At 45.7% G+C, this 1,153,433-nt stretch overlaps 1 protein-coding gene across 1 annotated transcript; it reads right to left on the bottom strand.

Moving 5' to 3' along the window:
• Nucleotides 1–224,459: 224,459 nt before the first annotated feature.
• On the bottom strand, nt 224,460–1,077,298 carry SORL1 (sortilin related receptor 1). Its single transcript, XM_078682321.1, has 48 exons — nt 1,076,951–1,077,298; nt 976,340–976,456; nt 921,911–922,036; nt 907,224–907,385; nt 906,817–906,884; nt 888,102–888,282; nt 886,686–886,784; nt 884,768–884,937; nt 871,288–871,480; nt 870,901–871,018; nt 867,365–867,438; nt 845,365–845,453; nt 837,923–838,101; nt 798,000–798,186; nt 797,770–797,898; nt 776,872–776,957; nt 775,182–775,354; nt 752,813–752,944; nt 710,046–710,137; nt 698,370–698,616; nt 692,077–692,215; nt 665,684–665,857; nt 652,373–652,486; nt 639,635–639,757; nt 601,039–601,158; nt 561,686–561,811; nt 526,913–527,020; nt 491,399–491,530; nt 482,001–482,132; nt 476,869–477,003; nt 464,888–465,037; nt 464,352–464,498; nt 457,603–457,731; nt 456,975–457,101; nt 434,461–434,630; nt 423,880–423,992; nt 418,023–418,127; nt 390,546–390,618; nt 366,107–366,189; nt 364,511–364,607; nt 310,422–310,606; nt 291,578–291,697; nt 283,529–283,693; nt 274,298–274,472; nt 235,422–235,528; nt 234,566–234,758; nt 225,805–226,017; nt 224,460–224,961 (listed from the first exon to the last, which is right to left on the bottom strand). Exons 1-48 carry the CDS (start codon nt 1,077,269–1,077,271, stop codon nt 224,897–224,899), a joined length of 6,663 nt encoding a protein of 2,220 aa, XP_078538447.1. The 5' UTR covers nt 1,077,272–1,077,298; the 3' UTR covers nt 224,460–224,896.
• Between the last annotated feature and the right edge of the window lie 76,135 nt (nt 1,077,299–1,153,433).

The raw sequence follows: 1,153,433 nt of genomic DNA, 5'->3' as shown, positions 1-1,153,433 counted from the left end.
TTTGGACTAGGCAGGAGAAACTAAGGAGCATCTTAGAACGAGCTTGGTAATATAGGCTACTTACCTGGAAAAGTGAATGTGTTTCTTAGAGAGCCTTCACAGCTGACACATTTTTCTCTTGCCTGGGAGGTATTTTAAGTAGGGATGTCACTTTAGAATTAGTGTAGGGAGAGACTAATCTTTTCTTTCCCATTGGAACAGATGCAGTTGAGTTTTCCAGTGGGCACAGTGATTGCATGCCTGATGCTTCTTGAATTAACTTTGCTTTTTATTCTGAGTCGTCTGAGACTCTTGCGTAGGATTATGTTTGTATTAATGCCAGTTTATTTCTTGAACCTCTTGCTGAGGTGCCTGTATGTTCAGTTGTTTTTGGCTTTGTAATAAAAATGTTAACCTTTTCTTCGGAGTCAGTGGTCCTCCGGATTAAAATGTATTGATTTTGGGAATCTGACAGAAAGGTACAAAATTCAAGGAACTTCCTTCACACTTCCATGCAGACTAAAGAGACCCATCGACAGGGGATCCCTCAGAGTGGTATGGTGAAAATCTAGGTGAGAGTCCCAGCGTCATCACAAGCTATATTTTCGTGATCTTCCCCACTGGCTGAGGTGACATGGTTGCGTCCACTGTCTACTACACTCCATACACCAGCAGTGTATGTCGACATGGATATGTCTTTGGTATGCATACTGCAGTCTGGCCAGCACATCCACGCCACACTTTGCATTGTGTACATTGTCACTCATGGGTCACTTGCCCCCTTCGCACATGCCTGGTTCCCACCTCTCCCCACATTCTGCTATTGTGTGGCTGAGGTGCCATGCAGTTGATGGCTCATGTACATGGCTATCCCAGGTTACCACAGTAAGTTGTGCTGTCATGTCTGGTGGGTGGGCATGTTGTATGTGAGTTTGTAACTTGTGCATTACCAGAGTTGTGAGTTGCATGATTGTGGAGTTGGTGTGTGTGGTGTGTTCATTTGGTACCAACGAGCAGAGCATTTCTGTAGGTGCCATCCTGGAAGCGCAGATTGATGATGTACTGTTGGAAGATGTAGGAATCATGCACACTGCCTGGGTAGTTTGCGACAACATTGGTGAAGAGTCCCCAGTGGTCCACTATTGCCTGCGCATCGATGGAATGCATGCGCTTTCTGTTGCGGTAATTGTGTGCAGTATCGGCAGGGGGCACAAGTAGGACATGTGTGCAGTCAATTGCCCCCAACTTGTGCGGGAAGCCAGCTATGGCATAGAAGCCTTGCTTGGTCTCCAGCTGTTCCTGCGCAGTGTGGGGGAAGTGAAGGTGCTGGGGTACCAAGCTGATGATGGCATCCAAGATAGTTGTGAGGAACTTTGATAGAGCTGGCTGTGAGACTCCTCCGACTCTGTCAGTTGTTGGTTGGAAGGTACCAGAGGCCAACTGGTGCAGCACAGCCAGCAGCTTTGTCTGCGGAGGGATGTTGGTTGTCCGCTGTGTTGGTACCCTCAGCCTGTGGGCAATGATGTTCAGGATGCGGAGGATGGTTGTCCTTTTGAGCCTGTAGTGGGCAATGACATCCTCTGGTGTTAAGTCTTGTAGTGTAGTTCCTATATTCCCAATAGGTTCTGCGCATTGGAATAACATAAACTGTAGTTTAGACGTAGGACTGAGGTCATCTAGGTCTCTACTGAATACGTTAGACTTAATTAGGTTTTGCCAGCTAGTTCAGAGGTCACTAGAAACTTTCTCGAATGTTCAGGAAGGAGTTAACTTTCCTGATTAGACAAGAAGGGATTAGTTTCTGACAACCGCATAAGTATGACAACTTTGCTCCCCCCAGAATAAGGAGTATATCTCCAGAGTCATGTGAAAACAATAGACAGCTATTTTACTCAGTCAATCATGCATGCTTAGTTTCACCAGAGTGCAGAGAAATAGAGAGACGGGCGTTTTCAATAAAAGGTGTTATTTATTGAGCAGTCTTCTTTCTCATGCAAGAGAAGTGAGTTGCCACAATTGCAATACTTATCATGAAGTAAAGTGCGTACAGTAAAAGTAGTATTATGAAATAATACTGTAAAAGCATTGATATGGTTTCTGAGCCATATGATACTTTAAAACGGATAAAATATATACATACATAAAATCATTGACTAAACGTGCTCAACTGGTGTTTCTAAAATACGCCTACCCCGGTGTACCTGACCTAAGCCTAATACGTGGGAAGGAGTAAGTAAGTTAAGATAGTTTTGCCAAGAATCTGAATCAAGAATTCTCTTAAGGTTCTAATCAGCTCCGTACCTTGTTTATAGAATGAAGGAGGTCTTGTATCTCTCTATCAGGACTCGATCTCCCAGCAACTCGCAAGGGTGACTGGAAACACTGGGGTTGGATTTCTCGGCAGGAGAAAAGACAGCGTCTCTCTCAGTGCGTCAATGGGAGGGTCGGCTTCCTTCAGCACTCGCATCAGCTGGGCGTTGGGCAAGTAGATAGCCGCTCTGCTCCAAACCACCGTGTGTTTGCTTAAGGCAAGTGTTGGTATATTTATACCTGAAAGGTGCCGAGTTTGACGTAAGGTTGGACATAAGACGTCACTAAGAACTAACAGTTCTTTCTGGACTCCAGGAGTTCTTGTGCAAATCAAAACAAAAGCTGGGGGAATTCCCGGGCTGCTGGAGGCTTGGTTTGCTTAAAGAACGCGTTGTACTTTCTAGGAGTCTATGGGAGTAGCCTTGCCGTATTTGGACTGCATTGGCTATGACTAAATATGGACATGATTCTTATGCCTTTATAAGGATATGATTTGTTATAACCACATAAGGGCATGAATCGGGAATATTTAAATAGGGTCCTAGATACATTCACAACACCCACTCCACGTATAATGTCCATCATTACTAAATACTAAGCAATACTAAACATATAACGATGCATGTGTTTTCCAACCCACCCCAAATACATGAATTGCATTTGAAATGGTATATGGTATATACACGAAAATGAATATTTATACTGTACGTTTTTTTAAGCAGTTGTATCATTCAGATAATGCATATATGAATATCTGCTGAATGAATCGCGAAAATTACATTTATGAAATGGCTCTTAATACAGAAGAGAAGGTCGAGACCATTTCATCACATAGTTATACAATACTGTACATGCGCTAGAGGCTGAGGTAAAATATTGTCTCTAGTGTCCTTAAAAATAGAAGTTCTGTTCTCTAAGAATAGTTCTACTTTAAGCAGCGTACCATGTGCCAGAAAAAAGGTAAATATTTTGGAAATTGAAAAAATAATTTCGCTTTCAGGGGAAAAAATAGTTTTCAGTAGTGTTGTTTATCAAAAACTGAAGGCCGAATTCAGAGTTCAGGGAATGCTGTGTGCTCGTTGTTTTTAAAAGTTATTCTCGTTGTTAGGAGAGAACATTAAATCAGACAGGCTTGCGAAAAATTGGTCTACAACAGTCGGTGAAAGTTCGACTAAGTTTGAAAAAGCTGAAATAGTGCATATGTGAGAATCATTGCTATCATCGATGTCTGGATCAGCAATGCACACAGAAGGTTGTACCTGTGTGGTGCTGCTTTCATCTCGTACTTCACCGCCACCTAATCGTAATGGTGAAGTCTCAACGAATGCCGTCATCAGAATAGGTAGCCGCAGGGGACAACACGTTGCATGAGCCGTTACCGAACCAAGCAAAGTATCGATATCCATAGGTACTGCTGATGGTAGTGTAAGACAGACGTCCGACACGCATTCTTCTCCACATAGCAGACATCGAAGCACAGGTAAGATGCAATCTTGCCAGATTGGTCTGAATGAAAGAAACCAGGTTGTATTCAGATCTCTTAGCCGGGCCAATCCGAGGACTCTAGTGATTCGGTCTCGGTAGCGTATTGCTAGGATCATTTCTTCCATCGTAGCTGGAGTTTTGTCTGTGGCTTGGCTTGCCATATCGGAGCAGAAGGATCAAAAATAAAATTCCTGCTACGAGTCCCAAGAGAAGAGGCAGGCCGCCGAATAAAGAATGCACAAAATTCGGGAAGATGCCCAGAACTGTTTGAAAGGGTGCTAACAGTCCCGAAAAAATTGTCTTAAATACATGTGCGATGCCACTTGTATCTGACATGTTTAGAATTTGGCTTAACATTTCTACGAACTCTACGGGGCAATTTGTCGATAATAGGGTATGTATCTCTGCCGCTGTCCTTGCAACTTGCAGATCATACGTCTCTTTGGACGTGGTTAAAGGCACAGTTGTCCGTAAAAAAATAGACTTCATTCTGCTTAAAGTATCAATTCGAATAGAAGAGATATTCAGAGAAGGCCATATTGCTGCCTCCATGTCTGGATTGCTGTTTGGATACAATACTTGCATACAGCAAATGACCCTGGAAGTAACGGTTACGAGATAGGCTTTTCCTGGCACCATGCCACCACAGCTGTGGTCACTTATTAGAACGTAACTGCCGTTTGAAAGCTGTCTGAAAAAAGGCTCTATCTGTGTTGCAGGGGTGCCATGCAGGTGACATGAAAGGTTATTTGATGAACCTTCGCAGGCTCCATGCAAGTTAATACCTTGACACAGAAGTGTACCGCTTAGTGATTTTTTACAGTTGGTACCACTAAGAAATACTTCTTTTTTCCCTTCACTATAACATTTATGTGTGTAAGGTAAATTCCAGGTTGATTTGATGTATCCTTTACCCAACCTTTCATACAGGCCTGCTGGTATATACTTTTGGCAATACTTAAACTGGAAAGTTGTTATCGGAATTGTAATTGTTCCGTGTATTATCCATTCAATGACAGGTCTCTCTGACATTGTCAATGGTAATCTCTCAAGTTTTTCAATGCTCAGAATCATATAGTCTGCTCCTTTTTGTGCCAAACTGATTTGTTTATCAGTAAGGTTAAAGATAGAAAATAATGACGTTGTGTTGATTAGACGCCATGGCACGTAGCCTGAACGCAGGTTTTGCAACGTCCAGCCAAGTTGTACAATAGAATGCAATTGGGACTGACCGTGTTATAACATTAGCAAGTCCTGCTCTATTATATCAATAGCAGATGATACAATGCTGTCCAGTGAATATATTCTGGAGGACAGAGTCGTTAACCCATTGTCCACTACAGAAAGTGATTTTTCCAAATTTATACAATCAACTTCTCGTATTTTTTCAGAAGTTTCAATTTGCGTCACTTTCCAAGCTTCGTTGTAAGCAGCGTATATACCGGCGTATATGAAATGTTTTTGACGCTGTTTGCGAGGTCCCAGTATGAAATCTCGCAAGTCAGCACCGTCTTTAAGTAAAGTCAAGTGTTGCTTAATTTCAGGCAGTGTGGATTTCTGTAGCCACTCAAGGCATAGTTTTCCTACACTATATGTTGTAACTATCCCTGGATGTTGTCTCTGGGAATATCTTGGGACTGGCCTGTTCTGTTTGAACCCCTGTGTTTTGTTCAGGAATCTATCTTGACAGTTATTTGTGTCTGTGAGCCAGATCAACCATTTTTTCCAATCAGGATTTGTTCTGTTTTGGTGTAAAATATGGGATACGTCTATCTCCACATCTGTAGTGCTATTACTATCAGGTATGGGCTTTGGATTAGACGGTTTGTTTAAGTCTTTTATCTTGGCTAGGCCAAGACAGGTTGTCTGTTGAATTGTGTCATTCAGGAATATTATCTGTTCTGGGATAATGCTTCTAGAGCTTGTACCTGCCAGTTTTTTGTACCCCAGATGGTTTTTGTCTTAATGTTGTTTTTCCAAAATTCAAAACCAAATGTAGACATTTTTTCATAACATTTTTCAGAATAAATCAATTTAGTATTTGTCAACATTGTTTTCATTCCTGTCCTATTTAACATTTTAAAATAAAACGTTTCTGGATCACTGTTGTTAAACCCTGAGAAATATGGGAATTTCTCATAAAATGTTTTCGAACTGCCTTTTGGCGGTGTTGGACAATGTTCCCATTGATTATCATTAAAAACATTTCTAAGTTGAGCAGATTTATGCAAATAGTGATGACCATAGTGGTTAAAACAGTACATTTCTTCATAGTTCGATGAACCCTGTAAGTAATCGTGTTCTGTGAATTTTGCTGACATTACTAAATCTGACATCATATTATTAATATTTTCAAAGTCCCAATCATCAGAGAAAGTACTTGGTGTCAGAAAGTCACTTAATGAAACCTTGAACTGGTGTGGATATTTCAAGAGCTCAATCGGGCCATAGATTTCGTAATCCATTTTGTCCCATGCTACCTCACCGGGTATAGGATTGGCTGTGATGTTCACTGATGACAGTTCTGTTTTTTCGATGTGTGAAGATGTGTGAGGCTTTAGGACCAAGTTGATGTTCTGACTTGCTGTGTCCATTGTACTATATTTTCCTTCAATGAATTTTCCCAAACATAGAACCATGATGAGCCAAAGTAGGAGGGAAAGTACACCTAACACAATCCAAAATTCAATCCATGGTGAAATCAGATATGTTTCTTTTAGTTGATGAAAGAGTTCAGTAATTTTTTGTTTGAAAGTTTTTGTTGCTGGCATTTCTTCATGCTCGCTTGGATCATCAGAAAAGTCATCGAAATTGATGAAGTAGCCAGATGCAGTTCTGTCAATAGTTGGAATAGCTTCCGGATTCTCATTAGTCTTTGCATTTTTCTTTGTTTCATTAGCATAGTCTGAGGCTACATCGTTGTAGACAGGTGTTTCTTGACGAACTGTTGCAATTTCGGTTTCAAGAGGCACAAGTTCCATGGCTTTGTTGCATAGTCCTTTTTTATTCACTGCAGGTTTATCAAATGTGATTAGTCTCTCAGTTTGAACCTCTTGGATTGTAGCAAGATTTGGTCTTCTGCTATTTCTTGGGAGTCCACTGGGCCTACTACTTATTATTGGCCACATGATTGTGGTTTTACCAGGTTGATGGATACAACTCGGTTCTCCTTTTTACCAGGAAGGGGCGGTAGTACTACTGATCTTGTTCCGCTGACAGCTAAGACAGGTACTGCTTTTCTGTAAGAAGGCCCAAATTCCTTCTTCACCGCGGTTTTTTCTCTGACCAGATCCCCAATCTTTGGAATCCAGACAGGTCTTGCTGGGACAGGTGGTTTTTCTTCAGTGGCTGTTGGCTTTAACTTTATGTTACTTAGACTTCTTCTTGTTTCATTTAAGTCCTATAAAACAGCCAAACGATTCTTGATATCAAAGCATTTTGCTTTCACCACTGAAGTCTGACAATCTAAGTGCTGGATTATCATTCTAGTACCGAACAATAGTTCGAATGGAGTGATACCTCTCAGAGAATTTCTTGGCAGATTGTTAAGACTACGTTGGACACTTGTTAGATGTTTGACCCACCCATCTCCCAAACCTAATACCCTCGCCGTTATAGATTGCTTTATGTCACGTTTTTTTCTTTCTACTACCGCATTTTCCTCAGGATGGAAGGGAGAAGAGTACCGCAATGCAATGCCCATGCTGGTCATGGCCTCCTTGTAAGCTCGAGAGCTAAACGCAGGACCCTGGTCAGAATGTAGCATGCCAATTGCGTATGTGCCGATAAAGACTCGCAAATCTTTTATAACAGTTCTGGCGTCAGCCGAGCGCTGGGGCCACATCTTAAGTGAATCTAGTCTTAATAATTATGGGAACGCATTTCTCAGGCTGGGTTTCTGCGTATAGATAGCCTGATGCTTTCTAATAAAGGTGTCCTGGCAATAGTCTGATCCGGTTCACAACTGCGATCTCTGTTGCAGTTCTGAAAATCCATTGCAAAATTGTAAATTTGCAGGCTCATCCCCGGCCACCAGTATTCTGATTGTAATTCTATTAGAGATTTCTGGATCTCTTGGTGCCTCAGACCCTGTCCCATGTGCGCTTCTTGAATCAAGTAAGCCCTCCGGTTCGTGTTTGGAATTACTCTGTCCCCCACTCCAGGGATTTGAGCAAAAGGAACGGAGTTTGCATCAATTATGTATTTCTTCCGAGTGGATAGTTGAGAGGCAATGCTGTATAGTCGCCTTTTAATGAGGCTTTTACCGCCAGCATGGTTTCTCCATCTATGTGTTTTTCAGAACGCTTTTTTGTGACTTCGGAAGCCGGTTGAACCGCTGCCGCTGTGGCTCTGTTAGCCAATGAATTCCCTGCAACGTGAACGACATCACGTTGATGACTCAGTGTATGTATCACGTGAGTCTTTTGTAGTTCTTTCTGTAAAAGAACTACCTGTTCCCAAAGCTTTTTATGCTTTATTGTGGCACCTGTGTCATCTTTGTAACCTTTTTTGATCCATGTCTGCATGTCACTATTGTAAGACTGGACGCAGTAATGCGAATCGCACACTATTAGTGTCGGGAATTCGCGATCGGCATTTTCAAGCGCCATCTTTAGAGATCCTATTTCAGCTCGCTGAGCTGTACAGTTTCTGAGTGATTCCGTTTTTGTTATTATCGGTCTGAATTTACCTAAGCGCCAGCGACCTTTAACGATCGCGCACGCTGCGTTGTAAGATTTTTTTATCCACATCGTAGTGTTGTCCAAATCTGTCTGTGTAGATTACACAGTTGTATTGTTCTAGAGGCAGAATTTCGATTGGAAGAGGATATTCATGTTCATATTCTAGATCTTCTAGTTTTTTCAATTTCGGATCAAAAGTGTGTTTCAAGTCTTCTGCAGCAAGAGAATTTTCCCATTGTATCCATTTTGGATCTAATGCCACAGCATATGGAATGCGTGGTCTGGTTACAGCCTCAAGGGCTGATTCTGCTGTTAAAACAGATATGCTCCTGCCTTGGGCTAGGGCTCTTTCTTTTGCTACAGCAGTTTGAACCGCAGTTAGAATTTTTTCAGTAGAACTGAATTTCATTTCAGCTTGTGTGTACAAATGTGATTTGTAAGCTATTGGTACCATTTCTCCCTCATTAGAGGTCAGGTACGTGAATCCGCATCTTCCTGGGATGACTCGGATTACAAGGTTGCGTACGTTTTCGCGTGTTTGCAGTTTTGTTTTAGTTAACATGTCTGTTTGTAATGATCTTAAAATGTCTGTGTGTTTCTGAGTCCAATTGATTGGTTTGAAATCAGGTCTTATTAATTCATATAGAGGTTTAACCCTCTCCGCATAATTTAGAATGTATGTTCTTCCGAAATTCAGGAAACCTAGTATTGATTTTAAATTCTTCAGCGTTTTTGGAGCTTGGAGTAGCGCACATTTCTCTAAGAAGTTGTCTGCTAGGCTTTTCCCTTCACTTGATAATTCATATCCTAAAAACAGGACAGTTAAATGGGCAATTTGTGACTTTTTAAAGTTGAATTTGTACCCTTCAGCTGCGAACCCAAGTATTATGGTGTTCACTCTTTTTAAGTGAGTCTCCAGGTCATCATCTGTGAGATAGATGTCGTCGACATGAGGTGACCCCTCCAGGTCGCTCCACCTACCGCAAGGCCCCCGCGTGCCAGGTCACCACTGCTGCCTACTCCTGCCACTGCTTCCTGCCCGTGGTTAGCCGCTGCCTGCTAGGGACTCTGCCCTCAGGCCTCCCCCCTCCCCGCTACTGCCGTTTTTTTCCTGCCTCTCCTTTTCCGCCACGCCTCTTCCCCGCTGCTGCCCCCCTGTGTCCCCGCCCCCTTCCTTTTCCCCGACCCTCATTCGCCGCCCCGCTCCCGCCTCCCAGCTGCTCCTCCCTCCCTCTTCGCCATATATGGCGGGGACCGCGCGTACGCGCCGATTGTGCGCCGAAGGCACGCCAAAGGCAAGCCCGTCTGTGCCCGTCCGCGCCTGGACCGTGCCCAGCACCAGAACCCCTGGCCCCCGCCGATGCCAGCCCACCCGCCGGACCTACGATGCCTTCACCCTCCACGCACTCAACGCCGGCCGACCTGCCGCCTGCTACCAAGCCACCCCGAGGCGCACACACGGACCCTTCACCTGCCAAGCCTGCCGATTCACATGCCTCCGGACCTGCACCGCACCCGCCAAGCCGATCACCAGCAGCAACCACCTCAAGTGCATCCTGCTCAACACCCGATCCGTCCACAGACACGCCGTGGAACTCTGGAACCTGTTCGACACAACTTCACCAACCTCACGGAAACCTGGATGAACGCCTCCTCAGCGCCCGACATTGCCATCGCCATCCCGGACGGATACAAGATCACCCGGAGGGACCGCGTCAACCAGACTGGAGGAGGCATCGCCATCGTACACAAGAACACCATCCACATCACGACCAACTCCGACAACACCCTCACCACCGCCGAACACCTCCACTTCCAGATACACACCGACCCCAAGACCACACTCAGAGGCACCCTCATCTACAGACCCCCGGGACCACGCACACAATTCAGCGAAGACATCGCAGACTTCATCAGCCCACACGCCCTCCCCTCCGCTGACTACATCCTCCTAGGGGACCTCAACTTCCACCTGGAGAACAACAAGGACAGCAACACCACCACCCTGCTGGCCAACTTCGCCAACCTCGGACTCAAGCAACTGGTGAACACCCCCACCCACTACGCCGGCCACACGTTTGACCCAGTCTTCTCCTCCAGCAAATACATCTCCTTCAGCCACTCCACCGGACTTCATTGGACTGACCACAGCTGAGTCCACTTCAGCTTCAGAAAAACCACGACCCACCACCACCCGCAACAGGCTCCTCGCAGGAGCTGGAACAAGATTACCGCCAACCAGCTCACCACCTCCCTCCGCCAGAACCCTCCCGCCAGCACAACGGACCCCAACGAAGCAGCCAGCAACCTCACACAGTGGATCACCAACTGCGCAGACGACCTCGCACCACTGAAGACCCCTCCCAGCAGACCCGGCAGCAAGAAAGCCTCTTGGTTCACAGACGAACTAAAAAACTCCAAGAAGAACTGCCGCACCCTCGAGAAAGCCTGGCGCAACAACCAGACCACAGACAACATGACTGCCCTCAAGCACGCCACCCGCAAACACCACCAGCTGATCCGCACCACCAAGAAGACAGCATTCAAAGAACGACTGGACAACAACGCCCACAACAGCAACGAACTCTTCAGCATCGTCAAAGAGCTCTCCAACCCCAGTGCCGGAAACAACGACATCACTCCCTCGCAAGACCTCTGCGACTCACTCGCCTCGTTTTTTCACAGCAAGATCGCCGACATACACAACAGCTTCGATGCACAGACCACGCACCCAACCTCCGAACCAACGCCCCCCACCACCACCCTCTGCGCCTGGACCCCGGTCAGCACCGAAGACACCACCCGCACGAGGAACACCATCCACTCCGGATCACCAACCGACCCCTGCCCCCACCACGTCTTCAACAAGGCCGACTCCATCATCGCACCCCAACTCCGGGACATCATCAACACCTCCTTCAACACCGCCACCTTCCCGGAGAGCTGGAAGCACGCCGAGCTCAGCGCCCTCCTGAAGAAACCAACAGCGGACCCCACTGACCTCAAGAACTTCCGCCCCATCTCACTCCTCCCTTTTCCTGCCAAATTCATCGAGAAGACCGTCAACAGACAGCTTGCCGCCTTCCTCGAGACGAACGGATCCCTCGACCACTCGCAGTCCGGTTTCCTAGCCAACCACAGCACCGAGACGGCCCTCATCGCAGCCACTGACGACATCAGATCCCTGCTCGACAACGGGGAAACAGCGGCCCTCATCCTCCTGGACCTCTCCGCAGCGTTCGACACTGTCTGCCACCGCACCCTAGTGCAGCACCTCAGCAACATCGGAATCCAAGAGAAGGCACTGGAGTGGATCATCTCGTTCCTCACCGGAAGAACCCAGAGAGTCCGCCTCCACCCGTTCAGATCCGAGGCCACCGAAGTCATCTGCGGCGTACCACAAGGATCATCACTCAGCCCCACCCTCTTCAACGTCTACATGAGCCCCCTCGCAGCCATCGCACGCCAACACAACCTCAACATCATCTCCTACGCCGATGACACCCAGCTGATCCTCTCCCTCACCAACGACCCCGCCACCTCCAGAACCAGCCTACACGAAGGGATGAAAGATGTCGCCGAGTGGATGAAGAACAGCCACCTGAAACTGAACTCAGACAAGACGGAAGTCCTCATCCTGGAATCATCGCCCTCCGCCTGGGACGACTCCTGGTGGCCCCCTGCCCTGGGCACCACTCCCAAGCCAACGGCCCACGCACGTAACCTGGTCTTCATCCTGGACTCCTCCCTCTCGATGACCAGACAAGTCAACGACGTCTCATCATCATGCTTCAACACCCTGTGCATGCTCCGAAAGATCTTCCGGTGGATCCCCACCGAAACCAGGAAGACGGTCTCCCAGGCACTCGTCACCAGCCAACTGGACTACGGAAACACCCTCTACGCCGGAACCACAGTCAAACTTCAGAAAAGACTCCAACGCATCCAGAACGCCTCCGCACCACTCGTCCTGGACATCCCCCGACACAGCCACATCTCCGGCCACCTGAGAGACCTGCACTGGCTCCCCGTCAGCAAGAGGATCACGTTCAGACTCCTCACCCACGCACACAAGGCTCTCCACGACCTGGGCCCCAAGTACCTCAACAACCGCCTGACCTTCTACACTCCCACCCGCCAGCTACGATCGACCAGCCTCGCCCTCGCCGCCGCTACACGCATCCGCAGAGCCACAACCGGAGGAAGATCCTTCTCCTACCTGGCAGCCAAGACATGGAACTCCCTCCCCATCCACCTCCGGCGAACCCAGGACCATCTCTCCTTCAGGAAGCAACTCAAAACCTGGCTTTTTGAGCAGTAACGGACCCCTTTCCCCCAGCTCCTTGAGACCCCTCCGGGTGAGTAGCGCGCTATACAAATGTTATTGATTGATTGATTGATTGATTGACATAAGATAATGCCTCATCATCATATATTTGTAGTAACTCTGTTACCCTTGCTGAAAATAATCCTGGGCTGTTCTTGAATCCGTGTGGGAGTCGACAGAATTGTTTTTCTGCCCCATACAGGAGAAAGCGGTCAAATACCTACTTTCAGGTGCAATGTTTTGACAAAAGAAACCATTCGAAATGTCTAATGTCGTTTTATATTTTTTGCGCATGATGTTATTCATTAGTGCTGCACTGTGTGAGTTATGTACTGCAAATGTTTTGCAACACGAGTTTAGGTGTCTGTAGTCCAAAACTAGACGATATGAATCGTCTGGCTTGGAGACAGGAAACAAAAGATTGTTCATTTGTGAGGTGCATGTTTCAATCACCCCTTGATATTCAAGTTGTTCTAAGATCTCCCTGACTTGCTTTTTTGCTTCTTGCTTAACAGGATACTGCCTTTGTGCAGTGGGTTGGTTTTTTAATTGGATTTTATGGTGAGGAGAATCATCATCCCATCCTACATGATTTTTATATAATGCAGGTGCTTGGGCTACTGCCCATTTTCTAGCAAATGTGTATTTTTTATTAATTGGAATTTGATTGGAGAAGGCAGGCATAATCATTTCTTCGCCATGTGGGCACTCCCTGACAAACTCTGGTGGCCAGTCTTTCTCAGCTAACAGGATGTCATAGCCTTTCGAAAGGTTATCCCAAAAGAGACCCCTTACTTTCCTAGTCTTGTCCCCCTCTATACGCAATGTTACTTCGTATAATTTATGGGGTTTCCTAACTCTGGTGTCTGCAGTTTCCACCTGAATGTATTCATTCGTGTCCACTGTCTCCAGAAGATTCATCAGGATCTTGAGAGCTTTGGTTACTTCTGCTGCACTGTCTAGCATTGTCTGGACCCACTCTCCGTTTTTCAGTTGTGTTCTCAGTATCCTCGGCATGTTTTATTTAAATACTAGCTACCTTCTTCTTTGGAAATTGTAATTTTTTACTTTGATGAGGAGGTTCCTTGTCTTTGGACTGGACGTGCTCTTCTTTGTGTTCTGACCGTCCTCTTCTTTCCGATTTCTGTGAGGAAGTCTGAAAAGATCGAGAGGGACGTGTATCAATATCTTGATATCTGTCAGGTTTTCTCAAATTATCCCTATTTCTGAGGTTATATCTTTTTTCAGAGGGCTCCCTCTGGGGAGACTTGCCTCCTCGTTCTGGAGATCTATCTCTTCGTTGAGGAGACCTTCCTCTGGACTGGAATCGTTTTTCTCTGGGAGTGGGTTGTTTATTACCCTCCCAACTCTTTTTTGGAGTGTCGAGATTATTTTTAATAAAGGTTTTTTCAGGATTTTCAGTTAGTTGGGGTTTTAGTGGTTTCCCACCCAAACTATCTCTACCTAGTTCTTCATAGGATTTTTCTATGATTCTGGCAAGTTCAAAAGGTTGTTCTGCTATATCTGTTTCTTTCAATTTCTGCAGGTATGTTGTATCATCAATTGTCAATTGAACTAATTCTCTGTATGCCTTTGTTAATTCTTTTAGTTTAACTAAAAGTTCTTCGCTTGACATTTTTCCAATGTCGGGATGTGGTGTGTAGCTGGCTAGAACTGGCCACGTGGCTCCTGGTCTACCTAGTGGACCGAGCCTGGTGATGTGATTTTGATGTTTTAGGGCGCCATTAAACCAGAGCAGGTGCCCTTGGTATGTTAGTGGAATTTCAACGTCCTCGAAAGGAGAGTATTCCTCTGGAGATTCCTCTATTTTGTAATAGTGGAAATCCTGTGTCACAGCGTGTGCTGCTGGAAAATGTATCCATGAATAGAATACCTCTGTCTGCTGATATTCATGGGCCTCTACCACAAATATGACTGTACCACCTCTTGGTGATAGTCCATTTTCTATAAGTTTAAGAGTTATAGTTCTTCTTACATTTACCGGAATGATTATAGCATTCGGGTCTTCATCTCGGAGACTTGTGTCATCCGCTAGGAGTTGAGCTGCTATTCTAGCTCTCTCTCTTTCATCGTCACTTTCCGTCATTTTTACTGACTGAAAGTTTTGTTGCTTTGCAGAGCAAGTTTCAAGGAAACAAAGATTAGGTGCACAATATTTTGGAACACTGTATCCTTCGACGTTGACTAAACCAAAAACTAATACATAGGAATCTCTTCCTACTAAGTTCCGGCGGATATTAACCTTTTACCCACTCCAGACGTCTATTGGAGTTTTTACGGGAAAAGGGGTCTGTGTGAAAAGCACGACTGAGTTACTCTAGTATCTCGCGTTAGATTATCGCCTTACCAAACGTTGGGCGCCATGTAGTGTAGTTCCTATATTCCCAATAGGCTCTGCGCATTGGAATAACATGAACGGTAGTTTAGACGTAGGACTGAGGTCATCTAGGTCTCTACTGAATACGTTAGACTTAATTAGGTTTTGCCAGCTGGCTCAGAGGTCACTAGAAACTTTCTCGAATGTTCAGGAAGGAGTTAACTTTCCTGATTAGACAAGAAGGGATTAGTTTCTGACAACCGCATAAACATGACAACTTTGCTCCCCCCAGAATAAGGAGTATATATCCAGAGTCGTGTGAAAACGATAGACAGCTATTTCACTCAGTCAATCGTGCATGCTTAGTTTCACCAGAGTGCAGAAAAATAGAGAGACGGGCGTTTTCAATAAAAGGTGTTATTTATTGAGCAGTCTTCTTTCTCATGCAAGAGAAGTGAGTTTGCCACAATTGCAATACTTATCATGAAGTAAAGTGCGTACAGTAAAAGTAGTATTATGAAATAATACTGTAAAAGCATTGATATGGTTTCTGAGCCATATGATACTTTAAAATGGATATATTTCAACAACACGAGAGTGCCTAATGGAATACATAAGGTGTACAAGTGACCATATCCCAATACAACTATGCTCTAATAGAGTGTAATGATCTAAATACAGTGCAGAAAAGACTAAGAATAACCAAGAAATAACACGAGAAAAAATATATAATTTTTTCTAAAACGAACCCCCACTCACCCTAGAGGTGACATGCTTCATCATAGGGTTCTCGCAGGAGGGACCGACTATCCCCTCCTGCGTGCTACGACGCCTGCAATTGCAGCGGAGCTGGGAAAAGAATGTTTTTGAATTTTATTTACAAAACCAAAAAGTGTTCAAAGTGAGTGTGCATGATTAAAAGTTCACGACTATGCCCAAAATAAACTTTATTAATGGACAAGCCGATCGTATTAAAAACAGTGGGGACACACCTTGGGTTTATAATAGAACCACAGTGTCCAAAAAACTATAAGGTCGACATGTTTCTGCTGTGTATAGCTATTAGCTCAGCTTTCTTCAGGACCGATGTGAAAAATGTCCCCGGGGGTCCACACTCACTAAGGTGTGTCCACTCCGTGGAGACAAGTGTGAAAAAAGGACCAAAAACCACGTCTGATTAGTGCCTTTTGTAACTCACGGTTTTGCCGTAGTCAGTACTCCTGCTTATCGTCTGGAGACGTTACATGATTCATGAAACTGATTCTCCTCATGGATCGGCAGTGCGGCAACCTCTTCACGCTGCGCTCTCAATCAGGCTCAGCGACTCGCCGCTATAGACCTAACATTCAGGTCACTGCCGTCCGGATCTGAGACCCTTTCTCTCTAGTTGTTTACGTACTTTAAAATGGATAACATATATACATACATAAAATCATTGACTAAACTTGCTCAACTGGTGTTTCTTAAATACTCCTCCCCCGGTGTACCTGACCTAAGCCTAATACGTGGGAAGGAGTAAGTAAGTTAAGATAGTTTTGCCAATAATCTGAATCAAGAATTCTCTTAAGGATCTAATCAGCTCCGTACCTTGTTTACAGAATGAAGGAGGTCTTGTATGATCTCCCAGCAACCCGCAAGGGTGACTGGAAACACTGGGGCTGGATTTCTCGGCAGGAGTAAAGACAGCGTCTCTCTCAGTGCGTCAATGGGAGGGTCGGCTTCCTTCAGCACTCTCATCAGTTGGGCGTCGGGCAAGTAGATAGCCACTCTGCTCCAAACCACCGTGTGTTTGCTTAAGGCAAGTGTTGGTATATTTATACCTGAAAGGTGCCGAGTTTGACGTACGGTTGGACATAAGAACATAAGTCACTAAGAACTAACAGTTCTTTCTGGACTCCAGGAGTTCTTGTGCAAATCAAAACAAAAGCAAGGGGAATTCCCAGGCTGCTGGAGGCTTGGTTTTTTTAAAGAACGCGTTGTACTTTCTAGGAGTCTATGGGAGTAGCCTTGCCGTATTTGGACTGCATTGGCTATGACTAAATATGGACATGATTCTTATGCCTTTATAAGGATATAATTTGTTATAACCACATAAGGGCATGAATCAGGAATATTTAAATAGGGTCCTAGATACATTCACAACAGTATGTGAGGCTTGTGCGTTTTCTGAAGGTCCGCTGTCTTTGTCTGCGCTGCCTCTGTGTTAGTCCAGGGGGGGACCCGGTGGGTGTTGTGGCCCTCTTGGGGTTCCGAGCTGCATGATCAGTAGCTCCATGGCATCTGTTGTTCTTCAGGTGTGGCTCTGGGCTGGGCTCCCTTTTATGGTGCAGGTTATCATCCGACTTTACACCGGTAAGGAGCAGGTGTTAAATCCCTGCTGTTAACACGCCTTATTGCATGTTTTGGGATGTTATAGCCGATTTGGCTGGTCTTTGAGAATGTTGCGGAATGGTGTTTTCGCTGCTTTTTACACGCTTACTCTGCATATCATTAGCGTTAGTCTGTGGCGATGTTTTTTGCGGCAGCTATCGCAGGTAAACTGGTGATATGGGCTGTTAGCACCAGCTTGTGAATGGGGCGATGAATTTATCCCCACTTTGGCTGCAATAAAGTGCCAATAACTCGGCGATAAGTCCTTGAGAATATGCCCCTTTATACAGCCACGGCCGGCAGTGGGAGGAAATGCAGGGCTGTGACGTGGGGAGGGGCAGGGTGGGGGGTAGTAATGTATGGATTACGGAGTTTTACAGGTAAGTAAACATTTAAATAAATAAAACGAATTTCGTTGAGTACACTGCATCCCAAAATGCGATGCAGTGCGCGCAACGAAATTCGTTTTATTTATTTAAATGTTTACTTACCTGTAAAACTCCGTAATCCATACATAACTACCCCCCCACCCTGCCCCTTCCCCTCCCCCTCCCCACGTCACCACCCTGCATTTCCTCCCACTTCCGGCCGCGGCTGCCTTTATATTTTGGCTTTCTTGCTCTGGGAGAAACCAGTGGGTGACGTTCCTCCGCCTCAGTGGAGGAGCCGCCCCTAAATAAGTGCATTCAGATATTTTGGAGGTTTGGTTGCTCGAATTCCCATAAAAAATTGCACTTCCATTTGAGTTCACCCTCTTAGCCACAAGGGCCACCGCATATGATCGCGGCAGGAAGTACACACTAGCACCATTTCCAAAGCGTGGACTTTTCGAAATGATTAACCTTGGTCTATATTTATGCGGAATATAATTGTAACCTTTCCCTTAACAGGCCTTCCTGTAGGAGCACAGCCGTTCAGAATCACCGCTAATCAGTCCCTGGGAGACCATACCGACCTGCCCGGGCAATGCTTCGCCATGCCTTTCAGCAAATCAGTGCAATTTGAAAGACAAATGTGTTCTGCTCCAGAGGCTGGGCGGTTAGTAGCCCTATAGAGAAGAAACAGGACACTTTTAAAAACTCTAACATTTCACATTAATGCGGCAGACCTGAGAATGCCCCCCTCAGTGGAGGAGTGGACTTTGCCTGACGACGGACAACTGCAAGAAGGGACATTTTTCCCTACCCTCTGCTTTGCGATTCACTTTTACTTTCAGAAGTTGTGTGTGGAATGTTTTTATCCAGAGTTACAATGGCCAGGACCCTGTGTCCTGCCGTTCCCAGGGTGCCGGTGCCAGAGGCTATGAATGGCTGCTTTATGAGAGAGGATTGCAGGTGTTCAGTCGGAAGGGGCGGGGCGAGGGGGGGCAGGCGAAGGATTCCGGTGAAATGTGCTACTTCGTGGACTAAGCAAGTCTCTGCTGTGGTCTCTGGCTATTATCAGTCAAATATTACACAATTATTACATGAACAGCTTATTATGACAAGAAGCGTGAGACATTTGAGTGTTAGTGTGGCTGGACACATTTACTCCAACTTTCACGCAGGTTTCTGAAAAACTTTGCCGTGTCTTTAGTTCCAGGGAATTTGTAACAACTTGTGCCACATTCATCGTTTTTTGGCGTTGAAAAAAGTGGAGTTACATTAACTTAATCCAAAACAGTGGTTGTCTCATCAGCAATACCACTGTGCAAAGACAAACACAGACATGTAATCTTGAGGGGAAAAATTCTGCATATAGTTTCCGGCATCGAATTAAGATGCTAATTAGAAGGAGCAGTAATTACACTGCATGTATCATGGCTCTGCCTTTCCCGATTTCCAACACGATTCAAAATATTTCCCTTTGCGGGAATGAAGCTTTGCATAGGCGACTGCGCAGGAAAATCATGAAATGTTGCCAACTTCGCAGTACGCAAATATTATGAACGACAAAACACATTCTACCTTTGCTATATATGAATTTAGATAGCGCTGCTACTTCGAAGCACTGTTTATGACCTGGGGGCATAACAAAGTGGAGCAACTACATTTTGCTCCATTTATGGTGCTTGTGCTACAGAGAATGGAGGAAATATGGATTCTTCGCGAAATCACTTCAATCTGAGACTAGCCTTTGATTCCCACAGACCTGCAAAGTCTAGTATGTTTTAATTACTGTAGAAAGAAAAATTAGCATATGATGCATTTGATTACACACTATTTGTATATGCATCCAAGGTCATACCTAAGAAACCCAAACGTATTTTGATATTAAAGTAAAACTAGTGCAAAAAGAGACCAGCTCAGTTGCAACTATTAAAGGTGTATGGGATGCGTTTTAGCTCCTAATGGAAACCATTTTGTAGAGATCAGGAGAATAGTGGCAATGCTACTGCCAAGATTCAAAACTGTGGCCTACGACATATATTAATCTGTACAGCAGGTACATTTGCCAAATAAGCTCCCAGGGCACTGTTTTCTGTAAATGTTTCCTTTATGTCATGTTTTACCTCACATTTAATTAGCAACAACTATAGCAGTAATGACAGCGGTGGTGATGGCATTAGCGCCAGTTCCACTGTAATTATAGTATGTCTTATTAAGACAGGAAATAACAATAACCTTGGGTGAAAACGCTCGTGGCAGTCCTTCCCTGTATCACCTGCAGCTAAATGCAGCCCAAAACACAACTGAACACTACCAAAAGTGTACAGTATTATGTCACGCCTCCTTGGTCAATTTTGCCAGTGTTGAACTGTGGAAGTGAAGAAAACATGGCAAGTAACTGGATTACCATTTTTTTTATATCTCAGCAGGCATGTTGGCAAACTCCAATTATGGAAGATAGTGTCTTATTTCTACTTTTCAATAAAATAAATGTGTATTTCAGAAAAGTGGGACACATCACTGATCAAACATATGTTGGCCTTAAAGAAGCAGAGTCAATATTTTGTGTCAGGCACATCACGATATAGCTGATTTGCTTAACTCTATATCCAGGACTTTAAGTGGGCCAGGTCTCACTGGGTCTGAGCACCGGCAGTTTTTTATAGGGAGAGGGCTAGAAACGGGTCTCTATAGGGCTCTGTTTTATGCCCTGGCCCAGGCGGTCCGTGTCCGGACTGCAGAGACAGCAGGCACATCGATGTGCGTTGCTCACACTGCTCACTTCTCACTAGTGGAGAAGTTACGGCATGACCTCATGCCAACCCGTGAGTGTTGAAGGGGAATGGAAATCCTTTAAAGAGAGTAATTTTCTCTTTAGATTTCCCTTCCCTTTTTGAAACTCAGTATCAGCAACAAGTGGAAGCTTTTTCAATATTAAATATAAGCCATAGTTGCTGTCTATTTATCTTATGCAACTAACAACCATTGACAAAGCCAATAGTCCTGACTTGTAAGTATGATGTTACTTGGACCATATATCCGTATGCAATGACAGAAATATCAAGATACAAGTCAGGCGGCACACTATGCTAATCACAGATTTTTGGCTTACGTGTTTTCAAGCCACACGCTTAATTACTTTGGCCACGCCCCTTTGATAGACCCCCCCCGTTTTCTTACCCACTTAAAGCCCTGGCTATATACACCTAACAAATATAAATGCCTAGGGAAAAAGTAGAGAATAGACCCTGTCTGTATTAGCTTATTCACCCTGCCTAGACCTTTGCTCCATAAATTGACAATCAGAACATTGGTGCTTGAGTTACATTTCTTCTAGTAAATAGGTCTTTATATCATACACATTCAGCCCCCTTCGGCTTTTCTGTGGGACCTGTCAACATGCATCATGAATAGTAAATGAGGAAATCCCAAATTCATGCCTTGAATCCTCTGTCGAGGGTTGCCCATGAGCGACCTAAATGGTTCTAACTCAGAACGTTTTTTTTTAGTTACCCTTTTTGAGTAGTTACCCTTATATCTTGATGCCCCTGCGCTCACAGAGGCTCCCAACCCCATACCTCCCCCTACTAGCCCTCTCCACCTTCAAATCTGTCTAGAGTTGTATATTAAAATTATCAGTTAGTGTGTGCAAAAAGGTGGAGGATTGGTCTGTGCAAAGTCAATTTGTGTTTTTTGGGGGGGTCTGGGTGTAGTTTTGTGTGGGGTGCAATATTGTGGAGAAGTGTGGCTCAGGGGTTAGAGGCAGCAGACCCGGAAGCTGAGATTGGTCGTGGACCAGGGTTCAATTCCCCGCCTCGGCGGGTCTTGGGCTAAAAAGAATTCCACGGACTCGATAATTCTCGCCCCGGTGCCTCCTCGACTCTCGGGTTCACACTCTGCGACTCTGGGCAATAGCTTGCTTAATCTCCACAACGGCCCCTCGCGGTGGGATGCCTGGCTTTCACCTTGTGGATACCCTGATATCTCACAGGGGAATACCAGGACGGGTTCCCTAAGCAAGCGCCGGGAAACCCACTGCGGGTAGCTGTGCGCTATATAAGCTCAACTACATTTACATTTACATATTGCTTGCAATGCTGGCCTCTGTCATTCAGAAACTGACACCTCTTTAACAGCTACCCTTCCAGTCCCCAACTTACTGTATGGACCAGTTTTCTCTCTCTGCCACCTTCTTCTCTTGGGTTCTCCTCCCGAGTGCAGCCCCATGAATATATTACTTTTTATAACAATTAATAAAATCATTAAGCCATATCCTGGGTGGTTACTGTGCAGACAATTGCACTTCAAACCTTGCTCACAAGCCAACAAGACTAGACAATCTTACATCTGCTTCGGTACTGGATTGGGGAGCCACACTTCCGTCTTTCTGCATCTGCCTGGAGGACTAAGAACTGCCCTATAAGTGGCAGAGCGTCCTAAACAAAACAACTAAATAAAGGAATGCCATCCTCACTGTTTTATCAGTGATATGACAGGCATTATCATTATATTTTTATATTACACTTTTGGGACGGTAAAGTCCTCTGCTTGGTTATAGACATGTTGCCCTGCCTTGAATGCCCAACTGAACTGTTGTATGGATCCCTAATGCTGATTTTTGTTGTCACAGGCAAACACGGATCATGCTTGTGCACCATGAAAAAGGCAAACATGGATCATGCTTGTGCGCCATGACAAAGGTCTGTCCCACGGATTGTGGTCTTGTTGGACCGAGAAGGGCACCTAAAGTGCTAGCCTCGCAGTGTTCGAAGGCTACTGCCTTCACCAAGAGTTAAGCCGCACTAGCCTGGTGGTGGCAACATACCATGTAGTGATCGATCACTAGGAGTGAACAGGTCCTTTTTAGGTCGAGCCTAGCGCAGCACGCATGCACTGCTATAGGAGATGACCCTTTGGAATCGGTCTGCACTTTCCTAACACTTGTGTGTGTGGCGGCATCCACCTTGCGGGGGCGAGTAGTGGCGCGCAGGGGCCATCTTTTTCTAATTAGCGTGGCCGCGCCTGCTTGTTTACATTTCTATACTCTTTCTCCCCTGCCTGTCTCACCCTCATTTTGAATTCTGAATGACATAAAGAGAATAAACTCACAAGGTGTAGAGTTAAGTGCAGCCATTTCTTCTTTTAATTGTACTCTGTGTCCCTGTGACCCCAGTTATGTCCCATACATGCTGAAGTGTCACATACGGCGATGTATTTTAAGGGAGGATACACTCTTGCGTACACTGTGACCAGGGGGCTACAGTTTGTAACAAGTGCCGTCAGCCACTGAGTCACACGCTGCATGCGAGTTTTCGAGCAGCTGTGGTTTTTGCTGAGAGCTTCCAGTCAAACAGTGCCGCTTTGGAGCAATTCCCAAGCATCGGACTTGTGTGCTACACATAGCTGTTTGTTTTCCGTCTCCTCTCTCTCTTTTCCGGCCCATCCCCATTTGTGTTGTTTAAGCAGACTGCGGCACCGAGTGGAAGTCAGGCATATTTGAATCTATGGACGAAGTAGCACTGAAAGCAATTTAGAGGAAGAAGCTTATATTTTAAAAAACGTCAGCACTGTGAGGTCCAACCCTTTTTTTAAAAAAAACAAAAGCAGAACCTGGCGTTTTACCCTTGCTTCTCTTGGCAAATATATGAAAGAAAATATGTTTAGGACGTCAGAGGGAAGTTTGTGGTATTTACAGCGCTTCATATTGTCTTCTAAGCACTCAACAGTGTGGCTATATCGAGAACTTGGGCACAGCCTTCATTCCGATCGGACTACATACACTTTGTAACTCGAGCAGGACCTTAAACTTGTTTATTATCAGGCTTAGCGCTCAGAAGTGGCAGATAGCATCACAGCACTCTTCAAAACACCCAGCTTAAAAAGACCTAAATAAACCTGAAATTGGTTTATTACACCACTGAAGTTTTATCATACTGGAGGATGCTCGGAGCAAACCTGTTTTCAGTTTGATTGGATTGAAGAAGAGGAGAATGTGCTGCACACAGTTATGAGCATGTTGTGTCGTGATTCGTAGGACACACACATTTCTCTACCCCTTATAACTAGCGACACATCCAAACCCAAACCAAAGTATTTTTGAGCCCAGGGCTTTAAGTGGCCGGGTCCTGCCGATGCTCAGCACCGGCAGCAGTTCTAAAAAAGCAGGTGCTGAGACGGGTCTCTGGCAGGCTCTCCTTTTTTGCCCTCAGTGTGAAAAAAAGTCTTCACTCTGCAGCAGTACTACCCTTCACTGCCTGTGATGTAACTTTAAAGAGACTCGCTATAATTCTTATATTGTGCTGTATAACTAAACACTTATAAGGTCCCAAAGGCGAGACGTATTGGCTTTGCCAATGCTTGTTAACCCGTGTCACTAAAGTGAGGCCTACACACTCACTCACCTTTTTAAAGTTCTACTGCTGAATGCTTAATGCACCCTAGTCCTATCTAATCAGTTAGATGTAAAGTGCTGCACAGCACAGGAGTGGTGACTATGCGCTGGAGTTATGTATGCCTTGGAAGGATAGAAGACAGGGATAGAGCAGTGCTGTGCAGTGCATGCATGGTGAGTGCATGTACTGAGTGCATGTATCCCATGGAGAAATACATTACATGAGCGATGTTGGTCTCTGAGGTGGGTACACAGTGAACGCATGGGCTGGGTGTACGTGTGCTTATGAGAAGTACAATACATGGAGGGTGAAGTGTTGTGCAGTGCGCAGATGGTGAATGTGTGTGCTAGCAGGGTGTGTGTTTGCATGTAGTACGCTATGGCACAATATAGAAATTATATAGTATTGAGCAGTGGGCACAGAGAGAATGTGTGTGTTGAAGGTATGTGTGTCTGGGGAGGCACAATACATGGAGGCTACAGTACTGGTTAGTGCAAGTGTGCCAGTAATGGTACATTTCATTGAGGACACTAGGTTCCATTTTGGGAAGCCCAGACCTGCCAGATGAAGACTTTAGGAGTAGAGGAATCATTCCAGACAGATTTGTGTATGGCTGCATTCCTCAGGAAAGAGATGGGACTCAGAAGTCAATCATAAAGAGTAGGGCTGGGAGCCCAGGATTAACATTTTGATGCACATATCACTGTGGTTGACATCCAAGTGTGAATTCTAGTCACATTCATGGCCTGTGTTGTGGGGCTATCAGCTTCTGAGTCTCTCTTGCTGTGACAGATAGAATTTTAAGAGGAAGAGAGCAGGGAAAAGTGTACTCTTGAAAAAAAAGCAGAACCCCATGATAAACCTTCAAAGAGCCAGACCCTAAATCGCATTTGGTGTCTGGAGATGGTCTATAAGGAGAAATTGAGATCTCAAAAAATTGTCATCTGCAAAGCAGACGGATGGGCTGTATTCTAGAAGGGGCCGCTATGGTATAGACTGCTGTACTGTGAAGACCGGTGCCTTGTTGGAAGGTGCTGCGGCCATCCCATATGCAGGGAGGGGCTGCCTGTACAGAGTGAGCTGTGAAGTTCACTGCCACTGCCTGAGACCTGAACCCTGTGACCTATGGGTCAAAATAAGCATTGAGGATTGCTGTGATCTGCCTCGTGGACTGAGGAGAATACTGGGAGTGCATTGCCACATCGCTGGGACCAGATCGGGAGCGCCTCAAATAACCTCCCTCCCTGCTGAACTTACTGTGCAGGAGGAAGCACAATAACCTCCGATCACTGCTTTAACCTGCGTGTAAGCTCACGGACAGACTATGCTATAGCGCCTTAGCTTACAGATGAACTTGACTGAGCAGAACTGGAGCATTGCAAGTGCCCGCGGTCAGGGCACCCACTGAAATGCTGAATGCTTCCTTGCTGCTGGAGTTGGTATGACTGATATGGGTCTACCGGGTTCCAGGGAGTGGCAGCGAAAGGTGCTGCTGCACCAAAGACAATTTTTACTACTTTCTAAGAGTCAGTGTGGACTCTTGATTAAGGCCTCAAGAATTCCCTGGATACAGCCACCAGTGAATGGTGAACAACCCCGACCACATTATGAGGAGCGGGTGGGACAGGCATTTGCCAATGAAAAAACCAGATCTCCGACTTAAGGGGATTGTGTTATTGCTCATAAATGTTGCAATATTTCTTTGAATGAATAGCATTAGAAATAAAATGCTTCCCTTTAATATGGAAATAAATATTTCACTGGACATTGATTTATTGACATTGCTGTGCGCTCTTTGAGTTATGAAACATGTTCAGTAGCCTGTATCTACACTAACCTCCCCCCTGCTGCCCCAAGGGGAGCCTTTCACTGCTCGTCCACAGCTACCACTGAGAGTCAAGGGCAGAAGGGGTACTTGGCCTAGTTGCTCTGGATCCATAGAAGGCTGGGCCTGGGGACACCAGGAGTAAAAGGCCTCAACCACCATAGTAGGGGCTAGAAACCCCTGCAGTGCCCCATGGCCCTCTGATAGGTGTTCTGACAAATGCCATATGCTATTTTATGCTAGGAGAATTTATATAGACTACTGTTGTCATTTACATTGCCAGGTAGGGCTCTCAGCAGACTAGTGGTTCTGGTTTGTGGTTTCCTGTTGACTGAAGTAACTTATTTCATTTTTGAGATGGGTGGTTGCGTGAACCGATCCGTTCAGTAAGAGGCCTTTTGATGATTTCATATTTCAACAGAATAATTGCGGTGTGGTTTTAGTTGAGATTGGTGGTGTGTATTTGTGTCAGATTTAGTACACCATAGGACTTTGCTGTCTATCACACCTCATAAAGAGGTGATCAGTTTCCAGTGTCCAGTTACTTATGTTGGTTTATATAGTTAAGCGGCCACTCATTTCCCTAGAGATGCTTTAGTGTGTGTGTGTGGTGGGGGGGGGGCTGGGGGGAGGGGTTATGTGGGAGGTGTGAGAGCGTGGTCACAGTTCAGCGGTCTGTTGGCTCTAAAAAAGATGACCGTGTGAAAAGTGTGGTGAGTTGTTGGGGCGGCTCCGACTTGCCCCAGTGGCCGTGGTGTCAAGTTGTGTGCATTAGTGTGCCATTGGACTACCTTATGTTTTCTTTTGCGACTCTATTCGTTTCTATGCATAAAACATACTTGTATCCTTGCAGCGTCATTTTGACGGGTTTGCATAACTTTGGCATGTTACTGTGCATCTGAGTGTGGATGGGGAAACTTTTCTAACAGTGTTCTGCTGCTTTTATGATTGACATGTGCTTGCAGAGTTGAATGTGCTGTTTGCCAACTAGAAGGCTTTGCTCCCATTTATGTATAATAGTATGCATCAACGTTGTAATTATTACAGTTCTCTTTTTTGACTTTATTTAAATAATTACTAATCATTATTATCACTGTCGTTATTTGTTTTAATACACATTAGAATGTCCATCTTAGTATCATGCGAAATAGAAGATATCTATTTAATGGACGGGAGGCCTGTCCATTACGATAATAATTTATTCTAAAGCAAAAAAAGAAAAAATACGCTTGTAGTTCAACACAGAACAAACCACCTAAATTCCGCAAAAACTTTGAAAAATCGACACGGGAGACGTGTCAGTGGCCGCAGAGCAGTAATTGCAGGGAATGTATCTCAGCTTGGAATGAACAGCTGTGTGAGTGCATACACAAGGAGCAGCCTGTTTGTGTTCTCGGCATAAATCGATGTGTGGACTGGAGTTTGATGGATATCAGGGCTATTTATAGACCACGAAACCTCGCGATAGCTCATCTGGCGCGGCTCAATAAACGCTGCCCTTGTTCTTCTTTATCTGATGCTCAGACACAGACCTGCTGCCGCATATTTCTGCAAAATTAAAATGTCAGCGAGTGCGGAACTTCCAGACTAAGAGAGGCCCATTAAAAACTGTAGCTAATCTGCACTCAGGCATTTTAATGTATGATATTCACATTTCACGTGGCAGTAGAGTTATGCTTACAATTAGGCCACAACTCCAAGGACTGGGATAATTATTACTGGTCGCGGTATGAGGCTTTAGGGGCAAACTGATTATGCAATATTCTATTTCTTCGAAGACTGTATTCTTTGGCTGAAAAGTGTGTGATTTTCAAATTGTCGTGGCTCTGAAAAACTTCCTCTCTGTTGGAAAAGCATAAAATGTCTGAAGAGATCAATGGAAACGAATTCAATTCAATACACTTTATTTGGAGGCATAGAGTATCCATAAAAGCACCCTACAGTGCAAAACAAGCATAACAACAACAAACCATACCATGATAATAAAATATATGCATAGAAATACAATAAAAACAAAGTGACATTATAAAATGGCAGCAGGATTTAAGACAGCATAGACCTACATGCACGTACAACAGATTTTAAGAAGGACCCAATGTGCAAAACAGCTTCCTCGTTAGTTAATAAAAATAAAAATCTAAAAACGAGTCCACATTGGCCAATATTGGAACAATATCTTTTTAATGGGTTGAAAAAGCATCTGGTGTACCTAGCATAAAATTTGCAGAAAAATATAAAATGAAGCATTGATTGGCCAGATACACCATCGCAGGGACATGACGTGGCTTCAAGATTATGAACAAAACCCAATCGGAAGCAAAGCAGATATTTCACAGTATCAGATCTCAGACAAAACATAGAGAGCATTCCCATCGACAGCGAACACACCAGATATAATCGCTGGTGCACTCAGTTTCAGTTAGGTTGAGGTATCTAATCACATTGGGCTTCCCTGCTAAATTCCTTACCTGTTGAAATGCCTGTTGATTAAAAAACGCTTTCGCTGCAGTTTTCTCATTCACCCTAGCATGATAGTGGGTTTGATAGATGTGCCCATGTATCAGGGAGAGGAGAGAAGGTGAGATTGTTAAATACGTTGGTGAGAAGAGTTGCCCAAAATGAATGTTATTTTTTATTAGATTAATGGGAACCCCATGCGTACCTGGCGGCTTGCCCCTAACACTTTGGTTAATGGCAACCTTAACTTTCATTGAGGTCGTCTGGAAGCGTGCGACTAAGCAGGGGTCTACATCAAAGGGGTTGAAGGATGAAGGTGTTGCATACATTTTGCTAAAATGCTCCTCCCAGACATTACTACCAATATGGCATGAGATAGAACTAGAGGGCCTGACATTACGCTTTAACCCAGATACAGTGGTCCAAAACAAGTTGCTATTTTCCAACTGTGATATCTGAGCTAGCGTTTCTCATTGTCTTACAATTTCCTCTTGCCATCGTTTAGCTATGATGTTTTGTATTGCTTAAGCTAGTAATGCTGAGTTCCTACGCACAGCGCCCTATTAGCGGCCAAGCATTCAGAATTGAACCATCTTGGGGTGCATAATGAAGCTCGTTAGGATTTCAGGAGAGCCTCCTGACCATCTTGGTACTCCTCAGACAGGCATATGGTTACTCGCTCCATATTCTCCCTTATTGTATAGAAGAATTGTGTAAGATTCTGCAATTTCCACACCAGCTTCAAATTATCAGTGGTAGGTTGCAGGTTACATGCCCAGATATCTTGTCTAACCTTCCTCTTGGGGTAGAGTAATAACATGACCTGGATGGGATTGTGGCCACTAATACTGGATGGAATGACCGTTCCATGTAAGATAAGATCCTCCAGGTTATGAGTGACAAAAATGTGGCATAATATTGAGGGGTTACCTCTACCCCATATGTAGGAAACTTGCAGCTAGGCACACGTATGAATACCAAAGCATTAACCAAGCCGAGTGGAGCGAGAAATGATAATAGTTCTTTACTACTTGAATCGTATTGTTAGTGTTACTGGGGGTGGTACAAGCAGCTATATTGGAGTTCCCAAGATTAGGGGGAGCCGCACATTAAAGTGTCCAGCCAAACAAAGGTATAATATATGCCCAGAAGATTCCAGGTTATCTGATTATTTGGAGAAGAATTTAAATAGAGGTGGGAATTTGGTGTTAGGTATACAAATACATTTAATATTGTAAAAATGTACAATATGTTGACTCAGCATGGTTGTAACTACTATGCTCTGAAAACTGCTGTCATGGGTTTCTATGCTTTTAACATGCCCTCCTATGGTGTTACTCACCCAAATGACCAGCCCTCCTGAAGCTCGACAACTACTTGAAGTGATCTTAGACCTGAGACCAGTCACATTCCAACTTAGCATGTTTAAGTGAGGCATTTGCCCTGCATTTTTTTTATCCCCATCACATCGCCTCGGTTGACACTCAGTGAGTATCCAATCGGGCTCATAATTTGGGTGAGTTGTTTGTATGATTCTGGGACCCAGCTCGTGCGCTCTGGATCACAGGTAAAGGTTTAAGGCTTTGGTATGTCGTTATGGACGGTTACCTGCTCGGTCGTTAAAAGAAACCCACTGAGCCAGTCAATATATTCTAAATCATTCAGAAGAGAGAACATGTTTGCACCAGGAACATTGCAGAGAATGCTTCAGTACTGAGCAAAAGTATAATGTGGAAAAAACAGAAGTCTATAAAAATACCCAGGAGGTAGAGTGACAACCTTTGTTTCAGTATGACTGTTAACGTTCTTTGGTGTTCAGTATGTTCCATACACAATCATGTCTGAAAACATGTATCACCATGCAATCCCTGTGATATTTTTCTTAGAATGATCAAGCCTTCCCACCCTCCTCACTATTATGATCTCATTTGGCTCGACCTTAGAGACTATTGCCCTATCTGCCTCCCAGGGGGGACAGAAAGACTGTGGAATTTGGGGCGGTGGGGGTATTGGCATGCCCATTTTGGGAAGCCCCCAAACCCCCACACCTACAGGCGTAAAAACAAAAAAATGCCTGGTGCCTAGTGTGCTGGGGCAGATTGGGGGCTATTGCCACATCTGCCTCCCGGGGGGGGGGGGGCAGAAAGACTGGGGAATTGGGGGGGTGCGGCACAGGCATAAAACAAGAATAATCCCTGGTGTCTAGTGTGCTTTCTGCCCCCCCCCCCTGGGGACAGATTGGAGGCTATTGCCCCATCTGCCTCGGGGGGGGGGCAGAAGGACTGTGGAATTTGGGGCGGTGGGGGGATTGGCATGCCCTTTTTGGGCAGGCCCCATCCCTACAGGCATAACAAAATCGTTGAGGCCTAGTGTGCTTTCTGCTCCCCCAGGGGGCAGTATGGGGACTAATGCCCATTGGCATGCCCATTTTGGGCAGCCCCTACCCCTACAGGCATAGTGATAACCCTCCTGAGGTGGAAAGAGGAGATTCTACCCTTTCCAATGACACCTCTCCAGTCTGCCTCAGTGCTCAGGGGGCTGAGATAACCCCCTGAGCACTGAGGCACTGAAAAGTTTCTCCAAAATGACGTCAGCGCGACGTGTGAGCTGACGGTCATTTCGGAGAAATAATCAAAATGCCATGGGGAACTGGGGAAGCTCTTCCCCAGTTCTCGAGGATGTTTTGACAGAAAGGGAATCCCTCTGGTACTCACACCAGAGGGATTTCCTGTGCCATGTGCTGGACGGCCAGGAGCCATCCGACACACATGATCACCGGTGTGTCGGACAGCTCCCGGCCATCGAACGCACCAAACGGGTTAAATCCGCACACTCAACTGCAGAGCAGGCCTGAAGATGGTCTTTGCACTGTCACTTTGGTGTTGGCACAATAGGTGCTGCAGTCCGCTAATGATGTTTAACTTATAGACCCTAAGCACCCAGACTACCATATACAAGGGATTTACAGGTAAATGAAATGTGCCAAGCAGGGATTAGCGAATTCTACATTGGGGTCAGAGCACATCCACTGGGTGCTGGACGTCAGCTCGCTCCCCAGGGTTAAGAGTCAGTCAGTAAACCAGCACTAAATCTAGTAAAAATTGGGGTGATCTTGCAAAAAGGACATTCTTGAGGGCAAGCTTAAGCCACTGGCCGATAAGCTGGACTGACTCGAGGGACTTCTCATTAGTGCCTCCAATCATTCTATTGATCATATGAGGAATAAAGACAATGTCCATTTTATATCTAGCTGTCCCCTTACAAAGGATTCCACCAATGTAGACAGATGGGTGAGCTCAGGATCGCTCCTGAGCCAGCTGGGAGCATCCAGGGTCCCTCTTCGGTTATTTTGACTGGGGGCTCTGATAAGGTGACATGCATTACCATCATCTGTGCAAAACCCTCCCAACCATGTACCACTTCGTCAACCATTGCCCCAACACCTCAAGTTGCTAGCACTCCTGTTGAAGCCCCCTGCCAAAATATTCTGAGCCTCCCACAGACCCGTATGTTGTTTTAATTCTGGCCGGGGTCCCACCTCTAAGTTCTGGTCAACATGAGTCTTGGGACCAGCTCCAGAAGAAGGCTGTACATTGGTTGCACAAGTTCAAACATTTTAAAGCCTATGGCCCCGGGGGGGACAGAAAGCACACTAGGCACGAGGGATTTTTCTTGTTTTACACCTGTAGGGGAGGCAGCTGCCCAAAATGGGCATGCCAATGCCCCCAATCCCTGAAAATTCCCCAGTTGTTCTGCCCCCCGGGAGGCAGATGTGCCAATAGAACCCAATCTGCCCCAAGCACACTAGGCACCATGGATCTTTTTTGTTTTTATGCCTTTAGGGGTGGGGGCTGCCCAAAATGGGCATGCCAATGACTCCCCACCCCCAAATTCCACAGTTTTTCTGCCCCCCTGGAAGGCAGAGGGGGGCAGAAAGCACACTAGGCACCAGGGATAGTTTCTGTTTTTAATGCTTGTAGGGGTGGGGACTGCCCAAAATGCTGCCTGGAGGACTAAGAACTGCCCAATAAGTGGCAGAGCGTCCTAAACAAAACAATTAAATAAAGGAATGCCATCCTCACTGTTTTTATCAGTGATATGATAGGCATTATCATTATATGTGTATACTACGCCTTTGGGACAGTAAAATCCTCTGCTTGGTTATAGACATGTTCCCATGCCTTGAATGCCCAACTGAACTGCTGAATGGATCCCTAATACTGATTTTTGTTGTCACAGGCAAACACGGATCATGCTTGTGCGCCATGACAAAGGCAAACATGGACTTTATTTTTTCAGCTAAATTTGAGGTTTGCAGGGGATTCCGGGTAGGAAAAATTTGGGGGATCGATGCAAGCCATACCTCGCTGGACTCCCCGGGGTGTCTAGTTTTCAGAAATGTGAGGGATTTCTAGTTTACCAAGATGGCCGCCAGCCCGGTGACTCCCCCTGCAAAACCAGGTTGTTTTGTAATAGGTAATTTTGATGTCTCCTCAATACGTTTTGGGCCCTTGCCTGTTAGGTGTACTTGGCCCACCCACGCGAGTGAGGTACCATTTTTTTTGGAAGACCTGGGGAAATGCTGGGTGGTAAGAAATTTGTGTCAGCCCGATGATCCCACAACTTTTCACACTGAAATGTGAGGACATTTTTTGATTTTGTCAGCTAAATATGAGGTTTGCAGGGGATTCTGGCTGGGAAAACATTGGGGGGTCCAAGCAAGCCGTACCTCCCTGGAGTTCTCCGGGTGTCTAGTTTTCAGAAATGTGTGGGTTTGGTAAATTTCCCTAGATGGGCACCGAGCCCGGGGCCAAAAACCCAGGTGACCCCCCTTGCAAAACCAGGTTGTTTTGTGATAGGTTATTGTGATGTCTTCACAATACGTTTTGGGCATTTCCCTGCCATGGGCACTTGGCCCACCCACACGAGTTAGGCACCAATTTTATCAGGAGACTTTGGGGAATGCAGGATGGGTGGAGTTTTGTGGATCTACGCAGATTCCAGAATTTTCCATTACAGAAATGTGAGGAAAATGTGTTTTTTTGACAAAGGTTTGCAAGGGATTATGGGTAACAGAACCTGGTGATAGCCAAACAAGTCACCCCATTCTGTATTTCCCTGGGTGTCGGTGTCTAATTAATTTCTTTTTATATGTTTGCTAGGTTTTCCTAGGTGGTGGCAGAGCAAGGGTTTAAAATTCACAGCTAGGCACTTTTCAAACAAATGGTTAGTTTTCACTGTAAAAATTAGATGTATCCACGTTGCATATTGGGCTGTTTCCTGTCGCACGCACCAGACCTACCCACACAAGTGAGGTACAATTGTTTTTGGAAAACGTTGGGGAATGTGCGGTGGGTGGAATTTTGTGGATCACGCAGATTCCAGAAGTTTTCATCACAGAAATGTGAGGAAAATGATTTTCTTTTTTCAAAGTTTAAGGTTTGCAAAGGATTCTGGGTAACAGAACCTGGTGAGAGCCAGACAAGCCACCCCATCCTGGATTCCCCTGGGTGTCTACTTTTCTAAAATATATAGGTTTGCTAGGTTTCCCTAGGTGTCGAGAGAGCTAGGGTTCAAAATCCGCAGCTAGGCACTTTGAAAAAAAGGGTCAGTTTTCACTGTAAATGTATGGTGTGTCCATGTTGCATTTTGGGACATTTCCTATCGCGGGCACTAGACCTACCCACTCAAGTGAGTTGCCATTTTTATCGGAAGACTTTGGGGAAAATGGGGTGGGTGGAATTTTGTGGATCCATGTAGATTCCAGAACTTTCCATCATAGAAATGTGGGCAAAATGTTTTTTTTTACAGTTTGAGGTTTGCAAGGGATTCTGGGTAACAGAACCTGGTGAGAGCCAGACAAGTCACCCCATCCTGGATTCTGGGTGTCTAGTTTTCTAGAATGTATAGGTTTGCTAGGTTTCCTGGGTCCCGGCAGAGCTAGGGTTCAAAATCCACAGCTAGGCACTTTAAAAAAACGGGTCAGTTTTCAATATAAAAATGTGGTGTCTCCATGTCGCGTTTTGGCCGTTTCCTATTGCGGGCACTAGACCTACCCACACAAGTGAGGTACCATTTTTATCAGAAGACTTTGGGGAATGTGGGGTGGTTAGAATTTAGTTGATCCACGCAGATTCCAGAACTTTCCATCACAGAAATGTGAGGAAAATTGTTTTTTTGACAAAGATTGAGGTTTGCAAGGGATTCTGGGTAATATAACTTGGTGAGAGCCAGACAAGTCACCCGGTCCTGGATTCCCCTGGGTGTCTAATTTTCAAACATATATAGGTTTTTTAGGTTTCCCTAGGTACCAGCAGAGCTAGGGTTCAAAATCAGCAGCTGGGCAATTTGAAAGAAAAGGGTCAGTTTTCAATGTAAAAATGTGGTGTATCCACATTGCGTTTTGACCCGTTTCCTGTCGCGGGCACTTGGCCTACCCACACAAGTGAGGTACCATTTTTATTGGGAGACTTAGGGTAATACAGTATTGTAGAGAAACTATTATTACCTATTGACTTTCGATGTATTTCTGCCTTCCAAATGAAAGAAAAGGTGTAAAAAAGAAGTCACTTTGAAAAATGTCCTAATAGTCACATACTAGTATGGGTATTCACAATTTCAGAGATGTGCAAATAACTACTGTTTCTAAACTCTATATTTTAGAAATACATAGGTGTCTTTCATCCCGATTTTTCACTGTATATATTTTCCCAAAGGAATTGCTATATACCCGATACACAATAAAAAACCATTGCAAGACGCTGTTCAGTTATTGGCCCTGGGTTCATCGGGTTGTTTGTGAACCTATACATCCTATATATCCCCACAACCAGAAAGGTCCAGTGGATGTAAAGATATATTGCTTTAAAAACAATGTCATACTTAGAAGAAGTTACAGGTGCAAACGCTGGCAGAAATGGCTGTTTTTTTCAACTCATTTTCAATTTTTCCTATTTTTAACTGTTAGCTTCTATACAAAAACTTGAAGAATCCACACAAATGACCTGTTGCTGAGTTCAGAATGTTGTCTTCTTTTCTGAAATGTATAGCTTTCCAGGATCTATTATTGCTTTCATACCCATTTCTACCATTAACTGGAAGAAGGTTTAAAGCACAAAAAATAGCAAAAAATAGGCTATGTCCGAGTAAAATTCCAAACTGTGTAAAAAATGTTGGTTTTCTGACAAAAGTCTGTCAGTCCCTGAAATCTGGGAAGATGGTGATTTCATCACCACAAACCCTTTGTTGATACCATTTACAGGGGGAAAAACAGACACTTTCATTTGGAGCACTTTTTTCTCATTTAAAAAAATAATAATTTGCTGTCTTTTGGCTAATATCTGGGTCCCCTCCATGGGAATCCGCAAGCCCTCAGTACCTTTAGAATCCCCATGATGGTGAAAGAAAAGAACGCAAAAAAGGCTTAGCATCGGGGGTCTGGCAGTGAAGGGGTTAAAATTGCAATTTTGACCTGGCAAAATAAGGCCCAAAACTTGTTTTTTAATAGTGGTAAGTCACCCATAAGGTAGGCCCTAACTGCCTGTAGGGTGGAGAGCATTGTATTTAAAAGGTTGGACATGTGTTCTTAAAGTTTGCATGTCCTGACAGTGAAAAATCTTCAAAGTCATTTTTCACTGTGACGGGCTGAGCCTTCCATAGAAAAGCACTGGGATACATTATCACACCTTATAATGTATGACTTCAGGTTGGCAATAGCTATGCCTATGATTCAAGGACTCAGATTAAAAGTACTTTAAAATCTAGAAACAACAAAAAATGGACAGTGGGCCTAAAGAGCAACCAATTAGGCACCAATCCAATACAATGACCAATCAAAGTTATATAAATGCAAATTTAAATTCTTGTGTGCAGATCTCCAAACAAGCCCTCTGTCCAAGAGCACTCCCCTATTACCAGGGGCCACAAAAATAAAACACTAAATCAGAGATGCACCACTATGTAGTAATATTCAAAGAGTCCTTTGAATGATAATTCTCAATAAAGCCACCATTGGTCAAAGTTTTTTTCATTTTTTTCTTTTATTAGTTCTTTATATACAAGACAGACAGCCAACGCGTTTCGTCCTAGAGAACAGGACTTCTTCAGGGCAATTTGAAAAACTGCAGAGAATTGGATGTAGTAAGACCTGGCCAAATTGTATGTTGCAACAGGGGTGGTATGCGTTCCACTCATCCATTTGCGTCAATACGTAATCCAATCAGAGCGATGGATGAGGAATGGTAAAATCTCCTTACACGTTCCTATAGTTGCTTAATAATTTTCTCAGCGGGATTCGTAGACAAAGTGGTATGATAGCCACAACGAAATAGTATCACAAGAACAATTATTACTCCTTAGACCATATATGGGGTATGTCCAAAATCCCCACTGGCATGTATTCAGACGCGACATCGTAGTTCGCATTCTCCTGCCGTCAAAGCAATTGGCACTCTGATTGGATTACGTATTGACGCAAATGGATGAGTGGAACGCATGGGTATAAGTACCACCCCTGTTGCAACATACAATTTGGCCAAGTTTCTAAAAGTTACTTGACCTTAATATTAATAAAAAAATCCAAATGCACTATTGAATTGGATTTTTAATAACTATTAAAATAACTGTTTAATTATTTTTATGGCTATCCCCAGTCCTGAAAACCAGTATTAGTATTTGAATATGTGTTCTAGCTTTCTACAAAGGACAGCTAGGCCTGCCACAGTGAAAAATAGATTTTGGTGCTAGTCATGTTAACATTAAATTTCTACATGTCATACTTTTAAATTTCATGCACCTTTACTTGTGGACTTCAAGGCCTAGATAGGGATGAATTATTAATATTAAACAAGAATGTTTAAACTTCTTAAGAGGGTTTATTTTGACAGTTTGCGTTGCAGTTTTTACAATGCACAGTCAGGATACACAGGGCAGTCCTGAAGCCTTGACTGCACTGCCGCTATAGTAGATAGCACAATAGGTGCTGCTGTCCACTAGCACCATTTAACTTCTTGGACCTGGGTACATCTTGTATGATATAATAAGGATTTAGAAGTACATATATTTTTTATTACCTTTATTTTCGTTTTTAACAAAATTGCAGAGATTATACATTGGCAGAGATCAAAAGCAAGTGATCGTTTAAAGCAGAGTATACTTTTGCAGTCAGTACGAAGCAGTGAATGAAAGTGCATTTTTCTGTAAGGTGAACCACAAGTCTCGTATCTTCCGCGTTTCACTCCCATTCACCCTCATTCATGCCCTCACTAGTGTCCGACTCATGTGGGTGACTTATAAGTAATTTAAATATATCATTTAGGGGTATACCAATTCGACTATGTTTAAAGGAGGAGTACACACCCTTTACTACTAGTTAGGAGGGGTAAAGTTCACAGAGGTCTAAGCCCAGCATAAATAGAATGTCCAACAAATGGGGAAAAATCCAGGGTGAAGAAACAGAAAAGGCAGAATTCCCACACTCTTCATCTTTATTGAACCAGCTGCACACCATCGTTTCCAACCAATTCTGTTGGCACATTTTTCGTTACAAAGAGTTTTTCCAACTACTTGACAACTGAAGGACCTAAGACGCTAAAGTCAATCGCTCTCCACGAACCTCTAGCATTATCCATTTTCTGTGATGAATAAGTCACAGTTTGTTGTGAATTGTCATACCAAGCAGAAGGTAAGTAATGCTTAATCATTTCCCAATGTCTTTATCTAGTCTCCGCCACCAGAAATTAGCCCTTAACCTACTTTTCATTGATCTCATTTGTACACCACCTTCATGGCCCATCTACATCATTCTTCATCCTCAGACCCTTGGTAACTACCAAAGAATCCTTCCTTCTCATACATCATTTTGCCGAAATAACTCCAAACTTTACTCACTAATAAGACCCTAACTTCTTCTCCAAGTACATCTTTCCTTGGACATCATGTTTAACACATACAGAATTACATTTCTCATCATTTTGGACTTGCTTCACCCATTCCTTGTTAGATGCACACCATGGTGTTATTTTGTCCACTGTCACCACATATTCTTCTCCATTCTCATCCCTCTCACTAGCTTATGAAGGCAACTGAGATCAACAATCTCCTGTGATGTCTCTCACGTGCCAGTTACACTTGATGTCAAATGTAAGCTCTTACAATTGAAAAAGTCAGTTGGCTATGTGGAGTGTTGCCTTACATGACCCTTTCATGGTAAACCGATCAAATGGTGGCTTAGGGTCAATTCTAATTATAAACTTGGTGCCCCACAGGTACCAATCTAAAATGATTCACACCCCACTAGCATGCTAACACTGCTTTATCTAAACAGAATAACAGGCCTCACCAGGCTCAGCCCTCTAGAGGTATATGCCACTGCAGCTTCGCTACCATGCTTCACTTGCATTAATAAGGACCCCTAAGCCACAGTTACTCACATCATAAACTTTAATTATGTTGTATATTGCATCAAATAGCTGGAACACAGCTCATTAGTTACTCTTTTAAAATCATCCTCACACCTTTGACACCATATGTGCTTTCACATGCTTCTTAAACAATGAATGTTGCATGTTTTGTCTGCAAAATATGCTATAAATGTTGTATACTATTCCACTAGCCCCAGGAGCAAGCAAAGCTGCTCTTTGTTGGTGGGACTAATAGTCTCTATGATAGCCTTAACCAAACTATCCTTCTGCTTAATGTAATTTAATCAATGCTTATTAAGCGCACTGTGACCCAACGGGTATCCTGGCGCTGTGAGACGAAGGGCCTGTGACAAGGGAGAAATTGGCGTTATGCTCTAGGGTAGAGCCAGGTCTTAATTTTCTTTCTAAACGGCAGTAGATCTTTCATCTGTCACAACTCCATGGGTAAGCTGCTCCAAAGCCTTGCTGCGGCGACACTGAAGACTCGCCCCCCCCAGTCTAGCTCTTCTGACCAAGGGTACCTTCACCCAGTTAGCCGAGGATGACCGGAGACAGCGAGTGGGAGCATACCAGCTGAATTTATTCTGCAGCTGTAAGGGCCCTAGACCATGCAGTGCCTTAAACATGACACAGAGGCATTTAAAGTGAATCCTCTGCAAGATTGGAATCCAATGAAGCTCCGCAAGGGCCTTGGAAGCAGAGGACTGGTGGGATCTCATCAAGGCCAGCTTTGCCACCGCATTCTGGATTCTCTTTAGTCTCCCAATTAGATATATATATATTTTTTTGCAGAGTTTTATATAGCACGAACTAGACCCGAACCAAATCAGGTATCAGAGCGCTTTACATAGCACCAGTTACGTTACATGAGGACACACTTTCTTTTTTTTTTTTTTAGGCACGGGGAGATTAAGTGATTTGCCCAGAATCACAGGAGGTTTTTGGCGTCGTTACCGAGACTCGAACCCAGATCCCCAGGTCCGAGGTCGAGCGCCTTAGCCGTTAGGCCAGCCCCTCTCCCAATTGGGGACTCCAGCAGCAAAGCATTGCAGTAATCCAATCTACTCATAATGACGCTCCTTACTACCAATGCAAGTGTCTGTATAGGAAGCATGGGAAGAATTTTCCTAAGGGCCGTGATAAGGGAGAAACAACTCCCAACGGCCTTGTTGACTTGTGTTTCCAAGGTCAACTTCTCATTAAAACAGATTCCCAAATTGCGAACCATCTTAGATGGTGCCATAGGAGGATCAGCAGGAATGGGCCAGAAGTCCGCTGGGAGAGTATGGCACTCTCACACCAGCAATACATAAAATCTTTGTTTTATCCGTGTTAAATTGCAGAGAATTGTTTTTCAGCCTGTGTACCACGTCCAGCATACAGGCATGGAATTTATATAGAGTGGTTGACTGATCTCCCTCCAGGGAAAGGACAAGCTGGGTGTCATCAGCATAGTTCACCAAGCCTATATTGTGGGACTCAATGACATCTACCAGGGGACGCATGTAGGCATTAAATAATATAGGGCTAATCACAGATCCCTGCGGAACCCATAGCGTATCTTGGTGAACTTTGAACGGAAGCGGGAAAGGGCCACTGTATGACATCTGTCAGACAGATAGGAATGAAGCCACTTCTGCGCCTGACCCACTGCCCCCACATAATACCCACATAATATGCATGGTGGCTTATATAATCCAGTCCATTCATTATCAACTTGCATTTTGCTCCTTTAATGGTGAGAATATTCTTCCTCAAGATGTCAGTCTTGCTCCTCCCAATCCTTTTCACTGTGGAAATAGGTGACAGCATTGATATTCCCCAATAGAAAGCGATTTGTCCTTTGGAATAATGTTGATGTGGACACCATTCAATGACATGGGTCAAAACCTATATTCCCCCTCTGAAGAAATAAAGGATGCCTGTGCTCTATAACTCACCTTGACTGCAATTTGATGATAAACTGAGAAGAGGTCTAATGTTGAGAACACAGTTGCCCCTTTCAAGGCTTGCAACATTTCGTTGATGTTCAGCAGCTGGTGTTTATCCAGACAGATTTTCTGAACAAAATCTCCAAAATCAATAGAAAGTCTTTTTTTAAAAAAAACTTTTTATTAAACATGCTTATCACATTAATGCAAGAGTGGACAATACATAGCAGTTGCATAGATACACCACAGTGTAACACAATCAAAAGGCAGGCTCTCACTTAACATGTAGGGTCTGGCAAACCCTTTAAAATGGAATACACAATAAACAGTGGGTATTCTCTCCATTTACTCCTCAACACCCCCACAATGAGAACTATCAACATGCCTGAGGCTAGCGCGCATTTAGGTCTATCCCTCGATACATTTGCCTAGGGCCCCATATTTTTCCCCATTTTTTGGGACATCCCCTGTTTCCATACACCACTTCATCCACCCTCTGGCACCAATCCAGATCTTTTTTCCAATCTGCCACTGAAGGCGGGAGCCGCATCCACATCTCCTTGCAATATTCCGATTAGCCACCGCCGCTGCCAATGACAACCATATCCGGGCGTTTCTGGGCCAGTCTGTCTTCCCTTGTATCTTCAACACCAGGGGCCTCATTTATGAGGCTGTGCATCACTGCTACGCCGCCGGTGCGTCACTTTTTGTGACACACCAGTGGCGTAAAAAAAGGCGCCTTGTTGTGCCATATTTACAAAGTGACGCATCTACGTAGATACTTCACTTTGTAAACCCCTGCGCCGCATTATACCTGCACCAGGTATAATGTATGCAAGGGGGGGCGTTTTGACGCAAGAAAGGGTCATGGAAGTGATGCAGTGAAATCTATAAGATTTCACTGCGCCTCTTCTAGGACACAAATGCATCAATTTCTTACGCCTGCCTCACCGCAGACGTATGACTGACGCAGGCCCTATGACATGGGGCTTGCCCCATGTGAACGGGCACATTGCTGGATTTGCGTCACTTTTGTGACACACTCCAGCAATGCGTCACTTTTGCGCCATACGGATACGTCAGAAATACTGACGTATCTGTAACTCCTTGCGCAATGATGCATCATACTCTAAATATGACGCATCATTGGTGTCGCAAGGAGGGCGCAGTGAAAAGTGACGCATCGCTGTTTTCACGCAGCGATATGTCACTTTTCATAAATAAGGCCCCAGCTATTTCGCCTGAAGTGGGACTTCGACTGAGAGTACTTTTGACATAATAGTGTCTTTATATATCTCCATTATCGGTGTATCAATAGGCATTCCCATAGGATGTGGTAAAAGGAGCTTATCTGTACACATTCCCTTATACATAGGGGCTCTCCTACTGCTCCCATTTTGTGAACTAAAGTGCAGGGGTAATAAGTTATGTGAAGGATCTTGTGTTGCATTAGCCTAAATCGTACTCAAACTGCTATTTCCCGTGGGCCTTGAAGTGCCTTCACACTTCCTCGTCTGCTATTTCACCCAACTCATCTGTCTAGGCTGCCCTCCGGGGTCCAGAGGGTCTGGGGAGTTTTTCATTACCTTTTCATAAATCACAGAGACACTTCTGTGTGGGATCAGGTCTGCCAGCAGACAGTCTTCCAGGAGAGAGGAGTCAGGCAGGCCCTTACCCTCTTTGGTGTGTATCATATGGGCGTGTCCCAGCTGATGGTAATGGAGTGCCTGGGAGACTACTAAGTCACATTCTTGTCTAAAGGTCTCAAGGGAAATAAAGGCTCCATTTCTCCATATATCCCCAAGGTGCTCAATTCCTATTTTTGCCCACCTTGAGAATCCAGTTAGGCTGGAGACCTCTACCAGTCCATCACTGTGCCAGAGGGGGGTCATGGCCGTCAGTGCATCTCGTTCTCCCACATGTCTCTCGGCCTCGGTCCAGTCTCTTACCACTGCGGCAGTGTGCAAAAGGAGGCCATTCCTTCCCTTTTGAGTGTATTGAATGGTTTTGTAGTTGTTTTTTGGCATTGCATCTCTATCTACCCTTTAGGCAGGCTTGCCCCAGCCGGAGTATATCCAATGGTTAATCACAAAAAGTTACGAGGCCCAATAGTATATTTTGACATCTGGGATTGCTAAACCCACATCATAGATCCCACTCTAAAGTTTCTTAAGTGCGATACGGGGTTTGCCTCCCTGCCACAGCAACATACGGAGCTCTTGCTCTACCTGTTTGAAAAAGAATGGGGGATATAATAAGGCGAATGTTGCAAAACGTAGAGAAACTTCGGGAGAGACATCATCTTATATAGAGCTGCTCTCCCCAGTAAGGATAGAGGGAGAATACGCCAATGCAACACATCCGTTCAAAGTCTTTCTAGATGAGGGGATAGGTAACGCTCTGGCAATAGGGACTGATCTCTTGTCATGAAAATTCCAAGGTATATAATTCTGCGGATGTACACAACTTGTCTCTTATCACTTCATCTCGGAGATGCCAGGGGTTAGGTCTGCAAAGGCTATCTGACTTAAGTCTGGGCCCCTGAGAATGACTCCTACCGGCGAATGTTCTGATATTCCCCGTACATAGTGTATAGCATCTGTAAAACATCCCACCTGATCATGGCAGGCAAAGAGGTAGTCAAGACGTGAAAGGGAGCCATGGGTGGGCGGAAACAAATGTATACTGAGACTTCTGGAGGTTTTGGAGTCTCCAAAGATCCGTCATCCCCATTGCTGACACAAAGGTCTGAAGGGACTCCCATATGGGCGGCCTTGAGACACCCCCAATCTATCTTGGGCGGGGTACATGATGGCATTCATTTCACTCCCCAGCAGTAGTGTCCCAATCGGTAGCTCCAAGGGGAGAGCTCCCAGTCTAGGGAGGACCCCAGCATGAAGTCCTGGGGTATATACACGGAGCATAGTTTCAGGGTGCGACCTTCCCACACACCTGTGATGGCCGTGTAGCAGCCCTGGGCATCGTACCATATCTTAGATGCTATGAATGGTAACAAAGTTTTGGCTAGAATGCCCACCCCGTTAGTCTGTGGAGTAGCCCGCGTGGACCAGGAGTTTATATCCAAAATGGTCCAGTACTTATTTATTTGAAAATTTTTATTGAAGTTATTTGCAGTCTCTTAAATCAGGTACAAAAAGTATAAATCTCACAGAAGTACATTATCATTCTTTCCAATATAACATATTATGCAGAAAGTTACTCGAAATACAGTCCCCAAATCTGTTCGAACTTTTTTATCCCCCCAACTCGTTATGCATACATTTGTTCGCATTTCCTGACCCTTTTCATTTTATCAAACCACTCCTGAAACACCGGAACTTGTGATGAACGCCAGTTCTGCAATAACAGTGATCTAGCAACAGCCATTACAATATAAACCAATTTTGCCAAATAAACTGAAAGTTTACAATCAGGATTGAAGCCAAACAGTAGTATTTTTACGTTGCAAGGAATTGAAATCGCATAATAGGTTTTAAGAAAAACAAAAATTTCATCCCAAAAAGACTTAATTTTTGGACAGTAAGCCATAATGTGTGACCAATTTGCTGGGTCCCATTGAAAGCATCTAAAACAATTAGCAGACGTATTATCATAAATTTTGGCAATAATTGCAGGAGTGCGGTACAAAAGCCATTTGCTAAAAAATAACATTCTACGCCAATTGGCGCCACGTAATGAACCAAAGTTACAATTATTAATAGTTTTCCATATATCGATAGATAACACTAAATTTTCCTCTGTATGCCATTTTCGTACAGCTTTAGAGCTCAACTCTTCCTCCCGACTCTGTGCCAAGCAATGTTTCCATTCCCCAGGTTTCTTTATGGCGACATTTACAAAGAGATCTTCTGCCAACGGAGAAGAAATATATATATAATATATAAAAAAAATATATAAATATAAAAAAATACTAATATGACTGGGGTCTAGTTGCACCAGAGTGTTGTAGATCACAATGTAGGACCCGATTAGCAAAAAGTTGCCAGGAATCAAATGTGTCATTGCATCGACAGCTGACCATTCCCCATAAAATCGGCTAACGCTTTGAACCCTGCGCGGCCCCAGTTTACAATAACTATGGGTTAAATTTTGATCCTTAAAAAAGCGAAAGCACCAATTAGGGGAGTTGTTAAGTTGAAGAGGGGGAGGGAATATCTCTAAAGCATGGCATCTCATCGTTTGAAAAACCAATTCAGGGTCTTGTATCGAACAAATTTAGGTGATTTGAGCACAAGAAGGGGGGATAGGATCTGAACTTCTAAACTCAAAGAAAAAATTTATAAATAAACCCACACCTGGGATTGTATTTTTAAATCTATCTAAGTACTGCGCAAAGTATGGGTAATAATAATCTTTTAAATTTGGTAATGAGAGGCCTCCATATTCAGTTTCTTCGTATAAAGTCCGTATGTCAATTCTAGGCGTTTTTTTTGCCCAGACAAATGCGGAAAAAAATAGATTCTACTCTGGAGAAAAAAGAGCCAGGCAAAAAAACTGAGATGGTGGAAAATAAAAAGTTGAAAAGGGGAAGTATTGACATTTTAATCAGAGCAATTCGACCGAGAATAGATAACGGTAATGAATCCCAGCGAGCAAACATTAAGCGGACCTTCCGAAGCAAAAGGACAAAGTTAAGTGTATATAAATCCTGAATTGTAGGAGAAAATAAGATCCCCAAGTATCTTTTAGGTTTTGAATTAATACAACCATACAGATCTGGATGTAATACTGGGTCTGCTCCCCCACAAACCAGAATTTCTGTCTTTTTTTTATTAATTCGATAGCCCCCTAAAGCCTCGAATTCTTCAAAATTCTGAAGAGCCTGTGTCTGTGATAGAAGATCCGGTTTAATTAATAACATCATGTCATCCGCGTATAATTTTATCTTGGCCATAGAAATGACCGGGGGAACAATCTGTACACAAATCCGAATAGCTACAGCAAGTGGTTCAAGAAAAAAAGCGAAAATAATAGGAGGCAAAGGGCAACCTTGCCTAGTTCCCCGCTGAACTAAAACTGAACCTGCTAAAAGTTTATTAATGATTATATTAGCTGTGGCACCAGTGTACAGATTCTGTATTAAATTAATGATTTGTTGTGGAATCCCAAAATATTTCAAAATAATAAAAAGTGTGCCCCAAACCACCAAATCAAAAGCTTTTTCTGCATCTAATAGTAGAACCAAAGCCTGTAACCCCCGTGACTCAAAGTACTCTAGTGCCTCAATCAAAAAATGTGTGTTTGTAAATAATTGCCTTCCTATAATGAACCCGTTTTGATCGGGGTGAATCAAATCCGCTGTGATATTATTAAAACGAAGTGACAATAATTTGGTAGCTATTTTATAATCCGAGTTTAATAACGTGATCGGTCTGTATGAGTTAGGGTCCTTAGGTTCTTTCCCCTTTTTCAAAAAACTAACAACCGTACCTTCATGAAAAGATTCGGGAACTTGCCCACCATCGAGCATAGAATTTAATAATAACAGAAACAGATCACCAAAGGAACTAAAAAAAACCTTGAAAACTCAGCAGGAAAGCCATCAGGGCCGCAGGCCTTACCCAATGGAAGATCCTTTAATCCTTTACAACTAATTCCAATCCCTCCTTGGAAAATGGACTTTGCATAATTAGTTGATCATCTAAGGATAGACTGGGAAGTACATGTCTTCACAGAAAATCAGACAAATTTTGATGGTCAATGGAATACTGTGTACTATAGATTTTATGATGGTGGGAGAACATTATTGAACTTATTTCCGCCTGATCAGATGTCTCAATATGAGTAACTGGACTTTTTAACGAACGAATCATATTTGTAGCAGCTTGTTCTTTCACCTGCCAGGCTAAAAATTTCCCCGTAAAGTTACTTTCTTCATAGACTTTTTGAGATTGTCTACGAAAAACCTCTTCGCTCTGTGAAAAATAATGGGCACTAAGGTCCCGCTTGGCTTCACTAAGTTGTTTCTGAACATTACAAGTTGGATTGCAGTATCGTTGTGTTGTTAGGTCCTGAATTTTTTGTAACAGAGAATTCCTAATATTTTTCACGGCGAGCTACTCAACCGCATCTTTGCTTATGACTATACCCCGAATAAAAGCCTTCAGGGAGTCCCAAATAATATGTATGGGAGCGGTACCTGTGTTTCGGACAAAGAAATCCGTAATCTCTAATTTGAGTAGAGTAACCCAGTTTATCTCCTGTAAATATACTTTATTAAAGATCCATCGTTTTGGAATGTTGATATTGTCTCCCACAACAAAATTAATAGCCACCATCGCATTATCTTAAAAACCATTATGACAAATGTTCTGAGAAAAAAAATTAAGCTGTCTGGAGGCCAGAAAAAAATCAATACGGGAGGATGATTTAAACCTACCCGACCAACAGGTAAAATCAGTTTTCCATGTATTTTTCAAGCGCCATGGATCACATAAATCGAACTTTGACATGTAATTTAACATAGTCCTAAGGGATTTAGGTTTGGACTGTCTCTTGGAGGATGTGGTAGAATCTAAATTAGGGTTCATAAGTATATTAAAAGCGCCGCCTATAACAATATCCCCTCCCACCAATAACAAAGACTGAAACATAGCGTCATAAATCTGAGGATTATCCTCTATAGGAGCGTAAAAGCTAACAAAGGTAATAGGCCTTTGTCGATTTTTGAAACTACACGAAGCCCAACACCAACGACCTAGACCATCCTGATCTGTCTGAATAATTTCAACCTCCTAGTTTTTATTCAAAAAAAGAGTGACTCCTCGTTGTGAACTAATGGCGCATGAAAAACCCCGGAACAGAGCCCATGTTTTGAACATCGTAAAATCCTCCTTTTTAGAAGCGGAGAGATGAGTCTCCTGCAACATTATAACAGCGGGATTCTCAGTCCTAATCCATGACTCTATGGCTCGCATTTTTTTCCTATTATTGAGGCCATTGACATTAAACGAAATTAGTTTCAGCCCCCTATTAATAGACATATTACATAATACAATACATCAAACATTACGACATCCTTAATAGCACAGTACCAACTTTTCCATAGACAGCTGAAATCCTTACGAAATACTCTTTCACCAAAAACATTCCTACTGCAAAAAACTTCCATATTTTCACCTTTTTTGTCTGAACCTCCCATATCCCCACCCCAGACTTCACCCGTGGCCATCTTCCTGCTGCCCTTACCCACGCCGGCCACTGAGTCTTAACCCCTATCCTAGAGGTGTCTTGGTATAACACCCCATAGCCTCCCAAACATCCCCTCCCCCCCTCCACCCCTCCTCCATATCAATTAACGCCATCCTTTGATAAATTTAGAGGAAAGAAAGAAGAAAAAAGAAACAAAAAAGAAAACACAGAGGTGTATTAACTATCTAACCAGGCGACATTTTGCTAAGCAGATCTTGAGCCTCCTCTACATCTGTCAACAAGTAAAATGTGCCTTTAATCAGCACCTTGAGTTTTGACTGTTGCGCAATTGAGGCCTGTGCCCCCTTAGCTTTAAAAAGGTGTAACATTTTTACAAACTCTTTTCTACGGCGAGCGGCGGCAGCTGACATGTCGAAAATATCCGACATTTAGTAGTGGCATTTGCTGCGAATTGACCTTGTTGAATAGCCATGGACAAAATTGCTTCTTTAATACGAATATCTGCAAAGTTTAGTAGAATAGTACGGGGGAGAGTAGAGTTAGGAAATGGCTGAGCGGGCACCCGATGGGCTCGGGTGATCGTCAAATCTCCTTTAAACTCCGGAATGACTTCATGCAGCAGAAGAGAAGAAACCCATTGGATCATATTGGACCCCTCAATTTTTTCGGAACCCCTACTATTCTGAGGTTCGATCTGCGATTGAAATTTTCCAGTTCATCAAGCTTAACTTCCAAGGCCTTGGACGTTTTGGAGACATTTAGGTCCAGTACTTTATAATGATTGCCTTTTAGGTGCGTCTCTTGAAGCAGAACAACATCTGGTGAGTGAAGTTTAATATGCTGGAGCACCGTTCCGATCCGAGGCCACAGAAGTCATCTGCGGCGTACCGCAGGGATCATCACTCAGCCCCACCCTCTTCAACGTCTACATGAGACCTCTTGCAACCATCGCACGCCAGCACAACCTCAACATCATCTCCTACGCCGATGACACCCAGCTAATCCTCTCCCTCACCAGAGACCCCGCCACCGCCAGAACAGCCTGCACGAAGAGATGAAAGACGTCACCGAGTGGATGAAGACCAGCCGCCTGAAACTGAACTCAGACAAGACGGAAGTCCTCATCCTGGGACCATCGCCCTCCGCCTGGGACGACTCCTGGTGGCCCTCTGCCCTGGGCACCGCACCCAAGCCAACCGACCACGCAGGCAACCTGGGCTTCATCCTGGACTCTTCCCTCTCGATGACCAGACAAGTCAACGCCGTCTCCTCATCGTGCTTCAACACCCTGCGCATGCTCCGAAAGATCTTCCGATGGATCCCGACCGAAACCAGGAAGACGGTCAACCAGGCACTCGTCACCAGCCGACCGGACTACGGGAACACCCTCTACGCGGGAACCACAGCCAAACTACAGAAAAGACTCCAGCGCATACAGAACGCCTCCGCCCGACTCATCCTGGACATCCCCCGACGCAGCCACATCTCCGGCCACCTGAGGGACCTGCACTGGCTCCCCGTCAGCAAAAGGATCACGTTCAGGTTCCTTACCCACGCACCCAAGTCCCTCCACGACCTAGGCCCCAAGTACCTCAACGACCGCCTGACCTTCTACATGCCCACCCGCCAGCTACGTTATACAAGCCTCGCCCTCGCCGCTATACCACGCATCCGAAGAGCCACCGCCGGAGGAAGATCCTTCTCCTACCTGGCGGCCAAGACATGGAACTCCCTCCCCATCCACCTCCGGCTGACACAGGACCATCTCGCCTTCAGGAAGCAACTCAAGACCTGGCTGTTCGAGCAGCAGCGAACCCCTCCCCAAAGCGCCTTGAGACCCTTCCGGGTGAGTAGCGCGCTATACAAATGGATTGATTGATTGATTGATTGAGCACTAGGGTACATTTGAACTTATTGCCCAGCCCATTTATGTTTCATGTCCATATGTGTATTCGTTTGAACTTTTCCATCAATAGTGGCATAGCTCAGTTCTCAGAGCATCAGCTGGACCCAAAAGTGACAACGATATCTCCGCCCTGCTACCCTTGATCTGTATTTCAGATGACCATAACCATATAACTTTTGCATAACTGCGAACTTCCTCAACAATTCCCCACTCTGTGCCTCCCTACTCAGTGAGTGATAAACCTCCCACTTCCACTACCTGCTGATTGTCTGTCGCCCAAACCTGTGCATGGAACAGTGGGAGGGTGTTACCTCAATTGCCAACATATACGAATCAACACTTGTCAAGAATAGTCACCCCTATACAGTAGAACATCATAATAACACTTACTTCTGTGCAGCCCGCTGGTCATCCCCCCTTACTCCATGTGAGTTTCGACCACACGCATTATTTAATTAAGCCATGTTGTTCGAATGTCGCCCATATTTCTAATCTTTCTCTCTCCCCTTATCCATGTGAACCTCATCATGTTCCAGGTACTGTTCATAATCAGTTCAGGTCAGATATTCTTCTCTGTTCCAAAGGGCTGGACGGGGGTTCCAAGGTCTGCAAATCCACGGTCTTTCCTGGTTCAGAGTCTTTCTTTTAGTTTAGTCTGCATCTCACTCTGCTCCAGCCCTCTAGCCAGTCCCATGCTTCTTCCTGAGTCACTAATAGGTGTGATTTACGCTCAGTGATTATCCACCGTTTGGCACATCATCATATATTTTTCTCACAGAGGGACTTTTTTTTATAGAGGCGAAAGTTCACTGTTGGCGCTTGTAGGACTTTGCCTTTTTGGCTAAAGTTCCCTAAACTTTTTGCTTTCCCCTAGACCATTTTCTTGACACAGAGTTGCCGATTTAGATGCTTTGGGTACTTTGCCACTGCTGATCAGTGTCAAAGTACAAGTGTTCCCTATGTAAAGTGTAATGGCAATTGGTTGGCCATGATTGATATGTTTGCCTTACTGGTAATGTCCCTAGTGATGTGCACTGTGTGTGCCAGGGCTAGTAATGCAAAGGCGCGTGGAAAGGGAACTCAGGCCTGCAGTGTAGGGCCTGCATGCAGTTTGCTAAGTTAGCATGTTGTCCAAACATGTGCAACCACTTGTCAGGCCTTACTTTACCTTTTGCATACACATTGGGCACCCCTGTGATAGGTCCCGGGTATCCCCTGGGCAGGGTGCAGAGTAGGTAAAAGGCAGGACATATACTGAGGTGTGTCGTATGTCCTGACAGTGAAAAACACTCCATTTTGTTTTCACTGGTGAAAGGTCATTCTGCCCATAGGACAGAATGGGGGAGGCTGGGTATTGTGTTTTGTTAGCCTAATTTCCTATACGTTTATAATAGAGAGGTGAGGTTTTGTATGTATGAACTCACAGTGTCATAACACATCTTTCTATGTCACTGTGTGTTCAGAAACAACTCTTTGAGAACATGGCTTTTGTGCTTTAAGCATTTCTGTGTGTCTCTGCTGAATGAGGACTGACTGTCTGGATCTGAGAGGTGAGAGAAGTTGGGGGAGGTCATGACCCAAGGGAGGGGTTGAGATGGCACCAGGCTGACCTGCATCTGAAGAGTAGGCGAGGAGAAGCCCCGGGAGGTGAAGAGGCCTGGGCTGCTGCTATAAAACAATTGACCCATCACCTGCTGAGTGATTAAGGATCCAGACCCCCAGTATCAAAGGGAGAAAGGTGGCAGTGGGAGGGAGACACCCAGAACTGATTTAGGGAGGGGCCAGGGACCCCTGAGCACAACAAACTTCAAAGACATTAAGGGGTATAACTATGGGAGCTGAAACCCCCGGACGTTGGAATGAAACAGAAATGGATTGAGACTGAAAAGGCGTGGACCCATTTCATGGTCAAGAGGAACTTCTGCTAAGGAAGGAGCAACTGAAGAGACTGCTGGGGAAAGACCAATCCTTGCTTCGTGATCTGGGGATGGTCTGCAGTTTGCTGTTCTAACCAAGGAAGAGGCTGTTGGGAGTGTGGTTGGAGGCGCTGGGTCCCACTACGTGACGAAGACTGTGCTTTGTGCTGTGTCTTGTAACCCCAAGGGCAGGAGGTGAGCTGGCTTCTTGTATGGAAACACAGGAACATTAAAGGTTCCAGAGAAGTTTCAAGCGACGTGGCGGGGGGCGTGCAGTGGTAGCTTTAAACCCTCGGAAGGTGTGCCCTGTGATCTTGGACACACAGAGGAGAAGTGAGACTTGCTTGGTATGTGTTGTGGTGCACAGGAGGCATTAGTGAAGACTGCCTGGTCAACGTGTGCACCGAAAATGAAGTGAGTCTCGGACGCGCTTGGTGCATGTCATGGCACACCGCAGGTGTTAGTGAAGAGCACCTGGTCAGCGTGTGCACCGAAGCTGGAGTTACACTCGGACATGCAGGGTGCATGTCGTGTTGCACCGCAGGCGCTGGTGAGGAGCACCTGGTCAGTGTGTGCATGAGAGTTGGAGTGAGTCTTGAACGTGCAGGGTGCGTGTCGGGGTGCATCGAAGGCATTGGTGAAGAGCACCTGGTCATCAAGTGCACCGGAGGAGAAGTGAGGCTCAGACACGGTGAGCGTGTCGAGGTGCAGCCAAAGGCATTGGTAAAGAGCGCCTGAATATCGGGCACTGGATTTAGAGTAAGTCTCAGTGAAGCAGCGTGCGTGCTTTGCTGCAACCTGGGACTGTGGAGGTAATCGGCTGATCATCTTGTGCACCGGAAGAAAGTGAGTCTCTGCAGCGTGGTGTGCGTGTCTTGGTGCCAACTGAGACCGCAAGAAGAATTGCCTGGTGAGCATGCACTCAGAGTCGACGTGAAGTCCCATCAGTGTTGTGTGTGTGGCTTTGTGCCAGAAGAGACCCGGAGGGTGCGGTGGTGAACGTGCACCCGGAGTAAAAGTAATCTCAGGGGCGTGGGGTACGTGTGCCCTGCGGCCGCCTGAGACCTTCCTAACAGTCGCTGCTCGGACCGACAGCCCCGGAGAAACTGAGCTGCCAAGCTGAGCCACTGAGGCCATTGAGAGAGTTCTGCACGGAAGGCCCAGTTCGAGGAAGGAGGAGAGGAGAGTGGAGTCGCGCCTTCAGGTAACGTGGATTACTACCTGGGTGGGGTGCGGGCTCGGAGGGACACTCTCTCGGCCTCTCAGTCCTTCTGACGACGGGAGCCTTTGCTTCGGCTCAGAGTGGGGCCCGTACTGACGAAAGGAGTGGCAGTACAGGGGCCAGAGTAAGAAGCTGTACTCTGTGTCATTGTTAAACGGTGTGGGGGTAACTGTAATCGAAGAGGCTGATTGTCGCAATACACATTGCCAATATTGCTGCTAACGAACTGCCGGACTGTCTTATGACGCCTGACATTATTATTGCATAATGAAGTACACGATAGTAGAGCTACGCATTGCATTATTTCTCCCTTGCCAAGTACATGATTGTTGTGGCCCGCATTGCATTATTTCTTCATTGCAAAGTACATGATTGTAGTTACGCATTGCATTATTCCTTAATTGCAAAGTACATGAATGTAGCGGCCCACATTGCATTATTTCTTCCTTAGAAAGTACGTGATTGGGGTGTGACGCATTGCATTATTCCTTCATTGCACAGTACATGAATGTAGCGGTACGCCTTGCATTATTTCTCCCATTGCAGGTACCGGGGTGTATTGTTATGCATTGTATTATTTCTCCTTTGCCCAGCACATGATTGTATCGTTACTCAGTGCACTATTGTTTGTCCATTGCAAAGTTTGTGATTCTAGCATTGCGACCAGCGTAGCATTTTGAAAGCGGTGTTTGGGATTTGAACCTACCAGCAAGCCGGAACGAACATTACCATATATTCTATATTGGCTTATGTAACCTAGCTGCTTGCAGAATAGCGTTGCAATCCCTAAAGTTAAGGATACAAACTATGATAGTACGCGGGGGCCCAGGGTGCAGCAGTTGTCACAGCGCCCGATGTGATCTCTCCACTGAGAAAACATTTGACAGTGTTTTCGAGCGGAGTGTCTTAAGTATCAGGTCCTCAATAAATAGGTCAGCAGACTGCCCTTCCCCCCCTTCGGGGACCCCAGCCACACTTATATTGTTCTGTCGCGCTCTCCCTTCTTGATCCTCGAGCCTCGCCAATACCTCTCCCTGCTATGTTGTTAGTATAGTTACTTGTTCTTCTAGACGTTTCCTTTTGGATTGTAGGCTACCTATACTTGTTTCCGCCATGCCCACTTTCTCCGCCATTCCTCTGAGTAGGTTTACCTCTTCAGTCACCACATAGAGTTTAGTTTCCCGCGTATTTCCCAGGTTTTTTATTGCTGTCATAATGTCTCTGATTGTGGGATCCAGTGCCTGATTCATTCCTCCCGGCGCCCCAGGCTGTTTGGTGATGTCCTCAGTCTCTTCCACCGTCTCAAGGGCAACGATGTATTTGTCGATCTGGTTAGATTGACCCGGGTGTGGGCCTTTTGTATGCAATGTCAACAAAGAGAGGAGGGACCAGGAGCTAGTTAATGGTCCAGTGCCCATACTCCAAACTAACCATGATGTCTACAAAGGGGGCACTGTTCCTGAGTGAGTGATGCCTTCTGTATGCACCATGTTCAATCAAGCTTGATGTCTAGGCCTGTATCCCTCAGTTTATTGCCTCTGATGGTGAAGCAACTTGACTTTACCAGTGCTGTGAACTTCTCCTACCCTGAGGTTCAGATCACTTTCCCAGTCTCCCAGGCCAAACCAGTCCTGTGTATGTATCACTTTTGTCATGTAGCAAGTCTACACAGTTCTCCGTCCGTCTGTTTTACTGACAGGCCTCTATTATATCCACAATAGAAAGTCTGATCTTGCCCCAAGCTGTCCCTGCTAATACAATTAGAAACAATCATTCTGATGCATCTATCGGCTCAAACACAGTTTTCACACTCATTTTAATTTTACTCTTAAAGCAAATGATACTGATCTTACCTTATACACTCTTGGCACCACTCCTTCACACAATATAATTCTATTCTTGTAATTCACCAAAGAACACTTCAGGATATTGCTCCTTCTACACTTCATACACTTACAATACTGTTCTTTCCACGACACACAATACTTTAATAATGGGTGATTTTGGTCCCAGGTTATACCCAAGTCATGCTGTTGTGGCTATCCCAATAAATATATTCTATTCCTGACAGCTTAGGACAAATCCTCCTCCTTTTAAACTCAAGCTCTACCTCATAGTAACCCACCCTTCTATTCCTTTCCTTGCATAAGCCATCAACTTAATGTCTGGCTTTTTAAAATGTTCTCCTTTTTATACGTGTAACTTCCCCTATTACTGTATAATGAGATCCTGAGTTGGCTACACCCACACCACTTTACCATTAATCTTAATATCACAAAGGGGAACATCTTAGTTATCCCCTACACCTCATATCTGAAGTGTGAGCTCTTCCTCCTTCCTATGCGAGTTTCTTTCACTCTCATCATCAACCTCTTTTATGCCTGTACTTAAAGCATAATTGCTCATTCCTCTTCTAGTACACATTCTTAGTGTCCCCTTTGTCCGATTCTCCTACATACATCTCAACGCAGGATTGGGTTTGTTGGCAGCTAAATGTCTTCTGATTCCGCTCCTGAAACAGAAGCTGTTCCTCACATTCCTATCCCTATCTTTGTCCCCCGTACCATCAACTTCTCTATGCACATTACTGTCATAAGCCCATGGTTGTTTTGATTCCTTAGACTTGACCTCTACAACTCTACCTAATTCACTATCTCATGTTTCATGTACTTTTCTGTCGTGCACAGTATATTCTAACCATTTAGATATTTTGATTGCTTTCCCTAACATTAAACTTTTGCCAGTAATAGTTTTCTTCTGCCCTCTTACTTGAAAGATTTTGCGGAAGTGTTTCAGGCGGCATCTCATCGTAGAATGACCAACAGTTATACATTACTACTAATCCCAGCAATGCATCTATAAAGCCATCCACAGCTTCGTCTAGCCACTGTTCTTTGCCTACAATGGGTGCATTTCCACATGTTTTCTGTGTAGTATATTTATGGCAGAGTCAAATTCATCTAGCGAATTTCCATCTACTTCATCTAGGAAGATGTTTAAAAGATGTCTCAAAGTTTCCCTCTCTTCATCACCCAAGATGTTATCACGTCTAGCTTACACTTGCTATTGAAAATAACTCTGCCCTCTGGTTCAACATAACCTTCAAATCCCTCCTTCAGTTTTCTCCATTAAAAGGTTGGTTGCACACACTATTATAGGCACACAGGAGAGATTTCGCCTGTCTGATTCTTCATTCCAAGCAGAATATAACTATCAATTAACTTCAGCCAATTTTCCTATATTTTAGGATTACTTACTATGCATGTGGTCCACAGTATGCAGATCATACCGTTTGAATTGACTACAGCATTACGTTGAACTGTGACACACTATTGTTATGCATATGGTCTGTGCATGTCACTGTTTATCTACATACACTAGGGAAGCTCTGCTGTTCATTTTGTATCTCCTTACAGTCATTCCTTTAAAATGACATCACCATTGTGTGCAAGGTGGTTCCTGAACCATGGCGTCCTCTCTTAATGGTCCGGGCCCCCTATTAATGGTCCGGCCCATATATAATCCTGTAGATTGCAGTAACGCCATGTGGTTCACTGTATTGTGGATGTGCGCTTGCATTGTTTTCACTTTCTGTTGTACCCTGGACCTTCAATCTGCTCCTATTAGTAACAGTTGCTTTCTGCTACCCTATCCTAGTGTCAGCCAATCGTAAGTAGCCAAGTGGCATATAACAGTTCTTTTTTAATTCCTTACCTTCTACCCTGAGAACTCTACCAGCCCTGAATGCACTTGCAATACTCACCTATAGACAAGGTACAGTTTATCATATCCTCCAATAGCTTCCTTGCTCAATTATTATTATACATTCCTCAGCTCCAAGTCAAGCCTTGTCCTCCTGCAGTTCTGCTCCACTCCCCTATAGCAGTGTCACCATCCCGACAATTGTATAATAAAGTAGAGTTATTTCAGATTATAAGAAGGTGAACATCTCATAGGGGAACCAACCCCACAAGTGCCAATTCGGAATTCCAGCATGGAACCATGCCATCATAATTTGAAAAGGCAATAATTAGCTGCTGATAGGTGTCTTTGTAGGACAACATACTACAGGCCGCTTGACCTGCCCTTCAAAAGCTGCTATATGGCTAAAAATATACAAACTAAAGCTACTATGCATTTTTTCTGTATTGTTAAACAAATAAGGTTAGGCTTTCATTATGTTATGTCATGCTCATCAAATTCCACAATTACAGTCTTGACAGAAACATCTGTGCATCTTCAGACCATTGACTCTGTTCCTCTCTTGTAGAGTTCTCACTCCAGTAGATGTGCCTTTGTATTCAAGCTTCCAAACGTTGACTCTTTAACCTTGACTGGAGGAATCCCTGACAGGTTGCGCTTTGCTAGGCACTGAAACCTTTCTATTAAAGTTTACAACTGAATGTACCCATTCTTCTCTTCTTGGGCTCAACGTCTGGACACTGCTATGAAGGTGAAAGTGGCAAATGATAATAAAAGTAAAATGATAATAATAAAATGAATGGTTATATTTATATTGTAGTAATAGGCTGAACTAATGGGTAGTTGAAATAATGTTTTTTTTCACAATCAAGGGTAGGGAAGAAAAGAGCAAAGGTGTATGTCCTCCATTCTACATTCTCTCCACACAAATTAGTACTGCTTGCTAACAGTCAAGGAACTCTGCAAACTTTAGAAAAGTCAGAAAATATTTTGGTATTCAGGACAGAAGGCTCTCGCCCACTTACCAGGTTGCATGCTTCATCACTGGGTCCCTTCTGGCATCGGTATAAAAGATCCAGGTGCAAGCTACTGCCCTTGTATTGGGGAGCTCGAAGGTGCTCTAAAATAGTGTTATGGGATAGAAGGTTTCTGATGAGCCACTAGGATGTTAGGATTAAAGGGCCAAATTGTGGAGGGGAAGGGGTAGGAAATGGTTCTAAATACGTTTAAATATACCTATATGTGGACGATGAGACTTTTATTGGGTGCCCAATGGTAGACGTAAAAGATATGGAGGAAGCAATATAAATTTGTAAACAAGATTCTTGTCAAGCACATTCATTGTTATAATTGTATCTCTACTGACTAACCATTATCAAAAGAAATGAATTTTAATATCAGTATCCATTAACATTGTGTCCATGGCATGACCAGTCTAGTCTAATATAGCATGTATCATGATAGAGGCTTTGATGGTTGCACACAGGATTACTGCTGCTCATAAAAACATCTCAACTGGGTATTCCTGTGCCTCATCCCAGCTTGGATCCAAGGCGGTGTTTGCATCCCCCCTTGTGACATCACCACATCTAACCATGTGATATGGAGGGCTTGGTGGAAAATATGGTCTACTTGAGTAGTCAGGATGCAATGGGCAGTCCAAACTACAGAGTTCCCTCATTCCAAGTACAAATAGTGACTGCCGCTGTCAGCCTAACAGTAATATTTTAAAAGTGTGGTGTCTGTCACTTGAGGCCGGAAAACCTTGGAATTAATCAGAATACTGGTAATATTCCTGTTTTTCACCCCGACACAACACTGAATGGTGCACTGAGATTTAAAGCATTGTCTTTTATGTCAGGGGTGCTTCGCAGAGTTTGTGTGTGGATCATGTATCAAGAATTAATTATGCACTTATTCAAACCCCATGTATAAACAATGAAAGGTTGTTTCTCATCAGTATAGAATCCCTAAGGGTGTGTGCCGCCCCAGCGAGGCAATCAATTCACACATATCATCCCTTTTTAAGGGATAGAGACATCCATGGAATCTCATCATTAAGTACTGATTCAGCAGTGTGTAACATGTAAATCCAACGTTGTTCTTTTATGAAATTGAATTTGGTTTTATCCTTGGGGTGGCCACTGAAATTCAGCTTATCAAATACTGTCCAATTTAACTCACCTTGTGTGTGCCCCTGTTATATGAAGTGATTGATTACTTTTGTTGTTGGTTGCTTGCATCTTGTATTGCTTCTCTTCTTGGTGGTTCTTGTGCAAAACTTTTTTGTTGCCATCCAAAAGTAAGTGAGGTTCAGTGAACTGGCAAATTGTCTAAGTCCCACACAGTTAGTGACCTATTAGTTTGGGTAAACCTCAGAGTATGGGTTGAGTAGGAGCCCCATTTTTTCAATGTCATGTGTGTATAAAGATATTGCTCAAATTGTGACTACGTTTAAATGCAGACTGCAGTTTTCAAGGGGATAATTTAGCTGGATTCAGAATGTGCAAGTGCTTTGTAATCAGTTTTTTAAACTGTTTGAAACACGAGAGTATGTGGTAACATACAGCATCCTGCCAGTGGTTTCTTCTGGATATGATTTTAAGGGGGCTTGATGATTGTTATTTTTAGCTCTTTTGACAAGATGCGCTGAGTAGGGACACTATTGTAGCTGCTGGGTAAATATGCCTGCATGATTGGTAAAGGTGTTCAGATCTGAGCAGTTCCTCCGTATACGTAGAAATTGACCTACAGTAAGGTTCTCCTTCAATGCTCTTGGATGGTATCACTCATATTGAAGTAGGGAGTTCCTATCTGTGGGTTTCCTATATAATTCAGTAGCCAGCTTGACATATAAGGGCTATATTAATATAGCCACAAAAGGAAAGTACTTGATGCTATATTGGCCCATGAACCATAGATGTGGTTTCAAGTTTGAACCCTCTCCACAAATGGTGGTATAGTGTATTTATTTCCTCTCATATAATCAAGACATCTTAAATGTAATGCTTCCATTGATTTATTTCTGCGTGAGAAGGATTGGAAGCTGAAAAGATGTAGGTTGTTTCAAAATCCTGTATGTATACATTTGCCAGACTTGGGGCAAAAGTACTGACCATAAATGGTCCTTTCATCTGGCGGAATAGCTGATCTTCAAGGAAAACTAAGTTTTCTGTATGAGCCAAACTGGCAAATTGCATGATGAAGTTGGTAGGGGTCATGTATTTGTGGGTGACAAATGTAGTAGTCGGTCTATCATCTGTAGAGCATCCTCCTTTGGTATACATGTATATAAAGACTCAACAAGTCCAATTACCATATGAGTATAGGGGTCCAATCCAGGATGTCGTTAAGACATAATATATCTTTAGTGTCCTAGAGGTAAGATTGTATATTGACCACTAAGGGCCATATAAAATAGTCTGTAAACTGTGACAAAGGTTCTAAAACAGGGTTTATCCCTTAGACAATGGGTCTATTAGGTGGTGGCATTTTGTTTTTGTGAATACTTGGCGAAATATAAAAGTAGAGTGTTCTCAGATTATCTGTATTTAAAAAGTCAGATTCTTGTTTGGTGATGCATGTCTGTTCCAGAGCAAATTTCGTAATTTTTCTGATGGTATCCTGTAGTCTCTCAGCGGTGTCCTTTTGGATTGGGCGGTAATGTGTTGTTTTGTTAAGTTGTCTGTGACTTTTTTGTCTTTAGTCGTCTCTTTGTAGTAGAACAATGATGCCACGATTATCAGCTGGTTTGACATTGATGGTGGATCATTTCCAAAGGCATTAATTATTTGCAGTTCTTCTGTACAAAGATAAAAACTTGGTTATTGGTGATTCAGTTCAGCTTATTTCCCAGACCCTTCATAATTTTCTGTTCAAAGGTAATTACCTCAGGAGGAATACACTGAGATGGTATAAGGAATGTTGATTTTTTCTTTCATCAAGTATTCTGGTCATTGATAGTAGTAGAAGAAGCACTTAAGTGATATTTTTCTTAAGAAATTGGCTAGTTCCATTCTGCATACCAAAGCATTGTCTGACTTTTTCCACAGTTTGCTGAGTTTTGTGACTATTAGCAAGGAGCTGTTTTATGTAGACAGTAGAAATTATGATTCCTTTGAAGTAATTATGCAAGAAAGGCAATGATCAGTTAAAGTAGTGAAGAATGTGCAACTTACAAGCAATTGGAAAAAACATAGTCGAATACTAGCAAGGGTTCAGTGCACTATGCAATTACCGATGACTCACTTACATGTAGTAGAAATCTGATGTATGAATTGTATTATATTTATTAGAATATCACTTCTGGATCAGCGATTTGTTTGAAACCACATTATAATTAAGGCTCCCTGGTTACCATTTTTACAGATAAATACAGACAGAAAAACATTTATTTTATTCTCTGTATTTATGTTTAAATGTGGAAAAAAATGAAATTGGGTTGCTTTTTGAAGGACTCAAAATACTCTCTGCCCTGACTGCCAGGCCAATGGCTGTGTGTATTGATAGGTAAAGGGGTAAAAAAAAGAAAGGAAGTTCAGTAAAGAGGCTTCAACAGCAGTAGATATGCACAAAGAGGTTACTGAAATTTGCATATTTTTATATAAGTGCATTGATTTCTCATTTGCAGGTGATCATATTCCTGAAACCAGGTAGGCATTCAAGCATGAGTGCATATTTATCGCTAAATAAATGTGTAAATATTCAAGTTTCTGCTTAATTTATTCACAAACCCCAAAGAAATATGGATAAATACAAATAAAATTAGCAAAAAATACATATGGAGAAATAAAGACCGAAAAGGCAAAATAATAAATACCATACAACAAGGAGCCCTAATTATAACGTACTCCTATCTTATACCAATGCATGCAGGCCTTCTTGGTTTTGAGAGCTTAAACCTCATTTTCACTTTGGCATTCATAGGAAGGAAAGCTAGAATTGTGTTTAGCTGAGCAAAGAAGCTTTTTCCATGTATTACTTTTGTCAGGGTCCTTTCAACCGTTTCTCGTGAGTGGCACCTTCCTTTGCACCTAAATCTAACGTTTCTGTGTCAATCACATGACTCTTTCCTTTGCCTAAATACAGAATATATATATATTCACTGAAAAAACCATAGGTTTCAGGCCTTGTATAGTTAGGAATTAGCATTTAAAAAGCCTTTGAAATTCACTCAAAAAACTATAAGTTTTAGGGGTGTTATAGTTAGCTGGACATTTCACTCTTACAAAACCATTGAAATTGCTCCTATATAGTTAGTTGTACTAACTATATTTCGCGCACCCGCAATCCACTGCTAATGATGTCACATATTACATCATTCATGACATGGTCAGTGACATCACTGATGACATCTCAAATGACATCACTGATGACATCACTGATGACATCATCCAGTGAATGTGGTTTGCTTCCTTATTTAAATATGCATTATATATAGAGCAATTTGCATTGAGGAATGAGTGGATATATAAAAATAAATATTTGGATGGAGGATTTAGTAGCAGTGTAATTGACTGTTTACTTTAACAATGTATAGTGTCTCACTAAATATAGTGGATAGTGACTAAACTGTGTGAATATCTGTATCACTTTGTCAGTTGTTGTGTAAACTGGTTCTCCAGTTGCTTACTAGCTATGTGAAAGTGTATTTTAGTTATTAATTAGTTAACTGAGTATTTGTATGGGAGAGTGAATGTGTGTGTGGTTCGGTAGGGGGTGTGTGACTGCCCAAAGATGTGTGAATAGTTGATTCAGTAGATATATGAAGTTAAAACTACATATTCTAACAGTTACAAGAGGGGGGTGGGGTCGCACACTACTCACAAACCGGCGGTATCGCCCCTAAGGACTCTGGTTAGTGTAGTTGAGTGTTCCGCGATGCATCATCTTTCGATCTTCTGCTGTCTTCTCCATCCCTGGACACGTGTTTCGGGGTATCACCCCTCGTCAGCAGGGATAGGCCGTGTTCTGGGGTTGCCGATGGTTGCCAAATATCTGCCAGGTTTAGTACCACTCAGGCGCGTAGGTGCGGGATCCCAGGCTCGTCAGCCCGCGGCTCAAGGGAGCTTAAAGTTACATGAGGGGGGTGGGGTCGCACACTACTCACACACCGGCGGTGTCGCCCCTAATGACTCTGGTTAGTGTAGTTGAGTGTTCGGCGATGCATCATCTTTCGATCTTCTGCTGTCTTCGCCATCCCTCGACACGTGTTTCGGGGTATCACGCCTCGTCAGCAGGGATAGGCCGTGTTCTGGGGTTGCCGATGGCTGCCAAATATCTGCCAGGTTTAGTACCACTCAGGCGCGTAGGTGCGGGATCCCAGGCTCGTCAGCCCGCGGCTCAAGGGAGCTTAAAGTTACAAGAGGGGGGTGGGGTCGCACACTACTCACACACCGGCGGTATCGCCCCTAAGGACTCTGGTTAGTGTAGTTGAGTGTTCCGCGATGCATCATCTTTCGATCTTCTGCTGTCTTCGCTGTCTTCGTCATCCCTGGACACGTGTTTCGGGGTATCACCCCTCGTCAGCAGGGATAGGCCGTGTTCTGGGGTTGCCGATGGCTGCCAAATATCTGCCAGGTTTCGTACCACTCAGGCGCGTAGGTGCGGGATCCCAGGCTCATCAGCCCGTGGCTCAAGGGAGCTTAAAGTTACAAGAGGGGGGTGGGGTCGCACACTACTCACACACCGGCAGTATCGCCCCTAAGGACTCTGGTTAGTGTAGTTGAGTGTTCCGCGATGCATCATCTTTCGATCTTCTGCTGTCTTAGCTGTCTTCGCCATCCTTGGACACGTGTTTCGACCCCGCACCTACGCGCCTGAGTGGTACTAAACCTGGCAGGTATTTGGCAGCCACCGGCAACCCCAGAACACGGCCTATCCCTGCTGACGAGGGGTGATACCCCGAAACACGTGTCCAGGGATGGCGAAGACAGCGAAGATAGCAGAGAATCGAAAGAAGATGCATTGCGGAACACGTAATTACATTTACCATAGTCCTTAGGGGCGATACCGCTGGTGTGTGAGTAGTGTGCGACCCCACCCCCAATTGTAATGTTAAAGCTCCCTCGAGCAGTTGGCTGACGAGCCTGGGACCCCACACCTACGCGCCTGAGTGGTACTAAACCTGGCAGATATTTGGCAGCCACCGGCAACCCCAGAACACGGCCTATCCCTGCTGACGAGGGGTGATACCCCGAAACACGTGTCCAGGGATGGCGAAGACAGCGAAGATAGCAGAGAATTGAAAGAAGATGCATCGCGGAACACGTAACTACATTTACCATAGTCCTTAGGGGCGATACCACTGGTGTGTGAGTAGTGTGCGACCCCACCCTCAATTGTAATGGTAAAGCTCCCTCGAGCAGTTGGCTGACGAGCCTGGGACCCCGCACCTACGCGCCTGAGTGGTACTAAACCTGGCAGATATTTGGCAGCCACCGGCAACCCCAGAACACGGCCTATCCCTGCTGACGAGGGGTGATACCCTGAAACACGTGTCCAGGGATGGCAAAGACAGCGAAGATAGCAGAGAATCGAAAGAAGATGCATCGCGGAACACGTAACTACATTTACCATAGTCCTTAGGGGCGATACCGCTGGTGTGTGAGTAGTGTGCGACCCAACCCCCAATTGTAATGTTAAAGCTCCCTCGAGCAGTTGGCTGACGAGCCTGGGACTCCGCACCTACGCGCCTGAGTGGTACTAAACCTGGCAGATATTTGGCAGCCACCGACAACCCCAGAACACGGCCTATCCCTGCTGATGAGGGGTGATACCCCGAAACACGTGTCCAGGGATGGCGAAGACAGCGAAGATAGCAGAGAATCGAAAGAAGATGCATCGCGGAACATGTAACTACATTTACCATAGTCCTTAGGGGCGATACCGCTGGTGTGTGAGTAGTGTGCGACCCCACCCCCAATTGTAATGTTAAAGCTCCCTCGAGCAGTTGGCTGACGAGCCTGGGACCCCGCACCTACGCGCCTGAGTGGTACTAAACCTGGCAGATATTTGGCAGCCACCGGCAACCCCAGAACACGGCCTATCCCTGCTGACGAGGGGTGATACCCTGAAACACGTGTCCAGGGATGGCGAAGACAGCAAAGACAGCAGAGAATCGAAAGAAGATGCATCGCGGAACACGTAACTACATTTACTATAGTCCTTAGGGGCGATACCGCTGGTGTGTGAGTAGTGTGCGACCACACCCCCAATTGTAATGTTAAAGCTCCCTCGAGCAGTTGGCTGACGAGCCTGGGACTCCGCACCTACGCGCCTGAGTGGTACTAAACCTGGCAGATATTTGGCAGTCACCGACAACCCCAGAACACGGCCTATCCCTGCTGACGAGGGGTGATACCCCGAAACACGTGTCCAGGGATGGCAAAGACAGCGAAGATAGCAGAGAATCGAAAGAAGATGCATCGCGGAACACTTAACTACATTTACCATAGTCCTTAGGGGCGATACCGCTGGTGTGTGAGTAGTGTGCGACCCCACCCCCAATTGTAATGTTAAAGCTCCCTTGAGCAGTTGGCTGACGAGCCTGGGACCCCGCACCTACGCGCCTGAGTGGTACTAAACCTGGCAGATATTTGGCAGCCACCGGCAACCTCAGAACACGGACTATCCCTGCTGACGAGTGGTGATACCCCGAAACACGTGTCCAGGGATGGCGAAGACAGCGAAGATAGCAGAGAATCGAAAGAAGATGCATCGCGGAACACGTAACTACATTTACCATAGTCCTTAGGGGCGATACCGCTGGTGTGTGAGTAGTGTGCGACCCCACCCCCAATTGTAATATTCTAACAGTTGTTTGGGTGAGTGAATATCTTTATGGGTGTGGTGATGAGCAAATATATTTCTCAATGGTACATGTCCAACAAACTAGAAAAATAAAAGGCAGTGTATGTGACAGTATAAGTATACATAAGACTCAATGATTGTGTGAGTGACTGTATACTTGTAATAATTATTTTCTAATACACTAAGTATGACTTACTATGAAGTGGTGTTTGTATAAGTGTGTAGCTAAGTATGTCAGTAAGATCCATTGTTTGCATAAGTGAGTAGGATAACTTCATATGTGAATAGGTTGTGTGCTGGTGTGTAATGTCGATATAGGTGTATAAGTATTTTTGATAGTGTTCTATTGTTCATTGACAGCATGTATGAGTGAATCTATAGGTAAGTGATTAGATGTGTGTATACATCTAGGAATCACTGAGTGGGTTTTTAGATACTTGTATTGCTGTGTCAATGGATTCAAATATGATACTCTGTATTAACAATCGCAATGGACCGCACACCGCTAGCCCCTCCTCCGGATCGCCCCTAGGGACTCTGGTACATGGAGTTCTTGAGTGGTTCACCCCAGTGGGTGCAAGTAGGTACTTGTTGGACTGATGATCTCTAGACCCGATACATGTCCCGGGTTTTTGGATATCGCCTGAGACATGGCTCGGGTTTCGGGATAACTTCCCTCATCAGTAGAGAAAATAGTTTGGGGTGGAAGAGAAGGCCGCCAAGCAACCGTCAAAGGCCTCGATGCCTGAACCGGCACGCAGGTGCGTCATCCAGGAGCTCGTCAGCTCAAAGCTCAAGGGAGCCAATTTGTAGAAACAATCGCAATGGACCGCACACCGCTAGCCTCTCCTCCGGATCGCCCCTAGGGACTCTGGTACATGGAGTTCTTGAGTGGTTCACCCCAGTGGGTGCAAGTAGGTACTTGTTGGACTGATGATCTCTAGACCCGATACATGTCCCGGATTTTTGGATATCGCCCGAGACATGGCTCGGGTTTCGGGATAACTTCCCTCATCAGTAGAGAAAATAGTTTGGGGTGGAAGAGAAGGCCGCCAAGCAACCGTCAATGGCCTCGATGCCCAAACCGGCACGCAGGTGCGTCATCCAGGAGCTCGTCAGCTCAAAGCTCAAGGGAGCCAATTTGTAGAAACAATCGCAATGGACCGCACACCGCTAGCCCCTCCTCCGGATCGCCCCTAGGGACTCTGGTACATGGAGTTCTTGAGTGGTTCACCCCAGTGGGTGCAAGTAGGTACTTGTTGGACTGATGATCTCTAGACCCGATACATGTCCCGGGTTTTTGGATATCGCCCGTGACATGGCTCGGGTTTCGGGATAACTTCCCTCATCAGTAGAGAAAATAGTTTGGGGTGGAAGAGAAGGCCGCCAAGCAACCGTCAAAGGCCTTGATGCCCGAACCGGCACGTAGGTGCGTCATCCAGGAGCTCGTCAGCTCAAAGCTCAAGGGAGCCAATTTGTAGAAACACTCGCAATGGACTGCACACCGCTAGCCCCTCCTCCGGATCGCCCCTAGGGACTCTGGTACGTGGAGTTCTTGAGTGGTTCACCCCAGTGGGTGCAAGTAGGTACTTGTTGGACTGATGATCTCTAGACCCGATACATGTCCCGGGTTTTTGGATATCGCCCGAGACATGGCTCGGGTTTCGGGATAACTTCCCTCATCAGTAGAGAAAATAGTTTGGGGTGGAAGAGAAGGCCGCCAAGCAACCGTCAAAGGCCTCGATGCCCGAACCGGCACGCAGGTGCGTCATCCAGGAGCTCGTCAGCTCAAATCTCAAGGGAGCCAATTTGTAGAAACAATCGCAAAGGACCGCACACCGCTAGCCCCTCCTCCGGATAGCCCCTAGGGACTCTGGTACATGGAGTTCTTGAGTGGTTCACCCCAGTGGGTGCAAGTAGGTACTTGTTGGACTGATGATCTCTAGACCCGATACATGTCCCGGGTTTTTGGATATCGCCCGAGACATGGCTCGGGTTTCGGGATAACTTCCCTCATCAGTAGAGAAAATAGTTTGGGGTGGAAGAGAAGGCCGCCAAGCAACCGTCAAAGGCCTCGATGCCCGAACCGGCACGCAGGTGCGTCATCCAGGAGCTCGTCAGCTCAAAGCTCAAGGGAGCCAATTTGTAGAAACAATCGCAATGGACCGCACACCGCTAGCCCCTCCTCCGGATCGCCCCTAGGGACTCTGGTACATGGAGTTCTTGAGTGGTTCACCCCAGTGGGTGCAAGCAGGTACTTGTTGGACTGATGATCTCTAGACCCGATACATGTCCCGGGTTTTTGGATATCGCCCGAGACATGGCTCGGGTTTTGGGATAAATTCCCTCATCAGTAGAGAAAATAGTTTGGGGTGGAAGAGAAGGCCGCCAAGCAACCGTCAAAGGCCTCGATCATCAGTCCAACAAGTACCTACTTGCACCCACTGGGGTGAACCACTCAAGAACTCCATGTACCAGAGTCCCTAGGGGCGATCCGGAGGAGGGGCTAGCGGTGTGCGGTCCATTGCGATTGTTTCTACAAATTGGCTCCCTTGAGCTTTGAGCTGACGAGCTCCTGGATGACGCACCTGCGTGCCGGTTCGGGCATCGAGGCCTTTGACGGTTGCTTGGTGGCCTTCTCTTCCACCCCAAACTATTTTCTCTACTGATGAGGGAAGTTATCCCGAAACCCGAGCAATGTCTCGGGCGATATCCAAAAACCGGGACATGTATCGGGTCTAGAGATCATCAGTCCAACAAGTACCTACTTGCACCTACTGGGGTGAACCACTCAAGAACTCCATGTACCAGAGTCCCTAGGGGCGATCCGGAGGAGGGGCTAGTGGTGTGCGGTCCATTGCGATTGTTTCTACAAATTGGCTCCCTTGAGCTTTGAGCTGACGAGTTCCTGGATGACGCACCTGCGTGCCGGTTCGGGCATCGAGGCCTTTGACGGTTGCTTGGCGGCCTTCTCTTCCACCCCAAACTATTTTCTCTACTGATGAGGGAAGTTATCCCGAAACCCGAGCCATGTCTCGGGCGATATCCAAAAACCCAGGACATGTATCGGGTCTAGAGATCATCAGTCCAACAAGTACCTACTTGCACCCACTGGGGTGAACCACTCAAGAACTCCATGTACCAGAGTCCCTAGGGGCTATCCGGAGGAGGGGCTAGCGGTGTGCGGTCCTTTGCGATTGTTTCTACAAATTGGCTCCCTTGAGATTTGAGCTGACGAGCTCCTGGATGACGCACCTGCGTGCCGGTTCGGGCATCGAGGCCTTTGACGGTTGCTTGGCGGCCTTCTCTTCCACCCCAAACTATTTTCTCTACTGATGAGGGAAGTTATCCCGAAACCCGAGCCATGTCTCGGGCGATATCCAAAAACCCGGGACATGTATCGGGTCTAGAGATCATCAGTCCAACAAGTACCTACTTGCACCCACTGGGGTGAACCACTCAAGAACTCCATGTACCAGAGTCCCTAGGGGCGATCCGGAGGAGGGGCTAGCGGTGTGCGGTCCATTGCGATTGTTTCTACAAATTGTCTCCCTTGCACCCATGTAGTGTGCGCGTACGGGTACGCGTACGGTGCGCGCATATAGATATATATGTGTTTTCAAATTCAATTTTCTCCACAACTACTGGAGGGATTTACATCATTTAAACAAAAGGCACTACTGCGTACCAGTCCCTACCATATTGCCAAGTTTGGTGTAATTCCGTTCAGCGGTTCGGGCTGTAGCCGTGTCTAATCGTCCTATGGAAAATAACATGGGGAAAACACGTTTTGGGACCCCCTTTTTTCTCGGCCCCCGCATAACGAATCCCCCCGAAACTTCCAGGTAAGGAGCGGAGCGGAGCTGGCCTAAATTTTGGAAAATTGCACGCAAATTCCTCACCCGGCGCCAAAATTATTCCCAATAGAATGTTGCGGATTTCCTATGGAAACTAGGTCCTAACTATATATACCTACTGGCGACCGCCAGTAGGTAATGTAATGCAAAAACTATGCAGGGCAGCACTATATGTCAATACATTTGTCAAGACGATGCTATGTTGGTTTGTTTTGCCTCTACTAACTTGTTTGATTTTGCTTCTTTGCTTTTGTTAATAAACATGTTCCAGACTTCGAGTAGACTGAGACTATGATTTTTATTTGACAGTATAAAAAAGATGCGGTGAAACCCGGGAGAATGGGTGACAACACAGTTTAAAATAAGGTTTACTTAGTTGGACAGAATTATGTCAGAAAAGGCAGCCATTTGTCAGCTTCAGTGGCACTCTTCGAACGCAGATGGATAGAGAGTGTCAAATCCATTGACTCTAGATTGAACGGAGTGGATGAATGGGGCCAGCATGGAACATTTAGCATCCTGTGTGAACCAAAGTTCATGGACTTTCCCCTGTTTCCAGGGCTGTTATTTCTCCTGCAGTTTCTGCTTCATAATCTAAGACTTGCTGCAATGTTTCAGTAGCATAATTTGCTTATTTGTACCACGTTATTGGATGTATTTTATCCATATTATTTCACTATGAAGTTTTTCAACATCCCTCATTTCTTCCATTCTACTCGGTACATTTCGCAGCATGCCATTTTTGCTCAATTCATTCTTACAAATGTTTTATTTTCGACCCTTATACAGGGCACTACGGGCCGGATGTACGACCTGCAAAATAGCGCATCGCAAATTGCGAGTCATTTGCGACTGGCAATTTGCGAGGTGCTATTTTGCATTTACAACAGTGTGTTGAACAATGTTTGCGATTCCCAATGGGGTCGCAAATTGTGAGGCTCGTGAATATTAATGAGCCTCTGTCAATTTGCAAGCCCATTGGGAATGACAGGCCCTCCTAGGGATGGTGGCCTACTAGGGTCAGCAGACCACCATGTCTGGGACTGCTTTTTTAATTAAGCAGGTATTTTTTTTTAATACAGCCCGTTTTCCTTAAAGGAAAACGGGATGCATTTAAAAAAGAAAAAGGAAACTTTTTTGTTTAATTTTTTAAGGGCAGGCAGCGGTCTCTGGGACCACTGCCTGCTCTTAAAAAATATTTTCCAACAAACTCACAAAGGGGCAGGAGGCCTCTGGGGACCCCTTCACCTTTGCGAGTGGTTTACCACCTACTTAAGGTAGGTGGTAAACTGCAAGTGTTTTGCGGCCGCAAATGCAGTCGCAAAACACTAGTACATAGCATGTTGACTCGATATTAGGAAGGGACGCCCCTTCCTAATAGCGAGTGTTGCAAATGCTATTACCCTTTTTTGCGGCCGCAAACAGGAGGTTTTTCCGTTTGCAGCCGCAAAAAAAGGTCGTACATCTAGCCCTAAGTTCTCAATGCTTTGCAATAGGTATAAGTTACCACAACCAATTTTATGTGCCTCATAGAATTGGCCAGAAATATTTTATTAAGGTTTTGGTGCACACTGGAACATATTACAATATACCTATTTTGCATATGTTTGGTCTTTGTGTACCATTTACATTGTATTTAGTGTCGGACACATAGGCACCCAGTTTTGAATTTTTCTTTTCTGTCAATTGTGGTACACCCCAGACAGAACTCCCTTCCCATAAAGAATTGATTTTTAGGTAGTTTTTCTTTTCTGTCTAATTAATCCTTTTCTCCTAGTACTTAAGCTATTTGAGATGTCTGTTCTCCTTTTGCAATCGGATCCCTCATTTGGTATGTTTTAGGTCCAGACCGATGATTGCTGCCCACTCCTGCATGCCTCATTCTTCAGTTTTAAAAATGTCCGCAGGTACTCACGCCAGGAATTTTCTGTGTCAGAAGTTTGACAAGACGCGCGGCGGGTGAGTTTAGCTTCGCTGCATTTGGCTTTCTTTGACTAAATTACAAGGTGAGCTGCTTTCTGACTATATGATTTGGTTTTATCCTCAGAGTCACTAAAGGTCTGTGCAACAACCGCAATAAGGCATTACATTTGTTAACAGTGTTTTCCATAATAAGCTCGCATTTTTCATCCCCTGGTTGATTTTTGTCTTATAAGCAAGGGTGTCTCTCTCTTGTTTTCTTTGACCTACCCTAAGTGATAAATGAAATTACGAAGTACTCATCCTGTCTAGACTGATTTCAAAGTAAAATGGATTTTGAATACACAGGAGTTTTGATTAAACTACTATCATCACATTAGTTGTGACTCTTTTGGTATTTTTATTCCACAAATGAAATTTACTTTTGAACAATATTACAAAATGGTCAGATTGGGTGACACTGACCACAGGAGGTGAGCCTTCCTCATCAGGCTCTATTTGTCTATATTCAACATTACAGCCCATACATATTTCGATGGTCCTATGGGCATTACCATTGTTTTTTATAGGTTGCTATAGGTTATTTTGCCCGATGAAATTGTGTCCATTACATTCCGTATCTGTGCACCTATCACTTTATCACTTGCACTGCATCTATACCAGGAGTACCATTTATTGATTCATATAATTTTGGGTTATAATTTCATTTGTTTTCTCTTTAACTCAATCTTGGGGTTCGCTCTAGTTTGTGATCAGGCTCTCCATAATCTGTACTGGTCTCAAATGAAACCAGAGGAACCAACTATTCTCCTATATTACGTACCTATGTATGTGGGGTTGCCACAATTTATCGAGCTAGGAGAAGACTTTGGGACACACATCAGAAACAGTTGGGTTTCTGGTTTGGTGGTCTAGTTGTTATGTAGAGTCCTCGAGTCATTCTGTGTTAGAATGTTTAGCAACACACTCAGGCAAGAATCTGCACTTTGAAGCTGATGAGAAGCTCAATTTCCTGATGGGTGATGGATGGAGTATCCTTACTTCTACAATAAATTCTGATGTTTGCATACCACTGGATCCGGTCTTTCACATGGGAACTTCACTTCAACAATTCATCTCCTGACTGTAAAGAATGTAACCTTTCCCTGACTCTTGGGGACTGCTAAGAATAATTACTAAAGTCCTTCCATATAACCCTTACATATTCTGTTACTAGGTTTTGCACATCTTCACAAGTCAACACACAACTTCAAAAATAAAACGTAACTTACTTTTTTCACAAAAGGGCTTCAGAGGGATTAGAATTAAAAGGTGTTTCCAAAATGGAGAAATGTAAAGAAAATCCGTATGTTACATTTTAAGGAAAGGATATCAGAAAAACTGCTGAACCGAATCACACTAAATTCCACATAAACTACTTTCTATATATTTGTAAAAGTAATGTTCAGTAGCTCTGTTGAATTTCTAAATATAAGATATGTAACTATCTGGAGAAAACTGCAAATAGTAGCCAAAAGTCAATAGATGTCATTACATAGTGGACACTGGCTAGCTACAGAGAACGGAACACTTCTTAAACTGCCATGTTTGAAGTGTGCTCGCATTTGGATACATTCTGATAACTTGGGCCTAGAAAATGAAATTACATGAAGTGCGTCATAGACATTGTAAAGCAGACAGCATGACAATACGTCACTCACAGTTTGGCGAAAAAAAAAAACGTACTTTCATTCCTACCCCAGCCCATTCACAGTTTTTTACTTAATAGTAAAGAACTCTATATATATGTGTATATATGAGGATTTCAACTAAGTGCTGGAGGACTTCCTGTTTAACCATAATTGCACACTTACAGAGTAATTATATGTTACACTGCTTAGATGCTTGCATACACGTATCACTTCGAAACTCAATAAATTCAGTGCTAAAGCTTACATTCAGAAAATGTATGGTTAAACTATTAAAACCCTCGGCAACTGGGCCATTTGCTGACTACGGGAACCGTAGCAGTCTCGTGGCTGAGGTGTAATGGAAAGAAGCATGACATTGAGGCTGTCGCTAGTGAGGAGGTAGTGACGAGCAATGGCCAATTTGAGAGGATTTGTGTTCTCAGATCCAATATGTTTGTTCCGTAATGTACTTTTTAACAAGGAATATTGGGCCAGAATGAAGTCTGTAAAAGTAGTTGCAAACGGTGCCTACCTAACTAATAATAGGTCAGTTCGCAAAAACACAGTTTGGAGTGGGTCGCAATTCGACCTACTTTCTTAATATTAGGAGGTAGGTATCAAATTGTGACCCAATAGAAATCACTGCTATCACACAGATGTTGGCCTGCTGAGGCCAGTATACCACCATGTCAGTAAGTGCTTTTAAATAAAGCAACATATAAATATATATATATATATATATATATATATATATATATATATATATATATATATATATATATAATCACGCTCACACCTTTGACTTCTCCCCAAAGGAAACTGCACTCACAGGGATGCTATTTCAAGTCGCTTTATTACGGGCAAAACAAACGCGTTTCGGCAAGACACCGAAGAAGGCATCGCGTTTCGGCAAGACACCGAAGAAGGCATGTTGCCGAAACGCGTTTGATATATGGCGGTTTGGACCAGGACCGCAACCGCACCCGCTCAGGAGAGTGCCTCGTTTGTTTGTGGTCGAAAGGAAGCGCGAATATATATATATATATATATATATATATATATATATATATATATATATATATATATATATATATTCACTGAAAAAACCATAGGTTATAGATCATATATAGTTAGGAATTAGCATTTACAAAACCTTGAAAATTCACTGAAAAAACCATAGGTTATAGACCATATATAGTTAGGAATTAGCATTTAAAAAACCTTATTTTACTCACACAAAACCATTGAAATTCCATATATAGTTAGTTGCACTAACTATATATCGCGCACCCGCAATCCACTGCTGATGATGTCACATATTACATCATTCATGACATGGTCAGTGACATCACTGATGACATCACTGATGACATCTCAAATGACATCACTGATGACATCATCCAGTGACTGTGTGTTTCTGTAAAGTTTAAATATGTTTTACATATTGAAGAATGAGTAGATGTAGAAGTGTCTGGATGAAGGATTTAGTAGGTGCGTGACTGACTGTATGAGTCAGTGATTAAATGTGTCTCACTGAGTGCATGGGTTAGTGACTAAACTGTCTTAATTTGTGCATCATTATGTCTGTTGTTCTGTAAACTGCTGCATGTGTTGGTCAGTAGCTATATGAGTAACTATATGGGTTATTGATTGATTGCCCAAGTATTTGTATGGGAGACTGAGTGTGTGTGTGGCTGGCTGGGAGGTGTGTGACTCTGTGCAGATCAATGTGTACTTGTATCAATGATTGTATAAGAGAGTAAGTATGTGTTAGTATATGTTTCAAAATGTAAGGTGCTCTATGTTTAACTGTATAGATTAGAAAATGGAAGTGTGATTGATTATTTACAGGACTGACTAGGTGTGTGAGTAACTCCATGGATGAGTGACAGAGTGTGAGAGTCTGTATAGGTGTATGAGTGCATATGATAGTGTTGTAAAGATGAGTGATTGTATGTATGAATGATTGTATGGGTAAATGAGTGAATGTGTGTGTAAACATAGGAATCACTGAGTGCGTATGTAGTAACTAGTATTGGTGTGTCAATGGTTTCAAAAATTATACTCTGTATTTAACACTGGGTGTAACAGAGGTTATATTAAAGTGTGAGGAGATGCATTGTATTGTCACATGAATTATATCATCAGTGATGTGGTCATTGATGTCAAATGAGATGTCATCAGTGATGTCATCAGTGATGTCATTTGAGATGTCATCAGTGATGTCATTTGAGATGTCATCAGTGATGTCATTTGAGATGTTATCAGTGATGTCATTTCAGATGTCATCAGTGATGTCATCAGTGATGTCATTTGAGATGTCATCAGTGATGTCATCAGTGATGTCACTGACCATGTCATGAATGATGTAATATGTGACATCATCAGCAGTGGATTGCGGGTGCGCGATATATAGTTAGTGCAACTAACTATATATGGAATTTCAATGGTTTTGTGTGAGTAAAATAAGGTTTTTTAAATGCTAATTCCTAACTATATATGGTCTATAACCTATGGTTTTTTCAGTGAATTTTCAAGGTTTTGTAAATGCTAATTCCTAACTATATATGATCTATAACCTATGGTTTTTTCAGTGAATTTCAATGGTTTTTTAATAGCAAATATCATAAGCTGTCGAATGTCAAGTACGTGGTAAGTGAAAACATTTTCGTGTTTATGCACACTGATCTGCTTTGAATGGTGCCCCCCCCCCTCATTTCTATTAGGAGTACTCTCTCTTTGCACATAGTGCAGGGTAGTTAACGCAGGCCTTTGCCCCCGTTGTAATACGTCGTGCCTGCTTCTCTCTCCATTTGATTGATTGTTATCCAAGTATTTACTGTTTTAGAATTGGTTCTCTTTGGTTCATTCTCTATTTACAAACAAACACAGAGTCGCAATACTCTGTTTAGTCTTTGCAGATAACGAAAAATCGTGTAAAAAAAAAAAGAAAAGGAATCGAGCAAAATCAGTAGGCCACTAACGGGATCTCTTTTTGACCTCGCTAAAATAGAAACATTAGGAACAACCCCTCATGACGAATACAAAACTAGTGAAATGAACTGAACTCCACACAATGATGGCTGCAAAACAGCTCGGCTCCGCCACCCACCCCGCCCAAAATAACGATAAAGAGCGGCTGCCATGATTGGTTGCGGAATGGCCACGACGGAGCTACGAAATGGTAATGCTCTCATGCTAACCCCAGCTTCTGTCTGAAACATCCAGAAACACTGTAGACTACCAATTCGATCAGTTCCGGTAGCGCCCCAATGTAACCCGGTAGAGAAGAACTAGCCCTCCCCTCTTTGACTGATGGTTCTTGTTGCCTGTCCCTTCTGTTGTCATTTAACAGAACTATTTAGCCTGCTGAAAGGGGTTGTGTTCCGACCGCTGGTTGGTGGAGACATTTTGACTATATTCTGGACCTGCGTTGTCGCGTAATGCGTCATATGACGCGCCGCGTTAGCGCATCCGGAAGTCATCCGGGGCGCGCAGCGCGTAACGTAAGCATAACAAGTCATGTGACTTGTTAATAAAACTTTTCATTGGTTCATTTTACTTTTCTTATTCTAATGATGAAAGGCTTGGTCATATGACCTAAAAATTACGCTTTTTATTACTTCCGAACATTATTTTTTCTTAAATATATGTTATAATGTTCCAGGCTAATGTACTTTCCCGGAAAATTTACAACTGTTCTGCAAGTAAAATATATTCTTTTTTCGAAAAAAAGAGCGTTTCTTCGTCCCATGACGGAGCCGTTGAGCAAAAGAGGGTCGACCTGCTGTCTTAGTCGCCGATACGCCTGAATATGAGATTCTTATCGATCACTTTATGTTGCAGGAATAGAAAACACAACAGCCCTTGACCATTTATCTTTACTGCGTTCCTTCGTATTATACCTTTTACCCTTCATGTAATTGGTCTGCTTTATTTCACTTGCCTTTTAATGATTCTAAAACAGTGACTATTATTAAAAACTTTACCAATGTATATACTACTACCATGTTTTCTTTTAAAAACCTTTATTGTGAAAATTTCATTATACAAATACGAGCCTATAACCACGTGGGCCTGCCACGGAGCAAACTGTAATCGTATATGATGAGTAGACATTTACACTGTAGAGGAACGTAACGGGCGGGCCATTAGGTTGCAAGAACTAAGGTGTCTAACAGTTACGGAATCGGTGGACGTACATTTTATAATTAAAATACGACAGGGCCAGTTACAATAAAATTATCTAGATATACATTTGCGGGCAAGTACCATGGGTGACGTTAATTCGAACTTTCAATAGTACAGTAATCAATAACACATCAGAACTTAATATCAATAGGGATGTCGAAATATTCAATCAATTCTCGTCCCCGCCTGCCATGTGCTTCAAAACTGCATACGTATCTCGTGATTTCAAGGTTCTGCAACCAGTACACAACAAGGAGTTACGAGTCCCATTTATTCCGGCGCCATTTTGGGCGAGGACGGGCAGGTCCAGGATATAGTCAAAATGTCTCTACCAACCATCGACTATGATGATGTTCATATGCTGTATTTATTAGAGTAACACTCATCTGTCCACATGAAATTAATTTGCCACAATCTAAACATGTCATTTTAATCTTTCCAAAGTTCTTCTAAATATTTGGGACCGTTTCCCTTGCCTCTGATGCTGTCAGTGCCGCTTCTTTGATGAATGTACTAGCAGGTCAGGGGTTCTCCTCCAAATCTCTCTTTTATGCAGCACTATAATTAATTGGTGCCACCTCTCCATATGACGATGCATGGTATAGTTACCATAACTATATTTTTTTTCGGTTCCTCTGGAGAGTTCATCGTGGCAGATGAAGCGTGTAACGTACCGGGCATTTACCTTTTTTTGCATGTACAGGAAAGGAAAAAAAAATCGAGCGTCCGAGTTCTAAGGTGTCCCAGGGCCATTTTAGTGGACCAGGCCCAAATCCAAAGAACAGGCCGCCATTTTACGAGTCCTGTTGCAGCCGCCTGTCGCTGTAGCATCAAGAGCAGCCGAAACTCAGCTGAATGGCAACTGAAACGGTAAAGGGGCGCCCCACTACAGCAGACGAGCCTCCACCTAGGAAGGCCCGTTCACGCCGCCTCCCCCCCCCCCTTCGGGCACCCCACGCCGTTATTCAGAGCAGTATTGTAGGATGGCCACACCAGTGCGGCAACTTGCTAGACATCACCTCGGTGGTAACCGAATCTCAACGCCTTGTGGTGTCTTCTATTCAGAAAACATTGTTATGCTGCCTTCGACCTATTCGCCGCAAGTGCGCACACAACTCAACTGCATAGCTTGCTAGACACCACCTCGATGCCATCCGGATCTTGGAATCTCAGCGCCTTTTGGTGTCTTCTCTTCAGAAAATATTGTTGCGCTGCCTTTGGCCCCATTCGCACATCGGTCCGCTACTGACGCCATCTCACAGGCTAATGGGGCGCCCCACGCCGACTTTCAGCATTGTAGGATGACCACACCAGTACAGCAACTTGCTAGACATCACCTCGGTGCCATCCGGATCTCGGCGCCCCACTGCAGATGAAGTGCCTCTCAACTATGAAACCACCACGGTGACATCCGGATCTTGGCGCGTTGTGCTGCCTTCGGCCTATTCGCACATCGGTCCGCTACTGACGCCATCTCACAGGCTAATGGGGCGCCCCACGCCGAGTTTCAGCATTGTTGGATGACCACACCAGTACAGCAACTTGCTAGACATCACCTCGGTGCCATCCGGATCTCGGCGCCCCACTGCAGATGAAGTGCCTCTCAACTATGAAACCACCACGGTGACATCCGGATCTTGGCGCGTTGTGCTGCCTTCGGCCTATTCGCACATCGGTCCGCTACTGACGCCATCTCACAGACTAATGGGGCGCCCCACGCCGAGTTTCAGCATTGTAGGATGACCACACCAGTGCACCTTACTAGACACCACCTCGGTGCCATCCGGATCTTGGCATCTCAGCGCCTTGTGGTGTCTTCTATTCAGAAAATATTCTTGCGCTACCTTTGCCCCATTCATACATCGGTCCGCTACTGACGCCATCTCACAGGCTAATAGGGCGCCCCACGCCGAGTTTCAGCATTGTAGGATGACCACACCAGTACAGCAACTTGCTAGACATCACCTCGGTGCCATCCGGATCTTGGCATCTCAACGCCTAGTGGTATCTTCCATACAGAAAATATTGTTGCGCTGCCTTTGGCCCCATTCGCACATCGGTCCGCAACTTAGACATCACCTCGGTGCCATCCGGATCTTGGCATCTCAGCGCCTTGTGGTGTCAGTCAGAAAATATTGTTGCGCTGCCTTTGGCCCCATTCGCACATCAGTCCGCTACTGACACCATCTCACAGGCCAACAGGGCGCCCCACGCCAACTTTTACCATTGTAGGATGGCCACACCAGTGCCACAACTTGCTAGACACCACCTCGGTGCCATCCGGATCTTGGCATCTCAGCGCCTTGTGGTGTCTTCTATTCCGAAAATATTGTTGCGCTGCCTTTGGCCCCATTCGCACATCGGTCCGCTACTGCCGCCATCTCACAGGCCAACGGGGCGCCCCACGCCGACTTTCAACATTGTAGGATGGCCACACCAGTGCGGCAACTTACTAGACACCACCTCGGTGCCATCCGGATCTTGGCGCGTTGTGCTGCCTTCGGCCTATTCGCACATCGGTCCGCTACTGACGCAAACTCACAGGCCAACGGGGCGCCCCACGCCGACTTTCAGCATTGTAGGATGGCCACACCAGTGCTGCAACTTGCTGGACACCACCTCGGTGCCATCCGGATCTTGGCGCGTTGTATTGCCTTCGGCCTATTCGCACATCGGTCCGCTACTGACGCCGCCTCACGTGCCAACGTATTTTCTCCGCATTTTATACCCTATGCCGCATAACAGGTCATGTGACTTGTTTATAAAACTTTTCATTGGTTCATTTTACTTTTGGTTTCCTAATGATGGAAGGCTTGATCATATGACCTAAAAACAACACTTTTCATTGGATGAAAACTTTTTTTTTTTCCCAAACGATGAAAGCCCCACCTTGTTTCTGGATGTTTCAGACTGAAGCTGGCGTCAGCATGAGAGCACCACCATCTCGTAGCTCCGTCGTGGTCATTCCGCGAGCAATCATGGCAACCGCTCCCCACCAGAAGCCTACAGGAGTCGGGGGCCCCCAAAACTTTTGATGAATCCTCAAGGCGGAGGGGACGCTTTCGAGAATGGGGTCCAAGACCTAGCAGACAAGCGTCCGATTTCCAAGGTGTCCCAGGGCCATTTCAGTGGACCAGGCCCAAAAAGGAAAGAGCCTGCCGCCATTTTGAGAGTCCTGTGACAGCCGCCTATCGCTGCACCGCAAGAGTGGGCGCAACTCAGCTGAATTGCGGCTTTTGACACAGTGAACCAAAAACGGACGGAATGGCATCTGAAACGGTAAAGGGGCGCCCCACTACAACAGATGACACTCCACCTGGAGAGGCCCGTTCACGCCGCCTCCCCCGGGGCGCCCCACGCCGTTATTCGGAGCAGCATTGTAGGATACCAAAACCAGTGCGGCAACTTACTGGACATCACCTTGGTGCCATCGTTCTGCTGCCTTGGAACTATTCGCACAACAGTTTGCTACTGATGACCCACCCCCCGCGACGCCCCACGCCGGAAATCTGGACGTTGTGCTGCGTTGGGACTATTCGCACAGCCGACCTCTACTTCGTTGTTTTTCCCTAAAGATGTTTATATGTTATTACTATTTTTGTTTTCTTGTATATATTTATAAGTTATTAAAGTTTTATAATCTTACTACTTTGTCGGAGTGCTATATATTTTTAATGTGACACATAATTGTAAAAACTTTGATGTACAAAGAGTCATCCCTGGAATCTTCCGCTTCAGGCTCGGTCCCCTCCCCAATCACAATACAGGATGGTTTTCAGATAATAGGAACGCGTCTACTGTGACGGATCTCATCGAGTGTGGGCCTTGATCTACTATAACTCCTTTGAAGAGGGGTGATTCTTTACAGCTGGGGCCATAAACTACATCTGCAGGGCTAGCTGATACCCTAGGACCAGCCTGGACAATCGGACACAGAGGAAAAGGAGTGTCAGAGGGTGCGGTAGTGAATAGGGCGAAAGGGAGGTGTCGGGCGGGCACAGGGTGTGATTCTCAGGGAAGAGCAGCGCAGATGGGGGGAGGTTTATTACCCATGCATAAGACAGAGAGCGGGGGTGACCACTGCCTGGGGGAGATGCTTGCGAGGGTGGGGAGCCATGCTAAGGATCGACAGCGTGCACAGAGTGGGTCTGGTCAAGGCATCTAAAATGGCTGCCGTGCACGACAAAAGTGTGGCATTTGAAAAAAGACAAGATGGCGCAGACAATGTTTTTCAACACTTCCTGATTTCCTTCGAATCGAACGTTAACAGACGTTGGGGCATATTACCAAAGTTAAGCGATATTTATCCCTAACGATGCTTAGCAACGATTTTTTTACCGCTAAGCATCGTCAGAAATTATCGCAGATAAACCTTGCTATTATCAAGGTTTATCGCAAATACGATAATAAACGACCGCAATGCATTAATATCGCAGAAAACTCAGCGATATTCATGCATTACCGAGCTAATGCTCTTAGCCATGTTATCCACCTCCCATTGGATAACATGGCTAAGAACTGCTCAGGGCAGGTGCTAGCTTTTCGAGATATTCGCGCTTATCTCGAATATTTCAAAAAGTTGATAATAGGAGATAGCGATGTTAGCGACTGTTTCCAGTCGCTAACATCTTGGCATGCCCACTTTGCATGTCATTAGTGATAAATATCACTCACATGCAAAGTGGGGCCCAAGATGGTCGCTATCTCCTACTAGCCGTCGCTAACTGGTGTTAGCAACAGCTAGGTAATACAGATATAATTTTATCTCCGCGAAGCGGAGCGCTGTTACAGATATATATCTTGTTTTTGAACGTTAATTTCTCAAAATCCACTGAAGCACATATATTGAGACCTAGCAAAGGCACATCGAGCTACCAGTCCCTACAATTTTGCCAAGTTTCGTGCAAATCCATTCAGCCGTTCGATTATTATTATTATTTTTTTTTTGCCCCGCGGGGCCCTTTTAAAACCTCCACATCAAACCTAAGAGGTCAAGGAGGATCTACTATGCCCCCTTATGGTCATTTGCCCCTTCGCTTTGGCCTCCTCTTGTCTCTCGATCCTACCGAGAGACAAGATGGCGGCCGCTACGGACTGTTTGCAATGTTTACAGACGCCGGAGAACCAATCAGCTTCGCAAACCTCCGTTACGCGAAGCGGAGCGCTGTTACAGATATATATCTTTTTTTGAACGTTAATTTCTCAAAATCCACTGGAGCACATATATTGAGACCTAGCAAAGGCACATCGGGCTACCAGTCCCTAATATTTTACCAAGTTTCGTGCAAATCCATTCAGCCGTTCGATTATTATTATTATTTATTTTTTTTGCCCCGCGGGACCCTTTTAAAACCTCCACATCAAACCTAGGGGGTCAGCGAGGATCTACTATGCCCCCTTATGGTCATTTGCCCCTTCGCTTTGGCCTCCTCTTGTCTCTCGATCCTACCGAGAGACAAGATGGCAGCCGCTACGGACTGTTTGGAATGTTCACAGACGCCGGAGAGCCAATCAGCTTCGCTACGCGAAGTTCCGTTACGCGTAAAGTCCGCGAACCGGAGCGCTGCCCGGTCCGCTGTTACAGATATATATCTTTTTTTGAACGTTAATTTCTCAAAATCCACTGGAGCACATATATTGAGACCTAGCAAAGGCACATCGGGCTACCAGTCCCTACAATTTTGCCAAGTTTCGTGCAAATCCATTCAGCCGTTCGGGCTAAAAGTGAGGCCAACCGCCCTATGGAAAACTCAATGTTAAAAACACGTTTTGGGACCCCCCTTTTTTCTCGGCCCCCCCTTGACGAACCCCCCCCCAAATTTTCAAGAGCTGCTCAGAAACAAAATGTGCCATTTTCCTGAAAATTTCAGCCAATTCCGTCCACAAACGCCAAAGTTATTAGACATAGAATTTTCAAAAATCCCATAGAGAAAAAATCCTAACTATATATACCTACTGGCGACCGCCAGTAGGTAATACATATATACATATATATTCACTGAAAAAACCATAGGTGTCAGGCCTTATATAGTTAGGAATTAGCATTTAAAAAAACCTTTGAAATTCACTCAAAAAACCATTTGAGATGTCATCAGTGATGTCACTGACCATGTCATGAATGATGTAATATGTGACATCATCAGCAGTGGATTGCGGGTGCGCGAAATATAGTTAGTACAACTAACTATATAGGAGCAATTTCAATGGTTTTGTATGAGTGAAATGTCCAGCTAACTATAACACCCCTAAAACTTATAGTTTTTTGAGTGAATTTCAAAGGTTTTCTAAATGCTAATTCCTAACTATATAAGGCCTGAAACCTATGGTTTTTTCAGTGAATTTGCAAGGTTTTTTAAATGCTAATTCCTAACTATATAAGGCCTGAAACCTATGTTTTTTTCCGTGAATTTCAAAGGTTTTTTAAATGCTAATTCCTAACTATATAAGACCTCAAAGCCCACCAGGAATCTCCAGTATGCGCCAGGGGACTGCATTGCAGAGAGGTGTAATGAAGCCACGCCCCTTTTTACACCTCTCTGCAACGCAGCCCCCGTGCATGTTTGAAGAGGGGGAACTAATTCCCCTTGCATACTGGGGGCCCCTGGGGGCCAACTAGCCCACCTGGAACCTCCAGTATGCGCCAGGGGGCTGCATTGCAGAGGTGTAATGAGGCTATGCACCTTGTTACACCTCTCTACAATGCAGCCCCCTGGTGCGTTTGCAGAGGGGGAACTTATTCCCCTTGCATACTGGGGGTCCCTGGGGGCCAACTAGCCCACCAGGAACCTCCAGTATGCGCCAGGGGGCTGCATTGCAGAGAGGTGTAATGAGGCCACACCCTTTTTTACATCTCTCTGCAATGCAGCCCCCGTGCATGTTTGAAGAGAGGGAACTAATTCCCCTTGCATACTGGGGGTCCCTGGGGGCCAACTAGCCCACCTGGAACCTCCAGTATGCGCCAGGGGGCTGCATTGCACAGAGGTGTAATGAGGCTATGCCCCTTTTTACACCTCTCTGCAACGCAGGCCACTGGTGCGTTTGCAGAGGGGGGACTAATTCCCCTTGCATACTGGGGGTCCCTGGGTCATATCTGCCCAAACGCCGATATTCCAAACGATTGAAAATGACTTCTCTTGAGAAACATTTGGATTTGGATTATCATGTCCTATACTTTGGAATTTTTGAAAGACTGACTTTGAGGATGCTATAAATTACTCAAGTCTGCCCGAATTGTGTGGGTAAAATTGATACCTAGTCACTTTGAATAAGAATGTACTTACGTCTCGTCTAACATTTGGAAGAAATATCTAGTTATATGACAACAGGATACCGACATAACTTGAAGGAAATAAGAACGCCCTGAAGAAGTTCTGTTGTACAGAACGAAACGCGTCGGCTGGCTGTGGTACATAAACTTAAGAAAAATAAAAGCATTTGAATATACACCAAGATTCAGCGCTTCAATAAGGACTCTAAGTGATATGATTTGATTGGACTTATTGTGCAAGTGGTGCTGTGCCAAACTTTGGAATACTCTCTACTACTTACTCTCTACTACTCCACTACTCTCTAATACTCACTCTCTACTACTCATTCTCTACTAGTCTACTACTCTCTCTCTACTACTCACTCTCTACTACTCTCTACTACTCACTCTCTACTACTCTCTCTCTACTACTCACTCTTTACTACTCACTCTCTACTACTCACTCTCTACTACTCTCTACTACTCACTCTCTACTTCTCACTCTCTACTACTCTCTACTACTCACTCTCTACTACTCTCTCTCTACTACTCTCTACTACTCACTCTCTACTACTCTCTACTACTCACTCTCTACTTCTCACTCTCTACTACTCTCTACTACTCACTCTCTACTACTCTCTCTCTACTACTCTCTACTACTCACTCTCTACTACTCACTCTACTACTCACTCTCTACTACTCTCTACTACTCACTCTCTACTACTCTCTCTCTCTACTACTCTCTACTACTCACTCTACTACTCACTCTCTACTACTCTCTACTATTCTCTCTCTCTGCTACGCACTCTCTACTACTCTCTACTACTCACTCTCTACTACTCACTCTCTACTACTCTCTACTACTCACTCTTTACTACTCTCTACTACTCACTCTCTACTGCTCTCTACTACTCACTCTACTACTTACTCTCTACTACTCACTCTCTACTACTCACTCTCTACTACGCTCTACTACTCACTCTACTATTCACCTACTCTCTACTATTCACTCTACTATTCACTCTACTACTCTCTACTACTCACTCTCTGCTACTCTCTCTACTGCTCTCTACTACTCTCTACTACTCACTCTCTACTCTCTATTACTCACTCTATACTCTCTACCTCTCTACTTCTCTCTCTACTAGTCTCTACCTCTCTACCTCTACACCTCTACCTCTCTACCTCTCTCTACACGCACACATATACACATATATATATGCATATCTATATATGCATATGCATTTATATATATGTATGTGTATATATATATATATATATACACATACATATATAAACATATATAATCTGCATATCTATATAAATACAAATATAAATGCATGCATACATATACATATATGCATACATATGCATGTTATTTACATGAAAGTTTTAAAAACACTAATAAAAGCAAAGCTAAAAAGCCACCTCATTACAAACAGAATGGCTTTAACTTAAACGAGGGCGAGATCTATTGCATTTTCAATGCTTGTTTACTTTGGTTCCATCAAGAAGGCATTCAGATGTGTCACACATTTGCCATAAATTCTGAATGTTAGCACTCTAGTTGCTCATTAGATCACTGTAGTAAAGCTACTGCTCACCAGGGAAGCCTGCTGCTGGTATTCAAAGTGCATGTTTCAGTCTGCATGTCAGAATTCTTTTAACACCTTGGCTGCTTGACAGATCCTTCTGCTGTGCTGGTCCATAATGTTAATAGGTGTGGTCATGACAAGCTCAGCTCGTCATGAGCACCCTAGAGGTATACCTCATGACGAGCTGAGCTGTTAGCACTCTAGTTGTTCTTTAGAACACTCTGGGACATTCTGTCATTGGTCTATACTTGGGCTACATCTGGGTGATATTTGGGCTACATTTGGGCTCTTTTGTCTCTGGTGGCCATCTTGGGAGACTGCATGTCAGAATTTTTTAATGAAATAGAAGAGGAGCTGAGAAGTCACTCAAAATGTGCCCTAATTTTTCTTTCTGCAGCACTAATCATACTTTCTACGGCAAAATATACCCCCTCATTTTGTTCCTTTTTAAATTAAATGTTTTAAGAGTTACCACTTTATTCCAATCAAGATGGCTTCAGGTGTGACATACCTTTGTAATAAGTAGGACTGTTAGCGCTCTAGTTGTTCTTTAGAACACTCTAGGAGGCTGCAGTAGAACACAAAGGAATCAACTGACAGTCTCTGTCCTTGTTGCATGTACATGTTTTACTGAGAATGTCAGACTTCATTCTCACATGACTGAGAAAGATAATGTGAATTTACAGAAAATATGCTTTCAGTTTAGCTTATAGATCCCCTTCCAAACCACTGTGGAAAAAGCATGAGATAATAGTTTTCTTTCAAACATGATTCATGATATCCCAGCAGAAGGCTTTTTCACATGGTAAAATCACCTTAGAACACACCACAATTCCTAAAATGAGTATGGTACCATCAACAAATGATTTATAATGTAACTACTAACTACAATGCTTTTTAATGAGGTACTATCATGTATATTGGTCCCAAGATGGCTGCCAACACTTCTTGGATGAAGTGCTGACAAGCCAATCAGATCTCACGATGAGATGTGTGGTTAGGCTCCGCCCAGATATATATGTGTTTTTGAAGTTAATTTTCATAAAAACCACTGGAGCAATTTTCACCAAATACAGAAAAGGCACTTCTGCGTACCAGTCCCTACAATTTTGCAAAGTTTGGTGTAATTCCATTCAGCGGTTCGTGCTGTAGCCGTGTCTATTTGTCCTATGGAAATTAACATGGGGAAACACGTTTTGGGACCCCCCTTTTTTCTCGGCCCCCACATAACGAATCCCCCAGAAACTTCCAGGGAAAGAGCGGAGCAGAGCTGGCCTAAATTTTGGAAAATTACATGCAAATTCCTCAACCAGCGCCAAAGTTATTCCCAATAGAATGTTGCGGATTTCCTATGGTAGCTAGGTCCTAACTATATATACCTACTGGCTATCGCCAGTAGGTAATATATATATGTATATGTGTATATATAGGTATGTGTGTGTGTATATATATAAATAATATATATATATATATATTTTTATTTTTTTTAAACAGAAATCGTCAAAAAAAAAGAAGAAATGTTTGATCAACATTTTTAAGACTATGCCTAAAACCTTAACACGTACAATTCTGGTATTAGGAAGGAATTTCCTAAATGTGCCCCTTCCAAATACTGATTCGGTATGTAGTCGCAATTTTGGTTCCTTACATACCAAAAGGCCCTTTTGTGGTCACAAGCTGTCCAATTCTGCTAATCGAACCCTTTGCGACCACCAAAAGCCATTGTACATCTGATTCATTATATATATAGAGTAGCTATAAATATACACAAAATGCTTTACATGTAGGACAAGGCCATATGATTGTGGTTAACATTACTGAAACAAACATTTTCATTTATTACTGGATCATACATATGTCTGAATATCAATCAGTGCTCGAGAACAATAAAAGCGTGAATTATTGGGCCCAATTTTAACAACGGGGTGGATAGAAGTGGTCAAACATTGAGATCTGCCTTGATTTTGAACAGCGAAAGACCTGTCAAAGACGTGATAGAGACTTTCATTCAAAAAGAAAGCAGATAACGAGTCGGGGCTGCAAACTACATGTATATGAACAGACAGAAATACAATTTCAAGTTCAGAGAAGTGCTGCAACAGGATATCTTCATTATATTGATATATAATAATTACTACCTGCCACAAGAGCAGTTAACATACTGTGTTAACTCAGGGACAGCGTCTTTTTGTGTTTCGTTGTGTGGTTCATTTGAGGAAAATAAAATGTACCCTCTGGGTCATCAGTACCAGGAACAACTCCATACTTATAATAAACTGCTCTAATGCAGGTAAAACAGTGGAAAGGATTCTACGTCAGGACCGAAGGCTGAGGTTGTGCTTATCTGCTCTACTTTATATGATTTGATAGGCTGTGTGGAGACTTCCTTCCGTGGTCCAAATCCACGCAAGAGGGAAACAGAGGCTTAGAAAAACCGGGCACTGTAAATGATCCCAAACAAGACACGGAATTCCTTCCCATTCTGGGCAATGGGTCAGATGGGGATGATTCTCAGAATGGGTCCGATAATGGCTACAATTCAGGGATGACTTGATAGCTTGCTCCCATCCCTAAGTCTATAAATTCTTGTGGTCAGGACAAATGGTACAAGATTCCTACAGATATGGTGGATTTTGAAGACATGTTCCATCCTAGGTCGTCAGAGTGGTCACAAGCTGACAAGGTGGTGCAGTATGTTGCTGGCTGCCTCAGAAAACCACTTGACACAGAGGCCAGAAACCGCTAATGGGTGAAGTCTCCCAGGCCAACACTTAAAGGCAAAATTAAAGCAACACCAGAAATAGATGGAAGAATGGCCATCTTCTAAGGATAATTCATGAAGGATCTCAAGAAGAGGATCTATAGGTCCTGGCGGCCATGCCAGGACAAGCCACTCGACATTGTGGGCCCTCACAAAGATATTACACATAGCAGAGGAGGACCCATAATTAGGTCCTCTCATATAGCAGGAAGTGCTGCCAGGATGGGCTCAGAGAGCTATCATATTTTTGTGGGAATGTAAACTGCGCAATCTTTACTAAAAGATATAGATCCCTGCTAATCAAGGTGGTTCTCAAACTAGGAGATTTGGCCTCATTGAAGAGGCAGGTTGAATGGCCCAATGAGGTTTGTTTCCGGGTCTATTCCTCACAAAAACTGGGCAAATCAGTTCCATCTTTACATTGTTAAACAAGGGCCGTGTGTCGATCAAAAAGATTTTTGGGGAGAAGGTTTTCAGAAAGGCTGTGAGAATGATAGGAGGTTCGCCTAGCCATTTCCCAAATCAAGGTTCTCAGCGAGGACAGGGACCTTGGAGGGGCCAGAGGGATGACCACAACAGATTTGGTGGCTTCTTTCTTTCCTATGGAACCAACAGAAGCCGCATAAACAGAGAGTCTTTAAGAGATTCTAATAATGCCACAGAAGGATACTCTGGTAAGTCTGATTCCTCCTGCAGTGGTGCAAGCAAAGGGGAAGTTAACCCAGTTCATATACAAATGGTGGGCACTTATACAATGATGCCTGGATCCTCCAGACAGTCATAGAGTTTTACGATCACCCAGAAACTAAGGCCTATCATCTTCTTCGACAAGGATTCTGAGCTGATAAGGTACTGCTCACCAAAGGGGCAATACGCTCCTCACAGGTACAGCCAAGAAGGTTCCAACACAATAACTTCTTGGTGACAAAGAAGGACAAGGGCCATCATCCTGTAATAAACATCAGGTAACGGTTGATCTTCCCCCAAAATGGAGGCCAGCCAACTTCTTAGAGATGTTCTCCAACCACAGGACAGTAAGTTGCGCCTACCTGGCAATCGCCATTTCTCTTCACATCGCAGATTCCTCCAATTGCTTTGAAGGGATCAGGCCTACAAATTCAAGGTGCTCACATTCACACTGCCCTCTGCACCCTAGTGATTTATGAGATTGCTACGAACAGTAATGGAATTCCTTAGGGTGAGGGTGGTACCTTGACGACATCCTGGCCTTGGGCCTTTCAATCACAAGAATAAGGCAGCATCTTCAAATGACAATATTGTTGCTGCAAGATCTGGGCTTCTTGATCAACCACGAGAAATCCCAATTGAAACACATGAAGCAAACTCCACTTCTGGTCTTTGTTATCGACCCTTGCCCAACAAGAAAGGGGCCAACATCAGACTAGAGGTCAGAAAGGCCATGAAGAATCCCAAAATCGCATTGGAGCAACTGGCTTGCCTAGTAGGACACATCTCATCATCAATACAAACCATTTTCCCAGGACCACTATATTATCAGTCTCTCCAGTGTATGAAGATTTCACATTTGCTAAAGGGCCTTACCTGTTCACAGCAAGTAAATCTCTCACCGAATACCAATAAATAAGCCATGTGGTACTTAAAATACATGGAGGCATAGAACGGGATAGCAATCTTCAGGTTGACCATTAATCTGATCATAGATTTGGACACCTGCAGGACAAGCTGGGGTTCCAGGTTCCAAGATTTCACTAGAGAAGGAAGATGGTCAGAAGTAGACTTGTTATTGCATATCTGTTGTCTAGAGTTTCTACTAGTGGCCTTCGCATCAAGTGCTGGACAAGAGACAGAGTAAAATGTAGCATTCCTCTGAAGATGAATGATATCTCAACGGTGCACTACATCAATCATCTTGGCAGAACAAAACCTAAAGTCTGTGAGGATCTGACAAAGGATTTCTGGCACTTCTGCGTGGAGAATAAGATCGTAGTCACAGTGGAGTACCTTGCGGGTTACCAGAACATGACTGCAGAGTGGCAGTCCAGACATTTTCAGGATGCCAGCTGTTGTAAACTTCTGCTTATGGTCTTCCAATTCCTAATGACATGATGGGGTCAATGTCACACAGACCTATTCGCATCTCATGTGGATTATCAGCTCCCTCGTTACTTCAGTTGCAGGCTAGATCTGAGAGCAACAGCAAATTATGCTTTCCTTCGAGACTGGGGTATAGAGATCAACTACACCTTTCCTTCATTTATCATGATCACCAGGGTGGCAGCACAGGTGAGAAGACAGGATGCAGATCTAGTTTCCATTACTCCGATTTGAAGCTTGCAAGTGTGGTTTCCAGTATTGATGGAACTTTGTTGGGATTGAATGATCCATCTCCCCCTACTTTGGAACATTCTATTGGACCTGCAAGGTCGCCACCATCACCTAGGGGAGGACGGTTCAGTGAAACGAATTGCTTGCTGTTTACAGAAAACAATGGTTAATCCTAGCCCTTTCCAGACAAGCTGAGAATCTTATCTGGAGGGCTTTGGCAGATAGCACCATTAAACAGTACAGATTAGCCTTGCAAAGGTGTGCCTCTTGGTGTTTGGAATGGGGCCTGGCTCACAAGGGGTCTACAATTGTCCATATCCTGAATTTCTTATCTGAGGTAGCATCGGATGAACTAACTTACTGGTCAGTAAAAAAATGTAGACCTGCCACATCTGCTGGCCATGCGTTGGTGGATGGAGCCCCCTGGTATGGAGAATCCAGAGGGGAGTTAAAGTCTCAGTTTTAGTGGTACCAAAGTATTCAGAATTGTGGGACATTATTCTGGTATTTATTAATCTGGTATTGATTCCATTCCTTTTATGGCAACATTATCAGTTGCTTTCTAGGAAGGAGCTGCCAGGTCAGTTGGCCATGCTAATGTCTTTAATATCTTGCAAACGGGTCTCAGATATCCGAGCCTAGAATATGTCACAAAGGATGTGTAAACCCCATGGGGTTACTTTCACCACATCTAGACATACCATGGGCAACACTAGTATTTTCTCACATCTAGAATGTAAAGACTTACCTCAACTGTGTGTGGTACAATGCATCACGGCGTATGAATGTATGACTGAGGAGCTTAGACCTTTAATTGTACTCTAGAAACCGCTCCCAAACGTTCCAATCCAAACTATCTCGAGATCAGTAAGGTGGGTTATTCAGGAGGCATACACTGATGTCTCTTTCTTTGGAGCCCCCGTGCCAGAGGTGCCATGGTTTCTATAGTAGCCTTTGCCATGGCGGCTCATTAGAAGGACATCATGAAGGTGGCATACTAGTCACCTGAATCGACTTTTAAACACTTTTATGTTAAGCCAGTTGGGAATGTGGCATCACTCGCGGTGAGCAACTTTGAACTAGCATGATCTGAGCCTCTGGTTCTGTCATAGAATACAACCTTTCGTAGCTAGTGTGAAGGAAAGCTCAATTCTATTAAGGGCACGGGGATATGATTATCCCACAGGAAGATGGATTGGTTTTAATCTAAAAACACTTCTATCCTTGGAAATTGAAGAGAGTAAATTAATTTTAAATGTTTACCCTCTGTGTTTAACTTGACACGGAATGGATTTTTTACTCATTAGAAATTCTATAAAGTGGAATGGATGTTAAGTATTTGTAAACAATATGAATATGATAGGAAATAAAGCATTTAACAGTTTATTAAGAGTAATATCTTTTATTATCAAAAAACACATCAGAAACAAGAATAACAGGAGGATCCATGTATGAAACAACAGTAATCACAAGAAGAAATAGGGGTGAAGATCGCGAAACTGACAGCTTTGTGTACTAGATATACTGCAGTTTAATAATTTGCAGACCACTGTTAGCACGAGTTATCATGGAGAATGCAGATTGTTATTTTTTTTCTTCAATTAATTGATGCTGCTGTTTGAGAATAAACCAGAATCCGAAAAACATATTCGCCTGAGTTTTTAAGTTTTTTTAATTCTGTTTTTACTAGAAGATTAGAAACAATTACAAATAAAACAGAAATTAACCATGTGCAGAGCTATGGTACATCACAGGACATCCAATACGGTAGTCAGGCATACCCATACTGTAATTTTATAATCTCTCCCTTTCCATCACGGTGGAACTACGTCACGCCTATTTGCACTCCATAAATCACAAGAACCGTGCAGGTGGAATAATGGTCATATTCACCGACCCAGTCATAACCTATCCCTATATCAGCGCTGCAGAATTCGCCACCCAGTGGTCTGCAGTGCGATTCCAGTAAATTTTGCTATTTAATCAGAGTCGTCCGATTCTGCCTCCCCTTTCCGGTTCTGCAAGAACAGAAAGATGAGGGATCATCTCAGCCCACCACCCTATCTCATCGGATGCATTGTCATCCTTTCTGACCGCCATCAGACGGGTCTCTTCTGCCACCGCCCACTCAGCCATGTTCCCTGGCCAACTCGCACATGAGATCACCCTTATCGAGATCCAGCTTACAGCTATGCGTCATTTCCCTAGCACTAACCCCAGTGTGGCACATATTTAAGCCATTTTCCCTCTCTTAGGTTCCAGTATGGTCCCTAGGACGCACTGTTTCACTGTTGAGACCAACTTTACCAATGTCACCCGTCCAAGAGTTACTGCAATCTTCTCCCAGTAGCGTCTGATCTGTGTGCACTCCCAGAACCTGTGTATAAAGGTGGAGTTATCAGACCTGCATTTAGGACAGGTGGGCGGTCTTAGTGGAAATATTTAATGCAGCCTCGCTGGGGTTACCTATGTGAGGTGAATCACCTTAAAATGTGTCAGTTAAAACCTTGGGTTACTGGCAATCATGTTGACTAGGCAGCATGCAACTGTCCATTTGCCTTCCAACAGAGGGTCCCCCAGATCGCCACGGACATACAATTCGATTCCAGCGATTCAAAGGCATTTTCTATATCCTAGGCCATTAATGTTGTCTCAGGGCTATCTCCGTCATAACATACATGATATGGTGGAGTCTACGCAGCTGCCTGGTATAAAGCCACACTGGATTTGTGTGACCCAGCGAGGCCACCACCAGAAGAATTCTATTAGACAGGGTCTTGGCCAACAATTTTATTTCAGTATTGATTATCGAGAGAGGCTTGTAGACTCCCAGATCCTGCTGATCTCAATCTCGCTTCAGCATCAAGACTAGGGCCTTTCTCACGGAATCCGGGAGACTATGTCGGCTACATGCTTCTTCTAGACCTCTAGCGGTTTTCCAGCAGGCTATTGAGGAAGCCCTGTTAAAATTCGGACAGGAAACCATCTAAGTCGGAAGTTTTGACCATAGGTCCACCCTCTTGTGCCAACCGGAGATCCTCCATGGCGAGAAGCTGTTCCACCTCCTAGACTTGTTCCCCCAATAAGCGCTGGCAACCCGATAACCCTAAGATAATCCTCTATTGGTCTTGTCATGATATTCTTGGTATTCATCTATAGGATGTGTAAATATGTGCTGTTTTTCGAAGCAGGCTGTTGAGGAAACCCTAATATAATTTGCTCGGGCAGGAAACCATGTAGGGCAAGAGGCTTATGCAGCTCCTAGACTTCTTCCCACAGATAGCGCCGGCACACTGATAGCCCTAAGATAATCCTCTATTGGTCCTGCCGTGGAATTCTTGGCATTCATGAGTAGGGTTCGTAAATATCACCTCAAAGTGGCATTCATGGTCACCTGTGTATTCACCAGTCAACTGTCCGGGACAGTGAGGAATAGGATATTGGACGAAGGGGCTCTCCCTGTGTAGGGTCCATGCAAACTTTTTGCCCAGACTGTCACCCCCATAATGTGCAATAGTTGCCTATGGTTGTGTCGAACAAACCTATCAAGGACCTCCCATTTTGCCCCTACTGTCCGGCATGCGTTTGCTACATCACACTGCTCAGAGGAGGCCGCAGGCTGCATCATCTGGGGTGTAGACAGTGTTTCCTCAACCTTTGTCAGATCGTGCTGGAGTTGCTTCCACAACCCATAGATCTCCCTGTGCAGCACTACCTTGAAACCATCCCATTCAGTAGCCCTAGGCGTTGTTAAATTCCAGTTATGCTCCAGAAAGGTATCAATGGTGGGTTCTATACAGAGCGTGAACCCAGGGGCTGGTGGAACATGTGTCTAAATGTGCCATGTGGGGACCTTTGCGTGCCCAGGCATTATGGATTAATCTAATACCAGAGGGAGGTGGTATGACAAGAAACAGCAGATACTGCACTGATTCAACCTTAGAGGTTAAGCTAGAAGTGAACAGAAATCTGTTCAGTCTACTCGATGTGTCATGGATGGTGGAATGATGAGTAAACCCGAGCATCCGGATGCATTAGTTGTCATATATCTACATCATGCAGATTAGTCAGTCAGCTTTATTTCACAATTAAGTCATAAAAGCACAAATACAAATACATGACCCATAAATATTAATCATAAACGTTTTCCACCTAAAAGTAATAAAACATGTTAAAAGATTAAAAAAAACAGCTTCATTTCCATCATCAAACGATTATAAAGCCATATATTAATCCTCCATAGGTCGCGGCCATTATCAAGAGCATTCAAAGTTATCAGGCCCAGGCCTAGCTTTTGCATTATAATCTGTTAAGAAAATTGTTCTAGATTCAATTGCAGCATGATGACAACAGTGATCAAGATATACATTCATAAGACAGGTATATACTACTATGTTTCCTTAATTGCCTGTGATCTAACGGACCATGCCCATCCCAGAAATGTTGCCAATGTTATGACAATAGATGCCTTAGTATCTGAACGCAATACTCTTAATGCTGTGGAGTTTTGTCTAGTACCCAAAGAACGACAAATTGGGGACAGCCATATACGACGTGGGGCTCTATAAGCAGGACATACAAATAACATGTGGGCCAAAGATTCAGAGTGAACAAAACAAGTAGGGCACAGAGTATTATTTGACTTGTTCCATTTGGCAGAAAAAGTCCTTATTGGTAGGGAGCCAATTCTAAATTGAAAATAAAGTTTTCTGTCATGAGGCTTGGTTATTGTGTCCCGGTATGGTTCCAGCTTTTGTAATGGCTTTACATCCAGAAAATACCCCGTTAGTGTTAAAGGGACGCTACTCCTAACAATGTTGTCATTTACCCAGCCCCAATACCTTTCCTTCAATAAAGTGTTTGAAGGAAATGGAATGCTTTCTGGGTTCTCCCATAATGTTGCCATACCTATACTCAGCAGAATCAATTTAACTTCCTGGAGCCATTTGATTTTTTTTGTTGAGAATCTGACCTCATTAGATCTTTAAGGCCTGCAGCATAGGATGATAATTCTGGTGTAGAGCAGATTCTCCTCCAATAAAGCAAAGGTCGCAATCTGGATATATCGGCCAATGCCTTCCTGCCTAGATCGTGAAGTAGTGGGCGTGCAGGGGTGCTTTGCAGAAGATGGGTTATCTTCCGTAAGAACCGATTCTCCACTATGGTTAGGTTGGTGAGGGTATTGAAGCCCCAGAGCTCCGCCCCATACAACACAGAGTTAACAACTTTTGTGTTGTATATTTCCAAAAACGGGGTCAACAGGTTTGGTTAAGGAGGCAGCAAACTCTGTTTGTAGAGTACTTGACAGTTGTTGGAGCTTCAGTGTGGCCATGTCTAACTGCATGTTCCTTCTCATATCTCTCTGCATTATGACTCCCAGGTATGTGAAGACATTAACCTGCTCCAGGGGACATTTATTCAGGACCACGCTACCTCTAAATGTTTTATGCGGGTTGAAAGTCATGAGCTTAGTTTTAGATACGTTGATTTCCAGGCCCCGTAGATGACAAAACTCTTCGAAGAGTGACAGGGCCCGTTGCAAACCGCTCGGTGTTTTAGCGATTAACGACGTATCATCCGCAAACATTAGAATGGGAATTCTCTCCTTCCCTAGTACTGGGCATCAGTGGGAGTGGCTGCCATGAATTTCGCATTTCCATTGATAAACAGTGAGAACAAGGTGGGAGCCTTTACACAACCTTGTCTAACCCCTTTCTCTACTGGAAATTAATCTGTCACCTGGCGTTGTGTGCCCCACCTTATTCTTGCATAATTTCCCTCATGGAGTCTAATAAAAAGATATAATAACTCATTTGTCATCCCCAGATCTTTTAATACTGTCCATAACTTACTTCTTGGAGACAAGGTCAAAGGCTGACCTAAGATCCACCAAGGCAGCATATAAACTGCCTTTGTCCAAGAACCCTGTCTTCCAATATAATAATGTAAAACGAAATATCTGGTCGATGGTACTTGTACATGCCCTAAACCCAGCCTGGAGTGGTGACAATATACACTGCTCCTCTAGCCAAGCCCCATGATCTTCTTGAGTGAGTCTATAAGGCTTATTGGGCTGTAATTTCCAGGCTGGGATTGTCTCCTTTTTAAAAGACCGGGATTATCTCAGCCCCTTTCCATGAATTCGTGACTGGAGCACCCTTTGCAATTTCATTTGTTAAAATCCTAATATACTGACTCCATTTACGTTTATCAAAGAGGAAAATATCGTCTGGGACTCCATCCGGCCCTGGGGCTTTACCTCCCATGACAGCTTCCAGAGCAAGCCTGACATCAGTGTCATCAAAAGCCAAACCTTGATAATAAAAGTGAGAAGGGACAGCCCTATCAAGATCCTCTACAGCACAAGCGTATTGACATTAAAATGGCTAACCCACTGGTCCTGCAGATTAGGCATCATTGCCAGAAGTGCTTCAGTCATAATAAGGATTAAGGTCTATATGGACTGCGGTCCTGGTCTACATCTGTCACATGGTTAAAGTCCCCTTCCCTTAGCAATGGGAGGTCAGAAGGAGGAAACCATGGCCCGTATTACATAAGGTGCCCTGGGGACGAAGCGGGTGTTTGCACCAACTTTGCACGCCCCCGTGGCACTTTGATATTATAGAAGGGGGCGCAGATGCTTATGCGTCCCCTTCTATAATACCAATAGCGCTGGTGCACTTATTGTGCCAGCGCTACCTTCAGAGGGTGCTCCTTTATTTGCATAGGGGCGTGCCCTATGCAAATGAGGGAATTCCTTTGACTCTGCGCCCGCGCCAAATTACAGACGCAGAGTCAAAGAAGCACTCAGGAGGCACACTGACAGTGCGCCATTTAAAAGGTGGCGCACTGTCAGTGTGCCCCTGAGAGCAGCCCTCTGCAGGGTGTAAAGGGGGTCCCATGGACCCCCCCAGACATCCACTTGCAGGCGGGTGCAGTCACTGACTGCACCGGCCTGCAAGGGAATCTCAAATCCCCTTTGAAAGTGCAAGCCGGTGCCGCCTGCACTGTGAAAACATGGTGCGGCTGCTCCGTGTTTCCACCTGCCCCCAGGGAAGCACATTCACCATAAAGGGGCGCAAACAATGCCAATACGTAATAAGGCCCCTTATCTATAAGAATGGTGAAAAAAAAACATTTTCATTCACATTGGGTGCATAGTTATTTAGCAGGCAAATATCCACCCCATCAAGCAGTCCCAGGCCCATAACATATCATCCCTCTATGTCTTGCTCATGTGGACTGGAGTTTGAATGGTACACCAAGGCCATCCATATGAGAATACCCCAGGCATAGGACACATGTGGCTATGAAAACTTGACACCCCCCATTTCTTGTGTAGGTTCTGAACTTCGGCCTACATCAAATGCATCTCTTGAAGAAATGCTTTATCAATGGAGTACCATCCTAGGAATGTATGGACTCTACACCATTTTATGTAGCTATTGGAAATTAGTGGATGTGAAAGTACCTATTGAGGCCACATACGTTCAATATGAGGAACTTTTTCTTGGTACCTCCTATTGTGATACTGGATGCCTGGTATGGCCCTGCAGTCTCTGCCCCAGTGTGTGGGAGAAACCTAGAGGAGAGTGCCTCTCCTGTGTGTGTTTCTGTTTGTGTATAGATCTCATAGTGGTCGTGTCACACTGTGATATTGCACATAGAACATACCATAACTGTGTCAATAATAGTCCTATCCTCCTACCCCCAGGAACACACCAACACAACTTATCAACTCATATCTCTCTATTTGCCCTCAAAGTAGGCGCGGTATAGGCATACGATGGGCTTGTTACCTTTACAGGAAACAGTGACACTATCACAAATGAGTCTTTTTTTAGGCAGGCGAGGGGAGAAACAGGTGGGCATCCGCCCACCAACGTGAGCAGCACTGCACAATCTGCTGCCACCTCCCCAACGATGCAACCAAAAATTAGATAAAATGAAACTTGGGTGATCAAGAAGTTGTCCTGTCCCTTTTGAAGGAGTGCCCTCCTACTCCCCATGGGTCCAGACCCGTGGCCCCCGCCGAACAGTCAACTGTCATATGTTTCGATGCGTCAAAGTGTGGTTGTAACTCGAAGGTGCATCACAATTTTTAAAAGTCATTGTTCCGCTTATAATGCACTGCCCTGTAGGCTTAGGGACCCAGGCCCAGTTGGCAAGAATCAGTGTCGCCGGATACTCAGCTTGCCTTCCCATATCCAAGGGGTCACAAGTATCTCATTGGTTCTGTGTCTGCCACAGTTGAGAGTGTTGCTGCGTTATCTGCAAAAACACTGGCTACTTTCTAGCCAATGGCTGGGGGAAGCCCCTGGATGTCAATGTCGAGCGTATCATTTTCGGTGACCACCACTCTGTACATAGGGGCCAATTCGGGGGGATCCAAAAGTCATCCACCCCTCCTGTCAGGTTCCTTTCTTCCTCCATGATGTCTTGGAAAATGCACTAGGGTCAGTGCACGATCGAGGTCGGCTAACCACCACCAGACAGTCCCACACATCTACAGGATCAGAAAAAAAGTGAGCTCTTCCGTCATGAAGGACTTTAAATTTTACCGGATATAGAAACATATACTGGCCCTAAGTTTTTTTTGCCCTTTACATAGGATTTCCTTTTGTTTTCTACAGCCTGTGAGTATTCCGGGAAGATCCTGACTGTACAGTTGTCGTATGCCAGTTCTGGCAATCATTGCTCTATGGGGTGCCCCAGGTCGATGGGGTGCCTCGGGTGGGGGAAGAGGCACTTGCATCCTAGGTGCCTGCTATATTAGAAACATAGAAGGCAGATCTATGGGGCGGAGAGAGTTTTTAATCTGTTCCTAGAGGAACTCTTCTGGCATTTCCTCCATCAGAGCGTTCAGGGACCATGACAAATTGAAGGTTGTTTATGCTAGACCTTCCTTCTGGATCTTACAGTTGGGATTCTAGTCACTGAACTGTATATGTTAGTGAGCAGATCTCTGTCATATCTGATTTGAGCCTGGTCACCACAGTTTCCAACTCAGTTGCCCTCTGGCTGCTGCAGAGATCAGCCCTTAATAGATTTACCTCTATGGAGATCATGTCTATATTTGGGTCCAGGATCTGACGGGTTTGGGTTATTACGAGCAAAATCTAAGCTCGGGAGGGCTCCGGGGCAGGGGCAGCATCCATCACATAATCCCCTCCATCTCGTCTGCCCAAAGATCTGGGCATTCCCGCATATTGGTTAATTTTGGTTTGCTCGGATGCCCTTGATGCTTTTCCCCATGTCAGCATGCACAGATTTGGGTAATATTCTCACTACAGGCTAATCGCCGGTTGCCATCAGCTCACAACAGTCCCCCGATGGATGGCGCTGCCCCTTTGGGGGTCCTGGGTTTGGCAAGGTGGCAGCCCCCTGCGGTGTCTGGATCAGGATGGCCGTTCTCCAGGCTTACTCCTGCCAGGAGCAGAGTCCACTCTCATCTCATCCACCTCCAGGATCAGGGGTGCAGGGTGCTCTTGTGTGGTCGTTCCACCTCAGCATTAGTTTTTAGGCAATAGATGGTGGGGCAGATTTACAAACCCCTTGCATCATTTTTGCACCGCTATTGCGTCACTTTTTGTGACGCAGCAGCAGCGTAAAAATGCGGCCCATTTACAATGTGATGCATCTAGGGAGATGTGTCACGCTGTAAAGCCCTGCGTCACATTATACCTGCGTCAGGTATAATGTATGCAGGGTGGGGGTTCCAACGCAAAAAAAACTCATAGACGTGACACAGTGAAATCTACAAGATTTCACTGCGCAACTTCTAGGATGCCACTGCGTTAAATTCTTACGCCTGCTTGAAGCAGGTGTAAGGAGTGACACAGCACAATGAGGATAGGTCTCCCCCTGCATTGCTGGAGTTGCATCGTGCTTGCGACACAACTTCAGCAATGCGTGACTTTTGCGTCAGCAGATGCGTCAGAATTTCTGACGCATCTGCCAATTCTTGTGCCATGGTGCACCGTATTGTAAATATAGTGCATACATAGTGGCGTAAGGGTTTCTAATGGTGGCGCAGGGAAAGTGACGCATCTGTACAGATGCGTCACTTTTTTGTAAATCTGCCCGGTGTCTCCAAGGGTCTTGAGGGGGGGGGCAATGGCCTCACCTCCATGCAGCAAGCCCAGCAAGGCTCGAGGATTCCTTCTGTCAATGGCACCCAGACAACACCATGCTTCATGTGGTTTTGAACACACTCGCTCACATCGCGGCTTGGATCTCGGTGGTTCACTATGCCATAGCCTCAGTCTCGCAGAGGCGGCACCCGGAGGGGGATCACGAGCCGGCACCATAACCCAGCATCGCGCCCCCTGACGAAAGGGGCGGGGGACCGCAGTTTGGCACGCAATGCAAAGCAGGACAAAGGGCAGAGGAAGCCACCAGGTCCCCCCCTCCTGTGGTAGTCTCGACTGGTGCCAAAACCCCTCCGGCCAATGACGGCCAGGGCGGGATTCAAACCCCCCAATGGGTGGGGGTCTCCACAGAGAGGCGAGTCAGGGGGGCTTACAAGCGCTGCTCCCCCAGGCAAGCTCCTATCTTCAAGGAGCGGGGGAGCAGCACGGCGTGAGCAGAGGATCTTGTCCCACCCACCCTCACCTAAGGAACCGCAATGTCGCAGGGCTGAGGAAGAGACAAGGCTAGGCGAAGAACTACGCTGATATTGGTTGGTACGGACGCACACCGGAGGGCAGTGCGCCAGAATAGGTCCACTCACCTTCAGATGCCTCACGGCTGGGTGAGTTGGCCTAAGGACAGCGACCCTGGGATGCCTCACGGCTGGGTAGCCTGGTCTACCAAAGGAGGGGGTAGCAAACAGAGACAGCGCTCGCAGCCCAGCCCCCGCCGGATGGCAGGGTACAACAAAGTCAGACAAGGTAGCGAGGTGGCCTAACTCCGGGATAGAACCCACTCCCTTCCCACGCAAAAGGAGTGCAAAAATCCAACGTACAAAAAGAAACGGCTCAGAAGGGCCAAGAGACAATACCAAGGAAGTGTGTGATGACATAACATACAAAGCGCAAAGTATACACATGTTTCCTTGTATTCCTAAAAAACTGCGGCCAACAAATGACCACCACAAGACAAAATGTGTAGTTGGCTTTCTTGGCGGGAGAGGGAGTACTAGAAAGGGAAATATGATATTGCATACATATGGGAGTGGGGCAGAGTGTTGTGGTTATTCAGTCCCGCTTCAGTCGGTCGCAGTGTCTCCGGTTCAGAGTAGTGCCATGCATCTCCAAGTGGCTACAGCAGTCGAGGCACATTGAGAACCTTTCCTGCAAATTTACAGCTCAGTGTCACACTCCAGATGTGAGCGCTACTGCCGCTGTCACTTTTCATCATTTGATTACCCCTATTGAATCAGTATTCTTATGGATGGCTTGACTAGGTCCCGGAGCCGAAGTCTAACACATCTTATCGGTCATGTTGCCAGGCCACACACACCCCTTACCCCTTCACCTCAGTGTTATTAATAGAACTGAAACTTTCCTTCTCGTTAGCTTGGACATTTTTCATTATATTGCCTTACTACCTCTGCAGAAGGAAAAAGAGTGAAAACATGTATTTCAGTGAATGTCAACCCTAGTACGTGGTACCATCTATCCTTTAGTTTGTGAACTTTGCCTTGCCAGATATCATGGGCTCCACAAGCGCTTTTATTTGGCACTCAATCCCTTTTACATTGGTTTACACCCTTTAGCCCCATGCTGAATTCTGGCGTGGTTATATTTTTTTCAATTTTGAAATCATACGACCCTTTCTAATTTGAATTGTTTGTGATTGTTAAATATTTATTTGGAGAAAATGTGAAATTGAAATGTTTTCTTTGGTGTCTACAATTGGCTATTCTTCCTGCTACAGCACGTTACATTATGCATGCGGGGGCTACCTGCCACAGAAAGCAGGTAAGTCATTTTCTTCACTTTTGTTTTTTTTTAGCTGAAGATGTTTTAATCCTTTCAACAAGGGAAATAGTGGTTTTGTGGAAGGTGGCCAGGGAATTTTACTTTGAAATAAGAAACCATTGTGATAGAATGGCACGAGGCCATGGGTTAGAAAGGTGGTTCCCATGTTCAGCAGTAAAAATAATAGAGGAAGAAAAAACATTTTTAAAAAAAGGGTAGGAAGAGCTTTAGAAGGATTGTTCTAAAGACAAAAAATCTGAGAGGAACCGAAAAACCCTATATAGGGATAAGCTGAAGAAGAGAATTAACATTAAGGGCTACGGTGCGGGGTAGGTTTAGAGTTAGGCTACAGGAAAGGTTTAGCCGGTATAAGTAAAAGAACTGAGAGAAGGCAGAGGGAAATCACAGGAAAGTGGGCAAAGAGGAAATCTGAGGTTTTTCTTGGATAACGCCACCAAAAAGCGTACCCAATAATATTGCGGAAATACCTTTAGGTCTAGGACGCCGAGGTTGAGCACTCTCTTCTAAGATTAATCTCAAAGTGATCAAAAGGCATGAATTAAATAATATGGACCCACTCATAAGGTGTCCTCACATCATTTGAAAGCGTTGCAGGCAATGCACAGCGTGTGCATATGCAGTCGCGGTTTTATGTTATTTCAGAAACTTCAAATCATTTCAGCAATTTGTGATCTTTCTCGATTGAGGAAGCAAATGAAGACCTGGGTCGCCTTCATTTGCAAGAACTCCAGTTTTCTGCTGCTATTAAACTGCATCAATACTTAAAGGCCAAATACAAAGTATATAAGCCTTTTAGATAACATAAACACCAAGGCTCCATGAAGGCTGCCTTTCAACCATGTTGTGTGTGGTGGGAATCTAGGTGCAGAGAGATGAACGAGAATGGAAAATTGAAGGACCAGGCTAGCCTCCAACAGGCCCGGACACTTGGCAAGAATGTGAAAATGTGAGACAGTGGGCAAATGCTTAGTCGCAACCAGGATTGGGACAGGGAAATTGCACCCCCCCCTGTCTGGTGATTGACAAGCCACAATTTTGTCAGAAAATTACATTAGTCCATTAAATTGTTTCCCTTTGGGTACACAGTTTAGTGAGTACCAAATCCTGATGGGGCGAGGAACAGATGATGCACATTGTGCTTCACTAATGGAGTGGTCCTCTCTCACCAGGTGTTTGATGGACTAATACTGGTACTGACCGCGCACAGGGGGTGGTGGCAGGCCTGAACACTTCTGGGCTAAAACTTTAGTGATGTATCAGGTTGGTGTAGCCATGCGTTACTTATGATGATACAGTCACAAGTTAAGGCCAAGAGGAGAGTTGTGCACACATTTTGTTCTCTTTCACCCACGCACCACGTAACAAACTGAGTTACACGTTGCAAGTACTGTCTTGTTTTTGACACGAGTATGTTGTGCACTGGAAAGAGTGACAGTTCTGAATCTGCTGTTTGAGAGTGTTAGGTGGGAGGGTGTTGTTATACAATTTAGTGGGTTGGAATGATTGGGGAACTTCCTGCACGCAGGGGTGTAGCTAGGACAGTAAGATTGGGGCGGGAGGTGAGCTCCAGGTTTTCCAACAATCACGCGGGCACATAATGTTAAAATACATTATACGACAACCAGAGTGAATGAGAGGGGCTAAAGAGGCAGTGGAGAGGGAGACAAGTGTGAATTGATAGAGGTACCAAATGAGAGAAAACACAACATTTTGTGAAATAACCAACATTTATGATGATTTTCAAAAGGGAGAGGGAGAAAGTGCACGTGCATTTTTGCCTGTGGCGTGTAAAAATCCATGGTGAAAACTGACAAACACCTCACCATACCCGACTGAAAGCATCTGTATCCAACTATTTACTATAAAATGCATTTATTAGGGCATTGTAATGCCCCAAACACCCACCCCCCAACCCCCTGAAGCTACGTTCCTGCCTGCACGTCTCAGATTCTTTTGGTGGAGCTACATCCATGGCAAACAACACGCACTGAGGTGACAGAGGCTAATATGGCAGAGATAGCCTGTGTATCCTAGTGCACAACCTCATTGAACCTCAGTAGTTGAAGGGATATCATTAAATGGGAAATTGTTAATCAATTCCGCCAGAGCCACCAACCGACTGTAGTTCTGAAACAATAGACCGTCTTGTGGGTAGTGAATGACAATTTATCAGTAGGAATAGATATAGTTTATCAGCACCCACAGGTACACGAGTTGACTTGAACATTTGATATTTACATCTCTAGGTCATTGCCATTTTTAGTGTACAAATCCAGAGGGCTGCTATGCAATAGTTAAAGGTAAGGGTACACCTTGAGACCACAATGCTGTGTTTATACTCTCCACTAAGTGTCCAGAGTGGGGTTCTTCCAACACTAAGTGCACTACTAGTTGATGTCTCTGGAGACTTTTTACCTGATGAGTGGAATCTAAAATGGCATCATGGACCCTGCACAACATAGAATTAGGAGTTCAATCCTGTCAGTGAAGCTCACCATTCACTTTGCATTATTCTCCATTGGAGACCCCACCATGGGACCAATAAGCAGTATTCCTTCGAATCTGTGTTTCATGTCACCCTTTCTAAACTAGAATATATTTATTTGCGCCCTACGAGGACTTTGTTCTAATCAGATCAGTTTATTTTTACCTAGGAGGATCTCAGATCATTCATCACCACTATTAACAGTAGGAGGAAGCCACAAGACTCAGAATAAGATGCAGAGGTTAAATGCTTGATAACTCGGAGACCGCAAAGGAATTGGTGAGAAGTGGAGGTTAGATGCCTGGGAACCCATGGACCAGTCACTTGCTAGGCATCTGGAAGGACAACTGCCCATTCTTTTAAAGAAAAACTCGATTACTTTGAGACATTTGTCCCTTAGAAAACAGTTATGTGGGATCAGACCATGTCAAAGATATCCTATAAGAAAAAACAATGGATACAAATCATGAGAGATCGGGAGCATAAGATCCTTGACACTTAAATGGATATGTACTACCCACATTCTCTAGCTGAAGGTGGATTTTGGAATGCCTTAGGAACAAATAGATAGAAATGTTCATGAGGGCAGCCAATGTGTTAGAAGGAGGATCTATGGCGTGGTTTAGCAAAAGAGAGGTCTTTACTAGAGGAATGTGGGTGATCTCAGGTTAACCACTGTGGACACAAAGGTTGGCACATTTAGGAACTGCTACTAGATTCTGTATGTCATCAGCAAAACAACTATAGATTTAGAATTGAAGCACTTTCAGGGAAAACTCAAAGTGCCATGGGTATCAGATGCTGACAAAATACATCTGGAAAGTTGATGGCTTTTAGCTAACTACAGTAAGGGATGATCTCCAGCCCAAATGGCCTCCCCCATACAAATTTATAAGCGTGTATCCAGTAAACTCAGTCCTAGATTGCTGTCACTTTTTGCCAAGGCCAGAAAAGACTGATATATGTTGGCAGACATGTCATATGCGATTTTTGTGTTGATAAATAAAAATGTCATATCCAAAGAACACTGTCAATTTTATTGTCCCACATCACTTCTCAATGTGGAGAGAAATGTTACTGCTAGAGTTTGGCAAACAAGTTATTGCCCATGACATCATTCCTAATAAATCCAGATTAATTGGGCTATCAACCGCACAGGGCTTCCAGACTGAAGATACGTCACCTTCACAACTACTCGGACATTGAAGGAAAGCTATAGGGCCTACTAGCAATAGGGTCTCTTAAAGCTGGAAAAGTATTTGACTCAAAGAGTGCCACTTTATTTCTGAAGTCTTACCTGTGATGGGCATGGGCTCCACGTTTATGTTCTGAAATTTCCAGCTTTATGAGAACACAACTACAATAGGTTTGGGTGAACGGCACTGTCTACAATGAGTTCTCGTGGGAAGAATGAACTAGGCAAGGCAGCCCCCTTGCCCATATATTTGTTCTTTGGCAGTGCAGTCGAGACCCTGAATTGTTTGATTTGGCAGGACCTTAGACTTTGGGGATCGCTATCAAACAATGGTACAAAAATTGCATCTCTTTTTATGCGTATTACATTCTGCCTCTTATAGCTAAACTACATTCCTCCCAACCAATGAAATAGGATATATAATCGCAGAATATGGTAGAAACTCGGTTTTCCCTATAAACTGGAAAAATCCTCCCAGCTTCCTTCACAGCAAATGACAAGAGAATCACAGGCACGATACAGTATTAATGTGCAGAAAAATAAGGTTCCAATACTTGGCTATTGAAATTACCAGAGGCTGAATAGTTTCTACAACTGTCATCTTACTACGTTGTTTCAGGAAGGAATAGAGTGGGTACACTCTCATGGTAATTGCTGAGCATGACAGCATAATTTGAAATGATTGTGCTGCCCACATTTCTGTATGCCATGCAAAATAATCTATTCAATGTTTTTGTATGTATGAGAGCACACTAAGAACAGTGCCAGGGATTTTAAAATATCTTTGTACTGTCATCTTGAAATTAGTCAATTACAGTTTTGACAAGGGCATTGCTGTGTCACAGACATATGCAGGATGCATTGGTGGAGATTTAGACTCCAATAGAAACTAGAACACTGATGGAAGAACATGAGGACAAAGAAGTCTCCAAAATATATATTGATCCATCAGCAACTTGCCTGACACAATGATGGACATACAGCCATTATGGACTTCAGATCATAGTGGATTAAAGGCAAGAATGTGGATGAGGCATTGTCCCCATCTAATGAAGTCTCTGTTGCATCCTGGCAAAGGACTAGGTAGGGGTGGGGGTGCTTTGAAGAGAGACAGCAAGACACCAGATCTAGACACATGAATAACGCATTGACTGGCACAGGCCCTGTCGAAATCCATCGACAAGTGTATAAGCAAAACCAAACCCCTAAGAATTGGACACCCCAAAATGTTACCTCATCCAGTACTCCCACAGATTAATTAAATGTTAAGGCACCCACAAAGATCCATTAGTAGAGAAAGACAGTTCAAATAAGTAATGGGGCCGACTCAATAATTGAGTTCTAGATCAATAAAAATTTAGATGGTGTTAGTACAAAATTAAAAAATAAACAGTCCAGTGACTGCCATAAAGGCTCTCAGGTGCAAGTTTATATAGAGTATGCAAAATCAGAAACTATTCTAAGTCCCAAATGGGCGGCAAAATTAAAAGGAAGTCAGACAGCATCCCTAGTAAAACACAAAAGTCTTCTGGCTTATCCTCAAAATGAAGCGGGTCGTATACACTATTCTTGCATAACAAATTAGACAAACTGCGGAATCATCATGGTGTTTGCAAAAGTATCATTTCTTTAGCAGATCAGAACAAAATAAAAGTACACATCATTACCTTAACACATAAGCACCATCCCATTTCTAAAAAACAAATGCAGCACACTCAAAGCTTATACCATCCAGAGATGTTCTAACTAATGTAAAACATGTAGACAATTAAACTTTCAGTGAATTTATGAACTAGTATTCCCAACGGAAGACAGGGGCAGAGACCTTGATATGGTTTTAAGTCATAGGGAACAGGAAAAGTACATCAAAAGCTACGTAATCATAACAGTCTAAATAAACTACTACACAACAGATTGACGGTGCTCTGTGGAGCCTGTGGGGGAAGATACATGCTGGGCGAAAACAGGAGTGGGTGACAGAGGCGACATCCTTCTTGTCTCAGATGGTATCTAACAGGAATATATGGCATGGCCATTGAAGTGTGTATTACATGACTTTCTTTTTATGACCTTCCTATTTCGATAATAAAAACATCGAACAAAAGAATTCTGTGACCAGACCTTGACCCAGTGCCATTTCAATTCAGTACCTTAAAGGCTTTTATGGAACAAATCATCAGATATATTTACACAGCCTTGAGGCACTGGCCATTATCACATGCGATAGTTCTCTCTGCTTGTTGTGGATTTACCAGTTCACGCACCCCTTCTAAACACCTGATTGTATGTGTGTTGATATCCATGAATACGATGTCATTGCACACCATGATATAAGCAGGCCTGCCCACGGCAATACCAATAAATGCAATGCTGATTGGCGCCATAAAATGTGCTTGCATAACAATGTTGATACCAATAGAATCAATGTCAATGCATGCCATAATCTATGCATGCATAACAATGTTGATGTCACAAGTGTACCTGAAATCCTTGAATTTCCGTGGGAGCAGATGGCGTGAAGGAGAAGTTCCCAGCTGAATATTTCCCAACTCCCCCACTCCCCTAGACCCAGATTTCTTTAAGCCCAGAAGAGTAAGGGAAAGGGGAAGTGGAATGAAAAAGAGAGACTGCCACACAGGTGTCACCAAGACTCTTCTGTATTTCTGGTCTGGTCTCACCTATAAGATTGAGCACAACATTAATACAGTTCATAACAATACTGTGGCCCAGAACTAATTCCTCCTATCCAGAATCCTACCTGAAAACTGTGTGGATTTAGCTGCTCTCTGTAAGTAGTATCAAAAGAGAATGAGTGAGCTGCTTGACCCTGACTAGACAAGCCTTGGAAGTAGTAGTCAATGGAGTTTCTTGATGATATTAAAGATGGTATACATTGGTATCAATCATATGCATATCATTAAGTACCCCTATATACTTGTAGACTAGTAGCCAGGGTGGAACTCTGCTGACTGGACTCACTCTCTGGATGAATACCTTGTTCGGTGATTACACAATCCTTATGACTAGTAAGGTTCAATAAGTTCATGGAAAGTGTTTCAAACAATGTCTCTCAATGTTCCAACGAATGTCCAGAACTGAGGGAATGGGATCTGGCAGCTGGATACCAGACTTGGTTTAATGAAATAACTCTCATAGAAAACTGAATTCTCCTACCAGTGGTCTTCGGGTATACAGGAACTCAGACAGGGTAGGAAACCTTCCTACCGCTCACCACTAGACCTCTGAACTCAGGAAACGAGAATTTCTTCCTCCAACTCAGGAAACAGATCTGGAAACGATGAAGAAGCGGCAGCGGAGTACTTCTAGAGGCCGCTACCGAATTGTCAACTGGGGAATAGCGGAGGTTGGAAATTACGGACAATTACCTCAAGGAAGAGGAATTACCTCTTACAGAACCGAGGTGCTAAGGAAACAAATGGGGCTAACTAAACCCAGTCAGAAACGCGGACTTATAGGCACGCCAGAGAAGCGCGACCTGCCGCCGGAAAACAACAGTTGAAGTGCGCAGAGAAGAATTCTCGCGCACGCAAAATGGCGGTTTACCGATAACTGCTAGAGCGCTAACTGACTGCGCTAATGGAACATCCAGGAACCCACTTATTCTAATAGGACCATGATTTGGCCAGACGCTGCCGCCAGCTCCAGAGGGCAGAAACGGTGGGAGCAGCTAGTCTTCCCATCCCCTTACAAACCAAGGAGATAGATTTAGAACGAGGTCTGACAGTTGATACCAGTAGAAGCAATGTCAATGTCTGCCGCAATCTATGCAAGCATAACAATGTCAATATCAGTAAAGACAATATTGATGTACCCTATGACAACTGCAAGCACAATACTGAGGATGTCAGTAAAAAATGTATCAATGACCGCCATGTTAATTGTACACATTTCAACAAACACATATCATTGCTGTCAGATTCACCCAAGCTAACCTCCCCATCAACCCCGAGTTAGCGATACGTGGTCAGACAGGCCCTGTGACCCAAACCCGAGCCTACTGATTCACAGGTGACAGGTGGTGGTAAACTTAGCCCAAAGAAAAACGCGCACCAAGGAGAAACCCTGATTGATCCCACAGATAAGGTATAAAAAAATAGGGTTGAACCCAAATGAGTCGCTGGGACCTGGGTGAATGAATGATATAGACAGAATGGTCCCGGACAGGGAAAGGAAGGAAATAGAAGGAATGGTTAAGACATGCAAACAAAGCAAAAAAAGGGAATCCCTATGTTCCACAAGTTTGGGAGTATTTGTGTCAGTACCACTCTTTTAGAAGCACACATAACCTGCACATTTATCATAAACAATTTACTGAATAATGCAAATACACCGTTATTTAAAATTGAACCTGTTTGTACAGTTTATTCAAAATATCGTATTTTCATTAGCACTTAATGCTCACAATGTTTAGAAAATAAAACAACAAGAACACAAATAAAAATAGTTGCTCTACAATTACTAACAACAATTGTCGATATACATCAGTTAAAAAAACAGCAAAAATTATTGCACATAAGTCAGTTAAAAAACAACGGGAGTTGTTGCACATAGGTCACATAGGTCAGTTTAAAAAAGCAGCAATGGTTGTTGCACACAAGTCGACGCAGCGTTTCGGTTATTTATTTTTACACCTTCATCAGGACAGTTTTCTAATCAGATTTCTAATCAGAAAAAAGAAACATACAGTTAGGAATCACACTGATCACATCTTGTTTTTAATACATTGTTGTTAGGTTATGTTCATTATACCATAGGTACATTGGTACTTCCTGGTGCTCTTACAAAGGAAACGTGTGGTACTAAAAGAGGATACTCATTTTTATGGGGTTGGGATCACTAGAAGTACAAATTCAGTGCATGCAGTACATGCAGAGTGTTAGAGTATAGCTTGTACCTTGTGATAGTCAAGAAAGAGAATAGCCAGGAGTCCTCTCTACTCAATTCGAGGAAATCAATTTTCTCGGGCCATCCGATTTATACACTGGTATCCATACAGAGTGTAAAAAAATCTACGAAATAATAAATAATAGTTTTGTTCATTCTAGAGTACAGCATGGGATATTAGTACTCGGCTCGTCAGGATTGTTCAAGTTACCTTTATGTTTGTAATACACAATCCTCGCATCTGAGGGTCGAGGGAGCCACCGTTTTATATACTTCGGAGTCTTTTGGAAAGATGATTGTTCTAATTGTAATCAAACAAAGGAAGAGCGGACAGAAAATGACCGTGAGAACTAATACTTCACTCAAGAGATTCTCACCCTACCCCTTATCTCACAGATAGATTAAATTCTGTGGGACTTACCGTTTTAGAGTAGCAGAACATAAGAATGGATGTTCTTGACAACAGCTTTATCAATTGCAGTGTCCGTTACTGAACAGTCGTCCGTTTAAGAGTACTTTTACATCCGTGTTTCATCCGGATCTGTAATTTAATACAGTATTCATTTACTCGGTTTGTCATTTTATAAAACAAATTCTCACCTACGATCTCTAGCGTTTGCAGGGTTAATATAGATACTTGAAGGTTTGTATTTTATATAATTTCACACCCTTTTAAGCTAGCCTAGCGTGTGGTCTTAGCTCTTATTTAGTGGGCGGCTTTCTCCTGTAGGGTTTTTTAGAGATTGTAGTCCCGCGCATCATTTTGAGGCGAGTTATGTAGCCCTTTATTTAAACACAGCACGAGATAACATTACATCCCCCATTACCTATAACGGAGTTTTGTATAATGCGACTATCAATGGGGATGCGGTAAAATATATGTCTTTACATCTTTGATGTTCTCAATTTTAGATGTGATCAGTGTGATTCCTAACTGTATGTTTCTTTTTTCTGATTAGAAATCTGATTAGAAAACTGTCCTGATGAAGGTGTAAAAATAAATAACCGAAACGCTGCGTCGACTTGTGTGCAACAACCATTGCTGCTTTTTTAAACTGACCTATGTGACCTATGTGCAACAACTCCCGTTGTTTTTTAACTGACTTATGTGCAATAATTTTTGCTGTTTTTTTAACTGATGTATATCGACAATTGTTGTTAGTAATTGTAGAGCAACTATTTTTATTTGTGTTCTTGTTGTTTTATTTTCTAAACATTGTGAGCATTAAGTGCTAATGAAAATACGATATTTTGAATAAACTGTACAAACAGGTTCAATTTTAAATAACGGTGTATTTGCATTATTCAGTAAATTGTTTATGATAAATGTGCAGGTTATGTGTGCTTCTAAAAGAGTGGTACTGACACAAATACTCCCAAACTTGTGGAACATAGGGATTCCCTTTTTTTGCTTTGTTATCTCTCCTTGTCCCTAAACTGGAACTATAAGGAGACCTCCCTTTGATTTTTTGACTTGTTATTTACGGATAAGACATGCAAACATACATACCTAAAGACAAGGAATGTAGTACAAAGTTTTTATTCACAGTGTACTATGGACCATAAACAATGGCTAAACATTTAAATACATTTAGGAAGAGTTAATTGTGAATTCATGCCCAAACGGAAAGGAGGGGGAAGGGAAAGGGGAACACAGAAAATTAGGTCGAACTATACACACGATCGTATAATCTTCAATTAAAGAAAGGGAAAGAGGCAGTTTATGCACATTTTTCTATATTTCCCAACAATAGTAGAGTGATCTCCTGGTTCCAGGGTCACAAATGTAGTGTGAATCAATGTGGTAGACTTTAAAAACAACATGCTCCTAGAACAGCCGTAAACATCTTGCTAGTGGTGGAGACTGGTGGGGTGAAGAGGTAGTCTACGTTTCGACCCAAAGATAAAGTGCAGGCGAATTTTTGCAAGGTGCAATTCGCCTGTACTTTATCTTTGGGTCGAAACGTAGACTACCTCTTCACCCACCAGTCTCCACCGCTAGCAAGATGTCTACGGCTGTTCTAGGAGCAAGGTGTTTTTAAAGTCTACTACATTGATTCACACTACATTTGTGACCCTGGAACCAGGAGATCACTCTACTATTGTTGGGAAATATAGAAAAATGTGCATAAACTGCCTCTTTCCCTTTCTTTAATTGAAGATTATACGATTGTGTGTATAGTTCGACCTAATTTTCTGTGTTCCCCTTTCCCTCCCCCCCTCCTTTCCGTTTGGGCATGAATTCACAATTAACTCTTCCTAAATGTATTTAAATGTTTAGCCATTGTTTATGGTCCATAGTACACTGTGAATAAAAACTTTGTACTACATTCCTTGTCTTTATGTATGTATGTTTGAATGTCTTAACCATTCCTTCTATTTCCTTCCTTTCTCTGTCCGGGACCATTCTGATCCCACAGATAGGCAGTTACACCACAAACAGGTCCATGGAAATTGACCACAATACAAAACGTTTGGCCAAAGGCAAGCGTTCCCAAAATACCACAAAGATAGATGCCACATAAAGTTGGGAACACTCCGCCAATCAGGACACAGCATACACACCACACGTAGTGATTACGTGTTGACCACAGCGGTCATCTAGACACAAACCCACTGGCCCGCACCAGCTCTTCTGAGGTCGACAGTCACCGGTGTCCCCCTTATCAGATGGTTGTTCTTGCTGTTTATGACTAGGCCAAGAATGCCAGATCGGTTTATTGTGCCTCACAAATGGTATAAATGGTAAACCAAAACTTCTGTACAGTGAGAGATTTTCTTCAGACGCTACTCGGTCGATAGGCTCCCGGACGCTGCATTTAATTAAACCATCTTTCCCCTGTTTTACTAAACGCCTCATCTTTTCATTTTTCAAGGTAAATTCATATCCGATGAAACGTGTGCAAAGGGATCATTCACAGTATGTGTGGTTATTACTTTGTGTTTCTTTGAGGTTTGCGTTCCCCTCTGTCATTTATCGACCTCCCTGCCCAAGTATCTACCCTGTATCTCGCCTCTCTATCCCAGTGTCGAACCAACTCACATACAAACTCCTTTTGTGATGTAGCTCGGTACTTACCTGGGATGACCTCCTACTTAGTGCAGCAGTTACAGCGGTTTCAAGTGGGTTTGCAGAACATTCATTGCAGAAAAGCATAATTGTTCCACGAGCACCACAGTGAAAGTCTGCGGGCATTTCAATTGGTCAACAGCTTTTAAAAGAAGAAATAAACACAGTAGAATTGTGTATTTAGTCCTAAATTGGAACCAAGTTTAGAGTCAGTTCAAGCAGGCTGCCGACAAAATCCTAGAGATTAAGACACCGCAGTGTCTTTTTTTCGGTCCGAGTATCAGGGCACCTTTTTCCAGTGCAAGGATCCTTCTACTATTTTGTAAAATTAAAAAATAGCAAATGTCTACCCTTAACATTACATGAATGCATTAACTCTAAAAGTACCTATTACATTTATTTTTAGACCCTACAAGTGTAACTTCCCGTTGATTTAAATTGTCTTCTTCCTAAAACGTTCACCGTTCATATTAGTATTGTAACGTCTTGTTCATGCTCTCTGCCCGCTACAGAAACGTGCCGGACGTCATTAACCAGGCAATTAACGCATTCCCCTTAACCTTTGACTAGAAGCCCAAAGACTCGATAGGCTTCAGGTGAGTCCAGTACAAGCCAAATGTTACTAGCTAACTGGAAATACATGTCAGTTATCCGACATAACCTTTGTCCTTGAAAGGGGAACGAAAGAGAATGCTGAAAGGCACAAGAGTTTTCGGTAAGACACGAGTCCACCAGCAGGTCAGTCGCGGGACTGCAGCCTTGTCTACTGCAGGCCTCACTATAGATTTCTTTGTGGCGATCACGATTACATCATGCGGCGGCGGGATCTTTTTATTCGCTCTTTTGTGTTGGTCGCATTCACTTTCATTCCCTTTTTTCCTCGGCTTAACGGATTGTTAATGAGTGGAGATGTCGAAATCACGTTCTTGATACTTTGTATATGTTAGTCGGGGTTTGAATCATACAGTCGAGCAATTTTCACATGTTTCAGCATTTTTGACTGAAATTAGAGCTTTCAATTAAAATAAACCCTTTTTCCTCTCTAAAGAACGCCAGGTTGTCTGCCATTCGTCGTCCTGTTTTGGTGTGGTTTTTCATTCGACTCATTTTAAAACATCAGTTTGAAGCTTTCGGGGAAAAAAAATGTAATTGTCTAAGAGTCATGTTCGTCTCTCTTGTAAGTATGAACGGTTGTTTCGTGCCTGGAGCAAGCATGGGAAGATACCTCGGTGGGTTTACGCACCAACAGACATCTTGGTGCATTTGTGACCTTAACAGTTTGATTTCGCTAGATCAACTCGTATATTTGGCAAACAACGATGAAGGAGAGGAACTGAATAAGAGAACAGTCTCGCCACACATTCGTGAAAAAGTCGGTCGGTGATGATTTATGTCAGTCGGTGGTCGAAGCGCATTAAAACAAGCATTGGCAAAGAGACTGTCCCCCAGATGCATCAAGAACCCATTTTGCTATTTCTTAATAGCGAAAAATAACGATTCGCTATTAAGGAATAGCAAAATGCAATGCATGAAGAAATCACTAAAAAAATTGCGATTTCTTAAAATTCCTTAAGGAATACCTCCCCATTCATTCCTATGGGCCTAGAGGCCCATAGGAATGAATGGGAAGACATTCTCAATTTGCGAATCGCAATTAGCGAATCGCAAATTGAGAATGCGATTTCAAGGGTGCAGGGGTGTCCAAAGGACACCCTGTTGCACCCCTGAAATTGATCTGTGCACATATGTTGCGCCCACACATGCTCTTAGGGCATGTGTGTGCGCAACATGAAACTTTGAAAAATGCACTTTAGTGCATTTTTCAAAGTTTTCGCAAATTACCATGAAGTTCAACTTCATGGTAATTGGCAATCCCTATTAGCGAAATCGCTATTTTTTAAACTTTAATGCATTGCATTTAAGAAATCTCAATTTGAGATTCCTTAAATGCAAGTAATCGCAATTTTGCGCTTTCTTAATTTGCGATTTTTGCATTTGGGATGATGCATTCCAAATGCAAAAATACCGGTCGCAAAGAGGCAGATTCTGAGAATCTGCTCCTTTGCGAGCGAATTTTACCTTGATGCATCTATGCGCTAGTCTCGGCAATGCTCGAGCAATTGGAGTTGTCACTGTGAATGTCTTTTAGGTGGTTTCCTGTAGAAGTCTGTAAGGTTTGTGAGGCAAGCTTCGATGTGGGCTTGGAAGGCACTTCACAGAAGTGCCCAGAGCTATCACTGAACGTAACTGACTGGCAGGATTTTCCATTTATCTGAAAGAAGGTGTGACTGCCAACAAAGGATTCTAACCAGCACAAATACAAACATTTCTCAAATGCTGTGTGGTCTGTGGGTACTGTTTATTTTAAAGGGTTGATTTACACTTTTTATTTCAAATCTACATATTCAATTCTCATATAAAAAGTGTACTCAATTCAATAAATCTCTCTGTGTAATAAGGCTGTGACATTTATTTTCAGAGAAGTGGAGCATATTTTTAATGTTCATATGTCTCTAAAATTCTCTCCTCCCAAGATGATGACTACATGTGGCAGTGGACTGTTGCGCATGTGCTGCTGGGACCCATCATCTAACATGGCGGCTCCCACTGAATAGCGGGAGGTCGAAAGGATCGTTTGGACTGGCTTTCAAGGAATTTGGAGGTGTAGAGTTGGCAGAGTAAGGGTCTGCAGTTACTAAAGGTTACTCTAAGTTTGTCCACGATGCAACAGGAATGGGGTGGGTGGAAGGGGGCAAGAAGCAACAGGAACGGTTTACGGAGCGAGTGAAACTATAAGCACATGTATCGATTGTTTAAACACAACTACAAAAGTAACTCTGAAAAACAGGAGCAGTGGATGGACACAAGTACTTGGCCCAATCTCTGGAGGAGGGCAAAACTCAAGGAGGGGCATTACGCATGCATGCCATGACAAACTGGAACGAAGAGAGCGATGTGTAAGCAAAAAAATGGTGAGACTGAGAGTGGGATATAGCTCCCTAACAATAAACAACAAGTGTCGAAGAGAGAGCGTATGCGCTGTCTAGCCAAGACCGACGAAGTATGGGAACTGTGTTGCTGTGGACATGGGGGTGGGGACAGTGAGTGTTGAACCAGTATCAAAGGCATGGCTAAAAACACAAAATATTCTGTAACTTCTTTCAGTCTTTCGCCTTCAGGTAACTACATATACAATGAAGCAGAGCTTAAATAGAAAATAAATGCAAGTTTAATTAATCATTTGGAAATTCACCATTGTACATTATGAAACCTGTATTAGTTAATGTACTGCAGAGGTTTGTGTCTGTAACCAGAGGGCAACAGTATTGAATCTTGGTTGGTGCAGCGGAGAATAGTGGCTAGAGTTTGTTTAGTGGTAAGAGGTCCCAGCCTGTGACAAAAAGCACTGTGAATAAAAAGTCATCAGTTTAAACTTGCATTACACACAATATAAGATAGGCTGCTACAAAATGAGGTAAAATGTTTGAAGATACATATTTCTTCAAATAATATTGATTTTAGCGATACCCAGACTGTACATAGTGCAATTTTGTCATAACTGTCCTTTAAAGCACACTTCACAGCTCAGCTGTAAACTCTCTTGTAACACCACTCAAAAAGAACACATCTGTGTCACCAGGAAGATTCACATGCTTCCATCATTTAAAGCCAATACTGGTTTCGGGGCACCCCTTTTACATTTGCAGATTAAACAGTTAAGCACATTTACATTTCTTTCAGGCAGCAGGCACCCTGAAAGCTTGTTTAGCTGTCTGCCCCACCCTCGGTTTTACACCACAGGAGTCTCCCTGCCTTACAATTCAGGTGGAGTATTTAAACTATCACAATGAACTATCCGGGGAAGGTTGCCTTTTCACAAAAAGTAGGTAAAGAACCGGAATAACCCACTTACAGGGTCTCGGCGGCGGGGGAACCGCCCAAATCTTCCATACCCTTCATACGTAGTAAAAGGAGACACAGGAGCCTTCGTCTGCAGGAGGAACCCAGATTTATTCAATAGCCCGGGCTATGGAACAGAGTCCCAAGCTAGTAAGAGACAAAACCCAGGAGGCTGCGACTTTACTCTGTAGCTTACAAGCCTTTTATACATTTCTGATACCATTCTTTTGGCTGTCAGTCCATTGTCCAATCAGGGCAGTGTTTGTAGTTGATAGCTTGATCAAGGCAATGCTTGTAGTTGGTGACCTGGTCAAGGCTTGGTACACAGAGCATTGTCCACTCTATGCTTGTAGTTGGTGACCTGGTCAAGGGCTTGGTACACAGAGCATTGTCCACTCTGCTTTGATCAGGGCTCTTTCTTTTAGGTCATTGTTCAATTGCTTGATCAAAGCCTGGTCTTTCAAGTCATTTGTTTATTTACCCTGATTAGAGTCCAGCAGTCAGACCATTGTCTAGATAACCTGATCACTGTGTCAAGGATGTTTTATCAGGCTGGGAGCAGGAGAGGAAAAATGGATCATTCGCTCGGGGTGAGGGCCATGTGGCTTTCTGATGAACTGAAGAGAACAGGGGGTTGGGCGGGTGACAGTTCCTGGGCAGAAATGCAGGCCTGCAAAAATGGATTTTTGTCGTGCTGATAGAATTTTCCTCGTACATCAGGAAAAACTACCAGGTGGGTCGTGTGGAAAGTGTTTGCCACGAGATGGCAATGTAAAAATCAATGGAGTCCTGTAAAAATGATTGTCGTTCAAAAAATACATTTCCTCAGACCCTCCTTTTGCCATAGAGTGGCAAATACTTCATGCAATGTCAATGTTCATAAGCCCATCTGTGTCTTGCTGGACCATTACCATCATATTAGTGTTGTGAATGCTTGATGGCGGAGGCTTGATGGTCTGGGCACACATAGTACAGAGCACTGGCAGGCACTGAAAACACAGACAGCTGGAGACCAAGACAGCTACTCCTAAGGCAAGGAAGATGAGGACCCTCCAACCCCACTGGGAAAGAAGGCCCCAGATCCAGCCAGTGAGGGACCAGTTGCCTTCATCCAGATGCATGTCGGAAGAGAGTCGATGCAGACGTTGGATGGCATCGTACACTGTAGGTGCGTTGTCCGGGATATACAGGCAGCAGCTGGAGCCGATCAATTTACATACGCCACCACGATCAGCCAGGATGACGTCCAGGACCATGCGATTTTGGAGGGTTAAGACGGTCCGCCTGCAGATCTGCAGAGATGTTGGAGAGGGCACCAGCTGTTACTGTGATGGTGGCCTCAAGGACCCTGGTCAGTCCTCGTATAGCTAGACTGTTTGCCATGGAGCCCCAGAATGGAAGCATACCTTTTAAGAAGTCCCCAGCTTCCTGGCCCGCTGTATCTTCGGCTGATATGACACCCTACATGAGCGGCGCAGGGCACCCTTCATTGACAGATGATAACCCCCATGGGTGGAATATGTTGGTGGGAGGAGGATGGCTAGATAGCAGGTACCAGACCAGTTACGGGGGAGCCAGGTGTAGGTGGCAGTTCCACAGATAAAATAGGTGTTGGGGGATGCCACCAGCTTCGGAGGAGATGTGGAATTTAGTGTTTTAGTGATGTCACATATACTGGTGCCAACTTTCTTAGTCCCTAGGCCATGGATGCAGACACGGCCTTGCACATTTATGACATTCAGAGTGTCTTTTTCATTAGGCAGTATCTTTCTGGTGCGGAACCTGGAAAATGTTTGTCGAGTGGTGGAGTTGAACACTACCATTTCACCGAGTTCATCTGGTGGTAGTAGCAATGTGGAAGAGCTGGTCGGGCAAAAAGGAGCATTGGCATTGCCAGATCTGTTCCGCTAGAAGTCATCACAGAATGTACCAAGGACAGGATGGGCAGAACCATTGACAGTGAAGGCCTCCTGCATCAACATCCACCATGCAAGACAAGACCCAGAGATGGAAAATGGACAAGGAAAGAATGGGACAGGATGTAGCATGGAATGTGGCATCAGTCCGCACACCCAGCAGTTGGAAGTGTTCATGATCAGTTGGTGGTGATGCAACATTTGGATGAAGGTGTTATTGAAAAATTCTGCATGGCGGGGTAATTCGTGGGCTGGTAAGGAATAGTACTGATGTTCTGCGGGAGTCGGGATAGGAGTTGGTGATGTAGCAGGATGGTAGATCAGTAAGAGCCAACCAAGGATTGATAGGAGGAGGGAGACAAACAGCGTCACCACGGTGACCAGGAAGCATCTGCTATGTCGGAGACTGGCATCTCGTTTCTGGATACGGGTGTTTGGGAAGGCGGCCATTGTGCTAAGCCAGGGACCCCTAGTGTCTGTCTGTGATTGGTGGTTGTTTCACCAGATGCAGTGGCCGAGGGCCCTTATGGTTTACCTTAGTCTTACAAATGGCACTACTCTCAGCCTGGGAGGATCACAGCCCTACAGCCTTTGGCACCTGGCGATGCCAAGGTCAAGCCTTCCCTCTGGAACGTAGATTATACCTGTCGGAAGCAGGGACGGTATGATCAGAAACAGTTGTTCTTGATGCTGAGCAGTGTTAAGGGAGGGCTCCACCCTTCCTTTTAGGACGTTGTCACTCTCCGCTTCAGTGGATGTGGAATGCAGCCTGGCGTCGCTGAATGGGACAAAGGTTGGAACTGTCTCTGTCTCTCTGTCTCCCAGTCCTTCCCTCACCCACTGATTATAGGGGAGAGGCAGAGGGACACGCCGGCAGTGGGTAGAGTGGACCCAGTTTTTTCGACCATCCACTTTCACAGCGGTGTGGGTGGCCAATAGGACTTGGCGGGGTTGTGTCCAGTGGGGCTCGAGGCTCTTGGTCCGCTGGAAGTTCCTCACCAGGACCCAGTCGCCAGGTTGGATGACGTGTCCTGGGCCCTCGCTTTTGTCCGGTATGGCCTTGTGCACCTGGTGATAAAGAGTAAGAAAGTTGTTGGTTAGATTGTACAGGTAATCAGTCAATACAGGGTATTCAACATCTGACAGTTTCTTAGGTCGAGGGACACCCCAGACATTGGCAGGCCTCCCAAACACAATCGTATGTGGTGATAATCCTATCCTGGTGTGGGCCGTTGTTCTAGTGGACAGTAGGGCCAAGGGCAGAGCATCAACCCAAGTGACACCGGTCTCAGCTACTATTTTGGCCATTTTAGTTTTTAGGATGCCATTGTATACCTCCACTAGGCCTGCTGACTGGGGGTGGTTGGCGGCGTGACATTTTTGTTTTATCCCTAATGCTGTACAGACATGGGCCATGATTTGAGCTGTAAAGTGTGTCCGGTTGTCGCTCCAGACCAAGTGGGGCAAACCAAAGCGTGGGAAGTACTCCTTGAGTAGTACTTTGGCGGTAGTGATAGCAGTGCAGTCTTTGACAGGGTAGGCTTCCACCCATCGACTGAATGCACAGACCACCACCAGGACATATTTTAAGTTAACGCACCTGTCCATCTGGATGTAGTCCATTTGGAGGACTTCAAACAGGAAGGTAGGAGGAGAGAATCCTCCCTTAGGAGTAACAGTGCCTTTTCCAGGGTTGTACATTAGGCAAACCATACATGTTTTAACCAGCTTTTCAGCATATGCTGGTATTTTGGAGTTGTACCATGTAGGTTCCAACAGTTTGCAAATTCCTTTCGCGCTAATGTGGGCGGGACCATGGGCCATTGTAACTACGGCCAGCACGTGACTGTCAGGCAACATCCATTGTCTCTCCGTGGTTGTACGGACCCAGCAACCATCACTTCCCTCCTTTGCTAAGTGATATTCCCACACTCTTAGTTCTTCAGGAGTAGTATGGGACTGAATGTCAGGCACACTTTGTACTGTATTTTCAACCTTGCCCCCTTCTGTCACCCACCTAGCGTGACCTCCTACATACATTCCTTCCCTCTTCCTCAGCGCTGTTTGTCTGGCCGTCTGATCAGCCAGAGCATTGCCTTTCCCGACATCGTCTGTCACCTTCTTATGGGCTTGACATTTCATAATGGCCACCTTTTTGGGGAGTGACAGAGAGTCTAACAGTCGGTGTATTAGGGGGCCATGTTGGATCTTGGTCCCATGGGAAGTAAGGAAATTCCTTTCTTTCCATAACCTCCCGAAGTTGTGGGCCACCCCGAAGGCATACTGACTGTCGGTGTAAATATTTACCCTTATACCCTTGCTTAACTCACAGGCTCTAGTGAGGGCCACTAGTTCTGCTGCCTGGGCAGAGCACTGCGGAATCTGAGTTGTTTCGACTACCTTTTCTAATGTTGTGAGTGCATAGGCAGCTGAGGTGTTACCATCTGGCCTTCTGAGACATGATCCGTCCACATATAGTGTACCTTCTGGGTCCTCTATCGGGGTATTCTGTAAGTCAACCCGTCCCTTTGTCTCGTCCTCTGTCCTTAATATGCAGTCATGTGGGTCTAAGCGGGCATCTGGAGTGTCCTGTGGGAGTAATGTGGCAGGGTTTAGTGCAGTACATCTTTTGATGTTAATGTGGCTGGCAAAGAGTGTTAGTTCATACCCTGTAAGTCGTGCGCTAGTGAGGTACTGTGTCTTGGTGTTGTTAAGGAGGGTGTCTACAGAATGGGGGACCATCAGAGTCAGAGGGGAGTTCAGGACGATTCCCGCACTCTGACGGACCATGAGGGCGGCCTCAGCTGTCGCCCGTAGGCATCCTGGGAGAGCCCTTGCAACAGGATCCAAGGTGGCTGAAAAATAGGCACATGGCCGTTGGTGCCCTCCAAACATCTGGGTCAGGACTGCGCATGCACAGCCATCTGACATATGTACAAAAAGAAAAAATTGTTTGCTATAGTCAGGGGTACCAAAGACTGGAGCAGTACACAGGGCCCTCTTCAAATCTTCGAAGGCCTGCGCATGCTCTGTAGTCCATGGAAAGGAACTGTCTGATACATCCTTGGTGGTGAGGGCAAGAAGGGGTTTGACCATGGCCGAAAAATTTGAAATCCACTGTCTACAGTATGAGGTTAGGCCTATGAAAGCTCGTACCTGCTTTTGTGTTCGTGGGGCCATCATAGCATTGATAATGGCTACACGATCAGCGGTGAGTTGCCTTCCCTCCTTCGAGAGGAGATGACCTAAATAGGTCACCTTCTCTTGACAAAACTGAAGCTTTTTTAAAGAGACTTTGTGGTTGTGGAGGGCAAGGTGGCGTAACAGACAGAGAGTAGCTTCTTTACATGTTGGGCAGAATTTGCAGCAATGAGGAGGTCGTCTACATACTGCAATAGTGTTGAATTGTCAGGAAGTTCCAAGGAATCTAGTTGGCTTTTTAGAGCTTGGCTGTAGGTACTGGGGCTCTCAGTAAATCCTTGAGGGGCGCGGCAGAATCTGAAACTCTGCCCACCAAGAGAGAAACCAAAACATTGTCTGCTGTTAGGAAGTATTGGTATGCTGAAGAAGGCGTTCTTCTGGTCAATGACAGAGAAGTGTGTGGCGTCAGAGGGAACCATCGTTAAGAGGGCAGTGATGTCGGGGACAACAGGATATTGGGATATTGTTATTTTGTTAAGGGCTCTCAGGTCAATCACAAATCTGTATATTTTAGGGGAGAGAGCATCTTCATTAGTCTTTTTAAGAACAGGAATAATGGGACTGTTACAGATATTGCCACATGTCTCCTCCACTACGCCCTTGTCCATCAATTCAGATATTATTGTCAACAGGGCCATTTCTCCTTCCGCGGGCAGTCGATACTGCCAAAGGCGGGGGAGAAGTGCACCTGGCTGGATGCGTACCACATGAGGGGGTATGTTGAGACACCCTACATCAGTGTCTGATGATGCCCAGAGGGAGGAAGGTAAAGACTGCAACTCTAGTGGGAGGGGACCGGACAGAAACATGTAGGAAGCTGCAGTCGGAGAGATTGTTAGGGATACACCTTGGGGACTACATGATATGGTCGCATACAGGGCTTTTAGTAAATCCAAAACTAGCAAGTTCTCACTGCAACCAGTAGTAAGGACCAAGGGTGCGTCAACATGTGCAGGGCCAATATCGAGAAGGAGGGGTTCAGAGACAGGACTGGTCACGGGCATCCCTGCAAAACCCACGGAGACATTCATATTGCCAGAAAGGGATGCCTCCGGGACTGACAGACGTGAAATAGAAGACCTGGTGGCCCCCGTATCCAAAAGAAAATTCTTATCATTCCCCACAACTGACATTTTAACATACGGGCCCTTTTGATCCACTGGAATTTGCACTCTGGTAATACCCCTTTCCTGGCTGTCCTATGCTTGGTAGAATCCTGTCTCATCAACTTCGTCATAGTCATCATTATAATAAGTGCGTGTTGCTTCTTTCAAATCAAATCTGTTGGTCGGGCGCTGCCGGGTGGGGGCGTCATCCCTGGGCCTACGTTTTTTATCCTGTGGATGGGGCGGGCCATGATCCCGAGTCTGCCTCGCTTCCCTGGGAGTGCGAGGCCGAGACCTCCCTGTTCTTATGTTTTCTGCTAATACAGGACACTCATCTATCCAATGGCCGTACCCCTTGCAATAAGCACACTGATCGGTTTGGAGGGCTCCCGTACCTTGAGGACTGGAGAGGGGTGGACTGGCAAGCCCTTGGAGGGGGTTAGGATTGCGGTCTAAAATTTCCGTGGGCATCGGGACCTCGGGGAGGATAAGCCTGCTGAAGAAGTGCCTTAGTCTTAAGATCCCTAACCTTCTTACTTTCCTTATCTTTATTTTTGTTCTCCCTATTCTCATGATATTGAGCCATAGCCAAGATACCGGTCATAGTTTGGGCAGACCATGCACTCTCAACCTTCTTAAGCCTGGCAGAGATCTCGGGAAGTAAGTTGCTGACAAATTTGTCGACAAACACTGGGCCAGAACCTGGGGTCCAGGGATCCAGACCACTACGTCCCTTGTATTCAGTCTCAAAACGGGTAAAGAAGTCAGCCACATTTTCATCTTTTCGCTGTCTACAGGCGTTTATTTTATCCCAATTGATGACAGTTTCCGGTAAAAGTGTTTTCATAAACGTCATTATTTTACCGGGCAAAGACAGGATGGCAGCTTCTGGTTTAGCCCCTCCTACCCTTGCTTCTTCCATAGCCTCTAGGTCAGCCTATTTACCTCCCAATGCCACTTCATGATCAGTATGCCGAATCTTGGCCCATATTTCAGTGGGTACAATCGCATAAATCTATATCCTCAAGAACAAGAGTACCTGCAGATATAATCTGACCTAATTCTCTGTAAAAGGCAGCCGAATTCTTCCGGGGATCTGGTAACTGTCCTTTTAACTGCATTACTTCTGACCTTTTCCAAGGAACATGAACGCAAAGCCTGCGCCAGTGTGCTTCGACAGCCCCTCTGCCATTATTTTGGGCGTCGGTAAGTGCACTAACAAAGACAGGGGCCGCCTCTCTCATTGGCATAGCTGTTTCTAAATGGGCATTTGAAAAGGCAGTCATGTCACGGTAAGCTACTAAAACAGATATAGCCCCCTCTCCCTGAACATCACCCCTTTTTATTTGTGACCTAAGGTCATCAATCCGGTAGGTATCTGAACAGACACATTTTCAAATTTTTGCATGACTAAAGCACACATGTATTCAGCCCAGGTGGTTTGTTCCATAATTGTCCATTGTGAAAAGGTGGACCATATTTCTTTAAAGGAATAAATATCTTTGTTATTCATCCAACATTCACACTGTTGCCTCTGTAGGTCTTTCTCTTGAAGGGATGAAAATCTGACTGCTGAGCGTAAGGAGGCTATTCGGGGGGAATTAAATAATTTACATAAGTCTTGTTTGACTGTAGACCACAGGGAAGCAGGAGAAGGACGGGTAGGGGTAAAGCCACTAGGGTTGGACTGGTGGAGACTTGTTATCATTCCCTCGGCGAGGACAGAGTTAATGTGTGCGGTCGAAGTCATGGGAAAACTCGGGAGGGCTGGTGTGACAGGGGAAACGGTAGGAGGGGCAGTGGGGGCTGGAGCGGGTGGTGGTAGGGGGACATGCGGGGTGTGATGCGTCAGGGCAGGGTACAGTGGGGCACATGCAGGAGGGCTTTCTAGCATGGTATCAAGCAAGGAATCACTTTCTTCTCCCCCCTCTATATGGACCTTTACTTTTTCCTCACGGACTGGATAACATTTCTGTACCCGGGCCCCGCGCTCTCTATCGGCTATTTCTACCGATTTGGTCATTCTATTTTGCAAATTTTCTCTGGCGTGGTCGGCCATAGACATTCATTCTTGTTTTCTTTCTTGCGCCTTCTGTTTCCTAGCTCTCTGTTCTACCTCTTTCCTCCAAAATCGGACAGACTCAAACATGGAATTAATTGCTCCTCTAAATTTGCAAGAACTTGGGAATCAAAGGAGCCAAAAAATGGCCACTGTAACTCCGCGTTACTTTTCTTGGTGTATTTCACCCAAAACGAGGAAAACATTATGGCAGTGGGGCCACATTTAATATACATAGTGTGGCCAGGAGTTCCTTCTGGAGGAAGCGAGCAGGCCTCCTCCAGCTGGGAGTCCTGCGTACACATACAACAACATAACCTCTTGAATTTACTACTGACCGGCATGCTTTTAAACAGATAACAGACACCAGCGGGTTCCTAAAATTTCACCTCGCTTGCTTGTCGTTTGCAAAGGACAATGATAACGGAATCATACAGAACAGACACCAGCGGGTAAAAAATTCACCTCGCTTGCTTGACTTTGGAAAAGTCAATAATTCATACAGATTTCATACAGAACAGACACCAGCGGGTTTTAAAATTCACCTCGCTTGCTTGGCTTTGGCAAAAGTCAATAATAAATTGGCTTTTGCAAAAGTCAACAACAGAATCATACAGACTTGGTGGATGATCAGTCCACCCTTACCTTACAAGGGTAGTTCTCTTCTGCAGACGTAGGGCTGTGTCCTGCTCCAGAAATTATTTGCTAGGGGACTCCAGCGAGAAAGCGGTCAAGTGGCCCAGACCGGGTGGGAAGGACCAACGGGTGAGTCGTTCAGTCTACCGGAATAAAACAAAAATCCTTGGGTAGGGCGCCTCCGTCGGAGTCTCTCCATGCACCTCCTCACGTCCACCGGGCCTGACCTCCGTACTCGTGGACTCCCTATTCGGGCACCATTTGAAGAACCAGAATAACCCACTTACAGGGTCTCGGCGGCGGGGGAACCGCCCAAATCTTCCATACCCTTCATACGTAGTAAAAGGAGACACAGAAGCCTTCGTCTGCAGGAGGAACCCAGATTTATTCAATAGCCCGGGCTATGGAACAGAGTCCCAAGCTAGTCAGAGACAAAACCCAGGAGTCTGCTACTTTACTCTGTAGCTTACAAGCCATTTATACATTTCTGATACCATTCTTTTGGCTGTCAGTCCATTGTCCAATCAGGGCAGTGTTTGTAGTTGATAGCTTGATCAAGGCGATGCTTGTAGTTGGTGACCTGGTCAAGGCTTGGTACACAGAGCATTGTTCACTCTATGCTTGTAGTTGGTGACCTGGTCAAGGGCTTGGTACACAGAGCATTGTCCACTCTGCTTTGATCAGGGCTCTTTCTTTCAGGTCATTGTTCAATTGCCTGATCAAAGCCTGGTCTTTCAAGTCATTTGTTTATTTACCCTGATTAGAGTCCAGCAGTCAGACCATTGTCTAGATAACCTGATCACTGTGTCAAGGATGTTTTATCAGGCTGGGAGCAGGAGAGGAAAAATTAATCATTCACTCGGGGTGAGGGCCATGTGGCTTTCTGATGAACTGAAGAGAACAGGGGGTTGGGCGGGTGACAGTTTCTGGGCAGAAATGCAGACCTGCAAAAATGGATTTTTGTCGTGCTGTACATCAGGAAAAACTACCAGGTGGGTCGTGTGGAAAGTGTTTGCCACGAGATGGCAATGTAAAAATCAATGGAGTCCTGTCAAAATGATTGTCGTTTAAAAAATACATTTCCTCATAGGGAAGCTGTTATTCTTGTATTTAAAAAAGTATGTGCACATGGTGCCCCTCAGATCTTCGCCACTTTGACCACTGATATCAGTGAATAAAAAAACTTCAAAGGGGTGATATTTGTGCATAGTGTACGGTGTAATGTAAATGTGCAAGCGTACCAAAATGCCAGTGTTTAACAAAGCACCTGTCAACTTGTCAAGACAAAAAGGAGGGTGATATTTGTGCACTGTTGCTAACTCCCTGTGCAGGTCATGGAGGTGCTTGTGGATGTTTCAATGATTATTAGTTGTTCCAAAGGCAGACATCATTGGTACCATTTGAGTCACAACTAACCAATAATATTGGTGAGAATTAATTATAGACCACTTTACAAGGTAGACAGGAGTGCTCGTCCCAGGGATAATTTCTGCAACTAGTGAGAACATGTGCAATCTAAAGCAGAACAATGATGACTTTAGTCACTCAGATGAGTTTAGAAGAGGAGCTTGAAGACCTCCATCCAAGAACTCTCTTTTTCTGAGAAATGTGCCACGTTGAAGTACTTTGGACAATCTAGTCTGAATTGTCATGGGCTAAATACCACTGAGCAGGGGTTTAGTGGACTCTCTCTCCCTCTGCAGAAACGTATTGTAAATGCAGTGGTAAACAGTACCTTTTAAAGCACATCTGGTCAGTATCACTAGCTATAGCTTAACAAGCAACTTTATTTTAAAGCAGTGGTTTTTAAAACAGAATCAAATGATGAATTTTGAAACACATTTGCTGAATATATTGGTGTATGGAAATATAGGCTACTCATCATTTATATGCACCAGCAAGGGTGCATAAGAGGGCAGTTTATGTTAACAAGTCTGACCCAAACAACTTTGGTAGACTAAAAATCTAAGATTGTTACAAACTTTGACATTACAGTACAGAAGGCAGTGTCCTGTAGTCCAGAAGAATGGTGTGTTTTATTGTGCATCTGTCCGGTACTAGTGAAACCTACATAGGATTCGACTCATTTTCACCTATGGGAGGTTTGGGATTCTGTGACAATGTGCTATGTTTGCACTTAATAAGTAAATCCTAATTTATATTGCTCTTCTCAACCAAACTCAGATGTCTGATTTGGGTAAAGTAAGACCCATGAGCTGACAATCCTACAGTGTGGTGAACGCGTGACATGCTGGGACCCGCCAGGTATTATAAAATGTCTTTATGCGACATATGAATGCCTTGAGAAAGTTATACGTAGTCTTTTTGGTGAGCTTTGCTGTCTTTAGGAAGACTGGTAAGTCAATGGCAGACTCATTGATCATATGGATTAATAAAAAGCTATCAAATGCTTCTGTCGCTAAACAGTCATGCTATATTATCCAAAGGGACAGCCTGATAATAATCTGAAAATGAGGTAGTGAAAGTCCTCTGGCTCTGATTTTATGCAAGTTCTCAATCAGTTGTAGAATGATTTGCACTAGGCATTTATACACTTTACTCTGGAGCTAATTCATTTTTGTGTGTATTTGTTTAGCTATATTGCACAATGTATTAATGTATTCATTATATGTTAAACTTGTATGAAGAGTTTTAAGATTAGCCCTGTTAAATTATGATTTATTTTAAAATAGCAGAATCAAAGGTACTGACAATGCACTTTACCATGAGTGCATTTGATTTAGCCTTTATTTAAAATTCTGCCAATTTATGATCTCCCGCTATTCAACCGCAATTAATATTAGTTTGCATGTCTACTAGTTCATTTGCACTTTGGGTATTGAAATTTATAATGGTGGGTACCTGGGATTTGATATTACACATGCCTATAATAAGCATTAAAATGATATGCACTTGGCACGTATGCACTTCTGCGCAGGATTTAATCAATCCAGGTGTATTTCTCCAATTAATATTATGTTTTAGGTATTTGTTTATCCAGTGCTAGTTCATTTCGTATAGGGGGTGGGGGTATTTTTTTGCGAAGTGATGATTTTATATTGTTTTTGAGCGAGCATCACAGGTAATTTAATGTAAAAAACGTGCATTTGATTATGCTTTTTTGTAACCCTCAGAATTTAAGGGCTTATTTTCAAGCCCCTTACTCCTCCAGTGCATCATTTTTAATATGGGAAACAGTGACGTACCGGCAGCGCAAGGGGATTGTGAATAAGCCCCTTAGTCCTCTCTGTTTGTAACAGAGCGCCATTGCACTTAAATATCGTATAGTCTAACTAATATGAAGGAGCTATGACCAATTTGCTGCTAATCTCAATTGCATTTGCTAATACTGTTCGATTATCATGTCTTATGATGACTTTTTATTGGCTGATATCTGTTTGTTTTCTCAAATCCTGCCCAATAAAACAAATGAATATCTATTATGGACATTCAGATATATTGATATACTGTGAATGCATTATTTATAACATTGCACTGTGAAAGTTGAATTCACCTTAAATATTGGAATTTGTCCTCTTAAGACTTCTTTTAAAACCATCAACAAGTGTATCGGACACAGAGGACGGCATGACGTAATGAGGGACACATGAAAGAAACGCACACATATGTACCGGTGGGCCGCCTCCAGAAAACAAGCAGGGTTCTTCATATTTAGGGATCACTGTATCTGGCAAGCAGCATAAAGCCCCAATGCCATAATAAATCACAGGCAACTGCCAAAGATCAGCACAGTAGTGCCTGGCCCACATTATGCTAGCCAGTGCAATTGCTAAGAGACCCAAATCTTTCATTATGCAGGCACTGTCAATTTCAACTTCGCCCAAACAAAGCATGCATGCTTTGCCCAGTTTCGACAGTGTTATAGTGAACACATGATGATCATGTAATGCATGTGGCTCATTTTATTTTGAACCACATCCTAGAAATTCACATTGAGACTTTCCTCAATGCCCCTGTAAAATATGCACCTCTAGCTATAATAATACCCATTTATGGGATACAAGGGCATTACACAGGAGTAAAAACACCCTTCCGCATTCCACAATTGTGAGAAAGTGGCTCTATATACACTGGACAATAACGATGTACAGTGTGTATAGAGTCCACAAACCCCAAAGAAATAACAGAGGTAAAAGTCAGGACTGACCTTACTCTCAAAAGTGGTAGCTTGGTCGAGCAGTAAGGCAGTACCAGAAGGCAGTGCAAAGCATTTGTTGTACACACTCAGTCAGCAAAAGATTTCACACACTCGAAGACTGAACTCCAGGCCAATGGTTGTTATATCCAAAGATATAGTTGTTTTATTTTTAGAACCAACAGGCATAAAAATATACTTTGCTAGATATGAGAACTCTCATGTAATTACTTTGCAAGGAAGCAATGAAGTTGGTGAACACAATAGGTACAGGAGTTGCTGAAGGCAACTCAAGTCTAGACACACTTTCGCATTGAGCTCAATGAATTGTTACCATAAAAGTACAGTTGATTACAGTACAGATTACTTTAGTAGTTCCAGGAATAGATCCTAGATTCAGACCTGGGGTCTAAGCTGAAACCAAGTTAGCAAAAACGTTTTAGTTACTGTGGTGAATTTTCATGAATATAAAGCTGTTTTAAAAGTTCACATTTAGAAACTTTTCAATGACAATCTGGCAATGTTATTCAATGGGAGAAAATTCAGGTTGCAGGTAAAGTATGATTGCGTTACTTTTGTAATCCAGTACTGGGCTTCTAGGGCCAGAACTGGGGTCTGAACTTAAAACCGGTAGGTAATTGCATTTCAGTATTTCGTATGATTTTTAAAGAATATTTCAAGTTTTCAAAAGTAGGCACTTAGAAGAAATTTCATAGAAAAACAGACAATGGGTTCCTATGGAGAAAATACAGATTACTAGTAAACCTGGTAAGGATTACTTTTGAGGTTCAGTACTGGGCTGCAAGGTACAGTACTGGCTTTTCGCCTGCTTGCAGATGAGTACTTCGGAATTCGGACTTCGGCTGATTTTATATGAATATTTGCAGTTTTTTTAAGTTCATAAAGAAAATGTATTGATCAGATAAAAGGTGTCAGTACAATGGAGAAAAACAATACAGAAAAGAGATAATAACAATCAAGTAAAGCAGTGCAACTAAGTAATGAATGAAATAAACTCCAAAAGAACAAATAAGTCATAACAGTCCAACAAATAATAGCAATAATATAGTACAGTAATAAGTGAAGAAAAAGGAATGTAGAGGTCAATTAAGGAGGTTTAGCGACTTCTTGTTGAGTTGGGCATAATTGAAATGAACGCTTAGCACACACATCAAGGTGTAGAGTAATAGGGAGCCATAAGTCCAAACGTTTCGTTGCCAAATGAATAGGAAATACAAAAGCAGTATTAAGTCTGTGATTATGACATACATTATACCACCATGCTCTAAAAGAGATGTTTGAAAAATTCTTCCAATTGGCTGTGATCTGTTGGAAGCCAACAGCTATTAGTAAGTCAACAATCTTAACATTAAGATCCGCATTATCCCAAGATAAAGAAAGACTCCCCAAAAAGATATGGGTAAAAGAAAAGGGAATGTGAGTATGAAAAATTGCATTGATTTGGGACCAAATTTGTTTCCAAAAAGCATGAACAATCCCACATGAAAATAACATATGAAATAAAGTGGCTTGTGGGGAGGAACAGGACCAGCAAAGATCTGGAACCGTGGAAAACTGCTTGCTCAAGGTGTGTGGGGTGAAGAGCAATCTATTGTATATGAAGAAAAGAGTTTGAGTTATGTTAGCTGCTCTGGATGATTTACGAAGTTTGGTCCATAATTTATCCCACAAAGAGAGGGGCCAGGAAATGACAAAATCAGATTCCCATTGTTCTTCCACCTTAGATTTCGGTCTAACGGAGTCTGCAACATGGAGTTGTTTGTAAATGACAGATGCTTTGGAAGTGGTGCGTAAAAAAGAATGAAGTTGAGAGGTAGGAGTGAGAGGAGGAGGGTGAGCCGGAGATTGTGTGAAATGGGTATAATGTGCCATTACCACCTTATGAAGCAAAAGGTATTTGCGAGCAAAAGATGTAGGAAGGTTGAAAGAACGACTAAGAGTCGAAAATGGTAAGAAATTGGAATTCGAGAAGAGCTGAGAGATCTAAATAAGGCCTCTCTGCCGCCAAGACTTCCAATAAAAGGGTTTGTCATTTAGTAACAGATATTTATTGTGCCAAATAGTGGAATTGAGAAAATCAGTGAGTGTAGGAGGAGGATCAGGAGTAGAGGATAAAAGCAATCTAGCAGTGAATTTAAGTATACGGGTAGATAATGTAGGTGGTTTGCGTGAAAAAGACAGGTATTCAGCAAAGGAGAAAGGAAAAAGGGAAAGACGTTCAAGCGTCACCCATAAAGGAGATATGTCATCTGGGTCCCGTAACCAGAAAGAAGCCTGTCGCAGAAGGAAAGCTCTATGATATGTAGGGAAGTCTGGAAAATTAACACCCCCTTCTGACTTGGGACGTATTAATCTAAGAATAGACATTCTAGGTTTCTTACTACTCCAAAGAAAAGTAGAAAGAATTGAGTTGATTTTCCTAAAACATTTCGCAGGGATGAGGACTGGGATGTTAGAGATTGTATAAAGAACTATGGGAGACAACATCATCTTAATGGTGTCATGGCGACCCCACCAGGACAAATAAAGAGCATGCCATTTAGTGGTTAAATCTGTAAGTTTCGGGGGGCGTGGCCAGGTGCCAGTGAAGATGGCCGCCTAACTCCGGAGCTCCGGGAGGCCGAGCCTTCACTCACCTAAATCCGGGGAAAAATCCGAAAACCATTAAGCTTCTTCTACGGCCCCTGTCCAGCGCTGCACAGAGCTACCTAGCCCTCCAAACCCAGCGACGAAGCTCTACTCCCAGCCTGAGATTTGCCCCCCGGGTGCCGACCTGCTCTGAGGAGGAGTTGCTGTGGAGGCGGGGGCGGGCCGGCGGATCACGCGAGGGCCCGGCTGGCTGGCCTTCACCGCGAGGGCGGAAGTGAGGAGTGGCCGGCGCTTAAGCAGCGGCAGTGAGTGCCTGGTGGGGGTGCCTGCGGGGGAACGCTATTGCGGGCCCCCCCCCTCGCCCATTGGAAGTCCGGGGCGAGGACCGACGGCTGCGGTGTGGAGCCCGAGCCCAGATTGCTGTGGCGGTGCTGCGGTGGGCCTGGGAGTGCGAGGGCCCGACTGGTGGGCTTGACCCCGAACAATTGGAGCTGTGGGGCCGGGGGCCTCTCCGCGTGAGCGACAGTGAGGAGGAGCCGGCGTGTGAGCAGCGGCTGTGGGTCCCTGTCGGGGGTGCCTGCGGGGGACAGTTGTTGAGCGGGGCCCCCCCCGCTTGAGGCCGCAGGCGCGGTCCGGCTGCTGCTGTGTGGGGCCCGCGCTTGAATTGCCGTGGTGGTGCTGGGGTGGCCTGAGGAGTGTCAGGGGCCCGGCTGGTGGGCCTGGCCCTGGACGATTGGAGTTGCAAGGGACGGGGCCAGAGGCCTTTGCGGGCGCATTATCCCACAACCTCTATACCAGCTAAGGGGGGCCGGTCGCTGTGCGGCCCTAAAGACGGCGCTAGTCCCGTGGGCTGCCTGAGGAGGCCTCATCAGCTGGCTGGCCCGACGGAGAGAGGCAGCAATGGCGACTAGAGAGGAGACAGCACTTAAGGCCCGGCGTGGGTCAATACGGAGGGTTCTCGGGCCGGTGCGGGCTCCGGAATTGGCATCAGCTATCCTGACGGGTGAGGCACAAGGGGACACCCCATACTGGAGGAGATCGGCAGGCGAGCGTGGATGGGTGCGTGCCGCCCCAAGTGAGGGGTCGCAGGCGGCAGTGGTTGGTTGCTTCCTAACTGAACCCCGGGTCGGGCCAGTGGTGTGCTGCTTCTGGGGGCTACGGACTGTGGCGCTCAGCAGGACCGGGGCGCTTGGGCCTTCCATCAACGATCCTCTGGGCTGACTGCGGAGGGCCTGGACTATTATCCCTCTTCCTGCCGTCCCTTTTGAAAACAAAGGTCTCACGCACGCCTTGGACAGCCTTGTGACCGCCTCACCACGGTGGTGCGTCCCGTCGTAATGAGGCCCAAATCTACTGTCCCCACACAGTCCAACAAGCTGGACAAATATGCCGTCCACAAAGGGACCCCCCAGGCGAGTGGTGCGGCGGACGATGTCGCTGCCTTTCAGGAACCATCACTGGCCTCCATCATGGCAGCTATACAGACCCTGGGCACAAATCTGGAGACGAAGATAGACAGAGTCTCCATTGAGGTTAATCTCCTCCGAGCGGACCTCAGCAGGACCTCTGACAAGGCCCAGGCTAACGAGGACGGAATCAAGGAGCTTCGGACGTTGACAAAAACATTGGAGAACCGCGTCAATGAGCTAGTCCACCAAAACCGTCAGATGGCCCTCAAGTTCAAGGACCAGGAAGGGCGGGCTTGGAGGAGCAATATACGCATGGTAGGCGTTCCGGAGGAAACAGAGGGGCCTAGTGTGGAGCTGTTCCTTGAGGACCTGATACTCAACCATTTGAAACCTAAGCGCCTATCGCGTATCCTTACCATCGAACGTGCGCACCGGGCGCCCATCCCCAAGCCAAAACCAGGGGCGCCGCCTAGAACAATCATAGCAAAGGTCCTGAACTATCGAGATAGAGACGCCATCCTACAAGCGGCGAGACTAACAGGAGACCTCCAATATGAAAATGCCACTATCCGGTTCTTCCCGGACTTCACGCTACAGGTACAGAGGGAGCGCCGCACGTTTACAGGTGTCAAAGCAGCATTGCGTGACAAGGGAATAAAATATATGATGTTCTTCCCGGCTAAACTCAAAGCCATTGCCGGGGGCAGATCCCTCTTTTTTACAAACCCATCAGATGTACAGAGCTGGCTGGACGAGGAGGCGTCCAGGAATCCGGACAGCCAGGACAGCGGTAGCTGGAGAGACGCGCAGGTTGCTTCACCGGGATCAACGACTGGACAGTCGGAGGCGGGAGGACGGAGTCAATGTTCCTGGAGGTCGAGGTCGGCCACCCCTCGCGGGGACATTCTCCGTGAAACAGGGGAGCAGTAGCGGTGGCAGACCGGCAGGAGTGAACTTCTACGAACTGTAACGCATTGCAAAGTCTGCATATCAGGGTCATGCCCTCTCTTTGGGGGGGAGCAACCGGGTGGCAGGACATGGGCCATCTGGAAGTAGCAGATTGGGATGTGGTTAGAGATGCTGTATGTACTGCTCCCCTGAGGTAACTGAATGTAGGGTGCATATCTTACTGGGGCAGGCTGAGACGTTGTTGAACTGTGTTCGGGCCGGACTCTGCCTACTGCCCAAACATGACTTTTGCTAGGAAGCTGGAATTGTACACAATAATGTTTAAGGGTGGAAGTGAGTGGCGGCTGGAGCTGGAGCCGGCGCACGTTCCTCTTAGCATAAAGCTTTGTTAGAAGAGAGGAGCTTTTCTCCACTCTAGGTTGGGGTTCTGGGCGAAAGGCGCTCTGCTAATTGGGGATGTAGGTAGTTGTAAGCCTATGGAGCAGGGATGCATGGAGGGGGGCTTGTTTGGGGGGAAGGGGGGGGACCTGCTGGGATGTCTGGATTGGGCGTTTCGGAAGGGGGAGGGGAGTGGGGGGGGGGCTTGTTTGGTGTTGTCACACAAGATGAAAATGATTGTATTAGAGTGTGGTGCCAGGATTATCGAGGCCTTACACGCATTTCAACATATCTACCAACATTGGGTGGGATAAAAGCCTTAAAATTCTGAGTTGGAATGTCAATGGGCTGGGGGACAAGCTTAAGAGAACAATAGTCTTGCAATTCCTTAAACAACACGCGCCGGACGTGGTTCTCCTGCAGGAGACCCATCTCCTGGGCAATACTTGTCACGCGCTTAACAGATTTGGTTACTCCCTTGTTCTTCATGCGGGCTTCACCTCTGGCTCCCGAGGGGTTGGTATCATGGTATGCCGGAGCCTGCCCTTGTTCATTGACCATACCGAGACAGATCCGTTGGGTAGATATGCTGCTCTGTCAGGCCAATGGGAGGGTTGCAGAGTAAACCTATTGACTGGCTGTATCCCGCCGGGGCTGCAGACCCAGTCTTTCCAGGCTTTGGGGAAGCTGCTCATCTCCCTTCCGGAGGGACAGCTCTTTGTCGGGGGCGACTTCAATGCGGTGGTCTCAGGTCATTGTGATAGGCATCCCCGAGGGACCTTCCTCCTGGCCAGTAGTGGCTAGCTGATTTTATAGATACATTTGGCCTCACAGACCTCTGGCGCTTCAAACATCCTGCCGACAGGCAGTACACCTTCTTATCGGGTCCGCATCGCTCCTTCTCCCGTTTGGATTACGTTTTTGCACCTATACAGTGTGGCATGGTTGTCCGGGAGGCCACCCATCTGGTGCGTGGTATATCAGACCACTCTCCTCAACTGGTCCATCTCACGATCGGAGACAAGCGAGAGGGCAGAGTAGCTCCAATTAGTGCCTGGCATCTCCGAAATCCTGATATACGTAAGGCCCTAGCTACGGCGATGGACTGCTATTTTGAAGAAAACGAGGGCACGGTGGAGTCCTCGGCCATATTGTGGGAGGCGTTTAAGACGGTGTTGAGAGGGGAGGCCCTGTCAGCTATTGCTGGCTGTCAAAGGGAGCGGGAGGCACAGGTGCTCAGAGTGGAGGGTGACTTGCAGGCCCTTGAGGAGGCGGTGCTAGCTGGGAACGACCCGGAAGGGACACACCAGTTGCACCTTAAACGAGCCGAATACAAGGCGCTGGCCACGGATGCTGCGCGTAATACCCTTAGGGATATGGAGGGAAGGATTTACGATCAGGGAGACAAGGCCGGCAAACTTATTGCATGGCTGGACAAAAAACAGCAGTCGCAGAAGGTAGTAGCGGAAATCTTGACCGACTCTGGAACGGTTGTAACGGAACCCCAGGAGGTGGTTAGAGAGTTTGAGAAACACTACCGACGGGTTTACAGTAAAGGGTCTGACCGGCCTGAAGAGGACTCGGTGGACTTGCTGACTGACATCCGAATGCCTGCCCTTACGGATGTGGAGAGGTAGCTATTGGAGGCCCCACTCTCGGTGGAGGAGCTTAGCGGAGCCATATGTGATCTACGTTCTGGTAAGGCTATGGGACCCAACGGGCTCCCTATCGAGCTCTATAAGATCAAAGCTGATGGCCTCAGTCTTTACCTTAAGTGGATGTTCGAGGAAAGTAAAGAGCAAGGCCTATTACCCAGAGATCAACGTATAGATACCATAGTTGCCATCCCTAAGTAAGGCAAACCCAGAAACCTGTGTGCCTCCTATAGGCCTATCTCCATACTAAATTCGGAACCCAAGATCCTGGCTAAGGTCCTAGCCAACAGGCTCCGACCTGTCCTATCGACACTGGTCCACCCGGATCAGTCGGGTTTTATGCCACATCGCAACACCGCTCTTAACCTCCGCCGAGTGCAGGGGGTGTTAGGGCGCTGCCACACTCTCCGGGAGGATGCTGTGCTAGTGTCCCTAGACGCAGCCATGGCTTTTGATACTCTGGAAGGGCCATACATAGCGGTCCTCCGGAAATTGGGTTTTGGACCCGAATTTATTGGCTGGGTCCGCCTCCTTTACTCTGAGCTACTTGCCCAGGTTACTGTTAATAACAAATTATCTGAGGTGTTTGCTTTGGGGAGGGGAACATGGCAGGGGTGCCCACTCTCGCCGTTGCTCTTTGCTCTGTCCCTGGAGCCCTTAGCTGCCTGGATTCGACAAGACCTTTCTATAAAGGGACTCCGCTGGGCAGACGGCTGGGAGGACAGAATCTCGCTATACGCGGACGACATCCTTCTGTATTTGGCTAGCCCTCGTAAATCTCTCATTGTGGCCATGGACATTTTCACGAGCTTTGGGCGTAACTCAGGATACAGTATAAATTGGAGCAAATCGGTCCTCTATGTCCTTCATCGTGACCCACCGGCTGTACCCCGCGACTGCCCAATTACTATAGCTGAGGATGGGTTCAAGTACCTGGGGGTGTATGTCTCCAAGATTGCGAGCGCTCGTTATGAGAAGAACCTCCTGCCTCCTCAGCAGAGATTCCGGAGGGACTCGGCCACGTGGTGCAATCTCCCTCTGTCCCTGTTAGGCAGGGCGTCGCTGTTTAAAATGATGGCACTACCGAGATTCTTGTATGCGTTACAGAACCATCCCGATCTGGTGCCACAGTCATACTTTGCGACACTTGAAGCCTCGCTCCGTGAGCTTCGATAGGCCGGAGCGCCTCGCATCTCCCTTCAGAAATTGACGCTTGGTTGGTTCGATGGGGGTTTTGCGTTGCCTGATATCCGCAAATATTATTGGGCTGCACACCTCTCAGCCATCAACCAAGGCACATACTGTGATGGTAATGACCCCGGGTACGGGATGGACCGTTGGTTGCTGCCGGCAGGGAACTACGAGAGAGCGCTATACTCTAGGCCAGGTAGGTTCCCGCTCACCGGGCCCACCAAACACTCTGGGCAAATCTGGCAAGTGGTGCACAAGAAACTGAGCTGGGCAGATACCATCACTATGTCCACTCCGTTGTGGGCTTCGGAGCGCCTGGGCAGCCTGCACCGCACTAAGGGGTTCCATAACTGGGACTTGATTGGGATCTCCCACATCCGGGACCTATGGGGCTCCAAAAGGGTTGTATCGTTGGCGCATCTCCAGCAGACTTATGAGCTTGCCACTAGTAAATTTTACCGCTACCTGCAGGTTCGCCACTCCCTCCAATCCAACATTACTCCTGGGACCCTCCCCCCAGCATCCTCCCCCCTGGAAGGCAGACTGCTAGATGGTCACATTCCCGACCACGCCATCTCCCTCACATATAAAAAGATTGTTAATAACTCCCCTGAGCTGCTGCATACTCTCAAAAGAAAATGGGAGGCGGATGGGTTGGAGATTGATGAAGAGGAGTGGACTGGAGCGCTGGCATCCCCTAGGAAGGTGGCCATAACGGCTAGAGTCCGTCTGATTCAACTGAAAATACTTCACCGTGTGTACATCTCAGGCACAAGGTTGCGGCTCATGGGCCGTGGCTCTGACGGGCTCTGTTGGAGGGGTTGCGGGGAGGCAGGACGTTTTTTCACATTCTGTGGGAATGGCCACTTATACAGATCTACTGGCAACAAATACACCAGTGCATGCGCGAGGTATGGGGGGTGGAATTGCGGGTGGAGGCGAAACAGTGCCTGTTGAATATATGGGAGCCCACCGACCTATCTACACGGGGTAAAACATGGGCTACACTTGGATTTATGATTGCAAAGCGTAATGTAGCTAGACTCTGGGGGGCTGGTATGCTTCCAAATATTGGACCATGGAAAATGGACATGGACTGGTGCATGCTCCATGAAAAGACAGTCTACGTGACGAGGGGCTGCCCACAGAAGTGGGTTGGTATCTGGTCCAGCTGGAATGAGTACAGGGGCCATATCTGCGAACCCCCAGTGACGGCCAGAGTTGACGAACCACGCGAAAGGTTGCATATATGATGTAATTTTGCTCATTGTAAGGCTTGTATTTGTGATTTCATGTGCTATGCCTTGATCTTGTCTGGTACAAAGATGCGTAAAATGCTGAAACTGTGATGTACACCACTGTCCTTTTTCTATGCAGTTAATAAAAAGATTTTGAAAAAAAAAAAAATCTGTAAGTTTCTGAATGCATTTATTAAGGCAAAGTGAGACTGTATCTGCGATTAAGGGGGTAAAATGCAAACCTAGGTATTTAATATTAGAAGGACTCCAAGTAAAATTAGAAGCAACAAAATCAGGTTTAAAGGTGAATTTTGTTAAGGGTAGAATTTCGCACTTATCATTGTTTAATTTATAGCCGGAAATCAGCGAGTAATTATGGACCTCCTGGAGGAAAGCAGGTATGGAATCAATAGGGTTGGACATAAAAAGTAAAATGTCATCTGCATAACCAGCAAGTTTGATATGACATTGAGGTGTCTGGAAGCCAGATATGTTCGGATTTTGACGGAGTTTGGAAAAGAAGGGTTCTAAAGCTAAATTGATAAGGAACGGGGAAAGAGGGCAACCTTGACGGACTCCCCTGGCTAAATTAAAAAAGGAGGAAATTAAACTGTTAGCGCATACTGCCGCCCGTGGATTGGAATAGAGGAAGGAGATTAACAAGGTACATTTAGGGCTAAAACCAAACCATTTGAGGGTGTAAAAAAGATATGGCTATTCAACCCTATCAAATGCTTTTTCAGCATCTAATGCAATTGCTCCCAAGGAATGCTGAAAGCGTGATGATTTGAATAGGACATTAAATAAAAGTCTGGTGTTATCAGATATAGAACGTCCTTTGACAAAACCAGATTTTTCTGGGCCTAGTAAGTCTGGCAAGAAGGGGTCTAACCTCGCAGCAATTGCCTTAGCAAATAGCTTGTAGTTGATGTTAACCAACGATATGGGTCTATAATTTTTGCAGTGTCTTGTATCTTTCCCTTCCTTAGGTATGAGGCATATGTAAGCATCAGAAAAAGTACCAGATAAACAACCCATGGTAACAAATGAGTCTATGAGGGAATGTAACTTAGGCAAAAGTAATTTAGAGAACTGAAGGTAAAATTCAACTGTGAAACCATCTGGTTCGGGACCTTTGTCCCTTTTGAGATGTTGGAGGGCTGTAAGTAATTCGTGTTGAGAAATATCAGATTCCAAAGAGGTTAAGTCAAGAGGAAAATTGTGAGGTGTGCGAATGTCAGAGAAAAAAATGGACAAGGACTGGACAGTAGGATGAGTATCGGAAGAATAAAGATTGGCATAAAAACGGGAAAATTCGGTCAAGATGACATCATCCTTATGTTTGAGAACAGAATCATTATCAAAAACAGCTTCAATGTTTAACTTATTATGTTTAACTATCAGGTAATTAGCCAAAAGTTTCCCCGCTTTATTTTTGCCCCCATAGAATTTTGCACTGGATTTCAACAAATATAAAGAAGCATCTTCCGTGGATTGTTTATTAAATTTCATTTTAGCATCAACAAGGGCTGTCAAACTGTCTTGTGAGTGAGAGGTATAGTAGGAGTGCTCCAGTCTCTTAATGTTCTGAAGAAGATCTCGAGTGTATTTTCGAGCAAGTTTCCGCTTCTTAGCTACAAAGCTTATAATGAAATCCCTTGCCGCAGCTTTAAAGGCATCCCAAATGGTATGCTTAGGGATATTAGGGGTATCATTAATCACAAAAAATTTGGTAAAAAAATTGGAGAAGGAAGCATTACATTTTGGATCTAAGAGAAGGGTATTATTAAAGCCCCATCTTTTGGGCCCCACAATTTTTGGTAAAATATCAATATTAATCGAGACGGGGGCGTGGTCAGATAACAAAATGGGACCAATTTCTGCATTAGTAAGGGTTTGGGATAGGTGATGAGAAACAAAGATATAATCAATGCAGGATTGTGAATGATGAGAGGGTGAATAAAAAGTAAACTCTTTAGTAAACGGGTTACATAAACGTCAGGCATCTATGAGCTTGTGCTGTGAAATTGCCTGAGCAAAAAGCTTATGTGGCTTGTTAGGAACAAAAGGAGCCTTGGATTGCCTGTCCAAAAAGGGATCAAGAGATTGGTTACAATCTCCAGCCATGATGAAATTATCATCTAAGTATCTAGTAATAGAAGAGGCCATCCTATGCCAAAAAGTGGGATCACCTCCTGTGGGAGCGTATACATTAAAGAGAGAGAGTGGAACACCCCTTAAAGAGAGTTTGACATATACCCATCTACCATTGGGATCTGATTCTGTATCAACTAGGGAAAAAGAAAGAGACTTGCGACACAAAATTGCTACACCATTTCGTTTACCATCTCCAGGAGCATAAAAAACCTCACCCACCCAACCTCTTTTAAGTTTGTCAGATTCAACCTGAGACAAATGGGTTTCCTGTAAAAAAGCAAAATCCACATTCAATTTGACAAGATGGGTCAAAATTCTTTGTCTCTTAATAGGGGAATGAAGACCTTTAACATTCCAAGAAAGAATCCTGACAGACATCAGACATAATAGAGCACAAAACAATCACAGACAAGGAAACCAGATGGAAAAAACATGAAGAAGATGAAAACCGGAATCGATAAAAATAGAAGTAGGAGAAGTAGTACAAGGAGAGACAAAAAGTATACAAAAGAGCGCACCACAATTTGAGAAATAAAGTGAGAAATTTCAAGAAGGAAAGATATCGAAGTTTCATAATAAAATGAGAAAAAGTAGAAACCACAACAATAATGTAAAAAGTGAATGATTAAGTAAAGAGAACAGTGAAAAGCAAAAGGGAAGGAACAAAGAATGACACCTAATAAGAAGAAAAAAAGAGATGAAGAAAAGGAAGGAATGATAACAAACAATAGAAAAATGATGAAAATCAATGAAGGGAAGAACATACCTACAAACTGGGGTGGGCAAATGAAGAGGATCAGGAACAAAACTGGGAACAAAGGGAAGGAGGGGTGGAGCCACATCGAACAGGCATGACCTCCAAGGTCAACGAGACGCACAACCGGGGGAACCCACGAAACAAGGTGGTAGGTCAGCGAAAAACATGAAGAAATAAATGCGTTAGAATGCTAAACAGTAAACAGCGGAGAAATTAACAGAGTCTAAGCTGATAATAACATCAGGAAGTAACAATAAAATCCACAATAATACCATAATAAATACAACAATAGAAGAGATAAGCGCCAGGCAAGGAGAATGCAAGGGAGAAAATAGTAGCAAGAGAGAGAAGTAAAAAACAGAAGATTCAAGGAGGAAAAGAGGAAGAGGACTCAGAAAGATCCATAGCAGTCGTTCTGCAGGAATTCAGGAAGCTACGAAGGCGAAGTGGATCATCGTAAGTTGTCGTCTTGTTGTTGTATGTGACCTTAAAAAGACATGGATGGAAGAGACCATATCTGGCCCCAATGGAACGAAGATCAGGTCTCATGTCCAGAAAGGCCTTGCGTCGAGTTGCTGTGGCGTTGGCATAGTCATGCGCACAAAATAAGGAAGAACCTGACCAAGTGAGCCGAGGGGAGGCTCTAGCTGCTGAAAGAACCTTCAGGAGGTCAGTGTACTCTAAAAAATAAATGATGACTCCCCTCGGTCTTGAAGCAGGTGAAGAAGGTGATGGAGGTCTGCCAAGTCTGTGCGCACGCTGGATATTAAGCAAAGTACCTTCTGGAAAATGCAGTAGCTTTGGTAGGAAAGACCTGAAAAAGGTGATTGGGTCATTCCCCTCGCAACCTTCCACAAGGCCGTAGATACGCAGATTATTGCGCCGATTTCGATTTTCAAGTTCCTCCACCTGTCGCTGAAGGGACGAGACCTGCGAAGATAAGTGCGAAGTTTTGGTGGAAGATTCTTGAACTGAAGAAACACTCTGCTCCACTGAGGTTACCCTTGCCGCCATTTGCGACCAGTTGTCTGTAAGCAATTGTAATTTAGCGTTAGTATCCTCCATGAATGGACGAAGAGCCCTAATCTCCTCTAATTAAAGTTCCACAGAGACAGAGGATAATGGCTTAGGTGGAGAGGGAGGGTCTTTTTTTAATCGTTTATAGTTGCTTTTCCTGAGACCGGTACAGAGGATTCCATTGTAGGATGTACGTCCTGAACAGAAGACGGTTGGAATGCCTCAAGTTTAGCAAACTCTGAAAATAGCTTAGAGTTTTTTAGCCAAATGCGCTTTGAAGTGGTAGAGACCAAGTGCTTCTTATTGCTGCCCATGCGAAAATAAAGAACAGTGAAGCAGGAAAAACAGAGGACTAGAAAGCAAGGTGAGGCGATGCTGAAAAAGGCAGTTCATGAAGCATAAGTGCAAGCATTAAATTCACAATGCCATTGAAAAATATTGGCAGATTATAAAAAAAGTTGATGAAATAGAAGAAAATGCCATCTTCAGGAACCATAGAGCATAATCCAGAAGCAATTGTCGAAGTGAAAATAAAAAAGAAGAAAAAGCTGTGAAGAGACCTAAAATGGCCACCGGGCATCTGAGACAGGAATGCTGTAGTAACTAATATGCAGCCAAATCTGTTATGGTGAACGAAATGCCCATAAGAAATTGCCCAAAGGAGAAAGAGTCACGGTCAGGGTATAATAAGCACCTTATTTTGGAGTTAGGCATCAGAATGAGGGAAGCATCCATGTATCTCGGCACCTCGCAGGAAAAACAAAATGGCGGTTGCGGCCGTCGAAGATCCGCGACCGGACTTACTGCGCAGGAAAAGAGGGTAGAAAGAGCCTCAACGGTATCGGGGGAGAGCTAGAAGCATGCTTGCCACCTTCCGATAACCGAATCCGATGCTGAAGAAGGTGAGGCTCGCCGTAAGACGCGGGTTCCAGCGGCAGTAACAGAGCTCTCACCCAGAAGCCGCCATGCTCCTCGGGCGCCAAGCCACGCCCCAATATTTGCAGTTTTCAAAACTTCACAGAGAAATTTTTTGAGTCAAAATGGATCAATGTTATCCAATGGCAGGCAAGTGAGTTACCGGTTTCCAGGTGACTACTTGGCTGGTGAAGTAAAGGTTCCGGGTGTAGACTCAGGGATCCCCCAGGGTCAGGTAAGTATAGTCGGTTCCGCCCCAGCAGCGCAGGGCCGGCCGGGTGCAGAGGTAGGTAGGCCCAATGAAATCCAATGAGGGAAAGGGGGCCTTCGGTTGGTGGCTGCTGGCTAGCAGGCCACGCGGCTGTGGGAACTGAGCTTCTGGTCACTTGCTCAGGGCAAGGGGGGAAGTAGGATAGGACAAAGGTGGCACAGCCAGCAGCACTCGGGCGACTGGGTGCAGGGTGCTCTTGAGCTGTTGGGCGCTCAATGTTATCCAATGGGAAAGGTCAAAAAGGAACAAAGGCTGCAGGCTCGGGGACGGAGACTCTCCAGGGGCGACCAGCACTTCGAGAGGTAAGTTGGGATCTTGGAGCACAGGTAGGTACCCCAAAGGGAGGCACAGGGGGCTGTAGGGCGCCGGGTGCAGGGGTGTCTTTGGGTGTCGGAAAAGCTTACACTCGGCTGGTCGCGGTTGGGGTGGTCCCTGGTTCTGAGTCTGCAGGCGTCGCTGGTTCATCGAGGAGGGTCTTTGGGCACTGGACTTCGGGTCCCAGTCACCGGGGGAACGTCCTCGTGGTCTTGGTTCGGTTGGCCCTGGCCCGGGCTCGCCAGGTGCAGAATGGGCTGGTTCGGAGCTTCCTGGTTGGCACCAGGTGGGTTGTTGCAGCAGAGCCTCTGCTGATGGGAGTCCCAGTCTTTAAGAGGGTCAAGGCAGGCAGGTCCTCCAGGTGTCCCAAGGTTGCTGTCCGCAGGAGTCGCCGGGATTAGGCAGGAGCAGGTTCCAGGATCAACAGGCCGGTAGGGCTGGGGCCAAGTCAGTTGTTGTCGTCCTGTTGTTAGCAGCTGCACGGCGGGTCTTCTTCTTCTTGATCTTCTTTCTTCTTTTCGTATCGGGATCCGAGGAAGGAAGGTTCGGGGAGCCCCTACATACTGAATTTAGGGGCGTTACAGGTAGGGCAAGGACAGGGACCAATGGGTCCCTGTCCTAGGGCGAGTACACCCCATAGTCTGCTCCTCTCCTGTGGGAGGGGGGCAGGAGCCTAGCTGGGATTAAGCAGGGCTCCTCATCCACAAGATGGCCGGAGCCCGGGGTCGTGCTTCACCTCGTCTCCCCCACCTGAGAGGTGGGGTTGGCACAGGCTGGCACCCCCCCTTCCTGGTGTAGTTTTTCCTGCCAGTCTTCCCGCCAGAGTGGGGGTTAGAACTGGTGGGGACCAGTTGCTGGGTACAGCAAATGGTCTGGAGAAGCTCACAGTGGCAGCATGCCTTTGAAGCTTCCCCCTGCCCATGCTGGGGGAGGAGACCTATACCTCGCCCAGGATGTGCATTGTTGCAGGCCCAGGACAGCGGGGGGCTCTCCACTCAGGGGTCCAGCAACATGTCTGCTCTGTGGCAGCCTCTGTAGCCACTCATCCCAGACCTGGACTGTAGGTTAGGATTTCAGAGGGCATCTCTAAGATGCCCTCTGGTGCATTTTACATTAAATCCCACACTGGCATCAGTGCAGGTTTAATGTGCTGAGAAGTTTGGTACCAAACCTGTCAGTCTTCAGTGTAGCCATTATGGTGCTGTGAAGTTCGTAATGACAACCTCCCAGCACCATATACGCTCAATGGCATCACTGCACTTACAGTGAACAGGAATGGCCCTGGGTACTGTAGGGGCACAGGGCTCATGCACCTGTGCGCACACCTCTGGCATAGCCATTGAAAAAATGGGGTAACCCATAAGGTACGGACCTGGATATAATGCGATATAAATAGACAGTGGTCCTAAACCTATTGATTACATAAATTGACTCAGTCAATTGTTATTTCAAAATTTCTAACATTTTAGAGCACCACAAATATGCTCAAAATAAATTAAATAATCTTAGTATAAGACAAAAACAAGCCACTACAACCAAAAAGCGAAAGTACAATGTATTTAATTCATTGTCTCGTCATTTCAAATTTGTTTTTTATATATAAACAAATTGTTATTTCAATCAAAAAGAAAGAACAAGTTGCCCAATTGGAGCGTGCAAGGAAAGGTAGTGATCAGGGTGTGCAGTGAATAGGAAGGAAAAAAGAGTTCACAGTAATAAACATATCAAAGTCACATTATTTATCAAACAATAACGGGAATATAATTCTCGCCGTATTGGATACCTGGCCAAACATAAATACTTGATTAACCTTTATGGTCCAGATTGTTACACAGGGACATTCATGCCCAAATTATGCACTATGTGAGGTCAAAATTAAATGGTCCAAGGTAAGGTAAATGCGTCGACGTTTCGACTCGTCTTAAGGCCAACCGGTCATTTGAACCTGGGGCATGCAAGTCTTCATCAGGACAAGATAAAAGGGCAACCAGGGGACATCATTGACCCTGTAGAAAAATAGAGGGATGATTACCCCTTTGTAGTGGCAAAATAAATCATTCAACACGGGCCCTTAAGGGGCAGGGCATGTGCTTACCCACCAACGGAAAGAGCAGCGAGGTGAAGGTCCTCAGTCAATACTTTTTAGCTCCTGCAAGACAAATTTAAAGAGACTACATCCAGATCCAATCTATTCCAGACGTAAGCTCATATAGCTATAGTCATAAAGGAGTTATGTACCTTAATAAGTGATTTAATCATCAATTCTCTGGGGTGGGCACAATATTTCAAGTGTGTGTCGTATTCCCGTGAGTACCTAAAACGGAAAGGTGTGGCAGTATCAGTTCATTGTAACACCACACTAACAAACGCGACAAATGGTGGTTTAATTCCCAAATGTTACCTTAGTCAAAGTCCATTCTTTTTAAGGTACCTCCGAAAAAGCGCTCCTGCCAAAAGGTTCAGGCAGCTGTTTGAATGAAAAGAAAAAGAAAAGGGGAACTAATTTAAAATCCTAAAGTTAAAAGCGGCCGAGGCATGATAGGCTTAAAGTTACTCTGCTCGTTTCGACTAACAGAGCCAGATGTAACCTGCCAAGGAATACAATTAAAAAATTACCGTATAGCCGTGTGATCAGCAACATGTAGAGAGCCAAGCCTTAGTTGTACGAGGAGGACGCCGCTGAATGCACAGCACTTCCGCATCCAAATTATTCAAGACTCGCAGCGTCAGTGCGCATAGAAAGCGGACTAACTCCTGTAGTGCAACAGTAACGCGAGCAAAATCGGGTATTACACCCGGTTCCATCATTCCAAACCCTAAAAGATTATTTTTATATATCGAGGGTTGCAGTAATTAATTAGGAAGGTCAAAGTCGATTTTCATCATTTTAAGTTTTGAAGAGAATTATGTCACCATTTTGCTATGGAATGCGGCGACATTCTGTACTCAATCCTGCAATGGTCTCAGGAATTCTATGAGAGCTTATAACCCCGAAACAAACGGTCCCGCTGTTACGAGGTCATATTTTCCATATCGGTGAAAAAACCCTTCCTACTCCGAAATAATCATAAAAAAGGGACTAGCCTTATTAGTATGTCCCCCAGGGCCGAGGTATAACGCTTCAGGATAGTCAGATATATTCATACAAGGGCATTGTTGATTACTCCAATTGAAGACAATGTGTTTTGGAAAAATGATCAAACATTATTAAAAAGACATTATTAAAAAGACAGGCACCCAAACATACTTAGACTGAGTACAGTGTACATTATGTACAAGACATTTGGTTACAGTTGAGATGACAAAATTAAATAACCGCAGTGTTAGAATACTGCATTACAACCCAGATCACAAATAGTTAGAAGGACTGGATCCACAGATACAGTTATCATTTACAGAAAAACATGTACATTTAAGGGTACTAGAATTGGACAAGTGAGAGCCCCAGTAGTTGTTCACTAGCATGCCTTTTTTCTGACTCATCATATTCTCAACAGTGCCACTTGTTTATTTATCTCCTCCAGTTCATTCAGGCCCTTATTGACTGTGTCCAGAGAATATATCCATTTACATTCTCTTCTACTTAAGGTGTTATGCAGGTCACCGCCACGGGGATTTGCTGTTACTTTCTCGATGACCCACCACTTCAGACTATTCTCCGAATGTTCGAATCTAGTGAAGTGATCCACCAAAGGTGCTCCTTGGACTCTACAGCGTATACGACTCATATGCTGAAGAATCCGACACTTCACTTTCTGTGTGGTCTGACCCACATACAAAAAACCACAAGGACACATAATTGCATAGATCAACCATGATGTGTTACAGTTAGTATGGTCCGTGAGGTTATATGTCTGATTGTTGTGGCTGAACGAACTTCCCTCTACTGTGAGGGAGCAGGCTTTACAAGAACCACATTTTTTGTGCCCCTTCACAGCTGGCATTCCCCACAGTGTGGATTGACTTGAAGGTTGTTGCATAGGTAGTAGTGATTTTACTAAATGATCGCGGATGTTTCTTCCCTTTCGAAATGCATGTAATGGCGGAGGAATATCCCCAAGTTCTTTACTGACCAGATGCCAATGCCGATTAATACATTTCTTAATGGCATTGCTTTTCGTATTGAAAGTCGTTACACAAACTAATCTTTCTTCTTTCAGTTTTGGGTTCACATTCAATAAGTGCTCGCGATGATTATGCCAGGCCCGTTTGCGGGCTTTTTTGAGCAGTCGAATTGGATAGCCACGTTTACTTAATCTTGCCAATAAGAGTGCAGATTCATCGAGGTAGTCCTCCTTCTTAAAGCAATTCCGCCGCACCCTCAGGAACTGTCCGAAAGGTAGGTTGTCCCTGAGGTTGCGTGGATGGTGGCTAGTATACCTGAGAAGAGTGTTTCTTTCACTACTCTTTCTGTGCAGAGTCGTATATAGACTCCCTTCTTCTGTTTTGATTTTTACATCTAGGAAATTGATGCATCTAGTGTCCGATTCCAAAGTGAATTGTATGTCTTTTGAACAATTATTCAGCCAGCCATGGAAGTTCGCAAGTTCTGACTGATTTCCCTCCCAAATTAAAAGAACGTCGTCAATATACCTTACCCATAGCAAAATATTACTACGGTAAGGATTATATTGATTCAGAACATATTGGTTCTCATACTCGCTCATGTAAATAATGACTAAGTTTGGGGCAAAACTTGCCCCCATAGCCACTCCATTCGTTTGAATAAAGTATTCATCCTGAAATACAAAGAAATTCTTGGTCATAGCAATTGTCAATAACTGAATAATGAAGTCTGTTGGGACTCTATGTGGTGCAGTTCTCATATTCAGTACCCTTCAACTTATTGAATGTGAACCCAAAACTGAAAGAAGAAAGATTAGTTTGTGTAACGACTTTCAATACGAAAAGCAATGCCATTAAGAAATTTATTAATCGGCATTGGCATCTGGTCAGTAAAGAACTTGGGGATATTCCTTCGAAAGGGAAGAAACATCCGCGATCATTTAGTAAAATCACTACTACCTATGCAACAACCTTCAAGTCAATCCACACTGTGGGGAATGCCAGCTGTGATGGGGCACAAAAAATGTGGTTCTTGTAAAGCCTGCTCCCTCACAGTAGAGGGAAGTTCGTTCAGCCACAACAAGCAGACATATAACCTCACGGACCATACTAACTGTAACACATCATGGTTGATCTATGCAATTATGTGTCCTTGTGGTTTTTTGTATGTGGGTCAGACCACACAGAAAGTGAAGTGTCGGATTCTTCAGCATATGAGTCGTATACGCTGTAGAGTCCAAGGAGCACCTTTGGTGGATCACTTCGCTAGATTCGAACATTCGGAGAATAGTCTGAAGTGGTGGGTCATCGAGAAAGTAACAGCAAATCCCCGTGGCGGTGACCTGCATAACACCTTAAGTAGAAGAGAATGTAAATGGATATATTCTCTGGACACAGTCAATAAGGGCCTGAATGAACTGGAGGAGATAAATAAACAAGTGGCACTGTTGAGAATATGATGAGTCAGAAAAAAGGCATGCTAGTGAACAACTACTGGGGCTCTCACTTGTCCAATTCTGGTACCCTTAAATGTACATGTTTTTCTGTAAATGATAACTGTATCTGTGGATCCAGTCCTTCTAACTATTTGTGATCTGGGTTGTAATGCAGTATTCTAACACTGCGGTTATTTAATTTTGTCATCTCAACTGTAACCAAATGTCTTGTACATAATGTACACTGTACTCAGTCTAAGTATGTTTGGGTGCCTGTCTATTTAATAATGTCTTTTTAATAATGTTTGATCTTTTTCCAAAACACATTGTCTTCAATTGGAGTAATCAACAATGCCCTTGTATGAATATATCTGACTATCCTGAAGCGTTATACCTTGGCCCTGGGGGACATACTAATAAGGCTAGTCCCTTTTTTATGATTATTTCGGAGTAGGAAGGGTTTTTTCACCGATATGGAAAATATGACCTCATAACAGCGGGACCGTTTGTTTCGGGGTTATAAGCTCTCATAGAATTCCTGAGACCATTGCAGGATTGAGTACAGAATGTCGCCGCATTCCATAGCAAAATGGTGACATAATTCTCTTCAAAACTTAAAATGATGAAAATCGACTTTGACCTTCCTAATTAATTACTGCAACCCTCGATATATAAAAAGAATCTTTTAGGGTTTGGAATGATGGAACCGGGTGTAATACCCGATTTTGCTCGCGTTACTGTTGCACTACAGGAGTTAGTCCGCTTTCTATGCGCACTGACGCTGCGAGTCTTGAATAATTTGGATGCGGAAGTGCTGTGCATTCAGCGGCGTCCTCCTCGTACAACTAAGGCTTGGCTCTCTACATGTTGCTGATCACACGGCTATACGGTAATTTTTTAATTGTATTCCTTGGCAGGTTACATCTGGCTCTGTTAGTCGAAACGAGCAGAGTAACTTTAAGCCTATCATGCCTCGGCCGCTTTTAACTTTAGGATTTTAAATAAGTTCCCCTTTTCTTTTTCTTTTCATTCAAACAGCTGCCTGAACCTTTTGGCAGGAGCGCTTTTTCGGAGGTACCTTAAAAAGAATGGACTTTGACTAAGGTAACATTTGGGAATTAAACCACCATTTGTCGCGTTTGTTAGTGTGGTGTTACAATGAACTGATACTGCCACACCTTTCCGTTTTAGGTACTCACGGGAATACGACACACACTTGAAATATTGTGCCCACCCCAGAGAATTGATGATTAAATCACTTATTAAGGTACATAACTCCTTCATGACTATAGCTATATGAGCTTACGTCTGGAATAGATTGGATCTGGATGTAGTCTCTTTAAATTTGTCTTGCAGGAGCTAAAAAGTATTGACTGAGGATCTTCACCTCGCTGCTCTTTCCGTTGGTGGGTAAGCACATGCCCTGCCCCTTAAGGGCCCGTGTTGAATGATTTATTTTGCCACTACAAAGGGGTAATCATCCCTCTATTTTTCTACAGGGTCAATGATGTCCCCTGGTTGCCCTTTTATCTTGTCCTGATGAAGACTCGCATGCCCCAGGTTCAAATGACCGGTTGGCCTTAAGACGAGTCGAAACGTCGACGCATTTACCTTACCTTGGACCATTTAATTTTGACCTCACATAGTGCATAATTTGGGCATGAATGTCCCTGTGTAACAATCTTGACTGTAAAGGTTAATCAAGTATTTATGTTTGGCCAGGTATCCAATACGGCGAGAATTATATTCCCGTTATTGTTTGATAAATAATGTGACTTTGATATGTTTATTACTGTGATCTCTTTTTTCCTTCCTATTCACTGCACACCCTGATCACTACCTTTCCTTGCACACTCCAATTGGGCAACTTGTTCTTTCTTTTTGATTGAAATAACAATTTGTTTATATATAAAAAACAAATTTGAAATGACGAGACAATGAATTAAATACATTGTACTTTCGCTTTTTGGTTGTAGTGGCTTGTTTTTGTCTTATACTAAGATTATTTAATTTATTTTGAGCATATTTGTGGTGCTCTAAAATGTTAGAAATTTTGAAATAACAATTGACTGAGTCAATTTATGTAATCAATAGGTTTAGGACCACCTCTGGCATAGGGCACCCAGCTAGAGGGGTGACTGAAGTATGCTAGGGCAGTGGGTTCTGTGGGCATGGCACACAGTGATGTGTGCCATGTCGACTCTTGGTTTAGTTCTGTACTTAGGAACTCAGCCTGCAAAGGCAGTGTGTGGGTGCCAGGGTACAGGGCCCCTGAGGGTGGCACAATAAGTGCTGCAGCCCTCAGGGGTCTTCTCTGGTCAACATGCCCTGGGTACCTAGGGTACCATTTACTCGGGGCTGACAGGTGGCCAGAGATGCCAATTGGGTTTTTAGTTTCAGCACAGTTTTAGCGAAGGAACACAGGCCCTGGGTACCTGGTTGGCAGGAACCCAGGGCACACTCAGTCAAAGCACATCAGCAGTTCAGAAAAAAAGTGGGGGCATACCAAGGCAAGAAAGATGGCACTTTCTCACAACAATGCCCAGTATACCCACACTGAAAGTGTGCACAATGCCTCAGTAAACACATCCTCAGACTCCACAAAAATCACACTAACAGGACCACGCACATGCAAGCATACAAACCCGCTCGGAGCAGAGGGGCAAGCTTCCCTTACACTAATGGGTACAGTGCTGGCTGAAGCAATCCATGACCCTCACAATCTGAACTAAAGCAGGAATGCCATTTTTAATGTAACAATAATGTAGTATAGTCTTCACCATACTATCCCAAAACTCCCATCCTACATGTCTTATCATTTCGATAACTTTGCAAGTAGGGATACATTCTGTGAACCAGTGGAGCATGCCACACCGACTGTGATCAAATCTAAATGACTAAAACGCCTCACATAGTGAAGGACCTAGCAGATATAATAGATATGTCCATGAGCAAAAAAGTTCAAATAAATCTTTGGTTATTTAAAATAAAGTCGAATTTCCGCCAGTAAATATATCTGATCAAATTCAACTTACTGCTATTGCTTCTTTTTATCAGAGACAATAAGAGATACTCGAAGCAGCCAAGGTAGTCGAGATTTAAAGGCAATTTCTCTGCTCCCCACCCCCATCTTTTCAGTGGCACCAGCTCATACCACTGCAGGAATGTTTCTCGCAAATGCCAGAGGCACAAAAATGAAGCAGCAGTACTGGCCTCGTTCACACACACAGAAGACACTGGGAAGTGGAGTACAGGCCAACCATCTCTTACACAAGCAATTGATACCATGTAGCATAGGCAACTGCAGAGCAAGCTTCCCGCATGCATAGAAACCATAGCATACTTGGCAGTAGTGCTAACGTTCCTTACATCAAGAGACTCTGCAATGCAGGGGCAGTGCAGGCTTCCCTTCCCTTCCACACACATTCAAAAAACACAACCACAAAACAGAACACAGGCAGTAACAGTAGATCCTTTGCTTGGAGCAATACATCATTCCCCGGTAGTGCAAGCCTCCCTCACATGCCAAAAAGATGCATCCAAGCAGAAGGAGTATAAGTTACTGGTGATGCAATCATTCTTTATAAACACATGACGCATATACAGGGCCACTGGGATGATGTTATTATGCTGCAGCTGAGTTTTCTATAGAATTATGTATTTTTCGCATTTGCCACATAATCCATCATCTGCTGTGAAATCTGCATACTTCCACACAAAAATGTGTTTCTGCCTCAAGTGGATTAAAGATTTCTAAAAAGGCAGTTTGTGTTCGTGTCTTGTAGATCAGTGGAAGGACCTTCACAAACGCTGGCAGGTCACCTTTCTATTGCTTATTGCTTTATTTGGGGGCTAAACAAGTACCTAGGAGGTGAAACCTTTGCCCAGTTAGTATTAACATGAACAAAAATGTCAATATAATGAAGTATTACGATCTGAAAATGTGCCGCATTATACCGCATAATTTGACTTTTGCTGCTGCATCATTTAGCCAACACCGCCACATAATTTGGTTCTCTCCTGCCACATTATTCCGATGATCGTGGGCATGCAACTCGCCCTCCATTATTGCATCCTTCTGTCAGACAAACACACTTGTACTGGCAGGGCAGAAGATGGGCAAGCTTCTCTCACACACAGGAGTGGCGCAGCACGTTCAAAAGTAACACACGCTTACATAAATAGGACGTTAAAAAAGCACACACACCTCTGATGAATAGATACCACATGTGGCAAAGGCAGTATCAGGCTGCTTTAAAATACAAAAAAATTACAGCACTGATAAAAACGTATAAGGCACTAGAAAAAAGCCTTTTGTCTCTAATGCACTTCCCCAACATTCAAACATGCATAGAAACGTCACATGAAACGTGGTGAAGTGCAATACAGTGGTGTGGCTGCTCTTTAGTTTGCTCAGCAGGCCCAAGTACTATAGGGACACAGAGGGCCCAGCTCCAGCAGGGAGGGATGATGCTCTTCCCCTTCTTTGGGCAGTACCTGCTGCTGCACACTCTTGTGTGCCAAGCTGCCAAGCATATTTTAATGCAGAGAACAGGTCAAGGAAAGAGTCACATGCCCTGTACATACATAACCCGGGTGTTGGTGCCATCTAGCGGTGGACTGTCACTAATACCACTTGGTGGATTAGCACAATGGACCCAATGCTTTTCTAAATTAAATACATTTTTCAGACTGGGGCCCTTCAAGTGCAACTCCATCTGGATGCGAGTGAGACTGCACATCTGGGTGTGTTTAGCATTGAATGTAGGTGACAGCCGCAAATTCCAGGTGACTTTATAGGTTTAGGTGAAGAGGCCTCTTGCCCTCTTCACACCCAAATTGACTTGAGTCAAGATGACAGGTGGATGAAGGGACCATCGGGATCCCCTCCGCTCCCCCATGCATCACAGGGGAAGTGGCATTGTGTTGCGCCCCTGACCAAAGCCACGTTAAAATGGACCCGGTGTCTAACCAGATCCTAAAAATGACGGTTTCAGTATTTGTTCCAATAACAAAGGATTAACCTGTAAAACACAACTTGAGAATGTACGTGTAGGTGACTATGAATCCTGTCATATGCACAACCCACTAGGGATATGGGTATGCTTTATTATTAAAACTTCCTTATGCTTTAATATTAAAACCTCCTTTTACAGTGTTATATTACATAACTTACAACTCAATTGTTAGAAGTAGCTAAACTATTGTCCTATTGTCCTTTCCCCATGATATTAGAATATCCTTTAGCAAACCATAAAGAAAGAACAATGCCTTCCTCCTTTCCAGCCCTCGCGATATAAACTCAAGTTTTTTGTGTAGCAACTGCATTGTAAATGGCGCAGCTCCCCCTCGCATGGTGGCTGCTGCGCCTGCATAAGAAGAAGCACCAAAACACTGTATCACATTTGTCAAGTAAACTGAGAAGTGTACAGCTGCAGCTTTAAGGCGCTGAACTCGTACACCTTAAATGAACCAGCTACAGAGCAAAGGAAAAAAAAACCCTGGCCGATGGTGGAGCTGCCGTTATTCATGATGTCATGTTTCAGGTGTCAGTTTGCAAGAAAGACACTGGCGCAGAGCTTGTTGCTAGGACATGAAAAGCAAAGGCTCCTCTAATTGGCTCTCCAGGCACGCAGTGTTCTCCAATCTGGTGCGAGGAGCAGGAACTGGCCAACTGAGACAGTTAAAGTGTTCGCAGTGTCAAGGCTGTGTGAGCTGGAAAACACTTTTGTCTCAATCTCGCTACTAGCGGATCGAGGGGGATTCTCTGATGCAGAGCTACTACGAAATATGCAATAGTAGTAAAACCATTTATATAGTGCCTGCATTGTTGACGTACGGGGTAGTGTAAGCAGGTTTGGAACAAAGCATTGTAATCTACCAGCAAAATGTGGATTCAGACATCTCCACTTTCAATTTCTGGCAAAACCAATTACAAAGCTTAATTTTAGCATTTTGCGAGATGGATATGTGAAACCATCTCACAGCACCAGTTGCCTTTTAATTCCAATAGTGGTTTACATGCATTGCCCCACCTTAGGTGATTTGGCCAAGATGGAACATGATACCACGACCTGTAATCAGCGGCGGCTACTCCGCTAAGGCGGAGAAGCGTTGCCCCATTCGAAACTAAAATGATAGCGTTATAATCATTTATCATTTATTTTTATGGCACTGGCCCAGTTTTGACTAAAGGGCAGGACTGGGCTGTCATCCACCAGGGAGAGTAGTAGTATGTGCACTGAAGTGTGCATGACGATTTGGCCAGTCGTCATACGCACTTTGCATGTTCTTCACCCAGTCTGTGTTACAGCCTGGGTGGAGAACATGCACAGGAGGCCCATCCCCATCTGAGCAGCGAACCACTGCAATTTTCTTTCTTTTTAAGTTTTTTACACACCCCCCGACCAACCACCATCGTCCCATAGCAGCCGCTGCTGCCTGAAATAGAGTATAAGGCTGCTTTATTAGGACAGGCATGCAGTGGAACCTTTTTAACATTACGTCAAGAAAAAGTTCACCTCCCTAATACATTGAGCGACCTTTCCCCATATATAACAACATTTTCAAACTGGTAAGAGGGAGATTTTGGGGGTAAAAACATAATGGGAATGTATTTTCCTCGTAGGCTTATATTGTAATGGAAGCAATTTTAGGTGGGAAGCACCTAATATAAAGGCAAGTATGCTAACACCCCACCCAGCATGAACCCCTCACCCCCACAGAAACAAAAAACATTCAGCACTAACACCTTCCTTTCATTCATCATCCTTTCACACCTGACCACAGCATTATTACCATGTGCTCCATGTGCCAAGGCTCCCCCAGCAAGACCCCAACCCTTCGGACTCAGTGCCTGAGCCCGGTGTTGTCTGCACCTGTCCTAATTGCGACAAAAAGCGGCTCAACTTAATGACACTAACTTGTCAAGCCCGGTTCCTTGGAAACGATGCTCTCAAGATGCCCTGCCTTTGGCAGTACAGACTCTGAGTTTTATATTTCACCAGAGTATCGATGTGGCTAAACACAGGGATTAGGGTTGGCACTGCAGGGAAGGGGACCTGGAAAGGAAAAGGTCAATCAACAATTCTTAGTAGTACATTCACAAAGAATTGCTTTTGCGATTCTCACAAGAAAATGTTAGTTGTTTCCACTAAAAGAAGAAAGTCCAGAATTAGAATTCCTTTTGTTAAATAACACAAAGTTCTTGATATTCCTGAATCAAAAGCTGTAACTGGTCTGTTCAAGGTTGATTGCAAGTTTCCGAAACAAGTTTGTATATTCAAAAAGAAATCCCTCCTGAGGGGGAACAGGAGTTAGTTCCCAGTGCGTCGCTTACGTTGGTGAATTTCATTCACCAACCCCTAGTTCAAACCGAAATGTGCACCAAAACTTACCACCTTACTGAAGTGCTGTTTTTCACTATTGCCCAGAAGAATCCTGCAGGGTAGCCATTATTGATTTTAACCTTACAAAACTGTTGCAGAGCGGACAATAACAACAACATTTTGCACAGTGAACTTAGCTGTCGTACAGAATGTTCAAGGCGCTGATAATGTGCCTTCGAAGAAGTGTAAATACAAGCAACGTCATTTTGGACAATACTATACCATACAGGCACGCAAGCAAATGTGTGCCAAATGTCAACATTCAAGAAAGATGTCATGGGTCAAATCTTTTTATTGAATTTCAGTAAAGACAACCAATCAACAGCGAGCAAGGCAACGCTCCATAGGTCAAAACAATCAAATCAAATTCCAAAACAAGTTCCAACAAATCCGTAACCAATCAACCTTGCCCTCCCCTGGAGTAATCTCAGCCAATGTCATCTGATTAATAACACACTATTTACTGTCTGTGTGTTCAGTGGCGTAGCTAGACCAATGTCAGCCCGTGGCAGCCTCTGCATTTGCCCACCCTCAGCCAAGTGTAAGAGCAGGGGATTGGCGATTTCATCGGCAGCCACTCCGAGACAAACGCAGTTAAAAAAACGTGTGCCGCCCGGGGCGGACCCTCCCCCACCGGGTATGCCATTGTGGGTTGCCCCTGGTTGACCTCTCCTGTCCGTGCTTGGGTGTCAGCATCTGCCAGGTGCAGTAAGTGCAAATATCTAGGGCAAGTCAAATCTTGAAATTCCGTGGCCTAGAGAGAAATTTATGGTCGCCAGAGCTCTCTGCAAGAGTTGCTGTGGGTGGTGAATGCAAGGGTTTGTTTCTCCAACCCCAATATGTGCCATAAGCGATGTAACCATCCGAGGTGCATCAGGAGTTTGTCAGTGTCCCTATGTGTGAGGATGTTCTGTAGGGCTGATCCTAATGCCAGACCAATGTGCCGCCCACTGCGGGGTTTATGCAGAAAGGTGAGCGCATTAGGGAGCCCCTGGATAATGTTTGTGGGGAAACACAGTAGGTGTGTGTCAAAATGGGTGTCTGTGTCAGTTAGTATTGTGTCCCAGTACTGGCTAAGTTTGGGGAAGTCCCATAGCAGGTGGAGCATTGTCCCAGGAGACGCGTAGCTTCTCCAGCAGTCCACACTATGTGCAGGGTTACGCCTACGAAGGTGCACTGGAGTAAAATACCAATATGTAACTATTTTAGTAATGGTTTTGATGCTGGCTGTGTTAGGTGCTGTGTGGTGCACTCTATAGTAAACATCATCCAATTCTTTCTGCGTCAGCGTCCTTCCCAGTTAGCTCCCATTTCTTCTGCCCTGAAGACTTAGTTGTCAGGGCAGCTTGTTGCAGAACACCATGTAGTTCTGTGATAAGAAGGCTATCTGAGGTATTAGTCACTAACCACCTCTAAAAGGAAGTAAATCGGTGCTTTGCCCCGGTTTATACAGTCAGGTGTGTAATCCAATATTGGACCTGGAGGTAGGGCATTCTCTGTGATTCTGACAGCGCATAATATGTATGCAGCTACTAAAAGGGGAGAAGGCCCTCCTCATCGAAAAAGTGGCAGATGGATCGGCACCCTGCTAGTTGCCACGGCTGGAACTTGAAAGCTGGTGTTGCCAACCATCGGGGTTAGCAGGAAGCAAAACGAAGATAGGCCCTTACGTGTCGCCATCTGATCCCACACCTCAAGAGTGACTTTAGTGACCGGAGAGGAATAAAGGCTTTCTGTCTTTGTCTGTGTCGCCGGAGGAACTAAGAGGTTGAGAGCCTGCGACTTCTGGACATTAATACTAAATCTGGCAGCGCTGCTAAAAGCCTCGATCTCTACTAGGCCTCAACAGGGTTGTCTAGTGCCACTATTACATCATCAGCATAAAGGCTAACGGTGTGTTCCTCCCCCCTCAAAAGCATATCCTGGTGATATTCAAATTGGCCTGTATAAAGAGGTCAGCTTTAAAACGTGAGCATGTAAAATGGTGTTCATGCCCTAACCTAATGTGACCACATCATAGGATGTCTACTGATTTTTCAATGTCTGCCTTCAGTGCCGCTACAGGAATGTTGTCAGGTCCTACTGCCATCTAATTTCTCAGATGTTTGGTGGCTTGCTGTATTTATTACTTGGTTGGTCTGCTGCAGTCAATTGGCAAGTCCTTATCAGCTGGCTATATGTCTGCCTGAGACTACAGCATGGGTTAGTTCAGTAGTTCTTCAAAGTGATCCACCCATCTTCGTTGTTGGCCTTCATTACCCATGATTGCCTTCCCAACTTTGTCTTAACCAGGTCTTTCTGGCTTGCTGTATTTGCCAGAGAGTTTCCTAGGTATATCATGGAGTTCTTTCAAGTTTCCATGGCTTGCTTCTTCCTGGGTTTCTGTGGCAAGACCATTGATACATTGATTAATCTTCTTGTGTCTGCTCTTAAGTTTCTGTTTGCTTCCTTGTTGGTTTTGGTGTATTCACCTTGAGGCTTTGCTTTTTCTGCTCTTGTTCTGCTGGTGTTGGCTGCAGCTTTCTTCTTCTTTCTCTCTTGGATTTTGCAGAGAGTCTAGGTGGATATTGATTCTTTATGCTGGTGTTTCTTGGGGCACAGTACCTCCTGGCTTCCTAATGGGTCTCTGTTGTCCTCTAGTTCTTGCAGGACTTGAAACTTGTTACTGAGGGTGTCTGAGTATTCTTAAGCTTACCATGACAAGATGATAGTCTGATGCCACATACACCCCTCTCATCACTCCCACATCCCTCAGGGACCTCTGGAACATCTTACCAAATCAGAGATTATTGATCGGATTCTCTGTGGAATGGACAGGTAAAACCCACATTGCCTTGTGTATTCTTTTGTGTGGAAATACACTACCGCCTATCACAAGAATGTTCAGGATGCAGAGATCTGCAAGTTTTTCACCATTCTCATTCATGCCGCCAAGACCATGGCTGCCCATGAATTCTTCGTACCCAGTGTTGTCACATCCAATCTTGGCATTGAGGCCCCCTGAGAAAGTAATCATGTCTTGGGATCTGCTCAACTGGGTTTTGCAGAGAAAAACTTGAAGATGAAAACTCAGATGCAGCTGGAGGCATAAACAAAATGTATGGTCCTTGGATGCATGCAGCAGTCCTGGATTTTTCAGAAGTCCTTGCGGAACACATTTCTCTCAAAGCGATATGGTTCCAGTCAGTGCCTTTTGAAATATAAATGTACTAGTTCAGCTTGACAGAGCAGTGACAGTGAAGGGGGTGAATCTAAGACAAACGTTGTGCAGTCATTACTCTGCTAACGTGGAAATTCAAATAAGACCACCCACAGTTTTTTGATTTTCACTGGACAGCCCTTCACTGCTTTAAGCAGTTATTGTTCTTAAATAAATGTAAAAAGAACAGATGATGGATGGAATGCTGAACCAATCGAACATTCACCCTCAGTCACAGATCTGGTTTAAATTCATAGTTTTTTATGCATGCCACGCCATTCCAATTTAGATCCAAACATATGCAAATCTGTCTAAACCCTGCTCCCTATGGAAACAGTCCAGCCCGAACTGCCAGGCCAGGTCCTCCTTGGACAAGAAACAAGCATCCTGGGACCAGTTTCTGGGTGTAACCCCTCATCAGCCAGGCTAGCATGAATCTGGTGGTGCTCAAGACTGATTTGCATTTGGCTGGGTCTGAACTGGGGTGTCGAAGTGAGCTAAAGAACGATAGATTCAAACCAGAATTAATAGTGACTGGGGGCGAGTGTCTGACAATTTCAGCACTCTGACCATCATCTTGTTGTGTTTGCTTTGTTTGCCCTAAGTTGGCAGGATATGCCCAGACCTGGGTCCCTTGCTCACTTTGCCACTGGATTCAAGGTAGACTGGCTGATGAGGAGTGTTACCCTGAAACTGTTCCCATTATGATTGTTTCCGGTCCAGGAAAGACCTGACTTGGCAGTTCAGGCAGACTGTTCTCATGAGGAACATGGTCAAGACGGATTTGCATATGGCTGGGTTTGAACTGGGGTGGCAAAGTGAGCAAAAGAACGATGATGGATTCAACCCAATCTAATAGTGAATAGAGGTGATTGTCTGAAAAGTTTCTGCACTCCGTTCATCATCTTATTATGTTTACATTGTTCTTAAATAACCTGATTATTTGATGGAAAAACTTTAGGTGTCGGCAGGTGTGACAATGGTTCTGCTCCCTGAATTATATAAATTTGAAAATTCTAAAGTCCAAATCCACTATCTCTAATCAAGCTAATTTTATTTTCTGAAGTCTCAGCATTATTGAAGTTTCAGCCAACTTGATTGCAGACCCAGCTTCATTTTACCAGCAATAATTCCTCTCACCTATGTTCTTTACAACTACTATTTTACTGCTCTCAGAAACCGTCCTAACCATGTTGGAATAGTAAATTATACTATTCCAACATCCAGGGCCCCCCCAGAGCAAGTTGTTGTTCCGACTTACGGAGTAATGGCATGCATTGTTACAACACGGTCGGTGTAATGACCGTGTTGTAATTGCATGCGGGGGAAAAAAGCATGCGATGTAACATGGCATATTCAAGAAAAACAAATTGTAAAGCAATTTAACCCATGATCTCATATTTAATATGAAATCAGGGCATATCACACACTTACACATTGTGTTGTCCCTGTGTTTAGTATCACAAGATGGCCCACGCCGGTGCTTTTGACTTTGCTTTCTTCAGCTTCCCTGGTATCATACTGTCCTGGTGCTGCCATTTGGCAGAACTTTGACCCCATCTCGGAAGATGCCCTCCTCAATTGCATCCTCGAAACAAAGCCCTCCAACCATTCTCTTGACCCCATGCCTAGTGCCATTGCCACTGACTTCTATACCCATTCTCTTTCCTATTGGACAACTCTGATCAACCGCTCCCTCTGTCAAGGCTCCCTTCTTGTCTCCTTCAAAATTGGGCAGGTCACCCCTCTGCTTAAAAAACCCACTGCTGATGCGAATGTCCTCAACAACTTCCGCCCCATCACTAACCTACCCTTTCTTGCGAAGATCACAGAAAGATGTGTAGCGAAACAACTCTCTCGTCATATCAAGGACAATGATCTTCTTGACAATTTTCAGTCCGGCTTCATCCAAAACTGCAGCACTGAAACAGCTATGCTGCAATTGATTGATTATGCGCTGCGGATACTCAATTCGGGCGGGGGGTCTTGTCTTCTAATTCTCCTTGACCTTTCTGCAGCCTTTGACACTGTCAATCACAACACTCTCTTCAACAGAGAATGGGCATGGAGGGCACTGTGCTTAAATGGTTTGCTCCTTCCTCTCTGATGGATCCCAAATGATCAAAATAGCTAACAGTCTTTCATCTCCTTTGGCTGTAGGTCAAGGTGTTCCTCATGTCTCTATACTTGCACCCACATTGATCAATCTCTATTTAGAACCACTGGGAAATCTCCTAAGTAAATGTGGGATACACTATCATCTCTATGCAGACGACACTCAAATCTACCTCAAGGTTGCCTCCACTCACAATCTCTCCATCCTCAGCTCTACTCTCGACTCCATTCAAAACTGGATGTCAACTCATCAACTGATTCTGAATCCCTCCAAAACTGAATTCCTCCTCCTCTCCTCCACACTTTCTCCTCCCCTGGTTCAATCATGGATGGATCAGATGAATCTACTTAACAATAAACCCATCATTGTCGACAGCACAAAATCCCTTCGTGTCATACTCGACAAAAAGCTGCAATCTAATCTCCCACATCAGTTCCATTGCAAAGTCTGCTTGATACCAACTGTGCCTTCTTTGGGGAATTCGTCGCTTCTTCCCGGAGCAAGACCTTAAAACCCTGGTCCAATCGCTGGTCCTCTCCAGACTGGACTACTGCTATTCTATTCTTACTGGCCTCCCCAAATCCCACCTGTCCCCTCTTAAATCTGTTCTCCATTCAGCAGCTCGTTTCATTTATGGGGCCAAAAGAAGCAACCACATCACACCCATGAAATTCACCCTCCGCTGGCTTCCCATCAAGGCAAGATCTATCTACAAGACAGCCTGTATCACCCACAAAGCCTTGCACTCCTCCTCTCCTCGCTACCTGGCGAATAAACTGAAACTCCCTGGAGGCTCTAGACCATCACGTAATGCGGAAAATGTACTGCTTCAAACCTCCCACTTTCAAGAAGGGAAGATTGATGGCCCAATCCTTTTCAGGCTACGCAGTGAGAATCTGGAACTCACTTCCGCCTCAGCTCAGGACCACTACCTCCTCCCAGGCCTTTAAAACTGACCTCAAAGTTCTCCTCCTTCAAAGACACTTCCAAATTTAATTCACGCCCTCTCTATTATCTGAAGAAAGACCTATCATTATAGAAAATTCGATTCTCAATGACTATGGAAGTGCCTTCCCAGTGTGTTCTTGTGGTTTGAGTGTCTGCCATTTATTACAGTATTATCCTTCTACCTGTGTTTGGTACTCTTTTGTAACATGCACACGTCACTTTTCTCTTGTAACACACTGTTTGCTACCTCTTATACTTTTTGTTTGCTTTAGATACTTGCACAAGTGCCACCATTGCCTACGTAATGTTTGTTCCTGTGTTTGAGGGTCTGCCATTTATTGCAGTACTATACCTCTACTTGTACTTTGTACGCTTTTGTAACCTGCACACATGTCACTTTTTCCTCCTGTAATGTACCGTTTCCTACCTCTTGTATTTTGTTTGCTCACAATTGTCACTTTTGCCTCATGTAACTAAACGTTTGCATTTTGTAATTTGTTCACTTGTAATCTTATCCTCATGTATCAGTACTGTTCCTATTGTGAAGAGCTCTGATACCTTCGGGTAAAGTCAGCGCTATATAAAAAAAAAATATATATTAGCAAGTGATGAATCTCAAGCGGGATTTATTATCAGCAGAGGGGATTACGTTTGGGTAGCAGCATCCCATTGAAAATAAAGAGTTTTAAATTGATATTAGAGAAGAACGTGAAATCACCGTAAAATAAAGTTTATCGATCATAATGAACTTAATTGAAATGTCTCCTGCTGCTTGCAGTACACTCATACGTAAGCATCGGCAGTCTTATGACAAACAAGCGTTGGCACAGAAGCAGGTTTCTATCTTCCCTGTTTGGCAGAAAAAGAGGGAACTAGAATGGACACGCATACCTACACATGCATGCATGGTACTGTTAACTAACAGGTTTAGAATTAGCAGCAAAAATGCCCCTCGATGGCAGAATATTCAGGTATTTGTGGATACAGGTTCAGGGTTAAAGAGGAGCTATTGCATGAATTTTGCTGAATTCAAGTGTCAAGTAGACCTGAATCAGTGGTTTGTATCTTTGGGACCTTAAATACAGCTGCGGCTAGTGCAGGTAAGAGCGGTGAGACGAGGCAGTTAGACAAGACACAGAATAGGTCAAATTAAATAAATAAATAAAACCTACTCGTTGTCCATCGACCCCCCCCCCTCCCCATCCACAAAGCTTGCCTGCACCGCCCACTTCTGCTGCAATGCCCCAGTGGAAGAACGTAGCAGCTAATAGGAAATAGAAGGATGGTCGGTTTAAATAATTGTATCAGATTATGCAACACTGAATAAGGAACTGAAGATGTTGGAAATTATAATGTAGTATCCTATGAGGCCTAGGGATCACTGACATAATATCGAGGGACATAATATCGACTATCAAAAATATCGGCGACAAAATATCGACAGACAGAATATCGACTTTGTATCTACAAACAGTTAAGTACAAAAATATCGAGTAAAAAATATCGTTTACAAAAATATAGTTTATAAAAATATCGACTTTATTAAAAACAATGCTAAATTAAATTAATATTAAAAATAAATTACTAAAATATACTTAACAATACTTAAATTAACTTATAATAATTAAATAATTAATGAAAGTTTAAAAAATTTTTTTTTACAATCATATTTGTTAAAACATATATATATAGTAACATAATATAATTAAATCATATCCAATATTATTACCGTAGGATAGCGGAAGTGTAAAAATTACTATTCCCACTCCAGAGAGTGCAACAGTAGGGAAAGCGTTGGATAGCGTAGGGGTAAAAATTACTATTCCCACTCCACTAAGTGTAACAGTAGGAAAAGCGTTGGATAGCAAAGGGGTAAAAATTACTATTCCCACTCCAGTGGGTGCAACAGTAGGGAAAGCGTTGGATAGCGTAGGGGTAAAAATTACTATTCCAACTCCAAAGAGTGCAACAGTAGGGAGAGCGTTGGATAGCGTAGGGGTAAAAATTACTATTCCCACTCCATAGAGTGCAACAGTAGGGAAAGCGTTGGATAGCGTAGGGGTAAAAATTACCATTCCCACTCCAGTGGCTGCAACAGTAGGGAAAGCGTTGGATAGCGTAGGGGTTAAAATCACTATTCCCACTCCAAAGAGTGCAACAGTAGGGAAAGTGTTGGATAGCGTAGAGGTAAAAATTACTATTCCCACTCCAAAGAGTGCAACAGTAGGGAAAACGTTGGATAGAGTACGGGTAAAAAATACTATTCCCACTCCAGTGAGTGCAACAGTAGGAAAAGCGTTGGATAGCGTAGGGGTAAAAATTACTATTCCCACTCCAGTGGGTGCAACAGTAGGGAAAGCGTTGGATAGCGTAGGGGTGAAAATTACTATTCCCACTCCAAAGAGTGCAACAGTAGGGAAAGTGTTGGATAGCGTATAGGTAAAAATTACTATTCCCACTCCAGTGGGTGCAACAGTAGGGAAAGTGTTGGATAGTGTAGGGGTTAAAATTACTATTCCCACTCCAGTGAGTGCAACAGTAGGGAAAGCGTTGGATAGCGTAGGGGTAAAAATTACTATTCCCACTCCAGTGAGTGCAACAGTAGGGAAAGCGTTGGATAGGGTAGGGGTAAAAATTACTATTCCCACTCCAAAGAGTGCAACAGTAGGGAAAGTAAATACTTCTTATATTATGTAAAGAAATATAAATTAATATCTATCAAAAATTAATTAAAAGTAATTACCAATTTAATATAATATAATAATTAATCAATTAAAATTACAAATTACAATTGTTACTATTAGTTACCTATTCAAATTAATTACAAATTAACAATTAATTAATTAACAATTAAAAATTAATTAACAATTAATTCAAATTAAATACAATTAAATAACTTGAATTATTTAATTAATTATGAATAAATTACTTCCCACCCTATTCCCCTATAAACTCACAACCCGCTACAGAAAATAAATTAGTACAATTAACATAATTAGCAATTAATCAATTAAATAAAATTAATTGGCAATTAAAATTTAATTAATTACCCATAAAAAACTAATTACCAATTAATTCTAAAAAAATACCAATAAATATTTTTACGTATTTAATTAATTATAAATAAATTACTTCCCACCCAATTCCCCTATAAACCCACAACCCTCTACAGAAAATAAATTAGTAAAATTAACATAATTAGCAATTAATCAATTAATTAACATTAATTGCCAATTAAAATTGTATTAATTACCAAATAGAAATTAATTAACAATTAATTAAAAATGATTACCAATATATAAATTTACATATTTAATTAATTATAATTAAATTACTTCCCACCCTATTCCCCTATAAACCCACAACCCGCTACAGAATTAAATTACGCAAAAATAAAAAAAACAAAATTAATTAATTAAAATTAATTATAACATAAATACACACTTTTCACACATATAATAACATAACAAACACTATAAAAAATCGATAATATTAAAAATTCGATAATTTTAATAACCTATATTATATACTTCGATATTTTAACTTTCTATATTTTTAACATTCGATATTACATTACTTACCTTCAAAACGATATTTTTGATGTCTATATTCTGTCCATTCGATATTTTGTCCAGCCTATATTTTGGACTCGAAATTATGTCCATTCGATATTTTGTAGTCGATATTATGTCTGTTTACCGAGGCTTAGATAGGAAAGTATTTCTTTATTATGCCTGCTATGTCTGCTACGTCCTAGCCTAGATCTCTCTACCACTTGTTTTAGTCCCTACCAGGTAGAGTACTGCAAATGTCAAATGTAGTTATATACTATGAACGCTTTCTCTGGCAGGCCATGCTTAGGCCCTGTACCTTGCTTGGCCTACTGGAATTATTTGTGAGCTCTGGTGGAAGGTCTGACGAGACCAATCAGATGGTGCTAATAGCACGCTCAATTTATGTTCCAGCTTCAGGGAATTTAATGTCAGAAAATGGCTTATTAATTTGAGAAGAGGGTGCCCTACTAGTTTAATAAACATACACTGGCTAGGTCCAAGCATAGTTCTAGGAGGTTCTCTGTTCGACCACAAGTTGCAAAGGAAGGAGAAGTAGACAATTCTCCAGAGAAAGTACATTCATTTCAAGCAGTACCAAACATTGGTAAAGCCAATAAAAGAACCGAAAAAAGTGCAAGCCACTTGTAGACAAAATAGAAAAAATTTAATGAGCAAAGAAACACATCATTAAAATCGCATAAGGAGAAACGTAGTTATGTATATTTTAAATTTGAGAAAAAAAGTAACAAAAAAAAACAGTGTGTGCCAATCAGAAGTCAATTGATGGTTGACCATGACCTCGCCACAATTTTAGGCCAACCATGATGGAGCAGAACCAGGTAGTCTACATGGGTCACTCCTGTCAACATTTTTACCTTCCAATTTGGTCTACTTTTTGAAGCTCCCCATCCTCCAGCCAGGCAAAGTAAAAAACAAAAGAAAAGAAAGCTGAAGTCGGCAAGTGTCCATCGAAGTTTGGTAGGTTATTACAGAGCTTTCCCTAATGGCTTTGGTTTTGAGAAACAAAAGCGCAGAACACACAAACCAGGATTCCGTGGTCACAGGAGTCGCTTTGCTGCGCAGATAGATTTGCAACCTCAATCTGATCCAAAGTTTAACCTTTGGGGCTTAGACACATTTTTGGCTCTTGAAGTCTGCCCATACGGCAAGGATGGAAGCTATACCCAGAAAGCACTCCACAAGGGTGATAATTCCAATGACACCTTTATCTTCTTAATCAAAAGCTCACCATATGGCAAATTCTGATATCCTGCCCACCTAGGGTGTGCCTAGCTGGTGAAAACTTGGCGCGTGGTAGTAAAGAGGTGGAAAAAGTCACTTTCCGTTCTTGCTGCTGGAAAATACACTGTTGCAGCCCTCACGTCCTGAGGGCATATTTCTAGGCATCAAGTCTCTCTACAGCCAGGGCACCTGCAGGGTCCAGCACTCAGTAGTCAACTGGGCCTTCTTAGAGTCAAAGTCTTTCAACTTGTGTTCCCGTAGCAAGTAACAAAAGGCCAACCACTTGACTCTTAAAGAGCAGGTTTGGTCCCTTGGTGCCAGCAAGGAATCCAGAGTTTTGGGATTTTTTCACTATCAACTTTCATGCAGTCTTCGGTCTTTAACATCTTTCTTCCCAGGTCCAAGAACGTTCTAAATATGTAGTGATGAGGTCTTACTTTTGTTTTGGACACTAGTCAGTGATTAGAGAATTCCTAATACCCGATTCAGACTACTTTCTCATTGAATTTACAACACCTTTTCAGCAATTCCTTTCTCAGTTTACTGCAAACCTTCTGAGAAACCCTCAACCAAAAGGGCTCTTGCCTTCTTCCAGCTGCAGGAGTCTAGTACCTCCTTCTAGCCACTTCTTTATGGAAAAGAGTTTCCCTCCTGTTGGTCAGTGGTAGAACTGGTTTTCCCTCATTTTTGCGACGCAAAATCTAGGGTGGCTGTTGGAATCAATGGTTGAGGTGCTTGGCAACCCCATTTCGGAATTCTACTTCAAAGGAAGAGCTGTGAAAGCATCTCTTTATGTTGGTAGCTGGTCATGTCCCCCTCTCAGATGGATTAATGCCTGTAAAGGGGCTACTGTTGTAGCAACGCTCATTATTGCTTTTTTCCACCCGGAGTTTTACACAGTGCAAACTTGACCCGAAGGTAGCAGAGCGTTTTACATGAGCACCAGTTGCGTTACAGGCGGACATATTAATTTTTTGGTAGGCACGGGGAGTTTAAGTGATTTACCCAGAATCAGAGGATGTGGAGTATCGCTGCTGAGACTCAAACACGGTTACCCAGTTTGGAGGGCGACTGCTCTTGCCGTTAGGCCACATCCTATCATATCTTCCAGCTGTCAGAGACCAGGGCAAGAGAGGAGTTGTTAACAGTCAGGGATGTGCATTCAGTCTTATGAAAATTAAATATGAGATAAACCATGTCTAAGCCAGTTTCCTCTAAGGCAGCACTAAGTACACTATTATAAAGTTATTTTTTCTCTAAAATTATTAAAACTCTAGTCTGGCCATTGAAATAGATTTTATAACCAAGTGAAAAAGGACTTGTCTTGGCCAGTCTACCATTTTCTGAAGCCAAGAAAGGAATACTGTTACTCTTTCCAAATTAGGTCAGTTTATGGAAAATCCAGCTTTACCTGCACAGTGTAAACAACTTTTTGTAATGATTCATTCTGAGTGAATACTTTTCCCAATATCTATAATGCCTCCTTTTATACATGAAGCATCCAGACCTCTGAGCGTTCAGGGGACACTATGGGGGGTGACTTAACGAATTTATAAAAATAGGTTTTCCTGCATGTCAAATACATTTTTCCTTGCCACGTGTCACTTCAGTACTCTCTGGAGCCATACATCTTTTTAAATCATTGATGTGGGTTCTGTGCATACACATGGTAGACCGCATATGACATTTAACTTCCACCTCTGTGGTACTATTTCTGATCCCCCACCCTCAACCCCCCCCCCCCCAAATTCCTGATAGCAAATCGCAGGGTCACTGTGCACAGATTAGTACCAGTAATATCAGCAAAAGTGTACGGTCTATAAAAAGGTTAAAAAAAAAACCTACAAGGACCATGCATAGAATACATGTTCCCTACTGATAACATCTAGTTTGTGTCCTGCAGGTGTGATGTTGAGATGCCAAACTCTCCTTTTCATGCTTTAAAACTCTGGGCTTGTTGACATCCATGGCTGGCTGACATCATGTAGAGAAGCAGATCACCACAAAAAAAAGTAATGGAATCGTCAGGAATATTAATAATCATTTATACTCCTGGAATACTTTCCAACTTCTATATTCTGCAGTTAATGGTTTATTCAACTGTACCATAATGTATTGTGGCACACACACCCCACATGGTGTGTCGTATTGCCCCAGTAGGTAGCTACTTCAGCATCCATTACATAGCAGTAATATTATACAAATGCATTATATTTTATATTAATGATCTATTATAAAACACTGACAGAGCCACGGACCACTCTCGTTTGCATTAGACTCCTGGTGCTCTCTCAGACTGCATGGTTGATATAGTATAGGATGGGGGTTATTTATATGCTTGGTCTTCGTTGATTTGTGTGAAGTTCAAAGAGATACTGCAAACATGATTTGGTAAATGTCAATGCGCATAAGCATGAGGTGTTGAACAGGTGTTGCTGCACCTGCCACCTTGGGCGCGGTCTGTATCCTAAAATCGAGACTGTCAGACTGCAAAGCAACATAGTGCATGGGGAGGGGGGTGTGAATGGATGGTGATTAACTACAATATTTTGACTCAGTAGTGCCACTGGAAATTTGGGTAGAAGAGAACAAGGTCTAGTATACCACACCAGGGATCTCAGCATCTCAAACTAGCTTTGCTAATAGCTGCTTCAACACTTTAACAGATCTTATGAGGAACTGAAAGTATATATAACAAATAAGGTTATGAGTTTGGACGACTTTTCATGAGGACCCTATAGCATGGCGGATTGCTGAAGAGAGGGTGGGGTGATGGGGGGGGGGGACGATCTTCAAGATTCGTGGGATGTTTCTAGAATTTTGTTCAGTAGTTCTCTAGTATCACTCTCTTCTGCCTTTGGGTCTCTGAGTGTGCTCCTGTTTGGTTACCTTTGGGTTGGAGGACGGAAGCCATCTTGTCTATTATTATGTGTTCTAGAGAGGAAGCTGTGTGGGTCAAACCTTCTGAAGGTGTATCAAGGCACCAGCATAAGTCTCAAGCATCAACTCACTGAAAAAGAAAGCCTAAAAAAGAGGTTTTCAAAACTCTCTCTAAACCAAACTACAAAATGTACCCTCCTCCTCAAATATTCAGACCAAACTAGTGGTCGCCCCACAGCTTTTAAGCAGTGTGAAGTAGAAACATAAAATGATAAATACTTTGTTATTATCATGTTATGCTTCGTGGTGCTCTGCGGGCGATGCTACACTGCTCCCGGAGCAGGGCAGGGGAGGAGTGGTTTGCCCACTCCTAAGTTCACATGACTGTTTGGCCAACACTCTCAGGCCGCCCAAAACAGTCATGTACACTTTTCCTGTTCTCCATGCAGGCTGCCTAACAGCCTTCGTGGAGAACATACCCAGGCCCCCATTCCCAGGCTGAGCTGCTCAGACCAATCACAACGCTGTATTGCAGCATTGTGATTGGTTAGTGGGTCCTGGCTTTGCTTCCTGTTCCTCGGGTTCGATAAGGAGAGCAGGAGCAGAGGGGCAAGATCCAGCAGCAAGGTAAGTGCTTTTATTTATATTTATATTGTGCGCCCCCTCACCTCACCACCCGCTAGCCATACCAGCCGCTACTGGACCAAACAAAGCATACTACTGGTGCACACACTATGACACACTCCCCTCTTTGAGGAGATCTTGTGGGGAGGTGGCTCTTTGGTCTGGATATTAAGGATCCACTATGTCTTGGGTGTGGTTTCTAAGTCACCACACTGTGCCACCTGGGTGTAGTTGTCTAAGAACCTGACTGTGCCTGGTCTTTGGAGCTCATTGGAGCCTGGGTTGGGGAGATACAAGAGGGCGGCCAGCTCTGGCCACCATGCTTCGCTCTCTGACAGATGCCATCTTGGTGCCTTCTCCAGGTCCAGGTGTTCAGGCTCACTCGTGGCTATGCAACTTACAACTTGTATATTTGCAATTTTTTCTATTTATATCTCTTCCCTGTGTGACTTTACAAATTGTACATTTGCAATTGTTTTTCCTGTTTGTATCTTCTATGTAACTCATGTAATCCTAAATCCTTATGTATCACAACTGGTTCTTTTGTAAAGCGCTCTGACACCTTCGGGTAATGTTCCCGCTATATAAAATCGCATTAAATAAAATAAATAAATAAATATGCATCATGAAGGAGAATGGTTGAGAGGTCACAATGATCCACTCTCGGAGAAGCCTCACCTAGGCCAACCTAGGCTCGGATGAGCGCTTTTGTTTAACGTGGACTATTTGTGAGTGAAGTCTACATTATCTATCTCAGGGGCATGGGGCCTTCCGGGGGTTCTTGTGAATCGGTTCAAATGAGAAGTAGTTTAATATAACTGGACGCCCCTGCTTTATTGACAGCTATGGGAGGGGCACGTGAAGAAATACCTGCTACCTGACTTTAGGATGTAACTGAGACTTGTTATATTGTTTGTAAAACTGAGTAGGGGTGTACTTCACCAAACTCCACTACCCGATTAGAGCTGCACTTAGGTCTGTATGGGTCCTGTCAGTGCCAACTAAGACTTTCTCTGTCCAGGTTAGCTTTAAAAAATATTGCCTGAAACCTGCTTACCTGGATAAGAAGGATAATTACTACCATCTTTATCCTCAACCCATTTCATTTATAGCATAGGAGATAATAATAAAATGATTTGGTGTCTACCATTTTGTAATTTTAGCTGTATTGGTGTTTCACTCTTTCTCTCAATAAATGACGCTGCAAATGGGACAGTATTGTAAGTATTAACAAAAAGAAAGCCATCTGTTGCAAAACGAACTTATATAGTAGTTCACCTAACTGTAAAAAGGTGCCTTTTTGCACAGATGAGGAGCCGATGTAGCGATGACGCATGCCACCTCCTAGGTGAGTCTCTTGAGCAGATTAAACAAAATTGCTCACTGGTACACCCTATTTAGTGTTAATATCTAAACTCTATAGTTTGATTTTACCTACTCTGATCAATAACCGCGGAGGTTGTGCCACTACCCAAAAAACCCTCTCTTTTCTTCTTGATAGTGGATATGATGCGCTTCATTGGAAATAGCGGAGACCTGACTTTGCGGCACAGATCCGCCTGCCCTAAGCGTCCTGCTCCTTCCACAAGATGGAGCCCAGCGCGAGCTCAAGATCACCCCGGGGATACAGCATGCTGCTTCTGCCCACCACCACCTCGGCCTTCTACCTCTATGGCCATCTCCACCTCGGGGATCCCTACAGACCCAAAACCACCGCCCGTAAGTGCAACACCACCTGAACGCCTGGCTGAACGCATGCAAGAATTTCATGCCCCGTAAATACGTAATATATAATTATCCAACCCTAATAGCTTATTATAATGTAATCATGATTGAATCTGCAACTTGTCTATATGTAACTCTAACCACTAGTGTCTGTAGTAGATTTATGTACTTACTACCATTCTTATGTAAATTTAGAGTTTCTCTGTATGTATCTTTTCCTTGAGTGAAGTTGCAACTTGTATGTATGTAACTAAGACCACTAGTATCAGTAGTAGACTTTTGTACTTACTACCATTCTTAGGGGAACTTAGAGTTTTTCTGTTTGTAACTTTTATGTAACTCGTGTTCTCTGAAGTCCTTATGTAATGTAACTGGTTCTTTTGTAAGCGTTCCGACACCTTTGGGCAAAGATTGCGCTATATAAAATCACATTAAATAAAATAAAAAATAAAGCAGACTGTATTGTCAAAAATAAACATGGAGGAAAACCGCAGAACATGTATAATGACGAGGTGCAAACACATTGCACATACAAAGAAGAAATGTGAGTTTAGAGGTTAAGCAAAGTAACCTGGTAGCTGTTGATCGTGGCCAAGCAACGTCTGGTACAAAGGCAGAAAAATGAGGATCGCACATTGGGTCACGCAGAGGAGTTCATCCATATTGCTTTGTTTGGAGTGAACGCTCACTGTAAATATTGTCACTCATTTTACTTTTCTGAAAAGGATGTCGTTTGGTTCCACCCCGAGGTTTGGGTTAAATCAGTTGCATACTCTGCTCCATGTAATAATGCTCGCGGGGAGACTAGGTTTTCCGTGGCCGGTCACAGTGGTCTATTTAGTACACAATGGGCGTGTGGCCCTTCCTTTCAGATATAGCCCCTGTTACCACTGTTAATACTAAGGTCTAGATCTAACAGCTGCGCCCAGCTCACAGAGGTTTCTGCACAGGTCACCAGAGTGCTTTTCTCATTTCTGCTCGTTACATCAAATGAGTTAACTGGGTGCCTATACCAGAGTTGGGAATTACTGCCCTGTGTTTATGTTGGCCATGTTACCCTTTTACACTCAATGGCAAGCCCCATGCAAAGTGAGAGTTCGTTCATCACCCCACATTGCCACCACCTCTGGTTAATGGGTATTCACCAATAATAACAAACACCGGTTTATTAAAACAAGGCATAGTGGGGAAAATATAGAGCTTTCGATTTTTAGTAGCATCTTTTGGGTCTACAAAAACTGAACACATCTCATCTGCTCAGAACGTTGCTCTGTTGGCTACTTGTTCAGAAGAAAGTTGAACTCAAGATCCTCTTCCCGCCCAAGCTGATGTTCCTGCAACACTCGCCCACATGCCCACGGCTGGCTTCCCTGAACTGTCCCAAGCGAACCTCTTCCAGGTAAGAATAGCGTCACGTCAAGGAGGACTTCTGCACCACCAGACTGCTTACTTTCTCTTCTTGACCTCAAGCATACTTCAGGCAGCAGTTCAAAAGCTTGAAGAAGCACCTCTTATGCAAAGCAGGTGGACTTAACTCCTAGTTATCACGTTTTTATTGGTATCACTTCATTCCTTTTCTCGCTTCGACATGCACACTCTAAAGCATCAGACCTGCTGCACCAGAAGTTCCCAAAATGGTCAATAAAATATACAAAACTAAGAAGCTGTGGTAAACGTTACAACTGTGTCTTTCCCACAATTAAGATGGTCGAGTTGTATTATGCACAGGATGGACTCGCTTCATGTTGTACAGACCCCAGCATCCCTAACATACTCATGAGTTATCTCAATGAAACGCTCAGTACACTGGTCAGATCTGGGTTAAACCATGCACTCCTTCTCAAAATTTCTATGGATAAACAACACCCAATTTTCAGTTGACCGACCTTTCGCAGGTTCTGAGGGAACCACAAGAAAAAAACATACCCACATGCCTTCCTACCTCCCAACGGTTGTGGGATAACATTCTGATATGTAGCTCCCAACCTCCCCCTAGGCCCGGCAATTGGATGATCGTATCTGAGCTCCTAGCAGATCCATGGACTACGGCACTGCCTGACTAAGGCTCGACACAATGTCATTCCCTAACAGGAAAGACCAACTGTGTAGACCCATGCAAAAAGGCAACTAATGTACCTGACCCAAGTCACACTCACAGGCACACATTGTCCTTAAGACACTATGCATTGGATGCCACTGCAATGGAAGGCTCACCCGAGAAGCCTTGTTCCGACACGATCACGAAAAATCTAGTCTAGCTCAGTCACCAGAAGCTCTAAAGCTAAAACCCTACTTCTACTATAGATTACAATGTACATGCAGTACTTGTACATCCAGCTTTTCAAGAAACACCTTCAGGGAAATTGAACCGGCAACTAGGGGTGTTAACCAATCAATTCTGGGGTGTTCCTGCTTGCCCTGACAATTTTCCTTAAGAAATGTCTCTCTAAACTGAACTCACAGAGATGATCTCTAACCGTCACCTCAGAATAACTGAGTAATCATTGCACTCAGGCTCATCACTGGACACAGCTGTAGCACTCTTCTCATCCTGGGAACATGTAAATGATCCCACCACACAGGGAGCTTGGTATTACACATCTATATTCGTCATGTTAACCATTAGTTGCCCATGCTACGTCATGAATTTTCTATAACCACGCCCAATCATTTACATCACTATTCTATGGAGTCTGTCAGGGACCAGAGAGGTCCCGCTATCTCAAACACACACAACACTCATTCTCCCCCTTGTTAAATTAAAATAACACAAAAATACATATATACATCACAATTCTTCAAGGAGTCATCGAGGGGCTCGAATCAATCTTCCAGATCTCATTGCATGAGGTTGAGGAGACATAGAAGAGGCATCCGTGGCAGGCACAGGTGACACAGATACAGGTGCAGTCTTTGGGCTCTCCTGACTCCCAGATGGAAGGGTCTCACTACGAACGTCTGGAGTCAACGAACCTCAAGGCAGGGGTTTGAAATAAGAAAAATATCTTGTGATGGACTTACTAGGATGATAAACAGTCACCATGTGTCCTTTGCTAACCACAACCCTCAGTGAGTCAGCATCAAAAGGAACATCAGACTTGTGTTTCCATTTCAGCCTGACAATGGCTTGGTCTCTTTTGAACATAGTACTCTGAGTACAGCAGTGTCTATCCACATAGGTCTTCATTTTGCGTTTGTGGGAAGAATCAGTAGAGTGAAGTTTATCAATGTTAATAGTTCTTTCAGTGGTCCATTGTGGCAAGTTGGTTCCGATGTCTCTCCCAAACATTAAGGTGGCAGGGCTTTCACTTGTGGTAGAATAGGGAGTGGACCTATATGCACGAAGAGTAGAGTGAAGAACTGGTTGGAGTTCAAGTATTTCCAGTGCAGCATGCTGAACGGTTTTCTTGAAGGTGCTCATAAATCACTCAACATCATTTGCCTGGAGCCAGAGAGATGCCCTTTTCTGATGCTTGACATTTAGGTGAGTGAGAACATTTTTTAATTTTTGACTATTGAAAGGCTGACCATTGTCAGAATTCAAAATCGAAGATACACCCCATGTTGCAAAAGTACTTTCTAATCTCTTAATGACTCTGTCATAAGTTGTTGACAGCATATCTTCCACAAGGGGAAAACAGGAGAGTTCATCAACAATTACTAGTAAATGATATCCATTGTCAAGTGGTCCAAAAAAATCAATTGCAATTTTTGCCCATGCATGCTTTGGAAGATCAGACATGTTTAACAAATGCAGAGTTGTTTTGGATGACAAACAGTTGCACGAATGACATGCCCTTAATTCCTTTTCAACTCTTTCATCAAGGCAGAGGAGCCACACTTGGTCCGATAAGGCTCTTTTAGTAGCAACAACTCCACACTGTCACTCGTGTACCAGTTCAATAACTAGTTGTCTTTGGCTCTCAGGTATAACAATTCTCAACCCTCGTAATATAATGCCTTCTGGAGTAACTGCACACCTTTGAATTTCTGGTATTCAAGGTCAAGTATGTTTTCTCCAAGATTGATGTGTAATAATGTCTTTAAGTATTATCAAATCTCCGTCAGTGTTGGGGGGGGGCGTGGCTTGGCCGCTGATTCTGCAGCTCCGCCGGCCGAGCCGATTATCCGACACTAATCCGAACTTAACACGGTGCACCTCGACTCCAACAGAAGGGAGAGACTGAGTGGGCACCCGGCAGCCGCTACATGTGAAATCGGGACCGCCCGAGACGACCTGTAAGGTGTGGCGGAGAACGAGGCCCAGATCCAGAGGTGCGGCCTAGACAATCGACTGCAGTCGGGCCCTCGAGTAGCGACCCTGGCCGTGGGGGCGTGTACTGTTATTGCCTCTTGATGCCTGCATTGGCCTCCTGCGTGTGGCCCTCGTGATGTATCTTTCTATTCAAGTGATTGATAAACAAATTAAAAAAAATAATAAAGTGAGACCTGCATCAACTTGTGTAAGAGCTTTATCAATTTCCTTTTGTGTGGCCCCACAACCCAGTATGTCATCACTGTAATTGAAAGCATTTATGACGAGTTATTTTACATGACAAATTACGTCCTGAAAGAGTTCTGTAGCTGATGACAATTCAAAACGTAGTCTTTCATATCAAAATCAACCAACAAGAGTCAAAAAGGTAGTAATATAGCTGTAATTTTCTTCCAGTTTGAGTTTGTGATACCCATTGTTCAAATCAAGGCGGGAAAAAACTTTGGCTCCATTCAGTTGCGTAATCGTGTCAGCAATATTCAGTCCTGGATATCGTTCTCCGTCAATCGCCTTCTTAGCTGAGCGCATTACAATGCAGATTCGCACAGCTCTTCCACTATCCTTCATAGGCACCACAACTATGGGTGTCGGCCATGGCATCTGTTGGACCTGGCCCTTTTTGCAGTTTTATCCCAACTTTTTGCCTTTTGTCTCCTATTTTTCTGACCCTTATTTTGTTGGCTTTAGGACTACGGACACTTTACCACAGCTCTCTCTGTCAATTGCAATTATGATTGGTTCTCCATGATTGGCATATTTGATTTACTGCTAAGTCCCTAGTAAAGTTCACTGTGTGTGCCCAGGGCCTGTAAATCAAATGCTACTAATGGGACTGCGGCACTGGTTGTGCCACCCACATGAGTAGCCCTGTAAACGCAGTAAACATGGCAGTTTTAAACTGCCATGTCGTCAGGCAAGGGCAACCACATGCCAGGTCCAAACCTTCCCTTTTCCTACATGTAAGGCATCCCTAAGGTAGGTCCAAAGTACCCCCATGGACAGGGTGCAGTGTATGTGAAAGGTAGGACATATACTGGTGTGTTTTACATGTCCGAATAGTAAAATACTGCCAATTTAGTTTTTCACTATTGCAAGGACTAGCTCTCCCATAGGCTATCATTGGAGCTGTCTAGTAACATTTTACGAGTGTAGCTTTCAATTGGGAACAGCTTGAGGTTTGGGCTCTCTGAGCTCAGAATTTGAAAACACACCTTTGAGTGAAGGTGGTTTTTAACTTGTGTGGTTGAATATGCCACTTTTAGAGAGTGGGCAATTCTTGTTTAAGCATCCTGTGCCTGCCTTTGGACTCTACATCTGGTTTAGACTGTCAAGGGCTTGTTTGTTGATTCACTCTAGACAGTCACTCAAAGGGAGCTGAGATTTGCCCATCTTGATGGCCCATCACCAAGCTGATCTGCTTTCCTGACCTAGAGTGGTGGGAGAAGCGGTCACCTGCACCTGAACAGGGCTGTGTCTGGCCTTTCGCAATACTGTCTCCACTCCCCTGGAGTTTGTCTGGAGCCATGAACATGCAGGACAAGGACAAGAAAATCCTTTGAAGCATCCCTACTTTAAAGGCCAAAAGGGGTATCTGATTGGACCTAAAACCCCAGATTTTTAGAACACTCTAGTATCAAGAAGAAACCTCCACCAAGGAGAAGAACTGTAGAGCTGTTAGGAGGAGTACTGCTTCTTTGCTGTGTGTTGCTTTGCTGAGTTGGCCTGCATGTGCTGCTTCTGCTTTGGAGAGGAAACTGAATGGACCTTGCTTTGTATCCTGCTTGTGAAGTTTCTCCAAGGGTTTGTCTGTGCTTTCCTCCTGTTAGAAGTCTCAGGCGGTCAAAAGCTTCACCTGCAGCATTCCTGAACTCCACTGCTGAGAGTTCTGACCTGCCAAGTAGTGTCAACGCCTGTTTGGGGCCACTGGAGGGGTTTGCTGGGCTGCAAACCTCAACCGTCACCATTGACGCTGCCTGCACAGATGCCGTGGTCCACGCTCACAACGTGAGCACAGCACCAACCTCGACGACAGAGCAGCCCTGACAACGGCCCTGTATCGACTCGATATCATCACCGAGGCCGCTGCTGACACCAGACCAAGGGCACTGCTTGTGGAGTGCACAGAGCACCACCCAACGCCTATTGACACCAGCACCTTGCTCGCATCATCTCAGAGCCGATAACCAGCACGGGTGACTTCCGAACTCATCGCCACCACACCGTTGTATGTAACAGACGACTCATCGTAACACTGCCTACCTCCCCTGCACAGCCAGGACTCAACGCCTTCCTACCCTGTGGCAGTAATAAACTGACACCGCCTCGGGACATCAACACCTCACCTCTGTGACACTGTCTTTTTACTACTTCATTTTCCAGGATACTGTTTTGGGGGTCAGGTGTCTCCGTTGCCGGCCCGCGCACCTCACAGTCTGCACCGTAGTTTATATTTGTACTGGTCACGACTTTGAGATAGCCCCAGTTGGAGCTATAGTCTTCTAAGAGCTATATTTTTACTGCAAACATTTTTAAAGAATATCTTGAGTTATGTACGTTGGATGTTTGTAGTTTGGTCTTGTTTGGTTTAGATAAAGATACTTTATTTTTCTAAACTAGAGTGGTGTCCAATTGTAGTGTTTTCACTGTGTTACTGTGTCTGTTATGTACAAATACTTTACACATTGCCTCTTAGATAACCTTGACTGCTCGGCCGAGCTACCAGGGGGGTGAGCATGAGTTATCTGTGTGTGTAACTCCCTTATCCCGACTAGACAGAAGGGCCCCTACTTGGACAGGGTGCAAGCCACTGCCAACTAGAGACCCCCATTTCTAACAGCATCTGACCAGTGGATCGCTCAATGAGGGGCCAGCATCTTCATTAAGCACTAGCAGCGTGTTAACATTTGTTTTATCGTGCCTGCTCTTTGATTGTGAGGCGCCGGGTAGTCTTCATCGGACAGGCTTCACAAACCCTACACTGACAGAAAATAATTCAATCAATCAATCAGGGTATTGTAAGCACGCTACTTACCCGTGAGGGTATCACGGCGTGCGGAAGGGGCGTAGCAGATCTGATTAGCCGAAGAACCAGGTCTTGAGAGTCTTCTGAGGGTGTTCAGGGAGTGGGCGTGTCTGATGTCTGCCAGGAGCTCGTTTCAGGTTTTGGCCGCGATGTGGGAGAAGGATCTTCCACCTGCTCTGGCTCTGTGGATGCGCAGGGTTTGTGCCAGTGCGAGTTTTGAAGATCGGAGGTTCCTTTTGGGTACGTGGAAGTTTATTCTGTTGTTGAGGTATTCAGGTCCGGTGTTATGTAGGCATTTGCAGGCGTGGGTGAGGATTTTGAAGGTGACTCTTTTCTCCACGGGGAGCCATAGAAGAGCGTATTGCATATAACACATGCCCCCACAGAATTCAGCGAAAAAAACACTTCAAGAAAATGACGTTCTCCTATTTAATAAAGCTAAATGCCTTTACCATAGCTCAAACCACAGGCAATCTGTTTACATGCGACTGGTAAAATTGCTTTCCATTTAAATCAGGTTGCCAATTATTTAATACGTTTCCATTTTAACCACCAGTGTTGGAGATAAATGATCTACCAGAGGCTGACCTCCGTATTTTGTGACTTCTAAACAACTTCCTTTCTAGAATAGTCCCTGCTAATGCAAAGAAACAATTGTCTAGAAAAGCATTTATTTTTTTTCCCAGAAATAATCCAAATGGCAGTCATTTTCCTGCAAATTTAGTAAGGTTGCGTACAATAATTTGTTTATTATAGAGGTGACACTAAAATAGAAGTGTCATGTTTACATGATGAAAGGGTCTCAGATGAAGATGCCGGGGGTTAAATATAATATTGAGACTGCAGCAGTCACCTGGAACCAATCAGTATGTGCTGATCTCAAGAAAATAGTTTTACAGAAACCTTTCCACAGTTAATTCTTGGGAGGTACAACATAGCCTTTGCTGCCATCTATTGTACAAAGAGGCAATGACAAGGCATTTCCTCTGCTCGAGCATGAATTGTCTACGTTGTAATTTTTACAGGAAAGCTTCCCTTGCAAGTTGTATGCTAGGGAAGCCACGAGAGCAAAGGCTGCCATTTTCCAGAGTCAAATGTATTTCCGGCATCGCAAAGAAGGTGTGAGAGAAAAGGCTACACTGTAGAGACAGAACGTAAACTGTCACATTTAAAAAGGGTAAACAAATAATAAAATACTGGCAGTTGGTGGTCACTGGTTGTTATTCATTTCTTTTGTATTGTATTGCAGCAACTATACAGCGCTTTCTATCCATATCTGGGGCGTTAAAGCGCTTGCCTACTTGGGAAGTTCGCTAAATCGTGTAGGGTTTGTGGTTTGAAGGATGTTGTCTTTGTTTTGATCAAGTGTGGGAAGGGTTTCCATCGCTGCATTGAGTCACTCGCGGGAAAATCAGCTTATAGAATCTGAACCTTCCTGTCAACAACAAGAAATCACTCTCTAATATGAGAGGCAGGAACCTATGCGGGGCAGGACTAGTGAGCAGTCATCTAGCTCTTCAAGGGAGGTCATAAAAGTAATATTAAGTATTTTCTTTTCTGGTAGAGACTTCTAACTACATTCCTCACCATGTGAATTTTCAACAGGGGCCAGACTAGATACGGAAACCTTTCAGCATTTCTCTCACGTTCGCAGGCAGCCTTGTGTGTTTCCGCGTCAACTCCAGATATGATGTCACGGCCCCCCTTATGTGCCGCCTCCACACGCCGACTGCCGTTCTTTTCTTCCACCCCTTTCAACTCGGATCCTAATAGACTTTTTTTCCCCGCAGGAAATTCTTTCCTTTCTAAACACTCCATAGTGTGCAAAATATGGGGGCCTAAAACAACAGATTTTAATCTGTGCTGTGAATGCCCCTGACTAACTCTGGGCGGTGAACTCCGCTCTGCTCGCTGAGTTTTCTGCACTCCTCGCTCGCGTTCATCAACGCCAAGTTTGCGAGCGCGAGCAAGGAAAATCCACGTCGGCCGAGATTTTTCCTCATTTGCAATCGTGAACATCAAGTTGGCGAGTGCAGAAAACCAAGCTCCCGGCGAGATTTCTCAACGCGGGTGGTCAGATTTCTCATTGCGAGTGGTCGCGTATGCTCGCGACCGCTCGCAATGAGAAACTGCCTGCTCGCGTCAAGAAAGCTGCTACTCGAGTAAAAATCTACTCGAGCGGCAAAAAGGAAGCAGCGTCTGCTTGTGCTGTGCATGATGCCATTCGCAATGACTGCACAGTGCAGACAAGCACCTGGTACTGAAAATCACAGCGAACTGCATTTATCTAAAGAAACTTCACCACTCGCAGAGCTCCGTATAGTGTGGCAAAGGTTTTTTTTGCACCATGCAGAGTTCCGCAGAACTCCGCCCAGGCTTACCCCTGACTGATGTTGGAGACGGACACCCACAATTTTTGCCTCTGGTGTCAGTGCACCTCACACGACTCAGTTGTGCCCTTGATGTGCGAAGCAGTGGAGCTCTGATAAGTCAGAGATCTCATGGATCTCATTAGCCTCAAGAATTTTAGAATGCCCAAGAAAGCTGGAGGTTGCATGTTCCCGGATTGGCCCCTCATGCTGTCCCTAACCCTCAACTTACACTACTGACCCCCTCACACCCTGCGCTGTCCCTAAAACTACCCCAACCCCTTCAACTGCCCTGAAGCCTGAAACCATAACCCCTATTTTTGAAAACTACCCAACCCTCCTGAGCCCTAAAAACTACCCTGCCATCCCATAAGCCCTAAAAACTGCCCAGACTACGTATTCCCCCTGCCCTAAGGCCTAAAACCATGACCCTCAGCTAACACTACACCGACCCGCTCCCACCCCGCGCTGTCACTAAGACTACCCCAACTCCTTCCGCTGCCCTTATGCCTAACACCCTAACCCCTAATTAAAAAAACTTCCCTGACCCTCTCCCAGCCCTGTACACCACCCCAATACTCCCACAGGCCTGTAAACTACCCCAGAACCACTCCAGAGCTCTAAAATCAACCCAGTCATCCCCTAAGCCCTAAAAACTGCCCTGACCCATTCCCATCCCCCTGCCACAAGGCCTAAAACCCTGACCCTAAGCTAACACTACACTGACCCGCTTCCACCCCGCCCCCCAAGCCCTGACTACTACCCTGAAACCCCCAGCCCTGAAAACGACCCCCTCACCAGCCCTGAAAACAACCTCCTCCCCAGCCCTGAAAACAATCCTCTCCCCAGTACTGAAAACGAACCTGCCTCCCCAGCCCTATAACTACCCCCCAAAACCATACAAACTACCCCCAAAACCATTCAAACTACCCCCAAAACCCAGCACCCCTTACCTCACCACATCATCTGCCAAGGTCCAAGGTCTTCCTGCTTCCGAGTTCCGCCCAGCAGCTGCAGCAGTTAGTCTGCACACTGCCTTACCCACGCATATGCCTGGTTAAGGCATATGCGTGGTTAAAGCAAGCATTGTTATGCTTGCGTAGTCTGAACACGCATGGCTCTCCACAGACTCGATATTGAAAGCTACCATCTGTACCTCAACTATGGCATCCCTATGGCATAATTAGAAACTTTTAATTCCCAACTCTCGTGAGCTTACTCATTTGTGGGCTGCTGAAGATATTACAACGATTTCCAACTTCTACGATTACTCTGTTCCCCAACCTTTCTCGTCCTTACAACATAAATATAACCTGTCTAAACTAGACTTTTATGACTTTCTCTAAATTAAAGCAAAGATCACTAAAATGGGTCCTCTCTCCAATTCTCAACTTATTCGAAAATTACACACCACCTCAAATTTCTATATGCGACTCACATTACTTCAAATTGTACTCGGGATCCACCTCTAGAACAGAAATGGTCCTCTTATTTTTTCTCCAATATCTTTGTTCCGCCAGATGCGGAAGCGTGGCCCAGGGTAGACTCACAACTACTCTAACATACACTGATCCCATCGCTAACCCAGACCAGACTCTTTACAGGGCACTGCATGTATTAGACCCCGGCAAAACCGTTTCCGGTTAAAGTTGAAGGACGCCAATATATGATGGGCCGCCGATTCGTCCCCCGGCGATGAGGAACACATGTTCTTCTCCTGCACTCCTCTACAATCCTACTGGTGGGTGGTGTCTTCACAGCTTAATAAAACTTTTAAAATACCTATCCCACTATTCCTTCCGATCATCCTCCTAGTACCCCAGATGTCAGATCCACCAATTGATCTTTCTGCCAAGGTTCTATCACTCTGTGATCTTTTCCTCACCAACTCTATCAAAGTTATACTAATTGACTGGACATCCTCTAAAAATGTATCCTATCATGCCTGGGTAACCTATCTGTGCAGTACACATATCAATCTCATACAAGAGTTTGCCCTCCCCCCTCTCAGGGTATTTGGAATACACTTGACCTTTTTAGTCGTGACCCCTCCACCGAAAGGGAAATCTCGCAATCACATACTGCCCAGTAATTCTTACTCTTCTTAACATATCTTACTTTCGGAGCCCCCATGACCCCCCCTCTCCTTCCTGCCCTCCTACTCCCCCACTCCCCTCTCTTTCCTTCTTTCTCCCTTTTTCGTTTATTGCATTATTGGTACATTCGTGGAAGGCATACATCTGACAGTTCCACCCGGTTCATTTCACCCAGGCCTATTTGATTCACATAAACAGGTACCAACTGCTTCTGCACCTTCTTAGGTGCTGGATTCATGTCTATTGCTATTTCATGCCTTTATCATCTGTATCTGTAAGTGCCATATTATTGTATACCTTGGGCAAATGTGGATGTCGGAGATTGAATCTTTTTCTTCTCCCTCCTCACTTTCTCTGTACTGCTTTTCATTATAAAAATCAATAAAAAGACATCTCATATGTAGTCATAGCATGGGTTTCTGGTGTGCCGCCACTTGCACCATTCGGAGATGAGCAACAATCCTCTCCCTCTCTGGGGAGAGGATGTGGTCTAACGGCTAGGGCAGTCGACCTCAAATTTGGGGAACCGGGCTCGAGTCTCGGCAATGACGCTCAACATCCTGTGACTCTGGGAAAATCACTTAATCTCCCTGAGCCCAACAAAAAATAATAATAATGTGTCCTTGTGTAACACAACTGGTGCTAATGTAAAGCGCTCTGATACATTTGAGTCAAGTTTGCGCTATATAAAACTCCGGAAAACCCCCGAAAAAACAATCCAGGTACCTGCATGCCGCAGAGCGGTTCTGTGGAACAGACTCGAGCAATATTCATCTCTCACTTCTCCTTGAATTGACAGTGGACAAAGTTTTCTAGCTCAGAGATGGAGCAGACAAAATCTCTGGTACCACACAGGATTCTGATGGAGTGCCTTCTAACCAACGATCCTAGGTGGCTGCGTGTGGGGACGGTTTTGCCAGATCCGTCCCTGACTGCGCCACTCTTACTCTGCCCGAGGTCAGCCCCATCCTCGGGCACCACCCCACCAGCTTCAGAGTTGGCATAGTGTTTGATGCTGCTCTTGGAGCTGTGACCGATGCCACTGGCCCCAGCTTCTATGTCGGTACAGATGTCACCGACACTGGTAGAGTAATTCTATCGTATTCCGAGGGTCTGACCTTAACCTCCCGATCACTACAGTATGCCCATTCAAACTCAGCCATATTTCACCAGTATGATTATGGGGATGACGAATGAGGAGTGAAACAAATTTGAGGACCTTCAGGATGCTAGTGGTCTGGACACCTCACAAGACGTACCAGTTACTTACCTTTGGTAGTGGTGTATCTGGTAGAGACAATTCTAGCCGCAGATTCCTTAACGTAGAATTATCCCCAGGCATGAGACTGGATCCGAAAAACCTTTTTCTTGCCCCAGCAACTCTGCGCGCCGGGGGCGGCACTACGGGACTCCGCCCTGACGACATCCATGGGCATGACGTCAGCGAGGTCACATAAGCCACACCCCGGCGCGCTGGCATCAGTTTGCTTCGGAGAACTTTTCCGCGCCACCACGCGGAGCCAGTGCAAACAAAACTGTAAGAGTATGAGAACAGTGTGCAATAAAGTAGTAAAACGAAAAGCAAAGAAAACAATCCACGGTGACCAAACAGTACCACAAAGTCAGTGCCCAGACTGCAGAGAAGGACACCATGACAAAAAAGACTCCATCAGTAGTCCGAAAGGACAGCCCTACAAGGAGAGGGAGACACCCACCCAGGGGACAGATAAACCCAAAAGATCTGCAGGAAGGGCAAGCAGATGAAGGAAGACCGCAGCCATATCCAGAAATAAAGGGGAAGATAACCAAAGCAGAAGCGGGACCACAACAACCCTAGACAATCCCTTCAAGGCACACCCAGACCCCGCAAGGGCCAGGGACCGAGCCACAGCCCGGAAAACTCCAAACAAGAAGACTGCGAGGGAGGTGAATGCCCCAGAAGCAGGGGACACAGAAGGAAACAAGAATCCACCCCAAAAGACCAACCAGAGTGCACCTCCACCAGGAAGAAGCAAAAAGGGGACCCCAGAGGGCAAAGGCACCCTTCCCTGCAAAATACAAATAGGTAGAGGTAAAAGAAGGGCAGAGTCCCCCAAAGGAGAACGTCACCCCAACCTCCAGCGAAAGGACGGCGGTGTAGAGAGGCGCCACATGGTAGAAGACAAGACAAGAACAGCACAGAGCCAAGAGGCACGGACGTGCGAACGAGGCACAGGCGCGCGAGACCCCAGCAGAAAAGAAGAAGAGTCAACTGAGACACACCACGGCCTACTGAGAAGGGACACAATCCCCAGTGACGCACAACCGGTCCTAGCCGCAAGGGGGCACAGACCAATGGAGCGCAAGGCGAAAGCCTAAGTAAGAGAACTCGAGAAGAGGTTCTGGGAAGAGCCGACCCAGCGGCAGAACCCCGGAGGAACCAGAAGGAGGGCCAGCTGCACCAACGCAAGCCGAGAGCAACCCGACACATCACGAATCGAGGCGGAACCACAGGCACGACTCCAACAAGGAAGGCCGAAGGCCGCCCATGAGCATGAAATCGAGAGAGAAAAAGAAGAAAGGGGCCACTTCAGGCGGCATACAGAGTCACCAGGGAACACAAAGAACCCCAGAAGGCTGTTACAGCCGCCTGACTAAAAACAGGACTACACAATAGTCAACCAGTACCCCACCTAGGGTATGACACATCCCCAATAAAAGCAGGGAAGACACCACTTAGGGGAAAAACCCAGCAGCAGAGGAAGAACGAAAAAAAGGGGGAGGGGCCCGTAGACAGCACCACGGGCGGCTTACCAAGCAGCCAAAAGACGACGTACCAAGAAGGTGAAGGGCTGAACCAGCAGCCAAAGGCACAACGAGGGCAACAGCAAGACCTTGAGGGCACACTCCAACCTAAACCCATACACAACAGTGACCCTGCGGAGCCACAAGAACTTCAGGAGGCACAAATAAAACCACAAGGCTGAAGGGCCGTACCAGCAACCAAAGCGCAGAAGGGGCAATAAAAGGCCACCAAGGCAGACTTCAACCAAAGCCAGACGGCAACGAAAGACAGAGCTCCAACAGAGCAATGGCAAAAATGCCTCCCAAAAAACACACAAGAACCGGCCACCGAAACTCACGGGGGAGGCGGAGTGAGGTTCTGTAAATTATGAATGCGTTCGTGCTCAGCCTCCATTTTGTAAATTGCCGCCATCTTGTGTTGCTCTCACTCAAGCAGCGCGGCGAACGCGATGTTTTTGTCATTTCCTGCATTTCACGTGTCAGGTGGCTTCTTTGCTTATGTTTACTAACGAATGTCAGGGTCTGGCCCAGTACACTAATTCCTGTCTGAGCTGATTAAATCCCCGTCTGGACTATTTGTTGGCTCACACCATTCTTTTCTTCAGGTTACCTTATCTGCTGTCCTTCGCTACATGTCTCATGTATTCTCCTGTTTCACGACTGTTCTTCTAACACATACAGCTGTGTTTTCTCTGCTTGTAAATTGAATTGTGTGGATTCACTCGATAATTTACACAAGGGGTCGAGTAACAAACACAACCGGGAAACTTGAGTTACTTTGGGCTTAAGGCATTGTTTGTAACATTTGTTTATGTCTCCTGCTCTTGTGTGATCGTATTTTGCATTGTATTGTACCATATATAAACTTGTACGCCACGGAGTTAAGTGGCAGTCTCTTTTGAACCTCGTTATACTGACGACTTCTAAGACCACTGTACTAGCTGCAGCTAATAAATATCTTCTACGCCAGATGAAGAGTCCGTGTCTCTGTATTTGACAAGGCAGGTGAATCCCGGGGATTTTAGGCGTACCCTGCGCCACCAGGCCTTAAGGCTGCGGTTCCCCAACTGGCGCCTAACGTGGGGCGACTTCAGAGGTAGCGGTTAAGCCCGAGGGTCGTGAGGAGCCCCGCAAGAAAATTCCGGAGGACACGCACCACGTGATCGACCCCTGTATGTCGCAAGTGGACCGAAAGTCTTTGACAGCGCGGCTACTCCTTTCCGACGGCTACTGAAGACTACTGCCCTGACTGTCGCCCTGCCTTGGACCCTTCTGATGATGTTTGGTAAAGCGAGACGATAGACGGACCTTCGCTGGTGTAGGACGATCCTTAGTTAAGTATTTGGTGGGTCGCTCCCATAATCCTTTGTTTTGTTTTGTTTTTCTTTGGGTTTTGATTCAGTCATTGCAATAACTGAAGCTAAGGGGTAAGTACGTTTGTACTGTTTCATTGATTTATACCCCTTGTTGTTTGTGAATAGCCTAGAGAAGTAACGATGCCTGGGTTAAGTAAGTTCAGAAGAATTTGTTGTTTAGGTTGTACGAGGGATTCCCAGTTGGAAGATCGTGTCTGATTCCTCCAATTGGAACTCCCACTTATGAGCTCTATTCTAAACATGGTATTGGTCCCATTACTTTTAACGAGACGTGGGTCAGATACACGAAAAATAGTGGAGTTTTGAGATGGCCCCCAAATGGTAGTTTTGACTCCGCTATACTAGATAATTTGGAAACGATCCTGTTTAAACGAAAAGCTCGGCCGGCAATGTTTGACTCGTTTCGCCTTTGGCGTAAAGAAGCCAAACAGAAAGAAATTAACAAGCGAAAAAGGATAAGAAAGCACAGAATATGTCCATTATAGAGGCCGCTCAACAGTTTAAAAATAATGAAACAGATGGTGCGAATGAAATATCAGAAAGACAGCATCGCATGGCGATAGATAGATGTTATCCGGTGTTTCCTACTTTCCCTTCAGTTAAAAATAAGGAATTAGAAGAAGATTCCCTGATGTCTTGTTTATTGAATTCACCTCCAGCCTATGCCCAAAATCCTACTGCACCGTTGTTGCCCCCTCCTATTGCTCAACCAGTGGTTGCTCAATTGCCGATTATTCAGCAACAGGCTCAGCCCGTTAATGCTTCTCTGCTTGTTTCTACTCCGTCTTCACAGCCTACAATTCAGCCCCCACCCCTACCAATCCCCACTTTCATTCCTCAGCCAGCTACGTTTCAATCTCCGTCATCTTCTGCATCTGTATTGCCTCCCATTCTCTCGAGGGATTCCCCTATGTCGCATAGGAGATTAGCTGATGCTGTCACCAATTACTTTTCTCCTCTTCTTGGATCGTTGAATTTGTCTCCGGCTTTTTCTAGACGACAATCCCGTTGTCAACTTCCTCTTTTGAATGAGAAAGTAGTTTTGGGTTCCCTCGCTCGTAATTGGATTGAGAAAGGACTAGATTATAGTGCAGAAGATATTATAAGTTCTTTTCAAAAATGGGTGGAGCCCACACAGAGATATGTTTTTAATGTTATGTGTCAGACTTTCATTAAATGTTGGGAAGATATGGAGTTATATATAGTTCCTTCTGAGCTATTGCAGTTGCAAGCTGATTTCGATAAAGGTTTTATTGTAGGGCCACGAGTCAAAGACGCGGTGAATAAACTCATTGCGTTTCGAACCATGTATTTGTCCTTGTCCCTTTCCGAGACCGATCCTACCAAAAAGAAAGGCATTAAGAATTATCCGATGCGTGAAGTTCCTCCCGTATGGAGGGACGCAATAGTTGGTCCGCCTGCTATCCCTGCTCATTTCCAACGTATATGGGTCCATGAACCCTGGAAAAGATCTGAAGTGTTGGCGCTTAAACAAACTCTTCCGGATCCGCGTAAAAATCCGGCTGGATATTATAAGGAATTGTCCCAAACAGTCGACGCTTGTATTATGAATTTGGCCGATATTGATATGTTGTTTGGGAATGTTGTTCCACAAGCATTGTGGGCACGGATTCGTAAGGAAAATCATAATGCTGAATTAGGTGGTGATTGGGCTGCTATTAGAGCCGCTGATGCAGGTCAAGTGGGTGGTGCGAAACCCGATCTGATTACGGCCCTACCAGGCAAAAAAATTGAATTGATGAAAACTATGATGCCCGCGGTGCGAGTTAATTGGGATAAGCTAGCCGCGTGCAAGCAAAAGAAAGACGAAAGCGTTTCGGATTTCTTCACCCGTTTTGAAGAAACGTTTATTGACCATAGTGGTCAGGATTTGAGTACAGAGGGTGGCCAGCGATTTTTTGTGGATAAGTTTGTATACAACTTGCTTCCTGAATTGTCCAATAAACTAAAGAGTTCTGAGAGTTCATGGGCTGTCCCTTCCCCTGCTAAAATACTGGCTACTACACAGTATTATGGGAATAGAGATAAGGAAGATAAAGAGAAACAAGAGAAGAAAAATAAAGATCTGAAAACGAAGGTTCTTTTACAGCAAGCTTATCCCCCACGTTCTGCACAGCCTCAGTTTTCTCAACCCCCACAGTTTCAGAAACCTGAGTATTTCACGCCACGTCTCCCGTTGGGTCCTAATCAATGTGCGTATTGTAGAGAAGAGGGACATTTTAAGAATAGATGTCCGGTTTTATTACAGCGTAATAACGGAATGTCTGCTCCACGAGGACGCGGAAATTCTCAGTCAGGATCTAGAGGTAGAGGACGAGGTGTGTCCTCTCAGGAACAGCGTTCTGCTGTTCCCTCTACTACGAATTATTTTGATCAACAGAGAGTTCAGTCCACGCAGTATTATAAGAACAATTATTGTGAAGACAGGGCTGATGATTTTCAGAACGAATAGGACAGCCATGGACGAAGTGAGGGTGTTGTGTCGATTCCAGTAGATCAAAATGGGCCATATGTCACGATCAATACTATGGGTGTTTCAGAACCGTTTCTTTTGGATTCTGGTGTGATGAGAAGTTCTATTATGCATGCTAAACTCCCTGGGGCACCTTTGTCTGTCTTAATAAATACTTCTGTAGGATTCTCTGGCGCCCCAGTTCGTAACCCTGTTTCTTGTCCCTTACCTGTTTCAATTGGTCCCTATGATTTGAATGCTCCACTTATTCTGGCAACTGGTTGCGGTGAGATTTTGCTAGGTTTGGATTTGTTAAAAAGGCTACACGCAACATTGTTTTGTTCCCCTTCTGGTGTGCATTTAACGTTGGGTAAGAAATTGACGTCTTCCATGTATCTATCTCGAGATCAATTCCCACCCGAATTGCTCTCTCTTCCTGAAAGTCTTTCGGCCTCAGGCCCCAATGACGTAGGTTGTCTTGCGATCCCACCGTACGTTGTTACAGTGAAGGAAAATGTAAAACTGCCGCGCATTCCACAATATCGTATCTCCAATGATGGAGAAAGAGCACTCTTGGCTATTGTTGATGATTTCATTCAGAAAGGTGTGGTTGAACAAACGAGAGGAAATGTTTGTAATAGTCCTGTTCTTCCGATCCTTAAAAGAACTGATCCTTCACAGCCCCCTGTCTATCGATTTGTTATTGACCTTAGAGAGGTCAATAAAATTGTGGTGCCACAGTTTCCTGTTGTTCCGGACATTACAGCTTTGTTGACAATGATTCCTGCTTCGGCAGCCTGGTTTTTGGTTATTGATCTAAAAGAATGCTTTCTTTAGTATTCCTATTGCTGAAGAAAGTAGGGATATCTTTGGTTTCTCTCTCGGAAGCCGAAGTTTTAGATTTAAGAGAGCTCCCTAAGGCTATTGTGAAAGCCCCTCTATCTATAGCAAGGCTCTTAAATCACAACTTGATGCTCTTTCTTTGTCTCCTGGTGCTACACTTATTCAGTATGTGGATGATTTGCTGGTGGCTGCTGATACGGAAGATGTGTGTAAGGAAGTGACTGTTGCATTGCTGCATCATTTGTCTGCTCTACAACATAAGGTGTCTCCCTTTAAATTGCAATATGCCTGCCAAGAGGTTACCTATCTCGGTCATCTCTTGTCGAAGGAGGGAAGGCGATTGATCCCAGAATGCATTCATGCTATTTCACAGATGTCTGTACCCACCACGCAGAGAGAAGTGCGTGCCTTTTTGGGTATCACTTCCTATTGTAGACAATGGATTCCTAATTTTTCACTTTTGGCTAAACCATTGTTGGCATTAACGTTGAAGGATACGCCACATCCGCTCCCTTGGACGGATGAATGTCAGAAAAGCTTTGTTGACCTACGTACTGCTCTATGTTCTGCTCCTGTGTTGGGTAACCCAGATTATAGCAAGTCCTTTACATTGTATGTTCACGAGAGAGAGGGTTGCGCATTATCAGTTTTGACACAGTTACTTGGAGATAAGCAGAGACCATGTGCCTATTTCTCCGCTACATTAGATCCAGTAGCTAAAGATTTGCCTAGTTGTCTCAGAGCTACAGCAGCTGCAGCGATTTCTATCAGACAATCTGCCGGATTAGTGTTGGATAACACACTCATTGTTATGGTTCCACATGCAGTGGATACCTTGTTGAACAGAACCAGAACACAGCATCTTACTAGTGCTCGTTTGTCTGGATACGAGCTGACACTTCTAGCGAGTCATGTGTACATCAAAAGATGTAACACGTTAAATCCAGCGACACTGTTGCCACTGCCAGATGAGAAAGATGTTCAGGAAAAACATGATTGTTTTCTTCGAACGGAAGGAGAGACGAAGGGTAGGATTGATTTGAAGGACACTCCGCTCAAGGATCCGGATGGGACCCTATGGGTGGATGGTTCTTGTTTTAACCCCTTCGACGCTCATGACGAGCTGGGCTCGTCATGAGGTAGCCTCCTGGCACGCTCATGACGAGCCCAGCCCGTCATGCAAAGTGCGCTTTCGCAAAATCCAGCGTACGGGGGGGAATCATGCCGCACGCATGCGGTTAAGCTTCCAAATGGTGAGACTACTTCTGCTTATGCTGTTACTACCTTATGTACTATTGTTGAGACGGCACGCAATGGACATAATTCAGCCCAAGCAACTGAATTGATAGCCTTGACTAGAGCATGTGTGTTGGCAAAGGGAAAGAGAGTGAATGTGTACACGGACAGCCAGTATGCTTTTGGCATCGCTCATAGTTTTGGCAGGTTATGGAGGGAGAGAGGATTCTTTACCTCTCACGGGGCAAAGATCCAGCATGGTCAATTAGTGACCGAACTTCTTGAGTCACTTACTTTACCTGCACAGATAGCAATCATAAAGTGCAGCACACATAAGCAAGTTACAGATGATGTGGGTCGTGGAAATGCGTTTGCAGATGAAGTAGCAATAACTACAGCTAGAAATACAGCTAGTCGAATGTATGTGGCAGGTCCTGCAAATTGGGTTAGGGAAGTTGGAATGTGTGAAGACACGATTGAGAGTGTGAAAACGATTCAGGGAGAAGCAACTGAGAAAGAATTAAGAACGTGGAAAGAAAGTACAGGAATGTTGGACTTGTCGGGTTGTTGGACAGAATTGTCGGAACATCAGCGATGGTTATTACCGGACGCTTATGTATTGCCGGTTGTAACTATGGCTCATGGTCCAGCCCACATTAGTGCGAAAGGCATTTGTAAACTCTTGGCTCCTGTGTGGCAGAATGAAGGAATTCCAAAATGTGCAGAGAACGTGGTTAAGCATTGTATTGTTTGTCTCATGCATAACCCAGGAAAGGGTACCCCAACTCCAGCAGGTCATTTTGCTCCCCCGTCATATCCTTTTGAAGTGTTGCAGATCGATTACATTCATATGGATCGATGCAACAATCTTAAGTATGTTCTGGTGGTGGTATGTGCCTTTTCCCGCTGGATAGATAACACTGCTTTGTCAACTGCGAAAGTGTTGATTAAAGAGTTCTTCCCCAGATTTGGTTTGCCGCGAATTGTCTGGAGTGACAATGGAAGTGAATTCGTGGGTCAAATTATGCAGAAAGTATGCTCTGGTCTTGGAATCAGACAAAAATTCTACGCGGCAAACCATCCACAGTCAGCAGGTTTGGTTGAGTGTTATAATTGTACACTCAAGCTTAAACTAGCTAAGATTCAAGCCAGTACGGGTCTTGCTTGGCCAGATGCTTTGCCCATAGCTCTTTTGTCAACCAGAACTACTGTACCCTCTCGTATGGGGCTAAGCCCATATGAAGTGGTATTTGGACGCCCAGCCAATGTTTGGGGTGTCCCTCGCCCCAAGAAATATTCTGACATACCATACCCTCTGTTAATTGATTATTTGCATGATTTGACTACTAAATTAAGTGTTATTCGTCAACAGGTACAAAGTACTTTGCCAGAGGCCTCCACGGACCCAGGTCACACTATTCTGCCCGGTGACTGGGTCTGTATAAAGAACTTCCAACGGCCAAAGAATCTGGAGCCTCGTTGGTCTACACCTACGCAAGTTTTGCTCGTCACCCGCACGGCTGTGAAAGTGGTCGGCAAGCGAAATTGGGTACATGGAGTGCACTGTAAAAAAGTGCAGTTACCATTGCCCTTTGATCAGTGGATTCGCAGTGGTATGAGAGAATCGGATACTGCAGCCGTCCCTTGCTTTGTGCCCTTCAGTGATGCTCAAATCTATGGAACTCAGTCTGAGAAAGCAGATGACGACATTCTTCAAGCTGCTGTGCTGACGCACCTTCGAATAGACACTACAGATCCAAAAATGTTATTCAAGGACCAGACAGTGCCAAACAAAACTCACTACAACCTAAGGTCAAGAGCTGACAAGAAGAACTGAACATTTTTGAACACCTGTTTCTTTATTAACTCAAAGACATTTTTTTACTGATCTCTTTGTCCTTTTTTTTGGTGATACTTAGTATTAGATGTGCCATCTGTCTCCGTCGCAGGGTCACAGTAGGAGACTCAGACTGTAACCTGGTTTTCGTTCTTTTAGTAAGTGGCTAGTGCCTCAGGATATACAGACGTACATAGCTGAGTGATTGAAGAAGATTGCCGTGAGCGACATTTTTTTTTAGATAAAGATGGATGGTACACCAACCTTAGGTAGGGAAAATAGGAAACAAGAAATGAGACTGAAATATTGCAAATCATTGCGTAGTCGATTTTGTGTAACTTTGTGTATTTTTATGTTTTTGTGTATTTTATTAGCCTGCATAGGTTGGATTGTTCATATTCTACACCCGAGAAATGCTGTTAATTCTACTGCTTCTTTGCCCTCTCGTCTTTCTGTCTTTTCGCATAAAATGCATACTCTACCCCCTCATGAACAGATAAGGAGAGCTGAACAAATGAATAATACGCTTATCCAGTTATTGCACCAACACCAGTTGGCCATTAATATGACTGACTGTTGGGAGTGCGGTCTTATGCCGCATAATGCACATAAAGGAATGCCTTATCTGGTCCTCCCTTTTTCATATGAAGGTTCGGCTTGGGCTTACCTGACTATGTTTTCGGCTGCATACCACAACAGACTTAGAAATCCTGTAAAAACTTCTGGGACTGGATTGCATTTTAGCCACAGCTCTTTGATCAAAGGTATAGTGGTGATGGCTAAGATTGTAGAAAAGGGTAAAATTCCGCTGGATGAGAAGAGAGCCTATGAAGGATGGAATGTTACCCACTATGTTTCTGATCTTAGTTACAAAACTAAAAAGGGTGAGTCTTCTCCTGTATGGACTGTACCCCATCAAGGTAATCTTTGTCTCCAAGTCAACAGTAAGAAAACTGACAATAAGCAGAGTTGTTTACACGCCTACATTTTCTCGTCCCCTGATTTCCCTCCATTGGTTCCGTCTCAGGGAACATATTTTGTTTGTAAGGACAGAGCTTACACCTGGCTTCCTTCCAACTTTTCTGGAACTTGTTATGTAGCCTTCCTTCTTCCCCCTACGTATTCGGCTCCGTCAGACCACCATAAAATTAGATATAGCCGAGGGATATTTGATGCCAAGGACACTGCAGCCCAGGAAAGAGGGGATTTCCTCAAGGGATTTCTTCCCTTCTGGGGCCCGATGATAAACAGCAGACACATCAGGCAATTGGTTTGTGTGGTCGAGACCACCATTAATGTTACTGCAGGCGCAATAGGTAACATTACAGCAGAGCTTCAGGCTGATCGTCTTATGACGTTGCAAAATCGAATTGCGTTAGATGTGATCTTAGCAGACCGAGGAGGTGTCTGTAGATTGATCGGATCTAGTTGCTGCATTTATATTCCTGATGATGCTCCGGCAGTATACCAAGCCATTTCCAAATTGCATACCATCTCCGAGTCGATTCATCAGGACGAAGGAGATTGGTCTTTTATGGGATGGTTTTGGAGACTATTGTCAACATCGGGATGGAAGATTTTGACATTCCTGGGAGCAATTTTGGCCATCATATTTTCTTGTTGTCTGTGTGTTCAATGTGGTCCCGCAGTATGTGGCCTACTGGCTACTTTATGCGTCCCACGTCCTGTAACTCAGAGGACAGAGAACATTAGGATGATGGTGCAGCAACAGCTTGAGGACTTTATGAACATCGATGCTGATTCCGACTCAGATTAGCATGAGTTGGTTAATTTTTGCCTGAGTAATGGCAAAAGGAGGGGCTGAGGTTCTGTAAATTACGAATGCGTTCGTGCTCAGCCTCCATTTTGTAAATTGCCGCCATCTTGTGTTGCCCTCTCTCAGGCAGCGCGGCGAACGCGATGTTTTTGTCGTTTCCTGCATTTCACGTGTCAGGTGGCTTCTTTGCTTATGTTTACTAACGAGTGTCAGGGTCTGGCCGAGTACACTAATTCCTGTCTGAGCTGATTAAATCCCCGTCCTGACTATTTGTTGGCTCACACCATTCTTTCCTTCAGGTTACCTTATCTGCTGTCCTTCGCTACATGTCTCATGTATTCTCCTGTTTCACGACTGTTCTTCTAACACATACAGCTGTGTTTTCGCTGCTTGTAAATTGAATTGTGTGGATTCACTCAATAATGTACACAAGGGGTCGAGTAACAAACACAACCGGGAAACTTGAGTTACTTTGGGCTTAAGGCATTGTTTGAAACATTTGTTTAGTCTCCTGCTCTTGTTTAATCGTATTTTGCATTGTATTGTACCATATATAAACTTGTACGCCACGGAGTTAAGTGGCAGTCTCTTTTGAACCTCGTTATACTGACGACTTCTAAGACCACTGTACTAGCTGCAGCTAATAAATATCATCATCTACGCCAGACGAAGAGTCCGTGTCTCTGTATTTGACAAGGCAGGTGAATCCCGGGGATTTTAGGCGTACCCTGCGCCACCGGGCCTTAAGGCTGCGGTTCTCCAGGAGGACGGAGTCCCGCAAGGAACCACTGAATCGCAGAATCCGCATGTTAAGAGCAGGACTCTGTCAAAGGGCAAATCAACCAAGCGTTCCCAGATATTTTCTGGGAAGACACCATCCCGCAACCAGGCATGGCGGCGAAGGGCAACCGAACACGCCATAGCACAGGCGTCAGAGTCCGCAAAATCCAGAGCGGAGCGCAGAATAAACTATGCCAATTCGCGACCATCGAGCAGATGGCTCTGCAAGCCCGCCACAGCGCCATCCCCGGAGAGTCGGGGCAGAAGGGACTCCATGGAATCCCAGAGGGCACTGGTAGCCCTAGCCAAAACACAGAGCATGTTGAGCAAACGCAGAGCGGCACTCGAGGATGCAAAAACATTATGCCCCCAAGAATCTAACCAACGGGCCTCTCGTGACAGGGGGAGCAACACCGAGGGCAAAGACGGAAAGGCAGCCTGAAGAATAGGTCCCTCTCTGCCCTGGACGACTCAGAGCTGGGCTTGTAGGACACATTTTCACATCCCCATCCTACAATCCCATATGCATTGCTTGCGGTTCCAGGTAGGCCTGAGCACTTTCAGTTCTCTGTACTTCCCTTTGGTCTTACCAGTGCACCTCGGCTGTTCACATAAGCAATGATGGTAGTTGCAACTCATCTGGGGAGGTTGGAAATTCCAGTCTACCCATACCTCGATGACTGGCAACTGAAGGTGGGCTCACCTCAAGTAATCATAGGCCACCTCCAGACAACGGCAAACTTATTTACATCCTTGAGCTTTTCCATCAAGGTGCCGAAATCACACCGGACTCCTTCAAAACAGCTCCATTTCAACGGACTGGATACAGTAGGTTTTGAGACATTCATCAGCTTGAAAGTGTCCAGGACATTCGGCTATAAGCAAGATGTTTTCACCTCCTGATCTAGGTCTCAGTGAGAGCTACTCTGAGGCTTCTGGGCCTTATGCATTCTGCTTGTGGACAACACCACCTGGCACATGCAAGCTCTGCCATGGGATCTGAAGTCTCAGCACCAAGGCGACCTATCAAAGTCTACAAGGTGTCGGAGGAGAATGTGAAAGGTCTGCAGTGGTAGCTGTTCGACTGAGGGGACTGGCAGCAGACCCCCTCTCCCTACCCCATTCAGAGCCAATGGTCATCACTGATGTATCGTTGCTGGGTTGAGGAGGTCATCTGGAAGAGGGGGAGATCAGGGTCTCTACTCTGTAATGAAAATCCACCTCCATATCCAATTGTTTTTGAGGAAAGTGATTTTCTTGGCACTGAAGAAGATCCTACCAAACATAAAGGGAGAACGAATGCAGATTCTCACGAATAAAAGGACTACCATGTGGCATTGCAAAAAACAGGGTGGCAAGGAGTCATGAGTTCTGTGCCACCAGGGCCCCCATCTCCTCACGTGGCTGACTGCTCAAGGCATCGCCTTACCTGCACAACCCCTAGCAGGGTCTTTAAAAGCCAGTATGGATGAACTTAGCAGGCGTTGACTAGCTGATCACAAATGGCAGTTACTCTCCGAGGTAGCACTGGGGATCTTCCACCAAAGAGGAGAACCCTGGCTTGATCCATTTACCACAGTAGAGAACACAGTGTTCAAACGTTTGCGTGTTGGAGTTTCCAAGGCTGACCTCTCTTGGAGATGCCTTCCACCTACACTGGAGTTTGCGACTGTTGTACTTCTCTCCGCTCCTACCTCTCCTTCCCAGAGTACTAAAAAAGATCAAGAAAGACTGGGCTCAAGTCATCCTAGTGGCCCCAGCTCTGTGAGGAGAGTGTGGTATTTGGAACTTATAGGCATGTCCCATAATCTGGCTGCCCCTTTGGGAGGACACCCTGTTGCGGAAGTAGGGCTGAGTTTTGCATCAGAGTACGCGCAACCTAAACCTCCGTGCTTGAGCAGTGACAGCTGATGGCTTTCAATTTTCCTACCAAGGTGGTAGTACGCGCAACCTAAACCTCCGTGCTTGAGCAGTGACAGCTGATGGCTTTCAATTTTCCTACCAAGGTGGTTGATGTCATCTTGGCAGCCAAGCACCCATCCAATAAATCGGTCTTTCCAGGATGGTGGGAGAAGTTCCTCCTGGCATATCTAACCAATAAACATTCAGTTTCCTGATGTTCTCCAGTTTCATTGCTCCCGGGCTCAGCAAGGCCTTGTTGTGGCAACAGTTAAGGGTTAACCTTTCAGCCTTCCTATGTTTACAGGATCAGCCATTCCCTTTCAAATGACCTGTTGTGATGCGTTTTTTTAAAGGAGCTGACCCATATATTCCTGCCAACACTGTAAAGCTTTAGGAGACTGGTATTTGGTTCTTACTTGTTTGATATGCACTACATTCAAAGCCATGCACAGTTGACCTTTTTGCCTTATTAAATTATTAAGATGGCAGTTCTCATTGTCATAACATTGGCCAAGCAAGTAAGCAAACTCCATGCTCTGTCTGTGGTCCGTCCTTCCACATCTTCCAGGAAAAATTAGTCCTTCAGACAAAAGCTTTCCTATCCAAAGTAGTCACACCCTCCATATAGGGCGATCCATTACATTTCTGTGCACCGCCTAACCACTACACGGAGGAAGAACAGCTCCATCCTAACAGGGAGTGACCCTTGACCCCACCAGGTAGGTCGCTCCCCCTCCACACAGCACCGCCTGTGTCTCCCTGCCCCAGCTGCTACTGCTGAGGAAGTTCGAGGCCCTCCACCTCCGCAGGCTACCACCTGCGCCTCATCCCTGGTGGCCAGTGGTAGGCCGTAGGTAGGTTTGTTCATCCTCCGCTTTATTACTTTTATTGTATTGCCTGTATTTTCATTGTGTGTCTGTGACTGCTGATGTCTGTCTTCCCCCGCTGCCTGTACGTGGCCGTGCCCCTTTTTCTTCCTTCTGTTCCCCTCGCTGTCACCGTGCTCTCTCTGCCCGGTCTTTCCTTCTGTTCCCCTCGCTGTCCCCATGCTCTCTCTGCCCGGTCTTTCCTTCTGTACCCCTCGCTGTCCCCGTACTCTCTCTGCTCGGTCTTTCCTTCTGTACCCCTCGCTGCCCCAGTGTCCCTGCCCGGTTTTCCCTTCTGTTCCCTTCACTGCCCTAGTGCCTCTCTGCCCGTTCTGCCTTCTGTTCTTAGCTGCCCCTGTATTTCTCAATTTTGCCTCTGTGCCACTTGTTTTTCCAGTATTTCTGTGCCCTTTTTGCCTTCTGTGCCACTCGTTTTTCCCTCATTTTTGTGCCTCTTTTGCCTTCTGTTCCACTCGTTTTTTGTGCCCCTCTGCCCTGTTCCACTCGTTTTTTTGTCCCCTTCTGCCCTCTGTGCCACTCGTTTTTTGTGCCCTTCTGCATTCTGTTCCACTCGTTTCTTGTGTCCTAATGCCCTCTGTTCCACTCGTTTTTTTGTGTGCCCTTCTGCCCTCTGTGCCACTCGTTTTTCCCTTGTTTTTGTGCCCCAATTGCCTTCTGGTCACTCCTTTTTTGTGCCCTCTTCCCTCTGTTCCACTCGTTTTTTTGTGCCCTTCTGCCCTCTGGGCTCTCGTTTTTTGTGCCCTTCTGCTCCACTCATTTTTGTGCCCTTCTGCCTTCTGTTCCACTCGTTTTTGTGCCATTCTGCCCACTGTTCCACTCGTTTTTTGTGCCCTTCTGCCCTCTGTGCCACTCGTTTTTCCCTTGTTTCTGTGCCCCTTTTCCTTCTGTTACCTTAGTTGTCCCTCACCGCTGTATCCCCTGCATCCCCACCCCCCTGACTGCCCACTGTCCATTCGCTGCCCCTGCCTCCCTTCCACCACCCCATATATGCCAGCTGCTGCGCGCCGCTGGCGCGCCTAAGGCAAGCCCATCCGCGCTTGGACCGCGCCTAACGCCACAACCCCTGGCCCCCACACCCGAAACGACGACCGCCGCCACTACGATGCCAGCACTCTGCACGCTCTCAACTCCGGACGGAGCCACACCTGCTTCAAGGCCGCCCCGAAACGCACACACGGCCCCTTCACCTGCCGGAACTGCAGCTACACCAGCCTCAGAGCCGACGAACCACCCGCCAAGAAAGACCCCAACCACCTCCGATGCATACTAATGAACACCCGCTCCCCGCAAGCATGCAGTCGAGCTCTGGGACCTGCTCAACCACATCCTCGGACGTCGCCTTCCTGACAGAGACCTGGTTTAACTACTCCTCTGCACCCGACATCGCCATAGCCATCCCAGACGGCTACAAGATCACCCGCAGAGACCGCACCAACGGAGTCAGAGGAGGAATCGCCATCGTCCACAAGAACAGCATCAGTGTCTCGACTAGCACTGACGACACGCTCAGCACCGCTGAATACATGAATTTCCAGATCCGCACATACCCTAACTCCACCCTCTAAGGCACCCTCGTGTACGGACCCCCCGGGCCCCCCACCCAGTTCAGCGACTCCATCGCCGACTTGGTCAGCACACACGCCCTTGACCTCTACCGACTACATCCTCCTCGGAGACCTGAACTTTCACCTTGAGAACAACAACGACAACAACTCCACAACCCTGATCGATAACCTCGCCAACCTCGGACTGAAGCAACTCGTCACAACGCCCACTCACTCCGCCGGCCACACGCTCGACCCAGTCTTCTCCTCAAGCCTGCACGTCTCCGTCAGCCACACCACCGAACTAGACCAACCACGACTGCATCCACTTCGCCTTCCAGAAACCCACCACACATCACCGCACCCAACAGATCCCCCGCCGCTGCTGGAGCAAAATCACCGAAACCATCTACACGCAAACCTCGCTCTCAGCCCACCTACCGAACCCTCCAACTCCGACGACACTGCCCACAGCCTCAGACGCTGGATCGAAGACTGCGCCAACTCCCTTGCCCCGCTGAAGACCCCCCCCCCCCCCACAGAGACACCAGCAAGAGGGCCAGCTGGTTCACCCCAGAAGTCCTAGCCTCCAAGCAAGCCTGCTGGAAACTAGAGAAGAAATGGCACAGTGAACAAACTCCAGACAGCCACGCAGCACACAAGGACGCCATCCGCAACCACCACCACCACCTCATCAGGGCGGCCAAGAGGAGCTCCTTCAAAGACCGCCTCGATAACAATGCACACAATAGCAAGGAGCTCTTCAACATCGTGAAGGAACTCTCCAACCCCAGCTCCAACAACAACATCCCGCCGTTGCAAGCCCTGTGCGACTCCCTCGCCACCTTCTTCCACCGCAAGATAGCAGACATCCACGACAGCTTCAACACCCAGACAGCCCCAACAGACAGCAACACAACAGACCCTCCGCACACCATCGACCATGACCCCTTGCTAGCCTGGGCCAGCGTGAGCATTGATGACACCATCATGCGTACAATCCACTCTGGCTCTCCGTCAGACCCATTCCCGCACCACGTCTTCAGCAGAGCAAGCAGCTCCATCGCACCCCACCTGCGCAACGTCATCAATCTCTCCCTCGAGACCGCGACCTTCCCAGAGATCTGGAAACAGGCAGAGATCAACGCCCTACTAAAAAAACCTAAGGCAGACCCAAGGGACCTCAAGAACTTGCGGCCCATCTCTCTGCGCCCCTTCCAGGCCAAGGTCATCGAGAAAACCGTCAACAGACAGCTAAACCGATACCTCGAAGAAAACAGAATCCTGGACCCTTCCCAGTCAGGGTTCCGCAGCAACCACAGCGCCAAGACTGCCCTCATCGCCACCACCGATGACATCAGGACCCTGCTGGACAACGGCGAGACCGCAGCACTCATCCTCCTAGACCTCTCTGCCGCCGCACACTACGCGTACCCCACAGGGATCCGAGACAAGGTTCTGGATTGGACCACCTCCTTCCTCTACGGCAGAACCAAGAGCGTCCGCCTCCCCCTATTCCATTCTAGAGCCTCCGAGATCATCTGCGGCATACCCCAGGGATCCTCCCTCAGCCCAACACTGTTCACATTTACATGGCCCCGCTCGCACACGTAGCCCGACAGCACAACCTCAACATAATCTCCTACGCAGACGACACTCAGCTGATCCTCTTCCACACTAAGGACCCCATCACCACCAAAGCCAACCTCCACGAAGGAATGAAGGCCATCGCCGACTGGATGAAGACCAGCCGTCTGAAGCTGAACTCGGACAAGACGGAGGTCCTCATCCTCGGCTCCAACCCTTCAGCCTGGGACGACTCCTGGTGGCCAACGGCACTGGGGGCAGCCCCGACACCCACCGACCACGCAAGCAACCTGGGAATCATTCTCGACTAAACGCTCTCAATGACCAAGCAAGGTAACGCCGTCTCCTCCTCCTGCTTCAACACCCTCCGCATGCTCCACAAGATCTACAGATGGATCCCGACATATACAAGAAAGACAGTCACCCAGGCCCTCGTCAGCAGCAGACTCGACTAGGGAAACGCCTTCTACGCGGGAGCCCCGACCAAGCTCATCAAACGACTACAACGCATCCAAAATGCCTCGGCACGACTGATCCTCGACGTACCACGCCACGGCCACATCACCACCCACCTGAGAAACCTGCACTGGCTTCCTGTCCACAAGAGGATACCTTCAAGCTCCTCACCCACGCACACAAGGAACTCCACAAGTCCGGCCTAGCCTACCTCAACAGACGGCTCTCCTTCTACATCCCCAACCGCCAGCTACGCTCTGCCAACCTCTCACTCACCACTGTCCCGCGCATCCGAAGAACAACCACCCGTGGGAGATCCTTCTCCCACCTCGCCGCCAAGACATGGAACACCCTCCCACTGAGCCTACGACAGATCCAACACCTGCTGACCTTCAGGAGGATACTCAGGACCTGGCTGTTCTATCAGAAGCGCCCCCCCCCAGCGCCTTGAGACACTCGCGGGTATGTAGTGTGCTTTACAAATGATTGATTGATTGATTGTATGTAGACTGAACCAGAGACTTCCGACTGGAAGACCAACTTTTCCTCAGTTTCTCTGGGGCTAAGAAAGACAAAGCGGTGCAAAAGAAGCTCATATCTAGATGGATTGTGTCATGCATCAAGATCTGCTATGTGCTAGCCAAGAAGCAGCCCCAGAAGGCTAATTCTACCAGAGTTAAGGCTGCTACCACTACGCAGGCGAGTGGTGGTAGTTTTTAACATTTGAAAAGGCTGCAACATTGACGTCACTCCACAAGGTTGCAAAGCATTACTGCCTGGATAGCCAGGTCTGGTGGGACCTCACCCGATCTGCCCTACAGGCTTTCCTGGTCTGAGCCATTTCACATACTCCCCACCAGAGGAGGTTGACTGCTTTAGTAACTATTCCTAAGGCGAGTTAGAAGAACAAGCTACTTACATTCTGTAATGCCTGTTCTGGTAAATCTATCTAACCACATATTCCTCACCTACCCTCCCTCCTCCCCATTCTGTGGAATAAACTCATACTCTAAAAAAAAATCAAGATGCCAAATCTAAAGATCTTCATATTGGGTATTCTACCTTTACTACGCGGTCATTACTTCGTATTACCATTACTATGCATATTTTAGTTCGGAGATGCCACTACTTAGCATGCATTTACTAGGCATGTTCCATAACTTAGCATGCACTTACTACGCATAATGAAGTTACTGTGCAAATTAAAGTTTTGGGTTCCAGGGGTATTTTTAGGGGACAGAGTGGGTTAGGGTTTTGGGGTGTAGGAGGTATTTTTAGGGTTCAGGGTGCATTCAAGGTTTTAGGGTGCTGGGTTATTTTTGGGGTTCAGGGTGCATTTAGGTTTTGGGGTAATTTTAGGGTCAGGGTTGGTTAGGGTTTTGGGGTGTAGGGGGTAATTTTAGGGTTCAGGGCACATTTAGGTTTTGGGGTACTGGGGTATTTTTAGGGGTCAGGGTGGGTTAGGATTTTGGGATGCATGGGGTATTTTGAGGGTTCAGGGTGAGTTTAAGGTTTTAGGGTACGGGGGTATTTTTGGGGTTCAGGGTGCTTTTAGGTTTTGGGGTACATGGGTATTTTTAGGGGTGAGAGTGGGTTAGGGGTTTAGGGTGTAGAGGGTATTTTTAGGGTTCAGGGTGTGTTTAAGGTTTTGGGGTGCTGGTGTGTTTTGGGGGTTCAGGGTGTGTTTAGGTTTTGGGGGGCTGAGATCATTTTAGAGGTCAGGGTGGGTTAGGGTTTTGGGGAGTAGGGGGTAATTTTAGGGATCAGGGTGTGTTTAGGTTTGGGGTACTAGGATATTTTAGGGGTCAGGGTGAGGGTTTTGGGGTGTAGGGGGTATTTTTAGGGTTCAGGTGCATTTAAGGTTTTGGGGTGCTGGGGTATTTTTGGGGTTCAGGGCGAGTTTAGGTTTTGGGGTGCTGGGGTAATTTTAGGGGTCAGGGTTGGTTAGGGTTTGGGGTGTAGGGGGTAATTTCAGAGTTCAGGGTGCGTATAGCTTTAGGGGTATTTTTAGGGGTCAGGGTGGATTAGGGTTTTGGGGTGCATGGGGTAATTTCAGGGTTTAGGGTTCGTTTAGGGTTTGGGGTAATTTTAGGTGTCAGGGTGGGTTAGTGTTTTGGGGTGTAGGGGGTAATTTTAGGGTTCAGGGTGCGTTTAGGTTATGGGGTACTGGGATATTTTTAGGGGTCGGGTGAGAGGGTTTTGGGGTGTAGGGGGTATTTGTAGGGGGTATTTGTAGGGTTCAGGGTGCGTGCCAGGGGATAGGTTACTATTACGAGGATTTTTTTGTTTTAAAGTACTAAGAATGCGTTGTAACGGTATGCGTAAACTGCTAAGTAAAAGCATTTTTAATGTATTTGTATATATTTGCGAAGTAAAAGTATGCTCACTAAAATCATGTGTAGTAATGGTAGTTGTGAAGTAAAAACTTCGAAGTAAATACCTGCGGAGTAACGGTATGCTAAGTAACATCATATATTCGCATATTGCAGCATCTGATTCCCATAGCTCCCTGTCTGCCAGTGTGGAGAGATTTGAAACAAACTGACGTCAGCACATGGAGGAGGCACATATGTGCGAGTCCCGTCATGTTATCAGGAGTGGACTGATCATATACAGAGCCGCACAACGCCATCCGCCAACTAGCAAGGGGACTGCCCAGCACCTGGGAGTGTATTTAAAGGCACGCCAAACCACAGGGTACTTAGGAGCTTGAGGACATGCCCCCACCACCTTACGATGTAAAACATGCCCAATACTCCCGGAGAGCGGTACTCACCAGCATCTTGAAAACAACTAGAAGTGTATTTAGGGTTTGAGGACATGCCTCAAGATTCATAACGTGCCTCATATTTCAGCAGCGCAGGACTCACCGGCATCTTGGCAGCACCTGGCAGTGTATTTGGGGCACTTCAAGACGCAGGTGCCTAATGGGCAGAAGGGCATGCCCTCACCGCCTCATGCTTTAAAACGTGCATCACACTCCCACAGCGCCGGCCCGTCCATGCCCGTCGGAGGCTGGGCTGGGCCACCCCCCCTTGATTTTGCTCCTAAAGGTGCTGTTAACTTCAATTGTAAGCTATTTTTTAAGTGTCACCTGTGACTGTAATTGTCTGCTAAATCCCATTTTTGTGCGTACAACCGACCTCCCTGTTGTTTGCTTACAAGTATAGTAGGATGGTTAAGTAAAAGCAAGGTCCTAAAATTGAGAGGGTAGCTGCAGAAAAAAAATAATCAGTACGCTAGATGGGTATATTTAAAAGGCCGAGGGTCCCATCAATAAAGAAATCTTATTGTAGAAAGGTGGTTATCAATCATCACTTTGCCCAATGATAGTGGGGCTTCGCCTATTTCACAGCCCATACCCATGAGCGAGAAGGCTGATAACCCTGATTTGTGAGAGGAGAACCATGAGTTACTATATGCTCGGTCAGGAATTAACAGGTAAGCCCACCCATCCCATGACAAACCCGTCTCTACCCCTAGTGTGCGGGTCAATAAGTCAGTTATGTCGCCTAGCAGCAAACAGACACGGGGGGCAAACCTCCAACAAAAAGCCAATTTATGAAAGCCCAAATTCCCAAGGAATCATAAGTCTGATGCTCACAGTTCTAATAAAGAAACCATTGGGGATATGCTCGCTCAGTTTAACAAAACATGTTGCGGATCTTCCAGAATCCAGGCTATAGGGGTTGTGTGAACATTTGGGGTGCATTGAGGAGAAAGTAAGTGAACTGGACCTAAGGTTGGCCCAAGGGATAATAGGAAGTGAAGGCACTACAATAGGACAAAGGTGCGTCCAGGAGCCACATCCCCTGGGTGGGGGAGGAGAAGGTAGCTGCCTGTTTGTGCATTAGGTTGAGTCCCCATGGCTGGTTCAGCTACATTCAGCTTTCTGAGGGATTCTGAGGAGCCCACATTACTAGCTGGGTGCCCTACGAAAACACCCAAGTACCCTCTAAGAAGGTGGAATTGGCTGGCACGGCTTCATATGTGACCTTCTGATAGGAGCCTGTCCTTATGTAACAGTAATGGCAAAAGTCCTAAACCTACGCCCCAGAGTATCAGACTACAGTGGAGTTAATTAATAAAGCTACTCACTAGATTCATGGAAACATTAAGTGTTAGGGCAAAATATTTACTAAAGTCCTTATGGTGAGAAGAGTGGTTTGGTAATACGCACAAAGAATTTATAGGGGATTGTCTTACTGTCCCCTTTAGAAGCATCAGGATTGCAAGTGACCTTATCCAGGCCTCCTACCAAGGTCAGAGAAGCTTGATAACATAAAGATACTGGCCCTTGGATATTTCTATAGAGATTTGGTTTCCAATTTTCAAGTAAGGGAGGGGCCTTCATTGTTCAATGTCTGCTCAGTCACTCCCTTACAATATTCCCACTCAGAATCACTTTATTTTTTTAGGTCACAGAGTTTGCCAGATGACTTAGGGGACCCTTGTCCAGGATGTCAGTTGCAGAGTAGGCTACACTGCTGTCTGGCCCAACCCACCTCATGATTCAGCAATACAGCAGGTGCCTAACCACTGCTAAATCTAAAGAATGTACTTTAGTAAAAGGTGTTGCAAATGTAGCCAATCCAGTTTACGCTGTCCAAGAGGTTAACATATTCTTTTGCAAAACCGCAGGCCTTGCAAGTAAAGGGTTTAGAGAGAATTATGATGATTTTATACGCAATATATCATCTTTATCCAAGAGACTGGGCTACCGAAGTGATCAGCCTGAACAGCTACATCTCCAATATGATCCCAGTGGTCTCATCTCCGTCTGGCAGAGAAAGGGTGGGACTGGTGGCATGGTTGAAAGTAACCTTGGAGTGCAAAATAAGCTCAGTCCCTACAAATAGAGATTTAATTCAAGCATTTTTATCTATGTGGTCTAATGGCCTAAATATTGTACTAAACAATTTCTACAACAGGTATTTTGAATACAATTTTAATGCTAATTTGAATTCGTTACTTGATTTTATCTTAGGTCTTGAAATCAAACTTGCTTCCTTGCACAAAGGGTACCACATTATTTTAGGTGGGAAATTTAATGCTAAACTTGAGTTAAGACAGTTGGAAAGTGAATGCACTATGTTTGATAGCATCAGTATAGTGTGCGAAAGCCAGCCCAGGGACCAGAGGAGCCATGCTCTTTTTAAACTTACTAAACCATTTGATCTTACCAATGTTAGTGAACTCTTTGACCAGTTCTATTTAGGCCACCTTTGAATAGGGAGAGTGCTGCTTAGTCATTGATTACATTTTTGTCACCAGAGACTTATTGGCTAGGGTATCTAGGGGGGAATTATAGAAAGTATATACCGCAAAGCATAATCCTTTAAGTGTTAGATTACATATTTTAAGGAGAGGGAGCGCATTTACAATCTTTAATTGCTAAGATTCAAGGTCTCCGCCTAGCATGGAGAAACGCTGTCCCAAACGCCCTAACATCAAAACTATTTTTGAAGCATCTCCCCATAGTGTTGCCTTACTTCTACCAATGACAATTGGGCTGTGGGCGACTACTTTGCCCAGTTGAGCTTAACAGTGAGGTTAAATGTTTTGATCAACCCTGCAAGAAGGCATTGGTGAATCTACATGAGGTGCTGAAGGAAAAACCTAGGGATATTAGGAAAATCCAATGTTGACGAGTGGAGCATAAGGCAGCCCAACGGAATAGGGGTAAAGGAATACAAAATGAATCTTGTGGGAAGCTGGGTATGGCATGCAGAATGAAAGACTCCAGGGCTTTCTGGGCTGTGGCCTATAATATCAAATGTGTGAGTGTAAAAGCTAATTCTGTTATCACCACTATTAGCCTTGAGGACTGGGTCAGTCATTTTAAAGAAGTCTATATGTTAGTCAACTTCCAATCAGCATGATGAGGAGTAGGTGCCATTTCCCCTCGAATTGGAATCACCATTGATGAAATCATGGAGTCTGTCATTAAGGGCCAATCAAATAAGGCACAAGGGCCAGATGGGGTGCCCATGGACCTATATAAAACGCTCTCAGAACCGTGGGTACCTTTGTTGTGTAATTGTTTTAATGTCGTCTCTAAATTGGGACTCTCAGAGTCTTGGCACACTGCCATCACTGTACCAATCTTTAAAAAGGGAAACCTTCATTCTCCAGGTGTTATCGATAGATAGCCCAGTTGGATTCAGCAGTAAATCTGGCATGGGGAGTTGTTTTGGAGCACCTCTTAACTTAAGTCAGGGATACAGACACGCTGTCGGAAGTGCAGTATTGGTTTGGCGAGGGGCTTGGCACAGTGGAGCAATGCTAGAATTTGTATTTGCTGATTAGCAAATATACCATCGGTAAGGAGGGGTCCATCTGCCTGGCCTTCATGGACCTGTCCTGCGCCTTAACAGCATGGTAAGATGAAAATTGTGTGAGATCCTGATTAACCTAGGAGTGGATGGAGGCCAAGTAGAGTTCGTGCAGGCACTTCGCCAGGATTTATCAGCCTCTGTAAGGTATGGCCTATTAGTTGAGTGTTCAGCTTGTTTGAAGCTAGGGAGAGGGGTGAGACAGGGCTGTTTCTTCTGCATACCAATAACTTAGGCATAGCCTTGTCTGATAAAGTTTTGGATGCCTCCTTAATTGGAAATAAAAAGGTTCCAGTCTTATTATATGCGGAAGACGAGATATTACTTTCCAGAACCTCTAAATATGTTGTTCCAGGATTTTGTCATCTTACTGGGATCACTTGGCCTGGTCACCAACCAAACCAAAACTTTTATTATGGATTGTGTTGTTAAGAACCAAAAGAAGTGAGGAGTACATTTCAAGGTGACCCTGTCTCGTTTACTCACGAAATTTGTACTGCCAAACTGCTCCTGAGATTTGTGAGTTTGGCACGGTACATTTTTTATTTATCCTCCTGCACAGGGACAAAAACAGTGGCTCCTTTATTGGAGGTGTACCGAAGAAAGTGTCTCCCCATTCTCACCCATGGGTCTTGTATGTTGGGTGCCTCCAATATCAATTCCCTTCAAGGAGAACAAAACAGGATGCTCAGGTTGCTCCTGAGGTTCCACCTGTATGTTCAGCCTTTATCACGCACTAAGGGCTTGGGGTCGAATATGTGGATGACATTATTAAAATGGTCCCCCCTGGTCTTGTGGTGCTCGACCTGGAAGAACCCACATGCCATATTTAACAGGGAGATTATTATTGATTGTCTATCATGTGATCGAGGACTGTGAATTTCCGGGTTCAAATATATCAATACGGAATTGACAAACCTGGGGAAACCGACCCTCTTTTCTAATCCCACTGCTGTGACAAAATCTGATATAGTTTGGATGAAAACACTTTTAAGGCGATAATGTGTTGTCAAAGGGAGGAAATTGAAACCCCAAAATTCTGTAAGCAAGTATGCTGCGCTCCAAATCACTCAAGCCTTGGTGCCATATCTAGAGTGGGTAGATAGTACCTGGGATAACATGCTATTAACCCGATTCAGGTTAGGGTTTGTGAGATTGTACCTTGATTTTCCATTTGACCTCTCCCAAGAGTCTGCTTCATTTTACCTTCTGTCAATTGCATTATGTTTTTACTGAAAGGTTTTTAATTTCAATCATTAGGGGATGGGGAATCAAATGCTGTGGTGCAGGCCTGGTTTATTTGCAACTTAACTCCTCATCTGTGTAAATATTTGTTCCTTTTTAAAATGTTTAAAAAAAATGAGAGGGACCCCTTATGCCAGACAGAGGAACAGTGTGCGACTGACAGATAGAAGTAAATTTCCCTAGGTGGAAAGTTATGCTGATACACACACTCTTGTAATCACCCCTTCAGTGAAACATGTTTTTTTTCATGTGTATGTAATATAAGATTTTATGGTGTATGAATTTGATCTCATTGTGATTGTAAACAGTTTTATTGTGTTTTTTTAATTGCAACAATTGTCTATTTTTAATCAAAATATTTTTCAATATATAATTCACATTTTGCATGGTTGTATTTAAAATTGTGTATGATTTAACATAGGGGCTAAAACTTCTTTTGCTAGGAACCTTGAGACCCATTATCAGCATAACTTTCCACCAAGGGAAATTTACCTCTACCTTTTTAAAATGTGCCATCAACAGAAGAAAAACGATGTTTTTCTAATTAGTGGGGATTTTTCTGTTGGGTGGGTACCAGCATGTTAGCACTTTAGGGTCATTTTGTGGCTGTTTATTACCTATGAAATGATTTTGTGAAGGTTTTATGGATTTTATGTTTTATATAGGTCTATAAGTTTGCTTTGTCAGACAATGAAACATGCCTACATGTAGGTTCTGTTTTTTAAAGTATGCAGTAAGGTCACGTAGTACTGTACTGCTTTGATAAATTAAGTCGGACTATGTATATTTTGTGATTTAATTATCTGGAAAATAAACTATCGATCCTGTAGACTTTATGACATACTGTGAAGGCACATAGCACTTTATCTTAGTTTAACTGATGTTATTTGCAATACTAACTTTTTGACAACATTTAGCGTGTTTAAAATGTAATGAACCATTGACTGTGATTTGATTGTTACCTTTTATGGATGGAAAACCTTCTGAATAAAGTGAATTGAATTGCACATTGGGCCTTGTGAAAGTCATTGGCTCCATCGCCAAAGAAGGAAGTCTATTCTGTCCTAAGGGGGACAGTGAGCATTCAAACAGGGAAAAGCCTAGCTGCGCAGTCAAGACATTACAACGCCTACAGGATAACAAGTACTCTTGACCACAGGACAGTCCACATTAGTGGGCCAAAGCACTCCACCACGTATGGCACTCGTACTGGTCCAGATGGACAGCCACAACGATGGCACCTCTAACACCATAAAGGCTGTTCGTCATCAGATCACCACTGGAACACCGGGAAACAACATACAGCTGTCCATCATATCCTGGAACGTTGCTGGGCTAAAAATATTGCTTGGGTGCAATTCAGTAAGCAATTACCTTTGCGAAAATGACATCTTGTGCTTTCAAGAGACATGGGCTACCGAACCTTTAAGTCTCCCTGGCTTTTTCGAACTTCACTGTGCAGCCATAAAACGTAACATCTTTGGGAGAGGATCAGGCGGGCACTCAATTTCTATTAGCCAAGTGCGTAAAATAGAGGCAACTTTACTAACAACGAACATCGCTAATCTGCAAGCGGCACTGATTTGCTGGTTAAAATGTAATTATAACCCAATTTGTCTCTTGTTAATTAACTGCTACATCAACCCTGCCTCCCAGCAAAAAAAGCAAGTACTAAAAACATTGTTAACAAAAATGGACCACTTCATAAATAAATACGTCTCACATTTTCCAATTATTGTTGGGGACATGAACATCCGAGAGTTGGGGCACCCAAAAATGGACGCCCCACCCAGACCGAATTGGCCCCTATGCAGTGGCTCCTTTTCACTCACAATATGATTTCTGCCCACACAATCAAAAAAGTTGCGGATCCCCTCTGGTTCCCTCTCCCCACCTTCAGGGACGAGTCCACAATCGACTACATCTTCATTGCGGATAACCTGGCATCATTATTTAACAACTTCAAAGTGGGAAATAGGAACGAGAGCGATCACAGACCATTGAAGATATCTCTTCAGCTAAACGGGAAACTTGCAAAACAATTGGAAACACTCGGAGTTCCAACCGGAGAAGAGCACCATGAAGTTGTGGGCAGTATAAAAGGGTCTATAAATTTAGGTCCAAAACTCCTGGATTGGATCAAACAAAGAAGTGAGCTCCACAGGCACAAGTATTGAATCCCGCTTGGAGAGTAGGAAAACACTCTTAGATTAATTAAAATCCGTTCTCGGGGAATGTACTGGAACCCCTAAAGCACAAGCCTCCTATCCCCAATGCCTACCAGCACAAATAAAACCAAGGGCCTTAGTTCAGACCAAGCACAATCTCTCAAAGGCCTTGAAGGCAAGAAGAAAAGGAGTCCCAAATTCACAAACATCAGTAATAACAGCGCTTCGCAGGGAGCACAGAAAGGAAGTATGGGAAATACGACTACAAAAAAAAAAAATAGAGGCTGAGTGGCTGAAAATATTTAATCTTCTCAAAGAAAAGGGACACATCCAACTTTGGAGATACATTGAGCAACACAGCCATAGCGGTCATATCAAGGAAAATGGGGTGGCAGCTTCGGAGTGGGCCAAATACGCAAAGCAACTATACACAACACATCAGAACAGGTCTTATACCCAAACACAAAAAACTCCGTTAGAAACACAAAAAGGCGTCAAGACTCTTGTCATCACTAAGGTCGAGATAATCAACCTAATTAAAAAAATTAGAACAGATGGTGCTTCAGGCCCCAACGGAGTCCCTGCAGCAGTGTTCAAAGCCTCTCAAGGATTCTGGGCTGAACAATTAACATCACTTTTCAAGTATGCACTTGCCACTTCCATCGTTCCTTTGTCATGGAAAGGCTCAATACTTTTTCCCATTCATAAAAAAGGGGACCTAGACCTAGACATAGAAGCGAAGGCATATGCCAGAATTCTGTTGAAAGAGCTAGAAACCTGGGTAAAGGATAACAACATCCTCCCCTTTTTACAATCCGGTTTCAGGCCTCAAAGCTCTACTATAGATAACATCTTAGCACTGGGACACCTGTCACTCCGTGAGACCCAACCATCACAATTATCCCTATTTTGTTGATTACAGTGCAGCCTTCGACCGAGTTGACCGCGGGAAGCAGTGGGAAAAACTGGACTCCTGAGGCGTTTCTCAAAAACTGTTAAGGGCAATAATCGCCCTTCATGTGGGGACCTGGGTTTGTATCAAAACCAGTCAATCGTCTTTACAACTAAGGTTCCAACTAATGATGGTCTCAAACAAGGATGTGTTCTGACCCCTCTACTTTTTAATCTTTATACAGCCAACCTCGGCAAAGCCCTGGAGGGGGCATACCTACTAACACCGAGGTTGGGGAATGAGCGACTCCAAATCCTCCAATACGCAGACGACATTGTCATAATGGATCACACCAGGACACGCCTACAGAAAGCCTTAGAAGCTCTGCATAGGTTTAACCAAAAGAACAATCTCTTGGTAAACCAAGAGTAGACCAGGATAATTATCTTTGGGAAGTACCACCGAAAGAAGACAGCACAATGGCGCACAGGAGACCTGCAAATTAGAACATGCAGAAGTTATAACTACTTGGGTCTCAGGTTATCGGATGGGGCCAAACCCACAGCCCATCTGAAACATCTAAGGAGCAAGGGGGCCAGCATCATATATAGCCTGAGAAATCTCAATAGACGTCTACAGATTCCGACTGCCGAACCCATCTTGAAAGTTTTAAAAGCAAAATGAGTCCCCTCTTTTAACTACGGCCACCTAGCCTTCCCAGGAGCCTTCACCAAGTTTCTCATAAACCACCAAATTTCTGCCTATAAGAAGGTTCTAGTACTTCCACGACAGGACAGGAATGCAAGAGTAAGGTTGGAGCTGGGTCTCACCCGTCCAGATATCAGCTGCTTAGGGGATATTCTAAAATACTACATCAGCCCCCTGCGTGATCCAGTAACCTCCCTGAAAAGGCTAATTAAAACAATCTTTGAAGAAGGTCGATCTCCATGGCAGGTTCAGCTGGCAGAAGCCATAGAATCGCTAGAAATAGATGCTCAAAATTTGCGCAATTTAATTATTCCAGTAACCGCATGGAAAAGAAAAGTGAACACACAGGTTAAGAAAATATCCTACAAAAGAGATCTGGAAAGCTTACACCATCATCCCAATCTCTCGGCACTGGATATTTCCTACACAGTGGGCAAACCACAGCCATATTTTTAGCAAGCACTGACAGTCCCGGCCAGAAAAAAAATCACCTATATGAGACTTCTCGCACTGCTTATTGCGGATTTTAACTATGCCTGGGTCCTGAAGGATAATTCAGCTGCATGTCGTCTTTGTAGTTATCATTGTGAATCCTGGCTCCATCTGCTGTGCTGCTGCCCAAAGCTGGCCAGCAAACGGCACTGGCTGGTTCTTCCCATTTGCAGGTCCTACGGCCTTGTACGATACAGAGGAGCCTCAGACCTGTGTTTCTCTGCCAAAACAGCTGCACGGCTAGGGAAATTTACAGAATCAATCCAGGCAGCCCTGTCACAGAAAACGGATTCACAAAAAAGAAACCAGCTGGCCATCAAGCAAGAGAGACTCTGACAATACTTCCCACAAAGTTTTATGCACTTACACTTTACTGCCAGTTTGGATAAACAGTTTTTAATGTTTAAACTCTCCCATACTTCGTAGCAAGTTGTGTGGGATTTGAACTCTTTTCTCATTTAGGTTATTGTAATAATAGTATATTGTAACGATTTTAAGGAATTGAACAATAAAGCTTAACTCACTCACTCACATCCAAAGTCATTGGCTCTCGTTCCTTGCACTTGATTTCTTATTACACTATTTGGAAGAAGAAAGGATTTGATAAGGATTTGCCCTTGGTTTAAGCCAGATATGACGACTGATCCAAGAGTTTTTTTTATATCTTGTCTGTTACTGAGCCCATACTATGTATTTGCTTCCAGTATTTTTATATGTAATATTTTGTACAATGGTTTGTTAGTAGTATATCAATGATGTGATTTTGATGCATTTTATGGTTACTCGTGTACCTGAAGTAACGTTTTTTGTTTTGACTGACGTCAGTCAGTGAGGGAATTGCTGAAAAGTATTAGGATCCAGCCTGGCACCTGGGGAAATTCAGAAGTTGAGGAATCTCCGGTTAGATCAGTCACTACAGAAAAGGCATTCGCAAGGTAAATAATTTGCTCATCAGCCTGGGATGTTCATTCTAATACTTTCACATTTTATCCAGTATATCATTTCATCAAAGTTTGGAAAGTAGTTTTCTTTGAATAAGGGTAGGACTTAAATAGAAGAATAAAATTGCAGTTTGAACTGACATGAATGATTAAGCCAAATAAATAGCAGAGAAATAAAACGCATACTCAAATACCATCTTCTAAATAAACTAAACACAGATAAAAATTACGTTCATAAAACAAACTGAAACATTTTATCAATTCAATTACATTTTATTCAGTGAAAAACATTGACAGTGAAATACGGACACATTGTTAAGGATGCGCAACACTATAAAATTATCAACAAACTTGTGTAATTTAAAACACAGTAGCAATCAATGGTAAATCTTCGACAAATGTTTTGTAAGGCTCCCCAAACAGACCCATTTATAATGAGAAAGCTGAATCTAGTTACAATCGTCTTACACAAGTAAATAAATAGTTTGATTTATTTTAACTGAAAAAAATGTTTTACATGTTGCTTTTAGAAGTGATAAACAATGAGAAATTAACTTTACGATGACATTAAAGAGCCAATATGTGTGATATGGGTGTCCAATATTTTCCTCATAGGTGAAAAAACGAATGGGAAATCTGTTCAGCAGTAGTTTTGTTCTGGCCATAATAAAGGGACACAGTAATGTGACAAAGAAAATATATCAAGTTGCAGTTTACAATACCAACTACACTCTTAAATGCTCATTCCTCCTCGTGCCTTCCTCCAGTGCACTCACATTTTTATAAAATTATTATGCTTCGTCACTCTTTTTTTTGGCCATCACGGCAACTAATGTGATCTGTCTCAGAGTAACTTCTACAAGAGCATTCATGAATTCTTCTTTCTCCCTGTACCTAAATCTTCAAAGGCCAAATATTTACATATGCATTATTAATTGTTGTAATTTACCTGGTACTGCATCAACAAGAGTGTGATTGGAACTTATAGCTACAATCTTTAAAAGCCGCAGACAACTCCAGTTTTTAAGTGTCATATGCTAAGGGAATTATAAGAATAATGATACCATATAAAATTGTTCGGTCGTTACGGTTAAATAATTGTACATACATTGTTCCGAGTTTTATATAACGAACTCCTCAAACAATTAACCTATTTGTTGTTGCTCAATACACCCTATAAAATGAGAGAACTTCATAATAGCACAGTGTGGATAAAAATAGGAAACTAATTAAACAGGTTTTTTTTTATTTCTTCTACAGAAATCAAACATTAAATTCAGTTGCATTACACAATTACAGAAACAAAACCAAGATGTCCGAGGTCATGTAACAACATGTTGAACAAAAATGAAAAGTTAAAAGAACAATTATGCAAGAAGCATATCCTTTTTGAAGAAGCTGAAAAAGTATAACATTAATATTTGATTTAAAAAAATGTATGAATGCACAATGGAACTGAACTAAAAGCACCTTAATGAATTGGAATTACATACATGGGAAACATTTAATTGGATAGTCTGCTCTTTTGTGAACACCAGCTTTTGATTTTTCAAAATTACCCTATATTATCAGATGAGATTGAACTCTCACAATGCCAGTTCTAACAGAATAGGATGCTGTAAAAGGTGAATCCTAAGCTTCCTCAATATTTACAGTACTATTTAGCTGTTGTGACTGTTGTAAAAGCAGCTTTGACTGACCAGTGAACACAACATCAGTAGCAACCGATAATGCTGATTTACAAAATATATAGCTACTGATTCCCACGATTTATTGCAGTATGGTGGAATTTCCAAAAGTGGTAATGACTGAAGCAAAGTGATTTACAAAACCTGTGAATGTTGCATGATGTGTACTGCATATGAGCAAGCCTGGGATAACAGTCATTGGTAATTGTAAATTTACATTAACTTGCAATGTGCAAATTTTGCTTATTATATGGTGCGTGGCAAGTCTGCTGGATCCAGAATTAATAACTGCAATTATGACAATATTCATGAAACAAAAACCTCTAAGTAAGAATTTCCTTTGGCTCAAGATGAGAAACATATCAAGTGACCCCTTAAGGTCAAGTACTGGCAATAATTAATTGTACATTTAAGAGTAGCACAACTATAAACAAAACACATTCTGTACATACAACAAAATCCCACAGTTATTTATGTTAACATATTCTGTGCTTTAAAACTTCATAAAAATATATACTTTTGACTGACAAAGGCATCATACCGTTCATGTTATAGCAATATTTTCTCAATTCATATAAAAAGATCTGCCAATCTTTATAAACAGCAAGACGGCACTTCACTTCTTAAAGAAAACTATTAAGTGGCAAGGTGTCAGAGAGGAAAACTGGTGTAAACTGCAGAAGGCATGTAAGTGACAACATCATTTTACACTCATTACATAATGGCTCTAATAGAATGGCATACAAGTTTAACTTGAAATTAGGTATTCTATGCTATTACACATAACTAAAATCTATTTTACATTTTCACTTTTGCATTCATGACATGCATTCTAGCCTGAGTTTCAATATCTTTTTAATTAGAACATGGGAAGCCATCAGTTTACAAATTTACGCTGTTCTCTCACTGTTTGTCTTGTTTGGCACAAAAGAGGAGATCATATTTACTAGACAATGACCATATTCAATAAAATGGTTTTTGAAGAAAAAAACGCACTAAATCAGTCACACAACATTCTTCTGTAAACTCATTTTGAGAGAAACTGTAAACTTAGGGAATGGAGAAACCATAAAGTTATTAAAAACTTGAAAAGAATCTCAGATAAAGCAAGACCAGATTTTCTTCCCAACATTTTAAAAAAAGCAAATAAATGATTACTTTGCTAAATCATTCATACTTTGGCCAACACCAGATTTTCCTTTTCTTCTTTGTCCAGATGTCTGGCTATTTACATTTCCCTGTGCAAAAACACATTACACACAATGCAAAAACCTTTCCTGCCACTTAATTTTCAGAAGAATATCTAACTCATTCTGACTCCTATGCAAATAATGTGATTTGGATGCTTGACAAACAATACAGCATACATTATCTGCTCTCATCAACCCAAAAGTCTCAAGTCCCAGGTTAATCTAAAAGTATATATGCATTAAAATCATAGCAGTCTACCTCTTTTTTAACCTGGACAGATAGATTCACTGCAACTTAGTCGGATGAAAGTTTTTTTTAAAAATGGTTGTCATATACATATTATGCTGTAACCTCTTGTGAAATTTACAATTATGTTTTCCTTCCATAAAAAATGCAACAGTGTTGTAAAATCTATGGATGTCAAAGCATTGCATAGCAATACTGAATTTCCTGGAGAAGAAATGTAATAATCATTGCATATATGTGTATTTATTAATGAAAGATGACCATATGTTCTTTTTTAGAATATCCGGCGCAATCACAGAAACTGGTGTGAAACATTAGATTAGCTAATTGGCAGTAACAACGTGTGTTCCAACCACTGGCGTGAACATAACCAAATGCCTTAGGTTGTAAATATATGTGTGTGTGTGTGTATAATATATATATATATATATATATATATATATATATATATATATATATATATATATATATATATATATATATATATTATACACACACTATTTGAATTAAAAAGTGAATGTAGTGAAGTAAAACAAATCTGCGTAAATTGTTTTATTGGTTTGTATGTTTGATCTAGACATCCCAAAACTCTGCCCGTCAAAGAAAACAGAGAACCAAGGGTGAACTGAAATGCACATAATAGGCACAATGAGATTGTTTTAACAGTATATGGTAACTGTTCCTGGAAGCCTTTAAAAAGTGTATTTCTACAACGTAGAAATTGACTCTCCAAATGTTTCAGGACAACTTTTACAACCAGGACAACAGTTTATGGTCAAGTCACAATAAGTTACTGAACAGTCTCATACAATGAATAATATTTCTAGGCAACATATGTTATAGTGATAGCTTTGCGTATCACTAAAATAGAATAACAAATCAGTATGATGCAGCGGTTTTCTAATTTAAAAAAGTGCTGCATTTGTAATGAATCCAGCAGTTCCTGAAAAAGTATTTTTTTCAAAATAAAGGTACTGCTTGATAAAAATAATGTGGCACGTAGTAAATTAATTGCGCATGTATTTGATGGCAGTCTAGCCTGAAATTTAGCAAATAGAAAAAAATTATATTTAATAAAATGTACAAACTAAATGTGTTTATATTTTTTACAGTACAAATTCACAGTCCACAAACCCATTCTATAGATGGTACTTTGCATCAGTTTATGCTAGTATAAAGAAAAAGTGCCTTAGACAAATGAACATCATTGTGCCAATCAAACATGCATTTTATGGTACATTAAGGTGAATTACATACATTTCCTATCCATAAAATTTGCAGTTTTGTACAATACAGACACACATAGGTGTTGGACAATCATGACTACACTTACATGTCTCCATGAAGAACAGCAAAACATAGTCCATTTTTCATTTCCAAATTTCTTAAAGCGAGTCTGTACACACATAACCCTATATGAAAAGAGTCTGTGCCAGATACGTAAAACTGAAAATTAAGAGATAAGATGTACCACAAAGCTGAACAGGGTTGTATCAAAGACTTAAGCCATGGAATGATTAGAAGGTCAAGCAATTAAAATGATATGATGCAAACAAAACAGGCAAGGTCTCACTTTGTGAAAACAAGGCAAAGAAAACATTTATTTGCAAGTAACCTTTAAAAGTGCTTGACGTGCTTGACACATCAATTTCAAAATAAAAACACAGGTTTGGGAACTAAATTACATTATTCCTTTTTACAAATCCAAGTACACAGTCTTTGAAAACTACAAAGCATGTTTTTGTTGATGGTGATATCTTACAAGCTTAAAAGCATGCCCAGCAAGCAAAGCTTTGCAAGACTAAATTAAAATGTAAATTAAAAGGTATCGTAATCATGTAGCAATCATCCAAATGTTTTGTAATTCACAGTAGAGTACTACAAAGGGTATTTTTGGCCCATATAAAAATAATGTCTTGCAACTCAAAGTGCATTTTAAAAATAAAAACAATCCACTATTTTTATCAAATAAAATATTTACACCATTTGGTTAACAATGAGAATTGTTCTTCATGCTATGACCATTGGGACATCATCAGAGAACCCGGTTATCAAAGGATCGTCATCATCATCACCTAAAAACCCCAAAATAAAAACCATCATTACTTTTCAGTATTTTCTTTTCTTTCCACACCATGTAACATTAAGGCAAAATCTTAATTTATTCATCATTTTCTTGCATTCACTACACATACCCTGAAACTTTAATAGTATTTTTCATATTCTCACTATCAAATACCAAACAGCAGATAGTTGTATGTGACAATTCAGTTGGTCAAAAGTGATTTTAAATAATGACAATTTATTTGATGAATAAATATACTGTCAGTTAAAAATGGTCATAGCCCCAACGGTATGACACTATAAACATTATTTCAAACAAAAGAGCAAGTAGTAAAGTATGCTGAAAAGCCAATCATGCAATGCAAATGCTAGCTGGCCTCTTTGAATGTCTAAAATACATAACCATGGGTACACAAAAGCAGTAACAAGCTCAAATGATTCTCTGTGGGACAGAGCAAGGCACAAGAAAATACTTTGTGTTATTCACAACCAGTCCTACACTCCTCCTTATGTCCATTCCTTTGGTCACACAGAAACCACCAGTAGCTATATGCATTATGCCCTGATCTGCAGAAAATCCAGCATTAGTGCATGAGGAAAAAAATACATCCTCGATAATATGTTTGAAAATCAACCATCTCAGACAGAGCATGTCTACAATGAAGCGTTGTGAAGTTAACCAATACCAAGCAGTAGCATAAACATGGATCTTATTGTGGATAATGTTTCGATCCCTTTTTTGGATTTTTCCAGCGCAGAATACCTTGTTACAATCTGTAAGGATATGTGAATTAAACTGTAGTAATATACAATTTGTTTTATTAAATAAAGCTTATGAGGTTGAAAATAGTTACCTAAATCTTCTCCTGACGAAAAGATGGCAGATCCAAGTCGAGAGCTGTAATGACTGTTTGCGAAGGCAGTGAAACTGGTCTGCAATCTTCGGTGTCGCATATACAAGATTGCGAAGCCCAAACCAGTTGCCATAAGTAAAAAGAAAAGCACTGGTACTACTACTGATGCTATGTCGGTGGACTTCTCGGATGTGGACATTGAAGACTCAGCATCTGAAACAAAAACAAAAAAAGAAAGGCCTGAGAGTTACCAAAGTTAAATAAAGCAGCACACTCAGTATAATAAATTACAGTTATACTAGTGGTTCTTGCAGGTGATAAATACTGAATATAAAATGGGTTGTTCTTACAGAGAAGCGAAATGCTACATGGTCCATCAGATCATATCACAGAATTGCATTAAGCTTCTCACAATTCTGGATGCAGAGGGTCAAATACAGAGGACAAAAGGAAATGACATGCACTTGCTAAAGCGCGTGAGTTAAAATGAATTTGCAAGTCTGCAAGGAGTAATGCTGAATGTCAACAGGTTTTAAATTATGTACAAAAAGACGGGCTGGTCACACATGTTCCCCAAATATGGCTCTGAAAGTAATATTAGGATTTTGATAACACTGATGTAACAGAATGGCCTTGGAACTATTATCCAACGAGCCATATATGAACTGTACTGGAACACACTAAGAATATATAGTTCAAACCGTACCAAAGCCAAGAAAAGTAGGGGTCAGGGATGTCTGAAAAATCATAAACAACCAGCAATAAAGCTAGCAACTGTTATACCGTGGACATAGTAAGAATTTCATCACAATGCTTTACTCAATAGGTTTTTACAAGTTTAAAGTAAAAAAATCAACTTTCATAAAATAGTTATCGGTACAAAAAGATCACCCAGAAGGGGCAGCACTGCTTGGCTGTCAAGGTAATATTAAGATTGGTGAAAGAGGGTGTTAAATTCCAAGTACCAATGATTAAAGGACCATAACACATGTTGATGGGGATCACTTGGTTAATCAAATCTTGCCGTCCCAAACAGGTTGATAAGAAGACCCCTAAAGAACAGGTCAGAGGTGGAGCCCACCAACCTCAAAGTATTCTAGGGAGTTTGGCACACAGATAATACCTATAAGCAGTACCTCATTCATAATCTGAGCAGATGGAAAATAAAGTTATGCAAAGCGTTTGACTTTGCCAAAAATGTATTACAAACACGCTTTAAATATGGGACTGTGGCCTTTAAAATTTATCGGAAAGGTTGCATTCAGAGGCTCTTACAAACCACAATAGCACATTTTCCTTTTAGGACAAAATGTAATCACTTGTAGCGGATCTTTAACCACTGAGAAGAGATTGAGTCTATGAAGTACAAGATGAGCCGAAAGTCCCATAAAAAAAGTAATCAGTCAATTGGAATTGTTTTAGTGGAAATTGTGTAAATCAGTCTAGCGCTAAATTAGGCTGTAGGTGGGAGTCTGGTCTCTATTCACGCCGTCATAGTGATTTTCCTCACAAAAAAATTGCTAATTAATAAGAATTGTATTCACATTTAACAGGCAGATCCACTCCACACCTTCTGCTGGTTTCATTACTTTTTGCAGTCATGCAATTTTCAAAAATGAAACTATCAGCTTCCGCTTGACGGAAAACCTTGGGGGAGCAGCACAATCAATTTTATAGGGGAGAGGTGCATGTGTCCCTCCCTTGAGCCTGCTTGACGACCGTGATAAACAGTCCACCGTGCCAATAGTTCATTTATTGGGTGGCTGGGGGGCACAGCCTCTTTCCTCAATCCTGGGGCCCAATAGCAGTCCAGATGATTTAGTGCAGAAGTTCAACAATTATATGCTTTTTGTGATTTGATGCCAACTGCCCGCCATTGTCCATGCATGTGCCCCTGCCTTCCTGCCATTTGCTCTCCGTTGTGCTGCCCATGCCAACAGCCTTGTCTGGGTAGTTTGCTGCCCTTGCCCCTCCCCCAGCTCTCTGTTGTCCATGTGCATCACCCTGCCCCCTACCTCCTGCCCTATGCCGGATTTTTACTGCCAGCAGGGGGATGGGTGCAGGGCCTGATGTGGCCCGCGTCCAACCCCAGCTGCTGACTGCTTACTCTCGCCCGGCTTACCTCTTGCTTCAATACCTTTTTTTGAGTGCCATTTGCAAATGGGTGTTTTTTGCATGGCAGGCATCGTTTGTGGTGGTGTGCATAGTGTGTCACATCCTGTAACTGGGAATTTCAATGTGCTTTTGAGCCATAACAATACATTCGTTTTTAACTGTTTATTTTTTCCTCTTTGCCATTGTAGTTAGGTCAGAGATTTCATAGCTGGTGCCTTTTGTCGAACCTTCACAGAAACCTTTCCCAAAAAAGTTTATCCACTTCAGCTCCTTCCTGGAAGGTTTTGAGGGGGTCCGTGAAGCATGGATCAAGAAAACGGGGGTTCCCACAACATTGATTTCGTAGCACAGTGCGAACACGCGTAGCGTAGCGGTCATTTTATGCTTGCTCGCGGTCCTCAACATCAAGTTGGCGACGCGAGCAAGCAAAATCAAATCCTGGCAAGACTTTTTCCTCGTTTGCGATCAGCAACATCAAGATGCCGATCGCGAGCGTGGAAAATAAACCTCCCGGCGAGATTCTCAACGCGGGAGGTCCGGTTTCTCATTGCGAGTGGTCGCGTATGCTTGCGATCGCTCGCAATGAGAAACTACCAGTCCGCGTTGAGAAAGCTGCCGCTCGAGTAAAAATCTCCTCGAGCGGCAGACAACTACAGCTCGCACTGTGCAAGATGCCGTTTTCAATGATTGCACAGTGCCGGATGCTTGTCCGCACAGTGCAATCATTGAAAACGGAATCTTGCACAGTGCAAACAGGGTACTACGCAGTTCGCGTAGTGCTACGCGCAGTTCGCATAGTGCGAAGTGCACTTCGCGTAGCTACGCGTAGCGCTATTACGCGAACTACACCCAGGGTTACTTTACACCTGCCAACGAACAGTAGACTGCAGGCTCTCCCTTTTTAATCATGTTCAAATTAGCTAATTCCCAACTGGCGCGTTTTACCTTGTCTGTAAGTCCTTAGTATGTGGTGCAGAATGTGCACACTAGACCAGGAAGTTAAACACCACTTGTTTGCAACACCTACTGCGCTACCCCGTATAGTGGCAGTACAAACATTACGTCAAGCCTACCCTGTGTAACCTGAATGCTGCAGTGTGACCTATAAAAATTACTTTTTGGGGGGTGGCCAGGTGCCAAAGATGGCAGACGCATGGCTGCGAGACTTTCGATATGGGCCCGAGTGCCTTCCAGTACACCTACCAAACGGGGTCCTCTTGACATCTACTGGGAGAGGAGACACTGCTCAGACCCCTGGGACTCAACATCAGGAGGTCCTGCCAGCTTCCAGTGAGCACCAAAACCGTCGCCCGTAGAGATCCCCATGGAAGCAACCAAGGAATCTGGAAGCTCTGGAGTAGCAGAGGCCACACGATGAGAGGGCTGGATATTCAGACAACTTCAGTTGCTCAGGCAGTGCTATTAGAACACAAAAACACTGAAGGTGCCGTTCAGGTGCAAGCAAACAGAAGAAAGTATTGAGACAGGCCCCTCCTGGGGAAATCACGAGGAGCTAGGACTCCAAAACATGGCCTACCAACGATGATTCAACTAACAAGCAAGATTAGAGTTGACGGAGCGGACGCAATATCCCGTTCATTATGAGAGGCCTGAACGGAGCAGCCACCCTACCACAGACCTGGAACCTGACCAACCAGAATGCTCTAGCAGGCAACAAAGAAAAGCCAGGAGGCAGCCCTATACCGTAAGGAGAACTACCATGGCAGGGTAGCGAACAAAAAGGGAAAAGGCCATGCACAGGACACCTGATGCGATCACCTTTGTCCTGGTTGACAGTGGCTTGCATGGCTATAACAAGAAAAACCTCCACCACAATGTATTTTCCCAGCCATGCAAGGTTACAAACCCACTCATCGGAGGAACTCGGCCCAGCCATGACAGGTGGCATAAGGAATAAAAAACAAACTTTCTTTAAAGACTTGCTGGCCCAGGCAAAGCAATGACGGACAAGAGGTGACAAAAAGGACCCTAAGGATGACTTCCAGGCGTCAGCATAGGTCACCCTCATAGGACCCCACTCTCCCCAATGAGTACCACCACAGCCACGAATACTAACATATAATCTGTTACAAGAAAAACATTCTTAAATCAGATCAACACAGCTTATGCTTTAGGTACTTTCCTATACAGTTTCACACCTCAGCTTTAACTAAGTGAACAGGAGTAGCCATACTTATTCGAAAAAAGCAAAGTTTCAAATTGAGGGACATCAAAGCGGACAAGGAGGATTGTTGGTTAACTTTAGTGGGAGGTCCATCCACTCATGGTAGCCACTCTGAATGCTACAAATGTGGGATTGGTAAAGATTCTAGTTCCCACAAATCAGATCATGCCAACATCTACCAATTCCGTCATCAACAGAGGGAATTTTAACTGTGTGATGTCCCAATGCAAGACAAATCACAACAACGCACAGGAGGGATATCAACTCTATCAGCGGCGGGCAAAATCACACTCAGTGACTTGGGCTTAATTGACCGATGGTGCTATAGGCACCCACTCCTGATATATTATTCCCATTTCTCGGTGATCCTCTTGGTGCTAGACTTCCGGGACGGGGCCAAACACAGGGAGACACTTGGCACATGAATGATTCTCTTGAGCAGGATGATGTTACCCAGCATGAGCTCATTGAAGCAATTCAGAAATATCTCACAAACAACACAGGGGATTTTCACCAGTGGGTGGTGTGGGATGCACTAAAAGCAGTACTGAGGCATGTGCTCATTCAAGAAGCATCCTGCCTAAGACACATGAGGAAAGTGGAATTGGGATGCTTGCAAGAGGAGCTACAAACCCTTGAATGCAGCCACAAAGCAAATTCCTCCTAGAAGTTTGGGAAGCAGCCAAGCTCGGTCGGGGTAACCATCAAGAATGGGTGAGTGCAGGGAACGCAATAAACAAGATTCTCAAAATGGACCAAAGAAATAAAAAAAATTGGCCAGCCAACTAATTTAATTTATTTGAGCAGGATGATGTTACCCAGCACGAGCTCATTGAAGCAATTCAGAAATATCTCACAAACAACACAGGGGATTTTCACCAGTGGGTAGTATGGGATGCACTAAAAGCAGTACTGAGGCATGTGCTCATTCAAGAAGCATCCTGCCTAAAACACATGAGGAAAGTGGAATTGAGATGATTGCAAGAGGAGCTACAAACCCTTGAATGCAGCCACAAAGCAAATTCCTCCTAGAAGTTGGGGATGTAGCCAAGCTTGGTCAGGGTAACCATAAAGAATGGGTGAGTGCAGGGGACGCAATAAACAACATTCTCAAAGTGGACCAAAGAAATAAAATTTGTTTGGCCAGCCAACTAATTTAATTATGGCAAGGCTAAATAAAAAAAAAAATTCAACCAATTATCTTTATGTCTATTCATTGGTGTTATTTATTTTCACTTTTGTTTTTTGTATATTAATGCATTCATGTGCATCAAAATTAAGTACACAAAAAATACTTATTTACAAAATATACACATTGACAAACATCACAAATGTGTACATACAAAATTTCACAACAAAAACACAGCTTGTTGTCAATCTTGGCCTATCTTGAACACACGTTTTTGAAAAAAATATTTGGTGATGATAATAGTCCTACAAAAGAGTTTATAATCCACTGCGAGGTAGCCTGAGTAGTCAACAGGTAGCTTCTTTTTAGTGCCAAATTATGCACTTCCCCACCATATAAGATTAACAATATTCATCTTTAATTGGGTCCTCCATGAAGTAAAGGGTCAACACATTTCGGCCTTTGTTGCATTAAAGGCCTCATCTGGACCGGCAGCTGATAGTTGACAAAATAGTTTTTGGCGCTCTACTCCAAGGCTTACTGTTGCTTCATATCACTAATCAACAATTACAAGGCCAAAAAGGAGGCACTCGCTATCCCGTTTAATTACGTGCTTGCATTGTATTCCGTCTGTTTAGAAATATACGGCTTCGGGACTGTGGTGAATGAAGGCAGCAGGATATTGTTTAAAGACGACACAGGGCCCGTGTTCCTCTGTACAAGAGGGGTCTAATTCCCTCAACGCCAACCTGACTGCAAAACAGGTCTCGGAACCTTGGTCGGGCGCATAGTCGCACAGTAGAATGCAATAAAGCCAGCTACATCTTAGCACGGTTAGGTGTGCGCTTCTATGAGAGAAGTAATAAGGCAAGCGCCCTCCCAGCTATCAAACTCCGAGCAAAGAGGGCATAGCCTTACATCATTAAAGTCAGAAATTAGATACAGGAAATGCAAGAGTTAGATGAAAGGAAACTACAGGCCTTTCATACATTTTGTAAAAGCTCTATGCAGAGACTCCAACCAACACTGGCTCTGATACCAACTGAAGCGATAACACTATGGACCATAGGAGTGGCCTCACACACTCAACGGGTGACGCAACTATCTCGCTCTTAGTTAAACCCCGGAGGGACTCTGCTCAGCGCTCATCGTATTGTTCAATTTCCCTGTTGAACATAGATGCCAAAATGTTTGTGCATGTACTGGCAAATTGCATAGAGGCAGTACTGCCCAAGTTGATACACGCCGACCAGATGGGAGGTATCCCCTCAAGGTCAATTAGCAACAGCACAAAAAAGCACTACACCTACTAGACCTTGCCCGGAAGCAGCACAATAAGCGGTACTACTATTGATAGAAGAGGGAGAAAGCATTTGACAGGGAAGTCTCAAGTAGGATGGTGGTGGCACTGCGCAGGGCAGGAATGGTAAGACTTCTCAACTGGAGACGAAATAAAGAGGCAGGTGGCAGGACTGCCCACTCTCTCTGATGCTCTATACTTAGAACCTCTTTTAAAAAGAATAAGAGAGCACCCACGCATTACTGGAAGATACTTGCACCAAGATTTCTTCATGGTATCAGCTTTTGTGAATGACATTCTGCTATCCCTCACAGGGTCCCGGTTATCTCTGTAGGAGGTAGTGCTACTGCTCGAGTAGTACAGAGATTTTGCAGGTCTCCAATTTAACTTACATAAGTCAGAAGGGCTGATTCTGGCAGGAGGCCAGGCCTTTGTCCAAACATTACAAAGTGAGACTCCTTTTAGAAGGACACAGCAAGGCTTGATGTATATGGTCATCTACTTGACGCCAGGTCTACATGAGGGAGCTAGAAGCAATATGAAGCCCAAGACTAAAGGATTAAAAGCATTCTTAGGCTCCTGAAAGTACCCAAGCCCAGACTTGGCTGAGCATAATTACTGCGCTCAAAATGTCCTTTCTAATCAGAATTAGTTATATATTTCCGCTATTCCTATCCTTATCTCTAAATGGGGACTCACTTAACTACAGGAGCTATGCAACACATCTGTGTATGGGTAGGGAGAAGACCCTGTAATCACAAGCACATTACACCTCACCAGGGTGACCTGGGATTACCAGATTTATGCTGATACCATGAAGCAGCCCAAGAGGGTGACACCATAAAATGACTACGCAAGGAAATTGAAAACATTTTGAACTTTTTAGACCAGAAACTAAGAGCTTACCCACCACCGAGGAAGGTAATCTGGGTCCCTAAAAAACTGTCCTCCTGGAATTTATATGCCTTGTGGTGACTCGGGTAACACTGGGCACCTGGGAAAAGTCTCACCAGCTAGCCACAAAGTCTCACCAGCTAGCCACATACCCTTCTTTTCTAACCCTATCATCTAGAACATAGACTACACACTAGGGTTAAATAGAAACCTTTCAAGGTGCAGCAAAACCCAATGCTGCTTTAGGTTGCAAGACTTTTATCACAAAGGTGATCCCTGCAAATCTGAAAACATCACGTCAACACACGGCATTGCCAGGAGGGGAAATATTTCACTATTTTCGAATAAAGCATTGGGTTCTGCAGCCATATTTAAGGGAAGAAGCCATGAGATCACATACGATCTTCAAGAGATTCCTACAGAGCCCCACATTCACAAAACACCTAGTAACTCGTATTTATGCATTATTCATTTCAAAACTGCCCCAAAGGAATTTGCGTACTAAGAACAATGGGGAAAGAGCTTAAATCTCCTCTCACCTGTAAAACAAGGTCATTCTCCAAATTTGAGAAAGTATGGTGACAATGAAAAGAACTGTATGGATTCTACTATGGGCATATTGATACTCCTGTGCGCCAGGATTCAGACAATCAATAGATTTGGCCATGAGGCCCAGACCTACACAGGAGATGTAGGAGACCGTGGAAAAGTTGGACCCCATAGGGTGGGTTGTGAACTGTTGGCATAAGAGGGTGAAGCAGTCTGAAGGGCACACTTTTAAAACCATCTAACAAAAAGAAATACACTTTGTGTTTCTTAATCCCTATGGTGCTGTATGAAAATGTACATGTCTTGTAATCCGCTCATGATTTAAATGTTAAAAACTAAATAGAATTAGTTGGAAAAAACTCTTAAAATAAGTGTGAAATAAATAAATGAACAAGATGATTCAGTATTAAGTCTTTAAAAAATCCAGGACCATTTTAGGACTGGAACGTTTGTCAAAAGCCATAGGTATTATATGATATCACCTGTAGCTCTACAGTGTATTACGTACAAATATTCCAAAAGATAAACTTTTCAGGCATAAATAAGAATTATGTTTTCAATTCCTCTACCATGCTCAGAGGGTACATACCATTTCCTAGATCATCATACAGCAGCGCTGCCGCCTCACCGCAGATCTGTCCATTGACCAAACACCTAGCCTTCACAGTGAAGGTGTAGTTGTGACCCATCTTGAGATTGGAAATTTTGAAGACGTTTTCGGTTGTGTTTCCAAGAAACAGGGAAGTGTTGGTCACACTGTCATACATATATATCTCATAGCCCTGCAGCAGGTGAGAAACAATCAGCAACTCAAGATGCCCATACTTTGAAAGAGGGCTCATATGGGTTACACAGGAACTTGGCAGTCTACAAGTATACAACACTTTCATTCCTTAACATATCACACTTTCTCTTTTAACTTAGAGTACACTGCTCTCAAAAGGTGGAATGTGCTAACAGTAGATTATCCCTTACATTGATGTTTATCATTTTTTTTTCTCATTGATCGCCATTGCACCTAAACAGAGCTTTATATACCTTATTAAATTTACACAGGCCAGGCTGCAATTTAGGATTCTGAAATTCACACGTCTGCGCCTGCCATGCTTTGCGCAGATTACTCCAACCATAATTTGATGATAAAGCTTGCTGCCCTACTGACTTCATTCATCAACTCATTCATGTTTTTCTCGTCATCACTAGGCGGGCTTGGGGTATGTTTACGCAGAGTCCTCAATCTATTTTTCCCTCCAGGAAAGAATGATTCCCCACCACCAGCCTCTCTTAGGGTCCAGCTAAACACCCCCACCCTCTTAATTTCTTGAGAAAAGTTGATAGTTTTCTCAATCACAGCACTCAGTCATATTCAATTCCTCCCCTAGGTTTCACACCATTACTAGACAATTATAAGAAATAAAATTAGTTGAAGTTACAATATTACCTACCCGACTTTCATTAAAATTCCTTTCTTTCAGAGCTAAGCTCTTCCAAAACAGGAGGACGTGGTTGTGTTCACTTATGACTTTCAAGGCATCAGGTGCAGACAAAGGAACTACAAACACAATTAAAATCTGAGATTACATAATCGCAACAAATGCATTTTGATTACAATCATGCTTAAAATATACATACCTTTGTAGCATGGTCCAATTTTTCACACACACCCCCCCAAACACATTGTTCCCCTTATCAATCCATGTTTGTAGAAGAAGCAGGCACAGCAACCATCCTCTTATCATCGGTCATTACAGATAAAAAGAAGCTAAACAACCAACCAATTTATCTTTGCTTTTTAGATCTTAAATTGGCATTTGACTGTGTGCAGCACAATGTTCTCTGGCACAACTGGCCCACTGGGATATCCCCGCACGCCTCTTGAAAGCAATACAATTGCTATACTCTGGAACCTAGGCAAGAGTGAGAATAGGTGATGGTTCCTTCCTGTCCAGGAAGATTGACACCACCTAGGGCTTAACACAAAGATGTATGTTGGCAACCTGTACCTGGTTAATCTCTTCCTCGCCGACCTGACCGTAGTTCTGAATGAAGTAACCACACACCCCCCAAGACCAGGAGCCATGCACATCTCGAACCTTCTATATGCAGACGATATGATATTATTACGTTAAACAAAAATCATCCTGCATTGACTTATCGACAAGCTATCCCATTCCACATCTGCCAATGGGATGTCCGTAAATGAGAAAAAAACAGGATGATGGAAGTGAGCACAAGAAAGGGAAAACCTCACAACTGGTACCTGCAAGGACATCAATTGGAGTTGGTTAAAACCTACAGATGGCCTTATCAAGAGAGAGAGAGGACTAGAAAGCTAGTCCGAGTCCCCGTAGTTTATATGTGTTATCAAAAGAGACTAGCTTAAATATGACCAATATTGTTAGGACTCTGATTAGATTTGTCATGGGCACCTCGTTGGTGAGTTCATGAAGCCCTCACCCACCAACCTGGTTGGTGGCATGCTTCATCATCGGGCCCACCCGGTGACACCTAATGTGTCCCGGGTGTGCTGCGACGCCTGATTACAGCGGAGCTGGTATTTTACTGAGAGTGCAGTGTGAGGTGTAAAATGAAGTGTGAGTTAAAACGGCTTGGCGAGGGTAAATTAAATTTTAATAACTGGGGCCCCGTCAGTGGTTAAAATAAGGCTTGGGGATGTTTAAGGGAGGCGGGTTACTACCTCCTACATCCATCAGTTGGTCGACATGTTTCAGCCAGTGCCTTAAACTAAATCTGGCTTTCCTCAGGACCTTTTTAAAATAGAGTGTAGTGCAGGTTAAAAAGGAGTGTAATCCAGGCTATCTGTTACACTCACTAAGGTATTTCTCTAAGTGTGAGAGGGGGGGATTCCCTTCTCATATATGCCTGTACCAACAACATTGAAGACATAGACAAAACATGTAAGAAGAGGAGAGTCAAATAGGCGTCTTCGCCACATAGTCATATACATAGAGTGCCGAATCTACAGTGCTCAGTGGGTAGACTACAGTCGGCAAAAGTGTAATGGCACTGATTGTACCATTATTGTGATTATCGCAAATAATTGGGGGTGGTGTCGCTGAAACACGGGTATCACACATATGCATGAGATACAAAGTGTGATGGGGCGTAAGTAAACACTCTTACGCTTAGATTTTGCAGCCAATGCTTCCAGGAGTGAAGCGGTAAGGGGTTGACCCTGTAGGGAAATAATGTTGGCCACTAGGAGTTAGAGACCTGTAAGGAGGGAAAAGCGCTTACCCAGAGATTGTTGCTTGGAGGTTGTTATACTCACAGCTTTTCTGGTCAGAGCCTGCCTTGTACCTGTTGCACCGTCCTCGTACTCCAGTAGAAAGAGCTGGAGTTTCTTGTTCGTTTTTATATGCTTGCTAATTGGTTAACTATCTGCACCTGTAGCTGGGAGTAAGAGAAGAAAGACTACCCCGGGTGTGTTCCTAGCTGTCTGCTCATGGGCGGTGGAAAGACACTAGTCTCTTGCACATGAGCGGTGCTGCTTGTGTCTATTGCGCATGAGCGAGGGTGAGACACTAGTTGGTGGAAAGACACTAGTCTCTAGCACATGCAGGTGCTGCTTGTGTCTATTGCGCATGAGCGGGGGTGAGACACGAGTTATTAGTGCTGTCGCGCGGTAGAGTATGTGTTGTGTTGAAGTCTGCAATCTGCCACTATCAATAGTGCGGGCATGGGATTAAAGGAGGTGCATTTAGCATGTGACTGAGTTCCAAGGGATCGCATCGTTCAGGCCATTGATGTGTGAGGAAAGGCGATAGATCCAACGCTGTTCTTTGCTCATCAGTCTTCTTTCATTGTCTAATGCCTGCTCAGGGATTTGTTCGATGACTGTCCATGTGAGGTCATTGGGGGTATGGCCATGGGTGATGAAGTGGTTGGTTAATTTACTGATGTTTTTCTTACACCTAATGGTGCTTCTGTGCTCAGTGACCCTAGTGCGTATTTTGCGGGTGGTCATGCCGATATAGCGGAGACCACAGGAGCAGGTGAGAAGGTAAATCACATTACGCGAATTGCAGTTGGTGTGGCTGTGTTGTGTCCACACCTTGTTAGGTTCTAGGGTTAGAGTTTTGGTGTGGGTGGTTAGGTGACACACACTGCAATCATTGCAGGGGTAGTGTCCAGTTACTTTTGGTAGGCCCCATGCATTCAGAATGGTGTTCGGTTCTTGTGTGTTATGCGTTTTGGGACGGGTGTTAACTAGTTGGTCCTTCAAGTCATTGCTTCTCTTGTAAGCAAAACGCGGTATGTCCCACTGCCTCTGGCCAGAATTCAAGATCTTCCAGTTCTTCTTAATGAGTTTGGCTACCTCATTGGAGGCTCTGTTGTATGTAGTGACGTAGGTGATAGGTTGTTCCTGCTCCTCTTTAGCTGTGGTTTCAAGGAGGGCATCTCTATTCTGGTTCCTGGCCCTCTTCCTGGTTTTGGAGATGATGGCTGGTGGGTAGCCCAGGGCCTCCAGTTTCTTGGATAGTTCAGCGGACTGTTTTTTATAGTCTGCTATATCACTGTAATTCCTGCGTATATGTAAGAATTGCCCGAAGGCAAGGTTCTCCCGTAGCGGGCGTGGGTGGAAGCTTGTGAAGTGGAGTAAAGAGTTTCTGGCCATGGGTTTATAGTAGTTTTTCGTGGTGAGTCTGCCATCTTTGACTGTTATATTTAGGTCCAGGAAAGCAAGTTGATTTGCACTGATAGTGCTGGTGAACTTCAAGTATGGGTCCCTGCCGTTGAGCCAGATGAGGAATTGATCCTGGGTTGTTTGTGGACCCTCCCATATCACAAGGATGTCGTCAATATAACGGCGCCATGCAAGGATGTGGTTGGCATAGGGGTTTGTGCTGTCAGCAATGTGCGTGCGTTCGAATTGGTGGACGTAAAGACCTGCTACGCTTGGGGCGAAAACGCTGCCCATGGATGTTCCATTGGTCTGGAGGTAGAGGGTTCCCTCATATTCATACGCTACTGCGACTTTTTTCTCAATCCGCTAGTGCAACAAACGCCCAGCTATATCAAGGACACGAAACACTTACTACAAGTGATCAACAACATGGAGTTTAACACTGAGACCCAACTTCTTGTAGGGCTGGATATTGAGAACCTCTATACCAGCCTACCCCAAGAAGCCACAATAAAAGTACTCGGGGACATCTTCAGGGAGTCACCATGGCCCTACCACACCTCCAGAGAATTCATCCTCCAATGCGCCACACAGGCACTAAAGGAAAATTACTTTGAATATGAGGGAACCCTCTACCTCCAGACCAATGGAACATCCATGGGCAGCGTTTTCGCCCCAAGCGTAGCAGGTCTTTACGTCCACCAATTCGAACGCACGCACATTGCTGACAGCACAAACCCCTATGCCAACCACATCCTTGCATGGCGCCGCTATATTGACGACATCCTTGTGCTATGGGAGGGTCCACAAACAACCCTGGATCAATTCCTCATCTGGCTCAACGGCAGTGACCCATACTTGAAGTTCACCAGCACTATCAGTGCAAATCAACTTGCTTTCCTGGACCTAAATATAACAGTCAAAGATGGCAGACTCACCACGACAACCTACTATAAACCCACGGCCAGAAACTCTTTACTCCACTTCACAAGCTTCCACCAACGCCCGCTAAGGGAGAACCTTCCCTTCGGGCAATTCTTACGTATACGCAGGAATTGCAGTGATATAGCAGACTATAAAAAACAGTCCGCTGAACTAGCCAAGAAACTGGAGGCCCGGGGCTACCCACCAGCCATCATCTCCAAAACCAGGAAGAGGGCCAGGAACCAGAATAGAGAGGCCCTCCCTGAAACCACAGCTAAAGAGAAGCAGGAACAACCTATCACCTGCGTCACTACATACAACACAGCCTCCAAGGAGGTAGCCAAACTCATTAAGAAGAACTGGAAGATCTTGAATTCTGGCCAGAGGCAGTGGGACATACCGCGTTTTGCTTACAAGAGAAGCAATAACTTGAAGGACCAACTAGTTAACACCCGTCCCAAAACGCATAACACACAAGAACCGAACACCATTCTGAATGCATGGGGCCTACCAAAAGTAACTGGACACTACCCCTGCAATGATTGCAGTGTGTGTCACCTAACCACCCACACCAAAACTCTAACCCTAGAACCTAACAAGGTGTGGACACAATGCAGCCACACCAACTGCAATTCGCGTAATGTGATTTACCTTCTCACCTGCTCCTGTGGTCTCCGCTATATCGGCATGACCACCCGCAAAGTACGCACTAGGGTCACTGAACACAGAAGCACCATTAGGTGTAAGAAAAACATCAGTAAATTAACCAACCACTTCATCACCCATGGCCATACCCCCAATGACCTCACATGGACAGTCATCGGTCAAATCCCTGAGCAGGCATTAGACAATGAAAGAAGACTGATGAGCAACGAACAGCGTTGGATCTATCGCATTTCCTCACACATCAATGGCCTGAACGATGCGATCCCTTGGAACTCAGTCACATGCTAAATGCACCTCCTTTAATCCCATGCCCGCACTATTGATAGTGGCAGATTGCAGACTTCAACACAACACATACTCTACCGCGCAACAGCACTAATAACTAGTGTCTCACCCCCGCTCATGCGCAATAGACACAAGCAGCACCGCCCATGTGCTAGAGACTAGTGTCTTTCCACCAACTAGTGTCTCACCCCCGCTCATGCGCAATAGACACAAGCAGCACCGCTCATGTGCAAGAGACTAGTGTCTTTCCACCGCCCATGAGCAGACAGCTAGGAACACACCCAGGGTAGTCTTTCTTCTCTTACTCCCAGCTACATGTGCAGATAGTTAACCAATTAGCAAGCATATAAAAACGAACAAGAAACTCCAGCTCTTTCTACCGGAATACGAGGACGGTGCAACAGGTACAAGGCAGGCTCTGACCAGAAAAGCTGTGAGTATAACAACCTCCAAGCAACAATCTCTGGGTAAGCGCTTTTCCCTCCTTACAGGTCTCTAACTCCCAGTGGCCAACATTATTTCCCTACAGGGTCAACCCCTTACCGCTTCACTCCTGGAAGCATTGGCTGCAAAATCTAAGCGTAAGAGTGTTTACTTATGCCCCATCACACTTTGTATCTCATGCATATGTGTGATACCTGTGTTTTAGCGACACCACCCCCAATTATTTGCGATAATCACAATAATGGTACCACCAGTGCCATTACACTTTTGCCGACTGTAGTCTACCCACTGAGCACTGTAGATTCGGCACTCTATGTATATGACTATGTGGCGAAGACGCCTATTTGACTCTCCTCTTCTTACATGTTTTGTCTATGTCTTCAATGTTGTTGGTACAGGCATATATGAGAAGGGAATCCCCCCCCCTCTCACACTTAGAGAAACACCTTAGTGAGTGTAACACATAGCCTGGATTACACTCCTTTTTAACCTGCACTACACTCTATTTTAAAAAGGTCCTGAGGAAAGCCAGATTTAGTTTAAGGCACTGGCTGAAACATGTCGACCAACTGATGGATGTAGGATGTAGTAACCCGCCTCCCTTAAACATCCCCAAGCCTTATTTTAACCGCTGACGGGGCCCCAGTTATTAAAATTTAATTTACCCTCGCCAAGCCGTTTTAACTCACACTTCATTTTACACCTCACACTGCACTCTCAGTAAAATACCAGCTCCGCTGTAATCAGGCGTCGCAGCACACCCGGGACACATTAGGTGTCACTGGGTGGGCCCGATAATGAAGCATGCCACCAACCAGGTTGGTGGGTGAGGGCTTCATGAACTCACCAACGAGGTGCCCATGACAAATCTAATCAGAGTCCTAACAATATTGGTCATATTTAAGCTAGTCCCTTTTGATAACACATATAAACTACGGGGACTCGGACTAGCTTTCTAGTCCTCTCTCTCTCTCTTGATACGCGCATACTTAGGCAGCGCACAGCTGCGAGAGTCCTAACCAGGACCATGGCGGAGAACCATGGCCTCACCTTCAGCGAGGATGATGTGAGTGACATACTCGCAGACCCCTCCTTCCAAGCAGATTTCAATATTGCTAACTCCATAGCCCAGACCACTGATTGGGAGACCTTAACCGAGAAAAAGCGTAATAGAATACGAACCATCCTCCATGGAGTGATCCTAGCCCAATACTTAAGAACCAACACAGCGCCAAGGGGCCTCATCGTTACTAATGCACCCAGGATTTTCCTAGATGACCCCACCTTCCGAAAAGACTGGGCCCAGATCGCCTGGCACTGTACCAGGGACTGAATGGTACTGATCATCAAGACGGCCAAACGTCTCTCTGACGCCATCGTCATTGAGATTCAAGCAACAGAAAGCCATTTTAAAGCTACATTAACCGCCTACAAAAAGAAACTCGATGATCAGAACAGAGAAATGAACGAATACAAGGAGCATCTGACACAAGCAAAAATCAAGAAGTTTGACAAAGATCTTAAAAAATTTAGCTACGCTAAAACATACCCCTACTCTGAAGATGACTTCACCCCACCACCCAAGACCCCGAACGCTTCAGACTCATCAGCTGATGTCAGTTCCGCTTCCAGTGACTCAAGCACTGGCTCATACAAACGAGGCGGCAGAGGCCGACGTGGCCAACGGTGGCCTAACATGTGGCAAGGAGCCCAACAAGGACAATACTACGGAGCCCCTCATAATTTTGGCCCCATACAGAACCCGTATTTCAGATTCACACCCATGTATCCCCCGGGACCAATGTCACTCTTCCCGGGCAATCCCGGCCCCCACATTCTTTTTTTAGGACAGGGCCGAAGACCAAGAGGCAGGAGAAGACAAAACCAACAACAACCGCAGGTACACTGGGCCGAAGAGGAAAATCCAGTGAGCTCCAACACCCGCCAGAAGACCAAAGACAAACCGGGCACCAGCAAACAATAACAGACTCAAATCAAACATCATTGGTATTCAACTTATCCAGCACGTCCCTGACACCCTTAGAACTAGCAGTACTGGAAAAAGGCCTATCATTCGCCCCCACATTCAGACTTGACAAATTCAAGTTACACGTGGAACTGGCTGAGTTCTTCCGTAAGCTCAAACTCAAGGCCTTTTTTGAGAAATCGACAATGGACAACAAACCTACCAATGAGAACCCAAATGTCACAGGCCTAAGGACTAAATCCACCTTCAACCCGCCACCATCCACAGTGCCCCCTGAGATCAGCACTTTTGGTTCAAATCTGGTTTATTTGGAACACAGCGTTAAGCCTACAACCTCGTGCCGAGGCCGGCCGCGTATGTGATAGCTCTCGTGTTTCAGCGCCAGCTGGGACGGGAGAGGAGCTTTAATACAGCGCCTTGCCTACAACCCTCCAGGAAGAGCCGGCCGCGTGGCTTAGGGGTGAATTTCGCAAAGACTTGTCGCATGCGAGCGTATATCCGCTTTGCAAGTAGGGTATGTGGCGGGCAACTAGCCCAACTGTCACAAACTGCCCAACAGGGCGCAACTGTCTCGTAGAGAGACGAGGGCCAGAGTGGCAAGTAGGAGGAAAGGAAGTAGGTAAAACAAAGGAGCCTAAGAGTAGGCAGAAAGAGGGAGAGAGGGTGGTGGGTACGCGCGGCGTGCTGGGGAGTAAAGTACAGGGGGGCGCGTGTGGTAGCAGCAACATCAGTAATGTGTATGGTAGTCAAGGGCAGAGCCTGGCAGGGTCCGCAGGGACGATTGCATCCTCGAAGAGGTGCAGAGCGCGGAGTCTAGTGGGCATATGTCGCGCATATTCTATAGAGCAGAGGTGCCGCACTAAGGGCTCCCAAACCGCCTTGAAGCGTGTGTCCCGCGCCTGCAACCTCGCCGTGAGTAGCTCCATCGCCAGGACCTGCCAAAGGCGCACAAACCAGGAAGCTATGGGCGGCGCCTCCGTTCGCTTCCAGTATAAGGCGATGAGTTGTTTAGCTGTACCCAGCATTTGGAGCGTAAGGATCCAGTCGCTGTGGGTGAGTGCCTTGAGTGCGGTAGGGTGAATGCCGAGTAGGATTGTGCTCACTTCCTCAGGCAGGGGGAAACCCAGCACCCCTTTGATATGGCTAAGCACCTCCTTCCAGAAAACAGCCAGGGTAGGACACGTCCACCATATATGCACAAAGTCACCAGTCGCAAAGCCACATCTCCAGCACATCGGCGAGGCGTTGGGGAACATCTTGCTAAGGCGCAGCGGGGTGTAGTACCATTGCGTGAGCAGTTTATAGGCATTTTCCCTCTGCGGGACACTGCGGTATACCTTGGGTATATCTCGCCACAGTCTGTTCCATTGGGAGAGGTCAATGTCTGTTCCTGCCGCTAATTGCCATTGTCTCTGATAGGGGTGTGCAGGCGTCGATGTAGGGTGCTGCAGTATGTAGTATATTTGCGAGATTAGCCTCTTCAGCCCCCCAAGGGAACGTGCCAACTTCTCGAAAGGCGTGTACGCTCGGGTGGCCGCTTGGTACATGTCTTCACCCGCAGTCCAGTGGCGTAGCTGAGCGTGCTGTAAGCCAGCCGTCAGCGGTACCCTAAATTCCTCCCTGCAGTCCTTCCAAGTTTTGGGCGAGCCCCCAAGGAAAAGGTCCCCAACAACTCTGCAGTCTCCTTGAGTCCAGTTGTCAAACGCCCGAGTCCGGTGAGCCGGGGGGAACTGCGGGTTCCCCGCTATCGGGGTGTGCGGGGATGGGAACGTAGTGAGACCCCTAGACACAGCTACACTATCCCAGATATCAAGGACCGTTTTTGTGGGGACTGCCAGGTACGCACTTATGGAGCGTGCCGTCCACGGGAGCCAGGGTAGGTCCCATATGGTACGTCCTGTGACCGCTCGGTCCATATGGAACCAATGCTTGTCGCTTTCGCGTGAGCCCCACTCCACCACGAAGCGAAGGTGCGCTGGCCAGTAGTAGTGCACCAAGTTGGGACATGCCAGGCCGCCTCTATCCCTTGGTTCCATAAGAACCTTCTGCGAGAATCGGGGGCGCTTCCCGCCCCAGATGAAGGACGTGATCTCGCGCTGAAGGCTCCGAATGCAGTGGAGCGGAATAGGGGTGGGCAGACATTGGAATACGTATAGAATTCTAGGGAGGATCGACATTTTAACCGCGTTGAGGCGCCCCAGCCATGAGATCATCAGAGGCTTCCACTTCCGAAAGGTCCTCTAGCACCGCTTTGCGACACTCCGTCCAGTTTACCGAGGACCAGGCGTCTAGGTGGGGGGTCAGGGCAAGGCCCAAGTACCTGATGTGGTTCTCCGCCCGTTGGTAGGGCACAGCCTTCTTCAGGGATGGGATTTCCTACGCAGGTACAGTGAGGTTGAGCGCCCAAGATTTAGTATGATTTATTTTAAGGCCTGACGCCTGTTCATATAGACAGAGCACCTCATGGACCGCTGGTAGGGATTCACGAGGGTGCATAAGGGTGAGGATCAGGTCGCCCGCGAATAGTGCCACCTTGTTGTCTCTCCCCCCATGGGCTATTCATGTATTCTAGGATCGCGTCTTATCATTGCCGCAAGTGGTTCCACTGCAAGGGCGAACAAGAGCGGCAAAAGTGGGCACCCCTGCCTCGTGCCTCTGTGTATCGTCAGCGGTGGTGTTAGCTGGCCAATTACCCTGATTCTGGCTTGTGGCCCTAGGTATGGGGCCATGATACTCGCTATCATTTTTGGGCCTAGACCGAGTTTCTGGAGGACCTCTTTCAAGAAGGCCCAGTCCACCCGGTCAAAGGCCTTCTCCGCGTCGAGCGAAAGAAGACAAGCCGGGATGTCCCAATGCCGCACTTTGCCTACCAGGTGTGCCAGTCTGCGTACATTATCAGCCCCCTGCCGGTCTCGGATGAACCCCACCTGGTCCGGGTTCACCAACCCTGGCAAGTATGGGTCGAGTCGTTTAGCCAGTATCTTGGTATAGATCTTTAGGTCTGTGTTCAGGAAGGCGATAGGACGGTAGGAGGCACATAGCGCAGGATCCTTCCCTGGTTTCGGTATCAATGCAATCTCCGCCATTCCCATATCAGGGGACGGACCAGATGCGTCCGAAAAAGAGTAGAACAGCCTCAGTAAATAGGGACGAAGTTGAGTCTGAAAGATTCGGTAGAAGGTCAGCAGCAAGCCATCTGGCCCCGGAGTTTTCCCCGTGGGGAGATCTTTAGGAGCCGCAGAGACCTCATCTTCCAGTATGGGCTCTTCCAGCTCCATCGCGCATACCGGCGGTAACGGAGTCCCCTCGTAGTCAGCGAGGATGGCCACTCGCGCTTCCACTGATGTAGGTTCCCGCGTACAGGAAGGTATAGTAGGCTACAAAGGCGTCCTGCTTGGCTCTTTCAGTGACGGCACTAGAACCATCCTGGCGTTGTATATTAGCGATATGGGCTCTGGCTGCTCTCGCCCTCAGCCTTCCTGCCAGCAGGTGTCCCACTTTATCCCCCCTCATAGTATTTTTGCTTTAGTGCTCGTAGAGAGTGTTCCGCCTTGTTGGTGCGCAGGAGTCGAAGTTGTCCCCTGAGGTTAGCTAACTTCCTCCTGGACGCCAGGGAAGGCCGGTCTCTGTCCTGCGCCTCCGCCTGTTTGATCTCACCCGTTAGGTCAGCCTCCAGTTTATAGGCCGCCCGTCTCCTCGCTATCGCCAGGGAGGTAATGTGACCCCGTATGGTGGCCTTAAAGGCATCCCACACCACCGGAAATGACGTTTCCGAGATATCGTTGATAGCGAAGTACGAGTCTATGGCTTCTCGGATGCTGTTAACATCCTCCGGGTCCCGAAGGATGCTCGGTGGGAGGGTCCATCGACGTTCCCGGGGGGTGCGCGCTAGTGGATCCTGCAGCATTAGTTCCACATGTGCGTGGTCCGATAGCGAGATATCCGAGATGGCAACCATCAGCGTGTCCCGGGTCAGGTTTAAAGAGGTAAAGAAGTGGTCGATGCGCGAGTAGGTTCGGTGGGAGTGCGAGTAAAAAGTGTAGTCACGGATTCCTGGGTTATGGTAGCGCCACGCATCGACAAGCCCTAGCTCCGTAATCTGCTCCCTTAGCGTGGATGACATCGCGCCCGCGCCGCTAAACGCATTGTCCCCGCGGTCTATGTCTGGGTCCCATACTAGATTGAAATCCCCGCCCAGTATTGTACGCGGTTCGCCGGTCTTGAACTGTTCCCGTAGGAGCGACTGGAGATATTTATCTTGCGACTGGTTGGGTGCATATACGTTACCTAGAGTGAACTGTATCCCTCCCACCTGTACCGTGGCCCGAAGGAAGCGTCCATCTCCACTCTTGTAGGGTTTTGTGGATCCCCGCCTAAAGCCAGCTCTGCACAGAATTGCCACCCCCACCGTTTTAGTGTCAGCCGATGCCCAGAATTGTGTGGGGTATCTGGGATGCGCCATGCGGCTAGTGTCCCCCCGCAAAAGATGTGTCTCCTGAAGGAAGATAATGTCAGGGGAATGATGGAGAAGATAGCGCCATACCTGATTCCGCTTATTGGGGGAGTTAAGTCCTTTGACATTGAGCGTCAAGACCTTTAGGGGTGTAGGAACATTCACCGCCATGACACTAAGGGGGTTAGAGCCGCCTCATCGCCCAGTATACTCCACCCTGCGGACCGAAGGGGATTAGCCTCCCCCACCCACGCAGTCGCGCAGACACCTTCAATAGTCTCCGGACCACCACACTACACAAAGGGAGAAGGGGCCAAGTACAGGGAAAGCTCAGATGAGAAGTAGGAAGAGTAGAACGAGTAGGAAAAAAGAAAGTACATAGAAGGTAAGTAACCACAACAGGCCAACATGGCCGTAGTATAATGTCCCCGGTTCCGGGCATCCTCTACCCGAGGGTTTGGATGGTCTCAGGAATGTCACTTCCTATGGGACAAAGTGGGGGGTGTTCTGCAGAAGATATGGGTCCCGGTTGCCCCGAGGCCCGTCTGCCCCGCTGCCCAGGGCGGGTTCGGGGGTAATTAACGCAAGTTCATCACAAAGGTAGGCGTGCCATAGCAGTCGGCTCAGAAGCGTCGGGTCCCAACGGTGATGAGTCCACTCCTGAACTGTAAGGCCGCAGGGATCGACCCTCATGATCACCTTTAGGGGAGCAGCGGCACCCCATGTTGTTCCGCTTCAGCCCCTTTTCTCGCTGTGGACTCGTCGGGGTCGCCTCCAGTGCCCAGCTGTCCCCACGCATTGGTGCGGCGGGCTCAGCTCTAGGAGTGTACTCCGCCTACGTTGTCAGGGAATGTAGTCTCATAGGGGCCGCAGAGGTGCAGGGGTTGTCCTATCGCCTTTCGGGGGGCGCAAGGCCGCGAGGGTTGTCCATTACAATATCAGGGATTGTGGCGGTGTTCTCCTCGCTGGCCGTTGACCACCTAAGGTCGCGAGCCGGTCTTCTTCATGTCACGGAGTGCGAGGCTTCGAGAGATGCCCCTCGCGGTCATCTTCAAGGGTGCGAATGTGCTCTATGATATCCTGCTTGGCCTGAGACGTGGAGCAGTCATCCATTGGGGGGGTTCGGCGACGTCGAGTTACCGTGGTCCAGTCCGGTCGAGCCGGGAGTCTCTCTTGGCGCTTGGAGCGGGAGGGGCTGCGCTCCGGGAATTCCGAGAGTCTAAGCAATTGTGCCGCCTCGCGGTAGGAGCGGATGACTCTGCGCTTGTCTTCCCAGCGAAAGATGAGGGCAAAGGGATGTCCCCACTGGTAGGGAATATCGAGAGCCCGCAGCTTCTCCGTCACCGGGTGGAAGACTTTCCTTCTATGCAGCGTGTTGGGGGCCAAGTCTTGGTAGATTTGGATCTTGTGCCCTCCGTAGCGCAGATCCTGCTTGTCCCTCGCCGCTTTCAGTATGGCCTCCTTCTCCGTGAAGTAGTGCACTCGGGTTATAATGTCCGGGAGGAGGCCCGTCTTGCCTCCCGCACCGAAGATTCAATGGGCACGGTCCAAGAGCGGTGTGGGGGCTTCTTCGTTGCCCCACACCTCGTGTAGGAGTTGAGCCACATAGGCCATGGTGTCAGTCCCTTCCTCCCTGAGTGGCACACCCCGTACACAGAGGTTGTTGCGGCGCCCCCTATTTTCAAGGTCCTCCTGCTTGACCAGGAGCTCGATGTTTTGCTCCTCCAGGGTCGCCACCCTCTGCCACAGCTGCTCCATATCTTCTGTGGGCGTATCAACAATGTTCTCGAGTCCATCAACCCTGTCTCCCAGCTCAGTCACTTCCTTGCGCAGCTCTTTGACGTGTGCACCTCCGATCTCAGGGACCCTATCTCCGATTTCAGGTCTGCCATGAAAGAGGACATGAAGGCCTGGGTCACCGGAGGGGAGTCAGCAACAGGTGGCGGCACTTCTTCAGTTGGCGCTGACGCTCCTGCTTTGCCCCACATGGCAACCACCGATGTGCCCTTAGGCGCCGCCGCCGGGTCCGCCTTGCCCCCTCTGCCGCGGGTCATTGTCAATCCGGAGCGTAGCGCTCAGCCACCCGATGAGTCGCCCGTCGCCGTGGGCGCGATTCCTCTATGTCGCTGCAGGAGCGGGGGGGGGGTAATTCAGTACACCACCAGTAGTCCTCTCCCCTCTCAAGCACCTTCTCGTATGTAGACCCGCTTCGCCCGGCACGTGGATTTCAGGCCTGAGCCCTCAGGAGGCCGTAAGGTGTCACCAGTGTGTGAGAGATCCGCTATGGGGTCAGCCCTCTCTTCGAGCCAAGGACGCTGCACCGCTCTCCCCCGCAGTATGTGGCGGCTCCTCTCGAGGGCAGCCGAGGCGCACCCCCGCTCCCTCACCACTATCGTTCCTCTCAAAGGGCAAATGAGCTGCGCACAGGTCACCCCGGGGTCCCAGAGCAAATGAAGGGGTACTCACGTGTCTTCAGTAGCTTCTCCCCCTTGCTCCGGGTCGGCCAGCCAGGCTGCGGGGTGTAGACACCAGCCAGCCGACTGTGATGTTCTCTCCAAGCAGGGGGGGCCGGGCCACACACCTCCCGCAGCACTTGTCAAGCAGGCAGGCCCAGTCCGACCCACCGGTGGGGGGGAAAGCGCTCGAGCCGCCTCCGCAGCCTCCCGGGCAGTGTCGTTCGCTCCGAGGTCCGTTCTGAGGCGGGGGTGCAGAGGCTCAGGTCCAGCGTGGATTTGCAGGCAAGGACAGCGGGGCTGGACAGCGGCGCAGGGCCGAGGCCAGTGAGCACCCCTCAAGGCAGGGCCCCGTCACACTCACCGGGAGCCCCGATGTTCAGCAGGGTCGGGCACCCGGGGTGAAGGCGCCGGTAAGAGAAGTCAAGATGGCGGGTAAGGCCCAGTCCGGGGGGGGCAAGATGGCGGACAGTACCTGCAATGGGCCCAGTCGTGGCTCCGTAGCCCAGGGCGCTCCCGAGGCACCAGTCAGTAGGCAGGGGGGGGATGCAATGAGGACAGTTCACCAGGGCGACTCTGCGGCAGCCTGTGGTCCCGCAGCAGGGTCTCCCAACAGTAGGCCAGCCGGCGGCTTTCCCGCGTCTAGTGCGGCCTTGCGTCCCCACCAAAGCCGGGTCCTCTCGTAGGGTCTGCAGCCGAGCGCCCGCAACGCCCCTGCCTGGGGGTCGCCCCGATGCCGGCAGCTCCGTCCCCTCCGTCCGCTGGTCTCGCAACGCTCAGTCCGCAGCCGGGGGTCCGCCTTGGAGGATCCGCTTGTGCTTCCGGTCGCCCCCTCAGCGCTGGGTACTGTCCGCAGGGGAAGCGAGGCCAAGGCGCCGGCCGCCAGACGCGGTGACAAAATGGCGGCGATGCTCCGGCAACAAAGCGTCCAGGTCCCTAGTTGCCCCCAGCTGGGTCTCCCGCACCGGAGTGGTCCCTCTGAGGGTCACCTCGTGTCCAGGGCTCAGGTAGGAGACGGGGCCCCCCAGGAAGCCCCCTGAATTTCGCTTATGAAGGCTTATTTAGGCAGCGGGGCGACGGAGCTCACTCGAGATGCGCCAGTTCACATCGCCGTCTTAGCCACGCCCCCAGATCAGCACTTTTGAGTTGGCAGTATACAACGACGTTGAAAATCTTAGTCCAGCTAATCATTTCAACAACCTATCCAAAGATGAAAGAGACATCATCCAACGTCTCAAAACCAATCCTTCAATCATAATTAAACCAGCTGACAAAGGGGGAGGTATTGTCCTTCTAGACAAAAAAGATTACGACATGGAGTGCCGCAGACTGTTAAGCGACACCAGAAACTACAAAAGATTGGAACAAGATCCCACTGTCACTCTTCAGAACACTATCCAGACACTAATAAAGAATGCCTGCGATGCTGAACATATTTCTAAGCAAGAAGCAGAGTACCTCTGCCCCCCAGAAAGTCAAAATAATGGAGAGGTGTTTACATTATTGGAGGATGGAGAGTTTGATGTGCTGGGAATCACGGAGACATGGCTGGAGGATTCCTCGCTACCGGATCTTGTGGCTGCCATACCGGCAAATTTCTCGGTCCTACACTATAATAGAGCGGGAGAGAAAAGAGGTGGAGGGGTGGCACTTTTCTTTGCTGATCGTATGCGGGGAGAAACAATTTTAGCAGAAAATTTGGGCGGGGCGGAGGTTTTAGGTGTTAAACTTAGACTGGGGACAGATTGTTTGACTGTCCTGGTAGTGTATCGTCCTCCTTGGGCTATGCCGGAATTCCCTGACCTATTTTTGAAATTAGTGCAGGACCTGCGCTCGAGATATGATAATTTGGTCATCTCGGGAGACTTTAATTATCATTGGGAAACTACCCCGAGAGAAGGGCAGGCTAGCCACATTGATGAGGCATTATCATCGTTAGGTCTAACCCAACAAGTAAAGGGGCCGACACATGTGAAAGGTCACACGCTCGATTTGGTGTGGACGTCACTACCGGTACAGGGAGCGATGATCACGCGACCGTGTGTTTGGTCGGATCATTACTTATTGAAGGGAGATCTCCTGATGAACCCACAAAAAACTAAACCTGTAGAAGGACAGAGGTTGGTGAGGAAATGGAAGAACATCAATGGAGACAAAATGGTGGCACATCTCTTAGCTAATCCATCTCAGAACCGTCAAGATGAGAACCCTGATGTTCTTTGTAGCAATCTAGATGTTAGACTTCGAAGGGCGGCCGACTATGTGGCGCCAGCACGCAGGGTCAACTTAGTAAACAGAGGCCCAGGGTCTCCCTGGTACAATGACTCTTTAAGGGAGAAGAAGAGAGCTCTACGCAAGACGGAGAGAGCTTGGCGCAGAGCCTATGACACTAAGGCGAGAAGTCTTTACATGCTAGAATTAGCGAATTACAAACGGGCAATAATAGCTAGGAAGGCGGATTTCTACGAGGAAAGGATCACTACAGCCAAAGACCCTCAGAAAGAAATCTTTCAAGTCCTAAATGAACTCAGGAAAGTAAAAGAACAAAGGCCGGAGTTTACTTTAGAGGACTGTCAGAGGTTTCAGAACTTCTTAACTAGTAAAATAAAAGACCTTATTTCGGAAATTGCCTGTACCCCCATACATGCCTGCCCCCCACAGGCTACGTCGACTAAAAAGCTGGTGGACAAACCTCTGGACAGGCTTCCTCCAATCACGAAAGAAGAACTGTCCCTGCTTATGGGGCGAGTTAAGTCCGGCTCCCAGGCCGATCCCTGTCCCCCTGAAGTATTCAAACTGGCTATGCCAGGAATAGAAGAGGAGGTTTTGACTCTCTTGAACTCATCCTTAGCACTAGGCAAGGTTCCTTCAGCCTTCAAGGAGGCAAGGTTGATTCCCTTGCTAAAAAAACCGGGGGCTGATGTGAAATGCCTAAAAAACTTTAGGCCTATTTCCCAGATCCCTTTCCTCGCCAAAGTGCTGGAACAGCATGTTCTGTCCGAGCTTTCTGACCATCTAGAAAGGAACGATCTGTTGGAACCAAATCAATCGGGGTTCCGTGCGAATCACAGCACGGAACTGGTCATGCTGTCGATTGTGGATGAGCTCAGGAATAGGGCAGACAAGAAGATACCTGGTGCCCTGGTGTTGTTAGACCTCTCCGCGGCGTTTGACACCGTGTGTCATAAACAACTTCTGTCGCGGCTGAGGGACTTCGACATCCAGGGCACAGCCCATGCCTGGTTTGCTTCTTTCCTACAAGGGAGGACACAAAGAGTTCAGCTGGGAGAACTGCTCTCCACTGCAACACCAATTTCCTGCGGAGTGCCACAGGGGTCGGCTTTGTCGCCCCTGTTATTTAATATATACCTCCAACCTTTGATTTCACTTCTTAATCAAATGGATTGTCAGGTTTATAACTACGCTGACGACACTCAAATCATTATCCAAATGGATAATGTCCCTGGGGCGTCAGCAAATTCTGCAAACCATTCTTAAGCACACAGCTAATTGGATGTCGCTGAACTCCTTAAAAATTAACCCGGACAAGACGGAGGTTCTACCTATTACCATCGCTGGCAATCCATGGCACGACGGGTTCTGGCCTAGGGAACTTGGGCCGCCCCCGGAGCCAGCAGTAGCAGTAAAAAGCCTAGGCATCCATGTGGATGATAAACTTTCCATGCGGAAGCAAATCACCACGGTGGTAGGAACCTGTGTTGGCCTGCTCCGGCAACTTAGGAAAGTTGCTCCACTATTGTCCTATTCCACCTTGAGACGAGCGGTGTCCTCAATGATATTAGCAAGGTTGGACTACGGTAATTCGCTTTATTTAGGATTGCCCCAAAAACTCTTGGACAAACTTCAGGTGGTGATGAATGATGCCGCTAGGCTCATTCATAAGAAACCCAGGAGCACGCATGTGTCCCCACTTATGCGCGAGCTGCATTGGCTCCCTATAAGACAGAGGGTGCACTTCAAAGGTTTATGTATTGCACATAAATCGCTCTATGGTAAGGCACCAAGATACATTAAGACCCGCCTGATTCCATACAAACCGGGTAGGGCGCTAAGATCTGCGGAAGCAACCCTTCTTTTCCAACCACGCTTCAGACTGGCGACAGTGGGCGGTCGGGCCATCTCTAATACCCTCCCAGCAGTCTGGAATAATCTACCGGCGGAGCTGCGTAAGGAACCTAATTTGTTGTCCTTCCGGAAGAAGTTAAAAACCGTTCTTTTCCAGAAGGCCTGGGGTGGGCTATAACTCCAGGGACGGGCCCTTTCAGGATTTCTGCTGTGTTTACTGGACAAGCGCTTAGAGACCCCTGGGTTATAACGCGCTATATAAATCGAATAAAATAAATAAAATAAATAAATACCATACTTCTACACTGTACCCAAGGTACACAAGGGCAAAATCCCCCCACCATGCAGACCCATAGTGTCTGGTATCAATTCGCTCTTAGAGCCGCTGTCAAGCTACTGCGACTTTTTTCTCAATCCGCTAGTGCAACAAACGCCCAGCTATATCAAGGACACGAAACACTTACTACAAGTGATCTACAACATGGAGTTTAACACTGAGACCCAACTTCTTGTAGGGCTGGATATTGAGAGCCTCTATACCAGCCTACCCCAAGAAGCCACAATAAAAGTACTCAGGGACATCCTCAGGGAGTCACCATGGCCCTACCACACCCCCAGAGAATTCATCCTCCAATGCGCCACACGGGCACTAAAGGAAAATTACTTTTGAATATGAGGGAACCCTCTACCTCCAGACCAATGGAACATCCATGGGCAGCGTTTTCGCCCCAAGCGTAGCAGGTCTTTACGTCCACCAATTCGAACGCACGCACATTGCTGACAGCACAAACCCCTATGCCAACCACATCCTTGCATGGCGCCGTTGTATTGACGACATCCTTGTGATATAAGAGGGTCCACAAACAACCCTGGATCAATTCCTCATCTGGCTCAACGGCAGGGACCCATACTTTAAGTTCACCAGCACTATCAGTGCAAATCAACTTGCTTTCCTGGACCTAAATATAACAGTCAAAGATGGCAGACTCACCACGACAACCTACTATAAACCCACGGCCAGAAACTCTTTACTCCACTTCACAAGCTTCCACCCACGCCCGCTACGGGAGAACCTTCCCTTCGGGCAATTCTTACGTATACGCAGGAATTGCAGTGATATAGCAGACTATAAAAAACAGTCCGCTGAACTATCCAAGAAACTGGAGGCCCGGGGCTACCCACCAGCCATCATCTCTAAAACCAGGAAGAGGGCCAGGAACCAGAATAGAGAGGCCCTCCTTGAAACCACAGCTAAAGAGGAACAGGAACAACCTATCACCTGCGTCACTACATGCAACACAGCCTCCAATGAGGTAGCCAAACTCATTAAGAACAACTGGAAGATCTTGAATTCTGGCCAGAGGCAGTGGGACATACCGCGTTTTGCTTACAAGAGAAGCAATAACTTGAAGGACCAACTAGTTAACACCCGTCCCAAAACGCATAACACACAAGAACCGAACACCATTCTGAATGCATGGGGCCTACCAAAAGTAACTGGACACTACCCCTGCAATGATTGCAGTGTGTGTCACCTAACCACCCACACCAAAACTCTAACCCTAGAACCTAACAAGGTGTGGACACAACGCAGCCACACCAACTGCAATTCGCGTAGTGTGATTTACCTTCTCAGCTGCTCCTGTGGTCTCCGCTATATCGGCATGACCACCCGCAAAATACGCACTAGGGTCACTGAGCACAGAAGCACCATTAGGTGTAAGAAAAACATCAGTAAATTAACCAACCACTTCATCACCCATGGCCATACCCCCAATGACCTCACATTGACAGTCATCGAACAAATCCCTGAGCAGGCATTAGACAATGAAAGAAGACTGATGAGCAAAGAACAGCGTTGGATCTATCGCCTTTCCTCACACATCAATGGCCTGAACGATGCGATCCCTTGGAACTCAGTCACATGCTAAATGCACCTCCTTTAATCCCATGCCCGCACTATTGATAGTGGCAGATTGCAGACTTCAACACAACACATACTCTACCGCGCAACAGCACTAATAACTAGTGTCTCACCCCCGCTCATGCGCAATAGACACAAGCAGCACCGCGCATGTGCTAGAGACTACTGTCTTTCCACCAACTAGTGTCTCACCCCCGCTCATGCACAATAGACACAAGCAGCACCGCTCATGTGCAAGAGACTAGTGTCTTTCCACCGCCCATGAGCAGACAGCTAGGAACACACCCGGGGTAGTTTTTCTTCTCTTACTCCCAGCTACAGGTGCAGATAGTTAACCAATTAGCAAGCATATAAAAACGAACAAGAAACTCCAGCTCTTTCTACCGGAGTACGAGGACGGTGCAACAGGTACAAGGCAGGCTCTGACCAGAAAAGCTGTGACTATAACAACCTCCAAGCAACAATCTCTGGGTAAGCGCTTTTCCCTCCTTACAGGTCTCTAACTCCCAGTGGCCAAATCCCTGAGCAGGCATTAGACAATGAAAGAAGACTAATGAGCAAAGAACAGCGTTGGATCTATCGCCTTTCCTCACACATCAATGGCCTGAACGATGCGATCCCTTGGAACTCAGTCACATGCTAAATGCACCTCCTTTAATCCCATGCCCGCACTATTGAAAGTGGCAGATTGCAGACTTCAACACAACACATAGTCTACCGCGCAACAGCACTAATAACTAGTGTCTCACCCCCGCTCATGCGCAATAGACACAAGAAGCACCGCGCATGTGCTAGAGACTACTGTCTTTCCACCAACTAGTGTCTCACCCCCGCTCATGCGCAATAGACACAAGCAGCACCGCTCATGTGCAAGAGACTAGTGTCTTTCCACCGCCCATGAGCAGACAGCTAGGAACACACCCGGGGTAGTTTTTCTTCTCTTACTCCCAGCTACAGGTGCAGATAGTTAACCAATTAGCAAGCATATAAAAACGAACAAGAAACTCCAGCTCTTTCTACCGGAGTACGAGGACGGTGCAACAGGTAAAAGGCAGGCTCTGACCAGAAAAGCTGTGAGTATAACAACCTCCAAGCAACAATCTCTGGGTAAGCGCTTTTCCCTCCTTACAGGTCTCTAACTCCCAGTGGCCAACATTATTTCCCTACAGGGTCAACCCCTTACCGCTTCACTCCTGGAAGCATTGGCTGCAAAATCTAAGCGTAAGAGTGTTTACTTACGCCCCATCACACTTTGTATCTCATGCATATGTGTGATACCCGTGTTTTAGCGACACCACCCCCAATTATTTGTGATAATCACAATAATGGTACCACCAGTGCCATTACACTTTTGCCGACTGTAGTCTACCCACTGAGCACTGTAGATTCGGCACTCTATGTATATGACTATGTGGCGAAGACGCCTATTTGACTCTCCTCTTCTTACATGTTTTGTTTATGTCTTCAATGTTGTTGGTACAGGCATATATGAGAAGGGAATCCCCCCCTCTCACACTTAGAGAAACACCTTAGTGAGTGTAACACATAGCCTGGATTACACTCCTTTTTAACCTGCACTACACTCTATTTTAAAAAGGTCCTGAGGAAAGCCAAATTTAGTTTAAGGCACTGGCTGAAACATGTCGACCAACTGATGGATGTAGGAGGTAGTAACCCGCCTCCCTTAAACATCCCCAAGCCTTATTTTAACCGCTGACGGGGCCCCAGTTATTAAAATTTAATTTACCCTCGGGTACTGGGACCCTCGCCAAGCCGTTTTAACTCACACTTCATTTTACACCTCACACTGCACTCTCAGTAAAATACCAGCTCAGCTGTAATCAGGCGTCGCAGCACACCCGGGACACATTAGGTGTCACTGGGTGGGCCCGATGATGAAGCATGCCACCAACCAGGTTGGTGGGTGAGGGCTTCATGAACTCGCCAACGAGGTGCCCATGACAAATCTAATCAGAGTCCTAACAATATTGGTCATATTTAAGCTAGTCTCTTTTGATAAAACCTACAGATTCGTTCATTGTGGGAAAGCTCTTTGCCTCCAGAATCATTAAAAAAAGTAGTTAATGCTGTCCTGAAAAAATATCTATGCTAAAAGATAAAGAGGCCCTTGCAGCTAGATCCCACTCATGGATGATCCTACAAGTCCCTTAAACCTCAGCCTTACTTAGTAGATGGGCGGCCATTGCAAGTAAAGTAAAAGTTACTTACCTTCAGTAACGTAATATTTGGTAGATACACAGTCGAGCCGCTGATTCATTAACTTTTGAATTCTCCCCAGATGCCAGTCTGGATACAGAAATTATTCAGCAGTACCTCTGCGCGCTGGGGAATGGCATTGTAGGGCTCAGAGAGGACGTTGACTCCGGTCATGACGTCAGTGGAGCCATATAAAACCCCTCTGGCGCACTGACGTCAGTTTCTTCTGCAAAACATTCTGAGCCAGAATGCGGATCAACTACAGAAACAGGTTGTGGAAGCAGTGTGCCAAAAAGATCAAACATTTTGAAACATTAATAATGAAGAAACATTAAAAGGTATGTTAATACCCAACCTGTTTCTCAAAGAAAACACCAATAGAATCAACATAGGGTAACGTGAAACCCTGTGCCATGGTGAATAACCCTCATGTAAGGGAAGAAAACTTTACACTCTATAGTCCATTCATCAAAGGTACTGAATGGCATAACACAACCAAGGTGTAAAATCCAGTGTGACTGAGGACACTCCCCACACTGACCACACACACTTGGAAACAGATGGTATACCAACTTCGAAACAAAACCAATGTGGCCAGGCTAAGTGGTTTGTTGAGTCCCAACATAAGTTGAAATAGTGATCACCGGTATATAAAACCAGTACTGAAAAAGGGTATAACCCTTACCTCATAGGTCAGTCACAGAGTGGGGAAGATGGGCAGGCAGTTAATGAATGTGCGGCTAGACTGTGTCTCTACCAGATATTACATTACCAATGGTAAGTAACTTTTACATCTGATAGAGACATCTAGCTGCAGATTCCTTAACTTTTGAATTAAATAACATAGCTATACCCCTCTGGAGGAGGGTCTACGTACTAATCCTACAAAAGTTCTCAAAGGGAACCAGCCGTTCATAACTACCAACCAACCAAATGTACGTAGGAATAGCAGAACAAGAGTTTGGCGTTTGATAGAATCCATGATCACTGTCACAGAAGATATACATGAAAAGCAACTCTACAGGCTCCAGAGAACCAGCCCTTGAAGGAAACGTGGGAAAAAAAACTCTTAAAAAACTATTTGCCAGTTATCAGACATTATCCTCTATCCCAAAAAGGAAAGAGAACTCGATGGCCAAAAGGCCAGTGTGTCAAACAAAAGTCATGATATCTGCCATCTTTACAAAAATAAAGAAATATAATTTCCTGATAAAATTCAAAGAAAGACTCTCAGAACTCATTCCATTAAACCAAGATGAATCAAAATCAAAAGAAAGATAAACGATAATACTGCCATGGAATAAGGAATTTTGTTTGAACAACATGACCACTCAAAGGTTATATGATAAAGAGACTAAAATAACACTAATCGTTTTGAATTTAATATTGATATTCATCAATTAATGAATGAATGAATGAATGATTACACATTTCTATAGCGCATGGTTACCCTAAGGCATCCCAGCGCTTATGTGGTCAAGTCATCTCCATAAACTTTAGCAGAATAGGAAGGTTTTCAGCATTTTTCTAAACCTAAGGTGGTTCTCCTCCCATCGGATAGCATCTGGAAGATTGTTCCAGAGCTTTGCAACCTGTAGAGCGAAACGTCTGCCCCCGGTGCGCGATCTCCTGATCCTGGGGATTGCCAGTAGATTCTTATTGCTGGATCTCAGGGTTCTGCATGTTTGATAAGGCATAAACAAGGGTGCAAGAATGTCTGGTCCCGAGTTATGCAGGGCTTTGTGAGCAATAGTCATCGCTTTAAATTGAATTCGTTGTTGCACAGGCAACCAATGCAATTGCCTCAATGCTGGTTTGACAGAGGTTCTGCGTGGGATGTTTAGTAGCAATCGGGCAGCACAGTTTTGGATGGTCTGAAGGATCTTGATTGTCCCTTTAGGGGCCCCTAGATAGACTGCGTTGGCATAGTCTAATCGAGATAGTATAAGGGATTGGACTAGGATCCTTCTAGCCTCAAAGGGAAGTAGTCCTAAAATTTTTCTGAGTGCTCTCATGAGGGCGTAACCAGTCCCCGCTACCTTCCGGGCTTGGACCTGAAAATTAAGGGCTGGGTCGAGCCACACTCCCAAGCTCTTAATTTGCTCCTTAGGGGTTGGAGGCTGCCCCAAAGAGTCCGGCCACCACATATCCACAGAGGTAGGTGGTTTATGTCCTAACATCATGACCTCTGTTTTAGCTCCATTAAGCTTCAAAAAAGAGTCGTTCATCCAATCCTGCACTTTACTAAGACAGGAGGATAGGTTGTTATAAGTCGTCTCCTGCCCCGACAGGGAGATGATAAGCTGAGTATCATCAGCATAAGTTACCAACTGTACTCCCCAGGGTTGCACCACCTCAGCCAAAGGTCTCATGTAAATATTAAATAGAGTAGGGCTGAGGGATGACCCCTGGGGAACACCACATTGGAGCTGTATTGGGGCTGAAACTATGTCATCCTCAAATACTGAAAAGGTCCGATTGGACAGGAAGGAGCTAAGCCAGTTCAGTGCGGTCCCAGTGACACCTATATCACTCAATCTCTGAATGAGAATCGCGTGATTAACGGTATCAAAGGCCGCACTGAGGTCTAATAATAGTATAGCCGCACATTTCCCTTCGTCCAGAATCTTCCTGGTTTCCTCAATTACAGCCACCAGGGACGTTTCAGTACCCTGTTTACATCTAAACCCAGTCTGGGTGTAATGTAGCAGATTATTAGCCTCAATGAAGGTGGATAGAAGAGAGTTAACATGTTTTTCCGCAATCTTGCTAACAGTGGGCAACAGGGAAATAGGACGGTAGTTGGAACAATCGTCAGGATTGAGGTTGGGCTTTTTTATTAACGCTCTTACTCTTGCTTGTTTCCACATGGTTGGAACTACCCCTGAGGACAAGGATGTATTAATCACATTCTGCATCACAGGGGCTACTGTGTTTGAGACAAGCTTGAGGATGGTTGGTGGAGCTATGTCACTAGGTGATCCAGATTTCAAATTGCCCAGAAGCAATTGGGCCTTGTCGACATCCAGAGGGGAGAATTCATTGAGCGTAGGTAGATCTTGTGCCAAAGGGGGGTTAGCCCTATTGCAGTCACCTGTGGCAGTCGCTTGAAAAGATGCATAGATATTCGCTACCTTTGCGGCAAAAAAATTTGCCAAGTCCCTGCAGCGCGGGAGTGCCATATTCAAGTCCATAACAGGGGTAGGAGGGGTAACCAAGGCTTTAAAAATGTTAAAAATTTCCCTGGAGGAACTAGCAGCTAAAGAGATTTTTTCCTGATAATAGTTGGACTGAGTCACTTTTATAGCCTGCTTATAATTGCGTAATGCTAGTCTGTAAACTTTTTTATTATCTTCACCGTAGTCTTTCCTCCACCTTCTCTCCTTCTGTTTACATATCTGTTTGAGTGTTCTCAACTCCGGTGTGTACCACGTTTTTTTATTCGCCCCTTTCCGATGGGAAAGTTCAGTTTTAGGCAGGGTCACCTCAAGGGATTCCTCTAGCCAATGATTAAAACGCGCATTTGCCTCTATAGGGTCATTAGTATACTCTGGTTTTGATTTCCTAAGTTCCGATGTCCATTTGTCCACAGGGAGTTTGGACCAGATCCTACACATTTTTTTAGAGACGTTGGTCTGTATTGGTTGCTTATAGTGGGTCAAGGAGAAGGACAAGAGGTTGTGGTCCGACCAGGGAACCACTGTTGAGTTTTCGAACTTCAGCGCGTTCATATTGGTATAACAATGGTCAAGAGTGTGACCTGCTATATGTGTGGAACCTAGAACGATTTGTTTGAGTTCCATCACCTCTAAAGCTGTTAACAGTTTTTGACAGGCATGGGAGTCTCCTTCATCCAGATGAATATTAAAATCTCCCAGCATAGTAAAGTTAGGGGCATTGCAGGAGAGATTAATGGCGCAGCTCACAAGCTCGTCACAAAATTGGCCGAGGGGTCCAGGGGGCCTATACACAAGGAGCCCTGTACATGTACAGGTCGGGGACAGTGTAATGGAGAAGGACAGACTTTCTGAACCTTCTATAGCGACCTTCTCCTGTCTGCAAATCGCTGATGTTTTGTAAATTATCGCAATCCCTCCACCCCTTCCATCAGTACGGTCTTGTCTTATGATTGCATAATTAGGCGGTAAAGCTCTTACGATATCTGGGTCGGAGCTCTCGTTAGTCCATGTCTCCGTTAAGAAGAGTACCTCCAGGTCTCGTTCTTCCAGGAGTAATGAAATTTCCAGCGCATGCTTGCGCAGGGATCTGCAATTTATTAGTGCTAATGAGTAGGAGCCTACATCAGGGGTAACAATATCAGCCGTAAACTTAAAATTACATCCATTACATGGCATCTGGTCATTGACATATGGAGAGAGAAAATTACAGGTAGACTTGTGCTCACTTCTGATTGCCAGGAGTTGGTCCCTAGTATATGTTCTTAGTGGGATATCGGCAGTCCTAGATGTTAGGGGGGTAGCCCCTAGTCCCGTACAGGCCCGGACGGGCCCAGACGGGCTTACCTTTGGCGCACCTTCGGCGCGCCGCCGGCTCGCCCGCTGCGCCCGCCTGCTGCGCTGTCGGGAATCAGTCTCCATTTATTGAATGGAGGGGGCAGAAGGTGGGACAACAACTAGTCCACTCACCTCAATTCCTCCCCAAGATGTCTGCCGGCCCTGTCTCAGACCGCGTCAGAGCCTAGATCGCTCTGCGCGGGGAGCAGGGTTCGATTCCAGCAAGGGTCAGCAAATTGTTTTAAAAAGGATCCTAAATTAAATATTTAAACGTCGCAACACAATTCAATAATTTTTAAAAAAATGAGCAGCAGCCTAAACCCCCGGCTTCCGCCTCAGGGGAGATAACACACTTCAATATTTTTTAAAATGAGCATCAGCCTAAACCCCCGGCTTCCGCCTCAGGGGAAATAACACGACACACTTAGTATATCATTAAGCAAGTAGTAAACATTTTGGCCACAAAGGTGCATCACCTGGACATCTACATAATATATATATATATATATATATATAAAATTGTGTCACAATAGACTCCAAGAGGTCTGACAGCTCAAAGATTCGTGGCCTACATTTACTGCAGGACCTCGCTATCTACAAAGCCTGCGCTTGCATGGCCTTCAGCGTCATGGTCCACAAGTCGTAACATGATTCCGAGTCGTGAGCACACTCGGAAAACCAAGGCAAGTGAAAGAAGAAAAGGGAATGCACCTATTAGTGCAGTATCAAAACATTAAATAAGGAAAAAACAAAACATTAACAGGAAATAATATATAAAACGAATCCTTGTAAGCAACAAGCGCATGCAGCAACACTTGTGATACGAACCACAATTTGATCACAAGTCCGCCTCAAAAAGTAACAGCCATGATTTCCCAACGACTTGTAAAACACAGAGAAAATAGACACATACCCAAAAAAGTGGTAATATATAACCTCCAGACAGATGCAAAATGCATTGTGGAAGAATAACAAGAAGAGCTTCCTATAAAGCCTAAAAACTCCAACCATAAACTGTATGACCGAAAACAGGTAAGGAAACTGCAGCTAGAAGTCTCCATCAGTTTGTTTCCAGCACTACCTATCACTCAGCGTATGATACAGAGTTCAGCCCATCATGCTCTAGTAATAAACAAATGAATTACCTAACCCCTCCTACAGAGGAGAAGGCCACTAACTCCTGTCTGCCAAAGAAAACACCATAAACTCTGAGTTCATTCTCACAATTTGCAAGCTCATATAAAAATGTAGCTATGCTGTCCGCTGAGAAGGAGAAAAAAACCTGCACCCAAAAAAAAAAAACATAAGTCCAAGAGGACTTTAATGAAGGATGAAGAGTAGTGAGGACATACTACGCTGATTACTCTGAGAAGTAAAGACCAGAGTGTCCCTATATACTAGACTTACCACTGGCATTCCAACATGCACATTTTAGCATACTGAACTGCTTCAAAGAACCTTGCGTCAAAAATTCTTCTATACAAGAAGACACGTCTCTTGACAAAAACGTCTTGTGCACAAAGGTCATCCTCAGAGGCCAAGGCCTCCCGCGGTCATCTAAATCAATACCAACATAGAAAAGGGAAAAATTGTTTTGAGAAGAAAACATCTGCTCTTGCAGAACACCAAGTGATCAAACGAACAACGGACATGTAAAATGCCCTAAACAAAGCTTACTCGCTTATAACGAAATAGCCTGCATCTCAAGTATTAAGATAAGTTACACCAGTAGCAAAAAATGGAAAGCTAGGACTCAGAAGAACTCGGTCTTTCATGGAGGCCTCTTAATGCTGCAACAGCTTGACTCCCAAAAAGATGGGCACCATCATATGGCATGTCGACCAAAGTCGACTGGACAGCCTAAGAGAAACTCAAAATTGCCAAACAAGCACGACGCCTTAATCCCACTGCTGATGCCATAGTGCGACTCACTGAGTCTGTAGTATGCATACCTCACCTTATGGTAAGCCTAGCAGCCTGCTGACCATCCCTAATCAAATCACCAATCTCCGAGCGGAGGTTATCCGGAAGAGATATCAACATATTATGTAGTGAAACCCATAAAGCATGGGAATATCGCCCCAGCACACAAGCCGTATTTCTGGATCTCAAGGCTGAGCTTGCAGAAACAAAGATGGGCTTACCACATACATCACAACTCCTAGTCTCCTTACCACCAACTGGAGTCTTAGGTGTAGAATATACATGCTGTGAAGAAGTCAAAACCTGAGTCAACAAGCTATGTGTGGAAGGATGTCTATGAAGATAAACCAGGTCCCCAGGCATAGGCATGTGTCTACGTGCAATATCCCGGTCCACGAATGACCCGACTCAGGCTTGGCCCAAGTACCTAACAAAATATGAAAAAGGGCCTCACAAAATAGAACAGGTTTGTCTCCTGTCTGTCCCTGAAAAAGGACCTCAATCAAAGGGTCTGTGGAGCTTTGCACCGTAGGAAGTGACAAGTTTAAAACCGTAGCCACTTTCCTTAGCATGTTTATCAAGGATGAACTTGCCTCCATAGCAAGGCCAGGGGGAGAAATCAACCCTGAAACTGGTGAAGAATCCAGGCAGTAACCTCTCCCAGAGCAGACAACCAGCTCTTCACATTCTGAGGCACATTAATGTCGGAAATGGGTTGAAAGGCCCTGCCTCAATCGACACAGGCAGTCTTTCCACAACCTCTTTCTGAGATGGAATCAAAAACTGCATATTCCCTTCAATCTGAATAGTTGACTGCATCCGACGACGTACGATGCTACATGGAGGAGGAAAAGCAACTTCACTGCCGCCGCGGTCAGTGTCGGTATCGGATGAAGTCTGGCATCGTAGGTCGAGATTCTGAAGGACTGTGGACCTGCGCCAAAGCTGGACCAGCTGTCATCGACCGGTGCCGACTGGCTCCGACCCCTTGACTCCAACTATTCAACCGTCATCGAGGGCCTAAAGGTGCTCCAGAGGGAGATGGGCTAGCAAAGATGAGGTGTAAGGAATTATAATATTCCTTCATCTGAGCCATCAATGCCCCGGCTCCCGGAAAACATGGGAAGACCATAAAACAGGAGGAGCCATGAGAGAGGGAGTGTCCACGCGGAGAAGTCCGAGAAAGCTGCATCTTCACCTGCTTACCTTTTGACTTCCCGGAGAACGGCCTCCTCCAGAACAGCTTTGGCTCCTAGGTCGACCCTGCAAATGCTCTTCCCTAGACGATGAAGACCGAAGCTGGGAAACGTCCGAAGATCATGACACATACGCCATCAACTTCAAACGCGGCTCCTTTAACGACTTGGGTTTTCGTTTCTGGCAGGACCCACAATCCGCGCACCGGAGGGGACTTATACGGCTCCACTGATATCATGACCAGAGTTTACGCCATTCGGAGCCGTACGACACTGTCCCTAGCGTGCAGAGGTACTGTTGAAAAATTTCCAGATCCAGACCAGCAGCTGGAGAGAATTAAAAAGTTAAGGAAACTGCAGCTGGATGCCTCTATCAGTTAGAGCTTTTATCAGTCACCGCTTTGGTTCTCTCCCAGATCTTATCCACAATGTGCCTTTGCATGATACCATCAACAACATTAGATTCAGATTGTGTAAGACCGGGAGGAGGACATCATCCACCTAACGTGTCTGTGTCCTGGTCTGCTGCTTGAAAGAAGGAGATTACTATGAACTCTTTTCAACCAATGTGACCTACGTACATGTAGGCAAGCAGTAATTGCTTGTCTCAAGGTAATGGACTCCGCCTTAAATACAAATCTCACTAAATTTTTAAAACTAGTGTCAGTTAACATAGAATTGTGAGAATTGCAGCCTCTTTATATTGTTTTAATAAAAATGAGGCTTTAGAAACAGTAGCTATCAATGTTTGTTTCACATGTATGTTTGTAATTTACATCTTTTTGGGTTGCACAATGAGGTTCTAAACAGAAACTCTGTTTGCAATAAGTTTACTTTACCACCACTCTGGAATAACACATTTAGAGTTACACCTCAGGTTGCACCCATGAGGCACTCTTAAACTAAGTGTTACTTGCACTTTATCTGGTATGTTAGGAGCAGCTCAGATTGATTTCTATTGAAGTTTGTATTTAAGATCGAATGTGCAGAATTTAATCTGCAGCTCTTGTGTTTAAGCGTTTTACACCATGTGTTTTTATCGTGATCGAATTGTAATAACTTTTTAACAAAAAAAGATTAAACACTAGGTTGATATGCATTTTAATGGACTTAAACATCTACATTAAAAGTATTTACCTACTGTTGCCACCACCCCCCTCAATTCACCCATTAAGCAAATATTCTTGAGAAACATTTGAGTTTTGGTTTTTCTCTTTGTCTGAATTATGCACACCTACTACATGTTTTAAAGACAAGAGGAACAGAGTAATTTTTTTAAAATGCATGTTCAGTTTACTGAGCATTTCCCTTCCCAAACTGAGGGAAAGACGGCTATTGGACTTCTTATATTTCAAAGTGCACATTATTAAAACGAGATTGGATTGTAGTCTGTTTTTAATTGCCACGGTGTTTTGGATGTAGGAACAGGGCACTACTATTTGCACTAAATGCTATGTGATTTGTTAAATAACAATAGTGTTCCTGCATATACTTCTGCTCCTTCACTCATGATTGTCCTCAATGAGACTTTTCTTTTTTACTTATTGACATAAACTTACTTGGTGAAGCTTAAAGACCGCCTCTGAGCTAAGTCCTTATGCTTGTTACACTTTGTTTTAGCAAACTCAATTTCTAATTTTGATGGCTACCTATGCTTATTACAATTTTTCTGTTTATCAAACTCATTTTCTAATATTTAATTTTTTTGTCCACTTCTGCTAGGTCAGAATTCAGTTGTCATTGGGTGCTGCAGAAAAATACTACTGTTCGCACAATGGTGTACAACTCTTCAAATCAACACTCAGTGCCAATGTTAGTGAATTGCTTTCCCAGAATGCCTGTATTCAGCACTTTAAAACTGAAGTGTAATAACCAGTAATTGAGGCAGCATATTCACCCTAAATAAAAAACAAGTTAATTACCTTCGGTAATGCATTATCAGGTAGAGACAATATCTAGCTGCAGATTCCATTCCTTTTAATTTCCCAGGTGCCGAACTGGATCTGGAAACTTTTTGCGTGAGCAGTACCCCTGCGTGCCGTCGGGTGGCTTTGTACGGCTCCGTTGACGTCAGGTATGACACTGCGGTCACATACATAGGCAACACCCAGGCTTGCTGCGTCAGTTTTTTCTTAAAACTTTTTCCACGACAGAAGCGCAGAGCCATGCAGTGAACTGACTATTGGTTGTCATAACTAGGGCTCTGCAAAGGGAGCAATCCGGATGTATGACGTTACAACGCAGGCTATTACAACGCCTGCCTTTACAACGCGGTTTTTACATCGCATACCATTACAACGCATAGCGCTTTTGGGTGTTGGATAGTGAATAGTTTAATTTACTATTCCAACTCCAGTCCCCGTGAACACTAGGGAAGGTTATTGGATAGTAAATGAACCTATTCCCTATCCTAGAGCGCCCCCCAGCGCAATGCGTTGTAATAGTTTGCGTTGTAATGACCGCATTGTAATGGTAGTGCGTTGTAAAAGTTTCGTTGTAAGTGATGTTTACCGAGCAATCCTTGCCCTATAAATGAGTCCGCAGAGTGGGCAGGCATGGGTGGGTCTGTAAGTAATCTGCAGCTAGATATTGTCTCCATCAGATAATGCATTACTAAAGCTAAGTAACTTGTTAATCTGATAGAGACTTTAAGCTGCAGATTCCTTACCTTTGAAAAAATTCCTAAGTCATACAACCTGGTGGTGGGCTGCAGACAGATTTTCTAGACTAAAAAATCCTGCAGGACCGAACAGGTGAAATGCCCGTCCCTACAGAGCGGACTGTCCAGGCATTAGTGTTTCACAAATGTGTGCAATGAAGCCCATGTTGCCGCCTGGCAGATGTCCAGGACTAGTACTCCACGATCCAACGCTTTGGTCAAAGCCTTCCACCTGGTAGAATGGGCTTGCAAGCCCGGAGGCCGCTTCTTAGCCAGGGTGTAGCAGATTTAAATGCAGATAACGACCCAGCGTAAAATGGTTTGCTTCTGCACTGCCTGGCCTTTTTTAGCTCCCACATAAAACACAAAGAGTTTTTTGTACACCTAGGACTCTTTTGTGCGGTCAAGGAAGAACGCAATGCTCTTTTTGGGTCCAGGCGATGGAGATGCTCCTCTTCCTTAGAGGGATGTAGGGGAGCAAAAAAGATGGCCAGCATGACCAATTGACCCAGGTGGAATGGAGTCACCACTTTTGGAAGAAATGAGGCACGGGTGCGAAGCACCACCTTATCGAAGAATGTCATATGGAAATGAGGTTTGGATGACAAAGCCTGCATTTCATTCACCTTTCAGGCAGATGTTATCACCAATAGAAAGGCTGTCTTGATAGTAAACAGCAGGAGGGGACATTTGTGTAAAGGCTCAAAGAGAGCACATATGAGATATGTGAGACACAGATTGAGATCCCACTGTGGCATGATAAAGGGCGTAGGTGGAAACATATGTACAAGCCCTTTTAAGAACCTATTTACCATAGGGGATTTGAACAAAGAGAGTTGGTCCAGCAGCCGCGAGAAAGAATTCAGAGCAGAAAGATAACCCTTAAGAGTACCCAAAGCAGAGTACTGCTGGGCAAGGGTTAGAATAGAAAGAAACATATCAGACAAAGAAGCAGAAAAAGGATCAATAGACCTTTCTGTAAAATAATTGTCAAACGTTTGCTAACAGGAGGCGTGTACAGTCTTAGTGAAGGGCCGCCAGGCTGCCAAGATTACATGACATACTTCAGGAGGAAAGTCGAAAACTACCAACTGTCACCAATAAATCTTCACGCAAGGAGGCAGATAGTCGAAAGGTTCGGGTGGAGGACCCTCCCCTGCTGCTGCGACTGAATATTCTCCCGAAGAGGAAGCCAAATCTAAGTATTGAGGCTCATTCGAAGAAGCTCTTGATACCAGACTCTCTGTGTCCAGTCTGGAGCGACAAGAATGACTTGGGCCCTGTTGTTCTTGATCTTCTTTAAAGACATGAGCTGCACTTGTGACGAAAAGCATTGGTGAGCGATAGCCGCCTTGAAAACTCCTGTGCACAAAACTGCTCACATTGGCTGTTCTCTTCAGAGGCGAACAGATCTAAACAAGGCTCTTCTCACTGCTGAAAGAGACCATACGCCACCTCAGACTGGAGACGTCATTTGTGATTTGCTTGGCATCAACGTCTGAGTTTGCCCACCATGGCGTTTAGAGACCCTGCCAGGTGTTGAACCACCAGGGTCATGCCCTGCTATTTCAGCCACGTGCAGAGGTTTAAGGCCTTTTGACAAAGACTCCAGGACACCACCACGCCCTGCTTGTTGCAGTACTACATGGCGATCATGTTGTCCGTGAACACCTGCAGCAACTTCCCCTTCAAAGGGGGAAAAAATACTTTCAATGCTAGCCAGATCGCCCGAAGCTCCAAAAGTTAAGGTGGAGCCCCGACTCCGCCGGAGACCTGTGTCCCCTGATCTGCACCTCTCCCAGATAACCGCCCCATCCCAGGAATGATGCATTTGTCACTACTGTGAGATCTGGTTGCGGAACAAAGAGGGTCTGCCTCTAACATAATCGCAGTTCGTTAACCACCACTGCAGATCTTTTGCAGTTCCATCTGAGATCTGGACCACATCAGAGAGATTCCCCTGATGCCGCGCGCAGTGGAACTTCAGGTCTCACTGCAGAGCCCACATACGCCATCTGGAGTGATTAACCAACTGGATGCAGGAAGCCATGAATCCCAGCAGCCTCAGAGTCACTCTCACCAAAATCCAGGAAAGAGGCTGAAACATTAGTATCATAACCTGAATATCCTGGATTAGCTGCTTGGGAGGTTAAACACTAAACTACACTGTGTCCAGAACAGCTCCAATGAAAGGGAGCATCTGAGAAGGAGTCTGGTACAGCTTCAGCATGTTTATAAAGAACCCCAGCAAAAGCAGAGGTCCGCAGTTGTCTTGAGGTGGGAGAAGACAGCCTGGGCGAGGATGCCTTCAACAACCAATCATCAAGGTAGGAGGAAGACCGACACCCCGAACCTGCACAGATGAGCTTTGACCACCGTCATCACCTTGGTAAACACCCGAAGGGTGCTGGTAAGGCCAATAGGCAGCATAGTGAACTGAAAGTGCTCATTGTCCACCCTGAACCGCAGGTAACAGCTGTGGGCTGGCCGAATGGAAATGTGAAAATACGCATCCTGCAAGTCCAATGCTACCAACCAGTCTGCCTGGTCTAGGGCAGACAAGACCTTCACTAACATGAGCATCTTTAATTTCTCAGTTTTGAGCAAGAGATTGATGGTCCAGGGGTCCAGAATAGCCCGTAGACCTTTGCTCTTTTTCGGTATCAAAAAGTAGCAGGAGTAACAACCACTGCCTACTTCTGAAAACGTAACCTTTTCTATAGCTCCCTTGGCCAGGAGAGCTGCAACTTCTTCACTGAGTAATAACAGATATTCCTCCCCAGCCGTTCTTGAGTTGGCGGTAAAGGAGAAGGAAAAGAAAGAAAGGGAAAAGCCAGCCCGAATGATCAGCTAGACCCATTTGTCCAATGTAATGGACCTCTAGAACAGGAGTTGATGTTGAATTCTCCCTCCAACTGGAGTGACATGGTCTTGTAGAACCAAACTAGGAATGTTTGGAGGCTGCAGCTGCCGGGGGCTAAGTGGCAGACGTCTTCTGGCTACCATTCCCACAAAGTCAAAATGTACCGTGTACACATCCTCACACAACTTGGGGAGTCTGTACAGGATGCTATCTGGGATATGGCTGACGCGGGAGATCACCCCTTCCGTTGCCATAAAAGGGGCGAAAGGTAGACTGGCCACTAGGTCTAACAGAGATGCCCATGAATCTGGCCATAGCACGAGATTCCTTGAAGCACTCCAAACCCGAGTTTGCTTTCTCACCAAAGAGAAGAGTCCTGTCAAAGGGCACGTCCATGAGGCTAGCCTGGTCATCACCCGAGAAGCCATTGATGAAACAGCTCTATCCAGCGAGTCAGTCGTATCTAAGCCACACCTAATGGTGAACTTTGGTACATCTCTCTCACCTTCCACTGCATGTGAGAGCACGGTCGGGGCCTCCTCCAGGACTTGTGGCAGCAATTGCGCAACCATTTCCCATAAGGTGTGTGAGAAATGGCCCAATAAGCATGCAGTGTTGACCAACCGCAATACAAAGCTGGTGGAAGAAAACATATTTTTTTCAAGTGCCTCTAGTCTCTTGGATTCCCTATCCGGAGGAGCGGAAAGGAACGTATTATGGGATGTTGCAGCATGAACCACCAAGCTCTCAGGGGTAAGGTGCAGGTTGAGGAAACTTCGATCACCCAGCTCAGGGCGACGGCGGTATGCAATTGTCCTCTTCATAGGAGCCCCTGTGCTAGGGTAGGCCTGCATGCTTAGAAGGACATCTGTCAGTGCTTCATTAAAGTGCAAAAGGGGATCGGACAAGGAAGACCCGGGTTGAAGCACTTTGGTCAAGAGATTAGTCTTGACCTGCACTGTGGGCACTCCAGGTCCAGGATCTCTGCTGCCCTCCTCACCACCATAGCATAAGACACCCCTTCCTCTTAACCCACACTAGGTGGAGAGAGCATACCAGTATATGGAGATGTGTCCAGTCCACTGGCCTCTCCAAGCTCCTCATACTAGTCCAATTGCTCACAAGGAGCCCCCAACTTGTGTTCCAAAGGGTCCAGAGACCCCCCTCCTATTCTTCTCCCATGCCTGAAACCTCTTCAAAATGAACAGGCAACAACGTAGAACTTTGGGCTCCGTTGGTGCCGGACCCAACGTCCACTGACGTCAATTCGAGTTGTCAGGTATCAGAAACGAGTTGGAGCCGATGGCATCAACGATGGGGCTGGCGCCGGGGAAGGTTGCGTTCGCACAACCGGCGCCGACCCGAAATCTGATCGATGAGACCCCCACTCGTGCTGAGGCCAGAGCCGGCGCCATGGAGCCTGGTGGGACGTCTTCCAACCCCGGTGGTACCGAAGGCACACCAGAGGGGTGGGCCCACACAAATATGTGGCGAATGGCCTCGTAAATTCTTTCATCTGAGCGGGGTCGGTCCAGCTCCCGGAAATGGGAGGAGCCTCAGAGTCAAACCCAGCAAATATTCTGCGGAACTTTGCTTAGAGCATTGATGCTCCTTACCTATCTTGTCAACGGATAACAGCCCATTTGGACTTCTTCGTATGCCAATTCTGAGTGTCCAGCGGACCTCGAGTGCAAAGAATTGGACTTGTGGCAGCTGGAGTAGTTCCACGACCTTTTCTTCTTCAAACGGGACCAGGACCTCCGAGGAGTTGAGCTGGATGTTGACTGCCGGGCCACAAGGAGCTTCATGGATTGCTCACGCAAGGCATTCGGAGCCATGGCACGACAGTGGCGCACAACGCTGAGTTGTGGTCGAGCTTTAGACCCCACAAACAGACCATATAGGGGTTGGTTACGGACATGGCACATTAACAGGTGCACATGGCTTGAAACCTACCTGTCTACGTTCATCCCTCGACACACAAGAAAAAAATCTCTTACCAAAACTTCGAAAAAAGCCTGTCAAAAAAATACAGAGGGGTAACTGGTGCGGAAAGAAAAAACTGATGCTGCGTGTCTGGGTGGCGCCAATTTAGGTGACTGCAATGTCACAACCAATGCCAACAATGCCGGCAACATCACATGGAGCCGGACAGAGCCACCTAATGACGAACAGGGATACTGCTCACGCAAAATGTTTACGGATCCAGTCTGATGACTAGGAAAGTCAAAGGTAAGGAATCTGTAGCTAGAAGCCTCTATCAGATTCACAGAATCTGATAGAGGCTTTTTGCAGAAAGAAAAACACTAATTCACATTAACCACAATAATATTGAATCATGAAACACCACGTCACAAAGAAAAATGGCTATAACAATCTAATTGTGGAGAAAATCTGTATACACATCTACCTTGCAATTTGGAACTGGATGACAAAAGGCAATTATGTACACCTCTAGACAAAAACGAATTCTAAATCGCATTTCCAGCAGGACTCGAACTCACAGTTCAATAGTGCAAACTGATCTCTGCTGTTCAGGCATATACCATTCATCCACTATAAGCAAACGGATAGCTTCTGGCGTCTCCAAAGAATAGATTGGTGGAGTATCTTAGTAAGGGTGCCTGGGCTGCAATGGGTGAACTGTGTAGTATGCATGGACATCCCGTTATCAGGAGGGACAGCGTCAAAAATATGGTGCAGGCAAGCTAACATCTAGTGAATGGAAAGTGACCCATAGTGCCTACCAGTAGCTGAGACTGATTCAACATTTCCCCGTCATTTTTTGTGTTGTCCTGCAATAATTTATTATGATTGTGTTTTGTTTCTTCAAATTAATAGTTGGACTGTCGCCAGTTTCACTGTTCCTTTCTGTACTTTATCGTTTGATACCTATGCATTGTCACACTCTGTATTTTCTCTACCCCTGCTCACTTTTAGCTCCATATATTTAGTCCTTCTGATAAAGCCAAATGGAATCAAAGTGCTGTATTTATCTACTGTAAATAAAACAAAACAAAAAACAGACAAAATAAGTTCTCATCAAATGTGGAATTTGACTGTCCAATTTTACCCTTACCAGTGGTGATCTTTATAGAGGATTCCTTGCTCATGTTCTTTAGTTGGACAGTTACACTATATTTTCCGCCAGGCTCAAGCTTTCCAATGGCATATTCCACAGTACCATTGCGCGTGATCACCTTGAAATTTTTATCAGTCTTTCTTATCAAATCTTTTACTGTAAGAATGTAGATCTGAAATCATTTCAAATATTAATAGGTTAATATATGTTAATACGCATTATTTTCACTCGAAAAAAGTATCCATCATTACACATCTTGAGAAACGTCTGTAACTGTGTTAGAACAGCAACGTTTACATATTGACTTACAAATAAGGCGGCAAATCTGAAATTTGCAGGCTTAGAGAGTCAAAAACAATAACAGCTTGTGGAAAATAGTATAGTGACAACAAGCCTCACTGAGGTCCAGAAAAAGAAATAAACATGAAATAGCGAAGAAATCAATGTGTTCAGAAGCTACAGTGTATATACGACTTTCTGTAAATTAAGCTGCAGGAGTTTGCTCTTGGAAGAGCCTAAAACATGATAGAGTCAAGATCCAATTAGGCAGTACCAGCTTCCAAAATTATGTTGAAAGCATTAAGACTTGTCAGGAATAGTTTCTTGGCTGGCAGGAAGAAATGCAATTAGGAATAATCCACCATTTGAACTAATACAAAAGTGCTGCAAAGTCAAACGTCTATCTCAAGGACGTGGTCTTAAAGACAATCCGTTGTGTCTGGCCTTCCGCACCCCCCTCGATTAGTTTACTCTCGGGTTGCCCTTTTGGAGTTAAGATCAACCCAGGCACCCACGACGCAGAGGGCCTCCGCCCTACTCCAGTCTCAATTTCTGTCCTGCGGTTTGCTTAACGTCCGGTCGCTTTGCAAGCATCATACAGAGATTGCTTTCCTCATCGAATCCTCGGGGTTGGATGTTTTGTTTTTAACTGAAACCTGGACTCGGGAGGATTGTCTGGTTGAATTGGGCTTGGCTTGCCCCCCAGGCTTTAAAATCATCCACACCCCTCGGCTGAAAAACAGAGGTGGTGGAATTGGGGTCATTTACAGAGAAACACTGGGCCTTTTCCAGCTTAAAATTGGAGAGGTCTCGGGTTTCGAATTGATGGGATTCTCCTTTAAAGATCTGAAGAGGACACTGCTTACAGGCGTGTTGTGCTACCGCCCACCGGGCCCTGCACCTTCCCTATCAGACTTCCTTGACCTGATCTATGATTTATCTAACACCCATTCCAAGCTGCTGGTCCTTGGGGACTTTAATGTATGGCAGGGTGGTCCGCTGGATGGGGCATGTACGACACTCTGCCAAGCTCTTGGCGACATCCAGCTGCAGCAATTGGTTCGATCAGCGACCCACAGGGGAGGTCATGTCCTGGACCTGATTTTCGCTGACGCTCAATCAGTAGTGGTCAACGATATCTTAAGCCAATACTGGACCGATCACGCATTGGTGGCCTTCTCTCTCTGCATAGGGGTTTACTCCTCGGAATCAGCTGGTGTTGGACGGTCGAATCTGGGTAGACCTTGGTCTCGACTAATCAGTTCTGGCTCACTGCCTTCTCTACTACCAGATAACTTCCGTCTAAGTAAGTCGGTGGAGGAAAGTTATCTCACGCTATGCCGGTCTATTACTACCACGCTAGACAAGGTTGTGCCCCTTCGTAAGTCCCGTAGTAGACTGAACCGGGCTTGTTCCTGGTATACGGAGGAGCTACGGCAATTAAAGTTGAGCTGTAAACGCGCGGAGAGAGCTTGGAGGAAGCAGTATTTGGCCTCTGCAAGGGCCTTGTTTAGGCTGGCATTACAGAACTATAAGGCGCAGATTAAGGTGGCCAAGGCGACCTTTTTGGAAACTACCTTGAATCCGGCGCCTAATAAGTCTCAAGCCCTGTTCAAAATTGTCCGGGACTTGTCCCACCCTGTGTGTGTGGCTAACACGGTCCCTGCGTCACAGGCCCTGTGTGACTCCTTGGCGGGTGCTTTTGAGGAGAAGACTGCAAAGATCTTAGAGGGCTTAAAAAAACTCTCTGCCCCCTGCTCTCGGCTTGGGAGCTCCGGGTAACCCGTCCAGTCGACCCCAGCCGGGTGTTCCTGGTCCTGATTTGGGAGCTCCGGACGGTGCACCCAGTCGACCCCAGTCGAGTGTCCTAGCTCTTAATTTGGGAGCTCCGGGTTGCCCGTCCAGTCGACCCCAGCCGGGTGCTCTTGGTCCTGGTTTGGGAGCTCCGGACGGTGCACCCAGTCGACCCCAGTCGAGTGTCCTAGCTCTTAATTTGGGAGCTCCGGACATTCCTTCCAGTCGACCCCAATTAAGATCTTTTCCTCATCCCTCCTTTGAGGAATTTTGTAACCTGGCACATATAGTGTCCTCGGGTTCTCCGCTTGACCCTTTGCCTCCCAAGTTCTGGAAGGCTTTTCAGGCGGAACTTTTCCAGCCGTTGTATTCCATCTGCCTCCAATCTTTGGATTTGGCATTTGTCCCTGAGTGCTGGAAGCTAGCAGTTGTGTCACCCCTGCTCAAGAAGCCAACGCTAGACCCTGCCTGTCTTTCCAACCACAGGCCAATCTCCTTGCTCCCTTTTCCTATCAAGATCATGGAAAAATGGGTGACCCGCTCACTTTCAAGCTTCCTGGAGGAAATTGGCTGGTTCGACGAGACACAGTTTGGATTCCGCCCTGGGCACGGGACGGAGACCGCACTGGTAACCGTTCTGGACAATCTTCGTTTGCGTGTCGACAGTGGTTGGGCAGCCTTTTTAGTGCTGCTCGACATGTCGGCCGCGTTCGACACGGTTTGTCATCGGACCCTTATCAGGAGACTGGAGGAGGGTGGCGTCACAGAAGGAGCAATTGACTGGCTGATATCATATCTTGACAGCCGGCAGCAGATGGTCTCGCTCCCTCCATTTCGTTCTGAGCCACGGAAAGTAAGGCAGGGGGTTCCACAGGGCTCTGCCATCAGCCCGATACTGTTTAATCTGTACCTCCGCTCCTTGGTCCAGCTCATAAAATCTTTTGGTGTCTCGGCTTTTAATTATGCTGACGACACCCAGTTGGTCTTTTCCCTGGAAGGACACAAGGCGGTCTCATTAGAGACATTTCATTGCTGTATGGCAGCTACAGCGGATTGGCTTCGGGCCAACTCCTTACAAATCAACAGTACCAAGACGGAGGTGCTCTACTGCTCCATGGACCGGATCCCGCGGGTGCTTCCAGAGAACTTCTGGCCTGCTACTTTCTCTGAGCCAGTGTTGGCCGCGGAATCAGCTCGTAACTTGGGGGTGATCTTCGGCTCAAATTTACAACTTGACATGCACGTTAACAAAACTATCTCTACGTGCATGATGCTGCTCCGCATGCTGCGTAAAGTTCTGCCCCTTCTCCCCGCCCAGGCCAGGCCGGAAGTAGTTCGCGGGACCATACTAAGTCGTTTAGACTACTGTAATGCGCTACTTCTGGAGGCCCCAAAAAATCTGGTGGGGAAGTTACAACGGGTACAGAACTTGGCCGCCAAGTTGGCTCTTTCCCGACCTAACTTTAGCTCGTCCACTACAGCTCTAAGAGATTTACACTGGTTACCGGTGCATCTGCGTGTCCTGTACAAAGCGGCGTGCCTGGTGTTTAAGGCGGTACATCAACAGGGTCCAGTGCCTCTGCAGAATATGTTCGCCTGGTACTCTGCATCGCGGCCCCTCCGCTCTTCTTCGGCACACTTGCTCGTGGTCCCGAGGTTTCAGAGAGTTAGGATGGGCGGCCGCTCATTTAGTGTTGCGGCGGCTAAACTTTGGAATTCCCTGCCACTCTCCTTGAGAAGCCATAGGGACTATTTTCCGTTTAGGAAAGCGTTGAAAACACACCTCTTTCCTAGAAATGTCTGAGCAGTGAAAGTGCGACCGCCTGAAGTTCAAGCGTCAGGATGCCCTTTGGGCGACAGGACTGCGCTCTATAAGTACACAAAATAAATAAATAAAATAAATAGGTGCAATGCAGAGTTTGAAAGGCTGTAGAATGTAGCCCACAGGCCGTAGAAAAAGGCATAGCACAGCTCCATTTTGAACTTGTCCTAAATTTGGCACTGGCACGAAGGTATAGGTGAACAACAGTAAAGAGGGCTAGATGGACAGCAGCGTTTCGTGGACAACGGGGAACATTAGCACTGGATGGAAAATACAATCCTAACAGACAAACCTGCACTAATATGGAAATGCACTATTCAAATTATGATTGTGAAACAGAAAGCGTAACAGGAAGCATGACCTGCGCAAAGGCATAAGGAACAGGGCAGCACGTCTATAACCTTCAGTCGCAAGAAAAGTGCCTTATCCACTGTTGTAAACTTCATTACCTGAGGGGAGAATAGAGACAGCACGCCGGCAGTGAAACGAGATTTGATGGTGGAATCCGTATCGCGCATTGCGGGACAGCTATATATCAAGGAGTTGGTATTAAGTCGTAAGTAATTTAAAGCTGGTCCCTTTCAGCATAACGTTCGTATATTAGCACTGATCTATTGACGGTTGGCCAAGTGGGATTTTTTGGTTCGAGATATACCTTAATAGGAGATTATACTCTGACAGAAAGCTAAACCTTATAAGGGACCCTTTTATGTAGAGGCTCCAATGAATCTTATAATGGAGTAACCCTCAGCAGATTCCTGTTAAACTCCAACTATCAAGATTCCTGATCAATTGGATCCCCATTGAGGCAGCGGTTAACAAAGTGCCATGCTGTGGACAAATAGCGGTGTAGTAAGAATTGAAGATAACATTAATTAAGAGAAAATTATATTTTGATGTCGCATTGACGCAGTCCTCACACAATCCATATCAGAGGATGGATGCATAGATACCTAAATCAGGCTGGTTCGGGACTCAGCTACAATATTGTGTAAACGGATATGTACTTGTAAATGACAAAGTATATTGTCTGTTGTAGATTTTTCTCTCTTTTTTCTCTCTTCTTTTATGGTTGTGTTGCATTTTGTAGTGCTCTCACTAAAATTCTCTTTCAATTCATTATTGTGACACCTTGTATGTAACCAAAAAATCTTTTTAATTGAGTTTTTTTAATCGTCATTTTTATTGTGATATTTGGTGGTTTTGGATATGAATTTTAATAAGTATTTTTTGATAAAATTTAAATCTTTTTAGTTTTTCATGTATTTTGTTGATTTGTCTATTACATAGGCTGTATGTTAAGAAATGTCACTGTGGGTATTTATCAATAGGAGACTTTTTGTCTACATGTTTATACAGCGACCAGGGAAAATTCATTTTTAACTTGAAAGAATAGAGGAACCCCTGGACCTGATGTCACCACAGATTCAGAGCTCGGCAGATCTGTGTGTACTGTCTCTAGCATGACAAGGCAGTCGGAACCTTTACAAATTAATTTAACATGAGAGCAGCTAGGTGGATAGTAAAAGGACAGGGGAGTGAAAAAACACACTTGAGCACAATACAGACTAAAATTAAGCTTTCGTGTAATACTAACAAAAAAATCCTTTACCTGCAACCCACTTTTCACAATGCTGAGTTACATAAATGAAAGAATAAGGTAATCTCAGTTTAAGAGGTCGAAATGAATTAGGGCATTCTGTTCTCTTTCAAAGAAATATCGACAGGCGTCCCTCCCTACATAAATCACAGCTGTAACGTGTTTGGCACATGAGCGAGACCGCATCATACGTGGATCTTAATGTCTTGCATGAATCTTTCAGCAGTTTGTGTCCAAACAAATATTCTGGGAAATGCACGTTTACACGAGGTCTTGTTCAACTACAATCTGCAGGAACATCTCCTTCTGCAAGCAGGAAAAGGAGTCATAACCGAAAATGCCCGTTTTCAAATGTACTTGTTGAGAAACATCAAGTATATGAAAGTTCCCAGGCCGTTAAGCTTGATCTGGACGAGGCAGGCGCTTGAGAATTCCCCTGGTTTCTCTTGTGCAGTGGTTCCAGCTCTTACACTGTATTGTGACTAGATTCTGCAGAGATCAGAGATGGTCTTCGGGAGCACCCGAGGCACTGGTACGATGAAAAACGTATCCAGCATCAGTGAACTCAAGACATTTCATCCCAATTCAAGCCACAATACCCAATGTCCTGTGCTCAACGGAGTGATGGCAATAAGTTTCCATGGTCTAGTAAAATGGTTATAATAGGGGTATACAAATGTGATATTTGCTTTCGTGTAATTACGTGAAATTTTGGGGAAATCGTACAAAAAGGTTTAGTTATGAAAAATGCAAATCAGTCAATTTTTGACATTAGGACGCATTTCGGGGTAAAAATGTGCATTCTGGTTGTTTCCATTATTTGCCCACACTTGTAGCAAAATGTTGCCACAAGATGAGCAGAATCACGCAACGTGGTGCAATTTCGTTATTTTCACACATCAAACTTTAAGTGAAATTTCCAACATTACACAAATTAAGCAGGTGCAACTTACATTTTTCCCAGACCTAGTTCCAAGGCATTCCTTCCCTAAGAGGGCTTGGAATATGAACTTTTTCACTCGAAGGGAACTCGCATCACTGTTTGATTCCTTTCTGGATTTCATAAACATATACTTGGACTCAAAATACCTCTTCAATTATGGCTCCTCCTTCTGGTTGTTTGTGCAATCTGCTATCAAAGGTCAAATTTTCGGACATTTTGATCTGGGTGCGGATTAAAAAATATTTTTAAAAAAAGCACCTGAAGAAGCAAACCCTCACTAATAATTTTCAGAACATAGTGGACACGGAGACTGAATAGCATCTGCTAACAGTGTAGCTTGTCATGTTGCTATCCATTGCAAGCATGCTATGTTGTCAAGCATACTATGTTGTATATTAGGATTCACAGCAATGCAGGAGAAAGGGAGACAGGTCCCTGCCTACACAACACTACACTGCTGTAAAACAGCAAGCGGTAGGTGGGGTAAACAAGGCTGGGGAAAAGAAGTGGAACCTCCCATGTAAACAAACAAGTAGTGGTGGTGATACGTGGGAGCAACCGTACAACATATACTTGTCACGAAGTAAAAAGTCCTCAAACAAAAAAAAGGGTTTCAAAGGGCACTGGGACCGGCTTGGGTAAATCCAATATCAACTAATGGGTAATGTCATAACCATGAAGAAATAAACTAATAGCTTCTCCTGAAAGTGCTCGCTGGCTCCCAAATGAAAAAAATAATTCAATTCAATGTGCTAAAGTGCTGCGAACTGTATACAAATCCTTCGTAAATTGACTCAAACTTCAGTCTGACCAGAATTCCAAAATGAAGGAGAAAGAAGAACAGGAAGAAAACTGTGAAAGTTCAGTCACTTTTTTTTTTAGAATACCTTACCATTCTCCTATGATCCCTCAAAGAAGCACCTACGGCACAGCTGTTCAAAGAAGCCAGTGACCCCTAAGTAGACTGTCCAGATCCCCCTTTCAAGTGGTCTTGGTGAACCATTAGCATATTACACCTCAATTGTGAGGAGGCGTTTTTCCTAAATAATGAATTTAATATATTTAAAAGGGGACCCGGCAAACAGTAAAATTCTCAGGAAAAATACAATGCAGGAAAAAAGCTAAACAATAACACCCTGTCAAGGACCTGTATGAAGCACTTGCCAAAAGACCATAGCAGCCAGCGCCTAATAAATGTGAAAGATATACCGGAATAAAACAAAGCCCTGAAATCTACCAATTTTAGGATTCCTGAGAAGAATCAGACTATGACTCACAGACACTATGGGACGCATTTACTGTCCTAAAAAGACAGAGGCCCGAAGTCTCCCATCCCTTCCAAACCGAGGTCTGGAAACGATTAAGTAACTGCTGCTGCCCAATAGAAATGTAATTTGATCTAAGGTTAAATTTAGGAAAGCGAGCCTATGTAAGGTACATTTTAGGGAAAGAAGCCTCTTTAAACCCTTAAAAGTAGATTCAAAATAAAGGAACCCACTTCACTTCATGTGCGTGTTATGACACAAGCAGCACAATCCCTCCAACATTAATACAAATTATATCGCTTTGTTTATAGGATTCTGGTAGGTTTTTAGGTTGAGTCTAGAGCCAACGCTGATGCACTGCTTTGCAAGACTTGTTGTAGTGGAGAAGGGAATAGAAGCCCCGCCCACACTCTGCCCATATTTGCCATTGCCTTGTGCCATTGTCTGTCTTAAATGCTGGCTTGTTGGTTTCTTCTTAATACCGCCTCCTCTTCATATGTCACCTCCCATGGAGACTGGGCCTTTTACTTCAGTTGTTACACAGTACCTTTTATTTAGTCTTTAAGCACTATTTTCTCTATCCAGTTTTTCTTGCTGCAGGTACGTCGTGCTTTTGTGCCTTCTTTACAATGCCACCCTCCCTCCAGTTGTCCGTGCCTTCTCTACTCCCAGCCCTCTCTCCAGTCCGTGCCTGATCTCCCCCCCCCCGCCTACTCTCACCTCCGGTTGTCCGGGAGGCCTACCATTTGCAATACAATAGGCCTCGCATTTACGTGCGTTTGAGCTATTGGGATTGTAAATGACAATGCCTTTTATTTAGATTTCTGTTTTTAAAACATAAATAAAACTCATTGTCATTTACAATGCCAATAGCTTAAACTCGCGTAAATGTGAGACCCATTGCATTGCAAATGCTTGTTTTTTAGTAACACTGGTAACAACTGTAATATTGATACTGATAGATTTATGTTAAATTATTAAATATTAAGCATCTGCGCTGCTCAAGAGAGGGCCTGTGCACTTTGAGCTAAGACATTAATGGACAAGGGGCCTGATTTAGATCTTGGAGGACACGTTACTCCATCACAACAGTGGCATATATTCCATCTGCTGAAATATAAATCAGATTCTATCCTATGGGATTTATATTTCAGTGGATGGGATATCCGTCACTGTTTTGACTGAGTAACCCATTTGCCGAGATCTTTTCTCCTGGCTGGGAGCAGAAGCTTTGATTATTAAAATGAGTTAGCCTACGTCTGTTGTTGGAATAAGAATGCAAACTGAACTGAAAAATATTCAGAAAGAGTAAAAGGACATGGGAAAGCTCTAATTTTTTCGAACCTAGAATTAAAAACACATTGAGATTACCCAAATTATTCCACACTGCCACTCACAATTACGTTTTGTTATGGACAGATTTACAGCAATAAAATAAATTCAAAACCCAGTGCAAATTGTTGAGATGGTCAAAGCAGACATTCCTCTTTGTCGATAAAATGCATGGAACTTAAACACTGCTCACCAAGTCTTCATTTGGAAAGTCATAAGGAGATTCCCATTTGATGACCGCTGAAGTTTTGAAAACCTGCACTGAATGCAAGTGACGAGGTGGTAACCGATTATCAGGAATCATCTTCAATCCAACATATTCGGAAGGTGGGCCTTCATATGGAGCAACCACCCGGACCTTAAGGAACATTTAAACAAAACAAATTAAATCCTTGTAAAACACGGATAAATACAGATAATGTATTAGGAGACACATTAAATATTCCCAGGCGAATCCGGACGTCCAGGGTGAGGCCTGTCCTCATTCCCTTCTAGGTTTTTGCCAGAAGGAAGATTTTACCTGCACCCTTTTCTCCCTTTCTGGATGACTTTTGTATCCATGACATATGGATGGTACTCTTTAGGACACCCTTTTTGACCGTCTCTAACACTTCAGAGTAGATTAGGATTCTTATTCTTCCGGTCCTGATGAATTGCTGCTCATCCGTTAGGAGAATCAAGGCATGAAACATGTCGACTTATTGACCCACTTTCACTTCTCACCCCATATATAGGTCTGCTGCAGGTTTAATTTCCTTGCCAGCCACAACTCTCCGAGTCAGCTTTTCACCATAGTATTAGTGCCCAGTGAATAAAGGTTCTTAGGACACCCACAGCTGTTTTTAACACACTTTTGGCACCCACTCTACACTTGCCCCACTACCTCATTGTCAAGGGCCTACTGGCTAACAACATAGAAGACCTCCGGCAAAGAGCTCCCCTGCGGGGTCCGTCGGGCATTGCAGCGCATTAACGATGAGCTTCCCTCTGATGAAGCATGACACCTCTCGGGGTATGTGAGGGACCTTGCTCCTTATTGGAGCTCCCCCTTCCCCTTCTTCCTTCTCTTACCTGTAACCCCGTTCCCCTTTGACCATCTTAATCATCTCCATAGGAACTGTATACCTTTTGATTCATTTAAAAAAACGGATAAATACAGATAATGTATTAGGAGACAATTTAAATATTCATTTATTATGTAGCAAGATCTCTTACAACATGCCAATATAAGCAAACTAAAGGCCCGTGGTAGGGAATATTATACCTTGCTTTACAAGAGGCACGTTTATGGCTTATTCTATAATCCAGATGGTTTGCAACAGTGCAGATGTCGCCAGTAGGTAGTTATAGTTAGAACCTACTTTCCATTGGAAAAGTGTCTTTTTCTTTTGCTATTAACTTTGGCACCATTTGACGAATCTTCACAACATTTTAAAACCCATTATGCCTCTCAATTCAGCTGCAGTAGGGACATTTTTGGGGTGATTCGTCAAGTGGGGGCCGAGAAAAAGGAGGGATTCCCAGTTTGCGTTTTACCAATGCAATTTCCCATAGGAATTTTGCACACAACTACAGCCTGAACATATGAACCGAATTACACCAAATTTGGCAGAAAGCCAGAGCTTGGCCCAGAAAGAACACGTTTTCTAATTTGGAGCAAACCCATTCAGTAGTTTTGCAGTTATTAAAGCAAACAGATTTATGTATATCTAGGGACAAAATGAGATCTGATTGGCTGCTAGCACTTCAATATTTTGAACAGAGAGTGTTGGTAGCCATTTTGGGACTTTGACTCGGCCGAGTCCCAAGAATTTTTTTTTTTTTAAATAAGACTAGGGCTAGGGTAGGAATACCCTGACCCCTTATGCCTAGGGGCGGGGTTTCACAGGGATCCCAACTGGGCGTAACTTTTTAATTTTTTTAAATGTTTATAGCAAATGGAGCATACATAAATCCGTGGAAAAATAACATAACATTTTAAAAAGCGTGTGCCCCAGAGGTGAGAGGGAGAGGTGTGATGCAGCGGCTAGATAGGCTGACTTCTGAGTTCAGGGTTCACGGCTCAATCCTCGGCAGCAGCTCAGCATCATGTGACCCTGGGCAACAGCTCACTTAATCTCCCCAATGGCCCCAGCGCCTTGAAACCCTTAAGGGGGATAATATGTTTGCACTTTACAAATCGGAATTAATTGATAACGATGGGGTCCCCAAGGCCTAACATGGCCCAGGGAGGGGGACACCGTGCCTACTCCCCTAAAAAATATGACTAGGCCAGAAGGATGGGGTCCATGGGGCAGAAAAATTAATATATGTATACATTCACTGAAAAAAACTAAGGTTAAAAGGAAGGTTTAGTTAGGCAATAGAATTTTTTCTAAAAATCGAAATTCAGTGAAAAAAACAAAGGTTACAGAGATGTTCTAGTTAGGCTCATATTTCACATGTACAACAACATAGAAACTCAGTAGTTATAGTCACCTGAGCTAACTATAACCTATGCCCCTGCAATTCACTGTTTATGACCTCACATACTACATCACTCATGACATGGGTATGTGAGAGTCTGCGTGGGTCTGTGAGTAGGTGTGTGATTAGCTGTGTGGGTCTGTGGCTGGGTGTGTGAGTACCTATGTGGATCTTTGACTGACTTTGTGAGTGCCTGCATGGGTATGTGAGTGGATCCGTGAGTGCATCAATGGGTCTGTGCGTGGATGTGTCAATGCCTGCATAGGTCTGTGAGTAGGTGTGTCTGTGTGGGTCTGTGACTGGGTGTGTGAGTGTGTGGGTCTGTGAGTGGGTGTATGATGCCTGCATGGGTGTATGAGTGCCTGCATGGGTGTATGAGTGCCTGCATATGTGGTTAGTGCCTTTCTAGGCCTGTGAGTGGGTGTGAGAGTGCCTGCATGGCTATGTGATTGGGTGTGTGTCTGTCTGGGCGAGTCTGTAAATGGGTGTTGTGAGAACACCTCTGTGGGTGTCTGAAAGTGTTTTTTTCTTTCAAAGTGCATCAAGTACGCAGATTTACACGAAGGGCCGCGCTGAGCCTCGTTAGAGATCCGCAGATTCACAAAGTAGGAAAAACCCCATTATACCTCAATTTTGCACCCAACATAGGTCCCTCTAACACTCCTCTGACACACCCATGGGGTGACCCATGACCCCTTTAATCATTTTACAGAAAAGTTATAAGTCTCCAGGACCGTTCCCTAATACTTAAAATGGTGGCCACAACCTTCCGTACAAGTTGAGGTCATCTAATCATGGCGTTGTTGGTGGCGTGTGATGTTGCAGATCCACTGCCAGAGAACCGCAGAGGGTTGGTGTTCCTAGATATACAATTGTGTTTTTCCTTTAGTAACTCTGCAACTACTGAATGATTTACACCAAATCACAAAAAGGGCTCTTTCTGGACCAAGAGCTACTTCTCCGCCAAATTTGGTGTACTTCCTTCGAGTAGTTCGGGCTATAGTTGTGTTCAAAATCCCTATGGGAAATTGCACAGGAGAAGCACACTTTTGGACCCCCCTCCCCCTTTTTCCCTCGGCCCCAGCATGACAGATCCCTCCAAAACGTTCCATGTAGAACTAGACATACTGTGCCACTTGTTTGGAACATTTCATGAAGATTCGTCAAACGGCACCAAAGTTATAAGGAAGTCAAAAATAGATTTACTATGGAAATTAGGTCCAACTAGAACTAGCAATGATGACCCCTAGTAGGACGGTGGAAAGTGGTGTGTGTGTGCCTGTGTGTCGTTTATGCTAGTTCTCTATGGGAACAGGATAAGTTTGGAAGCATGTCTATGAGACAGAATGTTGAAGAGACCCCCCACCCACCTGCTCTCTGGAGCAAATAAAGCAATTTTACATTAGAGTAACTTTATCAGACTTTAACAACCTGCAACGACTTTGGCTACAGGGCTCACAGTTTTGTGACCACTGAGTAGGAGAGGGCAAACAGAGTACATTAATTTTTGCCCTACATTATAGAAAACATGCATATAGTTTCACGCTTCAATATGGAGAGATCCAAGGGCTGAATTATGTAGCCGGCGCATTGTCCCACTTTGCACCATGGTGCACCTTTACCTGGGTGTGCCAGCCATATACCGAGATAGTGATGTGTCTTATGGTATATGCGCTGTCCCCAGTGCAGCTGTAAACACGTACCTGCCCAGGCACCTGTGCATTAGTGAAAGGCCGATTTGCTGTTTGATGCCACTAGTCCAACTGTCCCTCTGCTTGCATTTGAAAGGTGAGCAGAGATCTACTGCAGCTGGGTGCTGCAAGTAACAACACCTGCCTGCTGAAGGATGCCTTGCGGGGCCCTGCCACACACTACCCCCTTTTTAAGGGGTGCTTTCAGAAGGCACACTGATGGAGCGAGGTGGCAAACGCAAAATTTTGTGTACCCCTCGCAAAGTTAATGTCCCATAACATTAATATGTACTGATTGCATGTTTTGTGAAATTAACCAACTATAGAAGTAAAATGCACACATCATTTCATTATTACACACGGGGAGAATTAACTTGTTTGAATGATGCAAATAAAAACAGCTAATATGTATTGTTATTGTATTGTGAATTAATGCACAGCTTGAAAAATAACCAAAACGCAATTTATATGTGCTTATTGTATTCATTTATGTGGTGGAGAGGTCGAAATGTAAGTATAAAATGCATTTATGAGGCTTATTTGCTAGGTAACAAATAACTGGGAAACATTGATTAGGTGGGAGGTAAACAGAACGGGTTTAAATTCAATAATTAACATAAATCTGTGTTTGTTTTTACGATAGTTCCAAAAGTGGCCTCTGAGCCCTAGGCAAAGATGGTCGCTCGGGTAAACTGCGAGCAAGAGCTGAAATGCGCAGGCGTGCCAAAAACCTGCAAGTCAGAGTGAACTGCCTGTGCTCGAGGAGGTTCAAGGCTGATGTTGCCCGGAACCTAGGATGAGTGCCAAACCTGGACAAGTGAATGTTGAGATCATGAGAACTTTGCTTGATGTTGCCACTCAAGGAAATGGCTAGGCCAAAGACTGTCCTAAAACAAAGCCCCTTTATTTTTTCGCTGACACGTTGTGAAAATGATGCTGTAATGGTGAGATGATGCTCACCCACCCCGAAATTGTCCATTGAAATTTTGAATAAAAGATGTTAGATACTTTTTAGATATATTAAGTTAGGAAATTAGGGTATAAAAACCCCTGGATTTGACTAGAAGTAGTCGCCTTTCCAATTTCTATTGGAGATGCTGCCCGATTGCTGACTGATTCCTGGATGTAAGAATCTTTATGATTTTACTTGTTTGCTTTGCAGGATATTAGGATAAGATGAGGGTGTTAGTCAGGGATGTTAGGAGAAAATGAATTTGGGACTATCTGTTCTTTTCTAAACTTTAACTGAATTCTAAAAATGCAACTTTTTCTGAGCTCTAAATAAAAATGATGATTTTGAAGTAAAGTTTAAGTTTTACTGAATAAAGATTTACTAATGCATAAATGTCAGACATGATAAGGTTTTGTTCTGATTACAAATTAGATAAATGAAGAAGTAAAAGCTGGTCTTGGATTCTTCCTATGCCTAATTTTCATTCTAGTAGATCCATTGCCACTATGGTGGTGTGTCTGAATAAATAAAGTCTGAATAAAACCATGGTAAATTGTTTTAAATCTGCAGGTGTAAATAAGAAATAGTTAAATAGGTTTAGACGCTCCACCAAATGTTACAGCATTTCTCCAATTGCGATTCACCAAAGCCTTGAAGCCAAGTGTAAGTGATCAGGGTAAATGCGCAGTGTTATGGGCCCCACTGATGCAGGATTTGTGTGTGTTTTAAGGTTTCAGGGAAATGGTGAATATTGATTAGAAATAATTTTTGGAGTCGCGCTGTAGCAGGCACACTAATTGACAATACTCTTTTATGCAAGACACCCAACGCGCCTCCTCACTGCTCCTTTCTGTGTGTGCCATTGTCTGTAGAATGAAAAACAACTAGTGTACCCTCTCAACCAATTCTTCAAGAAATGTTACTTATATGGGGAAATAAACGAAAGTGAATGCGTTTTTCCCAGCCATTGATTTCGGCTGATTAATTTTAATTATTTTTTGATACTATATTAATTCTCAAAAAAGAACACATAATCTACTAAACAGATGATCTCATTCTGTACAATCTCGAATTACAATACAACAAACATTTCAAAAAACAATTATTTACAAATTCACAAAAAAGCAAGTAAAATGACAATAATTCAGAAAAATAATTACAAATAAACAGTAGTGACATGTGAAAGGAAATCACATTTTCGCATTTAAACAACACATCATATTCCCAAAGTCAAATGATGAATTATTGTAAAAGACTTATTTTATGCAAGAACAATGTCAAATATAATTGCCAAACTATGTTTAATATAGTTGCCGACGCGTTTCGAGTCCCGGTTTTTTATATTGCCGGACTCTCATCAGGGCTGGATGAGTCTTTTGATACAAGCCAACTGTTTATAATGAAAAAAACAACAAAAGAATGAATTGTAATGCGCTTCCCAAAACGTCTAAAAACTGATATCGTGTTTATCTGAACAAAAGCCAACATACCTGGCCAAAACCAGCGCAATTTGAGGGCTTGTGGTGGAATTTCATGCAGTGCACGTCACTCTGCAACAAATCAGCAGAGACTAAATGGTCTTGTAAACAAACTAACATAAACTTATGTTACTGTATCTAAAGAGCAAGGGTTACCTTGAAAGTGCTCTTGTGGGGCGTACATTTTTAAGACTTCACATTATGTGTCCAAGGTCACGTCGTGGCGTGCTGCCCGAACTGAAATCGATCTTAGTGTGAGTACAATAAATTCGAACGTTTGTTCGTGTCGTTCAAAATAATGGGGATAAGTTCCTAATGGGCAATTTGTACCGTTTCCACCCATTTAGATTTTATGACCCGAAGCGCCGTGACCTTGGACACATAATGTGAAGTCTTAAAAATGTACGCCAAACAAGAGCACTTTCAAGGTAACCCTTGCTCTTTAGATACAGTAACATAAGTTTATGTTAGTTTGTTTACAAGACCATTTAGTCTCTGCTGATTTGTTGCAGAGTGACGTGCACTGCATGAAATTCCACCACAAGCCCTCAAATTGCGCTGGTTTTGGCCAGGTATGTTGGCTTTTGTTCAGATAAACACGATATCAGTTTTTAGACGTTATGGGAAGCGCATTACAATTCATTCTTTTGTTGTTTTTTTCATTATAAACAGTTGGCTTGTATCAAAAGACTCATCCAGCCCTGATGAGAGTCCGGCAATATAAAAAACCGGGACTCGAAACGCGTCGGCAACTATATTAAACATAGTTTGGCAATTATATTTGACATTGTTCTTGCATAAAATAAGTCTTTTACAATAATTCCTCATTTGACTTTGGGAATATGATGTGTTGTTTAAATGCGAAAATGTGATTTCCTTTCACATGTCACTACTGTTTATTTGTAATTATTTTTGTGAATTATTGTCATTTTACTTGCTTTTTTGTGAATTTGTAAATAATTGTTTTTTGAAATGTTTGTTGTATTGTAATTCGAGATTGTACAGAATGAGATCATCTGTTTAGTAGATTATGTGTTCTTTTTTGAGAATTAATATAGTATCAAAAAATAATTAAAATTAATCAGCCGAAATCAATGGCTGGGAAAAACGCATTCACTTTCGTTTATTTCCCCATATAAGTAACATTTCTTGAATAATTGGTTGAGAGGGTACACTAGTTGTTTTTCATTGTTAATGGGCCCTACCTTCTCTCCTTCATCCTGTTGGGCCAAACCCCTCCTTTGTACAAAATTGTCTGTAGAATAGCGCAGGAGCAGCAGAAAAGTGTTTCCTCATTTGCAATAGGCTGCGCTCCATGCAAATGCGGGATTGCCCCCTTGAGTTGCACTGGCACAAATGTATCACAGACACCATCTTTATAACAGAGGGACTACAAAAAAATGTGCATCCTGTTCTGTAATACCAAGATGCCCTAGGGGTGCAGCCAGCAGGTTCACATGGTGGTTGTGGGACGGGGGAACACAGCGTAATACAGCTCATGGACGTCTGCTATTCGGCTTATAATTGCTACAAGCTTAAACCCAATATCAACACCAACTTTTGAAAAGAACGCAGCACCAGTATTCTTGTGAAAAGGCTTGCCAAAAAATAATAATATCCCATCAAACACTGCATTATTATAGCAATCTCCTTACCAAAAATAAATACTGTTCATCCCTGTTCACGTTGATTGTAATATTATGAAGATTTGTGGTTACGTTGCTTGGGTTTCTGTGTAGATCCAGAAATGAGGTGGCATAGCAAACTGCATAAACCTATAAAAAAGCACATTCATTTTATTAAAGCCAGTTTTTCCAATATTAGAATCTATACGAAATACATATATATTAGCATATCATACACTAAAAACATCAGTTATAAGCAGTTAATAGGATGATTATAAATGTTTCTTTATTTACTAGGTTTAACGAGCCAAGAATAACATCCAGAACCCTAGACTATGAAATGTAGGCCTGGGAGGTGAACTCCGGTTCGTTCGTGGAGTTTTCCTGTACTACGCCCAGCACGTGGAGTTCTACAAAGCGGAGCAGAGAGTTTTTCCTCACTCGCCACCTCCCAGCGAGATTTCGCAACATGGGTTGTCACGGATGGTCGTGACCGCTCACATTGAGAAAATCCACTTAAGGTGCAAAAAGAAGAAGCGTCCTCTTGCGGTGCGACTGGTGTCGTTCATGCTGATTTTCCAGTGCGGGACAAACACCGAGTGCTAAAAAATCAGTGCAAACCTTGAGAGTTAACGCACTCCACCGCTTGCGGAACTCCGCATCGCACTGAGTTTTTCGGTCACTTCGCGGAGTTCCGCATACCTGAATTCTGCCCAGGCCAAATGAAATGTGTTAATAACAAAAACAAATTATTTTGACGCTCAGTTGAAATTTCAAGCCCGACCTACAGTACACTTTCTCAGCAACGGTAAAAAACACAAAAACTGATAAAGCCAAAAGAACTGGTGTTCATATGGTGCACAGATTGGGCATGCACACTCCTTACAAACATCAAGGTGATTGTATTAAAAGGTTAACAGAAGCTACAGACACAAAACTGATCTTTATTTTTCGTGGCATCCAATTATCTGATTTATTAGCACCTAGCCCCTAATGTGGGCTAATAGGTCAAACTCCTAGCAAGGTGAAAATATTTACCGGACCTTTTGCTTTTTAACCCTATCTACTGGCGACGCAAATAAAATATTTGTCAACGAGGATAGTTCTCCTCTCCTTTTAATTCCGCTTCTGACAAGATATTGCATCATATCTAAAAGAAGCATGGTCAGAAAAAAAAAAAAGTTCCCTTAAAGGTTGTAGCCAACATTAGTTTATCTTCCTTGGCCAATGTGAGGATGAGCTCTATGATGAAGCATGCCCTCTAAGGATGAGTTATGGCCTTCAGTCCTAATAAATTAAGGTTTAGGCATGAAAGTTATTCAACTTCTTCTGTTGAGATCTGTGGTAGGGCTGGTATTGAATAATACAAAACAAGGATCCTTCGTCCCAGAGCACTACTTATTGTTCATGTACTTAGAGCAGAGAGGGAGTATTTTTGGGTTCGGGTTACTCTCCATTCCCTTGCAAAAATGTATTTGCAGTAGACAAGACATTCGTTAGTGGAAGATAGGAGACAAAGGGTCGTTTTCGAAGTACAGGCAAAATCACCTGTCCTCTCCTATTTTAATATTGCCTAGCAGTTGACCGGTTGCCCTCCCTCCCAACAGGAGACTCCTTCCTCTACCTCACCTTCTTGCTGACACAAAGACTATAGCCGGAAGGATCGAGCAAAAGTCTAGAACTGCCTCAAACCAATCCCAGAGCTGGACCTCTGGAATAAACTAGGTCTGAAAACCTGGTGTAAGTATGGATCAGAAACCACCAGTCACTTTGCCAATATCTGAAAACTGAGAAACTTCTTCTGAACTCCAAGGTTGGGGGTCACTGGCTGCCAACTCTTCTTTGCAAGTTCTGCAACTTGCCAGGAGGAAAGCTGCCTCAAGCCTGCCTTGAAGGAAGGCGTTGACTGACTGCCGAGTAGTGGTGCAGAAGGTGCCATTGTACTAAGATTACAAGCAGCATTGGCAGGGAGAACTTTGAAGTTGCCCAATGCGTCCTAGGGAAGGATCTGCACTGCCAGGCCATGTGGTGAGAGCTTGCGACGCTGGTGCCCTGTGACATGCCAATACCACACCAAGACTTCATGGAAACCGCAAATCAATCTCAAGGGATTTCCGCTAAGGCAATGCAGTGCCTGTGATGACTTGTTACTTAGGTAATTATCACTGCATTCAGCTGTCTTATCTGAATAAGCAAAGCAACGGAAGAGGCTTGGTGCTAGGATTGCCACTTCTGGATCATAGTTTAGATTTGGGGTGGGCCTTCTACTTTATTTAGGTTGTGGATTTGTGATTGGGCCCAAGGAAGGTATCCCGGCAGAGGAACACTGGACCGTGACAAGAGCAAATGGAGTGCGGCCTCTCTTCACCGGTGCTGGCACTGCCACTTCTTCTATTGAGCAAGTTTGTGTGCACCAGTCGCAAAGAGGAGAGTCTTAGATTATGTCAGTGGGGCTGTGGCTAAGTCAGCTGATCCTGCTCAATGGTCCGCATGTACCACCAGGGGCAGGAAATTCCCTTGCATCCCGCCAGTGAACACAGGCCTGGATTTCATAGGAGTGAAAGACGAGAAAGGTACTGCATATGGGTGAGACACCACTGGAAGAACTGTTACAGGGACTACTCTTCCTGCGCCTAACCTTAACCTGAGATGGTAGGGAAGACTAGATATAGCAGAGTGACAACAAGAGCATTACTCAACAGTTTTGCCAGGAGGCGTGTGTCCTGGCGATTGCATTGTTCATTGTGTACTAATCATTTGCCCTCTGAGATTTATATATATCATTACGCTGGGTGTTAGAAGTAAAGGTAAAGTAATTTTGTTTTTGTGGCGAGCTCATTTACGCTACATGGAGGGTCAAGTGCTATAAGGCTATGATTGTTCAAATCTGAGCCCAGGAACCACTGCCTAACTCCTGAAAATTTCCTTCGTTTTGTGATAGTAAACCATTCTACATTGTTCTCCCCATGCAAATTGCTCTAGGTATTAAAATAGAGCAGTTACTCCACAACTGAAAGCAATCTGCATGAAACTGGTGATTTGTGATCGGGCTCACACACAGTTTGCACACAATGCACAAGTTACTACTTGTGTAACGATATATCTTTAAGAGACATTAGTTATTGATAGATTCCTTACCTTAGAATATCCCCAGGCATCAGACTGGATCCAGAAAGTTTTGCTAACAGCACCTCTGCGCGTCATGTGGCGTCCTGCTGCTCCGCGTCCGTCGCTGGCGTCGTATGTGCCTAGATGACGTCACGGAGACTACTTAGGCGCCACCCATGCGCGCGGACGTCAGTTCTGTACCCAACATTCCGTGCCAAGAACGCAGAGCCATGCAAGAAACTGACCATTGGTGCTTTGAAACTAGGGCCCTGAAAGGGATGACCTTAACCCCAGTAATCAGTTTGCAGAACGGGAAGGATGGGAGGGGCGGTGCATCTGAAAGAGACACGTTAGTGATGCATTCCTTACCTTAGAATAGATACCCCCGCAATACCAACCCCGGTGGTGGATCTGCAAACAAGATTACACCAGGAAGTCACAGAGAACAGAATGGCTAAAGAAGTCGTATCTCCGGACTTGACTGTCAAGGCAGTAATGCTTGGTAAACGTGTGCAGCGAGGCCCACGTAGCTGACTGACAAATGTCCTGCAAGGGAATGCCACGTCCAAAGGCAGTAGTGGCCGCAGTCGCCCCGGTAGAGTGGGCACGCAGCCCCACAGTAGGCTGCTTCATAGCCAATAAGTAACAAGCTTTGATTCACAGAACGACCCACCGAAATATGGCCCGTTTGTGCACGGCCCGACCTTTTTTGGCGGCCACGTAGCCAACAAAGAGCTGGTCATCGACCGGGAACTGTTGTGTGCGCTTCAGATAGAACAAGAGCGACGTTTTGGGTCCAGACGGTGGAGCCTTTCTTCTTCTTTTGAAGGATGCAGAGGCGGAAAGAAGGTGGGCAAAGTGATGGTCTGCTCGATGTGGAAGGGCGTGACAACCTTTGGCAAGAAAGGAAAGGTCCTTAAAACCACCTTGTCTGGATGAACAGAAAGGAAAGGAGATCTGGAAGAGTCTGGAGCTCACTCACTCTTCTGGCAGAGGTGATAGCTACCAGGAAAGCCGTCTTGAAAGTGAGAAGACTCAAAGGACAGTTATGAAGGGGCTTGAAGGCAGCGCACATCAGATATGTCAAGACAAGGTTTAAATCCCATTGAGGCATTATGAACGGCAGGGGAGGAAACGTGTGTGTAATGCCTTAAAATAAACGGTTACCAACCGGGAACTTAAAAAGAGAAGGCTGATCTGGAAGCCGTAGAAAGGTGGAGATGGCCGAAAGATAACCTTTGATAGTGCCCAGAGCAGAGCCCTGCTGGGCCAAGGATAGAAGGAACAGCAGGACCTTAGAAAGAGGGGCAGAAAGGGGATCCACAGCCTTTGCTGTGCACCATGCCACAAATTTATTCCACCTGCAGGCGTATACCGTCTTAGTGGAGGGACGCCTGGCTGCCAGAATGACATCACTGACTTCAGGAGGAAGATCGAAAGCTGTCAACTGTCGCCGCTCAATCTCCACGCATGGAGGTGGGGTGACAGGTTTGGTTGGAGAACAGTCCCCTGCTGCTGCGACAGAAGATCCTCCCAAAGAGGCAGTAGGATCGGGGGATCGATCGCCATGTTGAGTAGCTCGAGATACCAGTATCTTCGTGCCCAATCCGGAGCCACAAGGATGACTTGGGCCCGGTCGCGCCTGATCTCATTCAGCACTCTGGGCAGAAGTGGTATAGGCAGAAAGGCGTACAAAAGACCGCAGCTCCACTCGCGATGAAAGGCGTCCCATAGCGAGTGCCGCCTTGGAAATGCCAACGTGCAGAATTGATGACATTGCAAATTCTCTTTGGTGGCGAATAGATCTAACCAAGGCTCTCCCCTCTGCAGAATGAGGCACAGAGCCTCCTGACAAAGGGTCCAGGACCCCACCCCGCCCTGCTTGTTGCAATACCACATAGCGGTGGCGTTGTCCATGAACACCTGCACCACACTTCCCCGGACAGAGGGAAGGAATGCCTTCAGTGCAATCCGGATCGTAGGAAACCTCAAAAGGTTGATATGGAGCCGGGACTCCGCCGGAGACCAGAGACCTTTGATCTCCGCCTCTCCCAAGTGGCCTCCCCATCCCAGGAGGGACGCATTCGTCACCACTGTGTGCTCGAGTTGGGCAAGGTAGAGGGATTTGCCATTGACCCAATCGCGATTCGTGAGCCACCACTGCAAGTGTTGTGCAGTGCCCTCCGAGATCCGGTTGTTATAGGAATGGTTGCCCTGATGCGGCGCCCACTGGAACTTCAGGTCCCACTACAGAGCCCTCATATGCCATCTGGCATGTTGCCCTAGCAGGATGCAGGAGGCCATCAGGCCCAGAAGCCGGACGGTCATCCTGACTGAAACCCGGGATAGAGGCTGAGAGATCTGAATCATAGCCTGAATATCCCGGACTCGCTGTTCGGGAGGTTAAACCCCAAACCGCCGCTCGGGAGGATAAACCCGAAACCGCGTCAAATCCATAATTCTTTTGCTCACCATGCCACCCCAGTTTAGACCTGGCCATATGCAAAACGGTCTTGACCCTGTGGCTCAAGGGAACAGTGCAGCCCGAACTGCCAAGCCAGGTCCTCCCTGGGCATGGTGAGCAAACAAATGATGGATTTAACCCAGATCTCTTGACTGTTTTGATTTGTTCTGCAAACCCCGAAACCATATGGCCAGGTCTAAACTGGGGTGGCGGGGTGAGCAAAAGAATGATGGATTTAACCCAGATATCTTGACTGGGGATGAATGTTTTGATTTCTTCTGCATTCTGTCCATCAATTGTGTGTCTTTTCCCTTGGTCAAGAGGGCCATAAGTTCCTGCTGAAGAAGTGCAAATTGATCCCCCGACATGCGGTGGAACCGAGGTGGCATGACCGGGGGAGTAGACTCGAAGGGAAGGAATTATCACCTCCTGATGAGTTGCAGCACCCACTTGTTGGAAGTGACAGAATGCCAATGGAGAAGGTGATGACGAATCCTGCCACCCACCGGCGTGGGGTGCGACCTGAAGCTCAGACTAGGAAGGCTTCGAGGTTGATGTCGCGGGGGCGAAGGTGGACTGGCCCTCATGCCGGCCCCTGGAGCCACCCTGGCGGCCTCCACGCCCACGGGCTTGCTGAGTTTGGTTCTGCACAGGCTTTTGACGGAACGAACGGGCTGGGGTGCCTATGCCATGGCCACGAAAGGAATGAAAAGCAGACGTCGCCGGGTGCGTGGCAGAAAGGCCCAATGACTTGGCCATAGCTCAAGAGTCCTTAAAACGCTCCAGTGCAGTGTCGGCCTTATCACGAGTGCCGTCAAAAGGCATGTCCATGAGCGAGCTCTGGACGTCGAGGGAAAATCCGGTGGACCTCAACCAGGCGTGGAGACGAACTGCCACGGTCGTGGAAATTGCCCTACCGAGGGAGTCCGCAGTGTCCAAGCCACAACGAATGGCGAACCTAGCCGCGTCCTTACCCTCAGCCACAGCCTGAGACAGCACAGTCTGGACTTCCTCCAGGCAACACCTCAGCAACGGTATCCCACAGCGCGTGGGAAATAAGGCCCAAAAGGCACGCGGTGTTCACCGACCGCACCCCTTATCCGGTGGAGCCATGGGAAAAGCACTCTGGGACGTCGAAGCTTGAATGACCAGACTCTAAGGTGTGGGATGGGTGGTCAGAAACGCTGGGGTCACCCGGAGCCGGACGATGGCGCCTGGCGACGTTCTTATCGACAGGGGCCCCTGTGGCTGGCCATGACCAAGTGCCCAACAAGACTTCAGTAAAGGCATCATTAAAGAGCAGCAGTGGCTCCGATGAAGTGGACACCGACTGAAGCACCTAAGTGAGGAGATTAGTCTTAAAGGTCACCGCGGGGAGCTCAAGGTTAAGGACCTCAGCTGTCCAACGGAGCACCACAGTATACGAGGCAACATCCTCCATAGTGGATGGGGGAGAGGCATACCCCGGATCAGAGGATGCGTCAAGGCCGGAGGCCTCCTCCAAATCGTCCACCTAGTCCTGCTCATAATCACACTAACAAGCAAGATGGTCCTCTGACCCCTCCCAATCGTCCTCCACCGCCGGCGCAGTTGGCACAGGCCTTGGCGGCAGGGCAGGGATTGGGGAGGGAGAATGGCGCTGAGCCGGCGCAGTGTTCCAGTTCAGATCCCAGGCAGGGACAAAACTGTCTGGGAACCGGAGGAGAGGCGGAACCAGCGGTATCCACTGCAGCGCCGGCAGCATGGGACCTCTTAGCGCCGGAGCCACAGTCCGCGCTGGGGCTGGATCCGCCGGAGGAGCTGACGGATCAGCAGGATCCTGACACGGGACCGCTGGGCCCGAAGGCACGCCGGCGGAAGCCCGAGGTCTAAACAGGCAGTCCAAGGCAGCAAGAAATTCTTGCATCCGTGCGGGAGTCGCCGACGGACCCGGGAAAGGTGGGTAGGTCGTGGGACTCCCAGGCTCCGAAGGAGCCGCAGTGGCGGAGCCCCTGTCCCTCTTGTCCACATCCGAGTACCGACAGGGGGGCGTCAGAAAGCAAAAACGCTCCTTCAACTTCTTTTTGTGACGTCTCTTACCTAAATCCGAAGACTTGGATCCCGGGGAGCGGTGATGACAGCTCCGTGAGCGGTAACGGGAACGACCCCTGGACCTCGAACGGTGCGGGGACAAGTGCCAAACTTCAAGCAACTTCCGGCGGTGCTCCCTCAAGCCCTTCGGGGCCACAGTCCTACAGTCCAGACAGGACCGGTAGTCATGGTCGCGCATGGGTGGCACCTAAGTAGTCTCTGTGATGTCATCTCGGCGCATACGACGCCAGCGACGGACGCGGAGCCACAGGACGCCACCTACTGATGCGCAGGGGTACTTCTAGTAAAACTTTCGGATTCCAGTCTGACGCCTGGGGATATTCTAAGGTAAGGAATCTATCACTAACATGTCTCTTTCAGGTTCCAAAGTTAGATTGCCACTCAGAATCATAGAAGTGGCTGAATATGCTATGAGGAGGATTTCACTCACTTTGCATTGCTTTTGACCTCATTTATCCATTTACTATAGGCACTTCCATGCTTCTTCTCCTTATCATGAAGCCTGGCTTGCTATCACCCACAACCTTGGAGTAGTGTAACTCCCCACTCTATGTCAGCAATGAGAATATTTCTGAGCAGCAGTAAATGAACTTGGATTGGCAGATAAGAATATCAGACTCAACTGGGTTCACAAAAATAATAATTGGCGATTTTAATTACTTCATCATAGCACCTTTTTCAAGATTGCTTTGGTCTAAAAAAATGTGTAAATTTCAACACTGGCTGTACTGATTCTCATCTTTCTTTCTCGGTCGTTGAATCTAGAGGGTCTGCCTGCCTCATAATTTAGAAGGTCTCAAGACAAAGTTCCCTGGCTAGTTAAGTAAATAAGAGCAAACCTCTAGATGCTCTGAGATATGTGCACTTTCTCTCAATGACTATAGCTGTATTGACTGGTGGCGTCTTTTTTATTGTCTAACTCCTGTCTCCTAGTTTTTTTCACACAAATGTTTTGACATCTAAGTACAGTTACTCCCTCTGCGGCGAATGTGGATCCTAACGAACAAGTTACTTACCTTCGGTAACGCTTTTTCTGGTAGATACAGTATCTGCCTGTGGATTCTTCACCTTGTGAATATCCCCCTGCGTCAGCAGCTTCCGGAAATTCTTTTTGTAGCTTCGCGCCGACGTGGACCGACGTCACAGAGGCACGGCATCGCGCGCGACTCCGCTGACGTCACCGACCCCATATCAGGCCCACGCCGGCGTGATGACATCAGTTCCGCCCCTTTTTTCCGTGCCTTCGAGGCACACGGACGGACCAATGGCAGTAGAACAAAGTATACACAGTACACAATGTCCAGATTACACACATAGTGTGAAAACAATAAAGGAAAGCAAAATGTAATAAACATTTCCTTTGACAATAAATATATATAAATATATACAATAAACATGGTATACAAGAGTGGACAAACGGGGAGGCGGGCGGGTCAGTGAGGAATCCACAGGCAGATACTGTATCTACCAGAAAAAGCGTTACCGATGGTAAGTAACTTGTTCTTCTGATAGATACATCTGCCTTGTGGATTCCTCACCTTGTGAATAGAATCCCACAGCAGTCCCACTCCCGTAGGAGGGTGTCCACTCTCCTATACCAAGAAATCCTGGAGGACAGAGCGCGCAAAGTGGCCGTCCCTCCTCACCTCGGTATCCAAGCAGTAATGCTTCGCGAAAGTGTGGAGGGAAGCCCAAGTTGCCGCTCTGCAAATGTCCTCTACAGGCACACCTCTAGAAAGAGCAGATGTTGCAGACTTAGCTCTAGTTGAATGAGCCCTTATACCCTCTGGAGGTTCCTTACCCACCAGGGAGTAGCAGATCTTGATGCACAAAATTATCCATCTTGAAAGCGTGCGCTTGTGCACAGATCTTCCTTTCCTGCAGCCAGCAAATCCAACGAACAGCTGGTCATCCAACCTGAACTCTCTTGTCCTGTCTAGGTAGAAGCTCACCTCCCTCTTAGGGTCCAAGCGATGAAGCCGCTCCTCCTCCTTGGAAGGGTGAGGGGGAGGATAGAAGGTAGGAAGGGTAACGGATTGCCCCAGGTGGAAAGGAGTTACCACCTTCGGCAGAAAAGCAGCCCTGGTCCTAAGAACCATTCGATCAGCATGAATGGATAAAAATGGGGGGCCTTGAACTAAGAGCTTGAAGCTCACTTACCCTCCTTGCCGAGGTATTTGCTACAAGGAAGACCGTCTTGAAAGACAAAAGCCTCAAGGGACATGAGTGTAAAGGCTCAAAAGGTGAACCCATCAAAAATGTAAGAACAAGGTTCAAGTCCCATTGAGGTACAATAAAAGGAGTGGGAGGAAATTTATTGATAAGGCCCTTGATGAACCGTAAAACAATAGGTGACTTAAACAAAGAGGGCTGGTCAGGCAAACAAAGGAAAACCGATAAGGCCGATAAATAACCCTTAATGGTTGCCACCGCAAAACCCTGCTGGGCCAAGGAAAGAGCAAATTGAAGAATATTGGACAAACGAGCCCTTAAAGGGTCAATGGACTTTTCCCCACACCAAGCAACGAACTTTGACCATCTATAGGAATAAATGGACTTAGTGGAGTCACGCCTGGCTGACAAAATGACATCCACCACATCGTGTGGGAGAGAAAAGGAACTCAGGTTGCCCCGTTCAATCTCCAGGCATGAAGGTGTAAGGTCTGGAGGTGGGGGTGTAGAACCTGCCCCTCCATCTGGGAGAGGAGATCTGCCCTGTGAGGGAGACGGAGCGGCGGGTGAGAGGAGAGGTGGAGAAGGTCTGAGTACCACACCCTTCTTGGCCAATCCGGGGCGATCAATATAACTTGGGCCCGGTCTTGGCGAATTTTCCTCAGAACCTGAGGAATCGAGGGTATGGGAGGAAACGCGTAAAGGAGTTGCGAGCCCCAACTCAACTGAAACGCGTCCCCTAAGGATCCCTGCATCGGAAACTGGAGGCTGCAGAATGACGGGCAGTGAGCAGTCTCTTAAGTGGCGAACAGGTCCACCCGAGGAGTTCCCCACGTCCGAAAGATGTGACGAACTACCTCTGGATGAAGCCTCCACTCGTGGTCGGCAGAGAACTGCCGACAGACTGTCCGCACGAACGTTCTGAACTCCGGCCAGATGTTTTGCCATCAGACAAATCTGATGATCCTGAACCCAGGACCAGAGACGCAGAGCCTCTCTGCAGAGACACTGCGACCCCACTCCTCCCTGCTTGTTGACATACCACATCGCGGTCGTGTTGTCCGTCAGGACCTGAACTGACCGCCCGCGAAGGGAAGGGAGGAAGGCCTTGAGTGCCAGACGTATCGCCCGTAATTCCAGCAGGTTGATGTGAAGCAACCTTTCCTCTGGAGACCAAAGACCCTTGACCTCCAGGTCCCCCAGATGAGCACCCCACCCTAGAGTGGATGCATTCGTTATTACCGTGGCCACCGATGGAGGAAGTTGAAAAGGCTTTCCTTGCGACAGATTGCCTTCCACGCTCCACCAAGACAGATCCGCTGCAGTTTCTCTGGAGATCCTCACTGACTCCCTGAGATCTCCGTTGTGCTGATACCACTGCCTGCGGAGGCACCACTGGAGTGCCCTCATGTGCCAGCGTGCATAGTTGACCAACAGAATGCAAGAAGCCATCAGACCGAGCAGACGTAAGACCTTCAGGACTGGAACAACCGCTCCATTGAAGAATAAAGGAATCATTTCCTGTATGTCGCGAATCCTTTGAGGAGGAGGGAATGCACGACATACAGTAGTGTCAAGTACCGCACCTATGACCAGGTTGCGCTGGGAGGGCACCAGGTGAGACTTGGGTACATTTATCGAAAAACCCAACCTGTGCAGCAAATGAGTTGTCTCTTGCAGATGAAGGAGCACCTTCTCTGGCGACTCCGCTTTGATCAGCCAGTCATCCAGATACGGGAATACAGGAATCCCCGACCTCCTGAGATGTGCTGCCACCACTGCCATCACCTTGGTGAAGACTCGAGGCACAGTAGTAAGACCAAACGGAAGGACCGCAAACTGGTAGTGTTGCGACCCAACCGTAAAACGGAGATACTTTATGTGCGACTTCAAGATGGGAATATGAAAATACGCATCCTGCAAGTCGATCAACACCATCCAGTCCTCTTCCAGCAGCGCTTGAAGAACCTGTGCAAGAGTGAGCATCTTGAACTTTTCCTGTTTCAGGAAAAGGTTCAAGATCCTGAGATCCAGGATTGGCCGAAGCCTGCCATCCTTCTTGGGGATCAGAAAATACCGGGAGTAGCATCTCTGACCTCTCTCCTGCTCCGGAACCACCTCTATCGCACCCTTTCTGAACAGTGCCAGGACTTCTTCCTGCAGGAGAAGCAGGTGGTCCTTCGAACAAAAACCCTGGCAAGGAGGGTAATTTGGGGGAAACTCCCGAAAGCGAAGAGCATACCCATTCCCCACGAGATTGAGAACCCAAAGATCCGATGTTATCAATTCCCAATCTCGTAGGAAAGGGGTAAGCCGACCCCCCACCGGTGCCACATGATCCGGAATGGTGGATCTAGGGCTGCTTTGCTGCGTTGGCAGGGGGCTGGGACGGGGAAGAGGAGGAGATTTGACGGCCTCGAGAACGGGCTCTTTGCTTGCCCCTAAAGCCCTGTACAGCGTGTTTTGCTGCTGCGGCTGCGGCTGCGTAGACTTGTAGGATCGAAAGGAAGATCTGCTAAATCCTCTGGTACGCCTTCCAAAAGTGCCCCTGGTCTGAAGGCCCAAACACTTGGCTGTCTCCTGCTGTCTTTAAAGCGTTCTAAAGCAGCGTCTGCCTTCTTGCCAAATAAACCAGATCCGTCGAAAGGGAGATCTAACAACGTAGATTGGACATCTGAAGAGAATTCACTCGACTTCAGCCACGCAGCTCTCCTCGTAGCTACAGAAGAGCCCATGACCCTTGCCACAGAGTCCGCCGTGTCCAAACCACTCTGAATCACCTGCCTTGCTGCAGACTGAGTGTCAGAGATAACCTCCTGGAAGTCTTTTCTATCCTCCTCCGGCAACTTGGGCACCCACTGTTTTACAGTGTCCATAAGGGCGTGAATATAACGCCCCATCAGACAGGTCGCATTTGTGGACTTCAGCGCCACACTGGCGGAGGAGAAAACCTTTTTAGCAGCCTGATCCTGCTTTCTCGACTCTTTTTCAGCTGGAACCTGAGGAAAAGCTCCCGTTGATCGTTTGGAACAGGCAGCTTGCACCACCAAACTCTCAGTCAGAGGGTGAGTGGATAAAAATTCTGGGTCATCAGGAGCAGCCCTGTACCTTCTGGCAACAGCCCTAGACAAGCTGACAAGGGTTTCTTCCAAACCTCTAAAATTGGATCTTTAAGGGCATCATTAAAGGGCAGCAATAGTTCAGTCACCGATGATGGAGAGTGAAGGACCTCTGTGAGAAGATTTGACTTGAACTCCGCAGTAGGGAAAGCAATGTTCAACAAACTTGCAGCCTTCTTAATCACAACGTGGTAAGGAGCCACATCTTTAGAGGGTTCGTCTGGTACTGAAACCAAATCCCACTCAGGGGACAGTTCAAGGCCACTGGCCACTGAAAGGTCCTCAGGATCCTGCAGTTCACCCTCCTCCAAATACTCCTCACAATAGTTCTCTTCATCCACCAGCCTCTGGGCTTCACGCCTCGACCTGTGCTTCACATTTGAAGCCGCCGGATCCACTGTCGGCTCCGTCGGAGCTGGCGCCGAGCCCGACGAGGAAGAATCCCACGACGTCGCTCAGGGTTCGTCATCAGGGAAGATGGAATCGGCGTCGAAGGATTCGGCGGCGTCGACTTCGGCGTTGATGGCTTCGAAGTCGAAGGCATCGCAGGCGTTGGAAAATGCCAATGCGGCGCCGGAGCCGGCATAAAGGGCATAAATGGCGCAGGAGCATAGGTTTGGGGGACACCCAGATCAAACGCCATCGGACCCGTGGGGCCAACAGGAGCCCCAGAGGGGTACATAGCCCTGGAGTAAATACCATACATCGCATTTAGGAAATGCGTCGGATCCTGACCTGGAGCCGGAAAGGTTGGGTACAGGCTGTTCTTGAGGGCGTGGAGTCGATACGACGTCGACTTCTTCTTCAGGCTGGTGCACCGGAGTCGACAGACCTTCGGGCAACAGAGCCTCTCCCTCTCCAACCATCTCCCCCTCACCTTCATCCTCCCGATCCGAAGAATGGGATGGAACCGGAGATGGATTCGCTGTCTGCTTCGGCAAACCTGGCGAATTCGCATGAGACGCCTCACCCCCGGCGTCCTGATCTTCCGAAGCCAAAGACACCACTTCTTTTTCAACCAGCTTCACCTGCGACTTCGGCTTAGAACCCGAATCTTTCCTCGAACGATGTCGGGATTCATGAGACCTCTTCTTATGCTTCTTTTTTGAAGATCTCGAAGCATGGGCCGAGGACGAGTCCGAACGCGACCTCGAGTGAGATCTTGACCTCGAGCGTCGAGGCCGCGACCTCGATTTCTTCTTCTCCTCAACTCCAGTAAGCTTTGCAACAATAAGCTTAGCTTCTCTCTCGCGGAGGGCCTTAGGAGTCATCTTCTTACAAGATCGGCAGTCTTCGACATCGTGGTCGGAGCTAAGACACCATAAACAGCATTCATGCGGATCCGTAATGGACATGGTCTTGCCGCATTCTCCACAGGCTTTAAAACCGGCCTTCTTCGAAGACATGTCGAAAGAGAAGACAATGAAACACCAACAATACAAAGTAACAAAGTTACTGCAAAAGCTACGGACGATCCCTAGAAAACCGTTAGCGTCGACGACGCGGAAAAAAGGGACCTGATGTCATCAGGCCGGTGTGGGCCTGATATGGGGTCGGTGACGTCAGCGGAGTCGCGCGCGATGCCGTGCCTCTGTGACGTTGGTCCACGTCGGCACGAAGCTACAAAAAGAATTTCCGGAACCTGCTGACGCAGGGGGATATTCACAAGGTGAGGAATCCACAAGGCAGATGTATCTATCAGAATATCAATTGTTTGCTATTTGGCCTTTCAGCGTTCTGTTTTATCCTTCAAAGAGAGCATGTTTCAAGATCGTATCTCTCATTGTGGGATTTCTGAATTTGGGGCCGAATTACACCTTTGTGACTAGGGTTCAAATTAGTATCTACAGTAAGTTGTACTAACCAATAAAGTAATAAGAAAAAACAAGCTCCTTAATTATTTTCAGCTCCAGAACTGAAGGCATAAAACATTTGGAAGACATACTCCATAAATGTTAATGTTTCATAGATATTTAGCATAATGCACAAAACAATTCCAGAGGGTGGCCACCTTTTATCCCATTGGTTTGAGTCCTAAGCAACAAAGGTGCATTTACTATTCGGTGCTCCAGCAATGTAATACCATGGTTCTGACTTCACTGTTCCGTAGAACAAAAGCGCCTAGTACAAATGCTTGGTAAACTGCTGATGGGGCCTTAAAACCTTACAGAAATGATCTATTATTTTTTTTAACAACTTTAATATTTTCATACCATAAGGATTAACATTTCACAGTTCACAAATGTCCTCATTACAGTTATGTGATTGAGCATCATGTGAAAAGTGACATACACGTGAAACCCATTGTAAGTATTCTGGTCTACGCACTTGAAAGGTCCCTATGTTCCCATGGAAAATGAAGTCACACAGTCACGTAAGTAGCATCCTGGTTTTACTACGATTCTAGGCTTCAGCTCTACTTCATAATTAAAGAGAAGGATATATTGCTACATTGCAGAGGAGGGTGCAAGCGCAACGTTCAGTTTTATCTTTTGACAGTTGTAGGGGACCACGTTCATAATTGTTCGCATTGGCCCAGCCAATCTCATATAGTTACTGCAATTTTTTCCATTGCACAGATCTGCCAAATGTTAGTCCATGACAAACCCATTGTTGGGAGGTCAGGAATTCTCCATTCATAAACCATTGATAGAGTGCTTGCAAGACCAGTCTAATCCTCACCGAGGAGGATAGAATGTATAGACCAACCTCGTCAATATCCACCAGTATAACTAGGATTTGATTTTGAGGTCATTGAATATGTGTAACGTCTTTGATAAAAGCCAGGACTTCCTTACAATAACACGTGTAAGTATGACCTCCATCTCATCACATCCCCTCCAGTATTGGTTAGACTCACTGAACACTGCCTTTAGGCTTACCGGGTGTTATAGTCATATGATATCAATTCATATGCATTCTTTTTCTAGCTCATGCAGATTGAGGGCACTAAAGTTCTTTGCCAGATAATGTCCCACACACTATCTAGGAACTCGACCTGAATCTCACCTTGCCTTTCTTTAATGTATGTGTGAGTCTGGCATATATTCACTGTTAGTAATAGGGTTTCTGGTTGGCTACGGTATGCATACCACCCATGCAGAACCCACCACTCTATTTAGGGTAAGTCTGCTACACACCGAAGATAACCTGTGCTCGCCCTCTAGTAAATTGGCGCAGAGCAGGCAGACTTATCTACAGAGGCAATGTGTTAAAATGTAGTGCAATGCATACAGCAACACAATGAATTCACTGCAAAAGAGACTCCACACAGGATTACATGAAAGTAGATTACTATATTAGGCATAACAGCATAAGATGACCAAAGCGACATGAATCAGATAAATACTTTGCAAGTAATTCAGACTTTTAAAGACAATCAAAGGTTTTGCAGTAATATAACCATGGTATTCTTTGTTTGGCAGAACACATGATCATTACCATAAGAATCACATAGGTATTCCTATGTTACTCATCCACCATAGACTGAGTGTTCTAATTCACCCTTGGTTGAGTTCCCACAGTAGGTCACACTCAACTAAGAGGGTACGTCCCTCGTTCCAGTCTTGTGGCCAAAATCCGCAGGGGAAACATGTCTAGGTACATTTTAGGTTCACGCAGGTCGGCTGTGAGGCCACGCAGGTCAACGGACCTACATTTTCTGGACAGAAATGCCTTCCAATCCTGCTGTGTATCCGGAACCATCTGAGGCTCTCGAACTGCCAATACTTCCTGTAAGCAGAACAGCAAGCTAAAGAGTGGGGGGCAGCTTCAAGGATCCCTGGGACCCAATCACCCACTGTACCCATTGTGGGGACGGGTCCAACTTGGGGGAATAACAGGTTACAGGAAACCCTCTGAATGACGTGGGGGATGATACCTGCAGGAATGTCAGTGGGCCGTCGGGTAGAGGACCCGCATCTTCAAATTCCAGGCTTCCCTGGCTATTCACACACGACGCTGCTCTGATAGCGGAGCTTGTGTGCCTGACCCGCCCTGGTTGCTGGGTAATGCGTCGTGGAAGGGCAGTGCTGAGAGGTGTCCCGGCATCTCTCTATCACAGCTGACTTTGAAATCCACACATGCAGCGTGAGGCAAAAGGGGAAGCGCTGATTCAGGACACCACCTCAGCGCTCCATCGTTTCTCTCTGTTGGTGCAGCTTCTTGCCCAAACACAGCTCTTTAGACTGCAGCAAAGTGCATGTTCTCCTCGCACCAACTCTGTTCTGTTCCTTATCACCTTAGCTGCTGGACTCATGAATAACAAGAGGACCATGGCCACAAAGAGATGGCGGTCTTTGCTGATCCTGAGACCTCTTGAACAGGGGGCAAGCCAACAAGTCCTTGGAGAACTCTTGGGGGCAAAAAAGCAGGTAACAGGCCAGCTCTTCCAGATAAGCTGCAAAGCGGCAGTTCCTCCTGCAGCCCAGCAAACAGCAAAGCAGTTAACAAGAATGGCTGTTTCTCCAGGCAGCACAGCTGTACTCCTAACAATGTGCAGATGTAGAGCGAGCAACGTCTGGTTACAAGTCCCATGCAGTGCTAAAAACATGTGGTCAGAGACCAAATACTTATACTCACAAGTGTCTTTGATGAAGGGGAGACTTCAAAAGAACCCTCACAGAGATCCCTTCAGCACAGACCTGGCTCCAGACAACCAGTACGGAGTAAATTAGCCCTCTGTGTGAGGGCAGGACTCAACCTATTCAGATATAGTGTGGACCACCTCTCCCTCTCCCTGTCCAGGAAGACTATCAGTGTTTAGCCAATATTGTGGCTAGACAGAATGCACACAATGTAGCTCTCACCTAGCCCACATGTCTATTGGCGACAAGCTGCAAAGAACAAAGAGTTAAAAGCACTGAGAAATGTCCACTTACTAAAAGTTCACGTAATGATGCCTTCAAGGGAATGGATTATTTTTTGGAATCAATGTCAGGACAAAATTTAACAAAATAAATTAACTTTAAGCCCCATGTGGTGACTTAATACAAACAAATGTTAGAAGTGAATTAGTCCATTAATCTACGAGTCACTCATCAAGCTGTAATGTATTCAGTCAAGAAAACAATGAACAAGGGTGTATACTTCAAAAAGATAAACTTTATATAAAAAGTTATATTATAAAAGGGTACAGACTACAATTCACAAAATGACAACAGAACACCACAATAGCACCCAATAGGTTAAAATAACCCTTGGCATGCCTCATGTGCTACGGCTATTACAGATCATCTCCCAGTTTCTGTTATCAAGACAATGTGTCAAACAGCTGCCTTCCCTGACCAATTAGGTTAAATATAAAAAGTGGATTAGATGTTTTCGTTTCCTAAGGGTCAGAATGTGCAATCATCTGGATTTCACTTTAAAGGGAACTTGTGCAAACAAAGTCAACACTTGAGCTCTTTAAATTCTGTAGATCCAAAAGACCTTCATCAGGAAGTGTAAGTTTCACTCGCTAAACTTCCAAATTAATAGAATGAGTGGGTCTTCTGTCTCTCAGTAATTCAAAGATCTGACATACTACAGAGTTTTCTAACTAGCATGTCCAAGCTCATCAGCATTACAATCAGTTATAAACACTAGTCGTGTAATTCTGCTTCAAGAATGCGTCTAACGTCCTGTGACATCTTTTGGAAAGTTAGCTTGTGTAAACCATGTTTTCCATTAGCTCTCCAAATAGCTCCTTATATCTGTTCTTGTTTCGTTATCATGGCAATACATGATGTCCTCTGATGAGCAATGACACAATTGAGTGCACTTTATTTACCTTGTAGTTGGGCGCAATGCCTTTCCGTGGTTCCAGATACTGCAAGCAATTTGTTCTAGTTATACATTTCACAAACAGATTTATAAAATGATTATTGCAGTTTTAGCAGACATAGTACACAAAATACTGAGAAATGATGAAGAGGCGTACCACGTTGCTTGGTCCTGTCCAGATACACTCCACCACTGTCTGGTTAACCGCTTTAACTTTCAAGCTCGGAACTGCTGGTCTTGTACCCAAGGTCACAACATGTTCAAAAGATATAGGACTGTCACCAAAAGCAGTTTTGGCCCAGGCAGAAATTTCATACGCTGTTTGCGCTGTTAGATTACGCACTATAGAAGACAAAAAGAGCCAGTCATTTAAAAAAATGTACACCAGTTAATAGGAAACAGTGATCAAAGCAGGGTATTGAACAATATAACAGCTTTGCACTGATACATCGAGATTCTGTTGTGTTTTACATGTGTCTCTTTAACATTACAGGTTTTCCTTATTAGATTGCTCTGTATGATGCGTTATGTGGGAAATAGAACGCAATAGCTACTCATTTCGCAAGATGTACACCTTTGCATAAAGTTGTATGATGGCATCATTGCATTTTATGCCTTCTCCACTGCTGGTCAGGTGGTTGTCCACTTCCAGGGAGTGACTATTTCACGACTGCTACAGCCCTCAACAGTGGACTATAATGGTAAATCGAAGAGAAAAAAGGATGCGTTTTCGTTTACTCACTATGTTTTGGTATTAGGGCTGCTGTTGGATATTTCACTGAGGCACACAAAACAATCAATAGAGCCTTACAACAGTGAAAGAAGATCTGTAGATGACAAATTCCTCTGGCCAATATATTCTGGTCAAAACAATGGTAAAACATCGGACTAAGCACCCACCACACCGGAGTTTCATGGCAGAAAAGGAAATGCATGAAAAACTTTACTTACAATTAGTTTGTAGTTTGTAGTGCTGTCAGCATTTGCTGTGCATACATCTAATTTCGAGATCCGAACATTACAGTATCGGCAATCACTGAATGAACCCTGATCGTATCTTCGAAACTCACAGTTCAAATGACAGACGCCACATTAGATTTTGCTATCTTTCCCCATAACAAAGGTAGTCAGTGTGTTAGTATGCTATAATGAGAACTCAAGTCTACTAATCGTCCTCCAGAGTAGAACCATGAGGATGTGGGTCCTATTCTCATTTAAACCATGTATTAAATGTTGCTTTCCTAGTGCTTCACCCCAACCCCCCACCCCCTCCGAGCTAGAACGAGTTGGGGGGTGAAAAGGTCAGACACCAAGTAGGTTGAAGAGACCTTTATTTAGCTGTCAACATCAACATTCCCGGGCATGATATGACGCACCACGAGACTTCACCATCTCACGTTCCCCAACTCAACATTCTAGACACCAATGAGACCCAACGTACGAGTTACTTACCTTCGGTAACGATGTATCTGGTAGAGACGATTCTAGCCGCAGTTTCCTTCACGTAGAATTATCCCCAGCCGTGAAACTGGATCCGGAAAATGTTTGCCACAGCATCCCTGAGCATTGGGGGGAGGGGAATGGCACCACGTGACTCCGCCCCTGCGTCTGTGCAGGTGACGTCAGGGAGGTCACACAAGTCACGCTCCGGCGCGCCTACGTCAGTTTTCTTCTGGGGAACTTTTCCGCGCCACAATGAGGAGCCATCAGACAAAACTATGAGAGTATAGTAACAGTGTGCAAAAAGGAATGGTGGGGAACAACACTGCAGTACCCAAAGCAGGGAAAAAAGTAAGAACAGAGCATAGCCCTGAACAGCAACCCTGCCAGCACAAAGAAAGCCCCCCCCCCCCCCCCCCCCCGGAGTCAAGAACACATGAAAAGTGTCATGAAAACATATGGTAGGACCACAACCCCAACCAATTACAATGAAGGGGAACCAGTGTGGGATAAACGAGGCACGACAAGACTCCCAGACAGCCCCCAACACAGAATGTAACAACCCTTGTAAGGAACAAGGGAAGAGGCCCAACCAAAAGACGACCCCACCTTGAGGATACCAGAGGGGCCAGGACCCCTAGCAATGAAGAGGGGGGGGCAAGAGAAGGAGGAATAGGCCCCAACCTGGGGAAACTAGGACACAGAAGTACCTACAAACCGACCCTCTCAAGCGCCAAAAGGGGAGGAAGGAACAAATAAACAGGACGAACATCCTGCCAGCAAAGAGCGACAGAATTCACACACTGAAGATATAGCCACCCACAGGGAGGCGAATGCGGAAGACCAAACCAAAAGGTCCTCGCAGAACGGGGAGGAAGAGTGGGCCGTGAAGGAATCTGCGGCTAGAATCGTCTCTACCAGATACATCGTTACCGAAGGTAAGTAACTTGTACATCTGATAGAGACTACTAGCCGCAGATTTCTTCACGTAGAATAGATACCCTAGCCATACCCAAGGAGAAGAAGCGTCTGCAAGAGGACCCCAGCAGCCTGGTCACAACAGAGGGTCCCACAGGGGCCGAGTCCCAAAGACAGGACGAGGAGCCCGACCCCAGACAAGGGGAACACCCGCAAGCAAAAGACCACCAACCCCGAGGGGAATGCAGGAAAGGAGAAGAGAAGAGGTAGCCTGTCCTCGCTGAGCAGAGGAAACAAGGCAAGGCGAAAGGAGGCCAAAGCACCCAACGCCCACCCAAGGCAACAAAACCTCTGCGCAAGGAAGTGGAGCACCATAGGAAAAGAGCAACCTATAGACTCCAAGGAGAAGAGGCAGAGCGAAGGCAAGCCTCCTCCCACCGGTCACACACCCAGTGAAGAGGGCCGCCAAGCTTAACTCAGCCAGAAGGCAAAGACCAGACAGAACGGCGCCATTCGCAATAACCATGCGGAAGCCGAAAAGGGGCAGCCCAAGGTCACCCAGGAAGAACCGTTCCGCACCCCGCAGGGACAGACTGCACCGGAAAGGGAACAGGAACTCAGGGACCATCAAAACCCACAGGTAGGAGAGGTAGAACTGAGTGCAAGGCCCACAGGAAGGAGCGGACAAGGCAAGGATGACTGTCCCACCAAATTGCCAAAAAGGCACAATTGTGCAGAAAAACAGCAGGTCAGCACCAGCAAGTGCATCCAGACGCCAAAAGCACCGCAGAAGGATGCGCTCAGGGCAAGCCAAACGCCAGCCGAAGACCTAGAGCAAGAAGGCGAGAAGGGTCCGGACACGCTCCAGGGAGGTGTCCGCACCCACAGCCCAAAAACAAGTGGAACCAGGCAGGGCCAAAACACCCGACCGCAGACAGCAGGCCAGACCGGACAACAGCACAGTGACCCTGGAGAAGGACAACCGCAACTCAAGCCATCCCAGCCATCAGCAAGAGGATTGCAACTGCAACATACCTTAACGCCACGGAGAACAGAGGCCGCGCATAACAGAGCTATATAACAGCTACCATTGCTCCACATAGGGCAGGTTACGTCCCAAAGCACAAGTTACTACTTGTGTAACGATATATCTGTAAGAGACATTAGTTAGTGATAGATTCCTTACCTTAGAATATCCCCAGGCGTCAGACTGGATCCGGAAAATTTTGCATTGCAATACCCCTGCACGCCGGCAGGCATCGTCCGCGGCTCCGCGTCTGTCGTCGGCGTCATTAGCGCCGGAATGACGTCTTCGGAGTACTTAGACGCCGCCCTCGTGCGCTGACGTCAGTTCTGATACACAGCTTTTCCGCGCCAGATACGCAGAGCCATGTAGAACCAACACTGGTGCCATGAAACTAGGGCCCTGAAAGGGGATGACCTTAACCCTAGATATCGGTTCGCAGAACGGGGAGGATGGGTGAGTCGGTAAGGAATCTATCACTAACTAATGTCTCTTACAGATATATCGTTACACAAGTAGTTACTTGTGCATCTGAAAGAGACACGTTAGTGATAGATTTCTTACCTTAGAATAGATACCCCAGCAATACCAACCCCGGTGGTGGGTCTGCGAACCAATAATCACACCAGAAAGTCCTGGAGGACGGAACGGCCAAAGAAGCCATCCCTCCGGACTTGGCTGTCCAGGCAGTAGTGTCTTGCAAACGTGTGCAGCGAGGCCCACGTGGATGCCTGACAAATGTCCTGCAAGGGCACTCCTCGACCCAGGGCAGTTGTAGTCGCCGTGGCCCGAGTGGAAATAGCCCTCAGCCCAACAGGAGGTTCCTTCTTAGCCAATGAGTAACACGCCTGGATACCCAAGATAATCCACCGGGAGATGGTCTGCTTGTGCACCGCCTTACCCTTCTTAGCGCCCACGTAACCACGAAGAGTTGGTCATCCACCCGGAACTGGCGTGTGCGATCCAGGCAGTAAGAGAGCGCACGTTTTGGGTCCAGACGGTGGAGCCGCTCTTCCTCTTTCGAGGGATGCGGAGGCAGAAAGAAGGTGGGCAAGGTAATGGACTGCCTGATGTGGAAGGCCGTGACAACCTTGGGAAGGAAAGAGGGCCTTGTCCGCAAAACAACCTTGTCCGGATGGACAGAGAGGAAAGGAGGTGTCGAAGAAAGAGCCTGGAGCTCACTCACTCTCCTGGCAGAGGTGATGGCAACCAGGAAAGCAGTCTTCAAAGTAAGAAGACGGAGAGGACAGTTATGGAGCGGCTCAAAGGGAGCACACATTAGGTAAGTAAGAACAAGGTTCAAGTCCCACTGGGGCATCACGAAAGGAACAGGAGGGAACATGTGTGTGATGCCCTTCAAAAACCTATTTACACTTGGGGACTTGAACAAGGAAGGCTGATCAGGTAGCCTCAAGAAGGCGGAAAGGGCAGAAAGGTACCCCTTGATAGTGCCCAGAGCAGAGCCCTGCTGGGCAAGAGAAAGAAGGAAGAGGAGAACCTCAGAAAGGGGGTGCAGAGAGTGGATCCACAGCCTTTGCTGTGCACCATGCCACAAATCTGTTCCATCTGCAGGCGTATACCGACTTTGTGGAGGGACGCCTGGCTGCCAGAATGACATTACAGACTTCAGGAGGCAAGTCAAATGGCCTCAAGTGTCGCTGCTCAATCTCCAAGCTTGTAGGTGGAGACTGGACAGGTTCGGGTGGAGGACCGTCCCCTGCTGCTGTGACAGAAGGTCCTCCCGAAGAGGCAGACGAATCGGGGGATCGACTGACATGCTGAGTAGATCGGGATACCAGTATCTTCGTGCCCAGTCTGGAGCCACAAGGATAACCTGGGCCCAGTCGTGCCTGATCTCCCTCCTTCAGCACTCTGGGCAGAAGTGGTATAGGCGGAAAGGCGTACAATAGACCGCAACTCCACTCGCGACGAAAAGCGTCTCCGAGCGAGTGCCGCCTTGGAAATTCCAACGTGCAGAACTGATGACATTGCGCGTTCTCTTCTGTGGCGAATAGATCTAACCAAGGCTCTCCCCACTGCTGAAAGAGACCTTGCGCCACGTCCGAGTTCAGACGCCATTCGTGATCCATCATGTACCGACGGCTGAGTTTGTCCGCCCTGGCGTTCAGAGAACCTGCCAGGTGTTGAACCACCAGGGTCACGCCCTGATCTTCCAGCCACTGCCAGAGGCGCAGAGCCTCCTGGCAAAGGGTCCACGACCCCACCCCGCCCTGTTTGTTGCAGTACCACATGGCGGTGGTGTTGTCCGTGAACACCTGCACTACACTCCCCCGGACAGAGGGGAGGAATGCCTTCAGTGCCAGACGAATCGCCCGCAGCTCCAAAAGGTTGATGTGGAGCTGGGACTCCGCCGGAGACTAGAGGCCTCTGATCTCCGCCTCTCCCATGTGGCCCCCCCAGCCCAGGAGGGACGCGTCTGTCACAACCACGTGCTCCGGGTGGGGTAGGGAGAGGGATCTGCCACTGACCCAATCGCGGTCCGTGAGCCACCACTGCAACTGCCTTGCAGTGCCCTCCGAGATCAAGACATGGTCGGACAAGTTTCCCTGATGCTGGGCCCACTGAAACTTCAGGTCCTACTGCAGAGCCCGCATCCGCCACCGGGCGTGATGCACCAGAAGGATGCAGGAGGCCATCAGCCCCAGAAGCCGCAGCGTCAACCTGACCGAGACCCGGGATAAAGGCTGAAAGATCGGAATCAGAGCCTGAATATCCCGAACCCGCTGTTCGGGAGGATAAACCTGAAACTGCGCCGAGTCCAGAACATCTCCAATGAAGAGGAGCTTCTGAGAGGGACACAGGTGTGACTTCGGCACGTTGATGGAGAACCCCAGCAAGTGCAGGAGGTCGGCCGTAGTCTGGAGGTGGCGGACGACTGTCTGGGGCGAGCACGCCTTCAACAACCGTCGTCGAGGTAGGGGAAGACTGACACCCCTAACCTGCGCAGATGAGCTGCGACCACCGCCATCACTTTCGTGAACACCCGTGGGGCGCTGGTAAGGCCGAAGGGGAGCACGATAAACTGAAAGTGCTCGTGGCCTACCGTGAATCGCAGGTAACGCCGGTGGGCCGGCAGGACGGGGATGTGAAAATAAGCGTCCTGCAAGTCCAACGCTACCATCCAGTCTCCGGGGTCCAGGGCAGCTAAGACCTGAGCCAAGGTCAGCATCTTGAACTTCTCCTTCTGGAGGAAACCGTTGACGTTCCGTAGGTCCAAGATAGGGCGTAGGCTCCCTTTGCCCTTCTTGGGTACCAGAAAGTAGTGGGAGTAACAACCACATCCTACTTCCGGCCCAGGAACGCGCACAATGGCCCCCTTGGCCAAGTGGGCCGTGACTTCCTCTTGCAGAAGTTGCAAGTGATCCCCCGACACGCGGTGGAATTGCGGTGGCATGGCTGGAGGGTTCGCCTCGAAGGGGAGGGAGTAGACCCTTCGGACGATTTGCAGCACCCACCTGTCCGACGTGACAGTGGGCCAGTGGAAGAGGTGATGGCGAACCCTGCCCCCCACTGGCGTCACATGGGCCTGAAAGCACGGACTAGGAGGGTTTTGAGGCAGGTGCTGCGGGGGAAGGTGTGGACTGGCCTCGCCGCTGTCCCCGACCGCCGCTACGGCAGTTTCCACGGCCGCCACCGCGCTGTTGAACATTCTGCGGTGCGTGGCTGGCGGCACGTGTGGGGGCGCCCCTTCCTTGGCCGCGAAAGGCACCGGTTTGCTGGCGTGGGGCAGAGAGGCCCAAGGACTTGGCCGTAGCCCTGGAGTCCTTAAAACGCTCAAGAGCATTGTCTGCCTTGTCGTCAAAGAGGCGACGGCCATCAAACGGCATGTCCAGAAGAGTGGCCTGGACATCGGCCGAAAAGTTGGCAGATCTCAACCAGACGAGGCTTCGAACCGCCACCGTCGTTGCCATGGCTCTGCCCAGTGAGTCCGTGGTATCCAGCCCACACCGGATGGAATATCACGCTGCATCGCGACCCTCCGCAAGGGCTTGGGCGAGTTTAGCCCGGGCCTCCTCCGGGCATTGTGGCAGCACGTCTGCGACCGTGTCCCACAGAGTGTGGGTGTAGCGGCCCAAGAGGCATGCGGTATTAACTGACCGCAGTCCCAAACTCAGGGACGAGAACACCTTCTTCCCGAATTGTTCATACCTCTTGGATTCCCGATCGGGCGGAGCCGTCGGGAATGCGGATTGGGAAGTGGAGGCCTGGATGACCAGGCTCTTGGGGTGGGGTGGGTGGACAAAAAGCAAGGGTTGCCCGGGGCCAGGCGGTAGCGTCTGGCCACGTTCCTATCCACAGGCGGACCTGTGGCGGGCTTGGACCAAGTGCTCACAAGAACGTCACACAAGGCCTCATTAAACGGCAGCAGAGGCTCAGTGGAGCTTGCCTGCGGTTTAAGGACCTCAGTGAGGAGGTTAGTCCTCACGGCCGCGACGGGGAGCTCAAGGTGTAAGGCCTTGGCCGCCCGCGTCAATACTACACTGTAAGCAGCCCCCTCCTCCGTAGCCACAGTGGGAGGGGAGACAAATCCAGTGTCTGGCGAAGTGTCAAGTCCACTGGCCTCCCCAAGCTCATATGTCCAGTCCTGTTGAGACTGGCACTCCTGTGCCAGAGGGTCCACAGACCCCTCCCAATCACCCTCGTCACCCATCTCCTGCATCTCAGGATCAACAGATGGGGCCGGTTCGTGGAAATAGAAATCTCCAAACGACGTCGAAAGCGGAGCCCAGCGGCGCCGCTCTGGCGCCGGAACCGGACCGAGGGTAGGATCGGGGACGGCGTCCATAGCAGGCGCCAGGGGTGACACCCGCAGGGCCGGTGCCGGTGAGGTCGGATGGCGACGACCCGGATCCAGAAGCGGATCCAGTGAGGGCCTGCGGCGCCGGGACCGAAGCACCCGACGGCGTCGGAGCCGAAGCACCCGACCCGCTAGGCCCTCCATCCGGGGCCGTTGGGCCTGGAGGCGCCACGGAACCTGGCTGAGGAGAGAGGGACCTCATGGCCATGAGGTACCGCTCGATCTCCTCTGGCGTCGCGTCATGCCCAGGGACCCGAAGGTGTGGGGCAGGCGGTGACGTCCGCGACTCCGTTGGAGCTGCGTGGGTGGTGTCACCCGAACCCCCGGCCGCATCGCCCGAGCGCCGGGGTGGGTTGGAGGAACGATGACGTCTCTCAGACCTCTCATGCCTCTTACCTGAGGACTTGGATCCTGACGACCGATGTCCACTCCCGGAGCTGCGAGGACTTCGACCCCGCGACCGGTCCCTCGACCTCCTGTGGGACCGGGACCTGGAGCGGCGCGGGGCCGACTGCCGGAGCTCAAGTCACTTCGGGACCGCTCCCGCCTAGCTTGAGACGTCAGGGCCCGGTAGTCGGAGCAGGAGCGGTCGTCGTGGTCGAGGCCTAAACACTTGAGGCAATGGGGGTCGGTAACCGACATCGGTCGGTAACCGACATCAGTCGGTCGCACTTGGAACAGGGTTTAAACCCGGGCATCCCTACCGGCACCGTCGTAGTCGAAGACTCAAGTAGAGAAATGATCAAAAACATCAAAAAGTTAAGTCAAAAAAGACTATGGGGTAGAGCTTCTCCGGATCTGCGCTAGCTGGCGCGGAAAAAAGAAGAACTGACGTCAGCGCGCGAGGGGGCGTCTAAGTACTCCGACGACGTCATTCTGGCGCTAACGACACCGACGACAGACACGGAGCCGCCGGTGCGCAGGGGTATTGCTACACAAAATGGGATATTCTAAGGTAAGGAATCTATCACTAACGAGTCTCTTTCAGATACATGGGAACCTCTTGGGAACAAACGTCCGCAGCAGAGGACAACAGAAAATACTTGTAGAAAACCCCACAGAAGGCTTGTCAAGCAGCCAAAGAGAAACAACAGCAGGCCTAGTCTCAGGGCCAGCATGGTGTATAAAACCCAAAGCAAAAACAAACAGTGAAGAAGAAGGGCCGGCCAGCAGCCAACAGAACCACAGTCCCAACAAGGAGGACCCGACTGGCCATGAAGCACACAGAACACACAACTAGGGCGACCCGCCCCAACTGACGAACACCTCCAAGAACCAGATCAACCCACAGGTCACTAAGGGGGGGAAGAAGAAGGAGGAGGAGGAGTGTGAAGCCCAGCCAAGATGCTCTGAATGGCCGAGTCCGCAGGGGCGTGGAACAAAAGAGCACTATCGAAAGGAAGGTCCACCAGCCGTTCCCGAACGTTCTCCGGGAACACTGTCTCGAAGCCAGGCATGGAGACGAAGGGCAGCCGAAGAAGCCATGGCAAGACCTAGCACCTCCGAGATGTCCAGAGCGGAGCGAAGAATAAACGCCGCCAGCTCCCGGCCATCCAACACATGGTGCCTCAAATTAACACAAGCACACTCCTGAGAAGCGGCAGACATAAGGAACCCCGCCGAGTCCCACAAACAAGAAGTGGCCCTAGCCAAAACACACAGCGTGTTAAGGGCCCTCAGAGCTGCACTGGTTGAGGCGAACATATTGCGCTCCAGGAGTCCAGCCAGCGGGCTTCCCGTGACGGGGGGAGGGGGGACAACAGCGATGGCAGAGAGGGAAGGGCATTCTGCAAAACGGAGCCTCTGGTAGAGGGGTGGAGGGGAAAGACACGCCAGATCACGCGGCGCTGGATGTTGGCGGTGCAGAATGTGTTGGGGCACCGGGTCCCCCGTGGCGGGATGGCCCCAAGTCTCCAAGAGAGAAGAATGTAGCGAACCTTCGAAAGGGAAGCCGCAGCTCCCTACCACCAGAGCCCTGATGGAGAACGTCCAGAAGATGATCCGCGGGGAAATGGGTAGCTGGATCACCCATGCGCAAAATTTCCACAGCGTGGAAACAGCGCGAGCAAAGGCCGCACCCGCCTCCTTAGGGCCCCGCGGAGAGGAAAGCAGCTCCTCTGTAGGCGACGGCAGGAAGCTAAGGCGGCCATCCCCCAAGCGAACCGGAGGAAGGAAGGGCATGGTCCAAAAAGAAGGAAGAGGGACCGAGGAGTGGGGGACCTGCGGGTCCTTTGGCGAAGACCGCGGAGACGGTGTGGAGCCGCCTTTAGACTACGCCAGTGAAAAAGCCATGACGCGTCGGCCTGTCTCCGGGGAGGATAACGCCAACAAGCGTCGACCCTCTGGAGAAGAGGCGTCTGAGGACGACTCAACGACCCAACAGCGTACTGGCGCCGCAGGGTCCGCAATCTGAGGCAGGAGTTCGTTATCCGACGCCAGTGGAGATGCCGGAACGACCTCCGCCACAGAGACCGGTGCTGGGCCGGAGCGGCGAAGGAGTGGTGCAGGACAGGCGCCGGCCTGACCTCTGTCGAGGCAGCCACCTGCGTGGAGGAATGGGAGGGACGAGGAGTCCTCCGCCAGCCTCGACACGGGACGAGAGAGGCCCTCCGCCAGGGCCAAGAGCCGCCGGTGCCGAAGCGGCGTCACCTCGGCCTCAGACAAGATTGCCGCCTGTCAAGACGACTGAGAAGGGCTCGGGGTGCGACTCGAGCCCGGTGACCTCCCGCGACACCACAGGGACTCCTGCCGGAGTTTCTCGGCGTAGCAGAAGCGCCGTGGTCCGAAGGAGGGACCCCCGAAGGGCCGCATCCCGACGGCACCACATCCACCGAACCTGGATCCGAGCCAGTCGGCGCCGGAGCCGCCGGCGACACCACGGAGGGCCCCGCACACTGCAAGGGATCCGCTGACTTCCCAGGATGGGAAAGAGGAGGAGGAGAAGCCAGCGAGGCCCGCAAAGCCGCCGCATATTTCTCCATCTGGGCTCTAGTCGCCCCCACACTGGGAAATGGCGGATGGGGGGCGACATGCGGTGCTGCACCACCCGCAGAGAGCCCGTGCCCCCCCCAACAGGGCGGGAACCGACCCTTGGGGACAAACTGCGACACTTAACGACAGGTGAGCAACTCTCCTATGACTTCGGAGAGGGACGATGTCGACGAGGGAAGTAGCGGGTTCAAGAACCCTCCGCAGGGGCCAGGCAGGGTGATGACGCCAACCTGGACATGCGGGCCGAAAGAAATTTCATCTGGCACTCCCGCCGAGACTTCGGTTTCATCTGCTGTCACGCCTCACAATCGGTGGAGTCGTGGTGTTCCCCCAAACACCACATGCAGATGGGGTGAGGGTCCGTCGCCGACATCAGGCGTCCACAAGACGAGATCGTCTTAAAGCCCGAAGGCATTCGCACACTGTCCCCACACACACACACACATGCAATAGCGTAAAGGGAAAAAAGGCCTAAACAGGTCCAGAGCACGATCCGGATCCGCGTTGCATGCGGAAAAGGAAAAAACTGACGTAGGCGCGCTGGGGCGGGACTTGTGTGACCTCGCTGACGTCACATGCGCGGACGACGCAGAGGCGGAGTCGCGTGGTGCTGTCCCTCCCCCGGCGCGCAGGGATGGTGTGGCAAAAATTTTCCAGATCCAGTCTCACGCTTGGGGATAAGTCTACGTTAAGGAATCTGCGGCTAGTAGTCTCTATCAGATATGCCTCCCTTCCTTAAAAGAAAAAACAAAACACCACAATGTCACAATGGAAATAAAGTCCGTACCAACGGAAGAAAATAATATTACAGTCCAGTTTCACTGGACATACATCAATGGTGAAAAAAGAACAGATATCATCAAATTTAGCACTAGAACCTAACACCACAAATCTTGGAATATATTACATACTATGTAATATAATGCTTACATTTTAAACAGGAAGTGACTTCAATTGCACAGGTTTTTCACCCTCAGGCACAGGGACTTCCTCCACGTTCAAGCTCTTTTGCGCCCGACCAGACTTGGAGTCCGGAACTATCACCACCATGCTTTCATTCCAAGCTCTGTCATTCTCCAATACCATTACATGATCCTTGACTTCTTTTACCCTCATCAGTGCAGACAATCTTGGAGAAACTTTTATCACATGACAAGGCCTTTTATCCACACCAGGTCTCTAACCTCAACTGGAAATACTCCACATGATTTACCTACAGTGCTGTACTTTCCTTGCACCACCAAACGCACACCCATTACATGCTCAACTTTGGAACATCCAACACTTTCCTAACCATCCATTCTTTGTTCAACCTCCAGCCCAGAGGCTCGAAGTTCGTATTCCAGCCTAGTCGCCACTGAAAAAGCCAGGCATCAGGTAGGTTAGAGAGACCTTAATTCAGCTATTAACACCAACGTCCCTGGGAAGCAACACAACATTCCAGACAGCCATGAGACCAAACAGTTGGGATTGTGTTCATCTGGAATAACCCTTGCCAGGCACAGTTATTTGTGTACAGTCATCTTTCTGGAGCTTGGTCACAACCAAGGAATTTGGCAAAAAGTTTTTATTCGATACAGGGGACAGTACTTAGTAGTTACTAACCCTTGAATTGTATACCCGGGATGGGAGAATGCAGTGAAAGGAGGTCAGAAAGCACATTGGTGCTTTAGCTGCAGGACATATGATCATTGGAGGGGTGCTAGTTTTACTATTATGAGAGAAAGTCATACAATTGCTGACTAATGTTAAATGTTGCATGTTTACTGTTAGCACCCAAGGAAGTGGAATAGGCATTCTATAACCTTTGCCTAAGTCTGGCTAATAGAATGTTTGCCAAAGTCCAAACTCATGTGTATGCCAGAGATCAGGAGTCATTGCGAGCCACTGCAAAACTATCAGTATAAAAGCTGTAGAACTGCAAGAACTCGGAGTGGAAGTTAACACAAAGCTCGTTGGGACAGGCAATGGACGGTATGAAAGGTATCTGAGCTGTGTGGGAGCCATTTTATGTAATCAATTGCCTAGCTCTGAATGAATAAACAGCGGCAGGCTGGCCAAGTGCATCAATGTGTGCGATTTCTTTGAATCATCTTATAAAAGGAATATGGTGAGCATAGCCATGAGAAGAACAAGTAATGCTTTTCTGGTGGATATTATAACTGCAGATTGCTCCCCTTAGAAAACTCCTCACAAACCAGAGTGGATCCAGAAGCTTTTTTTCAGCAGTGGTGCCACGCGCCTCTAGCTTGTACCATGCGGCTCTCCATTGGCTTTATAAAGTCCTAGAAGTAACGGAGCAGAGTCGCATACACTCGGCATACCAGTGAGGCACTGGCGAGGCTGAAATGGAATACTGTGAACGGAAAATGCTCCTGGTCTACCTTGAACCGCAGATACAGTCCGTGGGACTGCCGGATATAAAACTAAGTGTCCTGCAGGCTCAAGCAAACCATACAGTCAGCAGAGTCCAGGGCAGACAGGATTTGTACCAGCATGAGCATTTTGAAGGCATGCAGAGGCTGAAGGTACAAACTAGACCCGAGTGCCTGTCCTACTTAGGAACCAGGAAATGGTAAAAATAGCAACCTCTCCTTTTTCTAAGACTGGCACCCTCTAAATGGTATCCTTGGAGTGCAACGCCTGCACCTCTTGGAGAATGGACAAGTGAAGTGGGGGACATTTTTGAAGGGGCAAAAAGAAAGTGCTGAGCATAGCCATGTTGTACAATTTGCAAAAATCGTCTATCGGACATGATGGATCGCAGCCCTGGGAGAAAATGATGGACTCTGCTCTCCCACCCCCAGTTTACGGGCATGTGTCACAAAGCGCAAACTAACGTATTTTGGTAGCTGTTGCAGCAGGGGGAAAGGAACAGGAGTACTGTTGTCCCTGCTGGACCATGCACTGTACTGGTTGGGGACAGTGTCTCTGCGTATACTCCAGCTCTCTGGAATAGCATGCAGCAGTGTCGTCGATGGGCGAAGAACCTCTGGCACACAGGGATCAGTTAAGGAATCAGCTCTGCGACAGAAGATCTCAAAGGTGAACTACTGACATGGTGACTCCTCCCACCTTCTCTTTAGGCTTAGAGTGGTGTTATGGGGGTCAAATTCTGCTTCGCTTTTATCTGTATGCCTAAAAGTAAATTTTGAATTATCATAAGACTTCCAGCACATAGTTGACTGCTCGCTGAAATGGCGCCAATCGCGAGAATAAGACAGTGCCGGTGACTGGAGCAGAAGTGGGACTTACTTGAAGGCCATGAGCACTTCTTGTGTGAGAGGACATACAGCTGCTCCTCCCGTTTCAGGATCAGCTTTTGGGTGCATGACAACACATTTACCAAATGACTTAGACTTAAAGCCCAAGCCCAGACACCAGAGACACATCTTGTGCAGGTCCATTTCAAACATCTGTTTTCTGCAGTTGTGGCATGGCTTTAAAGGACAAGCTATTTACCTTCAGCCAGGCGTCCCTCCACGAAGTCGGTTTCCGCCTGCCGATGGCAAACATTTTGTCAATACTGTACAGAACGATCATTTGATCCCTTGTCTGCCTCTCTATCAGATGTTCTTCTATTTATTCTCTCTTCGGCCCATCAGTGCTCTCGTCTGGGCACTCTGAAGTGCTTCTTTTTGGCCTGTCTGCTTTTCTTTGGCTACCAGATCAGCCACTTTCTAAAAATCTCCTCTTGTACAGAGATTTTTGTCTTGTACAGGGATTTTTGAAGGGGTTAACCCGTCTGTTTTCTCCTCCATTTGTTATGCCCCAGTGGGACCTTAATTTGGTCCTTACTTTTTTGATGTGTGTGCCCCGTTTGAGCCGCAGCAAAACTGTCCTCTTCGGCTGCTCACTATTAAAACAGCCTTTTAGTGGCAATAACTTCTGCCAGTAGGTAAACAAACTGTAGGCACGGTCATCTCAGCCTCCTTACCCGACCATCTTTCCGTATAAAGTAATGCTTCGCACTAGGGCATGGTTTCTGCCTAAGGTGGTAACACCTTTCAATCTGGGACAGTCCGTTACCATGCCCACCTTCTATGCACCACAGCACCCTTCCAAGGAAGAGGAGCATCTTCACAGTCTGGACCCAAAATAAGAACATTATCATTCCACCTTTATTGTACAAAAGAGTACCGGGTGGATGACCAACTCTTTGTATGGTACGTGGGAGCGATGAATGGGCGCGCTCACACTGGGTCATTCTCTGCATAAAACTATGATAAAGAAACAACCTTCTGAAGGCCTTAGGACATCTGACAAGAAGCCACAGGGGGCGTCTCTGCACACGTTCAACAGACACTACTGTCTGGACTCTCCGGTTCGCAGGGAGGGCCGCACTGCGGATTAGTGTTAGTGTCAAGGCTGTTTTCCTTCATGGCCCTAGTTGTTTTTGACAAACCATGGTCAGTCACTTCATGGCTCCGTGCTTCCAGCGTGGATTGTCGTGAAAGGTACGGACGTCACGCGCCGGTGTGACGCCTATATAGATGACACGAACGTCACGATGAAGCCTACAATGTCACGCACAGTCGACTAATGCCATCTATCGGCATGCAGGAGTACTGCAATCATAAATCTTCCGGATCCAGCCGGACGCCTGGAAGTTCAAAGGGAAGGAATCTGCGGCTAGATGCCTCTATCAGATGTGGTGCTTATTTGCAAGTCCACTTCATCACTTCTAGTAGGGTGTGGAGCCGCATGGAGCCGCATGGCACCACCTAGCAGAGCGTGGGAACACCGCTGAAAAAAAGCATCAGATCCAGACTGTTAGCTGGAGAGTAGTCTATGGTGAAGAATCTAGGGCTAGAAGTATTCATCAGAAGCAACATAAGCTTTGAGTCCCTCTATAGTGACAGCTATTTTGGGGACAGAGGTGCCTTCAGGGAATATGTTTGTGAAAATGTATTGACAAGATTGTGTTTTCTTTAGAAGGGGGAAAAGGAAGGAAAACAAATCTTGCTTTACAAAAAGTTGATTGGACAAGATATGGAAGCAATTTTGGTTAGTTATTTTAGCTACTTATTTTGGTCTATCACATTTGTTTGGTATATTAGTTTGTATGTTAAGTTTATTAGTATAGGTAAACCTCAATTGTTTTTGTCTGAAGGCAGAGAGCCCATACTGCCATGGACACAGGAAGAACATATAGGACAGCCATTTCTAACAGGCGGAGAGAGAAGTTCACTTCTTTGGAAACAAATTATGTTGTTACATAAACCTGGGAATGGAGAGGAGGAACATCTATGACAGAGTTCAGGAAAAAGTGTGATGGTAAGGCCAGAGGAGTGTATGAGATGTCGCTACGAATGTGGGCCCAACATTTTGGAACAAAAAATAAATCATTTTCTAGAGCAACAAGTTTTGCTCTGGAGGTCAAGAGCAGATGAAACATAATTGGAATTATGTGGCAAGTTTGAGAATTTATTAAGGTGAATTTAGGGAACTAGCGGACTCATTTACACAAACTCAAATTGTACACTGCACAAACAATCCAAAAGTGACTTGACTACATGTTTAGACCACAAAGCAGCTGTGGAAATGTGAATACACTGTATTTTGTTTTAAAGAGATCAGGAGGGAGAGAGTAAACATACCAAAGAGGTTTGTGTGTTTAAAGTCAAGAAAACTGAAAGGGATCAATGATTTAGTGTGGGAGACAAAAAGAAATGGAATGCGGAGCATAGATCGAAATGTTTTAAATGTGGATGTTCTAATCATTTAGCAAACAGTCAAAAATGTTATGCAAGGGAAGTTATAAGGCCAAAGTGTGCTGCGCATAGTAAATAAGCATGAGTGTGATAGGAGTTAAGATGCTCATGGGGGAAAAGAGATAGGAGGAGACTCTAGAGTCTAACAAAGCCGAGTTACAAGTAGGGTAGGTTGATAAGTTGGAAGATAACTTGATTATGCAAGAGTGCCAAATAGAGAGAATCAACCAATCAACCACGTGTTTGTTAAGCCCTACTACTCACCCATGAGGGTCTCAAGGCGTGGGGGAGGGGGGTTTCGCAGGTTCCAGTCCATCAAGGAGGGGGGTCTGTCGAAGAGCCAGGTTTTGAGGTTTCTTGTGAAGATGGGGAGAGATGTTGTCTGTCTGAGGTGGAGAGGGAGGGCATGCCAGGCTCTGTTCACGAGAAAGGAGAAGGAGCAGCTGCCTGATCTGGTCTTTCTGGTGCAGGGGACCATGGTGTAGAAGAGCTGGGCTGATCGGAGGGTCCTTTGGGGTGCGTGGAATTTGAGTTGGCTGTTCAGGTATGCTGGTCCGGTGTCGTCCAGGGCCTTGCTGGTTGAGCATCTTGAAGGTGACTCTAGCTTCGATGGCGAGCCAGTGGAGTGTGCGCAGATGCTGGGAGATGTGGCAGTGTCTTGGCAGGTTTAGGATCAGTCTTGCGGCGGCGTTCTGAAGCTTGCGTGTGAGGTTTTTGTTTATTCTGGCGTAGAGTGCGTTGCCGTAGTCAAGTCTGCTGATGACTAGGGCATGAGTAACGGTCTTTCTGTGTACGAGGGGGATCCATTTGAAAGTCTTCCGTAGGAGGCGGAGGGTGTGGAAGCAGGAGGACGAGACTGCATTGATCTGGCGGTCCATTTTGAGTTCGGAGTGTAGGATGATTCCCAGGTTGGGTGCGTAGTCCGTGGGGGTGGGCGGACTTCCGAGGTTGGGGGGCCACCAGGTGTCCTTCCAGGCGTCGGGGTGTGGGCCCATGATGAGTTCTTCTGTTTTGTTGGTGTTTGGTTGAAGGCAGCTGTTTTTCATCCATTTGGCGACGGCTTCCATGTCTTCTCGAAAATTGTGACTGGAGGTGTTGGGTTTGTTGGATAGGGTGAGGATGAGTTGGGTGTCGTCTGCGTATGAGACAATGTTGAGTCCGTAGATAGAAGAAGAAGAGGTAACAGTTTTGCAACATCATGGTCATTATACACCCTGTTAAGAGGATTCACTTCACAGGCAATTTCACAGATGGAACTTGATAAGTTGGAATTACGTGGAGTATGTGAAGTAGACTGACATAGTGATGCTGTGCATGTAGATTGACTTAGGGACAGGAACACTATAGCAAAGTGGTAAGGTGTGAAATGGGATGGGGGTATCAGCATTGTAACGTTTAATAACCACACAGAGCTACTGGTTATTAGGTGAGTGACAGTAAGAGGTATTTATTAAGGAACCTCATCCATCAGGATTCTAGGAGCAATTGCAGGAGCAACTGTCGCAAAGCTCCCTGGCTGTGCACATTCTATGATCTACATTCCAACCCCCATTACCCATACCATCTTAAGTACATTGAACAGAGAATCACACTTCTTCCCGCATTAACAAAAACCTATTAAAAGATTAAAATTAGGAAAATACAACTAATAAGTGTTGGGCTTGACCCTTTTGGCAGGTTCACCCGGAAACTTTTTGCGTTCTCCTAGCCTGTTTCTGTAACCTGGTGTTGGTGATTTTAGGCCTCTGCTCACTTTAGCACTGTGGTCCAGTGTAAAGTGCCTGCGCTCTATGTGTATGTGTGGTGAGACTGGCCTGCCCTTCCATAGGATTGCATGGGGGAGATGTGTGCCCCTGGTAGTTCCTGGTATGAGAGGTGTGCAGGGGCGAGTTTAGTATGTGCGAACTCGTGAGAATAAATGCTGCACAATGGTGTGCGCAGATTTATTGTGGCTAGTGGAGAAGTGCCACTTTTAGAAGTTATATTTACAACAAGGGGTGGTGATGGACAGAGTCTCTGAATTAAGCAGAATACTCTCACCCAGTCAAGAGATCAGGGCTAGATCCAACACCGTTTTTTAGCTCATTGCACCATCCCAGTTTCAGAACCTGGCTGTATGCAAATTAGTCTGTCCCTGGCCCAGTGCATCATGGGAACAGGGCAGACCAGACTACAAAAGCCAATTCTTACACTGGAAGGAAACAAGCTTCCGGGGACCGGTTTCTGGCATTTCAGCCGTCTTCGGCCCGGCTTGCTTGAATCCTGATGGTGCAATGAGCAAGGGACTCACATCTGAGTATACCCTTCCACGCTTAGGGTGGACAAAAATATTTACAACAAGGGGTGGTGATGGACAGAGTCTCTGAATTAAGCAGAATACTCTCACCCAGTCAAGAGATCAGGGCTAGATCCAACACCGTTTTTTAGCTCATTGCACCATCCCAGTTTCAGAACCTGGCTGTATGCAAAATAGTCTGTCCCTGGCCCAGTGCATCATGGGAACAGGGCAGACCAGACTACAAAAGCCAATTCTTACACTGGGAAGGAAACAAGCTTCCGGGGACCGGTTTCTGGCATTTCAGCCGTCTTCGGCCCAGCTTGCTTGAATCCTGATGGTGCAATGAGCAAGGGACTCACATCTGAGTATACCCCTCCACACTTAGGGTAGACAAAAATATTTACAACAAGGGGTGGTGATGGACAGAGTCTCTGAATTAAGCAGAATACTCTCACCCAGTCAAGAGATCAGGGCTAGATCCAACACCGTTTTTTAGCTCATTGTACCATCCCAGTTTCAGAACCTGGCTGTATGCAAATTAGTCTGTCCCTGGCCCAGTGCATCATGGGAACAGGGCAGACCAGACTACAAGAGCCAATTCTTACACTGGGAAGGAAACAAGCTTCCGGGGACCGGTTTCTGGCATTTCAGCCGTCTTCAGCCCGGCTTGCTTGAATCCTGATGGTGCAATGAGCAAGGGACTCACATCTGAGTATACCCTTCCACGCTTAGGGTGGACAAAAATATTTACAACAAGGGGTGGTGATGGACAGAGTCTCTGAATTAAGCAGAATACTCTCACCCAGTCAAGAGATCAGGGCTAGATCCAACACCGTTTTTTAGCTCATTGCACCATCCCAGTTTCAGAACCTGGCTGTATGCAAATTAGTCTGTCCCTGGTCCAGTGCATCATGGGAACAGGGCAGACCAGACTACAAAAGCCAATTCTTACACTGGGAAGGAAACAAGCTTCCGGGGACCGGTTTCTGGCATTTCAGCCGTCTTCGGCCCGGCTTGCTTGAATCCTGATGGTGCAATGAGCAAGGGACTCACATCTGAGTATACCCTTCCACGCTTAGGGTGGACAAAAATATTTACAACAAGGGGTGGTGATGGAGAGAGTCTCTGAATTAAGCAGAATACTCTCACCCAGTCAAGAGATCAGGGCTAGATCCAACACCGTTTTTTAGCTCATTGCACCATCCCAGTTTCAGAACCTGGCTGTATGCAAATTAGTCTGTCCCTGGCCCAGTGCATCATGGGAACAGGGCAGACCAGACTACAAAAGCCAATTCTTACACTGGGAAGGAAACAAGCTTCCGGGGACCGGTTTCTGGCATTTCAGCCGTCTTCGGCCCGGCTTGCTTGAATCCTGATGGTGCAATGAGCAAGGGACTCACATCTGAGTATACCCTTCCACGCTTAGGGTGGACAAAACTATTTACAACAAGGGGTGGTGATGGACAGAGTCTCTGAATTAAGCAGAATACTCTCACCCAGTCAAGAGATCAGGGCTAGATCCAACACCGTTTTTTAGCTCATTGCACCATCCCAGTTTCAGAACCTGGCTGTATGCAAATTAGTCTGTCCCTGGCCCAGTGCATCATGGGAACAGGGCAGACCAGACTACAAAAGCCAATTCTTACACTGGGAAGGAAACAAGCTTCCGGGGACCGGTTTCTGGCATTTCAGCCGTCTTCAGCCCGGCTTGCTTGAATCCTGATGGTGCAATGAGCAAGGGACTCACATCTGAGTATACCCTTCCACGCTTAGGGTGGACAAAAATATTTACAACAAGGGGTGGTCCCCGGAAGCTTGTCTCCTTTCTGGTGAAGAATTGGCTTGGTAGTTTGGTCTGCCCTGTTCCCATGATGCACTGGGCCAGGGACAGACTAATTTGCATATAGCCAGGTTCTGAGCTGGGATGGAGCAGTGAGCTAAATAACGGTGATGGATCAAGCCCTGATCTTTGGACTGGGTAAGAGTGGTCTGCTTAATTCAGACACTCTGTTCATCACCACCCCCTTTTCTGAATCATTTTGTCCACCATAAGCGTGGAAGGGTATACTCAGACATGAGTCCCTTGCTCACTGCTCCATCAGGATTCAAGCAAGCCGGGCCGACGACGCCTGGAATGGCAGAAACCGGTCCCCGGAAGCTTGTCTCCTTTCTGGTGAAGAATTGGCTTGGTAGTTTGGTCTGCCCTGTTCCCATGATACACTGGGCCAGGGACAGACTAATTTGCATATAGCCAGGTTCTAAGCTGGGATGGGGCAGTGAGCTAAATAACGGTGATGGATCAAGCCCTGATCTTTGGACTGGGTAAGAGTGGTCTGCTTAATTCAGACACTCTGTTCATCACCACCCCCTTTTCTGAATCATTTTGTCCACCATAAGCGTGGAAGGGTATACTCAGACATGAGTCCCTTGCTCACTGCTCCATCAGGATTCAAGCAAGCCGCGCCGACGACGCCTGGAATGGCAGAAACCGGTCCCCGGAAGCTTGTCTCCTTTCTGGTGAAGAATTGGCTTGGTAGTTTGGTCTGCCCTGTTCCCATGATGCACTGGGCCAGGGACAGACTAATTTGCATATAGCCAGGTTCTGAGCTGGGATGGGGCAGTGAGCTAAATAACGGTGATGGATCAAGCCCTGATCTTTGGACTGGGTAAGAGTGGTCTGCTTAATTCAGACACTCTGTTCATCACCACCCCCTTTTCTGAATCATTTTGTCCACCATAAGCGTGGAAGGGTATACTCAGACATGAGTCCCTTGCTCACTGCTCCATCAGGATTCAAGCAAGCCGGGCCGACGACGCCTGGAATGGCAGAAACCGGTCCCCGGAAGCTTGTCTCCTTTCTGGTGAAGAATTGGCTTGGTAGTTTGGTCTGCCCTGTTCCCATGATGCACTGGGCCAGGGACAGACTATTTTGCATACAGCCAGGTTCTGAAACTGGGATGGGGCAGTGAGCTAAATAACGGTGATGGATCAAGCCCTGATCTTTGGACTGGGTAAGAGTGGTCTGCTTAATTCAGACACTCTGTTCATCACCACCCCCTTTTCTGAATCACTTTTAGAAGTTGGCATTTCTGTGTGCAGTGCGTCTGCCTGCCTGATGTGAATTGCCTGTCTGGCTTGTGAGTGACAGGTGCTGGATGGTGTGGCTGGCTCCAGGAGCCAGGATGGGTCTGCCCGGTGGTGAACAGGGAGCTCTGCATGTATATGGGAGGGAGGAGTTGCCCCTGGAACCTGAATAGGGCTGTGCCTTCCCTCCACAATGCTGGCTCCACCCCCTGTGGTGCGTCTGATGTCCCTGGCCTGTCCTGTGAAAGGGAAAGAGGAGCTGAGCAAAACAAAGTGCTCAGGAGCTCCCCTGGACCAGCTGTATCTGGTTCTCCCATGCCCTACACTGTTAGCATAAAGGGAAAATAATGTATAAAAGAAGGGGCTGTGACCCCATGTAGATGTTCTGCTTTGGGATCCTGAATGCTGCAGGGCGTACTGTTGCTGGGACCCGGGAGGACTTGCCAGGTGTGCTGCCTCCCTGGGCCCAGCTATGCCCTGGACCCTTTTTGCTTTATTTCCTTATCTAAGGATTTTGGGGAAAATGGGTTTTATTCCCTTTGTCCCAGGACTTTGGCTTCATCCAGCGCTGCTGGAAGCGCTTTCTTTTAATGGCCCAGTTGAGGAGGAGCGTGGGCTGCGCCGTGCGATGCTGCACTTTGCCCTGGAAAGAGGCTCCCACCTTGGGGATTCCCCCGGGATGCCGTGATCGATTGGGTGCCCACCCTGCTGATTTGTTTGTAGTTTGAGAGCAGGAGCCCACCCTGCATTATGGCAGCTTGTGTTATTTAAAAGTGCGTGGGTGCCCACCCCGTGACTATGCCTGTGTTTTCATTTAAAAGAAGAGCGGGTCCCCACCCCGCGTCTCGCCGCTGGCCTGGGAACCTCGGGGACACCCCCGCGATGTCACAGGCGGCACAGCTCTGTGACTGGAGGAAGCCCGCGCATACCCACACGGAAGAGAAGCAGGCCGAGTGACGGCCTCCGGCTGCCCGGGGCTCCTGTGAGCGGTAGAGAGCCCCGGGCCGCCAGCAGGCAGTGAGAAGCGCTGTGGCTGGTCGGTGGGCCCCCTGAGGTGAAGGGAGAGGCCCGCAGGTGCCTTGCTGAAAAGGAGTAGAGTCCTGCTTCCGCCCCCAGCCGGTGAGTTCACGAGGGAGTCCGGGGGGGAGAGGCAGACTCAGAGCGGCCCCGTCTGGCAACGGGCCGCTCCAACGTTTCGCCCCATGATCTTGAGAGCCTAGAGGGCTCTGATGCGGCCATGTGTGCTTAGGGGGCCCACGTGGGGGTCCCAAGGCCTCGTGGGCCCGTGCCGCCCATGTTGGGCATTTTTCTCCAGCTGTCCCACTTCTGCAGGGCCACTTTTGCAACGTTTGGTGGCCATTTCCTGAGGGGGCACATGATTGTTTTTAGAGCCTAGATGGCTCCAACTCCCCGCATATCTAATTCTAGAGCCTGTGCGTGGCTCCAGCAGGGGCAATGTTGTTTTAAAGAGCGCCAGCCAGGCCCAGAGGGCACAGTTGTGCCAGGGCCCATTTGTTCTCTCCCCAGCTGCGCTGCACCAGCACAGGCAGCTGCAATGTGTGGCGCCAATCTTGAGAAAGTCCCTGAGAGGGACAGAAGGGACACAGAGGTGCCAGGACTTCCCCATTGTTCCCAGCTGTGCAGCATTTAGTGCCAGCTGCACCGTTTAGGCGCACAGTTCTTTTGGGGGTACATCTTGTGAAGTCAGGAATGAGATGCACTCCTTTGCCCCACAATTTCCCAGCTGCCCAGCAAGTAGTGGGCAGCTGCTACATTTTGGTTTGCGCAGTGGCGCACCCTTGACTTTTCGCTGCCTAGGCAGCAGCCCTGACATTCTGGATATAGGGCATTTGAGCCCCCTTTTTAGAGACGGCAAAGGGGACTGGTAGAGTTATAGGGCGCCAGGCCCTAATGTGATTTATGTGCTAATGTGTTGTGGTGCTAGGATAGGTAATGCATTTAGTATGTTTTACGCACCCTGTTCAACACCTCTAAAAATGGTTTATGATTTATGATTATGAGGTTGTTTTGCATAGCATGTGTTTATGCTAGTGAGATTATGTTTCAGTGTGTGATGTACACCCCTAACGTGAGGTATACTTAGGAGGTTAGGATCTAATGTGTTTAGACTTGAGAGATGATTGCATAATGTGTTTATGCTGGTGAGGTTGGTACAGAATGTAATTTGCACCTGATGGGACTGTGCATAATATAGTTTATGTCACAGACTGATGCTAAGTACAGTGATTACCAGTGTTTACTGGTTGTACGTTTATGATCTATTTTACTTTTACCAAGTTCGCTTTGTGATGGTTCTGACAGTGATCCATGTGGCCCTGTCAAGTGTACATAATCCCTTGTAAATATTGTCGAGTGCCAGTTGGCACAGTGTACATTATGTGTTTACGATTCTAATGTGTTTTGAGAATACAAAGGCTATTTTTGATATAACCTTGTGTGGAGTTCCTTTTGTAGGGTGCCTGGGATGTTGTTGTGTACGTGCGCAAATGCTTTACGAGAGGTGTGGCGCCGCGGCCAGGGCGACTGACGCTGGAATCTGGGGATCAGGGTTCGATCCCCGGCTCCGGCGGCAGGTTAGCCCAGCACCATGCGACTCTGGGCAATAGCTTGCTTAATCTTCCCGACGGCCCCCAGCGCCTAGAGACCCTTACGGGTGATTGTGCGCTTTACAAATGTGGATTATTATTATTATTATTATTATTGCCTCCGTGATAAGCCTGACTGCTTGTGCCAAGCTACCAAGGGGGTGAGCAGGGGTTATCTTTGGCGTGTAACTCCCAAGCCCTGACTAGAGTGGTGGTTTCTGCCTGGCTTTGGTGCAAGCCTTAGCCAACCAGAAATCCCATTTCTAACAATAACCATTACCTTACACAACAGATGACAAATTATGATTGCAACAATACCTATGATGAACATATTTAAAGCACAAAATAAAACCACATTGTAGATTATATTCTCAGATCAGCTATGCCCTAAAACAACATAAATAGTAGACTACCTGAAAACAAAGGCAGTAACGCATTACTGAACATACTCTCTCAGATAACTTGGCATTAACAAACACTTTTCCTTTTGTTCATTATCTTTCCCTCCTGAAAAGGTTTTACTGCCTTGCTCTATATTCTCTTTTTCTTTTAATTCATTGTCTACCGTCCTTTTCTCTTCCTCCAAGTTCACACTATTTCCAAATGCCACCACCCAACTTTTGTTCCACACCCTGCCATCTTCTGTTTTAATCGCATTATCAAAACATTTAATCACACAAACTGGTCTGGTACTTTTTTCCAAAGCATACAACCCACAGGCGCTCTTATTCTTACCCAGTCTCCTACTTGTACCATATTTTTTTACAGCTTTATTCTGCAATCTCAATTCTTATTCTCTCCAATCACCTACTTCATTACTTTTTATCCATTTGTTCCAATCCATCCCCCCTGGACGCAGATCAGTATTTGGATACCTACCTTTAAATAACTCAAAGTGCGACTTCCCTGTAGAGGTATGTATTGTCATTCTATGTGCTGTTATACACTTCTGCAACTCCTCCTTCCAATTAAGACTACTTAAAATGACAATTTAATATTTTCCTTGATAACTTTGCTGAACCTTTACAAAGCACTAGTTGCCTCAGGATAATAAGTATTTCTGATGTGCAATACCACATGTCTGCAAAAACTCCTCCATTGTTTTGTAAACGAACTGACGGCCTTTATCAGAGAGAAATGAAACAGGATAACTATCCCTTTTGAATATTTCTCTTAGAAATCCAATATCTACACTGGAGGTTACTTCTCGCATCCCCATGACCTCCACCCAGCAGGAGTACAAACTCATTAACACAATAAGGTAAGGTGTACCCTGTTCTCCCTTCAATGGACCTACAATAGCAATTGCCACTTCCTGCAATGAATTAGTGGGTAATTTGCGACACACCAATGGCATCTGTCATGATTCAAGCAGTTTGTCACTATACTTACAATCCAAACAATCTCTTACTGTTCGTTCAACACAGATCCAGACCTGGCCACTAAAAATTTGCCATTAATCTCTCTGGTTTTCACAATACCTAAATGACCATGGTGTGCTTATATTAATACTTTTTCTTAGGTTCAACAGAGGATCCAGTCTGCTTCTCCATAGAAGTAACCCTCTATCCACCGTCAACTAATCCTTTATGGATCAACAATGTTTTACTAAACCTCTACACTTCCCCGAGTGAACTGCCATTATTATTTCCGTGAGCTCACTATCTGTTCCTAGTTACTCTCTCCACGTCTCCTCAGTCATTACCCATAGTGTCATTTCACATATATTAACACTCTTTTTGATCATGTTGTTCCTGTGTGGACACCAGCCTAGATAAGCAATCAGCTGATAAATTATTAAACCCAGGTATGTGTTCTAGATTAAACTCAAAATCATGCAACACAATCATCCAACATCTTATACGAGATGATATGAAATCTAAACCTTTCTTCTGAAAAATGTCCTTAATGACTTATGATCTGTGCAAACTCAATCTCGTGCCCAAAACAAAATTCTGAAACTTGTTTAATGCCCAGAAAATGACCAATGTCTTCCTCTCTATTACAGAATTTTTAAATTCTGTGCAATGTAAACATTTCGATGCACATGCAATCAGCCATTCCTTCCCATCTTTCCTTTGTTTCAAAATTGCACCCAGAAGCTTGGAGCTCAGATTTGTGACTAGGTTTCCTCTCCTGGAGTAAATGCTTGTGAACTGGATTTGGTCTTCAATTCATCCTTCAAATTGTCAAATTCATTTTGGCATTCAGGTGTCCAAACAAATTGCTTATTCTTCACAACCAGACCTCTTAAATGAGACAATTTCTAAGCCACTTTCTGTGTGAATTTCCTACAGTACTCAACCATTCCAGGAAAAGATACAACCTCTTCTATTGAAATAGGACGGGCCAAATCAACAATTGTGTCCACCAACTTATTTGTAGGTGGTACTCTGTCCCCTGAGATCAGGTGTTCCAAATAATTTACGTCTTTCATCCAAAACCTACACTTTTCTGGTTGTAAAATTACAAAGCCTGAAGAAGTCTCTGTAACACCTGTCTCACCCTGGTATTGTGTTCAGAAACAGGGTTACTATACACCAACGGGTCATCCTGGTAACACTTCAGAACCTTTATTTCTATAAAGACTGGGTTGCCATCACACTCTGAAAAACAGAAGCTGCGGACACCAGTCTAAAAGGCATGCATTCAGCTTTAAATGCACCCATATGTGTGAGGAGCGAAGTAAGTACCTGTGATTTCACCGCGAATTCCACCTGATGATACGCTGAGGTAAGATACAGTGTTGTAAAGTATCTTGCCCCAGCTAATATAGACACAATCTCGTCAATATTTGGTAAAGAATATTTCTCAACTATGACCTCCTTGTTTAGTGCTCTCAAAGTCTGATGTCCCCGTTACTTTTATTTGCTATCACAATGGGTGCCAACCATTCTTTTGCCTCAATTGGTGTAATTATTCCCAGGTCAATCAAATGTTTAAGTCCCTGTTAACCTTTACTTATTATGTTACAGAAATGCGTCTCACCTTAGCTACAGTCAGCACATCCCCTTCTATCACCCTTAACCCGTTGGCTGCTTCTGCTTTTTTGCGGCAGTGCGGCCGTTTTAAAAAACAGGCTCGGTCGCGTCGACCATTGGCCAACGGCAGCACCAGCGAGGTAGTGCTGCTGTCAGCCATCGGCCGACGGCAGCAGCCAACGGGTTAATTGATGTTTGTATCCCTTTTAACATCCTAGATCTTCTCTAAACAGTCGCGCAAACTCTGAAACAAAATCCTCAGAATTTAATTCCACTTCCTGTATTTGTGGCTCTGAATTGGGATCGAGTGTCACCCAAGCAGTCGCTGATGACCACCCAATTAATGTATTCCCTTTCTTTGATACATATACTTTCCCCAAAACATACCTGTCCTTCAGTTCGATGCAAGCATTAAAATAGCCACACATACTAATAGGTTGTCCACCATATCCACCTGGTCTCATATCCATGGACTTTAACTCGCTTTTCCCTTCAACCCATTGTTTGCATATACTGTTAGAAATAATGGTTAAGTGTGAACAAGAATCTAACTTCATATTGACATTAACACCACCAATTTTCACAATTCCACACGGATGTTACTTCTCAGCATCAACTTTAATCTGGAATACCACCTCTGGTGTGGTAGTCTTTACTTCTTTTCCTAGGTCTTTCTTGAACTTTGACCTACAAGATTTATTGAAATTACCTCTTTTCCCACAGATATGGCATACCACATTTGTCACTGGACAACTCCTAGCATATGCTTTGTGGCCACTTCTGCCACAATGCTAATATTCCCCTGCCTTACGATCTTTTACCCCTAATTTGTTTTTCACCTCGCATACTATTTCATTAATCTTCTCTGGTTGCAATGATTCTATAACTTTGCCCTATTTTCTTCTCTGATTCTACTAATTCTGCAACTTTGCCATTTTCAACCTTTAGTTCTGCAACACATCTTATAATGTGCTTAATGCTCTTTGCCACCAATAAGACTTTTTATAGAGATGGTTCATCCTTGAACCAAAGTTCTTCTCTGATTTTGTCACTTCTGTAACCTTAAGACGAGCTGGTCCTTAATTCTTTCTTCTGTGGACCGCCCAAATTTACATGTTGAAGTCAACTTCCTGAGCGCAGTTAAAAAAATTTCTATGGGTTCATCTCTACCCTACTAACTCACGCCAAAACAGTACCTTTCAAGAATTGTGCTGCTGAACAGCAAGTAATGCCTATGGAGTTTCAAAATACAAATCCCATATTCTTTTGTTCTTCATCAATCAATTCCAGTAAGCTATCCACCACTTCCTGACCTACCCCACTAAGACAATGTAGCAACAAAGTAAATTTCTGTCCTGCACTTAAAGTGGTACCACACACCTTCACATAGAGTCCAAACATATTTCTACTTGCTCCATCTTACGTGGGTTCTCCTGGGCTACTTAGAAAGAACGGTGAAGGTACGACATTCTGCACTGTCCAAACTTTAACTACTCTTCAACTAAGCCTCCAAACTTGTCTAAATGTATTGCACCAGCACACTTTAATTACACAAATTGTTTTCCTCAAGATCCCTTTCTCCTAAAATGCACTATATGTCTAGATAGCAACTAACCTCTTGAACTAAGGGCTTAGAAAACCTTTGTACCCTAACCTGCTCAACACTTTTTTTTTTTTACAACTCGCTAACTTGCCTAATTACGAAGCCCCTTATAAATCTTTTAATGTAACCTTTCCTTCACCGGGTATTTCTACTGTCATTCAAATTAGTTCCTGGCTTTCAACTGTTGTGCTTGTCACCACAAAAGGTAAAGCAAATCTACATGTCACACACACATTTTCCTTTCCTCTTTTCTATTCATTAGACAGAAACAACATACACTGGTCATATAATGGTGTGTCTGTCACCGCAACAGGTTAGGCACGCTTTTGTCTGCATATGTTATTTTTGCCTGAAATGGATGACTTTGTTCCTTTCTGGAAGGAGTTTTCAAGTCGCACAAAAAATACACTTATCTAAGACCTTCCCACTAGCACAAGGAGTACCACAGGGCTCAACACTCTTCAACCTGTATGTGGCTCAATTGGCAGAACAAGTACAGCAATATAATGTGTTGATCGTGTCTTACGCGGACGATACGCAGCTGATTGTATTGCTGTCTCAGGATCAAAAGCTAGCCGCAGTCCACTTCTCAGAATGTCTAACGCATGTGGGAGAGTGGATGTCTAACCACTGCCTTAGACTAAACAGAAGCAAAACAGAAGTAATGATTGTGGGCAAGGCACCATCCATCTGGTCATCGGCATGGTGGCCCGAATCTCTACAAAAACAAACCAATTGATATGAGGGTCCAAGGGTGAGTTTAACGACCCAAACTAGATACATACCCCAATATACAATATTTCTAACACAAACAGTATCTAGGGGTCAAGTTACCATATTTCTCAACTGTGGATACAGGCCTCAACAAGACACAAATAAAGCAGTGGATACCCGAAAAAGTGCAAACAAATGTGACATAGAAATCAAATACTTCACCCCACCTGGCTGCAGCTCAGGTTTAGAGGAGCACCGCTCTCTCCGTCGGTGTCTCCACACAGTCGTCTGTGCTGTCTGGGGAGACTGTGTGGAGACACCGACGGAGAGAGCGGTGCTCCTCTAAACCTGAGCTGCAGCCAGGCGGGGTGAAGTGCTATCACCACTACAAATGGTATGTGGTGGAATATGAAACCTGAACATTGAAGGTGATATTGATTTTAATTCTCACTTGATAAGCAGTAGTTACCAACAGGTCCTGAAGAAAGCATATGAACTATTCTATTCTAATGCTGAAACATGTCGACCAATATTGCTTACAGATATTTTGTTAAATCTGTACTTTCACTGTGTTTTTAAAAATTTGGACAATTGAGAGATATCATTAAAATCAACAATCTACTCAGCTGATCCAATTTTATCTCCAATCACATTCACTCATTTATGCACTGCTTTTTCAGTAACCACAAATACATTTATATTCTTTAGAAGTACCACCCTTCTTGATAAACACATTTTTTGAAGTACCACACACAGCCTTGATAACATCAGTAGGTTGTGTTGTGTTGTCTTGTCTCCTGGGCAAGGAGAACCCAAATGATATTAAAAAGGGCGGTATAGAATGGTTACTGATGGGAATATTTGCTCATGTATTTGATTTCTATGTCACACTTGTTTGCACTTTTTCGGGTATCCACTGCTTTATTTGTGTCTTGTTGAGGCCTGTATCCACAGTTGAAACATATGGTAACTTGACCCCTAGATACTGTTTGTGTTAGAAGGCCTGAATCTCTAGGCATAACACCCACCCCCAAGGCAGAAGTGACAAATCTGGGAATCTGGTTAGATGAGAAAATGACGTATGATAACCAGATCAGGAAAGTAGCCGGTAAATGCTATGGAGCCATTAAAAACCCTGAAAAAGATCATTGACCTCCTCCCGCCCCCAAGCAAGAAAAACAATAGTACATGCCGTAGTCACCTCCGAACTGGACTACGGCAATGTGCTATACATAGGGGCCACAAAGAAAGGAATAGCAAAACTGGAGAGAATCCAAAACGCAGCTGTCCGTTTGGTGCTTAGACTATTTAAAAACAACAGTATGAACAAAGCACTGGTAAGACTTCACTGGCTACCTATTGAAAAAAGAGTGCTCTTCAAGGCAATGTGCTACTGCCACCGGATCTTGTCACTCAATGGCCCAAAATATCTGCAGCCTTTACTAGCCCATTATATCCCTGGACGAAATCTAAGATCCACGGATAAGCACATGGTTACCATACCAAGAATCTACAGAGACAGGATGGGGGGGTCGGTCTTTCAGATACCGTGCAGCCAAGATATGGAACACCCTTCCAATAAATATGAGAACAGAGACATGTGAAAGCAAATTCCGTAAACAACTTAAAACGTGGCTATTTGAAAAAAGGACGAATAGGATGACTGGCACTCATCCAATCGACAGATGAATCAGTTGACGGCATCTCTCTCCCTATCATCTTGTGCTGAGTTCTGAGTCTTAGCACGGGGACACACCGTTAGGTGTAACCAGGCGCTCTATAAATGGATAAATAAAATAAAATAAAATAAATAAATGTTCCAACCTCTGTTACTCCTGGAGGTGTGCCTTTCACCACAACAGGCTGGGCACTCAGTTGCTCAAGTGTGCTCCTCATACTAAAATGAGGCATGCTTGTAACTGTGTTGAGTAACACACCCACTTCTCCAATTTAATGCTGTGATATCTACCATGCTAGGTCAACACTAATAATAATAAAACCATTTTTAGAGCGCCTGGTTACACTCAAGACAGTGTGTCCCCGCGCTTAGAATTACTACTGCTCCCCGAAAAGACAGAGGTCCGGAGATGGCCTGGATCCCATGTTACAGGGAAGCTTTATTAGCGCGGAAAAAGATGGTTTTTTTAATTTCAATCTGAATCTTGTTTCAGAGGGCTCCATGCGTAGGTCAAGAGGAAGATTGTTCAAGTGTTTACTCGCTAAAAACCGGAAAGAGTGCCCTCCCATTCTAGTCTTGCGGATGCGGAGAGGTTGGAACAGCATTGCTCCGGTAGATCTTAGATTCCGGGTGGAGCGATGGATGGTGAGAAGATTTCGCAGGTAACCTGGGCCTTTTCCCTGGGCAATGCGATGTGCGAAACAAAGTGCTTTAAACTTAATGCGCTCCTCAATAGGGAGCCAATGAAGTTTAAATAATGCCGTCTTTCCTGATGCTCTGCGCGGAAGATTGAGCACCAGGCGAGCGGCAGTATTTTGGACGCACTGCAGTTGGTGTATGCCTTTTTTTGCTTAAGCCTAGGAGTAGAGCGTTGCCGTAGTCCAGATGTGGTGTGACTAGGGCGTGAATAAGTGTTTTCCTGGCGCTGATGGGGAGAAGGTCGAGGACTTTCCGGAGTGTTTTCAGTATTCCAAAACATCTTCCAGTGATTTTACTAATCTGTTGTTTAAAGGAAAGCTCTGCGTCAAGCATGATTCCTAGATTTCTGACGGACTCCGCCGGGAGGGGAATTGTGCCCAATTCAGTCGGCCACCAAGCCTGCGACCAGGCAGAGGGGGATTTACCAACAACCAGCAGTTCTGTTTTGTCACCGTTGAGGCGCAGGCAGTTGTTGTTCATCCACCCTGCCACAGAAAGCATGCAGTTTGAGAAGTTTGTGGCGTCCTCTGTCTGATTGTGGGTGAGTTTAATTATCAGTTGGGTATCGTCAGCATATGTGACGATATCCACTCCGAAAGTTTCCACAATATGGGCTAGGGGTTCCATAAAGAGATTGAACAGCGTAGGGCTCAGACTTGAGCCCTGTGGAACCCCATGTCTCAGCTTGCGAAGAGAGGATTTGTGAGGAGGGCAGTGCACCTGAAAACTCCTGTTTTCTAGAAAGGATCTTATCCATTCCAATGCCGATCCTTCCACTCCCATATCTGAGAGGCGAGACAGCAGCGTCGTGTGCAGCACGGTGTCAAAAGCTGCACTAAGATCTAATAAAACCAACGCTGCTGTCTGCCCCTCATCTACTAGTTGTCTCAGACATTCTGTGGAGAAAAGAACCGCCGACTCCGTCGAATGGCCTGCACTTAACCTAAGATTGTGGCACGCACTCCAGTTATGTTCATACAGTACCATTGATTTCACTTACTGACAATGTGAGAAAGCCCAAACACGGAAAATGGCAGCACATATTACAACTTATGTGCTTTCTATATGAAATCTCCTGTGTTTAGCCTCTGAAGACTACCATATCACCATGTTTCCTTTGCAGCTGTCACAGACCCACAAATCAAAATTGAGTCACTCAGTCAGCTTCCGCACTGCTATCACAATTACCCTTGTTTTCCTGCCTTCTAATTATTTAATCAGTTCCTAACTTCAAACTGCACGGACCTCGCAGATCCAACGCACTACTGTCAATTCACACAGACTAATCACCACAGTGCACCCGTCTCACTACAATGGCCTGCTCCTATTCACACCTCTGATGTGTGTTCCTCTCCATGCTACTGGGTTTTCTCTACCAGCGTCACCGATCTCCAGCAACACTTTCTCAATCGGAACTTCCACACATTGCAGGGCCTTCACTCCTTTTCTCACAGGTTCCGTCACTCCATTAAAGCCCTCGCTCGTCGCCAGTGTAACGAGATAATAACCTCACAGAGCTTCTGGTAATAAGGTTAGTGAAGATAACAGGTACTTATTAAGTCACCTCACCAGTCAGGATCTAGGAGCACCTGCCGGGGCAACTGTCGCCTAGCTCCTTGGCTGTGCACAACATTCCATGTTCTACATTCCAACCCCCATCCCACATACCACCTTAAGTACACTGAACAGGATATCTCAAGCGTGTTTTGAAAAATACCCAGGCCCGTAATGCAAGTAAATAGGTCACGCATGCTTTTTGATCCATAAATGATGGGAATGCTGTGGAAATTTCGTGAGCTGCTCAAAGACAAACTCACCCTTTAAAAGGGTTTTAAACATCATATCTTACACATTATCTTATAAAGAAGCTGGGGCGGTGACAAGGACATTCAAGTCTAGGTCTGTGGCAAATCTGGGGAAGTAAGCATTAAGAGCTAAAGTGCAGAATTTCGTTGACAGATGTGTCACAGAAAACACGTAATGCTTGCAATGGTTGGTGCCTGTGTTTTTGGTTGCTAAAGAAGTGGAAATGGGTTTAGAATGTTGTAGATCTTATATCCTTCAAAAAGAAGATCTGGTAGACCGGATTTTGTTGCCAAATATTTCAGACAACCTTAACCTGCTACAAGATGCCAACGTTGTTAGTGTGATAGACCCCTTACTGGTGTATCATTGGGTGCAGCTGCACAAAAGCTCTAACCATTTACCCTCATTTGTGATGCTGTTAGGGGCCTTTGCGCTTAAGACTATGCCCTCTCCTCTGGTTTGGCTACAGTTTTTCAGTTAGTTATTTGGAATGTTTTGAGGGGTGTGAGCAAAGGTTATAGAAGAGCATGATGGAATATTGGTGAGGGTTTTGGATAGATGAAAGAATGGGGTGGCAGTTAAAAGAGAGAATTTCAGTTTGGGAGTGAGCAATGCAAATGATCTCAGTCACATTATATTGGTTGATGGAACCAAGCCCAAGATTAAACTGGTGGAAGCAGAAGAGAAAAGCCACACTCAAGAACAAGGAGAAACTGAAACCTTTTTTAATATGTGGTGGTGCACTATGACAATTTTGCATGGACAGATTAACGTAACAGTGCATTTAAAAAGATCATGAAAATATAAGGAAAAAACACCTTCTTGGATCTTTTTAAATCTAAGAGGAAAACAATCCTCACCACGGATGAGAGCGAGAATCCATTTGGGGCAGTAGCTGGACAAGAGATTGCTTTTGGCTTTGCTTAACAGGCCTAGAGGGCAGCAGCAGGACAACTATTGAGCTATAAAGGGAGAGGAACACACTCATGACTGTGCCATTTTGCATTTTATATATTTGTTTTCATTGGGTTTGCCTTTTATTGTCAGAGGTGACCATAAACGAATCATACAGGTGTTCAAGAAACTGTTCTCTAAAGGCAACAACCAAGACTAGGAGGGATGACAGGATTGATGGAGTGTGATTTTCAGGCTCCTCCACTGCAGATGGATACTGAATCCAAAGTCAATGGAGTCGGAAGGGGTTCTAGTGAGTTGGGTGAAAGAGAAGTCAGATGAAGAATGGAAAGTAGCAAACGAGGAGGAGGATGTTTTGAGGAAGATCAAGTAGCTCATTGTAAATGGACAGCAGCAACAAAGGATAAGAAGTGAAGGGGTAAATGAGCACTGGCAAAAGCAAGATGAATGGCTTTTGTTGAAAAATAGAATCCTGAGGTGTGACAGAGTAAATCCTCCTAGTACTTCACACTGAGGCCACTGGTGTGCTGGGAAGTTTCTCTCAATCATTTTGCAGTTCTCTTTTCTTCATGTACTGTACCCATGTTTGTGTATTCCTTCATATGTTTTCTATTTGTTTATTCTTTTATGTTCATTAGGTCTTAAGTTTCCAAGTTTATTTTTTTTAACATTATGCGTTGAACATGTGCTCTGTTGAGCACGTAGTCTAGTTCTCTTCCTACAAACTGAACCTTGAGGCTATTGAGTTCTAGCCTCTTTATGGTCCATGAGTTAGAACGTTGGTCTCAGAGTTCCACCCCTAGTTAATGTGTTTCTGTTTATCCAGCATAAACTTTTCGTGATTTAACTCTTTGTTTAAACATCGTTTGTAACTAGATCACAATGTGTGCTCTAATTAGAAAAATGTATAGAAGTGCTTTACAAGTAGCACTAAAGCATTAGCTAAACAACACAACTACTTTCCTGTGGCAAGATAGTCTTAGATGACAATATGAAGCGTAGAGGTGCACCACAACAATAACCAAAACAGGAATGTAATTATTGTCTTTATTTTCTTTTCTGTAAAAAGCATCACATATATGCAGTGAAGACAGGCAACGTTTTTGGTCCATAACAATGGACTTATTCAGGGCAAATATAATTATAGGAGGTATTCAGCCAATTCGAGGTGTCAAGGTGTGGGTTCAAAGTGAGAAACCCCATGATAATATCCTTCATCAATCATTCCGTTTCGTGGCATGCAGGAAATGTGTGTCTTTGTCGTCCTGGTCTAAAATCAGATGCACCTTGCAACGTTGATTTCCAAGTGCGGTCAAAACGACAAGGGAAAAGGGGGGGGGAGGGGCCAATAAGCCTTGTTGTTTGGGTTGTTGTTGTGGTGACTTCTACCCTTCATATTGTCATTTGTAACCTATCTTGATTTATGCACCACAGGAGCAGGTGCTTGTAGCTTGTGCACACGTTGGTATACACTTGTTTTGACTTACATTTTTGGAATACAGTTCTGGTGCAGTCTACAGGGTCTGCTGATTTTGCTCTACTGTTAACAGTCTTACAAAAATCTGAATAAAAAGCTGAAAAATGATTGTTACAGCTAAGTTATGTCTTTTGTTTGCAGCATTTGTAGTTGAAGCTCACATGCTGTACCTAGACTGTAAAGCAGTACCCTCCTCTTTTAAAGCAGTGGCTTGCAGAAACTAGTTTACGTAATGAACAAGTTTCCTACTTTCGGTAATGCCTTTATTGGTAGAAACTAACTAGCTGCAGATTCCATACCTTAGAATAATCCCCAGCCGTCAGACTGGATCCGGAATTTTTTTGTACCATTGCTCACCGGTAGGTGGTGTCATTCAGCTCTGCGTGGAGTCGCTGGTGTCATCTGCACCAGAAGTAACGTTTGCGGTGCCTATGTAGGTGCCCCTTCGGTGCGCTGACGTCAGTTACTTTTCACAGTAGAAGCCTGGTGCCACAAAGTACACGGACCATTAGGGGGAAAAGTAGGGCTCTGAAAGGGAAAAGCCTTCTCCCTAGAAATCAGTTCCCAGAGCTGGGGAGGTTGGATAGGTCGGTAAGTAATCCGCAGCTAGACAGAATCTATCAGATAAGGCATTGCGGGAAGAAAGTAACTTGTTCATCTGAGAGAGACTTCTATCTGGAGATTCTTACCTTAGAATAGATACCCAAGAAATACGTCCCGGAGGCACTACTATGGATCAATTTCACACGAGGAAGTCCTGCAGGCCCAAACCGGTAAAGTGCCCTTCCTTACAGACCTAACTGTCTAGACAGTAGTATTTAATAAATGTGGGTAGGGAAGCCCATATTGCCGTCTGGCAGATGTCCAGAACAGGATCTCCGCTAGCTAAAGCAGTTGTGGCAGCTTTAGCTATGATGAAATGAACACACAAACCATCAGGAAGTTGCTTCTTAGCCAATTCCTATCAGATTTTGATACAGAGAACGATCCATTGTGAAATGGTCTTCTTATGTACAGCCAATACTTTCTTCGCTCCAACATACCCTACAAAGAGTTTGTTGCCCATCCTGAACTCTCGTGTGCGGTCAAGGTAGAACTACAACGTTCTTTTTGGGTCCAGACGAACAAGTTACTTACCTTCGGTAATGATTTATTTGTAAGAAACATTAGTCAGTGATAGATTCCTTACCTTAGAATTACCCCCAGGCATCAGACTGGATCCGGGAAGTTTTCGTCAGCAGTACCCCAGCGCATCGGAAGGTGGTGTCGTACAGCTCTGCGTCTGACGTTGGCGCAGTGGTCGCCCAGATGACATCACGGCAGTTACTTAGACGCCGCCCTCATGCGCTGACATCAGATCTGTACACGACCTTCCGCGCCAGGAACGCAGAGCCATGCAAGCTACTGACCACTGGTGCATTGAAACTAGGGCCCTGAAAGGGATGACCGTAACCCTAGAAATCAGTTCGCAGAACGGGGAGGATGGGTGGGGCAGTAAGGAATCTATCACCAACTAATATTTCTTACACATATTTCGTTACCGAAGGTAAGTAACTTGTTGATCTGAAAGAAACACGTAGTGATAGATTCCTTACCTTAGAATAGATATCTTAGCAATACCAACCCCGGTGGTGGGTCTGCGAACCGAGATCACACCAGGAAGTCTTGGAGAATAGATCGGCCAAAGAAGCTGTCTCTCCGGACCTGGCTGTCCAGGCAGTAATGCTTAGTAAGGGTGTGCAGCGAGGCCCACGTAGCTGCTTGACAGATGTCTTGCAGGGGGACACTACGCCCCAATGATGTAGTGGCTGCCGTCGCCCTGGTGGAATGGGCGCGCAGCCCCACCGGAGGCTTCTTTTTAGCCAGAGAATAACAGTATCCCACACAAAGTGGGAATAGAGGCCCAAGAGGCATGCAATGTTCACAGCCTGCAGCCCTGAACTGGCGGAAGAAAAAAATCTTCTTAACGAACTGCTCCAGTTTCTGGGATTCCCTATTCTGGGGTGCGGCAGGGAATACGCTCTGGGAGGTAGAGGCTTGGACAACCAAGCTCTCAGGGGTGGAAAATGGGGTCGCCAAGAGCCAGCCGATGGCGTCGGGCCACATTCCTATCCACAGGAGCCACTGTGTTGGGCCTGGACCAGGTGCCCAAAAGAATGCTTGAACGTGCATCATTAAAAGGCAGCAGTGGCTCCGCAGAGGTAGCTGCAGGCTGAAGCACTTCAGTCAGGAGGTTAGTTTTTTGACAGCCTGCCGCGATCAAACACGGATTCAGTCCGCGAACGATCCCTGCACGAGCGAGGTTTTGCCTGATCCTAACGGACCCGTCTCCAAGCCGCACGCATTTGCAAGACGGCTTTCGGATTCAACCTTTGCGGATATATCCTTATCCGGTGCCCAATTCGTCACGGACTATTCTCCCAGCCGGACGTTCTTTCATGACGGCAATCGGAGTCCACTTTCCTGGGTACGTGTAACCCGGACCCTCACCAACAACGCACTGACATCCATTGTTGCTCAAACGGGTGTGTGCCCCTCCAGTCCTGATGAAGACCCTCCAGCAAGACAACCATTGATGTCTGCACCTCTGAAAGGGTCGAAACGTCGACACACGTCTACTTTCCATCGCCAACTCCACTCCCCACTATTTTCATTAACTGAACTACTTGGAGTATGGCGTCCTTTGAATAACTCATGAACATTTTTGTCTCATTTCATTGTACAGAGTCTGTAACATTGCTAAATGATTGACAACTGTTGATTTTACTGTCACTTTTGAAGTTTCACTTCTTCCTTCACCATCTCCCCACAACCACCACCACCTCCCACCCTTCCTGCTCTTGGGGCACCATGTAAATTACCGACTTATTATTGTGTATATTAATTGCATATTTAAATGCGCATTCCCATTGTGAAGTAAAACAGTGTGGATTCAAGTCATGTTTCTTTGATTATTTTTCATTTTTGTGTTTACAAGTTCCATTGCTACTGGGACCCCTCTCTTTTCACTTCCTATTCTGGGGTGCGGCAGGGAATACGCTCTGGGAGGTAGAGGCTTGGACAACCAAGCTCTCAGGGGTGGAAAATGGGGTCGCCAAGAGCCAGCCGATGGCGTCGGGCCACATTCCTATCCACAGGAGCCACTGTGTTGGGCCTGGACCAGGTGCCCAAAAGAATGCTTGAACGTGCATCATTAAAAGGCAGCAGTGGCTCCGCAGAGGTAGCTGCAGGCTGAAGCACTTCAGTCAGGAGGTTAGTCCTGATGGCCACTCTAGGGAGTTGGAGGTGGAGAGCCTCTGTTGCCCCTCGCAACACCACAGCATAGCTTGTACCCTCCTCCGTAGCCACAGTAAGAGGAGATAGCATGCCAAGGTCAGGAGATGTGTCAAAACCACTGGCATCCCCCAATTTCTCTTCCCAGTCCAGGTCATACTCACGCTGCGCTGTGAGAGGGTCTTCAGACCCCTCCTAGTCCTCTCCTTCCTCTGAAGGCTGTTATACAGGCCAAAAATAAGGAGGCTGGACAAAGGGGTAGAACGGCCCCATCGGCGTCGAGCAACGCCGTTCAGGCGCTGTGTCCACATCAGGGATGAAACTGGGGGCGACGTCGTCCAGGAACACGGGTGACGTCGGAAGTGGTGCCGGTGGGGTCGACGTCGGTGGAGGTGTCACGAGGTCAACCTTCGTCTACTGGGATCCAGGCCTGGATCCTTGGGGGCCCTGCGACGCCTGGGCCAGAGCCGCCAACGATGCCGAAGCTGCCAACAATACAGAGCGAAGACCTCCAGTCGGGGCCATGGGGCCCAAAGGTGCGCTGGCGGGGCCTGACGGCCCAAAGAGGCAGGCCATGGCTGACCGAAAATCCTGCAGCAGGGCCGGAGTCGTCGACGGACTGGGGAAGGGCGGGTAGGCCAACGGCAAGTGCATAGGTTACACCTGAGCCACGGGGGTGGCACCACCGCACCCTCAGCCGCATCACGCGACGGGTGAGGGGAAGCCGGAGAGCGATGGTGCTTTTTCGACTTTTTGTGATGCATCGTCTTACCTGACCCCCAATGCGAAGACTTTGATCTCGACGAATGATGGTGATGGCACCGGGACCGGTCCCTCGACCTCCTACGGGACCGGGATCATGAACGGCACAGAGCTGACTGCCGTACTTCAAGCAACTTTCGGGACCGCTCCTGCAAAGTCTTCGGTGCCATGGCCAGGCAGTCGGGGCACGACTTGAGGTTGTGGTCGCGCCCCAGGCAGTAAAGGCATCGACATCATGCGATGACACTCCCCGCAGGACTTGAAACCGGGCATCCCTCGGGCATGTGGAGTCGATCAACTCGAGAAACACAGACAAAAAGGCCTCAAAAACTCAGTGAAAAAGTAACTGGGGGGTACCGCTCTCTCCGGATCTGCGCTTGTTGGCGCGAAAAAAGAAAGAAATGACGTCAGCACATGAGGGCGGCATCTAAGTAGCTGCTGCGACGTCATCTCGACGACCACGACGGACGCAGAGCCGCACAACGCCACATTCAGACGCGCAGGGGGACTGCTGACAAAGACTTTCCGGATCCAGTCTGACGTCAGGGGGTAATTCTAAAGTAAGGAATCCATCACTATGTGTTTCTTTCAGATAGTGAAGTAGCTATTCTTCAGTGGAGGGATGAGGCGGAGCGTACAAAGTAGGCAGAGTAATGGTTTGGCCTAAGTGAAACGGAGTGACCCCCTTCGGAAGAAATTAAGCTCTCGTACGAAGTATGAGTTTGTCTGGGTAATGTTAAGATAAGGAGGCTTTGATGACAAGGCCTAAAGCTCACTGACACTCCGGGCAGAGGTTATTGCCACCAGGAAGACTATCTTGATGGGAGAAGCTTGACAGGACAGTTATGTAAGAGCTCAACAGAGCACACATTAGTTAAGGTCTCACTGAAGAATAAAGAAAGGAGTGGGAAGAAACATATGTTGCAGACCCTTCAAAAATCTATGCACAATAGGGGATTGGAAAAGGGGAGGTTGGTTAGGCAACCGAAGAAAAGCAGAGATGGCAGAAAGTTATTCCTTAACAGTACCCAGAGCACAACCCTGCTGGCAAGGGAAAGGACAAACAGGAGAATGTGAGATGAGGCGGAGCGTACAAAGTAGGCAGAGTAATGGTTTGGCCTAAGTGAAACGGAGTGACCCCCTTCGGAAGAAATTAAGCTCTCGTACGAAGTATGAGTTTGTCTGGGTAATGTTAAGATAAGGAGGCTTTGATGACAAGGCCTAAAGCTCACTGACACTCCGGGCAGAGGTTATTGCCACCAGGAAGACTATCTTGATGGGAGAAGCTTGACAGGACAGTTATGTAAGAGCTCAACAGAGCACACATTAGTTAAGGTCTCACTGAAGAATAAAGAAAGGAGTGGGAAGAAACATATGTTGCAGACCCTTCAAAAATCTATGCACAATAGGGGATTGGAAAAGGGGAGGTTGGTTAGGCAACCGAAGAAAAGCAGAGATGGCAGAAAGTTATTCCTTAACAGTACCCAGAGCACAACCCTGCTGGCAAGGGAAAGGACAAACAGGAGAATGTGAGATAGAGGGGCAAAAGGGGAAACAAGTTGTCTTTCTTTACCCCATGCCACAAAGTTTGCCCAATGGCAGCTGCAAACAGTCTTGGTGGGGGGACGCCTGGGTGCCAAAATAACGTTACAGACTACTGGAGGAAGGTCGAAAGCTATCAACTGTCACCGCTTAATCTCCACACAAGAAGGCGGAGTGTTAATAGGATCAGGTGGATAACCCTCCCCTGCTGCTGCGACAGAAGATCCTCCCGAAGGGGCAGCCTGCTAAACAACTCTGGATAATAGGCCCTCAGTGTCCAATCTTAGGCCACCAGGATGACGTGGGCCCGGTCATTTCTGATCTTCTTGAGAACTCTGGGCAGCAGTGGTATTGGCAGAAAGGCGTACAGGAGGCCTGAGCTCCGCTTGGGACGAAAAGCATCACCGAGCAAGAGCCGCCTTGAAAACTCCAGCACGCAGAACTGCTGACGTTGCAAATTCTAGTCAATGGTGAACAGATCTAATCAAGGCTTTCCCCACTGCTGGAAGAGACCTTGCACCCCCTCCGGATGGAGATGCCATCCGCAAGGCATCGTCAACTGAGTTCATCCACTCTGGCATTCAGAGAACCAGCCAGATGTTGAAACACCAGGGATATGCCCTGCAGTTCCAGACAAGTCCAGAGACAAAGGGTCCAAGACCCCACACCACCCTGTTTGTTGCAGTACCACATGGGGGTGGTGGTGTCTGTAAACACCTGCATTAGCCTTCCCTGGGTGGAGAGTATAAGGCTTTCGATGTCAATTGAGGATAGGCCCAAAACTGCACTGTGTCCAGAACAGCTCAGATGAAAGGGAACATCTGAAAGGGAGCCAAGTGTGATTTTGGCACATTGAGAGTGAACCCCAGAATATGCAGGAGATCTGCCATTGTCTGGAGGTGGGAGATGACAGCCGTGGGGCGAGCCTGCCTTCAACAACCAACCGTCGAGATAGGGGAAAACTGGTACCCTGATGTCCGCAGATGAGCTGAAACCACCGCCATCACCTTGGTGAATATCCAAGGGACGCTAGGGAGGTCAAAGGGGAGCACAGCAAAATGAAAGTGCTTGTGGCAAACCCTGAACCGCAGGTAATGCCTGTAGGCAGGCAAGATGGACATCAGTAAGTGCTTCATTAAAGGGGAGAAACAGTTAGGAAGGGGACACACCTGGCTGAAGCTCTTCTGTCAAGACATTAGTCTTGACTGCCACCGAGGGCAAGCTAAGGCCCAGGGGCCTCAGCCACCCTCTGCATCACCATTGCAAATGATGCTTCCTCCTCCGTAGCCACGATAGAGGAAGTAATCATGGCAGTATCTGGAGAAGTACCCAACCTGCAGACTTCAGCAAGATCCTCACACCTATGTAAGGAGTCATAGGCTGGCAGTTCTCAGGGTCCACCGACATTTCCCATTCATCCCTGAGTCCTAACCCACAGGAATAGGACTCAGTCTCCGGCCTGGAAATCATGGCTCCAGTCAGCACTGGAGCGGACGTCGGATGACGCCCCTGTGGCTCCGTGTTGGGAGCTTCTACCTCGGGACCAGAAACGGGGAAGCTCAACATGGCAAGACCAGTGCCGATCAATCCATCAGTGGATCCTTGGTGCCAGAGCCATAAGTGGAGATCCAGTAGGGGCCAAACCTGCAGGGCCTGAAGGCACGCCAGAGGGAATGACCCGCTTAAATATGAAGCGCAATAATAAATTCTGGTATTTGAGCAAGGGTCGCTCCGGCTCCCGGAAATAAGGGGAGGTGTGGAGTCGGCCCAGGCGCTGGCTTAACTGCAGAGCCAGACCTCGAATGACACTCCCTCTTCAGCCAACAGACGAGGTGGAGTAAAAGTACACTTCGACTTTTTTTCTTCTTCTGAGACCGAGACTTAACAAAATGGCTCTACAACTGAGTGGGATGACAACCCCTGACTCCACGACCACTTCCTGGACACTCCTCTCCACCAGGACCTTGAGCGTCACAGTGTCGAGTAGCCAGGAGCTTGAGTGATTGCTCCCTCAAGGTCTTCGGTTAACCTGCGTGGCAGTCAGGGCAGGCCTTCTGGTCACGGTCTTGTTCGAGGCACCATAGGCAAACCAGGTGTGGGTCCGTCACTGATATTTGTCACTGACAGGCAAGAGTTTGTGGATTGGTAAACAAAACAAACGTAGTAAGACAATGGACTGAATGATATGAATAGGAGGCAACACATTCGAAAGTATGTGTTGTTCAATCCAGTATTTGTATATTTGAAAGCTGTTTAATAGACGACGATTGATGCTCTATAACTCTATGTAAAGATTTCAGAGCGGTTTCCGAGCCTTTAGGCTCTGAAACCATGGCTGCTAATAACAGCTATTAAACTCTGAATAACTTTGCAGCTCTTACAATAGATAAGGTGTCTCAGATGATCCAACTGACTAAATCTGGGGCCCCTTTCGATCCCTGTCCAGTGAACATTTTTCAAGACCTGGCCAGTACTTTAGCTTCTCCACTCACAGTCCCTAAATAATGTCATGGATGCAGGCAGTTTTCTCTCCGAGTGGAAAAGAGCTTTGATTCTTCCATTACTAAACTAAACTACAATTGATTCCCTAGAAGAGCACAATTACCGACCCATCTCAAGACTCCCACTAACTGACATTATGGAAGAGAATGAGAGCCTAGACGGATCACAATTCGGTTTAAGATAGTCACATAGTACGGATGATGGTTACAGAGGAGATTCATGAAATAATGGACTGTGGTGGACAGGCTGCTGTGGTCTTTTTGGACCAATCTGCAGCCTTTGATGTTGTAAGTCACAGAGGTTTGAAGCACACACTAATAGAGTGGAATTAAGAAAAATGCCTCTTGGTCTCGTTCTTTAGTAAATGCACCGACTAATGGAGATTGAAATTAAGAAAAATGCCTCTTTGCTTCCTTCTTTAGTAAAAGAACTCAGTCTGTCTCATTTGGAGACTTTACTTCTAGCTCCTTTTCTCTGCTGTGTGGGGTCCCGCAGGGGACCTTACTAAGCCCTACATTATTCAACATCTATGTGGCTCCATTGGCAACCTTGATTAGATTTTTTGGATTCAACACAATATCTTATGCGGATGACATGCAAATTGTTTTCTTCATTCACACAAACAGAGATGAGGTAGCTAATAGATTAAGGAACTGTATAACAGCTACAGTCAATTGGATGGAAAGCAAATGCCTAAAATGTAACTCTGATAAGATGGAGGTGCTTTTTTTTGGGTAAGACTTGTCTTTTTGGAATTCTTCCTGGTGGCCTTCAACATTTAGCCCTTTACCCACTCCAGTCACTAAAGTAAAAAAAATCTTGGAGTGAATTATGATTTCAAATTAACATTCAAAGATTAGACAAATTAGCTAATCTCTTCCTGTTTTATCTTCTAAAAAATACTTTAAAAAGTTCCCCTATTCATTTCCGCAGACCTAAAGACAACTGTGGGCGTCTCTCTTGTGCTTTCCCGGTTAGACTACAGCAACGCTATCGACCTGAGCATGTAACACGGTCTGCTAAAAAAGATTAAGAGGCTGCAGTATGCAGCTGTCCGTCTCTTGCAAAACGTTAAGAAACATGAATCGGCTGCTAAACGGCTTAATGATCTTCACTGGTTGCCGATTAAGAGCAGAGTTGCATTTAAAGCACTCCGTATGGCACACAAAGCCCAATCTACCTAAAGAAAAACATTTTATGGTATAGTCCTAGAAGTTGTTTGCGATCTGCTTCTGCTAAGACTATTCAAGTCCCTAAGATTTGCAAAGCCACATGGGGTGGCAGGAGTTTTGTACATGCCACAGCTCTCATGTGGAACCAAATGCCGTTGCAATTAAAGTCCCCATCAAACCGCATGAATTTTAGAAAACATTTAAAAACCTGGCTTTTCTCCTCTTTTGGCAAAATTTTGACCGGACTATGCTTTTTAGATTATTCTAGTAGTACAGACACCAGCGCTAAGGCGCCTTTTGGGCATTCGTTGTGCTTTATAAATATAAATCAAATAACATTGTCATTGGCATTTGAGATGTTGCAAAGAGCAAACAAATGTAATGCAGCGAATGGTGAGCCCGTACATCTTTTTAGTATCATACTTAGATCCCAAGAAAATGCAGAGATGATTCTGAGAAGAATAAATATCCTTAACTTTTCTATCCAGGCTTTTATAACTGGGATTTTAAAAGGAGACTCGCAACATCTGTTTTAAAGGCAAGTAGCCACTGCTGTTAGATTTATGCATGTGGTGGTGTAAAGCAAGCGTTGTATATTTTTTCAAACCATTTGAAGTATAATTGGCACTGGTGGTACCTGAAGGTAGAACTCTGAAATGTTTTTGTTGCTCTGTGTGGCAAATACGTTGTGTATATATTTTCCACTTTTGGAATTGCATTTAAAAAGATAAGTGTTTGCATCTCTCCCAGTGATTTCTGCTCCCGAGATCTTAGAAGTAGTCGTCCATCCCTAGCAGATGTCCTGAAACTTAACGGGCATGATGACAATGAGCCCAATTTTTAAGTCTTTTCATCATCACTGATAACAGTGAAAAATAAGAGTCCTCTTGCTTTTAAATTTAGTATATAGTAGACCTGTTGTTCGCAAAAAGTAACACTTTTGCTGTTGTACAATTTTAGAAGGAATGCATAGTGCTAGCTGAACTGGTTTGGGTTATAGCATGTCTTGTACAATGTGATTCGCTTTGCAAACACTTGCCATAACTAACAAGTCACTTACCTCCAGTAACACTATTTCTGGTACAGATTCTATCCAGTCACAGATTTCTCACCTTTTCAATATTTCCCCAGCGTTAGACTGGATCTGGAAACTTTTCAGCAGTACCTCTGCATGCCTGTAGGTGGCGCCATACAGCTCTGCACTGACAGTTCCACTGCAGAAATAACGTGCAGAGCCTATATAGGCACCACTCCCATATCTGATGTCAGTTGCTTTCGAGAGTATCAAAGCCCGAAAGTCGCAGAGCTCCAAAAGCAATTGGTGTGAATATTGTGCAGATTCCTAGACTTGGGATCTGCTCAATGGCTACATTCCAACCTCAGAATGTGGAAGGTCGGTGAGGAATCCTCGGATCGCTGAAGTCTCTATCAGAAACAGTGTCACGGAAGGTAAATTACTTGTTCTTCTGATACAGCCTTCTAACTGTAGATTCCTCACCTTTTGAAAATCTATCAAAGCAGGACCCATATGGAGGTAGTTCTGTGGATAGACTCAAAGCATACAGTCCTACAAGACACAGTGAACAAAAGGTCCCTGTTGGCGTACCGGACTGAGCAGACAATAGTGCTTAGTGAACGTATAGAGGGATGCCCATGTAGTCTGTTGACAAATGTCCAGGACAGAGACTCCTCATGCCAATGCAGTGTCAGAAGCTTTGGGCTTGATAGCATGAGCACACAGTGCTTTCAGGAGCTGCTTTTTAGCCAATGCATTGAAGATTTTAATGCAGAGCACGATCCAGCAGGGGAGGGTTCTTTTCTGAACAGCTTTGCCTTTTTTCTTGCTCCAGAGAACACGACAAAGAGCTGATTGTCCACCCAATGTGGTCTAGTATGATCTAAGTAAAAGCTCAGCGCTCTCTAGGGAACCAAGTAATGAAGTCTCTCCTCTTCCTTAGAGGAGTGAGAAAGAGCAAGGAACGGCATCACAAACTTAGGCTGGAAGGTTGCCAGTGTTCGCCAAAATAAGCTTGTATGGGAAGAAAGTCGAATACATCAGGTTGATAGCAAAAGCTTGAAGGTCACTCACATGCAGGGCCGATACCATGGCAAAGAAAAACACGATCATGAGGGTGAAAAGCAGTAAGGAGCAGCTGTCAAGTGGCTGTCTCGAACTAAGTGCACATCAGAAACATAAGGACTGAGTTAAGTAAATGTAAACCTTTCAAAAAGCACATAACTATGGACTTAAACAGTGAGGACTGATCTTTTAACCGCCCAAAAAGCTGAAATAGCCAAAAGGTACCCTTTAACTGTGCCAAGAACAAAAGCTTGCAAGACCAGAGGTAAAACAAATAATAAAATGTCAGACAACTTTGCCAGGACAGGGCCTATCTGCAGAGTACTGCACCTAGCCACAAATTTGTCCCCATGACAATAGTATAAAGTAATTGTCTAGGGACACCTGGCTGCCGAGATTACATCAACTACTTCCGGATTGATATTGAAGATGTTCAGTTGTCAATGTTCAGTTGTCAACGCTCAGTCTCCAAGCCTGAGGTGGAGATTGCGAAGGCCCAGGTGGAGAATCCTGTCCTGCTGCTGTGACAGCAGATCGTCCCTGAGAGGCAGCCTGATCGGTGGATGGATGCTCAAGCACAGGAGTTCTGGATACCGTACTCTAGGTGCCCAATCTGGGGCCACTAGGATGACTTCAGACCAGATAGTCCTGATCTTCCTGAGAACTCGCGCAGGAGTGGTATTGGCTGAAAGGCACATAGGAGTACCGAGTTCCACTCGATGTGGAACGCATCTCTGAGCAAGAGACGCTTGGAAACTCTAATGCACGGACATTGCCCTTTCTCGGTAGGGGTAAACAGATCGAGCAACGGTTCTCCCCATTCGCGAAAGAGACCTTGAGCCACATCCAGGTGCAATTGCCACTCGTGATCCCCTAGGCGCCAATTGCTGAGCTTGTCGGCCTGGCATTCAATGATTCAGGCAGGTGGTACAGCCCTAGTTACATTCACCGTACCAAAGGGCGGTGGTGTTGTCTGTGAGCCCCTGTACCAGCCTCCACTTTAAGGATAGATGGAAGGCTTTCAACACCAAGTGGATGGCACTCGGCTCCAAAAAGACAATGTGAATCTGGGACTCTGCCGGTGACCAGAGGCCTCTGATCCCTCCCTCATCCACACAACCACCCCATCCCAGAAGCAATGCATCGGTTACCACTGTCAGCTTTGGACAGGGAAGGGAGAGGGGACTAACAATTACCCCATTGCGGACCAGCAACCACCACTGCTGATCTTTAACAGTCTCCTTCAAAATCTGAACACGGTCAAAGAGGAATCCTTTATGTTGGGTCCACTGAGACTTCAGATCCCACAGCAGACCCCGAAATATACCACCTGGCTTGCTTATCCTGCAGAATGATGAAGGAAACCATCAATCCCAGCAGCCACAGAGTCGACCTCACTGAAATTCAGGCCAAAAGATTTTAACTACAGCTTGAATGTCCTGGACTCCCTTTACCAGGAGAAAGGCATAAAACCAAATTGTGTCTAGAATGGCTGCGATGACGGTGCGCATCTGAAAAGGAGTCAGACGTGACTTTGGTATATTGAAAGTGAATTCCAAAGATTACAGTAATTTTGCCATAGTTTTGAGATGGTTGATGACTGCCTGGGGCGAGCCTGTCTTTACCAGCCAGTCGCTGAGATAGGGGAAAACTGGTGACCCTGACCTCCGAAGGTGTGCTGCCACCACTACCATCACTTTTGTGAACACTCAGCACTAGTGAGACCAATGGGAAGCAAAGCAAACTAAAAATGCTCCTGCCCCACCATGAACCGCAGGTAGCGCGATGGTCCTGCAGGCCCAAGACCACCATCCAGTCTCCAGGGTCAACGGCAGACAAAACCTGGGCCAGTGTGAGCATTTTGATTTTCTCCTTCCGGAGGAAGGCATTGAGAGGGCGCAGGTCTAAAATGGGATGAAGGCCTTCAGTCTTCTTGTGCACCAGAAAATAGAAGAAAAAACAACCATGTCCTACTTCTGGCACAGGTACCCTCTCGATAGCCCCATTGGTCTAAAGGGCTTTCACTTCCTGCGACAAAATGGGCTGATGGTCCTTAGTCAGTCGCTGGGAGGGGGGAGGAGAAGGTAGAAGGTGCAATGGCGCGCGAATGTAAGGTAGGGCATATTCCAAATTACTGCAGAATAATTTGCACGACTCACTTGTTCCATGTTATGGTTTCGTGATCCAGTAAGAATAGTGGGAGCCTGCCTTCAACCAGGCGGCTGTGCTCCGTTAAGTGCACGCTAAAGGGGTTTGGCAGGTGGGGCTGCAGGGTTAGTAGTGGACTGGGCAGGCTGTTGGCCTTGACCATGACCGCAAAACTGGTGGGAGCCTTTGGAGGTTGGACTGGCTGGCGGTAGGCGGCCCCCCTGCTTAAGCCATGAAAGAAGCAGTAGTGCTGATCCAGCTGAGGAGGGGGGGCATACAAGCCAAGGGAACATGCAGTGACCCTGCTCTTCTTGAAAAAAATCAAGAGCGGAATTGGCCTTCTCCCCAAATTGGCAAGTCTTGTTGAATGACATGTCCAGGAGTGGTCTCCTAAAAAAAAAAAAAAAAAAAAAGTGGACCACAACCAAGTGAGTTGGGGTACGGCGACACTGGTGCCAATGGCCTACCCGGTGGAATCAGTGTTGTCCAAGCCACAAGGAATTATGAATTTGGTAGTGTAACACCATCCTGTATAGCCTGGGTAAGAACAGGTCTGAGATCTTCAGGAACACCGGGAAGGAATTGAGCCACCAAATCCAAAAAGCAGAGGGACAGCCCGCCAGCAGGCAGCTGGAGTTTACATATTGAAGTGCCAAGATGGTGGACAAGAAGACAAACTTTCCGAATTCTCCACCTATTTTCACTCCCTATCAGAGATAGTACTTGGGGATGAGCTGCAGTTAGTCTTACTTGCAGAAGAATGCACAACCAAGCTTTCACGCGAGGGGTTCAGAGATTAAAATGCAGGGTTGCTCAGGGCCGGGTGATGGCATTGTATAATCAGGCTCTTGACCGGGGGTACAGAGCAGGGCTTATCTAAGCCTCCAAAAAAGTATCCATAAGGACATCATTAAAATGTTTTCCGTGGCTAAAGGACTTTCGTAAGAACAGTGGTCTTTATCTCCAAGGTGGGGAGCTGAAGGTCAAGTACTTCAGCTTCCCTAGGCATTGCCATGGCATAGGAAGCACTCGACAGGGCCAGGGTGTTAGATGAGCCCTGACTCGGGGAAGATATCAATGTCTTTGTGGTATGGCTGGCCAGTCTCCTCACCGACATTGTAATCACTGTCTGAATCTGTGCCACAGGCTCGGGTGGTGGAAGTGACGCCTCAACAGCTGCCAGATGTAGCTTCGGTCAAGGTGAAGCCAGCTCAGAGTCAGAGAGTACAAGATGTACCTCATCGTTCTGGCATCAATGGAGTCAGCATCGGCATCAAAGTTCTGAGAACAGGTGTGGACTTTGGAACAAGACGTGGAGTCAGGACTGAAGCCAGAAGAGGCCCATTGGTGGGCTCAGTGGGGCCAACCGGCACTGAGATCAAACCTTCTGGTAGAATTCTAGATGGAGTACATCTCTGTTCAATGGGGTCTAAAGGCACACCAGAGGGAGTTGGCTAAGTTACGAAGAGTCGTAACACTGCCTCATGGGACTCTTTGATCAGTTTAGGAATGTTTAGGAAAGTCAGGTTGTGCAGGAAAAAGTTGCAGGATAAGCACTAATGTTGATTGACTTCTAGAGTGAGATCGAAAGGTATGGCGTAAACCCTGCCCCGTCTCAGAAGTGCAAGAGTGTCAGGAAAGGGCTGAGTCACACTTAGATTTGGGGGGGTTTTCTTTGACATGCCCGAGGACTTTGATCGAGATGAAGATCTACCCAAGGAATAATTCATATAGCGTGGAACTGAACCGGGATTACAATTTTGGCCTGGAGTATCTCTGTCCTGGAGTCTGCAGGTGCTTGGCGATGTGGAGTTTTGGCTCTAGGTCTCAAATGGTCTTTGGGTTTATCGATGCACAATCACTGCAGGCCTTTGAGTCATGCCTCGACCCAAGGTACCAAAGGTAAATATGATGAATGTCTGTCACAGAGATTTGGTTTGCAACAGTTTCTAAACGGTTAAAAACTTGTCATTTTGGAAGGTGACATTCCTTGCACACAGTTTTCACAATTTTTGTAGGTAAAAAGTGGGCTCAGAGGTAACTCCAGAACTGCATCTGGTGGCGCGGAAAAAAAGGAACGGAACAGATGTCAGTGCACAGAAGTGGCACATATACAGGCTCTGCACGTCATTTAGGGAGCAAAACTGCATCAGTGGGGAGCTGCGTCGTGCCACCTGCTGAAATGCAGAGGTACTGCTGAAAGGTTTCTGGATCCAGTCTAATGCCTGGGAAATATATTTTTTTTAAAAAGAGGAATATGCAGCTAGAAATCTCTGTCAGAACGCAAGGCGCAGTAATTCGAAATGATCTGCCTGGGAGTAGATTTATTGTGTTCCACCATTGAAGATTATTCTGTACTCATGGGCTCTGATAACACTATCCAAAAGTGCTAAATCTTGCATTACATCATTTACTTTCAATGCTAATGAGCCAGGCATTCATCTGCATTTGGAGACGTGGATTTGGAAACCACACAACATGTAAGCCCATCATTCTCAGGGACTTCATCACCTTCAGAGGAACAACTCATGAAACAACAACTCTTTTACCATTTTCTCATACACATTTCCTTCCACAGAATTTAGTGTGTCCCGGTGAATTGTTCTATTTTCTTTTGTTATGAGACTAATTCATATTGGTTGTGAATTCCAACTTGTGAAGCAAATTAATAGCTTTTTCTTTAAGTGTGTTCCTTTACGCTCTCTATGCAGCATCTGTCCTGTAGATCTTAGCAGGTGCCCTGAATTTTCACCTCATCTTAAGTATTATCTCTTTTTGGGAAGAGACTTTGCTGTGCTCCTATTTGTTGACAGCCATGATGCCAGGCGGGTCAGTGTTTTCAACTTTGTCGACATCAAATCCTTAAAAGCATCTGAGGTTACTCAATGGAGTCCTGCTGTTCAATTAAAATAGATTGCTCAACATTTATGAGATGCCGAATAGTTGTGTTGAACCATAAACTTCTACAAGATGAGCATTTGCATTCAGCATGGTGTGTCAGCAAGTGTAAGTTACAGGTGCAACATGGATCTCAGGAAGGTAAGTGTGCACTGCAATTGCCGCAGAATATTTTGGATTATTTTCCATGAGCTCCCTCAAAATTAGTCTTTTTCACATGACCGGTATCCTCTTGATTTTTACTATCAGTTTGATGCCGAGTTGCGTTTCCTGTATATGTTGAATGATTACTGCTGTGTCAGTATCGTTTGTTGGTGTCTGATGTCAAATGTTCTCATAGCCCACAGTATAAAGATAAAGCTTTTCAAAACACTGAGCACTAAGGAGAAACAAGAAACCCAAGGAGAACTATGTGTGTCAGTGCATTTTGAGTTTTGAGAGCCTGATTATGAGCAAGCTGATGCAAACTCAAAATCGAAAGAGAGCCTCCGAAGAAAACAAAGTGTAATATTCCAGACCAAATCGTAGATGGCATGAAAGTGCAGAGCATGTGATCAGCAATAACTCGGGAAGCAGATTGTTATTCATATAACACAAAAGTAGATGGGGAGCAATGGAGAAGTGTACACTAACACTATTGGGAGTGGAGGGAGACGATACACCAAGTAGAGCTTAGCATTGCTAAATAGTACAATGTATTTACATTTCACATATTATACGACAGCAATACAGACATTTACATTCTATTGTAGGCGGACTTCAGAACACCAATGGAACGTGGCAAAACAATCTTTAGGTACTGTAAAATATGTTACTTGTCTGAGAAGTCTGTCTAATTTAGAAGTATCAAAGAAAAATGTTACTGTATTTTTGGAGAAAGTTACGTTTGAGTAAGTCACCTTTAAAGGATGGAAACAGTTTCAGTCAAATGAGAAAACGTGAAATAATGGCAGACTTTCTTATTTTTTTTATTCCATTCCTGACCATGCAAACTCATTTGTTAGAAGATTGGGTCTGTTTGTTTCTCAATTCTAAAATGTTTTTTTAAAGACCGGGTAAGGCTCTCAATTCAGCAACAGCTGGGTGACAAAAATATAAGGAAAATAATAAAAGCATATTTACCGGTCTGTGATGGTTTTCCTCCAGCGAGAAGTAGTGTTCTCTTCTCTTGGACATGTGTGTCAAATTCCCAGACTATATTCACGACGTAACTGTCAACCTGTGAAGATAATCACAACAAAAAGACATCTGGATAGTGGGTATGTCTATCAGGATTCGTCATTCAGGCCCCTACTTACTTCAATGATTTCTCTTTAAAGAGTGAGCAGAGCCTGCTGAACACGTTACTAGTATGATCGTGGGAAAGGAAGATTGAAAGTGAGATTATGCGCCGAGCATAAAGTGTTCTTATAAGGTTTGTTAGTTATTTACAAAACAGGAATGTGCTGGAATATAATGGACACAGTGAACATACGTAAGGATCTGACAAAAAAATGGAGTAACATCCGTCAACATGGATAGACAGGTCAAATATGAAAATGCAGAGGTAGAGTGAGGCACCATTACAACTTGATGTTGGTGAGGCCATTCAAGACCAGTTTGGTAGTGAAAAAACTCTAAAAACTGCAATTTGCATCAAAAACCTTGCATGGCCCCTGTTATCACTAAACAACTATTTCCATTCTCCCTTTTCTCAATTTCCCCTTTCAGCGAGCAATTTCTAAAATGCGCCTTCCACCTTTTACTTGTTTCAGCGCCTGTTGATTTTTAATTTTATCAACATCCCATCACCCCGAGATGAATTAAAGGTGAAAATTATTTTCATTTTGCAATTTTTCACAGGAGGATTGCAATTTGTGTGGAATAAAAACGTGAAAGAAAATACCTTAGACACTATCATGTTTGATTGTTAAAAAGTCACATTTAAAAAATGTTAACTATAGCTTTTAGCAGCATGAATGATGTATTTTCAATATTTGCTGCTAAGTATTGCAAGTAAATGTTCACAAATCACAGGAGCACAATTCAGGCCAACCCATGTGCCTGCTCACGGGCTTGTAAAAAGTAAGTACTAGCTATCCTAGCAGCTCTAACTTTTATTTCCAATCGTGACCTGCAACCTATACGGCAGAAACTCAAGTTAGTCAAATAACAGAATAAGGCAAAAAAGGCAAATCTTGTCAGGGGTAGAACCCCTCCCCAGCCATACCCAAAGTTTAGAATTCCTGGTAGATAGTAAAAAGCAAAACTCGTCTTCGTAATTGCTGAAGGAACATTAGTGATCAAGTCAGCGTAAGGAAAAAGCCAGGCAGGCTATGGTAATCTTCCACGCCAGTTTCGACTACACAAACAAAAACCTGTTTCCTCCACACCAAGAAACAAGCTTTAAGGATGTGTTGACTACTTTTCCGTGAGAAAATGAAGGACATCTGAGTGGCATACAGCTTTCAGGTATGAGGAGGACATTTAAACACTGTTTTGTATTGTCTTCTGACTAGCCAGCCTTGTAGAATAATTTGCAGGAAGTACTGGATCACTGTCATTGGCCAGGTATGATTTGACTGGCAAACAATCACAATCCATGATTGAAACATTTCTACCTTGGCCAGATCTTTCAAATTGGTGCAGACGACCCAAATCTATTGGAAACAAAAAGCCACAACTATGAAAACATTTTAACATTTCAATGAAGAGAAAAAGGCACATCAAGAAAGTTACCATTATGTCTGAATCCATGGTCAGAGTAAGGTTTATGGAATCTTCAGAGCAGCCATCTATATGAATATTGGGGGCTGGTACCACTAAGAAAAAAATATATTATTGTAAAAATATCACCAAACACTGAATCGCCAATCGAGTAAAGCAATCTGCTGTGGCTACACAGTAATACAAATGCCAATTAACAATAACATTATGTGGATTGTTAATAACAGAAATAAATAACAAATATAATTGAAATGTTCAAATCAATGGAAGTTAGTTTTCAGGGAAATGTTGTGATGTCTCAGCCAACTCTAGAGGTGCAGAGCCTGTTGACAGAGGACCCAGGTCCCCTCTCTGCTCTGCTTGTTGCAGTAAAGTAAAGTAAAGTCCACATTTGTAAAGCGCACAATCACCCGTAAGGGTCTCTAGGCGCTGGGGGGCTGTCGGGAAGATTAAGCGAGCTATTGCCCAGTCACATGGTGCTGGGCTAACCTGCCGCCGGAGCCGGGGATCGAACCGTGGTCCCCAGATTCCAGCGTCAGTCGCCCTGGCCGCGGCGCCACACCTCTCCCTCCCTACAGTATTATACAGTGGTTTTGTTGTCTGTGAGACCATGAACCAGCCTCCCTTTGATGAACGGCAGAAAGGCCTTCAGATGCAGGCAAATGGCCTGCAACTCCAAGAGATTTATATGGAGCCAGGTTTCCGCTCGAGACTAGAGACCTCTAATCGCTATCTCCCCCAGATGACCTCCCGAACCCAGGAGTGACACATTCCTTACCACTGTCAGCTCCGGGAGGTGCAGGGAGAAGGGTCTGACCCTAGTGCGACAGCAGTTGAGCAGCCACCACTGCAGATCTCATGCAGTCTCCCTTGAAACCTGGATGGAATTAGACAGTACTGGGCCCACTTAGACATCAGATTCCAATGCAAAGCCACATATGCCACTTGCGTAGTTGACAATCGGGATTCAGGAGGGTAATAGGCCTGGAGGCCTTAGAACCACTCTCACCAAGACCCTGGTTCCGCGGCTGAAATATCTGGATCATAGCCCAAATGTCCTGGACTTGGGACAGAGGGAAGGCCCTGAACTGCACCGTACCCAAGGCTGCTCCTATGAAAGGAAGTGCTTGCGGCGGAGTAACGTGCAATCTGATCATGTTTATCAAGAACCCCAACAATGTTGGGAGGTTCTCAGTCATCCTAGATGTGGGCCCAAATGGAGTACGGAGAACCTGCCTTCAACAACCAGTCGTGAAGGTAGGGGAAAACTAGTACCAAAACATCCAAAGGTGGGCTTCATCACTTCTGTAAACACTCAAAGTGCACTAGTAAAGCCGAATAGGAGAACAGCAAATTAATATTGCTCCTGGGCTACTTTGAAACACAGGTAATGTTAGTGGGACTGCAGTAGAGGATTATGAAAATATGCCTCCTGTAGGTCCAAGGCCACCATCCAGTCTCCCAGATTCAGAACAACTATAATATTTCCTTCTGCAGGGAGGTTTTCAGAGGGCAAATATCTACAATAAGACAGAGGCACCCAACCTTCTTTGGCATGAGGATACAGCAGGAGTAACAGCTCATTCCTATCTCTGAGTCCGTAACTCTCTCGATGACCCGCTTGAAAAGTAGAGTTCAAATCCTCGCTGAGAGCCACTATGACATGGAAGGAATCTGCAGTGGGTCAGAAAGGAATGAAAAGGCATAACCCCACTGAACTATCTGGAGGACCCGTCAATCGGATGTGATGGATTGCCACCCTGTAAGGATCTTGCCTCCTAAAGGATGATTATGCGCTGCTAAGCAGAAACTAAGGTAACTTGGCATATGATACCACAGGGGAAAGGAACTGGGAGGACTGGTGCCTTTGGGCAGCTGCGTGGTGCTTACCAACCCCCTTGAGTAACCTTGGTAAAGCTGAAACTAGTGAAAAAACGATCTGGAACTGGTGAAAAGACCTAAAGAAAGTTGATTACCCAGCATATATTGCCTTATTAGGCAAACTGCGTTGACCAACCTTAAAGCGAGGCTGGACGAATAGTACATTTGTTTCCTGAATGCCTCAATTTTCTGTGACACCCTCTCTGGCAGGGTCACTGGGAAAGAATTGGGGTTCACCTGACTGGTGGAAGCCTGAACCACAGGACACTCTAGAGTAGGATGCTGCATCAGAAAAGTAGAGTCACCTGGCGCTGGTCTGTGGAGTTTGGCCACCTGCCTGTCCACCAGTGGGTAAGACAAGGTGCCCATCAGAGTATCGGTTAGGGCTTCTTTGAAGGGGAGTAAGGGCTCAGAGGTAGACAGCTGAGGCTACGGACTTCCTTAAGGACATTCATTTTAAACCTCAACAGAAGGCAGTTGTTGGTCCTAGACCTCAGCAGCATGTGGAATTATCACAGGAAAGGAAGCACTCTCTTCTGTTGGGGGTCCAATGCTGGACAACAACCATGTATCAGGGAAAGTATCAAGCCCAAATGCCTCCTGGAGTGGAGTTGGAGCACGGCTTCAGTTGGGGTCGAGATGGTTTCGATTTGGAGTCAAACATCAGATCCCCCTCTGGTGTTGGTGATATCTGTATCAGTGTCAATAAAAGGGGGACCAGTGTAGGTCTCGGAGCCAGAATGAAGTCGGCACCAGAATCGGTATGGAACCAGATATGGATTCCAGGGGCTCAGATGAATCCAACTGGAGGTACCTGCAGATCCTTGGAGTCATAAGGTGCACCTAAGGGAGCCAGAAGAGTGCCAAAAATATGCAGCATGGCCTACTAACAACCTTGACTTGCTGCTGTGTCACCAATGCCATGTGAAACACGGGCTCATCTGGAGAAAGACCGAATGACACCTTGACACCCTTGCGACTTCTTATTCACTAGAGTGGCGAATTGGGGTTTAGTTCAGCTTAGTTTCCTCTTTGACTTGAGCTTCGACTTACCTGAGGAGTTTTCAATGTGAAGGAGGCCTGTTCCCGGACAAACCTAGAGAGTGAAAGTGGACCAGCAACCTCAACTCAGAGTGCCACTTATGCAAAGTCTGACGACTTTTGATGTTTAATGAAGTACAGCTTTGCTTCCCTGTCCTGGATTGCTTCTGAGTGCCAGAGGGCACACTCAATGCCAAACCTGGAGCTGTGCTCAGGGCAAAGACACTAAAAAGCATATGTAGTGCTGTTCCCTTAATGATATATACATATGAGAATTACTGAATGATAAGTTACTTTTCAATAAACTTTTTAGCTCCTAATCGACCAACATCCTAGTTGCACTGTCTTTATGTCCAAAGGTGTCGACTGAATTTTGTCCCATGGAACAAACTTATATATGTATATACCAAACATATTTATGTATATGCTCTATAATTGACCTCCTCATTGTCTATCCTTTTTTAAGATCAGGTCACTGTTAGTGTACTTTTGCATCCACTTGCACTCTGATCACCAGTTCACAGAGCACCATCTAATGCAAATCTTTATGCATAATTTTCATATATATATATATATATATGAAACATGACTTCCTCCAAAGAAAAAGACAAAGACCGTGACCCAAGGGAGACAATCAGGAGCACTTTATTAAGCAGCTGGCTCAGGCGGATGCATTTCGGCGACATTGGCCTTCCTCAGCGCCCCTCTCCAACTGCTCCTAGCGCTGCGTGGTAAATACAGTCCTTCCACTCTGTTGTTTTGTCCTCTATGCTCCGCCCCCTCAATATAGTCCATATCCAAATGCAGCCCCGTGTGGTGGAACTGCATGTCCCATAATGCCCCAATGTTCAGCATAGCGGGACTGGATACAAATCAAATGGGGTGACATTACCAGCGAGAGTGTCCGTGGGAGGCACAGCTGAAAGAATCCGATGGGAGGTAAGCCAGATGCCACAACTCCATGCCCCCTCGAGTCTCCCTTCTTTACCGCTGCTACCCTTCTGCTTAGAATCCTTAGCGGGGGTGAACACAGGAACCTGGTTACCCGAATAGAGGATGCAATATCCCCTGCCGCTGTCTTCTCCAAGCTTCGTGGTGGGTTCTGGAGCTTATTGCCAACGCAATACAAACAGATGCTCAGTCGAGCTTGCCAGATAGTCCAGACCAACTTGATGCAGCGGGGGTACACGTGAATGCGCACTGGCGTACGCGCATGAATGTCTGAAACATGACTTCCTCCAAAGAAAAAGACCGTGACCCAAGGGAGACAATCAGGAGCACTTTATTAAGCAGCTGGCTCAGGCGGATGCATTTCGGCAACATTGGCCTTCCTCAGCGCCCCTCTCCAACTGCTCCTAGCGCTGCGTGGTAAATACAGTCCTTCCACTCTGTTGTTTTGTCCTCTATGCTCCGCCCCCTCAATATAGTCCATATCCAAATGCAGCCCCGTGTGGTGGAACTGCATGTCCCATAATGCCCCAATGTTCAGCATAGCGGGACTGGATACAAATCAAATGGGGTGACATTACCAGCGAGAGTGTCCGTGGGAGGCACAGCTGAAAGAATCCGATGGGAGGTAAGCCAGATGCCACAACTCCATGCCCCCTCGAGTCTCCCTTCTTTACCGCTGCTACCCTTCTGCTTAGAATCCTTAGCGGGGGTGAACACAGGAACCTGGTTACCCGAATAGAGGATGCAATATCCCCTGCCGCTGTCTTCTCCAAGCTTCGTGGTGGGTTCTGGAGCTTATTGCCAACGCAATTCAAACAGATGCTCAGTCGAGCTTGCCAGATATATATATATATATATAGGAATGAAATAACCTGAAGTCTCCTTACATTTATGTTTCTATTTACTCGTGAATTTATGATTGGTACTGTTGAACTATTAGCAATTGAAAAATGATTTGACATCAAATAAAACCTAGAAGAACGTTTGTCGCTAAGCACCCTGTCCTCTCTTCAGGCTTATGGGTCACTTCTGAGATTTTTTACAAGAAGTCAGTTTAGTTCTGTGACAGAGAATTTTTTTTGTATAGGTTAATTCAAATTAACTAATGGGTTCATATTTACAAACAGTGGAGGTAGACAGGAGTTCTGATTAAACTCTTACTTATAAAGAAGAGCATGTTAACAAAATACCTGCTGGGCCATACCTGTTGGGGTTGGCCAAAATCCAACCCAATCCATACCACTTACCACTACACAAATCTTGAAAAATTACAGAAACTGACGAAACATTCGAGAACTTTATTGCATGCATGCATATTAACGGATCTTCTCAAAGCTGGAGTAATTGCACTTGGTCTGCAAATCAATCCGGAACCCACCAGCAATTTTTCTAAATGACCTCATATATCGCACTGGTTTTAGAAATCTGGCTGCAAAGTGTTCAGGCCACAACATTGTGCTAGGCATTGACACCGCTTTAGAGCAAAACAAGAAAGAACTTGAAGAAATAGTGGAATTAGAAAAGCTTATCAGAGAAACAGATGCCCTAGGTGATGCAAAACGAGCAATGGATAAATTAAGAGAAAAATAAATCAGGAACTTCAATTAAACACCACAAAAATAACAAAATATAGAAAGGTATAAAAACTACAGCAGAGAAAATGTCTACCTATATTAATCTGACACATTTTACAAACAACCACCTCCCAGCACCCAGCAAAGACCATGGGGGAGAAGGAAGAACCAGAAATCAGTTGCCTTTTCAGTCTCCTATAACAGTTCTTCAGAGGATGCCCTAGAATGCCTTCATTGAGCCAACACAAGCAACCAACAGATTTTCTTTTATTAGAACAGCTGCTGCAGTGGTCAGGGGAGGGGAGGTAGACAAGGTCATCAATACTAAGAGTACCCAGGGGAACGAAGAACAAAATGGAAATATTACCAATAGGGACCTCCACAATAAATGCAGTAGGGGAATCAAATGGGATATAAGACTACAAGTAAACCATCCAAATTATTTATATTTCAAGATATACACTAACTGCTGAAGAAAGGAACCTCTTACGTAGTGGCTTGACCTTTTTTGGCACTGAGAAAAGTGACTTCTTATAATTACATGAAGACCTAGTAAGATTGTTTTGCCGTGCAATTAGACTTAAGGTCTTCGTCCAAGACAACCCAGCAGATACCTAGAGAGACAGCACAGCTTTACACCCTAAATCCACCTTTAGTCCTCCCAGTATCTCAATGCCTAAAAAAGTTTTGATATTTGAGAAAACGGTACCAACAGACATTATGAAACTCAATTGAGTATGTATCTTATAATATCACCTAGGAGGAACGTCTGACCCTGAACTCCCTCAAAAATAATGACAACATAATCATCAAGCCCGCTGATAAAGGCAGCGGCATTGTCATAATGGACTTTGACAAATACAGGAAAGAAATCCTATACCAATTGTCTAATACAGAACATTATTTATTACTGAGAGGTAACCTAATCAAACAAATCCAAAATACCATACTATCACTCAACAAAACTGGTGAAGAGAAACATTTCTAAGCCATAATGAGTTTCTTTTTCTAAACAATAATGCTCCCGGGATACCAGTATTTTATATCCCTCCCAAAATACATAAGACATCTACTAACCTTCCAGCGAGACCTATTGCCTCAGTTTGTGGCTCCTTTTTAGGCCTTTTAGGAAAATACCTGGATATTTTTTTATAAAAGACTTTGTCCCTCTCACGCAGACATATATCTGAGACAGTATGGAATTGATCAATCAGACCAAAGACCTGGAATCTGATCCTTAACAGGATCTTCTGGTTGTGTTAGATATCAAATCATTGTATACTAATATCCCTCAAAACTAAAGCCTGAACATTTTGACTATCCATTGGGAACAAAAACTGAGACCACACCGTGTCATCAGGGACTCTTATGGAAAACCTGTACAGATCTCTACAGAAAACCTACAGAAAGAAGTACTCTTCTCGCCTACGACAGTTTTCATCCCAGGGGCCTCCAACATAATCTTGCATACATCCAATTTATTTGCACCTGAAGAAACTGTAAATGGACCTATGAAAATTTCAGGGAAGCTGTCATACTATCTGAAAAAAATAGAAGAAAGAGGCTATCCTAGACGTATGGTATCAGGTGCCCTCAAACAGGCATGGCATTGGCCTAGAGAAACATTACTTACACCCGATACCAGACAATCTCCTAACCACACAGTCTTTGATAGCACCTATAGCCCAGTATCAAACAAAATGACCATTGTCATGAAAAAAACATTGGAATGTTCTGATGGAAACAGGTTTATTTGAGGAACCACCACTCTTGTATTTTAGCTGTTATAAAATTAGAAGAGTCAATCTGCTACAAGCAATGTCTTGGTAACCCACACAATACACCACTGCTCGCCTAATAGGCCTACCATGTGTTATGGGTCCTTTTAAATAGCGTATCTGTTCAGTTTGTACCCAAACCCTTGACACAAAAAGTGTTAAACATGAATTCTAAAGATGTAACCCTACAAATGTAGTTTATGCTATCATATTTCCTTGTAATAGGGTTTATATCAGACCAACTACACAAAGTTAAAGATGGCATCTTCCAAAATAAAAGCAGAATCAAATGTCAAGTTCACAATGTAATAGCATAGATGGGGCGTCTCTACACCCCAAATCCAGGCGCACAGCGGTGATCGTTGTAAATTACACATATTTGTTTACTTTTTCTTAATTCCTTTCGCTAATGAATCCAATTGCTCCGTATTTTGAGTTATATTAATTCTTTAATGTCCACACATGATTGGCCAATGTTATACGACTCTTCTCATACCACGGATGACCACCATGATCACAATGTACCCATGGTAACACATTTCATGACTATGTCCCATTCAGAAAACTCATTCACCCAGCAAGTTATTGACCAAGTAAAGCTCCCATCAAGTGTATGCGATATGCAGCCATCCTTTCACACGTGGGAATGAAAAATGGATCATGAAATGCACAGCAACTATTTCTGGCCTCAATACCTTGGAAGGATGGCATTTGTTAATTTGATTGTACATGTATCCTTAGCGTTTTGACACATTTTATGTTACTCTTGCCATCCTTAGTATCTAAAGGCACCTCTGTCTTACAGCATTTATACAAAGGTTTTAAATGAAAATTGTTAATTGTTGTTATATTTATGAAAGTTACTCGTACAAAATATTTTTGTTAGTCAATTACTGTTTTATTCAGATACAGCTATTTACACAATCTTTTATAGTCTACTTCATATTGATTGGAACAACCTATTCGGTGGACACTGGGACTTTTTGTTCCAAACAAATTAGGACATTACTTTTTAAATTTTCTATTGTGTGCACTTCTTCAAACCTTGTGGACTTTTTGGTCCTTTCAAGATGGCAGCGTTTTTTTCTTAATATGTTAGCTCTTCTTGGATTTGTTTGTGGGAGCGAATACTTGTGACACATTGAATAGCTAAAGAACAAGTGGCTTTTGGGTGATATCAACATGAGGGTGTCGCTTTCTCATGTTTCATACCTTTTCTCGCCACTACATTTAGTTATAATACAAGTAATTTTTTCCAAGATCGCGCCACATTTCTCATTTAGTTGGTCCTTCAACCACTTCCGAATTGAAGCACACACAGCTCCTGTGTTAATCTATTTGAAAAAGCAGATTTCTGCGTTCCATTGCTGCAAATGCGTGATGGCCATAAGTGGGACTTGGAATTCAAGGCAGCCTAAGGAACTGTACTTTTCCCCTCTAGTGTGTGACATACATGCTCAATTGAGCCCATATATTTTATTGCCTCTTTCTGGATATTTAGACCCTCCCATCTCCAGATGACCTGTTGCATTTTATTTTGCTAATTTTCTTAGTAGCCACCCAGTGAGAGACAATACTAATTAATGCTGATCACTGATGTGGGTCACTTTTTCATTTTCTTTGGGCATTTAAGACACTTCTGTCAACTATGTGTAAGTGGACTCTTTACGTGGAGGACTTGGAATTGTTTTTAGGAAGCGTTACTGACGCGAAGTTTTAAAAAATTAGCATTTGCAGCATGTGAAATTAAGAATTGTTTTTCTGTGTTTGAAAAATCAATAATTTGCATTCAGCATACCTGTTCGCCCACACGCAGTCACCCCAGCATACACACGCTCGTTCCTGCCGTTTTAGGGCAAGGTACCGAGCAGTAGGAAATTTCGTGGCGGCCATTTTGGGGTGGGATAGAGTGGTGAGAGCGCTCTAGGCTCGGCTTCATAAGGAAACGGTCTCTTCCGCGTTAGCGGACGCGTTTTGAGCGGACGCGCCTCGTCTTCGCCGGAGTCCAGCCAGAGTCAGCCCGTCTGTGCCCGTCCGGGCCAGGCCGGGACATAGGGCACGACCCTCTGCCCACCTCATAGTAAAGATATGCTAACAGGTAACCAACTTAGGGCGTTACGCCCCTCTAGCCATGACACCTGTATAACTTTGAATCCTCTACTAGCTGGTGCACAAACATGCCCAGAGTGTACCCTTACCCTGACTAACTATCAGCCCTATCCTGTTACCCCACAGGAGACTGTTGTTAAACCCTATCAACAGAAAGTTAGTTCAAAAGAACATTTATTCTTTTTGATAAACTGCCGTTCACTGCCCCAGCATAAATTAGATATTTTTCACCTACTGATTGACAGAAAGCCCACCGCTATATTTTTAACTGAGACGTGGCTCCACGATGGATCAGGCCCCGATGTGGCAACCGCCCTCCCCCCGAGCTATGCTATAGCCAGGAGAGATAGGGTAGGACAAATAGGAGGGGGTATTGCAATTATTTACAGCAGAGACTATGTGTGCACTTTTGAACCTGCAGCTATTCCTAACTGCGAGGCTGCTTCTTTCAAAATTTCCCTTAGTCCAAATTTCACCTTTTCCGGACTATTAATCTACCGACCACCAGGAAATAATCCATCTTGGTCAGGTGACCTGGCAAATTTTATCCTACCCCAACATCTAAAAGCCCAAAATTATACCGTATTAGGAGACTTGAATCTTCATCTAGACGATGCCCAAAGCAAGACCTGTAAAAATCTAATAGATGACCTCATGGTGTTGGACATGATACTACGAAACAGCGGTCCAACCCATAAAGCCGGACACTTGCTGGACCCTATAATATCAAGCATGAAAGAACTTTCATGGCTTAACACCACGCCTGTCCTATGGTCAGATCACTTTCTTCTAACTTTTGCCATTTTGTTGGAGCCCAAAAAAGGTCCATTTTCGACTCCTACAGAATCTTGTAGAAGAAATTGGAAATCCCTAAATCTGGAGGACTTGAACAATGCTTTGAAGGAACATCATCCAAATTTGGATGGAGATATGGACAGCATTGCAGAGCTAACACAAGAGTGGCTAACTGGTGCTGTTGATACTTGCCTGCCTCTAGCCCGTTGTAAAGGGAAAGTCCATCGCCCTCCTGCTCCCTGGTTCACAGAAGCCTTGAAGAAAGAAAAATCTAGCTGTAAGAACCTAGAGAGACAGTGGCGAAAAAATTACGACCTTTACCAAAAAGAAGTTTACCGAAAGGCCAGAAATTGTTACCATTCAGCTTGCATGAAAGCCAAAGCTTGCTATGTAACCAATACAATTAACATGGCCGTAAACAAATCCCAGACTCTCTTTAACACGGTAAAAGAGTTAGCTGGGGAGAACGCTAGAGCAGAACCTACCCCTCTTAATACCCAGCAATGCCAGGACTTGGCCTCTTTCTTTACGAATAAGATTGAGAACATCGTCTCTAATATTAAAAACGCTAGCAAGACAACAGACAAGCAAGGAAACACCACTCTAGTCCCTAGAGTAAATTGTCATCTTGAAGCCTGGCCTCCTATTAAATTAGATATACTGAAGGAACTACTTAAATCAATCAAATCGGGTTCCCCTCGTGACCCGATTCCTGTCAGTATCGTAAACAAATTAGAGGATACTGCCTTAATTTCCATAGCAGAAATATTGAATGCATCCATAGAGCAAGCTATAGTTCCTGCTCTATGGAAACATGCTATGGTCAGCCCCCTACTCAAAAAACCAGGCGCAGACCCGATGACATTGGCCAATTATCGCCCAATTTCGTTGCTACCCGCCTTTTCTAAGATCCTAGAGAGGCATATCCATAAGGCACTCTCAACTTACGTAGAAAACAATAATCTCCTACATTCGTCTCAATCGGGGTTTAGGAGTGGTTATTCTACTGAGACGGCCCTGCTCGGGGTCACAGAAAGGATCAGGGAGCTCATGGACAACGGCCAAACAGTAGCACTGGTCTTGTTAGATCTTAGTGCGGCTTTCGACACCATTTCTCACCCCATACTGCTGGACAGGCTGGGGGAGAATGGTGTCGAAGGCAAAGCTCTGGAATGGATTAGATCCTACCTCTCCCTCCGTACTTTCCAGATCTCCTCTTCGGAGGCTTGCTCTGAGGTATTCCATTCTCCTCATGGAGTGCCACAGGGATCAATTTTGAGCCCTCTGCTTTTTAATTTATACTTACGTCCACTGGCTAATCTTGTAGAAAATGCTGGCTTAAGTTTAATGACTTATGCAGATGATTCACAAGTCCTATTCTCACTCTCCAAATCTGACATGTCTACCCCATCTGCATTAAAAATAGGCCTCCATGAAATCTTTTGCTGGATGTCAGACAACCAACTTAAGCTGAATGGAGATAAAACAGAGGTACTCCTGTTAGGAAATTGCAAAGATCTCTGGAATGATTCCCATTGGCCACCATCATTGGGTAAACTTCCATTTCCAGCTTCGCAGGTTAGAAACCTTGGGGTCACCATTGATGACTGTTTATCTATGTCCCAGCAAGCAAACAAAGTGGCAGGTATATGCTTCACCATTATCAAATGGTTACGCAAAATCATCTGGATGCTGCCACCTACTACCCAGAAGACCGTGATCAATGCCTTAGTGACATCTCGGCTTGATTACGGTAACATCTTATACCTGGGTTCAAATAAGACAGTGATAAAGCGTCTGCAATTAGTGCAGAACGCTGCGGCTAGACTGCTTTGTAAAATCCCCAGATCTGCTAGGATCACCCAATATCTCAAGGATCTGCATTGGCTTAAGGTCGAGAACCGTATTCGTTTCAAAGCCTTGAGCTATTTATTTAGAATCAAAGCCGGCACTGCCCCCAAATATCTTCAGGCCCTTGCTAAGCCCTACCTCCCAAACCGTAACCTGCGTTCAGGTACAGCGGCAAACTTTGCAGTACCAAGGTTTAAAAGAGCCAGAATAGGCGGGAGATCGTTCTCCTACCTGGGGCCAGTGCTGTGGAACACATTGCCCTCTCACATTCGCAAGGAGGAAAGCTATGTGAATTTTAGAAAGAGTATAAAAACGTGGCTTTTTAATAAATAATTGCTTTGTCTGTCCTCCCCCCAGTGATATCGGAGTGCTTTGCGTTCTTGGCGCCGGGAAACCCTTTGTGGGTAGCTGCGCGCCTTACAAATGCTATAAAATAAAATAATTTCCCTCTCAGATTTTGGCCAGTTTTACCCGATATGTGATTTTTTTCATTTCTTTTGCTCTACAGGGACATCTTTCCTCAATTCATTTGGATAACTATATATATATATATATATTCACTGAAAAAACCATAGGTTATAGACCATATATAGTTAGGAATTAGCATTTAAAAAACCTTATTTTACTCACACAAAACCATTGAAATTCCATATATAGTTAGTTGCACTAACTATATATCGCGCACCCGCAATCCACTGCTGATCATGTCACATATTACATCATTCATGACATGGTCAGTGACATCACTGATGACATCACTGCTGACATCTCAAATGACATCACTGATGACATCACTGATGACAACATCCAGTGACTGTATGTTTCTGTAAAGTTAAAATGTGTCTTACATATTGAAGAATGAGTGGAAGTATAAGTGTCTGGACAAAGGATTTAGTAGGTGCATGACTGAATGTATGAGTGAGTGATTAAATGTGTCTCACTGAGTGCATGGGTTAGTGACTAAACTGTCTTAATTTGTGCATCATTATGTCTGTTGTTCTGTAAACTGCTGCATGTGTTGATCAGTAGCTATATGAGTAACTATATGGGTTATTGATTGGTTGCCCAAGTATTTCTATGGGAGACTGAGTGTGTGTGTGGGTGGCTGGGAGGTGTATGACTCTGTGCATAGATGTGTGAGCAGTTGATTCACTAGATGTATGGGTTCAAAAGTGCATGTGGAAACAGCTGTATGGGCGGTTGACTGTGTGCATGAGTGTATTGGTGAGTGAATGGATATCTCAGTGCTGCATGTCAAAGTAAGTACATATGTAAAACACAGTACATGTGAGAGTTGACATATATAAATAACTGTGCATAAGAGCAAGTGAATGTGTGAGTGGCTGTATGGATCACTGTGAACTTGTATCAGGGATTGTATAATAGAGTAAATATGTGTTAGTATATGTTTGAATAAGTAAGGTGTGTATAACTGTATAGTTGAGGAAATGGAGGTGTGATTGATTCTTTGCATGACTGACTAGGTGTGTGAGTAACTCCATGGATGAGTGACAGTCTGTGAGTGTCTGTTTACACTGAGTGTATCTAAGGTTATATTAGAGTCTGAAGAGGTTCATCGTATTATCACATGAATGATGTCATCAGTGATGTGATCAGTAATGTCATTTGAGATGTCATCAGTGATGTCATCAGTGATGTAATATGAGATGTCATCAGTGATGTCATCAGTGATGTCATTTGAGATGTCATCAGTGATGTCATCAGTGATGTCATTTGAGATGTCATCAGTGATGTCATCAGTGATGTCACTGACCATGTCATGAATGATGTAATATGTGACATGATCAGCAGTGGATTGCGGGTGCGCGATATATAGTTAGTGCAACTAACTATATATGGAATTTCAATGGTTTTGTGTGAGTAAAATAAGGTTTTTTAAATGCTAATTCCTAACTATATATGGTCTATAACCTATGGTTTTTTCAGTGAATTTTCAAGGTTTTGTAAATGCTAATTCCTAACTATATATGGTCTATAACCTATGGTTTTTTCAGTGAATTTCAATGGTTTTTTAATAGCAAATATCATAAGCTGTCGAATGTCAAGTACGTGGTAAGTGAAAACATTTTCGTGTTTATGCACACTGATCTGCTTTGAATGGTGCCCCCCCCCTCATTTCTATTAGGAGTACTCTCTCTTTGCAGATAGTGAAAGGTAGTTAACGCAGGCCTTTGCCCCCGTTGTAATCCGCCGTGCCTGCTTCTCTCTCCATTTGATTGATTGTTATCCAAGTATTTACTGTTTTAGAATTAGTTCTCTTTGGTTCATTCTCTATTTACAAACAAACACAGAGTCGCAATACTCTGTTTAGTCTTTGCAGATAACGAAAAATCGTGTAAAAAAAAAGAAAAGGAATCGAGTAAAATCAGTAGGCCACTAATGGGATCTCTTTTTGACCTCGCTAAAATAGAAACATTAGGAACAACCCCTCATGACAAATACAAAACTAGTGAGATGAACTGAACTCCACACAATGATGGCTGCAAAACAGCTCGGCTCCGCCACCCACCCCGCCCAAAATAACGATTAAGAGCGGCTGCCATGATTGGTTGCGGAATAGCCACAACGGAGCTACGAAATGGTGCTGCTCTCATGCTAACCCCAGCTTCAGTCTGAAACATCCAGAAACACTGTAGACTACCAATTCGATCAGTTCCGGTAGCGCCCCAATGTAACCCGGTAGAGAAGAACTAGCCCTCCCCTCTTTGACTGATGGTTCTTGTTGCCTGTCCCTTCTGTTGTCATTTAACAGAACTATTTAGCCTGCTGAAAGGGGTTGTGTTCCGACCGCTGGTTGGTGGAGACATTTTGACTATATTCTGGACCTGCGTTGTCGCGTAATGCGTCATATGACGCGCCGCGTTAGCGCATCCGGAAGTCATCCGGGGCGTGCAGCGCGTAACGTAAGCATAACAAGTCATGTGACTTGTTAATAAAACTTTTCATTGGTTCATTTTACTTTTCTTATTGTAATGATGAAAGGCTTGGTCATATCACCTAAAAATTATGCTTTTCATTACTTCCGAACATTATTTTTTCTTAAATATATGTTATAATGTTCCAGGCTAATGTACTTTCCCGGAAATTTTACAACTGTCCTGCAAGTAAAATATATTCTTTTTTCGAGAAAAAGAGCGTTTCTTCGTCCCATGACGGAGCCGTTGAGCAAAAGAGGGTCGACCTGCTGTCTTAGTCGCGGATACGCCTGAATATGAGATTCTTATCGATCACTTTATGTTGCAGGAATAGAAAACACAACAGCCCTTGACCATTTATCTTTACTGCGTTCCTTCGTATTATACCTTTTACCCTTCATGTAATTGGTCTGCTTTATTTCACTTGCCTTTTAATGATTCTAAAACAGTGACTATTATTAAAAACTTTACCAATGTATATACTACTACCATGTTTTCTTTTAAAAACCTTTATTGTGAAAATTTCATTATACAAATACGAGCCTATAACCACGTGGGCCTGCCACGGAGCAAACTGTAATCGTATATGATGATTAGACATTTACACTGTAGAGGAACGTAACGGGCGGGCCATTAGGTTGCAAGAACTAAGGTGTCTAACAGTTACGGAATCGGTGGACGTACATTTTATAATTAAAATACGACAGGGCCAGTTACAATAAAATTATCTAGATATACATTTGCGGGCAAGTACCATGGGTGACGTTAATTCGAACTTTCAACAGTACAGTAATCAATAACACATCAGAACTTAATATCAATAGGGATGTCGAAATATTCAATCAATTCTCGTCCCCGCCCGCCATGTGCTTCAAAACTGCATACGTATCTCGTGATTTCAAGGTTCTGCAACCAGTACACAACAAGGAGTTACGAGTCCCATTTATTCCGGCGCCATTTTGGGCGAGGACGGGCAGGTCCAGGATATAGTCAAAATGTCTCTACCAACCATCGACTATGATGATGTTCATATGCTGTATTTATTAGAGTAACACTCATCTGTCCACATGAAATTAATTTACCACAATCTAAACATGTCATTTTAATCTTTCCAAAGTTCTTCTAAATATTTGGGACCGTTTCCCTTGCCTCTGAAGCTCTCAGTGCCACTTCTTTGATGAATGTACTAGCAGGTCAGGGGTTCTCCTCCAAATCTCTCTTTTATGCAGCACTATAATTAATTGGTGCCACCTCTCCATATGACGATGCATGGTATAGTTACCACAACTATATTTTTTTTCGGTTCCTCTGGAGAGTTCATCGTGGCAGATGAAGCGTGTAACGTACCGGGCATTTACCTTTTTTTGCATGTACAGGAAAGGAAAAAAAAATCGAGCGTCCGAGTTCTAAGGTGTCCCAGGGCCATTTTAGTGGACCAGGCCCAAATCCAAAGAACAGGCCGCCATTTTGAGAGTCCTCTTGCAGCCGCCTGTCGCTGTAGCATCAACAGCAGCCGAAACTCAGCTGAATGGCAACTGAAACGGTAAAGGGGCGCCCCACTACAGCAGACGAGCCTCCACCTAGGAAGGCCCATTCACACCGGCTCCCCCCCCCCCCCTTCGGGCACCCCACGCCGTTATTCGGAGCAGTATTGTAGGATGGCCACACCAGTGCGGCAACTTGCTAGACATCACCCCGGTGGTAACCGAATCTCAACGCCTTGTGGTGTCTTCTATTCAGAAAACATTGTTATGCTGCCTTCGACCTATTCGCCGCAAGTGCGCACACAACTCAACTGCATACCTTGCTAGACACCACCTCGGTGCCATCCGGATCTTGGAATGTCAGCGCCTTTTGGTGTCTTCTCTTCAGAAAATATTGTTGCGCTGCCTTTGGCCCCATTCGCACATCGGTCCGCAACTTAGACATCACCTCGGTGCCATCCGGATCTTGGCATCTCAGCGCCTTGTGGTGTCAGTCAGAAAATATTGTTGCGCTGCCTTTGGCCCCATTCGCACATCAGTCCGCTACTGACACCATCTCACAGGCCAACAGGGCGCCCCACGCCGACTTTTACCATTGTAGGATGGCCACACCAGTGCCACAACTTGCTAGACACCACCTCGGTGCCATCTGGAACTTGGCATCTCAGCGCCTTGTGGTGTCTTCAATTCAGAATATATTGTTGCGCTGCCTTTGGCCCCATTCGCACATCGGTCCGCTACTGACGCCATCTCACAGGCCAACGGGGCGCCCCACGCCGACTATCAGCATTGTAGGATAGCCACACCAGTACAGCAACTTGCTAGACATCACCTCGGTGCCATCCGGATCTCGGCGCCCCACTGCAGATGAAGTGCCTCTCAACTATGAAACCACCACGGTGACATCCGGATCTTGGCGCGTTGTGCTGCCTTCGGCCTATTCGCACATCGGTCCGCTACTGACGCCATCTCACAGGCTAATGGGGCGACCCACGCCGAGTTTCAGCATTGTAGGATGACCACACCAGTACAGCAACTTGCTAGACATCACCTCGGTGCCATCCGAATCTTGGCATCTCAACGCCTACTGGTATCTTCCATACAGAAAATATTGTTACGCTGCCTTTGGCCCCATTCGCACATCGGTCCGCAACTTAGACATCACCTCGGTGCCATCCGGATCTTGGCATCTCAGCGCCTTGTGGTGTATTCTCTTCAGAAAATATTGTTGCGCTGCCTTTGGCCCCATTCACACTTCGGTCCGCAACTTAGACATCACCTCGGTGCCATCCGGATCTTGGCATCTCAGCGCCTTGTGGTGTCTTCTACTCCGAAAATATTGTAGAAAATATTGTTGCGCTGCCTTTGGCCCCATTCGCACATCAGTCCGCTACTGACACCATCTCACAGGCCAACAGGGCGCCCCACGTCGACTTTTACCATTGTAGGATGGCCACACCAGTGCCACAACTTGCTAGACACCACCTCGGTGCCATCCGGATCTTGGCATCTCAGCGCCTTGTGGTGTCTTCAAATCAGAAAATATTGTTGCGCTGCCTTTGGCCCCATTCGCACATCGGTCCGCTACTGACGCCATCTCACAAGCCAACGGGGCGCCCCACGCCGACTTTCAACATTGTAGGATGGCCACAGAAGTGCGACAACTTACTAGACACCACCTCGGTGCCATCCGGATCTTGGCGCGTTGTGCTGCCTTCGGCCTATTCGCACATCGGTCCGCTACTGACGCAAACTCACAGGCCAACGGGGCGCCCCACGCCGACTTTCAGCATTGTAGGATGGCCACACCAGTGCGGCAACTTGCTACACACCACCTCGGTGCCATCCGGATCTTGGCATCTCAGCGCCTTGTGGTGTCAGTCAGAAAATATTGTTGCGCTGCCTTTGGCCCCATTCGCACATCAGTCCGCTACTGACACCATCTCACAGGCCAACAGGGCGCCCCACGCCGACTTTTACCATTGTAGGATGGCCACACCAGTGCCACAACTTGCTAGACACCACCTCGGTGCCATCTGGAACTTGGCATCTCAGCGCCTTGTGGTGTCTTCAATTCAGAATATATTGTTGCGCTGCCTTTGGCCCCATTCGCACATCGGTCCGCTACTGACGCCATCTCACAGGCCAACGGGGCGCCCCACGCCGACTATCAGCATTGTAGGATAGCCACACCAGTACAGCAACTTGCTAGACATCACCTCGGTGCCATCCGGATCTCGGCGCCCCACTGCAGATGAAGTGCCTCTCAACTATGAAACCACCACGGTGACATCCGGATCTTGGCGCGTTGTGCTGCCTTCGGCCTATTCGCACATCGGTCCGCTACTGACGCCATCTCACAGGCTAATGGGGCGACCCACGCCGAGTTTCAGCATTGTAGGATGACCACACCAGTACAGCAACTTGCTAGACATCACCTCGGTGCCATCCGAATCTTGGCATCTCAACGCCTACTGGTATCTTCCATACAGAAAATATTGTTACGCTGCCTTTGGCCCCATTCGCACATCGGTCCGCAACTTAGACATCACCTCGGTGCCATCCGGATCTTGGCATCTCAGCGCCTTGTGGTGTATTCTCTTCAGAAAATATTGTTGCGCTGCCTTTGGCCCCATTCACACTTCGGTCCGCAACTTAGACATCACCTCGGTGCCATCCGGATCTTGGCATCTCAGCGCCTTGTGGTGTCTTCTACTCCGAAAATATTGTAGAAAATATTGTTGCGCTGCCTTTGGCCCCATTCGCACATCAGTCCGCTACTGACACCATCTCACAGGCCAACAGGGCGCCCCACGTCGACTTTTACCATTGTAGGATGGCCACACCAGTGCCACAACTTGCTAGACACCACCTCGGTGCCATCCGGATCTTGGCATCTCAGCGCCTTGTGGTGTCTTCAAATCAGAAAATATTGTTGCGCTGCCTTTGGCCCCATTCGCACATCGGTCCGCTACTGACGCCATCTCACAAGCCAACGGGGCGCCCCACGCCGACTTTCAACATTGTAGGATGGCCACAGAAGTGCGACAACTTACTAGACACCACCTCGGTGCCATCCGGATCTTGGCGCGTTGTGCTGCCTTCGGCCTATTCGCACATCGGTCCGCTACTGACGCAAACTCACAGGCCAACGGGGCGCCCCACGCCGACTTTCAGCATTGTAGGATGGCCACACCAGTGCGGCAACTTGCTACACACCACCTCGGTGCCATCCGGATCTTGGCATCTCAGCGCCTAGTGGTGTCTTCTATTCCGAAAATATTGTTGCGCTGCCTTCGGCCCCATTCACACATCGGTCCGCTACTGACGCCATCTCACAGGCCAACGGGGCGCCCCACGCCGACTTTCAGCATTGTAGGATGGCCACACCAGTGCGGCAACTTACTAAACACCACCTCGGTGCCATCCGGATCTTGGCGCGTTGTGCTGCCTTCGGCCCCATTCACACATCGGTCCGCTACTGACGCCATCTCACAGGCCAACGGGGCGCCCCACGCCGACTTTCAGCATTGTAGGATGGCCACACCAGTGCGGCAACTTACTAAACACCACCTCGGTGCCATCCGGATCTTGGCGCGTTGTGCTGCCTTCGGCCTATTCGCACATCGGTCCGCTACTGACGCAAACTCACAGGCCAACGGGGCGCCCCACGCCGACTTTCAGCATTGTTGGATGGCCACACCAGTGCGGCAACTTACTAGACACCACCTCGGTGCCATCCGGATCTTGGCGCGTTGTGCTGCCTTCGGCGTATTCGCACATCGGTCCGCTACTGACGCAAACTCACAGGCCAACGGGGCGCCCCACGCCGACTTTCAGCATTGTAGGATGGCCACACCAGTGCACCTTACTAGACACCACCTCGGTGCCATCCGGATCTTGGCGCGTAGTGAAGCTGCAGCAGCTGCAAATAAGCTTCAGACAGTGTTACAACCGCTGCGCAGAACTCTCAACTATGACACCACCTCGGTGCCATCCGGATCTTGGCGCGGTGTATTGCCTTCGGCCTATTCGCACATCGGTCCGCTACTGACGCCGCCTCACGTGCCAACGTATTTTCTCCGCATTTTATACCCTATGCCGCATAACAGGTCATGTGACTTGTTTATAAAACTTTTCATTGGTTCATTTTACTTTTGGTTTCCTAATGATGGAAGGCTTGATCATATGACCTAAAAACAACACTTTTCATTGGATGAAAACTTTTTTTTTTTCCCAAACGATGAAAGCCCCACCTTGTTTCTGGATGTTTCAGACTGAAGCTGGCGTCAGCATGAGAGCACCACCATCTCGTAGCTCAGTCGTGGTCATTCCGCGAGCAATCATGGCAGCCGCTCCCCACCAGAAGCCTGCAGGAGTCGGGGCCCCCAAAACTTTTGATGAATTCTCAAGGCGGAGGGGACGCTTTCGAGAATGGGGTCCAAGACCTAGCAGACAAGCGTCCGATTTCCAAGGTGTCCCAGGGCCATTTCAGTGGACCAGGCCCAAAAAGGAAACAGCCTGCCGCCATTTTGAGAGTCCTGTGACAGCCGCCTATCGCTGCACCGCAAGAGTGGGCGCAACTCAGCTGAATTGCGGCTTTTGACACAGTGGACCAAAAACGGACGGAATGGCAACTGAAACGGTAAAGGGGCGCCCCACTACAACAGATGACACTCCACCTGGAGAGGCCCGTTCATGCCGCCTCCCCCGGGGCGCCCCACGCCGTTATTCGGAGCAGCATTGTAGGATACCAAAACCAGTGCGGCAACTTACTGGACATCACCTTGGTGCCATCGTTCTGCTGCCTTGGAACTATTCGCACAACAGTTTGCTACTGATGACCCACCCCCCGCGACGCCCCACGCCGTTATTTGCTGGGTGGCAACTTACTAGACATCACTTTCGTGTCATCTAGATTTCAGCGCGTTCTGCTGCCTTGGAACTATTCGCACAACAGTTTGCTACTGATGACCCACCCCCCGCGACGCCCCACGCCGGAAATCTGGACGTTGTGCTGCGTTGGGACTATTCGCACAGCCGACCGCTACTTCGTTGTTTTTCCCTAAAAATGTTTATATGTTATTACTATTTTTGTTTTCTTGTATATATTTATAAATTATTAAAGTTTTATAATCTTACTACTTTGTCGGAGTGCTATATATTTTTAATGTGACACATAATTGTAAAAACTTTGATGTACAAAGAGTCATCCCTGGAATCTTCCGCTTCAGGCTCGGTCCCCTCCCCAATCACAATACAGGATGGTTTTCAGATAATAGCAACGCTTCTGCTGTGACGGATCTCATCGAGTGTGGGCCTTGATCTACTATAACTCCTTTGAAGAGGGGTGATTCTTTACAGCTGTGGCCATAAACTACATCTGCAGGGCTAGCTGATACCCTAGGACCAGCCTGGACAATCGGACACAGAGGAAAAGGAGTGTCAGAGGGTGCGGTAGTGAATAGGGCGAAAGGGAGGTGTCGGGCGGGCACAGGGTGTGATTCTCAGGGAAGAGCAGCGCAGATGGGGGGAGGTTTATTACCCATGCATAAGACAGAGAGCGGGGGTGACCACTGCCTGGGGGAGATGCTTGCGAGGGTGGGGAGCCATGCTAAGGATCGACAGCGTGCACAGAGTGGGTCTGGTCAAGGCATCTAAAATGGCTGCCGTGCACGACAAAAGTGTGGCATTTGAAAAAAGACAAGATGGCGCAGACAATGTTTTTCAACACTTCCTGATTTCCTTCGAATCGAACGTTAACAGACGTTGGGGCATATTACCAAAGTTAAGCGATATTTATCCCTAACGATGCTTAGCAACGATTTTTTTACCGTCAGAAATTATCGCAGATAAACCTTGCTATTATCAAGGTTTATCGCAAATACGATAAAAAACGACCGCAATGCATTAATATCGCTGAAAACTCAGCGATATTCATGCATTACCGAGCTAATGCTCTTAGCCATGTTATCCACCTCCCATTGGATAACATGGCTAAGAACTGCTCAGGGCAGGTGGTAGCTTTTGGAGATATTCGCGCTTATCTCGAATATTTCCAAAAGTTGATAATAGGAGATAGCGATGTTAGCGACTGTTTCCAGTCGCTAACATCTTGGCATGCCCACTTTGCTTGTCATTAGTGATAAATATCACTCACATGCAAAGTGGGGCCCAAGATGGTCGCTATCTTCTACTAGCCGTCGCTAACTGGTGTTAGCAACAGCTAGGTAATACACATATAATTTTATCTCCGCGAAGCGGAGCGCTGTTACAGATATATATCTTGTTTTTGAACGTTAATTTCTCAAAATGCACTGAAGCACATATATTGAGACCTAGCAAAGGCACATCGGGCTACCAGTCCCTACAATTTTGCCAAGTTTCGTGCAAATCCATTCAGCTGTTCGATCCTACCGAGAGACAAGATGGCGGCCGCTACGGACTGTTTGGAATGTTTACAGACACCGGAGAGCCAATCAGCTTCGCTTCGCAAAGCTCCGTAACGCGAAAAGTACGCGAAGCGGTGCGCTGTTACAGATATATATCTTTTTTTGAACGTTAATTTCTCAAAATCCACTGGAGCACATATATTGAGATCTAGCAAAGGCACATCGGGCTACCAGTCCCTACAATTTTGCCAAGTTTCGTGCAAATCCATTCAGCTGTTCGATTATTATTATTATTTTTTTTTTTTGCCCCGCGGGGCCCTTTTAAAACCTCCACATCAAACCTAAACGGTCAGGGAGGATCTACTATGCCCCCTTATGGTCATTTGCCCCTTCGGTTTGGCCTCCGCTTGTCTCTCGATCCTACCGAGAGACAAGATGGCGGCCGCTACGGACTGTTTGGAATGTTTACAGACGCCGGAGAACCAATCAGCTTCGCTTCACAAAGCTCCGTTGCGCGAAAAGTACGCGTCCTGGAGCGCTGCCCGGTCCGCTGTTACAGATATATATCTTTTTTTAAACGTTAATTTCTCAAAATCCACTGTAGCACATATATTGAGACCTACAAAAGGCACATCGGGCTACCAGTCCCTACAATTTTGCCAAGTTTCGTGCAAATCCATTCAGCCGTTCGGGCTAAAAGTGAGGCCAACCGCCCTATGGAAAACTCAATGTTAAAAACACGTTTTGGGACCCCCCTTTTTTCTCGGCCCCCCCTTGACGAACCCCCCCCAAATTTTCAAGGGCTACTCAGAAACAAAATGTGCCATTTTCCTGAAAATTTCAGCCAATTCCGTCCACAAACGCCAAAGTTATTAGACATAGAATTTTCAAAAATCCCATAGAGAAAAAATCCTAACTATATATACCTACTGGCGACCGCCAGTAGGTAATATATATGTATATATATATATTTTTCAGGAGACAACAGATCAAATGTTTTTAAAAGCACCCATTTTTTGGTTAGTAAACATCCAAATATATGTTTTATCTTGGGATCTACCTGTATGCTCTGAATTTGCAAATGATGTTCGTCCTGATGATGACCCTATAAGTTTGTTCTATGGGTCGAAACACAGTCAATACCTTTGGGCATAAAGACAGTGTAACTAGGATGCTGGTCGATTACACATCTTTGAGAACAGAATATTGGATGGCCCCAACACATGATCAGTTCCTAGTGGTTGGAAACACAGAAATGCTAAATGCAGGGGTACTAAAACACCCTTTGTGGATCCATTCCTAAAAAACAACCTTTGCAATATGCAGGTAGAAAATAAATAAACACCACCAATAGCTCATATCATAACTATTAGTGAGGAACAATTGCAATTTGAAATCTAAGCTATTTAACTAAAGGAATGATTGTTTAACTGAAATCTGCTTTGCCAAAACTAAGACATTGTCCAAAGAAGGCTAGTGGCACAGTTAAAAATACTTAAATATTGAACTGTAGAGAGCTACTTAAATATTGAACTGTAGAGAGCTACTATAACACAAGGTTTCTTTAGAAGTTAAGATTAACATACATGGGGAAAAAGGTATTCCTTGAAATTAGGAAATTTAAGCTATATCAATGCTGAAGAATTTTAAAAAACATACCTTTCTCTTTTGTGGTGGTAATGGACATTAAGTCACTCCATTCTCCTACTCCTCGACTAGTGACCGCAGCAACCTTCAAAAAAGAGAAATGCACGTTAGTATAACAAACACTTAAAAGGTTATCACAAAATTACACCATTTTATGCCAGGACATGAGGCTAGCATTAATCTTTTATTCACTCTTCTGAGCAGCAACCCTTAAAAGTTTCAGGAATCAGAGCACAGAACCACTTCACAAAGAAACGGAATCCTGCAATCCAATAAAATCTCCCTGTCTTCCATTAGCTTCCCTTTTTTTTGCTGTCTCTTAGCAGATTTGGTTTAGTATTGCATATATTATGGTTGTTTACATGCATTTAGTGTGTATGGATTATCACATTTTTGGGTGGAATCATGTTTTAACAAACAAATAGAATTTGATAAGTTTGAGTTATATCGCATAATAATAAAATATAAAATAAAGTCTGAAATTAAAAGGAGAGCACATTTCAGAATAATGGGTGATGTCAGTTTGGAGGTAGCGTAACGGTGCAAACCAATAGTTTCAACACATCTAATATTTTCCCCAAAAAACTTAAGATCGATACAGAGAGACGCCTCGCGGATGCCCGTTCATTCTTTAAATGAGGTATATATGGATTTGGCTTCATTTGGGAAATAGACATATAGTACGAGTTACTTACCTTCGGTAATGATGTATCTGGTAGAGATGATTCTAGCCGCAGATTCCTTAACATAGAATTATCCCCAGGCGTGAGACTGGATCCGGAAACTGGAACAGCCAGAACAGAGGGGCACATGAGTACCCCCAGATCCATCCTCCTAGGCGCCAATAGAGGTGGAAGGAACAAGAAACAGGACAAAACTGCCTGTCAAAAGAACAATGAATACACCCACCAGAGACATAGCAACCCTCCCGGGAGGCGAGCGCAGAAGACCAAACGAAAGGTCCTCGCAGAACGGGGAGGAAGGGCGGGCCGAGAAGGAATCTGCAGCTAGAATCATCTCTACCAGATACATCATTACCGAAGGTAAGTAACTCGTACATCTGATAGAGACTACTAGCCGCAGATTACTTAACGTAGAATAGATACACTAGCCATAGCCCCGGGGAAGGAGGGTCTGCGAAAGGACCTCACCAGCCTGGACAGAACAGAGGGTCCCACATGGGACTAGTCCAACAGACAGGTGAAGAGCCTCGCCCCGGCAAGGGGGAGCCCCCACAGGCAGAACACTACCGACCCCAAGGGGGGCGTGGGAAGAAAAACGAAACAGAAGAAAGGAAGCCCGTTCACCTCAATTGAGGAACCGAGGACAAGCCAGGGGAGGCCAAAGCACCCTAAGCCCCTACAAGGCCACAGAACCTCCAACCAATACCAGGGCAAGGAGGAGGAAAAGAATAACCTAGAGGGCCCAAGGAGATGAGGGAAAAGAAGGCGAGCCCACCACAGTTGGAAGGCAACAGACCAGACAGAACAGCGCCGACAGCAATAAAACAGTCGGAAGCAGGAAGAACAGCCCGGGGCCCCCCCGGAAGACTGCCCAGGCAACACCAGGAAGAAGAAGAAGAAGGAGGAGGAACACAACATCTCAGCCTCCTAGATAGAGAACATGAAATTGAAGAAAGGTCCGGACACACCGCAGCGAGGGGTCCGTGCACACGATCCAAGGAGCAAAACGAGAGCCACGATGCTAGGTTGCAGAACGGCAGGTCAGGCCTAGCACACAGTGCAGCGACCCCGAGGAAGACACCCCGGCTCACCATCAAGACAGTCTAATCCAGCAAGGGGAAATTGCACCTGCAACATACATTAACGCCATGGAGAGCAAAAGCCCGAAGGCGACCACAATCCCCCAGCACAGCATAAGCTATATAACAGCTACCACTACCCCACATAGGGTAAGTTAAGTCCCAAGACATGGAAACCCTTTTTGGAAGAACATCCGCAGCAGAGGACAACAGAAAAAAATCGCGGGGAAAAAGACCACCGCAGAAGGCTTAACAAGCAGCCCAAGAGAAAAAACAGAAGGCCTAATCTCAGGGCCAATCTGGGGCAGGTGAAGCAAAAACACACACAGCAAACAAGGGCCATCCAGCAGCCAACAGAGCCACAGCCTCAACAAGGAGGGCTTGAGTGGCCATAATACAGACAGAACTACAACAATGAGGGCGACTCGCCCAAAAAGAAGGAGAGCATCATCAAGAGCTAGCCCAACTCACCAGTCACTGAGGGGGGTGGGGGCGGGGGGAAGAAGGAGGAAGAGGAGGAGGAGGATGAGGAGGAGGAGGCGGAGGAGGAGGAGGAGGAGGAGGAGGCCGAAGCCCCGCCAAGAACCTCCGGATGGCTGAGTACGCCGGGGTGTGGAACAGAAGGGTGCCATCAAAGGGAAGATCCACCAGCCCTGCGAGATGTCCAGAGCGGAGCGCAGAATGAATGCCGCCAGCTCCCGGCCATCTAACGCATGGTGCCGCAAATCAACACCAGCACCCTCCTTAGAAGCTGGAGATCCAAGGGACTCCGCAGAGTACCACAAACAAGAGGTGGCCCTAGCCAACACACAAAGTGTTAAGGGCTCGCAGAGTTGCACTGGTCAAAGCAAACATATTGCGGCCCAAGAGTCTAGCCAGCCGGCCTCCCGGGAAGGTGGAGCCAACAGCGACAGTAGGGAAGGAAAGGCGGTCCGCAACAGGGGCGTACTGGCAGAAGGGTGGTGGAAAAGACACGCCGGGTCACGTGGCGCCGGCAGGTGTCGATGGAGAAGGTGTTGGGCACCGGATCCCCCGTGGCGGGGTGCCCCCAAGTCCCCGTCAGAGAAGAATGGAGCGAACCTTCAAAGGGGAGCAGCAGCTCCCTTTCACCAGAACCCTGGTGGAGAAACTCCAAAAGAAGATCAGCGGGGAAATGGGCTGCCAGATCTCCCATACGCAGAATTCTCACAGCCGTGGAAATAGCGCGTGCGAAGAATGCACCCGCTTCCGTAGGGCCCCGCGGTGGAAAAAGAAGCTCCTCCGTGGGCGACAGTTGCAAACTAAGGCAGCCGTCTCCGAAGCCAGCTGGAGTGGGCAAGGGCAAGCCCTGATAGGGATAAAGAGGCGCTGAAGAGTGGGGGACTTGTGGTTCCACTGGTGAAAACTGCGGCCGCGGCAAGGAGTCGTCCTTCGATGACGCCGGGGAGAAAGCCACGATCCGTCTCCGGTGAGGAGGACACCAGCAGGTGCGTAACCTCTGGAGAAGAGGGGACGTCCGAGGATGAATCTGCGATCTGACGCCTGTCCGGTGCTGTAGAATAGGCAACCTGGAGCAGTGAGTCGTCGTCCAACACCACAGGAGACGCCGGACAGGCCTCCACCTCTTCACACGGCGCCGGGGCTGGGATGGAGCCAAGGTGGCCAAGGGGCGGCGCCGGCTCGACCTCCAACGAGGCAGCCACCTGCGTGGAGGACCGGGAAGCGACAAGGGATCCCCCGCCAACCTCAACCCATGGGGGAACGAGAGAGGTCCACCGAGCCCCATGGCGGCGCCAAGGCTGACTCGACCTCCGGCGAGGCATCCACCTGCGTGGAGGAACGAGAGGGGCCCGGGGCCTACCAGGAGTCCCCCGCCAGCCTCGACCCACAAGGGGACGAGAGGGGCCCTCTGACCCCTGTGGCGCCGCCGGCCTCGACTCGACCTCTGACGAGGCAGCCGCCTGTGTGGAGGAACGAGAAGGGCCCGGTGTGGGGCGAGGGGTCTCCCGCCAACCTCAAACCATGACCGGATGAGGGGGATGCACCGACCCCTGTGGCGCCGCCAGGGCCAGCAGCTGCCGGCACCGTAGCGCCGTCACCTCGACCTTAGACAGGATCACCTTGTCAAAGGGCCGAGAGGGGCTCGGGGATGCGACCCGAGCCCCGGCGACCTTCCACGACACCACAAGGACTCCCGTAGGAGTTTGCGGCGAAGCCGGGGCACCGTGGTCCGAGGGAGGGACCCCCGAAGGGCTGCACCCCAATGGCACCACATCCTCCAAGCCTGGATCCGAACCAGTCGGCGCCGGGGCCGCCGGCGATGCTGCGGAAGGCCTCGCACCACGCAAGGAATCCGCCGATGTCCAAGGAGGGGAAGAGGAGGAACCAGCGAGGCCTGCAAAGTTGCCGCATATCCCTCCATATGGGCTCTCGACGCCCCTCACCGGGAAACAATGGATAGGGGGACGTTACGCAGGGCCGCATCACCTGTGGAAAGCCCACGCCCCAACAGGCCAGAAACCAGTCCTCGGGGACAAACTGCGACACTTACCCACAGGAGAGCGACGCTCTTGAGGCACAGGAGAGGGATGAGGATGACGACTATGACGACCGCTCCGAAAACCTTCCGCAGCGGCTGAGCGAGGCGACAAAGCCGGCCTGGACATGCGAGCCGAAAGAAGTTTCATTCGGCGTTCCTCCCGCGACTTGGCTTCAACCGCTGGCACGCCTTGCAATCAGTGGAGCCGTGATCCTCCCCCAAGCGCCACATGCAAATTAGGTGAGGGTCCGTCGCCGACATCAAGCGCCCACAAGACGAACAAGTCTTGAAGCCCGAAGGCATCCGCACACTGTTCCCACAACACAAGAATAGAAGGGAAAGGCATAAACAGGCCCGGAGCATGAATCGGATCCGCGTTGCACGCGGAAAAGGAAAAAATTGACGTAGGCGCGCCGGGGTGGGACTTATGTGACCTCGCAGACGTCACATATGCGGGCGACGCCTGGGCAGAGCCATGTGGTGCCGTCCTCCCGGCACGCAGAGATGCTGGGCAAAAAAGGTTTCCGGATCCAGACTCACGCCTGGGGATAATTCTAAGTTAAGGAATCTGCGGCTAGTAGTCTCTATCAGATACTGCTATATTATTGAGGGCATGCTTCGCATCTGACGTTTAAAGTCAGAACGTGTTGTTTTGAAGGAATTAGACCTTTCTTGCAAGCAAGCAGGTTAGTTTCTGAAGGAATTTGGCATATGAGGCAGGTATCCCTGCAACACGCATTTTGTCTGCGATCGTTGCAGGAACCTGAGACAAGGCAATTGGAGGAAATTTGAGGTGGACTAAAAAAACAAAACTATAATCAGTGGAAAGCTGAAGAAATGTAAATAACATTAAATACAAGGTTTGGGTACAATTTTTTTTTTACCAATGGCAGAGCAGGAGTCCGGTGAGACAGGCCAAAAACATTTCTATTTCAAGAACTGCATGAGGCAGGTTAAGAGTGAGTTAAAAAAGTACTCCGAAATTAAAGAAATTTGATAAACATGGATGAGAAAGAATATTTCACAATTTCAGGAGAAGATCGAGTTAATACAGGTCCAGGTGGCAAGTGAAGGCATATGGGAAATGCATCAGAAAAGAAAGGAGCAATGGAGAAAGATAACAAAAGTTCCAAGGGTACTGGCAACAGTAAAGGGTTCAAATAGAATTTGACACAGAGCCTCGTCAAACAAAAAAAACAAAGAGTGTTTTTTTTTATGTGGAGGCTATTGTAATGGAGGTGGATCAGACGCAAAAAATGCAATAGTGAAGGTGGATGAAGACCTGGTTGGATATTGAAGTACCCTGTATTTAGTGGGGGAAAAAAAGGACAAGTGTTGGAGACCAATGATAAATTTGAGGATCTTAAATCAGTTTGTGACCTACAGACATTTTAAGATGGGAGGGATTCATCTCTTCAGGGACATGCTACAAGAATTGGATTGGATGGTGTAAATGGATCTCAAAGAAGGTCATTTCACTATTCCAATAGCTTTAGCGAGTCAGTGCTACTTACAATTCAGATGGAAGGGTCATTAACACCAGTTTCCATTTCTCCTTTTCAGCTTGTTTGCAGCTCCCTGGTGTTTTACGTAGGTTTTAAGACCAGTAGTGGGATTTTTTAGAGAAAAGGGTATACGACGGATTGTTTATCTGGACAACATATCTGTTGGAATCACTGGGTTTTATAATCAATTTGGAAACATCAGTTCTGGTTTCGTCTCAGAGGTTGGAGTTTCTGGGATTTGTGGTGGACTCTGTAAAGAGTCAATTTCCGATACCGGAAAAAAAAGATAAGACAAGTAGTAAGGAATGTGTTGAGAAAGGAGGAAGTGAAATTGAGGGAGTTGGCGCAAGTGATCGGTCTGTTATTCTCTTCAATACAGGCTCTATTTCCAGGACCCTTCCACTACAGGGTCTTACAACATCTTGAGACATCGGGCTTTCAAAAGATTTGTCATACCGGGACAAGGGAAAGAGTTGAAAAGGAGGATGGAGACTTAGGAAGCATGGAACAGTCTGGCAATATTTGGATTAAAACCAGATGATGTGCCTTTAGACTTCTGTACCATGCAGTGCAATTGTTGTATAATTCTGTCTCAATAAAAAAATTACGACAAAAAAAAGAATGTTTTGCAAACAGATGCATGCAAATCAGGATGGGGTGCCATGTGTTCAGGGTAGGAGACAGGATGAGTTTAAGATGTCTTGGAAAGAGAGGAGCATATATATTGTCTAGAGATGAAAGCAGGATTGTTTGCCCTGAGAAGTTTCAATGTCAGCTTCAAGGAAATTCAGTTTTGTTGAACAAGAACAATGTAACAGCAGTGAAATATATAAATGAGTTGGGAGGAAGCAGGTCAAGGAATAGTGAAGGAAATGTGGGAATTTGCTTGAAGCACAAAATTGGTTTGAAGGCTGAATATTCACCTGGGTTTCACAATGTGGTAGCGGATTGGAATTTAAGGAATGTTACGGATTTCAGCAAATGGAAATTAAAGGAGGAATATTTCCAGAACATTCAGGAATGTATGGCACATCTTGGGGTGGATCTCATTGCATACCGGTTGACAATCCAGTTGACCGTTACATCCAGTGGAGATCAGATCCAGGTGATATAGCGGTAGATGCATTCATGCAGTATTGGAGAGTGATGAATAGCTATGGATTTCCACCTTGTTTTATGACTCAGAGGGTACTAATTCAGGTGAGGAGACAGAAGTGTCAAATAATGTTGATTATTTAGTTTTGGTGAACTCAAGGTTGGTTTCCAACAGTTATGGGGATGGTTGGGCAAATTCCTTATTTGATCAAGTCATGCAAGGGTCTATCAAGAGGAGTGGAAAAGGAAGAGCATCCTTTGAGCGAGTCGGTTTGCTCAACCTTCTAGTTTGGAGAAATTCAGGAACTCAGGAAGATTCTCAGAAATTTCGAGAACAGTTTCATAGTTGCTCAATGAAACATGGGCTTCAGGCACTAGGAAAAGATATAGATGGGAATGGGGAGTATGGTTACATTGGTGAATGGCAAGGGACTTGGATCCCATGGAGGCTGATTAATTAGAGGTGGCAACATTTTTAGCAGAAATATTTAGGAAAGGATTGTCCTAAAGAACAGTAAATTGCTCTAGACTGACTGCTGCAGCAGCAGGACATTCTTTAATACAGCGGTACAAAAGGGGGTGGTGATGGACGGAGCAACTGAACCAATCAAACACTCACACCCAGTCAACAGATTTGGGTTTAATCCATCACCGTTCTTTAGCCCACTCTGCCACCCCAGTTCCCATAAGGCACAGGGTCAGACTGATTTGCATATGGCCATGTCTGAACTGGGGTTGCAGAGTGGGCTAAAGAACGGTGATGGATTAAACCCAGATCTGTTGACTGGGTGCGAGTGTTTGATTGGTTCAGATGCTCCGTCCATCACCACCCCCTTTTGTACCACTTTGTTCGCCATAAGTTGGCAGGGTATGCTCAGACGTGAGTCCCTTGCTCACTTTGCCACTGGATTCAAGCAAGCCGGGCTGAAGACGGCTGAAATGCCAGAAACCGGTCCTCGGAAGCTTGTTTCCGGTCCAGGGAAGGCATGGCTTGGCAGTTCGGGCTGGACTGTTCCCTTGAGGCACAGGGTCAGACTGATTTGCATATGGCCATGTCTGAACTGGGGTGGCAGAGTGGGCTAAAGAACGGTGATGGATTAAACCCAGATCTGTTGACTGGGTGTGAGTGTTTGATTGGTTCAGATGCTCCGTCCATCACCACCCCCTTTTGTACCACTTTGTTCGCCATAAGTTGGCAGGGTATGCTCAGACGTGAGTCCCTTGCTCACTTTGCCACTGGATTCAAGCAAGCCGGGCTGAAGACGGCTGAAATGCCAGAAACCGGTCCTCGGAAGCTTGTTTCCAGTCCAGGGAAGGCATGGCTTGGCAGTTCGGGCTGGACTGTTCCCATGAGGCACAGGGTCAGACTGATTTGCATATGGCCATGTCTGAAGTGGGGTGGCAGAGTGGGCTAAAAAACGGTGATGGATTAAACCCAGATCTGTTGACTGGGTGTGAGTGTTTGATTGGTTCAGATGCTCCGTCCATCACCACCCCCTTTTGTACCACTTTGTTCGCCATAAGTTGGCAGGGTATGCTCAGACGTGAGTCCCTTGCTCACTTTGCCACTGGATTCAAGCAAGCCGGGCTGAAGACGGCTGAAATGCCAGAAACCGGTCCTCGGAAGCTTGTTTCAGGTCCAGGGAAGGCATGGTTTGGCAGTTCGGGCTGGACTGTTCCCATGAGGCACAGGATCAGACTGATTTGCATATGGCCATGTCTGAACTGGGGTGGCAGAGTGGGCTAAAGAACGGTGATGGATTAAACCCAGATCTGTTGACTGGGTGTGAGTGTTTGATTGGTTCAGATGCTCTGTCCATCACCACCCCCTTTTGTACCACTTTGTTCGCCATAAGTTGGCAGGGTATGCTCAGACGTGAGTCCCTTGCTCACTTTGCCATTGGATTCAAGCAAGCCGGGCTGAAGACGGCTGAAATGCCAGAAACGGGACCTCGGAAGCTTGTTTCCGGTCCAGGGAAGGCATGGCTTGGCAGTTCGGGCTGGACTGTTCCCATGAGGCACAGGGTCAGACTGATTTGCATATGGCCATGTCTGAACTGGGGTGGCAGAGTGGGCTAAAGAACGGTGATGGATTAAACCCAGATCTGTTGACTGGGTGTGATTGTTTGATTGGTTCAGATGCTCCGTCCATCACCACCCCCTTTTGTACCACATTCTTTAATACAGGGCATGGCAATTGGTAGGAGTACATTGATTTGTAGATTAATGAAGGGAATTTGTTTAAAGAGACCGCCAAGTATGAGTCGCTTTGGGAAGTGGTTTGAATTTGAAGTTGTTTGAAAGATGGTCAAGTAATCCATTTTTCGGAGTAAGAGAATTAACATGCAAGTCAGATGTAAGAGCACTGGAAGTGACCAATACATTTGTCCAACCTAATGGGGTTATATTTGAGATTTGGAGAATGACTAAGGCTATGTCTGGTTCTGTTATTTACCCTACGTTTGATAATTATCCAAAATTGTGCGTGCTGAGATGTATAAGGAAATATGAGGCTAGGATGATGGAGAAAAGGTGCGCTAAAGTGGATAAGCTGTTGATTTCTTATGTAAAGTCATTTAATGGAGTTTCTAATTCTACCATTTCAAAACGTGTGCAGTCTGAAATCAGGGAAGCAGGCGTATATGTATCTTTATTTAAGGCACATTCTGTCAGGGGTGCTATGGCAGGTAAAGTTTTTATGTCAGGAGGAGATATTGAAAGCACAGATTGGTCTAATGCAGATATATCTAGGTCTTATTTTAGACCTACAGAATATGTTTCAAGCTGTGTTTTAAAAGACTTTTACAATACTAGCCTCCTGTCTTGCCATAAAATGTTGATTCTTACCATTTTACTACGTAAAGAATCGCAATTTTATATAAAAAAGGAGGCTATATTATCCCACCCTCCCTTCCCGTATATAAAATGGAGCGGAGGAGAAGGGAAGATAATATATAAGTGTGGCTGGCATTTTAAATTGTTTCTTTGAAGTAAAGTTTTAGAGGAGAAGAGCTGCTTTTTATAAAATCACGATTCTTTATGCAGTAAACCTTTAAGAAGTGACATTCGCTTTCATAATTCCACCACCCTGAAAACTGCTGTGACTAATCATAGTCCCAGAGCAATTGTCCATTGATTGTGGCTATTTTTGTTGGTTAAATCTGGTCTTACTGAAAATTAATTTATAAAACACAGAATTAATTATTTACATGATAAACATACAATAGTAAACAATGCACCATTGTGACCACAAAGATCTTTATTTTCTGTGCACCTCCAGCCTCCCTCATAAAAACAATGACTTGGCAGGGCCAATAGGTTTGGCTTGAATATTCAGTCATACTCCAAACTTATAATCTTTGCCAATGCAAGTAGCATCCTGGTAAAAGATTAATGGAAGCTACCAGATTCGTTGAAAGACAGGAGTAGCCTGGAGACAAACCCACACAAACAGCCAGAAGCAATGACATTATCCACAACCCAGTGGTATATGACAAAGTCACCAAGCACACTGAAGCATAGCAGACTCAGCAGAAGGATGACAGGAGGTGGTAGTGCACTGAAATCCAGCAGCAGCAGGGCTTTAAGTGGGCAGTATGACGGGAGCTGCCAAGCATACAGAGGTTTAATTTCTGAGCAGCCATGATTAAAAAAATAATAGTAAAAAATAAAAACACAACACTGACAGCGCTTTAGAACCATAAAAGATGCTTTCATGTTTCTCTGATGCAAAACAAGGCAAAGGAGGGTGGTGGGACATGAGGACCTAACTGCCAGAAAATGCTACTATCCCAACATTTTTTTTTTTTTTTTTTTTTAAACATAGCTGCCTGAATACATAATAACTATAATCCTAGTTCTGCATCACAGGTCATAAAGGTAGACTATGCTCACCTGTGTGCAGGGATTGCACAGCACTTCATTTCCTAATTAAGCATAGGTAATTATGTGCGTCTGTAATTTACCAAATGCAGCAAAATCCTCTTAGCCTTAAAAGGCAAACTTTGTTCTTAACTCTTATTTCTTTCCAAATAAACATAAGGCAACATTGCAGAATGAAACTTCAAACACGCTGGCACGCAGAAAAGCTCTAAATTCACAAAAGAAAGCAAAGAAAAGAAATATTAGCCCAATAGGCTAAATATGGAGATGTGAAAACATACCATGAGCCATAAAGGCAACAGCAGCAGCTTTCACAACCCAGGAAGCCTCGTACTGACGGTTGCTTCACAAGTTTAGTTATTTTAGAGAAAGCCAGGAAGAACTTTAAATGAAATTATATGTTCTTGACATTCAAAAATTGAGACATTGGCAAGCCTGGGGTTGTTCAGGACTTAAGTGAAGATACCAGCGATGAAGAACAGACACTACAAGTAACATTTCATACTGCATCGTATGATCTTCTCTGAAAGTCATGAACATAGAACAGACTATCAACCTCACATGAACAAGCTTAACACCAGTTCCAAAGGGCAAAGAAATCAAGAAAACTTTACTTAATAAGGAGGACCTCAGTGAAAGAAATTACGTAGAGCTCCTGCCCACCTGCTCTAGAGTCTGCATCTAGATGGTAGTTAAGGTACAAGTACAAGCAGGCTTCCAAGTAGTTGCTCTATAAATACCTATCAATGGGAAATTTCTTAACCAAGCCTCAGTAGCCACTGTGGAGTGAAGCACAAGTTACTTACCTTTGGTAATGATATATCTGTCAGAAACATTAGTAGTGATATATTCCTTACCTTAGAATTACCCCCAGGCGTGAGACTGGATCTGGAAAGTTTTTTCGTCAGCAGTACCCCTGCGCGTCGGTAGGCGTCGTCGTGCAGCTCCACGTGAGCCGTTGGCGTCGGTATGATGTCATCAGAGCTACTTAGATGCACGCGCGCTGACGTCAGTTCTGTATATGACTCTCCGCGCCAGGAACGCAGAACCATGACCATGAAACTGACCACAGGTGCCATGAAACTAGGGCCCTGAAGGGATGACCTTAACCCTAGAAATCAGTTCGCAGAACGAGGAGGATGGGTGGGGCGGTAAGGAATCTATAACTACTAATGTTTCTTACAGATATATCATTACCAAAGGTTAGTAACTTGTGCACCTGAAAGCAACACGTAGTGATAGATACCCCAGCAATACCAACCCCGGTGGTGGGTCTGCGAACCAAGATCACACCAGAAAGTCCTGGAGAACAAAATGACCAAAAAAGCCGGACTTGGCAGTCCAGGCAGTAGTGCTTGGTAAACGTGTTCAGCGAGGCCCACGTAGCTGCCTGACAGATGTCATGCAAGGGAACGCCGCGTCCCAAGGCAGTAGTGGCTGCCGTCGCCCTGGTAGAATGGGCGCGTAGCCCCACCGGAGGCTCCTTTTTAGCCATGGAGTAACAAGCCTTTATGCACAGAACAACCCACCAAGAGATGGTCCACTTGTGCACAACCAGACCTTTCTTGGCGCCCACGTAGCCAACAAAGATTTGGTCATCCACCCGGAACTGTTGTGTGCGGTCCAGATAGAAAGAGAGCGCACGTTTTGGGTCCAGATGGTGGAACCTCTCTTCCTCTTTTGAGGGATGCGGAGGCAGAAAGAAGGTGGGCAAAGTGATGATTTGCCCGATGTGAAAGGAATTGACAACCTTTGGCAGAAAAGAAGGACGAGCCCTTAGAACAACTTTGTCCAGATGGACAGAGAGAAAAGGAGGCTTAGAAGAGAGAGTCTGGAGCTCACTCACCCTTCTGGCAGAGGTGATGGCTACCAGGAAAGCAGTCTTTAGAGTGAGGAGACGAAGAGGACAATTGTGAAGTGGCTCAAAGGGAGCACACATCAGGAAGGTAAGAACAAGGTTCAAGTCCCACTGAGCCATCACGAAAGGGACAGGAGGAAACATGTGCGTGATGCCTTTCAAGAACTTATTTACAATGGGGGACTTGAAAAGGGAAGACTGATCTGGAAGCCTTAGAAAGGCGGAAATGGCCAGGAGGGAGCCTTTGACAGTGCCCAGAGCAGAGCCCTGCTGGGCCAAAGAGAGAAGAAAAAGAAGAACCCCTGAAAGAGGGGCGGAAAGGGGATCCACAGCCTTTGCTGTGAACCATGCCACAAAGTTATTCCACCTGCAGGCGTATACCGTCTTAGTGGAGGGATGCCTGGCTGCCAAGATAACATTACAGACTTCAGGAGGCAGGTCGAAAGACGTCAACTGTCGCCGCCCAATCTCCACGCAAGGAGGTGTAGACTGGACAGGTTTGGGTGGAGAACCCTCGCCTGATGCTGCGACAGAAGATCCTCCCGAAGAGGCAGACGAATCGGTGGATCGAGTAGCTCGGGATACCATACTCTTCTAGCCCAGTCCGGAGCCACAAGGTTGACTTAGGCCCAGTCGCGCCTGATCTTCTGGGCAGAAGTGGTATAGGCGGAAAGGAGTACAACAGACCGCAACTCCACTCATGACGAAAAGAGTCGCAGAGCGAGTGCCGCCTTGGAAATTCCAATGCGCAGAAGTGAGGACATTGCGCGTTCTCTTCAGTGGCGAACAGGTCTAACCAAGGCTCTCCCCAATTGCTGAAAGAGACCTCGCGCCACGTCCAAATTCAGACGCCATTCCTGATCCGTCATGCACGGGCGACTGAGTTCGTCCGCCCTGGCGTTCAAGGAACCTGTCAGGTGTTGAACCACCAGGTACTTGCCCTGATGTTCCAGCCAAGCCTAGAGGCACAGAGCCTCTTGGTAAAGGGTCCACGACCCCACCCCGCCCTGTTTGTTGCAGTACCACATGGCGGTGGTGTTGTCGGTGAACACCTGCTTTACCCTCCCATGACTGAAGGAAGGAATGCCTTCAGTGCAAGCCGGATCGCCTGAAGCTCGAGCTGGTTGATGTGGAGCTGGGACTCCGCTGGAGACCAGAGGCCTCTGATCTCCGCCTCTCCCATGTGGCCGCCCCATCCCAGAAGGAACGCGTCCGTCACCACTGTGTATTCCAGTTGGGGTAGGAAGAGGGATCTGTCATTGACCCAATCGCGATTCGTGAGCCACCACTGCAACTGTCTTGCAGTGCCCTCTGAGATCTGGATGTGATCGGACAGGTTGCCTTGGTGCTGTGCCGACTGGAACTTCAGGTCCCACTGCAGAGCCCGCATATGCCATGTAGTAAGTTGACACGATATCTGGAGACAGAGTACTTGTTGAGATAAGCTTTATTGCAGCACAGAGTCAGCAGGACCATCCCCTCTCTGACCAGAGCTCCAACTGCCAACAGGGCGGATGGAGACTCCAGAACTAGGAACGCCATGATATTCTAGAGTGCTAGTTAGATAAGCAAGAGAAGCACTGTACAACATATCTACCCCCCTTAACAAATGAAAGGAAACAAAACAAACAATCACTGTGAGAACATAGTATTACATCAGCGTATATAATCACCAAGATAAGTAGGTGGGCGTCGAGAGCGAGAACTCCTTATCGTGCTCTCTCTAGGGAGTGACTGTGAAAAAGAAGCAGAAACTTAGTCACTTATGACACCACCATGTACTGACGTGGATGACGGAGCATCACCACTACCCATCTCCTCCCCTCCAATGGAGACCGAATGGGCCGCTAGCCCACCATCAGGAGCTAACAAGTAGCCATTACAGTTCCCAGAAACTCCACCCTCCGAAGCAACAGAAGAATCACTCCCCTTTCTCTGGAACAAAGCTACCCTCCTATAATTCCAAGTTTCCCCGTTATCCAAAACAACAAAATGTGGAAAAGCTCTTTTGACTTTAAAAGGACCCCTATACTTGCTAAGACCCTTTGAAAACCGTCCTGGTTTAACCTTGACCAGATCACCCACCGTAATGGGAAGGGAATTATCAGTAGGGGGTAAGGCCTCACCACCCTCACCTCTCAACCATGCAGGAGTCAATTTTGAAACTGGTGTGCGACCACGCATCAATTCAAACGGAGATTTCTCACCAGTTCTATGAGGCGTCGAACGATAGGCCCACACCAGCTCTTGCACCCGCTCATACGAAAAACACCCACTTTGCACAAACATTTGAATCACTCCCTTCACCAGACGATTCACTCTCTCGCAGAGACCATTTCCTTGTGGGTTGTACAAACTAGTCCTCTGATGTCTGATGCCACACTCACGCATAAACGAAACCATCTTCAGGGATGTCAACTGAGTACCGTTATCAGAGATAAGAACAGATGGATAACCTTCATTTAAAAACACGCCCTTCAGAAAGGCAATGGTTGTCTCAGTGTCAATCTCTTTCACAAATTGCACACAAAGCCATTTAGAGAAACAATCAATCACCACAATAGCATACCGTTGATTCATGGGTAATTCGCTCATAGGACCTATGAAATCCAGGCAGATGCTGTGCCAAGGTAAACTCTCAAACCCAATTTTTTGAGGTGAGCGTGATCCCACAACTTTTAACCGCTTCTCCCCCTCCTTGCAATAGTCACACTTCACTACACAATCAACAGCATCATTATCTACCGACGGCCACCAAAAATTCTCCTTGACACGACGCTGAGTGAGGGTTTGACCCAAATGTCCCTCATGAGCCAAACTGAGAATCCTACTCCGCAAAGAACTGGGAGGTATGAAACGATCCCCTCGCATCAATACATTCTCTCCTTCTAGGGAAAGTTCATCCACAATCCTCAAAAATGGCCTAACCTCAGGCATAACAGTGCTTTCCCTTCTGGATCCCTTAGGAACAAGGTCAATGACAGATTGTAAAACACGATCCTCCTCCATTCCTCTCACCCAATCATCACGAGTGAAAGAGCCACCTCCTAAAAATAGCACATCCTCCACCACTGCGGCTACAGCAGAATCATCTGAGACACTTCCACTACAGGCTCCAGAGCATGCAGGGAGTCTGGATAAACAATCCGCCTGGATGTTTTTCCAGCCATGAACAAATTCAATCTCGTACTGGTAATCCTGTAAGCGAGAAGCCAGCCTCGCTAACCTGGGAGACCCCTTCCCAGCACCCCCCGGGGCTAACACATTGACCAGTGGTTTATGGTCCGTGCGCAGAACAAATTTGTATCCCCATAAATACGTTCTAAAATAACTCGTGCCCCAAACAGCTGCAAGAGCCTCTCGCTCTATGACCGAATAATTGGCTTCAGAGGTGGACAAAGGCCTGGAAGCAAACGCTATGGTCTTCTCTTCTCCCCCATGCCTCTGTAAAAGCACCGCTCCAAGCCCCACCCCGCTCGCATCAACCATCAAAACCGAGGAACGACCTGTATCAAAAGGGGTTAGTACCTCAGCAGCTTTAAGTTCCCTTTTTATCAGATTAACACAGGATTCATGCTCAGTAGACCAATTGAATTTGGCACCCTTTTTTAATAAACATCTCAAAGGTGCTGTCTTAGACGAAAAATCCCTCACAAATTTTGAATAAAATTCAATTAAGCCCATGAAGGACCGAAGTTGATCTTTATCAACAGGTGAGGGGGCTAACTCGATAGCTTCTAACAGGTTCCTTTTAGGTCTTATCCCCTCTTCAGACAAAGAAAACCCTAAGTATTCAATCTCCTTCAAAAGAAAAGCACACTTCTCCTTCCTCAAAGTAAGCCCAGCATCATCTATTCTGCTTAATACTCTCTGCAAGATTTCATTATGTTCCTCAAGCGAATCACCATAGATTAAAATATCGTCTTGGAAATATAAGACTTTATCTAGACCCTTAAAAACTTCTGAGACTAGTCTCTGGAACACGCTGGCCGCTGAGACAAGGCCAAACGGTAAACGTGTAAATTGGAAGGTTCCTTCACTGGTAATGAAAGCAGTTAGGTGCTTGGAAACATCATCCAGACTTATCTGATGATAAGCATGTTTTAGGTCTAGTTTACTAAAGAACCTGGCCCCTTTAAGTGTTGACACTAGTTCACCAATATTGGGCAGTGGGAACACATCTGCCACCACACATTTGTTCAGTGAGCGCAGGTCAACACAAAACCTAATCTTATTGTCAGGTTTTTGGGAAATCACAACAGGCGAAATCCATGGGGAGGCTTCAACAGGCTCGATGATGCCTCCTTGAAGCATTTCCTCTAAGGTAGCCTTGACCTCCTCCCGCAAAGCAAAAGGGACTCGTCTGACTTTATGTTGAACAGGAGTGCTGCCTTCTTTGAGAATTATGTGATGAGAGTAACCTACAAGTTCCCCTAACTGGTCCTTAAAAACATTATTAAATCTCTCTAAAATGTCATGTAATGAAGAATTGTCAACAATCGAGACGGGATCATCAGCCCTGGGATTAACCACAATATGTAGATCGTATTGCTGGTAACGTCCCAGAATGGCCGGTCCATCCACAGATATGTACACTTTACCCAATGCTGACCTGTTCCTGAACTCAATTTTCCCATCAAAATAACCTAATAGGTCTATTTTTTCGCCTTGGTAGCCAGAGGGAAAGATATCACATTTTCTCAACGTTCTGTCACCCCACACTCTCTTCATTAAAGACATTGGTATTATTGTCCATTTAGAACCTGTATCAACCATTAAATCAACAGACTTCCCATCAATGGTAAAATTTGTTTTCAAAAGTCTCCCTCTCCGTTCTTCACAAGAACAAATGGAGTCACACAACACCAAAATCTTATTAACATCACGCCTCAGTTCGCCATACTCACTGACTACTGTTACTTTGGAACTATTTTTGTTCCTACACATCTTAGCGAAGTGTCCTATTTTTCCACATCGCAAACACTCCTTGTTACTAGCAAAACAATATTTAGCGTCGGAAGTATGTGAATAACTTCCACATTTCGAGCACATTTTTGAGCTGTTTTTGTTGTTGGACAGTACATTCTTCTTCTGAAGAACATATCCTTTTTTCCTGACGATAGCGATGGCTGCTGCCTCTTCCTCACTATTATCGCTATTAGCTGCCTTGCTGGAAATTTCTGCAATTCTTGGTTCCAAACCACTCTTCTGCAACTCCTTCATACATTTTTCGCTCTCCTCTACTACTTTAGCCAACTCTATGGCTACCTTTAACGTAGGATTCTTTGCTGCCCACAAACGTTCTTGAATTTTTCTATTGTTCGCTTGAACAATTAGCTGGTCTCTGATAAGTTCATCAGCCATCTGTCCAAAACTGCACTTTACTGATAGTTCACGTAATCGTGCAACGAAATCATCTATGCTTTCCCCCTCCAACTGTTTGTTTTTATAAAACTTATATCTTTGTAAGACCAAATTCTCTTCTTTGCCAAATCTGGTTTCCAGTCTCGCTATAGCTTCTTTGAATTCGTCAACTTGTGACGTGGATCCTGACGATAGAACTTGCGGTATAAATTTGAAAATACGTTGCCCCTCTTTTCCTAATGTAGTCATTAATAGAGCCTTCTTTCTCTTGGGTGAGAAATCTTCCCCATCTAAGGCCTCTATGTAATTATGGAACATCACGATCCAATCTTCCCACGCCATAGATGGGTTCCCTGGTTCAGGTAGGAATTGGGGAGGGAGGGCCACATTGATTGGTTGTGACATACTAGTATATTTACAACTATAAGGATTCAGGTAATGTTAGAAATTAACTAGTATAGTTGTATTGCTGTGTGATAGCTTGTAGTCATAGGTTGATAAATAACTGTGCAAGAATAAAAACCAACAAGTTCTCCAACGCTTACCGCTTATTGTTCAGCTTGTATGTGTAGCTTCACTCATCACTGTACCAGCAGTTAAGAAATGACTCATGCGTGTATAAACAGTCGGTATTGTATCGTTGAGTCGCGTCTCTTACGCAACTGTCTTTGTTTACGTTTTTTTTTTTTTTTTCCAAAATGCCCGTTCACGTCCTTTGTCAGCGCGTACAGACGTACGCTGACGTACTTGGACGTACATTCGTCAGAACAACAGTACACTCGTGAGGGCAGTAACTGCGCGTCTCGTAGCTGTGGCGTGTTTCAGTGGTTGCTAGGCTGCTGACGCCAGACTATGGTTGCTACGGTACCTCTGGAATGTTGAATCCGTCGCGGTTACTGTTTCATCTCCCCAAGGCCTTCGACTCTCTGACCAAAGTTACACTTCGACGACAACACTCGACGAAATCCTGGAAGACGACCACTCTTCCTGTGTAACAACGATGCGTCGAATGACTGCTCCGCTCCGCCTCGTCAAATGCACAGGGTTCAGGGCTGATGGAACTCTTACTGCTCTGTACCTTCTCCGCTGCAAATTATGGAGTTGAAGTTGTGGCCAGATGTGATTCACCGTCCAAGTCGCCAAATGTAGTAAGTTGACACGATATCTGGAGACAGAGTACTTGTTGAGATAAGCTTTATTGCAGCACAGAGTCAGCAGGACCATCCCCTCTCTGACCAGAGCTCCAACTGCCAACAGGGCGGATGGAGACTCCAGAACTAGGAACGCCATGATATTCTAGAGTGCTAGTTAGATAAGCAAGAGAAGCACTGTACAACAGCCATCTGGCATGATCCACCAGCAGGATGCAGGAGGCCATCAGACCCAGCAGTCAAAGCGTCATCCTGACCGAAACCCGGAACAGAGGCTGAAAGATCGGAATCATAGCCTGAATGTCCCGGACTCGCTGCTCGGGAGGATAAACCCGAATCTGCGCCGAGTCCAGAACTGCTCCGATGAAAAGGAGCTTCTGGGAGGGAATCAGGTGCGACTTCGGCACATTGATGGAGAACCCCAGAGAATGCAGGAGGTCGGCCGTAATCTGGAGGTGGGAGACAACTGCCTGGGGCAGGCCCGCCTTCAACAGCCAGTCGTCGAGATAGGGGAAGACTGAAACCCCTGATCTGCGCAGGTGATCTGCGACCACCGCCATCACTTTTGTGAACACCCAAGGGGCGCTGGTAAGGCCAAAGGGGAGCACGGTGAACTGAAAATGCTCGTGGCCTACCATGAATCGCAGGTAGCGTCTGTGGGCAGGCAGGGCGGGGATATGAAAATAGACGTCCTGCAAGTCCAACGCCACCATCCAGTCTTGCGGATCTAAGGCAGACAGGACCTGAGCAAGCGTGAGCATCTTGAACTTCTCCTTCTGGAGGAAGCGATTGACATTCCGAAGGTCTAAGATAGGACGCAGGTCCGTGTCCTTCTTTGGAACCAGAAAGTAGTGGGAGTAACAACCATGACCTACTTCTGGCATCGGAACGCACTCGATGGCCCCCTTGGCCAAGAGGGTCGCAACTTTCTGCTGGAGAAGCGCCAAGTGATCCCATGACATGCGGTGGTACTGAGGTGGCATGGCTGGAGGGGTTGCCTCGAAGGGGAGAGAATAGCCCCTTCGGAAAATTTGCAGCACCCACTTGTCCAAAGTGCTGTTGCGCCAGTGGTGGAAATGATGGCGTATTCGTCCCCCAGCTGGCGTCTGATGGGCCTGAAAGTATGGACTAGGAGGGCTTGGAAGTGAATGCTGCGGGGGTAGAGGTGTACTGGCCCGCCCGCTGGCCCCCTGAACCGCCTCGACGGTTCCCACGTCCGCGGCCATGCTGAGGTTGTTGCTGCTGTGACCTGTGGTTATGCAAACGCCGTGGGGCGCTACTTACGTGGCCACAAAAGGAGCAAATAGCAGAAGGCTGAGGAGGCCGACAGGCCCAAGGACTTGGCCGTAGCCCGGGAGTCCTTGAAGCGCTCCAACGCACTGTCTGCCTTATTGCCAAAAAGGCGAATGCCATCAAAGGGCATGTCCATCAAGGTGTTCTGGACATCCCCTGAGAAGCCAGTAGTCCTCAACCAGGTGTGGCAGCAAAGCACCACGGTCGAGGAAATCAACCTGCCCAGTGAGTCAGCGGTATGCAGCCCACAACGTATGGTAAACTTTGCTGTATCTCTCCCGGCCGCAATCGCCTGGGAAAGAACTGTTTGGGCCTCCTCCTGACAGGTGGGCAGCACCTGCGCAACCGTGTCCCACAGAGAGTGGGTATGACGGCCCAAGACGCATGCGGTGTTCACCGACCGTAGCCCTAAGCTGGCAGATGAAAACAGTTTCTTACCAAACTGATCCAGCTTCTTGGATACCCTATCCGGACGTCCGGTACGGAACGCGATCTGGGAAGCTGAGGCTTGGACAACCAAGCTCTCAGGGGTGGGGTGTTGGGTAAGGAAGAGGGGGTCACCCGGAGCCGGCCCATGGGGTCGGGCCACGTTCCTATCTACAGGAGCCCCTGTGTTGGGCCTGGACCAGGTGCCCAAAAGAACGTCTGTCTGTGATTCATTAAAAGGCAGCAAGGGCTCCGAAGAGGTAGCCGCCAGTTGGAGCACTTCTGTCAGGAGGTTAGTCCTGACGGCCACCGTAGGGAGTTTGAGGTGGAGAGCCTTGGCTGCCCTACGCAACACCACTGCGTAACTGGCTCCCTCCTCCGTATCCACGGTAGGAGGAGACAGCATGCCAGGGTCAGGTGAGGTGTCAAGACCACTGGCCTCCCCCAAATCCTCTGCCCAGTCTGCATCATAAGCACAATCTTGTGCGAGAGGGTCCACAGACCCCTCCCAGTCCTTCCCTTCCTCTGAAGTCTGTGGAACAGGCTCAAAATAAGGAGGACGGACATAGGGCACAAAAGGCCCTATGGGCGTCGGGCGACATCGATCCGGCACCGTGTCCGGGCTGAAGCTGGAGACGCCGTCGTCCCGAGGAGTGGGCGAAGTTGGAAGCAGTGCCTGGGAGATCGGCGCTGGTGGAGGTGTCACGAGGTCAACCAGCATTGATCGAAGTCCGATCAGGGATCCCCGGAGCTGCCGGAGATGGTAAAGCAAGACCTGCCCGTCGGGCCCACGGGGCCATCAGGCGCAGCGGCGGTGCCAGACGGCCCAAAGAGTCAGGCCATGGAAGCAAGACACTCTTGCACCTGAGCAGGCGTCGCCCTCGCACCCGGAAAGGGGGGGGGTAGACTGGAGGCGACATCGCAGGCTCTACCGGAGCCACGGGGGGGGGGGGGCACCGCCCGCACCCTCAGCTGCATAGCGCAAAGCGAAGTCGAAGAGCGACGATGCTTGTTCAACTTTTTCTTGGAATGTTTCCACTTACCTGACCCCGTGTGCGAAGACTTAGATGCAGAAGAATGGTGATGACGACTCATCCTCCCACGGGACTGGGACCTCAAGCGGCGCAGATCCGACTGCCAGACTTCAAGCAACTTTCTGGACCGCTCCTGCAAAAGTCTTCGGCACCATGTCCTGGCAGTCGATGCACGACTTGGGGTCGTGGTCACGCCCCAGGCAGTAGAGACACATGCGGTGGGGGTCTGTCACCAACATCATGCGATGACAGTCCCCACAGTTCTTGAAACCGGGCATCCCTACGACACCAGGAGTTGATCGACTCGAAAAGATGAGGTAAAAGGCCTAGGAAAACTCAGTCAAAAAGTGACTGGGGGCACTAGCTCTTCCGGGATCTGTGCTTGCTGGCACGGAAAAAGAAAGAACTGACGTCAGCACGCGTGGGCATGTCTAAGTAGCTCCGACAATGTCATCCCGGCGCCAACGACGCACAGCTGCACGACGACGCCTACTGATGCGCAGGGGTACTGCTGATGAAAAAACGTACCGGATCCAGTCTGAAGCCTGGGGGTAATTCTGAGGTAAGGAGGAACCTATCACTACGTGTTTCTTTCATATCTTTCATTTAGTCAGGAAGACGCTTGTTAGCTAAAGGATGGCACAAAAAAATACAATAACCTATTCATCAGGAAATGGATGACTTGGAAGTAGCCAAACCAGTTTCAAGTGCCCTGTAGACATTAATGAGGTGGTTGGAATTATTTAGATCTTTTGTTCTGTCTAAACAAAATCTCAAGACTCGCCAAAATGTAATGACTGAAGAGACCATTCTGTAGGAGTGGTGGAATTATTGAAGAAAACTTGCAAAGATATATTATAGTTTAAGTGGACATCTGTGTCTACTTACAGTAAGGAAGAAGGATGTGTTCTCATAAGAACCCAGTTTTAGTGAAAACAGTGTAAGGAATCAATGCAGGCAGACTTAAATTAGCTCTCTTAATGTGCTGCTATTTATGAGGTTAAGTGCTATATAATCCTCCAAAATCTCCTTTATGACAGGGATCATAAGGAACATTCCAGGAGCAGGACCTTTCCAGCAGGCTATAGTAGCCACCATGTATACGTGGCGGAGGGGTGGCAGAATCTTTTAAATGATAACATACTCTTAGCAAGACACAGAGTCATGGGTATTAGAATGACAGACTAATTGATGGTCTCTTGGTCTCCCTCAGAATGTTCATACATCCTCGAAGTAGAATTAGGTGTCCATATTTAAGGAGTTTAGGCGCTACATTGCCTTCTTTGTTGCTCCCAAGGCATTTGTGGCAAGAATACATCTTGTTCAGAAAGCATATTTATTATTTTAAGACTGTAATTTGATCAGAGAATTCCACTGTCATTTATTTCACACTCTCACCAGCTACTAACAACATAAACACGCATTTTCCAATCAAGAAGTATTGGAACAGTATTATATGTGAGCCTAATGATAAGTACAGCACACACACATTTAAACTTGCTAAATTTGGGTAACCAGTGGATCAGAATTCAGTTTGTAAAAAGTCCAGGAGTTTCTGCTTTCTCCGTGAACACAAAAAATAATCTATTAAGTAGCTATTTGTTTTTCCTATGTTTTTCTCAACTTCTTTAAAACTTGTTTTAAATGCAGAGAGGGAATTTGCCACTACCTTTTCTTGTTGGACCTGAAGAACAACTTGTCAAATTGAGGCCATAGTTTCAGCTTTAAAAACGTATTCTCAGGAAATGATGGGATTTCAGGTACAGTGTTAAGAGAACAAGTTTATTACACTGCACTGAAGTTGAAGTGAGAGCAATCTTTTAACATTTATTTAGAATCCAACAAGCAGACAAGAAGAGTCTATGAGACGTGCATGCTGCTGCAGTAATGATCTTAGCAGTGAAGTGTCAGTTAAAAATGTACTCAACAACTGACTGGAGATCAGACAGTGAAGGTTTGTTAGGATAAAAAAAATACTTTTGAGAAATAATATTGGGTACAAGGGAGAGTCTAGATTACCAGAGACTAAAGGGGGTGTACCTGGTGAGAAGTGCGGTAAAATGTATTTTTCCAAACAGAGGATACCTGCATCAGGTATCCTCAAGCAAACTAATTGTGGGAGAGGGTGACCTTGTTCAGCAAAAAGTGTTCCTTATAGGATTTGAGGTAAGGTAGGTCACTCTGCCAAGTTGCCCAGTAGACAAATTAAAGTGGGGTGAAAGACTCAGAAGTGAAAAAACAACTTAATGGATACAGGGAACGGAGCTGGATGACAGGGATGAAACTATACATTTTATAGACCCATTTGTGAATACTTGAGATTGAGGGTAAAATTATATATGTATTAGTTGATTCAAGGGCATGGATGAAGATGATTACTCAGAATTATTGAAAGGGACAAAGAATGTGAAAAAACTGACGCCTCCTGGCAGAACTCTGGTGAACTATGATGTCAGGAGTATGATTTGACTGAGTTTTTATGGCATGAAATGAGGTTTAAAAGAAGGCACACTGGAGAAGATATATATAGCACAAAAATGGATTACCAACATTGGTAGTAATAAGACTGTTTTTATATGCAGAGATTTTTCCTTTTGAAAAATGACAGTGTATCTCTCCAGTTTCGTCTTTTTGATGTGATAATTGTGCTAATATGGATTCTGTATAGCAATGGTTTTAAATAACTATGCTAAACAAATAAACTAAACTAAACTAAACTAAACTACTTGGGATGGTATAACCAAAGATTATTTAAGATGATTTTGGTACCAGGAGCTCATGAGGCGATGTCATAAGAGGAAGCACATCTTTGGAAGATGCTCTCAACATAAGTCTGAAAAAGATTAACTGAGCCGGTTAACATAAGGCATGCTGGGATATTAAAACTGTTGTGTCTTTGAAGGAACGGTGGATATTCTCACTTGTATGTGTAGTTAGCCTATCAAGTTACCTTTTCCTTCATGGTATCCTCCACTTATAATTTTGAGTTTATATTTTATTTTTAGCAGCATGTTTGAGGTTTGCTATGTAGATTTGTAGAGCACTTACCTGCAAGGGAATCCAGATGCTTCAGCAGGTGCGTAGGCGTGTTGTCCCCGCAGAGGAAGAGCCACATATTAAGCCACTTGCGGAACTCAAGCAGTGAGGAGGAGAAGGCTCGGATGTGCTGTGGGAGATCGTACAATGTTTTGGGTGTGATGTAGGAGAATGAGTGACAACCTGCTCTGCTTTTGTGAATACGGGGAGAGGGAGAGTGAGAGTGCGGCTGAGCGTAGGTGTCTTGCAGGCTGGTGAAAGTGTATGCAGCTGTTCAGGTATGCTGGTCTAGTGTTGTGTAAGGCTTTGTATGTGTGGGTGAGGATCCTGAACTGGCTGTGCTTAAGGATGGAGGAGTCAGGGGTGCTCCCTCAGGTGGGGTATGATGCCGGTGTTGTGTATGCAGTCAAGTACGAGTCTTGCAGTGGTGTTCTTGATGGTCTTAAGTCTCTATAGGTGTTGCTTGGTGATTCCAGCGTAGAGTATGTTGCCGCAGTTGGGCCTTCTTGTGATGAGTGCTTGGGTGACAGTCCATCAGGCGTTATGTAGCAGTCATGTGAAGATCTTTTGTAGCATGGACAGGATGTTGAAGCAGGAAGTGCTCACTGTACTGATGTGTCGTCATGTTGAAATTCTAGTCTAGGATGATCCCCAGATTTCTTACATGGTCGTGGGTGTTGGTCCAAGCTCCGACAGCCACCAGGTGCTGTCCAATGGGGAGGTTTTACTTCCAAAGATCAGTACTTCTGTCTTGCCAGAGTTGAGCTTCAAGCAGTTGGTTCTCATTCAATCTACTACCATGGGCATGCAGTTGGTGTAGTTGGTTCTAGTGGTGAATGCCTTGTATATCAGCGACAGGATGAGTTAGCAATCGTCGGAGTAGGATACTATGGTGATGCCTTGGGATTGGATGATGTTGACGAGACGTCTCATGTAGACATTGAGTGGGACCGAGGGATGATCCCGAGCGGGCTCAGCAGATCAGTTTCTTGGTCTCTGATGCAAAAAGAGGCAGTCTGACTCTCTGGTTTCTTCCTGTGAGGCAGGAGCCAAACCAGTTGAGTGAAGGTCCTTGAATGTCAATGTCTTGGAGTCTTCCGATGCGAGTGTTGTGGGAGGCTGTATCGAAGGTCATGGAGAGGTCGAGCAGGATTAAGGCCGCTGTTTCTCCTTGGTCCAGGATGGTTTGGATATTGTTGGTGGCTACGATTATTGCAATTTCGGTGCTGTGGTTCTTTCTGAATCTTGACTGAGTGCTGTCCAGCAGGTGGTGTAACTCAAGGTGGGATGTGAGTTGCTTGTTAATGACCTTCCTAATCACTTTTGCCTGGGTAAGGGAGCATGGCAATAGGGCGGACGTTGCTCAGTTGGTTCAGGTCATGGGTTCTTGAGGGGGCATTGATCTCTCCATGTTTGCAAAAGTCCGGAAATGAGGCTGATATCATGGAGGTGTTGAGGATGCAGGTGAGGTTGGTGCTGATAAGTGATGTTCCCCGGTTGTAGAAGGGGTGGGATCAAGGATCCGTTGGGGCTCCTGTATGGATGATGGTTTGCTTGATTGCCGCTATGCCTTCTTTGGTGAGGGTTTTTCATTTGACCAGGTGGCTGTCTTGGTTGGTGATCGGTAGGCAGATAAGGACGCTAGGGTCAGGTTGGTGTGCGAAATTTCTGTAGATGTTTGTGATTTTGCTGTGGAATAAGTTTGGTAGGTTGTCGCAGAGTTCTTGGGAGGGGGTGATGATGTTGGTTGGGGGTGTGGTGATGTCCTTGATGATTGAGAAGATCTCCCTGCAGCTGTTGGAGCTCCCTTCATGCATTCAGCTAGTGCTCTTTTCTTAGCGTCTCTCAGTTGCTGGTGGGGGAGCCTGAGGGCAGCTTGCAGATGGTTCTATCTGTGGTTTTGGCACTAGCTCTCCATTTTCTTTCTAGCTGTTTGCAATGCTGTTTGGTGTCTTGAAGGCCCTCTGTGTACCAGCTGGCCTACTTGTTCGATTTCATGGGTGCGAGGGAATCCTCACTGTTTGATCCGTTTGTTGAAGTTCATGATGTCCTCATTGAGGTTGTCTGTAGGATTAAGTTGATCCCTGCTGAGGACGCTAAGCCAGTCTGCTTCTGAGATTTTGCCTCAGCTGTATGCTGATGGGTGAGCTGACTAGTGGTGTGCTGATCTGGACGTGGAGGATGGAGGTTTCGTGGTGCAATTTTGCTTTATATTATTTGGAAAAAACATTTAAAAAATGCTTGTTATACGGCTATAAAGGTTTTACAGCTTTTAACTATATTTAAATACATTTAAATGCATATGCTATAATTGGAAAAGAAATGTTGAGGGATGCCCGCACGCAGGTGGAAATTTCCTGTTTGTGATTTCAAGAAAGCAGGACTACATTTGCACCACTCACAAAAAATAACCAGTAACAAATGTCTGCTTTAGTTCATGGGAGGTCAAAAACTGGACACATTGAAGAATTTTGCTGCAACACCTGCTTATATACATCAGTTTTGGTGAAGAATATCCAAATCAAATAATAATACTGGACTAAACAAGAGGGCATTTTTACTCACCCTAACAGTGTATAATGTATCTGCTTGAAGATTCTTTAGAACTATAGAGTTGTCAGCTGCTCGCAATGAGGACCACTCCTTATTGCCATTTGTACTGTATTCCACCTAGAATTAAAGGAATTCTCATTAAGAAAAGCAACACTGAGCATTCAACATTTAAAGGTAAAAGTCTACTTTGCCCACAGACGTGCACAACTTAACTGGACAGATGTTAATTGGATTGTGGGTAATATGTTCCAGCCACATGACATAAATGTAGTGTTGGCAAAAATAAAACACAATTTTCATTTGCACCATAAATATTCTTTTAAAGAGTAGTTAATGTCTCATAGGGGATATTTCCCAAAAAAGCAAAGAGCAAAATACTGGTGCCAAACTTGTGTTCCTGCATGCAAGCTGCCAATGGGCTCTGAAGAGAATTTCTGGGCATGTGGGCCTACTGCTGTACACTGCAGGAGTTGAACTAGGTTTATTTTATGGGGTATAAATGTAAAAAACCTGAAAGTTATACAGGGATAATGGGAAAAGTTTGAACATTGCAAGGCACACTGCACACAAGGCACACTGCAAGGCACTACTTTAGAAATAGACTAATTACCCTACCGCTGGGGACTAGACCTATCAAACCAGCTGGGACAACATTAGCACCCTAACCAAGGCAATACCGTACTCGCTCACAAAAAGGCACCACAACAATCACTTCAAATCCCCCTCACGGTCTTCCCAAGCACGGAGTTAGGCTTGATCCCCAGCACAATCTCTTTAGATCTCCAAAGCAGCGGAGCGTAAGATGGATTGGGAAACTCCCTGGACATAGTGTTGGCGCTTCATACCAATCACCATGCAGACACAGACCTTTCTCAGAGTCCCGTCCTTTGACTCCTGCGCTATTCAGTTTTTGGGGTACCAAGGCATCCATACTTGAAACTTGACAATTATGTTGCGATGGCAGTCAGTTATCCTTGATTAACGAGGGTCCATTGCCGTATTACAAATTGATTTGTACCTCAGTTTTCTTTTCAGGGTGAGATGTTTCTTTGGTGGAAGAATGGGGTGGGGGAGTTGTTGGGGGGGATTCGTGAGATGTTAATTGTGTTGATAGTTCTGATTTGTTTGTACGCTTGTTTGTTTTTACCTGCACTCAGACACACATCTACAATGTACTTCATGCAGCATGACCCAAAGCACGGCTCCCTATCATGCAGTACAGGTACACACTTTGGCCCCCTGGCGCGACGGAGTGAACTGCTCTCCCACGTCACGACTACATAGAAACTCATTTACCCCTGTTATGGCGTTTCTAAGAGTTCTGTCCTGGAACATGAAGCGCAAAGCAGTCCTCCGTTTTACACACGGACCCCTTCCTGGGGTCCTACTGCTCCAGGAGACCCACCTCGTGGGTAACCACAGCCCCTTTTTGGCATGCAAAGGCTATGACAGAGAATTTCATTCAGGTTACACTCGTGGGCCCTGATGGGTGGCAATCTTATTGCGTCACTTGTTTCCTATGACTGCCTCCCGCAGCGCTAGAGCCCCCCCAGGGCCGCTTTCCTGCAATCACTGGAATGCTTGAGGGCCAAACAATCAACCTAATAAGCGTTTATGCTCCCCCAGCGGCTCTCAGAACCTTTCTCCGTGAATTTTCCAAGATCTTCCTAGACTTCCTACAGGGATTAACCTTGATAGGCCGTGACTTTAATGCAGCTCCTGTCCCGAAGGCCAATACCACTGATCCCTCTCTGTATCTAGACGCACTGGGGCTCGTCATCTCTCTGATTGGGCCACCACACTTGGCCTCTGTGATGCATGGAGGTTTTAGAACTCACAGCACCGTTAATTCACACATACTTCAGCCGCGTATCACTCCCTCTCACGCATAGACCTTTTCTTTGTGCCTGACCTGGACTACTGCGCCATCTCTCATGCCCAGATTCTCCCCCGAGGCATATCTGACCGCACTCCTTTCCTCCTACATTTGGCAGCTCGCCTAGGGATGGCCCATGTTCATGTGGTGACTAAGGTACCTTCTGGACACATCCTATGTTCAGGCCCTTGGCACTGAACTGCAAGCATATTTCTTCAGTAACGAAGGCTCAGTTGCTGCTGTTGGAACCCTCTGGGGCGCCAGTAAGGCGACCATGAGGGGGTTTGCCTGGGGGCGAATTTGTGCACAGGAGCGCGCCCGCTTTCTCCACATAACTCGGCTAGAAGCCCGCACCCTCCGCCTAAAGGGGAAACCTTGCGGCAGACCCACATGGTGACCTCTCCCAACGGCTGGGCCTCTTGCATGAGGAAATCTGTCTCCAATCCCTTAAAAGGGAGAAACAAGGGGACCCTACTCACTATGGAACCAGGGTAAAGGATTAATATGAAAAACAATGGTTCCAGTGGAGTGATGAGACTATTTTCTGGATACAAGAAATGCTTAATAGCAAATATAATCCAAGGGTAATGAGCAATGACAGAAAAAGGGCAACGTGACACGAAGTAAATACTAAAGGTAAAATTGTATTCACAGAAATAAATTCAAAAACTTATTAGCATGTATTTGATTGTACACGTAATCACAGTGCAATGGTGTCCCAAGTGTAATTCAAAAATGAGAACCAGCATTGAGCATTATCATAGTGACAAAATGTGACAATATTTACAAGGTTTCTCAGGTCAATAGTATACTGAAAGCGACCAATTCAATCACTTGAACAGAAATATTCAGCACTGTATACAATCATAAGTGCCATGTGTGTGGTTCGCTTTCTATGATCGTCGACGGCGTTTCGACCCTATGCAGAATAGAGGGTCTCATCAGGACTGGGGATACAGGGACATCTATAGAATGAAAAGGAGTACGTGTAAGTGTTGGACCTTGGGGAGAGACTTAACAAGGTATGTAAGCCACTTAGTCAAGGATAATTACCTAGATCTGGCCGAACTAAGCTTGATGGACGTGAAGGTGACACTCAGTGAAAAAAGATGAAAAAGGAACTCACTGGGTTCACTGTGAGACCCTCTATTCTGCATAGGGTCAAAACACCGTCGACGATCATAGAAAGCGAACCACACACATGGCACTTATGATTGTATAGAGTGCTGAATATTTCTGTTCATGTGATTGATTTGGTCGCTTTCTGTATACTATTGACCTGAGAAACCTTGTAAATATTGTCACATTTTGTCAGTATGATAATGCTCAATGCTGGTTCTCTTTTTTTAATTACACTTGGGACACCATTGCACTGTGATTACGTGTACAATCAAATACATGCTAATAAGTTTTTGAATTTATTTCTGTGAATACAATTTTACCTTTGGTATTTACTTTGTGTCACGTTGCCCTTTTTCTGTCATTGCTCATTACCCTTGCATTATATTTGCTATTAAGCATTTCTTGTATCCAGAAAATAGTCTCATCACTCCACAGGAACCATTGATTTTCATATTAATCCAATCCATTGAAGGCTCCAAACATCTATGGCATGCCACAATGACCAGAGTGTATGGGTAGGGGGATCAAAATGGGAAGCTGATGTACTGGTTAGCCTCACATCAGCAGGTGAACCAAATTGTGCCTGAAATCACTGATGAGCATGGTAACACTTCCTGCATATACCTTTGCCCACTACCACCATTGCCTATATACAGCTTCCTTCCAAAAGGACCCTGACTCTCCCTCCTAGTTCCTTAATGACAAGCTCCTTCTTCGCTTACCCCAGGCCGAAGCCCTGATGTTAGACGATCCTTTCACAGCCAAGGAGATCAGTGCGGCCAGGTCCATGGTGGGCCCTGGGAAAACTCCCAGCTCGATAGACTCCCAGCAGAGTGCTATGCAACGTTTTGTGACATTCTGAGCCCCCAACTTCTGTATCTTTATAAGGAAGTAGCACCTTTCCCCTGGAGGTCGACACTGCTAGGATTGTGGTGATCCCGAAAATAATGCCGCCCTCAACGGCATGCGCCGATTACCATCCCATATCCCTCATCAATGGTAAGGTCAAGATCTTTGCAACACTGCTGGCGAATAATCTCACCAGGTCATCCATACCTTGATACATCCAGAACAATGCAGATTTATGCCGGCCTGTAGTGCGAGACATTGCCTCTGGTCCCTCCATGTGGCCCCGGCCCAGCGTCATCTCCTTCCACCCACCTTAGCCTTACTTCTTATCGACTTTGAAAAGGCACTTGATACAGTGGACTGGGGATACCTGACACTAGTACTGCTGTGTGCTGGGAATGGCCCAGTTTTTGTGGACTGGTCAAGGCCTTGTACTCCAACCTCACAGCACATGTCCAGATCACTGGTGTTCGCTCCAGTGCCCATTTTATGAGGTACTAGACAAGGATGCCCTCTGTCCCCACTTCTCTTCATGCTGTCGATCAAACTGCTGGCGCACCTCATTCGTAGTGATGCTCAACTGCGTGGATGGAGATGGATTGATTGTCACAGAGAACACATAGCAGTATTTGAGGATTATGTCCTTTATCTAGCAGACCCAGCAACGAGCGGTCCGCATTGCTGCCGCATCCTTCAGGAAAAATCCCTCCCCTTCTACACACTTGCAGTGGCGGGGAGATGACTGGTGTGCACAACAGGATAGACAGCTCTATGAAGCCCGGAGTTGCCCCTAAAGCATGGTCGAGAATGGGGATGGAAGGTTTGGTCAATTAACCTAGGGTCCTGCTTAGGAATGAGGGTGCTGTTGTTGCTTTGTGCGACTACATCAAAATTCCATAAAATCTGTTCATCAAAAAAAAAAGAAATAGACTAATTACATTATAAGTAGGGATCCCAGCTATCTCTTTTTTTGATCTTTACACAAATACAGATTAAAAATACGTTTTCCCTTCCTGCACATACTTAAAAAAAAATACAGACATTAGAACGTCTGAGAGCCTCTCTAAAAATAGAACTGTCTCAGGCATTACGCATGTGTAAATAATTCAGTTAATGGGAGTCAGTTTTTTTCTTGAATCTTTGGTGTTAACTTCTAAACATCCCTACAATGTACACAGTTTGATCTTGACTGTACTATACCTCCTGAAAAGAGCATCATTTGTATTTTAGTGCACTTCAGCGCCGAGTCGGACCTGCATTAACCAGCATAGATAAATGACACCATAGTCAAAAGACATTATACATTACTTATGAAAGGAGTGGGGAGTTGTAGACAAGGTTTAGCATTGGTGCAGCTACTCACTTATCTGAAGGAAGGTACTTGCTTTTACCTACCTTTTCTTTCCCTACTTTTTTCTTATCTTGATTTTTTCTCAACATGAAACATTACTGAGTTGCGAGCTTATGCATTTGCTTACTGCCATGTGTTTGCTTTGCTATTTTTCCTGTCGCACAGTCCACTACAGGGTATGATCGCAGTGGTCCCTTCCTCAAAAAGACACAACCGATCTATGACAAGAAGCTTCATTATATCGTCGTGAGCAGTGAAAAAGGAAATCACGGGTATACTGTAAATGCGAGTGGTCAACGTATATTTTTCACCTCACTATTTTTTAGCCATGGTAGGTACGCGCTTCTGGGGTATTAAGAAGGTGAAGGAGTTTTCATGTCAAGAAAGCAGAAGGATTTGTGGAACTCTGGGCTTTCTCATCTACTCTTGTAGTTGGTTAAACATGCTATATAATTATTTCTGTGTTGTTGAACTTTTAGGATGCTTTCATTTGTGCTAAGTAGTCTATTGTATGAGAAAATATACTTGATCGAATGGGAAAAGGTTTTTCTACTGAACCAATGTCAAAAGACTAATTACAAATGCTTAATATCTAGATCACTCTGCGAGAAAAAGATCACAGAAATTTGACAGTGGCTGATTATTAAGATACTTGTACATAAAATACTTGCAATGTACTCCCGTATTGAACCATGAGCTCTTGACGGAGCAACCCATCTAGCAGTAACAGACACATCCGCTTCTTTATTTAGGGACAGGAGGAGTTTCTGAGGGGCATCGGGCACTAAAGAAAAAAGAATATAATTAAGTTAGTGGATATGGCACATATATGTTGCAAAGCTAGGCATTAACATACAATCATTACTTTCTGGTCACAGATGTAAATTACAAAGGCATACATTTCAATAATGTCTGCTTGGGGGAGGAGCCAAGATGGCGATCGGAACGGTTGCATAAACGCTTGGCTCCATGGCCCCTTCCTCCCCACACATATATCCTTAAGATGATCCTGAGCAAGGTTTGCCGATCTAAGTTGCTGAAGGGAAGCAATCACTTACCGTCTGTTTCTGGGGCTCCACCGTGCAGTAGATCCGAAGAACCGTCCCCGTCCGCTTGCTGGCCTTCGTGGCGCTGAAGCCGGGGCCTCGAGTGCAGAGGGTGCCCTGCAGTGATCGTAGCGTTGGCGGCGCTGGTCGGGTTGAGAAGCCGGTCTGTGGGAGCCTGAGAGCCGCGAGCCGGGAGAGTTGGTATCAACCCACTCCCAATAGTGGGTTGCCCCGTGAACCCGAGATATTGCCGAGCCGGAGAGAGCCCATGTCGCCCGGTTCCCCTTGGGTGAGCCGCCCGGCCATGTTGATAGTCCCGTCCGGGATCCAGCGGGTGGCTCCCGGCGAGCTGCGGGGAGCATGTCCGGCCTTTCGGTGACTCTCCTTTCTGCAGCAAGCGCCGACTGTTGAGATCCAGCCGTGGGGCCTGCTGACTCCAGTGGTCGGACGAGACTCTGAAGTGGAGGGGAAGAGGAGGAGAACGAGACGGCTGAAAATGGCGGATGACGCCTCGGGTGCGCCCCTCCCGGGGACAGAGAAACTGCTGAACTTGAGACCCCGGAGTTTGGCACTGTGGGGAAACGCTTACGCGTGGGCACGTATTGGCTGCACTGACAACCCTGCGGACTGCCCTGCTCCGGGGAGCCCGGGATTTGGAAGGAAGGATCGCCGCCATTGCTGACCCGCCATTTTGTAGCGGACTGGGTTGCTTTCGAGTTGGTGCCGATGCGTCTCCCTCTGCTACAGTGTTCTATCCCCCGGATGAGTTTACAGACTTGGAGGCGCGAATAGATTTGGTTTCTGAGCTTACTGTTGCCGCACCTGTTCTGCAAGTGGTTGTCTCACCGGGTCCTTTTTCTGTCCAGCGAGTGGAGAAGCTACATCGATCCATGGTACATGAGGCCCGGACTGTGCTGCGGTGTTTCCCACATCCTGTGCTTTCCGTTCCGTGCTTGGCGGACCTGTCTTTGGACTTGAGACTGTTGGTGGTCTGGGTATTGTTGCATTCAGACATCCGCCATGCATCGTCAGTTGTCTCTCGGTGGCTACGACCATGTTGGGCGGCTGCGCTACCTGGTCTGATTGGAACGATTGGACCTTTAGTACCGAATTGTATCTCATCTGCAGGACTATTCATCATCGATATTATTGCCAGAAGCGGCCAGGGGTGACCTCGTTTGGGATTTGGAGGGACTTCTTCCGGGTTAATGGTGATTCAAGGGCACGTCTAGTGGGGCTGTAATTGATTGCGTTGTATGTGCTTGCTGATACTTATACTTTTATACTGCTTCTGTTTATACGATTCTAGTATGCGTGGGTGGGAGGGAATGGGTAACCGAATCGCCGGCTCTTCTCCTCAATTTTTTTTCTTTCTTCTTTTCTCTTTCTTTTCTATATTTCGGGTCTCTCATTTAGGGCGACAGGCACGCTGCTGGGGGGGTAGGCCGTAGCCTTTTGCAGGGGTGCAGGTTGGGGGATGGGTTTGTTTTCTGTTCCTTTTTTTGTTTCTATGGCCCTTTGCCCTTTTCCTTCTTCGATGTCGTCGTCTTCATGTCTCCCATAGTACGTTCCTTTTCAGGGGTGGGGCTCGCATACCGTGTTTGGTACGTGACTATTGCATTTATCCTGACTTTGGTACTCTTCTCCTTTCCGCTGAGCCTGGTTCAGGCGAGGTCACCCCCACTCCGCTGCTCCTGCCCGCTGCTGCTGCCTCGCTGCCGCCTCGTGGAACTTCCCCCCCTGCTGCCTCACTGCTGACCCCAGTGCCGCCTCTGTGTTCCCCCCGTGTCAGCCTTTGACACATGTGCCGCCTCTGTGTCTCTCCCTGTGTCCGCCTGTCGTGTGTCCAGCCTTAGCCTCCTGTCCCACCTGTGTTGCCTGGTCGTTGCCTCTACCTGCCTGCCGCCACTACCCCTTGCTCCCCCCCTCTGCTCACCCCCCCTACCTGGGTGCCCCTCCCTGCCGCCGAGCCGCCCCAGTCCCCCTTCCCGCCACAGACCTCCATCTACCCGCCCCCCTCCTGTCCATTGGCCGCCCCGCTCCCGCCACCCAGCTGACCCGCCCTCCCGGCTCCTTCTTATGACGCCCCCAGAGCGACCGCGCAGCGGACGCGCGCAGCGGCAGCACCGAATGAGCGCCAAAGGTGCGCCAAAGGTAAGCCCGTCTGCGCCCGTCCGCGCCTGGACCGCGCCCAGTGCCAGGACCCCTGGCCCCCACCGACGGAAGCCGACCCGACGGACCTACAACGCCACCGAACTCAACGCACTCAACACCGGCCGACCCCCGGGCTGCTACCGAGCCACACCGAGACGCACCCACGGACCCTTCAGCTGCCACTCCTGCAAGTTCACCTGCAACCGGACCCATGCCACACCAGCACCCACCAAGCCGAACTCCAGCAGCACCCACCTGAAGTGCATCCTGCTCAACACCCGCTCCGTCCACAGACACGCCATCGAGCTCTGGAACCTGCTCGACAACACAGCCCCAGACGTCGCCTTCCTCACGGAAACCTGGATGAACGCCTCCTCAGCGCCCGACATCGCCATCGCCATCCCGGACGGCTACAAGATCATCCGGAGGGACCGCGTCAACCAGACAGGAGGAGGCATTGCCATCATCCACAGGAACACCATCCGCATCACGACCGACACCGACGATACCCTCGCACCCGCCGAACACCTGCACTTCCAGATTCACGTCAACCCCAAGACCACCCTCAGAGGCACCCTCATCTACAGACCCCCGGGACCACGCACACAATTCAGCGAAGACATCGCCGACGTCATCAGCCCGCACGCCCTCCTCTCCGCCGACTACATCCTCCTCGGGGACCTCAACTTCCACCTGGAGAACAACAACGACCGCAACACCACCACCCTGCTGGACAACCTCGCCAACCTCGGACTCGAGCAACTGGTGACCACCCCCACCCACTAGGCCGGACACACACTCGACCCGGTCTGCTCTTCCAGCAAGGACATCGCCTTCAGCCACGCCACGGGACTCCACTGGACGGATCACAGCTGCGTCCACTTCAGCTTCAGAAGGACCACGTTCCACCATCACCAGCAACAGGTTCCCCGCAGAAGCTGGAACAAGATCACCGCAGACCAGCTCGCCACTTCCCTGAGCATGAACCCTCCCACCAGCACAACGAACCCCAGCCAAGCGGCCACCAACCTCACGAAATGGATCAGCAACTGCGCAGACGACCTAGCCCCTCTGAAGACCCCGCCGAGCCGACCCGGCAGCAAGAAAGCACCATGGTTTAACGACGAACTCAAGAGCTCCAAGAAGAACTGCAGAGCACTCGAGAAAACCTGGCGCAGAGACCCAACACCGGACAACATGACCGCCCTCAAGCTCGCCACCCGAAAACACCACCAACTGATCCACACCACCAAGAAAACCGCATTCAAGGAACGACTGGACAACAACGCACACAACAGCAAGGAACTCTTCAACATCGTGAAAGAGCTCTCCAACCCCAACGCCGGAAACAACGACATCACCCCTTCGCAAGACCTCTGCAACTCCCTCGCCTCCTACTTCCACAACAAGATCGCGGACATACACAACAGCTTCAGCACTCAACCGACGCACGCCACGACCGAACCACCGCCCCCCACAACCACCCTCCGCGCCTGGACCCCGATCAGCACAGAAGACACCGTCCACACGATGAACTCCATCCACTCCGGTTCTCCGACAGACCCCTGCCCTCATCACGTCTTCAACAAGGCCGACGCTGTCATCGCACCCCACCTGCGGGACATCATCAACACCTCCTTCGACACCGCCACCTTCCCGGAGAGCTGGAAGCATGCCGAACTCAGCGCCCTACTTAATAAGCCATCAGCCGACCCCACCGACCTCAAGAACTACCGCCCCATCTCGCTGCTCCCGTTTCCGGCTAAAGTCATCGAGACGACCGTCAACAAGCAACTGACCGCCTTCCTCGAGACGAACGGCTCCCTCGACCTCTCGCAGTCTGGCTTCCGGGCCAACCACAGCACCGAGACCGCCCTGATCGCAGCTACCGATGACATCCGAGCCCTGCTCGACAACGGAGAAACAGCGGCCCTCATCCTCCTGGACCTATCCGCGGCCTTCGACACTGTCTGCCACCGTACCCTAGTACAGCGCCTCAGCAACGTCGGAATCCAGGATAAGGCACTGGAGTGGATCATCTCCTTCCTCGCCGGAAGGACACAGAGAGTCCGCCTCCCCCCGTTCAGATCGGAGGCCACCAAAGTCATCTGCGGCGTCCCTCAAGGCTCCTCGCTCAGCCCAACACTCTTCAACGTCTACATGAGCCCCCTCGCAGCCATCGCACGCCAGCACAACCTCAACATCATCTCCTACGCCGACGACACCCAGCTGATCCTCTCCCTCACCAACGACCCCGACACCGCCAGAGCCAACCTACACGAAGGGATGACAGACGTCGCCAAGTGGATGATGAACAGTCGCCTGAAACTGAACTCTGACAAGACGGAAGTCCTCATCCTGGGATCTTCACCCTCCGCCTGGGACGACTCCTGGTGGCCCCCCGCCCTGGGCAGCGCACCCAAACCCACAGACCACGCACGCAACCTGGGCTTCATCCTGGACTCCTCCCTCTCCATGAACAGGCAAGTCAACGCCGTCTCCTCGTCGTGCTTCAACATCCTGCGCATGCTACGTAAGATCGTCCGATGGATCCCCACCGAGACCAGGAAGACGGTCACCCAGGCCCTCGTCACCAGCCGTCTGGACTCCGGCAACTCCCTCTACGCCGGAACCACCGCCAAACTCCAGAAGAGACTCCAGCGGATCCAGAACACCTCAGCACACCTCAGCACGACTCATCCTGGACATCCCCCGCCGCAGCCACATCTCCGGACACCTGAGAGACCTGCACTGGCTCCCGGTCAACAAGAGAATCACCTTCCGGCTCCTCACCCACGCACACAAAGCCCTACACAACCAAGGCCCAGGATACCTCAACAGCCGCCTCAACTTCTACGTTCCCAAACGCCAGCTTCGATCGACCAACCACGCCCTCGCCGCCGTCCCCCGCATCCGAAGAGCCACCACAGGAGGAAGGTCCTTCTCCCACCTGGCCGCCTAGACTTGGAACTCCCTTCCGACCCACCTCCGACTGACCCAGGACCACCTCGCCTTCAGGAAGCAGCTCAAGACCTGGTTGTTCGAGCAGTAGCAGACCCCCTCCCCCCAGTGCCTTGAGACCCTCCGGGTGAGTAGTGCGCTATATAAATGCTTTGATTGATTGATTGATTGATTTCCCATTCAATCTATGTTCACCATCGGAGTGATAATGTGTTTTAGCTGACTGTGTTGGGAGCGGGAATGACAATGCAATGTCGATTTTTGATTTAATTTTTGGTTATTTAAAAATGAACCGTTTCAAATCCTTGGTATCACGTATTATCTTGATTCACTGCTGTATCCTGGATGTGGCTTTGTTTTTAAGCGCCGGATTGATGTGATACTTCTTCCTTAATTTCTGCTTGATTTAATTAGCGGCCGGCCACACTGGTTGTAGGCCCGTGTTTGTAATTTCATGCTAATTGAAATAAAGGTTCTTTCAACAAAACAAAAAATAAATAAATAAATAAATAATGTCTGCTTACTGATACTCAAACTAAAATTCAGCCTATTGTTCACTTGAAAAAATGTCCTCCGTTTTACCAAGTCATCTCAATAGTACTGCTATCCACCAATTAATACTCCTGATTATAAATCACCAGCAAGTTTTTAATAATTTTAAAAACTATCACTGCTTATTTTAGAAGCGTGTTGGAGCAGTATATACATAAGAGAATACTTTTTAAACACTACCTTGTTAACATCATTTCTACTAGGGACTGTGTCTGGTTTTCTGGCAGGATTAAGTTTAGATAATTAACTCTGAAGATTATAGTAAACACTGAAAAGGCTGCACATATTGATTTACCTCTGCCACTGAATTAAAAAAATCTGATGCAAGGTGCTGGTGGTGTATTCATAAAGTATTTTTATGGGGCGGGGACACAGATAAAACCAACAGTGGCACCTATAATGGTCCACACACAATGCATGCCATTATTAGCCGCCCACCATGTTTTGCTTATGGTAGACAGCCTGTTTAGGTCTAGGCTAGACAGCATATATACAGTCTCGAAGAGACTTGTTGTGTTTAATCTGTGGGCTTCAGCCCGAACACAGGATTCCCATTTGTTCGCTTCATCGTCTGTCTCATATTCTTTGTCACCATTTGTCCATGGTATGCATGGTTATGTCTATTCTTGTGTTTAGCCCTTCCTCCAGATCATGGACCAAGTACTTGTGTGTCCACCGCTTTCGTTATTAGGACCTACTTCTTTCTTTATTTTTCAGCACTGTACACAGCTCTGCCTCCTCCCACCCGACCTCACGCCCCCAAATACTGTTCCAACTGAACGGCATGCTTTACTGCTCGCTTGACTTGCTAGTTTTATTTATGATTGAGCACGCCACTGGAATGTTGCTTCTGTGATATCCAGTTGCTCCCTTTACCGTTCTAACTATACAGCGTGCTTTACTACTTCATTGACTTGCTTGCGCACCTTGATAAGAGCTGCACATGTGAAAGGACCATGATGGCACTGCAACTCTGCCACACAAATCAGATTTCAATAAATGCTCTTTATGTGTGATTCATGGCCACAGCACAATCGCATCAACAATTTAAACTTCCACCAAAGATTACAACGCTACATGTTTTGCTGATGGGATTTTTTTTTTTTTATAAGTGTGTGCGGTGGAAAAGCTTGCCTCCTAGTTTGTTAAAAGCTTTCCTCTTTACTGTTACGCTATGCTTCTTTTTATAAGACCTGGGAGAGGATGTGGGGTACCTGCTTGATACGCCGACTTTGAAGCGGAGGAAGCGGATTCCAGTCAACACCCTGCGACTCTGGGCAAATCCTGGCTTATTTTATACTTGCAATGTTTGCTGCGTGTCACCGTCTGTATTTATTTTCACTCTACGTGTGAAATGGAAAAGCTTTTGCCTTCTAATTTGTTAAAAGCCTTCATCTTCACTGTTCCTTTTATAAACACCGGCATACCTACTTCTGTGGCTGGGGAACTATGTTTGAGTCTCGGCATCGTCTCAACATCCTGTGATTCTGGGCTAATCACTTTCTCTGTTCCTAAAAATGAATAAATGCAACTGGTGCTCATGTACAGCGCTCAGATACACTCGGTCGAGTTTGTGCAGTATAAAACTGCAAAAACACAAAAAAGGTGGTTTCTTGCTTAATACTCTGGAATGCATTTTACAATAGGCATGATATTTTACTTGTTGTAATGATTTTGCAATTGAAAAATTATTACGCAACCAGTTAATTCACACGCTAACACCCACAGGCATTCTGCACATCTACAAGCTCAGGCTTCATACTTTTTTACTTCGCTTAGGTCAGATCACCATGAAGTTGGTTGGTCTCTGGCTCGGAAGCCTCTTCAGGGATACTGTCGAAAACTGAATAAGAAACTGGCTGAACGCAACTGGAAGACTTCATCAGAGGCGTCCTTTGCAAGCAACCTTAAAAATAGAATTAGAACTGACCGTTATGATGTCAATTTAGCTGCTGAAGAATTCACAGCCTGGCTTAACTCAGCTTGGGACAATGTTGCCCCCTTTAAGGCAACTCAGTGCCATAAGGAATCACCCACAGCTCCGAGGTTCTCGGACTGGCTTAGGAATCTAAGACAAGCCTGTTGTAGGCAATAACAGGTCTAGCACTAAAAATATGAACCCCAGGAAAAAAAATCTAGCGCTCTAATCAGGGACTACAAAGTAGCAACTGCTGAGAAAAAACTAAATTCTACATGAGCTAAATTGGTAATGCTCCAAATTATTCTAGGGAATTGTTTAAGATTATAGATCTTACGTTTTCTCCTAAGAGCTCGAACAATTTGGAGGTGACTCAAGAGTTCTGTGATAACCTGGCACACAATTTTCAGTCCAAAATCCTGACCATTTATTCAGAATTTGATACAACCAATGAGGAAATACAACTCTACATGACAAGATCCCCAGGGGAATCCATACATGAGGGTGAGCGAAGAGGAGTCGGTATGCAATCTCATGCTGTTCTCTTTTTTTGCAAATTTCAAAGGAATAGACTGAGACTTATCTTCTTCGTGTAAAGCTAGGGAACGCTTTCGCACCCAGTTTGTCTAAAACTATTCACCTAGTGGCAAGCACAATTGCTGTGCCTTTGGCTTTGATTATGAACAAAGTCATCTCTATAGGATGTTTTCCAGATACCTTCTCAGTGGCCACAGCTAAGCTGTGAAAATCACATGAGCTTCAGAAAGTCTCTTAAAACCTGGCTTTCCGTTTCATATCGATCTAGGGATCCTTAGGTCCTTCATGGTGATGGCTCAGTCCCTAGCTTAGGTGGATCTAATGGCTCTTGCACCAGACGCCTTCTGGTATGTGTGCGCTTTATTAATTTTTTTTCTTCTTCAACTTTTATGGGTATAGACTTTGTTTCCTTGCAGTTTCCCTGAAATCATAGCGAAAGCAATCCATTTGTCTCACTTGCACCAGTAAGCCAAAACCTTTTGCTGCTCTTTCTAACAGTGCCTGGGAAAGCCCAATGTCATCAGGTGGGGAATTGGTAACTGGAGGTGTTGGAGGCCCCGACAGAGGTGCAATATATTCGTCTCATTCAGAAACAGGGGTAGTAGCAGGATCGTTCAGTATTTCTCCCTCCTCAGGCTCGTCACCACAATCATCATCATCTCCTTATTAATTATAATCATCATGATAGTAATGGGGTCCTGCGGCTGTGAGTGAGGCACAACAAGTATCTGCATAGCCGGGCTTCTCTCTTGCCCTAGAAGCCTAGGAAACTGTGTGGAAATACCAGCAGAAGATTTTGGTGCATACTGCTTGCTGTTACTGATTCGGATTTCAGAGTTCCAGAAATCCTTTGTAACAGTCATTAAGCATCTGGAAAACATCTGATACCAGAGCGACAGGAACCTACATCATTGGCTCTTGATATGACTGCTCTTTTAAGATATCATCATATGGATATTGTTCTTAAAATTCTTCAATAAAGCTTGTTCTGTCCTGAAATTAGCATTTATCATGCAATTGTGACAGGCTACTCACGACCCCAAATGGTGTATCTTCATTGTTATCTTCATCTCAACCTCCTAACTCGACAAGACAGACAGTCGGCAAAGAAGAAACTATGCTTGGTGACGTCTGGCATGGTTTTAGGGTTTCAGAAATGATTGTCTACGTGCCCATCGATGGTGCTTGCCTTGTATGAACTGGTGTCGACTGCTACTGTATAGCCTTCATCAAGGTCACTGGGACCACCATCGTGTGACCACTGATGAAATGTCAGATGTCACAGCTGTCAACAGTTTTATTAGAAAGTGGTCTTAGATGGAGTCGATGACATAGTAGTCGTTGACTGTCTCATAGACGAAGTGGCCGTTGACGAAGTTAACACAATGTTGTTTTCCTCATTTTGGAAGACCCAGGAGATGATAGATGGCTAGATGTGTGTTGTGGACTTCTACTGTTGTCTATTTTTCTTTCACTTTACCCACCTTTTTAGGTGGCTGCTCATAGGATTCTGCTTCATGCCTTTCTCTCTTTTTCTTGGTTGCGGTTGGTGTTTCTGGCTCCTCCTCTCTAGAGCCTTGAGTGCTTGCCAATTTCTTCTTCTGTAGCCACAGAAGACCCCTGGATTTTGCTGAAAATGTTCTGCAACACGTGCAGTCCTTAGCCATGTGAGTAGGGTGTAGGCAATACAGACATACTTTTTTTGGATCCTCTTATTAAAGCCTCAGTTTACCACGTCTTACATGGTCTGAATAATTCCTTTATAGACCCATCTGCAAGGTTGTAACATTGTCAGGGCAACCACAGCTCCAATGTAACTTGGTAGTTGGCAGTCAGGAAAAGTTTAAAGTAAAAGCTTCACAAAGAACTGAGCAGAGCTCAGGGAGACTCCCTTCACAGGATGTGCGGTTAGATGTGGTGACTCAACAACGGGGAAGATTCAAGCATGTGAATCTATCAAAAATTCTATACCGGTAATGCATCAGAAATGTAGTAGAAATAAATACCTATGGTCTCAACAATTTGTAAAATGAAAAAAGAATTGTGTACGTATTTGTATATATGTTTATATTTTTTTCACTTACATCCTTCTGGGGTTCTCAGAGTAATAACATCATTGGTATTGTAAACCTTTCTTAGGCACTGAACTTGCACTTTGACTTGATATGTTGTGTCGGGCTGAAGAAGTTTGACAGTAGAACTTGTTTTGTTGCTGTGCGTTTCTAAGACTTTCCAAGCACTTTCCCCAATTAACCTGCAAGAAAATTAAATAAACACAAATATTAGTGCAGCACTGTGTTTTTGTGAATGTAATATTTCAGTATATCTCTTACATTCTGATTGTGTTTGTATCTTAAGTGAGTAGCATAGGAGAATCCAGAAAGTGGTAGTACTCCAATTTAATGAAAACTGAATTGATGGGGGATGATAGAGAAGGATTTTACCACCTTGTCTTTGTGGAAATCAACAAAAGAAAAAGGTATGCTGTTCCTAAATGGGACAAATGAAAAAGGGGAGTAGGTCAGAGAAAAGGAGCCACTACAAAAAGAGTAGTTCCTTTTTGGAAATTGGGCCCTCACACACCCTTGCAGGTGTCATGCTTTATCATCGGGCTTGCCTTGCTGATCATCGGGCCGGTGCTGCAATGCCTGATGGGCAGCCTCAAGGGGCCACTTTATCTGAGATCTTTTTCCGAATCCGTGCTGTGAAGTGCAAGTTAAGGGCCCTCTGTGTAGAGTGAGGAAACGGAAGTGCTGATGTAGTGATTAGGGACTTAAAAAAGCCTAGGAAAGTCTCAAATAAAATGTTAATCCATGACTATGCCTGACTTGTTTAAAAGGTGATGTCTCCAGTGGGGATAATGATCCCTGGTGACTTATAAGGTCAACATGCTTCATGCCGTCACTTAGTCAAGGTGTGATCTAGGGCAATTCTTCAGGACCGCAACCTTTATAACTAATTTACACAGTGTCTCGGACCAAGGATGCAATAAGTAGTGTCCAAACAATAAGCACCCTATAAGTGTACCTGCAGAATGTAAAATCACTGTTCCAATGAGAAAGTGAGGCACACAAGAAGGGGTATGTCGTTGGTGAAGTTCTCTAATGGATGACCACGCTAGCATTTTTAGAGTTTATCTCAGTGTTTCTCCAGGGGAAGTGATAACATCAACCTTATAGTGATTTTACATTCTGCAGTTACACTTATAGCGTACTTAGTGTTTGGACAATACTTGTTGCATCCTTGGTACCAGAAACTGTGTAGATTATTTATAAATGTTACGGTCCTGAAAATTGTTGACCTTATAAGTTACTAGGGATCATTGTCCCCACTGGTGACATCACGTTTTTATTGTCAGGCATACTCATGGAGTAAAATTTGATTTCAGACTTGCCTATCCTTTTTTAAGTCACTAATCACTACATCGACATCTAAAAAGGGCCCTTAACTTGCACTTCACATCACACCTTTGGAGTAAGATCTCGGATAAAGAGTCCCCTTGAGGATGCCCATCAGGCACTGCAGCGCTGGCCCAATGAGAAGCAAACCTGATGATGAAGCAGGACACCTGCAGGGGTGTGTGAGGGCCCCATTTCCAAAAAGGAACTACTCCACTTGTAGTGGCTCCTTTTCCCTGACCCACTCTCCTTTGTCCCTTTAAGGAATAGCATACCTTTTTCTTTTGAGAATTAACAGTGGAGCATGTATAATGGACCTTTATGTGCCCGAGGTTCCCAGTTTTTTGTGATGGATTTGTGGAAATCAATACATTAGAAACAAAAATAAGCCAATAGGTCTTTCAGTTATAATCTACAAGTGTGAGCTATTAGCTTTACAAAAGCTTTTTTACATTGGCCTGAAAAAAAGGCCATTAGTGCATAACAACAGAGATGGATGATTAGACAACCACTGTGGAATGGGCTTTCATATGAAGTAAATACAATTAGAGATGGCCACCTATGGGTGTGCATGCATGAATGAAAACAAAGAAGCTCTTGGCCAGGGAGCAGTTTGCAGCTGCCAGACCACTGCAGAAAAAAAATATTTAAAAAGCGACTTGGGGAGCTACATATGTAAAGCCAAGTAGATCAGTAGCAGCATGCAGCTGCAAGAGCCTTGCAAAAAATGTAAAATACAATTATTTTAAATACCGTATGAAGGAGGAACAGAGTGAAGGACAGAAAGAGAGTGGCCAAGCAGCAGTATGTGTCACAAGGAATAAATAGAAATAAATTGAAGAACAAGCATTTACAATGCAATGGTCTCGGCATTATGAAAGGTAGAGCTATTGGCATTGCTCATGACTTTTTTTTTTTAAATCATAAATAAATGGCATTGTCATTTACATTGCCAATAGCTTAATCGTTAAATAAATGGCATTGTCATCTACAATGCCAATAGCTTAATCGCTCGCAAATGCATGACCTATTGCATTTACACCCACACAGAGCCACACATACAAAGCCACCCACACACACATAGAGCCACCCACACAGAGCCACCCACACAGAGTCATTCACATAGAGCCACCTAGACAGAGCCACCCTCACACAGACAGAGCCACCCACACCCAGCATTTGAAGAGGAACAGAAATGCAATTTACAAAGCTAATAGGTCTGGCTTGCAAATTCAATACCGACTCAAATAGTTTTTTAAGTCTGCTACTGTAAAAAAAGGAACAAAAAATGGTTATCCAGATATAGAATAAAATCTCTGATATGCACCTAAAACCAACTAGAACTAATGCATTTGCCAATGGTAAACTTTTTAAGACAAGTAACAACAATAATTGTGTTGTAAATAATCAATATTGAAAATGTTTACATTCTGAAATAGTGAGAGCGTGAATTAAACCTTTCTGAGGCCTTCGAAGCGGTAGTGGTATTCATAGTGTCTCAATCACTTCTGTTATACTCCATCTATGTTAGACATGCCCAACCTTTTTCGTTTTTACATCTCTTCTATCTGCATATCTTACACCTCATCATCTCTTTACTCTTCAGCACCCACTTTTCATTCTCTCCTGAATGCGCTTCCTTGCATCTAGTTCACTTGACCACCCTTAAATGCACAACGCACCCGCTCGCCTGAAAGAATTGCATTTTCTTTTACTTTTGCCTTGTCAATATTTTGGTAACTGTATCTCTCATGCACACACATTTGAATCTGTAATATGTGCCCTCTGCAGAGTGGCCAAGGAACGGATGATCATGTATTCTGAACACCTATTTGACCCACTGACAGGTACTGTGAGAAAGTCGCTCTGCCTTAACTCCGGGGCTCTAACCCATGGTCCCTAATAAACACTGGCAGGCGACTCAGTATAGAGTATGCACAATGCATAAGTAATAAATTATACGAAATAAAATACAGAAACACAACATCCTGGAACCAGCTAACACTCTGAGGGGATGTGAGATTAAGTAAAGCATTTGAATTATTTATAAACAGAAACATGGATTAAAGCGTACTAATAATGATGAGTAAACCAAGCCAGTAACAAAGTTCATATTCAATATATGGTCCATATGGATTAACACTGACGGACATGACCACTTTTGTTTTTTAATAAATCTTTTTTTTGTACCTCTCGTTATTTATTAATACGTTTTCTCTTTGAGTTATACACTAGGTGAACAATTATTGATATGTCATCAAGATCGAGTGGCATGCCTTCCTGGGAATCAGTGTAAAAGGTCATGTTCTGTCACTTCCCGAGATGTCAGTACGGTCAAAGAATGTGCGATGTCACTTATGCTACCACTGTCATTTTGGTGACACGTCTTCAATGCTTCCTGCGACATCATCTCCTGGCATAACATACATAATTGATGGCATATGTGGGGCATACTTCACAGTCTTACGTGGACATGTAAGGCACAATCTTGCATGCCCAATTGTAAGCACCTAACTAAAAGGACAGGCCAATACTTGAGAATTAAACACGTATTTATTAATTAAAAAAAATAATGAGCGAAATTTTAAGGATAAAACGTGTTTTTTTTCTTGAAAGCGACGTTGTTGTTTGGTGGAAATAATGTATCTAAAATGAAACGTTTTTGTTTCTTAATAATCTGTGTGTGCTTTTTAGAAACAGACAGGTTGATGAGAAAAATTATTGTATTTTCAAGATCGGTTAAATCTCTACTGTTTGCCGGCATGTTATGTAAAGAGGTTCAAGTGTTCTTTCTGAAATGAATATGGGGTTGGCTACGAAACTGTATGTACCTAGCAATATTGCGAGAGCAGACAAACTGGAGACTAACCTATGGGTAAGTCTTTAATTGCTGTACATATAGGTGTATCATGGCAGGCAATGTGCAAGAGGTTCATTTGAGGCATAACTTTGAATAATAACAGATTTTTAAAAAATCTGAAATTGATGAGAAACAAGTCGATGCAAAACAAAGCGTTTTTCTGTAAAACGTCAGATCCTTGTTGAATGGCCTTGAATACGGCGATGTATGTGTGGTCAATCATCCAAGGAAGGCAGCCCTACCCACAAGGTCGGAAATAGGAGGGACCCCTGGAGTGTCTGGCTATGCCCTCATGCTACTTTCATGGATAAAAGTATCTGAAAGACATCACCAGCTTATTAGTCCATTTCAATGAGGTGACAGCTACATTTGAGACACTGCACTACCGATCAAACAATGTACTTTCAGCTTGCCATGTGCACAAATATTGACCAAACTGCATCGTTGCTTTTGTGACGGCAACTAAGTACGCAGCTCATACCTAATCAACCACAATCCAATGGAAGGATGGTCCCTCTTGGGCCCTGTGATACATTAACTTTGTCCCAGGACACCCTACCTGTGCACCCCACGCGGTTTTAAATACCTGTTTGGATTCTTCGCTGTCCTGCTCGCTGGCTCCGGAAGGTTGATTTCCTGCCTCGCCGGTGTGCTGATCGTCACCCATAATTTGTCAGGTGTAGTTTGTTGTGACGTGCCACACAGATCAGGATACCGGAGGCTGCAGGGCCTCTTACAGCACTGACAGCAAAAATGTACAGAGCACTAACTAGAAACTTCCAGCTGAGCGGCACTGTCTCTGCAAGTCAAAGACATCGAAAGGAGATAGCGGAGCAATGCTTCGCGTTAGCCCGCGGCCATCTTGGAATAGTGTGTTAGCAACTATTAAAACATAGCCTGCAATAGTTAATAATGCAAGGCTACTAAATAAAAACATTGAGTTAAGCAAAAGAGTACGTTGTGTGACATATCGTGTAGGGCACTAAAATACATCTTCAAATATAACTATGATTGTCTTGACATTTTGGATAGTCGTTTTTTGTTAATTTTTCTTAAAACAACACGTTAGATGGCCATAAGGAGATGGTATATTTCGATTGCTTTCTTACTGCTTTAGTAGTGTATAGAAAAACAATTCAAGTTCAACATGGGTGCTTTTTGGCTTACAAACAGGGGAGCAGAGGCTTACCTCATGTCCTGGTAGACGCTGCTCGACCAGCAAAATGGTCGTGCCACAAGCTTCCGACCATTTTCGGATTCGGGGGCGTGTTTTGCTGTCCTGAGTGACGGACAATGTCACTGTCTAAAGAACAGCAAAACTTACGCCCCCAAATCCGAAAAAGACGGAGCCTATTCGGAGGGACAGCTCTCTCCTCCAATGGCTGGCCTCCGTTTAGGAAGCCCGCCAATGGGGGAGAGGCAAAAACAGAGGCGGGACAAATAGTCCATACTAAGAATCATTAAATCTCGGTACGTCCGGTTCTGCCTTGGGCAGACCGGATATTACCTCGACCTAAAAAACAAAGCAGGGAAGGGAGAACAACAGAAGAGGTGTGGGTGTAGCAACAGGTAAAGTAGAAAGAGGTCCAGGGCCAAAATGTGGAACAAAGTGTGCACAAAAAGTGAAAGAAAAAACATGCACTCATTTGGACCACTTCGAGAAAAAGAAAAAAAGTAGTTCTCTGGTTATAAGCATAGGAAGGGAAAAAACACATCTAGTCAAATGCTGCAATGCTCCAGGGGAGGGACAAAAATAAGAAAGAAAGCTACAAAAGAAGTAGGAAGTACATTAAATTGAAAATAAAGATAAGCAATGATAAGCAGAGGGCAGGCCCCAAAACACCATTTATATCTCAAATCAATGTGTCTTTGACAACTTCCAGCTAAAAGATGGCTTTCAGCCAGATCTAGCAGGGACCCAATTTGGGTGGCAGCTCACAGGAAGGGGAAAGGAGTGTGAGTAGGGTCACAGCTGTTTCCAAGTCCAGTCCCGCATTGGGGACGGATGGATAAGAGAGACAACAGCCTTATGGGGCATGAATCACATCACAGGCAGACCATCCTAGTGTACACCTGCTAGCCACACAGAGAGTGAAGCTAAAAACACCTGCCCTTATATGTTTTCATTATACCTCTGCCACAAATTAGAGGCAGCAATTGTGCACCCACAACATGCAGCAAGGGTGGGTGCTGTAATTAATAAGTGTGAAATTATTACATCATTGTAAGTTTAAATCTGATTTATGAGTTAATTGGCTGCATGATTGGGCATCACCTTTACTCAGAGGAAATCATGTGGGGTGACACTTGTTGAGGTTCAGGGTTAATCTCTAAGAAACTTCAACGAGGTTACAGATTGTTGAGCCCACTGTGGGACAACATAGGACCTGTCTTTATTTATTTTATTGCTGATGCCTTTCAACTCTACCCTCCGGTTGCTAGTCGCTGATGTCAACTAGCAACTATTGCAGTTCTCAAAGGACACCTCTGTCACTTTACTCTTTCCAGCAACGATAAAACATAAGCTGTATTGGAAGCTGGGGTGTTCAGATGATGTGAGAAAAAGGTATTGCATGTTTATGGTGAAAGTCAGGCGCATAATGAACGGATAATGTAGCCTAACCACCAGCATTAAACCTAGCCCCTGCTCAGCTACCAACTCAGCACCTAAAAAGGACATGATTTTTAGGTTTCGCTTGCGCTGTTCTTGTGAAAACTGTTAATATATATCTTAAAAGGGGCTTACATCCTGCCACCTTTGTTTTCATTGGGTCATGTGCTTGCTACTTTTTCTCTGTGTCCATTGGCTATAGCATACTGTTTCCTGTTCTTACTTGTGTCTTTGTCTTGTCAGTCTCTCATAGCCCAAGTACTGTTTTAATATGCTTTGTAGGACTTTGTTTTATTTAAGCTTTTGCCTGCACAGCACTTGCCCTGTGCTTGCTTTTTACTTTCTGTCAAGTGCATGGCTCTGTACAGTTCATCTCCATCCTTCATGTTGCTCCCTACCCCGCACCATTTCAGTCACAACCATCTCGACACAAGCAGAATGAGTGCAGCGTTGGATCCCCGTGCTACAACCATGAGTCTGCCTTTGTTGTGAGGCGCGAGCACTCCCATTTTCCGAGCACCCGTGGGAGGAGTCTCGCTCTTTGTGGTAGAGGGTCAGCATTTTCTGTGGCGAGCCCCGCTGGGAATTTTAAACAGGAGGACCAGATCACTCCTCGAAGCTCTTAGCAATTCTTCCCGAAACCATAGCTCCTCTCCATGCCCATGGTGATGTGGTATGGAGCAGAATTGAAACACCTCCACGGTGGGCACCTTGGCGGTCCCTGGTGCTCTCTTAGAGGGCTTTAGAAGTTGCATCCTAGGTTTACTGCTCCTGGCAGCAGGCAGACAAAGGACCTTTGTCCCTGCCAGCCTGTGTGCTCAGCAACCCGGGTTTGACCAGTGTCCTTGCTCTGCTCTCTCCTCTCTCAACCCCTCCCTTCTCCCTCACACAGATCGCTCGCTGTCATAGCTGTCTGCACGTGCTCTGTGCATGATTCTGATCTCTACTCTGCCTGTGTATTAACAAGTTGTGCATGTGCGCACCCTAGATGTGTGTGCACTCTGTGTGTGCGTGTATACTATGTGCGTACATTTGTGTGCTGTCTACGTATGGTCTATATACTAGTGCCAGTCTGTGCTTATGCCCCTACTGGGGCATCTATGTGTGTCAAACTATATCTCAGAATGTGAGGTTCTCCATTAATCTCATTCTTTGCAAGCTCCTCTGTGTTTTGTAACTCAGTCTCACTCTGTCACTCTCTCTCTGACACCCGTCGGGCAAGTTACTTACCTTTGGTAACCCTTATCAGGTAGAGACATAATTTAGATGCAGCTTCCTTACCTTAGAATTTCCCAGGCTGGATACGGAAGATTTTGACTCAAGCAATACCCTTGTGCACGCCGGTAAGTGGCATCGGTCAGCTCCACGTGACGTCATCAGAAGTGTTGTGCGGTTCACAAATATAGGCGCCATTTTGGCACGCTGACGTCATTTATTTTTCATGACTTTCCACACCCAGAGCACAGAGCCATGAAGTGCACTGACAGTGGTGTATTTAGAACAACTAAGGCCCTCAATGGGATCAGCCCTGGCACTAAAAACCAGTCTGTAGTGCGGTGAGGATGGGTAGGTCGGTAGGGAATCTGTGGCTAGATTATACCTCTACTAGAACAGGCGTTACCAAAGGTAAGTAACTTAAATAGATATCTAGCCTCAGATTCCGAACCTTAAAATAGATACCCTAGCAATACCATCCCCGGAGGAGGGACTGCAGGCAAGTTTAGACCATGAAGTCCTACAAGACAGAGCAGCCAAAAAGGTCCTCCCTGCTGACTCGACTGTCCAGGCAGCAGTGCTTAGTGAACGTGTGCAGTGATGCCCATGTTGACACCTGAAAAATGTCAAGGGCTGGAACACCACGTTGCAACGCTGTGGTCGCAGCCTTAGCTCTGGTGGAATGAGCTCTTAAGCCCTCAGGAGGCTGTTTCTTGGCCAGAGAGTAGTAGCAAATCTTGATGAAGAGGACGACCCATCGCGAAATAGTCCTCTTCTGAACCGCATAACCTTTCTTTGATCCAACGTACCCCATGAAGAGTTGGTCATCCATCCGGAACTCTAGTGTGGTCAAGGTAGAACGACAACGTTCTTTTTGGATCCAGATGGTGGAGTCACTCCTCCTCTTTAGAAGGGTGTAAAGCAGCATAGAAATCAGGGAAGCTGGTCAGGTAAGGAGGCTTGGATGACAGAGCCTACAATTTGTTAATACTCTTAGCAGAAGGTATTGCCACTAAAAAGGCTGTTTTGATGGAAAGCAGCTGGAGGGGGCAGTTGTGCAGAGGTTCGGATGACGTACACATCAGGAAGGTGAGAACCAAATTAAGGTCTCTCTGAGGAATGATGAATGAGACATGTGGCAACATATGTACAAGCCCCTTAAAAAATTGGTTTCCAATAGGGGATTTAAATAGTGGGTTAGTTTGGAAGCCTCATGAAGGCAGACAAGGCCTAAAGTTACTCTTTAAGAATGCTCAGAGCAGAGCCATGCTGGGGAAGGGCTAAAATAAAAAGGTGGTCTTTATAGAGGGTAGCAGAAAGAGGGTCAATAGACCTTTCTGTACAATATTTTATACATTTCTTGCACTGGCAGGCATATACGGTCTTGGTAGACGGAAGCCTGGCTGCTAAATTCACATCAGACTTCAGGAGGAAGGTCGAATGCTGTCAACTGCCACTGCTCAATCTGCACACAAGAAGGCATAGAGTTGACAGGTTCAAGTGGATGCCCTCCTCTGCTGCTGCAACAGAGATCCTCCTGAAGGGGCGGCATGATCGGAGGATCAATGCTTAGTTGGAGAAGCTTGGGATACCTAATTCTCGGTGTCCAGTCCGGAGCCACAAGAATCTAGGGCCCGGTTGCTCCTGATCGCCTTGAGCACCCTGGACAGGAGTGGTTTTGGAGAAAAGTCGTACAAAGGGCTGAGCCTCCACTCAAGACGAAAAGCGTTGCAGAGTGAGTACCGCCTTGGAAACTAAAGCACACAAAACTGCTGACAATGCATATTCTCATCAGAAGCGAATATATCTAGCCAAGGCTCTCCCCACTTCTAAAAGAGACCTTGCGCCACCTCCAGATGGAGATGCCATTAATGATCCGCTAGGCATCAATGGCTGTGTTCGTCTGCCCTGGTGTTCAGGGAACGTGCCAGATGTAGAGTCGCCAGGGATTTGCCCTGCTGTTCCAGCAATGTCCAGAGATGCAGGGCCTCTTGACAAAATGTCCAGGACCCCACCCCACTCAGTTTGTTGCAGTAAAACATGGCAGTGGTGTTGTCCGCGAACACTTGATCCAGCTTTCACTTGATGGAAGGAACAAAAGCTTTCAATGCCCAGTGAATACCTCAGAGCTCCAGTAACTTGAAGTGGGGTCCAGATTCCGCCAGAGACCAGAGTCTTCTGATCTCCACCTCTCCCAGATGGCCACCCCATCCCAGGAGTGACATCTGTCACTACTGTGTGATCTGGCACGGGAAGGAAGTGGGGTCTGCCTGTTACCCAATCGTGGTTGGTCAGCCACCAATACAAATCCTGTGCACATCCCTCCGAGATATGCACCATGTCTGGAGATTACCCTGATGTTGCGCCCACTGGAACTTCAGGCCCCACTGTAGAGCCCACATATGCCATCTGGCATGTGTCACTAGCAGGAAGCAGGAGACCGCGAGGCCCAGAAGCCTCACCAAACTCCAGGATATTCGGAACCATAACCTGAATATCCTGGACTTGCCGCTTGGGAGTATAGGTCCGAAACTGCACTGTGTTCAGAACAGCTCTGATGAAATGGAGCGTCTGAGAGGGAGTCTAGTGTAACTTCGGCACGATGATAGTGCACCCCACCGAAAGCAAGAGATTCGCCATAGTTTGGAGATGGGAGAGGACAGTCCGGGGCGCGCTCAAAACAGGGGAAGACTGGCACCCCGGATCTGTCCAGATGAGCTGCGACCACCGCCATCACCTTGGTGAATACCCATGGGCCACTGGTAAGGCCAAAGGGGAGCACTGTGAACTGAAAGTGGTTGTGACCTACCGTGAATCGTAGGTAGCGCAGATGGACAGGCAGGACAGGAATATGAAAATAGGTATCCTGCAAGTTCAACTCTACCATCCAGTATCCGGGGTCTGGGTCAGACAAGACCTGCGACTGAGTGAGCGATTTGAACTTTTCCTCTTTGAGGAAGTGGTTGAGGGCTTGTAGATCTAGAAGAGGAAGAAGTACCGTGACCTTTTTCGGGATCAGAAAGCAGCAGGAAGAGCATCCACAGCCTACTGCTGACATTGGAACCCCATCCTGGCCAAGAGAGTCCCGACTTCCTCCTGAAGCAATTTCAGGTGGTCCTCTGTCAGCCGGTCATAAGTCAGAAGCATGGAGACAGGGGTAATCTTGAGGGGCAAGGAGTAGCGCCTTCAGACTATCTGCAGAACCCACTTGTCCGATGTGATGTTTTGCCAGTGATGAAAGTGATGGCCGATCCTGCCACCAACCAGCCGCTTACAATCCTGAAGAGCTGGACTAGGAAGGTTTAGAGGCTGCAGGGGAGGAGTGAACTGAGTGGATGTCTGGCAACCTGACCCACGGGTTCGAAAGGAGCTGCGCCCACAGCCGCGCAGAGGTCCCTGAACTTGCACAGTACTGTGTCTCGGATATGGCTGGCGCGGCTGAAAGCCCTTCTGTGGAAACAAAAGGGCGAAAAGCAAATAGGGGTGGACGGTCACCAAAAGGCCTAAAGACTTGGCTGTAGCCCACGAGTCCTTAAAGTGCTCCAGGGCCACGGAAGCCTGGTGTCCGAAGAGACTGGTGCCATCAAAGGGCATGTCCGGGAGGGAAGCCTGGATATCCCCAGAAAAATCACAAGCTCTCAGCCAGGCGTGGCATTGAACAGCCACCGTCTATGACATTGCTCTGCCCAGCGAGTCGGTGGTGTCAAGCCCACAATGAATGGTTAACTTTGCTGCATCTCTGTCTGATACTACTTGAGAGAGAATGGCCTCAGCCTCCTATGGGACCTGCGGCAGCACTTGTGCAACTGTTTCCCACAACGAGTGTGCAGAACCGGCCCATAGACATGCAGTGTTAACTGACTGCAATGAAACGCTGGCTGAAGAAAAAATCTTCTTGCCCCAACCATCCACTCCCTTGGATTCCCTATCCGGGGGTGCGGAAGGGAACATGCCTTGTGAGGTAGAGGTCTGGACCACCAAGCTCTTGAGGTAGGGTGGCTTGTGATGAATTTTGGGCTGCCCAGTGCAGGGCGACAGCATTTAGCCACTGTCCTATTCACAGGAGCCCCTGGGCTTGGACCAGGTTCCCAAAAGGACATCAGTCTAGGACTAATTGAAAAGCAGGAGAGGTTCAAAGGAGGAGACACCTGACTGCAGGACATTGGTTAAGATATTCGCCTTGACTTCCACTGAAGGGAGATGAAGTTCCAGGACCTCGGCTGCCCTTCTCACCAGCATAGCATATGAAGCTCCCTCCTCCGGAGCCACTGTAGTGGGAGAAAGCAGGCCAGCATCTGCGGAGGTATCCAGTCCACTGGCCTCCCCCAATTCCTCGTACTGTGCATTTTGTGCTCAGGCTGGTCTTGTAAATGGTCCAGCGACCCCTCCTAATCTTCCTCCATTCCTAGCCTCTCAAAATAAGGCTGAAGAACCAACCAAGGACCCAAAAGTGCAGTTGGTGCCGGAATCTGCGTCAATTGGCACCCATCTGGGATATGAATGGGGCTATCGGCAGCAGGAGTCTCGGCTCAGAGCTAGCAAACGTTGCATAGGCACGACCAACCCCGGGACGGATCCACCATCAGATCCACTGGGGGCATCGGTGTGGGGGCCGGAGCTGCCAGAGCGTAAACCAATGTTGCTCCCTCTGAGCCTCCCGGGCCTGAAGGCGCACTGGGAGGTTCAGGTCTCCCAAACATGTGGCACATGATGTCATAGATTTCTTTAATCTGGGCTGAGGTCGCTCTGGTTCCTGGAAAGACAGGAAAGCGTGGAGCCGACCAAAGCTCAGCTTCCACCGGACAAGGCCTAGGGTGCTGAGACTCCTCTGTCATGGTGGCCTGATGGAGAGGGAGAAGTTGACTTCTTGTGTTTCTTATGCCCCTTACCTGACCAACCCGACAACTTTGAGTGGGAGAACAAGGACTTAAGACTCCTGAGCAGTAACCGGACCTTCCTCGCAACTGGGCACAAGACCTCTGGGGCGAACAGCTTGAGAGACCACACCCTCAAAGCCTTCAGAGCCATGGCTCTGCAGTAGGGGCACAACTTCAAGTCGTGGTCACGCTCTAGGCACAAGAGGTAAGCGCCACATGGCTTGAATCCAGAAGTCTTTTTTGACATTGAGGAAATCCCTACACACCAAAATCGTCAACATTTTTTTTTTTTTAAAACCTGTCAAAAAGTGAGAGTAGCTCTCTTTACGGATCTGCGCTAGCTGTCTCAGAAAGAAAAGAATTGATGCCAGCGCACCGAGCTGCCACCTATATAGGTGACGCAGACATCACTTCCGCTGCACAACAGTACTACTCGAGCAAATGTCTTCCAGCTCTAGCCTGATGCTTAGGAAATTCTAAGATAAGGAATTTGCAGCTAAATGTCTCTATCAGATCGGTTGTGTCTGGGTTAGCTTTAAGTCGGTCACTGTCCGTGTGTGTATCTGTACTACTTTTCTGCACCTGACAATCTGCATTTCAATACGTTTCTGTATGCTTGTCTATGAGTGTCTCTATCGCTTTGGATATGAATCTATGAGTGCATCTCTCTGGCTGTGAGAGTGCATGCGTATACACATGTGTACTCTGTCTGTCTCTGTGTCTGCAACTCAGTATATACATGTTCTTCTTTACACTGACTGATATTTTTGCCCCCTTCTCTTCAAAACAATGCACATTTCCATCCATTTTCTCGCTCCTCCATATCCAATCAAACTTTTCATCCTCTACTCTTGGTCCTTTATCTCTCCTTGAACCATATTCTTTCATCTTCTGTTCCTTCTTTGACCCAACTGCTGCAATCTTCTATCTGTCTCCTTTCTCTAGCCTATGCTATCATCATTCTTTATCTCATTTGTATTTTTATTTTCTGTTGATCCTCGCTCCTCACTCACTCGTTCTACTCTATTACCCCTGTCTTCTTTATGTTCTTTCTTTCCTTTTCTCTTTTTTATCTACCATTTCCTTCCCTCTCATGTTCTCTCTGTTTAGTCTCACTTTGTCCTGTTCATTCCCTTCTTTAATCCTCCCCATTCCCTTCCTCCCCTATCCATTAATCTTTCTCTCTTCATTTAGGCTGTAGTTACTCCTTCTCCTCCCTTTCTCATGTTTTATGTCCCTTCAACACTCCCTTCTTCTCTTCCTTTAAAACTCAGCACCCCTCTCTTCTGTCTTCTGTTTGGAGTGACCAGCAGCACCAGGGAGAGGGACCCTGGCTAAGTAAGCTATTAGGGACCCAGCATTATAGTCCTGCTACTAGTAATTCAGAACTTAGCTCTCCACCTGGCTCCTGGAGCTCTTCTCCTGTAGTTTGCTTAAATTCTAGCTCATCTCTTTCCATCTTAGAGGAGGACGAGCCACTGAAAGATCGAGCCAGGCTCGTGCCTGAAGCCTGACGCTGGCCCAGCTCGAGGTCCTGCGGTAACCTCGAGTCCATAATGAGCCGAGCTTTCATGTGGCTTCGGTCTACTTGCCATCCCAGTCCTCTGGATGTGGCGTTACGGCAAGGCCTGTCGACTTTTGATCTGGCGTCTGTTCAACGTCCTGTGATTCTTGGCAAATCACTTCACTTCCCCATCCCTATAAACACTGAACGTGACCTTGTCTAATGTAAAGCATGCTAATGTAAAGTGCGGCAATCCCTTCAGGTCGAGCTCTTGCTGTAAAGAAACAGCTGAAAGGTGCACAGAGTTTAAACATAATAAATATTACTCTATAATAATGTGGGCCAGTACAGGATTTACATGACAATTGCCTTGTCTCTTAGTTCACTAAAGGTTCATGTTTAAAAAGTATCACTAAGTACTTCTCAGTGAGCTGCTATAATGTGATGAATGAATCTCAAAGATGCTACATGCTAAAGAAAAAATGTATTTTGAAGAGACTTTATCGTATTTTACGGTATATTTGCTATGTAAATCATAGACCAAACATTTCCAGGCCTTGGATTCTGCACAGATTCAAGATCTGAGACAGATCCTTGGCTTGGCTTACCCTATCAATTATTTAATTTTATTTTCACAGTTTGCATGTCACCTACTCACACACGTGTGTTTTCAATGCATTTGTTGCTTGTATGCAAGTGTGTCTGCTGTTTATGGAACTTCCAGTATTGGGGTTTTCATGTATCCTATGTGCGTTGATGCTCCTGGAGGGCTTGTAACATCTGGAGCATCGGCAGCTTTTTTACTTTAATACTATATTATCTGAACTTTCTTTTAAATAATTTGGTTGCTTCTTTTAGCTTTGCGGTTAGGGTTTTTAATTAATCACCGTATATATGCTAGAACGAGATGAAAGCTCTGATGCACTATGATCAAGTTAATATGTGATAGAGAAGCTGTACCCTCAGCTCCTCACTCATTAACTGGAAAGGAAAGCCCCGCTCCTTCATGATAAGTACATTACCCAAGAGCACAAACCTTTGCTTGTGCACTGCTATGTTAACGTGTTATATCTGTGGTACGAGGGGAGCATGGCTAAAAGTTCCTACCTGCTCTGCGCAAGCTGACACTAATAAAGCCAGAGCTCTCTCAGCTATAAGATATGTAGAGGTTATTTAGAGATAGGGGAACTGCTTGGTTTCTTTTAGTGGAATCTTTGCTGGCTCTCCCAACAGTAATCTTTGACCCAGAACTCTGTCTGCCACTTGAGCACTGTGTCATAGAGGCAGGAAGTAGGGGGACTTGTCTGTGTTTACATGATTTCCTTAGCAACTCTGCCGGTCAAAAAGGAATATACTACACAAATGCTCACCAAGCTAAAACTTACAACAACAAAAAACGTATTACTCACATAGGCGAAACCTATTGCATTTACCAATGCTATTTAAAACAACACTGTCATCCCCCAACTTCTTTTTTATGGACTTCCAGTGAGGGCTCTCAACTCGTTCTCTATTTTTGAAAGAAAAAATTTCCTGCACCATGTTGCTAAAATTAAGTATTCTAATTTAAAGCACGATTAAATCACAGTGGCACTCAACAGTGGCTGTTTACAAAGACCACAATCCTTTCTGGCAGCATGTAGATGAACACATTTTAGTTTACGTTAAAACTTTCATTAAATCTTTACCTTACAATATGCATTACATGAAAACACGTTTGGAAAAAATCCTTCCATGTGTGGTATCATACCACACCATTGAGAAGGCAGCATTATCAACTGACGGTAACTGTACCAGCTGCAGTTTAGGATAAATCGTCTTGGGTGTGCTGGTAAAACCTGGAGTATACTGAAACACAACCTTGTTCCACGGCTCACCACAAGATGGTGCTGTAAGTCCACTCATACGTGAGTCAGGCCCTGTTTCGCTGTACACACAGTTGGGTTGCGCAGGGAACAGCTTTCATTCTTTTGGAAGCCGTCATGCAAGAAAAAAGTAAAGGCTACGGTGCGGGAAGCACAGTAGCGATAAATATTTAAAAAATAAATATGCGGCACATAATGCTGGGAAGAGAGGTGCCGTTAGGTGTTCAGGTGGCTTGTAGGATATATAATCAAAAGAGAATGTATGCCATGGGCAGGTGTCAGTGCTGATGGACACTCCAAAGAGCCAATGCTCAAAGCCAGTTGTGGTGACTAGGGGCCTAGGCCCTCTTGTAACTGGAAAAGCGACAGGAAGGCATTGTTATAGTACCTATAACGGGCCCGTTTGTCAGGCCCCATTTATTAGAAGAGTCACCTGACCGGTGACACCTGTGATGGATGGGTGTAGGGCCGCAGTCTTCAATCTAAGGGGCACGACCCCCAGGGAGACCTTAGAGTCCTAGGAAGGGGGTTGCACATTTCCAGGCCTAACTTCTGCCTTGAATACAAAATGTGATTTTCCTTAAGGTAAAAGACAAGGCGATAACATGCTTTAGCTGAATGTATATGAGTCCCCTGCTGTAAAACGAAGAGGCCTGGTAAAACAATCCTTCAAGTAAGTCTTCATACCAGGGTGCCTGCTTGCCTGAATGACATGCAAATGTGCGCTAGGAGTTAATCCGCAAATGTAAAGGGTGCTTGGGTGTGGCTCTGGTTTTAATTGCTGGATCACTCCCAGCATTGTGCAAAGAGTTAACAACTGGGCTGTGAAGTGCATGCTTTTAACCATAACTATATTTACACCATGCTTAGTACCCCTGGGGAGCTGTGGAAGGGACAGTTATGCAACAAAAAAACAATACTTATGGTCTTATATTACTCAAATCTACATTTTGGAAGCTCCATTTTATCCTAAAACTATTTGCACAGTTTGTAGCAGTCTATATTATAATGAGTGTAATGCAAGTATAAAATAACGACTTACACATTCACTGTGCTTTCTGTCACAGGCTGTGACCTCATAGCACTAAAAATACACAAGTCACTATTCTCCACTGCCCCCACCAAATTGAATTCTGTGTCTACTTAATTACACACAGCCCTCCGCAGTGCATTAAATAGTAGAGGTTTCATAATGTACTACAGTGCATTGCCCATTGAGTACATTTATTTTTCATTTACGCTACCATTATTTTATATGTAGCTACCTGATGGTGAAAGACCTAAAAAACGAACAAAATATTTTGGGGCTGATTTATGAGAGGCTTGCGCTGCCGGAGCGTCACTTTTTTTTAAGCTTTAGCAGCACAAGCGTCTCAATCATATCTATGAGGCGACGCAGTTACCCTGCATGGCTTTGCATGGCCTCATAGGTATGGAGTAAGACATAGCAGTGTAAGTCACTGCATTGCCTGACACTATGTCAAGTTGGCGTTCCATAGGCATTGCAGTGGGTGTTCCCAAACAACACCCATGGATTTTGACGATGCCCCAGATTTGTAAAACCGTGTAAACCTGTGGCAGTGCCAGAACCTTACGCCTCCCCACAGCAGGCATAACGAGGAGTATTGTTTTAATTTCTCCTCTTTTTTCCTCTTTCTATGTGTGCTGCTTTTGCAGCAGTGCTGCTTTTGCAGCACACATAGAAAGAGGAAACCCCCCATCAGGGTTCTTTTTTTGCAGGAAGGTAACCCTTCCTGCACAAAAACAATTCTACCTATGTTGGCGTTAGGCAGAAATTTGTGCGCCAACGCAGGTGGAACGGACAGTAATGCACCATATTTAGTAAATAAGGTGCATTCCTACCCTTTCACATTGGCGTCGGGCAGCGAAGCAAGAAGACTTGTAGTGCTACCCTACGTCAATGCCTCATAAATGAGGCCTTTTGTTTTAGGCACACCTTTGACCATGCCCCAACACTCACTGACCTTTGGTTTGCTAAACACTTTTTAATGTATTTCCCCAAAGTAAAAATGATTTGCTGTGGGAATTGGGGAAGTTTATGGTTGTCGATAGTTGGCAATGATGAGGAGGACCAAGTTCTAGAAATGTTTTTCAGGAGGGGGTCCTTACACTTAAAATATTTCAAAAGCGGGGGTCGCAGCATCAAAAAGTTTGAAGACCTCTGGTGTAGGGTAAATGTAGATGCCAGCCCTTGGGGAGTGGCTGGTGACACAGTGCATTTACTGGAACACTAGAATGTGTCCCACAGGACCAGGGCACGAGTTGGGGGTACACGCGGGTAGAGGGCGACAAACAACTATTTCACAGGGTGGACTCCAGGGTAGACGCCGTCCACTCTGCCAAGAGATTGGACCCCACAGAAATATGTTGAACTTGTCCCAGTGTGATTTATTGAGACAGTGACACTTTCAGCAGTGCCTGTACATTGTCTACTTTCTATTCCCAGCAGCAACATGCAGGCAGCGATGGGAGCTTTCATCACTTTCAGCTGGGCCAAAGATAAAGGCAGAATTTAAGGGGCCATCAGACGTCCTTTGGATCGCGTATCATGACCTAGGGTGTCCTAGAACATCACACTTTAATGCAAATGCAACGGAAACAAAAGCACACAGCTTGTCTCTTCACAGGTATCGGATTGGCAGGCTTTTGACTTTGTTCAGTCCCTGTATATACGTGCATGCACTGTCAGAATGTCTTATGTGTTGGTCTGTCCTAGTATTTACACAAATAATTTAAATAGCACTGTTTTGTTTTTCTTTTGTAACATGATGTGTTTTGTAGAAGACACCTTAACCTTCTATACTACTTTGCTTCTAATATGGGACTACACAAAACACATATCTCTTTAACACAGATCTCTTTAACACAGATCTCTTTAACCACACCGCCGCAGCGCTAAGGGGCGGGGGGGAGGGGCGCGCGTCGGGCCCATGCTGGTGACGGAACCGCTCCATCACCAGCCACGGTTTAGCTGTGCTCATGACGGAGCAGTTCCGTCATGGCCCTGCCCGCTTAATAGAACGCGCCGCGCAGGCGCGAAATCAGCGCCGCGCAGGCGCGTCGGGCGGGCCATGACGGAACCGCTCCGTCATCAGCACAGCGCAACCACGGCTGATGACGGAGCGGTTCCGTCATCAGCACGGAAAGAGTTAACAAATGCGTTATTCTCCGAAGTTATCTCACCATTATTATTATTATTTCCTGAGATTTACTTGACACCTCTGCAGCAGATACCTTAACCCCATAAAATATTTAAAATCCAAACTTTGCAACAAATTAGGCAGAACAGATATACTACCATGCTTCTCCTTGTTGCCAATTTCTTTGTGGCAGGGTTTAAAAAAAAACATAATGTAATAGCTGAGGCCCAGAGTTTGCGTTTGGATTGCACTACTTTTTTGGCACAACCCCAACACCAATTCTAATTTGTTACATTTCCTAATGCGCTTACTCATGATATACCGGATAAACATGTGTGAGCTCTTAATATCTGATGTCACTTCCATCGAGGTCACTTCCGTGATGCCATGTGTAATATCACGTGTCAGTGTAGAGGCCAGCCCTCCAGTAATGGCTGGTGACATAGTGCGTTTATCGGAAGACTAGAACAAGTCCCGCAGGACAGAACACAAGCCGAATCATAGGGAAGGTGGGGATAGAAGAGAGCGAGAATAAATGTATGACTTTAGGTCACATCACAACTAAAGTTTTCTGTGAAAAAGACGTAAAATGAACACAGAATGCCATCAAAGGGAAGGTTCACCAACCATTCCCGAAGATTCTCTGGGAACACACTATCGCGTAGCCATGCATGGCAACAAAGGACCACTGAAGAGGCCATGGCACGACCAAGCACCTCCGACACATCCAGAGCGGAGCGAAGATTGAAGGCTGCCAGCTCCCAGCCATCCAACACATGGTGCCGGAGATCAACCCGGGTACCCTCAGTAGAAGCGGTAGACAGAAAGGACTCAGCCGAATCCCACAAGCAAGAAGTGGCCCTTGCCAGGACACAAAGAGTGTTAAAGGCCCGCAAGGCCGCACTGTTGGAGGTAAAGACATTCCGCCCCCAGGAATCCAACCGGCGCGCCTCCTGCAATGGAGGGGACAACACCGATGACAGGGAGGGAAAAGCTGTCTGCAAAAGAGTGTCCCTGGTTGAAGGGTGAAGAGAAAGACAGACAGACAGGATCATGAGGGGCAGGACAGTGGTGGTGCAGGAGGTGCTGCGGCACCGGGTCCCCCGTGGCGGGTCGACCCCAAGCCCCCATGAGGGAATTGTGGAGCAAAGCCTCGAAGGGCAAAATCAGCTCCAGACCGCCAGAGCCCTGATGGAGGACCTCCAGACGATGAATTGGGGGGAAGTGGGCTGCTGGATCTCCTATACGCATAACCCCGCAGCTGTGGAGACAGCTCAAGCGAAGCCTGCACCTGCCTCCGTAGGGCCCCGCGGTGGGGAAAGCAGCTCCTCTGTGGGTGACGGCTGCAGACTAAGGCGGCCGTCCCCCAGGCCGACCAGTGGAAGGAAAGGTCAAGTCCGGAAAGGGGGAAGGGGGTCCGAAGAGTGAGGAACCTGAGGCATCTCCGGTGAAGACTGCGGCTGTGGAAACGGCGAAGAACCATCCTGAGACGACGCCTGGGAAAATGCAACAACTCAGCGACCCGTCCCCGGAGAGGAGGACTCCATCAACCGTCGAACCTCTGGCGACAAAGAGGCGTCTGAAGAGGAATCGACGACCTGGCTGCCACCTGTCCAGCAGGCCGAGAGGGACTCGGGAACACGCCGGAGCCCTGTCAACATTCCGCGACACCGCAGGGACCCCTGCGGAGGTTTGCGGCGGAGCAGAGGTGCCGTGGTCCGAAGGAGAGAACCCAGAAGGGTAAGCACCCAGATGACACCACATCCTCCGAACCTGGAGTTGAACCAGTCGGCACCGGAGCTGCCAGCAACGCTACGGATGGCCCCGCACCCGGCAAGGGATCTACAGACGTTCCAGGAGGAGGAGCCAACGAGGCCTGCAAGGCCGCCGCATAGGCCTCCATCTGGGCTCTAGTCGCCCCCGCGGCGGGGAACGGCGGTTAGGGTGATGACGCGGGGGCTGCACCACCCGCGGAGGGCCCACTCCCCCAGCAGGCCGGAACCCGGTCCGCAGGGACAAATTGAGACACTTACCAATAGGCAAGCGACGCTCCTGCGGTGTGGGAGAAGGACGATATCTGAGGCGGAAGCGGCGGTTCTTGAAGCCGTCCGCAGGGGACGGCGACAACGCCGACCTGGACATGCGAGCCGAGAGGAGCTTCATCCGGCTCTCCCAAAACACCACATGCAGATGGAATGGGGATCCGTTGCCGACATCTGTCGTGCGCAAGATGAGCACGCTTTAAAACCTGAAGGCATTCACACACTGTACCCAGAAAAAACGGTCAAGAGCGAAAAGGGAAAGGCCTAAATCAGGCAGTAACACTATCTGGGTCCGCGTTGCACGCGGAAAAGAAGAAAACTGATGTCAGCGCGCCGGTGTGGGGCTTATGTGGCCTAGCTGACCTCACGTCTGCGGAGGACGTCAGGTGGAGTCGCATGGCGCTGCCCCTCCTGGCGCGCAGGGATGCTGGGAAATAAGGTTTTCCGGGTCCAGTCTCGCGCCTGGGGGATTTTCTGCGTTAAGGAATCTGCGACTAGTAGCCTCGATCAGATATGGCGAAATAAAGATATTTCTCCTTGTTACGTCTCACCTGAGAAGACTTATCTATTTGGCGCATCCCAAGGTCTACCAGTTATGGTACATCTGGGATTGCATCAAAAACCATTAGCGTTATGTAGGAACACCCACGCAATGTCCATGGAATGCCTTCCCAGGACAGCGTAAGGCAACACAGCAATTTGGCTGTTTTGCCTTACTCCAGATTTATGAAGCCACTCAGGGCCATTGAAAAGTCTCCTTGCTTGGCTTCATAAATCGCGTGTAAGGTTTGCGTCACTCTTGCACCAAGTTGCGTGGTACAAGAGCGAAGCAAACCAGCTCATAAATAAGCCTCTAAAAGTGGGTCTGCTATTCTCACAGGGTTGATAAAACTAGAATTTCCATATCAAGCTTAAAACAAAAAAACCATTTGCCACAGACAATAATACCAAAGATTGAAAAGTAAAACATAAAATTTACATGTCCATTTAATGCGCAATTCAAACTTACTCTCTATATTATTGTGGGTGTGCATATAATTGACAAGTACATATGAAACAAATTACCTGTAATACAGTAGATACACACATGACGCCAAAGGGATTCTTTTAGGACGAGTCCATGACAATGTTATATTTCCTGAGAAATCTGCAGTCCACTGGAGATTCTGAACTTTGTAAAAAACAATATCATCTAGGCAGATAGAAATGCTTAGTTAGTTTGGTATTAAACTAGGAGACAAATATAGTACTGAAACGGTATGCAGTGTTACACCATAAAAGATTCAAAAGGGACACACTGCCCCTTGCGTAGCTACAAAATAAATAATAATATAAAGCACGGATGTTGCTTGTGGCATTGGGAGGAGGGGATGGGAATGGGAACTGCAGCAAGTGCCCGATGTACAAAAAAGCAAATTGTATTCTACATGAGTTTCCTACCTCACAAAGCTTGGAAAAAGTCATGTGAGCTGGGCTTAAGTTCATTGGGACTATCTAACTTGAGTTCAGCTTTACAAGTTTACCTGGACCTAGGCTTATGCTAAGTCCTTTTTAAGCATTTGAGCGCTGCAAAATGTGCCTACGCCCATTATGATGCTCTATTACGGTCCTAGACATAGCCCTTGTGATTCGCAGAGGACATGTAAGTCCCCTTTAATCCACTTGGAAGTAAAAGCGCAACTCTGATACTCACCTGTGCAATTCCGTTCATCGCTGCCATCAGAGCAATCCAGGAACCCATCACATCGGTCTGGCAACGAAATGCACATCTCTCCATCCTCGCACATGGATCCATTGGCACATGATAACGGGCTCTGAGTAGCTGTAAAATATACTGAATATTAGCGCCAGGCATCTAAAAAAGAACCATCTCTGAAAAGATAAGAGTGTATTTATTGACATTTAAATGAAAACAATATGCCAATGTTATTTTGAAATGAGAGAAATACATGAATCTTCCTGATGTATTTGTACATTTAGGATTAAATGTACACATATGCATGACATCTGAAAAAATAACTATTATGAGTACTTTTCCATTGCTGGAGTCCGGACCATATGTGTCCAGTCCAATCAATGGGAAAAAATGCAAAAATTTCGACACCAACAGGATCATTTTCTTCAGGGTAAAGATGCTGCTGTGAAGGGGACCTTGTTACATTTTTGCAAGCATTGAAACAAGTATTGAGAGCCTTGATGGCTGTAGCATACTGGTCTTTTACACTATCGCCTTCACCATCGACTATGATGACACATTCTTTTGGAATATGTTTTACAATGTTGTGACCTTCAGAACCTAAACTATGTCTAGGAATGGCATATTTCTTTTTGCATGTGAATGACTCTCCGTCAAGGGCTTCCAGATATGCTTCAAATCCCTCCTTCCGCCTTTCCCAATCTATTTCCGGAGAGGCTGGATTGGGTTTAAAAGGTGCAGGTGGGGTTGTTGCATGGCACAGTAAGAAAGGAGAAGAAGATACAGTACTCGTAAGTTGTGAAGTATGCAACCAAACACAAACTGGAAATCTCTGACACTATCACTCACCACAATCTCGACATGCTCTTTCTCACCGAGACCTGGTTTAATGACTCCTCCCACACTTCTTTTGATCTTTTGTTACGTACTGACTACTCTATCCTCAGAAACAACAGAACAGGCAAGAACGGAGGTGGTGTTGCGATTATCTACAGAAACGCCCTCCAAATCAAAACCTTTCCCGCAACCCTCTTTTGTGCCTTTGAATGCCTTTCCCTAGAACTCCAAGTTAGGCATGGGTCAGCCTTCAGGTTCCATATCATATACCACCCGCCTGGTAATTGCTCTTCCTTCATTGACGAATTCATCGACTTCATTAGTGACCAATATTCACAAAGCGACAAGCAGATCTTCCTAGGTGATTTCAATCTCTACTGGGGCTCCGTGGAAGAATCGGCTGCCAACAAGCTTGCAACCATTCTCTCAGCTAACGATCTTGCCCAACACTGCTCGGAAATTACACACACCAAGGGCTCAATTCTGGACCTTTTAATATCCAAATCAGACGAGATTACCACTGCTTCACCCATCCGTGTTGACTGGTCTGACCATTTCCTCATTCCCTTCTTTTTTCACCTTTCTCACATTTTAACTCTCGGCCAACCTAGAAGAGCCTCCACGTGGTTCTGCAACACAAAAAACATTGATCTTGAGATTCTATGTGATTCTGCTATGCGTTCACTTCCTAGTCTAGACCCCAATGCGGATGTCAACGATCTCACTCCCCTTTGCCTCTCAATCCTTGCAGTCAAAATCGACAAGGTTGCTCCACTCCAAAGCAAAAGGTAAAGACCCACCCCATCAGCTCCTTGGTTCAACAAAGCTCTCTATGACGAAAGGAAAAACCTCAGAATCTTGGAGAAGCCCTGGAGATATTCTCCATCCACCCCCAACCTCTCTCTTTTACGCTCAGCAAGATCCAAATACCACCAGCACATCTTCCAGGAAAAAACATCTCATTTCAGATCCCTCCTCGATTCAGCTAAAAACAGACACAAAAAACTTTTCGACCTCATCAAAAACCCAAATTGTTCTCCCCAAACCATCAAGCCTGAGAATGCTTCAAAGAAAGCAACTGAGTTCGCTATATTCATCGATCAACAGGTAAAATCTCTGGTGGAACAGGTCACCCACCCCACCCCCATAGAGGAGCGAAAAGCCTTAGTCACCCAGCAGAACTTTGCCGCCATCTCGGAGGTTGACCTCCTCAAATGCATCCGCGAAACCAAACCCTCCAACCATTCTTCTGACCCCATACCCAGTGGCATCGCCATTGATTTCTATACTAACACTCTTTCCTACTGGACCAGACTAGTCAATCTCTTCCTCAGTCAAGGATCCCTCCCAGTTGTCCTCAAAACAGGACAGGTTACCCCCCTTCTAAAAAAAAACACTGCAAATGCAAATGGCCTCAATAACTTCCGCCCTATCATCAATTTCCCTTTTCTTTCAAAGATCACAGAAAATGTGTTGCAAAACAACTGTCCCAACACATTATGGACAATAATCTCCTTGACATGTTCCAGCCGGGCTTTATTCAAAATTGCAGCACTGAAACAGCCCTGCTGCAAGTGATCGATGATGCGCTGCATATTCTCGATTCGAGGGAATCGTGCCTTCTGATTCTTCTTGACCTATCTGCAGCTTTTGACACTGTTAATCACAACACCCTCCTGAACATTCTTCATCAGAGAATGGGCGTGGAAGGCACAGTACTCAAATGGTTTGCCTCTTTCCTCTCGGACAGATCCCAAATGATTAAGATTGCGAACAGTCTCTTGTCTCCACTGGTGGTTGGTCAAGGCATCCCTCAAGGTTCTATCCTTGCTCCCACTCTGTTTAATCTTTATCTGGAACCATTAGGGAACCTTCTAAGCAAATCTGGAATCCTCTACCATCTGTATGCGGATGACACCCAAATATACCTCAAGGTGTCTTCCCCTCATGATCTCTCACCACTCCGCTCTACTCTCAACGCTATTCACAACTGGATGTTAGTGCACCAACTCATTCTCAATCCCTCCAAAACGGAATTCCTCCTCTTATCTAGCTCTCTCTCCTGTTCAATCCTGGTTGGATCAGTTGAATCTACCCAACAGTAAACCCATCATTGTGGACTGTGCTAAATCCTTAGGTGTCATACTTGACAAAAGACTCAACCTAATCTCACACATCAATTCCATGGCCAAGAGCGCACGTTATCAGCTGCGCCTTTTATGGGGGATTCGTCGGTTCTTCCCGGAGAATGACCTAGAAACCTTGGTCCAATCGCGAGTTCTCTCTAGATGGGACTATTGTAATTCTCTTCTGACTGTCCTTCCCAAATCTCACCACTCTCCCCTCAAATCCGTCCTCCATTCAGCAGCTCGCTTCATCTCAGGGTCCAAACGAAGTGAGCACATCACTCCTATCCTGTCTTCTCTCCGATGGATTCCCATCGAGGCTAGAGCTATCTATAAAACGGCGTGCATCACCCACAAAGCTTTGCACTCTTCCTCCCCTCGCTATCTGGCGAATAAACTGAAATTGTCTGGAGGCTCAAGACCGTCTAGGAATGTGGAAAAGTTCCTTCTTGAGCCCCCCTCCTTCAAAAGGACAAAATTGATGGCACAATTGTTCTCAGGTAATGCGGTGAGAATCTGGAACTCGCTTCCTCCTTCGCTCCATGCCATCACCTCCATCCAGATCTTCAAAGCGGACCTCAAATCTCTTTTATTCCCAAGACACTTTCAGAACTAATTCCCCCCTTCTCAGACCCCACCAGGAAGTTCTTTAGCATTGTAATTGTGTCACATATATGTATATTTTTGTTTGTACATCCTGTGCTTGCTGCGTTTGATTTTGTGTTCCGTTTGCCCGCGTTGTTTTGATTCTGTGGCCTGCTATTTTTCGCCAGGTAGTTCTTTAGTCATTGTAAAATTTGTCATTTATATTCTTATTTTTGCTTGTACAGTCTGTGCTTGAGATTGTGTGCCTTATGCCTGCGTCACTTTGATTCTATGGCATGCTATTTTTATTTGTTCCATTCCTGTAACAGTTCTCTCATGTAACGTAACTGGTTCTATTGTACAGTGCTCTGATACCTTGGGCTAAAGTCCGCACTTTATAAGAATGCATTAAATAAATAAATAAAAAAACACTGAGATCGCCACCACTTGAGGAAAATGCCTGGTTTCAAGATGGCCGCCACGCATGCGTGTTGACATAAAACGGTGCTGGTGTGCGCATCACCGTAAGCCGTACAGACGAGTAGACATTGGGACACTTACAGTAACTAAGCGTCGTCAAGGATGATGACATGAGCAGCAACGTTGGGAATGGCTCACTCGAGCAAGAGCCACAACATATCCCGAAAAATGAAGAAATTATCTACAGTGCCTTTTGGTGGTGCCCATGGCCGCACTATTACCCTGGAGGCAGCGGTCACAAGAGAATTCAGAATCTGCTGTGAAGACCGGAAAGCTGATTAGTCGCAGTGCAGCTGAATGCAGTAAACTTTGCACGCATTGAAGTCCTGATGACTGGCAACTCGTCACCAGTGTAAGGAGGCACAGATTCCAGTGAGTTTAAGCTTTATTAGTAGTTAGGAGGACGACACCAACACTGAAACAACTCTTCACAAATGCCCTCCAAACGTAAATGTCTCTGATCTCAAACCCTGCTATGCACAACATTCTCTCGACGCGTGGAACCTCCAGATGCCCAGAGAATGTACAGAAGACCCAGCAGAGGGCAAGAATCCTTAGTCTCAGAATCTGAACATTATTGACCAGGAACAACAGAATGAATGGGTGGGGTAGTGGGCAATCCAGTAAGATGGAGGATACACCTTGTGAATATATTGGAAGGAGGTTATGGACCCTCGATGGCACCTAACTGGGAAATGGGCTCTAGGCTATGGGATATTTGCAAAACATGCATAACTATTGGTGAAACTGACTATCCAGTAGATAAAAGCATAGTGGCCCTGTTTTCTTTAAAGTACACCAAAACCAAATCTAGTATGGCGCAATTGTGTTGTACAGTTATGGGGCAAGTCCATCAAGTTGAACTTATCATGAGCAGCAAAGTCAGTAGAACGCATATGTCTTCTGATAATGACATCTATTTCCATTTAACAGACATTCTAGCATCCTGCAGGACATCTGTTTGGTCTCATCCTTAACCAGGTGCAAGACCAAGGCCTTCTCATGATCCAGCAAGCAGCCAGTCGACAGATAATACACGTCCTACCAGGCATGAGAAAAGCAGGAAAGTAAACATGTTTATGTGCCTTTTGCAAAATCATGCTGCCTGGCTATGATCTGTTTGGTCAGGACAGGGCACTGCAGAATCTCCAAAGGTGACAGCTTCAGATTTGCACACAATGGCACCAGCATGGGAACTAACAAAGAGCCATCAGTTAAGGAGGAAAACAGATTTGCACTTCACTTAAGCAAATTAAATACTTATAGGTTTGGTTCCATAGGAGGCTGACTGACCCCAAATTAGGAGCCATAGTCAAAGCTTGCAGGTGTCGACTTGGTAGAATGTGATGCAATACAGGATGGAGGAGCAGTCTAGAATACCACAAGCATGGCTGGCTTAACAGAGCCAGGAACGGCTCCCCATCTTGTGTAATGTTCCAAAGAAGGAGATTTCTACCTGGAAGGAGGAGGAAGAGCCTACCGTTCTTTGTTTCTCTTGATCTTTTAAGGATGTGATTATACTCGCTTTTTTAGAATTATGAGCTGGAAGTGAGAAGGTTAAGCACAACAGGCCTTGGCCAGAAACAGTTTGGCCTCTCTGCCTCATTATCTCCGTGTAAAATTGGGAATATTATTAGCATTTGCTTTGTCCCGGAGCCTTATGCATCATTTACAATCGCTAGGGGATCCAGTAACAACATATGCTTTTTACATGATTAGCAACGCTTGGAGAGCAACAGTTTTTGACAATAGATCATGGAAATATCTGACACAGGTACAATGCAATATATTTAGCTTTAATAAATTGGAAAAGACGAAAACATTCCCATTGAGTGAGCTATGGATATATATCTGAAGGGTGTAGGGTGAAAAAAGACCAAATGTACGAACAGAGGATGACACCTTATATGGGCTCTCTGTCATTCTGGTCAATTGATGCAGCAGAGCATTGACTGGAGCTACTGATGCATCGTCTGGCAGTGATGGGGTGCAGCTGCGGGGAAAAGGTTTCTGGATCCCGTCTGGCAGCTGTAGGATATTAAAAAATTATGAATCTGTGGTAAGAAGGATCGAGTAGAAGTCCCATTTCATAGCTAATGCAGCTGAGCAAATTTAGAGTTCATGAGGTACAAGCACTGCCTTTTCCCCAATCATTCCCCCATCTTTATTTACTCATGGAATACCCTATCATCATCACTCTTTGTTGCACCCCTTTCATTGTTCTTTGTCCTTCCTCATATTCAAACCAGGTAAGCTCTGATCCTTTCACCCAGAATCCTGCCTATGTAAATTGCCACAGCCATTTAACAAGGTTGCTTTGATTTGCCTGCCATGATCATCAGGGCTAAGGTGGCTGGGGAGTTTGACAATCTGGCAAATATCATGCTCTACTGCTATCAATGTTGTTCAGTCATGGGCTCCAGGGGTAGCGTCTTAGCATTTCCTTCTCACTGCCAAACCACATCTTTAAGGAGGGAGCACAAGTCAGAAAGGCATCGGGCTGAACTGTTGTTGGAGACATGTAAAGAATGCATGAATAATATACCATGATATTGCACGAGACAATACCTATTGAGAATTTGAAATTATGGCAGATTTAAGTTTGAGGACCAAATGTAAATTACATACCTTAATCTGTGGTCTTAAAACAGCATGACTATTTTTCACAACAAATCATAGAAATCTCCAAAAGCCCCTTAAGAGGAATGAAGCACTCACAACAGTGGATTTCATCTGTTCCATCAAGACAGTCTCTGTGCCCATCACACTTCTTCCAGTTTGGAATACATTCTGTCTTTCGCTGACATTCAAATTCGTACACCTGGCATCGACCATGGACGTTTGTTGTAACAGTGGAGTTGTGCACTTGAAGAAAAACAGGATAGTAAGGGAACATGAAAGAAGTTTGCCACATGTTCTGCTACCAAACACTGCAAGAACTAGACAGCATAGTATATCCTCCCACTACAAAAAAAAACTGCAGTCTTCCATATGACACTCATGTGATATTGTACTGTGTTTTAACCACAAAGCACAAGTACTGGGATATGCACACAAAAACAAACAAACTTGCTTGCACTGTCTGCACAATGTACCATCAGCCACAAAAATTGGGTAATGAGGTTACTTTTTTTGCAACATACTCATTATTCAACACAAATCAACAAACAACTGAACCAGTGCGCATTGTCAAGGAAATGGTTGTAGTCTGTACACTAAAGCATACTTAATGCAAAATAATTAGAAAAACGTACTTGATGTAGGACATCCTTCCTCATCAGAGCCATAAATGCAATCCTTATAGCCATCGCAAACCCACATGTTCATGATACAAGCACCATTATTACAACGAAAGTGATTAGGGAAACATGGAGCAGCTGCTGTAGTAGGGTTTGGCTGGGACTCTAAAACAAAAACAAACAATGAGTTAGCCTCTTTGAGTATATTACAGTCACAACAGAACTCTGGCCACAGATCTGCAAGGCTTCCACCAGAAGTATGGACTTCTATGGTAGCACACAAGGAATGAGCTGGTTAAAGAGATCATGTACAGTGTCCTAGTAAGAAGTGCTAGATTTACATGCAAATAATAAATATTTATTGGGTTTTGTGATGGATAAGGGTAAGTGCACATCACAAACATTCTAGATGGAGTTTTTCTGCCAGTGTAAAATCAGCACTATTATAGAAAGTAAATATTTCAAAAGTAGGGTGGTGAGCAAATTAAGTTTAACCCAAGCATAGTAAAGATTAAGCGCATCTCAGTAGTCCCACAGCCCTCACTAACTACAGTCACACTCTGTTACACCATTATTGGAGGATGCTATAATCTCTTTGGTTACTGGCTTCACACAATTAGGGAAGACTGTCCCCGAGCCCCAATGCTAGAGCCCCAAATACCTCCGCATAGCATTTTCTGAGCTGTTCTTAAGAAAATGAACACACATACATACTCGGAGGCGCTACAGCAAGTGTGTAGGATGAGGTCCAGCTGGCAGAACGCGCACTACTCACCAATGTTAGCACTCAGCGCCCACAATAGAGGGATTTGCGGGAGAGTTTCAGTGTCAACAAAAGTAGCGTGAGGCAGAGGATATTCAATGCAGCTCTACACATGCATCACTCTCACTGATGTCAGCACTAAGGGCCACAAACACTTGCATTCAGTCTGATACACACTCAGGAATACTGTCTGGAAAATTACCACTCAGAAGGAAGAAATGGCATTGTCAGCCATTGGTTGTCCAACAAAGAATCAAGAACACAAACAACATCACTCACTCAGGGTACACACTCCGGAGTAATCACAGATAATTGAGGACTCAGATTACAAATAAGGGCCAGTGAGTGCCCAAAATAGATTCAAGACCACAAATACTGGCACTCGCTGAGATACCAAGAAATTCAAAAAAAGCTAGCAGGTTACCTCTTTTCCCAACTAGCAGGTGCAGTTACATTGTGGTTGAAGGTTACAATAAGAAAACAAGATCAATTGATTTTCAAGCAGGTAATGTTTACTTTGAAATGTTTGTTATCACAAGTGAAACATAAAAAGCGAATCCTTATTTTGAAGCAAAAACTCTTTAAAAAATGACTGAAATTCACTGGGGGGCGGGGGGGACTGAGTTTAAAATTGAGTTCTGGTTCAAGCTCAAATTTGTTAAACCTCTGTAAGTAGCCAGTTGTGGTTCACAGTGCAAACCTTAACTGTCATCTCCTACTTGAGTAACGAATGTCATCACACACATCATTAAACCATGTTAATTATATCAGTTATGACATCACTATTGAATGTTAGCTTGAACCATAACTTGTGTAACCCCCTTGACCTGCTTATGACACATGACATCATAAATGGCATCTGTTAGAAATGGGGGTCTCTAGTTGGCAAGGGCTAGCATCTTTGTCCAAGTAGGGACCCTTCTTCCTAGTCAGGATGAGGGAGTTACACTCCTAAAATAACCCCTGCTCACCCCCATGGTAGCTTGGCATGAGCAGTCAGGCTTATCTTAGAGGCAGTGTGTAAAGCATTTGCACATAATCGACAGTAATACAGTGTCAGCACTACAAAAGGACACCACACCAGTTTAGAAAAAAATAGCCAATATTTTTAAATACAAGACCAAAAACGATAAGAATCCACAGTACATAAAAATCTACCGATATCAAAATATGCTTTAAAAACAGTTCCTTGATATCGATAGCTCCGTCCGGCGCTATCACGGTGTCGTGAACAAACAAATCCAAACAGTTCAGGCTGTTCGCAGTGTCGCGGACGAGCTACGGTGTCGGAAAGACCCACAAACAGTACCTGTTAGAGATGCAGGGCGCCAAGGCCCTTGAAGTCACTCACGATTCAGGTCGAGCTCCTTTCTGTTGGGATCAGGAGCGCTGGCGTCGGGTGCTGCGGTGCAAAGAGAAGCGGTGCGGCGTGCGATTCCCTCAGGTTGCAGTGCGAGCGTCAGATGGCATCATCGGTGAGACCAGGGTTACGGTGCGAGGCAAAGGCGTTGCTCGTCACGGTGCTGGTAGGTCACGGTGCAAGCAGCGTAGTCGTCGTTGCTGAAGCGCTGTCGTCGGCCGACGAACGGGTGTCGATGGTGGCGGCATCGGTAGGTCAAGGTTGCGGTGCGTGATGAGGGCAGTGGGTCGTGTAACTTTACGAGCGGTGCACTCGAACCACGGTGCAAGCAGGGGCATAGATTTCGGAGTGGAGCAGCGTCGTCCGGGAGGCCAAGGCGTCGTCGAGAAGCGGGGCGGTGCGGTGCCCACAGGTCGCGGTGCGAGCAACAGCTTGGTGGCGGCGTCAGCAGGCGGCGTCGGTGAGACCAGGGTCACGGTGCGGCGGTGCTCTCTGCGGTGCCCAGGCTTCGGCGTGCAGCGAAGCGGTGCAGTGCACACAGGTCGCGGTGCAAGCAGCGGCTGGGTGGCGGCGTCAGCAGGCGGGGCGGTGAGACCAGGGTCGCGGTGCGGAGGTGCCCTCTGTGGTGCCGTCAGGGCACGGAGTCGGCAGCGATGTCGTAGATGTCGTTGAGTTACTTTTCCTCTGTTGCAGCACAAAACACGCAGTCACCAGTGCTGCAGGCAGAAGAGCTTGAAGTCTTTGCGGATCCTGAGACTTCGTGAACAGAGGGCAAGCTCTACCTCATGCCTTTGGAGAGACTCACAAATTAGGTTGCAGAAAGTCCAGTCCAGGCCTTTCACTGCCCAAGACAGAAGCAGACATTGCAGGTCAGACCAGCAAAGCACCCAGCAAAGCGGTCGTTCCTCCTTACAGCTTCACCTGCTCTTCTTCTTGGCAGTCTTCTTGATCCAGATGAGTTCTAAAGTTCAGGGGTCTGGGCACCAGTATTTGAATCCAAAAATCCTTTGATCCTCCAGGCAGAACCTTCTGCCTTCTCTGGTGTGATTTCCCGGCAGGGGGTGGGAACGGCATTGTCAGAGGCAGACCAAGCCCTTTGAGGTGCAAGGAAATCTCCTTCCTCTTCCCCCATCGCAGCCCAGGTCTATTCAGCCCTTTCCTGACATACCTAGAGTATCGAAAGCCATCCTTGCTTCCTAGCCATCTGTTGTCCAAAACCCAGACAGGCAATCCACATTCCAGCAGAGGCACACATGATGACTGAGCAAGAAAATACCTACTTCCTAAAAGTGGTATTTTCAAACACAGAGTGTAAAAACACCTTTACTAAAAGATGCCTTGTTAGATTCTGAGTTCAGGCATACTAAATTTTATTTTCGCACCTAGTTCCCAGGGCCAGTTATGTTTATAAGATGTTATAAACAAACATCCCATTCTGTTCAATGAGGAACAGGTAGCCTTGCAATAGTGAAAAACGAAATGGGCTGTAATTCACTATCAGGACATGCCACACACACACCAGGGCATGTCCTACCTTTCACATAGACTGCACCCAGCCCACAACTGTGCTTTGGGCTTACCTTAGGGGTGCCTGACATGTAAGAAAAGGGAAAGTTAGGGACTGGCCAGTGTGTGCACGGGCCAAGTCGATATGACAGTTACAAACTGCGCGCAGACTCTGCAATGGCAGGTCTGAGGTACATTTTCCGGGCTACTCACGTGGGTGGCACAATTCGTGCTGCAGGTCCACGCGTTGCATTTGATTCCCAGGCCCTGGCACACTCAGTGCACTTTACTAGGGGCTGACAAGAAAACCAAACGGCCAATCAGGGAAACACCAATCCAGAATATACTTTACCACAGGAGCACTTGCACTTTCCCACTAATCAGCAGTGCGGAAAGTGCGCAGAAACCCTATGCCAGCAAAAACGGAGTAAAAACCGGGACGGCAGAAAGCAAAAACTCAGGGGAAGCACGCCAAAAGATGCCAAGTCGAACAGCATCACTCATGACTTAACCAGTGATATCGCTGTGTCTAAACAAAAAAGCATATAAACATGTACATTAGAAAAAAACTGATCTAAAACAAATAAAATAGCATTTGCACAGTGACACTGTCTCAGAAACATTTGAGCTTAGACACTCCCTCAGAGACACACACGGGAACACAAATTAGCAGTGCAACACTTACTTAAATACAGATACGCTATGGTAGAATTACATTATTATATTCAGAGTCCTACCTACAAAATCCATTGCACAACACGACTGTCTCATACCATGAATATGACATGCACAAAGAACACGCACCCCAAACTCAAACGTATAGAAAGAAAGTTAGAGGAACACAGGGGTACATTACTGACACACTGCCTGAAAGCTATAGAGACAAACTCATAAAGATAAGTTACACTTTTCAGTAAGTTTAAAACTCTCGGCATTCACAAATTCCGAGTGTAAACTTCCTACAAAAGTGTAAGTTACATATCTACACCTCCAGATTAATGCAATCTATACTTACATGTGCATAGACTGGGCAGGTGCGAAGGAGAACTCCTCACAAGTATAGGCAAAATGAAACACTTTGTAGTACGTTTTGTAGAAGTACAAAATGTACTACGAAGTGCAATTTGTAAATCAGACCCAAATTGTGTAGCATACTGAGATACACATTTATACATCACTATGCAGACAGATACAAGCAATATATATATATACTACATGGGAAAAATAAGACTGAGACAAGCACTCTATTTAGAAAGAGTAATAAAGCAAAACAGAACTATGGAATAAATATGTCATACAATGTAAATTACACTGATTGCCAAACTAGGTCACAAAAATTACTGACCACTAACCTACACACACTCATATTTCCATATACACAAAGACTTACATGCACACCATGAAACACATTTAAAAACTATTTAAATATCAAAGCTATACAAATACATTACATATGACTGTGACCATGGCATATGAGCATAACAATTAAACTTGTATAAGATCACTAGCTAAGATGTACAGAGGGTGAGTGTAAAAAAAAAATGTGCTAAGCATCTTCCAAAATTCGAACACTTGAGTTAGAATTTGATGACTGGGATACGCTATTAGAAATGAGGCGGATATCTCGGCCACCATTTTTCAAGTGTGTTCTATCCTGTGGCACTTGTAAGACAATAGACGAACTATCAGACACATTTGTGACATAGTATCCTGCCAAACTCTAAATCAGGCTAAAAGTCCACAGAAAGTAAGATTCTTAGCCACTAAGGGATGGGTATGAAACGAATAGTAGTCTCTAGGTGGCTATTTACCTATAGCAGTGAACCATATAGTACATTGCTCTGTTACTAGATTAAAATTAAGATGCGCATGTCAGTGAACCCGTCGGATTTAAAAATTACAAATATACCTACAAGTATTTTATACCATATCTCTCTATCTGCAGCATAAAAACCATGAAAGAAAACTATGAAGAGCCAAAAAAGTGATACAAATAAAAAGAACTTGCATATTAAAAGAAGACTATGAGACCATAGAGTTAAACCTCAAAAAAGATGAAAAAGCTAACAATAGAAACACTATAAAATGGGAGCATATGAATTACAAGTAGAATTTAAAAATCAAAGGGAAAAAAAGCAACATCTGACATTAAGGAAAGGGAAATTCATGCTCCATTTCTCAATTGTATAGACATCTACAAGCTAACAAAATAATTATTTTATCTGTCCAGGTAGTATTTTAAACAAATACAATGGCAACTTGCATTGCCAACTAATACATCGGAAAAACATATTTGGCACAGTCCAAAACAAGTTCTATAAAAGCAGCCTATTAGATTTAATATACCACATTAAACAAAAATATAGCAATAAACAATGGAAGACATTCAGTGATGTTATCATTGATTGTGCCGGTGAAGTCATGTCATATGTGATGTCATCAATTATGTGATATTTCATATCATGGGCAGCTCCAAGGGCTGGTTCAAGCATTCATGTCAATGGTGACACTTTTGATGTTCTCAGTGCTGTTGTATGTAATGGAATGTGCAACACAAGGAGGCGATGTAAGTTATGGTTTGCATTTCGAACAATAGCTGGCAAATTTCAGTGGTTTAACACATCTGAACCGCAACCACAACTCAGTCTTTTAAGAGTGTTCATTCAGTGGCAGTCACAACCATGTAGGTATAGTTAGGTCAGAGTTTCCACAGAAAAAGGCAGTTTGTGCTTCGTTGATAACTTGATCACTTTGGTGCGGTTTAACAAATTTGCATGAAATAAAAAAAATGTTTTAAATCTTCTACTTTGGCTCCCACATGAATAGTTTTGCACCAATCCATCAAGTGGGGGTCCAAACAGGAGATTCAAGGAAAATACATACATAACCGCAACTGAATGAAATTACACCTAATTTTGAAAAAAAAAATCAAGAACTTTACTCAGAATATGCTTCAGGTTATTCGGGCTAAAGCCATTTTTGAGAAATTATTATTTAAAAAAAAAGTGCTCAGGTTCGGTTCGAAGGGGTTAATATTCAAGTCTGAGATATCTGGACTGTCGGACCCAGAGTCCAGGAAAAAAAACCTCATCGTATTTAAAAATATATATATTTTTGATCAAATGGGTCAGGGGTCATGGAATCAGTATTTGAAACTCTGGCACTGTGAGATAACGGTACCGAAAACAATTAAAATGACAGCAAAACACCATTATACAGGCTGTAGACAATTCATTGTGGAAGCTGCCCTCTGGCAGTGTATTAGGCGCAGCTCCAACCAACTGCTGCTCATGGCTGAAGACTGTACGCAACTGTTGGGGGTCAGCCGTTCAAAGGGGGCTGGCCACATGACGGGGTCTGGGCACCCATAGGGCACTGTCCACCAACTGAGTGTTGGGTGCCTGTGCAGAGTTTGGTGCAGAGCCTCAACCGAGGTATCCGTAGCTAGCCTCCAAGGCCAACCCTCCGCTGCACCTCGCTGTTAGGAACCCAGGGGGTTTTGGCACAGGAACCTGGTCTTTAGCCTCACCCTGTGTCCAAACCACAACCGCTGCACATGGACATGGGAGTTTGGGGGAGTTAAACGCCTGCTGAGGGATTGACGCAGACTCTGGCCAGAGCCCAGACCCAGCGGCCAACTCCGAAACCACAGTACCAGCCCCCAGTACTGCCGTACCCAGTGAAGCCCATAGCAAGGTACCGCAGAATAGGAAAAGCATTAAAAAAGAAGGAGAAGGGTCTGTTTGGAGATTAAATAGATCGTAGTGGGGGTCTGACTGCCTGGAGTGAGTTGAGCACAGGGGAAGCCAATGCTGCGGACAGCAGAGGGCTGAGTGACAGCGGTTAGGCTTGTTGCAGGGCCAGGGCCGAGGCCAGGGCAGTAGCCCTACCCCACCCAGCTGAAGGCTCTGCACGAAGGAGGGTTGGGTGCGTGCAGAGTGTTTGATACAGGGACTGGGTGGAGGCCAAATGTAATATGAGATGGCATCAGTGATGTCAACAATTATATTTAACATGGGAGTTGCAATATGTGAGGTCTTAAAGAGTGCATGAAGGAGGCTCAAGTAACATTTAGCTCACTGAACTATTACAAACGACAGTGTTTATCATTTATTAAACGTCAGTCGTTATAACGTCACTTTAACCTTTTTTTTAGGATATATATATATATATATATATATATATATATATATATATATATATATATATAATTGACATGTTAGATGAACTTCCGAGGGTACCTTGGTGTAGGCAAAGATATTTGACCAAGTGATTCAGAAGAGACTGCCCCTGGAAGTGGATTGGATTGGCAATACCTGCAAGCATAGTACAGCCATTTTTACAGTGGCAAAAAGGTTTGATTTGAGATGGTCCAATTTTCAGAAGCTGTGACACAGTTGATCCCGATGGAGCACCCACTCATGGCTGTTTGACAGAGCTGGTAACAGCTTCTGCTTGCTTGTTCTGGCCCCATGGTAGATGTCAACTAAAAGATGCAGGACTTGCACAGCGGTAATTCAGTGATTATAGTCAATAGTAAACTTTATAGCGTGCGAGCAGGGTTGGGCGCTGTCTGTACCTCCCAGCGAAACTGAAAACTAATACAAAGCTCCTCCCAATGGAAGGAGACACCCTGTTGCACCGCTCTGTGGTTCAGACTAAAAAGTCTAACTGTTTAATCATCAACGTTACTTCTCATCTTGGGGTTCCAAAAAATATTTAATTGTTCATCAAAGTTTCCATAACATGTAGGTTACTGATTGTACATCCAACATTAGCATCATCAGATATAATTCCTTCCCCAATGCATTTCGGGCTAATATGTAAGCCCTTCCTCAGGGGACAACTCTACAAAAAAAGGAACAAATCAACATGTCACTGTGTGTGCTCAAACCATTCAGGTGCACACATTATCACATATCACTGTGTTTGTGACCCCCAAGATGAGAAGTAACGTTGATGATTAAACAGTTAGACTTTTTAGTCTGAACCCATGGTAGATGTGCCAGGAAGATGGCCGCTTGTTTCACGAAGGCCCAATTCCATGGACGTGGTGACTTGTCTGACAGACAGTGCAACCCTGTATCTCCTTGTTTGGCAACAAAATACATTGAGGTAGCACTGCCTGTTCTGCTCAGGTCACTTTGGCACGCTAGGCACGGTGCCAATGCTCTGAAGCTCAGTCTGATGGCCCGCAGCTCAAAGATATATATGGAAAGTGATTTATTCTGCACTGATTGGAGACCTGAGCTGCTTGTGAGTTCCACACTCTTGTATGGAAACAGTTGCCAAGATGACTCTGTTCATTGCAGGCTGGAAGGGGAGGCCCAGAGAGCTCCAATATAGCAGAGTTTGCCTGGGGCGCCATGGTACTGCCACTGTGTTGTCCCTGACCTAGTCAACGGCATCAACTCCAGTTTTAGTTCCTGTTTAATCAGTCTCATTTGTTGTCGGTGGAAATAAGTTAATACTATGGTTGATGGTCAGGCCTAGAAGAGACTATGGTCTGAGTGAGGTTAGGAACCAAAGTGAGGAGGAGGAGGAGGGAGAAAAGACCATAAAATACTGCAGGTACCGCCTGTAATATGGGTGCATGGGGAGGCAGAAGTAGGCATTCTGTAGATCCAGGGTGGTGAGGAACTCACCTTCCTGAAACAGAAAGAACTCCACCAGGGTGACATCTGAAAGGATTGCTTCTTTAAAAACGTTTTAAGTCTTGAAAATCCAAGATCAGGCTCCAACTTTTGATCTTACTTTGCATTGGGAAACATCTTGAGCAAAAGCGGATGTCTTGTTGGGCCTCAGCACCTTCTCCATTTCTCCTGCTGGAGTTGCCTTAGAAGTCAGTGGCATTCCTTTCTGGTTGAAAGATGGGGAGGTTTCATTATGCATTAGATAACGTGCCCCGACTGCAGAATGTGGAGTACCCAATGGTTGGTAGTGCTTGCGAGCAAAGGCAGATAATCACTGGTACCAAAAACCTATAAGGGGGGTGGGGTGGGGAGGGTTAGTAAGGAAGACAGCACGAGGAAGTCCTGTACACTTGTTATCACAGGAGCAGAGCCAAGATGCACCCCATTTTTTGCTTGCAGGTCTGAGTTAATTTTGGAAGCCTTGGTTCTTGCTCCTGGAACAACTTTAGTCAAATCCTGATTGTATAGATAGTACTGACAGCTTTGTCAATAATATTGGTTGTAGGAACCTCGCTATGTCTGTGTTTGCCTTGAACCATGAAATGAGGTCAGAGGGGCTTATCTATACTTAGGGGTGTCTAGGGAGCATAGACATCAATCTTGATGCTCTGCAAAGCATCATCCACATGCTTTCCAAATACTGATTTGCCCATCGAAGGACATGTTAAAGATCTTGAAATATACCTCAGGCAGGAAGGGGATGAAATTAAGCCAGTCCTGTCTCCTAAGCACCGCAGCTCCTGCCATTCACTGAATGACTGCTATCCATGGCAGCGTCAAGGAAGATTGAAGATGTGCTGTGGCTTTTCTCACCTGGCCACACCAATCAAGTAAAGCAGTGGCAAGATAACATGTCCTATTTGAAGGCCACACACGCTTTTAATGTGGGCGATGCCATGGTGCTGACCCTACTGTCCAGATTAAGAATTTGTCTACTATCCCCATTAGAAGGAGCAGAACTACACCTTTGTCTCCTTAAGATTCATTGTCCTCAGCTTTGCCATCTTCCTCCTCTTCTGGATCAGTTTAACTTTCAATATCCTGATGGTCATCCTCTCCCATGTCCTCTAGAATAGGAGAGAAAGTGCACAGTGCCTGTGGTGATACAGGTGGCTGTTGAGGAGGTAGAAGTGGAGGTTGAGGCGCTTGTTTGGGCAGAAGCAGGGTAATTAAGAAAGTGAGAGAGAGTTGCATCATGGGTGGGTGGTATGACCTCCTAGCAGAAAGCCATCTGGGTGTAATCGTCCTAACCTTTTGGGTTGTGGAATTGATCTCCAATGTCTTTGTTGCATGGGGATCTTCCATATTCTGATCATCCTCTGAAATGTATTGGATGTCCAGTTGGGGAGGGCTCTAAGAAGTGTTAGAAACTTTTATTGATCAATGAAGTCCCCAATCACCTCCTAATCTAGGATATAGATGTGTGTGTGTGTTGACACCTTCAGCAACGAGTGTGCAGAAGACATTGGGGGCTTCCAATGCAGCAAAAAAAAGACATCCACTCTAGTAGATGGGATCATCAACAGTACCTTTGCTGGATCTGTGTACAGCTGTGGTGCCAATTATAGGGTCACTGCAGATGGGATGTTTGGGATCGGTGGTTTCACCATCAATGATGCTGTCACTGTCTGTGCAGTCGGCAATAACAACTTACACAATGGCTGGATGCGGCCATCCACAATGGTTTTGTTGGAAACTGGTTGGGCCCTCAATTTGGTTTCCCAAAGCACTCCTATTTAAATATTCGTAATTCATTTGATTCTTCCAGACATGCTGACCTGGTAGACCCTGTCCAAAGAACGATCCCCTGATGAAGGAGCATTGCGATATGAAGGTTAAATCCTCCTGTTCTCCAGAAATTATGAGTCCAGTCACCTTTTCCTGTTTCAATGTCCTGAAAGGAAATGTCTTACAAATGTTGCAGTGTAAAGCATTATGGTATGGATAAAGGCAATAAATCTGCTGATCACAAGTCATCTGAAAAGAAATATCTTCGGCCACAGCAGCAAAACAGATTTAAAAGAGAGACTGGTTCTCCTGGTCTTCAATGGTAGTAGTTAAAGTGCCTGCCCTTTGACCACAATAGACATAGAAAATTCCCAGACAAAAACTCAGTTCAGTCAAACTGAAGCTAGGGCTAGCTGTAGTTCAGGGAAGATGTAGATGTTCAGAAACTAGTCAAATAGTTTTTTAGAAGCAAAGGGCAAAGCTCCGTCCCACACTTACAACATGTAGCAGAAATCTGATTTATGGTCCCCTCAAGTGGGAGTAGAGAGCTTAAGCATGTAAATCTATTGAAGATCTAAGGTTATACTAGGCACAAAGGTAAAAGTATAATTTAAAAAGAAACAGGTTAAAGAAATGGGCACAGAAAAAGACAACCACTTCACAAAAAAAAATATATTGTTTGCATTTTAAATGGCATGAACTCAGCCTAAGGGAGTTGATGTACTTTACATGAGCATCAGGTTACACTATGTCAGATTCTTTTTTTTAAGGACTGGGAGATTAAATAATTTCCTGAGAATGACAGGATGTTCACCTGATGCTGGTACTCAAACCAGGTTCCCTAGTTCCAAAAGTCAGAACTCAGGCCATTGGGCCATATCTTGCCCTCCCCCTTGTTCTTTAAGAGAATAACTTACATTTACAAATAATTAACTGCATTTCTTACCCCCACAATCCTTTTCATCAGACCAATCACCACAATCATCTTCTCCATCACATTTCCATCTTGCAGGGATGCAACGTCCGTTCCCGCACAGGTACTGGTAGTGGCGACTGCAGCTTGGGGCTTCAGTTGGAGTATCTGACAATGTATAAATGGGCATATTCAAGAATTTGATCACATGCACCTTCTATATGGAGGCACTAAATGCCAATAAAAACATTGAATAATGCACCATTCAACAATCTAGGGCAAGAGCAATTAGTTAAACTGGTAAAGGTTAAAAAAATAAGCTATGTCAGTACAGCTACATAAAGTTGTCTGATTACACGTGTTTAACTGAAAAAGACAATGATTAGAGAAACTAATGTCCCTGAAATGCACATTACCTCCCTCAAGGCACTGTTCACCGTTAATGATCTTTGAGGAAGGATAATCTTAATAGAAAGCAGAGGTGGTTCTTCTCAGCTTTAAGGAGACGTTTTAAAGAAAGCACCTCACTTTATCATAAACTCAGCTGGTGACAGCAAATTCAGGCACCACAAACACTTAATGCGTCTTAGAAGCAAGTAGCTCGGTTAGACCACAGCAGAATCTGGTTCAACCACAGACTTTATCTTATTAGGTCTTGGTTCTGCAGATAACACCAGAAGCCACAACATCTGCCAAAAGTGTAATTGATGTCATATTATAAAAGTCCATGACTATAGATTTGTATTATGGCCTTACGAAAGGTTTCTGTAAGGATAGGAACAGAGTGGTGCAGAAAACATTCTGGCAGCTTGAATATAAGTACAGGGATAAGCTGCTCCGGTGCTGAATATTAAAGCTTCCATGTCAGCAGGGATGATGCATTACAGTGTGCTGCTTTGAGGAGAGAATACACCTGTGCTTAGGAGAAGAGGGCAACATCAATATTACATAGGGTCCAATAGCAAACATTTTGTTTCAGGAAATAAATCCTTAACTGAGGCACAAGGTGTATACTACTTGGTTCCTAGGTGCTTCCTACATTCGAGCTCCTCTCAAATATGGTTATGACAACATTTAGGTACGGTACTACCCTTTGCATGTTCAGTTAAATTACAATATATTTTAGAGTTGTTATTCATAACGTGCAAACCAAGTTAAGGAGCAACATAAGGTAGAATTTACTTCTACCAAGGAGAAGTTATGGGTTACTACAGTATGCTAACCTAATTATTATTTCTGCAGAACCATTTCCATTCCTTCGTACTATGGCTTTTTAGTTGTTTCTTTTATCCAAAACTCCTCACTAATTGGCTAAATAGAATGGTAGGTTCACTTAATGGGATGGATCAGTGTAGCTTTGTAGCTGGGAGACCGCTCCATACCAATACACATGTTTTATCAGAAGCACTGGATTTTTTTTACATAAAAAAGACTGAGGCTCTGGTCTGGATTTTAGAGGCTGAAAAAGCGTTTGACATAGTCTCATGGGACTGTGTTTTTGATTTTAGAAAAATTTGGCTTCCCAAAGGAGTTTATATATTTAATAAGACAGCTCTATACAAACTTGCAGGCACAAATTTTAATAAATTCTGTGAATATAGGCACATGCCAAATAAACAGAGGCACCAGACAATGGTGCCCTCTCTCTCTCTGATTTTATTTGTGCTATTTATAGAGCCCCTAGCAATAGCAATTAGACAGAAAAAAGCGTACATGGTCCCTGTTCAAGGAATGACAAATGTAAAACTTTATGCCAACGACATTGTCCTTTTTTTAAATTCAAAAACAGACACCTAGGAGGAAATCATGAGGATTTTCTCAATTTCCAAGCAATAGGGGGCTATAAAATGAACAAGTCAAAAACAGAGATCATATTGTGCAACTGTTCTATCGACTCTCTATTGACAGAATTCAGGTCTGTAAATAACACTCGCCCAAAGAGATACTTAGGGATCTTTGTGATGGACAAAGTAGAAGATCTATTCGATTTAAACTAAACCCTGTTGCTGAAAAAAGTGAAACGCCTGTTAGCACGATGGAACCATCTCCCACTATTATTATTTGGTAGAGTGGCACAAATTCGTATGTCTTTTCTTCCACTCTTTAATTTCCTTTTTAGCACCGCTCCGTGACCACTACAAGCAGCTTTTTTTTAAAGAGATAGACAGCATGTTTTCTTCTTTTTTATGGTCTAATAAGATACTACGACTGGCACTTAGCATTCATAGCTACCCTGTTGCAGAAGGGGGGCTGTCCCTTCCAAATATTAGGAACTACTATCATGCAACCTTTGCACACTATAGCTTCAGATTTTTCTTTTTGGACCCTCAGGAGGCAGACAACTCTTTATGGAAAAGATCTTAAAGGAATATAATATTGTTGACCCCACAAGAATAACTAAGTACCCTAAGAAAGTGTGTTATAAGACTCTCCAAAGGGTACTTAAGCAAAAGTCTCAATTTTTAACGTTTTATAGTATTCCAAGATTTAATAGCTCGACTAGGCTGTCCCATTTTTATACGGGGGAAAGATGTTTTTTAGAGACCCGTATTCTAAAAAAAAAATGGGAACAAAATGGGTATGTACAGATTCGGGATGTTTATTATAGGCAATTGTTGGAGGTCATGGCCAGAGATCGAAATCGGGCTCGCACACTCTAAAGCAACCATAAAATGGTCGTTTATTAGAATAAAACCCCTGTTGGAAAAGTTCGATATAAAAAATGTATCCGCTAGAGCAAGAATCAGTGAAGCCTTTGATTCCCTGACACAAAGGAGGATCAGTGCCTGGGTTAAAATTTTTGACAAAAACAAGCCTCTCTTTCTATATGAAAAAATCGGTGATAGATGGTGGGAAGAGATGCAGGTCTCAAAATCAACCTGGAATAGAATCAACAAAGTTAATGCATCAACACTCAGAGGCGCAAATTTTAAGCGCACGCAATTCTACTCAAAATGGTTGATCTATAGGACCCCTTCTTTTCTTCATAAGATATACCCACATATCGAGGACAGGTGTTTCCGCTGCACAAAAGAGGGTGGTGACACCTGGTTACACATTGTTTGGGAATGTCCAAAAATCAGTAGTTTGTGGGAGGGAATTGGAAATTTATCTCAGATCCACCTTAGACCCTTCCATTTCTACTGATGCATCTATTGCAGTTCTGGGTTGCTCCCCAGATATTACTACACAAGAAGAATGCTTATACATCGCAGCATTGGTAGCAAGATCCCTAATTCTACAATGCTAGCGATCCGATAGGGTACCTTCTTTTCAAGCATGGAGAGCGAAATTAAGCAAAATCAAAGAATAAGATCAGGTTAAAAAAAAAGTACGAGAAACGTTGAAGTTTACTGGGGATATAGGTTAGAGATAAGGAAAACTGCCTTTTATCTGAATGTTTATTATCATTGAGGAGAAGGCAAGGTTGCAATTCGAATAGCTAAGCCTAGTCCACAAGGTCAGCTCCCCAACCTACTCTTACCCTAGCGTATGTCCTCAGGCACTTTATACATCCTCTATCTTATACTATATGACGGCCCCCTTTTTTCTTGGTTGCAATAGGGTTATTGAAAGAACGTTGGGCTATAATAATTCCTAATACTTAGCACTTTGCACTCTGCACTTTATCCAAATGTGATCTGTAAATATTTTACATGACTGCCCCGTCTTTTTCTGCAACAGGGCAATGGGAAAGATTGTTGGGTTATGTCTACGCCTAAATGTTTAGTACTTTGCAGTTTATACGGTATTTTTTTTTCTGCAACAGGACAATGTGAAAGATTGATGAGATATGTTTACGCCTTAATGTTTAGCACTTCACACTTTATATGGTTTTTATTTCTGATATACAATGCTGTATTTTTTCTTTGTATGTTGTCTACTGGTAAAGCAACTCGAGTATTCGGATTATTTCGCAATATGCACTTTACTTGACAGTTCTGTAGTTTTGTCATTTTCATGAACTCTCAATAAAAATATAATAAAATAAAAAAAACACAAAGTTGAATTTACTTCTACCAAGGAGAAGTTATGGGCTACTACAGTATGCTAACCTGATTATTATTTCTGCAGAACCATTCCCATTTCTTCATACTATGGCTTTTTTGTTGTTTCTTTTATACAATGGAAAGGCCTCTTTGTGTTATTATGTGGTCGTTTTGCTGGCATACTTTCTTTGTGTGCACATGATATCCTTTTACGCTCTTCTTGTTTAGGCACCTCTTTCTAGAAAACCATTCAACACAGCTACACTGCCCAGTCTTAGAGCTGCTCCCCTTAAAAGCTACTGCTTGTATCTGAAAATGGAAGGGGTAGCTGGTCAAAGGGTGGATCATACTATATTTAATTACGGATAATTGGCCCCAAACAATGTCCCTGCACAGTTTAAGGTTCAAAAGGGCAAGGTGAACTAAATTGTGCACGAAAACATGGGAGAACATGTACAGAGGTAACCATTTCCAGTCTCTCCAGCTCTTTATAAAGAGTTAAGGATTTAGTTTACAAGAAGAGCATAGGAGGCCATCAGTCACGTTTGACACAACGGAAGATGCTCAGACTGAAGCCTCCATTATGACTCAAGATGTCAACTAAAAAGTCTCAACTGTCATTAAGTGAAACATACATATCTGTCACAGAATAGAGCAAACTGAGCCAAGACTTAACAAATTCACGTATTGATCTTCAATAAAATCACGAGTCTTCACGTTTAATGAACTGCATACATGGGAACACAAGCCAGTCCTTAGCCACATCACCAACATACAAAGTAACATTCACAGCACACAACAATACACTGCAATAGAGAGACTGCTCTAGGAGAAAACTCCCTAACCCTGTAGATGTGTATATATATAAAAAGGTCCACTGCATTATGGGATCATAACAAAGCCAGCTATGCACTTTAGATATGTTTGCAAGACAATATTCATTCCAACAACGATGTGAGAAGATTCAGGGTGTAGAGAAGCAAAACTAAAGTTAGATAATCGTATTAGTATTAGCTCATTTGCAATGTCTATTTATATGTTAAACTAACATCTATAGAATTAGATAATTTTTTTACAGAATGCATTTTCATCCAAAACGTATTACAGGCTTATGCACGAGAAACATAGAACATGATATGTGACTGACCCAGGTTTTCCAGTTCAAATAAAACTCACCGCAATTTGCTTCATCAGAATAATCTCCACAATCATCTGTGCCATCGCATTTCCAGACCAAGCTGATGCAAACTCCATTCTGGCACTGAAAGCTTAGCGCATCACAGGTTCTTTGGAACTCCTTGCCATCGGCTAAACACCAACATAATTCATAATATTTCAATTGTGATCAAAATGCTGCATATAATGGCATGGAATATCACAACAGTATTTTGGAATAAATAAAATCTGCAGGCTGTTATAGCCATTCTAGGCATTGTATTACACATGAAAGTGAGTGCACATTAATGACAGAAAGGTGCCACATTCACTGAAACGAGTGGAATGTAACAAATGCATGTCTTGATCGCTTTAGTTGTAATCAGGTTTCCGTGACGAACCCTCATGCGCAAACTAACTCATTACATTAAAGGAAATCTGACAATTCTTTGTTGTGATGGTCTCTATCACCCTAGATCTAAAGCCCATTCGACAGTATCGTGAAGAAACCCATAGTCGAGCCTTCCCATCTATGATAAAATGAGGAATTCGAGTCTTATGCTGCAGCGAAACTCTCTCTCCTCTTTAGCTCTTCTAGCTTGAGACTTGGAAAAGCAAGGCAACCGAAAATACATCAATCTTCAGGGTTTAAACTGGACAATTCCTGGCTCCAATTCATCATCACCAGTATGCCTAAGCAACGCTTTGTGTTTGAATAAGTAAAGTGGCCCACTTTTTCTAACTGGATGGATTTATACAGTCTATTTAGGTCAAATGCATCTCTTTTCTAAACGCAATACCAGATCACTGCAAGCAGCAAGAATACATTGGTGATACATATTTATTGAGGACAGATGGATTGTAAATCATTCTCTGGAGTACTGCCCCCTGTAACTGCCTTGGTTGAAGGACTTTCCATCTAAGTTACAATCACAGCATTCGTGCTAAGGATCGACATCTTTACAACATAATGCCCAGGGTATTAAAAGTGACAATGAGCACCCTTTCACAACCCCTCTCTGAAATAACAACAATGGTGACCTGTGTCGTAGTTGTGTTTCATCAACAGCTTTATTTTTGCTGTTGTGGGATAGAACAAGAGCAACAAGAGGAAAAACAGAAAGATACTTTGAGTCCTAAGGTCAGTTGGATACAGGTTGTTGGACTTGGACCTCTCTGCAGGGTCTCCCCCAAAGTTTTGCAATATCCCCTCCTGTTTTGTTGAATTCGTTTTTTGTTGGCCTTAAGACTCTGTGCACGTTACCAGTGCTAAAGTGCTAGCGCTCACTCCCTAAAACATTAAAATTGGCTTACACCCAATTGACACATTTGATTTACTTGTACGTTTCTAGCAGAGTGGTACTGCATATACCCAAGGTATGTAAATAAATGCCACTAGTGGGCTTGAAACACTTATTATGCCACTCACTTAAGTAGGCCCTTTAAAATGCGTCACACGCCTGGCATTTCACCTTGAATGCAAGTTTTAAACTGCAAATTCAATTTGGCAAAATAATTTTTAGGCGCGCCTAAATCTCCATTTTTGTTACCTATAAGTCAACCCTAAGGTAGGCTCTAGACATACCATAGACCAGGGTGCACTGTAATTATAAAATTGGGCATGTACTTTTAGGTTTTAAAAGTCCTGGTAGTTAAAAATTCACAAATTTGTTTTTCACTACTGTTGGGCCTACCTCTCCCATAGAATAGCATTGGGTTACCTTATTACTATTTAATAAGTGATCATTTTTGTTTGGGAGTAGGTAAAAATGTCATGTTTGGCATCGAAAGAACTGTCATTTAAAACCCTCTTTAATGGTCAAGTCGGATTGAAGTCACAGTTTTGGGAATGCCACTTTTAGGTAGTTGGCATTTCATTGCCTAACCATTTGGTGCCAGCAGCCTGTTTACTGAGTCACATGACAAGGTTTGGTTGGGCTTTGTGTATTCCTTCCAGACAACCACACAATAGAGGCTAGGTATTAGCAGACTGGGTCATCTAAGGCAGGATGGGGAGAAGAACTGTGCACAGCTCTGCCTGCACCTCAAAGACACCGCCTCAGCTCACACATAAAGAACTTGACACTAGCCTATTGTGCATGCAGCCAGGTTGGAACCAGTCAGGTAGCCAGGAAACTTCAGACACTATTGTTGAGGAAAAACTCCAGAAGCGTCTCTCACTTCAAAGGGGGCACCACGTATAAAAATAGGGCTCTCAGGCCCACTCTTCAGTTCACTTCTGGGCCTGCTGAAGGACTCTCAGAGGACTGCCCTGCTGCCTGTGACCTGATGAGTACTTCAGAGGAGTGCCCGGTAGCACCAAGATGAATGCCCTTCTGCCTGAAACCTGACTTTGTGCCCTAAAGACTGCCCTGCTGGTTGAGAATGTACTTGTTCAAAGGTCTGAGGTGGAGTAGAGGCATGCATGTCCACTCTTTCTTGGGTATAATGAAGCCCGGGAAAAAACACCCATTTGCCACAGTGGTGAAGTGGCACAGGCTCTATCGCTCCTTTGAGGGAGAGGAGTGTCTGTACCTCCTCTTGAAGGAGGCGCTGATGTTCTGTGGAGAGGGTATGTCTGTGGAGTGAGATGTTTAGTGGAGATTCATTGAGCTCTAGACAGTATCTCTGCTGTATGATGGAGAGGACCCACTGGCCACAGGGAATCTTCCCCTGACAGATGTAGTGTGATCGTTGTGGGGGAAGAGCGAGAAAGTCACTGCTCTGCGGGGGTGGCCCATTTGGCAACTTTGTCAAGATCTTCCCAGTCTGCGGGTGAATGGACAGCCTCTTTTGCCATGTGTCAAGATCCTCTTGAAGATGCTGAAGTAGGGGCTGCTTTGAATCCTCGGAGCTTGTTGTCGATGACAGATTTGGCGTTGAATGACTCGACGTTGAAGGACTTTACAGGCTTTTTGGCACCGTGTTTCGTTTCGGAGCCAGATGATGCTTTGTAGCCAAAGTGGTTTTCAGTGCGGGTGTCGGCAAAGTTGTCAGCGCGGAGGGCGGTTGTGGCTTGTAAGGCAAGGTTGTCACCGATGGCGGAAGTGGTATTGACTCCAAGAGTTTCTCTGTGATGACCATGGCCCAGCAGGCAATGGTGGAAGGGAGACCTGCGGAGGGGGGCCAGTAGGCTGGTCGCCCAACTCCCTTTGTGGGGGTGCTTGACCTGTGCATGGTGTCAAAGTGCACTTCTGAGATTGAGAGGCAGCACTCACAGTTGAAGACTTTGAGGCTTGCTGTGGCTCCGGATGCACTATTCCTCTGACTATGACTGGGAGCTGTGTTTGAGGCTAAACTGCTGAGGTTTTTTTTTTTTTTTTTTTTTTTTTTTAAAGAGTTTGATATAATGCAAACTAGACCCAAGAAATCGGGTATCAGATAGCTTTACATGAGCACCAGTTTTGTTACCGATGGACACATTCATTTTTGTTAGGCATGGGGAGATTAAGTGATTTGCCCAGAATACCATTATGTTGAGCGTCACTGGCGAGATTTGAACACGGTTCCCCAGGTTCAAAATCGACCGCTCTAGCCGTAAGGCTACATAGGGTTGACTGTGTATTGGTCGCTCTTCGACTGTTCCTCAATGTCCTGCTACCTGAAGATGTCAAGGATGCCATCCTCCTAGTGAGGCATTTTTTGCTTGCAAGTCTCCAATCATATTTATACCGGAGAGTCTTTTTGGAACAGAAGGCGAAGAAGGCTGGTCAGGTACCCTTCATCGTGTTCGAGAGACAAAGGTTGCAGACCTGTTGTTGGTGAGTCGGAGGACACTTAGAGTGACACTGATGGCCGAATTGGAAAGGAGTCGTTTCCACCACTGTCTGATCATTGTCGACAAAAAGAACTGACGAACAGGGGTAAAACCTCATGAGAGGCAAGGCCCCAGTTAGGGGCGCTGAGAGAAACTCAGTAGTCAGTAACTAGGCAGCGAGATCAGAAAATACTGAACATAGAAGGTGTTTTATGTACCAGCAGAAGAGGATAAACCAAAGAATTATAGATGGTACACACCACAAGGCATTTTTTTTTTCCACTGAAAAAAACATAGTTTTAGGGAAGGTTATAGTTAGTTGGACATTTCACTCGTACAAAACAAGAGAAATTCCCCCGTTATAGTTAGTTCAGTTAACTATAACTCGAGCCCCCCGCAATGCACTGCTGATGACGTCACATATTACATCACTCTTGACCTGGTCAGTGACATCACTGATGACATCACTGATAACATCATCCAGTGACTGTTTCTGTAAAGTTTAAATATATTTAATATATATAGGGAAAGGCGTATTGAAGAATGAAAGGGTGTATACGTTTCTGAATGGATGATTTAGTAGGTGCATGACTGACTTGATAAGTGAGTTATTAAACATATCTTACTGAATGCATGGGTTAGTGACTAAACTGCATGAATGTCTGTATCCGTCTGTCTGTTGGTGAGTAAGCGGCTGCATGGGTTTGTGAATAGCTACATGAGTGTCTATATGGGTTATTGATTGGTTGTCTGAGTATCTGTATGAGTGCCTGAGTGTTTGTGTGGATGGGGTGTGTGTGACTGTTCATAGATGTGTGAGTGGGTGATTCACTGGGTGCATAGTTTCAAGAGTGCATCTGTGATGGACTGTATGGGTGAGTGAGTGTGTGTATATCTCAGTGGTACATGTGTGAGTAACTACATATGTGAAAGGAAGTATATTTGTGTGTTGGGAGTATATAAATGGCTATACGTGAGAGTGTGTAATTGTGAGAGTGGCGTATGGATGAGTGTGTGCTTGTATCAGTGATTGTAATAGAGCATAAGAATGTGCTAGTATGTGTATTTGAGTAAGTGAGCTGGTGTTCATATAACTGTGTAAGTGAGTAAATGGCAGTGTGATTAATTATTTGCATGACTGACTAGGTGTGTGAGTACCTCTATGGATGTATGGTGATGTGTGAGTGTCTATATAGGTGTATGAGTGCATATGTACAGTGACCATAAGTATGAGTGACTGTATGGATGAGTGAGTACATGTGTGTGTAGACCTAAGAATCAGTGAGTGGGTATGTAGTTATTGGTGTTGGAGTGTCTATGGTTTTGAGAATGGCAGTTTGTAATTTAGATTGGGTGTATCAAAGGTTATATTAGGGTGTGAGAAGATGCATCAAATGGATGATGTCATCAGTGATGTCATTTGAGATGTCATCTTTGATGTCACTGACCACGTCAAGAGTGATGTAATATGTGACGTCATCAGCAGTGCATTGCAGGGGCGTGAGTTATAGTTAGCTGAACTAACTATAACAGGGGAATTTCTCTGGTTTTGTACGAGTGAAATGTCCAACTAACTATAACTCTCCCTAAAACCTATGGTTTTTTCAGTGAATTTCTAAGGTTTTTAAAATGCTAATTTTTAACTATAACGTGCCTGAAACCTATGGTTTTTTCAGTGAATTTCAAAGGTTTTTTAAATGCTAATTTCTAACTATAACGTGCCTGAAACCTATGGTTTTTAAGTGAATTTCAATGTTTTTTTAAATGCTAATTTCTAACTATGCCTACAAAGGTAGGACATGTACAGAAAGAGGAAGAAAGGCATAGAAAGAAGCAAGAGAAATGCAGAAAGAGGCAAGAGAATTGCAGAAAGGAGCAAGTGTCTTCTTCCAAAACCATAGGAGACTAACACATTCTAAGGTACAGAAAAGACACCAACCTTTCAGTAATAAAATACTCGTATCGTACAAAAAAAAAAAAGGGAAACATATGCCTTTGAAAAGACTGAATATGAGCACCTTCCAGAAGCAACAGCCACTAGTTCGTCCAAAATATAAGTTCGCTTTAATGCACGAACACAAAGGGAATTATCATAATGAAAGACACACAATTGATGCAGTACAAATCAAAACATTCTTCCCAGTCAAGAGATCTGGGTTAAATCCATCATTCTTTTGCTCACCATGCCACCCTAGTTTAGACCTGGCCATATGCAAATCAGTCTTGACCCTGTGCTTCATGGGACCAGTCCAGCCCGAACTGCCAAGCCAGGTCCTCCCTGGACCGGAAATAAGCATCCTACTACAGGTTTCGGGGTTTCACCCCTCCTCAGCCAGGTTAGCTTGAATCCAGTGGCAAAGTGAGCCCGGGACATACTTCTGAGCAAAATAACAATGGATTAAACCCAGATCTGTGACTGGGGGTTAATGTTTGACAATGTTCAACATTCCGTCCATCATCTTTTTGTGTTGCATTTTCACCCTAAGTGGGAAGGGTATGCCCAGACGTGGGTCCCGTGCTCACTACGCCACTGGAGTCAAGCTATCCTGGCTGATGAGGGCTGAAAGCCCGAAAACGGTCCTAGGATGCTTGTTTCCAGGGAGGACCTGGCCTGGCAGTTACCATTGGGCGCTGGGTCAAGACTGATTTGCAAATGGCTGTGTCCAAACAGGAATGGCGTGGTAAGCAAAATAACAATGGATTAAACCCAGATCCGTGACTGGGGGTGAATGTTTGACAATGTTCAACATTCCGTCCATCATCTTTTTGTGCTGAATTATCATGACACAGAAATACAAAGTTTGTCTTATAATGCAAGACAGAAACTCGTACCAACTGAATAGAATATAAGATTCAAACAGTGCACAAACTCCGTTCTAAAATGCGATAAGACAAATGCATTCTAATGACATGAGCACAACAGGGACACACATGTACTCACTCAATCGCAGCCTCTTTTACGGTGTTTAAGCATGCTTTATTTTGGAAAATAAGCGTTTATCTCGAGCACTAGTGATCAGCGCCCTGAGACCGATGTGTCACAGAAACTGACATGGAGCACACTTGTGGCTGTAGCAGTCAGAAGCCGGTGAGCTGTAAGGTGAAACACTCCGTCTCCTCTGGTACGGTAAAGCCTGCAGCTTGTGTGCACATTCACTGCTCATAAAACCGTGACATATACATGGGGTTGTGTGGATGACAAAGAGGATGTCTTGTGGGCTATGGCTAGTTAAGGGAAATTATTTTTATAACACCCCATAGTTCCAACGATACAAGTGGCAATCCGCCAGTGCTTTAGTTTTGCGTTGACAACACCATAGATGCTATGCAACAAGTTTAAAGGTGCTTGTAGATGGGTGGTCGGTGCGTGCTGAACACGGCACCCTCGCTTCTACTAAAGGTGTAATGGTGCTGTTTGGTGTCGTTCAGATCTACTGATCTTGGCACGCAAGTAAATACATTAAAAAACACATGCATACACCTTTGAGCTCAGGAATAAGCCACATGGCAAGGCTTTTCGCACAAGTAAAGTTGAAGAAATTAACGGTGCAAGTTTCCCGGACGGAGCCCCTAGCGCCTATCTGGTTCTCATCTCCCGGCGCAGACTGTGGTGCGCCCACTGCTCCTCGGCCCTTGCTGGTCTTCTCACAAGCTCTCTGTGCACTTGTGCGAAGCGCTGCGGGTATCACTTCGAAGACTCAGTGCGGCGTGCACTTCTGCAGGGTTGGGGTCGAAGCCTATGAGTAATGCAGTGCTGCAAAACAGATACCTACCCTTACCCGTTACTACAGCGCCCCCTTCAGCCTCAAGAGGCGCAGTGCTTCCTGCTCTCCCCTCCAGCTGGCCGTTGGTCACGGCTCAGTTTTCCGGGCTTCCCTGCGAGTCCCTGGGAGGAGGGGTCCCGCCCACTCCTGGATTGGGTTCCTGTAACTGACAGCGTCTCCGCGGCAACGCCATCCCCGGCTCAACCACCGCCTCCCGCCCGCCCAGGGTTGTGTGTCCCACCAATTAGCGCGCGTCCGGGCCCTTCTCATGGCCGCTTACAAAAAAAAATTATGAAAAGGCTGCCGGGGCAGCCTGAGAGAGCGAGCTGACTGTGGCACTATCATCGTCAGCCCAACGCTGCCGAGAGGCTTCAAGTTAAAGGGTGGGGGTGCACTCCCAGCGCCGCTGGAAAGCCGAGACAATAAGACACCCAAAGTCAAGTACCTGCGCAAGAACTTCACAAAAGTTTTCACTTTTTCCTGGCGAGATGCCAATGCTTGAATTCACTGCCCACCACTCTTATTTGTCCCCGAGTCTGTGGTACAAGATGGCTGCCAACATTTCCTGGCTTGAAGTGTTGGCAGCCAATTAGAACCAAGCTTGTGCTCAGAGGGTTGGGCTCCGCCCAGATATCAAAACATTTTATTTTTTTAATACCTCAGGAACTACTGAATGAATTTACACCATTTAACAAAAAGTTCTCTTTCTGAACCAAGGTATACTTTTTTGCTAAATTTGGTGCAATTCCGTTCAGCAGTTCGGGCTGCAGCCGTGTCTAAAGTTTCCAATGAAATAACATGGGAAAACACGTTTTGGGACCCGCCTTTTATTCTTGGCCCCCGCAGGGGAATTCACCCGAAACTTTCAGGATAGGAGCTAACCGGAGCGGGCCATACGTTTTTAAAATTTCGCGAAGATTCGTCAACCGGCGCCAAAGTTATTGGGAAAACAAAAAACGCTTTTCCTATAGAAACTAGGTCCTAACTATATACTGGCGACCGCCAGTAGATAGTATGTATGTATATATATATATATATATATATATATATATACACATATACATATATATATATATATATATATATATATATATATATATATATATATATATACACACACACACACACACACACACACACACACACACACACACACACACACACACACACACACACACACACACACAGCTCTGAAAAAATTCCAAATTTCCATGCTTATTTCTCTAGCCTTGAAAAATTGAGAAGACTCACGGATATGTGCCAGTTAGCATGAATTACTTGTTATGATTTTATAGAAGAAAGAATAGGCACATTACAATAAATTAACTTTTTTAAAATGCTTTTAAGGACTCAAAATTGCGAATTAACTTCTATTTTCTTACTGATATTCTTATTGGTTAGAGTATAAATGCAGTCCACTGATGTATGTTTTAATAGTTGCACAGCCTGGTCTTCTTGGATCCAAGCTTAACAGACTATTTTGTTCAATTGCACTAGAATGCTAAGTAGTGGCATTTGCTTGCAGATTTGTAACAGATAACAAAAGGGATTTATTTTAAAGCAAAAGGGATTAATGTCATGTTCTAATTTACCAGTGCACATTGAAGGCAATGGGGAGAATGTATATACCTTTCTTCATCACAAGATTGAATATTGCAAAAAATGCAGCCTTAAAACAGGACTATTGTGCAATGCCCATTAAATAGTTTACTCCTGTGGTCCATAAAGGGGTTTTGTTAGATAATGACATGTATGGACTACTGCTCATAACTGATTCACAATACATGCGGCAAGCAAAATGAGAAGTGACCTACTTGCACACACACATTCACAACCATATTCTCCAACCCTTTTTTTAAATGAACACACTGGGATAATTTGGACATTTGTAGACTTACAGCATCCTGCATAGGTTGGGTCTTCATCCGAGCCATCGCGACATTGTTTCACGCCGTCACACACCATGGAGCGGAATAGACACTGCTGACGGTTCTTGCACATAAAGTCCATATAGCGGGCACACAAAGGGTCTTCGCACATAAGAATGTGATGTTCGGCATCCATCAGTAAAGAAAACATTCAGAAAGACAAATAAATAAGTGTGCACTTAATTCCATAAACACATATAAATTGCTTGTTCTTTGGTGGTTATGATAGTTAACAAAACTAGTTTATGCCAGGCAAACTCCCGGCTCCTGAAAAATCGACTTTCTGCTCTAACAAACCACAGATTTTATTCTTCACAACATCTGAAACAAAAGCACTTCAAAAATAAAAAATGTCTTCCACTTTTCATCTTATATGTCCTCACATTTTCTGGCTTCCAGTTCCTCACTCTGCCTCTCATTTTTTAAAAGCTTCAAGCCTGATTTTGAGTATCTTACTAACTTGGTCCATTCTCCAATGTTCTCTCATCACTCTAATTTTCCCTCTCATTTTCCTTCTATTGTTCTGTAGTTTACAGAGTGTCTCCCTCACTTACTTCCTCTCAGCCTTATTCATTTTTTTAATCTAGTCACGTTCAATCTGTCCTTCATTCATTGTTTCTACTCTCCCTCATTTACAAAACCGTATTTTCTCTTTCCGCCTCAATCATTTTCTGTCCCTCGTTTCTTTTGTTGGCTCATTTTCTCTTATATACAAACATTTTACGTTGTGCTGAACAGTCTCTTGTTTGATTGAATGCGCTCAAGACCGAATCCTATGCTGTCCAATTACAGTAGCTAAGGTCTGTCTCACCAGGAGTGCAAGTGCCAGGTCCCTCTCTCTAAATTATTGTAAAATAATTTGCTGAGAGTCACTGTGGATTTTTTACTCTGAAATCTGTTCTTGAGGGGTTCTGCTGTTAATAACGGGACCTGAAAATAATTACTAATTAGTATAGGTGTGTGTTACATTTCACAATAACCGTCAGTTTAATTTAATAGTTCTCACCCATTTGAAAGCTACAGTGTAAATCGAGCAGAATAGATCAAATGGATGAATGTACGATGGAATTCCTCATGCCTTTTTCACGCATGCCTAAGGAACTCCGTCATTTGAACAAATGTGTCTTTAGCACACATTTGTTCTGCACGCAAGTCATTTTAGGGGGGTGCCGGATATTGGAATGGTTTAATTTACTATTCCAACTACAGTCTGCGCAACAGTAGGTAAGTTGGTGGACTTTAATTCCAACACCATGCCATGGATTCCTATTAGTACTGTATTAGTATAAATATATGATCATGGGTTCCTGGTAGTCACCTGTATTATCCGTGTCAGGTTTATCAAAGTCAAGAAAAAGAACACACATGATTTCATACACACATGTTCAATTAGTCTTAAGCACTGATTGAGGAAGTTAGGACTCACGACTGTCTGTTGTATTTTGCATGCAGTGTATTCTGTTCTGTGTTTCTTTAGCCTTCTGTTTATTTTAAACCCCTTCGTAATGTTTTCTTTTAAGTCCGTTTTGTTTTTAGCATACTGTGTTTTAAACATTTGCCTACATGGCCACCGTACGGACGTCTCGCGGCTATAAAAGAAGCCATGCCCATCAAGCTTCATTTGCGAGCGATACAAAGTTGTCTCCAGGTGCTGTCAAAGGGCGGTTCCTTTGCATTGTGTCGCTCTTTTTTTACTTTTATCATATTGACAAACAATTGTTTAAGGGCTGCGAACTTCAGAGGGCATATCGCTTAGTATTACTAGAGAACTCTTACAATTGATGAACAACAAGACTATTTCAATATGAGAAGATGACATTTGGGAATTCAAAACTGACTAAGTGTGTAATGAAACAATTGTATTGATCAGAACTACGTAAGAGTGGCGCAAAATTCCACCAGTGTGAATTGGCCATAAATTTTGGAATTTGCGCCAAAAACACAGGTGACCAGTAGACAATAAGCTATGTTAAACATCACAATATAATTCATTGATCATTCATTCAACCAAGAATTGGGTTTTTGAGCAAACTTTATTTTACAGGTAAATTAGAAAATCCATTCTTGAGTATTTATACTATATGATGATGTTTATCTCGAATTATTGAATTACCATTTAAATGTGCTGGGTTCTCTTTTCTGGGTCTCCCTTCCTGCAGTACCATCCCTAAATTCCCTTCCCCTCGTCTGGCCATTCTGAACCTCTGTTCATTTAAATCAGAGTTGGACCTGCCAGAAGGTGGGCCTCTTAAGGGTACTGCTCCTGAGGAACCTACGAGCCTCCTGACAAAATAAACCACCCACGATTAGTTCCTCCTGAGCAGTGCAGCAAAGATGGCAACCTTGGAATACCTTAGTAGAATGTTAGGAGACATGCAAAAAGATGTTGCCGCTACACGATTAGAAACTGCAGCCTTGGCAAGTCAGGTAGTTCAATTACAAACACATCGACATGGACGAACAAGTTACTTACCTTCGGTAACGATATATCTGTAAGAAACAGTAGTTAGTATTAGATTCCTTACCTTAGAATATCCCCAGGCGTCAGTCTGGATCCGGAAACTTTTGCGTAGCAGTACCCCTGCGCGTCGGTAGGCGTCGTCTGCAGGCGTCCCCTGCGGCTCCGCGTCGTCGGCGTCGTGCGCCGTGATGACGTCGCTGGAGTATATAGACGCCGCCTCCGCGCGCTGACGTCAGTTCTTTGCACACAGCTTTTCCGCGCCAGAACACGCAGAGCCATGTGAGAACTAACACTGGTGCCATTTGAAACTAGGGCCCTGAAAGGGATGTCCTTAACCCTAGGTATCAGTTCGCAGAACGGGGAGGATGGGTGGGGCGGTAAGGAATCTAATACTAACTACTGTTTCTTACAGATATATCGTTACCGAAGGTAAGTAACTTGTTCATCTGAAAGAAACAGGTTAGTATTAGATTCCTTACCTTAGAATAGATACCCCAGCAATACCAACCCCGGTGGTGGGTCTGCGAACCAATACAAACCTACACCAGAAAGTCCTGGAGGACCGAACGGCCAAAGAAGCCATCCCTCCGGACTTGACTGTCCAGGCAGTAGTGCCTCGCAAAGGTGTGCAGCGAGGCCCACGTGGCCGCCTGGCAAATGTCCTGCAAAGGGACTCCCCGGCCCAGGGCAGTAGAAGCCGCCGTGGCCCGAGTGGAATGGGCCCTCAGCCCAACAGGAGGCTCCTTCCGAGCCAAAGAGTAGCATGCTTTGATGCACAGGACGACCCACCGAGAGATGGTTCGTTTCTGCACCGCCCTTCCCTTCTTCTCACCCAAGTAGCCAACAAACAGTTGGTCATCCACCCGGAACTGGCGTGTGCGATCCATGTAAAACGAAAGCGCACGTTTTGGGTCCAGACGATGGAGCCGCTCTTCATCCTTTGAAGGATGCGGAGGCGGGAAGAAGGAGGGCAAGGTGATGGACTGCCCAATGTGAAAAGCAGAGACTACCTTGGGCAGGAAAGAAGGTCTAGTCCGAAGGACCACCTTATCAGGATGAACAGACAAGAAAGGAGGTTTAACAGAAAGAGCCTGGAGCTCACTCACTCTCCTGGCAGAGGTGATGGCTACCAGGAAGGCCGTCTTTAAAGTGAGAAGACGGAGAGGACAGGAATGAAGGGGCTCAAAGGGAGCGCACATCAGGAAAGTCAAGACCAGGTTCAAGTCCCACTGAGGCATCACGAACGGAGTTGGGGGATACATGTGCGTGATGCCCTTCAAGAATCGTAACACAATAGGGGACATGAATAAAGATGGCTGATCAGGTAGCCTCAAGAAGGCGGAAAGGGCAGAAAGATAGCCCTTGATAGTGCCCAGAGCAGAGCCCTGCTGGGCAAGGGAAAGGAGGAAGAGGAGAACCTCAGACAGAGGGGCAGAAAGGGGATCCACAGCCTTTGCTGTGCACCATGCCACAAATCTGTTCCACCGGCAGGCGTATACCGACTTCGTGGAGGGACGCCTGGCTGCCAGAATTACATCACAGACTTCAGGAGGCAAGTCAAATGGCCTCAACTGCCGCCGCTCAATCTCCAAGCATGGAGGTGGAGACTGGACAGGTTCGGGTGGAGGACCGTCCCCTGCTGCTGCGACAGAAGGTCCTCCTTGCCCCGGTAGCCACAGAATTACTCAATTCGTCGCTATCCTCGGGCATAGTGCCCCCGAGCTGGAAACAGGCTAGGGTCAAAACTCTCTTAAAGAAACCAGGACTGGACATCTCCGATCTGGCCAACTTTCGCCCGATCTCGCTTCTACCTGGTCTGAGCAAAGTGGCCGAAAAAGTGGTGAATAAGCAGATCTCCGAGTACCTAGAGGTTAACCATCTCCTCAGTGACTCTCAGACTGGTTTTCGCCCGGGTCAGGGCACAGACACCGCCCTTTTGGCGGTGACTGAAGAGGTAAGATGCATCTTGGATTCAGGGGGATCAGTTGCTCTGATCCTCCTGGATCTGAGTGCTGCATTCGATACTGTGGATCATGCTGTCCTGGCCCAACGACTGGCCCTGCTGGGCATTGTAGGATCAGCCCTCAAATGGCTGCAGTCCTACCTGGAGGAGAGATCCTTTAGGATTTGGGAAAATGGGTCCAAGTCAGAGCCCTTCCCTCTTCAGTGTGGGGTGCCGCAGGGTTCCTCCCTCAGCCCCACACTGTTTAATGTCTACATGGCCCCGTTGGAGAAGGCGATAGCCCCATTTGGGGTTAAAGCTATAAGTTATGCCGACGACACGCAGCTTGTCGTCTCGCTGTCGCAACATGAGGGCAGCATGGTTGATCTCCCAGACTGTCTTACAGCCATTTCCTCCTGGATGTCCAGTTCAAAACTTAAATTAAATGGATCTAAGACGGAGATCATGCTCCTAGGCAATCAATTTACCTCTCTGCCCCCTGAGATGTGGCCTGCCTGTATGGGAGATCTTCCACCTCCTAAGCAGCAAATAAAAAGCCTAGGCATTTGGTTCGAACCCCAACTTACATTCCAGACCCATGCGCAGAAAGTGGTTGGAGGCTGCTTCGGCCTGCTTCGGGCTGCCCGGAAGGTACTTCCTCTCCTTCCCTTTCAATCTAGAAAGCTGTTAATCCAGGGTTTGATTCTGTCCAAACTGGATTACGGTAACTCCCTTTTCCTCGCAGCCCCCCTTGCTACCATCAAGACTCTTCAGCGAGCTCAGAATGCCGCAGCTAGGCTGCTGATGGGGGCGCCGAGAAGGGCCTCAGCCAAACCATTGCTGAAAGCCCTGCACTGGCTCCCCATCCAAGAGCGGGTCTCTTTCAAATCCCTCTGTATTGCACACAAGACCCTGCAAGGCAAAGGCCCTCCAGCCCTGAGAGGAGTGATCCGACCTTACAAGTCGTCCAGGGCCCTTCGCTCGGATGGAGAAAATCTTGCCATTGTCCCACGAGTGAGGAAAGCGAGAACAGGAGGCCGACGGTTCTCACTGAATGTGCCAAACAAATGGAATGCCCTCCCTAGAGAACTCCGAATGGAACCGGATCATCTGAAATTTAGAAGAGCACTTAAAACCTTTTTGTTCCCTACCACCCTCTAATCTTGCTTTGCTTGAGTTCACCTGGTTCAGATTAGGATTAGCGCTGGGACGCTCCAGGGCAGCCATGCGCTCTACAAGTCTAAATCAAATCAAATCAAATCAAATCAAATCAAGGGGCAGGCGGATCGAGGGACCGACTGTCATGCTGAGTAGCTCGGGATACCAGTATCTTCGAGCCCAGTCCGGAGCCACAAGGATAACTTGGGCCCGGTCGCGCCTGATCTTCTTCAGCACTCTGGGCAGAAGTGGTATAGGCGGAAAGGCGTACAACAGACCGCAACTCCACTCGCGCCGAAAGGCGTCGCCGAGCGAGTGCCGTCTTGGAAACTCCAACGCGCAGAACTGATGACATTGCGCGTTCTCTTCTGTGGCGAATAGATCTAAACAAGGCTCTCCCCATTGCTGAAAGAGGCCTCTCGCCACGTCCGAGTTCAGACGCCATTCGTGATCCACCGAGCACCGACGGCTGAGTTCGTCCGCCCTGGCGTTCAGAGAACCTGCCAGGTGTTGAACCGTCAGAGTCACGCCCTGACGTTCCAGCCATTGCCAGAGACGCAGAGCCTCCTGGCAAAGGGTCCACGACCCCACACCGCCCTGTTTGTTGCAGTACCACATGGCGGTGGTGTTGTCCGTGAACACCTGCACTACACTCCCGTTGACAAAGGGGAGGAATGCCTTCAGTGCTAGGCGAATCGCCCGCAGCTCCAACAGGTTGATATGGAACCGGGACTCCGCCGGAGACCAGATGCCTCTGATCTCCGCCTCTCCCAAGTGGCCACCCCAGCCCTGGAGGGACGCGTCCGTCACAACCACGTGCTCCGGTTGGGGAAGGGAGAGGGATCTGCCTCTGACCCAATCGCGGTCCGTAAGCCACCACTGCAACTGTCTCGCAGTGCCCTCCGAGATCAGGACATGGTCGGATAGGTTGCCCTGATGCTGGGCCCACTGAAACTTCAGGTCCCACTGCAGAGCCCGCATCCGCCACCTGGCGTGATGCACCAGTAGGATGCAGGAGGCCATCAGCCCCAGAAGCCGCAGCGTCAACCTGACCGAAACCCGGGATAACGGCTGAAAGATGGGAATCAGAGCCTGAATATCCCGGACCCGCCGTTCCGGGGGATAAACTCGAAACTGCGCCGAGTCGAGAACCGCTCCGATGAAAAGGAGCTTCTGAGAGGGACACAGGTGTGATTTCGGCACATTGATGGAAAACCCCAGCTCGTGCAGGAGGTCTGCCGTCATCTGAAGGTGGCGGACGACTGTCTGGGGCGAGCCCGCCTTCAACAACCAGTCGTCGAGGTAGGGGAAGACTGAAACCCCTAACCGGCGCAGATGAGCTGCGACCACCGCCATCACTTTCGTGAACACCCGTGGGGCGCTGGTAAGGCCGAAGGGGAGCACGATAAACTGAAAGTGCTCGTGGCCTACCGTGAACCGCAGGTAACGCCGGTGGGCCGGCGGGACGGGGATGTGAAAATACGCATCCTGCAAGTCCAACGCTACCATCCAGTCTTGTGGGTCTAGAGCAGCCAAGACCTGAGCCAAAGTCAACATCTTGAACTTCTCCTTCCGGAGGAAGCCGTTGACGTTCCGTAGGTCCAAGATAGGACGCAGGCCTCCTTTGTCCTTCTTGGGCACCAGAAAGTAGTGGGAGTAGCAACCACACCCTACTTCTGCCCAGGAACGCGCTCGATGGCCCCCTTGGCCAAGAGGGCCGTAACTTCCTCCTGCAGAAGTGTCAAGTGGTCCCCCGACACACGGTGGTTCTGCGGTGGCATGGCTGGAGGAGTGGACTCGAAGGGGAGGGCGTAGCCCCTTCGAACGAGCTGCAGCACCCACCTGTCCGATGTTATCGCGCGCCAGCGGGAGTGGTGATGGCGAACCCTGCCACCCACTGGCGTCACGTGAGCCCGAAAGCTCGGACTAGGAAGGCTTGGATGCAGCAGCGGGGGGAGGCGTGGACTGACCTCGCCGCTGGCCTCTACCGCCACCACGGCGGAAACCACGGCCGCCACCGCGCTGGGGAGCGTTCTGCGGCGCGTGGCTGGCAGCACGTGTGGGACCGCCCCTCCCTTGGCCACGAAAGGGGCGAAACGAACCCGTCTGCTGGCGCTGGGTCGAAAGACCCAAGGACTTGGCCGTGACCCTGGAGTCCTTGAAGCGCTCCAGCGCGTGGTCCGCTTTGTCACCAAACAGGCGACTGCCATCAAATGGCATGTCCATGAGCGTATTTTGGACGTCTGGCGAGAAGTTGGCAGATCTCAGCCAAGCATGGCGACGAATCGCCACCGTCGTGGACATAGCCCGTCCCAGCGAGTCGGTCGTGTCCAGACCACAACGGATCGAGTACCGCGCCGCATCCCGGCCTTCAACGAAAGCCCGGGTGAGCTTGTCCCGCACTTCCTGGGGGCATTGCGGCAAACACTCCTCGACCGTATCCCACAGGGAGTGGGTGTAGCGGCCCAAGAGGCACGCGGTATTACAAGACCGCAGCCCAGCGCTCAAAGAGGAAAAGACCTTTTTACCAAATTGGTCATACCGCTTTGATTCCCGATCGGGCGGAGCCGACGGGAACGCGGACTGCGAAGTGGAGGCCTGGATCACCAGACTCTCCGGGGAGGGATGGGTGGATAGGAAGGCAGGGTCGTCCGAGCACGGACGGTGACGCCTGGCAACGTTCCGGTCAACCGGTGCACCGGAAGCGGGCCTGGACCAGGTGCCCAAAAGGACATCCGTCAGGGCCTCATTAAACGGCAGCAGAGGCTCCTGGGGGCATGACTGCGGTTTAAACACTTCGGTCAGAATGTTCGGCTTGACCTTCGCGACAGGGAGCTCAAGGCTCAAGGCCTTGGCAGCCCTCATCAGGACCACCGAATAGGCAGCACCTGCCTCAGACGCCACAGGGGTCGGGGAGACAAACCCAGGGTTGGGCGACTCGTCCAGACCACTGGCATCACCCAGATCACCTACCCAGTCCACATCATACTGGCAGGCACGGGATAAAGGGTCCTCAGACCCCTCCCAACCCTCTCCATACTCGTCCTCATCGCCGTATTCTGGATCGACGATATAGACCTCGGGGTCAATGGGCCCCATCGGCGCCGGATCCGGCGTCGGACGACGCCGGTCCGACTCCGCGTCAGGAGTCAGAGGGGGAATCGGGGTGGCGCCGCGTGGCGTCGGCGCCGGGGACCCGACGCCGGCCGGAACCGACGGCGGAGTCGCTGCACCGCGCGGAGGCGGTACCACGGGGTGGCTCAAAGGAACCGACGCCGGAGAGGCCGGTAGACCAGCCGGCGACGAACCTGAGGGGCCCAGCGGCGCCGAGGCTGGAGCCACCGGCGGCGTCGAGGCAGGAGCACCCGAACCGCTCGGGCCCCCAGACGGGACCGACGGGCCCGCAGGCGCCGTAGGCCCCGCCGGAGGAGACCTCGCCCTCATAGCGATGAGGAAGGCCTCGATCTCCTCACTCGACGCGCCTTCCCCAGGGACCGACGGGTATGGGTCAGACGGCGTCGGCAACCCACGCGGGGCCGCGGGGGTGGGGCCACCCGAGCCCCCGGCCGCATCACGCGGCGTCGGGGGGAGTCAGGGGTACGATGACGACGCCCCGACCTCTTACGCTTACCTGACGAACCGGAGGAATGGTGGCGACTCACGGAGCGCTCATGGCGGCTCCGCGATCGTTCCTTCGACCGCTCCCTCGACCTCTGACCGGACCGGGACCGCTCTCGACGCGGGGCCGACACACGGAGCTCGAGAAGCTTGCGGGACCGCTCCCGCCTAGCTTTACCAGTCAAGGCCCGACAGTCGACGCAGGACTCCACGTCGTGGTCCGCGCCCAGACACCGGAGGCAGAGTCGATGGTGGTCGGTGACCGACATCAGGCGGTCGCACTCGTCGCAACCCTTGAAACCAGGCATCCTACCGGCACCGTAGAAGATTAGTAATTAACAATAAACTTGGTCAAAAGACCGGAGTACTGCTCTTCGGATCTGCGCTAACTGGCGCGGAAAAAAGAAGAACTGACGTCAGCGCGCGGAGGCGGCGTCTATATACTCCAGCGACGTCATCACGGCGCACGACGCCGACGACGCGGAGCCGCAGGGGACGCCTGCAGACGACGCCTACCGACGCGCAGGGGTACTGCTACGCAAAAGTTTCCGGATCCAGACTGACGCCTGGGGATATTCTAAGGTAAGGAATCTAATACTAACCTGTTTCTTTCAGATAGCGTACTCTACAACCACCGTCTCAAGCCATTAGTGTTCAGAATCCCACCCCTTCAGTTTCCGTGAAAGTCCCTCAGACAGTTCCATTGGCGTCTCCAGAACGGTTTCCTGGGGACCCTACTAAATTCCAGACATTTTTAACACAGGTACCATTGCATTTTATGTTCAGACCAAATGCTTTCCAGATGCCCAATTTCGCATTGCCTTTCTTATTTGCTACTTAAATGGGGACGCTACTATATGGGCTGTTCCCTTAGTAAACACCGATGATACTTTCTTATATGATTGGCGCACCTTCAAAGCAGAGGTTTAATGAATATTTGATAGAAGAACAATAATAGGGTCGGCTGACCGTGAATTGCTTGAATTACGGCAGAGCAACAAAGATTTGATACACTATTTAACACAATTCAATCGCCTTATTGCAGAGACCAATTGACTTGAGGAAAAAAGGGCTGCAATTTATTATCAAGGTCTGAGGGATAAGCTTAAGGATAAGGATTTAATAGCACCTATTGACCCACAAACTAAGTCCTGTGAAGAATTAATCACCTTGACACTACCACTAGACCATCGTCTATCAGACCGTAAAGGAGAGAGAAAACAACCTGAGTTTCGTACTTATGTGGGATCCAAGGAACGATATACTAATGTAAGTCAAGATACCACAGAACCGATTGAAATCGGAGGGATCAGAAAACCACTCACACAGGAAGAAAAGGATCACCGACGAAAGACTGGTCTTTGTTTATATTGTGGGAAAAGAGGACATTTCATGCAAGAATGTGCTGTAAAACTTAAAGGAGCTGGACGCACAACCTCCAAAGAACATACAAAACCACAGGGAAACTAAGAGGCTCACGGAAAAGGCAGGAGTATTCCCCAAGTAATGTTAATCTGTCTCCTGAACATCTTTGGCAAATACTTTACAAATTGCAGTTCCTCATCTATCTCTCCATGTACTATTTGAAGTAGAAACCATTTGTGAAACCTTAACGGTCATGAATGACTCAGGAGCAAATGGGAATTTCAAGGATTCAAAGTTTTTTCACAAACTAACAATTCCCTATGGTGTCTAAACCACGACCTGAAACAGTACAGGCGGTTGATGGGAACCTTCTGACCACTGGTCCTATAACACATTCCACCATAAGTATTACGATGACTTGTCATATACAAGATACAAAACATAGTGAAAGTATTTGTTTTGATCTAATCGATGTACCTCAATTTGGTGTTATTCTTGGGATGCGGTGCTTATACACTACATAACCCCTACATTGATTGGGCTAAAAGAATGTCATTTTTAACTCCGATTGGTGTCCATTTACGTGAATATTTAGATAACTATTTAAACAAGCATTGGCATAGCCAATAGGTCTCCCCTTTAGGACCTTATAAGTATTTGGTTATGCAGCAGGTCCCAAAGGTGAGACCTATTGGCTATGCCAATGCTTGTTCTGAGTGTCCTGGCTAGGAATAGGTGGTGGTAGTCAAAAGGCACACAGTGGGTCTTGCATTCCTAAGGAAGCTTTCTGAATGTCGGGAAGATCTAGTTAGCAAACCAGACAGCTGCGCTGTCTAGCAGGCTTCGACTTAACAAGGGTGGCTGGGAGTACACTCTCAAGTCACCGTTGTTTAGGACAGACTCCAATTATGAGGGGATCAAAGGAGTAGCAGCCACGTTAAAGTAGGGTCTTTACAATCTTATGGTCTTATGACCTTAAACCGATATCTCTTCCACGTAAGACACTACCAGGACTGATTTTATCTGGTAAACAAATACAGCTGAAACCACTTTCACAACTGACTGGATACATTCCCACCTAAGCAAAGGTCAACTCTTAAAAAATCCCACCAGCTGTGTGGTCAAAAGGCATTGCACGTCATGTATACTTGCAAGCTCATGAGTTCAGAGAAACATTAATTTGGAAAGATTGTTAAAAAGACTCTTGTCTTACGAAAATTAGTTAAAACTTCCTGAAATTATCTTTCAATTAACATGCTCGCTAATATGAATTATTTTTAACAAAATATTTTTTGCTCTCAATTATTGACGCTTTTATTGTATTTAAGAGGCCCTCCGTTCTTTAACCGCATCGTTAACCGCGTTGGTTATATGGGAGATGACGATGAACATCTGCGCGTGGAGTGGAAGGCCAGAGAGCTGTGGCAAGCAAGCCATATGGGTAAGGTGTCAACGGTCTCCAGGGTTGGTGTGGTGCCTGGGCGTACAACCGCCATTTTTAGCAGGCATGCGGTTTCGTCAAAATATGGAACCCGTTAAAGCTGCCTTGCTGCAACAAGAATGAAAGACTAATAAACGGATAATCTCTGCAAATATCAAAGGGCACCGAGTCAGTGGGTGCACCGTACTGCAAATGTCAGGGAAATGAATCGTGGCACGAGCTTGAGTTTTTCTACTCAACGTCCCGCTATTTCCATAAGTCATTATCTGATAAAATATCCGACCTCCGCTCCCTTGCTACCAGTAAACCCCTCGCTTCCAGCAGCCCACCTCCCACATTGGTAAAGTAGTAGGAGATTGAGCAACCTTTACCAAGCGGAAGACGGCCCCTGGCAACGGCGTTTCAGTCAGCCAAAACATTACCGACTCCTGAGGAGCCCATCCTCCAGGCAACACGCACCCTTTCTAGGATCACACGGGTGCGTCAGGAGCGAAAGGGACGGGTCCGAGGAGGGCGAGGCAGTAGAGGAGAGAAAGGGGAGCAGAATGCGCCCAACACGGAAAACAAGCGCTGGTGCGAGAAAACATATGTTGACAGCGGGAGTTAGCAAACTTATGTTGCCAAAGCTCGCTCCCGCAAGGGAATCGCCGGACGTGCAACCGTTGCCATTGAAGGCAATGGAACGTGTGCACGTTTTTGGCTGAAAAGCCGTAGCGATAGCCAAAGGTCTTTTTGCCGCTGCATAAGCGAGACCTAAAAATGATATCACCTGACCCTCCAAGTCGCCAGCTGCATCTCCCCTCTTCTTCGTACCCAAAAGTAATGGTGAGTTACGTTCTTGCATAGACTATCGAGCACTGAATGACATCACAGGAAAAATAGTTACCCTTTACCTCTTATATCAGTCCTTCTCGATCAAGTGCATACCGCCAACATATACACTAATTTAGACCTACGAGGGGCATACCATCTGGTGATTATTAGAGTTTGCGATGAGTGGAAAACAGCATTTTGCACTCGTTATGGATTGTATTAAGCCGTTTGGACTTTATAACACCCCTGCAGCATTTGAATTCTTTGTAAATTATGCCATCAAGGATTACTTAGACCGATTCGTGATCGTCTATATGGTTCATATTTTGATTTATTCAAACACACAAACAAACCATCAAGATGATGTGAAAACAATCCTGCAGACATTACGTACCAACGGCTTATTTTGCAAATTGTCGAAATGTGAATTTCACACTACAAAAGTGGAGTTTCTGGGTTTTATACTATCACAACGTGGTATAACCATGGCTGAGCGTAAGGTATAAGCAATACAAGATTGACAAACTCAAACATCAGTGAAAGAAATCCAACTATTTTAGGATTCACCAATTTCTATAGATGATTCATTAATCACTTCTCTACCAAGGCAAGTCCATTAATAAAATGATTTTTAAAAAAGGATATTTTTCATTGGATAACAGAGGCGCAACAAGCATTTTCTGAACTCAAAAAAGCGCTTATAACAGCTTCAGTTTTACAACATCCAAAAACTGAGCAGCATTCATCGTAGAAGCTGATGCCTCTGAAACTGCAATAGGAGCAGTTCTTTCTCAAAGAGATCCGCATTCACAAGAACTACCACCTGTAGCATACCTCTCGAAAAGAATTCTCCCAAACAGAACTAAATTATACAGTGGCTGAGAAAGAACTATAAGCCATCCGTTCAGCCATTAAGGAGTGGCGTCACTACCTATTGGGAGTGAAATTCCCAATAACTGTGTATACTGATTATTGCAATTTACCATTTTTGCGATGTACTAAAGCTCTCACTCCGCGTGAATTGCGCTGGACTCTTTTTTGCCATACTCTATTTTACCTTAACATTCCGACATGGTACTGCAAATGCGAAAGCTGACACCCTTTCTTGATTAGACGAACCACATAAATCAAAAATCAAAATGACCCCAATACCCATGATTGCTCAAGATCATATCATAGGGGGAACTAAGTACACACAATTTTTGGAAAAGCTCTAAAAATACATGCCTCTGCAGAAAACCATAACCTGACAACAACAAAATTCAAAAGTGCGCGTGCTATGTCCAGAGTTCCCGCGGCAATAAGAGACTGGTGGTTGGTGTGCCGAGCAGGTAAGAGACTCAGACTTCACTTTGCACAAAAATCAAGCATCGGCTTCATTTACGAGTGGTACGAAGTTGTCTCCAGGTGCTCGCAAAGGCTAGTTCCTTTGGATCGTGTCGCTCCTTTTTTATTTCTATCATATTGACAAACTCTTACACATGATGAACAACGAGACTCTTCTAATATGAGAAGATGACATTTGGGAATTCAAAACTGAATCTAAGTGTGTAATGAAACAATTGTATTGATCAGAACTAAGTAATAGTGGCGCAAAATTCCACCAGTGTGAATTGGCCATAAATTCTGGAATTTGTGCCAACAACACAGGTGACCAAGAGACATTAAGCTTCGTGAAACTACATGACATAATTCATTGATCATTCACACAACCAAGAATTTAGTTTTTCAGCAAACTTTATTTTACAGGTAAATCAGAAAATGCATACTTGAATAATTCTACTATATGATGATGTTTATCTCGAATAATTAAATAACCATTTAAACGTACTGGGTCCTCTTTTCCAGGTTTCCCTCCCTGCAGTACGCTCCCTAACTTCCCTTCCCCTCGTCTGGCTATTCTGAACTTCTGTTCATTTACACCAGAGTCAGAGCTGCCAGAAGGTGGGCCTCTTGAGGGTACTGCTCCCGAGGAACCTACAAGACTCCTGACACAACACCCACCAATGCCCCCCCTAAAGCAAGTCATTGTAACTTCTTGCGTGCAGCATTAATGCGTGCTATAGACGCATTTGTTCTGCTACCGGCGCTGCGAAGGCACAACAATAGGTGGCAACCATTATTTAGCAAAGGATTGATAGGATAACATTTCTCATCCAAATTCCTCTTGACATCCACTTAAAAAAAAATCAAGACCTTGGCAGTGTTATAGCACAATACGGAGATAAGCACAGCATATGGAAACCGTTTGAAACTAGGTCATCACCACACTTAAAAGTAATAAATAATGGAAGTTATTAAATTGCCAATTAGACCATTTTAACAAAATCGATTCATGTAGCATCTGAAGGTTACAATAAAGAAGAAGCAATTCATTAAATTTAGACAACAAATCTATTTCAATATTTCTCTTTCATACCATTGAGTTAAGAGGAACCGACTGGCATGCCTGACAGGCTCAAGGAGTTTGTTGGGGTGTCGGTCAGATCATAATCCCTATAATAGGGATGGTGCCTGCGCAGGCACTGTGGTAGTGTTTACGATGAGCCTTTCCGACAGCCTTTCCATGGCAGGCGGACCTTTATGGAAAGGCTGTCGGAAAGGACCTTTGAAGGGCCTCTAGCAGAGCCCCTGTGGACCTACGCTATGAGGCTCATGGGGCATCTGGGGTATCCCCCCTAAACATCCATGCCCCTTGTGCCATGCACCATATGGTGCCTGGCAAACAGCGCATGAAAGTTTTAAAACATCCCTCTTTCCACTGCCTCTTGTGCTGCAGCCCTAATCCAGGCCACATACAATATAAACAACAATTGGTTCTGTTGGGTCAAACAATTACTTTGCAGTAATAAAGATTTGAATACACATAACCATTGAACACACACGAAAGAAAAAACAAATATATGAATCATGAAAAAGGTAATATTTTACTTTGTATTTTCAATTTTTTTAGGAAAAGGTCAAGACTTACCAAGACAAACAAGAAAGGCTGTCCGATAATTGAATTGATAAAGCGGCGCATGTGAGCGTGATTAAAGGGACATGGTGAGCATGGTGACAAAGTGACAAAATTTGTGTATTTAACAAAAAGGTGACAAAATACAGGACAGGTATTTACAAGAACGTTTTGAGAAACACCTCCAATTTCAAATTTTAGAAAACGATGCTAGCTCGATAATTGAATTATATGGATTTGCATTCTAGAGGACCTATTGGAGCATGAGGGACAAAACAACAGTCGATGTTTCGACCCTGACAAACAGCATAAGTTAAGGATTTCAAAGACAAGTCTTCTTCAGGACAGGATGGTGGGGTGGACAGCCTGCAGAAGAAATGCTGGGTAAGTGTGTGTTCATAACGTAAGTGGAAACATGCCATTGTATGGACTTTGTATGATCCACTCACCGAGTCTTCGAAAACTGAAAACTGAAGAAAGCAAATAGGTCAAGCTACATTGTGCCAGAGTGCGCCCACGCCATTCAGATAAGAATGAGACAGCCCTGATGAGAGTCCTGAAAGGAAACATCAGTACTCGAAACGCGTCTGCACATTGGCAAAATAGGCTAAGACATTGTGTTTGATTCTTTACTTGATAATTGAAGGATTTGGCACAATGGCAAAATAGGCTAAGACATTGTGTTTGATTCTTTAATTGATATTTGAAGGATTTGGCACATTGGCAAAATAGGCTAAGACATTGTGTTTGATTCTTTACTTGATAATTGAAGGATTTAAAAAAGGATTTTCTTCATGTTGAAACTTTATTGATCATTTCAAGGAAGTATAATTTGACATTAAAAAGATTGTCGTTGTTTATTGACAATATTTATTCACAATTATTGTTTGTATGTTTTTGGATATTGTCCTTTTGAGCACTACTAATTTCAGAATCTTTTCTTTGAAATGTTTTGTGATGTTGTTGTGAAACATTGATGTTTTTCATTCTCTGTATAACTTTGTCTGAAATCTAAAATGAAATACACAAAGTAACCTGCATTTTCAATGCAATAGGTCTCGCATTAGGAAAGTTTGAGCTATTGGTATTGTAAATGGCAAAGTTTTTATTTATGTTTCTTTTTTTTTAAATAGCTAAATTAATAGCTTCGTCATTTACAATGCCAATAGTTATAACTTTCGCAAATGTGATACCTATAGCATTTGTAATGCAATATGTTTTGTATTTACAAACCGCGAGAGGACAAAAAAAAGCTCCGGACCACTGCCTCCTCCCAGGCCTTCAAAAGGGACCTCAAAGTTCTCCTCCTCCAGAGACACCTCCAAAAGTAATTCACGTCCTCTTGCTATTTGTGAGTAAGACTTACCACTACTGATAATTTCTACTTTCCATGACCATGGAAGTGCCTTCCCAGTGTATGCCTGTGATTGGAGGGTCTGCCTTTTTGCAGTATTTTTATGTACTGGTGTTCGGTGCCCTTTTGTAACATGCACACACCACTCTGCCCTTGCAACACACGGCTGCTACCTCTCACATGTCTTTACCTTTGATACTTGCACAAGTGCCACCTTGCCCATGTAACGCTTGTTCCTGAGCCTGAGTGTCCAGCACTTATTGCAGGACTATACCTTTAATTATACTCTGTTTTCTCTTATAACTGCACACTTGTCACTTTCATTTCCTCTTGTGCACTTTTGACTACCTCATGTATTTTGGTTGCTCACAATTTTTACTCAAGTATTTTGTTTGCTCACGATTGTCACTATTACCTTTACTACCTCATGTATTGTGGTTGCTCACAATTTTTCCTCTTGTGCACTTTTGACTACCTAATGTATTTTGGTTGCTCACAATTTTTACTCAAGTATTTTGTTTGCTCACCATTGTCACTATTACCTTTACTACCTTATGTATTTTTGGTTGCTTATAGTTTTTACTACCTCATGTATTTTGTCTGCATCTGTGTGTCATGCAACATGTGGCAAACTGAATCTTTTGAAATATCTGACGTGTCTAAGTTTGAGATTAGTATTTTATTGTCACGTCGCCAATGAACGCAATTGGAAAAGGTCGCTGTGTCAAACTATCAAGAGGATCTGTGAAAGGCACGTCTGAACCCTATTAGTGGAAGACGAAACCTAAGACACGCGACAAGCGCTGAGGGGAAAAAAATGCAATTTACGGCTATAGACCTGGTATGATTTTAGCCTCCGAGTTCCCATCTCTGACCCTCCTCCGCCACAAAAAAATCCACCAGCAATAAAAAAAAAAAAAAAAAAAATTGTCCCAGCTTTATGTTTATGAGTCTTCATCATTCCCTTTATATTTATCAAGAATTCGGACAGTGGGGAAAGAGCCAAACGGGTCTGGGGGCCACACAGCTGGCACTGCCCTGCTCTAGGAGATGGGGAGTGACGTAAGAGGGAGGGGAAAAACTAAAAGAACATGAAAACGTAATGTTATTTTTTTCAGCACCCAACTCCAGTGCCCGCTCACGCTCACACTGGCATCTGCCGCTCTGCCGGGCACTTGGCCGGGCAGGGCCGGTGCAGCTGAAGAGAGCAGCTGGCGACACATTTAAAATGCCTCCTGGAGTAAGAGAGGGGGGAACTGCACCCCGCGCGCAGGACATACGCTCCCCCGTATCCTAATCCGTTTTTTAAATTTTTAGTCATACTCCTGTCGAACGAGTAATTAATGTCTGTGTCGCCGGGAATACTGCAATAGCAGGCCTGCTGCGGGGAGTGGGTGTGCGGAGGGGATTAATACACCCCCATCCCACTGCCGAAACAATGCAGGCAATATTTATACAGAGCGGGGGTGAGGGGGTGGCAGGTGAGTGTTATCCCCCACATACACACGGAAATCACCCATCTCGCAGCGTGGCATGGAGCATGGGCTCTCTCATCACACCTGAGAAGAGAGTGCACCTTGTCTGTCTCACCGTAAGTGCTTAAAACAGACTCGCCGCGCCTATTAGGCGCTATACCAATAATAGCGGCTTTAACTGCTGTTGAGACAGCACAATACAGAACATTTTTGCCACAGCCTTTACACCAAAGGTTGGTTCAGACGCCATTTTACCTGAAATGATTATGTATAAATAAACGCATCTTTACCTCAGGGGCAAATGCACCAGCACACTATTGGCTTCCAGGCAAAAAAACAGTCAAACACTGGTAAGAATTCTCAAGCTGGCCCTGTCCCAGGATCCTTTTCGAGGGCCCGTTGATTACGTATCATAGCGAAAAGCTCGATGGGGGCGGAAACATGCGATGGTTCTGAATTTACACTGCAATATTTAAGTGTAATAATAATATCCGGGGCGCCTACAAAGCGCCACCAAACCAAAGATTGTACTAATACCAGGCCATATACCATTCATTTACGCAACTCTGGCGGATGAGAGGCCGCGCAGACCCATGACCACGACCGTATTATCACACACCAGCTCACGCCTTAGACCGGTTTTCGTGCCACATGACGCATTTCAAAATCTAAGTTGTTGGATTTCTTCTGTCTTACTGTTCCGCGTGTATTCAAATGTTTTCGAAAATGTGTCTCACTGCAGTTGGTTACAGCATATACATTTTTGAAAACCGATTTCCCCTTGAATTGGACCACAGGCAAAGCGAGCAAGTAGAACATATGCGACTTGTTAATTAAAAACAACGACGAAAACGAACAGACACCACAAAACAGCATCTACCTGCAATTTTTGAAACCATCTACTTTTTGCTCACAATTGTCACTATTACCTTATGTAAGTAACGTATGTTTTTGCAACCTGTTCTTTTGTAATGTTTCTCATTATGTTTAATTTCTGTTCCTAATGTGAAGCGCTCTGACGCCTTCGGGTAAAGTCTGCGCTATATAAAAATGCATAAATACATGAATAAATAAATACCGCCTTCGGGTAAAGTCAGCGCTATATATAAATACATAAATAAATAAATACCGCCTTCGGGTAAAGTCCGCGCTATATAACAATGCATAAATAACTAAATAAATAAATACCGCAAATCACCGCCGTCACTCTGCCGGCCTGCGACCAGGAAGTCAGGCAGGCCGGCGCGACAACAGGAAACAGGAAGTAGGAGGGCGGGAGCCTACCCCGCCTCCCACGGAGGAGCCGCGATTGGAGCCGTGTTGGGAGCACCGGAGCAGGCAGGAGCCTACCCTGCGCCCCGGTGCCGAAGGAGGGAAGAAGAGTCCTGCTGCCGGGCCCTGCAGCTGAGGAGAGCCGCCGCACGAAGGACGCCGGTGAGTGGGTTGCTGAGGGGGGGGGAGCATGTGCATGTGCGGGCGGGGGGGGGGTGCGGGCGGGGGGGCGGGCTGGCTGTGTATGTGTGTGCGTGTGTGTATGTGTCTTGGAGTGCGTGTGTGTGACTGTGGGGGAGGGGTGTGTGTGTGTGTGAGCGAGTGTCTGTGTGCCGTGTGCCTGTATGTGTCCCGTGTGCCTGTATGTGTGCCTGCGTGTGCATGCGCTCGCCTGTGTGTGCGTGCGTGCAGAGGGGTGGAGGCTGCCTGCGTCTGTGTGAGCAGTTACTCTGCGCATGCGCGGGTACTCTGCGCATGCGCGGGTCAGACGCGCGCTCCCGCGGGGAAAACTGCGATGGAAACGCTCGTGTCAGATTGGTGTCCCACATTCCCAATAACGGGCAACATTAGGTCTGAAGCAGACTCTCTCAATGCTCACGCATTGAGAGTACGTCTGCTCGACCTAAAAAGGGTATAATTAAACATACCGAGATAAACAGAAGCAAAGTGTTTGTCTCTTAGCATAAATGATTAAGCTTTGTTAATAATATTGAGGTGCTGGCTATTTTCTCAGAGATTACAGTTTATAAACGGCCCGGCCTAACCCTCGTCCTCTTGGGCCTAACTCCCCTTGCTATTTGCAGTACAGGGATTTCAGGGCATCATTTTAGCTCTGCAGTGTGAGACAAGAGAGAGAGGACCCCAATCACAGATCAGGAGTCGGCAAAGACATGGGAATGCAGCAAAGTTAGTGTACTCGTACGCCCATACCTGCTAAAATCTCGTCTGCCGGAAGGATTCGGTGATCTGTACCAGAGAACGCGGAGATGCTCGTGACTAAACAGAGCACTGCGCGCTCAAACAGACGTGCATGCATGGCGTGCAGCAGCTCAAACCGGCAGTCGACTGGATGAGAAAAGGAAAAAAGACTTCCCGGTTTTGGGATGAAAATGCAATCAGAATGTGTGATGTCATGGTGTAGTAGTGATATCCTATGGGGATGTAAATTCCAATGTTGGATAACCAATTTTTGTAATTGCAACGTGTGCAAATGGCAATTGTATCTGAATTATTTAAAGGACATTAATGACTGCATCCGCGCATTGTTGGTAAATAAAAATACATATTGGTACAGTTTATGGTGACAATATTAAGACATTATACGGGTATAAAATTATACAAATAAATAAAAACAGTTTCAAACAATGGTTGATGTTTTAGTATTAATCACGCTAATTTGTCTGTCAAGGCACACATTTGCGGGCATAAAGAAGTCACATAAATAACACAAGTAACATCAAAAGCGACTATTTACAATACAAGGAATGCATTTCATGCATGAAGTAAACTAACCAGTCTAGGTTCATGTATGGAAGAGTACAGACCATCAGTGAATGAGTTATATACCTCTCATGAATGTTTCTATGTGCGGGATAAGCTCTGGATGATGAACTGCAGGAACCTGTCTGTGTAGGGGACTGACTTGTGTCGATGTAATAAACCCCATTGTGCGGAATTATTTGGGTAGTTGGAGGTTTAGACCCAGTTGAACTGCAGTCGAGGCCTCTCTACCTTGTAAACCCATGCCAAGTGGTCCTGAGATGACCCATCTGTTTGTGCATCTCCTCAATTTCGTTTAAGACTAGGGACACAGTTTTCAATAGATGGATCCACTTGCATTCTTTGGGATTCAGAGAAGCTGTCAGATCACCTTCCCTGGAATGCATTTGTACTTTCTCAAGGACAGTCCATCTAAGGCATTTGGGGTGATGTGCGAAATTGACAAAGTGGTCGACTAGGGGTGCCCCTGAGGTATGACATCTAAACCTGCTGATGTGTTGTAGGATTCTGCATTTTATCTTTTGTGTCGTTTGTCCCACGTATAATTTATCGCAGGGACATTTGATGCCATAAATCAAGTTGGTGCTGTTACAGTTGGTAAAACCGGAAAGTCTTTTTTCCTTTTCTCAACGGTTGCCTGCCAGTTTGAGCCGCTGCACGCCAGGCATGCACGTGTGTTTGACCACGCAGCCCTCTATTTAGTCACAAGCGGCTCCGCGTTCTCTGGCACTGATCAAGGAATCCTGCCGGTGGACTTTGATTGGGATCCTCTCTTTTTCTTGTCTCACAAGCTAAAATGATGCCCTGAAATCCCTGTAGACACACCCCAGATGGCATTAATTGCCCCTTCCAACGGGTCTCATCAAATAAAGAATTGGCCTCTGACCATAGTTCTAATTTATGTTTGGCAAATATTGTCCCCTTTAAAAATAAAAAAAAAGCGCAAACTCAGGATTAATTTTGTCATCTTGCAGTTTTATGCCCTGTACAGTCTGATGCTCCACAACTGTCCAGTTTCGCTATTGGAAATTACCATACTCGCGCTGAATGACTGGATCAATCTCAGTTTCAGGTATGTTTGATCCACCAATCCACCTCTGTTGAAGTGCAATCAAGTGGGATTTGACACTATTAACACCATTCCCCCTCCACCATTTTAGATACCGGATACAGTCTACTGTTGACGTTTAGTTGGATCACATCCCTGACGTGGCCAGCCCAAGGCCCCATGGGTTTGGCCTATTTGCTTTCATCAATTTTCGAAGACTCAGTGAGTGATTCATACAAAGTCCATACAACGGTATGTTTCCACTTACGTTATGAAGACACACTTACCCAGCATTTCTTCTGCACGCTGTCTACCCCACCATCCTGTCCTGCAGAAGACCTGTCTTTGACATCCTTAATTTATGCTGTTTGTCAGGGTCGAAACATCGACGGTTGTTTTGTCCCTTCATGCTCCAACAGGCCCGCTAGCACGCAAATCCATATAATTCAATTATTGAGCTAGCATCATTGTTTTCCAAAATTTGAAATTGGAGCGGTTTGTCAATTATTTTTTTACTGTAAATACCTGTGCAGTATTTTGTCACCTTTGTGTTTAATACGCAAATTTTGTCACTTTGTCACCACGCTCACCATGTAACTTTAATCACGCTCACATGCGCCACTTTATCAATTCAATTATCGAACAGCCTTTCTTGTTTGTCTTGGTAATTCTTGACCTTTTCCTAAACAAATTGAAAATATAAAGCACAATATTACCTTTTTCATGATTAACCTATTCGGTTTTTCTTTTGTGTGTGTTCAATGGTTACGTGTATTCAAATGTTTAATACTACAAAGTAATTGTTTGACCCAACAGAACCAATTGTTGTTTATATTGTATAGGCCAGGTTCTGAGGGACACTGGGTTACCCCGTTGCTTTATACACCTTTTCCGGGCCCAACACAACCCGCAATGCAAAAGGGGATGTTTCAGACCGCCTACATGGCAATCGTATCTTAATTAGGCGGGTGGAACCACCAACTACATGTTGATCTGTTTTCAATCCGTTGCGATGGTGACACTCGTCCAACCGCCATCGTAATTAGGCCCATAGAAGGAAAAAAAATAGATTCCAAATTGACCTTCTGTGTGACATCAGTGTTAATGATTCTATTTGGAATATTTGAACCATACATAGTGCAAACTAGACTGGGTTAAAGGGGAGTCGAATACTTGTCTGGGATGTTACCATTTACATATATGTATTTATTTATTAGGGAGTTTATATAGTAGGGAACTGACTGAGCGACAATCTACTGCTTTACATAAAACAAGGCCAAGCTGCAAATAACGTGCAACAAACCACATGAGGTAAAAGGAAGAAATGGCAAAGAGACCATGGTAAGCAGAGTATTATTTCTCAAGTGGGGTAAAATGGGGGCCGGGTTCGTGATATATTTGAGAAAGCAAAGATCTTAATGACTGAGATGGAAAGATGGAGGTGGGATAGTCATCCAGGAAATTAACTTTGAATAGACAATTCGTGAAGCTTTTCCCAAAGGATAGAAAGTTTTAATCTGATAGCTTCAAGGTGAAAGATCCAGAGTGTGGAGCCTGGCAGGAGGAAACTTAATTTGTTGTTTTGTTATTCTTAGATTAAGGGATTTCAGGGAGGAGGTTGTTTTATCCCAGTCATCTTTTCGCCTCTTTATGAAGTTTATCTTTCAGATAGAGAGTAAGACTGGTATGGATGGCCTGGTGGGTTATGAAGTTATCTTTGAAGTTCATGTGAGCTTCTTGAAGAAGACAGTGCAGTTGGATTACAGCGATGTGGTCTGACTCTTTCTTGCATTGAAGACTAGATGGGCAACTGCACGCAGTGCTGCTGTAAGAGGCACAACAGTAATTTTGGGCAGACTGGCTAAGAGGGCATTTCCTCCATCGAGATGGTAGAATAATAGCAACTGGATAGCCACCTTAAAGTCTTCTGGAGGGACAGTGGATTTGATTTTTCTTAAGAGGTCCTGTAAAAATGAAGCTGTTTGAGTAATTTTATTGGTGTAATATATATCAGGTTTAGGTTGGAGTTGATGAGAAATCAAAGGGATTTGGTGAACTGTAAGGAAAGGTGTAATGGCCAATGGGAGGAGGGTGTCAAGCCATCTTTGAACTGGTCGGTAGAAGCTGTTTGAAAATAGAAGCACACACTCAGTTTTGTTCGGAGTTCAGCTTAGGGGAGAAGCGGACAGCCATTTCATTAGTTTTGGAAGTTAGATTTTCAGAGCTGGGATGTCTGAGGAGTTGGATAGTTTGAGATATAGCATAAAGTCATCAGCATACTGGTGGTCAGAGAATTTTTTTCTTGTACTATCATACTCATAATTTCCATGCAAAGGCTGTAGATGTGGGGTAAAAGCACCTTATGCATATTGCAACTTAAGAAGTAAAAGGAGCAACTGAATGAGTTCAAATTACAAAATGCGTTCTTGTTGAAACGAAAGATTAAAACCAGTTTACTAGTCAACAGTTGACAAATTTGTAAAAACCTTACTTTAGAATATTCCTTGGGCATTAGACTGTACTCTGAAATTTTTGGTGAGAAGTACCCCTGAATGCCAGCAGGTGGCAGTGCCTATATAGGCACCAGCCCAGCGTGCTGACATCAGTTTCTTTTTGCGACTTTCCACACCTGAAGCGTGGAGCCATGAAGAACAGGGATTACTGGTGTGATAAACTAGGGCCCTTAGAAGGGAAACAACCCTTTGCTCTGAAATCCGTTCGTTTGGCTGGGAGGATAGGTAGATTGATAAGGAATCTGCAGCAAGAGTTCTACCAGAGAAGGCGTTACCAATAACTTGCTTATCTGATCGAGATTTTTAACTGTAGATCTTTACCTTGGAGTAGATACCCTAGCAGTACCTCCCTGGAGGTGGGGCCGCAATACGGATTAGGTTAGAAACCCTGTAGGCCCGAACAGGCACAGTGACTGTCTCGCTGGACCCGACTGTCCAGGCATTAGTGCTTCGTAAACATGTTCAGGGAAGCCCACATTGCTGCCTGACTGAGACCCAGGGCACAATCTCCGCAAACTAATGCTGTGGTCGCTGCCTTGGCTCTTGTACAATGCGCTCACCACCTTCAGAAGGTTGCTATTTGGCCATTGCGTAGCAGATCTTGATGCAGAGAAGGAGTAGTTTCTGTCCTGTAACTCCAGTTCTGTAGTAGGGGTATCTCTGTTATAGTCATAATATAGGGAATAGTCCCGCCCATGTGCGTGGACCCCGGAGCAATCAAAAATAATCTCTTAAGTTGTCAAAACATGCAGAACTGCACCGACACTTAAGAGAGAATTTTGAAGACAGATAATGCAGCCTATATCCACAGGCTACACTGTCCAGTATTTCAACTAGAAATTCCACCAAAATCCACAAACAGCACAGCCTGTCCAGGGTTTTGTACAGAGAAAAACCTTGCCTTTAACAGCAAAACCCTCTGGAATGATAGAGAGGAAGAAGTGGACAGACAAGCCCCATAGGCTGCCATTATGTGGCTCAGAACCGGATACTGTGCCTTTAAGAGAACTTTCCAGAAGTCTCACAGTATCCCAGAATGCACTGCAGGTCCCTTTTACTTTCAGTTCTTTTTGAAGGCGTAACACACCAGACCTGTAGCATTTCTTACATTAATATCTCTCTCCACCGGGAGGAGGGCGGGTGCTTATGAATATAACAGAGATACCCCTACTACAGAACTGGAGTTCCAGGACAGAAACTACTCATTCTGTAGTAGGGGATCTCTGTGTATAGTCATAATCTAGTGAATAGTGAATAGAATGGCAAGCCCATCCCCACACCAAAGCGACGGTGGAGAAAAGAGAAATAACACCACTACTGCCCAACTTGAGCGTCTGCCTTGGCATCAGAGTCCAGACAGTAATGCTTAGCAAAGGTATGGACCGACTTCCAAGTGGCCGCCTTGCAGATTTCTGCAATTGGAACATTACGGAGCAAAGCAGTCGTGGCAGCTTTGCCCCTGGTGGAATGAGCCTTAGGTTTACCCCCTAAGGTCTTATTAGCCTTTTGGTAACACAACTGTATACAGGACACAATCCACCGCGAGATGGACTGCTTAGAGATAGCAAGACCCGTCCTGACTGATCCATAATTGATAAACAATTGGTCTGACCTACGAATATCCTTGGTTTTATCCAGATAAAATTTCAACACCCTCCAAACATCCAGGGAATGCAGGGACCTTTCCGCTGGAGAGGAAGGATTCTGAAAAAATGTAGGTAAAGTTATGGTCTGGTTAACATGAAAATTAGATATCACCTTTAGAAGAAATTTAGGGTGAGTATGCATAACAACCTTAGCAGCATGAAATACAGTATAAGGTTCTTGGCAACACAACGCCTGAATTTCACTCACCCTGCGGGCCGATGTAATGGCCACGAGGAACGCCGCCTTCCAGGACAGGTGCTGCAACAAAGCCTTATGAATAGGTTCAAAGGGCTCCTTCATCAATCTGGACAGCACCACATTCAATTCCCATGAAGGCGAAGGAAGCCTGACAGGAGGGAACACTTTCTTCAAGCCTTCCAAAAAATCTTTTATCACAGGGATCTGGAAGAAGGAAGTCTGTGAAGGGCATTTCCTGTAGGCAGTCAGAGCTGCGAGATGAACCTTAATGGAATGGACATTAAGGGCAGACTGCGCCAGATGTAGAAGATACGGAAGGATGACGTCTTCCTTACACGTCGTTGGGTCATAGTTCTTGGACTTGCACCAGATGCAAAACCTCTTCCACTTGTAAGCATAAGAAGTCCTAGTGGAAGGTCGCTGAGCCTCCTTCAATATGCCCATACAGTCGTCTGGAAGATTCAAATGGCCATATTACACTATCTCAGGAGCCATGCCGCCAAACTAAAAGACGAGAGGTTGGGGTTCAACATCTGCCCCCCGAACTTTGTGAGATAGTCCGGCCTGCACGGCAGCCATATGTGAGGAAGGAGAGACCGGTGAAGCAGGTCCGTGAACCACCACTGCCTGGGCCATTCCGGGTCAATCAGGATCATCGGCGCCCTGGACTGAGACAGATTGATGAGCACCGCCGGAATCAGGGGAATGGGTGGAAAAGCGTACAGAAAGCTGTTCGACCAGTTGATCCATGACGCATTCCCCAGCGTCCCCAGCTGGTATTACCTGGAGGCGAAGTCTCGGCATTTGCTGTTTTCGGCAGTGGCGAACAGATCTACGTCTGGAGTCCCCCACCTTGCGAAGGCTTCTCCTAGTACTTCGTCGTTTACGACCCATTCGTGGTTTTCCTGAATCAGTCTGATCAGTGCGTCTGCCTGAACATTCTGCACACCTGGTAGATGGGTAGCCGTTATCGTCAGTCCTCTGGCTAGAAGCCAGTGCCAGATCGCCTGCGCCTCCTGCGACAGAGTGCGCGATCTCGACCCCCCCTGCTTGTTGAGGTAATACATCGTGGTCGTATTGTCCGTCTGTACAAGTAGAGAGTTGGTCCGGAAGGACGGATGAAAGGCCTTCAGTGCCAAGTGAACAGCTCTGAGTTCCAGGAAATTGATGTGGTACGTGGACTCCGTCGGGGACCACATTCCTTGAATCTGTAAGTTTCCGGAGTGCGCCCCACAGCCGTGGAGAGACGCATCCGTCACGATAGTTTGTGTGGGAATGTCCTTGTGGAAGGGAACCCCTCTGAGGAGATTCTCCGCTGAACACCACCACTTCAGAGACTGAAGAGCATGCAGAGACAGTCGTATCCTGTCGTCCCAAGATCCTTTCCTCTGATCCCACTGATCCTCCAAGCACTCCTGCAATGGTCTCATGTGCAGCCGTGCGTGTGGTGTGAGGAAGATACAAGAGGCCATCGACCCCAGTAGAGAAGACACCGTCCTCACTGTTGTAGATGGAGCGGTCATAAGAGCCTGAGCCTTCCAAAGGAGTGATAACCGTCTCTCCTCCGAAGGAGACACGCTTGCTGACAGCGTATTAATGGAGGCTCCCAAGTACTCTATGCACGGGACCGGAGTCGGGACAGACTTGGACATGTTGATGTGCAACCCCAACTTGTTCAAGAGAACACACGTCTTCTGGAAGTGCGCTTGAGCTTCCGAGAAGGAGGAGGCCTTGATCAACCAATCGTCCAGGTACGGGTAGACAAACACCTTGTTCTTCCTCAGGTGTGCAGCTACCACCGCCATGCACTTCGAGAATGTTCTGGGCGCAGACTTCAGCCCTAATGGCAGTACTGTGTACTGATAATTCTTTGGCGCCGACTTGGAACCGCAGGATCTTCCTGTGCTTGTGTGCAATGGGCACATGGGAGTACGCATCCTGTAGGTCTATAGCACATAGCCAGTCTCCCTGTTGCAGCTGAGGATAAATCTGATGCAACGACAGCATGCAAAACTTCTCTCTGCAAATCCACTTGTTTGCTTGCCGCAAATCCAGAATGGGCCTGAACTCGTTCTTGTCCTTCTTGCGAACCAGAAAGAACCGGGAGTAAAGACCTCTTCCTCTTTGAGACAGAGGTACGTCTTCTATCGCCCTTTTCCTTAACAGGATATCGGCCTCCGCCTGGAGCTCATGCAGTTGAAACTGCGAGCTGACCGGTGGAATTGATGGAGGCGGGCTGGTGAACCGAAGACTGTATCCATTGCAAACAATATTCAGCACCCACTTGTCCTGAGTAATTTTTCTCCGCTCTGCCAGAAAAAATTGAACGCTTCCCCCCACCGGAGCGGGTAACTAATGTAGGGGAAGTAACCGCTCAGGGTCGAGACCCAGCTGTGCCTTTGTTCGCTGATGCGGACTGCTGGCCGCCTCTACCCTTCTGGCGCTTCTGGAAGGGCTTCCGGAACTGCTGCTGCTGTTGTTGCTGCTGTCCCGAAGTCTGTCCACGCCCTCTGCCCTGCGCCCCAAACTGTCTCTGGAATGGGCGGTATTTCTTCTTCTCCTTGGGCTTTTCCAACCCGACCGCCGCCAGGGTCTCGACCTCCGCCTTCATGCGGGCCATTTCGTCATCCGCATGCTTGCCAAACAGGGTTTCACCCGAGAAAGGCAGATTGGCCACCCGCTGCTGAGCTTCCGGCTTGAGTGACGTAAGCCGAAGCCAAGCGTGGCGCCGCTGGTTGACACCATGGCAGTACCCATGTGCAGCCAGAAGAGACGTATCCGCAGCCGCGCTGATGAGCTGGTTCGAAACCAGCATCCCCTCCTTCAGGATCTCTTGAAAGTCCTCTTTCTTCTCTCGGGGAAGGAACTCAGCAAATTGCTGTAGGGACTCCCATAGGGCACGATCGTATCGCCCTAGCAAAGCCGCAGCACTGGCCGCCTTCATCGCAGTAGAGGCCGTCCCACAGACCTTTCTGCCTGCTGAGTCGATACATCGCCTCTCCTTATCAGAAGGTACAGTAGAAGACGGGGAGGTGGCATGCTGCTTCCTAGCCGCCGTCACTATGACAGAATCCGGAGTAGGGTCCATCCGAAGGAAGGCCGGGTCAGAATCCGGGACCCTGTACTTCTTAAGGAGCCGGGAGGGAGCGGCCTTCGTCACCGCAGGGGTGAGAAACAACTCCTCTGCTGGCTCAACCAGCCCCGGCACTAGAGGCAGTAAAGGACAAGACAGGTGTTTTTTATGCAGTGTCTCGAAAATCACGGATGTCGTGGGAGTAGGTACCGTCACCGTGATACCCAACTTAGCCGCACCCCTCAGGAGAACATCCTGTAATGTCCTGATGTCGTCCACCGGCGATACTCTCGTCCCCGGGGATTCCGACAAAGTCGGTGAGTAGGTACTGGTCCCGGAAGAATACGTGCAGGACCATGACCGTCGCCTCCTGTGATGCCGTCTCGATCTCGTTGAGGAACTGGGACGACTCTGCGATCTCCCCCTCCGTCCGGAGCGCGATCGCGACCTCCTTGGCTTTGGGCGTTCCGCTGGCTTCACCGGAGTGGGCGACTTTGGCCCGGCATGGGCCCTCGGCCGAGAGGTCCCCTTAGGGGCGTCGGGAATCGAGGCAGTGAAGCCGTCCTCAGAGGAACCGGAGGAGGCCTGTCAGCCGGAAGCTGAGGTTGAGGTTGAGGTTGAGGCTGAGGATGAGGTTAAAGTGGAGGCAGGGTGGGAGCCCGCAGCGGTGGCCCCCTGGGCAATGGAGGAGGGGGCGTAACCGACATTGCCTTAGAAGGCGTAAACACTTCAGAATACACCGAGCCCGGTGATCTTTCTTCTGTCCTAGGCTGGCGCGTTGGAGAATCCCCTATCGGCACCTCCCGCCTGCTAGACTGACTCCTGGCGCCAGAACTCCTTCTGCGCCTCTTTGGCGTCGAAGAACGTCGACCCAACGGTGAGCGTCGGCCCCTCGACGGCAAGCGTCGCCTCCTTGACGGTAAACGCCTCCTCCTTGACGTCGAACGCCTTCGCCTCGACGGCGACCTCCGCCTCGACGGCGACCTCCGCCTCGACGGCGACCTTCGCCTTGACGACTATCTCCGTCTCGACGGCGAGCGTCTCCTCAACAGCGAGCGTCTCCTCGACGCCAAACGTCTGTGTGACTTCGACGCCCTCCTCGACGACGACCTTCTTCTCTTCGCCGACGGCGAACGGCAGTGTCGCCTCGACGGCGAGCGTCGACGCCGGGCCACCTCTCGACGTCGAATACTCGACGCCAAAGGAGACGACGACGAAATAGTCACCGGTGATCTCGACGGCGGGCTATTCAGTTCCCTCGACGCCGAGCATCGACGCCGCTTCAACCCAGAGCTCTGGGGAGACAGGGAACAGACTGCAGTAATCCCTCTCGACTCCGTAGTCAGTGCAATCGACGCCGACAGAGAATGGGGACGTTTGCTGGTCTTCCTGCCCCTGGCGAGCCCCCCAGAGGCCTCAGTATGGGCAGAGGAAGCCCTTCCAAACCCACCTTGCGCCTTCAGTCTTCTGTCTTTCAGGTCTTGGAGCCTGATCTTCAACCTATCTCTCAGGGTTCTGCTAGAGAAGCCCTGGCAGATGTCACACTCCTATGGGACATGAGATGAGGGAAGGCAGATGATGCACACCTCGTGTGGGTCCGACTTGGCCTTCTTCCTCGAGCACTCTGGGCATTTGTCAAATAATGCAGGCATATTGGCAAATAAAGAGTGCACCAAGACAAACACAAAGAAGAAACACCAAAGTACTTCAAGATAAGCACAAAAAAAACTTGAAAAAAGTGAAAAATCACCAATTAAACCCTTGAAAAGGGAGAGCTCAATGCTCCAGGGTCCTGCTTGCAGGAGCCGGAAAAAAGAACTGAAAGTAAAAGGGACCTGCAGTGAATTCTGGGATACTGTGAGACTTCTGGAAAGTTCTCTTAAAGGCACAGTATCCTGTTCTGAGCCACATAATGGCAGCCTATGGGGCTTGTCTGTCCACTTCTTCCTCTCTATCATTCCAGAGGGTTTTGCTGTTAAAGGCAAGGTTTTTCTCTGTAGAAAACCCTGGACAGACTGTGCTGTTTGTGGATTTTGGTGGAATTTCTAGTTGAAGTACTGGACAGTGTAGCCTGTGGATATAGGCTGTGTTATCTGTCTTTAAATTCTCTCTTAAGTGTTGGTGCAGTTCTGCATGTTTTGACAACTTAAGAGATTATTTTTGATTGCTCCGGGGTCCACGCACATGGGCGGGACTATTCCCTAGATTATGACTATGCACAGAGATCCCCTACTACAGAACTATCCATTGAGGAACAGTAAATTTCTGGACCACCATTCCTTTCTTGGCTCTGACTTACCCCACAAAGAATTGATCATCCACCTGGAACTCTTTTGTGTGGTCAAGGTAGAATGACAGTGCTCTTTTTGGGTCAGGCCGATGAAGTCTCTCATCTTCTTTAGAGGAGTGAGGCAGAGTGTAAAATTTAGCCAAAGTGATTGACTGGCCTATGTGAAAGCAAGTTACAACCTTCAAATGCTCTAGAGCGAAGGACCAGTTTGTCTGAGAAGATGGTAATGTACGGAGGATGTGCTAACAGTGCCTGTAGCTCACCGACCCTCCGGGCAGATGTTATTGCTACTAGCACGTCTGTTTATATTGTGAGAAGCCTGAGTGGGCAGCTATGCAAAGGCTCAGAAATAGCACACAACAAAAATGTAAACGTATAAGAACCAAATTAAGGTCCCACTGTGGCATAATGAAGGGTGCAGATGGGAACATGTGTTGAAGACCTTTCATAAACCTCTGTATACTAGGAGAATTGAACAGGGATGGCTGATCTGTCAACCGCAAAAATTGCAGAGAGATAACCTTTTAATGTGCTCAAAGCAGAGCCCTGCTGGGCTACGGTAAGAATGATTTCTAGGTCAGGGAAAGACCTGACCTAGAAAATATTTGTAGAGGGGGTCCCATATTTATGCTACTACGGTAAGAATGAGCAATAGAACCTGAGTAAGGGGTGTAGAAAGAGGGTCAAAGTGTCTGTCTTTACACTGTGCCACCAACGTGCACCAACGGCAGGCATATACCATTTTGGTAGATGGACGCCTGGAATACTAAGAAAACATTGCAGACTTGGAGCGGAAGGTCGAAAGCTGTCAACTGTTGTCCCTCAATCTCCACGCAGGAATGCAAAGCATTTTCAGGTTTGGGTACAGAACACTGCCCTGCTGCTGCGACAAAAGATCGTCTGGACGTGGCAGCCTGATCGGAGCACCCATTCTTATGCTGGGCAGCTTGGGATACCAGACACTCCATGCCCAATCCAGAGCCATTCAAATGACTTGGGCCCAGTCGTTCCTGATCTTCTTGAGAACTCAGGCCAGGAGTGGAATTAGCAGAAAGGCGTACAAGAGGCCTGAGCTCCAGTCAAGATGAAAAGCGTCTCCAAGTGAGAGCAGCCTTGGAAACTCCAGCACACAAAATAGTTGACATTGTTCATTCTCGACAGAGGCAAACATATCTAACCAAGGTTCACCCGATTCTTGGAAAAGACCTTGATCCACCTTTGGATGGAGAAGCAAATTGTGATCCGCTAAGCATCAATGGCTGAGTTAGTCTGCTCTGGCATTTAGAGAACCCTCCAGGCGTTGAACCACCAGAGATATGCCTTGGTGTTCCAGCTATGTCTAGAGGCGGAGTACCTCTTGACAAAGAGTTCACAACCACACCCCACCCTGTTTGCTGCAATACCACATGCTGGTGGTGTGTCTGTGAACACCTGTACCAGCCTTCCCCTGAATGAAGGAAGAAAGGCCTTCAATGCCAACCAGATTGCTCAAAGCTCCACCAGGTTGATGTGGAGTACGGATTCCCCAGAGACTAGAGTCCTCTGACCTCCATCTCTCCTAGAATGGGCGCCCTAGCCCAGAAGTGATACAGTTGTCACCACAGTCAGCTCTGGTTGGGGAAGGGAGAGGGTTCTGCCACTGACCCAATCGTGCTTCGTTAGCCACCCTTTCAGGTCTATTGCAGGTCCCTCTGAGATCTGGACCATGTCAGAGAGATTCTCCTGATGCTGTGCCCACTGGAACTTCAGGTCCCACTGCCCACCACGCATATGACAGTAGGCATGTGTCACAAGAAGGATGCAGGAGGTCATGAGACCCAGCAGCCTCGGAGTCAGTCTCACCGAAATCAAGGATAGAGGCCAAAATAGCGGTATCATAGCCTGACTATCTTTGACTCTCCTGCTGGAGTATAGGCCTGAAACTGCACTGTGTCCAGAACAGCTCAGATGAAAGGGAGCATCTGAGAAGGAGTCAGGTGTGACTTTGGCACGTTGATAGTGAACCCTTGGTGAGTACAGAAGGCTCGCCGTAGTCTGAAGTTGGGAGACAACTGACTGGGTTAAGCCTGCCTCCAACAGCCAATCATCAAGGTAAGAAAAGACTGGAAACCCTAAGCTTTGCACATTAACTGCGACCTCTGCCATCACTTCCAGGAACAGCTGAGGGGCACTGGTAAGGCTAAAGGAGAGAACGGCAAACTGAAAGTGCTCTTGGCCCGACCGTGAACTGCAGAAAACACCTATGGGTAGGCAGGACGGGGATGTGAAAATGTGTGTCCAAGTCCAGCGATATCATCCAGTCTCTTGTGTCCACTGCAGACAGGACTTGCAAGAGAGTGAGCATTTTGAATTTGTCCTTTTTCAGGAATTGATTTAGAAGATGCAGGTCTAGAATAGGACAGAGGCCTCAGTCCTTCTTGGGCACCAGAAAGTAGCAGGAAGAGCAACCATGACTTACTTCTGATGCCAGCACCTACTCTATAGCTCAGTTGGCAAAAAGAGCTAACACCACCTGACAGGGCACGGAGAGGCGCTCCTCTGTTAGCTTGTCATTGGTAAGTGGCTTGAGTAGGGGTAGCCACAAAGGGGAGGCATTAGCACCAATGAACGAGTTGCAAAACCCAATGGTTGGATGTTATTGACCTCCAATGGAGCATAATGTACTGTATCCTACCCATCACTGGATGTCCATGATGGTCAGAGGGCTCACTAAAAGGGTTTGGAGATAGTGGTTCCTGTGGAGGGTAGTGGACTGGCTCGACCTTTGGCTGCAAGTCACACCTGGTCAGTGTGCCTAAAAATTTCAGAGAATAAGGTATCGCCTTGCTTTGTTTTTTCAACCCTCATTTGTTTATCTCTCCACAGACACACCCGAATTCTGTTAGCTTGGAGATTGAACCATCTCCCTCTTCTTCCCCTCCCATCTTGTCAGCTCCTCTAATTTAAATGAATGCATGGTCAACCAACATCTCCTTAAATTCCCTTGCTTTCAATCTCTGAACGAGGTAAGTTTCTCTCATTTTCCACACTCATTTTGAAAGGCTTACATGAATGCAGCAGAGGTGGAACTGCAGTAATATTTTCTAGCCTCAATGCTGGCATCACAAAGCCTCAATACTGGCATCACACTGAACAAAGTTGCAATCTCGTACTAATTCAGAGACTTTAATACCTATATAGTTGGGGTACTTTTTGAATTTGGCACAGTAATCTTTAAAGTAATTTTTATAGTTCTATTATGTACAACATACTAATATATATAACATTCAATCACAAATTAAAAACTGTGAGTTGTCTTTATTTATCGACGAATTCAATGTCCCCACCAGAGAAGACAGTCTTTTTGCTAATTAGACTTACCGCAATTCTGCTCATCAGTTCCATCAAGACAATCCTTTATACCATCACAATGCTTCAAAGAAGGGATGCAGGTTTTATTGGAACACTGAAATCCATTGCACTGGGTTTCTGGAAAGCAATAATTACAATATAATTGCCGTCACAGCTATATAAAAAGTCAGATAAAAATAAATGAACAAGTTACTCACCTTCCGTAACGATGTATCTGTAAGAAACATTAGTTAGTGTTAGACTCCCTACCTTAGAATATCCCCAGGGGTCAGACTGGATCCGGATAGTTTTCCCTAGCAGTACCTCTGAGCGTCAGTAGGAGGCGATGTGCGGCTCCGCGTCCATCGCTGGCATCCTATGCGCCGAGATGACATCACGTAGACTACTTAGGCGCCACCCATGCGCGCTGACACCAGTTCTGTACATGACTTTCCGCGCAAGGAACGCAGAGCCATGCAAGGCACTGACCACTGGTGCATAAAACTAGGGCCCTAAAAGGGATGACCTTAACCCTAGAAATCAGTTAGCAGAACCGGGAGGATGGGTGGGGCGGTAAGGAATCTAACACTAACTAGTATTTCTTACAGATATATCATTACCGAAGGTAAGTAACTTGTTCATCTGAAAGAAACAGGTTAGTGTTAGATTCATTATCCTAGAATAGATACCCAAGCAATACCAACCCCGGTGGTGGGTCTGCAAACTAAGATCACACTAGAAAATCCCGGAGAACAGAACGGCCAAAGAAACAGTCGCTCCGGACTTGTCAAGGCTATAATGCTTGGTAAAGGTATGCAGCGAGGACCACGTAGGTGCCTGACAGATATCCTGCAAAGGGAGTCCCCATCCCAGAGCAGTAGTGGCTGCTGTTGCCCGAGTAGAACGGGCACGCAGCCCCACAGGAGGCTTCTTTTTAGCCAAGGAGTAACAGGCTTTAATACACAGATGGACCCACCGAGAGATGGTTCGCTTGTGCACAGCCCGACCTTTCTTGGCGCCCACATAGCCAATAAAGAGTTGATCATCCACACGGAACTGTTGCGTGCGCTTCAGATAGAACGAGAGCACACGTTTTGGGTACAGGCGGTGGAGCCTCTCTTCCTCTTTTGAAGGGTGCGGAGGTGGAGAGAAGGTGGGCAAAGTGATGGTCTGGCAGATGTGGAAGGGCGTGACAACCTTTGGCAGGAAAGAAGGACAGGTCCTCAAAACCACCTTCCCTGGATGAACAGAAAGGAAAGGAGATGAACAGAAAAGAAAGAGCCTGGAGCTCACACACTCTTCTGGCAGACGTGATAGCTACCAGGAAAGCAGTCTTAAGGGCGAGAAGACGTAAAGGACAATTATGAAGGGGTTCAAAGGGAGCGCCCATCAGATAGGTCAAGACAAGATTTAAGTCCTGCTGAGACATTATGAAAGGCACGGGAGGAAACATGTGTGAAATGCTTTTGAGAAAACGGTTAACAACCGGGGACTTAAAAATAGAAGGCTGATCTGGAAGCTGTAGAAAGGCGGAGATGGCAGAAAGATAACCTTTTATAGTGCCCTGAGCGGAGCCCTGCTGAGCCAAGTATGGAAGGAACAGAAGGACCTCAGAAAGAGGGGCAGAGAAGGGATCCACAGCATTTGCTGTGCAGCATGCCACAAATTTGTTCCACCTGAAGGCGTATACCGTCTTAGTGGAGGGACACCTGGCTGCCAGAATGACATAACCGACTTCGGGAGGAAGATCGAAAGCTGTAAACTTTCGTCGCTCAATCTCCACGCATGGAGGTGGAGGCTGGACAGGTTGGGTGGAGGACCGACCCCTGCTGCTGAGACAGAAGATCCTCCCGTCGGATCGGGGGATCGATCACCATGCTGAGTAGCTCGGGATACCAGTATCTTCGGCCCAATTCAGAGCCACAAGGATGACTTGGGCCCGGTCGCGCAAAATCTTCTTCAGCACTCTGGGCAGAAGTGGTATAGGCTGAAAGGCGTACAACAGACGGCAACTTCACGAAAAGCGGCGCCGGGCGAGTGCCGGCTTGGAAATTCCAAATTGCAGAACTGATGATATTGTGCGATCCCTTCTGTGGCGAATAGATCTAACCAAGGCTCTCCCCACTGCTGAAAGAGACCTTGCGCCACGTCCGAGTGCAGACACCATTCGTGATCCATCAAGCACAGGAGGCTGAGTTTGTCTGCCCTAGCGTTCAGAGAACCTGCCAGGTGTTGAACCACCAAGGTAATGACTTGATGTTCCAATCATGTCCAGAGGCGCAGAGCCTCCTGACATAGGGAACACGACCCCACCCCGCCCTGTTTGTTGCAGTACCACATGGCGGTGGTGTTGTCCATGAACACCTGCACTACACTTCCCCGGACAGGGGGAAGGAATGCCTTCAGTGTAAGTTGGATCGCCCGAAGCTCCAAAAGATTGATATGGAGCCGGGACTCTGCCGGAGACCAGAGGCCTCTGATCTCCGCCTCTCCCAAGTGGCCTCCCCATCCCAGGAGGGACGCATCCATCACCACTGTGTGCTCCGGTTGGGGAAGGGAGAGGGATCTGCCATTGACCCAATCGCGATTCGTGAGCCACCACTGCAATTGTCGTGCAGTGCCCTCCGAGATCTGGACATGATTGGACAGGTTGCCCTGATGCTGTGCCCACTGGAACTTCAGGTCCCACTGCAGAGCCCGCACAGGCCACCTGGCATGTTGCACTAGCAGGATGCAGGAGGCCATCAGGCCCAGGAGCCGGCGGGTCATCCTGACAAACCCAGGATAGGGGCTAAAAGATCGGAATCATAGCCTGAATATCCCGGACTCGCTGCTCGGGAGGATAAATCCGAAACTGCGTCGAATCCAGAACCGCTCTGATGAAGCGGAACTTCTAAGAGGGACTCATGTGCCACTTCAGCATGTTGATGGAGAACTCCAGCAAATGCATTAGGTCGGCCGAAGTCTGGGGGTGGGTGACGACTGTCTGGGGCAAGCCTGCCTTCAACAACCAGTCATCAAGGTAGGGGAAGACTGACACCCCTGACCTGCGCAGATGAGCTGCGACCACCGCCATCACTTTGGTGAACACCCGAGGGGTGCTGGTAAGGCCGAAGGGGAGCACGACAAACTGAAAATGCTCTTGGCCTACCGTGAACCGCAGGTAACGCCGGTAGGACAGCAGGACGGGGATGTGAAAATATGCAACCTGCAAGTCCAATGCTACCATCCAGTCTTCAGGGCCGAGGGCAGCCAAGACCTGAGTCAGAGTCAATATCTTGAACTTCTCCTTCCGGAAGAAGCAATGGACGTTCCTGAGGTCCAAGATGGGGAGTGGGAATAACAACCACTCCCTACTTCTGGCCCAGAAACGCACTATATGGCCTCCTTGGCCTAGAGGGCCGTGACTTCCTGCTGGAGAAGTGCCAAGTGTTCCCTCAACATGCGGTGACTGAGGTGGCATGGCTGGAGGGATGGACTGAAAGGGAAGGGAGTAACCCTTGCGGATGATCTGAAACAGCCACTTGTCCGATGTGATAGCATGCCAGTGGGGGAGGTGATGGCGGATCCTGCCACCCACTGGTGTGGGGTGCCCCACAAAGCTCGGATTAGGAAGGTTTGGAGGTAGAAGCAGCGGGGGCGGAGGTGGACTGACCTACCCATGCTGATTTCCAGACCCCCCCCTGTGGATACCGCGGACGCGCTGAGGCTGGTTCTGCACAGGCTTGCTGATGGAACGTGCTTGAGCGCCCCTTCCGTGGCCACGAAAGGAACGAAAACCAGGAGTGGCTGGGCTTTTCGTGGAAAGACCAAAGGACTTGGCCGTGGCCCGCGAGTTCCTTAAAACGCTCAAGCGCACTGTCGGCTTTATCGCCAAACAGGCGAGTGCAATCGAAGGGCATGTCCATGAGTCAGCTTTGGACATCTGGCGAGAACCCGGTAGATCTCAACCAGGCATGGCGATGAAGCGCCACAGTCGTAGAAATTGCTCTACCCAGTGAGTCTGCGGTGTCCAAACCACACCGATTGGCGAACGTAGCCGCCTCTTTACCCTCAGCAACAGCTTGAGACAGCATAGCTTGGGTCTCTTCCGGCACTGAGACAACACCTGTGCAACTGTATCCCACACCGCGTGGGAATAGTGGCCCAATAGGCATGCGGTGTTCACCGACTGCAGCCCTAAGCAGGCCGCAGAGAACAACTGCTAGCTGAATTGCTCTAGCTTCTTAGAGTCCTTATCCGGTGGAGCCGTGGGAAAGACACTCTGGAACATCGAAGCTTGGATGACCAGGCTCTAGGGTGTAGGATGAGTGGTCAGAAAGGCAAGGTCACACGGCGCCGGGCAATGACGCCTGGCGACATTCTTATCCAGAGGGGCCCCGTGGATGGCAGCGACCAAGTACCCAGTAAAACATCAGTGAGGGTGTCATTAAATGGCAGCAGGTTTCCGACGAGTTGGACGCCGTCTGGAGGACATCAATGAGGAGATTAGTCTTTAAGGCCATCGTAGGGAGATAAGGTTGAGGACCTCAGCGGCCCGACAGAGCACCATCGTGTAAGAAGCGCCCTCCTCCATGGTAGGCGGAGGAGAGGGAAACCCTGGGTCAGAAAAGACATGAAGGACGCGGGCCTCCTCTGACTCGACCGCCCAGTCCTGCTCATTGTCACACTGATGAGCAAGAGGGTCCTCGGACCCCTCCCAGTCGTCCTCCACCTCCGCCTTATGTGAGACAGACTGCGACAGCAGGGCAGGGACCGGGGAAGGAACGAATGGCGCAGGGAACGGCTCCGGACAGGGCCAAACTGGCGCCGTGTCCAATGTGGATTCTAGGTAGGGACAAAACTGTCCAGGACCCAGGGCAGGGGCAGAACAATAGTCATCCGCTGTGGCGCCGGAGCCGAGACTGGCAAGGGGGCCGGAGCCATCAGCGTGGGACCTTGTGGCAGGATCCTGTGGCGCCGGAGCCGCCGGCAGCCTGACAGGATTATGACAAGAGACTACGGGCCCAAGGGCGCGCCGGCAGGAGCCGGAGGCCTACACAGGCAGTCCATGGTAGCAAGAAATTCTTGCACCTGTGCGGGAGTTGCCGACGGACCCGGGTAAGGTGGGTAGGCCGTGGGACTCCCGAGACACAAAGGAGCCGCAGGGGCAGAACCCCTGTCCCCCTCGTCCTCATCCGGGGACGACGGGGGACGACGGAGAGCAACAATGCTTCTTCGACTTCTTTTTGTGTCGTCTCATACCCGAATCCGAGGGTGAAGACTTGAAGCCCGACGGGCGATGATGGTGGCCCCGCGAGCGTTCCTTGGAGCGGCCCCAGACCGTGAACGGCGCTGGGACGAGTGCTGGACCTCAAGCAGCTTCCGGCGCCGTTCCCTCAAGGCCTTCAGGGGCATGGCCAGACAGTCCATACAGGACCGGGATTCATGGTCGCTCTCCAGGCAGTAGAGACAGACGTCGTGGGGGTCCGCCACCAACATATTGCGACGGCAGGCCCCACAAGACTTAAAACCAGGCATCCCTACGTGCACCAGAGTAGACTCAGACTTACAAGCGACAAAAGTCTCAAAAAGTGACTAAGGTATGTGCTCTAACCGGATCTGTGCTTACTGGCGCAGAAAAATAAAGAACTGATGTCAGCGCGCATGGGTGGCGCCTAAGTAGTCTTCGTGACGTCATCTCGGCGCATACGACGCCAGCGACGGATGTGGAGCCACACGACCCCACCTACTGACGCGCAGAGGTACTGCTAGCGAAAACTCTACGGATCCAGTCTGACACCTGGGGATATTCTAAGGTAAGGAATCTAACACTAAAGTGTTTCCTTCAGATCAGTGAATCTTTAGATGCAATTAATCCCTAGTTGTAACTTCTCAACAATTCGCTAATTCAAATACCAAAATAAAATATTCAAAACCAAAATAAAAAGGGCAGATTTGAATGCAAACTGACAGCATTTAGTAGATCTCAGAACACATTTTTTCAGATTAATTTAAGATATGTGGGCTTCATGTGTGTAAAACAGGGAAAAACAGTTTACTGTTTTAAGTCTATCGAGTATATTAGGTGTTTTTTAGACTTACTGACATTTGCAACTCTTACTGAACCATATGATCCTAAATAAATAAAAATTGCCAAAAAGAAATACAGGTCTTTAAAGTGACAGAAAACACCATGGAAAGAGTAAATTCGAGAGGGAGACAGTCCGTATATATTCATAAAGTCACCTGGTTGAATCATCCCCTATAATTAGACTAGTCCTGGTAGTTTTAAACAGAGAGGAACACATTTTAACATGCCGCAAACAAAAGTGTTTCTTTAGTAGAACATCCATCTCACTGGCAAGAGCATTTCCGGAAATGAGGTGAACTTAACTCCTGCTATGGGCCACATTCTAGAACTCTGTAGTGCTAAGTTTAGGGCAGGGAAGGAAGGGGTCTTGTGACTGATTACATCAAAGATAACTGTAGTTAAAGGGGAGTGATCTATGCTTAATTTAGCATCGAATTTTTAATAGATTGACATGCTTGAATTAGATTAGCAAGTAATACAATACCAAAGAAAAGAAATCAGATAAGTGGGAACAAAGCTCACTTTTTTTTTTTTAGACAAGCTGAAGAGGACTATCCGGCCAATTACGAATTCATATCTTTATCAAGGCATTAGTACTTTACAAACGTGTGCCGACATTGCCATGTGACTGCTCTGCAGAAGGAGGAAATAAGTCAGTCGTTACAGAAACATTTGTGGTGGAATGTGCTGTGACACTACCTGTGAGGGGGCAGTTGGCTATGGCACAGCAAAAGGAAATGCATAAACATATCCATATGGTGATGCCTGCTTTGAGACAGGACACATTTTTTCTGGCTTTTAAAAGAGATAAAGAGCCAACCTGAAATTCTGAATGTTTTTGAAGTACACCGTAAAGCAACAATGAACATCTAAAATTAATAATTTCAGCTGATGTGTTCAGATTCTGAACAAAAGATGGAAGGAACACAAGTTGATTGATAGGGACCTCCAGAAGGACCTTCAAAATACACCTAGAATTTATGTGAAGGATAGCGTTGTCCTTGCAGAAATATATGTACGCTTTATGAGTGCAAAAGCTTGGATTTCACTAACTCGCTTATATGATGTCAGTACTAACAGAACGGCCACTTTGTAATATAAGAACGTGGTGTTGGCTCCATGAATTGGCTCTAACAGAGGGTTCATTAGCTGTGAGAGTTGCATTCCCAGGCTACAGCAGTGTGACGCACCAGGTAAACAATCTAAATAGACCTCACTTAAATACTTTCATGATGCTCCAGAAAAACAGAAAGCAATTGTCTGAAGGTCACCTTCAGTGTGATATAACAGGGAAGTTGTTTCCTTAAAGTGCAATATAAGCCCCATTTTTGGAGATACAAAATAAATGGTGAACGTTGCAAGGGTTGTAATGAAAGCAAATGTTAACCCGTGTGGTAGCTGCACATTCCTAGGCTCTTTTATGTTCACTTGTTTCTCTTTGTTCAAGAGTGCAAATGCTCATGCAACACACTGAGGGTTGCGAAGCTGAAATCTAACTTTTGTCCCTGCTTACCTGGACAGAACATTCCCAAACTGGGAGTTGTGAGGGCTTTTATTCAAACAGGTGAAAGAGATTCCTGAACCAGTACTGCCGAGCCACGCTTGAGTTGTCAAGATAAGCTTGCACACTTCTGAAAAACCAATAAGGAACATCTTTAGGATGAAGGCTAATAGCAGGGTTGCACAAGGTTGCACAAGTGTCTTGTTCCTCGAAAATGGATCAACGCTTCCCTGGTTGTCAATGTGTGCAAACAAAGAACCTGTACTTTTTAGTTGTCTCTGGCTGCGAATAAATGAGACTGCAGATTTCTCCATATTTGGAATCATCTATAGAGGTGATTGGAGAGGCTCTACCATTTATGAAGGATGCTGTTGGATATGTGGAGAGTGAACGTCAGTCGTTACATCACAGGTCTTTACGTCCGAACTGTCTTTACTATGGAGGTGTGTGTGTGTTAGTTATAGTTAATCACGTTACCATAAGAAATCGATTTTTTGCTTTGCTATTAACCTTGGTGCCGTTTGGTGAATCTTCAAGAAATTTTCAAGAAACTTCCCAAGAAAAGTTTATCCACTTCAGGACTTTCCTGTAAACTTTTGTGGTGGTCTGTCAACTGGGTGCATGAAAAAAGGAAGGTGTCCCACTTCAAGGCGGATTATCTCATGCTGGTGTAGTAAGCATGGATCTAAGTTGAATGCCATTAAGTCTATCTGAGGAATGCGTTTAGTGTATGTTACTAAACAGCGGCCTGACAGCAGATGCCCTCTACAGTGACAAATGGATACCTCTCAACCTCTTTTCTTAAAATTGGGGGTCAGCTGAAGTCTTTTTGGAGGATAATCCCACAAAGGTGAATAGAAAATTGTCCTCGGTGTAGCATGTTGAATTATTGCAAGTCCACAAACCCTAACGGAAAATATCAACATGTTTGTACGTTGTCATCTACCATATCATGAGTCATAGATGAGGTTGTAAGAAGCACATGATGGGACTCAAGTTATAGTTAACTCATTGAACTATGACTAGAATGATATATGTGTTACTGGCGGGCGCCAGTAGGTAGCTACAGTTAGGTCCTAGTTTCCATAGGACAAGCGTTTTTTGACTTGCCTATATCTTTGGCGCCACTTGACGAATCTTCGCAAAATTTCCCCAAACATGTGCGATTAAAGAAAAGTGTCATAGTACATCTTGTTGTGCATGGGAAGCTTCTGGGTGATCAGTTAAGCGGCGGCCGAGAAAAATGAGGACCAAAAAATGGCATTTTCCTATTTAAATTCCCATAGGACAAGGGTCGAACCTACAATCCAAACCGCAGGATGGAATTAAAAAAAGTTTGGCAGAAAGGTAGATGTTGTACGCAGATTATGCTTATTGTTATTTGGTGCAAATCCATTCAGAAGTTTTTGTAAAATTTAAGAAGAAAAAGTTAATGATATCACTGGCCGCGAAGCCTCTGTGAAAAAAAGACTAGCTTGTGCATGGAAATGCACTGCTCTTATTGGATTCCAACACTTTAACCAGGAAGTACTTGCAGCCATCTTGGGACTCGGCTTCACCAAGTTCCGAAACAAAAAGTGAAAATGTATATAGGAGGGAAGGGTAGAAAAACAAACATTTTTTGTTTGTATTTTTGATGTAAGGTTGTGACAAATTCGCAAATTGGAGGTAAAAATAAAAAAATTGAAAAACAAAGTGTGGGTCCATCTCCTCATTCATTATCGGCCCCTGGGTGGGCCGGGTCCCGGGGGCATTTTCCCGGAGAACCACCACCTCCCTGGGGTCTATTCTTTTACATGGGGGGGTTCTATCTGACCCTCCCAGCCATGGGGACCACCACCTCCCCGGGACTTATTCTGAAATTATTACAGGGGCTGGGGTATTAAATCACTCATGACATCACAGATGACATCAGTGATGTCACTGACCATGTCATGAGTGATGTAATATGTGAGGTCATAAGCAGTGCATTGCGGGGACACAAGTTATAGTTAGCTCAGCTAACTAAAACTGCTGAATTTCACTGTTTTTTTAAACCTGAGCCTAAATATAAAGTCCCTGCAGCCTTTGTTTTTTCAGTGACTTTCTAAGGTTAAATGCTAATTCCTAACTATAATGTCCCTGTAACCTTTGTTTTTTTCAGTGAATATATACATATATGTGTGTGTGAGTGTGTGTGTGGTTACACAGGTGAGTTTTAGTTTTTCAAAGGATTCTGGTATCTGTAGTGTTGTGTTGGTTAAAATCGAACCCTTCAGTGGGTTTTGCGAGGCTACAGTTATTAGTAAAATTCGATTTTAACCAAGGCAACACATCGGATACCAGAATCCTTTGGAGAACAAAACCTCACCTGTGTAACCCACCAGAGGGCATACATTGAAAATAAAAGTGAGCTTTGGATGTGTATTGTGATTGTAGCAAGCTGCCTCTGATTAAGGGGGCAGGGGGATCCGAAACGCGTCAGGTGAAAACTTTCAGGCTCTAACTTGCCAGTTTCCCCTAATAAAAGAATTCAAATTCAGTTGAATTGCCTGCGGTGGAGTGTGTCTTCGTGCACAGAACAAACTATGGGAGATATATATATATATATATATATACATATATATACACTACTAGCCCCATAATGCAAAGGTCTCAGAGCGACACGTGACCACTTGAAAAATAAAAAGGGAAAACGCCAGTATGTGTTCTTGTCGTGCTTTTCTTCAATGCAGTCCATGATGAAGGGTGTTGGCCTGAAACGCGTAGGACTGGTGATGATTATGGTATGGAAATGCGGAATAATGCCTTTGCTTACTGCCTCCAACCTGAGCTGATACTTATGAGTCCCACGAGGGGTAACCTTTTTTGTTTGGAGATATATATATATATTTGAGCTGTACAAAGCCACCAGGTCGACCCATTATCTCTGCCTGTAACATTATCCTTGAAAACGTTAGTAAATATGTAGATTTGTTTCTACAAGAACATGTGAAAAATGTACCTTCTTTTATATTGGATACAGGAGATCTGCTGAGAAAATTGTCTGATTTTAGGTGGGAACCTAGTTACTTATTAATCTCTCTGGATGTTACGTCCCTTTATACAAGCATATACCATAGGGACGGCATTAAAGCAGTGCAGCATTTCTTAAGTACAAGACCTACGTGTCTGAATGAGCATACGAGAATGATTCTATCTATGATCAGTTTGTGTTTAAAGAACAATTTCTTTCTGTTTGCTAATCAACTCTTCCAGCAGGTCAGGGGCGTGGCTATGGGGGCCTGCTTCTCTCCCAGTTATGCCTGTTTACATATGGGATACTGGGAGGAGCAGGTCCTCATGGCCAACTTTCATACCATCATGAATTCAAAAGTTAAGAAATGGATGAGGTACATTGATGACCTTTTTATAGTCTGGGACGGGTTGAGAACAGTTCATTAAGAGTATAAATGTGAACAATTTAAATCTAGAGTTCACAAGCAGCATCAGTGCCACTTCCATCTGTTTCCTAGACGTGGAAATATTTGTCAACAATGATAAATTAGAGACCAAACTTTACCGCAAACCCACAGCTGGGAACACAGTTTTACATGCTGCAAGTCACCATCCAGCACATCTTATATGGAACATTCCATATGGTGAATTGCTCCGAATTAGGAGTATATGCAGCACAGAAACGGATTGCAGACAGGCACAAATGGAGTGTAAAGCTAGGTTCCTGAGAAGAGGTTACAAAACTCAGTTCATAGATAAAGCAATGAGTAGAGCCAACTCTCAGGATAGAATGCAACTCTTAGCCACTCATTCATCTGGAAAGGGTAACACTGACAATATTGAACCGAGTGAGACCAGGCTTATTTTTGCTTATAATAATCAGCACCAGATTATTCACAGGATTGTGAAACGCAATTGGTCGCTTATCACAAGTGATCCGGTGGTGGGAACACTGGTTACCAAGGCCCCTAGCATAACTTACAAGAAAGCAAGAACTATGAAGAATTGTCTAGTTTCTAGCAGTCCTGAAGTTCGGACCACAGGATTGTGGTTGAACAGCAGCAACGGCTTTTTAAAATGCTCCACTTGCAAGGCGTGCAGAAATGGAGTAAGTAAGTCTGAATACAGGACTCCCTTCAATACCAAACCAATCAGCATTAAACACAAATTGACATGCAGGACGGAGTACGCAGTGTACGTATTGGAATGTCCCTGTGGTCTAAGGTACATGGGAAGTACGAGACCACAGGTGTACAAAAGGATTTTACAGCACCTAAGGGCTATCATCAACAGTGACACTACGTACCCGGTCGCACGTCATTTCAATGAATGTCATAATAAGAATGCTGTGGAGCGGAGGTATTTTGTTATAGACACGGTCCCACCACAGAGGAGGGGAGGGGATCGTGAGTCCCAGCTGCGAAAATTGGAAACTAGACATATAATTCTGCTCGATACAAAAACTCCTAATGGTCTTAATGCAAGTGAGGATTGTTATACATATTTATGATCCTGCACTAATTTAGGAGTCCTGTACTTGCCATTATGTACTTTGTATATATTAGCTGTCTTTCCACATTCAATCATTTTTATCTATTTTCACTTTTTTATCTCCACAGATTTTATCACTTGGTTGCACTCATTTTTATTGCCATTATTTATATATGCAATTTGCACAGCTAACTTTGCACAGCAACAGCACTTTGCCCACTTGGGCTGGACTATGTAGTGTCCTTTTAAATTATAGGTGAGCACTTAGTTTGCATACTTTTCAATGTGTAATGAATTTGGCTAAGTTTAAGATTTGTATTTCCTAGTTTATTGTAATTTTAAACAGGATTTTTTTCTTAAACAAGATTTTAGCCATACATTGATGTATTTATGGATGTGTATTCTTTGTCTTTTAAACAGCAATGATAAGGAGTATTTATATATTTTTAAAGCATATTTATATGTTTTATAATTATTCTAAATTGCTGCTAAATGAGAATACAAATAACTGTGCTATGCTTGTTTTTCATTATTGCTTAAACTTGGTACAAGGATTATCCTTGAATGTGCAATATTTGCAAATTTTCAACATTTTGACATTATGTTTTCTATGTCTATTAAATTAATGGCATGCAGCACTTTAAAAGGAGGATATCCGCCCCTTTAACGTTGTCATGTGAACAAGGCCTCGTTAGGCCAAAACGCGTAATGGCGGGATGGTGTAGAGCACAATAAAAATACTTAAGCACCATTACTGGGTTCGCCTCGTCTTTTCAAGCAGGAAATTGCTGCAAGACGTTATATATATATATATAAAACCTACTGGCGGTCGCCAGTAGGTAGTTATAGTTAGGATCGTTTTCCATAGGAAATCCGCAACATTCTATTGGGAATAACTTTGGCGCCGAATGAGGGATCTGCCTGTAATTTTCCTTAACCTTGCCTCGCTGCGCTCCGCTCCTTCCCTGAAAGTTTCGGGGGGATCCGTCAAGCGGGGGCCAGGATAAAAGGGGGTTCCCAAAACGTGTTTTCCCCATGTTAATTTCCATAGGGCGGTTGGACTCACTTTTAGCCCGAACGGCTGAATGGATTTCCACCAAACTTGGCAAAATTGTAGGGACTGGTACCCCGATGTGCCTTTGCTATGTCTCAAGATATATGCTCCAGTGGTTTTTACAAAAATTAACTTTGAAAAATATATATTGGGCTACATTGGGCTATATATATGTTAGAGCCCAAATGTAGCCCAATGTAGCCCAAAGATGGCCACCAGAGACAAAAAAAAACAAATGTAGCCCAAATATCAGCCAGATGTAGCCCAACTATAGCCCAATGCCAGAATGTCCCAGAGTGTTCTAAAGAACAACTAGAGCGCTAACAGTCTTACTTATGGCAAAAGTATGGCACACCTGAAGTCATCTTGATTGGAATAAAGAGTTTACACTTAAAACATTTAATTTGCAAAGGAACAAAATGAGGGGGTTCATTTTGCCATAGAAATTATGATTAGTGCTGAAGAAAGAAAAATTAGGGCACATTTTGAGTGACTTCTCAAATCCTCTTATATTTCATTAAAAAAATTCTGATATGCAGTCTCCCAAGATGGCCACCAGAGACAATTGTAGGGACTGGTACCCCGATGTGCCTTTGCTATGTTTTAAGATATATGCTCCAGTGGTTTTTACGAAAATTAACTTTGAAAAAATATATATTGGGCTACATTGGGCTATATATATGTTAGAGACCAAATGTAGCCCAATGTAGCCCAAAGATGGCCACCAGAGACAAAAAAAAACAAATGTAGCCCAAATATCAGCCAGATGTAGCCCAACTATAGCCCAATGACAGAATGTCCCAGAGTGTTCTAAAGAACAACTAGAACGCTAACAGTCTTACTTATGACAAAAGTATGGCACACCTGAAGTCATCTTGATTGGAATAAAGTGGTAACACTTAATACATTTAATTTGAAAAGGAACAAAATGAGGGGTTTCATTCTGCCATAGAAATTTTATATATATATATATATAATCACTGAAAAAACCATAGGTTTCACACCAGTTATAGTTAGAAATTAGCATTTAAAAAACCTATTAAATTCACTGAAAAAACCATAGGTTTCACACCAGTTATAGTTAGGTGGAAATTTTACTCGCATAAAACCATTGAAATTCCCACGTTATAGTTAGTTGGACTCACTATAACTTGCGCGTGCAATGCACTGCTGATGACGTCACATATTAAATCACTCATGACATGGTCAGTGACATCACTCATGAGACCACTTCCATTTCTGTCTTTGGCATATGTTAAGAGTACACCAAGACAGTGCAAGGGAAAAACATTATCAATTTAGCAAAGGTATCCTTCATTAGGATTTCCAGTCCTACTCGAGTTAATGTGCCTAGGTACTTCCCACCACAGTACACAATCATGAGGTCCGGGGCTGGTGAATCCACAATGGTTTTAACCAAAGGTAGTAATTGATAAAACTTTAATCTTCTGTGCCCAATCCAAGTAATGTCCACATTAGCCTAACTCAGGTCACTGTTAATACTTCTTTCTTGCAGCCTCAGCATCCCAATAGGCATAGCTGTGGCCCACAATCCGCACTCTAAGCATTTTGAAATGAAAGCAGCAGTAGCAGACAGGAGAAGAAGCTGCAGCTGAATGAGGCAGTTGGTAGAATTAAAAGGCAGTTAAAATTGTATATGCAGTTATGGTTTCTCATGCACTCATTCTAACATCTCTGTACCAATCATGCACTCATACTAATATTCAAATATACATGCACCTCTGATGCACTAATTCAATCCTCCATGCCCCCTTCCATGCACCCATTTTAACATCCATGCACTTGTCATGCACTCATTCTAACATCTATGCACCACGCATGCACTCATACTAGTATCCATGTAGCACACATTCAATCATCCATGCACCACTCATTCAAACATTCAGCTGCCTCTGATGCGCTCATTCTAACACCCATGCACATGTCATGCACTTCTTAAATCATTTATGTACCACTCATGCAGTCATTTTAACATCCATAGAACACTCATAACACTCATACTATTATCCATGCACCACTCATGCACTCAATCATCCATGCACCGCTGATGAATGATGCACTCATTCAATCATCCATGCACCTCTGATGCACTCATTCAATCATCCATGCACCTCTGATGCACTCATTCAATCATCCATGCACCTCTGATGAATGATGCACTCGTTCAATCATCCATGCACCTCTGATGCACGCATTCTAACATTCATTCGAGACTTAATCTATGTATCACTCATGCACTCATTCTAACATCCATATAGCACTCATGCACTCATTCAATAACCCATGCACCACTCATGCATTTATTCCAACATTCATACACCTCTGAAGCACTCATTTAATCACCCATGCACTTGTGATGCACTCATTCTAACCTCCAGGTAGCACTCAAGCACAAATTCAATCATCCTCTCATGCACTAATCCAAGTTGCAGGTCCTGCAGAATACTGCAGCCAGACTGGTCTTGAACCTGTCCCCGCGATCTCCCTCAGTGCCCTGTCTGAAGGCCCTACATTGGCTCCCAGTCAAAAAGAGGATACAGTTCAAACTCTGCTGTCTGGTACATAAGACCCTCAATAACAATGGACCGCAATACCTAGACAAAAAACTAACAATGCACCCACCCGTAAGAACCCTTTGGTCCTCTAGCAAACACCTCCTAACAGTACCTAAAGTCTGCACTATTAGAAACACTAGCAGTTCCTTTTCCAAAATTTCACCGGAAACCTGGAACAAACTGCCTCCACTTCTCCACTTACAAACCGATCACAAGAAATTTGACAGATCCCTCAAAACTTGGCTATTTTAGCACAACCCACCTGCTCTGCTTGATTTCTCTGTCTGAGTATTAGTTAGCGCTATGAGACCTATGAGTGATAGTGGCACTTAATAAATACAAAATACAAATTATGAACTCATTCAATCATCCATACACCACTCATGCATGCATTCAATCATCCATTGACCATCCATGCAGTCATTCAACCATCCATGCGACACTCATGCAGTAATTTAATCATCCATGCACCACTCATGCACTGATTCAATCACATATGCACTGCTCATGCAGTCATTCAATCACCCATACATCGTTCCTGCAGTCATTTGATCATCCATGCATCACTCAGCACTCACTCATTTACTTATCAATGTACTACTCATGCACTCATTCTAACATCCATGCACCTCTCAAAAACTCATTTAATTATACATTCACACAGCTACTCCCATCATTCAGCCATACAGCATACTTTAACTTCTTTTAACCATACAAGGCAGTTCTAACAAGAACCTTTTTTTGTATACATTTGTTTCTTTTTTGTGTTTTTTGCACATTTTTTATTTTTTGGGGCGTTTGTTGTAGAAAAAAACTACAAACAAGGTAGGAAAAATTAAAAGAAGCAGCAGAAACAAGCTGCACAAAGTAAGGATTGAAAAATACAAAATTAACATTTGTGCTGCTTTGCTGCATCTCTCATAGCTACAATTGCCTGCTCTCCTGCAGCGACTATGGTGGTACAGTCCATGCAGTACAATGCCATACGATGGAATTCTGGAACCAGGTCTACATGACAGTTCTCAATTTAAGATGGGACTTTTTTGCCCCGTTACAGGTGCTGCAGCTGAAGATGATGATGGTCTTGCAGCTTTTCGGTCTTTCTTTGCCCTTTTCAAAGCATTATTATGGTACGTTTTAAGATCGTACAACATAGAAGTTGTACCACAGGAGTTTTTCTTGTTGGAAACTCTTGATAATGTTTTCTTGCATAGGGAGTACTTTACAAACCTCACAACCGAATTAGACTCTCCAGACGGTATACTGAAGAACTCTAGTGCAATGCTGGCTTTCTTCTGTTGAGGTTCTTCATCTATTAGATCTTCTCCCTCCACCTCCTTAATGTCCCGCTCTGCCTCCTGTTGCAGCTGGTGATCCTCTGCACCTCCTGTTGCCATTTTATATTTGAAAATTCAAAAAACAGCCAAGCTCGAATCAGAGTGCTGCAGTGCAGACACATCTGCTTAGAATGATTCCACAATGAATGGAACATTCAAGAAAAAAAATGTGGGTGGGGACTTCCTATTAATATAGTTGAAAACTGTTTAATCCCACCATATCACTTTCTTTTCAGGTCACATGATCTTCGCGACTACGTACGTAATCAAGAACTCCGAAAAGGATTATAAATCTAGGTTTGAGTAACGTAAATACAAGAGCATAACTTTAAAGCTCTGGTTTATAAGTACCTACTGTCACACTTACTCTAAATTATGTACATATACATTTTTACACTTTTCAAAAACATGCGATCGTCACGATTATGAAGAGTTGCCGCAAAATTAGGAAAATTGATTACTCTAGTTTTAAGCTAAATAAGTACGTAGGGCTAGAAAAATCACTTTGTGAGCAATAAATATGTATTTAAGTCTTGCTTTCTTGTCACATTTGCTCTGCTTTCAGAGACTGCTCAAAAGTCAGTTTGTGTTTCTACTTGCCACAAACACACCACTACTGCCAAACATCCTTTAGAGTCTGTCTATATATATATTTTACACTTTGTAATTAACACGTGCTCTTTGTGACAACCATTGTCATTGCGACGCCTGGTTTCACCGGGAAAGCAGACAATAGTCTTTGGAGACTATTTTTCTGGAAACTCATTCCAAAAATATAAGTTTAAATAATACACTAATCCCCCGCGCATGGCCAAGGGCAGCAGAGAGCAGGCGGTTAGCTTACGTATAAAATATTGCTTTACGTTAAAAAAAGTAGAAAATCACTGGAAAAACTAAAGCATTACAGTTGGATGCAATAAAAGATCAGTATTTTATTTAAAAAAAAACTTAGAACCTCAGTGATGTCATCAGTGAAGTCATTTGAGATGTCACAGGTGATGCCATAAATGATGTCATAGAACATGTCATGAGTGATGTAATATGTGCAGTTATAAGAAGTGCATGGCTGGGGCCCAAGTTATAGTTAGGCTGGTGTTGTAAAGATAGCATCCCGCCATGTCTTTACTCACGTCCAGTAAAGGTTATAGTTATATATGTAACCTAGTATATTGCCTAACAAAACTGTGTTTACACATCCTCCAACAGGATGGTTTATCTTGTGCCCCACTTCTCATTAATAAAGTTAATAAAGATGGAACTGCTAGTTTTGTTTCGCAAGCAAGAGTTTCTGACTCTTTGCAGAAATGGCTTGAGCCGCAGATATATCAGTTTGGCGCAAGAAAGTTTTGAAGTGACAACTTTTGTATGTTGCTGACCAAAAATAAAATATGCATATAAGACTCCCTGACCTCCATAGACACTTTGGTGGTCATGATGCCTATGGGGGCTGGGAGAAAATCCTTGAATATGAGGCAATCGGAGGTGATGTTTTGATCCTTCCACCACACTAGAGCTTTTTTCAGAAACTGCGTTGTGCGGTATGTGTTGTCCTAGGAAACTCCAACTTGAATCTACAGTGCCTCTTGATCTTCTTGAGGGGTCAACTTCTGAAGTTCACAAAACAGAATCACTGAGATATATGATGGACAGAAGAGACTTGTACTTGTGTACCATATTGTGCTGATCCATTAAAAGTGTTTATAACTGTGCAAAGATTGTTTAAACTCACTTCTGCAACAGTAATGCTCTGTCAAAATCGACATGAAGGAAGTCCCCCGAGGAAATGAAGGTTTTACGTCGGAGACAGTACTGTTGATACCTGTTGAGGATATGGCCATCCTTAGCACTACTGGGGCCATATTACATATTGGCATTGTTTGTGCCCGGCGCACCTTTGAAAACGTGCACCGGGCACAAACAATGCCAATGCCCCCCATTATGGTGACTGCGCTGCCCCCAGGGGAGCACATTCATGTGAAAACACTGAGCAGCAGCTTTGTGTTTGCACAGTGCAGGCGGCATCTGCCTTCACTTTCAAAGGGGATTAGATATCCCCTTTCAGGAGGCTGCAGTCATTGACAGCACCCGCCTGCAAGGGGATGTCTGGGAGGTCCATGGGACCCCCTTTACCCGCTGCAGAGGGCAGCTGTCAGGAGGCGCACTGACTGTGCACCACCTTTTAAATGACGCACTGTCAGTGCGCCTTCTAAGGGCTGCTTTGACTCTGCACCCACGTCTGCATTATGGCACGGACGCAGAGCCAAAGGAATTTCCTCATTTACATAGTGCACGCCCCAATGCAAATGAGGGAACGCCCTCTGAAGTTAGTGCTGGTGCTATAAGTGGCCCAGCACTATTGGTATTATAGAAGGGTACCCACAAGTGTCTGCTTCCCCTTCTATAATACCAAAGTGCTGCGGGGGCATGCAAAGCGGGCGCAAATGCCCGTTGTGGCCCTGGAGCGCCTTCTGTAACACGGCCCCTGGTGTTTATGAAACAGGAACAGATGAAAATGGTAAACTGCCCAAATTAATGGCCGAAAACTCTTGCCAACTGGCACCAAAAAAAGGTTGCGGTCTCCAAAAAATAAGAGTTCCCAGTGACCTAGCATTCTCCATCTCTACCTTTATTTGCCATAGAGCAACAGTGACCAGCTGGCCAAATAACGACTTGCCAATGAAAGTCATGTCAAGTACTCTGATCCTCACCTTTTACCAGAAAGAGTTGCTCCTGAGATGTCCTAACTCTTCTTGTGCTTCTTTTTTTCTACAGGCAGGATGTCCTTAAAAGAAGCAATGTCAGGATGCATCTGCCTACCATAGCAATTAGTACAGCCAGAGGTTGCAGCCATACCTATCACTCTCTATCCAAATGTGTCCATCTTATAGCCTTGTGGTTGACATATGACAGCTTTAAAGTATCCTGTTGAGAGGCTGGAATATTTTCCGCTGTTTTACATTTTTTTGCTCCAGTTGAGAGAGAACCACTCCTACAGTGGTCGGAGCTTGTATACTCTTCTTACCCTTTTCACAGATCTGGTACATGATGAGTAAGGCATTGATTAACTTGTTGATTCTACACTGAAACAGTGTATCAAACACTCCTGTCTTCCATGCCCCACTTGAGTAAAACAGAGAATACCTCTATAACTAGGAGGCAAACTGAAAGATGAAGGTATTAACTCACCTCATGCAATTCATCATAAACAGTGTAGGTGATTTCACCTTCCTCACTCCTCTCATTCTACTTCCTCCTCAGAAGCATCTTGGCCTGCCTTAAAAGATGACAACTGAGGGGACAGATGGGGTGGCAAAGAGGAGAGGGTATGTCATTGGCACTGTAGTGGCTGGGGCAGATTACAGAACCTTGCTTTAAACGCCATAGTTAGGCAAAACACTCCACCCAGACCTAAACAATTGACTGCTATCATTAATATGCTTTCCCCTCATCATAAGTACATTTCAGCTCTGTGTCTATGTGATATTTAAACTCTTGCCACTATGTAAGACTGGAAACAGCACTTCACCATCATTATACTTCACCATCATTATATTAATGGATGCCTTCGTCCTTGGCCTATGGAAGAAGATCAAGAGTTGCCAGGGCTGTGACATCACAATCTGCTCTGCTATAGGAGTACCTTTCTCCACTTTTGGAATCTGGGTAGGTAGCTCAATGCTCACTTTACTAGTCTACACATGTTTAGTGACAGACACTCCAGTAGTAGTGGTAAGAGCTAAGGAAGTCACTTGCTCTCTTGCAGGTTTTTGTTGTTGTTGAGGTTTTTGAAAGGGCTGCCAATGAAAGGTTTGCTTCAACAGAGTGGTCATCAAATGTTAGATGAACAACAAGGATGGAGGAGGCAGCTGGGCAACTAACAGGCTTAAGACAGTATCCCAGTTCTTGACAGGACAGTCCTCACTGGGCCAGGCTCATCAAAAGGACAACGCAAAGTGTCGACAAACGGAGCAGATATACACACAGTTATAGGAGAAGTATGAGGAGGGTCACTGAAGCTTGCAACACTAAAGTCATTGTCATCTGCAATATAAAGGATGATTTAGCCTTGGTGGTTAAAGTTGATTACAATTTTAGTGGAAACTTAAGCCTTTTGTCTGAATAGGAATTGTTTTGTCACTTTCTGGGATGAATTCTTAGCACAGGAGGACAGTTCCTCTGATTAGGCAGCTATTTCAGGCCTAGTAGTTTTAGGGAAAACCAATTCAGGATGCATTATTTCAGTGCATTTTGTGGGATAAGGAATGGGTACTTTCCATAGATTCTTCCCCAAAGAAGTAGCATACTTTGATGGGGCATCCCTAAAGAGTACATTAGTCATCTCTTTGTGTCTTCCAGTTCTTTCAAAGTGGACACCCTTCAGATTTTGTAGTTCTTAATCTTATGATGCAGCTAGAGGCAGAACAAACACTCTGTATGATAATTATCTAAATATATATTTTTCTGGCCACAGAGAACAATGCCACAGCTGCCTTATCTTTGGGGGACTGAGCAACTGAAACAAATTTCCCTGGCCAAAAGATTGTGTGAAAGAGCACTCAAGGACGAGGAACTTTAATTGTGTAGGGAAGACACCCCCAGAGAAAAACCTTTTTTTATTTAGTTGATGTCTAAACATAACTCATTTGTAGTAGAAAAGCATAGCTTTGATCGGACTCCTTACACACTCAACAGTGCTGGAAATCTAAGTTGTGGTGACTGGTGGGGGACTGGCATCCATAGGATGCTCACCTCACTGGCTTAAGTGTTAGCCCTTTACTAGAAGATTAAATGATTAGTGAGCAATGAACAATCACAGTTTATCTCCTGGCATGCAAATCGTGTTCAGTGCTGTTTAAAACTATCAGCACTCATACCTTCAAAAGAGAGAGTTATTAGTCATGTGAATCTATGAAAGATCCAATGTGGAGAACCATTTGTATGATTAAATAAAAAAACAAGTAAATGCATCTCACAAGATGTATTTCAAAGTGGATGGATAAAGAGGACGGCAATGTTAGCGATGGAAGAATCATGCTGTTAGCTTGACAATCAACAAATGGTCAATAAGTCTAAACAATTTTTTTAAAGACAGGTTCAGGTTCAAAAACAAGTTTATTTAGACAATTGTCCAAAAAACATTCTAAAAAAGTACACATTAATTAAAACCTTTAAATGAACCCCCTCCTCACCGCCCCATCCCCATTACATTTCATTTTTTTAAATTCAGTTTAACAGATCGTAAGAACCGAGCAATCCCAACTGCCACATCTAAATATTGTATCTCAGACAGTAACTCCACCGCCTTGTTCCAATGAAGAGCTTCATATTGAAAAAACAAAGGTCTTAAAAACTTGATCCGATTTGCAAGATAAAAAGCGCAGTCCATAAGAATATGCGTAATAGTGCATTTGGCTTTCAAAGGGCAGGGACAAAGACCACTATTATTTTGCACCCCTGTCTTATATGGGTGGAATGAATAGATTAGATTACATCCCACCCGAACCCTTAGGATTTCTTTTCTCAAACCTGGATCTGGTAACTGTGATAAGTAAGGGAAAACACAATCCTGGCCAAGTGAAGGTAACGAGAAGCTAATAGATTATTTCTTCTTTAAATATAATAGATCACATTGTTGTGACACCATAGCAGCAGATTCTCTCAATTCTCGTTTGCCTGGAAAAGTGAGCCAAGATGTGACTGTACTACAATTTAAATGGAGATTCTTCATTGCAGTCATTCTGGTTCTAACGGCCTTTGCCCACATCCTTTCGCTGCTTTGGCTCTCTTCCCAGCACAATCTGGATACTTTAGCCACCTCATCCTTCTCCGGCAGGGTGTCAAAGTATCTTAGAGCCCGAGTGGCGGCCGCCATGTTCGAAGATACTAGACTGAACTCTCTCCTTATGGCCTGGACCATGGTACATTGTGAAAGTGATATAAGTCTTTTAAGCACTACCCCTTCCAGCCTGTCCCATTCATAAGTTGGATCAAGAGAAAATATTTCTCCACCATTCAGGCCTATTGGTGGAATCCTCCCTTCATAGGCCTTTAACAATGGGAAATGAGATAGGCCCCCAAATCTACAATTGAATCCAGATAAACAGCTTGCCTGCAAAAGGGCCTTCTGCCTAGTGGCATCCCAATGCGCGCCCCAATTCAGATATTTCTTACAAGTTAAACCCAGGTATTTATACTGATCCACTTGTTCCACCACCTGAGAATCAAGATACCAGGAAACACTCTGCACTTTTTTCCCAAAAATCATAATTTTTGTCTTTTCCAGATAAATACGAAGCTTGTTCTGCTTACTGTAAGAGGCCAATGCGTTGAGTTTCCTCTGCAGACCAATTGGAGTGTAGTCCATTAATACCAAATCATCTGCATAGAGCAGGCAAGCAATATGCTGATCCCCACTTTTAGGTGAAAAATACTTTTATTGGGAAATAGCTGCTGGGAGGTCGGCCAAAAATAGACTAAAAAGTAGAAGTGTTAAAACGCACCCCTGACGCAGGCCATTGTCGATAGAGATTCTTTGGGACAACCGTCCTGACTTGTCTAACTCCACCTAAGCCCAATTGCCAGAGTGCAGGGATTGAATAGCCCCAATAAGGTGTAGTGGTAATTTCCAAGCGGCAAGTTTTCCCCATAAAATATCCCTGTCAACAGAATCAAAGGCTGTCCAGAAATCTACAAAACAACTGTACGTCTTTGATTTTCCTCCACTGCCTTTCGAGTAATAGCCCACAAAGCAGTGGTCTATGGTTGAATGACCCTCCCGAAAGCCCCCCTGTTCTAAAGGGATTCCCTTAGTTTCAGTGGCCCATTCTTCAAGTTTGGCTAAAATAATCTTGGAGAATATCTTTAATGAAATATCCAAGAGGCTTATAAGCCTATAATGCATTGGGTCTGTACCGCTCCCTTTTTTTAAAATCGGTTTGCACAATAGACCCCTTCCAGGTAAAGGGGTAAAGGCCAGACCCTGCAACCCAACTAAACAAGGGAGAGTAAATTAAGCCCACCAAACACTATTTGTTTTAATTATTACCGCCGGGACATTGTCAGGATCAGCGGCACAAGAGAGTTTTATTCTCTCAATAACTGCCTTAACTTCCTTCACTGAGAACCAGTTGGCTGGGAGGGTTTGCCCTTAGATGTGCCGAGGGCCATCTAAACCTAAAGGTCCGCTGTATAATTCCGTCAGGTGAGTGGCACACTGTGCTTCCGGTATCATACAGGTCAGAATCCCCCTACTTTGGCCATTAAACTCTTTGACCTTTGTCCTGAATTTTTGCTGATCATTTAATAGTATAATCTCCTGCATTTCCTACCACTTCCTATGTTAAAAAGCTACCTTTTTCGACTGCACAAGGGATTTATATTGGCATTTAAGTTTGACGAGCTCTTGGGTGGCTAGGGACCACTTACAGGAACCCACCGTCGCTGCTCAGCCAAACTTGCTCTGAACACCTTGCACTGGCTGCCCGTTCAGGAGAGAATACAATTCAAAGCACTCTGCACAACGTATAAAATCCTACATGGTATGGCCCCACCAATCTTACAAAATCTCATCTCACCTCACACCACCAAAAGAACGCTCCGATCCTCAAACTGTAACTTAGCTTCTGTTCCTAGAATCAAGAAAGCCCGTTCTGGCGGTCGACTGTTCTCATACAACGCCTCCAAACTATGGAACACTCTACCCCCAGACATCAGAGCCCAACCCACCCTCCTCTCATTCCGCAGAGCACTTAAGACCTGGCTGTTCCCATAAAGACTCCACTTACATCTGGTTCTTGTCATTTAGCGCTGGGACGCTCACGGGCAGCCATGCGCTCTACAAATCGGTTAAATAAATAAATAAAATAAATAGGGGAATGAAATGACACCTAGCACTCCTTGCTTTCTGTCTCACCAGTCGTTTAAACTTTTGGCAGTCCTGATCGAACCAGCCCAGGACACCCTTTGGGCGGGATTTTGCCTGTCCGCCCTTTCCACTTATTTTCACTAAAATGCAGCTCAAAACTCATTGCGCAATATTATTATACCACACAATTACATCAGCATGAGTAGGGAGGATAGGAACCGTCTCCTCTAACTGAAGGGTTGCTAATTGTTGAAGATGCATAGTGTCTAAACGTGTTGTGAGCCTGCGTGGGTAGGACATCTCTAAGGGAAACACTCTCTCAGGGGATACTGGCTGACACAAATCAAGAACTGCTGTGGTTGCCCAGTGGTCAGTGCCCTCATATTTTTCCACCTCAAAGCTCTTAAAGAGGCCAAAGTTCCAAAGGGTCGTGAATATATAATCAATATGGCCCAGAGAATGGCCCTGCCGAGATGTTGCTATTGCTAGTGAATCCTTTTTAGGTTTCGCCTGGCGATCCGCTGCGCAGCAGCGTTTTCACAGGCGAAATCTTTTGAGAATAGTATGTGGCTTGTGTCCCGCGTCTGTCTTCCATTGGCTAGCTCCATAAATGGAGGCTAGTGTTGTAAATTGAGGACTCCACAAATAGGTAAGTAAAGCAGGAGCTTTATTGCAGCACAGATGTAGGTAGGTCAGCCCCCAGTCCAACCAGAGCTCCAACTGCCAACAGGGCGAAGGAGCGTTCCAGAACTCAGAACTTAGGTAAGGATCTAGAGTGCTGGCCAGAGAAAGAAGCCAAGCACTGTACAACATATCTCCCCTCGTTGCAAGGAAAGAAAACACATGAAAAGGAAAACATACTAGTGCACATAGTCATTCAGGTACGTGGGAGGGCGACGAGAGCGAGAGCTCCTTAAACCAACGTCAGCCAAGGAAGAGGAGACAGATGCAGGAATAGAAGTAGAAACAAGCGAAGCAGGAGCAGAATTAACCACAGGGCCCCTATGATGTGTACGCAAAGAGGTAGAAGCATCACCACCACCCACCTCCCCCCGTTCAATTGGCAAGGGCATGGGCAGGGCAGAGTTACTAGAAGACAGTAAGTATCCATTACAACCATCATCATGAGCTGGGAGCAGATCATCAGAAGAAAAGTCTTTGCGTTTCTGGTAGAGGGCCACCCTCCGGTAATTCCAACTTTCACCGTTAGCCAGAACAATGAAGTGAGGGAAAACTCTCTTGACTTTGTAGGGACCCCTAAACTTACTGAGGCCTTTCGCAAATCTTCCTGGCTTAACTTTAACCAGGTCACCAACAGAAATGGGCAAGGAAATGCTGTCATGAATTGCAGGGACATCGCTATTAGAACTTTTCAACCATGCGGGGTTCAATTTGCCCACGGGCGTGCGACCACGCATAAGTTCAAAGGGAGACTTTTCACCACTCTTATGGGGTGTGGAGCGGTAAGCCCATACTAATTCCTGGACACGCTCTGTAGAGAAACAGCCAGATTCTACAAACATCTGAATTACACCCTTGACAAGGCGATTCACCCTTTCACATATGCCATTGCCTTGTGGATTGTAAAGACTGGTCTTCTGATGTCTGATACCACACTCATTCACAAAATCAGTCATCTTCAAAGACGTGAGTTGAGTCCCATTGTCTGAAATGAGAACAGAAGGGTATCCCTCATTGATAAAAGTGCTTTTCAGAAACTTTATGGTGGCATCAGTGGTGATTTCCTTTACAAAGTGTACACACAGCCATTTAGAGAAACAGTCGATTAAAACAATTGCAAAACGATAATCAATAGGCAGTTCATTCATAGGTCCTATAAAATCAATGCACACACTATGCCAGGGAGTATTTTCAAAAGCAATTTTTTGCGTAGACTGAGAGCCCAAGACTTTGAGGCGTTTCTCCCCTTCCTTGCAGAAACCACACCTCGTAACACAATCCACTGCATCATTGTCGATAGAGGGCCACCAAAAGTTCAGTTTAACGCGGCGTTGAGTGAGACTTTGACCCAAGTGCCCCTCATGAGCCAAGTCTAAAATCCTTTTCCTTAATGAAAAGGGAGGGACAAAACGGTCACCTCGCACCAACACATCTTTACCCTCCAAAGAAAGTTCGTCCAAGATCTTTAGAAAGGGTCTGACTGAAGGACCAACAGTACTTTCTCTCCTAGTACCATTGGAAATAAGACCGATGACAGCCTTCAAGGTCAAATCTTCAGCCATGCCTTTAGACCATTCATCACGAGAAAACGAACCACCGCCCACTGACAAAACATCCTCCATTACAGCAACCGCAAGATCATCAGACGGAATCCCAGAGTCGGAATCAGTGGAGGGAATGGGAAGTCTAGACAGACAGTCCGCTTGGACATTCCTCCACCCATGGACAAATTCGATCTCACACTGATAATCCTGCAAACGGGAAGCCAGTCTCGCCAATCTCGGGGAACCTTTACCAGCCCCTCCAGGAGCTAACACATTCAACAGGGGTTTGTGGTCTGTACGCAGGACAAACTTGTAACCCCATAGATAAGTTCGAAAGTAACTTGTTCCCCAGACTGCGGCAAGAGCCTCACGCTCTATTACCGAGTAGTTAGACTCAGAGGAGGACAGAGGTCTAGACGCGAAAGCAATGGTTCTCTCAGCGCTACCATGCCTTTGTAAGAGAACCGCACCAAGGCCAATGGCACTGGCATCAACCATGAGAATGGAAGACCGAGCAGTGTCAAAAGGGGTGAGAACATTGGCCGTATTAAGTTCTCCTTTGATAAGTCTAAAGCAGGATTCATGTTCAGGGGTCCAGTTAAATTTTACGCCTTTTTTTAGTAAGGATCTCAGGGAAGCAGTCTTGGATGAGAAGTCTCTTACGAATTTCGAGTAAAATTCTATCAAGCCCATAAAGGACCGAAGCTGATCCTTGTCAACTGGGGAGGTTGCTAACTCAATGGCTTCGAGTAAATTTTTCTTGGGTTTAATACCCTCTTCAGATAAACAAAATCCTAAATACTCAATTTCTCTCAATAGAAAAGCACACTTTTCTTTTCTTAGAGTCAACCCAGCCTCATCCACTCTGATTAACACATCCTGTAAAATTTTGTTGTGTTCCTGTAGGGAATTACCATAAATCAAGATATCGTCTTGAAAATATAGTACTTTATCAAGACCTTTAAAAACTTCAGAAACAAGTCTCTGGAATACGCTAGCAGCTGAAACTAGTCCAAAGGGTAGCCTGGTGAATTGAAATGTGCCCTCACTGGTGATAAAGGCAGTTAAATGCTTAGAGCTTTCGTCCAAACAAATTTGATGATAGGCATGTTTGAGGTCTAACTTACTGAAGAACCTTGCTCCTTTGAGGGTTGATACTAATTCTCCTATGTTGGGTAGGGGAAAGACATCTGCCACGACACATTTGTTGAGGGAACGTAGATCCACACAGAACCTGATCTTGTTGTCCGGTTTCTGCGAGATCACAACGGGCGAAACCCAAGGGGACGCCTCAATGGGTTCTATAATTCCCCCTTGAAGCATCTCTTCAAGAGTAGCCTTGACCTCATTTCGCAGGGCAAAGGGCACTCTCCTTACTTTGTGTTGTACAGGTGAGCTGCCGTCCTTGAGAACTATGCGATGTGAATAGCCAATGAGTTCACCCAACTCATCTCTAAAAACGTTTTTATATTTAGTTAAAATGACTTCTAAGGATGGAGTTTCAACAATAGAAATGGGGTTATCAGATCTAGGGTCAACCACAATGTGAAGATCATATTGGTGGTGACGGCCTAAGATTGCCGGACCATCAGCAGATATGTAAATCTTACCACACGCCAATCTTCCTTTGAAACCAATTTCAGCTTCGAAGTAACCCAGTATATCAATTTTCTCCCCCTGGTACCCAGATGGGAAAATGTCACACATTTTCAGCACTCTTTTACCCCACACACTTTTCATCAGAGAATTAGGAATTATAGTCCATTTTGAACCTGTATCTACCATGAGTGTAATGACCTTTCCATCAATTATAAAGTCATCCTTGAAAGGATTACCTCTCTGATTATCACATGTGCACACAGTGTCAGTCAGTACCAGGATTTTGTTGACATCACGTCTCAAATCATCACTTTCGTTCACAACTGTTACTCTCGCATTATTCCTGTTCCTACACATTTTAGCGAAATGTCCCGTCTTACCACACTTTAGACATTCTTTGTTGTTTGCATAACAAAATTTTCCATCAGAAGGATGGGAAAAGCTACCACACCTAGAACAAATTTTTTGATTATTCTTGGTAAAGGGAGTTTGTTGTATGTTCTTTTTCTGAAGGACATAACCTTTCTTCCTGACAATTGCGATGGCAGCAGCTTCATCGTCACTATTTTCGCTATGGATACTCTTATGAGAAATTTCTGCCACCTTAGTCTCCAAACCACCTTTCTGTAGTTCCCTCATACACTTTTCGCTTTCTTCCACAATCTTAGCAAGTTCTATAGCATCTTTTAAACTTGGATTCTTTGCTGCCCATAGACGTTCTTGTACTTTTCTATTATTGGCTTGAACAACTAGCTGGTCTCTGATTAGCTCGTCAGCCATCTGGCCAAAGTTACATTTGATAGATAACTCTCGCAATCTCGCCACGAATTCATCAATGCTCTCCTCAGGTAATTGTTTATTCTTATAAAATTTATATCTTTGGAGTATAAGATTTTCTTCTTTGCCAAAACGGGTCTCCAATCTTGTTATCGCTTCTTTAAATTCATCAAAGTCAGCTTGTGACCCTACAGGTAATACTTGAGGGAGATACCTAAATAAACGTTGCCCTTCTTTACCCAATGTGGTCATTAGTAATGCTTTTTTACGTTTGGGTGAATAATCCTCACCGTCCAGAGCCTCGATGTAATTATAAAACATTACTATCCAGTCTTCCCAAGCTATTTGAGGCATGCCAGGCTCTGACAGGAATTGAGGAGGAAGTGCAACATTGATGGCTTGAGTCATGTTCACGGCTCACAAAAGAGTAAAACAAGTAAACACTCCTATTTAAACAGAATAGAATAAAATTATAGGCTTACGGTTTATTATAAAGGAGAACTGAGGTGAAGAACCAATGTCAGCAAAGGGTAGATGCTTAGCGCTCATACACGAGCGTTTCCATGGAAATTCACAATATTCAATTAATCGTAGAATGGCCGAAAATGTCTTGCGTAAGACGTTTGTAATATTTACTATAGCGAGAGTTCATGCGCTAATGAAATGCGCTTCTTGAACGAGGTATTTCCAATAAAACGTAGGTTCGCTGTAGCGGTGCGTTCCAGTGACACTTTATTTTGCGTTTCAATGATGCAGCATCCGGTTATTGAGCAACCACTTCCGCCGTCTGTGTTACGCTGACGCAGACGCTGTCAGGATCTGCGCTCTAATGACGCTAACGTTGCTGCAGTTAATTTTCTGGTGGCGCGTGCTTGGATTAACGTTGCAGGCGCGCGTTGCTAAGCGACTCACCGCGGTGTTAACTCGGTTGAGATGACGTCACTTAGTGAACCAGAAGTCCTCCGATGATAATTAAATCGGACAAGAATACCTTTGGCATGCAGTCTTCTGCGTCCTCGTTCCTCGCTATCCACACGGGGTTCTTGAGGGGTTTCTGAGCCTACCGCACTGTGGGAGTTTCTTGAGGCTGCAGCAATACGTGGAGATGAAGTGGTTGGACACTCCACAAGTCCAAGTCGCCAAGTGTTGTAAATTGAGGACTCCACAAATAGGTAAGTAAAGCAGGAGCTTTAGTGCAGCACAGATGTAGGTAGGTCAGCCCCCAGTCCAACCAGAGCTCCAACTGCCAACAGGGCGAAGGAGCGTTCCAGAACTCAGAACTTAGGTAAGGATCTAGAGTGCTGGCCAGAGAAAGAAGCCAAGCACTGTACAACAGCTAGCCATTGGAAGAGAGAGGCGTCCGTCAAAGTGCGAGGCGATTCGTGGGCGCTACGTAGAATTTTTCTCATTCCGCCCCTTTGTGACGTCATTCCGGCGGTGGGCGGATGTTATTTTTTTTTTTGTCTCCGCATGTTTGTTTCATTTCCAACGTGTGCTTTGCAGGGGTGGGCTGCGCGATTTCGCTTTCCTTGAGTTGCTAGCAGGTAAGTGGCATATTTTAATACTTTTTTTATCCCGTTCCCGCCCGCCCTCCCGCTGTCCGTGAGCTCATTCCCGCCCCCCCACCCGCTGTCCGTGTGCCCGTTAACCCGCCCCCCCTCCCGCTGTCCGTGTGCCCGTTAACCCGCCCCCCCTCCCGCTGTCCGTGTGCCCGTTAACCCTCCCCCTCCCGCTGTCCGTGTGCCCGTTAACCCGCCCCCTCCCGCTGTCCGTGTTTTCATGACTCCTGCTGACTTTGATGCTCTGTGGATTGTTGTAGGCTGAACAGTGGAAGTGCTTCGACAGAGTTAATCTTCAACCCGCCCCCCTCCCGCTGTCCGTGTGCCCGTTAACCCGCCCCCCCTCCCGCTGTCCGTGTGCCCGCTAACCCGCCCCCCTCCCGCTGTCCGTGTTTTCATGACTCCTGCTGACTTTGATGCTCTGTGGATTGTTGTAGGCTGAACAGTGGAATTGCTTCGCCAGAGTTAGCCTTTAACCCGCCCTCCCTCCCGCTGTCCGTGTGCCCGTTAACCCGCCCCCTTCCGCTGTCCGTGTTTTCATGACTCCTGCTGACTTTGATGCTCTGTGGATTGTTTACTAGAATTGTTTTGTTAAGAATGTTCCATTGGAACTATTGCTTTGTGACATATGCGGCTGTTTGAAGTTGCATTAAAAGTTATATGCATAATGCTAGCCTCCGTGTCTTTAATGAAATCCAGATTCTCTGGTCATGTTAATAGGAGAATCACAATTGTTGTAGGCTGAACAGTGGAAGTGCTTCGACAGAGTTAGCCTTTAACCCGCCCCCACTCCCGCTGTCCGTGTGCCCGTTAACCCGCCCCCCTCCCGCTGTCCGTGTTTTCATGACTCCTGCTGACTTTGATGCTCTGTGGATTGTTGTAGGCTGAACAGTGGAAGTGCTTCGACAGAGTTAGCCTTTAACCCGCCCCCCCCTCCCGCTGTCCGTGTGCCCGTTAACCCGCCCCCCTCCCGCTGTCCGTGTTTTCATGACTCCTGCTGACTTTGATGCTCTGTGGATTGTTGTAGGCTGAACAGTGGAAGTGCTTCGACAGAGTTAGCCTTTAACCCGCCCCCCCTCCCGCTGTCCGTGTGCCCGTTAACCCGCCCCCCTTCCGCTGTCCGTGTTTTCATGACTCCTGCTGACTTTGATGCTCTGTGGATTGTTGTAGTCTGAACAGTGGAAGTGCTTCGACAGAGTTAGCCTTTAACCTGCCCCCCCCCTCCCTCTGTCTGTGTGCCCGTTAACCCGCCTCCCTCCCGCTGTCCGTGTTTTCATGACTCCTGCTGACTTTGATGCTCTGTGGATTGTTGTAGGCTGAACAGTGGAAGTGCTTCGACAGAGTTAGCCTTTAACCCGCCCCCCCTCCCGCTGTCCGTGTGCCCGTTAACCCACCCCCCCTCCCGCTGTCCGTGTGCCCGTTAACCCGCCCCCCCGCTGTCCGTGTGCCCGTCAACCTGCCCCCCCCTCCCGCTGTCCGTGTTTTCATGACTCCTGCTGACTTTGATGCTCTGTGGATTGTTGTAGGCTGAACAGTGGAAGTGCTTCGACAGAGTTAGCCTTTTTTCCCTCTGACAAACCACATATTCTTCGCAATCCTGGCACGGCAGCGGTCCTGGGTACCTGCCCAGGTGTGCTGATTGGCTGCCATGCTGGACCCTCGCCATCCCTCGCCTTCCCACCCTTACCTTCAAAGTAACCGTGTGCACCCCAGATCCCTCCGCCATCTTGTGCTCTATCAGTCAGCATACCTGTCTGGCTGTGTTCAGGCAGGATTCCTAGAGGTGGGTGCCAGGGAGGGGGCAGGCAGACCCTTTCTTTATACTTTTTGACTTTGAGACATTGACTTGGAAAATACTTTCCTGAGCGACACAGCCCTTGCTTGGGCTGCAGAAAAGAGGAGCTCGAAGCCTGAAAACGACTTGAGTAGAACAGTAAGTTTATTGTTTTCTTTTTTCTCCTGCAAGGCCAGTTTGGTTGGACCCAGCCTTTAGTATTGTTCATTCTCTCATGTAGTTTCATCGCTCATGTGATTGGTTTCTGAAGGGTCGTGCTGTGCAAGAGGGCGCTCTGGATGTGAGTGTGCGGTTTTCTGTTGTTGCTTTTCCCTCCCTTGTACTCTGTTCATTGTTGGTGGGTTTTTGTGTTTTTATGCTCCATGCACTGGGCTGGAAGTCACGCCATGCACCAGAGCTGTGCTCAGGTTCCTGAGATCCATAGCACCTCACACATCTGGGAGCACTACGAGGGGGATGTGTCTGGCCTGTGCAGGATTTCACAACATATTCTGATATCCCTGGATGTGCAGAGGTTCGTCAGTGTGGGGAAACTCCTCTGAAACACTGTGAATCAATTGCTATGATGCTTTTTCTACTCGGGTACAATAAGTGTAAACAGGCCGCCAGGCAATGGTAGGAAATCTGCTGTTGAGTCTGCCTTTTCTGTGCGGTCACCCCAGATTTTTCACCTTTATCGTGCTCCTATGGGTGCTGATCTAATCACTGTGTCCATTTTGTCACACTGTTGTTCAGTGCCACTGTGCGCGTGCTCTGGTTCTAAAATGGGTGTGTGTGTGTGTGTGGCTGGCTCTGAGTGTGTGTGTGTGTGGCTGGCTCTGGGTGTGTGGCTCTGTGTGTGTGTGTGTGGTAGTAATTGCTGTCTACTAAGCTCGTCCATAGGGTACAATAGGTCTCACATTTACGAGAGATTAAGCTAATGGCAATGTAAATGACAATGCCATTTATGTATCTGTTTTCAAAACCAACACATAAATACAAATGTTGTCATTTATAATGTCAATAGCTCAAACTTTTCCAAAGGCGAAACCATTGCATTGTAAATGCTTGTTAAAATGTCCATTTAAGTAAATCAGACCATGACTTGCCAGCCTTTCACTCAGTACTTTGGCCTCTTTTTTGATGGTACCTGCAGGAAACTGTGCTAAGGGAATGTTGTAGGAATCCAACACTTCCTCTAAGTGTTGGTCTAGCTGTACAGAAAAATAAACTAGCATTTACATCCCCTGCCGTTATTATCACTGCTTCCGGGTATTTTGCCACCAAATGCTGGAAAGGGGATTCAAATAATTCCAGCCAGTGATTCATTTGGCGATGGTCTTCTTTATGAATATAAACATTTATAAGCAAAAAATAACTGAGGACATTTTTGCCCTTAACCATTTCCACAACAGATAACTGCAGACCACTTGAACCGTTTATGACCTCCAATGGCCTCTTAATCACCTTGGTCGATATTAATGTTAGTAGACCTGCAGATGCTCCCCCAGTACCCCGGAAATTACCTTTGATATTCAGGGTCATAAAGCCTTCATCTGACTGGTCCTCTTTTAGCCAAGACTCCTGAAGGAATACCAGATGAAAGGGTTTCAAACATTCTTCCAATTCGCCGCTGTTCCTCAAGCGTTCAAACCCATGGATATTCCAACTTAGGATTCTTAGATTTTGAGAGGACTCCTCATTCTAGAGTAAGGTGGGCCTAATATTCCCATCTCCTTCCTCCGGTAGGTGTCGCAATGGGGAAAACCTTTTACTTTGAGGCCATACTAAAGACAGTATTTTTAAAACCAGCACATAAAATATTAATCAACTGCATTCAAAATAAGGTTCCAAAGCAAATGGATTAGAATTAACATTTGTCAAATTCATCTACCAGCAACTGTTGACACTGTGAAGCCAACAAGTGATTCAAGAGACAACGCACAACTTATACTACAACAGATTATGACTGTAATTGTGATCAAAGGGTATCTCACCACACAAAATGTGATCCTCGTCTGACCCATCCTGACAATCTGAGTCGCCGTCACACACCCATCTTTGTGGAACACAGTGGTTGTCATGGCAACGGAAGCTAAATTCATCACATGTATGATAGTGTGCTAAAAGAAAGAAAACAGTTTTTAACTCTACAGCCACTCTCATCGCTGACTTTAGCTTTTGGCTTACTAGATGGAACATATTAGCCAATTTAATTAACTAAATATAAGGAGGCAGCTAGTTCCTAAAACTGAGAGCACAAGAAAGGAGGTTTATTAAAAATACAGACTAGGTGAAGGACACAGTGCTACCAAAACGTTCCATCAATCTGGAAATCAAGATGATACGTGTAGTAAAAAAACTAAATATGATCTAAACTAGAAGTGTTTTTAGAATGCCTGGCCACTACCAACGAATTAACAAAAATTGATCAGTGTGTGACTGTAAACAAAAACAAAACATAAAAATGGACTCATGAAATCTACTTTAATTAGTGGTTCAAAAACATTCATTTTATTAGTGTGATTTTAGGTAATCTGAGACTTTGCCACAATCATTAAGGTACAGCTGAGCTACTAACTATGTAAGAATTTTGAAAGAGAGATGTACAAAATGCCCCCTTAGCACTGTCGCATGCAGCCAAAAATCACAGAATACTGAAATCCCCTCAACAGACACACACATACACACAGACAACATACCTCCATTACTAATGAACACCAACAAAACAGTAAACCAGGCTACAAACAACTGTTGGATGGACATCAATCACAGCCAGTACAATATCTGGGCTATACTAACAGTAACACATTATAATCCAACTCAACAAGTTATTTAATTCTTACTCTTTGTGCGCAGGATGCTTTTAAGTGGTCAAAAAGTGGTGTGATGCACAACGAGAATATTTTGGAAATAGTCTTCATGATCATGGAATCATGAAAGCATTCTGATGCCGATGCCTCAAAATAGTCTGGCGCCAACTTATGACACTATACAAAGTACCTGTGGTCAGCGAGCCGCAGGCTCTGATAAACATATACATTGCATAGTTCTGAAGTGAAATGGAAAGGAAGATAAGCAGTTACAGTAAGTAGGTTTTACTTTTATTTATATTCTGCAATAATACAAGGGTGGACGTGTGATGTGATGTATACTATTACTGCTTGGGGGGTATGCTGTAAAGTGCAGTCACATGCAAAGTTTGAAAAGTTGATAGAAAATAATTATTTGATCAAACTTTATATCTGCCTCGAGGAGGTGTAGGTTTTTGGCACGGAATCTGGTCTACTTTGTTCAGTAAGTGCACTGCATTGAAAACCGTGTGTGGTTACATGGGAATGCCCATGTACAACCCATGGAATATCCCCTTACCCCAAAGTAGACTACTTTGCACAATGTCAGGCAACTTTCCCCTGCCAATTAGAATTTGTTTTGGAAAGTAAATCCTGACAACACTATGCTCGAGCTTTGCACGACAAGTGTGATGCGACCCTAGTGACATGTTTTAGTACATTTCCATCAAAATAGTTTTGCACATTTTGTGGCAGCCTACCTTATACTGTGCAATACATTCTTTAATCTTACCTACAGATTCACAATGTCTTCTCTCCTGGGCTGGGACCTCAGATCTTTAAACAGACAAGTCATTAATTCCCACTGCGCCAGCAAGTTATACACAGATATCTGAAGAAATCATTTTAAAATAAGTTTACCTACCTGAACAATGCATTTCCCACTAAATAGTTTATCTTGCATTTATGTTTCATTTAAGGTGCTTGCATTATATTTTACATATAGTTAGGGCCACTAGAATTATGTGGTGGGTAGACTCAATTTTGTGGCAGGGCAAACTAAATTATGCAGCAATAAAAGGCATGGGATCACAAGAATAGAGGGTGGGTTTGATGCCAGATTTTCCAGGTTACTATGCAATTCAGCCACTAGATGGGTATTTACTTCTGACAAAGAGATAAGAGCTCTTCACAAGAGACTGCCTACATAACACTTCTTTTCGGCACAGGGAGATTTGCCGGAATTCACAAGTTGCAGAGCCAAGGCCAGGATTCAAACCGGTTTCCCCATGTTACATGGATGTCAGCTGTAGCTGTGAGGTCACATTGCCTCCTGCAAAACTTTGGCGCGTTTTGGACTCTAGGTTGCATCAGGACCTCAAGCTGAGCCAGAGGAAGTCACCTTGCTTGAGCCTTCCTCAAGCTTTCAGTGGCTTGCCAACCTCTACATTAAGTCTGGTTAAATTGTGGGACTTGTAGTTGTGCATCTATGAATGCAGAAAACAGAACTAAGAGCAAATTATAAAACTAGGACTTAAGTGTAAATATGGGCCTACAAGACAGAATGGAAGGTGGTGGAGAGAGGCACAAGGATACATAAAAAGTGCCTTTGACAATATGGAACTAAAAAAATAAATAACATATGGCCTTTTTTTCAATTAGATATAGCCTCAATGTTTTACCAAATTCTGTTATAATTCAAATGAAAATAGTGCAAACGTGTTTGCATTAAATAACCCTTCTTGTTTTAAAAATTTGCATTTAAGCTAAAGAGAAATCTCTTGAGCTTGGCATCAGTTGAGTGTCTTCTCAGACATAAGGGTGGAGCATTAGGATTTTCAAGGATCAGAAGATTTGGTGAGACCCAAAGAACAGGAAGCACCAACCTCTAGTTCCTGGTACACATGCAGTGGCACTAGCATGAGAGTGTTGTGTCACCTGATTGACCGCTAACACCACTGATCCCTACAGCGAGAGTTGAGCCTGCACAGTCTACATTCATCCTACAGTGGTGAAACCCAAAGACACAAAGCTACTGGGGGTAAAGACATGTTAGACTAAGCTGAACATTTACTGGGCAGATAGACCCCGTGATGCCTGTGACTTCTACTCTAGAGGAACACCTGCGTAAAATTGAACAAATATTGCAAGTCCTTAGGGACTCGAAAAAGCCTTGGAGGTGAAGCTAGATGTGGTGGCATTTGATGTGGGGGTTCGGAGAGTGGACCATAGGAGGCCTATCGGCTGTTTAGAGAACACCAAATCATACCTCACATCATTGCGACCTACAGCACAAGTTACTTACCTTCGGTAACGATATATCTGTAAGAAACAGTAGTTAGTGTTAGATTCCTTACCTTAGAATATCCCCAGGCATCAGGCTGGATCCGGAAAGTTTTCATCAGCAGTACCCTTCCGCGTCGGTAGGCGCCGTCTGCGGATCTGCGTCCGTCATCGGTGCCGTGATCGCCAGGATGATGCCGTCAGAGTACTTAGACGCCACCCTCGCGCACTGACATCAGTTCTGTACATAGCTTTCCGCGCTAGGAACGCAGAGCCATGATAGAAACAGACACTGGTGCCGTAAAACTAGGGCCCTGAAAGGGATGTCCTTAACCCTAGATATCGGTTCGCAGAACTGGGAGGATGGGTGGTGCGGTAGGGAATCTAACACGAACTACTGTTTCTTACAGATATATCGTTACCGAAGGTAAGTAACTTGTGCATCTGAAAGAAACAGGTTAGTGTTAGATTCCTTACCTTAGAATAGATACCCCAGCAATACCAGCCCCGGTGGTGGATCTGCGAACCAAGATCACACCAGAAAGTCCCGGAGAACGTAACGGCCAAAAAAGCTATCTCTCCGGACTTGGCTGTCCAGGCAGGAGTGCTTAGCAAACGTGTGCAGTGAGGCCCACGTAGCTGCCTGACAGATGTCCTGCAAGGGGACTCCCCGACCCAGGGCAGTAGTAGCCGCCGTGGCACGAGTGGATGGGCGTGTAGCCCCACAGGAGGCTCCTTTTTCGCCAAGGAGTAGCAAACCTTGATGCACAAAACGACCCACCAAGAGATGGTCCACTTGTGCACCACCCGTCCCTTCTTAGCGCCCACGTAACTAACAAATAGCTGGTCGTCCACCCGGAACTGGCGTGTGCGGTCTAGATAGAAGAAGAGCGCACATTTTGGGTCTAGACGGTGGAGCCTCTCTTCCTCTTTCGAGGGAAGTGGAGGCAGAAAGAAGGTGGGCAAGGTGATGGACTGCCCGATATAAAAGGCTGTAACCACCTTGGGCAGGAAAGAAGGACGAGTCCTCAGAACAACCTTGTCCGGATGGACAGAGAGGAAAGGAGGTTTAGAAGATAGAGCCTGGAGCTCACTCACTCTCCTGGCAGAAGTGATGGCATACAGGAATGCAGTTTTAAGAGTCAGAAGACGTAGAGGACAGTTATGAAGTGGCTCAAAGGGAGCGCACATCAGATAAGTCAGTACAAGGTTTAAGTCCCACTGAGGCATCACAAAAGGAACAGGAGGAAACATGTGTGTGATGCCTTTCAAGAATCTATTTACAACAGGGGACTTGAAAAGAGAAGGCTGATCAGAAAGCCTCAAGAAGGCTGAAATGGCCGAAAGGTAGCCCATGATAGTGCCCAGAGCAGATCCCAGATGGGCAAGAAAAAGAAGAAAGAGGAGACCTCTGAAAGGGGGGCAGAGCGTGGATCCACAGCCTTTGCTGTGCACCATGCCACAAATTTGTTCCACCTGCAGGCGTATAACGATTTTGTCGAGGGACGCCTGGCTGCCAGAATCACATCACAGACTTCAGGAGGCAAGTCAAATGGCCTCAACTGTCGCCGCTCAATCTCCACGCATGTAGGTGGAGACTGGACAGGTTCCGGTGGAGGACCGTGCCCTGCTTCTGCGACAGAAGGTCCTCCTGAAGAGGCAGACGAATCGGGGGATCGACTGACATGCTGAGTAGCTCGGGATACCAGTATCTTCGTGCCCAGTCCGGAGCCACAAGGATGACTTGGGCCCGGTCGCGCCTGATCTTCTTCAGCACTCTGGGCAGAAATGGTATAGGCGGAAAGGCATACAACAGACCGCATCTCCACTCGCGACGAAATGCGTCTCCAGCGAGTGCCGCCTTGGAAATTCCAATGCGCAGAACTGATGACATTGCATGTTCTCTTCTGTGGCGAAAAGATCTAACCGAGGCTCTCCCCACTGCTGAAAGACACCTTGTGCCACGTCCGAGTTCAGACGCCATTTATGATCCATCGTGCACAGACGGCTAAGTTCGTCCGCCCTGGCGTTCAGAGAATGTCAGCCATGTCCAGAGGTGCAGAGCCTCCTGACAAAGGGTCCACGACCCCACCCCACCCTGTTTGTTGCAGTACCACATGGCGGTGGGGTTGTCCGTGAACACCTGCAATACACTTCCCCAGACAGAGGGAAGGAGTGCCTTCAGTGCAAGCCGGATCGCCCACAGCTCCAGAAGGTTGATATGGAGCCGGGACTCTGCCGGAGACCAGAGGCCTCTGAACTCCCCCTCTCCCATGTGGCCCCCCATCCCAGGAGGGATGCATCCATCACTAGGACATGCTCCGGTTGGGTTAGGGAGAGGGATCTGCCGTCGACGCAATCGCGGGCCGTGAGCCACCACTGCAACTGTCTCGCAGTGCCCTCCGAGATCAGGACGTGGTCAGACAGGTTGCCCTGATGCTGTGCCCACTGAAACTTCAGGTCCCACTGCAGAGCCCGCATCCGTCACCTGGTGTGATGCACCAGTAGGATGCAGGAGGCCATCAGCCCCAGGAGCCGCAGCGTCAACCTGACCGAGACCTGGGATAAAGGCTCAAAGATCGGAATCAGAGCCTGAATATCCCAAACCCGCCGCTCGGGAGGATAAACCCGAAACTGTGCCGAGTCCAGAACCGCTCCGATGAAGAGGAGCTTCTGGGAGGGGCACAGGTGTGACTTCGGTACGTTGATGGAGAACCCCAGCAGGTGCAGGAGGTTGGCCGTAGTCTGGAGGTGGGAGACGACAGTCTGGGGCGAGCCAGCCTTCAACAACCAGTCGTGGAGATAGGGGAAGAATGAAACCCCTGATCTGTGCAGATGAGCTGCGACCACTGCCATCACTTTCATGAACACCCGAGGGGTGCTGGTAAGGCCGAAGGGAGCACGGTAAACTGAAAGTGCTCGTGGCCTACAGTGAACCACAGGTAGCGCCGGTGGGCCGGCAGGACAGGGATGTGGAAATAAGCGTCCTGCAAGTGCAAGTCCAACACCACCATCCAGCCTCCAGAGTCTCGGGCAGCTAAGACCTGAGCCAATGTCAGCATCTTGAACTTCTCCTTCCGGAGGAAGCCGTTGAAGCTCCGGAGGTCCAAGATAGGGCGCAGGCCTCCTTTGCCCTTCTTGGGAACCAGAAAGTAGTGGGAACAACAACCACACCCTACTTCTGGCCCAGGAATGCGCTCGACGGCCCCCTTGGCCAAGAGGGCTGTAACTTCCACTTGCAGAAGTTGCAAGTGTTCCCCCGACATGCGGTGGTATTGCGGTGGCATGGCTGGAGGTGTCGCCTCAAAAGGGAGGGAGTAGCCCCTTCGGACGCTTTGCAGCACCCACCTGTCTGACGTGATGGTACGCCAGTGCAGGAGGTGATGGCGAACCCTGCACCTCACTGGCGTCGAATGAGCCTGAAATGCCAGACTAGGAAGGCTTAGAGGCAGATGCTGCGGGGGCAGATGTGGAATGACCCTGCCATTGTCCCCTGGCACCGCCACGGCGGTAACCACCTCTGCGACCACATTGAGACTGGTTCTGCGGCCTGTGGCTGGTGGACGTGTGGGGTCACCCTTTCCTTGGCCACGAAAGGGGCATAAAGCGGAAGTTTGCTGGCGCTGGCCCAGGCCCAAGGACTTGGCCGTAGCCCTGGGGTCCTTAAAATGCTCTAGCGCCCTATCCGCTTTGTCGCCAAAGAGGCGACGGCCATCGAAGAGCATGTCCATGAGCGTGGCCTGGACATCCCCCAAGAAGTTGACAGACCGCAGCCAGATGTGGTGACGAATCGCCACGGTCGTTAAATTCACTCTGCCCAGCGAGTCCGTGGTGTCAAGTCCACATCTAATCGAGTACCGTGCTGCATCCCGCCCCTTCGCCAGGGCTGGGGCGAGCTGTGTCTGGGCCTCCTCCGGACACTGTGGTAGCACCTCCGCAACCGTATACCACAGAGGCAGGCGGTGTTGACAGACCGCAGCCGCAAACTCAGAGAGAACAGTTTCTTCCCAAACTGATCATACCTTTTGGATTCCCGATCCGGCGGAGCGGTCGGGAATGCGGTCTGGGACGTAGAGGCCTGAATCACCAGGCTCTCGGGGGTGGGGTGAACGGACAGAAAGCAGGGGTCGCCCGGACCCGGGCGGTGGCGTCGGGCCATGTTTCGATCCACAGGGAGGCCTGTAGAGGGCTTGGACCAGGTGCCCATCAGAACGTCAGTGAGGGCTTTGTTAAACGGCAGTAGAGGCTCTGACGAGCTTGCTTGCGGTTTGAGCACCTCAGTGAGGAGGTTAGTCCTCACAACCGTGACAGGGAGCTCAAGAGCCAAGGCCTTAGCCGCCCTGTTCAACACCACGCTATAAGTAGCCACCTGAGGAGAGATAAATCCAGTGTCAGGCGAAGTGTCTAGACCACTGGCCTCCCCCAGCTCATCTGCCCAGTCCTGGATCAACTGGCATTGCCCGGGTCGTAGGTGATTTGTTTACCCATCGGTGTGACGCCGCACCCAGACCGCGTCTGAAACCGGGGATGGTGTCGTCCGGAGATGGCACCGGGAGCAACACCCTCGGGGTCGGCGCCAGCGGAGGAGTCGTGAGGTCGACTGGCGACGACCCGGATCCAGGCCTGGATCCTGTGGGGCCCTGCGGCATCAGGATCGGAGTCGACGGCGGCGCCGGGTCCGAAGCACCTGACGGCACAAGGTCCGGAGCAGGAGCTGCGGGCCCCCTAAGGCTCCCAGTCGGACCTGCAGGGCCCGAAGGCGCCTCGACAGGTTCTGACGGAGGAAAGTGAGTCCTCATTGCCATGAGGAAAGCACTTATCTCCTCCGGCGTCGCATGCAGCCCAGGGGCCGGCAGGTATGGAGCTGGACCCGGAGCCGCGAGGGCAGTGTCGCCCGAGCCCCCGGCCACGTTGGGGGGGGGGGGGTCGGAAGAGCGATGACGCCTCTTAGACTTCTTTTTCGAATGCCTCGACTTACCGGAGGACTTGGAGCCCAACGAGTGGTGGTGACTCGACGAGCGGCGATGACTGCGGCTCCGCGACCAGTCCCTTGACTTCCTCCTTGACCGGTACCGAAAAGTGATCAAAAGAGATTAAAAAAGTTAGTAAAAAACGGCTGTACATAAATACTTTTCTAGACCCTCGCGCCATGATAGGGAGGGTTGACTCGGCGACCATCTTGCCCCGCGGACTGTCAGATCACTCCCCCGTTACAACCGATGTTATATTAGATAGGGAGCGACAGCCATTTCGGTGGCGCCTCTCCACTTGCAATTTGTAACAGGAGGGCTACCAGCGTCATATGGGGAAGGCTAAAGCCCATTATTGGGAGGAGAATGTAGGCACGGTGCCGGACGTGAGAACGACATGGGAGGCCTTGAAACCCACGCTCCGTGGGGTAGATATTGCTTGGTGCGCGGAGGCGAGACGGAAACGGAAGGAGGAGCTGGTGAGAGCCGCAGCGGAGGTGGAGAGGTTGGAGACTCGGTGCGGAGCTGCTCGAGAAGGGGGGGGGAGGTGGGACAGCTACTCCTGGCCCAGCAGTCCTATGCATCCATGCTGATGGACGAGGCTCGACAGGTATGGCTGGCAACAAGGAGCAGAATCTACCAATGGGGGGATAAATCGAGTACAATGCATAGGCTCTGCCAAAATACGTTTCAAGCGCAGGCGCTGCAGGGCCTTAGAGATGACACGGGGGCACCAATCGTAGCCCCGAGGAAGATAGCGGACAGCTTCGCCCAATATTTTCGGCCCAATATGCTCCACGGGAATGTCTCCCGGAACTGGACGTAGCCAAATTTATTACGGACCTTCTGCCACGCGGGCTCCCACAGGAGGTGCGAGACCGACTTGAGATTCCGTTGTCGCCGAGGAACTGGGCACGGCCCTGGGTGAGCTTAACACCGTTAAGGCCCCTGGGCCAAACGGGTTTCCGGCTGAGTTCTTTAAAAGGTACCATCTCCAGTTGGGATCCCACTACAAGGCGGCCTTAGAAGCGGCGAGAGCACGCAGAAATTGTGGTATTCTGTAAACCTGGAAGACCCCCAGACAGACATGAGTCCTATCGGCCTATTTCTCTCCTAAATATCGAGGCCAAGATACTGGCCAAGGCGCTTGAAAATCGACTCCTCCCCTATATCGCAGACCTGATCCACCCGGACCAGGCCGGATTTATGCCTCGTAGGGCGATGAGACACAACATCCGACGTGCACATGTGGCAGTAGAGGCCATGGGGAGAACTGGGGCCCACGCGGCACTGCTACTGGCCGACATAGACAGGGCCTTTGATTCTCCGAGCTGGGTTTACCTGTTTGCCCTCCTCCCGCGGCTTAATCTAGGGCCGCATTTCATGTCATATCTAAAGTTGCTGTATACTGGTTTGACGGCCTCGGTGAGGGTGGCGGGAGCAACATCAGAGGCCTCCCCGATAGGGCGTGGCACCCGACAGATGCCCCCTCTCGCTATACCTGTTTGCTCTGGGTATGGAGCCGTTGGCCGCATGGGTGCGGATGGACGCGCAGCTGCGGGGATTCGAATGGGAGGCGGGACCGACAGACAGAATTGCACTCTATGCAGACAATGTCCTGTTCTTTCTCACGAATGTGAATCGGTCGGGACCTAGGGTCCTAGAGATAATGAAAATCTTTGGTGAAGTTTCGGGACTGTATCTGAACCCACGGAAATCCACCCTTTGGGTGCTAGGTGACCGCACGGGGATTGGGGCATGGGCATCAATGCTGCAGGTGGCAGTGGGGGGCCTTAAATACCTGGGAGTGTTTTTGACGGTCTCGCCGGCAGAGGCTTGGGGACGAAACATAATGCCGGTCTGGGACAAGGTCCAGAATGAGATGAAGTCTTGGTCCCGTATGCCCCTCAACCTCTATGGCAGATCAGCTATTTTCAAAATGGTTTCCCTCCCGCGCCTCCTCTACCAGCTGCAAAATCACCCCTACACGATCCCGCCGCAGTGGTTCAGGCAGGTCAACTCGGCTCTGGGTCAGTTCCTGTGGGCAGGGAGGTGGCGCGAGTGGCCTTGCGCACCTGCTTCTTGTCCACATACTGTAGAGGCCTAGCGACCTCTGATATGCTATCCTACTACCAAGCATCCCATCTACTAGTTCTAAATGAATGGTGGTACGGAGAGAAGGGGAAACCCAGCGTATGCCCTTGAGAGATACCTGATGGTCCCGGATACATTACATAATATTGTATACTCCGCAAAGCTGAGAAGGGGGCTGCCCAGGGCAACCCAGGTGGTGTTCAGATTTGGCGACAGTCGCTGCGCCGTATGGGATGGTGGGGAGACTAACGGAGGAGACCCCGCTCTGGAATAATGGACAACTGCCGGCATTGGCATCACTGCAGGGTTTCCGCGGCTGGGACTCGATAGGAATCTCCACATTGGGGCAGGTCCTGAAGGGCACGATACTCAAATCCTTTCAAGAGCTTAGTACAGAATACAGTATGCCCCGCAAGCAGTTTTTTAAGTACCTACAGCTCAGGCATGCCCTCGCGCCCGCGTTGGAGGGACTTGACTCCGTGCCAGAATTCCGCCCGATAGAAGCAAAGATATTCATGGGGGACCTGGAGGATAAGAAAATATCCCCAATTTACCAAACACTAGTTACACACTGCTCATCCAACTTACAAACATTGCGGGACCGCTGGGTGGAGGATGTGGGGGAATTGGAGGAGGAGGATTGTAGGGAAGCCCTCGAGGCTCCTAGAGGAGCGGCTATTGCCATGCGCCTGCGATTTATATAATTCAAGTACTTACACAGGGCCTATTACACTAGGGAGCGATTGTGGCGGGCGGGTCTGATTGAGTCTCCACTGTGCCTAACGTGTGGACACGAAGAGGGTACCTTCATACATACTGTGTGGAGCTGTGCACGCTTGGCTGGGTTCTGGACTGGGGTGTGGGACTGTCTGTCGGAGGTGCTGGGCTGGGACCTACCCCGTACCCCCATATTGGGACTGCTTCATGTGCTTGAGGGCATGGGGGGCAACATCTACAAGAGACACTTACTTTTACTGGGTCTTACAGTAGCTAAGAGGGACGTAGCTCAGGCGTGGAAAGATCCCTGGGCTCCCAAAGTGGTCGCATGGAAGAAAGGCCTGGACTTTTGTAAGGGGTTGGAGCGACCGATATTTGAAGCCCGGGGCTGCCCTAAGAAACATCACAAAATATGGAAACAGTGGGCGGATTACAGGGGTATTTGGTTGGAACCCCCGGCGCCGCTGGATGAGGATGGGGGGTTACAATGATGGGGTCATAGAGGCGAAGTCGTACACATTATGTTTTCTACAGACTATAGATTTTCTAGAGAATTGTCGAGATGTTGTGCAGGGGGGGGGGGGGAGGACAGGAGCTATAGGGGTGGGGGAAGGGGGGGGGGTTGGGGGAGTGGGGATTATGTATTAAATTGTTTTATGGATCATTGATTATGCTAAGATGTACTTGTGGCAGCTCTTCCGGGGTACGGAGTGCTGTGTCTCATATCCGATCTATCAATAAAAAGAGTTTTGAAAAAAAAAGAAGTTAGTAAAAAAATAACTAGAGTACTCCTCTTCCCAGATCTGCGCTGGCTGGCGCGGATAAAAGAAGAACGGACGTCAGCGCGCGAGGGCGGCGTCTAAGTACTCCGACGACGTCATCCCAGCGATCACGACGCCGACGACTGACGTGGAGCCGCAGACGACGCCTACCGAGGCGCCAGGGTACTGCTGACGAAAACTTTCCGGATTCAGACAAAAGCCTGGGGATATTCTAAGGTAAGGCATCTAACACTAACCTGTTTCTTTCAGATGTTAAAGCCAACAGATTGAACTGACTGGATACTGTGGACATGTTATGGCGGCTACCAACTCATGGTGTGGGGAGAAAAGCAGTAACAGCACTATATGCTGCAGTGCAAGCTCAATATTCTACTGTACACAGTGCTACTCAAGAAAAGTGGAAAGGATGTACTGGTAGTCTAATAATAAATAAACACTAGTCAACAGCCTTGGAGTCAGTGAAACAGGTGTCTCATATTGGCAGATTAAATATACAAAAAGTAATAACCCCCATCTGACTTATTTGCTAGCAAAGTGCATAGCACTCATGTTTCCAGGTGGCATCTAAGTGCCCGCAATCTCATGTGGATGAAGCAGGTTTTTATCGCATGGTGTGGCAATGCCCTACAATTGGGCATGTCTGGAAGGCAGCACTATCTGATCTGGTGGACATCCTCAAAAGGACGCAGAAACCAGATCCCATGGTATGTCTCCTAGTTATAATGCCCAGGTCTAAGCAGACCAAATGTTTAACTTTTTTTGTTGTTCAGGCACTGGTGTTACTTCAAAGGGGAGCATACATGTTGTGGAAGTTACCACCTCCACCCCCCACCCCATGGATGTACAAACATGGCGAGAGATTTGAGACAAAGAGCGACTGGTGAAGCGGACACCTTGGCGCAGTTACAAAGAAGTAAAGGGGGTGGATCAGAGGGAAGTATATGGGACATGTACTTATTGGCCCTGGAGGCCAAGTCCGAAGAGGTTAACCGCCTGGGACATTTGTCAGGCTATATGAGCAACATGCTTAGAACGGTCCTTCCAAAGCAGTCTAGAGGCGACACAGGCTGCATTGAGCAGTGCAGTGCGGCTAGTACCACCATAGGATTCATTATTATCAACCCACACATATGAAGGAGGTTGACTGAACCAAAGGATTTTTTAACTTTTATTTATATGGTTAATTAAACAACAGCAGAGGCGTGGCTAGGCGCCAATGTGAGGGGAAGCGGACTCCGGAGCTCCATCCGTAGCTTCCCCTTGCTCGTACTGATCCTGACGATATCGAGGTGCCCCTTGCCGCGGAACCTGTGGTGGACACACCGTTGCCGGTGGTGAACGGCTGCACAGAGGCGGCAGTGATTTTCCGGTGGCGAAAATGCCGATTTTCTTCCCGAGAGCTCAGCGGGCCGAGGAATCAAGATTGCGGCTGGAGGCCGATACGGCAGCTTTCACTGTGCGCGGACGGAGTGATTCCAGGCTCGCAGTGAGTACTGATAAAAGTTATAGCGCACCTCGGCGATTGGGACACCGGAATTGGGGAGAGTGGTACCCCGCTGCCTGCGGAGATCCGAGAGTGTACCCTGGATAGGGGAGAAGAGACACCCCAGAAAATGGCAGCAGCAGACGGCAATGCCAAGCCCCGGTGACTCCAACAGTGAGCGGTGACCTGTGGGTCTGCGGCATTGTGGTGGCAGCTGGGGGTGACCCCCCTGCATTTCCCAGCCTAGGAAGTGCCGGGGGGGCCACCCTGGGCACTGAGCTGAGGAGCTGTGGAAGAAGCGGGTGGCGCTGTGCCGAGCCTGTGCCGAGGAGGCCCCTGCCGGGGAACTTAGCTCGATGAAGAGCGACTGACACCAGGAAGGTGGGAGCTCATTGGACCTACTTGGGAGCTGACTGAGAGGTGCGAGGGAGCTCCAGCCCAGCAGGAAGGTGCTGCATCGTTGTGACTCTCAGCACTGGTGTGCCGCAGCGGCGGCCGGTGTGCACGGAGGGGGCCCCCGGGAGCAGAACTCAACGCTGGCGGCCTGCGAGAATGGTCGAGAGCTCCGACCATAAGTCCTGTGGTCAGACGGTGCGGACTGGTCCACCCTGCTGCCGAACGTGGCGCCTGCGCTTGGAGTGTCCTGCTGTTGCTGCTCTGGAGACCCCTGCTAACCTACATAACCTCTAACAATGGGGAGGGTCTCCCGAAAGAAGGGGTTCGCTGTGTTGCAAGTGGAGGACACAGGACCGCACACAGATGAAGAGGACGAGGGGGCGGTGAGGAAGAAGGATGCCGCCCCGCAGGGCCCCACTCTGGTAGACAACATGCAAGCCATCGCTTCTTCGAGAGAAGCTCTGCAATCAAAGATGGATTCTATAGGGGCAGACCTCAATCTGTTGAAGGAAACCATCGTAAGCTTAAGGAGAGTGTGAAGCTTAACAAGAAAGCCTTGGAGGAGGTCCTAGAGGCAGTCACTGCACTACAGCATTTGCTGAAAATAGTGGAAGCCAAGGTCAAAGTGCTGGAAATGAGAGCAGAGGACAGCGAAGGGCTCTCCCGCCAGAACAATCTGCGTATTGTGGGGATCCCGGAGCGATAGGAAAGGGATATAGTGGATAGGCAGCCTTATGCCCCCAATGTGGACCAGCCTACACTCTTTGCACACCTCTCGAGGACGCTGGCGACCATGCTGACAGTCTTGTGGGGGGGGGGGGGGGGGGGGGGGGAATTTAACAGTATCAATGACGTTGACCTGGATCGCTCTCACCCTCCACTCCTGGATGCTCCCATACATAGACTTGCAGCGATCAGACATGACTGGCAGCGCCACTGGGGGTTGACGGACACCTGGAGGGCTCATCACCCGGACAAAAGGGATTATCCCTACTATTCTTCATCGCACAAACTACATATTCGGTTGGACTCGATCCTATGTTCCCCAGACGTGCATGGGGGGGTCACACTCAGTGAATATTTGGCTAGAACGATCTCTGATCATAACTCGTTGTTGTAGTCCTTAAACTGGCTGCGGCTCTGTCCTACTATACCTAGTTGGCGCTTGCGTCCGGTGACACTGGAAGACCCAGTACTTTGGGCCACAATATTTTCAGTCATTGTTGATTATTTTTTAGATAATGCCGGAACAGCGACGAGTCCACTTACTGAATGGGACGCCTTTAAAAACAGTCCTTAGGGGATGCCGCATTGGAGAGGTGGTTGGAGGGCGGAAGGTGCTGCTAAGGGAAGTGCAAACGGCGGAGCGCAGGCTCTGGGAGCTGGAGAAGGAGAGACCGGAGCGAATAGATAGGCAGGCTGATCTTCCGCAGCCTGAGAGATCCTAGCTACGTAAGTAGAAAAGCTGCGCTGCTTCGATTATAAGACATACATTACTCTGGCCCATAAGGAACGGGATAAATCTGGAGCACTGTTGGCTTGGCTGGCCAATCCAGCGCATAGAGGAAGGGTGATCTTGGAATTGAGGGGACAGGGAGACGAGGTATTCTACAGTCAACTAGATATCAATGCTCAGTTTTTGGAGTATTACGCTTCCCTCTACCAGAGTAGGCTAGACCCAGGGGCTGAAGACTAGATATATATCTTGGCTGGTGTGGAGCTTCCTAAGGTTGATGCTGAGGTGGCGGAGGGTCTTGGCAGAGAAGTGGAGGTGGGGGAAGTTCGTAGTGCCATCAAACATATGGCTTGGGATAAAACCCCGGGGACGGATGGGCTCCCGGTGGAGTTTTACTCTGCATACATAGATGTATTGGCCTGGCGGCTAGTGGCACTGTATAACAAGGCAAAACAGGAAGGTTGCCTTCCTGCTTCAACGAGGGAAGCAGTAATTGTCCCACTCTTAAAACCTGGTAAACCACCTGAGGACTGAATGGCGTTTCTGCCTCTCATTTAAACTATAAAATATTAAGCCGTATATTGGCACGCCAGCTCTTAGCCCATATGCCAACGCTTATCCATGTGGATCAGGCAGGTTTTATCCCATCCAGAAATATGGCGATGAATGTCCGCAGACTGCTGCGCATACTGGGGGCAGACACCTATTGCAAGGAGGAAGCATGCATTTTTATGGTCGACATCGAGAAGGCTTTTGACAGCCTAGAGTGGCCGTATCTCTTTAGGGTTCTGAGAGCATTTGTCCTGGGAGACCGCTTTGTGAAATGGACGGCGCTCTTGTACAAAAATTCCACTGCCAGAGTACAGACAGGGTAGGTTGATTTTGGAGACCTGTGTGGTGGACAGAGGTACGAGACAGGGCTGTCCGTTGTCACCCTTATTGTTCGCGCTGGCGATAGAACCCATGGCTGTGCACGCCAGGTAAGGCCTTTATTATCAGGGGTTGGAAGTAGAGGGACAGTTGCAGCACATTGCGTTATACACGGGTACCTCCTACTGTTTCCGGCCAACTAGGGGGAGGCCCTACGAAGAGGCAAGGAACTGCTGGGTGTCCTGGGGAGAGTTGCTGGGCTTAGGGTGAACTGGGCCAAGTCGTTTCTTTTTCCCCACAAGGTTGGGTAGGGACGGATTGACGGAAGCAGAGGGAGTATCTTGGGAAACTAGATTTCTCCCTTACCTGGACAATCGAATTTACCACAAACCTGTAGATCTTCTACAGGGTAACATAGGGCGCGCGATACGTAGCACAAAAGGCAACTTTAGTTCTGGGGGATTCTCCCGCTATCGGTGGCGGGAAGGGTGGCATTGGTGAAAATGGTTATGTTACCCAGGCTTCTCTATTTCTTCGGGACGCTCCCAATCTGGATCCTACCCAAGATCTTTGCTCAACTCGAAACAACGCTCACGGGTTTGTTTTGGGGAACCGGGAGGCGGAGAGTGGCTCTCACCACTATGATGAGGCCCAGGGTGGAGGCGGGTTTTGCGCTGCCCGATTTTGAGGCCTATTACCATGCAGCACAGCTACAGTGGTACACGAAATGCGTGGCAGGATGCCTAAAAAATACAGTTGACCTTGGTGGTCTGGACCCAAGCCTGAACCTTCTATCCCGGGTGCTGCTGCGTCTGCCCTTGGGGGTGGGGGTGGTTCCCCCGGACTTACAAACGGTGCACCAATGTTGGAACCGACCAGCTAGGACAGCACAGGTGCAGACCCCGTATGCGCCTGAGATTCCGTTGTTAGTTTGTGAGGCATTGCCCCATGGAGGAGACTAGACCAAGTTGCGATTATGGAGTGAGGCCGAGATCTCCACAGTAGGGGATTTATTCGAAGACAATACCTTGCCCCTTTTAATGATCTACTGGAGTGGCATGAGCTCCCCAGAGGTGATTTCCTCCTCAATGCCTCTCTGATGACAGCTATCCGGAAACACTGGCGGGAGGGGATGGTGGAATCCAAGACCTCCCTGGCCTGCCAATATGTGGTGATTGCGGCTGGTGCTATCAAGGCGGTCACTTGCCTCTACAGGCATATCACACAGGGAATGTGTTGGCCGCACTGCACCTCAAATGGGAGGAGGACCTAGGTGAGGCTATTGATGAGAAACCATGGGGGGAACTGTGGAACGGGCCTGGACGAGCTCTAGAAATGCACACTTCCAGTTAATACACTTCTATGTCCTGCACAGGGCGTACCTCACTATGGGCAAGATTAATGAATACTTCGGGGCCCGGGCTGTGTGCCTGAGATGTAATTTATAGGGTGAGGGTTCCTCCATATATTCTGGGATTGTCCACATCTGGGTGAGTTCTGGAGGGGGGTGACAACTGGACTGATGGCCGTGACAGAGAGAGACGTAGCATTAACGCCAGGTTGTTGCTTGCTGCACTGGTTTCCCCACAATGCTAGGAATAAAGTTACCAGTAAGTTCATAGACCTGGGGTTGGTGTTGGCTAAAAGGGAACTCACTTGTCACTGGAAATCGAAAAACACACTGGTCTAGGGAGATGGTCAAGTGGGCGGACAGCGAGGAAATCTTCAGACTGCAGATGGCCAACCGCACTGGGAATGAGAGAACGCTGGAAATGGGTGGCATTGGTGGACCTGTTGAAAAACCCGACTGACGATGCTGCAGACGATCCAGGGGAGGTGGGTCTTATAGTGGGGGAATGATCCCGAGATTATCTTGTTGTCTTGCGGGCATCTCTGGCTTGGACTGGCATGGTGCCCATCCCCTCCGGTGGTGCCACTTGCCAAAGGGTTAGGAATAAGCGCCCCTAATACCTGGCTGCATTGATCACCGCCTGATTACAGATACTTTGAAGTATCAGCGACATGCCTGGGGGGTGGGGAGGGAGGGGTTTGGAGGGAGTTGGGAGGATGGGAAGGGGGTATATAGGATGTTATTTGCATAGGAACACTAAGTGGAATTTAGGGCGCATAGAGTGCACTAACAAGCACTACAGGATCCCGAGCTGAGGATGGGCATTGGCTTGAGATGTGCATTCCTATATTTTCTCTACAGGTGGACTGGCACTTGACACTGAAGGATTCTCTTGCACTTTTGTATCCCAACATGTTGAATATTGAGATGGTCATCATGCCTTCCGCAAAGCCCTGCGGGCTGATTTCACTGTATTATTGCAAATCAATAAAATTTGTTTACAAAAAAAAAAACATTAAACCACAGCATTACACCAACATATAAAAATTTTGCAGTTCAATTAACAAGTGATACAATTTAAGAATGTCATTAAAAAATAGATTAGAAACTGCTCATCGCACACTGGCACGATAGAGGCCATCTTTGTGCCTGCGCTAGACTGCTCTGCGATTGTAGACGTCCGCATTCTGCCTAGGGGCATTTCCGACAACTCTCCAGTACTTCTTAGCTCGGGGGCTCCACCTCCTCGGCCCGTCAAACTTGGAGGATGAATGTATGGTTTCTCCAAGATAAGGAATTTTAAAAAGTGGTGGGGAAGGAACTTCAACACTATTTCACTACTAACAATGGCTCCGTCACTTCTCCGGGTCCCTTGTGGGAGGCAGGGAAAGCGACCATACTGGGCGTAGCTAAAGGGCAGCTTAAGGTCCAGAGGCAGACGCAGCTGCGTGAGATGTCCTCGAGGGAGGCGCAGGCGCTTCGCTTGGAACAGCTACTGTCCCTGTTAGATGATGCCGCTCAGGTTTGATAATTGGCCCACCTTAGGGATGAAATTAAGCAATTATCGCTAGATGCTGCTAAGCTCTTTTGGAGATCAACGGTGGCGAGAGCCTATGGGTGGGGGACAAAAATGGTTCTATCCTGCACAGGCTGGCCACATACCCTAGGGCGAACCGTATTATCCCAGAGGTGGTGGATGAGGCAGGATCGGTACACCGAGCACCGATGGCAATGGCCAACACCTTTGCCGCCTACTACCGGCGACTGTATACAGCGCACACCCCGGATAGAGGTGGGGTGCGTCTTCCTAAGCTAGAACCAGCTGCCCAGAGGGACCTGGACCGCCCCATTTCTCGGAAAGAGATCTAGGAAGCAATCACCTTTACCTCCTCAGGCAAGACCCCGGGCCCCGACGGTCTTCCCCAAGAATATTCTGCGGCCTACCGTGACACCCTAATACCCAATCTAGCTGCCTTGTTTCACGAAGCCGTGGAGAGAGGTTCCTTTCCGCAGGTAACAGATATCGCCACCATCGTGGTTCTCCCGAAATCCCAGCCCCCCTCCCGTGGATACGCGGATTATTGTCCCATCTCCCTCCTCAATACCGAAATTAAGCTGTAGGCCACTGTTTTGGCTCAACGCCTGAAGCCCTACTTGGCCTTGTTGGTCCACCCGGACCAATGTGGGTTCATTCCCCAGCGTGGGACCCGACATTGCCTTAGGCAGCTGCAGGTGGCTTTTGCCCACCGGCACTTGCTTACCCCGTACTTAGCACTCCTGTCCATAGATTTTGAAAAAGCGTTTGTTTCAGTAGACTGGACATACTTACAAGGGGTGCTGGTCGAGATGGGGTTTGGGCCCAAATTCAGAGCACTGGTTCAAGTCCTCTACGCCCACCCGAGAGCGCGGGTGCTGGTCAACGGAGTGCTGTCAGAGGCCTTCCCCATTGCCAGGGGCACTAGGCAGGGTTGCCCTCTTTTCCCATTGCTCTTCGTCTTGGCGATGGAGCCTTTGGCTTCCCTAATGCAGGCTGAAGATCGTATCCATGGATTGGAATGGCCTAATACAGAAACAGACAAGATTGCTTTATATGCAGACGATGTCCTGATCTTCCTGGCGGATCCAGCTTCCTCGGGACCACATTGTCTGCAGATCTTGCAGTCTTTTGAGCAGGCCTCAGGGTTGAGGCTGAACCATGGGAAATCAGTTCTGGTTCCTCTGCATTTATCAGGGGACTGCATTGATTAGCAGTCCACCATACCGCTTCGGCGTCAATCTTTTAAATACTTAGGGATATGGATTACCCTCCTTCCCGAGCTGGGCCGGTCACCCAATGTGGCTCCATTGGTCAAGAAGGCTAAGGAGGACCTCCACAAGTGGAAAGTGTTACCTTTAAATTCATTGGGGAGGGTGGCATTGTTTAAAATGATGATCCTTCCCAGGTTTCTTTATGTCCTTCAAAATGTCCCCTTCTGCTTTCATATGACCTGGTTCCGGGAACTGGACAGTTTAGCCACCAAGTTTCTTTGGGGTGGAGGGAGGGCGCGTCTGGCCTTGTCCACATGCTGGATCCCCTCCTTTGATGGTGGCATGGGGATGACACATTTATATCTCTACTTTTTGGCTGTACGTCTTCTGGTGGTCCACGACTGGTTCAATGGGGGCTGGGCGGACCCGGCCTACAGGCTTGAGATGAGTGAGTTGGGGCTTCCCGAAATCCAAGCTATGCTGTATGGGGGCCCATTCCATCCAGACTGCCGGATGTGACACGCTCCGTCCTACTGGCCTGGAGGGCCTCGCTGCGTCACACCGGTTGGGCGCGAAAGATGACTCAATATATGCCCCTTTGGCTTGGGGCCTTGCTCCGGGAGGTTAGTGAGCTACAGGGATTTAAAACATGGGATCATATCGGCATCTCACAGCTGGGGATGTATGGGCTAAAGGCCATATGCTTTCCTTTCAAGAGCTCCAAACTCACTACTCCTTACACTCATCCCAATTCTACAAGTACCTACAGCTGCGACATGCCCTTCACACGCACATTAGGGATGACTCGAGGCTCCCCGAATTTAGACCCCCTGAGGCCCAGACAATGATGGGAAACTTAGGCAAAGGGGGCATCTCCGCATATACCGCTCCTTGGTCAACAACACCTTTGCAGCAGTTGAGGGAACAATGGGTGGACTGGGTGGGCCCTCTTGATGAGGTGAACTGGCGCGATGCTCTTATGGCCCTCTGGACAGTCCCAGCTCCTGCCAAACTTAAGTTGGTTCAGCTGTTTTTCTTGCACGCTGAGTACCTCACTCCCTTACGCCTTCATCGAGCAGGCTTGCTGACGGACGCGTCATGTGCAAGATGCACACATGCCCCGGCAGATTTCTTTCATGTGGTTTGGTCGTGCCCTCGTCTGGGGCAATTCTGGGGGGCTATTGAAGCGGAACTCACAGAGGTGCTGGGTTGGGAGGTTCCCCATGATCCCCCGTCACTCATTACTGGGGATCACAGATTGACTGGACGGGTCCAGAGCTGAGAAGTTATTTTTTAATACAGATCTGATTGTAGCCAAATGTGACATAGCGGCGGCTTGGAAGTGTCCTGATCCGCCTGACCTTGGGAGGTGGCGCAAAGGTCTAGATTGGTGTGCAACCCAGGAGAAAGTCCTGAAAGGGCAAAGAGCTGTGGGAAAAAATATCAGAGGGTGTGGGGGAAGTGGGTGGGTACGGTGGAGGGTTACGAATAAAATTTCTTTATATCTTATCTGTGCACTGTTTACCGGGCTTGTGTTCGCGAGATGCACTGCCTGCATGATTGTAATTGTCTTAAGGATTTCCGTGCAGTTGCTGACATCTTTTCTGTGTTTGAAAACAATAAAAATGTGTTTATTAAAAAATAGATTAGAAAAAGGATTCTTATGTACAAAATGACAATGACATTACAGAATGGATTAAAATTACTTGTGTGCAAAATAGTAGATTTTCCAGACAAGATAGAATGGATAAAGGGAATGGAAAGACACTTGAGTTGACATATGTGAGTGTAATTAGGCTTTTGTTTTTTCTTCCTGTTCCTTACATGCAAGCTTTCCATCATTTCAAGTTTTATTTCTACTGGTATTCAGCAATTTCTTCCTTGTCCTTATATATTGCTGCCATGTGCTGCCGCTTACATGATCTAATTCCTCTTTTGTTGAAAAGTGGGCATAACATTACTTTTCTCCCTATCAATAACTGCTTGCATGGGCATACCAAGGGCCCCGGATCATCTTTCCCTTTTCCACATAACAGCAGTAAGTCGTGGTCGAATTGTATTTCCAAGGAGGTTGGTGTAGGAGTGAAGGTAGAATGCCCAGCCAATATCTCAGGAATTTTTCTTTTATAAAGTTTGAAAAACCTGTATGGAAGTAGTGTATTGGGATAGCTTTGTCATAGCTATGCAACACAAGCCAACCAGTGGCTCTACCCTCTACCGCTGCATTAATCATTAGAGAGAGAAGTTTGATGGCTTTGTTTACTGCCTTTTGAAGGTAGCGTGGGCTTGAGATGATGCCCAGAGGTCTTGTAGGCCGAGTTGAGTTATAGATTCCTTAAGGTAGGTCTGGACAGGCGACTTGCTTCTAGTTGTCAGTTCCCGCTATGAGTGTGAATTATGTTTATTTGCTTAAGTGTTCTTAATTTGGTGCCAGCAGTTGATACAAGCACCTCTCCTGGTGAGGGATTTGTTTCTGAAGTCCAGACTCTAGCCATATCTGAGCTGGGGAAGTGTATTTGGGAAGGCCAAAAGTCATTCTGTGGGCCCTGGACATAATCCCATCCAGCGTTGATGCATCCCTTCCACGTAGCGGCTCACTCTCGTAAGTTACTGTAGGGATCAATTTTGCTTGAATTACCCGGAGCCGTGGAGTTAGACTAGGGCCGGACACTTACCTCTGTAGATTCTTTATTGCCAAGGCTAGGGGCAGCATTCTGCGGTATGAATTACCCCTTTTTATCAATAATGATTCCTAAATATTTATATTCAGACATGAACTCTAAACGTTGAGAGGCAATGCACCAGTTTCATACTTTTCCTTTAGTACTGTTCACAGACAAGGCTTTTGTTTTACCGAAGTTAATTATAAGCCGTCTAAAAAGTCATGGATGGCATCAAGAAGACGCTGCAGACCGACCGGGGTGTGGCTTATTAGCACCAGGTCATAGCATAAAGGAGATTGGAGAGGGTTATTTCACCCAGCTTCGGGCGTAGGCATTGCAGCAGTTCAATTTTGTTGTTAAATAGCAAGAAAGATGTTGAATAAAGTAAGGGCAAGGACGCACCCCTGATTCAGGCCTTTGGTGGATAGTATACATCTTGAGAGATGCATCGCAGTCCCTAACTTAACCTGTACCCAAGTGTCTGTGTGTAACAGGATCAGTAACTTCAGGAGGGCAGGTGGAATGTTCCATTTGGCCAATTTCGTCCAAAATTTGCCACGAAAGATGCGGTCAAATGTGGCCCGGAAATCGATAAAGTAAAATTACAGGGGTGACTTTGCTCCTTTGGCCCCATCTATTACCAAGGACAGGGCCAGTGTGTTAGTTGTAGTTCCCTTAATACGAAAAAAGAGGGACCCCCTGTACCTAGTGGAAAGTTCCTAGGTCAGGGCAACAATATTTCAAATATAGCAAATCCTAGGCAACTTGAGGGTCCTGAGGGATATCAGGTACAACAACACATATATAACAGATGCTACAGTGTACTGGACTAATGACAGCAAATAGAATAAAAAAATATATTGTTCATTTATTTAAAAAACATGAATACACATTACAAATAAAAACCACATGGAGTGGCAATGGTACAGAAAATAGCAATTATGCCGAAATAAGGTAAGGCATATAATAATTAATCTCAGATTACCATTTAACCCACTTTGTTGTTCTTTTAACTAAATTCTGTATCGATTGTTTATTGTATGTGTACTGTATTTACATTATTATATGCCTTACATTATTTCGGCATAATTGCTATTTACTGTACCATTGCCACTCCATGTAGTTTTTATTTGTAATGTGTATTCATGTTTTTTAAATAAATGAACAATATATTTTTTAATTCTATTTGCCGTCATTAGTCCTGTACACTGTAGCATCTGTTATATATGTGTTGTTGTACCTGATATCCCTCAGGACCCTCAAGTTGCCGAGGATTTGCTATACTTGAAATTTAGTTGTAGTTCCCACCTGCTTGCAGAATCCGGACTAATTGCACGGGATGATATGGTTGGCAAAGGCCCAAGATGTTAACTCATCTAAAATGGTGGCAGCAAAATATTTGGCCTTCATTGTCAATCAACGTCACAAGCCGATAATTATTTGTGCTGCTCTTATCGACGTGCTTATGGATCAGTGAGATGATGGACCCTCTCGATGAGGCCGGGATTTCGACATCCTCTAAAATCTGCTGGAATAACAGCTCCAGTTTCTTTGACTGGTAACGGCCATACTGTTTGAACAGTGTGGGTGGAATCCGATTGGGGACCGGAGCCCCCTTCCGTCCCCTCTTTGTTATCTGTCTCTTTATTAACTGTCTGGTTACTATAAAGGAATCCGTGGCCAGATCCTGGAACAGCTGGTGGCCATGGGCTGACCTTTCCTCTTTGTTAGAAGAGTCGGTGAGATTTCCTCTATCGCCCCCGCATGACTTTGCCCCTCTTTAGGAAACTTGAAGTGCTCATACAGGAATTTTGCCCAGGCTTCATCAGTCAGATGAGAGCTGATCCCTTGTTGGGTGTGACGTTGTAACATTTATTTTACGCCAGAACTGTACATGGTCGTTGCCTTTTATATTAAAAAAGGAGCTTTGCCCAGAGCGTTTCCTCTACTTCCCTTTTGAATGTCCAAGGTAGCTTTTTTTTTAGTGCTGCTTTGTTCCATCTCAATTCGTGTTGCAAGTTATTGTCACACACGCCAACAAAGTTTCCTGAGAGTTGAATTTATGACTCTCTTGTGTGACTTTACTTGCGCTATTTGTGGAAGAGTACGATGACCCTTTCCTTGCTGTGGCATGTTCCTCCCCTTATCGGTGGTGGCAAATGTGTCTTCTAGAGCTTTCGTTAAGGCTTTCCATGCAGCTAAAGGATTTGTGGACCAACCCTCCTGTCCTTGTAAATGCCCTTCCCGGACCTCAACAGTTTTTCTATGGAAGTGATATTATATTTGATCCTTTTAATATTCATGGATGTACAGAACGAGGTTCTACAGCCGAGTTACAAGCGGCTGCAAGCATTGTTTTGTTTTAAAAGTGATCACCTGTGGTAGATAGTCACTGGATTCTTCATCAGCCAGTTGTTATGAAGAAACGTTATGGTACAATGACAAAGTAACAATAGTATGGTCTAAGGTTGAGGTGGCCAGCCATCGTATCGTGGAATGAAATGTTTCTGCGTGGAGGGGGGGGGGGGTTATCCTACAGGAAGCGAACATTTATTGCCCGAAAATCTGAGATACTCTAGCTCTCTTAGTAGTTGCTTGCCTATTTTGTTTTGTTTTTCACGTTATATTCTTCCTCTGCTGTGGAATATCCCTTAGCGTCAATTGGACAACTATGAGTTCATCATCCCCTGGGGTGCCCAGTAGATGTACATTGAAATCTCCTTAAAGATAACATTTTGAGTTTTTTCTTCTCCCAGCAGCCTTTTCATTTCCCTAACTAATAGCACAGAACCCTTTTCCCTGGCTTTGGGATGCAAATATGCGTTTATAATCACTATCTTTAGTTCTGGTTCTTCACAGTCAACCATTGCTCAGATTGTCTTTAGTTTGAATTTTGCCGTCCACTTCACCTTCAGTTCCTTAACTGTACTGATGCTTATTATTGAAGTGTAGATTGATAGATTGACATGTCTCCCTTCAAATGGCCAAATCTGGCCCCTTTGCAGGCCAGGACATGGTATCTCGCAAATCCCTTGTTCTAAAACCGCTTTTCAAGCCATGTTTCCTGGAATAGGATAATATAAAATGCTTATAAATGGAGTAATACATGTCCATCTGTTGTTTTGTTTGTTTCTTAGGCCATTAATGTTCCAGCAACAAGTATGTGGTGAGCTTGATTTGATCAACAGTCTTTTCATGGCGTGTGAGCTTTGTTATGAGGAGTTGTTTACAATGTTTACTGTATATGATAACCTGCTCCAGTCTTGGGCAGAGATGACATTTATATGTTTGAACTATGTTGTAAATGTTGCCTTGCTCTGCCTGCGGGGGATGCGCTCCTCGCCCCTTTAAGAACCAAAAAGGTGGCTTTAGGGATTTGCGGGCCCTGCATGGGCTGCTTCGTGACTAGCAGAGGTTGCTGGTAGCCAGGGGTGTAGTGAGGAGCCAGTGTTATCCCCCAGCTTTTAAATTGTGCCTGCTCTTTCAATATCTTTTTGGCTAACTCTGCGTTGCCCATGTGGCTTAGTTACCTAATTTCCCAATTGAAACTCTGCTGATTGGCCCCTCTCCTGCGGACCCTGTGCACATTTCTATTACAATGTCTTAGGTAGGTCCTGGATGTAGAATGGGTTAAAAAATACTCAGTAATTCCACTGTTTTTATTTCTGCCTTTCCTTCTTTGCTTGCGACTGCAGCGAGCATTGTTCCGCTGCTCATTTTTGCGGGGTTTACCTTTCCTGGTTGAGCTCAGGGTTGCCTTTTGATATCACCTGCTTGGCTGCCAAAGAGACTGTTTGTTAAGTACAAGTTTTTTCACTGATAAGTTTGGTTGACTCAGTTATATCTTGGATTAAATTGGTCCTGCTCTTTGTCCCATGGACCTCCAGTTGATCTGGAGCAGAGCCTGTGTCTGAAGGACCACGAGGTGGGCTTTGCTGACCAATGCTAGCGACCTTTTCAAAGCTTGTGCACTGTTTTAGATCAATTATTAATTCGCCCATCATGGTGGGCAGTGTAGTGAGTATTTCCAGTACTTGGCCCCAGACGCAAGAGCAGCCTACTTGCATCTGCTGAGTGTCAGTTTCGGATCGCTTAATCAAGATATTCAGCTTTGCAAGCTTTCCATCTATACCAGAAACTAAACCTGCTAGAGAGTTGAGGAGTGATAACTGGTTGTCCATCTTATCGGACTGATACTGAAGGGTATTCACTGAGAGCTGTATGGTGTTTAAGAGTGATGACTAGATATTGTTGGTCTGTTGTTCCTTTTCCAGTTTGAGATCAGTATTGAGAGGCTCTATTATTTTCACGGGGTTCTGTATGTTTGATGCTGCTAGTTCTTCCCATTCTTAAGTCACTAAGTATGAGATGTCATAGATGTAATCCTGTGGCTCTTCCCTTCATTGCCTGCAGGACTGGACTCTGGAGGTTTGATGTACAAGTTACCTCACTTTGTTAACGATGTACCTGGTAGAGAGGATTCTAGCAGCAGATTCCTTATCGTAGAATTATCCCCAGGCGTGAGACTGGATCCGGACATTTTTTGCCACAGCAACCCTGAGCGCCGGGGTAGGGGGGAGGGAGGTGGAGTGGGCGGCACCACATGACTCCGCACTGACGTTGTCCGCGGACGTGATGTCAGCGAGGTCACATAAGTCCCACCCCGGCGCATTGACGTCAGTTTTCTTCTGAGAACTTTTCCGCGCCACAACACGGAGCCATCACAAACAAAACTGGGAGAGTATGGGAACAGTGTGCGAAAAACCAGTGAAACAGAAAGGGAAGAAGCGAACGGTGAAGAACAGCACCATGAGGGACAGTGCCCCGCACTGGAATAACCAGGGTGTAGGGAAGCAGAAGTGCACGTGAACCTACCGTCCAAGTACCAGAAAGGAAGTGGTGGAACAAACAAACAGAACGAAGCATCCCGCCAGAGAGGAAGTGAAAGAGGACACTCGCAGAAGACAAAGCCACCCGGAGGGAGGCGAGTGCAGAAGACCAAACTGAAGGTCCTCGCAGAATGGAGAGGAAGGCGGGTCGTGAAGGAATCTGCGGCTAGAAACGTCTCTACCAAATACATCATTACCAAAGGTAAGTAACTTGTACATCTGATAAGGACTACTAGCCGCAGATTCCTTAACATAGAATAGATACCCTATTGTCACGGGTCTGGCGCGCCTGAGACCCTTACCTCTACTGACTGGTGGTGCGCCACCCCACCTTCACCCTGCGCCTTGTCTCCACAGCAGCTGCCTACTACCTGGCCCGAGGACGAGGAAAACACAGAGACCGAGTGGCCCACTGGGGTAAACGTGTACGGCTCCTTTAAGGCCGAGGGTGAGGACAGTGGAGCCACGCCCCCGATGACGACAAAAGCAGGAAGCTCCGGATCGAGGACGGACGGCGTTTCCCTGGCTGAGGACAGCGAGGCGGAGAGCAGTACGGAGCAAGAACCAGGACGAGAAGCAGAAGTGAACGGCAAGCCGGGAGGCCAACGGTCGGACGCTTCGCCCTGCCACGCGCCCACGGGAGGAGCGTGGCTAAGAGAGGTACGGGGCCGGGTCGCGGGTTGGGTTGGGAGGCGGAGACAGCCCCCGGCGTAAAACTCACCGCAACGTTACCCTGTCCTGAGCACAAGCACCCCCTGCACGCCCGTTTGTAAAGCTGAGCACAGCACAAGGGTGCATTTCCCTCACTCCCGGTCCTTGATGGTAATGCCTGAGTATAGGCAGTAATTCGCCTTCTCTTTTCCTTCTTTTGGGGTACCTCGTGGAACTCGAGCTGAGACGGATCAGGCAGAGGATCTCCACGACGAGAAGGCTCCACGACAGTTCCCGCTATCCCATGACTAGAGACTTTTATCTGAGTTCATGAAGAAAACATATATCGCAATTAAACCTTCCTTGAAACCTTTACTTAAAGCTCCCGTATTTCTGTTTAAGCCAGCGACCCCCACACCGGTGGTCGACCCTCCTAGTACCACAGAGCCCCTGGGACAAGTGGTGTCAGAAGTGGGATCTCCTCCACCAACCATCTGCGAGAACAAGATGGAGACCCTGATCGACCACCTCATTAAAGGACAAGAAAAGCTAGAGTGGGCTGTGGAAAACCAGCTGTCCATCGCCCAGGCCGACAGAGACATGTTCACTAAAACCATGACAGCACACGTAGAGGGCCTTAAGTCGATACCCCTGCCCCCCGTCCCACAAGCTGCCACGGGAGAGGGCCGGATACACACACCCCACCCTTCTGGGATGGCCCTACAGAAATACGTACCCGGCGAGGATCCTGACGCCTTCCTAGTGAATTTTGAGAGGGCAGCTCGGGCCATGAGCTGGCCTGAAGAGAAATGGCCGTTCTTTCTCGCGCCTCTGCTAACAGCCGAGGCACAGTCGGCCTACCAAGCAGCGAATCCGTTGGGAACAACCCCTTATGCTACTATTAAGATGGTGATACTGGATCATCTTGGGCTGGACCAGGAAGCATATAGAGTGCGCTTCAGAAAAGAGAAAGGGGTTACGGGAGAAAATCCAAAAACGTTGTTCTTTCAATTGAAAATGGCGGCTGATAAATGGCTACGCCCGGATGTATGTACGAAGGAAGAGATACTGAACAAGATCTACGTAGAGCAATTCATGGAGGCGCTACCCTATGCGACCCAACGCTGGCTGAAACAGCACGTGGGTCTGACAGTCGACCAAGCCATAGAAATGGCATCTCAGTATGCCAGGGCCCAGCCAAAAGCCATTCCGTGGGAGCCGGAAAAGACATCCAAGGGTGGTCCTATCACCAAACCGGACAAGAGGCCGAAACCAGTACCCGAGGTCCCCCGACCGTTCAGACCTGCCGGTATGATGCCTCCGGTGACAAAAGGACCACAGTGCTTCGATTGTGGCGAGTGGGGCCACATCGCCCGGATGTGTCCCAAAAGAAGAAGCCATGAGGAACCCATGGAAGTCGGGTATCTGCCCCGGACTGTGATGTATTCCGCCGAAATGGGCAGCACGTTTTACGTGAGTATAAGGATGAATGGGTATCAGCTAAAAGCATTGTTGGATTCAGGGTGCAGACAGTCCGTTGTACAGTCCCGGTTCGTTACTCCTGTCCAGACGAAGCATAACAGTCCAGTGTACATACGATGTGTCCATGGGGACGTGAAGCCCTACCCCGTGGCCTCGATCACCATTACCCCGCAAGATAGAGGTCCCTGTAAGGTTATCGTGGGGGTGGTTGATTCTCTGCCAGAAGACATGATCCTGGGGACTGATAATCCTGAGTTCCTGTCCCTCTTTAGGGAACACCTGGCCAAGCCAAAGCCTGGGGTGTCTGTTCCTACCTACCTCTCACAAGAACCCTGGGTTATAGACCGTAGCTTTAGATTCGCACAGGCTGAAGATAGAACCCTTTGCAATGCCTGGGAATCCGCCCATTCCTCAGATGAACTGACAGCACAAAGATTCCCTAGGTTCTTGATCAAGAACGGGTTGTTGTATAGACAAGCCAAAACGGAAGATGAGTTGCAACTATTGGTACCCCAGTCGTTTAGAGGCCAAGTGTTGTTCTTTGCCCATGCCCATCTGATGGCCGGACATGCCGGCAAGGAAAAAACCACCGACTGCATCCTGAGAAACTTCTATTGGCCGGGGATTTACAAGGACGTTCAAGAGTTCTGTGCCAGCTGCGAGGTGTGCCAACGCAGAAACACCCAGCGTCCTCCAGCTGCTCCACTGCAAAGGATGCCCATACTAGGGGTCCCATTCGAGCGAGTGGGCATGGACCTAATAGGGCCCCTACCGAAGACGGGGCGAGGATTTCTATATGCATTGGCAATCGTAGATTACGCTACCCGGTTCGTCGAGGCCTTTTCACTGAAGACGACTACCACCGCCTCCATAGCGGAAAAATTCGTGGAACTCTTTGCCAGGGTGGGCTTCCCTAAAGAGGTGTTGACAGATCAGGGCACCCCTTTCACCTCTAAATTAATGAAGGAAGTATGCGCCTCCCTGGATATAAAACATTTGAAGACCTCAGTGTACCATCCACAAACCGATGGATTGGTGGAGAGGTACAACCAGACACTGAAGCTCACCCTAAAGAAAATGCTGACGGCTGAAGGACCCACATGGGATCGACTCCTCCCTATTGCCCTTTATGTGATAAGATCACAGAAACAAAGCAGCCTAGGGTGCTCATCGTTTGAGCTTCTATACGGTAGGCTGCCCAGGAGCCTCCTGGACATCACGAAGGACATGTGGGAACAAGAGACTTCCCAAGAGCAGATATCCATGTTGGAGTACACCACTCAGCTCCGAGCCCGACTAGGAAAGCTAAGAGAACTAGCCAACACCTCCCTGGAGCACCAACAGGAGAGGTACAAGAAAGCCTATGATAAGGGTAAGAGGCTACGAACACTGGAGGTGGGAAAATGGGCGCTCGTTCTATTGCCCTCCATCACCCACAAAAACAAGAACGAGTGGCAAGGCCCTTATCGGGTTACTGAAAAGATTGGAAACACCACCCACAGACTCCGGTTGTCCTCTAGCAGAACCCAAATCTACCACATCAACCTCTTGAAGGAGTGGTTGGGGCCCAGGCCCCGGACGGGACGCCTAGTAGGGCAGATGGACGCCCGACATACCTCCACGCTGGAACAGCTTGTCGTGAATCCAGAGCTGTCCCCAAAGGAAAAACAGGAGTTGACCAAAACCCTAACCCCGTACACTGATGTGTTTTCCGACTTGCCTGGGAGAACGGAATTAGCGGAACACTGCATCGAAACACTTCCTGGAGAAGTGGTAAAGCAACGACCCTATCGCATTCCGGCAGCCCGGAAAGAAACCGTCCGAAAAGAAGTACAGGACATGCTCGAATTAGGCGTCATACGCCCTTCCCAGAGCAATTGGTCATCCCCGATTGTTCTGATACCAAAACCGGACGGTACCAAAAGGTTTTGCATGGACTTTAGGGCCTTGAATGCAGTCTCGCAATTCGACACTTATCCAATCCCTAGGGTCGATGATCTGATCGAAAGGATCGGAGACGCCAAGTACATAACCACCATAGACCTCACAAAGGGGTATTGGCAGGTTCCCCTTCGTGAGGAAGACAGAAAGAAAACGGCATTCGTAACAGACGAAGGAGCCTTTGAATTTACAGTCCTACCCTTCGGCTTACATGGCGCTCCGGCTACCTTTCAACGCCTGATGAACAAGATCTTGCATCCGTTTACACACTTTTGTTCAGCCTACCTGGATGACATCGTGATATACAGTCCGACTTGGGAGGAGCATCTGCGGCACTTACAAACCATACTGTCAGCACTCAGAGCAGCCGGATTACACATCAACGCAAAAAAATCCAGGGCGGCTTTTCAGAGCGTGAAATACCTAGGGTATGTGTTGGGAAAGGGAGCCATAGCTCCACAGAACGAAAAAGTAAGAGCGATAGCCGCAGTGCCGTTCCCCAGTACCAAAAGGGATCTTAGAGCCTTCCTTGGCCTGGTGGGTTATTATAGGCGCTTCATTCCAGGTTTTGCTGACCTGGCAGCTCCATTAACCGACTTGCTCCGCAAAGACGCCAAAGCTAAAGACTTTAACAACCCTACCACAGAGGCCTTACAAGCATTCCGCCTACTGAAAACCACAATGACAACGGCTCCGGTATTGATTCCTCCAGACCATAACAAACCCTTCCTGTTGTCCACAGACGCTTCTAACTTGGGGATAGGAGCGATATTATCACAGAGCATAGACGGAGTTGAACATCCGATCCTATACGTCAGTAGGAAGCTGTTCCCCAGGGAATGCCGATACTCTACCATCGAAAAGGAGGCCTTGGCCATAAAATGGGCAGTCGAAAAGTTAAGATACTACCTCGAGGGCAAACCTTTCCTTCTCCACACAGATCACGCCCCCCTGAAGTGGATACACCAGAATAGCAGTCATAACCCCAGGGTGCTACGTTGGTTTCTGTCCTTGCAATCATATTCATTCAAGGTCCTCCATCGGAAAGGGAAGGACAATGCGAACGCGGACTTTCTGTCCAGAGTGTTCCCTCTCCCCGATCGGGAGAAGCCAGGGGGGGAGGTGTGTCACGGGTCTGGCGCGCCTGAGACCCTTACCTCTACTGACTGGTGGTGCGCCACCCCACCTTCACCCTGCGCCTTGTCTCCACAGCAGCTGCCTACTACCTGGCCCGAGGACGAGGAAAACACAGAGACCGAGTGGCCCACTGGGGTAAACGTGTACGGCTCCTTTAAGGCCGAGGGTGAGGACAGTGGAGCCACGCCCCCGATGACAACAAAAGCAGGAAGCTCCGGATCGAGGACGGACGGCGTTTCCCTGGCTGAGGACAGCGAGGCGGAGAGCAGTACGGAGCAAGAACCAGGACGAGAAGCAGAAGTGAACGGCAAGCCGGGAGGCCAACGGTCGGACGCTTCGCCCTGCCACGCGCCCACGGGAGGAGCGTGGCTAAGAGAGGTACGGGGCCGGGTCGCGGGTTGGGTTGGGAGGCGGAGACAGCCCCCGGCGTAAAACTCACCGCAACGTTACCCTGTCCTGAGCACAAGCACCCCCTGCACGCCCGTTTGTAAAGCTGAGCACAGCACAAGGGTGCATTTCCCTCACTCCCGGTCCTTGATGGTAATGCCTGAGTATAGGCAGTAATTCGCCTTCTCTTTTCCTTCTTTTGGGGTACCTCGTGGAACTCGAGCTGAGACGGATCAGGCAGAGGATCTCCACGACGAGAAGGCTCCACGACAGTTCCCGCTATCCCATGACTAGAGACTTTTATCTGAGTTCATGAAGAAAACATATATCGCAATTAAACCTTCCTTGAAACCTTTACTTAAAGCTCCCGTATTTCTGTTTGAGCCAGCGACCCCCACACCGGTGGTCGACCCTCCTAGTACCACAGAGCCCCTGGGACACCTATCCATACCCAGAGGGGAGGAGGGTCTGCGAGAGAACCTCACTAGCTTTGGAGAACACAGGGCCCCAACAGGGGATGTGTCACAGGGACAGGAAGGACGGCCCAGCCCCCACCAAGCAGAAGTAAATAAGAACAAGGAGAAGGAAAGGCCAGGATACCACAAGCCTACCCGAGGGCCAAGGGGCGTCCGCCAGAGAACCTGGAGACACAGACTGCACCAAAAGAGTACCAAAGGAAGAAAAGAACCACACGCAAAATCCAAGGAGAAGAGGTGGAAATGGAGGCGGAGCCTGCCTCAGGAGAACACACACACAGCTAAGGGAATCGCTGAACCAGCATCAGCCCCGAGGCAGGGACAAAGGAGTAAGGGCCCCACAGCCGAGAAGCGCATATGTGAAAAGGAAGACGCAGTCGAGCAAGCTTCAGCAGAGTAAGGGACAGGAGTACATGGTACACGCCGAAGCCCACGGAGGTGGACCATAACAGCCATGCGTGCGCAGCAGGCAGCTGGTACATACTATGAAGTAGTGTGCCTAGAACAAGCCAAGCGCAAGTCGAAGACAGAGGCAAGAGAACCCCAGAACAAGCCCCAGAAAAGGCCCGTCCCAGTGGTACAACCCTGTCTACGAAGTGAAGTGGGACCGGCCAAAAGAAAAAGAGGATTATGTAGCACCAACCTAAAGCCGTCAACCAGAACACAGGAGAACACCAGGATCATCCTAGCCCCCCTGGAACACAAGGTAGAGGGCCAGGCCGAAACTTCGGATAATAAGGTGAAAACACCAAGACACGAACCCGTAGACGGTATGACAAAAGTCGGTCTGGCGATCCAGAGGCTGAAGAGGAAAGGCAAAACGCACAGAAGCAGATATCCCGCGGGAACAAAGGGCAAAGCGTACAACAGGCAAGCCCTGTAGAAGAAGGATAGAAGCACCCTTGGATACTGAGCAGGACAGAACCTGGAGCAGAGCAAGCTGCGCTAAGGTGGAAGAAAAAAGACTGCACCAAGCGGGATACAGTGACGCCAGTTAACGCGGGGAACCCAAGAAGGTATCCACACCCGCCCAGCTCAGTATAGAGCTATACATTAGCCAACAAGTACCCCACCTAGGGTATGACACATCCCACAGAACTCGCCATAGCGCGGGTGAGAGAATCAGAGATATCCAAGGCTGAACGGAGAATAAATGCAGCTAACTCTCGACCATCCAGCACATGGTGCCGCAGATCAGAGCGGACACCTTCGTGGGAGGTGCGTAACAGAAGGAACTCCGCGGAATCCCATAGGCCAGAGGTAGCCCTGGCCAACACACACAGTGTGTTCAGCATGCGCAGAGCAGCACTAGTGGAGGCAAAAACGTTACGCCCCCAGGAGTCCAACTACCGGACCTCCTGTGACGGAGGGAGCAACACTGAAGGCAAGGAAGGGAAAGCAGTCTGCAGGACGCGGCCCTGGGCAGATGGGTGGGAAAAAAAGCAGACTGGATCGAGGGGGCAGGACGGTGGTGGTGGAGGAGCTGCTGAGGCACCGGATCTCCCGTAGCAGGACACCTCCAGGCCCCCAGAAGAGAGTTGTGGAGCGAGGCTTCAAATGAAAGAAGCGGATCCCCTCCACCAGAGCCCTGGTGGAGAACCTCCTACAAGTGATCCGTTGGGAGTGGAGCGACCGAGTTGTCCATCTGCAAAATGCTGGTAGCCGTGGAGATGCCCCGGACAAAGGCTACACTCACCTCCGCAGGGCGACGTGGGGAAGAGAGCAACTCCTCCGTGGGCGAAGGCTGCAAACTAAGCTGCCCGTCCCCATGCCCTGCTGGAGGAAGAAACGGCCAGCCCCTGTAGGATGGATCCATAGACGAGTGAGAGGCCTGAGGGGTATCCGAAGAAGGCGGAGAAGCCTGCGGGGAAACCAACTGTGAGGTGCCGAAGAGCGGGTCCGGGGGTTGTGGACGTGGAGACGCCCCCGGGGAAAAGGAAACTATGAGGCGTCCTGTCTCCGGTGAAGAGGAGACAAGGAGACGACAATCCTCCAGAGAGGAAGGGACATCTGGCGAAGAGTCGACGATCCGACACTGGGACAGCGCCAGGTAGTCCGCCACGGGCACGGGTGGGACCTCGAGCAGCGCCGAAGTGCCCACCAGGGGTGCAGAGTCGACTTCCACCACCTCACACCTCATAGGAGAAAGGGGTGGGGTCGGAGCCGAGGTGGCCAATGAATGGCACCAAAAAAGGTGCCAGCTCTACCTCCGACGAGGCAGCCGCCTGCGCAGAGGACCGAGAGGGACTCGGGGAGGCGCCCTGGGTACCCGCCTCCACCCGCGGGGAGGAAAGTTGTCGGTGCCGGAAAGGCGTCAGCTCGGCCTTCGGTAAGACAGCTGCCTGCCCAGAGGACCAAGGGGGACTCAGGGACCGAGGGGGACTCAGGGACGAGCCGCGCGTCCCGGCGACCTCCTGGGACACCACAGGGAACCCCACTGGGTTTTGCGTCGAGGCAGGGGCGCTGTGGGTCAAAGAAGGGAACCCGGTAGGGCCGCACCTTGACAACACCACACCTCCAAAAACCTTGAGCCGAACACGCCGGCGCCAGCAGCGAAGCCGCCGGCGAGTATGCGGAAGGCCCCGCCCATGGCGAGGGATCCGCAGACATTTCAGGAAGAGGCGGGGGCCAAAGAAGCCTGCAGAGCCGTAGCGTAGGCCTTCATTTGGGCCCTTGTCACCCCAATACCAGGGAACGGCGGATAGGATGGTGACGGCGCACGTCCCGAGAGCAACCCGCGCCCTCTGCATAACGAGGACAGAGCCTCGGAGACCAGCTGCAAGACTTACCGGCGGGCGACGAGAGCAATTTCATCCGGCGCTCCAGCTGGGACTTCGGCTTGAGATGCTGACAAGCTTCGCAGTCCATAGAATCATGGTGTTCCCCAAACACCATATGCAAATAGGGTGAGGGTCCGTCGCCGACATCTGATGCAAACAAGAAGCACATATCTTGAAACCCAAAGGCATAGCACACTGTTCCCAACGCAATGGCGTCAAAAGAGGCCTGAACACAGGCAAGGGAACTCACTCCGGATCCCTGTTGCACGCGGAAAAGAAGGAAACTGACGTCAGTGCGCCGGGGTGGGACTTATGTGACCTTGCTGACATCACGTCCGCGGACCACGTCAGGGCGGAGTCGCGTAGTGCTTCCCCTCCGGCGCGCAAGGATGCTGTGGCAAAAAATTTCCGGATCCAGTCTCACGCCTGGGGATAATTCTACGTTAAGGAATCTGCGGCTAGTAGTCTCTATCAGATTTGACTGGCAATGTGATTGGCAGTGCCTGAAAGCAACGTGGATAGGATCTCCCTCCTGGTGCAGTTGTCTTGCTCTGTCTGGAGGTTCCTCATAGCTGTTGCTTGGCCTTTAGCGCTTTCCAGACTGCTTGCCCAAGAGGGGTTTTGGCCAAGATCTTTTGCCCCCATGTCTTCAATGCCACTCAGTGTTGTGGAAGGGAGCTGCGTTGGAAGAACCTCAATGCCCCCAGGCTCTTGTTCCTATTGCCTCAACTGCTACTTCTGCCATTCACTTATTGTGGGCTATGGTGTGCTCCATTGCTAACTTGGTTTCTGCTGTTTCGCTGACGTCTATAAATTCAGAAGACCCGCTGGTGTAGAGCGGGGTGTGCAGCCTGAGTTCCCCTCCAGCTTTAAATCTATCACTTAAGGATGTAGTGAAGATGGGAGCCCTATGATCCCATCTTTACTAGAATAGAACACTGAGCAAGCATCCTTTAGGAAAGTAAACTTTGTGTATATTTTTGGTTGATGGCTATATGTCATTGCCCTTGATGTACCCCCTTCTGCACTAGTTGCGCCTATTCTTCTTTGTGCCTCCGGCTCCTGAATAGTCACCACTAGGGGTTGGATAAGAACCCTTTTGGGCTTTTATTCGTTAGAAGCATTAGTTCTCTCTCGACTTCCTTTCTTTTTACTGGGTGCAATGGAGGTTAGCACTCTCCTGACTTCATGCCCCGAGTATGACTGAGTCCTGGGCTCTATAGGATCCTGTGTTATTGAACGATATGACTATAGTGTGACTGTACTGTTTGATTCAGTCAATCAGAGAAAGCGCAGAAGTGAAGACAGCGGGCCATCCACTGACTAGCGGGTCCCCAACAGCTGACGGGTGAGCTGATCTATGCCTGGCATCTGATGACTGGTGCGCGTGCGTCTCCGGCTATCCACAGGTCAATTATGTGATGGCTAGGTCGGTTTTGCTCTTGACTGCTGCAACCTCTGTGCTCTCTGTTGTCAGGAGATCTCAATTGTCCTGATGACTCCCTTTGTGCACCGCCTCACCCCTTGTGGTTGACCAGTAGCCTTGGGGAGCACATGCATGCATGCACGTACATCCTGTTATGCTCTTGACTGTTGAACCTCTCGGCCACCTGTTGTCATGCGATTTCGATAGCCCTGCTGAAGCTGTGTGCACTGCCTCACCCTTTATTGCTGGCCTGTAGCGTAGGGGGCACAAGCATGCACAGCCTGGCAGTAAGGGTGAGACCAACAGAATTTTGATGGTCTGTCCTGGAGGGTGCAGGGGCTGCAGGCTGCACCAAGTCCTGGCTTCGCCGCCTCCGATGTCGCTGGTCATCTCCAACGGGCTTTCCTGCTGCGTAGATTAGCCTTGTTGTCCAGTCTTTTCCTAGTGCTCTGAGTTTTCCCAATGCCTGGCCTTTCAGGATGAGTCTCGTGGACGGTGTGGTCGGCTGGTTCAGCAGTGGGCAGTAAACCAGGCAGGGTGACTGGCAGTGGAGTGGGCTGGCAGTGGAGTGGGCTAGAGCACGCTGGCTACTAACTCTCCAATACTATTTGAGGTGGAGACGGCTCCTCCGATAGGGTCTTCTGACGAGACCAGGCTCCCCTGTTCACGGTTTCCCTGCTCCTCTGCTATCCTGCCCTGGTTCGGTGTCTTGATGGCTAAAAAGCGGAGAAGTGGAACGGGCACGCGGTGAGGTGGCTGTACTTCTGCAGGTCACGGCAGGCCCCGTGGCCTTAGAGCTTGCACTGCAGAAGAGCTTTGGTGCAGTGCGGTAAAACTATGTATGCCTGAGGGACCCACCTGCTCCTGGCTCCCAGCTCACTCCACTCCTCAATGGCTAACTGCGTACCAGCAACAGCAGCAGCAGCTCTCGAGAGCAGCTCAACAAACTATCTGAACTGAACACTGTCTGGACCGAAGAGGGCGGACAGAGAACACTGGGAGTGCAAACTGGGTAGGGCAGTATGAGACATTAGATGATTTTCCTGTTATGTGCTTCATCCACACTTAAAATCAGAAGGAATGTGTTACACAATGGTTACCAGTGATGACTGGTGAAGGGGGAGTGGGCAGCTCTGTCATGTTCGACTTGATTACTAAATAAGTTATGCTCTTGGATGATTAGGAATATTGTTTGGATCATCACCAGACTAGTTGAGGAAATCTACAATTCACCCCCAAACAGTGGATGGGAGTAATGCAAGGTGTGCCTTAGCTGGCAGAAAGGATGCTGGGCTACAAATAGGTGCCTCTGACTGTTAATTAAATAAAAACTGATGAAATGTGTATAAATTGCGCTGTATAATGTAAAGATTATAAAATGTGAATAAAGAGCAATTAAAAAACTGGAGGTGCTCGAAAGATTTGTTTTACCCCCCTCGTCCCTAATTCTAAAATGGGGGGGGGGTTATATCCCGGGCCCCCACACATCCTAAGCCCATGGGAGTTGCACTAAGAATTGTTACTTCCCACCAGTTACAAAGGCAGCGCAAGCCTATTGATTCAATGAGCTTCATACCCGTGCAGTTCGCCTCGTCTGACCAGTCTCGACAGTCGTTGTCTCCGTCGCATACCCAGGATGAACGGATGCACATTCCTGAGGTGCAGTTAAATTCATCTTTTCCACACCGGTGAGTTTCTGCATGCAAAGCAAAGCAATGTTAGGATTCAAGATGTGGTTTTATATTCACCACAAACTAAATACATATGGTGTCCAGCTTTACCACTGGGTTCACTGACTACAGCGAATGCAGCCTTACAAGATACCTTTAAAAATGTTCATCTCCTAATACCAATCTTTAAACCCACCAGATTACATTAGACATGTTAAACTCGGGCTTCTATCTGAAATACACAATACAAAACTTTTCTTTGAAAAAAATCCTTGCCAAAATATCTACATACAAACATTTCAGCAAACTGTACATTCCTAAATCCAGCCAAATTCACTTCCCGCCTACAATACAGCTGGATTGATGTGTTCTTCTAAGGAGTCCTAGCATGGTTGAGGGCAAACTTTGGATACTGCTAGATGCAAGTCTACAGTTTTGTATGGAAGCTCTTTTTGTGGGATCACATTTTTTAGTGTCTCACATTTCTATGTTTTTTTTACATTCTATGTTTTTTCATCTCTTTTCAAATGCCGCCTAATTAGTCTCATTAGTTCAGCACTGCTTGCAATCCAGAAAGTAAATGTTTATATAGTTAAAGCAACCACAAAGCTATAGAAATAGCAGTAAAAGGTTTTTGGTTGTTGTTTTTTTTAAGTTATTTTATTCGCTGCCACTTCTCAGCACTGTTAAACAGATTGTGAAGTATGTGGAGGTTTAATTTGTTGTGAGATTGTGTAAACATGTCTCCACTACAGGGAGAGGTTAGTTACCCTTTCTTCTGCCGTGTTACTCTTATCAATTCAATTTCATGCCATCTTGCAGTAATTTGGGCAAAAACTGTATATGTAGTGAATATCAGTCAAGAAGGAGAGTGCTTTTAATGTTATGTATGGTTATCAGAGCCGAAAGCGTTAATACTGAACTCTGAAAACAGTTATTCATTGCTATGACATAGCAAAAACAACTGCTGCTACGTCATAAGGCAACTGCTCACCTCCCCTGGTCACCCCACCTTGCTTGAGTCTCCAGGTACAGACAGATGACGGAATTTTCCACCTTTGCCATCCTCTCTCTGTTCTTCAGACAAAGTACAGTTATCAGGACAGCAGGATTTTTATTTTATTTTGTGGGTAAATGTAAAAAGTTGTGGGGGTGGGTGGTGGGACATCAGGCACTTTTTTTTGTTAAATGTTAAGGACGTGGAGGTTGGTGTGTGTGTGACAGGTTGCCAGGTATGATTTTTAAATATTGGATGGTAATAAGGAATGATGCAGGACACCAGGTTTAACGTGGGGTAATGGACAGAAACAGGTTTGGTCATGACGTGTATGGCATCTCCATGCATCCATTCATCTCTCACGTGCACAGCTAATGAGTAGGGGTGGGTTGAAATAGAGAGCCCATATTTAACATAACATTATAAGTAGGGGGTTCTCCATACCATCGTAGACAACTCAATCGTAACTCTTCTTATGTATTTGATGTCACTTGGAAGCAGTCACAAAAAAAATCCCAATGATTCACAATTAACCATCTATAATTATATCTATTTTAAATATGTATAACGAGTCAATCAGCGGTTAATTGTGCAGCGTGTATAAAACATGTTTTCACATTATGAAGGCTCTGATTATTTCACCCGTATTTTAGACTATCGCCATTTTTGGAACTTTGAGATACCAATTACACACTTTGTTGTGAAAATAATTAGTGCATCAGAATTCAGCGGGTCTACAACTCTCAGTCACACCCATGAAGCCCCCAGTCATGGAATCCTGCATATGAGCTGCTGCGGGATTGTAGTGAAGAACTGAGCATGGTTTGTTCAGGTGGAGGATAATCAATGTAGAGTATTATTTCTTTCATGCATTTAAGGTTTCAACTAGGGTGTGAACTGTATGTACTTGACAAGCATGTTGTGTGTGGGACCCTTTGGCATACATTTTCTGTGATTTGCTAGTGGGTTTGCTCTTTAAAGCACACCCCCTTTGAAGAACGAAAGAACTAATCAATGCCAATGATTTATAAAGTGCTGTAATCAGAAAAGTTGAAGCAGAACCAAGAATTTACATATCTTTAACAGGCGTTTGTATGGATTTTAAAAACTCCATGAATTCTATTTGCATTTTTGAAACCCATGGCATTGCATTCCACACTATTGGTAGCATACAGGAGGAGTGTCTTCCCACACAAGGGGATCGCAGACTCTGAATGTTTAGTAGTTTAACTGAAAATGCATCTACCATAATCGGTCTAAATGCAACAAACTCTAAATATCCTTAAGTAATGGCTTGAGTTTTTGGGAGTTCATTGAGCAAGACTATCCTTTGTTCCTGATCCAAGCATTGGAAGGGTCAGTTTTCACTGAATTAGAACAGGACTACCCTTCTTCAGGTTCTGCCCAAATATACACTAGATTGGTATCAGCCAGTGCAAAAGGGGACAGTGAAACCTCTAGTAAAGTTCAAGCGGAAAAACCATTTTCACCAACAGCTCCTAAAAGTCTTAATTGGACCTTAAAATTCCAGAGTTCACATCAAGGATGTAAGCTTTGAGCACAGTGTTGTACCCAAAATGAGTCAATCATTTCATAGAAAGTAAAACACTCTTAATGAAGACCACCTCTGCAAAGCTAGGTTACTTAAGATACTCTGAGTTAAGAAGCTTGCCAGGAGGAAAAATACATTTCAACGCAGGCATTCATGTTGGCAGAGCAGCACTCCTGCTGACAGGACCTAAGCAGGACCCTGGAAACCAATTTATTCTTTAAGATAACACACCTCAAATGTGAAGACACCATCATCTAGCCTCATCATACCTTACCGTTAAAGAAATACATTAGCATGAAAGGTATGGCGAAAGTGTCTTTTAATTTTGATACCAAAATGGCACTCACAGAGGGACTTAAAGGTCAAAAACTTTTTACGCACATTTATCATCAAAGCAGGATTCTAAAAAATTGTATGGGCCGTTTACACAAGGCTATAATTAAGCATGAGCGCAAAATCCGCTACGATCGCGGATTTTGCGAATTTTTCGGTAAATCCGTGATCCGCGAACTCTCGCGAATTTACCGAAAATTCGCAATCCGCGAGCGGCGGATTCCGAGGCCAAAAGTTCAAGCCTTGCTGGCCTGTTGTTGTAACTATTTTACGATGGCGCCGGCAAGCTGCCAGCGCCATCGTAAAATAGTTACTAAATTAGCTTCAACAGGAAGCACTAATAGATAAAATCAAGCAGGCGCTCGTGCATCTGCTTTATTTTATCTATTCGAGCTTCCTGTTGAAGCTAATTTAGTAACTATTTTAGGATGGCGCTGGCAGCTTGCCGGCGCCATCGTAAAATAGTTAACAGGCCAGGCAGCTGTGCCCTCTTCCCAAATATACCATCGCTAATCAGCTGTGATGCTGGACAGAGGCCTTTGCATCCTTGACTTTCACGAGCGCAATCCTCGTGCTGTTCCTGTGGCCAGGAGCTTCTGTATCTTCTTCATCCGCTGCTCTGATCGGTCTCTGACCTTTTATACACACAAGAGGCATGTGCACTCGCATGGAAGCCCCGCCCCAAATCCGCAAATCCGGTAATCCGCAAATACGCGGATTTTGCGGATCCACGATCCGTGAATACGCAAATCCGTGAATCGTGGATCCGCAAAATCCGCCCATGCTTAGCTATAATGTGTTAGTGAGATAGTGCTGGAATAGAGTTGGCACACTACCTGTACCACATTCGCAATACTGGCTTCTCCACCAAGTCAGGATCCAAAGAAAGAACTGTGCATTATTCACAAGCAGTAGTATGACCAGGATGCCCAATAACAGTATTATCTGCTAAATTTTATTTCACAAGAGTAGAATGTCAAACATTTTCATTATTAGAGAAACGTAAAATATTTAATTTAAATATTATGCCAAGTTAATTGCAGGCAAGTGGTTGTATCCTGAGCCTGTAGGTGGAAAGAATAGGGGTAGCAGTACACCCAACAAATGAGCAATTGTGAATGCTAAACAATAGCTGACCATGTGAACTGCATAGAAAGCATGTGTGTCTTTGACATAAAGTCAAGCTGTGTCTTAGGGAGTCAGGACAAAGATTTGCAGGAATAGGCAAACAGTGTTCCAGGAAACAGAAGCATTTTTATTGTGATGTAAAAGTGGGAGGAAATAATAAAATGAGAGAATAGAGTAAACTCAATCTCCAGGTCAGCTGGGACATAGTCTCACCATGACATGGAGGATAAAACTGGTACGACTTGCAAAGGGAATACAAGTTTAAAAGGTAGGTGCAACTCCATCAGTCTGACCACCTATATTTTATGCATTACAGCAATATTTCAGGCTTCTTTCTTTTTTTTCTCTAGAAATACTTTTATTGACCGTTTTTTAAACAACATGACATTTAACATAGCCTCAGATAGCATATAAGGCTATCCAACATGTGCAGTCTGGCATAGTATCTAAGCAAAGAAATCAAGTGAGATCAAAGGCACAGGGTTAACTTAGTCCAAACTGGGAGTAGAGACCTGGATTGAAGTTTTGCAACTGCTGAATCCACATGATAGTTTATATATAACAAACATCAAACAGCAAAATAGCTAAGGTTGAAGTTAAGGCTATGGAAGGTAATATCATTCCGGAGACTGGTATGGGCATGGATAAGCCCAAAGGTAAGTCCCAAAGATCGACTACAGGGTTGTGAGTGATTTTGTTATATGCAAAGAGCGCCCCTCCCCTGCAGATGAAAACTCCACATCTAGGGGAAATATTAATCAAATAAGTGGAGAGCCTTGAGTCTGGGTGGTGTGAAGTTGGTATGTTCCAATCGGCTAAAGTAGTTTATGAAGGGTTACCAGATGTGGGTAAACTTATTATCTGTGTGGGCCACCCTATGGGACAAAAGTTCAATGGCAATGATTTGCCAAAGTCATATAAACCATTGGGCAAGCGTCAGGGTAGTTGACTTCTTCCAGTGTAGTGCAATAAGTTATCAGCAACAATCATTTTTCATTTTCAATCTTTATTTCGATCTACTTAGATCACAAAAGATATACATAGGATTTAAAATCAAGTCACAATCGATAGCAAATGAAACAGGAATTATAAAACCTTGCAGTAAGTATTTTAAAAAGAATTACAGTACATTATAATTAAAAATCGGCAGTACATTTCATTATTCACAAATCAGTGGCTGCCTTTATATAGTGAGTACGGGTATGCCACATCGCTGTTAAGAATTTTGCCACCGCGAACACAATCAGTGGTGATAGTTCCGTCTTTAGAATTCTGTATGCTGGGAGATGATGTCTAAAACCTAGGTTTTTTTAAAGTGGGATGAGCCAGTGCTTCCTAGACCTGTGGTAAGGATTACAAAAGAATATGATATGTAAATCGTCTTCCTGGGGATGTATGCATGCCGGGCACTGTTCTGTGGGTGAGGGCTGACCCCAGCGTTTGGTGAATGCCCTGAGGGGGAGTGTGCCGTATCGCCACTGCAGAAACAGTTTCCTGGTCAGGACGGGACTAATGCCATCGAGGACGTGCTCAAGATAGTAAGAGTCTTTAAATTTGATAAACAAATTTGTAAGCGACCCCTCCTGTGTACTCTCTACTAGTGCAAGTAGGATCCGCTCGTAGAAGTCCCTTGAGAGGAGTGTGCGTGGGGTCCCACAGCATGCATTTCCCGGGTCTAGCCATAGCTCTGGTCTTCCTAGGCTCTCACAGGTTTGTTTAATGTATCTCAACCAGGGAATATGTGTGGCATTAGGTAAAGATAGAATCTCTTGTAGCTCAGTCCTATAATCCGTGAGTCCAGGCGTGCTCCAGATTCGACGCCAGAAAGTGATTGGTTTCAGTTCCAGCTCCTCTGTAATTGGTCTTCGACCCAGATCTAACCTCAACGGGAGGAGCGGGGTACTTGAGGGTAGAGCTACCAGCTGCCTAATGAATTTATTTTCAGTGGACAGCAGGTTTTGGGCTGGTAAGTGGCCCCACAGTTCCCCCCCATAGGTGACTGCCCCCCTTGCCTGCATTTTATAAATTTGGAGCACAGGGCCAAGGGGTTTATAGGTTGAATTGCTTATCATCCTGCAAATGCCACCCGTTAACTGTGCTAATTTCATGTTCGCCTTGGTCCGGTGCGTGTCCCAGGTCATATTTTGGTTAATAGTCACCCCGAGATATTCAATACTGAGTACCCTCTCCAGTCTCTGAGTGCCTATAGTGGGGTTGGGGCATGTTGAGGAGGGGGGGTTGAGAATCATATATTTTGTTTTGCGAGCATTTATCTCAAGCCCCCGCTCCACACAAAAAATCGCGAACCCTTCCAAGACCCGTTGTATTCCCATAGGGGATTTAGACAGCAGCAGGGTGTCGTCCGCAAACATAATGATGGGCACCCTGCTGCCGTTAAGCTTTGGGGCATCAATGTCACCTATCCAAGTCAAATGGGCGATTACCCCGTTGACAAAGAGGCAGAACAGGGTCGGTGCAAGCACACAACCCTGTCTCATCCCCCTGTCAACGGGGAATCTTCCAGAAAGTGCCCCGTTCCTGCCGCACCTGACACGTGCAAAATTCCCCTGGTGCAATCTTATTAAGATAGAGAGGATATCGGTTGGAATGCCCAACTCCGCCAGCACAGTCCATAATCTAGCTTTAGGAACTAGATCGAAGGCGGCCCGTAAGTCCACAAATACTGTGTACAAACTGCCGCCCTCGATTACCGCGGTCTTCCAAAACAGAAGATTTAAACGGAAGGTCTGATCCATGGTTGAGACCCCCTTTCTAAATCCTGCCTGGTAGGGGCTCAAAATTGCAAATTCCTCTATCCAACTTTGGATACGGTCAAGTATCATCTTTAACAAAAAGAGAGGGGCTCTATATAACCCAAGGGAAAATGGAGCTCCAGTATAGTGTTAAGTAAAAAATACTTTTTCCGTTGGGAGGACAGTACGTCACAGGTTACAGGTTACACACGTTCACTAGACTCTTTCATTCATTCGTCACACTTATAACCAATATATTGAAATTTTGGCAAACACTTAACAAGGAAAAAACCACGTGGGGTCAAATAATGTACATTTATTTATGATTAAAAACATGAATCCATTTACAAATACATTAAAATCATTAGAAACACAAAGAGACTGGTTTAATTAACCTCTGAGAAAGAACAAGCATTTGCAATGCAATAGGTCTCGCATTAGGAAAGTTTGAGCTATTGGTCTTGTAAATGACAAATGTTTTATTTATGTGTTGGTTTTGAAAATAGCGAAATTAATAGCTTTGTCATTTACAATGCTAATAGTTTTAACTTTCGCAAATGTGATACCTATAGCATTTGTAATGCAATGTGTTGTATTTACGTGACTTAGATGTATTGATATTAAAAATAACAATGGCTTTTAATTTTTTTTTATTAATACTTAAATAAAAGTTATTGTAATTTATAATGGCAATAGATTAAACTTTTGTAAATAACTTTTGTGAAGATTATGTTCAGTGTATTTGAACAGCCTATTAAATGGGAAGAGAAGTAAGGCATGCCTTCAGGATACTAAATCATATATATTTGTCAATAATGCGGCAAATAATGGTATAAATAAAACTCAAATATAAAAGACATCTTAGATATACACACTTTAGGAAACTGGAAAAGAGATACCCTAGACAGCCTGGCATAGCTGCTCCGGAAGGGCAAGAGTAGAAGCAGATCGCTCCTGATCACCAGCCAATATTATGTTTATTAGGATACTCCTGTAATCTCAATATTGTGAAGATAACACTCCTTTTGGGGGAGTTTCACTTTAAGAGACTGTAACATTCATATGGTGTATGACTAACTAAAACTAGCACTCAGTAATTGCTGCAGCACTCTCACTAGAGCACTCGCAGTGTCGCAGCACTCCCTCTCACTAGAGCACTCGCAGTGCCGCAGCACTCCCTCTCACTGGAGCAATCATTCACTGCTGTAGCACTCTCTCTCACTGTAGCACTCATTCACTGCTGTAGCACTCTCTCTCACTATAGCACTCACAGTGCTGCATCACTCTCTCTCACTGGAGCACTCAGTCACTGCTGCAGCACTCTCACAAGAGCACTCGCAGTGCCGCAGCACTCCCTCTCACTGGAGCACTCATTCACTGCTGTAGCACTCTCTCTCACGTTAGCACTCATTCACTGCTGTAGCACCCTCTCTCACTGTAGCACTCATTCACTGCTGTAGCACTCCCTCTCACTGTAGCACGCAGTTAGTGCTGCAGCACTCACTAGAGCACTCACAGTGCTGCATCCCTCTCTCTCACTGGAGCACACAGTCACTGCTGCAGCACTCTCACAAGAGCACTCGCAGTGCCGCAGCACTCTCTCTCACTGGAGCAATCATTCACTGCTGCATCCCTCTCTCTCACTGTAGCACGCAGTCGCTGCTGCAGCACTCTCTCTCACTGTAGCACGCAGTCACTGCTGCAGCACTCACTAGAGCACTCACAGTGCTGCATCCCTCTCTCTCACTGGTGCACTCAGTCACTGCTGCAGCACTCTCACTAGAGGACTCGCAGTGCCGCAGCACTGTCTCTCACTAGAGAACCCACAGTCATTGTGCGTGAGGACGGCTAACCCCACTACTGAGGCTGTGTCCGAGAGGCCGGGTAACCCCACCACAGAGGCCGTGTTTGACTCTGTCTGAGAGGCTAGACTCTGGGCGTAGAGTAACTCCACCACCACCAGCCAGTGTGTGTCTGAGAGGCCGGTCCCCGGAGCCTTCTCTGGGGAAGACTTTCCACCTAGCCCACGAGATAAAGCTGAGCCTCTATCTGTGAGAAAAAGTGAGGTAAGAGCACCGCAGTCACCATTGTTCCCTCTTCCTCCCCCTGAAACACAGGAAGCCGCATGCCAGGAGGATTCAAAGGTCATTAAAAAAACACTGGATGAATCTGAGGGAAGTACACAACTCAAGCTCGGCTATTTTTTGGCCTGGCCCAGGCCCACCACCACAGTCAGTGCAGCACCCTCGGTGCCCGCAGCAGTGCAAGCGCTGCGTCAGTGTGTGACCCTGAGAGCCTGCTGCAGTGAAGGGCGCCCACACGTCACTGAGGCTGGAGGACCCCAACACAAGCTGCAGGAAACCCCCGAGTTGTGTGACCATGTTTTCAAAGTAAACCGGAGAGTAGCACTCACTGATAGTACCATCTCTTACCTTCTCTTATTTCATGGGCTTAGATATGGCAGCGGCGCTTTATGAAGCGCTATGTGACGCAGGAGTTATTATTACCTGAGGAAGGAGGCGAAAAGGCGCGGTGAATGGAGCTGGGAGTAGCAGGCATTGGGGCCGAGGTACAAAAGGGAGTAGGTCAGGACAGCACAGGGTAGAGGTGAAGGGGGGAAAGGAGGAGGAGGGAAGAAAGGGCAGAACCGGCTGGGAAAATGTATGGCGATGTGTGGGCAGGAAGAGCAATGGGGTGCGAAGGTTGATGGAGCGGAGCAGCCGGGGAGAGGTACATGGGTAAATGATGCGCTTTATAAATATCAAAAATAAATAAATAAATGGAGGGGTGCAGACCGAGACATGTGGGCAGAAACAGGGAAAGGGAACTGTGCGGCCAGGAAACGGTATGGGCTCGGAGAGCTGTGCGCTGGGAGAAGGGCTGACAGATAACTACGGGTTGGGAACAGGCTGGGAGACCTGCTGGCAGGAAGATGTGTTGCAGGCTTCGCCGTGAAATGGATCAAAAAAAAAATATTTTTGTTACCCATGTTCTGAAGTACTTCCTTCGTTTTCATATGACTGTGATTGTGTTTGCTATCCGGTTGCTTTAATACTTGCACATGTGGAGTGAGACATTCAGATTCAGGCACCCGATTGTGGAACTTTTGTCTTCACAGCCTGCATTTCATCACAAATAGAACTACCTTTAAAAAAGAGTCCTCACCGCCTTCCCTCGGACGGTCCTGGTGGGCAAAATCCAAGTCACAGGGGCAGTCCGAGCCTGGAGAAGCGAGCTCCGTGTGCCGGCGCCGCTGAAAGCTGATCTTGCGGCGACCCGGAAGCTCTTGCCCGGCCGGCCAATCCGCTCGCGGCCGACCGGAAGTCCCGCCTCCCGAGGTCCGCGAGCTGCGAGCTACCGGCGCATGGAGCGCCCTGACGTCCGGGGTAGCCCGGGTCCCCAGGAGGGGGCCGGGGAAAAGGAGGAGTGTGGCGCCTGTTGCGGGGCTCCTCTGACCTGAGGGAGCCCCGATTTAGAGGATGAGACGCGCCGCGCCGTGAGGAGCCCCGCCGGAAGAGCGCAGTCGGTGAGTGGGGCCCAGGGCTGATGTGAAGTGCGTGCGTGCCTGTGTGTATGCCTGGGGGGGTGGGGAGGTGGGAGTGTGTGCGCGCGTGTGTGCGTGTGTGCGCGAAGGAAAGTTTGTGCGCATGCGTGACTGTGTGTGATTGAGAGAGAATGCGAGGTAGGGGATAGTGTGCCTGTATGTGTGCCTGTATGTGTGCCGTATGCCTGCGTGTGCATGCGCGCGCCTGTGTGTGTGTGTGTGCGTGCGTGCGTGCATGCAGAGGGGTGGGGGCTGTCTGTGTCTGTGTGAGAGCCAGGGCTTGCACCACGCATGCGCAGCTATCAGACGCTCGCTCCCGAGGTGAAATCCGACCTCGTCAAAGCGCGCGTCTGGTAGCTGTCCACTCTCCTAAATACGGGCAGCATAAGTTGTCGAGCTGATGCATTCATGCTTCGCATGAATGCAACATCAGCTCGACCTAAAAAAGGAGTCTAGCCAACCTTTGCTGACCGCTTCAGGGGGCTCAGGTATACAGTTTCCCCACAACTTTATTATCTCAGAATGCAATTTACTCTCCTCTTCCTTAATCATCAAGTTGTACCAAAATGAAAGCTCTTTAACCCATTTCCCTTCTCTACCAATTGCGTCAAGAATATCTGTATCATTCTCCCTTTGCATATTTTGACTGGACCACCAGGCGGATAGTTGGTAGTATTTAAACCTTGTCACCTGTCCATCTGTGAGTTGTGCTAAGGTATTCCAACTTACAAGGCCCAAATCTGCCCAGAGGTCCCCCCATTTTTTTAACCCAGCTGTTTTCAAGGGTTGTGACAATTGGTCCTGGAGACATTGAGGAGTGCCAGGAGAGTCCCATATTGGGGAGTGTGTATGGTAATAAGGAATAGCAAATATTTTCCTAATGTACCCCCAATTTTTTAATGCAGTCTGTAAGATTTTTAGTCGGACTTTTAAAAAAAAATTCTGGTCTCCAAACTTAAATAAAAAATAGTCATGGTCGTGAGATAAATCAGTTAATAAAGCTTGAAATAGACGCCCCTGTGATGATGCATCTAACTTATTTGCAAGAAGCCTGAAGTTTTTGAAGTGAAATGCATGACAGTATGACAAAAGATCAGGGAGGGCTAGCCCTCCTATTTTTAGACCCCTCCTCAATTTCTTCCATGCAATTCTTGTTGACTTACAAGCCCATATAAAGGATCCAATTTTACCCTGTAGAGTGTTAATGTCTTTCAGTGAAAATGATAAGGGGATGCTGTTAAATAAAAAGGTCAATTTTGGGAGGATTGTCATTTTAATGAGGTTTACCCGACCGTATATGTTTAGTGGCAAATTCCCCCATCTTATTAATGTTTTATTAATATCTTTAACCACCTTTTGCCAACTGAGTGATGTGATGTCTTTTATTGATTGAGTTAAGTGGATTCCCAGGTACCTCATACTTTGTTTTGCGCCCAATATATGTGAATTATTGTTCCATCCCATAATCTCCGTTTTCTCCTTATTTATCTGGTAACCAGACAGTCTCCCAAATTCTTCCGATAAAAAAAATAGCCTTGGAATAGCCACCGAATGATCCGAGGTATATAAGAGAAGGTCATCTGCGTACAACGCCACCTTCAGTGGCATATTTCCAAGCTGAAATGGTTGAATAACATTATCCTCTCTAATCCCACAAACAAAAGGCTCCATGTAAACGTCAAACAAAAGGGGAGACAGAGGACAACCCTGCCTGGTACCTCGAGATATGTCAAACCACTCAGATAAAATTCCATTAACTAAGACCTTTGCCCTCGGATTGTGATATAAAGATTTAACCGCCTCTATAAACATTTGAGGGAACCCAAAAGCCCCCATTGTCACCCATAGGTACTTCCAATTTACCTGATCAAAGGCCTTGGCCGCGTCAATAGCAACCAGGGCCAGGGGGAGATTTTTAACGTTAGCGTAGTCTATGGCCCCTATTGCTTGGAATGTTAATTCGTTTAACTGTCTCCCTGGAATAAAGCCTCTCTGATCAGGGTGAATTATAGATTTTATGACCTTCGACAGTCTAGTGGCTAGAATACCGGAGTAGATCTTCATATCTGTATTCAACAATGAGATAGGTCTATAGGACTCTATTCTTTTTAAATCTTTATTTGGTTTTGGTATGAGTGTTATAGTAGCTTCCCCCCAAGAAGAAGGTGTGGAATAACCATGAATCAGTAAAAGGTTGAAGAGTTCCCGTAATGGAGCTGTTAGTTGCTCTTTGTTGTCCAAATAAATCTCCACTGGCAGTCCATCTGACCCTGCAGCTTTCCCTTTTTTCATTTTCTTTAATTGACCTAAGATTTCCCCATCTGTTATCTCACTTTCCAGATATACTTTATCAGTTTCAGACATTTGCGGTAGATGTTTTGTTACCAACCAGGATTCTAAATCTTCCCCCTTAGGATCTTTGTCTTCCGTATATAGACTCCTCATAAAGGACCTTGCTTCTTCTCTTATCTCTAAATCTGTTTCTATCTGATCTCCTGTCTGTCTTTGTAGCAAAACTTTAATATTATTTCTAGTTCTCTCTTCTCTGGCTTTCCAGGCGAGGAGAGCTCCGCACTTTTCTCCATACTCAAAGTTTTTTAATCGACTAGACTCCCATTTTTCTTTGAGAATTCTCTCATCCGACACTTTTAACTGGAGCTGTAAGTCAAAAAGTTCCTTCTCTAGCAAATGTACTCTGCTGGAATTCTTTAAAACAGCATTTTGTAGTTCGAGATCTTTTCTTGTTATTGCTGCCAGGTCTTCCCTTCTTTTTATTTTTATACTCTTTCTCTTATGATGCATTAGAGAGCTCAAAACACCTCTCAGGTAGGCCTTATATGTTTCCCATACTACCTGGGGGGAGGAGGATCCTAAGTTTGTTGTAAAGAATTCTAGTGTTTTATCTTTAACCTCTACTTTTATCTGATTATCTAGTAAAAGTGATCTCTCCAATGTCCACCTTGGTTTTAATGGGGTTATATTTAGTTCAATTGCCAATTCCAAAACGTCATGGTCAGATAATCCTGTAGGCGTAAAGGAAAGGTAATTGATATCTATGAAAAGGTGTTGATCAACTAAAAAGTGATCTATTCTGGAATAGTTCTTATATTTTTTACTATAAAAAGTGAAGCCACGTTGAGAACTATACTTTTTCCTCCAGACGTCTACCAAAGTAAAATCTTTCATTACGGCATCTAAAATGGCGAGTGACTTTGTGGGAGCCTGGTATTTAGCCCTAGAGGTTCTGTCTAATTTATGATCAAAAACCAGGTTGAAATCACCGCCTAGAATTAGAGGACCAGTTGTCGTAAATAGTGCTAGTTCGAGTTTGGACAGCGGAACTGGGTTGTCCTCGTTTGGGCCATAGTATACTGCAATTGTATATGGGCTGGTTAAAATATATACTTCTGCAATTAGCCATCTACCCGATTGATCTGTCTCAAAACTTCTCAGGCTAATCCCTCTATTTGCTCGGATTATGATGGAAACTCCCCTTGTAGTGCCTAATTGCCTGGAACTAATTATATCTTGAACCCACCTAAACTTCTTAAAGAGAGAATCGCATATTGCTGCTTCCAAGTGTGTTTCCTGTAGCATTATAATTTGAGCATCTGAATTTCTTAAAAATTCACAAATTCTATTCTGTTTTATTTTTTCCCCTATACCATTAATGTTCCATGACAGGACCTTAAGCTTATATGAGTTAATCATAAGTCTAATGAATGCTTGTACCCACCCATCCCTTTATACATCAAACACTTACTTATATATGAGGATTTTTTTTTCCCTTTTTCCTGACTCCCCCCCTCCCATTGGACCCCTCCCCCCTGAGGAACCCCCCTACATACCTAGCGATGACTTCGCCTTTTGGAGCAACCAAGTAGTGCCCATGACCAATTTACTGTATTTTAGCGAGACAAAGTAAGTCACAAATAAATCATCATGTCTCCCCATTTTATCATACAATCTGCATATACAACAATTTATTTTCTCAAGTTCCCCACCACCATCCCTCTTTTTTTTTTTTTCATTTTATTGTTATTATTTTCTTCCTTGAAGTAGTCATCTTATCTGCCCAGTTCTATGGTTCTATAGCTCCTGCTCACTCTTTATTCGATCTAAGAGATTATCAACCTCCTCTGGCTGTGTAAAACTGTATGTCTTATTTTTCCACATAATCCTGAGCATAGCCGGGAATCTCATCTGGACATGTGCTCCCAGTGACCTTAGATCCGGCATTCTGGTGCCCAATTCCCATTGTCTTTGTGCGGTTCTTGCGCCAATGTCGGACCTAATGAGGTAAGAACTGGACTTGTAACGTAAGTCTGTTTTCGCAAGGGATCTCCCTAGAATAAGCTCCTTGACATTGTATGTCTGAAAATTTACCAGAATTTTCCTAGGTGTTTTCCTATCCGTACGCCTCTTATAAGGGTCTCTATGCACCCTTTGGATCTCTACCTCTAAATCTATATCCGGGCGGTCTTTTAAAACGCAGTCTCTGAGGAGTTTACAAACAAATCCCTTTAAGTCCTCCAACTCTTCCCCTTCCGGTATTTTCAGGATCCTTAAGTTATTCCTCCTGGCTTGAGTCTCTAGCCGTTCAAGGTCCATAGCCAATGATTTATTCTGGGCTTTAAGATGTTCTATGTCCTTTTGATTCTCGTGTACAGTTTTATTCAGGGCAGCAGCCCCTATTTCAAGATTCCCTGTACGCAGAGTGACCTCTTCTAATTTAGATTCTAGCACATCAAACCTGTCCTTTATTGTTTTTTGATTAGCTTCCGATATCTCAAATTTCGACATCATGTCACTTCTCAAGGATCTAAAAAGATCCCCTAACCGGTCACTCTCGCGCTCACTTGAGTCCACAGAGCTCCTCCTTATTTCTAAATTTATTCGAGCAGAATCTGTAAGATTTTCATTCCCTGCATCTACACTCCTGGTCTCCTCGCCTGGGTCCTTAAGACTGCCTAGAACAGGTTTAGCCATTGCAGCCTGACTCTTGGGTCTGGTATCAGGGTTTTCCCCTACTTTGTCTGCAGGAGGTGCCTTGTTTAAATTAGCAGAAGCACCTGTTCCCTCCTCGGCGTTTTCCACGTCTTCCATGTCTCCCAAGTTTTCTAGAGCTTCGTAGCGGTTTTTTGAGGATATAATGCCAATGTCCCCCTCCAACGGCACTGACGAGCACTTAGCCTGATCTAGGACCGTAAAAAAAGATTTTAGGGATGGAGTGCTTTTCACTGTTTGGCCCCCATGAGGTTTTCCTTTAGATTTTTTAACTAATGTAGTCCTCTTCTTTTTGCTTTTGCAGGGAGTTAATGGCATAGGTCGCTCCCTTTCCTCAAATTCTAATGCCCCTTTCTCTTTTAATTCCACCCTCGATCTCAGCTGGTACCTATTTCTTCTTATTGTGTCTCCCTGCGTTACATGTGTTAAGCTAATATTAATTGGCTTAGTGTTCTTGGCTATAGCAGCTTGCGTCACTTTTTTTCCACCTGGCTCGGAATATTTCAATGGTGCCAACTCTTGTGCTGGAGCTTCAATATTCTTGAATACTGTGGGACCAGGCAGCGTTTGATCCATGCAACCCCACCTCTCAGTACTGGATCTGTGGGTCACTTCCACCTTACTCCCCCTCTCCTCACACCTGATCAGTAAAGAGTAGAGCCTCTTTCTCACAGGGTCCGGTGTAGGTACCTGTTGCTCAAGTGTATGTGACACCAAACTTCCAAATTTAAGTTTGAAAAGGGCGGAGCGAAATCTGCTCCATAAGTCTCGTCGGCGTTCTTCCAGCGTGGATATTAATGAATACAGGTCCGTGAGGGCCCTAGTGCTATTTCAATAAACCGACCAACCTTAGCCACCTGCTGCCTAAAAAAGGAAATACTGCAGGGCAATTTGTGACTTCCGACTCTAAATGGTATTTTATGCAGTTTTTGGGACTTACTTTTACCCCCCGTGTATTCCACCTTACCGCTGGTTACTGAGCGCTAACCTCCGCTTTTAATTTCACTGCTTGTCGATTGTGGAAACACAAGTGGAACTGCCTGGCTGCCTGGCTGACCGGTCCCTCCGTAGCCTCCGTAGCCTCTGCTAGGAGCGGGCAGCATTCTCCGGTGGAGGCATTCACTCGCGTTCTCTCGCGCCGAGGACAGCTGACACAGGTCCTAGCGCCGCCTGCTGCTGTGCCTCGTAATCTTCAATGATCCTCGAGGTAAAGGGACAGAGGAGCCAGATTTAGCAAAAAACATTCGGTGGTCGTGGGGTATGAAGTGCCTCTACCGCTCACCTGGACGAGGGGAGGCTTGAGCTCTCTCGCAACTCGCTAGTGCGCTGCATTCGTTCCGGTCATCGGACGCCTTGGTGCTGCCGCGACCGGCTCTCAGCCCGCCGCCATGTTCCTCGTTTACGGCCTATAGGGTTTATTGGACACCGGCCAAGCTGCATAAGATCACACGAAATAACTATCACTGTCCTCGTTGTAATTATAATGAAGCTGATGATATCCATATCTTTTTGGAATGCCCACTTATTCAAGACTATTGGAAAGCGGTTATGGATTTTGTGGGTGATGTACTCTCAATAACCATTATTTGCTCTCGCCGACTTATCTTTTTTGGGCTGTTGAAAGATTACAATATCAATAGTTTGGATACTCAGTTTATTTTTTACATAATAGCTATTGCAAGGAGACAAATTTGCATGGAGTGGAAGTCGGTGTCTCCTCCGAGATTTGCAGCATGCTTGAAATATATAATGGAAGTATGCAAAATGGATCTGGCTGGCACCAGGGCCAACACTGTGAATGTCTGGTCTAAATTGATAGTCTGGTTAAATAGGTGAGCGGTCCCGTGATTATGCCAGAGGTTGTGTCGGTCCTGTCCTCTTTCAGGCCTAGGGTGCCTAAAATAGGCCTGGAGGAGTAGGATAAGGAAAGCAGCCTACCTCTGGGGATCCCTGTCTGCTATGATACTGTTTCCAGGGCGGACTCGAAGAAAAACAACAGTATAAGAGGCAACAGTGGGGCCCACCTAGAGCACATATATTCTGGTGGCATATATGAGGACACAAGAAAAGAAAAAAAAAAAGAAACACAAAGAGACACCTAATGTGAAGGGTGGAGAAGAGAAAACGAGACAACACACTTTGTCTTGTTATATGGTCAATTCAAATAATTTGTTGGCAACAATGGGGAGGCTGTCCCTTCCTATACCCAATACTCTGTTGACAACTTAGAATTTTAACCCTTCTGTAATGCGTCGACGCGTTTCGGAAGCTTTGGATGATTATGGCTTCCTTCTTCAGGACAATTTCAATATATTTCTCCACAGCCAAATTGTCACCTAATGCATAAATAAAACATTCTTTACTAGTCACGATTTAGTTGGATCTCTACATAATCCAATTAAACATTTAAAAAAAAACCTTATTATATCGGAAATAATTTGTTAAAAAACACACATTAAGCACCATGATGTCTAAACGGTCAATGTTTTCCCCTTTTTTTTAAAAAATTCATCACCAATGCTTCCTGCTTTTTTCAAAACGTTTTTTCAAACCATGGTAAGTGTTATGCCAACGTGCCACTGATCCCACAGCCACTCTTACTCAATCCATACGTACATCATTTTACCATTCTATATCACTCACCGGTGTAATACCATCTTGGTGAATAAGTCTAAAATTAAATTTGTTTTCCTTGCGGTGAGACAATCTCCCCCACAGCTGTAAGGCATAAATAGGTACAGCTCTTTGAAAAAACATGGTTTCAGATAGGTGTAGATGACCTTTTATTCATAACCGGTTTGCAGTTACCTGTATTGGTCTAAACTTAGATTATATTATTCTCTTCAACGGTCCTACCGGGAATAGTTCGTAGGTACCTGGAGATAGATGGAGACGTATTATTATATCACCCTGCATTTGTTCGAAACTGGATTAGTTTTCGATTATCTAAGGATAATTACCTCAATAGCTTCCTTCTATGGCTCACTATCGAGTAATTGTTTAGTCGTTGCAGTTATCGCCCTTTGTTTCTGTAAAACATAAACATGATATAGCTGCTAAGTGTTTTTAAATCACCAAGGACCTATTATGTATTCTTGTCACTCGAGCATTTTTGGGGCCGCTCACCTCATTTAAAACCAGCTTTTCAGTCCGATGTTTATCTTTATCGGTCCGGGTACTCCACGTTTATGGCTGCATGATTAATATAAAATAAGAAGTTTAGTTCACTATTTTATATTTTACACCGACTATTACGTTAACTTTTTGGTTATCACTAAATCAAGGATACAGATTGTGTTTGTATCCTTTAGAATGCTATTGCGTGGATACGGCACTCTCAGTCGCGCAGCGGTCTATGGCTTCCGTCTTAACCACTTAAGTTAAACTAATTTCTTTACAAAGAGTGGTATTTTTTGAAGTTTAACTCTAACCCCTCGTTCTATGCTTAAACCTTTTTGGGCGTTTAGTTGAACATACCTTATTCAATTCACCAGCAGGTTTCCCTGGGATGTTGTAACCGCGTCCTTCTGATCACGGTAACTTTTAGCAAAGGACTCGCTCTTACTCTCGGCGATTTTTAAATGCGTCCCCTCTGACGTCACTCTAGTCTGCGCCCTTTTTTTTGGATCTTAAAAAGAATACAACTTTATTTGTCTATGTACGGATAAATCTGCGCCCGTTTTTTCGGATCCTCACAGAAACTCAAAGATTTGTTATCTAGACTGTAATCCTCATCCAATCTTCCTTAGTGTTAAGGCCCTTGTTCACTGTATCCAACATTGAAATATACCACTGCTCCCTATTTTTGCGTTTCATTTCTACATTGCCGCCTCTTTTAGAGGAGACAATTTTTTCCACTACAAACCAGGAAAATTCAGTACATTTATGTTTTAACCTAGTAAAATGGTCAACCATTGGAAATTGTTCAAATATGACTATTTGAAACATGCAGATAAGTTGGCTGAGAAGCTAAAAGACAGAGGATACCCGAGGAAACTAATCAAAAATACCTATAAAAGAGCGCGGTTTTATAACCGAGATATTATGATACATCCTGAACCAAAGCAAACAAACTCTGAAATTGACTCTAAGCTGGTTTTTGTGAGCCAATTCTCCAATATTAGTAACAAACTGAAAAACGTCACTAACTCTAATTGGAATATTCTAAATGACGGTAAGGAAGAAAAAATCCCGAAACATATCTTTGCCTTCAGGCGAAATGAAAATATTCGCCACACCTTGGTTCACACTTACAGAGAGAACAACTTCAATAACCAGATGACGATAGATGGAACAGGACCAGTTGGCAACTACAAATGCAGCAGTTGCTCGGTCTGCGACAACTGCATTGTTTCCAAAACTCTAACCTACAATAACTACACTATGTCATCTAAGACTCTCAACAACTATAGAAGTAGCAACCTAATATATATCATACTGTGCCCATGTGGGTTAGCATACGTGGGTGAGACAGGAAGAGAGATCAGGTTACGCCTACTAGAGCACAGATCAGCCCTGAAAACATGCAAAGTAAATGCACCAATGGTTGACCATTTTACTAGGTTAAAACATAAATGTACTGAATTTTCCTGGTTTGTAGTGGAAAAAATTGTCTCCTCTAAAAGAGGCGGCAATGTAGAAATGAAACGCAAAAATAGGGAGCAGTGGTATATTTCAATGTTGGATACAGTGAACAAGGGCCTTAACACTAAGGAAGATTGGATGAGGATTACAGTCTAGATAACAAATAAATCCTTGCGGTTAAAATGATCGAGGTTAAATATTCTGGATTAGAATCCAGTCATTACCTTGTGTTAAACAGACTGAACTGAGTCAGGTAGAAACCAGAAGCCACTATGCATTTGGGTTATATATAGTAGATAACTGGTGGATACATACACTATGTTCCCAAGAAAGTTAATCCCTCCACCGTAACGCTGCACGGGTGTATCTTATCTGCACATAGACTAATAAAGTTGGAGTTTCTGTGAGGATCCGAAAAAACGGGCGCAGATTTATACGTACATAGACAAATAAAGTTGTATTCTTTGTTAAGATCCAAAAAAACGGGCGCAGACTAGACTGGCGTCAGAGGGGACGCATTTAAAAATCGCCGAGTAAGAGCGAGTCCTTTGCTAAAAGTTACCGTGATCAGAAGGACGCGGTTACAACACTCCGGGGAAACCTGCAGCGAATTGAATAAGGTATGTTCAACTAAACGCCCAAAAATGTTTAAGCATAGAACGAGGGGTTAGAGTTAAACATAAAAAAATACCACTCTTTGTAAAGAAATGAGTTTAACTTAAGTGGTTAAGACGGAAGCCATAGACCGCTGCGCGACTGAGAGTGCCGTATGCACGCAATAGCATTCTAAAGGATACAAACACAATCTATATCCTTGATTTAGTGATAACCAAAAAGTTAACGTAATAGTCGGTGTAAAATATAAAATAGTGAACTAAACTTCTTATTTTATATTAATCATGCAGCCATAAACGTGGAGTACACGGACCGATAAAGATAAACATCGGACTGAAAAGCTGGTTTTAAATGAGGTGAGCGGCCCCAAAAATGCTCGAGTGACAAGAATACATAATAGGTCCTTGGTGATTTAAAAACACTTAGCAGCCATATCATGTTTATGTTTTACAGAAACAAAGGGCGATAACTGCAACAACTAAACAATTACTCAATAGTCTGACATAGAAGGAAGCTATTGAGGTAATTATCCTTAGATAATCGAAAACTAATCCAGTTTCGAACAAATGCAGGGTGATATAATAATACGTCTCCATCTATCGCCAGGTACCTACGAACTATTCCGGGTAGGACCGTTGAAGAGAATAATATAATCTAAGTTTAGACCAATACAGGTAACTGCAAACCGGTTATGAATAAAAGGTCATCTACACCTATCTGAAACCATGTTTTTTCAAAGAGCTGTACCTATTTATGCCTTACAGCTGTGGGGGAGATCGTCTCACCGCAAGGAAAACAAGTTTAATTTTAGACTTATTCACCAAGATGGTATTACACCGGTGAGTGATATAGAATGGTAAATGATGTACGTATGGATTGAGTAAGAGTGGCTGTGGGATCAGTGGCACGTTGGCATAACACTTACCATGGTTTGAAAAAACGTTTTGAAAAAAGCAGGAAGCATTGGTGATGAATTTTACAAAAAAGGGGAAAACATTGACTGTTTAGACATCATGGTGCTTAATGTGTGTTTTTTAACAAATTATTTCCGATATAATAAGGGTTTTTTTTTCAAATGTTTAATTGGATTATGTAGAGATCCAACTAAATCGTGACTAGTAAAGAATGTTTTATTTATGCATTAGGTGACAATTTGGGTGTGGAGAAATATATTGAAATTGTCCTGAAGAAGGAAGCCATAATCATCCAAAGCTTCCGAAACGCGTCAACGCATTACAGAAGGGTTAAAATTCTAAGTTGTCAACAGAGTATTGGGTATAGGAAGGGACAGCCTCCCCATTGTTGCCAACAAATGATTTGAATTGATCATATAACAAGACAAAGTGTGTTTTTTTTTTAAATTATATTTTATTGCAGAGTTATAAACAGTAGGAAAAAGTAAACAGCCAGTGCACTTGTGGGCCCCCCCCAGCCAATAACAGTTCACAGTTGTACACAGCCTTTTAGCCCGCATCCCGGAGGCCGGGCGGCATATCAGATCGCTCTAGAGGAGCACAGCACAGTGTACGTCCCATTGGAACCCTGGCATAAGGTCGTCCTACACATCTGCTTTTACCCCCCCACCCACAACAACACCATTCCCGTCAGCCATCCCCGCAATATCAACACAATAGCCCCCATCGGGACCTGCTCTAGGCTATTCGGCCTTCGTGACAGGCCGTCCCATCCACCCAGTCCGCCCGCCGCTCAATACCCCTTGTCCCAGTGGACCCAGGCCTCCCTCAGCAATCCTCCAATGGCTTCCGGCCCCCCCAAACCCCTCTACAACTAACCCCCCAACACCCCCCCCCTTGGCAACTGCTAAGGTGTGTGTTTCACTCAACCGAACTGGATGGTTCCATTACAGTGCACATTGACATATTACTGTGTTCGCCCCGTGGTGTCCATCGGCTTAGTCCTCGCCGTCCCCATCCTCAACCAAAGCATCACGCAGAGCCTGTACCACTAACTCCCATGCACGCGCCGCATCCAGAGCCTTCTCATTCCCTAACTTCACTGCCTGCTTCATCCGGAGCACGCTCTCGCAGTCAGACCATCGCAGCAACTCATTCTTCCATCTACGCAGTGAGGGACCCCCCCTGGCCTTCCAGTGCCACGATATTTCCCTTTGAGCCAATATCAGCCCCAGATCTATGAATTTACTGGTCACCTTGGTGTGCTTAGTATGCGGGAACCAGAGCAATAGACACGTCGCCATGTCGAACTCCACCTCTCTGTCAGTCACTTCATTCAGGAGTTCCCCTACCTCTGCCCAATAAGTCCCTAGTCGTGGACACCCCCAAAACAAATGGTCCATGTCCGCCCCAAGGGACGAGCACCGGGGGCAACAGGCATCCAGCACCCGAAAGTGCCGCTGTAATTTCTCTGGAGTTAGGTATGCCCTGTGGAGCACATAAAAATGGACCTGCTGAAAGCGCGCGTTCCTGGTGCCCTTCCACGTGCGTCGCAGGATATGGCCCCATGCCGTGTCCGGTATGGGCCGGCCAACGCTCCCCTCCCATTTAGCCTTGAGCACATGGAGTGGTTCCAGCCCGTCGTTCAGCATCCTATTATGGAGGCACGTCACAGCTTTGAACGTACCAGCCGCCATCACCACATATTGGCATGCCATAGTCGTCGCCGGTTCCAGGAGCCCCCCTTTCCAGTGCTTCTGCATGGCAGCCACTACAGCCGCGTGTAGGAGGAAGCCCCCCTCAGGCAGTCCGAACTGGTCCCGGAGCACATCGAACGGTGCCAACGCCCCATCGACATACAAGTCACCCACCACCTGCAATCCCGCGACCTCCCAATCTATCAACGGGGACCAATCCCCTCCGTGCGGCAAAGCCGTCAACATCCCGATCGGAATCTCCGGGGCATAAGGCCGCGACGCCTTCGCTCTCCGGAGGCTCCTCTGCCAGCACAGTCGGAGCGTCCGCTCCTCCATGGTGAGGGCCCGTAAGTCGAGCCGTTGCTGCATAATGATGTACGACAGCACGTGGCGCTGTATCCCCCGTCCCCGGTCCTCTTCCGGCCCCCTGAATACCCTGGCCACGTTCTGCGTAAGGACCTGCAATTGCGCCGCTAAATAATACAGCTCCAGGTCGGGCACGGCCATGCCCCCCTCCAACTTGGGGCGAAGTAGCGTGCTTAAGGCTATCCTGCGACGGCCATGCCCCCACAGAAAGCCAATAAACATCGACCGCAGTTCCCCAAACACCCCCTGGGGAATCCAGACAGGGAGCGTTCGGAAATAATAAAGGAAGCGGGGGAGCGCCACCATCTTCAACAATGCTATCCTGCCCAGTACAGTCAGCGGGAGGGTCGACCAGAAGGACAAGCTGCCCCGCAGGGACCGGACACAACGGCCAATGTTACCCTCTAAAAGGTCAGTAGCCGAATGATAAATGCGGACACCCAAGTAGGTGATGCAAGAGGGTTCCCACTCCACCCCCAGATCGTCGCTAGGGGCTGGCGATCCCGCTCTCAGCGGAAACACACAGGTCTTCGCCCAGTTGACCTTAAGGCCCGACAGTCGGCCAAACTCAGACAACAGATCCATCGCTCCAACCAGGGCCCCCGAAGTGTCAGCTAGGTACAGGAGCAGGTCATCCGCATAGAGCGATATATAATGCCATCGCCCATCACTCACGATTCCCGCGTAACGGTCGCCGGACCTCGCATGGACCGCCAAGGGTTCCATCGCCAGGGCAAACAACAGAGGGGAGAGAGAGCATCCCTGTCGTGTACCTCTGCCCACCGGATACGCGGCAGATATCATGCCGCCCAACCGAACTCTCGCCGTCGCCGAGTCATACAAGACCCTCGTCCACCTTCGAAACCCATCTCCCATGCCAAACCGCTCCAGCACTCCATCCAAGAAAGGCCATTCCAAACTATCGAAGGCCTTCTCGATATCCACGGACAGAACCGCCGGCAAACCTTCCTCGCCCAAGATGGCGTCCATTAGTCCCACCAGGCGGCGGATATTCATCGCCGTGCTCCTCGCGGGTATAAACCCGGCCTGATCCCTGTGCACCAGACCCGTCATGTGCGGTGCCAGTCTAGTGGCTAAGATGCGACTCAGGATCTTGTAGTCCACCGTCAGCATGGACAGCGGACGATACGACCTCACGTCCGCGGCATCCCGGCCAGGCTTGAGGAGTGGCACTATCAAGGCCTCCCGCATGGAGGCAGGCAATGTCCCCTTCTCGAAGGCCTCCGTATACACCACCAGCAACCTGGGTGCCAGAGCGTCTACATAGTGCTGGTAAAACTCGATTGGGAATCCATCCACCCCAGGTGTCTTGTTACGGGCCATATGCTTGATAGCCGCTCGAATTTCCGTCAGCGTGACCGGGCTACCCAGGTCCTTCGCGTCATCCTCGTTCAATACCGGAAGCGGCCTCCCCCCCAGGTACTCCGCAATGTCCCAAACCCCCGCTCCCAGCTGACTCCGGTACAATTCCTCATAGTAACCCCTAAAGCGGTCCAATACAGCTACCTGAGAGTACACCATCTCACCCCGCGCGTCAATAATGCCGAGGATCGGGCAACCCCTCAGTTCCGGGCTAGCTAATCTGGCTAAGAGGGTACCCACCTTGTCCCGACCTGCGTGTGCCCTAATAATGTACTGCCTATAATCATAGCATCGCAAACGTTCCGTCTCCGCGGCCACCGTTTCCTTCGCTTCCAATAACTGGGCCTGTAAACCCGGCCTGGTTGGCCTACGGCGCTCCAGGTCCCTCAAAGCGTCTTCCGCTCTTATTAAGTCATTCAGCACAGTCGTTCGAGCATTCGAAAACCTGCCCAGGCACACCCCTCGCACCACCACTTTCATTGCATCCCATTCAGCAGACCTGCTCGTCGCCGTTCCTTCATTCACACCGAAGTAACTATCAATGCCCTGCCGGACCGCATCATCGAACACAGAATCCTCTAGCGTCTCCGGGCGAAGCCGCCATGTTGGTATTGCGGAGCGCTCCCTCTGCCACTGTATATGCACCAATAGGGGGTTATGATCGGAAATTGTCCTAGCAAGGTACTCAGCATGGGTAATTAATGGGGCTAGGGAGCTCCCGCAAAGCACCGAATCAATCCTAACATGTAAATCATGTAGCGCGGAATAAAAGGAGTAATCCCTGGTTCCCTTGTGTCCCTCCCTCCAGACATCCAGCAACCCCCATCGTTCCTGCCAGTCCTTCCTGTGTGCTGCCAGCCTGCGTACAGGAGAGTCCACAAGGGGGGGATGGGACCTATCCAGAGCCACATCCGTAATCGAATTGAAGTCCCCCCCTAGAACTATCGGACCCGCCAGGAAAGAGGCCAAGGACCCCGAGAGGCCATCAAAGAATCGGCCTTGGTCAGTGTTCGGTGCATAAACACAACAGAAAACTACATCCCGTCCATACAGTCTCCCCTCCACCGCTACAAACCTGCCCTCCGGGTCTATGACCTGATTCAGCACCTGAAAGGGTATCCCCGCCCTCACCCAAATCAAGACCCCCCTGGCATACGCTGAATAAGTGGTACCAAAAACCTGGCCCCTCCATCTCTTCTGCAAGGCAGCGCACTCTTTCTTGGTGAGGTGAGTCTCCTGGAGCAGAGCTACCTGAACCCCCCTGCGTACCAGGTATGCGTGTACTTTGTGACGTTTCACCATAGTCCGCAGCCCCCGGACATTCCACGTTAGGCATTTCAAATTAGGTAATGTCCCCATACCAAGTCCGTACAGTCCGAATTAAGCTCCAGTGGTTCATAACCCCCCCAATGCAGTTGCCCCCCCCCAAACAACCCCAAAACTGAAACATTCCCCAAACCCCACTCCCCAGGACAGAGCACACGAACCCAACGGCCGCCCCCATCCAAACCATGATCTAACTTCTCGCACACTTACCCTGTGGTCTCCACCACAGTCGGCCTTAAGGGCCTAGGGGGGGTGAGTCGCCGCCGACCCCAGCCAGCGGAGCCCGCGTCCCGCCCTTCATCCCCTCCGATACACTCAGCACCCCCATCCGGCAACCCGCCCTCCAGCAACAGGATATCACCCTACCATGAAGTCCTGATCCAGGCCAAAGTCTATCTTAACCACAGCAAATCTCGTCCGAGGTCTGTGGGGTCACTGTCGGCCCCTTCTGGCTCTCCGCCTCCGAAAGTTCCCCTCCGGTTCTGCTACCTTCTCCTCCCGAGTCCGTTTCAGCCCGTTCACTGGTCTGCTGCGACCCCGTAATGGCCGCCGTCGCTGCAAGTGCATCCTTCTTCTCCGCCGCCATTTGAGCCTCCCGCTTCTCCCGCTGGCGCCTGTTGCGGGACCTGATGCGTTGTGACTGCCGCACCCGGGGCCGCTTGGGCTGGTCTCGCCTACTCTGGTGCGTCCCGTCCGTCCCCGCTCTGTACGATTCAAGCCAGTGCCATGCCTCATCCGGAGTGTGGAAAAAGTGTGTGGTGCCATCCATGATAATCCGCAGCTTGGCCGGGTAGAGCAAGGAGTACTGAATGCCTTCCTCCCTGAGCTCCTTCTTCACAGCAAGGAACGATGCCCTGCCCTTCTGGACCGCCTGCGTGTAGTCCGGAAAAATCGTTACCTTGCTGTTCTCCACCCCATAAGGGCCCGACATCCTGGCCCGCTGGATGAGAAGGTCTCGGTCTTTGTAGTGGAGGAGCCGTACCACCATTGGTCGGGGGGGGCGGCCAAGCCCCGGCGGGCGAGCGGGCACCCGGTGAGCCCGCTCCAGAGTGAAAAATGGAGTAAGCCCCTCCGGCGCCACCACAGTGCGGAACCAGTTCTCCATGTAGGCCACCGCATCCTCCCCCTCAATCCGTTCCGGCAGGCCTACGACCCGCACGTTGTTCCGCCGATTGCGGCCTTCGGCATCCTCCACCCTCCGCTCTAGAGTGTCCAGTCGGGCCAAAATGTCTGCGATCCTGTGCTCCGCTGTCACCACCGAGGGCTTCAGGTCCAGTAACAGTTGGTCATGATCCTTGACCCGATCTGCCAGCTTCGTGTGGTCCGCGCGGAGCAGCCCCAGGCCCGTTGCCACCTGGGCAATATCGTTGTGCAACGCCTCCTTGGTGGAGGTGATCGCCTCAAGGATGGCATCCAAACGTCGGTTCAGTCGCTGTTCCTGGTCAAGCTCCGGGGAGGGACTCTCATTCAGCCAGGACGATGTCGCCGAGTCCCCCTCGCGGCTCCCGGGCATCGGCCCTCCGGTCGCCGCCATGTCAGGGTGCTGCGTCACAAGTCCAGCCACCCGTACTACGGGTGCCCCCGTGAGCTCGTGCCGAGTGCCGGGTACCGGGCAATGTAGTGCTACCGCCAATGGACTCAGGAGCAATGACCAGGCGGATGAACCCAATTCCGCCCCCCCCGCTGGATCCGTGGGGGTAGGACGAGTCGTGGGACGGTGGTCGACGAGAACCCTCGATCTCCTGGGTGAATCGGGCAGCGTCCCCCGGTCTCCAGGCTTCACGCCGCCAATCTCAGTGCGTCGGGCAGCCGGGCACAAGGTCCCCTCCGCTTGGCGACAGTCGAACTCAGGGCTGAAGTTCGGGACCGTCCGACCTCCACGCCGCCATTTTCTTCACACCCCGATCCACACCTCGGCCGCCCCTTCCTCGATCTTCGCGGGGCCAGCAGTCCCCCAGCGAGTCACCGAGCACGTCCAGCTATCTCCTCAACCTTCAGAGGGCAGGACCGTCATCTCCGGGTCGCCTCGGGTCCCGAAAAACAGGAGAATTAGCGGGAATCCGCGCGGAGCTGCGAGCTCACGCCGCCATCCCGATCGGCGTCCAAGCCACGCCCCCAACAAGACAAAGTGTGTTGTCTCGTTTTCTCTTCTCCACCCTTCACATTAGGTGTCTCTTTGTGTTTTTAATGATTTTAATGTATTTGTAAATGGATTCATGTTTTTAATCATAAATAAATGTACATTATTTGACCCCACGTGGTTTTTTCCTTGTTAAGTGTTTGCCAAAATGTCAATATATTGGTTATAACTAAGTGTGACGAATGAATGAAAGAGTCTAGTGAACGTGTGTAACCTATAACCTGTGACGTACTGTCCTCCCAACGGAAAAAGTCTTTTTTACTTTACGGTCAAGTATCAGCCTACTAAATATTTTCTGGGGTACGTCTATGAGGCTGATAGGCCTGTAGTTGGCTGGGAGCAGAGGAGACCCCTTCTTAAAAATTGGCACGATCTCTGCACCCAGCCAAGTACTCGGGACCTCCATACCCCTCAGGACAGCATTAAATATCAACACCAAGTAGGGGGCCCATACGTCGGGCTCCTGCTTAAATAAGTCGCCTGGCAAACCGTCTAGTCCAGGCGCCTTGCCTGATGTCAGCCCTACAATGGCGGTTCGGACCTCGATCTCTGTAAAGGGTTCCCCTTTCAGTAAGCCGCTAGTAGTAGGTTGTGCTTGATTTAGAGCCCCATCATCAACCATATAAAGTGAGTGGAAATGGTCCTGCCAAACCTCTGCTGAAATATTAGGTTCGATAGCCGAAACTGGCTCCTCGGGCCCAGTATTAACAATGCGCCAGAATTTGCGAGAATCCCCGGCGACTAATGAGGTGGCGAGGTTTTCCCACTTCTCCTGTTCCCATTCACTCTTTGCGTGGGTGACCAAGCGCTTGTAATCCCTCCTTCTGGTCTGAATCTCAGACCTGTCTGTGCCCGCCTTAATAGAAATCAGCAGGTCTGATTTAGCCTTGCGGCATGCAGCGTTATACCAAGTGGGGCGGTTGGAACAGCCGTCCCCACTCTTTCCTGTGGTAAAAAGGACTTCCGCTACAGACTTAATGAGCTCCTCGTGCGCCAACCACAGTTGCTCATGTATATCCCGGGTGCTGGCAAGCTCCATTATTGCACATACCTTATCCAATGTGAGGATGGCCCGGGCATAAAGCCCTGAAATCTCTGCATTCGCTGCTAGCTTCTCCCACCTCACTCTCCGTCTGTTGTTCTTCAGTACCAGCGCAGATGCTGGTGCGGCTGCCGCTACCCCTCTGTCATCTAAGCCGGGGAGTGTATATTCCAGTTCAAGCGCATTATGGTCGCTATCTTCCCTTGGGATCACCTTAAAATCAATAATATGCGACCACAAAGCGAGTTGAACCAAAATATAGTCCAGTCTTGACTCCCTACCCACTATTGTATGTGCATTTGGGGGGAATATCGGAGTTTATGCGTCCATTGCACGCCCGCACACCATGTTTCAGTGTTAAGGCAGTGATCTGGACGGCAAGCGGGGTCCAAGCTCTGGGGGAGGCGGGGTGACGTAGGGGGTACAGACCACGCTGCATCCTCCTCTAGGGAGATTCCGTCCAATAAGCCCAGGAGAGGCTCAAAATGACAATTTAGGTCCCCTCCTACCAAAAAGGGTGTACCCTGGGGGATGTTGCTGAGGAAAACTGATAGTTCATCGATGGTTCGCTAATCCTGTGTGATGTTTACCGGCCTAGAGTAAACGTTTACCACAGCCAGTCTGCTCAAATTAAGTCACTCCAACAAGACCCCCAGAATATCCTCCGAGGCTGTATCGAGTAATCTGGCTTTACAACCCAGGTCAACCGCCACCCATGTTGCGAGACCTCCTGAGGGGCGCCCCTTACCCCCCCATTTCGCCAGAGTGGAGAATGTCGCGTAGCCTGGACGATAGACGTCTTCTCTCGCCCAGGTTTCTTGAAATATACATATCTCCATACCCTCTATAAATAAACTCCAGTTCGGGCAGTGCAGTTTATTATTAATATCTTTAGGGAGGGTGATCTATGATCCGTGGTTTTGGATGGTAGAGTGCCCGCCTCACATAGACTTGGCAGTAGTTCCTGGTCAGCAATTATATCTGTCAAAACGGATCTGGGCCCTATAGAAGTCAGTTGAACCGCCTTGATTTTTCTTTGCGTGACCAGATAACTCTCCCCCTGGGATTTGTCAGAAAGTTCAGTGGGGTGGGTAGTTTTTCCTTTTTTAGGGCCCCCCGGTCGGCCACTGGCCTCCTCCCTCCCGATCAGGTGCTGTCAGTCAACCACGTCTAAACAACTATACCTGTTAAATTTCAGAAAGTGGGCAAAATGCTGCGGTCTGGAATGATGGAAGGCTCCTCTCTCTCTCTACCAACCCAACCTTCCCCCCTCATAAGAATTGTTTCCCATCCCGCCTCCTCGTGTGTCCACTCTGTTGGTGGGTAGAAAAAGGATAGGGGTAGGGCCTGGATGGATGTCCCCTGGTCCGGATGCGACCATCTGCATATGTGGGAGTCGGTCTAAGGATCCCTAAAATTAATTAGGACACAGTCTCCAGTGATAGTTTTCCTTGAGTTACCTAAACATGGGACTCTCCTTACCATAAGGACCTCGCTGGATACTCCGTGGGGAAGAGGTCTGTTTGTACTGAGCCAATTTACCACCTTATTTGTCAACGCAGGAACAGGTTCTTTATAATCAGATTTTAGCTCAGGGACACCAGCTAAAATAACTGTATATGGACTCTCCTCCGGCGGCAAGTTCACTGGCCTGATTTTTTTTGTGGCAACATGTACTCCCTGTGTAACTGTAGCTTTCTTCTCGATATTGGAGCGAGGTACAGCGCAGTCAGTTGGCTGAGGTGTTGCAGTATGTGGTAAGGGCTGCCGTGTTTGTGATAACGCGGGAGCTACATTACCATCCTTCACTGGGGGCTCTAATGTAATCTTCTTGTTCCTAAGCTCCACCCCTCCTCTAGCTACCTTGCTATCTTTTTTGTGAGTGTCCGCTACTTGCACCGTTGCTTTCTCTATAATCACCAGCCTGGCCTCAATCTTTATTAGGCGTGCTTCTAGAGGGCTTAATAGTAACTTCAGAAGAGCACCAATGTTGGACGTGGTGATGTCATCGTCGCCATTGATTACATTTAGGGGAGGAGGATTTACATTATCTGATACCTGTGGGGGTGTATTCTTGGTAGATGGTGCGTGGGTGTCATCCGATTGTGCAGGTCCCTTATTGATTGAACCCTGTTTGTTGTCCGCAATTATTGGGTTGCGCTTTGCAACTTTAGCCTTGCGCCCCCCTGGATTTTGTGACCCTCTTTTCCTCTTTGGTATAGCTCCTTCCCTTTCCCCCTGTGTAGGAACGTTAATTCTACTGTTGGTGTCAACCATGTTAACTATAGTGACAGATGGTGTGGAGGAGGGGGGGTGTGCTTGGGACCTGGGTAGGGCTAGTAAGCTTAGCTCATGGGGACTACTCACATTGCTGTCAATATTATGAAGGGTACAATTAGTTGTGTCAGACATGACTGATGCCCCACTAGCCCCGTTTTCCCCTTTATCGGACTCGATACGTTCTAGTCTGTTTCCGGGTGACCTAACATGAGCTATGGGGCCTAAAGAGGATCTTTTCACCCATTCAATTTCCTGGGATATACGCCTTTCGAGAACCGTAATTTCATCAATCAGGAGAGACCCCGCTTTGGCGAAATATGTGTCCAGAGTACCTTTTGCTGGTCCGGCTGCCAGCATGCTCTTGCTACTTGTCTCTCTAGCAGACATAGTTCGGTGGGTAGGGAGGCAAAAGGAGATTGTTTAGAGTAATAACAAGAGCAAAAAGGGAGTGGGCCAGTCCCAGTCTCTGCCGTTCTCGAACGGCCTCAAACGGCCCGCCCTTTGCCCGGGCTTAGCCCCGCGTTTCGTCCCGCGTGCGTCCCGCGATGCAGGAGCCGCAGATTTTATTTATGCTTCCCAAGGAGTGGGCGTTGGCCGGAGGGGCGGGGCGGGAAGAGGATCAGGTGCGGCCTGTCAAGGTGTTGCTTAGCCGCCTGGTCCTCGCAGGCCCGCGTCTCGCCCGGTGACTTCCTCGGCACTGAGGTCCGTCCAACAGCAGCAAATCCAATCACGGGCCTCTCCAGTCACGCCCGAGTCTCAGTGCAGATAGGGAAAAAAAGACAAGCTGTGCCCCAAGCCTCGAGCGGCTCCCGCGAAGCCGGGGCCGCGAGGCGCTTTTCAGTGCCGGAGGGGCGGGGCGGAAAGAGGACCAGGTGCGGCCTTTCAAGGTGTTGCTTGGCCCCCTGGACCTCGCAGTCCCGCGTCTCGCCCGGTGACTTCCTCGGCACTGAGGTCCGTCCAACAGCAGCAAATCCAATCACGGGCCTCTCCAGTCACGCCCGAGTCTCAGTGCAGATAGGGAAAAAAAGACAAGCTGTGCCCCAAGCTTCGAGCGGCACCCGCGAAGCGCTTTTCAGTGCCGGAGGGGCGGGGCGGGAAGAAGACCAGGTGCGGCCTGTCAAGGTGTTGCTTGGCCCCCTGGTCCTCGCAGTCCCGCGTCTCGCCCGGTGACTTCCTCGGCACTGAGGTCCGTCCAACAGCAGCAAATCCAATCACGGGCCTCTCCAGTCACGCCCGAGTCTCAGTGCAGATAGGGACAAAAAGACAAGCTGTGCCCCAAGCCTCGAGCGGCACCCGCGAAGCCGGGGCCGCGAGGCGCTTTTCAGTGCGGGCGGGGCGGGAAGAGGACCAGGTGCGGCCTGTCAAGGTGTTGCTTGGCCCCCTGGCCCCCTGGTCCCCCTGGCTGTGCCCCAAGCCTCGAGCGCAACAATCAGCATGTGTCATTGCTTCCAATCCCAGGGGGTGATTGCTATGTATCACTGTGATATAAACGTTCAGGAGAGAGAAGCACACAACCCCCTTGATGTGACCCAGGACTTCCTTCCAGTCCGTGGCTATTAGATGATAAGACCACCAGATATGGAGTAAGTCACAGGGTGATGAACTGCAGCGCCACCACTAGGGAGATGTAGGCGGGTAAATATTATGTAAGCGGGGTATAGTACCACTTTGTTATCAGTTTATAGGCCTTCTTGCGCTGGGGAATGCTTCTATACAGTGTGGGGATCTCACGCCACAGCTGTTCCAATTGTTTCTGGGAAATTCCCTCTGCGGTGTCAGAATGCCACATTAATTGGTATGCGTGCGGGCAGATGGGTTCATTGAATGCTGGATTGTCTGATAGGTGTGAAAGATCAGCCCCCTTGGGAAGGGGAACAAGGCTGTAGAGGGCCCAGTGTTGCCATTTGTAGTATTGTAGTCTGGCCGATTCGGGAACATGAAAATCCTATTTGCATTGGCCAAAGGTCTTAATACTTAATACTATTTCCTCAAATAAGTCTCAGAAGGTGTGGCACCTCCAACATATAATACCTATTTGCTGGTCAGACCATTGTACAGTACAGTTTGATTTCTTTCTTCCTGCAGAGAACAGAGGCCCTCCCAATTTCCTAGTAAATTTAGAGACTGGAAAGGGATCTCAGCCGCTACTCTGATCAACTCCCAAGAAACTATTCCCTGTACTATCCAAGAGGACTCTAATCTTGGAGCTGAGGCATTTGCCACATGGCTAATATCTGCAGCTGATATAGTGGCACCTCTTATATACTCAGAAAAAATGCCGCCCCTCGGCTCCATGGTACAACGACAAACTTAGACATTTAAAACAGTGTTGTCGTCGTGCTGAGCAAGATTGGAGACAAACTTTAGAGGATCAGGACAGAAAATTATATAAAGCTGGGGTTAAGGAATATATATGCACGGTTGCGGAAGAAAAATCCATGTATTGCATGCGCGTAATCGATAATTCAAGATCTACCAAGGAGCTGTTTCAGCTGGTACAACAGCTCTCATCCTCTAATCTTTGGCAGAACCTGACATCACAAATATTCTGCAATCAATTAGCTACCTTTTTTCAAAGTAAGATCACAGACATATATACTGGTTTCGAGTCCGATTTGAAAACGCCTATTATAAATTCAACAGTCAACAGTCCTATCAAAGACGCTCCACTGATGCCGGATAGTGAACACAGAGGTCTGTCAAAATGTTGTGACCTCCCCAGTCACCTCTGCTTGTACATTATCTTATGAGAACACATTCAGGCTCTCCTTTGGAGGCATGCCCACCTGCTATTTTACATATGGCTGCTGATACCATAACAGAAACCCTCTGTAAATTAATGAATATCATTATCCGTTCGGGAATCTATCCTCATTCTTGGAAACAAGCAATCATAAGACCTCTTTTGAAAAAAAAAACAACCTGGATCCTAGGGACTGTAAAAACCATTTTCCCATCTCCCTGCTCCAGCAAAAATCCTGGAACTACACCTCAATAAGCAGCTTATGGAAACTGCAGAATAGCAATCCTGGATTAAAGAGTTGCAGTCCAGATTCAGAAGGCATCATGGAACAGAAACAGCTGTAATTTCAGCCTCAGACTACATCAGGCGTACGGTGGATGAAGGACAGGGGGTAGTGCTAATTCTCTTGCATCTGTCAGTTGCATTTGACACCATCTTTCCTACGTTGCTGCTGGACAGACTCCGGAGTCTTGGTATTTCTCATCAAGCCCTTGCCCTCCTGTCCTCATTTCTGACAGGGAGGTCCCAAAGGGTGAATTTAAAATCCTTTCACTCAGACTCCTATTCCCTACCTTGTGGAGTCCCACAGGGGTCAGCCTTGAGTCCCACCCTCTTTAATCTGTAAGTGGCACCCCTCGCGACTGTAGTCGACTCTTTTGGATTGTGGTGTCATATGCGGACAATACACAAATTATGGTTACCATCCCCAAGGGGCTGGGCTCACTGTCAGAGAATGTCCTTTGATGCGTGGCAGATTGGATGTCCGCTAATTTCTTGAAACTTAATGGGGAGAAAACAAAGGTGATGATCTTCGGATCCGGGGCAACCAAATCGAACAGTAGCTGCTGGCCTCAATCACTGGGATGCTGCCCTGTCCTGAGCAAAAAGGTTAAGAACCTGGGAGTCCTGATGGACACTGAACCTAGTGTCAATGTCCAAGTGAATAGTATAATTTCTACAGGCTCCTGGCTCATAAGGATGTTAAAAAAAAATCTTTCCTTTCATCCAGCGTGCAGCTAGGATCCGGGTAGCACTGGCCCTGGTAATGCCCAGACTCGATAACTGCAAAGCTCAGTACCTGGCTGCTAATAAGAGCTTACAGCATAAACTCCAGGTACTGCAGAACGCATTGGCAAGACTCATTCTGGACATTCCCAAAAAACAATTTGCCAAGAAGGGTCTAGAACATCTGCATTGGCTTCCCATTGAACAGCACATCATTTTCAAATCTCTTTGTATGGTCCATAAATCACTTCATGCTCCCTACCCCTTAAGGCTGAAGACCATGTTCAAATGGCATTCCCCCAGCAGATTACTACGCTCCTCACTTCAAAGGCAACTATTGGTACCAAGAAGAGGAAGTGGGGGGATAGGGCATTCTCCGTGGCAGCGAGCAAAGTCTGGAACTCCCTACCCCTTGCTCTTTGATCTATCCCTCTTCTGCTCCCGTTCAGAAAAGCCCTTAAAACCTGGCTGTTCACAGTCAAACGGTGAGCTGGAGTTCTCTCGCTTTTTTTTCGAGACTCCGTGGTATGTATAGCCTCTCTCTAGCACCTTGATGCCCTCGGGAGACTGCTGCGCTATATAAGTATCAAAATCAAATCACTCCCCCCTCCCTCCTGGTTACTACGTCTAAACTGAGCCAGAGGTCGATGGGGCTGGTGAGGAGGCTCTCTCCAGATTTGGGAGGTGTTGTATAATGTCTTTCTTGGTTCTGCTGGAGGCAAGTTCTTTCCTGTGTTTGTTGGATCGTTGAGGTTTTACCATGGTCCACACAGGCCGCAAAGATTCCAGAGTGGGAGATCGAGGTGAGTTGGAGTTTCCCCTCAAGAGTCAGTCTTCAACTTCAAAAGTTGAGTGGCCTCCTTGAACGAGTGAAGGGAACACGGTTTGCCCTCCCAGATAATGACGATGGCGAAAGGGTGAACTTGCTGTTAACAGATGTTGAGTTCCAGAAGGTTGCTGGTGACAGGTTGGAAGTCTCTACACCATTGCAAGGTGCCATGTCCTGGAACAATTGAACAGCGTGACCCCTTAAGACTAGGTCCGCATTTTTGTCTCAAAGCTTACAGGATAGCCTATTTTTCGGTGAAGAAGTGTACTTGTGTTAGTATATCGTTGATGAAGTCAGGGCGTCCTGGAGTGGAAGCCATATGGTGAGGTCTGTTCTGTGCTGGGGGAGAGGCATCATCGTCCCACTGGCTCAAATGCAGGAGGTCAGCATTGAAGGCTATAATATCTGTGCCCTCCGCCACTTGAAGAATACATATCATGCGGAAGTTATTCCCCCGCTCCTGTTTTCAAAGTCCTCCTGTTTCAGTTGCAATTCAATCTGTTGCGCCTCCAGAGTAGTAACCCTGTGCAATAGAGCTTCTTAATCTTCTGAGCTAGCGTCAACAGTATTCTCCAAATCATCCACTCGACCGTCCAGTTCACTCACTTCACGCTTAAGCTCATGAACGCAGGTCTTAAGCTCAGATTTAAGGGAGCCAGATTCAGACCAAAGCTCCTGTAGAAAGTTGTCCATGTAAGCCTGAGTGATAGGCTCAAAGGAAGCGTACCCAGAAGTATCTCTGGGGGTATCAGAGAAGTCCATTGCTGTCTAGGAAGTTTGCTGCCACAAGGAGATTATCGGGTTGCCCCTGGGTTGCCCACTGGATGAGTCTTTCACAGATTTACCATATGGCATGACAGGGTGGCATGGGGCACTGCAGGTGGGGAGGGAGCACTATGGTGTGGGAAGCCGCTGCCGGGGGATCGACTCCAGGTGAGAGAGGCCACCACACGAATGGACCCAGCCAGCACCGGACAATATGGTGGGAAGGAAGAGGTAAAAGGGCAGGAGTCAGAGGACCATCTTCTATCCAATGGCCCACTCCGATCCACAAGGGCATGCAGCTGAGCATCAAGGGCCCCACAGTGCAATGTATGGCGGTTCACAGGTTTGTACAGCATCATTAGCTAGGCAGCATTCTATTTGTCTGTGCGCCGCACGACCAAGTCTCAGGCCTCCAGGCAGCATGGGAGCCAGGGCACCATATCAGCGGGGAGGGGAGTGTTGTGGCGGATCTGGCAACACGAGGGCCGTCAGAGGTGCAGACCCTGCCCGGGGGCCCAGTAGCAAGAGTCGATCTCTACCTCCCAATGCCAGAAGGTGCCGGGGAATAGAGACTCCCTTAGGAGCTGAGTAGATTCACTCCAGTGCTGTATTTTAGCTTGAAAGACTAATAATAACTTGTACTTGTACTTGTACTTCTACGTCAAAGATAGATGTGAAAAAGGAGACATGCATAATGTAATGAAACGAGACTCAAAATTTGATTGATTAGAAGTTTTAAAGAACTTTTTGAATGAGCGATGGCCTTGAAAGCTATGTAGAGCCAGTGGCAGGTCATTCTACATTTTAGGACCCAAAAATTGAGCCTACCACAATCACCATAAGTAAAAAGACAAATTCTATGATGAACCTTCTCTGTGGGGCCTCTATAGACAACAACTGTCAGAAAAATGGCTCTCGCTCCAAAATATTTGAGGTTCCTAATTTTAAACAGAGTGCTGCTACAAACTGAGCAAGGCTGTAGAGGGTTATGAGTGAAAGTGTCGACATAGTAAGCACTCAACTTAAAATCATACTTGGGAAACTCCTTTCCGTCTGCAGTTCCCTGCGTAGTTAGAATCAACTCTGCAAAGCTTGGAACTAGAAGAAAAGTCACTGGACTTTATTAAATGAACCCAGGTACAGAAAAATGTGAACGTTGTTGCTAGGAGGGCTGTTAATGTATAGATTAGATCTCATTTTTTATTTGTTTTAAGCAGCCACAATTATACACACTACACTGTATAATAATATATGACTCAATGCTTTATCGCAGGGGATAGTCATGATACGCGTACTCCACCTGGTGCTCTTGAGTGTAAAATGGGACAAAAAAGACTTTGAAAGTCTGGAAATGGTCTAATTTCGGTCTGTATCTAAAAAGCATGTAGTACAGTCCTTGCTCAGATACAAATCCCAAACCCCATTTACGAGTCAAGACTGCAGTGTCTGAAACAAAGAAAACATGCAAACTGATTCAATTTCATACTCAATGAACCTACCGCACTGATGTTCATCGCTACCGTCGCCACAATCATCTTCAAGATCACATCGGTATGACATTGGGACACATGCCCCCGAATCCACACACCTGAACAGACTATCACCATTACAGGTTGTTGTTGCTAGTGAACAGGAAAGAAAGTTCCCCCACAAAATTACTATTTAGCTTCACAAATTCAAAAAGATATTATGCAGAACAATACATTTAAAATACACAAACATAATTAAGGCTTTTTCTCCATATGGTCAAATGAACAAATTACTTACCTATGGAAACACATTTTCTGATTGCTACTCTAACTGCAGATTCCTCACCTGCAGAATCTGGAAGCTTTTCAGGACAATAACCAGCATGCTGCCCAGCTCCGCTCTGGCTGTGTACTACCTCAAAAGTGCCACCTGTGCATCCCCAGGTCAGTTTCTTGCTTGACTCTTCCTGCACGTTCAGACGCAGATTAGAACTTAATTGCCAGTTCCAGTGCGTGGATCTAACTTGGGACCTTTTTAGATGTCAAAAAGAGGCACGGAACTGGGAGGCTGGAGGGCAGTGAGGAATCTGCGGTTAAATAGAGTATCCACCAAAAAGAGCGTCACCAAAGTTAAGTAACTTGGTCTTCTGATGGATATTTCTAACCACAGATTCTTCACCTTTAAAATAGACAATAAAGCAGTACATCCTAAGGGTGGAGGGGGGGGGGGGGGGGGGGGGGGAAGTCCATGGATTGGAGTTAGAGCGAAAATTCTGGCAGGACCAAAATGGCAAAATGTCTTTCCTACCAAAGCTGGGCGTCATGGCAGTAGCGTTCACCAACACCTGCGTCCTAGACTGGCAGATGTTAAGGATACGTACCCAACATGCCAACGCAGTGGCAGCCTTAGCCTTTTTAAAAAAAATTTGTTAAGATACAAAACATTCCAACAACATAACAAGCCAGCTGTTATTACATCGATTATGAGATTTGGTGCAGACCTAAAGCATACCATACTACATTACACAATAGTTGGGTACGTCTTGCTTACATCAGTGATAAAAAATGACATTATGTTTGTAGCTCCGAGGGTCCTTTAACAGCTGAGTATGTACACACGAGTGTTCGAAATCAGCATAGCATGGATCTATTGCAGAGGACAAGCAATTCAGTCAAGCATATACATTCGACATCGTTGTCCACCTATTACTAGAGATAAAGGTCTTCTGCCGCGCATTTGATGCCCACTGATCCTCCCCATCTATTCCAAGGTGTGCGGGCAGACAGCTTTTTCGGCCACAGCAACCTCTTTTTGAATCTGTACTCATTGCTGGAAAGGCTCCCAGATGTTGCGAGGCCTGGAAGTGGGTGGCATGAGCTCCCAGAATGTATTCAATTGTGTGTGACCATAAGTGACATCGGCCAGCCAGCCTTTAATTGATGGCGACTTTCTCCTACCCCAATATACCGCCACCCGCCTTTTGGCAAATAGTAAAAGCAATGCATGCAATTTACGGGTTTTGGGCGGAGTATCTTTGATATATCCCAATAAACCTAGTATGGCAGACGGAGTTTCCGACCGTCCAATAATTTGGTTCAACTGAAAGAAAAATCTTAGACCAATACTCTGAGTGTCGGACAGGTCCATGCCACGTGTAGAAACGAAGCAGAGGAAAACCCACAGCGCCAGCAGCCATCATCCTCACTGAGCCCCATCCTGTGCAGACTAATTGGTGTTCTATAGAACCTGTGCAAGTATTTAAAATGAATCAGTCGCAGCCTGTAGTTGGGAGATAGTTCTGTATGTTGTCCACAACAGACTTCCCATTGTGCTTCGGTTAGTGGGGTGGTTAGGTCGTCGTTCCAGTAGTACAAGGACTTTGGCTTGACCAATGGGGCTGAGTTCTGCATGTGTTTATAGAGTCTAGTGACTAATTTGCGGGGGGATGGGGATCCTACCAAGTTTTCCAATGCGGGTAAAACTGAGGGAGCCAATGGGAAATTGCTGTTCAGGGCACGGCACGCATGGCAGCCTCAGCCTTGATGGAATCGTTTCTCCGTTCTTCTGGAAGCTGCTTGCTGGCGAGTGCATAGCAAATCTTAATGCAGAGGACTATCCACCTCTAAGGAGGTCTCTTCTGCACAGCTTTCCATTTCTTCGACCTGAAGAACCCCACAAAAAGCTAATCATCTATCGGACTGTCCTTGGTCCAATCAATGTAAAAGCTTAAAGCTCACTTGGAGTCCAGCTGATGGATTTTCTCAGTTTTTCAAGGGGAAGTCTCATCTTCCATTTAGGAGCTTTTGGGCCCACATTTCTTATTGAGTCCTCTCTGCAGGATCTTGGTAATTATGCAGGGACATTTTTGGTTTATAATTAGTTGTTGCTATTTCTACAGTACCAATTTTGCTTTTATACCTCCACATTAGGTGCCCCCACTTCATCACGGTCCTGATGAAGACCCTGTGTAAGGTGCTAACCAACCTACGTCGCAACTTTGGGGTTGGATCATCGACATTTCTATTTCCTAACGCTAGCCCTTGAAACAACCGAGACAATATTAATTGTGTTTTATCAATGTGGTATAGCTATCAAAAGAAATGTTCATGGATAACTTATGTACCTTTGGCTTGATCTTGACAGCCTGATTTGTTTTAAAATTGGCATATGAATCCACCCTTTTTCCATGCTTTTCCCACGATCACGTATCCTCACCGAATTCACTTACCCACCCTTTTTTCCCTGTCCTGCTGGGCACCTTTTGTATACATGAAATTTTCTCTTTGAGACACATTTGTATAATATTCAATCTTGTGGCAGTGTGATTAAATAACATCTGCTTCATATTATCCTACTTTTGGCAAGAAGGCTGCCCGAGACCTCTGCACCAGTCTCTCCAGGAAAAAAAGGTGGCATGGGGGGGTTGTCCTAGCAGTGCCTGCAGATTACTAACACAATAAACTGAAGTGATCAGAATCAAGAAGAAAGTCTTTACAGTCAGAAGGTGCAATGATAAGCTGTGCATCAGCTTGAAAAGAGCATACACATGCGGAATGAAAAGGCCAAGTTAAGGTGCCACTGTGGCATACCAAATGGATTGAGAGGGAATATGTGGGTCAAACTTTTAATAAATGCATTACAACTAGTATTTCAACAAGAATTGTTGATATGGTCAAAACAAAATGGCTGAAAGGGCCGGCAAACTTTAATAGTTACCACTTAAGGCCTTGCTGGGCCAAAGACAACACAAACAATTGAGCTTGTAAAGGGTCTCTCTTGCGGACTCCAAACCAGGCCATAAATCTGTCCCAGTACTCAGCATCAATGGACTTCGTGGAAGGGTGCCTGGCAGCAAGGATGACATCCACATCTTCGGGTGGCAGAGCAAATGAAGTCAATGGCTGCTGCTCAACTTCCACCCATGGAGGTGTAAATTCCACAGGTTGAGGTCAAGAACCCTGCCCTGCTGCTGCGAAAGAGGATTCTTCTGTAGTGGTAAACTAAAGAGAGGGCAGATGCTTATCTTCAGAAGCTCCATGTACCACACTCTCCTGATCCAATCCATACAGCTAAGATGACTTAGGCCCAGCCATTGTTGATTCTTTTCCAGAACTTGTGGCAGGAGAGGCAAGTGTGGGAAAGGAGGCATACATGAGACCCGTGCTCTATTCCAGTTGAAATGCACCTCCGTGGAAATTCCAAAGTAAATACGGTTTCACACTGCATATTCTCGACAGTGGTAAAAAGACCTAGCCATGGTTCGCCCCACTGCTAGGAATTGCCCTGTGTCACCTTGGGATGCAGACGCCATTTCGCATCTGCCAGATGCCGATGGCTGAGCGCGTACACTGAGGCATTCAAGAATCCTGCCAGGTGATTTGCAACCAAGGAAATGTCCAGACGTTGCAGCCAACACTGCAAGAGCAAAGCCTTCTCGCACAGAACCCCTTTCAGGCCCTCTTGGTGCAATAACACAAGGTGGTGGTGTTGTCCACGAAAACTTACACCAACGTCTCGTTGAGAAACACCAGGAAGGCCTTGAATGCTAGACAATTAGCCCACAACCCCAACAGACTGATATGGAGGCAGATTTCTGATGGAGCCCTGATCCCTTTGAACTCCACCTCTCCCAAATGGCCTCCCCAACCCAGGAGTGAAGCACCCACATTCAGCTTTGGAAGGGGAACTGAGTGGGGCCTGCGGCTGGTCCAACTGCGGTTGATCAGCCACCACTGCAAATCGTGTACCATTTCCTCCAAAACCTTAATATCAAATGCAAGTTCCATTGGTGTTGGGCCCACTGGAACTTGAGAGTACATTGCAGAGACCGTATATACCACCTGACATAGTTGAGAAGGATGATGCGGGGGACTAAAGGACCAACATCCTTCAGAGCTGCTTTCACCATGACGCACAATCAAGGCTGAAACATCATGATCATAGTACAAACGTCCTGAACTTTTAACAGAGGAAGGGCCTGAACTGAACTGTATGCAAGAATGCGCCTATGAAGGAAAGTCTCTGTGAAGGAGTCAGATGTGGCTTTTGTTCATTGATCGACAAGCCCAATGATGTCAGGAACTTCACAGTTGTTTGGAGGTGGACTACACTGACAGGGGCAAGCCTGCCTTCAGCAGTCAATCATAAATGTAGAGAAAGACTGGAATCTCCAACACCTGAACATGGGCAGTGACCACCAATATCACTTTCGTGTCCACCCGAGGGGCACTGGTGAGGATGAAATGGGTCAAATTAAATTGAAAATCCTCCTGACTTACCTTGAACGGCAGGTAACATCTGTGGGACTGTAGGATGGGTATATGAAAATAGGTATCCTGCAGGTGCACGGAGATCATTCAGTTGCCCGGGTCCAGGGCAAACAGAATCTGGGCCAGCAAGAGTATTCTGAACTTGTCCTTTTGCAGGACGGCATTCAGAGGCAAACATCTAATATGGGCGGAAGCCCTCTATCCTTCTGCAAGGGCAAAGAAATAGTGAGAATAATACTCCATCACTATTTCAGAGTCTAGCACCCTCTCAGTGGCTCTCTGCTCTTGTTTTAGAATGGACAGGTACTCCTTCAAGAGTCGCTCTGTTGTGGGAGAAAAGTGTGTCCGGGCAGAAAGAAAGGGTAGGGCATGTCGATGCTGAGCAATTTGGAGTGACCCTCTGTTGGATGTGATGGATCACCACCCTGGAAGAAAGCTTTGAATGCTGCCTCCCACAGGATGATTTTGCACTGCCAACATGCAAGGTAAAGCAGCTTGGAGGCTGTTACATCAGTCAAAGGGGACTGGGAGGACTGGTGCCATTGGCGGACTGCACTTTGCCTACCAGATTCATGTCTCTAGCCTCAAAATGGCTCGGCTGACAGTGACATGGGCTGGACAGATTTAATGTTGCCCATGTGCTGACCCATTGAGTAGCCTCAACATTTCCTATACTGGTGAAGAAACTGGCAAGAGTCAAAAGGCCAAGAGTGCATGCCATATCTGTGCTTACCATGAAATGTTCCAAGCTAGAATCCGCTTTCTCATCGAACAAGTATGATTCACCAAAAGGCGTATCCATGAGAGAAGCATGCATGTCTCCAGAGAAACTTGTGGAATGCATCCACGCATGGCGACAAAACACTACACGAGTGCCAACAGCCCATCCCAGACAATCCGCAGTAACATGGCCAGCATGAACCATGTACTTGGACTCATCCAGACTATCTTATACTGTTGAGCCATTAAGTTCCAAAGGCTTCTGGGACCGCCAGCTAGATATCACTGTCCCTGCTCCAGAGAGCATGTGTATAACAGCTCAATAAACAAACTGCATTGACTGGCCTCAATGTCAGGCTAGCGAAAGAGTACATGGTTTTTCCTGAACACCTCAATCCCATCCAGGGAGTCATAGTGTTGCTTGAACATGAAATAACTTGAAAAAACAAGAGGCGTTTGGCAAAACAGGAACAGTTTGTTTAATTAAACAGTGCGGCCTGGAGAACAGTTACAGGCATAGGGTCTGAGGACTGTCTTAAATTGGGTGTAATAATATGGTTCCACCAGTCTTTTTTTGGAAAGGAATGCAAACTGTTGTCTTTTGGGCTTTAAATTAATGTTAAATGAAACATCCAGGTGGGCCACAACCTTGCCTGGACACAATGCGGCCAGTAGATAACATGTCCAGATGTCCAGCATGGGGAGCGTGTGATCATAAACTAGTTTGGTTTTTCCCAACTTTGATCTGTTCAATTTTTCTTTCAATGTTCTTGAAATGGGCGACAGGTGCTCCAAAAAGTGAAGTATCTGGGAGGAGGGGTGATGGCAGGCTGGGGTAGGGGGTGGGGTTGGGACTCTGTTCTTGTTCTGTTTCCTTTCTTTTCTTCAATTTGATACTATCTGGTTAGGACACAGAGGCGACTTCATCCATGGGAAGACATAGCACTTAATAGCGGTCACGGCATTGCTCACACATATAGGACGCTGACATGGAACTTAAATAGGCTAAATGAGAACAAATGCAGAGCAGTGTTGCGATACATTAAACTCTAGTCACTACACACACTCCTATCGCAGGACACTTACCTCTTGGGCACTAACTGTTGCCGCTTGGGAAGGTATGGTTACTCCTAAGTTTCCCATTCAAAAAAGTCCTTCCCCTTAAATTGTATGAACAGCAGCAAAGAAAAACTGGGACATTATATCTGACCAGCTGAATTGGATTCCAGCTAACATTGAAGTTCTCCATACCCTCCTGACTGATACGCTAAAACTTTGACGACTGCTGGCACACTTCTCATTGGCAGGGACTTTAATGCAGTATTGCATAAACCCCTAGACACGGGTGACTAGACACAGACCATACATACAAGCAGTCACACTGATAAACATCATTGGGATTGATGGACATGTGGCATGTCTGGCACCCCACGATTCAGGCATATTCCTTCTTCTCAAATGCCCATACCACTGTTGAGATGTAACTATTTTTTATGCCAACAACCGATGTCCTTGCAGTGATGCTCCTGCTGGGAATATCAGATCATTGACTTGTTCTATTACACATGGCTGGGCAGTTCCAGAGGTGAATATTGGCACCTTAGCCCTTGGTGGCTCCTGAAAGACAATTTTGCATTCTCAATCAGATATGACATATCTGACTACTTTAACATCACCGCGCCCCTCAGCAGCATCACCCAAGACCCTACGGAAAGCGTTCAAAGAATTGATCAAAAGCAGGGCCTTCTATCAGATTACTCTAGCGACAATAGAAGGCCAGCATGATATTTCACTTCGGAGACAAACGTTAAGAAACTGAAGTGGCTCACTGAAGTCCCAGCTACCGCAGTTCATTTCCACCCAACAGCAGAAAAGAGACTTGTCACTGAACACAGCTAAATACATCTAAATGGCTACTCGCAGCTGAATATGCTACTCAGGGGAGAAGTCAGGAAGGTTTATGTACTCGTTGGCAAATCAAGAGAATAATTCCACATCTCTGCACCGAGCAAGGGACCCTGGTATAAAAGGCTGGCAACCTTGCTAATGCATTTGCTGATATAGTTCTTCATACGATTGTTGCCACCCGTCAAAGGCTGAGCATCTCAGTTCCTCGATCGAGGGTCTATTAGTCTAGGCCCTTGGTACTGTTGCTCGAGAGGAGCTGGACCCCCTGAATACAGTTGAGGATCTATCAGAATCCATGACAGTCAATGCAATCAGTCAAAACTCCAAGGTGAAATGGAATCGAATGGAATTCTTTAAATCATTTGCTTCTCTCATCCACCCTTTCCTTCAGTCAATGTTAAAAAATGTTATGCGCAAGGGTTATCCCCAAAAAAGGCAACCCTCCTGATCTCCCTCATTCATTCTGAGGTAAACCGTTTGGCCAAAATACGGACAAATCACCATATAAGGGTCATTGCACATTTACTACATTACGATCAAAGTGGCTTTATGACTGGGTGGTGGACAAGGCACAGTCTTAGACACCTGCACTTGGCAATGGTACTAGAAGTGGAGATCTATTGAGGTCAGAAGCATTGGCTTCTCAAGATATCTGAAAGGCACGTGATTCTGTGAGTTAAAGGATCTTGTTCCACATAATAGACAAGAACTTAGGGCCCTACTTTATCACATGCATCATGATGCCTTACAATGTCAAATGGGCACAAGATATGATTGACTAAATGCTGTCTAGGTGCTTCAAATCTGAGCAGGATACAAGGCAGTGCCCATTGTTATCCTTGCCCTGGAGATACAGCTGCAGGTTGAACTAGCACTCCTAAGAGAATTTCAATGGCGTAGATATATTGATCTCCACATATCTTTATATGCAGATGATGATCTTATCTTTATGCAAGACCCCATCAACACTTATAACAGGCTACTGTACATCTTTTGGGTGATTCTTGAAGCATCATGTCTAGCTGTTAATCAGCATTAATAGGCACTGGTCCCACTGGTGAAAAGCGCGGACAAGCAGACATCAGTAGTCGGGCTTCCTGTGCTCTCTGGGCACTTTAAATACTTAGGTATACACAGTACCCCGACTTCCTGGAAGCGCTGGGGTCTCAACACTGTTCCTTTGCTCACTAGGATTAGTGCAAACCTAAAGAAATGGGCCCAGTTATCCCTTTGAATAGTGGGAAGTAATGCCCTGTTCAAGCTGATGATTTTGCTTAAGTGGCTGAATGTCTTGCAAAATGACTCACATCAAACAAAATTATAGTTCAACAAGTTCAAATCGGAAGAGAGGGGTCTTCTGTGGGGTGGACAACAGCCCATGATATCCTTCCCCAAATGTGCATGATCAGTATTTGATGTTGGGATAGGAGCTGCTAACCTTCACTGAAGAATGCTTGCACATTGATAATCCTGGACGGCCTTATCACTAATCGTGGCATCGCACAGATATGGTGTTTGTGAATGGGTGCATGGAATTGCCTATATGGAAAAATGCATCCGCTAATCCCAAGGCTTCACTGTTCAAAGAACCTGCACCAACTTGAGAAACATGTTGAGAAATCCGAGGGTTGACACTGGTTGATGATTTTTGCTATTCTTGGAATGGAATAAAGACAGTGTACATGTCACATTCTTTGGAAAGAGCATTATCTTGTTGATGTGTGGGATGGGAGGTGGACTGGTGGAAGCTCTCTGGCAAATTGTTGAAGGACCCACATGCTTTAGGTAGTTTTCCTTAATCTCAACAAGAAATCTAACACCAATAGATGTCATATGTGGATAATGTGCCTTGCTGATCAACTCAGTGAAAAAGCTTAATGATTTGCCAGTTCTGAGAACAAGCTCTGCTGTCAACTTCTAACTGGCTACTGTTCATAGAAAACCTAAAGCACTGATGTTGTGGATGCAGAGAATACCCAGTTCTGTTGTAAAATCAGCATCCAAACAAACAATGATCTGTACGTTTGGAGATTATGTTTAGCTGTGACCCCAGCAAGCAGTCTGAGGTCCTGTTTTGCTTGAACATCTCTAGTGAGCGGTCCATTTTTAATCCTTATATGTCACTCACTTAAGTGGAATGTCAATATGCCTGGCCTGCAAATCACCAGTAAAAAATAATTGAGTCATGTCTCCTCCATGAATTTGGGCCCTCCATGTACTGCAGAGGTCTTCAAACTGTGGGGCGCGACCCCCAGGGGGGCCCTGGAGTCCTGGCAAGGGGGTCGCGCATTCTCCAGCTTCACTAGTCTCTGCAATTCAAAATGTGTGCTTTCCTTTAGAAAAAAGACAGCCCTCCCGGGAGGCGGTGATTTAGATCGTTATCAGCTGCTCTCTGAATGAAATGAAAATGTAAACGTGTAAACGATGCTTGCGAGTAGTTCTGGCTTCTTTTTGTTGTTGTTAATTTGTTACTTCATTTAAATCTGTTTAAGCCCCGGGCTAAAAGAGAAAGCCTTCCTGGCAATTAGGCATAAGGACAGACAGCGAGCCACACTAGATGGTAGGGACTATATTAAAATAGTTGCCACAAGAATTCATTCAGTAAGATCTGGCTTTAATTAATGAAATCACTCCAAGCTTTGTGATAACAAAGATTTGGTTTTTGTGAGTGGAAGTGCAAAGCGTTAACAACTGGGCTTTAATTTTAACTGCATTTAGACAACCCTGAAGAGGTGTTGAAGGGACAGCTATGGAAAAAATTAGCATTACAAACTTTGGCATTATTAAAGTCTACGCTTTGAAAGCACCATTTTATCGTAAAACCATTTCCACCTTTTACAGCATTCTATCTGACACTGTGTAATATAAGTATGAAATAATGACTTACATATTCGCAGTGCTTTCTGTCACAGGCTGTGACCTTGTAGCACTAATAATGCACATCACTAGTCTCCACTGAACCAACCAAGATGTAATTCTGCGGCTCTCTGGTTACATGTAGACCTCTGCAGTGCTTTAACTAATAGAGGTTTCATAATGTACTACAGTGCATTTCCCACTGAGTAACAACTTTTTTATTTATTTTCCATTTACTACGCTATTTTTATGTCGATACCTAATGGTAAAATACCTCAAAAACGTAAAGAGGGCCTTTTATTTATGAAAATTGTTGCATCGCTGTGACAAAACAGCGAAGCAACAGTTGTTGACAGTTGTCGATGATGAAGAGTACAAGGCTCTACACATTTTTGTCAGAAGGGGGTCCTTATGCCTAAAAAAGTTTAACAAGGGGGTCTCGACATCAAAAAGTTTGAAGACCTCTGATGTACTGTGTCCAGGCTGTTGCAAAGCTTTTGCTTTTGAGAGGACAGAGTGCATAATAGCAAGTTTGAAGGGAGCAATAATGCCGGTTACCTAGAGGCTCTGAATGGGGCTATTCCCAGACCACGGAAGAGTCCACGAGTGCCTTGTTAAACGGTAATAGGGGCTTTGAATTTTGGATTTTTGTCAAAAGATTTTTTTCTTGAAGAGGTTACATTTAGTATCCATATTAGAAATAGTAAGCTTCAAGGTTTCTGCAGCTTCCTTCATTAAGAAAATGAAAGATGCATGCTCCTGAAAGTACAGTACAAGTGGAACTGCCTCTGTGGGCGAGGTCATGTGTGCACACTTCCTTTAAGTCCACTAACTGGTCCATATCCAAATAGGAAGAAAACGGGTTCATCTTCCTTTGTCTCTGTATTATATTGAATATCATCATAATTCTAATGTTAGTGTTGTATAGGAAGCCTTTGTCTCACTAATCAGGTTAGCCCATCTGCCCCCATGATACCATTGTTGGATCTCCTGCCATCCCAGAAGTAGCCTATAAATCTGGAGCTTTGATACTGGGAGAAGGCGAGCACCACGGGTTTGCATGACCTATCTTCTGATGAACAACTTGCTGACCTAACTGGGCTTCTGAAGCTTGAGTCATGAGAGTCCATCATGGTTGACCTTTTAAGGTGACATAAAAAAGCAAAAGTGGTGCTGTGTTTCGTTGATTTGGTGCTTATCTTAGCAAAGGGAATCATCATTAGTAGATGGAGGTCAACTAAGTCCCCTTCCCTAGACCACTTACGTCAGGACCTGCTACACTGTGCCAAAGTGGAGGGCACGGACCTCTGCAAAGAAGAAAACTAGGGCCTAAGAAAAAACTCATTGCAGGTAAACGGGAGGCATCATGGCTACCCCTCATAATGCCTACGACTGAGGGGAGAACCTGACGCTGATTTACCTCCCGCCTCTTCCCTAAATGCCCTCTATATCAACCCCTCCCCCCTTTAAGCATATGGATATATTGCTTTATTAATTCTAACCTCAATACACGGGCCACTTACTGCTTTCCTTGTTTCCGAGCAGCCTCCATTTACACAACTGAGTGGTAGTTTCCCTGATCACGAGCAGGCAACCCTGGCCATTCCAATGATACTGGCACATCCTATGACACGGAATTCCCTTTTCCCCTTTGGGGCCTTTTCATTATTGTTCCATGTTCTTTCTTTTATTTCCCGTTCTATTTAATCTCAACTAGTTATACACCCCTGTATAAGGGACACGACACTGGAATTTGTTATGCGGTTAGGAATAGTTTTGCTACTTTGTAAGTAGAACATTATCAATGCAACCTGCTCTGATTTTTATGCCTACTTAGTATTTACGTATGGTAGGTAGTATTTTTTATCTTCTGTAAAGCTTGCATATTATGTACCATATGGACCAGAACTTTACCTAGTGTACTGAGCTGTTTTAACTACCACATTGGTGCACTGCACCTTATGATGTGATATTAAAAAATGATAATAAACAGGTTAAAAAATGATTCTATTCAAGGTAATGAAAACCCCAGATAAAAGAAGTCACAAACAATCAAAACAAAGCCAAATGTTCCTCAGAAAGGAAAATCCCTCTATGTTGTGGTCTTCACTGTCATATACTCAAGAGATGCACAAATTGCTGGAAATGTGCTCAATCCAGCAGGCTGTCTGGTTAAACTTTGAAATCAGAGAGCGCTGCAAAGAAGTATCCATCAGAAGTGTACTGATGAGAAACAGCAAACACATATTATACTAGTGTGTATAAGTACCAATATTTTTATGTGCCTACTATTTAGGAAGGAGTCTATTTATTTTGATTAATTTGAGAGTCTACTTCATCTAAAAGAATTGCACAGCTGTATATTTTATAGGTTCTTAAACTGTATATGTTCAGATACAACCTGAACTCAGTATTTTTTATTTTTTTATTGCAGGTGATAAGTGAAAGTATGTCATTAGTTGTTCTAAATGCATATAACATATCATAAACTTTGAATACTTTACAGATACGTACGACAGTTCTCTTCATCACTTCCATCTCCACAGTCATTGTCTGAGTCGCACTGCCACATGCTGGTAATGCATTTTCCATTTGGGCATCTATATTGGTTGGGCATACAGGCATTCTCTGATAAAAGAAACAGTGCATTAACAGTTTGGCAAACAAATGAATGGCATTGTGAAAAATGTGGCATAAGGAATACGTTACCTACACTATAAGCATCTAATCGTAGCGAGTAGTGCTGAAGATTCATATGCCTAGCATTCTACTGCCATCTAGTGTAGGGCTCGGATGGTTGCAAATTGCTTTTCATTGAAGAAGTATTTTGACTTTCAAGGTATGGTGACTCCTCCTATAGTCTGTATTGCGCATGGTCAACAGCTTCTTTGTTTAGTTTTAGCAAATTGGGTGAGGTTAGGATAGGAGCAGTAAAGAAACAGAAAAGATGAACATGCGAGTAAAGATAAGGTAAAGTGTTTTTGTAAAGAAGTAAATACATCAGCCATAGGAATCTACCACACTACAAGCTATGAATAAATGCTTACAGGGTAAGTAACATGTTCCATTCGTAGCATGTGTTGACCGCAGATACATATTCTTAGCATATAATGTAAAGAAGTGCTCCCCAAAAGCAGTGGTTAGCTAGAGGTTGATGTAGATGTTTGAAAAAGTGTTTGTAATACCGCTTGATTGATTAGCTAGGATCAATCAATCAAAGTTTCTTTATTCGACTGACAGGAAAGCAGTCATAAAAGCACACAATACAATAAAATACAGTTCATTCATAGAAGGAAAAATTTATCTTCCAATAGTCTTAAAAGAAAAAAGTAATAAGCACTTATTAAAAAGACATGATACAGTGGTCCTATGTGCATATACTTAATCAAGACAGAATTGTATCTGTATTATATTTCAGTTTGGAGTCATCCTTCCATACTTGATCTATACTTTAAGGCTGTTATTAAAAACTTGCAGATAAAAAAAGTACTGTCTTCATGCAACATTTGAAGGTATAGAAGTGCGGGCTTAATTTGTGTAAAATTCATCTTTTTAAGCAACGGTTTTAAGAACATATTGCGTGGACTTGAGTAATAAGGACATAGGAATAAAAAGTGAGCCAAGTCTTGCGGAGACATGTTGTCGCAGCCGCAAGCTGGCAACACTTGACCTCTATGGGCTCCACTTGGTACAGCTAAAAGCAGATGATAGAGATCAAATCGAAATCTGCTCAGCAGGAAGCGTTCGTATCTGGATGTATTCCACGATAGATAAGGTTCAGAGAACACACAGGTCTTTGTTAGTGCATGGCTCCTTACGCTGGGCTTTTTGAGCTCAGTTTCTTCCCTGTAGAGTTGTCGCTTCAGGTAAAAGGTGTTTTTTACAAAGTTGACATCTTGCTTGGTGGCATTCTGGGGTGTTAAGTAAAGATCTAATCTGCCCAGATCTTTACAGCAATTACGAATGTATTTCATCCAGGGTATCTCAAGTTGTCCTTCCCAAGTAAGGGCTTCAGCTAGGATGTTATGAGTTAATGGAATCGCTGTATTGCGCCAACAGCTTAACCAGCAAAGCAGAGGGTTTGCAGCAATTTTGTCAGCTAGGTACGGGGTGCCCAATTCCTCATGTATAGAGAAGTTTGCGGTACTCTTTGGTAAGCTCATGACCTGTTTCAAAAAGTTATTTTCGAGAGCTACTAGGGTATCTACTGGTAAAAACCCCCACAGTTCACTACCGTAACATGCCACCGCAACACTTTTTGCCTGATAAAGCTTCAACACGGCAGACACTGGAGTGTTACCCAATTTGCGAGCGAAATCCATTATACCAGAGTTGGTCCTCAGTATTTCGCCTTTCTTTTTAGTTATGGCAGGGCCCCATTTAAGTTTATGATCGAAAAGTACACCCAGATACGAGAATGTTTTTGTAAGTGGAATGTTTTCCCCATTGACTGAGAAGGGGTATTGTTTTTTGGGAGTTAAACCAACCGTCATGACAAAAGATTTGGATTTGTTAATATTTAGGCCACGTAAGGACATGAATTGAAGAAAAGAATCCAGTAATTTTTGGAGTCCGAGTGCGGTTCTGGATAAAAGAACAGCGTCGTCCGCATACAACAGGACCGGTACGCCTGTTTTGCCAATTCGAGGGTAATCCGTGTCTGTTTTTATCAGGTGATCTTCAAGTCCATTAATATATAAGTTAAAAAGAAAAGGTGCTAATATACAGCCCTGCCTGACTCCTCGGTTGATTTTAAAATCTCTCGTTACTTTCATGTCTCTTGTAAAACGCACATTAGCACGGGTGTCGTTGTGTAGATCAGCCAGAAAATTGATCAAATTATTTTCTACGCCCATTAGCTAGGAATTTAACACAATAGTGTTCTGTGAATGTGTGTGGGTTATTACATGTAGCTGCTGTACAGATTTAAGCTAAAGGGATATTTCCTAGAAAAGCCATCAAAGCTCCTTATTTGCGTGTGGAGTGAGCTCATGGAGTTACAGGTGTTGCTCGGATAGGAATTTACCTTAAATAAATAAAAAGACAAGAGGAGTTTGGCAAAACAGGAACAAGTTGGTTTAATTAAATGCTGGAACCGAGAGAGCCTAGACAGAATGATTCTGATCAAAATATCTCGATGTACAAAGTTTTGGCTGTCCATTTATACAGTTAATGAGGTACAATAAAACAATTTTCTACATTCCCAAAAAATCATCTCAGTTGTAAGTCAATAAAGGACACAGATGGCTCTCATCCTCAGGGAGAGCTAGAGTGGGCCAGTGTGTATGTGTCCATATGTCTGGAATGAGGAGCGTGAGATCACTACGTGCCGTTTGCATGTCGTGTCTTGATTGGTCAAGAGTGCCTATCTATATGTGGTATCTAGTTTTGTGGTATTACTGGGAACGCTAGCCTTTGGCCAAATGGGTTTTATTGCGGCAAATTTTCTTGGGCTTGTTTGTGGTGCAACTATCTACCTGTGGAACCGATCAGGGTTTTTCCAGGGTGCGCATTTGTCTTTGGTTTATAGGGGGACAGAACTGTTACTCGATAGGCGTGGGTCGCAGGACCTGCCTGACCACGTATCTCTGACTCGGGGTTGACGGAGCAGTCGCATTGGGTGAAACCGACAGCAATGATTGGAGTTCATCGGAACTCCTAAAAGTAATATGGCAGCCACTGGTATAGTTTTTTATCAAAATGATCATCATTACGCATAAAGTTATCATATTGTATTTTGATATAGTTTGTACTGGTGTAAACATGGTTATGCTTGCTCTGGTCTGAACATGCGTTGGCACTGTTCTTATATGCAACAATACTAAAGTAGGAGCATAGATCACGGAATACATTGGTATAATTATTGCTGATGTTGGCGCTGGTGTATGGGCACAGGTTACAGTATACATTGACATTGCATTGATGGGCATTGTGCGGGTACACTCAGTGGCATATGTTCACATTGCATTTACTGACATTGCCGTTGTCAGGCCTGCACATATCATGATATTCGTTGACATCGTATTCACCCATTCCAACACAGGTATTGATTGCTTTGCGGTAGCAAGTTTGAAGACATCTGACTATCCATCTTGTTATTTCAGCTTTGGAAATAGGAGAACCTTTTTGGTGATTTGAAAATGCAATATAAAGTTGTTGTGTTTTACGAAAAGGTTGACTTCTCTCGATGTAATACATTACGGCTCTTTTAACATTGAACGTGAGTAGAGCTCTTTCTGCCTCAGAATCTGGTATATTGTGAAGAATACTGGTAGCTCTATTGTTTGATTTGCATGAAATGCGGAAACAACTTTAGAAAGGAAATTTGGATTAATACAAACTACCAATTTAGATGGATACATTTGGGGAAAAAGGTCCCTCCAAGTTAAGGGCTTGCAGTCGACTTATTCGCCTACGCAATGTGATAGCTACAAAAAAAGCTACTTTCCATGTGAGGAACTGTAAACCACATAAATGTAGTGGTTCAAAGGGTGATCCCGTGAGCCTAGAGAGAAGAAAAGTCAGGTTCCAGACTGATTCTAGCGGGGTGGAAGGTGGAATGACTCTTTTTAGTCCTTCCACACACGCTTTAATTACTGGAACTTTGAAGAGTGGCATATGTTGTCTGTTTTGCATGTAAGCAGCAAGAGCTGCTATGCTTGCTGCAAATGAAAAGTATAACAAATGAGGTCTTCCACTGTAGGCAAAAGAGGTTGGATTTAATTGGTTAAACAGTAATGTACAAATCTTTTCCATTTAGTCACATAACAGGCTTGAGTAAATGCCCTACATGCTTGTTTCAGGATGTCCATGCATTCATGTGGAGGTTTAAGGTGTCCAAATTCTAAGACCTCAGGTGCCAAATCGTCAGATTGAGTTGTATGGGATTTGGCTGTATTACCTTCCCCTGCTCCTCAGTTACAAGATGTGGCCAGAGAGGCAGTTTCTCATGTGCCACTACCGATAGTTGTAGAGGGTTGTGAACCATGCCTGTCACACCCATGTTAGGGCGATTAGGTTTAGTGTGAGGGATGTTGGTGTTAGCTTTAGAACCCCATAAGGAACGAGTGTGAGAGGGGGGAAAACTGCAAGCAAACATCCCTGACCAGCTGATCCATAGGGCACTGCCGTTGGATTGTGGGTGAAGAAACTTGAAGGCAAAGCTTTGGCATTTTGCGTTCTGCTGGGTTGGGAAGAGGTCGATCTCCGGGGTTCAAGTCAGTTGGAACTAGGAGTGGAGAAGTGCTGTGTCACGTTCTTACTTGTATACTTGCTGATGCATTCTGCGGAGCATATCTGCGAAGACGTTGTCCACCACTGGTAGGTATTCTGCTAGGAGGAGGACAATTTGATGTATGGCCCAGTGCCATATTTGCTCTGCAATGAGGAAAAGGTGTATGGAGCGTGTGCCCCGTTTTCTTAATGTAATACATTGCCATCATTTTGTCAGTACGGATCAGAACTACTTTGTTGTGAAGATGTTTCTGAAAGCTTTTAAAGGTAATTAAATGTCAAGGAGCTCTAGATGATTGATTGAAAGTGTTTTTAAGTTGGTGACCGGAGGCCACGTAATGTGGAGTCCTGCATATGTGCCCCCCAACCCTGTAGGGATGTATCTGGGGTAATGGGGATTTGTAGAACTGGGGCGTTGAATGGCCAACTCTGCAACCAATTGTTGGTTTTCCACCACTGCAGAGAGCAATGGGTTACTGGTGCTACCAACACTATGTCCTTTAGCCCCTCAGCTTGAGACTACAGTGTTTGAAGAGTGCATTGAAAAGGGGGCATATGTAGTTGTGCATGTAGCACTATGGCAATAATTAATGCCCACATTCTGAGAAGACTCATGACTGTTTATACTGTGATATGATGTGGTGAACAAGAGGTAATGCGGACTGAAACTTCTGCACCCTTTCTGGACTGGGGTAGGCTTTGGCTGTAACAGAATTTAATGTAGTGCCTATGAACTGCTGCACTTGCAAAGGTTGCAGGTGAGATTTCACTGTAGCGAGTGTGAAGCCTAATTTGTGTAGAAAGTTGAAAACACAGTGTCCTGCATGAACTGCTGGTTGGTGACACTCTCGATTAGCCAATCCTCTAGAAATTGTAACACATATGTGCCACCCCTTCTGAGACAACCAGGTACCACTACAAGGCATTTCTTAGCAAAAAGAAAGGAAATTATGCTATCGCACAGAGAAAAGTTAATATTGTAGCTAATTTCTTATATCCAGGCATTACCTTTAATATTAATTTAGATTGGAAAATAACGCTGTCTTCGAGGGCTACACAGATGACTAAAAGTATAGCTGCAATCTTCAGGTTTGCATCGAACTTGGGCAACCAGAGATGGTTAAATGTACCTGGCAAAAACGGTTTCTGTGGCTACATATGGGGCAGCAATTTGGGGTATAACCAATGTGGACACCCCTCAAAAAATAGAAGATAGGTTCACCAAGTGGTTACTGTCCGCGCCTAAGGCGTGTACCAATGTAATTCCACACAAAAACTAGGCTTACACTATATTTCCGATACAATCAAACTGGCTCCCTTGCTACTTTGGTTGTCAATTTGGAAACCGGAGGCAATACAGATAAATCGATGTATTATAAAGGATGTCATGAAATTGGCTTATGGGTAAAAAACAACATGGCTAAATTATATATGGTGCACTCTGGACTTTTTTGGGTTGGTGGCCCTTTATGATGGCCCAGTGCAATGTAAATCCTTTTTAAAGGCGAAATTAATAAAAACATTTTTTTACAGAAAGGTGCACAAGAAAGAGAGCAGAGAAATAAAGATAAAGTCACAGTAATCGCATATAATAGCAGACCCCCTTTGGTGCACGGTCTATCCTAGTACTTTGCATGTGTGACCAATAATTGCCATAGTTTCATATTAATAAGGTTTCGGTAGGGGTATGTAACTTAAATTCTGGGTTTCCCAGCAAATATTTTTCTCTGAGACACAACTGGGACGATGTCCGTGTGACTCCCGATCAAAACAATCAATTATACACATACTGGTTTTAAGCCATTTTTATAAAACTGAGAGGAAAAGATTTATCATCCCATTTCTGAAGAAATTTTGTTTGCGTAATTACATTAGAGCACTGTCTGTTATCTTACAATTAGAGACTCCATATGTTTGCCTGATGGTGGCCTCGTTTTTATGTACACAGGGTCAGGCTGATTTGCATATAGCCATGTCTGAACTGGGGTGGCAGAGTGGGCTAAAGAACGGTGATGGATCAAACCAAGATCTTTTGACTGGGTGTGAGTGTTTGATTGGCTCAGATGCTCTGTCCATCACCACCCCCTTTTGTACAGCTTTGGCCGCCATAAGTGTGGCAGGGTATGCTCAGACGTGAGTCCCTTGCTCACTTTGCCACTGGATTCAAGCAAGCCGGGCTGAAGACGACTGGAATGCCAGAAACCGGTCCCCGGAAGCTTGCTTCCGGTCCAGGGAAGACATGGCTTGGCAGTTCGGGCTGGACTGTTCCCATGAGGCACAGGGTCAGACTGATTTGCATATAGCCATGTCTGAACTGGGGTGGCAGAGTGGGCTAAAGAACGGTGATGGATCCAACCCAGATCTTTTGACTGGGTGTGAGTGTTTGATTGGCTCAGATGCTCCGTCCATCACCACCCCCTTTTGTACCGCCTCGTTTTTATGTAGGCAGAGTGGGCTAAAAAACGGTGATGGATCAAGCCCTGATCTTTTGACTGGGTAGGAGTGTTCTGCTTAATTCAGATACTCTGTCCATCACCACCCCCTTTTCTGAATCGTTTTTATGTACAGCACTAAAAACTCGCAGATTAGTAAACATGTGATCACATGTTAAAACCTGTATAATAAGCACAGCTCGAGCAAATCTAAGTGTGTTAAGATGCAGATCAACTAGTGAGGTGATGTATATGCTGTTTTTAAGGGTTTTAGGATACATTTTTAGATATCAGCATTTATGTGATAACTTATTGATATGTTTGCATATTTTTATCTGAACTTTTTATGCATGTTTCTAAATGTGAAATATAAGTATTAACTAATTGTTTGATTGAATACTCTTGGTAAAGTAGTTAGTCCGAATGGTAACACCTTGAACTGATAGTTCAGTACATTTACTTGGAAACCGAGATAGCGGTGGTGCACTGGGTGTATAGGAATGTGGAGGAAAGCACCTTTGAAGTATATGACTATCATAAAATCTCCTTGTTATAGCAATAGAATCACTTTCTGTATCGTCACCATATGAAAATGTTCTGACAGGATGTATTTGCTGTGTGATCTGATGTCTAGATTAGGCTTAAAGTCATATCCCTTTTGAGAATCGGGAGTATGGGGAGTGCAACCTGTGTCACTGGTGTTGTTTTGAGACAAGTACGAAAGGCACTTTTTGAAGGAGAGCTTGGATTTTCTCTTGGAGGAGTGTAAGGTGTTCTAGTGACATAATTTGTATTTGTGGTGGTATTGCGGATGGGGTAGCTGTAAGTTCTAGGCAATACATAATTTTAATGGAACAGACCTACTGATCTGTTGTAATTTGTGCCCAGTGTTGGTGGAATTGTAGCAGCTGTCCCCCTACTGGTGTTAAATGTTGAGGGAGGAGGCTCAGTGTGCCACTATTTAGTGGAAGTCATGCTTTTAGAGGCGAATCCATGAATCCTGTCTATTATTTTTGGTGACCTTTAGTACGTCCCTCTGGTGCATTAGGACTGGTTGCTGCTTTTGAACATTGCCTGTGTCTGAAGATGTGCTGGGTCCTGATGAACCGCAATATTGTCCTCCCCGAAAGGAGCCCCATTTGTGAAAAGTTTGTAATGCACCCATTGCTTTGGCAGTGTCCGTGTCCTTTTTGAATTTGTCCAACATTCCATCTATGTGTGGTCCAAATAAATGCTCACCATCGAAAGGTAGATTAAGAAAATGTTGTTGGACATCATGCTTAAACCAGAGACTCTAAGCCATGCATGGTGCCTAATAATGATGCTTGTATTCACCTACCCTGCACTTGTATCGGCTGAATCTAGTGCACATTGTATTGTGGCACTAGAAATAAGTTTAACTTCCTCCAATAGCTGAGCACCCTTTCTGCTGACATTGTTCTGGGAAATGCCAGAGTAGCGCTCTAAAATAGCGGGAAAGTAAGCCTACAGAATTGGCTATAGGGAGGTGGTTGGCTGCTTGTGCGGCAACAGTTTTCCTGCTGCATCATTTTATTTTGCTCTCTTTATCCATTGGAGAAGCATCTCTAGTACATGAGAATTGGCCCCTTTTTTCTGACAGTGTGAGCCACCACAGAATCAGGGGGAATGTGACCTGAGATGTAGATAGGATCAGAGGGACATGGCTTGTATTTATTGTCCAACCTTGATGTTAGTACTCTGGACTTGACTGGTTGCTTAAATATTTCCCCTGTGGACTTAAGCATCCCTTTTAGCATGGGAAAGAATTGTACTTGTCTATGAGACTTCAGTGTTTCCAGTGAAAAATCTTCCTCATCCTGTAACGCATAGAGGTCCACCTTATGATACCTTAACATATAAAGTGCAGCCCTACTTAGGACCTCATGGTAGGTTGTTGTATCATCTGGAGGTGAGGGTTTAAAGAGGTACAAGTCAGGATCAGTGTCATCCACAGGTTCTATGTCATAATGATCCCATGGGTAGTATATGGGTCCCCCTGTAGGTCTGGAAAGTACGGAGTATCATATAGTTGAATATCATCCCCTGTGTCACTGTCACCAGCTGATGATGGTGCCAGTGATGTGTGTGGCTGTTCTGAAGAAAGGTGGTTGCGTATTAACTGGTGAAATTGCCGGTGGTGGTATATAGGAAGGACAGGTGGAGGAGTAGAAAATATACGTATTGAAGTAGGTGGTGGAGTTGGAGGAAAAAGAATAGGGCTAGTGTCCCTGTGTTTACAATTTTTACTTCGAGCCTTGGGGGGATTTGGCCACATGAGCTCTTCCTTAAAAGTTCTCTTCCTTTCAGGAAGTGTGTCCTTTGATGGGCGGAGTGATTTTGTCACTACCCTGCTTGTGTCTGGTTTAACAAAGTCTTTTGTTTCCCATCAAACCTGTCTTGAAGGTTCTCAAGAATCTGCTTCACATGCAGATGTTTGGGCTCCGATGATGATGTTGCCGTTTTCGGCGCAGGCAGGATTTTCAATGGGTTTTTCTGCATCAGATTGCCTTTGGGTGCAGAGGGTGTCTTCAGATCCGAAGAGAATATTTTATGTTTCGATGCCTAGTGGTGCTTTCCCGGTGCGGAAGTTGGCTTTCAAGACACCAGCACCAAGGCAACTTTCGATACCTTTGGCTATTTTTTTAAATGTGGAAGGTTTTGTAAGCGAGGAACGCAAGACTGCTCCTTTGCTTGCTTTCAGAAACCACCATGACCAGGGCAGTGGGGTTCCGTAAGCCAGTAGGAGCCTTTACGGCTTTCGCCTGCATACTCACATGCCCTTCTGAGGGATGTCCATAGGCACAGCCTGTGGCCTCTGCATTCTCAAATTTATCCTCCAGCTCTATGGACTGCGCCCCGAAGATATCGAGCACATCGCCGGTTTGGTATGCCTGCATGGTGGAGTGGGCCAGCGACTTTGCTCTGTTGCTGAAGCGTCTTCTTGGATTGAAAGGCAAGGCATGCCTCACATGACACCTGGTTGTGCTCCAGGGATAAGCAGAGATTGCAGACCGAGTGCTGATTATGCCTGGAGTACTTGGCGTGGCACTTGGGGCAGATACTGAAAGCCGTCTTTTCCCATCACTCTTAGTCGTCGAGTGGAAGAAGGCGGCGGCAGAAATGGAAACTGAAGTCGGACCGGACCTGTGCCCTGGCGGGCAGATCGAAATAGTTAAAGGAAACCAGTAGGTATTTGTTGATGCTAAATCTTCCATTGAAGGGTGATTAACGAGAGTGCTGGTCAGGCCTCAACAGTACACAAATGAAGGTGTGGGGTCCTGCAACTGACCAGCCTGGACCTCAATAATTGAGAAACAGAACAGAATGGCTGATCAGGGTAATTGGAAACAAAATATATATAACCACACAACCAATGAGTGTCGTGTAGCCAAGGGTTTAGATATTCCCAACAACTTGAGTATTTTTGAAAAAACTTTATATTATTTCAATAAAAATGGCATCAAATAGACACTCCGTCACCACAGTTAGTGCAAAAACATGGAAGAATATATACAAATATATACAACAAATATATATACATCACATTGAAGGCAACGTATACTTGAAAAAATGATGGAAAACAATATATTACAATTGTTGTGATGACACCAACTATAATCTACAATGTGAGTTCAAAAGCACACGTTTGCAAATTAAACACTTCTTTACAATTCATTAAAGAGATAAACCAGTCCTTTGGTAACAAAACATGTGAACAGGGCGGACACTAAGGTGGAATGGCCTGCCTGTCACACAACACCTGTGAATAGTAATTTCTAAGAAATTGCAGGTAGGGCCCACAGAAGTGGTATGAGTTTATCACTAGCTGCACCCTCCGTTCTTGACACAGGCTGGGGGTCAACGCGTTTCGAACCTTGTTTGTTCTAGGTTCTCCTCAGGACGAGGACTGGGTAAGTAATTACCTTCTCAGCCAACACGTTGACTGCGTGGAGAGAAGGGGAACCACCAGAATAGTTCTGGGTGTGGTGTCAAAGGTGCCGCAGTCGGGGGCGCCCAAAGCGAGCTGTATTTATCAGCGCGGACTCACATCCTCTCTTAATTGTGTGTTATTCAGATGAAGAGAGCTGCACACGTTGTGCGCTGTTCAAGGGAAACGAGCCGCAGTATGTTTTTCAAGCTTGCGAGTGGGAATCAATCTCTCGCTGTCGATTCAAGCCTTGCTTAGATGAGTCCGCGATGTTCGTCTGCCGGTAGGGTCAGATTAGTGAAGGCCTCAAAGCAGGAATCGTTGCTTTGGTCATGGAGCTCCGAAGTGGACGTCCAAACCAAATGGCAGAAAAAACAATCTAACAACGGAGCTGATGACCATGCGCAATACAGACTATAAGAGAAATCACCATATCTTGAGACTCGAAAAAGTTGCAAACGTCCGAGCCCAACACTAGGTGTCAGGGGTATGCTATGCATATGTATTTATGGCTAACACATGCTACAAATATGTATTTATTAATTAATCAAATTACAAATCATATTTATTTACATAGCTTCAGACAAGCATTCCCGCCTTAATCACTTACTCAACAATTTCCCCAACAATTTACTCAACAATTTCCCCAAAGTACAACCGGAGCCCTCCCCTATACTGCCCAACCTCCCCTTTTTCTGCAGTGACTGTCTTTAGTGCATCAGTCTATCTGGGTTCCCTTCCCCAACCTGCTTACGGTTATAGCTTAGCTAGAGCATATTTCTAATTATCTAAAAGTCAAATGCTCGTAATATGATTGGGTGTTAGAGGCCTCTGTTGTCTTCATTGAGGTACTGAAGCACTAGGTCCCACACTTTATATCTGAGCGCCTCGCCTTTGAGTTCATATGCCACTTTCTCATGTGCCAATATGCGCTGGAGCCACAGTTCTGCTGTTGCTGCTATTTTGTTACCTCAACTGCCCAGTAATGCTTGCTTAGCTGCCAGTAGCAACTGGGAAATAAGTTTCCCTATGGTAGAGTGTAAAGGGTAGGTGGGTGTGGTACCTAAGATTATATATGTTAGTTTGATTCCCCCTTAATTTTCAACAGGATGTATAATACATCACCCCTAAATTCTTCGTGTTTCGGACATGCCCAAAGTAAGTAGAGAATTGTCTCCTCCTCCCAACAATTCCTCCAGCAATGTGTCAATTGTGTATTTCCTATCATGTGCATGCGTGCCTGTGTGTAGTGCCACCTGTACACGTTTTGTATAAAGTCTCTCGCCCTTGGGTTTGATGGGTAAAACTGTTCGCATGTGCAAAGATATCATCCCACTGTTTTTAGCTCTTTCCCCTTTGTTCTTAGTATGCAAAGTTCATTTACGGTAATTTTGAACTGAGTAATGCATAAATATGAGATACTGGGCTTTGGAGGATCCACTCAAAGATCGTAGTACCATCCTATACATAGGCCTACAGAACCCCCTTCCTAATTTAAAAAAAGCATAGTTTTATTCCTTATTGGATGCCGTATATTGACTTGATATTAAAAAAAATGTGCAAGACCTCCCTTTGAAATAAACATCTTGCAATCCAAAGCATCACAGCAGTTGCAAATGCTTTTATTTAACCTTGGTGTGAAGTCTGTGCTCCCAATGATGGGGGCTGAGAGGGGAAGGGTAGGTAGTTAGCTTATGCCACTGTGTTTAGTCATCCCTAGTGTCAAGTGCTACCCTGGTCACTGGTGAGATATATGTTCTGGCACCAATATTTAAGGGACTCAGAGTACCTACACTGCCAGCAAACTGTTTGTCAGTTTCCTTAAGGAGTCATTCTATGATGTAACTCGCCTGGGCAACCTCATAGTATCAGTGTGAATCTGGCAATCCCAGGCAACCCTGCAGCGTAGTGTGCTTGCGCATACAGGATCTCCTCCAACCCCATACAAAGGGGTTGTATATCACGTTCTTTAATTTTAAAGGAAGAGACAAGTTCTAACTCTCCCATCCACTATATAAAAGGGTGTTAGCCCTAGTAAGTTACTTTATGCCAGTATAAGCATATTCAGAACTGGGCTATTTTAAGATACAAGTGCTCTAATTAGGTCTATAGCGAAGGATTAGGAGTAGCTGTGATTTTTCATTTTCAACTTTATCCATATCACAAACATACTACTGTGATTCATGTGACGCATTTGGAAAAAACACATACCTTCTTTGGCACAACTGTTGTTCTTCATTTGATATCCTGGTGGGCAATCACACTGTAGCTCCCCCGACTGCAAAATCTTGCTAGGCACGTCATCTGGACATCTGCAAGTCCTACTGTTGTTGGATTTTGGCAAACACAATAAGCTACAAGGCGTTGAAACGCATGCATTCTGTCCTGTTTTGAATAAAACCATACATCCACCACTGTTAAATATCCAGATGTCAAATGCTTTGATAAATATGTGCACACCTCTTACCGACACCAACCGAAAACTAGTTTCACTAAAAAACATAACATGGTGTGCCAATAAATGCATACAATCATCTAAATATTTAAAAACACACTTTAGTTTAATCCTTCAACTTCTTTGAAATTATTAAAAAAAACTGTAATAAAATAAGACTTATAAAAAAAATAACAGTTCAAACGTACAAATTTGGTCGGCACCATAAGGTAATGACATTAAACAGTAATCACCATCATCATCTGTTCAATGGTAGCATCTCATTTTTATCAACTCAGGTAAACTTACAAAAAGAAATAAAACCAGACTTTGGAAGATACAATTGCATAAAAGACATTAAAAACATAAAAGTATGGATTACAAAATTGTCCCAAAGTGGCACTTACACCTAACTATTTTCCAAACGTGTCATTTTTCCAGTCTTTATACTCTCTTACACTGGACACAGATCTTGAAACTAACCTCAGATGGGCTATCTTTCCCTAAACTTTAACAATTTCCATGAAGCTGTGGCCCAACCATAGCGGCTTTAGTCCGATCGTGGGTTGAGATATATTCATAATCAAAGAATTTATTGTCCAATTATTTAAAATAATTACAATTTTATTCAATCGATGTAGTTTATGAGCATTCAGCAGAGGTATGTGGCAAAAGGTTATAGTTGGCTAAGATACCTGCAATGTCCCCCCTCTATGCCTTGATATTAAGCAGTAAGTTACAATGGGGTAACCCACTGTCCCTCAGAACCTGGGCAATGTTAAGGTATAGCAACAATGGTTCTGTCGGGTTCGAAACAAGATTCTTAACACATTGTACTAAATAGTTAATACTTCATTTCTTTTCAACGGGTCAATCCGAGCCACAAAGCCAAAAAATTAATTAAACGAATAAACAAATCCAAACCATGTCGGGTATTTCAGGTTATTTTATATGAATTTACTTGCATTCACAAATACCCTTCTTTGCATTGAAAAAACAGTTCAAATATTTTGAACGGCGCAACCGATTGTGAGAACAGTGAAGTTCAAGTGCTCAGTGATATATAGTGCAGTGATATAATCGTGACTTATATACAGTGTGGAAGGGAGGGGAGGTTTTGGTCAGACAAATCTTCATTGGATAAAAGCAACTTAAGTTTCCTTGCAATTGTTATGGGTCAATGAATATACGGGTACTCCCACAAGTCAACAGAATTTTTCTATACACAGTCCCTAAGTTAAATCATTAAGACAATCCCAAGATGCAAAATGTTAAAAACCTGAGAAATTCCTGGGTGGCCAAGTTGCTATGTAAACATCTATACCATATCATAAAATTGCGCAAAAAAAAGTTATCTTAAAAAGTGGCCCGATAGTTATTTAACTTGCATACATACACTTCTCCCTGCAATACACTAACACTTATGATTTTATCCCCCTCAGTAATCCATAGAGGTAGAAGAAACAAAATACATAGTGCTATAGTGTTTGTGATTATATCAATATGAGATAAGCGCACTTTATATTGTACTGGTGCAAATTAAGATTGTTTCAGAATCTGCTCTTGTTTTATCCAGACATTAGACAAAGAGCGGCTCACAGAAAATACAACAGGGCCCGTTGTATTGGTCATCAATATCCGCTTCACCTCTCTGCAATGGATTACCACACAGACAAACAGACCAGCATGAGCCATCTTTTGAGCGTGCCATGATATTCAGGGCACACAAACATAATATGATCTGGAGTCTCAGGATTCATGCCACAAGCTGGGCATATATCAGAGGCATGGTTATTGCTGCAGTTTCTGCTGAATGCCCAGAAGGGCACGCAGCCTATTCTAAATCTTATATATAAAATCTTAGCCAGAGGTGGTGTTATAATATCCATATAACTTTCAAAGGCTGGGGTGGGCTTGAATGCCAGACACTGCTCAGACAACTGCCCCAAGGTACCCCTGGAAATTTGCTCTTCGCGCACATAAGCCCAATAAGTCAATTTTAAAACCACTTTATCCACATTGCAAATTAGCTCAGGTGACATCTGTAGCTTAAGCAAGCTCAATTTTTTGCACCATCTGTAAATAAATCTTAGCCAAGGAACCTTCAAGGCATGGTCCAATTTCTTTACATCTCTCAGGGAGTGTCTGTATTCAGCTAATTGAGGGGTCTTCAAGATTTCAAACCAAAAAAATAACCGTTTCAGTTTGCCAGGTCAGATGCTCGTTTCATACCAATATCAAAATAGAGGGGTAAAAGGGGAATGTTTGCTGCAACAGAAATCAATGATCTAATAAAGTTGTTCTTCTCAGCTACGGCGAGCTTATAAGTAAGTATCCATGTAGCTCCATACTTCTGCACCAAAGCAGCACTTTGGGCCTTTGCACAGTAGGCTTCCAGGGCAGGAGAAATGGAATGTACGCATGTGTTCTTCTGTAACGATGATAGATTTTGATCCGAGCGATATTAAAAGTGATCCTTTATCAATTTTTGTCCCCACTTGAATTTGTCATACAAGGTCACACCGAAATAGTCAAAGCTAAACACCCGTTCCAATCAGTCTGTTCCAGCCATTCCATAACAACTATTGTTAACTATCTTTCTTAGGACCATAAGCTTTTTGCACCATTTAATTCCAGACCCCTGTCACTGCAGAATTCTAGAAATGTATTTAGCAGATTTTGTAGACCCCTCCTTGTTTTTGAAATAAATAAGGAAACATCTGCAAACAAACGTATAGGTGTTTTTAACTGTTCAGGATGGGAGAGTCATTAGCACACTTATACAAGAGAGTTGAGAGGTGCACTCAGTGAAGTCAATGATACAAAAAGTCCATTGATTTTGTCAATCTTCAATTCTTTCTTTAATGGGTTCTTTGTTTTCGCTTTTTTTAAAATACACAGGCACAGCCAACGCGTTTCATTCCCATTAGTGCCTTGGGAATTTCGTCAGGGCTGCAAAAGATTTTAACATGCATAAGCATTTTTCGCCATGTGTTAGAATGGACATAATGATACACTACATAACACTCAAATTACATTAAAATTGACTAGAGGATACACCAATAGACAAAGTTTTACTAAAATTCAAGCCAAAAGGCATGTTCGTTACTTTAACAAGCAAGTACCCCTCACCAGTACATTGCCTTCAAATTGTAAATCAGATTAATACAATACAATATAGAACTGTTCCACCGACGTGTGCCAATTGGGGAGAAAAAGGTACACCCAAAACAAAAGGTTGTGCAACCATGCGACGTGTAGTGCTAAGTAAAAGCCAAAAGTAAGAAATAAAGTAGAGTATCCCTTGTCCCAAGTTTTAAGACAAAGTGAGTCACAGAATATGAGATCAAACTGACCGAGGTTGGCGTCTTAGATAGAGCCTTTGAATACTGACTATTTCACCCCTATTGCCCTGATGGATATAGGGAATGAGAGATTGTCTTAATTAGTACTCCTATTCGCCACCACATAAGGCCAAAGAATAAGCTCACCATGAAAGAGGATCATTCAAATCCGATGATCCAAGATGTAGAAGCACCTTCAAAATTAATGCCGTAAAGGTATAGTCTGTGGATTGGCCCAGATATTCCTGATGATAAGAATAAAGATTATTATAGTTTTTTGTTTCTTAATAATAAAATGAACAATTTGGATGTAAGTCACAAAGGATCCTTTAAGTTAGCCGGAGATTCATTACAATCTAAGGGCTATGTTGTGGCCTCGGTCATGTATGTCCTACACGGATTCGAAAATAGGCCATAATAAATATGTTGGTATTATTTGCTCAAGGTAATGTTACCTGGAAAGTATAGATGTAACGTTCCAGAAGTCGTGTTCCGATTGTAATTCCACAGGCGGCCCACCACAATGTGTGGAGAAAAAAGCAAGACTCTGTTTCGAACCCCCTGTATTTAAAACACCTAGGGAACACATATATGTGAGCCATATTGTATCAGGCTCTTGAAAAATTCATGTACACCCTATTCCTAATAGTATGGATCTCGGCATAAAGTTCATTTGTTAGATTGGGCGTAACAACTAAGAAGTGGCCCTGTCTCCCATTAGTATAGTTAGGAGAGATTTAATTATGATCACCTTCCCCCCCACTCATACAAGGGAACGTGCATATTCCAACAGTAGAAGGTGTTCAATCCATTGTTTCACCACAAACGATTCAATCATTGTAGCCCTCCTCGCTCTTACTCCTGCAGGTGAACATAGTTATTTATAAAATCGAGCGTGGTGGTGTGACTTAAAAATAATCCAATAGTTATTATCCTCTTTGACCCGTTATAACCAAACAGTCATGCCTCCAAAGGTTAAATACTTTCACAGCAATAAACAATGTGCTCTCACTCAAACTGTAGTACCTTCAACAGTCAGTGTAGCGAGGGGGACAGTAGCACGAGCTAGTCGTCGGGCGAAGTTCAAACCAGTAGATGAACTTAAATCTTCCAATGCGGGACCTAGAAAACAAATATAGGTACCTATTTCGCGATGGTACAGAAGGGCGTCGCCAGGGCTAAAGGTTCCTAATCGATCGAGTTGGTGTGGCATACCTATGATAGGGTGTCCGCGATCTCCTGCTCCTCCCCGCGGATTACTGGAAGCAGTGTTCGCCGGTCCCCCGCCATATTTAAAAGGCAGGGCTAGTCCAGGACTGTGTCACGTGATTACCCGGCAATGCAGCCGAATAGGGAGAAGATCTATGTTGTCCCATCTTTCTCACACGAGCGGCCATCTTAGCAAGTGGTGAAATATAAAAAATAACATATGAAATAACCTGCCGATATCATTAAGGTAAAGATAAAAGATGCGTGGTGGTCATATATGACCTATCCAAAATTAAGAGTTTAAAAGGGTACATTTCTTCGTATGTGTAATGTTTTAAATCTAATTATCCATAGGCCAGCGTAGTTGTTCTTCAACGATAGAGTGAGTTAATAGTGGTTCGACATAATAATACTAAATATTACTAGAAGCTCGAATCAATATGCCCGATCTAATTGCCAAAGGGTGCAAAAATTCATCCATGGCGAACCTTGGAGGCCATGGCGGCCATATTGGAAAAGGTTGAGAATGCACGGAGGCTAATCAACTCGTGATATCCTGGTCCCCAAAAAGAAATTGGAATAAAAAGGACGTGAAACCCAGTGTAGTCAAAAAAAAGAAATAAAGAATCGTAAAAACGCAATTCATGGTGATCGAACTGATTTCGAAGGGGCAAGGGCTCTTCTATGGCAGTGTTAGGGCGCCATGGCGGCCATGTTAGAAGAGGTTGAAAAATACATGAAAGATATCACACTTATTCTATGAAGTGGCTATATCCTTGCACACAGAATGAAATTCAAATAATATTAATAACATGAAAAATTTCGGTGTGGTTAGTTACAGAAAAAGGAAAACATCAAGATAAACAGAAAAAAACGCATTGCATGAATGTTCCACATATATAAAAACAACAATATGATCAAAAAGAGAGAAATTGCAAGAGTGTTCCACATGCATAGAGACAATTCATCTTACAGAATCACTACTTCAACAAACTATTTGCGATAAGGGAATTATCCCACATGCATAGAGACAATTCATCTTACAGAATCACTACTTCAACAAACTATTTGCGATAAGAGAATTATCAGTCTCTATGAAAGGGGGACGAGTACAACCTAAGTGTCTATTTATACAATATTCACATTAAGGGCCAATATATGTCAACATCTGCCCTACACATATCCATTTTTTAAAGAAAAAGTGATTGATCCGGAGATATATACCAATTATGCAAATCCTGGCCACTATTAACCGTTCATGTTCTGATTTTGAGAAGCACAAATGTACCAGGGGTAGAGAATGTAGCAGTAAGGGGTCGCATTGATGTTTCATTCAAGAAAATAATGGAGTTCATTGTCAGTATTGTGTCCCCTTTGTGTTGCTCATAAGCGGCAAATCGACTTGGCTTCCCTTTGTCTTACTGTTAGTTCTCGATCACCCCCTCTTTTATCCTGTGGTACATGGTCTATTCCATGGAACCAGAAACTGGTATCCCCTGGATGTTTCTCACTGTAATGTGAGCTCACAGGATAACGTTTGTCTTTGCCCATAATTGCCCTTCTGTGTTCTTGAATTCGCAACTTTAAGGCACGCACAGTACTTCCCACGTAAATGATGTTGCAGCTACATCCACGAACGTATACCACATGTGTGGTGTTGCAATTTATGAAGCTATTTATCCTGTAGTTGTTTGGTGTGTTGTATGTGAAGTTAGTGATCTTATTGAGACCTGCATCACAAACAATACATGACCCACACGTATAAAAGCCCAAAGGTTTGGATGGAAACCAGGATTCACGTGGAGTTGTTATGTAACTCTGGCATAGATTATCCCTAAGTGATCTTCCCTTCCTGTATGATATGAGGGGTCTCGCTGTTATAGATTCTCGCAGGCCAGGGAAATTTTTTAGAATGTCCCAGTGTTTTCTAAGCACATTGTGAACCTTATTGCTATTGGAGTTGTATTGGGTCGTGAAGGTGATGCTTCGATCCTTTCTAGTGGAAGTGTCGTAATGTTTAGGTAGCAACGTATCTTCCCTGCGCAGATTTCTCGCTTTTTGGACCGCGACATCTACCACTTTCTGATTATAGCCCCTTTTGAGGAATCTGGTTTTCGCAATGTCTAGATTTTGGACATAGAACTTCTCTTCACTGCAGTTTCTACGCCGTCTCACCATAGGGTATATTGTTGATTACGGAGTGTGGGTGAGCACTGTCTGCGTGTAGTACCGCATTGCATGAGGTCTCCTTCTGTTGCTCTGTATTACGCCTTCCTTAACATAAAAACAAATGTCAAGAAAGTTGATGATGTCTCTGTTGTGTGTCATGGTAAGTTTCACGTTGTATTCATTGTTATTCAAATACGTGTGAAATTGTTGTAGGGACTCAGTTGAACCCGACCAGAGTACAATGATGTCATCAATGTACCTCCCCCAGAACACAATATGTTCGGTCCAGGGGGAGGCACGTTTGCTCCAGGCATGCATCTTTTCAAATTGACCCATGAACAGGCAGGCATATGAAGGCGCTGCCTTTGAACCCATGGCAGTGCCACGGGTCTGGTGGTACCAGACCGAGTCATGTAGAAAGTAGTTGTTATTAAGGATTAAATCCGTCATGTCTAGTAGCATGTTGTTGAAATCATGTTTATCAGCTGGTTCCATATCCAGGAAGGATTGTAGGGCTTCTATACCAACATCCCTGTGTATACAGGTATACAAACCCTCGACATCAAATGTAACTAAGGAAAGTTCGTCAGACCATTGATAGTAATTCAGTTTGACCAAAATGTCCTTGCTATCTCTTATACACGAGGGAAGGGCCACTACATATTTCTGTAGATGCAAGTCCACGAATTCAGAGATTTTTTCAGTCCTCCAGGATACAGGAGGATTTTCCACTGTCTCTAACCACAACATTACCGCCAAACAGCGACAAGCCCTTGAAAGACTCAAGGCCGATAAAACTATTGTCATCAAAGAGGCAGACAAGGGCGGTAATGTTGTGGTTATGAACTTTGGGGAATACATGACCGAAATCAATCGCCAACTCAGTGACATCAGCTGTTATAGACGCATTTCCAGCAATCCAACCAATGGGGTCACTTGTATGATCACAGCCAAATTGATGGAATGGCGAGAGACAGGCCTCTTATCAGAGGATGAATTTAAATATCTCAGAGTAACAAAGCCCAAATACCCCTGCATATACATTCTGCCCAAAATTCATAAGGGGGTAGGGGGGGGCATTTCCACCGGGACGCCCAATTATTTCTGGAATTGGGTCTCCGACTGAAAAAATCTCTGAATTCGTGGACTTGCATCTACAGAAATATGTAGTGGCCCTTCCCTCGTACATAAGAGATAGCAAGGACATTTTGGTCAAACTGAATAACTATCAATGGTCTGACGAACTTTCCTTCGTTACATTTGATGTCGAGGGTTTGTATACCTGTATACACAGGGATGTTGGCATAGAAGCCCTACAATCCTTCCTGGATAGGGAACCAGCTGATAAACATGATTTCAACAACATGCTACTAGACATGACTGATTTAATCCTTAATAACAACTACTTTCTACATGACTCGGTCTGGTACCACCAGACCCGTGGCACTGCCATGGGTTCAAAGGCAGCGCCTTCATATGCCTGCCTGTTCATGGGTCAATTTGAAAAGATGCATGCCTGGAGCAAACGTGCCTCCCCCTGGACCGAACATATTGTGTTCTGGGGGAGGTACATTGATGACATCATTGTACTCTGGTCGGGTTCAACTGAGTCCCTACAACAATTTCACACGTATTTGAATAACAATGAATACAACGTGAAACTTACCATGACACACAACAGAGACATCATCAACTTTCTTGACATTTGTTTTTATGTTAAGGAAGGCGTAATACAAAGCAGCCTGTACAGGAAGGAGACCTCATGCAATGCGGTACTACACGCAGACAGTGCTCACCCACACTCAGTAATCAACAATATACCCTACGGTGAGATGGTGAGACTGCGTAGAAACTGCAGTGAAGAGAAGTCCTATGTCCAAAATCTAGACATTGCGAAAACCAGATTCCTCAAAAGGGGCTATAATCAGAAAGTGGTAGATGTCGCGGTCCAAAAAGCGAGAAATCTGCGCAGGGAAGATACGTTGCTACCTAAACATCACGACACTTCCACTAGAAAGGATCGAAGCATCACCGTCACGACCCAATACAACTCCAATAGCAATAAGGTTCACAATGTGCTTAGAAAACACTGGGACATTCTAAAAATTGTCCCTGGCCTGCGAGAATCTATAACAGCGAGACCCCTCATATCATACAGGAAGGGAAGATCACTTAGGGATAATCTATGCCAGAGTTACATAACAACTCCACGTGAATCCTGGTTTCCATCCAAACCTTTGGGCTTTTATACGTGTGGGTCATGTATTGTTTGTGATGCAGGTCTCAATAAGATCACTAACTTCACATACAACACACCAAACAACTACAGGATAAATAGCTTCATAAATTGCAACACCACACATGTGGTATACGTTCTTGGATGTAGCTGCAACATCATTTACGTGGGAAGTACTGTGCGTGCCTTAAAGTTGCGAATTCAAGAACACAGAAGGGCAATTATGGGCAAAGACAAACGTTATCCTGTGAGCTCACATTACAGTGAGAAACATCCAGGGGATACCAGTTTCTGGTTCCATGGAATAGACCATGTACCACAGGATAAAAGAGGGGGTGATCGAGAACTAACAGTAAGACAAAGGGAAGCCAAGTGGATTTGCCGCTTACGGGCAACACAAAGGGAGCACAATACTGACAATGAACTTCATTATTTTCTTGAATGAAACATCAATGCGACCCCTTACTGCTACATTCTCTACCCCTGGTACATTTGTGCTTCTCAAAATCAGAACATGAACGGTTAATAGTGGCCAGGATTTGCATATTTGGTATATATCTCCGGATCAATCACTTTTTCTTGAAAAAATGGATATGTGTAGGGCAGATTTTGACATATATTGGCCCTTAATGTGAATATTGTATAAATAGACACTTAGGTTGTACTCGTCCCCCTTTCATAGAGACTGATAATTCTCTTATCGCAAATAGTTTGTTGAAGTAGTGATTCTGTAAGATGAATTGTCTCTATGCATGTGGGATAATTCCCTTATCGCAAATAGTTTGTTGAAGTAGTGATTCTGTAAGATGAATTGTCTCTATGCATGTGGAACACTCATGCAATTTCTCTCTTTTTGATCATATTGTTGTTTTTATATATGTGGAACATTCATGCAATGCGCTTTTTTCTGTTTATCTTGATGTTTTCCTTTTTCTGTAACTAACCACACCGAAATTTTTCATGTGTTATTAATATTATTTGAATTTCATTCTGTATGCAAGGATATAGCCACTTCATAGAATAAGTGTGATATCTTTCATGTATTTTTCAACCTCTTCTAACATGGCCGCCATGGCGCCCTAACACTGCCATAGAAGAGCCCTTGCCCCTTCGAAATCAGTTCGATCACCATGAATTGCGTTTTTACGATTCTTTATTTCTTTTTTTGACTACACTGGGTTTCACGTCCTTTTTATTCGAATTTCTTTTTGGGGACCAGGATATCACGAGTTGATTAGCCTCAGTGCATTCTCATCCTTTTCCAATATGGCCGCCATGGCCTTCACAGTTCGCCATGGAAGAATTTTTGCACACTTTGGCAATTAGATCGGGCATATTGATTCGAGCTTCTAGTAATATTTAGTATTATTATGTCGAACCACTATTAACTCACTCTATCGTTGAAGAACAACTACGCTGGCCTATGGATAATTAGATTTAAAACATTACACATACAAAGAAATGTACCTTTTTAAACTCTTAATTTTGGATAGGTCATATATGACCACCACGCATCTTTTATCTTTACCTTAATGATATCGGCAGGTTATTTCATATGTTATTTCACCACTTGCTAAGATGGCCGCTCGTGTGAGAAAGATGGGACAACATAGATCTTCTCCCTATTCGGCTGCATTGCCGGGTAATCACGTGACACAGTCCTGGACTAGCCCTGCCTTTTAAATATGGCGGGGGACCGGCGAACACTGCTTCCAGTATTCCGCGGGGAGGAGCAGGAGATCGCGGACACCCTATCATAGGTATGCCACACCAACTCGATCGATTAGGAACCTTTAGCCCTGGTGACGCCCTTCTGTACCATCGCGAAATTGGTACCTATATTTGTTTTCTAGGTCCCGCGTTGGAAGATTTAAGTTCATCTACTGGTTTGAACTTCGCCCGACGACTAGCTCGTGCTACTGTCCCCCTCGCTACACTGACTGTTGAAGGTACTACAGTTTGATGAGTGAGAGCACATTGTTTATTGTTGTGAAAGTATTTAACCTTTGGAGGCTTGACTGTTTGGTTATAACGGGTCAAAGAGGATAATAACTATTGGATTATTTTTAAGTCACACCACCACGCTCGATTTTATAAATAACTATGTTGACCTGCAGGAGTAAGAGCGAGGAGGGCTACAATGATTGAATCGTTTTTGGTGAAACAATGGATTGAACACCTTCTACTGTTGGAATATGCACGTTCCCTTGTATGAGTGGGGGGAAGGTGATCATAATTAAATCTCTCCTAACTATACTAATGGGAGACAGGGCCACTTCTTAGTTGTTACGCCCAATCTAACAAATGAACTTTATGCCGAGATCCATACTATTAGGAATATGGTGTACATGAATTTTTCAAGAGCCTGATATAATATGGCTCACATATATGTGTTCCCTATGTGTTTTAAATACAGGGGGTTCGAAACAGAGTCTTGCTTTTTTCTCCACACATTGTGGTGGGCCGCCTGTGGAATTACAATCAGAACACGACTTCTGGAACGTTACATCTATACTTTCCAGGTAACATTACCTTGAGCAAATAATACCAACATATTTATTATGGCCTATTTTCGAATCCGTGTAGGACATACATGACCGAGGCCACAACATAGCCCTTAGATTGTAATGAATCTCCGGCTAACTTAAAGGATCCTTTGTGACTTACATCCAAATTGTTAATTTTATTATTAAGAAACAAAAAACTATAATAATCTTTATTCTTATCATCAGGAATATCTGGGCCAATCCACAGACTATACCTTTACGGCATTAATTTTGAAGGTGCTTCTACATCTTGGATCATCGGATTTGAATGATCCTCTTTCATGGTGAGCTTATTCTTTGGCCTTATGTGGTGGCGAATAGGAGTACTAATTAAGACAATCTCTCATTCCCTATATCCATCTGGGCAATAGGGGTGAAATAGTCAGTTTTCAAAGGCTCTAACTAAGACGCCAACCTCGGTCAGTTTGATCTCATATTCTGTGACTCACTTTGTCTTAAAACTTGGGACAAGGGATACTCTACTTTATTTCTTACTTTTGGCTTTTACTTAGCACTACACGTCGCATGGTTGCACAACCTTTTGTTTTGGGTGTACCTTTTTCTCCCCAATTGGCACACGTCGGTGGAACTGTTCTATATTGTATTGTATTATTTTGATTTACAATTTGAAGGCAATGTACTGGTAGGGGGTACTTGCTTGTTAAAGTAACGAACATGCCTTTTGGCTTGAATTTTAGTAAAACTTTGTCTATTGGTGTATCCTCTAGTCAATTTAATGTAATTTGAGTGTTATGTAGCGTATCATTATGTCCATTCTAACACATGGCGAAAAATGCTTATGCATGTTAAAATCTTTTGCAGCCCTGACGAAATTCCCAAGGCACTAATGGGAATGAAACGCGTTGGCTGTGCCTGTGTATTTTAAAAAAAGCGAAAACAAAGAACCCATTAAAGAAAGAATTGAAGATTGACAAAATCGATGGACTTTTTGTATCATTGATTTCACTGAGTGCACCTCTCAACTCTCTTGTAAAACTGGTTCTTATGGACATCCTTGGCGGCGGATGGTGAGAGTGGTTGCACCAATAGAAATTTGGAAACAGAAGAAGTTGACGTGCTAAACCTTGGTCTGCTGCTGTGTGCTTTGGTTCATTAGCACACTTAGTTAATTCCCAGACCACATAGTTGATATATAGGGTGGGTGCCAAAATGCACCCCTGTCGAACCCCGCTTGCAATTGGGATGTCCTTTGTTATTTCCCTCTATCACCCCACCTGACCTGCGCATAATTATTTTCATGCAGTCTGGCTAATAACTCAATGAAACCACTGGAAATCCCCATACTTGCTAGTTCTCTACAGACGTACTCCCGAGGAATCAGATTGAATGCGGCACGCAAATCGACAAATGCCACAGTTTTTGACTACTCAACTGGGAATATTTCCAAAACAAGGAGGGAGAGGTTAAAAACTTGACGTAATGTGCTAATTTTAGCACTGAATCCTGCCTGGGAGGGGGGATAGCTTATTTCCATCCATCCAGAATGCAATTTGTTTAAAACCTGCCAACAAAATATCTTTTGAAGATAATCTAATAAACTAGTAGGCCTGTTGTTTGACAGGCATTCAGCATTGCCCACTTTAACCCCTTTTGTGCGACCGTCGGCTGTTGGCCGACGGGAGCACTCCCTCCTCAGTGCTGCCGTCGGCCAACGGCCGACGCAGCCCCGCCCACCCTTTAGAACGCCCGTACTGCGGCAGAAATACTGCCACGGTTAAGGCTTTAAAGATTAGAATTATTTCTGCCCCCTTCTAGGTATCTGGGATCTCTCCCTCTTAGCTATTGCATTAGATAGAAGATTCACATAAGTAGCCCACAACCAGGGTTCTGATTTATATAAATCTCCTCTTATGCGATTAGGACCTGGGGTCTTTAACGCCTTTAAACTATTAATGCAGAATGGGTGTCCTCTAAGCTAAAAAGATCTAATCAGTCTGCACGTTTTTCAATTTTAGAGTGTCGCCTTCAGGGCACTCATCTACCACATTAAGAGACTGTTTTATAGAGCAGTCCTGTGCATACAATTTGACAAATGTTCTTCCCATCTTTCTGGTGGGATGTTATTTCTTCTAGGGTTAATACTTCCAATTGACCTATGTGCAATGATATGCCAAGATGCCCAGCCATCATTTTTCCTTTAAGGGCCTGGAGCATATCTTGCCAATTAGTATCCTCCCATACTCGCTTAGCCTGGTCAATTGTCAACTTGTTTTCTGGCGTGCTATGCGAATTTCAGACCGATTGCAGCCCATATTAGCACTTTTTAGTGTTTGTTTGGCAAGTTCGCATTCAAGAGAATATCATTTTGGATATTAGAAAGGGATGATAATTTACAGCGGGAGTATTTATAAAAAAAAATACTCTGTAATCTGTTAAAAAGACAACCATAAATATCTAAAATTGGTATAGCCTGAACCTGGGAATTCTCGTAATTAGACAAAAAATATATAAGCCACTAGTATATCACAGCATGGCGATTCACATTAGTCATAACCTTGGGCCAAGAGACTCTTCTGCAGTTATTGCCCACAGTGGGTTCGGGGACCACAGTGCAGTAAGCGGAAGACGATCTCCTGAAGTTATCCCCAAATAGTGCGACAATCAGGGTTTGTGGTCACTGCCTGTACATACCTGAAACACCATGTCATTAAGCTGCGGGCAAAGCCTAACCTCCACCCTCCCCCTTAAACGTGGTTGCTCTCTTGGAGTCAGATCAAGTTCTAAATTACATAATCGCAAGCTCCGCCCTACCACCACAGATGCAATTTGTAAGGTCACATTAGAAAAATAGCGCTGCAGCTTCACATCAAGACTAGGGATAACCTATAGCTCATCCTCCTCCTCTGTTATAATATTAGCTTATTGTGAGGGTTCAAACGAGGAGTTAAAATCGCCAGCTACGACCACTTTTGCCTTCTGCTGATACTGAGCGATCAGGTCATTAAGTAAAGATCTAATCGGTGAACCACTACTACTGGCCATGGGCCTGGCATAAACATTCAACAACACCAGATTAAGTCCTGTTGGAAATGTAAGCAGTAGCCCCTTGAAATCAGGATAATCAATGTTCAACAATTAATGGGTAATCGCAGAGTGGAGCTGAGCAAGTCCCTACCGAGCCCACAATGAAGGACTTAATGGCAGCTATCATAGATTGACACCCTCTCCTCAGGGGTGACGCTGATCAGAGCAGATCTCACAAAATATAGAGAGATGGTCAAACAATTAGAGATAACCACCGCGAGTCTGGTGCAGGATACCTCACAACTACAAACAGACATTGGGGAGCTTCAATCATTCCGCAAATACGCGGAGGACAAGCTGGATGATTACGAGGGACGGTTGCGACGCAACAACATCCGCGCCCTTGGCGTGCCAGAGAAATCGGAGGGTCCCGCTGCTTACCTGTTCATTGAGGAACTGATCGTGACAAAGCTACAACCGAAGGGATTTTCTAAACTGTTCTCCATTGAGAGAACCCACAGAGTACCTGGGGGTCGCCCAAAGCCTGGCCCCCCGTACAATACTGGCCCAGCTACTCAACTATAGACCGGGATACAATCCTCTAGGCGGTGAGGGTTGCTCCTCCAATCCACATAGACAACTCGGAAATCACCTTCTTCCCCGACTTCACCCGAGCGGTGCAGGTGCGGCGACGCTCCTTCCTCGATGTTAAGCGCAGACTGAAGGAAAAACGTTTCAAGTATGCCATGCTCTTCCCAGCGCGCTTGCGAGTTGAACTAGACGGAAAAACCCACTTCTTTGACCTCCCAGAGGTGGCATCCGACTGGCTTGACAGTCTTAGAACCTCGCCAGAAAAGAACTCTACCGACCATTGATCTCCGCGGCGATCTCTCATGGAGGGGCCTTTGCTGCTTTCAAAACGCTTTGCTTCAATCGTTGCTGAAACTTGAGCCGCCAGCACTCGGCCCATGCTGGTATTGAACCTACATCGACATCTTGGGAACTTTCATAATTGGTGATCCTAATATCAGACATGTCCTGCATCGATAATCTGTGATGGTAGGCGGGGGAGGCGACGGAACTCTGAGGCCTCCCCTTGTGTTTTTCTTTCAGTAGAATAGTTGGGCGACAGGCACTCTGCATTTAAATAAACATGGGCAGTTCTAAGCCCAGGGAGCAGGGTGGGGTTTTTTTTATAGGGAGGGACTGTTGTTGATTTTGTTTATGGTTTCTTTGTATTATCTTGACGGTGCGATGTATACACATGACCCCGCTAGGGGGGACCTGGCGAGCTCTCAATGGGAGTACAGTACAACAGGGAAGTCAAAATTTTAAGTTGGAATGTTAATGGATTGGGGGACAAGATCAAGAGGAGTGTTGTGTTGCAATATATTAGGAGGCAATCGCCAGACATTGTGTTACTCCAGGAAACACACCACATTGACAAAACATGCAAAGCAATGCACAGATGGGGATATTCGATGGTGGCACATGCGGGTTTTACCTCTAGCTTCAGGGGAGTAGGCATTATGCAAAAAAAGTAATTTCCTCTCTCACTCACCTCTACATACGTAGATAACCGGGGCAGATACGTTGGAGTCACGGGCTCCTGGGAGGGCAGACCCATCACATTTATCTCAATATACGTGCCCCCGGGGATGCAGGGCTCAACATTCACTGACGTAAGTGCTATACTCTTGACGTTGCCTGATGGACACCTGGTGCTCGGGGGGCAACTTTAACTCAATAGTTTCAGGCGCTCTTGACAGACACCCCCACGCGCGCAACCGCCCAAGCCGCTCATGTGTTCTCCAGTTTCTTAGAGGCGATGGGGCTGATAGATGACTGGAGGGCATACAACCCAGATAAGATACAACACACCTTCCATTCAGGGGCGCACAACAGCCTATCCCGCCTTGATGCAATACTTGTCCCGGCTTCACAAATCACTGACATTCATGAAATCCGCCATCTGGCAAGAGGTATCTCCGACCACTCCCCTCTGTGGGTTCATTTAGTTCTAGATCATACACAGGTGGGAAGGGTCGCCCCAATAAACCCCTGGTACCTCAAGAACCCTAAAATACGGAAAGGCCTAATTAAAGCTATCGATGAATACTTTTTGGAGAACGAACACACAGTTGACTCCCCCCAAACACTCTGGGAAGCTTTCAAAGCGGTGGTCCGAGGGCAGGCCCTTTCCTTGATGGCAGGCTCCAAAAAAGACAGGGTGAAGGAAATCTCCGACATAGAGCAGAAGCTATACCGTTTAGAACAGGATGTCACCTCAGATGCCAGACCTGAAGCCCTCCACTCCCTTCGTCTGCGACAGGAAGAACACCGGGCGTTTGTCACCGACCGTGCCAAACTACTGGGACAGGAAAGGCTGGGACGTATATATGACTGAGGTGACAAGGCCGGCAAATTGCTTGCCTGGTTAGACAAAAGAGAGCAGGCCAGCAGACTCGTGCCAGAGGTCAAAGGCACTGATGGTTTCCCGGTGACAGATCCTCAAGACATAGCCAACCACTTTGAAGCTCACTTCCAAACCGTGTATAGCACAGTGGCGCCATACCCTGAAGCAGACTTTATTGATCTTATTAAAGACATTTCTCTACCGAAACTCTCAGACTTCACATTCATGGACAGTGCAATAACTGCTGATGAAATAGCAACAGCAATAAGAACGCTACATTCTGGGAAAGCTCTGGGCACAAATGGCATTCCAATCGAGCTCTACAAGCTTCGACCAGATAAACTGGCCCCCTATCTTAAGTCTATGTTCGAAGACAGCCTTAAACAGGGATCATTGCCACATGACCAGAGAATTGCTCCAATAGTCACAATCCACAAGGAAGGGAAACCCAAAATGGAGTGTACCTCCTATCGGCCTATATCGCTGCTGAATGCAGAACCCAAAATTCTGGACAAAGTACTCGCTACCAGGCTGATCAAGGTGATAGGTGATCTAGTCCATCCAGATCAATCGTGGTTCATGCCTAAAAGAAACACTGCTCTCAACCTACGCAGACTACACGGAGTCCTGGGCAGAGTGCCGACGCTACGAGAGGATGCCGTTGTGGTCGCCCTAGATGCCACTGTGGCTTTCGATACACTGGAATGGCCTTATCTTTTTACAGTACTTGTCAAACTGGGATTTGGGCCAAATTTCTGCCGCTGGATACGACTGTTATACAGCACGCCGCTGGCCCAGGCAGTAGTAAATAACAAAGTCTGAACCATTTCAACTCAGCCGAGGGACCCGTCAGGGGTGCCCCCTTTCGCCCTTACTGTTCGCTTTGGCCCTTGAACCACTCGCAGCGTGGATCCGTAAAGATGTAATGATCCACGACATGCGCTGGTCGGCGTACTGGAAGGACTGTATCTCCCTGTACGCTGATGATATTTTCCTTTATCTCAGGTCCCCTAAGAGAACCGTAATAGCAGCCTTTGACATTTTAGATATTTTTGGTAGGTATTCTGGGTTTTGCGTCAATTGGCAAAAATCACTTCTGTATGTCCTATGGGTAACTTCTTCCCCTTTGCCCCGAAACTGCCCGATTCCAGTAGTGTCAGATGGCTTTAAATACTTCGGCATATTTATATCTCTAGACCAATCAACTTGATACGCCCGCAATCTGCTCCCCCCACTGCAATGGCTCAAAAGCAATATAACACATTTGAAGTCACTCCTGCTTTCACTATTAGGCAAGGCTGCATTATTTAAAATGATATCTTTGCCCAGTTTCCTCTACGCGCTGCAGAATTCAGCCGACCTTGTCCCAAACTCGTACTTTAAAGATCGTGAGGGACGCCTTAAAGACCTCCTATGGGGAGGGAGACCACGTATCACTATGAAAAAGCTGACACTTAGCTGGTATGATGGAGGAACTGGATTGCCTGATTTTAGAAAATATTACTGGGCTGCTCAACCATTGCACATATGGTCACCCTGAGAATCCGGAATTTCTTATGGATCGTTGGCTTTTACCCAAAGGGACCTTTTCAAGAGCGCTATATTGAACACCAAACAAATACCCGCTCACCGAGCCCACTGCACACACAGTTAAAATCTGGCAGTCCGCTAATAAATCAATTGGCTGGCAAAACAAGTTGACGCTGGCCACACCCTTGTGGGTTTCAGAAAAACTAGGGTATATGGGGCACTCAAGAGGATTTGACAAATGGGACTGTGACGGGGTCCCTCCTCCGAACACTGAGCAACTCAGCAATTGGTGGGAAACAACCTCCCTTTCACCCATTACCTTTGGTTCCCAACAGCTGCCTGACCCCACATGGACGGAAGAACAGGAATCAGGTTGGCCGAGTGAGAAGTTGGACGGAGGTCCCTTTAACTCCTCGGCATGGACTGACGAAGCCCCGCCCATCGGCAGGCCGGAAACAGCAAAAGAGAGACCGGCCCCGAAAACGACGGACAGCTTATCCCTGGAGGAGCGAGGAGGATCGAGAGCGGAGAGCAGAGGAGAGGCCAGTGAAGGAGACCCGAGACGAGAGGCGTGGAGCGGAGGAGCCGAGACGAAGCCAGGAGGCCCACGGACCTAAGAGTCGCCCCGTCATGCACCCAAGGGAGGGGCATGGCTACAACAGGTATGGGGCCGGGTAGCGGGTTGGGTGGCTCAGCACGTACCGCCGACCGAATAGTTGTACAGTCCCTTGTAATTTAGCCCCCTCCAAGACCCTTCCCAGCACGAGCACTCCCTCACTGCGTGTACAGGCTGAGCACCTTCACCGGTTGTTACCTCACCCCCGGCCCTAAGAACTGTATGGTCGCGTATGGCTGCCTGACTTCCGTTTCTCTTTTGTTTTGGGCCCACCTGGCGTGATTGGAGACGAAGAGAGAGGAAGACAGCCCCGTGGATCCTGTGAAGCAAACTGGAGCCACCGCGAAAGCCGCCCTTTGACTCTGCAGCATTTGCCCGGGAACGGATAACGAGTCGGCAGAGACGCTGCTATATAAAAATAAAGCCCTCTTTAAAAGCACTGTTAAAAGACTCTGTCTCTATCATACCTTCTCCACCCCTGGTTAGTTCCCAGAGCCCCGAATCCGACATAGAGGTTTTCCCTGTCCTGGGACAGGGACTTAATAGGTATTTTCCATGTCAAAGACCTTTGGCATGCTGGGGTTGTGAAACCCTTTGACACTCTACAAACTCAATATGCCCTGGCGAACTCCGAATATTATCGATACCTACAAATCAGACACTCACTGCAAACAGCAATTCCTGAAGACTTGGCTCCGCCGGACACCTCCCCACTAGAGGACAGACTATTGGATGGCCATCTGCCAGGTAGAGCCATCTCCCTAACATATCGGAAACTCATTAACAACATCGACAACCCCCTATTGAAGTTGCGAGACAAATGGACTGAGGACGGAATAGAATTAGATGACGAAACCTGGCCGGAAGCGGTCTCCTCTCCCAAAACAGTCGCTATGCCAGCGAGACTAAGACTGGTGCAGCTAAAGATCCTCCACAGGATTTAGATTACTGGTCCCCAGCTGGGGCATCTGGGTAGGCTTACAGAAGGCTCTTGTAGGAGGGGATGCGCGCAATTCGGCACGTTCATACACTTACTATGGCACTGTGAGCAAATTCAGGTGTACTGGCGCAACATCCACATGGTCATGAGTGAAGTGTTGGGGGTAGAAATCAGACCGGAAGCGCCCAGGTGCCTCCTTAACATCTGGGAACTTACCGACCTCAACACTTATACTACGAAATGGGTCACGCTTGGCTGCATGATTGCCAAGAGAAATATCGCACAGCTCTGGGGAGCCCCACACCCGCCCACGGTTGTAGCCAGGGAACAAGATCTTGACTGGTGTATGCGGAGAGAGAAAACAGTCTATATGGCCAGGGGTTGTCCCCGCAAATGGTCCATGGTTTGGGGCCCCTGGAACGCACATCAGGGTGATATATGTACCCCTGCCCGTGAAGCTGATGAAGATGACCCTCCCCCCCATCCCCGTGAATTTCAATGAACTGTGCTGCTGTTGCTGTATTGTACATAACCTGATTTTACTATCCCCCCTCAATTGATTCTGTTAACTTGTACCTTTATGTTGGGATTGTTTCATAAAAAAGATTTACAAAAAAAAACAATTAATGGGTACATGCATTGTCAGTTTCAATCAATATCAGTAAGCCTCCCGCCGCCCGCCCAGAGTTCCTTGGGTGTGATTCTTCCACATTAAAAGTTAAAAACTCAAAAAAGACTTTGTCCACAGCTCAGGTCTCCTGAAACAGACGAGCATCAAAATTCCTAATACAGTAAGACCATTCTTGCTCAATTAGCTTTGATTTAACACCAGCCAAGTTCCAAGAGATTAATGAACGACCTTCCTTATGAACGGGATTCCGCAGAGGCGCATTACTTTAGACCCCTGTCTCCATAGCACTTTAGGTTATTTTCTCTTAGCTTTTTGTTGACAGAGGGTTCTGTATAAATGTTGCCACCCTCAACTGCCTAGAGGGTGCCGTGGGGATTGTTCTTCGCCTGCTTGCAACATTCAAGTCGCTAACCTGAAGAATTCCAAGAAGAGTGCTCAAAGCTCTGTGGATTTTCCTTTCAGGCCGCAGAGCATTGCATCGTGACATGTGCAAACATTTAGTGATTGCAGAAGGGGGAGCAGTCAAAACTATCTGCATGGGTGTAGTGGTTTGCAGATTCAGATGATGTTCCACCTCGCACAATCTACATAGCCTGATTTCATTCCCTTCACTTCTTCGATACCAGTATGCCTCAAGTGGAATCAGGCCAAATCTTAATTTAATTACATTTGTTTTCATGTCCTTGGCCAGGGTGATCCTGGGATGTATAGATTGATAGCCCAACTACAGTGGGCCTCTTCTTTAAGTGCTTTCATGTCTTGGTCCAGAGATATTCGCTTTGCTTGCTTTATCAGCAGTTTAACTATAGGTTTTGCAGGGTGGTCTTCAGCCCATATATTGTGTGCTTCTAAATCTATCAGCGAACTAGTCATGTACAGACTCCAACTTGATTCTGTCCCGCTTATCACTGGCCATAGAATACATTTTTATGAGGGGTCTTGCTTTGCTTTCATACAGCAAGCTGAAAACCTTGCATTTAGTGTTAGTTGTTTGAAGGTTAGATCGAAATCTAAGAGTACTTGGGTGTCGATTGTGCAATTTGGAAGGGCATAGCGTTTCCAGTAACTGATGACTTGAGCTCTGTGTAGCCATTTGGCTAATATACCTCGGAACGTAATGGCATCATAAGAGATAGTGAGGAGCAGTTTGCTAGTCACTACCTTTAGGAGCACGTGTGAATGTCTGCTCTGGATTGATTTATTTAGTTTACAAAAACCCAGGTTAAGGAGTTGGCGGCTGCTTGCCGGGAAAGTATGTGTGCTGTGTGTCACTCCAACTGTCCAGCCCTACGCCGAAGTATTTATATGAGACGACCTTCTCTCTGGACCCTTGGAAGAACCATGCTCCACTCTGGATTATCTTGCATCCGGCAATCATAACATCTGTTTGCGCTTTGTCAGTCTGCAGTTTGTTGTCTTCACAGTATTTGGCATGATGTCAAACAGTCTCCAAAGCCCAATTTGTGTCTGATCTAACTGCACAATGTCGTCAGCCTACTGCAACAGCTGTATTTTGGTATTTTCTTGGGGAATGCTCTTACTTCTTCTAGGTAATCTTTAAAGTTGGCCAAACACAGAATGAACAGTACGAGGTGCTTGCGTATGTTTCCACCTTTGTGGATGTAGCCCAGCCGGGGAAAACTTTCACTTTTGCCCATGAGCCTGTATATATTGAAATAAGTAGGAGATGGAATACCCCATTTATTAATATTGGCCACAGAGCTTGCCCTGTAAGATGCTGTTGAAGGCTTCAGCGAAGTCAACTAAGTTGAGGTAGAAAGGTTTATTTTTTCCCCCGCATAGCTTCTTCTAGCAGATGGGAAATCCAGAGCAGGTGGTCCTCGATATGGCAGCCTTTTTTAAAAACGTTTTTGGAGTGGGGGAAATCAGATTTTATTTCTTTAGCCCACTTTTTCAGGTCTCTTTAGAATATTTGTGTAGCATTTTCCCTCTATGTCCAGTAGTGCAATTGACCAATAGTTCTCTGGGTTTATACCACCTCCTTTTTTGTAAATTATCACAAAAATGTAAACTCTTCAATTTTCTGTGTTTGATAATCTGAGGAGGTAAGTTTAGAAGATAGGAGATATTACCTTTGCTCAGTTTTTGGGGGCCCATTGTATTATAGCTGCTGGAATGCCATTGGGGCCACGTGCCCCATTTCCATGCAACTGGTCACCGCCCCCACAAACGCAGCAGGAAACGCACTTTACCCAGTCTTTGCAGAATGAAACTGCGTCTCGTACAGACCACCACTGCATCCATTTCTTCATAGAACCCACCATACACTAGCACGCCCACAGCCTCCCCAGCAGAAGCTGGAATAAAGTCACCGAAGACCAGCTCACCTCTACCCTCATCAGAATACCACCAACACCAGACGCTAACACCGTGGCACGCAACCTCCAACGCTAGATCACTAACTGCGCCAACACACTTGCCCTCCTCAAAAAAGCCACAAGACGCCACATCAAGTAAGCTGTTTCACCCCTGCACTCAAAGAATCCAAGCACTCCTGCCAACGACTCTAAAAGACATGGAGGAACAACAGAATCCCAGAAACACGCACACCTAAAGAGCAGCCACCACAGCACACCATCAACTCATCAAATCCACAAAGAAGCAATTCCTCCAAGACAGAATCCTCTCCAACGCTGAGAACACCAAAGAACTCTTCTCCATCATCAAGGAATTTGCCAAATCCAACAGCGTAACAGACGTCCCACCCTCCCAAGACATCTGCAACAGACTCAGTACCTTTTTTCACCTCAAGATTAAGATGATCTACGAAAACGTTGACAACCAAGCCCTCCGTACCGCTTTATATCCCACCCCCAGCAACACCACCCAACAGACCCTGCTCACCTGGACCCCTCTCACCACAGAAGATACCCTAAAGACAATGAAGCGCATCCACTCCGGAACACCCTCAGACCCCTGCCAACCCCATATCTTCAACAGAGCCGCCACGGCCATCGTACCTGAACTACGCCAAACTATCAACTGCTCCCTCGAAACCGCCACATTCCCCGATGACTGGAAACACGCTGAAGTTAACACCCTCTTGAAGAAACCCTCCACAGACCTGAGGGACCTCAAGAACTTCTGGCCCATCTCCCTACTTCCATTCGCAGCCAAGGTCATCGAAAAGGCTGTCAACACCCAGCTAGCAAACTTCACTCAAGCCAACAACGTCCTGGACATCTCCCAATCCGGATTCCGCAGCAACCACAGCACCAAGACTGCCCTACTCTCCGCCACCGAAGACATCCCCTCCCTCCTGGACCAGGGCCAAACAGCAGCCCTCATCCTCCTGGACCTCTCAGCTGCCTTCGACACAGTCTCCCACTGCACAGTAGCCACCAAACTCCCCAACGCCGTTATCCGCTGAAAGGCCCATAACTGGGTATGCTCATATCTCACAGGCATGAACTCAGCGAGTCAGACTCCTGCCCTACCTCTTGGAACCAACAGACACCAGATGTGGTGTGCCTCAGGGATCCTCCCTCAGACCTACCCTCTTCAACATCTGCATGGCCCCCCTCGCAACCATCGTCAGAAACCACGGGCTCAACATCGTCTCCTACACCGAGGACACCTAGCTCATCCTCTCCCTCCCCAAAGAACCCAACATCACCAGACACAACTTCCAAGACAGGATGAAAGCCGTTGAAACCTGGATGAAGAAGAGCCTACTTAAACTTCACTCTGAGAAAACAGAAGTCCTCATCCTTGGCTCCACCCCCTTCGCATGAGATGAAACCTTGTGGCCCCCGTCCTCAGAACCCCCCCCCCCACCCACCCCGATGGACCACACACGAAACCTTGGCATCATACTTGACTCATTGCTCACGATGAACCACCAGATCAACGCCATATCCTCGGCCTACTTCAACACCCTCCACTTATTCCAAAAAACATTCAGATGGATCACATTCAAATCCATAAAAATGGTCATGCACTCCCTCATTAGTAGCAGACTGGACTACGGCAACGCCCTCTGCGACGGAGTCAACAAGAAAGTACTCCGCAAACTCCAGACCGTTAAGAATGCTGCAGCCAAACTGATCCTAGACATCCTCCGTCACAACCACATCACCCAAAACCTCAGCGATCTCCACTGGCTCTCCAATGAAAGAAGAATACCCTTCATGCTCCTCTTTCATGTACACAAGGCCCTTTACAACATCGGACTAACATACCTAAACAACCACCTCTCCTTCAACGCACCCAAGATACCCCTCCAATCAGCTGACGAGATGGGAGGAAAGTCATTCTCCTAACTCGCAGCCAAGGCCCGAAAGGACCTCCCCCTCCACTTCCGGCAAGTCCCTACACTGTTCCAGTTCAGGAAGGAACTCAAGACCTGGCTCATCCGGATGACCCCAGCACTCAACAGAGCTGCCCCACTCCCCCCAGCGCCTTGAGATCCTCGCGGGTGAGTAGCTGCGCTTTACAAACCCCTGACTGACTGACTGAAGGAGCCAATCACCTTTTCTACCGGAGTTGTGGTTATTTTTAGCATTTGCTCACTTGCCTCCTTGCTGACGTTCGTGGTCTGAAAGCTGATTGTGCTGGATTATTAAATAAGTTCTTAATATGAGCTTCCAATTGTACTGGGGTGATGTTGACAACTTCTGCTGGAAATGTGGCTCGTTCCAAGTCAGTTATCAATGACCAGAATTTCCTCTGGTTCTTTGAGCTAATATTATTGTGTTCTTTTACCCATTTATTTGCTTCTTCCTCCTGCAGTTTCCTGTAAGACATGCTTATCCCATTGACTTTATTTTTAGAGTGTTTATTATCACTGTTGGTCCTGCATTGTTCTCGAGCTTTGGTTAGTAGCACCTATATTTTGCTTATGTCCTTGTTGAGCTTCATTAATTGGATGTTATTTTCCCACTGCTTGCTTCCGCAAGCTCTTTCCTGAATCATGCATTCTCGCTTCGGCCTGTTGATGGAGTGGAGCCCATCAACTCCCTGGATCTTCAGTGGTTGATACCCCTAACTGTATTAATTCGGTGGTCCACCAAAAGCACAACTACAGGGGTTTTGGTCAGACCCCAGTTCGAGAAGTAACTTGAGGTCAACACAAATAACAGTAAAATATTAATGGGAGTGAACATTGCACTGGATGTGAAATTAATTTCCTAATGTTTTTACAGTAACATTTGCAAAAACGTTCACGAATTTCTAGGTGCAAGTTAATCCATATACCTTGGACCACAAATGCAATTTTGCACTCTATGCTTTTAATTGTTATGTTTGAAGTCAGTGGTTGTTATTTCATCACCATCAGAAAGATGATACACTGAATCTGCCTACCTTTACACTTGAGAACTAAGACCAATAGGCCTTTAGTCCACTGAGCAACCTCACAAACTAATGAATGCACACATACTAATTCAATCATACTAACTTGACTGACCTTTCAATATCAACCAAGTTATAATTTGTCTTGAATAGCTTCTAAAGTAACTTAAAATGGACATAATTAGTATTAGGACAGAGTTTCAGTTTTGTCATTGGAAAACATAAATATCAATACCTGTTGTTTTTCCTCTAAAAAAAATCTTCATATCCATAACTCCAGTTAATTGGCTCACTAAAACCTCTTTTTCTGCTCCGGTGTACTTTGAAGCTCTGAAAATGCTAAGCTGTGACCAGTCATCCCAATAGATTTCATTCTGTAAAAAAAACATTGTAACACCAAATTACATCAGAAATGGAGACAAATAACATCATTCTGATCAAGACTATGACCAATTCAAATGAAACCAAAAACATTGTTAAAATACTTGAACATCTAAAACAAAACAAGAAAACTTAACAATAAAAGTGGAACATTAAGTTACACAACTGCTCTAGAATCCTGTAAAGCATAAGCAGAGAAGTTCAATGTTCTTCAATCAGGAAAGAATGCAGGATGCAGTTCTGCCTAGTAGTTCTATAAAAAAAAGTGCATCACTTATTTAGTCCAACTAACAATTGATTCTGATCACAAAAGGTCACACAATTTTGTAATAAAGTTTAATTTCCAAAACATTACGAAATACACAGTTCTCTCAAATCCACGATGCCTTCTAACTCATCACACTGACATTTCACCAGAAAAGGATATGTAAAATGATGGCACTAAATAAAGAATTACCTAGGCAGCAGTTCATAATCTATGGTCCGAGGACCCTTGAGGAGGCACAAGAAATACTCAGAGGGTCCATGACTGGTTTACAAAATGTAATAATATTAAAATTAATAAGGTATATACTAATAAAGAAAGTAAACCTGAAAATTTTAGAACATTTTCCATATCGGATTGATAATTATACAACATGTTTCAATATTTGAGCACTTGCTTCGTGTATACTTGTTTGTGTATTTTTGTGCATTACTTAGAGGTTCATTATTTTGGAAAGCAAAAGGGACCCCAATTAAACAAATGCGTTTGCTATGTGTAGGGAAGTACAACAAGTTAGGAAAATGGACATTAGCAAACATACAATATACAGCTTACCTTAGCTTAAAGGGTGCCAACAGAGTGAATCCACAAATAAATATTTTTTATGAATAAAAAGTGTATCTTTATTATATTCTTTTGATAACTTTTAAGGAAGATTTTTAAATTAGTCAAAAATGTAAAGTACATTACAGTATATCATTATTTACAATTGCTTGTCATCAACATAACCCTGAACACAAAAAGTAGATGCATATGATGATGGCTAGCGGCAGAATATGAACTACGCGCGTTTCGGCACTGCTGCCTTCATCAGGACACTGTCTTTTAGCATCAATTCTGTTTAGTCTTTCAGATGTCTGAGTAGTGATAATCAGACAAAAGATGAAATGGTGTATGCGTTGAATGATAAGGGTACAGCTGGACACTGGATATTCTTTTTCTTATAATTTTGGCTAATTTCTCAGCTGTCTCATCTATTTGAAGTGACCTCAGTTTAGTCCAATGGGTGGATTTATTTAGTCTGTACTTATAGATCGAGATTATTTTCTGTCATCACTGGATTTACTTTCCGAGGAAGTCCTATTAGCGATGAATAGCTTAACAGGTCTTGGCAATTAGTATGGGGACGCCTAGCGGTGTATCAATAATCCGCCAGCAGATAGGATTGTTTGCAACTGCCCACTTACGATAATTCGTGGGTTAGGCCTCGCCTTCAATTAGGTGATTCCAACGCTTTATCGAGCGGCCTTCATTTTCGTGTTAGTTTGTTTATCTTCGCTTATCTAACGCTCGAAAAACCGCCATCCAAATTCAAATCATAAAAAAAAGGCTTAGGTGGGAGTCCCTGGCTTCCAGTAATGACTATGTAGGGATCCCTAGATTCCAGTAATAATTCGGGAATCCACAGAAGTCAAAAGTTAAGAACCACTGACCTAGGCACAGATTTTCTTCTTTTTTTTTTCCAACTGTTTTTATTAACATAAAATTAGCCAGTACGGTAGCAGGTTAGCCTTACACATAGAATGGTTTACATTGTGAAATCCAAAGACAATATTACAGGGAAAGAGTAATGTGAAGACACGTCACAATCCCTACCTCCCTCTCATATTGGCGTTCAATGCCAGACCACCCCCGGTCAACTTTAACATGAAATAACGGGAGTGTCAGCGATCCTTAGAAACTTCTACATTCTAAACTTGTGTATGGGGGTGGTTTTCACCTATCGCCTCCTCTTCTACTTCGAGGTTGTAGTAATTCAACCAGGGGCATCCTCTTGCCTTATGTGTCACCTTTTCTACAATCATATATATGTCCATGCTTGCTCTCCATTCTGCTAGTGTGTGTATGGTGGGTGCTCCCCAGTATTTAACTATGTCCCTTTTGGCGACTATTAATCCTAGGTTGCATAGTATGAGTTTATGATGGGGCAGATCTATTTTCGTGGGATTCCTAGTAGTATGTATTTAGGATCCATGGAGAGCTGTGCCCCTAGTATCCCGTTCAGTTCTCTTAGTATAGGGGACCAGTAGCTTTTACCATACTAGCATCCCTAAAGTGTGTGTATATATGTACAACATTCTATTTTGCAGCGTAGACAGGTCGGTGTCTCCAGTCTCCTCATGGCATATAATCGTGCCCTATCATAATATACCCTGTGTAGGATTTTAAACTATATAAGGCTTAGTCTCAACTTAATTGTCACCTCGCTTGGGTGCATCAAGGCTGCTTCACAGTCAATGTCTTCTAACTGTCCTGTGGTGTCTTCCCATTTGGACCTAAGGGATTTCAGTTTATCTGGAATATTATCGATTAGGGTTTTGTACGTCCATGAGACCGCTTTATTGGGTATCTCTTCTTGCAATAGTCTACCTTCTAATGGTGCATACTCAGGGATGTCAGAGGCGTCTAATACCTGCGCCCTCCAGGCGTGTTCTAGTAGTAGATATATGTATCTTTGAGTATTGTTTAGTCGATAATCGGTTTTAAGTGCGGTAAAGGAGATCAGGTCGCCTTCTTTTAGAATATTTCCCAGTCTGGAGATCCCAACCATATCCCAGGGACGGAAACCCTAAAGCCCATTTATTTCTGGTTGTTTCATGGCTTCCCATAGTGGGGTTTCCCTCGTCAGTCTCTTGTCCCATTTCATTTGTCTTTCTGCCCCTTCCAGGCTTCAATCGTCCTCTGTGTGGCGGGCAGCAAATTACGGGTTCACCTTCCTCCATTAATGTAATGGAGATATGTGTATTTCTACAATTGGAGCCTATCATCAGGCACAAGCAGGGTGATCTCCTGGTGCTTGACCCTATTTGTTGATGATTAGCAGGTGTGCTGCCCTGTAATAGGACAGTATATTGGGCAAAGCAATCCCCGCATTATATTGATTACTTTGTAGCGTCTGTAGTGCTACTCTCGAGTGACCCCCATTCCATAGGAGTGAGCGTAGTTCCTCACTTATAATTTTGAAAATCGCCTCCGGAATTTTGCAGTATCAGTATGTGTTTTGCAATATGTAGAGTAGTTTGGGTAGTGAAATTATTTTATACATGGTGGCTCTACTCAACAGTTTGAGAGGAAGCCACCTTCACCATCCCACATCTTCGCCGAAGTCCGCAAAGACCCGCTTGATGTAGCGGTTTAGTCATGCTACTTCATTGGTGGAGATGTAGAGCCCTAGGTAGCAGAATCCTTCTTGGACTATCTGTAGGTGTCCTGGTAGTTCATGTGTGTCTATGATTCCCCCCACTGAGTAAAGATTTGATTTGTTCCAGTTTATGTTGTATCCCGCATGGCTGCCATATTCCCTGAATAACTGCAGTATTACTGAAGTGTTGTGTCAGGGTTAGTGATATACAGTAGGATGTCATCAGCTTATAACGAGATCCGTTCATCTCTCAGGAGTCCTGTTTCGTCCCTAAAGCCACTCAGTGTGGGATGCATTCTCACTAAGCATGCCAAGGGCTCTAGTACCAGGGCGAATAATAAAGGGGACATAGGAAAGCCATGTCAAGTACCTCTTCGAACTGGGAAGTACGCTAACATCGCCTGTTTACTCGAATTCTAACTCCCGGGTCAGTGTACAACAGTTACACCCATGTCATGAAGACAGGGCCGAACCCAAACTTTCTTAAGACCTGTTGCATGAACGCCCATTGGAGAGCGTCAAAGGCTTTCTCTGCATCCAGGGAAAGAAGCACATGTAGGGTTGTCCTATTTTTCACGGTATCAAACCAATAGTCCCGATGCCTAAGATGAAAGCTTGTGACTCATTTAGGCATGAAGCCTGATTGATCTTGATGAATTAGAGATGTGATCACCGACAACAGGAGGTGGTTAGGATAGAAGCAAAGATCTTAGTTACAATATTGAGTAAAGAGATTGAGCTATAGGACCTGCTATCTATGGAGAGTTTCCCTGCCTTATGGATCACTGCCACTGTGCCACTGCATAGGTTTGACGGGAGTGTTCCTTTTTCCTGTGCCGCTCGGTACATATTATAGAGATGCAGGCCTAGTAGGCTAGCATTGCTTTTAAAGAATTCTGTTGGGATCCCGTTCAGGCCTAGGGTTTTCTCTGATTTTTGTCCACTGATTACTTCTAGAACTTCCGTCAGGGTAGGTTCTTTTTCAAGAGTTGCTCATCCTTCCTGGGCATGGGTGGGAATATCTACAGTGCTGAAATAGTTTGTTATTTGAGGGTCATCTCCTAGTGGCCTGGCTCGGTAGAGCTCTGTGTAGTAGCGGGCAAATGCCGGTGGTGTTTCATGCGTTTCCTCTTATTCCTGTATCATGGTCACTCATCTTCTTTCCCTCTCTTTCATACCCAGCCAGGCCATAAGTTTCCCAGCTCTATCAACCACTTCATAAAGTCGGTGGTGTGAAGCCTGTAGTTGGGTCTGTGCCTCCCGGTCTACCATGGCTTGGAAATCCTTACGTGTTATGGCTATTTGGCGGAGTAGATGTGTGTCAGCCCCTGTTCCTACCTCTTTTTCCAATTCCAGGAGTTTTTGCTCCAATGCCTCAACTTGGCAGGTCTCCTCTGGTCTCTTACGTGCTATTATGTTTTGTGCTCTGTCCCGTAGTACCGTCATGTATGCCTCCCATGGGGTGGTTGCTGAGGATATCGAGCCCTCGTTTTCTCGGAAGTATAGTTCGATATCTATTCGGATATCCCTAGCAATTGTCTTGTCCTGTAAGTTCCAGGCGTTCAGTCTCCAGTCCCGCCGTGATCTGCGCTCTACCCCTCCCACCATCAACCATAGGGGTGATTGGTCAGATATCCCCTGCGCCAGGTATTCCACCTTCTCCACTTTATGTATCTCTCCAGCTGGGGTAAAGAGATAGTCAAGTCTGGAGAAGACCCCATGAGCCCCTGAGAAGTACGAGTAGGTGCGGTCGGTTGGGTGATGTCAGCGCCAGAGGTCCAACAGGCCCAGGGAGTTTATGAAGAAGGCCAATGGAGTGGGTATGCATGTCCCTGTATTTGGGTGTGTTCGGTCAATTTGTGAGTCTATCACATCGTTGAAATTGATGCCAATTATGTGTATGGAGGGGCCATACTCCAGAAGTACTTCGCCCACAGCGTCTAATGTTTGGCTTTGGAGCCGTGGCAGAGCATAGACGCTAATCAAGGTAAATTCTCTCTGGCCCCAATGTCCTTGGACCGCGACAAACGTACCATTTGGGTCTGTCCATGTCTTGGTTATGTGGAAGGGAGGAGTCCTTTCAATTAATATGGGGACTCCCCTAGCTCTTGAGGAGAATCCTGCATGTGCTAGTGTGGTGTAGGCCCCTCTTCCCAGGAAAGCGCAGTGTGCAACTATCAGATGGGTTTCCTGGAGAAGAATGATGCTACGATTGAGTCTCTGAAATATCTGGTGACCAGTCACCTCTTAACTTAGTTCCCCAATCCGTTTACGATCCACGTCAGCACAGTGTATCTTCTCTCACCCATTATGTATATATAACCCTTCCCTGCCATTGCTAGAGGAGGCCTCACGACAACCTCTCGTTCCTCTACCTCTGCCTATGGCCTTGGTGCTACTTCAAGTGGCTAAAACCAAGAGAACCATGTTCTAACATGTTTCAGTTTGGTCTTGATCCCTCAACATGTCCCCCCACCCTACTCCCTCCCAATTCCCATGACCATCTCTTGAACAGTCAACTTGGCAACAGATGCGTAGGTATAGCCTGAATGGTATAGTATTCCCCCCACTCTCCCATGATTAATTAGTAGGGCACAGATTTTCTATTCCACAGGCAGCAAACAAACAACGGTTCTGCAAGAAGTATGTCTGCAATAATACCTCACCAAATGTTTTCAGGTAAACTGTACCGGCAGGTGAATGAAAAAAACATACAATGACAACACCTTTCAGAACCTACCTTAAACACGGCTATAGCATATGGGTGAGGCAGACTGTCAAGAATGACCGATCTCTGCTGGCCGCTGTAGTCAGTACGTTCAATTCTGTCCATGTGTGCTTCTGTCCAATAAATCCACTTGTCGTCCACAGAAATTCCGTTGGGCCACGTGACTCCTTCTGATACAATTCGATTCACAGATGAACCATCCATGTCACTTCGGTAAATGCCGTGTTTGAAATCTCCCCAATCAGTCCAGAACATAATGCTAATTGTGTCAATTAACAAGGTATTAGAATGGAATTGGAGATTATGATTACAATTAAGAATATACATACTTATCTAGCTCAGATTTCTATGGTTTAGGTTCGCTTAGCAACTGCGAAGTACTATATCAAAGCCTGAACAAACAGTCAAACACTTGCATCTTTCGTAAGGATACCAACCCCTGATTGGCAAATACTTTACTTTTTTATATCAGTTTTCACAATATAACCTTCCTTTGCAATAACCTGCCCATAAGATATATAATGGTGTGTTCTGGATTTTTTGTTCTAATTGCCACCCCCTACACTCTTCGGTTTCCTTTTTAATCCATAGTGTTCATCACACCCAGCTTTAGACCACCCACAATTTAGAATATCAGCCTGGACATAAATGATCTGCAGCATATTACCAAACAACAAGAACACTACCTTTTTTGAAAGACCTGAAGCTAAATCACCCAAGAGGCTTATGTTTAAGTCTATAGGCCATCAGACGTGTCTCAAAACATCAGTGGTCTAACTTCATTTTCAACATCAAGAGAAAAAACCCATAGAACAAGTTACTTCTCTTTAATTGTACTCTTTCTGGTAGAGGTTCTCTCATTGCAAGTTCCTCACCTTTTTATTAATTCCTCCGGCATCGAACTGGATCCGAAAACCTTTGAACAGTAACTCTGCATGCCACCAGGTGGCGTTGCGCATCTCCAACAGACGCAGTTCCACTCCAGAAGGGGCGTGCAGGGCCAGTCTAGGCACTACTCCTACACACTGACATCAATCACTTTCGAAGTTGTCAGTGCCCTCAGATACCGAGCCACAATAGCAGATTGGGTTGATCTGCGTGCAGATTTCTAGACTTGGGATCTTCTTAATGGACAGAGTCCAATTCACAGATTGGGGAGAATGGGAAAGTAGGCAAGGAGTATGCAGTTAGATAGAATGTCTATCAAAAAGAGAGTAACTTGTTCTTCTGAGAAAGACTTATAATTGCAGATTCTTCACCTTTTAGATCTATACCAAAGCAATACCTATTTGGAGGTGGGTCTGTGGAATTGGCTCAAACCCAAAAGTCCTGTAGGACTGAGCAGGCAAAATACCCCTCTCGGCGAGTTGGCCATCCGCACAGTAGCAGCCACCTGACAAATGTCCAATTCAGGAACTCTGCATGCCAACGCAGTGGTAGCAACCCTGGTCTTGACGGAAATGAGCCTTAACCCTTCTGGGGGGTGCTTCTTGGCCAATGTGTAACAGATCTCAATACAGAGCATGATCCACTGAGAGATGGTTCATTTCTGAATGCCTGTAGTGCTAGAGGCACTCTTGCGGTCTGACACCACATGATGACCTTTGACTACCATCATTTTAATTGACTTTGGTGTGTTTTTGACCCTAGCCTGAATGTACGACGTCCTGCATATGCCTGGTTTCTCTTAAAGGTTTCATTCTTGTAATCTTGCAGTCTTACAGTGGGAGCTGTCACAGAGTAGAACAGCCTGCCAAGTATAAAATGTGGGGGATGAGCATTTGAAAGCATGAGAGATTAGAGTGTGGAATGTACTTTTTAGTCCCGAAGTGCAGTTTTATAAGCAGTGGTGCACAAATGTGCACTGTTTTGTACATTAAGTGATGAAGTATGTGATGCTGTAAGCAGTGGTGCACAAATGTGTATTATGTTGTAAATTGAGAGATCAAGTATGTGATGCTATAGGCAGTGCTGCACAATGAGCTTTGTGTTGTACATTGGCTAGCATTATGAATGTCTTACTATTGGCTTTGACATGGCCTCATGTCATCCTGAATTCTGACTCTGCCTTGCTTGAGCTTTTCTACCTGCACAGACAGGCCCCAAGAGTGTTTGCAATTTGCTTGGGTTAATCACGCTCAAGGATGGTTTTGTGAGAGATTGTTTAATGCACCCTGGAAAGCTTTCATAAGCTTCGTCAAGATAAAGGCTGGAACATGAATATGTAGATGGAACGTAGGAACTCCTCCTTGTCATGGAACGCTTGCCTGGAAGCTGGCCAGTTCCAGTAAGTTTCCTTGGCGCAGAGGGGAAGAGTCTCGAACCTTCTAGTGAGTTTTGAGACTATAAAGCTGAGGGTAGTTGACAGCCAGTTTGGGAATTCAATTGTGGAATAGACGTATTGACACAAGAATCTGGATTTGAGTCCTGATCGAGCATCCATTGCCTGGCTATAACGGGCTCCTTCAGCTTGAGTTGACAAGGATGTCGAGTGAACGATTGGGTGAGGTGATTTGTTTCGGACTAGTGCCATTGTGATGCTTGGTTCCAGTGGCTGTGCTCATTTGAGGTGTTTTCTTTGTGATGTGTGAGTGACTCAGAGTGCACACCCAAAGTAATCATTTGATGTATTTAGTGCATATACATCTTTCTTATCTCTTGCTGGACGTCCAGCAATAGTTGCTTGAGTTTTATCTCTTATTATTTGCTGCTTGTATTTCATATTATTATCCATGCATTTAACAGTTGCATTTTTCAAGTGTTTTATTATTGCTTTCATATAAATATATCTCTATATACATTTGAATGTGGTTCCTTTGACATCTGGGAAAGCCTTTCTGTTAGAGAGCATTGCATAAATAAAACCCCAAGCCTTATTCTAAAAAGAGAGTCTTTGCATTTTGTAAAGTAAACCCCTTTCTAGGTGATGTTGTATTTTATGTTTTGCTTCGCCGTGTTTGACACCACCATGTGGGAGATTCAGTATTATCTGAAAGGCGGAGCAAGACAATGACTTTACCCTTTCTTGTTCCTGCAAACCCTAAAAAGAGCTGATTTACCACTCTGTGTTCTCTGGTACAATCAATATAAAAGCTCAGCACTCTTTTGAGATCGAGGCAATGGAGTCTCTCCTCCTCCTTAGAGGGGTAAGGCAGAGCATAAAATGCAGGTAAGTTGATGGTTGACAGACGTAGAGCGGCATCACTACTTTTGGAAGTAAGGATGCCCAAATCCGCAGAACTAGTTTGTCTGGGAAGAAGGTGGTATAGGGCGGGTTATCACAAAGAGCCTGGAGCTCGCTCACCTACCATGCTGATGTTATGGCAACTAGGAACACTGTTTTGAGGGTGAGAATCTCCAAGGGATAGCTTCTCAGTGACTCAAAGGGAGTGCACATCAAACACATCAGAACCAGATTAAGATCCCATTGAGGTATTAAAAAAAGGGAAGAGGTGGAAACAAATGATAATTTCCTTTAAAAAAAAAAGCATCACAACAGGTGCTTTAAATAATGAGTGCTGGTCTGGCACCCACAAGAAGGCTGAAAGGTACCCTTTAATCTGGATCAAAGCAAAGCCTTGATGGGTGAGGAAGAAAAGAAACATAACATTAGGTAGCTCAGCCTGGAGGGGATCTGTCAAGTGCCGCACCAAACCACAAATTTGTCCCAACGATCTGCAGATACAGTTTTTGTGGCGGGACAACTGACTGCCAAGATGACATCAATCATCTCCAGAGGAAGGTCAAAGGTGTTCAAGTGGCAACGTACAATCTACAAGCATGAAGGTGGAGATACGGAGGCCCAGGTGCAAGATCCTGTCCTGTTGCTTTGACAACAGATCCTTCCGAAGAGGCAGCCTGATCTGAGGACAAATGCTTTTGCCCAGGAGCTTTGGATACCTTACTCTCCTTGACCAATCCAGGCCCACTAGGATAACTTGGGCCCGATCATTCCTGATCTGTAGAACACTGGGAAGGGGTGGTATCGGCAGGAAGGCATACAGAAGTCCCAAAGTCCCACGTAGGCAGAGCGCTTCTCCAAGAGATGCCTTGGAAACTCCAACAGGCAGAACTGCTGACATTGTGTTGACAGTGGCGAAGAGATCGAACAAAGGCTCTCCTCAAGCGTGGAAGAGACCTTGCATCATTACCGGGTGTAACTACCACTCATGATTCACTAAGCATTGACGGCCAAGTGAGGCCACTCTGGCGTTCAAAGATCCCACCAGGTGGTTCACAACCAGAAAGATTCCTTAATGATCCAGTCATTTCAAGAGGTACAACACCTCCCTGTAGAGTCCACGACCCCACCCTGCCCTGTTTGTTGCATTACCACAAGGCCATGGTCTTGCCCAAAAGCACTTGCAGCAGCCTTCCTTTAATAGATGGTAGCAAGGATTTCAACGCCAAGAGGATGGCTCATGGCTCCAAAAGGTTGATGTGGAGCTGGTACTCTGCCGGAGACCAGAGGCCTCTGATTTCCATCTATTCCAGGTGGCCGCCTCAACCCACAAGCTGTGCATCAGTCACCACTGTCAGCTTTTGGTGAGGTAGAGAGAGGGGTCTGCCGCTGACCAAATCGCAATCAAGCAACGTCCACTGCAGGGCTTATGCATTCTCCTCCAAAATCTGGACATGATAGGAGATGTTGGGCCCACAGACTTCAGATCTAACTAAAGAACCAGCGTAGGCTACCTAACATTTTTCATCAGTGTACAGGAGGCCATCAGTCCAGCAGCCTCAGAGTCAACCACACTGAAATCCAGGACAAAGGCTGAAAGATCTGTATCACAGCATGAATGTCTCAGACGTTCCTTTACAGAGAGAAAGCACAAACCTGGACCATGTCCAGAATGACTCAGATAAAAGGTAGCCTCTCAGAAAGAGTCTGGCATGACTGCGGCACAGTGACTCTGAGCCTCAAAGATGTCAGGATGCTCTCTGAAGCCTGGAGGTGGGTCACAACTGCTTTTGGCGAGCCTGCCTTCAGCAGGAAGCCGTAGAGGTCAGGAAAGACTGGGACCCCTGACCTTCAAAGATGTGCTTCCGGCATCATTTTTGTGAACAACCGCATAGCGCTGGTGAGACTAAAGGAGAGCACAGTGTAATTAAACTGCTTCTGTCCCACTATGAACCACAGATCGAGCAAGCGGGCCCACAGGACAGGGATGTCAAAATAAGAATCATGCAGGATCAATGCAACAACCCAGTCTCCAGGGTCGACGGCCGACAAGGCCTGGGCTAGGGTGAGCATCTTGAATTTCTCTTCTGGAGGAAGGCATTGAGAGGGCACATGTCTATATATAATAGGACGGAGGCCTCCATCTCTCTTGGGCAACAGGAAGTAGCAAGAGTAACAACTACAACCTAGTTCCAGTGCAGGCACCCTCTCGATTGCACATTTGACCAAAAGGGCTTGTACTTCCTGCCATAAGATGGATAGGTGATCTTCAGTCAGGCATTCCGAAGACGGTGGAAGGTGTAGCTAGGTGGCCAATACGGTAAGGCGTACCTCTTCTGGACTATTTGCAGGACACACCTGTCCAATGTTTTGGCCTTTAACCTGGTACAAATTGTTGAATTCTACCTCCACCCTGATGGCTGTGCACCAATAAATGCACACTAAATGGGTTTGGCAGGCGAGGCTCCGGGAGGGGTAGAGGACTGACTGAAGCACTGGCACTGACTGTAGAGACGGTGTGTGCCACGCCCTCAGCTATTAAACCGCTGGGAACCCTGCTGAGGCTCAAGTAGCTGTCTGTTTGGCCTAACCCTGCCAGAGCCCGAAAAGGATTGAAAGGGCTGATGCGGCTGGCAATGCATAAGGGTCAAGCCCAGGAAAAGAGCTGTGGTCCTACTGTCTTTGAAGCGCTCCAGGGCTAAGTGCTTTATTACCAAAATGGCACGCTCCAACAAAGGGCAAGTCCATAAGGAACAACGGGACACACCCGAAAAGCCCCTCGATATCAGCCAGGCAGGACAATGGATAGCAACGGTAGTGCCAATGACTCACCCAATGGAATCAGAGTTATCCAGGACACCACGGAAGGTAAGTTTAGGGGCATCACAGCAATTTTGTATGGCCTGTGTTACTACCGGAGAAAAGTATTCTGGGTCACCTGAGAGATCTTCAGCCACAGAATTGTAGAGAGCGTGAGAATAGCAGCCCAAAAGGAAACTAGCAATAACTGATAGAAAAGTCAAACTTGTGAAACAAAAGGCCTGCTTACCAAAAGTCCCAATATTTGAGGTTCACTACAAAGAGGAGCGTTTAAGAAGACACTCTGGTTTGTCTGACTGGTGGAGGCTTGCACCCCCAAGGTCTCAGGTGTGCAGAGTAAAAAAAGCAGGGTCGACAGGGGCAGGGTAATGGTGCCCTACAATTTGATAATTTACATGGGGGGCCAGTGCAGGATTTGGGCCAGGCCCCTGGGTGTTGGTAAGGGTGTCATTAAAATGCAACAGGGGCCCACTATGTCCTGGTTGGAGAGGTTTGGTCTGTACATTGGTTTCTAACCTCCAAGATGGGGAGCTGAAGGTTGAGAACTCTGGCTAACCTCCGCATTACCATCATGAAGGAGACACTTTCCACAGTTGTAGGGCCAGCGGGTGAGACTAGGCAAGTGTCTGTAGAGGTGTCGAAGCCACTGGTATCCTGGAGGTCCGCATACCAATTTTCTTCATGGTACGGTTGCACAAACCTACACAAACGCAAGAAGGTTGAAACAGGCCTCAAGTTACTTGTGTTACCAGTCAAAGGGGTTCTGGCCAAAGTTTGATCTGGATCATCCCTCGCTGGATGGAGCTAAGACCAACTTGCAGATCGGTGATCCCTATCTGAAATTGCAAAAGGTTTGAGAAATGATGGAATCGAATCTGACCCTGAGCGATTCTCAGTGGATGAAATGAATGCAAGGCATTTCATCATTATTGTTTTTGCCATCAATCCAACAGCAGTACTGAGCATACCAATACAGTGAAACTCATTGTTCATGGGAAAGTTTGTGAAAGCCTTCAGGATTTATTTAGCAGCATTGCCATGAACTACCAGATTTTCAACCACCGGATGAGCTGAAAGGATACTCAGAGAACAGAGGTCAACACTAATTTTCTGGATTGGCAATTTGTTCAGTGTGGAAGTTGAGGAAAGGGTCTGCCACTTGGCTCTGACTGAATCCCTAAGGGTTTTGTTGAAAGAAGTGGGCCTGTGGTTAGACAGCCTGCATAGAAGATCTAAAAATATTTGTATGTTTCTTTTCCATGCAACGGTTGATACAAATTCATCATATTGAGCGCATCTGCTGTAGTTCTTGTTACTACTTAATACTCTTTAAGAAGATTGCTCTCTCCAAAGGAAGAACCATATGAACTAGAAATACCACCATGGGGAAGTGTTGATTCAATAGGCATTCTGAATATTCAGTAGGAAACGTGTCCAAATGAGATGTCAGTAAGACGTGGTCTATCCAGCCATCTTCATTCTTGTCCTTTCAACTTACAGCTTAGTGAATCCAAGAGCAACAAAGTCTTGCTAATTGGTTTTTCTAATAGTGCAAAGCACTACTCATTCAAACTAGAGCAAAACTGATTTTTGCAGCTTCTGTATCAGGAAATAAAAAACTGATTTGGCAAAATTGATCTCTGGTGTAAATTTATTTTTGTTTTTCAAAGGCCCTCACCCACAATCAGTGGCATGATTTATTATCTGGTCTCAGACTGATTCCAAATATCCAGGTTGGGTTCAACCTTGATGAAGAGAGCACTTTGAATATTTATTTTCAGGGCATGATCAAAAAATAAAGATTCCTAAGGCCAACCCCGGTTTCCCTTTATGTTGGGTGCCCCAGGCATTGTAGGAAGGTGGAATCTGACTATATGGTTGCCCCCACTTTTTGTCTGGTGTTTTGATGGTTTTTGACTTAGTTTGGCTGGGATCCTGCTATGCAGGGCCCCAGTCTAGCTGCTTCGTCTTTAAAATGATTCCATGTACTTTAGGTACACTCCAGTTTGGTTACTGGGGCACCTTTATGAGACCCTAGTATATGGTACTTTAGGGACCAAGGGTGTAGGTACCCCAGAGGCATACCAGGGGCTGAAGTATGTATTATGCCACCCCTAGGCAGCCTCCCAAAATGACACCACAGGTCTGCTAGAGCAGCCTGTGTATGGTGGTGTATGCACCCCTTACTATCTATTCTATGGGGTTGTTCTGTGATGCAGCCAGACCATATACTCTTAAATGCATTATAACCTTGCGGTAAATGCTGACTTTGGAATGGCTGCAAGGAAACATGTCGTGTTTGGTGTCAACCACTTTGGAATCATACCCCCCACCAGTTCAGGCGGCGGGGGTATGATTCCACCCTTCTAGAGGGAGAGACATGTACACACTGGTACATCCGGTACCAGTTTAAAAGAACCCTGGCATCACAAAATGGATGCCACAGACATGAGTCTGGCCTCCTGCTGCTGGACGAAACTCCGGCAGGGGAGGCCTGGACAGTAGGCTTCCAGTCACAGGGAGGTGTCACTACCTCCCAGGCAGGCTTTAGTGTATTAGGGCTGGGTCGGTGCACTCCAAGAGTGCTTTGAAGTCAGCACTGGGGGGCACATTTGGTGAACTTGTGCATAGCCCAGTTCAAACCAGTTGCAGGGGCTATCAGCCCCTGCTCTGGAACGAAACTGGACAAAGGAAATGGGTGTAGCGACCCCTCTTTCAAAACCCTCCCATTGGTGGGTCCCTAGAGTTTGTCCAACCCCTTCCTTGGGTGTAAGATAGGAACCCCTGACTACAGGACTTTAGATTACACCTGGACAAAACTCTGATATTGAATTCTGGAACTTCGACGATCTGCACGACGCTGGATGACTGAAGAATCTCCCCTGGAGTAAACGAGTTACTCCCCTGCTTGGCAGGCACCAAAGACTCATCTGACCAGTTTGCATCTCCGAAGCTCCCGCCAGACTCAAAAGTATTTGCAACCCAGGAGGTTGATTTCCAGAATTTCCCGAGGCCGACCTGAGTCCCCAGCAAAGCTGAGACCCATAGCCCTCGTGGGTACCGTGGAACCGGAACCGCTGGACACCATGCACATTTGCAAGTGAATCAGCTTCTCGATGTTCCTTGAGGCTGTGCATTGGGTTACTTGTAGCTCAGACCCTGGGCACCTTTTCCACCGAGGATTGCTAGACTACACCCCACGAGTGTTCCGTGAGCCGGCCCTTTGTGTTTTCACTCGAGGTACCTTCGCGATCCCTGGTCCATCGACTGGTGGGTCCATGAGAAGGCAACTTTGACTTTCCTTGGGCTTCCCTGGTTACTTCAGACGTGCCCTGACTCTCCACCACTTGGTGAGTCCCTTGGACCTTGCTGGTACACACCGAGGCATCTTTTTTCTTCTTGCGTGGGTTGCTGTTGCCAAGGCTTGTTGAGTCCAATCTGGGCACCGACACCGCATCACTCGACATCCTTCGTGGGACAGCTCGAATCCAGCTCCTGATCGTCTTTGACGCCTCCTGGTCCTCGTGGCTGCAGAGTCAGGCTTCACCTCTTCGCACCTGAATCACCCGACATCGGTGGGCATTTGTCTATTGTGCCCCTGGTCACTGGCATGTGACCCAGACTCTGTCCCCTATGCTTTCAGGTAGCTCACATCTTAGATCCAGGCTTGGAACACACTGGACACTTTTCTCCTCCACGGCAGCAGCACTTTTCAGCAGATCACCATTGAAATCAACGAAGATTCCCGACACCAAAAGACACCTATGCACCCGGCTTCCCTGGGTGAGGTAACTAGAGTACTCCGGTGCTCCCGTGGGTGTTGGCCCTAGAACCCCTTAAGTCTTAAGGGGTTTGCTCAAAGTCCTCTCCTAAGTTTCCTTAATCTTTAAAATTCCAACCGCGACTTTCCCCATAGAAGCTAGGGGTATCGCGGTTGTGTTCTCACACTGCACGCGTCCCCCGTGGGTGCCCTGTGTCAATACCTTGGTGGTTCCTTGTGGTCCCAGTAATTCTACAGGCTCTAGGCCTTGTGTCTAGTCAAGTCATGGTTCTTATACCACTTTCTTAATATATGGTTTGGTTCCCCCCTGCGGCCCAGTGTATATTGTGCTATTTACTGAAGTTCTATGGTGTTTACATTGTGTACCTGGCTATGTAATCTCAAAGAGATTACTAGAGTGCTCAATAATAAATACATGTATATTATATATGTACCTTGTGTGGTTCTCCTTTCATTTAGGCATTCAAGAGGTTATGATCTGGTAAACCAAGCTTCTTTACACTCCTTCAAGACTTAGCCTGAAGGCTGCTCTCCATAGCTACCACTAGGATAGCTTTCAATAAAGGTTGTCTTAACCTATCATCAATAAGGGTTGTTTGGACTGCTGCAAGGTGCCCACTATAACTAGTGGACAGCATATGCCAGGCCAATTTCTCACAGGCATGATCAAAAGAAATCTAGCTGGATGCATTTGGATACCATTGTCCATGAATCCAGATATTCATCAACATGTCCCAGCCTTACATCTGGCCTTTAAGAGTCCTTGCTTTCGTCAGGACAAGAGGGAACACTTAGTACTGGAAAAGTCAAGTCCTATCTCTACCAGTCTGGTATATTCAGTCGGAATACATATCCTCACACATACATGCTTATTAGCCATGAGGAATTGCAGCACCTATTAGTACTAGCCATGAGGATTAGCAGCAACCTATTAGTACTAGCCATGAGGATTAGCAGCAACCTATTAGTACTAGCCATGAGGATTTTCAGCAACCTATTAGTACTAGCCATGAGGATCTGCAGCAACCTATTGGTACTAGCGATGAGGATTTGCAGCAACTTATTAGTACTAGCCATGAGGATTTGCAGCAACCTATTAGTACTAGCCAAGAGGATTTGCAGCACCTATTGGTACTAGCCATGAGGATTTGCAGCAACCTATTGGTACTAGCCATGAGGATTTGCAGCAACCTATTAGTACTAGCCATGAGTATTTGCAGCACCTATTAGTACTAGCCATGAGGATTTGCAGCACCTATTAGTACTAGCCATGAGGATTTGAACAACTTAGTAGTGGTCTGTTCTCTTATCATACTCATTGGAAAACAACTGTGACGTGCCCCTTTAGTCTCACATTTATTAAGTGTGTCTTGTCATTATACTACCTTGTTTTGGCGTCCTGGTTTGTGGCCGACAGTGTTTTTTATAGGTATTCCTTCCCACTCATATACATAAATATTCAAAGTGCTCCATCCACCAAGGATGAACCCATGCTTTATAATGACCAGGATGAGACCCGATGACGAAGCATCATGGGATGACAACACTCCAAGCAGCACTTCAGATCTCATCCATGAGGTGTGAAATGGCTATTATTAAAGCCGACGCCTTTAAGAACATGCTAAGTGATGTTTGGCTCACCACAGAACATCTGTGATTTGCACCCTACTATCGCCACCTAGCACTAAATAGTTGGAAGCGTTCAGGCATCCAGTCCGACACATAAGAACATTTCTAATGAGGAATCTTCATATAATAGCACACATTAAATGTATTTTAAACATTTCTACACAGTCAGCAATGCCAAAATCCCATAATCAAGTCGCTTTTTACAACACCCTTTTTGTGAGAAACAAAATAAAAACGATTGGAAAATTGGCATTTCTTTTCAACTGCCACTACTTACCCATCATTAGGAACTAAAGCCAAAGCTCTTGGACGGTCCAGCACACTGGAATTTAATACAGTAAGTCGAAAGTCTCCATCAGGTTTGGCGACCTAAATTTGTAAACACAAAATGCAGGGATGGAACTACATTGGTTTAATGAAGGATGTATTGGAAACTTTAGCTTTTAGGTGATGTTATAAGTACTTGATAATGAAAAGAATGGGTGCTTCAGATATTAGTAGACTGGAGTTACATTTAATGTTAGCAACACAAGATAGATTGTATTAATGACGTTTTCTACAGCATATTACAATGAGTCGTGGCCCATACGTGCAAGAACCAGATTATACCACTCATACGGAGCACTGTTAATCCGTGAGTTCAGTTAACTACTGTGACACAATCTACACACGTTGGCACACTGGGCCTTTCCATCCCTGCAAATTATGCAAATACAACCAAATATGTGAATCTAGCCATTAAAGTACATCAATTACACTTTCATTTGTTAAAGGCACAACCATTCAACTAAAAACATGGTTCAACGTGATGCCAGGAGGACACGAACTCGCATTCATCTAGGCATTCAAGACATCACGGTGCAAGCGACATCAGTCCCATCCTTTCATTCAATGCCCTCAGAAGCTAGGAAACAATGAGCGGCAGTATAAAACGTATAATTTTTAGAACAAACTCCAAACTGCTGATCCTCAAAATGAAAGGCAGGAGAGGAGGACAGAAACAATATTACCAGAGGGGTAAACTTGCTCCGATAATTGATGCTTGCTACCACAGATTTCTTCAGTGAACCATTGCCAGAAAGGGAGGATTGAGAATAGGTTTTACAGTATTCTAAAACATCAAAGACACAAGGACAGATCAGAGAAAAGTAATCTTGCTCAGTCTAATCTATCTTCGAACAATGGAGCTTAAGGAACTAGGGAGAGGAGTGGCATAACGGCCAGAGTGCCTACTAGGGAACTGAGGTCCCAGATTCGAGTCTCGGCGTCGGCTTAACGCTCTGCGATTCTGGGCAAATCAAACAAGCACTGGCAATCCCAATAGGTCTTACTTTATAGTAATGCTGTATTATAACGTGCTGTATTACAATTAAATGGCATAGGAATAGACATGCATTTTCTAGAACCAAAGAACTGTAGAATAACATTGGTCTAAGTTAAAAGGTCAAGGTGCCAGCTGCACTGTAAAGCCAGAGCTAAAATTCCAGGTTGAATATTGACTGCCCTCCTCCCATTTCATTCCAGTGTAATGGGTCTGCCCCCGAAAGTTCAAGCTTAGGCAGCTGGATAAATAAACAAAATGATCGCAAACTGCATGGAGGGCCAGCACAATGTTTCTGGAAATACACAAAATCAGCAAAATCAAAACATGTATTCCTGGCTCCCAATATGTGGACGGAGCCAAAGCCCCTCCGCGGTGATGCTCACATAATTGTCTGGCCACGGTGTGCAGTGAAGCCAATGTCATAATAATTAATGTGTCCTTGAGTAATGTAACTGGTGCTCATGTAAAGCACTCCAATACCTTTGGGTCGAGTTCGTGCTATAGTGAACTGAAAAAAAAAAAAGAAGAGTGCATGGAGTAACAGATAGCTACCTCGCAAATCCTTAAAACTGGTACACCTCTAGCACAACTAATGCAATGATCTATACTAGTGCACCAGTGAAAGACGGTATATCTACTTTTCCTTGGAAAAAAGTATTTTCTGCCTATTTCAGGAAACTCTGCATACTTCACCAGTCACTGGATGGGGTTCACGACTTACTATGATGAGGCTCACAATTCTAAATCTGGAAGGGCCTCGAGTGTCCTAATCGTTTGAGTACTAAAAATAGATTAATTCCCCCCTGCTGTTTGCCCTCTATATTGAACCTCTGGCACAAAAGATCAGAGACAACCCTAGCATCCGGGATCCTATTCGGGGAGAACAGTATCCGATTAGCCTTTATGCGGACGATGTGATTGTGGCGTTGAAAGACCCGAAGGTGTCACTTCCCGCCTTCCTGGAAGGATTGGACCAATTCGGACGAGTCTCTGGCTTCCGGATAAACGTCGGGAAATCGGATATCTTGACTTTAGGCCTAGCAGCGGCCACTATTAGCGCTGGGGAGGGCTGGTTGTCTAGTATTCAAGTGGTTGATCGTACCCTATACTTGGGTTTACATCTAGTGGCGACAGTGCGCCAGACTACCCATCTGAACTATGCTAGGCTAGCCGGGCAAGCGAAGAAAGATATGGATGCTTGGAGTAAACAACACCTGTCGCTACTGGGGAGAATCGCGGCGGTTAAAATGTCCTTTTTACCTAAGGCGCTTTATCTATTCCAAACCCTACTGGATTTGCCTCCCCCAGAGATGATAGCCTCCTTACAGCGAGTCATCAATCAGGTTGTCTGGGCCGGGGCCGACCATGGATGATTAAGGTCTAGGGATATATGAAGCGCGAAGCTGGTGGTTTGGGGACACCGGACCTCCTTAGCTACTCAAAAGCGGCACAACTGAGATATTTAGTGGAATGGGCACGGCCGGAATCAGAAAAAGAACGGCTCTTTCAGGATAGAGCGTTGGCAGGGATCCCGCTCTGGAAGGTCCCCTTTTTAAAGAAGGCTCAACGCCCCAGCAGATCCGTGCTGAAGGTCTGGCAGGGGGTGGCGACAACAAAGAATCTCACTACCTGCTTTTCCGCATTAACCCCCCTGTTCGGTAATAGTGAATTTACACCTGGGTTGTCAGATATAGCTTTTCCGGCATGGCGGGACACCTCTTGACGATCGATAGGCCACCTGTTTGACCTCTCTGGAGTTCTTCCATTTTCACAAATGAAGCTTGAGTACGGTATCCCAGAGTCCGAGCGGTTGAGATATATGCAACTACAACACTGGGTACTTCAGAAGGGGGTGAGAAAACAGGGGTCCCGACGGCTGACCACATATGAAAAATGGCTAATTACCAAACTCACCGATAAAGGACTCATATCTGACATGTAGGACATGATTCGACATAGCCCACAAACACAGCCCACACAAAGCAAACTGAGGTGGAGGAGGCAGCTTATGCAGAAGGACTGGGAAGGCATTTATTATAGGGCAAAACATACAGTTCGCAATGTCGTCAGTATAGAAACTGCTATGAAAATAACTACTTATTGGTATCTCAAACCAGCGCGTCTCCATAGGGGTAATCCACAGCGGAGTCCCAAATGCTGGCGGGGTTGCGACAATGAAGGAACATTGCTTCACATTTTGTGGGATTGTCCACGGCTGTCTCAATAATGGACCAGAATCCGAGACGAGATAGACAAGCTATTAGACAAGCGGATTCCTAGACTTCCCGCCTATGTTATCCTAGGCCTACCCAATCCAATCACGTACCCACTTACAAGCACGAGAGACCACCAAATGGGGTTAGCATTGGGCGCAGCGTGCAAAATATACTGTCTCACTGGGGCACCACCACTTCCCCTACGCACGTGGGATGGCTGCATAGACTCTGACATATCCTGGGAATGGAACGGATCTCAGCTACCCTGAACAATACTATTGATTCATTCCAGAAGGTTTGGAGTCCATTTCGAACACTGCTTTCGTCGGAATTTAATGAAATCACCCAGTCCAAATACCTGAGTGTTGCGCCTCTCGAACTTATGAACAGACCATGCATAATTTCTTATTGTTTGCAAGTGTTGTATCACACGCAGGAGTGGAACCTGCTCAAGGTGCAATGGAGACTGCCGGAGGGGGGGTTTGAGAATTTGGTTTGTTATAAAGGCAGAACTATTGTGGGTGCCGCACGTTTCCGGCTATATGATAGACTTATCAGTGCACTTCCAGTGCAGACAAAATGTTTATTTCTGTGTGCGCACTGTGCTCGACTGGCGCCCTCTATCGCATTGTATGCTCTATGCCTTGGTATTGTTTCTATTTTTTTGACAATGCTAATAAACACATTTAAACATACAAATAGATTAATAAAGGCTCGTCTGACATATTAGGTTTGCTAATTAACCCTTCGTGTGATTGATCTCTTGTTCTGATAAATTATCAGTAAAGAGCTAGAAATAGGAAGCTCCCATTCTACGCCTTTTAGGTAATATTGTTGACTTCTTCATCACTAATTATGCAATAGCTGCTGGAGACTTTATCAAGTCAAAAGGCTTTATTCGAGCATTTCTCATAAAAGCACAATACATACAAAATGTTAAAACAGTATTAAATGATTGCCTCAAACCATTAAAACCACAACTTTGGGATAAAAATCATATACGTATATACATTCAATATAAAATACGAGTGACGTCATGTAGCTTTTAGTAATAAAACCCATCCACTGTAAACAGTTACTCGGCTATTGATTTATTCCTGATAAACCATGCCCACCTCAGAAATTTCGCTACAGCTATAGCCAATGGCAAACAAGAGCTTGTACAAATAATTCTCAAAGCTACATTACTACTTTTGGTACCTAGATTTTTACATACAGGTTTTAACCAAATTTGCCTAGGGGTGGCATAGGCTTGACAGGTGAATAAAAAGTGCCCAATAGTCTCCTTTTCAGATCCACACCCGGGGCAGGAAGTATTTGATGAACCCCGCCACCTGCCAGTAAGTGACCTGAGTGGGAGAGTACCTATCCTCAGTTGACATAAAAGCTTCCTATCCCAAGGCTTTCTTATTATGTCCCAATAAGGTTCATGCTCAGGAGAAATTTTTGATTCCAGATAACATCCTGTCATAGATCTAGAATCGGTGTTTCTCCATTCCCGCTCAGCCACATAGTCCCAATATAACTCCTTTACAGTAATTTTACTAGGGAATAGAGCGCCTGACGGGTTATCCCATAGGGTTTGAAGACCCAGTGAGCATAACAAAGATCTAAGGTCTTTTAGCCATTTGATTTTTTGAAAAACATCCCCTTTAATTAACGCCAAAAACCTTCAGCATAGTGCTTCAGTTGTGGAGTGGTCCAGAGTCTTCTCCAGTACAATATCGGGCGAAGCTTTGCCAAATCAACCACTGCCTTTCTGCCCAGCTCATATCAAAGGGGGAGAAGGGGGTACTTTAAGGAAGACTTGTGATTGTCCTAAAGAACTTATTTTCGGACCTTTGTAATGGATCAAGTTTTCCAAAACCCCACAACTCGGCCCCATATAGTGCTGAGCCAAGGGCTTTTGCCTCGTAAACCTGTAGGGCCGGCATGATTGGTTTGGTTTCTGATTTTCTATGTTCAGCCCCGAGGGCTCCAGCTAATTGTCTATGCCTTAATGTCGCTAGATCAATGTGCTGGGACCATTTGAGATCATTGGTTATGTAAATACCAAGGTAGGTAAAAGCTTTGACTACCTCTAGGGGGCGCCGGTTCATAGTTAGCCTAGATCGGAAATTCCGATGAGGATTAAAAACCATTAACTTGGTTTTGGCCACATTGACTTCGAGACCATGCCCCCCACAAAATTCCTCAAAGATGTTGAGGGCACTCTGCAAGCCGCTCGGAGTCTTTGATATTATAAGAGTGTCGTCGGCGAACATTAATATTGGAACCTTAATGTCCACCAACGAGGGGGCATCTAAATTAGCAGACAGCATTCTAGCTACTACTCCATTGATAAACAAGGAAAAAAGCATGGGGGCCATAGCACACCCCTGTCGAACTCCCCGCTCAACCGGGAAGTCCGCAGTGACCTCCCCGTAACTGCCCCACTGTATCCTGGCAAAATTCGCCTCGTGTAACCTCATAACCAGGGTCAATAGGTCCTCCGGTAGACCCAGTTTCCATAACACTGACCACAGCTTTGACCTGGGAACCAGGTCGAAGGCAGCCCGCAAGTCCACAAAAGCGGCATACAGGCTGCCCCCGCCCAGCACCACAGTTCGCCACCGTAGCAGAGTGAAGCTCAATAGCTGCTGGAGACTTTATTGTTTTGAACCTCGTTGTTTGCAATCTGATCTTGCTAATTACGAGGACGACTAATGGGGAATACCCACCTTAACAAACGAGTTACTTACCTTTGGTAACAATGTATCTGGTAGAGACGCAGTCTACTCGCAGATTCCTTACCTTAGAATATCACCAGGCGTCAGACTTGATCCGGAGTATATTCAGCAGTTCCTCTGCGCACGGTGGGACGGCATTGCATGGCTCCGTCCTGACGTCGTCCACGGATATGACATCAATGGAGCCATATAGTCCCTCCCAGCGCGCTTACGTCAGTTTTCTACTGTGAAGCTTTTCCGCGCTACAACGCGGAGCCACTACCAAAACCGCTAAGAGTGTGGGATCAGTGTGATAAAAAAGATCGAAAGTCTTTGAAATAAAAATGACAAGAAATCATAGAATGATGAGAAACATCACCATGTATATCAACGAAAGAGTACTTTATACTGTACAGGACTGAAGGGGGAGAGCAGAGCACTTGTCCCTAGAATCTGTGTTGCATAAGCGAAGAGCCATGCCCTCCTATGAGGCAAAGCAGCATTGGAGATGAATGACATGGCAAACGATAGGCAGCCTGCAACACAGAATGTAACTGGAACGGGCAACAACACAGAACAACATAACTCATGGTAATTGACCAAAGTTCTGCAACAACAGAGAATGAACAATCATATCCACATAAATGAGCTATTTACTATAGCACTGTCAAATAGATCCCAAAGAAAGTGACTGCAACACAGTCAAGGAAGCCAAGTAATGGTATAAAAGTAGAAGAGGGTGGAAGGGAGGGTATAAGAACATGATCAAACCCCACACTGGAAGAACCAGGGAGGAAAAACGTTGAAGGACATTGAACCCACCACCCAATGACAAGAATGGGTGGAGAAGCAACAGTTAAAACAGCATGAGACACCCTACCCCGCAGGGAGGTGAAGCATACCATCCTGCACGAAGACAAAGACCACCTGTAAGGAGGCCAGTGCGTAGACCCCACCTTGAAAAAATCCCTCGCATAGCAGGGAGGGTGGGTTGGCTTTAAGGAATCTGCGGCTAGACTGTGTCTCTACCAGATACATCATTACCGAAGGTAAGTAACTCGTTCATCTGACAGAGACATCTAGCCGCAGATTTCTTAACTTAGAATAGATACCAAAGCTATACCCCATTGCAGGAGGGTCTGTGACTAAAACTACTAAGTTCCAAAGACAACTCATCCATTATTAACATTGACCAAAACACAGTTGGAACAGCCATGCCAGCGTGGCTAGCACCAGACCCGTTAAGCTCTGGAAGGAAGCATTAACAAGGGGAAGCGCTGCACGGCGTCTCTCTTTGGGTCTGCGTTTTCGCAGCGGGTCGCTTCCGCGGCTTGGCTGGCCGCTAACATCAAAATCAGAAGTTTTACCAACTTCGAAGAAACCACAGGTAGGTGATATCCGCAAAGATTTTTTATTTCAAAGCTGCTACAGGTTGCAGTGCACAGTTCTCTTTTCTTCGTACTGCCAGACGCGTTTCGGACTTGAGACGCGAAAACGCAGACCCAAGGAGACGCCATGCAGCGCGCCTTAAATGGGGGTAGTGCGCATTTGAAAGCGTAAGATTGCCACAGGTCTGACAGATGAACTGTATCTCACCCCACTGTGGTTTTATTTTTGCTATCATAGAGTGAAGTTTGAGACGGACCCACTTAAGGTATGAAGAATGCAACTACGGCTACCAGAATGCCAATGAAGGGAAACCACGCCCACTGGGGTAGCACCGGCAGTTTAAAAAGTAGTCTTTTTGACATTTCCCAGTCTCAAGCACAACTTGACTGCAACTGAAGAAGGACTTACGTCCGAAACGCGTCTGGCAGTACGAAGAAAAGAGGACTGTGCACTGCAACCTGTAGCAGCTTTGAAATAAAAAATCTTTGCGGATATCACCTACCTGTGGTTTCTTCCAAGTTGGTAAAACTTCTGATTTTGATGTTAGCGGCCAGCCAAGCCGCGGAAGCGACCCGCTGCGAAAACGCAGACCCAAGGAGACGCCATGCAGCGCCGCCTAAAATGGGGGTAGTGCGCATTTGAAAGCGTAAGATTGCCACAGGTCTGACAGATGAACTGTATCTCACCCCACTGTGGTTTTATTTTTGCCATCATAGAGTGAAGTTTGAGACGGACCCACTGAAGGTATGAAGAATGCAACTATGACCTCCAGAATGCCAATGAAGGGAAACCACGCCCACTGTGGTAGCACCGGCAGTTTAAAAGGTAGTCGTTTTGACATTTCCCAGTCTAAAGCACAACTTGACTGCAACTGAAGGACTCACGTCCGAAACGCGTCTGGCAGTAGGAAGAAAAGAGAACTGTGCACTGCAACCTGTAGCAGCTTTGAAATAAAAAAATCTTTCCGGATATCACCTACCTGTGGTTTCTTCCAAGTTGGTAAAACTTCTGATTTTGATAGATATATATATATACATAGATAGATAGATAGATAGATAGATAGATAGATAGATAGATAGATAGATAGATACTGCAGAAATGGCAAGGAGTATCCTAAAGAAGAGTACTCCCATTGTTAACATCGGCTGGGCCCAGGAACAGGAGTACCTGAGCCCCCATGCGGGAATGAGCAGCGGGACTAGAGCCCCTGCCTGGAAAGTGCATAGGGGAAAAAGGGAACAAGGCAATGTGCAGCAGTGACGTGACTGGCATGGACCTCACTGCCCATAGGCGAACACCGGACAGAGCCTGAGCCACGAAAGAAGATCTAAGCATGTCCCAACACCATAAAATGAAGAGTAGACAATACCACAAGAAGAGAATGCAGCCAAGACGGTGGCGCAAGGCGTACTGCAGGCACCCCATGACTGTGAACGTATCCAGTGCGTACTTTCCTAGTGTGTTCGTATTGTTGTATAGCGTTTTAGGACCGTAGTGTAATTTTCCAGATTAATGCCCTTATATAGGTATAAAATATCATATCCTTATATAGGCATTGAAATCATAACCATATTAAGACATAACTCAAGTAGTCCTAATATGGCTTGGCTACTTCCACTAGTTCCGAAAACCTTCAACCATTTCTTGGAAAAACCCGCCTTCAGCAGTCATGACGCTATTATGTCCAATCTTACGTCAAACTCTGCACCTTCAAGGTATAAATATGCCCACACTTGTTCAAACAAACACGGTGGTTTGGAGCAGTTCGACTATCTACTTGCTCGATGCGCCCTGCTGCAGCAAGTGCCGAAGGAAGCCGACCCTCCAGCTGACGCACTGAGAGACGCTGTACTTTCTCCAGCCTAGGAATCCAGCTCCAGTGTTTCCAGGCTACCCTTGCTAGGAAATCAAGTCCTGAGAGAGAGATACCAGACCTCCTACATTCTAAAAACCAAGGTACGGAGCTGATTAGACCCTAAGAGAATTCTTGGATTAGATTCCTGACAAAAAAATATAGAGAAACTAAGCTACACCTCAGTTACTTCTTCCCTTGTACTAGACCTAGGTTAGGTACACTGGGGTAGGCGTATTTTAGAAGGAACAGTTGAGTACGTTTAGTCATTATTTATCAATGTATGTATTTGATGTATTTTATGGCTTAGAAACCTTATCATGCTTTTACAGTATTATTTTATAATACTCTTCGTACTGTACGCATTGTACTTTACAACCTGAATTACGATTGTAGCAGTTCATTTCCTCTGCATGAGAAAGAAGACTGTTCAATAAATACTTTTATTGAAAACGCCAGTCTCTCTATTTTCTCTGCACCTCTGGTGAAACGAAGCATGCACGATTGACTGAGTAAAATAACTATCTATTGTTTCCGCGACTCTAGAGATCGATTTCTTATTCTTGGGAAATAAAGTTGTCATGTTTATGCGGCTGTCAGAAACTAGTCCCTTCTTGTGAATTCGAGAAAGTTTCTAGTGACCTCTGAGCTAGCTGGCACTCACAATTAAGTCTAGTATATTCGATAGAGACCTAGTAGACCTCAGTCCTACGTCAAAACTATAGGATCTATTATTCCAATGCGCAGAGCCTATTGGGAATATAGGAACTACACTAAAGTATTGAACACAGAAAGAATCCGCTCCGGAGTGGAACAGGACAACATGCCCATAAGGGACACTTGCTTACGTCTAAGAAAGCCAGCGTAGGCAAAAAGAGAACCTCGAAAAGGTTAAGGAGACGCCGGGGTGAGCCAGGTGTGGCAAAACTCCAGAAATACTCTGGAGCAGTCTACCTCCATAGAGGTAGAAGAGTGCTACGGACCAACTGGAGACCACAACTCATAAGCTCCTGGAGAGCCACGCCAATGTTGTGGGTCTCATCAGAGGGGACTTCCTACAAAAGTAGGAAGAGCAACAAAGGGAGGAGCCTACAGTTTGAATTATAAGACAATCCCCCCAGAGGGCCAGAAAAAACCATCCGAAGAAGACTCCGCGGGAGCTTTCGAAGCATCCTGTGCAAGGAAGAGGATCTATACAATAGCCAACGAATACCACACATAGGGTATGTATTACCCCATAAAAAGCCAGGGCCACCTCTTGAGACTATCTCGTAGACAGAGGACTCAAAAAGAAATGCATACATAGCTGGCTGGGTGTACCAAATAAGGACAAAAACGGCTGATGAGCCTCACAGTACGTCCAGGCAATAATGTCTTGAACCCATAGACAGATATCAGAAAAAACAGTGACAATACTACAACCAAAGTAAAAGTTTGCAACAAGGACTAAAAACCACAGGAGTTTTGGAAACCCAGACATGAGATATTGGACGGCTGAGTAAGCATGACTGTCAAAATGGAAGACCCCCGTCAAAGGGCAAACCCCGAAGACGCTCCTGAACATTCGCATGCATGGCGGCGCTGAGCACCTGACCTGGCGATAGCTCGACCAAGAGTCAGGGGTGTCCATGACCGACCGAATGGAAAACTGTGCCAGTTACCGGCCAACTAGAAGCAGCTGATCCAGGTCAGCCCAAGAGCCCACAGGAAGAGTTGGAAGGAGACACTTGACCGAGTCCCAAAGAGCAAAAGTAGAAGGTGCAATCACGCATAATGTGTTCAAAGACCGAAGGGCCGAGCTGGTGGACGCAAAGATTTGGCGGCCAGACGCCTCCAACCAACAAGACTTCCTAGTGGGACAAAGTACCAGAAGAGAGGAGGAAGGTAGCGTGACAGAGGCTGGCTGGACTACCAGCCTTTGAGCCCTAGGATGGAGGGACAAACAGACAGGGTCATCTGGAGTCGCGCGATGATAATGTGCAATAGCATGACCCACAGGGTCTCCCGATGAGTGTCTCACCCAAGTCCCATCATAAAATGACCCGCCAAAAGGCAACAAGGGCTCCAACTCTACGTCACCCTGGTAGGGTACATCCAACAAGGGATAAGAAGGCAGAGAGACCAAGGGAGGCTGTATCTGTAAGATATCCACAGCTTTGCGAACCACTCTCGCAAACACTGCACTAGCCTCCGTGGCCATTCTAGGTGGTAACAATAAGCCATCTGTAGGGGACGGTTGTAGGCTAACCCATCCTCCGAAGGGCAGAGGCTCTGCAGCCCAAAGGCGACTAAAAGCCTGTCAGTGCCCCATGGGTACCTGCTCCGAGGAGCATCGAAACAACCCTGGGGGTGGTGAACCCTCAGGGGCCTCATCCTCCTCCACCAACAGAGGAACAGCAGGGGACGGCACCGACTCTACCTCCACAGAGATGGGTAACTGCAGTGAGGAACAGCTTCGATTCGGAGTCGAGCTCCGTGATGCAGTTGCATCCGGCACCAGAGCAGGGAGTCTCACAAGGCTGTGCGGTGGCTCCACAGAGGGCCAGACGTCTGACTGGGATGCCCCTCCGGCTGTGTCTCGACGTCGCAGCATCACCGGAACCAGAGTCAGGGAACTCGATCGGCACCGAGGACGAACTGGACAGCGAATTCCCATTCTGATCCTCTACCCCCTCTGTGGGGCCCGAATGCGTGCCAGGGAGAGGAGGTGACCCAAAGATGGCCTGTAAAGCCCTAGAATAGGCTTCCATCTGGGATTTAGATGCCCCAACACCAAGAAATGGCGGGTAGGTGGGGGTTGACCTCTGGGGGCCTGTGTCCGGTGCAGACAAGGAGCAGCGGGCCTGGGAGGTTGACGATCTCTGTGACTTCTTTCTGTGCTTACCTGTGTTAGGCGAGTGCCCTCCGCAGGAACGACTCCATGACCGGATACGAACAGAAGCCCCAGCTCGAGATAGAGACCAATGATGCGTGGAATCCGAATGGGACATCCGGGCAGACAGCAACTTCATCTGACGTTCCCACAGGGACTTCGGCTTCAGCTGCCGGCAGGCGTTGCACTCCTCTGAGTAGTGGTGATCTCCCAAGCATGCATATCTTGTGTGAATCAGTTGCCGACATCTGCAGCGTCTCACACGACGAAGCCCTTAGGCATTTCACACTTTTCCCGGACTCTAAAAGGTATCGATAAGGCCAGAAAACAAAATCAGGCCAGAGGAACCGCTTCTCCTGGATCTGCGTTGGGACGCGGAAAAGAAGGAAACTGACGTCAGCGCACTGGGAAGCGCTTATATGGCTCCATTGACGTCATACCTGTGGACGACGTCAGGGCGGAGCAATGCAGAGCCGTCCCCCGGCGCGCAGAGGTACTACTGAAGATTCTCCGGATCCAGTCTGATGCCTGGGGCTATTCAAAGTTAAGGAATCTGCAGCTAGATGTTGCGATCAGATATCACCAATTAGGAAAATATGGACCATACCTGCACCTCAGATTGTAGTCCTGACCCCGTCTAATGGCATGAGAGTCTGTAATGGCCACTCACTCCTTGACAGCATTGCCCAGCTTACGATTAATAGATCCAATTATATATGCTTGACTTGCGGATCTGACAAAGTGGTCAAAATGTTTGCGCACACACTAGACTGAAGAGTGATCATCAGCCCATGATATTATCATTAATAAAATGACCCGATTACGTTTCAGTAACGACACTCAAACATAGGTGCAGATTCTATTGTAGCTCCAATCAATAGTAGAAATGTTAAATGGGAGGATATCTTGTCCTTGCCCAGAACTATTTATTGAGATATGACATTTGATACTACTCTTGGTTTTATTTGGCCATATAAATAATACAGATTTTCTTTTAATCGAAACCCAGGCTAGATTAGCCTGACGCTAAGCCACATGGTTTAACCCATAAAATGCACTGCTGACATAATACTCAAAGGAGGGTGGCCAAGAACATGCTTATTTTCATAGCATTTAAAAAAGTGGACTAGAGTAGAATAGTTGAAGCAAGGGCTGCCTATAAGAAAATCCAAAGGATTCTAAAAACAAGGGAGAAAGCAGAATATGGGAGTAATGACTGAAAGCAGCACGCTTTAAAGATACAAAGGTTTTATGGCATATTGTAGACCATGGAGTGATAATGAAATCACAAACCCAGCCACAAGAATGTTTTTAACATTTTCTTTAACTTTATACTGCCACCTTTCAAACCTACCCAACCTGAGGTAAATATTAAGCTCTATACGCTAGGTAGTAGGTCCCTAGTTAGCTTTTCCCTAGCGGACCCTATGAAGGCTACACAAGCTCAAAAAGCCAAAGAAAACAGGGAAGACCCTACGTTGGGTTAAAGTTCCATGTGATTTATTATCCTTCGAATCATTGATCTGGGGCTCATACATAAACAAATCTCTAATGCCAAAGCAGCTGGTGTGCTTGTTTCAAACTCCTGGAAAGGCAATGAAATAATATGTATCCACAGGAAGGCCTCTTGGTGACAGCTGGGGAACTATTGTCCTATTAGCTTAATTGAAAACCTACAAAACATCTTTATTAAACTTATTTTGGACAAATTGACACTGTGGATAAGTTAAAATCAGATATTGATCCACCTACAGGCAGGATTCATGCAGAACGTTAGCAATGTGGATAAGGACTTTCACTTCTTTCTAATAAAATGGAAAATAGTGGATGTAAATCGGGGTCCTATATATTTAGCTTCTTATTTATTAACTGCTTTCAATCTTGTGCCAAGACCAAAACTATGAAGTACTTTTAAAGAAGGGTGTTCCAATGAGTCTACTATTGTTAATAAAGGAGGTGGAGCATTAATGGAGAGATAACGGACAAAATAAACATCAATAGGGGAGTACAGCAGGGCTGTGTACTTATATCAACGTTCTTTTCACTCCTCAATAATGGTTGTATAGAATCTCTATTGGACTGTGAAAATTACACCACTCACATTGCAGTGTAAACGTTTTTGACTTTTCTAATGCCTAAAACTCCCATTGGCATCAGAGTGTTATTGGAAAATTTTAGGCCGTTTTGTTTAGGCCTCAGACTAAATACACACTTCCAAACAAAGAAAATCATGGACTTTAATCCCCACAAAATGTTCAGGGGCTCCGTTTATATAAAAGACATTGTTCTGGAGAGAGTCTCAGAATTTGACTATTTGGATCACCAGACTCATACACATGGTCTTCCCAACTTATCGAAAGTTAACTACTTCTTAATCCTAGAATGACTGCTATTCTCTAAGTCACAAGTCAATCAACCATGTATTCAATATCACCTGTAGTGGACATTTACAGGGCTCTAGCCATGAGCATTGCCCTATTAGGGTCTGAGCTCTGGCATTACCGTAAAGCAGTTTTGTTGGCAAAATGGAAAAACAAATATATTAAATCAGTATTGTATTTAAATTGTTGCAAAGTGTCCTAGTGCCTCCCCTGCTGCTTGATCTTGCTTTAAAATCTATTAGTCATATTGCAGATTTCAAGGCCCTTCTATATTGGATACACATTTGGAGAATGAACAAATTGGATTCCTATAGAGATACTTTTTGAGATGTCTAAAATAGGCCTATAGCATTTAAGATCACTTGGCTGATTAACGTTAAATGTTAGTAGGATTACTTGGGCTTGAATGATTATCGGCTGAGCTCCACATCGACCCGCAAGTATAACTCAAATTGTAAAAATCCAGATTTCGGAAAAGCGTGCTTGGGAAATGGATAACTGAGCATTAAGTGGGGTCATTTCTGAAAGCTTTAAAATAACTAAAAGCTTTAAGATTCTCAGAGTTTTTAGATTATATTAATCCTACTTTAATCATGGTATTATGTAGGAAATTTAGACTTGACCTTCTTGCTCTTGCTGCCTTCACTCACAGGTGGCTAATTAGAACTCAAAGAAGAACACTTGCCCGGTTTTCACCGTCTCGAAAGAGAATGAGACGTTTTGCAGGGAATATTAGAAACCAAGAGGAAATGGATTGATCATTTATATACGACTGAGGGAATCAAACCTTATTAAGTAGCTTTGAGAATATTCAAGACTGACACCAGAAACCGTGTAATCTTTGCAGTTTCAAAATATTTACAGTTAGCTTGGTACATAAGAACACAATTAATTTAATTTGGATAATATCGCAAATATTTGTGATAAGCGTGATTACATTTTATAATTATTTGACTCTTGATTACTATCGTATGCATTTTAAATTGATGGAAAATGTGTATTTTTGTTTTAATGTGTTAATGGGTTAAATAACCCCATCTAACAAATACAGATTATTGATGCTGCAATTATCTCTTACAATGAGCATGGTATGCCTCTGGTGGAGAAATGTTAGCCTGTTCGTGTAAATGCTTGAGTGTAAGGGAAGATATAGATGCTCTATTTTCTTACATTGTGGTCATCAATGCTTAAAATGTTGGGTACTATGGACCTAATGCCTTTCAGTTCTCCTGGAATCCATCTTACAAAGTGCTTCCAAAACCTTGGATGAGTTCAGAGTAGAATAAAATGAATGCAATGTTATAATGACCTAATTGATTTGGAACTATGAAGCAAACTTTGGAAGAATCTGAGGTTTGACTTGGAGAATATCTGTACCCTTGGAAAATATGCATATGTTATTGAAGACAAACCAGCTTCCATATTGCTCACCCATCTTGAAAAAAGGTATTGCCAAAAAGAATGCTATCTTCTATGTGAAGAATATCAAATGATAGTAATGTAATTGTTTAAAGGGGAGGTCCAAGTTTAAATCCCATGAAGAAACTTGAACAGTACAAGGGGAAAACTATTCTAACATCCCTTTAGAAAGCTGGAAGCAACCAGACGTTTATACAGCATGCTGTGATCTAGTATGATCAGGTGAAAAAATACACACAAAAAGGTGGGTGGCCAATGTAGGTCAAGGATGATCAGTTTCATGCCACACATTCATTATATACACAAGATAAATATGCATACAAAGAAGAAAAAGGGAGCTAATTCACATTGTGAGGATGTATCCAAAAATGTGATCTCAATTGGGCCATTTTGAACCTTTACTGGAGACCCCCAATTTGAACTGTCCTTACCTGAAGTGGTTCAATTGAGGAATTTTGGCATCAATCAGCAAAAATACTCAATCACTGAAAAAATCTGCTCTGGTTGAGGTCTGCCAGGCATTTAGCATAATCTTGGTTACGACAGCTGGGTCTTACAAAAAGGACAAAGCTAGCCTTTCAAGGTCCAGAAAGTAAGCTTAGAGTCTGATAATTTAAAGCAGTATTTGAACTTTTTCCCGGGAAAACACAAGATTTCTGGTTAGGTAAACAAAATAGGGAGTGCAGCTGCAGTGCAAAAGATCAAGGAGCAATGGCCGTGTGTCCAACGAGGAGCAAGTGTGCTTTATAAAACCAATCTTTTGTACACAAGTGGTACAGTTGGGGAACAGACGAGTGAGAATAATTTAAGAGAAAATTAGTCTTACTTAAAATAGTTTGTGGAAAACAAGCAGGAACTAAACAGATTGAACGTTTGTGTTCTCCTCCCTTGCAAAGAGTTCTAAAGTCAGTACCTATCAAAGGCATAACAACTGGGACAACGGCAGCACTTTATTTTTATTTATGTAGGCGTCAAATACAAATCAAAGTGAAATAGTTACAAACACTATTTGATGTGCACGGTTTGAAGAAGATCGGGTATGAAGTACTCTGTCCAGTATGTCTGTTACAATGACTAGAGAATTAGTCCAAACACAGGGCTTGCTTTCGCTCTTGCAAAACTCCACGTCACATTCAATCTAAATATTTGCTATTCAGTATTTACAATTTGCTGCCTTTCAAAGATGGCTGCCACATTTGAATCTTTCTAGCCCACTGTTTTTCACTGTTGGACAATTCTCGTCAGCACCCTCCATGGCGATGCACAAACAACTCATGTGCATGCGCATCCATACATATAGTTCAATTGTACAACAAAGTGTACACTCATGGACGGACAAGATCATCCTGCTAAGAAAATAAGCTTTTGAATTTTCTAGCTGATTCAGACCTACTCTGCAGTGCTTGTTTTGAGGTAGAACAATGCAGTCTTATTGTCCATGAGGATCTCAGCTTGAGATTTCTTCAGTAAATGTTTGCAGGCTGCAAGGTTATGTAATTTTTTTTAGATGAGATCTTCTCTCAGAAATACACAATTTGGGGTGTGGCCAAAGAAGCATGAAGCCAGTTGTGTAATCGCGGAGGTCTGGCACCAAAGACCCGTGGAAGGGTAATTATTGTGTCCCCTTCACTCCCAAGTCCCGCAGGAGTTGTGTTATGGAGGTTGTATTTAGCCTTCATTTCAGATTTCCTTTTAAATTAGCATATTTTTAAGATGGTGATTGAACATGTTTTTCACTAACACAAGAACATGCCATGCACGCAGCTATTTTTTGCTAGACCTTGTTGTTCTGCAGTGTGCACTGTTAGTTACAGGAAAACACATATTAGAACTCGATAACTTTCCTTTGTTATGTGCTCGTAGGAGAAGAGTCTTTCTCAAGGCTAAGTAAAGGTTTAAATCTGCAGCTCTAGCAGAACAGGATAAGGCATGTGTTTTATTATTTAAACAACATCCATTTTGAATTCGGTGACCGGCACTTCACACTGGAGAAATCATGAATGCTACAGAGATCTGTGAATGAAAGACAGCTTTACAGGCCCTGACATTCATCCTAAAGAAGTAAGATAGCTGCACAAGCAGAGAGAGGTGCAGGCTCGCACACTGAGACAGGGTGCATTTTTTAATGTACTGAGGCTGGCTTCCTGAGACATTACACTAAGGAATGGGGCTAGATCATTCTCACAGGGTCTGGCAGAAGGGTTCATCTACAACTCTCTCACTAGTGTAGGAGTAATATGAGAAACAATTAACATTATTGAATTGTTTGTGTTTTTACCATTGCAACAATGCTTAGAACAATGATGCGTCTCACCTGTCTAATTATCACTTTATGTTTAGATCTTTTCAATAAACATTTAGAAATGTATTATTGTCTCTTCGGTCTGTAAAATGTTGGGCATGCTAAATTGACAAACAAAAGGGATAGAGCTGTTTCCACAAATTCCTTGGGAATTCGTGTGCGATGTTGCAGACAGGATCTAAAACTCTGAAAGTTTAGGAGTTTAGACGCAGTACTGTGAGCTAGCCGGACCAACATTTACTGATGACATGAGAAGACTAAGTTTCTGTATTATGAAGTTTTGCTGACCTAATATATGCAGTCCCACTAAATTTGAAGGAACCGTATAACAGCTGGAGAAGCGGAACGAGACTCTAGGGCAGGGATACTCTAAGTACGGCCCGGGGCTAGATGGGGCCCTTCTGACCTTTAATTGAGGCCCCCTGTTCAGCACTGGGCTGCTGTTTGCTTGACAGGGCAAGAACATTCAGAAATCTATGAAACAAACAGGCATACTTTATTTGCACATTAGCTAAAGTAATGGTAAAAAACAATAGAACTTATCTTTAGGAATACCTTTAGTTTTAAATGCATTTTGCACTAAACATGTAAAAACATGATAAATTCTCTGCATGCTTCAAAAAAGTGTATTTTATTAACCTGAATGAGCGTTTTACCTTAGTAGATGAGACCACTGCATTGAGAGGCATTTATTACCAGTGACATTTTCAAACATGATCTTGAAACATTGATTTGTATTGTAACTGCATTTATATAGTGCTTACTACCCCTGACAAGGTGTCGCAGAGTTTTTTTGGCAAGTAGCACACTATTTCGGATCCAAAAGGATTAGAAGTGAATTAGTATAGTGAAATATGAAAAACATTTTTAACGGTGGATATCTTAGTCTGGTATTTGGATGAGGAAGGATAGTGGAGGGCTAGAAGATGGAAAGGTTTGCATTTATATAGTGCTTACTACCCCGGATTAGGTGTTGAAGTGCTTTTCGGTGAGTAGCACACTACTCCGGAACCGAAAGGATTACCAGTGAATTAGTCTAAGGATATATGAATTTAATTTGAGCTGTGGACATGTTAGTCTGTTATTTGGATTGAAAAGGATAGTGGAGGGATAGAAGAGGGAAGGGTATACATTTATATAGTGCTTGCTACGCCTAATGAGGTGTTGAAGTGCTTTTTGGCAGGTAGCACGCTACTCCAAACCCCAAACAGGATTAGTGGGGAACTAGTATAGAGAAATATGAAATTAATTTGAGGGGTGTGATACTGTGCTGGCATTTCGTAGAAGAATCAAGGGCAAGGACTGAAATTCAGCAACGTCCATTTAACCACATTAGTTCTAAGGCACTTCCCCCTCTGTGCTGCAACCCCTTGATTACCATTGTTCATGACAAGCTCAGCTCGTCATCAGCACAGGAGCAGTGTACTGCATGACGAGCTGAGCTCGTCATGAGCATGGAAGGGGTTAACAATGTGGCTTGCATAGTTGTAGTTACTTGTGTAAGAGATACAGCACCTAAGTAGCTTACTTACCGTATGCACTGATGCTGCCCTGACTTCCATATGCTGCACATTAACAACCAGTTAGTGGCTGTATGCCTGTAACTGCTTTCCCGGCTGCACTGTTTAATTAAACAAACTGTTCCTGTTTTGCCAAACACCTCGTCTCCTGTTTTTTCAAGGTATTTCATGTTTAAGCAACATATGTATAGAAAACTAGGCCACACATGGTAGCTATCCTATTTTTACATGTTTGTCTACCGTGTTTAATATGAGGATATTCCTCAAAGATAGGTGGTGCAGGACACCTGTGTTTTTCCTTTACTTCTGTTACCATGAGACTACCCCGTTTAACATATTTCAGAAGGTTAGTGCTCAGGCAGGTTACCGGCAGACCCGTGTTGATGTTCACCAGGGGCACTCATGTAAAGGGCAAGCAAGAGGCCCCACGAGGAATATGAGTAATCCAGAGTTGGACCCTTTAATCAACCTCTTCATAAAAAGGTACCCTCAAGATCGTTTGCCAATGCACCCGCTGTACGATTGCTCACAAGGGTACAGACACCAAAAGCTGCTACGTGTGCTTTGCATGCAGAAACATAAAGCCTATTGTAATAGCAAAGGGTCACAGGAATGAAAAAGCAAGTTGCAAGTGCCACACAAGCTCATGTGGCGCCTTGTCATAAGCAATTAATTGACTTACACCACTGTACAGTTAATGCAAGAGCACCTCTAGGTGTATCAGTCATGGCGCCCCCTGTAGGAAGCTGACTCTGTATATGATATTACCACTAGGTGGTAATGCCATGCACATAGTCCAGGGGTTTCCCAAAAGTGTACACGGTTCAATGCAAAACCCAAAGTCCTCTATTTGTGGTAGTGTGGTTGAGTAGCCTTAGGCTTAATACAGAGGAGTGTAAGACATTTATCGCACCACGCATGGGATGAACCTACTTTGGGCCGACCACAGAAAAATGGTGGATAGAGTAACAGAAACAGGATCCAGCCTCACACACATCAGACCAACAGTGCTTGAATATTCAGCCTGCCTACGGATAGTGGAACAAGAGGTGGCCGCACTCAAAGGGAAAATAGATGACGCAGAAGGGTGTTCCCCACCTCAGTTCTTATTACTTAAGTGTTTTACATAGTGTTGGCAAGACCCAAGGGTATCAGAGTGCTTTACATTAGTACATGTTCATAACAGATTACTCATAAAATCAGTATAGCTCAATTGAATAAAACATTTTTTTTTTAAAAGAGTATAAAGACAACTTAGGAAGAGAAATGGCATTTGAGGGGAATGGGTCTTGTGGGTGGTGGATGTACCGCTAGTTAAGATGGTGGTCACCAGATACATCCCCTTTCTCTCTGCCAAACTGAATTAACTTTGCAGGGTGAATCACACTTCTTCACAGAGGTTGGATATGTGTTGGAAGGGCTAGAATTACACAGATACCCTCCACTCAAAGATAGCGAAACAGCTCAAGCACTGAGATGGCACGAACATAAAATATGCTGCACATCCCAGAGACATGCACAGGTTGCTCCTTCGTAAAGCCAGGCAGAATCTGAAATGGTGAGGGTAGTTGCAGAAATTGAAAGAGATCAATCCCTGGAGACGATTAACAGATGGGCAATCCAATTGAGGGGCACCGAACAAAGAGGTGAGGAGATCTCGGAATTGGGACATAATGGAGAAGGGGTAAACCTGCCGATATTCACACCAATGGCATTAGAGGAAATTATTTGAGATACCAGTATGTCATCAAGGAACATTGCGAAACGTCCCAGGAACCATCATGCAGTCCGAAAAGATGGCCACAAATGCGTACTGCAGCAAGTCTGATACAGTCTCTGCGGGTCCGACTTAGATAGCCGGCAGACTACAACATTGTATAAAGATGGTTGTATATGCACAATTCAAAATAACTGGGCGACGGACATACAGTGAATTGAGGTGGCAGTCAAATCAAAGACTGGGCACTGTAAGGTAGGGTGGGATGGGAGCTGGAGAGCAGTTTTCCACCTACTAATGTTATCAAGTTACACTGAATAGGATGGCGTACATGGGAACGAGGTCAGACATTACCAACAATAGCAGTACACATGCTCAAGTGTGGGCTTGGGGGATACAAATTAACAGGGCCTACTGGCTAAGGCAATAGTGAGATACTAGGCAGATGCATACCTACCAACTCACATGGTGCCACCATGGGACAAAAAATATCAGCTCCCATCATACAGTCTCAAGATGAGGAGCCGATATCACATCGTGGCAGGGAAAACGAGCTGAAAACCACTGTAAATAGTGGTTTTCCAGCACAACATCACAAGGGGTGTGAATACCCCCAGGACATCTGCCAGTTTTGTGGGTTTTGTTTTGGGAGGAGAGGAGAGGGCTTGGGGGCGGGACGGGGTGGGATCCAAAAATGCCTTGAAGGTACTACTAGGCATGAGACCAGCCACTTCCAGGCCTCTGCCCCTCCTCACCTGGTGAGATTGGTCTTCAAGTTGGTAGGTATGCAGATGAGATGCATCTATAAGAAACACACATGAAAATTAAAGGTACCAATAGAACGTTACTAGGTAGGGAAAAATACATGGTAGTCGGTCATTCAGAGCACACTACAGGCTCCAGAAGAGTAGCAATTAGAGTAAATTAGACTCTGACATTTCATCTAGCCAAATTATGGACCAACACCATGGGAAGGTAAACAGCAGTGCTGGAAGAGTTGGCACTTATCAATGCCTATGCCCCTTACAAACAGATACATTGCAATGCCTGGAAAGAGTCCTAACAGAACTTTCACGGGCCACAACTATACTGGGAGGAGACTTCAATATGGCACTAAACACGCAATTAGATAGAGCCCAGATCAAACAGACACACCAATCATACACTGGGAAACTAGACCGCTTCATCCATAAAGTGTGGAGTGGAGACATCTGGAGAACAATACATGGTACATGTAGAGGATATTCCTTCTACTCCGGAGCACACAACATACACTGCCGTATAGATTACATTTTCACTCCATGACACACACTCCCTAGATTTACAGAGGAAGACTATACAGCAAGGAGATCTCTGATCACTCCCCACCAAGAAGGACCCGAGAAACCCCACACCCAAGGGGGAAAGGATAATGGCTGTAAGGTGATTAACAAACCATTTGGAAGTGGAACATTTACATAAAGCTACAGACCATTACTTTGCAAAAAATACAGACACTGTAAAAGAAGTGACTACCCTAATGGAGGTCTAAAAATCCACCGTTTGTGGGAGGGGGAGATAATCTTGGGAGAATCTGAGAACAAACAAAAAGGGAACAAGCTTGCTCAGAAGTAGAAAGGAAATTCCTAGAAGTAGAGACAGCATATACTCAAACACCGATGGAGACTAGTAAAGCACATATAATCCTAAAGATGTAAAAATATCATTCTTTAGTGACTAATGAAGTTAAACCGATGCACTGGGGCCAACAAAGGAGACTATGTGAAGTAGGAGATGAGGTGGGCAAACTTCTGGCATGGCTCAGTAATAGGAAATCAGGCAGGAACCACATAGGGAAGCTTTAGGCCCAATTGGAGGAAACATTCCAGGGAGTGAGGCAATCGCCGCAGTTATGGCAGACTACATGCAAGAATTCTATACAAAGAGACCACTTATTCATGAGCCAGACCTACAAAACTTTGTTCAAGAATGCCCCTGCTGAAGCCTAGAGAGACATATGTCTCTGGAATTAGAAGCAGACGTGACAGTGGAAAAAATACAAAGCACACTCCCACAGTTACAATCTGGGAAACCTCGGGCCCAAACGCCAGATAATAGAATTCATGAAGAAAATTGTCACGCAAGATAGTCAGGCCCTTACAAAGGCTATACCTTGTGGAACACCAATAAGATGAGTTCCCCAGAGACCTCTGGACTGCAACAGTGATAGCTATACCCAAGGGAGGGAAACTAGTAGATCGATGGAACTCTCACTGACCAATCTCACTACTTGACTTGGACACCTAATTCTAGACACGGCTTTGACAAACCGACTGCTGGGGGAGCGTGATCCCGGACCTAGTCTACCCAGACCAGAAAGAGTTTATGCCTCACAGATCGACTAAATTAACGTCAGCTGATTGTATAGTAACATAGCAACAGCTAAGAGAGCGACCTACCACCAGCAGTAGAATCCCTAGATGGCAACAAAGCATTAGATTCGGTGGAATATCCATTTTTATTTGCAATTCTTGGTAAAATGGCATTTGGGCCTAAAGTCCTGTCATGGATCAAATTACTATGCACGAACCATAGGGTGCAACATGAAGTCAACGGGATTCTCTAAAGGGAATTCCTGATACAGAGAAGAGCAAGACAGGAATGCCCACTGTCGCCAATGCTATTTGGGCTGGCAATGGAGGCCACTGCATAGTTGGTATGAGTAGATACCCAGTTATGGAGATGGTGATGGGAAACCACAAGGGAAGAACGGATATCCCTGTGTGCAGATGATATCCTGCTTTATCTAGCTGAGCATGAGGAATCATTGGCCAGAACAGGTGAAACATTGCAATATATGTAAGTATTCAGGGGTGAAGTCCCTGATATTTCTGATGGGCAGCAACTGGCAATCTCTCCATGCCATTAATGGTAGCAAATCAACACTTTAAATATCTGAGACTCTGGATCTATAGGGATGAGAACTCACTATATGAGGACAACATGACACAGTTCCACCAGGAGAGGAGATCATCAAGAACTTCCCCCAGGACGGTAGACTTTTGGATCACTCCTTGACCACAAAAGCCATCGCTCTCATGTACCACACAGTAAGAAACACCCAAGGTAAATTAGATCAGCTAGGGGTACACTGGCAACTAGACATGGACAACTGTAGTGACGTACTGCAATGCAGAAGTGTGGCTCACTGGTTAGAGGAGGCAGACCCTGAAGCAGAGGTCAGACCCGGGACCAGGGTTCAATTCCCGACGCGGCAGGGTCTTGAGCCCAAATATCCACGGACTTGATAATTCTCGTTTCGGTGCCTACTCGAGTCATGGGTTCACACTCTGCAGCTCTGGGCATTAGCTTGCTTAATCTCCACTACGGCCCCCCCGCGGCGGGATGCCTGGCTTTCACCTTGGGGATGCCCAGTACGGGTATCTCACAGGGAAAAGCCAGGACGGGTTCCCAAGGCAAGCGCCGAAATGCCTACGGGTAATCGAGCGCTATATAAGAACTCTTAATAATAATAATAATAATAATAATAATAACAATGCCCCAGAGAAGTGGCAATAAAAGCACAATCCAGCCTGATTCAACTGAAAATACTGCACAAAGTATATTATACCAGAGTCTAACTGTGTAAAAAGGGTAGAACAAGGAGAAGTGCCCTTGCACGTGTGGACAGAGGGGTAATTTCTTTCATAGACTATGGGAATGCCACAAACTCCAAACATTCTGGAAAAGGGTCACAAAAATGTTGGAAGGTGCCAAAGGAATACATATAGTGACACAGGCATCCCTGGTATTGCTAGGAATCTGGAGAGAAGCAGATGCAGCTTCCTACAAGAAACTCCTGATTTATCTAGTCTTCCTGCTGGCCAAAAAGAAATCATACTTCGATGTGGCTGTAACATAAATCTGAAATTGCAAGACTGGAAGCGAGAGATGAATATCTGATATACTAGCGAAAAAATGATTAATGGTTCAAATCTTTTTATTGCATTTCAATAAAGACAAACCAGCGAACAGTGGGCGAGACATTGTTTCAAAATGAAAACAAATGGAGTACAAAATAAAGCCCAACAAAGCCTCCACTCCCCACCCCTTCCCCCAGTGTCCCCACATCCAATGTCACCTTGTTAGTAACGCACTAATCGCCGTCCATGGATTTCCCCCTGGGCAGCCTCCCCAGTCTGTGCTAATGTGTCATAGCAGGTATCTAGGGTACGTCAACTCCCAAAATCCCGTGGATAGGAGAGCAATGTAAGGTCGCCAGACCTCTCTGTATGAGTCGCTTTGATTGGTTAGCGTAAGGGTTAGTTTCTCCATACCTCATATGAGCCATAAGCGATGCTACCATCCGTGGTGTGTCAGGAACTTATCAGTGACCCAATGGAAGAGGTGTTTTGGGCTGCCCCCAATGCAAGACCAAAGTGGAAAGGTGAGAGAGTTCGGGAGCCCCAAAATGGTGTATGCAGGGAAGTGGACAGCTGTGTGTTGAAGTAGGTGTCTATGTCAGTCAATATGTCCCAATACTATGCAAGTTTGGGGCAGATCCACAGCAGGTGTAGCAGCATCCTAGGAGCCTCTGAGACCCTCCAGCAATCCGAGCTATGTGCAGGGTTGCCCCATATGTAGGCGCACCGAGGTAAGATACCAATATGTAACCATGTTAGTAGTGGTCTAAATGCTGGCAGTGTGTTGCGCCCTATAGTAAATCTTGTCCCACTATTTGTGCGTTGGCTTCATCCTCAATTAAAGCTCCAACCACTTCTGCCCTAAAGTTTTGGTTACAGGGTAGCATATTAGAGAATACCATATAGTTCCGTGGTAAGGCGGCTATCATTGGTCTTTGTCACCAGCCACTTCTCAAAGGGAGTGGGGGGGGGAGGAGGGGGAGGCACTGTTCACGCAGAGGATATTGATGGAAATGTCAGCGGTATAAGTAATGGCGAGAAAGATTGCTATATCTTGTGTAACCCTCTTCACCATGTCAGGCCTCTGGAGTAGGCTCTCCCTCATTCTCCAAGGTCAAGGAACGTGCTGCACTGGGGCATGGCCAGGGTAAGAGATACAAGAGACATGAGGCACAGGGTCAGACTGATTTGCATATAACCATGTCTGAACTGGGGTGGCAGAGTGGGCTAAAGAACGGTGATGGATCAAACCCAGATCTTTTGACTGGGTGTGAGTGTTTGATTGGTTCAGATGCTCCGTCCATCACCACCCCCTTTTGTACCGCAGGGTAAGAGATACAGCAGAGTGATCTGATAAGGATTGCAGCTTTATCTCTATTGTCATAACCAAGGTTTGGATCTCTATCATTCCAGGAAGTAGTCATGGAACGCATATGTCTTATGGACATGTGAGTAAAAGATGGGTAGTCCTACACTTGGGGATGCCGGTCCAGCCAAATGACACTCAAGCCCATCTCCAGCAGCCAGAGGGCTCCTGCCTGGAAGAAGGCCCCAGTGTGACCATAGCGGGGCACCGACTGGTCCAAGTCGTTATTGAAGACTAGATCAAAATTTCCCCCTAACAGCACCATCCTATCTTAGGAGGACATCATCTCCACCACAAACTGTTGGGCAAATTGTTGCTGGCCATCATTAGGGGCGTAGAGGAAGCCAATGTGATGGGGCAGTCACCTTTGCTCACATTATATGTCAGCAGCCTCCCTTTAATGTCTGCTAGTTTAGAGCCAACGCAGCCGCAAAAAGGGCAGGAGACCAAAATGGCCACTCCTGCTGAGGTGAAAGAAGAGAAGAACTGTTGCAGGAAGGCGCGTGACCTTAGCCTGTGCCAGCCTCCAGAGACCAGATTGATCTCCTGTAGAAGACATAAGTCATCCACAGTCTGTTCCAAATAAGGAAGCATTGTTCTGCGCTTGGTCAGGTTGTTGAGCCCCTTCACACCGAGGGTGACAACTTTTAGTTTATCGTGTGTGGAGGGGAAGGGAAGGAAGTGTGCCAGCTCTCATCCAAGGTAGTAAGCGTCCCTCCCCCTCGTTTAGCTGGCACAAACCCAGGCAGGCCTCATGCATATGGAGATCTAGAGTTTAGTACAACCCTGTGTAATGTGAGTACTCTCCCAACAAAAACACAAACTGTAACTGATTCACAAACAGACCCATTAGAACATGAGGCACTGATAGCAGCCAGGAATGTCCCAAAGGGATCCCAGATGTAGGGATCCATTAGGGAATCTCAAACATCTCTCAGAGAAGTCTAGTCCATTCGCACCCACGCCTCAACCCTGCTACCCCCATTACTAATGAATCAGAACTGGAGGCCTCAACGTTGCACAGGTCGTCTGCAGCTGGTCGGGCTTGCCAACCGGTGAATCAAACACTGCTTGTCGCTCCATGGCTTTGGTTACTGGATTGGGGTGCAGTCCCTTAGGGGAGGCCAAGCCCTGGTACCACCAAAGGCATTACTGGGCCCTCCAACCCCAGGGGCAGGCCTGCAGTCTTTCCTAAGACTCCTCAATGCTCAACACCGGATAGGCCTCAGACAGGGATCAGAGTTGATGTTGCTTCCCCTTCCGGCGAAAAACTATGCAGAATGTGTTGCCTCAGGCATGGGCATTGCATTTATCCTGGAGAAAGGTTGCTACCTGGCAAAGTCTCTTCATTTCTGCAGGGTGAGTGCCAGTAGATCTTGACAGTGTGCCAGCATATGCCCCCGGAATTGCCAATAATGAAGGTCCCTGGATTTGCGCAGTATGGTTTATTTGAGTTGGAAATCATGGACACATGCCAAGATGTTGGCCAGGCGGGCATTCTCTGGTCTCATGGGAGCCACCCTGTGGACCCTGTTGAGATGTATCTCCCTGTTCCGTTGTGCTTCCAGGATCTGGAGGAACAAGGCCCTCACATAAGCCCAAATGCCTGCGCCTTATGCTTTTGTTGGCGCCCTCCTGGGCCGGATGTAATTCTGTCTTGAACTCTTCTTTAGATCCTCCGCATGAGCCTGCAAATTGATCTGTTGGTCTCAGAGGCAGATTTCTTCTTGCTGGAGTTGCTCAATTTCTCCATTATGGCTGGACTCCTGGTCCTCAAGGGTGGAGACTCGGGCCCCCCACCACCGTCAGTTTGTGACATACCTCCATTAAGTCCTGGGTCAGGTCTCTTAACTGCCTTTGACCTGGTGCCCCGGGATCGCTTATGGGGAGTACTTTCTGACTTAGGGATATATTTTGTCCTTACTGGTGAAATTGCATACTGGGAACTTTGCTCAGGTGAGGTGGGGTACTCAGGGCCAGAAGACCGCTAAAATCACAGTGAATAGGGGCGTCCGCCAGGGATGTGTTCTTGCCCCCACTCTGTTCTCATTGTATGTGAACGGAGTGGTGGAGCACCTCTTGAATAAACCATCTGACGCACCCTCCCTGGCGGGCAAGAACATACCAACTCTCCTATTCGCTGACGATACCCTCCTCATTTCTAAGTCCCCTGTGGGCTTACAGAGCCTTTTGGATAGCTTCCAGTCTTTTTGTACCAGTAGGAGGCTCAAAATCAATACTGATAAAACGAAGTATTTGGTGTTGAATCCACCCAGGAAGCTTGGTCGACCACCAGTATTGAACCTTGTGCCCCTGGAAAGGGTTAAGGAATTTGACTACTTGGGTATCCGTCTATCTTATTCCATGCAGTGGAGCCCTCATCTCCAGAAAATGTTGTTGGGCCACGAAAGGGTTGTGGGGGTGCTTCTTAAAGAGCAGCGCTCGTCCTCATTTAAACCTATTGCCCCAGTGTTAGACATCTACAAAGCAAGAGGAGTTAGCGCAGCACTTTACGGGGCAGAACTCTGGGGATCAAACAACATTGATCATCTCTCCAGATCCGAGAATACATTTCTGAAGGATTTGATGTCCCTCCCTCAGAGCACCCCGACGTTGCCCCTGTTGCTGGATATGGGTTGCCGTTCGATTAAAGACCTGGCCCAACTCCGCCCGCTATTATTATGGGCTCGCCTGTGGAGGGTTCCTGAACTTGCTAGTTATGCGGAAGGGCTGTTAGAAATATTGTCGATGCCTGGCTGGTCTAAAATTGGGTGTCTCAAAGACGTCAAAACTTTGTGAACTGGGGCTCGGGGATGCTTGGGTATCTAGATGTACTCCCCCCAAAGCTGTCCTCAAGACTATGTACTGGCGGTGGGTAGTCAGCAAAAGTAGTTCCAACCACAAGCAAAGCAGGACAACAATCGAGTTCCTCAGCATCAAGGACATGGCCTTCTGTGAACCTTACCTGGACTTGATTTCAAAATCTTTTGATAGGGCTTTGTATTTTAAGTTTAGGGTGGGCTTGCTACCAGTGGGAGAATGGTCTGCTTGCTGGAATATTCCGGCGCAAACTTCTCCCTTTTGTGTATTCTGTATTTCTAGAGTGGAGTCTGTTGCCCACTTCCTATTTGAATGCCCGGCTTACAAATCCCCGACATCCAGGTGGCTAAAACCACTATGCAGGGAGCTAAGTACCAGACATCATATAGTCGCTTTGCGAATTTTGATGTCTGACACCCGGCTCTGTATGTTTGTGGTATGTCCAAATACCTACGTTGGGCTTGGTCGATCAGATTTAAACGGCTTAATGTCATTGTTTAATTGTGGTCATGTATTTAGACCTTTTTATGTAATTTATTGAAAAGCACATTATTTTAATTAATTAGCCGATGGATTTTAAACGTTGTGGTTTTTAACTGTTGTTTTATGTAATGCTTTTAAGATATCTTTTATCGAAATAAAGCTGATTGACTGACTGACTGACTTAACTGTCTGGAGATCTTCTCGGAGGGAGGCAAACAGGGCCTCCAGAAACAAACAACTCACTGGTCTCACATGGTCTTCTCTGTCCGCCGGCTACGAGGGTGGAGGCTGCTTCCTAGATGGGCCACTCATCAGTTTGGTCAACATCTTCATAAGAGATCTCTCCTTCTTGACTTGTGCTGCAACTATGATCACCAAAGAAGAGGTCTTCTCGACTTCCCAACTCTGAAAACGTCAGGCCGGCACTTGTCCTCCTTTGGAAGGGGAAATACTGGGGTAGCGAGTGGCCCCGTCCACCAGGGATGTCTTCTGCACTCAGGGCTCTGTAGGAGACAATATGCTTACAGCACCTTAGAGAGACCGCAGGACACCTAAAGACAACTAGGGCCCCATTCCACCCAGGCAATAGAGATAGGATCTTGGAAATCGCTGTCTTTGGAGTCGTCAGAGCCTGCCTCTTGTGTAGCACGTGATCCCTTTTCAGGAGCTCCACTCTCATCAGGGGTAGTAAGCTCTATATAAATGCAATACCAATTCACCGAGAGGCGTAGTCCCCCCCCCCTTTGCCGCTCAAAGGTGCACTCCTGATCTGGATTTCCCGGGCAGGGTGTCTCCTTCTGCAGGTGTGGACCCCCAACCCCAGGGTCCCCAGGAAGGAGGGCAAGGAGGAGGGGGAGAGCTTCAGTCCAGCGCCGCATGTCTATCGGCTATGCAGGGGCCCAATGTCGCCAAGCATACTTTCCACAGTCATTTCCAGGGTCCTCTGCAAGCCCCCGGGCTCCCTCTCACCTATTCTCACTTGGACACTCCAGTACAGTCTCAGCAGAGGGGCAGCAGGCTAACCTTATTGGGCCTATAACAGTTCATCCCTTCGCACCCCTATGGTGATCCCGGGGATCTTGGTGCTCGCCGCATGACCCCCCCACGCCCTTTGTACCTCTCTCACCTCCACCAACTCTGGCCCCCTCCAGTCTGTGCAAATGAAGTCTGAACAGGGGGAAGCAGGCATCCTTTGGCAGGCCTAAGATGGATCTGATGTGGGTCTTCGCTTTGCCGTCTGCAGTGATTCCAGGGGGCTGCTGGGATGCTTTTGTCAGGCCCCAGCCTCAAGGCTGCTCTGTGGTGCTATCCTACTAGGATAAGGGCGTCTGGTTAAGTGGGGCCAGTGTGGCCGTGGTCCGTGCTCCTCCCACGACTTCGCAGTAGCATCCAGCAACCCTGGTCCACCACACCAGTAACATTTTATTATTCTGAATCTCTAACAATTTTTATGTAAAAGTTTAAAAGCTTTCCTCTTTGAAAAACACCTAAACCAATCATCCTCATTTGCCAAAACATAATAGAATCTCCACAAAATGTTTTCCCTTTGAGTGACTTTTGCTTTCACAGTCTTTCCACTTTTCAGTTACCTCTACTAAAATTGCTGTGCCTACTTCTTTACTTTATGCCTTACACATTATCCTGACCTCCCTAACCATCCCTTCCCCATTCTTACGATCTACATCAACACTTATTTGCCCTTAATTGCTTTCCTCTCCAGTCTATCCCTCAACCAGCCTCTTTCTCACCGTTATCACCCCAAGGGGCCCTTTTGAAACCAAACAAACTGTTTTACTCTTTTATATGTTTGTACTTGCTGAATTATTTTTCTTCCATCCAGTTTAATGTTAGATAAAGCATGTGTTCTCTTATTCAGTTCACACCACACTGATATTTCAAGTGCTAAGTATGTTATTTAAGGATTTATAAAAATACCTTTTTTGCTCACATTCATGTCCCTTGTGCAATACGGAGGTATTAGTTAGATCATTTGCATTTTTCTCAGTTTGGATGCAGTACCCTCCGTGCATCTTTTGGTGCATTGACAATGTTTTATATTGGGCTTGACAGTGCAGCTGTCGGTTGTCAAACCTACTGCAGTACTACATAGAGCGTCTGTGGTTTTGTCCAGATGCTGGTTCATTGGAGTACAGTTTATCTAAAGCTGTGAGACTCTACAGAATGAGTCCTTATACTCCAAACAGTTGTGATCATCTGTTGATCCAGCTGCTTGAACCAGGCACTTTTTCAAGCAAACCTATTGTGTTCAACCTTTCGGTCACACACATGCCACTGTGATGGATGGAGCTGCTTTTAAGGGCAAACAAATGCCACTGTGGTACTATTAAGCAACCTTTCCTGGACAGGTAGGTAATTTTTGTCTATTCTTCTCTGGCTGCCATGTGTGAAAGTGTACGCGCAATTCAGCAGGGCGTTTCTTGTTGTGGTAGCAAGACAATGACCAAGTCAATTAACTACATCAGTTTATTATGACATTTTATAATACAGTCAGTGGGCCTAACGCATTTATTGTAAAAAATTATACATTAAAGTCAATGGGCATTTTAGGGTGGATTGTTATTACTTTAAGTCTGCAGAGAGGTATTTTAACAGAAGTAATCTCTCAGTTTCCTATTGTAGGCAAGGATTTCCATGTTTGTTATCCCCAATGGGGCATGCGTTGGTTATGGTGACAAGCTAGTCATAAAGGGTACAGGCCTGACTGGGTCACGAGTAATTATTTTGTCTGAAGCCATATGAATGATCTCTTGGCTATAAAACTTTAGAACAAAGGCAATAGGCATAGCATATTTATTTTGAAAATAACTTTTTTTAAAGCAAATAGGGTTACCATCCTGGGTTATCGGCAGAAAGCATGTATTTTCATACAATAAATCTTACAAGTTACCATAGTAAGCAAGGGTTTTGGTGTTCATAATCCCCTGTGGCAAACCCTGGGGGTATAGAGTTTCATTTTGATAATCCTTAGCAGGTTCTTTTGATTGAGAGGTGTTATATATTGTTTTGCCAAATGTAATTCTGTACATACTTTCTAATTTTTTAACGGTATGTCTGATAGTTGCAGACATATGAACACTTTGGTAGGCCTCGTTGGTTATGGTGTCAAGCCAATAGTAAAGAATATGGGCCTTATTGGTTCATTGGGAAAAGGATATGCCAGATTTCATAGGTTTGATTTATTATGAAAATTTAAGAGAAAGCCAGAAGGCCTGACATATATAATAGGCTTTTTACAATGCATTGTTATTACACTGTGGTTAAAGCCTGTAAGCAGGCATCTTGTTAAAAGGACTCAGATTATCATAGGAGACACGGGTTTTGGTGCTTGTGACCTACTCAAGCAATCGTGGGGACAGAAGATTTACAATGTGGTAATCCTTAGCAGGCCCTTTTAGGAGGATTTTCCAAAATGTTTTTGCAACTAATTTTGCATATATTTGCAATTTTATTATTGTGTATCCCATTGGTTTTTTTTTACATTTTTTAATTGAGTTTATAAACATTACAGCATACAATAACATCATACATAGCTACATATTTCAAAATTTCAAAAGAAAAGATGATTAGATTAAGTCTACAGTACAGAATATTACAGTATGATAAATATTGATTTCTAAATGCTCAGCAATATAATTGCAATATACCTATAATGTAGAGAGGTCCTAATAAGTTAGAGTGCAGAATCGAGATGCATATACGTATACGAACCCTATCATTTTATATCAAATGTAACAAGAGAGCAGAGGGAAATTATGGACCTTAAAGTAAGGTGCAGAGTGCTATACCCGGACGAGTTCATATGTTCTGTCTTTTTATACCGACTGCGATACATTCTCCTATATTTTAAACACACTCCAATATTTCTCAGATTTTTTTACAGACCCTGATCTCATTGCGTATTTCTTTTCCATTTCTTGCAATCTTGTTAATTTGGCCCTCCAAGCATTAAAAGTGGGTACTTTCTCTGTTCTCCAGAGTTGTAGGATTAGAGATTTTGCTATTAAAGCTGCAATAAATAAACCCTCATCGTGAACAGAGATAGCAGAGGAGCAGCCCAGAACTGAAATGGATTTATCAATAAAAATGAGGGGATCAATTATGATTTTAAGATATTTCTCGATCTCCTTCCAAAAGCTCTGGATTTTTGGGCACTCCCAGATGATGTGTCCAGGTTCCTTTCTCTGCACAGCGAAAGCATTTGTCTTCTATCTGTGGGTATATTTTATGAAGAAAAGAGGGTGTTCTATATATCAACCATTCCGAATAGTATTGCATGCGTTTGAAATTTGTCCCTCTGAATATAGCTTTGTTAAACTTATTAAGCCTATTCCAGGTTGGTCTAAGGATCTGCATACCTTCCCTTTTCTTCCATCTATCCCTTACTTTTTCATATAGCGAGAGAGATATATTGTCATTGAAGATTTTAATCCAATTACTGATTTTCCGCTGTATGGGGGAATTAAGGGCTTCACTAATAGTAGTTTGATAATACAGGTTTTCCAGGTCTAGCTGTTCTAAAATGGGTTTTAATCTAATGAATGACCATTTTAAAATTGTGCTTGAATGTTGCAGCCCTGTTTCAATCTCCGCCCAGGTTTTCCAAAAATTCCCCCTTGCGAAATCCTGGATCTGAACGTATCCATTTTCTTCCCAAAGTCTTAATATGTTACTCTCTAGCAGACTTATCTCCTCCATAGATAGATTTGAGAGCCTAGTTGAGATATTAAATCTTAAAATATCGTAGGGTGGTAAAAGCTGAGATTTTTCTTTATGTATCCTTTGCAAGGTCTTATAACGCACTTTTTGGGGTACTTCGTAACTCTTGTGGGGGCTGTTATGTTATGTTCCCTTAAAATCTTGTTCATAAAAAATATATCTGCCTCTTGAGGATCTATGAAGAAAAATCTAAAACTACGATGTGCGAATGCTGCATAATAATAATCTCTAATATTTGGTAATGATAGTCCCCCTTCTGCGACAGGATGGTTTCAAGTGCTGAGTGCCAATCTTGGTATCTTATTTGTCCATAGAAAAGAGTAGATCATATTGTCTATTTCTTTAAAAAAAGAAGCTTGTATTGCACGTGGTGCTGCGCTAAAGAGAAAATTAAATAACGGAAGAATAGACATCCGTATTAACGCAGCTCGGCCTATTATTGTTACGGCAGCTGATTCCATCGCATTAACTGTGAGTGCACTTTTTCCGACAATGGGATGTAGTTTAGAGTAAAAAGATCTTCTACTTTCTCAGTTACATAGATCCCTAGATACCTCTTAAGGGCTGGTATTATATGTCTGTCAGAATTCTGGTAATAGAGAATTAACCTCGCAGTTGCATATTATTTCAGTTTTGGTCTTATTGATCTTATAACCCCCTATTCTTTCAAAGTCTGCGAAGATTCTCATAACTTCCGCCTTAGTATCTATCTTTGGGTCCAAGAAAAGAATGATGTTGTCAGCATATAATTTTATATTCGTCATTCCTTGGACCGGAACCGTATGAGCTCTTTTTTCCCTAATTGCGATTGCTAAAGGCTCGATAAATAGAGCGAATAAAATCAGGGAAAGGGAACAGCCTTCTCTATTTATTTTGCATGTCCCTATATTAGCAGAATTAATTAGAATTTGTGCCTGGGATTACTTGTAGAGCTGTTCTAATAAGATTATAAAATTACTTTGAAAGCCAAACTTATCTAAAATTATAAAAAGGCTGTTCCAAGAAACAAGATCAAATGCTTTTTCGGCATCTAAAAACCAGATCTGTGCCTTAACCTTATTGATATAAAAAAATCAAGTACCTCTAATAAAAAATTTGTATTAGTATAAAGCTGTCTCCCTGCTATAAAACCGCACTGATCTGTCCCAATAAGTGATCCCACCATCTTATTTAGCCTATTGGCAAGATGTTTAGTGAAAATGTTATAGTCAGTATTTAAAAGGCTTATTGAACTATAGGAATTCACATTTTCACTATCTTTATCTTTTTTTAAAATACTGACCACTACTGCCGTACGAAAAGATAGAGGTGGGTCACCGCCTTGTAATAAATAATTTGCTAGTCTTAAAAATTCAGGACAGAGTGCTGTAGAGAATGCTTTAAACATTTCTGCAGGAAAGCCATCCTCTCCGGTAGCTTTACAGTTGGGCAAAGAGCTGATAACCGCATCCAATTCTTCTTTCGTGAATTCGGCTAGCAGCAGCTTTTTAAATTTATTTTCCAAATTTGGAATTGGCAATTCCTGCAGAAACTCATTGATTATTTCTAAGGAGACATGGTTAGATGTCTGGTAAATATCCTTATAGTGTTTAAGAAACACCTCACCTATTAGTGGTGTGGTTTTTGCACGAGTATTAGTTACTTTATCCTGAATGCATTCGACTCTATTTCAAACTTGCTTTTCCTTTGCTTGCCAAGCTAGTAATCTTCCCGTAAACTCGCTATCCTCATAGCTTGCTTGAAGATACAACCTATTTGCCATATCCCCTAGCTCACAGTAGAATTCCCTCATCTTTGTTTTTGCATTTAGCACTTCTTGTTTGTTATGCGAGGTCCTGTTTCTGAAATATTCTTGATTTGCATGGGCCAGCTTATTTTCTATTACCATTCTCTCCTCCCTCTTAGCCTTTTGTATTGGTATCTCCTTTGAGGTGATTATGCCTCTCAGTGTAGCCTTAAAAGCATCCCTAATAATGTTAATTGAGGCAGAATCCTTATTTATAGCGAAGAAGGAACACCATTGCTTATCCGCTAAGTTAAGTTTGTTAAAATACCACCTTAGGAAAAAGTCTAGCCATGATGACGAGTCATATTTTTCCGAATAACAAGAGTACTCAAGCTTGATCGGATTGTTGAGCCGCCAGTTATCTAAAATATCTAAATCTGCCTTACAACCCAACAATGCTGTGGCTACTTGTGGTTTATGTTGCCTTCGATCTTTTTTTGTGGAATCAACCACAGGTTTTTGCAAAAAAATTAAATCACCTCCCCATATGATCTGACCAGGTATACCTGACAGTGCTTGTTTTAACTGTAAAATGGGGAGCGGATCATCAATGACTGGTGCATAGATTGTAGCAAGTATCACATTTGTGTTATTTATTTTGCCATGTAGGAATGTCCATCTTGTATCTGAATGGGATGCTTCGACATCGAAATGGACATGCTTGCCTATGTAGATGCTCACACCCCTCTGAGCTGCCCCCGACACAGCTGTGCAATAAAAACCCGCCCAGCTTTTAAACATTTTACTAGCATTTGCTATTGCTCATAGATGTGTCTCTTGTAAAAAGATCACTTCTGGGTGGTGACTTTTTAGCCAACATTCTACTGCACAAGTTTTACGCCTGTTGTTTAAACCGTTCACATTCAGAGACAGAATTGAGAGTTTCTTCCTATTCATTATCCTATTCATTGTTGAAATGGAAAATGATAGCCTATTTTATTCACAACCCCAAGAAATCCCACCTAAAGTACAGCTTATGCTATATGTGCAAAATGCATTTAAGTGCAACTTGTGCAAACGTGCCAAAGTGCATATGTAAGTCTCCGCTTAATTTGTTCACTTTTGTTCAATTTCTTCACTCCAGTAAGGCGGTAGTGGTCTAAAATACCGGCCAATAAATTGTGCAAATTACGCAAGTCTACCATATTGCATATGACAATTGCGCAAATCATAAGATAAAGTGCAAGTCACGCATTTAGACCAGTATACTACAGTACAGTTTGTATCAAATGTGCAAGAGGCTAAAGTGCAAAGTCGAGCAGCTATTAGACCAAAGTGTACAGATAGGTCACCGCTTAATTTGTTCGATTTCTTCTCTCCAATAAGGCAATAATGGACTAAAATACAGGCCATCAAATTGTGCAAATTACGCAAGTCTACCATATCGGATATGACAATTGTGCAAATCATACGATAAATTGCAGGTCACACATTTAGAGCAGTATACTACAGTACGGTTTGTATCAGTTGTGCAAAAAGCTATTTGGAGTGCAAAGTCAAGCAGCTATTAGACCAAGTAAACCAATATGCTACAATACACATTATATCAAATATGCAAAATAAAACACTAAAAGTACATTAAAGTGCAGTATTCAAATTGCAATGCAATATGTCAATTATATAAGACATCTGTTCCTTGGCAACATTACGAATCGTTTTCCTTAACTTACTCAAAAAAGGAGAAATATTTCGGTCTATTAACTCTCTTTTTCCAACTGCTTCATCTCCCCCCCCCCCATCCCAGCCTCCCTGGAAGAAGGAAACCCCCAACATGTCCCACTATCCTTCCCTCTTTATCCCATTGCTGCCTTGTTAATGCCCACAACAATAGGTCTGGATCACTGAGAACAATTATGGCAGATACCTATCTTCCCATCAGTTTTATAAAAGTAAAAAAAAGGAATAGGCCTCATTCATTTATTCTGGAACAAATATGTTAAAGCCAATACAACTTTAAGGGTGGGTTGTTATTTAAGGTCTCGTCTTTTTGTATTTCACTTGGATACTTTTTTCCAATCAAGCACATTTCCCAAGATACCCATACTAAGAGAAGATTAAGACCCAAGGACAAACTGACGACCTCTATCATTTAGAGCAGGGGTTGCTTTGAGAGGATAGCTGCTATTTTACACTCAACTTGATGCATTCCAACAAAATAAATTCTTTGCTATTTTTAAAAAAAAAGTGGTTAGCAGAAAAAAATGTATTACCTACATACTATTTGAGGTGGCGTCCTTCTTTTAAGCATTGTTTTCAATGTTTGTTGATGGCCATTTCTTGGGTTCTAACTCAAAAAAGTGTGCCCGTAACAGGCAGTAGAGAACACACACCATAGCAATTTAAACCTACTTGCCACTTAAAGTCATGCTTGCTAAACGTGACAAATCTTCAGAAATGCACAGAAATTCCAAACAAAGATGATTACAAAACTGGAAAAGGCGCAGAGAAATGTCAGCCATGGCAAAGACTATTCCAAAAGAAGTACCGCAAAAGTGAAAAAGAACAGGGTTTAGTAAAATAATCAACATCTGTCACATGGTCAAGCAGTCAGTTAACCGACATCTTCTGGTTTTTTAACTGTTTTAGTAGTGATTTAGCTTACTAACAAATCACAGGTGTAGAAACTTTGATATACCTGAGTCTCAAGCAATAGGAGGCAAGCCAGCAAGCCTTTGGAGCACACTTGGACAAAAAGAAAGCAGAATCCACCTCTCCTTCAGCAAAGTGAGACGGCAGCAGGGCAACAGACAGAAAATCAGGCCTTCCAGATCAGCAGTCCAGTGGAGTCCTTTAAGCAGAACAGCAGTTCTTCTGCCAGAGCTTCGGTTACAAGTCAAGTACTGTCTAATTTTAGGGGGTCGGAGACCCAGTAATTGTACCCAAAAGTGCCTTTGATGTGGGGGGTGATTTCAAAGCAGCTATCTGGAGTACACATGAATCCCTTTAAACCCAGTCCTGTCTTTATTTATTTATTTTATTTGCAGGTTTGTACCGCGCTAGATTCGACTCCCAGAGGAGTATCTCCGCGCCTTTAGGCATCTACAACATATGTTTTGGGGAAGAACCAGTTTAGCAGCTGTTCTAATGTTGGAATAAGAAGGTCTTCAACATTTTTCTAAAGGGGAGGTGTTCTACACATAGCCTAAGAGACTTGGGAAGACTATTCCAAAGGGAGGGTCCTGCTACTGATAACGCTTTGATTCCATGTCTGGCTTTTTTTGCTCTAGGTACGCAGAGGAGGCCTTGCTCACTCGACCTAAGAGTCCGGGAAGGTACATAGGGGACGAACTTTGTAGTCAGGTATGCTGGACCCAGCCCGTTAAGGCATTTGTGTATTGTGCAGCACACTTTGAACTTGGCCCTCTGTCTGACATATAACCAGTGTAATCTTGTCAGCAGTTGTTTGGAATCTGGCAGAATACCTGTAAGGGATAATCAGTCCTTTGTGTGGGGACAAATCAGATCCTATTCAAGTGAAGTATTATCCTCTTCCTTCCATCCTACTAAGGCACGGCCATCAGAATGCAGATGGGTACTCAGACGCACCTATCCTTCCTGTATTGTGGTTGTCTAGAGGAAATGCACAAAGTAGTCACCCAGACAGGCTGTGAGGCACACAGAGTAGTATGTGCAGAGAAATGTCCACTTTATAAAAGTCTACACACAAAAAAATTTCCCTGGGGAATTATTTATACATTATTATTTACTCAGTGTTGTAAGGAAAACAATCCTACAAGTACTTGCCTTCAAATTCTATTTTCATACAAAGCCTCACCAAATGCCTTGTGCATTGAGTAAAACTACCCAAAGGCAATTAGGTAATGGGCCATTCAATTAGAACTCCGAAACAAACTGTCCCATCAACTTCTTTGATGAGGCCATACCAGAGGACTTGCATACTTGATTCCCTTACAACACAGTCTATCCTCCTTAACACTATTGATTGTAACTTGTGATGTTCCAGTCTTTTCCATCCAGTTGAAAATAAAGATTTGCACTACTGGGACTGTTGACTTTTTTGAACTTCATTTAATAAGAGGATTTTGCGCTTTCCTGGATCCCTTTAATCAATGTATATCACTAGCTGGAAAGATCGTAGGGTTGCACCAGCGTTGCTATTCTGACATACTGCTGTGTATATAATGCTGTATATATTGTCTGCTCTTGCAACACAATTTTTCATAATGTATATTATGATATTTTGATGCACTGATATAAAAATACAATTTTGCTACCAACTATATGCCTGTGTTAAAATATATGAGTGATTTAAGGCATGTAGTAGGATCATTGTTATGGCCTATAAATAATGTATACATTCCTCTGGGAATGATTTTGTGTCTGTAGATAATAGTACCCAGTTCCATGGCGGAAGATTGAGCTGCCCTGTTGTAGAAACCACTTTCTAGAAGAGCCATTTCTAAAACAGTCATGTTAAATCCAACATCAGGAGTAAGGCGGATTTATCATTACCATTCCAAAGATATGAAACCTGAAAAAGCTACTTCTCTCTGATCAGTAATTACAGCTTAATTGTGTATTAATGAAATACCAATGCTAGTCTATGAGAGGGGTAGGCCTCACAGTATTGAAAATAGATTTGGGTGTTTGTCACTACAAGGACATGTAAAAATTAAACACACGTCTTACCTTTTACTTACATGGTACCCTGCCCTTAGGGTACTTATGGCTTACCTCGGGAGTGGCTTGTATGTAATAAAAGGGGAGTTTAAGGCTTGGCAAGTAGTTTTAAATGCCAAGTCAAGTGGCAGTAAGCTGCATGCACAGGCACTGCAGTGGCAGGCTAGAGACAGGTTTGAAAGGCTACTTGGGTGGGTGGCACAATTAGTGCTGAAGGCCCACTAGTAGCATACGAAGTACAGGCCCTGGGGTATATAGTATACCACTTTATAAGGGACTTATCAGTACAGCAAATATGCCATTCAAGTATATATCAATGTCATCATGTTTAGGGGAGAAGCACATGCACTTTGAGCATTCTACTACTACTAACCAATACCGGAGTCCTAAGGCCAACAAAAAGAATCAGCAAAAACAAGAGTTAAAACATCTGGGGAAATACCAACTTAAGGATGACCGGTCTAACTGTGGTGGACATGGAGATTAGTGAATCAAAAGGTTTCCGGGGTAGTTTAGATATATTCTGGGATTTGTACTGCCTGTGCAGTGTTTAGTTAAGAGTGAACCAGTGAAAAAGATTGCAAAGTGGTTTAGCCAACTCCTTCAGAAGGTACTGAAAAGTTGGTAGTGGTAAGCAGTTACACACAGTGTTTCCTAGAGGTTAGAGATTGAGCAACTATTAGGGGTTTTATGTGGTTGGCAGGTGGCGAAGAGCTGAAGACATTACAGTGACTATTTCCCCAATACACACTAATACCACTTTGTATTTTGGCAAGTAGTAGTGACACAACAAGGTATGCATTCAATCACTGACTTGCTCTAGAAAAGCACTCCCAGAGACATCAAAATGATAGAAGAAGAACATGTTTGTTATACAATAGATGGGATGAAGAGACAGAGTCATGGACTCAAAGAATGCCTCAAAATTAAATTGGATAGCATGCCTGTCCGGGTTTCCCTAAGATCATAGCTATGTTGTTTTCCTTATATTTATTCCATAGAACTGCAGGACAGAGTGAGCACTGGTGAATAAAACATCAAAGGTGTTAATGGGAAAACAAGAGGGCTACACTTCCACGACAAACATGAGATTTGGGTTTGGCGCTTTGATACTATGTCAGATATTTCAACACAGTGGCCATGTGTACAGTAACATTTAATCAGGCAGGTTAGCTGATTCCACTAGGAAATGGAGCCAGTTAAAGAGATGAGTTGTCAGTAACTTCTGATATACATCCCCTCAAGCTATTCAGGTTTACAAGACATTTGCTTCACACAGCAGAATATCATATATTACCGCAGGTGAAGGAGAATGTTATCGTATTGATGAAAAGGACTGTTTTAACTCATTATAAAGCTTTAAGATAGGATACAGGGTACTGAGAACTGGGTTTGGAACAATATCCACCTGTGAAGGAACTTCAGGAGTGGATTTGTGTGCAGACAGTTCACCTGCAGATTGGTGGGGGTGGTTATAGAAAACATACGGAGTTGTGAAAGCAGAGTAGTGTAACTTAGGCTTCAAATTGAATAGGAGACGGGAAAGACATCATAGATAAGTCTCAATATTAAGATATTTTCAGTCAACGGAAAGAGATTTGTAACATACCTCAATTTGTTTCAAGCCAGCATCCACCCAGTATAGTAGCTTGCTTATTGGCTCAAAAGCCAAAGCTTCAACAGTTTGCAAGCCACTTCCAATGATCACTTCTTGGCCTGAGCTTCCATTGAGACACAGACGCTATAAATAAACAAGACAACAGAGGTTAGCATTCTTACGCTTTAGAGCATAAAGGATCAAAATGCACAATCTATTCATATTTAAATATCCTAGATAAGATTAGATCCTAATAAATGAGCCAATCCGTTAACTTCACATGCCTAGGGATCCCCAATGCAGAGCTCAGTGGGTACGAATCAGGATCTGAAGCCCAACCAAGGGATGATGCAAACATGATGGGAAATGGTATAACCATCACTCACTGAGCAGTCATTGAGGCTGCTGTTCCCCCAGTCCAATAACAACATGACTTTGCTTTCATCATTCCCAGTAGATATAGTTTTGCATTTTCTCAGTGGAAATATAGGGTTTTGCCACATGGCAGCTGTAGCTATACAGATTACAAAACTAGTCAAAAGTTGCCAGTTACCCAGCGAAACATCACATTTTGCAAACCTACTTGCTTAGTGAAAGCAATCATAAATTGGGCATATTTTTGCCAACTAATCAAAGATCTATAGATAACTGCAATTACGCATGCAATATATATTTTTTAGAAAGCAGTGTTTGAATCTAGTTTCTTAATATGAAAGTAAAACAAAGTCCTGTTAGGAACAGGGAGTAGCCGTTGTACATCTCAAAATCACAGGGATTAAGAGTCACCTTGCAAAAAGCATACTGAAGCTAGAGATAAACTGGGCTTACATTGTGAAGCATGTAACAGAGTCACCTTAGTGACAAGTAGGTGCAGACAATTAACTACGGATTGTTTGGGGAAAAAAACACCAGCAGTGTATCTTCTTGCATTAACAACACATTTACAAAGCAATCATCAGAACTTCAAGCTATTTGAGCTTGCATTCCACTATCTCCAAAACATCAAATATATTGTTTCTTTAGGTTGCACTCCTATTTGAGGGCATGTCTGACTGAGAAACAAAAACGGCAAAAGTCTTATATATATCTTGTCAGTGGTAATCTTTGACGCAAATAAATTACCTAGACAGGTAAATAAATTTAGCAACAGCTAAACCCATCACAGGGGAATTGTACTAGAAGGCATTGCAAATTACAAATTATTACTAGATTAATGCTTGGAAGAAACTATATTCATAGCTAAAGAGAAAAGTGCCACCAGTCTTCAGAATGAGATGTGAGTTATCTTCCAGAAAGTTAAACAACCAAGAACTTAAAAAGTAAAATGTGCAATAGTGAGATTATCCTAGTTAGTTGTTTAACAAGTGACTCTCTTCTCTAATAAAAAAGCCGCTTAAAGTATTTAAGTAGCATCAAAATATGAGAGAAAAAAAGTAAATCAGTTAAAATACTCAAATGTAATGGATTTATGAGTGGAGCTATCCCTAATGGAAGGCAAAGGAAACTTATAAAGTGTATTTATGTAAAAGAATATTTAAATTTGATTTATGAAAATATACATGTAATTAATGTAAAATAATTACTATTATCTTGGAACTAAAACTGAAAAATTACCACATATTACCTCGTCAAATTAAAGGTGTATTAAACAATTAAAAAATTTAAATATATTCAATTTGCAAATATTGTTTAACCATAAAAAAATAAACCAACCACTTAGACTAACATTATTTAACTAGCATTAAACATGTTTAAAAAGTATCTATTTAATGTAAAAATGTCTTATATTACAAACAAATAAGTAAAATTTCCTTTTTTAAGTGTATTATTAAACTCATATCAGAGAGCCATGAAATATGGAAAATATTTCTTGATTGCCTGTGAAATACGGATTTCATTTTTATATGGACAGCCCCCAAACCACTCTGCAGAGCTTTAGCATGTTTGCATCTACCAAGATTATGCGGCATGGAGGAAAAAATGATATGACAAGTTATATGAATTATTCTGCAAAAAAAATGTAAGTTATGAGGCACATTCTCTGGCAGTAGTATTTTCATCCATTTAAGCTAGACAATATGTTTGGTGAAAATAGGCACCATTTATACATTTTTAACAAATACAGTAAATCCATAATTATGCAGTAAATGCTGCATCCAAAGCAACGCATAAATCCACTGAACTCACCACTGCCCATTTTAGGGTCTCGCCATCCAGACAGCTCTTAATTGTCTGGTGGGCAAAAACCTATTGTTGTGGACTTTACCAAAAATGTACAGTGGACTTAAAGTCCACACTCATTTTCTTGCTTTTAACTCAATGGCTTTCCTTCCTCCTCCTGTGTCTAGCCCTCCCTTGGTGCTAAAACTAATTGCAGAGAGGGAGGGGGTGGGTACTTTTGACACAGAGGGGTCACTAATTACATGAGGAAAAAATACATTACGTCCTGTGAATTTCAAGTCAAATGCTTAGTTCGTAAGCTGATAGTTAATTGATACGTGAATGGTTTCTCATATTACTTTATAGCTAATTTTTTTAAAGACATACAAACATTTGAATGCTACAATCGTACACAGTACAGTCAACTATTTATGCAGTAGCGGCTGCTACCAAACGAGCGTGGGGGGGGGAGCAGGGTGAGCGGTGGTGGTAAAGAATTTAAATTACATTTTAAAAAAACACTTACCTGGATGCGGCTGGCTGCCACCTCTCCTTCATCCTCTTCCTGGCTTCTCTGGAAGCAGAAAGAACCCAGGCTCCCCTAAGCCAATCACAACGCTAAAAATGCAGCATTGTGATTGGTTTGAGCGCTGTGGTTTGGCGCTCAGACAAGGAATGGGAGCCTGGGCATTTTCTACACACAGGCTGGGGTGGAGAACAGGATTAAATTCTGGCTTGCCCAAAAAGGCCTACCAAAATGTCATGCACACTTAGGAGGTGCCGATCACTCCTCCCCCGCCTCTAAACAGTCCAGCCCGCACCACCCCACCCCCATATAAGCCAGTACATTTAAATAAAATTATAACATTCGGTTATTTTCATTTTATTTTCCGATTCTAATTGCTCACTCAGTGAGCAGTGGGGCGACACTCCTTCCCCTTAACGGAGGAGCTGCCACTGTTTTTATGTATAAAAAACATCAGCGACAATGTGCATCAGTAGCTGTGTTACATCACCAACCAGTGATTGCCTGTAAATGAAAAAATGTAATCTAACAACAGTAAGTTATTCAATGCGGTACCTACTCAATATGCAATCACAGTTCCAATATTTCAATGAGAAAATTATGGTCAGTGTCCCTACTAAATTTAGCCTGTAGAATATTTGAAAAAGTGAGCTGGGGATGTTGGCACTGATTTGAAGAGAAAGCAATACCTGATTATCAGGATCCTTGTTTGTAGCTTCCACAATAGATTTGTTGCCTAAATGCCCCTGGGTTTTGGTGTCATCATGTTTCGACCCTCAGTAATTTCTGGCTCTCCTTGGGACTGTTAATTGATGGAAAAGTAAAAATAGTGGTGATTGTGTACGAGTAGTGTGATCAGCGATCCATCTAAAAGCTAAGTGAGAGAAGAAGGTTGCGTACGTTATGATCAAGGTCTGCACTGAGCGGCTTACTGAATGCCTAATATATATGAGAATCATTAAGAAAAGAAAGAGGGTATTTGGCATGAATTACAGGCACAAAACTTTTTTATTTGTACCTCTGTTATCACAGAGGCCCCCCTGAAGAGGGCCTAATGGGCCGCTGCCACAAAAAATCTGTTTTGGGCCGCTTCAGCATGCCCTTTCCCCAAGAGACAGCGTGAAAGGGGTACAGGGATGTCCTGACCAATGGCATGATGGGTGATGGGAGGGGGGATAGGAGATTATAAGGGCACTGCTCACCCAGCATAGATACTTTCTTCGCTGCAGGGAGTTGGGGAGCGGTGCGCACTGGAGTTTTTTTTTTTTAGGAAAATCTACATTTACTGGAAGAAATACTTGGCTAACGCGTACCGGTCCTTGTGGTCCAAGGCTGCCTTGCTGAACACTGGTGGCAGCGTCTGCGGAGCCCATTGCTAGAGCACCGCCACGGAAACAGCACAGGGATCTCCCCAGCTGCGGCATAAATATCTGGGAGAATTGGGGCACTGGGCACTCAACAGGAGCGACGTACGAGGCGACGACAATGGTTGCAAGTCTTAGCGTGGGTCCACCAGCCGCAGTCAAAGCAGGTATCAAAGCAGATCAGCATCGCAGGTTTAGAGCACTGAGCAGAACTTCGGCGGAGCCGCTGCTTTCACAGAGCGTGGAGCCAGGATTGCCGGCCGCGAGACACGAGCCCGCCTGCCTGCCTGCGGGGGCGCGCTGCGAGTGCAGAGCCCAGTCCTCTCCTTCGTTAATCCGCTCAAGGAAGCATTGCTTCGCCCGACCCTTTGGTTTTCCTCCAATAAAAAGAAATGGGCATCGAGGCAAACAGGAAGTTGGGAGCCGCTCAGGATCGCGAGGTGGGGAAATTTGTGAGGGCCCCCTAAGCCTTGTCCTCACCCCTCCGCAGCCCGCGCTGCCAGCTAAACGGAGTACAAGGGTAAAGTGAGGACAGCCGCAGTGCGTCCATTGGGGTATAGGCAGTGGTCGAAGTGGGGAAAAAAAAAGTAGGGTAACTGTGGGTGGAGAATCAGGCGGCAGGAATAACCGAAGATTGAATCAGTGGGCGGAGTCAGGGGTGTGGCAAGGAATAGCAAAACACCAATTTTTAGTACGTTTAGCATTTCACTGACCAGTTACAGCTTATACCGTTATTTAATTAAAACAATGGATAAACATGTTTATTTGAGGTTTAATTCAGGAAAAAGCAAACGCTCATAGGGAATACAGGTTTATGTAAAGTGTGTGAAATATAAGCAGGAACAACATGTTACCTTAATGCTTTTACTCTCATTGTTCAGAAATCCATGATTATTTTATGTCTCAAACATTGAGGTCATGAATACAGGGCTCCTCCTGTATACGTGTTAAGCAGGGCTCAGAAGGGAAAGGGACTCTTTAGGAGAATCGAGACTCACTGAAACCCACAAAGGCTCCTTCATATTCATGTCAGCCAGCTAGCTGCTCACTCATAAAATAGCAAAAAGAACAACTGGTGGACAGAATGCAGAACAATATCATACATTCACCCCAGTACAGAGATCTGGGCCTAAATCCATTGTTTCTTTGCTCACCATGCCATTCCAGTTTGGACCCAGCCATATGCACATCAGTCTTGATCCTGCACCCAATGGGAACAGTCCAGCCCGAACTGCCAGGCCAGGTCCTCCCTGGACTGGAAACAAGCATCCTAGGACCGGTTTCGGGCTATCAGCCTTCATCAGCCAGGATAGCTTGATTCCAGTGGCATGGAGAGCACGGGACTCATGTCTGAGCATTCCTGTCCCACTCGGGGTGACAAATGCAAAAAGAACAATTGATGGACAGAATGCAGAACAATGTCATACATTCACCCCATTTAAGAGATCTGGGCTTAAATCCATCGTTTTTTGCTCACCTTGCGATTCCAGTTTGGACCCAGCCAAATGCAAATCAGTCTTCATCCTGCGCCCAATGTGAACAGTCCAGTCCGAACTGCCAGGACATATGTATTCAAGTGTCCTTTCATTCGGGAAGTGAACACAAAGCAGTACCCACTGAACAATGCACATAACATATTGCTCTTTGATATGCATGGTACATGTTCTTTGCAGCAGGCATAGTACCCCTCTGCGCTACCTTAGATGAGTAAAACAGCCACTAGACAAAACATGCTCCCATCTCTCTCCAGCAGGTACATTGATCACCAAAGTTATCTTGGCACTTGTTGACCGAAACCTGCTGAATATACAAATAACTTTGCAGTGTTTTTAAAACTCCTGCACTTGTACAAAACCTGTCCCCCCAAACTAAACTGGCCCCCTACCCTTCCAGACGCCCTGGGAAACGCCTGCTCCTGCCCTTGTTCACCGCTCCTGCCCTTGTTCACCGCTCCTGCCCCATCGCCACTCCTGCCCCGGCGCCTCTCCTGCCCCGGCGCCACTCCTGCCCCATCGCCACTCCTGCCCCATCGCCACTCCTGCCCCGGCGCCTCTCCTGCCCCGGCGCCTCTCCTGCCCCGGCGCCTCTCCTGCCCCGGCGCCTCTCCTGCCCCGGCGCCTCTCCTGCCCCGGCGCCTCTCCTGCCCCGGCACCTCTCCTGCCCCGGCACCTCTCCTGCCCCGGCGCCTCTCCTGCACTGTCCCTTTTCCTGTCCTATCACTGCTCCTGCCCAGTCACTTCTGCCACGTTCACTGCTCCTGCCCCGTCACTTCTGCTACGTTCACTGCTCCTGCCCCGTTCACTGCTCCTGCCCCGCCGCTCCTGCCCGGTTCACCGCTCCTGCCCCGTTCACCGCTCCTGCCCCGTTCACCGCTCCTGCCTCGTTCACCGCTCCTGCCCCGTTCACCGCTCCAATCCCGTTACCACACCTGCTCATGCCCCGTCACTTCTCCTGCCCCATTCACCGCTCCTGCCCGGTTACCACTCCTGCTCATGCCCATCACTTCTCCTGCCCCGTCACTCCTCCTGCCCCGTCACTCCTCCTGCCCCGTCACTCCTCCTGCCCCGTCACTCCTCCTGCCCCGTCACTCCTCCTGCCCCGTCACTTCTCCTGCCCCGTCACTTCTCCTGCCCTGTCGCCTCTTCTGTCTGGTCACTGCTCTTGTCCAGTTCCGTCTGTGTACAACATTGACAAATTACACAAGGTGTCAAGTTCCCCGCAGTACTCAGTTTGGGGAAAGCTCCTCTGTAATCACCAACTCTGATCAGTGGCGCCACTAGGGTTGGTGTCACCCAGTGCGGTAACTCATGGTGTCACCCCCTGCTCTTTACTACGCTAAAAAACATGAGGTGTACAAATGTGGGTTTGTCTTGTGCAAACTTCTGGTAATTGTATGCCACTCAATAAATGCTGCCAGATTGTCAGTATGAATGCATTTGTTTTAAAAAAAAATCCACTTACTACTGCACAATCTACAAATGCAAAATCTACTGTTGCACAAAATAAGGCATGGAGCTCAGGATAGTCTTTATTTTTACATTTGCATAGCAGGTGACACATTCTGTCGCAAAGCATTGATAAATTGTATACATGCTAGTGAAATAAAGGGAGACGTCCATTACATGTTCCGTTTCCTTTGATATGTTATGTGGGTCGCAAAGTGTGCTCTGCAAGTCAGTCACTTTGACATGTTGTTTTTCCATCTGAAAACGTTTTGCGAATGGCACACCCACCATGCCACCCCTCTCTGATAAATGTGTGTCAGTGTGCTGAAGTGCAAGGTGGGTGCTGTTGGGATAGGATTTCCTGTAAAGTATCAGGATTGTTTAAGGGGTGATGACAGTAGATATGATGGATGAGGGTGAGAATGCGCTCTGCAGTGGGGGGGGGGGCTCAGTACTTCAATAGTGTTAGAAGAGTCCTGTTCGGTTTCATTGAAAGCCAGAGGAACTAGTGGCGTAGCTGTGGGGGCGTCCAGAAGTGCAACTTGCCCAAGGTACCTTTATAAAAAAGTATTCTCGCTCGTCGTCTGTTGCCTAACCGGCCCCTGACCTCCTGACCCCCCCCCCCCCCACCTCCCCCAGTGTCACCCGGTGTGGTCCGCACCCCACTAGTCATGTCACTGACTCCAATCTCACTGGCTCTTGATATGCTAAAGGCAGAGGGCGGGCGCATTGTCATTCGAAAGGGGATAATCTGCCTCAATCAGAATGACAATGGGCCTGCCCTCATCCTGTGCGAGCTCAGGGAGGGCTGCTGCAGCCTCTGGAGTTAAACAGAGAAGTGCGAGCAGCTCCTGGAAGCTGAATGAAAAAAGTTAGCGTTTTTTAAGTAGAACTATTCTTGCCGTCCCGGGATGCTTTTCTGAAAGTAAGAAGTAGGGGAACGGACTGAAATCATTTTTAGAAGTAAGGGCACGCCGTGCTCTTCCGTCCCCGCCCACTTCTACCACTGGGTATAGGGGCGTAGCCCCACTAAGTCTGGACGCACCGTGGCAACTTGCAAGCTATTTATAAACATTCGCAATAAATTAGCGCCACAGCGCAGCGCGGGACACGGGGACAGGCGATAATGTGTTATGCGGTGCGGTCCGCCGGTCCGGAGTGCGCAGGGGGTGGGGGCGGGGCTGCTGGTCTGCTGAGTGACAGACAGTCTGCAGCAGGCCAGCAGCACTCCAATGTGCGCATGAGGTTTTCTGGGCTGTGACTTGCCCGAGCATGCGCCGATGTGCGTCAAACAGTTCAGCCTAGAGAGAGGGTCCGAAGGGGCCGGGGGTGCTGCTTCAGCCGGCCCCGGGTTTTAGAAAGGCCGCCAGGGCGAGTACTCAGTTTGCCCCCCTAGCCAATCATGGTGCTGCATGCAGCGCCAGGATTGGCTGGTCCACCACCCAACATCCATTATTGAATGCCGCGCGTTTGTGGGGGCAGAGTGGCAGACAGTGCTCAGCTTAGCATATATCATGGCCAATCACTGTGTGACTTCAGCATGAAGCCATACAGTGATTGGCCATTCGGGACGAGCGCGCGCGCCGTGACGTTCTATGTAAGTTGTTTCTGTTTCTGTTTGTAACAGAACTTAGTGTCGTCGTCGCCACGTGCAGAGTGAGCCAGCAGCCTGAGCCCAGCCCCGCAGAGGTCCGACGGTCCACACGACCACACCACAACACAGTTCAATCACCGACTGTCTGAGACACAGTAGGTGGGTGCGTGGTGCTGCATATGTTTTAATTAATTTCTGCTGCAGATTTTTGTATTGCCTGTCGCAACCTTAGCGGAGCCTCTGAGGTCAGTATAATTTCTGCCAGTGAAATCTTATACTTGTTCCAGCTCTTTCAGTGCCATTGCTGGCCTGATCGGGCGCTCCCCAGTGCAGTATCACGTCTGCCAGCTCAATCACATACACCCCGCCTGCACGGTCTCAGGCCTGGACATGCGCAGCAGCCTAAACCAGTATAATGGCAAGCGTTCATTGCCTCCGCCAGTTCAATCTCCAGGGTTTCAGGCCAGGGTTCTGAAAGCCTACCCTGCTGCCATGCAGTGCAGTATTGGACGAAAGAGAGACCGGTTTGGTGTACAAATTCGGGATGTGGGTGGTAGACCTTGAAAGGGAAGTACGGGGCAGGGTGGGGGATTGGTATGGATAATTTAGTGCTGGCGACAGAGCACTCTGAAAAGAACCGGTATTGAGAGGATTTGAGAGAGACGGGCGGTGAAGAGGCTTGGGATTCTGCTGCTGAGACTGTAGGTGATGAGAGAGGCAGAGAAGTATAGCCATAGGGGGGATGGAGCAGGCACAAGGCCAGCAACTGACAGCCAGAGGAATCACTATATGTGGCAGAGGGACCTTGAGGTAAGCCTGATGCAGCCTGATATTGGTTTGGGGGGGATGAAGCGTAGACGGGAGAGTGGGACAGGAATGTGGAAGAGGCTGGTCGAACTGAGGGAGACAGGTAGGGGGATACGCTTGGTTCCGCGGTGGCAAAAGGCACTGGGTACTGCTCGTATGGAGGTGAAAGGTAGAAAGGAGAAGGATTTGGTGGTGGGGCAGCGGCGCCTCGGGATTCGGGAATGATAGACAGGGGGGGAGGGGATAGAAGGGAGAGAGGGAGGCTGGGGCGGCCCAGGAGAATCTGAGGGTTGGTGCCGGTGGGCTATGGGAGATGGATATAGGGCAGAGGGAGGCTGGGGTGGGCCAGCGGAGGGGGGTGACTGGGCGACTAGAGGAGAATAACGAGGGCGAGAGGGAGGCTGGGCAAAGGCAGACTGGCTAGGTGGGGGGTAGCGGAGCCTGGAATGGAGGGGGAAGAGGACAGGGGTAGGTAAAATGAAGGGGAAGTGTAGGGGGAGAGGTGGTACAAGAGCAGGGAAACTAAGAGGTAACAGTGAGGCTGGGTAAGAAGAACGGGTGTGAGTGACCGACTGCGTGGCGTAGTAACCTGGAGAGAAACAGGAGAGTTAAAGTTTTTAGCAAAAGACTTGCTTTGGGGTCGAAGTAGACGATTTTGGGAATGTGAGAGCACAGCAGCAGATGCACATAAAGTACTGAACTGTCCGAAAATCAGCCTGCAGACATAAAAAAGCCACAGAGAAGAAAGTAGTTCAGAAATGCTCATGGCATTTTGCGTTCTGAGAATAACAATGGATTTACAGCTCTGCCACTCCGATTTCGACCCGGCTCAGATTTCTAGGGCACCTCCCTGTCCTTTAGGAGAAGCACTGCCAGTGAAAATGTGTGCTTTGCTATGTACATTCCATGCTTTAAAGCCTTAAACCTACCATTAATTTGCAAGTAATTAATTCCCATCCCGACACTGACGGGGAAATCCATATTTAGATTCTTTATTATGTTAGCTTAGTTCACCCCTGACTGTACCTTCTCCAGTACTGCACATTGCCTTTTCCTCTCACTATATCTATTGTGATTTGGAAGTACATTGTATTTGTGGCTTGCAGGGTGAAAGAGGCCAATGGGGCAATGTGGCAGTGTCAGAAGGGCTGGTCTGACAGGTCGATGTGTGGGCTGTTTGTGGACCCGATTTATGGTTTGGGCTGACTTTTACTGTTGAGTCGCATGATATTACCATTAACATTGCCTGTCGAAAGCACAAAAGCATATCCAGTGTCCATACCTTCCAAACCATATGTACAGCATGTCTTTACAAGTTCAAAACTGCAACAATTTGCAAATATGGGCCACTTTTTCAGCTATCTGATTCACTAATGGGGGCCACTTTTATTTTTGTTCCTGGCATATTTTCTGTCCCACGAAGACATACTCAAAATGAGCTTCTCAAGTTGGTAGGACCTGAGAAACTCACCCTGAGTATGTCCTTCTTTTCCATTTCCTGTTGTTGGAAAGTCTTGACTGACATGAATAATAATTGAGGTTGGGAGTTGGTGAAATGTCATTGGTGTTGTGTTTTAGAGGGATCCTTTCCTCTCTGTGACCTTCCACTTTAGAGACGTCGAGAACTCAGCAATCAGTTATATAAAGTAGGCCTTCTGCCAGATGCAGTGATGCTTGGAGAGGTACTGAGGGTGGGCAGGGACTTTTCAGAGGCAAATAACAGGCAATAACGCAAAGGTGAACGAGGGGTGATTGAGCGGGGCTTAGGTAGTTCTATGGCGTACATTGATTAATTATTTTTTTTGAGTTATATTATTATTTTGTGTGACCATCATAATGAGGAGGGCATTCAGGCTGGTATAGTTAACTTCACACAAATGGCTGCAAATATGTGTTCTGTTCAACATGATAGGATGATATTTTCATGAAAGTCTTACAGTCTGAATTCAGCACCTGAGCGTAATAGGACGGAATGTATGAAGCTCTGTGGTTATACTGAATAAGCAGCTACCTATGTTATGCCATCTATTAATGTAATAACTGCACTTTCACAATTGCTTTATTAACCTTCCTGCTTTCTCAAATTTGCTTGAAAATGCACGATTTTTCTACTCTTTTTAAAAAAAATTCTCGGGGAGGGGTAACCCCCCCAAACCCCCCTTATGAAGTTCGGGCTCGCTCGCTGCGCTCGCTCGCTACAGTGCAGTATGCACCTCACCACTTTCAAATGTCAACAGCCGCCCCTGAGTGAGGAGGCATATCCTGGCCAGCAGGGACAGCATAAAATTGTGAGGGACATCTGAAGGGAAGGTTTGCAGGGCCTACCCCCAAGCACCAGTCCGACCGCAGAGTCCAGGCAAGGCCAGTCCTGATTGGTACTTGGAAAGGAATACCCGGAACTGAGGACAAGAAAAAAAAAAATACAAAGAGAAAACAGAAAAGGACGTGACAGGGGTTCAAAGCCTGCTAACGGTGCTACAAGATACTAAAGGGGGTACATTTCACAGAGGCTTGTTAGTGCATAAGGAGAGCGGCAGCACCCAGCTAACACCTGCAACACGGCACAAGGGCGTCAAGGAGTCACACAGGGGGTTGGTACAGCCCGACTGCAGGGTGACGCGACCCAGTCCTCCTAGAGCCAATTACATTTAAGCGGCCCGGACACTATGAAGGAACATGGTGAGTCAGGCGCAGGTGGCCAACCAGGCAAATTGAGTGAGCTGCTTCGACAGATCAGGCCGGCATCTGAAGTGCATGGAACAACTAAAAGGCAGAGCAGTCAACAAACCAACGGGATGCCAGCAACCAGGAAGCAAAAGAGACCTCCAGGAAAGGGACCAAAAAGGGCAAAGGTGAAGAAGGGGAGCAAGAAGACCGACCCGCCACCTGTAAACAGCACAGCGAGCCCTAGCGGCAAAACCAGCAGCACGACATCGAGTGATGAGCATATCGGCGCAATTGTACAAGGGTTACTAAAATAGTAGCCCTCTTGCTGTTCAATGGTTTAGGCGCACAAGGTCAGAGCACAACTGACATGCGGGACCGCAGGGGGGGATATCTGGGCTACCATGGCACTTGGTGGATCCTGGAGGCGCACGAAGAGGGCGCTTGCAAGGGCAACAGGAGGGGCGCGTCAGCAAAAGCGGCAGATGTGTGTGGGTGACCAGCCAGGGTATGCAAGGTGCAAGCAAGGGAAGAGTATCCTCTTTAGCTGTCTGAGACAACGCAAGCAGGGCAGGTAGCCGATCTCGGTTGGGGCAAGCCCCACAGGCATATGCAAGGCCATCACTAGGGCAGCCATCTATGATAACTGAAGCCACCGGGTTGGCAAGCCTCATCCTCCTGGCAGTCAAAGAAAGGATGTGGAGGAAGGAATTTATCAACATCTTTTCACTATTAGAGATACAGTTAGATGGTTTGGACCTGACTGTGTGAAATAAAGAAGAGGAAGACACATGGGAGAGAAGAGACCGGAAGGAAAGGAACTTTGATAATTGGCAGGATGCATTCAGAATTATGGCATGCATCATTGTAGAGACCGGACCTCTGGCTCTACTAAGCTACCATCTACGTGGCACATAGGCAATTTCTGTTTAATGCCTGATTGGAGTACGATAAAGGTTTTAGGTTAACAATGCGCACACACCCGAAAATGCAGTGGAAGGAGGAAGATGTGTCAGTGTTCTTTCCCAAAATGCTCGTAGCAAAAGAAGTCAGGACATGGGCAGGGAGAAGAGAGCAGTCCTTTCGGAGCCACCCCCCCTAAAAGGGGAGGAACAAGCCATACACCACAGGCCAAAATCACACAACAGCCTGAAACCCCCTCCTTCTAGTGGGCCTGCAGCTTTCTGTTGGAAATACGAAACCAATGAATGCACATGGGGAACGTTGTGCAAATTCCAACACATATGCTCAGGCTGTGGGGTGACACCCAGTGTCAAATTGCAGATGCAGCAAGCAGCGCAGGGAGAAGAAAGAGAAAAAGAAAAAGCACTAGGAGGGAGCCTGGGGCAGTGGGAGGGTCAGAAAGACAACAGCGACTACCAGTTAGCAAGATCCCCCATCAACATACAGCAGCTCTGGAGGCTAGCCAACAGACGCAGCCCTTTTGGTGACGGGTTTTGAGGAGGGGGCTAGAATTCCAATGAAGGCACCTTACCCTAGGCCAGGGTGCAAAACTTAAAATTAGCCTTGGGACACCCAGAGGTTGTCTGCCAAAAAATTGAAAAAGCAAGGAAGCTAGGAAGGATTGAGGGCCCCCTAACACCGCCACTGCCCAAAAACCTTGTGATCTCACCACTGGGACTGTTGCAGAAGAACGCGAGTGGCCAGTTCAGGCTCATTCATCACTTATCTTTTCCCAAGGGCACATCAATAAACAATGGGATCAGTCCGGCGGCATGATCTGTGGCGTATGCTACTGTGGATGAGGCCTTTGATCTAGTGAAGGCCAATGTTCGGGGAGGCCCTCATGGCGAAAGCGGAGATCGAGTCAGCCTTCAGTCTCCTCCCGGTGCACCAGTCAAGTTTCCATTTGCTGGATTTCCAGTGGGAGGGGCAAATTACATGGAGAAGGCTAGGCCAATGGGGTGCTCAGTATCCTGGGCGTATTTTGAGCAATTTAGCACCTTCTTAGAGTGGGTCTTGCAAGATCACCACCCTCAGGGTGGTAAACTACACTACCTCAATGACTTCCTGTTTGTAGGGCGGGCAGGGTCCCCGGAGTGTGGGGACACACTGCGTGCGTTCCAAGCCCTGGCTGGGGATCTGGGAGTACCGCTAGTGGCAGAGAAGACGGTGGGGACAGCAACAAAACTCACTTTCCACAGGATAGAATTAGACTCTGCTGCAGGTACATCAAGACTGCCTCAGGACAAAGTGGAGGAGCTCAGGGAAGAGATCAGGTAAATGTGCGGGAGTGAGAAAGCACCCCTCCGCGAGTTACAAAGATTGATCCGCAAGCACAACTCTGCGGCCAGAGTAATCCCCCCAGGCCATGTTTTTGCCAGGCGCTTAACGCAACTAGCGGCTAGGCTCACCAAAAAACACCACCATGTCCGGCTAGGGGCAGGGGTCAAATAGGATCTGGCCATGTGAGACACATTCCTGGCAGACTTTAACGGGCTACTCATATGGAGGGAAGGCTGAGTGACAGCTAAACAGATAACCCTGTTCACGAATGCATCAGGCAACATAGGTTTCGGGGCAGTCCTAGGAAAGGAGTGGTGCGCAGGGCAGTGGCCTAGAGATTGACATGAGAGGGGGATCACCAACAACATCCAGCTCCTGGAGCTATTTCCCGTTGTAGTTGAGCTAGCAGCTTGAAAACAGAAGCTGAGAAATATGAAGCTGACGCTTTGGTCAGACAACAAAGGGGTAGTGCAGGCGATTAACAAAGGCACAGCCAGGTGTTCCTGATGTACTGAGGTTAATGCGTTACTTGGTTCAATTGTAGCTGGAAGGGAACATAGAACTGAAGGCAAACAACATTCCAGGGGTGGAGAACTAAGTTGTAGATGCTCTATCGTGAGCACAGATGGGCAAATTCAGGGTATTGGCCCCGGGGGCAGACAGGAAAATGAACCCTTCCCAGAAGACTTGTGGGCCCTGGCAGGACAGACTTGTCAGAACTGGTCAACCAGGCTCTCACCCCAGAAGCGGCTAAACAGTACAAAAAAATATGCAGGAACTGTGATGCAGGTTGGGGGCGCTTAAACCGCGGGGAGAAAATCAGGGAGGTGGAGGGGTTTACACAGTGGGCATACACAGGCAAAAGGTCCAAATCATGGGCGCAGGCCCACCTGTCTGCAATAGTGCTTTTTTCTAAGATATGCATAGGGTATGACCCCACGGCCACCCATTACATCAGGGAAGCAATGAAAGGATGGAAGCGCACAGAATAAAAATAACCTGACCCCCGGCGACCCATAGACTTTAAGAAATACCCTGATCATGGACAGTCTGGGGTGGTGGCTAGAGACAAATTTGAGGCGACACTGTCCAAAGCAGCCTTCACAATGGCATTCTTTGAGGCATTTAGGGTCAGCTAAATTGTGGCCCAACAAAAAATGGCCCGGCAGTTGGATGCTTGCAGGGAGCCAGCGTCAAACCTGGAATAGCAAAGATAGAACTGCTTTTCAGATGGTCAAAAACAGATCAGGCAGGTAGAGGGACACGGGTACAGCTGGACTGCACTGAGAATCCTCGATATTTTCCGGTCTGCTGCCTTTTGGTCTACATGTCGATACGCACCACAGGAGAAGGTTCGCTATTCAAGCACAGAAATGGGGAGCTCCTGAGTACATTTCAACTCACAGCTGTTATGCGCCTGGCCTTAGCGAAGGCAGGGCTTCCAATGTTACAATTTGAATCACACTCTTCAGGATCGGGGCGGCCACCACAGTGGTGCAACAAGGGTTGTGTGAAGACGGGATCGTGGCGGTGGGCAGGTGGAGGTCTAACGCCTATAAGACATACCTGCAGCCACAGATGTTGTAAAAGAATACAATGAAAAGGGGGGAGGAGAAGATGCTGCAGGACTGGGACATCTGACACGGTTATTGTTGTCTCAGCAGGGTTGCGCTCCTCTCGGTATGGATGGTTGGCCATTTGTAGGTCTCCCAGATGCACATATGATGGTGGCACGGCAGGCATAAATAAAAGGGCAGGCCAGTCAACACGTGCGTCTGGTGGTGGGGCCGTCCAGGGATGAAATGGAACCAGCTTGCGTCAACCCTAAAGAAACTACAGGCGGCCGCCGCATGGCACCCAGACGTCGTGATAATTCCTCTGGGAGGAAACGACCTTGCGCAACTAGGGAGGAGAGACCTCTTACATGCCATCCAGACAGTCCTAATGGAGGCAATCAAGCTGTTCTGTAGCACCAACATCATATGGTCCGAGTTGATCACCAGGCTGGCTTGGCAAGGAGCTGAGTCAAACAAAGCAGTGGAGATCTCAAGGGAGAAACTGAACATAGCAGTGAGCACATTTTGCAGGATTAATGGCCTAGAGAGCATCAGGCACGGTCTGATCAACCAGTGGCGGCCAGAGCTCTATGCACACATTGGGGTGCACCTGTCTAAAGGAGGGATGCAGGTGTTTTGGGCCAAACTGTGGCGAGCAATGGTGTTAGCAGGTTGCACATAAAAAAATAAAAGGGGGGCAAAGAGCCTAGGGGGAAACCACTGGGCAACAGAAGCCTCCCTTACGGCGTGGCGGATAAGAAGGGGTATATTGGTTGGTTATGGAGGCACACCGGCAGGGCGGTGTGTAGGAGATGGGGCAATCATTTGGGGATGCCTTACGGCGGGGTGTGTAGGCCGGAAAAGGAGGTAACAATCTGAGATGGAACTCGCAGCCCAGACCCGCCAGATGGCAGGGCACAAAAGGTATGAAGAAGATGGTGAGTTGGAGCTCAACTCCGGAGAGAGGCTAACCCCACATGCAATCAGCGTGAAAATAAACAGAACAAAACCGCAAAAACCGGGGAGGGATGATTTAGAACTAGATGATTTAGAACTACAAAAGTAGCAAAGTAGCGAACTGTCATAGGATGATTTATGGACCTGTAAGATGAGAAAAATGATTTATGGCAGAATTGGGGACAGTCCGTGATCGAGATTCATGGCCTGGGTCATAGCATGATGACAAGGGCACTGTACTATAAGAGTTGCTTTATACAAGTGATGCCAATAAAAAATTGCGGCCAACAATGACCACAAAATAAGAAGAGACAACGTGTGTTGGCAATTCATTGTATGAATGTAAGTAAATAATGGTGCGTGTCAGTTGGGAGTGGGCACAGTACGGGGGAAATATGGGCTGGCAATACTAACAGTTCAGTTTACTTGTTATTCAAGGAAGCCATTGACTATAATACAAAAGGTTTGTCTTGCGTCAGTTTTAGCTCTTACATGGAATAAAGCAATCGCAGGACCAGACTCTGGTATCGAATTTCTCGTACAGCAGAAAGCCATGGTATATCTATCCCCTTATCGCTCTAGAGGCAATCAGAAATTATACTTCTTGTTAGTGTTGCTGCTGGGTTGTGCCATACTTTAGGCCAAAAAATGTCTGGTAGGGCTCTGATAAAATCCTCAATATATGTCAAATTTAGCTCCCCATGACAGGTGTACTTTGATGCAGTGATCGGGGAGCCCAGCAATTTCCTGCAGACTCTATTATACTCACTTTGGATACCCTTGCAGCCTGAATAACCCCAAACCTCGGCCCCATAAGTTGCAACCAGGATGCATTGTAGTTTAAAAAATTTAGTGATGGGTAGTACTGCCTCGACTTTTTTAGGTTGGGGTAGTGACAAGACTGAGTTAATAGCTTTAGCGAATTTACCTCTGCTGTGAGACACATGAGTTGTCCACAGAGCGTTAGCTGCAAATACCATACCCAAGTATGGAAAAGTGCAGGTGCTTTGTAAAAGTTCATTTCCTACGCCAAATGATTTAATAAGGTGCTTATTTGGGCCACATGCCAATAAAAAGATTTATTAAAATTAGTGCGAATATCTAAAACAGCCATAAAATCAACAAAGCCCTTTATTAAAGTGCGTAATGAATTTGGGGTGCGGCCCATTAGGACAGTGTCATCTGCATATAATAGAGCGGGGAGAATGCTACCATTAATAATAGGGACATCATTGGTGAGCTTGGACAGGGAATTGTGCAAATCATTGATGTATAGAATAAATAACAATGAGGTCAATACGCACCCATGCCTGACCCCTCTGCCAATAATAATGTCATCTGACACCTTCCCGTTTTTACCAATCCGCACCCGGGCCTTCACTAAAAAGTGAACTAAAACTTTGTCCAACCAGCATTTTAAAAGAATAGACCAAAGATGTGACCGGTTTACAATCAAAGGCGGATATTAAATCCATGAACGCCAAATAAATAGGAGACTTCCGTGCCACACTATATTTACCAATAATTAAATTGATGTTTAGGCACTGTTCAACAGTGCCTAATTTACTTCTGAATCCTAGTTGGCAGGAAATTAGGATATGTTCGTCCTCAGCCCAGGTCCTAATCCTATTAAACAGGATTCTCCCAAGGATTTTTAGTGTATTATCAATCAGGGAGATTAGTCTATAACAACTCGGGTTGGTACGGTCACCTTTTTTAAAAATAGGGACTAGAATACTAGTAGACCGTGTGCAAGGAATGAAGCAGTAGATAGGTTATTAGAAACGTTAAGTAAAAGGGGTGCCCAGAATTTGGTTCATGTTTTATAAGGTCTCTTGGTAGCCCGTCGGGAACGGGCGCTTTATTACCCGGACTCTGCTGTATGGCTTCCTCAACTTCAGATACAGTTATCTCAATCTAAGATGGTCTTTGATAGTCATGTGGATCCTCATTCCCTGTTGTAGCTTGATAGATCTTGGAGAAATGGGATGCCCACGCCTCACTAGAAATTGTACAGCTTATAGAAGTTAATGAGAGGCCCGCTGATCTCATGTCCTTCACTTCTAGCCAAAAGCCATTCCCATTGTTGAGTTTGGCAGCACTTGCAAGGTTACTTATATTGGCACCTCAATAATTTTATAAGCGTCTGATCCCTTGGTTCAATCAGGAGAGCCTTTCGAAGATCTCTATTGGCTCTAGAACAAGCACTATCAAACCCCAGCGTGGGCCCAGATTGAGCTTGATTGTTGATTTTGATAACATTTGTTTGATGCCCCCACACAGTTGGACAAATGAGTTAACTACCTCAGGGTTATGATCGCCTGTAGTCAGACATCTATCGATAAGTATTAGGTGTGTTTTTATCATACTGGAAAATAGATCATTGCTATTAACACCTCTTCAGATCACTCTTAAATGATCAGCTGTAGGCACTAAATTACTAGCCCCACATTCTTTCTCAAAGTTTGGCCTGGGAGCAACTCATAAGGTGGAAGAAATGGGGTTATGGTCACTCAAGAACGTTTGTATAACCTCAGCTTTCACCAGACAGTCTACCAATAAAGGGGAAATAAACACATAATCGATTGTGGAGGCACAGCCTCGCCCTCTGCATGTTGGTACAATGTGAAGGTCTTTGTGGGGTACCTCCGCGATTTCCATTATATTTGTTAGTTTGAAATTACACAGGTAGGCCAACAATTCGGCCCCCCTATTGCACGGACCTTTATCTGCAGATAGTTCCTTGTCTAACATTTCATTATTTGAAATCTTAACGTTAAAATCACCACCTAGACATATGCCTACTAATTTATCCGACAGCTTTTGTCTTTGCAAATTCGAGATAAAATTAAACAAATTAATAAAATTTGCATTCGGGACAGTGTGAAAATCATTATTATAAAAATTAATAAAACAAATGGATACACCCCTAATATAAATCAACGCCTGAAAATTGTCATTATCAGTTGGTAGCACTTTGGCACTACCGCCCGCAGAAATACTAATCCAAATCGAAAGTCAGCCTACCGGGCGACCTTGCTTGGGAATAGGGACAATTTTGTTAAAACATTCAAAGCCTTCTTGGTATAATCCCCGTGTTGCCCAGGTTTCTTGCAACATCAAGATGTCATATCTTTGGGCTGTTGTTACCCATTCATCTAATTCAATTTTAGAAGCCAAACCGGCAATGTTCCAGCTCAGGATGTCTAAATTGGGCTTTCATTCGGCGGTTTCGACAATACTTTGATAAGCCGTGCCTGGACATATGGGCCCAACTAGAAGCAAAATGATAGCATCAGGTAGAGGGGAAACATCCAGTCAATCCTGGTCATCAAGACCGGACAGGGTAGAAAACCTATTATGTGTGGTCATTTGGGCTGCCTCCCGGGATGCCCTGTTTGGCATATTTAAAGCAGGCTTATAGAAATACCCCAATGGGAGTGAAAAAATAAGAGTGGGGTGCGCTGTATTGTTTTCCTCCATGGTTTATAATCTTTTTACCAAAAAGGGTTTTTTTTAATTAATAACTATACAATCGCCCTTGATATTCTTTTGGGAGGTACCCACCCACCCAATCCTCCGTACCATAATTATATCATTGAAATGTTCTGCCCGCAACCCTTTGTGTTTCCCAAGCCAGTCAGCGCATTTATTTTGCAGCTGCGACCATTTTTAAGTGGGGGCGCTCCTGCTAAAACCAACACATATGGGCAAGCAGCTGGGGGGGGGAGACTAAGGACCTCCCTACTGCCCTCTATCGTGTACATGCTCGAGAGATTGGGCACTCCGCCGCTTTGTGTGTTAAGCTCGCTATGTGAGTTGCTCCCCAGACTTTCCAAATTTGTTCGCACTACAGTGCTCCTTGTGACATTATTTACAACCGAAGGGCGGTATTGTGGAATAGCAGGTGTGCAATTCATTTGCCCAGTACTGTGTTGGGTACCATTACTAACGATAGGTTTAACCAAAAAGAATTCCTTAACCTTGTAACATGTCTCACAGGTTTCTGATGGTACATTAGCTGTGATTACTGACACTTGTGGATTCTGACTAGCGGTAGCTATCCCAGCAGGATTAAGATTCACCCTGTTCTATGGGCTGACTTGGGGAACAGTTAACGGTGAATTTAATTTATTTACAAGCATTTCAAGATTATCTAAACATTGCCAAAGAGTAAGGAAGGTCTTATCCATAATATCTTTAAAGCGATCATATACAGTGTCCATGACAGAGTTGATTAGGGTCTTTCCCAGTCCACTGCCTTCAGGGCAAGCCATAGCAGCGTCAGTTTGTGTACAGATAGAACAAGTTATAGCCTTGTTTGTTTCCGTAATTTTTTTAGGGCAAAGTCGCTAACAATGTAACTGGCAGGATTTGCACAGCCCTGGATTTATGTACTGATGGCAGTATGGGGGTGGGTTACACAGGGTGGTTGTTTCCTCTTTGAGGTGGTCGGTTTAGTTACTTTCCCTTTCCTTTTTGCCCCGGTCGCGATTTCTATTGGTAAGGCAATCCCGTTCGAAATGCCATTACTTGGTGTCTCATTGTTATACTCGCTATGGTTATTGGCTCGGTTTAGTGGCTCGGTACAAAAAGTTGTAGACTGTGTGTTGAGTGCTGAAACATAACCAGCAGTGTCTTCCGTAACTTCCCCAGTAGTTACGCAGCATTGTGGTGGCACCAAACCCAATGACAAACGCCTCTCAGTTAGTTCTATTTTGTTTGCAACTATACTGCCCTCTCCAGCATGCTGTCAATACTTGTTGTAGTCTGTGAGATGGAGCATGCCACCCCAGTGCATTTGCCCATGACTAGATTCAGGAATGCCTTAGATCTTAAACAAAAATACCAAATTTTGTCTCACCTTAGTCTATTTTGAGTCTCAGTTGAACGAGAGGTGGTCCAGCCCAGCTTCCTCCAGGCTCTGACGGGCGCAGATGGGCCCGGGCTTGGCCCGGGCAACTCACACGTCCCGCGCTGCGGGAGGGCCGCGCTGGTTAAGAGGGTCTCTGGCGCCCTCTGATGACGTCCTCGCCCTGCGCCACGCAAGGCTTTCTGGATATTGTAGGCCGCCGCCTGGCCGTTCCCCTCACGGCGGTGCGGCGCGGCAGTGCAGCTGACCCCAGGGAGAGCAAGGTGGGTGCAGTGTGAAGGGTTAAGGAAGGCCGTTCCCCTCACAGCAGGCAGTAGAAGATTCGCGCAAAGTAAATTTTAAAGTTTTGATCTAGAGGACATCTACAGTAATCCTGATAAAATCAATTTCTAAGTACTTGCATCATGCCTGGAGTTTACGTAAGAAATGGATTGCTGCCTATTAACTGAATATAGGAAGATTATGCTATATCAATGTGTAACAAGGTGAATATTTTAAGTCATTTATATAATGAAATATTGTGATTTTTTAAAAATATTTCAAACGTTGAAATCAACTGTAAATATGTATATTAGAGTTTTACAGAAAGGTATTTTCTGAATAAAAAGTTATATAAAACTTAACTAGAACCCAAGTTTCCTTTATTTGGTCTACAACAAAAAGAACTAAAACAAAGATATGGTCTTACCTGGATGCTATCAAGAGAAACATCGGCCCAGTACACACAGTTCTGCTCATAGTCAAAGTCCAGTGCCACAGCTCCTCTCAATCCGGCTAAAGGGAGTTTCTCATTTTGCCCAGTAGATAAGTCATAGCGGAAGATTGAGTCTCTCATGGCATACAGAATAAACTCGTTCTCCTCTGTACATGAAAAATATATTTAATAGTTACGTTTGATTGAAGCTGAGTAAAGGGACGTAATAAGTAATGCTTTACAGTATCTCGAGGTAACCCATTAACAGTAAAAGTCAACTGTAGACATTTGTAATATACATGGCAATTCATTTAAGAGGGTTTTTTCTAAGGTAGAACCAATATCTAATCAAAAAGGAAACCAACTAGTTTTATGAACGAGTGATCTAATGTATTTAATCTACTCTTCCGAACTAACCCAACATAGCATTCAAAATTCTGTTGTAAAGGCAGGGACAAGAAACTTGAACATTCAACATCTACAGTTTTAGGGAAAGATGAACTTGACTACTCTAAATATGTATGAAATGCATTCTTAAAAGACCATTTAAATTTAATTAAACTTATTTCACATTCATACATTTAGATACATTTCTGAAAATAAGTTGAGACTGTCTATGTACGTCTCAAAAAAACACAGAAATAAGAAGTTAGTAAAGGGTGGATGAGTTGCATATTATATCCTTGTTGGGTTTAATTTGAAATGGTCATGCCGAGTCATGAGTCATGACAGTGTGCCATACTTAAAACATCAGATGTTAAATACAAAATAATTCACTCAGAAATGTCTGCTTAAAAATCACAAAAAGGAAATAAGACATCTTCTCCCATTCAAGCAACTACTGCGAAAATGTTTCAAATTAAGATGATTCTATTGTCTAATGAGGACACCAGTACTTTTCTACCACACTCAGTCTAATTTTTCCATTACTAGTGTTAAAAAACATGATGACATCAGGGTGAATAGAGCTTACTAGGGCATGTGCATTGGACATCTGATGTTTTCTTTAATCCTCTGGGCTAATATAAGGGACCTTGCCAATTGTGCAATTTAAGTGCATAACTACCATTCCTTACTAACTCTCATCTAAATGTTTAGAGTAGACAGGAAGGACTGTCTAACACTGCAGTGCAATGTATAAATGTGTAGTCTGTTACGTTCACAATAAGCAGCCTGACTCTCTAGTCTAGTTTTCTTTTTGTCCAGGGAGTGTCAGAAGCTACCGGTTTACATTTAGGATCATTTTATTCAAATATGGATTCCTTTAAAAAAAAAAAAAAAAAAAGTGTAACTAAGTGTTAATGTTGCCTCTGAGTGACAGACGACGTTCCGGATACAACAACATTCTTCATAAAAGATGAGTTGGAATGCCACACATGGTGGAGATGTCCAAGTGTTAATTGCTATTAATGAAGAATCATGCCTGAGAATACATGTTATGTTACACAGCACTTCATACACCAGAGAGACATCTCCTCTTTTCCACTACATCCACAGATAGGTGTACTGGGATGTAAACTCTGCGCTGTCTAAGGTTCTCCACGTTTAGAGTTTGAATCAGACTTATGCAATATTAATTTTATAAGGCTACACATGTAATGGATTTAGGACAGATATGTGATATAGAGTTTTGTGCTGTGCTAAGCAAAAAATATGAAGAAACTACAGAGCTAATCAAGCTTACCAGTAACCGGGCACGGCACGTCCTCCCCATCCAGTCTTGTCTCCACATCCCCACCACTGCAGGTATCTCCAGAGACCTTACGGTAACTTCAGTGAAATAAAAGCATGTAATAGCCTTAGTATAAAATACAGGAAGAAATTCCATCTAGGGCATTTCACAACTCTTCTAAATTAATATTTGAATGAAAAGTCTTATGGAGGTGTATAAGCTTGAAATGTCAAGGGTTATTAGTAGCATGTCCTCCTCCCATCTTGTTCCTTCAATAATCTTTAGAAATTAGACAAGGAGGACTGGAAATATCTAAAGTGTGACCATCCCGAACTAGCAAAGTTCTATCACCTACCCAAGGTGCATAAGATCAAAGGACAACCAATTGTTTTGTCAAAAAACAGCCTACTGGAAAATACGTCTTCATACATTGATCATTTTATTTCCCCCTTTGTTAAAGACCTGAGTTCCTACTTACGGGACACCAAAGACTTTCTAAGGATTACTGAAGGAACAAGATGGGAGGAGGACATGCTACTAATAACCCTTGACATTTCAAGCTTATACACCTCCATAAGACATGAAGATGGCCTACAAGCTATGAACTTCTTTTTAGAAAAAAAGAGCATTAAAATATCGGACACACAATCACATGCTCATAGAATTGACCAGGTTCTGCTTGAACAATAACATCTTTTTATTTGCAGGACAAATATATCTACAACAGCAAGGTACCGCAATGGGCACGTGCTTCGCCCCCAGTTACGCGAACTTGTTCATGGGCTGGTGGGAAAAGCACGTGGCCTGGGCGGGTACCAATGAAACATGGATGGACAAAATCGCTCTGTGGACCTGCTACATCGATGACCTTTTCATCCTGTGGCGAGGGTCACAGAGCGAAGCTGAAGAATATATTCAAGCTTTGAATGTCAACGATTGTTATCTCAATTTCACCAGTTGTATCAGCAAAAAGGAGGTATTCCATCTAGATCTGAGAGTCTATGTAGAAAATAACAACTTAGAAACCGCCTTATTTCGAAAACCCACGGCAGAAAATACCATTCTGCATGCAGGAAGCTGTCATCCGAGGAGTGTAGTTAACAATATCCCTTTGGGCAAATTCCTTCAGATGAAGCGTAATTTCTCCAAACAGAAGAAATGTGAAAAAGCGATATCACAATCCCAAAATAGATTCCAACAAAGAGGCTACTGCAAGGGAATTTTAGATCAAGCAGAAATGAAATGTAAAACAATAGAAAGAAATCAACTGCTGATTGACAAATCAATAACTCAAGATCAGAAAGTGAGACTAATTACGAATTTTACAGAGAAGTCTTTAGAAGTCTTCCAAATCCTAAAAAGAAACTGGAAGATCCTCCAATCTGATAATGTGGTTGGGGAAACTCCTTTCAGAAAACCCTTTAGTAACATACAGGAAGGGGAATTCACTCAAAGATCATCTAGTGAACAGCCATTACGAATTAAAAAAGAAAAAAGTGGCATCTATTACAGGATTTTATCCCTGTATGAAATGCAAAGCTTGCAAAAACAGCCACAAAGTAAAGGAATACTTGATACCAGGAAAAAAGATCAAACCCCCATCTCTAAATTGCAACTCAGACTATATATATATATATATATATATATATATATATATATATATATATATATATATATTCACTGAAAAAACCATAGGTTATAGACCATATATAGTTAGGAATTAGCATTTAAAAAACCTTATTTTACTTACACAAAACCATTGAAATTCCATATATAGTTCGTTGCACTAACTATATATCGCGCACCCGCAATCCACTGCTGATGATGTCACATATTACATCATTCACGACATGGTCAGTGACATCACTGATGACATCTCAAATGACATCACTGATGACATCACTGATGACATCATCCAGTGACTCTGTGTTTCTGTAAAGTTTAAATATGTTTGATATATTGAAGAATGAGTGGATGTATATGTGTCTGGATGAAGGATTTAGTAGGTGCGTGACTGACTGTATGAGTGAGTGAATAAATGTGTCGTACTAAATGCATGGGTTAGTGACTAAACTGTCTGAATGTGTGCATCAGTATGTCTGTTGTGATGTAAACTGCTGCATGTGTTGATCATTAGCTATACGAGAGGCTATATGTGTTATTGATTGGTTGCCCAAGTATTTGTATGGGAGATTGAGTTTGTGTGGGGGTGGCTGGGAGGTGTGTGACTGTGCATAGATGTGTGAGCAGTTGATTCACTAGGTGTATGAGTTCAAGAGTGCATGTGGAAAAAGCTACATGGGCGGTTGACTGTGTGCATGAGTGTATTGATGAGTGAATGGATATCTCAATGCTACATGTCATAGTAAGTACATATGTAAAACACAGTACATGTGAGAGTTGGCATATATAAATAACTGTGCATGAGAGCCACTGAATGCGTGAGTGGCTGTATGGATCATTGTGAACTTGTATCAGGGATTGTATAAGAGAGTAAATATGTGTTAGTATATGTTTGAATAAGTAAGGTGTGTTAAACTGTATAGTTGAGGAAATGGAGGTGAGATTGTTTCTTTGCATGACTGACTAGGTGTGTGAGTAACTCCATGGATGAGTGACAGTGTGTGAGTGTCTGTATACACTGAGTGTATCTAAGGTTATATTAGAGTCTGAAGAGGTTTATCGTATTAGCACAAGAATGATGTCAAATGAGATGTCATCAGTGATGTCATCAGTGATGTCATTTGAGATGTCATCAGTGATGTCACTGACCATGTCATGAATGATGTAATATGTGACATCATCAGTAGTGGATTGCGGGTGCGCGATATATAGTTAGTGCAACTAACTATATATGGAATTTCAATGGTTTTGTGTAAGTAAAATAAGGTTTTTTAAATGCTAATTCCTAACTATATATGGTCTATAACCTATGGTTTTTTCAGTGAATTTTCAAGGTTTTTTAAATGCTAATTCCTAACTATATATGGTCTCTAACCTATGGTTTTTTCAGTGAATTTCAATGGTTTTTTAATAGCAAATATCATAAGCTGTCGAATGTCAAGTACGTGGTAAGTAAAAACATTTTCGTGTTCATGCACACTGATCTGCTTTGAATGCTGCCCCCCCTCATTTCTATTAGGAGTACTCTCTCTTTGCAGATAGTGAAGGGTAGTTAACGCAGGCCTTTGCCCCCGCTGTAATCCGTCGTGCCTGCTTCTCTCTCCATTTGATTGATTGTTATCCAAGCATTTACTGTTTTAGAATTGGTTCTCTTTGGTTCATTCTCTATTTACAAACAAGCACAGAGTCGCAATACTCTGTTTAGTCTTTGCAGATAGTGAAAAATCGTGTAAAAAAACAAAAGGGATCGAGCAAAATCAGTAGGCCACTAATGGGATCTCTTTTTGACCTCGCTAAAATAGAAACATTAGGAACAACCCCTCATGAGAAATACGAAACTAGTGAGATGAACTGAACTCCACACCATGATGGCTGCAAGACAGCTCGGCTCCGCCACCCACCACGCCCAAAATAACGATAAACTCTATGCAAATATTACAAATATATACAACACACCAGCAAAGTAACAGGGTAAAACATTTTATTAAATAACTATTTACATAACTATTTTATACTTTTTGTTGCCCGATCCGGCTAGCTCAATCGATCGAGCATGAAACTCATGCACTCTGATAGTTCAAAGTTTTGAGGAGTGCTTGTTAGACTGTCTGAAGCTTATTTGCACCTGCTACAGCTTCACTATTCTCAATGTAAGTGGGGGCTGTTTGAGGACGTGACTGCATTTGAAAACAATGTGATGCGGTGCCTCCCTGAAACGCTTGATGGAGGCCCCCGAGGGACGGTGTGATGGCGCGGACTCGGAGGGGGCGCTTGGCTCCGGCCCCCTCCCCAAGTCGTGTTGCCCTGGTGTGGCCTGAGATCGCCCCCGACATAGGTGGCCGGCTTCCGGGGTTAAGCGGAACTTTTTGCCTTTTGGTGACTCTTCCATTCTGGACCTTGTCCCACAATCCGTTTGACCTGAAGACACGCTGTAGTGGGGCGCCCCTTTACCGTTTCAGTTGCCATTCCGCCCGCTTTTGCTACACTGTGCCTCTTCCGCTATTCAGCTGTTTACCGCCCGCTCTTGCGACTACAGCGTTTCGCTCACCATGTAGTTGAGTTGCTCCCGCTCTTGCGGTGCAGCGATAGGCGGCTGCCACAGGACTCTCAAAATGGCGGCCGGCTCTTCAGATTTGGGCGTGGTCCACTAAAATGGCCCTGCGACACCTTGGAACTCGGACGCTTGTCTGCTAGGGCTTGGGCTCCATTCTCGAAAGCGTCCCCTCAGCCTTGAAGATTCTACAAAAGTCTTGGGGGCCCCGGACTCCCGCAGGCTTCTGGTGGGGAGCGGCTGCCATGATTGCTCGTGGAATGGCCACGACGGAGCTACGAGATGGTGGTGCTCTCATGCTGACGCCAGCTTCAGTCTGAAACATCCAGAAACACTGTAGACTACCAATTCGATCAGTTCCGGTAGCGCCCCAACGTGACCCGGTAGAGAAGAACTTGCCCTCCCCTCTTTGACTGATGGTTCTTGTTGCCTGTCCCTTCTGTTGTCATTTAACAGAACTATTTAGCCTGCTGAAAGGGGTTGTGTTCCGACCGCTGGTTGGTGGAGACATTTTGACTATATTCTGGACCTGCGTTGTCGCGTAATGCGTCATATGACGCGCCGCGTTAGCGCATCCGGAAGTGCTCCGATGCGCGAAGCGCAGCTTCCCAGAAGCGATCCGGGACGCGGCGCGCAGCGCGTAACGTAAGCATAACAGGTCATGTGACTTGTTAATAAAACTTTTCATTGGTTCATTTTACTTTTCTTATTCTAATGATGAAAGGCTTGGTCATATGACCTAAAAATTACACTTTTTATTACTTTTGAACATTATTTTTTCTTAAACATATATGTTATAATGTTCCAGGCTAATGTACTTTCCCGGAAAATTTACAACTGTCCTGCAAGTAAAATATATTCCTTTTTCGAGAAAAAGGGCGTTTCTTCGTCCCATGACGGAGCCGTTGAGCAAAAGAGGCTCGGCCTGCTATCTTAGTCGCCGATACGCCTGAATATCAGATTCTTATCGATCACTTTATTTTGCAGGAGTAGAAAACACAACAGCCCTTGACCATTTATCTTTACTGCGTACCTGCGTATTATACCTTTTACCCTTCATGTAATTGGACTGCTTTATTTCACTTGCCTTTTACTGATTCGAAAACAGTGACTATTATTAAAAACTTTACCAATGTAAATACTACTACCATGTTTTCTTTTAAAAACCTTTATTGTGAAAATGTCAGTATACAAATACGGGCCTATAACCACGTGGGCCGGCCACGGAGCAAACTGTAATCGTATATGATGAGGAGACATTTACACTGTAGAGGAACGTAACGGGCGGGCCATTAGGTTGCAAGAACTAAGGTGTCTAACAGTTGCGGAATCGGTGGACGTACATTTTATAATTAAAAAACGACAGGGCCAGTTACAATAAAATTATCTAGATATACATTTGCGGGCAAGTACCATGGGTGACGTTAATTCGAACTTTGAATAGTACAGTAATCAATAACACATCAGAACTTAATATCAATAGGGATGTCGAAATATTCAATCAATTCACGTCCCCGCCCGCCATGTGCTTCAAAACTGCATACGTATCTCGTGATATCAAGGTTGTGGAACCAGTACACAACAAGGAGTTACGAGTCCCATTTATTCCGGCGCCATTTTGGGCGAGGACGGGCAGGTCCAGGATATAGTCAAAATGTCTCCACCAACCATCGACTATGATGATGTTCATATGCTGTATTTATTAGAGTAACACTCATCTGTCCACATGAAATTTATTTGCCACAATTACCATAACTATATTTTTTTTCGGTTCCTCTGGAGAGTACATCGTGGCAGATGAGGCAGGTAACGTACCGGGCATTTACCTTTTTTGCATGTAGAGGAAAGGAAAAAAAATTCGAGCGTCCGAGTTCTAAGGTGTCCCAGGGCCATTTTAGTGGACCAGGCCCAAATCCAAAGAACAGGCCGCCATTTTGAGAGTCCTGTTGCAGCCGCCTGTCGCTGTAGCAGCAAGAGCGGGCTAAACTCAGCTAGACGGCGCTCCATTGAAGTAACATAGACTTGCTGAGGATCTTTCATCTTTTCAACACACACCAGTGCGGCAACTTGCTAGACACCACCTCGGTGCCATCCTGATCTCGGCGCCCCACTGCAGATGAAGTGCCTCCACATGGAGGGAGAGACTCGTTTGCGCCGCCTCCCCCCCGCTTCTCAGAACTCTCAACTATGACACCACCTCGGTGCCATCCGGATCTTGGCGCCTTGTGCTGGTTCCGGCCTATTCACACATCGGTCCGCTACTGACGCCGCCTCATCTTGGGGGCGACGCACAGCATCACATTGCTTTCCAATGCAGTCAGATCCTCAAACAGCCCCCACTGACTGACGCGAACTCACAGGCCAACGGGGCGCCCAATGCCGACTTTCGGCACAGCATTGTAGGATGGCCACACCAGTGCGGCAACTTGCTGGACACCACCTCGGTGCCATCTGGATCTTGGCGCGTTGTGCTGCCTTCGGCCTATTCGCACATCGGTCCGCTACTGACGCCGCCTCATCTTGGGGGCGACGCACAGCATCACATTGCTTTCCAATGCAGTCAGATCCTCAAACAGCCCCCACTGACTGACGCGAACTCACAGGCCAACGGGGCGCCCCACGCCGACTTTCGGCGCAGCATTGTAGGATGGCAACACCAGTGCGGCAACTTGCTGGACACCACCTCGGTGCCATCCGGATCTTGGCGCGTTGTGCTGCCTTCGGCCTATTCGCACATCGGTCCGCTACTGACGCCGCCTCATCTTGGGGGCGACGCACAGCATCACATTGCTTTCCAATGCAGTCAGATCCTCAAACAGCCCCCACTGACTGACGCGAACTCACAGGCCAACGGGGCGCCCCACGCCGACTTTCGGCGTAGCATTGTAGGATGGCCACACCAGTGCGGCAACTTGCTGGACACCACCTCGGTGCCATCCGGATCTTGGCGCGTTGTGCTGCCTTCGGCCTATTCGCACATCGGTCCGCTACTGACGCCGCCTCACATGCCAACGGATTTTCTACGCTTTTTATAGCCCTATGCCGCATAACAGGTCATGTGACTTGTTTATAAAACTTTTCATTGGTTCATTTTACTTTTGGTTTCCTAATGATGGAAGGCTTGATCATATGACCTAAAAATACACTTTTCATTGGATTAAAACATTTTTTTTTCCCAAACGATGAAAGCCCCACCTTGTTTCTGGATGTTTCAGACTGAAGCTGGCGTCAGCATGAAAGCACCACCATCTCGTGGCTCCGTCGTGGTCATTCCGCGAGCAATCATGGCAGCCGCTCCCCACCGGAAGCCTGCAGGAGTCGGTGGCCCCCATGACTTTTGTAGAATCTTCAAGGCTGAGGGGACGCTTTCGAGAATGGGGTCCAAGACCTAGTAGACAAGCGTCCGAGTTCCAAAGTGTCCCAGGGCCATTTCAGTGGACCAGGCCCAAAAAGGAAAGAGCCTGCCGCCATTTTGAGAGTCCTGTGGCAGCCGCCTATCGCTGCACCGCAAGAGTGGGCGCAACTCAGCTGAATGGCGGATTTTGGCACAGTGTACCAAAAGCGGGCGGAATGGCAACTGAAACGGTAAAGGGGCGCCCCACTACAGCAGACGAGCCTCCACCTGGGGAGGCCCGTTCACGCCGCCTCACCCCCCCCCCCCCGAGGCGCCCCACGCCGTTATTCGGAGCAGCATTGTAGGATACCAAAACCAGTGCGGCAACTTACTGGACATCACCTGGGTGCCATCCACATCTCAGCGCGTTCTGCTGCCTTGGGACTATTCGCACAACAGACCGCTACTGACGAGGCCTCCCCCCGCACCCCCCGGGACGCCCCACGGAATGGCAACTGAAACGGTAAAGGGGCGCCCCACTACAGCAGACGAGCCTCCACCTGGGGAGGCCCGTTCACGCCGCCTCACCCCCCCCCCCCCCCCCCGGGGCGCCCCACGCCGTTATTCGGAGCAGCATTGTAGGATACCAAAACCAGTGCGGCAACTTACTGGACATCACCTGGGTGCCATCCACATCTCAGAGCGTTCTGCTGCCTTGGGACTATTCGCACAACAGACCGCTACTGACGAGGCCTCCCCCCGCACCCCCGGGACGCCCCACGCCGTTTTTCGGAGGATACCAAAAACCAGTGCGGCACCCAGGTAACATCACCTGGGTGCCGTCAGAACTCAGCACGTTGTGCTGCCTTGGGACTATTCGCACAAAACACAGCTACTGACCATTGTTGCTTCTTTTTTTAAAAAAATGTTTAAATGTATTTACTGTTTTTGTTGCGTTGTATATATTTATAAGTTATTAAAGTTTTATAATCCTACTACTTTGTTGGAGTGCTATATATTTTTAATGTGACACATAATTGTAAAAACTTTGATGTACAAAGAGGCATCCCTAGAATCTTCCGCTTCAGGCTCGGTCCCCTCCCCAATCACAATACAGGATGGTTTTCAGATAGTAGGAACGCGTGTGGTGTGACGGATCTCATCGGGTGGGGGCCTTGATCTACTGTAACTCCTTTGAAGAGGGGTGATTCTTTACAGCTGGGGGCATAAACTACATCTGCATGGCTAGGTGATAGCCTGGGACCGGCCTGGACAATCGGACACAGAGGAAGAGGAGTGTCAGAGGGTGCAGTATTGAATAGGGCGAAAGGGAGGTGTCGGGCAGGCACAGGGTGTGATTCTCAAGGAAGAGCAGCGCAGATGGGGGGAGGTTTATTGCCCATGCATAAGACAGAGAGCGGGGGTGACCAGTGCCTGGGGGAGATGCTTGCGAGGGTGGGGAGCCATGCTAAGGATCGACAGCGTGCAGAGAGTGGGTCTGGTCAAGGCATCTAAAATGGCTGCCGTGCACGACAAAAGTGTGGCATTTGAAAAAAGGCAAGATGGCGCAGACAATGTTTATCAACACTTCCTGATTTCCTTCGAATCGAACGTTAACAGACGTTATCTCTCCCACACTACCGGTCCCCCTGGGCTTAAACGCCGAGATGGTAGGGACTGCATCCCGTGGAGATAGGCCGAGACGTCACTCAGCAAAAAAAAAAAAAAAAAAAAGTCTATAAACATACAATAAGTTAAAAGTCAATCATTCTTGTTTCCTTGTAGTACGCTCCCCAGTCCGCTTTCCGTTACGCGTACCGGGCGCACCCCACGATAAAAAACGATTTATTTTTTTTATTTTTTTTTCCCCGCGTGGCCCTTTTAAAGCCTCCACATCAAACCTAGGGGGTCAGGGAGGATCTACTATGCCCCCTTATGGTCATTTGCCCCTTCGCTTTGGCCTCCTCTTGTCTCTCGATCCTACCGAGAGACAAGATGGCGGCCGCTACGGACTGTTTGGAATGTTGACAGACACCGGAGAGCCAATCAGCTTCGCTTCGCGAAGTTCCGTTACGCGTCAAGTAAGCGAACCGGAGCGCTACCCGGAGCGCTGTTACAGATATATATATTTTTTTGAACGTTAATTTCTCAAAATCCACCGGAGCACATATCTTGAGACCTAGCAAAGGCACATCGGGCTAACAGTCCCTACAATTTTGCCAAGTTTCGTGCAAATCCATTCAGCCATTCGGGCTAAAAGTGAGGCCAACCGCCCTATGGAAAAATGAATGGGAAAAACGCGTTTAGGGACCCCCCTTTTTTCTCGGCCCCCCCTTGACGAACCCCCCCCCCCCAAATTTTCAGGGGCTGCTCAGAAACAAAATGTTCCATTTTCCTGAAAATTTCAGCCAATTCTTTGGACCACGAGGGGGGTTCGTCGAACACTTTGGGTCCATGCCTGGAGGCTGTAGCGGGGTGGATGCAACTTTCCCACCTCAAGCTTAATGGGGAGAAGACCGAGATCATGGTGCTTGGTAATTCCTCCCCTACCTCCTTCCTGGATGACTGGCCTCTGTGTCTCGGTACTCCCCCTCCTCCTAAAGAGCAGATAAAGAGTCTGGGAGTCTGGTTGGACAGAGCGCTAGACTTCTCGTCCCAAGCTACTATCACTGCCTCGGTATGCGTGGGGCTAATGAAAATGCTCCGGAAAGTGCTCCCCCTGCTCCCATTCCAGGCGAGGAGGGTCATGGTCCAGGCCCTGATTCTCTCCCACCTGGACTACGGAAATGTTTTATATCTTGGGGCCCCGGCAACAGTGACAAAAAAACTGCAGGTCACTCAAAACTGCGCCGCCCGCCTACTGTTTAATATTCCTCGCTGGCAGTCGGCGAGAACTGCCCTAAAGGAGCTTCACTGGCTTCCAGTGGCCTCAAGAACATTATTCAAGGCCATGTGCATCCTGCACAAATCCCTTCATCAAACTGGCCCGGCAGTACTGTACCCTCTAATACCGCCGTATGTGCCACTTAGATCCCTACGTTCAGCCTCACTGCACCTGGCAACTAAAGTAAAAATCAAGAGAGCCAGATGGGGCGGCCGCTCTTTCACCTATTCAGCGGCTAAGGCATGGAACTCCCTGCCCCTGTCCCTCAGGAAAAACAGCAACCTGATGTCATTTAGGAGGGATTTGAAAACCCATCTGTTCTCAAAAGCGCACTAATCCCTCCCTGCAGTCGCACACAGAATTCAGTCTCTAGCGCTGCGAGGCCTTCGGGTGGTTATGCGCTATACAAATGGAATTTTCAATTCAATTCCGTCCACAAACGCCAAAGTTATTAGACATAGAATTTTCAATAATCCCATAGAGAAAAAATCCTAACTATATATACCGCACGCGGGTATCGGAGCACCCCGCTTACATCCAGCAACACCTCCCTTGTGGAACACAAAGAAGTACGCAGCACATCGGACTTTGAAAATAACAGGCGCTTTATTCGTGCAAAGCTTCAGAATGGCAACAGATTCAATCCTGACGCGTTTCAACTCTCGTGCAGCCTTGTTCACAGGTGAGCCAAGTAGATAATGAAGGTGTGACTTAAATTCTGTCCGCTTTTAAAGGGCTACAGCGTCTCTCTGTAGTCTTTTCATGACTGCAATGTCCATAATGCACTGGGAAAGCAACCTTTGCAACTTATTAATGCCCTATTGTTCAAGCCTTCAGTTCCGTTTTTCACTCCAATATTTATTTCTGGAGCAAATGTAGGCTTCATGTCATGCTTCCAAATATACACGTGATTTCCCATGCATCCAAAATGCTCGAAATATCTTGATACCCAATATTAAACATATTGTCCTATATATATATGTATATATATATATAAAGGTTTATGTGATGTTCTAGTTAGGAATTGTAATAAGTTACATTTGAAAAAACCTTGGACGTTCAGTGAAAAAACTAACAAAACCACTGAAATTCAAGCACTATAGGTATCTCAAGTACATATAACTCGCGCCGCCGCCATGCACAATGTTATCAAGAATATAATTTCAGATGTTGCAATGATAGTATCAATATCATTGAATGAACCATGAGTGATTTAATTTGTGAGGTAATTAGTGCATTGCTAGGGTCTGAGTTAATGTTGCTTTAATTAATTTCGGGCACAAGTTGCTTGAGACAATTATATCAGGTGAATTTCAGAAGTTTTGGTAATTCAAAATCGTATTTTTTAACTGACATTTACAGATAATCCATTTAACCTCTATTTTTCAGTGAATTTCTAGGTTTTTATTACTGTAAAGTAAGATTTAATTCGCCATGCGCGGAGAAGTGTCAGGTGGAGGGCTTGGCAACGCACACAGATAAATATATTATGTACCAATATAAAGGGTGTCATTTTAAGTAAGGCAGAACACTAAAATATTGGAAGTGGGCCTATTGGCTTTATCAGGGGTTCAGCATATCAACCTATGTAAAACTTGTCTGTGTGAAATAGTCACCAATAATCATAATAATAACGTAAAAACACTTAGCAATGTTTAATGAAAGTAGTTGTCATAAAACATTTTCAATAAAGGCTTTTTTCTAAAATATTAATGTCAGTTTTTGTTTATATATTTTTTCAATTTTCAAGCCACAAAATGCAGCCATAGAACCAGCCACAAGAGGTCCCTATGCTTCGGCTGAAGAGCATACAGCTCCAGCTCACAGTGCTTTTAAACAATATGGTAAGCCCTCCTTTGGTCTTGTTTTCAATGATCCAGGACACTCAATGTTTTTTAATGTTGCTAGGAGGCTGATGCACTCCCTTCAGGTCTTTACCAACATTAAAAACTACTTGGTGGCACGAACAGGAATAACCGGAGCCGACGTGAGGGAAGCCATGCGGGATCGCAGACATCGGGCCGGGGTGGGGCGGACCGGTCGCCGGCACTGGAGAACTTTGGAGCAGACGGCGGAGTGGAAGCATGAACACCCGGTACACACAGGAGTGTTAATCGATAAAGACATTGAAGGTTGGGTCGTGCTTGGACAATGGACTGAAGGACTCCAAAGAGGGCAGGGGAGCCGCCTGCTCCGAGGGGCCCTTCACCCCAGCTAGCAAGTACACTGTTCTTGGGATGGGTAAAGCACTCTGCTAAGTTGGGGGGGGGGGGGGGGGCGGGCGGTTCGATGTCCGTTAAGCAGGGAGGCAGGGAGGGGGAGGCAAGGGGGGCAGTTATGTTGTTTTTCAAGTTCTATAGGTAGGAGCAAGACACAACACGAGGCGCACACCTTATCCAGGCTTCTGAGGCGAACGGTACTCACGGGTGGGGGGACACCTCTGGAACAAACGTGGGTACAAAGGTAGACATGCACGACTCCCAACCTACTACACCTGATGGTGGGACGCTAAGGTCGACAATCACACCCCTCCGAATGATGACCTGGAATGTAAGAGGGTTTGGAGACAAAATCAAGAGGGGAATAGTATTACACGCCGTGAAAAGACAGGGACCTGCATTAGTTCTTTTGCAGGAAACACACCTCACAGGAGGGGCGTCCAGAGCGCTAGACAGGAGGGGTTATGAAATGGCTGTATACTCGGAATTTACATCGAGCTTCAGGGGAACGGGTATTCTAGTTAGAAAATCATTCCCGTTCATCATCCTAAGTACTAAAACTGACAAACAGGGTTGTTTCGCAGCGATTCAGGGGCAGTGGGAGGGGAGGCTCATGAACATTGTGTCGGTATATATTCCTCCAGCACTCCATTCAGTTACACTGCCAGCACTGGGTGAATTTCTCCTGACTGTACCTGCGGGTGACATAATTATCGGGGGTGACTTCAACGCAACAGTAGACGCTCTAGCAGATAAATTCCCAGCCCGGACCCAAGCCCCCGGACCCTCCCGCTTCCAAAGTTTCTTAGAGGCCTTGGAGCTAGTGGATATATGGAGGCACGCGCACCCAAACGCGAAACAATACACCTACCATTCCACGGTACACAACAGTCTGTCGCGGATAGACTATTTCCTGGTGCTGGGAAACTGCCTACAGCAAGTAGACAGCATAGAAATCCAACCCAGGGGGATATCAGATCACTCCCCAGTACTATTAACTCTCTCCACTCAGGGGAAAACACGTAGAAGGCTCTATCCCATATATGCAACATATCAGGAACTCAGAAAAACAACTAAACACTATTTCGATGAAAACGCGGCATCAGTACAATCTCCCACTATTCTCTGGGAGGCGTACAAGACGGTATTACGAGGACAGGCCATAACGTCCATTACAGGACATAAGCGTGAGAGGCTACAAGAATTGTCCAAGTTAGAATTAGCAGTGCAAGCAGCAAACGTGGCTCATATGGCAGACCCTACGCCTGACACATCCCACACCTTACTTCTACGTCAACAGCAGTATAGAGAACATTTACAACATCAGACGGCTGAGCAGATTACGGCGACCGCACACAGAGTGTACGACATAGGGGATAAGGCGGGGAAAATGCTGGCCTGGTTAGACAAGAGAAGGGGAAGCACCAAGGGGATACAACAGGTACACAATAAGGAGGGAATAGACCAAACACGCCCTGAAGAGATAGTTATGGCCCTTGCAGAACATTTTGAAGCGGTCTACACCCAGACAGAGAAGTGACGGCGGACACAGCACGAGCATCGCTTAGCCACATTGTAACACGAACACTGACACCCGAGGCAGTCACAGAGTTAGAGGCAGATATTACGACTGAGGAAATAAAGCGAGCCATACATGCGGTAAGATCAGGGAAAGCACCGGGACCCAATGGCATACCAATAGAATGTTATAAAACTATGTCCGAAAAACTCAGTGGGCCCTTATTAGCAATGTACACTGAAAGCCTGATAACTGCCGAACTCCCACTAGACCAACGGACTGCGACAACTGTGGCAATCCCAAAGCCCGGAAAGCCACCGGCGGAATGCACGTCCTACCGCCCAATCGCCCTTCTCAATGCGGAAATAAAAATCTTGGCAAAACGTTTAGCTAATAGGCTGATCTCCCACCTCCCACAATTGATAAACCCAGACCAGTCGGGCTTTATGCCCCATAGAAACACCGCCCTCAACCTGAGACGAGTACATGGGGTGTTGGCTAGAGCACCGTCGCAGTCCGCTCCTGCGGTCACACTGGCACTCGATGCGAAAATGGCCTTTGATTGGCCTTTGATATGGTGGAATGGCAATACCTTTTTGAGGTCCTGTCTCACATGGGGTTTGGTCCTATCTTTTTTTAGCATGGGTTCGACTGCTGTACACCAATCCCATAGCCCAGGTCGTGGCAAACGGCCATATTTCCCCTAGGTTCCCCCTAGCGAGAGGCACTCGACAGGGTTGCCCCTTATCGCCGCTACTCTTTGCGATAGCGTTAGAACCCCTGGCGACACTGATACGCTCGACCCCCCTATTGTGAGGGATCACCTGGGCGGAGGGGTGGGAGGATCGGCTCTCACTCTACGCAGATGACATGCTAGTATACCTGACAGACCCGGACCGAGGCATACCGGAACTCCTGGCTCTCTGTGATACACAGGGGAAAACCTCGGGCTACACCATAACCTGGGCAAAATCTGAGCTGTATGTGCTACGGGGACCACCGCCCCGATCTTGGTACTGACTGCCCTCTATGACTAGCGGGGACCTCTTTTAAGTACCTAGGCATACACGTCACCGGGGACCCAGAGGAATTCTTTGACAAGAATCTGAAACCACCGTTAGAACGGTTGAAACACGATGTTAAATATTGGGCGACATTACCTTTGACACTATTGGGTAGAGCGGCACTATACAAAATGAAGGCGCTACCAAGATTTCTCTATGTCCTAGATAATACGCCCTACCCGATACCACCCAGGTACTTCAGGCAGGTATCAGAGTTGGTGTCCAACCTGCTCTGGAGCAATCGCCCGGCAGGCATAGCGCAGGCTAAAATGAACAAGAGTTGGTATGAAGGAGGGATCGCATTGCCGAACCTACAATTGTATTACTGGGCAGCACAATTAAAGACCATCAACCAATGGCTTCACACTCCCCAGGACGACCCAGCATATAATGCCAACAGGGCGCAGTTGGGTACCAACAGTATGCTAGCAACTCTATACGACAAAAGCCTCACAAACAAGATGGTGGGACCCACAAAACTTACAATCATATTGTGGTATACAGCACAGGCTAAATTAGGGTGGAAAGGACGAATCACCAAGCTCACCCCACTATGGGACACTAAAGCCTTGGGGCGATTGAGGCACAGTAAGGGTTTCACACAATGGGACAACATCGGTATATCAACAGTGGGAGACTTATGGGACAAGGGAACAGTGATCCCCTTTACTCAGCTGCGACAGCAATACGAGTTAGGAATGACTGAATCATATAGATATGTGCAGATTAGGCATGCACTGCTTACAGCCATACCACCTGACTCGGAGGTCCCAGAGGCATCCCCCCAGGAAGACCGCCTCCTCACGGACTATATGCAACAATGAGCTACATCGCTCACATATCGCAAATTGATCAATAACCTTCCGGACCCTACATTAAAGCTGAGAGAGAAATGGGTAGCAGAAGTAGGAGACATGGACGATTCCGAATGGAACGAGGCACTGGCTTTACCGAAGAAGGTGGGCATATCGGCTAAGTTCCGTCTAGTGCAACATAAGATTCTACACAGGATGTACTACACGAGAACAACTCTACACAAAATACAGCGGGCACAACACCCCTACTGTCTACGCGGGTGTGGGGAGGAGGAAACGTTTATGCATACAATATGGGAATGTCCTCGTATAATAGAGTACTGGAGGCAAATAATGCACACCATATCCCAAACAATGGAGCTGTCCCTTGTCCCTGAGCCACGTAAATGCCTGTTGAATATATGGGAACCGAACAATCTCACCAGACATGGTCAAACCTGGTCAACGATAGGCATGATAAAAGCGAAAAGAGACATAGCTCAGAAATGGGTTGCAGCAGATGCCCCCACGTTAGCACAGTGGTTTACGAACATGGATAGGGTGATGATTACGGAACGGGCGGTCTATACAGCAAGGGCAAGCCCACGCAGATGGAACAAGATATGGACCCTATGGAACGTCTTTAGGGGGGAGATCTGCGAACCACTGCAGGAGGACGAACAATCAGACTCAGATGAAGATGATGATGAGGAGTGGGACAGGGTGAGGTGGAGTAGACAGACTCAGAGACTTGAACCACAGCCAAAGGCACGCAACACAGGCAGGTGGGGTATACGAGGCCTGCTTGCCTAAACCAATGAGGCACTCAGATTGGCATGCCCACTCAAATGTATGTTCTACACTAAACCCGACGATATTAGAGACATGTGTCCACCCACAAGTAATAGGTGTCACCTGAACGACTGGACTAGTGTTGTGCCCTAATTACTGGGTCTGCTACGCTGTATGTTCTCTGTTAGTTTCTTATTTAATAAAGAGTGTTTATATGAAACAAAACATAGACCTATAGGTTATCCGGAACACGAACTGCCTGCTCTGTTTACACTTTACTCTACCACGCCGCCGGACCCCAGGGTTGTCGGCTGAAGGGCTGTGTTACTCCGACAATATTGAATAGAAACTTTACTTAACGCGGCCGGCCCCTGGGGTTGTAGGCTTTTTGTTGTGTTATTTCAGATTTGTACAATAAAGGTCTTTTTAAAAAAAACTACTTGGTGGGGCCTCTGTCCCTTTTGAGACCCCACCAGCTCTTAGCATATTTTATTTTTTTAAAAGCCTTGTAGGGCATTATGGGCCGCTCCCAAACTGGAGCTGTGAAAGTGGAATGAGCAGCTACTCTGCTCATTTCACATTCACTTTTTTAAAACAAATGTACTTTTTTTTTATTATTTGAGAAGGGAGACTGCGGCCCCCCTCCACAAGCCTTCTATTGGCCCCGAGGATACCATTCTCTTGGGCTGATGTTTATTTTTGGGGGACGGAGGGAGCAGCCTCACTCCCGAGACTTCTACAGGCCCAGTTGATCCCATTCTAAGTGCAGATTTCTATTTTTTGTTAATGAGTGAAATAAAGTTTTATTAAAGTGCAAAATAAACTAGATACAGTCACATGTGCAACATTGAAGTGTAATATATATTGAACGAACACAATATTAAAATGTGCACAACGCAGTATGTAGTTTTACCTAGAGTGTCTTTTGCCCTCCTATAGATGGAATATCCAGATTGAAGGATAAGAGTTGACCCCCCACATCATTGATAAAAAGAGAAAACAGCAGCAAAGCTAAGACGCATCCATGCCTAATAAAAGCCCTCATCTCAAAGCTTAGGGTACGTTCTCCTCTAGTGACAAATCTCCATGTGGCTGTGTTGCTGAGATGGAGCTGTTTAACAGCATCTAAGAGTTTTTCACAGGGACATAGATACTGCGGGCTGTGCCAAAGAACTGCTCTGTCCACAGAATCCAACGCCGTTTTGAAGTCAACAAAAGTCAAAAAGAGCGCTGAATTTTTCTAGTGAGCACACTTCAGACACAATTAAGTTTCATAACCTGATAAATTTTGCACTGCTGTTTCTGAAAAACAGCTTGAAACATTGACAAGATGTTTTGATCACCGACTCACAATTCTAATAATATATATATATGTATATATATATATATCAAAACCAAAGTTTACAGAAACGTTATAGTTAGGCTGGAATTTTCACTCATACAGAACTAGTGAAATTCAACAGTTTTAGTTACCTGAGCTAACTATTAACTTACACACCCACAATGCACTGCTTATTACCTCAAATGATACATCACTCACTGCATGGTCAGTGCCACTCAGGGCACCCAGTGACGTCCGGTGGGGACTACGATGGGAGTCTGAAGGCCTCCGTGGTCCTAGCCGGCTCCAGCCTCCTGCGGGAGCCAGCATTGCTTTCAGACACAGGCAGCTCCCTGTGTTTGAAAGCAATTAATCTGTATCCCTGCTTCATTGACAGTGGGAATAGAAACATACAAATGCTCCACTTCCAGCAATCAAGAGCATTTTGTCAGCTCTCGCTTGATGGAACAGAGAATTTGCTGTGACTTTGAGGGAGCGGTAAAGCTCCCACCAAGCCACAGCAAACAGCTATGTCCCGGGGTGGGCACCCGGGGACAAAGCAGGAGCCGACCCTGGGGGGTGGAGGTCCCCAGCGCAACATAATATTACACAGTGTTAAAAAAACTTGCAGGCACCGGAGAGTTGCCCAATGAGGATGGCCAGAAGTTGGAATGCCAAGGATTGGCAGAGCCACCTGTTAGAATCAGCTCAGTTTTGTCAGGGTTCAACTTGAGTTGGTTGTTATTCATCCAGTCACTTATAAAGATCAAAGTAGTTTGAAAGTGGAAAACTGAGGATGCTGATGAGTTGATGTCATAACCAATTGGAGATCAGCATAGTTATACGTCCCAATCCTTCTTACTCTCAAAGATCGAATTAGAGGGAGAAGATACAAATTAAAGAGGAGTGGAGAGAGGGAGGAACCCTGGGGAACCCCACAAGCAAGTCAGTTCCCTCTTGTTGGACGAGAAATTAGCAAGGCGTACTATTTGGAAGCGGTTGCTAAGGAAGGCAGAAAACTAGGTCTTAACCCAGAAAGTAAGGTGTGCTTTTTGTCTACTGGGTAAATCTTTTCAGTAGTTTTTGAGAAATTAAAGTGAAAAATGTACAGATATCTGGACAGTTGGGTTCTCTGGACTCTAGTAGGAGTCCCACGGACTCACAACTTCAAATAACAAAAGAAGCGGATTTGCTTCCAAGGGAGTTTGTGCTCTGATTCGCTAGCCCCACAACATGAAGAGAAATGTTTGGACCGCCATTAATGGACACAGGGATTCTGTCCCTGTGTCCTGAAAATGGAAAAAAGAAAAGAAAAATAGGGTACAAGGGTAGGATACGGTGATGCCACGGAATCTAATCCCCCCCTCCCACCCCTTCGGTGTGGGGTGTTAAGTGACTTCGGTGGGCTGGCTGCGCACAGGCGGTTGGACCCGATGCTAACCCAGGCCACACATGGCCAAAGGCCGTAAGTGGCACAGGGTGGCCTCTTGCGGAGGGTAAAAGGCCAATTTCGAAGTCAGGAACTTGTAAATAGAGAGAGGAATGGACTAAAGATGTCCTTAAGAGAACTCCTGTGCAATGTTGCAAGGCACCCTATCAGTAAAGTGGTTTATAGTTTCCGCATTGACAATAATACCAAGAACATAACTTTTAATGACTTCGGAAAAATGGGCAGCAGCTCAAGTTGGCTTTGCCGTTCAGTTGGCAGGCATCATTATTATCAGATTTTGTAGGTAAATAGAAGAATTCTTCATATTTAGATTTTGGGTTGATGGTGGTTAGAGTTTCACAACTCTAAACATAAGTTTTGAATGACTGCTAGAGCTGTGGAACAAAACTTAAGGTGTAGAAACATTGCTACATGTATGCTGCAACACGCTGTGGACAGATTAAGATTCTCACCATATATTCTCTATCACTCTCGGAGAGTTTCCTTCCATAAATGTCTTGAGAGAATCATGGACCAGAATATTTCATTATCTTCTATTTATGTCTATTTAAGAGGTGCTAATTCATCACAGAGGTCTTTAATTTGGTGAATGCAATTGACTGCTGAAAACCTGCTATACTGGTAATGCATATGGATGGAAGGGTGTTCTTTGGCTTAGTGGCCATGAAATCAATATCATTATTTTTTTTGAGTGTCCCAGAACCAAATTTCCGGACCAAACAATCGGTCTTTTGTATTGCTAAAGGTTCAATAGATGATCAGAGCAATGTTCTTGAATGGGATCATTAGCAGTCATTAAGGAGAACTTGGCGAAAACAAAGTCAACAATGGCACTTTGTAATGTGTGTGGGTTTGGAATAATATTGGGGAGGTTTTCCTGCAGGAGTGATGAGAACATAACTGTAACACCCTTGTTTTCACCCCATTGAGAGCTTTGGCTGTAGAGATTTCCTGTATTAGGCACTGGAACCAAGGATTCTGATGAAGTTTTTAGCATTTAATCAAATATTAGTGAATAACTACAGTTCCTCTGCCGTGCCTACCTTCACAGTCACATCTAACAATGTATTAGAGGGGGCGATAGAAGGAGAGCTTTAATCTTCTCAGAGGTATCACTGAGCCAGGCTTCAGTTTAGACATGGAGTTCTGGCCAAAGGTGATGATTGCATCAGCTACCTCAAATGTGTTCTAATCGTTGGACAAAAAAGCAGCACATTACCATTAAGACAACAAGGTCCAAAAAGGGAAATGAGGGAAAGCAGTTAACTAAAATTAACTAATTTTAACCAGGAATTAAAAAATGGTTACATGCTATAACAAACCCCACACAACGCACAAACGAAATAACAGAACCCTTACCCTCTAGTTTTTTTGTAAGTGCTGCCGACAGGGCAGGGAACAGGTGGCGCAGAACGTTTTCCAGCAAATTCAGGATCAGGGATACAAATCTCAGACAACAAGTCTTTACTGAGCTTAAATCCAAAGTCACTAAAAATAAAAAACAAAAATAAGGTACACACAAAGTCAAGATCCATTGAGAAATTTAAAATATGATAGATATGATATGAGATGCAACAGGTTACAGTTACCATTCATAGTCTTCTCTTGTGCAAGAGCAGTTGGATGTCATTATTGGTCGATCAAAATCTTCACCATTAAAACATGTAGCATGGGGAGTTCTTCTCTTGAAAACTGTTTTGCGTCCCAACAAACAATCATTTCCTCGCTCATCTGAAGGTGACCAGAGCTTATAATCAGTCTCCATACAAGAGACTCCTACAGAAACAGAAACAAAAGGACACTGCTTGGAAAGGTACAATCCTAGGATTGGGTACGGTATATTGCAAAAGAGTCCATAAAAACATTAACTCTCAGGTGTTATTACAGCATATTTTCCATTCAGAATATCTCCTCTTCCAGGCAGTTTAAAACATGGTTCCTATTCGCTACTCAACCATTTTACATACAGCTATTGAACTAACTTTTCAAAGTTATTTTATTATTATTATTATTTTTTCGATGAACAAACTTTATATTACCAGTCATCAGGAGGAGCAAAGATCAAAGTAATAGAGGCAGAAATAGATTGTGCAACCAATGTCACTGTGGAAAACCTTCCAAACAAATGTGCAAAAAGAACATGCTCCTTTCCTTCGGTAACGCCTTTTCTGGTATACTATTAGACCACAGATTCCTTGCCTTCTGAATTTCCCCATACACCTGGCTTGATCCAGAATCTTTTCAGCAATTACCTTGTGCGTCGACAGGTTGCATCTTGCGGCTCCACATCAGATCTGTCTACTCCCTATAGGACATCTGGATCCATACATTCAGGGCTTTAAGTGGGTCTCACCAGGTCTGAGCACCGGCAGTTTTTTTAAAGGAGGCCTCGAAACTGGTCTCTATTGGGCTACGTTTTGTGCCCTGGCACAGATGGTCTGTTTTTTTTCTCCAGACTGCAGTGACAGCAGGCAGAGTCGGATTGGTAAAGCGGGCATTCGGGCAAAGCCCAAGGGGCCGTTGTCCGAGTTCTTCTGTGGGCTGCTTTTTTTAGCAGTCTGGGGTGGCCATTTGGGCGCTGTCTCCATTGTTCGAATACAGCCAGTGGCCCAGTGGGTGTCTGAGTGGCCTTTCTATAGGCAGATGGGCGCTCATTACCTCCGTTTAGCAACAGGTATCACTCCCTTTTGTCTCGCTGGCCGGCCCATTAATGTGTGCACATACTGAGCGGGGGCAGGGGGCCTGAGTAGAAGTGGCCTCACTTGTTTCCAGGTGTGTTTCACCAGTGTAAACTAACGCCTGCATTTTTTTACCCCCCCCCCCTCCTAAAGTTGTTTTATAAGCAGTGATTTGAGGGAAAGCATTATGCAACTGAGGGCCAATTTTTTTTTTTTGCATGCCCGGGCTGATTTTCAATCCCAATCCAACCCTGACAGCAGGCATATTGATGTGTGCGTGCACACACTACTCACTTCTCGCTAGCAGAGAAGTTACGGCATGACGTCTTGTCAGGTGAGCGTTGTAGGGGAAGAGAAATCCTTGAAAGAAAGTCATTTTCTCTCTGGATTTCCCGTCTCTTTTTGAAACTCAGGAGCAGCAACATTGTTGTGTTGTCACCAGGGCTTTAAGTGGGAGCGTTTTCAATATTATATACAACAAGCCATAGTTGCTGCTTATTTGTCTTATGCAACTTACAACCATTGACAAAGCCAATAGTCCTGCCTTGTTGTAGTAATGATGTTACTTGTTGTATCATATATCTGGATGCAATGCCAAACCGCAAAATACAAGTCGGGCTGCACACTATGCTAAGCACAGATTTTTAGCTTATGTGTTTGTAAGCCACGCCCTTAATTACAATGGTCACGCCCCTTTGAGAGACCCCCACCAGTTTTTTCATACCACTGAAAGCCCTGCATATATTCACTATCATGCATGTGAACGTCCATTTTTCTTTCCAATCTCTATCTGCATCGTAGGACGTGGATCCCTGGAAATCAGGTAGTGCAGAGGTTCAGATTTTTCATCTTATTAATGGACAGGACGAGTCAATCAATCAATCAAGCAAGCTTTATTCGACGACTGTCATAAAAGCATATAATACATATAAAATACATCCTTAAAAATGTAATAAATATTATTAAAATTTACAAATTTATAAAAGTAATTGCTACTACAATCATAAAGGGTAAGGTTAAACATGTTACGTAGTCAAAAGCTTTTATCACCCCATAGTTAACATTAAGCTGCCAGCAGTCTGCTTCTAATTGACCACGCCCAACCTAAAAATTTGGCCACAGCTGTGTATACAGGCGGGTTGGTACATGTACGAAGTAATCTCACAGCAACCAACCCACTCCTAGTGCCCAATAATCTGCACACTGGACGTAACCAGATCCGTCGGGGTGCTGCATACACAGGGCATTCAAACAATAGGTGACTGATAGTTTCCGTGGTGGCCGAACAGACTGGACAGGCAGTCTTGCCCCCACTAGTCCACCTATTGGTAAACGCCCTTACTGGTAAACTCCCAATTCTCAGTTGGAAGTAGAGCTTCCGGTCTAGGGGTTTTGTGATGACATCCCAGAAGGCTTCAAAACTTGACCCATCTTTGAAGTCCAAGAACATGCCAGTCAGAAAAAGGAGAGCAATGTTCCTAGAAATTTTCGAAGCCACAGACTTCCAGTACAGGTCTTCCTTCTTGGGGGGAAACCTAGCATTCCCTGGGTCTTCCCACAATTCGCCAGGGCCTAAATCTCTTAATACACCGTGAATGTTTCCTAACCACTTGATATCGCTTCTTATTACCTCCAGCAGTCCCCTGGTATATATTTCCAGTTCGGGCGTAGACCAGATCCGCCTCCAGTATAAAACTGGGCGCAAGGACGCAATGAGAGCTATTGGGCACAGACCCAGATCGTAAAATAGGGGGCTCATAGGGGTGCTCTGGGGTAGTTTGATTAAATTCCTGAGGAAACGGTTTTCAGAAGCTGTCATCCCCCTTAAGTTTTCAAATCCCCATATTTCCACTCCATATAAAGCGGAGCTGACAACTTTACCATTACATACCGATAATACAGGGGCTATCAGCTTTGTGAGGGACCTTGAGTGTTCCAGACTCAGAGCTCCTGCAAGCTGGCGATGTTTTAGAGTAGCCAGCTCAACCTGCTGTTTCCACGATAAATCATGCTGAATACAGACTCCCAGATAGCTAAAAGCTTGAACCTTCTCAAGAGGTAATTTGTTCATGCTTACAGTACCCTTAAAAGATTTAGACGCGTTAAAAGACATGAACTTGGATTTTAAAACATTCACTTCCAAACCTCGAGCGGTGCAAAACTTTTCAAAAATCGACAATGCCCTTTGCAGCCCGCTCAGGGTTTTAGCGACTATCAGACAATCGTCAGCAAACATTAAAATGGGGACTTTGGCCTCTGCAAGGGTAGGCGCATCAACATTAGAGTCAATCAATCTCTTAGCCACGTCGTTGATGTACATAGAAAATAAAGTTGGCGCCAAAACACAGCCTTGACGCACTCCGGTTTCTACAGGGAACTGGGTAGTGACATTACCAGGACTGCCCCACCTAATCTGAGCAAAACTTTGCTCATGAAGTTTTTTAATTAGTGAAAGGAGGGCCCCGGGCATGCCCATGTCATTAAGAACATTCCAAAGGGTTAAACGAGGGACCAAGTCGAATGGCGCTCTAAGATGGATAAAGGCAGCATATAGGCTACCACGTCCAATTACCACAGTCTTCCAGTACAGCATAGCAAAATGCAAGACCTGGTCGACTGTGCTGATGGACGTTCTGAAGTCTACCTGCAAATGGGATAAGATGTTCTGGTCCTGCTCCCACGCCAACACTTTATTGAGGATCAGCCTGTCAAAAATGTTTTGGGTCAGGGAGGAGCCAAGATGGCGAACGGGACGGACGTCTGAGCTCCCGGCTCCGTAAGCCGCCTACCTTGGGCGGAATATCCTGACTTTACTCCTGGCTCACACCGTGTTTAAATGCTGAAACGAAGGTGCAGAAGCCGACTGCTTTCCATTGAGACCTCTGCAGTCTGAATTGGTGCAGGATTTACTGATTTCGTTGATCTCCGGAGCTGCCCGGGTAGCTGTGCTGATCACTACCACTGGACGCCATGAGACCGAGCTGGTGAGACGAGCGGGGGAGGTGCCGTTGCCCACGGGACTGTTGCGATCTCGGCACTGACTTTCCATTTCTCTCCCGATGCAGAGTGCCTCACCTTGGCCGAGGTGGGTCTCTATATGACTGGAGCTCCTGCGCGGCGCTTCCCCCCGCTCTGCTGCTTCTCGCCTGGGCATTCCCCATTCTGGGGCGAATCTCGGCTGCAAGACACTCGTATTGGCGATAAGGGCATGGTGATTTTCGTACTGTACAACCCCTTGCTGTGGGCTGCTTAATCACCGGAGGTTTAACGCCTGCCTCCCCGGACAGTGAGATCGCCCCCCCCCTCCCTCTCGTCCTTGCGGATTGCCTGAGTGGCGGCAATGGCGCCTGCCTTTCATGACAAAACGACGGCTGCCCCGCCATCTTTGTCGCGCGCAGCCCTGCCTGTTGCTGGGCTGGAGGCGGACCCCGGGGCATCGCCGCTCGCTGCGGATCGGCTTCTGATTCAGGACACCCTGACTTATAGGGATATCCTGCTCGCCCTGGCGGACTTGGGGACAACATGGAGGCGTAACGTCCAGGTGCTGGCGGAGAAGATCGATGGTGCTTCCTCTTGTGTAACGCGACCGGGACAGGCTGACCCCCTGCCACCTCTGACACTGTCTGGAACTGATACAAGGTTGCAATATGTGAGGGCGGAGATGTGCAGTGTCCCTGACGATAGTGTTACTAGTCCTCTCCTTGGTGAGGCTTTGGCTACAATGTTACCCCCCACATTGGGAACTGTGACTCTTTCCCTACAATGGCTATGTTCGTCGGCCTCCCGGTGCCTGGCTCCCCCTAGGGTCTTTGTTTCTAGAGCCGTTTTTCTACAGCGGTGGGGACTGTGCTGTCCGGTGGCGGAGGGGGTGCTCAACGACATGGATGCTGGAACTGATGGTGACCGGGGACGCTCCTCTCCGCCTCCCGGGTTTCTTCCTTGTTTGGAGCGGCCATCTTGCTCCTTTGTTCTACCCAGAGGGTGCTCGCAGCGATGGCCGGCCCCGGCTGGAATTCGCCGGTCGGGCCAGGGCTGATGTTCTTTCTCGTGACTTTGCTCGGACAGACGACGGAGATCCGGACTGACCTATTTTGATTGGCTGGCTGCACAGGATGCATTCCTTTTTTCCCGCTTTGCTTTAACATCGCTATGTCCTGCTCTTTATTCTGGTTGTGGGGGTTGTGATTAATGTGTTGATCTGTGACTCTAGATATGGATGTTTAGATTCTCTCTTGGCTGAATGTCTTTTGAATTTAACGGAACACGGTGTGGGAGCTGTGCGGGGCTGTGTGAGTTCGGGTGGCCGGATTTTGGAAGGAAATTGTGTGTTTTAGGTCTGGTGTTGGCAGTGGAGGCCGAGATTCGGTTATTAGGGCCCTCCTCCGGGTCGGCTTCTTTGATTGATGGCGCTGTTTGGGACTTGTGCAGTCCATCTTGTTTCTGGGTATCTTCTTTCTGTTGTGTACGGCCATTTTGTCTTTTCGTTTAGATGGGGGCGGGCCCTCCGGGGGAGGCATGTTCTGGGATCCGTTTTCGGACTGTCCGGGGCTAGGGGGGAATTTTTTCTCGATGGACATGTGCTTGATTGGCGAGTGGGACTCGAGATGGGGCGCTTCTTAATTGTGTGCTGCTGTTCTGTATGATGACTTTCCCCCTTCTCTCCTGTGTTTCGTGCTGTACTATGGTATTCGGGGTGGACGGTTTATTTGCGGTTGGGGAGACCGGGAGCATATGGAATTGGCCCTCTTCTCTGCGATGGCCATGCCTGGTGGGATTTGGTGGTTCTGGCCAGACTGTGGGTGTTTCCCTCATTGGTGCTGTTTGCTTGGCTTGCGAGGACCCGGACAGCACCGTATTTTGCTATGTTGTTTTGTGCTGACCCGGAGCTCTAGGTGTGCCTGATTCTGATACTCCTTGGGTTCTCGGTCCTCCGAATCTACTGTTGTGCGCGGCGTGGAGGTTGTATATGGCTGGGAAGTCCGGGAGCTCTGACATTGGGTGGGCTCCTCCCCACCTTCCTTTTTCTGGGAGTAGTGGATTAGTTTATCCCTTCTTACTCCCTATATCTCAAGTGTGAGGGGTCTTTCTTTCCTTTTTCTTCCTTTTTCCCTTTTCTTTCCTTTCTTCATCTGAATTTCGGGTTCTTTAATGGGCGACAGACACTCTGCTGGGGGGGGGTAGGCCGTAGCCTCCGCATTGATGTAGGGTGGGGGGTGGGATTTATTTTACATTGTTTAGTTTCTATGGGCCTTATTTTTCTATTTCTCTGCGCTTTCTTAACCTGTTTCTTTTCTGGGTCCGTGATAGGGGTTGATGGGAGGGGCGGCGCTGTATATGGTGTGCGACTGATGGCTGATGTTTTGGTTGTTTTACTTTGTACCGCCATATTGCTCGAGGACTTAATTTCTATTGTTGCTTCCAGTTGGGCGGCCGCCTGCCAGTGTCGTGTTGCTATTGTATGGACTCAGCTCTCCTTATGTCTTATTTTTCATTGCTTTGTATTTGGTTCAAAAAAGACAAAAGAAAAACCTTAAAACTTAACCTTAAATGCTCCTTCTCCTCGGCGCCATGATTCTATTCGATGTAACATTCAATGCTTGTTGTTCTATCATCCGCTACCGCTGAGGAGCTGTATTGCTTGCACTTGTGCATTAATGTATCGTGGCCAGCCTGATGGTTGTGGGCCCGTATTTGTTCTTTTCTTTCTGCACAATAAAGGTTTTAAAAAAAAAAAAAAAAAAAAAAAAAAAAAATGTTTTGGGTGGTGTCAATCAGGCTGAGTGGGCGATAGTTACCGGGTAGGGATTTATGCCCCTTTTTAAATACAGGTATGATTTCGGCTTCATTCCAAGATTGAGGTATGGGAGCTCCCTTAGCAACCACATTAGCCAAAAGGAGTATGTAAATACCCCAAGAATCTTTATCCTGCAGGAATAAATCCGCAGGTATGCCATCAATACCTGGCGCTCTTCCAGGGATGACTGAATCTAGGGCACAATGCACATCTCCAAGGGTGAACGGATCTTCCAAAAAAGGTATAAACGGTACCTCCATGGTTAGGTTTGTAACCTCACCCTTTGCATATTGCGGCTTAAAATAGGCTACCCATTCTTCTTGTGGGACCCAGTTCTGGGGCTTTTCCGGGTTACCCTCACTACCCCATTTAAAGACATTCCAAAACCTGCGCGAGTCTTTTTGAGATCCTGCCTCTTTTAAATCTTGCCATCTCTGCTCATCCCAAGCACGTTTGGCTTTAGAGACAGCACCTTTATACGCGGCCCTAGCAAGACGAATATTCCCGCATGATCCACTTTTAATAGCTCTTCCCAGATCCAGGCGGGCCTGCCTACAAACCCCTGAATACCAACGTGGTGGCTGGGAGATGCGGGATCCGCTTGACTTACAAGGCCTAACAAATAAGCTTCTTAGCTCTCCAAAGAAAGACTTGTGGATCCTTGAACCCTTTTCTAGTGTAGGAGCCATTAAACCCTCTTTGGATAAAACACCCAGTTCACATGTTGCCTGAGCTAGCTTGCGTGATATAAAATCAATATTCTCTTGAATATTCGAAACCTTGGACCAACGGACGTGGCGCATATCATTCGAGATGGCAATGTCGGTGGGAGAGTTAATACCCAACTCCCCTCCATCATTGACGGGCTCTTCCCAGTAGGTGAGCGTCATACATAGGGGGTTGTGATCACTCTCAACCCTATCGACAATTGGCATGTCCTTGAGGTGTCTCCATAAGCCCGGACTGACCAGGATATATATATTGGTCGTAATTGAATCCTGGAGTGATCCGGGGAACAAGTTCTAAATTCTAGGTTAATTAGGTCTCCAGCCAACTTGGGATTTTTGAAAGTTAATTCAATACAATCATATATATCCCCCTGGAAAGTAAGCCTCTCAGCACTGAGGATATCCTCCCTGATAACAGACCTGCAGCCTCTGACATACCTAATCCAATGGATCGCTTTATTAGTTAAAGATTCAGTGGATTCATAATCACTGCCGGGACTCAGCTTGGGGGTATTAATCAGGTACACCTTTGGTGGTTTACTTAGGTGGGAATTACACTGGGGAACACACGTACTCGATTGAACTAATCTGTTTACTTGTTGAGTACTTGCGGTTTTCTGTTCAACAAGTCTTGCTGTAACAGTAGAAACACCACCCACATTCCCTGCTGGTGTACGTGCTGAGGTTGCAGACACTGCACCACGTCCTTTGCATTCATGATGGGTAAGAGGTGCTCCCCTCCCTGTCCTAACCACCTCACTAAACGGGATGCTTGTAGTTGCAGAAACACCCCTGGAGGTTGGGGGGGGTGGGGGGGGGGGTCAAGGCGGACTTAATGCAATCCTCTACATGCGGTCTATTTGGGCCAATAGGTTTTGTCGATACAGATCTGTTTGAGCAATAACCTACATCCACCCTCATATTGTTTACCACATCGGTCAATCGTTCAATTTTGGCTTGCATACCTTCTATCAGGTCACACAGGTGCTTTACAACTTCAAACAGCGGATTGGCATTTGACTCCATTTGCCGTAGAACCTCAACATTTCCAGGCACATGGGGTACGCCTTCACTTTGGGGAGGAACTGGCACAAATACTTCAGGACCGATTTCAGGATGGCAGTTTTCTATTTGGGCCAAAATAGAAAACCTATTACTACAAGGCAAAGCGACTATGTCATTAGAGCTGTGAGTGGTTACTGGAGAAGGCTGTATTTGATCTAAGCAATGGCCCTCCCCCTCAGGAATCACAGGTTTTACCACACTCCCTGCGCTAGGTTTACTCAAAAACATTTCTGGAATAACCGCCACGCCCCGCTTTTGTCCCTTTCCTTCGTTGATAAGCGTATTACTCCCACCCTCTGGGTCCCTCTCCTTGGGGTCAGGAGCAGTAGTCAATAGGTCTTCACAGTCTTGCACCAAACCGACAATACGGTCCATGACACAGTTTCCACCCGCATGAGGCAAACGCTTTCTGGGAGGCTTGTCCTTCGACCTCTTAGCTTTTTTCCCTCCCTTAGCTACCACACCTGCAGCCTCATTAGCGTCTTCTGTAGTTTTCCTTTTCCCCATGATTACGATTGATGAAAAGGAGGAACAAGCTATAAGAGTATATAGCACAGAGTACCTTCAGGTGACGAGGCGAAAGGGGGGTGGCCCAGCCCTGCCTCCTCCTGCCACAGACGGCCCGCCCTTTGCCCGGGCTTCTCCCGGGACGATCCCGCGCAGCGGAATAGAGTGCTGGTGAAAAAGCGTCTGGGTGGTAGGCGGGGCAGGGCACAATCACAGCTTCAGGTGTGTGGTGCTAGGGGCTCCTGGGACATGGAGTCCGTCGTGTGGTGTAAGCGTCGCAAAGCCAGCCCCCGATGTCAGTCCTGGGGGCACAGAGCAGAGAGTCGACGCACAGCCCCCGATGTGAAGCGCTGTTCCCTCCTGCTGTACCAGCCCCACTTGCACTGGTAAAAAATAATAAATAATAAAAATAAAAACCCACTCTATTATCTCCAATACCAGAGCCAGATTTAGTCAAATTCCCCTAGCAAAGAGGCCTTGAGGAAAATCATAGAGTCATGTCAGACCTTCATTGCACCTTCATACTGTCTTGCAGGACCTCAGTCTCGCCCTCAGTCTCGTGGAATCACAGGGTCCCCCTCCTGTCCTGATATAACCCAGCGTGTGCCGCCCGACCTCGTCCTCCACTCTCACACTTCGAATTTATCGTGCTCCGCTCAGTGCCGCCCAGCTTTAGCCCAGTTGGAGAAGGCGGGCGGGGGGGGGGGCGCAGGCGAGCGCAGGTGAGCAGAACAGGGAAACGAGCGCTGCAGTAGTACTTCAAAGCAGGGGCGGCAAAACGGCAAGAAAGTCGGCAAAGTGGAGGCAGGAACTCCGAGGTAGCCCGTGGCTTGATAATTTGTATTGGGCTAGCGCATAGCGAGAAACGCCATTGCTAGTGCAGAGCTAGCCGCCATCGCTGAGCAGCTTCTCGGACGAGTCTATTCCACAGAATCTGCAGTTACAATCTCTACCAGAAAAGGCATTACTAAAAGTAAATAACCTGTTCTTCTGGCATAGACTTCTAACTGCAGATTTCCCATCTTATGAATAGATTCCAAAGCAGTACGCCTTTATTGGTGGCGAGTCTGTGGAATTGCTCAGACCATGAAGCCTTGTAGGATAAAGTGCCCGTCCTGCAGGACCTGGCTGTTCAGGCCAGAATGCTTTGTTAACATGTGGAGAGATGTCCATGACACAGCCTCAAAAATGTCCACAACTAGGACACGGCGTGTCAGGGAAGTAGTAGTAGCTTTCACTCTGGTGGAGTCCTTTGGACAGGTGAGGCAGTGCATACAAAGCTGGCTAGGTGGTGGATAGCCCTATGTGGAAAGGCGTAATTACCACAGGAAGGAAATACGCTTTTGTTAGGAGGACTAGTTTGTTCAGTAAGAAATATGCTTGCGGTGGAACTTCAGACGAAGTCTGGAGTTCGCTCACTCGCCCGGCCGATGTTATGCGGATGAGAAATGCTGTCTTAGTTAAAACGCAAAGACAACTGCGCATCGGTTCGACTGAAGTGCACTTAAGATAAGTGAGAACCAAATTAGGTTCCCACTGCAGCTTCACACATGCTGTTAGTGGAAACATATGGGCCAGTCTCTCCCCCAAAAAATGAATCACAACAGGTGTTTTGAGATCGGACGGCTGATTCAGTAAATAAAATGGTGGGTCGAAAGGTATACATTAACTGTTACCACATCAAGGGCATGCGGGACTAGCAACAAACAAAACAAGAGAACATCTGATAACTGTACTTAGAGGTTGGGTGGGTTTGGAAGAACACCAAGGAACAAACTTCTCCCAGAGTACTACATAAACAGATTTACTGGCTAGATGCTGAGCTGCCAAGATCACACTAACTACCTCGGGAGAAAGACTGAAAGCCATCAGCTGTTAGTGCTAAAACTCCACGCACATAGGCCTAAGTTGCGCAGGCTCGGTTGCAAAACTCAGTCCTGATGCTGCAACAGGAGGTTCTCTCGACGGGGCAGCTAGATTGGTGAACATGTGCTTACGGCCAGAAGTTTGGGATACCATACTCTTCTTGCCAGTCTTGGGCCACTGGGATGACTTGGGCCTAGTCTATATTGATCTTTTTCAGTATTCTGACCAGGAAAGATGAAGCAGAAAGGTGTCCAAGAGTCCTGAACCCAGTATAGGTGGAAGGCATCTTTGGGGGGAGGACTGCCTTGGAAACTCCAATGCTCAAACTTTTTAACACTGCACATTGTCTGTGGTGCTGAATAGCTCAAACCAGGGATCTGCCCATTGCCAGAAGGTGCCATGTGCCACCACCAAGTGCAGCCGGCATTCATTCAAGACATTCATTCTGAACAACATAGGCTGAGTTAATCCGCCCTAGAGTTTAAAGATCCTAACAGTAGCTGTACAGTCAGGAAGATGGCCTGAACTTTCAGCCACTTCCAGAGATGTAACACCTTCTGGCATAGAACCCATGACCACATACACCCCTGTTTGTTCCAATACCACATGGCAGTCTTGTAGTGCTTGAGAATCTACACCACCTCCCACTTCAAAGTCAGGAGGAACAGCTTCAGATTTGTCCTACCACTTCTTTGAATTCTTTTTTTACAGAACAGTATATTTGTGGTTGACATTAGGAACTCCTTCAGTGCCATGTGAATTGATCGCAACACCAGCAAGTTGATATGGAGGTAAGTTCTTCCCAGAAACCAGAGTGCTCTTATCCCCCCCTCTCCCAGATGACCTCTACAACACAGCAATGATGCATCCATCGTGATTGTTACCTCTGTGTGGGGTAGGGAGCGGGGTCTGCCGCCGGAGTAATCGCAGTCAAGCAGCCAACACTAAACATCTTTTGCATTCTCCTCCGACACCTGAAAGGCATTTGATAGACTGCCTTGATGCTAGCCCATTGAGACTTCGGATCACACTGCAGAGCCCACATGTGCCAGCTGGGGTGGTTCATGAGCAGTATGCAGGAGGCCAAGAGGCCCAGAAGCATCAAAGTTGCTCTCTCTGAGCGATCGATCAAGGGTTGAAACAGCGATCCTAGACTGAATGTCCTAGACTCATTGAGGAGAGATGGCTCAAAAGAGCCACGTATCCAGGATGGCTCTGATGAAAGGAAGCCATTGTGAAGGATCTAGGTATGATTTCAGCACATTGATAGAAAAGCCCAACAATGTTAATAAGCTAGCTGTCTGGCGCCTGGTGGTGGCCTACGACTGCTTGAAGCAAACCCCACTTCAGTAGCCAGTCGTCAAGGTATGGCAAGACTGGTATTACCAACTTCCTCAGATGGGCTGCTGCCACAACCACTTTGGAGAGCACTCAAGGAGCACTGGTAAGGCCAAAGGGGAACACAGAAAACTGAAAGTGGTTGTGGCCTATCTGAAACTGCAGGTAATGCCTGTGGGACTGTAGGATGGGGGGGTGAAAATTAAGTCCAGCATTAACATCCAGTCTCCTAGATAGAGAGCAAGCAGAATTTGGGCCAAGGGGAGCATTTTAAGCCTTTCATACTGGAGGAAGAAGTTCAGCAGGTGAAGGTCCAGGATAGGGCAAAGGTCCAGGATAGGGCAAAGGCCTCTATCTATTTTCATCACTAGAAAAGGGAGTAGCAACCAGTCCCGATCTCTGAAGCCAGCACCCTCTCTATTGCTCCCTTGGCCCAGAGAGCCCAAATGTCCCACAGAGTATGGACAAGTGGGCCTCAGGGAGGTGTTGCAATGTGGGCAGTATGTCCGGAGGATTGGCTACGAAGGGTAGCTAGCATCCCTGTTCGATGATCTGGATCACCCATTGCTCCAACATAATGCATCCCCATCTGGGAGGTAAAAGATGAGTAAACCTCCCACCAGGAGATCGTATGCCCCAAAGGACAAATTAAAGTGGTTTTATGGCAGCTGCAGGGGAGGATGGTTTGGGTAGTGCCCCTGGGGGGCAGACACTGTTGGCTTGCTTCAAGGCCCTGTCCCCGAAGAGTGTGAGGGATATATTGAGGTTGCCTCTGCTGTAACCCTTACTAAAGCCTCGAAAGGGGTGCTGTCAACTGCCAAGCATGATGAGCTAGGCCTAGAATGCGGGTGGTGGCCTTGCTCTCTTTAAATCTTTTCAAGGTTGTGTAAGCCTTCACTCGAACTAGTCTAAATGCATCAAAGGCCATGTCCATTAGGGATTGTGGACGTCAGAAGAAAATACTGTGCAGAGAATCCATGATTGGCTCTTCAGCACAACACTGGCTTCAACTGTCCTACTCTCAGTAGAGTCCAGTCCTGAATGTATTGTGTACTTAGCGGAATCTTGTCCACCAGAAATAAGACGGTTTAAGGTCGGTCTGATGTCTTCTAAGACAGCTAGCAAGATGTCTGCTACACTGTTCCAAAACATGCGCAAGTACCTACCCAGGAGGTTTGAGGTGTTGACAGACCCAAGGTCAATAATGGCACATGAAAACAAGTGTTTCGCGAATGTTTACCATTTGTTTGGATTATCCTTAAGGCAGGGTCATAGGGGAAGGCTCATGATGCCTGTACCACTAAGTTCTACAGGGTGGGGTGCTGGAGGAGAAAATCTTGTGTCTCCGGAAGCAGGTCTGTGTCATCTTGCCACTTGTCTATTCTGTAGGCGGGAGGGGGTTGGGGGAGGGGTGTTTCAGAGGGGAGAAGATCCATATTTTGCCCAGGGCTCACTTGGACGTCAATGTGTGCCTCATGTAAAGGCAATAGAGTTTAAAGTTGATCCTTGCTTAAGTCAGAACCTGAGTGAGGAAATTTCTTTTTACTTCTTGCATGGGTAGATTGAGGTCTAGGGCTTAACATTCTCGATCACCGTGGCGATTAAAGCGGGGTCTTCTGTGACCTTGGCTGGATTTAGGGAGGACAATCTAATGTCTGGTGAGGTGTCCAAACCACTAGCATACTGAAGGTCCTCAAAAATGTTTCCCTTCTAAAACATCATCCCCATAATCACCATCATTGTCATCATGTCTGGGTTTGAATGAGCATACTGTTGTGGTCCAGCGGATAGAGGAAGAGCTTTGGAATCCCAAAAACCTATTTGATACATGTCCGGCATCATTGACTTTCAGTACCGGCGTAGAGGCTTGGTCCAGTGACATGGGCAGTGGTGTCCACTGTTGCACCAAGGCTGAAGCCGACTAAGGGTGGCGGAACAGTGGCACGGTCGGCGTCAAGGACAGATCCACCAACGTGGTCCCTACAGGCAGCCACTTCAGATCCTTGGGGCTAATGGCGCTCCAGCAAGATCCAGTGGATTACCAAAGATTGTCTTCGCAGTCTCTCTGAGCTGGCAGAGTTCATTCACTGTTGCAAACTGCTCAAAGAGAAATGGGGGTGGGAACACAGCTGGAGTCCATTCTGTGGAACAGCTCAGCAGCCCTGGAGGTACCTGGGTTGCAGCACAACTTTGAATGGTGTGAGTGGCGGGACATCAGAGACCCATGCTTTGACTTCTTAGGCTGCTAATGGGATCTCTCCGAATTACCCGAGCTCAGTGACTTCGATTTGGAATCTTCATGCGAATGGTCTTGGGAATGAGAGTGCATTGGCGCCCTTGACTCGGACTGCTTATTACAGAATTTGGTGATGGCTAACTAGGCTTCACAGCAGGCTTAGTAATTTATCTTCGCCCACCAAGGATACCACTCTGAGTCATGTGAGGTGCAGAGGCACCAGAGGCAGACATTTGTCGGTGGCTGTCATGGCTTATACCGGTCATTTTAAGGCCCACTTTTATATCCTGCACACTGTGAAATGTTTAGAAGGAAAAGGTTTTCCTGAGGTAAAAGTAACTCAGAAGACAGCACTGCTAATTTTAGACCCTCGTCGGAAGTCACAGAAAGAAAGGAACAGATGTCAGCACACAAAGGTTGTGCACATATGGGGGTCAAATGCCATATCCGGAGTAGAAGGATCCAACTCAGAGCTGCATGATGCCACCTGTCGAAGAGTAAGGAAATTGCTTCAAAAAAAGGGGCAGACATTGGTCCTGGCCTAGTGATTTTTTGCAATATCAAAGAAGTGGTATTATGCTGTTTCTCTAGTGGCAGAGTCAAAGAGTCAACGAAAGGTTAGGTCCAGCTACTGTAGTGTAGTTCCTATATTCCCAATAGGCTCTGCGCATTGGAATAATATATCCTATAGATTTGACTGAGGTCGACTAGGTCTCTATCGAATATATTAGACTTAATTGTGAGCGCCAGCTAGCTCAGAGATCACTAGAAACTTTCTCGAATCCACAAGAAGGGATTCGTTTCTGACAACCTCATAAACATGACAACTTTGTTTCCCCAAGATAAAACATATCTTCAGAGTCTTGGAAACAATAGATAGATATTTTACTCAGTCAATCGTGCATGCTTCGTTTCATCAGAGGTGCAGAGAAATAGAGAGACGGGCGTTTTGAATAAAAAGGGTTTATTGAACAGTCTTCTTTCTCATGCAAGTAAAGTGGACTGCTACAATCGTAATACTGGTTGCAAAGTATAATGCGTACAGTAAGATGAGTATTATGAAATATTACTGTAAAAGCATTGTATGGTTTCTAAACCATAGACAACTACATACATAAATAACAAAGGCTAAAAGTACTCAACTGGTGCTTCTAGAATACGCCTACCCCAATGTACCTAACCAAAGTCTAGTACGAGGGAAGAAATAAGTGTGGTGTAGCATAGGTTTAGCTAGAATCTATCCAAGATTTCTCTTAGGGTCTAATCAGCTCCGTACCTTGGTTTTAGAATGAAGGAGGTCTGGCATCTCTGTCTCGGGACTTGATTTTCCAACACCCCGCGAGGGGAGCTTGGAAACACAGGAGCTGAATTCTCAGCGAGAGAAAGGACAGCTTCTCGATCAGTGTGTCAGCTGGAGGGTCAGCTTCCTTCGGCACTTGCTGTAGCAAGCTGGGTTGGGCAAGTAGATAGTCCAGCTGCTCCGAACCACCGTGTGTTTGCTAGGGCAAGTGTAGGCATATTTATACCTGGAAGGTGTCTAGTTTGACATAAAGTCAGACATAATAACATCATCAAAGTACCCCAAGGGAATGGTAGTTCTTTGAAAACTCCATGAATTCTTGGACAAATCTATATTCAAGCAAGGGGATGTCCCTGACTGCCGAGCTTTCCAAGAAATCGTTGTGGCTTTTTGGAACGAGTGGAAGTAGCCATGCCTGTATTTGGACTGCATGGGTTATGTCTAAATATGGTTATGATTTCTATGCCTATATAAGGGCAATGTGAATTGTACCTATATAAGGGCATGAATCGGTCAATTTCGCTCGGATCCTAAAACGCTATACAACACCCACTCCACTTTATGTTCGATATTACTAAATTCTAAGCATTTTTAAACATTTCTAAAGCATGATGTAAAAAATCCCTCCCAAAATACACAAAATGCATTCAAAATGGTTGTACGCAAAAGATGAGCATTTGTGCTGTACGCATTTTAAAAAGCAATATTTTCATTCAAAGCATGTAGTGTGAAATTGGAAAAATACTTATCACAATGAGTCATAAAAATAACATTTATGTAATGGCTCTTAAATACAGAAGAAAGGTCAAGACCATTCCATGACGGAATATATAAACTGTTTACGTTGTGGACAAGGTCAATTGTTTCAAAGAACTCTAGTTCTCTAAGAAAAGTTCTACTTTAAGCAGATTACTTTGTGCCGGAAATAAAAAAATTCAATTTTGGAAAAAGTCAAATCGCAGTAAAATAGAGTTCTTAAAGTTGAAAGTTTTGTTTTGAAAAGTGAAGGTCGAATACAGAGTCCCATAGAACGCTGTGTGCTAACTTCAAAAGTCATTCTCGTTGTTTGGAGAAAACATTAAATCCTTTAAACTGGTAAAGAAATCGTCTACCACAGTAGGTGAGAGTTAGACCACTTCATTAAGTAAACCAATAGCATAAAAATGTGAAGCATCGACTTCGGCGTTAGCCGCATTAGCACTGTTCGTCGGAGAGGGAGATGGTACCTGTGTGCCTGTCGATCCACGTATCTCACCGTCAGCAGATTGCGTCTGTGAGACATCAATGAATGCCGTTATCAGGATAGGTAGCCGCTGGGGACAACACGATGCATGGGCCGTTACTGAACCAAGCAAAGTATCAACATTCATTGGCAGTGCTGATGGAAGTGTTCGACAGACGTCCAACACGCATTCTTCTCCACATAGCAGGCATCGTAGAACAGGTAAGATGCAATCTTGCCAGATTGGTCGGAATGATAGAAACCACGTGGTATTCAGGTATCTTAAGCAAGCCAGGCCCAGAATCAGTATAATGCGCTCACGACACTTCATAGCCAGGAGAGTGTTCTCTATGGTAATCAGGGTGTCGCTGGTGACAGGACTTGCCATATCGGAGCAGAAGGAACAAGAATAGTATTCCTGCTACGGGTCCCACAATGAGAGGCAGGCCGCCGAACACAGAGTGCACGAAGTTTGGAAAAATGCAGAGGACTGCTTCAAATGGTTCTAACAGTCCCGAAAAAGCTGTCTTAAATACATGTACAATGCCACTGGTACCAGACATGTTTAAGATACGACCTAACATTCCTACCAAATGTATGGGGCAGTTTGTGGCTAAAAGGGCATGTATCTCTGCAGAGGACCTTGCAACTTGTAGTTCATAAGTCTCTTTGGACGAGGTTAGTGGCACAGTTTTTTGTAAAAGAATGGCTTTCATTCTGGTTAAGGTATCAATTCGAATAGAAGAGATATTCAGTGAAGGCCATAACGGCGACTCCCCGTCTGTCTTAGCTTTAGGAAACAATACTTGCATACAACAAGTGACCCTGGCTGACACAGTTACGAGATAGGCTATTCCTGGCAACATTCCACAGCAGCTGTGATCATTCAACATATGAAGCTTCCGTTAGAAAGCTGCCTAAAAATTAGATCTAATACTGCAGCTGGAGAACCTTGCTGGTGGCAGGATAAGTTGGTCGAAGAACCGTCACAGGCTCCATGTAAATTAATACCCTGGCATAAAAGTGTACCGCTTAGTGCGCTTTTACATTGTGTACCACTAAGAAATACTTCTTTTCCCCCACTCCAACATCTGTGTGTGTATGGTAATTCCCTGGTTGACTTTATGTATTCCTTACCCGACCTTTCGTACACGGCAACTGGTATATGTTTCAAACAGTATTGAAAATTGTGACAGGCAGAGTGGGTAATCTGCTGTCACTGAGACCCCCTGCGCGTGTCTGTCATCACCGGCTCAGACCGGAGGCACTCCTTCATGCGCATTCATGTCCTTCCTGTAGAATTGCTTTTAACTTTTCTAGCCTGGCCGGTAGGCCTTTTGCTCCCTCGACGTTTGTTAGCCACACCCTCCAACTCAAACAGGGTTTTCTGATCAACGCACGTTCTTTGATCAGACATGGGATTGAATTCCATGATTTTGTTAGCACGAGGCATCCTGATTGGGTCTTTGTCACCGAGACCTGGACCTCTGACTCTTCTGGTCATGACCTTCTGTTAGCCATACCTGAAGGATATTCCCTTCTGAGGTTAGATAGAGAACGCGGTAGAGGTGGTGGGATAGCTATTCTGTTTAAATCCACTCTCTTCTGCACCATAAAACCCCTATCAGTTCCTACTGACCCCTTTGAGGCCCTGTATTTTTGTATTGTGTATGCTCCATCGAGTTCTTTTTCTGGTATTTTACTTTATAGGCCTCCCGGTCCTAGAGCCCATTTTTGCCCAGAATTCTTCAGAATTTTGGAACCCTATTTTGGCAGATCACATTTCACCATTTTGGGGGATATTAATTTCCATTTAGAGGATATGGCCTCCAAGGATACTTCCTCCTTGCTTAATTCACTGGAGGCGTGCGACTTTGTTCAAAGAGTTCTCCACCCGACCCATAAAGCGGGACACACCCTTGATGGGATTTTCTCCAACGATTCTAGACTAACTGTCGGTGCGCCGGTACCGATCACTTGGTCCGACCACCTAGCAGTCCCACTGTCCCTAGACACCCCCTGCTTTGGTGTTGACTTGGGCACCGGCATTAAATATTCTAAAAGGAGCTTCAGAAATCTCACAAATGAGGCTCTCGCCCCTTTTATCCTTAACACCAATATCACATCTCAGCGGAAGGTTGATGAGTCGGCCCAAGAACTCTCTGATGCGATCACCAGAGCCGCTGATGAACTAGCCCCTCCCTCTTTGAAATCTGTAGCCCGACAGAAGCCAACTGCCCCTTGGTTTTCATCGGACCTGAAGCTTCTTAGGCAGAAATGTAGACAGAAGGAACGTGGATGGCGTAAATCCTGGGATCCCAGAGATCGAGAATTATATAAGAACCTCTTACGAGAGTACAAAAATAGAGTGATCAAGGAAAAACAGGATTATTTTACTGATTTAACCTGTTCTTTAACATCCTCTAAAGAGCTCTTTAAAATCGTGGACTCACTGTGCTCTCTCCAGTTGCCAGACCCTGTGATTGCTTCACAGGAGCTATGTAATAACATCTCAGATTTCTTCTATAAAAAAATAGATGATATCTACATAGCCCTACAATCGCAGAGGAACTCTTTGAGTTCTGAGGGTCTTTCCCGAATTAATCTGCTGGAATCCTGGAGTAGAGACACCTCTCAGTCCCTTGTACAGTTCCCTGCTCTCTCTCTAGAGGGACTGAATAGTCTGTTGGACAAAACGAAATCGTCTTCTCCATTGGACCCTGTCCCTTTGAAACAACTAAAGATTTGCAGGGACATCATCCTTCCTCCGATGCTGGAAGTCATGAACGGAGCCTTGGAACAAGGCATCTTCCCGTCACTCTGGAAGAAAGCCATTGTAAAACCGCTGCTGAAAAAGACCACCCTAGACCCTGGAGTACTGAAGAACTTCAGACCCATCTCCCTCCTGCCGGCCCCTGCTAAGATGTTGGAGACCCACCTGAACTTCCATCTTTCTAACTTCCTGGGTGCCTCAGGTTTCCTGGATGGGTCCCAACATGGCTTTAGAAAGCTGCATAGCACGGAGTCTGCCTTGACTATGGTCATGGATAACATCCGCAGGAAAGTTGATTTGGGTCAGTCCACCGTGCTGGTGCTGCTGGACCTTACAGCGGCTTTTGATACCCTGTCTCCCCTCACCCTAACATCTAGGTTAAGGGAGGCTGGTATAGAAGGACCGGCCCTCAGTCTCCTGAGCTCCTTTTTACAGCAACGAGAGCAGCGTGTCATGTTAGGTGAGTACCTCTCCCCTGCTAAGTCTTTGCAATGTGGGGTGCCACAGGGGTCGGCATTGAGTCCGACCCTCTTTAACATCTACGTGGCCCCCCTTGCAAGACTAGTAAGATCTCAGGGGATGGAGGTAGTATCGTATGCCGACGATACGCAGATTATGGTATCCCTGACCCACTCTGTGACCGAAGCCGCGTCAAACTTTAGAGCCTGCATGCAACTTGTTGCAGAGTGGATGATTTCCAACTCCCTAAAGTTGAACGGGGACAAGACAGAGGTCCTGGTCTTTGGCAAAGACCATGGCATGTGGTCAGGTGAGTGGTGGCCTCCTCTGTTAGGCATCTGCCCCACACCCACACAATCTGCCAGGAACCTCGGTGTCATCTTTGACACCCAGCTCTCTATGGAGCTTCAGGTCAATCGAACGGTGGCTACTTGTTGGGGTGTCATTAGGACCCTGAAAAGGATTGTTCATTATCTTTCCTTACAGGCACGGAAACAGGTGGTGATCGCCCTTGTTGGCTCAAGGCTGGATTATTGTAATTCACTTTATGCCGGGGCCAACAAGGGCCTTCTGCAGCGCCTGCAGGTTATACAAAATGCGGCAGCACGTTTTGCCCTGGCCCTGCCTTGGCTTTCATCTATGACCTTGGCGAGGAAGAATCTCCACTGGCTCCCTATTCCCTCAAGGATTACGTTCAAACTTCTCTGTCTAACATACAAGGCGTTAACTGCAGGTCCGGCTGATGCCCTCGGATCCCTGCTTACCAGATATGTCCCGAAGAGATGCTTGCGCTCTAGTGAGCTCAATCAACTGGTGATTCCTCGAGCCAAGAAGGCTAGATGGGGGAGCAAAGCTTTTTCCATTCTGGCACCCCAGATGTGGAATTCACTCCCCCTTGAGATCAAGTCACTGCCTTCGCTTGATCTTTTTAGGAAGTCATTGAAAACCTGGCTTTTTATTGGAGCATACCAGTAAGCTCTGTCTCTGACTACTGACAGCTAATTATTTGATTTAGGCGCCTTGACGCCCATTGGGCATAGCTGCGCATGATAAATGCCATTTCATTCATTATCCTGTGTATTAGCCATTATGTTACAGGTTTTTCTGAAACAGTTAATGGTAATCTTTCTAGTTTTTCAATGCTGAGCACCATATAGTCTGCTCCTCTTTGTGCCCGAGTGATTTGTTTATCTGTAAGGTTAAATACAGAAAACAATGACGTGGTGTTGATTAGACGCCATGGCACATATCCAGAACGAAGATTTTGCAAAGTCCAGCCTAAAAGCATTATAGAACGTAATTGTGACTCTCCATGCTGTAGCATGAGCAAGTCCTGTTCCTTTATGTCTATGGCAGAGGATACTATGCTGTCCAAAGATTAAATTCTGGATGACAGAGTCGTTAACCCATTGTCAACTACAGAGAGAGCTTTCTCTAAATTAATACGATCAATTTCTCGTATTCTTTCTGCAGTCTCTGCCTGTGTCGCTTTCCAAGCTTCATTATAAATGGCGTATATACCTGCGTATATAAAACGTTTATGACGTCGTTTTGCAGGACCTTGTAAGAAGTCCCTTAAATCAACGCCATCTTTAAGTAAAGAGAAGTGTTGTTTAACCTCTGTAAGTGTGGACCTTTGTAGCCACTCAAGGCACAGATTTCCTACACTATATGGTGTTACTATCCCTGGATGTTGTCTCTGGACATATCTTGGATCTGGCCTAGTTGATGTAAATCCTTGTGTCTTGTTCAGGAATCTATCTTGACAGTTATTCGTGTCTGTGGGCCAGATTAACCATAAAATTGTTTTTACGTCGACCCCTCCCTCTGAAGTGGTTTTACTATCAGGTGTAGGTGTATGTATGGACGGTTTGTTCAAATCTTTTATCTTGGCCAGACCAAGGCAGAATGTCTGTTGCACTGTGTCGTTCAAAAACATTATTTGTTCAGGGATAATGCAGGCTCGAAATAAAGCTTCTATTCCCTGCACCTGCCAGTCTTTTGAGCCCCAGACAGTTTTAATTTCTATGCAGTCACTCCAAAAGACGAAACCTAATTAGAACAGCTGGGCATAAAAGGCTGCAGAATAAATTTGCTTAGTATTAGTCAACATACTTTTCATTCCTGTCTTATTAACATTTTTAAAGTAAAATGTTTCTGGATTTGAGACATTAAAACCTGATACAGATGGACATTTTTCATAAAATGTTTTTGAGCTACCTTTTGGTGACGTTCGACAATGTTCCCCTTGATTGAAAGTATAAACATTTCTAGGTTTTGCAGATTTGTGCAAATAATGATGATCATAGTGATTATAACAGTACATTTGTTCATAATCTGATGAACCTTCTAAGTATTCATGTTTTGTAAATTTTGCAGACATCTCTAAGCCTCATATTATTAACTGTCTCAAAGTCACAATCATTAGAAAATGTGCTTTGTGAAATAAAGTCACTCAAGGAAACCTTGAATTGATCTAGAATCTTCAACAGCTCTGCAGGGCCATAGATGTCATAATCAGTTCTGTCCCATGTATACCACCAGGTATAGGAACGGCTGTGATGTTCATTGATGTCAAGCCTCTTTGTTCACGATGAGATGATTAGTGTGGCTTGAGGAGCAAGTTGATGTTCTTACTTGCTGTGTCCATTTTACTATATCTTCCATTTATCAGCATTCTTAAAGTTAATACAGGAATTAGCCAAAGTAGGAGAAAAAGTACGCCTGGCACAATCCAAAATTCAACCCATGGTGAAACCAGATAAGTTTTGTCAAGTTGTCGAAAAAGTTCTGTTCCTTGTTCTTTAAAAGTTCTATTTGCTGGCGTCGTTTCAGGTTCACTGGGACCCTCGGAAAACGTACCAAAGTTAATGAAATAGCCAGATGCAGTTCTGTCAATTGTAGGTATTGCATCAGGATTACTTGAAATCACTGGGGCTACCGGATCCTTTGTCATATTAGTGTAGTCTGATGCTACATCATTGTAGACAGGAGTGTCTTGAACTGTTATTTGAGCCTCAAGAGGCACAAGTTCCATTGCATTATTGCTTAGTCCTTCTTTTCTTGCTGTAGATTCTTCAAAGGTGATGAGTCTCTCAGTTGGAACCTCTTGGATAGTAGCAAGATTAGGTCATGTGCTACATCTTTGAAGTCCACTGGGCCAACTACTTATTATCGGCCACATGATTTGGTTTTACCAGGTCGATAGATATGAACCTGTTCTCCTTTCTTCCAGCAAGGGGCGGCAGTAACACTGTTCTTGATCCATGGATTGCTAGCACAGGTACTGGTTGTCTGTCAGAAGGCCCAAATTCCTTCTTGTCCACGATCTTTTCTCTGACTAGATCCCCAATCTTTGGAATCCAGACAGGCCATGCTGGGACGGGTGGTTCCCCTTCAGTGGTCGCTGGCTCCTGTAATGTGTTGCTTTGACTTCTCCTTGTTTCATTTAAGTCCTGCAAAACAGCCAAACGGTCTTTGATGTCAAAAGGTTTTTGTTCTACCACTGAAGTGCGACACTCAAGGTCCTGGACAAGCATTCTAGTACCAAAACGGATTTCGTATGGAGTGATTCCACCCAGAGAATTTCTTGGCAGATTATTTAAACTATGTTGGACAATTATTAGATGTTTGACCCTCCAGTCACCTGAGCCTAATACCCTAGCTGTTATAGATTGCTTTATGTCCCGGTTTTTTCTTTCCACTACAGAATTTCCCTCAGGACGGAATGGACTTGAATACCGCAATGCAACACCCAGATTGGCCATGGCCTCCTTGTAAGCTTTGGCGCTAAACGCAGGACCCTGGTCAGAATGTAGCATGCCGACTGCGTATGTGCCGATAAAGACTCGCAAATCTTTCATAACAGTTCGGGCATCAGCCGAGAGCGGAGGCCACATCCAAATGAATCTTGTGCATAATTCCACTGCAGCCATGATATATTTGTAGTTACCATCCCTCTGTAAGGGATCACAGTGGTCCAGGTAAATGCATGCTAATGGTTTATCTGCAATTAAAAGGGACGTCTGCGTCGGGCGTTTCACTGTTGAAACCTTCATTTTCTGGCAGATTTCACATTCCAAATAATAGTTTCTGGTCTGTTTCCTCATGCGCGGCCACCAGTATCTTTGTTTTAATAATGACACAGTGGCGGAAACACCTGCGTGTGCAGAGGCGAGCCCCTTCATGTGCTGCTAAGATTAGTCCTAATCTATGTTCCATTTTTGTAATTACTCTATCCCCCCACTCCAGGGATTTGAGTAAAAGGAACATTATTTGCATCAGTTGTATACGAGTATTTGAGTGGAAAGCCTTTTGGTAACGTTTTACCGCTGTCTCTGTTAGAAGCGGCGACAGCCTGCATTATTCCGATGTCTATTTTCGTTTTTGAACAAGTGATTGCAGCTACGGAAGCCGTTTGCACAGCTGCCTTTGCGGCTTCATCAGCCAATTCCCTGCAACGTGAACGCCATCACGCTGATGACTCAGTGTATGGATCACGCGAGTCTTTTGTAGTTCTTCCTGTAATTGAACTACTTGTTCCCAAAGCAACTTATCCTTGATTGTGCCACCTTTTGAGTCTTTGAAACCTTTTTGAATCCAATTCTGCAAGTATTCATTGTAAGATTAAACGCAGTAATACGAATCGCACACTATGAGTGTGGGGAATTTGTGATCGGTATTTTCGAGCGCCATCTTGAAAGCCTGTAGTTCAGCTCACTGAGCTGTACAGTCTACGAGAGATTGTGTTTTTGTGACCATAGGTCAGAATTTACCATCGCGCCAGCGACCTTTAACAATCGCACACGCAGCACTATAAGCTTGTTTACCTCAAATTGTGGGCTGTGCTGATCAGTTTGTATAAATTATACATTCATACTGTTCTAGAGGCAGAATCTCAGTGGGCAGAGGACATTCTTGTTCGTATTGTAGAAATTCTTGTGTTTTCAAATAGGGGTCAAAAACGTATTCAACGTCTATTGCAGCAAGAGAGTTAACCCACTGTATCCATCTTGGATGTAAAGCCGTTGCATTCGGAATGCTTGCTTTTGTCACTGCCTCTAAAGCAGGTACAGGAGTAACGACCGTTATGCGTTTTCCCTGCGCGAGGGCTCTCTCTTCTGCTACTGCAGTTTGAACCGCTGTCAGAATTTTTTCTGTAGAAGTAAATTTAATTTCCGCTTGCGTGTAAAAGTGTGATTTATAAGCAATTGGTACTTTTTCACCTTCATTAGAAGTTAAGTACGTGAATCCGCATCTTCCTGGGATTATTCTGATTACAAGATTGCGTATGTTTACGCGTGTCTGTAAATGTGATGTTCCTAACATGTCTGTATGCACTGAACGCTAAATTTCTGTGTTTTTTTTAGTCCAATTAGTAGTTTTGAAATCAGGTTTGATTAATTCGTAGAGAGGTTTAACCCTTTCTGCGTAGTTTATAATGTAAGTTCTTCCTAAATTTAGGAAACCTAGAATTGACTACGTTTTTCAGCGTTTTTGGAGGTTGGAGCAGCGCACACTTTCTAAAAAGTTGGCTGCCAGGCTTTTGCGTTCACTTGATAACTCATATCCTAGAAAGTGGACTTTGAGGTGGGCAATTCTAGACTTCTTAAAGTTGAATTTATACCCTTCAGAGGGGAATCCAAGTATAATGGTATTCACTCTGTTCAAGTGCCTGTCCAAGTCATCATCCGTTAGATAGATGTCATCGACATAAGATAATGCCTCATCATCATACATTTACTAACTCTGTTACTCTGGCTGAAAATAACCCCGACTATACTTGAATCCCTGGGGGAGACGACAGAAGTGACGTTGTGTCCCCATGATTGAGAAATTGGTCAAGTTCCATCTTTCAGGTGCAATGTTTTGACAGAAGAAACCGTTAGAAATATCGTATGGTGTTTTATATTTTTTGCGCACAATGTTATTCATCAGTGCTGCACTGTGAGCATTTTGTACTGCAAAAGTTTTGCAACAAGAGTTTAAATGTCTGTAGTCCAAAACTAGACGGTATGTATTGTCTGATTTGGAAACAGGAAACAAAGGATTGTTCATTGACGAGGTGCATGCTTCAATCACCCTTAGATATTCAAGTTGATCTAATATCTCCCTGACCTGTTTTTTAGCTTCTTGCTTAACTGGATACTGCGTCTGTGCAGTTGGTTGAGTTTTTAACTGGATTTTATGGTGAAGAGAATCCTCGTCCCATCCTACGTTATTTTTATATAATGCTGGAGCCTGGGCTACAGCCCATTTTCTAGCATAGGTGGATTTAAGTGAATTGGAATATGATTAGAGAAGGCTGGCATAATGATGTCTTCGCCATGTGGGCACTCCCTGACAAATTTTGGTGGCCAGTCTTTTTCAGCTAGAAGAATGTCATAACCCTTAGAGAGCTTCTCCCAAAGGAGTGCTCTTATTTTTCTAGGTATGTTCCCCTCCATCCGGAGCGTTACTTCATATAACTTATGGGGTACACTAACCCTGGTATCAGCTGTTTCAACTTGAATGTACTCATTCAAGTCCACTATCTCCAGATGATCCTTCAAGATCCTGCGAGCAATGGTGACTTCTGCTGCGCTGTCCAGCATTGTCTGGGCCCACTCCCCGTTCTTGAGTTGTGTCCTCAAGATCCTCGGCATATCTGCGCTTTAGACCTACTACCTTATTTTTGGTGAATTGGGTTTTCTTATTTTTGGAACGTGTTGGCCAATCTGGGTGTTCAAAACCAAGTGAATCACCCGCAAGCCCAGTAAACTAAGGAGACCTCTAACCTCCATTTCTCCCAGAACGACATACCTTACCAAGTAGTGATGAGTGTCACCATAGTCATATCTGCGTTGGATAGGGAGAGGGGTCAGCCACCAGTGCAGATCTTATGCGCCTCCTCAGACACCTGGATGGAATCTGGCAGGTTCATCTTGTGTTGGACATACTGAGACTTCAGATCCCACTGCAGAGCCCGCATATGCCATTTGATATGGTTGTTGGGCAGGATGCTGGAAGCTAGCAGACAAAGAAGCCTCAGAACCATCCTCACTGAGACCCAAGACAGATGATGAAGCATTAGGATCGTAGCCTGAATGTCCTGGACGTGTTTGCCTGGAGTAAAGGCTCAGACAAACACTCTATCCAGGGTGCTTCCAGTGAAAGGAAACCTATACGAAGAATTTAGGTGTGACTTCGGTTCATTGGAATTCCCAATGATGTCAAAAGGTTCGCTATTGTCTGGAGGTGAGCTGCAACAGACTGTGGTGAACTCCTCTTTAACAGCCAGACATCGAAGATGGGGAAGGCTGGTATCTCTCAACCTCCAAAGGATGGGCAGCAATCACCCTTGTCTTTGTAAACATCCACGGGGCATTCGTGAGGTGGAAGGGGAGCATGGTAAACTGAAAGTGCTTGTAGCCCAACTTGAACAACAGTTTTTTTTCTAGGGTGCTTATTTTCACATCCTGCAGGCCCAGTGCCCCATCAATTCGCCCGGATCCAGGTAAGAAAAAACTTGGGCCAGGGTGAGTATCTTGAATTTGTCTTTGCACAAGAAGGTGTCGATAGGACGAAGATCTAGGACAGGGCAGAGGCCTCAGTCCTTCTTCGGCACAAGGAAGTAGCGGGAATAACTACTTATCCCCACTTCCAAGATGGTAACTCTCTATTGATATAGAGCTTTGCTTTACATTCACAGGTGGCTTTTGGATTAATTTGGGTGCAGTAAGTGCAGGAGTTGGGCGTCCAACCCAAGAACCAGAGGCACACCACGTGAAGTCGGTCACAGACATCTGCTAGCAATAGTTCCTACAAGGTTCAAACCCTGCCATTTTAGGTGGAGACTCGTCTCTTGGACACATATTTTTTCTAGAAATCTCTACATGGAGTGAAGACAGAAGGAGCGGAGCTCCTGATTTGCATCTGAAGGCACAGAAGGAAAGAAATGACTTCAGCTCACATGGGTGGCACTTTTATGTGGCTAGGTTGGTCACTTCCAGAGTGGACCGGCTTTAATGAGGAGTTGCATGGCACTACCTACCAGCACGCAGGAGCAATGCTTTGAGCTGTCTCATGTTCAGATCCTGTATCATTGCACAGGATGTTTGAACAATGCTTATTGTTTAAAAAAAATTTACATATGTGAAAGCTCACTGCTACTACTACCTATGAGACAGAACATATCAAATCATCTCCTTTAGTACCCATATTTCACTTGCCACACTTATGAGCAGTGAGTGCATTATAGAGTGGAAATATTCCAACTCAATTTTTGTTAGGGTGAATTTGAAAATATGACAATCTATACACATTTATTAGCTGCACAAATAGAAGTTAGCCTGTGTTCTAGGTCACGTATTTGCACTACACACTTGATCCATTTTATATACAAAAACGAACAAGTTACTTACCTTCGTTAATGATATCACTGTAAGAGACATATACTAGTTACAGATTCCTTACCTTAGAATTACACCGGGCGTCAGGCTGGATCCAGAGAATTTTTCTTCAGCAGTACCCTGCGCGTCAATAGGTGGCATCTGTCACCTCCACATTCGTCGTTGGCATCATGATCGCTGGAATGATGTTGCGGTATCTACTTAGACACCGCCCCTGCGCGCTGATGTCAGTTCTTTACACGACATTCCACGTCAGAAGCGCAGACATGCAAGATACTGACCACTGGTGCACATAACTAAGGCCCTGAAAGGGAGTCCCTTAATTTAGAAGTCTGTTCGCAGAACGAGGAGGAAGGGTGGGCCGGTAAGGAATCTATAACTAATATGCCTCTTACAGTTATATCGTTACCAAAGGTAAGTAACTTGTTAATCAGAAAGACTATTAGTTATAGAATCCTTACCTTAGAATAGATACCCCAGCAATACCAACCAAGTTCACACCAGAAAGTCCTGGAGAACTGAGCGGCCAAAGAAGATGTCTCTCCTGACTTGACTATCCAGGCAGTAATGCTTAGTGAACGTGTGCTAATACCTGCAAAACCCACCTGTCCAACGTGGCCCACATGGCTGCCTGGCAGATGTCGCTGAGGGGGACTCCATGTCCCAAACGCAGTAGTGGCTGCCATCGCACTGGTGGAATGGGCGTGCAGTCCCAGCGGAGGCTCCTTTTTCGCTAAGGAGTAATAGATCTTGATGCAAAGGGCGACCGATCGAGAGATGGTCTGTTTTTGCACGGCCCGACCTTTCTTGGCGCTCACATAGCCAACAAAGAGTTGATCATCCTACCAGAATTGATTTGTGCGATTCAGATAAAATGATAGCGCACATTTTGGATCCAGAGTCCATCCTCCTCCTTAGAAGGATGCAGGGCAGAAAGAAGGTGGGCGCAGTGATGGTCTGTCCTGTGTGGAAAGAGGTAACCACTTTGGGAAGAAAAGAAGGGCTAGTTCGAAGGACAACCTTGCCCAGATGAACAGAAAGGAGAGGAGGTTTAGATGAAAGAGCCTGAAGCTCACTCACCCTGCGATCTGAGGTGATGGTCACCAGAAAAGCAGTCTTTAAAGTCAATAGTCTGAGAGGACAATTATGTAATGGCGCGAAAGGAGGACACCTAAGGTAAGTTAATACCAGATTCAAGTCCCACTGGGGAATTACGAAAGTAACAGGAGGAAAGTAACCCCCTTAAGAAATATATTTACAATAGGGGACATGAATAGAGAAGGCTGATCAGGAGGGCGAAGAAAGGCCGAAATGGCCGACAGATGGCCTTTAAGGGTGCCCAGAGCAGAGACCTGCTGGGCCAAAGAAAGACTGAAGAGAAGAACCTCTGAAATAGAGCCAGAAAGGGGATCTACAGCCTTTGCTGCACACCATGCCACAAATGTGTTCCACCTACAGTAGTACACCGTTTTAGTGGAGGGACGCCTGGCTGCCAAGATGACATTACAAACTTCGGGAGGAAGGTTAAAAGCTGTCAACTGTCGCCGATCAATTTCCACGCAAGAAGGTGGAGGCTGGACAGGTTTGGGTAGTGGACAGTCCCCTGTTGCTGTGACAGAAGATCCTCTCGCAGTGGCAGTCGAATCGGAGGATCGTTGGCCATTTTCAAGAGCTTGGGATACCAGACTCTTCGTGCCCAGTCCAGAGCACACAAGAATGACTTGGTGCCAGTCACGGTTGATCTTCTTCAGCACTCTGGGCAGAAGTGGTATAGGCGGAAAGGCGTGTAGAAGACCGCAATTCCACTCGTGACTAAAAGCGTCGCCGAGCGAGTGCCGCCTTGGAAATTCCAACGTGCAGAACAGCTAATACTGCGCGTTCTCTTTGGTGGCGAACAGATCTAACCATGGCTCTCCCCATTGCTGAAAAAGACCTTGCACCACCTCTGAGTGAAGACACCATTCCTGATCCATCATGCACCGGCAGATGAGTTTGTCCACCCGGACGTTCAGGGAACCTGGCAGGTGATGAACCACCTGGGACATGCCCTGACATTCTGGTGAACGCACACAGATTCTTTGTGAGCTCTTCGCATATGGAGCCAGTTATTCGTTGAAAGCACCGGCCTATTATGTTGAGACCTGCAGGTCTGTCTTTCAGATATTTTGTTTGGCCTTGAAAATGTCCATAGGATGAAACACGTGTCAGCTGCCAGGGTTTTTGTACTACATCAAGAGGAAGGAAATCTGAAAAGAAAAAGAAAAGAGTGGAATGGACTTTTTGGGATTACTAATATGGTTATTGCCTTTTAAACAGTATGGACTTCTATTTTTAGTAACTCGGCATTTGTGTATCGACATGCCTTGATATTCCAGCCACATCCAGAGGCGGAGAGCCTCCTGATATAGTCTACGACCCCACCCACCCTTTTACAGTACCACATGGTGGTGGTGTTGTCGGTGAACACCAGCACTTCTCTTCCTTTGACAGAAGAAAGGAATGCTTTTAGTGCAAGAAGAATCACCAGGAGCTCCAACAGGTTGATGTAGAGACCGGACTCCGCTGGAGACCAGAGGCCTCTGATCTCCGCCTCTCCCATATGGCCGCCCCATGCCAGAAGTGACACAACTGTCACCACTGTGAAGTCTGGTTGGGGAAGGGAGAGAGATCTGCCGTTGACCCAATCCTGGTTCGTTAGCCATCACTGCAATAGGTGTGCAGGGCCCTCTGAGATGTGGACAACTTCGGAAAGATTCCCCTGATGCTGCGCCAACTGGAACTTCAGGTCCCACTGCAGAGCCCGCATATGCCATCTGGCATGATCCACCAGCAGGATGCAGGAGGCCATGAGGCCCAGCAGCCTCAAGTTCAATCTCACCGAAACCCGGGATAGAGGCTGTAACATCGGTATCATAGCACGAATATCCCAGACTCGCTGCTTGGGAGGATGCGCTGTATCCAGAACTTCCCAGATAAATATGAGCTTCTGAGAGGGAATCAGATGCGACTTCAGCTCGTTGATAGTGAACCCCAGCGAATGCAGGAGGTCCGCCGTAGTCTGGAGGTGGGAGACGACAGCCTGGGGCGAACCAGTCTTCAACAGCCACTCGTCGAGATAGGGGAAAGACTGGAACCCCTGGTCTGCGCAGGTGAGCTGCGACCACCGCCATCACTTTCATGAACACCCAAGAGGTGAACAGTGAACTGAAAATGCTCGTGGCCTCCCGTGAACCATAGGTAACGCCTGTGGGCTGGCAGGACGGGAATGTGGAAATAAGCGTATTGCAAATCAGACGCTACCATCCAGTCTCCATGGTCGTGGGCAGACAGAACCTGAGCCAATATCAACATTTTGAACTTCTCCTTCCGGAGGAAGCAGTTGACGTCCCTGGGTTCCAAGATAGGACTCAGTCTTTGTCTTTCTTGGGCACCAGGAAGTAGTGAGGGTAGCACCCTCGACCTACTTCTGGGACAGGGACTCGCTCGATAGCTCCCACCTGTCCAATGTGATGTTGTGCCAGTGGGGGAGGTGATGGCGGAACCTGCCGCCCACTGGCAACTGGTGGCCCTGAAAGCTCAGATTAGGAAGGCTTAAAGGCTGCTGCAGAGGGGGCACTGGTGGACTGGCCCACCTGCTGGCCCCCAGACCCACGGCGTTGGGTCCCACATCCCCGGCCACGCAGAGGCTGGGTAGCTTGCGACGACCAGTGGCACGTGGTGGGGCACCCCTTCCATAGCCACAAAAGGGGTGAAAGGCAGACTGCACAGGATGAGAGGTGGCAGCGAGGCCCACTATATGGAGGGGCAGAAGGGAACACACTTTTAGACGTTGAGGCTTGGACCACCAAGCTCTCGGGGGAAGGGTGTTGGGAGAGGAAAACTGGGTCACCCAGGGCCAGGCGGTGGCATCTGGCAATCATCCTATCCACAGGAGCCCCTGTGCTGGGCCTGGACGAAATGCCCATAAGAAGTCTGTGAGTACCTCCTTGAACGGCAGGGCAGGGTATGCTCTGGCTTCCGGGAAGGGAGGGAAGTTCGGAGCCGTCCGAGCAGGCTCCACTGGCTGCAACTCGGTCCCCAAGGGGAAGGCCGGGGTCTATTCCGGCAGGGACACAACCGGCATTGGAGGTGGCAGAGGCGTTATCAGAGGTATCGCTGCCGGAGAAGGCGTCGAGAGGTTGACCGGCATCGATTCGGATCCAGGCCCGAATCCCTGGGGACCCTGCGGTGCCAGGGCCAGAGCTGCCTGCATCGGAGGCCTAGAGCCCCCAGCCGAGTCTGTGGGGACCGAATCGGGCTGCCCAAAGATGGAGTGGAAAGCTTTGTGAAATGCAAGAAGCAGGGCAGGGGACGCTCCGGCTCCCGGGAAGGTCGGAGCTGTCCCAGCAGGTTCCACTGGTGGAGTCGAAGAACAACTACCTTCTGTGTCCCGTCGGCCGATAGACAGGGAGAAGGGGAAGAGCGACGGGTGCTGCTTAGCCTTCTTCTTGTACTTTGACTTGCATGAAGACTTCGATGAGCAGTGATGATGGTGACTCGGCGACCGGGAACTCGAGCGGAACGGAGCCGACTGCCGGGCCCTCTAGAAGCTTTCAGGACCGCTCCCTCAAAGACTTTGGGTTCATGGCCCTACAGTCGGAGCACGACTTCGGGTCGTGGTCACACGCCAGGCACCAGAGGTGTGAGTCGGTGACCAACATCAACTTGTGACAGGAGTCACAGGGTTTGAAGCCGGTTCGACGATGGGACATCCCTACGTGCACCAGGAGTCGAACAACTCGAAAAAGAAGTCGACAAAAGTAAAAAAAGTGCTAGTCAAAAAGTGACTAAAGGTACAGCTCTCTCCGGATCTGCGCTGGCTAGCGCGGAAAAAGAAAGAAGTGACGTCAGCGCGCAGGGGCGGCTAAGTAGATACCGCAATGTCATTCCGGCGATCCCGACGCCAATGAGAAACACAGAGTCGACAGACGCCACCTACCGACGTGCAGGGGTACTGCTTAAGAAAATTTCTTCGGGTCCAGTCTGACGTCTGAGGGTATTTCTAAGGTAAGGAATCTGTAGCCAATAGTCTCTTTCAGATAATCATGTTCACATTAAACCAGGCTTGTATATTGTACTATGTGAAAAATGCATATAGAAGCCTTGCCATACGGGACACTAGTTTTGAGCTTGGATTTCAGGAATGGTCAAGTTTAATAATCAGTATAATGCAACCAAAAATATCCCAAAAAACTCACTCTAGTAAGGTGGGCGGGTGGGTGGGGTATGGGGGGAAAACATATTGAAAACATCAAAACTGAAAAAATGTCCTGATGGAAGAACTTAAGAGTACTTTCAGAAACAATTTCTTAGCTTGATGTGGGAGATCCACAGAATTTGTCAGTATTGCCAATCGGATTTAAATATTGTGCACCTGCAAGATGGCTTGAAGCGTACTGGAACAGAAAACTATTGAATAAAGCACCAAAGCAAAAAGAAGGGAATGCTTGCTTTTGCGACCAAAACAAGGAACTGCCTCAGATAAGTCAATGATCGATACTGACTGCAAAAAACACTCGTATAGGATCAGAATCTGTAAGTGAATAGCAGCAGTATATCCTCCAAATGCCACAAATATGGAGTGAAGGATATTTCAAGTATGCAATCAGCCAACTGGTAACACTGAAGAATAAATGGCATTCAAAATAAATGGAGTAACCCGTCTTACAGAGGCAGGCAAAACGAAATGACTTCGGAGGCAAAAGTGATACATAATGTGAATCACATTTGCAGCAATGATGAAAGTCTGAATGGAGAGTTGAGGGGGTTAAGTGGAGATGAGCTAAAGGGATTGTGAGCCTGTGTTATGCAAGCATGCATCCTATTCAGAAGTTACATGTAAAAATATGAAAATTATTATTAGAAGCAATTTGGTAAGAGTTCAATAAGAACATTTACTGTGCTAACAAGTCAGTTGGAATATTTATTGTAGAATGGTACCACTATAATCAATATTGATTCTCTGAATTATTACTATTTTACTTTTGAGGTTATATCAATATGATGATTATATTAATATTACTAATATTATGTCATAGTAGGTAATAATACAATAATATAAATATTGGTTGTAATAATAGTGAACAATATAAATAACGTTGATGCATTAAACACATACACTTACAATAATGCTAATGTACGAGTTACTTACCTTCGTTAACAATGTATCTGGTAGAGACGTCTAGCCGCAGATTCCTTAACTTAGAATATCCCCAGGCGTGAGACTGGATCCGGAAATATTTTGAGCATCACCTCTGCACGCTAGGGGACAGCGCCAAACGACCCCGCCGTGACGTCGTCCTCGTACGTGAAGTCAGCGAGGTCATACCAGTCCCTCCCGGCACGCTGACGTCCGTTTTCTTCGGAGAAACTTTTCCGCGGCACAACGCGGAGCCACCAACTAAAAACTGTGAAAGTATGGGAACAGTGTGCGAGGAGTGAAAATTACGTGAATAAAGAAGGGGGATGGTGGAAGATACTTTCCTAAAGACAGAATAGGCACCGCCTACACATGTAAGTGGAGGCTGTGAAAAGAAAGAGCCCCGCAGGCCAAGTGGAGGCCATTTCCCAACTACAACAAGGGAAGAACATTACAACAGACATAAATAGACTGATAGTGCCATGTGGAACTGTGCCATCCAGTAAGAACGGAACACAGAAAGAACAACAGTCCACTGTAGGAAAGAAAGAGAAGACTGGCCTTTCCCCTCTAAAAACAGAGGTAGGAAACAGAGCACAACCGACCCTCAAAGAGGATGACCACAAGGAGACCAGGACCCTGAGGCAGTAGAGCAGACTGAAGGGAAGGGAACTGGAGAGGAAAACAAACTTTCCCGTGAATCAAAGGCACCATATAACAGAAAAAAAGTCCGTCAGCAGAGGATAACTGTATATGAAAGCACCCAGGGGAGTGCAACAACTTGAACCCTCTGAAGATAAAACCCAATGGCAACTGAAGAGGCCAGTGGAGAGCACCACTAGAAAAGGTCCTCGCAGAACGGGGAGGCTGGGTGGGCGTTAAGAAATCTGCAGATAGACAGCATCTCTACCAGATACATCGTTACCGAAGGTAAGTAACTCGTTCATCTGATAGAGACATCTAGCCGCAGATCCCTTAACTTAGAATAGATACCACAGCCATACCCCAAAAGGGAGGCGGGTGTGCGACAGGACAACAGAAAGCGCCAGGCATGTGATCCGGCAACAGGGTGATGGATAAAGGGGAAAAACGGTGGCAGGGCAGTCAGACAGCAACCCCAGCAGCTCGAAGAGCAGAAGTCACAGGGTAGAAGATATCCGACAACATGCCAGAATGGCGCCACACCGTACCAGTATAACAAATGACAGGTAGAACGGTATGATCCCCAGAAGAGAGAGAGAGAGGAAGAAGGATCACTCTCCGCTAAACGGCGCACGAAAAGTACATTAACCCAAGCTTGTAATGAACTTGAAGAGATGCAACCAGCGCCTAACAGATTAGGTTATAAAAGGAAGCCGAAAGTGCCGGTGGCAAGAGCACAAAGGCAAGCCAGAACCTGACCAATGCATTGGAAATAGCCAGTAGGACAAGAAGCACTCCAAGCGCACACCCAACCCCAAAAGGGTAAAGAGGGGCTATAGGATCAACCCCCAACCCGCTGAAGCTGGTAGAATATGTCACCGGCAAATGGCAATAGAGACCTTAAAGTGGCTTACACAGGAACAGAAGAGCGCCCGGCCGGGCAGCATGAGGCTAAAGGGAGGAACAACCATAATTTAGACTCGCAGACAGTAATCAATGACCACTGCCATGAGAAGAACGGTCCCACAGGTGTAGCTTTAACAAGAATAGGCATATCCAAAGGAAGAGGTCAAAAACACCACGTCAACGAATGGTGGAAAGAATCTCAGAATCCAAGACCAACACTCCATAAGTCACGGACAGTGTCGAACAAAAAGGGAGCATATGACAATTGGAAAATCACTTCAGGAACTGGAAGCAAGGAGGAACCTATGGTAACTTGCAACCACCTAGAAAGGCTCCCCCACTCATGGCGATATTGGTCCAAACTTCGCAACCAGGACGAGAGGTGGCGACGTAGGAAGAGGAAACCAAGGCAACCGGTATGTAGACATAATGTAGATGCCGGACCATACCTAGCACATTAAGACCAGGTACGAGCCTTTGCGAAAAGGAGACCATGAAACCTCCAAAAGAGGTGTATAACCATGGCGAAAGCAGATGACACCAAGGAAAAACATAGAACACAGTACAACGGACCTTCAATCGGCATATGGAGCCCACATCATCTCTAGGTCCAGGTGAGATAAGCAAGTCTATATAATAGCGTACAAGTACCCCACATGGAGCATGTATACCCCGGACACAGGGGCACCTCTTAGGGTAATAAGCCAAGCCAAAGAATGCAGCAACGCGAACAGCACCCATGAACAGAGTTCGGGCCGTAATGCCATTACAGAGCTGGGCCACCACTGAAAGCCACAAGCAGAGGACACAGCAACCTGTGGAACACGGCCACCGAAGGCCAACAGGCAACTGAAAGTAAAACACATCCAAGAGATGCTAATAAAAGGGTAAACACCTTTGACCACATAAAAAAGCAGACGTAAGGCTCACTGCTCATGTTAAACACAGAGCGCATCTAAAGGCTCACTGCCTATGTTAAACACAGAACGCATCTAAAGGATGCGAAATGTAAAAGTACCACAGAAGACAAGCCTAAAAGGACCTAAGTGGGAGGACGAAAGCCTGCCAGCAGCCGTGGACCACCGACTCGGCATGAGCATCAAAGAGCAAAACCCCATCAAAGGGTAAATCAACCAAGCGTTCCCGGATATTTTTAGGGAAGACACTATCTCGCAACAAAGCGTGATGGCTTAAGGCAACAGAACTTGCCATGGCGCGGCCAAAAGAATCCACAGTCTCTAAGGCTGAACGGATTGTGAATTTGGCCAGTTCGTGGCCATCCCAAACGGAGTGAAGGAGATCAGGCGAGCACCCTAGGAGGAGGCTGTAAACAAAGACTCTACAGAGTCCCACAGGGCAGAGGTAGCCCGAGCCAAAACACACACGGTATTTAAAGACCGAAGGGCTGCACTAGTGCATGCAAAGACGTTCCTACCCCAAGATTCAAGCAACCTGGACTCCCGAGAGGGAGGAAGCGGTAGAGGGGGCAGAGAATGAAAGGCAGTCTGTAACACAAACCCCTGCACATCAGGGTGCACAAAAAGACAGACCGGATCCTGTGGAGCTGGGCGGTGGCGGTGCAAAACTGAATGTGCCACAAGATCACCTGAAGCATGTCAGACCCAGGTACCCAAGAGGGTATCATAAAGGGAAGCCTCAAAAGTCAAAAGCGGCTCGACATTTGCCTGACCCACGGAGGGGGACCTCCAGCAAGGGGTCCACCGACAAGGGGGTACAGGGGGGTTGCATATTTAAAATGCGGGTGGCCTACGTGACCACTCTCAAAAAAGCCGCACCAGCCTCGGTTGCCCTCCACGGAGGGGAAATCAGCTCATCAGTGGGGGAGGGTTGTAGGCTGACCCTCCCAAGACACTGAGGGTGCGCCCAATGCCCCACAGAAGGGAGCCCCATGGAAGGATAAGGGTCCTGATGGGACTCCTGGAGAGGCTAACTGCCTGCCGGATCTGGGAGCTCCTGAGGGGGCTCCACAAATTCCAAGGGGGGACCTGGTAGCACTAGCTCCGGCGAACCCTCTCCAGAGGCCTCTATGGAAGAATCCAGAACTCGGCATCGAAATGACATGTGTCGGCACCGATTGTGCCTCGTCAGATGCCGACTCGCAGCCTCCAGCGTCGAGTCGGCACCGAGACTATGACGAGCTCCCCCTCTGAAGAAGAAGAGGTCGCCGGGGCCGGCGAGGCAATCTTTCGGCGCCACTCTGGCACCGGCTCTGCCTCATCCAAAGCGGGCTCCGATTCCGGAGAAAGGAGCGAAGGAGGAACCGAGGAGGCGAGCCTCTGGCGCCAGGACGGCATCTACCCCAGCACCGGACAGGCGGCTGCCTGCCTGGAAGGCTGGGGTGTGCTCAAGTCAGGGCTATGAGCACGGGCAATCATCTGCGGCGCCACAGGGAGTCCTGCGGGGTTATGCAGCGCAACAAAGGAGCCGTGGGTCAAAGATGGGGACCAGGGTGGTCGGCGCCGTAACGACCCCACGTGGAGCAAAGAGGGGGAGCCAGCCGGCCCGTGCCCTAATGTGCCCTAATGACATGGGGCGAACCCGCCACCCCACAAGAAGCGGAGGTCCTGAGGACACCCCAGGAACGGGAGAGGACCCAAGGGAGGCCGGCAAGGCCGTAGCACAGGCCTTCATTTGGGCCCGAGTCACCCCTACATCCGGAAAGGGCGGACAGAGGCGGGACTACCTTCGGGAGCGCACATACGGAAAGTTCCGGGAACCAGAGCCCCTGACAACAGAAGAAGGTGAGGTTGATTACCTAGGCAACATGCGCCTCAACTTACCAAGTGGAGAACGACGGCCTTGGACCCCAGAGGGCGATCGATGGCGGAACCGGACAGGAGAGGGGCCTGCAGTCGACGACGAGGCCGGGGGCAAGACGACTCCAACCGGGATAGCCGTGTAGAGAGAAGCTTCACACGGCGCTCCCGCCGAGACTTCGGCTTCAGACTTTGGCAGGCTTCACAGTCCATGGAGTCATGGTGCTCGCCAAGACCACATACAAATAAGATGTGGGTCTGTCGCAAACATTTGCCGCGAACAAGAATTACAAGATTTGAAGCCCGAAGGCATCATACACTGTTTCCGATGTGAAGCTTCAAAAAATAGGCCTGAAAACAGACCAGAGTAGCTCACTCCAGAGCCACATTGCATGCGGAAAAGAAGGAAACTGAAGTCAGCGCGCCAGAAGGGACTTATATGACCTCGCTGATGTCACGTACGAGGACAACGTCAGGGCGGGGTCGTGTGGCGCCGTCCGCCGGCGCGCAGAGGTGCCGCTGCAAAAGATTTCTGCATCCAGTCTCACACCTGGGGATATTCCAAGTTAAGGAATCTGCAGCTAGATGTCTCCATCATATAACAACAAATTAGAGAAAGTCATTTGGGCCAGGATGATGCAACAGTCACCTACCTAGCACATCTGTTGTGTTGATCTGCAGGATGAGCCAGCTGTGGCCATTATCAGTGTAAGAACCGAAGATGGTGAACACTGTGCTCTTCTCTCCAGGCTCAGTCAGAAGCCCATAAACTAGTACACTCTTCTTGGAGAAGGTAAACGTTTTCCAGCTTTCACCTTCATTTGTACTGTATCTGGAAGGAATTGTAAAAAGATACCAAATAATCATCTGGTGAAATAACTTCACAGATGTGTTTCATGCACATCAATAAAAACATTCTAATACAAATATGACCTAACTTGGGGGCCTTCCATTGCAGCAATCTATTTGGTCTACACAAAAACCTCTCTGCTGAGACCTTTCAAATATGGCAATTGTTAAAATACAACAGCTCAGAAGAAGAGTTGTGTTAACGTATACAATTGCTCTAATGTGGACTGGCATTAATAGTCCTATCACCTGCAGCAGTAATTCACATTTACCACTAGCACTCGTTTTTTTACTGTGGCTGAGAAGGTTTTACCATGAGCTACACCATTTCCCTTTATGTAAAGAGCAGTATTAACCTCCAGTGGTAATTAGAACACAGATTCCCTCTTAACCTGCATTACTTCGAGCCCCAAGTTAATAAAAAAATAATCACTAACCTAACAATATTTTTTACACATTTACTACATTTTCATGGTTTTTATTTCTTCTCATCACATTTCAATATAAAGTACATTACATCAACTACAAAAACCACAACAAAGTTATAATACATTTCTTAAAAACAACAAATTTCCTTTTCCAGCATTTGCACCAAAGGAAATGGTCCTCTATCTCAAAACAGAATATGGGTCAAAAATGTTGGGTCTGGTCTATGCGCGAGTTACCAAATTTACAGGCTTATATAAAACAACAATAATCAACATAAGTGTATTCAAAGGACATAAGTGTTAAAATTTCATCAATTTATTAGAATTGTTTAAAAAAACAGCAAAGCTTGCTGATTATACAATGTATACCATAGTTCAAAACAAATCAAAACATAATATTCATAAACAAATTCATTAAAAACATGCACTATTACACAGTATTATAAAAATTCATAAATTTTCATCAATTTTAAAAAAGACCAAAACACTGTTGACGCGGCGTTTCGGTGCCAAACACAATCTTGCACCTTCTTCAGGACTTTGTTCATAACATTGATTTCTCATTACTCATGATGACATCTCCAAATGACTGTCTCCTAGATGGACTTGGTGGGTCCCATCTGAATTAAGCTAGGAGTTATTTCCTTCCTGGCAGTATCTTTTCAATCTCCGTTGCTGTTTGTCTCCAAATTAAAATTTTATTTCCTTCCCTGTGTATTCTCACACTTGGGTGTACGGCGAGGTCTCCTTGAGTTTAAAAATAGGGACCATCTCATTCCCAATATGTCTTTATTAATCCTTATTGTAGTTGGGGGACGCCTTAGGATGTTGGAGGTTCCCAATGTTCTAAGTTCTTATCTTAGTTCAATTAGAAAGACTCCTTGATAGTTAAAACATCCTCCTTTCCTCTTCATTGGGGTCAGGGGCCACTGGTTAGGAAATGTTTTAAAATTATTTCCAATTGATCAGTAGTATCAGCTTGGCATGGCGTCCTCCCTCTCTGTTCCTTTTCCTGAACGGAGAGGGAGGAGACCTCGCCGTATACCCAAGTGTGAGAATACACAGGGAAAGAAATAAAATTTTAATTTGGAGACAAACAGCTCCGGAGATTGAAAAGATACTGCCAGGAAGGAAATAACTCCTAGCTCAATTCAGACGGGACCCACCAAGTCCATCTAGGAGACAGTCATTTGGAGATGTCATCATGAGTAATGAGAAATCAATGTTATGAACAAAGTCCTGAAGATGGTGCAAGATTGTGTTTGGCACCGAAACGCCGCATCGACAGTTTGTTTGTTCTTTTTTAAAATTGATGAAAACTTATGAATTTTTATAATACTGTGTAATGGTGCATGTTTTTAATGATTTTTTTTTATGAATATTATGTTTTGATTTGAACTATGGTATACATTGTATAATCAGCAAGCTTTGCTGTTTTTTTAAACAATAATTCTAATAAATTGATGACATTTTAACACTTATGTCCTTTGAACACACTTATGTTGATTATTGTTGTTTTATATAAGCCTGTAAATTTGGTAACTCACGCATAGACCAGACCCAACTTTTTTGACCCATATTCTGTTTTGAGATAGAGGCCCATTAGGACCATTTCCTTTGGTGCAAATGCTGTAAAAGGAAATGTGTTGTTTTTGATTATAGACCCATTCCTTTTCCAGGTGAAAGGGTAACTCCCTCCTTATTGTAGATCATACATTTCTTATACAATCAAAAGACACAAGAAAAACCATTGCCCAGTAATTACAAACCCCACTCCGCTCTTATACCTCACATACAAAATATTCATAGATACTCAAACAGGCTCACAGACATCATCTACGCCAGTGGTTCTTAACCTGTGGCCTAGGGACCCCTGGGGGTCCGTGAAGCATGCTCAGGGGGGTCCATGACTGCTTAGACATTTAAATAATATTAACAAAATAATAAAGTGGATATAAATAAAGAAGCAAAATGTACAATTAGAAATGTTAAAAACGTTCATTAGATGAGAAGGAATTAAAAATTGAAAGCTACAAACTAAGTTAGTATCCTCAGACTGAGTTGTGGGAGCAGACAAGTGTATGTATTGACGATGAGTGGTCCCTGTGTATGATTTTTGTGGTTCAATACATCGAAAATGCAGTCAGGGTCCTTGCTTCAAGAAATGAATCAGTGGGGGTTTGTGGATTCCAATTATGATTCATTGGGGATCCTCAGGTTCAAGTAATAATTAAGTGAGGGTCCATAGACGTCAATAGGTTAAGACCCACTGATCGACACAGTCTCAAAGATATCCTTAAACAACCCAATACGGAGATAATTATTTTTTCTTCCACAGTGGTTGCATCTTGAATGGGGAGACTCAGCAAACGATCATAGTCAATGTACGTTTTGGTGGAGATATTAATTTCCAACCACCTGTGCAACACCTAAGTTAGTCCATCTTCGTTCCAATATGGATATACGGTTTGTTCTCTGTTAGCTAAAAAACACCTTCTCATTTGAGGCAAAGGATCAGGACAACAAAAGCGCATGTATTATACTGAAAAACATTCCTGCCCACTTATATTGGATATGAAGATCCATTAGAAGATGGTTACCGATTCGCTCCTTAGGTAGAACCAGACATGCTTACTTTTGCCCATAAGGAATTCCCAATCTTCTTCATCACGTACTTAGTATAGTACATGCAGTTTTGTTTTCCTAATCCTTTGCCTCAAATATTAAGGTGTTTTTTAACCAGAAGAAAAAATAAATCCACTATTATCTCTGCATCGTCTTTATCTCAGAGGTGGGTCATTAACAATATTTTGGAGACTGTGTGGATGATGGCGAGGAGTCCGAGTGTGTATGAATAGCGTGTATGTGAGGTGTAGGAGTTGGGTGGGGTTTGTAATGACTGGGAAATGGTTTTTACTGTATCTTTTCATTGCATAAGAAATATGATAAATTAGGTGTGGTTTTTGTAATATAATGTAATGGGATCTAGCATGCAGCTCCCAGTTTCTCAAGCCAGTGGACATTTCACTCAGAACCTTTAAAGGTCAGCTTAGGACGGTAATTTTATTGAACGTGTATATCCGTCCCAACTCAGCGTCTAGGCTATCCCTATCTGACGAGGTGACCGCAACAGTATTAAATATGAGATCTGGGTGCCCGAACGCAGACATCATACTATCTGGTGATTTCAATATGTGGCTGATGTCTGATCTACAAAAGAACGAGGTAACAAAGCTGCAGAAGGCGATTGGGCCATTCCACTGAAGGATCGTCCTGGATGGAGCAAGGAGGACCCGAAGGGCTGCACTCTCCAGGGTAAATTGAAACATCTTGGCCTTGGAGGCCTTAACGGGCATTTTTTCCTGATAAGCCGCCTGGTCTCTCATGTCCATCTAAAACCGGCTGTCTTTGCTCGATTATCCTTTTGTCAGCCTTTCCCGCTTGAATCAGGTGTCTGGTTTTGGGTTCGGCAATAGATTGGACAGCGATCACAGCCCTCAAGAAATTTCCCTCAGTATTAGGCTGATGCAACATGATCAGGCAGCTGCCCAAGCCTTCGAAAGCTTCACTAACAACTTAAAACGCATTAAGTGATCAGTCAATAATCTACAGCTCCTGGCGACAGAAGCAAAGCACATCATCGAGAACACCTTCAGGCGAATAGAGGACCCAATCGTAAACTGGACAAGATTCTCAGAAAACTTGATAGCCAGGCACGCAAAACCGATAAAGTATACACAAGTTACTAGGTCCAAATAGCCGACCCCCTGGGATCCTGTGATACGGTCTGCCAAAAGTAGCTTGAATCGGCTATGGCGGGAACTTGAAAGGAAGCCAATGGACCCACTAACTATAAGGACATATTGGAATTCCTTCTGGACCAGACTACATCATGATATAAGGTCCAGCAACTCTGCAAGGTTTTGGTGCACTATAAATAGTTTAGGGGGCAGAGTTCCCAAAGTTGCCTCGTCTAACATACTGGAATCTGAGTGGTACCTTTTCCTGCATAGTCATTTCAATGACCTACAAGAGCATAACTACAATCAGGTTACTGGTATAGAGGGCAGCAAAGCTCTGGACGTTGAACCTTGGATTGAGGGTAACTTATCTCTTGAGTACTTCCACACAGCACCAATAATTCAAAAGCAGATTGAAAAGGGACAAAAAGATGGGTCCCCAGGCCCAGGAGGCATTCCATCAGCCCTGTTTAAGGAGGACCCTGCTTTCTGGACCACTTAGTTAGCTTTGCTCTTCTCTACCATCTTAGAAAAGAACATCATTCCGCCCTCATGGCAAGGATTGATTCTCGTCCCAATTTTTAAAGGAGGAGATAAAAAAATCCCCCGGCTACTATTGGTTGGTCGCCTTAATTGATAACGAAGTGAGGTACTTTGCAGAGATGCTGCTAAACTTCCTTCGGGCATGGGCCGAAGCATGCTCAATAATCCCACCAAACCAAACCAGATTCACAAGCAATACTGGCACTATGGTTAATCTTATGGCACTTTCTCTTTTAATCGACCAGGCGGAGGTCAGCACTAGTCCCATCTATATGGGGTTTATTGATAATAAATCTGCTTTTGACAAAGTCAACAGGTCAAACCTGTGGCAGAAGCTTACTTTATTGAATATTCCAAACAGTTTATTGAGAGCAGTGCAGCTTTTGCATCCGGACACGTGGGTCAGGTTCAAAATTGGAGACGGCTCAAGACTGTCACGACCAATTTCGACAACGCAAGGCCTCAAGCAATGGAGCGTACTGGCCCCCACACTTTTAAAATGATTTTTATCTGGTCTCCCGGAAGCCCTGAATCTAGCTAACTCGCACCCACCCAAAATAGGTAGCCTCCACCTGTCAAACCTATTGTATGCCGACAACGAGGTTCTTTTAAGTCACACAAAGATAGGACTACAACGGCTGCTGAATGCAACCGCTGCATATTCAAACAGGAATGGGTTTCAGATTAACAAGAAAACTAAAATCCTGGCGGTTCGCTCAGGAAGGACCAAGAAGCTGGCATGGGCTTTAAACTTGGAAAGAATAGAAGAAACCAGCTGCCACAAGTACTTAGAAGTCTTCTTTAATAACAATGGCAGATACAAGAGCCAATTGGGTGAACAAAAAAAAGAAAGGAACTGCATTAGCATTTGCAATCAGCTCCATTCACAAGAAATTATTTGGTCCAACTTTCGCTCCAACCCTCAGGCCCAGGAAAAGGTTATTCCAACTCCAACCTATGGAAGTGAGGCTCTAAAAGGGCTAGACAGTGGCCAACTAGACAAATTGGTTGCAAAAATGTTTAGAGCGACTTTCCAGCTACCTTCCTACACTTCACCAGTTCCGCTTCTCAAAACTGAGAATGGGAGTGATTCCAACGATTTGCCATCTCCCCAAATGGAAAAGAGACTGTGCCTGGAAACATGCCGGCTTTGAGACCAACACAGGGAAGATATTTTGCATGTACTGTGTTTGTGCCCTAACCTCTTGAAAGAAGGGCTCTACTACAAAGGGGTTGGATCAACAAGGAGGCCAGAATGTGCAGAGGTGTAGTGTTGGCCTGCTTTGATCCCCTGAATACCATCTTAAATTGCGCCTTGGTAGATTCATGGATGGCTTTGCAAAAAAACTAGCGGAGGGGAGATGCATAACGCTTCCTTGGCCTGAAACCTAGACCCCTTGCTTACCAGCATCAGTTGCTGAACTAACTCCATTTGCTGAGCGGACAGGCACTCGGACAGTTTTGGACAAAAAACAAAATAAAATTGTCATCAAAAGGGGCGTAGCTCACAGGCGAGCTGACCTGGGTCTCAAATGTTATTTTAAACTAGGACTGTTGTCTACTCATGGGCACACTACTATAGGAGTGATGGAGAGTGCACTTACAATAGAGTTTTATATGTTATGATGTCCAGTGCTTTTATCCCCAGGAACCTGGGATTTATGTATTGCAAAAGAAAATTGGTGGTGGCTTGCAAGGGTTTTAACAAATCATGCAATAAAGTTTCTTTCTATGAATAGAATGTAATGACATGATGTAAAGTCAGCAATAATCTAAAGTGGGCCTTGAAGTAATACAGGTTACGTGTGAATGGAATCACTTTTGCCACACCCTTTCGATTTTGAACACAAGGAGAGGGAGCAGTCTCCTCGTTCTCATCTCAACATGTGCATTGGCAAAATATGCTTTGGAAGTACGAACAGATAAATGAACTGCTATGAATGACAGTACCTTTTCAAAGATATCGCTACAAATTGCTAAACAAAAACTGCTAGCGCATCTTACAGAACAAGTTACACCTCCAACAGTGCAAAAAAGAATGTTAGGCAAGATGTGAAATGTCCCAACGTTGTTAAAACCCTGCAAATGATAAACGAAGAGGGTCTGTAGAGCAAAGGGGCTTCCATCATTCAGAAATGTTTCTGCAACTGGTAAAAATCCTTGTCACGCCTTTACCAATGCAAACAGGAAAGGCTGTGAAAAGGACTTTCTCCACATACTTGAAATTCTGAAAAGGATGTATCATTGGTCTGTGACCCAAATTGCTATCAAAACATTATTCAGTCAATGACTCCCTGTGGTGGGGTGCTAACCGAGTCCCAAGACTACAGCTTTCCCTTTGGTAATCTTTCAGGAGGCAATGTCTCGCCAGCATTAGTTTGTTCTTCAAACACAACACCGTTCCTTTATTGGACACAGATTGCTTTTAAAGAATGTTAACCATATACGAAAGCAAATACAAGGACAGAGGTCTACTGTACCTTGCAGGCCTCCATTCCTTCTTGGTGTGACTGAATTAATTAGATGACAACTTACTTTAGCTGGTTAGTCTCGGTCCCCTGAGCAATAGCCATCAGGATACCTCCGTGATCACCCCATGCATAGTAGTGGGGTCCATGCAGAGCCTAGACAAACACCCAAAATGTGAAAATAACAGTGAAAAGATCAATACTACAGAAATAAAATGCTCATAGAAACCAACGACATATTACGGCACTCAGACATTACTTGCTGCAGTACAGAAAATCCTCCCCGTTGCCCAAAGTACACTTTTGCAAACATTTTCACATTTGGCCTTATACTCAACAAACTACAACCTTAACAAGCATTTACAATGCAATGGTTTTGCCTTTGACAAAGTTAGAGCTATTGGCATTGTCAATGACAAATTTTGTATTTATGTGTTGGTTTTGAAAACAGATAAATTAATGGCATTGTCATTTACAATGCCAATAGCGTAATCTCACGCAAATGGACGATGGTTACAAAATTTTTTGAAAAGTGCTCTATAGAATCAGGAGGAGTCTGGGAGGGATAATGAATAGAGATAGAGCCAAGAAGGAAAAACAAATTAGGGTGAGAGAGTGGTGCATTGGAGAGAGTTAACAGTGTGTTGAAGGGAGAGTGAGTGACGGGATGAGAGTATGAGCAGAAGAAAGAGGCAGTGAGAGAAGGAGAGTGGTGAAAGGGAAGAGTGAGTGACGGGATGAGAGTATGAGCAGAAGAGAGAGAGGCAGTGAGAGAAGGAGAGTGCGGTGAAAGGGAAGAGCGAGTGACGGGATGAGAGTATGAGCAGAAGAGAGAGAGGCAGTGAGAGAAGGAGAGTGCGGTGAAAGGGAAGAGCGAGTGACGGGATGAGAGTATGAGCAGAAGAGAGAGAGGCAGTGAGAGAAGGAGAGTGCGGTGAAAGGGAAGAGCGAGTGACGGGATGAGAGTATGAGCAGAAGAGAGAGAGGCAGTGAGAGAAGGAGAGTGCGGTGAAAGGGAAGAGCGAGTGACGGGATGAGAGTATGAGCAGAAGAGAGAGAGGCAGTGAGAGAAGGAGAGTGCGGTGAAAGGGAAGAGCGAGTGACGGGATGAGAGTATGAGCAGAAGAGAGAGGCAGTGAGAGAAGGAGAGTGCGGTGAAAGGGAAGAGCGAGTGATGGAGCCACAGGGAGTGGGAGGAGCGAAGAGGAAGTTGTTCATGAAGGTGAGGACTGAGTAAGTGACGGGGTTGTGTGGACAGGAAAGGCTGGCACAGGGCGGACAGACGCATGGAGACACAGGTACTAGGGGGCAGAGGTGGGAGACAGGAGCATGTGACACTGGTCCCGGGTGCAGGGTTTGGGACTAGCGTGTAGAGGATGGACAGCGTGTTATTGCACGAACAACAACAGTCGGCAAAAATCTAAGTAAAGGTCTGCTTTTAACGTGAAAAGGCGCAACAGTGAAGAGATCTGGCCAGAACGCATGGCATGTCCAGCATTACGTGGGGGAGGGTCAGCCGCCAACAATGTCTTAACTTCAAACCGGGAAAATCCGAAAGGGGAGGTGCGTCCAATTTAGCTAAGCTTTTGGGCAACCCTGTCCACACCATGGCACATATGCCTCGGTCTTTTCATGGAGGTAACTCGCGCTGAAAGAAAAAAACATCAAATACAATATTTTTATATTCACCTCCCAAATAAACGTTGTAAGAACTAAGTGCCTGGCGCTGCCGCTCACAACGATCGTGCTATGCACACTTTAAAAGGTCGAGACAAGCAATGGCGGGAGCGTGGCTAGAAGTGGAACTTAATGGCCAGTTCGATCCGGCCCTTCATGGTACACCGAAGGTCAGGGAATAGCGCATTCCGGAGCTAGTTAGATGTTGCACGCGAAGTATAGTACAACTCCCTGCCACCAAACTACATACACACCACAACGTGCCTTTCTTCCTGCAGGCGCCAAGCTCAAATCAGTATAACAAATCAGTGACGTGACGCTTGTTTTTGTGGATGGGTGTCTTTTTACCTTTTGCAGTGTTGTGCCTCGGATGATGCTTTGTTTTCTCTTGTAGCCGCACACTTGTCACTTTAGCACTGAGCGCGGGAGGGGGGCGGGAACGGGGCCGGAGACAGGGAGAGCGGGAGAGGGGGTGGGAACGGGCAAAAACAAAAAAAAAAGCAAGCACTCACCTGGACTTCTTCCGGGTGGCAACTGCACATGCACTTCCGAGCGGGAAGGGGGTGCGGGAATCGGGAGGGGGGCGGGAATGGACCCGAGCCGAGCTCCAGAAACTAATCGACATGAGACGCGGAGGTGGGCGGGGGGGGCTCACGGACAGCGGGAGGGGGGAGGGAACGGCAGCACTCACCTCGACTTCCTCCAGCGGCGGTCGGCCGCGTAATGGGAAAAACAAACAAATTTTTTTTTAAAACGAAACTCCGCCCACCGCCGCGATGACGACATTGCAGAGGCGGAGAGGGAAAAAATGTCGGGAACGCCCCCGAATCTGGTCCGGCCTTGACGGACAGATCCGGCTCCCAATGGCTAGCCTCCATTTATGGAGCTAGCCAATGGGAGGAGGGGGCGAGGAGGGGGCGGATACCCGACCCCACAGAGCAAAACATAAGATTTTGCTAGCGCATGCGTACTTCGCACGCATTGCCAAGCAAAACCTAAAAATGGTATTTCAACACTAATGTAAGTTTTCCAGACATAAAGTACAGAAAAAAAGCTTCAATTAACAAGCGTTAGCACAGCCAATAGGTCTCGCTTATGCGAGAGCAATTAGCTTTGGCAATGTGTTTTAATCATGTTGTAACCGAGTTTCGCTGCTGTTCAGCATGGCTAAACATTAGTGGCGTGGGGTGGGGTATATTGGGTAGACTGGAGTGGGGTAGAGTGGAGTAGGGTAGAATGGGGTATACAGTAGTTGTGTAGCTTGGGGTAGAGTGGGCTAAATTGGCGTAGACTGTAGTGGAATAGAGTGGGGAAGAGTGGGCTAAATTGGAGGGGGGTAAATTGGAGAAGAGTGGGATAGATTGAAGTTGAGTAGGGTAGATTAGGGCGCAGTGGGGTACATTGGTGTGGGGTTGACCGACGTGGTAGACTGGAATGGGATAGGTTGGATTGGGGTAGATTTGAATGGCGTAGATTGGGGAAGAGTGGGATAGATTTGTGTAGACTGAAGATTAGTGTATATGAGTAGAGTGGTGTTGTCTAAATTTGAGAAGAGTGGGGTGGGGTAGATTGTGGTGGGGCGGAGGTAGAGTAATGTGGGGTAGATTGGAGAGGGGTGTAGTAGGATAGATTGGGATAGAGGGGTAGCTTGGGGTATGGTAGATTTGGGTGGAATGGTGTGGAGTGTGTTGGATTGGAGTAGATTAGAGTGGGGTGGGAAAGGTTTGAGTGGAGTGGGGTAGAGAGTGGCGTTAGGTAGATTTCAGTGGGGTAGATTTACATGGAGCGTGGTAGATTGGGGTAGAGTGGGGTAGGCTGGGTGGAATGGAGTGGGGTAGACTGGAGTGGATTGGATAGATAGTGGTAGATTGGATGGTGCAGATTGGAGTGGAGAAGGATAGAGTAAAGTGAAGTGGAGTGAAGAATGAGTGGGGTAGAAATTGGAGTGGGGTAGACTGTGATAGTTTGGAGTATAATAGAGTGGAATAGGAAAGTGAACTGGGATAGATTGAAGTGGGCGATATTGGGGTTGGACTGGGGCAGACTGGAGTGGGGTGGAGTAGATTAGGGTGGATTAAGGTAGACTAGAGTGGGTTAGGGCATATAGTGGTAGATTGAATGGGGTAGATTGGGGTGGAGAAGGATAGAGTGGAGTGAAGCCTGGAGTGGAGTAGAGATTGAAATGGTGTAGATTGTAATAGTTTGGAGTAGAGTGGAATAGCAGAGTGGACTGGGATAGACTGAAGTGGGATAAATTGGGGTTGGTGTGGGGTAGATTGTGTGGGGTGGGGTAGACTGGGGTGGATTAATGTAGACTGGAATGGAGTGGGTAGATTGGAGTGGATGGGGTGGTTTGGGGAAGAGTGGAGTAGATTAAAGTGGGATAGATCAGGGTAGATTGGAGTGCAGTGGGATAGAGTGGAGAAGATTGGGTGGATTGGAGTGGGTAGATTGGGGTAGAGTGTAGTGTGGTAGATTGGAGTGTGGTGGGTTGTGGTAGATTGGAGTGGGGTAGATTGGAGTAGAGTGGGGTAGATTATGGTGGTGTGGGATGGATTTGTAGACCGGAGAAGGGTGGACTGGGATAGAGTGGAGTGAGGTATATTGTGGTGGAGTGGGGTAGATTGAGGGGAGTGGGGCAGATTGGAGCTGGTTGAGTGGAGTAGATTGGAGGGAGTGGGGTACATTCAAATGGAGTGGGCTAGTGTGTAGTTGAGTGGGGTACATTGGGGTGAAGTGGAGTTGATTAGGGTAGATTTGATTGGAGGGGCGTGGAGGGGCGTGTTGTGGAGTGTCGTGGAGGGGCGTAGAGTAGAGTGCAGTGGTGTGGCGTAGTGTTGAGTAGCATGGTGTGGTAGTGCACTGTCATTACAGACAAGACATTTCAATTGAAATTATTGCATTTGCACAGAGCCAGACCCGGAACAAGGATGGGGGTGGGGGCCTCTCAGAGCGAGCATTCTCCAAACACAGGGGTCTCCAACTGGTCGATTGCGAGCTGCTGGTAGCTCTTCCAGAGCAGAAGGTATGCCTAGCATGAGGAGCCCGGTGCTAGACAGATCAGCTCCACACCCCTAGTGAGCCCCTGCCCTGATAGTTGTTTGGGAGAGGAGGCTCATTTTTCTTCTGTAAGCATCAGGATCATTGGGGCCAATTATTTATGTCCTTCATTAATTTTACTCTTGCCAGGGCTACAAAAAGTTTTTTTACTCCCTCAAACCCCCACCTGCCACACCTGTCCCTCCTTCGCCCTTCTTCCACTTAACGTTGGGACAACTCGTTCCTTTCCCCTCCTCTCGCTCAAACTGTGGAAAAGTAATTGCTCTGCCCGGTTTGTGTGAGAGAGGCCAAGCAGAGATGAGAGACTCCGTACCGGTGCAGCTGCTGGCTCCTCTCACGGCCTGCGTGTAATTCAGAGCCATCCTGTTCCCACATGGAAGCAAGGAGCTGGCGATAGCTCCTATGGCAGAGGCAAGTGTATCCAGCTGGTGGCAGTGCTATTAGCTGAGGCCTTCGGGGCCGGGGAGGCCGAGGGCTCATTTAGCTGCTGTAAGCATCAGCTGCATTGGGGCGAAATCACGCTTGCCAAGGCTTCAAAAAAAGTGTTCTCCCCTCCATGCTCCCCTGCCACTCCTGACCCGAGCAGAGGTGAGAGGCACTGCACCCGGCTCCTCATAGGGCCTGGGAGTAATTCAGAGCAATCCTGTGCCCTCCTGTAAGCAAGGAGCTGGTGATAGGACTTATGGCAGAGGCCGGTGCATGTTGCTGGTGGCTTTGGCATTAGGTGCGGCCTGCAGGGCTGGGGAGGCTAAGGGGGTGGATGAGAAGACCGCTACTGGGCTGAGAAGACAGATTCAGAGGGAAACCAGCCCTTACTTAAATACAGGCCTGAGGCATGGCAGCCCCTGAGGTCTAGCAGCCTTTAGCCAGGAAAGGTGGTCCCCAGTGAGCAAGATTACCAGCACCCCTAAGGGACACGAAGTCCTGAAGAACAAGTTACTTACCTTCGGTAACGATATATCTGTAAGAAACAGTATTTAGTATTAGATTCCTTACCTTAGAATATCCCCAGGCGTCAGTCTGGATCCGGAAACTTTTGCGTAGCAGTACCCCTGCGCGTCGGTAGGCGTCGTCTGCAGGCGTCTCCTGCGGCTCCGCGTCCGGCGTCGTGCGCCGTGATGACGTCGCTGGAGTATATAGACGCCGCCTCCGCGCGCTGACGTCAGTTCTTTGTACATAGCTTTTCCACGCCAGAACACGCAGAGCCATGTGAGAACCAACACTGGTGCCATTTAGAAACTAGGGCCCTGAAAGGGATGTCCTTAACCCTAGGTGTCAGTTCGCAGAACGGGGAGGAAGGGCGGGGCGGTAAGGAATCTAATACTAACTACTGTTTCTTACAGATATATCGTTACCGAAGGTAAGTAACTTGTACATCTGAAAGAAACAGGTTAGTATTAGATTCCTTACCTTAGAATAGATACCCCAGCAATACCAACCCCGGTGGTGGGTCTGCGAACCGATACAATCCTACACCAGAAAGTCCTGGAGGACCGAACGGCCAAAGAAGCCATCCCTCCGGACTTGACTGTCCAGGCAGTAGTGCCTCGCAAAAGTGAGCAGCGAGGCCCACGTAGCCGCCTGGCAAATGTCCTGCAAAGGGACTCCCCGACCCAGGGCAGTAGTAGCCGCCGTGGCCCGAGTGGAATGGGCCCTCAGCCCAACAGGAGGCTCCTTCCGAGCCAAAGAGTAGCACGCTTTGATGCACAGAACGACCCACCAAGAGATGGTCTGTTTATGTACCGCCCGTCCCTTCTTCGCATCCACGTAGCCAACAAACAGTTGGTCATCCACCCGGAACTGGCCTGTGCGATCCATATAAAACAAAAGCGCACGTTTTGGGTCCAGACGATGGAGCCGCTCTTCATCCTTTGAAGGATGCGGAGGCGGGAAGAAGGAGGGGAGGGTGATGGACTGCCCGATGTGAAAAGCAGAGACAACTTTGGGCAGGAAAGAAGGTCTAGTTCTCAAAACCACCTTGTCTGGATGAACGGACAGGAAGGGAGGTTTGACAGAAAGAGCCTGGAGCTCACTCACTCTCCTGGCAGAGGTGATGGCAACCAGGAAGGCCGTCTTTAAAGTCAGGAGACGGAGAGGACAGGAATGAAGTGGCTCAAAGGGAGCACACATCAAGAAGGTCAGAACCAGGTTCAAGTCCCACTGAGGCATCACAAACGGAACAGGTGGATACATGTGTGTGATGCCCTTCAAGAATCTTGTTACAATAGGGGACTTGAACAAAGAAGGTTGATCAGGCAGCCTCAGAAAGGCCGAAAGGGCAGAAAGGTAGCCCTTGATAGTGCCCAGAGCAGAGCCCTGCTGGGCAAGAGAGAGAAGGAAGAGGAGAACCTCGGAAAGAGGGGCAGAAAGAGGATCCACAGCCTTTGCTGTGCACCATGCCACAAATCTGTTCCACCGGCAGGCGTATACCGACTTCGTGGAGGGACGCCTGGCTGCCAGAATCACATCACAGACTTCAGGAGGCAAGTCGAATGGCCTCAACTGTCGCCGCTCAATCTCCACGCCTGGAGGTGGAGGCTGGACAGGTTCGGGTGGAGGACCGTCCCCTGCTGCTGCGACAGAAGGTCCTCCTGAAGGGGCAGGCGGATCGGGGGACCGACCGACATGCTGAGTAGCTCGGGATACCAGTACCTTCGTGCCCAGTCCGGAGCCACAAGGATGACTTGGGCCCGGTCGCACTTGATCTTCTTCAGCACTCTGGGCAGAAGTGGTATAGGCGGAAAGGCATATAACAGACCGCAACTCCACTCGTGCCGAAAGGCGTCGCCGTGCGAGTGCCGTCTTGGAAACTCCAACGCGCAGAACTGATGACATTGCGCGTTCTCTTCTGTGGCGAATAGATCTAACCAAGGCTCTCCCCATCGCAGAAAGAGTCCTTGCGCCACGTCCGAGTTCAGACGCCATTCGTGATCCATCGAGCACCGACGGCTGAGTTCGTCCGCCCTGGCGTTCAGAGAACCGGCCAGGTGTTGAACCGTCAGAGTCACGCCCTGACATTCCAGCCATTGCCAGAGACGCAGGGCCTCCTGGCAAAGGGTCCACGACCCCACCCCGCCTTGTTTGTTGCAGTACCACATGGCGGTGGTGTTGTCCGTGAACACCTGCACTACACTCCCATTGACAAAGGGGAGGAATGCCTTCAGTGCTAGACGAATCGCCCGTAGCTCCAACAGGTTTATATGGAGCCGGGACTCCGCCGGAGACCAGATGCCTCTGATCTCTGCCTCTCCCAAGTGGCCTCCCCAGCCCCGGAGGGACGCGTCCGTCACAACAACGTGCTCCGGCTGGGGAAGGGAGAGGGGTCTGCCTCTGACCCAATCGCGGTCCGTAAGCCACCACTGCAGTTGTCTCGCAGTGCCCTCCGAGATCAAGACATGGTCGGACAAGTTGCCCCGATGCTGGGCCCACTGAAACTTCAGGTCCCACTGCAGAGCCCGCATCCGCCACCGGGCGTGATGCACCAGAAGGATGCAGGAAGCCATCAGCCCCAGTAGCCGCAGCGTCAACCTGACCAAAACCCAGGATAACGGCTGGAAGATGGGAATCAAAGCCTGTATATCCCGGACCCGCCGTTCCGGTGGATAGACCCGAAACTGCGCCGAGTCGAGAACCGCTCCGAGGAAAAGGAGCTTTTGGGAGGGACACAGGTGTGATTTCGGCACATTGATGGTAAACCCCAGCCCATGCAGGAGGTCCGCCATCATCTGAAGGTGGTGGACGACTGTCTGGGGCGAGCCCGCCTTCAACAACCAGTCGTCTAGATAGGGGAAGACTGAACCCCCCTGATCTGCGCAGATGGGCTGCGACCACCGCCAACACCTTTGTGAACACCCGTGGGGCGCTGGTAAGGCCGAAGGGGAGCACGATAAACTGAAAATGCTCCTGGCCTACCGTGAACCGCAGGTAACGCCGGTGGGCCGGCAGGACGGGGATGTGAAAATACGCATCCTGCAAGTCCAACGCCACCATCCAGTCTTGCGGGTCTAGAGCAGCCAAGACCTGAGCCAATGTCAACATCTTGAACTTCTCCTTCCGGAGGAAGCCGTTGACGTTCCTTAGGTCCAAGATAGGACGTAGGCCCCCTTTGTCCTTCTTGGGTACCAGAAAGTAGTGGGAATAGCAACCACATCCTACTTCTGGCCCAGGAACGCGCTCGATGGCCCCCTTGGCCAAGAGGGCCGTAACTTCCTCCTGCAGAAGTGTCAAGTGGTCCCCCGACACACGGTGGTTCTGCGGTGGCATGGCTGGAGGAGTGGTCTCGAAGGGGAGGGAGTAGCCCCTTCGGACGAGCTGCAGCACCCACCTGTCCGATGTGATTGTGCGCCAGTGGGAGAGGTGATGGCGAACCCTGCCGTCCACCGGCGTCACATGGGCCTGAAAGCATGGACTAGGAGGATTTAGGGGCGGATGCTGCGGGGGGAGGTGTGGCCTGACCTCGCCGCTGTCCCCGACCGCCACCACGGCGGTTCCCACGGCCGCCGCCGCGTTGAGAAGTCTGTTGCGGCGCGTGGCTGGCAGCGCGTGTGGGACCGCCCCTTCCGTGGCCACGAAAGGAGCGAAACGAACCCGTTTGCTGGCGCTGGGTCGAGAGACCCAAGGACTTGGCCGTGACCCTGGAGTCCTTGAAGCGTTCCAGCGCGTGGTCCGCTTTGTCGCCAAACAGGCGACTGCCATCAAACGGCATGTCCATCAATGCATTCTGGACATCTGCCGAGAAATTGGCGGATCTCAGCCAGACGTGTGGACATCGCCCTGCCCAGTGAGTCGGTCGTATCAAGACCACACCTTATGGAGTATCTTGCTGCGTCTCGGCCTTCAACCATAGCCTTGCCGAGCTTAGCCCGTACCTCCAGCGGGCATTCAGGCAGCAGTTCCGCGACCGTATCCCACAGAGAGTGGGTGTAGCGGCCTAAGAGGCACGCGGTGTTGCAAGACCGCAGTCCCAGACTTAGAGACGAAAAGACCTTCTTACCATACTGGTCGTACCTCTTAGATTCCCGGTCGGGCGGGCCGACGGGAATGCGGTCTGGGAAGTCGAGGCCTGGATCACCAGGCTCTCAGGGGTGGGATGGGTGGACAAGAACTTCGGGTCATCCGTACACGGACGGTGGCGTCTGGCCACGTTCCTATCAACAGGCGGGCCTGGACCACGTGCCCAAAAGAACGTCAGTTAAGGCCTCATTGAACGGCAGCAGTGGCTCCTGTGGGCATGACTGCGGTTTGAGTACCTCAGTGAGGATGTTAGTCCTCACGGCCGCGACGGGGAGCTCAAGGTTTAAGGCCTTGGCAGCCCTCATCAACACCACTGAATAAGCTGCCCCCTCCTCCATAGCCACGGTAGGAGGCGAGACAAAGCCAGGGTTGGGGGAGTCGTCCAGACCACTGGCGTCACCCAAGTCACCTGTCCAGTCCACATTGTACTGACACTCGCGGGTCAGAGGGTCCTCAGACCCCTCCCACTCCTCTCCGTAATCTACATCCTCACCATATTCGGAGTCAACAATGTAGACCGGCTCCCCGGGGTCAACAGGCCCCATCGGCGTCGGACTCGGCGTCGGGTGACGCCGGTTCGACTCCGCGTCCGGAGTCGGAGAGGGAATGGGGGCGGCGCCGCCCGGAGCCGGAGCCCCGGCGCCGCGCGGGGGCGGCGCCGTGGTTTGCCCCGATGGAATCGGCGCCGGAGAGGCCGGATGACCAGCCGGCGTCGACCCAGAAGGTCCCTGCGGCGCCGGGGCCGGAGCCGTCGGCGACGTCGGGGCCAGAGCACCCGACGGCGTCGAGACAGGAGCACCCGAACCGCTAGGGCCCCCGGACGGGACCACCGGGCCCGCAGGCGCCGTAGGTCCCGTCGGAGGAGACAGTGCACTCATGGCCATGAGGAACGCCTCTATCTCCTCGGGCGACGCGCCCTGCCCAGGGACCGCAGGGTATGGAGCAGGCCGCGTCGGCGACTCACGCGGAGACACGGGGGTGGGACCACCCGAACCCCCGGCCGCATCGCGCGAGCGTCGGGGGTACGATGACGACGCCCCGACTTCTTGTGCTTCCTACCTGAGGAACCAGAGGAATGGTGACGACTTCCGGAGCGCTCGTGACGGCTCCGCGACCGCTCCCTCGATCGCTCCCTAGACCTCCGTCCGGACCGGGACCGCTCACGACGCAGGGCCGACACCCGGAGCTCGAGTAGCTTGCGGGACCGCTCCCGTCTAGCTTTAGTCGTCAAGGCCCGGCAATCGACGCAGGCGTCCACGTCGTGGTCTGGGCCCAGGCACCGGAGGCAGAGTCGGTGATGGTCCGTGACCGACATCGTGCGGTCACAGCCGTCACAATTCTTAAAACCGGGCATCCTACCGGCACCTTAAGAGTACAGAAAGATTCAAAAACTTTGGTCAAAGACCGGAGTACTGCTCTTCGGATTTGCGCTAACTGGCGCGGAAAAAAGAAGAACTGACGTCAGCGCGCGGAGGCGGCGTCTATATACTCCAGCGACGTCATCACGGCGCACGACGCCGACGACGGACGCGGAGCCGCAGGAGACGCCTGCAGACGACGCCTACCGACGCGCAGGGGTACTGCTACGCAAAAGTTTCCGGATCCAGACTGACGCCTAGGGATATTCTAAGGTAAGGAATCTAATACTAACCTGTTTCTTTCAGATACTCTTAGGCAGTGTCAAACACCAGTAAAGAACCACAGACCCGGGCTCAGCAGGGTGGGAAAAAGGCTGAGTCTGTTTTGGAATGCTTGAAAGCAGCTTCACAAGTTTACGTAAACTTGAGCCAGTAGACTTAGCTTCTTGTGTCTGGCTTCTGCAGCTCGGTGGTTCCACCAGCAGTACTGGAAATGCAGAAATTATTAGCTGGGTCTCACTTCTCATCAAAGAAAGCCCTCGCAACTTGTGTAACACCCAGGTCAGCCCTTTTGCAGCTCAAGGAGGCGCAATGGTGATGAGGTCTCACATTACCATGGGCAACAATCTTGCTTCTTATCTACCTCAAGTGCATATAAGCCCCTTTGACTTCTTCCTCCAAGATCATACTCTCACTGTGGGGAGTTGGATCCATTTTTCCCTACTTGTCTGACATGCCATTACATTGGATCACTGGGTGTTGCAGATATTTTTCAAAGGTTACACTCAATTCTTCACATTCTATCACCAGTGCCCTCCCACCTCCAAAATGCCCCACCTGCTTTCATACTGTATGTACACCATGCCACCTTTCTTCTGCAGGAGCATCAATCCTTTTTGGCAAACAGGGCCATAGAGGGGGTCACAGAGGAGGAAAAAGGCAAGGGGTGTTACTGCTACTCCAAAAAGGGTGAAGCGCTTAATCCTCTTAACGCCTTCTTGTTTGAGAAAAGATTGACTTTAACCCAGATCCTCTCTGCCATGTATTTAGGGGATTGAATGGAGTCTTTGGAATTGCAGGAAACCTGCCTTCATGTGTCAGTCATGCAGTCTCACAGACGCTTCATTCGGTTCATGGGGTTTTGGAAGCATTTGCAGTACATAGTTATGTCATTACACCTCACCTTTGCCCTTTGGGTGCCTGCGAAGTTGATGACTATTACAGTACTCCATTTTTGAAGACCTTTAAATAGGCCACCCAGCAGGGTGTGAGGTACTAGTAAGGAATCACAGGCCCTGAACACTGCAGTGTCAACCATTATTAGGAAACCACATGCCTGGGCACTTCTGGAAGCCAAAATAAGCAATCAGATTAGCCAATTGAGTCATGTAAATGTATTAACTAGAACACAATTAAAAGTGGTTTCTGTTTATATTTGCTGTTTGAAGTATGTACAAAGGGCTCTCTAAAAATACAGGCTTTAGGTGATCTTACTTTATTTTTGTTCCGGCTTGGACTTTAAAATACAGGTAGCAAACCAGTCAGGAAAACAATGCCAAATATATACAAAATTTAAAAGTATGAGCTTATTAGGCTTATATTCAGTGAAGTTGGGTGAGGGAGGTTTCTCAGAAAAATGTGTGAGTAGCTAAGCCTTTAGTAGCTCACAATGATTTTCACTGATCAGAAGTAGCTCTCACTACAGAAAAGGTTGGAGACCCCTGCCCCAAAGTGTACTGCTCATTTGAGAAGGGACGAGGCAGCACAGAGCTGACTGGGACAGGAAAAGGTTTGCATCTCCAGGAACAGGATCTGCTGGGACACATTGGAAGGTAAACAAGCATTTGCAATGCAGTTGGTTTCGCATTTGTGAGATGTAGAGCTATTGATGTTGTAAAGGACTATGGGGCACATGCATTATTGGAAACTGCGGTCGCAAAAGGGCAGATGTGCAGAATCTGCCCCTTTTCAACCGCAATTTTTGCATTTGGGATGCATCATCCCAAGTGCAAAAATCGCTATTTAAGTAATCGCTAAATTTGCGATTACTTAAATTGCGATTGCATTTAGGGAATCGTAAATTGTGATTCCCTAAATGCTATGCAACAAAAAAAATGCAATTTCTCATTGAAGAAATGCAAATTACCATCAACTCAAAGTTGATAGTAATTTGCGATTACTTTGACAAATGCACTTCTATGCTGTACACATACATGCTCTTGCGGCATGTGTGTGTGCAACATGTTTTAAAATTTGTAATTTCAGGGGTGCATCAGGGTACTCTTTTGGCACCCTTGAAATTGCATGCGCAATTTGCGAGTACCTATTTGGTACTCACAAATTGTGCATGCAATTACTATTGATTCCTATGGGCCTCTAGGCCCATAGCAATGAATTGGAAGCAATTCCTTATTTGCGATTCGCAATTTGCGAGTCGCAAATAAGGAATATGTAGGAATCGCAATTTGTTTTGCAATTCGTACATGCATAGGGAATTGCGATTTCTAAATTACGATTTCTTAAAAATCGAAATTTGCAAATTGCAATTCCTAACTTTGATGCATGTGGCTGAATGTATTTTACCTATGCATTTTCTGTTTGGAGTGGAGTGAATGTGTGTGGTGTCAAGTAGACATATGTGGTTTGGATTGGAATTGTTAATTGTGGAATTGTGTTGTGTGGATTGGATCGGTTTAGTGAAATAATGTGGCATAGTGTGCAGTGTAATTATGTGGATTGTAATCATGTGGTATTGAGTGTACTAGAATTATGTGGAGTTGGATTGTGTCATGAAGTGGGATTGTGTGTCTTGGAGTGAGATTTTCTGGAATGGTATTTTGTGTTGTGGAGTGGTATGTAGTGGAGTATACCTATGTGGTGTGCTGTTAAATATTGTAGCATGATGTGGACTTTTGTGGTGTAGAATGGAGGTATGTGGTGTTTTGTGTAATTGTGTTGTTGGTTTGAATTATGCAGTCTGTTGAGTTATGTGGTGTGGAATGGAAATGTGTAGAGTTGCATTGTGTGACGTGGAAGTGTGCGCTGTTGAGTGAAAATGATGTTGAGTGGTATTATGAGGCATGGTGTGAAGTGTAGTTATGTGGAATGTTGCTACGTGGCATAGACTGGATTTATGTGAAGTGTATTTATAAAATATGGAGTAGAGCATAATTATGTGGAGGTTAATTTTGTGGTGCTGAGTGGTATTATGTGGAATGTAATTATGTTTTATGAATTGTGTGGGGATGAATTGTGGAATTGTGTGACGTGTGGAATAATTATGTGGCATGGTGTGGTGTATAATTGTGCGCAGTGGAATTATGCAGCATGTTGCAGAGTTGTATTTTGTGGAGGGTAATGATGTGTTTGGGAGTGGAATGTAAATATGTTGTGTAAAGTATAATTATATAGGTTGAAGTGGAATTATGTGTAGTTGAATTGTGTTGTGTGGAGTGTAATTATGTGGTTTGGAGTGGTATTAAGTTGTGTGGAATGTTATGTGATGTGGAATTATGTGGTTATGGAGTGAAGTAGAAATATGTGTTTTTTAATTTTTAGGATTGTAATTATGTGATATGGAATGTTGTAGGGTTAAATTAGTTATAGTTGAATTGTGTGGCATAGAATTATGAGATGTTCAAATGTGCTGTGTGTGGTAGAATTAGGTGGCGTGGGTTTGGACAAGCTGTGCATGTTAAGGCTTTTATGTCATGAGATATAAAGTTGACGATTGTCTATTTTTCTTTGTAAAATTAATATGGTGTGTTTCTTTACTTTCCAGTACAATTAAATCTAAATTGTATTGTTGCATTGTGTGCGCATACACGGAAGAAAGACTGTCTGGCAGACATGCAAAAAATCATCCTACGTCTCAGTATTAACTTCCACACTTCTAAGCAGTAATTCTAGTCCTAGAATGAGTTACCCGTTTGCTTTACAACTACAGTTAGTAAAACAAGTAAGTGCTATGCCAGCCTGCGTAAGTAGCAAAGGTTTTAAAGGGATTTGTTTTCGTGCAAGGTATTGCTTTTCCCAGTTCATGGAAGGAGTAAAAAACATCTCCAGATAATAATAGGATTGATAGGATGGTGAGATAGCAGAATATTCATACGTGTGGATCTGGTAAGGACTGTGAGCAGCAAGTGCTTGATACGCTATTTGCATTAAAAAACACTATATTTTTTTTCATTGTCCTCCATTAGTTATTAGTAAGAAAGGGGGAAGAGAAGCGTTCACCGACAGCATTCAGTTAGTCTTACAGAGACAAAGAATGCTGTGGTCTATGGTAGATGCCACCCAGAAGGCATAGGTATATGTATAAGGAGCTGCCAATGAAAGGAAGTGGAAATGCGCTTTAGACGTTGCAGGTACTGATGGCTACTGTGCGGATGCAGACTTCACTGGGTTGACAGTGGGTGGGGAAATGCTACGTGGTCACTGTAGGTTTAAGTGAATGAATCGCGCATTCTCTCTGGTGTTTGTCCTTGGGGCACTTGCTAACTGGTGCTACATATGGGATCAGGTTTGCCTTTGACAGGAGGTATGGTTTAGTGGGGTACAAAGTGTAAATTGATGTTGGCGTGAGGAAACAAAAAACAGACCATTTAATATTATTGTATGCATCATGCAGAGGATGAAAAGTAGCAGGAACTGCTTTGATGCTGTAGAGGTTAGCAGGAAGAACTGTTAAGGGGGGGGAACAGCTGAAGAGATTGTTTAACATGTTTTAAACTATCACAGTGGCACTGGGGCGGGCAGCAGCTGAAAGGCTCTTTCTTTACTGGTAGGCAGTGATTAGATAGGGACCGGCCATCAGTCTTTATGTCAGTGGGGGACAGGGGAGCAGTGGGCGGCGGTCACGGCTTTGCAGTGACATCTATGGGGTGTTTTTAAAGGGGGCGGAAAAGCAATAATGCGGGTTTCGTAGGGGTGAGAGTAGAGTGTAATGGATGCATTAGTAGCAGACACAACAGCAGTGGTCTGTGTTTGGAGGTGGTTAACTAAGCGGGCTTCGCTTGGAGGTGGGTCATCAAGAAGCAGGATGTGTTTTGTGGGCCGGCTGGAGGCAGTGTTATGTAACTTTGCTGGAGGGTGCAGCAGCAGTATTTGCTGATGTATGTAGATCACCCGATGAGAGGGCGGATGTGACCAATGGAGGAACCAGAATCCTTTTTTTATGGCTGGGGGGAGCCCCTGCAGTATGTCGGGTCGCTGGCCCGAGAGATCTTGACTGGCGTGGAGAATGGAGTGCGCCCTCCATGTACTTTGCGGGGGGCCCCCCTCAAGTTTCGTTACGCCACTGCTTTACTGCGCACAAATGATAATGTGTGGAAATGTTATCACAGTGAACTAATGTGTTCTGATCCCATTCAAATATTTGTTTTCAAAACACTTCAGAATTACAAAATAAAATGTGCTTTATTTGCAATTTCCTAATTCTGATATATTTCGAAACATCAGCACAGTTCATTTTTGTTGTGTGCTAAAGAAATATCATAGTGTTGCTCCTCCTAAACATCAGGATTGTCACAGATCTTCTCACTTTGAAGTCCGAGAAAGAAAAGTAAATTCCAACCTCCCTCAGAAGACAGAGCCTGACATTGGACCTCTGTCTTTCAATGCACAGCACATGTTACAAGGTAAAAACAAGAGGTAACGGCCTGTTTACAGAAAGCTAGTACTCAGACGGATACAGTAAACAAGGAATGTTCCATGGGTGGGACGAACAAAGACTGGACAGCCCCTCAAGCAGGTACAGCCAGCAAATAGAAAGCAAGCAACCGCAAGGTACAAACCAGAAAGAGAATAGTAGGCAATGAGCAAAATGCATTCCCAGGGAAGCTTTCAGAAAGCCCACAAGACTGTCAGAAAACCAGACAACTGATGTTTGGTAGGCTTCAACCTAAAAAAGAATAATGGCTGAGCCATTGTACGGACTGTTTTAAGTCTGTTTTAAGTCAGTAATGCAGTGGAGACCGATAGAGGTTGAATTGAGCAAGGATGGTGAAATGGTATGCAGGAATAGCTTGCAAGAATCATTTGCTGTGTAGCTATATCCATGTTACACTATGGCGCAGTAAATGTCTGGTTCAACCAATGGCATGATAAAAGAGAACTATCTTTGTTTTTAAGCCGAGAATAACATTTCTTAAAGGAAACACCCTGCAAAGTTTTATTTATATATATATATATATATATATATATATATATATATATATATATATATATATATATATATATATATATATATATATACGGTATTTAAGTCTCTAAGCTGATTTAAGAGGCTAACATATAAAGTATGTAGCAATATTTGTTTAAAACACCAGTAGTACATCTCAGAACAAAATCATGTAATATAATGAACAATATTTCCAGTATTAAGACATAACTGAGCCTTTTCTCTGGGAATTTCGTGCAGGATTAGGTCATAAACAGGTGTTTTCAAAGTGTTAGATTCTGCTGTAAAAACACATACATTATGGCTTGTGTGTGTTTTAATCCCTTGCATGCGCGCGTTGGCCAACAGCCGCCGCGAGTACTACCTCGGTAGTGCTGCGCACGTCTGTTGGCCGACGCGGTCCCGCCTATTCAGTAGAGCTCCCACACCGCAGCGGAATGTGCGCCGCGGTTACGGAGTTAAACATGAATGGCCATGTTACTCAACACACTGTCCAGGGGCCTTATAAAAATCTATTTCCTTAAAGCTTCTAAACTGCATTGCTCTGACTGGAGTCTCCGCAGAGTTCGCTCTACTTTTTGATTCACAATAATCAGGCTTCACTTTCAAAAACAAAGCAGATGAAAAATGTGCTCATCTGTAATCACAATTCACCAGCACTGGTAGCTAACCTGGAGTTTCAAGGTTGAATCATTCCCTGTCACAGCAACAGCTATAGGTGGTCAATCCTGAAGTGGCAGAGGACGCACCCTTCATATTTTATGGTGAGTCTATGCGAGTATCTTTTATGCTCTTGCTGTGCAAGAATTTTATCCATTTTAGAACGGTCATACAGCATGTAACACAGTACAATAGATGTGGTGTTCGTATATCTGAGGGCAGAAACCGAACGTAAGGTGCCTCTCCTGTATCCTCTCATGTGCGAGAGTTAACAAACCTAAAACATTAGCATTTTGGATCATTCTTGGTATGTGCTGGCAACTTTGGGTTGCGATGTCCTGGAATTGGCGTGTGCTCGAAGGTGGACCTCTTGAGTTGGAACTGCCACATCCCAAGTATGCAGAGGACTTCATGCATTAAGGATGCTTCACTGCAGAATCCACCCATGTGAAGAGATGAGCCACATGATTTCTTTTTTCTCAACCTGTGCTTAGGGTTTATTTAATTTCATCTTTCTTTCCCCCCAAAATTCAAGCATGCTAACCTATGAAAGACCTGTTGACCGAGAACATAAATTAGCTAGCCTTAAAAATCTCCAAAGGTGGTACTTTTTAAAGCAATTCATTAGATTAAATATTTCCTATCAGGCTAGATGTTTCCCTGCCGGGTGATCAGGAATAACTAAGGCATCGGAATATATAAATGAAAGAGTCCAATGTTGGAGCAACCATTCTTGTCAGGGTATTGGATAATCTAGCAGAGGAAATACCTTGACATGATCACCCTATCGGACGAGTTAGCAGCAATTAACCCCTACCTCCTCACAAAACCTTGCCTGTCAGAGCACATATGTTGACTGGTGCCTCAGAACAAATCAGGTACCTATTTATGTTTTTATCTATGCAAAGAATAATCGGTTAATCTGAGCATATTTATCTGCAAGTCAGTCATTCCTGGGACTCAACTAAGGACCTCAACGTTTACTGATTCCTTTTCAATTTTCACATTATTCCACCACAAGTTCTCAAAACAGTGAATTATTTCAATGATACGCATATCTACTTTAATAAACCTTTGGCAAGACCAGCTGAACACTTTCTCTAACATCCTCAAATACTTGGTTCAATAAATGTGAAGTGACATAAAACATAATTGCCCAAAGGCGGACATTCTCATCCTAAACTCACAAACAAGAGTGGAAGTTCAAACGTTATATGACCCTACCCATCTGGGATCTATATTGAAATAAAACGTCATTATATAAAGTCTCAAAACACTAATCTAGGAGATAAACATGTAGAACAGCTGCACACATCTAGCGCCAAACTGCTGAGCTTATGAAAGAATTAACCAAAACTACTAATTTACTAAGAACTCTAGTGGCTGCTGGTGTAATTGAGAATCCAGTTCAAAATCTGACGCTCAATAAACTCGGACTTAAAGCATTTATGCAAAAGCAATACTACGTAACAAAGTATCACCAGCACCTGCTCGGTGTTTCGACAATCGACAAAGAAGCCCTCTATCTTTCTCTCGTTTGCTACAAAATAATTTCACACTCTGGCTTCCTATAAAATATTCCTCATCAGCACAGATCCATCTAGAGATAACTTTATTACCACTGTGTATTATGAAAAATGTAAAACTGTTTTATAGGAAAATATTATTCTACTATAGATTGATGAAACAACCTACCATCTGGGGTGAACTATCGCGATTCAAAGGTTTAAAGCAGCAGACACTGTCTTTCAGTTCAGAAACTACCCAGGGAATAGTCTTTTGTTAAGCTAGGCGTTTGTGGTATAAACTGCGACAAATTTCTAGTACACAAACTGAAAAAAAGCTTAACCTTTTTAGTGTGGGTGTCGATCAATGGCCAACGGCGGCACTACCTCCCCAGTATGTGCGATGGCAAGTGGACAACATTGCCAAAGGGCTATAAAGGACACTCTGGTACTTTGTAGTAGAAGGATTCCTATTAATGATTTTTTTAGGTATAAACGCTACACCACTTGTGTGGCTGGGCCTAGTGCCGGGGACAAGAATGGATCAAATCAGGGTCAATGGTAGTCCTCGCAGGGCACTCCCATTTAGCTTGGTTTGATAATTTCCATTAGCAGGCATGAATCCCAACTACACAAGGACACCTACCACTAGAGAAGGTCGATTCAGTGTCTCATATTGAAATAATTGAACCACACAGGGTACTGCGGCACAGACACAGGGTGGAGAGAGGTATCCTCCACAGTAGTGCATCAATACGTTCTTTGTGATTGGTGGCCTTATAGTGAGCACATTGTCAGTAATCCCCTGTTTGAGGCGGTTGATACATGAACTATACCAACGTGAGGTACTTCAATCTACCTAAAGTCCTGAGGAGGCCCACAAATTGAGTGAGGCCGAAATACGTCAGACAACATCATTTGAAAGAGTCATATGTATACATTTTAGAAAGCAAAACGTTTATACGGACGTAAACATAATGGACTGGTTTGCCAACTAGTTGGGGAAATAAGGCTATCAGGCGCTTGTGACACAATACACAACTGTTGTGGTATAATATGTTGGTGAGGTGCTATAAGAGAAGAGATGAGACGTCATCCCTATATCACTAACACAGAGGTAAGTAAATCGACAACAAGTCTCTTAGCAGGCGCAATCTTATATATACATAAATAGGAGTCATCCCATCATCTTTTTAGTCTTCAATCTTTTCGTTAATTGAGAACGGATGCTTCTGCCAGCCAAAACGTGTTTCGCCAGTGGGTGTGTTACAATATGGAGTGATGATGGAGATATTAGTTGATTACATTTAGAACATTGCTTTTTTTACCATGTGAGAATCGATTAGGACATACAATGTATGTAAACTTGAATATATTTGCAAAACACAATAATGTAAAATTAGCCCTTAATTTAATTTTTCAGCCTCGAGGAAATCTTAGGGTGACACACCTACTGACGAAACAAAGACTTTTTGCTGATCACTTTAATATTTGTCCCCAAAAACTCCAACTTTATCTATATTTTGGCTAATTTCCCCCTCTTACAATGCCCATTATGGCGGGCTGAAAAAGGGTGCAAACTTGGCCTGGTTGGCTTATGTGAAACAAAAAAGTTATGAAAGTCTAAGCGTGAAGTACCCCATATAGCCAGAAAAGGGCTTAGCACTAGGGTGAAAAATTCTCAGCAGTTAAGGCGTTAATTTAAAAATAGAACAAAATGCTGAAAACCAAGATCTCTTTGTTGCAAGTTAGACTCCCTCCTGTGCCTTGTCAGGTGGAAGGTAGACCAGCAGGCTCATTACATTTTTATGTTAGAATTTTCTGTACAAGGCAGAAGAAAAAGAAATGTAGAATCAGACTCTAAACTGGTTCTATTGCTTGAACATTTCAGTATGCAGGAAGACACATTTTCTGTATTTGCTACTTGTAATCTACTAGCATGACACCAGCTAGACAGCTTTTCCTCCCTCTACTGCAGCCCCCTGACTTATTGCTTTTTGATCAGTCTGCAGACTTTTCCTCTGTGTCCAAATTTAGAACTGTTCTTGTCCATTAACTCACCTTCCCAGCATCAAATGCCTAATGGTATGGACAGACATAGACCAGGGTACACAGACTGATTGTAGTTCAAGTCCTACACTGCCAGGTTCACAAAAAGCTGACAGTGGTGAGGACTCCTATTCTACATCAGGATGCCACTGGCAGCTTCATTTTGTTAGCTTCTCCAAAAAAGATGTTCATAACCAGTGGTGTAGCGGAAATCATGTTTTATGCTCCTAGTGGAGACACATCAAAAAGAACCCTACATTTGTGGAAGCCTTGCTAGTTAGCAGCAACGGAAGGCAAAAAGACTGAGAAACAAAAAAATAATGTTGGTGTGTCCAAGAATATACAGTCGGTACGGTGTGTCTGTCATCCGGCGTGAATCATTACATACTTATTTAAAGTTTTGATTTCTTCCCAAAGAAAGTACATGATTCCAACTACCAAGTAAGCTAAAAAAAAACACTAGTTTCGCACTAAATACATTTCACAAGAGCACTCTTTTAAAAATGGTAGTCTTTAATTTCAAAAGTAATATTTTAATCAAAAGTGAAAATTCAAATTGTTTACCTCTCTCCAATGAGCCCCAGCACTACTGGAAATATACACATTTGGCTTACTGGCCATGTTCTTCCCAATGGTACCTAAAGAGAAAACATTTTTCACATATGTCTGGTCTACAAGAAACACTGGTTATACACATTTCAGAACACATAATTACTAAAACATAGGGTTGGAGTATTTAATGCAATGTTTATGTGAGTTTTAAAACCTATTGAGGAAAGGAGCATAATGCTTAAAAAGGATGTTAATAGCAGATTCCCTCGTGAACATCTGTCCTTTAAATAAATAATTGTCACAGAAGCAACTTGGGGGGGAAATGACAACATCTAGGAAGACATTCCTCGTTCAACACAACCAAACGAAGATTCAAATCCTAAATCTTCTAGAACAAGTACTCTAATTGGAAAAGTCTTGATTGGCAAAATGGAAATAGGTAGAGCTAGACCATGAAATTTCATTACATGAAACAAGTCCAGCACAGAGAAAAATTGTGAACCAACAATCGGGCTGAACGGTAATAAGACAGCAGAGAGCCCATTTATATAGTTAAGATAAGTAAGAAGGACATGGATAAGTATCTACAGTGGTCTTGTTTATTGGGGACAGCAGTGCAGAGAGGTTTCTTGCCTGAATGAAACAGAGAACAATTTAACATTTCTTTCTTGTTTCAAAGATATGAGGGTGTTTAGAGGTTCTAATACAATCTACAACACTCTGAATGGAAAAATAATCCACAGAAAGAGACGCTTGAGAGTGTTGTTGTAAAACATTAAATGAGGATTCATATTTCAATGGAATCTACTTAAAGCGAGTGTCTCCCCTGATAAGTGAGGTTTTGGACACAGTAGTAGTGGCACACATGAGTGAAAAGGAAAATATAAAACATGACCAAAGAAAGAGAGAAAAGAACACACACTGAGCAGATGAAGCTAACCTAAAAAGTAGGTAAAAAACCACAGAAAAGGAAATTGATGAGAATTGATATAGTCTCAAACCCGAAATTAAAGTTAGGAAGCGTCAAAAGAGAAACTAATGTCAGGAGGAAGCCTAATTTCAAAACATGAGGAGAAATTAGTGAACAAAATGCCCAAGCTGGCAACGAGTGAAATGAATCTGTGAGTTCTCTAGATACTAATCTTTAGTGTAGCAAAGCACCCCTGAGAGAAGACACTAAGGCTGGCTAGTTGAAATTGGTATCTGGCTTCAGAGGAAGAGTGGGTCTAAGGAAGGCTGATCAAAAACCGAGGTAGAGGAGAACAAAGATTAGTCCCTCGTTTGAAAAACCCTGTTTTGAGCAGGGTGCCAGCACAGCTGGGGACAAATGCACAGGATGTTACTGTTGCCATGAGAGGAGGCAAAGTATAAACATATGAACTGAGTAAGGTGTGCAGGGTCGTGATGGTGAGAAAAGTTATGTACATGATAGTGCTGAGGCAACAGGATATCTGCGGTTTTGAAGCTAATGGAATATATAGGTAGTCTAAATATGGCAAGGACGGTCGCTGTCTGGGATCGAACATCTCTCATTTTGCTTAGGTTTCCTGACCTTTTTTTGTCACGCTTCTCCTACAACAAATGCTCAATTCTTGTTGTATACCGCCCTGCTAACTTAGAGATTTCCCAATTTAAACTACCAGCTTGTAGTTTTCTGGTATCATTATCCGCTTCTTCCCTACTTACTCCATTAATATAAAGTTCTACCTCATAATATGCAAAACAGAGTCAAAACATTACCATGTACCAAGACACTGTTTTGTCCTCCACCCCTACCCCCCTTTTAAGAGATTGTCTCTCACTCTTCCAATTAAAGGCGTTGAGTTTTCTCCTTAATACTATCATATCCCATCCTCAATATAATCTTCTTGTGCATCATGAGTTCTTTAGCATCATTAAGGGATTACACTGTACCTTTTCATGTAAAGACAACCGCCCATGGAGGGGATTCTTGACCTCCTTTACTATAACAGGCACCAGAGTACCAACAGCTCATGGTAACTCATGCAACACTAAGCCTCAAAGGTGTTGTACATTAAAGCCTGCAGATACCGCTCTATATTTTAGAGAAGGGGGTGGAGTGCACTGCTGCTTCGCTTTTGATACAGGGGACCAATTTTGCAGCACTGCAAAGAGAGAGAGAGAGAAGGAGAGGGAAGGAGGGAGAGAGAGAGAGAGAGAGAGAGAGAGAGAGAGAGAGAGAGAGAGAGAGAGAGAGAGAGAGAGAGAGGGGGAGAGGGGGAGAGGGAGGGAGAGGGAGGGAGAGAGAGGAAATAGCGGAGAGAGAGAAAGTGGAGAGAGAGTGCGGATAGAGGGAGAGAGAGCGGAGAGAGAGAGAGTGGCGAGAGAGAGTGGAGAGAGAGAAAGAGAGCGGAGAGAGAGAGCGGAGAGAGAGAGAAAGTGGAGAGAGAGAGAGTGGAGAGAGAGAGAGTGGAGAGAGAGAGTGAGTGAGTGAGTGGAGAGAGAGAGAGAGAGAGAGAGAGAGAGAGAGAGAGCCTGGCTGATTAATAGATTGGGATACTGACTGAGAGACTGACTGACAGAGAGAGAGAGAGAGTGACTGACTGAGAAAGAGATGCTACACAAACAAATAATGGTAGGAATGCTGAATACATCATACATGCACCCCCAGTCAAGAGACATGGGTTAAATCCATTGTTCTTTTGCTCACCATGCCAAACCAGTTTAGACCCAGCCATATGCAAATCAGTCTTGACCCTGTGCCTCATGGGAACAGTCCAGACCGAACTGCCAAGCCAGGTCCTCCCTAAGTGAGAAAGACTGACAGAGAGAGAGAGACTGAGCAAGAGAGAGACTGACCGAGAGAGAGAGACACTGACTGACTTAGAAAGAGAGACTGAGTGACTGCGAAAGAGAGTCTGAGAGAGACTGACTAAGACTGGCTGAGGGAGAGACTGACAGAGACAGAGAGAGAGACTGACATAGAGAGAGAGACTGACAGAGAGAGAGAGACTGGCTGACAGAGATTGCCTGAGAGAGAGACTGACTGACTGAGAGACTGACTGAGAGGGAGACTGACAGAGAGAGAGAGAGGGACTGACTGACAGAGAGGGAGACTGACTGACAGAGATAGAGACTGTGATGTAATTGGGGTCAAAGTGTATATGTAGCTATGCCATGCCTCTTAAGATTGCTATTGTCTGCTAATAAAAATGTATTATCAAAATGTGCTCTTAGAGGTTACATCTGTTTTTCAAATACAGCATTGTCACATTGTCTAATGTTTTAAAACAGTTTGAATTTTTTTTCACTCTAGCCCCACCCCCACTGACCCCACCCCTACCGCTGCGGCCCTCGACCACAAACCACACTGTAATTTAGGCCCCAACAGAATGTTTGTGAGTACCCATGGTCTAGATTATACAGAAAGTCTAAAACAATTGAGAATGTAACGTAATCTATAGCTCCTCCACTGACTACACGAAAATAAAAATAAAGTAATCCTTCAGTGACTACAGAACAATAAAATAAAGCAGCAGCATGAAGTGTTAGCAACCCCAAGTTCCTTTCAAAGGTTTGAAGCTTACCAGTGGCAATGATAATCCCCGGGGCGGACTCTTTGGAAAGGATGGGCATCCTGTGCATCTGTACATTAAGAAGTTGACTTAACCTCTGGGCAAGGTGGAGAGAGCACCCTTTGGAGCGCTGCAATAAAAAAAGAAAAGTATCGGTGCTTACAGATCCCTGCTTCTTTACCAATAATCTCCTGGAGCAGTCAAAAAACATGTACTGTTTTAACCATCACTGACTAAGACTGGCTGAGGGAGAGACTGACAGAGACAGAGAGAGAGACTGACATAGAGAGAGAGACAGAGAGAGAGAGACTGGCTGACAGAGATTGCCTGATATCACTGGTCGCCTTAAGAGAGTGCAAAAGAGAGTTCAACAAACATAAGAATTTGAAATAGTTGTACCTCACAGTTCGTTTTTTCTCCATATTCATTGTAGGTCGGAGCAGGGATCAACTCCCAGGTTCCTCCTTTGTCAAAGGTGATAACTGATCTCATGTTTTCTTCAGTAAAGGACCCATTAATCAGAGTGGCAATGTACACTCCCCTCACGCCTTCCACTCGATGAATGTCGGCGAATGGCTCATTGGCAAAATACCTGAAAGAAGGTTGTGGATTCCATTTAAAGATCTCGGCATTGATGAAAATAATAAAAGTCTTCACTGAAAAGGGTAAACACAATCTAAGCAACGGAAGAGAAAATGACTGACAAATATATTCGGAGAACTCATGAGATGCTGGAGTATGCAATTAGTAAGTAGTAGTTTGCAGGATCTTGCGGTCAACAGTAATAATAAAACGTCTAGTACAATGCTCTTCTGCACAAGCCCACTGCACGCCACATCTTTGAACGGTTGACATGTTGCAAACCGCCATATTTGAACATGCACAAACTGGAGCCCAGCTGCCCATACACTTTTTAGAATTTGGTATTAACTCTGTGCACCCGGTAATAAACTTTTCTCATGTAAATTTATTTTTTAATATAAATGGAGTAAACAAAAATTGCAAGAGGAATTCACTGAAACCTACCTCTATCTATAGTTTATTAATCATCAGGCTGCAGTTCTGACAAAGCATAATGGAAGTGGAGAAGCAAAAGACCAGTGGGTGAGACTGCAAAAAGCAGAGTTTTCACCTATTTGAACAAGCAATAGCAATGCTAATAGAGCTGGCTTACTAATGAAAGTGCCCCTTTCGTCACTGATGCTCTCAGGGGTGAGGGGAGGCGGAGTTTGCCTGGCTTCAAGATGGCTGCAGACTGAGTAAGCTCCTGCGACCGATAAATTAATACGGCAGGAATTTACGGCATCCAGTGCTAAATAAGGGGCAACAGTTGGACAATCAGATAGAGCAGACGGTCTGTCAAAGCACGCTGCCTTCGTGGCGATTGACGATCCACCCTGAGCTGATCTACGGGGAGTGCGCTGCCAGTGAAGACGTGGCCTACCTCTCTGTGTGAGGAATGGGGCTTGAGCATGAGGGACCGCTGGACTCTGCCCTAGTGTGCTCGCCAGGTGCCCTCAGCTGCCACCGCTCGCTGCCGTGCCTGGAGAAGTGCCCCCTAGTGACCTGCAGCGCGGGCTAGTTTGGTCCGTTGGCTGCACAGTCTGACTCGTTGGGCGCGGCACGCGTCTAGGGCACAGGGACCGCCAGATTCTAAACGCAGAGCCCACCACTAATATGCTTCAACCCCCGGGAAGATTAATTCCAGAAGGTGAGTGCCCACAGATCAGGGCGTCAGCTGCCCGCCCGGCTAACTGTGTGCGTGGCTGGGAGTCCCACGTAGCAGCTGCACTCAGACGCCTTACTAGACTGGAGATCGTAGAGCAGTTCGGCCCAGGTGAGGAAGTACCAGGGATGTAGTGTTTAGGGGCGCCCTTGCCAGGGCCGGTCAGTGCCCGATAAAGATAAGCTGAGAACGCGTGGAGGTGCATGTAGAGTCTGTGGTAATTCCACAGCTCACTCAGCTGCATTAAATTCAACGCTACATAATAAGTAACACAGCACCAACAGAAGGATACGCTAGAGACACAGTAGAAGTGCTCTAAACACGCACTTTGCAAACCCTTTGGCACCTTGGACGGCTTACAGTGTGCGCAACCTGCAACACGATGGGTAAACCTGATAAACTCCAACCTAAGCTGCAATTCGAGCAACGTAAATCCACTAGGACCAGCAAGGACGATGTAGAGGCACAATCGGCAGAGCAGGGAGCCCAGAGCATCGATTTAGGGGGGTTTGAGGGCAATACTCACCACTATGCAGCAAAGGCTCACTACTATAGATAGCAAAATTGAAACCCTCATGTCGGAGCAAATGGACAAGAAAGCAGAAAGAATGGTCATGGTTGAAAAAAGAATATCACAGGCTGAAGATTTGCAAGTGGAGACTACAGGCGCGCAGAAGTGGGTGGAGGCACTAATGGCGCTCTGCAGAACAAGGCAGAGGACCTAGAGGCGTGGTCAAGACGTAATAATTTGCACATAGTAGGGCTGCTTGAATCCACAACAACTGGGAACATGGTGAAATTTGTGGAACAGCTTCTGATAACCTTGCTGGGCTGTGACACCTTCTCGACGGTGTTCATAGTTGAGCGAGTACACCGTTCGTTAGGTCCCCAGACATCTCGAGATGTCTTCTACCCTTCATACGCGACTGCACTCATCTGCCGCGCACATTTTCAGACCATTCTCCTGTTAAGCTATATCTGGCCCTCAAGGGCATGCAACCCAGGTTCCTTGCCTGGCAATTTCCCCAATACTCGCTTTGGAACTAGCGCAAGCAATAGATGAATATTTTCAAAACAACATGGGGAGTGTGGAGCGTATGACTACCATCTGGGAGGCATTCAAGGTTTAAATTCACGGTATGACTATTTCAAAACATGCTGGGGTACTTTGATCCATAAGCGGCTGAATGTTAAAATTTCAAAAAGAGCTGGCTACACTGGAACGAGACACACAGAACACCTGAGCCTGAGAAATTAGCAAAGATCTGTGGAAAAATTGACGAATATAATGAGTTTGCACAATCCTAGATATTTCACTTGGGGAAATATGCCACTGCTAGGGAGGACGGTGAAGGGAGAGACCAGCGCTACACTAGCCATGCTGACCAGACCTGTTAGGGGAGCTGATGAAGTGCTGCCATTACAAGATGATAGCGGCACGCGGGTGTGGGGAGCCCCGCAAATTGTTAAACAGTTCTGAGCGTACTATGCAGAACTTTACACCTCAGGGACCCTAAAGCAAATAAATGCACCAAGGATTATTTAGCGCATATTGCCATGAAATGGTTAACTGATTCCCATAGAGAACATCTATTGGCCCCCTCCGCCCCACGGAAATTATAACAGCATTAAAAGAAATACAAAGTAATAAAGCGCCAGGATCGGATGGCTTGACAGTGGCCTTTAATAAGGCATATCAAGATAGACTATTCCCCCATCTGGTCAATCATTTTGAAGAAATAGCTAGAGATGGAATTATGCCCCCGATAATGCGCAAAGCTATTCTGATTACACTTTTGAAACCTGGCAAGGCACCCACACAGTGCTCCTCATACAGACCACTGTCGCTACTCAATACTGCCACTAAAATCTTTGCAAAAATTCTAGGGAATAGGCTTTCCCTACAGCTTCCGGGATTGGTGGGTCCTGAGCAATCTGGATTTTAACCCCAGTTGTTCCCTAACAAGTAACTTGCGCACTCCTGTTTGCACAATTACCAGTATAGACCCTGATGTCCGCGCTGCAGCCGTCTTTCTTGATACAGAAAAAGCATTCAACTCAGTCGAGTGGAGCTTTCTATTAGCAGTATTAAGGCATGTAAGAGTCGGAGAGATATTTATAAAATTAGTGGAAGTACTATATGCAAACCCAGTTGCACGAGTGCGAGTTAATGGTATTTTATCCACCCCAATTGCAATCACAAGGGGCAGAAGACAGGGTTCCCCACTTTGTCCCTTGCTATATGCACTAGTAGCCAAACCTTTGGCATGTGCTATGCGAGAATATCATGCACACCGTGGCATTCGATTTCCATAAAATAAGCCACTAATATCAGCCTATGCAGATGACACCATATTATATATGAGGAATCCTGACCATAACTTAATTCCAATACTACAAGAAGTCGAAAGGTTTTGCACTCACTCAGGATGGCGCATACATTGGAATAAGTTGCGTATATTTTCTCTCACAGCTTCCACTACTCAGGTTCAGATGGATTACCGCTTCACACGGACCACGGAATTGGTCCGATATCTCGCTGTCCAGGTACACGCAGACCTGGTGGTCAGGGAAAATTATGGAAAGGAGGTGCAAAGTCTCACAGACACCATAGAGAAATGGATTAAGCTTCGAGTAATTGTTGGGGCGCATTGCACTCATGAAAAATAGGAGTGCCACGTTTTTTAATCTTTTTTCTTAACATACCAATCATACTACCCAAGTCACTATTTTGCACCCTTCATGCTCTTCTCAGCAGGCTAGCCAGGGCGGGCAAGCAATCTACGGTGCAACGGACAACGCTAGTACAACCCTAATCTGAAGGTGGGCTTAATGCTCCAGACCTCGAAACATACTATATCGCTGCACAACAAATACATGCATATTCCTGGATACATGGCCCACCCAATTTGCCACATTTTAACCTGGAAAGAGAGGAAGTGAGCCCAGCTACTCTTCCACAATACTTGCCCTCCAAACCACAGAGCCGATACCATAGTTTTGAATCCGTCAGGATCACCAGATATTAATTACATAAGTCCGCAGATACACAGAAGATCACATGTCTCTGGACCCCTAGACTACCTGTGAAGTGGTGCGACTGGTTCCCCTGAAAGACAACAAGGCAGTAATACAGACAGTGCACATGCTAAACAGAAACAACAAGGGGGATCTGTTCACAAACAGGGAGGTCCATATCTGGGTGCAGATTCAGACACTGGTACCCGAGTCATCGCCACTTACTAGATACCATTATTAACGAGCGAGGAAGTCACTGCGCGCTAAACTCTGAAAAAGTATGACATAACCTATGGAGTTTGCCTCATTGACATACTTACTGCAGACCCAGCCCCCACGGCGTGTTATTTCAATATTATATGCACTCGCAAGACCGGTTTGTCATCCTGACCAGACAAAATCTTGCAAGGAATGGCAGGTAGAGGTGAGCATTGCAATATAGGAGCGAAAGTGGTCATAGAATTCTGCTCGGTCACAAAGTTAATCTCGCAAATTGGTAGACACGGTTTAATCCATTTCAAATACCTCCACGGAGTCTATTACACTCCGACGCAACTACACAGGTATGGTTTGAGGGAGGATGACACTTGTATGAGATGTGAGGCAGGGGGCGCCAAATTTACTCACTTGGCTTGGGACTGTCCCGGGGTTCACGCGTTTTGGGAGGCTGTAATCAGGGCACTATAGGACATATCTGAAACACCCCTAACTATCACACCCTTTGTTGCCCTCTTAGTAGTGCCCGGGACAACCCGCAGCTTGGTTGCGCTTGGCATAATGCTCGCGAAAAGAAGAGTGGCCATGCGCTGGATGAAGGGAGCTTTACCTACATTAGCAGAGTGGTTTACTGACCTGCCATACTGCAATATGCAATCCAAGAACTAAAATGCCCTCTGGACACCAACTTGCATACCGGTGACATCTGAGAACCATATCGGGTATACCTCAGAGGCAGGGCCACAGAGGAAACAGAGAGGGAAGAAAGCTTAGACAAAGGAGAGGGATGAACGCATAATGTGTTGTTTCTCACACTTCTTCTCTAGCTTTGAAAAGGTAACAAAGAGTACTTGGATATACAATATAAGTGTGAAATGTGTTTATGCCAGATGATTCGTGCTAAACTGGTCTAATTCAAAGAGAACAATTTAAGTTACGTGTATGTGTACCCCACTGTAATATGTCTATAACGTCTTGCTCAATGGCTCTGGAAATGTATTTAGGTTTGTTCTCTTGTTATATTCTAGATATTCTTCTCAGGAAATATGCATCATGTTACTACAAAGTGGCTACTGTAATGAATACAAATAGAAAAATTGAAAATAAAGTATAAAAAAATCATACATGCTCTTGGTCAGTCACCTTTGCATTCATGCCCACATTCATCCATCCACTAATTCATTATTTTATTTACGCACTTACACAACCACAATAATACACACACACAAATTCAACATAAGAAAGATATATTAAGACTTAAAGTAAGAAATAGGAAATATGCTCCCAAATACATGGTGGGTATATGCTTGCAACAACATATAAACTTAAACACAGAATTACAGGGCTCTATTGTAATGGTACTGGACACAGTATATTATTGTTTTAAAATTCCCTGCATCGCTGCCATGTTCAGAACCAAAGAAGTGTTGGCGTAGTGGAATGTTAAAACACTATGGACAATGCCATTCCATGATGGTCGCTTGATTTAGAGGCTGTGCCAGATGTGGCGCGCTGTAGGGAAATGGGCGGCAGCTAAGCAACCTGCTGGCAATGTCAGGGGAGCTGTGGTATGCTCTAAAAAGTGTAATAAAAACAGAAAGGATGAAGTGGAAGGGGACCTATACAAAGGAGAAAATAGAAAACGAAAGGACTAGTACTAGCACTGAAGCATACTCATTTTCAGCAAGATGTGCACACGTGAACAAAAAAATGCAATCACTCAGAAAGCGAGAGCCTGTGGATGAAGTGGGATGACCTACTGACCAATGTTTTGTGCTGTCACTGAAGTGAGTAGTGTATAGTTGTACTTAAACACCCCAATGGAAATAGAGAGCTGGCCCAAAGTCCCTCTGTACAAGTAGATTTATACGTATTTACATACAAATGTATGGTTTGATCATTCTTTTAAATTACATGATTCTGGAGGATAACTTTGCCTGTCCGGCCCTAAGAAGAGATATTAGCAAAACTTATTATAATGCAAATCTTCTACCCTTATGATTTGTCAAATTGAGGAGTCCACACTAAAATATTTGCCTGAATATATCATTTGTAAGGTTGCATGTAACAAAATACCAGCCTGCAGGCTTCAAACATGATAAAAACAATCCAACCTAAAATTCCTATTGGATTTTACATATACATTGCATAATAAATAAATCCAGCCTACTGTTTTGTCATGACTTTTATAATAAGCAGATCCAACATATGACAACTGACATAACCTTTCCCCAATTAATCAATCATGTCTATACCCTTTATTAGAGGCTTTCTTACCATAACTAATTCAGACCTACTTTATTGAGCATAGGCTTTCCTATAAGGCAATCATCAGGTGTACTGTAAACAACAAAAAAATTGAAAATATGTACAAAATTTCAGTCACAACAATATAAAATCCCTCATATGAAGGCCTAATAAGGATTATCATAAAGTCAATTCTTCTGTACCCATGGTTTGTTCAAGTGGGTTACCAATCCAAGCCTATTATGGTAATTTGTGATTCCATGTAACAAAATACCTGACTATAGGCTTTAGAAAACTGTAATAACAATCCATGCTTAAAAGCTGGTTGCCTCTAAAACATGCCTTTTACAGTAAGGCATGCCTACAGTTTTTAGGATAGTTTTTCATTATAAACAAATCATGCATTCAGAGCAGGTCCAGGCTCTAGCCAGAGTTAGCTTGGCACATGACATAAGTATTGTGGCCAAGGCTGCATGTGGTATAGAGACAAGATAGGTGTCTAACAAAACAGAAGCAGCCGTAAGGGTAGGCAGCTGGATCGGTTTCATTTTTTAAAACCTTCTGAATATCGAGCCAAAAGACCTTAAGGTTAGGACAGGAAAACAACATGTGTCCCAGATCAGCTGCATCAGCAAAGCATTTAGGGCATTTTGTGCGATCACTGTAGGAATTATTAGCGGACCATTTAGAGATTACTTCGGGGGTGTAATATAGCATGCAGGTTGTTCTGAATTGTTGAAGCCTTAGGCTCGATGAACGTACTCGTTTATTAATATTTGTCAAGGAGCACTCTATCTGTTTGGGTGTGATATTTGAGTCCAACAGTCTGCTCCATTTATCAGCCAATTTTACACAATCGTTTGATTTAAAATCGATTAGGAGTCTGTAGGCTTCGCTTATTACTGACTTATTTTTTAAGGAATATAAACTGGTCCAGATATCACAGTCAAAAACCTCCAAAATTTGCTTTTTGTTAATTAGATAATCATGTAGCTGTAGATGTTTATACCTCATGTTTTCAGATAAGTCGTATAGCAATTTCAGGGTGTTAAAGTCTAAGAATCCTTGTGTGCCGTATAGATCCCCTAAAACAGTAATTCCTGACCTGGACCAGCAGTGTGCGATGTTGTCGTGAAAGATACTTGGAAGGCCCGGATTGCCCCACAGCGGCAACTTTGAGTGAAAAAAACTAGTTTTGCAAAAGGTTAGTATATTCCCCCAAGTCTTTGTGATATCTCTTGCGGTCTTAAATCTAACCCTTTTGTAGTAATTGGGGTCATTTGTTCTAAACAAAAACATATTTGAATCGGATTTTAACATAAAAGAGTGGAAGAATAATGCCCCTCCTGCGTTAAGTAAAGAGCGAAGGCGAATAACAAAAGCGGACCAAAAATACAGTTTAAATTCAGGGAAATTAAGCCCTCCCTCGTTTATATTATTTTTCATGAGATTCAGAGACCTTCTCGCTTTTTTATAGCCCCAGATAAAGCTGCTAAGTACTCCATCGAGTTTCTGAAAAAACTGATTGTTTAGCGCCAGTGGGATAGATCGAAATAGATACACATATTTAGGCAATACCTTCATTTTGAATAAGTTTATTCTGCCTATTATGTTCAAGGGTAGTCTATGCCATTTTTTTACTGATAAAATAGTGAGTTTAGTTAGTTCGTTATAATTTATATTGTTAATTTCTTGTAATTTAGCCGTTATTTTGACCCCTAGGTAAGTAGCGATTTTGCAGATCTCAGGTACTATCACCGCTGGGGTATAATTAGCTATGACTTGCGTCTTTTGTAAATTAAGTTTATAGCCAGACACTTTCCTGAATTTTCCGGCCTCTAGGGCAATTCCCTTTAGTGCCTCCACAATATCTTCTGAATAGACCGCGATATCGTCGGCGTATGCTGTTATTTTCAGTTCCTGTGAGCCTGATCTAAAGGGTACAATCTGGGTTTGGGACTGGAGGGCTAACAAAAAAGGTTCTAATGAAAGGGCAAATAAAAGGGGTGATAAGGGACATCCCTGACGAGTGCCACGTTGGATTAGAAAGTCTGGAGAGGTCAGCCCCCCATAGCTAGTGCAGGCCGTTGGATTATCATAAAGTGCCTGTATGCTCTGCAGAAATTGTCCCCCAAACCCCATTTTGGACAGTGTGCACCAGAGAAAGTCCCACCCCACTCGGTCGAAAGCCTTCTCCGCGTCTAAAAGAATCATACCGAGTGGGGTGGATTCAGTCTCTGCTACATCAAATACCGTGATAGCCATATTAACGTGTATTGTGGTATCTCTCCCCGTTATAAACCCATGTTGCTGTGGGTTAATAATCTGGGGCATAATAGGGGCTAATCTTAATGCTATAATTTTTGCAAAAATGTTTGCGTCCGTATTTATCAAAGAAATAGGGCGATATGACCCTCTTTCTTCTTTCAACTTGTCTTTTTTCAGGAAGAATATTATTTTCGCCCTATTCCAAGATTTGGGGGGTTTTCCATTTAAACCTACAGATTGAATAACTTTCAGCAAAATATGTTCTAGCTCATCTGAGCATGATTTATATATCTCAAGAGGTATTGTATCTTCCCCTGCCGCTTTTCCGACAGGTAATAGAGCCATGGCTTGATGTAATTCTGTCATAGTTATATTGTCAGATAATCGCTCCAACTCTGAATCACCTAGAGTCTGGGATTGGTGGGCACTGGTAAATGAGATCCACTCAATGGAACTAGCTTTAGCAAAGATTAGGGGAACTCGCTCATTAAGTAAACATGAAAAAAACTGGGGAATTTTTGTGGAACAACGATGCTTCATTTTTTATTTTTATTTTTTATTTATTTATTATTGAGCATAGACAAATATTATGCTTTTATTATGCTTTAATGAATTGACATTTACTGCTCTTAGTATAACATATCTCGTATGACTATTGAAAGAAACTTTCACAACTCCCTTTTCTTTTTTACTAATAGAAAAATTTGTATTAGGGAATTAATTTCTTTGTATCTTTCTCCCTTTTTTTTTTTTTTTAATCTCATGTCCTATTTGCTTTACTGATCTTTACATTTATGCTCGTCAATATATGTAGTAACGATTTAATGTACTCTTTGCCTTGTCTGCTTGTAAGCAATAAAAAGTTTAAAAAAAGAAATAAATAAACAAATCATGCATATGGAATCTGACAAAACGTTTCACAATGAGCCAATAAGGTGCAAAGGCTTTAGGCCCATATGTTTTGCCATTGACCTGACACCATAACCAACACAGGCTTACTGAAGTGGTCAGAATATGGCTAAACTCATGCATAAAGAAATACAATTACAAATATGTACACAACTACTGTTGGCATAACAATATGTCACCACTCTCAAATGCACTTAACAGGAATATCACACCGAGAATTCAAAGGGTTTGTCAGAGTGGGTGACAAACACTGAAACCCTTGCCTACCACAGTAATGTGCGAGACTTTATGTAGCAAAATATCCCTCTATAGCCTGCAACACAGTGTGATCATAATCCACTGTTGAAGACCTATTGGCTTTAACAAATTATTTTCACACGGTTTACTGTCATAATGTTTCATAATAAACATATCAGACCTATGGCATATATATACATTTTCCCAGTGAATCTATCAGGTCTATAATTGTATCATTGGTATGTTACCATAACCAACTCAGGACTACTATATGGAGTGTAACCTTTTCCAAAAGGCAACCATTAAAAAATCGAACATATGCACAAATTAACAAATGTCCACGCAATAACTCTTGGCAAAGCAAACTACTAACTATCCTAAGAGCCCAACAAGTACTTTCACATGCAAATCTTCTATCCCCATTGTTTGTCAGAGGAAGTAACAAACATCAAAACGCTTGCCTATTATGATAATCTGTGAGATTCCCTATAACACAATACTTCTCTCCAGGCTTTATTATGAGTAAAACCAATACACTCTTACGTACCTAATGACTCTAACATATGTGACTTTCCATAATATGTCAGGCTTACTGCTTTTATTGTAACTTTTCATAATAATCAGATGAGGCAGATAACCCTGAGCAGTGGCTTGCCTTATTAACAAACTAAGTCAAGCTTTGAGCATAAGCTTTCCCACAAGCCAAAAAGTGCAATACACGCACTCTTTTTCAATTAAAGAACATAACTTCAGCTCAATCAAACATTGTGCTCAACAAAACATGTTAATAAAATGTATTGAGCGCACAAACACCCAGGGGTGTCTCGGCGCTAGGACTGCGGTTAGCCCAGGAAGGAACATCTAGTTCTGAAATAGCCATGGTTTAGCCCTTAATATGTGGCCGAACCAAAGCCCCTCCCTCAGTAGTACTTCTGAAGGCTCTTTTTCTGTTCATATAAAGTCTCAAAGACACTAGTTTTAATATCCACACTCTAGAACTGTATTTTAGGATTGGGAATTACATAATCCAATAATACACCTTGCTTATGTTTTTATTGAAAATGTCAATAACTAATGTTTTGTTGCAGATTACTTTTAGTATACATCATATGTTGACAGCAGAACTAACTTGCTAACATTTGTTAGTATAATGAAACTGAAACAATTGAACCTGCAGTGGAAGTTGGATCTCCAGGTAGATGAAAATAGTGCTGAAATAATATAGCGCTGTAAAAGATGTTGCCAGTTGCAGCAAACTCGATAGTAAAATCGGTGAAAATAATCTCGATTTAGAAAAAATCTCGATTTAGAAAAGTCCTGATCCGGGAAAGTAGGAGCCACGAAGGATGGGTTTATCGTGGATATTACACTTCAGACTTCGAAGTGTTAATTACAGGTATAACTTCAATTAGCTGCTCCTAGATTCCTGTTATAAGCAGTAAGATGGCTGGAGGACAAATACCCACTAGAAGTGCATAAATAGAAATTTAGAAGTGCATGTACTGACTGTTTAGAGTAGTTGCTTGCTCCAGAGAAGTGCTGGTACTGTACCATTATATGTATTTTAGTAGTGCTGAGAGGTGCAAGGGCTCTCCCCTTCAAATGAAAGAAGTGCAGGTACTCAATGCCGGCCCATATAGAGCACCACCGACAAGGATAGCACGAGGCTGTTTTATTGAGCGGCTAACGAGCCACTCGCAGGGTTCGCCCATAACTGCTCAAGCATGACACGACTGCTCATGATCAGGGACATCTTAATGATTTTGGGGGCCTTGGACCAAAGGTATTTTGGGGGCCCTGGAACAAAGGTATTTTGGGGCCCCTGTTTGGAACAGCTTTGAGTTCGTGATCCAATTTCAGCTTTTCCATGTTGTCTTTGGCTAGGCCACTGACAGTTTACAGGAACACTATTCTAAATCTTAAATGTGTTTCCATCTAACAATCAGGGGTAATTAAGTGTGTTTTCAATATTTTAATATGGCAGCAGCGCACTCATATTGTTGCAAATAATCCCTGTGAGCCACTGCCATTTCTGTGAGGTCCTGTTTCGAACTTCAAGGAGTTTGTTTTGTGGATGTGGCATGGCGTCGGAATACATAAAGACAACATTTCTCTAAATAATAATGGCTGTAAAAGAGTCCCTCACCTCACCCCTATTAAAAAAAAAAAAACGAAAAGAAAGTGGTATTTAAACAATCTATGTTTTAGAATCATTTAGGGACATCAGGGCAATACTGTGTGGAGAACAGACCTGGCACTATCAGGATCCCCATTTAAAAGGCTGGGGCCCTGGGCCAGAGCCCATTTTGCCCATCCCTTAAAACGTCTCAGCTCATGACAGCAGAAAGAATCGCTCGTTCCTTCTCTCTCTAACACCTATGGTCAGTAAAGAATATGCAGGATGTCTATATGGGCGGGTTGACCAACACTGGGCATTTGCGATGAGGAAATGATGATGCAGAATCTTTCTTTCTTACGTCTTTTGTTTTTCACCCTATCACCGCAACAATTTCCCCGCCCCTATCCTCTCTACTGTAATCCTTGGTTGATTTAGGGAACAACAGTTTTTTAGAGGAATAAGACCTGATGAGTAACACCGATTTGTACGAGATATTGATGTGTGGGTTAATAATAACCAAGTATCACAGGGCAATGCCCTTTTCCTATTGTAACTATGTGAAATATCAATAAAGTAATGAGCTCAAAACAATTACAGGCTGAAAAGAAATAGAGTACTATACCCAGCATTTTAAACAGATCATCGATCTACAGTATCTCAATAGTTATTGAGGAGAAAACGCCACTGCTTCTGTGCAGAGTACACATTAAACGGGAGCTATCTTCTTTTATGATGAGGCAAAGAAAGCAAACACATCATAGAAATAAATAATATCCCTTAATTCAAAGCATCAACAGAGATTTCCCAAAGAACAATAAAAACAAAGACTCTTTGGCAATGAACACCCAAGTTAGGTTATATTTATCCTAGGACACTCGATATTTTGAATAATAATCCTTTAGCCACAACTATATCGACTCTGTCCGTAAAAGCGAAAAAGAGTTTAGTGATGGGCTTCGGTTTTATGAAATACTTTGTCTGAGAAGGAAATAATAGCATGAGCTGTCAGCTGAATATAACCACTAAAAGAAATTCCACAGTATGAGAATGCTAGCATTTACAAAGGAATAGTTTGTTTGAAGTCACTTAAGCGACGAAGCACACTTCGAAGGAGTTGTGTTGTACACACTCACTCTTACCTGACCAGCGTGTCGCTGCCTACTCCGACAGGACTAAAATAGAGCACATTCTCCAAGGAGAGCGAAAACTTCAGTCCTTCGACTTCTGAGATGTAAAGGTGCGTCCGGTTGTCACTTTGTGTAACATATGCGAACACCTGGTCTTCTGAGGCATCAGCTATATAATATTCCTAACAGAAAAAAAGGTTGTTAGCGCCCATTGATCTTTCAGCATAACACAAAAATATAAGAAATCTATGTGGTTAGTTAGGTATGCCAAAAAATGTTATTAGAAAAACAAATGCATCATATGGGAGAAGGTGAACAGGATCACACCAAAAACTATTTAAATCACACATCTCAATAATTATTTTCAGCCTCCCACCCTCCTACAGATTTAAACTACACAGTATCTTCAGTTCCATAATCAGCATTCACCTCTACACAGCTTTTTTTGTAATCTCTAAATAGAAGTATCTTATCCCTGCATGGTCTTCAATATTACATCATTTCAAACTTCTCACGGAAATGCCCGTCAACTGTTCCTCGGCGATCTGCTCACATTTATCTGTCTTTCAACCCACCCCTATCGAACAAACCCTAGTAGGCTTCTGTTCTTCAGGCTTTGCAATTTATGCATCCACCTACACATTATCACCTCATGTTCATCTTTTCCTAATCATATAGGACCCTTACTCAATATTTTAATTTTCCTCACCTTCACTGAGGCCAATCAGTTTGCAACTGTGTCTTACATCTGCGCCACACACACACCCTTACCCGCTCTATCACCCTTTCACAATTCCTCCCATTCTCTACTGCCAATCCGTCTCTATCACAACCGCCTCCACATCCTCTACTCCTCCAAGTCGCCATCACCTTACTCTACTTTCCTCAAACCTCTCACTTGCTAGGTCACGGACATACAAAAACTGATTAATAACTCCAGTAATCAACTCCAGCAATCAACTCCAGCGCACAAGAACGAAATGGGGAAGGGGCGGCATAGTGCTAGATGATAAGGACTGGAGAATGGCAGTGGCCTCTCTACGGTAAGTGGCCATCTCAGCTAGGCTAGGCTACGGCTCGTCCAGCTCAAAATTTTACATAGAGTGTACGTAACAGGGCCATGTCTGGTGAAAATGGGGAGAGCAGGGGACGGAGACTGCAGGAGACACTGTGGACATGAGGGAACCTTCATGCACATATTGTGGGAATGTGAACATATTCAAAGATATTGGCGCAAAATACACAAAGTCCTCAGTGAGGTACTCACACTTACTATTCGCCCAGAAGCGGAGAAATGTCTCCTGAATGTGTCCACAGACCTCAACAACAAACACTTCATATGGGTTACACTGGGTATTATGGTAGCTAAGTGGAACATCGCACAGCCATGGGGGGCCGCTCACCCGCCAAAAATAGAGGCCTGGAAAATGGACATGGATTGGTGCATGTTCAGGGAAAAGACTGTCTACGTAGCTCGAGAATGCCCCCAAAAATGGTTCTCCATCTGGAATGACTGGAATGTGTATCGAGATAATGTCTGTACCCCCCCCAAACGTTCCCACACATGATGACCCCCCCGTCGCCGTGAATAATGTAACAACTTACAAGTAATGACTCATGCACAGATCAGAATGTTATTAGAATGTAATAAAGACTTATATGCACCATGATGTACCTGATGTTGTTGATTCTCAATGTTTAAGAAAGAGAATCAACAAAAAAAAACTCTCACTTGTGAACTACCCTCCCTGACTAATGCACTGCTTCTCTGTCCTCCTAGAAAATGTACATTCTCATACTATCTGCGTAGTAAGATCTGGATTGCACAAGAACAAGTATCTAGGCCTATTCAAAACAATCATAAAAATCACCATAACTCGTTGCGTACATATATTTGCAAATGAAGAGAAAATGTAAGGATACTACATACCGTGATTGGATGTCTTGTTACAAATTGTGCAGATTTCATTGGACTGCGGTTGAAGGAAACCCACAGTTGAACAGACTTTTGGTGGCTGCCCAAGAGATGCTGTGGAAAGACAACAAAAAATTTTAGTACTGCACGTTAAATTACACAACATCTGAAAAAGGAGTGCTTAAGATGATGCTTTAATGCACTGCTCTGAAACACTAGTCAGGGTTGTAAAATGGGCAGAGTTGATTAAGCAGAAGTGACAGCTAGAAATCAATGAAGCAATCAAATAAATAAAATGGAGGCACTTTGTAAAAATAAAAACATCAACCAAGGTGGCAGAGCAAAATGACAATGAGGGGCAGGTTTATCATGAGAAACCAATGATAGTCACTAGCATAATGGTCAAAATTAGGTTGGTTCCTTAAAGACTTATCACCAGACTATGCCCCAGATGAGTGGGTATTCACTCTGTACCATACAACCAGGCCCGGATTGGGACAAAAAATAGGGTCGGCACGAAAATAAAAGTGGCCTCTACTAGCAAAAGTACGGGAGACTGCAGGTATTTGTGTTTGCTGTAGGCAATGCATGTAGTAATGCAAACACAAGGAGATGATGGACGAAGCGCTGAAACTTTTCAGACACTCACGCCCAGCAAATCAGTCTTGACCCTGGATCTGATGGGAACAGTCCAGACCGAACTGCCAAGCCAGGTCTTCCCTGGACCGGAACCAAGCATCCTGGGACTGATTTCAGGGTAACACCCCTCTTCAGCCAGGCTAGCTTGAATCCAGTGGCAAAGTGAGCAAGGGACCCATGACTGGGCATACCCTGCCAACTTAGGGCGAACAAAGCAAACACAGGAAGATGATGAATGGAGCGCTGAAACTTTTCAGACACTCACCCCCACTCAAAGATCTGGGTTGAATCCATCATCGTTCTTTAGCTCACTTCGCCACCCCAGTTCAGACCCAGCTATATGCAAATCAGCCTTGATCCTGTGTCTCATGGGAACAGTCCAGAACGAACTGCCAAGCCAGGTCTTCCCTGGACCGGAAACAGGCATCCTGCTTTGTGTTCTAAATCAGTTTAGACTATTTTACAAATAAACTACTTGTTTAGCATGCCCTGGTCCACAGATGAGGACAACTAAGGGGCTGTTGAGATATCCTTTGCATACAGGTCTTTTAGCTTAAGGATCTTCATCGCCCAGATCATTTAAGAATATTGGCATTATCTGGTCAATTAGTCAACTTTGTATGAAACCTCTTTTAGAAGTGCCTGCAGAGCTAAGAGCATTGTCGATTGCAATGAAAAAACAGAGTTGGTATGAAATGTAAAGGCATCTGGTTATAGAAAAGCACGATGGGGCATGAAACTAGTAGACTACTGAATCGGCTGTGTGATCACTTATATTTACTGTTCACCTACCAACGTTTTTGTAGCAAATAGGTACTTTTCTCGTATCTGAAAGTCATCAACATCCTCTATGATGATGTCTTTATTTTCCCATGACTGAAAGAAGTCTGTACTCCGTATTATTGTGGAGGTGCCGCTTGGTTCGTGACGCTCCACATAGATTGTGTTAGGCTTATCGTATGGCTCAACACCCCTGAAAAAGATCACAGCTGTATTAGTTGTTGATTAGATAATTCAGTTTAAGTGGATGCAACTTTGACTTTACCTATTTAAGAACAAACTATTGTAGCACACACAATTAGAGTGGAGAACGGCTAGCACAAACACTATTCTTAAATGTTGATTTCTACATTAATATCAATCCCCTCAAACAACAGTATATGCTGGAGACAGCATGGCAAAATGGTTCCAGGGAACCAAAACAAAGGTGAATTTAAGGAGCCCTCAGGCCTCCTTTCGTTTGAGTATTTGCTGGCAGCTTAGCTGTCTGGAGCCTCACGCCTATACAAATGTAATGGAGGGGAAACAAAGGCACACAGCTTATCACTTCACAAGTACTTAAGAGAGGAAGATATATTCATTTACTGTAAGTATGTCAGATGTGTTGGTCTGTCGCAATATTTACTCAAATAAAAATTTAAATACCACTCTTAGGTTTTATTTCTTTTATAGTGCAACTCATCTTAATGCAGGGGGGCAGAGCACTTTACATCACATGTGTACGTTATACATTGACAATAAATCACATGTTAATCAATGTACAGGATGTGTTGCATAGGACAGTGAGGGTTACAAGGTGCAGGGGTCACATGTCCTTCGTAGCTCACTGTGCTATATTAGATGGATTACAATTTATGAAATGCAAGTAACAAAAACATCTGTGTTAAAAGCAGTAACCCACTTACCCATCTACATTAAATGATAATCTGTCATTTGCGTTTACATGATGTGCTTCACAGGAAACATATTTACCCTCTATGCTACTGTGATTCAAAACCGGGTCTATGCAAAACATAGAACTCTCCAGCAAATATGTTAACCTCCAAAGCTATTTTACCATTATTATTTCTCTGAGATTTACTGGGCACACAAAGATCTTTGCCGCAGGTTCCTTAACCCCATAAGGTATTTTAAAATGCAGACTTTGCAACCAATTAAGTAGAACAGATATACTGCAGCATTTCTCCTTGTTGCCAATTTCTTTGTGGCAGAGTTAAAAAAAAATGTATAAATTGAGGCACAGAGTTGCGTCACTTTTTAGGCACAACCATCTCATTTGTTAAATATTGCAAAGAACTCAAATGTACTCATGACATCCTGCTAAACATATGTGTGAGGTCTTAAGGTCTGATGTCACTTCTTGTGATGTTACTTCCTGCCAGGTCATGGGTTGTGATCACACTTCCTGTGATGCCACATGCTGTGATGTAATGTGCAGTGATGTCATGTGTTGTGATGTCACTTGCATGCTGGCTAACTTGGTTAGTCCCACCACTTCTTTTTTTAGGGCGAGCCTGGCAGCGCGCATTATCTATCTGCAAAACATGTTGTATTTTCTAAAAGGGCTTTGATCCTGCCTGCTGCTTCCCATAGGTTGACTCCAGCGTCGCTCTTCCTTGCTGGCTCCTGATTGGTTTGTGCACCCGACACATCACTTCAATATGTAGCTGAGGAGCATTGCTCAACTACAGATTAATTCCCCTTAACTATTGATCACCAGCTTTGCTCAGGTACCATTTCTTCTACCCCCCTCCAATTCCCCATGCCCTAGAGCTTTATTCATACGTTCGCTCTCAGCCGCTTCACGGCCGTGCTGCTGTAACACACAGCATGGCGACCACTCACCCGCGTAGCTGGAGGGGGGGGGGGGCGAGGGGGGCGGTCCGCCCCGGGCGGCACCATTTTTGAGGCGGCCGCGCGGGCCGGCACTGGAGGCCCGTTGCAGCCGCGGCGGCAGTCCTGTCAAGTGTCACGCATCAGGCGTGTTACGAATGCATTTCAGTGTGGCAATCTGCATTACCGCACTAAAATGCATTGTCACGTATAATTACTGTGACTCTGAAAGCACAAAGTGTCGTGGACTGCGTGCGCTGTGATAATGGCTGCCTCACCTCACTCAGCTTCACTAGTGCAGTATCACAATGTATTATTGGGAACATTCACCCGCGGCACGGCTCTGACGCCTGACGTCATGAACCAAAGACTAGAAGGGCGGTCCCAGTCAGGTTGTGCTAGTACTTTGCAGCACATCCTGCTGCTGGAGCGCGGAGTAGTTTGAGGAAGGTGCCGCCCCTCCCTGCTGGCCGTTTTGCTGGTGGCGCCGGCCGCGCCGCAATTTGAATCATGGCGCCGTCGGCGTTTACAATACTGCTGCAGGCACCTCGCTCTGACCCGGGCTGCCGCCTTGCTTGTTGCTCAGCTGTTCATTTACTCCCCGCCGAATTATTGCAGCCGCCCTTACTATTTCTAAATTATAAACTAAATACGGCCTCATACAGACAAGCTACTGGAGCGTCGAGGACCTGATACTACTGACCCTGCAGCTACGTGCAGCCAACTTTGACGTCACCTCTTAAACTACGTGAGTACTTAATTTACATTTTTCAGTGTTCCCCAACGTTCTGTGCCACCCGGGTTTTCCACGAGACACCTAGTGCGAAGGAGGTTTCAGGTAGGGCAGGGCCTTATTTAGTCCACTATTCAGCCAGGGTTCCACACACTGGAAAGTTTGTCCCAGGGAGTGCTTTCTTTTGCAGTTTTTTTTAATATGGCGCGAAGGTGACCAGATGGTATAATTGAAGGGTTATACTTGCGCCACAGTTTCATTTCAAGGTCAAGTTCATTAGCTGTTTGGCACGTGGAAATTACATTATTTTCCCAGAATCACAATATTTTGGGCCGGTTAGTCAAGATTGGAACCTGGCTCCCAGTGCCAAAGTCAGCAGCCATTGATCATTTTTCCATGACCAGCACCACCATGTTCTGCATCGTGAATGCAGAAAAAAACAACAGATTTGGTTTGCCTTCTTACGTAATGCCATACCAAATTGTAGCAGCTGATGCCCCATACTACTCCTGCAAGGCTTCAGTGACGATGGAGCTACTCTACAATTCACCATCATGATCGAACACACCGATGTACGAGAGAATTTAGAACCGTCCTAAAAGATGCCCGAATATTTTACACGTTCTTGGCCAAATTATTTTAATTTGATCCAAAATTAAAACATTATCAAATTGGCAGCATGAAAATGTAAAATATTTTGTATGATTCAAATTCCCACTGCGAAATGTAAATTTCAGAAGTACGAGTCACTCATTGTGGTATGATGTAATGTTTTTACATAGCATTGATAATATAAAGCTTCTATTTTTTTACTTCAATCGCAGTCACAAGAAAGTAACGCTGTCTTGCGAAACAAATGAGATGTAGGGTTATCCTGATGTTAGCCAAGGAAAAGTTATCCGACTTACTAAAAATGGCATTTTGACTTATAATTCTGCAGTACACTATCAGCGCCACTTAAAACTTTTATAAATGGTCTTGGAATTATTGCAACTGTTAAGCAGATAAAATGGAAAACAAATTCTAGGTGCAGGATTAATGAAACATAATTACTGCAAGACGTTCTGATGTCTGTCGTGGTGCCAAGGCCTCGTGGAAAGCGCACATAAACAAATGTTCATTAAGAACTGCTTTTCATTTCATTTATTAGTATGTGCACAATGAAGATCATCTAATGTGTGTTTGGGATCTGGCAGCTTTTGACTTATCTTTGACCATGTCATGTATGTGCATGTAACTTGCATGATCGAGGTAACTATTAGCAGCAATACTACATGTCTCTCGGACATCTTTCAAGTGCTCACCGTCCTTTTTCCCCAGCACACTGCCCCCGCCCCCCACCAAGGGGCGGCAATCTGAGGGATAGCCCCGGGCAAGCTCTAGCTATGCCCCTGCGACCACTTGTTCTAAATTGGGATAAGCAGACAAGCACTTCCCATTAGTGATCATGGTCAGTTTTCATATTTAGTGCGCTTTGATATGCAGCTACCTACCGCACGGCACCTGCATAATTTTTTTAGTACTCCGGACCGTGCGTATCCAGACAGACAAGTCCCGCGGTCCACATTTACAAGCACATGTGAAGCATTTTCTTTTTCTTGCACATGCGCAATATGATCCTCCTTTCAGTTACTCGACTCTTGTAAGATGTCATCTTTTCAGTTTTTCCCCATATTATCCTGAGCTGAGGTCACGTGGTGGCTCTCGCTGTTGCGATTCCTTTTGGCCATTTAAGTCAAGCCATCACAAATCCATGACAAACACATCTTTGTTGACATCCCTCTAACGTTTAGCGATGGGGCAATGAGTTTCCAAGAAATAGGAATCCGTGCCAAAGCATGACCGAAACTTGGCACCTCAAAATACGCACACATATAAACAATAGCGCCTTCGCGCCTTCAAAAAAAATCTGCGCAGAAAATATCCGTCATTCACCTTAGTTTGTGAAATCAACATTCGTTTAAACGTGTTATCTGGGTACGATTTTGAGAAGTTTTGAGACAAAGTGTACGCCGTGACTGCGGCTCTGTGCATCCACGGTTTCCATGTGCTGTATAGTTAATTCTTTTATCAGAGTATTATGAAGCTATTGTGTTTATTTTTTTACTATGGATTACTGTGAATTAGGCATAGAGTGTTTAAACAGTGGAGCCGATGGTGGTGGTGGTGTAGTAGTAAGGAAAGCGGCTTCGGGAAATGCTTCTTCGATTTTTCGATTTTGGCTAATAATTGGTGATTGGAACGCGCTTATCTCTTCCACATTTCATGTGAAGGGCCACAGAACCAGGCTGGCTTTAAGCCGTGTAAACGCTCTAACAATACGAGTGGCTGAGCTTTTAATATTGGCACAATTATCACAGGCTTTTAAAAACTGCTCCTTATTGCAATTTGCAAGCCTCGTTTACTGAAATAGCATGGGTTGGTCACTCTAGTGGTATAGATCTATTAAAATCCTTAAGGTCAAACAAGCTTTCACGTGGGTTTCAGATTGTCAGAGGAATGCAACTGACATCACACGAGCCTTCCTCAACGCCGCCCAGGAAGAAGCGCGCAGCAGAGCAAAGTAGCAGGTGAGGGCATGTCCAGAGCAACGGGCAGGTGTAACAGACTCTCAGATTCACTAATTCACTCTGTCGCTTCCTCTATCTCTCTACACAACACACAATTCCCTGCCGCATACATCCAGTGCACACAACACATTTTCACATCTCATAATAAAATGCCACACATTTAAACTACACACACTTCTGCTCCACATCATTCCACAGTACATGCCACAATTACAAACCAGTCAAATAAAATCCACATAATTCAACTCCCCTCTATGCCACAAAATTCCACTTCACATATAACACTCTGCTACGCAATTCCACTCCATTCCAAACCATATAGTTACACTCCACACAGCACAATTCAATGCCAGATAATTCCACTAAACATAATTACATTCCAAGCTACATATTACACCACATATTTACACTCCACATAGATGCACTCAAATCCAAAACACAATTACACTCCACAAAATAAATTCAACTTCACAAAATACCACATAACTACCCACCACATAATACCACTCCAAACCATGCCACTTAACTCCACAAAACACCACACAATTCTAAACCACACAACATAAATACACCCCATACAATACCACTCAGTGCCACATAATTACACACCACACAATTACGCTCTACTCAATACTGCATGAATACACCCCACATAAATGCACAATATGGCACATACCAGCAATCAACATAAATACACTCCACACCATAACATATAATTCCAATTAGCATAATTTCACGCAACACCATACAGTTCCCCGCCACCCAATTCAGCTCCACACATTTCCAATACACACCACACAATCCCACACCAAACCACATATAACTACACAACTCACCACATATCTCCAACAATTTTCCACATCATGCCACAAATTTCAACAGTACACCACATAATTAAGCTCCACAACACGCCAATACATAACACACAATACCATTCCACATAATTAACTTCATAAATCACAACCTCACTCTACATAATTACATTACACTTAATTACACAACTCCACACCACACAATACCATGCCACAGAATTCCACAACAAACAAAACCAATACAACCCATCACTCCCTTACACTTCCACCAACCCAGTCATCTCTCCACAACACACCCACTGCCCCCTCCTCTCTTTGTCACACTCCCAACACCTACTCCCATCTTGCAATCCCACTGCCTCCTCTTTTCCCTCCCTCACACTCCTCATCTCCTCTGAATAATACCTGTTGACACATGCTATCTTCCTGTACGTCATCACGCTGTGCAGTAGTCCACCTCCTGTGTACCTCCCACCCAGAGTGCCCCTCCAACTCGTACCTCTCTCTCGTACCATGTCTCACCCCTCGTTCTCGCTCTCCTCTTCTCACCTCTCTCGTGTGGTTTACTTCAGGCCTTGAGCCTCTTCCTCTTCGGGTGTCTTCCGCGAACACAGAGGCTCCCTCTTTCAATGTCTGTAGCCTGCTGGCCACTTTTTTTCTCTCTTTATTACAAACTTTCTGCTCCTCTGTCTGGAGTTCATTCACCACTTCGTGCACATACTACCTAACCATCTCTTTCCTCCTTTCTATCTATACTCCGCAGCTCCCACCCCTATCTATTCACCACGCCACACTATTCCACTACACAAATATACTACACACCATACCACCCCACCCCACACAATTCCACAACTAACAATTACAATCCAACCCACATAATTTCACTCCACACCACGTACATCCACAACACTGCTAACAAAAACGCATGGGTAAAATTCATTATCATTTACAACACCAATAACGAACTCTCTCAAATGCGAGACCTATTGCCTTGCAAATGCTTGTTAAGGACTTGGGCCCGGTCTAAAGGGGGGTGGGTGGTACACACTGGGTCACATATGAAACAGGTGGGGCCACCTACAAACGGATTGTAGAAAGTGTGTGTGCAGGTGTATTTATGCGCATTTACAGACATAAATTATATATATATATATATAAAATATTATCCAGTGTCGGTTGCCACTGGGTAGCTATAGTTAGGTCAGCATTTCCATAGGAAATGCGCTTTTTCTGTTGCTAACTACTTTGGCACAGTTTGACAAATCAACATGATACCTTCCAAAAAGGGCTCTTTTCTGCCTAGAAAGTTTTGGGGTGATCCATCAAGCGGGAGTCTAGAAAAAAGGGGTGTTCAAAATGCAAAATTCCTATGTATTTTCCATAGACTTCTTTAAGCAGCACTATCGCAAAAACTATTGGAAGTAATTACACCAAATTTGACACCTTGGTGTGCAGATTGTGCTTTTTGTAAAATTGTTTAAATCAGTTCAGTAGTTTTTGAGAAATTAAGATTTACATATATTTGTATATCTGGACGGTTGGGTCCGCGAGGGCCTCGCAAGAGTCCTGTGGGAGCGCAAATTTTAAAAAAGAGTTCAGATTGGCCCCGCAAGCTTTATTCCCCCGTGGGCCATCTCGCTCCCATGGGAAGATTCCAGAGGGAGTGAGCTTAGGTTGGCTGCCAGAAACATGAGCGGAATGCTGCTGGCTGCCATTACAGGAATTGGGGACTTATTCACCTGCCCTGAAATTTAAACAAAAAAAGAAATTATAAGGAGGCAGTGTAGGGATACCTTTCCCTCCAAGAGCCCAACAGGGGGATCCAGAGGGACCCACAGGGGCCAAAATAAATAAATAAAACCGCACATTGTGCTGCAATCCTGCTGGAGTCCAGCTGGAATGCAGCACAAAAAAATGATTGCCAGTTGGCATTTTATGGGATGTGTACATTTAAGAGGAAAGCAGTAAGATGTATTCAGGCCTGGGGAACCCATCCCCCAGGGCCCAATGTATTTAATGAGGGAAGGCCCCCTTCCCCCAAGCCTTTAAAAAAGACCCTGGGGACATCATTCCCTGGGGTCAGCTCACCTGCTATGTCCCGAGAACCTCAACAGTGGTCTCCCTGCTGGCACCTGCGCAGGAAGGAAAATGTGTTAGCTCCCATCTGGCAGAACCATTTTCAAATCTCCCGCCAAACTGAAGCAAACACAAAGTCTGCACAATCACATAATTCCACTTGCGCTGACTATAACTAGCTCATTTCTGTGATTTTAACCTTTTATTCTGGGAATTTCTCAGGTTTTTTTATATAAAAAAAAATCAGATCTTTTTATTACACTTAACTATAACGTAACTTTAGCCCTTAGTTTTTTCAGTGTGTATAAATATACGCACACACACATATATATACAAAGCCTTCCGACAAAGGTTCAGACCGAAACGCGTCAGTTAGTTTGCTGGAGTTCTAATAAATAATTTAAAGTACCTCCGTGAGTGCTTTCCTTCTTCTGCGGGAGACACGCTTTTGGGAGGTGGAGCAGTACCTGATTTGCGAGCGCACCCTCGCAACGGAAGCACCCGCCTGGGAGTGCGGTGCCCTGGTGTCTTGTGAAGCTGAAATATATATATATATATATATATATACATATATATAGATATAATCATATGTATATACACAAACACACACACAGGTCATATCAATTTGTGTATCAAGGTGAGCTATTGTGTTTTTCCCTCCATGTGATCTTACATGGAGCAAAAGTCAACATCCCTCGAGGAGGGGCCAGGACAAATACAGTTGGCCTGCCTCTAAGTACGCCAGTGTTACCGAATGCCTCAGGACTTCAGGCAGCAAGGCACACACCAATCTTCTATTTAGACCCCTTTCTCTACCGTTGACACTGTCTTGTACTATGAGAGCCCCCTTCTGCCGGCTGCACTATTTTCATTTCCTGCTGGGCCGTTAATAACGTACCTCTCCACACACTCGCGAGACTAACTCCCTCTTCTCCTACATGTAAACAGGTCGAACGACTATAGATCAGTCTGTGCGCCATATTGCAACTGTTCTCTGTGCAATAGTGAAGCTTGAGAAATCTTACCACCATGGAAACGACCCACTATTGTCGTCAAGAATACTTAAAATTCCGACAAGTAAAAGGAGTTGTATGTTGCAATGTTCGACGAGCTTAAAAGCACAGAGATACATTTAAGATCAAAAGGGCACAATAATGAAAAGACATACGTTAACTACAGCAATTCAATTACAAAACGCGAGAAGCAAAAATAGATAACCACAGCATATAGCACCATACTGAATGCTATTCATATCCACGGCCAACAACCAATATGCATTTCCAGAGCAGGCTAGAAAAAAGAAACGTACTCTAGGGGAAACATTACGGAATGATTTTAAAAATGGTACATTTGTCATCTATTTTTCATAACGTATAATGGCTCATTTATTAATCTAAATGTTATGGAGGGATAAAGGAAGTGCGACTGATACGATTTATAACATGAATTAAATAACCCACTGTCACCCAAAAGGAACTTTCTATAGGGCGGTTTTTTGGGGCTACTTGAAAAGAAGGGGACAGGGTAGTGGGCCCAAAAACAATGGTATATTCCAAGTATTTTAAACTTGCAATATAGAACGCATTGAAAGGGGGTTAGCAGTCCTCATCCACAACATTTGTACATCAAGTTCCTCAATTTGTTTAAATATAGTGACTGTATCAATTCACCACTCACTACCCATTTTCCCTTACAGAAAATACTGCTCTCTGGCTACGTTTCCTTGAAATACATTTTTAAAAAAAGGTCATTTCTTCAAGTAAAATTATTATATGTGCATTTCTTTTTGGGTGGTTTTCCTGTGCTAGTGATTTGTCCCCCTTTTGCTATGTAGTCTCTACCAAAAGCAGATGTTTTCACACAAAAATGCAACTTTTGGATCATAATTGTATTGTGATCAGCACCCTTAGCTTCTTGACCAGTCTGCTAAAAGCACAGGAAGTAATTGTTGTGCTATAGGTTCTCGTTTTTATGTTTGAATTTTTTGGGAGCAATATTTGTTCTGAGACTTATTTTGAAAACCCTAGATTGTTTTTTTGTAATATAAAAAACAACACTCTTTAAACAAACATATTTGCTTTTCGTGTGTCTAAGGATTCTCACCTCTAGAGGGCGGAATTTGTTTGTCATGTGGCACAGGCATTCTGTAGGCTCTTCAGCTCTTTGGATCAGCTGTCCTGCCTTAGTAGTACTGTGCTTTCAATGGGGTTAGAATGGGATGGACAGTGGGGATGTAGCGACTAAGGGGAAGGGAGATGGGTCAGCTACCCAGCAACCTATGATGCACCATGATGTGTAGGTAAAGAAACTGAAGATTAAAAGGAAGGATGAACTGGTGCAGTAGAGTGGTGTAAAATAGATTGATGTAGAGTGCAGTAGCCCAGAGTAGGGTGGTGTATAGTTCAGTGGCAGAGGGTGTAATGTTGCAGAGCAGTGTGTCGTAGAGTGCAATGATGTAGAGTACAGTGGTGTCGAGTGGAGCAGAGTAAAGTGGTGCAGAGTGGAATGGAGTAGAATGTTGCAGAGTATAGTGTCGTATAGTGCAGTGGTTCAGATTAGATCGGCATAGAGTGCAGTGACAGAGTGTATTGGTTTTGAGTAGAGTGGCGTAGAGTGCAGTTGAGTGTAGTGGCATGGCGTGGGGTACAATGCAGCAATGTGGAGTGGGATGGCGCTGAGTGGATTGTTACAGAGTGAAGTAAAGTGGCGTAAAGTGCCGTGGCTTAGAGTGGATTGGCATAGAGTTTAATTGCGAAGAGTGCAGCGGTGCATAGTAGAGTGGGGGTAAAGTGTATTGGCACAGAGTATATTGGTGTAGAGAAGAGAGGCATTGAATGAAGTGGCATTCTAAATAATAAAGAGGAGAAATCTAACTCTTGAAGTCAAGTATTATAGAGACAATGGTGAATGAAACTACAGAATCAGGAAAACTTAAGGCATAACGACAGTAGTGACAGTCGAGTAGGAACAGCCCAGATGAGTGTCTTAGCAGGCTAAGATGGCAGACACTCATCTGAGGTCCATTGCCATCATGATTAATCTGTCAATATCCATAGCGCAAGAGGAGCACCCAACACCACACAGGAAGGCAGACGGCTTCCTGAATCCCCATCAGCCTACTGAAGGACAGTTGGTAAAATTTGTGACAGCAGGGATCCGAAAGCCAGAGCAGCTGTGGTAGGCAGAGATTATTGGCAATAAAGACAGTGCTGCGGCATGACCTGGTGCACAGCTGCATGGAAGTCAGCAGTGGGCTGAAGGGGTGGCCATGACTGAGCTGAACTGGACGACTGTGGACACAAGCAAGGGCAGTAGATTAAGCAGCACAGAGTGGCAACCGGGTGGACGGAGAATTGCTGTGCCCCTGAGCGATGCGAGCCTGCAGCCCAGCCTCTTTCAGGAGCAGGCGCACCCAAGGCAGTGAGGCCCAGGACGCAATAATAAGGCAAGGTAGTAATGTGGAGCAGAGAATCGCAGCCTGTACTGGAAGACACTTGCAATGCCCAAAGGAACTGGCAGAGGTTAGGTGAATCCCACAAAGGCACATGACTCAGAAGAGAGTGCATCGTTGCAATGTTGTGGGCTGTGCAGCCCTGTAGGGGAAGTGAGTTCCTTGTTGGGGGTACTGCAGTGTGGGGCCTCGACTTATGAAAGAGGCACTGGAGATCAGCCTGCTGGCCAGAAGATGTTTGATGGTCCTATCTCTCAGTCTGAGGTAGCACAGGATAGTTATAACTAGCCGTATACCAGAACCAATATTTGCTGAGCCTATTTTTTGTGTCCTGCTACACACCTCTCATGGGCACACATATGTTCAAGGATAAGCAAGTACTACTACCTTTACAGGGGAACACTGATATGTACACAAAGCCAAGATCTACCCTTGGCAGGCAGAAGCTGACAAGGGTGCAGGTGCTGACAAAACATGTGCCCATAAACCCCCATGTCATCAATCTTGCTGCCCCTCCAGGAATCACAACAGTCGCTAAATGGTAAGACAGGGAAATGGAGTTCAGATCTTACCTTGCTCAGACAAGACGTGAGGAACACCCTAAACGGAGTGACAGACTGCAAACCACATCTCTGAGGTTGAAGACACTCTCCACGCATTCTAGACCATGACTGCCAGACTCCAAAGGGTTGTCCAGCAGCTGGAGGCCCTCATGGACACAGAAGGGCACTTCAGAAGGTATAATATCAGGATTGTGGGCATCTCAGAGGGATCGGAAGGGTCGATTCCAAAACAGTTCATAATGAAGTGCCTGCAAATCCTGGTTCCCAAAGGAGTTGCATTGAGGAAAGGGCCCACAGGTTGCTGGCCTCCGTCTGCTGCCTGGGCCACCATGGTAGCCTGTGATTGAACGAATCGTCAAATTCGCAGACAGGGACACAATCTTAATTGCCACACGTAAACCAGGCAAGCAGATGTGTGGTACATCTCGTCACAATCTCTTCAGATGTCACTCTCAAACTGCAGCAACAACGCCAGTCTTTGCTAGTGGTAAAACGGAAAATACATGTGATGCAACAATAGTACATGCTGTTCCCAGCACTACTTAAAGTGATCAATGAGGAAAATAACCTCTCTTTCTGACACCTGGGTAGTGCATAGAACTAGATAGAGGATGACCAAAAAGCTGGCAAAACCATGCCTTGCGACAGGGCTCCCCAGAGAAGAGGGAGGTTGGTGGCCATGGAGGCAGCTGCCAAGATACACCTCACGAAATAGGATTCAACTGCTCTGAATAGATGGAGTCAGCCAATTGAAAGCTCTTGAGACCACTGTCAGAAAGCAAGAGACCTGGTGACAGCAGAAGTACAACTTGATCTGGGTCCTGTCTGGCCTCTCCCATGACTTGGGGCATATAACAGGTGTGAGCTTTATCTGCACATTCAACATCTAAGGGGCTAATATTTCCCTCTACAGTCGCGTTCCAAAGCTTAGTCTTTTTTTTCATTCTACAATGTATTCTTTGTTGGGGGAGAGGGATGTTTTTCAGTTGGGGTTTGTTATGGGTGGACAGATATTTCCGCAGGGGAAGTATAGGCGAGGGATAGTACAGGGAGGATACTTCCAAGCCAGAGTTCAAGCTGTAACAAGTTTCTCATGCACATTCACCAAGTGAACACAATCACCAAACAACATATTAGAAAACAGGAATGAGGTAGCTCGGAGAGGGTACAAATTCCTATCCCAAAACTTGAAAGGACTCAATAACCACATCAAACAGGGGCCGGTCATGCACTTTGCCGAATGGCATTACCCACGGGTCCTGCCGCTTCAGGAGATGGATTTATTGGGGACAAATTGCTCGCTTCTGGGTAGGCATGACCTTCGCAGGGTGTTTCACATAGGCTACACTTGCAGATCCATCGGTGGCCCTCCTCCTAAATAAATAGTTTCTATTGGTAACCCACCAAACTGAAGCTAATAGTCTGGTCAGGTATATTAGGGGCATTGCACAGAGGCAGGACTGGTCCCTTCTCCTCGTTTATGTACACTCAGCTATTCGTGAGGGAACACTGAAGGAGCTAATTGCACTACTGTCCTAGGTTGCTTGTGCTACGGTTCAGGGTGGGCCTGGCTGCTCGGGCTTTACTGTTCCCTCTGGTGCAGGGTCAAGACTGAATTGCATATGGCTGGGTCCGAACTAAGGTGGCATGGTGAGCAAAATAATGATGAACTGGGATGAGGCCCCAAGTTATTATCAGTGGGTTAGGTTAATGTGTGCAGTTCATCCATCACTATTTGTATAGTTCAAATTATCTTCAAGACCCAGCAGCACCAGGGAGCTGAGGAATGGAAATACTGCAGGTATAGAGTATGGCTTCAGTCCAGATTCTAAACCAGGGCCACATCCCTGGAGGTTTTACTTCTGGGAGCAGTAGGCGACTAGGGCAAATTGACACAGCTATAGCCACGTCATGAAAGATTAAATTACCTGAGTATGCGTACTCCTTTGGACCAGTCTTCTTCCTGGGAACACAACATAGCCCAACTTATAAAAAGCAATGGCATAGCCAATAGGTCTCGCTTTTGGGACCTTATAAGTATTTAGTTATGCAGCAAAATATCCTTGGTGCAACAACATCAACTGTTGCATGGCTTAACACTTATAAGATCCCAAAGGTGAGACCTATTGGCTATGCCAATGCTTGTTTTTATTGCAAGTAGCTAACACAGAAAGCAAAAATAAAAAAAGAAACAAGGGCACCTACAGAATGTGGTCACCTCACACTTTTATTAAAAATAAAGGAGTCTAAATGTAAAATAACGTTCACTAATGTGACTGTTTCACTAGTAATTTTATTTTTTTAGAAAAGTGCTTAAGTTGTGCTTTGTATTTTTTTTTAATATAAAATCTTGCCCCAACCAAGCACTCAGATGGCAGGTAGCTTCCCCGTCACAGTGTCACTTAGACAGTAGATCCCATTAACTCTAACAAGCACTGGTAAAGCCAATAGGTCTCTCCCTCTCACCTCCCCCCCCCCCGAACCTATTGACTTTGCCAAAGCATGCTGGTGATGCTCTACAGTTTCTGGCGTCTTCCTGATGCAGTGCTGAATCGTCATATATAAATAATTACATTTTTAAAAGACGCAATGTTTCGACTGCTGCTGACCAGTGCGTCATTCCACTAATGCCTGAATCTGTGATGATGTATGTGTGCAACAGCAACATGACACGGACACCATTTTCTTTAATATTTCATTTACCGATCCAGGATAATGGATGCTACACAGCTCGGTAAATAAAACAATAAATACGTTTTAGAGTAAAGTGCACTGCAGAGGAGTTAAAGGAAGCACGAATGTCGGGAGCAGGTGGGGCGAGGATGGTAAAGGTATTGCACCAAGAATTGAGCAACAGGAATGATGGGAGGAAAACCACACATGGAGAGAAGAACACAGAGCAAGGGGGCGGGCTAGAGGAGAACATGGCATGTGTGGGCTTGAGAAGAAGCATAGAGAGATGGAGAAGCACAAACAAGTGACAGGAACACGGAGAACTGGGCATGACACACAAGGAACATCATGGAACGTGAAGGGATGAGAAATACACGAGAGAAACACACAGAAGGCAGGAGTGGGCCTTTGGGGGCAGCACGAGTGGAGAGAAGGCAAGAGCTACAAAACACGCACGGACACCTGACCCTGCTCTTGCTAAAACTCCGGGAAAGCAATTGCACTAACCAGTAAGGGCCAATTTAGGAATAAGTATCTAGAAGCTAAAAAAGTCACCTTCACAAGCAACTACATGAAAACTCAGTTGTGCTTCTCAAGGCCTCAAATTGAAAAACAGGAAAAAATTGTTGTTCCCTGGTACTCACAATACAGCTGGTTATTGTTCACAATATATACTTAACTAAAGATTTTTATTTGTGTTTAAAAACTCTACAAGGGTGCGTGTGTTTTTGTACACACAAGACCAACTAAAGACATTCAACTGCACAGTCGGGAGCTGTACCACAAAGTTTACAAACCAGAGTGCTCCAGTTGAACACCCTACCCTCCAAAAAGCTTAGAACCCAGATTTATATTAGCCCGATTTCAACATCAACATAAAAATAAAGAAAGTATTAGAAGCGGACATCACTGAAAGTTAATTTAGAGCAGTACTGCAGAAGAATATGGAACAAAACGAGATGACACACATTAAAATAAAATAGCCGCCAAAAACAAGGCACAGGCACAATGCTAATGAATATCAGCAAGACAACATAGATACATGAAGTCAGGCACCATCGAAAAAGGACAAGAACTTCCAGCCATGGATCCGGCGGTACGCGGAAAAACTGAAACATTAAGTCAAAGCCAAACCAGATAGAAGACTGAATGAGTCCACATCTGCCGGCACGACATACCAAAAGTCGAAACCGCAAGGAGAGATAAGCGACCACGATAAAGAAAAACAGGTATTGGAGACCGCGAAATAGATCATGTTCCTTAATCTGGGTGTACAAGGACTTTTAGTACACCTCGCGCCATGAGCACTGGGCACCCTGAGTAGCATGCGCACAACCCTTTCCATAAGTACAAGAATACTGGGGAGCTGGATTTAAAGCGATTTCTACCAGCATGGCCATATTGAGTGTCACCAAACGGAGGTGTCGCGCGCTCAAGGTCCCGCAGTAAATACAAACATTTTTTTAAAGAGTTTCACAAGAGGCAGTAGAGGCACCTGTTTCCCTTGCGCTTCTCTTGCGGAAACAAGAGGGGGCACCATATGTTTGCAAGGTAATTACAAACATATGGTGTCTGAGCTCGCTCCCGCAAGAGAATCGCCAAACGTGCACGCGTTGCCGTTCAAGGCAATGCAACGCGTTCACGTTTTTGCCTGGAAGCTGAAGCCATTACTAAAGGTATTTTTCCTACGCAGCGCGTTGGACTTTCTTGCCGCTCTCTATTTTAGCCAGGATTGCTGTATATAAAATTATATCCCTCCCTCGTTAGCTCTATATGCTCCAGAATTTCCATTTTGAAATTTCTCCATCAGCCTTTGAGAGATGACAAAGTTTCTACAGATCCTACATCTGGGCGGGTAACAACCCAGGACATCCTTCAACAAATGCATAATGCACACATATGATAGAGTCTTGGGGGCCACAAACCTTCTGCTCTACTATTGGCAGTGCGTATGCTCACCATAAATGTTTGGCTGTTGGCTACAGACATGATCATTTAGAGATAGCGGTATTTGGGGAGGAAGACGGTGATCAACTACTTATATAATTTGGGGGCATGCCAGCCTTATCCGAGGCCACAAAATCGACATTGTAGACCTGGAGGAGCACCCTACACCGCCTACAATGGTTGAAAATTCCCACGTAGGAGATGCCACTATGGATTGGGACGCTGGCTGTCTGGTGCAGGCTCAGCTTGTGACCTTAGAAGATGGGACAATAAAGGGCTCTTAAAACTGGGGTACGCGTGGAAGGGACACACAAGGGCCTCTGATGATCTTAATGGGGAGTACGAACTGCTTAATCAGCAGATTTTTTGCAATTGAGCATGTTAGTACCCATTAGAATATCCCCATGAGCCTCTCTCCGAATTTGGCCCACTGGTGGCCAGGGTGATCATGGATCCCTTGTGGTCACATGGAATTTCTTGGGTGGATCGTTCCCAGATTGTCAACCTCCCTGACCTGAAGGTTGCCCTTCAGTCGAAATGGCAGGAAGATGTGAGGACCGTAGGTGAGAATGAATGGAGAGAGGCACTGATTGTGCCACACGTGCTTCAGATATTGCCGCTTCTTCACCTCATTCGACTTAACTCCTTGCATGGGATTCATTACATGTCAGAAAGACTGTGGAGAATGGGCAGCAGGACAAACCTGAATTGTGTCAGACGTTCTGAGATGAAGGGGGCATTCATACACAGCCTGGTGCTGCCAAAGTTTCAGGACGTTTTGGGACCAGGTGGAAAGGGTAATGGAACATGTATTGGGAAGGGCAGTTCAGTTTACCTCTAAGATGTATCTAGTGAGGTTGTTGGCTAAAGAGGGAGGGCACGAATGCAGCTGACTGCTATTGGAAGTGGGATGCACCATTGGCAAGAGAGACATAACACACAGGGCTCTCCAGGGATGCCCCCTCCCTCAAGTGGCAGAAAGGCATGGAATATTGTGCACTCATGGAAAATTAGGTGCATTTGGCCAGGGGATGTCATCACAAACATAGCAAATTCCGGGGGTAGTGGAAGTCATATCCGTTTGAAATCACACTGAAGGCCTGCATGCTGATACTCCTGGAAATAGACTCTTGAGGTACTACAAGTGCCTATAGTGGTATATGACCATGGGTAATTTATCTAGATGTAATTCACAAGGCATGAGGTTACACTTGCTGTATGTTTTCGCAATTGGTTAACCTGCTCCTACGTGCACTGCATGAGCGATGGCTTAGCATCAATGGTGATGTGACTTTTACATTCTTGGGGCTGTTTGATATGGAGATTAAATGTCTCAGCTGGCAAGCTGTAAACCCAAGGCGAAAGGTGCAATAGCAGCAAGCTGACAATGGGATGGGTGGGAAGCGATGGGGGCAGCAGGCTGAAAATGGAGCGCTGGCAGCAGGGTCTGGACAGCAAATGGACAATGGAGTATGGGTTGGAGAGCAGTGGCAGCAATCTAACAGAGGGTGGGCTGGAACAGCTGGTGAAGCACACGGACAACGCGGGTAGGCTGGAGGGGCTGGGGAAAGCAAGTGGACAGGAGGGACGAAAAGGGCAGGCTAATAACAGTGGGTGGGCGAGAAGGAATTGGGCAGCAAGCTGACAACAGAAGGTGGGAAAAGGGATGGGGCACCAAGCAGACAATGAAGGGGGAGTGAGGGGCTAATGCAGCAAGCTGAAAATTGAGGGTGGGCTGGAGGGTCTGCAGGAGCAAACTGACAATGACGGAGGAGTGGGATTGGCTGGGGAGCAAGCGGACAGGCAACAGAGGGGTGGGTGAGGACACGGGCAATGAAGGGTGGGCGAGCAATGAATGTGGGAGCACATGAAAAATAGAGGGAGGGTGGGAGAGGCTAGGGATTTGTATATACTGTTATATTATTACTTGACGTACACAAATGTATCGGTAGCATTCACATTTTGCTCTGAATGTTGACCCTTTGTCCCGAATCTTTACAGCCCCTGCCCAGAAGGTGCCTCTATGACAGGTGGTCCCCCTAGCAAAGTAGCCAAAGGCAATCACTTACCAGGAAAAGGATTTAACGTGCTCTTGAACCATGATCCAAGTTTGCCCAAAATCCTCCGACTTCCAGAGCTGTAATTAAGACAGTACACAAATGAATTAGAGGTATAGTCTTAAACAATTGCAGGGACTGATTGATTTGTGTCAGGAATGTAACTTTCCGGACTAATTTCCATACCACCACAGCCTGCATGTGTGCCTATTTCCACATTAATTGCTACTGTAACCTGATCATAACATTATTGCAGTATGACTTACATATACAACTGTGAGACCAAAACATGTAAAATGACTTATGAAGAAAATCTAAAATACAGACTTAGGGTTTGGTACTCTAATTTAATTTTGGGAATTAAGTACAGAGATCATTGAGGCTTATTTTAGAGGAATCTAATGTCAGAGCTTTCTTACCTGTTTATTTGGCCCAGATTTGTCAATCCCCAGCACAAGGTTGGGGTTTGTATTGTGCAAGAGCAGGTCTGTTGGTTTGAAAGGAACAGAGAAGCCGCGAACATTAGTGCAGAAATCGAACGAGATCCACAGGTACTGGGCAACGGCATCCACAAAGATGTACTAGTGAAGAAGAAAAGAGAAATATTAAATGTAGCCGAGCCAAGGGTCTCGCTTGGCTCCAAGGCCCCATAGGTGAGCGAAGAAATTAAAACATTTCTATCAAGAAAGTTAAATATAGGCACAAACGTAAAAATTTGGCCACATCTATTCAAATTTCAAAAGTGTGTACTTCTTCAACACATGGATGCTTTTCCCCTTAGTACATCAGACTGCATCACTACATTTTGAGACATTTATTACAAGTGATTATTTATGAACATCAGCTTAAGATCATTTCTCCCTTTCGTCTTATAATAATGCCATTAATGAACTAAAAGGCTAGTCAGTTACTATGTGCACTAGAGTCTTACTGTATATAGTGAGCGAGAAGCCAAGATATTGTAAGGAGCACACTCCTCTTGGAAGATTGCTGTCTACTTGGGCCATGCCTGAAATTTGACTGGAGGCGCTACGATTACTCACGGAGCTGGTGTACATGTTATTTTGAGGATTGATTCTTTATTATGAGATTATGATTGGACTGTTGCACCCGATACTGGAACAAATTAGCGGTTTCTGGCCCATTTCACATACATTTTTCTACGATATATATCTGATGCATACAAATTTGCCCTGAAGAAGTCTATGGATCATTCCACATAGACGAAACACGAGTTGGCTAGGAGTCAAACTTCTGTTGATGACTTGTGCATGAAAATAAAGAACAGAAGAAAAATTCTGTGGAGATAAATTTGTGTGAACTTTTCTGATTATTATGGACTTGCTTTGCTCAGGATATTAACAATTTGTTTCATTTTATGTGTGGGCCCTTTGCCTACGCAGCTGGGTAACGGTGGGTGGCCATTATCTATATCCTTGAGCAGTCGTATGGGATTATTAGTACTTTACACGACTCAGCGTAATTTATACCCTTCCACCTTTTTCGCTCCATTGCCTTACTATATATAGTCTATAACATTAAACACAAAGGGCTTTTGTACAGATCACATCCTGAACTCGGTTATTTCAAGGTGCTCTCGTAAGCAAAAGTGAAGGACAAAATATATGTTGAAATAAAATATTGGCTTAGGGTCACACAATTTGGTCAAGCAAGTAATTCACATTGTGCAATTAACCAATAGTTAGGTACCTCTTTCCCTCGCCTGTCACTCAACGGTGAATGCTTTCTCTTTTATACTTGGCCTATCGGGTTAGAGTGTGGAAGGTAGACATAAGACACATATAAGCTTGGCTCGAAGGTCCAAGAGGACCTTGAGATGAGCCAGGACCAGGCATTTGACTCAAGCCTGGCGTGAACCTTCTGTGGCTTGCCCACCTCTAAACAACATCAGCCTCAGTTGGCACGGTTTAATGTGTGGGCTGCAGCCAGGAACGTGCGTAAACTTTTACTGAAAACAATTCCTTCCATCACATATTGTGTCAGTAATGTAAATTCCATTAGTAGACATCTACAGAAAATACTGTGACTCTTCAGGAACTTTTAAACTGAACTTCCAAGCGTAGTAAAATTTACTTTTTTAGGTCGAGCATTCCAGACCTCTTGTATATACTTTAGTATATATTTATATGTGTATGTACTTTGTGGGCTCTGGAGATCAGCCCTGGGACTTTTCTTCTGCATAAGGACTTTTTCGTCAGTTCAACTGCCTCTATTTAACTGTCTTGATAGAGGTAGAGGTCAGTAAAATGCCAGAATTGCTTACTGCTTGTTCAACTGCCTCTATTAAACTGCCTTGATAGAAAAAGACCAGTAGAGGTCAGTAAAATACCAGAATTGCTTTCTGCTGAGGGACTTTCTTTGTTTTAATTTTTCTGGCAACTGCCTCTATTTAACTTTCTTGATAGAAAACGACCAGCAGAGGTCAGTAAAATACCAGAATCACTTTAGCATTCTCTAGATTTCAGTCCATACAAATGTTCTTCCACGAGCACTCGGACAATAATATTTTTTTCAAATCTTGTATTTTAAGTGATATGACCGCCAAAGGCCCTGATTTTATATTAAAAACAGAGCTTTGGCCTATATCATTTCCCGCTGAAAGGCAATATTTCTCTCCATGTGTTCCCATACCTGGTGTGTCACGCTGTTTGGTGCTTACTTTCCCTCCATGTTAAAGAACAGTAGATGCTTCAGCACCCAGCGTAACGTGCTGCATAGCTAAATACATATAAAGTCCCAAAGGCGAGACCGATTGCATCGCAAATGCTTGTTTTTACAATGCATTGTATATATTTTACTGTTATCCACAATCTTAAATTTAGCCGTATGTTATCTGTGTATACCAAATCAGACAATTTGAAAGATGGTAATATTTCCAAAAATACAAATGAGGCTGCCGAAAACAAACTCAATCATCTCTTATATAAATAGGTTCCGAGTTTAGATTATCTCCAATCTCCACTTATGGTTTCTGCTGTAAAATTGGGTTAACGGGCAGAATGACCGGACCCATGGCACTCACAAAAACTATTCAATTTGAGTGCTAGTATTTCCAAAAATACATTCAGGTCCATAAAAAACGATATGAGACTGTGGCAACCAATGAACATGCATCTGTCAAATGTAAAACAAACCTCACATTTTTCAAATATTAATTTTAAAAGGTGCTGCAGTAGCACTAGTTATGCTGCTTATCGTGCCAAATGGCCCATAATTATTTAATTTATGGCTACATTTCAAGAGAATTATAGGGTCAAACCCTAGTGCTTTTCGACACCATGCACTGGCATTCTAACTCACATTCCAGGCTCAGGTCGGTTTTTGTTACACAAATATTTTCAATGGCGCTCACAAAAAAATGTGTTACTCGTGCTAGTGAGAGCTTCGGATGAAAAAAATTAAAACATCACAAACGGAAACGAATGCCATATAACAGGTTGATTCAGTAGATAGATATTTTATTGATGATCGATTAAATAAAATCATCACATCATAACACAATTGCGATTAAAAATCATTACATCAAGCAGAGTACCTAAACATAATATTCAATCAATTAAATTCTTACATCGCAGCACCTATAATTGTGCTTACATTCATTACCTCAAGCTAAACCTGGGTATCACATTAAATTATATTCTCCGCCAAAATGGTTATTCTGCCACAGTTATTATATATATTCCTGAATATACCCTTTTACCCGGGGAAATATTTTTTAAAAGTCTTGCAGTCCGAACTGACCCGCTTGGTATGGGGAGGCAAGTGCCCACGGCTCGCATGGGAAGTATTAACCCGACCATATGCTCAAGGAGGATTCGGGATCCCTGACTTTGAAACGTACTACTATAGCGCACAGGCCCACTATGCATTCTTTTGGGCGCATCAGCCCCGGTACATGCCTCAAGTAGCGGCAGAACACTGGCTGGCGCTACCAGTTCCCGTAGAGGGGGCACTAGATATACCTGTAACGGGCAGAGATTAGACACCGTCCACAGTCATGAGCACGGTACATGCATGGTCACAATTGGGGAAGATGCTGGACGCGACTATGCTATATTCCCCCCTACTGCCATTGGCCTACCATCCTGATATGCCTCTGCTCCAGGAAGCCCTCTTCCATAACCTGAGGGAGCCCATTCGGGTTGTCACCTGGGGAGACCTCTATCACGACGGCCAATTCAGGGCACTAGACCATATGTTTACGGGAGTGGCGAGAACACCCCTTGATGTTTTTCTATACATTAGGCTTCGACAGGGACTAAGAGCGATCACCCCAGATTTTCCTAATGAACCTCCACTAACCGAACCTCTACTGAGGACCTTACAGGGAAAACAAGCTAAAAAATTAGTGTCAGTTATATATAAAACGGTGCACGGGCTAAGGGACCGACCGTACAGCTCCGATTTCTCATGCCAAATGGAGCCAGGAATTGGGAATGGCCTTAACTGATGATCAGTGGGATTTCTGTGCACAGCAGACAGAACGAATAACTGCAAACAGTAGGCTCAGAATCATACATTATAGGTACTTGCATAGGCTGTATTGTACGCCTGCGCGTATGCATAGACACAAATTGCGAGACACGGATAATTGCGGCAGATGCCATGCGCCAGGTGCCGATTTTTTACACCTAGCCTGGAACTGCAAGAGCATCAATGCGTACTGGACACAAGTGTTCAGTGCCTTGTCCACTATGATCAATGCTGATGTAACACCCTCACCAGTTCTTGCACTTTTGGGGCACGTAGCACCACTGTCTGCAGTGAATCGTAAATTTGTTGCATTTGCTCTGCTAATGGCTAAACGTAGAGTGGCTTGTAGATGGGGTAGAGGGAGAGCACCTAAGTTTAAGGACTGGCTGAATGACCTTATTTATTGTCAAGAGCAACTACTGACATATGCTGAACTGTTACCTGTGGCTTCTAGGCCAACCGACATTTGGGCCCCCCTGAAATGTTACCTGTTAACACAAGATAAGTCTGACACCCCAAATTAATAACTTGGCAGTATATGACACGACTGCGGATGTGACACTGTGTATTCGCACTGAACAAGACAGCGCTATAATGGACATGTAGGAGAATAGACTATGAAATGATACTACGATAATGTATAAGCCCTAAAAAAGTGCTGGATATGATATGTAATTATCGATGCCTGTATTATGTATGTCATATTGAACGTGGAATGTGCTTGATATGATACTGCATTACACTGTGTACCTGTACCCGCCTATACTTGTTATGTAACCTGAATTAGGCTGAAAAACCCAATAAACAAAGTTTTTAAAAAAATAAAAAAGAAGAAGCTGCCTGAGTACACTAACAAATTTGGCGCACCTTGCCAAAGGCCGCGTGGCGATGCTCTTCAGCCAGGCAGAAGATGCAACCTGGCAGGTTCGTGCCCCAAGAGCCAGAAATACTGTTCTGATTAGTAGTCTCCTCACTTGTTCTAATGTGGGAAAACAGCATAACAGGTGTGTGTTTCCATGATTCTTGTCGATAGAAACAAACTGCACTCCCTTTTGTCACCAACACCCCCCATGCCAGATTGAAGGCCCTTATAGGCAATAGTAATAGTCTCATTTACAATATCTGGTGGTGAGTAACCGCATTTATGGCTTCAGTAAAATATGGTTGTCAGGGGCCTGGACCAATAAAGACTTGTCTAAGCATGGTAAGTCTTGCTACCTTGAGGACTCCGATAGTTAGTGGCCCTCTTCCAGATATTGAATGTGACATCCCCAGTTTGGAATGCTGTTTCTCCAATCGAGAAGGGCTTTATTGCATCTCTCATTAGGGAATACCAAGAGTTGCCTGGAGTTTCAAAGACAAATTTTGGGTGAACGTTTAAGGATTTAGACTTTGTCCTCATTGTCCTGATGAATAACATGGAGTCTTGACAATCCAATGTTTGATCACTAGCACCAGTTCCAGCCTTAGCCTGGACCGACTAGCATATAGCAGTTGTTGAAAGTTTTTCCTGCATGCTCTACAGTGCATTTGTTCCAAGACTGAAGCTAGGGCGCCCAGGTAGGCATTATGACCATATTGTAAGGCTGGCAAAACACTTGCCTTCATTATCTTTAATATTGGCTCCGCCCAAGCACTGCTCAGTTTCCGATACAAATTGACGATCACATACATGATGGCAGCCCTCTTTTTCTTTAAAGCATTAGCCTGTGCCACTAGAGTGCTATTTTCGCTTAACCACAAGCCCAGGTAATTATACATTCAGGCTGTGCGGATTGTGTTGCTTTGCACACCAGGAGGCAATTTGTTTGTACCTATGCCTACCAAATATTAAGACCTTTGTTTTGTTTAGGTTTGCCTGGAGATGGTTAGACAAGTTAAAGATGTTCAAGGCATTCAGTGCCCATTGCAGCCCAATTCTAGTTCAATCCTGGACCACTATGTCGTCTGCTACTGAATTATTTGTAGCTTGATGTCACCTAGTTTGGGCAGGACAAGGCTGCAAGGTTCCAAGGTTTTACCCAGATTCGTACAAGGGCCTGCTCTCACCTAGACCCATGTATCCGTGTACAATGTATGTATGGCTCTAAGCACTGTAGGGGGTACACCTCATGCGTCTAGCTTTCTCCAAAATGTTGCCTTATCAACCCTGTCAAATGCCGCACTGTAGTCAATAAAGGTCCAAAAAGGCGGGAGGGGGTTGTTTTTGGGTAGCCACATGCCTGAGATAAGATAGAGCAAGGATATTGACCACAGTGTACATCTCGAGCCTAAAGCCTGATTGAGCAAATGGTAAGATTACTTGCGCTAGCACCCACAACTCTAGCGTCTCCAACAGGAGGCGGGCATAAGCTTTAGCTTCCACATCAAGGAGTGCAATTGGATGATAATTTGCCATCAGTAACCGGTCTCCCTTTTTGTATGAGGGGCAGAGAATCGAACCTCTACAGGCATCAGGAACAGTCGCCATTCGTAGTGAGCAATTGGAGAGAGGGGACCACAGTCTTACCCAGATTTCTGATGCACATGCAAAAAAACTAGGAAGTAACCCATTCGGGCCAGGGGTACCATCCTTTCTTAATCACCTGTGATAGCTTCGACCTCATTGCTGCTTATTTGACCAGCAACTGTGCACTTATCCTAATTGGAGTGAGATGCTGATTCAAGCACTTTCCAGCGGGTCGGTGGCTGGCTCTCCGGTTGGTACAACCCCTGGAAAGATTTGCTTGTGGGTCGATACCACTAGTGATATGAGCTCTTCCACACAGCTCTTTCATCACTAGTGTGCAGAGACCTGGTGTCCTGCTTTTGGTGCCAGCTCTTCTTTGCTTATCCAAGCTATAATTGTTGATGTATGCTCTCTTTTCCACTTTATTCTTGTGATCAGTTCAACTTTTTCTTCCCCTTTCAACCTCTCCATGTGTCTGCATTCTACGCACAGTTGAACTAGCAGTTCAGGACATGCTTCAAGGGATTGTGATCACTTTAAGACCTTTCTTCTATGTCGATTGTTGAATGGCCTTTGCAGGTCGGGGGAACTGCCGTTCCTTCTCTTTTGCTTTGGCCTCCCATTGAGCAGAGACAAGTTTATAAGTTGACAGAAAGTCCTTAATAAGGTGCCCTGCTCTCTCCCGATTGGAACTCTCCGGCGGGGCCCCCGGACCACGGGTATTGAAATACCCCACCATTACGAAATCATGGCCGGGGTGGTCTAAGATATGAGATTCAAGGCTGTCCAGCAGCTCATGAACTATCGTAATCTTGGCGTTATGTGCAAAGTTGAGATAGCAGTTCACCAGTATTAGATTAGCTGCTCTCTGATTACGTTTCAAGCCAGTGATAGAGACAGCTTGGGCAGCGGTGCTAATAAAGACCAGTGGGGCAACCTCTAAGTTGCTTGAGTGCTTGATGAAAATTGATAGCCTTCCTGACAGATTGTGAACAGACTTGATCCGGATGTTGATTTAGAAATCTCATAGAAGCCTGACAAAGTAGTGGGGGCAAGCGTCCAGGTCTCCTGGAGACACAAGATGGCACAGGTTTCTAAATAGATCATTGCTTCCTTGCTCAATCTGATACTTTAGAGACCTTCCACATTCCAAGAGACGACTAGTAGTAAAGACTTAGGTCACAAGGCCATATGTCTGGGGCACTGTGTGATGTTAGGTGTAACAACACTGTCTATTGGGCGAAAATGGCTGCTGCCTCCTCTTTGTACTGTGTGCCTTTCTTAGGGTGTTGGGGCATACTGCCCTCTGGTCATTGGTACGTTGGATTATAAGAACGTTGGGCCCTCTAGGGCCGAAGCCCACCGCGGTTACCTCTAATTGCACCCCTCAGCACTTATATTGGTGCTTGACCTGAGTGTGGTTTCAAAAGGGCAAACAGGTACTTCACTGGAGGGGGATATGACGATCACTACCCCATTCTTTAAAAGTAGTCTTTTCAGCCCATACAGCATTCAGTTGTGCCACTCTTTTCCAGACTGTCGTGGTCATATCCCCAGTTGAATCTAACAGAGGCAGTCCGAATTTAACCCATTCCAAGTCCTCTGAGTTATGTTCTTCAATGCAGGGATAGAAGTAAAGAGCTGCAACATCTTCCCTCAGTTGAGGGTGTCCATGGGGCCCTTCAGTGTGTAGAGGGGAATAAAGAGCAGTTGTAATTGTGTGCTCTCGCCCTCACTGTGCATGTGCTGGTTAGGAGATTGCTGCTCATCTATCTGGCTGTAAAGAGGCCTCTGCTGGAAGACCCAGGCTGAACTAATGCGGCTATTGCCTACAATGTTTATGTGCTCGCCTCTCTGCTGCTGACAGAATAGGTCTACCCTGCAGATGGAGTCCAATTGAGGCCCAGTGTTCTCCATGCACCGTGGTGGTCTTTCACTTCCGACCCATGGGAGTTCGCCTGTGCTCCGGCATGTTGATGGGCTACTAAGAGGACCCAGTGGATTGGGACATGGTATTTCCAAGGTCTCCCATTCAGATTGGGTACCTTGATCTGTCCTTTCAGTTTGTGTGCCTGGCTTCCCCCCCATGTCTTGTCGATTCTCCGCCCCGTTAAAGGGAGGGGGCCCGTGTCCTGCCTCTACACTCTCTAAGGGGGATGTATGACGTTACCACGCGATCAAAATGATCGCGGTACATCACAACGCAGCTTTTACAACGCAAGTCGTTACCACGACTTGCGCTGTAGGGTGCTGGACTTAGGAATAGTATGATTTACTATTCCAACTCCAGCCTACGTACAGTAGGGAAGGTGTTGGAATAGTAAATCACACTATTCCTTTGTCTAGAGCGCCCTCCAGTGCAAGTCGTGGTAACGACTTGCATTGTAAAAGCTGCGTTGTGAATGTATTGTGGTGTTTTGACCGCGTAGTAAAGGTTGTTTCCCCTCTAAGGGATCCAGTTTTCGGATGGTATTTGGAACCATCTGGTTGCCAATCTCCTCGGCCCACCTGTTCGGGAGTGTCTCCACCCCTTCAGAAACTATAGATGCAGATGTAAATGCTGCGTTGGGCGTACTGCTGGAGGATGGGGTCTGAGATTGTGTTGGAGTGGTGAAGACTTTTAAGAGTTTGCCAGAGTTTATGGCTACTTCTGCTGTGTGGCTGCTGGATAGCTTATGAGACATAGTAATTCTTTTAAGGATATGCTGCTATATTTTATTCATTCTTAAATGTTGCCCTTATTGACAGGCTGGATGTTGAGAGGCTTGAGAGCTATTCTTGTTTTGGAGGCCACATGTGGCCCCTCTTAAATCTGCCGCCTCGTCATGCATCAGAGCTGTCCTTCCCTTAGGCTCCCGCTGCTGGTAAATTAGCTTGATTAACTGGCAAACTTCAAGTTGCTTTGTCCTGTGTGTCTGTTAGATGATACATTTCATTTTTCATTTGTACTTTGTTTGATTAATTAAAATCTTACAATATATAAACAATAGTTCCTATTATAAAATCCAGTTTTAAAAAGGGAGAAAAAAGGTAATTAGAACATGATTGAACCTAATACTCTTTCCTATTATAAAATTTGGTCGGCCTAATGTTCATAATGCTATTTACATACTATATTCATCCTACATTACATTCTATTTGTTTTTGGTAGTTAACTTTGCTCTTTATCACATTAAAAACTTTAGAAAAGCTGAGGTTAATATTATATCATGAGTATGAAGACATCTTATCAATGCTTGTCTTCAACTCCGTATTCCTCGAGAATTAAAAGGTCTCCCAAGGATAGATATTCTTTCAAATTTCAAATTCGGACATACACAAAGGAGGTGCATAATGTTCTCTTCTCCAAGTTTACATAAGCAGAAGGCCATCCGTTCCTCAGTTCTCAGCCATGGCATTAGGCGACATGAGCCTGGGAATACTCCAAAACGGGCTTTTATAAATATTTGTTTGTGCTTCAGGGACCATGGGATTTGAAGATACGGTTGAATTTTCACCTTGGTATAACTATTCATTAGAGGCCAAGCATGTTTTCATTTTGCAAAAGAGTCTTTGTCCAAAAGAAGTGATAAGTGTTTTGTTGTATTATTGATGGCTTTATTAAATGAGTTTATGGGTATTGTCATTTCCCAGATGGAATTTGCGAAGTATTCATCTAATGAACCATGTAGATATTTCCACGCCTTGGCTTTCCAGTTTGTGTTTATTTCCTGCCACAAAGTATCCATTTTTATTCTTTTCCACACTTTTCTAAACTGGCCTTTTCGCGCGAGTAGTTGATTAGTTAGCCCAAATTCCATTTGGTTCTGTGTAGGCGATGTATTATGTGGCAAGTAAAAGAGGGTTTTACATTTTTTTATAACAGCATTATTAATTGTTACTGAATAGTTTCCACACATTGCTTCACTACCATACATTAAAGTTGGCAAGAGTTTTGCTGATATTACTTTTAGAAATGGTCGGTAACTTCACCCTCCTATGGATTTCTGTAAAGTTCTAAAAGCTGATAACAATATATTTGCTTTACGTTGCATATCAATCTTATGTTAGATGATACAAAACGTCAGAGAGTGGCCAAATTGATAATGCCATAATTTCTTTGACAGACGTCCTCCATCGTTGTAGCCTTAAGTATCTTGACCTGTGGAACTTTACTTCTTGTGTGTTCCTTGATTGTTACCACCAGTGCTTCCAACGTCTCATGTAACGTGCTCAGCTTGTCAATGATTGGGGAGAATGGGCAGGGTTGGTCTTTCTCAAGGAGTTTTACATTGGATTCCAGAAGATTTTGTTTGGAACCAAATTCTGCCAGGTGAGTTGCCCAGTGACGGAATAAGGTCTAATTGTAATTCCATTTTGCTTGACTGCCAAAGTAAGGCCCTGGCTATTGTAGCCTGCGTGGCTCTTCTTGCCACCATGCCTTGTGTGTGTGATGTGTCCTGTGGGGTCAAGGCTAGCTCAATGGCACTTTCTACAGATCCCCGCACCACTAACAGGGATTGCCTGAGTGTTTTGTCTATTTGTGCCTCTATATTAGGAAGGAAACAATCCAACAGGAATCCCAGTTCCTGGTCTGTGAAATTCTCCCTTCTGGGCAGTGTGCAAGCGTTTTTTTGATTTATAGGTATTTCACTTGTTTGTGGTGACAAGGCCGGAGGAGTCGTCAGTTCTGGGGTCCTGTCCAGGGTTTGATAGACTTGAGTGGCAATCGAGATCCTGTTTGAATTTTGATCTGCACTTGTTTGTGGAGCGGGCTCTAGAATAGATTCTGTGGTTAGATGTATAATTGACACTGCTGGTCGTAGGCTTGGGCATGATTGCAGTCTATGTAAACTGAGGACCCCTGCAGTAGCAGATGCCTTCGTTTAAATTACTGTGGCTTCCTGCAGAGTGCTGGCCAGGTTGCTGACTGAGCACCCCAAAGTGTTCAGGCAGAGACCTGTGGTTCCCGTGTCTGAAGATGCGATTTGTTCATTTTGACCAATTTCTGTTGCCTTTTGAAGATATCGCTTGATGGAGTTCTTTCAAGAAGGCAAGTCCTGAGAGAGGCAGAGTAGAACACTTGCTCAAATCGGTCTTGGTCACCGCTTTGGGACAGATAGGTGTGAGTGGATTCAGGGGCGAGTGTTGTGAGCCCTGGTCATCCAATGCTTCATCCACCACCACTTTTTGCGTATTAGATTTTTCCGTCTCACTATTTCCAAGGATGTTGCACTTGAGCCGATGTCCATGGGACTACTTAATACATTTCTTGCCAGTCTCCAACTTGTAGGTGTACTGTCTTGGATTAATAGGTCTGAGTTGCCCCAACTGTGCTGCCGCACCTCCTGGAAATTCTGTGGCTGTGGGGGGGGCATGAGCACTCAGCCAGGAGACTGTGCATCACTCTCCTGTCCGTCGTTGCTATGCACTGTGTAAGGATGTGGGTGTAAGTACTGGCGCAGGGAGCACTCCCTGGATGCAAGCCGCACCCGCTTAGGGGTGGTGCTTCCACAGTCCTAAGGGGCTCTACCACTACTGCGGGACCTAGTCCGCAGTGCCTGCTATTAGTGAAACCATTTCAGGTCAAACAGCTAATTGCCGTTAAGCTAGTTCAGTGTTGACAGCGGTTAATCGCAGTTTCCACAAATTACCACAGATTGTCACAATAACTTTTAATGCAATGGAGCTTTTAATTTAGCATGACTTTATTTGCAATTATTTGGGGGCACATTCATTTAGTTGTTGCTCCATTGAGTCCTTTGACCCTCCTGGAGTCTTCTTGGGGGAGGAGGGAGCTGGTGTGTGACCTGTCAAGCGGGGGTTGGGGAGAAGATGGGAGTGAGACTAGCGGTGAGAAACGGACATTAAAACACATGGCGCAACAAATGAGCCATAAACACTCATCCAAACACATGGCGCAACAAATGAACCATAAACACTCATCCACCACTCGCCCCCTGGGAACAACCGAGCCCCTACCGCTCTGTGGGTCTATGACCCATAGCCTGCCTTTCTCTTTGTTCGAGATCACCTACAGCGCGTGTTGTGTGCAAAGAGCCAGAACTTCGGAGGAAACGGCTGAAACTTTTTTAGATCAGCGGTAAAGATGGGACGTGGCCATGTAGAGGTGCGGTCTGTCCCTCTCTGGGGTCCCGTTCAGTGTCTTCTGATCTCCAGGTTTTCGCCTTTGGCTCCCTCTGTTCCCTGGCTACAGCCACTTGAGATTCGGCGGCTTAAGCAGTTTAGCACAGATTGGAGCTAGGCAGCTCTCGCAGAATTTGAGCATTTCGCCTCCTCTATGAATCCAGTATACCAGGCCGTGGTAACGGCTACCAGAAAATGCGGCTAGTTGAGACGAACGATGAAGATAAGTGGAAGAAGCTAGAGAATAGATAGCATCATGTAAATTATATTCAAAGTCCTGCTGAGTTGTAAGGACTAACATTATTTAGGAAACATGAAAGAAAATTGCGGATTTGGGCACTCCACCAGAGGCTATAGATAATCATTTTGGTAATAAAATAGTGGGCCACCAAACTACTAGGGAGGCGGAGGAAAAATATGATACAGCTGTGAGCACGACCTGCCCCATAAAAAGATGCCCGCATCAGAGGCAGCGCTTTTAGACAGCTCCTCTGCCCAGCCCGAAGCAGCTGTTTAAGGCATAGCTTTAGTCAACTCATTGGAGACAATTACTAAGTCTAATTTCTAAAAACCAGTCATGAATTTTGGCCCTATCGGGCTGTGAATGAACATGCCAGGTCAAATTGTATACAGTGCACTCCATTTTTTCTGCACCTGTTTGTTTCTGCCTTTCCTGAAGTGATTTAAGCACATTGTGATTACAAAAATCAGAGCATTAGAAGATGCTTTTTCAGCAACTTGGACACAGAAATGTTGAATACAAGGTGTCTTCGAGATATCATAAAGCACAACCATCAACTGATTTCTGTCCATGGTCGGACATACAGCACATTCAGAACTTCAGCATGAGAACTGTTAGTTACCTGAGGCAAAGCAGTTTGACTCTCCACCTGCTCGCACTGGGGAAAAAGACCATACCTCTTGACTGTCTCCGAATTGTAGGCTGTCTAATACAGGATCTGCTGGACGACTAAAGTTGCTAAACTGCCTATCTTTCTGTCAGTTAGCACTATATACAGGGCACTGTGGTAGAGTCTTCAAAACACTGGTGGGGATGACCTGCTTAGACAAGCAAGCTATGACACCTCCCAAAGAATGAGACCAATCTGAGATAAGTCTTCCTGTTGCATTTTCCAACGGTACCACCTCTTTGTTCCTGGGAATTTTACTCTTTCAAAAGCAAGACAATAGCAATTCAATCTCCACTACCAGATTAAACTGCATTGGAGGGGGAGATAATCTCATCCATTCAGAGAAACCTTAGCAGGTCATATCTCCCATGCAAGCCTTAGCTGTACATATGCACTGATTTTAACATTATTCCTGGGGTAGAGTGGTGCATGATATTCATGTGCACTCTCAAGATGTGCATGATAGCCTGTGCTTGGGACTCTTGTAAGCACAACAGCATCATGTTTTCATATTCCTGTTGGCAATATAAAGTGAGTGCTGTCCACGCCACCAACACTTTTGCTTCAAGCCATTAAAATTATAGACCAAGGCATAGAGCAACTCTTTCACAAGTGAGGTGAGGAAGTCAACGGCTATACCAGTTCCAGTAAGCAACAGAATCTTCTATAAGTCAGTCTTTGCGGTAAAGTGTATACTAACATTCAAGCAGGCATACTTGCACAAGAAGAGACAGGCTGAGACCAGAAGCCACGTTCTACTTATTTGCAAAGGGCCATCCATCAGCCCAGAGTTGGCCAGCTCAAAAGGGTGCAAAGTCACGTTCAGTCACTGCAGTGCTTTACTGGGTTAGAGAAAACAGCATTAATTTGTCCTACACATTTTACTAAAATCAGGGATCTACTGCTGCTATGAAAATAGGACAATGTAGTGGTAACTGATGTTTTACACAGTGCGGAGTCACCTTAACAGAGGAGACCTACATATGGAAAACATGAAATATTAATTAAGGAATTAAAACAGTATTCAGGCTCTTGATATTAATACAGTATTACTCGTCAGTTTATCCAATAAAATGTTTCTGTTTATTTAAAACATCCAAAAACGCAAGCTTGCTACATAACTTACCCTTTTATTGTCAGCTGGGCTATGAAAAAACTGAGCAACAGCCACTTCACTTGAATTCCCATCAGTAAAGTTAAATTTATTGGATATTCTCTGAAATGATTTCCCATAATCGTAGGACACGTAAACCTGCAGGAGGAATTGTAAAGCATAAGTCATTCAATTCTGATCAACTTTACAGTGTTGCAATAAAACCTTGTGAAAATTAGAAGTTCAACTTTCAGTTTTTTTGTTTTGCTGAGAAGGTTTAACTTTACCACACACCTACTGGATCTTTAGCTTGAACTCACACATGCAAATTATTAGTACAAAGACAATCAATGGCAAATGGTAAACATATCTGAACTTGAACAATATGATAGCAAAGGCAGGAAGAAAAGTCCATCCAGAAAATTTTGTGAAGCGTGCAGATGTATTATGGTGAACTTTTGTAAGGAGATGTGGTGTAGCAGTCTAGCTGGTCACTCTAGTTCCAGACAACTTTTGAGTTCTAATCCCAGCTTTCATTTGTTATGTACATTGTGGGGTCCTGGGAACATGATTTCGTCTACCTTTATCTCGGTTCCACAACTGCAAAAAATTGGGAGAGCTGATAAATTAGCTAAATTCAAGTAGGAAGCACTATACAAGTAACAACATTTACATCTGTTGTGTGTAGCAGGTCTTTTGTACAAACATAATGAATATTGCATGAAAACAGGCCTGATTGCATACAAACACTGCAGCCTTTAATACTAACGAGTGCATGTAATGCATATAGGGCCTTTAAAGGCTAGATCATTGTTTGAATGCTGATGCTAACAGTGTGCTTGAATAACTTATTTCTGTTTAAGAACTCCATGTTTTTACACCTATTACACTAAAAGGACAGACAAGGGAAACGTTCCACTCTTCTGCACATGTTGAATCAGTGGCTGCAAGAAAGACGACCTTATGGAGATCAGTCTTAAAACAAGCATTTGCAATGCAATAGGTCTCGCATTAGAAAAGTTTGAGCTATTGGTATTGTAAATGACAATTTTTTTAAATATGTGTTGGCTTTGAAAATATATAAATTATTAGCATTGTTATTCACAAAGCCAATAGCTTACACTTTCCTAATGCGAGTCTTATTGGCTATGGCAATGCTTGTTGGTAGCAAGCAAGGACAGTGCTGTTGTGGTGCTGAGTGATGCTGCTGTGGTGCTGAGTGATGATGTGGTTGGGCTGAGTGATTATGTGGTTGGGCTGAGTGATGTGGTGGTGTCCCAGAGTGGTGTGGTGGTGTCCCAGAGTGGTGTGGTGGTGTCCCAGAGTGGTGTGGCGGTGTCCCAGAGTGGTGTGGCGGTGTCCCAGAGTGGTGTGGCGGTGTCCCAGAGTGGTGTGGCGGTGTCCCAGAGTGATGTGGCGGTGTCCCAGAGTGATGTGGCGGTGTCCCAGAGTGATGTGGCGGTGTCCCAGAGTGATGTGGCGGTGTCCCAGAGTGATGTGGCGGTGTCCCAGAGTGATGTGGCGGTGTCCCAGAGTGATGTGGCGGTGTCCCAGAGTGATGTGGCGGTGTCTGTGAGTGATGTGGCGGTGTCTGTGAGTGATGTGGCGGTGCCCCAGAGTGATGTGGCGGTGCCCCAGAGTGATGTGGCGGTGCCCCAGAGTGATGTGGCGGTGCCCCAGAGTGATGCGGCGGTGCCCCAGAGTGATGCGGCGGTGCCCCAGAGTGATGCGGCGGTGCCCCAGAGTGATGCGGCGGTGCCCCAGAGTGATGCGGCGGTGCCCCAGAGTGATGCGGCGGTGCCCCAGAGTGATGCGTCGGTGCCCCAGAGTGATGCGGCGGTGCCCCAGAGTGATGCGGCGGTGTCCCTGAGTGATGTGGTGGTGTTGTGAGGCGTGCGGCAGTGTGAGGCGTGCAGCAGTGTGAGGCGTGCAGCAGTGTGAGGCGTGCAGCAGTGTGAGGCGTGCAGCAGTGTGAGGCGTGCAGCAGTGTGAGGCGTGCAGCAGTGTGTGGCGTGCAGCAGTGTGTGGCGTGCAGCAGTGTGTGGCGTGCAGCAGTGTGTGGCGTGCAGCAGTGTGTGGCGTGCAGCAGTGTGTGGCGTGCAGCAGTGTGAAGCGTGCAGCAGTGTGAAGCGTGCAGCAGTGTGAAGCGTGCAGCAGTGTGAGGCGTGCAGCAGTGTGAGGCGTGCAACAGTGTGAAGCGTGCAACAGTGTGAAGCGTGCAGCAGTGTGAAGCGTGCAGCAGTGTGAGGCGTGCAGCAGTGTGAGGCGTGCAGCAGTGTGAGGCGTGCAGCAGTGTGAGGCGTGCAGCAGTGTGAGGCGTGCAGCAGTGTGCGGCATGCAGCAGTGTGCGGCATGCAGCAGTGTGCGGCATGCAGCAGTGTGCGGCATGCAGCAGTGTGCGGCATGCAGCAGTGTGCGGCATGCAGCAGTGTGCGGCATGCAGCAGTGTGCGGCATGCAGCAGTGTGCGGCATGCAGCAGTGTGCAGCATGCAGCAGTGTGCAGCAGTGTGAGGCGTGCAGCAGTGTGTGGCATGCAGCAGTGTGTGGCATGCAGCAGTGTGTGGCATGCAGCAGTGTGTGGCATGCAGCAGTGTGTGGCATGCAGCAGTGTGTGGCATGCAGCAGTGTGTGGCATGCAGCAGTGTGTGTCGGGCAGCAGTGTGAGGCGTGCAGCAGTGTGAGGCGTGCAGCAGTGTGAGGCGTGCAGCAGTGTGAGGCGTGCAGCAGTGTGAGGCGTGCAGCAGTGTGAGGCGTGCAGCAGTGTGAGGCGTGCAGCAGTGTGAGGCGTGCAGCAGTGTGAGGCGTGCAGCAGTGTGAGGCGTGCAGCAGTGTGAGGCGTGCAGCAGTGTGAGGCGCGCAGCAGTGTGAGGCGCGCAGCAGTGTGAGGCGCGCAGCAGTGTGAGGCGCGCAGCAGTGTGAGGCGCGCAGCAGTGTGAGGCGCGCAGCAGTGTGAGGCGAGCAGCAGTGTGAGGCGTGCAGCAGTGTGAGGCGTGCAGCAGTGTGAGGCGTGCAGCAGTGTGAGGCGTGCAGCAGTGTGAGGCGTGCAGCAGTGCGAGGCGTGCAGCAGTGCGAGGCGTGCAGCAGGGTGAGGCGTGCAGCAGGGTGAGGCGTGCAGCAGGGTGAGGCGTGCAGCAGGGTGAGGCGTGCAGCAGGGTGAGGCGTGCAGCAGGGTGTGGCCTGCAGCATGCAGCAGTGTGAGGCGTGCAGCAGTGTGAGGCGTGCAGCAGTGCGTCCAGCCCTAACAATAAGAAGGTGCTGTAAAGCCATTCTTGCAAACTAGCATTCGCCTAAATTACCAGAAGACCAATGCACCACTCTTTGGAACACCTTGTGCTCCCGTCGCTGTGCCCGTGACTGAGCGCCATCTTATTGAGCAGCAAGTTCTTAAACTTGCGCCATTTTGCCACCTCTGCCTCCTGCACCCTGCCCTCTCAGAAGTCGAGGAGCCACCACACCTCCTCGTTCAAAGCTTCAGAAAGGCAGGCATACCCACCGTAACAAGGCTTTTAACAAGAGGATGTGGACGGAGCAGGCCCAGTAATCTTGCGAGAGAGCCATATCGTTGCTCTGAGCCGGGGTGGCGTATTTTAATCAGATAGCTTCCTGTTTGCACTCTGTCGAGGTGTATATCTGTTGGACCCGTGCCATTCGCAGTCAGTGGAACCATTGTTCCTGTTGTGCAAGTTACAAATCCATTAATCTCGGCAGCTGACAAAATCCGCCGAGCGCTCCCGTCAGATGGAAGCCACTTTGAGTATTGTGTTTGTGTGTTTTTCTGCCTATGCAGCTCACCAGCATTAGTCGTCCGTGGTATACATGTGCATGAAGCTCAGCGACTCTGCCACCACCCAGTTTCCTAACCTCCCATGGTGTTGTTAACAAGCGTGAAGGCCTTGGATCAGAGCCCCATAGCATTCATTTTAACAAGCTTCATATTTCTTGCAACATTTGTAATCAAACCAAGTCGACTCGGAGCTTTCAGGAAAAAACGAGAAAATCCAGCCTGATTGCTAAAGAAGCTCGTGACTGGTGCCGCACGCGCGCGCCTTTTCTGCCATATGCTTTGAATTAATTGAAAGCATATGTCAGGAAATGCGCGTAATAGACACCAATAGGCATGGGGCGGAGCTATGCACCCGCCTCTGGCCTATTGGTGTCTACCATACAAAACAGCAAGCAGTGTAAGGCCAATAGCAGGCCACAAAAAGAAAATCACACGCACAAGCGTGTGGAATTTGCAAGTCTATTTTGAAACCCCGTTCAAGAGGGCTCTCTTGCGAGTCCTAAAAAGGCTTTGTCAATTTGGAATGCCTATACATAGGCAATACGTCAGCTACAGCTGCAGTGCACCTGGCACAGAAGTAATAATATTTGTAACAAGTCTCTGCACATGATTTATCACTCAAAGATCACCTTTAAAAACATTTTGGAAATTCTGCCATTTTTCTCCCCACATTTCGTCATACATATGTTAATTTAACCAAGCAAAAATTATAACTTAGAAGGCTGGGATGCACACAGGAGTGCTACTGACAGGTAGCTGGAGAGCTACCAGTAGCTCACGACCTACTCATTACACTCATGCTTTGAAATTCTGCAATTGCTCCGATAAGCGAATTGCATTTCTGCTGCTAGGTGTGGTTATTATTTTGTGAAGAGTATTTATTGCCTCTGTACTCTTGTAGAGGGGTGTTTGTATCTAATTTTACTGCAGTCGATTTTTTAAAGTATGTGCATGTCTTATTTGTTACTGAGTTTTGCACCTTGAAGCTCTGAGTTCAAGCATTGTTTGTGCAAAGTAAATTAACTAGGCAGTGGTAGTACTAACCCCTAAAACGTATTAGTGTCCTGCCGAAAAGTGTTGGTAAAGTCCCATAAGAAGTGTTACAGTCCTGATATGAAATTCTGACACAGTTTGATGAGATGAATGGGAGTCTCGCTGAGAAGTGCTGACCTCTTTAACAGTATCAAAATCCTCTGGAAAGTGCTAGTATAGGCACATTAACAGTATTGCTGTCCTCTTGAAAAGTGCTGGTACTGTCCCATTAAATGTATTACATTCCTGCTGAGAAGAGAAGATGCTGTCCCATTAATCCCTCCCATGCTCATGATGACCTCAGCTCGTCATGAGCCACGGTGGCCGTGTGCTCATGACGAGCTGAGCTCATGACAACAGTCATAACGCTCGCACGCGGGGCTAATTCTCCCGCTGTGCTGAACGTTCTGAAGAAACGGGTGTGGCCATGACGAGGGTCATGAGCACACGGCCACCGTGGCTGAGCACCGGGGCGCTGTGCGCGCCCCCCAGCACAGAGGGGGAATTAGCCACGAAGGCAAGGGGTTATAGGTATTATTTATTTATTTGAAAAGTTTATATAACGCTGGCTAGACCCGGAGGTATCAGAGCGCTTCTGACAGCGCAGTGCTGGTACAGTCTCATAGAAGTATTAGAATCCTACTGAGGAATTGGTAATACTTCGCAATTAGAAATGTTTTACGGTTTTGCGGATACTGCCCAGTTAAAAGTATACCAGTCGTGCTGAGAAGCACTGGTGAAGCCTCATTAAGATCAGGCCAGGACTGGCCGTAGCGGGCACCGGGCAATCCCCCGGTGCGCGGCACGGGTAGGGCCGGTTTTGAGCCCATAGGGGGCGATTTTGTTACAGGGCCGTTTTTGCAGCATAGCTGCAAAATCGGCCCTGTAACAAAATCGGCCGAAAACCGGCCCCTGCAAAGAGCTCGGCGGCACCTCCAACCCCCCACAGGGGGCAGGGGGGCCGGCCGAGCACTTTGCCAGGGCCAGTTTTGGTTCCCAGTCCGGCCCTGATTAAGATTACAACAGAACTATTGAGAAATAATGGTACTGACTAACTGATAATTTAATAGTCCTAGCGAAAGGTGATGTCAGTGTTCCATTAAAAGTATTATAGTCCTAATGGCAAGTGTTGGTATTCCCACTGAAAAGATTACATCCAGCGTTACAGCTGGTAAGTGCTGGCACCATCAATTAAAAGTACTGCTGCCCTTGGAAGTAATGCCAGCGTGGTTCAACTGAATACGCCCCAGTGAGGGAGAGAAGTGTTTATACCATCATGTTGAAAGTAATACCTCTCAGTAGATTAGTGCTTATATTGTCCACCCTCCAACCGGCAGAGTGGTACAGTCCTATTGACAAGCGTTCATACTATCAATTAAAAGTATCGCAATTGGACTGGGATGTATGGGTACTGACCGCCTTAAACGTTTCCAGTCTTGTCAGTGAGTGCTGGTAGTGCTCCTTTAAATTTACTTCAGCAACGCTGGCCAGTGTTTGTACTACGCAATTTAAAGTTGTATTCTTGTGGAGAAATGTTAACACTCAATACAAGCATTGCAGTAGAATGGAAAAGACCAAAAACTAGCTTTTGACAGGTATTACAGTCCCTCCGAGAAAAGCTCTCTCTCCCATAAAAAGAATTATAGTTCTACTGGGGATTACTGAAACGGTCCCACTAAAAGTATTAAAGTCTAGCAGCAAAAAGCCAGTGCGTTCCTATAAACAGTAATACAGGTCTGGTTAACGTTTACAGTATTCCATTAAAGGATGCACAGCAATGGAGAGAAATATTGCTACTCGCCCGATTAATATAGCTGTAATTGTACTACACGTTTAAAAGTATTCGCTTTGCCATTAGCAATACTATTCTTGCTTGAGTGTACAGCGGTTGTTTCAGTTCTCGCACTGCCTTACCGTGAAGAATAGGTACCGCCATTAAAAATATTGTAGCCCCATCAACAAGATATGGCAGTCTCACTATTTGTATTGGACTGCTGTTGAATTGCATCGGCGCTTCCAGTTAAACTTCCTGCTGAGAACTTCTGGCACCACCCGAACAAAACAGACACAGCCCTATTTTAGGCGCGGCGGTATTGCGTCAATGAGGATGCTACGTCTATTTGAGAAGTGACAGGAATTCATCCATAAAAACCCGACAATCCGAATGATGGGCGCATACACCGTGTACTCTAAAACAAATAGAGTAACGCAGAACAGTATTGTTTCCGTCTGTTTTTTTACAGTATGTATGTAAAGCGCTCTGATCCCTACGGGCCAAGCTAGCGCTATATAAAACTTTTAAAATAAAACAAAAAAACGAATAAAAATACATTTCGCGACAGATCAGGGGGGTTACAGCTTTCACTGGGATTACGTGCATTCACATGTCCTGGAAAAGGCAATAAGCGGTAGAGCGCGCTGGAGCATGCTAAGCAAGCAGCGGGTATTCTCGTGCTGTCGCTCCAGGCAGCCAGCGTCCAGTCCCAGGCTGCAAGGGCTTCCAGATCACAATACTCAGACGCTGGGACTCGACCGAGCACTAAAGCGACATGTTTCGGATAGGTGCGCAATGGCATTGAGCTGTGGGGCGCGATAACGAGACAGGGCGACAGCTTCAGCATCCGTGTGACAGACAAGGTTAAAGCAGGAAAAGAGCTGCGTGTAGCGCCGCATACCGTACAAAGAGCTGTTGCAGGGCATCCGATGCGTGCAGGTTGGCAGCCTAGAAGTGCTCCCAGGGTCCCTAGCACAACTCCCGGAGGCTGCCGTGGTCTGGAGCGCCACACACATACCATCCCATGGGTGACGGCAAAGCAAGGGGCGGGTCCGCATCCTTCACTGAGCACTAAGAGTGAGAGGCATAGGATGTGGGTAGAGGGCACGCCGCGGGAGCTGGCGGGTACATGGTAGAGGAGATGCCCACCAGGAGGGATGCCCAGCTCAGGTTGCTGGCAACTGCATTTTCAAGGGGTGTGGAAGGTGCTCCCCTGGGAAATTTTCGGTGATTGGGGCTGCTGTGGGTGAACGCATTTTGGACACACTGTTATTTTAATTTATTTATTTTATTTCTACCTCCCTCCTGACTGATCTTTGATCTACCCACTAAACTCTATAATGTCATTGTGTGCACTGTATTAATTTCGTTTGGATTTGTTATTTCACTGTTGTTCTTTTTGATTTGCACCACATATTTTTTTCATCATCTTTAATTCTTTTATTATATGACTGTGTATTACGATATGTCCTTCTTCCACTAGGTATCTTATTTCATCATGTGCTTTTAATTTATTTGTCAAACATTTCAATTTTAATTCTTCAATTTGTTTTTGATGATATCTCCCTCTTTCTCTTTGCATTCGGTCTTATTATGTACTATGTAGTTACATGCTCCTCCCCATTCGTTGTTCCTCTGCTCTATCTATATTAAATAACTATCTTCTTTCTACTTACTCCCCTTTCTCTTTCTTTCTTTTTAATCGGCTTTTTAGTTATTTTTCTCCTCTTTTATTTCATTGTATTTTTACCTTGACCGCTTCCCTCTTTTTTTATCATTCATCCCATTGATTCTCTATTCTAGACTACCTTCTAATCCATACCCCCTCTATACCAATTATCTTCACTGTTTGCTATTTTCTATCTCAACCCCTCTCCTGACTAACCTCTAACCTATCCCCTACAGTATATAATGTTTTTTATTTGCACTTTATTTTCTATCGTTTTGATATGTTACTCTACTGTGGCGCTTTTTAACCTATTTCAACGTTAATTTGTGTATTCATTGACTGTTCAATATGGTATATTCTCTTTTCGTTATGTATTTTGTTATATTGTATATTTTGATGTTCCTCTGTTTAGACCACCCTCATTTCCTATCATTGTAATTTGTTTCAAGCTATTGTTCAGATTGCCCTCTATGTTATATCCTTTTGTCACTATGCTTTTGTTTTCAATGTGTATCCTGATGTTACTATGTGTAGGTTACCATTATGTCCTATCTTTATAATTTATTCAGGCTATATTTAATTCCCTCCCCCGCTATATAGCCTTATCTTCTTAATTCTCTTGGCTGCTTTTCCTTACATCGTGAAATGTCATTTATATGATTACGTTGCCCCATCACCTATTGTGCTTAATTGAAACCCCACCCACACCTCTCACTGTGAGAGTCTGCTTTGGATTCACTTAATCGACCCCCGCTTCCCCTATCACCACCTTCTATCCTGACTTCGAGGACCAGTGCGTTCTAATCTACTGTGCTTCCTCTTTCTCCCCCTTCTTTTCTCCAAATCATGCCTTCACTCACTCTTCCACCATCAATCTCAACCCCACACATCTCTAAACTCAGCCCTAACTCTTGGACCATCCTCTACTCCACCCAGAAACCTTATTTGCTGATCACCATAACAGCCTTAACTCCTCACTTATCACCAACTTCATATTCTTCACCAAACGACCATATAAATGGAAAAGCATATTTCTACGTCACCTCCTGATCTCTAATTCACACAACATCCCATACGGTCTAAAACTCTCCACTACACCATCTTCTTCCTTTCCAGGCAAAATAGATATCTCTATCTTCAAATCTGGAACTATACTCATCCAAGCGTCTGAAAAGCACCTCGACATCTTTGAACAGCACTTTAGCGCTATATCCCAAACTCTCACAATATCTTTGAATCCTGCCCTCTCACCCCCCCACCCCTAGACTCATCACCCCCCTCTCATCCCCGATACCATTACCTCGTCTCTCTGACCTACCCCAACTTTTATTGCCTTTTTCTCCCTTCACCTCTCCCTCCCCCTTTCGCCTCTTCTTAATTTGATATACTCTGGTACACGCGCCTCTCCTTTCAACCTCCTCTCCAACATCCCCCCTCCTTGCACCACATCATACATCCACACAATGATACCCCCTGCATCCCCCACTTACCAGATGATCTCCCCCGATTCCAAAAACACACTACTCAACGCTCCTCCCTCCATTCGACTCCCTTCCCGCTTCTTCCTCTGCCTCTTACCTCCTGGGACCCCCATGTCCCATTAATACACTCTCTTCTATGCCCCTCCCCCCCTTGACTCCCACATCCCTTACCCCTCTGCCACTTATCCCCAGAATCCCCCCTGTTCCAATAATACACTCTCTTATATACTCCTCCCTCCGACTCCCTTATCATTTCTCCCTCTACCACTTACCCCATAGTACCCCCTTTACAACTAAACACTTTCTTCTATGCTCCTCCCTCCCCTTGACTCCCTTACCGCATCTATCTCGGACTCAGTTCCCCACTCCCCCTTAAATGCCCCCACATATCCCCCACAATCACCCTTCAAAACCTACCTGCTTTCTTCAACAACTCACAATCAACAAAACCACCATCTTCTACTTCCTCTATGACTCTTTCACAGAACGGTCTGTCCAAAATGAATACCTTTCCTACATCCTCCTCTAGTTCACCTCCTCTCTCCAAAAATGATCCTCCCCCTCAGTATAATCCCACCCCCCTTCCAGGCTTTCCTCCTCATCCTCCACACATTATCCCCCCCCCCTAAACAACCCTAACTCGACCAACAGCCCAATAAATACGGATCCACAGCACTCATCAACACACACACTGGCTTCACCTACCATTTAACTTGTCCTTATGTCCCTCATCTTAGAACTCTCCTCACTCAGAAGCGATATCTCATTCCTTACTAAAACCATCTCCGCGCACAACAACACTCTCCTCAACACATCCACATATTGTCCGCCAAACTCTATCACCAACAGAAACACTCCTCCTTCTAGCAACTACACAACCAGACCTTACCCACTCAACCTTCCTTAATCGTCCCTCCCTACACTACCAACATACCCACACCGCCACAACTTGGTATTCGCCCAATAACCTCTGAAGCTAACAGTTCCACTAGCTTAACTACCTCTCCCTCACCACCCTCGTCCACTATCCCCCCTACTAAACTGTCTACCATCCCAGTTCTCTTAGGAACAAGCAGACTCCCCATTCCTCCGACCTCCCCTAGACCACCCCAACAACTTAGACCTATCCCCCCTTGTCCCCCCACTACTCGCCCAATAACCTCTGAAGCTAACAGTTCCACTTACTTAACTTCTAGTAACTACGCAACCAGCACCTTACCCACTCAACCTTCCTTAATCGTCACTCCCTACAATACCAACATACAACTGCCAAAACTTGGTACTCGCCCAATAACCTCTGAAGCTAACAGTTCCAGTAACTTGACTACCTCTCCCTCACCACCTTCGTCCACTATCCCCCCTACTCAACTGTATACCATCCCTGTTCTCTTAGGAATAAGCAGACTCCCCCTTCCTCCGACCTCCCCTAGACCACCCCAAGAAATTAGACCTATCCCCCCTTGTCCCCCCTACAAATCGCCCGACCCCACTCCCCTCTGTTGCATGCTGATTAATTGCCGATCTGCCTCCTGCCACGCTACTGAGATTGCTGAAACCATTCTTAGTGAAAACATTGACATTGCATTCCTAACTGAAACCTGGCTCACCTCCCACTCCACTCCCATCCTCGACTTGCTTATCCCCCCTGGTTCCTCTATCATTAAAAAAGATAGAATCGAACAAACAGGAGGAGGACTCGCCATCATTTTCAAAATTGAACTTAACATCTCGCTCGTTCATCTACAAGACCCTTCATCCTTTGAATACCTTTGCGCTGATCTCATTATGCTCGACTCCCCCACCACCCGGTTGCACACTATCTACCAACCCCCTGGAAATAACATCCCCTTTACGGAAGAGTTGACTGATCTTATTATACAATCATCGCTCTCACATTCTAAAAATCTCTTCCTCGGTGACTACAACATCCATTGGAACAAAAGTGATGATCCTGCTGTCATCCTATTTAATGATACCATTGACATCACCAATATGACCCAACTCTGCCATTCTGCCACCCATACCAAAGGTGCCACCCTTGATGCTATTATGACTAGCAACGATCTGGCCTCCCTCTCAAATATACTTCCGGTAGACTGGTCTGACCACTACCTTATCCTCTTCACCATGAATAGATCCATGACTCGCCCCACTCCCATCAGCTCTTTACCTAAGAAATCCACACGCAACCTTCACCTTATTCCTCCTGGCGAATTGGAATCCACAATTAAGGCCCACTTACTTCTCCCCCCTCTCTCTGACAGCACAACCGACCTAACTAACCATTATAACAATTCTATTCTTGAAGCCCTCGACCAAATTGCTCCAATCAAACTCAAACAACAAAAAAACAACCCTCCTAAGTCTTGGTTCAATTCTTAACTTAATAAAGAAAGACGGACCCTTAGACATTCTGAACGGGTTTGGAGGAATCATCCAACCGTTGACAATCTGGCTCTCCTTAGAACTGCTAGAGCCCAGTACAAAAACATATCTTTAATGAGAAAGCCTCCTTTCTACGATCACAACTTGATCAAGCCAGAAACCGCCCTAGAGAACTCTTTAACATTGTTAAAAAACAAACCTCCACTGGCCCTCCTAAAATATTAGCCTCGATTGACAGATGCGAAGAAATTGCCAGTTTCTTTACGAACAAAATCAACAAGATCGAACTATCCTTCTCTTCCCTACCACTCTCACTTCAACCTACTCCCATCCTATACACCCTCCCCAACACTCCTAACTCACTTCCGTCCACTTTTTCCACACCTCTCGATCCTTCTCATCCCCTCCCTGCTCTCCCTAACTTTCCGAAAATAGGCCCCCCTGCTAAAAACAATGCCTCATGGAGTGATTTGAGTCCAGTATCTGAATCTACGATCAATAATATCATTACTAAACTAAAACCTTCCTCCCACTCCAAAGATCCTCTTCCCACCCTTTTGGTTCAAGAACTTAAATTTATCATTGCACCTATATGGACCAAAATCATCAACTCCTCTCTTTCCACTGGCTGTGTTCCCACCTCCCTTCAGCTTGGTCAAATCTCACCCACTCTCAAAAACACCACAGCTGACCCCAATGACCTTAACAACCTTCGCCCTATCTCTAACCTTCCATTCCTCTCTAAAGCCCTCGAAAAATGTGTCATATTGCAATTAGAGAAACATATCGCCTCCTTCAACCTCCTTGATGTTTTCCAATCCGGCTTTAGAAAGGGATGCAGTACAGAAACTGCTATGCTAAACATCACTGACGACATTAATCGCTCCCTAGACAAAGTGGAATCCTCATTACTAATCCTCCTCGACCTCTCAGCTGCATTTGATACCGTCCATCACCCCACCCTTCTCAATACTCTCAAAGACCGGTTCGGCTTGGATGGCAACGTATTCAAATGGTTCTCCTCATTCCTTCAAAACAGATCACAGCAAATCAAGCTCAGCCACTTTTTCTCTAAACCTCAACCTGTCTCACTCGGCGTCCCTCAAGGATCCATCCTCTCCCCAACCCTATTCAATCTGTTCATGGAACCACTCACCCTCATCCTCAAACAAGCTAATATCAATTACCACCTCTATGCCGATGACACCCAATTATATTACAAGATCAAATCCCACAAAGACATTCTCCACCTCAATGAGACCTTGATCAGAATTCAAACCTGGTTCCAGCGGAACCATCTCAAACTGAAACCGAATAAAACTGAAATTATCCTTTTCTCCCCCAAAAACAACCCCCTTCCCATTCAACTCTGGATAAATGACATCAAAGCTCTTAAGTGCACACTCTCCACCTCTAATTCTGTCAAATCCCTAGGCATCAGTATCGACCAGAATCTAAATCTCATCCACCACATTAAAGATGCATCCAAAAGTGCGCTTTTCACCCTTCTCCACCTCAAGAAACTTAAACCATTTATTCCAGCAGACGATTTCAAACTTGTCGTCCAACCGCTTGTCCTTTCCAGGATTGACTATGGCAACGCCACTTTGGCTGGCCCCCCTAAAATCCATCTTGCACCAATGAAATCTGTCCTCAATCTAGCTGCGAGACATCTCTGATTGTAAAAAATTTGATCACATCTCCCCCGTCCTCAAAAATCTCAATTGGCTCCCAATAGAAAGAAGATCCACCTACAAGATTGCCTGCATCACTCACAAAGCTCTTCACCAAAACACCCCTTCTTACCTTACAACAAAACTACACAAAGCAGGTTGCTCCACGTCCCTAAGGAGCACAAACTCCCTTGTCTTGATCCCACCCAGACTCAAATGTCAAAAGACCCAATCCCGTGCGTTCTCTGGTAACGCTCCTACAATTTGGAACTCTCTCCCTAAGGATCTTCGCTGCAACCCCTCTTACCCTCTCTTCAAAAAGGAACTCAAAGTATTTCTTCTCAACAAGTATTGGCGTATCTAATGTTACTGACTCTGACCATGTTCATCCTTTCTCTTCCCTTGTCCACTCCTCTTCCCACCCCCTCTCAATCCCTTCATTCTCTCACTCCCTCTCTTCACCCCCCCTCTCTCTCCTAACTTTTAATATTCATTTTCCACTTAATGTTATCTCTGTTTCTTGCCCCCTTAGCCCTGTTGAATGCATTATCATACTGTAACTTTTTCGCTTAGTTGTTAATTTTATCTCATTATGTTCACCATCCTTGTAAAGCGCTCTGATACGCTTGTGTCCAGTAGCGCTATATAAAACCTTTGAAAATAAAAATAAATACAAGTTATGCTCTGACACGAATTGTCCCCGCACTCACCTCTCAGCGCCGCCTCTTCTCCCCAGTGATGTATTGCTGAAAGGGGGGCCTCGCTGCCCAAGAAGGTGGATGGAGGTGGTGGCTCTACATGGAACTCCCGCGGGCCCGCGGAGCCACCTCCGCTGCCCCCTGCGGGGCTCCCGGGGGTGCGGTGCTAGACACTGTGCAAGCGGCGGGAGCAGCAGATGCACACACTCGCTCTCATACAACCAGGGCACGGCGCGCACAATGCACGTCAGTCGCCCGGCAACCGCCGCATGCCGGCGCGGTCCAGTGATGTATGCGAGAGGACCAGCGAGCAGCCAGGGAGGCAGGTACGGGTCTGTGGGGGGCTGGGGCTGGCACAGTTCGGGTGGGAGCGAGCCGCCAAAGCTGGGCTCCCACCCATGATTGTCCAAGCCTCTTCCATTAAACATGCATATACGTTTTAGGAAGGAAACCCCTTGTTCTATCTCTTCAAACATGCTAACACGACTTAACGTTTGTGACCGTCTTGTTTGTAAATATCTCTCCCTAAAATACAGTGGTTTAGTGGCCGAATAGGGGTGTCGCCTTCTTTCTGCTCCTGTAGTTCCCTCTTAGTTTCCTTAACTGTTTGCACATGTGGCACTGTTTGTGTTTAGGAGATTGGTTTCTTTTAACAGCATTTGCTTTCGGTGGGAATGTTCGCACAGAGCAGAGTTGGCAGTTTGGATCGGACTGTTTAATGTTTGGCTTTCGTAGATGTTTTATTTTGTGCAAACGCATCTCATACAACCTCGCAAAGAGTACTTCGTTTACGTATAAAAAAGAATGCAGAATAATAAGACAGAGCGTGCTGCGCATTACAAAAACGAAAGTGGAGCTTGTGATGACGGACGGGAGATGTGCACATGCGCGTTTTTACGGGCGCGTACACAGACCCCAATCGGCGCGTGCCCCGGTCTGTATCACTTGGCAGGCAAGACGGTAACAATAGGTCTCGCTGGCGACTGCGTCGCCATGTGCGAGACCTAAAGAGAAGAGAGGAGGAGCATTTGCTGCAAAGGAGCATTGTTTGTACACTTCTGTAGCTAAACACCAGCTGAGCAAAAGGGACCTCTAGATCTAGGTGATTTTTTTTTTTTTAAAGGAACAAGAACCAAAAAAGCACTTGAGCAGAGAGGATTCTTTTGCGCAACCTCCATAAACAGTCAATATTCAGTGTGACTTGTAGGAATTAAAGGAATAGATTCTTCCCTGTAACTCCTTTTGCCTCCTAGGGGAATTTTCATTTATAGTCATAAGCACTGCGGGACTATTCAGTGCTTATGACTATGGAAACCCCCTACGAGAGAACATATTGTGACACTGCAGAGAGGATAACAGTGCTACAACAAAAGCTAATGAAATGAGTAATGAAAAGCCCTGGTTTCAATCCTAAGTCACCCATTGCCCCATTGCACTACATATTGCGCTCCTGATAATATCCCAAATCCTTTTAACTTATTTTCCTTCCATGGCAAAAAGTAGGAGTGCTCAGACACAAGATGGAGGACAACTGTTATGATGATGATATTAGAGGTAGGCAAGGGTAATGTCTTGCATCATAGAAAATCATTTTTGAATCCTTAATAAGTTTATCAATTCTCGGCATACTGAATTTGCAATTAAATGGATTTGCATAGAATATATTTCTCTGCATATAACTCCAAAACTTTTGAAAGGATGTGCACCAATGTTTTAGGTGACATCAGCTTTTCCAACATAGTGGTTTTTTTTAGGTTTGCTGAAAATGCATCCAACTGTTTGACCCAAAATGTTAGTGTTCAGTGTGCATTTCCTGCTCCTGGGTGGCTTGCACTGTGCACGAGACAGAGGAGTGGGGCAACTGTTAGCTGCTCCCTTTTCAAGCCCTATTCATCGTTGGGCAAGAGCTTAGGGGTAATTCCCCCCTTCACATATGGGTAAAGCGAGGGGTGTGCAACAGAGCGCCCTGAAGCACTTGGGCATTGCAGGGTGAGCCAATTCCACCCCCCTTATTGCCCTTGAGTATGGCGAGGAGAGCAAAGAAAGGGCGGCTGACTGGTGTGCAGCTCACTGCTGCACTTTGACAATGCATGGCTGCCATATGTCAGACAAAATGGAGGAAAACAACACATACACAAAAATTGCAAGTTAAAACCCTTCCACCTAATTTGAGTAGGCATAACTTTTAACAAGTCCTTAAACACTTATTTGTATGCAGGTGCATAATCTTTCTTTCCACCAGCAGTTGTAACATGACGCCTTTTGAGTTTATGTCTATTGTTTTAGGACGGTGGATAGCAATTGGCAAGGACAACCATTAGACACGAGTAGGATTACATGGTGGTGGCAGATGTTATTTTTGAAATATGATAAAAAAACACTTCAAGTGTAGTACCACTTTGTCGATGGAAGCAGCTCCCTGGCCTGAAATGAGGCAAAAGAAAGATTAAAAGGAAACACTGTCACATGAAAAACATGTTTTATACCAGCCTCTGTGTACCTGCCAATCCCACTAACTTGATCTCTCCACTAATGATACAGGAAGTCGACTAGAAAGCCTCTTAGAAGTATCTGTTACAGGAAGTTTCTTGCACTATACTGTGTAATGGACTACTGTCACACCATTAATTTTGATGGAAGTGTTTTGTTTTGTTTTCTTTCCGGTTTCTGATAGTGTGGCTAGGTCAAATTGGGCTGGTTAGTACTGTGTAATGTCTACTCTCTGCAAACAGGAAAATTAATACAATCACAATCTTCTTTTTACAGAGAACATAACAAGTGCAAACATTCCCAAAGATGTAGAATCAAGGCAACGAGCTGTTGGGGGATGGGAAGGACAAGAACGGGTAAAAGGTGGGCAGTGGTTGAATCGAGGATTGGAAGAGCTAGAGATCATATGGCAGTGGGGAATACTATAGAGGCACATGCTTTCAGACCTTTTCTTCAGACCCAGAGATAGTTCTCTATTACTTAGCATTTCAAGACATTAAGGGGTCGATTATGATGGCGGTGAATCCGCATCCTCCGGGCCGGTGGAATCTACTGCCGGCCCAGAGGATGCGGATTCACCGCCGCGGTCCCGGTCAATACCACCCGCCAGATTAGGATGGCGGTTGGATCAGCGGCGGACGGCAGGTCCATCCGCCGCTGATCCGCGCGGTGTAGACCGCTATTTGGTGGCGGTGTCTGCAAGACACCGCCAGCCAAATTAGGAAGCGTGTGTAAACATGCTTTTCCGCGGCGGTTTTTCCGCCGTGGAAAAGCATGTGGACCGTTGCTTCTGGGGGGCCCTTGCGGGCCCCCAGGGTGAAGGGGGGGTGGGGGTGCACATGGGGGGTACCTATGGTACCCCCCTGCATGTGCATGCACTAAGCGGCAGGCACCGGCGGTGCCTGCCGCTTTGTGCATGCAAATGCAATGCATGCATTTTTAACATTGCGGCGGGTGCTGCTTGAAGCAGCACCCGCCGCAATGTTAAAGATACAGGATGTGACCGCCAGGGTGGCGGTCACATCCTAATTGGCATGGAGGGAACGCCGCTGCCCTTGCGGACGGTCCCTCCACCTCGGGGGTGGCAGACGGACACAAGTCCGTCCGCCATCATAATCGACACCTAAGTGTTTACCACTGCTCTCCCAGGATCTTCAGCACAATGTTACTGCTCAAACTGCCAAAGCATCCTATGCAAGTCTTGACTCCCAGGATAGCGAACTGGAATGGATAAGGATACAGCTCTAGGAGATGGTTAAATGCTATAAACTAAGAAACAAAAGTGTGCAGTAAAATAAGTCTGAGAAAAGCCAATGTCCACCACTGGCAATACCAATAGGTCTGATGTATAACTGAAAGCACTTCTTCAGTCACTGGTGAATTTGGGAACTCAATAAGTCATTACACATGCAGTGTGTGCCACTCATCCATCCGTTCAGCTACACACTGTCGCCTTTTTTCCATTCATCCACTTAACCATTCACGATAAAAACACACACAAACTCAACAAACATAGCCAAGATCAACAGAAAGAATAAATCTAGAAATAAGATAATAGGTCTCTGCCCAAATATAGCAGGCATAGTCCTGCAACAAAATGGAAAATTAACCACAGCAGCGATGACTGTTTTGAAATGATATTGTAGATAGTGTACTGGTGTCTTCAAGTTTCGGCATGCTGTCACATTTGAAACTGTTGACCATCTTGGAGTGGTAAAACAATGATTCACAGTAACATTCCACTCTAGTACAATTCTGTGAGATTTTGGTTTACTAGTTGACTGGGGTGTGAGCACTGGTTAAGGAGAAACAACTATCCTTGTCAGGGTAAGGCACAAGCAAACCCAAAATGTACATGTGCTCAACCCACTGGTAGCTTGGCACAGAGCAGTCAGGCTTAATTAGGAGGCAAAGTGTAAAGTATTTGTGCAACACTTAAAACAGTAAAACAGTTAAAACACCACTCAAAACAATCCCACACCCAGTTATAAAACGAGAGCTTAATTTAATAAATAAAACAAGACAAAAATTCTATCAGTAGAATGGTAGTTATGAATTTTTAAAGGATAAAGTGAAAAATAGCACCTAAAAGCATAAAGCGCCAACCAGAGATATTTGGTCATGCTGGACCTGTACAACTCCAAAAGTTCAGGCCGACCGCAATGGATTGCAGGTCTGATACAGTCCTAGATCAGTCCCGCTGAAGTTTTACCACCTCAAGTTTTGTGCCAAGAGTCTCATTCGCACATTGGAGAGGGTCATGGAGAGCAAGGAAAGTATCACGGGCGGAGGTAGGGAGAGCAAGGAGAGTAGCACGGGTGGAGGTCGGCGTGATGTGAAGAGCAGGATGGGTATCACGGACGTGTGGGCTGGTACATCACATTGGAGATCCCCTACAGGTGATCGATGCTTGCTGAGCGAATAAACTGCTGCCAGCGGCTCGTGCGGATTCTCAGGGTAAGCATTGCAGTCTAAGTGTGAAGGGGCCTGTTTGTGGTTACGAAGAGCCCATAAGATTGGCTTATGAGCCCCTGAGTCACACCAAGTGTTTAGGACCTGAGAAGCACCACTTGGGGGTCAGGAACTCGATACAGCTGGGTCCAGGATTTGGTTGGGAAACCTTTTGTGTCCCTGAGGCTTAGATCAGGAGTACAGAAGACTAGACATTGGAGTCACTCTGGAGTCCTAGGTTCAAGGTGAAGTTGCATGTCCAGTTCTTCTTACCCAGGCTAGAGGGCAGCAGGTCACCACAGCAGGGTAGCAGTTCCTTCAGAGCAGCAGTCCAGTAGAGTGGCAGTCGTTGTAGCAGCACAGCAGTCCTTCTTCCTGGTAGAGTATCCACAGGTCCAGAAGTGTGTGAAGAGTTGGTGCCGGAGGTCCCTCTTTTATACACAGTTGTGCCTTTGAAGTGGGGAGAAGCTTGTAGAGGCATGCCTTTGAAGTGCACACATGCCCTGCCTTCCTGGTCCTAGCTCCAGACTTACCACCAAGGGTATTCAGCCCTTTGTGTGGCGACAGGACACAGCCTATTTAAGTACAAGTGGGGCTGGGGCCAGCGACTCCCACCCATCCTGCTAGTGATGGCCCATTCAGTCACACCTAAGCTCCCTATTTTTAGTGGCTGTCTAGGAGGAGTACACAAAGCCCAACCGCCAGCTACACCCAGCCACTGACCCAGAGAAATGTGCAGACACCAAATGACTAAGGCAAGAAAATGGGAACTTTCTCTAAGTGGCATTTTCAGAAATGCAATTTTAAATCTGACTTCGCCATTAGTTAGGATTTTAAATTGTGATTCCAGACACACCAAACATAAACGGATTACCTCATCCCATTTGTAAATTACACCTATAAAAAGGTAATAAGGCAAATCCAATGTTATCCTATGTGAGAGATAGGCCGTGCACTAGTGAAAAACACTAAGATTCATTTTTTACTACCAGGATATGTAAAACTTAAAAACACATGTCCTGCTTTTTAAATGCACTGCACTCTGCCCTCTGGGCTGTCCAGAGCCTACCCTATGGGTAACATATGCATCAAAAAAGAAGGTTTGGGCCTGGCAAGATGTTTATTTTGCCAGGTCGACATAACACTTTAAACTGCACACACAAGCTCTGCCACAGCAAGCCTGGGACATGTTTAAGGCGCTACTTAAGTGGGTGGCACAACCAGTGCTGCAGGCCCACTACTAGCATTTAATTTACAGGCACTGAACATATGTAGAGCCACTATACTAGGGATGTATGGAAGTGGACAGAACCTTCCCTGTGAACCAGTTAGGAATACAGCTTATCAACACAAGCCATTCAGACTGTATGGAGCATCAGCTTTCCCTTGAGTCAATCATCATACATAAAGTAATAACATTACAAATTAATACAAAACTGCGGTAATCTGCAATACTCCATGTACAAAAACAAATCCTCTTTAGGCTTAAAAATACTGTAATAATAACAACCTTAAATGTATTTTGTACTTAACATAAGCTTTTAACAATAGTCTGGTCTATCGCCTTTAACATTAGTTTTCATAATAAACCATTACGAGCACTTTTACAGCAGAAGCACACAACTTCTGTGCAATCAAATGCTGTGCTCAAGTTAATCAACATGTGGATGGTGCCAAAGCCCCTCTCTTAGTAGTGGTTCTTAAAACCTTTTTCAGTTTAGCTCATACAGTATGGCAACAGATGAACTGTCAAGTCATAACTTATAAAAAAGGATTACCAACAAAACATATCAGAAGCTTCTAGTATCTTCTGGGGCAACTATGTCACCACCAAAATAACCATACAGTTGTAATTTAGAGTAGTAAATTTGTGACACCAACCATATGGTTCATGTTAACTTGAGAAGAGAGAATTTAAAAAATGTTTTCTCTGTAGTGCATTGAGGGCAGAGTCGTACACTCCAGTTTATTGCAACAGTGTATCGTACATCACTTCACTTTTGGACCATCTCCTAGTCTCATGAAAGCCTCAAGTAATAGACCAGAGGGCATATTTATGAGCCCCTTGGGCCGTAGGAGCATCCCTTTTTGTGAAGCTCCGACAGAACAAAGAACAAAATCATATCTATAGGCCAAGCAAAACCACTATGCGTAGCTTTGAATGGCCTTATAGATATGGAGCACAACAAGGTAGTGCAAATCGCTGCAGCGCCTCACTCTGCGCTCGGGAGACACTCCATGGGCGTTGTGGAGGGTGTTCCCATGCTATATCCAGGGATTCTGACACTGCCCAAGATTTACAAGAGCATGTAAACCTGGGGAAACGTAAATTCCTTGCGCCTGCCAAGGTAAGGCGTAACAAGGAGAAATATTGATTCCTCCTAGTTTTGCCCTTTCTATGTGTGCTGCAATCTGCAATGTACATAGAAAGAGGAGAAAGCCTCTTAGGATTGTTTCTGTGTAAGAAGGTGCCCCTTCCTGGACAAAAACAATCCTGCCGACAAGACAGGCACCTTGCACCATGGGGCAAGGGCGTCTGCGTTGGGGCTAGCCTGCTGAAACGGCACCAGCGCATGGGAAAAGGACAGGGAATGCACAGTATCGCATAAATACTGTGATTCTTGCCGTTTCACTTTGGCATAGGGCAGCGCAGGAAGCAGACTTGCTGCACCGCACTACACCAAATCCCCAAAAATGAAGACCCAGGTGTCCTATCAACCATGACACCACGAAGGATCTGCTACCACATTGTTGTTGTGAGTTACTAGCGCAACCATAACTACGTAGCTCAGCAGCAATCAACAATGCAGAGCCTGATGTTTGAAACACTTGAAATCCCAGCAACAATCCTGTCACCAAAAGCATTGACTGGAGTCACTGCCTTTAAGGCGGAGATGGTGCTATGGCGATTTGTGACAAAAGTAAACAAGGGTCAAGGTGATTTTTTTCCCCTAAAACTCAAGAAGTTCAGGGGCCTGTATCACAAACTTGCGCTGCACCCAAAGGTAAAAGGCGAAATGGGCCTTATGCTAGTGTTCCTCTGGAACAGATGGACAAGAGAAGGGGAATAGACGGATATATGGAATTCAAAGGTTTATTCTCCACCAGGGCAAACACAAAGAAGGCTCAGAAAGAAAACCTGTAGTTGAGTCCATGAGCCACACCCCACAAAGGCAAATGTTTAGCTTGGCAACTGCAAAAGAGAAAGCAAGAATGCTGGCACGCCATGCAGGTTTCATTCCGTGACGGCTAGTCCACAGGCCTTTACCGATAGCCTTATTGTTGATATTTCTGAGACAGACTTGGCAGTACAACAAATTAATCTCTCAACTGAGCACCACTTTCACCGCACTGCAAGCTTCCCTCAAAAGAACCTGTGATCAGGAAAGTCCGGGCAGGTTGTCAGGGCTATCGACCATCTGCCCTTCTTCACAGGATCTGTAAAAGGCTCAGGCCACTATGTTGCTCTAGACCCAATACTTGCCTTCAGGCCTCTCCACTTTCTGCTCCTCATCCAGGCAAGGTCAGAGGGTATTCCAGAATTTCAGGGGAACTAACGTGCTGTTTCAAAGGTGCCATTAGATATCTAAAGTCATAGGTAACGAACGGTAGGACCAACGTTCTGTTTGAACTAGTGTCAGTCTGTTTAAGTGCATTTTGTCAGACTGTACTCAAAAGGGAACAAAAGGTCAGGGTTCTTCATCAGGCCATCCAATGGATTCTTTGCTGAGATTCTCAATGCATGTCCGATTGAGATTCTCAATGCATGTCCGATTGCCCTGCCTCTGCTCTGGTACGCTGGATCAGGGTGTACAGTGAGACCTGATCAGAACTCCCAACGCCCGGTTACTGCATAACCTTTGGACCTTTAGGGGGGGTATGGTGGACACAGACCAGGCAGGGGCTATTGTATCACAACAATGGTGGTGGTTGAGTTTATTTGCCTCTGGTTTCCTGGGGAGCGTCCTATTGTGTCTTACATCTTTATTGCCACTTTGAGTAGCAGGGACAAGCAGTAAAAAGCTTCTCAAGGAGGTGGTGTAGGAGAGGAGTGGGGCAGAGACTCAAAACTCAACACACAAAACACAATGTAATGTCCAGCCCAGTGTTGGTCTTAGAAAAAGAGAAGTCCTTTAATAGCATAGCAAAAAATACTGAAAAAGCAATGTTTTTCAGCTACAAGGTTCTACAACACTACAGGCAACACCCAGTGTCTTATTTCAAAGGAGAGCGTTCCCACCGACTAAATCGGTCTAGCACAGTGGCTGCAGCTCTCGACCTCCTACAAGGACTTAATGAACTCTCGTCAGAGTTGATCCATGTCCTAAGATTTCGTGCATGACTGTTTGGGTTTATGTCAACAACTCCTCAGTGCAGGGAACTACTGGTCATTTCAGTTTACATCTTGCTACATCGTTTGTTTGGGCACTTGATACACCTTTCAAAAGTGGATTTCTAATGCAAAATACAGTTGCTCAGTCTTTCACCATAACCATGTATGTTCCCAGTCTGTGTGAACTCTGGTCATTGGCGCACTGGTTGTGGTGCACCCTTCGCAGTCTCATAGGTGGTGTCCTTGTTTACAGACGCAGGGCAGTGGTAGCAGCCTCACCTCTTGGATCACAATGCCGAACAAAACAGCAAAGCAGGCTTATATCAATGGTCATCCAATTTTGGTAGTTGGGGCCTCCAGGCCATTAGGCCATCTTTTCGCTAGGTCAATGATGACACTTTGGCCCACAGCTCGATGGCAGCAGCAGAACAGACCCCTTGTATCACAGCTAAGTTGGAGGACAGCACACTGGTATGTTGACGTTGTAGCTTCAAACAGTCTGCCCTCTGAATTAGAAGAGGAGAGGAAAGGTGAAACTTCTCAGTTGGAGTCGACACCGGTCACACTCCTGAGCCATACAAATTGGACTCCATGGTTCCCTAGGATTCTTACTCTCACTGCAACATGGAATCCTGCTGTCATCTACACTGCACTTGCATGTACTTGAAACACACAGAATGTCAGCATAAAGGTTTGAGTGTAACATCTAGGCTGAACTTTACATGAGTGGGGCCAGTAGGCCACACTCCTCCTGTAACATAACAAGCATTTGCAATGCAACGGTCTCGCCTTTGCCAAAGTTAGAGCTATTGGCATTGTAAAAGACAACATTTTTATTTATGTGTTGGCTTTGAAAACAGATAAATAAATGGCATTGTCATTTACAATGCTAATAGCCTAATCTCTCGCAAATGCGACACCTATTGCATTTGGAGCCACACAAAACCGGATCACAAGCAGGCAACGGAGGCACACCAAAAGCGGATCACAAGCAGGCAACAGAGGCACACCAAAAGCGGATCACAAGCAGGCAACAGAGGCACACCAAAAGCGGATCACAAGCAGGCAACAGAGGCACACCAAAAGCGGATCACAAGCAGACAACAGAGGCACACAAAAAGAGGATCACAAGCAGGCAACAGAGGCACACGAAGAGCGGGTCACAAGCAGGCAACAGAGGCACACGAAAAGCGGGTCACAAGCAGGCAACAGAGGCACACGAAAAGCCGATCACAAGCAGGCAACAGAGGCACACGAAAACCCGATCACAAGCAGGCAACAGAGGCGCACGAAAACCCGATCACAAGCAGGCAACAGAGGCGCACTAAAACCCGATCACAAGCAGGCAACAGAGGCACACGAAAAGCGGATCACAAGCAGGCAACAGAGGCACACGAAAAGCGGGTCACAAGCAGGCAACAGAGGCACACGAAAACCCGATCACAAGCAGGCAACAGAGGCGCACGAAAACCCGATCACAAGCAGGCAACAGAGGCGCACTAAAACCCGATCACAAGCAGGCAACAGAGGCACACGAAAAGTGGATCACAAGCAGGCAACAGAGGCACACGAAAAGCGGGTCACAAGCAGGCAACAGAGGCACACGAAAAGCGGGTCACAAGCAGGCAACAGAGGCACACGAAAAGCCGATCACAAGCAGGCAACAGAGGCACACGAAAACCCGATCACAAGCAGGCAACAGAGCACACAAAAACCCGATCACAAGCAGGCAACAGAGGCACACGAAAACCCTATCACAAGCAGGCAACAGAGGCGCACTAAAACCCGATCACAAGCAGGCAACAGAGGCGCACGAAAACAAGATCACAAGCAGGCAACAGAGGCGCACAAAAACCCGATCACAAGCAGGCAACAGAGGCACACGAAAACCCAATCACAAGCAGGCAACAGAGGCACACGAAAACCCGATCACAAGCAGGCAACAGTGGCACACAAAAACCCGATTACAAGCAGGCAACAGTGGCACACGAAAAACCCGATCACAAGCAGGCAACAGAGGCGCACGAAAACCCGATCACAAGCAGGCAACAGAGGCACCCGAAAACAGCAGATGGGTGCAGAGTATTATTTGGAGGATTGATCAAACGCACAGGCCCTTGTGAGTGAGAGGAGAAATAACCAGAATGGGTGGAAACCTTAAACCAAAGGGGAGGCTTCGGTAACTGGATTGGAAAACGCATTATTAATGTAATGAAAACCCTGCGCCCTGAATGTCAGACCCCCTGAAGGTGATAAAATACCAGGGAAGCGCTAGTGAATAGGGTCATTTAAAGGAATCCTGTATAAACACTGTGTGAAGCACAACCGTGTACAGGTGGATTTCCGTGAATAAGAGACATTAATTTTGTGATGAGGTACAAAACATCATAAGCCCACGTAAGTACGGCGTGTACCACGACCATGCAACGTTGGGTCTGTGTGTTGTGAAAAGAGAAAAGCACTGAATGCATGTGGGGTTACTGGAATAATGAGCCTTCAAGGCCAAGACCCATACCAATTGGTATGCAGGACACAATTAAGCATAGCAGAAAGAGCAGGGAAGAGAGTAGTTTAAAAAAATTAAAACTTAGTCAATGGGCCGTGTGAATGTAAGTACTAATGCCGTGTTGTGTTTGTAATCTCGCAGTGTGACCCCTGGCAAATTAAGGTGGGAGTGCGGAGCTCGAGAACAACTGGGCAAAATACAGGGAGGTCAGGGGACGTAGCAGATTGCCAAAACCATAAGCACTATGGAGGCCTAGCAGGAAAAATTAACTGAGGCCTGTGCACAAATCAAAAGGGCAATCGAGGTTGGAAATAGACTCACCAGAAGCATCAAGATGACGACTGAGTAAATCAAAAGAGACGCCGGCAAGCAAGAAGGCGGGGCTTATATGGCTGACGTGCAGGAACAAGCCAGAGGGAAAAAAAAAAAAATGACGACGAATCAGTCGGCGGCGGCAGGTGAAGTTCTGACAGCACATCCACGGTGAGTGCTGAGCACTAGTTGGCAGACTGCAAGGGACCTTCATGTTTGTCTATTATTGCGATAAACTAGTGTACGCACGAGTCCTTCTTCCATGATTTTGACCATTGAAGATATTTTCAATAAAGTTTTTGTTTAAATAAAAAGTTCCGATGTGGGTGCACCCTTTGAGGTAGTTGCTTGTCAGTCCTGTTTATTTGTTGGTGCAGGGAGGACGTTTCCCGAGCGGACGAGCGCAGCAAGGGGTGAAAAAAACACACAACAGAACAGGAAGTTGGTTGGAGGCAATTTGAGCTACATTTTAGGAAGCATATGGTTACACCATGTGACTTTACGTAGTAGACACCTAATGCAGTGAGAACAAAGACATTTCTGTGAAAAAGAAAGAATTGTCCTTTTAAAAAAACCCTGGCGTTGATGAAACTGAAAGGTCTTCTGTGATGGCATTTAAAGGAAAAGGAACGATTTAAGAACTATTTCGGAGCATTCCATTTATCTTAAAAAAGAGCAAGAGAAACAGGCTGCATTCCAATAAAAAGAAAGTCATTAAAACAGCATGCCGACAGGCGCCCCACGCTGCTAAATAATAGCACCTCTCCCGTAAAGGACCTATAATTAACGCAGCAGGTCTTCTGGAGAGGAGCCCTCAAATTGAATGAACGTGCAAAAGCTGTTCATGTGAAGCACGTTCACAGACCTGCTCGTGGGAAGCGCGTTCACAGACCAAAGTTTGCTCGTGCACTGGTCTCCATTACATGAAAGGTATCACAACAAGCCATATTTGTGTGTACACTTCCATGCAGGTGAAGTGGTGTGCCTTTTTGTTCGTACCGGCTCACACAGTTTGCTACCTCTTACTTTTTGTTTGTTCTCGATACTTGCACAAGTGCCACCATTGCCTATGTAACGTTTGTTCTTGTGTTTGAGTGTCCTCCATTTATTGCAGTATTATACCTCTACTTGTACTTTGTACGCTTTTGTAACCTGCACACATGTCACTTTTTCCTCTTGTAATGCACCGTTTGCTACCACTTGTACTTTGTTCACTCACGATTGTCACTTTTGCCTCATGTATTGTAACTTTTGCAATTTGTTAACTTGTATTGTTCTCTTATATCAGTTCTGTTCCTTTTGTAAAACGCTCTGACACCTTCGGGTACAGTCCACGCTATATTAAAACGCATAAATAAAAAAATACAATGGGCAGCTTGCTGCTTGAATGGGGAGGGGTGGGAGAGACGCACACGCATTGTGGGCGTGCACATTGCCGTGGTCTGCGGCTCGTGCCCCGTGGCGGCGCCTGCAGGCTTCACAGTGCTCCGGTCGGTGGGTGCTGCACAGCTCGGCGGCACCTTCCTCATGTCGGCTCTGCAGCCCAACATGGACACCTCTTCCCTGGCGCTGCCCTCTGACCACCAGCTGGACCAGCGGGACCGTGAGCAGCTGAAGAACGCCCGCGTGCAGGAGCAGGTGCGGCTGCGCCCCGGGCCAACGACGCGGCGCGGACCTACGCAGTTGAGTGCACGCCTGGGGCAGGGGCAGCACTGCCCGGGGAGGGCCATGGCTGGGGGGGGACTGGGGCAGGGGTGGAAGGTGAGAAGTACCCGGGCTGCCTATTATCAAGCTGCTGGGGTTGGAGTAAATATTCGGTAATTGTGTTAAAGTGTATAGGGACACACGACACGTATGACAGGTGTCATGCACAGAATAACAGAGCAGTATTCAGTCAATTGTTTTGCATAGAGTGGACATCATCTCAAGGCATGTTTAAGTGCTTTACACAGGAAAGCATTTGTATATCTCACGGGTTAGGCGACGAGTATATATAATGCATAGTAACTTAAAAAGGAGAGAAAAATACAATCATCTAAAAATGTCTAATTTGTGTGAGGGGAGAGGTGTGGCGCCGCGGCCAGGGCGACTGACGCTGGAATCTGGGGATCACGGTTCGATCCCCGGCTCCGGCGGCAGATTAGCCCAGCACCATGTGACTCTGGGCAATAGCTTGCTTAATCTTCCCGACGGCCCCCAGCGCCTAGAGACCCTTACGGGTGATTGTGCGCTTTACAAATGTGGACTTTACTTTATGTACAGTCATTTTTTCAGTACCAGCCAGTGAAAGGGTGAGGATGGGGCAGTCAGACGGGCGTTATAGTTTATTGTTATAAATATAAACGTGCGTAGCAGTAAGGGAGAGTGAAGGATGGGTTTGGTGGTGGTCTGGGCGGTGTGATTATATAATTTGACTAGACTGTCCACACAGCCTGACACATGATGTGTGTCTGGGGGCGTGTTACACAACACAGCACCAGGTAGACCACGAAGCTCTAAACGGGAAGGTTTGTTTGGTTTCGCGCTGCACTGCAATTTCGCGCGTTCACACTGTTGACTCGAGCCAGCTGTGCACGCTTTGTGGCAGGCGCGTCTTACGTGCGCGTCCACAAACCAGAATCGCCGCGCGTGCCCCGGTATGTCTCCCTTGAGAGGCATCTCGATGACAATAGGTCTCGAGAGCGAGACCTAAAAAAGACTGCCCAGTTCGATCAATTCACAAAAATGTTAGTATACTGCTCTATTATTTCATGTTACAACCCAGAATATGGACAGTAGTCTCATATGAGAAAAGAATGCATGTGTGGTGTGCCCCTTTAGCTCACAGAACAGGCTCTGTAATCAACATGGACAAGCCTAGGCCTCAGCACACACCACCACTGTGCAGCAGAATTTCTACGCCATCAAATATCAGACACAAGTCTTACATTCGGGTGCATCCGGGCAGGGGAATACAACCATTTCACCATGGCTGTCCCAACAGGAGCCTAAATTTAAACAGAGGAAAAACAAAGACAAGCCAGATTATGTTGCCGCAAATGATGCAGGCATTGGCAGAGCCATGGTAGGTAGACAATATGGAGGGGGTTGGGAGAAGGAATGCCTTCCCTCAGCTGAAGGTGACCTCCAATTTAAGTCACAGTTATTATGTCTTTCTAAAAGGGAATTATCCAGACAGATACTAAAAAACAGTCGCACACAATGTGATACTGAGAGGAAAGAGAAGGATCTCAGGTATTAAAAGATTGCTTGCATTTTCCAAGAGATCCAAATGAGTTTTTCTCCAATGGTTGGAGGAAAAAGGTCCGTACACCAGCACTGGATTAGCACCTGCCAACAACTCTAAGTCTCCCCATAACCTCACAAGGTGGCAGTATCCACCCACAACTAGTTATAAGGTAGCATTTTCTGTTGTACAACAATCCAGCAGATCATAGGGTGAAATCACAAAATATATGGAGCAGTTACTCCATTGGCTAGGAAAGATGCCACGTCAGGCTGGATTAAAAGTTGAAGTGGGATGACACTGTTTATGGTGCCACAGTGGTGTTTCAAATCAGCACAGGATAACAGTTAAGTCATCAGCAGGCAAACTTATCACAATTGCATGTCAAACCTATCTTTGAGGTCATAAAGGGAAAGGTAATAATACCATTGTAACACCACTGAGTAGTAATGACTGCACGGCAGCGTGGCAAACCTATGCCAAGTGAAAAACAGCAACTGAAATTAGCAGTCAGGCTGTAGCATTTGTAAACACAAGAAAGTGGTAGTTTGAGTGACACCTCTGGGCCAAAGTAACAATTAAGAAATCAGTGTTTGTAAGCTGGGGAAGTGATAATGGAACCACTGAGCACCACTTCCTGTCACCGGAGACATTAGAGATCTGTATTTGGGTCACCAGCTGAAATGGAAAGTAAGCTTGTCGATTGTGCTGGTTTGTTCACCCAATCCCCGCCTCCATGCTCCCTCTTAAAAATGGTTTGAGGCTTCACTTCTAGCCATCCTGATCTTAAGAGCTGTTTTAACCATAGTTCCTCTTGGCAGAAACCCCTCTGTATTTGAAATATTTAGTAATATTTACTTTTTACCAATAACTGACGTCTTTACACATTTGATGTATTAATAAATGATGTACAGAAATACTAAATTATTTTGTAAAAGAAAGAATAAAAAAGAACAAAAAACTGCAGACCACATTTTATCATGGACATAGATCAGAACACCTAGTTAACAATTTTACTACTCTGCACAGCCCATGATTTAAATGAATAGCATCGCTTAGTAATTATTTCAATATTATACATTTTTGCTTAATGCGGTAGAAAAATATCAATCAATCAAAAGAATGTTTATTTATACCAATGGTCTTTAAACAACACAATAGCAAGTATAATCACATTTTCTAAAACACTTTAAGTGATAAATGTTATACAATAAAAAATTTAAAAATCAGCATCACAATTCATATGCCACCCATCATAATTTAAAACAGATAAAAGGCCATAATATTTCTATATCCCTTGGTAATCATAGCATTAGAAAATGTCTACAAAATTGGCAAAGTTCCCAATTTTAAAGTAGCTCACCTATCATTAATTTAGTAAATGCATTTTCATTTTATTATGTACGGTTGACACCTCAGATGTTTCTTATTTAAAACCAAGATAAACAGTGGTCTTTAAGATTCCAGGTTATATTTATATCATTTATTTCTTATTATAACTGCTAAAATATTTTATCGAGACTCTTGATTCATTTTATTTATCCGAGAATGACTTTTTAACTGCAGTCATAAACCTGCCAATAGCAATTGCGGGGTCCAATTTTTGCATATCAGTAATAAACTCTATTGCCTGTGCTCGTTTCATTATTCCATATTTAAAAAATAGTGGACGTAAAAACTATTACCCCAAGGGCAGCACCTTTAAGCAAACCCTTCACATGTGCAAACTGACGCATTTTGTATGTATGTTATGAAAAAGGGTTAACCCAATAGAGTCAAAGGGCCCTGGGTAGCTGAACGTTATAGACAAAGTGGTCCCAGACTGGGAAGAAGGTAATAGATTCAGGACAACATCTTATGAGTAAATACCAAATTGAAAGCACCAAATAAATAGTACGATATTTTTATTCACAGGGTACCGACAAACCTATAACTGGTTTATGCACTACAATTGTCAATTTTTTCTTTTTTCAATACATTTGTGCCCATATATACAACGCAAGAGGAAAACGGGTAAAAAGGGAGTGCTGTGAGGGAGTTTCAGTGCAAAGTGAAAGAAAGTTTTCTTTTGTGACAAACAGTTGAATTCAGTTTTATACGTTTGTTACACATTATTTAAAGTGGTTCCCCATAGCGAGGCCACACGTAACAGCTCTTACGAGTCCAAACAATTCTCAAAAGACAGTCTCCTATTATAGCTGTATTAATCTTGCTTGAGGGTAGGAGCTGGCACAAAAGGGGGACAGGTAGTCTACGTTTCGACCCTGAGGTGAGTAGGGAAAGTGGCCCTTACAAGGCGGGTCTTCATCAGGACAGGTGGTTGAAGTGGGCAGACTTCCTGGGAGAGGGGAAAAGAAACATTAAATATTTATATTGAAGGTCTCCAGTGAGATCCTTATCTAACCATTAGACGAGCCATTGCGCGCTCAAATTGTTTAGAAAATTTCATTGACCAAAGTGCTACACAGATAGATGCATGTATGGATCAACCCCGGTGTACGAGGGGGGACCTATGGCTCCGCTAGGCACAGAAAATTGCGCCAAATTAACAAGAATCGTTATCCACTTGATATCTCACCTCCAGGACCCCATGTTGGGGTATCCCCGGAAACTACGGTGGACTCGCGATTTTTCAAATGTCTAAAAATAAGGGAAAGGGGATCAGGAGTTACTCTGATTTATCCTACGAGTCTCCGCTTGATTTTCAGATTTACCTTTTTGAACTTAGGTGAGTCATACTTAGCCTAACTTACTTTTCGATTTAATGGTCTAACGTAGGAGCTGAGAGGTACGGCACGATTGGACCCCCTGTCTAAGTCAGTTGTTCGTCTCTTTTTTCAGCATCGAGGTGTTTGCCGCCCGATTTCAATTAATTCGAGCAGATCCATGTAACAAGGATTAAGGTAAATCCTAAATTAATATTCTCTGTGCTTGCGGGTCATTATAATGTTAAGTGGAGGAGGTGTAAAAACTTGATCCCCTTTCCCTTATTTTTAGACATTTGAAAAATCGCGAGTCCACCGTGGTTTGGTAAAATATCCAGGTGGGAAACCAGATTCCCTTCTCCCATGAATGTAGCAGGAATTCAACAGATTTTTTCCACCCTAAATACTGCCAGTCCTTTTCCCGGGATAGTTCTATTACTATAGACCTCAGCTCCCCCTTGGATTCGTCAACTTGCAGGGTTTCATGGCATAGGCACACCTTCATATCCCTACAAACATATCAGATTTTTTTTCTCACCCCTTGGGCCCATTTTAGTTTGCTATCCTGGATCTCGTTTTTGAACCAATGGAAGACTTTCTGTTCCTCTCCCTCGTCCAAACTTTTCCAGAATCTTAGCAAAGTCACTTGGGTCGATATGTTCCATGGGGGCAGACCCGCCTCTAGTCTAATGGCCTGTATCATGGAGGAACCTCGCAGGTACATTAAGGTCCTGATACATTTCCCTTCCACTGCATCCCACCCGATTTTACCACTGATGCAAATTATTTCAGCTCCATATTGTATTTGTGGAGGTATCATGGCCACGAGGGCTTTCAGAACTGGTATGTGTGACATAACCCCATAGACCTGGTTGAATTTGCTCAGGCCACTCACCGAGATGAGGGCCTTCAACCTTTTGGAACTCCACATGGATATGCCAGTTTAGAGACCTTTCAAACCAAAGTCCTAGGTATTTATAATTGTTAACTGTTTTCAGTTTAGTGGTTCCCAAATGCCACCTGACCCCATCAACTTTTTTACCAAAACACGCCACTTTAGTTTACTCCATATTTACGTTTAACGGTTTGTAGCTACAGTAATCCTCAAATGCATCCACCTTTCTCTGTAGATCCATCACCGTCTGATCTAAAATTACAAGGTTTTCTGCGTACAAAAGGCATGATACAAGTTTCCATTTTAGGACTAACCCCTTTTGCCCCTGCCAGTGTCTTAGGGAGATTGCAACGAATATGGAGCATAGCAGTGGGGTCAGCACGCATCCCTGTCTTAATCCATTGTTAACTTCTATTCTTCGCGTAGTGACCCCTCTTGATCTATAATAACTTGGGCCCAATTGTGTTTATGTAGCTCCTGTATTATGCCCAAAGTTCCCTATGGAATATCATAATTTGTCATGGTTTCCCATAGACGGCCGTGGTCCACTGAATCAAAAGCAGCACGTAAGTCTACGAAGCAGCAGAACAACCTACCTTTTTGCTCAATCGACTCCTGTGCAATGGAGTAAAGGGCAAAGCAGTGATCAATTGTGGAGTCACCGTCTTTGAAGCCACCATGTTCCGAGGGGTGGGGACGGGTGGGACTATTGATTTTTGATTCAACCCATTCCTTCAGTATTTGAAGTGTGAGTTTTGTTAAGATTATTTCACCCACATCTTAAAGGTTAATCAGCCTATAGTTTTTAGGAGACCTTATATCTCCTATCTTATGGATGGGTCTTATTGTGAAACCTCTCCAACTATCTGACAATTAACCTGTGTAAAGTTTTAGAGAGAGCGACCAAAGCAGAAGATCTGCCCACCCAGGCCTTTATCATTATGGCTGGGAGATTTTCCGGCCCAGCTGCACGGCTCAGATTTAACCTTACTATAGTTTGTTTTATATTCTCTACAGTGATGCATGCTCTACTGTCATCATCCTCCTCCTCTACCCAGTGGGTTATACTTCTTTCCGCCGGCTCTGCCTTTTACAACAGCTTTCCCCCAAGTACTCCTCCCAAGCAGCTTCTTCCATCACACAATTCATTACATCCTGAGTTTTGCCAGATTCTTTCTGTATTAGTTTCCAAAACGTTAACATTTTTTTTAGGTGAAGTTCAGAGTCAGCGCACATGCGCTGCTCTGCAAGGCATGCTGTATTGCAATATGTACTTGTAGCCCCGCCCACTCAAAGCCCATATTTGAAATTGGCTTGTGTCATTGTCCTTCGTAAATGCTGGCTTCTGATTGGTTAATAGGCTTGTTAGTCCCTCCTCAGTACTGTCTTGTCTTCATTTGTACCCTCCCATAAGGACTGGCCCTTTTACTTTGGTTGTTACACGTATGCTTTAATTAGAGCCTGGGAGCACTACTTTCTTAATTGGCTTTCTTCTGCCTGATGTTGCAGGCAGGACGCGCTCACTCTCTCTTACAACGCTTTTTTCAAATTTAAGTAGCACGTTCGCCTCAGATGAGATGATGGCGGACTTGCTTTTTTTTTTTACCTGAACATGGGCGCGCTTGTATTGTTATAGTGGATCGTCAGCTGTCTATTGATATCACCACGGCTATACGACTTTAAACATATAATTGCTCATATTTCAAGCAGCTGTGTACTGTTTCGCTTAGGCAGTTTATAATGCTTACTAGGGACTTCTAGGAGCAGCTTGCGGTACTGCACCTAGACATGCAGTGCAGGAGCCTTGCGCACTAGGGACCTCTAGGTGCAGCTTGCGGTACAGCATCTAGACATGCAGTGCTGGTGCCTTGCTCACTAGGGACCTCTAGGAGCAGCTTGCAACACTGCACTGAGACATACAATGCTGGTCCCTGCCTCACTACGCAAGCATTTGCAATGCATTAGGTCTTGCATTACTGAAAGTATTAGCTATTGGGGTAGCATTATGATTTGCAATGCCAATACCTCTAACTATCAGTAATGCGAGACCTATTGCATTGCAAATGCTTTTTTTTATTGGTTCAAGTAAGCTGCTCCAGCATTTCTTTTTAAATTTCCTTTTCTGATTCTGGATACGTGTTTTATATGTTTCCCTTAGATTTACTGGATTACTAGAACTTTCAAAATCATAGTTTACTTTAAGACTTCTCTCCCCTTTCCTTATAAACCTCTAGTTTCAGATATTCCTCACTGAACCATTTCTTTCTCTTTCCATAGTTATCCATATTTCTTTTGGCGTTATTTGCAGTTGCTTTTGTCTTAACCCTAAGGCACTGGACCACTTGGTTGATTATATTTTCGTACCTCTAGATTTATTACCTTACATTGTCCACTTAAGTTCCGCTGCAAATTAGCCGGTTTTTCCATGCATTCCTCTGCTGGACTTGTGGTGAGGCACCTTGGGTAATCCAATTGCAGGGGGATTATCCTTTCTCGTAGGGCTCTTTACACCCTGAATAATTCGAATTAAAGGATCATGGTCACTTCCCTCTACTTGTATTACTGAAAAACTCTTAATGCTTTCATAATTCCAGGCATACATAAAAATGTAGTCAATTGGGCAGGTTTGCGAGCCAACCTTGAATGTTTGCTTAGTCGGGCTATCAATTTCCATCATGTCATTCAGGCAGAACAGGTTTTTCCTGGACAAGTACTTTCCTAATACAATACCATGCTGACATTTTAGTTTCAGGAACTCGCTGCATTTCTGTTGTATATACCCATTATCTCTTTTATCCATGGGTCAACCTTTTTGGGATTCATTTTGTGGTTAAAGACTCCCATTAAACATGTCTATCATATTTCTCACAGAGATAATACAGGTTTTCTTTAAAGCACCAGATTCCTAATCTATAGTTTTCCGGACTCCCCCCCTGCATATATACATTTATAATTACCATACTATCAAATTTTGGGTCTGGGTCTAGTAGAGGCACTCTGCACCCCACAAGCCGTTTGCATTTTACTTCTAGAGATTGTAACTTTCTCCCTATCCTAGTGGATATTAGGGCTATTATCCCCCCTGCGGGGCATCCCTGCCGACTACTTGTTGCAAGCCTATTTATTTGGACAAACCCATCGATTGTGGGTTTTCGTCCCACAGCCACGTTTCTTGCAAGCATATGATCTCATGGGAGTTTGCAACTTTAAGGTTTCCTAATTTTGTCCTTCTCCCAAGCCCATTAATGTTCCAAGTTAGTATCCCAAGGCTGTGCGACGACCCAACACACTAGTTGATTTCGCTTAAATACCACTCTTCATCCGGGTCAGTTTGAAATGGGCCCCCATACCTTTCAAAACTCCTATTACTCCACTAATCTCACTTTGTCTTAACCGAAGTCCTGCGCAATGTCTCAAGAATGGTTCACCTGGGTGTCTTGTTCTGGGTATTTCGGTTTCTGACACTAGCCGTATCCCTTCCTTTTGTAATTTATTCTCTGCCTTTATCAACACTGTTTTTACTAGCCCCGAATACATCAGAACTTTCGTTATTTCTTGTCATTTGCTATTATGTATCAACCAGACTGTGTAAGATCATTGGTTCCTATTTCTCTCAAACTGATGCATTTAGAGAAAGATAAGAGAAGTTAAGACCGATCTAAGGGATACAACTTTCTCGTTTTTTACCATCTTTTCCTAGTTGTGCTGGTTAAAAATATAGCAATATATTAGATTCTTTATTTTTTCCTGTGCCTTTTAGACCCGCACTATCCTGCTCCTCCTTCCTACTATTTAAGGCATTCAGCTTAATTCCTTTTTACTCACGGGCTACAATTCTCTTTTTAGTACCACAAACCTCCCCCTGTTGAGTATCACTTATTTTTTGTGTTTGTAGTGAATCCTTCCTTGTTCCCTTTATCCCTCTCCTTCCTTGTTCTCCCGGGGCACCCTTCCAATTCCCTTCTTTTATGTCTCTTATGGGATTTTTTATCTTATGCTTACTCTCATGTGTAAAACCTCCCGCAATGTTTTCCGTCTGCTGTTTTTCTTTCCTACCCTTTCCCGGTATCTTCCTCCCTCTTTTGAGCCGGTGTATATACTGTCTATATCTTGTTGGTCACCCCGTTTTTTAATGAGCATAGGTCATTTGGAGAAATACACATTCTGCATTTCCATCTGCGGAGGAGCGTCCCCAGTCCTTTCCATATTTTGGTCAACAATTTCTACGGGCCTAACTATAGACAGCATATGGTCCCGGATCACTTTTAATTCTCCCATAATGTTCTGCAGTTGATCTTTTTGGGCATTTAGAATATCATTACTCATCATGGTTACTTCCAATGGACCCTGCAATTCTTTTTGTATCATTATCATTATGTCCAACATTCAGGTCAATGGTGATGCCATAATTTCTATCCCTATGGAAGAGTTGTGTGCTAAGCCTACTGTGGCCTTGTTGTCTGACTCCTACAGCTGCTCTGTGTTCTTTTCCTGTTCAGTTCCATAGACCATGCTGTGATCCCCTTTCTCACCCTCAATGCTTTTCTCCACTAATTGGGATGCCAAGGGAGAAAAGCAGAGGTGATGAGGAAAGTCTAGGTTCTCAGGGAAATACATTTTGCCTTAACCAATCTTATTAGCTCATGGAGGAAGTGCAAAGCTCTAAATGGCCTTGGCCGCTATTCTGGTCTCCCAAATTATGCACATCCCCTACTATCTGTGAATCTGATAGGAATAATTTCCTTTTGAAGTGTCTGTCCACAAAATCCTTAATTGATCAAGACACTAACACAGGGAATTTTTCCCCCCAGCGAAACAAATTTCTAGTTAGACCCTATAACCAGATTCTTTCAGACAGTGCAATACCAAGTAAGTTTACTGAATTTGTCATTATCAGCTTTTTTTTTTTTAAATTTCTTTATTGAGCAAATAAGCAATCCACTTTTGCACAGAGAAGAATCAAGTGAGCCGCCAACAGGCATCATATGCAGCATTGTCCAATAATCCAACATTCGCGCAAAGGGATCATGGTAAGTGAGAATATCACATGGCATTTTTTCATTTTAGCTTTTTGTGAAACCATAAACATAACAAAATATGAAATAAGGAAAAAAAGAGGCTAAACGCAAGAAACAAATCATAGCTGTGAGTACGTGAATAATAATAATAATATTAAAGCCATTTTTAAAGCGCCTGGCTGCACTAAAAATAGTGTGTCCCCGCGCTAGAATGCTACTACATCTCAAGAGACAGAAAGTGCGGGAGAGTGAAGCGGGGGTTGGAGGGAGGGAGGAGAAATTAGGTGACTGGAAACAGATGAGTTTTGAGTTTGGCACGGAATCTAGTTTCTGAAGGTTCCATTCGAAGATCAAGTGGAAGTTTATTCCAGGGTTTAGGGGCCAAGTGTCTTAAGGAACGGCCACCCATCTTGACTCTGCGGGTGCGTGGGAGTTTGAACAGCATAGCTCCGGCCGACCTCAGGTTTTTGGTGGGGCGGTGGATTGTGAGGAGCTTTTGCAAATATCCTGGGCCTTTGCCCTGGGCGATGCGGTGCGTAAAGCATAAGGCTTTAAATTTGATACGGTCCTTGACCGGGAGCCAGTGAAGCTTCGCTAGAGCATTCTTCCCAGATGCTCTACAAGGCAAGTTGAGTACCAGGCGGGCAGCAGCGTTTTGCACGCACTGTAGTTGGTGTAAGCCTTTTTTACTTAGACCTAGGAGTAGGACATTGCCGTAGTCAAGATGGGGTGTGACTAGGGCATGGACAAGTGTCTTTCTGTCGTTGATGGGGAGGAGGTCAAGGACTTTGCGGAGGGTTTTTAATGTGCTAAAGCACCTTCCCGTGATTTTATTGACTTGGGACCTGAAAGAGAGATCTGAGTCAAGCATTATTATTATTATTATTATTATTATTATTATTATTCCTGGGTGAGTTTCGCAACGTACGTGCGATACGATACGATCCCCAAATGTCCAATGGTCGGGAAGCGGACGGAAGCTGTTCGGAGTATTCCACACTGTTAATGTTGCAGTAGGCCAGGCTGCGGAGCCAAGCCTGGACGGTTAGGGGACGCCTAGCACACCAGAGCAGTGCTATCTCCCTCTTTGCCAATAGAAAGCCAATGGCTGCCAATTTACGGAGTGAACGCCGGAAATTGACCACATAGCCAAGCAACGCTATTTCAGGAGTGGGTAGCAATTGCAGGCCCAAAATGTCTCCCAGAACCTTGTGTACCTTGAGCCAATACTCCTGCAAAAGCGGGCACGTCCAGGCCAGGTGGGCGAAATCAGCCTGTGGGGCTTTGCATTTGGGGCAGGAATGCGGTTTGCTAGCATCTATCTTGTGAGCAAGTGCCGGAGTGTGATAAATCCGCCTCAAAAATTTAAAGTGTATAAGCTTATGCCTGCTGTTAATGGACACTTCTCTAGTGGCAGTGCAGCACGCCGCCCATTGGTCATCCGTAATCTGGGTGCCCAGGTCAGTCTTCCACGCGGCCCACACCGCTGCGTCCGAGGAAGGAAGCGAGGCCAGGCAGAGTTTGTAGAGCTTCGAGACCACATACGATCCCGTCTGATTCTGAATTATGAATGTGAGCATGTCAGCGTTTTCAGGGGGAAGTGGGAATGTGCGAAACTCAGCACGGAGCATGGACCTAAGTCTAGTCAGTGTGAAAGAGACCATAAACATTCGGTCAGTAAATCGCTGGTCTTCTGTCATGGAAAAAACATGGCCATCCGGGAAGAGGTCCCCGATCGTGGCCAATTGGAATATGGATAGTGTGCGTTGCACCACCGGTTCACCAGTGATGGGGAGCCAGTGAGAGATAGGCAACGGAAGGGCAGGAGAATATAGTGTCTCAATGCGTAGCAGTCGTCGCAGTTTTTCCCAGGCCCAGCACGTGGTGGAAACTGTTTGTATGTCTTGAGGGTCTCGGGGAAGCCCTCTGGGAAGGATGGAATTAAGGGGCACAGGTAGCGCCAGATCGGCCTCAGGTCTCAAATAAAGAATTCTGGCGTCTGGGTGAAACCAGGAGTAGGCATATGAGCATTGTGCAACTAAATAATAAAGGAAAAAATCGGGAACTCCGAAGCCGCCCCGCTCATAAGGAAGCGTCGGTGTACGCCAGGCCACTCGGGGATTTTTCCCCCCCCAAACCAATCGCAACAATACGGATCGAAGTTGCGAGAAAAAAAATCCTGGTAAGTGGGATAGGGATATTGTTAAATAAATACAAAAACCGAGGGAGTACGATCATTTTAATAATGGCGATCCGGCCAGCCATAGACAAGGGAAGGCGAAGCGGATGATGGACACCGTGTCCAAATGGACATGGATTCCCAGATATTTCACGGAGTCCGTGTTCCATTCAAGAGGGAAAGTGCAAGTCCATTGCGAGGTGGAGGGGGTAAGCGGAAAAATAACTGATTTGTGCCAGTTTATTCAAAGGCCTGAGAATTCGCCAAATCGGGCTATCTCCAGCAATAAAGGTTCCAGGTTGGTCCGAGGCGTCCGAACGTATAAAATCGCGTCGTCCGCATATAGGGAGACGAGGAGAGGTCCAGTGCGGAACTGGAGCCCTCGGTGGATGTGTTTCTCCTGAAAGTGGCGCACCAGAGGGTCCATCGCGAGGATGAACAGCAGAGGGGATAAGGGGCATCCCTGCCGGGTGCCTCGCGAAAGTGAAAAGCTCGCCGAAATGGTGCCATTTAAACGGATCCGAGCAGTAGGGGCTGCATACAGCAACTCAACTGTTGCCACAAACAGCTCCGGCATACCCATACGCCTCATAACCGATAGAAAAAAGGGCCACTCCAGAGTGTCGAATGCCTTTTCGGCGTCCAAGAACACTGCTGCAGCAGGGGTAGAAGGGTCAGTTCTATGCAAAACGGAGAACAGCGTCCGCAGGTTGAGGGAGGTGGACCTGTGCGGGACAAATCCGGATTGGGCCGGTGAAATAACGGATTCCATCAGCAGTGATAGACGGATCGCAAGAACTTTAGCCAATCTTGTAGTCCAGATTTAATAGAGACAGGGGCCTATAAGAGCTGCATAAGGAGGCGTTGCGGTCCGGTTTGGGAAGAAGAACAATCACCGCTTCCCGGAGCGTGGGAGGGAGAACGCCAGACTCCAGAGCCTCTGCGTAGACCTCGACCAGTTTTGGTACAAGTTCCTCCTTATACTCCTTATAAAAATCAGCAGAGTAACCGTCAAAGCCCGGGGCCGAGGAGCCCCTCAAGGAGTCAATGGCCTCAACAATAAAATCCGGAGTTATGGGCATGGCAAGAAATTCCTCCATGTTTTTCTCGAGGTATACCATGGCAACCTCATTCAGATATGGGCCGGGGTCGCGCCGCTCATCCGCAAGCGAGGAGGTGTATAAAGTTTTGTAGTATGACAAGAAAGTGTTGCATATAGCAGGAGTGGAGTGATGTCGTGTGCCCTGCGTGTCCACAATGTCAGATATGTAAGCCGTTTGGTGGGGAGGACGGAGCATTTGCGCAAGCAGTTTGCCCGGTCTTTCACCTTCGCCATACTGACGTGCTGTTTAGTGTTTGCCCAGGAACCGCAGTTCCCTATCTGCAGTGTCCTGGAATTCCAATAGCAATTCCAGATGTTTGGCTTCCCTGGATGCCGATGGGGACGTAAGTATTCCCCTCTCTAGCGCAGCAATATCCGTTTCAATGCGGGTCAAGGTGGAGCGGATCTCCCGCAGAGCTCCTACGTGTTTAGCAATACAAACCCCGCGAATGGTGGCCTTGAAACCCTCCCAGCCGGTGTTAATGACGAAGTACTCGTCAATGGCGCCACGGATCTCTTCTTTAAAAACCGGATCCAGTAAGGCTTTACCAGGGAAGCGCCATTGTCTTTCAAAGCCACCCTGCCTGGGGACCGATAGAGTTAACACAATGGGGGAGTGGTCTGACAGCGTGCGCGGAAGGGTGGAGAGGCCATCCACCCAACCAGCGATGCCCGGTGAGAGGAGCCAATAGTCAATTCTAGTGCTAGTGTTGTGAAAGCCTGAATGATGTGTATACTCGGGTGCATTAGGGTGCAGTCGAGCCTCTATGTCGATTAGGGAAAAATGTGTGCACATTTCTGCAAGTACTGATCGGGCCCGGTGCTTGCAGTCCGGGGAAGTACTGTCTCTGTCCGGGTTCATTAGCAGGTTAAAGTCACCCCCATCACTAACAGATCTATGTCGGAGTGGAGCAGCGTCAGTTGGAGGCCCTGAAAAACAGGCGGGAGAATCTACGTTAGGACCATAAACTCCTACCATTGCGATCTTGTACCCCAACAACACTCCTGTGATCAACACATATCGGCCCTCCTCATCTGTCGTACTACCAGTTAATACAAAGGGAACACGTCTGTGCACAAGTATTGCAACACCTCTGGCATATCTGCTGTAATTTGAAAAAACTTTGTGTGCACCCCATCCCCGAGCCATCGAGGAAGCATCTGCCTGTGCCAAGTGAGTCTCTTGCAGAAAAAGGACATCAACCTTGTGTCGTGCCGCATAGTTCAGCACCTGTTTACGCTTTCGCGTATCGTTCAAACCACGAACATTCCTTGACATAAACGTGAGTCTGGACGGGCCAGACTGTAGACCTACCCTGGCCATAGCGCTACACCAAAAAGAAGTACAATCATGCTTGCATCCGACAGTCCACTCCCATAAGTCTCACCAATACTCACAAGCCAAAATGACCAAACAAATAAAACATTCCCCGCCCCCCACCCGCCACCCAGCCTCCCAGCATCCCCAGAGAGGCAATCCCTGAACAAGCGCTGACTAAAGGTACAAAACTCAAAAGGTGATGGCCAAGCCATAAATCGATAATGCAGAAAAAAAAATAAAACCCCAAAGTAGTAAGACAAGAAGGCATTCGCCATAGGGGGTAGCAACGCCACACCATGTGGGCGTCCCAACCAAAGCAACCTCAGAAGTGATGACAATTGAACAAATGATGGAAAGTCCGCATCAAGTCAGCAACACTGTGAACAGGGCCCACAAATTAGCCAATAAAGAGCGATCAGCCTTGGCCGGTCTCAGCGAATAGGTCAGCGCTGGACTGCGTGTCATTGCGGGCCGGCGAGTGTGCTGCGGATCCTGAAGCCGATGGGGAGCCCTGTCTTCTATAACCTTGACAAAAATCCTGAGCTTCCGTGGGGGAGTCAAAGATGCGATATCTGCCGTTAACATCAACCTTCAGTCTGGCCGGATACAACATACCGTACTTTAAACCTAGATTGCGAAGAGTTGCTTGACTCCATTATATTTGCGGCGGGCCTCCTGAACCATTAGCGTGAAATCTGGGAAGAAGGATAATACGCTGCCCTGCCACCGTACCTCGCCAGCCTCTCGGGCAGCGCGAAGCGCGGCATCTCGGTCTCGGAAGTTCATGATCCTGGCGATTATGGGCCGCGGGGGTTGCCCAGGGCGAGGTTTAGGGCCCAAAGATCTGTGCGCACGTTCGACCACAAAGCCAGCCGTGAAAGTGTCCTTGCCGAACAGTTCAATGAGGAGATGTTCAACAAAGGTGTTAAAACGTTCCGACGCTGTCGTCTCCGCCACACCAAGAATACGAATATTGTTGCGCCGACCACGTGCTTCCAAGTCCTCATTTTTCATGCCCACGTCCTTGAGAATTTTCTCAACCCGTTCCAGCCGCTTAAGCGCTTTGACGGCACCATCTTCCGCATCCGATATCCTGGATTCTGCCACATCCAGTCGTCTGTCGTGGGCCTGCACTTTGGTGCCCATATCAGCGATTTTCTGGTCGAGGCTGTCGAAGCAGGTATCAAGCGCCTTGAAACCTGCACGCATTTCACTCATCATGGCCGCGACCATGGCGGCGGTGTCTCCCAGGTCCGCGGAGCTGGCAGCCCCGGTAGACGAGCCAGGTGGAGGGTCTGTAGCGAGGAGGGACGTTTTGTCGAAACTCAATTTCCTCTAATTCGGGTCCTGTTTTCCCATGATCAAAGCGGTGATAATTGTGCTGACCCCGGAGAAAGAATGCGTGCAGCAGCCAGCGTGGGAGGATGTAGCAGGGCAATATCAGGCCTCAGGCAGATTCACGTCTAAACAGGCCTCAGAATACGGCGCTGGACCGGGTCACGGGGCGCTAAAGCGTTGGTGTGTATAAGCAGCCCCGCGTCCACACGTCGGCAGCGTCAGGGAGCCGTGACCGCCATTGCCTTGTCGCCTCAGAGCCCGGCAGTGGAGCAGACCTCGCGCAGTGCAGTGGGGGAGCGTCCCTCTCCTGGAGTCCAGTACAGGAGGGTAGGTGGGAAACGAGAGTCCCCACGTGTGGTTCTCAGGCGGGGCCGCCAATGGTCAAAAGGCAGCGCCCCCCGGCGCCCCAACCGCCGCCGCCCCCCACCCCCACCTCCACCGGGCGAACGGACCCGCCCACCGCCCCAGCCCCTCCGCAGGCCCGTAAATCAAGGCCCCGGCTCCAGTGCGCGCGTAGGCCCAAAGCCACGGCCGCACCCAGGAAACCGGCGCCCCCACCCAAGAGCCCACGGAGGTCCAGCGGTGAGCGCGAGCGTCCGCTTACAGCGTGCGGCGGGACGGAAGGCTCGGCAGCAGTGCGCCGTGCGGCACTCACCAATCGTCCCGGCGCAGAGAGAGAAGATGGCGCCGAGGACTGGAGGGCCTCGGTTCTCCTCCGCCGTTGACCCTACTCAGGACGCTCCCGTGGCCTCCGGAGCCACCCAGGTGGTCAGGATGAGTTCCGCATTCGGATCGTCAGCGATGTGGGGGCAAGGGACAGCGGGTTACATGGTATTAGTCGCCGTCGGGAGCTCACATGGAGGAGCTTCACTTAGAGGCGGCCATTCCGATCGCCTCCGTGGCCACCTTGTCATTATCAGCTTTCTTAAAATATAAATATTTTTTAAAATCAGATAAACTAAACTTCTATCGTCCGATTGGTTTTCTTAGTTAAGACTACAAATTATTCACCAAAATCATTGCAAATTATGTAGAATTGTTAACACAGTCAATCATTCAGAAAGATCAAAAAATTATTTTTGCCCGGAAGAAATATAACCACCAACACAAGTTACCTAGCTCAAGCAATTGATTATTTCACAATCAAGGAAACTAAGGCGATGGTTTTAATGTTAGACGCCGAAAAAGAATTTGACCTGGTCCAAGCGGAGGTTCTTTTTGCCATTCTTCTAAAATTCCGTTTTCCTCCAAGTTTCACTCAGCTGCTTTGCAAATGTTACTCCAATGCAAAGACTCATATAATCATTGAAAATAGACCAGCACCGAAGGTTACTATCAGGCAAGGGGGGCGCTAGGGATGTCCAATGTCACCCATACTGTTCGCTTTATTTATCTAACTATTAGCTTGCGCTATCCATCAGGATCCAAACATTAGTCCCCTAGTGAACGGGGCGGCTAAGCTTAAACTCTGTGCAGACTAAATGGTTTTATATTTAGCAGCTGAAGAGATAAACATTAAGCACACTTTTGCAAAGATTAATTAATTTACACTTATAGGTGGCTACAAGATCAACCATTTAAAATCTGAGGCTCCCCTCTTAATCTCACTTCAGAATTCGAGGATTTATTCACATTAAATTATGATCCCACACTCTCTTGAGGCTGCAAGTTATTAAAGAAATGCATAATCTCCCGCTGACAGTTTTAGGTAATGTGGCTCTGGAATAAATGAGAATTTCAACATTATATTTATCAACATTCTGATTAGTGTCACAATTCTTTTTTGAAACAACTGAGTCAGAAATACGATACTTCATTTGGCAAGTAATGAAGCAGAGGCTCAAAATTCAGACCATTCAATTGGAGTTGGAGGATGGGGGTTGGCACTTTTAAAGGCTAAAAAATGATCAGACCACAATCTTAGATTGGCTTGTAAGGCCAATGGAAATGGATATTTAAATCACACGATAAGTATCTTTGAGACCAATCGTTTTGCTTTTTCAAAAATACCCACACTAAACAAGACGTCTAGGTAGAAGACAACTTGGATCGTAATAGACCAATTTAAAATAATTTGGGACGAGTGTAAAGTCCCTCTGTTTCACACTCATGAGAAATTGACAGGTTGCACTCCCTTAACCCCTTGGGCGCGGCCGCAATTCTGCGCCTGTGCGGCTGTTTTTAAGAGTGGGCGGGATCTCTATGACCCCCCGCCGTGGATACCAAGTGGCTTCTCCTAATGATCAGATGGAGAGACAGATTGGTCTAGGTATGTGAGTATATGGCTGGCACTGTCAGCAGGGGTGGCAAAGCGCAACATTGCCAGGAGTTGGGGGGTGTCTGCACCTCCACAGATCAAGGAATGGAAACGTGATCTTGATGGGTGCCAGAGGGCAGAGGAAACAGTATATAAGAGTAGGGGGTGTGCTAAGAAATGGGAGAAGGTGTGGCTGCCCTGCTGTAGGTTTAGAGGGCTGTTGGGGGCAGATTAGTACAGTTAAGAAGGACAACGAGGAATCCTGCTTATTCCGAGAAAGTATTGACTATAATTGTCTGTACATGGCATTTAAAGTACTCATGACGTTGTCACTGTATGATGTGGTCTCCCGAGCTTTGTTAATAAAAAGATTTTTTTTTTATTCTGGCACAAGATCTACTCAGAAGTTTGCATTAAACTGAAATACAAAGAATTGCCCGACACCCTTGGGCCCTTATATGGTATTATATATCAGGGCATTGATGTATCCATAGCACTTCGTCAATTCTTTTTTCTTTCCACTCTCACAGCAAGGTCATTATTATTAGTAAATTGGAATTCTGATGTAATTCCCACACTGGATCAATAGATCACAAAAATGCATAGTGTTAAAATATGTGAAAATGTATATGCAAAAAGAGTCGGATCCATAAACGTTTCGGAAAAAAATTGGCAATATTAGGAGGAGTGGGATAACACCTCATTTTTTTAATTGGGTAATTAGATTGCTTGAAAATGTGTAATCAAGAGAGAGAGAGAGGACCAGAAAGCTAGTCCTTATCCCCTGGGTTATATATAATGTTAATCAAAAGGAGACTAGCTCACGATTTAATGAAAAGTTTTAATAAAAAAGACTCAAGTATGTTTCGTCACGGGATGGGAACACCTGGTGAGTGTGTTCAGAAAGCCCTCACCCACCAACCTAGTTGGTGGCATGCTTCATCATCGGGCCCACCCAGTGACACCTAGCGTGTCCCGGGTGTGCTTCGACGCCTGATTACAGCGGAGCAGGTATGTTGCTGAGTGTGCAGTGAAGGGTGTTATGGTAGTGAAATTTAAAACGGCTAGGCGGGGGTCCCAGTACCCGAGGGTAAATTAGACTTTAATACCTGGGCCACCGTCAGCGGCTAAAAATAAGGCTGTTGGACGTTAGAGGCGAGTTACGACCTCCATCATCCGGTGGGTCAACATGTTTCAGCCAGTGCCTTATGTATATGCTGGCTTTCTTCAGGACCTAAGTTAAAAAGTGAGTGCAGTTAAACTAGTGGAGTGTAGTTCAGACTATGTGTCTACACGCCCTAAGGTGTTTATCTATGTGTGAGAGGGGGATTGCCATCTCAAGAACACCTGTACACGTAACATATATGGACAAAGACAAAACATACAATGAAAAAAGAGTCAATCGGTCGTATGGTATTAGACATAACCGTTTGCCGTCACTACAGCGGTTGGGGTGTAGGCTATAGGAGGCTAGGGTGTAATGGTATTGGTGGTACCATTAGGTGAAAATCGCACATATAATACGGGAGTGAAGTGGCTAAAACACGAGTATCACACATGCAGTGCATATGTGTATAGCGGCGCAAGAGAGCATTCTTACACTAGTTTTAGCTAATTTGGACCTCAAGGTTGAGAGGTGGCAGGGGCTTGGCCCTATGAAAAATAAGAAGTTTGGACCACAGTGATTAGGAAGACCTGTAGGGAGGAAAAAGCGCTTACCTATGGTGATGGTGATAGTTACTCATACTCAAGTACTGCTGGGCAGAGCCTGCTCTGGACCTGTAGTGCCTCCTTCGCATACCGGTAAGTAACGGCCATCTGAGCTTGGCCTTAAATACTGTGCTTGATTGAATAACCGGATGCACCTGTAGGCTGAAGGTAATGGTAGAAAGACTCGGAGAGCCGAGTCATGGTGCCAGAGAGAGCTCTCGCGCGCTATCTGCGCAAGCGCACTGCTCGCGTATGTCAGCGCGTGTAGTGTCTCTCTCGCGCATGCGCGATGGTGCCTTCACTGCTGTGCAGCGTGGTGGCATGCGCGGTGGAGTAGTGTTTCAACAAACCGGGCTTGTTGTTGGATCCCGAATTAACCAATACACTGTATGCGCGTTCCATCAGTTCAGATATGAATGGACTGAGGGCGCGACTTGCTCAATATATGCCATTAATGGGGGAGGTTTTTAAAGCGCTATGTATGTTTCAATGGGGGCTGTAAATACAACATACATGGGGCAGAGCTGTGTAACTACAGCGTATATTGCGTGAACATTAATGGGAGAGGTTTTTAAGCGCAGCGTGTTACAATGGGGGCTGTAAATACAACATACATGGGGCAGGGCTGTGCAACTACAGCGTATATTGCGTGACCATTACTGGGAGAGGTTTAAAGCGCAATTTATGTTTAATGTTCAGGGTGAGACATATTAAGGGGGTGTATTACAGTGGGGGCTGCAAATACAACCTACAAGGGGCAGAGCTGTGTAACTACAGCGTGCATGGCGTGACCATAGTACAAGGTCAGGGGTACATCCAATTCTCAACGAACCTCAGAGTTAGGGGCTACCTCAGCAGTGCCAAGGAACAGGGGACAGGTGATGGACTAAAAGACTCGGGGTACACCTTGATTGGTTATTGATATGTCAGGGAGTTCCAGGGGATGGCATCATTAAGGCCCTGGCTTGCTATCGAAAGGCGATATATCCATCGTTGTTCTCTATTCAATAGCTTTTTATCATTGTCCATTGTGCTTTCAGGGATTTGTTCAATGACCGTCCAGGTTAGGTCATTGGGAGTGTGACACTGTGTGATAAAGTGGTTGGTCAGTTTGCTGATGTTTTTCTTGCATCTTATTGTGCTGCGATGTTCTGTTATTCTGGTTTTGATCTTTCGTGTCGTCATTCCGACATAGCGTAGGCCACATGTGCAAGTTATTAAGTATATGGAGTTGCAGTTGGTGTGACTCCTTTGGGTCCAGACTCTGTTAGGTTCCAGATCCAGAGTTTTGGTTGGCATGGTGAGGTGGCAAACACTGCAGTCGTTGCAGGGATAGTGCCCGGTGACCTTGGGAAGGCCCCATGCGTTCAGAACGGTGTTGATGGGCTGTTCTGGGGGTGGTCTTGGACGGGTGTTGACCAGGCGGTCTTTTAAGTTGTTACATCTTTTGTATGCGAATCTCGGAGGGTCCCAGTTCCTCTGTCCAGAATTGATTATTCTCCAGTGTCTTCTGATAATTTTTGTCACCTTGTTGGACGCCGTGTTGTAAGTGGTGACACAGGTGATTGGTTGATTTTCTTGGTTTTTAACGACAGTCTCCAGTAGAGCATCACGGTTCTGGTTTCTAGCTCTCTTTTGAGTTTTCTTAATGATGGCTTTGGGATAGCCTCGATGTTCCAGTTTGGTTGCCAAATCGGTGGATTGTCTTTTGTAATCCGAGATGTTGGTGCAGTTTCTTCGGATGCGTAAAAACTGCCCGTAGGGCAAGTTTTCTCGAAGTGCACGTGGGTGAAAGCTTGTGAATTCAAGCAGTGAGTTCCTTGCAGTCGGTTTGTAGTAGGTTGTTGTGGCCAGGGTTCCATCCTTGGCCGTAATGTCCAGGTCTAAGAAGGGTAGTTGGTTGTTGCTGGCCGTGCAGGTGAATTTTAGGTATGGGTCCCTTTTGTTAAGCCAGGTCATGAATCTATCCAAGTCGGTTTGTGTGCCCTGCCAGATCACCAGGATATCATCTATATACCTGCGCCAGGTCAGGATATGGTGGATGAAGGGGTTGGTCTCTGTTGCAATGTGGTGCTCCTCAAAATGGTGGACATATAGTCCCGCTATGCTTGGGGCGAAAACACTGCCCATAGACGTCCCATTCGTTTGTAGGTACAGGGTGCCCTCATATTCGAAATAGTTCTCTTTGAGAGCTAGAGTTGCACATGCCATCACGAAGTCTCTAGGAGTGTGGTGTGGCCAGGGTGATGCCTCGAGGATGTCTAGAAGTACTGATAGAGTGGCGTCCTGTGGGAGGCTGGTATACAGACTCTCCACGTCCAATCCCACTAGTAATTGTGTTTGTGGGTTGAACTCCTTGTTGTTTATGACCTGTAAGAGGTGCTTAGTGTCTTTTATATACGTTGGTGTTGCTTGCACCAGTGGGTTCAGGAAGAAGTCACAGTAGCGCGACAGAGGTTCTAGTAACGAGTTAATACCCGATACGATGGGTCTGCCAGGGGGGGGGGTTAATTCCCTTATGGACTTTCGGTACTGTGTAGAAGTATGGGGTCTTAGTATGCTGTGGACATAAGCAATCCGCTTCCTGTTTGGAAATGTGTTCTGCATCTGCTGCCCTTCTGACTAGTCCATGAATTGTGGTCCGTAACTCTTCAGTTGGATCCTGTGTCAATCTGCGATAATTCCTGGTGTCGCTCAGTAGTCTGCGACATTCCGTGTCGTAGTCTTGTTTGTCCTGTAAAACAATCCCTCCCCCTTTGTCCGCCGGTTTGATGACAATCAGGGGGTTTTGTTGTAGGCGTTCTATTGTTTTTCTGTCTTCCCAGGATAAGTTGTTGAAATTGTTGGATGGGCTGAGTCTCTCTACGTCATTGTATACAGCCTGTTCAAATGTAGTGATTTCAGGTGGGATGGTGGAGGGAGGTGGTACAAATGTTGATTTGGGTCGGAGACCCGTGACGTTGGGGTTATCATTGGTTTGTTCTATTTCGTGAGTTGGTTTCTCAAAGAAAGATTTGAGTTTGAGTTTCCTGAAGAATTGAGTATGAGTAACTATCACCATCACCATAGGTAAGCGCTTTTTCCTCCCTACAGGTCTTCCTAATCACTGTGGTCCAAACTTCTTATTTTTCATAGGGCCAAGCCCCTGCCACCTCTCAACCTTGAGGTCCAAATTAGCTAAAACTAGTGTAAGAATGCTCTCTTGCGCCGCTATACACATATGCACTGCATGTGTGATACTCGTGTTTTAGCCACTTCACTCCCGTATTATATGTGCGATTTTCACCTAATGGTACCACCAATACCATTACACCCTAGCCTCCTATAGCCTACACCCCAACCGCTGTAGTGACGGCAAACGGTTATGTCTAATACCATACGACCGATTGACTCTTTTTTCATTGTATGTTTTGTCTTTGTCCATATATGTTACGTGTACAGGTGTTCTTGAGATGGGAATCCCCCTCTCACACATAGATAAACACCTTAGGGCGTGTAGACACATAGTCTGAACTACACTCCACTAGTTTAACTGCACTCACTTTTTAACTTAGGTCCTGAAGAAAGCCAGCATATACATAAGGCACTGGCTGAAACATGTTGACCCACCGGATGATGTAGGTCGTAACTCGCCTCTAACGTCCAACAGCCTTATTTTTAGCCGCTGACGGTGGCCCAGGTATTAAAGTCTAATTTACCCTCGGGTACTGGGACCCCCGCCTAGCCGTTTTAAATTTCACTACCATAACACCCTTCACTGCACACTCAGCAACATACCTGCTCCGCTGTAATCAGGCGTCGAAGCACACCCGGGACACGCTAGGTGTCACTGGGTGGGCCCGATGATGAAGCATGCCACCAACTAGGTTGGTGGGTGAGGGCTTTCTGAACACACTCACCAGGTGTTCCCATCCCGTGACGAAACATACTTGAGTCTTTTTTATTAAAACTTTTCATTAAATCGTGAGCTAGTCTCCTTTTGATTAACATTATAATTAGATTGCTTACCATGTGTTAATCATGCTGTAATTAATGAGCTGATTCGATTCTATTTCTCATTTTTGCTGTAATTATTTTGAGTTTAAAGTCTCTGTCTGCCACATGAGAAAAAGAAAAAAAGAAAATACTGGCATTGGAGCAGCTAAAGGCCACAGATGCATGTCACTGTACTATTAATGATCAATAAGAATAATTAAAAAAAACAATGGAAATAGGCCTTCCAGGGCATTATAGGGCGCTCCTTGAAGGAAAAGTGAATAATATTCAAGTTTTGGTTCATTTTATTTTACCGGGTGTCCTAGTCCCACCTGGGATACCTACTGTTTTTTTTAATAGGGGTCTGCCCCAGAGCCCCCACGGCCTCCTGCAAGCGGCCCTATGGGGCCACGCAGAGCCACTATATTTTCTTTTATTTAATGGCTGCCCCGTGGTCACCCGGAGAACCCCAGAGCATTCTTTTGGGGAGGCCATGGGTGGAGCCTGCCAGCATTGTCGTTTTTTATATTATTAATAACTACCATGCTTCGGTGCCCACCATTTTTACTTTTAGTAGGTGTGCCCATCCAGGGCACTGCATGGCTAATCCATCATTGGGGGCTAGAGAAGGGTTTCAGGGCTCTCGTATGCGGGTACAGCGGGAGCTGGCATTACTCCAACCCTGATGGAACAGTTTTCTTTTGCTCCTGCGGCGTAGAAGCGTTCAAACCATTTCCCTGCCCAAGAGCTTAGGCAGTGAAAGGTTTTCTTCTCCCACCAAGCAGCAGAAGCTTTGTGCTCTCACCCAGTGGGACAACTTTGCTGTTTCCTTACTCACACTTGCGGGCAGTGAAACAAAGTGTCCGGGGGTTGGGGGATCCAGGGACCCCGTCACTGAGCCAGCCCCTGCGGATGGAGTACGCTGGCCCATTGTATGGCTCAGGGAGGGGAGCCACATGCCCCCCCTTTCCTTTACTTAACATACTGGCCCCGGGGAATAGGGCCCCTGGGGCCTCATGGAGGCTTTAGGAGGGGGCTAATCACCTTCTCCCTAAAACATGCCCAAACCCCCCCCTGGCCAACCAGAGAGAGAGTTTAAAAAGCAACAGGAGGGAGGCCATGCTTTTTTTTTTCGTGGATCTCAGCGAAATCACAGCAACAAAAATAAATTAAAAAATGTTTTTGGCCCATGGCATTGTCCCTCTGGGACCCCACCACCAGGCCTAGCTGATGAGGGGATCCATATGTCTTTTTTTATTATTTATTTAGGACTCGAGATAGAGTCCCGAGTCCTAAGATGGCTGCCTCCACTCCCTGGTTGAGGTGGTGGTAGCCAGTCAGATCTCAGGATGAGATCTGTAGGGCCTGCAGACCTGCATTGCAGTGTTGAGATTGGCTGCGGGGAGCATGGTAGCCCTGCTGCTTCCTGCTTCCTTTTTCTCAGTAGAAGAAGACAGGAAGAGGACGGGACCCAAGAGTGGCAGCAGTGGCTGGTAAGTCGGCCGGCTGGGAGGTAAGTGATTTATTTTTTGTTTACCCGATTTCCCACCCTCTCCCCACCACCTCACCAACCCTTCATCCCCCCACCCACCCCACTGCTGCTTCTAGGCAGCATCCGCGACTGTGAATGATGCAAGGACTACATCGATCTACAATGCTGTGGAGACAAAACTGTCAACAGCCATGTGCTGGTTGTTTGAAAGTTATCACAATTTGCTTTTATACACAAAGTAGTGCACTGAAAGAAACTACTGTATGAGAAACAAAAGGAATGGCTTAACAACCCTACCAATGTTATTTGCTTTAAAATGTAGATCTCTCTCGAGTGCCGGATTTAAAATAGAACTATTTTTAATTTATTTTCAAACAGAACGTTTAAACTATTTCATAGTCTGATCTAAAAAGGTATATTCACTGTAATCTACCAAGACGTATTAGGGAGGACACATTTTCCTGACCCTTGAAGAAGACTCCTGGACTTTTAAGACTATTTTTAGATTGTGTTTCCCAGCAACACAAGGTTTAGTATACAGAAGGCCTATAAGCTCCAGGCACTCTTTAATTCCTAGGCAAATCACTTTAGCCAAACATCAAAACACACAAGTCAGTCACAATGTCACCGAAATCAAAATGCATATTATACTCACATAACTGCTTTTTGATCCCAGAAGTGCCAGACTGTCTCTGGCGAGCGCTACAATTACATTGCTTTTCTCTCCAGCCCAGTGGACCACCATTTGATTGTGCGAGTCATTCAGGTTAACCTGTAAAAGATTAAGACAATATAAAAGTCCTCATATGCATTTCCATTTGTGGATTAATATACAAGATACAGCAAGAGTGACCACAAACACAATCGGATGAATAAGGATGGCACAAATAGTTTTTCTGAAACAAAAGGATGTGTCTAATTGCTAATATGTTCCATTTTAAAGCATCGCCATCAGGAGTACAAAAATAATAAATACTTAGACATGGCCTCGTCGTGTACTCCTACCAGCCTCCTGATGATGCACTCAATTTTGCAACACCCTTTCGTCTCAATCTTCACTCCTCTACCCAACCCTCCACTGCTGCCCACCAAGCAGGTGAGTTAAACATGCAAGATGTGTCCCCCTCAAATTCCTAAGTCTGGGCACTAAGGCTGTGCGCAGAACTTTCAATATGGGCCGCCAGCAATAACTAGCCAAAACAGTGGTTACCTGCTCTCGAATGCCCACTCAGACATGAGACATCCCACCCTTTAATCACCACTTACACTGAACAACGTTCGAGCCAAAATCTCTGGCACCATCAGCAATGCCTCCCCTCTAGCACAGTGATGTTCCTCTCCTAGAATTCAGATCCTTTAACTCGTTTTCATCTTCCAAGTGGATGCACACTGTGCAACTATGCCAAGGTTGAAAGAGTCCAAGGGGTATTATGCCACCTCAAACTTTGGGATGATCCCATGATTAACAATGCACTTGAACTACTGCATGCCTATCATTGAACTACTCAATCTATGTGGTGCGCCCTCTGCTCCAAATTATCATTCTCTCTCAACGGTTTGCTTGTTAATCAAATCCCAGACGTGCAGATGAAATTATATTCAGTTTTGAATATTTCTCATTTTTTTCTGATTTGTAAGTGGCATACTTGCCCATCTATGGCATCACATCACAGTCTTCTGCCAACCCTGCTCGATTCCCCAACCACAACTTTAAGAAACCAGGTACAAAAAACTACACTGTGCAACTGAGAGGCAGATGGACCCCAGTCGCAAATGGGACGATTCGCAGAATCAGCCTGTCTGCTAAAGCAACAAGCATTTACAATGCAACGGTCTCGCCCTTGCAAAGGTTAGAGCTATTGGCATTGTAAATGACAACATTTTTATTTATGTGTTGGTTTTGAAAACAGATAAATAAATGGCATTGTTATTTACAATGCCAATAGCTTATTCTTTCGCAAATGCTGGTATATCTCTCGTAAATTTGGTATAATCCCGAGTACAGCGATTATACCCAAATTAAAGAAATAGAAAAAACATCTATGTCTTTCATTTTGGTATAATCGCGGCACCTGCGCATTACTTTTAAAATGTTATAAGTAAAGCATGGTCGACGCGATTATACTAAAATGAAAGAAATAAAAAAAACATATTTCTTTCATTTTGAGTGAATACCGGGCTGTACTTGGAGGCGGAATGTGGCCAGAATAGCAAAGAAATTACATGATAATACATAAAACACATATATTTGAGAATAAAATGTTAATGTTGGAATAATGATGAATGATAATTAATATCAAAAAAGTAATAATTGTACCGGTAGCAGTAGTTATTGTATTGTTGTAATTTAATAAGTAGAGGTTACGTTAAGTAGAGAGTAAAAGGTTTCTTTTCCAAGGTCTGTGTGAGTGGACTTTTTGCGCTCAGCCTCTGGCCTCCGCCGAATTCTTGTCACATCAGAATTAGAGCAGATTCCACGTCCTGGCCCGGACTCATAATGTCAATATAACATGGCATGGTGTGGGATATGTAGTTCTAAAGACTTTTCAGGACTCTGTGAAGAATTGAGTAATTATATATAAGGCTCGTGATTTAATTCGAAGACGGAAGGGCCTGCCTTTCATTCTTCAGAAGACGATACATTGAGTAGCATACAGTTGAATAACAGCAGCACTCGTTACCCACAGTGCCAGGAATCCCCAAGACTGACAGCAAGAAAGATGTGACAAATAGATAAACAATATATCTATGTTCGCCACTGTGGTTGATAATTTGACAGTGATGTGTATCGATCTGTACTTAAAGTGCACGGCCCAAAGGAATGTCATGTGTTGGTTGAGTAGGTCAACAACTGAAGCCAAGCTGTCCGACGGAGTGCGCACTGCATTCTTGCAGCAAGTGCAGCTGTGGATGCGGGGGAGGTTGTCAACGAGTTCCACATTTTATCCCTAAGGATGTGCAAGCCGCACAGCTGTTCCTAATCGGGAAGTGTCGATGTAATTCGAAATACCTGACAGTCAGGGCATCGCGCGAAGGAATGTCTTTGAGTCAGGGCAGCAGTGTAAACACGCACCCTGCTGTCAGTGTCACACGGCGGATACGCTGCCCCAGTCACATCGGATGGCCCTTGAAAGAGGCCCGTGTTTAATGACACTGGCGGAGACACACGCACCTTTCCCCGCCTCATTGCTCTGCGTGGTAGGTGGGTGGGGTGGGCGATAACCAGCCACTGGGTGCAGGCGCTCGCAGCCCAGAGGCAGAGCGTTACCAGCAGCGGACTGCAGCCTCCTTCCTGGGTGGCTGGCAGTAGGGCAAGGCTGTCAAACACCCCGCGTGTGTTGTTTCGCAACCTAAATTGCGCCCTATTCAGCTAACACAAACAAAAATGTGCATTAGTTACTTTATACACGGGTATAAAAACACACGGACAGGAAGCGTAGATCTGTAGCTCGGGCCAGGGCAAGAGCTGCGTTGTTTGAACCCACACTGAAAGCCCTTCCATTTCAAGAGTTTTCATTTCACAACATCTCTTCTTCCCACAGCCCTTGTCGAATTTAGCATTAGTGAGCAAACAAAATACAAGAGGAGACGAGAAAACAATCACCGCCGCAGCCCGGAGGAAAACACCGGAAGCAGATGTCCGGCCCGCCGCCTGGTTGTGGGCGGGGCCGGGAAGAGGTGTGTCCACTCCCACTGCCTTGCGGAAGCTTTGCCTGTTGTGACCGGAGATGCCGTGCCAGCCATGGCGGGGGGTCCCCTGCAGAAGAGGGAAGCCCCCGCTGGAGAAGGAGAGACCGGCCCGCCGCCGAGAGCCAGCCGACCCGGTGAGTTCCGAATAGAGAGGAGGGGCGTGAGGCCTCATGTATGCGGCGGCCGGGGGCGCTTCTATGTATGCGGCGGCGGCGGCGGGGGTGGGGGGGTGGTGGTGGTGTCTCTGTATGTGTGTGTGCGTGCGTGTGTGTAGATGCGCTCCTGCGTGGGTGCGGCGGGGGGGGTGCGCGCGTGTCTGTGTGTGTGTGGCCCTTCCTGCCTGCGTGTGCATGTGTGTGTCTGTGGCAGGGGATGTGCACGGCGCCGGCTGGGCGTGCGCGCTCACGAGGTCAAATCTCGGCCTGCAAAAGCGCGTGGCACTTTGCAGTCCTCATTCCCCTGAAAGTAACAGCATTAGTTGTCTCGCCCTAGACAGCAAAGCTTCGCTTTGCTTTCGTCTAGGCGAGACCTAAAAAGGCTTTCTGGCATGTATAAAGCCTAAATCACAAATTCGCTTTTCTTGATTCGGCATTAGGAAGGTGTGTTTAAAGGGCGTCCCTTCCTACTAGCGACTTGCTGTGCCATGTACAAATGTCTTGCGACTGAAATGCAGTCGCAAAACATTCACATTTTACAGCCTACTTCATGTAGGTGATAACCCAGTCGAAAACGAGAACAAGTCTCTAAGGGATCCGTTACCCTTTGTGAATGTCTGCAAAATGTTTAACAGCAGGCAGTGGTTCCACAGACAACTGCCTACTCGTAAAAAATGAAATAAACATTTCAAATTTTATTTTTGAAACGCATCCCGTTTTCCTTCAAGAAACCGTGCTGCCTTTAAAAAAAACATTAAAAAAGTTACTTTATTTAAAGACATGGTGGTTTGCTGTCCCCAGCAGGCCACCATCTCTGCGTTTTTTAGTGGCTACAAATGGGTCGCAAATTGAGACCTACCTCATGAATATGAATGAGGTAGGTAAGTTGCAACCCCATTAGGAATCTCTAAATGCGTCAAGGACACATTAGTACATAGGTGTTTGCGATTTCCTAATAGTGAAGAGCGAAAATCTGCTATTAGGTCATCGTAAAATTAAACCTTAGCACATGTGGGCCTATGTGTCCTCTTTGCATTACTTTAATTATCCAAGTGGGGGAGGAGAGTCATCCATTTTCTCCTGCTTTTACTTTATGGTGAATGGGTATTCAGTGCACATTAATTGCATGGGGTGCAAAATAGCAGTGGATTGCAGCTTCTTTCACTCCAAGAGTGCCCTCTTAGGTAATTTCAGGAAAATCAGATAATGGTCCAACCATCAATTAATTAAAATTGCTTCTTTTGTCTCACAGAGTACCAAAAGCAAGTATTAAAAACTCCTAAATCATAGAGAACCAGACTTTCAAAAAATTAACGCTTCTAACTTCAGAGATGGACGGATAAGCTGGAAACATGTTGACAATCTTCAGATCTCTATAGTGCAGGATGTGGGCAACACATTTATGGTCATAAAAGGTTTTTAAAAAAAGAGCTCCACAAAAGGAGCAAATGTTCCCAGAAGTTAAATAAGAAAATATAAACATGGGCTAAGGGCCAGAAAGCATAAAACTGTTCAGTAGAAAATCAAAAACACACCCTAAAACTCAAAAAGTATCTACGTGGAAGCAATGAACTCTTACTCGATGCCAGGCAAAGTAAATTTAACAGAATGGATTTGACAGCATCCACGCCTTTCTCTCGGTGACCCTTCCACGTGGCTGCCCCAACTAGAATTCTAAACCATGCAAGATTTATCAATCAACTTCTTAATAGGATCCTTTTCAATAAAGATGCTTAACTGAGGCACTTCGTGATCCAGCCTTTAGTAAATAAAATAAACATGCAAAAAATATAATAATAGAAGTATTCTCTATTTAAGTGCATACATTAAATTGGTTTTGAAAAGGAATACAAAAATAATAGCTGGTCCCTTGCTAATGCAACATGAATCAATATAGTTTAAAAATGTTTAGACTTTTGAACACTTAGGGCCAGATGCATCAAGCATCCATTTTGCGATTCCTTATTAGCGAAAAATAAGGAATCGCTAATAAGGAATAGCAAAATGGAATGCATCAAGCAATCACTACATAAATAGCGATTCCTTAGAATTCCTTAATTGCGACTCGCAAATTGCGAGTCGCAATTAATGAATACCTCCCCATTCATTCCTATGGGCCCAGAGGCCCATAGGAATGAATGGGAAGACAATCTCAATTTGCGAATCACAATTAGCAATTCGCAAATTGAGATTGCGAGTTCAAGGGTGCAGGGGTGTCCAAAGGACACCCTGTTGCACCCCTGATTTTGATCTGTGCACATATGTTGCGCACACACATGCCCTTAGGGCATGTGTGTGCGCAACATGAAACTTTAAAATATGCACAAAAGTGCATTTTTCTAAGTTTTTGCAAATTACCACGAAGTTGTACTTCGTGGTAATTTGCGTGCCCTATTAGCGAATTCGCTATTTTTGAAACTTTCATGCATTGCATTTAAGGAATCTCAATTTGAGATTCCTTAAATGCAAACAATCGCAATTTAGCAAATTCTCTATTAGCGATTTTTGCATTTGGGATGATGCATCCCAAATGCAAAAATACTGGTCGCAAAGGGGCAGATTCTGAGAATCTGCCCCTTTGCGACCGGTTTTTAGCTTGATGCATCTGGCCCTTAGTCCTCAGCTCCAATTAGTATCTAGATATCGTTAATTCTGTACTCTCCTCAAAACCAAGCTATTCAGACAGACATACTACTAGGCACCAATTACTGCATGGGAAGCGACTGAAGAATCCCCCCTCCAGGACCATTCCAAGCCTCCAACTGAGGTCCAACCTTTATCTTTTTCTGTTGACTGACACATTTATTTATTTTATTCCTAGCACTCTGAAGGCAACTGAGGTGCCACATAAAACTCCTAAAATGACGGTTTAAAATAGTTGTTCAACAAGTGAAAAAATATGCAAACAGAACTGAAATGTATAAAGAAAAAACACCAAATGTATATATTATACTTATTTCTCATCAAAAGACAGGCCATGCAGTTTTCTTTACCGGCATTAAAAAAATTCCCAAAACAATGCACATTTCGAAAGTTGGGCAGAGAACCCAAGTGCCAATTCATGACAGGTGACAACAGAATAGCCACTAAGTGCCAACATTCTTCAGTTCATTAAGGAAAGCGATACCACAGTTTCCATCCACTGCACAACTGGAAGAGACTCTTTACAAAGCATGTCTAGATATAGTTTTTCCTCCTTCAACCACAGGCGGGTGAATTCGGCCTTGCCAAGAGACCCAGGAACTCGTTGTGTCAGATCAACCTCAAGGATGAATTCCGAACAACAGTTCAAATTAAAGAAGTTAGTGAAAAACAACAAAGTCTTGAGGTTTAAGTTCATACGTCACCTGCATACTAAATCTCATTGTCATCATAAATTCCAGTTCAAGTTTACAAGGGGTTCCGATGATGTAATTTTAGATTCCAATGCCTTAGCCTTTTAACAGTTTTGTCTTCTCTTTTATTTGCCTCTAAAGACGTCAATTATCGTTTTTCTTAACTTTTTGAGTTTGGCCTAAACATTGCTTCTAAATGGGAACCTGATGCTTGGATGCACGTGGCTTAGGGTAAAAGCTAATATTGGTCTAACCCTTCGTATGTTGATGCACACAACTAGGCGTAAACAAATTCAAACGGTATGAACAAATCAAATTCGACTTAAGACTGATACAATCAGCTTTTTTTCATTTGTTCTAGATCATCAGATCAAGGGATGCCTCAGGAGGGGAAGACTTCTCTGTAAAGTTTACATCTAAATGCAGTATTAGAGGTTAAATCTGAAAAATCAAAGTGACATGAAAGGAAAGGCTAATCAGTAGATTGTATTCAAATTGTAAGTACTGAGCTTCTATTCTTCCTTGTGATACATTAAGATGTCCATTTACAATAACTTAACAAGCATTGTCAAGCCAACAGGTCTCACCTTCGGAGTCTAATGGCTTTGCCAATTGCTGTTAGTAGTCAACATAAAAAATTAAAACAAGCATTGGCAAAGCTAATAGATTTCATCTATACAAGATCTACTGGGGTTGTCAATGTTTTTAAAGATGGTCCACAGCAGTGCGGGCTGCTGTGCAACACGGCATAAAGTAAATATAAACAAGGTGCCGTGTCGGGGCCAGCACTGACCACGTTATAGCGCTTTTTTGTTTACTTTAAGCCATGTTGCACAGCAGCCCCCGCTGCTGTGTGACATCTATAAAAAGAACATTAACAAGCCAGATTGGTCTGTGTGAGCTATTTGGCTTTGCTAACGTTTTTTTTCAAGATGTTGCAAAATATCACAGGCTGCTGGTCTACATGGCTTGAAGTAAATAAAAAAGCGCCACTGCATGGGTATGCGTTGACTGCTAGAACGCTTCGTTTTTATTTACTTTAAGCCATGTTGCACACCAGCCCGTTCTCCTGTGCAATATGTCATAAAACAGCATGGGGGTTTGGTGGTGGCAAGAAACAAGAGGGAGAACGGTGAGGAACAAAGAATGTATAGAAGGAGAAGGGCGGTGGGGTGGGTTAAAGAGAACAACAGTGGGATGCAGGTTTTAAAAAGAATGGACAGCGAGTTAAAAAGATCAGACAGCGGGAGGGCACGGTCAAGGATTCACTGGTGGAGGAGGGAGACACTGCAGAGGAGGAAGGTAGTGAATTAACCTGCGGCTATTGGAAGGACACTGGCCACAGGAAGCTGTACTTGGTCCATGCTCTACAGCAGGGACAAAGACAAAAAGCACAGGAGGAAGAACTGACCAAGGAACCAAGAAAATGAGAGTGACTGGTGAGCCATTCAATGGTATGTAAAGGTTAGTAATGGGTGGGCTCTAAGCCCCTTCTTAGGCTTTTTTTCTTTACAATCGATTTTGCAAGTGCTACGCAGGTAAAACCTGAAATGGCTATCCATTTTATGAATCTCAGCAAAATCAATGTTGAGACTTGGGTGCCGAGTTTCAGAACAGTCCTGTAGATCACTATAGAAGGCACGCTATTCCTACTTTACTCCAGTCTAATTTCACATAAAGGTCATATGAATTAAGCACAATGATGCACTGCATGTTCGTCATGTAGCACAACCTCATAGTGCAGCATTTGCCTCTCACTTTTTGCTTCACTTATTTTTATATAGCACCACGTCAGCACTGGTCTCAAAGTGGGAGGAAAATAAAACTGATCCATTACAGAGATAAAGGTTACAGTTGCATGCTTAGGGTTTTGTTTACTTTTCCAGTTTCAGGTTGTTTCTGCTATTTAACAAACTTTGACTGCCGCTTCGTTTAGGGCCCTGCTTCCTGGGTCTCTTGCTGTAGTGGGAGAGTGGCAGGACACCTATCCAGTAGGTTGAGTGGGCTAGGGGTGGCATCACCCAGTAGGTTGTGGGTGGGCAAGGGGTGGTATCGGTTTCTGCCCCTAACTTTAGACGCTCAGGTTGCTGCTACTCATCATTCCAGTGGAGTGATGGGGCAGAGAGCCCAGCCCACAGGCCCATTTGAAGAATCAAACAAGCACTGGCTAAGCCAATATGTTTTACCTATACATTGGTTTTGTCAATGCTTATTAGACATATTAGAATGCAACAGGAGCTGTTGTGCAACTCAACTTAACGCATACAAAAAAGCACTACAATGCGATCGCATCAAATCGCTTTTCATTCCGTTAAAGCTATGTTGCACAGCAGTCGATGCTGCTGTGCTGCATGAGTAAATAACGTGCTACGCAAACAAATGATGGACGGAATGCTGAATAAATCATACTTCCACCCCCAGTCAAGAGATCTGGGTTAAATCCATCATTCTTTTGCTCATCATGCCACCCCAGTTTAGACCCAACCATATGCAAATCAGTCTTGACCCTCTGCCTCATGGAAACAGTCTAGATCAAACTGCCAAGCCAGGTCCTCCCTGACCTGACGTGGATCACTTGCACACTTTGCCACTGGATTCAAGCTAGCCTGGCTGAGGAGGGGTGCTACCCTGAAACCGGTCCCAGGATGCTGGTTTCCGGTCCAGGGAAGACATGGCTTGGCAGTTCAGGCTGGTCTGTTCCCATGAGGCACAGGGTCAGACTGATTTGCATATAGCTTTGTCTTAACTGGGGTGGCAAAGTGAGCTAAAGAACGATGATGGATTCAAACCAGATCTGTGACTGGGGATGAGTGTCTGAAAAGCTTCAGCGCTGCGTCCATCATCTCCTTGTGTTTGCATTGTAAAAACAGCAGGTGGAGCAAGCAACAAGGAGGAGGGTGGAAGAAAACAGCACAGGGAGTGCAGGTGGGAACAGCAAGAATGCAGCAAGGGGGTATGAGAGGCAGAAGAGCAGGGGATTGGGAGACTGTATAGTGCCATGCACTCTTACAATGCATGGTCAAAAGTAAAACTAAAAATGTTTGAAAAAAGTACCTGCAGTAGCCTACAGCCAGTGGGAGGATACTGGCCACAGACAGGAAGCTCTGCTAAATGCATGCTCCATGGCAGGGACAGAAGCCTGGGGAAGAATGCAGGAGGAGGTGAGCAGGAAGCAGGAGGCATGACCAGTAATTAACAAGGAAACCAGAGTGATGTTGAAGCCAGCCAACAGTAACATTTGTAACCAATTGATGGGCTCTAACCCGTTATTTATTTTCTTCCATGGATGGAAAAACACAAAGGGGCATATTAATTGGCTTTCAGACTTGCAATCAATTGGTCTCTCACCTTACACCAGTCAGCAAACTTTAATATGGCATACACATCTTCCAAGGCCAGGGCTGCCATGATATATCTAAAACAAAATGAAAGTCCTTTCTTCAACCTTCAGTCTTTACACTGGTTCTTCATTCTTGTGTCGTTGTCTCGTAGTGTCTATGGCATCTCAGCTCTTATCGGAATACAAGAATCCACTATTTGACCACTAAATCAGTTTTTCACATGGCAGCTAGACTGGACTCTAATATAAAGGAATATGATCATATCACCTCGGTTTTAAGAGAACTACATTGGCTTCCCTTAGAAGCAAGAAATGTAAAGCAGCTTGCATTATTTACAAAGTTGAATATAAAAAACACTCAAAATAACTGTGCAACTCATTAAACATTTTTGGCAGGACAAAGGGTTGAGAAGCGAAGGCATTTTTCAGCCGGAAACCAATAAGTTCTGACAGTAATGGACGGCAAATCAGTCTCTTTCGCGCAGCACCATACACCTGGAATTTATGGTCAGAATAAAATCAGATGCACCAGGACCTTTCTATCATTTTGAAGAAGAAAAAGGAGAGCTTCCAGACCTCTTTTTCGGTTTCATTTCAACGGTTAGTCTCGCACCTTTAACACTCCTCGGACTCATCAGCCAGCTGCTCCAGCTTTAACCTGGTCTTATAAATTGTGCGTCTTAACTGTTCCCCACTCACATTTTTAAATGATTACCTGCTTTTGAGCTCCATGAAAGGGTTAGAAAGGTCTCTGCCTTCTTGTCCTGTAATTCAGTCTGTTACAGATTTACATTTCTTTTTGCGGTATAGTCACCCACTATTACATCCTACCTCTCTAGCCTCTCAACCATGTTTCTCAGCTCTTTACTCCTATACTCCTTCTCACTAATGTCATTCATACTTTCTATCACCTCTCCCGATACCTCCTTAACTAAGACAGTCGCTAGCTTCAGATTTTCTTTTTTTTTTTAAATAAGTTTTATTGGGAAAAATGACATGTAAAAAAAAGTCATAGACAACAAAAGCAAAAATTAACCTTAAGTTCCATACATGTCATATAACCACATTTTTAAGAAAATGTTTAACCCTACCTACCCCCCCCCCCGCCCCCCCCCCACACCCCACCCCACCCCGGAGAGTACGACCAGGGAGCCGGGGAAGTTACAAAAGAGAAAGAAAAAAAAGAAGATCAGGATTATATATGTAGACCATGAAAACATAAAATATATTAAAGAAAAAAATCTATTGCTCAGAATTTATCCACTTTCTTAAAGGTTTCCAGATTCGCTCACCCTCTCACCTAGCCCTGAGCCCTCTCCTCTTATATACGGATTTTTAGCTTCAGATATCCTAATGAGCCCTGCTTTTGTTCGCCTCCCTCATTTCCAATCCTGCCCTCTGAATGTCTTACTAGCACCTGTTCACGGTAGGAATGTTCCGGCTGAATATGTCGTTCTCCCCGGCACGATATACCCTGTTCGGCTATTTTGTGGGGCACAAGGTTCAACGTCAGAGAAATGTTCATTCCCGTGTTTAGTTCCTAGTCGAGCGTGCAGACACGGTTTTAAGTCTTGCTGTGGCAAATCCAAATTAATAAATGTGAAGTATGAACCTCCCCACCCTTTATTAACAATAAATAGTCAAGTAAGACATGTATTGGCATCTGACACGCACAAAACGATGGACTGTATGGGCGGAGGAGTTGTAAAAGAAAATGAAATATTGGCACTTCAGGATGTTTTTCCAATACCTTTCAATGACAGTGATACAAAGTATTTATGTACAGAATATGTTGCTCTATTAAATTTACGTAAAAACGACGAAGCGGAAAAAAGAAAGACGAGTTAAAATGGTTGTGGCTCCTGCTGCGGGACTTCAATTTCTTAGATGAAACGGTTACCAACAGATTATTTTAAATCCTCGGTATTGTTGTGCTTGTGGCCGCAGTAATGACGGACGCGATCAAAGATACTCGGGATTTAAGAGTGGCAGCAGGGCCAGTGATAACATGTACTGAAGGAAAAGCAAAAACATTAAATAGAGCAGATAACCAGGTCACTAACAGCATTTTATTCATTGCATTTCTTTTTTTTAAACTGGGACAATTTCGCTTTATGACAGCTGGCCGCTTTCTGGGCCCGTCGATAGCTAATCATGCATCTTCCATAATGACGTTTAAACAGTCCCTAGACGAGAAATGTAATTAGAAGAGCTCTCTGATGAAACCTATCCAGTCACGTTTGCTTCAAGCAATCAATTTCCATTTGTAAGCAGGCATATGGTCAGAGGCCAAACCACAAAAAGGAAGCGTGTTGCACAACACGGTAGAGCACTGGGGTGGTAAACAGCATCAGCTCTCCACACCCACGAGGAGTTCCTGCTGCGTACTTTACAGATTTGAATATTAAGTGCCCCAGGGGGTCTAGCATGGGCAGGATCCTGGGAGATTACATAAATAAATGTCCACCATCATGATCAGTACTGGGTCTCATGTAAAGATAGGTTAATCCGCAAGCACCGAGTCATAAATACAGTCACATAAATCGAGAATCACCAGTGGGCACGCGTACATGTCAGTACCTAGAATCCGGGTATCTTTGTTGTGTTACTCAGGTCAGTGCAAACAAGCAACACATCTCTAAACTGTACAGCTTGAGACACATTGTAATGCTGCAATAAACGTATGGTATATCATTGTGGACAATACTCACGCCAGAGCAGAGGCATTTCAGAGAGCTCCAAGGTATAGAATACCCACTGTCAGTCTTAAGTAAGCAAGCAGTGCATTTCAGTGATCCAGGCAATCACAGGGCAGTATATGTTCCTGAAGTATCCTTTTTAGGTCTCGCCTAGCATCGCAGCGCATGCGCAGCTCGCTCTGGCGAGATCTATTGTCATCAAATCACCTTCGGAAGTGGGGTGGAAGCTCCACCTCTGCTTTTCATTGGTGCGCGTCACACTTTATGTTAAAAGCGCTTGATTTGCAGTGAGGCTTTCTGCTCCCCTTCCGGTCTCCTTTCCGGCTCGCCCACCTGGACTGGAGATTGTGCACGTGCACGGCGTGGCGTCTCTTCTGCTCGCGCACAGTATCTCTTCCGCCTTGTCCGCTTTGGCAACAGCAGCCGCGTGTTTATTTAAATATCTCGCTTTCACTTTAACTGCTATTATTAAAGTGAAAGCGCGATGCAAAATAAAATACACGCTGCTGCATTCGCGCATTGGGGACAATTCCCTCTGCTATGTTGGCAACAGTCTGCACCTTAAATATAGCTCTTGTCTCATCGGCAGTCCTTCTCTCTCAGCCATGATCTATATCATTGGCACATTGTCGGGATTACATTCACAGACTGCCTGTCACTTCTGAAGGTAAGCGCTCCGCGCACTTCGATTCTACCTTGATATCACTCTGCCCTTTCGTCATGATAGCACGTCACATCAACACATAAATGTATTTGTGTCTTTGGTTTTAGGCTTATCAAGGCCTCCTGTGTACTTTTTTATCCTCTTTCAACACCAGGTTGGGTGTGTCACGCTGTAACTTACCCGGTATGTTCCACTTTGACCAGCTGGATACTGCATGTATTTGAGTACTGCGTTGGCGCAGCTGTCGGAGATCGTTTTCTTTGTCTAATTACAGCATGCCAAGTTATTTCATATCAATTTCAAGATACAGGACACTTCTCGCCTCATTATTGGTCTGCATGCGTCCACAATTGCCACTTCTTCAATCGGTCTGTGTACAGATGACTTCAGTTTCATTATTTGTTTTTAAATCAGAAAGATATAGGGTTGATCTTCAGCCACACTCAACTTGTTTACATTTGGGGCTTTGGTTTATTAATTTTCATACACCGCGGCCTCTTTTTTATAAATTCCCTGCTACTTTTATTATGCATGTTCTGGTGCTCCTCTTTAGTTGTTTACTGCAACTGTGCTATACTCCATAATCGGCGGTTACGTTATTACTTCTCTCCTTGCCCCGGACCTTGTAATGCCACTTTGGGCAGCCTTTTAGTCAGGTCGGGCTGTTGAATATGAAGGAGAGGTGACAGAGGTCCCATCTGAAATTTCGGAGGTCTCTTCCCCCTCCCCCCCCGCTCCCCCTCTGAAAAAGAACCAATTGCGGCAGGGCGAAAACAACATTGACTGAGAAGTTTGGAAACTTGCACCAAGATGTAAATACTCACTGATACGACAATGGTGGTCAAGCAACTTGTTTGAAGGTGGATTTTCTGTTTGGGTCAGAGGGAAAGCCAAGTGGCAAGATCAGTTGAGCTGTGAGTACAGTGACTCCACCTTAGCTTCCTTAATTGATGTCGGCGCTACCTCCAATTGCCTCAAGCCCGGCCGAAGATCTTGTTCATGCACCAGGCAGGAGGGCTGTGACAACGTCACCACTCCTTGCACTTCCTGGCCAATGTGGGGCACACCATGTAGATTGGCAGTACTGGGTAAATCAGGAAGAATACGGGATCAGGCAGGGAAGATCTCTCCAGCAACAGGAATGATATATAAACAACACGCTGGCCCACAATCCAGCCATTGTTGCCTATAGACTCTCCAAATTCTATATCCCTTCAAGAGGACTCCCACTTACTGGTCATGGACTGTTTTATGTTCCTCTGATATTTACAACCTAACAAGCAGTTAAGAATGCCTTTTATTGCAATGCAATAGGTCTCGCATTTGCATAGTTTAAGCTATTAGTATTATAAATGACAATGCATTTTATTTATGTTTTAAAACGCAAAACATAAACAAAAGACATTGTCATTTACAATGCCAATAGCTCAAACTTGCGTGAATGCGAGACCTATTGCATTGCAAATGCTTGTTCAGACAGCAGCTAGAGCGGAGTCACAGATTATCCACCAGCTGAAACTGCTCCTGTCAGGGTCCAGATAATGCTGTACCCACTTAGTATGTCACCCTCTTGAGTACCAATGAGTTGTGTAACAAACATCTATTATCTATTAATAGAGAGATGTGTAAATGTGAGTGCTACAAAATACACAGACGTTTGTATGTTTATTTTCATCCCAGCCATATGGTCTGCCAGGTACTCAACAACAGAATTCCCCCTTGAGCTAATGGTTCACACCCGAAATTTCGAGAGTTTATGCACAACTATCCCAGACCATAGTCTAAGTTGAACTTAAGCCAGAGGCTCCACATTGGTATGAAACAACAGAGGTGAGAGAGCACTACAGTGGAAGGCCTCAGATGGCCTTGAGGCACACACGTAGTTCACAATCTTCAATTCTCAATCTTTTTCTTCTGCCCTATAAAAACGATAGAAATCACCTATAATGCAGTTAGTGATTTCATACTTATATACTGCAGTGTTAATTGTCCTACCTTTGTGTTGCTTCGTGGCTCTTGGTGACCACGTTTACCTTTGTTCTAGGCTCACCGTTCTGGATTCCTTCTCCATGGTTTCCAACTTCAGCTTTACCAGTTGGAGTTGGGAACTGGTGGAGGAAGGATCTTTAGGACATGGGCTCCTTTGGCTGAATAAAGATATTGCTGAACTACCTTCACCTGTCTTGCCTGCTTATTATAATTATGCACACTTCACATCTGGCGACAAGTTTTGGCCAGGAGCCCACTGCCAACATTCATTGAATTCTGAAGCTCAGCACCTGTTTGGCGTATCCAGCTTGGCCGACTCTGCAACCTTCACACTTGTGCCTATGTGGTTGATTTTGTCAGCCACTTCCGCAGCTGTGAGTATCGTTCTTCCACCTTCCCCAAGAATAGTCTCCTTTAATTTGTGGGCCTATTGCTGCCCCAGCACGAGCCGCACCTCGATTCATTCGCGGAATCATGCACACCACTTGAAAAGATGCATACGTCAGCCCTGATGTTGCGCATGCCAGCGCTAACGATCTACTGACTAACATAGCACGTCAACTAATTGGAGGCCATTTTATTTTGGGAGGAATTCCCATTATTTCTATTGAGAAGTCGCATTTTACATGCAGTTATCACGTATGGTTCTCGCTTTGCCTCAATCATTTTAATGCTTACCAGCTCATTACTCACGATCTTTTCACAATTTGTTTGGGTTAAATTACTCTTCAGGATCCAGTTTGTGATACTCTGCAATGTTGTTTGCCTTTTAATTACTTTGCTTTTGGCAAGCTGTTTTTGACAATAACTATCTACATTTCATTATAAAATGAGAAACTCACCTCAATTGGTACAATTGCAACCCTTCTTGCAACATCCAGGTAAGCCACAATTAACCTGGAAAAAATGGTTTAGGTCTTTTGAAAATAATTGAATTGCACTGGAGAAGGATACATTTGCACCCAGGAGGAAGCAGACTTTTTTTTCACCCATCTAGGCATAGAAGGACAACAAATATTCGACAATTTACCAAAGATATTAACTCCTGCTCAGTTTTATTGATGGAATCGGTTAGAGCATAAATTCACGGAACAACCTAGTGTTCTCCTTGAACATTTTAACTTCTTCAAATGGAAACAGACTCCAGAGAAAACTGAAGAGGACGAAATTTCGGTCCATACAAATTTAGCACAAATTGTAATTTTGGCAGCACACTGGATATTTATCTTAAGGATCAGTTTGTGTACAGTTGAGGTTCCAAGAACATTTAAGAAAGATTACTCAGCAGCCATGATCTTAGTCTCATTGAGGTGCTAGATTTAGCAAAGTCCATAGAACGTTCTATTATATCTAGTAAACACATAGTCAGTGATTCTGTAACTCACACTGTTAGCACAATTCAGGATTGTGATACCGTTGATGCTGTATCTTCTAACGAGAAGGGCATGAAGTTGGCACACTGAAAGGGTGTACCCCATGGTTTCAGATGTGGCTCCGGGAGACATATGAGCAATTATATCTCTTGCCCAGCAGTTTGTAAGAAATGCAACAGGTATCATAAAATTGGGCAATTCCAGCGTGTATGTAGGGGTGCCAAAGGTTATGGGTAGATACACTCTGTGGATGTCACTTCCCCAGTTGATGAATGTGCATGTGCTTTCTCTGAGGTAGTGCTAACACTTGATGTTCAAGACAAGGAGTCTAAACCTATTAAAGGACTGATGTACGAGATTCACTTGGGGGGGGGGGGGGGGTCAAGTTACATATGATGGCTGACCCATCACCATTGTGTCCGATACCTTGTTTACACGATGTTGGGCAAACACAAAAACACTAAGTGTCCCAGATATTACACCCAAAGCTTATGGGGTCAAGCCATTGATATGTTAGGATCTTTAATTGATTGAAAAGGTACAATGTGTTGGAAGATACATCATGACTAAAGGCTATGTGGCTGTGAAAGGCAAACTCCTTGTTGGGTGGCAGGATTTGGCCAAGCTGGGCTTGATGTTGATACCAGGATCAGATAACCCTGTGGTGTTTAATCATACATCTGTGGCTTCCATTACAGATACCACAGATGTTCCATTCAATGTTACCATGCAAGTTCCACAGGTTAGCCAGGCAAAAATTGGTACCGTACAAAAGTTTGAGCATCAAATAAAACGTATAAATTAGGTTGTACCAGATGCTCACAAACCTCGACATGTACCATTACCTGTGAGATCAGAGCCCAAAGTGTTCATAGACAAATTTATATAGGAATGTGTTATTATTTCAACTGACTCTTCTTTTGTGGCCATGTCAATGGAAAATGTATTGTCTGTAAATGAGTGGACTACCACATCATGCATTAGTCATATATTTATGAAAAGTGAGTTTTTAAACATGAACTGGGCAATATTCCTCCTCCCGCCCAGATGACAATGCTATTAGTGAACTAAGAGGCGAGCCAGGGACCATTTGTACTCAATTCGTGGGCTTGATTCTTATTATAGTAAGACCTCTGACTTCGGGTCAGGGAGCTGCTCTCTCCCCCGTTAGCGCCTCAGTACTGCCACTGGTAGGTTTCGAGCCTACCTCTGCTGCCACCCGCCTCGTTGTGCCGATTCTTTCCTGTTGTCCTGTAGTATTGTAGGTGTGTAGGTTGATTTAGTGTAATCCTGTCAATTGTTTTAGGTAATCTTGTCATTGTTGAGCGTCACTGGTTTCCTGCCGCTGCTCCCCCACGGCACCCCACCCCACGCATCCGCCTCCCAGCTCAAATCCCCCTCCCTCCCTTCCTATTTAATGGCGACCGCTGCTGGGGGAAGCGAGTAAGACCTCTGACCACGGGTCAGGGACCAGCTTTCTCCCCAGGGAGAGCCTCCGTATTGCCACTGACAGAGACTGGTAGGGTTCAAGCCTACCTCTGCTGCCACCCACCTCGTTGTGCCCGTTTTTTCCAGTTGTCCTGTAGTATTGTAGGTGTGTAGGTTTCTGTTGATTTAGTTTAATCCTGTCAATTGTTTGTTTGGTTAATCCGGTCATTGTTAAGAGTCAAACGTTTCCTGCCACTGCTGCCCCGCGGGCCCTCCCTCTGCCCCTTACACTCCCGCCTCCCAGCTGAACTCTCCCTCCCGCCTCCCCTATTTAACGGCAGCCCGCCGAAGGCGTGCCAAAGGCTAGCCCGTCTGCGCCCGTCCGCGACCCAACCACGACCAATCCCAGGGACCCTGGGTCCTAAACCATACACCGCTACGACTGCGCTACTCTCTGTGCACTCAACCCCAGGAGGAACAACTGCTAGCCATCCAGGCAGAGCACCACCCATGGACAGTTTTCCTGCCATCACTGCCGCCAGACCTTCAACACCATCAGCATTCCCACGGCCACCACCACCCCCGCGCCGAACACCAACACCTCCAAAACCCTGAAGTGCATCCTCCTCAACATGCTCTTCCTGAACAGACACGCCATTGAGATTTAGACCTCCTCGACGCCCTCTAACCAGACGTCACCTTTACAGAAGCCTGGACCAACGCCTACTCCGCCCCCGACATCGCCACCACCATCCCCAACGGATACAAGATCCAGAGGAAAGAACGGCCCAACCGCCCAGTAGGAGGACTCGCCATCGCTCACAAGAGCTACCTCCGACTCTCCACCTCCTCCATGAAGGACTACCTCTCCACCACTGAACACCTTCACTTCGCAGCACTCTCGCTTTACAGAGCCCCCGGACCTCGCGCCTTGTTCATCACAACTTCATCGCACACCACGCCATCACCTCCATGGACTACATACTCATCGGAGACCTGAACTTCCATCTCGACAACCCCAGCGACCCAAACTCCAACACCCTTCTGGACAACCTCGCAAACATTGGCCTGAAACAGCTCATCACCACACCCACACACAAGGCAGGCCACACCCTCGACCCCAACTTAGCAGGAGGTAACAGTATCTACTTCAGCCACACCACACAACCCCCATGGACTGACCACCACTGCGTACACTTCAACATCAACAAACCCACCGCCCCCATACCTGCACCGTGCCTCCAAGAAGGAACAGGAGCAAAATCACTGAGGAGCAGCTAAACTCCGCCTTCAAGTGCTACACTCCCACCACATCGACCAATGCCAACCTCGCAGCCAAAGAACTCCACACTGTGCAGATGAGCTTGCACCCCTACACGACTCTGACAGACAGCGCCCCACCACCTGGTTCACCACGGACCTCCAAGAATCCAGACGCACCTGCAGACGTCTCGAGAAGAACTGGAGAAACAGCAAATCGCCAGAAGATCGCACCATCTACCAAAACGCCATGACATCATACTATCAGTGCATCAGATCCACCAAAAGGCTCTTCATCCAGAACAAGATCCTTGCCAAGTCTAGCAACTCCAAGGAACGCTTCAGCATCATCCAGGAATTCACCAAAGTCCCCAGCCAAACTATGGACATAACACCCTCCTAGGTGGAGAAGTGTGGCTCACTGGTTAGAGGAGGCAGACCTGGAAGCAGAGGTCAGTCCGGGACCAGGTTTCAATTCCCGGCGGGGTCTTGAGTCCTAAAATGTCCATGGACTCGACAATTCTCGCTCCGGTGCCTACTCGATTCACGGGTTCACACTCTGCGACTCTGGGCAATAGCTTGCTTAATCTCCACAACGGCCCCTCGCGGCGGGATGCCTGGCTTTCACCTTGCGGATACCCTGCCGGGTTATCTCACAGGGGAATACCAGGACGGGTTCCCTAAGCAAGCGCTTAGAAACCGCTCGGTGATTTGCGCTATATAAATTCCTGTACATTTACATTTACATTTTAGGACCTCTGCGACAAACTCTGATCCTACTTCCATCTTAAAATCAAGGGCCTCTACGACCATTTTAATGACCAGACTCCGAGACCACTCCCCTCTCAAGCAACACCAGCCAGCCTACCGTCTCCTCCTGGACCACAGTCACCACCCAAGACACCACTTCGACCATAAAAGGCACCCACTCAGGGGGCCCCACGGACCCCTGCACACCGCACATCTACCACAGAGCCGCCACCGCCCCCGAACTACAACGCACCATCAACACCATCTTCAAGACCGGCACCTTTCGCAACGATTGGAAACGTGCAGAAGTCAGACCCATGCTCAAGAAACCCTCAACAGACCCCACAGACCTCAAGAACTACCAACCCATCTCCCTCCTCCCCTTTGCGGCCAAAGTCACCGAAAAGATTGTCAATGCCCAGCTAATAAAATTCATCGAAGAAAACTCCATCCTCGACCCCTCCCAATCCAGATTCCGCAGCAACCACAGCACCGAGACTGCTCTACTCACCGCCACAGACGACATTCGCACCCTCCTCGACCAAGGACACACCACAGCCCGGATCTTACTCTACCTCTCGGCAGCGTTCAACAGCGCCTGCCACCGCACACTCACCGCCATACTCCAGGACGCTAGCATACAGGAAACTGCACTTGACTGGATCCGCTCCTTCCTTACCGGCAGAACCCAAAGGATCAGACTGCCACCCTTCCTCTCCGAACCCACAGAAATCAACTGCAGAGTACCCCAAGGATCATCACTCAGCTCCACGCTCTTCAACAGCCACATGGCCCCCCTCGCCGACATCATCGGACAGCACGGACTCAACATAATATCTTAAGCGAACAACACCCAGCTCATCCTCCCCCTCACCAAGAACCCCGACACCATCAGACTCAACTTCCAGGAAGCAACAAGGGTGTCGCATCCTGGATGAGCAGCGCAGCCTGGAGCTCAACTCAGAGAAGACAAAGGTCTTCGGCATGGGACAACACCTGGTGGCCCACCGCCCTCAGCATCCCTCTCACCCCACAGACCATGCCCGAAACCTCGGCATCATACTCAACTCCTCCCTCTCCATGACCAGACAGGTCAACGCCATCGCCTCCAGCTGCTTCAACAACCTCTGCATCCTCCGAAAGACCTTCAAATGGATCCGCCCCGAATCAAGGAAGACCGTCACCCACGCACTCATAACCAGCAGACTGGACTACGGAAACGCCCTTTACGCCAGTATCAACAAATCTCCGCGCCACAAACTCCAGACCATACAGAACACCGCAGCCAGACTCGTCCTCTGCATCCCCCGACACGAACACATCACCCAACACCTGCGCAACCTCCACTGATTCCCCGTCGAAAAGAGTTACATTCAAGATACTCACCCACGCCTACAAATGCCTCCACAACACTGGACCCCAATACATCAACAAGAGAATTTCCTTCCACGTACCCAAGAGAAACCTTCGATCCACTGACCTGGCACTTGCCGAAATCCCGCGCATCTTCAGCGCCAGAATTGGTGGAACAGCCTTCTCTTACATCACGGCCAAGACCTGGAACGAGCTCCCAATCGACAGACACGCCCCCTCCATGAACATCTTCAGGGAGATGCTCAAGACTGAACGGAGCTGATTTACCCCCGCCCCCAGCACCTTGAGACCCTCATGGGTGAGTAGCATGCTTACAATTCCATTGATTGATTAATTCATTATACATGGAACAAACGTTTTGTCTAGTCAATAAAGAAGTTCATTGTGTACATCAGAAATAGTGAACTTGCATATCTAAAGGTGCGCTCTTATGTGATAATGAAGAAAAAGGATGCTCCATAAGACAAACTATTTGCCTAGGATCACACAATTTGAGACCAGTTCACATGTCAAATACATTACAGTTAGGTCGAATAGATTATTCAAGTTACTAGACCTGCAGGTCTAGAAACATTTTAATGATTTTTCAAGGCCTAAAAAATATCTGTTGGATTTAATTGATTACTTCTCGAAGTGGGTCCAGTTTGAATTTGTAGCTACCACCTCTACAACCTATGTTATTAAGTTCTTGCAGAAAGTTTTTAAACTAGAAGGTCTGCCCAAGGAATTGGTTACAGACAATGGGATCCATTTTACCACCTGCCAGATTAAGGAATGTATTGATCGTTAGCACATCAAACATTTGAAGGTGGCGCTATATTCATCAACTTTAAATGGTCTTGTGGAAAGTATGAATAGGTTTCTTAAAGAGGGTGTTCAAACTGCAGTGGCAAACAAATTACCAGTGGATTTCTGGAGGAGAAAGGTTGGGGCTTACATGATCACTCCCCATAGTACTACAGAGATTGTACCTTTTCGCATTTTGAGGAAGAGAATACCAAAGTGCGATGTTTGTCCTGATTGGATCAAAGACTTGGTTGCTAAAGGGAAAGAATGTCTCTGTGGTGTTAATTGAACAGTGAAAGAAAAGGTTTCTGCTGCACAAACGTCACACAAAACATATTTTGATAACATGCACCGAGTTCTACGAAGGTTAAGCAAGGAAAGTCATAATTTTCTGCGCCAGTAAGACTCACCAAAGCGGCAAAAGGGTCTATTCTGATTGAGAAAAAAGGGTGATGCAGCAAAAGAGCTTTGGTTAACCTTTCTCCATAACAACCTGACAAAATAGGCAAACACAAAAGCAGCTTTGAGGAAAACTTGAATGGTGACGCTTGCTGGTTTGGCACTTGTGACTCATGCCATGCTGGTACAGGTGCTGTACCATCTACTTCCACTCTTCCAGATGTTACAGAGCCTGTGTTGGCTGAGGACGTACATGATTTAGTCTCTTTAGACAACTCAGATTCACAAAGCACTGGTAATTCCAGTGAATCTGGAATGTCAGAGAGGCGTGTCCATAATGTTTCAATGCCATTCAGATTTAAATATTTTTACATGAATTGATGTACATATATTGATTCTTATGATTCATATGTGCAGATGTTTTATTTATTTTCTTGCATTTCAGGTTGTATTAGTTTGTTTTGTAAAGGAGGGAGGTGATTTAGTGTTGTTACTTGTCCTACCTTTGTGTTGCTTTGTGGCTCATGCTGGCCACAACATGTTTCTCTTTGTTCTAGGCTCGCCATACTGGGTTCCTTCTCCGTGGTTTCCAACTCCAGCTTTACCAGCTGGAGTTGGGAACTTGTGGAGGAAGGATCTTCATGACATGGGCTCCTTTGGCTGAATAATTGTATTGCTGAACTACCTTCACCCATCTTGACTGCCTAATGTAATTAAGACACACTTCACATATACCAAGAAAGCAATATCTGGAGAAATGCTTGAAGTAATCTGAACAAATACCAATTCGTTTGAGCTTATCACTACTATGGGTTTTGGCTCATCTGTAACATTACTGTAGAACAATTACAAAATTAATAACGGGGCTGCTAGTTAAGGCCTCTGAATGTGCATAACATGTTGTATTGTTTCAAATGCAGTGGCAAGGCCAGGAGTGAATCCCGTCCAATGAACCTTTCTATCAGTTCTTAACTCTACTAAAAGGCACTTGACATTCCATAAAGTGAGTGGAAAAAGGAAAGCCATGTGGAAACCTAGAACCAATCTTGCAGTGTAATTGTCTGGAGAAAAAGTAAAGTGATGAGCTGAAACAGAAAGGTAATGAACTAATTGTGGTGGATCCAGTGGCAAATTTTCGGAAAATCAAAGTATAACCATACAAGAGTGTACTGTTCAGTTATGATCTTCTTTCAATTGATGGCTAATCCTACACTTGTGTAGGCTCTAGTGACGGCCTTTGTAAATAGTAGCAGTAATGCCAAAATACTGCACGTTCCAGTACACTATTTGAAAAGAAGCGTTCATCTCAGGGTCCGATAATGATGTTTTTTAACACAACTGTCAGCAAAGATATCTTACTGAACTTTTGGAAAAGAGGTGTGCAAGAGCAACTGGCAGATAAGAAAGATCATAGACATTTCCATGAAATTCACATCTCTTTTTATGATTGGCAAAGAAGCAGCAAGGTTGATGGACCAAACAGTCTCTCTAACCGCCACAGGGCCAACAGAGTGCATTTGAGAGTTTAGTTGAATCCCCTTCTCTTAGGTTCGTTTTTACATAATCCACCAATATTGCTACTTCGATTTGTATTCGTTTTTATACAAGAAAATACCTAGACATCACCTCAAAACTCGAGTGGCTAGAAGGCTTGTTATCTCAGGGTCATGGTGTTATCATCCGGTCTCTGTAATGTTGCCTCTTTGACTGTGAAAGGCAGGAAACCTACAGAGAGCATGAAATTTAGATTGTGCTAGCCGGAGTCAAAGGCAACTTCCTTCTGTAGTCACTTTTTCTCTTCACAAAATAATATATGTGAAGAAGGCAGATGTATTAGGGAGTGGGTCCCTTAAAAGGAGGCCAAGGACAACATGCCTCCGGAAAAAGGATGTAGAGCCTGAGCCAGACAGAAGCTGGGACCAGACCCTAAACAGTCCAGCACTGGAAAAATTAGTGGACCTCAACTTGAACTGATAAACAGGAGGAGTGTCAATCCTTGGAGACAAAAAGGGGGAATCCAACCGGAGACAACAATTGGACACGAAGGTACTGCTAAACTGTGTTGTTCTGAAAGAAACACTTGGTAGAATCCGTTTTACATGGCAAAGTAGGAAAAAGACCTACAGGGATTAGAATTTCGGGGAGAAATTAAAATGTTTAGCCCTAACATAATTAACTGTCACAGCCATCTTTTGCTTATGCCAACCATACCTGAAAGTTGCGCCAGTCTCTGACTTGTATAGCCTGGGTTTCGTACGTGGCATTTGAGGAGAGACATTTCTTATTAGCTAGCTCCAGTTTGCATTTCTGTATTTATATGAAGGTTATCTGCAAACCTACCACTTACTTTAGGATTTTCATGTTTAACACTTCTGTGTCAGTTTAAGAAAAGGATTTACTCCTGAGTTCCTTATATACAAATCCACAGAATGTGTACGTTATTTCTACTTGAGCAGCTTATGCACTTTTGTGTTCCTGCGGGATCCGCTTGTCGCCGGATGCTGCGATTCATATATATATTCTTTTGTCACTAAAAATGTTTAGACTTCGAATTGATGCATGGGCAGATTTTCTTTAGGAGACATAGAGCATTTGGATGGGAAGAGACTATTCTTGTCCAGAACCTCGAAGCGGAGCTGAACCAGACCCTACTGGACGATCCGACTAGACAAAGGTAACATGGGGTGGGAGGTTAACTTGGGAGGAGAATGGCTTGGTGTTCGAATCACCACTTGGGTGAAACAATACTTAAGAGCTTAGGAAATGTAAGGAATGCAAAGTTTGATTGTTTTCAACTATAAAATCCGAAGAGAAATTGAAAGAAAAAATTGCAGTCTGAGAAGGGGACAGGATAAAACTGTTTGGGTAGGTACTGACTAGGGAATTTCGAAAACTAGGGGTTCTGCAGTCAAGTGTGAAAGAACTCTCCAAATTCTGGCCACGAAAACAGTCTGGAAAGAGCTGTTAGTCACACCATTATGTCCATGGACTCTTCTACACCATCTTCCTCCGGATTAACTGACGAAAAGCTAGCAGATACCTTGGTGACTTCCTGGTGAGAAGGAGAGTATAGTCAGTGAACTAGACAGGACAGTCCGAATATGAGAAAAACCCAAGCTAAAACGATCCCCACCCATGCGATGCAACATCAGCATGGAAAAAGCATGTGCGTTATACATGAGTTGGACTCCCTAGTGTGAATGGAAGGAAGTCCTTTCAGAAGAAAGTCTCGTAGACATAGAGCACTTAAAAAAATCTTAGGAAAAGATTAACAGAATCTAAAAGCATGGCCAATACTAACCAATGGGCAGGTTCCCTAAACTGGCATAAAGAAGCCAATAGACCAGGGCTTCTCAAACATTTTAGAACCGTGGCCTGTTTTTCAGAACAACCTTTTGCAACCCAACCAGCTTTATTGGACATGAGGCAGGAGACTTGTTAATTTATCTGAAGCATTGAGTGGTAGGGCACATTTTCCAATTTAAATAGTCACTAAATTTGCAAAGACAAACATTTTTACTAATAATATGTGTGAATCGGGTTTCAGTGAATATTTAGCATTTGTGCATCACCAAATAAATTATCTTGATATGTTTTGATACTATTAAAATCTTTGTTTCCATCACACTTCTTAATTACAAGAAAAAGTGCTTTCGTTTTGCATCCCTAACTGCTGAATGTGTACAGTTAATTTAAGTATTAATATTTTGTTGGGTGTTACAAAAAAAATGTATACCCTACAGCCTTTCCGTTCACACTACCTGCACCGCAGCAAGATTGTCGCATAATTAACTTGCAAAGTGGGAGGAGTTTATCAACACCATTCCCCATGTTAAAAAAAAAATAAGCAGCGGTTTGTCAGAACACATAGCCTGACACTTGACCTCTGTCTTTGAAGAGCAGCAAATGTGATAAGATAAACACAGAACTGAAAAGCATCTTTTTTGTTGCTTGGACTTTCATGACCCACTTAAAATCAGCTCATAAAGTGACCCACAGTTTGGGAAACGCTGCAATAGATGCAAACAAGTCTGAGATGTGCAATGATGCATTATAATCATGGCCTTGTTTACTCTGTTTTACTGTGTTGTCTCCTGAGGGAATATTTAGGCGTCATCCTTGGGCCTCTACCCCAAATTGGGATAAATCTGATTAAAAGTCTAGCTGAAGCAGGTATTGCGGGCACTGCACTGAAATGCTTGACCTATATAAATCGAACCTTTCTAGTATGCGGAGAAGATAGGCAGTCAAATATTTATCCCCTCAAGTACGCAGTACAACAGGGCTCCTCTCTAAGCCCGACTTTGTATTTCACACCATTTGAAGGGACCATACAATCTTTTGGCTTTTCTTCAATCTCCTATGCGGACATGCAAATGATCATTAGTCTGTCCCATCAAACGGAAAGCACCTCCATTCTCTTCAACTCCTGTCTCAAGCACATAATAGACTAGATGGCAGCTAGCAGTCGCAAAATTAACAGACGAAAACAGAGGAAATTATAATGGGAACCAATCCAACAATGTGGATGGAAATGAACTGGCCAAATATTTTGGGCAGTCTCCCCACCCCTAAAACGGTGGTCAAAAGTTTAGGAATTTGGCTTGACAAAAAACTGACAATGGAAATTCAGGTCAAGAAACTGGCGCACACCTGCTTTGGCTTGCTCCAAACACTGAGAGGACTATTGAAATGGCTGCCAGATTCAGCACGTAGAGTGGTGATGAAAAGCCTGGTAATTTCTCGACTTGACTAAGGAAACACCTTAGATCTTGGGATCCTCAAGTCAGTCTTAAAAAGAATACAGGTTATATAGAATGCGGCAGACCGCATTCTTTTAAAGATACCTAAACACCAGTCGGCAAGGTCAGCACTGGCAGCCTTGCATGGGCTCCCAATACCCAAAAAAGAATCAATTTCAAGACACTGCCTTCTACACAGAATGATGTACAAAAAAGGATCCAAGCTGATCCAGGGACTCCTCACACTTTACAACCCAGTAAGGCTGCTACGCTCCACTGGCCAGCAGTTACTCACAGTCCCCAAGATAAAGAAAGCCAGAGCTGGGGGTCGTTCCTTTGCTTACATTGCCCCCAAGCTTTGGAACTCTTCTCTCCCACTACAGGGGAGGCAAACCGAGTCACAATTACAATTCAGAAAACTGTTAAAAACAACACTGTTTGAATAATCTGTCAGCAGGGTAGGAGATCTGTTGCAAATTAAGCGCTGGGAGGCCCTTCTGGGTAGCCAAGATTTAGAAATCTTGGGAATAGAATAGAATGTGTGTGAGATGGAGTACTAATGCAAAGTGTACACACAATAGCTTATGCCATCATTTGTATGCATGTTATTTATCACATTGGAAATGCAAATAAGCCTTTTATTTAAAAAAAAAACAGTCAGATGTGGGGCATAAAATAAAAGATTGAAATACTAAATTGCCCATTTCAGGGACAAGGAAAGATACATGGTCAAGGTTTGCTGAACTTCTCCTCCACCTTCTCATTTATGTCCCCAAATAGAGAAATCGGAAAAATAAGGGTTAGCAGGTGTATGTATTGGATGTTTTGAGTTTGCCCAAGCCAGTGGACAATGACGGAGGTTCTCTAATAATAATACCCAGAAACGTAGCAGTGTTACCAACTCAGCTAATGGACGAGGGACTTCCAAATAAAGCACAGGTCAAGCAAATGAGCAATGGCATGACAGACATCAAAGTCTGAGATGACCATACAGTGCTTGTATGACAAGAGGCTTAACCCAAGACACCACAATCCTCTTCTAGACCTAGTTCTTCCACAGCACCTTACCGTTGCGACATTCAGCATCAGAGCCATATGGCACACAACTAGAATATAACCTGGGATAGTCTGAAAGCATGTTGCACAGAGAGCAAATTAATTTGAAAGAAAAACCAAAACGTCCAAGAACACCCCTTCATTTCACAATCTAGAAAGTGAAAATTCCCAGAATGTTAACCCACAGATGGGTCCTGCCCTTGTGAGAGTACCCTGGCCCAACAGCAAACAACAGTTTCCCAATATTGATGAGCCCAAGAAATTCTGTAAAGACCTACAAACAGTTATTTCAATGATCTGACCCTAATTGTTTAAACTAAACAATTGTTGCATATTACTGTGAAAAGTTAAGTCAAAGATTATTTACTGGAAAAGAGTAGCTGGCATGGACAGGCCCAGGGTGATGCAGAGATTTACAATGCTGCAAGGGAAGCATCAGTAAATGCGGTCATGGATGTCTGCCCAATCAAAAGTGAATAGAGCAAACCTATTAATTGTAAACAGAATAAGGGTGAAAATCCTGCTGGTTATCTTGACTGCTTGAATATGTGTTTGAGCATTATTCTGATATTGGCCAGGCTACGGAAAGTGCTCAGAAAGTTGATGGTGCTTCTGTAGGTCAAGGATTGCTGCAGAAGAACAGCTTCTTAGCACCATTTACAGTGGGAAGCAAACCAAAGGTCTAGCTGCATTCGTATTTGTTGCTAATCACTGTGCTACTCTACAAGAAATGAAAAAGTCGTTAAATGAATCAAAATTAATGTTGTACGGGCAAGCATTTAAACTGTCAAATGGAGTTGCCAGAGAACAATGAGGAAACAAAATGATTGTAGTGGAGAAGCGCAGGGGGAAAAGCAGAGGGAGTCACACGAGGAAGTTGAGGTGTTTTGGCTCAGTCCTGTTATTCCTCGTGTATCATTTTTTAGGCAGCTGGGGCGCTGAAACAGGATTGTCTGGACTTTAACCCCAGCACACAACACCAACCTGAACTACCTGAATTTACCCAAATCTCCCAAAGCTGATGCCTCACTTTTTAGGACAGCCTGAGAGAACCCAACTGCCCTGTAAACGCTTTGATTCATGTGGATTAAAATGAGCCATACATACTATGTGTTATTCATGGAAAACCACCTCATGCCTTGGTGACCCCAGTGCTAGCCGTTCTGCTTTAAGAACCTCTGAATTATCCTATTTACCTCTCGCAGTCATTTCCATTAGCACGATTGCCGTTTCTAACAATCATGTCCCCCACCATATTATCAATCCTGCACCCATAACCCAGGATTTCATTATGCAGATAGACATGTCTTTTCTTAAGCACCAACACTCCTGCCAACCTTTTGGGGAGAGATCTTTTACGCAAACAGTATTCTACTTCACTAGTAATGGTGTCCATCTGAGGAAACCTAAAATCTATGAAAATGTAGTTCTTGTTGCAATATGTGAAACCCAATAATGCACTGAGGAGGTTTTTTTTTGCCAATGTTTTCATTAACAGCTTTTTTGTTGTATTACAGTATTCGTCAGTGGTGCTCCTGGCTTAGAATGCCAGTGCTACAACACCAATCAGTAGGGAAACATAAGGATCATGGATCACCTTCTATTAGCCACAGGTTGTAGTAAATATATCAATGCGTCTTGATTGGGCTACATCGTTGCGTAAGTGAGAGCAGATCAAAAAAACAATAAGTAATTAACTAGAAACAATAAAACATTGCGAGATCTCAGTAGTTCCAATAATGTGCTGATGAGTTTGACTGGAAAACGTACTATTACCGTCTATCTCTGATGCACTCAATCAAGTACCTTCTACTTTATTATCTAAACATGCAAAGGATTTACCTAGTGTTTTAACTGCTGAACCGATGAAAATTAATATAAATCCAACGAATAAACTTCCTCAATACTCAGTACGGCAAGAAGCAGGAATTCTACCTTTTAAGTGTTCTTATAAAATACCACATCCCAGTGCCCACTGTGAGTGTATGTAACACCTTCATGTAACCTATCAAAACGCCTGGTAAAGATGCAGATATATTTTCTTGTATGGCTTGCATGCTATTAATGCCTAGTTTTCTTATGGTTCTGTACCCTGCTCCCATATTATCTTGTACTCCAGCCAGCACTAAACGATTCACGGTGGTGGACATTTGTTACACTTGCTTTTCAATTCCGGGCAATTTATATCCTTTTTTCAATAAATGTCCCACTAGCTGCAAGCCTTTACTTAGCAGCGACTCCTTCGCTTAGGTGGAGGAGCGCCACCCCCACTGTTTTTTTTCGCAGTGTAATAAAAGGAAAAATAAAATTATAATAACTAGACATCATTATCATTTTATTTTTTACTGCTGCTGCAGCTTTGCGGGCGGGGCGGGGCTGCTCCGCTCTCAGAGTGGTGTCCATATTCTGTAATTGTGCATGAATGTTTAGCTAGCCATCTCGGCTGGCCAAACAGTCATGCACACTTTGCATGTTCTCCGCCCAGGATGCATTACAGCCTGGGTGGAGAACATGCCCAGGTTCCCAGTCCCTGCCTAAGAGTCGGACCACAACGCTCAGACCAATCACAACGCTGCATTTCAGCGTTGCAATTGGCTTAGGGGAGCCTGGGTGCTTCCATTTCTGTCCTGACATTAGAGACAACGGAGGAGAGACGCGGCGATCAGGTAAGTTGACTTTTTCTTTAGCTCCTTTTCCACCCGCCCCCTCTACCCCCTGCCTTATCACCCCCATCCGTGGTAGCCAACACTGCCTTTACTTAACCATCTTCTCAAAAAATACCTGGACATCCTAGTCTCCCCTTGAGGATCAACTTTAGTTCAAAATGCAGATAATATGTTTCTAGCCAATAGATTCATGGACCAATGTAAGGGTGACTCATTGTATCTCCTTACTGAGTTAGCAAATGTAGTAAATGTAGTGTAGTGTATTTTGTAAAGCGCACAGCTGCCCCAACGGGGCGTCCCGGCGCTGTATAACGCTGTGGAACCCTTCCTGGCTCTCCCTGTGAGAAGCCCCTCCTGGGCACCCCCAAGTTGTAGGGGCCGTTGTGGAGATTAAGCAAGCTATTGCCCAGAGTTGCAGCGTGTGACCCATGATTAGAGTAGGCGCCGAGGAGAGAATTATCGAGTCCGCGGACATTGAGCTCAAGACCCTGCCGCGTCAGGACTTTAACCCTGGTCCCGGGCCTGATCTCTGCTTCAGAGTCTGCCGCTCTAACCAGTGAGCCACACTTCTCCACAGCAAAGAGAGGGCATAAGACTTTCAAAGACAAATTACAATTCTATCCTCCCAGTGTTCGCTATCAGGGTCATGTGAAATCTCAGCCAGGGAAAAACACCTCTTCACAGACCACACTGAAGTAATTCGTATGTTGCCTAGGAAAGTAATGGATATGACCATTACTGGTGATGGCAGCCAACTTCGCACAATGGAGTTTGTGATATGCAAGCATTGTTAAAAAGCTCAGAAACTTTGTAAAGAAGGACACTCCCAAACTGTTGCACTTGTCCAACGAGGCAGAACAAGACGTTGGCTCTATAGCAAGCATTATCCTCCACCCCTGCTCTGGGATTGCCAGGCTGTATAAAGGAGATGGAGCCGAAACTCTCCTGCTGTTTGCCTTGCATACCACCCTGTTTTGACACCCTCTTCTGAACCCTGCCTCCCACTATTCAGAACAGGAAACTATATGACCACCTCACCATGATTGCCTACTTGACCAAGCACAAAACTAATCTTACTTCTGCACCAAAACTCAGCTGTCATATTGAATATGTTCATTATTCCGGAGTTAAAAATTCCAGCAGCTCACTATAGGCCGGATATCCGATCTGCGGTCTATATGAAGTATTTGATGTTTACCTCAAGTACATTCTGCTGACGTTGCTGAATTGATTGCCCTCATACTAGCCTATATTTTTCCTGCTCGGAAAATTGTTACCATATTCAGAGTCCATGATTTTGAGCACCTACAAATGGATTAGGGTTTCCTCACTTTTGCAGGAACTGCAATTAAGAAAGGAGAAATTGCCTGATGCTCTCGTTAACTCTTAAAATTGTTATTAAGTGGGCTGGACATCAATCTTCTCAAGACAAGGTGTCTAGGGGAAATGCTTTTGATAATCAGATTCCTATAAAGACTGCATTCTCTACCAAATCTGAAGTGATTGTCTATATCTCTCAAACTGTTGAATCTCTAATGCCTACTCTAAAAGATCTACAAAACACACAAGGTGATGGACGGAATGTTGCACATTGGCAAAACATTAACCCCCAGTCACAGATCGGAGTTTAATCCATTGTTATTTTGCTCACCACGCCACCCCAGTTCAGACATGGCCATATCCAAATCAGTCTTGACCCTGTGCCTCATGGCTGGGGGTGAATGTTTTGCCATTGTGCAACATTCTATTCATCAATTGTTGTTAGTTCGAGCCTGGAGTACGCAGCGCGAAGCTCTGTCGCTAGCGAGCTCTATTGTTAGGGACTTGCCTTGGAAGTGGGACAGGAGATGGTCACGCGCAGAGCTTTCGGCGATTTCAGCAAGTGTACGCACACGTACAGCCACGCGCCCTGCACATCTCCTGTCCCTCTTCCTTCAAGCCAGCATGCAGTTTCACTTTCACCACTTTCACTGATAAAACAAATCTCGCCCCATTGTTGGAGCGGCCCGCAACGGCGGGTCCACTCAGGAAACAAATCTGTACACTGTGCCTTCATCGGCACAACAATTAGACTAATGGAGAATCCCCCAGTCACCCGGTCTGCGGGGGGAAAGCTCCTAAACGGCTGCTGGCTGTGGCGCTTTTCCAGAGCACTTCAGCTCCTCTGCCAGCACGACGCGGGGCTCTCTCCTTAGGGCTGGGAGCCCTGCAGTGCTATCAGCTGGTCTTCACCCGGGCCCCCTCCTGGGACCCGGGACTTCAGCTCCTGCACATCCTCATTTGGCGCCGGGGCTACCTCTCCACCACAAAAGTTCCAAATACCGTGCATGCGCCGGTAGCCCCCGCCCTCCCGGATTTGTTTCTCCTTTCAAGTCCCAGGGTCCAATCTTCTGCCTGTCCACGTGCTGGGTAAGAGTTATTAAACAATGTTCATGACTGAATTGTGTTTTTGTTTTGTTGCAATGCACAGCGGTGCTTTTTTTTGCTGTAGAAATTGAAGTGTCTCCTGTAATCGGAGTAAAATGCCATTTCATTTTTGCGCCTTTAAAGACTCTCTGAACTTTTGTGAAAGATCATCGCGGCTCTTCCATTAATAATAAAATGTGGGGACAGTAAAACAGCGCTAGTGAGTGCCGGGGGACAGACAGGAATTAATAGAGGTGACCGGCTGCGAGTGCTGCCGTGGCACGGATCATTCGCAGCCTGTGACCACGAGCGCCTACCTCAGGGCGCCGTGGACGTGAGCGCTGCTCGCAAGCCCAGCCCTTCCACCTGTGTCAGGGCTGGGTGTCCTTTGTGTGCATTCGCCTGGGCCCTCGCCTGCAGCGTGTGGCCAAAGACACTTGCCTCGGGCCCACGGAACCCTGAGCGCAGAAAAACTTGCCTCGGGACCCTGGAAACGCGAGGCCTAGAGCACTCCCAGCCCCGTGGCTGAGGCCTGGATATCGCTTGTGTGCACGCATCCGCCATTAGGACTCTTGGGCTCACCGGAAGCACCTGCCCCTTGGATCTGGGACCCTGAGCACAGACACCCCCCACCCCATGGACCTGGGTCGTGAGTACAGCTTGAGGCCATGCAACCTCCCCCATAATTAGGGACCACGATGGGGGCTGTGGGCAGATACACCTGCCAGGGTCCAGTCTGCAGGCTATGGCCAAAGGCACATAAGCCTTTGACCCGGAGTATAGCTTGATCGCACCTCCCCCTAATAATGACTGCAACTAACCGCTAGTACTTTAGTCCACCATCAAAAACTGAAATTACTGCATTTTGTGCGGAGTCACCTACTCGCAGGCGCCCAGCACCTGTCTGCAGCTTGTGACCAGAGACACTGGCTGGGAACCTGAGCATACAGACGCTCAGTTCAGAACCCTTGAAACAAGAGCACAGTTTGATACCCACCTCCCTTCCTCCCATGATCCCATTTATGTCCCGTGTTAGGTGTATCTCTTGTGTGCAATTATCTTTACCACAGCACTTAAGCCATGCTAGCAGCTTGTGAGCAAAGAGAGGGCCCTAAGTCGCTGGAGCCATGAAAGTTTCTGGTGTGCAGAGGCGCTAGCCCCAGGAGCCTTAGGCGACACATTTACAGCTTCTGACCAAAGGCGTCTCCTGCAGGTCACTGGGCTCCCAAACCTGGCTTGTGATAATTAGTGTAGACACACCTAGTGAACACAGGTACCTGCCCCTGGTACGGGAGTACAGCCCAAAGGCACAGTATTATTGAATGAACCAGGCTTATGAGTACAGGCAGGTGTTACTGGCCTTTGGGGCCCCAAACGCCACTTTACTTGACCTCCTTACCCTGAGCATAACCTGTGAACAGACACGTCAGGGTTAGCGCCCCAAGCACAGCTTAACCAGCAGCTCGCCCTCAGCCTTCAGTAACTAGTGCCCTGCATTGATGTTATGAGTGCCCTTAAAGGCCTCTTAAAACCACACCGAGTACCGACAGAGTTCATCCTTAAGCTGGCGAGCTTCGCTCTCAAGAAGAACTATTTCAACTTTGATGGGGACTTCTGTTATCAAATAAGTGGAGTAGCGATGGGGTGTCCTTTCGCTCCGGAGTTAGCTGTTTTGTTTATGGCAACATATGAGGAGACCTTTGTTTATAAAAACAACCCTTTTTTCAAATACATCGAATATTGGAGTAGATATATCGATGATGTCTTCTTTGTTTGGACAGGAGAGGAAGACCAACTAAAAGAGTTTCATGCGTGGCTTAACCATCGGACAAAAGAGATTCAATTCAGTTTAAACTTCTCAAAATATAGGATGCCATTCTTAGATGTGGAAGTGTACCCTGCCGAAGAAAGATTGGTCACCACCCTATACAAAAAGGAGACAGACCGCAATAAATCTCTCCATTTTCAAAGTAACCACCCTAGGAGCATGAAAGATAAATTTACCCTATGGCCAATATCTACGGATTCGCCGCAACTGCCATTTTAAAGACGAATTCCTAGATAATGCAACCAAACTGACGAACAACCTCCTTGAACGTGACTACCCAAAAAAACTCTTAAAAAGATCAATGAAACGCGCCTGGTGGACACCACGCGAGAGCCTGCTAGAACGAAAAAATAGAAAGGAAACAAACAGGATCGTTTTCGTCTCGACATACTGCCCAAACTCCAACCTGCTCAAAAAAGTAGTGGCCAGCAATTGGCATCTGATAAAAAATCTTCACTCAGTATTGAATGTAAAACCACTATTTGCGTTCCGGAAAAATCGGACCGTTGGTAACCATCTGGTTAGAGCAGCAATGTTCAGAATTTAACACGGCGGTCAAAGGTCTGAATGAAGTATCTGAACTGCACCGATTATACTAGATCTTGATTCTTTAGTGTCCAATACTATGCATCTGTCACCCTGGCAACACTCCCTCTCCACTAGGACTTCAAACATCAACACGAATGCGCAAATCCATCTTGGACTACATTTCCCATGAGCACCACAACCCGGAAGTGCGACCACACATTTAGACGTCCCTGCAACGCTCGCCGGCTATCCGTGTAATCAGAGATACCGAGCAGACACAAACGGCGGCGTATTGCCAGGTTGAAAAAGGTAAGCCCTGGACAATCTAGAATGTTTGAATCCCTGCCTGAACTTATTGCCCTCGAGAGCGCTAACGGGGACACCCGTCTCTCTCTCTCCCACAGGATTAATTTCTTGCCCTTCCGCATCACCGCGCTCAAGATCACCTTCTTGCAGCTCCACATTTTCGCCCGCATTATTGATTTCTACAAGTAAGTCCTTTTCGATCCGTCCGTCAGTTAAATGGCGAGAATAACCCCCGCGCCCATTGGTAATTCATTCGTCTTCTGCCCTTTCCTTTCCAGACATATCACCCCACAACTGGCAAGATATCATGTAAGTGAGCACAAGTTTTATTTTATTCGAAAGTTGGTAGGGACACTGTGAATGGCTTTGAATAGGGACAGGAGTAGTTACTGGATATTCCTTTGAATTCTTTCCCTAGTTTGTCTTCTCCCGGTTTCCACTCCGTGTTATAGTGGCCTACACTCACACCACAGGTAAGAGGTAGTGCGTTCAGGTGGCAGCTAGTTCTTCCTAAACAGGGTTTCCCATTAAATGACCCCGATCTCATTTCTTCTTTTCACAGTAATGAGGTCCTGATGAGAACCCCTCCCACCCAGTAGGGGTTCGAAACGCGTAGACCGCCTATACACACCATAAGAATGCTATGATCTAATAGCTCTTATAAACTCTAATATTTTGCATTTTGACCAAATAGGTCTCTTTGGTGTTTTTGAAACAATTAATTTGTGACATTCTAACTTGTAAATATTGATTTATGTATGCATGTTTGGTATGTGTGAGAGAGTGAGATTCGAATGTGAAAGTTGATCAACCTTGTATGTATGCTCTGATTTTTACACCAATGTGTATGTTTTATGTCAATGTCATTTTTATGAAATTGTAATTTTGTAATGTCCGTTCTCTGATATTTGTGAAATGTTTGGTGAACTCAAACCAACGAAGATGCTTAAAATATCTTTTTGAATAATAAATTTGATTAATTCCCGACCATTGGTCCAAAACTCTCACTTAGTTAATTTCTTCGTGCGCAGAGATTTATTTGCCATTTGATCTGAATTCACAGTATTGGCTTCTGTTTTGTTGCTTAGTTATAAAGAGGCTTGGCCTTACTGTGGGAAGCCCACACCCAGTGTAGTTTTCTCACTCTCTTAAAACCAAGGCAGCTTTGTGTTCTGCTTTGTCGCTTTGTCGTAGACATTTGTATAGTATGCTACTGCCATCAGCATCGCCAAGTAACGCCGTGGACGTCAGGAATGGGCGTCTCCTTGCACCCTGCTCTAGTATGTGTCTGGTCCCCTACTTCAGACCGTCTAAGACGAGGCCGGAGGAGACACTACATTTCTAGGGCGAGACTCTGCCTTGGGAAGAGCCAACCAGGAGTCTGCAGTGGCTTCAAGAGCCAAAAGCACTAGACGAGCCTACAAAAGATGTAAATCTGGTAACAAATAGAAAAATTGGGGTAACATTTTTAACATAATATATATCTTTCAATAAATGCCACTCAGTTCGGTGCTATAATCGCATGTACTTTGAGACAATGAGAAATGTTAAAAATGAATTTTTCTTTACATTTAAAAAGGTCATTCCCATTTTTCATATTTGTTACTATATATATATATATATATATATATATATATATATATATATTTATATTTAGTTTAAAGGAAACATTAAAGAATACCCCATGCCCTAATGACGTTCGCACAAGTTACCTAAAATGTGAAAGATTTTCATGTTTTCTACGTATATAGTTTGTTATTAAATGTGAAGCAAGATTATTTTATAGAAACCATCTGTAAGTGAGGTTTTTGTAAAGTGCATCCCCGTAACAAAAATTACTTAAATGCGCTCTCAAACCGGATAGTTCAGGACAAGGATTCATAGTAACGTAAAGTGATGGTGGATCACACAGTTAGAGCAAGTGGAGAACACAGGATTTGAATCCAGAATTGCATATTGTACGGTCCAGAAACTGTAGTGAGATCCTTATGTCGTCCATTTAATTGCAACAAAGGTCAGTGTTTTGTGCTCAGTTATTCAACTAATGTTAGTGTTAGTACATGGGGTCCAATAAATACACGCATTGCACCTTAAGACGGACACTTCACATACATTCATACATACATGTGCGTAGTCATTAGATTTAAAGGTGTACTTTTCCGTTTGCAATGTTCCACAGGCAGTTGAGATCAAACAGCGACACACAGAGCATGCCTGTCTGAAATCACGCGGCAGGAGCGCACTCCGCCGAGGCTCAAAGAACTCTCTTTTTTGCTAATTATTTAATTGTGGTCTTTGAGATGTTGAGCTTCTCCTAAAATAATTTATTTTCAGAAGTCAGCCGAGCCAGAAATGTCATTATCATAAAATAGTATCTCCCTGACTTGCATTAATTACTCTGCGCGCTCGCCTGGTTTGACAAACAGACCAATTTTAGGAGAGGCTCAATGACCACAATGAAATAATTCACAGAATAAAGAGTTCATAGAGACCCCATAGTTTGCTGCTCAGGTTACAGCGGTAAAGGAGACTTGGGTGGTGTACAACAAGGCTTTAGTGAGGTGGTCTCCCACTGTTTAAAAACAGCTTCCACTTAAAAAAATCGGGGGTGGGGGATATTGTCCACTGGGTCCCCCCAACTCCAAAATCTGGAGGTGGGGAGGAGTATATTCTTCCTGTCCCCCACAGATCCTAGATCCTTGTCCAAAGATGTGATTGTGGCGCGATTGTGGCGCGTAGTGCCCAGTTTGATTTTTATGTGGTGTTTACCCGCCGGTATCCAAAGCATAAAAGATGGACACATAATGTGAAAGGGCGAGATAGATCAGGAGTTGAGAGGAGAGATGGTGGCACAGGAACATTAAGGACGAGTATAAGATGCAGATAGTGTTGACGCAGTGATGGAGATGGTCAGAGGGCCGATGAGCCATATGTAGCCTGGAAGAGCTGGCAGAAGAGTGGAAGGGAATGAAGCTGAGCTGCGAAGCGACGAGCAATACAATTTACAGGCTTATAGCTCACACATGCATTACTCAGAAGAAGCATGCAATGAGGATTACATTTATATAACCCATACTGCAAACTCGAACCTGACACGCTTGATGGATGAATGACAAAAGACATTTGTAAGGTGTGTGCTACCTCCAACGTGTCGTTATTTTGTAGTAAAAAAAAGTGTGGGGAGGGATCTTTAAAGCAGACGAACCCAGGTTATTCCCGGAGCTGCAGTGAAAGTAACTTCGATATAATGGGACCCGCTACAGAGAAGGTACGGTCTTCCCTGGATTAAGCCTGTACTTGGGTTCAACTATCACCCTCCCTCTATCTATCTATCGCCCTCCCTCTAACTATCTATTGCACTCACTCTATCTATCCATTGCACTCACTATCTATCGCATCACTACAGCATCACTCAGCACCACCACAGCATCACTCAGGGGCACCACAACATCACTATGCGCTACCACAGCATCACTGAACGCCACAGCATCACTCGTCGCCACAACAACATCACTCAGCACCACCACAGATACAATCTGTGCAACCATTCAACAACAACTGGTTCAAATATGTTCTCTCAATGTTTCAAGCTTTATTACAAATGTCACAAAAAGATGTTATTTTACTTCTGTTCTTCGATTTTCGTCATAATAAAATACAATGAACATAATCTTCACAAAAGTTATTTACAAAAGTTTAAGCTGTTGCCATTATATATTACAATATCTTTTATTTAAATATTCATTATTAAAAAAAATTAAAAGCCATTGTTATTTGTAATATCAATACCTCTAAGTCACGTAAATACAACACATATTGCATTACAAATGCTATAGGTGTCAAATTTGCGAACGTTATAATTATTGGCATTGTAAATAACAAAGCTATTAATTTTGCTATTTTCAAAACCAACACATAAATAAAAAAATTGTCATTTAGAATACCAATAGCTCAAACTTTCCTAATGGGAGACCTATTGCATTGCAAATGCTTGTTTTTGCATTTGTCACCCCAAGTGGGACGGGTATGCTTAGACGTGAGTCCCGTGCTCTCCATGCCACTGGAATCAAGCTAGCCTCGCTGATGACGGCTGATAGCCAGAAACCAGTCCTAGGATGCTTGATTCCGGTCCAGGGAAGACATGGCTTGGCAGTTCGGACTGGACTGTTTCCATGAGGCACAGGGTCAAGACTGATTTGCATATGGCCATGTCTGAACTGGGGTGGTGTGGTGAGCAAAATAACGATGGATTAAACCCAGCTCTGTGACTGGGGGTGAATGTTTTGCCATTGTGCAACATTCCGTCCATCAATTGTTGTTTTTACTCTAAAAGATCTATCTGACTTGCAAAAATTGTGCTGTGGAGAAGCAAGCTTAGTTGAAACAGAATTTTAAAAAGGATCTGGATGGAGTGGAAAGGGACTGCACTGGGCGATAGACGGCCCCACAATTTCTTCTCCCTAATCCCACGTGAGTGGTTCACTGTATTGCCCAAGTCAGAAAAGATTGCATCATTCATGCTGCAAGTACTCACTGGCTTGCTCTGTTTCTCCCTTCTATTACCCAACAGTATTGCCTTTCCTATGCACTTGCCAAGCCCACAACATTGGGAAGGGAGTTAAAAACACTTTCACTACCTAAATACCTCCATCAGATCCCTTTGTCATGCATTCAGATGGACTTCATCCAAATGTTGTACCTACATCCATAGTTTTGTCTTGGTTGATATGTTTTCTGGTTAGATTTAAGTTTTTCCATGTGCACATACTGAGGCGATATCAGTTGCGATCAGGCTAATCAGGGATTTCATATTTGTATGAGGTCACTGTTCGGATAGGACGTGACAAAGAGACACACTTTGTGTCCTCTGTCAACAACGAGCTACGTAAGGCTTCACAGATCAAACAACACTTCCATTGTGCATACATAATGACTCCCTTGGGAAATTGGAAAATTTCAACTACTTCTTGAAAAACAAAATGGTGCAGAAACAGGGCTTAAGTGGCCCAATGAACTACCCTTGGCGCACTGGTTAATCAGAGACACTCCTAGGCAAAACACTAAGCTAAGTGTATAGGACATAAAGACGGAGCAGCTTATGCTGCTTCAGTTTGCTCCAGGTTTACTCAATTTGCACCGAATGACAATGTACAACTTCTATACTGCAAACAACCAATTTGCTGTTTCTACACATTCTGTGCCAGTCCGACTGAAGTTTGCCTCAACCTACAACCAGGGGACTGGGTCCAGGTGCTAATACCCAACAAATTAAAGCTCTCCTCTCCGGCTGGTATAGCCCCTTCTAATTCCTGTTCACCCCTAACACTGCTCTCGAGGGCTGAGAGTCAAGGTATAGGAAAGCTTTTCAATTCAAGCAAACTGACAAGTCTAGAAATTGCAACCCTCTCTCTGCCTCCTTGTGTGCAAACCCAGCCACTCCTACACATACTGTTGACATTAATAACATCAACCCTCCTTCTTAGGCTCAGGGAGAGGCTTCTGTTGCCAACACCCACTAGCCTGACTCTCACTGTGATGCAACTCCTCTTCATACTAACCGATACAACTCAGGGCTTAGGTAGCAGGAATCCTCCCAGCTAACTGATTCCCCAATACGTCTGAAGGTTTTCTTTGATGCAAGCCTTTTTGTCTGCCTCACTGACTGGCTTTGCTTCAAATGGTTAGGTGGTGGGTGCCAAGAAATCCACAGTACCCTGGCTTCTGTTAATCTTCAGGATTCACTATCTCTGTACATTGAAACACCTACCTGCATTTTCTTTAACTGTACTGATAACGTTTTAACCTCTTATCTTGCTCGATATGTGACCACTTGCCCGCCATTGATGGCTATGCCTATCGTCCCTGTTCCCTTAGATGGAGAACAATGTTTCAACTTGGACTTACACAGGCACTACTCCAACAAATGAGATAAAGTTCCTTTCTTTTGCTACTGTCAACTTGGATTTCCATGTCTTTAACCTGCATTTCATGCCCCCTGCTGTACTCATTCAGGACACTTCTGAAGAATGGCCTGAGAAACACAAAATGGCACCAGCTTTGTGGGCCATAATAACAAATGTGATTTATTTCTCATTGCCTGACCTATTGCTGAACTAAACCCCATTATTTTAAAATTCCACTGGAAGTCCTCGATTCAAGCAGCTACTTTCAATGACAACCATTCACCTACTTTATTTGTGCCAACCTCATACCTGCTTACACAAAGACTGGTCTGCATATCGCTAACCCCACTTCATTGGCTAAGCAATACAACACACCCAGTCTAGATCTCCTTAGTGAACAAACACAATCTTGGCCACAATTATCTTGAAGGGATTGTTTTCAAAGGTACCTGCAGTGCAGGGCACAAATAAGAGAGCTTGGACATGTGGGGGGGCTGGGCATTCTTTTATCACTGTTACCAGGGTCCTACTTTTATCCAACCCAATAAGTGTCAAATTTGTATCTATATTTTTATCAACTTAATAAGTACCAAAACATTTTATCTCTAGTACCGTGCAATGTTTTTTTTTTTTAATCATGCAATAAAGTTTCTAATCCTAGGAAAATAACCGCAACTGCCCACTTTTTTGCTGTTTTGTTTCCCATTACTTTGGAAAGAACTGTCAAAACTGTAGACCAGAAGAGTAACTAAGGTTTTAGAAGAAGTTACAATCTCAACTCCTATAGTTTAAGGGTTGATATCCAATCAACTTGAGGCCCAAAGAACTGTCTGCACAATCAAATCGCTTTTGATTTTATCATGACTTCTAAGGGTGTGGAGTATGTCTATCTGTAGGATCAGTATGTTGCTCATTCATACAAACTGTTTCTTTAACAAATGTAACACATCTGTGGAAGTGTCAAGGTGCTACATAAATAGTAACTATTTTAGTCTGGAATAGAGGAGCATTTAGTCTTGGTTGAAAGACATATGTGACCAGTTGGGAATGATTAAAGATAGTTTTGGTGGTCCTTCCAGTCTTCATATTGCCTCATATCCTTATCAAACTCTTTAGTACAAATAAAGAATCATCTCTTGCTTCCCCTCAAGATATCGGTTACTGATGGCAACTGAGATGAGAAAACTGAATATATATCACTATAGTACTTTACTTTAGTGAATGCGGATCAACTAAGTACATTAGTGCTGACAAGTCCTAGGAGTGAACCAACTGATAAACAATCTTCCTTAAGGCTTGCACAATAAAATTGAGCAAAAGGGAGGAATTCTGAGATATTAAAATACTTAGCCTTATTTTAATTGTAAGTGTTGCAGCTATTTTCTGATCATGCTAACTGTGCCTTCAAGTTGTGGCCTCCTCTAACATGCAGAGCCTCAGTTCCACATTTGAGATGAGAAATTTCTGATTAGCTTACTCCGCGGCTAGAGTTTACATTTCATTTTTTATTTGAAGGATGTCTGCAAACTTTCTCCTGACTTCAGAATCTTGCACTCGTGTGACGCCTTTGTTTTAGTTTCAGCGCGTTTTCTCCATTAGAACCTTGTATATGAAAGCCTGTATAATTTTTATCTTGAGTCGGTGCGACTTATACCCATACTGGAGTGTAGGGGATCATATTCTTATCCAACGCTGTAATTCAGAGACATTGGTTTTGTTAGTAAACACTTTTAGACTGGAAGTTTTATTTAACAGAGCGGCATAGGAAGTAAATCTGCCATCTTTAATTAGGCCCCTTCTAGTCCTCGGACAGTGTTGACAGCCAACCTGGATTGGATGGAAATAGGAAGCTCCAACCATTCTTGCACTGGAAAATTAATAACTCTTAACTCGACGCCAGTGTTCACCTCCCTGTGCCCATGCAAATTCCAAGGACCTCTCCAGAACACAAGCAGGCCTGGTCTGAAGGAAGCCTGCATGCATGCCATCAGGGATAAATTATGCACCCAGTGTGGCAAAGCGCATCTCTGCTACAATAGATGTACTTGGCAACACCACAGCCAGAAGCATATATAAACAACCTTCCCAGGCATATGCTAACTGCATGCTTGCCCCAACCTCCTTGCCAGTAAGTTACCTGAAAATTGAAGCAATTTGGGCTTCAATATTAATTTTCTAAGAATGTAACTAAATATATGATATATCAGACATAGCCATGTGTGGCATGGGTTCAAAATATGGAGGTCTTTTCGTGTCTCTAGAAACATACCCTATGGACTAGCCCCCTGCTGCCAGCATTTACTGCAAAAAAAAAAAAAAGATAGAATTTCTCGCCCTCCTTCGGCCCAACGTTTTTCAAGTTTTTTCAAAGAAAGGTCTGCTCTTTGATGTCTCTATGCATGAAAACCTTATGCCAAGCAGTGTAACATCTTTTCACCTAGCATTCTTAACAAGAGAGAAGTCCTTAAGCAAAGATTTAAATGAACATGAATCCTTATTTTGATAACAAGATACATTCCAAGGTTCTTGCCAATTGCCTTTCACTCTTGATAGACCAAATCATTTTTCCAATACAATTGGGGTTTGTCCCACATAGCTCCAAATCCCTGAATTTACAGACAGTTTTCTCTGTTCTGTATAGGATCTCTTCTCCTACACCCACTGCTGTCGCATTATTGGATGCAGAGAAGGCCTGCGACTCGCTCGAATGGCCCTTCCTGCATGCTTCCATCGTTAAACTGGGCACGCAGAGAGGTTTCATCTCACTAATCACATTATTATATACCCAATCTGTTGCCCGAATCTGTGTTAACAGCACATTCACCCCACCCTTCACTATCACACGGGGACCAGATGGGATGCCCACTGTCCCCTCTACTCATCACAGTCATTGATCCCCTGGTGTGACACCTTCAAGAAAAACATCTACATCGCTGACTTCAGTTTAAGACCGGGCCCCTGCTCCTCCCTTTATATGCCAATGATATCTTACTATTTGTAAGACACCAAGCAGACAACCTTCCCCCGATCCTCCATGAAATAGTCCAATTTGGAGGTTTCATCAGTTTCTACATTAACTGGTCCAAATCAAAACTATTCCCTCTCACGGACGCAACCACACCAGTCTATTATGAGATCTACTGCCGTGGTGCGACAGCCCAGTCAAATAACTAGGTCTATTCTAACATTGTTACGAGGAGCAAGTTATACGACTGAACTGCAGTCCAGCCATTGATAAGCTGACGAATCAGGTGGAGTGGTGGTTTCGCCTCCCACTGTCCATGGCAAGCGTATCGCCATATTTAAAATGGTAGTTTTCCTCCGGTTCCTAAACTTTTACCTGAACATTCCCATCACACTCACCAATTCCTTCTTTGTCACTCTTCGTGGACTACTCCTGAAACCTATAGGGGCTGGCTGGCAGCTGCACATTAGCTGGGACATTTTGATACTCACGTACGAACAGGGCAGATTCAGCCTTCCACATTTTTAATAATACGATTTAGCAGCACAATGTCAATTTAACCAACACAGGCACCATGCAGATATTCCAACCCAGAAAATCGACCAGGCCGCTCCAACACCACAGTCCCCACTCCTTCCCGAAGGACTTCGCCCTGGACCCCACGGACATTCAAACCCTATCCATCACCAGCTGGGCCTGGAGGACGCATCTATGGCCCCTGGGGGGTGGACTCCTCTACTCCCCGCCACGGACAAATAATTTCTGGCTCCTTAGTCACTCTGAAAAAGTTTATCCAACGCACATTAACACAGCAACCTTTGCACACATTTGGTGACCTCCTCCCAGATTGCCACATTATAGCGCAGGCTGCAGATGCTGGATCTGCTCTCACATCACACATGGACTGTTTTGTCATCCAACGTCTTCACAGAAAACCATGGGCAGTCAATCTCACCTATCCATTGACCCCGGATGAGTGAAAGTGAGCACTGGGAGCTCAATCAAGACTTCTTATGGACATTTTTTATCCAGCGCACAGCACTAGCAGTGTTAGATACTGTGAGCAACCCTTTTTAGCTGCAGCACTAATGGACCCAGCGTGATAATCCGCACTTGACATTTTCAGATCCTGTGCAACTCTTGCGTCCTTGAGACAGACGATTGGCAGAAGTGCTCGGTCCACTTCAGGCACAATGCAATTAATTAATTATACGTTGACTTATTGTATCTTAAGGCATTTACCAATGCAGACTACAGCAGCATACAACAAAACGTGAGGATACACCTTGTAAACATTGACCAGTACCAAAAAGGCTTGCTTTATATCCTAGGGCAGGGCGGAGTACCATTCTGCCGCGGGTCCTGTCCAAGCCCCAAAAAATCTTCAATAAAATTAATCAGGAGGAGTCTGTCAACTTTCAATGTATAGCTGCCACGAAGTAAAACCCTTCGACTTCACAGGAAATTGACTGCACTTTTGCAGTATAGACAATGAATTGGACCAGCTCCAGGAGCCTGTACTATTGTAACCCCTCCAGGACAGATCTGGAAAAATGAGGTTGAGTCGACTAAGGAAAATTGTTTTCCGCAGATGACTCAATCTGTAACGAACCAGAGCAGTTGTATGGCCCTGTTAAGAGAGGACCAATCCATACCTTAATGAAGCCGAATGGAGGTCCAGAAGCCAAAGATGTGCTTGGAAAGAAGTAACCCCAAAACAAAACAACTGTCTGACCAATGTGACAATGGACCAAGAATAAGGACATCAAGGTGAAAGGTCTGTACAAGTCCAAGAGGAAGATGGTCGGTTGCTGAGCTTGCTCCAATAGTCTTATCCTACTTAGTTAGCTTGCAGTCTGGCATTTGCCAGGCTTCATCTGTGAGTCTAATGCAGGAAACACGTGAACAAGAGTCTGTAAGGTCCCTTTGGGAGAATCCAGTCCATCTTGCCTGCTACTGGAGAATATCTTAATCTGCTCTATCCAAAGACCATCTGCTCAAGAGTGCTAGTGTAGTCAATGAGCTTCTTCGGTACTGTCCACTGTGTTAGCCCAAATGTGGCACCCAATAGTTCACGACTTACTGCACTAACATACCGCTAAATTCCAGTCATCCTAAAAAATTGAGTAGCCAGATATATCCAGTGGCTGTAGTTCCTGGGTCTCAATAGGACCAAACATTTCTATATTGATCGGCTGCAAAAGAAACATTGCGTAGATCCTTGTTTCTAAAACCTAATCAGGACCATCTCATTTGCATTGCAGGTGCCTAAATTGTATGAATAATATTATATCCCACAAGCATTTTGGACCTAAATTCTAGTGCTTCTTAACGATAAACTGGTCCAACTCAACATAAGTGGTCAATTTGATAACGGGAATTGTGGATTCACAAATACAAGACGTCAGAGAAAAGGATTTAAACATTTCCATTGTAAACGAAGTATGCTAAATAATCGATTTGTGTAGTAGCCCTGTATTGTTAGAGATTCATCCTAAAATAGTTAGACCCTGCGATACAGAATTTGTAACAAATGGTCAATTGGAACCAAATAACCCTAAGGGAAAGATTCAGAACCAGAATACAGACTTATGACCCCGAGCCACTGCAGAAAGAATACAGACTGGGATTAGTTCCACCCTAAAGTTAATATTGGCCACAGTACTAAATGGTGCCACAACACTTAGACACTCAAGTGCTGGAATAATGGCTCAGGTCAGATGTAGGCCTCTGAAGGTGCTACAGTCTTGTTTTTTAGGGAGAGGGATTCTTAATGTATTGTTTTATTCAGTAGTAATGTAAATAAAAACCTATACTTATTCTAAAGTATGGATTTGGTCAGCACAGACCTTAATTGCGTGTTATTTGATCACAAAATAGTGTATACGTGTTCCTTATTGATAACTGCCATCTAGAATACACCTTGACTGGTAAGTCATGCTATCCCAAAACACCTTAAGACAAAAAAGAAGCCGATGTTTGATTATCAATCCAATAGTAGGCAATCCTCTGGATCACCGGAAGTAATGAATAGTTGTTCATCAGAAAACTGCAAAACAACATGTGACTGGACCAGAAACAGGAGAAAAACACTGGAAGGGGTGTGGTGACATGGAAATTAATACGATATGAGATGGAGCCTTATGAACAGGATTGTAGTAGGTTATGTTGCAGCGCTATATCAGTGGTAGATAAGAACTGTGTTCATCTTAAGTAGGTCGTGGCTTGCCTAGAAAAAATCTGAAACAGGAGTCCACAAATACAGACCATGAAGAAAATGCCCATTTTATGATCACTGCGACTTCCAATCCTTTGCATCCACTCCATATCTGAATGCACCATCTTTGCTTAGCCTATGATGACCCTGTGACTGCCCACCTTATCAAATCCAACGAATAATTATTTTATTAAAAGTGAAAATTCATAAAATATGTGGCTTTTGGTTTATGTACTCAATGTATTGGGTGTGGGGGGGGGTCAAAAATCTGTCACGTTAATTTTTGGAAAATTCAAACATCGCATAAAGCACCACAAAAATGATCCAAAGTAGTTTTTACAATTTCGGATTTAAAAGGTCGGAGTTTCTCCAGGAGGAAGAGCAGTGATGAGCTCCTAGGAGCTATTCATAATGGACCGTCAAAGTCAATCGTTTTTACCTTTTGTCTTTGGCACTGCAGGCCTATTGACTGCCAATGGCTTTTACCCACGCTGTTCAGCATCAGCTAAGAAATAAACAAGCATTTGCAATGCAATAGGACTCGCATAACGAGAGTTTGAGCTATCAGCATTGTGAATAACAATGCCTTTTATTTATGTGTGGGTTTTAAAACAGATAAAAGGCATTGTCATTTACAATGCCAATAGCTCAAACTTTAGCAAATGCGAGACCTATTGAATTGCAAATGCATGCTCTAATTTTTTATAAAGCATTAGGATAGAGCGCGTCTTGTCTGCAACAGCAGGCAGGACAAAACTATTTTAGAAAACAGTGCTATGACTAATTGAAGCCTACAGAGTAACAACACACGTAACATGGGGTGTCGCCTTGGGAGATTACAAAATGAGCACATGTGAAAGCACACCTCACTACTATGTTTAAACTGATCCACATTTTCTGCTGTTGAATATTACCCAACCACAGGGAGTTAAACAGGTTGTTTTGCAGGTATCTGGTTTCCACACTAGCACAATCAAGCAAGAAGATATCCACCCACAAAAGGCTAGCAGTAAGTCTCATACAAAAGTAGTGTTGAAAGCGACCAGCACATTGCACAGGTTAAATTAAAAAAGAAAAAAAAAAGTTTAAACAAATTCCAGCCGTAATTCTACTTTAATTCCAACAAAACGTCAAGATAAAAAACAAACAGGGAGTCAACAAGTTGTGGCAAGTGCGGCAGGGGATGGCGTATCTGGGTGGGAAATTGGATTAAGGGTTACACTAGAAGAGAGTGGGTCCAGCATAAAGGCAGCTCTCAGTGCAGGCTTTCTGCCCCTTGGGGTAGAGCAGAGTCAGAGCTAATGAGGTTATCATCAAAAACAAAAACAGACTTTAGAACTTTTGTGAAATTGAATTAAAGCTGCCTTAGGGTATGGGAAGAACTCTAGAGCCCAGAGACACTTTTTGCTGGGAGTTGGATACCGGTGAAAGCCCCACGGAATATAGCGTGCTTTCTTTCCTCAAGGATACACCAGGGCTATGTCCAGGCACAGAGGGGGCCAAGCGCAACTAGTCTATGTATGTCAGAGCCCAAAAGACGGCAGGTCACCCCTCCGGGTCTTGTAGACCACCACTTGGTAGTGATCAGTGTTAACTTATTGGATATTGGTTGAGAGGAAATACAGGATGCTCACCCGTAAGGAGTGTCCTTTATCTTGCACTATTGCCGCGCCCTGGTGAGTCGTGTAATCTCAGCATTCCTTCTGGAGTCTTGCTTGCTCTTCAGCAGGGGGATCCGTTCCGCGTGTAACGAGGAATGCGCATTAACGGAGGTTCGCAAGGCATGCGCAGCGCCATCAACGCACTGTGCATGCAGGGCAGAACACGACTGGAAAGGGGAAATCTGCAGAACGGGGAGGCGGAAGCGGCAACACGAGTTCAGGGCATTCTTGGAAAGCAGGCCACACGGTTATCACTAAAACGAAGCATAAATGCAGATAAAGAACGCCAAAAAGGCTTCCCCGAAAAGCGCAAGCAAAGTGGGCGGGGCCTAATGAACAGGGCGGACATCAACAAACGCCGGGAATGCTTAATGAAAAGCCCGAGCAAGGCTCGCAAAATATGCTGTCGGGGTGGGCGGGGCCTAATTCCGACAGGGCGAACACCAACCCCGCTTCCAGAGAAGCCGGACAGAAAAGCAACAATAGTTCTCGCCAAGGCGAAGCAGAGCATGCGGTGCAACGCAAGGGAGACCTAAAAATGGCTATTGCCTATGCTGACTAGGATTGGCAAAAAAAGACACTAGGTGCATGCATAATCACATACATACGGAATCGAATGGTGTCATTTCAACAGCCTCAGAATGACAAGACATCAGTGCATCATGACGCATTAGTAAGCAAACAGCATGATAGACAGCCATGTTGGATTGTTTGCTTTAATTTACTGTGACATGGTGGTGGACGTGAATGTTGGCCAGGTAGTACATTGCAGCTGCCGGGCCATTAAAAAGATCACACAAAAAAAAGATAAAACAAATAATTTTTTCTAAAAGCAATGAGACAGGGAGTAACATGCAAGCCACTGAGCAGTCAGGGGAGAGTGGAAAGAGGATAAACGGAGGAGCAGGGGGAAATCAATGGAATGCCTGTGCAGTAGAAGGGAGAAACAAAGAGCTGAGAGGGGAAGCAGCACATGAAGGAAAGAGCAATAAAACAGACACACTCCCATGGAGCTAAAGTAGTGGAAAGGCACAAGTCATGCAATCAGAACACAGTAAGAAGTTATTCGCCAAAGGCGGGATAAACAGAGATAGCCATCCAATAGGAAACACTGAAACGTTGATTACGCATACTTCCAGGCCAAAGCCCTTCTTCCCACATACGACTATCAAGTATTCGTACATAAAGACATATGACTGCCCTATACAAATTTACATATCCATGTGTAAAGAACTCGGGAGGGAATTATCCATCTCTTTTGCCCTTTACTGAAAAAAAGTTGCTTTCCTACGTACGGTTTTGTGGTTGCTAGCCATCAACACTGACAGTGGATCACTGAGAGGACATTCCTTAAAGAAGTCGTAACTTTGTTCACCAGTACTAGTCCAGTCAAACATCTTTGGAACCAGGAAACCTAAAGTAAGCATATATATGCATGCTTGGAGTTCCCACTCCTTGGTTACACAAAGGGGAATAAGGGAGAGGAGGAAGCGAAATAATAGTGGTGAGCAACTGAAACGAGGTGAAACCACAGCTGGGTGTCAGGTGCGAGGTGGAGGAAAGAGAAGGGAAAGAAAAGGAATATGAAGTTCGCCCATGGATGTGTAAGGTAATCATAGATATTAACCTTTCATTAGATATTACTTGATTTCACTTAACTCAACATTGTAACTCCTGTGTGGTTTGATACAAAATGAATAATTGTTAGAACTTCTTGCTCAACCAGTCAATATGTCTTTCAAGGAGTAACTGTTGTAATCTACAACTGTTCGTATTTTATATTTACAATGTATTTGCCCCATCTGTGTAACCCTTCCCTTGCCCTTGGTACCCCCTGTGTTTCCCATGACTTAGTCCATGCCAAAGTCCATGCCAACATTCCATGGTTGTTGGAATGACAGTTGGAAGGCTGCTGAATAATTGCTGAAGGGGCTGCATATTTTCAGAACCATGAAGGTGATTGATGCAGGAAAAAATGTGGCTACACTGGAGGACGAGAGGTTTTGCGTATGAATAGATTAACCCCCCCTGTCCCCATCTCAGCTCTATGAAGAGTCCATTGATCAGTCCCATGATTGGGGGGGTGGGAGGGGTGAATGCTGGTGCAAGACCTAGGAATGTAAGATCACGCAATGTCCGGTGTGGCACAAGGACTACATAGTGCATTAAGCAACGTATGGTCAGTTATGCAATGTTAACCTGTGTTTTGCTATTTTATATAGTCAAGTGTTCTGCAAGCTTAAATATGTGCTGGTTGAAGTGAACATTTTGGCACGGGGTCATTCCTGACTTAGTCTTTTTTATAAGAATCTGATATCTTGGGTTCTCAATCCAGTTCATGGTTATTTTGGCTTTTTGAACACTTTGATTTGTCTTCTTCCTTATCGGAGGGAGTTGTGTTGTAATCTACAACTGTTTATATTTTATATTTACAATGTATTTGTCCAATCTGTGTAGCCACTCCATTGCCTTTGGCTCCCTCTATGTCAGTACATGGCAATATTTCAAGGTCATTGGCAAAAACAGTTGGAAGGCTGTTGATTAATCACTGACTAAACATCTGATGCGGACGACTGAGGTCGTCACTGAATAAAGGCTACAGTTCTTTCACACTTTATAAAGAGGTATTTATTCTTTACAACAGTAACCCTCTTCTTCAGGGATGTAAACATCAATATTACTGCATAGGTACAGTAAAATCAAACATATAAAATCTGTACATAATGCTTACGATACAGTAATAAGATTACAATCCCAATACATGTGTCAGATTCTCTGATATATCCCAATGAAATCAGCACAACATACGGTTGCCAAATATCTAATGTAGGTTAGAAATTATTTAAACAAATGAAATTATTAAAAAGAAGTTTCCTATTAAGCTCCATATAAATTGTATTGTTTTCTTATTCATGGAAAATAAGGATTTAACTATAAACATAACAATAGAAAATAGAGATGTTAACACCTCATTAGCATAATTGTACTTCATTTAGTCTTTGATGGCTCGAATAAAGATGAATTTTGTATAAAACCACACTGGATTGACAATCTTGATTTGAGTGGAATCAAGTAATATCCTTTCATTAGATAATATCTACGATTATCATTCACCTCCATAGGTGAACTTTAAATTTAAATAGACCAGTGGGGCTGGTCTTGGAGGAATTGGCACCAGGCTCCGTTATCCCGCAACCCAGTTGTTTTTCTGGTATTTAAAAAAGAGGAACATATTAAGACACATGGAAAGAATTCAGCAAGAGAAGACAAAAGAAAAGTTAAAGCTGTGCAGTAGCTCCTCGTGCAGTTCTATGCAGGCACTTGAGCGGGGGTGGAAAAAAACACAGACAAACAATATAATATTAGGTGGGAAATTAATATTTCACTGGGCCGAATTAAGACATAATTGACAAAGCCTCAAACCAATGGCTGAGAGAAAGTAGTTCTATAATGACAATGGTTCAGAGGGGCAGACCCAAACACCACCATGTATATTCTAATCTAAGCAATAGGTCTGACTGACAGTTGTGCTGCCAAAATCCATACCCACAAAATCTTTAACATGCAAACATAAGTTGATGCAGGTCAGGTACAAATAAACAGCTCTGAAGAATGCAGACAATAGTAGAGTATCTTCTTTAGACAGAAATCTGGATCGACCACTTCACAAATGTTTATTCCTCTAATACGACTCCATCTAGTGAAGCCAAGCAGACTGATGTTATAACTCCCCCTTTCGAAAAAGAATCTATGATAGTAACATTCGCTGAGACAGTACAAGCTATAAAAGCTAGTATCCCAAATAAGGCGGCAGGTCCTGAGAAAATACCAGGTGATCTATTCCTGGCTGAGTTATTTGGGGCCCTTACATCTACATTTGATTAACCACCTTTTTGTGCAGGGGCAAGGATCTTCTCTATTTATAAGAGGTCAAGGGAAAGCCCAGGTAACTATCGACCCACAAGTCTTGTACAGTATTAAAAAAAAATCTTCTGGTCACCAAATGTTAGAGAAACTCCAGGAATGAGTCACCAAGAATGATATCCTTTTCCATTTTCAAGCTGGTTTCAGGAAGAGGGTAAGCACCATAGACCAGGTATTTAAGTACTGCCTGATTCATTGCAAGACCACTGTCTTGGGAAGGGGGCCATTTATATGTAGGCTTGGTAGATCTGAGATCAGCATTTGATCTCGTACCTAGATCCAAGCTTTGGTCAATCCTCAAGGTCATGGGTATTCAGGAAAATATGCAGGCCATTTTATGGAAGCTACATGATAACAACTGTATGCACAAGTGAGATAGGACCCACAGGAGAGCTAACTGAACAAATACCAATTAGGAAGGTGGACCTGCAGGATAGTGTCTGTGCTCCAACTTAGTTTGCTTTGTATATAAATGGTGTAGTGGATTTCCCGAGCTCCTGGTGCTGTGATTCAGCCAAATGATGTCAGAGTATGGACCCTGCTCTTCTGTTTGCAAATGATACATTGTTCACCTCTAGGATACATACAGATCTGCAGACCCTTTTAGATCACTTTTGAAATCTTCTGCAGATGGAGTGAAATTGGAGAGGGTTGGGACATTTGAATATCTGGGTATTACATTGTCAGATAATATGTCGTGGAACATGCAGGTGGACAAATGTGCTATAAAGATGTCACAGGATAATGCAGGTATACTAAGAGTTCATAGGTCAGCCTTGGGGGAGATTTGTTTTGCCTGCTCTACATATCTACAATATACGATCAGTGGGGGGGAAGGCCCTTTACGGGGTTGAGCTATAGAGTCATCATACGTCCCCAAGGCTTGACATAACTGAAAGGAAATTCCTAAGGTCTTTGGTTAACCAGCCACATAGCATCCCGTCTCTTCCCCTGTACATGGATTTCGGAATTAAGTCAGATTAAGCAGCAAGCTAATTTGAAACCTGCACTTTATAGTGTGGCAAACGGTGGAGAGATATCCACGTATAGAAATGAACTAGAAGAGATAGCAAGTCTTAAGGGCCATGGTAGCATTCAGTGGTTAAGCTACGTCCATACGTAACTGCTTCAGCTTGGTCTTGATACACTTTGGAATACTCAGAGAGGTTACCTTTATTTCCAAAGAATTGATTAAGAAAAATATTGGTCCAGCTTAGAACAGGTTGCGCCGAACACAGGTCATGGAATGCTTTCAAATGCTTGCATAGATATTAAATGTTTAGCAACATTTGAGCCATTTTTAGATATAATCACACCCTCTTTTGTAAAGCAGCTCTATTTAAAATTCAGATATGAGAACCTTGGTGTAAATGCATTTTGCAGTAAACGGTTACATGATTCTACGCTGATCTCTGCAATAGATCATCACTGTCCATCTTGAAAGTTGGAGGGGAGACCTTGGAGCATGTGTTATTTTTCAGAAAAGCACATTCTGTCTTGAACTAAAAATGGATTGCCCTAGTATACCGCTTGTTCGAACAAACCAGCGTGAGAACATTGTACATAGCATGTAAGACAGTCTTTTTTGCACTGTAAATAATTTGTATTGCTTCTGGTTTTATTGTCTTAATTTTTGATAACTCATTTTATCTTACTATATTTATATGTGTTTATATTTATGCTGTTGTGTTCATGCATGTTGTTTCATGTGGCTTAGTTCCTGAATTCATTGATTTTAGTTGAGTTTATACTGGTGTCCAAGACAAAAGAGGTAGAATGTGTTGAGCACCGCATTAGCAGATGTTCCGACAGAAAAATGCACAAACACCAGGCCTGAAAAAGCCACAAGTCTAGTTTAGAATTGTATTAACTAGGGTTTAATTCGTAGATTCACTACTTTTCATTACAGTGGCCTGCTCTTAACCTGCGGAAAAATAAATTGAAGATTTTTAAAACAGAGTATTTTGTTCTTTCAAATACTCTTAGATGCAACTAGACAAGAGACTTATTCACACACCTGCCTTTCCTTGGAAAATAAACGGCTGGATTAAGGATGCATGCTTTCTTAATCAATAAACACTGGTACATAAACCATGTTTATGGAGAAAAGAAACTTGCCAATGGTTAAATAAAAAAACAGCAAAGGTTATTTCACCACATGCAACTACCACAAGCTGCAAACAAAGAACATTTCACTAAAATAACAGAAGTCTGAAAACTAAGCATGAAAGAACAAACGACTCCAATAGCCAGGTTTTTGAAAATATAACTTAGAAATACTATTTCAATTCACCTCGTTTGCAAATTGTAGGTCGATTTCTTTTTTTATCCAATGAAAAATAAAACAACTACAGGTCATTTTACCACGTTCAAAGCTCGACGAGTCCGCTTGTCATCATCTCTGGCTGCTTTAACTTCAGCGCCCATTCTTGTGTGTGGCATGACAGCGCAGTTGTTACCAGACCTTAAGTTATCAACAGGTATAGAGTTTTAAGAAGCACTACTGAGAGAGGCCTTTACTTCTGCCCTAATGTTGATTTCGATGAGCACGGAATTTGAAGGGGATAGAATGTTGCCTGATTACGCTGAAAAAAATACTCGAATTTGACTTTTCTGTCTTGTGGAAAAGCGTGTAATATATAGAAGGAGTTGGTATGGTAGGATAATAAATTATTGATCAAGGTTACGGGCCTGATCTGGTAATTACAAAATACACAACTAAAGTAGACCTGGCTTATTTATTGTAAAAAGCAGGTGTTCAAATATATAGGCCTACAAGGACGGAATGCCATTACACTGTGTTAAACCTTGGTGATGAAATCTCACAGATTGTCTAAGGCGGCACATCTTTTGGTATTGGATAACACCTTCTTGCAATACCTCTGGGTACAACATTTGCACTTTGAGAATCCTTGTCCTGCGGTTTCGGAAAGTGGTGTATACTGTCTTAATAACTATAATTTATGACTGTATATCAATACTTGTCTTGTGCTATACAGCAGATACGAGTTGGTTAGGGAGACAAGAAAGTGATTAAGGCGAAAAATGTAAAAGCCCAATGGCGCTTTCAAAGCTGGCCACGTCATAGTGCTTTTTGTACTTTAAGCCATGTTGCTCAGCAGTTCACGGTGCTGCGCAAAATGTAATAAAAACACTTTTAAAGCTAATGGATTTTGCATCACAGTGGGACACAATGTGTGTCCCACTGTAATGTGTGTGATTACACTATGGAAGGCAAATCCTTCATGTTTAACAATGTACAGATTAAGTGCATAGGCAAAACCTACTTGCTTAGACAAGGATTTTTTCTTTTTTTTTTTCTTTTTACTTCCTTGAAAGCCTTTTTCCTAGTACATACTATTAGCTGGTCGGCTGATGCAACAAAGCAGACAGAATGGTGAAATAATCTTTCAAAAACAACGTATTATTTGCTCAAATTCTAACGCACATTACATTAACTGCTGCTAAATTAGGTAATGTACTGACTGGCTTATTACCTATTAAACCATCTCCGAAAGGTGAGCATTGCACAAGTTAAACACATAAAGCGGACTCCTGGTGGTAAAGGAAATTAAATGTTTTCCAGCTAACACCTACATTAATAGTGGGCACACAAAGACATTTGATACACAATAATAAAAAAACATGGAAAGAATGGTTTGCTGACATGGGTATTGGATATTTAAGGCAGCATTATGAAGAAAGCAGGACTCCAATAGTAGGATTACAAAGCATAATATTTAAACTCGCATTATGCTTTTCAAAGATGTTGTGACATCATAGAGGGGCGCTACACGGTGATTTTACACTACATTGGTGCTCTGAATCAAATAAAAGCAAATGTTTTAATGTCAATAGTGTTTACACCCTGGAAATATATCAATATTGGGTAGCGACAAAGGCCACGTTAATAGAATATACCGAAAGTGGACCTTGAAGTTATCTAGTTTGCACTTGAGCGTAGTCTGATTCACCTGTTGTTTTGGGAAAGAAGAGCTTTTCTTAAGACTGTGCAGGCAGAAACACCTCTATATTTCGAGACTCGTATAACTCTTCAATTCCAAATTGGAGATGAAGCCATGCCAGATTGCCAGAAGGAACAACTTCACTTCCAAGACCTACAACAATTTTATGGGCACGATAAGGAGCTCCCGAAGGATGCACAGCCCCCAAAGCAGCAACCAATGATTTATATCTGTGGCGAGTGTCACACCGAAAATGAAATTAAAGCCAGAGACCGCATAGGATGCAGCGAATGTGGCTACAGAATAATGTACAAGAAACGAACAAAGAGATTGGTCATTTTTGATGCATGGTGATGCACCAGCATTACTTTGGAATCTGTTTTCCCCTCTCATAGTTCGATTATGCAAAATGTTTGTCCTGATTTACGAGCCTGTGTTTTCTAAAAATAAGTTATGAAACATTTTTTTTTTTTAAACTCTTCGATCCCATGAATTAACATTCATTCTGAGATTCAAATAATTTCCTGTGATACCTCCCCCGAAACAAACAATACACTAGGATTGCCCCTTTAATGCTGTGCCTCAAAAGAATTGGACACCGAAGGACCTTAGCCTTCTGCCATGCTACTGAGCATACCATCCTTCACCAAACGAGAGGGAATTGTCCTGAAAATCCTATAGCCAGACCATATAACAATGACTCGTTTTGGAGGAGGGGGGTGCACTCCTTTTAGGTTTTTTCCAATTCACAAATAGCAAGTTTCCGTTGTCGGACCAATATAGTCTGTAACCTCTACCTACTGAGAGTCCACGACAAGGGAGCAACACCATTTGTTGCAAAAATACTATTTGCACTGAAGAAATGATGGCCTAGTCTATACCGGCTTCCGAGGGCATGGTTGCACAGATTAGGCGGTGCCATCGACATTCCAGGCGAGGACACGTTTGCTTCAAGACCCTAAAAGGCACATCACTGCTGCTGTGGCCCTCATGCGGTAAAGGCTGGACACACTGGTGAGTGGAGGCCGCACACACAATGGAACGTCCAGGAGGCGACAGAGGATGGAAGGAAACTCCTGCATAACCCCGTGGACGTTGGGGCGCTGCCCTTAATGGCGGGGCTTGGAGAAACAACGAGAGCTCTGGCGGTGGCTGCGGCCTGGGACAGCTATGGCTGGTTGCTGGGGGTGGGTCTAGGAAACAGAGCAGAGAGAATGGCAAAATTACAAGGATATGGTAGAGCTGCTCGGAGGGCGGCCCCACAGGGCCCCAAGGTGAGAGTACGATGGGGGAGGTTGGGGCTACCATCGAGGTCCGCATAGTGAGAGAGCTCAGACGGAGTGGGTGGCGCACTTGAGCGGCAGACTGTGGTCTCGGTCCAGGAGGCAGGAAAGGCTTGGGCTGAGGCTTGGAGTGTCACTGGCTGGCGCACCAGAGGTGAGGCCTGGAAACCTCGAGCTGCTGGGCCCCACCCCGAGTGGTTGATCTGGGAAGACTGAAGCGGGAGCAGAGCCATGCTGGGGGTCGTATATAACTCTCTCCCCCACCCCCCGTCTCCAAGGGAAGAAAGTAGACCAGAACCACGACCCCAATTAACCCCAGTGGAAAGACTGGCTGGCGGCCTGAAGAGAGGTTGTGGCAGCCCCGGGACACCATGGGGGTGGCCCCCTGTGCATAAGAGCCTACTGTGTGTTGGGCATTAGTGAATAGGGCTCCTCCACTGTCGTGGACAAACACTTTGCTGCATGTTCAAGGTCACCTTTGAACTGAGCAGACCATCAACTTTGGGTACAACTACCTAACAAGGGTGCAGTATGACAGGTTGTCCAATGGGAAGCACTGGTTGGACTGGGGTAGCAGTGGAGTCCCCTCTTTCTCCTTACAATAAGGCCAGAGAGCGATTACAGTCACCACTACTGACACGGCACAGACTAAATTGGAGAGGCCTGCAACACCCTGTAAGGGAGAACAACAGGATCACTGCCAACAAGAACCCAATATGGGGGTCCAGGGAGGAAGAAAGCAACACCATGGATGCTTCCAAACACACCCACCTGAATGAGGTGTTGGCAGTCATAGCAGACACCGAAGCCACTTTCCAGCAAGATATCTGGGCAGTGTCGGTGGGCTTGGGACTCTTGCAAGCAGAGCACCACAAACAAGTAGACTGGGTAAAAGTGGAGCGATCAGCGAAGAAGCACCGTCCGCACCAAAAGGCAACATCCTGCAAAACTGATGAGCTCACAGCCAGGGTGGCTGCCTTCGAACGGCATGCTGGAGATGCGTAAGGCCGCAGCCACTGTAATAATATCAGAGTGGTGGGGATACCTGCAAGAGCAGAGGGAAAAGATAAAGTAGCCTTCCTAGAGAATCAATCAATCAATCAAAGCATTTATATAGCGCACTACTCACCCGGAGGGTCTCAAGGCGCTAGGGGAGGGGGGGTCTGCTACTGCTCGAACAGCCAGGTCTTGAGCTGCTTCCTGAAGGCAAGGTGGTCCTGGGTCAGGCGGAGGTGGGTCGGGAGGGAGTTCCAAGTCTTGGCGGCCAGGTAGGAGAAGGACCTTCCTCCTGTGGTGGCTCTTCGGATGCGGGAGACGGCGGCGAGGGCGTGGCCGGTCGATCGAAGCTGGCGTGTGGGAGCGTAGAAGTTGAGGCGGCTGTGGAGGTATCCTGGTCCTTGGTTGTGTAGGGCTTTGTGTGCGTGGGTGAGGAGACGGAAGGTGATTCTCTTGTTGACTGGGAGCCAGTGCAGCTCTCTCAGGTGTCCGGAGATGTGGCTGTGACGGGGGATGTCCAGGATGAGTCGTGCTGAGGCGTTCTGAATCCGCTGGAGTCTCTTCTGGAGTTTGACGGTGGTTCCGGCGTAGAGGGAGTTGCCGTAGTCCAGCCGGCTGGTGACGAGGGCATGGGTGACCGTCTTCCTGGTCTCGGTGGGGATCCACCGGAAGATCTTACGTAGCATGCGCAGGATGTTGAAGCACGACGAGGAGACGGCGTTGACTTGTCTGGTCATGGAGAGGGAGGAGTCCAGGATGAAGCCCAGGTTGCGTGCGTGGTCTGTTGGTTTGGGTGCGCTGCCCAGTGCGGGGGGCCACCAGGTGTCGTCCCAGGCGGAGGGTGAGGAGCCCAGGATGAGGACCTCCGTCTTGTCCGAGTTCAGTTTCAGGCGGCTGTTCATCATCCACTTGGCTACGTCTGTCATCCCTTCGTGTAGGTTGGCTCTGGCGGAGGCGGGGTCATTGGTGAGGGATAGGATCAGCTGGGTGTCGTCGGCGTAGGAGATGATGTTGAGGTTGTGTTGGCGTGCGATGGCTGCGAGGGGTCTCATGTAGATGTTGAAGAGGGTTGGGCTGAGCGAGGAGCCTTGAGGAACGCCGCAGATGACTTCGCTGGCTTCTGATCTGAACGGGGGAAGGCGGACTCTGTGTCCTTCCGGCGAGGAACAAGATGGTCCATTCCAGTGCCTTCTCCTGGATTCCGACGTTGCTGAGGCGCTGTGCTAGGGTACGGTGGCAGACCGTGTCGTAGGCCGCGGAGAGGTCTAGAAGGATGAGGGCCGCTGTTTCTCCGTTGTCGAGCAGGGCTCGGATGTCATCAGTGGCTGCGATCAGGGCGGTCTCGGTGCTGTGGTTGGCCCGGAAGCCAGACTGCGAGAGGTCGAGGGATCCGTTCGTCTCGAGGAAGGCGGCCAGCTGCTTGTTGACGGTCTTCTCGATGACTTTGGCCGGAAACGGGAGGAGCGAGATGGGGCGGTAGTTCTTGAGGTCGGTGGGGTCGGCTGATGGCTTCTTTAGTAGAGCGCTGAGTTCGGCGTGCTTCCAGCTCTCCGGGAAGGTAGCGGTGTCGAAGGAGGTGTTGATGATGTCCCGCAGGTGGGGTGCGATGACAGCGTCGGCCTTGTTGAAGACGTGGTGAGGGCAGGGTTCGGTCGGAGATCCGGAGTGGATGGAGTTCATTGTGCGGATGGTGTCTTCGGTGCTGATCGGGGTCCAGGCGCGGAGGGTGGTGGTGGGGGGCGGTGGTTCAGTCGTGGCGTGCATCGGTTGAATGCTGAAGCTGTTGTGTGTGTCCGCGATCTTGTTGTGGAAGTAGGAGGCGAGGGAGTTGCAGAGGTCTTGCGAAGGGGTGATGTCGTTGTTTCCGGCGTTGGGGTTGGAGAGCTCTTTAACGATGTTGAAGAGTTCCTTGCTGTTGTGTGCGTTGTTGTCCAGTCGTTCCTTGAATGCAGTTTTCTTGGTGGCGTGGATCAGTTGGTGGTGTTTTCGGGTGGCGAGCTTGAGGGCAGTCATGTTGTTCGGTGTTGGGTCTCTGCGCCAGGCTTTCTCGAGTGCTCGGCAGTTCTTCTTGGAGCTCTTGAGTTCGTCAGTGAACCATGGGGATTTCTTGCTGCCGGGTCTGCTAGGCGGGGTCTTCAGAGGGGCGAGGTCGTCTGCGCAGTTGCTGATCCACTTCGCAAGGTTGGTGGCCGCCTGGCTTGGGTTCGTTGCGCTGGTGGGAGGGTTCATGCTCAGGGAAGTCGTGAGCTGGTCTGCTGTGATCTTGTTCCAGCTCCTGCGTGCAGCCTGTTGCTGGTGGTGGTGGATTGTGGTCCTTCTGAAGCTGAAGCTGAAGAGGATCAGCTATGCAGTCCCTCCGCACCACCTCACACAGTTTTTTTTTTAATCTGGAGAGGGCACATGGAGTCCCAGCTTGCCCATTAGCACCAGTGAGCCCATCCCCCGTCCTTTGGTGGCACAGTTCCTCCACTACAGGGACCATGACATTATACTACAACGAGTTCATGCCCATGGCCCCTTCATGATGGAGAACAGTAAGATACTAGCGTGCCCGAATTAATCTGTCAGGGTGCAGGTCCAACGAGCGTCATTTTTACAGGCAAAAGGGGCCCTCCATGAAGGAATCCAATACTTCATAATGTTCCCTGCCAAACTCTGTCTCTTCCTCGATGACAGCACCCCCTTCTGTGACACTCCTGAAGTGGTGTGGTCCTGGCTGGAGGCCTATAAGGCAGGGACTCTGCTCTTGAAGTCCCAGGCGTAGCCAAAGTTGGTGAACCCTCCCATCAGGAAAAGACGTCAATAAGGAAGGCCCCACTGAAGAAGCTCTCATTTTCACAGACTGAGTGCAAGTAGGAAGCGGTGGTGCAGGCCGTGACAGAGATCATGTCCACACAGAAATCTGACATAGCAAAGGACATATCTTGGGTCGTAAATGTGTGGCTTTGGACTGTGGACATTCAACCACCAGCAATGTACAAATGGTGATTGTGACCCCCGAGGTCGGTGGATGAATTATTCTAATGGGCCTGGCTAAACACACACCTCTCCTGCTGTGCATAGACAAGCGTTTGATTGCACCTGATTGTATTCCTGAACAACAGATCCACCTACTTGGTTCTAGGTAACATAATGATACCTTGAGTTGGAGTCCCGTCTTTCCGCAGTATTGGGCAGCAGCCGTGGTCGGGGTTCCGAAAAATATGCCAGCAGATACCAACACAAAGAACTGGGCCTGAGTGAGGAATAAGGGTTCAACCCTTCTCAGCTTACCCTCTAACAGAAAGTCCCTACTAATTGTGTACAGGAGGCCATCTTGTCGTAATGTTTTTTCGTTACAGGTTTGGGCAGCTAGCAGCTGGGACACTGCCCTTCGGAAGGAGAGTTTATAGCTGGGGGTTTTGATTGGTCATCAAAAGGACTAAATGTAGATCTGTATCTGGTAGGGTGGCGGGTCCGTGGGTGGTGGAGGGGTTAGAGGGGATGGTGGGAATTGATCTGTTTACCTGCCCGGTATGAGCATTCCCAATAGGGAGATAAAGTTATTATCCTGGAACGTGTGAGGAATGGGATCCCCAGCTAAACGTCATAAAATACACAGGTTTGTGTGCAGTAGGGGCGCGCAAATAGTGATGTTGCAGAAGACACCTCACTGCGGAGGAAGACACCCATCTGCGGCATAGGTAGAGAAGTTAGCTGTATGCATCCTCCTATTCCGCGTTTACCCGGGGAGTCCTGTTGTGGATCATGGCAGGATCCTCTTTCGGGGCCACAAATACAATCATCGACCTAGCCTGCCACTTAGTCTTGAGTAAGGTAGATTGTTCGGCAGGTAAGTGACACTAGGGAGTATCTATGTCCCAAATCAAGATCAAATTCAGTTTCCGGGACTTTATCCACAGTGTTGGAGGACTTACGGCTGGGAGCTGATTTTAACTGTGAGGTGGACATGGACCTAGACAGGTCTACACCCCCAATGCATGGCACACTTAAAATCAAGACCTCACAGGGGTCTGGATGGGACATGGGACCTGGTAGATATTTTGAGAGCACAACACGGGCAAAAAGAGATTATTCCTATTATTCCCCTCTCTATAGCCTACACACCCGCCTAGACATGTTTGTCTGTTCAGCCCGACTCTGCCCAACGGTGGTCCACACAGAAAATCAGAACAGCCATCAAAGAAATGGCCCCCCCAGCCCAGTTGGGAACCCAGCCGAGTTTTACTCTGCATTCGCACAAACCCTGGCTTCAAAATTAGAGGTGATGTATGCAGAGTCAATACGCACTGGAACGTTGCCAGACTCTTCAAGGCAGGCACCCATAGTCCTCCTGCTGAAATCAAAGTCCAAGACGGTCTACCCATCTGAATGCGCTCCCCTCTCCATGTTGAATAAGGACATTAAGAAACGTAGTAATATCCTAGCTATGAGACTGCTTCCATTTATGCCAGGCCTGATCCATGAATACCAAGACCGATTCATACCCACCAGGTCGACCTCAGATAACCTTCGCCAACTCTATCACATTTTATATCACCAAGATATTAGCGGTTATCCAGATGCTTTAGTGATGGCAGTTGACATGGAGAAAGCTTTTGATTCCCTGCGATGGGATTTTTTTACTGGCGTTTATGAAGCAGAAGGGGTTGGGAGAAGGGTGGCTTAAATGGGTGTGTTTACTATACACCAGACCCACAGCGCAGGTCAAGACGGGCGGCATTGTCTCGGCCTCATACAAAGTCCATAGGGGAACCAGACAGGGATGCCCCTATCCACACTTCTATTTGCCCTGGCCATTGAGCCACTGGTGAAGCGTTTCTGGCAACAAGGGGCACAACATGGCCTCCTATTAGAGTGAAAAGAACACATAATATCGCTATATGCCAATGACTTACTATTATACTTGGGTGACGGAACCCGAGGGGTGCCATATGCTTTAACTGTCTTAGAGGAGTTCTTGATGCTAGCAGGACTCAGAGTAAATAAATCCAAGACCCCTATCTTCCTGATCACACTGGGCGACATCAGCCAATGGCCCTACCATCTGGGCTGAACTGGTCTTCCCAGTTGTTCCGATATCTTGGTATACAAGTGTTTCATACCCTGGAGGACCTAATAGAGGGCAACTTAAGACCTGTGCTGCGTTCCCTCAAGATCAGCGTACAACTCTGGCATTCCCTTCTATTGCCGGTCATGGCCTGAGTCGCATTGTCCAGGATGATTATGCTCCCAAGTATTTTATACTTCTTTGTGAACCTCCCCGTTATGGTTCCAGGGACATGGTTCAGAGGCCTGGAACTCAACTACAAGAGTTAATCTGGGATGTAAAACAGAATAGAGTTTCCCTGTTGGTGTTACGGAGGAACCTGAAGGCTGAAGGAATGGCCACCCCAGACTTCGAGTTGTACTATTTAGCGTCTCAGCTTCAATGGCTGGCAAAAGAGGCAGCATTAGATAACCAGGGGCTAATGATAGCTTAACTCGTACATCTGGGCATTCCCACACTGGGGGTCCTACTTCAGACGGCACTGAAGTGCTGGCACAGGTGTCTCCAGCGCACATCAGGGACCCCCCCCCCCTCTATGCACCGGATTTTCCCTTAGTGGGGCTCCCACATGGTGTGATGACCTTTCCCCATTCACGAAACACCAACTTAGTGAATGGACAGCAGCGGGCATAGTAACAGTGAGAGACTGCTTCCAACATGAACTGATTCTGCTAGCGGACTTCATAACTCAATATGACCTTCTGTCTGGACAGTTTTTGCACTACCAAGCACTGACTAGGACATTTAGGGACTTATCGCCTGGGGACAGGCGGGAGCCAGGGACACATACCTTGCTTCAGGCAATGGTGATGCTGGGGTGATGCTGGGGTCAGCACGCCATCTTGTGAGATGATTATACAGAGCATTAATGGAAATAACCATGAAGCCCCTGGATCACACACAGGAGCGATGGTGAACCCTGCATAGGGAGTTATCTGACACGGAATGGAGTAAAGCCTTGGGAGGCTCGTTGCGGGTCTCAAATAAATACCAACTTAAAACTCATCCAATTTAATTTCCTACACATGACCTATCTAACCCCACACAGACTACACATTATGTACGGGAGAGACAACCAGCACTGTCCGCGATGTGGATAATCGGACATATGGTGTGCCCATTTGGTGTGGGACTCTCCAAAGCTGCGTGACTTTTGGTTCGCAGTAATACCCATGATTAACCAAGTATTGGCTCATTCGCTCCCCTGTACAGCAGAGGTCTGCCTCCTAGGATTATTTCCTCAACCCAGGGCCTAGAAGGTGGGTTCCAGATTCGTGGACCTGGTTCTGGTCCTGGCATGGCAGTGTGTGCCTTGTAGTGGAGAGCAGAGAAGGGACCCATGGTGGTGGCTCAGGAACGGGAATTGAAGTGTGCACCAGAGCAGGGGAGAGGGCACTGATAGGGGAGGATGCCCGTAGCATACGTTGTCGCCCGACAGCAAGAATTTGGGCAGAAGTGTTAGAAGTGGAGAAGTGTGGCTCACTGGTAGTGGAGAAGTGTGGCTCGCTGGTTAGAGGAGGCAGACCCTGAAGCAGAGGTCAGACCCGGGACCAGGGTTCAATTCCCGACGCGGCAGGGTCTTGAGCCCAATTATCCACGGACTCGACAATTCTCGCTTCGGTGCCTACTTGAATCATGGGTTCACACTCTGCAGCTCTGGGCATTAGCCTGCTTAATCTCCACTACGGCCCCCCTGCGGCGGGATGCCTGGCTTTCACCTTGGGGATGCCCAGTACGGGTATCTCACAGGGAAAGGCCAGGGCGGGTTCCCAAGGCAAGCGCCGAGATGCCTACGGGTAATCGAGCACTATATAAGAACTCATAATAATAATAATAATAATACAGGCTTGGGACAGTACAGGGGAAAGTAACACAGACAACAGCATTAACGAGATACGGAGCGATGAACCAGCTGGGGTGCTCCTCCCCCGAGACATACCTTTAGAGCAATAGGGCGCGATATGTCAGAGACACTAGCTATTGGTGGTTGTCCAATACCTCCCCACAAGCCCTTGACGCTACCAAAGCTTGTGCAATAAGGGACCACCCCTATGGAGCAGTGAAGAACCTAGAATTGTGCTTTATACATAGACCCACTGGATGCCATAATTGTTCTTTGTTATTGTACATGTTGCATAGCTTTTTTAATACCTTATTACTATGTCTGCAATATGGCCACAACTGCGACTCCCCAAGGATCAGAGTAGAGCTGTGGGAAACATTACTCTTTGATATATGCAGAGAACTGACTAACGACTGTCTAAGGATATTGTATTGGAAATGTTTTGTAATATGGTCAACTTGAGACATGGAAATGGTCAAGTAAGCTCCCATGTGCTCTTATACACTTGTATAAATGTTTTTATACTAAAATGCCAATAAAGACATATCTGGAAAAAATGTTTCCAGCGTGTTCTCAACTGGTACTATCACCAACTTCATCAAAAGATTAAAATATGATCACAATTTGCAGTCCAGCAAAGCTTTGACCTCCACGGATGTGCAGCCACAGGAGAAAAATGGCATCTCTCACCTATTACAGCCAGAGGTACAGCAAAAAACTATTTGTTGGCCCAGTCATTGGTTAGGATGTTGTCAGTCCTTTACTCACATAACAGTCACTCTATAAAAATCGTAAGCTTGCATGTGAAGAAGCTATCTCAGGAGTGGAGGGCTTTCCCCTTTCTTAAGCACAATAAAGTGGTCGCAGTCCCATCACCCCGAGCTTTCCTCACCACAATATATTCTCTTATGTTCAGAAGTAGACATCTCTTCAGACCCACTGCCCCCATTTCAGCAACCATTTGCAGAAGATCATGATGAAACTATGTGCCAGAATTCTAGGGTGTTTGTGAAGGATGGTCGAACCACTAGACCCAACCATGTAATGGCTTCACCATCGGATAAAACATCGGGCATGTCATTCTATAATAGTGAGGGCCTCACAAAAGTCCCACTTAAAACAAAGGAGGCTGATTTACTCATCGAAACACTCTCAAACATTGAAAAGCTCAATCTGTATTTACCTATGGTAAAAAAAAACACAAGTGCAGACGAAATAATTTCAAAGTCATAGTTAAAGAAAGGGTGGCAATGACGCACATAGAAAAGAAGTTTAAGCCCCCCATCCCTAGATCCGCCAGCAATCTGAAGACAAGTGCTTCCAGATTCTGTACTACATATATTTAGAAAGAGATTACATGCGGAACACAAGATACCCACCACTGAAGTAAATTAGCGCAGCAAGAAAACAGGCAACAGTCGGAGCAACAATGCAGTGGTACATCACAAATTCACCAGACCAATTAGCTCTTCATGACCACATAGTGGGATGCATTGGATGGGCTGTTGCTACACCTACCTGAGCATAACCGTACATCAGTGAGTTCTGTCCACTATTGCCCATGGTTATTGTCTGAACAAGGAACATCTCACACTTGTTGGAATAGGTACAGGCTCTGCTTCTCAGGCACAAAATAACCAGTACTCCACTATGCAGCAGCAGACAAAAGGGGTGTACTCCCTGTACTTCCTTGTCCTAAAGGTCCTAAATGTTCCAGTCTAGATATATGAGCACTTAAGGGCTAAATCACATCTAACAACTTCAGAATGACAACTATAGAGGACATCATCCCACTTATGTGCCAAGGGGCCTACATGGTGATACTCAAACTTAAGGACACCTACTTCCACATTCCTGAACCTCAGGCCCATTGCCAGTAAGGTTTGTGGTAAGGGGAATACATGACCAATTCAAAGTCCTTCCTTTTGGGAATGATCATGAAACAGCTGGGAAGAATACCATCATGCATTCCATTACACAAATACATACTTACGCATGCATCTTTTCCAGTCATGTCTTCTCAGACGATGGTCACAAGGGGCTGGGAGGATCAAGTGTTGGTGAGTGGAGTGATTACCACTAATTGCAATGATGGAACAAAGTAAACTTGAAATGGTGCAAATAATTTCTCTAACTCACTACTATAGACAGTCAACAGGATGCAACCCTTTAAGGCATGTTAGGCTATTAGAACAACCTTGCCATTCAGAGTCAGTGATCCCCTCAGGAGCACCTCGTACACATCAATGTGTTGGAGTTCATGACAATTCAAATCACTCTACAAGCGCTCCAAATCAGAATTCGCAACAGGATGGAACTAATTCACAGCAACAACATGACAACCATGTATTACATTCAAAAGCAAGGCAGCACACATCTATACAAGTTAGACAATATGAATCAGGCATTGTCACTCCCCCATCACCTTTTCACCTTCTGGCACTACACACACCACAGTGGTCAACAAGCTTGCTAATGTCCTAAGTCGAAGTTATCAGGAAACTCACAAGATCAGCACCCAAGCTCTCAACCAGTCCCTTCCCTAATGGGAATGTCCAAGCGGTTGATATGTTTGCCACTCACAGGCGCAAAATGCCAAAACTTCACCACTGTATACCTATACCTGCAGACTCTAGGGAATGCCCTATGTGGATACTGTTTAGGGGTATTTCAGTTCGAAGGTAGTGTGACTAGGATGTCATATTGGACTCTTGTAATAGTGCGGATTACTAGTGAGGGTCGGAATGAGTTCATATTTTCATTAGACTATGGTCAGGTGACTTTTGCCATGAGAATCGCTTTAACTTCCTTTTTGAAAGATGCGGTAGAAGCATTCAGTCTGGTTTCTGGGGGAAGTGTATTCCATATCCAGAGAAGGTTTGTTTGTAAAGAGCAGAGCCTGGGACCCTCAATGCTCATCTATGGTCTGAACTGTCAACTAAGGAGAAAGGCGCTGCAAGGGCCTACCTGGAAGACTCTCCAGACCATCTAGGCCTGTGGGGGCCTCTAAGAGACCTCAGGGACAAATGATGGCTTTAAAAAGCCTGTTAACAAAACTGTCAAGATAGTCTCCTTGTTGGAGGACAAAGCAGCGATGGCGGCAAGGGCGCACTGATGGTTTACCTTCCACAGCTACACAAAGGCACCTCCTTAATTCTATCTAGGCACTGGCTTTACCAAAACCTCCAGCGAGAAATATCTACGGTATTGCTTAGGCATTTTACCCTCTGCATTCCACCTTCAATCATAGAAACGTCCCTCATCATCATCATCACTCGGTAGACTGTGTGGGGAGGAGAGAGAAGGCATTATCCACTTGCTATGCACTTGAAAAGAACTTTTGAGCGAACACAGAACGCTGATGAGGCCACTCTTCAACCTTAAAATAATACGGACAAGCTGGCCGGTGGTAAAAGCATGCTTTTCTGGTGAGGACGTACAATTAAGTTGCCGCCTGGTAAGATTCCTGAACATTGCCAAGTAAAGGCTAAATAGCAGAGACATACCTGAAGGACTCCATGATCACCCAGTGGAATTAGAGGAAGCTACCTCAAAACAAACTGTAACATTCCAAAAGCCCCCAGAAAAGTGCTGGTCCTAAATCTTCAGAGCTTACAGAGGTCTTACCACAGACAGATTGTAATTTCTAAATTAAATTGTTGCCTAATTTGCAAATAACTGCTTATTTTGCACAGACAACAGCATAATATATAATTCTAACTGTTGCCAATTTTGAACATCATTGCTTAATTTGCACATTGTTGTCAAACTCAATCTATAAGAGATCAAGAAACTAGCCCTATTTGCAGGTTCGCAACATAGCCGTTTTATCCTACAATATCTCAAAATATAGGTTTGAGTCCTAAACTTTGAGTAGAGGAAAAAAGGAATGTCAGCCTTCAGACATTGTTAGATGATAAATGTCAGGTCTACTGCCTATTGGACCATCCTTAAACCGTTTTAATCACACATGCTTCCAGTGAATAGAAGGTGTGATTTTAATTATTAGCATGTAATACATGTTGGAAAACATGTTTTCATGATTCACTGTATTTTGCAATTCTTATTTTATTCACTTTTATAATGTAGGTTTGCAATGGTTTTAATTATTCATGCAAATAAAGACTTGGGGCAAAATGTACGATACATTTCGGCAGTTGCAAACAGCCAGTCAGGCCATTTGCAACCGCTAAATTGCATTTTTCTATGTACAAACCCTATTTTGCGTGTCAGTAACCTATTCCTGACTCGCAAAATCGGGTTTGCAAATCGCTATTAGGAAGAGACGTGTCAAGGGCGTCCCATCCTGATAGCGAATCGCTGGGGGATGTAACATTGTTTTGTGACCGCGTTCTGGTCGCAAAACCATCAGTTTACCACCTACTTCAAGTAGGTGGTAAGTCATTTGCAAATGGGAAGGTGCACCAAAGGGGCTTCTGCCCCTTTGTGAATGGTAGGGAAAATGTTTTTTGCCTACCCTAAAAAAATAAACAGCAACATTTCATGTTTCTTTTTGAAGTGCATCCCGTTTTCCTTTAAGGAAAAGGGGCTACATTTCAAAACAAAAAAGTTGTTGTATTTAAAAGCAAACACAGACATGGTGGTCTGCTGTCCCCAGCTAGCCACCATCCATGTGTTATTGCCCATTCATAATGGGTCACTAATTGCAACCGGCCTCCTGAATATTGATGAGGCAGGTCAATTGCGACCCCACTGGGACTCGCTAATGCGTCTGAAACACATTAGTACATTTCATTTTGCGAGTTGCATAAAAAAAGGAAATTAGAAACTGGGAAAATGAAATGGTTGTACATCTGGCCTTTACTTACTTAATAAAATGCAACGGACACTAGTGACAAATTCTTGTCCCACCAGCATGGGCCTACCAACCATGGTACTCTTCTATTATAAGTCCCATTCTCCCATAAATAAACTGTGATTCTTTTCAATCTTACTCAGTCCACACCAAAGGTCACCTGTTGCATTTCAACCTCCGGTTACTCAGTTCACCAATAGGATACCTGAGAATCTAGTATTTGGGTATCTGCAGTCAGCTTCAATAATGTAAGCATATTTTTGAGGAGTCTAAGAAATGCATGTCATTCTGCTAAATGGAAATGACATTTACTATACTACTCAAAACATACACTCTCTTGCGGTCTTTGCTCAACACAGCATCTACCACCTGCTCAATTTTCAATAGGCAGGCGTGGCTTAAATCTTTATCAGCGTCCACTTAACTACAGTCACCAAGCACCTTGAATAGACCACAGCCCGTCTCCTTCCAACCCTTCTCAAAGTCTTTGTGGAAGGGTTAAAAAGTGTATTCCTTACCAAGTATCCCAGGGCTTTTGTGGCACCTCAGCATCATCCTTGTTTGGTTAATGGAGGTACCTTTTGTGCCACTCTAATTGTATGCTGTTCAAATCCTCTCCTGGAAGGTGGTATTCCTCGTTGCCACCTTCTAGAGGGTGAGTGAAGTTCAGGAACCATTCATTTAAGTCCACAAAGACAGAGGTGCTATGCATGAACCCTTGTTTCTTACCAAAAATCGTCTCACCTTCCTATGTCCTATTTTACCATCTTTTTTTCACCAAACCCAGTCTCTCACTTTAAATGCTAGTATGGCTATTATGCCCTATGTAGATCATTCTCCTATCATCAGAACAAACAGGTAGATATTTGTTGCCTTTGCTCAGCCACAGCATAGCAATTCCATCACCTTTGTAAATCTAGCTAAAGGAATTATCAGATGCCTTCAATTATGTTATGCCAATTCTAAATGTATATTACACTGTACTCCTTAGGGCAGGTTCAATGCGAAAAAAGAAGCTCTATCAGCTTTCCTATGAAACATATCATTAGCAGACATATGTAAAGGTGCAACTTGTTCCATTTGCACTTTCCAATGCATAGGAATGCTCAGAACAGTTCACTCGTCACCATTTTAAAGTGTAAGGGACACGTATACTTTTTTGCCACAGACTTTCAAGATGGACACACTTCAGAAGTAGCAGGCTGCTCCAACACCCACTTTAGAATCAAATTAACCACGGTCAACTAGAATGTTATTGCCAAGTCTGTTACAGCTCTGTTTGCTAAATGTATTCAACACAGAACTAGTTGGGGTGGCTTCCTTTTGCAGGTGCCACTGTGTGCTGTCCCGCAGGCTCAGCCTTTGTGCAGAAAAACACTCCTCACCTCAGGTTTGCGTCCACCTGGAGCACCTACAACAAAGACACAAACATGTGTGAACTATATGCACCCTCACAGTGAACAAAGACAGAGATCAGGAAAAAGAGACAAAAGGCTGGCTTCACCTAAAGTACAGTTCTAACTCTAAACAAAGGCTGCAGCCTCAACCTTCACCCCCACTATCTACCTAGGTGTCACTATTGCAAGAAGAATGATTAGTGGTCCCTCTCAACAAAAGAATCTAATGGAATTTCGAAAGGAGACAAGTCTCGTTTAACCCTGCTTTAGTGCTTAGGTCTCCTTCTTCAGGAGTGTCAGCAATTACACTCCCACTGTCTGGGAGAACCGCCTCGCCCCATCATCTGCATAGAAATTGGCCAGGGGAGGCTTCCAAAATAGAACCCACATGCCCCCATTACTGTGCTTCACGTATACATACAAAATATTTACCATACTGGACACAGACGCAAACAACATACACTTGAGATATTAGTGCCTGTTTTTTTTTTCTATCAGTGGTTGTTCCACTGGGCCGCAAGAGTTGTTTAGCAAGTGAAACTCCCTTTAATGCAGAATAGTTTGGGAAGATCAAAAAAACGAGACTTTATTTAAAAAAAAGGCATCTTCTTAAAGAAAAGATTTGCACCACCTCCCTTTGGGTACTGTACAGACCCATCCAGCAAGCTTGGGATTATCCTGACTAATTTTGTAAGTGGTGCCCTAAACTTGGCACACTGCAGGCTCAAGCACTTAATGTTTAAATGTGAACAGTTCCACTTGCATGTTTAAGATGCGTGCTTCTCACATGGAGCACTGCACGTAATGTTTCTTTCTGCAGTTTACATCCGCGGATTGCTGTCTATCTCAGAACATCTCAAACAATACTCCAAAAAGTGTGCATGAAAAATTGACCTTGACATTCTTCAGCTAGACTCCTCTCCATTCTTTCTTCAATTACCCTCTTCTTACCTTCTATCTTCAGCATGCCTTCCATCTTGGAGTTTAGCGTCCTCTCAGTCTCATGCCTGCCTGCCTTAATCTATCATTATAATTCTGCAACTGGCTGAAACATAATTTCATAGATTGAAACCTCTCCTCTTTAAAACCATATCCTTGTAATCTAAAAATACCTAATCTACACAAGCCTCTCTCTCCAACCATTCACACCAAATTGGTATTAATATAATCTATCATAAAGTAACTGGAGTAAGTGGATATCATTTTTTGTTTAGCGTACATCACTAATCACAATAATAACTGGACTCAAGGGGGGGCTGGAGGGCACGGAGGTCGCGCCTATGATGCAGTGCCTGGGGCTGGCGTAGAAAATCCTCCTGTGACCCCCATTAGACAGATTGCAGAGTCCAAGTACTGGTGAGGAGCTGTGCCAGGAATAGGCAGCACAGTAGGGGGTTCGGAAGGATGCGGAGAAGCCCCACAGAGGTGATGGGCAAGGTGGTCACGCTGTGTGGTGAGGGGGAACAGCCGTCAGCAGCTTGTGGAGGTGAAAGTGGAGAAGGCCCCTGAATACTGGAGTGGAGATGGGCTTCCTGGTTAGTGGGGAAGGGGGGGGGGGGGTTGGGTCATCCTGCTGGCTCCGCACTGCAGGACACAGGTGGCAAGCAAGCAGAGATTTGAGACCCGGTGTTAAGTCGCAGGGTCTGCCACATTAAAGAGCTGGTTGAGGGCCGGGGTGTTCAGAGCAGTAGTGCTCCGGTGCACCATGGGGGAAGGAGAAGGCAGCCAGGACACATACCACCAACACCAACCTCATGCAACATGCCATGCCGTGACAGCCTTCTCAAGGGATCATACAGTTGGACGGGGTGGACTCGGCCAGTGGGCCCCAGGAGGGAGAGCCTAAGCCCTCCAGAGAGGAGTTGTTGGAGGCCACTCAGGGATCTTGCACAGCACTTGAACAGAAGATAGAGACTCCATGTAAATCTGCTGCGGGCAGACCGGAGTAAGGTGGCAGACAAGGTAACCACAGCTGAGAGATACAGAGCAAAGTGCAGGGTGGGGTTGCCAGCCTCAGGCGACAGATGGCCAAAATGAACACGGTCACCAGCGGGCTGGAGCACAGGGTTGCGGGTGCAGAGAACCATGCACACTGCAGCAACATCCACGTGCTGGGGTTCCCCAAGAGAGCAGAGAAAACCTTCTTGGAGGACTGTGTGTGGCAATGGCTCTGCTCGAGGGGCCTGACGGAGCTTTTCATTGCTGAGCAGATGAACATGGTGCTGGTGCTGCCTGCCGCCCAACCGAGGGCCATCATCACCAGGACTCTCAACTATCGGATAGAGACTGCATTTTGAGAGTAGCTAGGGAACGGTCCAGACCCATGCTTGAAAACTGTAAAATTTCAACCTTCTGGGCTACACCAAGAAAGTGCAGAAGCAGCGAGAATCTTTTCTGGTAGTCAAGGAGAAATTGAGAGCCATGCAACTGAAATACATGTACCTGTATCCTTCAAAACTGAAGGAGAGAGAACATTTCTTTAAGCCCCCAGAAGAGGCCTGAGAGTGGCTAGAGGTCTGGGACATGGCGGCGCTGCCTCGCTCCATGGGGGAGCCTCGGAGGGGCCCTGTATTGGTCCCCGGGACGGACCCTGGCATGCGCAATCCATGGATGGGCTCGCAGGGGCTGGTTCATCAGTTGCTCATCAAGTAACAACTCAAGAGGATGGAACAATGCAGATCAAATGAGTCGTGGATTCGGGGGGAGCTCGTCAGGAAGTTGGAAGCCTCGCTCTGGGCTGGTCTGGACCCTACCCTGGACAGGCTGGTCAGGTACACACTGCAGCATTCTAGGCAACAACTGCATAGAGAGGGAGATAAGCCGGGAAGACTACTGGACTGGATCCTGCGTAGGGACCCGGGGTCACCTAGGGACGATATCAGGCTTGGAGCTCCCTAGCATTGGGGGAAGTAGAAAGGGTAGAGCTGGACGCTGAGTTTGCCCTTGGTCTAAGGCTCCGAACGGGTTCCCGGCGGACTTCTACCAGGAGTTTACAGCGGTGGTTACACAGGGCTTTCTGGAGGTTTTCTGAGAAGCAAAAGAGAAGGGGATTTTGCAGCCATCCATGCACAAAGGAGAGATTTGAATGTTGCATAAGCAGGCTAGGGATAGTAGTGACCAAGCGGTGTACAGACCGCTAACTATGATCAATTCTGATGTCAAGGTACTGTGTAAACTTTTGGTTAACCATTTGAACCCAGTGATGACAGGCTTGATACATGAGGACCAATAGGAGTTCATACCCCGGCCACAGCACGGACCATTGACCTAAGGAGGGAATTGAACAATTTCTGCTACATGGGTATTTTGGTATTGCCCTACTGGGAAAAGCAGCTTAGCCTCAATGTGGGCAGGGTAACTGTTTCGTTGTGCTTTTCGGTCGCATTCTGGAACATGCTATCACTTTCACTGATGGGCAGAGTAGGGGTCTCTTAAATGGTGCTCCTGTCGCGCTGCTTGTATGTTCAGAAGAATTATCTTTGTCTTCCGACCGCCACGGTGTTCAGGAAATTGGACTCCATTCGGATATGGCTTATCTGGCTGATAAACGCAACAGGGTGACTTTGTCCACCCTGACTTGTCACAACGAGGAAAGGGGGTGGAGGGGACTGAATGTTCCAAGGCTAGAATTTTATTATTACTACGCCATGCAAATGCAACACACGCTTCGCTGGATGGAGGGCTGTAACGGTTATGAGAAACGCATGCTGGCAGGAGTAATGGACATTACAAAACTCCTGGCATGTTGATGGAGGGTGATAGTGTGCCACCCCGCTTACCAATGGCAGTCCGCACATATGTGGCAGAAACGTGTAAATGCTTACTTCGGAGGGCTCTCTTTCATAGGGAGTTACTGGTGTGGATACTTGGCCAGGTCAGGCGCATGGCAGACAACATGTCCATTCAGGCCTGGACAGAAGGCGGTTGTGAAACGCTCAGGGACTTGTGACCCAATGAGAATTTTATCACGTTTGAGGATGTGCGGGGGGAGTTCGCACTGGGCCCGGGGCACCTACTACATTTTGCCAGCCTGGCCAAACTGGCCAGCAAGACCTGAACAACTTTTCCAGCGGTGCCAGCATCATCCTGCACGCTGGAAGTCCTTTTGACCTTCGGGTCTGGTCAACACTTGGTGTCCCTACTATATAAAGCAATAGGGATTGAGGCAAAAGGATGCCCACTGCGGGCTTGGGCGACCCGGGAGTGCATCTTGTGGACACGGATTGGGCATGCATATATACACTTACTAAGACAGAATCTAGCAATGCTCGATTCAAGGTGGTCCACTACAATTTTCTACATTGCACATACATGACATCCCTGCCGCTGCACCGGATATCTTGGGCTTGGCCGGGTGCCTGTTTAAGATGCGGATGTCCAGTGGTTGACTCTTTACACCTGGCCTGGAGGTTGTCAAATGTATGTAGCATGGGAATGTAAGCTTTGAAGTTAATCAAACTGAATAAATAGAGCTGGCATCCATCTATGATGTTGGATTTAATTCTGAGAACAAAGAAAAATATTCAAAGCAATAATGGATGCCTTTTGTGAAAGAGCAAGATTAGGTTGCGTGGAGGACGCAGATAAACTGGAGCTTGATAGCCGGTGCACCTGAAAGCGATTTCAATCCAGGATCATAACAAGTAATAACTTCATCTTTTAGTCTACAAGTAGGACAATTCCTTGCCAAAGCAGAGCTCAAAATATAATTAAGTGATAAGCAAGGGGATACTTTTTTTAACTACCCACAGAATTACTTGCTTTCAGAAATCATGCCATGTTAATGAATTACAAATGTCAAACTAACCTTTACCTCAAAGCAACTACTGTAAAGAACTGAGCCTTGGCATAATTTAGCAATATGGATTTTACAAGCAGTGGAGAGATTAATGCTAAAATACTTTTACGTTCATGTTAACTATGCACCGAACTCACTCTCAAAAGGGTATTCTAGTGCAGCGGGGTCAACAGCCCTGGGGTTGCGCACTAAATGCACATCTAAAAATAAGGCGATTAGAAAAACAACATTTTAATTCGTTTCTGAAATGTGGGGAAAATGTCAGTTGCTCGAAGATGCAAGGAAAGAGTGTTCCAGTGGCTCCAGGTATGAATAGGAGCAGCCACCAGTTCTACAGAGATTAAGGGACTCTGTGCCAAGCCCACTGTTGAGAATCCAAGAACTGGATTACATCTGTGAAACAATACTCTCCTATGGAGGTAGCAGTCGCCTGAAGAGTAAAGAACTTTGTGGGAGGGTCAGAGACGTTTTAAATAGGGCACTTGTGCACTGGAAGTCAGTGAAGTGATCTCAACGTAGGAATGGAAATGGATCTGCAAGGAAGATTTCACACCACGGAAGCTGTAGTGTTTTGCATGGTTTGGAGTTGTGGCGATACCCACATATGGAGCATTATGGGGCTTGAGTGATTGTTTTGTGGCTTTACATTAGGAGCCATTTAAAGATTTTGAGCAACATACGCAGGATGCCATTACATGCTCTGCACACTGCTGTTATCTGCTCCTTCATGGATAGAGAGTGGTCCATATTAATGGCAAGATTTCTCAGGGCTTTTGCGGGAGTATAGTTAAGTTCCCTAGGACACCAACTGGTAAACCACATGGTGCTGGCTTTGCCCAATAAAATTGCCTTTGTCTTATAGCCATTTCACTTTAGGCAACTGGGCATCATCCAACTGTCAACAGTTCTTAGTCAGTCCAAAAACCTATTTCAGATAGCTTCGACATTATCAGCAATAGATTAAATTAATTATATATCATTGGCATATCATACAGTGTCATAGCCGCAGGTTCCGACATTAGCCACAACAGAGAACAGATAAATGTTAAAAAGGGTCGGTATAAAAGAGTACCTTTGCAGAGCTCCATAAAAAATAGGAGCCTGATTAGATTTGAAATGAATGATGGAATTTGTAAAGCGCTGGAATCACTCCGAGAGGGCATCTCCGCGCTAGAGGTGCGGATATTCAGGTATGAAAGATCAGTAACTGAAAATTTCTGTCTTCAGGAGTTTCCTGAAGTAGAGGAGATCTGGGCACTCACGTAGATGAACAGGTAGTGAGTTCCAGTATCGTGGGGCGAGGTATGAGAAAGCTTTGCCCCCAGCAGGGAGTTTTCTGTGACGGGGAATCACAAGAAGAGCTTTTTCCCCGAAGCGGAGAGATCTGCCAGGCTGATAAAACATAAGTTTCTCTGCGAGATAACCTGGACCTCTGCCATTGAGTGTTTTACCGACTAGACAATAGATTTTGAACTTGATTCTTTAGCAGATGGGTAGCCAGTGAAGATGTCTCAGCAATGGCATGGATGTTCCGAAGGGGGGGGGGGGGCATGTTAAGTTGCAGGCAGGCTGCCATGTTCTGAACCACCTGCAGTCTAATCAGCAAGGATTCCTTTACAGCCACAAGAAGGGCGTTGCCACAGGTGAGGTCGACCTCGAATCTGTTGGAACTGGGTTCGAGCCTCAGCAACAACGCTGAACATCCTGCGATTCTAGGCAAACCACTTAAATCTTCCCATGCCTAACAAAAAAATTAATGTGTCCTCATGTAACGCAACTGGTGCTATGTAAAGCGCTCTGATACCCGATACCTCTGGGTCAAGTTCGCCCTGTATAAAACTCTGGAAAAAAAGAAAGCTAGAGGAAGAAGATGGAACTCTCTATGGAGGAGACTCAATGTGTGGAAGCAAATACCTGAAATGGCCATAACTTGGTCTCTCATAGTAAGAGAGAGGTCCAGACGGACGCCTACGTTTTTTGCCACTGTTTTTGGGGGTAGGGGCTAAGGTCAACTCTGGGGGCCACCAGTCAGGAGACCATAAAATTTGAGGGCCACTGAATAATAAGATTACCGTTTTATCAGCATTAAGCTGGAGGAAGTTTTCCGTCATCCAGCCAGAAAGTGCACGCATGCTATCAGCAAAGAGATTTGGTCGAGGCTGTGTTGAAATCAAATGATAAAAGCAGTTTGGAGCCATCCGCATAAGAAAAGGGAGTGAACCCATGATCTCTAAAGATCTTCGCGGGAGGGTCCACATACACATTAAACAGGGTAGGGCTAAGACAAGTGCCCTGTGTTATTCCCTTCGTGAGATACATGATGATGGAGCGAAAAGGACCCAGATTAACAGTTTGGGTGCGCTATCCAGAAAACTCGCTAACCATTTTAGCGCAAGTCCATGGATTCAATTCTCACTCAATCTTTGCAGTAGCTTGTGATGAGACACAGTATCAAAAAGCTGCGGATAAGTCCAACAGTACCAACAACACAGCCGTGCTGTTGTCCAGGGCTCGTTCGATGTCGAGGCAGCCTTGGGATTCTATGTACTCCATAAGGTTAGAATTGATACACAACAGATTTTTATTGAAGAAGTCAAGCAAAGCAATCGATGTGGCACCCCATATGCAGGAGAAACCACCAGACATTTTGATACATTGTATATTGCAGGATATGCGTCCAATCTAGAATCATGATAAAAAAGGTACATTAGAAACTACCCCCTCCCCCCCATCCCCAACTCCCACCACCCACAGCCCACCCCTCCCCATTGTCCCTCCCTAACCCCGTGCACGTGTGAAACAGAAACAACATAGTGCGTGCATAGTGCGGCAGGCATGGCGCAAATCACAGTCCCATGCAAAGGTGGATGTCTAGAGCTCCTCCTCAGGTTCAACTGGGGGATCCAGTGTCAATTCCCTATAGTCAGCCCACCGTTTCCATATCTTAAAGTGTTTGCGGGGGCATCCTCGCGCTTCAAATATCGGTCGCTCCAGACCCATACAAAAATCTAATCCTGCTTTCCATGCACACAGAGGAGGGGCCCTTTCGTCTTTCCAAGCCCCAGATTTGGCTGTTTTAAGGCATCTCTTCCACGTATGATACCTGCAGAGTGGGGAAACTCTAGGCCGGCATCCTTCTCCCCCAGAGATGCGGACAATAGGTCAGTAATGTCTAGTGATTAAGAGTCTCTTGGAAATATATCATAAATGTTTTTGATTTTTTTTCTCCTCAAGGTAATTGGCAATGTTATCAGAGAGCACTTGAGAGGGGGAGGCATTTGATTGATACAGGCAATTGGGTTGGTAAAGGAGTTGAGGACTTTATAAAGTTCTTTAGTAGAGTTGCCTGCTTGGTTTAGCCTAGAGGTAATATGGGCTTTTCATGCTTTTTAATATTCTTATGTTAAAGTGCTAACTTAGGTAGTTTTATAAAATTACTTTCTCCATCATCATTTGAGGTTTTCGCCGTGTCTTTTCCAATTTTTTGCAGTTAGACTTTTCCCTACACAGTTCAGAGGTATACCAGGCCGCATGCTTTCTTTTAGGATTTACGTGCTGTTGATTTAACAGTGCAAGAGGGCCTGTGACTGATTTTATAGACTCGTGAAATACATTTAACCTTGCAATAGTATAACCGGGTACCTCAAATAAGGGGGTATGAAATGTTCTCCAAAAGAGTCCTGCGTAATCTTGTACCATTGTCTTCTAAGATTACAAATGGGATTAGTAGGGGTGCAGGTAGGTTGGTTGCCTGTAATATGAAAGTTAATCAAAGAATGATCACTGGGCAAGGTGGTTCTGCAAGTACACAGGGTGATTTGGTAAGGATAAAGTCCAGGGTGTGCCCGGCAGAGTGAGTAGGGTCCACATTGATCTTTACCAATCCTAGGGAGGCCAAGCCTGCAAGGTAGTGAACTGAACCGATATTCACACTATCTTCACTGTGAATATTAAAATCCCCCAGCATCTAAAATTGTTTAGAAAAGATAGCATAAGGAGCTTTCCTTTCTGGGAAATCCCAATCCATCCTGTTATGTTATGTTATGTTAAAAGAATTTATTGAGCGCGACTAACACCATTAGGTTTCTTGGCGCTTGTGCTGAGAGAGCGGTGAAGGAAACGTGAAATAGAATCTAAATATAGGAATCGGTGAAGAGGAGGGTTTTAAGGAGTGATCTGAACCCGGAATATGAAGGTGACAACCTGAGGGAGAGGGGAAGGGAATTCCAGAAAGAAGGAGCCAGAAATGAAAACCTAAGGCCACCGTGTTTCTTCCTCTTAAATCTGGGAACTGATAACAAGGCCATCTGAGATGACCGAAGATTACGAGGAGGAACATACGGGTGGAGGAGAGAAAGAATAAAGAGGGGGCCTTGGCCTGCAAGAGATTTTGAAATAATGCAGCCAAGCTTAAACTTACAGCGAGCGGATACCGGGAGCCAGTGGAGACTTCTTAGGAGAGGACGAACATGTTGATCTCTAGGTTGGTGGTAAATCAGGCGAGCAGCTTGATTTTGGATCAACTGGAGTCTCTTCAGTTGGTAATCAGGGATGCCTACATACAATGCATTTGCGTAGTCAAGCCTCGGAATGACTAACGCAAGCAAAGCCAGAGTAAGGGCTTCGGTAGTGAGTAGGCGGGAAATTTTTCGGATTTTCCTGAGTTGAAAATGGCTGGCGGACACTACTGCGCTGATCTGGGGTGTCATAGAGAGATCGTTGCTAATGACAACACCCAGGCTTTTGGCGCAATTAACTGGGGAAGGAGAACTACCCAGGCTGGCAGGCCAATAGGAAGGCTGCCAAGGATTGGAAGGTCCCCCGACAAGAATTAGTTCAGTCTTGTCGGGGTTGAGCTTCAGATGGTTTGAGCTCATCCAATTACTAATGAAGCAGAGCGTATTTTGGAAAGTGGTAATGGAATCATCAGAGGAGTCAATAGTGAAAACCAGTTGAATGTCATCCGCGTAATTAAACGCGGTGACACTCAACCCGCGGAGGGAACGAAGTAAAGGGGCCAGGTACAAATTAAAAAGGAGGGGGGACAAAGAGGAGCCCTGCGGGACACCACAGGTCAGACCGACCTGGGTAGCAGAGAACTGGGACAACCTGACGGCTTGTTGGCGTTCAGTCAAGAAAGACTGGACCCAGGCCAGGGCGGTACCCTGGATACCAGCCTCTCTGACACGGTCGACCAAGATACCATGGTCGACCGTGTCAAAGGCGGCTGATAAATCCAAGAGGACCAGGGCCTGACGAATGTTAGCGTCGGCCCCTCTGCGCAGTTCATCCATCACGGAGAGGATGACTGCCTCCGTGGAATGCGCAGGTCTGAACCCGGCCTGCTGGGAGTCCAAGACACATGAGTGTTCGACGAAAGTGCTGAGTGTGTGAGTTACATGCGATTCCAAGACTTTGCTAAGGAAAGGGAGAAGGGATATAGGGCGATAGTTGCTCATGATGGAGGGGTCTGCCGAGGGTTTTTTCAAGATAGCGACCACCTCGGCCTGTTTAAAAGAACAAGGGACCTCCCCGGTGGCCAGAGAGTTGTTTAGAAGGGCCAAGGGGGGTTCAGGGCAGGAAGTGAAAGCTTCCCGGAGGGCCGAGGGAGGGCAACAGTCGCGGGGAGAGCCAGAAGAAACTTTGTGCAAGAGCAAAAGAAAGTTGGCTGTCAAGATGGAGGGGATCTGGGTTAAGATATGGGAATTGAGATAATTGGTGGGGTCGGTGAGCGAAGAGGGGGCTAACGGGGCTTGGGCAGAAATACTGGTTTTAATTTTAGCAATTTTTTCAACAAAAAATTGATTCAAGGAATCGCACAGGGATTGGGAGGGGAGGGGCGCAATGGTAACTCTCGCTGGGTTAGACAATTCCTCCACGATTGAAAATATATCCTTAGATTTATTAGAGGAATCCAAAATTCTATTGGAGAAATAGAAGGATTTGGCCGATGCTATAGCTGATTTATACTTTTTGAGCAGGGAGGAGAATATCTCTTTGGTCTCGGGGGAATACCCCCGGCGCCAGCGCCGTTCTGCCTGGCGGAGACCGACTTTTAGGGCTCTCAAGTCCTCGGTGAACCACCTCTGGGCGTCATGGCATCGTCTCGTTCTAACTAATTTTAAGGGTGCTACCGCATCAGCAGCAGAGGTGAGCCAATGGGTAAGGCTCAGTGTCTGGGAATCGATGGAGACCGATGGACCGGAGGTGGGTGGAGCGGATGAGCTAAGAAGAGAGGTAAATTCGTTTAAGTCTGCCCTGTTCCAATTGCGGGCCAGAAAGTTGGTGTCTCGAATCTTGGTAGCAGGGGAGGGCATTGCTAGGGTAAAAGTAATTAAAGAGTGGTCTGACCAAAGGCAGGGAAGAACAAGGGGAGCGTAAATATCCAGGCAGGATGTCCAAACCTGGTCTAGGGTATGACCCTTGATGTGCGTGGGTGAGTGGATGTGCTGAGTGCAGTTTAAACCTAGCATGAGGTCTGAGAAAGCCAGAGAGCCTGGGGTTTCATGGGCATCCGACGGCCAGTAATTGAAGTCTCCCAGGACCAATACATTGGCGTTATTAATAGTGAGCTGGGAGATGAGATCGCCAAACTGGGCCGAAAAATTGGGCATAGGTTGAGGGGGGCGGTAGACCAGGGCGCATATGAGGGATGACCCTGGCTGTTCCAGTCTGAGTACCAGGCAATCGTTCATAGGGATACTGGTAGTGGGTACTACGGAGAAACGAATCGGGTGCTTAATAATGGCAGCAACCCCGCCTCCAGCTTTGCCAGAGGCTCCTATAAAAGGAGGATGGATTGGGATCTCCCAGAAAGGAATGCTTGGAACCATTGAAGGGGCTTAGAATATATACAGTGCAGTATTTAAATAATATGACATGTGACACCATATTAATGTTATCGAGAGGTCGATCAGGATGAGAGCCCTCATGCGGACTTAGTCTGATTTCATCAATGGCTGGCAAAAGGGCAGTCTCCTTACTGTTAGTCGCACTGAAACTTGACCGTGAGGGATTCAGAACATTGTTTTGCTTTGAGTAAGAATTAGCTGAGCGTTTTAAAATTTCTCGATCATTTTGGTGGGGACAGGAAGTAGGGAGATGGGCCGATAATTGGACAAGTGCGAAGAGTCCACCAAAGTAGGGAGGTAAAAAAATTTAATGTGGGGGTAGAGCAGTGGCACTGATAAGGTTAATGAGATCAGTCAGATGAGCACGGGAAAAGTTAGCATACTGTAGTGTAGGAGGACATTATGTGAGCGGAGCAGGGGTCCTCTAGGGAGGCAGATCTTATGTTTTGTAAAGTACATGGCTACCCGAGGGCTTCCCCGCGCTGGTGAGTGCTATGCTGAGGATTGGGCTCCTGGTAAATTAACAGAGAAGCAGCCATGTCTTGAGTTTCTTCCTCAAGGAAATTTCATTTTCCAGTGCTCTGAGGCTGGGTGGAAGATCGTTCTACAACTTCGGTACTAATTGTGCAAAAGATCTTCCTCCCTATCTTATCAATTGCATGCCACGGATATTAAGCCTGATCGGATATTGATCCCGATTTTATTAATTGCATGGCACTAATATTGAGATCGGTTATAAAATTAAACCTGGAAAAGAGTGAAAACAATACTAGGTATTTTAAACATTTAACTATTGCTAAATTGTGGAAAGAAACTTAAAAAAAAAAAAAACTTCAATTTATTCCCAAAATTCCTGAAAAAGTTTTGAAAATGATTTGTTATTGATTTTAATACTCCATTTTATTAAGATGGAGAGTGTCAAGAATCTCTAGGGCAGGAGCTTTCTAAAGAAGTGTCTGACCACTGGCTCATCGGACTTCCTTGACTCCTTCGCATCACATGAGTGCGCCTCAGTCATTCACAGAAGTTCCAAGTCTAAGCTGGCACTGTGGGCGTTGCTGGGTAAGACTGATGCGCCAAGAGATAAATGTTCCAGGAGAAGTTGTGGTCTGAAACATTGTGACCCTTTGGAAAACGATATTACCATTTGCCCACCTTAAATTAATGGAAGCCAAAGTATTTTAAATAATGATAAATATTATGAATATGCAAGTTAGATTAATGATCCGGGGTTATAAAAAAAGTCCTTGTGCACTTCTATAGGTGTTCATTTGCAGACATGTTATCTTTTTATTGAAAGAGGCATGTAAACAATCAAAGCACTACGATGCTCAAAAGGTCTATAGACCACATTGATACAGCAGTTATTACCCATTGCACAGAACATTATAAGTGTTGTCAAGTGTCACATGCTATACAACCAGAGCAGTACTCTCATCCCCGCTCCCAGGCGATTCGCATATGTCCCCTCGAAAGGTGTTCCATGACCCCCATATTTGTGACCATTTCGTCTGGCACCCCCTAGAGGCATAAACAGGAACTTCCATCACCATACACCAGTCCATGTCCTTGGCCCAATCGGCAATGCTGGGTAGGTTCGGGCCCTCCATAGACATGCAATGTTACGCTTGGCCACCATGAAGCCCAGAGCCACCCAAATTCTCCCCTTAGCACTGAGGTCTGCGGGGTCCCAAATGTTCAATAAAATCAAGGTATCTGTTGTCCCAACGCCTCCTCCATCATACATACCACCCCCTCCCAATTTGCAGACATTATTAATACAAACAATGTGAACTCACTTGCGACGTGGAAGACTCACAGTAGAAGAATACTGCAACCAGCATTAGCTGTAGACTGTCTGCAAAGAAAGGCTTGGCTATTTGTCTAGCAATTAAAAAATATAACAAGCCATATTGAGACAACCTTTCATGTCATTAGGTATAAGGAATGCAAGAAAGGCGTGTTTCTGACATAGGGCCAGATGCGCGACCTGCAAAATAGGGCATCGCAAATTAAGAGTCATTTGCGACTCGCAATTTGCGAGGCGCTATTTTGCATATACAACAGTGTGTTTAACACTGTTTGCGATTCCCAAAGGGGTCGCAAATTGCGAGACTCATGAATATTAATGAGCCTCTCGCAATTTGCGAGCGCATTGGGAATGGCAAGCCCTCCTAAAGATGGTGGCCGGCTGTGCTCAGCAGACCACCATGTCTGGGACTGCTTTTTTTGATAAAACAGTATGTATTTAAAAATGAAACTTTTCAGTTTAATTTTTTTAAGAGCAGGCAGTGGTCTCTGGGACCACAGCCTGCTCTTAAAAATATTTATCAACATACTCACAAAGGGGAAGGGGTCTTCTGGGGAACCTTTCCCCTTTGCAAGTGGTTTACCACCTACTTCAAGTAGGTGGTAAACTGCGAGTGTTTTGCAGCTGCAAATGCGGTTGCAAAACACTAGTACATAGCATGTTGACTCGCTATTAGGAAGGGACGTCCCTTCCCAATTGCCCGAGTCGCAAATGCTATTTTGCGACTCGCAAAATAGCATTTGTACATGCTATTACCCTTTTTTGCGGCCGCAAATAGGAGTTTCTCCCGTTTGCGGCTGCAAAAAAGGGTCCTATATCTGGCTCATAGTGCGGAAAATTGCGATTGGGTACAAAAATGTACACTTTACAGTAAAAAGTACTTTGCATATTTTAGAAATCCAGCAAACTATAAATCTGTATGGGAGGCTGGCTGAAGAACATATATTGTTTAAAATTGTGGTTCATTTATTCCCGGTTTTTGTAAAATTGACCTCCTGACAAATGTTTTGCTATTCAGTGTCATTTTTATGATTCACATGGTACGGATATTGTGCCAACCCTTAATACACTTTAAAAAAAAAAAAAAAGACTTACTTGATGGAACTATTTTCCGACACATTTTTTATATGCATATCAAAATCCACCTATGCTACCCATATATATTTCTTTCTCTTAGCATAAATTAAATATTATGTGTACTGTTATTGTGGATGCATAGTTCGTCTGCAATCATAGATAAATAATTGATGACAAAAGACTTGGCCTACCACCAGCATGTAAGGCTGCCAATGGTGCAATTTTCATGCCGCTTGCCCCAACACAATGTCAATTGGCACATGGAGTCAGATGCTGCATTCTCAGGCAACAAGCTCGCTCCACAGTGCTTTGTGAGCCAAGATGCAAATTTTAACCCACCATTACCAAAAAATACTCAAAAATATTTTTATGCAATTGCACTCAGCAAATCACAAAAAAAACAAAAACGCGACAGTGCAATAATTCATAGATTTTGCCAATGTTTGTTTATGGTTTGTGCTCAAAGCCAGCAGGCCTGACTTTGTTAGGGACGATCTTTCAAAATGGTTGGGTGACTTAGGTGTCCTTCTTGTAGGAAAGTGAGTTTCTGTTGCAGTATCCCCCCGTACAAATAAACACTTTGCCTGATTCTGCTGCATCTTTGACTGAGTGTGCACTGGGTTCCTGCTAACCAGGTTCCCAGTGCCTGTGTTCTTTCCCAAAACTGTACCATTGTTTCCAAAATTGGCACACCTCTGGCTCACATATAAGTCCCTTGTAAAAGGTACCAGTGGTACCAATGGCACTGCGGCCAGAGAGGGTCTCTAAGGGCTGCAGCATATATTGTGCCACCCTAAGAGACCCCTCACCGAACACAGGCAAACTGCCATTGCAGCCTGCATGATTTGGTGCAGATAAAAGTGAAGAGTCGACCTGGCACACATCCTTGTGTGCCAGGCCTACCAGCACTGCAAGAGGCATAGGTAAGTTATCCCTACAGCAAGTCTTACCGCCCTGAGGAAGGGTGCACTATACCACGTGAGGGGATAACTGCATGATCAGATATGGGATGACCACTGCCGAACTCCATGCAGCCTCTGCACGACGAACCCCCGACCGTGACTGTAAGCTTACTTCTGACACCAATGGCCACCCTACACCCAGAGACCCTTTGGGGAAATTTGAAGATGGTGGCTTGACGCTCCCAGCACATCCCAACTTTCCAGTGCAGCTATTGTTTTCTTTCGACAACCCTCCTGGTCTTAGCCTGCAGCCTTTTTCCAAGTTTAAAATTCCCCATTGATTTGCATTGGGTGCCCAACGCTGTGTTGGCACCCAGCACCCGGCCGTCCGTGTCACTGGAGGTGAAAGATTGGTTCTGCCTTGTGCCCCGTCCCCTGTGCTTACCATAACCGCGTAAACTGGGCTTCCAAAATCGTGCCACTCACCTGCATATAGTACCACTTCGATTGTCCCCTTTCTCTATTGGATAACATTGGCACCAGATCCAGAGTTTGACCTCTACACTCGGCCTTCCTCGTGCCACTGGTGGTGCAGTGAGGTTACTTACATGAACCTTGCCAGGTCCTGGTTCTTCCCCCAAAAGCTTAATGTTGTAAATAGTTTCCTTATCTGCAAACTGCTGATTGGGTTTCCTCCTATAGGATAACATTTAATTGACTGAAAAATGCAGTGTCCACTTTTGAGACTGAAAAACAGTGAAATTACCAAATATATTTTACTGTATCTTTGGTTCTATGAAATAAATATACTAAAAGTAATATTTTTACAAACCACTGGTCTCGGATTTATTCACTGAGTGTGTATAATCATTTCTTGCCTGTGTGCAAAAAATTCTTAGCACTTTCCTCTGATAAGCCTAACTGCTCGCCCACAGTACCACAAAAGATAGCATTATCTACTTTAGCCTCTGTAAAGCCTCTGGGGACCCACTGGATTCTGTGCACACTATACCTTACTTTGGTATAGTTTATACAGAGACAGCTTCCTACACTTCTCCCAGCAGACCAAAAGGCATTACCATAATGAAGTAACATCTTAGCAGAATTGTGCTGTATTCTCAATGAAGAATTAAATGAAAATGAGCCAGAAGATGAAGCTTGCTTTGTAAGCGGTGAACCTCCGATGCATACACAGCAAAATATAGCATAGTGTCTACTTTTGATGAAAGGGCCAGTATGTTTTTTGCAACATACATTTATCCTATTTGCAACCATCTTCTTACTTTGTGAACAAACAAAAAAGTACATCCAACAACATTTTTGATGATAGCAAAGTGAGTTTATGAACGCTCAAGAGTGATTAGGGAAAAGCACTGTTTCTTTATGAGACGCTAATGCATCCTAACAGCATGCCATCCCTAAACAAAACAAGCATTGGAAATGCAATAGGTCTCGGATATATTTGAGTTAGAGCTAATGGCATTGGAAATGGCAATGTCTTTTAGCCATGTGTTATGGAGTGTTTGCATGTGGTGTGTAATGGAATTATGTGGTTTGGATTGCAATTGCTCACCCTGCACACTCACACACTGCTCACCCTGCACGCTCACACACTGCTCACCCTGCACGCTCACACACTGCTCACCCTGCACGCTCACACACTGCTCACCCTGCACGCTCACACACTGCTCACCCTGCACGCTCACACACTGCTCACACTTCGCACTCGCCACTCTGCACTCTCTGCACGGCACTCACTACTCGGCACTCACTACTCGGCACTCACTACTCGGCACTCACTACTCGGCACTCACTACTCGGCACTCACTACTCGGCACTCACTACTCGGCACTCACTACTCTGCACTCACTACTCACTACTCTGCACTCACTACTCTGCACTCACTACTCTGCACTCACTACTCTGCACTCACTACTCACTACTCTGCACTCACTACTCACTACTCTGCACTCACTACTCACTACTCTGCACTCACTACTCTGCACTCACCACTCACTACTCTGCACTCACAAATACGGGTCAAGCTAGCGCTATATAAATCTTTTAAAATAAAAAAATAAATAAATAAAATACATGCCAAGTGTGTACGAAAGATGCAGAAATGGGGTGTGTTAACATAAGACATTTGAAGAATGGAATATCAAATTGATACATCGAAAACCTTCTAATGAGTAGAGTTGTGCGTTGGATTTACAATATTTACCCATGCAGTGTATCAGATTTCTTTCGCCCTTATTTACCCACCACCAGCCTAGCCAAGTTTCTCAGGTCCATGAGTAACTGCTCTAGAGCAGTTTTTTTCTTTGCATTCTTGGACTGGTCTCCTGTTTATCCCACTACTATAAAATCAGAACGACATCCCTGCATGCTAGGAAAAAAACTGGCACGGGAGCAGCTAGCTATTCGCGCATGGACCGGGTTAACTTTCCAGCTATGCACCAACTTCCGGTTTAGAAACAAAAAAAACTTTTAAAACAAACTTTTATATTTTACCTTTCGCACTTCATCCAGCACCACGTCAAAGGATTTCTTGTCCATTGTTGGACATCTGCTAGCGGACTCGCAATTGTTTCAATGGCTCGACAAATCAATATTCTAGGAACGGTGATCAAAAACACGATCACCGAAGACTGGATAAATTAAAATAATAGACAGCACCCGTGCAGTGCCCTCCTATGTTCGTGGCACATTAGATGCAGGATGCTTCGTTTCTCCAGTCACTAGCCGTGTGGTGCTTAGGTATTCTAGGAAGCAATACAAGAAACTCTAAACGCGTTGTGTTTTTGTATTCATCGGTGCAGGACATTCTTGACAAAAAGCTGGCTCCCTTTCTGGACAATGGACAGCAAAAGCGTTACCAGGGTTTCAAATCGATGGACAGAGAGACTGCTAGCTGTCCGAAAACAAACAGTTCAATGTGGGAACATAAAAACAAAGGCAGCTCTAGGAGAGCGAAGCAGAATGAAGAGGTGAGGCAGCTGTCAGGATAGAGCTCCAGCACTATCCTTCGTTAAGGTGGTTCCCATTTCCAACTGCATGGCGCGAGACAGAAGGTGCGAAAACACTTTCCAGGAACCACTTTGCTCCAGACTGACAGTGCACGAGAAAATAGCTAGTTTATTACCAGAGTAGTAAAGCAGTTCCCAGACCTGGAGTTAGCTGTGCTTCCGGGTTGCGTAGGCGGCTGCAAGTGGGATTATCACCCATATTCAGCGACCGAACATTCGGCACAGTAAGAAAGCTATCACTACAGTGCAGCACGTATATATCAAGCGTACAAGAAATTACATTTCACTCTTTGTCCATGCTGAAACGTATTAAAAAATATATATGTTCGTGTTATTTTTAAGTGATGCAAGCAAGAACATTATGATTGACTACTTTCAATTTCTTAGTAAGTATTTGGAATTAAACAGAATATGAGATTGTCGATCAAAGTGACAAAAAATACTACATATAGGTATCTGATGTAGACTTAAGGCCAGTGATCATAGCAGACCCCCTTCCAATATGGCAGCCTACCTCACCAGAAGCGTCGGTGGACGCCTACAGCAAAAGTAAATAAACAAGCACGAGCACGGAATCGAAACCGGCCGACGCGGGAATAGAAACCAGTGGTGCGCGCGCACCAGAGGAGCGGGGGCAAGGGAGCGCGATGACAAGCCGAGACGAGGTAGGAGATTTGTGTGTGTAAGGGGGGGTTCTGTGTGTGTATGCGGGGCGGCGGCGGGGGGGGGCTGTATGTGTGTATGCGCGTGGGGGGGGGCTGTATGTGTGTGTGTGTGTGTGTGTGTGTGTGTGAGTCTGCTTCCAAGGAGCCATGGGAGACAGGAAGCGCGCGCGACCTGATCCCAGTTCCAAGGTTGCGCGTGCACCTCAATTGTCTGTCTCCCTTGACTCCTTGAAACCGAGAATGATTACAATAGAGTCTCGGAACGACAGATTGCTTCGCAATCTGTTCGCAGTTCCGAGACCTAAAAAGCAGCAAGTCAGTAATTAAAATGTCATCATGACAGTAAATTAAATATGGCAAATAACATTACCGGTTCCAAATTACAAGTTACCTGCCATGTTGCATCTTCAGTCTACAAAAGAACCACTTGATGGCCTGTCACCAAAACCTAATACCAACGAAACACTATGGTGCTGATGGACAGCACTTCTGAGCAATGGCAAACTATGAAAAGGAAGCTGACCCAAAGCTCACTCTCTTTATGGACTTCTAATTATAGATTCCTGAACAATGACCAGCAAATATAGTTCCCAACAAAAACAAGCATTGGAAATGCAATAGGTCTCGGATATATTTGAGTTAGAGCTAATGGCATTGGAAATGGCAATGTCTTTTAGCCATGTGTTATGGAGTGTTTGCATGTGGTGTGTAATGGAATTATGTGGTTTGGATTGCAATTGCTCACCCTGCACACTCACACACTGCTCACCCTGCACGCTCACACACTGCTCACCCTGCACGCTCACACACTGCTCACCCTGCACGCTCACACACTGCTCACCCTGCACGCTCACACACTGCTCACCCTGCACGCTCACACACTGCTCACACTTCGCACTCGCCACTCTGCACTCTCTGCACGACACTCACTACTCGGCACTCACTACTCGGCACTCACTACTCACTACTCGGCACTCACTACTCACTACTCTGCACTCACTACTCACTACTCTGCACTCACTACTCACTGCTCTGCACTCACTACTCACTGCTCTGCACTCACTACTCACTGCTCTGCACTCACTGCTCTGCACTCACTGCTCTGCACTCACTGCTCTGCACTCACTGCTCTGCACTCACTGCTCTGCACTCACTGCTCTGCACTCACTGCTCTGCACTCACTGCTCTGCACTCACTGCTCTGCACTCACTGCTCTGCACTCACTGCTCTGCACTCACTGCTCTGCTCTCACTACTCTGCTCTCACTACTCTGCTCTCACTACTCTGCTCTTACTACTCTGCTCTCACTGCTCTCACTACTCTGCACGCACTCACTACTCTGCACGCACTCACTACTCTGCACGCACTCACTACTCTGCACGCACTCACTACTCTGCACGCACTCACTACTCTGCACGCACTCACTACTCTGCACGCACTCACTACTCTGCACGCACTCACTACTCTGCACGCACTCACTACTCTGCACGCACTCACTACTCTGCACGCACTCACTACTCTGCACGCACTCACTACTCTGCACGCACTCACTACTCTGCACGCACTCACTACTCTGCACTCACTCACTACTCTGCACTCACTCACTACTCTGCACTCACTACTCTGCACTCACTACTCTGCACTCACTACTCTGCACTCACTACTCTGCACTCACTACTCTGCACTCACTACTCTGCACTCACTACTCTGCACTCACTACTCTGCACTCACTACTCTGCACTCACTACTCTGCACTCACTACTCACTACTCTGCACTCACTACTCACTACTCTGCACTCACTACTCACTACTCTGCACTCACTACTCACTACTCTGCACTCACTACTCACTACTCTGCACTCACTACTCTGCACTCACCACTCACTACTCTGCACTCACCACTCACTACTCTGCACTCACAAATACGGGTCAAGCTAGCGCTATATAAATCTTTTAAAATAAAAAAATAAATAAATAAAATACATGCCAAGTGTGTACGAAAGATGCAGAAATGGGGTGTGTTAACATAAGACATTTGAAGAATGGAATATCAAATTGATACATCGAAAACCTTCTAATGAGTAGAGTTGTGCGTTGGATTTACAATATTTACCCATGCAGTGTATCAGATTTCTTTCGCCCTTATTTACCCACCACCAGCCTAGCCAAGTTTCTCAGGTCCATGAGTAACTGCTCTAGAGCAGTTTTTTTCTTTGCATTCTTGGACTGGTCTCCTGTTTATCCCACTACTATAAAATCAGAACGACATCCCTGCATGCTAGGAAAAAAACTGGCACGGGAGCAGCTAGCTATTCGCGCATGGACCGGGTTAACTTTCCAGCTATGCACCAACTTCCGGTTTAGAAACAAAAAAAACTTTTAAAACAAACTTTTATATTTTACCTTTCGCACTTCATCCAGCACCACGTCAAAGGATTTCTTGTCCATTGTTGGACATCTGCTAGCGGACTCGCAATTGTTTCAATGGCTCGACAAATCAATATTCTAGGAACGGTGATCAAAAACACGATCACCGAAGACTGGATAAATTAAAATAATAGACAGCACCCGTGCAGTGCCCTCCTATGTTCGTGGCACATTAGATGCAGGATGCTTCGTTTCTCCAGTCACTAGCCGTGTGGTGCTTAGGTATTCTAGGAAGCAATACAAGAAACTCTAAACGCGTTGTGTTTTTGTATTCATCGGTGCAGGACATTCTTGACAAAAAGCTGGCTCCCTTTCTGGACAATGGACAGCAAAAGCGTTACCAGGGTTTCAAATCGATGGACAGAGAGACTGCTAGCTGTCCGAAAACAAACAGTTCAATGTGGGAACATAAAAACAAAGGCAGCTCTAGGAGAGCGAAGCAGAATGAAGAGGTGAGGCAGCTGTCAGGATAGAGCTCCAGCACTATCCTTCGTTAAGGTGGTTCCCATTTCCAACTGCATGGCGCGAGACAGAAGGTGCGAAAACACTTTCCAGGAACCACTTTGCTCCAGACTGACAGTGCACGAGAAAATAGCTAGTTTATTACCAGAGTAGTAAAGCAGTTCCCAGACCTGGAGTTAGCTGTGCTTCCGGGTTGCGTAGGCGGCTGCAAGTGGGATTATCACCCATATTCAGCGACCGAACATTCGGCACAGTAAGAAAGCTATCACTACAGTGCAGCACGTATATATCAAGCGTACAAGAAATTACATTTCACTCTTTGTCCATGCTGAAACGTATTAAAAAATATATATGTTCGTGTTATTTTTAAGTGATGCAAGCAAGAACATTATGATTGACTACTTTCAATTTCTTAGTAAGTATTTGGAATTAAACAGAATATGAGATTGTCGATCAAAGTGACAAAAAATACTACATATAGGTATCTGATGTAGACTTAAGGCCAGTGATCATAGCAGACCCCCTTCCAATATGGCAGCCTACCTCACCAGAAGCGTCGGTGGACGCCTACAGCAAAAGTAAATAAACAAGCACGAGCACGGAATCGAAACCGGCCGACGCGGGAATAGAAACCAGTGGTGCGCGCGCACCAGAGGAGCGGGGGCAAGGGAGCGCGATGACAAGCCGAGACGAGGTAGGAGATTTGTGTGTGTAAGGGGGGGTTCTGTGTGTGTATGCGCGGCGGCGGCGGGGGGGGGCTGTATGTGTGTATGCGCGTGGGGGGGGCTGTATGTGTGTGTGTGTGTGTGTGTGTGTGTGTGAGTCTGCTTCCAAGGAGCCATGGGAGACAGGAAGCGCGCGCGACCTGATCCCAGTTCCAAGGTTGCGCGTGCACCTCAATTGTCTGTCTCCCTTGACTCCTTGAAACCGAGAATGATTACAATAGAGTCTCGGAACGACAGATTGCTTCGCAATCTGTTCGCAGTTCCGAGACCTAAAAACACACCCTCACGTGTTTAACTTACATCAAAACCAAACAATAAACATATTCAAGCGTAACAGCCTAATACCACTACTAATGGACAATTTTACAATACCTATATGGTAAATAAACCCTAAACATGAGTTTGCTCCTTTCCGCTAAATATCTGTGTGTGTTGTAAGTGGCATTGGTATGTCTACTGTATTGAAAATGTTATTTTCTATTTTTGAATGTGTGTAATAAAGGTTATATTAGGGTGAGAGAAAGTCTGCCACTCTTCCACAAGGATGATGTCATTCGTGATGTCATCAGTGATGTCATTTGAGATGTCATCAGTGATGTCATGAGTGATGTCACTGACCATGTCATGAGTGATGTAATATGTGACGTCATCAGCAGTGCATTGCGGGAGCGCGAGTTATAGTTAGCTGAACTAACTATAACGGGGGAATTTCAATGGTTTTATATGAGTGAAATGTCCAGCTAACTATAACATGTGTCAAACCTACGTTTTTTTCAGTGAATTTCAAAGGTTTTGTAAATGCTACTTCCTAACTATAACGTGTGTAAAACCTAAGGTTTTTTCAGTGAATTTCAAAGGTTTTTTAAATGCTAATTCCTAACTATAACGTGGCTGTAACCTAAGGTTTTTTCAGTGAATATATATATATATATATATATATATATATATATATATATACATATATATATATATATATATACATACACACACACACACACACACATATATATATACAGCACTCCTCATAACCTCCACGCGGGCGATATGAAGAAGCGGATCCAGCGGCTTCAGGCAAGAAGGTGTTTATTTAATCCAACCTTTCCAGTTGACGCGTTTCGAGCATCAAGTGCTCTTGTTCACAAGAGCACATGTGTGTATATATATATAAGTGCCCTCTTGCCTACCGACTATTTTGCAATAAAAGAACCTGTGAAGCGCACCTGGTGGTCCGTCTCCTCTGTTCCCTCGCCGATCTGACTTCTGTCTGACTCGGAAGTGGTGTTTGGAGTTTCCGTGTATATGTATGTATGTATGTATGTATGTATGTATGTATGTATGTATGTATGTATGTATGTATGTATGTATGTATGTATGTATATATATATATATATATATATATATATATATATATAATCTCGATATATATTCCTAGCTACACCCTTATGAAGTTAAAAGTAGGCTTGTATAGCCTCACTTCCCAATCTACATCTACAGACTAAAGTGCATATTTTTTTCAAGAGAAAAAAAATGCAATGGACAGATCACAGGTAGGCAGGTTAAGTAGGAATACACAGATTGCTTAGATATTGGCAGAAGGTGCAACAGTCAAGTAGTTGAGAGAAAGAAAAATCTCAGAATGAAAGCTTGATCTGAAGAGGCTAAGATGCTTTCATATACAAAGATAGTAATGGACTGAAGGTAGACTGATTTGTCATTCAAAGAGCAACTGGTGGAAAGTAGATTTGTCAGTGGTAGGCTGGAGATACATTTTATTGTTGGAAATCTTATTGTTGAAGAGTGGTGCACTTAACGTAGATAGACGAATGAGCTACTGTTGGACATAGCTGAAGTAATAGGACCCTGAGGCAGAAAAGTCTCTGATCCAGTGCTTAAAATGTTCTCCCTCATCAAGATTGGCTAAATGAATACGTTTATCGGAGAGCTTAGCGGTTAAAGGAAGATTGTTCAGGTAGGACTTGTTAATGGTGCCTGGCCTGTTTGTTGAGGTAGGACTTGTGAATGGTGCCTGGCATAATGCAATGGGATTTATTAGAGCCAACATAAACTACTGGGCAATTACATGTACCTAAATTGTTTGGTGTCATATTTAACGGTAAAAGGGTGAAGCTAGAAAACACTATGAAATGGTTATGTACGCAATCCAATACTATAAAACTTGGATTGGACAAAAGGTGGTATCGGTTTAGTCAAAGGTTGGAGGCGATTATGTTGGCGGCAGCGGGAGGAAATGTTTAAAAGTTGTAGCTATTTTTGCTAAACTGATCCTGCCTCGTCTAAGCACAACCACACCTGCTCTTAAAACATTCTGTACACGCCCTTACTTCTCAATAAATGCATCTAAGTGATACTGCCTGAAACATTCAAAACAGCAACTTATGAAAAATTGAGATCCTCTCCAGGTCAGAGGAAACAGAAACGTAGAAAAGTAGACTGATTACATGGAATGTGACACTGACATTAAACTGTTAAAACACATGAAAGGCTGGTTTGAAAGAATACAAATATGCTGGAGTGTCACTGTGCATCCGCATAGTAATATTATAAAAGATTAAGCAGCCTTTTTTTGGCTAAGCAGATCATCAATTCAAACTATTTTGATTACCAGTAGCTTGGTATGACAGTGGATAAGGATACAAATATCTTAAAAGGAGGTAGCGTGAGAGGTAGAATTAATAATGGTCAGCATAGATATTACGGGTAGTTTTGTTGAACTTGCTAGCCAGGCTGAGGTGTTGAATAGAGTCAAGAAGTGAGTACAGGTAGCTGGATAGATATCTAGCAAATTGGCATGCAGGTTTGAGGCAGCTGAGCTAGAGGGAGATGGGTTTAGCCAGAAATGTTACAGGTAGTTTGGCTGGAAAACAACCCAAAAAGTAGTAGCTCTTCGTTGGATGTATATAAACGAATTGGGAATTACTGAGGAGTATTTGCAGAGAGTCATTTAACAGGATGTTTGGTTGAAGGTGGGATTGAACGGTAGCTTGTCAATTGTAAGTGATCAGGAGTAACTTGTCTGAGGTATTGGAGAATAAATATTGTGGTCGTATGTGAACTGGATTACAAGTATTAATTGATTGCAGGTCACTACTGTGGTCAGATGTTAGCTATGGTTATCACATGTAGGCATGCCTTTTAAGGATATAGTAATTAGAGGTGGTCATGTTTATTTCGTTGCTGTAAACAGAGGGACTTAATACAGGGAGCGGTACTGGTAATATCTATAGTATTAAGTGGTAGTAGGCTTGTTGATGCCAAGGTTGATTTAGTAAAGTTAGACTTAACGGTCATTGGTAGGTTTGTTGGCAACAGGTGGTGCTAAATTAAAGACAAGTAGAAACGCTGATTAAAGGTGGCCGGGTGGATTAATACCTCAGAGGTAGAGGGCAGTGTTTAAAGTTCGGAGTGCTGTGGCAGTTATAATGTTTACTGGCACTGCAGAAGTGCTGGCAGAAGATATCATGATCACAGATAGGTATTTTGCCAGGAGGTGGCTGCAGCAAGATGGAGATAGACACTCATCACGGCTAGGAATGCGGCAGGCACATATATTGATTAAATGTGGACAGACTGATATGTAGAGTACATAAACAAAGTTCATAACAAATATTTATACAATAAAAATGAGGACAGATTCATTTGTCTGCTAGTGGCAGAGAGGGGTGTTTATTGATAGGGGTGATGGTCGGACTTGTGGTTGTTATAGGAGGCTTGTTTGCAGTAGCTGTAATGCAGTTACGATGATTTGAGGCATCAAGTTTGATTCCATACCCTAAGGCAGAGGAAGGGAACAACTCTGCTGGAGGAATCTATGGTACTCGCAGGTAGATATATTGGCGGAACGTGCAGACAGATCTAATGCAGGTAGATTTAGTGACCATGCATAGTTATGATCAGAGATGGATGAACTTATTTATCAGATGGAGGTTCACAGCAAGGTGTGCTAGCAGCAGGTTGCTGAAGGACTTCATGTTCTTGGACGGCCAAAGGTAGGCGTGCTATATGTGTGTGCATTGATGACCACCAGTGGCCAGGCTCTCTACTCTGGGTAGATACGATTTGCACAAGTAGACAGTGCTAGTAGACGGCTTTTGAGAGGTTTCACGCAGGTAGATGAGAAGTGCCCAGGTTGATTATAAGGGTAGGGAAAGGTATTTATAGGCAAGTCTAAGTGTTAGCAATAGGTGCAATAGATGGTTTATACAACCTTCTCGAAAAGGTGTCCTGCAGGCTAAACCCAAAGACTGCAGCTGGTTTGGTTTGTCTCTGTGCCAGAGGCAGAGCGAATGTTTGCAGTTATGAGTTAGTGGTAGCTATGGTGGTTGCGGGCAGAGGTGTGGTGAAAGACGGCAGAGACACTTAAAGCAAGCAAGTGCTGCAGATACATACAGAGGAAGTGTCTGGGTGACTCCTGTTTAAAGCTAAGGAGGACATTCGATGGTGACAGCCAGGATTGCTGGCAGAAGTTTTTGAGAGATTCAATGCAACTAGATGCTGCGTGGGAGTCGGGATGATTCCTCGCCCGGATGTACAGGGTTGTTTACAAGGACGAGCGCTATCGCTGCACAGGTGTGCAATCTCGCGTGACAGCCAAACTGCGCATAAAGGGGCATAGAGCTCATGTGGTCCATTTAGCGAAGGTTGCTCCCTGCCTCCTTCCTCCCACGAAAAGCACGGTCTCCCCCCTCCTGCGAGCGTCCTGCCTCACCTGTCCGTACACCTGGAGGGGTTCGTGTTCTGCGTTCCGCCTGCTCCGCAGATGGTGCGGAACTTCCCGACGCGTCAGCAGCTGGTGGTGGGTCGCGGTTATGATCTGGGGGTTGGCGCCATGTGCAAGAGAGCTTGTGGCCCCCAGCACCAGCAGAAGCAGGGTTACTCTGGAGTCCGCGCACAGCACCCGCGCCGCCGCCATCTTCCTTCTGCCCGAGCCTGACAGCAGACGCTGGAGCATGGGGAGCATGCGCAGTGCGAGTCTGACCGCGAGACCGGCTACGGCGAGCGCCCGCCGCCGCCGCCGCAGCAGCAGCATAGGAGTACGCAGCAACCTGAGAGTGGACCGCAGCGCTCGTGACACCCCCTGCAGAAGGGAACCCTTCAAATGTCACTGCGTGCTGGAGCATCGCCGCGTGCAAAGCACCTGGGAGCTTTAGTATGCCACTGCGTGCTTTAGCTTCCCTGCATGCCTTTAAAGTCACCGCATGGAACGGACGCTTTCTTTAATGTGACTTCGGACATAGCCATGACGATATGCAGCGAGCAGGCTATATTACTGCACGGAGGGTCCATTCTTCGAAGCCACGTTGTTTAGAAGCCTCACTGGGTGTATAATGTCTGCTTCACTTCGCGCAGGAGCACTATATCAGTGAACGTAGGGGTAAACCTTTAATTTCACTGTGTGCGCAGTGTGCCTCTCTGTGAATGTAACCTTTTCACCAGTGCACGTATGAGCATCAATATCATTGCGTGCAAAGGAAAGATATATCAATAGAATAAGTGCCATTTCAGTTAGCTTTAACTTAAATATATTATAACTGCTGGATCTAGAAAGGCTCCACTCTAACTGTGCAGCGCTCATGTGACGAAACAGGAAATGTTAATAACAACAGGTACAGCCCAAACAAAGGGCCGGCCTTTGCTCAGCTAGCGCCATAGATAGGCCGAACCAAATTTGGTGCTCCTTTTTACCCCCATTTTCATCATAGTTGTAGCCTGAAACATGATATATACGAAGGCTGAAAATATAAATAATAATCACAATCACATAAGTGTACATATTTACAAGCTGTATTACAAGGAAATACATTACATTAATCAAATTGGCTGAAAAAAACTAGCCTTGGTCTCGCCAAAATGACATGATTGCTACAATGTTCACTAATTGTTTCCAGATTAGAACATGATTAAAATTCCATATCAGATTGTCTCAGAACTATAAAACGGGACTTCAAGTAACTCCCCCGCCCTGCCTTTATTCTAGTGAGATCCATGGTAATGCATTTGGTTTTTCAGCAGTATACCCAGGGCTCGAGTCGGGGTACCACACGGGTGGACGGCGTCCCCAGGCCCGGACTGGCCATTGTGGGGACCGGGCAATCCCCCGGTCGGCCGCAAGGGTGGGGGCCGGTTTTGGGCCCTGGGGGCCTTTTTTGTTGCAGAGCCGTTTTTGCAGCATAGCTGCAAAATCGGCCCTGTAACAAAATCGGCTGAAAAGCGGCCCTGGCAAAGCGCTCGCCCCCCTCCCCCCCCGGGGGGGGGGGGCGGGGGGCCGGCCGAGCACTTTGCCAGGGCCGGTTTTGGTTCCCAGTCCGGCCCTGGGCGTCCCCCACTTATTTTACCGGGTTTTTACCCGGGTAGACGCTGTCCCCCTGCCCAAAAGTTGGACTTCACTCTTTGGCCTCTCTGGGGCGACATCAGAGCTCATTCAGAACGCTGCTCACGTGCTGGCTTCTCTGATGCAATCGAATCTAAGGGGTGACCGAGGGGAGGCAATAAGTCTGATGGTGCAAGCCACCTTTCGTGACGTCACTTCCTGTTGTGACGTCACTTCCGGTGACAGCATCCCCCCACTTCTTTTTTCAGGACTTGTGCCCTGAGTATACCAACAAAAAATAAGAAAAGGAGACGACACAAATGTCATGAACGGGTGGGGTGGCTGATATATTGGCAGGCAGAAGCACCAATGGCTGACCCACACCTGCACACTGAGTGCCTATACACAGCAATTAGTCTCACCCAACTTTTATTACATTTTTGCGCAGGTCCTGCCCCTCCTCTTACTTTACTCTCTTTTGAAATGCTATTATAATTAGGCAAGTCACTGAAAACTCAAGCCAGAGGCCATGCTGTGCTCCGCTCAAGATCCTCTGCAAACCTTGAGCCCAAAATGAGCTGAGCTTTTCCAGAAGATGATGTGGCCCCATAGCTACAGCTGCTCACCTTGCATCAAGGGGAGCCAGGCTTTAAGACCCGGATCCCCCAGCCTGGTCCCCGCCTCCCCCTAGTTATCCAAGCCCACATTTAAATCACCAAGAGATTAGAGTGGGTTTAAAAAGGCCATGTTTAATCACAACATCCATAAACATGACAAAAGCAAATAACATGCATAATTAATAATCATACAAAACACTTTTAATAATGACTTCATACTTTGTCATGTTATCATCATCACCCCAGCACCAAGGGGGCCCCTCTGGCTCGCCTCTCGCCACTGAGCCTACCGCGCAAGGTGCCGCGCACCTGCGCCCAAGAGTGGTGGGCCCCACCCTCTGATCCTTGGCCGCCATTTGCAGGGCCCACCCCGACCACGAGGCTACCCAGGGACCCAGGAGGCTCGTAATCTGTCGCCCTAGCCTCCCCAGCCGGTGGTCACCTTTTCCCAGCGGAGAGCTTACCGTCTCCCCCCTCAGTGCTGGCCTAGGGAGTTCGCAAGGCGGACTCCCATCCATTGTGTTAGTGAATGTCACTGTTCGCAGGTCTCTTTACCGCAACTCCCCCTCTCAAACCACTAAGGATAGGGACGGGTGGGTGGGAGTCGAAACCGGACTTCTCGAGGAGGAAAAGGAGGGGGGGGAGCAGGAGCGCTGACGCGAGTTCTGTAGACCGGAGTGGCAGAGGGACAAGAGACCGATGCCACGCGGACTTGACCCTATATAGGTCAAAGGTCTCCGCCACTCCGGACCTACGTCACCACGCCGACATGACCCGGAAGTGATTGGCGGCCGGTCGCCCATTGGGCCAGCCGGCCGCCAAGGCTCACGCACGTGACTGGGGGCGGGGGCCCGGGGGCCGAGTCCTAAGGGCGCGCTTCGCCCAGCCTTGCGCTTTGCAAATGCAGTCTTGGCTTCGCCTCCTGGGAATCCAGGCAAATCTCTGTGCTGGATGAAAAAGACTGTAGTCTATGTCTGTTGTGAAGCACTCTTATGTCCATGGCCAACTTTTGTGCTATGTAAAACTGCCAAAAATACAATGTGGGCCCTGTTTGTCACCAAGACTCTATCTAGTTTTATCCTCCAAGAATTAAAGATGACTCGTTAAGCTTTAATGCCATAGAGAGATACCAATGTAGATGCCAAATTGCACAGTGAGAAACTAGAAAATCCAGAATCACTCCTGACTTCCCTGCTTCACCTAAATGTGTGAACCTAGGTACATTTTTATTTCACCAACCTCCATTTTGTTAATCATTTCACACCAGAGCACATTGAAATAGGTGCAGTCAGGGTGTGTGCTGTACAACACCTCCTGAGTTTGATGCACTAGACTATAATTTTGCTGCATGTTTAATAAGAATGTAGCCCACACTTGTTGCTGAACAATGGAAAGCCCTTCACAAAGGTTAACTGGTCATCTTTCTGTCGCTTATTGATGTATTTGGGTGAATTACAAAATAATGAGGTAATACCATCACAAAATGTGCTGCCCTGCTCTTAGTTCACTAATACCATTATAATGAGGGCAGAGGCAGCAATCTTTTGCAGTTCATGTTTAAAAACTCTCACATTTACTAAATACATCTCAATGCAGTGATATAATCCCATGTACTATGTGTTCAAGAAATGTGCTGTTTTACGGTTGAGCCTGAGAGTGCATGCACTAGCACATGCCTCTAGCTTACGAGACGCTATTGTTTACCAAAATGATTTGGACCCCTCCCTTTATTTACTAGTTGTGTGCTTCAGCGTCACTCTGCTTTGCAGCGTACGTAATTAGCTAGTATAGCCAAAACGTCACTCCCGACGCTTGCTGTGCAGCACGGACCAAGCACAGATTGATTCAACATAATCAGTGCCCATCTGCTGCTCCGATGTGATGAGGTACTATTTCTTCCTTCCTCCCAATCCCAATCCCACTGCCTCCTTCTCCCTCTATAGCACTTTTTTCTTGTATTTCTTTGCGAGAATAATAGAAAAGTAAACTCAAATGAACCCATATCAAATAGTCCACATTCCGTGCTCACAGTCCCTTCAACTGAGTGCCATATTTACATATAAAATGTAAATCCTTATTTTTAAAACACAAACTACTCACCCTTATGGGTCTCAAGAATCTGGGGGCCGTTGTGGAAATTAAGTGAGCTACTGCCCAGAGTCACATGGTGCTGAGCTGAGCTGTCGCTTGAACCGTAAACCCTGTGCTCCAAAGTCAGATGCCCTGGCTGCTGCACCACACCTCTCCACTGTGTATCTGTTTACGAGACTTATGTCACGTTTCCCTGCTTCCTTGGAAGGCCTTTTGCCCAATCCAAGGTATCTGCCGTGTTCTCAGTACAGTCAGATTCACAGTGCTGACTCCTTAAACTTCAATACAGTAAATGAATGGGGCATTAAGCAGCTCATCAAGCGAGGCAAGAGGGATTTTCTTAACAAAGAGGGCAAAGTATGACTTTGCATTTAGTGTGACGTTGGGTTCAGTCAGTGTCCATAACTTGATCAACCTCTTGGTGTGAGGTATTGGGTGCACAAGATACTCAGATGCCCTATCACAAAGTGCATAGTAGATATATTAGCTGTATGCATAAATTTACCAGATGACTCAAACTGTCTAAGACTTTAGTTTAACATCTTACTGTGTTCCGGGAGTTGTAGTTCTATGTCACCTGGACAGAATTTCATATTACTGTTTATAGAACGGAAGACAACTGGGATACAGAAGACTGTCCAGAGGCGTGAACAGTAGCAGGCTCCGTAGCAGAAGAGTGAAAAGGGCTTTAACAGTAGGAGGCCTCTGATTAAGCCACTGTTATTTGAAAAGGCGCACACAATCTCATGAATCAAAGGCCACAAAATTTAGAGCATACCAATTCAAATAACATTTGAGAAATGGTTTCGGTACAGATTGCATTTTCCTGACCTGATATCCAAATTACAGGAACATAATATTTTAATTTAATCGTGAAATGGATATGCAGCAAGAAATCAGCAGATGGACTATGCAAATAGCCTATATCTGGGGTTACCTGCATACTTGATTTTCAGGCTACAAATAATCCAGAATTCTGTGGAAAGATTGATTAAGCGGATCCCCCCACGTCACCACATCTCCCCTCATTTGAGACACCTTCATTGGCTCCCGGTAATCAGGAGGATAGAGTTCAAGTAATTGATCTTGTCTTTTAGAGCTACCAAAGATCTAGGCCCTAGGTACCTTAGGCAGAGGTGGCATCTATATCATCAAGACCAGGTCTTGCTGCTTATGCGGGTTACACGCTTCTGCAAAGCCCTGCAAGGTGGCAGGTCCTTTGCAGCAAAAACAGCAAAACTCTGGAACCCTCTGCCAGTTCACCTTCGTCGGCTGGAATCAGAATTAGTGTTTAGGAGAGCACTAAAAACCTGTCTCTTTGCTCAGACATAACTGCCAGCCTGACCTTCACGTGAGCCTGCTATCAGCGCAGGTACAACTCCGTAGAGGTAGCCATGCACTTTAGAAATGTTCATTACATTACATTACATAAATTGCAGCTTGAGCTAATGAAAAAGGGTGCAAAAGGGGGATCCTGCACTCTAGTATGCATTACTGATCACCCAGATGCAAACATTTAAGGCTGTCTAACAATGATTGAGATTTTAATATTTAACCAGGCAACGGTAGTGGAATCTCCACTGATTGGTCAGAAGCATTTAGGTTTTATGGAGCATTGGTGTAGGTTTAACAGGCCCGTGGCCAAGCAGAGGCCAATGTTCTATAGTCATGCAGAGGCCAATGTTCTATAGTCAGGAACACTAGAATTTTGCGATGTGCGGCACAGTGATTTTCACATAGTTATAGACTAGCCGCATTTGCCACATAATCCATCGTCTGATGCACAATCTGCAGATTTAAAAAATAATAATAATTCTAGGTCAAACTGTTCAAAAGTTACTAAAACGCAGCGACACCTGTTGCCACACAGTGGTAGGCAGTTTGAAAAGCTTCAAAGATTGCCTATTGGTATGTGTGTGTGTTATATGAGGTGCAACCAATGACCAGTGTTAACAAGTTTATAAATGAGAAAATAACAAAGTAATACTGTCACAAATTGTGCCTCGCACAATTTACTCAACCCTGCCGCAAAATTTGACACACCCCCATGGCCACATAATTCCAGCGGCCCCGGCTATATAGTTCCAAGTCGGGGATCACTTAAAGTAGCTGAAATTACTTTTAATGAAAGGATTTTCCAGCTATGGAGGGTATTTATTTGAATCAGTGGCTCCACTTTAAATGTGTTAGCTTAGCTTTAAAGATGAACCGCAATGGCAATTGTATGTGATAATTTATTGCTAGGAAGAGGATGTTGCGTTACAGCTAGAGCCACCGAATTTAGGACTCGGGGTCTAGGTTTGAGTCTCGTTATGATAAAACACTGTTGAAATTGTGTAAACGGCAGAAAACGGTTTCCAAAAGAAATATAATATAAATAACCAAGGGGGCTTAACGAGAAGCAAGACTGTGTTATGTGAACCAAGTAGTGATCATGGCATGGTCACCGAATGCACAAAGTCCGTAGTATGTTAAACATGAGTAAGGGCACAAGGATCTTGACTTTTAAAAAAGAGAAGCAAACATAACAGTTTACATTTGTTGCATTTTGATGACGCCTGTCTCCCTTTCCTCCATCCTAGGTGATGGGACATGATTCTTTTGTTTTGTTGTGAGCCCTGCAGGACACCCTACTTTACATGCATGCAGGGGCAAGGCTCACTTCACACCTAAGGGCACTTCAAGTACCCATCTAATCACTCTTACCATGCAGATGCAGCATTTAGATTTCTGAAGCCCTATCAACCCATGGCTGCGCGGCGCCGCGGCCCTGGGGGGAGGGGGGCCTTCTCCCTTGAGCCACGCAGCGCGTACAACTGCTGCTTCCTGGTCCTCGTAACAATGGCCCTTTAGTTGTGAGAGAAAGGACAGGGCCCTGGGTAGCTGCCCGCACTGCCCATCAGGCGGGACACTAGAGCAATATTTCGGGGGGGGGGGGGGGGGGGGGGCTAAAAAATATTTCGGGGGGGGGGGCTAATTCTTCTAACCATAGACAGAGTGGCTGTAAGAAGGGTTGAGCACACAACAAAAGCATCATTTACACGCAAATGGTCTTTTAAAGACCTGTTAAGTACTCGGGTGCGGCTGCAATTAGAAGCTCGCCAGCCCACAAAGCTGTGTCAGCCCGGGCTGACACACACGACGGGTGTTGCGCGCCTGCTGCCCATGCCTAGTGCCAGGCCCTGAGAGAGGAGAAACAAAGCCGCAAGTACTAGAATGCAAAGAAAACAAGTAGAACTTAATTAAAAAAACACTAATCGATTAACACAGTAATTTGGTATTTGCCAGCATCACAGACCATATTTTACAATTAGAAAACAATAATTAAAATGTGTTGTGATAGGGCTGCTCCTGACACCTTCACTGCCCGGTTGTCAGCTGGCATTGGGGGATCGAGCTATTGTTTTCAGGGTGAGGCCATGACACATTACACACACTTCCCCAGTCCTTTCTCCCGATCTCACCTGAATCACCGACAACTGAGCTTCTTCCTGCGCGTGGCAAATTGTAAATGAGGGGTAGAGGGGGGTTTAAGGGGCTTGGAGGGAGAGAGGATTTTAATGGGACGTATGAAGTCTGCGCAAGGAGAAACAAGCATTGGTAATGCATTGGTTTCGCCTATATAATAAATAAAGAGCTGTTTTCATCAATCATCCTACGGGAAAAGGACAGAGCTCCATGACAGATAACACAGGAGTGAAGAGGATGTGGCGCAGCAGCTGGAGCTGGTGTCTCGAGAGCTGGAGATCCTGGTTCAAGTCTCGAGAGCACCAGGCAGCATCCAGTGATTCTATGCAATTCACTTAATCTCTGTGGGTGCTAAAGTGGTATGTAAATATGCTGTAGTAGTAAAAGGCAAAACGTTATGAAAATATAGTTCCACTAAAGCGGATGTTAACAGTATTTCAGCAAGGGAAACTGATAAGAGAAGCTGATGAGGAACAAGCATTGGCAAATGCAGGAAAATATGCTACATCAAATAGAAATGGAGGAAAGGTAAGTGTCACAGACAGGAAATAATGAGAAGCCAGGAAAGGGAGGAGGCGGGATGTAAGTCCCATTTAAGTTTATATTAAAAACAATGGAATTCTTAAGCACAAGCGCTGTGCAGTCGAAACCTAAGAATGATTAAACAGTGTGGGTTGAATCGCTGTAACCATTTCAGAAGGAGACTGCTGCATGACCTGCATGCAGACAGCTCCTTGCGCCATTCCGAACATCAATGTTGACATCCATGCCCTGCCAGTATTTATCTTCTCATGATCTCTCTGAAAGATTGTGGGGATATTCCAAAGGATTAGAAAATTATGCGCGTCAACCCTGGTATAAGTTTTTTTGTAGGTTAATGAGCACAACAGTGTCAAAACATTAGGAAGGTAGCATCCCTTTGGAGATTATTGGAACCATGCATGTAAAAAACATGGATAAAATAATAATGACTAAATTAAACAGTAATTTAAAACGTAATACACATGGATAAAAACATAAATACTAAATTAAACAGCAATTTAAAACATGAAACTCTTGAAGACTTACAGAGTATATGACCTTGGGTACTCAATTCCCTTTCGTAAAAATGAATAATCAAAGTGAGTGACAATTTCAAACTTATCGGTAATATGTGTATGTGCGTCTTTTTCCTTGTATTAAGTGTGTTAAGTCCGTGCTCTTAAGATCTCTTGCATTTTCTCTAGTGTTTTGAATAGTATAGGAATAGATTAATTGAAATCCATTAAAAAAGGAAAGGAAAGATGTGAGCACTTATTGGGATTGGTGAACATATGTGCCTGTTAATTAGATTGGCATGTAGCTAGAGAGGCTTTACGAAAGCATGTATGGATTCCAGAGAAGTCTGAAAAGTTTAGGATGAGTCAAAGAGTAAAGAAAAAGAGATATGTGGAAAAAAAAATTCTGTATGTATACACACACACACACACGCATATATATATATATATATATATGATTGTGTGTCTATGTTAGTCTTGGCATCTTTCCCCCTGTCTTTTTGCTTTCTGACAGTTTTGACTCTGTTTTTGCTGGTTTAGTGTCTCTGCTGTTCAGTGTTAAAGTGCAAGTGCTCCTGTTGTAAATTGTTATTATGGAGTGGTGTTTCCATGATTGGCATATTTGATTTACTGGTCAGTCCCTAGTAAAGTGCACTGAGTGTGTCAGGGCCTGTAAATCAAATGCTACTAGTGGGCCTGCTGCACTGGTTGTGCCACTTACATGAGTAGTCCTGAAAAGGTAACTCAGATCTGCCACCGCAGTATCTGTGCGCAGTTTAGTAATGCCATGTCGACTTGGCAAGTGCACCCACGTGCCAGGCCCTACCCCTCCCTTTTCTTACATATTAGTCACCCCTAAGGTAGGCCCAATTTACCCTTGTGTGCAGGGTGCTTTGTATGTGAAAGGTAGGACATGCCCTGGTGTGTGTGGCATGTCCTGATAGTGAACTACTAGCAGTGTCGTATTTCACTATTGCAAGGCTACCTGTTCCCATAGGACAGAATGGGGAGTTTGCTTATAACATTTTATAAACATAACTACCCCTCGGAACAAGGTAGGAAAATAAAGTTTAGTATGCCTGAACTCAGAATTTAAAGATGTATCTTTTATAAAGGTGATTTTTATATTCTGTGTTTGAAAATACCACTTGTAGAAAGTAGGTATTTTCTTGCTTAGCCATCCAGTGCGCCTCTGTTGGGTTTATGGATTGACCGTCTGGCTTTGGGATGACAGGGGCTGAGGAGGAGCAATGGCTCCAGAGAATCTGGATGAGTCAGGGCTGGACTGAATAGACCTGGGCTGCAATTAGGGTAGGGTGAGGAGATTTGCTTTCACTTGAAAGGGCCTGGTCTGCCTCTGACAATGCTGTCTCGATATCCTGCCAGGAAGCTGCACCAGAGAGGACAGAACTGGTTCTGGCTAGGCAAAGACACTCTCTGCCTCCTTGTGGTATAAATATTGGGGCCCAGTACTGTAGAACTCTTTTGGAACAGGAAGACTGCCAAGAAGAAGAGCTGGAGAAGCTGTGAGGAGGAACTACCACTTTGCTGAGTGCTTTGCTGTCTTGGCCTACAGTGGTTGCTCTGTCGTGGGCAGTGAAAGGACTGGACTGAACTTCCTGCAACTCCTTTATTGAGTATTTCCAAGTGTCTGAAATAGAGCTTGCCTGCTGTTATGAAGTCTCAGGGACTGCAAAGAATTCACAAACCTCTGGGTACTGCTTCAGGAACCCCTGTTTCACCTGCCACAGAGAAGGAAAACGCAACCGACTCCGTTGCTGGCTCTGTGTCCTGATGGCACTGCAGACCTCACCGTCCGCATCTCGCATCGCAACCCCAGTCTCACCGACGACTACCGCCGCCGCCACCGAGCCGCTGCTTGCACTGTGACCTGTGAGCACTACATTCCGCACCGCCTCGCTTCACTTCGCCATCCTGGTCTCACCGACGCCGTTGCTGCTGCTGACTTCGATACCCGTGACCGCATCATGGCTGGGGGTACCGCTCATACGATTCACAACGCACCGCCTCGTCCCACACAGCCATCTGGGCCGACCAATGCCAGCTCCCACTAAACGGCTCTGTCGCCTGCACCGCAACTTGCCCGCACCGCATCGAGCACCGTCTCGCCCTGCACCATAAGCCATGGTCTCACCGACGCCGTCTGGATGATCGTCACCGAGCCGCTGCCTGCACACACCGAGAGGACACCACACCCTACACAGCTTCCATTTTGCAATGCAACCGCAACGGTTGCCATGACCAGCTCGCACCATCTTGTCAGCCTCAACAAGAAAGGTACTGTTACCGAGTCTGTCCATGCTTTCGCTGGCCCGTACCGACACAGTCAGCTGAAACTGTTAAACTGTTGTTTTCAGCATCGCGGTAGCCCCGGACAGAGCTACCGTCTCGTACAAACTGTTTTTTCAAGTATTCTTGCAAAATATACCTTTTCAAGTACTGTATTGTGGATTTGTATCATTTTGGTCTTGTTTTAAGTATTTAAAATATTGGATATTTTTCTAAAATTGGTGTGGTATCCTTTTGTAGTGTTTTTACTGTATTACTCTTGGTTATGTGCAAATACTTTACACACTGCCTCTAAGATAAGCCTGACTGCTCATGCCAAGCTACCAAGGGGGTGAGCAGGGGTTATTTTAGGAGTGTAACTCCCTTATCCTGACTAGAAGGAAGGGCCCCTACTTGGACAACGGTGCAAATCCTTGCCAACTAGAGACACCCATTTCTAACATTGGTTGTCAGCAGTGAGGATAAGACTTGTGTTTGCACTTGACTTACAGTGATTGGTGTGCACCACTACCATATTGCAGACCATTGCGTACCACATACTGTTTTTGGCCGTCTAATTTTGCCTTTCCATTGGTCTTGAACTCGAACATTCCAGTACAACATGCCTGAATCAATTACATCATCTTCTGCATCCTTGGAAGTGCCCATTGAGGGGGAGAGGTTAGAAACCTACAATGTGAAGGAGTTGAAGGCGATCTGCAAAAATATCAAGGTCCAAATCAGGGGCCTCACCAGAAAAGAGGAGCTACAAAAGGCGCTGAGGGCCTGGGTAGTAGCCAGACTTGCTAGTGAGCTCTCTGGGGATCTTGGCATGGAGGCGGAGGAGCCTGTCCAAGGGTTGATGTCCTTTTCGGGGGGCTCCCTCTAAACCTGGCAGCAGTGGCTTGTCCCTAGAGGACCTGGAGGACAGATGGGAAGCAAGGAGAGTTGCAATGGAACTGGAGAAGCTCAAGTTAGCCATGGAGGAGAAAAGGAGGATGTTAGACCACGAGATCAGGATAAAGGAGCTGGATCAGAGAAGTAGACCCAGCTCAGATGGTGGCAGCAATTATTTAGGGCAGGCAGACAGAATTGTGCACACCCCCAAGAATGTAGACAAGGAATTCAAGAAGGGGGATGACATACAAAGGTGGTTTCAGGATTATGAGGCGTGTTTACACATGAATGGGGTCCCTGAGAGGAATTGGGGGCAGGATTGTGGCCTCTTTTCTCTGAAGAAGCAAGGGACAATTTAGTGGCTTTGGGTACGGGGTATACCCTCACCTATGCTGACATGAAGGAGGCCCTTCTCACCAGGTATGGTCTCACTCCTGAAAAGTACAGGGAACAGTTTAGGTCCAGTAAGAAAACTGATGCCAACACTTGGTTAGAGTATGTGGATTCGTTTTGCAGGTCACTGGATGGCTGGGTGAAGGGCAGTAATGTGACAGATTATCAGGGGCTCTACAAGTTGATTGCATTGGAGCATTTGTCTAGTCTATGTTTTGCAGAGCTGCGCCAGCACTTGGTTGATAGTAAGCTGACTGACCCCAGGAAACTTGCCTTGGAGGCGGGCCCCTGGGTGAGTACCAGGGTACAAGAAAGCGTTTGGGGGAGACTCAGCCAAAGGTGGGCGGGGTCCCTAACAGAAAAGTATGGGGGGCAAGGGTAAGGCACAGGAGTTCTCTAAAGGGCACAAACTAATACCCAGGGTAAGGGTTCCCATCCCCCGGAGAAAAGAAAGCAGTGGTCTCTTCAGGAAAGCCTGCAGAGACCAGCCCCCGCAAGTGCTTTTCCTGTGACCAGGTGGGTCCCTTGAAGGGGGACCCCAAGTGTCCCAAGAGGGCACAGCAACCCACCGGTGGGCAGACCAAGGTGTTGACTAGTGTAGCACTTGGGGAGGAGGGGTGCCCACGGGTGGGTGGGGATCCCGCAAAAATGACCCTCATCTCACTTGGAGACAGTGAGATGGTCCCAGGGAACCAGGTGCCCCCTAACACAAAGAAATACAGCACAGGGGTGACCATCAATGGGAAAAGGGTAGAGGCTGTCAGAGATACTGTAGCCTGTCCGGTGTCATCTGGTCTCTGAGAAGCAAGTAGTCCCCGGGGCATTCCACCAAGTAGTTGCTGTAGACAACTCAGAGCCCCAGTGTATGGTGGCGCAGGTTCCCTTTGAATGGGGGGGGTCTCAAGTCCCTTGAGGGTGTTTGTGAGCCCTACCATGCCTGTAGATTGTTTGCTAGGTAAGAGTGGGTATGCGTGACCACTCGGTCAATGGCGGCCGAAAAGGTTGATCAGAAGGACCTGGAGCCTCAAACAGGGGCCCAGGTGCTTGCCAAGAGAAAGGACAGAGGGCACGGGAAACCCACTCCTGAGGTTCCCATGGTCCAGGAGGAGACTGGCCTTGAGGGGGATGCCCCAGTACCTACAGGGGAGCAGGTATCTGAACTGGCGTAGTTATCTGAGCTGACCCATTGGCAGCAAGAAGGTGGTCCCACCAGGGAGGAATTCTGCAGGGAGCAGAAAGAATGCCCTTCTGTAGAAGGTTTGCGACAGCAGGCTGCAAACCAGGCAGCTAGTGATCAGTCTAGATCACATTGGATCTACTGTGAGAATGGTCTCCTGTACAGCGAGCCTAAGGTCGCTGAGCCTGGGTCAGTCCGTGTGCTGGTGGTACCCCAGCATTTCAGGACCTTCCTACTGGCTCTGGCTCACGACGTGCCTTTGGCAGGACATTTGGGGTGTGACAAGACCTTTGACAGGCTTCTCACCCACTTCTTTTGGCCCCAAATGCAAATGCAGTCAGATGGACATTGCAGGTCTTGCCAAACTTGCCAGCAAGGCCCGCGCTTTTGCAGGCAGCCATGGGTTCAGATGCATGTGGGGTCTGTGTCATGAATCGGCGAGTGCTGGGACCCAGTCCTACTTGGGTCACCATGTTGGTTAGTGCTTGGCCCGCATGAGCTCGATGTCCCTGGGCTGGGTGGGAACAGCATACTCCACTGCGTCTCCCTCCGTCCCCATGGGTGAATTGTCATGGGGGTGCCCCGCCTGCGTGGCGGTGGGCGTGGCATAGCGGAAAGAGCAGGCTTTGCCTAGGGAGAGGTGTGGCGCCGCGGCTAGGGCGACTGACTCTGGAATCTGGGGATCACGGTTCAGTCCCCGGCACCGGCGGCAGATTAGCCCAGCACCATGTTACTCTGGGCAATAGCTTGCTTAATCTTCCCGACAGCCCCCAGCGCCTAGAGACCCTTACGGGTGATTCTGCACTTTCCAAATGTGGATTATACAAATGTGGATTATAGGCAAGTGGTAAGAGTGGGAGGAAGTGTAAGGCTCCTCTCCGACCTTTTCCAGTTGTTGGAACTCCTTTTGAAAGGGTTGGATGGACATTGTGAGGCCACTGGTTCCCAAGACAGTCATGGTCAACAGGTTTGTCCTGGTCTTGGTGGACCATGCCACCAAGACCAGGACAAACCAGAGGCAATCCCTCTCAGGACAACAATGGCCCCAGTGGTGGGCCGGGCATTAATGGGGATCTTTTCCCATGTGGGCTTCCCCAGAGAGGTGGTTTCTGACCGTTGAACCAATCTCGTATCGAAGTATATGACATCCCTGTGGAGGGAGTGTGGTTCACCTACAAGTTTACCACTCTTTACCACGCACAAGGTAACGGTGTGGGTGACAGATTCAACCAAACCTTGAAGGGCATGATCAAGGATCTAAAAGAACCCATGAGGCTTAAGTGGGACTTCCTCTTACCATGCCTTGTCTTCGCATACAGAGAGGTACCACAGACATCTCTAGGGTTCAGTCCCTTTGAGCTTCTGTATGGGCACCATGTGAGAGGACCTCTTAGTTTGGTCAAGGAATGCTGGGAGGTGGCTCCCAGGAAAACTCCCCAAGGTGTATTTAGCTACATGCTGGCCTTCAGGAACCAAACTGCCTTCTTCAGGGAACTCGCTCAGGCGAACCTGGAAGCAAGCCAGGAGGAGATGAAACATTGGTACAACCAGAATGCCACTCTGGTAGAGTTTAAGCCTGGCCAGAAAGTGTGGGTTATGGCCCCAGTGGGGGGGGGCTAAAAAATATTTCGGGGGGGGGGGCTAATTCTTCTAACCATAGACAGAGTGGCTGTAAGAAGGGTTGAGCACACAACAAAAGCATCATTTACACGCAAATGGTCTTTTAAAGACCTGTTAAGTACTCGGGTGCGGCTGCAATTAGAAGCTCGCCAGCCCACAAAGCTGTGTCAGCCCGGGCTGACACACACGACGGGTGTTGCGCGCCTGCTGCCCATGCCTAGTGCCAGGCCCTGAGAGAGGAGAAACAAAGCCGCAAGTACTAGAATGCAAAGAAAACAAGTAGAACTTAATTAAAAAAACACTAATCGATTAACACAGTAATTTGGTATTTGCCAGCATCACAGACCATATTTTACAATTAGAAAACAATAATTAAAATGTGTTGTGATAGGGCTGCTCCTGACACCTTCACTGCCCGGTTGTCAGCTGGCATTGGGGGATCGAGCTATTGTTTTCAGGGTGAGGCCATGACACATTACACACACTTCCCCAGTCCTTTCTCCCGATCTCACCTGAATCACCGACAACTGAGCTTCTTCCTGCGCGTGGCAAATTGTAAATGAGGGGTAGAGGGGGGTTTAAGGGGCTTGGAGGGAGAGAGGATTTTAATGGGACGTATGAAGTCTGCGCAAGGAGAAACAAGCATTGGTAATGCATTGGTTTCGCCTATATAATAAATAAAGAGCTGTTTTCATCAATCATCCTACGGGAAAAGGACAGAGCTCCATGACAGATAACACAGGAGTGAAGAGGATGTGGCGCAGCAGCTGGAGCTGGTGTCTCGAGAGCTGGAGATCCTGGTTCAAGTCTCGAGAGCACCAGGCAGCATCCAGTGATTCTATGCAATTCACTTAATCTCTGTGGGTGCTAAAGTGGTATGTAAATATGCTGTAGTAGTAAAAGGCAAAACGTTATGAAAATATAGTTCCACTAAAGCGGATGTTAACAGTATTTCAGCAAGGGAAACTGATAAGAGAAGCTGATGAGGAACAAGCATTGGCAAATGCAGGAAAATATGCTACATCAAATAGAAATGGAGGAAAGGTAAGTGTCACAGACAGGAAATAATGAGAAGCCAGGAAAGGGAGGAGGCGGGATGTAAGTCCCATTTAAGTTTATATTAAAAACAATGGAATTCTTAAGCACAAGCGCTGTGCAGTCGAAACCTAAGAATGATTAAACAGTGTGGGTTGAATCGCTGTAACCATTTCAGAAGGAGACTGCTGCATGACCTGCATGCAGACAGCTCCTTGCGCCATTCCGAACATCAATGTTGACATCCATGCCCTGCCAGTATTTATCTTCTCATGATCTCTCTGAAAGATTGTGGGGATATTCCAAAGGATTAGAAAATTATGCGCGTCAACCCTGGTATAAGTTTTTTTGTAGGTTAATGAGCACAACAGTGTCAAAACATTAGGAAGGTAGCATCCCTTTGGAGATTATTGGAACCATGCATGTAAAAAACATGGATAAAATAATAATGACTAAATTAAACAGTAATTTAAAACGTAATACACATGGATAAAAACATAAATACTAAATTAAACAGCAATTTAAAACATGAAACTCTTGAAGACTTACAGAGTATATGACCTTGGGTACTCAATTCCCTTTCGTAAAAATGAATAATCAAAGTGAGTGACAATTTCAAACTTATCGGTAATATGTGTATGTGCGTCTTTTTCCTTGTATTAAGTGTGTTAAGTCCGTGCTCTTAAGATCTCTTGCATTTTCTCTAGTGTTTTGAATAGTATAGGAATAGATTAATTGAAATCCATTAAAAAAGGAAAGGAAAGATGTGAGCACTTATTGGGATTGGTGAACATATGTGCCTGTTAATTAGATTGGCATGTAGCTAGAGAGGCTTTACGAAAGCATGTATGGATTCCAGAGAAGTCTGAAAAGTTTAGGATGAGTCAAAGAGTAAAGAAAAAGAGATATGTGGAAAAAAAAATTCTGTATGTATACACACACACACACACGCATATATATATATATATATATATGATTGTGTGTCTATGTTAGTCTTGGCATCTTTCCCCCTGTCTTTTTGCTTTCTGACAGTTTTGACTCTGTTTTTGCTGGTTTAGTGTCTCTGCTGTTCAGTGTTAAAGTGCAAGTGCTCCTGTTGTAAATTGTTATTATGGAGTGGTGTTTCCATGATTGGCATATTTGATTTACTGGTCAGTCCCTAGTAAAGTGCACTGAGTGTGTCAGGGCCTGTAAATCAAATGCTACTAGTGGGCCTGCTGCACTGGTTGTGCCACTTACATGAGTAGTCCTGAAAAGGTAACTCAGATCTGCCACCGCAGTATCTGTGCGCAGTTTAGTAATGCCATGTCGACTTGGCAAGTGCACCCACGTGCCAGGCCCTACCCCTCCCTTTTCTTACATATTAGTCACCCCTAAGGTAGGCCCAATTTACCCTTGTGTGCAGGGTGCTTTGTATGTGAAAGGTAGGACATGCCCTGGTGTGTGTGGCATGTCCTGATAGTGAACTACTAGCAGTGTCGTATTTCACTATTGCAAGGCTACCTGTTCCCATAGGACAGAATGGGGAGTTTGCTTATAACATTTTATAAACATAACTACCCCTCGGAACAAGGTAGGAAAATAAAGTTTAGTATGCCTGAACTCAGAATTTAAAGATGTATCTTTTATAAAGGTGATTTTTATATTCTGTGTTTGAAAATACCACTTGTAGAAAGTAGGTATTTTCTTGCTTAGCCATCCAGTGCGCCTCTGTTGGGTTTATGGATTGACCGTCTGGCTTTGGGATGACAGGGGCTGAGGAGGAGCAATGGCTCCAGAGAATCTGGATGAGTCAGGGCTGGACTGAATAGACCTGGGCTGCAATTAGGGTAGGGTGAGGAGATTTGCTTTCACTTGAAAGGGCCTGGTCTGCCTCTGACAATGCTGTCTCGATATCCTGCCAGGAAGCTGCACCAGAGAGGACAGAACTGGTTCTGGCTAGGCAAAGACACTCTCTGCCTCCTTGTGGTATAAATATTGGGGCCCAGTACTGTAGAACTCTTTTGGAACAGGAAGACTGCCAAGAAGAAGAGCTGGAGAAGCTGTGAGGAGGAACTACCACTTTGCTGAGTGCTTTGCTGTCTTGGCCTACAGTGGTTGCTCTGTCGTGGGCAGTGAAAGGACTGGACTGAACTTCCTGCAACTCCTTTATTGAGTATTTCCAAGTGTCTGAAATAGAGCTTGCCTGCTGTTATGAAGTCTCAGGGACTGCAAAGAATTCACAAACCTCTGGGTACTGCTTCAGGAACCCCTGTTTCACCTGCCACAGAGAAGGAAAACGCAACCGACTCCGTTGCTGGCTCTGTGTCCTGATGGCACTGCAGACCTCACCGTCCGCATCTCGCATCGCAACCCCAGTCTCACCGACGACTACCGCCGCCGCCACCGAGCCGCTGCTTGCACTGTGACCTGTGAGCACTACATTCCGCACCGCCTCGCTTCACTTCGCCATCCTGGTCTCACCGACGCCGTTGCTGCTGCTGACTTCGATACCCGTGACCGCATCATGGCTGGGGGTACCGCTCATACGATTCACAACGCACCGCCTCGTCCCACACAGCCATCTGGGCCGACCAATGCCAGCTCCCACTAAACGGCTCTGTCGCCTGCACCGCAACTTGCCCGCACCGCATCGAGCACCGTCTCGCCCTGCACCATAAGCCATGGTCTCACCGACGCCGTCTGGATGATCGTCACCGAGCCGCTGCCTGCACACACCGAGAGGACACCACACCCTACACAGCTTCCATTTTGCAATGCAACCGCAACGGTTGCCATGACCAGCTCGCACCATCTTGTCAGCCTCAACAAGAAAGGTACTGTTACCGAGTCTGTCCATGCTTTCGCTGGCCCGTACCGACACAGTCAGCTGAAACTGTTAAACTGTTGTTTTCAGCATCGCGGTAGCCCCGGACAGAGCTACCGTCTCGTACAAACTGTTTTTTCAAGTATTCTTGCAAAATATACCTTTTCAAGTACTGTATTGTGGATTTGTATCATTTTGGTCTTGTTTTAAGTATTTAAAATATTGGATATTTTTCTAAAATTGGTGTGGTATCCTTTTGTAGTGTTTTTACTGTATTACTCTTGGTTATGTGCAAATACTTTACACACTGCCTCTAAGATAAGCCTGACTGCTCATGCCAAGCTACCAAGGGGGTGAGCAGGGGTTATTTTAGGAGTGTAACTCCCTTATCCTGACTAGAAGGAAGGGCCCCTACTTGGACAACGGTGCAAATCCTTGCCAACTAGAGACACCCATTTCTAACATTGGTTGTCAGCAGTGAGGATAAGACTTGTGTTTGCACTTGACTTACAGTGATTGGTGTGCACCACTACCATATTGCAGACCATTGCGTACCACATACTGTTTTTGGCCGTCTAATTTTGCCTTTCCATTGGTCTTGAACTCGAACATTCCAGTACAACATGCCTGAATCAATTACATCATCTTCTGCATCCTTGGAAGTGCCCATTGAGGGGGAGAGGTTAGAAACCTACAATGTGAAGGAGTTGAAGGCGATCTGCAAAAATATCAAGGTCCAAATCAGGGGCCTCACCAGAAAAGAGGAGCTACAAAAGGCGCTGAGGGCCTGGGTAGTAGCCAGACTTGCTAGTGAGCTCTCTGGGGATCTTGGCATGGAGGCGGAGGAGCCTGTCCAAGGGTTGATGTCCTTTTCGGGGGGCTCCCTCTAAACCTGGCAGCAGTGGCTTGTCCCTAGAGGACCTGGAGGACAGATGGGAAGCAAGGAGAGTTGCAATGGAACTGGAGAAGCTCAAGTTAGCCATGGAGGAGAAAAGGAGGATGTTAGACCACGAGATCAGGATAAAGGAGCTGGATCAGAGAAGTAGACCCAGCTCAGATGGTGGCAGCAATTATTTAGGGCAGGCAGACAGAATTGTGCACACCCCCAAGAATGTAGACAAGGAATTCAAGAAGGGGGATGACATACAAAGGTGGTTTCAGGATTATGAGGCGTGTTTACACATGAATGGGGTCCCTGAGAGGAATTGGGGGCAGGATTGTGGCCTCTTTTCTCTGAAGAAGCAAGGGACAATTTAGTGGCTTTGGGTACGGGGTATACCCTCACCTATGCTGACATGAAGGAGGCCCTTCTCACCAGGTATGGTCTCACTCCTGAAAAGTACAGGGAACAGTTTAGGTCCAGTAAGAAAACTGATGCCAACACTTGGTTAGAGTATGTGGATTCGTTTTGCAGGTCACTGGATGGCTGGGTGAAGGGCAGTAATGTGACAGATTATCAGGGGCTCTACAAGTTGATTGCATTGGAGCATTTGTCTAGTCTATGTTTTGCAGAGCTGCGCCAGCACTTGGTTGATAGTAAGCTGACTGACCCCAGGAAACTTGCCTTGGAGGCGGGCCCCTGGGTGAGTACCAGGGTACAAGAAAGCGTTTGGGGGAGACTCAGCCAAAGGTGGGCGGGGTCCCTAACAGAAAAGTATGGGGGGCAAGGGTAAGGCACAGGAGTTCTCTAAAGGGCACAAACTAATACCCAGGGTAAGGGTTCCCATCCCCCGGAGAAAAGAAAGCAGTGGTCTCTTCAGGAAAGCCTGCAGAGACCAGCCCCCGCAAGTGCTTTTCCTGTGACCAGGTGGGTCCCTTGAAGGGGGACCCCAAGTGTCCCAAGAGGGCACAGCAACCCACCGGTGGGCAGACCAAGGTGTTGACTAGTGTAGCACTTGGGGAGGAGGGGTGCCCACGGGTGGGTGGGGATCCCGCAAAAATGACCCTCATCTCACTTGGAGACAGTGAGATGGTCCCAGGGAACCAGGTGCCCCCTAACACAAAGAAATACAGCACAGGGGTGACCATCAATGGGAAAAGGGTAGAGGCTGTCAGAGATACTGTAGCCTGTCCGGTGTCATCTGGTCTCTGAGAAGCAAGTAGTCCCCGGGGCATTCCACCAAGTAGTTGCTGTAGACAACTCAGAGCCCCAGTGTATGGTGGCGCAGGTTCCCTTTGAATGGGGGGGGTCTCAAGTCCCTTGAGGGTGTTTGTGAGCCCTACCATGCCTGTAGATTGTTTGCTAGGTAAGAGTGGGTATGCGTGACCACTCGGTCAATGGCGGCCGAAAAGGTTGATCAGAAGGACCTGGAGCCTCAAACAGGGGCCCAGGTGCTTGCCAAGAGAAAGGACAGAGGGCACGGGAAACCCACTCCTGAGGTTCCCATGGTCCAGGAGGAGACTGGCCTTGAGGGGGATGCCCCAGTACCTACAGGGGAGCAGGTATCTGAACTGGCGTAGTTATCTGAGCTGACCCATTGGCAGCAAGAAGGTGGTCCCACCAGGGAGGAATTCTGCAGGGAGCAGAAAGAATGCCCTTCTGTAGAAGGTTTGCGACAGCAGGCTGCAAACCAGGCAGCTAGTGATCAGTCTAGATCACATTGGATCTACTGTGAGAATGGTCTCCTGTACAGCGAGCCTAAGGTCGCTGAGCCTGGGTCAGTCCGTGTGCTGGTGGTACCCCAGCATTTCAGGACCTTCCTACTGGCTCTGGCTCACGACGTGCCTTTGGCAGGACATTTGGGGTGTGACAAGACCTTTGACAGGCTTCTCACCCACTTCTTTTGGCCCCAAATGCAAAGGCAGTCAGATGGACATTGCAGGTCTTGCCAAACTTGCCAGCAAGGCCCGCGCTTTTGCAGGCAGCCATGGGTTCAGATGCATGTGGGGTCTGTGTCATGAATCGGCGAGTGCTGGGACCCAGTCCTACTTGGGTCACCATGTTGGTTAGTGCTTGGCCCGCATGAGCTCGATGTCCCTGGGCTGGGTGGGAACAGCATACTCCACTGCGTCTCCCTCCGTCCCCATGGGTGAATTGTCATGGGGGTGCCCCGCCTGCGTGGCGGTGGGCGTGGCATAGCGGAAAGAGCAGGCTTTGCCTAGGGAGAGGTGTGGCGCCGCGGCTAGGGCGACTGACTCTGGAATCTGGGGATCACGGTTCAGTCCCCGGCACCGGCGGCAGATTAGCCCAGCACCATGTTACTCTGGGCAATAGCTTGCTTAATCTTCCCGACAGCCCCCAGCGCCTAGAGACCCTTACGGGTGATTCTGCACTTTCCAAATGTGGATTATACAAATGTGGATTATAGGCAAGTGGTAAGAGTGGGAGGAAGTGTAAGGCTCCTCTCCGACCTTTTCCAGTTGTTGGAACTCCTTTTGAAAGGGTTGGATGGACATTGTGAGGCCACTGGTTCCCAAGACAGTCATGGTCAACAGGTTTGTCCTGGTCTTGGTGGACCATGCCACCAAGACCAGGACAAACCAGAGGCAATCCCTCTCAGGACAACAATGGCCCCAGTGGTGGGCCGGGCATTAATGGGGATCTTTTCCCATGTGGGCTTCCCCAGAGAGGTGGTTTCTGACCGTTGAACCAATCTCGTATCGAAGTATATGACATCCCTGTGGAGGGAGTGTGGTTCACCTACAAGTTTACCACTCTTTACCACGCACAAGGTAACGGTGTGGGTGACAGATTCAACCAAACCTTGAAGGGCATGATCAAGGATCTAAAAGAACCCATGAGGCTTAAGTGGGACTTCCTCTTACCATGCCTTGTCTTCGCATACAGAGAGGTACCACAGACATCTCTAGGGTTCAGTCCCTTTGAGCTTCTGTATGGGCACCATGTGAGAGGACCTCTTAGTTTGGTCAAGGAATGCTGGGAGGTGGCTCCCAGGAAAACTCCCCAAGGTGTATTTAGCTACATGCTGGCCTTCAGGAACCAAACTGCCTTCTTCAGGGAACTCGCTCAGGCGAACCTGGAAGCAAGCCAGGAGGAGATGAAACATTGGTACAACCAGAATGCCACTCTGGTAGAGTTTAAGCCTGGCCAGAAAGTGTGGGTTATGGCCCCAGTGGAACCTTGTGCCTTGCAGGACAAGTGGAATGGGCCTTTTGAGGTGGTGGAGCGCAAAAGTGATGTCACCTACCCGGTGAACTTGCAGACTCCCAGGATCCCTTTGAGGGTCCTCCATGTGAACCGCCTTAAGCCTCTCTTTGAGAGGTCCGAAGTGAGCATGCTCTTGGCAACAGATGATGGGGTGGAAGAGGAGCGTGAACCTCTCCCTGACCTCCTGTCTACCAAGGAGCACGATGGGCCAGTGGAAGGGGTGATCCTCTCCCCTACACTGACCCCAGAGCAGCAGGGTGACTGTCACCGGTTGTTGGGACCATTTGCCACTCTGTTCTCTCTGACCCCAGGTGTTACTCACTCGTCTACCCATGACGTGGACACTGGTGACAGCCCTCCTGTGAAACACAAGATTTACAGTTTGACTGACCGGGTCAGGTCCAGCATCAAAGAGGAGGTCTCTAAGATTTTGGCATTAGGGGTGCTAGAGCCCTCCAACAGACCTTGGGTCAGCCCAGTGTTTTGGTCCCAAAGGCTGCTGGACCCGGTGCCAATCCAGAACTGCGGTTTTGTGTGGACTTCCTTGGGCTCAATGCCATCACCAGGACTGACGCGCACCCCATCGCCATCAGCACGTTTGATTTGACATCTAGGTACTGGCAGATTGCCTTTACCGATGGGGCCAAGAAGAGGTCAGCATTCTCAACCCCAGAGGGGCATTACCAATTCCGGGTGATGCCCTTTGGATTGAAGAATGCCCCTGTGACCTTCTAGAGGTTGGTCAACCAGGTGTTGGCTGGACTGGAGAATTTCAGTGCTGCCTACCTGGATGACATTGCCATGTTCAGTTCCAGCTGGGAAGAACACTTGCAGCACCTCTGGGAAGTGCTGAAGGCTCTGCAGAGGGCAGGCCTCACAATCAAGGCCAGTAAGTGCCAGATCGGGCAGGGCTCTGTGGTGTACTTGAGACACCAGGTATGAAGCGGCCAGGTGGTGCCTCTACAACCCAAAATAGACACCATTCTGGCTTGGGCGCCCCCAAGACTCAGACAGAGGTTAATGGTACAATACATGGAGGCTTGTGGGTTTGTTTTTAAATCCCAGGGTCTTGAAAAGGAATGTGGAGGTGGAGGAGCCCTCACAGACAGATTTATGAATTGACACATTCCTGACTACTGGGAGGGACACGCATGATGAAGGGAACAGCCTCCCCAGGGACCAGCCTCCCCAGTGCACTTCAAAGGGGCTCCTTGATTCTGAAAAGGTGACTGGTCGGTGAGGCCTAGGCACCACTCAGGCAGGAGATAGGACTGATTAGGGGATCATAATGAGTAGGGCTGGGGCCTTTGTAACCATTTGTTAGGCATATATTAGGGAGGCAAACATACAGGTGTGATCCATGAATTACTCCCTGTGTTGTGGGGCTATCTGAGATGGAGCCGCTCCCGTTGTTACATACTGCTTCCTGGAAAAAGGACATGACACTCATCTGATTCACCGAAGTCTGTGGGGATGAAGTTAGTCTTCCTAATCTCCCATCTAAGCCCCAGCACGTCAAAAAAAGACTGCTAGTGATTGATGCCAGCGGAAACAGGGTTGTGGATGAGGAAAAGAAGAAGATAAACAACAGGACTATCTAGGTCTCTGTATACTTAGATCTCAAGACTTCACAGGAGTTGGGATCAGTGAGAAAAAGCTATGTTTTCCCTGCGTTCTCAGGTTTTATCACTCCCTGGTACTGTGTACACTGTGAGGGTTGTGCTGTGTGGGAAAGCAGAGAACAATAAGTGTGCATATAACTATGTGACACATGTAGCCTACCACCCTCCCCTCTCCTCACACTCTTAATCTTAAGCCGTTCTGGAATTACACTTCCCTTGCTCACAACAAAACTCTGGTTCTATTCTTGTAGACCTTTGCTCTTTCTTTTGATGCTTGTTCAAATTTATTCTCAATTGCCACATTGATGATTTGAAACACCAAAAAATGTTTCAGAGTCTTTCCGTCCCTTGTGCATACTTATTCCACAATAACTTAGTTCTTGGATCATCCAGTGTCTACACGACGACTTAGTCTTTAGATCAAAACACTTAAACCCCTCATTTATGTAGTATTGAAGGGAATGGGAATCCCCAGCCACAATGCACTTACTTAAAACATGGGAGACACCTGGAAAGTCAGAAATATTATTTTGTTTTGTCACTGAGCCCTCATTTTTTATTCCTTGCAGGTGGAGAGCTCTGGTAGCTGAGCAGGAGAAGCAATTGGGAGCTGCAGATGCTGTCAGAACAGAACAAGTGGGGATCCGGAGCCAGCACAGGAGCTCTTGATTCGTCGAGAGATGCGAACCCGAGCGAGGCCTCGTGGTGAGGGTGCGGTATAAATAGTACTGCGACCAAGATGGCCTCCAAATCTTGTGCGAGTTCAAATTTCATGGGATTTCAGCCGGGAGCAGGCAGGATGGAAAGGGAGCTGCAGGGCCACTTGTACATGCAAGAGCCAGACTTGGTTGAGGCAGGGAGTTACCTAGGCGGTCAATACACATGGCGGACGAGGTCGGGCAACTTAAGCCTACTCATACACACCCAGACGATAGGGGAGAGGCAGGAGAATGCCTAGGGGGTCAACTGACTGGCTCAGGAGTAGGAACCTGGGGGGGATTCACTGAGGCCATTGGGCTGCTGACCATTCGCTGTATATGGCACATTGCAGGTAGTGGAAGGCCGATCCCTGATAACCTGTTGCTGTACATCAGTGCCTATTGTGACCAGGACTGGGGACTGAGGTCTGCTAGTCTTCCAGCTGGGTGAGAGGACATCACCCAAGGAAATCAAACCCGCTGCCCTCAAGCCTGGAGCACTGCCTCTTTACCAAGACTAGAGGACCCTGTGAGGAGGAGGTGAGTGTCTGGATGGAGCGTTGTCCAGTGCAGGATCCTAGCGAGTGGATCCCTGGAGTGAGGTGTGAGATAGTTGCTAAGAAGACTATCGCCCAAGTGCTGATCAAGTTGGAGACCCTGTATTCCAGAGGGTACCCCTTTGAATAGTTAATCACTAGAACACCAATCGGGCTGTCGTCGGAAGGGGCCACTGTGGAGAAATAATTGTACTGCACTGAAAGGGGCTGTTGCCCATGTGGTGAACAAAGTCAGCAAATCCATACACCCCAAGGAGCTGCCATGAAAAGTTTATCACTAGTGCACCGATTGGGCCGTCAACCAGTGCACTAAAAGTTTTAATAACTGCTGTTGAAATCCCAACCTTAGTTGCAGCCTCTTACTTTATCTTGTCTGGCGAATGCTGGAGGGGACTCCTTATTTCACATATTAAAAGGCAAGGAGAGTCAGCTCATGCAGTAGACTTTAGGCTATCTAGAACAGTCTCATAAAATCTCATCACTCACAGAAAGAGAAGTGCAGTGTTAGTCATAAAGAGAAGAAAGGGTGAAATCGGGCTAATTTTAAACCACTGGGCCAATGTAGTCAAGAACAGCTTCGACATTAGATTTTCAGGCTAGCCACATAACACAGATTAACATACAATGATTCTTAAAATAGGGCACTTTTACACAGTCGATGCTTATCATGAAAATCTGATATGGGCCTTTGCTGAATGGCATGACCTTAGTCAAGAGACTCAATTGCAAGTCTGTCTCTCCTCTTTAATGTCTCACTTTTTCTCCTCTGCTTTAATTCATTTTTTTTCTCTCCTCTTTTCTTATGTTATATAATGTTATGTTATATAAGCTTATAACGCGCACAGCTACTCATGAGTGTCCCGGCTCGGAGCCTAGCGTGGGAGGAACGGAGTACTTTCAGTAAAATAGGTGTTTTTTCAATTTCCTCCTGAACACAACTGGGTCTTGTATGATACGTAGGGCAAGGGGAAGGGTGTTCCAGGCAGCCACCGCCTTCACCGTAAAAGAGCTACCCGCTTCTGTATCTTTGTCGACTCTCCTTTTCTAGTTTGTTTGTTTCTCTTCTTTGTTCCTCCACTCTTGCATTACCATTTTCTTTCTTTACTTCTTTACTGTCTTCAGATTTTCTTTTCCTCCACTGTGTTGTTCTTCTCTCACTTCTTCCTTCTTTTCTTTCTTTCTTTCTCTCCCTCTCCTTTCCTTGTCTCATCTCACCTTAATCTCTTTTTTTAATCCCACTTTCTCTTCTTTGGCCTTTTTTCCGCTTTCCTCCTTGTCTACTTTGTTCCTTCTTTCATTCCCTTTTCTTCTCCCCCTTCTATCCAATTTTAATTTCCTTGTCTCATCTCTTATATTCATTCCTTTCCTCCTTCATTCCTACTTTCATTTCCTTCTCTTCTTTGGTTCTTCTAGTGGTTCATTCCTGCTTTAATTTCATTCTTGCCTTCATTCCTTCTTTGTGTTCCTTCTGTCCTTACCTCCTTTAATCTTTTTTCCTTTCTCTCACTCTTTCTCTTCTTTTCATTTCTTTCTTTCTATTGTCTCAAACCTTGCTTTTCTCCTTCATTCCTCTTACATTTCTCAACCTCAGACCGTTCCATCCATCCCCTCGCTATTCCTACCTTTGTTTCCTCCTTGCCTTTCTATCTCCCATTTCTCCCATTCCTCTTTTTTTAAACTTCTTTCTCCACCGTCTCTTTTTCTTCCTTTCTCCAGCTCATTTTTTGTTTTTCTTTTCTTTCTCCCCTTCCTTTCTTCAAGAGTGCTAAGCTTCCTAAAACAATCTCTTTGTTCATTAATGTATTTTTCACTTTTACCACACAAGTTTGCCCATGAGAGATGTTTGCTTGTAGAGCGTTATAAAATCCATGTCTACCTGTTAGTGATGGCCACAGTCAGGAGTGCAAAGTAGAAAAGTAACTTTCTAGTAAAGAATGGTGTGTGTGTTCGTGCGTGGGCCCACTCCCTAACAAAAACAGTGTAATCCCCTTTATTGCATGACAAATAGACTATAAAACCCTAGTGGACGTTCACATCTCAGAGGTGATACATAAACAAAAGTGAAGTTGGCAAGTCCTTATGCAGGAACAATGAGTCAGATGGGCAATTATCCCAACAGCACTTCACTATGCTGAGGTTGTTCTCTGACACATTTGTCTGTCTGGGCTTGTTTGCCTCTACGCTGTTCATACCCCTTCTAAGTCAGTGTGACCCTCTCTGCCACCCATTTCTTGTTCCTGGCTTGTCGCAGGAGTGGGCTCCAGTCTCTGTGGCAATGGTCACCTGCAGGGTCCTAGTGCCCATCCTGATAACATGACACTCACCTGCTGCTGCTCAAGCCAGAGGAACGAATTTAGCTTTGCAGAGAGGCGCCTCTCAGAACGGACATTACATATTACCCTTGCTCAACAATTCTCTCAAATCATGAGGAACTACAAAAATAAGATTAAAAAAAAAACATTTATCACGTAAACTGCAGCCACTAGAACCACAGCGAGACTGCTGTGAACATTGACGTGTGGTTACAACATCGACGTTTAAAGGGAAATCCGGCTGTTTCCCAACTGGTAAACGAGCAATGTCAACATTGCCTTTGAATTTAAATGGTTGCCAATTTTATCATGTGTTGATGACTTCCAGTAAGCAAGGCTCGAACAGATAGTCGACAGAGATATGCTTAGAGAAGGCGTGCACACAGGCATGTCGCACACATTAAGGCAGACGGTGCAAGCAGTAAATAAGCGAAGAAAATTGAAAGAGATTCACTAAAGATTTTACAGGTGCAAGACAGACTTCCTGGGCACTCTGTAATAAACGCATTACTGTTGTTTCACAAAGGAACAATAGCTAAGTCTGCATGTGATGTGACGTAGGTAAATTTCCTGTGCAACTCGTGCCTACTTTACTCATGCATAAAATCCGACTTAGTTCTCAATTTTCTGAGGGCGCATGGAGCAGTGTGCATTAAGGTTATGCCAACAGGAGCGACCTTCTCTTTTTGCTCCAGCCTTGTCCCTTTTCTCCCAGAGTTTTATATAGCGCAAACTAGACTGAGGATATCAGGTATCAGAGCGCTTTACATGAGCAGCAGTTTCATTACAGAAGGACACATTCATTTAAGCAATTTGTCCAGAATCACAGGATGTTGAGAGTCGTTGCCGAGGTTTCCCCAGCTTCGAGGTCGACTACCCTAGCCCTTAGGCTACAACCTCTCCCCTAGCTTGTTCCTTTTTCCTTTGTACTTGTCCCTGCTTGTTCCTTTCCGCCTGATTTGCTAGTTTAAAGCGGGTTTTATCCTTCATTATCATAGGGCAGGCGATATTTTTAAAAACCCTCCGTGCCCTCCCTTCACCATCTAATCCCTCCATTGACACACATAAAACCAGGACTTTAAGTGGGATAAAAAACGGGGATATCTCTCAAGGGGGGTGGCCTTTGTAATTAAGGGCGTGGCTTAAAAACACATAAGCAAAAAATTGTGTGAGGCAGTTAAGCTATCCTTCATTTAGGTGAGCTGGGGGAGGTCGGGGGATGTTTGTGTTCAGGGGCCAGTCCCTACCCATCCAGGTACTGACTAGAGAACACAAAAGGGACCCCTTGCTGCCTCATTTAATTCACTACCATCAGCAAGGGTATTTCTCTCAGGGTGCTGTTTTAGCAAAGGCCATCTCTGCTTAAGGGTCTAGAAGAGGCGTGTCTCAGAAAATGCAATTTAACTTGTGTGTACTTCCAAAAAGCTATTTTATTAATGAAAGGTTCTTAGACTGCAGGCTGGCACCAAACCAAGCATTGTAAAATAGTTCCATTGGACCATCAGGATCATCTGTTTCACAGGGAAAAAGTGCCATCAAAAATTATATCTACCATTTTCCAAGCTGCTGAATGTGTACTAGGTACATTATAATTAGGGTCACAGCAATTTTAAGACACTGGAATTTTAAGGGAGGATCAAAGTATGCTGCAGGGTTGACTAACTAATGCGTCATGTAATTAAGGCAATACATGCGTCGTAATGCGTCATGTAATTAAGGCAATATATGCGTCGTAATGTGGGACAGTTTGTGATAGCAATATTTTTTTGTTATTTTTTTACACTTGTTAAGACGGTCTGAGTATTAGGTTTGAGTTCATTAGTACCAGTTCAGCTCCCAAAGATAGCAACAAGCAACAGAAATGTTACCAGTAAACCTTACCTTTGCACAGGGCCTTCCACTGTGCAACAACATATATCACTTTGTTTTTAGTAACTTCTGATCTGTTTCAGGTAGAAACTTTTGTTGTTAAAATCTGCAGATTATGCAGCAGATAATGGGTTATGAGGAAAATGTCACTGATGCACAGTTGCATAATTCCAGTGGCTCTGACTGTAATAATTAGATATAAGTCACCTATGTACGTAAACGCACTGAGGGCATCTACTTTGTGATATCAAATCAAGCAAATGGAAATGCACTCCCAAAAAGAAATATATTACACATATACGTTAGAATGATTTAGCCATTGTAAATTTGATCAAAATCAAGATCTTTATAAGTCGAGCCCCCTCTTTGATGTTCTGTTGCATTTAATTGGCTCCTGGTTGCAGTCCTAGTGTCTTGTGGTGGTATTCGTCATGGTAGTCTCTTAATTTCATCCTACTATTTGCGATTTTTGGATGGGAGGGGCTAAATGCTGCATGAAGCAGCAAATAAATACCTGGGTGCAAACAGGGAGACACCACACTTCAGTTGTTAAAATTTTTATTTATTTAGGAGTGCCACTTAAAGGCCAAATTTATGGGAAATAACACAATAAGCAACACTTAGATATTTCTATAATTAATATTAATATATGTATTTCTTTCCATCCATAATGCTATTGTAGTCTACTTTCTGTATTGTATTATCCATAATAATAAAGCACAAACAACCACCACAATAGACTTGTGGTGCTTGGCCGCGATGTTAGATGAAAAATGCCAATGTTATGTTATGGTATGTTTTGTTGATTTGTATAGCACATTAATCGCTTGAGAGGGTATCCAGGCGCTTAGGTAAAGTGTGTAGTCCCAGGTGCTTAATTGAAGATCCAGAACGTCAGCTTCTTGCAGAACTCAATAAGTGAGGAGGAGGCTCTGAGGTGTTGAGTGAAGTTGTTCCATGTCTTGGGTGCAATGAAGGAAAATGTGTGATCTCCAGTTTTGATTTTTCATTTGCGGGGAGTGTGTGTGTGAGTGACAGTGAGGCAGAGCATAGGCCTCTGGTGAGTTGGTGAAAGTGTATGCGGGTGTTCAGGTATTCTGGTCCTGTGTTATTTAGAGCTTTGTATGTGGGCGAGACAAGTTTGAATTGGCTGCATTTGCGAATAAGGAAACAGTGAAACTTCCTGAAGTGTGGTGTGATGTGGGTGCGGCATGGGAGATCGAGTATGAGTCTTGCAACTGCGCTCTGGACGGTCTGGAGTCTGTGTCTGAGTTGTTTGGAGATTCTGCCATAGAGAGTGTTGCCGCTGTGCAGCCTGCTGGTTATGAGTACTTGTGTGACGCATGTGACGAAAGATACAATAACAGATCCCGGGCTGACAGTTTGGCCCTACAAGTAAGCATATTATACATATATGTTTAGTAAAATCAAAAGCTCTTCGCTAACTCCAGACCTAAAAATGAGGTCCCCATGTACTGCCTGTACGCGGGGCCCTCACTTTTTATGCCACAGGGATTCTGGTCTGCTGCCTGCAGGTCAGAATCCCTGTGGCATAAGAAGTGAGGGTTCCAGAAACCAGCAGCCGGTTAGAACCCCATAGTCAATACGCCTACGCCTTTCAGGCTCTGCCCCTGCAGTGAACAAGGACCAAACTGTTATTAAAATGGAATATTTTTGGCAGGGACATGCTTATGTTGAGCAATTATTCCTTGGGTGCCCTGAATTTCAGTAGTACCTAAACATATTTTGTAGAGGACACTACAACTTTGTGTTACGCCACTGTTCTGCATTACTCGACTTACAGCTTTCGCTTCAATCCCCAAAAGGAAATGGTGTTCACATTCGATACATCATTCTTCGCCCTATTCCTCCTCTACATTAAAAAGTTGACAAACATTAACATGATTCTGTCGAAGAGATAGGCCAGTTCTTTTATTCCAGTCCAGCTCTTCTGTTTAGCTCTTGGTGGGTGACGTTTATCTGGACATGTGCCAGGATCAGAGAGAAAGCCCGTAGCCAGCCACCCTCCAGAAAGAGCAGTGTGACAAGGTACAGATGGCATGACATCTGGAGCGATGGCATGCAGCAGCCTCTCTCAATGTCAACATTGGTGACTTTGGTGCTCATTCATGTTTGTATATTCTGTCGAGTTTCTTTGTAATAAAGTTAATATCAAGCTATTCGCAGGCGTGCAACTAGACCCACATTTTTATTCGTGGGTGTCGTGGGCTAATAATTCAACCAATAGAGGCGTGGCTAACGCTTCAAACAATGCGGCAGAGCTATTCCTAGAGGCAACACACGAAAAGAGTGTGATAAAATGTGCATTTTACAATACCGGTCAAACCTGATACGATTACAGCAAACATGCTTTAGTAGATTTGACAATGTTTATAGGCTGGTGACAGATCTTGTTAACAAAGGTTAATGAGTGATTTGACAAATAATAAAAAGTTTCTACAGACTGAAGTACAAACAAACTTTAGAACTAGTTTTTGCAAAGTTGTTTCAAGACAACGCCTCTCTTTGCCCATTCTCTGAAAATTCCTTCCGTGAAATATCAAAGTGTTCATAAATTATTTTGAATTCCATCTTCAGAAAGACACTATTGTTTAAATGTTCATCAACGCCTTTTCAGTCAGCTCATCCGTATGTTGCACATGTATTTGTTTGGGGCCACACATGTACAGGCAGTGGCGGCTTCTCCACTAAGGCAGAGGAGCGTCGCCCCACTGACTCAAAAGGGAAAATACAATGATAATAACATATCGTTATTATTATTGTATTTTTTCTATTCAGTCAGAGGCTCATGGGGCGGGGCGGGCTGGGCAGCCCAGGGAGAGGAGTGGTTTGCACTCCTTAAGTGCACATGACTGCTTGACCGGCAGTCTTGGTTGTTACCTATCTGCATGGTAACAACAGCGTTGTAAATGCTGTTTTCTGCCTGGGGTGTGGTTACACATTAATTATATGTTCAGGCTTCACATATCTGAGCTATGTCTGAGTATAGCCATCATTCAGGCATCCGACACACAAGCTATCATTCAGGTGACAAGGCTCTCATCTTCACCAAAAGACCAGAACCACGCCCATCATTGCTGTTTGATTTCTTCTAAAATTGTCATCAGCTCTGAATTCTGTGCCTGAGGACACCCAATAAATATATAGAAAACTCATTCATGCAAGACATGAGTTGATTTCTTACTTAGAAAGTGCAACCACCTCCCTAAGGTATCTTGGCACTAAACAGAATAGCATCAGGGAAGATGTAAAGATGATAAAATTGCTGGATTTGAACAAACTTCATAAACATCGACCACTATTTTGTGCAGGCCAAGATGGACTGTATTCCAAACAGAAGAAGCAGCAAAAAAGAAGGAACAACCCCCTCTAACTCTCTCCTCAGTCAGCCTTTCTAAACTGGGCTATTGAAAGCAGGAGAGAAGAGCCAAAATGAAGGGATCCTTACAACTCGGGAGCAAACATATTTACAGCATGTGCTCTGTTCTACAAAAGGCTCTAGGCAATGCAGAGTGCCATATAGTGGATCCTTTTAGAAACTGGAAATCAGTTCAGCATACAGCAATCCTCAAATGTCCTGAAAATCATGACAAGTCATGCTGCCATATTCTGAATGCCTTGAAGCTTGCAAATAGCTGTCTGAGGAAGGACCACATAACAATGTCATTGGCATAGTTCAATCTAGAAATGGTGGTACATCAACAACACAAGCTTTTACGACAGACAGAATTCAACAGAAGGTTTTTTTCGAGATCCTTATTTGCGGTAACATGGCAACACAACTGCAACAGCAGGATGAGGCAGGTGGAAATGTCATGATTATTATCTTGTGTGTTGTCATTCAATACAGCCGCATGGGCGGTCTCAGTGCCTAAACCAGGCCTTATCCCCTTGCGTGCTCATGACGCCCCGGTCATCATGCATCACGGTGGGCGTGTGCGGAGGACGGCTGGGGGCTGTCTGAATCCCACCCACTTTTAAAAAAGCCCGCACAGCGCGAAAAAACGCAGCGCATGGAAGGGTTTAAACTCATCCGGCTAGAATCTATAAATTGGTGCTCCTCAAGATTTTAAAAAGCCAGTGAGTCAGAAACTCTCAACAATTTTAGTGACTGCTGGAATAGCTAAGATGATCCTAAATGTAGCTTCTTCCCTGGAGTCCAAGTTTGACTTCTTAAAAAGGGATTTGACGTACCCTTTCTTGCATCACCTAGGGCAGTACCGGGTAAAAACAAGTGTTAGGGATGAAGGTAAAAGCAGGTATAACAACCACTCTAAAAGATTTTAGAGTCCTGACTGGCCATACATCATCTGTACAGCAAGCTTCACGGGGTTAGAAAGAAGGATGCCTTCTCTTCTTCCTTACTCATTCGGAGAGCTGCAAGAGGACAGACAAAAACTGTGAATGCATGCAATTGTTGTGCTGTATGAGACATGGTGAAACCAGAAATTCAGCAATACAATCATGACTGTCCTAGGTTTTCTGAGATAAAGTCAAATTGTCTGAAACACTTGAGAGAGGAAACATGCATTTTGACACGGGCAGATGGCTGAGATTGGACACTGCCAGAAAAAGAGCTATTGAGTTGTTGGAGGCTTGAGAAATAGATTTTTTATAGTAGTAAAAGACAAATTGTAATGCACGAGTTTATGTGGTGCTTTCAAAGTCTGATGTATGTATGTACATACAAGTTTGTGTTTTGTTAAATGAAAAATTGTAATTATTTTACTTTCAAAGACAGCAAATTTGCAGACCTGTTTCTCTCCCCCTGACCTCAAACAGATATGTATGAACTACCTGCTCAGCTAGTTATAAGATCATTTTTGGTGTTTTCTTTAGCACCATATGTCGCATGCGGACAGCTTGATGGCACGAGGAGCTAAGACCGAGGTGAGATTAAGAGTCTCAGACATCTGAATACAAGCAGGGAACATGTAGAATGCCCCGACATGCAGGGAAAAAGCTCCCTGCACGTCCAGGAATCCGTTTTTTGTAATGAGAAAACAAACTCCTGCTTTGATTGTTTGTTTATTTTCTCAATTCAAATTAGTTTGCAGATTTGAAGCTTTAAAACAGTGTCTTTGCAAGCCTGCAGTGCTCTGAAGGGTGTGTTGCGCCCAGTGCTGCCTGCACAGCACCGAATTCCTGGCCAGGTAGATGGGAAAGTGGATGGGCGATTCTCTGGTTAAGTTGCAGAGGCCATGGGCTTGTTCACCCAGGCAGATCTGCTGCCTGTCCACAAGATTCTTAATGCCCCCTAAGCATGGTCCTAAAGTCATATTTGGTGAGCCATTTGACATATCAGACGAGGATGGTGGCCTTTGTGTATGATCAATATCTATGCATAAACTTGATCTCTTTGGCTAGCCTCTGTGATATAGTTCAAGAGCAAAGACAAAGCAGGAGACTTCAGGAAAATGGATAGATCAGATGGGTCCCGGTAGTCTTAGAAAAACATACAAACATCCATGCCCCTTTCTCTGTTTATAACAGACAGAGGTGGAGATTTATTAGACACTATGAGGTGACACCAGGAAGTCAAATGAGCAAACAAGGAGGACTTGGAAGCCCCAAACAGAGTCTAATGTATTGTAAGCTGTGTAATAATATGGATATCATCATGCTAGAAGCACAAATACAGATTTGGAGAATAAGGTCATGGTCCCAGGTTGTTTTAAAATAGTTCTTTATTCAGTATAGCAATAGTCCTGCGCACTCATATCAATAACATATCATATGGATCAGTGTTAAGAGCAATAGGACCAATCCAACGTTGGAGTCTTTGTTTTTATCTTCTTTTTAATTGGTCATCTTCTTTTTTTTAGAGTTTTATGTAGCGCGGACTAGACCCGAAACATCGGGTATCAGAGCACTTTACATGCGCACCAGTTTTGTTATAGATGGACACATTCATTTTTTTTTGTTAGACACGCGGCGATAAAGTGATTTGCCCAGAATCAATGGATGTTGAGCGTCATTGCCGAAACTCGAACACGGTTCCCCAGCTTCGATGTAGACCACTCTAGCCGTCAGGTTACTTCCTCTCCTTAGTGTCTGCCTACAAACTACAGATTATCAAAAAGAAACATCACAATATCATGACATGCAATAATGGCAATGACACAGTTTAAGATGATTTATGGAAGTGGGACCCTTAATGTACTTGGTCGTCGCCAATGGGGGGGGGGTCACCCACCCGGACACTGGTGTTTCGTTTTCATATGCACAGCCACTCAAACAAGCAATAACTCAAACCAGTTTGTGTGTCAATAGGTCTGCTTTCCATGTCCCCCTTCTTCACACCCATCAGTGACTACTTGCCTCCTCACACTCACTCATCCCTCAGCCCTTCACCATCTCCCGATGCTTAAGCGTGCGCGGGCGCTAGCATGTGGTTGTGCATTGGTAAGCACAATAGGTTCTGCCCTTGTCCGTCTCAGTAGGTCCCCTAGCCACTGATTCAGCACATCGCTATGTACTATGAACCTTGAGTGGAACTTGAATTCCTTTGGTCTGGGAATTAAGCCCAGCTGGGACGGTGAGGGGTCCAGTGGTCTCTTGCAATTGTGTGGAATGGAATACCATTCAGGAATTCCGCTATGCACAGTTCCCAATCTGGCTCATGTCTTTTATGGGCACTGTGAAAATGGGCTGTTTAGGCAGAGAGAGTGTGACACCACGAGGCAAAACAAACCTCAAATAAAACCTCTTCTGCCTGTAAATGCCTTTTGGATAACCTCAGTGTTTGAAGCGCGCAGGATCTTTAGGAATGAGATTCTCACTTTTTTAAATGTTACAATAACAGATCCCATATTTTTTGTTAAAAAAAAAAAACTGTTCCGAAACATATAATGTTGACCATTAGGTGCCTCTGACTGAAAGGAAAAAGGGGCGTGGGGGGTGGTAGGGGAGGGTTCTTCTGTTTTGTGACGCCAAGGTAGAGGCTGACACACACGATGTGGCTTTCTGAAAGAAAACTAAATGTGTGCAAACATTGGCCTATTAGAATATCAAGAGCCTGTTTGGGAGCTAGAATATGGCTTTAATTGATGGAGCTATTTGAGTCTTCATGCTGGCAAAGGTGTATTCTTTTTGAGAAGCATTGTAAGGGTGTTGTCAGCTGAGTTCTGGAGTGTGCCCTTATAGCAAAAACATTTGCACTAGGTATAATCTGGGTGTGTATTACTAAAAATATACATTTTTAATGCACTGAGCATTTTGAGGCAGCCTATACTATACTGTGAATAATACAATTTTGAAATAGTGACTTGCATGTTGACAGTGCTTTCATTCACAGGCTGGGACCCCTAGAACTATAAATAGACGTCACTATTATCTATCTTTATATTATTATTCATTTAAGAGTTATATTAATTCTATATGTATTTACCTGAAGGCAAAAGGACTACAAAATAGTTGCAGAATATTTTCGTTCTTTTCTAACCATGTCTTTGGTCTCGCTCCTGGTGCACACCTCAGGATTCAGTTCTCATACCTTTTTATGCACATAAACCTCTGGATGACTTGCAAAGTGCTTTGTATGAAGTGATCATCTCCAGTGCAGCCTAGCAAAAAGCAGCAAAGGGATTGTTTGTGTCCTGGAAGGTGCAACAGCCTGAGCTAAGAAACATAACGGTTGTGGGTTGGGAGGGATTGTGGCGCTAAAACACTTTTAGCCCTATGGGCATTGCACACCTAGCTTTATGCAAACTGTGTTCAGTTTTTATTACAGGACCAGACTTTTTTATATCACACATTTGTAGGCCCATTTCACGTAATTGCACCGCTGTTTGTGCAAAAATTATAGTGCGGGAACAATGCAAAAAACCAGAACGTAGGTGGCTGTTCATGTCCCTTGTGTTTTTATAATGGCGAAATGCGGCCTAAATTCAAAATGGCTTGAGGACGCATTTTACACTATAATATAGCAAGGACCACTGGAATTATGCGATTGTGCGGCCACAGTGATTTTCGCATAATTATAAATTTGCCTCTTTACCACATAATCCATCATCTGACGCATAATCTGCAGATTTTAACACAAAAAAAGCTTCAAAAGTTACTAAAAATGCAGTGATACATGTTGCTGTGCAGTGGAAGGCCCTTTGCCAAGCCGGCCTGGTCTTCTTTCTGTTGCCTATTGCTATGTTTGGTCAATAGACCGGTCCTAATGAGGTGCAACTAATGCCCATACACTGTTCTCTAGTAAAAAAAAAAAGGCAAAATAAGAAATTAATACTTTTACAAAATGTGCTGCATTATGCTGCACAATGTTCCTTTTCTTGCTGCATAATTTGGCCCTCTCCTGCCGCATAATTCCAGTGGTCCTGAATGCAGTGCTAAATGATGGATTTGCATGTCTCTCAATTAAGGATAATTTTGTGTGCTTTTGCTGAAATTAACATAATAATACAAAAGCAAATTAAGTACATTTCGCACACTCCTACACCATTGCCTCTCACTGTCAGTTTATCTCGCACCGGGCGCAGGTGATCAGACCTCCGCTTGCTTGCCTTTTTTTTCCATCTACCTGGGGATTCTTTTTTAGCTTTTTGTGTGATTGCATAATAGTTGGGTGTAACCACTCAAGGCACACTTTGCTGCCATCTTCGCAAAATCGAATTAAAACCTGTTGGGCTCAGCTGTGATTTCTGCAATATAATGAGTATAAGTCGCAATCTTCACCCACATGACCTTCTCTTCCGCGGATTTGCACAGTAATCCCCTTTAATTTGAACAAAAGTTATGGAAAGCTAATGCGAGGAAATGTTTCAGTTGCCTTGGCAGTGTAACATTGCCTAGGGAATTAGAGAACAGATGGAAAATGGTAGGCAGAAGATATAAAGAGTGATTCTTTTTTGGAAATATGGCCTTTTGTGTCAAGGGACTTAGAAAAAGGTAGAATGATTCAGGCCAATACATTTGAAGCAAAATGAATATCTTCATTTTATCCTTACCTAAAAAGATCGAACCCCCCAAAAAACCATCTCAAGCATTGTCAAGTCTAATATGTCTGTTGTTGGCTTCCAGCCTTTTGATTTTTCTTAATCTGTGAAACTTTTTAGTTGAGGGAGCTGCCAGGATATCACCATTATATAAAAAACTTTGCCTAAAAGCAGTCATTTTTTGATCTCAGGAGGCATACATTTCTGTAGCATACCCTGAAAAGAAAGGGCACTACTTTGTATGCATATGTTTGCCTTGTGAAAGAGCACAATGCCTTTATTCACAGTGAAGTTAGCCAATAGATTAAATAGGTTGACCCAATGCCCAATACTGTAGTGTTCACAAGAAAAATGTGCATCACACAACTAGACCTACAAAGGTTTGAGTTATAAATGAGTGAATACAACTGTGGCAGTTAATGTGTTCATTCATGCTCACCCCTAATACCTTCCTTCCTCTCTGCACTCTTCTCCCTCAGTCCATGGTCATCTCCTTAATTTTTGAGTGTTTGGGAGGAATAATGCTGTCATAAATCAAGTGTCTAAAATAGACCCATCAATGTTGGATCTGCATCAGAGTTCAAGATAACCATGATGTAAATTTGTTTCCTTGATATACTTTTTTTGTATGTTCATTTATATGGATAGTCTGATCTTCTGGCATAGATTGAGACGTCTGATTCCTATGTTGGACATCCATATCATGAACAATCGAAAGCCAACCTTCTGGGGATCCCACACTTCTTCCCTTTCATGGGTTCCGTAAGAGAGGGGACCATCTCCATCCTCAGTGCTGTGCAAGTAGAAACACGCCCCTCTTATATAGCACTTAACAGAATCTTAATCATTTCTTGGCTCTTCAGTAATTGGTGGTGTTATCATTACCCAATGCTAATATCTTTGCCAACCTTGAAATGATGAATACATGTATCCTGCATGTGACTTACGAAATACAAATAGTCCCCTGCACCTGGAACTCAATCTATCAACTATCTTGCTGGCTCAGGAGAAGCCCTCACACAATGACTACAATATCATATCCTTCAGGTTTGACCGAAAGTCTAAATAGCATGAACAAGGCCAGAGACAGACTGCCCTATGGGGAAAGGTGGACATTTTCAGACCTGACGACGGCTCTAATAAGTATGTAGGTTTGGGAAGAGTCGATCACATTAGACATTGAAGCAGCATTCAGCCTCATTTAATTATTTTGCAGATTTACATAGCATGAATTTGACCTCATGAGAGTAAGAGCACTTTACCTGTGAGCAGGCACAGTGAAAATACAAACCCAAATGATCATACAATATGTTGTATATTCTTCTCATAGAAAGCCGCTAGCATGAATAACAGGATTCTAAATCCAGTATTTCACAGCTATGACCCAGAAACAGGGGTTAACAGAACTTGTTGCCCACTGTTACTATGTCATAAAGGAATTCGAGGCTGCCCTGGCTGGACTGTCAGAGCAGCGCTGGAATGTAGGGAGCACAGATTCTGGAGGAGAGGGTGGAAAGGTACAGAGAGTGGTATGGGGTCGATGGAAGGACACCATGCCTTTTTTAGGTCGAGCCTAGGCAGCGTGCATGCACTGTCTGTAACACCTGCTGTAATCAATGAAACACATTTTTTCCGGGTTCCGCTGCTTACCAGAGGTTGACTCCAGTGTCGCTCTTCTTTGCTGCCTCCTAACCGGTTCGCGCAGCCAATACCTCACTTCCGTTGAAGACTGAGGAGCACCTGCCAAGTACAGTTTCCTTACACTTTCAGGACTTATCTGTTGTTTGTGAGAACTCTTTTCCTTCTGCTGTCCTCCCTTGCACTCCAAGCTCAGCTCATGTCTTCGGAGCCATGCGTGCTCAGCTGCAGCAACCGACATAAGGCGGCCACATTGATGCGCTGCCGCAGCTTTTCACCGCGAAGATTGGTCACATCTGGGGCCTGGATTCCAATGCGGAACATGAGGCATTGCAGAACCTCCCACTTCTCATTGTGCTTGTAAGTCCAGCTTGTGTCTTCGGTGCCATGCATGTTCAGCATCAGCAACCAATTTTTTTTTTTTAAACATTGTTTCCTGCTCGTCGCTGCCTAATCTGTTCGTGAGGTGCCCTCCCCCACCACCACCTCCCGTCGCTATTTGTCCATATTTTCGTTCCAGTGCGGAACATGATGCATTGCAGCCCCTCCTACTCCCTCTTGTGCTTAAAAGCCCAGCTCGTGTCTTCAGTGGCATGCGTATTCAGATTCAGAGACCGTCTTTTTGTCACTTTTTATTTCTCTGTTCTGTTTGTGGTTTACAAGCACCCCAGCATGAAAACTGCTTTATGCCTGGAACGCTGAAACTTGTTGGATTTTTTTGCCTGTGGGTTCCTCGCGCTTCTTAACATTTGCTGTTCCTTTTGTGAATCTTGGTATCTCACATTATTATTATTATTTGTATTTATAGGGCACATACGAATCATCCCCAAGGGGATCTCTCACCGCCTGCAATCTCCGCGTCCTCCTCTATTCCTCTCCAACTTTCTAGGTTACCTCCTCTCTGTCCTATCTTCCTTCTTACTGCCCTCATTTGTATTCCCCCGTTTCCCAATGTTGCACCCATTTTTAGCCCTCTCTGCTCCTTTTTATGCCTCTTAAGACTATTCTCTATTTCCCTCTCTCGACAAATGTCCAATTCTTTCAGCTTCTTTTACCCCATGCCTTCTTTTGCCTCTTCTTCCTTTTCTCTCCCCTGCACCTCTTATCGTTCTCGCTGCCTCCTCCCTTTTCCTTCCACCTCCCCTTTTCGACATTTCTCTGCCCTCTTTTTGACATTCACTCAGCCTCTGTTGGTTTTCTCCCTTCCACACTTTTGCCTCCTATCTGCCCCCTTATGTTCTCTCTGTGTCTTATCTTTGCCACGCTCTTTGACATCCTTTCCCCTCAGTCTCACTCTTCCGAGGCCCTTTTCCTTCTGTGTACGATTTCCTCACGTCCCTTAATTCCACAATGTCCTTTCTCCCTGTTCAGTCCCACATCACTCTGTCACTCCAGTTCCATCCTGCTTTTCCCTCTGTCCTTAAAGCACCCTTCACTGGTTTTTGTGGCACTTAGTGATGTGGCAGGGCATCAGGAGCTCTGATTTTGTGTCTCTTTGGAATCCAAACGCAAGAAGAGCCACGCGTGAGGAGTGTTTCAGGGGTTTCAAGACTTGCCATTGGTTACCCTACTCCCATTCCTCAGTCCCAACACTCATACGGTTTCCTTGTTGTAAGTGTCAGTCCCGCCTAGGGCAACCCTCTGAAATGACATGCACCCTACCAAACATTTCTGCACCGCACAAACCATGATGATGTTCAGGGTGGCATGTTGTAGAGATTATTAACATAACATGCTCTGCACGGTCTAACTCTGGCAGGTTGCATTAAACTCAATTGAAGGCGTACCGTCCTGTGACATTTACATTTTTTAATCACTCTTTTAATTCAAGTATTTTGTATCTTATTTGCACCAAGGTTAAGATTGCAGTCCACAATCAGTGATCTCTATGTGCAATTCACATAACCCAATTCAAGCAATCCGTTTCTGTGAACACTGGCGTTTGTAAATGTAACTCAACACTTTGCATCCTCCAAAAATAAGAATGATGTTTAACAGTGAGACCTTTTGAAATTAAGGTTGGGGAGATGGCTAATCTCAAAGGTGCAAAGCAATGTAATTTTTGGTGAGCAGGCACAACATTGTAAATTTTTAGGTATTCATAAACATTCCAAGTGTTGTTTAATTTTGTATTTTTTTAAAATATTTTATTAAAAGTTTTTTCGTGTTACAGCACAGCAAAAACCAGATTTCCATCGAATACAATACATTCTTAATCATATTTCTGGCATGTACAGACAGCATAAGTTGATCATAATTAAGGAAAAACAATAACTACAAAGAGGAAAGGAAGGTAGGAAGCAGAGAAGAAAGAAAGAGAAAGGGGTACGAAACAAAAACAGATCTTACAAACCTTCATGGCTGAAACCCTACCAAGAATTTTTTACATTTTCTTTCCATTTCTGAATAGGTTCCCATATTCATCTCCCTAACAATCTGCCCCTTTGCCTTTTTTTGCATATATTCCCTTTTCTAGATTGAACATAGCGAGTAGGCAAGCCAACCACTGATGTAAAGTTGGTGGAGCTCTATCCAACCAAGCCCTCGCTATACACATCCGTAAGACAGCCATAGCCATAAATAGAAAATAAGCGTCAGGCCCCTGCTCGGGCTCTCCACTAACCCCAAGAATAATCCAGGTTGGCATGAGTGTGATCTTGTTTCCCAGGGACCTAATTAGGAAGGTTTCCGTGTCACTTAGGAATGTATAAAGCTGGGGGCAGCCAGCGAATATATGGTCTATATCTGCTTCCAAGGAGTCGCAGCGCGGACAGGTAATCCCTGTGGTTCCTCCCCATTGGGCTATCCTTGCCGGCGTGTGATATAAGGAATATATTGTCTTATAGTGTTGGGCCTGCAGCCCAGTGAACACAGTGAGATCTGTACTAAATCAAGCGATTACTGGAAACATTCCTGCTCTATCCCCAGCTTGTCTGCCCATTTTGTGCCATATTTCTCCAGATCATCCGGCTTTACAGCAGAGAGCTCTGAATAAAATCTACGAATTGAGCAGTCCGCCTCAATCTCTATAGCCTCGAGAATTTTGTTCTTGTTAAACCCTGCCGAGCCTCCCTGTTTTTTTCAGAGGAAACCCTGAACCTGCAAGTATTTAAAAAAGGTCCTTCTATCGATCCCATAAGTCACCTGCAGCTCAGTGGATTGGAGGATCCCTTAGGAGCCCATAATGTCTCCCAACTTCAAAATACCCTTCCTTCCCCATTCAGCCATTACTGTGTCAGCAAATATTTCTCCTGTGAGGGACACATTCCTAAACATTCGTGTATAATAAGTAAACCTGCCTAGTCCAAATTTTTTACAAAATGCTGTCCATATTTTACCAACTGCCTCCAGTGTTTTGAACCTTGTTCTTTTATAGTAGCTATAGTCGGCACATTTAAGAAGGCAGTTCTCAGCTTCTTCACCCAGAAGTACAGCATATACCTCAGTAGAGCCACCCTTTATTCTTGGGTTCCCCACCGGTCCCTCTACCAATCCCTGCATATACTGGAGCACCGCCGCCCAGTAATACATTTTAAAATCTGGGATCGCCCAGCCCCCTCTATCCCTAGGAAGAGTCATATATCGCAGTGCTCTCCTTGTCTTGCCGTTAGCCCATATAAACCTATTAAGTGTTTGTTCTAGTGTCACAAACCATTTAGCCTAAAAAAAGTGGAATTGTCCTGAATAGGTACAGGAATTTAGGCAAGAAAATCATTTTAATCACATTCACACGTCCCACAAGTGACAAATGTAGATTATGCATCCTGTCAAGATCGTGTTTAGTTTTAGCAATCATAGGCTCGATATTCCTTTCCACTACTTTATCGAGATCTGCTGAAATATTGATCCCAAGATAGACAGCTGAGCCAGTCACACTCTCATCCTCACACGCTGCCCTATTGTTCTTAATAATCTGGGTTTTGGCCCTGTTAAGGGCATAACCTGAAATCTGCCCGAAGATCTGGGCTTCCCTCTCGACCTCTTCGATCGCTCTAGCTGGAGTTGAGGTTACAATTGCCACGTCATCCGCATATGCGAATGTTTTAAAATCTCGCCCTTTCATTTTTAATGCTACAATCCTGTTGTTTAATTCCAATCTACGTAGTAGTGGATCAATATAGAGAGCAAAAAGGAGTGGCGAACACGGACACCCTTGTCGAGTCACAAGTTTAATCGGCAAGGGTGCTCTATTGATTCTAAGCCGGGCTGTAGGACCTCTATATGGAGCTTGAATGGCTTCTATAAACCCCTCTCCTATACCGTTCCACTTCATAATTGCCCAGAGGTAGTCCCAGGAGACCCTATCGAATGCTTTCTAAGCATCTAGAAGTAAGACAGCCATAGGGTCCCCTGAGACCTCCGCTGCATCAAAGAGAGTGATGACCTGACTTATATGGTGCGCCGTGTCCTTTCCTGGTATAAAACCGTGCTGGGTGGGGCTAACCAATCCCTCTATAACTCTGGCTAACCTTGAAGCAAGTATCTTGGAATAGATTTTTGCGTCTGCATTCATGAGGGTTATGGGTCTATAAGATCCTGGCTCTAGCGATGGTTTGCCCTTTTTCAATATTATTACTATCTCTGCCCGGCCCAAGAATTCAGTATAGATTCTCCCGTTTGTGCCCGCAGCATTGTATCCCTCATATCCTCACCTAAGCTCGTTTGAAAAACTTTGTAAAATTCTAGGGGCACCTGATCGGGACCTGCCGCTTTGCCTGATGGAAGACTCTTTAATGCCACTAGCAATTCTTCAGAAGATATAGGGAGTTCCAATGCTGCCTTCTCATCTTCAGAGAGACCAGTGGCTGATATGTCTCTAAGGCATGCCTCGGTTGCGCTTGCCTCCCTTGGCTGATCTTCTTTATATAGCTCAGCATAAAAGAACCTGAAAACCTCCCGAATCCACTAGGATCTGTTATGGTACCACCTCTGCCATCTGAAAAGTTCCTTATTTCTCCTGCTGCAGCGTTGTGTCTCGTACGTATCGCCAATGTGTGTCCCACCCTCTCACTTAACTCAGGACATATCTCTTTCCTAAGCAAATAATTGGTTGCTGCCTTCCTGGTGATGTTCTCAACAGCCTCTGCTTTAGCGGCTAATATTTTTAGGAGTATTTGTTCTAAGGATAACCCCTGCTGAATTGCTGTACTTAGTTCATCCTCTGCTGCTGCTACCGTCTTAAAAAGTTATTTCACATTTATAGCTTTCTGTTTTTTTATGTAGACTATAGCTCAAGGTCTCATCTCTTATACCTGCCTTGAATGCATCCCATATCATCCCTGGGGAGGCGCTCCCCCTGTTGATATCCCAAAAGGCAACAATCCAGCTACTCATATAATCTATATAATGATCATCTTTAAATAACGCCCTTTCAAATGACCATGAACTCTCCCTTTTAACTGACCTATCCAGCTTGAGGGTGATAACTAATGGATTATGGTCGGAAATAATCAGAGGAAATTTCTCTATCTGAATTCTTCCCATTAAAAAAATAGTAACTAAGAAGTAATCCAGCCTAACGCAAATCTTATGTGGTGCTGAATAATATGTCCTCACAGCACCTGTAGGATTCAATCGTGCCCAGACATCTACTAAAGAGTTGTGTTGGGCCATGCTGACAATTGCACTGCACGTCCTTTTCTTACGGCCCGTATAAGCCTGCCCTCCCTCAATCTCTAGACCAGTCAAACCATTAACATTAAAATCTCCACAGCAGATTATCAGTTCCTGCCACAGAGCTAATTCTGTATAAAAAAATTCAAAGATGTCGGGGTCGTCATCCGTTGACCCATAAACTGAAGCTATGGTGAATACCTCATTATGCATTATACACTCAAGAATAACCCATCTACCCCATTGATCTTCCAGTTTCCTATTCACTTTGATGTCACCTCTTTTAGCTAATACTGTGACCCCCCTTAGTCTTGGTGCCTGGTTTGGTATGCGCCAGGAGTGAAAAACCTAACTGCTCCCACAGGTAGCCCCTTGTCCCTTCTATGTGGGTCTCTTGTAAGCATACCAGGTGTAATCTCACTGCCTTTGACATGCTGGCAACTCGCTGCCTTTTGGCTTGATCATTGAGACCGCAAACATTAATTGACGCAACACTCATTAAAATACATCAAATGAAAAACCAAATTTTTCCACCAGAAGTATAGAGTGTTTTGATCACCTTGCTGATCTATGCTGTGCTGTGCTGTGCTGTATGTGCTCCCCTTGGTGCCCCCCGCTCCTCCCCCAACCCCCCCATCCCGCCCCTCCCAGAACCTCCCTCAGAAGCCTACCCCCCCCTTACGGCAAATTGGTCAGCAATGACCTATGTGTGGCCACTAAGCCCGCAGCTGTCGCAGCCTCCTCCCCCCCGGAGCCATGATGTGCCCCCCGATATGTCCATGCCATATGTCCCTTGCTTCAAACACTGCAGATGAATCCAATAATCAGGTTATCCATTTGTCAGTGATTACAGCACTCAGAGAATACCTGGAGTGTGTCCTCCTCAAATAGCCATGACTCCTACCTCATACTGCCCTCATACCTTCATACCCTCCCCTGCCCTTTCAACTCATCCAGATATTGTAGTGCCTTCACCTCAGAAAAAAACATTTTAACCTGGCCCTTCGTGATCACCTTAAGTCTTGCAGGATACAACAAATATGCCTCTGACCCGAGACCCTGGAATGGAGCTATCAACTGCCTTAGCCTCCGTCTCTTCTCCACGGTAGCATGACAGAAGTCTGGGCGGGCAAAAAACGTAATTTGGTTAAATGAGCGCTTTGAGTCCGGTTTTCCCTTATCCATAACCTCCTGCCTCAGGAGGAAATCACCCACATACACCAGGATTGCTCTTGGTCTGTCTGCGATGTACCGTGCTCTCTCCTTAGGGTGAGAGGCACTGGCGTAACGAAAAGTGAGAGGGCCTCCCTGCACGGTACTTAGGGGTGCCCCTCCGGGCTCAATCAGGAGCTCTCCTGGCCAGAGTTCAGTGCCAAGGGGGCCCCTTGGAGCTAGGGGCCCCCCCGCACCACGTGGGCTGCGGGGGCCTGTGTTACACCCCTGGTCTATCGGTATGCTCTCTGTACCTCGGTCTCCCAGTTCCAAGACGTCAGCTCGGGGAACGCTCCTTTAAGTAAATTAATCACAAATGTCCTGGTATCCTGCCCCTCAGCATCTTCAGCCACCCCCAGTAGTCTTATATTGTTCTGCCTCTGCTGGTTTTCAAAATCCTCCAGGTTCCACTGGAAATCGTCAGTCACCTTCTCCTGGGCCTGTTTGAAAGTCTGCCATTTACTAACATCGCCCTCAAGCCTTCCAGTCCTTTCCTCAACATGGGCCACTCTGTCTGCCATATCTTCGTACAGCTTATTCATCTTCCTGAGGGACGCTTGGATTTTCTTCGTTGCCTGTTTAGCCCTGCGGCTCTCTATCCTTGCTTCCCCTTGCATCTGCTTTAGAGTGGCAAACAGCAAGTCCAGTGAGGCAGCCTGTGGTTGAGTCTTAGGAGGGGGATTGGCTTGGCCTTCGTGCTTGTTATCACTACTGCCATCTTGGTACAACTGAGATGTAGCTGAGTAATCCCAAACTAATTTCCTGGCAGTGCTAGCCGGCTTCTCTACAACCCTTGTTTTGGATCTCCTTTTTTGTTGGGCATTTCTTTGGGCAGATGAGGTACTTACTGAGCCTGAGTCTGAGTCCTCGAGGGAGCTGCCCCCAGTTGAAAATACTAACTCTGAATCCTCATTTAGTGAAAAGAAACAGTCTTCATCTGGTAAGCCTGCCCCCCTCTTTCACGCGGTGGCTCATTCAAGTCAGGCAGCATTCATTCAGTTTGTAAAGTACTCACGATTCCTTTAGGGGTACGCTCCTCTGCCCCCCTCGAGAACGGCTTTGCTTCTCCACCACTGATGCTGGGCAGGCCTCAGTGTTACCAGGATGCTCTCCGGGATGTTCCTCATACCTTTCTCCTGGCCGCCCTGCAGCAACGCTCGTGGAGCTCATGGAATTCTCATCAGCGCTCCTAGCTGCTTCCCCGGGCTGCAGCTATGTCAGTGTATCACGGTGTTGCCTGGTAACGGATTGCTCAGCATCCTCGTGGCGGATTCCAATGTCGCTCTCTTCCGCATTCCCCGCGTTCTCCGTGTTCTCCGAAGCCTCCGGTGGTGGTAACAGCTTCGGTACTTTGAATGAGAAAGATTCGTCCAGGGTAGGTTGGCGAAGGGATGAATCTCTGGGCTTGGGAGCTTCTTTTGTGTCGCTCTGAGCAAAAGCTTTCTGCGAGCGGTCACCAGCTCCTTTTTTTAACGTGTTTTTGCCGCATGGGTTCCTAACATAACTGCTTGCTTGGAGGTCTGTCGCCTTCTTCGTTAACGTTGCGGGGGGCCATCTTGCTCCCCCGTGGATCGAAGCCCTGTGCTATTCGGCTGCAGGCTTGAGGTCTCTTTATTGCAATCCTTAGCGTCACTCATAAGGCCTGAAGGATCTTTCAACTCCTTTGTATCCTTTGGATCTTTTGCGGATTTCGGCCCCCGTGCGTCATCCTAGCGCTGCCTGGTCTGGGTTTGGATAGGAACGCTGCAATTCTTGAGAGGCTGTGCCAGGCTACCGCGAGGATCAAAGCTGCCGAGTGAGACAGCCACCGTATTTTAGCGCCGTCCTGCTGCTTCACTAATACGTCGAGATCCTGACTCAGAGAGGGCCAAAACATTTCTCCTAGGCCATCATGTAACAACGGGAGGGGAGAAGGGAGACCTGCGACTGTGCGCTACGGAGTGTCAGCGGCCATCTTGCCTAGACCCTACCAAGTGTTGTTTCAAACCTAACTGAAAAAAACACTGTGAATTTTCTGATCATGTTGGACATTAGTTTCCATTTTGGCATTTTCGCTGGAAAATAAGACACAATGGGGCAGATTTATGACGGCCTTGCGCCGCCGGTGCGTCACTTTATATGACGCAACGGCGGCGCAAACAATGCGCCCTATTTACAACGTGCCGCATCTAGGAGATGCGTCACGTTGTAAAGCCCTGCGCCTTAAGGAGGCGTTCCGGCGCAGGGGAGGCGTTCCTGCGCAGGAACGCCTCCTAAAAGTGGCTGAGTGAAATCTATGAGATTTCACTCAGTCACATTCAGGACAATGCTGCGTCAAAACCCTGCGCCTGCTTGAAGCAGGTGTAGGTCTTGACGCAGCATTGTGGAGATGGGGCACCCCCGAGCCTTGCTGGAGCTGCGTCGCGCTTGCGACGCAGCTCCAGCAATGCGCCACCTTTACGGCACAGATGCGTGACGCATCTGTGACGTTTTTGCCCCATGGTGCGCCGCATTATAAATGCGGCGCACCATGGGTGGCGGAGCAGCGGCGCAGGATGACTGGCGCATCCCCAGGGATGCGCCAGTCATCATAAATCTGCCCAAGAGACTTTAACGAAGTTGCAGTTTAATCTTACTAAGTTTTTAGATCTCATCTACGTCAATGCATGCGCTCTCACTTGCAATAGATAGTAAGTTGAACAAGGGGCTTGTTTTGGTTTAACTTTAAACAAGCCATTCACTAAATGGGTAGCTATGTGTCTCTCAATTGTAACTCAAATTCTAATATATTGATGTTCACTCTATTACCATAAGAGTAGGGCATGGACAACAGGAGAGGCCACATAAAAGCTCAGCTAGTTTTGGGCTTGATGTTAAATAAGAAGCGCTAGCTGAACCTGGCTCGAGCTTTTCAGTGGCTTTAGATGTTTTAGTAGCTTTCAAGCTTTCAGTGGCAAGCCCACCTCTATGGTATATGGCAGTTCCTCCAAATGTTTCATTCTGAGTAGCCTACCTGGATGTTTATTGTGACACACATTTCCGCACCACACAATTCACCTCCACACAATTCTGCACCACCCAACATAATTACACTCCACCTAATACCACTCAACCAACATAATTAAACTCCATATAATTACAATATACTCAATATCACATAAATACACTCCACATAAAACCACTCTATCAAATAGCAACAATCCACATAAATACACTCCACATAATTAAAAAAAATTTTTTTTTTTAAAGACCTTTATTATTTAACGTGCATGGTACAAAGCAGTCAGCTTACATCCCATCAGGGCCAGCCGCGCATGTCTTCAACTGTAGAGCTATTAGTAGATGAACACAGCCTCAAGGCCGACAACCCTGAGGTTCGGCGGCGTAAATTGTTCCATGTTAGTACTTCACAATCATCGAAACATTTAATAATACAGAGGTAGAGGCCTGTATGGTTTTCTCTTTTTGATGGAATTTCGTAGTAACAGATCCATGTTAATACTCAGCGACGTCGTCAGTTGGATAATGTCCCGATCTTACTCATGTGTGTCTTGAGGAAATGTGTCAGCTAGGTTCGCCCTACAAAAGGGCGCGGGGCAGCGATAGCAGAAGATGAGGGTGCGCTACGTCTTTAGTGTGACGGTGAGCGAGCATCTATACAGCTTATCATTCCTAATGGGAGTGGCAGATGTTTACATGGGTGTCCAGTTAGGAATGCCTCGGCTATGGCTGCTTCTCTCAAAGGCCCCATGGTGTAACATGCACAGTAACTAACTTCAAAAAGCCTGGTCAAGAGGCGGGACCAGTGCGTCAATAAACCACAAAACGATAACAGGGGAAGTATATATTAAAGGGAGGGGGAGTATGGGTAGAAGCAGCCATGTATTTACGGGAGGAAGTGCGGTGCCATTGTGTCAGTAGTGGTCGAGTGGGCGGGTGGGGGAGTACAGTGCGCGGCCCGCTTGTATGCCAAGCATACAAGGGGGGGGGAACACCACCACATGGACGTGTCAGGTGCGGTAGTAAAGTATGGTTTGTGAGGTATCCCTCAGCAGGACTCCTAATAAGGGTTGGATGTGTGGGGACGTAGGCGTGGGAGGGGCGATGTATACGACGTTTCGAAACAACCAGGCATGCAGCACGTGTTTATTGGGGCGTGGGAGTCGCGCAGGCAGCGATCAGTGTGGTATGTGTAATGGTGCGATGGTGTGTGGGTGATGTGGAGGGGGGAGAGGGGAAATTATGTGAGTAGGGAAGGCTGCCGGGTGTAATCGTGTCTCATAGTGTCCACCGCAGGGGGAGGTACGGGGGGATAGCGGAGATCACCTCACGTGATCCCTCGTTCCACGCATTCCTGCTGAAAGGATTGGAGGATGTCATCCCATTGTTGTGCAATTGGGAATTTCCTAAGGCCCGCCGTCTCCTCGCGCCGCAGGACTGAGCTCTCTGCTCGCGCCCAGTTTGTGAGCGATAGGCTCCAGTGTCGTATGTGCGGACGTGCGTTGGCTTTCCATCTCTTGGTGAGCAGTTGCTTGGCCGTGATCAGCCCGAGATCCCAGTATCGGGCCTGGACTTTGTTCAGCTTTGTGCGTTTGTACAGTCCCAGTATGCAGGCCTCCCAAGTCCTCAGCACGTGCTCTTCAGTGCAGTGCGTAAGCAGCGCAGTCACCCCATCCCAGTAGTGTTGAAGGGCAGGGCAGAGCCAAAGCATATGGAGGAGGTCCGCTCCTATCATGGAGCAGCGGCTGCAGGCGGTGTCCGTGACCGAAAAATATCTGTTTATTTTGTCCGGGGTGAGGTATGCACGGTGTAGTATGTAGAGTTGTATAATTTTGAAGCGAGGGTTATGTGGGACGTTAACCGGACCAACCAGGACCATCGCCCACTCCTTATCAGTCCAATCCCTCCCCCGGTCTGTCGCCCATTTCTCTCTCAGTTGCACGGTGGCAGGATGAATGTGTAGGAGGAGAGCTTGTGCTAGCCAGTGAATTATGTGTGTGCCATTGCTCATAACGTGAAGGTATTGTATAAAATGGTGCATGGGTAATTCGTCCGATAAGTCACCCCAGGCGGCAGTCAGCGTGTGTACAAGGGACGCCTGCAATAGGAACTGCCCAGCTGGGAGAGATGCGTCCTCCACAAGGTTGGCGAAGGGGAGGAGAGCGCCATCGGAATACAGGTCCCCCAACATTTCCACTCCCGCAGTGGTCCAGCTGTCAAGCTTGACAGCCGTCAGCACCCCCGTCGCAGTCGGGGTGCCTAGTAGGGGGAGTATCGGGGCATATGGTATCGTCGTTCGGGTGAGGCGCAGGCAGCGCAGGAAACATCTGCGCGCTACCGCAAGATACAGCTGTGAGGGGCGGGGAGTCCGAGTCAGTGGGTGAAACAGCACTTGGATCTGCAACTGGGACCAGACAGCGGTGTCCGTGGCGGTGTCTCCCATGTTCTTACCACCCAGCCATCCTGCCACCCCCTGCATTTGCGCCGCCAGGTAATATAATTCCATGTTGGGAACAGCCAGTCCTCCCGCTTCTGTGGGCATATATAGTTTCGTCAGCGCAATGCGTGGTCGACCTTTATTCCAGATCAAGTCGCGTAGTAGGACTTTAAGGTCTCGGAACACCCGGTTGGGGACATAGGATGGAATATTGGCAAAGTAGTACAGCAGCCTTGGCAGTACAATCATTTTCGTCAGGGCTACTCGGCTGGGAACGTTCAGTGGTAGAGTTTTCCAGAACCCAACTTGCGATCGGATGGATGCGAACGCCCGCATCAGGTTCCCCTCCAATATATCTGCAGGGTTACGATAGATGTGAATACCCAGGTATCTGAACGTCATGGGATACCACTGTAGCCTCTCACCGCCGATGCGTATTTCGCTCTCGGGCGTATCCGGGTCAAAGGAATAGGCCCCTGATTTGGCCCAATTGACTTTCAGACCCGACATTTCCTCAAAAGTGCAGAAGATGTCAGTAAGGGACGCCGGCACATCGCTCAGATCTTTGATATAGAGGAGGAGATCGTCTGCATATAAGGACACCGCATGAAGGCCATCCGCCATCGGTATGCCCCACTCCGCTCCCCGGGACCTGAGTATCGCGGCTAGGGGTTCCACAGCTAGGGAGAACAGCAAGGGCGACAGGGGGCAGCCCTGTCTGGTGCCCCTCTGCACATGAATAGGGTCAGAAAGCAGTGTACCAGTGCGGACGCGGACTGTGGGTCTCTGGTACAAGAGGCCAACCATAGTCTCGTAGTCGTCCCCCAATTCAAATTTGTCCATGACTGCCCGTAGGTATGGCCATTCCACCGAGTCAAATGCTTTCTCCAGGTCCAGCACTAGGCACCCGGCGCGTGGCCACTGTCGTGTGGCGTATTCCTGTATGCGGAATAGTTGGCGGATGTTATGGGACGTGTGGCGTGTTGGTACAAACCCGTTCTGGTCGTGATGTACCAGGGTGGGTACTACGGGGGCCAGTCGTCGGGCAAGCGTAGAGGCGAGGATTTTATAGTCCGTATTTAGGAGGGCTAGGGGGGCGGCAGGATCCCATCCGTTCGCTATCTCTGCCGGGTTTGAGCAGAGAGATGAGGGTAGCCTCATTAAGCGTCGGGGGCAGAGAGAAGTCGTCCGCGGCCGCAGTGTACATTTTCACCAGGTGGGGAATAAGAATGTCCGAGGCGGCCTTGTAGAATTCGGCTGGCAAGCCATCCGGCCCCGGAGACTTGCCATTCGAGAGATTGAAAATGGTGTCACGGAGTTCCTCGGGGTCTAGTGGTGCTCCGAGGTCATCGCGCTGCGCAGCCGTTAGGGTAGGCAACTGTAGGGGTGAGAGGTATTCGGCTATGTCAGGCAGTGGGACACTCAGCCGGGAGCGATATAATCCCGAATAGTGACCAACGAACGCCTCATGTATTTGGCGCTGTGTGTAAAGCAATCTCCCTCCCTCTGCCTGTATTGCTGTAATGGGAGTCGAGCGGTCCTTCCGTGCAATCAGCCAGGTCAACAACTTGCCAGGCCTATCACCCTGCCGATGCGTGCGGGAAGAGTGTGCCGCGAAGTTAACATTGCGTAAGCGTTCCAAGAGGTGACCATGTTCTGTTGTGGCCTCCGTCAGGCGATCGCCCGCATCCCCCTCCGCAGTTCGTTCAAAGTCCAGCAGTTCAGTCTCCAGTCGCGTCAGGTCGTCTTCAAGCTGCCGATGCATGCGCCCCTGTGTGCCTAAACAGAGTCCCCGGGTCACCACCTTAAATGCGTCCCACTCAGTTTGGGGGGAGGATGCTGCGCCGGCATTGAGCTCAAAGTATTGAACCGTTTGTGTGAGCAGGGAGTCGCGGAAGGCCGCGTCTAGTAAGAGGTCTGGTTGTAGGCGCCAGGTGGGAATAGGCGGGCGGGGATGGTCCCATGCAATCGCCAGTGTGTGGGGGTTATGATCTTAAATACACTCCACATCATGAAACATAATACTAATCAGCATATTTACTCTTGATGCCACACAGTTCCACGCCACATAATTCAACTCCACACGTTTCCATTCCACACCACATAATTTGACACCAAACCACATATTTCAACTTAACAAAACAATTACAACACACTACATACATCCAATCCATACCATGGAATTACAAATCATGCCACAAAATTCAAAAGCACACCACATAATTAAACTCCACTAGATACCACTCACAACACAAAATACCATTCCACATAATTACACTCCATAACACACAATGCTATTCCACATAATTCCAGTACACTAAATCCCACATAATTACTATCCACATAATTCCATTGCACACCATGCCACATAATCCCACTACACAAATCCACTCCACACCACACAATTCCAGGCCGCACAATTCCCCAGCTAACAATTCCAATCCAACCCACATAATTCCACTACACACCACATACATACCCTCCATAACACATGGGTAAAAGACATTGTCATTTACAGCCCCAATAGCTCTAACTCAAGAAAATGCGAGACCCATTGAATTTCCAATGCTTGTTTTTATTTGGCACTGCAAGAAAGGCCATGTACAGCTCCCCCATTATTCTTCTTCCCATGCGTAGCCTTAGAAAGTAGGAGCAGATGATTTTATGGGCCACACATAACATAAAGTTATATATAGGTACAAAGTGAATTATGGAGATGTTTTTCACCTCAGGGTTCCATGTGACAACATAGACAACTAGAGCTTCACTCTAGTTGTCTATTTGATGTCACTCAGAGCCCCTTGGTGAAAAATTCTCCATAATTCACTGTTAACTATCTATATTTTGCTACTGTCAAGTTTGAAGCTCTAAGTTGAATAGGAAAATCAAGAACCATTTCTTTGAGGCAGCTCATGTAAAAATTAAGGGTGTCATGGCATACATTCTGCCCCTTTACTAGGCGTGCCTAGTTTCTGCCTCTAAGTCATCTCCAGTCGTTTGTAGGGTCAGCTGCTGTTAGTGGTGCCTGTTATGAGAGGATCTAAGTGGGCGCCCAGTGCAGCTTCATCCCACATCCCAAAAATTCCATGTTTCTCCATGCAGAAGTTATCAGTATCTCGTTTAACTGGGTTTCTGGAAACAGATGCTTAAGGAGATATTGGTTGGAACCAAGCATATAAGGATTATGTGAATTACTTATGAAATAAAGTAGTTCCCTGCTGTATATTACATAAGGCTACTGCAAGTCACTGAAGAGATCCATGACCATATAGAGAAACTAGGTCGAATGGCTGAGTTCTTATATAAAGTCATGGAACACCATGGTGACTTAAAATATCCTTATAATATAGACCAGTAGGTACTTTACTCCTTACGTGGTCACAATAAATCCGCCAACCACATAATTCCTTGATATGGCATTGTTTCATATGATAGAGATAGGATATTTGTAAACAATAATATTAGAATCTTTAGTGCAAAATTAAACACACCATGTTGGTTCAGAATGTATAGAAATTTGCAGAGAGATGCTATCTTTCCTATAATTACTTAAAGTGATAAAAATAAACATGTTGCCATAAATATCTCCTTTCTGCATCAACAAAGACGAAGGAAAAAGCCACATTTAATTTTATTTTTTTAAAGTGCAGCAAGTTATGCTCAGTGACCTGCCTTTCACCTTAACTGCTGGTGATAACAGCAAACATTAAGATGTCAGAACTCAACTTTAATAAGCTATGACAGTTAAGCCATTTCTTTACTATAGGTGCCTAGCGATGTCATAAGAGGCATGTAAGATGGAAATTAAGTGAAGTGAGCTAAAGAACGATGATGGATTCAACCCAGATCTGTGACTGGGGTTGAGTGTCGGAAAAGTTTCAGCGCTCTGTCAATCATCTACTTGTGTTCGCTTTGTTCGCCCTAAATTGGCAGGTTATGCCCAGACGTGGGACCCAATCCATTGGATTCAAGCTAGCCTGGCTGATGGGGGCTGTTAGCTCGAAACCGGTCCCAGGATGCTTGTTTCCGGTCCAGGGAAGACATGGCTTGGCAGTTCGGGCTGGACTGTTCCCATGAGTTACAGGGTCAAGACTGATTTGCATCTAGCTGTGTTTTAACTGGGGTGGCGAAGTGAGCTAAAGAACAATGATGAATTCCACTCAGATCTGTGACTGGGGGTTAGTGTCTGAAAAGTTTCAGCGCTCCATCCATCATCTCCTTGTGTGTGCATAGCCTCCTTTATGTGTCTTAGGAATCGAGTACGACTGATCGGGTGCAACCAAACTCTCCTGGTAGCTCTGCATTTATGCCAAGAAATAGTCCAAAGATTCAGACTTATCGGGGCAAAAGGGACAATTTGGGGAGCTAGTACTTCCCATCCATCTGCTCCGAATCTAATTCAATGGAAAAATGCCACATCTGAACTTTAAATATAAGGATCTTGTCTCTAGAGGTTTGATGCAATTACGATAGGCCTCACAGATCGTTCTAACTTTAAAGTCCAGAAATCTGCTTGTTAGCTCACCAGCATGGGAGCGACCTAACCACTCTTTGTTAATATGGTCCCAGTACCTCTTTTTTAAACTTGTGAAGGACTTTTGTCGACATTGCTGCAGGGTTAGTTTATAACTCAGGCATCCCCAGGCTACATAACCATTTCTTGACACGTTTAAAGCAGGGTAGTGTCACTTTTGTATCTGAAGCAAGAATCTCAGCACTGGTTCTTGTAGTGCAAGAGGAGAGTCATTGGTCCACAGTCTAACCCAAAAGGCTGAAGGCCTAAATGTAGCCACGTGAGATACATTTTTCAAACCAAGGGGCATAATATCAAGGACCAGTGTTAAAATTATTGCCGTTTTATCGGCAGGAAACTGCTGATAAAACGGCGATAATGGGCTTGATAATACACCCTTGTTAATTCCCATAGAAGCCCATGTTAACACCGGTCCTTGATAATATGCCCACAAGTTCTAACCGAATAAGGGTTAGTGGTGCATAGCGAGGAGGACCAAGAACAGTTCGCATGAAATTGTTCTCAATGATTTCAAAGCAACCTATGCTGTTCACACCCCATAGTTCAGCACCATAGAAGGCGGCCGCAATGCCCTTAGCCCTATAAATTTCAATAACCAGTGGTCTGGCAGTAGTATCCAAGGCTATCGCCGAGCAGGAACGGACATGAGGCAAGCCTGGAACAACAGATCTGCACTGGAAACTGTCGTTCACCCGTGCATCTCCAGACCTGCAGAGCGGATCATCTAGCCAGAAGAGGGTGGAGGCAAAAACCTTAGCCTTGTGATGGATGGCATTGATTGACAAGTACTGTGGAGGCGCCCCCTAGAGAAGCTTCTTCCCCCAGCACTGCCATCTTGTTGGGAGGTTTACTGGTGAAGCGTTACTCACGTCTTCAGTTGGGCTGGAAATTCAGAACTCCCTTAGACTAAAACTTAGTACACGTGTTAAGCCCTCGAAACCTGCCCAAAACACCGCTGTCAAGGGATGGGTAAACCCACTTTTCTCACACCTGGATCCTAATTTCATATCGCAAAAAGTTTCTTGGAAAACGTTGGTGATTCCCACGGAACATCAAACATTCAGTACAGAAGACAATTGGCTCCTCTGTCCCCTTCTATTAACATGAGATTGCTTCAGTCTCTTAGATAAGAAACATAGTTTGGAGGCATATTTAATTTAGTTCATCTCTTAGTCATGTTTCTTTAAGTCACCTGAATGCATCATGTGCCTTTCTTGGCGACAAGCCCAGCTCAGCCAGGAAGGCAAGGTGGATTTGCAAGAAGTTCCAAGGAGAAATGGAGTGACATCATTCAAGAGACACGTGACCTGGGGCTCAGCCAGGCACCTAACCAGCTTCCTGGCCAGGCCCCCTGCCATGTAAAACAAGAGAAATGATTGAATGCCCTTATTATAAAGGAGTGGTTTAGTTTCTCTGCCTGCTTGTCCTTACCAAGCCGAAAGCCACTTTTGGACTCTCGTTCTCAAACACAGGTTAAATAACAAAAGGATGCATTCAGAAGAGATACAAATATTTCTCCACTGCACCTGGGACTTTTTTTCTTTTTTTAGCAGCAGAACACTTTTATTTTTACATTATATAGTAGACACGTCCAAGAAATATTGTTATTTTTCATGTTGTTTTTTGTTACAACTTCAACAGACAGTCCTTGGATTAAGGGTACACTAAGTAAAAAAATGCGAATCCCGCATTCCATGAGCCCTTTCTTGGCCCCTTTGTTACCTAAATCCTCAGGCAGAAGACGACATGAATATTTAAATATTGACGTCACACGACGACCCGACCGCGTGCACCCGATATGTTGCTGTACGTCGCCACATCCTTGTCCTGCTTCACAGTTAGGTCCTGGTGCGTTCGGGTCTTGTAATGCCCTTGCCATTCGCGCTTTTCGTATATGTCGCCGAGTGCTCGCGCGCTGCTGTCCATACACACTGCTGTGAGGTATTTTGTCAGATGACTGTCTTATTGACACACAACATAAACCTGTTTTTGCCCAAGACTCGGGAAGCAGAGCCTGCTGTCAAACTGATTAATAGGCTGGGGTAGGGATCCGTGAAGTGCAAAGTTGAGCTAACCATATGGAACCCGGATGAAATTCAAACAGTAAACTAGAGTGAGTTCAAAAAAACACCCTCCTGTGTTGCTTATTTTGAGTGTGTCTGTGTGAAATGGTCTGCAGAGACACATGGGACAAAATTCACCAAGAAATTCTAAATGCGAGTGTAGATTTACAGATTTTCGGAATTCACAAACATTTCCAGACATGCACCTGGAACATATGCGCCTGGAAAGATGTTCTAGGCGTTGGTTTCCTGGCATATTTCTGGTAATGCCATGTGCCTTTCCCAGCCAAATCCTGGGGCATATTACCAAGCAATAGCGATAATTATCGCTATTGCTTGGTTAGAGAGAAAATGTTACCGCTGAGCTGCGGTGATTTTTATCGCAGATAAACCTTGGTATTACCAAGGTTTATCGCAAATGCGATAAAAAACGGCCGCAATGCATGAATATCGCTGAAAAGTCAGCGATATTCATGCATTACCGAGCTAATGCTCTTAGCCATGTTATCCACCTCCCATTGGATAACATGGCTAAGAACTGCTCATGGCAGGTGTTAGCTTTTGGAGATATTCGCGCTTAGCGCGAATATCTCCAAAAGTTGGTAATAGGAGATAGCGATGTTAGCGACTGTTTCCAGTCGCTAACATCTTGGCACGCCCACTTTGCATGTCATTAGTGATAAATATCACTGACATGCAAAGTGGGGCCCAAGATGGTCGCTATCTCCTACTAGCTGTCACTACCTGGTGTTAGCGACAGCTTGGTAATAGGGAGATAATTTTATCTCCGCTTTCTTGGCTTTTAAAGCCAAAAAAGCGGAGATAAACCCCCTTGATAATATGCCCCCCTATTTCCACTGTGCGGGGCTCTCCGTAGCAGAGATGTACCGGCAGAGGGAATATGATCTTCGGTGCAAAACAAACCCAAATTTGTTTTCTCCATGGGCAACATCCCCAGTAAATCAGGAGGCAATCTGTTCCCCTTCCCACCCTGGAAGAAAAGTTACGTGGACTACACCTTGGAAAGTCCACTTCCCGCACCTTGAGTGAGATTTACAGACGCAGAGAACTCCACACTCATTGTAGATATCTTACCAATCATAAATGGGTTTAAGTATGGCTATTTTCATCATGAACTGATAAGTGCGACCAAATTTACCTTAGTAAATAGGCCTATGAAATTCAGAATAATTGGAAATCACCCAACAGTCTACTGCTGGTTGCTTAGATATGTCTTTTTTATACAGACACAGGGCCTTATTACAGGTTTGACGGTCCATGAACCGCCGTACTCGCGATCAAGGTCCGGACTGAGGCGACCTCTGCGGACAGACTGCCATATTACGAGATAGGCGGATTGATATCGCAAAGATCGCAGCCGAACCGTCAACACCGCCAACCATCTGCAGTCCGCCGCAGCTGCGGTTGGGGAAAAGCAGCTGCCACAGGGCGGTACTGAGGACTTTCACCACTGTCTGTATTACGAGTTGTCTTTTCGACGAGCTGACCACAGCAGTCGGACCGCAAGCTTCAAGTCAGCGGAAATGAAGGATGTTGGGGGGCATAGTCACCCCTTTCCTGTTCTTCCCACCAGAGTTCAATGAGGATCTCTTTCTTCGGGTCCCTACTTTTTGGAATTGATTTTGGCACAAACATAAAAATTGGAAATAACACCCCAGAAACTATTTTGTTTGCACAATTAACTTATTTCCTTGCGCTTAATTTATTACCAGCATCTATAAACTAGTGTTAAGAGTGGATGTAGATTGCATGTGATCAATATTTATGCTTATGTCTATTGCAGTCCTGTGCTAAAAATAAGTGCAAAAACGAACTCACATGATTGCTAGTGCTTCGAAGGCCAATAAAATATGCCATGTTTCAAAACCTTTAAAAAGGTCTGACAACTAAAATGGAGCCACAAATCAAAAGCATTTGAAATCTGTAAATAAATGAGTTAACATTATCCTTTTATTTGATGAATGTTGTCAGCATTTTGTCATACCAGTGCAGGCAGTGCAAGGGTCGGTGTCATATGACGAGCAGGAGCAATAGAGTGTACATATTGTGAAACCAGCAGAGAAAGTTATTCACCTTGCAGCAACAATTATTCAATAGTTTCCTTTCCAAAAATATCTATGTCTATAATCGACAGGAAAACCCACCAGTTTCAAACCACCACTCTCTTACAGCTGCAGAAGGAAAACGCCCGTTTTTTAAGTCTCGCCTAGGCAGCGCTTGCGCTGTCTCTCCAAGACATGCTGTATTCAGGCTATGTGCAGATAGCTCCGTCTACTTCCCACCCATCTTTTTAATTGGCTCCTGTCCCTGTCCTTTTTAAATGTTGGATTTTCATTGGTCATTAGGCTTTGTAGTCCCTCCTTAGTACCGCCCTGTCTCTTTTTGTAACCTCCCATGAGAACACCCCCTATTACATGTGTTGTTACGTCCTAAGTTTTAATTACAGCCTCAAGGCACAGTTTTCTTAAAAGCCTTTAGACAGGACACTCACTTGGTCCTAAACAAGGTTGGCAGTGGTTACTTTACTCGATGGCACATCTCACATTTATATTAGACCTTCTATAAATTTCCCTTCATCACTCCACACAGAGTACAACCTAATCCGGAATTAATGTAATAATTCTTTTGTCACATTTTAAAGCTACTAATTGTATACATTGAATGTACTGTGGTACTGACTTGCTTGAAATGCATTATGGGCAGGGTGCATTTACCATATCTTCAAAGTTTATGATGCTTACTAGGGACCTCTCGGCACAGCTTGCGGTACTGTACCTACACATCCCACATTTATATTAGCTCTTCTATAAATTTCCCTTCATCAGCTCCACATAGAGTGCAACCTAATCGGAATAAATATAATAATTGTTTTGTCACATTTCAAAGCTATTAATTGTATATATGGACATAGCTATTTGAATGTACTTGTGGTATTGTCTTCCATGCAATGCATCCTGGGAGTTTTTTTGTTTTTTTTCCCTCTTGTCAGGGTGCCGTTTCTGGTTCAGATACATCAATAGTCACCTTCCACAACAACCTATTTATTGGTCATTCGTTGATAACAAACTTTATCAACAAGTACGCAAGCTATCCCATTGACCTTTTACCTGTGAAGGTCACACTAGTCAAATACATACAGTAAATAACTACATTTATCCACCTCCCTTCATTCGCCTTCTCCTCTCCCCTGTCGCTAACCGGTTCCTGGGTTAAAAAAAAGGAAAACAACAGATTAGTGGCCCCTCCAGGGTCCACCCATGCAAGGGTACAAGGGGACCCCTTTGGGTCCTCAGTCGTCGTCATCTTCATCTGATCCGTCCAGTGCTGCGTAGTTGCTCAGGAGGCCGTGGATCATTTTATGGCACGCCAGGGTGGATGTTTCCTTCTTCCTTACTACCAGGCGGTTTCTGGAAAACAGAAGAATATCTTTAAAACAGCGCAGGAGCCTCCAGCCGCATTATGGGAGTTCCATATGTGACCAAAAGTTTGATTCTCACTAGGGACCTCTAGGCGCAGATTGCGGTACTGCACCAACACATCTCACATTTATATTAGACCTTCTATAAATTTCCCTTCATCAGCTCCTCATAAAGTACAACCTAATCCGGAATTAATATAATAATTGTTTTGTCACATTTCAAAGCTATTAATTGTATATATGGACATAGCTCTTTGAATGTACTTGTACTGTCTTGCATGCAATGCAATATGGGAGTTATTTTTTCTTCCTCCCATCAGGGCGTTGTTTCTGGTTCAGATACATCAATCGTCACACTATTTATTCTTCAGTTGTAGGTAACAAACTTGGCAACAAATGGGCAAGCTATCCCATTGACCTTTTACCTGTGAAGGGCAAAGGTCACGTTAGTCATATACATATAGTAAATACCTACATTTACTCCACCTGTGTTCATCTGCCTTCTCCTCTCCTCTTTCACCAACCAGTTCCTGGATTAATGAAAAAAGGACAAAAACAGGTTAGTGGCCCCTCCAGGGTCCCCCCTTCCAAGGGTACAAGGGGACCCCTTTGGGTCCGCAGGTTTCATCATGGCTGTCTTCATCTGATTTGTCCTTTGCTGCGTAGTTGTGCAGGAGGCTGTGGATCATCTTATGGCACATCAGGGTCTATGTCACCTTCTTCCCTACTACCAGGCGGTTTCTGGAAAATAGAAGAACATCTTTAAAACAGCACAGCAACCTCCAGCAGTTCTGGAGGTCACTCAGTGGGTGTGTCCCTGGGAACAAACCATACATCACAGAGTCTGCGGTGATGCAGGGCATAGGTATCAGGGCTCTAAGCTCTGTGCCTAGGGTCTTCAGTAGGTCCTGTGCGTACATGCACTCCCAGAAGAGATGGTATGTTGTCACGTCTGCCGTGCACCCTCTTGGGCAGGACTTGTATTAGTTGAGTCCTCTTGCATGCATGGAAGCTCTCACGGGAAGCCCACCTTGGATAGCCATCCAGGTGATGTCTTTGTGCTGGTTGGTCAGGCTCTTGGATGCGATGTTTCCCCACATGTGGGCCGGTGTGGCAGAGGGAAGGGCGCTGATCAGTTAGCTGATGTCCTTTGCTCGTATCTGCTGTTGGACAAGCTTTGGGGTCCATGTGGCAGGGGCAGCAGCCTCCAGCCCGAACTCCTTCATGAACTTCTCCAGTTGTACGGGATGGTGCTTACCTACTCTACCCATCCAAGGGGCCTTCACGTTAGCAACTGGAAGAATTGTGCCATTAGAAAACCGACGTGGCTCTCGTCTTTGTTCCTTAGGGTCATCCTCATGCAGTGGCACACAAAGATTCCCCTCAGGATGATGGCAATGTGTGGCACTCCCTTGCCTCCCTTGTCGTGGGTCTTGAGCATCACCGCCCTCTTCACCCTGTACATCTTTGAGCTCCAGTTGAAGTAGAACATCATTCTCGTGATGGACCTGGCCGTGCGGGCTCAAAGGCCACATTTGGGCGACGTACTGGAGCACAGGCAGGGTCTTGTTCCACAGGACCGACGACTTCCGTTCGATCGTCAGCTTTGGGAGGCTCCAGAGTTTCATCTTCTGCCTTGTCACCGCCGGTCTCATTACCCATGCCTTCTCCGCTGCACGTTCTCCGCCAAACCAGACTCCAAGGATCTTCAGGAAGTCCTGCTTGATGGGGAATGGCAGTGGGTCTCGGGGGGGGGTCCAGTGTCTGAAGAATAGGGTTTCCGACTTGGCCCTGTTGATCTTCGCTCCTGATGCCTTTCCAAGCTCGATAAAAGTCCTCTCCAGTTCTCATACAGATGGTCCATCTGCGCAGAAGACTTGAGACATCGTCCATGTAGAGGGAACACTTCACTTTGCCCTTTCTGTTGCTTCCTGGGGCTATCAATCCTCTGACGTTCCTATTATGTCTGGTCCAACACCGTGCTAGAGATTTTCTCTATACATTGTGGTCAATACGTCACAGAAGTCTCCCAGCCCCAGTGCTCTGACAGTCAGGTCCATGAACTCATGGGGAACGCGGTCAAACGCCATGAACTCATGGAGAACTCGGTTGAACGCCTTTTCCTGATCCAGGCGGACCAACGTCATCAAAACCTTGTAGCTCTTGACGTACTCGATCGTGACCCGGACTAGGGCCAGGCTGTCCATGATATGCCAACCCGGTATCCCACAATTCTGGTCTGGGTGGACTATCTTCACTATTATCTTCTTTAGGCGGTTGGCCATCTCACCTTCTGAAGAATTTTGTAGTCCGCATTAAGGAGAGAGAGGGGCTCCAGTTCTTGAGGTCTTCTCTCTCTCCCTTCTTCTTGTACAAAAGTGTTATCATACCCTCTCACAGGGATTTCGGCGTACTGCCCTTGCCCACCATTTCCTTGTAGTGGTCCAGCAAGTCCATTCGAATTAGGTCCCACATTTTAACATAAAGTTTCACTGGGAGACTGTCTAATCCAGGTGTCTTGCTGCTCTTGGCGGTCATAGCGGCCAAGTGCAGCTCTTCCAGGGTGAAGAGCGCGTTTAGGCCCTCTCTCTCTTCCTGACCCAGTGTCTTCGAGCTGCCCTCCAGGAAACTATATGCCTGGGCTCTCTCTGATGACTTCGGTGAGTAAAGCCATAATAGTTGGTTACGACTCTCATGACTTACTGTTTCTCACCTTGGAGGTTGCCCTCCGAGTCCAGAAGCTCTGCCAGCGGTGTGCGGGCTAAGTGAAGTTTCTTGAAGAAGAACGAGTTGCATTTGTGGTCCTTCTCAAGATTCTCAGTTTTGGTCTGGAAGATTATTTTCCTGGATTCCTCCCTGAAGTGCTCGGTGAGCCCTTTTCAGGTATCCTCCAGTTCGTCATCCACGTCCCATCCCCCGAGCTCGAGTTCGAATAGTTGCTGCAGTGTGCTCTGCAGCTTCTTGAACAACCTCTTCTTTTCCCATGCAGCAGCTCTGCTTGCATCCTGGAAAAAGCTCTGGAACCTGTCCTTCACCTAGTCCCACCACTCACTGGCCTTGTGAAAGAGGTCCTTCATGTCTCTCCACTCTACATATGTGACTCTGAGGTTTGTCACTAACTCCTCGTTTTCTCGCAACGAGCAGTTCAGTTTCCACGATCCTGGGCCGGCGGGGAACTTCCCTAAAAGTTTCCCCTCAAAACGGACTGCTCTATGGTCAGAGAAGTAGATGGTGAGCATGGAGCTTCACCCAGGCTTTACCGTTGGGGAGGTGAATAGGAAGTCTTTTCGTGAACGCACTGATCTGTCCGGCCTTCTCCAGGAAAAATTCCTGGCATTCGGCCCCATGCTCCCGATGACATCCCGGAGGGACGCCTCACCTACCATCTCCACCAACAGCCTGGACGTGACGTCCGTCCCAACAGTGTCTGACCCAGTACGTCCATCCAACTCTACTATGCAGTTGAAATCACCACCCATCATGATGGTTCCTGGAGGTCACAAGTTGCATCCCGAGCACCCTGAAAATCTCGAGTCGCTCATTCTTCCCTGGGGGGCATAGACATTGATGAGCCTAACGGGCTCACCAGCCCACGAGCCGTCCACGACCAGCACTCTGCCGTTGACCTGCTCGGTGACCTTGTCCGCGCTGAAATGCCTCCCCTTGATCAGAATGGCCACTCCAGATGATTTGCACTTGTTTCCTCCAAACCAAAACGATGGCCTGTGTGTCCACTGCTGTTCAAGTGGGCTGTACAACTGGGTGCACGGAATCCCGCATTCCTGCAGAAAGTAGATATCTCGGTTCTAGGTGGTCAGGAGCGCAATTTGCCAACCCGCCTAACCTGATCATTCACACTTCTGATGTTTAGGGTGAACAATGACACAGCCACTGTCTCCATGCTCTCTGTCAGTGTCTGGTTCGAAACCTACTATGGTTGAAGGCCCTGGGGTGCTCTACTTGAGGTGCTGAGCCACCTGCTGGTCTTGCTCTCCCTCTCCTGTGCTGTCTTCAGTGTTCTTGATGAACACCTCTGATCCCACATCTGGCATCCACTGTGCTGTCTCTTCTGTGGTTCCCATCATGTTGAGCTGCTGCTGGAGTTCCTGGAGTACCCACTGGAGTTCTTCCTGGTCTTCTTCCTCGTCCTCCATCCGTTCGTTATGGTCATTTTCCTCGCTTTCCACGATGACGTCGTCCTCTTCCTCTGTGCCTGCCTTGTTCAACTTCTTGCTGGCCAGGAAGTCCCCTTTCCATGCCAGTGTCCCCTTCCTGCTTCCCCGCTGGAGGGTTGTGTCCGGTGTGTTTCCCCCTCCAACTTCTCTGGTTTGGGTCTGGGCTGTGGTATTCATTGCGGGGTTGCCTGCTAGGCACTGGCTTTGGACCGTCTCAGTTCCTCTGCCTCCTCCCTCTCTTTTGCAGTCATCAGGCACAGCGTCTGGGACCGTACCTGTTTCCATGTCTCTTGAAGCAAGTCGTCGTCCTCAGTGCTGCTTCCAACTTTCACGTCGGGTTGGTTCCCCTTCTTTTTCTTTTTATTCCTTTTTCCCTTTTCCATTGTAGTGTCTTCTGTCGTCTTCTCCTCCTCTTGTGCCTCTGGTTCCAGCACAGGGTTTGTGTCCTTTGGGGCTTCTTTTGTGGGCTGTACAACTGTGACCCTCTTCTCCGTCAATGCTGATTCCCATCCTGCTGAAATGGCAAATTCAGCATAGGGCTTCTCCTCCTTTTTCCCCTGGAAGAACTCCCAGTACTTCCTGTAGAGGACCTGTGTGACAAAACTGAGAAAGAAGATCCATCCTGACGCTGAGGCCTGGCAGCTCAGCACATCTTACCCTGGGGTCCCAGCTGTCTTGATGACCTTGCTCAAGAACAGGTCTCGTTCTAGCTTGGGACCCTTTTTGTTCTTTAATTCCCACCACATAACCTGGGCTTGTCTATGGGTGAGATTGTACCCATTGAATGGCTCGAGGGTGGTCCCTTGCCTGGTCCCCTCCTCACCCATCCCCTTTGTTGTATCTTACCAGACGTAACCAAGTTGTATTTTAAGTATTTCTTTATTAAGTTGCAGGATGGAAATAAAGTACATCAGTTCTTCATCCTGGTCATCCTTAAGGTACAGCCCCACCAGGAACAGCCTGGCTGCGGTTCAGCCCATCTTCCAACTGTCAGACCTCATCCACACAGGCACCCAGGCATTCCAAGCATCACAGTCACGCCAACATTCCACTCTCAACACTCACACTGGCTGAGCAGCTAGGAGATAGGTAAACTGGGTTACATATGATTAAATAGGCAGGATATAACACCCTTGCTCCCTGGTTTGGCAGCAGTGGGATTTTCAGGTGTACCTGCCTTAGGCCCTGAGTCCTTCTGGGCACCAGCCTTCCCAGCAAAGGTGCCTGGTTTTGAAGGTAGAGTCTTACTTGCCTCTCCGCCGCCCTCCCCAGGGGGCCAAGGGTTGTGCTTTAGGATGTCCGGTGTGGGGGTGTCGTCTTGGATGGTCACTTGGGCTCCAGTGTCCATATCGTCTGCCATTTGGTGGATTTAGGGCTTACTGGTAGTTTTTGGGTTACCACCGGTTTACATTTGCCGCCTGGGGTCCTCCGCCTGGGTACCTGGGGTGTCTCCCAGCTGACCACAATAGTCTGCAGTGCAAGAAACACTGCCCAGTCATGCCCTAGAGCTAAAGCAAGGGTTATAGGTGTTACCACCGAAGCACGGATTCCCTCGCCACAGGTCTGGGTGCTGTACAGGTCTGTTAAAGTTGTTAGGAGGTATTTTAAGCCTCCAGCATTAGTCCACCCAAACACCAGGAAAGAGAGAAATGTAGGGAGCGTAACGTGTCCGGTGCTCTAACACTGGTGCTCCTCCTCCTGCTTAGTTAAAAGCGTGGTGGGCCAAGAGCGAAATTTGCATTAAGCAAATGTATTCACTTCAAAGTCGTAATTACTGTAAAAATCTAATTTTACTAGCGCAAAAATTGCGCTTTCAAACTGATAAGAACAGATACTACACTGATAAGCTTACCATATGGGAGTACCATCTGTGACCAAAAGTTTGATGCTCACTAGGGACCTCTAGGCGCAGCTTGCAGTGCTGCACCTACCACATCTCACATTTATATTAGACTTTCTATAAATTTCCCTTCATCAGCTCCACATAGAGCACAACCTAATTCGGAATTAATAAAATAATTATTTTGTCACATTTCAAAGGTACTAATTGTGTATATGGACACAGCTATTTGAATGTACTCTTGGTACTCTCTTGCATGCAATGCATTATGGGCAGGGTGGATTTGCCATATCTTCAAAGTTTATGATGCTCAGTAGGGATCTCTAGGCGCACCTTTATATTAGACTTTCTATAAATTTTCCTTCATCAGCTCAACATAGAGAACAACCTAATCCGAAATTAATATTGTTATTGTTATTGTTAATTTGAATTTGTAACGCGCCCAATCACCTACAGGTCTCTAAGCGCTCGAAAATCGATGTTAATACAATAACTTGGCTCAACACATCAGAGAGACACAGCATCAGTTTACATTGCGCTCAGAACTTTACCAAACAGCAGTGTTTTCAACAGTTTTCTGAACCGCAGAAGATTCACTTCCCTGCGGATGTATGACGATACAACGCATTTTATTACAACGTGGTATGTTACATCGCGGTTCTGACAATGCAAATCATTACATCGACTTGCGCTGGAGGGTGCTGGACTTAGGGACAGTGTGAATTACTATTCCAACTCCAGTCTATGTACAGAAGGGAAGGTGTTGGAAAAGTAATTTACACTCTTCCTTAGTCTAGAGCGCCCTCCAGTGCAAGTCGATATAACGACTTGCGTAGTCAAAACTGCGATGTAACATACCGCATTGTAATTGATGCGTGGTAAAGGATGTTTCCCCTTCCCTGCGTAGTCCCTCAGGCAGCTTGTTCCATAGCTGAGGGGCCAATACGGAAAAAGCTCTCCCTCCCTTAGTTACTAGTTTGTACCGGGGACAGACCAGCAACTGGGGGTCCGATGATCTAAGTGTTCTCTTTGGGCTGTACACCTCCAGGCGGTCTTTGAGGTAGGCGGGGGAATGGCCGTAAATCGCCTTATGGGCTATACATAAACTCTTAAATTCAACCCTCTCTTTAACAGGGAGCCAATTGAGATTCTGTAGTAGAGGGGAGGCCTTCGTTCTTCTAGGTAATCCAGAGATCAATCGTGCGGCGTCGTTCATCACGCCCTGTACTCTGTTTGTCAGCGTTTTTGGGAGACCAAGATAGAGGGCATTCCCATAGTCGATCCTTGAGATGACGGTCGCTGCTACGATTGAGCGCATCATGGATTGAGAGAGAAAGGGGGCTAACTTTCTCAATTGCCTGATAATATTCGTGCAGCTTCCCACAACGGAGGATATTTGGCTGCACATTGACAGGTCACAGTCTAGTTTGATCCCCAGGCTCTTTACGTTCATACTTGGCTTTGGGGCTATTCCTAACTCTGAAGGCCAGTACAGATCACTCCAGGGTGAGGTGGTAGATGGAATTACCAACACCTCGGTCTTATCCGGGTTGATCTTTAACAGGTTTTCCGTCATCCATCTTACGGTGTACCTCAAGATGTTCTGGGCTTGGATTTGTGCTGCCCCTGTGTTATCGACACTCAGCACCAGCTGAGTGTCGTCAGCGTAGTTAAAGACTCTACAGCCCATATTAGCCAGGGATGCAATGAGAGGTTGTAGGTCAAGATTGAACAGAAGTGGGGACAGTGCGGAGCCCTGTGGTACCCCGCACTCTAAGGTCCCCACCTCTGAAATCAGGTCCCCCAGTTGTACCCTCTGTGTCCTTCCCGAAAGGAAGGATTGCAGCCATTTAAAGGCTAGGCCTCTAATCCCAAAGGCCTCCAGTCTTTCTAAGAGCAGGTCATGGCTGACAGTATCGAACGCCGCTGACAGATCTAATAAAATCAGGGCGCTCGGTTTCTTACTGTCAGCCATGCCTCTTAGTTCGTCCAGCACCGAGAGCATCACTAACTCGGTGCTGTGATGCGCTCTGAACCCTGCCTGCCGCTCATGTAATAGACCATGGGATTCCAGGTACAGGGACAAAGACTTCAGCACATGCTGTTCTAAGATCTTTGATAGGAAAGGCAGCTGGGAAATCGGCCTGTAGTTCTTCAGAACAGCCGGGTCTGTGCCCGGTTTCTTTAACAAGGGCCTAACTCGAGCCTCCTTGAGTTCGTCCGGTAGATAACCTGTTTCTAGGGACCTATTAAGAAGAGAGATAATCCAATCTTCCAATAGAGGACGTGCCACACGGAAAACACTCGGGGGACACGGGTCAGCTGGGGAACCGGATTTAATTTTACCCATCAGCCGCTCTAGGCTCAACTCGTCCAACTCAGGGAACTGTACTATAGAGCAATGAACAGGATTATAATCATTAGAGTGTGTAGTAGCACTATTCACCAAACAACTCTTTATTTCCAGGATGATGGTCTTTACTTTTTCTAAAAAGTATCCCTGGAAGATGTTTCAGTTTATGGGGGACTCGAAGTTCTCCTGTTTTTTACTCAACTCCGACAAAATTTTGAAGGTCTCCTTCTGGGTATTCCCGGCCTTCTTTAGACGAGACTCATAGTACTCCGCCTTAGCTTGTGAAATACGTTTTTTGTACAGATAAAGAGAGTCTTTATAGTGGTTCCTCGCTGTATCCTGCTTAATAATTCTTTTGTCACATTTCAAAGCTACTAATTGTATATATGGATATAACTATTTAAATGTACTTGTGGTACTGTCTTGCATGCAATGCATTATTGGAGTACCATATGTGACCAAAAGTTTGATGCTCACTAAGGACCTCTAGGAGCAGCACGCGGTACTGCATCTAGACATGCAGTACTGGTGCTTTGCACACTGGGGACCTCTAGGAGCAGCTTGCGGTACTGCAACTAGACAAGCAGTGCTGGTGCCTTGCTCACTTGGAACCTTTAGGAGCAGCTTGTGGTACTGGCAGTGCTGGCACCTTGCTCACTAGGGACCTCTAGGAGTAGCTTGCGGTTCTGCACCTACCACATCTCACATTTATATTAGGCTTTCTACAAATTTCCCTTCATCAGCTCCACATAGAGTACAACCTAACCTAATATGGAATTAATATTATTCTTTTGTCACATTTCAAAGCTACTAATTGTATATAACAATATAGCTATTTGAATGTACTTGTGGTATTGTCTTGCATGCAATGCATTATGGGCAGGGTGGATTTACCATATCTTCAAAGTTTATGATGCTCACTAGGGGCCTCTAGGAGCAGCTTCCGGTGCTGCACCTAGATAAGCAGTGCTGGTCCCTTGCTCACTAGGGAGCTCTAGGAGCAGCTTGCGGTACTGCACTGAGACATACGATGATGGTTCCTCGCTCACTATGCAATCATTTGCAACGCACCGGGGGGCAGATTTATGAAGGCCTTGCGCCACGTTTACGCCGCTGTTGCGTCACGCAAGGCGGCGTAAACATGGCGCATCCCTACGAACGATTTACAACGTGACGCATCTAGGCAGATGCGTCACATTGTATAGCCCTGCGCCGCTTGTGGGCGTTCCGGCGCAGGGTGGGCGTTCCGGGGCAGGTGCGCTTCGCAAAAATGGCTGAGTGAAATCTATAAGATTTCACTCAGTCACTTTCAGGCCAATGCTGCGTCAAAAGCCTGCGCCTGCTTGAAGCAGGCGTAGGTCTTGATGCAGCATTGGTCAGATACGGCACCCCCGAGCCTTGCTGGAGCTGCATCGCGCTTGCGACGCAACTCCAGCAATGCGCCGCCTTTACGGCACAGATGCGTCACGCATCTGTGCCGTTTTTGCCCCATGGTGCGCCGCATTGTAAATGCGGCGCACCATGGGTGGCGGAGCTGTGGCGCACTGTGCCGCACATTAACTGGCGCATCCCTGGGGATGCGCCAGTTAACATAAATCTGCCCCCTGGTCTCTCATTACTGAAAGAATGAGCTATTGGTGTTCCATTATTATTTGCAACGCCAATACCTCAAACTATCAGTAATGCGAGACCTATTGCTTTGCAAATGCTTGTTTATTTGGAGTCCATGTCAGACAGGTGTTTTGGGAGGTGGGCATGCGTGTGTGATGAAAGTAATTCACAAAATGATGTGTGACAAGTGTAAATCTCTTTCCACTATGGATTTTTCAGCCACCAGTGAGGAGAACTCTGCAACAGTAAATTCCATTCAAAAGGAAGGAAGGATGCGTTACATGGACATTAATTAGGGGTCGCAGCTTTGATCACCGGCTTGACCACCTGCAAACCTTAGCACTGCTTTTCCAAGCCCTGGCCCGTGAAGTGGCAAATTAGTACCAGGCATAGGCGGAAAACAGTATTTCTGATGTAAACTGTTTACCTGCTGCAGAACCCACTGGGAGATTACACTTTAAGTTAAATAAATTCAAAGTGGAATGGCACTCTTTAGCGTACAAAATACAGTTAATTTAAAAAATGCATATTATTTAAAACTGTTGCCATGGTCCAATACCATGAATACATTTGAACAGAACTGTCACCTCTATAGCCCACATTTGTGATAGTTCTTTACAAGCCATGATAAATTAAAATGCGTTATCAACGAAAAGGCCTAAAACAAACCAACAAGACAGTTCATATAAAATCAATAGTTGCTATAATTTAGAACTAGTGGGCTTAATCTCCATTGTTTTTTGTACATCTCCCTGTGATATAGGAATACTTTCTCCCTTTGGGTACACAGTAGGCCTCACTTATGATGTCATCAGATTTAAGGTCTTGTGCATTATTTCCTAGGTTTCAGAGCCAAGGGTGATATGATGTCACTTCCTGTGACGGCATTGAGGTGTGAGATCACTTCCACTACGCTACCCGTGGCATGTTGGCTTAACGCTGCGCTCTGCCACTTCTGGTACGCAGGGCTGCACCGAATTCACTAGAATACGGTCAGGGCCGGACTGGGAACTAAAACCGGCCCTGGCAAAGTGCTCGGCCGGCCCCCACTCGGGGGGGCGAACGCTTTGCCAGGGCCGCTTTTCGGCCGATTTTGTTACAGGGCCGTTTTTGCAGCTATGCTGCAAAAACGGCTCTGTAACAAAAACGGCCCCCAGGGCCCAAAACCGGCCCCCACCCTTGCGGCCGACCGGGGGATTGCCCGCTGCCCGCAATGGCCAGTCCGGGCCTGAATACGGTGCAGCCTTACATTTCCCCCAGCGCTGGTGCTAATTTAGCTGCCTAGCACCAATGCAGGCACTCTTGCATCATAGTGCAAGGTTGCCTGCATTGATGGGAATGATTGTTTATGTGTAGGAAGGGACACCTTCTGAAATGGCGTTTTGAAACTTCTATGTATGCTGCCTAATGCAGCACACATAGAGGTTGCAAAGCTTCCTTTTTTTCTAATGGTTATGTGCAGGACACCTTACTGCACATAAACAATTATTGGCGTTTTGCGGTTTCTATGTGTACTGCACAACGTAGCAAACATGGAAACAGCAAAAACGAGGAGAAATTAAATACTTTGAAATTAAACATTTCTCCTCGTTGTGCCACGGTAAGACCAGGTTTTCCCTCGTCTTAATTTTGGTGCTCCCCCATGAAAAATGTGGGCAGCATCAAAATCAATGGGTGTTGCTGTGGAACGCCAACCAAAATACCTATTGGCTGCCCCTTTCACACTAAGTATAGCGTGAAAAGGCGCCTTATACACACAGTGTTAAGCCACTATAAGGCATAGGCTCTACCGCCACAAAAACGTTGAGAAAAGTGATGTGGTGGCGATAGGGGCTTGTAAATATGCCCCGGTATTACAATGAAGAATACTTTAAGATGAAGCAGAATTGAAAGTGGAACTTCCCAGTAGAAGTGAGCTGCAGCTGACCTTGCTCTCCAGGAAAGGTGACATCCACTGTGTCTAACCCAAAGGAGAGTTTTCTAACAATTGTCCTGCGGGACTCTCTTATCTGCAACCCACTCTTCTATTATTCAGATGTATGCTTATAATCGTCAAATACTATTTCATAACGAATATGACATACACAAAGAAAAGGACAGGCCACACATCACAGCAGGGGTTGAGTTTTGGAAACCTACTTTACCTCTGGAGTTTCCACACTGTGACGGGCCACAGCCCCAAAACACCTACACAAAATCAATAAATACTGTTTCCTTGCACAACAACAAGGTGCTTTATGAAGAAAGTGTACTTTTTAGATCCAACACTTCATCTACATCCGTTTTCAAGTCTCCTTCCTCGCTGTATTTTCAACAAATAACACTTTGACACTCAAGTCAAGAACTGCTAATCAAATAATAGTTGACACAATCTGAAATTACCTCGAAGACAACTCATCTTTAGAAGAATATGCTACAGAACTCATTTTAAAATGTACATCAGTGCAGGGAGAAAGAACTGAAGAAGCCGAACAAACTACTCACGCGCTAACCTGCACAAGCAGTGTGCCCTGCAAAAATCAATGTTAGCATTTACTTTTCAACAGACAACCCAGACAAGCAGAGTGGTAAACACAGAATTATAGGCTTCTGTATTCCCTGAGGTAGTATCCGGTTTACGAGCTATGAGCTCAGCTTACTTCAGCGAGGGCCATGGGAGATGTTTACATACTTCCCCTCTGCGAATCAGTTAACACAAGAACTCAGAGAACACCGGTCGGCGACTGGAACTGTGGCCACAAACCACTGACATATGTCACTGTGAATTTTAAATAGGGGTGAGGCACTTCTTTCATGCCCTCACCTATGTCAGATTCGTAATGGATGGCAAACTCTCTCTCAGGAGTTGTACAGAGTTTCCAGATTTCATTAGCAGCACTTTAAAAATGGATTTAATGCATTTTAAAAATGGCTGTGTGGCAGCCGCGGCCGGTGGTGGGAGTACCTGCGGGCGGTGACGTGGGGAGGGGGAGGGGCAGGGTGGGGGGTCGTAATGTATGGATTACGGAGTTTAACAGGTAAGTTAACATATAAATGAATAAAACAAATTTCGTCGCATGCACTACATCACCAAATGCGATGCAGTGCGCGCAACGAATTTCGTTTTATTTATTCATATGTTTACTGACCTGTTAAACTCCGTAATCCATACATTACTACCCCCCACCCTGCCCCTCCCCCTCCCCACGTCACCGCCCACAGGTAGTCCCACCACCGGCGTGGCTGCTGTGTGGTCTCAATCCATGTCTTTTTGAGAATCACAGGCTTTGCATCAGGTCATGGCGATTTGAGGTCCCCGCTTTAAAGCAAGGGTGTCTGTGTCGTTCCTTTCTTAGGTACTTTCAAGAGGGTGTATAAAAAACGTAAAAGGGAAGCTATATTTGCTTTGATCCGCTTTTTAAATTACTTCCGTATCAAAGCACACA

Source organism: Lissotriton helveticus, chromosome 3_1 (genome assembly GCF_964261635.1).
Source record: "Lissotriton helveticus chromosome 3_1, aLisHel1.1, whole genome shotgun sequence".
Taxonomy (NCBI): Eukaryota; Metazoa; Chordata; class Amphibia; order Caudata; family Salamandridae; genus Lissotriton; species Lissotriton helveticus.
The sequence above is the reverse complement of the archived record's forward strand: the minus strand, read 5'-3'. Positions and strand labels throughout refer to the sequence as shown.

Bases quoted from the DNA above. Each gene is read 5' to 3' on its own strand.
- SORL1 (XM_078682321.1), bottom strand. From the start codon at position 1,077,271: ATGCTGCTGCTGCGGCGGCGGCGGCGGGCGCTCGCCGTAGCCGGTCTC. The intron at 464,499-464,887 runs GTACGTTTTTCT...TTTTTCTTCAAG, and splicing joins GGAAGGATGTCCTACATCAA to TGCACAACTCCACTGTTACA. The intron at 274,473-283,528 runs GTGAGCAGTGTT...AAATGATTTCAG, and splicing joins ACTTTCCAAATGAAGACTTG to ATCTACATTCTTACAGTAAA.